This window comes from Armigeres subalbatus, chromosome 1 (genome assembly GCF_024139115.2).
Source record: "Armigeres subalbatus isolate Guangzhou_Male chromosome 1, GZ_Asu_2, whole genome shotgun sequence".
NCBI lineage: Eukaryota > Metazoa > Arthropoda > Insecta > Diptera > Culicidae > Armigeres > Armigeres subalbatus.
In genome coordinates, this window is record NC_085139.1 from 36223615 (window position 1) to 37377047 (window position 1153433).

General features: G+C 41.3%; 9 protein-coding genes, 2 long non-coding RNA genes and 1 pseudogene across 18 annotated transcripts; 5 read left to right on the forward strand and 7 right to left on the reverse strand.

Moving 5' to 3' along the window:
- Window positions 1-66625: 66625 nt before the first annotated feature.
- LOC134208292 (mucin-22-like) lies at window positions 66626-69060 on the forward strand. The gene has a single exon (XM_062684312.1). It carries the CDS (start codon window positions 66626-66628, stop codon window positions 68048-68050), a length of 1425 nt encoding a protein of 474 aa, XP_062540296.1. The 3' UTR covers window positions 68051-69060.
- Window positions 69061-85998: 16938 nt separating this feature from the next.
- Window positions 85999-813583, forward strand: LOC134224303 (dopamine receptor 1). Its single transcript, XM_062703640.1, has 9 exons — window positions 85999-86898; window positions 101503-102442; window positions 102510-102585; window positions 622184-622358; window positions 622864-623043; window positions 635831-635960; window positions 752916-753170; window positions 788290-788812; window positions 813503-813583. Exons 3-9 carry the CDS (start codon window positions 102529-102531, stop codon window positions 813539-813541), a joined length of 1359 nt encoding a protein of 452 aa, XP_062559624.1. The 5' UTR covers window positions 85999-86898; window positions 101503-102442; window positions 102510-102528; the 3' UTR covers window positions 813542-813583.
- LOC134208293 (uncharacterized) lies at window positions 125236-125814 on the reverse strand. Its single transcript, XR_009978597.1, has 3 exons — window positions 125774-125814; window positions 125473-125712; window positions 125236-125409 (listed from the first exon to the last, which is right to left on the reverse strand). It is a non-coding gene; the product is annotated as an uncharacterized LOC134208293 (long non-coding RNA).
- On the forward strand, window positions 192795-194829 carry LOC134213910 (ER membrane protein complex subunit 3-like; annotated as a pseudogene).
- A 64319-nt stretch (window positions 813584-877902) lies between the features above and the next one.
- LOC134208294 (uncharacterized) lies at window positions 877903-878608 on the reverse strand. Its single transcript, XR_009978598.1, has 3 exons — window positions 878378-878608; window positions 878116-878316; window positions 877903-878009 (listed from the first exon to the last, which is right to left on the reverse strand). It is a non-coding gene; the product is annotated as an uncharacterized LOC134208294 (long non-coding RNA).
- A 47692-nt stretch (window positions 878609-926300) lies between these two features.
- Window positions 926301-937485, reverse strand: LOC134208295 (hydroxylysine kinase). Its single transcript, XM_062684313.1, has 3 exons — window positions 936950-937485; window positions 927260-927584; window positions 926301-927180 (listed from the first exon to the last, which is right to left on the reverse strand). The coding sequence occupies exons 1-3, from the start codon at window positions 937189-937191 to the stop codon at window positions 926557-926559; spliced, it is 1191 nt and encodes a 396-aa protein (XP_062540297.1). The 5' UTR covers window positions 937192-937485; the 3' UTR covers window positions 926301-926556.
- Window positions 937486-967640: 30155 nt separating this feature from the next.
- On the forward strand, window positions 967641-1084863 carry LOC134224313 (Y+L amino acid transporter 2). Of its 8 annotated transcripts, none has more exons than XM_062703663.1 (7): window positions 967641-967921; window positions 977436-977975; window positions 988037-988232; window positions 1082993-1083363; window positions 1083427-1083751; window positions 1083938-1084062; window positions 1084118-1084863. In XM_062703663.1, the coding sequence occupies exons 2-7, from the start codon at window positions 977800-977802 to the stop codon at window positions 1084452-1084454; spliced, it is 1530 nt and encodes a 509-aa protein (XP_062559647.1). In that variant the 5' UTR covers window positions 967641-967921; window positions 977436-977799; the 3' UTR covers window positions 1084455-1084863. The 8 variants fall into 8 exon arrangements, with proteins under 8 accessions (XP_062559647.1, XP_062559657.1, XP_062559634.1 ...); XM_062703673.1 differs by having other exon boundaries at window positions 967641-967900; XM_062703650.1 differs by having other exon boundaries at window positions 967641-967880.
- Window positions 1084864-1097274: 12411 nt separating this feature from the next.
- On the reverse strand, window positions 1097275-1099253 carry LOC134208296 (methionine--tRNA ligase, mitochondrial). The gene is made up of 4 exons (XM_062684314.1): window positions 1099083-1099253; window positions 1098044-1099018; window positions 1097782-1097976; window positions 1097275-1097715 (listed from the first exon to the last, which is right to left on the reverse strand). The coding sequence occupies exons 1-4, from the start codon at window positions 1099213-1099215 to the stop codon at window positions 1097312-1097314; spliced, it is 1707 nt and encodes a 568-aa protein (XP_062540298.1). The 5' UTR covers window positions 1099216-1099253; the 3' UTR covers window positions 1097275-1097311.
- A 1016-nt stretch (window positions 1099254-1100269) lies between these two features.
- On the forward strand, window positions 1100270-1118728 carry LOC134224369 (ADAM 17-like protease). The gene is made up of 8 exons (XM_062703702.1): window positions 1100270-1100435; window positions 1100496-1101241; window positions 1101297-1101491; window positions 1101636-1101774; window positions 1101846-1102751; window positions 1102817-1102976; window positions 1103038-1103070; window positions 1118686-1118728. The coding sequence occupies exons 1-8, from the start codon at window positions 1100336-1100338 to the stop codon at window positions 1118711-1118713; spliced, it is 2307 nt and encodes a 768-aa protein (XP_062559686.1). The 5' UTR covers window positions 1100270-1100335; the 3' UTR covers window positions 1118714-1118728.
- LOC134224383 (tRNA (guanine(10)-N2)-methyltransferase homolog) lies at window positions 1103155-1105273 on the reverse strand. Its single transcript, XM_062703707.1, has 5 exons — window positions 1105165-1105273; window positions 1104834-1104969; window positions 1103910-1104771; window positions 1103653-1103851; window positions 1103155-1103531 (listed from the first exon to the last, which is right to left on the reverse strand). Exons 2-5 carry the CDS (start codon window positions 1104897-1104899, stop codon window positions 1103177-1103179), a joined length of 1482 nt encoding a protein of 493 aa, XP_062559691.1. The 5' UTR covers window positions 1104900-1104969; window positions 1105165-1105273; the 3' UTR covers window positions 1103155-1103176.
- LOC134224395 (trafficking protein particle complex subunit 6b) lies at window positions 1105236-1105978 on the reverse strand. Its single transcript, XM_062703716.1, has 3 exons — window positions 1105816-1105978; window positions 1105488-1105751; window positions 1105236-1105432 (listed from the first exon to the last, which is right to left on the reverse strand). The coding sequence occupies exons 1-3, from the start codon at window positions 1105888-1105890 to the stop codon at window positions 1105307-1105309; spliced, it is 465 nt and encodes a 154-aa protein (XP_062559700.1). The 5' UTR covers window positions 1105891-1105978; the 3' UTR covers window positions 1105236-1105306.
- Window positions 1118729-1126199: 7471 nt separating the features above from the next.
- On the reverse strand, window positions 1126200-1131226 carry LOC134224402 (uncharacterized protein DDB_G0283357). Its single transcript, XM_062703730.1, has 5 exons — window positions 1130763-1131226; window positions 1127248-1129686; window positions 1127077-1127179; window positions 1126760-1127010; window positions 1126200-1126696 (listed from the first exon to the last, which is right to left on the reverse strand). The coding sequence occupies exons 2-5, from the start codon at window positions 1129674-1129676 to the stop codon at window positions 1126591-1126593; spliced, it is 2889 nt and encodes a 962-aa protein (XP_062559714.1). The 5' UTR covers window positions 1129677-1129686; window positions 1130763-1131226; the 3' UTR covers window positions 1126200-1126590.
- Window positions 1131227-1153433: the final 22207 nt, after the last annotated feature.

A 1153433-nucleotide genomic window follows, 5' to 3' on the forward strand; every position in this document is an offset into this window, starting at 1 on the left:
AGTCAAGTTAGGGAGCGTCAAAGTGGAATGGTCGGTATGCCCTGTGCGCATATACAAGCAACCCGAAGTTTGCTTCAAGTGCCTGGAACCGGGGCACAAGCAATGGGACTGCAAAGGCCCTGACAGAAGCAATCTCTGCCGACGCTGCGGATTAGAGGGACATAAGGCACAATGCTGCACGAACCCTCCCAATTGTTTGATTTGTTCCAGCAAAGCTGTGAACAGCAAGCACCCCATGGGGGGTTCGATGTGCCCGGCGTTTAAGCGTGCTGCAAAATCAAAATGCAGGTGTGCGCAGGTTTAGAGGAAACGGCGGAACACGTGTTGTTCGTGTGCTTACGTTTTCGCGCAATGCGTGACCACATGCTTGCCACATGTGGTCTGGACACTACCCCGGACAACCTAGTTCGGAGGATGTGTAAAGATGAAGTTGGCTGGAACGCCGTTTTATCGGCTATCGCCCAAATCGTCTCGGAGCTACATAGAAGGTGGACTCAAGGATGGCTAGTTCAGGCGCAAATAAGAGGTGGTCCAAGGGATCGGAGTCGGCTTCATGGGTCATACCGGTGGTCATGCTCTGTGGTCGAACTCGATCCTTTTACCGAACAAGTGGCCGCGCGAAGAACAACATGGTATCGTCGCTTTCGCGGCGTCGGTCAACCGAGCGGGTTCCGAGCCCGAGGACGGAAAGGGGTCCTCGTCAAGGCTGGGGCAGGCGTAGGCACCGCGTCGGCAAGTCCCTCTGTATGCTGGCGAATAGGCCCTATCGCAGAAAGGTCAATTTGGGGTGCACGCGGCATCATCATTCTTGATACCAGTCGTGCAGAGGGAAGCAGGCGCGAAGTCGACCCTGCCCTCCTTCCGAGGACATAGGGCGTGGTAAGGCCACCTGGAAAGCCGGCAACGCGCTGGCACGATACCATGGTGTTCTTCTAAAAAAGCGAGTTACGATGGTCGGTGCTGCAAGGACACGCAGCTAACCTCGAGGGTGCGTTGTGCACTGGCCCCCCTTTGAAGCATTACTTTCTGGTTGTACCGAAGGGACTATGGGCTTGGCGGCAATGGAAACGGTTTAGCGGGTCGGGAATGTAGTCCTGCCTCCCTCGGTGATCCCTAACCCCGCACTTCCTGGTCAACCCAGGATGTCTGTTGAGCAGATTCCCCCTCCATTGTTTAGGAAGAAAAAAAAAACACACACACACAGACATCACCTCAATTCGTCGAGCTGAGTCGATCGGTATATAACACTATGGGTCTCCGGGCCTCCTATAAAAAGTTTATTTTCGGAGCGAACATATAGCTTTTACGTATACTTTGTATACGAGAAAGGCAAAAAAAAAGAAAGATGTAGAAAGAAAAAAGGAAGGAGGAAAAAGAGAGAAGAAGGAAGGAAGAAGGAATAAGAAATAGAGAAAGAGATGGAAGGAATAAGGAAGAAGAAAGAAGAATGGAGATGGAAAAAGGGAGGAAGGAGGTGATAAGGAACAATATCACAATTTTTAATTCTTCTTTTTCACTCCTCACTCTTCACATTTCATTTCTCACTTCTCACTTTTCACTTGTCACTTCCAATTCCTTATGAGATGTGGAAAATGTCTCATTCCTCACTTCTCGCTTTACACTTTAAGTAATTCTTACTACATACTTTCCATTACTCACTTTTCTTTACTCACAATCTAAGATATGTTTTTCAATCATTCGGCCAAACGACATTTGACCAAATGACTTGTTCGGACAAATGGCCTGACACCTCATGTATATTCGTTTATTCGTCCAACAAAGGAGGAACATATCGAGATTTATAGGTATCGTAATAAAACCTGAAAGACAGGGACAGCACAATATCCACTTTCCACGCAGTGTTTGGAATGGGGGTAATGTATTCCCCTTTTTTCTAGCTGTGTCATTATGGCGTATCGCTATTTGAAGTGAGCGCCATTGTTTGACTAACATCTTCTCCCCAAAACGGCTCAGCTTTTCGAATGAAATGCACCACCGAATTGTGATTTGGGACTACCAACCTCAAGTGGTTCTATAAGCCCCTTGGTGAAGGACTTTCGACTTTTCGAAAAATTGCCGGACAACGGCATAACAGATGCCCCGAATCTTCTTTTTCTATCTCACAAAATCGACACCGATCATTATGAAGTTTCCCTTTAAGCTTCAAATTATATCGACTCGGACAATGACCTATAATGAGACCCGTAAAAGTGCTTAGGTCTCTTTTAGATAATTCTAAAATGTTGCGAGTCATGTAAACATTTGGAATGATAAAGCATTTCGATTGCCTGTCATTGGTTGTGGTCCTAAAATTGGTTTATATTTTCATAGATTCCCATACCTTCAGCTACATACTAAGAGAAGAAAAATTCGGAAAATAAAAAAAATCTCAGTAGATTTGTTAAGGTAAGGTAAGGTTTGTTAAAGAATTTTCTGAAGGTGTTTCTAGAGTTTCTTGGTGAGGATTTTCGAAGAAATTATTTGAGGAATTTTGTAATGAATTACTTCAAAAAATACTTATGATGGAATTTCTGAAGGAAGTTTTGAAGGTATGTTAGATGACTAACCGAATCAATTCCTGTTTTTTTTACGAAAAGATGTCTGGAGGATTTAACGAACGAACTTTTGGGTAAATTCATTCAGAATATCCGATGAAATATGATGTTGGAACGACTGCAATTTTGGGTTTTTTGACGTAGGACTTACGTCTCTCTTTACTATACCGGGTGTCATTTCAAAATATTCAAATCGACCGCGTTACGCTGAGTTGAAAGATTTTAAACGTTAATAGTGCTCGTCTCAGTGGACGAATTTCTGCCGTAAGCCCCTCAATCGACAGATTTCAAGTATGCCTTTCATGTCCATGCTTGATAAGACCCGAGAAACTTGTTTCAATAGGCATGAAACTGTTTTCAATGAAAAACATTGAGATCAAGGGAACCAATAAATATGGGTACCGCACCATTCTTGCATCATTCCATTACCACGTTCTGATTGGTGCAGACACCAGCGAATGAGCAGCCGCTGTGTCTGCCGAGAAGCCATAAAATAGCGCAACGCGATTTTTTCCTTTCATTCTGACCGGGACAAGCGAAGCAACCGCATCATCGATTGAACAGCACTCACACCTTTTAGCAGGGAATGAAGTCTGTACCGACCGCTTTTTCGGCTCGACACCATCGAAGCCACCATCATCAGCCGGAACCTAGCCAGTACAGCAGCAGTCCACCCTACAGACCCGAGAAAGCAGCAATGCTGAGCAAATACCGGCAGCAGCAGCAGAGTCGAGCCGAGACCGGCCGGCATCGATGATGAGCCGAGACAGGCTGAAAAAAGCCACATGATGCAGCATGTATGTCCAAAAAACAAACGGTTCTTCAGAGAGCCAATAATAGAGATCAATATCAAAGCTTTCAATACCATTCGGGATAGAAATTGTACTTGGGTGCCAAATCCAATATTCTAGTGATACAATTTTATGCGTGATTTTCATAAATAGCGTCAAAACTAACAGTGGATAATTTTTCTGATTTAACCGCGAAGTGGACGAAGGACTTCGCTTGACCATGCCTAAAAAAAACATAAGATGTCCAAATCTCTCACATATTTGGATATTTGAGTTTAAAAAACACCGATAACAGCTCAAACATTAAAATAAACTATCAATCGATTTTTCATCAAATGTTGGTTTTTTTGGCATTGATCAACATTGTTTGATACTGACCACACACAAAGCGAACGTGACTGAATGATCGTCCCATGTTACCAATTCTAAATCTTATCACCCGAAATCCCATGTCCGGGTGTTTCCTTCCATCTACTACTAACAATGTTGTCTCAGAAAAGAACACGTACTTCTCACCTGAACTGCAATTCTAAGCTCGCTTGCCCGGCTTATTAGCCTGTATCAAGCAAAAAGTCCCGTTAGGAAATAGACGCCAGCAGCGAGCAACAAGCGTAAAAAAGAAGAAGCCCTGCTCGAACGCGTTGATGATGATGACGCTTTGGCTGACAAAGAAGCGGGATACAAGACACTAGCTGATTGGCCCACCAATTGGGAAGCAGAGAAGATTCAAAATAAGGTATAAAAGAAAAGTGCATTCGCTCGCAGAGCATTCAGTCTTTTTTATACCACCACTAGAAATTAGCGGTTATTTGAAAAGATCGTTTTCTTACTTTTTGGACTTCGCCGAAGCAAACAGCATTTTCAAGGCTCTAAGAGTTAAAAATAATGTTCTCCTTCAGTCGCTATCGCACGGATTAGGAGGCCCTACATCCCCTGCTGGGCCAACTTGTGGCTTATTTCAGGCAGTCCTTCAGTGGGAAGGTTGCCATTGTCGAGGCTAATATTCCGTGACCGGACATATACTTCCTGAATTGTTTTTGATGATTCTTGTTCGAGGTAGATTTGACTTCTGTGTCGGTTTGATGAGAAGATTTTGCCAAGGAATGGTATGCAACGCCGATTATTTATCCAAAATAGTTGATGTGAGAAATTTGGACATATTATGTATCTTAAAGGCATGGTCAAGTCAAGTCCTACGTCCACTTAGCGGTTATGTCACAGACATTACCTACTGTTCGTTTTTTGGCTTAAAGTTTTAATTCCTTCCGAAATATCTGCAGGAATTACTCTGGAAAATTTTGCTGAAAAAATTTTTCCGGAAAATTAATAAAAAATGAGATAAGAAATCCTAAAGAAATTTTTGGAGAAGCCACTGACAGAAATCCAGAAATTCCGGAAGGAATTTTGAATGAAATTTCTAAAGAAATGTTTAAAGGAATTTCCTCATAAAATATCCAAAAGATTTCTGGAAGAGTTTCTTAACCCTTATGCGGCCAACAAAAAAAACACACGTGGATGGCCGACAGGGTACCCGTGTTCCCATAAATTGATATTCTCATAACTTCAACAATTTTCAACCGATTTGGATAATTTTGACAGTTTTGGAAACAGAAACTCATATACTTTTTGCCTATTGTCAAGGTTTACAGCTTATGCCCATGGTTATACAAGAAATCTTTTAAGTAAGGCTTAAGAGTCTACACGCGTAACCAAAGGCCATTCAACCAGTTTCAAATAGGCTACAAGCTCTTTGCGCTTCTTAGAATTTAAGGTGTTCACAGTATATGCTTCGGGTAATGCAAAAATCCCTGAAATGAGGTCTTAGTCATCCGAGAAATCTCTGGAGTAAAACCTAAAGATCTATTCGCGTAACCAAAGGCCTATAATGCAAATTCAAATACGGTACATGCTCTTTGTGGTGCTTAGCATAGAATGCGATAACAGTATATGTAACGATTCATCCAAGAAATCTCTGGAGTAAGGCCTTAAGATCTACACTCGTAACCATGGGTCTATGGACTTGTCTCAAAAGTGGTACATGCTCTTTGCGCATCTTGAAATCAAATGTGATCACTACATATGTTCTGCGCTATCGAAGAAATCTCTCGGATAAGTCCTCTGGCGCCTTCATTGCATATGTTCATGGTCATCCAAGAAAACCCTGGAAAAGGCCTTCAGGTCCACACGCGTAACCAGAGATCTTTTAGATTGTTTCAAAACTGGTACATGCCCTTTGTGGTACATATAATAGAACGCTTTTATTGCATATGTTCATGGTCATCCAAGAAAACCATGGAAAAGGCCTTAAGATCTACACGCGTAACCAAAGATCTTTCAGATTTTTTCAAAAGTGTTACATGCCCTTTTTGGTACATAGAATAGAAGGCCTTTATTGCATATGTTCATGGTCATCCAAGAAAACCCTGGAAAAGGTCTTAAGATCTACACGCGTAACCAAAGATCTTTCAGATTTTTTCAAAAGTGTTACATGCCCTTTGTGGTACATAGAATAGAATACGTCCATAGCATATGTTTATGGTCTTCCAAGTAAATGCTAGAATAGGCCTCAGGATCTTCACACGTAACCAGATATCTTGTGGATTGTTGCAAAAGTGGCATATGCCCTTTGTGGTACCTAGAATATACCGCTTTCATTACATATGTTCATGGGTATCCAAGAGAACACTTGAACAATCCTCAAGAACTTCACGCGTAACCAGAGTTCTTTCGGCCTATTTGAATAGTTATACATGCATTTTATGGTACGTAGAATAGAATGCACCCATTTCAAACTTTCATGGTCATCCAGGAAAACCCTGAAGTAAGGCATTAGGATCCACACCAGAGATATATCAGCCTGTTTTAAATTTGGTACATGCCTTTGGGGTCCATGAATAAAATGCGTTCATGGCATATGCTGATGGTCCTCCTTGAAATTTATGGAGTAAGACTTCTAGGCTTACACAAATATCTAGAGGGTCTTTAAGGTCACTCCTTGCGCCGCTTCCGTATCGATTGGTGTGCCCCCGAAAACGCAAGCACTTTGAAACTTGGATACCGTGAGGAGTGTCCTTAATCTAATTTTAATATGGTACATGATCTTTGCGATATTAGTCCGTTTTTTCCCTCACGTTCTCGGCGTGAAGCTGTATCGTTCCAATTTATTTACATTTTGCATTTCCAAAGAATATCCTAAAAATAATAATGTAATTTTAGGTGCTGTGACACCGACATATACGAGCGTCATTTTTGACGTAAAATTAGGTGGTACTTTAACTTTACATCACGACTTTATTGACAAAAAAAATAGATTGATCAGAACGACAATCGAACATAAGTACGCTGAGTGAGAGCCCAACACGCTACCACTCAGCTATCTCCGTTTCTTGAAAGAGGGATGATCGAAGTAAAACTGGTTCCACGATTTGCACTGAACAAGTATTTCACTGCATCAAGTCATTAACTGCTTGTGCGTTAGGTGCGTTGCAGCGGGTGCTGTGTTTAGGTTCCGTGACATGTAATTTTAAATCATCTGACATTGAAAAATATACGATTCTGTTTACGTCATGTGGTTTTGTGTCATTTTATTGAAATACATCACCTGTAATATTCATAATTTTTTGGTGTGTAGACAACTTCATATTAGTGATTTGAATGAAGTTTGTATACTACATGGAACCAACAACAACACGACAAAAATAACTACTTGGAATGCTAATATATCAAGATGAGGTTTCACATCTTGTTTATTCTTCAATAACTACCCAGAGCTAATGACAACAACTTGAACTACTTGAAATGCAAACATATACCAATAGCCTTCCGTTCGTGGGTTGATCTGCAGATCATTCCTATATGGAGTTCATAGACTACCTAGTACCATGGCAAAAACAAAAACTACAGCAGACGTTCGATAACTGCAAGCCATTTAACTGCAATGCTTTTTAACTGCAATTCGATAGTTGCAACAGTTTTACAGTTATCGGACCGCTAAACTTCAAACCGATGTCAGACTCAATGACAGCTGCATTGCGCTGCACATTTAGATGTACTTTTATTACATCTGACGTCGATTGACAACCGTTTGACGTCTAGAGTGCGTTGCAGTTATCGAACGGCATTCGATAACTGAAAAGTAAATATTTTGCAGTTATCGAACGGCTACTGTACTAGGAATGCGTACATTTACTCAGATGAAGTTGACCCGATTTTGTCACTCCCAGATTTTGTCTACCCATGATTTTGCCTAACCCGATTTTATTACGTTTTCGACCCAATTTGCAGCAAACAATAGAGATTTTCATGAAATAACTTTCACTGCCTGTAGCTTATTATGAATCATTTATGAGTACCTGTTAATAAGTTTGTAAGTCTCTTCGACAAAAAAATACGGATTCCATTCACGTATTTTGCCTTGCCTTCATTACGGAGCCCACGACAATGAAAACAACTACTTAAAATACAAACATATACCAAGAAGGGATCTCACAACTTGTTTATTTTCAAATAACTGCCTCCATTAAGGAGGTTGATCCATCGACCTTGACTCTATTTCATAGACTACCTGGAGCTCAAGACAACAACAAGAACTACTTGGAATACAAACATATACCACGATGGGGTCACAAAACTTGTTTATTCTTTGATAACTGCTTCCATTACGGAGATTGATCTACAGAACTTCGGTGGCGTTTGACCAGTGCGCTAGAGAGATGTTTTCCCTACTAAGCTACGAAGGACCTCCGTCGTCCTCCGTAGCTTGGCGGGTACTGATGAAATCAAATTCAAAGCAGCGGGAATGTAGGCGAACTCTCGAAATACATTCTCAGAACTAACTCTCTCATATATGTTTTTGTACAATGCCAACCACGTAAGATGAGTATTTAGTATTATCTGGCTCCTACACACTTGCTTACGGCGCTGGATGAAGTAGGGTTGTGTGAGATTGTGCCAGTTGGTCGTCAGATCCCAACCCGACCACATAAGCGAAGAGAGATCGCCTTTCAAATTCAGTACATTCAAAGTTAATTGCCTATGTTCCGGGTATTGAGCCACCCGGAGTGGAAATTAATTACTATGTCTGAAACTCGATTATGCATATGCTCAACATGTGATAGATTAAGTTCGGAAAAGGTATTGGAGGAAAACCGCTACCTTCCGTCCCTCCCAGTTGTTCTTCAATAACTGCATCCGTTACGGAGGTTGATCCACCGACCTTGACCCTATGGAGTTCGTAGACTACCTGGAGCCCACGACAACAACAAAAACTACTTGGAATACAAACATATACCAAGAAAGGGTCACGCTACTTGTTTATTCTTCGATAACTGCCTCCATTACGGAGATTGATCCGAAGATCTTGACTGTATGGAGTTCGTAGACTACCTGGAACTCACGACAACAACAAGAACTACATGGAATACAAACATATACCAAGAAGGGGTCACACAACTTGTTTATTATTCAATAACTGCCTCCATTACGGAGGTTGATCCACAGACCTTGAATCTATGGAGTTCGTAGACTACCTGGAGCCCACGACAACTAGAACTACTTGGAATACAAACATATGCAAGAAGGGGTCACAAAACTTGATTATTCTTCAATAACTGCCTCAATTACGAAGATTGATCCACATACCTTGACTCTATGGAGTTCGTAGACTACCTGAAACCAATGACAACAAGAACTACTTAGGAAACAAACAAATATCATGAAGGCGTCACACAACTTGTTTATTCTTCAATAACTGCCTCCGTTACCAAGGTCGAACCTCATACCTTGACTCTATGGAGTTCGTAGACTACCAGTACTCCTCGACAACAACAAGAGCTACTTGGAATACACACATATACCAAGAAGGGGTCACACAACTTGTTTATTCTTCAATAACTGCCTCCATTACGGAGGTTGATCCACCGACCTTGAATCTATGCAGTTCGTAGACTACCTAGAGCCCACGACAACAACCAGAACTACTTGGAATACAAACATATGCCAAGAAGGGGTCACACAACTTGTTTATTCTGCGATAACTGCCTCCATTACGGAGATTGATCCGAAGACCTTGACTGTATGGAGTTTGTAGACTATCTGGAACTCACGACAACAACAAGAACTACATTAAAAATAGATATATATCAAGAAGGGGTAACACAACTTGTTTATTCTTCATTAACTGCCTCCATTACGGAGGTTGATCCACAGGCCTTGAATTTATGGAGTTCGTAGACTATCTGGAGCCCACGACAACAACAAGAACTACTTAGAATTCAAACAAATACCAAGAAGGGGTCACGCAACTTGTTTATTCTTCGTTAACTGCCTCCATTACGGAGATTGATCCGAAGACCTTGACTGCATCGAGTTCGTAGACCACCTTGAATCAATGACAGCAACAAGAACTACTTGGAATGCAAATGATCTGGAACTTATACTGTGAATGCATTATATGCTAAGCACCATAAAGAGCATGTACCGTTTTTGAATTTACACGATAGACATTTGGTTACGTTGGCAGCCCATAAGATCTTATTCCAGGGATTTTTTGGATGACTTAGTCCTTACTCCAGAGGTTTTTGGAGACCCATAATATGTACTGTGATGACCGACTATTCTAAGAAGCGTAATGAGCATGTAATTTATTTGAAACTGGTTGATAGACCTTCGGTTACGTGTGTAGACTCTTAAGCCTTACTTCAAAGATTTCTTGTATAACCATGGACAAAAGCTGTAAACCTTGACAATGGGCAAAAAGTATATGAGTTTCTGTTTCCAAAACTGTCAAAATTATCTAAATCGGTTGAAAATTGTTAAAGTTATGAAAATATCAATTTAGTGGAACACGGGTACCCTGTCGGCCATCCACGTGGTAAAAAAAATCAGATGCCCCTCCCCACGTCCCTCCTCACTGTATCAACGTGATTTTCTCACAGATGCTACATTTTATGGAGTTCTTAGATGTCACCGAGTTTCAGCTTTTAGCTATAAAAATTCATTGAAATATCACCATTTGAATTTGAAAAAGGAACACGGGTACCCCGTCGGCCGCATAAGGGTTAATGATTTTCTGAAGAGATTCCCGAACGAATGATCAAAGGAATAATCCAGAAGTAATCTCCTGATGAAAATAAGTCTTTTTCAGCTAAACAACTAGCTTTTTCAGCTAAAATTGTTTGTTGGGTAAAAGATTTTTTGGAAAAGTTGGTAAAGAAATCCGGACGAATGGCCGAAGAATTTTCGAAAGATTTTCTTGATGAAGTTACTTCCGGGAAATTTTGAGGAAATTCAAGGAATTTCTTCTCAGATTTTCCGAAGGGAAGAAATTTAAGAAATTTTTGGAAGAGTTTTTTTTTACAAATTTCTGAAATAATTGCTAAGAAAATTCCGAGAATATTCCGAAGAAATTCCTAAATCAGTTTCCGAAGAAATTCCTAGAGCAATTCCAGCAGTATTCCCAAAGAATCTTCGGTAGGATTTCTTCTAAAAAAAATCCGAAAGCTTTTTTAAATGAAATTTCTGTAGGAACTCCTGGAGGAATTCCGAAGGATTTTCTAAAAGTATTTCTGAAGAAATTTCTAAAGGAATTTGTGATTTTTTTATAATTCCTTCTTTGGATTTTCAAAGGAATGTCTAGAAGAATATCCAAAGGAATTTGTGAATATATCTTCGAAGTTATTTCTTGAGGATTTTTATAACTGCCGTAATCTGAAAAAGTAACGTATACGCCATTTTCCAAAAATGGTATTAACGAGTACTACTCATCGAGCTCTTTAACAGAAACATGGAAAACATGCATGTTGTAAAATGGCTGTTACGTCACTTTTCCATATTACGGCAGTTAAGAAATGCTTGGAGGAAATTCCGAAAAAAAATCTTGAAGGAATGTCCGAAGAAATTCTAGCAGAAATTTAAGAATGTCGGAAATTCCCTCAAAATTTATTTTGGAAATTCCTAATTCCGAAATACCTAAGGAATATTCCTGAAGGAATTCCTTCAGGAATACCTACGGAAATTGTTTTAGGAATTAGTGAGAAGTGAGGAAAAGTGAAGAGTGAGGAATAGTAAGAAATGAAGGCAAATGAGAACTGAAGAAAAGTTATAACTTAGATAAATGAGAAAAGGAAGAAACAAGAAGTATCAAGAAATGGGGAAAATAAGAGGGAGGATGAATCATACATATCCTTTATTGCTTTATCCCGGGCACGCGTCTACAGGAATAATGTAGAGCATTGCGGATGTTCCGGACATACGCATTATTTTTCCAAGCAAACACATTTAAAATCATTCATTTAAAATTTTCCTGAGTAAACTTCTTCTTCATCTTCTTCTTCTTCGATGGCTCTACATTCCAACTGGAACATGGCCTGCTTTTTAACTTAGTATTCTATTAGCATTTCCTCAGTTATTAATTGAAAGCTTTTCTATGCCCACCATTGCATGAGTATGTATCTTGTGTGGCAAGTATAATGGATACACTATGCCCAGGGAATCGAGAATATTTCCAACCCGAAAATATTCTATACTGAACCGAGAATCGAACTCGCTATCTCCGGATTGGCACGCAAGGCTACTGGAGACCCTTTCCTGAGTAAACTATGACCCCAATAAAGGGCTAACAATTTTCTTTGCTTCAAACCGGCGAATTCATGCTTTCTATGAAAGAATTACGCTTGATTCGAAATGGTGGCTGTTGTTATATCCACCATTCTGTTTTAATTTCGGCACCACTCTAAGTCAAACTCAGTCAAACCTCCAAGAGTCGATGTTCTATGACTCTATATCGACTCATGGAAGCCAATTATACCACATTAAAACTTATTTTCTGGGTTACTGTGATGGCCTCTTCAAACAGCTTTACAAAGATTTTCTATTCCTCATCTCTATATTTCAATGAGTCGTTGGTCCCTTCAATATCGACTCATGGAGGTGAGTACACCAAAATTGCACCAAATACCAAATGAACGTGATGTCAAACAGCCTTTATGGCAAATGAACCGATCTTGGATTGAAAGCAAATTCTAAGAGTTTAAGTAATACTGGAGAATGCTTGTGTGAATATTTTCTGTTTAGTCCAAATGTCAAACAAATTTCAAATTTGTGTGGCTCCAAATGGCTGGAGCGAAATGCGATGGCAGCAGCTCTCCGTCGGTGCGTGTGCACGCCACCGAGATCTGACAAGAAGAGCCCAAGCCATGACTTGCTGCTTACCGATTGACACAGAGTTGGTAATATATAATCACACGCTGATGGTAACTCACTCAAATCCCACATTCCCCTTCTTCTCTCACAAAAAAAAGAACAAAAAAAAAATCCTCTAGCATAGGAAGCAGTGTTTTTTTCTTCAAACTTATTTTTGCGAGACGATGATGAACGTTGAACATATTGCATTTGGAAATCCGGTTAATGCATTTGAAAACTGAACTCCAAAATAAACTTGTCTTAACATAGGGGTTTTCAAACGAAGAACAACTATATTGAAGACAAAAGAATGTCTCGTTTAAATGATAATCTAAGTTGGTACCTAGTGTTATGATATTGATCTCTCAAGACACATTATGGATTGCAGAATAATCTAAATAACTTATTCTGCCGGATGAATCCAACTATCAGCCTCGTGTATGGTAACACCGTCTAGCTGACCTTCAACATGTCGATGTTGAACTTCCAAACAATCGCCTTGAAAACTTTATTTATTCTAAAAAGATAGAGATACCATACCTCAATTTTAGACTTATGTTAACTAGTACTATTAGCCAACCACTCCAAACTCCAGTTTTTTGAAAGCTGGCAACATTTTTTAAATTTCGTGAATTTCGGATATCTAAGGATATCCAGCGGGCAATTCCGATAAGACTACTAAGTCAGTGAATCCCAAAATAAACTTCAAGATAATGTGTTTCGCCTTCAACTTTGTGGTATATGATCGTTCTCCATATGTTTCAGATTCCGTCAGAATAAGCTTAACTTGTGGTCTCATGTATACTGTCAATGCACTTTTTTTCGGCATTCTCCCAGCCGCGCTTTATGACTTACCAAATCATAAACTATTTTACAGCGGTTTTCAGACGTATCTTGTGAATTTCCAAACCACAACCAATTTACCATCGGTCTTCCAGACACGCTTTGCGATTTCCCAACCACAATCCATTTTCCAGCGGTCGTCCTGACGCGCTTTGTGATTTTCTAAACCACAATCCATTTTCCAGCGGTCATCCAGACGCGCTTTGTGATTTTCCAAACAACAACCCATTTTCCAGCGGTCGTCCTGACGCGCTTTGTGATTTTCCAAACCACAATCCATTTTCCAGCGGTCATCCCGACGCGCTTTGTGGTTTTCCAAATCACAATCCATTTCCAGTGGTCATCCCGACGCGCTTTGTTGCAATACAAACCACTATGGTTATGGCTAGAGCGAAATGCGATCACAGCAGCTATCCGTCGGTGCGTGTGCACGCTATGGAAATCTGACAAGAAGAGGCCGAGTCATGGCTTGCTGCTTGCCGATTGACACGCTGAGGTGGTAATATATACAATCACACGCTGATGGTAACTTACTCAAACCCCATACTATCCGTCATCAACAATGTTCGACTGCGACTGAAGCAACCTGACGTTGAAAACCGAAGTCAACGGAACGATTGCTGGTTCGACGAAGAGTGCAGACAGATTCTGGAGGAGAAGGATGCAGCGCGGGCGGTTGCGCTGCAGCAAGGTACCCGGCAGATTGTGGAACGTTATAGACGGAAGCGGAGACAGCAGACCCGCCTTTTTCAGGAAAAGAAACGCCACCTGGAAGAAGCGGAATGCGAGGAGATGGAACAGCTCTGCCGTTTTCAAGAAACACGCAAGTTCTATCAGCAGTGAAGCGTCCCTTTACCGACGGGACGACGGTCCCCGTCGGCTGGCCCGCGGCACTGGATTTTGAATTAAAACAATTTAAACACCTTTTCGTTGCAGTAGTTCAAATCAGACTCTTTATTAACTTAACATTTAACTTCCATTATGTTGACAATTTTCTCTCTCTCTTTAATTAATTACCCGAGGCAGATAACTGAAATGATATCATACTGATAACCAGCTATGTTATCCTTATTATCATTTTGATATTCAGTTATCATTCATGTGATTACCTGATAACTGAATAATAACAAATTTTGTTATCAACACGAATTTGCTAATACATATTTAAAACTTCGCATTACTTTAATGTCGAACCAAGCATACTAGTTTATTCCTGAAAGTACCCGATCTTGCTAAAAAACGAAAAGGACAACCGTTCAACCTATTAACAAGATTTTAAATCATTTTAGAGTATACAAATAGAAAATTAACAGGGGACATAATTCAAGATAAATGGTTATTTCTTCCATCCTTTGCCCAATATAAATATTTAAAACTTACTGTGGACAAATCGAACGAGAAACCCAAGCAAAAATTTTAAGGCAGAATGCAGATACATCATATAAACCAAAACGAGATTCTGATCTGAGTCTAATTGTAATTCTTAGTTTAGGTTCTCTATTTTATCCCATACTAGTTTATCCAGTAGACGTTGTTCTGCATAGTAACCAAAAATGCGTGTTGTGAAATGCCCATGCAAAATTTCTTTACGAATCTCAATTTTAGTTCTCACAATACTAAACAACTTGTGCGCTTGCTAAGCAAAAGTGGTGTTTTTTTTAAATATGTTGTCTTTTGTTGATCGAACGAAATGCTTATATTTTCATAACCTTGTTTCCAGAATGACGCAATTGATTTCACCCTGAATTTTATAATATTGGTTTTCTGCTGTTTCAGTATTCTAAAAACATTTTTATAAATTATTGCAAATGCACGTATTTAACAAAATTATAATTGTCCATTTTTTTAGTAAAATTTAATTCAATCCACGGTTTCATTACGATCTGACGGCATTACAAAAGACGATCTCGTGAGCCATTATAAACCTTACCTAAAATAATGAAAAATGTAATACTTTGGCTCTTCATATTAACAATTTCATTGAAAGCGATCAGTATTTTGTATGCAATCTAAAAGGATATAAAATACCTTATACGTACCATCTGACATACAACATTATGGGTATCTTACTATTTTCTTGTATTTTATTAATTTAATTTAAAGCAAAACGCAAATTGTGCCATTGTTCTTTCAAACACACTTATAGCACACCACGCGCAATTTTATGAAGTAAAAACAAATGGTGTTTAATTCTGCGTAATAAATTGTATAAATATATGATGAGGTTAAGCGCAAAAAGGTGTTTTTATTATTTCATAATTTTATGAAAAAAATTGTATGAAAGTTACTAATTTTCTATTATTTTCCACATTTTTTTTTATAAATAACGTACAAACTATATCAACATATTGCCGCAAAGCTCTAGAGCCAAAGTAATTTATGCTGTAGTCTACACCCTATATTTTTCACACGGTTCGTATTCTTTAATTTCCCGGTTAACCTGATTTTTCACAGCTTTTTCAATACCACCATAATTTTCTTTGATTTTTTGTGAATTTTTTAATGGGGTTAACTCATAGTTTCATTAACGCTAAAGGTCGTAATCAACTAAAACCCACCCGTGTAAAAAAAGAACTGGGTGTACTCAATTTTGACCAACATGTCACTTACTAGATTACTTTCCTATTGGACATATTATAGGTCTATAGACATATTATTGAAATAAACTTCTCTGTAACGCAGATTACTAAATGATCGATAACATCCTTGATACTGGGTACTATCTATGGTGGCGTACAGCACGTGGAGGAGGCGAATGAACCTCAAGTTACATCAGCTACTTTCAGAACCATCCATCGTTCACACCGCGAAATTTATGATGACTGCGGTGTCCGCACATATCCATATATGTTGAATAGTAACCCGGTTAAAATAGTTCTTAACATCGATCCAACAGGCACAAGAAAGTGTGTATGGTTGATCAGATGATTTGCGGACCATCCGTAGACTGCGGGGTTGGCGACGTGCAACCATGGACCAAGCTGAATAGAGACGACTTTTAAATACTGCAAAAGCCACTCCGGCCTTAGTCTGAATGAATAGAATCGAATATAGATAATTATAGTATACATTTGCAAGCTGCAATAATTTTATCTGTTACGTAATCTATCTATTTAATCAAATAAAACTGTTCTTGATAATACTTACAGAATACTCATTTATTCGGCAGTACACTGGCATTTAAATAACTATTTCATGTCAACAAGATACTCCTGATGTCCACCAAATTACTACTTACGGTGCATGACCGCAACAGCTAGCTTGTTCTCGCACGATCGGAAACTTAATGCAACCTCGAACATCATATAGACGGAAATAGTAAACACTCTCATCTTTCGTCTAAAATGGTCACATATATTCTTTCGAGCCTCAAAACAACATCTTCATCCTTGGAATGTCAGAAATATGGATGAAACGACAAGTGCTTCCCAAATGCGACACGATCACTGAACGGAACAAAACAGCAAATTAACAAGCTAAGAATGCCTATACTGCACCATCAGCTGACCTTTATTTACAAATTTTCCAAAAATGGTTCGATCCAAACGTAAGGAGGTTAAAGCTAAGGAAGCCTAGTCCTTTTAAACTGACACTTACAGAAGTCAAGTTGGTCGTATGGTTACAGGCAACGACTTGCAATCACTCAACCGAAGTTAAATACCCGGCGACATCAAGAGGTGGTGTTATGTAAAAATTGTAAATTGTTTTTTTCTAATGTCAAATGATGTCGGTAAAGAAGAATTTACTATTTTGGTCGATATAGCAGTGCTGGATGATAACAAAATGATAACTTAATGTGTTATCGAACAGCATTACATGTATAACTAAATGTGTTATCAACATGAAATCACAGATAACTAAAATAGATATCATTGAGATATCCAAGGAACAAAATTATGTTATCATTTTTGTTATGTTGACTGTTTATGCAACCAAAATGATAACAAATTCAGTTGTCAATTTTTTGATAACCAGGTAACCAGATTTATTATCAATCAGTTATCTTCTTTTGCTCGGGTACTCTTTCACGGATACCGGTTCATTTAGAACCTTGCAAAATGCTGTAATTTGCTTAAAAAGCAAAAGTAAGCATACTTTAACAAACAAAACCCTGTTGCTAGGCGCAAAATCTTTTCTAGTGCGGGTCGGTGCCAAGGTAAACCGACTCCACATAAAAGATTGTTACGAATCCCCCTGAAGGAATTTAAGTAGTTGGGATCGTCACCGCATTACTACGAGGAACATTTGAATGGCGCTGAGGGTACAGGCAGTGAAAGTCAAGGCAGCGGAGGAGATGACTACGTCAGTTCAGCGGACGATGGAACCCTACCAGCCCCAGGGAAGTTAAGGATCACATCCAACAGCTAAAGACCAATAAAGCAGCCGGTAAGGATGGTATCGGAGCTGAGTTCATCAAGATGGGCCCGGAAAAGCTGGCCACTTGCCTACACAAACTGATAGTCAGAATCTGGGAAACTGAACAGCTACCGGCGGAGTGGAAGGAAGGGATTATATGCCCCATCTACAAGAAACGCGACAAGCTGGAGTGTTTTTTTTTTTTTTTTTTTTTCTTGAGCAAGGGTAAACGGAAATCTGCAACCAGACACCTGAGGAGGTACTCAGGTAGTGTGGGGATGGGTATGTCATGTAACTCTTACCCGACCCACTAAAACCAAAACCCTTTCGCCAGTCCGTACCCCCGGCCCGCAATTAAGCAATACATCAGGGGGGGACTATTGAGAACGCTCACGCCTATGCTAACGCACTTGACGTCAATACACACAACATCGACTTCAAGGGTGGCTACCTCACCACCCGTCGATCGCAAGCTATGATAGTAACCTAACGGTCCGTATCATAATCTCACGTTGGAGACGAGCACCCCGACAACAACCACCGCGCGTGAACCGCAATGACCTCTATATCTACATACTGAGGTCCCCGCAGCCCACCCGCGACATGTTGGTTGTCGGGGTGAGCAAGGTGTTCACTGCATCACAGGTGCCCTTACTGCACTCGTTGGTTTTGTTCAAGACGCCACCACCGCTGCAGTTTCGACATGATCTGTTGAGATGCTGTGTTCACCGCATTCCATATAGCTTCTTCCCGGCACATCCTCTCGACGAGGTTGTCCGGGGTTGTATCCATACCACTAATAAGCAGCATGGTATTGCGTTCTACCTCGAATCGCGGGCATGCGAACATCACATGCTCTGCCGATTCTACCTCACCTACACATTCAGGACACTCCGCAGAATCTGCGAAGCCAAACCTGTGTAGGAATTTCTTAAAGCAGCCATGTTCAGACAACACCTGTGTTAGGTGGAAGTTGACTTGACCATGCTTCCTATCAACCCAGTTGGACACATCTGGAATCAGTCTGTGGGTCCAACGACCTTTGACTGCGGTGTCCCATGCTCTTTGCCATTTGAGCAACGAAGCTGCTCTCTTGACACGTCGCACTTGCACCGAGTCCCTTTCGTTGTAGCACTCCACATCCTCCTCTAGGAGTGTGTCAATCGGCATCATTCCAGCTATAACGCACACCGCCTCATATGATATGGTGCGATATGCGCTCGCGACACGTAAGCACATCAGCCGGTGTACTCTGATCAATTTCTTTACATTGTACTCGGCTTTTAGTGCTACGGCCCATGCCGGCACGCCATAACGGATGATAGACAATGCTACGCCAGCTATCAGCCTACGCACTTGACTATGCACCGCCGATCTGTTGGACATCATTCGTGATAAAGATTTTATCGCCAATGAAGCCCGCTGACATGCATAATCGACGTGGCTCGTAAAATTGAGCTTATCATCGATCATCACGCCCAGATGCTTGAGAGACCTCACGGAGTTAACTGTGCAGGTCCCTACTCTTATCCTAGCCTGTTGCAACCCATGACGGTTATGCACTACCACGACTTCCGTCTTTTGGTGTGCAAGGGATAACCGTCTCGAGTTGAGCCATTCCTCCACTCTGCCAATCGCGTATGAAGCCTTCAGTTCGACTTCGTCGAGAGTGTCACCTGCTACTTCTAGCATTACGTCATCCGCGAAGCCTTCTATCTTTACTCCGGCCGGGAGACTTAAGCGCAATACTCCGTCGTACATAATATTCCACAGAACCGGTCCGAGGATCGATCCCTGTGGAACACCCGCGGACACTACGATCGACTTTTGACCAGCATCAGTGTCGTATAACAACACCCTATTCTGAAAATAGCTTTTCAGTATCCTGCACAGGTAATCCGGAACTCTCAATCGGTGCAAGGAGTCAGCAATTGCTGCCCAGCTAGCATTGTTAAACGCGTTTTTTACATCAAGTGTAATCAACGCGCAGTACCTAATACCTCTTCTGTTTAAACCTCTCGCTATCTTTGCCGTATCCGTTACCGCTCGAATTGCTTCGATGGTAGAACGGCCCTTACGGAAGCCATACTGGTTGCTAGATAAGCCACCAGCACACTCTGTATAGGCCGACAATCTATTCAGAATGACCCTCTCTAGCAGCTTTCCAGCTGTGTCGAGTAGGCAAATTGGTCTGTATGCCGAAGGATCCCCGGCTGTTTGCCAGGCTTCGGTAATAGCACCAATTTCTGCCGTTTCCATCGATCTGGGAAGTTTCCTTCGTCCATGCATCTCTGGAGGCAGCTCCTGAACATATCTGGATTGGCAAGAATGGCGTGTTTAAGGGCCAGGTTTGGAATACCATCCGGGCCTGGCGCCTTATTGAGCTTAAGTTTTCTTGCTGCTACGATAAGCTCTTCGTTAGTCACTAACGGTACCACGTCAACTGACTCGTATGGAGTAGCGGGCCAGTTCGATGATTCATGCCTCGAAACAACCCGTCTACTATTTTGGCCAACATCCCGGAGATTTCTCAGGTGGCGTGCTATTAGTCCTAGCCATCACCATCCTGTATGCATCTCCCCATGGATTATCGTTTGCCATCCTGCACAGCCGCTCGAAGCAGGCTCTCTTACTACATTTAATCTCGTAGTTCAGAGCTCTGCTCGCTGTCTGGAACACCCTGCGTCTCTCGACCTTTTCAGCGTCTGTTCTGGCACGTCGCAGCCTTCTCTTTGCTCTAAGGCAGGTTCTACGAAGGTCCGCAATTGTGTCAGTCCACCAGTACGCAGGTTGCCGATTTCCGGGGTTTGGTCCTCCTAGGCATCGTCACATCGCATGCACGGGTTAGTACATCGATTAACTCGTCGCCACTTAATCCCGTTGTTCGCGTCTCCCATCGTAGTGATTCTTCCATGAGTTCTGGGTTGAACTGCGAGGTGCGCCATCCTAGATCGGCTTTGCCGATCCGCCTTGTGGTTGCTACGGGGTATACCGGATCATAAAACGGATTTCCTGATGATCGCTGGAGGTATGCCCTCATGAACCTCCCATTCTGGCTCCACCGTCCATCCCGCGCTGCAGAAGGTCACATCGATGCATGAATCACCGCTGGTCCCCTGAACGTTGGCACTTGGCCTTCGTTCAGCAGGACTACGTTTAGTACCGCTAGCGACTCTAGCAGGGTATGACCTCTAGCGTTTGTGAACCGGGATCCCCAGTCCACTGCCCACGCATTGAAGTCGCCTGCTACAACTAACGGTTTTAAGCCAGTTAGTCTTGCTGCAAGAATATCTACTACCCTAGTAAACTGCACTATACTCCACCTGGGAGGACAGTAGCAGCTACAAAAGTAAACACCGTTTACCTTTGCTATAACGAAACCCTCATCGTCAGGTGATGATATTATCTCCTGGATGGGATATCGCCCGCAAGTCCAGATGGCCACCATCTGGGACTTATCCGCAATCCAACTACCGTTACCGGCAGGGATGCGGTAAGGATCGGACAGCAAGGCTACATCAGCTTTACACTCAGTAACCGACTGTTGTAGCAGCAATTGGGCCGCCTCGCAGTGGTTCAGGTTAAGCTGTGTTACCTGCGTGTCTGGATCCTTCTAGAGGCCGGACAAGCCTGGACACCGGTGAGGTGTCTGTTGTCTGTACCCGGGGGACAGATGATCAGACACCTTGGTGCAGCCTGACAGGTGCGAGCTTGGTGGCCTTCAGCTCCACACCTACGGCATAGCTTACTGCGAACAGGTCCTTTACAGTCATAAGACTTATGACCGTTGCCAAGACACCTGAAACAGGTCTGAAGCGGTTGGCTTATACTTAGCGGACATACCGACCAACCCACTTTCATTTTAGCCTTATCCATTACCTTTTGTACTTGGACTGAGGCAACCTGCATTCCCGCGAAGCTTTTGCGTAACCGAACCGTAGATTCCTGGATCTCGACATTGCACTGATCTCTCAGTGCGTCGACCAGGTCTCGAGCCTCGGTTACTTCATCCAGGCCCTTGCACTGGATGTTTCGAGGAAACTGGACATAGGGCTCTTACTTGAACCCCATCGCCCAGGACTTCCTCTGTCAACTTTTTGTACTCAGAACTCTTCTGAGCAGCATCCCGCTTCAAGACGAGAATCATCTCGCCTCTCCGCGTCCTTCGGATGCAGTTGACATCCTCTCCTAGGCCAGTGAGTTTGTCATTAACTCTCATGGCCTTCAAGACTTCGGCGTAGCTCTTGTCGTCAGTACTGACGATAATCGCCTCACCTCTATCTTTACGCCTACCACCGACATTGGAAGGTTCACCCGTCGTCTTCTGGGCTCTACCCTTCTTAACGGTGGCGCGTATCGCTCCGCCTGCCGCTTTCTCTGCGGTCTGCTGTCGTTGTCGTCTCGCCTTCTTGGGGTTCACGACTTCCCTCCAGGGTAAGTCTTCCTCCCGGCGAGCTTCAGTGGTCCTCACTGGTGGAGGCACTGGGTTCAACGGCTTGAGTTGGCCATCCTTTCGCTCGACCTTCTTCCTTCTCGCTGACTTCGGGGCTGCGGAATTCTCGACAGCTGTTTTCAGGTTCGCCTCCTGCGTAACCTTACTCAGCTTCGGGGTCGCTCCCGTTACAGCCATCCTCTTGCGGAGTTCCTCGACCTGGCTCTCCGCCAGTCGTTTACCCTCGGACAAGAGACGAATTTTCAATTCCGCCTCCTCTTTATCCTTATCCGCCTGCTTCCGCTCCTTGACGAGTTTGCGGAGCTCTTTCTCTGCACTCTTACTGGCCTCTAGTAGGGACCTCCACTCCGTTTTGGCCTCAACTACTAGGGCACAGAGTGCCTGTACAGCAAGTTTCAAGTCCTTGCTGTAGTTAACCCGGTTGTCTAGGAAGGACATAATCACGTCGGATACTTCCGTGACTACTTCCATCGTGTGACCACCGCGTTCTTCGTGGTTCGCCATCACAGATTTGATGACTCGGGTCAGGGTAGGGCCGTCCATCTTTACTTCAACCGGCACCTCCTCAGACCCTCCACGGGCTTCACCGTCGCCTTCCCCCGGCGATCTTTGGGGCGACCTTTCCAGGCCGCTGCGTCTGGTGAAAGGGTTCTCCTTACCACCATTCGCTTCACCTCCTTCCTTCGTCATTTTTATTTTATGGGATTACTCATGTCTGATGGGTCACCCTTGCGGCTGTTGTCGAATCCTGCTGGTGTAGTCGCCTCTAAGATCCTATGGTTATCTTGCGGTATGCAGGAAGGCTATGCAAGGGTTGACACTTTCGTGTTCAGAGCCAGATCAGCGCTAGTCAGGAAAGAGCATCTGAGCCTACTCCCACTCAGCTGCCAGCTGAGCGACAGGATTGTACCGCGTGCTACAAGGCCCGCCACGGTTTTAGGGGACGGAAGACAGCCTGGCCATTAGCCCATTCGCCGTTTCAGGTCGGTGTCACCCGGCCTTACTAAGAGAATAGAATAACCAGACTACCAGCCCTCGCGTTCACAATATCTCAATATCCAAAAACAAGACCAATAACATGCAACCAGTATACCATAATCAGGATCTTACTGGGATCAATCCTGATGTGCCAATGGCACTCCCTGGGCTTGTGCTTTTGAAGCGGCACACAGTCGCTTTGATAGAGTCTGCTTACGGGCACTTGTGGTTTTTTGGGAGGGATTTTAGCAGAGCCCACTGCTAAATCCCACCACGCCCTAGGCAGTTCTCCCTGACTCACAGACAGCTGGGGAGGGGTCGTCAAGCCCTTGGACATGGTCCATGCTGTCCCTACTGTCCCTGCTGCCCCCTACAAGCTGGAGTGTGAGAACTTTCGAGCGATCACCATCCTTAATGCCGCCTACACACTTAATTTTTTTCACCGGGATCTCAGCAAAATGTTGAACTTTTACCGAGATTCGCACAGCCGTGCCCCATGTTTTTTGTCGAGATTTCTGTCAAAATTACTGAAAATCAGCAATTTTTTTGCCGAAAATCAGCTAACAAACGTCGTTTTTGCTGAAATATCAGTTTTTTACTTTGCTGGCGCACGGCTGCGCGGATTTTTGCCGAGCTGCAGAAATGAAATCTAAGTGTGTACAAAGTGATATCCCAGATCATCTTCCGTCGTCTGTCACCATTAGTGAATGAGTTCGTGGGAGGTTACCAAGCCGGCTTCGTTGACGGCCGCTCGACGACGGACCAGATCTTTACTGTACGGCAAATCTTTCAAAAATGCCGTGAATACCAGGTTCCAACGCACCATCTGTTCATTGATTTCAAAGCGACATACGACAGTTCAGACCGCGTAGAACAGCAGCAGTAGTAGTAGTAGTAGTAGTAGTTTTATTTACGTGGCTTCAAAGACCGCGTAGAGCTATGGAAAATTATGGACTAGAACAGCTTCCCTGGGAAGCTTACCAGACTGATCAAAGCAACGGTGGATGGTGTGCAAAACTGTGTGAAGATTTCGGGCAAACACTCCAGTTCGTTCGAATCGCGCCGGGGACTAAGACAAGGTGATGGACTTAAGTGCCTGTTGTTTAACATTGCGCTAGAAGGTGTCATGTGGAGAGTCGGGTTTAACAGCCGGGGTACGATTTTCAACAGGTCCAGTCAATTTATTTGTTTCGCGGATGACATGGACATTGTCGGCCGAACATTTGCGAAGGTGGCAGAAGTGAACACTCGCCTGAAACGTGAAGCAACAAAAGTTGGACTGGTGATGAATGCTTCAAAGACAAAGTACATGTTTGTGGGCGGAAGGCCACAATGCTTGTGGGATGCTTGCGGAGCGCAACAGGAAGGTGGGCAGATCAGGTGCAAACGACTTGGCGAGCGTGGGGCGTATTCGAGGATGGAGAGATGCGACCAAGTTCCAGTTGGAATGTAGAGCCATTGAAGAAGAATAAGAAGAAGAAGAAGAAGAATTTTAGGGGACGATAACATTAACAAGTGAACGTTTTGGTTAGGTACAAGATAATGAGTGAAATTATTTTGTTAGTGACAGTCTTTGGCAAATTGAAATTGAATATCAAGAACTTAGGTCAGAAATGCATAAACCTCTTGCTTTTGAGGCAAATGTTGTATTAATACAAATTAGCATATGCAGAGGAAATATTGTCCAAAAATAGATTGCTTGTTTATTGTTCCATGAAACTATTGACGGTAAAATCTTGATTTGAAAAACTCTTATCATCATCGATAAGCGCGAAAGAACAATATTATCAAAAACGAGAATCTGAATAACAAGAATGTAAATTACATATATCAAGAGTAATGAACCAATTTTTCGTCAAAATAAAATTCAGCACCGAAATGCCGAAATCAAATCTTATTCCATGTTTTATTTTCATGAGCTCATCTATCCTCTTGAACAGCAGCCACGTGTCGACGACGACGACGCATCGACAGGAACCTCCACGGGAGGAAGGCAAAAGCTTGAAGCGCTATCCGTGTATCTAAATCCGGTCTCCAAGGGACCGTAAGGCAAAGCCTCTGCATCATCACGCGCTCCTCTTCTTGCACCAGTGCTTCCATCCAGTCTTACGGTGAAATTGCTCATATAGTAGTAGGTACATTCTTTTGAACAAAGCTCCCCCCACTCCGTTTTTGGTACTAAATACCCACAGACATACGCACGCACACACATATGGGATCGATGTTTGCCGTCTTCGTTGTGGAACATCTCATTAGACGCCGGCTGGAAAAGCCCACGGAATATCCTTACAAATAGAAAACAGGCGTCGTCCCGCCGGAGATGCGGGAAGGCGTTTGGGAGATTTTGAAGAAGTGTACTGAACCGGTAAATAATTTGTCAAAACGAAACCTTTCGGTGTATGCGGGCGGGTAGGGGTGGAATTAAGTATTGCTAGGTTTCACAACGATACATCAACATCAAATTTAAATATGTTTCCTTAAGTACCGCAATTTTTTTTCGAATTTAATTCCTGACAGTGTGCAATAAGTTTTGCCTTTTACATGCACTCAATGCACGTCAAGGCTATTAAAACAATCAAACACCAGTAAAAGCTTATGTTGTCTACTTCGTTGACGGTAAAGTTGTTGAAAGTCAAACCAGCTGTGAGGAAGTGAAGTTTCGTTAATTCTAGATCACCACACGCTGGTGCTCATTTGCTGTAACTATGTATGTCAGCCTGTGATAAACGATCTATAAGAAGAACATTTCAGCCTAATGATAATGTAGGTCTTTCTCCGTATGACCTCCAGAAGTTTTAAAAGATGTTTAGGTAAACATATGTTGTTTGGATTAATAGACCAGATTGACAGCACTGTGGAGAATTAAATTATTATCGATCCAACCTATTCCCGAAATAAAACAAATCAATCTTATTTGATTACGTTCGAATTTGCATTCAACTCAGCTCGACCATGAACTTTTAAATCTCGGTTAATTACAATAATCAATTCCAAATGGCACTTGTCAGTGTTCAGCGGGGTGCTATTGTTGAACGCACCACGAGATTAAACACCACCTGCTGGTCCTAATGTTGATAAATTCGGAAAGGGAGGAGAGATTAATTCTGGTGTCGTCAAGCCGGACGGACGGACGGACGGTTCACTCAATTTCCTATTTCGAGAAGAAACCCGCAAACCAAAGAAGTGTCGACAAACAGGATTCTGTTTCATCATGATGGCATAATTTATCATCTGGTTTTGCATGGTGCGTCCCTACCAGACAATGAAACTGGATTACTGTGAGAGCAAAGGGCGCCCAAAGTAATAGGATGGGCTAAAATAAGAGGAACGAGCGTGTCCTGTGATTTGGGAAAGGTAAAGTAGGAACTGGCATGGGGCGGAGAAGCTCTATGCTGCTACGTAATTTGTTTTAGCTTGATTCTGTTAGTGAAAACCAGGAACAAAACTTACGTCTTGCTAAATGCTTTTTATTACTACCGTAGTCAGAAACATGACCAATTTCCTGTTCGAAAGTCTTTCGGTAACAATCAAGATTAATGCTTTATATGTTTGGTATTTCTCCAGACTTCCTCTTCCCCTGCTTCACCTTGCGCTCCAGCTTCTATTTCTGTCAGACAAAGGCCTGGAAGAATCATTCGTCTTCTTTCAGATTGGTTCATAAACAAGTCCCCGGCAATTTGTTTGAGCTACCCACGATCGAGAAAAGATGCTAGGAGTCCGTAAACAATATATTTTTGTGTTTGAAATATTTTAAGGAATATTTTAGGCTGAGCAACTTCTTCAACCGTTCAGGTACCGAACTATAATTTGTCAGTAGAATCAACTTATTTTGAACGCCTCATGAAAAGGCCTATATAGGCTCACGGGAGGTAATGTTAGCCTAGGATGTATCTTTTGACTTAAATTCGTTTATTTTTTATTTTTGTTTGTTACATTATTTTTAACATTTCAAGTGATAAGAAAATTATTTTGAGCTTTTTAGTGGAATGTTTTCACCTGTCATAAGACGAGTTTATACAATCCCATTGAATTCCACCACTTAATTGTATCTTGACAGATACGTATTTCGACCTCAAAAGTAAGGCCGTCTTCAGTGTCTCGTACGTAAGTCGAGTCAAGTACGAGACACTGAAGACGGCCTTACTTTTGAGGTCGAAATACGTATCTGTCAAGATACAATTAAGTGGTGGAATTCAATGGGATTGTATAAACTCGTCTTATGACAGGCATTTCAAGTGGTTAGCCACTTGGCTCTTCAACTTTGATTTTTTTTCTTTTGCAATGGTTGGAACTCAAATGTAATTTATAAAGTTTATCTGATGTATCAGAATAGCCTTAAGGAGGCATTGATTAATTGCAAAAATTTGATAACCTAACTACTATGTACAGGCTATATTACACTAATATTTGGCCCTAATGGTCGCCTGGTCCGATTGTAAGCAACGGACTCTGAACCTTTTCTTACACTCACCAAATCGCTCGTGTAGAATTTTAATAGCCGCCTCAGAAGTTCGTGTACGGGGAGGGTTTTTGAGGATTATCCTCAGAAACTTGTTTTGAACTCGTTGGAGTTTTAGATGATGATTTTTTGCGCAGCTCTCCCAGACCGGCATGCCATATTCGATCACAGGGAGGATGATTTGCTTGTAGACAGCAAGCTTATTTTTCAGGGACAATGACGACCGGCGGTTGATCAAAGGGTACAGTAGTTTCAACAAAACGTTACACTTTGTCACCGTTTTGTCAACCTGTTGCCTGAAAATAAGCTTGCTGTCGAGGGTCAAGCCAAGGTAGTCGGCCTCATTGGCCCATTCCACAGTCGTGCCATTGAGGATGATTTTATAGTTCCCAGGCGGAACATGTTTAGGGGATTCGGAGTTGGGGAAAATGATGACCTGGGTCTTCGCCGCGTTGATACAGATCTTCCAGCTGGTGAGGTACTCTGTCAGGGCATCCAGGCCTCGTTGGAGTTTTGCCACTAACGCTCTGATCACTCTACCGTTGTAGACGATGGAGGTGTCATCTGCGAACAGAGACAGAATGCCGCCTTCTGGAGGTTCTGGCATGTCGGAGGTGAACAGATTGAAAAGCAGGGGCCCGAGGATACTGCCCTGGGGGACGCCTACGACGATGTTGTTGTGCGCATTGGAACTCGCTCCGCTGATTGAGACCCGGAATGTCCTTGCCGACAGGTAATTGTTGATGATTTTTACCAGCTGGGAGGATTGTAGCGTTGTAGTTTGTACACCAGGCCATCATGCCATACATTGTCAAATGCCTTCTCGACATCCAGTAAGGCCATGGCGGATGTTTTCGAGACAAACTTGTTCCGTCTGAGGACGTTGGTAACTCGGGTCAGTTGGTGTACAGTTGACTGACCAAAACGGAAACCAAACTGTTCCTCGAGCAAGATGTTGAGATTTTCGGCAGACTCAAGTAACCGATGATGAATAGCTTTTTCGAATAGCTTGGATAATCCTGAGAGAAGGCTGATGGGTCGATAACTTTTGGGGGAGGAAGGATCCTTCCCAGGCTTCCGGATGGGGATGACTTTCGCTGACTTCCCGGACGATGGGAAGTAGCTGAGCCGGAGACACTGATTAAAGATCAGCGAGAGGTGCTCAAAGAACGGAGCACTAATGTGTTTGAGCTCGAGATTCATGCTGTCGAAGCCTGGGGCCTTCATGTTCTTCGACGATTTGATATAGGCCGTCAATTCGTCAGCTGAGATCTCCAACTCCTCCGAGAAGTCGTTGGGAATTAAATGGATGTTGTTAGCATTCTCGTTGACGGCTGCTTCGTGTGGACTGATGATGTTCTGCCCAAGATTGTGCTAGCGGACGGAGTGACGACCTATTTCAGCGACCTTCTCTGCAGGAGTTATCAAGCGATCCTTAGAGCCATTATTGTCTAGTGGGATCAAAGGTGGAATGGGCCGAGGCTTGGATTTTAGTATTTTGGTCATTTTCCAGAACGGCTTAGCATAATCTGGGAGAGTGCGGATCTTATTTGACAAATCGTTATTTTTGAGGTCCACCATTCTGGCCTGGATAATTTAAGTGATTCGATTGCAGCGTGCCTTAAGTTCAGGCAGTTCAGTACGCTGAAACTGCCTGTGAGTGACATTCCGCAATCGAATCAAATCTTTGGTGAGTCTATCGATGTTTAAGGAGTTGCTTACCTGCCGAGCCGTCGGGACATGCTGGGGTGACATTGCGCATCTCGAATCGAATCACTCGATTCGTAAGTTTTTCGATTAGTTTCGAAAAAATTGCGGCATTATGTATTTCGTTCGACTTCATTCAGTCGCAGTACAAGATTTCGAATGGTGTTGTACTAGTTCAATCGAGTATGTTCTGTCAAACGGAATGTAAACAGAGAGAATAAGAGATAGCTGTCTCCGTGTTTAGTATGCCGCCTGCAGGAGAGACAACCTTCAGCGCATGGCGAATGTGAGTAAACAGAGAGAATAAGAGTAATTTCATCTGCGTGTAGTATGTTGCCTGTTGGATAGGCATCCTTCATGGCATGAATTGGCAGTTAATTTATAAACAAGCAAATTGTGCTCGATGGCTTTAAAAAGCAATATTATTTATTGAGCAGTTGCAACCGATTAAAACATTATGCCGATACGACATGTTTTGTAAATTGAGATATTGTTACGACACAAATTATAAGTTTTATGTTTATTCGAATTTATGCCACAGATCCAATTTTGAGCTAAATAATTTAAAGCTAAAGAAGGATTCGATAATAAATTACTTTGATGTTTCTATGTGTTTTAGTTAAATGCACTTGAATCATCTCATGCGCGTTTTTTTTATTTAACTCATTTATTTTTACGTAGATTGTGGAATAAACACGTTTTTACGCAGATTTTCCTCATGGAATTTTCACGTGGTTTATCGAAATCGTCAAGAAATACGTGAAAACTTCGAAAATCGATTTTAGTTGAAGTCGTTTTTACGCGGATTTCGGGATAATTAGAAATTGCATATTGTCAGGGAACTGTAAAAGTAGGTATACTTATGACATTGTTTTCCTCAAGAAACAATAATAAAACATTTATTCTCTTCTCGTAGAGAAATAATAACAAATTATAATTAAAAACTTTCAGCAAGAAATGACTCTCGAACAACATTCGAAAGCTAAAAAGGTGACGAGTGTATTTCATTCGACTTGAGTCGTATTTCAGTGTGCTATCGAGCATCCATAATGCCAAAACATCTAGTTATTCTTGTACCTCCTCGAGCATACTCGAACGATGAGTCGTTTTCGAGATCGAATCGAAACCCGTAATGCCAAACATGTTCGACTCGATAGAATTACGTTCGAATCGAGATGCACAATGCCACCCCTGCTCTCTGGCCACCGAGATTGCCTCTTTGATGGCGCACAGCTGGCGGTCGATACTTTCCGGCGTCTCCGGACGCACCTCGTAATCGACGGTGTTATCGACGCACTGCTGGAACCGCTGCCAGTTCACTCGGTGGTAGTTCCGCCGTAACTGCTGGTGCCGATTGACCGAGGAGCCCAGTTCCGCCACCACCGGATAGTGATCCGAACTGAGCTCCTGGTGGACAAGCGGCTGCGAGACGTGGTCACTCAGGTTTGTTATGTAGAGGCCGAGGGTTGCGTGGACACCGGACCGACTCAGCCGAGTAGGGGAATCCGTGCTCAAGATCGTGTAGTGGCCTTCCTCCATGTCGTTGCTCCAGATGGTGCCGTTTCGATTGCCGCGACTGTTGCCCCAGGCTTGATGTTTGGCATTCAAGTCGCCGGTAATGATATACTGGCCTTGCCTCCGCGTCAGCTTGACGATGTCCCTCCGAAGGGCAGCCGATGATCCATCGCCGGCTTTGGCTTGCGTTGGACAGTACGCCGCGATGAGCGCGATTGTGCCGACCGAAGTGGTGATTTCGACACCGATGGCCTCGATGGCACTGAGCTGGAAGCTTGGAAGCAGACGACAGTTGATGTTGTAGCGAAGAGCGATGACCACACCACCTCCCCTGGTTGGCCGGTCGAGTCGCACGAGTCCGGGATGTTGATGTTCACCTCCGGTTTTAGGTGCGATTCGGTGATGAACGCCACGTCTATTTCCTTCTCCTCAAGGAAATCCTTCAGCTCAATTATTTTGCTCTTGAGCGAGCAAGCGTTCCAGTTGACCAGGCCCACCCTAGCAGCCATTTTCGATGATGAACATGCCAAGAGTGAAGACCTGGTCGAAGCGGGTTTTGCAGCCGCGCAGCCGAGTGGGGAGCTGCGCGAAGATCGGCATCAGTTGCTCCGGAGTGTACAGCGGAGCAGATTCTTCCGGTGGGACGGCTTCGTTCTCCGACTGCCGATGGAACCCAGGAGGAGGGAGCGGGGGCCATTCGCTGGTGGATGGTGCGGACGATGTTGGAGCTTGGACCGATGCAGCTGCCAGTCGCTTGTGCGGCTGTAGCGATGGGAGTATTGGAATTACACGACGGGGAACCGGGATGGCTGGAAAGTTCACCTCGTTGATTACAGGAACACGGTTCTTCTTCGGAATGGTCCTGGTGGAAGCCTTCTTCCGGATTTCCAGGAACTCGGCTCGCTTTAGGCAGCCCTTTGTGGTGGCCCGATGCTTGTCGCCACAGTTGGCGCACTTGGGATCGGCCGCCTCCATTTTGTCGCACTCATCAGTCAGATGGGGTTCGCCACACTTGTTGCAGCGCGGCTTCATGCGACAGTTCCTGGTGCCGTGCCCAAAATTGAAGCAGTTGGTGCATTGCGTGACATCGTGGTGCACTGGCCGATATCGCTCCCAGTCAACTACCGTGTAATTTATAACGCCGACCAGCTTCAGGTCCTTCCACGTGGTGGAGCCGTGCTCCAGGTGGACCAGGTAAAGCTGGTCGCGATATCTCCTCTTCTTGTCGTGACGAGCGATCTTGTGCACGGCCACCGGTTTCAATCCGCAACTTTCGAGCTCAGCTTTTAACTCCTCTTCCTTCATGTCGTGGAGTCCTCGCAGCAAAGCCTTTAGCGGCTTCGTGCTGGGGTGGTCATGAGTGTAGTACTCATAATTGTGTACCTCGAGGAACTCCACGGCGGATTGTTGATGGTCCTTGTTTGCCAGCATTACTTTCACGCCCTCGCTGCAGAGCCGAAAAGTACATTTCAGCCCTTTAGCGATCAGCTGGCGAATTTTTGGGCGCAATTCCGGTGGATCGCCCTTGACAAACACGGGCGGGCACTTCTCCTTCCGCTCCGGTTGCACCTGCGACAGCTACGATTGCTGCTTCTTCCTCTTTTTCGACGGATTGCCGGCGTCATCAAGCGGCAACGGCAAGAACACGTTGCTCTGCAAAAGCTGCTTGGAGGGGTTACCCGCGCCTCCAAGAGTAGTGCGCTTAGGCACTTTTCCAGCGACCGAATCGGCCACCGAGTCTCCCATGACGGGTCCGGGAGAAAATAACGCCAACGCGACGAAGCGAAAACGTAAACAGCGAACGAAAGAGAAAAAACACTTGGAAAAAATGCGCGAGCAAAAAACACGTCCGTAGTGCTGCTGTCTCGAACTGGGATGTCAGTGTGGCTCGCGCGCGCCGAACAGCAGCTTTCTTGATTGTAATAAATTAAGCCCGTTAGCCCCGCCCCTTTGTGATCTGAAACGGGTGTAAATATAATGTGCAATCATAACGATTAATGAAGGGGCGGGGCTAATGGAATTACTTCATTAGATATAAGAAAGCTGGTTTCCGGCGCGCGCGAGCCATTTTGATGAGGATTCCGCAGACAATGTCGGCCAATGTTGCCATTGCCTTGCAAGCGGGAAAAAAATGCAACAAAAATAAATAAGAGATTTAAAAAAATTGGTTTTACGTAAAACCAATCAAAACAAGGCACGTTACATTTTTTAGCGAAGAGTCCTAGTTGGAAAACGCATCATAAGTGAAAAAAAAATAGTTTTGCACTATTTTTCCAAGCAATTTTGTCAAAAATCCAAAAACCAAATATACAAGAAAGGCAAAGTATTTTTCACGCTAATCATGCCTTTATCTAGCACATGAGATTCAAAATAATTATTACCAATGGGAAAAAGTATATCGTTGTCGTCATTTTTCAACGAATTATAACTGAAAATCCATCTTCCACTCGAAACTTACGATCTATTCGAAAAAAACCGTTCTCAAATTAACATTTCAATTTTTATGGCTCAAATTCATCTGGGGGATTATTGGGTAGTAAATATAGTCACTACATTAGCATTAGCATTAGCATTAGCATTTAGCAGTTCGCACAAATTCGTAGGTGATACAAGCCAAGACTATTGTATGAGAGTAGCATCACTTTCATCCGTTACCACATATATTGATTTGGGACTAATCACTAACTCTTAGATGGAAGCAATGTACTCTCCAATAGTCCAGATCTTTCCTGGCCACGTCCTTGCAAATGCTGAGGAAGGGGAAGGATGGTTTGATGGACACCTACTTAAGAAAGATGCAGAGAACTCTACGACCTCTCATAGGTGCCACGGGTGGTTTTGGGATTGTGTGGAAGGATATAACAGTAGGAATCGTTTTGGTATAACGTGAAACACAGAAAGAACTAAGATAGAAATACAAAGTAGGAAAGGGACGAGCCTGGTATTGAACCCCCGACCTCCTGCTTATAAGGCAGAAGCGGTAGCCACTAGACCACCGAGCTTGTCATAACAAGGGTAGTAAATATAGTCACTACATGGGAAAATCTTCTTAATAAACAGAAAAACATATAATTTGTTGGTGGCCCGTAAATTAGAATGGATGCAATCCCTAACAGAAACCAAGCTTCCACGCAAAACGCCGATGCCACCGAAACAGTCCATTTTCGCAATTAAACCTTTCTGATCAGAAAATGCTAGTCCTTGAAAGAACAAATTTTCTTTTCCCAATGTGCTTTCCCAATAATATAATAAAAGCATCGCCACTGGCGGCACGGGATCGCAACAGTACTATTTTTATAGTCAACCCTTTCTTCATATGAAATGCTGGTACGTTGAGGTTGAATGATCTGCAGCAACACACCGAGGACCACCGCCAATGCGATGGACTTCCGTTGAAAATGTTACCAGCGCCTCCATGATGCTATGTCCGCTCCGCTGCGATCGCTTTGCTGCGTCCACTCTGCGCGAAATCTTGTTCAAACTGAGGATTAGATCGAAGCCCGCAAGTGATTGACTTTTGATGTCTGTGCTAGTGATGCATGTACGTGATTGGTTGGTTTACCTATTTCTAAACTTTTTATCAATTTTCGATAATGAATAGTAAAAAATCAGTATTTCCATATGAATACGAAGAAGCGTTGACTCATCCTTGATCGAATGGTCCAAAAAATTTGAAAATCCATCGAGCAACGGCTGAGATATTAAAGTTTAAAGTCTATCATATTTTCGTGACGGCCCCTAATTTTTGCAATCGTAAAGTGTACCCCAATATAGATAACACAGACGTAATCCTACGTCAAAAAATGTCACTCATTTTTTCAGGCACTTATCCTTACCCGAGCAGCACAAGTCAGACAGAAATGGTTGCAGCAACTTGATTGTGACTAAATTTGGTCACATAACAGTTACAGTAACCTATGTGAAACATGTGTGCTGCTAGGGTAACCGATTTATTCGCAACATTCAACGCATTCATATTCAGCTGCATTCAACGCAGAATACTCTCCCGTTGTTTCCTATTGAAAATTGGCCAGATCGGACTATGGGCTCAAGAGTAATGGCCAAAATACTATTTTTATAATGCACGAGAAAGGCCTCATCACCGCTAGGTGGATTAATCAGGGTTTTTTTACTTACGTATGGATCCTGTACACCTCCGGTGGTGCAAAGAGCCGACTTGGAAGATCTCCATCCTGAGCGTTGCTATCGTTTTAACCAGTTGCCAGGTTAGATTTCGGTCGACTTCTTTTATTTCTTTATTGAGGCTTCGCCGCCATGAGCCTCTGGGTCTGCCTGTGCTGCGACGACAATGGAGCTCGTTGTCTGAGATCCAGTTGTGAAGCCACCAGGCCCGAATTATATACCGCAGGCATCTGTTAATGAACACTTGCAGCCGTTGAGTGTTCTCCACTGATACACACCATGTTTCGCTAGCGTTTAACAGCACAGGTTTCACGTTAGAGTTGAAAATTTGTATTTTGGTGCGTTCACTTATCTGCCTGTTTTTCCAGATATTTCTTAAACTCGCAAAGGCAGCCCTTGCTTTCTTGATCCGTGCACCTATGTCGATCTTGGTACCGCCATCTGACGCCATTTGGCTACCAAGATATTGGAAGCTTTCAACATTCTCCACTGGTTGCCCGGCTACTGTGAAACTGGAAGGAGTCACCGTGTTTGCATCCAACGATTTGGTTTTGTTGACGTTGATGACTAAACCTGCCGAGGAGGAGCGCTCGGCAAGGTCATTGAGCTTACTCTGCATATCAGAGCGCCGTTGCGCGAGGAGTGCCACGTCATCAGCCAATTCGAAGTCGTTTAGGTGCTCCATAGTTATATGCTGCCATAAAAACCCGCGATTACGATGAGGAACAGTAACGGTGATAGAATACATCCTTGCCTCACACCAGCTACGACACGGATAGGGCCGGACAGGACCCCATTGTGCAGCAATCTACACGAAAAGGCCTCGTACTGTGCTTCGATGAGGTCGATGATTTTCTTAGAAACCCCGTTGCGTCTCAGGGCGCCCCACATATTCTCGTGATTGAGACGGTCGAAAGCTTTTTCGTAGTCAATGAATACCAAGTAAAGGGACTCTTGGAATTCGTTGACCTGCTTCAGAATGATGCGGAGCGTGACAATATGGTCCACACAGGATCTTCCGGCACGGAATCCGGCCTGCTGCTGCCGGAGAGTCGCATCGATCTTCTCCTGAATCCGGGCTAGGATAGTTTTGCATAGAACTTTGAGAAAGGTACACAGCAACATAATGCCTCGCCAGTTATCGCATACAGTCAGGTCACCCTTTTTGGGTACCTTCACTAAGATACCTTGCTGCTAGTCGGCCGGGAAAGTTGCGGTGTCCCAGATGTTACGAAATAAGCGATGCAGTAGTTGAGCGGATGTCATGGGGTCAGCTTTGAGCATCTCGGCTGATATGCGATCGACCTCTGGGGCTTTATTCGATTTCATGCTTTGGATGGCTGTTTGAATCTTTAGCAGTGATGGAGCTTCGGTATTGACGCGTGTTATACGTCGGATTCGAGGCAGATCATGCCGAGGTGGTGATGGCCTGGCTGGCACTCGAACCAGCGTTTCAGCTGGTCAGTTGGGACGGTCGATAACTGATCATTCGCGTCTTTCACAGGCATCGTTGCATTTATCATCGCCCCGCTTAAGCGTCGTGAGATATCGTAGAGGAGGCGAATGTCCCTGGTTGCGGCGGCTCTCTCTCCTTCGTCGGTCAGAGAGTCTGCCCACGCTCGCTTGTCCCATCGACATGAGCGTTTTACTTCCTTTTCAAGAGCCGCGTATCGTTGACGGGCTAAGACTTTGGCTCCTCTGGTTTTCGATCGCTCTACCGCGGCTTTGGCTTCTCTTCACTCCTCTATCTTTCTCTAGGTCTCATCGGTGATCCATTGTTTTCGCTGGGTGCGCAGTTCGCCCAGATTATTCTCGCTGGTGGCGATGAAGGCATTCTTGATGGCGGTCCATTGGTCTTCCACGCTGCCACCTTCCGGAATATCTGCAGCACGCGTCTCCAGTTCTTCAACGAAGGGCCGTTTCACCACATAGTTTCACCGTGGCATCTTCCAGTCGGCGTGTGTTGAATCGTCGTCCAACTCTTTCCTCCTGCCGACGAATCCGCGCAATGCGCAGGCGTATATCGCCGATAAGGAGGTGATGATCAGACGCGATATCGGTACTACGTTTATTCCGTACATCAAGAAGGCCCCGTTTCCATTTTCGGCTGATGCAGATGTGGTCGATTTGATTTTCTGTAAAGCCGTGAACCGGTCGATGAGGGAAGAGCGATCCCCCGATCACCATGTCGTTATTACCTCAAAATTCTGCGAACAGCTCTCCGTTTTCGCTCATTTCTCCGAGACCATAATGCGCTCATGGTTCGAGTTGTCGGATCCGATCTTCGCATTGAAGTCGCCCAAACAAATCTTGATATCACCCTTCGGAATACTATCTACGACGGCATTGAGTTGACTGTAGAAGTTCTCTTTGTCTTGTAGATCGCCAGCATCGGTTGGCGCATAACATTGGATTATAGTAAGGTTTCGGACCCGTGTTCTAAATCTGGGAACTTTCACTTATAGGTTCCCACTTCATAAGGAAGCCAACTCCGCGATGCCGGGGAGCATGTTCACCTCGTAAACCAGAGTATAGCAGAACTTGTCCCGACGGCGTTCTATGTTCTCCAAAGTTTGGCCAACGGACTTCACTCAGTCCCAGGATCTCAAGCTTCATGCGGCGTTCCTCAAGTTGTGCCAATTTACCCTGCTGGTCTAGGGTTGAAACGTTCCATGTGCCTATTCGTGTCCGTTGTTTCGCGCTAAGAGTCGTCGCCGTAAAATCAGTCCGTATTCTTTCATTATCGGATTCTCGAACAAATTGATGTTTCGGGAACAGTAGGTTGTTGGCCTAAGGTTCCCTATCCACCGGGATGGGGCTGCCATCTTAGGTATAGCTTCCGGGGAATAGCATTTCATACTCAGCCGCTGGATGCCAGAACAGACGCTTTTGGAGCCGCACCTCCTTGGTGAACAGACGCTCGGTCAGTCGGGTCAAATTTGTTTAAAGTCCCACCCAACACCAGGACTAGGCTAGTGCGCTTTGAGCGGCACACGGTCGCTTTGATAGGGCCTGCTTGGGGACACATGCAGGTTTTTATAGAAGTTCAACAGAGCCCACTGTCGAACCCCACCACATCCTAGGCAGACCCCACAGGACGCACCCTCTCACTCTAGCTGATGTCAGAAGGACAACAGTGCCCAGGCTACACTACCAGCAAATTGTCATCGGAAGACCCGTGGAAGCGTGAGTATTGGAACTTGTGCGGACCAGAGCTATGTTAGGCGCCCGTCCCGGATGTCAACTCACCATTTCGTAGCCCCTTAACTATGTGTATCAGAGTTGAACATCTTTTCCAAAAAAAAAGTAAAAATCTGATTTCCTTCACTAGTCATCAATCAAGAAAAAATATATTTTTGTGTTTTAAATATTTTAAGGATTATTTTAGGCTGAGCAACTTCTTCAACCGTTCAGGCACCAAACTATAATTTGTCAGTAGATTCAACTAAGCCTCATGAAAAGGCCTATACAGGCTTACTGGAAGTTATATTACCCTAGGATGTATCGTTGAGCAGAGCAGCTTTCTTGTATCCAACAAACAAATACCATTATCCCTGCCCCTTTGTTAACTCTTTATAAGGCAGTGGCAACTATATTGCCACCAACAAAATATATGTTTTTCTATTTATTAACAAGAGCTCTACTTATTATTTCTCATGTAGGGGCTTTATTTGCTTCCTAGTAACGCCCCAGATGAATTTGAGCCATGGAAAAATTTAAATGTCCATTTGAGAACAGTTTTTTTTACGAACAGATCGTAAGTTTCGAGTGGAAGAAGGATTTTCAGTTATAATTCGTTAAAAAAACCCAGACTAATCCACCTAGCGGTGATGGTGCCTTTCTCGTTCGTTCAGAAGGTTTGGAAAAATCTCAAATAACACCAATATGTGGATTGGTCTTATTTTTCATATTTGTTTATAGGGTAACGGTACCAATAGTGGAGGTATTAGTAGATCCACAAAAGAAAATATTTTTTAAAAATTGATAATTATGGAAAATTTACAGCTTTAATATCTTAGTCAATAGATAAACTAATAAATTTGCTAACAAAAATGAGATAGATGTCATTTAACATCAATAATTACCAAATATTGCTTGCACCACTATGGGTACACTGTTCCTTTAGTGGCGGTAAAAATTAATTTTGGTTCCCATAGTGGTGCTATCCATTGGTTTCTTATGAGACTCGCCACTATTGGTACAGTTGCACCACTATAGGTGCAAGGGAGTCAATTTTGTTAAGGAAAATCATTGTTTTTAATAGTTTTTCAAGTGAAATCTTAAGATAAGTTGCATTTAACAGGATATTTGAAGCACGGCGCATCAACTGAAACCATCGTAAAGTGTATAAATATGATAAATCTCATTAAAACCTCACTACCTCCACTATTGGTGCTACCTCCACTAAGGGTACGGTTACCCTATGCATTAAAAAAATCTCGCCAAACGCAATTTGTTGCAAACAAATCGGATGAGCATAAGAGCAAAAAATTGCATTTTATTTTGTAGTTTTAAAATTAGTATTTTCGCCATAATTTTTGACCCAATTGAACGATCCGGCCAAGTTTCTATAGGAAACAATGGGACAAGATTCTGCGTCGAATGCAATCTGTTGCGAGCGACCTGAGAAGCACATATATTGCAAATCAATCACAGTAACTTATATATGACCGGATTCAGTCACAATATGGTTACTGCAACCAGATTTGTTGAACTTGTGAGCTAGACTTTTTTGAACTCTTTTTCACAATAAATAGTAATTTGACCATAACATCTAAGCCCATAGTCCGATCTGGACAATTTTCAATAACAAATTATGAGACATTCTGCGTCGAATGCAATTTAATGCGAGCAAATCGGTTGAGGAAAAGTGCCTGAAAAATGAGTGAGTTTTTTTAGCGATTTTTCCATAAAAACCCGACTTAATCCACCTACAGTGAACGCAACCCTTCTTACACTTTTGAATGGTTGTGTGTGCCCAGTGCATATTACAATTTCTATGCATATGACCTTCAATTGAATATAAAATAACTGATATTATCATGCTTTTATCGATTTCAAAATAAAAAAAAAAGGATATTTCTGCAAAATTTAACAATTTTGAAAAAAATACAAAAAGACTGCAGATTTGATTTGCCGCCTTAAATGGCAATATTACAGCTTCTGTTTAAGCCCAAAAGAGTTCAAATCGGGTTATAGACGGCTGAGATATTGGTGTGACAATTCTTCATTAGTAGTCTGAAAATATGTCTCATATTCGTATTTCACAGATATCTCTGAAACCGAATTTCCGATTGCAGAAAAAAATTAATGGGTCCAATGACAAAAACATAGCTTTCGTTTAAAGATAAAATCGCACAAATCGGTCCAAGGACGACTGAGATCTTGATGGGACATATTTTTTCAATGTGTGAAGTTGATACGTCTAATGCTTTATGTTCGTATTTCAGAGATATCTCCGGAACCCAATGTCTAATTGCAAAATCAAAATACAATGGGTTCAATGGCTAAGTCATAGCTTTCGTTTAAAGATAAAATCATGCAAATTGGTTTACAGACGGCTGAGATATTTACGTGACATTATTTTGTTAGTTTTCTGAAAATACACTTCATGTTCGTATTTCTCACATATCTCTGGAACCAAATTTTCGATTGCAGAAATTAAACTCGTACAATGACAAAGTCATAGCTTTCGTTTAGTGTTAAAATCGTGCAAATCGGTCCACGGACGGCTGAGATCTTGATGTGACATTTTTGTAACACACACACATACGCACACACGCACACACGCACACACACACACACATACATACATGTGCTCAGTTCGTCGAGCTTAGTTGATTGGTATATACGGCTTGGGTCTCCGAGCCTCGGATAAAAAGTCGGTTTTTCAAGCGATCTTTATACCCTTCTTAGGATGTAAGATGGGTAAAAATGGTCAAATTTTCGATCCCATAGTCCCATATGGCAAATTTTCAATAGGAAACAACGGAGCAGGACTCTACGTCGAATGTAACTTGTTGTGAGCAAATCGGTTGAGGATAAGTGCCCGAAAAATGAGTGACATTTTTTACGCGATTTTTTTGTATGAATTTGTATTTTGGCCATAACTCTCGATTCCATAGTTCGATCTGGCCAATTTCTGCTGCGTCGAATGCAACTTGTTGCGAGCAAATCGGTTGAGGATAAGTGCCCGAAAAATGAGTGATATTTTTTGAGTAGTTTTGCGCACACACACACACACATACACACACACACACCCACACACATACCCACACACACACCCACACACATACACACAGACATCATCTCAATTCGTCGAACTGAGTCGATTGGTATATAACACTATGGGTCTCCGGACCTTCTAAAAAAGGTTGTTTTTGGAGCGATCATATAGCCTTTACCGTATACTTAGTATACGAGAAAGGCAAAAATGGTATAATTTTCGATCCCATAGTCCGATATGGCCAATTTTCAATAGGAAACAACGGAACAGGATTCTACGTCGAATGTAACTTGTTGTGAGCAAATCGGCTGAGGATAAGTGCCCAAAAAATGAGTGACATTTTTTACGCGATTTTATCGTATGAATTTGTATTTTGGCCATAACTCTCGATCCCATAGTTCGATCTGGCCAATTTCAAATAAAAAACAATGGGACAGGATGCTGCGTCGAATGCAACTTGTTGCGAGCAAATTGGTTGAAGATAAGTGCTCGAAAAATGAGTGACATTTTTTACGCGATTTTTTTTGTATGAATTTGTATTTTGGCCATAACTTTTTATCCCATAGTCCGTTCCGGCCAATTTCAAATAGGAAACAATGGGACTGGATTCTGCGTCGAATTCAACTTGTTGCGAGCAAATCGGTTGAGGATAAGTGCCCGAAAAATGAGTGACATTTCTTACGCGATTTTTTCGTATGAATTTGAATTTTGGCCATAACTCTCGATCCCATAGTTCGATCTGGCCAATTTCGAAAAGGAAACAATGGGACAGGATGCTGCGTCGAATGCAACTTGTTGCGAGCAAATTGGTTGAAGATAAGTGCCCGAAAAATGAGTGACATTTTTTGAGTAGTTTTGCGCACACACACACACACACACACACACACACACACACACACACACACACACACACACACACACACACACACACACACACACACACACACACACACACACACACACACACACACACACACACACACACACACACACACACACACACACACACAGACATCACCTCAATTCGTCGAACTGAGTCGATTGGTATATAACACTATGGGTCTCCGGGCCTTCTATAAAAAGTTTGTTTTTGGAGCGATCATATCATTACCGTATACTTAGTATACGAGAAAGGCAAAACGACAAAGATATATTTTTTCTCGTTGGCATAAATTATTTTAAATCTCCTGTGTTAGATTATGGCGTAATTAGCGTGAAAAAAGCTTTGCCTTTCTGTATATTTGGTTTTTAGATGTTAGACGAAATTGTGTTTTTTTTCCAAGGGTCCCCCCCCCTTGGGAACAAAAGCGCAAAAAAAAAAAATTTCACTTATAATGCGTTTTCCGACTCGGACTCTTCATTAAGAATTGTAACGTGCCTTGATTTGACTGGTTTTACGTAAAACCTAATTTTTAAAAATCTTTTATTTATTTTTGTTGTTGGCTGTTTTCCCGCTTCTTTTCAGGACAATAATTTTAAGTGGAAGAGAGATGGTTTGAGACGAATTTTCTTTAAAGTGACAGAAAATTTAATGGCAATAATGACGTTGGCAGCGGTCTCAATGGTGGTTACTACAGAAAATTTAATCACCGCGGTAGCGTTGCTAACTATTATGCGGTAGATAGTAATGGGTATTTTCTCGCAAGGTGCAGTCATTTGGTTGATTTTATTATCTTCTCGACTATTTTTAACATATCTAGAATAGAAATCCGTTCTTTCCAGAATCTCAATTTTACATAAGAGAAAAATGATCCGAGACGAATTTTATTTAAAGTACAAAACATTATCACTTTGTGATGGCGTATAGTTGGTGTTAGTAGCGGAATCACAAATGCGTCGGAGGGAAACGCTGTAATAAATTTAGTCACATGAATGGTATGATATATTTAGAACATGTAAGCTACTTTCATGCGGGCGCGGGCCATTTTGAACAAGATTTCGCAGAGAGCGGTTCAAGCATCAGCATCAGTGGTGGTCATCCGACTCGTGTCTCGTGCACATCATTCCGATCGCGAATCCCCGCAGAGTGGACACGACAGACAAGACAAAACTAGATGTGACGAATAGAGGACCTTGGAACATTTTTTTTTGGACCGAGTCGTGAGGAGGTTTGCCATGATCCGCGCATCTTTCAGCTGGTCTGCGAAAGGCTATTTTCATTGCATTGAAATGTATATGATTGCCTCCGATTTTTTTACGATTCGTTGCGGGTCCCTGTTCGTCAAAGTGCGCGGTGTCGAGTCTTAGCTCAAACTCTTGTTCATAAACTCGCCCTGGTGCAGTTGCGAGAAATCAATTTCATGCACATGTGGAAGTGCGTTGGTAATGAACTTCGTTTACCAATTATGTGCAATATCAGTCGAGAATGCGTCCAAGGTTGAACAACAGAATCATCCTTCGGGTGCTGCAAACTGTTGCTTTTCCAAATTTCATTCCACAAAGTAGCGTTCACTGCTGGAGGTGAATTATTTTATTCGCATGAACTGAGTGCTTTTTCCATGACATGCGCATTTCGGCATACATTTGTAGATTACCATCGAAGCTTAGGCCGAAATTTCTCTCATCAAACAGTCCACATCGTGCCTTCTTCCGGACTGGATCCCATTGCTTATCATCCGGTCCGGTCTACAATCGAGCAGCTAGCTAATATTGCCTGGCGAGATTATGCCCAGAACACATCAAAGACTCCCGATGCGGGAGGTCCTTCTCTATGTTTTGGTTTGTTCATACAATTCCATTCCTGTACGTGTGGCATCCCAACTGACGATGAATACGTACCTACTCCTCCAATCAGTAGACTGATGCTTCTGCCTATTTTTAGACGCCACACCACCGCACCGTCGTCGTCGTCGATGTCGTTCGTCCGCGTGGTTGCTTTGCTGGTCGTTCCGATGGGCGGCACGAGGACGTAGGGTTGCTCAAACCGACCGGAAGTAATGGGTTTCCTTTATGTCTTGTTGTTTCTGGCCCCGACACCACCACCAGCATCGCCATCCATCCCACCGGGACACAATGTTTGGCAAAAGGGGTAGCCTGCGTGATTGTGTACGTTCGTGTGTTGAATGTCGCTGTGGTTCTGAGTGTAATTTTGTGTGCTCACCTGTTGTTATTGCTGGCACAGAACATCGGCCATCCGATGTGCGCGGAAAGGTTTTTATTTGAGTATATATCGCAAGGATGACAACGACGGCGGTTTCAGAATCCGGAGAAGCGAAGTCTCTCAAAATCAAACTAACTTCCAGTTAATGTGAGTTTGTTGGGAGTTTGGTCGCGTGAGTAGAAGTGAGCGAAACGTAAATGGGTCACTTGGGTATAATTTGGGTGATAAAAAGTGCATTCATGAAACGCTGTTTGAGATTGGGTTAATAGAAATATGATGAAGTAGAGGTACTGAATTGTTAAGCCTCATAAATTGTGTCTTTGTAAAAACATTGCAAGGGATTTGTGGGAAATAATGGATACCTGCTTAGAAGGTTGTTCATTTTGAAATGCGGAGCAGTGGAAGTATAAGCTAATGGTCACCACCAAGCTTGGCTTTATCGACAACACTCCGCTGAGCCTATTTTAAATAGGATGACATGGAAATGTCAGCATGACGCAATAGCGTTGATCACATCTCCGATTTTTTTCAGGGTGAATTTCACTCCAACAGAATGGATGAGGGATAAAAACGGAAAGAGGAAGCAGAATATAGTGTACAGGAACATGTAAACTTCAAGCAGTCAACCAATCAAAGAATATACGTGAACATGGCAGACAAGTAGCAAGGTACAAGCCTTGTCCAGAATGCCATCCGACAAACCATAGTACCAACATGTTTCTGAGAAAATATTCAAACACCAATTTGGGGAGGGAGGTCCCTTAGCGTAGTTGGCTACACGCTCGCCTTACAAGCAAATGGTCAAGGGTTCGATTCCTAGTCACTCCACCAAAACCCTCGTCAGTCGCCAGATGCGCAGGCTATACGGTAGCGTTTTGGGAAGCGCCCTTACCGTTACGACTGACAGCTTGTTCTTCTCGGAGGCATTCCTCCAACGTTACCCGGATAAATGGCAACCGAACAAAACGCAACGATCATTGGTTTTACGACACGGAAAAATGGGCACAATGGACTCACGGTGAGATGGAACAGCAATGGCAACAACAATGAATAATGAAAAATTTAAAAATAGATTCTGTGTGGATTCTAGCAGCAGAATACCTCAGTAGATCTCGGCACAGTAGCGGTTAAGTAACACAGGGTGTCTACCAAATAAAGAAAGGAATGAAAAAAACTAATTTGGGGATACGGAAAATCACTGTTCTTTGAAAAATTGTAAAAGTTGAAAGCATTATTTGGTAAACCATCAACTTTAACAGCAATATCCTCTTTTTACCTTCATTTTGTGAAAGCCCCATAATTCTGAGTCCCTCGATTTTATTTTCGTGCCATTTCGGAACAATTTTCTAGCTGGGCTAAACAGTTCCCTGGTTCGTCACGATCTACTCAGATAATCACCGGTTGCGAATCTATCCTACACCGAGGTTGAGTGTACCGGCGAAACCGACAAACCAGTTTCGTGTAAGGATGTGACGTAATTAAAACCACTCATACATTTCTTCGACATTTTCCAGATCAGCCGAGATCCTATGCACTTAAAAAAACCCCTAGCTGAGGCATTCCACAGAGGCATGCCAGTCGATCCTGAGCGACCATTTCGAAAATATCTGAAACTTTGCACAGTTTTTCAATTTCATCTAAATCGTCATTTTTCGATATCAAATCTTCATATTGAGTCACGGCTAACTTTTCAAAAGGGTGTATGAGAAAATTGTTCAAAAATATTCAAAAAACTGCACAGCAAAAACGGAATGTTCGATTGTTATGATTTTTTCAGCAAAGTTAGACAACTAAATGATAGTTCTTAAGAAAATGTGCACAGTAAAAAAAATTTTTTTTTACCTTTAAAAATGGCAGCCCTTACTTTGCACCGTTCAATGTGGAAAAACGATCCATAAAAGAATGAAAAACGATCCATAAATAACATCTGAATGTTCCATAAAACGCTACCATAAATCCATAAAATATTTCGAGAGATTCCATAAAGAATATTTTTATGATCCATAAAACTTTGAAAAATGATCCATAAAAACTATAAATTGATCCATAAAATTTCAAATTTGCGCAATCGATGATCCATAATTTCAGCCATATGATCCATAATTTTGGTCATATGATCCATAATTTTGATAATGTGATCCATAATTCTTGGAAAGAAGGCCAATGAAACTATATTAATTGATCCACACATTTTATAAAATCTATGGATCATTTATCAAAATTTATGGATCATATCACCAAAACTATGGATCATTTTAACAAAGTTATGGATCAAATGGCCAGAATTATGGATCATATGATTAAAATTATGGATCATCATCACGATAAAAAAAAATGCGCAAATTTGAAGTTTTATGGATCAAAATATAGTTTTTTATGGATCATTTGTCATATTTTCATGGGAAAATAGCAAGAATTGTATTGTTTTTCTTGACCATGTTAATAGAACATATTTCCCAATTAATTGCTAAATTCTAGCTTAGTTATGGATCGAAAAATTATTCTTTATGGAATCTCATTAACTATTTTATGGATTTATGGTAGCATTTTAAGGAACATTCAGATGTTATTTATGGATCGTTTTCCAGTTTTTTATGGATCCGTCTTTATCGTTTATATGCAAAAGTATGTTTTCCCTTTAAAAATATCATTTTTGTCACAAAAACTCAAGTATCTCAAAACTCTATCTTTTTACGAACGTAATTTTGTTTAGGGAAAACGGTCCATTATATTAGCTATCTACCATAAAAAATTGGTGATGGTAAACTAATAAGCAAAAAAGTTATGACAGTTCAAACATTTCACAATTTTTACATTTAGTAAAAAAAAAATTCCGTGTAAGTTATTTCGAGAATTGCAGTTTGATGCAGATTTTATTGTTAAGGGCTTTGCGTGATTTAAACAAGTTGTTTTCATGATATTTTGATTTAATTATTCATAGCATCTATAAGAAACTTAGACACGATCCAGTGTTGTGATCAAAAGTATTGATAATGTCATAATTTTCATTGTACGTAGCTGGCGAAAAATTCTTTTAATAGTTTTGAAACCTGTTGATAGTAAGAAACATATCAGAAATGTTATTTTTAAGACAAAAGCTGCAAAATCAAAGATTTATATACATGTATACGTCCATAGTTTGCCAGCAAAAAATATACCTCTTAGAGAATAGACTTTATGATCGGGAGGAAATGGGTATCTCCAACAACAACAAATACATGATAAGTACATACCATGACAATCTTATGGTAATTTATGGTAAGATCTTATGGTAATTTTTTTGTTCAGTCAAGCAAATGACACCAAACTAGTCAGTAAAAACTTAAAAGTGATTTTGTTTATTGGAATATAACGAACAACATGACTAGCCGCTTTCTGGTTATGCTCCAATGTCCACATTGAATACAAATTTACGCAACAACGACAACAACTGACGAATTGCCAGATGTACCGACAACAACTGAGGAATTACCAGAAGTATCAAATGCTGAGAGCCTTGCCACCGTACCATCAGCGAAATCTGTTTCAACAAATCAATCGGAAGATGAGTGTATCCAAAAGGTCAACATCGAACGCTTCAACGAGGACATAGCTGGGATAAAAGTGACTCCGATTAAATGGAGTAAGATGGACTACGTTTATTACCCGGAGAAAAAATACCGTGAAATAAACGAAGCTGTACGAAGAAACCTCTTCAAATTAGGACCTGATGATGTGGAAAATACAGACTACGATGAGGTAATTATAAATATGAAGGAAAGGTTCTCGAATGCAGCCACGACAAAGAAAGAAAAATTATTGATTTTGTCGATGCTGCCAAGTTCGTGGTCTATTCAGGATGCCATTGATGAGTTCAAAATCAATAGAAATACAGTAAAGAGGCAACACAATTGAAGAATAACTGTCTTTCAACCAAAAATACTAGGTCTAGTACTGCATTAACAGATGAGACAAAAGCAATAGTAGTTCAATAATTGGAAGATGATGAAGTAAGTCGAGCTATGCCTGGTCAAAAAGATTATGTATCAGTAAAAAAAGATGGAAAGCGTCAAGCAATTCAAAAAAGATTAATGATAACGACTTTGAAAGAAGCGTACACACGTTTCAAGGAAATTCACGATAACATTAAAGTAGGTTTTTCCTCATTTGCAAGCCTTCGGCCAAGGTAATGCAAGCTTCTTTCCAATTCAGGAACACATAATGTGTGTGTGTGCACAACCCATGAGAATATTAATCTTATTTTACATAGTTTGAAAAGAATCAATTTAACAAAGGATATTAAAATGTTAACTGGTAGTCTTTTGTGTGAAAATACAACATCAAATTGCTATCTACGATCTTGTTCGGATTGTCCAGATTCTTCATCATTGGAAAATACTTTATTCGCTGAGTTTGAAGAAAAATATATTGATCAGTTATCATTTGAGCAATGGGTGACCACGGATAGGTGTGACATAGAAACTATTGTAAAACCTGTAGATGAGTTTGTGTCATATTTTTGCTTGAAATTAGAAAGTTTAATCCCTCACGATTTCATTAAAACAGAACAATACAGCTTTTTAAAAAATACGAAAAATACATTACAAAATGGTGAATTTTTAGTCATTTGTGATTTTTCTGAAAATTACAGCTTCGTATTGCAAGATGAAGTGCAGTCCCATCACTGGAACGTACAACAAGCTACAATTCATCCATTCGTTATTTATTTTAATGGAAGTACGCAAATTGAACACTTAAGTTTTATTATAATTTCCGAAGATTTAAGACACGATTCAGTATCCGTAAACTTGTTCATTGAAAAAATGATTATTTTTTTACGCGTTGATAAGAATAAAGTAGTCAAAAAGATATATTTCATGTCTGATGGAGCAGCGTCGCACTACAAAAATCGTAAGAATTTTTCGAGCCTATGTCAATTTAAATCAATGTACGGAATTGATACAGAATGGCATTTTTTGCTACGTAACATGGCAAAGGTCATTGTGATGCTATTGGAGGAACAATAAAGCGCATGGCCACAAGAGCAAGTTTAGCCAAAGAACGCGAGCATCCAATTAAGACTGCGAAAGAACTTTTTGATTGGCCGAATCGTAGAAAAGAAAAAGATTTAACCAAATTATCAATTTTTTTTACTACTACTGAAGAGTACGAAATAAAGGCTTCAGAGCTCAGCGAGCAATATAATAATGCAAAAACGATCCAAGGAACCCAAAAAATTCACTGTTTCATTCCATTGTCGGAAAATAAAATTAAAGCAAAACTATACTCAAACTGTGCTGATAATAATTCAAAAGTGTTCGATATTGTAAAAAATTTTAATAAAAATAAATAAAAAATAAGTATTAATAAACTGTTTTCATGATATCATAACCCATACCGAAATTCAAACCCAAAACTCTTAGAGTTTCTATAACAACACTGTGTAACTGCCACATTCAATTTAATAATCAGGATAATATGATAATAGATCGAGTAGAGAGACTCATCGATCATTCCCTGCAAAAAAATATTCTGGTGCTGATATTAAATGTCAAATCTAAGATTAGTTTTGCGATCTGTTAATTCATTTTTATTTATTATATATTATTTTATTTATACATATCTCGCGCTTAGTTTCATAGGGGCGTAACTGTATTGATCGATTTCTTTTCGTCGATGTTTTCTTTTTATTATTGTAGCAAATTGCGCTAGTTTGTCGATGATTTAATGCTTTGGTGTGATAAAGGATTAATGTATCTTGCACCAGAATCGATAATCACGGTTGTAGCTTTTGAAACAATTGAGTTATTACCAAAATATAAAATCGATTAAGAGAAATCGATCAATACAGTTACGCCCCTATGAAACTAAGCGCGAGATATAATATTTATACATATAATATACATAATATCGATGAATACATAAATATGGAATATCATAAAAACAACTTGTTTAACTCACGCAAGGCCCTTAACAATAAAATCAGCATCAAACCTCGATTTTTGAAAAAAAAATACACGGAATTTTTTTTTATTTGCTACATATTTGTAAAAATTGTGAAATGTTTGAAATGTCATAACTTTTTTGTTTATTAGTTTACCATCACCAAATTTTTATGGTAGATAGCTAATATAATGGACCGTTTTCGTTCGTAAAAAGATAGGGTTTTGAGATATTTGAGTTTTTGTGACAAAAATGATATTTTCTAAAGCAAAACAAAATTTTTTTTTTGCGTTGTACATTTTTTTAAGAATCACCATTCAGTTGTCTAACTTTGCTGAAAAAATCATAACAATCGAACATTCCGTTTTTGCCGTGCAGCTCTTTGAATATTTTTGAACCATTTCCACATACACCCTTTTGAAAAGTTAGTCGTGACTCAATAAAAAGATTTGATATCGAAAAATTACGATTTAGATGAAATTGAAAAACTGTGCAAAGTTTCAATTCAATAGAAAACCATGAATTAAAAATTTTGTTAAATTTTGATGCAGTTGCTTGGAATCGCTCAGCTACGGAAGATCTGCTATAACCGACCATGAGCCAGCTGGCGCTCGTAAGCCATCCTAAATATTCGCTGGTGGTACACTCTTCGAGCGGTCTCAGTCTGCTGAACGGAATATGGGGCTTTTCAGTTCGCATTGGAATGATATATTCATTTGTAATTGGCACACTCTATTCTGTAACCTCTCCTAACCTTTACTGTAACTTCCTATTTTTTTCGGTAACTTTTTTTTTCCTTCAATCTACTCTAACTCAGTCAATTGTCCACCGATTTTTATGCTTCTGATATCGTTGGATCCAGCAATTCATATAGTTTTTATTCCCGGAATCTGATCCATAACTTGGTTCCGGAAATATTCCGAATTCTGCTGGGGTAATAGATTTTTTATGCGTGGGGAAAAGAAATCAGAAGGGTTGTCTTCAAGAAGTAATCTACGAAGAACCTTTTGATGCAATGATAATTGTAACGTCGTGTAAATATTAATGTTAAACGCTACAGGGTCAGGCTGTCGACTCAAATTTGGGAATAAAATTCCTTGACTTTCCCTGAGTTTCCAGACCATTCCTCGAAAAATTCCTGGTATGAAAAATGTTTTATTTTCCAATTCCTAGAAGCGTATGAAAATCTCTGCATGTGTGAATCCTTGAAGTCTCTATGAGCTCCTGAGCCACTAGAAGCTTAATCACTTTTAGAAACAGAATGTTAAGGATTTGTAGAATATCGTAGGTAGTTCTGGTCGTTCACAAAGATTTAAGTAAATGCGCAGAACTCCTGAAGGATTTTTATAATTCACATCTTCCCTAAATTGGCTCCAATTAATGTTTTAAGTATTGGTGGATAAGCGCCATTTCTCGGATGTTATCGATGTCCGGACATTCAGAGGTCCGAACATTGACTCTGATCACTACCTCTTTTTCAGTAAAATTCGATCACGGTTGTCAACTGTATCGAACGAAAGATCACAGCGAACGATGCGTTACAATATTCAGCGATTGTCGGCGGAAGGAGTATCAGCTGAGTAGCGCCAGAAGCTCGACGAACGGATAAGTGGAATAAACGTTAGCGACAACATCAACGATCTATGGGAGTCGATCCATGGAGCGGTGAGCACAACAGCACGAGAAGTGGTAGGCACTGCACAAAGGCGACCCAGGACGGGTTGGTTCGATGTGGAGTGTCAGAGAGTGACAGACGAGAAGAACGTTGCCAGAAGCTGGGTGTTGGTGTCGGGTACCCGATCGAATAGAGATCGGTAGCAAGAGCAGCCGAAAAACGAACCCACCGCAGGAAGAAAAAAGAGTACGAAGAACAAATCATTAGTGAGGCGCAGGAAAAAATGGAGCAGAACGATATGCGGAGGTTTTATGAGTCTGTCAATGGCGTACGGAGAAAGACAGTGCCATCTCCCGTCATGTGCAACGACCAACAAGGGAATTTGCTGACAGATAAAACTGAAGTGGCTGCCAGGTGGAAGCAACACTTCGAGACTTTGTTGAATGGAGGAAGTGACGGTGCATCGGTGAACAGAATAAATATTAGCGACGATGGACAAGCTGTGGAGTCACCTACACTAGATGAGGTTAAAAGAGCTGTTAAAGAGCTGAAAAACAATAAGGCTGCGGGGAAGGAACTTCTCAAACATGCCAGTGAGCAGCGTTATGAAGTTCTGCACCATATTATGTCGAAAATATGGGAAGACGAGGAAATGCCTGCTAGCTGGTTGGACGACCTCATTTGCCCTATCTTTAAGAAAGGGCACAGGCTGGAGTGCGCCAATAGGAAATCGTCAGTTGCATTCTAGCAAAAAATCCGCTTGAGGCCCTTTCAAAACATTTTAACAACAGCCACTACACCTGATGGTATAATTGCAATATTTCCATTATTAGGCGACAGGTGGTGTAGCTGCGTATTTGTATCAATGTAATATTGCATACACACTAGTGACATCTGCTGTTCGATACCGTAGGCTTTCAATGTTCCTTCCACACACAAGAGGTGGAGAACAGTCTTGAAGAAATTGAAAGTATACAGCTAGAATTTAGTATGGAGGGACAATGAAATCTCTTTTATTGTTTAGAACTGTAAAACAAGTCGTGGGTACAAAAAATCTAAAAATTATTTGTTGCTTTTTGACCTAGCTTACATATTGATGCGATGCGTAGTTGATGAGAACAGATGATTTGTCCATACAAGGAAATTCATTTTACTTTAAATGTTGTGGCGCCATCTCGTTCAAACAGCACCTTTGTCTTTGCCTTATTACCGAGGAATAACCCTCCTTAATTCGGCGTACAAAATTATGTACCGTATTCTGTTCAACAGATTGAGACCGCTTGAAGAGTCCTTCGTCGGCGAATACCAAGCAGGTTTTCGTGAGGGCCGATCAACGACGAATCAAATGTTTACCCTGAGACAAATCCTTGAAAAATTCCGGGAGTACAACTTGCAGACACATCATCTGTTTATTGATTTCAAGGCGGCGTACGATTCAGTGAAACGGAATGAATTATGGCAAATTATGCTTGAACATGGTTTTCCGGCGAAACTGATACGGCTGATTCGTATAACGTTGGACGGATCGAAATCAAGTGTAAGGGTTGCGGATGAAATATCGACGTCATTTGTTACCTTCGATGGATTAAAGTAGGATGATGCACTCTCGAATCTACTGTTCAATATAGCGCTCGAGGGAGCGATTAGGAGAGCTGGTGTGCAAAGAAGCGGTACCATTATCACAAAATCGCATATGCTCCTGGGATTTGCGGACGATAACGATATTATCGGAATTGATCGCCGTGCCGTGGAAGAGGCTTTTGTGCCTTTTAAGAGGGAGACAGCGAGGATTGAACTCACGATCAGTACCAGCAAAACGAAGTACATCTTCTTCTTCTTTTCTTCTTCTTTTTTGGCATTACATCCCCAAACTGGGACAGAGCCGCCTTGCAGCTTAGTATTCATTAAGCACTTCCACATTTATTAACTGCGAGGTTTCTAAGCCAGGTTACCATTTTTGCATTCGTATATCATGGGGCTTCTTCTTCTTCTTCTTCTTATTGGCATTACATCCCACACTGGGACAGAACCGCCTCGCAGCTTAGTGTTCATTAAGCACTTCCACATTTATTAACTGCAAGGTTTCTAAGCCAGGTTACCATTTTTGCATTCGTATATCATGAGGCTAGCACGATGATACTTTTATGCCCAGGGAAGTCGAGACAATTTACAATCCGAAAATTGCCTAGACCGGCACCGGGAATCGAACCCAGCCACCCTCAGCATGGTCTTGCTTTGTAGCCGCGCGTCTTACCGCACGGCTAAGGAGGGTCCCACAAACGAAGTACATAGTCTTCGGCAATCAACGTGGGTTCATTAGTGGTGGTGGTAGCGAAATGGGGCTGGATGGTGAAAAATTTGAAGTGGTAGAAGAATTTGTACATCTTGGAACATTAGTGACGTGCGATAATGATGTTACCCGCGAGGTGAAAAGGCGTAGGGCTTATTACGGACTTCGTAATCAGCTTAAGTCCCGTAGTCTGCAAACGAAAACAAAACTCGCGCTGTATACTACTCTGATTCTTCCGGTGGCTTTATACGGCCATGAGACATGGACGTTAAAGGAGGGAGGTCGTGGGTTGAATGCCAGGCTCGTCCCTTTCCTACTTTGTATTTCTATCCTAGTTCTTTCTGTGTTTCACGTTCTACCAGAACGATTCCTACTGTTAAACCTTCAACACTAACAATCCAAAAACCTCCCGTGGCACCTATGAGAGGTCGTAGAGTTCTCTGCATCTTTCTTAAGTAGGTGTCCAACTAACCATCCTTCCCCTTCCTCAGCATTCGCAAGGACGTGGCCAGGACAGATCTCGACTATTGGAGAGTGCATTGCTTCCATCTAAGAGATAGCGATTAGTCCCAAATCAATATCTGTGGTAACGGATGAATGTGTTGCTACTCTCATACAATAGTCTTGGCTTGTACCACCTACGAATTTGTGCGAAATCTTCAGTGCTAATGCTAATGCTAATGCTAATGAGACATGGACGTTAATGGAGGCTGATCGGTGAGCTTTCGGAGTGTTTGAGCGTAAGGTGCTGTGGACAATACTCGGCGGTAAACAGGTGAACGGTATCTGGCGGCGTCGCATGAATCACGAATTGTACCAGGTGTATAAAGGGCTGGATATTATTAAGCTTATACAACACGGCAGACTACGGTGGGCTGGTCACGTTGTTTGTATGCCGGAAGAACGTTTAGTGAAGATAATATTTAGTAGAGAACCCTGAAGAGGCCGCAGGCTTCGTGGAAGGCCGCGTACACGATGGCTTTTTGCAGTTGAAGAGGACCTGAGGGCGCTCAATGTTCAGGACGACAAAAAGCGATTGGCCAAGGATCGAGTCCAGTGGAGAAGGATACTCCATTCGGCGTAGGTTCATCGAAGAGCTGTAGCCCATCAAGTATCAAGTAAGTAAGTAATGAAAAAAATTAGGCCCTCATCAAATGTAACTCTTGACAATTTTTGAAAAACTAAGTATGCAGAGTGGCTTAGAAATACCATATCTTTATACCCACAAAGTTTCATTCGATTCTGAGATGGTGCTGCCAGCCCCATAGAAGGGTTGGCGCGAAATTCGTCCAGCGACCGAGTTGATGTTACGAGCCTCAAATTTTATTCAATCTTATCAAGATGTTCAAACTGTAATGAATTTTACTCTTCAGCGGACAGCAATATGAATATTAGACCTCTTCATGTTTTCAAAAAGTATCGAAAATTCAACCGGTCAGCCGAGTATAACAATTCTTATGCTAAAATAAGTCTCCTGTCAAATTTTCAGCTAATTCGGATAAAATTTCGAGGTGGCTCAAGTCAATTTAGTGTTTTTGGGCTATTTTCAATTTTGTAAAAATTCTAACAAGAGATATAAACGTCAAAAACTATCGCAACAACCTCTATACGGAAGCTTTTGATGTGCTCTACAAGTCTTGTGAACATTGCTATTCGTTCCGTTCACGTTTTGTCCATGTAAAAGTGATTTTCAAGCTTTCAAATGCATAAAAATACTGTTTCCCCCAAAAGTCGTTGTTCTACAAAATTCTTGAATGTATGACAAATGATTGCTAATTTATTATATTATTATTCCTCTTTTTTCCCTGAAAATTTGAGTAATATGATTGTTGATGTGCGATTTACCGTTAAATTCTTAAAAATCAGAAGCTGAACATTTGTCATAAATTTGCACGCAGAGATTTCTTTAAACAAGTTGTTCAAACAAAGAAGCTTCGATTTCACTTGTTACAACGATGCACTCAATGTTAAAAGCATGCAGACATATGGTGAAATTAACAAAATTTGGAAGTCGTTTGTTGTAAGCATCAAATATCATATGATTTGATTTGTGTTTTGTTCGAACAACTTGTTTGAAGAAACCCTAACGTGCAAATTTGTGACAAATGTTCAGCTTCTGATGTTTAAGAATTTAACGGTAAATCGCAAATCTACAATCGTATCTACAATCGTAATTTTCAGGGAAAAAAGAGGAATAATAATATAAGAAATGAGCAATCATTTGCCATAAATTCAAGAATTTTGTAGAACAACGACTTTTGGGGGAAACAGTATTTTTATGCACTTAAAAACTTCAAAATCACTTTTACATGGACAAAACGTGAACGGAACGAATAGCAATGTTCACAAGACTCGTAGAGCACACCAAAAGCTTCCGTATAGAGGTTGTTGCGATAGTTTTCGACGTTTATATCTCTTGTTGGATTTATTCCAAAATTTAAAATAGCTCAAAAACACTTAATTGACTTGAGCCACCACGAAATTTTATCTGAATTAGCTGAAAATTTGACAGGAGGCTTATTTTAGCATAAGAATTGTGATTCTGGGCTGACCGGTTGAATTTTCGATACTTTTTGAAAACATGAAGAGGAAGATGAATATGCATTTAGTTATTGCAGAAATACGCTTCTTTCAAATACACTTGATGTAGTTGCCATCGGGAATACATATTACAGCATGTGCCTCAATTCAAGCCAATTACGACGCAGGAATTTCCCATAAAGGTGTCGGTAATTAAATTGGCAGTTAGCACAGCAACTATTATTGTAACGGTAGTATGTTGAGCCCTTTCCGGTTATTTTTTGTGGTGTTGAATTATGACATTTTTAAACTTGACCTAATCTGTATAACCTCTATGCTCTTCAACTCGTATCAGCATATCTGTAAGCTAAATCTCAATAAGTCTCAAGAAACGTTGATTTCGACTTTTTTAGCGCGGGACGACCGTGTAATTGAAATAAAAGATATCAAAATATCAAGAGATATCATATATTACATTCAAAATGCTCAAGACAATAAACCGATTAGAATGTTTTGTAATAAATATTTTAACATTTTTATTCTAAAATATGCTCAAACAATTGACTTAACAGTAACTTTTGTTACCCCAGAAACCAACTTTTAATATATAACAATTTCACTGTAGACTTATATGAATCGGTGTTCTGAACAAAATTTTGAATTTCGAGTAGGGGAGAACGGTTCAAAATGCACCCCTTTGCACCCCCTCAATTGCATGTAAAATAATGGTGAACGCATGGTTGTTTGTTTTTCCTTAAAGGATTGAGCTACAAACTTACGGGTGAGGTGGAAGAATCGCAAATCGTTCAATTTGAGTGAATATGAAGGGAATTTATTTTTTTTTCGAATGGAGCTCATTAATGGATAACTAATTATAAATTGTAATGGTAATATGCGTTCATAAATGTCCTACAACAGATTATATGAGTGGTTTATTAAGTAAGGCCATTTTGCCCCAGGGGTGCCCCTGGGGCACCCTACTCCCCTACTTTCACCATTGTTACACAACATTAACGAAGAAAGCACGCTTGTCGTACACAACACATACATACGAGTGCCGGACGATAAAAGTGAATTTTGGTCCTGCCTGCGTCCTATTCCAGCTTCTCTGCTAAACATCACTTTTGCTGTTCTCTCTTCCGGCATACGCACTGCATGTACATCCCATTGTATTCTGCCGTATATTAGCAGCCTTTCGATTCCTGCATTTTTATGCACTTGGTGCAATTCGTTATTAATGCATCATATGCTGAACAGCTCTGCTGTCTAGATTTCGGTGAAATTTCATAAAAAAAATGCTCTTTGTTTTAAGTGTGTACAATGTTAAACTCTTGCATAAGGTAAAAATACTCATTCATATTGTTACAATCAAGACATTAAAACTGTTTTTGTTTAGCCTGGGCATATTGCCGCCTTCCCCTATAAGTTGTAGTCAACGCAAGTGTGTTGGAAATGAGTTGTGTTTTGACGGGGATAATCGAGATAACGGTCCCAGGCACGGAAAATATGGAACTGTTGTAAGCAGGGCTGTCAATAGTCATCGTCGCAGCACGGAAAGCCACAGTAGCGACGAGTTGTATTGTCGTCATTGCTGCTTGACTCATCGTCAAAGATGCGCACGACGTTAGCTTTCGTCGTGCAACCAAATCGTCATGACGATGTCGAAGAACGAAGACTTCATACCATTATTCTTTAAACGGCAGCTGTCGTGCGAAGATTTTTGATAATTCTTTAAAATAGTAAATTTGAAGTAACGTATGAAGACGTTATAAATGGTTTTGAACCATTTATGTTACCAAAGTTCCTACTATTTGTTTATTGAGGACACCATTATACGTGCAATCAATTATGTGAAGAAGTGACGACGGAAATCATCATAACTTCTGGCTGCGCGACCATCTTCGTGGTAGGTATGCGGAGCGAAGAAACCGAATAGGTGTCGCATCGTGCAATGTTATGACGAAGTAAAAGTTGAAGTTGAAGTAAAATAGTTATATTTTTGCCTTTCTCGTACAACAAAGTTGTACCGAAAGGCTAGCATTTCACTCCGAATACCCACTTTTTATATACCAATCGACTCAGCTCGACGAGCTGAGCACATGTCTGTCTGTCCGTGTGTATGTGTGTGCACAAAAGCTAAGAAAAACACTAGACAACTTTTCAACACGTCGAAGACGAAGTACATGATAGGAAGAGGCTCAAGAGAGGTCAATGTGAGCCACCCACCACGAGTTTGTATCGGTGGTGACGAAATCGAGGTGGTTGAAGAATTCGTGTACTTGGGCTCACTGGTGACCGCCGATAACGACACCAGCAGAGAAATTCGGAGACGCATAGTGGCTGGAAATCGTACGTACTTTGGACTCCGCAAGACGCTCCGATCGAATAGAGTGCACCGCCGTACCAAACTGACTATCTACAAAACGCTTATAAGACCGGTAGTTCTCTACGGACACGAGACCTGGACGATGCTCGTGGAGGACCAACGCGCACTGGGAGTTTTCGAAAGGAAAGTGTTGCGTACCATCTATGGTGGGTTGCAGATGGCGGACGGTACGTGGAGGAGGCGAATGAACCACGAGTTGCATCAGCTGTTGGGAGAACCATCCATCGTTCACACCGCGAAAATCGGAAGACTGCGGTGGGCCGGGCACGTAGCCAGAATGTCGGACAGTAATCCGGTGAAAATGGTTCTCGACAACGATCCGACGGGAACAAGAAGGCGAGGTGCACAGCGGGCAAGGTGGATCGATCAGGTGGAGGACGACTTGCGGACCCTCCGCAGACTGCGTGGTTGGCGAAGTGCAGCCATGAACCGAGCTGAATGGAGAAGTCTTTTATGTGCAGCACAGGCCACTCCGGCCTTAGTCTGATGATAAATAAATAAAACTTTTCATATAGTAATCTTTAACCGATTTTCTCGCAACAAGTTGCATTCGACAGAGGGCAAGTTCTTGTTGATCACCATTGAATTTGGTAACGATCGACCATTGCGTTTAGAAGTTATTAAGAAAATAGTACATCGAACTATATTGGTTCCATATAAGGTTGGTGTTTTGGCTAAATGCGAGAAAGGCAGTGTCACTACTTGGTGAATTAAATTGGGTTTTTATCGTCTTATTGGTTTTTGAATGTTTATTCATCGCTTTTGTTTCTTTAATTGTCTTTCTCGTTGCAGAGGGCGAGAAATGGTGTTTGAACCTAGGCTTATATGTTCAGTAGAGTGATTCAAATTTTGACTTTTTCGCTTCCATATGCTTAATCGATGACATTTGCTATTTTAATAATGCTCCTAAATTTTGAGCTAGTTTGATTGAAGTTTGACTGAGCACGAGCAGTTGGAAGTTTGTATGAAATTTAATATGAAAACAGTAACTTTTGTAGAATACCTTTCCCAAACGTTCCCCATTAACCTCTAAAAATATATGAATACATTGGCAATATAGGAAATTCATCACAGGAACCGATCGTCTTTGTTGCGAAACGATTTAATGCTGACAAGAAAAGTTATTATTAAAATACTGAATCATGGGAAAATCGACTTAACTCGTAAAAAAATAACATCAATATCAATAATGAGCATTTTTGCTTTCTTTATAGCTTTACTTACGAAAGTCAAATCGCTTCGCAACAACAACTGACTTTCAATTTTGGAAGTGTTTTATGAAGTTGACACGTTGCTTATTTTCAATTAGTTTATGGAATACCTCACGGAACGGTATTTCACATGGGTTAGGGACAAAAGGTCGAAACGACAAAAAGTCGAAAGACAAAACGTCGAAAGACAAAAGGTCGAATGGACAAATGGTCGAAAAGGACAAAAGGTCGAAAGGGACAAAAGGTCGAAAGACAAAAGGTCGAAAGGACAAAAGGTCGAAAGGGACAAAAGGTCGAAAATGAAAAAGGTCCAAAGGAACAAAAGATTAATTAGATCAAAATTACACAAATTAAACAATGAATTTTAACATTTAGTGAGTACAACTAATAGATGGATGTTTGAGTTTTCTAAATATCACATCGATCTGTCAAAATGGCGCACGCCGCACACCAAATACATCAATGCGGGCGCCTGCGGCGTGCCCTGTTTTGACAGATCGAAGTGACATTTAGAAAACCTTGATATCCATCTATTATTAGCACTCATTGAATGCATTTTATTTAATTGTTGAAAATAGTGAGAAATAAAAGGGCATTTTTTTGCCAACTGTATAGGACAACTCTGTCTCGCACAATACAGGTTTTATTCATTTCCAAAATCAACAATCTGCTTTATCTCTAACAAAACTATCTAGACATTCATAATATTGTTTCATAGTAATTTCTCCTTCTTTGAATATGGCTCATTCTTCAACTTTGATTAATGAGATGAGTGTGTTGTTATTTCTACTTGAAGTTAAATGCATAGCACAAACACCCAACTTGTTATCAACTTGTTCTTGATAGAAATTTTGTCCATTTCGACGTTTTGTCCTTTTCGACCTTTTGTATTTTTCGACCTTTTGTCCTTTTCAATATTTTGTACCTTTCGACCTTTTGTCCTTTCGACCTTTTGTCCTTTCGACCTTTTGTCCTTTCGACCTTTTGTCCCTTTCGGCGTTTTGTCTCTTCGACCTTTTGTCCTTTCGACCTTTTGTCTTTCGACCTTTTGTCCTTTCGACCTTTTGTCCTTTCGACCTTATGTCTTTCGACCTTTTGTCATAGATTCATTTCACATAATTAGCGATTTCCATAGTAATTTCTATACAAACTTCAAATGAGGTGTGGACATTCAAATTACATCCAAATTAGCTTAAAATTTAGGAAGTATATTAAAACTGTAAATACAATCGTTCAAGCATAGGGGAGCCAAAAAGTCAAATTTTATTTTTTCGATCTGTTATGCTTAAACGATGGCATTTGCTTACACTAGTCTTCCTAAATTTTTAGCTAATTTGGTTATAATTTGACTGAGTACATGCAGTTTGAGGTTTATATGAAAATTACTATAGGTGTATCGACGCTGTAGCCAAGCAGATATCCAGGTAGGTACATTTACGATATGCTTCAAACGTAAACAATGACAAGAAAAGCGATAGGCGTAGTCCAGTCTATCACTTTCCAGGATTCTTTTACGAACTGGCTGTGTATGTGTAGACTAGACTAGACCAGATATGCTAAACCAAAGATCAATTCAAATTTCACCGGGACAGCTGATGCCGATTAACCGAGGATCCCACTTCCGCCACCACCGGGTAGTGATCCGAGCTGAGCTCCTGGCAGACGACCAACTTGCGAGATGTAGTCCCTGCGTAAGCTTGACGATGTCCCTCCTAAGGGCAGTCAATGATCCATCGCCGGCTTTGGCTTTCGTTGGACAGTACGCCGTGATGAGCGTGATTGTGCCGACGTAAGTGATCACTTCGACACCGATGGCCTCGACCATACTCAGCTGGAAGCTTGGCAGCAGGCGACAGTTGATGTTGTAGCGAAGAGCGATGGCCTCCCCTGGTCGGCCGGTCGAGTCGCACGATTAGAAAATCCGGGATGAAGACGTTCACCTCCGGTTTTAGGTGCGTCTCGGTGATGAACGCCACGAACGATCTCGTTCTCTTGGAGGAAACCCGTCAGTTCGATTGTTTTGCTCTTGAGCGGGCAAGCGTTCCAGTTGACCAGGCCCACCCTAGCAGCCATTTTCTATTATGAACATGCGGGCAGCAGGGACTATGTCCAAGGGCTTGACGATCCCTCCCCAGGCCATCTGCGTTGTGGGGCTTGCCTAGGATGTGGTGGGGTTTGACAGTGGGCCCTGTTAAACCTCTATAAAAAGCTGCATGTATCCCGTATCCGCAAGTAGACCCCACCAAAGCGACCGTGTGCCGCTCAAAGCGCACAAGCCCAAGTCCTGGTGTTAGTTGGGACGCTTAACAGTCCTGAGGATTGCGCAGGCCCAATAAGCCGCCTGGAAAACCAATAATTATGAACAATAATTATTATAACTTAATTTTCGGATTGGCTTTCAGTCACGTGTAATAGCGTTGACAGTTTTACTTCATCGCCGACGTTTCGATCCGGGATGGGATCTTCTTCATGGCTCGATGGCAGTCAATTTGTTAATTACCGCTACTTTCTTACGGAGATTCTCCGGGATGGTCCGGGATGGGATCTTCTTCAGAGCTCGATGACAGTCAATCCGTTAATTACCGCTACTTTCTTACGGAGAATCTCCGTAAGAACGACGGCGATGAAGTAAAACTGTCAACGCTATTACCCGTGACTGAAAGCCAATCCGAAAATTAAATTACAAATTTCACAGTCGGATTACGATTACTAGCAATAATTATTATAAAATAGAGTTAATGCGACTCGATATAATCGGCAAAGACCTAGGCGACGAATAAAGGATCACGATTGGAAGCTTGGAACATGTAACTGCAAATCGCTAGGTCTCACAGATTGCGACAGGATGATCTACGATGAATTACATCCCCGCTACTTCGACGTCGTGGCGCTGCAGGAGATTTGCTGGACAGGACAGAAAGTGTGGAAAAGCGGGCATCGAGCGGCTACCTTCCACCAAAGCTATGGCGCCACCAAAGAGCTGAGAACCGGCTTCATAGTGCTGGTTAAGATGCGCAAACGTGTGATTGGGTGACAGCCAATCAACGCAAGGATGGGCAAAGTGAGGATAAAAGGCCGTTTCTTCAACTATAGCATCATCAACGTGCACTGCCCACACGAAGGAAGACCCGTCGACGAGCAGGAAGCGTTCTACGCGCAGCTGGAGCAGAAATACGATGGAGCAGAAATACGACGTCCCACTGCGGGACGTCAAAATCGTCATCAGCGACATGAACGCACAGGTAGAAAGGGAGGAAATGTATAGACCGGTCATCGGACCGGATAGTCTGCACACCGTATCGAATGACAACTGCCAACGATGCATAAACTTCGCAGCCTCCCGCGGAATGGTAGTCCGAAGCACCTTCTTTCCCAGCAAAAATTTCCACAAGGCAACATGGAGATCACCTAACCAAGTAACGGAAAACCAAATCGACCACATTCTAATCGACGGTAAATTCTTCTCCGACATCACGAACGTCCGCACTTACCGCAGTGCGAATATTGAATCCGACCACTACCTCGTTGCAATATGCCTGCCCTCGGTGTATAACACGCGTCGAAGTCGGACGCCACGGCCTTACATTGGGCGGCTACAAGACGGTAGACTAGCCCAAGAATACGCGCAGCAGCTGCAAGTGGCACTCCCAACGGAAGAGCAGCTAGGCGCAGCATCTCTTGAAGATGGCTGGAGAGGTTTTCGATCCGCCATTGGTAGCACCGCAACCGCTGCACTTGCCACGGTGCCCCCGGATTAGAGACATGACTGGTATGACGGCGAATGTGAGCAGTTAGTAGAAGAGAAGAATGCAACATAGGCGAGATTGCTGCAACACCGTGAACAAGGCACAATATAAACGGGCGCGGAACAGACAAAACTCGATTTTCCGGAGAAAAAAACTCCAGCAGGAAGATCGAGACCGTGAAGAGACGGAGCAACTGTACCGCGCTAATAACGCACGAAAGTTCTATGAGAAGTTAAACCGTTCACGTAAGGGCCACGTGCCACAGCCCGATATGTGTAAGAAAAAAAAACGGGAACCTTCTTACGAACGAGCGTGAGGTGATCCAAATAAGGTGGCGGCAGTACTACGATGAACACCTGAATGGCGATGTGGCAGACGAAGATGGCGGTATGGTGATGGACCTGAGAGAACGCGCGCAGGACATAATTTTACCGGCTCCGGATCTCCAGGAAATCCAGGAGGAGATTGGCCGGCTGAAGAACAACTAATCCCCTGAGGTTGACCAACTACCAAGAGAGCTATTCAAACACGGTGGTGAAGCTCTGGCTAGAGCGTTGCACTGGGTCATTACAAAGATTTGGGAGGAGGAAGTTTTGCCGCAGGAGTGGATGGAAGGTGTCGTGTGTCCCATCTACAAAAAGGGCGATAAGCAGTAGGAAGTAGGAACTACCGCACAATCACATTGCTGAACGCCGCCTACAAGGTACTCTCCCAAATTTTATGCCATCGACTAGCACCAATTGCAAGGGAGTACCAGGTGGGTTTTATGGGCGAACGCTCTACCACAGACCAGGTGTTCGCCATTCGCCAAGTACTGCAGAAATGCCGCGAATACAACGTTCCCACACATCATCTATTCATCGACTTCAAAGCCGCATATGATACAATCGATCGGGACCAGCTATGGCAGCTAATGCACGAAAACGGATTTCCGGATAAACTGACACGGTTGATCAAGGCGACGATGGATCGGGTGATGTGCGTAGTTCGAGTTTCAGGAGCATTCTCGAGTCCCTTCGAAACGCGCAGAGGGTTACGGCAAGGTGATGGTCTTTCGTATCTGCTATTCAACATCGCATTGGAAGGGGTAATACGAAGAGCAGGGATTAACACAAGTAGTACACTTTTCAATAAGTCCGTCCAGCTTTTTGGTTTCGCCGACGACATAGATATTATGGCACGTATCTTTGAGAGCATGGAAGAAGCCTACATCAGACTGAAAAGCGAAGCTAAATGGATCGGACTAGCCATCAATACGTCGAAGACGAAGTACATGATAGGAAGAGTCTCAACAGACGTCAATGTAAGCCACCCACCACGAGTTTCTATCGGTGGTGACGAAATCGAGGTGGTAGAAGAATTTGTGTACTTGGGTTCACTGCTGACCGCCGCTAACGATACCAGCAGAGAAATTCGGAGACGCATCATGGCAAGAAATCGTACGTACTTTACTTACTTACTTAAGTATGGCAAGAAATCGTACGTACTTTGTACTCCGCAAAATGCTTCGATCGAATAGAGTTCGCCGCCCTACCAAACTGACTAATCTACAAAAGCTTATTAGACCGGTAGTTCTCTACGGACACCTGGACGATGCTCGTGGAGGACCAACGTGCACTGAGAGTTTTCGAAAGGAAAGTGCTGCGTACCATCTATGGTGAGGTGCAGATGGCGGACGGTACGTGGAGGAGGCGAATGAACCACGAGTTGCATCAGCTGTTGGGAGAACCATCCATCGTTCACACCGCGAAAATCGAAAGACCGGGCCGGGCACGTAGCCAGAATGTCGGACAGTAATCCAGTGAAAATGGTTCTCGATAACGATCCGACGGGAACAAGGAGGCGAGGTGCACAGCGGGCAAGGATCGGTCAGGTGGAGGACGATTTGCGGACCCTCTGAAGACTGCGTGGTTGGCGAAGTGCTGTCGTGGATCGAGCTGAATGGAGAAGTCTTTTATGTATTGCACAGGCCACTCCGGCCTTAGATTGGTAATAAATAAATAAAATGGTTGGTTGTACGATACTGGATTTTGAAAAATAAAATAAAAACAAAAATCAAAATTGATGGATAAGTCATTGAACCAAGATCCGATTGATCTTTGCTAATGATGTGGGATAAAAAAGAAATAAAAAAAGCTGTAATAATTAAATGTGGTCACGGGATTACGAGACTTGGAAGACATAACGACCATTTTGCACCAACGAACTCTGAATTAAAACTGGCTTCGTTTTCGTTAAAAAATACTCAAATCAATCACATCATACCGAATAATATTCTTATCTATTTGCAAAATATTACTAATTTTTGCACATTCCATCACTTACGAACGGGAGAACCCCCTCTTTTCGAATGCAGTTCGTCCTACGATTCACATCAAACTTTGCACGTTATTTGTCACACACCGGTGATTGATGTTGTCCTACGTTTCCACCGTAGTTGTCCACTAGAGGCTATCCAGTTTGTAAAACATAACCGTCTATCACCGTTCGGTGCTCGCTCTGTATGCTGTATCATGCCGATAAGATCTGCGACACTGAACTGCAGAAGACAACAAGATACGACCGGACGCATCGACGCAGTTCCTACTCAGTTTTGTTTGACAGTTTGCCGAATTCGGAAGGAATCGAAATGGTCAGCAGGCTGACTGGGTTGCTCGTAATTTTGGTTGGTTGGCGGGCGGTTTACGTTTCAAGTTTGGATGCAATTTGTGAGCGAATTGATTTCAACGATATCTCGCAGAATAAAGTGCGAAAGTGTTCGGGAACGGATCACGAGATTTTTCGACTGAAAGCGTACGCTAACTCTATTAATTTTCAACCATACCGCGAGGACACGCATTACTTTCTTAGCAATGAAGTCTTGGGCGTGAGCTGCTGTGAAACGGAAGAAAACTTTTACATGCATGAATATACGGAAATACGATTGATATATCAGTTGGTATTTCAGTCCACGTGTACATTGACGCTCCGGATATTGGATATGGACGAATTGGAAGACGGTGAACCTACTGTAGTGCAACGCTGGAGCTCACAGCAAACAACCAACACGTGGAGTTTATTCGTGGGGACAGTAGAACGGGAAATTCGTCGAGCAAAGTTGCAAATCGAAGTGCAGATGACCAGCGGGGCCGATGTAGCGATTGAGTACGTTACAGTGTTCAACTCATTGGTTCAGGAAGAATTCTGCAAAGAGCTAGATGAGTTCTATAGCACTCCCTCAGCATCTACAACTACTGCAGTTGTGACGACTACAGCATCTACAACAACTACGGCGAGACCTACCACGGTTACCAGTACCACGGCAAGTACAACAACTTCCACCACGCCAGAACCAACGACAACTACGACAATCCCCACTACAACGACAACAACCCGATCCACAACTATTACCACAACTACTTTGCAACCTGCTACTACTACAACCATTCGTTCCACTACAATCAGTAGTAGTTCATCACCAACAACAACGACCACAGAACTATCTACACCAACTACAGCATCAACAACTACTGAAACAGCAACTACAACGCAATCAACACACCATGAAAGCAGTTCATCGACGGAGTCTTCACCTTCGACCTCCGAAGAAGATACCGAAGATCCCACAGCATCCATACCAACCCCTCTTCCGATTAAACAACCTCGATCGGATGCAATTTGGATAATCCTAACCGGTGTCTTCATCACCCTATTTCTGCTAACGGTGGCGTCCGGAATTTACATCTACTCTAACGGTCGGCAAATCAGTCGCACAATTATCCGTGAATTTGGCTCCAAAACCACCAATCATCACGCCAACAATCATCATCCGACCCCTTTGGATCAAACCATTCACCGGAAGCTGCAGCAACAGCTAAAGAACCGCCTGCGGCAGCAGCACAGCTTCGAAGCGGAGGACACTACCAGCAACAACAGTAGCCGCCGGAGCATGTCCGGACCCAGTAAATATCCCAAAGGTAGCAACGTAAACTTGAACCGAGCGCACCCGGAACAGGGTGCCTTCCGCGACGATATAAGTGAGCTGAAATACCACAACCGGATGAACAAGTTGTGAATGAGGTGTTTTGCGTAGGTGTAGAACTCTGATGGCAGAGAACAAGGCGTTATCAGTTACGCACAATTCGGGAAGTATGATAAGAATGTGCGGTTCGTGCAAATAGTTGGGGCAGTTCCATTCCAAACATTCGATATGTTGTGCTGCATGCAATAGCAGGAATGAGATGTTAAAGAGTGATAAACTTGTTTCATTTACTGCCAGAACAGATAAGAGAAAGCTTCTCATAACGGTCAAGGCTTCTGAAGTGTTCCATTGCGATGTATACCCAAAATTATATGTTTTAATTTGTTGAGGTGGAATTCAATTAGGGTGGATGTATCAATTTTCGCGCTAGTGCATTATACAAGCGATTTTGAAGGTAATTACAAATTTCATTGTTGTTTCCACTATTTTTCTAAGGAGCAGGAAGGGAAACCTTTCGTTTGACATACTAACACCGTTCATATGCCTTTTTTTAACTAGTTGTTCTTAAGTGTAGCGGCGATTGGTTCATCCACCCTAGATGTATATAAACAAATTAAATTCAGGTCGAGTACTTTAGAAAAAAAACTGAAGACTGCTACAATTTCTTTATAATTTTCTAGTTAGCTGTTTCTCAATATGCACCTAATCGATGCGTAACATAAAGTTTTAGGAAAAGTAGTTTGAAACCTATTACGGGAATTGGATTTCGTACGGAAATGGCGTTACTGATTAATAGTGGAGTCCCTTGCATGTCAGGTATTATCGAATAAGAAGCTCTACATCTCCCTTTTTTATTTATTTGTTTGAATACGTTTGTTAGGCTCAAGCGTGTATGACGCTTTACGGAGCCGCAATTCAAGATTGCATACTGAATCATCCTAATATTAATAATTAGTAGCATGTAAACTAACGTGTTTGTGGTTGAACAAAGTTCATATTAATCTGAAGAGCATTGGGCTTAAGGTTTTTTCTTTTCAGTTGACCTTCCAGTCCATTTACGTCATGAACGAGTTGTGGTACGGCAGGGTGCACCTTCCAGAGGGCCACATAAACGAAGTACAGTGAAAAATAGATCAGAGACAACATAAAAACTAAAAAAATAGAAATAAACTAATTACTCAAAAATCGGAGAAAATAAAAAAAGGTTACAAATTTAAAAAAAAGTTTTCTTTGGTCAGTTTTCTGTAAATCGATGTATTCTAATTGATGATAATCCACTACTCATATCATCCCGAAACAACCAGATCATAAGAAGTGCCGTACACAAAATATCCCCCTGATCGACCAGATCGGTTCTTTCATATTGATTTCACCATTTCTGTCTAACTCGATAACCTGATAACTTTTTGGCTGCAGAGTGTAAGTACGCAATGGCTGTAGAGCTTCACAATCATCGGTGAAGCTCCTCCAGTTTTTCTGAACTTGAAAGGGTTCATGGTCTGATTGGACTGCGGGCAGTCTGAGTTTTCGAGGCCTTCCACGATATCGCCCATCTTTATCTGGTTCTTTGTTGCATATTATTGTCGCTATATTTTCTTCTTATTCGGGTTTCCAGTTAGTCTTGCGAGCAAAGGCGTATGGATTGTCAATCCGGAAATTGACAAGTTTTGGAAACTGTCTCACATGTTTCCTGTATTTAACTTTCGTGGTATTACCAGCTTGCCTGTTGCTTTTAGGATTATGGAGCTCATTGTTAGCGAACATGTCCTTCATTTTGTAAAAAAAAAACATGTTTTGACAGATCAACACGGCTTTTTTCCCGGTTGGTCGGTGATCACTAATTTGCTGGATTTAACTACCACTTTGACAGCTTGACAGCCATGGAAGGGAAATCGCCAGGGGATGTGATTTACACGACATCTAACAAGCTTGACCACTAGATATTGCTTCGAAAACTCTCAACTTTAGGATTTTCAAACAGACTTGTGTCATGGTTTTCTTCGTATCTGTGTGATTGGTCGATGTATGTTAGTCACGGATCATGCGTCTCCTCGCCATTTATCAGCACTTTGGCGCCCCGCAAGTAAGCATCTTGGGCCCGTTATCATTCTTCATATTTTTCAACGAAGTTGCCACTTCGCTTGGCTTTAATTAACGCCGATGATCTCAAGATCTATGTTATTGTTCGCAGTATTGATGATTGCATTAGACTTCAATCGCTGCATAACTCATTCACCAAATGGTGTGCCGTGAATAAGCTCATTATCAGCATTACAAAATGTCACGTGATGACTTTCCACCGCTCCAAAAATCTGACAATATATATTTCTATCATCATGAATACTGTGCTGAACAATGTGGACCAGGTGACGGATCCTGGTTTTATTTTAGACGCAAAGATCTACTTTAATGCACATTATGCCACAATGATTTCTAAAGCTTATCAGTTTAAATTCATCTCATGAATAGCCAAGGATTTCATGGATCCACATTGTTTTAAAACACTATATTGTGCTCTCGTGCAACCAACTCTGGAAACGGCTTATGTTGCTTGGGCGCCGAACGACGTAACGTGGAACTTACGCATTGAGCGGGCCCAGGCACAGTTCTCATGGATAGCCCTCAAACATCTACCGACATTTGTCAACCAACCCTTGTACGGAAGTGAAAGCTGCACCAGCAAGCTACATTTGTTGTCAGCTCAAGGCTTACGACTAACGGGTTGAGCGACTTCAATGCGAAGATCGGCTCCGACAACACGGACTATGAGCGTGTCATGGGACGTCATGGTCTTAGAGAAATGAGTGAAAACGTTGAGCTGTACTTTGGAATTCCTAGACTTGTTTCAGAATCCTTTGACGATTTCCTTCTGAAATCCTTGAATATTTGATTCGGAGTCTCTCGACGTTTTGTCTCGGATACCCTTAATGATTTGCTTCGGAATCCCTTGACGAATTACTTATGAATCATTCGACAATTCGGTTCGTCGAATACATCGACGGTTTGCTTCGGAATCCCTCGAAAATTTAGTTTGGAATTCCTCGATGATTTACTTCGGAATCCCTCGAAGATTTGCTTCGGAATCCATAAACGATCCCTGCAACATCCCTGAAGGATTCCTTTCAACATCATTGGAGATTTCTTTTCGGAATACCTGAAGGATTGATTCGGAGTCCCTCGACGATTTGCTTCGGAATCCTTCGACGATTTGCTTCTACATCCCTGAAAATTGCCTACGAAATCTCTGGAACATTTCTGAAGGAATCCATCCGAAATAAAATGCTCTAGAAAATGCTCATTGGAATCCCTGAAACATTTCCGTCGGATTCTCGGAAACTTTCCCGACCGAATCCCGAAACATTCTCGTAGAAATCCTTGGAAAAAACCGTTCAAATTCTTGGAATATTTCCACCGGAATTCCTTGAAGATAAAGGATCCCTAGAAGATTATCGTTGGAATCCCTGGAGCCATTCCCTCGGAATCTCTGAAATTTGACCGTTGGAATTCCTGAAACATTTCCCTCGGAATACCTGGAGAATTCCCATCAACATCCCAGGTAGCACACATTTTGTAAACAAATTTCTATTGGTCATGTTCAACCAAATTCAGTCATATATAAGTTACTGCAACAAAATTGGCCTGAGTTGTGCTGCTAGGGATCCCAGGAGAATCTGGAATTCCTGGAACATTACCTTCGAGCATTGGCGTAACTCAGCGGTTCTCAATCTGGGGTACATGTACCCCTAGGGGTACCTAGGACAAAAATCCGTAAATGCGGACAATTTTTATCAAAGTTTCGATAATTGTGTATTTTTTTTTATTTCAAAACTTTGTTTTGTACATAGGGTAAAACGTCCTATCGTTGTGGTATGCCCTAATGTTGCGGTAGTGGTTAAGTAGTCCCTTCTGGATATAAAAGCATTGCAAACAATTGTGGGCTAAAACTCTTCGGATTAACGACTAGAACAGCTTTTGTTTGACAAAATTCCGTACAAAACGATGAAAAATCAACATTTTTCGTTAAAAATTTGAATCCTTTGAGCCTATTATTGCGGTAGTGCTAAGTTCCTAATGTTGCGGTATCCGTCTCCATAAGAAGTACATGCAATACCGCAACAATAGGACTGACCTTCAAAAAATATCGCAACGATAGGCAACTGCGTCTTATTATTGCGGAAGTTTGTTTTTATTGTGATAAAAACAAAACTACATAATTTCAGCACAATTGACGTAATATTTACGAAACTATAGTTAACGAGCATCCTATTCAACCACTACAATGTGGAAATCGATCAACAGGTAATTTTTGTAATCAATTTTGTTTTGACACTGTGCTTAACCCCTCCATAATATGTCGTTTTACCCTTATATGCATGGCGATCAGTAAATCAAGCTGCCTTCCACAACGAGCACAGTGGATGAAGGGCTGTGGGCAAACGATCAAAAGGACAAAACTTCGAATGAACAAATTTAAAAAAAAAATCCTGATCGAAACAAAATTTTAAGTGCTACGAATATTCTTCTAAACTACGATCTTGAGTCTCCAGATTTGGAAGCCTCCATTTGAGAGACATGATTGCTTTTTTCGAAAAACTCAGTTGTTTCGTTGCAAGAGCATTGGGAGCTTTTTTCTACGTTTCTCTGAAGCCTTTTAGCAGCTCGGAGAACTCTTTTCAAGAGGTTCGGAAGCCTCCTTTCAGAAGGCCCAGAATCCTCTTTTCAAGAAGCTCGGAAGCCATCTTTCGAAAGGCCCAGAAGGTTACTTTCAAAAGGCATGCAAGCCTCCTTTTAAGATGTTCGGAAGCTTTATTTGAAGAGGTCCGGTTTTTAAGCTTTTTTCATTAAATTTTCTTACTTTTTTCCTTTCTTCTTCTTTTAAAAGGCTCGAAAGCCTCTTTTCGTGAGACTCGAAAGCCTAATATTAAGAAGCTTGGACTCCTACTTTCAAAAGCATCGGAATTCTCTTTCAAGAATCCTGAAAGCCTTGTTTCAAGATTCCCGGATCCCTTCTTTCAAAAGATATGCAAGCCTTCTTTTAATTTTTTTTCTTAAAATGTTCTTCCTTTTTATTTCTTCTTATTTTAAAAGGCTTGGATGGCTCTTTCCAAAAGATTCGGAAGGCTCCTTTAAAAAGTTTCGGAGGCCTCATTTCAAGAGGTTTGTAAGTCACCTCTCAAGAAGCTCGGAATCTTCCTTTTAGAGGCTTGGAAGCCTCCTTTAGAGGCTTGGGAGCCTCCTTTAGAGGCTTGGAAGCCTCCTTTAGAGATTTGGAAGCCTCCCGTTAAAAGGCCCGAAATTCTTCTTCCAAAAGGTTCGTTCGTTTAAGAGGCTCAGACGTCTTTTCAAGACACTCAGAAGCTTCTTAAAAGACTCAAACACCGCAAAAAAACAGCAAGGAAAACATAGGGGGTACCTCAATCAATGCAAAAGTTCGAAAAGGGTACCTCTCAAGGAAAAGGTTGAGAACCGCTGGCGTAACTAATGAAAAGTTCTAGGGGGGCTAACTTTTTTTTAAACTTTTCTAATTTAACACTTATAAGACAGAAAGACAAGACAGGACGACTTGCGGACCCTCCGCAGACTGCGTGGTTGGCGAAGTGCAGCCATGAACCGAGCTGAATGGAGAAGTCTTTTATGTGCAGCACAGGCCACTCCGGCCTTAGTCTGATGATAAATAAATAAATAAGACAGAAAGTTTACCATTTTTGCTCGATTCAACTGATGTATATTGTTGGTCTACCAGATATCAATGGACGACTTAAATATTTCAAATGATGTTCATAGACGCTCAGCCCTGTTTCAAAAATCTAGAAATCTCGTAGGATTCTCAAAACCCTTGATAGGTTCAGAAAACCATAAGTGTTGCGCTCGCCGTAAATAGAATGTGAAGCACGGTCCTGATTTTCAAAGGATTTTTTTATTCGCTTCGAACCTAGAATACATTATAAATTAAATATTAGTTAGTTAAACTCTTTTCGCCAGCTTTCACTTTAATGGCCTGACAATTAGTACAAGCTTTCAAACGGCGATCTGACCACAACAAACTAACCTTTCTTTTCTGTTAGAATAACTTCTAGGATGATTAAAAAAAATCTGTTTTGCATCTCAATACAACTTATTGGTCGTTAATTTTCAATTTGGTTAAAAAAAATTGCAACAAATTAACTTATAGCATTTAATAACACATAGGAACATTTAACACATCTTTTCTCTCAGTAGGTCTGTTTCACGCCTACTGAGACATTCACTTGTTGCATTGCTGCAGCGACAATAGGTGTTTAGAGAATTAAGTAGTATGCAGAGTTTTAAAAATCCATCCGAAAGAATACAAAGTTCTTTCTTATTCAACTTTTAGTTACCTCTACTTGAAATCTAAGAGTTTTACCGAGCCCTTCTCAAGAAGCCTACAGTGATGATTCAAATGCGCTGCAGCTTTTAGGATTGGTATTAGTTAGGAAGGTTAAGATCATACGCTCGATATGAATGACAATTACTCACAAAACCCTGGAAAAACTTGAAAATCTCAAGGAACTGTCCATTATCCATTAAGTACTTGTGATACTAATAAATAATATATTTTTTAATTCACTTGGTATTTCCTTTGGTATTTCATAAGTTATAACGTGTTTGAAGGGTCCAGATTTTGTCGTGAGCAAGCATACAACCGAAGTTCTGTCATAGAACTTAACCCAAAAATCCAGTAAAATTCCGCATGAGCTCGTAGCGAGTGCAATGGGTAGGTGATTGCATTATCAATTCCTTCCCATCCCCGATGACCGTGAGGACGTGGTCAGAGCCGTTATCCACCATTAAAGTTACTGGTGCTCTCGGACTGTTTACATTGAAACAAAAGCTCATACAACCATCCATTGGTTCCCTGGACAATCACGGAGTGGCAACTACGAATATGCACGGTCCTCATGTTCATTAGGGTGGGACAAAATTTTATTTTCACTTCCTGCATGGTTTTTGCACACCTCTTCGGTCCTATAATGCTTGTGCGAAATTTCAGATCAATCGGTGAAACTATATTTTAGCACCGGCGACTTTAATTTTCCATAGGATTTACTATGGGGAAATTTACCTTTACAAAGAAAAAATCCCCAAAGTGTCCCATTATTCTCTAACGATAAATCGATCCAACCACATCATACGAAATTTTACCAGCAAACTTTCATTGGAAGACCGCAAAGTGATCCGACGTTCGTGAAAAATGTTATTTACATAAAACTAATTGCTGTATGAACGCAAGGCTCATTGTACTTTTTGTTCCAGCATCACTGCCGTCTGCTAGGTACATGCTGTTGTTTGTACGAGGCACCACTTTGCGTGGAGGGTTCGCTTAGCATGAATGAAAAGCGGGTTGCTAGGGATACGTTTATTGGCTTTTGCTGTTTGAGTCTTCGTCCTTCTAGGTAGAAGAAATTCAACCAAATTTCAATGAAGGTGTGATTAACAAAAAGAGGCATGTAACGCACACTTTCCACACACAATACAACGAAGCGACTATGGATGCGAGGTATAGGTTGGGGCCTCTCATTCTCGACGTCAATAGTTCGAAGCTGGTCTGAGCGGGAATTTTTTGTTCGATACTGGTATTCTTTAGGAAATTCTTTATATTTCCATATTCTTACTTTCGAGAAGCTTTCTTGTATTTCTAAAAGATTTAGATAATATACACAGGATTTTAAATGTATTTTCATGCACATATTTGGAGCATGCAAATAGACGCTATATCTAATCTAATTGCTCCTTTAAATCGAATTAATTTCAAACTGTGCCTGCTTGTACAACTCAGTCAAATTTAATTGAATATCAAATGTTAATTCGTTTGATGGAATCAGCAGCAATTTTACAAGTCGTTGAAATTTCAAAACTGTGTACTGCTGTGTACTTGTGATACTGATTTCCGAAGAGAATAATTTAATGAACTTGCCGACATGCCGATTATTCAAATCGAAGACTACCGGGTTAGAGACACTTTTTGTAAAGTTGTGTATTTTCTAAATTGTGAACTAGTTTAGGAGATTCCTAGATTTGTTTTGCCTCGAGTTGGAAATCTCTTCGATACAGATTATAGAAAAAAAATTAGATTGTATGAGAGATGATTTTCACATCAAAATTAACATCACATCCCATTTCAAATCAACGTCACATCATGGATATTCAATTAAACAAATTTAGCAAAGAAATAAATTATATAATTCTGAAACTATTATCAACATCATTGGGGCTATTTTAAGCTTTATATGTAGACGAAGAATAGGAAGGAATAAATTTTGGCTGTTACGCCCTTTTCAAATGTTGGTCTAGAATTAATAGTTATATTTTAAAATCATGAACCACTGTACAAATAGTTCTTAATATCACCGTTGATGTAGTACACGAATATTCTGAGTTCATACGTAGGAATGTGACATAAAATAGATTTAATAAATATGCTTCAAATCAAAATTCAAAAAAATCACTTGTTTATCAATATACAAAAGAACCATTTCAAAACAACCTTCCAAATAGATTAATTTTGAGTGCTTTTAAATTATTTTCTATGGAAAAATATATTATCCATTTCTATAAGATCGTTATATCTTTTTTTTTTTTGGTTTATTTATTTATTTTTTTTTCATCAACAGGCTTAAAATAGCCCCAATGATGTTGATAATAGTTTCAGAATTATATAATTTATTTCTTTGCTAAATTTGTTTAATTGAATATCCATGATGTGACGTTGATTTGAAATGGGATGTGATGTTAATTTTGATGTGAAAATCATCTCTCATACAATCTAATTTTTTTCTATAATCTGTATCAAAGAGATTTCCAACTCGAGGCAAAACAAATCTAGGAATCTCCTAAACTAGTTCACAATTTAGAAAATACACAACTTTACAAAAAGTGTCTCTAACCCGGTAGTCTTCGATTTGAATAATCGGCATGTGGGCAAGTTCATTAAATTATTCTCTTCGGAAATCAGTATCACAAGTACACAGCAGTACACAGTTTTGAAATTTCAACGACTTGTAAAATTGCTACTGATTCCATCAAACGAATTAACATTTGATATTCAATTAAATTTGACTGAGTTGTACAAGCAGGCACAGTTTGAAATTAATTTGATTTAAAGGAGCAATAGGATCGATTAGATATAGCGTCTATTTGCATGCTCCAAATATGTGCATGAAAATACATTTAAAATCCTGTGTATCTTATCTAAATCTTTTAGAAATACAAGAAAGCTTCTCGAAAGTAAGAATATGGAAATATAAAGAATTTCCTAAAGAATACCAGTATCGAACAAAAAATTCCCGCTCAGACCAGCTTCGAACTATTGACGTCGAGAATGAGAGGCCCCAACCTATACCTCGCATCTATAGTCGCTTCGTTGTATTGTGTGTGGAAAGTGTGCGTTACATGCCTCTTTTTGTTAATCACACCTTCATTGAAATTTGGTTGAATTTCTTCTACCTAGAAGGACGAAGACTCAAACAGCAAAGCCAATTAACGTATCCCTAGCAACCCGCTTTTCATGCATGCTAAGCGAACCCTCCACGCAAAGTGGTGCCTCGTACAAACAACATCAAGTACCTAGCAGACGGCAGTGATGCTGGAACAAAAAGTACAATGAGCCTTGCGTTCATACAGCAATTAGTTTTATGTAAATAACCTTTTTCACGAGCGTCGGATCCCTTTGCGGTCTTCCAATGAAAGTTTGCTGGTAAAATTTCCTATGATGTAGTTGGATCGATTTATCGTTAGAGAATAATGGGACACTTTGGGGATTTTTTCTTTGGAAAGGCAAATTTCCCCAAAGTAAATCCCATGGAAAATTAAAATCGCCGGCGCTAAAATATAGTTTCACCGATTGATCTGAAATTTCGCACAAGCATTGTAAGACCTAAAAGGCTTCTGAAAAATATGAGGGAACGAAAATTTTTTTTTTTCATATATCCATGTCCCAGGCTAATGTTCATGCTCAACTAAATTTCCGGAATAATTTCTGCAGGAATTTTGAAAGAAATTCCGTGCAGTTGTACTGAAAGGATTTGCTGGAGGAAGTTTCTAAGAAATTTCCAAAGAAATTTACAAAAGCCTTTTTTTCGATTTTGATTTTTTTTTCCAAGGGAGGACCCTTGGGAAAAATGAAAAAAAAACAATGTTGTTTTCTTATAACTTCGGAACGCAATAGCGAAAAATTAGGAAGGATTCAGCGTCGAATACAACCTGTTGCAAGCAAATCGGATAAGGCTAAGTATAAAAAAGTGTGTCTCACTTTTTTTGTAGACACACATACATTCATACATACACACATACAGACATCACCTCAATTCGTCGAGCTGAGTCGAGTGGTATATAACTAAGGGTATGCGATAACACACTTTTTCCTAACGAAACGAAACGAAACGAAATTCAAAATATCTATGTTGATTCGAAACGAAACGAAACGAAACAAAGATTTACTTTCGAGACCTCGAAACGATACGAAATTAAGGTCCATTTAATTCGAAATTTTACGAAACAAAACGAAATTTTAATTTTTTTCCGCGGAATTTTTATTGAATTGGTTTTACATTTTGTATGCAATTCTTGTTTCATTTTTGCAAAGTCAAATAACTGCAATAGGTAAATCGCCGTGTTCCTCTTTTTATGACCCCTCTCCCCCCCAACAACTGTGCCGCTTTCAAAGGAATTAATCGTGGAGTGTGTGTTCCCGTATCCGATCAATTTTATGTCAGTTCAGTTTTTTTATCAGTAAGTATGTAAAAGTATAGAAAATGTGTTCTTGTTTTGTATTCGGATTCAAATTCAAACCTTAAAAACCTTATTTCGCTTAAAAACTGTGTGATTATGCTGAAGCATACTTCATATTGTCTTATCAGCGCGGTTTTATGACATTGAGCTAACTCAAAACCAGAAAATAAATGCATAGATATCCACGACTGCCAGGCGTATACGCAGATAGAGAATCGTTAATAGCATGCATTTGCTCACAAGAAAAACACGATCGCAAAGTTTTTACGGCAGCTGTTTGCCAAAAAAAACATTTTTTTCTTTCTCATACAAAAAGTTGTACCAAAAGTCTATCATTTTCTTCCAAATTCAACGTTTTTATTGGCGGTTCGGAAATCCATAGTCTAATATACAATCAGCTCGACGAACCGAGCTATTGTATGTCTGTCCTTGTATATGTGTTTGTACATATGAGGCATGCAGAAATTGTTGCCAAATTTTCATCCTCAACCTACTTCAATTGAGTGTAAGAAACAGCTGCTATGGACACTATGAGCCGGTCTCGTCCTAACAGTCAATTTAGAATTAGGCGAGGAAAATTAGTTTGACACTCATTGTTATAAGATACCCAGGAATGCTCTGTATCTCCGTGAGCACCACGGGAAAGGGATCGTTGGTTAGTTGAAAAGGTAATTTATATGGATCCACCACAACGTAAACGAACTGTTTTTTAATACTCGAAAACGAAACCGTGTTTCAAATCAATCCAACGCAAACTCAATGTACTTCGATTAATAAGCTTCTACAACACGGTCGATTCTGCACTAAATAATGTTGTGCTCTTCGATGCAGTCTTAGCTTCATCACTTCGCGTGCTCCCGCAACTAGCTGGCGTGATCAGCATCAATACGATCGATTGCACGATGCACACTGATTAAACAAGTTTCTGCTCTGCGAGGCAGATTTATTCAATTCGCGTTCTCCCAGACTAGCTGCCGTCCCGTGACCAGCAGCAACTCGATGGATTCCGCACTCATATTGTGCAAATAGTTAAAGAATATCACAAAATTTAAATTTAAATCTTGGGGGCTGTATGTATATTTTGACGATTCGCCGAATATTGACTATTGTGTCCTCTGAACTTTGTATTCTTATTTTAGTTAAGATTCAAATTGTTGTTTGAACGTAAAATGTTGTATTTTGTTTTCCTTAGGGCCTTCTAAACTCTTAAGCGGTGCTTACCCATGCGCTTAAACCTGATTTGAGGCTAGAAGACTTAAAAAATATAAAGTCAGATCACTTTTGAAAAAATAGGATAGAATAGTTAAAGATACTTTTCGTTTTCTGTAAGACATTTCTAACAAAACACTGAAAACGTTTCATAGAAGAACACTAAACACGTTTTTGTCGACTCAGAATGGAATTATGTCGTGAGCCTTTTAAGAAAAATTTGTATAACATTAAGTTTGCAAACAGCTTTATGAATTTGTTCAGCGGCGCAGCCAAAATTTTTGATAATACACGACCGTACGAGACAGCATGGTTTAAGTTTAAATTTGTTTCGAAATTCCGCGGAATTCCGTGAAATTCGTTAAAAGCTAGTTTTTTCCAGCGAAATTTTTGAAATTTTACGAAACGAAACAAAATCAAGAAGTCAGATTTCGCCATGCTCAAATTCCGCGAAATTCCGCGGAATTTCGTTTCGAACCACCTGAAACGAAATTTTTCGAAATACCGCATATGCTTATATATAACACTCGGAACGTTCTATCAAAAGATTGGATCCTATGGCTTTTACGTATACTTAGTATACGCGAAAGGCAAATTTTTTTTTCAAGAATTTCTTCTAGAAAGAGAAGGAGAAATTCCTCCAGATATTCTTTCGAGAACTCCTCTAAGAATAGTTTATAAAAATTTCTCCAGCAGCTCATTTGAATACTCTTCAGGGATTCTGTCGTAAAACCCCTTAAAAGGCCTTTGTAAATTTCTTCAGAAATTCATTTAGTAAAACAATGTAATACTCCTTTCGAAAATCCTGCAGGATTTATTCCCGAAAAAATATTGACGAATGAAATATGAAATCGTAAAAGAATTTCCGGAGGAGCTTCTAACGGAATTAAAAAGGATTTCCTGAAGGAATTTCGTAAGAAATTTCTAAATATTTTTCGAAGAAATTCTCAAAAGGATTTTTGAATTAAAATTCCGAATGATTCCTGAAAGAATTTCTAGCATAAATTCCATACAAAAATCCAAGATGGCTGAGATGGAGATACTAACAAGTCACAACACCCCCCAATAAATGCACCCTGTCCGGATGTACGAGCGAATGAATTCCTATAAGAATTTTTGAAAAAAAAATCCTGGCGATCTGAAGAAATTCCTGAGGAAAGTTTCGAATGAACTCCATGAAATTCTTCTTAGAGTTTCCGGAGGGATTTCTTGAGAAAGTACTGGCAGAATTCTTAAAACATATTAAATCGGAATGACTTTCGAAATTTTCCTATATTATGAAGAATATCCAATGGAGTTCTTCAATTTATTTTCGGAATTCCAATTCTTTTCAATTTGTCTTCGGATTTTGAGACGTGCCGGCCTCGGGCTGAAAGTGTCGTTAATAAAGAGTAAAGACTAAAAAAAATTGTCTTCGGGAATATCTTTCGTAATATGCTTGAAAATTCCTTCAGAAATTATTTTAGAAATTGCACTTAGGAATTTATTCAGAACTTCATCCAAAATTTCATTTAGGAATACTATTGGACATTCCTCAGAACATAGTGGTTATGCACCACCACGACTTCCGTCTTGTGATGTGCTAACGCCAACCTCCGTGAATTGCGCCATTCATCGGCTCTGCTAATCGCATATGGAGCTTTAAGTTTATCTTTATCGAGATTGTCGCCAGTAAGCGCAATCATTACTTCATCCGCGAATACGCATATTTCCGAGGATCAATCCCTGTGGAACATTTGTTGACACCTCAATCGATATCATATAACAAGATCCTATTAAGAAAGCTACACAAATAGTCCGGAACTTGCAAGCCAGTCAGCAACAGCTACCCAGGTTGCGTTATTAAAACCATTTTTTACATCTAATGTAATCAATGCACAGTACCTAATACCCCTTTCATTCAAACCACGCGCTTTATCCTAGCCGTTTCCGTTACCGATCGAATTGCTTCAACGTTAAAACAACCTTTACGGAACCTATACTAGTTGCCTGGCAAGCCACCAGCACATTCCGTGTAAACCGATAATCTATTCAGGATCACCTTCTCCAACAACTTACCAGTTGTGTCGAGAAGGCAGATTGGTTTGTATGCCGAAGGGTCTCCCCGTGGCTTCCCGGGCTTGGGTAACACCACCAATTTCTGTCGTTCTCCTGAACATATCCGGATTATCGAGAATCGCATGTTTAAGGACCAGGTTTGGGATTCCATCCGGACCTGGTGCCTTGTTTATCTTAAGTTTTCTTGCAGCGACGATAAGGTCGTCGTTAGTCACTTGCGGTACCACGTCAACTGACACGTACGGTGTCACGGGGCCAGTCCGGTGCGTCATGCTTCGGAAACAATCCTTCGACGAACCTGGACAACATCTCCGGAGACTTTTCAGAAGGTGTGCTATTAGTCCTACCCGTCACTATCCTGTATGTATCCACCATGAAGTGTCATTACTCATCCAGTAGAGAAATCATAGTTTAGAGCTCTGCTTGCTGTCTTGAACACCTGTAGTCTTTCGATCCTGTCCGCTTCAGCTCTAGCACGTCGCAAATTTGTTTGTCCAGCAATAAACCGGTTAGCAGTCTGGTTGGCTTAGACCTAATTGGCAAGATTATGTCACAAGCTCGTGTCAGGATATTGAATAACTCGTCGCCACTTAGGCCAAGAGTCCTATTTTCCCATCGTAATGGTTCGTCTAACAGCTCCACGTTGAACTGTGAGGTGCAACACCCTAGGTCAACTGTATTGACCGACTTTGTGGTTCCATTGGGGGTATCATTGATCATAAACCGTACTTCCTGATGGTCGTTCGAAGTATACCCCTCACAATCCCTCTATTCAGGATATGTCGTCCATCCCACGCTGCAGAAGATCACATCGATACATGACTCACCTCTTGGACCTCTGAACGTTGATACCTGTCCCCTGATACATGGCCATGTTCAGTCTCGCTAGCGACTCTTGCAGGATATTACCTCAGGCGTTAGTGAACCGGGATCCTTAGTCCACTGCCCACGCATTGAAGTCACCATTGAAGTCAAGTCAAGTCATTACACCTTTTCGGAAAATTTAGTAAGTAATAAACAAATCATGAAGATTAACATAAGGAAGATCATACACACTGACGGTGCTCTATCAAAAAACAATAACTGACTCCGCCAGTCGTCATACTTCACTGCTAGATGAATGTAAACAGCATAAAAACAAAAAATATATACTTCACTGTTTCTATTGAATGCATAGTTTTTGCCCTCGTCTTTGACAATAATTGCCTCACCTCTGTCCCTTCGTCAACCGAGCGCCCTTCCAGATACGGGCGTTACCCTTTTTGGCAACCGCTCCTTTCTCTCAGCCGTTTTCTTTGCGGCTTCCTTTTCCGTCAGTTTCACTTTTTGGGGGTTCACGACCTCCCTCCATGCGAAATTCAGCACCCTTTTTTGGTGGGGACGCTTACCCTTAGGGTCAGCCGTTTTCCTGACCTTTTTCCGACGTTTGCCCATATCATTCCTCTCTGGTGTTGCTTGATTGGGCAGCTCAAAGTGGACCTGTTTTGAAACACGGACCAATAAGTCTATCTTGCGCGCGAGCCAATAGCTGTCTCCTTGAGCACCAAAGATAGCATACCTTGAAACCTGTACGGGATTATGGGCTCGGCTCTCAGCTGACTGCCAAAACATACCTTGCCTGATCAGATTTACGTCAGGGGAAACCCTGATGGAGGACAGAGCAGCGCTAAAAAGTATAAGACAGCGAATTTTCACCAAAATTCTCAGCCCACTACCTCCACGCAACGGGGGCATTACGACATACTTCACAATGACCAGTACAATGTTTTACACAGCCGCGCGAATCATCGTGAACGGAAGATCACAGCAAGCCGTGCGCGCGGATGATTGCTATTGATTTTGCTGTCACGTTTTTGTTTGTTCCCGCAAGAAATGGATTCGGCTGATGCCTATATGTGGCATATGTACTAAAAGAAAAAAAGTTTAAGTGATCTGAAGTATGAAATTTACGCGTTTTCTGTAGTTTGTGTAAGAAAATGTCTTTGGTTTGGTGAAATATGTGAGTCTGTGCGATAATATTAGAAATATATGGATAAACAACGAATTGCTCAGAATAGCTCTTGAAGAATGAAGTGAATTGTTCATGGATACTAGGAGTGATCTTCACTTCCTCAGTTCATTTATCTAGAATTGGATCAATTTGGTGAGATTGTTTCAATTTGTTTTTTATATGATTCCAAATGCGCGTTAGATTAAAAAATCCGGAAGTTTGTTTATGGATACATTATTCAATTGATAATGGTAGCATAAACAGGCGGGGCTTATTGGACGTGAGTTATCAGGCAGCCTGAATTAACGAATGCTTTTCCACAGGATTTTCCGAAAGAATCCCTGGAGGAAACTCAAAAGGAATTAATGGAGAAAATTAACCTTGGAGGGAATGCCTGAAGTGGTAACTAAATCTGAAGGATATTTAGAAGAAATTATCGAATAAATTCCTGGAGAAATTTCAAAATGAATTCTCGAAGAAATTTCCATAGGACAGCCTGAAAGATTTTCGGATAGATTTGGCAAAGGAATTCTCTAAGGAATTTACGTGGAATTTTCAATAGGATTGTGCAAACAATTTTCTAGAATTTCTCCTAAAATTATCTAGAAAATAACTGCAAAAAATATTCGGAAGTTTCTGCAGGATTAATCAAAATTCTGTGAAAATCAGTTATTTTGGTGCATATACTTAAATTTCAGAGAAATATTCGATTTGGTTGGTCCCATTAAATGTAGCCGATTTTAGGTGTTGACATTTTAGCTGCATTACAAGTCAAATATTATACTCTTGGCGGCAATTTTTTTTATCAGTTCGATCGTTATCCGCGTCTCCCCTGTCCAGACTCTTTTTTCCTTCGCGGGCAGCATGGCATTTCGTGAACCATCCGTAAGGGTGAATGCTGATGATTTTTTATACCGATTGTGATCAGATGTCAGAACAGTTTTGCAGTGCCACCTAAATCATAAATTTTAAAGTTTTGTGCCAACAAAAAATACTAATAATAATGGGCTACATAAAACACCATTTGTAAATAGGTTCGGGTCAGAAAAAAAGGAAGCACAACGGAGCGAAGAAAGCTGTATTTCGATGGTTCAACAAAACTTGTTGAGAAAAAGAATTCGTTACTTAAAGTAGAGGTAATAAATCATACAGGACGATTGTTACTACTGTTTCTTTTGTTTTCTTTTAGTTCTTAACCTATCTCTCCATTTGTATCCAATTTTAAGTATATTTCCGTCTATTGGAAATTTTGTAAACTTTTAGGATTCTCGTGTTTGAAACAAATATCTACATGCAAGTATTTAGAAAAATTTAAGCTTGTTTCTCAATAGTTTTTACAGTAGTATAATATAATGCATTTGAATTTTCGATTAAGAGCAACTATCTTTTCCCATTTAGTAACATCCGTGTGCCACAATCAAAGCTTACTTTTATGTTAATAGGCCGCAGGGACTATGTCCACAGGCTTGACGAACCTATTGATCGATTTTTCTATATCGGGATGAATTATTGCTCACATTTCAGTGCACTGTACCGTACGTTTAAACCATTTTCTGCTTATTTATTGCCCAACTGTTGAACGAGTGAATTTGCCAGCCGAGATTGCCGTTCTCAGACTCAAACAACTGGAACGGTTTCCCCGCCATCATTGAAATTCTTTTCCCACGGTTTGTATCCTTTTCAGGATCTCACTCTCCCGACCATTTTCTCTCCCGCGCCTTGCGAAAACACTTCCCGCGCTTAGTTACTTCCATCATCATCGTCATCAACCATCGACCATTATCATCGGGCGAGAACAGACTGTTGGGCTCAATCACCACCCACCGACCGGCGGAAAACAGCTGGTCCGTGCGTTCTACACACGCTGCGATCAGTTCTAGCGCTGATTCGTTTTCCCGGAGAGCTCGCTCTGAGTGATGATGCAATGATGGAGTTTACTACTCCGGTAGACTCGTCGGGTCGGGTCCCCGTGCCAGCCAGCCCCGTTCTAGAGGCAGTAAGGGATGACGATGATGCTCCCCAGCCCCGACAGGAACCGTTTGGCAGTCAGTCAGCTTCAAGCTTTCGGTGGACGATGTTGCGCCCTTCTCGGTGGACCCCAAGCGGTGCGACTTCACAGTCAGTCAGTGGTTGTGTCCGGTGCGTGTGTATGTGTGGCTGTGTGGCTTTGGCACCTAATTTGGCACCAGGAACAGTGAAAGCCAAAACGTGTTGAGGAAGGAACTGCTGCGGTGGGCTGTTCTGCGAGGAAAGTGCCGTTGGTGGGCTACCCTTCGGAGGATAACTGTTGCTATCGGGGACCGTGAACTGGCCCCTCTTTGTCGCGTGGACCGGATGTAAGGAATGCCCACGTTGTTTCTTATGAGCGGAAGTTTGGGTAGATAACCTGTGTCTCGGACGGGCTGGCGTGAATTTTTGTATCCGCATTTTTGATTCCGGCGGAGGCTGCTGACCGATCCGCAGCGGGGCAATTAGTGGAAGAATGTGGCAATTGCTTCGCGTGTGACTTTTTCGCAGTTTGTTTACGCGCGCGAATCAAGCGCTTGAGGGAGTGATTTGAATGTAGTTAATTGGTGTGGGCTGAGTAGAGTCGAAAGTGGCCGCTGGCGTGGGAAAATCGCGATTAGAAGCAGTTAAATGAGGTGAGCTTTCCGGCTGTATGAGTTAATTGGTGCTGATTTGTGACACGAGCAGATTGTTTTAGATGGGTAGATGTTTAGATCATGTAACAGATGTATAAATAAATGTTAAAAATTCAATGATTTAATGTGAAGAATAAGTGTAAGCCGTCGGTGTTATATGTTGAAATATGAATATAATAAGCAATCAATATCGATGTGAAGTGTTCAAACGGGTGTACGTGACAAGATTATAAGAACTGCACAATTTTTGAGCGGACTTGAGATAAGCACAAACGTTAATTAAACGATGAAATGTAAGTACTTTCACTTATTTGTTAGTATTGCTTGGAGGTAGAATCTATTTATTTAATCAAAAATGCTCCAAACTCAAACGGCTTCAAATGATTATTTTCTCAAGTTCTAGCTAATTTGATATAATTCAATTTGTTTTTATTAAATCGTATGCTGCGTTGAAATAAATAAGCAGATGATGAGTCTGTATGTTACTGAATATTGAATTGAAAATTCTTCCGAAAAAGTTTCACAGAATTTTCCAAAAAAATCTGAAAAAATCCATGAATTCAAAATTTAAAAAAAATCAGAAAAAAAGAATCTAAATATTTACACCAGAAAATTACGCGAAAGTCTGTTTTTGCAATTCGGCCATAGATTTAATTTATACTAAAGGTACAAGGAGCTTATCATTGCAATAGAAGATTGCAACAATTTTTGTCTTAAATTGGAAATTATTTTATTGGACATTTGTTGCAATCAGTACTGGAATAAGTCGTGATCGTCATAAGACAGAGAGCAAAGCGCCTTTTTCTATTTCAGGCGACCAAATGAAAAAATCGTGGGTTCTTTGATCAATTTCGCATGAAAGGCAGTCATGAAAGGGTGTTGTGCTTTATTTTAAAATCTAAATTTCTAAGTTATTTTAATAGATATATGCAAAGAATAATAACTAGTCGATAAATTAATCATATTCCTTTAATTCACCGGGTTGGAAGTGATAATAAACACAAAAATAAAGCATATATTGCACATTTTCATGCCCTGTCACAGGACAAATATTTTTTGAGATTTTTGTAGCATGCCCTTCATCCTTCGTGTTTCTAAAGATATTGAAAGGGGTAGATATGTAAACATCGCGTGACATCTCTCATTGAAAATGAGAAATTCCAGTTCTGGTTGCAATGTCTTAATATTAGAAATTCTATGAAGTTCATTGGCACTTTACCACGGAGGCAACTTCAGAATCATTTTCAAAATTTTATTTTGAACCCTCTGAAGTGCCTTCTTTCTGGTATTGCAGCAACTAGTCCATATTGGCACAGCATACAACATGGCTGGTCTAAAAAATTGTTTGTAAATCAAAAGTTTGTTGTTAAGACAAAGTTTTAGTTTTCTGTTTATAAGTAAATGTAGACACTTAATATATTGGTTACGTTTGGCTTGAATGCCTTCAATACGATATTGAAAAGTTGAATTTTTGATCTAGCATTAATTGGAACCCCATTTATAGTGGCAATATGTCTGCTAGAAGGTTTCAAATAAGTAGCTCTCGGCTTATGTGGGAAAATTATAAGCTGAGTTTTGGAAGTATTCGGGGAAATTTTTCATTTTTGCAACAAAGTGGATAAAATATCCAAACTTTTTTGCAATCTTCTACAAATGACACGAAAGCTTCGCCCTTTGGCTGAAAGACCCGTGTCATCTGCAAACAAAGATTTTTGACACCCTGGTGGTAAATCAGGTAAGTCAGAAGTAAAAATGTTATACAATATGGGCCCCAGTATGCTGCCTTGGGGAACACCAGCTCTTACAGGTTATCTATTAAATTTAGAATTCTGATATTTAACCTGCAGAGAGCGATCTGAAAAAATAATTTTGGATCAGTTTAATAATGTACAGAGGAAAATTAAAATTCATCAACAAGAGCAACTCCAGTCGAATATCCTTCAGATTTGTTGAGGCGAATTAAATTCGTAACTCTTAATAACTGATGAGTGGTTGAATGCCCATGGCGCAAACCAAATTGCTCATCAGCAAAAATAGAATTTTTATTAAGAAGAATCATCTTTCTATTTAAAATAATCTTTTCAAACAGTTTGCTTAGGCCGATATAAATATTTAAAATCTATTTTGTCTCCCCTACCCCCCTTGCCAAAAAATAATATTTTGAGGGGGCATCAAAATAAAATCCGGATAATTTTGAGGATTTTCAAAACATTCTTTAACAAATCCGAGGAGTTTTTTTGATTTTTTTCATTTCAATATTTATTGTTTATCATCCCCCCCTTGACCTTTCGGAGACCAGTAGGACAAAAAGTTAATTAAATATTTGTAACGGCCTTATTGAAAAAAGCAAACTGATTGGGCGATGACTAGAAGCCTCAGCTGGATTTTGTCCGGCTTCAAAATTGAAACAAATTTGACATTTTTCCATTTATCAAGGAAGTATTCCAATTGAAAACATATTTGTTAAATAAATTAACCTAAAAGGATAAAGAGCCCTCAGGAAGTTTTTTGATAAGTATATAAAAATACCATCATCACCCGGGACTTTCATATTTTTATTTTTTCTTGTAACAGATTTCACTTAATCTAAATTAGTTCCCATCGAAGTTTCAAAAACGTTCTCTTGATTGACAATCCCAAGTAACATTTCATGTTTTATTCCGCTCTAGGAAAGGTTTTCAAGATTAATTTATAAGATCTAACAATAAAACCGAATAATACACGGCAACCTTCGGATGATCTCTATAAGAGTAACATATTGCCAAGTGGCCCTCTCCAGATAACCACTATAAACCTATCATAAGAGCATTTAGAAACCTTTTTTAAACCACCCCCAAAAAAGGGAATTTGGCTGCGGCAGCTGTCAAAATGTTGTTTTGAAAAAAGAGAAACAAAACTTTGCAGAAAAATAATAACAAAATGGATTTTTGATGGAAGTTATGATGATGACAACAAAATAATATTTGCTTTCAGGTTTGTTTTTCGATTTACTGCCATTGAAAATGAGGTGCGCGTTCGATTTCATTTTCAAAGCTGGTGAAAAAATAAGGTTGAACACCACGCGCCGGCAATATAACATACCTCAGGGAAATAAATTTTAAAATATTTTTTACCACATTATCTAATATGTCTGCTAAATTGATTAGTACTTTTACTGGAATCATTAATAAATAAAATTTGTTGTCAGAAAAGGCATGATACGTGGTGAAAATTACGTTTAATCATAAATTTCAGTGATATTTTTCAATGACTTCGAAATGCATTTCCATTTTCAATATGGCCATCATGGAATTTGATCAGAAAATTTTCGCTTTTTTTAAACATCGTCATAAACTCTTCGCAATGCAAACATTCTTATGGGGGTAATTCATTTGACCACATTAAGACCAAAAATTGGAGCTTTATCCGAGCGTTGAGAATTAGATTTATTACGCTCTTTATCACAACCATAGATCTGTTCATATGGTCAACGGGCATTTGAAGTTTGAAGCTTTTTTCAGCAGATTTATGAGAGGTTTATTGATAGCGATAAGAGCGCCAATAAAACTGAGCAATTAGCTTGGTGATTGCTGTCATAAGTCTGCAATAAGCATTAGATAAATCCAAGAAGCATGGAAATTGTTACTTGGGAAGATCATCGTCAATAATAATGAAGTATAATTTAATTTCACATTTAGGAATTGCAAAGCCTGTGGCTTCGACAATTAAATTTGTCAAAGATACGAGAGCATTATCAATATCACTTTTGGTATCGAGAGGGATATCAACATCAAAATTCTTATCAATATACGTTTTATGTGCAAGATTTTAAACGTCATACTAAGGAGTATTTCAGTCCAAATCCTGGCCAAAAGTCAAAAACAATATTTTTAGATATCTCCATATTATTTTTCGTTTTTATACTCTCAAATAGTAATACTCCCAAGTAACATTTTAAGTTTTATTCCGCTCTAAGAATGGTTTTCAAGATCAATTTATAAGATCTAACAATAAAACCGACTAATACACGGCAACCTTCTGATGACCACTATAAGAGTAAGATATTGCCAAGTGGCCCTCTCCAGATAACCACTATAAACCTATTATAAGAGCATTTAGAAACCCTTTTTAAACCACCCGAAAAAAAGGGAATTTGGCTGCGGCAGCTGTAAAAAAGCGGTGAAAATTTCGTTAAATCATGCATTTCAGTGATATATTTCACTGACTGTGAAATGCTTTTCCGTTTTCAATATGGCCATCATGGAAGTTGATCAGAAAAATTTTGCTTCTATAAAACACCGTCATAAACTCTTCGCAATACAAACATTCTTATGGGGGTAATTCATTTGACCACATTATGACCAAAAATTGTAGCTTTATTCGAGCGTTGAAAATTGGATTTATTACGCTCTTCATCACTACCATAGATCTGTTCATATGGTCAATAGGCATTTGACGTTTGAAGCATTTTTCAGCAGATTTATGGGAGGTTTATTGATAGCAATAAGAGCGCCAATAAAACTGAGCAATCAGCTTCGTGATTGCTGTCATAAGTCCGCAATAAGAATTAGATAAATCCAAGAAGCATGGAAATTGTTACTTGGGCTAACTTGCCCTGGGATTTTTGGATCAATATTGATTACTTGTGAGCAATGCTGGCTGCCAAAACTTCACCATAATTTACATGCTAGTTTTATCGCAACTGTCCATGTAAAAATGTTCATGTTTTATCGTGTTTTTCTAGGTTTTTATTGATTTTTATGATGAAAATCAATATAGGTACCAATAATGAGGGTATGTAAAATCCTTTCCAAGCATGATTCGATCTGAAATTGTTTTTAGGTGATCCAGAATGATGATATTAATTGCTAGCTTTTTTTACCTTTTTTACAATAATATGTTTTACAAAATTAAACTTTTAATTAGGTTCCAAACCCGATCAAGCAACAAAATTGTCAACGTTGGAAAGATTGGAGTTTCCTCAATAAGCTCCATGAATAACATTTCACGCATCCTCACGCAATCGTGAGTTGTTTTTATTTGAATATGGTGAAGTTTTCCAAGAAAATCTTGGCGAAAAAAATTAATGTTTATGATTTTAGCGACAAAGCTCATAAAATGGTTCGCTTTCAAAGAAGAGTTAGGCTTTGATGAAAAGCATACGAATTTTTCGGATGTAAAAGGTTGTTAAGAAATAAAGCGGCTGAAGTACAACGAATTTTTTTTATCTGCTCCATTGATTGTAATATCAATACATTATCCAGGGACTTTAACATTATCCGATGACAAATTTATATGGTCGAAGTGAACAAACAAAGCACATCTTCGGAAATCTTAGTAAGTATTAATCCAAGAATGAAAATTAACATAAAAATCATACTCAATGACAGAGTCAGAGAAGGACACCACTCGTCGCAAGCACGCTGTAGTTCCCAAAGGCAGCGTTCTTACGCCAAGTGGTGCTCTACCTAATAACAACAACTGACGCCGCCGGTGGTCATACTTCACTACTAGTTTAATACAAAGAGCATAAAAACAAAAAAATACGCTTTGGCTGTTAATTGAATGCATTTACAGCCGACAAAATGATGAGCATAGTTTTGGCCACGCTTTTACACTGCGTACTCCTATGTGCGTCACAGGAAGGTGATCAGAGTCAAAGTTAGCATGAGTTACTAATTGGCCACACAGCTGACTAAATCAATTGTAGAAGGATTTCGGCTGGAAGTTGGTTCGTCCATTTGAATTTTGAACAGTATAATATCCCGCAGAACAATCTTCAAATAAAATTTTACCATTGACATTGCTGGAACGGTAATGAAGGAATTTGTATATAATACTAGATTAAGGACTAAATTTAAATTGGACTAAATTTAAATTCCATTTCCAGCTGAAATAACTTAAAAGTATGTTCCACCCTGACGATCAATCATGATCACCGATCAAATATTAATTATACTCTCCTGCGTGCACAATGGTTATGTAGTCGACAGCAGATCCGAATCACGAAATTGGAATGAGAAGATCGGTAGAATCCAGCCTACGTCAAACAGTGACGTTGTTTATTATAAAATAAACCACGGACGGCGAACGTTAAAGTCGGACATATAGTGTTTTTTCCCCCAATTGGTGTATACGGTTCAATAAATTGCAGAAAGAAAGCGACGAATTCTGTTTTTGGTCCGAAACCGGACTGATTCGGATCCGGAGTGATTCGAACTGTTCCATTGTGCGAATTTCGATTGCGAATGTGGCTAAGCCGTGAGGAAAATCGTAAATCGAAGACAGGTTACGATTCTGGCAAGCAGCTGTGGCGACTAATTGATTAGTTTTCTGCTGGATAAGTGAGTAATTATTTGCTGCATTTTCTGCTCCACTGTGCTAGTGGAAGTTATTCCTCCCACGGAATCCTAGAGGTCCTAGAAGGCCCCTACATTTGGTCCTTGGAACCGGATGGGAGGTCCCTCCACCTCATGGTGTGGCGAGTAAGCCATTATAATTTAGATTTCGTGATGGATGCTGTCATGCAGGTTTTTGGCTCCAACCTACCCATTTTGTTGGATGCCTGACCATCTTTGTGTGCATCCAAACCCACCATTCTGAAGGCCTGATTGTATTCGCGGCAACGGTGTATTTGCAGCGAGGGTTTTGGAAATTCCTGGGAACTTGAAAAATTCAAAGGCCAAATGAAGCAAATATTCTTCCTTCTATTGCATGTTTGCTGAGGTGTGGTGAGTGGCAAATCAATCGCGTAATGTGGTACGATTGCAACAGGAAGAATTATTCGGCCGTTTAGAGTCCGTTTACGATTAAGAAAAAGGCAACGAAATTGGGGAAAATGCTGGCTGAGTGTGTGGTGAAACGCAAAGCAATTTTCATCATGCGTGCACAGGTGGAGAAATTCGTGGCAAAGTTTGATGCAGCGGAGAATATATGCCAATTTCCCGTACGTCTGGAGACCTTGGATCGGATATGCAAGGAATTCCTCAAAGTGCAATCCGACATCGAATGCTACGATAAACCGTAAACACTGGACGGACATCCATCTCGGTGAACGAGCAGATTTTGAGACCCGATACTGCGAAGCGAAGGGATTTCTACGGTTGAAGCGGTCAGCTGAGCAAAACCAAAGGCTGATGAACAGCACAATGCACCCTGATCATCGAATCCATGCAGTTTTCCGCCTCCGTTTACCCACATTCCCTAAATTCAGCGGTGGCTTCTCTCGTTGGCTATCTTTTCGAGATACGTTCACTTCCATGGTACATTCTAATGCGGACATCCCAACGGTTGCTAAGCTGCAATATTTGTTGCAATCGCTTGAGGGAGAAGCTCGAAAGCCATTCGAGTCGGTAGATGTGGAAGCAGATAACTACGGGACGACTTGGGACGCGCTGCTGAAGCGATATGATAATATGCGGTACCTGAAGCGTCTACTCTTTCGTGATCTTTTTGATCTACCTGTCCTCAAGCGTGAATCTTCGCAGGAGCTACACAACCTCGTGGACGACTACCAGCGTCATGTCAAGGCCCTAGCAAAGCTGAAGCAATTCAGTATTGGGACACACCTCTAATCAACCTCTTATTCTACAACGCTACGCGCTTGGGAAGAGTCAACCAGCATCGAAGACAACGTTTTCTATAAGAGGATGGTGGACTTGCTCTATCAACGGGTTCGAATGCTGAAATCCTTCGTCACAGATCTGCAGCAACGTTCACAGCAACCGATGTCGGCAAAGGTGGCCGGTTCATTTCCTTTCCCGAAGAAGCCATTCAATAAGGCAGCTAACGCTGTTGTGTCCAAGCCGTACAGTAGTGGCCCGCAGTGTATTGCTTGTTCAGAGAAGCATTTCCTTTTCCTATGTCCAGTTTTCACGAACATGTCGGTCCCCCAGAGACGTGAACTGGTATCCCAGAAGCACCTATGCTGGAATTGCTTCAGATTTGGACACATAGCGAGGAGCTATACATCAAAGTTTACGTGTCGCACTTGGCATGACAAGCACCATTAACCGTTGCACCATGATGCACTTCCCAAGGTTTCGTCCACCCCAGCAATAACGCCCCAGCAGCCAATCCAACAACCGATTCCATCCACGTCCACCGCCGTAGAACTGACAAGACATCGTAACCAAAACCCTCAAATGAGTCTGTCGGTCCATTCGAGCCGCAGGACACTACTGCTAGAAACGGTTGACCTTTTGGTCCTCGACCAGAATGGTAAAAAGCATTACACACGAGCACTACTAGACTCGGCATCCAGGGGGCAGGGGGCAGCAGGGACAGCAGGGACAGCATGGACCATGTCCAAGGGCTTGACGACCCCTCCCCAGCTGTCTGCGAGTCAGGGAGAACTGCCTAGGGCGTGGTGGGATTTAGCAGTGGGCTCTGCTAAAATCCCTCCCAAAAAACCACAAGTGCCCGTAATCAGACTCTATCAAAGCGACTGTATGCCGCTTCAAAAGCACAAGCCCAGGGAGTGCCAATTGGCATGGGGAGTGTCCCTACTTCGGTAGGGTAGCGCGTGAGCTGCTTCGGCAGGGAGTGAGTGATCTGTTTGTGCTGAGGCAGGAGTGTCATAGCGCGTCACCGCTATTGTCACCTCGAAGCGCAGCAGAAGTCTGAGTATGGACTGCACATGCTAAGGTAGGAGTGTCGTAGCGTAGTATCGTTGATTTGTCCATACATACCGCTATCGACACCTCGAGGCATGGCAGTGGAGTGTTAGAGTGAGTTGGGGAGTGTCCCTACTTTGGTAGGGTAGCGCGTGAGCTGCTTCGGCAGGTTGTGGTTGTGCTGAGGCAGGAGTGTCATAGCGTGTCGCCGCTATTGTCACCTCGAAGCGCAGCAGAAGTCTGAGTATGGACTGCACATGCTGAGGTAGGAGTCGAGGGACCTATCGACACCTCGAGGCATGGCAGTGGAGTGTTAGAGTGAGCACCCGAAAAAGGGTCACATGGAGCGAATGGTCTTTGGAGAAGCTGCTTCGGCGGCAGGGTAGCAGTGGGTTGTACCCACACACCTACAGTTGTGCACATGTGGTGCATAGGGAGTGTTCCTGCTTCGGCAGGGTAGCGTGTGGTCTGCTTCGGCAGTGGTGTGATTGATCTGCTCGTGCTGAGGCAGGAGTATCGTAGCGTAATATCTGTAGGCCCAGGCAGTTACCGCTATTGACACCTCGAGGCATGGCAGCGGAGCGCCCGGGAGAGCATCCAAGTAAGACTCAAATGGAGTGAATGGTGTGCGAGCACCCAAGTCAGTCTCGCATGGGACGAGTGCCTGTGTGAGCAATAATGAGCGAGTACGCTTAGTACTGCCATCCCCCCAGAAGTAGTACTGCGAAGTAGTTCCTGGGGGAAACGATGGTGGAGCCCAAGGGAGTTTAGTCGGTATTACCGGTATGGTCGAGTCCGACACTCCAGTACACTTCCGTGTGGTAGTTTGGCAACTACAATGCACGTGTACACGTGTACAGTCGACATTTCCCAGTGGAACGGTGATCGAGACAGTATTCGGGTGGACCGTTTCTGGGAAAGTTTCAATCCAATCCCCAAGCATTCCACATGTTTGTCACCTCATCATTGACGATCAAAACCTAGAACAAGCGCTACAACGATTCTGGGAGCTGGAGGCCAATCCGCACTGTTATCTTCCGCATCACCCAGTGTTTAATGCCTCGATTATATCCACCAAGGTCCGTGCAGTATTCGACGCTTCGTGTAAGACCACGTCTGGCATTTCGGTGAACGACATGCAGTTAGTTGGACCAGTCGTTCAAGAGGATCAGCTGTCGATAGTCATGCGTTTCCGCACCCACTAAATCGCCATCGTAGCCGACTGTGAGAAGATGTATCGGCAAGTTTTGCTACACCAAGAAGACCGTCCATTCCAAAGAATTCTCTGGCGCTCCAGTCCAGATTAGCCGCTCGCAACATACGAACTTCAAACCCATCCGCAAGCTGCTGACCCAAGCAAGTTTCCGCTATGCTCTCAGCGGCAGGGTTCTCGTTAAAGAAATGGGTATTTAACGTCCCTGAAGTTTTAGCCGATGTTCCCGAAGAAGACCAAGCTATTAAACTGTTTCACGATCTGCAGGACGAGCATTCCGTTTCCGTTCTCGGATTAGTCTGGGACATGCTACGATTTAAAGTGCAGCTTCCGTTACCAACAACTGTTCTCACTAAGAGGAAGATTATGTCATACATTGCTGTGATATTCGATCCAGCAGGGTTCAGTGGACCTGCCATCGTCGTATCCAAGCTTTTTATGCAGCGTCTATGGGCATTGCACACAGTCGAAGGACATTTCTACTAGTGGGATCGTCCACTATCCCCACATCTCCAGTGGAATCTGAGTGGAAAGCCTGCCATAGTACGCTCGAAGTGCTTTCAAATATCCAGATTTCAAGGTGTGTGTTCCTGACCAACGCTGTGTATATCCAATTAGGGTGGCTCAAATTAGTATGGGAAAAACTTTTTTCAATTTTTTTGATGGGCCGCCCTCTTATTTAGTTCTATTTGATGCCCTGATGCTCTGGACAAAATTTCAGCCAAATCGGTCAACGTTTGGGCAGTGCTAAACTCGTTGGAAGTTTATATGCAAAAATGTATGCAGAAACATCCAAAAACAGTGAATTGCAGTTGGACGGCACAACTTACGATCAAGAACCATGATACTCTTTCAGATCTTGAAGAATTTTATACAGAATGTTATGCTGAAAACCGCGAAAAGATTAGAGTTTGCCCGGCTAAGTTATTAGCATTTCTCTGAAGTGGGGTTTGAGCAAATTTCGTTTCTTTTACCTTTGAAAAGAAATAAATTCACCCCTACAATACTCCAGTAAAATGCTAATATCTTTGCCTAATAAACTCTAATCTTCTCGCGGTTTTCAGCATAACATTCTGTATTTAATTCTACAAAAACTGAATGAGTATCATTATTCTCGATCGTAAATTGTGCCTTCCAACTGCAAATCACTGTTTTTGGATGTTTCTGCATACATTTTTCCATATAAACTTCCAACGAGTTTAGCACTGCCCAAACGTTGGCCGATTTGGCTGAAATTTTGTCCAGAGCATCAGGGCATCAAATAGAACTGAATAAGAGAGCGGCCCATCAAAAAATTTGAAAAAGTGTTTTTTGAGCCACCCTAATCCAACTACATTTCTTCTCCGATGCATCGGAAAAGGCCTACGGTACGTTTTCGTTGCGAGTCTTCCTACGGAATACAAGCGAGACTACTGACGTCGAAGTCTAAAGTTGCCCCGCTATCAAAGTGGTCCTGTCAACCAAACGCTACAAGAAGGTGCAAAGTTGCATCAAAGTTGCCAGTCTATGCTTTGAACATCCTTAACTGGCTGCAATCCTGTCAACCCACTGAAAAACATTTGTAGCCAACAGGGTGTCCACAATCCAAGCATCTACCGATGTGAATTCCTGGAGACACGTTCCCGGAGTCTGCAACTCCTTTCTAAAGGTCTCAGCCCCACCGAGCTTTCAAACTGTTCGCGTTCGTTTTGGTGGAATGGTTTGCCATGGCTATCGCTTCCGCCATCTAATTGGTCGCAAATAGACATTTAACCGTCGATCCCTACATTTTACCCGAAGCTTGAAGCAAGGTGCCATGGTAATGATCAACGCTTCCGATCCTAAGTTCATCGAAGAGCTATTGCCGTGCTGTTGCCCATTGGTGAAGATATTTCCGAGCATTGCATGTAATTTCCAAGAAGAAGAAGAAGCCGCAGCCGTTCGAGTTCCTCACTACTGGAGACTTGCGTGATGCAGATGTCGCTTTATGCCGTCTTGCGCAACAATACATGTTCCCTGGCGAAACCGCAGATCTTGCCTTGAAACAACATAAACCGTCGTCTTCACCATTGAAGTGGCTAAAACCAGTCATCCACCATGATGGACTCATCCAAGTCGGAGGACGCCTCAGTAATGCTTCGATACCCATTGAAGTGGAACATCCGATAGCGCTGCTAGTCAAACATCCACTTCCCATTGTTCTGGCCAAAGAATTACACCGAAATCTGGTGCACGTTGGCCCGCACATCATGCGAGCCACAATCCACCAAAGATTTTGGATTATTGGTGGCCGGAATCTAGTACGCCAAACTTATCACAAATGTCTCCAATGTTTCCGTAATGAGCCGATCCTCATTCAGTAGTGCATCGCCGATTTGCCAACCTCTCGTGTAACACCAACTAGGCTGGACTTGGGTTGTGGACTAGTCTATATTAAGTCACTTGTATGCAACCGAGCTCCTACGAAAGCATACATTGCCATTTTTGTGTGTTTCTCATCACGAGCCGTCCATATCAAACTTGTGTCCGTCCTCTCGACGCAAGCTTTCTTGTTCGCATCCCGCCGTCTGATCGAATATGTCTCTATAAATTAGTTTTATAAACATTGTATTGAATTTAAGTTTTTCGTGAACACTTTGTGAAGATGTTCTCAAAATGTAGGGCTGTGGTGTGGCTGGGGCATGGTAAAGGCAAGGTTGGGACATGGGCATTAGACTGGCCCAGGAAACAAAAAGTTGTCTAATTCCACGGGGCACCCCTCAGGATTGTGTCTTTGGGAGAAAATCAATCTCTGAAAATTTCAGCTCAATCGCTTGTTGCATAAGCTGGCGCATTGGATTTGAAGTTTGTATGGGGATTTCAGCCAAAATGTATAGGAAAATACACCTCCGTCACTCATTCGATCTGGAAATTGGTTCTGATTGCTCGATTGGCCTCAGAATTACAAAAACGGCAGTTGGTATGCTACAGAACAATTTCACAGAACATTGTATGATGATTAAATAAACTTTTATATGGGTTTCGGCTGATGCGATTCGATCAAAAAAACCCAAAAATACACAAATCAGCTCCTAATAATTCAGCCGAAAATTATATAAAACTTCATTTAATCATCATGCAATGTTCTGTGAAATTGTTCTGTAGCATACCTACTGCCGTTTTTGCAATTATGAGGTGAATCGAGCAATCAGAACCAATTTCCAGATCGAATGAGTGACGGAGGTGTATTTTCCTATACATTTTGGCTGTAATCCCCATACAAACTTCAAATCAAATGCGCCAGCTTATGCAACAAGCGATTGAGCTGAAATTTTCAGAGATTGATTTTCTCACCCAAAGACACAATTCTGGGGGGTGCCCCGTGGAATTCGACAACATTTTTTTCTCCCCATAGTAATCTGGGCCAGTCTAATGGGCATGGTGATGTTGATTTATTTATTGGTATAAATAAACAGCAAATAAATTTTGCGTTACTTTCTAAAAGATTGATAAAAAGTTGTGGATTATACTTGTAATAATTTTTTGGTATCGGCTAATGAAAAGGTGGTGCCAAAGAACGGCATAGGTATCAAACATTTACCGAAAAGGCGGAATTTGAAATTCAAAACATTGGTTTTGGCTAAAATTAGATTTTTGAATATTCTGAACCCTCGTCCAAAAATACATATTCTGGCAAAATAATAAAAAAAATTGACACTCCCTAAGCCCTCGGAGGCTCTTCAACAGTAAATTTACGGTTGACCATAGTGCACAGTTTTTCTTAGAGTTCCTCGTTCAAACTTGGATGATAACATGGAAAGCCATTTGGCCGAATGACACTAGGTCGAAAGTTGTTTGGCTGAATATACTATTTGGCCGAACAATCCATTAGGCCGAAAGGGCCATTTGGCCGAACTGGTCATTTGGCCGAATGGGTCGTTTGGCCGAAAGGGTCATTTGGTCTAAAGGATTATTAGGCCAAAACGATCATTTGACCGAAAGGCTCACTTGGCCGAAAGGGTCGTTTGTCCGAAAGGGTCGTTTGGCTGAAAGGGCCATTTTGCCGAAAGGGCCGTTTAGCCGAATAGAACATTTGGCCGAATAGGTCATTTGGCCGAATAAGTCATTTGAAAAGTGAGAAATGAGGAGTAAGAAGTGAGACGTCTCACTTCTCACTCCTCATCTATCACTTCTCACTGTAAAAAGTGAGACGTCTCACTACTCACATCGCGCTCCTCACTTTTTACAGCGAGAAGTGAGAGAGACGTCTCATTTCTCATTCCTCATTTCTCACTTATCACTTTGGAAAGTGAGTAGTGCGAAGTGGGTAGTGAGACTTTTCATTACTTATTTTGGCCGGTGAGTGAGAAAAGAAAAATGAAGAGTGAGAAGTGAGACGTCTCTCTTCTCATTCCTTATTTCTCCTTTTCAAATGACCTTTTCGGAAAAATGACCTATTCGGCCAAATGATCTATTCTACCAAACGTCCTATTCAGCCAAATGGCCCTTTTGGTCAAATGACCCTTTCGGCCAAATGACCCTTTCGGCTAAATGACCCTTTCGGCCAAATGTCCTTTTCGGCTAAATGACCCTTTCGGCCAATTGACCCTTTCGTCTAAATGACCCTTTCGGCCAAATGTCCCTTTCGGCCAAATGTCCCTTTTGGCCTAATGACCCTTTTGGCCTAATGCCTCTTTCGGTCAAATGACCCTTTCGGCCAAACCACCCTTTCGGCCAAATGACCCTTCCGGCCAGATGGGTTTCCGCCTAATGGTTTGTTCGGCCTGTGGCATTCGGCCAAACGACCTTTCCCCCCCCCTTGGCAAATAGGCACACGTTGGGTTGGAATTGGGCTTTCATAGTTTTTCGCATGTGATGCCTTCCTTATTGTTGGTAAGATTTTCAAAATAATGTTTCTGGTGCAGATTTAGCAAAATATTTGAATAAAACTGTATTTGATAGCAAAATATTGTTTTGGTTTTATTCTCTACTTATACTAAAACGCAATCGTGTTGATCAATATTCCATTTCAAGTTACTAATAAAGATTCTACCTCCCATGCAAACGAATTCACAAATATTGAAAAATATCTGTCGATCCAGTTTCAAACATTTCATTTATTCTCTTTTCAGACGAACGCTATGCTCCATCAAACGTTTTACTGGCAGACATAGATCTAAAAGACAACTTTTATAAAAATAAATTCTTAGCCACACATACCAAATAGAATCGTCAACTTGTAACAAAACTTGTCAAAGCAATACCACACAAGTCATTCCATCGCAGAGTCATTCCCATCTTGACTTAATTCGACTGCATTGGGACAAAAAGTTCCCCATCTGCAGCATCTCGAGTGCAACAATACCGAATCAATCGCATCAGAAAATAGCAATTGTGCAATTCTTTACCGAATCAAAGCGAAGAAACTCGGTGCAGCAACCGTTTGCCCATTTCAGTATTTCACTGAGTGACGACTTTTCCCGGGAAGTTTTAATTGAAGGAATTCTTCTCAAATGCAGTGTGCTCGGTGCGCTCGAGAATGCTGAATCTTCACGTTGCACAGTAAGATGAAGATACGAAACGAAAAAGAAGAATAAGCGAGGAAGCTTGTTTGAGAAATGGATTCCGCTGTCGACAACTTTGACGGACCATCAACACCCTCGCAGCCCAGCCGGAAGAACTCGAAGTGATAACGATCATCATCAGCATCACCAGAGTGGGAAAGTTTTTGAGTGAAAACGAAGTTTGGCGGCTTCCCAAGCGAACGAACCGCAGCAGGGATGGTTGTGGCTTTGTCTGGATGCTAAAGCTCCCGACGATGGACGCTTTTGTGTGCGTTCGACAGTGCGGAAGATTGGCTCAAGTTGTGTAACTGGCACTTTGTTTGGGTGCATTTTTTTCGCTTCACTAGCCCGGGCGGGTAGCACCCGGTGAAGTTTGGTCTTTGTGTGTTGGAAAAAATCCTAAAGGAAAAGTGCGAAAACTTTTTTTGTGAAGGCAAACGAACGAACAGGGTTCGCATCAACTTTGGGTGAGCTTTCACATCATCACCATCATCATCAACAACAGCTGGTACGGAATCATTGGATTGGGCGAGTTGAACTGTGCGGATTAGTGAAAGATTTCGCTTATTTTCCAGCCGGCGGACGGTTTCCAGAATGGACATGGATATCATCGACATCCGGACGCTGGGATATCTCTCCAGTACTAGCACGGTAATTAATTTCATAATTCCTGTTAGCTTAGCTCTCTTATTATGTGATAACGCTCGCAGCCTTTTGTTAGACTTATCATTTCGGAAGTGGGGTAAAGTAAAGATTCTTTTTCAGCGAAGCAAATATTACAAATATTGTTTTATTCGAATCAAAATTGTGAGATTTTTTTTATTTTAAGTTCAGAAACCACTTGCAAACTATGAACTAGACCTGTGCGCCGACGCGCCACGCCGCCGCCGCCGACACTTATTGACGTACGCCGACGCCGGTCAAGGTGTCGGCGGCGCGCCATACGCCGGTTGGCTCGACGCCGCCGAATTTCGTATTTCACGCCGATGATTAGCGAACACAAAAATCACAGTATGCAGATCGTTTGCATCTGCCGAACCATGGCAACCTATCAGGCATTAATTAAATAACTGTTATACCTTAGATTTGATTGCTTCTATCTCTGTCACTTTTACCCGCATTGGCGTGTTAAATGTTAGATCACCCAAGATCTTATTGGTTACAGAAAGCAATAATGGTAACTTGGCTTCTGAACCTGGAGCACGATGGGGTACGTGACCTACCAAATTGAACTTTTCCTTCACTCTCCTTGTACTTAAATAGCCAGAATTGTTCTAAAAATAACGGTTTCGATTTAATTTGATTAACAATTCCCAAAGCAATTTCTTGGTTTTCCTGAAATAATTTCCGAAGGAAGTCCTGGAGGAAGTTCTGAAGGAATACCTGAAGAAAATTCTTAGTCTTGAGGAATTTCGGAGGTTATCTCCGTCTGGAAGATTTTCTGAAGGAATCCCTGGAGAAAATTCTAAAGGAATTCTTGGAGGAATGTCCAAAGAAATTCTCTAAGAAATTTAAGCATGTCGATAATTCCTTTAAAAGTTCCTTTGAAAATTGCTCACTGTCAGAATTAATTGTAGGAGAGTTTTTTAGGAATCTTCAAAAAAATTTGTTTCATTTGTGGAGGTTTTTTGACGGAATTCCTGAAGAAATCGCCGATCGAATTCCTGACGGAATTTATGAAGGTATGTATACTAGAATGAGTTTCTTGATGACTTACCGAATACATTTTCTGAAGAATTATTAAAGGTATTTACGAAAAAAATATGTAGAAATTTTCGAAGGAGCTCCTGCAGTAAGTTCCCAAGGAATTCTTGAGAATAATCGAATATCCGCAATCTCAGGCGTGGTAGCGGGTCACTTTTTTGTGACTTGGTCACTTTTTTGGGCAAGTCACTAAAAAGTCTCTTTTTTTCGAGCTCAAATCACTAAAGTCACTATTTTCAATTATTTTGAAACTTTTGGCTTATTTTAATCTTGGCCAATTCCTAGAGTTCATGGTGGAAATTAAATTACGGATCGGAAAAAATGACCGCTAAGTGTTTTTTTGTCTGAAAGTTGCTCTTAGCTTCTTCGTGACTTAATATTCGCTTTGAAACTTGGCCAGCCGTTTGACTTCATGTTCTTACGGGATTTTCGATAACAATTTATTGAAAGGATTCCATGCCATAGTTTATAAACTATAAGTGATGCAAACAGAATGCCCACAGGGATTTGTTGATTTTATAAGTTTTTTCAAAAACTATTAAATTTCATTTCATATTAATTGAACTGTTTACGTTTAGATTAATATTTTCAATTTTAGATATACTTTCCAGTGTTTCAAGCAAACTGAAAGTGAGCAAGGGGTTGGTCGAAAGGTCATTAATACATTCCTTAAGCAAACATGCATGTTTTCCATTTGTTGTAACAAATAAATATATCAATTTTGTAACATAAAATGAATCAAAATACTCAAATCTGCATCTGTGTTTGATAATGGTAATGGAATTTGAGATGGTTTATTGATTACGTATCAATACTTGTGCATTTTTAAAAATATATTCAGATGATATTCATCTGAAACTGAAAATGCATAAATTTTGGATACTCAATTATAAAAAATCGTGAATGTTTAAAATTTTTGATGATTTTGAATTTGACATACACCGTATGATATTCCGAACAAACTGCTTGTTCAGACATGTCATTAACAAAAAAAAAATAGATTTTGAAATGATTTTTTTCACTCTGGCAAGAATCTGTGCTGTAACTAATTCTAAAATAACATAATTTCGACGCAAATATCACAGTTTTTATGAGACGGGGAGAAGATCGTTGTTTTTTTTGTTAAATAAATTATAATTTCGATTGCCGTACAAAGCTTTTGAAATGTATAAAAAAGTTTTGTTCTTGCTTGTTTTTTTCTTTCCAAGATACAATGCATAACATAAACAATTCTAGTTTCAGTATATTTGGCCATGATGAAAAAAAGGTCTTTAGCGATAAAATATAAATGCTTGATAAGATTTTTAAACATTCCCATTTGTTTTCATGGATTCATTGAATTTGCTTGAAGTAATGAAGCTCATGAGTTTCCTTAATATTTTTGAAATCATAAGAGGGCAAACCCTTAATTGAGGGTCAAACTAAAAGGGGTGTGTGGTGGATATGATTTAGATTGTAAAAAAAATTAGAACAGTAATTTGAATTTCTTATCGTTCTTTCATATTTGGTACAGTTTTGATAAATAATAAGTATATTTTGTTATAAGTGTAGTCGATCAAACAGTTTCATCGAATGTTGTGAAAAATGACAGCTTGAACCGTTTGTTCGTTTTGGCGAGAGCTTCGACGAAAACGAAGGAGGCCGACGAGAGCGTGCGAGAAAGCGTTCATCGTTCTTCTTGCGACGGATCTTGGCGACGATAGACGCACGTGTGCTGAGTGTTTTCCACTCAGCATAGTTTTTAGTTCGGCCGATTCAATTCGTTGTTTCGGCTAGTTTTAAATTTTAGTTTGGTTACCACATGGCGCAGTTGGTAAGTATGAATTAAAAGTTACAGAAATCTGAAATTCTTATTCCGGAGCGACAGGTCTCCGTGATGTGTTTTTTTAATGTATCATGGAGCGACAGGACTCTAGAAATAATACCGGAGCGACAGGTCTCCGATGGTTAGTGCCTGAGCGACAGGTCTTTGAGGCAACATTTTTGTTCGATGGGAGCGATGGCTCTTCATGATGTTTTTTTGTTTTATGCCGGAGCGACAGGTCTCCGAGGATAAATTTTGGAGCGGCAGGTCTCTGAAGAAATTTAGTTGTTCGATTAGAGCGACAGGTCTCTGAGGCAACATTTTTGTTCGATGGGAGCAATGGCTCTTCATGATGTTTTTTTTTGTTTTATGCCGGAGCGACAGGTCTCCGAGGATGAATTTCGGAGCGGAAGGTCTCTGAAGAAATTTAGTTGTTCGATTAGAGCGTCAGTTTTCAATTTCCGTTTACGGATGGTTAGAATTCATTGTTGAAGCGACAATTTTCCGGGGATTAATACCGAATGAAGTTATAGACAAATCAATGAACTTTCTTATACGTACATACATCGAGGCGACAGATTTGCAGGGCTGTTTTCAAAGCGCCAGGTATCTGTTGTTTGAATATGTTTGAGCTCATATATTGGATTGGATTGATTTTGAATTGGATTTGGATTGAATTCGAATTCAGATTGGTTTTTCGAATGAATTAGTATTGATTTTGAATTGGATCTGGATTGTTTTTTGGACTGGATTAGATTTGAAATGGGTTACATTTGAAATTGTTTTTGGAATATATTTAGATTGTATTTGCAGTGGATTTGAATTGGGCTTTAGACTGGATTCAGATTGAATTTGGATTGTAAATGTATTCATGGCATTCAATGTTGAAATGACAGTTTTTTGGCGATAAATACCGAGTTAAGCATCAGGCAAATCAATGAACTTTCTTATGCGTACATATATAGAGGCGACAGATTTGCAGGGCTGTTTTCAAAGCGCCAGGTATCTGATGTATGATTATGTTTGAGCTTCTATATTGGGTTGGATTGATTTTGAATTGGATTTGGATTTGGATTTGAATTCAGTTTGGATTGGTTTTAGAACTGAATTTATATTTGATTCGATTTGTATTGTATTTGGATTTAGATTAAATATGGATTAGATTTGCATTGGATTTGGACTGAGTCGTTTTGGATTTGGATTCGGATATGATTTGGAATGAATTCGGATTGGTTTTAGTAACGATTTTGGACTGAATTGGGAGTCGTATTCGATTGGATTCGGATATAATTCGGATTGGTTTTTCGAATGAATTTGGATTTATTTTGAATTGGATTTGGATTGGTTTTTGGACTGGATTGGATTTGAAAAGGGTTACATTCGGATTTGTTTTTGGAATATATTTGAGTTGGATTGGATGTGCAGTGGATGCTAAATTTGGATTTGTTTTTGGAATATATTTAGATTGGATTTGAGTTGTATTAGTTTTGATTTGGATTTGGATTGGGTTTTGGCCTGGATTTCAATTGAATTTGATTTAAATTTAATTTAGATTGGATCTGGACTGAATTGATCGAATTTAAATTCGATAAGGATTGGATTTGGATTGTATTTAGATTTGAGTCAGATTGGATTTGATTAATTTTTTGAAAGGATTTGGATTGCAAGTAGATTGCATTTTGTTGGGATTTGAATAAGATTTAGATGGATTTGGAATTTATTTGAATTGGATGTGGATTGGATTTGCATGAGAGTACAGAAGAAAGCGAATGTGGTGGATATGATTTAGATTGTAAAAAAATTAGAACAGTAATTTGAATTTCTTATCGTTCTTTCATATTTGGTACAGTTTTGATAAATAATAAGTATATTTTGTTATAAGTGTAGTCGATCAAACAGTTTCATCGAATGTTGTGAAAAATGACAGCTTGAACCGTTTGTTCGTTTTGGCGAGAGCTTCGACGAAAACGAAGGAGGCCGACGAGAGCGTGCGAGAAATCGTTCATCGTTCTTCTTGCGACGGATCTTGGCGACGACAGACGCACGTGTGCTGAGTGTTTTCCACTCAGCATAGTTTTTAGTTCGGCCGAATCAATTCGTTGTTTCGGCTAGTTTTAAATTTTAGTTTGGTTACCACAGGGTGTAAGTGACAAAAACTTAGTTTTGAGAAAAATGACTGTTAAGTTTTTCAATATTTTTCCATACAAATCGTATAACTAATATACTGGGAATTTTTAATTTTTTTACAAATACCCTACTAAGTATATCAATATATTGACGCAAAGTTCTAAAACCAAAGCATTTTTTGCTATAGTCAAGTCAAAGTTGACCAAAATGTCACTTACACCTTTTTGCTTCTGACCCACTCAATTGTTTACCCAGTTAACTAACATGTTTCGTACAATGGAGTCGTTTTTTACGCAGGTGATTGGTATTTCCCGAAAACTTTGTAAACTTATGTTGAATTTGACCCGCGTAAAAACTAGTCTGAGAACGCTTGTAGGAAACATGCGCGCGTAGTTTTATTTTATCGGAATTGTATATTTTTCCTCGGACACTTTCTTATTATGCTTACTAGTAAGTTGTCCATTTATGTTCATAAAATTCATGATTTCATAATGTAGATTTACTGCTCCTCGACTTCATCATATAGTTCATCCCAAAAAAAACAAAGCAATGAAAATGAAGTCAATTAGTTAGTCAATCCTTATTCTTGGAATTTTTTAAACAGTGAGCATACATGTTTGTGAAAAGATACAATGAAGATTGTGCTGTATTTGTTTGTTTCGCGATGAGATGAATATATGTTTAGTGAAATGGACAACGGAACAGTTCCCTTTATGAATATACTTTAAAGTGGGATGCATTTTTACAAGTTTTATAAAGAAAGTTAACGACAGAGATTCCGACCACAGACTTATAAACGTGATGAGTCGAAATAATTCTATGTCTGAAAAATAATTAAATATGTACCATTGCCACATAAAAGTCAATTTTTTGTCACTTCAACTGAAAGTGACTATTTGGTCACTCTTTCTGGAACTGAAAGTCACTATTTGGTCTCTTTTTTTATCAGCATTGGTCACTAAAGTCACTATTTTGAACGACATTGGTCGCTATTAGCCCTGCAATCTCGATATTTTGGGAGTTTTTCTTGGCATGTAATTTTGATTCTAGAGTCAAAACTGAATTTGTTTTACTACTGTCTGGGTTTTTGAAGAAATTTTGGAGAAATAAAGGAATTTCTATGAAAATTCCAATAGCTGTTTGGCAAATCCATTTAAAATTCCTTCGTAAGTTACTTTCAGAATTCCTTCGAATATTCCTTCAGAAACTCATTTTAAAATTCTGTTCGAAAATATTTATATAACTCATTTTAAAATTCTGTTCGAAAATATTTTAAGGTTCTTTTTCAATTATTTCTTCAACAATTGAGTCGAAAATTTCTTCAGGAATTTCTCCGAAAATCTCTTTAGAAAAGCCACCAAGAATTAATTTGGACATTTATCCAGGGATTCCTTCAGAAACCCCTCCGGAAAGGGATTTGAAATATTTTCAGAAATTCTTTTGGAACTTCCTCCAGGAAGTCTTTAGAAAATTACTTCAGTAAACCATATAAAATAACTGCAGGAATAGTTTAGGAAAGAATTCGAATTTGGAGAAATTCTAAAGGTATTTGAGAGTTAAACTTATTTTCAAATAAAAAAACACTTAAAAGCGTTTAAAAAAAATGAAGGAATTTACAAACAAAATTTCCGAAGATTTCGCAATAGAAATTCTGAAGAGATTCCCGAAATAATTCTTAAAGTAATTTTAAAGGAAATTTTCGAAGGTCTACAGGAATTTCTAGGAGAGTTGCTAAAGGAATATCCCAAGGAATTCCTATAAGAAATTTGAAAAGAAGTCCTGAATTTTTTTTTCAAATGAATTCCAGAGGGAAATTTCTAAAGAATACCAAAAATATCTTCCTAGAGTTTCCGAAGAAATGTTTTGAGGAATTATTGAAAGATTTTCTATTAGAAATTTCTGAAGGATTTCTCTCAAATGGATTTTCGAATGTATTCCTAAAACAGTGTCCGTAGGTATTCTCGTAGAACTTCTTGAAGGATTTTCCATGGGTATCTAATTCTTAAAGGAATCCCTAAAAATGGTTTCGAATGAATAACTGAAGAAATTCCCAAAAGACTCCGTAGGAGAATTTCCGAAGAAAACCCTCAAGTAGAAGGAAATTCTTGACGGAACTTTTGAAGAAATTTCGGAAAGAATTTCCAAAGAAATACCCTAATAAATTTTCAAGTGAATTCTTGGTGGAAGTTCTGAAGAAATTCATTAGGGAAATTTTAAATTAATTCTTAGAATTCCTTTCTCGAATTTTCTGAGGAATATCTTGAGGAATTTCCACATGAATTTCTGGATTTATATCCGAAGTACTTTCCAATGAACTCATGTGCTGTGGTGCGGAAATGTCCTAGTGGAGGATGTAATGCAAACTTTTACTGTGGAGATACAATGTTCCCTATTAGATTGTTCCCCCATCAGTCTGACTGAGACTAGCAATTGTACAAAAAACCCTAAAATTCATAAAATGCATGAAATGCCTTGCTATGTGTATTTTTCTCAGCTCAAAATTCTTCACGCCGATTCACGCCGCCGCCGCCACCGCCGAACATTACTTACGGCGTGACGCCGCCGACGCCGCCGCCGCCGGTGTAAAAATGGCCTTACGCCGCCGCCGTTCACAAATACTTCGGCGCACAGGTCTACTATGAACATTATTATGCATACATCCATCCGCTTTTTCGGGTCCCCATGTTCGGGTCCCCATGGGGCGGAACGGTCATATCGGACCATGTCTGGGCGATTCATATACCACGTAAGGGGAGCGGGGATACTGTGAAGTCCACGTTTTTATAATAAAGTAGTTTAGTAGTTTTCGTAATAAAATGTTACAAAATAGATAGCTACACAAGTTTACACAAACAATAAGACCCCAGGTAAGTAAAGACAGAGTTACCTTTTTGAATTGCCCATCCTGTCTTATCCACATAACGATAATTAGTTTGGAAATTGATCTATGGTTGCGAACCGGATGGACGCTACTCACTCATGGAATGGCTCAGCCTTGTACCAATTGCTAAATGAGGAAAAAAAAGTTCATACACCCAACCGGTGATAGTTAGATTTTCTAACAATTCTGTACAGGAACCTATCAAAACCCGTGTAAGAACTGGGCATATGCGAAAATGCTAGATTCTTATACAAATAATGAATGATTTTTTTCTTACAATATTTGTTTGTAAGCTTATATGTTTATAAAATTTAACAGTCGCTTGTTGGGTGTACGAAAATGCTCATTTCAAACAGGTCCTCTTTCCCAAGGACACAAAAAAAACCTTATTGCTATCTATATATTTTTGTGATTTCCGCCCCCACATTGAGAGCATATGTCCCTGTCATAACGGGTTATGGAAAGATATTGCTGACCATCAGCTTTGAAAACTATCCGATCTGATTTTCTGACATTTTTTGTAATCCAACATACTGACAGCGCCGCCGGCGGCTGCGGCAACAGAAAAACGCGCACCACCTACGACTAACCAAACCTACAAACACATTGTTCAATCCGTTTTTCCACCCCCGGAAGGGTGGCCGTCGCGCCATGAATCGTGATGGTCATTTGTTGTCCCCGGAAGCTGTGTAGGTACTATGCACCATCAGCAGCTGCCAATAAGCCTTTCACTCTCCTTCTGGCAGGGTGGATTGTGTGTGATGTGATGGCATGTGTCAAGGCGTTTTTTATTTCGTTTCATTTTTAACGTTACTTGTTAGGGGATTTTCCTCCACACTGCTGACTCACTGACTGACTGTCTGACAAAGGGAGCCAATCTGGTTTTTCTTTTCCACAGTGGATCTATAGGCTAGAGCGAAGCAGCTCCCATTCTTCCACCGAGCTTGAGTGTTTGCGCTTTAGCTGGCAAAAGTGTCGAAGAAAGCATTTTCCAACATATCTTTGATGACGTTGATGGAAAATGCTGTGCGCCAAACTAAGATTGATGCCCCCACCCTCCCTATCTTACCACCGCTGTGTGACTTGAAAGTTGAAGAATGTCAGTCTGAATTGGATACATTCGTTTTCTGGGAGATTCGGAATGCATTTGGTCGTTGATAGAAGCTTGGTTTATGGTTTTATTGCCATTTGAATGGTAATTCTCGTTTCCAATAATGGGGCGAGAATAGAATGATAAAAGATTCCCATAAAAATCTTCCTGATTTATGATGATGAATACATTTAAAGATTTCGTTACGGAAAAGAAAATTATCACAGTGGATGTTTAGGTCGTATTAAACACTTTTTGCAACTTCAAGTTTCCATGATGGCCATAGAGTTAGATGAAATATAATTGAAATAATTCAATTATTTTATTATTTTCTCATAATAATGCCGAAGAGACCTGTGTAGTGTATAGAAGTCTTTTCTAGCCGACCTGGGATACCGACCACGATTTGGAGTATGTCGTCATCATACACCAGGATGGATATCCTCTTGGGAAGCCTGGCGAACACTTCTTCCGTTGCCAACAGGAAAAGGTTTACTGTGATAATCGAACTTTGGGGGACACCAGCCTCCTCCTTCAGGATCGTGGCTATGTCAGGTTCGAGTTGATCAAATAGAAAACTTCTGATGAAGTGAAGAAAGTTTCCGGAAATTATCCAATGCTTCAGATTGTTTCAGAAGACCATGCTCATTTTCGAGAGTCCATGCCCTGTTGTACGAGAGTTCATATATGGTGTATGTTTATGCATTCGAGGAGTGGCATTCTTCCGCTGGCTGACAGATTTCTAAACATTGTAGGGGAACTGTTCCGATTTCAATCTCACTGTACAATATTCATCTCATCGCGAAACAAAGAAATACGGCACCAACTTCGTCGCTTCTTTTTGCCAACATGCATGCTCACTGCTGAAAAAAATCACAAAAATAATAAACAAATCAAATACCTTTTCATTGCTTTGTTTTTCGTAGGACCAATATCGGAGCTATGAGATGAAGTCCAGGAGCAGTAACCCTATATCCAATGTGGTCTGGTCTGGTCTTTCTGCAGATAGTAGTAACTGCTAAAATTAGATTTGAATGAAAATAAAAGCTCGTTACCTATCCAATAAGAAATTTTAGCAGTTGCTTTCTCCTATCTGTGAGCAGCTGTGAGCAGTCTATCACATGAGCAGCTCGTTAATCAAGTCGACCCTCTGCCCCTCGAACCTAACCCAAAAATTCCAACAAATTCCGCATCAACTCCCCCACAAGATGACAGAAAGCCTTAGTTTCGCGTACCCACACGGTTAGATGACTTTACCCATTAATGGGTACTATGTTATTGTTGATATTATTCCCACCGTGAAAAATTCACCCATTTTCTTGAAAAAGTGCCACTAGGGTCTGTTCAAATATTACGTAACGCGAAAAACGTTGTTTTAAGGAACCCCCCACCCCCTCGTAACAAGCTGTAACAAAATTTAGAACTACCCCCACCCCTATGCGTAACGCGTAACAAATACTTTTTTTTTAAATCTTGTTTTTGGTAGAATTTGTACCGCGATACAATGAATTATTATTTTTTGTGTATTTTATGCTATTTTGAAGACTATTTTTTGAAAAATTTAAATATTTTTTCTCAGTTGTTACGCGTAACAATTTCTCAAAGAACCCCCACCCCTATATTTTGCGTAACAAATCGTAACAAAAATAAAACAACCCCCCACCCCCTATTGCGTTACGTAATATTTGAACAGACCCCTACTCATTTTAATGGGTAGTGGCGCTTTTTAAAGAAAATGGGTGAATTTTTCACGGTGGGAATAATACACGGGGATGACAAGCTACGTCACATCTTTTCTGAATCACCAATACGAATGCACTGCGAATGCAACATAAACAATTGCGAGGGTGAAAATGATATAAAACGAACAAATGCATAGACAGTACCTTGTGCAACTAGCATTCCAAATAATTGAACAAATAAGTTGAACATTCTTAAGTTTGAAGCATGGAATCGGGTGTAAAATTGTTTTAATTGATAATTCGTTAATTTTTTTTCTATTTTTTTATGATTGTATCATGTTGCATTATTGAGTGGTATGAGCGTTTTGCATCATATTCTCCTGTAAAAACGTAAACATTCAAAATTCACTCACATACTATTGCAAAATAAATTAGTATTGGGGTAATTTGACACTGGGGGATAAATTTATCCCCCAAAAAAGAACGAACAAGCAAACCTGTCAAAATCCATAGTAAAAAAATTGGATGTCGCTCCTCTGGAATAGACCTGTGCGCCGCCGCGCCGCGCCGCCGCCGCCGGTGGTTTTACTCACGCCGCCGCCGCCGGCGATTTTGGGTCGGCGCGCCGCCGATCATAATTTTGCCACGCCGATGACTAATCGCAATAAAAAAATCAATTAACTTGAGTCGAGTCGAGTAAAATAAGAGACACTGAAGATGGCCTTACAGAGACGAAATACGTATTTGTAAGACAATACAACGTGATGGAATTGATTGGAATAGTATTAAACTCGTGTTATGATTGTTGTTGTTAGAATGTTGTTGAGGTAGAACTCGTCAGAATTCAATTTCAAATCTACCTCAAGTGATGGTGCCTCTAAGACAGTGTGGTAACAAACATTGGATAATGAATTGGTATCTAGTAGATTTTATCTACTAAGGGCCAATTTCTTCACCTCCGCTTAACTCTTCAGCGGTGCTCACCCATACGCTTAAATATGGTTTAAGGCCTAAGCGGAGGTGAAGAAATCGACCCTAAGTAGAATAATACAAAAAATGTTGAAATGGTCTTTGGAATTCGTCTAAAACCTCATTCAGTCGGGCACCTAAATCTGTTGGCAGTGTTGTCCTATACTCTATGCAAAAAAATCTGCTCTTTGATTTTACTCCATCCAAACGATTTTACAATCTTAACTAAGTAAGTGCAACTAATAGAAGGCTATTTGAATTTTCTAAATGTCATCGTATGACAACGGCGAACGATGCATAAACTTCGCAGCCTCCCGCGGAATGGTAGTCCGAAGCACCTTCTTTCCCCGCAAAAATATCCACAAGGCCACATGGAGATCACCTAACCAAGAAACGGAAAACCAAATCGACCACGTTCTAATCGACGGTAAATTCTTCTCCGACATCACGAACGTCCGCACTTACCGCAGTGCGAATATTGAATCCGACCACTACCTCGTTGCAGTATGCCTGCGCTCAAAACTCTCGACGGTGTACAACTCGCGTCGAAGTCGGACGTCGCAGCTTAACATTGGGCGGCTACAAGACAGTAGACTAGACCAAGAATACGCGCAGCAGCTGGAAGTGGCACTCCCAACGGAAGAGCAGCTAGGCGCAGCGTCTCTTGAAGATGGCTGGAGACATATTCGATCCGCCATTGGTAGCACCGCAACCGTTAAGGAATTCCTTCGGAAGTTTCTTTAGCGATTCCTCCGGATATTTCTTAATAAATTTCTCAATAAATTCCATTTGGAGTTTCTTCAAAAACTGTTTAGCAACTCTTCAGTTTTTTAAAGGAATACCTCCTCATGAATTTCTTCGGCAATTATTCTATGAATTCCTCAAATAAATTCTTCCAGAGATTGCATAAGGAATTTCTTCCTAATTTTCCTAAGGAATTTCTTCAGAACTTCTTCCAGCAATTCCTTTAAAATATTCTCCGAGAATTCTTCCAGAACTTCCTGCAGGAATTCCATCGAAAATGCCTTCATGGGTTCTTTTTGAAATTCTATCAGTAATACGTTCAGATTTTTTCAGTGTTAGTTGTTAAATTTATTTGTTTTATTTTTTCAAAAATTCAATTAGCAACCGAAAACTATTTCATTATCTAATTAATTTTCAATGGATATCCTGGAAGAAAGTTATAATGAAATCCCTGATGCAATATCTAAAGGAATTATTGGTGTAGTTTTTTTTAGATTATTCAAGGAAATTTTTTGAAGAGCTCTCAAATAAATTTTTGAAGAAAAGGTTTTGAAGGAATTCCTGGAGGGTTTTGTGTAGGAATTTCTAAATGTATTTCCGAAGGCATTCCGAGAGCCTGAATGAATTTTCGAAAATAATTCTCGTTTGAACTACTTTAAGAGATTTTGAAAGTATTTCTAAACAACTTCCCACAAACCACGTAGGCCGAATTTTCACATTTTCAAACCCACCACCCCTTCCCCCTAGTAGACTTTTCCAAAGTCTACTAGGGGGAAGGGGTGGTGGCCCCTTGAAATCTACGTAGACTTTTCCAAATTTAACAAAATGTCATATGTGATTGGAAAAAAATTGGAAATCAACCACGTTTTCAGCAATTCAGATATACAAATCCATTGTAAACACTACAGTAAACTTCATATTTTTAAACCTAACAAAATCAAACTGAACAAAATCCAACTCAATATCAATTAAAAATTCAAAACGAAATCAAATTCAATCCTCTGTCCATAGCTCCTGAAACCAAATCTCGAAGCCAATTAATTTAATTTCTGTTGGATTTGATTCCTCCTAGAGGTGTGCGCCACCGCCACCGGCATTTGCATAGGCGCGCCACTGCTTAAAATCTATTACGCATCTGAATTTTAATTCTTCATGTCGGTTAGAATTTGTAGAAAACCCAAGAATTTTCAGAATTTCGAAAAATTTCGAGTTGAAATTCCGAGAACGTCAAGTCAACATTCCAAAAAGTTTGTCGTTTGTAAACTCCGTAGAATTTCCCGATTGATAACCTTCAAAGTTTCCAGGTAATACGCCAAAGAATTCTCCGTGATAATTCCGACATTTTTCAGAATTTTTTCTGTAATTGTCGAGTAATTTTCCGTGAAAATTTTGAATTATTTCCCGTAGAAACCATGCTAAAGGTTTCCTACGATATTTTGACATTTCTCTTGCAAAGTAGGAGCGATTTCCTGAAGAAATTTAAAAATATCCTATGGACATTCCGAAGAGTTTTCCAGATAATTTTCTGTGAAAATTATGAAGGATTTCAGTTGAATTTGTGATGAATTTATCGTAAAAAATAGAATAAATTTTCATGAAAATTACAAATGCTTTCTTACAAGAATTGCAATAACTTTTTTGTGAACACTCAAAGAGTTTTTGGTGGAAATTCAAATAATTTCTCGTGAAAGTTTTCAACAATTTCCTTTTCCATCGATAATTCCAAAGAATTTTCATTAGAACTGCCGAAGAAATTGCCGTTAAATTTCGAAGAATTTCGCTTATGTGTATGTCCAAAGAATTGCTCGAGAAAATTCCAAGAATTTCAGAAATTAGGAAAAATTTTCCGGGAACTTCCCAGAAAATCTTCAGTGGAAATTCTGAAGAATTTCTCACGGAAATTTCGGAGAATTCACCTTACAAGTTCCAAAGAATGTTTTTTGGAAAATCCAAAGACTTCTTCTTGGATATTCCAAAATGCTTCCTTTGTAAATTCTTAATAATTTTTGTCGAAGTTCGACATAATTCCCAGTGTAAATTGTAAAGAATCACTTGTAGTTTCTAAAGAAGTTCCTGCCGACAATCAAATGATATTTTAGAAGAATCTACAATGTAATCAATGTAATCCAAGTGGAAATTTTGAATTTTTTTCGAATTTTTTTATAGAATACTTTGGAGAATTTTCCTGCTCAACACAGAAGAATTTGCTGTTGATATCATGATATTTTTAAGCCGTAGTTCAGACTATTACTTCAGTGAAATCCATAAGAGATTCGAGAGATTATTTCGGTAAAATCTTGCAAAAAAAGCGAAAAAATCGAAAAAAAAAATCAAACAAGTGAACTTTGCACAAAGCAGATGTATGAAATGTTTCCCGAAAAAAAAAATACAGGAGTCTACGTAGACTTTTTGTATACCCCGGCCCCCTTCGTAGACTAACGTAGACTTTTTTTTACCCCCTCCCCCTCAAGAGTCTACGTGGTTTATGGACAACCCCTAGAGGAATTTCTGAAGGAATATTCGAAGGAATTTCCGGATATTACCTCAAGAAGTTCTACAAAAACTCCTCCGAAAACGAATTCCAGAATATCTTTCGAAAATTCTCTCAGCTATGTTCTGAAATTTCTCTAAGGAATTAGTTCGGAAAAAGCTCCTTCAGAAATTTGTTTAAGAAAACCTTGGGAAAATCGCTAAGGTGTTTTCCCGAAAATTCCTCAAGAAATTCTTCTAAGAACTCTTTTGGAATTCCTTGAAAAGTTCTAGGACGAAATTTCCTTAAGAATTCCTGAACAAGTCCCTGAAGGAATATTCGTAGAAGTCCCTGAAGGTTTTTTTTCAAAGTAACTCCTGAAGAAATTTCTGACAGTCTTAGATATCTCCGAAAATTCCTTTGGACATTCCGTCAAGACTTCGTTCAGAAATTCGGATATACCTTCTGAAAATCCTTCTTTTTGAAATATCTACAGAGAATGTTTTAGGAGTTCCTTAGGAAATTGTTTCAAAATTCAAAAAAAAAATCTTCAAAAACTCCTTCAGAAATTTATTAACGGATTACTTCCGAAATTTCTGTCAGCTTCGGAATTTTGCTTTGGAATTTCTTTGAAAATCAATTTGATATTCCTTCGGAGTTCCTTAGCAAGTTCATTGAAAATAATTGTTCCTGAAATTCCTATAGGAATTCTTCCAAAACTACTCTAAGCAATTTAATATAGAATCCTTTAAAAATTCCTCCAGAAAATTCTTTTGTAACTTCATGAAGCTACCTACAGACTACCTACAGTTGATTCGTCCAGTCGTCCTGTACGGCCATGAATCATGGACGTTAAAAGATGCAGATTATCAAATTCTCAAAGTGTTTGAGTTGAAAATACTGTGCTCAATACTTGGCAGCGTGGTGGAAAATGGTAAATGGAGCAGACGAATGAATGAACCACGAGATAAACAAAGTATACAAAAATGCAGACAAGGCAGATTACAGTTTGTTGGACATGTAGTGCGTATGCAGGAAGAGACCAGCAAAAGAACTTGCAGAGAACCTGGAACATGACGTTGGCTCTGGGATGTGCAATCGAGGAAGATGCGGAAGCAGCCGCTGATGCATTTTGGAAATACTGTTAGGAATTCCTACTACACTTTCCAACACTACTTCAGGAATTTTCTTTTTAAAGTCCTTTAGAAAATTCTCTTAGGAATTCCATCAGAAAATAGTTCATTCTTTAATAAATTTCCGAATGAATATATTTTATGTTTTACTAAAGGAATTTCCCAAAGAGAACCTGAATGGATTATTCTTTATAAAATAGAAAAATTCTGCAGACATTGTCATAGGATTTTACGAAGGAATTCCTAATGAAATTTACTGAGAAATGCCAGTAGGAATTAAAAAAAATCATAGTTTCCTCCAGAAATTCTTTCAGAAACTCCACCAAGCGCTTTGTTGGCATATTTAGGCTAATTTCAGGAAAATATTAGATTTTTTCTGAAACTTTTTTCGGTTATTTTGAGATCAAAATCGCCGGCAATTGACTATTTTGAATGTGCTGTTTGATGATTGGCAAACGCAGAATATTGCAATTTTAATCCACTGAAGTCGGTTTTTATACGGGCGATTCCTACCGTGTGAATCAAACCCCGTTATCCAAAAATCCACGGTAAAATTGATTTTTTCAGCCATTGATTTTTTCATCCACGCCGGTTCACGCCGCCGCCGCCGCCGCCGATAAAAGTCAACGGCGCGCCGCCGTGACGCCGCCGCCGCCGGGGCAAAAGTGACCACCACGCCGCCGCCGCCGATGATATGACCGGCGCACAGGTCTACGGAATAATATCAACAATAACATAGTACCCATTAAGGTGAAGGTGGGTTGAGTACCAAAACAAAGCTTTGAAAGTATTGGTACAATAAAAACTGTCATATACTATAGTAGTATTGGTGTCGTATTTAAAAAAAACAAAGAATATTAGTAGGGTGGTTCAAAAAACGACCCAGCTCCACCACGCTCACTCGATTCCGTCCCATGCTCCGAGTGTCCTCCAAAAACCGATTTGAACAAAAACTGGTTGACCACTACCCGGTTCAAGTTTGTATGAAAACTAGAATGAGAAACTAAACTTTTCATTACACTGGCTTTCCCTCTAAACGCTGGCGAAAAGATAATCCACATAGCTTAAAGCACCATTCCGGAGACTTCACTGAACGAAAACCGCACCGCAGGAAAGATCCATTGATTATGTAACGCAAGAAATAAGCCTAATTATCATGCTAAAGATTCGCAACTTCGATTAAAATCGACTCCCAACCATTTAAACCACCATTCAATGTCCACAGTCTATGGAATTAAAGCTCTTGAATATTTCATCCAGCCATATGGTCTCCCCCTCGCCAGCGCCCAATGACGGAGTGCCACAATCGAAATAATGCAAAATTCAACCTCGCCATATCAACTGTCATACAAACCTGAAACGACCTGTGCACGGTAAGCCTCTATTCAAACCAACCCAAACCATCGGATGACACCCAAATTATGAATCATAATCGACTGAGCGCGGCGGAGCAAAATCATTTTTTGAACCACCCTATGCATTAGTTTGCTGCTGCAGCTGCCGGTGTTTACATTCGCTCCGCGGTTAGTTTTTAATCGTTTTTTCGGGCAAAAATAGCAGTTTATATTAGGTTTTCGGGTCAAACTAGTGACTTATATCAAAAAATGATGTTTAATTTGCATTCTATCAACATTTCGGGCTGCTCATGTGCGGAGAAGTGAGTAAAAACTAGATTTTTCTATGCCCTTTGAGAAGAAGTGAATTGCAGTGATAAGCCCACCGAATCGCGAACGACTATTAAATTGGCACGAAACTGCTGATTTTCGATAAAATTCGAGCCGAAATTCAAAGGACTCTTTGAAGAAACATGTTCATTATCACGGGAAGTGAATAAATATGCTGTGGACAGGTTAGTAATTTGAATATTATACTATGTTCGATGCTGTTCGATGCATTCGAATGTTCGTGGGAGAGGAGTGCGGGAGGTGCGAGGTTGACCCGTGGGAGGTCCGGTGCCATATTGACTGCCATCGTGGAACTCTTCCAACTATGTCCTTAATGGGTAAAGTCATCTAACCGTGCACTTGTAAAATAGCAGATGGCGCCACACAACGTAAACAACGGGCCATACTGCATCGCCGACACGGTTTTGTTGTAAGGGAAAATATATTTTTGTTTCGTCTTTTGTTGATGCCAAACCACGGGCAAGAGGTGCAGTACAAAAAGGCCTAGAGATAATTGGAACCATTAATTGAACTAAATTTAAGCAAAACTAATTTGATTTCATTTTTTTGTATTGAGTTTTCGAAGTATAATATCTAAAATAAAAGTGGGTGGTAATCCTGTTGCGACAAAAATACTACACGACTACGATAGAAGATAAAAACGATGCCAATATTCCGGTTGTTGAAACGCTTGCGTCCGCCACTGTTGTTGATGACTTTTCGCTTCAATCATTGATTTATTCAGCAATCCACGTTCAAAACAGTTTATTGGAAAAATAAAATGTAAGCATTGTAAACATGAGCTTGTTCAGACTTCAGAATATATTGAGGCCAACAAAGATGATCTTTTAATTGGCCGATCTCGGATACGGAGTTAAAAATACTTATTAACGGTTCACCGAAAAATGAACTTCAACGTCAGGAAGCATTATGCGCAGCTTGGATATCGCATCGTTATGACCATCTGCAACACTCACCAACATGTTTTCTAACAAGTTAGCTTAACACATTTTAGCACAGGAAGCCATTAGTAATCATCGAAGTATTCACTTAGGCATTGAATTTAACCTGAAATATTGGCTTGAACAATATGCCTAAAATGTCGAAGGCATAAAAAATTCATCCGTAATAAAACTTATAAAACTGATTCTTTTCCGCGCCGAATAAAGCCCCAAAACAATGTTAGCGGAACTGCATCGGAAAGAGCAAATTTGACAGAAATATATGGGCTAACTGTTGTCACAAGTTGTCCTATTTCAATAAAAATAAATAACTTAAATGAGACAAATATAACCATTTCTACAAGTGTCAATATTTGATATTTAAAGTGAAGAACTGAGCTCATTTCAAAATTCACAAAAATCAGGAAAAAAACCCAGATTAATCCACCTAGCAGTGATGATGCCTTTCTCGTGCATTATAAAATATATTGAAAAAATCACATTAGAAAGGTCAAAAAAGCTCTTTGGGGGAATAGATCACATTTTTTCGATCATTTTTAATATTTTTGCCTTGCCACCATTAAAAAAAAATGTTCTTTGAATTTTCAAGGGGGACCTTTGGGGAAAAACAATGATTTTTCAATAATTCCAAAAAGCAATGATCGGGCCCATTTCCAATAGCAAACAATTCCCCGTCGAATGCAACTTGTTGCGAGTAAATCGGATAATTCTAAGTTCTAAAAAGTGTGCCTACAAAATTTGTACACATACACACACATACACAAAAAAACAGACGTCACCTCAGTTTGTCGAGCTGAGTCGATCGGTATATAACACTATGGGTCTCCGGGCCTTCTATCAAGTTTTTTAGCAATCATATAGTCTTTCGGTACAACTTTGTTGTACGAGAAAGGAAAAATGCATATGTTACAAATATGCGATCGTGCGGTAGTACAATGATTAGCGATAGTAAATACAATGATTAGCGTAACGGCGCGTTTTGAAAAATACATATGGATTAAAATTCGATACCGTCGTGCGGGGCTTCTTTTGAAAATTCAGGGGCTACTTTGGACATTTTAAAACAAGAATTATTACGAAAATAACTATAAAATTGTCATTATCACCAATCGGGTGTCTTGTTGATAGTTGGATGCCAACTTTCTGTTTCAAATTTGGTATTTTTTCCGTTTATTTTTTTCAAAAAATCAAAAATCCAAAGTAGCCCCCGGAATCAAAAGAAGCCCCGCACGACGGTATGTTTCCAACTCTGCAAGTCTCCTTAATAAAGCTAATAAAAAATGTTTCCAACTTTCCTGATTCCCACGTAGTGTTTTTTCACCAATGTAATATTAAAGTTCAATCATACTACATAGTTGTATGTCATACATTGATTTTGCATCCCTTTGTGTAATAATTGTACAAGTACATTTGTGAAAATGAAACCAACAATTCACATAAATATAGATGAAAAAAAAAGCCGCATAATATGGAAATAAGGAGGTGTATGAAAACGAAAGTTATGTTCAAATCACCCGTATGCTCAAACTACACCATCATTCCACCCAAACCAACCAAACCACCCACACGGACAGATAAATCAACCCAAACTTTGAGTTCAATATACGCACTATTGAGAATATCGCAGAAAAAATTTACCCAAATTTGGGTAGATTTTCCTTTCTTTCCCATGATTGCTATCAAAACTAGAGCAAGATGCAAACACCTCACCGAGGTTGCTCAGCCCAATAACCCAAATTTGAGTAAATTCAATATTCTCTATTTTGGGTTGATCAAGGTCCGCTTTGGATAAATTAAACTCAGCTTTGGGTAAATTGTTTGCATGGGATTAAAGGCAAACTACCTAGTGCCAGAAAAGTCATTTAACTCAAATTTGGGTTATTGGCCCAAACCACGGTTTTGAGTGCAAACAACCCACTTTTGGGTAGTTTTGGTTTTCAGTGCAAACCAAAAAGCACACAGAGAACCGAAACAATCCAAAATTAAGTCATTTTCACTCAACTTGACAGCTAAGTGCAACCACTCAAAATTGAGTTTTTCAGCAAGTACTTAATTTTGAGTTATTTTAAAACACTTTGCTTTGGATGATTTTTACTGTTCCTCAAAGAGTCGATTTTGGGTGAAAAAACTGGAAACCTGGATTTTAATATTTTGTCGAAATGCCCCAAGGATATGCATATTAAAATCTATGGAAATATACACATGTTCATTTGTATTTTATTGTCGGCATTATTTTGTATATACATTAAATATGTTTATTTAAATTGCTGCTGCGTGCCGCGGCGGCTGCTGCTGCGATGAACAAAGTTTGACATCTATAAAATAAGAAAAAAATATTGTAATATAGGAAGGAACTATCTAAAATCGGAATATAGCGTAAACTCCTACCTCTCACAAGTATTTTAAATTAAAAATTTGCCTCTGGCACGGAACAAGCAGCTGCATCCTCAATATAGCGCTGTGGCATTGGCGTTTTTCGTCGGAAGTTGCTTCAGCTTTGAATCGGGAAAATCATGCCGATTCAATAATGTTATTTAATTCTAAAATTGCAAAGAATAGATATTTATTTGTTTAATAAATAATTAATTTCTACTCACCCGTAAACATTTAATAATACCGATCCACTTCGACATGAAACGACTATAAACATCGTTGAATTTTGTTACAACAGAATTTTCATCCAAATACAACTGAGGTTCCAACACTTGGTTTTGGATATTTTCATATAAATCAAATAATCCAAAACAGATTGTTGGCGGTAAACTTCGAAATATAGTAAAATCAACCCATCTACCAAAACAAAAAAGTATCCAAAACAGGAGTGTTGGGGGAGTATTCTATTTTGGATACTTTCAAACTTCATTTTGGATAGTTTAGAATTGCAGTGCAGTTAGCCTTAATGACACGCCTCTTCTTTCCTTCCAAAGCATGAAACAAAATGGCAGCAAACGTAACGAGCGCACGAGAAAGCAAGACAAAATTTTCAAAACGACTTATCTGCTTTTGTAAACAAAAATTCAAACGACGATTTGACGAATCTGATAGCTCTCCCACGCAAACCAACACCATCAACAGGTAGCGGAAACCTTCACCTACCTATTGGTGGTGTTGGTTTGCGTGGGAGAGCTATCATATTCGTCAAATCGTCGTGTGAATCTTTGTTTACAAAAGCAGATAAGTCGTTTTGAAAATTTTGTCTTGAAAGCATGTACGTAGGTATGCGATTTTTATTTCCAACGACGAAACATTTACAGCTGTGTTGAGGCGGATGAAGTCATCGGCTTCGGGTCTCTAGCGCGTGTGTGTTCGTCCATTAGTTTTCGTGTTCCACATTTGAAGCTTTGGAAAACTTTGCTTGAGAGGTTAGCATCATCAATAAAGCACGAAAGAAGCAACACAAACATTCATGCTGTCAGTTATATACACGGTGCGAAATTTATTCACCGCATGCAGAAATGCTACACCCTTAATTTGTTTTACTCAATATTGTGCGGTTACTTGCTAAGTTTTTTTTTTAACTTTATTAAGTGTTATTTTAATCTCCAGATTATGTTCAACACCGTACTTGCTAAATGGACACGGTCGGTTAAAGTAGCTGTTCCTTAAATAGTTCGTTAAAGTAGTCGCTAGATTATTCGCTGTTGGTTTGAGCGAGACAGAGTATATATCAAAAAAAAAAATTAACCAGCAATGTGCGGTGTATTGTTCGAAATGAACGTTTATCAGCAATGGACTTTCTGCTGTACTATACACTGTGCCACCAAAGTACTCTTTAATGGGTAAAAAAATACCCATTATGAAGTTAAATAGTTCAACTCATTAAAAGAGTAAACAGCGTTTACTCATTAATGAGTAAAAGGCCTATACGTCAAATTGAGGAGTAAATTTTACTCATTATTCAAAACGTCGAGCTGCCGAGAATGGGTACTTTTTACTCTTGTTGATAAACAAAAAATCATTTATAATTTCATTTAAGTATTATGTAATATTAAAATAAGCGACTCATTTACATAGGGTGCATGGAATAATCTTTATTTAAGCATATTTTAATAGTAGTAATAATATGGTTACCGGGCTCCGAGTCCCACACTGGATTTTTTCAAATTTTAAGACCAAATTTTCTTTATGAAGCTTCTCTCTTCCCGGTTCTACCACCGGCAGTCAAAGTACTCCCAGCGGCTGTCTCGACGGTTATTCCAGACAGTTGTGGTCAGTGCGAAGGTTATTCCCGACGTTATTCGATTGCTATAACATACAGGAAATAATCAGTTAGATTAGAAAAGCGATAACTGAGAGTATCACAATTACCTTGAAAAAGTAGCCGGGTGACTAAACAAATAAGCACCGCACAGGATCTCCAGATTTGGAACCGAATGTAAGCAACATATTGATCCTATCACGGAGTGTTTTATAAGTGCCGGTGGATGTTCCGCAGCAGTCCGAATCGCTTGGTACATACTTGCAACGGGGTCTACCCCAATCCATTCGGGTTATGAGGCATGTGTACATAAAAGGCTCAAACTCCTGGTTCTTGACAGCCTTTGTGAACTGAAATAGATATAATTTATTTAAATATTTCAATTATTAATAGAAAAACAAAAACTTTTACCATTCTTCCGCCAACAGCTTTTTCCATCGTTTGTTTGAAACTGAACTTGTTTTTCACTCATTAATGAGTAAAAACATGGAACATGGAAATGGGCATAAAATACGCATTATTGTCAAAATAAATTACCCATTATTTTGACAGCTCCATATATCGGCGAAAAATGTTCATTTTTTACTCTTTAAAGAGTATTCCTGGGTTTACAGTGTAGATCTCGCTTGTCGCCGCAACAGGAAAAAAGTAACATTTTTTTCATGAATTAATTTGAGTACTGCAATCAACAGAACAACATGAAAGCTATTGCGATTCTTTTCTAAAATTAGCATACTGGCTCACCAGTTAAGCCCCAAATGCAATACAACAGAACGGCGACGGAAACGGCTAATTTGACAGAAAATATATGGGCTAACTGTCAAATTTTCCGTTTCCGTCGCCGTTCCGTTGTATTGCGTTTGGGGCTTTACGCGCCGGGTCCCATGCGCCGAGTTGTGCGCCATGCAAAAAGTAAATAAACCAATGTCAAATAGATGTGAGCTTTCGGTAAGCTTTTCCACATTCGCTTGTAAGGTATGTAGCATATTGTCGTCCCTTTACGAAAAGATATTTTTAAGTGAAATTGTTCGAGGTTTAGTAGTTTTTTGCTTTTCTTTCGCCTGTGTTGCGTTCGGGATATTGTTTAAGTGGATATTAGTAGTGCAATTATGTTTAATTTGTGATGTAATATTCTACACTTAAATTGAGTAAAGTACCATAATATGACACAATACCTTAGCGGCGCACAACCAAGCGAGGCAGAGGTGAATGAGCAAAATGCTATAATATCTCGAGAATCACAATATTGATTGCAGTATTCAAATTAATTCATGAAAAAAAATGTTACTTACGTCCTTTTGAAAAGTTAAGCGAGAATTCATGAAAAAAATTTACTTAGGTCCTTTTGAAAAGTTAAGCGGGTAATGTAATAAAATGCGTAAAGCCAAAATAGAACTTTTTGGGAACTTGCAAGTGTTCTGATTGTTTATGTTGACTTTTTGTAAATTTATTGGTCAATATTTCAAGACAAAATTTTCAAAACGACTTATCTGCATTTGTAAACAAAGATTCAAACGACGATTTGACGAATCTGATAGCTCTTCCACGCAAACCAACACCATCAATAGTTAGGTGAAGGATTCCGCTACCTGTTGATGGTGCTGATTTGCATGGGAGAGCTATCAGATTCGTCAAATCGTCGTTTGAATCTTTGTTTACAAAAGCAGATAAGTCGTTTTGAAAATTTTGTCTTGATTTAAGAAGCGCAGTTAAAAGTAAAGTGCATACTTAGTTTATTCAAATTTGATTCAGACTATCTTTTGAAAAGGGTCAAACTTGTTTTTACTGATTTTTTCAAATGGATATAATCGAAAACGACCCTTCCTACAAAAAGTGTTGTATGGGTGACTATCGCAAAATCAGTCAAACTTTCTAATAAAACTTTTGAAAAACTCAAAATTGAACCCTACACTAAAAAAATCGATTTAAAAATTAAAAGTCGATTTGCAAAAAACGCCCTTTTTGATATGGACGAAATTTTGTCTCAAGATAGGTGATTATGTTCCCTACCAGCCGTCCATACATCGCAAGCTGGACACTTTTAAGGAAAAAAGTTTTTCTAACAAAAACTTTTTCTTAACGGAATTGATTTTTCTTCAGTGTCTTTAAGGGTGGATTTAACATATGTATACATAAAATACTCATATTAAGTATTCCTGTACAGTCAGGCAGAGTACAATTTTTTGGTCGTAACTGGTCGCAACTAAAGAAGCTAATAATGGAATATAATATTTTTTTTGAAGATATAAACCCCTTCTTAATATTACTCTTAATTTAAAAACAAACTATATTTAGTGGCTAAATTAGACAATGTATCATAAAAATAGATTTGCTTGGGGTTCTATAACGATGGCTTTCATTGGTTTAATTTCAGATGAAAATACACTGAAAATAATTCCGACAAGAAAAAGTTTTTGTTAGAAAACTTTTTTCCTTAAGAGTGCCCAGCTTGCGATGTATGGACGGTTGGTAGGGAACATAATCACCTATCTTGAGACAAAATTTCATTTAAATAAAAGGGCGTTTTTTCGCAAATCGACTTTAAAATTTTTAAACTGATTTTTTCAGTGTAGGGCTCAATTTGGATTGTTTCCGATATTTTCACTAGAAAGTTTGACTGATTTTGCGATGGTCACCCATACAACACTTTTTGTGGGATGCGTCGTTTTTCTATTATATCCATTTGAAAATATTAGCAAAAAATTTCAGCTCTTTTCAAAGGATAGTCTAGATTAAATTTGGAAAAACATTTTGTTTTCATTTCGGATCATCTGGTGATTTTTCATTTCTCATTTTTCATTTCTTACTTCTTACTTTTCACTCCTCACTTCGCACTTCTCACGTCTCACTTTTCACTTCTCACTGCTCACATCGGCCCATAGGGGAAAGAAATGGCAGAAATGACGCTTAACTTTTAAAAAGAACATATGTCACCTTTTATTCATGAATTAATGTGTGTACTGCAATCAAAAGCTATCATATTGGTCTGTTGATCGCAATATTAAAATTCATTCATGAAAATATGTTTCTTAGGTCATTTTGAAACAATAAACGAGAATTTTCAGTGTATACATGAAATCTTAAAATAGGTACTTTTTAACTCATTAATGGGTTTCTATGTTTCTTTGTGAAGTTTTTTCTTCCGTGTAAGCTGTGTATTCTATGCTGTCAGTGTGCCGGTTTCGAATAAAATTTGTGTCTTGGGAGAACATAACCTAGAAAATCGATAGCTTATTTGTTACGAAATAATTATGTCTCATAACTCTTTGAATATTTACTATTTTTTGAGAAGTGCCATCATTATGAAACTCAATAGTGAACAAGAAGAAAACATTCCCCATCGAATGCAACTTGTTGTAGCAAAATCGATTCAGGTTTAGTACTAGAAAAATTGGCTAATGTTTCAATGTGCACACACATACGCACACACACACACACGGACACACACACGGACAGACAGACATTTGCTCAGTTTGTCGAGCTGAATCGAATGGTATATAATACTATGGGTCTACAAGCGCTCTATAAAAAGTACGTTTTTGGAGTGAAATGAAAGCCTTTCTGGTACAACTTTGTTGTACGAGAAAGGCAAAAATGCTGTTTGCTTTTATTACACTCATCTGAAATCAAACGAACAAAAACTATCTCAACAACAACAACACAGTAACCATCCAACTGTCAAATTGTAACTGAAAGTTAAACGAATCGGTGGAATGGTTCACAACCTAAGTAGTCCTATAATGATTGTATAACATTTCACCGAAAACTATTTCGCGGAATTCATTTTCGCGGTTGAACATTTCGCGGAATAACATTTGGCGGTTTGTAACTTTTCGCGGTACGACATTTGGCGGATTGTATCTTTTCGCCGAATGACTTTTGGCGGAATGTACCATTTCGCGGAATGCACCATTTCGCGGAATATTAATAATAATAGCCTTTGTTCATTCAGCATTCCGACATTATTACCTGCGAGGTCTCTAAGCCAAGTTACCATTTTGTTTTGCATTCGTTTAACACGAGATTAACGAGACTTTCCTTCGGCATAGACTTGCTTTGCAGTCACGCATCTTCCCGCACGGCTAAGGAACGCCTTCCAGAATATTTAGAAGTTGTTTTCAAAATTTTAATTGCCCCTTATACCGGGCAGATACATCCATTTAAAGAAGACGTTACCCCTCCTTTTGCCTTATACCGGGAAGACGCGTTCATCTAAAGAAGGCATTATCAACTCCTTTCGCCTTATACCGGGAAGACGTGTTCTTTGAAAGAAAACATTAGCAGCTCCTTTCGCCTTATAACGGGCGGTAGATACCCGATGGGTTCGGGTTTGAAAAATTACTACAATATCGGGTTCGGGTCAGGTACGGGCAAATTATTTTATTCAGTTTTGTTAATTGTGAGGCTAGTTTGTTATTTGGGCACACATTTTTTTTTTTTAATTTTAAGAGAACCAGAAAATATCTAGTTTCGGGGAAAAATTGTGTGTGGGCTAAAATAATTAAATTATGTCGGGTTTGAATCGAAATTCTCGGGAACAGGTCGGGTTCGGCATTAAATGCAAAAAAAAAATTGCCCGGATTTCATGTAATTAAGCAGAAATCGGTAATTATTTGAATGATAATTATTCTAACTTAATTCCGCCAAATGGCATTCCGCGGAATGACTTTCGGTTAAAACGTACATTCCGCGAAATGTCTTTCGGAAAAAGGTGCATTCCGCGAAATGTGTTTCGGTGAGTTAATACATTCCTTGAAATGTCGTACCGCGAAAAAAAAATTCCGCGAAATGGTTTTCGGCGAAATAGTATACAACCGTCCTATAATTGTTTCGATTCTTCCAGCGCCAAACCAGGTTGTGATGATAAATATATATTATTCATCACCCAGCTCCGTAGAGCTTGTGTATATACGAGCCTTTATCGAAATAACTAATGAGTAATGTAATTGTGTGATAAATGAATAAAAAATATATATAATTAAAATTTGGGTTTATTTTTAACTTTTTACGCCATATTCAGAAAATGCTCACGAAATAATCGAGTTTGACAGAACCACCTGAACCACCACCGGTGTACACTGACAATGTGCTGGAGCTGTCAAGTTGCTCACGGGTTGTTCCACATGAACTCGTGGCAAGTGCAGAGGTATATTCGGCTTGCAGTGGGTGAGTGACTGCATCATCATTTACTCCCCATTTCCTTACATTGACTTGCATTCTGACGTGGCAGGCGCCAGTGTGACCTAACAAATGAGATCATCAGTACTGGTCTGCACCTGGTCTGCCAACCTCGCTCGCTGTGCTCCACTCCAATCTCGTACCTGCCAGATCGGACGCGAACAGCACCTTTGCAGGGTTGCTGTCCGGCATTCTTGCAACATGTGCTGCCTATCGTACCTTCCCGGCTTTAGCTATCTTCTGGATACTGGGTTCACCGTAGAGCTGGGCGAGCTCGTGGTTCATTCATCGCCGCCACACACCGTCTTCTTGTACGCCGTCAAAGATGGTCCTAAGAACCCGTCTCTCGAATACTCCGAGTGCTTGCAAGTCCTCCTCGAGCATTGCCCATGTTTCATGTCCGTAGAGAACTACCGGTCTTATTAGCGTCTTGTACATGACACATTGAGTGGATGGAAGGTGTCGTGTGTCCCAATGGACACTGTCCCATCTACAAAAAGGACGATAAGCTGGATTGTAGCAACTACCGCGGAATCACATTGCTGAACGTCGCCTACAAGGTACTCTCCCAAATTTTATGCCGCCGACTAACACCAATTGCAAGAGAGTTCGTGGGGCAGTACCAGGTGGGATTTATGGGTGAACGCTCTACCATAGACCAGGTGTTCGCCATACGTCAGGTATTGCAGAAATGTCGCGAATACAACGTGCCCACAGTCGTATGCCACCTTGAAATCAACGAACAGATGGTGCGTTGGGACCTGGTATTCATGACATTTTTGAAGGATTTGCCGTACAGTAAAGATCTGGTCCGTTGTCGAGGGGCCGTCAACGAAGCCGGCTTGATAACTTCCCACAAACTTATTCACTAATAATGACAGACGACGGAAGATGATCTGGGATATCACTTTATAGGCGGCATTAAGGATGGTGATCGCTCGGAAGCTCTCACACTCCAGATTGTCGCCTTTCTTGTAGATAGGGCATATAACCCCTTCCTTCCACTCCTTCGGTAGCTGTTCAGTTTCCCAGATTTTGACTATCATTTGTGCATTTGTGCAGGCATCCTTACCAGCTGCTTTATTGGTATTTAGCTGTTGGATGGCATCCTTAACTTCCCTCAAGGTGGGGGCTGGTTGGCTTCCATCGTCCGCTGAGCTGATGACGGATAGTTTTGGGCGCAGTTTCACCATCACCAGATAGTGGTCAGAGTCGATGTTAGCGCCACGATATGTCCTGACGTCGATAATGTCGGAGAAGTACCGTCCATCAATCAGAACGTGGTCGATTTGTGATTCTGTCTGCAGTGATGATCTCCAGGTGTACCGGTACGGAAGGCTGTGTTGGTAGTAGGTGCTGCGAATTGCCATAGGCTTGGAGGCAGCGACATCAATTAGTTTTCGTTCGTCAGCCGGTGAGCGCTGAACTTTCCAATAGTCGGTCTAAACTCCTCCTCTTGGCCAACCTGAGCGTTCAAATCTCGTATGATGATTTTGACGTCGGTGCAGGGGCGTCTCGTGGACTTTTGCTACACCTGTTCTACCATGCTGATAAAAAATATTCATCAAGCTGAGTGGTTTCGAATGAAAGTTGTGCATTTAATCTAATATTACAACCTTTTCTTGTACAACTTAACCAAATATTAGAAAAAAAAAAACAATTTAAATAGAAAGGATTTACAAAACAATAAATAGCTTATTTATCTCTTTTGTTACAAAAATGTTTTAAATTTAGATGCACTTAAAATTTTAAACTCGCAAATCGTCTTAAATCTAACTTGGTAACAGTTGGCAATAACTGGATATTGCTCAGAATAGAGATCTTTCAAATCGGCTCATTCCACAATTCGGGGTACACGGGTCCCATCGCCGCTAATATTTAAACTCTCACATATTTTGTTGCTATAAAAGAAATGTTATTAACCATTATTAGTATAATAATTATAGTATATAATTAGTATACAATTATTGTTTGATGCGACCCCAGATTGTGACGACCAATTAGTCACATTTAGAAGCTGAAATGTGTTCCAGTTATTTAATTCTTCAAATTTAGTGAAAACTATACCTTTTTCTCTATGTTGATTGATTTTAAGTATTCTTAAAAAAACATTATTTAATGTCTCTTTTGAAAACGCAAACATTAATTTAATATTGTTCTTGATGCATTGCATATTCATCAGGAGAAAAAAAGAAAAACAAACTTTTTCTAATCATCGAAGTATGAACGAAAGCGTACGGCGGTGCGCCTTTCGGCAAAGCACAGCACAGTCGACACTACGATCGAGTCTAACCGAAGGTGCGTCGCGTCGTTGATTGTTCTCGCAGCGCGTCGAACGGGTTCGACTCCTGCTGCGCGCATAGCAGAACTTGCATCTAAACGTGCTTGCTTCGCATGCGAAAGAGTATGATGTGAGGAAACGGAGAAAGCTGGCAACGCTCACGCTGGTTCTCTGCGCGCGGAGAACGAGTGAGCATACCAAGGAGGAAATTATTTCAAATCATTTGTCATGGCGTAAAACATAAAATTTGTCTTTTGGCAGCGCTGCTGTTGGTTCTTCATTATGGATCGTACGACTGGCAAAAGCTCATTTTATGATGGGGTGTGGTGTGTCGGGGAAACACACATTTAGCTGCAAATTGACTGTACGCCAAGCATGTGGCGTTAACTTGATCTGCCTACGAAATATTTTGTTTCTTTAGATGTTTAGATGTTTAGATGTTAAAATCATTGGAAATATTACGTGAAACTTTGTTTAAAAAATTTACTGAGTAAATTATTTGCCCTAATAATTAATTACCAAGAGTCAAGACATTAATTTCCTACTTCTGACCTAAAAATGGTTACCTGTTCCATGAACAGGTAGAACGTATGGACGAGTCGCCTCTGCGTCGGTGCTTGGGCAGCTGTCGTATTCACGTTATCATCATCAGTGCTTCCGGAGTGTGTGCTATGAACGTTGATTATGCTGAAGTTGATGAACCGGTTTTTGACCCTCAAACTGCACATTCTTTCATTGATCGGCCACCACCCGATCACGCGCCTTTGAATATCGCCCATTACTATAAAAGCTGGTGGAGTCAATACCGGTTTTTGTGAAAATCTCAGGTATTAAAAGCAACTCTTTTGATTTTGACTTTTGGATGCAAAACAATATTTGATGGGCAAAGCGAAACTCAAGTAGACATTACATACTGAGCGACTCATCTCCCAATCTGCATTGGATTTTGTTGGCAATGTTGCCAACTACTGAGAATACCCTCTCTGGTTCAACCGAAGCTGAACGAATAGTTCCAAGACCGTCAAAACTCTGTGTCAAGTCTTGCCCTTAATCGCTTCAGATTAATAGTAGGAGAATATCCTTACGGATTGCATGCAAGGACCCTGGCGTCAACCTATTTGCCACCAGCAACGCAAGTGTTTTGCTCTGCTACAGTCTCTTCACAAGTTGTTCTTTAACCGGTAAACCAGAAGTTTTTTCCATAGAGGCATCTTCTCCGTGCTGATCGTCAGATATGGTCGTTGTCTCAATTTCAACGATCGCATAAAGAATGATTAGACGTTTCAAGATCCCGTCCGCTTGCTAACAAAGTAGCTCTAGATGCCTCGAAATGCCAAAATCGTTTCTGATCAATTGTTTCACGGCAGAATTATTCAAAAAAGCAAAAAGATTGGCGTTTTTAAATCGTCTCTCTTGGATTCAATCCGTTTCTGAAACCGGTATTTTCGGTACACAAAATTTTCCGGTGATACCAGTTTAGGTACTACCGGTTAGACCACCCTAGTGAATACCCATTAGCAGCCATAAGGTTTCTCAATGAGTGTAAAATAGTGTACGCGAGTGACAATGAGTTATACCAGGGCTGACCAACGTACGGCCCGCGGGGCGGATGCATTCTTTGGCTCCATTTTTTGTGGCATGCGAGAAAAAAAAAATACTCCATAACCGGCCCGAAAGCTTTTCTGTCTGGCTCTGGAAAAGCTTCTTATTAAAAAAAATAATGTTATTACTGATAAAAAAATAAATCTAGGCAAGCACGAAATGATGCAGCACGGGCCAGGTTTGCTGTTAATGAGATTTAGGCAATACGAATGAAACGAACTTGTTAGGGAAAGCATATCGGCTGTTGTTGATATGGTGCAGGGTTGTTAATCGTTAATTTATCGTTATCGCCGATAAAGTTTTTTGTGATCAACGTTATCGGTTGCTACGATAACGATGAATCAACTGAATTATTATCGTAGCTCGATAATTTAACGTAAGTTAACTCGATAATTTTGCGATAATGTGGTTACTAGATTACGCGAATAAAGCTGGTGTAAAATTTTGACAGAAGTCGAGAATGGAACAAATTGTTTGCAGCTGGTTGATCAGAGTTAATGTTGATTGAAGCGGGGCACTTTAAAATTATTGCTTAATGCATGCTGTTCTACGAAACGATGAGAAGTGAGGTGCGCTGTTGGTGGTTAGCGTTTTTTCAGATGTCATCGACAATATATTGGGATCCAAGTGCTAGAAATTTACTTGATGCAGTGATCTGTAGTGCTGCATTCCAGGCAGCACCAGTTCCAAGTGAACATCCTCTCAACAGATTGGACTAACCTCGTCACCTATGATTTGGTTAGACTATTGAGTTTAGTCTAAATTGTGAGTCATAAAATATTCATATAACTGGATGCTCCGGATCTTCAAAACAGAAGTTTTGTTAATAATGCTAGATTAAACATAAGTATAGGTAGACATTAAAAATGCTCTCAGATTCTCTACTATGGTGTCTACTAACAATGTGCACTCGCTTGACTGTGGATATACAACAGTAAAGCACATGTGGAGATTGGACAAATCAAGCATCCGAAAGATATTAAATTTGCAAAAAAAGAGCTAACCGCGGTGGAGGTTGATACTCGGATTCTGATGGCTTTTCTGCAAACGTGACCTTTAAGTGGTCTTGTTATGTAGGGGTTATCACGCCTATCTAGAGAGTAGGAGGTTGAGGGTTTGAGTCCCTCCAAGACACGTGGATTCTTTTCGCAAATTTCATATCAATTTGTCCATTTTGAAACATGTGCTGTGCATATGCCCAACCAAGATATTTAACAAAAAACATTGTAAATATATTATTCACATCAATAAATGATATTTAGGAACTGTGTTCTCAAAAATTTGCGCAGCCAAGATATTTAACAAAAAAATGGTTTTCGTACGGCCGAGTTGCCGAATAATATGCAATTTATTATACTTAGAATGTTTAAAATGGAGATAGTTGACCTCCAATAGGTGCTCAAATTGGGGGTCTCCAGTAGCCTTGCGAACAAAGGCGTAGGATTGCCAATCCGGAGATGCGAGCTCGATTCTCGGTCCATATAGGATGTTTATGAGTTGGAATCTTTCTCGACACCCTGGGCATAGTGTTTCCATTGTACTTGCCACACAAGATACTCATGCAATGGCGGACATAGAAAAGCTTTCAATTAATAACTTAGGAAATGCTAATAGAATACTAGGTTGAAAAGCAGGCCAAGTTCCTGATGGAATGTAGAACCATATAAGAAGAAGAAGAAGAAGAAGAAAAAGAAGAAGAAGAAGGAGAAGAAGAAGAAGAAGAAGAAAAAAGAAGAAGAAGAAGATGCTCAAATTAAAATATCAGAAAGACATATCTTTCGTAAGATATTTTCTCTTGCCTGAAGTACATATCTGTGTGAACAACTCTTATCACTTGTCATAAGACGAGTGACAAGTGAAGACATTCCACTAAAAAGCCCTTCCTTCTTCCTCTTCCTTCTTTCGTTTTTCTTCTTTCTTGTTTCTTCTTTCCCCCTTCTTATTTCTATTTTTTTCTTTCTACTTTCTACTTTCTCCCTTCTTCTTTCTTCCTTCTTTTATTCTTCTTTCTTTTTTCTTTCTTGTTGCTTCTTTCTTTCTGTTGCTTTTTTCTTTCTTCTTGTTTCTTCCTCCTCAATTATTCCTTCTTTCTTTCTTCTCAATTATTCATTTTTTCTTCCCCCTTTTTTTTTCATCATTTTTCCTTCTTCAATTTTTTATCCCTTCTACCTTCTTCCTTATTCCTTATTCATCATTCCTCCTTCTTTATTATTACTTCTTTCTGTTTTCTTCCATCTTCCTTCTTCTTTCTTCCTTTTTCCTTCTTCCTTCTTCTTTCAACTTTCTCCCTTCTTCTTTCTTCCTTCTTTTATTCTTCTTTCTTTTTGTTTCTTTCTGTTGCTTTTTTCTTTCTTCTTGTTTCTTCCTCCTCAATTATTCCTTCTTTCTTTCTTCTCAATTATTCCTTTTTTCTTCCTCCTTTTTTCTTCATCATTTTTCCTTCTTCACTTTTTTATCCCTTCTACCTTCTTCCTTATTCTTTATTCTTCATTCCTCCTTCTTTATTATTACTTCCTTCTTCTTTCTTCCTTCTTCCTTCTTCCTTCTTCCTTTTTCCTTCTTCCTTTTCCCTTCTTCCATCTTCCTTCTTCCTTCTTACTTCTTCCTTTTTCCGTCTTCCTTCTTCCTTCTTCCTTCTTACTTCTTCCTTGTTCCTTCTTCCTTCTTCCTTCTTACTTCTTCCATCTTCCTTGTTCCTTCTTCCTTCTTCCATCTTCCTTCTTCCTTCTTACTTCTTACTTCTTCCTTCTTCCTTCTTCCTTCTTCCTTCTTCCTTCTTCCTTCTTCCTTCTTCCTTCTTCCTTCTTCCTTCTTCCTTCTTCCTTCTTCCTTCTTTCTTCTTCCTTCTTCCTTCTTCCTTCTTCCTTCTTCCTTCTTCCTTCTTCCTTCTTCGTTCTTCGTTCTTCCTTCTTCCTTCTTCCTTCTTACTTCTTACTTCTTCCTTTTTCCATCTTCCTTCTTCCATCTTCCTTTCCTTCTTCCTTCTGCCTTCTTCCTTCTTCCTTCTTCTTTCTTCCTTCTTTCTTCTTCCTTCTTCCTTCTTCCTTCCTTCTCCTTCCTTCTTCATTCTTCTTTCTTCCTCCTTTTTCCTTTCTTCTTCCGTTAAGTTCTTCCTCACTTCTCACTCCCCAGTTCTCATTCGGCCTAATGGCCATCCAGCCTAATGACCGTTCGGCCTAATGACCATTCGGCCTAATGGCCTTCGGCCTAATGACCCAGCATCGCATGAGTAAACCACCTGAAGTTTCCATGGCGAAAGACATCTAATGCAGGTTTTCTCAACAGCAGGAACTTTTCACGAAAATTTATTCGGTACCAGTTATGTAGGAAGGTGTCTACTACCACGCCTACCAAATATTGTTTCGGTTAAGGTGATTATTTTCGAGATATTCAACTTTAGATGCCTTTCGCCATACTGATTTCTGAAAGTTAACTCCCAGTGTGCCGCTCAAAGTAGGCGATTCATTGAACGTCCGGATTAGATCTATCGGTCATCGGGGAACAAATTTACAGCATGCCAAAGTTGTCTATTTTGTATGAAATCGGCCTTTGCCGCTACTATTCCGAACACCACTGTATATATTTATCGATAAAGGCCTAGGAGTGCCCATGAGTGCCAACATCAAATGCGTGAAAGATCAATTTCCAATCACTATATACGCTTCCGATTGAATTGATTTTCGGGCTGTACGGCCTCATTGAGAGTTGACGTACAGTTAATGTCAACTTCTCCTCCACGAACAGCCTAGATAGCCACGTAGTGTCGGCAGCTGGTTATCTGGCTAACAATAACATTACGGATTGCCTGTTCCAGTGGTAAAAGTGCACCATACAGGTGACCCCTAATTATCGGTGTGATGCGGCGTTATGCTTACCGTACCTACGAATCAATGGTTAGGGGGGCCTAATAAGAACCTAACCGCGAACGGAGCCTGTGAAGCACCAGAGCCCCCTTCACAGCATTTAGCCCTCGCTGCGCTAACCGGAGCTATGGCGTAGTTGACTTTTTGCTTCTCCGAGATAATCGGCTACTCTTATTCAATCTCAACTTGAGGTTAAATAATGGTGTGGTTATGAATATGTGTTGAACTTAGTTTTTCAACAAATTGTCAGCTTTATGGATTCGCATTGGGGCCCTCCTTAGCCATGTGGTAAGACTCGCGGCTACAAAGCAAGACCATGCTGAGGGTGGCTGGGTTCGATTCCCGGTGCCAGTCTAGAAAATTTTCGGATTGGAAATTGTCTCGACTTCCCTGGGCATAAAGGTATCATCGTGTTAGCCTCATGATATACGAATGCAAAAATGGTAACCTGGCTTAGAAACCTCGCAGTTAATAACTGTGGAAGTGCTTAATGAACACTAAGCTGCGAGGCGGCTCTGTCCCAGTGTGGGGATGTAATACCAATAAGAAGAAGATGGATTCGTATTATGCGTTTTTCACAGTGTACTCTGTGTTTCGTTCTTGACGTTCGGCTTCGAATACTCTTGTTTAATATCAACTTGAGGTTTAATAAGGTTTAATAAGGGGTGTTTCACAGCTATCGATGGCAGCGAATTTCAATCGAAATAAAGTCGATTTGTTTTGATTTTTATGCAATGGTACTATTCAATCAAATTTGCAACACACCTTCTGCGACACTGAACTGTAATTTTTATCCAAGCAATCGTAGATTTTACATGTTACCAATGACATCAATCGAATTGTTTTTTCATCAACAAATAAATTTCAGCATGAGGATGAGACCTGAATTTGCCATTATTATTTATATTGCTGTTCCAGAGAAAGCTTTCCCCTCTTCCGGCTCAATTTATAAACTACCGCAGCTGTCACTTCATACATTTTCTCTCTCGTTTCGCATGGCATACTTCGATGACAACACCAAATATCTGGTTTTTGTTTCAGTGTTTCAAAGATTTTCAAGCCTGCGGAAGAACTTTGACAGCTGCGGAAGAACTTTACGGAATCCGCAAAATGGAAAAATTTCAAAAGATCCGCAATATTAGAACAATAATAAACTGTTTTTTTTAGGTTTTGGTTGTTAAACTATGCTTCATGCCGATACTACCTTTAGCTCGATCTCTAGCTTAGATGACTCATGAGAAAATCATGTTCCCAGTGTTGAACATATGTTTGGTGCAAATAGAAACTAAGTTTGTAACTGCGGGGTCATGAATGTGATATTTTATTGTCCTCAGACTAATGAGTTAATTAAAGTACCCATCTATATTCGGCAGGATTTTTGTACGATAGCTCGTATGCTTTGCTCGTTTACGTAATTGATGTTACAAGGTTCCCGCGTACAAACGCTTGAGTAGTGGCTTCCATTTTCTAAACTACTGCTATGCTACTCGAAAATGAATATTCATTTTCGGATCACTCAAGGATCACGATCGTTCGTCTTCAGTTCAATTCAATCTGAGAGTCGGGGCAGGGTTTTTTTCTAATATATTTCGCGTATTGAATCAGATTACTGAATTACCTCGAAATCAAATGCGATAGTTAATAATGTGGGGTGGCTTCTGTTCTTATAGGGAGAAAAATTGTGTGGGCCAGCTGTAGATGAGCTTCAAAAGCAGCAACGTATCAGGGACTGGATGAAATTGCTGAAAAAAAGTACACAGCACATAAAGGCTCCCCGAAACCTTAGCGATTTCATCGCCGCGACGGCGACAGCTAGCCGCGATTCTATCGTTGGGTCGCTTCAGGCAATGTTCCATTTAAACGTCCATACCAAAGTCTCGTCGCGTGTGTTTGGGGGAACCTTAAAGCATCACTTTTCTAGGACTCTGGGTTGCGGGCTACGACGTCTGTGATATGGCCATCAGAAAGAATTCACTTATCCTGAAAAACAAAGTAATGCAATTTTAACAGGTACACGGACAGATAAATCAACTCAAACTTTGAGTTCAATATACGCTCTATTGAGAATATCGCAGAAAAAATTTACCCAAATTTGGGTAGTTTTCCCTTTCTTTCCCATGATTGCTATCAAAACTAGAGCAAGATGCAAACACCTCACCAAGGTTGCTCAGCCCAATAACCCAAATTATAGTAAATTCAATATTCTCTATTTTGGGTTGATCAAGGTCCGCTTTGGAAAAATTAAACTCAACTTTGGGTAAATTGTTTACATGGGATTAAAGGCAAACTACCTAGTGCCAGAAAAGTCATTTTACTCAAATTTGGGTTATTGGCCCAAACCACGGTTTTGAGTGCAAACAATACACTTTTGAGTAGTTTTGGTTTTCAGTGTAGGTATAATACTTTAACAAATTCGAATCTGTCTCTATACTTGTGCAGGCATCGTCATATTTTGACAATCATTGTCACTGTTCAATTTGACAGATGCTAAAATCGTTGCGTTGCTAAAATCAACTTGTGAGTCTAAATAGTTTTGATTTACATCGAAATAAAGTCACTTCGGTAGCTTGGTTAATTTTCAGCAAATAAATTTAATTTTATCTATGTGAGACACACCTTGGGGTGGGGTTATGAAAATGTTTTTTACTTAGGTTTTCAACAAATTGTCACCTGTATGGATTAGTATTATGCGTTTTCACAGTGTACTCTGTGTTTCGTCTTTGACGTTCGTCCATTGTTACGTCCTCAGTGTTTTTGTGACACCTCTCTTTAGTCCCTAGTTTAATGCGTGTGAGCCTACATAATTGGCTTTCCTATAAATGGTATATCATATGCATTCGCATTGTGTGACTTATCCAGTATGTATCCTCCTTCTCCAGAAACCTTTCCAACTCCAATTCCTTTTCTTTTCCCTTTTTCACTTCCATTTCCGCCAGGTAAATAATGAAGGCGATGGCACAAATCTTCCAAATTGAGGGGAACGTGCCTCCTGAGCCGACGTTCTGATACCTGATACCTGAAGGCCCATAAGTGCCAAAATCAAATGCGTGAAATAACATTTTCCGATCACTATATTCGCTTCCGATTGAATTGAGTTACACGCTAAAATTTGGAACAGTCTGCTCTTCTTCGAAACCCTAGAACAGAGACATTTGCACCTCCGACAGTTTTTGAAAAATTATAAATTTCTGAGCATTTAAGAGAAATGTGACTATTTATACACAATTTTCAGATGCTTGATACAAAACTTATAACACAGGGGGGGACTTGAAATAACTAATTTTTACGTTGCATATTTTGCCGGTCTTCCCTTACCAATTGTCCATACTTTTCTCCAACTTTGTGCAAAATAATTTACAACTCGAAAAAGTAGCTTGAAAATTTGACCATGGAAAGACAAGTTTACGTCGCTTATGAATATTCCCTTTTCCTTTTTCTCATCTTGTGAGAAGCAAGCACCATGTGTCCATTTTCTTCCAATTCCCAGGATGCTGTGTTAAATACAGGACACCGAACAAAGCAAATATCCCGAGTGAAGAGTTTCGTTGTGGTTGCAAAAATCTTCCAGAATGATTAATTGCTGGTCGGTTTTGATGGAAAGTGGAAAGAAGAAGGATGCTCCTTCTGCGATGAGTTGATGCACGTGACTGCAATTCATTTTCGGAGCATGGTTTTTCCGAGATAAATTATTATTATGCCAGATTAGTGGTTTGGTTTTCATCGGACGAGGGGAATGTTCTATGACCATAGCATTCAGATAATTGCTTGGATTTTCGTCGGCTACGGGTGAATTGTTTTGAAAAGGCGTTTTGCCTCGGGGGGGGGGGGGGGCGTTTTGGGGCCTCTTCCCCTACCGTCAAGAACCAGCAAACGATCAACTTCCCATGCCCATCCACATGCTCATCCATCATTCAGGTCTGTAATAACACCATTACAACTCATCTGCGAGGTGACAATGCCTTAGTGGGAGATGAAATGTCAACAAAGAAATAATAGATGAAGGAGTCAGAGCTGAGAATCATTAAGGGTATCAATGGACCAATCATGTGACACTACAAGTGAAATATTCTCGATCTGTTACTAACCGCGAGGTTTCTAAGCCGAGTTACCATTTTTGCATTAGTATACCATGAGGCTAACACGATGATACTTTTATGGCCATGGAAGTCGAGACAATTTCCACTCCCAAGGAAGGCTCCAGATCAATAAAACATTTAAACTTGCAGAAAGTTTAGTTTAGTTTCTACTATTTTCATCATAGTGTAGTGTTTCGATTTTGTATAACTGCTTCAAAAAAATAAAAGGAACACAGCAGATTTTTAGGTTAAAATATTACCTTAAATGGTAAAAATGTCAAAATTTTACCAATGAAATATTTCAATCGTCACTGATCCTCAATCTAGAAGTCAAAGACTATGATATAACGGCTGTGGTCCCAAATTGATCATTTACAAAACTCTCATTACATTGCACCGGCTGCCATCTATGGTCACGAGCAGGGTAGAAATATTTCACAGTCAATGCAGTGAAAAACATGGATCTCAGTAAAATCTGCTGTCGCCTTCATCGCCGCCGTGGTGAGTGCGACTGGGTGCAGCCGAAAAATCATTTCCAACACCGACTATTCAATTTCGCATTCAGCCACTCACAAGTCGCTCTGATATGCTGCTCAGTTCGCGCCTTACCGTATGACTGTGAGTGGCCCATTTAAACGCGTGGTGAATTTTTTCAATTTGCTGGGTGAATGTGTACATTTTGCTGTGGTAAATTTCATCTTCGCGGCGCTGTGGGAGATGTGAGTTCTGTTGTTTACTTTTCTGCTTCTCCGGGAATGTGAGGTTAATTTCAAAGCAGGAAGAAAATAAAAAAATGATATAAAAAAACATCACCTTCATCCAGTGCTGCCGAATATTTACAACCCTGGTCACGAGACCTTTTATGACGTAGAATTACGTCCTTCGGGAAGATATGGAGGGCATTCTGAAGTTTCAAATTTGAGACCATCACGAAAAGTGGTCAGGTAGTATTAGCTAATATCTCAGCCGTCTCCCAACCGATTTCAGAGATTTTGTTAGCAATCGTTCGAAGTACTCTCTAATATTTTGCAGAACTACTAACAACAATGGATTGAAATCGCTTATTCATTGCAAAGTTATATTTAACCAGGCACTGTTAAAATTCGGTAAACCGACCAAACCGACCAATATGCATCACAAGCACAGACATCAAAATCGTGCAACTTACAGACTGGGCTCTAATCCTCAGTTCAATCAAGATTGTTGGAGAGCGAACACGAGCGCCGCAAAGTATTGTCGCAATGAAGACGCCGGTATCAGCAGTCCCAGCAGAAAGCCAATGTGCGTACCATTGTTTGGTTACTGTGAGTGATTAGAAAGGCGCATTGTGAAAAGAAAGTGGGAAAAAAGGGTTAAATATAAAATGGGCGTCGATTGCGGATCCGGGACATCATTTGCCAAATTCATCCGTACCAAATCGCAAGCTCAAGGGAAACGTTCTGTTCTGCTATAGTGGAGTTCTAGCAAATAGACGATGATTTCGTTAGTTTTAGCCCCTATGACGATGGGCGGAAATACCCGTAATGTACCCGTAATGCTGGGTAGATACCTCTTCGTGGTGTGTTACGGGGTAAGTTCTACCATGGTCACATTGCCAGCTACAGGCACATCCTGACCCAACGAATACCTTCCCAATATCCAACTCCGTGGTAATTATTTCTCTCCCTAGTAACGGTACAGATAAGCGTGGCCAGGAATAGTAATTCTAATGCTTTTGTCATTTTTGCCATAGATTGAAATTAAGGAATACACCCACCTTGATTTCTGATAGCAATCTGGACAGAGATTTCAAATGAAACATGAGTATCACTAGTTTCCAGTCCACGAAATATACCGTAGCAATGCCATGCTTTCGTATTTTCATATATTCATATTACATTTATTTTCCATATTTCATTATACTTATATACATTATACTTCAATATTTTTCATATTCCGTTAGGGGCCGTACACTTATTACGTGAGCAATTTTTCTGGGTTTTTCGTAAGATTTTTGTTTTTGTAAGATTTTTTCCATACAAAAGATTTTTGATTTCTATGGCGCGTAAGATATTGACAGATCCCCCTCCCCCCTTAAGTGCTTACGTAATATGTGTACGGCCCCTTATATTTATTTTTCATATTTTTACATTTTATTTTTTAAATTTCCATATTTTTATAATTTCATATTTTTACATTTCAATATTTTTTATTTACGTATTTTATACTTTCCTAATTTTACACTTCCATATTTAATATTTAATGTTTTAATATTTTTAGACTATTATATTTCATGATTTTGTATTTTCGTATTTATATAATTTCATGTTATTACATTTTCATATTACGTATAATATTTATATATTGTCATATTTTATATTTTTCCATATTTTCATATTTTCCTATTTTTATACATATATCACATTATATGATGATTTTATATTTTTATATTTTCATGCTTTCACATTTTTATACCTGTATATGTTCATATTTTTATACCTTCGTATTTTTAAATTTCAAATTCTTTGTATTTTCATATATGTGTATTTTCTTTTTTCATGCTATCATATTTTCATATTGTTATAATTTCTAATATTTAATTTTCATATTTTTTTTTGTCTTTCTTTATATATTTATACTTTCATGTTGTTATAATTTAATTTGCATATTTTTATATTTCTATATTTTCAGGTTTCCGTTTTCATATTTTTGTATTTTTATATTTTTATGATTTAATTTTATATATGCACTTTAATGTTTCTATGTTATATATTTTTGTGTTTCAATATTTTTATATTATCTAATTTTCAGATCTTCTTATTGTCATATTTTCAAAATTTTATACTTTAACATCAATTACAAGATACTAAAATATGAGTGCATAGAAGCATGGAGGCGTGCGATTGTGTGAATATTGAAAATTTTAAAATATAAAATTTTCAATATTTTCATATTCTCATGCTTTTATGCTTTTGTGTACTCATATTTTTGTATCTTCATTTTTGAATTTCTGGTTTTCATATTTTTTATTTTCATATAGCAATTTTTATTCTTTTATTACATTATATTTTTATGTTTCTTATTTTCATATTATAAAATTTTCATAATTTCATGCTTTTTATTTTTATATTATAGTTTTATGTACCTTCATATGTTCATGATTTAACATATTCATAGCCCACTACAAAACATACCAGAAATGAAAGCTTCACAACCTGCCATGAAACATTTATACAGACGACGTCCTGGCACATAACCTGCCTGCTATCTGATACTCATAACTAAAAAAAATCTATATAATTTCCAGCTTCTTCTACAAGAGATGTACATCCCGAGTTAACTTCGGCTCCTAGTTGATGTTATATTCTACAAATATATATAAAATTTGATATAATATCTTATCATAATGTTATTCATTTCACTACATATTTATATACAACTACCAAAATAAGAACTTAAAAAGAACGCGGTGCGTATGGTACGGTATGTCCACGCATCCTTCAACCCCTGTAGATTCGTGATATGTATCATGTTGAAGTGAATACTTGAACACGATACATCTCTAAGAATCATCTCTGCGGCAAACACAACGCAGTGGGCCTGGCCGCTTTGAAGTTTATGTCATACCACTGGTATGCTGTGAGCCTCAATATTGACAAGAAAAATTATTGGGCGTCATCTAACTCAATGATTTTCCAGGATGCTTTCTTTGTACTGGCTGCGTTTGTGTTCGATTAGATTAGATTAGATTAGAATTACATTCAGAGATGAAGATTGATGCACGCCAAAGCATAGGTATTTAACGAGCTTTTCCTTTATTTTTTCTAACTGAAGGCAAAATATTAGTAAATTTGGAAAAAAAAATATCATAGAATCAGTAACTTTAATAACATTGGTAAAAACGGTGGTCAATTCTGTGTTGTATAAAGCTTAAGCATACATTAAGCTACAGCACATTGAGTAAAAAAGAGTGAAATCATTCCATTCCATTCCAACAGATAGTCTCAAAGAAACATGGTTGCTCATTCTCATTGCGGAAATAAACGAAAACGATGGTAATTTGTACAAGTAACAGCAATAAGGTGATGATGATTACGGGTAATAGTGCAGGATAGAATTATTTACTAATGAAATACAACACATACCTACTTATACTTTTGAGCGCAATCTCCATGATAATGTTTATTTTATAAATACTTTGCCGCAGCTCTATCATGTAACAACCATTGTAGGATCCGTTATGATTGTCCGCATCAAGCATATTTCCAGCTATTTATTTTCAGCGAACCGTCCTGCAACAATTTCTGACAAAAGAATAGCCATCAATAGAATTCTTCGGAAGAAATGCTTTTTCCCGCGGAAAATGTGATTTAAAAATTAAACATTTTCCACGCTTGAATCGCTTATGAATGGACGTAGGTAACAGGTGCTTCTACTTCCCAGCAAGATCAATATTTTGCTTTTGTTGGCACGGACCAGCCCACCACCATGCCGTGACGGCCGTGACAGACCTTTAAAGTTAAATTTATGCGACTCCGGCAGTCCGGCAGTTCACTCAGTTTCGAAGCATCCATTCATATTTATTAGAAGGATATGGCACCTACCGCAGGTACCATTTTCAAAATGAGGCAATTTGTTTACGCCGCCAGATTGATTAGTTACGACCGAACTGAAATCTGCGAAACTGGATGCTCTGAGCCCACTACCGCCCCCGACCTGACGGTATGGTTGCCGGCACTGCCTGGTCTGATCTTGCACGGAAGGTTCACCCACTTTTCGGTGGGTGGCGATGGTAAGTGGGTGCCACTTAACTCAAAACATGATGAAATATTATAGCTACTACTACCGATTCAGCTCTGTCTATGAATTGGCGACGGCAGTTTGTGCAACCCACGTAGCGGGTGTGAATAACACTGTGTGGAAAATAAAAATAAATCTTTGCGCTACTGGAATCACGTCCTTAATTCGCTTTATTGTTTGGAGATGAAAGTACGTGGGAGTGTAAGTCTTAACATTTATATTGGCGATAGGAAATATCTTTGTGGCTGTGTCTATCGAATGGAGAAAGTATTCACGTTATCCTTTTATGGTTCAGCCCAAAACCCACGCAACACCGTGCCGTTATCCTCGGCTAACACCAACCTCATCGCGGGCCATGATGGATGATAATAGCTGGGACAAGGCGTGGCTGGTTACCTATTCCATTAAACCACACCATCAAATTTTATGAATGAATCTTTGTCGGAACGATTCCGGACAAAATGGGCTTGAAATATGAACCGTCGTCGCCGTCGGCTGGAACCGTCCGGGCGGTGTCGAGTAGACCGCGCTCGTGCGTGCGGCTGCTCGAGGTTTCCCTTTGATGACCAAATTGTAGCTACCGTCACGGTACGGAGCGACGCATTCATTCATTGGTTGACAAAAATGAATTGCGAGCTAATTGGCCGTGATGGGCTTAGGATTTGGTGGACTGACAAGTGGCATCGCAGTTGAGCTGAACAACTCGGGGGAAATGCATAAACGAACACATAATAAAATGAACTCCGATTAGCCCCAAGAAATCCCATTAGTTCTTAGTTCATTAGTTCTTAGTTTGTTGACAGTTTATTACCGTGCGGGACCGAAATCCGTACAGCACCGAAATCCGTCCACCTCATGAGATATCAATAAATTAAAGGGGGTTAAAGGTAATTAATGTAGAAAGAATTAATCTTATCCTGTTCAGATTCTTGGCTGTAAGCTTTTAGGGCATAGAATTGGAAAAAAGGCTTTGAAATTAAAACAACAAAAATGAAAAACAAATCTCCACCCACCAAACGCGGAGTTTGTGCCGCCATTTTGTTTTCGGGTAGAGCATAATTGCACCAAAAGTAACTGTGTTTTAATTGCTAATTGCGAATCATTATATAAGATGAGCGGAATTCAAATCGAAGGGATCGCTTCTCAAGGTGCTTATCGAACTATTTACAGTCGTAGTTTAGTCATCCAGACTGTTTCAATTCAAATATTTAGTTGAAAAATAGCTGTACGGATTTTGATCCTTTGATTCGAAATCCGTCCACGGTGGACGGATTTCGAGTCATGAGTAGTAGATTTAATTCATTATTTTATAATGTTTTTCATAGTTTTTAATGAGTAAATGTGAAACATTTCAAAAGTAGAGGCCTTCATGCTCCTGTGTCGATGACAAACGTTTTATTTACATTCGATTCCTATTTTTTATTGACTTTTTCATATACCAAGGTGCTTAAGTGTACGGATTTCGATGCCCCACGGTACATGTCGTTGAATTTTCAAAATTATTCGCTGTGCTGGTTATTGAAAATGTTTGCGAAAAGTGAGTGAGGCATAAAAGTGATAAAACATAAAAATAAATTCATCAAGTAGGCACGATTTTTGCTTATCTCCCAGGTTCGCTCTAGAGAAAAAGAGGGGTAGGAGAAAGATGCTTTTAATTACAAACGCCGAAAAAAGTTCTCCTCCGACCCCAAAATTGCTTGATTTCGTCTTATCGAAATGAAAAGTACGAACCCTGGTAAGGATCGTTAGTTGAACACCTACTTAAGAAAAATGCAGATTTTTCATTGGCGTCACGGCAGGTTTTGGAATTGTTAGCGTATAACATTAGTGGCGTTCCATAGCCAAATTCAGTAATAAAGTGCCATCCAGTTCTAATGTCACAAAACGAAGTAGATAGGGTAGAGAACCATTTGGGCAGTACCCCCTATTCACGTCTACAACGGTCATTACTGGAGCGCATTACAACCGAATTACTTATTTTTTAGTACATGGTTAGTTTATGTCGATATCTAGTGATGAACAAAAAATCAAGCCATTTGGTTGGAACGCGGTCGAGTTATTAACGTTGCGGTCGGGAATTGGGGGTGCTGCCCAAATGGTCCCGCTCCCTACATGAAATATATCAATTAGAAGAGAGTTTAAACGTTCCATTTTTATCTCATTACTAAGGTTACCGATATTGAAACCCATATATTCTTTTTATTGATCATACTTCTGGTCATATTTCGTAAAATCTTGTCACGTAATACAGGCATACCTCGATAGTACGTACACCTGCGTAATTTTAGTGTACGTACTATCGAAGCGTAATAGTACGCAAAAGCAAAAAAGCAAAAAAAAAATCCGAACAAAAAATGTTGTTTTGCCTTTTTGTTTATTTAGGAATTTTTTTTTCTTCTTCTTTATTAAAGAGGCTTTCAGTTCTTGACTGGTTCACCTCTGAATATTTAGGAATAGCAGAATGATAATAAAACCGCTCAGAAGTCAAAGTTTCGATAGAAGACAGACATTTGCAGGAGTAATATTTTAATGATATGTGACACATGGTACATAATTATGCATGCTACTACAAAAAGCGACGATTGGCGGTGGTTGATAGATCGCTACAATTTTTACGTGACGTATTTTATGGATTTCCCCTATAGATTTTATGTGAATGAAAAGGTTTATTATGATTCGTAATTATATAGGTACTTGATAGACACAATGATGAGTATAGAAATAGCAAGACAAATTTCGAAGTTTTTTTTTTTAATATTCTCGTCTTTAGATTCGTGTTTACGTTTCTGGTACACCAAGGTGTAACTAAAAGACTATAATGTTCACTCCAAAAACGAAGTTTTCATAAGAGGCCCGGAGGGCCTACCGATCTACTCAGCTCGACGAATTGAGGCGATGTCTGTCAATAAAGTCTTACAATCTAAATCTGGATGGCGATCTACTCATAACTGCAGCTAGCGTAGAGCTGATCTGTGACCAAAAAGTTCGACGTGAGAGAATATCATGGCCACTAGATCCCTTTTTATTCAACATATTCTCGACCAAACATAAAGATATTTTTTCTGAAAATGTGGGAATTGTTCTTCAGGAAACTAAAGAATTACTCATAAAACGTCCCCTGAAATTCCTACCAGAATTTGTTTCGTATGTCAGTCTGAAATTATTTCATAACCTTATTTGCAATTTGCTTGGAAATTTAAAAATATTTTCCTCTCAAAATTCCTTATGAACTTCATTTGAATAAAACTTCTAGGAATTCCTCCGAAAAATTCTCCAGGAAATTCATAGGAAAATCCATTAAAAAATAATCTATAAATTCCATCTAGGATCTCCTCCTTCAGGAAATACTATAGAAAATCCTCCAGGAACACATTAGAATTCCTTCTAAAACTCTTCCTAAAAAAGAAACTTCCCGGAGTATCTCTTGAAGACATTCTTGAGAAATAGCTTGAGAAATTCCTGTGGGGATTTCGAAACGATTTTCCGGGAGTTCATGAAGAAATTTTCTGGGAACTTAAAAAGCGATATATAGAGAAATTCTTGAAGTAATTTGCTGGGAAATTTTTGGAAAATTCGTGGAGGAATTTCTGAAAGAAATTTTGGGTGGGTTTCTAGAAGAATTTACGGGGTTATTGTTTTAAGATTTTGCTGCTAATTCCTGGAAAGAAAATCTCGGAAAACCATGAAAACCATTTTTGGATGATTTTTTGTAGACATTTTAGAGGAAGTACCAGCAGAATTTTTAAGAATTCCGGCTGATTCTTCCGGGAGAATTCCTTCAATTATTTCCAGAGGAATTTTTGAAGGTTGTTACCAGCGGTTAACATCGTGTATATTTAAAATAATGATTTCGGGAATTCAGGGAAATAAATGTTAAAGACAATCCTCACGGAATCCGAATTTGAAAGTACTCGCGTTTTCAAGGGCACAACTGTCATTTTTATTATTTCACGCATGCTGTGACGCTTCGCGACGAGTACTTTTAAATATGGAATCCTGGAAATTGCCTCTAAACTAAGTACTGCGCCAACGGTCAATTTAAAAAAAAATACGCTTGGGCAGTCGATGAAAGCGCCAGGCGCAGGAGATTGAGCAGCAAAATTGGGTGGCTGAGTGGGCAAGAGATCGGCAAATCGAAAACGGAATGGGAAAAGAGATTTTGGCGTTGGGCTTTAAGGCGGGAAGGGGCTCGCCGTTGAAGAGTAAAAGGGTAGTAGAGTTTCGAAAGCCAAACTGGTAACAACGGTGAATAAACGCGAGAAAAGCCAAGTAGCCATAGTGTACAAAGTGTGCGAAATCTAAGTCCTTCCGAGTCCTTCGGCCATAACTAGAGTCATAAGTCCTTCCGATTCCTTCGGCCTTAGCTAGAGCCGAAAGAATGGGACACCGATTTTGTCCTGACGTGTTGCGAGAACCCGTCAAACACTTGTAGAAGCCGTAGCAATCTGGGTCGGTTAGAAGCCTAGTAGAAGCGACCACCGGAGAGTATCCGTTGCCGTCATCCGACATTCGCTTCATTACCATTTCCGATACCCGGCCATATCTTATCGAAGCTACAAGCCGCAACCTCCACCTTATCGGTGTGGCCAGCCCGCCGAAGGAGGTACACGACCTATTTTTTTCCGTATTGGGTATCATTATCGCTGCGACCAGTTTTTTGATCTATTGTGATGTATTCCCCTTTTTAATATGGCTATATCACGATGCCAAGCCACTATTCAGAATGACCGTCATATGTGACTGGTAGCCTTTTCCCAATCTGGTAGCACATTTCTAATAAACTGCACCACCAGATTGGGTGTTGTTCTCCAAACTTCATAGGGTTCAAATAGCCCTTTGTTGAAGAACTTTATTCTTTTGTTGACAATTGCCGGGCAATGGAATAAAATGTGTTCCGAGTCTTCTTTATCCATGCCACAGAATCGACATGAATCATCTTGAAGTTTTTTCATTTGCTTCAAGTGATAACGGCTCGGACAATGACCAGTTATTAGGCCCGCATATGTTCTAAGATTTTTTTTTTTGAAAGTTCTAAGATTTTACGGGTTACAGAAATATTTGGTATGATAAACCTTTTGAACTGCCTCGCATTTGGAGTGTGCTTCCAATTTGTTTCTACTTTTGAGGATATCCACATTTTCAGCTCCATTTTTAGAGCACATGCAGATAAAGCACAATACTGTCCGACATAATGCAGATATTTGAATGCCTGTATTTGCGTCGCAAACACAAATTAGAGCATTCCAAAATCGCTTGTATTTCAGCTTGAAACACAGTGGGCCACTTACCCATGGGTATTGAGATTGCTGCCCATGGGCCAGCCACCCCGGCTCCTGCTTGGTTATTCAGCCTCGAACCATCTGTGTAGAAAACTATTGATCCTGATCGTAGATTTGGACCGCCGTTTTCCAAAGAAGTACGCCCAGGATTTATTACCTGGAATAAACGCTCAAAGTTATATTTTTTACCCATCCAGTCTTCATTATTTATTACTAGTGGGTTTATTTTAATCATATTTAGAATACTCAGATGACCTGTAAGGTCACCTTCCAAGAGGTTCATTGATCGTCGGATCTTTAGAGCACTCTTTTTGGCTTCTAATTGGATGAATTGATGTAAAGGAAGTACAAAAAGTAAGCAATCCAAAGCCTTGGATGGTGTACTTCTCATTGCACCAGTTGTTGAGATAGTTGCTAATCGTTGAACTCTGTTAAGCTTTTTTTGCGCAATTACGACCTAACCAACAATGTGCATACCAACCGTTTCTGCCACCACCACCGAGAAGGCAATAAATCGTTTAAACGAGAGTGGCGCTTTTGTGTTAGGATTCCGAAATCCATCGTCGCACGCCCTGAGACCCGAAACCAAAAAGGTCTTTCGTATCCACCCCGGAGGCAGCCGTTGGCTCTAGACCAGCAGCCTGGGGTTTGATGCGGGTTTCATTATGAAATCGTGTTCTATGATTCCGGGGTGAAAAGGAGGTCGTATAGGTAGCTCCAAACTAGTTTTAACGAAATTTTCGGAAGAATATCTAGAGAAATAGCCAGATGAGTTTGCAGACAAATTTCTCAAGGAACTTCCGTGTAAATTCCCGAAGAAAAAAAATCATGTACAATTTTTCAGGACAGTTCTTGGAGAAATTTTTGGGAGAAATACCTGGGCGTAAGTGGGAGATGCCTATCGAGGTCTTCTACATGTGTTTCTGAATAAATTCAAAGGGAATTTCTGGAAGACCTCGAAATAATTAACGGAGAGATCTTTCTGGAGTAACTTCAGAGGGAATGCCAGGAGCAGTTACATGGGAATTTCTGAATTATTTGCTGGTGAAAGTTCTGGGAAAGGAGTCGTGGAAAGATTCATGGAGGAACTTAGAGAAATTCCTGAAGAAACTTACGGAGGAACTTCCGGATAAGTTCCAGAAAATGTCAAATGCACGAAATTGATTCACGCCGCGTAAATCACGAGCGGCATGACGCCGCCACGCCACCACCGCTGGCTGAAAATGATCTGGCACGCCACCACCGATATAATTTCAATAGGCGCGCAGGTCTTGATTCAATATCAAGTGAAATCCTGTGTGTAATTGTATGGAAGAATCCTTGGGAGAAACTGCTGTTCCAGAATAAACTTCTTCTGGAATTCCAGTAAGACGTCTGAGGAATCTTAGATGGAATTCGTGATTGAATCTCTAGTGGAATCCAGGGATGATTTTTTTAAGGAACTCCTGGGAATAGACAATAATTATTATATCAAATAAATAAGTAACTGAAAAACAAAATAAAATAAATAGAATGAAATAACTATTCAACAAAAAAAATATCCTCATTTTAATATTCAGCATTGCATTAGCATTAGCATTGAGCAATTCGCACAAATTCGTAGGTGGTACAAGCCAAGACTATTGTATGAGAGTAGCATCACTTTCATCCGTTACCACAGATATTGATTTGGGACTAATCACTATCTCTTAGATGGAAGCAATGCACTCTCCAATAGTCGAGATCTGTCCTGGCCACGTCCTTGCGAATGCTGAGGAAGGGGAAGGATGGTTAGTTAGACATCTACTTAAGAAAGATGCAGAGAACTCTACGACCTCTCATAGGTGCCACGGGAGATTTTGGGATTGTGTGGAAGGTTATAACAGTAGGAATCGTTTTGGTAGAACGTGAAACACAGAAAGAACTAAGATAGAAATACAAAGTAGGAAAGGGACGAGCCTGGAATTGAACCCACGACCTCCTGCTTATAAGGCAGAAGCGGTAGCCACTAGACCACCGAGCTCGTCACTAAATATCCTCATTTTAATATTTAACGCTAAATTCTTTCGAAAGAAAAAATTTGTCGCCTACGAGTGGATAGATTGGAACTTAACTTACTGTAAACTGAATTAATCAATGAAACATCTTGTCGCAAATTTTTAAGAAACATTGTTCCCATGATGGATTTAATTTTTTCCTCGGGGAAGTATTATCTGGTCTATCAGGCGAATTAATACATGGGACGGGTTCTAGAACTGGAACTAACTTCCTAATAGATAAAATAATTCATAAACATAATAATTATTCAATTAAGTGGATAGCTATTTTGCTTTCTAAGAAAATTGTCTATACATCCATACCCATACAATTTCAATCATTGCTGATAATATTTTTAGAGAATGTAATCAGCTGTTTCGGATGTCCCTTGCATTGTGTGCTACGTGAAACTGTCAAATATTTATGACACCCTGCTTTTTTAAAGTTCTGCAACTAAATTCGTTATAGGCTCACGATGATGTTTAAAGCAGATGTAAAATTATTACGTAGCATATGAAGGACCCCACGCATGTGCCTTGATCAAAACATATTAAAATTTTAACTTAAATCTAACAGAAAATCAAACGAAAAAAAAATTTTTTGTACGTGCTATCGAGATAAAATGTACGTACAATCGAGGGTACGTACTATCGAGGGTACGCACTATCGAGGGTACGTACTATCGAGGTATGCCTATATACCAAATCGTTTCAAAGAAAAGAATGAAACATCACAAACAAATGTAGAGATGCAATTTGTTTGTTGAAAATACTATTGGGGACGACATTCCAATTCATCCAAAACATTCATGAATTTAGTTTTTGAATTCTACCATAGATGAGAAAAGTAATACGCACATCACCCAAGTAGCAAACACGAAACAAAATCATTTAGTTGCATATTTCTTACCATTCATTTCATTTCATTTTCATTTCATTTATTTAGTCTACATCTATACAGATAACACTGAATCAACAATTTGACGCCACAATACACGGTTCGAGGCCGCATCTCTCCATCCTCGAATACGCCCCACGCTCGCCAAGTCGTTCTGCACCTGGTCTGCCCATCTCGCTCGCTGCGCTCCACGTCGTCTCGTACCTGCCGGATCGGAAGCGAACACCATCTTTGCAGGGTTGCTGTCCGGCATTCTTGCAACATGCCCTGCCCATCGTACCCTTCCGGCTTTAGCTACCTTCTATATTTCTTACCATGTAACTTCAAAAATGCCTTACCATGTAACTTCAAAATTGAATTGTTTGTTTAAATTAATTTACAGATAAGTTGAGTGTATCTTCATGTTCGATTTAGCATCGTTCAACGTTTTGGTGCTGTGATACAGTAAACGACTATCAATCACAAGATCCATAAATCGAATCCAGTTTTTTATTTTTTGTGCTGTAGTATTTTGCAACATTATTGCAATTTTACTGCAATCGAAGGATATTTCCGTAGGCTCCATTCCTTGTGCTTTTTAGATGACAAGAGAACTCTCTTATATTTGATGGCACATACGCAAAGATTGTTTCTTTCCGAATATAGTTGCAACACAGTGAAATGTTCAGTAGTAAAACAAGTTGCTTTGGCAAAATACGCTCATTACATCCTGCGCTGTTCGCAGTACTTGGTCTCTCATTAATTCACCCACTCACTCACTCAATTACTCACTTACTGACTCAATCACTCACTCAACCACTCTCTTATTCCATTACTGCTTCATTTATTGTTAAACTCGTCCATTCACTCGTTTATTCATGCTCCCAAAATCATACATTCGCTCGTTTGTTTACTCACTTTTTTGTTCTTTCATTCATTCCCTCACTTGCTCACTCACTCACCTGCTCACTTGCTCACTCATTTAACCCACTCACTCCCGCATATGGATAAATAACACACTCATTAACTATTTTTGAACCATTCTTCATACAATCACATCTAGACTTACATTTGAAAAAGGTGTAACAGCCGAACATTATTCCATGCGCGGCGTGGATGAAAAAATCAAATTTAGGGCGGATTTCTAAATTCACGCGGTAGGAATCGCTCGTGTAAAAATCGACTTCAGTGGATTAACATTTTAATATTTTACGTTTGCCAATCATCAAACCGTGGACTTCCTGAAGGAATTTTCTGGAGGAAACTAGGATTTTGAAAATTTCTACTGGCATTTCTTAGGAAATTTCATTAGGAATTGCTTTGTAAAATCCTATGAGAATTTCTGCAGAAAATCATATAGGTATTCTTTATAAAATGTATTAAGGTTCTCTTTAGTAAATTCCTTTAGTAACCATACAATAATCATGCAGGAATTCATTCGGAAATTCATTAAAGAATGATCTAGTTTTTTATGGAATCCCTGAAACAATTTTCTAAGGGACTTTCCGATGGAATTCCTGAAGTAATGTCGGAAAGAGTTTATGAAGGAATTTCCAGCAAAATGTTTGGAGGTATTTCCGGAAGAACTTTGAGAACTGAAGGAATTCTCGAAGAAAAATCAGTAGAAACCTTTTAAGAAAATTTCAAAAAAATTCCCACGGACATTTTCAAAGGAATTCCTAACAGAGTTTCCGAATGCATCCCAAAAAGTAATTTGGAAAATTAAAAATGGAAAAAATGGAATTTTCAAATAAATTTCCGAAAAAAAATTCAAAAGGAGTTTTGATTGAATTTCTGAGTGATACCGAAAACATCAAAACAAATGGAGAATGTTTTGGAAGGAATTCCTGAGGGAAATAATTTCTGTTTTTCGAATCTACTTTCTTAATCTTGGTCGCTCGTTCTTGGGCCGCCAGTCTCCCTGCACACCGGCTGCACTCGCATCTTCCTCGATTGCACACGGTCAGCGAGTGCGGGGTCTACCCTGAAGCCGACGTCCTCTTCCAGGTTCTTTGCAGTTTTTTTTTGCTGGTCGCTCATCCGGCATACGCGCTACATGTCCAGCCCACTGTAATCTGCTTTATTTTATCAGCCCGTACATGTCTGCATTTTTGTACGCTTGGTTGAACTGTTTATTCATTAATTCGTCTACGTCATTACCATTTTCCACCACGCCGCCAAGTATTGAGCGCAGTACTTTCCACTCAAACACTCCGAGAATTTGATAGTCTACATCTGAACGAATCAACGATGTGTACAGAGCTAGCTTTGTCAGTGTCTGTTGGTGCAAACACAATAAGTTTGGTCGCCGGTGCTGAGCTCTAAATGCTACCATCATCATATTACCGCATTTGTTGTAACCACAGCCCATCAGTACTCAACACAACGTAGGACATCACAAAGTGTATAATAATGTAACCGTTATTAAACGCAATTCGATGGATTAATAATCTGGAGAAGAAATGTCATTCCCAACCACATACGTGATCAGTGTCTGTAAGTAGCTTCCTAAAGTTATCAAAGAATTTACTGAAGGAATTTTCAAAGGATTACCCGGAAAAATTATCCAGAAATTTATTATGGTAGTTTTGAAATAATTCCTAAGGGAATATCAGGAAAAATTTTCAAGGAACTTGCTAAGAAACCTAGAGGAGTTTCTAAAAAAAATCCCAAGGAATTTCTGAAAGAATCTTCCGAAGGAATTCGTAAAGCAATTTTTGAAGAAATTCCTAAGCAAATTTCCAATACTTAAAGTAATTTCCGAAGTAAATCCGTAAATGAATTTCTGAAGGAGTTTTAAGAGAAGTTTTGAAGGAATCCTGAAACAATTTGCGAAGAAGCTCGTAAAACATTTTCCGTAGATATTTCAAAAGAAATTTGCGAAGGATTTTCAGAAGACATATCCGAATTTATGAACGAAGTCTTGACGGAATGTCCAACGGAATTTTCGGAGAAATCTAAAACTGTCGGAAGTTCCTTCAGGAGTTATTTTGAAAAAAAATTCAGGAATTTCTTCGGTTGATATTCCTTCAACTTGTTCAGGAATTCTTAGAAGACTTTTGGAAATTGTTCAAAATATATTTGTTGTGCATTTCGAAATTTTGAGCAATTTGGCAAGTTTGGCCTAATACTGTTCGGCCGAATGCCATTTGGCCAAATGCTACTAAGCCGAATATATCATTTGGCTGATCAGACCATTAGGACGAAAGTCATTTGGCCGAAAGGGTCATTTGGCTGAAAAGGTCGTTTGGCCGAAATAATCATTTGGCCGAAAGGGTCATTTACACTTCACATGATGAGAGCGAAGTGAGTAGTGAATCGTCTCACTACTCACTTCACGATTCTCACTATTTACAGTGAAAAGTGGGAAATGAGGAATGAGAATTGAGACGTCGACCTTCTCATGCCTAATTTCTCACTTTCCAAATGACCTATTCGGCAAAATGACCCTTTCGGTCAAATGACCCATTCGACCAAATGACCCGTTGGTCAAATGACCTTTCGGACAAAAGACCCTTTCGGCCAAATGACCCTTTCGACCAAATGACCCTTCCGACTGAATGGCCCGTTCGGCCAAATAACCCTTTCGGCCAGATGTGATTCGGCCTTATGGTTTGTTCGGCCTGGTGGCATTCGGCTTTCTCTGGAAATTCCTTCAGGAATTCTTTTGGGAAGTGTTTTAGAAATACTTTCAAATTTCTTTTAGCAGGTCCAACGGGCTCTCTTTTAACAATTCCTTCAAAAATTCATTTGGAAATTCCTGCACAAAACCCTCCAGGAATTATTAATTGAATTTTCGAAATTACTGAAAGAATTTCGGAATGAAGTCATGAAGGCATTTTCGAAGTGATTCCCACAGGAAGTTCTGGGAGAATTCCCGGAAAATGTTTTAAAGGAATTGCTGGAAGAATCTCTAAAGGAAATTTCGAATCTCTTATGCACTATCTGGAAGTACCGTCATATGGTGGGAAGATGATCATTGAGGAGAAGATGATCATTTGATGTGTCAGTCAAAAGAGCCTAATTGTTAAATGAAACGGTGGTCTAGTAGGTCAACCGTATTATCTGTTCAAGTAATGTTACCGCTATATAAAAAAAATCGAGTTTTTCGATTTTAATGATGAAAGTGTATTTCGTGGAAGAAAGAGAGAGATAGTCATGAATGACGCTATTCTTGTTTTAAATATTGACTTCAAAGACTTCTTTACGTGGTAAATTCAACATTTATACAAATAATGCAGTGTATTTTGACGGCTAGTTCATAATGATTTTAGTAGAATTGTCTTGTTCAACTTCACCCCAAACCAGATTACTCAAAAAAATTGTGTTAATTTAATTTATTTTAATAAATGCCAACGCATTTCAGGAAACTAAGTATGTTGATTTTTGCAACTTATAGCAGTACATGTTTTGGAATTATTTGTTTCGATTTAAAATGTAAACACAAATTTATTTTGTATATTTTGTCTTAAAAGTGATCATCTTCCCCCCAGATGACGGTATTTATTTAATTAATTTATTCAATGGAGGCCGTCCCTAGCCGTGTGGTAAGATGCACGGCTACAAAGCAAGTCCATGCTGAGGGTGCCTGGGTTCGATTCCCGATGCCGGTCTAGACAATTTTCGGATTGGAAATTGTCTCGACTTCCTTGGGCATAAAAGTATCATCGTGTTAGCCTTTGATATACGAATGCAGAAATGGTAACTTGACTTAAAAACCTCGCAGTTAATAAATGTGGAAGTGCTTAAAATCTAAGGCGGTAATGTCCCAGTGGGGGATGTAATGCCAATGAAGATGAATTCATTGAATAATTGCAGAAGAAATTTTATAAGGAGGAATTTCCGAATGAATTCTCAAAGAAATTTCCGAAGGCATTCCTTTAAAATTTCAAGAATTGCTTAACCATTTTCGAAAAAACTTATAATGGAATTTCTCGCGAAATTAAATATCAAATTTCCGGATTTGAATTGCTAAAGAAACTTCCGAAGGAATTTCTTAAGGAGTATTCAAAGGAATTCTAACGAAATTTTCGTTAGAATTCTTGAATCATTTTTTTCATATGCATTCCATAGAGAATTTCCGAAAGAAATTCTTTAAGAATTTTCTGAAGAAATCCGTAATGGAAATTCTGAGGGAATTTTTGGAGTTATTTCGTAAGAAATTTCCGGAAGAATTTCAAAAATATTTTTTCACCATAAATATGAGTAAAATGGCTACGCAGTCTCAAGTAATTGAAACGAGTTTTATTATTCGTCCGACGTTTCGAAACGGGTTTAGTGTCTTCTGCAGGGTAAGGGTAATTTGCTCGTTTTTTGTCTAATGTTTTGTATAACCACAGACAAACAGACATAACACATTGAACATTCACTCATCAAATTCATCGTAATTTAAACACTAACGACATCTGTTGATTTTAGTTAGTTGGGCAAACCACGAACCAGATGGTGGTAGTGAGCAAATGTCAAACTCGAGCAAATCCGATGCGCGCGCCAATAGTGACCGATTGGCCAACTAATGATTAGTTGAATTGACCAGTAAATCAGTGAACGATGAAAATTTGAAGAGTGTTATGTCTGTTTGTCTGTGGTATAACTATAACTGTCTGATTTAACTGGTGTCGGTACATTCGGTGATGTACGAGTCTATGTACCGGAACCAGCTAAATCAGACAATTATAGTCACGGTGCTCCCCTGACCGTTATTAACAAAAAAATTCTCCATCAAAACTAATACCCGGAGCTGAATTCTGGGGCTATAGAGTAGAGTGGGGCAAGAGTGCGCGTGGGGTAAGAGTACGTTTTTGATTTTTTGAAGTAATAAAAAAAGATAAACTAGCAGAACTGCATCAGTTTGACAGGTATTCTGGCCAACTATTATCACGTGTAATTGTAAACGATTTGAATGAACAACAAGGGAGATATGGAGTTAGATAACTTTTTGGTCATTTTGCTAAAAATAATTGGATTTCCGCAACTAGTATTTCATTATCATATATACGTTCAATCAGGTGAACATTATACCATTTCAATAACCTATTGTATAGAGTACTTTATGGTACAGAACACCAATCCGGTTGGTTTTCCAAGAAGTCAAAACCATTACTTTAATAATTTTAGGACTGTGGGGTAAAAGTACGCAGGAACCGATGGGGCAAGAGTACGCATATGAATCTTTAAGTTATGATGTCAAATCCGTATCTCCGTCCGAAATAAGACTTCTTCCAAAGCGTAAACATCCACAACTAAGAAAAAAGGGACAGAATTTGAAATTATATCAAGTTTTTAGGATAAGTTGAAGTAATTCGGTGTTAGAAAGGAGTTAGCGAACAAAGCACTGAAGCGGAATAATGAAATTGTTTTAGGACTTGTTGTACACCTAAACATAGTACGAAAACACAATTTCATTTAAATGATAATTTCATTTAATCAAAAGAAACATTCATAAATTACGCAACGTTTAGCTGGGAGGGGTTGTGAGATGTGTGACGATCCATATAATTTTTAGAGGATTCATACAAATAGTGTAAGATAGGGGGGTGGAGGGGTGATGAAATAGCCAAATTTTACGTTACGTGATTGGTGGACATTCTTTACGGAAAATGCCTTTGTATACGCCACACGAAACCTGATATATATATTTTTACCTCTGTAGTTTTTTGTATATATAATAAACAATGTTTTTTCGTATGAAAGTGCACATTTTTAGGACCCCCTCCCCCTTTAAAAGTTACGTAATCTTTAAACATTTCCTAATATATGCTCATTAAATATCAATTAAATGTTATTGACTCTTATTTGTGTTAATATATACTTAAAGCACATGATTGGATAAATGCGTACTCTTACCCCACCCGATGCGCACTTTTACCCCACCGGTGGGGTAAGAGTGCGTTTTTCACTTGTCTTGCAACAAGGGTTCTACTAAAACGAACCTCAATAATTTCAATATTTTTTCCACTGGGTAACATAAAGGAAGAGTATATGAATCATCGACACTGATTTGATATGCAGAGGCTTGCTTCATAAGGGCCACATGATCGATTGAAAACTAAGTGCGTACTCTTGCCCCACTCTACTCTACTGCATCTCTGGCCGAAATTTGAAAAAAATCGTAGGGCCCGTTTTGGAGTTACGCCCTCTTTAAGACGTAACTGATAAACACCAAAGAAATTCACAGGATTCTGTTTCAATACGATCAAAATTTTCTAAGTTGTATTCCCATCTAAAATGATTATCGTATTAAAATGATCATCTGACTTTTCTCTGGATTATTACTGTTTTTAGGAACATGTTGCATGGATTTTGGTCATAAATTAAAGCCACACTATCAAAAATTCAACCGAAACAAAATCGTGTGAAAAACAGAATTCTATGAATAACATCTCATCAAATACATATTTCTCATCTTCCAAGGCATCGTCAGCGATAAAAAAAGATTTTTTTTGTTATAGCCATTAGAATTCTATACAAAATTGTTGACTATGACGATAAGTAATATGAGATTTGTCTAAGAGCATTTAAAAATAAGATTAGCTTCATCTTAAGGGAAGATCCACGCAAAAATCGACGATTTTCGACCCCCCCCTCCTCCCTTCATCACACTTTTTGTATTAAACCTCTAAAATTTTTGTATGTGCGGACTTGGTAGTCATATGGCTACTGCTTCTGCTTCATACGCAGGAGGTCGTGGGTTCAATCCCAGGTCCGTTCCATTCTCCTACTTTGTATCTTTCTCTTTATTTCTCATGTTCTAGCAATCGCTAGAACTGGAAATGGACTTCCATACCGTTTCCATTACTATTCCTATACCTTCAACTTGAGTATTCTAGCAGTAATCTGCTAGAATTGGAAATGATCTATAGAGCTCGTTTCCTACATCCAATTAGAAATTCCATCAGTTACCTTCTCCTATCTATCACATTGGCAGCTCGTTAACCAAGACGGACCTCTGCCTCTCCAACTGAACCCAGAAACTCCAACAAATTCCGCATGAGCTCGTGGCAAGTGCAGAGGTATATTCGGCTTGCAGTGGGCGAGTGATTGCATCAGGAAATCCTCCCCCTTCCCAACATTGACTTGCATTCTGACGTGGCAGGCGCCAGTATGACCTAACAAATGAGACCACCAGTGCTTGTACATTGAAGATGTGTGCTAGTCCCAAGCAAACATCTGTTGGTTCCCTGTGCAAGAACAGCTGATCTGGTCATAATGGAGTAGCAACTACGAGCAGTCAATCAAGCTCAAGCTTAAGCTAAACCTCTAAAATTTTTGTATGAGTCGTCACGCTTCTCGGAACCCCCCTCCCCCTAGGAGCGTGACGTACTTTGTGGATGGCCCCTAAGTCTACATTCAATTATAGCCAACTACGTATGATTAACCGTTTTTATTTATGTTTAAATTAAATGGACAATATCAAATGCACACATATCTTCTTTTCGCAATAAATTTCAGCTCGCAAGAGATGGGTTTTATACAACTTCGGCGTATATGTCGATATATACTCTTTGTGCCATCCCTGCCCATGGCCGAAGGTATTAAAAAATCCTTTTATATGAAACTTTGGGATATCAGGCCTGGTAACGGGTCACTTTTTAGTGACTTGGTCACTTTTTTCGAGCAAGTCACTAAAAAGTCTCTTTTTTCGACCTCAAGTCACTAAAGTCACTTTTTCTCGCAAAAAGTCACTATTTTCAACTATTTTGAAACTATCCACTTTTTTTTTTTTAAAGCTTAATGTATCCGTCGGATGATGCTTTGTTCATGGTGGAATTACGAATCTTGGAAAAATGATCGCTCTGAAACTTCGCTAGCTATTTAACTCGCTGCTCTTATTGGCATTTCACCAGTAACTAATTGAAGATGTTTTACGTCACAATTTATAAATTGGTATACAGTCATGCAAGCAGGAGACCTCCCGATTCCGATTTTTTTAAACTCAAACTTTATACAGTGGGGGAAGGCGTGGAGGCTTGATTCCTTGGGAGACTTGATTCTCTCCTGTTTTACCGAGACCTGAAGTAGTATTGTTATAGCGTATTTTTATAACAGATCTTCTAGACAAATGATCGTTATGTGGCGAGTTATTTTTTTTGAATGACAACCTTTTTTACTCTATTATTTACTGTGTTTTGTTCCTCCTAAAGATGTTTTTAGTGCCCATTCAAAATTTTAACAACTTCTCCCAATAATGACCAAATGATATCATTTTTTCACAGTGAACAACTTCTCCCAATAATGACCAAATGCTATCATTTTTTCACAGCATAAAGCTATAAATCAGTCATCCATACAAAAATTGGCGAAAAAATTCAAGAAAATATAAATTGTTCTCAAGCGGCTATTTTTTGTAGATTTGACAGATGTAATGAAGGGTTTGCTCTAAAAAAATATTTTTAGAGTAGATATCATAGAAAAGAGATCTAGTCTCACCATTTTTAAAAATTGTATGCGCTGTCGAATTCCACAGCAAAAATCGTTCATAAATACGCACAGCAAGTCGTAAAATCTGCGTATTTTAGGGAAAAATATTTAAAAGTTCAGAGATCATGGTCCTGCATTATAGGCAGGAGGTCGAGCGTTCAATCCCAGGCTCTTTGTACATGAATCTTCAATTTTTTTGTTTCGTTTTCTACCAAAACAATCCGTACTGTTGTTTCTTTCGCACTAAAGATTCCAAAAACTTTCGTGACACCTATGACAAATCGAGTTTTTTGCAACTTTCTTAAGTAGGTATTCGGCTAAACCAGTGATCTCACGACACGAGAAGAGCCCATGCTCATGCTCATGCTCATGCATCATGCTCATTCACGCAGATTCTCGCCGAGAAATAATTTTTTGGGGAAGAAAAACAGGTCTTATGAGTGATAGCAATGTTTCGCTCACTTCCAGTGGCGAAAAATATTTGATTTGCTCGCAAGACTACTCATAGTTTTGAGTAGTCCTGCATTTGATTGATATTGAGTAAAATTTTCGTGCGTTTAAAAGAGAGGGCAACCAGAGTTTGTAGGAATAGATAACAAATTTATCAAACTTGTATACTGCCATTCTACACATAATTGTCTCATGTACATAGGAAATTCCAGCAAACATGGGACAAATATCCGTATGACGGCAGTATACAAGTGCGAAAAAACAGATTCGGATAGGCAGCCCCACAGAGAAGTGATGATTTTCGCTTTGTTCTCGCTCATCTTGTGTTGCGGGCCTCACTGCTGTGTAGAACAAGTTGAAATGCATCAGAACCAGTGCTTCCCACAATTTAAGCTTTTTGAAAGAAATTTATCATGAGGTTCTGAGTTCGTTCTAAGAGAAAAGAGTGGTGAATGTCAGATGTTTCCACTACAAATTACGAAAAAAAAAGATTCACCTTCAACCCAAAAACGCTTGATTTCGTCTCATCGAACTTGCAATTGAAACTAAAAGTCACTATTTGGTAACTTTTTTTGCAACTGAAAGTCACTATTTGGTCCCTTTTTTCGTCGGCGCTGGTCACTAAAGTCACTATTTTGAGCGCCATACGTCGCTACCAGCCCTGGGATATGATGTTTGGAGGTCTTCGGAAAATCCTAACTTTCCCAGGAGACAACGAACTTATCAATTGTGACATAGAATCCAGCTGAAGGTTTATATGAGGAGTTGCAAACATTTTGAAAATGCTTCGAAACCTTTAAACAAAAACCACAGATGTCATTCACATAGGGTAATTGTACCTCTATTAATAACATGCTCCGATAACGCCAACAATTTTAGATTTAAAGAAATGACATATTAGAAAAAAGTTTTAAGGTCCATTAAGCGCTACTTGTTTATATAAAAACACAATTGTACATAACATGTGACAAAAGTTATTGATTTCAACTTGATACGTGTCATTTCCAATGCTCTCGTGCATGCTTACTGCTGAAAAAAATAACAAAAATGAGAGCAACGCAATTTGCACTTTAATTCTATGTTTTTGATTGATATTGGTATGGGTACATGCATTCAAGGAGCAGTAACCCATTTGTTCTTTACTAAAGCTTCATCCACACATACGTCAACAAACTTTCTCAAGTCCGCATTATTTTACAAAATGTGCGCAGCATCGAGAAGATCGTGGTATGCTCATTTCTCAGTGAAGCCGTTTTTATGCTTTGAGGTATCAGACATAACGCTACACCTTAAACCCATAAATCTGCCCAGTTCGTTTTAACACTGCTTTTATGTAACGTTAACGAACAAAGAGTGTTCACGTGGAAGAGGAGGATACTTCATCAATATAGAACCACTGTCCTTGTCAGCATGCCCGACTTTTTCAATTTTTATTAGTAGCTGAATATTTGCAATAGTCCTGGAAACGCCGCTCTCAAGTTTTTCTCGGCTTCGCAATTAGTCATTATTCCTATTATCAGGATTACAATCTTAAGGTCACCTGCAATAATGTACTCGAAATGGTTCAATTTGACAAACTGTTCCATATAAATACGGTTCGAATTTTCCAGGTAATAAGTGTGGATACAAAGACAGCACTTGTAGCCGATTGTCACCAGGTTTTGAAATTTTAGTTTGATCTGGAATTATTGAAATCGATACCATTTTCAATAAACACATTTTCGTCAAGGATATGTCTACTGAATTTAATACATTGAATCAAAGCTGGTACATCATTGTAGTTTCTTCTTCTTATTGACATTACATCCCCACACTGGGATAGAGCCGCCTCGCAGCTTAGTGTTCATTAAGCACTTCCACAGTTATTAACTGCGAGGTTTCTAAGCCAAGTTACCATTTTTGCATTCGTATATCCATGAGGCTAACATGATGATACTTTTATGCCCAGGGAAGTCGAGACAATTTCCAATCCGAAAATTGCCTAGACCGGCACCGGGAATCGAACCCAGCCACCCTCAGCATGGTCTTGCTTTGTAGCCGCGGGTCTTATTGCACGGCCAAGGAGGGCCCACATCATTTTAGTATGCAACTGGTATATCAGCAAACTACACCCGATTCTGTTTTTACACGGCCGTTGCTCCATTTTGCATGATTCGTCGAGAAATCATAAAACTTTTTTTACATGGATTTTCAAATTTTTAACTGAAAACTTTTTGTACGCGAAACCAGTGTCGAAACGTCAGACGAATAATAAAACTCGTTACAATTACTTGAGACTGTGCAGCCGTTTTACTTATATTTATGATTCAACATTACTGTCGACCCACTACAGTATTGTGATTTTCAACGGTTTATTTTTAAGCAAACTTTTCGGAGGAATATCTGAAGGAATTAACAAGTGAATATACCAAGCGGTTTTGTCAATCATATTGATTATATTGAAGAATTGATTTCAAAATAAAAATTGTTTGTCTTGGACAAAAAACTGAAGAGGTTTCATAGTAGAAATCTAAAAACATATTTATTGCTTCTTAATGGAATTACGTACTAAAGGTAAATAGAGGAATTTTCATATCTTATAATCTTGAATACAACCATTACAGTTTTATTTAGTGGTGCAGTCGAACTTTTTTATTAGATTAAGTTTAGTATTGGTTAAAATTTGATATGAAATTCCGTTTCGTTTCGTTAGAATTGAGTTTTATCCAGCGATTTTTATTGGAGTTAATCGAAACGAAATCAAGAAATCTGATTCCACCATGCTCAAATTTCGCGAAATTCCGCCGAATTTCGTTTCGAGTCACCTGAAACGATTTTTTTTTCGAAATAGGGGAACGGTTTGCCACTTCATCTCATAGCTCATATTTCCATCCCAAAAAAACAAAGCAATGGAAAGGAATTTGGTTTGTTTATTATTTTTGTGATTTTTTTCAGCAGTGAGCACGCATGTTGACAAAAAGAAGCGACGAATTTGGTCCCGTATTTCTTGTTTAGCGATGAGATGGATATATGTACAGTGAGATGGAGATCGGAACAGTTCCCCTACATCATATGCCTAATTAAATGTAATGTTCACCCAACATTTCTACTCTGCTTTGCAGAAATTTCATTCCAATAAATGTGTAATCAAAAGCCATTCTATTCTCTCTTATCCCTGATCTGGAATATTTTGAATAACATTTACTTTTACTCGGTACAGAAATCAATTTCGAAACTACTACATAATTAAACGAAGCTGATTCTAAAACAAACCCAATTAAAAACGCCAAGTCAATTCCGCTGAACCCGGGCTTTGAACTCACTCCAGCAAATGGTTCCGTTCATCCAGGAATCCGGATCATCCTGAACTATATGCCTTCCTGTCCAGATGAATCCATTAAACTTCGAGCAACACAGATGCCCGCCAATCCGGCAGATGTAAATAAGTTGCCCAAGCAAAATTTTTCGGTTGCGGAATTTTCGATATTTTTCCAAGAACTTTCTCCATCCATTTCCTCCGGATAGGAGGCTTTTAATAATACATGCTTATTAGTGTGAGATGAGTTTGCACCTCTCCTCCTGTGGCAGCATTCCGGGTGCCGACTTTTGGACCAAGGGCGGTCGGTTCGTGTGCTGAACTCCGTGGAAAATTAGATCCTGGATGGCAAACGTTGTTAGATGAATGGATTACTAACGGCACGTTCCTACACGGTAAGGAAAATTACCTAATTTTGAAGGACATACTTCTGTACAAAATGTTGCTCGGAAATAAAAATCAAAACTAGTCTATTGCGATAATAAAAAGTGATAAATTCGTTTCGATGAATTGAAATTTACCAACAAAAAAATATAATTTGTTTCTTATTTTAGTTCATCCTTTGAGTCGATTAAAAGTACCACAAATGAGGTACGTTTTTGCTCATCGTGCATTTACCTGATGAGCAGCGGGGACTGAGGGAATGCCAAACTTTGTGATACGAACGGATCTGCTGTGCTCGGCTAAACCCAGCAATGAGTCTCGCTGGTTCTTATTCCCGTCCCCGTCAGCAAAATTATGTACAGATAGCTACCAACCGGAGATTAGCAAGGCGCGTCGGCAAAAGTTGGATAATATATTGGGGAAAGTTTCGATGTTTTCTTCGAGTGGATGTTTTTATTGCGCTTTTGTGTTCGAGATGATAGCGGAAGGAAAGTGTCAAAAGTGGATCACCGAAAGATTATGGCAACCATGTAGATCAATCAGACGTGATTCGTTGTCGGCATAGACATTGTCGCTGTCACACAGCAAAAACTTATTTTTTCAAGTGATAGATACTGAAACCCTTTCGCCTGTTATCGATACAGCTTCAGAATTTCTTCAGAATGATGAATAACCTTCACTTGTTTCTATTTGGCAGCAAAACTTTTATCAAAATCATTTGAATCGAACCAACTTTTACGATAAACGCTTCAAAATTTACTGAGGTTCAGCCATCGAACTCATGTTTGAAGGAGGAGTTGCTGCCACCCTTCAGTAGGGTTCAACATAGCTCACGGCATCCTTTCCAAGCGAACTACAATTGTGATTAATGTCAGCCACATTTTCCTTACTTCCGCATCCCATCAACAGTATGTTTTATATCCCGTCCCGGTCAGAATCCTCATAAGCTCTCGAGCATTATAAATAATTGTGCTTACACCATTACCCACTAGAATGTTCCGGTACCGGATTGATGGCTTCTTCAGCTGGAGGGGACCATTTTCTGCGCGATTTTCTTCGGATTTGCTGTTTTTCCTTCCAGCCATTGCCATTTCCCCGGAAAGGGGTAATCCAAGCGTAGCAGTGTAGCATACATATCAAACACACATTTGTTCGTTACATCCAGCACGGTTGCTCCTTGTTCCGATTACCAGTTCAGCATTCAACATAAGTAGTTAGAAGAACCTTTCTTCGCTTGTAGTTCCACTGAATGATGCTTACTCACTCGAGAAAAAAAAACCGACCCAAGCGAAATGCCACGCATCATGTTGGCAGAATTCCTCCCAACGAACGTAGCATGTAGGGCTGTAGCAAGTCGTTTGTTATCATTAGGGTAGTCGAGTCGAGTCGATTTGAATAGAATGGACTGCCACTCTGCTCAGGCGCCTTCATCCGTCCATCGTAACGTCGTCGTCGTCGTCGTCGTTGTCGGTCAGCACTTGGACTTGGGTTGCTGGCAGCCCGAGCGGGCCAGAGTTTGGTGTAAATGTGCTTACAATGGGGGTGATAATTCGCTTATCTACTCGGTGGAATGTGAAGCATATTCATTCCTGAACTGGCTCGAGGCACTCTTTCAGGTTTTATACCGATGGAAGGAAACTGTTGAACTGTGGATGCTGGATTCGCACTAGTGAGAATGAAACAATTTTCAAAGGGAAGTTAGTGTAGATGGATCATGACTTTATGTGTTCATGGGAATATAGCTTCCGAAGCTCCGGTGGGATGGGACCACTTTGAAAAATAAAAATAAATGTATTTTAAAGAAAGGCCTCATATATAACAATTTGAGTTCGTCCATGATAGAACTTTCTCATTTCAATTAGTGTAGTTGAGTATTTCGAACATAAGTGACAAGTCTTTATCTCAGAAACCATCATTTTCTGAAATATTTTCAAATTCTTAGCATCAACTAATGGGTTGCACTGAAAATGTTGTACAAACATTGCTCATTCTAATCCTACAAACCCAAGTTTTGCTGGCAATACCAGCCAATAAAAGCAGATTCTGCTACTTTCAACCATTGGCTACTAAATAGATTTTTTTACGAGGTGAGCTAGCCGTGGGCTGAAAATCTAGTTAATAAATAGTAAAAAACAAGAATTTTTCACTGAATTCATATATAGGGTCGTACACTAATTACGTAAGCAGTTTTCCACCTCCCTCTGTAAGTTTTTCCATACACATGAATTTTTGTTTTTATTGCACACGCAGGAAATAACACACCCTCACCCCACAAAAGGTTACGTAATAAGTGTACGGCTCCTACGGGTTTGAATTAACAAAAGTACTTATTTTCATGGAATTTAGGTTGCTTAATTATGTGCAGTTTGTATTGGAACTTTTGGGAGTCAGAGGTGGCTTGTGCATATAGTTGGTATTGCAGTCTTGGTACTGTTGTTCTGCTGACTTCTGCCAGAGTAGGAAGGTTTACCATTTTAACACAAATCCCGAACATGACTCATGTTCCGAACACTGGCGTTTAGCGCCCTACAACTAAAAATTCCTACGGTTTTCAGTTCGAGGATCAAGATTACAAATGAATTCAAGATCCTATGAAAAGAATTTCATCATTTCAGCCGTTTAAAATCGAGTGTTCGGGCGTTTCAAAATCAAATACGAAGTTTGTCGTGAACGAGGAGATGTTTTCGCAGAACAACCAAACCCTTCATGTGTTCCACAGTAACCTCTGGGCTTGTCGATCCTCTGCTCGTATCCGCCCCTCAAAAACATTCTTTGCATTGGCGGTAGCTGTTGGCAAACAGGGTTGGCTTACATATTCTTGCTTTGTCTTTCCAACTGAAAGACATCTTCATAAAAAAAGACAGGAACACCGTCTTCGACCAGAGGTCGTACAGACTGAATGCTTTACACCTAGACAACGGACAGGACACGCCTTGTGGAACATGAAGCTACTCGACTTTTTTCACGCCGTTAATTTTTACATTTTAAGAACCTCCTGAGGTCCTTCATCTTTGTGATGTTCAATTATTAAAAAAGAAAATCTCGTCTAATAATTTGATAACCTAACTGCAATATTTACACAAAATTTATTATTCTAGTTTGGGAACGCCATGCAACGATCCCTAAACCGTGTTATACACTCACCAAAGCGTTCGTTAAGTTGTTTGATCCCTGCCAGACGGTGGACCTCAGAAGTTCGTGTCATGGGAGGAGTGTTGCGGATCATCCTCAGAAATTTGTTCTGCACTCTTTGGAGTTTGAGGTGATGGGTTTTAGCGCAGCTCTCCCAGACCGGCATGCCGTATTCGATCACGGGGAGGATGATTTGCTTGTAGAAAGCAAGCTTATTTTTCAGGAACAATGAAAAATGAACAAAACGTTACACTTTTTCACCATCTTGTCAACCTGTTGCCCAACAATAAGCTTGCTGTCGAAGTCTGGGGGAAGATGATATGCCTAACAGTTCGTTGTTTGAATTTCACTAATAACGGAGCTATAGCGCTAGTAGCAGTAACTTGGACTAAATGATTGCATATTTTGTTATCATTTAGTACAAGTATAGCAACTAGCATCGTAACTCCTTTAGCAGTGGAATTCGAAAATCGACCTGTTAAGGAGAGTTGTAGAAAAACCATCGCACTAAAAGTCCACCATACAACACATTTTGAAATTTAGCCTCTGGAATGAGTTATTGACAAACTACTAAATGATCGAACGCAGATTACTAAATGATCGATAACATCCTTGCAGACCATCATGCCATACATTGTCGAATGCCTTCTCGACATCGAGTAAGGCCATGGCGGATGTGTGAGAGACATGCTTGTTCCGTCCGAGGACGTTGGTAACTCGGGTCAGTTGGTGTACGGTTGAACGACCCGGTTCGAAGCCAAGCTGCTCATCACGCAAGATGTTATGTTGTTCGGCAGACTCGAGTAGACGGTGGTAAATTGCTTTTTCGAACAGCTTGGATAACCCTGAGAGAAGGCTCACGGGACGATAGCTTTTTGGAGAGGAAGGATCCTTCCCAGGCTTCCTGAGGGGAATGACTTTCGCAGACTTCCAGGACGATGGGAAGTAGCGGTGTCACATACACTGATTGAAGATCAGCGAAAGGTGCTCGAAGAACGGAGCACTCATGTGGTTGAGCTCGAGATTTAGGATGCTGTGGAAGCCGGGGGCTTGATGATTTGATATAGGCCGTCAGTTCGCCAGCTGAGATCTCGACCTCCGAAAAGTCGTTTGGAGTCAGATTGATGTTGTTCGCAAGCTCGCTAACGGCTGCTTCATGTGGACTGATGATGTTCTGTCCAAGATTGTGTGAGCTGACGAAATGGCGACCTATTTCGGGTGCCTTCTCTGTAGGAGTTATCAAGCGATCCTTAGAGTCATTGGATTTTAGAATTTCGGTCAACTTCCAGAACGGCTTAGCACACTCTGTGAGAGCTCGGATCTTATTGGAAAAAATCACTATTTGTGAGGTCCACCATTCTGGCCTGGATAATTTTAGTCATGCGATTGCACCGGGTCTTAAGCGCAGGCAGCCCAGTACGTTGGTACTACCTGCGAGTGACACTTCGCAGACGGATCAAATCTTTGGTGAGTGTATCAATGGTCACGGTGTTGCTGGGCCTTTGGTACATTCTGGTCGCGGGCTAGGGAGAGCGCCTCCTGGCTGCTCGTCGATGTCTTCGGATGACACCGAATGCCGCTGGTAATCGATGTTCTCGTCCACGCACCGTTGAAACCGACTTCAGTCGACTTGGTGGTAGTTTCGCCGGGTTAGCTCGATTCACCGAAGTTCCAACTTCCGCCACCACCGGATAGTGGTCAGAGCTGAGTTCCTGGAAGACCACCGGCTGGGACGTTATCGTTATGTTCATGATGAAGGTGTCGAGTGTTGTATGGGCCCGGACCGTGTCAACCGGGTAGGGCTGTCAGGGCACAGGATGGTGTAGTGGCTCTCAAGCTCGTCGTTGGACCAGACGACTTCGTTCCGGTTTGAGACGGTGTTTCCCCACGATTGATGAACTGCCCCTGCCGCCGAGTGAGCTTGACTATATCCCGTCGTAGTTCGGCCGACGTGCCGTTGTCGGCTTTGACTGTAAGCCACGATGAACGTGACGACTCCGACGGAGGTGGTGACTTCCACTCCAGCGGCTTCGATTAATTTGAGCTTGAAACCCGGCAGCAGGCGGCAGGCGTTGTTGCTCCACAAGGCGATTGCCACTTTTCCCCCTCTGAAGCTTGTTCGATCGAACCTCACTAGTTTAAGACCCTGAATTGTTTCGCTTACCTCGGGTTTTAGGTGGGTTTCGGTGATGAAAGCTGCGTCAATCTCCTTCTCTTGAAGGAAATCGCTGAGCTCGACGAATTTGCTCTTGAGCGAGCAAGCGTTCCAGTTCATCAGACACACCCTAGAAGATATTTTCAATAACAAAAAAGTCCAGAGTGTAAATATGGTCGAACTGGGATTTGCAGCATTGCAGCCGCAGTTCATGCACTGCGTCACGTCACGATGCACGGGCTTGTACCTTGACCACTCAACGACGGTGCTTTTGATGGCCTTGATTTGCTTGAGGTTCTTCAGCATGATAGTACCGTGCTCCAGGTGCACCAGGTACAGCTGATCACGGTAGGCCCGGGAAGTGTCATGCCGGCGGATTTTGTAAATGTTGGTCGGCTTCAAACCACTTTCCTTCAGAGTTTCCATCAGCTCCTTTTCGTCCACGTCGTCGAGGCCACGCAGCACGACTTTGAGGGGTTTGCTGCCGGGAACGTCGTGGGTGTAAAACTGGAACCGGTTCGCATTCAGGTACTCCAGCACCTTGTCGAAGTGAGACCCTCCCTCGATCATTAGTTTCACACCATTGACGCACAGTCGAAAGGTGCACTTCAGGAACCGGGCGATCAGTTTCCGGAGGTCGGGGCGAACGTCCGACGGGTGCCCTTTCACGAAAATCGGCGGGCACTTCTCCTTCCACTCTGGTGATTTATCGTGGAACAGATGCTGTTGCTTCTTCCGTTTTTTCGTCGTACCCAGCAGATTGCCGGCGTCACCATCGTTGAGCGAGGAGTACTTGTTGCTCAAGAGAAGCTTTTCACTTCCCTCATCGGGAGTAACCTTCTTCGATGGACGCTTTCGCATTCTATTCGCTACCGATTTGGCCACGGTATCTCCTATGACGGGTCCGGGAGAAAATAATGCCAACGCGACGAAGCGAAAACGTTAACACAGCGAACGATCGAGAAAAAACACTTGGAATAAATGCGCGAGAAAAAAGCAAGTCCGTTCGCGCTGCTGTCCTGACCTGCCTCAGTTTGGCGTTGGCAACGGTGATGTGTTGTTTGTTATACTTAACCACGCCTACCATGATGCAGCTAGTCGAAAACTTCTCGAAATTGTGATGCAAATACCGAAAATATCATGAAGTGGCAGATTTACATATATTTTATAGTTGAACGAAATGATGTCTCAATTTGAATAATGTTCTAGGGGAAGTGTACCGGTTTTGGCCACCTTAGTGCCTAATTTGGTCAACCCTGAAAAATGCATATTTTTCAAGAAACTATCGATTAGTTTCCACAGTGAAGAAGTATAATGGTTTTATCTTCTGTATCAGGAGGTACGCGAGAAGCTGGCCGAATGAGCCACTACGACTTGTATACAAGGCTGAGAAGCGCTACAAATGCCTACATGAAATATTTCATTCTAATTTGAAATACAGTGTCATCAGTTATACTGTTGAAACCATTTATTCAGTAGTTAATATGAATTGGATAAATCGCTATAACACTATGAACGAATATAATGACCTGACATCTGAAATACACTTATGTTACCCACAAACCAAACCAAAACTGAGTCTAAGTTTTAACAAGTTGTTAACTAAGCACGATTCTTATTATTATTATTATCGTATTTATTTAAGAGGTTTTCAGCCCTTGGCTGGCTCACCTCTGGTATCAGAAAAAAAATTTATAAAGGGTATTACATATCATTTTTACAAATTTGTTATTCTAGTTGTTGTTTTTAATAAAAAAGGAGATCTTCAGTGTTCCATCATGGATGGTGCGTATTCCGGAGGGTGTCCATTGTCGTTGCGGGGTCTATTGGGGTTCCAGGGTTAATTCGATTTGTGTTCCATTTTTTGAGAGAGTAGTCCAATTTCGTTGCCGGGTCGGTTTATTTTCGAGGGGTTCAGGTCGTGTTCCGTGGTTTCTTGAGAATAGTCCAGTTTCGATGCGGGGGTCTTCATTCGTTGGGTTGTCGTGGTGTGATGCCAGGTTTTCTATTATATTCTATTGTAGAGGTAGGCGTCTTTGAGGAAGTTGATTGTGTTCCTCTCGTCCAGCGGGTTGTTTTGCAGGGCAATCACACTCCTCGCATCTGTTATGTAAGCTGGTGCCACCCAAGTTATGGGTGACGTTGGTGTGGCCCGTTCTCAGCCTGGAGAGCACCACTTGCTCGCGACGGTTGTCGCTGTTGTTGCCTGGTAGGGTCGAGTTCTTCAGCATCCGACAGAAGTTTCTCTGCCGTCGCCAGTCGTTTGCCCATGCTGTAGCGATTTCTGTTTTTACCCACAGTTTGGCGTCCGCTGCCGGGACTTCTCTGCTCATAAAGCCGTCGGTTCTTCCGAGATTGGCCAGTGCGTCTGCATATTCGTTACCGGGTATTCCTGCGTGGCCGGGTACCCAGAGGAGCGTGGTGTTGCGGTTGGCAACTGATTCGATCGCTTGGATCCATGGATGCTTGCTGGCTGGTGACGCCAGGGCTGTTAGGACACTAGCCGAGTCCGAAACGATGAGGATCGGCAGTGTGCTGGGTATGGCCATGGCCCTGAAGATTGCGGCTGCTTCAGCTGAGTAGACCGTGCAACGGTCCGACAGTCGGTACGATTCATCGAGGGTGGAGGAGTAAATTCCGATGCCGACTCTGCCGGCAGCCTTGGACCCGTCCGTGAATCGGATGTCGTGTTTCTGGTACCTTTCCCGGATGCGGTTTTTGAAGGTTTCCTGTGCTACAGCTGGGTTTGGGTTTCTTGAGAGGCGTTCTTTGAGCTTGAGGTCTACTTCGGGAGGGGGGGTTGCCAGTGTCTCGGTCCCAGGCGTTGGAGGCCGGCGATCTTGGGGATGTTTTTACCGCAGAGGTTGTGGAGAGCCGTGTTGGCGTTGTTGTTGAGGTGGTCGTGGTTTTGGCTTGCTTTTGTTCTCTCGGAGTGACCGATGGCCCTGCTGCAGAGGGCGGCGGTGGCTTGGAAACGGAAGGGTAGCACACCGGCCTCGGCGCAGGCCACATCCGCCGGGGTTGACGGGAGCAGTCCGGAGACTATCCGGATAGTCCGCTCCTAGATCTTCTTTTTGAAATGCTCTTTACGATGTTGATTCTGGATGCACATTCACCCCGTACTCGGTTGCAGTGGTCACTGAAATTGAGTTTCCTGTCCACTGTGACACCGAGGATCTTGCAGGTTTTCTTGGTAGGGATGGGGATTTTGTCGATGGCGATGGGTTGGGTTGGAGGTCGATGGTTGATGCTGCATATATGGGTTCGGGAACACTTACCCGCAGACATAACGTAGCCGGCTGATTTGGCCCATTTGGCCACGTCGTTGACGGACGCTTGTAGTTTCATGATTCGGAGATGGCTTTTCAGTCTTGACAAAATCAAAACACTGTTATTTAATCTTGTCTTGTTGGACAAGATTAAATAACAGTGTTTTGATTTTGTCAAGACTGAAAAGCCATCTCCGAATCATTAAACTACAGTCGAAGTTAATAGCTTGTAGTTTCCGCCGCGTAGCCTTGGGGTGCTTTCCTGTATACACCAGCAGGACGTCGTCGGCGTACACCAGGATGTATATCCCTTTCGGTAGTCGGTCGAAGACGCCTTCCATCGCGATGAGGAAGAGGGTGACGGCAATTACTGAGCCCTGGGGGACCCCGGTTTCTTCCTTGGTTGCTCTTGATGTTTGGTTTCCAACCAGGACCCTAAAGGTTCGGTCTGATAGGAAATTTTTGATGAACTGCAACATGTTGCCGGTGATCCCCCACGACTTCAGTTTTTTTTAGTACACCGGGTGTCCAGGTGCGGTTGTACGCCTTCGAGAGGTCCAACGATGCCATTTCGACGTGGTGCTCTTTCCTTCTTGCGTCGTCCAGTATTTGACCCAGTGCGGCGAAGTAGGTGTTGGTACCCTTGCCTGGTCGGAAAGCGTGTTGCCTGTTATCCAGGTGGCCGCCTTTCTCCAGTAGCTCGATGAGCCTTCTATTGGCCATTCTCTCCATTATCTTGGAGACTACGCTTGTGAGGGCGATGGGTCGGTAGTTGTTGACGTCGTTGGGAGAGCCGCGGCCTTTCGGAATAGGAACGACGAAGCTGAACTTCCATTGTGTCGGGAGCGTTCCTTCTTGCCACTCCTTGTTGATGGAGCTGAGGAGGGTGGTTTTTCCGCCGACAGGCAGGTGCTTCAACATGGGGTAGCCCAGGTCGTCGGGGCCGGCTGACTTGCCCTTCCCCTTCTGGAGCGCGTACTCCAGCTCAGCGAACGTGAAGGGCCTGTTGAATTCTTCTCCGCTGTCGGGTGGGATCTGGATCGCGCTGATTTCCGAAGATGGGTCTCGGTGTGTTTTTCGGAAGTGATCCGGGTACTCCAGGTACGATGCGTGACTTCCGAATTCGTCAGCCAGGGCGTCCGCTACGGCGGAGGGGTCGCGTTGTACAGTGCCGTTGATCTTGAGGGATATGCCTTTTGCTTTGCGCTTACCTTGGAAGCAATTCACTCGACGCCAAAGCTCGGCGGAGGGTTGCTGTTGATTCCGTCCAGAAAGTTTGTCCAGCTTTTCTCTTTTTCTTCCCTGATGGTTTGCCGGCACTCGTTGCGGGCGGCTTGGTAATCCGTACGGAGTTCTTCGAGGTCAGGGTGTCCTGCTTGCAGTCGGTCTTTTCCCCTTTTTAGCGCTCGGAGAGTTTTGCGCCTACGCTTGACGGTTTTCTCGGCGGTGTCGTTCCACCAGTGGCGAGAAATTCGGTAGCGCAATAGAAAATAGGGAAAGCGAAACTTCGGAAGCGGATCATTGATTCTTTGAGACGTTGATGACGATATCGTATTTGCGACTTTTTTTTCTTATTATTGGCATTACATCCCCACACTGGGGCAGAGCCGCCTCGCAGCTTAATGTTCATTAAGCACTTCCACAGTTATTATTTGCGAGGTTTCTAAGCCAGGTTACCATTTTTGCATTCGTATATCATGAGGTTAGCACGATGATACTTTTATGCCCAGGGAAGTCGAGACAATTTCCAATCCGAAAATTACCTAGACCGGCACCGGGAATCGAACCCAGCCACCCTCAGCATGGTCTTGCTTTGTAGCCGCGCGTTTTACCGCACGGCTAAGGAGGGCCCCTATTCGTATGCGCGACTACGAAAGTAAATTCTTCACGAACAGTCTGACAGTCCCTGACAGGATTTTACTATGGAGGAACAAGAAGGGGTGATTGGCGACCATGTTGCACGCACAGTCTAACAGATAGCAATGAGTTTTTGCCATAAGAGTGAATAGAGGCATTTCCTTCGTATTCGCTAATTGTCAGTGAACAAACTCATCGCCGTCACTTGTCGTCGCTCGCTTGTGCTCCACGTTCCAGCACCAAAATCAGTTCCTCGATCTTGATGCGTCTGACGCTTCGCACATCATCTCCCGGATCCAAAAGACTTTCAGCTGCTCGCATCGACTTAGGACTTCGGCGTACATTTGCTTGTGGGTTTTAACCAACAAAGCCTCGCTTCTGTCCTTAATTTTATTAGCAGGTCGGGATGCGTTAGACTTCCGCTTTACCCTACTAACCAGGTGCCAGGGATTCTCGTTCAATGGCACAGGCTGGCTGGTACACTCGTGGGCCTCGGCGACTTTCGTCATGTCGATGCCTTTCATTTTTTTTAGGCTGAGAAGTCGCCTTTCGGGCTCCACTGCCCCTTGATCTGCTCCGGCCACGTTGCACGTCAGTTGGCTTTGCGTTCAACGCCTTCGCTGGATTGTTGACTGAGTCTTTCCTGGTTAGGCGCAGTTCTTTCTTCGTTGACCGTCCGAGCGAAATCAATCGCCTCCATTGTAACACCTCCAAGGAAGGTTTATCTAAGCCGGGTTGCCATTTTTCATTCATGTATCGTGAGGCCAACACGATGATACATTTATATGCACAGAGAGGTAAAACAAAATTCCAACCCGAAAATTTCCTAGACCTGATCGGGAATCGAACCCAGCCACCTTCTGCCTGCTTTGCTTTATGGCCATGACTCGTAAATTAGTTCCTTCAGAAAATCATTTGACAATTCTTTTGTAAATTCTTTTACGAGTTCCTGTTCCACATTCCTCGGAAATTTGAATGTCTTTATTAATAAGATGTTCAGCCCACGGCTCGGCTAGCTCATATTAGATTCCTCGGAAATGTTTTAAGGAATTCCTTTAGAAATTCGTTCGGAAATACAGATGATGAAAAAGTATAAAACTGCTAATGTCGCTCCAGTTCATGTGACCAACATCTATTCTGCCCCACTCACATATTAGTCCCATACCGTTTTTTCGCATACTGAGATAATAGCTATTGAAGTTCCAAATCGCATCTTCCATATGAAACTTTTAAAAAATGTATAAATTTATAAACATCATTGTATCTTTCTGAAATTTTGCTAAGTTGTTCATTCATTCGCTGGATTACCGTAAAGCGATTTAGTTTGATCGAAACATTGTTTAGTTTTGAGCAATTAGTTTATGTAAATTCTTAGTGGGTCTATTATGCGGTTACTTTCAATATGGGACTATGACTTGGTATTTTTTTCACTCATGGGCATACAAAATCGCAGTTTTTATTATGATTTATGGAAGTTCATAAGAAATGAACCCTAAATGAACTGAAATGTGATGTAAAGTCAAATGGGAATGTTATGCGAGTGTGCGCAGTATTGTGCTCAAACATAGCAGCTAAAAAACCGGTAGTTTAAGTGTCAAACCAATGTTGTTGATGCAACCAATCATACACTACAACATGATAGACAACATACGCCAAGTTAAGCTTATTGAAGCCAAATAATTTTAAATGGCAAAATAATTTTAATGGTTACAGCGCCACTATTGTTTTAGTAATTATGCTCTACTGGAAATACTTTCGGAAAATGCTTCGGATTTTTTTGAAATCCTTGGAGATTTTTAGGTATTCATTCGAAAATTTATTCACGAAAACTTTAGAAAACACCTTGAGGAATTGCTCTGGATATTCTTAGGAAAATTCTTTTGGAGGTTCCTTCGGAAATTCCTTTATGAATTTCTTTGGAAATTTTAATAAATTACTCCAGTAACTTCTCCGGAAATTTTTTCGGTCATTTCTAGAGAGTTTCTCTTCAACAAATACCCCGTTGAACATTTGGAAATTCTCTTAAAATTTTCATAGAAATTGATTTCGAAATTCCTTCGGGAATCTATTTCTAATTTTTTTTTTGAGAATTGGTTCAAGAATACCTTAAGAAATTATTTTGAAAATTCTTCTGGGAAAGTTCATTCGATATTCTATCGAAAATTCCTTTAGCAGAAATCCTTCACAATTTCCTTTAGATTTTTTCTTATGAAAATCTCTTTATTTTCTACCGTGGGAATTCTTCAAAGAATCCATTCGGAAATTCCTCCTGTATTATCTTTAGAAATTCCCCCAGGAATTCCTTCGGGGGCTCATCTTGGAAATTTCCCCAGAAATAATTTAGAAAATTACGCTTATAATTCCTGGGACACGTGATTCATTTGTAAAACAACACGAATTTTTTTTTTTGAAAATTGATCGAAAAATTTCTTCCAAAGTTCTTCCAGAAACTGCCTTGAAATCCTTAATTATTATATATTTTTTCAATACATTCATGAATAATTTCCGAGCGAATTCTCAGAAGATTTTACAAGCAAAGCCTAATTGATTTCTCGAATAAATGGTAGCTCTCTTTAGGTATTGCTTTGGGAATTATTCAGAAATTCCTTTGAAGCTCGATAAACGTTTTTTGTCCATATATCGGAACAACGATCCATACGTGTTCAATTCTTAAATTTGTTAATTTTTTTCATGTTCGAAAGTTCCCTGATTGTGTTCGAAATTCTCTGATAATTCCAGCATTTTCCAGGTTTTCCAAGTAGTAGTCACCCTGTGGAAATTCTGGAAAATTCCGAAGAACTCTCCATGGCAATTTAAAAAAAATCTCGTGCTAATTAGAATAAATTTCCTACGAAAACTCCTAGCAATTTCCATTGAAATCGATTTTTTTTTCTCATTTTGAAAAATTTCACGCCGAATATTTCTGGTGAAAACTCCAGCAAGTTTCCCGTAAAAACTCCTTAGAGTCTCCCGTGGATGTTCCGAAAAATGTTCAGTGTAAATTTGACAAAATATTTTGTTGAGTATTCTGGAGCACAAAATTTAGAACAATTTCTTATGAAAATTCTGAAAAGTTTCTCATGCAATTTCCAATGGGAATTACAAAGAGCTGCAAAGTAGTTCCTGTAGAGAATTCGAAAATAATTTTCAATAATGAATATTTTGGAGAAAAAAAATCTGGAAAAGATGCTCCCGTTGATGTCTTGTAAATATCCCGTAAAAATGAAAAAAAAAAAAAAAATCTTCGAGAACGTAATAAAAAAATCACGCTGCCGCCGTCGGTTAAAATGGCTTTCGGCGTGATGTCGAAAACGCCACCGCCGCTGGCCAAAATTCTGACAACCGCCGCCGCCGTCGATTTTCGGAGCGGCGCACACCTCTAGCCACCCATCGCTTACGCAATATTGCAATATCCAAGAAAACGTTTGCAAACTCGCGGCCAGAATGCCATAATCAGTATCTCACTCCCTGGTCTCCTGTGCATTTTGAGCGGCACACGGTCGGGGACTTGTTTGGGGACACATGCAGCGTTTTGTAAGGATTTAACAGAGCCTACTGTCAAATCCCGCCACGTTCTAGATAGCCGCCCTAGCTCACAAAGACTGTGGGGATAGGTCGTGAAGTCCTTAGACATGGTCCCTACTGCCTCTCATGGTATGGAATGGTACTGAAGCGTCAACAGAACCTTTCATGAAACGAATCTGCGAGTCGCGGCGACAGTTGCGTCGCGAGTATTTGAAGGAAACTTGACATGGGCTACGTAGCATTTTTAGCATTGGAGCACGAATTATAATACGAAGTGTGGCACCTCACACATTGAATCATAGCCTCACACATTGAATCATCAAATCAATAGCCCATTTCGATTTGTGCATTATTTTAAGGAAAAGAGAACGTAGGATAATAAATATCTGCATTATATAGAGGAGCTGTTCCCATATTTTCATCTCAGTGTAACAACTTCACCACATCTTGTTGAAACAAAAGTATGAAGCTCATGTTGTATCACTTCTTTTTGCAAACATACAAAACCGCCATCGGGGGTGACAATGGGTCTGGGGGGTGAGAATGGGTCATCGCTCTCACCGGCAGTCTGGCGGTCTGGCGGAGCAAAATCGTTCAAAAGGTCTCTTATATTTTAGTCTTCTTGCCCTCAGATACATTAAATCTATTCTGCAAGCATTCAAAGTAGTTGACCCATTGATTGTCACCGCCGATGACGGTAGGGGAGAATGTTCCCAAACCGACCCCCCTAAATGGCAGCGGCCATGAGGTTGCGAAAATCGATTTTTTGCCATGTTTTGTAGTCTATATTGTAACAAGATTTTTAGTCAAATATATTGGATTAAATTACTTTATTTCGGCACCAACATTTCAAAAGGAAGAAACTGCTTTTGTAAACAAGAGCTACTCAATGAATTAAAAAAGGCTTCAGATTAACACATGGTCTGGATCTCCACATAAAGCATTTTACGGTTTATGGGAACACTCAGAACACCCCAATAATGTCTACGGGTGACGTTTTAGGCCCTCTTCCTCTACAGCAGTGGTTCTCAACCTTTTTGTTGAGAGGTACCCCTTCGAATATTTCCATTAATTGAGGTACCCCCTATGTTTTTATGCTGTGAATGAAATTTAGCGCAACTCATAAAATATATTAAAAAAATGGACCTGTAGACTAACGGATTATATGGTTTTCCATAAACATTCTTGTAATTTTCATTTTTCGTGAAACATTCCAATTCAAAATAAGTTCACGCTTCCTACAAAACTTTTTTGACTATTGAAGGCTACCGAGAGTATTGAATGGAGGCTTCCAAGCCCTTTTGAAAGTAGTATTCCGCGTCTCTTGAAAAGAACCTTTCGAGCTTCTTGAAAAGTGGCTTTTGAGCTTCTTGGAAGACGGTTTTCGAGTCACTTAAAAGGAGGCTTCTGAGCATCTTAAAAGGACGCCTCTTATGAAGAAAGCTTCCAAGTCTCTCATTCGAGCCACTTTGAAGGAGGTCTCTGAGGACACCTCAGAGCCTTTTTAAAGTACGTTTCCAAGCCTCTTGAAAAATGATTACCGAGCTTCTTTAAAGGAGGGCTTCCGAGTATTTTGAAACGTGGCTTCCGAACCATTTAAAAAAAAGGTTTACAAACCACTTGAATGAGGCCTCCGAGCCTCACGAAAGGAACTTTCCAAGCCTGTTAAAAATGCTTTCCGAGACTTTTAAAAGAAGGCTTCCGAGCATCTTTAAAGTATGCTTTCGAACCACTTGAGAAAAGGATTTAGAACATCTTGAATGGCGTCCTCCGAGCCTCTTGAAAGGAGTCCTCCAAGATGATTGGAAGGAGGCTTACGAGAAGCGTAGAAGGATGCTTCCAATTCTCTTGCAATGAAGAAACTGAGTTTTTTTTTTTTGGGAAAAAGTCTTCATGTCGTTCAAATGGAGGCTCTAGATTTTAGTTGAGAAGCATATTCTCAACATATTGTACAACATTCTAGCAATCAGGTAGATTGCATGTTCAATCAAGGTTTTGTTCTTTTGATATTTTATCCCACAGCCCTTCATCCACTGTGCTGGTTGAGGAGGGCATGATTCAATAGGCCATGATTTACTAATCGCCATGAAATAAAGAATACTAAATTATTTAAACTTTTTCTATAAGTTTTGATTAAAATTGTAGTTAATCCGCCATTACGCATTTTTATCCGAGGTACCGAGTTCAGTGCGTGAACTCTCTTGTTTCGGACAGCAGAACAATCGCGTGGTCGGCCGAATTATTGTGTTCTGCATTGCGCGGCCGGTAATAAAATTAATCAATTCAGTGCGTGATCTCTCTTTTTTCGAAGCGGACTTGGTAGTCATATGGCTACTGCCTCTGCCTCGTACGCAGGAGGTCGTGGGTTCAATCCCAGGGTCCGTTCCATTCTCCTACTTTGTATCATTCTCTTCATTTCTCATGTTCTAGCAATCGCTAGAACTGGAAATGGACTTCCCTACCGTTTCCATTACTATTCCTATACCTTCAACTTGAGTATTCTAACAGTAATCTGCTAGAATTGGAAATGAACTATTGAGCTCGTTTCCTACATCCAATTAGAAATTCCATGAGTTACCTTCTCCTATCTATCACATTGGCAGCTCGTTAACCAAGACGGACCTCTGCCTCTCCAACCTAACCCAGAAATTCCAATAAATTCCGCATGAACTCGTGGCAAGTGCAGAGGTATATTCGGCTTGCAGTGGGCGAGTGATTGAATCATCATTTCCTCCCCCTTCCCTACATTGACTTGCATTCTGACGTGGCAGGCGCCAGTATGACCTAACAAATGAGATCACCAGTACTTGTACATTGAAGATGTGTGCTAGTCCCAAGCAAACATCTGTTGGTTCCCTGTGCAAGAACAGCTGATCTGGTCATAATGGAGTAGCAACTACGAGCAGTCAATCAAGCTCAAGCTCAAGCTCAAGCTCATTACGCATTTTTATCCGAGGTACCCCCTGGGCCCAGCGAAGGTACCCCCAGGGGTACATGTACCCCAGGTTGAGAACCGCTGCTCTACAGAGTTAATTAATTGAATGTAAGGGCTGGCTCGTCTCTAGGGACAATGGTAGTATACCGGCTTGTATTGCGGAGCTTAAGACAAACAGAATACAGAAATGTTTAATGAAACAGGTATTTGATCGCGAGATACATATTTTTCTCACGACAAACCATCAGCTTGGCAACCTCAATGAGAGAAATTTCTTTACCGTTCTATACCACAACCGCAGCCCCTAAAATATACGTTTTATGCAAATATCAAGATGAGTTTTTTTCTCGGAGCTGCATAATACTCAATGGTTTCACCACCAGAAAAAAAACTATGCTTTCCATCTCCCTTCGTAGAGGATGGGAATTTAATTTTCGTCATGCTTACACACCGAGCAGAAACTATGAATTCAATCTCCCAAACTTAAGTTCCATAGTGCCGTCCGCTTTTTTGTGGAAAGAGGATTAAATTCTTTAGCACTCTACTCTTCTCCATCGAAGCAACACCAACCGTACCATCATCATCCGCATCGTCATTCGACAGAAGCACTATCCAGTGAAGCATTTTAAGGATTAAAAAAGTATGTCCACTGTTGTCCCTAGTTTGGTTCAATTCCGATCAGATTGGATACATTCTTCGCTAAACCATTCTCCAAAAGTCAAAATCCCTCCGCTATTGCAAATACATTCCAACAATTCATCATGAGCGGGGTATCGACTGAACCCGCGTAGCAGTGAGCAGTTCCAAAATCGAGACAGATCGACCATGCACGGTGATCCAAAATTTCGAATGAACTTTTGCAATTCGAAATGGGAGATATGCATAAGCCTTTTCTGCTGTTTGTTTGAATTTGCATTTCAAACAATCGTGTGCTTTCTAATATAACTATGATGTATTCAGATCCCACACTATGAATCATCCCTTGAGAATCAAACTGCAAAACTTATTTATCGCCATTTCGAAGGATCAGTCGTGTGCACGTACATCGTTTTGCTTTAGGGCAAAGCAACACTGCGGCGGAATATTTGGAACACCCTACCGTGCGTACTATCGCTCCAAACCGGCTTCATCGATGGCTCCAAGCCAGGTGCATACAAATTGGTCGAACGCATCCTTTCGGCGATGGTTTGCGTATTGTGCCAATGTCACCATTGTGTGTCAACTGTCAATAGAGGTCTGAACGTTCCTCTTCCACATGCCACCTTTTGTGGATCGAGTTTTTGGCGAATGGGGAAAATATTCTCTCGGCTGGCGAACTCGAGGTTGTTTCGTGCAAGCCATTTACAGGGACCGGTACTTTGCCTCCAGCACTGGTATATCTGCATTCATTTATTCAACCATAATTTCAAAGGATTCTGGCGAGCAGAGATATCGATTTGTTCCCGGCAGGGATTCCGTTTTGTTATGCCCAGTGTGATTGAGTTTGATACGCGTCGCCCTTTTGTAACACTGCATACCGTCATCGTCGAATCGGAGTGACAATGAGTGGAATCGGGGTGAGAATGTGTCACTGTTTCAACTATTTTGAATTCCTGCATAATGGACATTTTTTCTACTTCCGCCGTTCATGCTGTTTGCGAATCAAAGCGATGATCCATTGTCACCTCACTATGCCTATTGTACATAACAGAGACACATATTATAAAATTATTCTGAGCGTAGCCAACATATCGTTGTTTGTTTTTTCTTAAGTTTCGAAAAAAATATTATTCTGCATTACTGTTTAATTAAAAATAATATTTTTTTTTCTTTTTAGGTAAGGCATCACATCTGATAAATGAAATATTGGAATATCTGCCGACTGGTGAGTATGAATATTCAAAAATTATTATTTTCTAACAAAATTGCTGATGCAAAATCCTAAGACGGTAAGAATGTCGTTGCAAATCTATTGTCGAGCATTCATCCGCAAATTATGTTCAGTTTCAAATGAAGAAGACTTTTACTTACTTACTTACGGGTGACGCCAACGTGAAAGATCTCTATTATTATTACTATTATTTGACAATAATACAGTAATATCCTGATTTTATCACCCCCTGGTGAATTTTGGGGTGATAAAACAGGATATGTGACAAAATTGGAAAAAAAATATTTCCATTTTTTTCATTTATTCCATAAATATGAATCATTTTATGCCTTGGAAAGGCCAAATGCGTTGTCGGTACCCGTTATTTCTTGTCGAAATTGCTTACAGAATATTTCCCAGGTACTCAGAAGTCGTTCGTAATACACTACAGGCGGTGAAATTTATTTCATGAAAATCAATGTTGTTTGTGATATTATTTACGAAAATAAAAAGAATGACAATTTTGTTTGGGGTGACAAAATCGGGTCGGAAACGTGATAAAATCGGGACGTGATAAAATCAGGTCGAAAACGTGATAAAATCGGGGGTAGACAAAATCGGGTCAACACTGTAGCTACATAAATTTAATTTTAATGAGAAATTAATTTCGGTTTTTTCTCTAAATATTAAAATAGTATTATTAATCAAACTTTGAAATTGAATTCAAGATTTCGTTTATATAGAATCAGTAACAACATAACAACAATCAATATAATAGGCATGTTCTCACGTGAAAGCTATTCACAGTTATATTGAGCAAAGCCAATAAAGGCAGAGTTTGGCCAAGAACTAAGACAACAAATTTCATAGAACGACTGCATACGAGTGATTAATCTTTACCTCATATAGTTGTAACACGTGAAACAGTCAAGAATTCCTCGTACCATCTGCACCAGACGACTACTCAGGAACCTGACTGTTGCACCGGAAAGCTCATTCCGAGCTACCTACTCAGCATCACTCCGGTAATGTTGGCGGAATCCCACAAGACAACAAATGACCACACAAGAAGCAACAACAATATTGGTCAGTCATCTCAAACCCATCAACATCATCTCCATCATCAAAATTTATTTACTTATAGGGTAAACTGGGGTAATATGCACCCCCGGGGCAAAACGACCTTTTGGCATTTTTAGCAATGTTCCAGGAATATTTTCACAAATGTTTACTGCTGGATTGGTAGTTCGAGACCCGAACTACATGAACTGTAGTAAATACTCTTGAAAAACTGCCGAAAATGTCAAAGGGTCGTTTTGCCCCGGGGGTGCATATTACCCCAGTTTCCCCTATGTGTCTCCCCTCACGGACCACCTCAGGTCCCGACCCAGACTCGGTTCGGTGGTGAATCCCTACTGCATGTATGTGTGGTGCGTTGTACCTACCTACGAGAGGTGTGCGCTGTTCTGGTGCAGTTGTGCGGAAATTCGAGAATACATCTTCCCCCATCACCCGCACACGAGAGGACAGGCGGCGGTGGCTTTCGCCGGAGGGGTCAAAACCATAAATAACTTTGTATGAGAAGCTACGAGACTGTGCAGTGCTGGAAAACGGAAAATCTGGTGCACAGCTTTTCCATGTCCGCCCATCCATCGAAGCCACGGTAGTAGGACGTAGCATGGGGTGATGTTTTCGGGACGTCGTCGGGAGACATGCAAACAGGACCTAAACGCTCAGATAAAGTAGCATCAACAGCAACAACAACAACAACAACTGCATGTGGGATGCGAGTCGATTGCATGTGCCCAGGACAGGTGACAAGCAGTGAAGATTTTAATTTTCTAGTTGTTAGCAGGAAATAAATCTGTCGAGTGGGTTTCGAGGACATTCCGTCCGCATGCAACGGATGCCAGGAAGATGATCTGGGGATGATTCTGTCGGAATAATAGTCGTCACCTGCCTGCGGGCGGTTGTGGATGCTGGAAGAGTTCTAACATGATGGATAACATTTATTGCAGTGTGGTTGTATACAGGATTAAGTTTCAATTTGAATTGGTATTGCCTCCAGAATGTTAGATGCATCAAATTTCATTGGTTGGTATTATTCAAACTAAGAAACGTTGGTACATTTTATTGGAAATGTGTTGTTATTCTTTCCAATAGAAACGTTCGTCCCAACCTATATCCGACCATATGCTCCTGCGCTCTGAGATTTTGAAAATATTGATAATGAAAGTAGGATAAACTATCAAGTCATGTTATGTCTAGTCGCAATGGATAATTTCGGAAGAGGATTTTATTTTATCCCTTACTTTTAATTTTCCAAACTTACTCTGTAAAAATATCATGAGTTTTTCACATGAATCGCAATATCAAGTAACATCTTCCGCCTCTACAACTTTCCTTAGTTTAGGGACGAAACAAAACCTATTCCATATGTTTACAATTTCTAACAATAAAATAAATTTTTCACTTAGCACTGCGGTGAGGTGGCTGAAAAGGGTAATTAATAAGGGTATGCGATAACACACTTTTCCCTAACGAAACGAAACGAAACGAAATTCAAAATGTCTGTGTTGATTCGAAACGAAACGAAACGAAATATAAATTAACTTTCGAGATTTCGAAACGATACGAAATCAAGGCCCATTTAATTCGAAATTTTACGAAACGAAACGAAATTTAATTTTTTTTCCGCGGAATTTTTAATTAATTGGTTTTAAATTATTTATGGATTTCTGATTTCACTTTTCAAAGCCAAGTAACTGTTGTGCTACCAATAGAGTTATAATAACAGGAGAAGAAATTTGTACACGTAAAAAAAAAAATGTTTTTTTTTTGTTAAATATCTTGGCTGTGCATATGCACAGCATACGTTTCGAAATGGACAAATTGATATGAAATTTTCGAAAAAGAATCCATTTCGAAACATATGCTGTGGATATGCACAGCCAAGATATTTAACAAAAAAAAAATGCACTTGTCATAAGACGAGTTCATATAATCCGAAAGAAAAAACTTTTACATCGCATTAGTCACATACATTCCGAAACTTATACTTTTCATTAACTTATGAATGTTCTAAGCATTTTGATATGGGATCATTCATTAGGTGGCATAATGAAGAGTATACGTACTTTCGAATGGTTTTTTGCCATAACATATAAGGTTATTTTTTTTACGTGTAGTAAATCGTCGCGTTCCCGTTTATATAGGCAATACCCCAGCATTTGTGCCACTTTCAAAAGAATGCATTGTTGAGCGTGTGATCCCAAATCTGACCAGTTTTATATTAGTAAGTATATAAAAATATACAAATTGTGTCATTTTAAGTTACAATTTCGTAAAAAAACTTATCTCATTTAAGAATTATGTGGTTATACAAAATCATACTTCATATTGTTTTATCAGCGTGAGCAGGGTTGTTAATAGTTGATTTATCGTTATCGCCGATAAAGTTGATTGTGATCAACGTTATCGGTTGCTACGATAACGATGAATCAACTGAATTATTATCGTAGTTCGATAATTTAACGTAAGTTAACTCGATAATTTTGCGATAAAGTGGTTATTAGATAACGCGAATAAAGTCGGTGTAAAATTTTGACAGAAGTCGATAATGGAACAAATTGTTTGCAGCTGGTTGATCAGAGTTAATTTTGATTGAAGCGAGGCACTCTAAAATTATTGCTTTATGCCTGCTACTCTACGAATTTATGAAATTGAGGAGCTCTGTTGGTTGTTAGTGTTTTTTTACTATGCAGCATAGATGTTACAATAAGAAGATCGCGAAAATTTGTACTACCCAGGCGGACTCAATTCTCTGAGACAGTGATACTTCAATATAAGTTCGCTTTTAATGAGAGAGCATTATGACTTTCCTTTGCTAATCATTATCGTATAAGCAAGAATATTCACCTGGAATTGGAACCCATCGGTAATATATTGGGATCCAAGTACTAGAAATTTATTTGATGCAGCGATCTGTAGTGCTGCATTTCAGGCAGCACCAGTACTGAGTGAACATTATCTCAACAGATTGGTGGACTAACCTCGTCATCTATGATTTGAAGGCTCGGCCCATAGTCTTATATACAATCAGCTCGACGAGCTGAGCTATTGTGTGTTTTTCATTATATATGTGTTTGATAACAGTGTTATGATTTATTTAAGCGGCGCAGCCAAATTTTTTGTTAATATAAAGTATGGTTTGAGTTGAAATTTGTTTCCAAATTCCGCGGAATTCCGTTAAATTTCGTTAGAAGCTAGTTTTTTCAAGCGAAATTTTTGTAATTTTACGAAACGAAACGAAATCAAGAAATCAGATTTCGCCATGCTCAAATTCCGCGAAATTCCGCGGAATTTCGTTTCGAACCACCTGAAACGAAATTTTTCGAAATACCGCATATGCTTAGTAATTAAATACCTGTGGAAATGCTCATAGAAACTCTACATTGGCGGTGCTAGCCATTGATATTTGATGGGGCACCACTTGGTGCGAGCACGTTGTCTTAGAGAACTATACTGCCGCTAACCGCAAGTCGAGCACATCTGTATATGGGCCCCCATATACAGATGCGCTCGACTTGCGGTTAGCGGCAGTATAGCGTGCTTGCGACGACTGGTGCCCCACCTCTCGCTCCGGTAGTGGAACTCTAGCTACCGGGTCGGTGATGCCGAGAAGACAAACCATCTATTCAATGAAAAATCACAATATGTTTCCTGCTAGACCATTTTATTTACTTCTAACATTTATGATTGTCTTTTTTGGAATTGGTCCCACTGTGCACCGGCATCCTAGAGGTCGGATAACAAAATCGTTTAAAAAAGGTCTCTTATATTTTAGTCTTCTTGTCCTCAGATACATCCAATCTATTCTACGAGCATTCTAAGTACTTGAAACAGTGACCCATTCTCACCCCCATTTGACCCATTGTCACCTCCGATGACGGTAGTGATTTCTTTTTGAACGAAAACAATCAGTTCTTAGGATTCCGGATAATCGATTGCCATCGATTGCATGATCGGATAATCTATTATTTCTCGTCTTCGAAAGTTCTACATTCAAATTTAAACTTTTCCTGCTTTCAACTTAGTGTTCTGTTAGCGTTTCCACAATTATTTTTTTTTTGGAAGAGAAGTACACGGACGTATTACCAATTATACAACAGTTGCCCTTTCGAGAAGTTGTTCCATAACCAGCTAATAACGATGGGATATCAGGTAATTCCTCGTATCCATCAAATCTGCTTTGGAAACATTTCACACCTTTTCTCTCTCTTGTTCTAGAGACAGAGAGACAGATCGATTGTACCAGGTCGATCGAATGTTGGATCTACTAATACGGATGTCTGACGGCCAACTTGATCGGCACACACCATCAGCTTGATTTGGTAGTTCCAATGCCAACTTCCAATTGTCTTAGAAACCAGCACAGTGAGACTGGATACGAATGCTGGTTGTGTGTTTGGAGGAAGTAGCCGAAGGGTCCACACCGTTGTTGATTGGGACGAACTCCTTAGAACGACGAAGCTTTAGTTTTTGTAGGATATTGACGGATCGACAACCAACAATGCGCGAGCCCACAACGAGGAGCCAGATGATGAGAATGCCTTCACCAGAGCTGTCGATAGAAGAACGGTAGAAGGAACGATATGCTTGGCTTCGTTGAAAGGAATCGGAAGTGGCTGGTTTGTGGCGCAGGGACCGTGGTGGCTTGGACGAAGCTGACTGCTGATGATTGATGGGAGTGTACGAATATGGAGTCTGTCCACAGCTACTTTATTTTACATGAGTTGGTAAAATTTTACTGAGTTTTTGGACTACGGATCACCCAGTAATTCCAACAGAAATATTTTACATTACCGAATTGTCAGCATAAACGAGAAATGTCAAATAAACATTAAAATCCGTAAATTAAATAATTTTGTTTTTGTGAACATAACTGAGTTAGTCAGTAAATGAGGATTTATGTTTTGGAAAATATTTTACTGATTGGACAGCATATCTATATAAACAATGCGCTTTAGCATGAAATATTAGTAAGTAAGAAATTTCAGGGGTTTTGTGATTTTTTTTATTCCTCTCTTTATTTGGTAGGCACTTTGTGTTACTTAACCGCTACTGTGCCGAGATCTACTGTGGCATTCTGCTGCCAGAATCCACACAGAATCTATTTTTAGATTTTCCATTATCATTATTGTTGTCGTTGCTTGTCCATCTCATCGTGAGTCCATTGTGTCCGTTTGTCCATGTCGTCTATCCAATGATCGTTGCATTGTTCGGTTGCCATTTATCCGGGTAACGTTGGAGGAATGCCTTCGAGAAGAGCAAATTGTCAGTCGCCATCAGGCAGCCGTGACGGTAAGGCGTGCACCCCAGAACGCCACCGTATGGGCTGCGGATCCGGCGACTGACGAGGGTTTGGTGGAGGGGCTGGGAATCGAACCCATGACCATTCGCTTGTAAGGCGAACGTGTAGCCAACTACGCTACGGGACCCCCTTTGGGTTTTGTGATAATTTCTGCTAGATTTTGTAACCCTAGCAGCACACATATTCCACATGTGTTACTGCGCCTCATATGTGACCGGATTCAGTCACAATCAAGTTGCTGCAACCATTTTTGTATGGCTTGTGCTGCTCGGGAAGTTAAATGCGATTTTTTAATGTTGATCCAAAGTTATACATGGTGTAACGAAAACATGGCAGAGTTGGGTGTTTCTGCAGATTCTGGTTATCACCTTTCTGGTCGGAATCATCCGCCAATGCTTCTCAATGTGGATTTCATCCCACAAAAAAAAACAAATACCTCACCCCGCAGTCGTTTGCTTTGAGACGGCATTACTTCAACAATCAGAAAACGGGTTATTTCACGACACAGATACGGGCTCCACCCAGTCCCAATTGATCCGCAATGTTGTCACTTCATGATAGTAATGGGGGGTTAGATCAATTGGATGTTCTCCGGGTTTGTGTCGACGAAGGTTCCATTCCCGCTGACGTTGTGCTTCAAGCCGATGCTGCAGCTGGGTATCGAATTGGCCTCGTGTTCGGCCCATACTGGTTCTGGGAGAAAACAATGCTGCTGATCAGACGCAAACCATGCAAGACCAAATGTCCGGAGCAGCGGTAGCTATGCCGCAGGATCCCAAAGCCGCCTTCAAAGCAAAGTGGGAAGCGCTCGATGCTGAAAGTGGGAAGATGCTGATGGCGGCCAGTGGCGTATCTTCGTCGGATGCTGTCTAACACAGTCGAGAGGAGGCTGCTCTTAAAATCTAGAATCGAATCTAAATATGGCAATTAGTTGCTGTTTTTTTTATTATTTGTTAGCGATTATGAGACTTGAGACTTTAGAGACTTGTGTAAATAACCAAGAGAACAACAGCAAAGGGCTCTACAATAGCGTTCATTATTTTTTTAATAACTAGGTAGTCGGTAAATTTTCATTTTTCACAGGTGGCGCTGTTTTGATATGTACCGACTTCTTGTGCAGTTCGGCAATTTACGAATTTAATGATTTGTTCAGTAATACAGTAAACGTCAGAACAATAAAATTTTTTTTTTTACTGATACTCGGGAATTTATTACTGACAATCATTGAGGTCAACTAAAAAACTTGTACCTATTTCAGTAAAAAAGATATTTTAAGGTGGTTATACAACAAAGCCACAAATCGGCCATCTTGGAAACCACGTGTTTTTTCTAGTGATTTTTCAAGAGCACGAATTGAGAGAACAACAACGTCCATGGGGATCACAACATCTGTAGATCGTTTGATTACTCATGCTAAGCAATCGACTTTAATTTCAGCATTGTACAAAAAATATTACGCTGGTTTTGAACTTTTGATAATAGGAGTAGAAAACCGTGTGGTGAATTTGAAATTAACCACATGGCTTGATTGTATAATCACCTTAAAATTGAAACTCAGCAAACAAAATACCGAGCATTGAAAAGCTGGTTAAGTGTGTTTTTTTGTTTATTTCTTGAGCAAGGATACATGGAAATCTGCAACCAGACACCTGAGGAGGTAACTCAGGTAGTGTGGGGATGAGTGTCATAGTAATTCTCACCCGACCCACTAAAACCAAAACCCTTTCACCAGTCCGTATCCCCCCGGCCCGCAATCGAGCATTAAGTTTCGGGGGGGGGGGGTGGTGCATCGAGGACGCTCACGCCAAAAGGAATAATAAAACACACAACATCGACTTATGAGTGGTAACCTCAACCACCCGTCGATCGCGAGCCGTGTTAGAGGCCTAACGGTCTCTATCACTAACTCGTGTAATGGAGACGAGCACCACGGCAATAACATTCCACGAATGAACCGCATCGACCGCCGTATTTACATACGGGGGCAGCCGCAGCTCACCCGCGACAAGTTTGACCAGGGTGAGCGGGTTGTTCATAGCATGACAGGGTCTCTACTGCAGACGTTGGTTTTGTTCAAACGCCACCACCGCAACATAATCTGTCTAGCTGCCGTGTTCACACCATCCCATATAACTTCATCCCGGCACATCCTCTCAATGAGGTTGTCCGGGGTTGTGTCCATGCCGCTGATAAGCAGCATGTCGCGTCGTTCAACATCAAATCGCGGGCATGCGAACATCGCATGCTCTGCTGATTCCTCTACGCCCTTGCACTCCGGACAATCCGCAGAGTCTGCGAATCCGAATCTATGCAAGAACTTCTTAAAGCAGCCATGTTCAGATAACACCTGTGTTAGGTGGAAATTTACCTGACCATGTTTTCTATTCACCCAGTGTGACACCTCCGGAATCATTCTGTGGGTCCAACGACCTTTGACTGCAGTGTCCCATGCTCTTTGCCATTCGAGCAGCGAGACTGCTCTCTTGACACGTCGCACTTGCACCACGTCTCGGTCGTTAAAACACTCCAGCAGGATGTCTATCGGCATCACACCCGCAATGACGCACACCACCTCATATGATATGGTGCGGTATGCGCTTACAACCGGCAAACACATCTGTCGGTGTACTCTGATAAGTTTCTTAACATTATACTCGGCTTCTAGTGCCACGGACCATGCTCGAACGCCATATCTAGGGCTTCCATTCTCGGGAAGGATTTCCCGGGAAATGAACATTAGTTTCCCGAATTTCCAGGGAAGTGTTTTTACAAGTTTTTAGTCTTATTAACTAAATCTAAGGTGTTAATTAATTAATTATATTTTTTACTAATATTTGCTCTTCGTTCTCTTGATTGATGGAGAAATACCAATACGAATAAATGTGCATAAAGCAATAGTGTCTCTGAGAACGCAGATGCTTGTGGGTGCAGAGCGACATGCTTCAAATATCACAGATATTTGAGTACTACTTTTACCGAGATTCGCACAGCAGAGGCCCAGCAAAATAGTTTTTACCGAGATTTCTTTTAAAATTGCTGAAAATCAGCAAATAATTTGCTGAAAACCAGATAACTGGCTGTGCGGATTTTGCCGAGCTGCAAAAATAAAAACTGAGTGTATACATCGATTAGGAATACGACATACTTCAGAAGGCAACAAAGGACCTAAGAAAAATCTCATCAGGACACTGCAGACCTTATGCTTGATCAAGATCTAGAATCCGCAAAATAAAGATAAAACCTCTAAATTCTCTGGTGCGAAGTAAATAAAGCTTTTGGGCATAGACAGAACACTTGCTTAGAAAACTCATCAATTCTGTGTTTATTCTATGCCACATCCACTGAAAGTGAGTTCTTGTTTCCTATCTCAGTAATTATATGCTGTGAAAGCCGTTCTAGTCTATCTTTCGTATTTCTCTGGAGTTAAATCGTCGTTTTTTTAAGATTTAATTTTTATTAGACGTATCCACGTTTTCAAGAAATATCTGCGATTCAACGGGTTTGCTCATAATCGCTTTCGCATGATGAGATATCCTTTTAAAAAAAAATCAGCTAAATCGTACAAAATTTGGAAGTGGTTCAAATCGATTTTGCGTTTTTAAGTGTCTTCTCAGACTTCTAAATAAATCTATCAGAAGATATGAATATTTAAATTTTATGCTGCAACATGTAGATAAAATATGAGACATACTTCATTTTTTTATTCAACCTAATAAGAATAACGGAAAGATACAGTTACATGAAAAATAAATTGACCAGTTTCTTACTTTTGTAATGTGTTTCAACATTGTAATGGCTGCAGCAAAATTAGTTTATGATAATAATTTTGAATAAATTTCTGTCGATTAAAGCGCTCAAATTTATTTCCCGAGATCCCGGGAAATTTCGATTTTATTTCCCGTTTCCCGGGAAGTTGATTCCCGGGAAAAATGGAAGCGCTACCCATATCGAATAATAGACAACGCAACACCCGCTATCAATTTGTGTACCTGACTATGCCCCGCCGATCTGTTGGACATCATTCGCGAAAGGGATTCAATCGCTAATGAAGCCCTTTGGCATGCATAATCGACGTGACTCGTGAGCTTATCATACCCAGTCGGTCATCATACCCAGATGCTTTAATGACCTAACGGAGTTAACTGTGTAGGTCCCAACCCTTATCTTCGCCTCTGTCTTGTGGTGTGCTAGGGATAACCTTCTCGAGTTGAGCCTTTCCTCGACCCTGTCGATCGCTGGTTAAGTGTGTGGATCTATTGGTCTGGTTGGTGAAATCGATTGGCGATTAGGTCGATGGGTCTTTGATACAGCCTTGTGTGGGGCCATTTCTGGCAGACGCACAAGTACTACTATGTAGGACGCGCCTTGATAAGATGCGAAGGTGACAAGCAGTTGATATGGAGATGGAGATTTTTCTTTGTGGCCTCAAATCGTTGCGTTGGACGGGAGTCATTTTTCGAAGCACTTCGCATTGATAGAATTAGCACTAACTGTTTACAGAAGGTACATGGTTTCTTCGGTAACGGCGGAATGTGCTGAGTTAGTCGTAGTTTGACGGAAGGGGCTGATTGGCCTTTGGAGGTGTCAAAGGATTGCAGGACGAGACTAAGATTGCGCTGGAAATTTACGAGATTGGTGTAGCTAGGAACAAGCGTTTACTTTCGGTGGGTCTCCCGAAAGCGGAGAGTTACAGGATCCAGACAAGAACTGAGCATAAACACCAGGCGACTGAAAGCAAAATTTATCAAAGTAAACAGTCGGTAGTAGGGATCCTATATTAAGAGATGTGCGAATACTTTTCCAGACGATTTAGCAACGCTGTTACTTTCGTAAACAAACGCTGCCAGCACTTGCCGTGGCGCAAAATGTTGGAGCTCGAACATGACTTTGGGTATAATGGCATTTTCAGATTTCATTATCTAACGTCCAACAATGCATTATCACTAAAATAAAAGTGCAATACAAATGAACAAAGTACCATGCATAAACTAGACTACTTCAACTTGCCAATGTAAAACAAATTGTTTATTCTACAAAACATTTCGTAAAATATTTTTCATTACAATCGCAATACCTTTCAATCCGCAACAATAATGCTACGTTTAGACAAGGCAAGTGAATTGAGCAAGTCGCTTGAATCGAACGCGAACTGAACGTATAAACACCTTAATTCAATTCACTTGAACGAAAAGAAAGTTGAACATGTTCAACTTTTGGCAAGTTAAGATTCTGACAGCTCTCAATGCTCGATTGGCTCAAGATGGCCGCTTTCGCATATCTCTGAATGTAGGATCCCTAGTCGGTAGGTACCTTGTTGGCAGCAGGAGGAGCAGGAGAGAAAAGTGTAGACCTATGTAGACAACAACCTTCCATGCACCATTAGAGTGATTCAAATTTTGACTTTTTCGCTCTTCTATGCTGCAACCCATTAACTATTGAAGCGTGCTCAGTCTAGTTACAACCAAACTAGCTTAAAATTTAGGGAGATCAATTAAACGGCAGATGTCATCGTTTAAGCATAGAGGAGCGAATAAATCAAAATTTGAATCACTCTAATGCACCATGTTTACGCTACTCGTCACTGAGCGGCGATACCGGCGTTTCTATCTGTTTTGTTAAACCTGATACTCTATGTTTCGGAACTTTCACCATGAGCTCATGAAAGAATGGTAGTTCGAAATAAATTAAATGTATTGGAAAATCATGTATTTCGCAATTTTATGGAAAATGGGGGTTGTTTTAGAAAAAAGTAGTGATAAGGAATGAAGTATGAGGTGAAAAGATTATGTCTTGAACTTAGTTTGCACTGATTAGTAGTCAAAAGAACTCTCAAGGAATATCAAAAATTCTAAAATAATTTCTAATTAAATTTCCGGGTGAATGTCCGAAGGCAATTCCTGAATTATCGCAAGAACTCCTGGGAGAAATTCTGAAGATATAAGAGGAATTTCGAAGGAATTCCAAGCATTTCTTCCTAGAGTTTCGGAAGAGATTTCTTACGGAATTTCTGGATGAATTTGTTTGAAAAATCCTGAAATAATTGCTGATGCAATTCCTATAAAAAATCCAGATTAATCCACCTAGCTTTGGTGGTGCCTTTCTCGCATTTAGTTAAGACACCAACCTGATATAGGGCTTATATGGTTCGATGTACCATTTTCTTCATAACTTTTAAACGCAATGACCGATCGTTATCCAATTCAATAATGATCAACAAGGCTTTGTCCCCTGTCGAATAAAACTTGTTGCGAGAAAATCGATTGAGGATTACTATACGAAAAGTTGTCTAATGTTTTATTTAGCTTTTGTGCACACACATACACACACACATACACACATACATACACACGGACAGACAGACATGTACTCAGTTCATCGAGCTGAGTCGTTTGGTATATAACACTATGGGTCTCAGAGGCTTCTATAAAAAGTTCGTTTTCAGAGTGAAATGATAGCCTTTTGGTACAACTTTGTTGTACGAGAAAGGCAAAAATGGAAAGAATTCCGGAAAAAAAAAATCTTTGTAGAATAATTTGTAGAAGGTATCTCTAGAAACATTTGCGATGGATTTTCTGAAGAAATTTTGAAAGGTGATTTCGAAAATAATTACGTCTTTCCAAGGAATTCCTGAAGAAATGTCTCAAACATTTCTCCTAAAACATTTTCCATAGGTATTTCTGAAGGAATTCCCGAAGGATTTTCCAAAGGAGTTCTTAAGGGAATTTGCATAAGAATCAACATTCTTAAATTTCTGCAAGAATTTCTTTGGACGTTTCTTCAAGAATTCTTTCGGATTTTCTTAGGATTTCTTCTAAAAGTCTTCCGGAATTCTTTGGAATCATCATAGATATAATAGCCCTGTTTTTCTGTCCGGTGACTAGCCAACCAGACGCAGCACGCGGGGAAATTCTTACAAAAAAACCCGACTTAATCCACCTACAGTGAATGGAACCCTTCTTACACCTTTGAAAAGTTATGGGTGCACAATTTCTATGCGTAAACATGAACTTTAATTGGATAACAAAATAAACGAAATTTTATGCTCGAAAAAAAGTTCGAATCTTTAGTTGATATTTTTTTTCGGATTTCAGAGATATCAGCAGGATCCAATATCCGATTGAAAAAAATGCATTTCATGGCAATATTTTAGCTTCAGCTTATAGTTAAGAGAGCTCAATCAGATAGCAAACTATTGAGATCTTGAAGTGGCACTATCTTGTAACATACATTTTATACATTTTACATTTTATATCTAGTTCTTTGATCTGAGTTGATAGGTATGCGATTATGGTTTAATTTTTATTAATCATTATTAATTTATTAATATTTATTATTTTTACAAATAGAATAATTCAAGCAGCATCAAGACACAAGTGAGAAAGTCGTATATTAATAAAAAGCGAAATAAGCATAAAGCAAACATTGGTCGTTAAGGAAACGCTAGTGATATTTTTTATTGTTTTCAATATGAAAAAGCAAACATTGGTCGCTAAGGAAACACTAGTTATTATTTTATTTATCGATTTCAATATAAAAAATTTTATTTATCGATTTCAATATAAAAAAAGGGATATCATTGGATTTTTTTTTAATTTTCAATAAAAATACACAAAGGCTGCAAATTTGTTTTGCAACCAAGCCCGATGATTTGCAACCGTTGAAGCCCGAACGAGTTCAAATCGAACCATAGATGGCTGAGATATTGATGTTGCAATTTTTTATTAGTTTTCTAAAAATATGCCTCATGTTCGTGCTTCACAGATATCTCTGAAACCGAATACCCGATTGCAAAAAAAATCAATGCGTTCAATGGCAAAGGCATAGCTATCGTTTGAAGAAAGAATTGTGCAAATCGGTCCACAGACAGCTGAGAACATGATGTGACATTATTTTGTCAATGTTGTGAACAAAATACGTCTAATGCTTTATGTTCGTATTTCACAGATATCTCTGGAACCCAATATCTCATTCCAAAAAAAAATCCATGGGTTCCATCACGAAGCCATAGCTTTCGTATAAAAATGAAAGCGTGCAAATCGGATCACAGACGGCTGAGATCATTATGTGACATTATTTTGCTAGTTTTCTGAAAATGCACTTAAGATTCGTATTTCACGAATATCTCTGAAACTAAATAATCGATTGCAAAAAAAATCCAATGCGTTCAATGGCAAAGGCATAGCTTTCGTTTAAAGATGAAATCATGCAAATCGATTAACAGACGGCTGAGATCTTGATGTGACATTATTTTGCACTTAATGTTCGTATTTCTTAAATATCTCGGAAACTAAATGTCCGATTGCAAAAAAATTTCAATGCGTTCTAGGGCAAAGGCATTTTAAGGCGTTTAAAGATAAAATCATGGAAAATGGGTTAACAGAAGGCTGAGATCTAGATGTGACATTTTTTTGTAACGCACACACGCACACACGTACACACGCACACACACACACACATACATTCACATGCTCAGTTCGTCGAGCTGAGTTGATTGGTATATATGACTTGGGTCTCCGAGTCTCGGATAAAAAGTCGATTTTTCAAGTGATCTTAATACCCTTCTTAGGATGTAAGAAGGGTAATAAAATATTTGACACTTCAATTCTTTGAAGTGACAACCTTAGACAACCAGAATGAATGAATGTCCTTGGAAAATTCATTTCATATTTTTTGACGATTTTTTTTTCACTTAGTGAAATCAAGATGAATACACCTGCCGGATCGGAAGCGAACACCATCTTTGCAGGGTTGCTGTCCGGTATTCTTGCAACATGTCCTGCCCATCGTACCCTTCCGGCTTTAGCTACCTTCTGGATACTGGGTTCGCCGTAGAGCTGGGCGAGCTCATGGTTCATTCTTCGCCGCCACACACCGTCTTCTTGCACTCCACCAAAGATGGTCCTCCGTACTCGTCCATAAATTGGGCGCATTGAAACACCTAGCTGTGTATTCATCTTGAGAGAAACATTCGTTGTTGTTATCATTGCCGAGTCCGTCTCATCGTGAGTCCATTATTGTGTCCCTTTGTCCGTATCGTGTATCCAATTCCTCGTTGCATTGTTCGGTTGCCATTTATCCGGGTACGTTGGAGGAATACCTTCGAAAAGAACAATTCGACATTGTTGGTGAAGGGCTGGGAATCGAACCCATGACCGTCCGCTTATAAGGCGAACGTGTAGTTAGCTACGCTACGGGACCCCCCAATTCAGAAGAATTTCCTGGAGGTATTTACAAATGTATTTCAGGAGGCATTTCCAAATAACAACCAAAATAGATTTGGGACAAGAATTTTTAAACTATTTTTTGAAGGAATTTCTTGCGAATTTTTAAAAGAATCCTCTATAGAATGTCCTATGGAATTTCCAAACAAATTCTTATTGGAATTTTCATAAGCATTTTTAGATTTCGACAAGAATTCCTTCAGGCACATCTGAAGGAATTCCTTTGAAAATTCGAACAGTAGTAAAACAAAACCCTGTTTTGAATCTAGAATTAAGACTTGCAAAAAAAAACCAAAAATATCGGGATTGCAGTCGATTCAACATCACACTTCTTTAGATACTCTCGAGAATTTCTTGGAAATTTTCTTCAGGAGTTATTTATTTATAAGTTCGTTCGGAAAATCCTCCCCCAGGAAATAATTCGGTTAGTGATCCAGAAATTCATTCACGCATACCTTCGAAAATTAGTTCCCTTTAGGAATTTCATTCAGGAATCCCTTCCGCAATACTTTCAATTTTTTTTCCAGGTATTCCATCGGAAATTCCATACTATCGGCTCCTGTAATTCCGCTGGAATGTTTTTAAGGGAACTTCTCATGGAATCCAAACTCAAAATTACTCGCGTTTTCAAGGGGACACTATTCAAGACGGAAATAACGCACAACTGCCATTTTTTATTATTTCTGCTTTGCTGATTTGCAAAAAACATAAAGTCACAGCAAGCATGAAATAATAAAAATAGCAGTTGTGCTTTGTTTCCATTTTGAATAGTGTGCCCTTGAAAACGTGAGTACTTTTGAGTTTGGATTCCATGAAGAGTGTCCTTAAGGAATTTCCGAAGGAACTCCTGAAGGAATTTGCGAAATTCAGGATTTTTTCTGTGAATTCCTCCAAGAATTTCTTTGGAATTTCCTCCAAGGATTCTTTCGCAAATTCTCAGGAAATTACTTTGGAGATAGATCCAGAAATTCTTTTGGAAATGCATCAAAATATTCCTTCAAAAGTTCCGAGATTTCTTCAAAAATTCCTTCGAGAATTCCATAACGAATTCTTTTGAGACTCTTCGGAAATTATTTCATAAATTCCATCGGAAATTGCTTTGGAAATTTGGTCCTACGGAAATTGCTTCAGGAAAACATTCCGAAATTCCCTCAGAATAATTCCTTCGCACATTTCTTTATGATTGCGGAAATTGGTTTTGGAATTTCGTCGAGCTTTTTTAAAAGAATTTCTTCAGCCATTATTTCAGGAATTTCTAAAACAAATTCTTCCATTATTCCTTCAAAAAACCCTTCTGAAACTCAAGGAAGAAATTTTGGGAGTTCTTACTAAATTTCTTCTTTCGGTAATTCCTTGGATGTTTTTTCCTTCGGACATTACTCCGGAAATTTAATTGGAAATTCTTTGAGATCTTCGGTATTCCTTTAAGATTTTTTTCGGGAATCACTTCTGAAATTCATTCAGGAATTCTTTCAGGATCATTCGAAAATTACTTTAAGAATTATTTCGTTAATTTCATCTAGAAAGTTCTTTGAAATTTCTTTTAGGATCTCTTCCGAAAATTCCTTTAGAATTCTTTCTCGGAGGAAGTAACTAACTAATTTTCTGAAAAAAAAACCAGCGAGTAGATTACTTGGAGAAAGTAAATACTTGGGAAAAAGGAAATAATACTTGGAGGAATGTCCGAATAAATTCTTGAAAAAAATTGCCTTGTCGGAAGTGCCTTCAAGAGCTCCGCTAGCAATTCGTTCGGAAACGTCTCAGAAAACTCCTGAAATTATGTGCTAGATTTGAGGAAAGGAAAAAAGTGAAATGGAAGTTTTTGAAACACATTTCAACGATTTCTACCTAGAGACCTTTTCAATAAATTAAACGAAATTTCGTGATCCAAAAAAATTTAAAGTCCATCAAAGAACTGCTGAAAATTAAACTTCCAATGTCTATCATATTATTGTGACGCCTATCTATTTTCGTTGATAAAAAGAAATAGACGTAGTCCTCCATAAAGAAATCCAATCTGTTTTTCGTAACCTACAGAAATTCTGTATAACATCCCCTAAAATGGTGTATTTCTATAACACGAATTAAGCAACGCTTTTTTGTCCTTGTAGTTCTAACGAAACAAGAATAGTTTTCCCGCGGAAAACCATTAGTTAAATATGAAGTGTGCAGCCATTAGTAAATACGAAACCTGCCATCATCGTTTGCACCTAGTGCAACCGGAGTTCTACATTTCCAGCAACACTTCAACAAGATGAATTGCTATCACATCAGACGTAGATTCTGTTCGGAGGTGTCGAGCGACAGCCGTCAATAAGCATGCAAACACTCGGCACTTGTCAGACGCAAACGTTCCCACCTCGGCCGCAGAATCAGCTCATCACTGGGGTATGTAATTCAATTGAAAATCTATTTTCACACCCAACAGCTAGAGTTCTGCCTTGCTTTTCGTCCCCATTAGGTTGCATCCAGTTGTAGAACATATAAAACGAAAAAAATGCTTAGTGTCATTTGCTTTTCGTCAAATCGCGATATAGGTATTGCTTGCGCAAGTCGCGTCGCGTGGGTTTGGGGGGACCTTCAATGTGGTAGCAAACTAGACTGAACTCATCAAAGCGATAATCGGTGCTTCACCCTACGCGTCCCGTTTTGCAACGGACTGCTATTTGGCAAGTGGTTCCACCTCCTGCAACCGGATGAAAGTGGCGGTGCAATGGCTCCGGAGCATTCTCATCTCACGCACAACACAATACGCGGTGGAGGGTTTGGATCCGGTTGTGATTGGAAAATTTCCAGAACCGACCGACCAGTTCAGCTGACCGACACCCAGACCGGACAGCACCATCGTTTGACGGTGTGATTTGCGCGCGCCTTCCTATCAGAATCTGGATCGGACGGGTAACAGTAAGTAGATGTATGTTGGTGGTCTGGTAGGTCAGATAGGCACTGCGAAGCGTTCGGTTGTGGGATCCCACCTGGTGCTGGTCGCTGACTGACTGAGGGGACGGAAGCGAATAATCATTGCAGTGTGAAATTATGCCGACGCGTTCGTGCACGCCCGAGGAGGTCGAGTTTAGCAGCCAATCAACAGATTTTAATCGAAAAATTTCAATATTCTGGACGCTTTTGGGAAAAGGTCGGTTTGGAAGCGGGGTTGGGATAATCAGTTGACCGCGTTTAGCGGAAAGGTCACAGTTCGGGAACGGCGGAAAACTAAACATGATATAAAATCGGTTGATTTTAAAAATAATATTCGCATTGCTTTTGTTAATAACTGCCGTTCACTAAATTATGAAATAAAATCGGCAATGATGAACATTTTCCGGTTCTTTTAGTTATTACTTTTATTTGAGAAGCGTGTTAAAAATATTTTGACCTTATTTTGCTTCATTGTTTGTCGATTTAAGAATATTCATTACAAACTCAATATTTTTCTTCATTTTTATTCATTTTGGTTCTAGTCTTTATGAAAACAAACATTGGTAACAGTCTTCTCATGATTTTTTTTGCATGCTTTGTAAAATAATCAAGTTTAGAGCAATATTTCAATCACAAGATTCCAGATCATGAGCAATTCAAGCTCATGACCGTAATAATGAAACAAGAACTGCCAATGGAACGATTTACTTCACTAACATTATATAACGGACTAATAGACTCTCATTACTTATATGTAATTGCTGATCACATGCTCGCTTTCTCTGGAAATCAAACAGTGTTACCTTTCTTGATTACCTGCTTACGGTGTGATTCCAGACAACCCACGTGCCGGGTGATAATTATTTCATGTTTTCCCGAATGATGATTTCCCACGAAATCCCACCGAAGCTAGAATTAGTTGTTGATGATAGACACGAAAATAACAGTTGAATGTTCGGGATTAGATGTTTGATTAGTATGGAGCCTGTTGGATTCATTTGATGGTGTGTTATTTTGAACGTTCAGTAGCTGAAGTGTTTGGTCGAATTTTAATATCATGCGAGGAACTGATCCATTGGTTTTTTTGTAGCAGTTGGTATATTTTACTCAATTAATGCTCGATGCACGACATGGTCATTTTCTTATTAATCTGCGTGGTTTCATCGTACATTCATTCATTTTTTCAAATATAAACCTTCTACCGATTTGCCCATTTCTGATTAAGAGTTCATGGCTGTGAAAAATTCATTTTATGTAGATTAATTTGCGAACGTAAATATCGACTTCCACAGCGCCCATCTTAGCCTTTTCCGGAATCAGTCAACGGAAAGGGACTCGTAATAGTGAATGGGTATGGTCGTTTTGATACAGCAGGCAAAGTGTTCCGTATCCCGCGTGGAAGATACACTGAGTGCCAGTTTTCTCTAAGAAAGGGTTAGCGCCTTGCTGATTAGTGATCGTCATTCGAATTCCAAACAGACCTTTTCAGGGCTATTGTGAACCGCTGAAAATCAGGGAAGGGTCATTCGGCCATAAACCATTCGGCCGAAAGCCATTTGGCCGAATGCCACTAGGCCGAAAGTTGTTTGGTCGAATGCCACTAGGCCGAATGTTGTTTGGCCAAACAGACCATTAGCTCGAAAGCCATTCGGCCGAATGGGTCGTTTGGCCGTAAGGATCGTTTGGCCGAAAAGGTCATTCGACCGAATGGATCGATTGCCCCAAATGGTCTTTTGGCTGAAAGGGTCGTTTGGCCGAAAGGGTCATTTGGCCGAAAGGGTCGTTTGGCCGAAACGGTCATTAGGCCGAAAGGGTCATTTGCCCGGAAGATTCATTTGGCCGAATAAGACATTTGTCCGATAGGGTTATTTGGCCGAATAGGTTGTTTAGCCGAATAGTTCATTTGAAAAGTGAGAAATTAAGAATGAGAAGAGAGACGTCTCAATTCTCACTCTTCATTTTTCTCTTCTCACTGTAAAAAGTTAGAAGCGCGAAATGAGTAGTGAGACGTCTCACTACCTTCTTTGGACTACTCACTTTTCACAGTGAGAAGTGTCCAAATGTCCTATTCGGCCAAACGGCCATTTCAACCAAATGACCCTTTCGGCCAAATGACCCCCTCGGCCATTAAGCCGACAAAATGACCTGTTCGGCCAAATGTCCCTTCCGGCCGAATGTCCCTTCCGGCCAAATGACCCTTACGACCAAATGACCCTTTCGGCCAAACGACCCTTTCGGCTTAATGACCCTTTCGACCTAATGACTCTTTCGGCCAAATTACCCTTTCGGCCAAATGACCCCCTCAACCAAATGTCCTTGTCGGCTTAATGACCTGCTCGTCCAATTGTCGCTTTTAGTCCAAATGACCCTCAAGCCCAAATGTCTCTTTCGGCCAAATGACCTTTTCGGCCAAATGACTTTCGACCAGATGGGTGTCGGCCTAGTGGCATTCAGCCAGATGGCTTTCGGCCTAATGACCCTTTCGGCCAAATAACCCTTCCCCCTGAAAGTCATACCAAAGACAGAGTTACAGAACGGTGCTGTTTTCTACATTGTAGAAAATGTTCCCTAAATTAACTTTCTTGCTTGAAATGCTCATTCTTTAAAGGTTCGATTTATTTTCAAAAACTCATTTTTCGATCAATAAGAGCAGCCACACGATAAAGTGAGAAAATTACGCTCTAATGTTGTTGTTGTAATCGCTGCAAACGCCACCGATGCTAATAAATTTCATGAAGGATCATCACTAGACTGGCCCAGGATACAAAAAGTCGTCCGAGCTACGTTGCGCTTCTACGCGTTGATATAGAAGCAATGATGCGCCTCCACGCGTTACTGTGAATAAATAGTTCGACCGCCATCCGTTGGAGCGCTTTTGTCGCGTTCGCCTGTTTTTAGCAGGAGTGGGCTATATTGTTAATATATAATATTTGGTAGCAGGGAGAAGTGAGAATACCTTCTCATCTTTAATGTTTCACTTTGCACTGCTCGTAAGAAGTGAGAAATGAGTGGTACGAATTGAGATCTGAGACTTCGTATTTTTCACATTCTCATTGTTCGGCCAAATGACAGTTTCCGCCAAATGGCCCATTCAGCAAAACGACAATTTCGGCCAAATGACATGTTCTGCCCAGTTCAACAATACGACCATTGTTTGGCCGAATAACCCTGTCTGTCGAACGACCATTTCTGTCGAGCTGATAAAATGACCAAAGTCGCTTTCGGCAAAATTTTACTTTCCGCCAATCCATCTAATCGTTTCGGCCAATCGTCCAATTCGGACAAATGGAATTAGGCTAGATCACCGGTTTTCAACCTGGGGTACATGTACCCCTGGGGGTACCTTCGCCGGGCCCAGGGGGTACCTCGGACAAAAATGCATAATGGCGGATTTATTACAATTTAATGAAAACTTAATTGTTAAGACAATTATTTTGATTTTTCTTGATAAACTTTTGACATATGATTTTTTTTATTTCAGTATTTTGTCTTGTACATAATATGCATGACGATCGATAATTCAGAAACTATTGAATCCTGCCCTCCATAACCAACATAGTGGATGAAGGACTGTGCGACTAATGAACACATTTTAAAAATCTTCTAGGTATGTAATTTACCTAATCGAAACAAAATGTTGAATGATATGTTAAGAATATGCTTCTGAACTTAAATTTAGAGTCTACACATTCGAGAGCCTGCATTTGAGAGATATGAAGGTTTTTTTTTCTGAAAACCTTGGTTGTTTCGTTGCAAGAGGATTGGAAGCATCTTTCTACGTTTCTCGAAAGCCACCTTCTAAGCACCTTTCAAGAGGCCCGGAAGCCTCCTTTCGAGAGGCCCGGAAGCCTCCTTTCGAGAGGCCCGGAAGCCTCCTTTCGAGAGGCCCGGAAGCCTCCTTTCAAGAGGCCCGGAAGCCTCCTTTCAAGAGGCCCGGAAGCCTCCTTTCAAGAGGCCCGGAAGCCTCCTTTCAAGAGGCCCGGAAGCCTCCTTTCAAGAGGCCCGGAAGCCTCCTTTCAAGAGGCCCGGAAGCCTCCTTTCAAGAGGCCCGGAAGCCTCCTTTCAAGAGGCCCGGAAGCCTCCTTTCAAGAGGCCCGGAAGCCTACTTTAAGAGGCCCGGAAGCCTCCTTTCAAGAGGCCTGGAAGCCTCCTTTCAAGAGGCCCGGAAGCCTCCTTTCAAGAGGCCCGGAAGCCTCCTTTCAAGAGGCCCGGAAGCCTCCTTTCAAGAGGCCCGGAAGCCTCCTTTCAAGAGGCCCGGAAGCCTCCTTTCAAGAGGCCCGGCAGCCTCCTTTCAAGAGGCCCGGAAGCCTCCTTTCAAGAGGCCCGGAAGCCTCCTTTCAAGAGGCCCGGAAGCCTCCTTTCAAGAGGCCCGGAAGCCTCCTTTCCAGCGGCCCCCAAGCCCCCCTCCCAGAGGCCCGGAAGCCTCCTTTCAAGAGGCCCGGAAGCCTCCTTTCAAGAGGCCCGGAAGCCTCCTTTCAAGAGGCCCGGAAGCCTCCTTTCAAGAGGCCCGGAAGCCTCCTTTCAAGAGGCTCCTTTCAATAGGCTCGGAAGCCTCCTTTCAAAAGGCCTGGAAGCCTCCTTTCAAGAGGCTCGGAAGCCTCCTTTCAAGAGGCCTGGAAGCCTCCTTTCAAGAGGCTCGGAAGCCTCCTTTCAAGAGGCTCGGAAGCCTCCTTTCAAGAGGCCCGGAAGCCTCCTTTCAAGAGGCTCAGGAAGCCTCCTTTCAAGAGGCTCAGAAGCCTCCTTTCAAGAGGCTCAGAGCCTCCTTTCAAGAGGCTCAGAGCCTCCTTTCAAGAGGCTCGGAAGCCTCCTTTCAAGAGGCCCGGAAGCCTCCTTTCAAGAGGCTCAGAAGCCTCCTTTCAAGAGGCTCAGAAGCCTCCTTTCAAGAGGCTCAGAGCCTCCTTTCAAGAGGCTCAGAAGCCTCCTTTCAAGAGGCTCAAGCCTCCTTTCAAGAGGCTCAGAAGCCTCCTTTCAAGAGGCTCAAGCCTCCTTTCAAGAGGCTCAAGCCTCCTTTCAAGAGGCTCAAGCCTCCTTTCAAGAGGCTCAGAAGCCTCCTTTCAAGAGGCTCAGAAGCCTCCTTTCAAGAGGCTCAGAGCCTCCTTTCAAGAGGCTCGGAAGCCTCCTTTCAAGAGGCTCAGGAAGCCTCCTTTCAAGAGGCTCAGAAGCCTCCTTTCAAGAGGCTCAGAAGCCTCCTTTCAAGAGGCTCAGAAGCCTCCTTTCAAGAGGCCCAGCCTCCTTTCAAGAGGCTCAGGAAGCCTCCTTTCAAGAGGCTCCAGGCCTCCTTTCAAGAGGCTCAGGAAGCCTCCTTTCAAGAGGCTCAGAAGCCTCCTTTCAAGAGGCTCAGAAGCCTCCTTTCAAGAGGCTCAGAGCCTCCTTTCAAGAGGCTCAAGCCTCCTTTCAAGAGGCTCAGAAGCCTCCTTTCAGAGAGCTCAGAAGCCTCCTTTCAAGAGGCTCAAGCCTCCTTTCAAGAGGCTCAGGAAGCCTCCTTTCAAGAGGCTCAGGAAGCCTCCTTTCAAGAGGCTGGAAGCCTCCTTTCAAGAGGCTCAAGCCTCCTTCAAGAGGCTCGGAAGCCTCCTTTCAAGAGGCTCAGAAGCCTCCTTTCAAGAGGCTCAGAAGCCTCCTTTCAAGAGGCTCAGAAGCCTCCTTTCAAGAGGCTCAGAAGCCTCCTTTCAAGAGGCTCAGAGCCTCCTTTCAAGAGGCTCAGAAGCCTCCTTTCAAGAGGCTCAGAGCCTCCTTTCAAGAGGCTCAGGCCTCCTTTCAAGAGGCCTGGAAGCCTCCTTTCAAGAGGCTGGAAGCCTCCTTCAAGAGGCCCGGAAGCCTCCTTTCAAGAGGCTCAGAAGCCTCCTTTCAAGAGGCTCAAGCCTCCTTTCAAGAGGCCTCAGAAGCCTCCTTTCAAGAGGCTCCAGGAAGCCTCCTTTCAAGAGGCTCAGGCCTCCTTTCAAGAGGCTCAGAAGCCTCCTTTCAAGAGGCTCAGAAGCCTCCTTTCAAGAGGCTCAGAGCCTCCTTTCAAGAGGCTCAGAGCCTCCTTTCAAGAGGCTCCAGCCTCCTTTCAAGAGGCTCGGAAGCCTCCTTTCAAGAGGCTCGGAAGCCTCCTTTCAAGAGGCTCAGAAGCCTCCTTTCAAGAGGCTCAGAAGCCTCCTTTCAAGAGGCTCAGAAGCCTCCTTCAAGAGGCTCAGAAGCCTCCTTTCAAGAGGCTCAGGCCTCCTTTCAAGAGGCTCAGAAGCCTCCTTTCAAGAGGCTCAGAGCCTCCTTCAAGAGGCTCAAGCCTCCTTTCAAGAGGCTCAGAAGCCTCCTTTCAAGAGGCTCAGAAGCCTCCTTTCAAGAGGCTCAGAAGCCTCCTTTCAAGAGGCTCGAAGCCTCCTTCAAGAGGCTCAGAAGCCTCCTTTCAAGAGGCTCAGAAGCCTCCTTTCAAGAGGCTCGGAAGCCTCCTTTCAAGAGGCCTCAGAAGCCTCCTTTCAAGAGGCTCAGGAAGCCTCCTTTCAAGAGGCTCAGGCCTCCTTTCAAGAGGCTCAGAAGCCTCCTTTCAAGAGGCCCGGAAGCCTCCTTTCAAGAGGCTCAGAAGCCTCCTTTCAAGAGGCCCAGAAGCCTCCTTTCAAGAGGCTCAGAAGCCTCCTTTCAAGAGGCTCAGAAGCCTCCTTTCAAGAGGCTCAGAAGAATCCTTTCAAGAGGCTCAGAAGCCTCCTTTCAAGAGGCTCAGAAGCCTTCTTTCAAGAGGCTCAGAAGCCTCCTTCCAAGAGGCTCAGAGGCACTTTTCAAGACGCTCAGAAGCCTCCTTTTAAGAGGCTCGGAAGCCTCCTTTCAAGAGGCTCAGAAGCCTCCTTTCAAGACGCTCAGAAGTCTCCTTTCAAGAGGCTCAGAAGCCTCCTTTCAAGAGGCTCAGAAGCCTCCTTTCAAAAGGCTCAGAAGCCTCCTTTCAATAGGCTCAGAAGCCTCCTTTCAAGAGGCCTCAAGCCTCCTTTCAAGAGGCTCAGAAGCCTCCTTTCAAGAGGCTCAGGAAGCCTCCTTTCAAGAGGCTCAGAGCCTCCTTTCAAGAGGCTCAGGAAGCCTCCTTTCAAGAGGCTCGGAAGCCTCCTTTCAAGAGGCTCAGAAGCCTCCTTTCAAGAGGCTCAGAAGCCTCCTTTCAAGAGGCTCAGAAGCCTCCTTTCAAGAGGCTCAGAAGCCTCCTTTCAAGAGGCTCAGGAAGCCTCCTTTCAAGAGGCTCAGGAAGCCTCCTTTCAAGAGGCTCAAGCCTCCTTTCAAGAGGCTCAGAAGCCTCCTTTCAAGAGGCTCAGAAGCCTCCTTTCAAGAGGCTCAGAAGCCTCCTTTCAAGAGGCTCAGAAGCCTCCTTTCAAGAGGCCTCAAGCCTCCTTTCAAGAGGCTCAGAGCCTCCTTTCAAGAGGCCTGGAAGCCTCCTTTCAAGAGGCTCAGGAAGCCTCCTTTCAAGAGGCTCGGAAGCCTCCTTTCAAGAGGCCTGGAAGCCTCCTTTCAAGAGGCTCAGAAGCCTCCTTTCAAGAGGCTCAGGCCTCCTTTCAAGAGGCTCAGAAGCCTCCTTTCAAGAGGCTCAGGCCTCCTTTCAAGAGGCTCAGAAGCCTCCTTTCAAGAGGCCCGGAAGCCTCCTTTCAAGAGGCCCGGAAGCCTCCTTTCAAGAGGCCCGGAAGCCTCCTTTCAAGAGGCCCGAAGCCTCCTTTCAAGAGGCCCAGAAGCCTCCTTTCAAGAGGCCCGGAAGCCTCCTTTCAAGAGGCCAGAGCCTCCTTTCAAGAGGCCAGGAAGCCTCCTTTCAAGAGGCCCGGAAGCCTCCTTTCAAGAGGCCCGGAAGCCCCCTTTCAAGCGGCCCAGACGCCTCCTTTCAAGAGGCCCTGAAGCCTCCTTTCAAGAGGCCCTGAAGCCTCCTTTCAAGAGGCCCGGAAGCCTCCTTTCAAGAGGCCCGGAAGCCTCCTTTCAAGAGGCCCGGAAGCCTCCTTTCAAGAGGCCCGGAAGCCTCCTTTCAAGAGGCCCGGAAGCCTCCTTTCAAGAGGCCCGGAAGCCTCCTTTCAAGAGGCCCGGAAGCCTCCTTTCAAGAGGCCTGGAAGCCTCCTTTCAAGAGGCCCGGAAGCCTCCTTTCAAGAGGCCCGGAAGCCTCCTTTCAAGAGGCTCAGAAGCCTCCTTTCAAGAGGCTCGGAAGCCTCCTTTCAAGAGGCTCGGAAGCCTCCTTTCAAGAGGCTCGGAAGCCTCCTCTCAAGAGGCTCGGAAGCCTCCTCTCAAGAGGCTCGGAAGCCTCCTCTCAAGAGCCTCCTTTCAAGAGGCCCAGAAGCCTCCTTTCAAGAGGCCCGGAAGCCTCCTTTCAAGAGGCCCGGAAGCCTCCTTTCAAGAGGCCCGGAAGCCTCCTTTCAAGAGGCCCGGAAGCCTCCTTTCAAGAGGCCCGGAAGCCTCCTTTCAAGAGGCCCAGATGCCGGCTTTCAAGGGGCCAGGAAGCCTCCTTTCAAGAGGCCCGGAAGCCTCCTTTCAAGAGGCCCGGAAGCCTCCTTTCAAGAGGCCCGGAAGCCTCCTTTCAAGAGGCCCGGAAGCCTCCTTTCAAGAGGCCCGGAAGCCTCCTTTCAAGAGGCCCGGAAGCCTCCTTTCAAGAGGCTCGGAAGCCTCCTTTCAAGAGGCTCGGAAGCCTCCTTTCAAGAGGCTCAGAAGCCTCCTTTCAAGAGGCTCGGAAGCCTCCTTTCAAGAGGCTCGGAAGCCTCCTTTCAAGAGGCTCAGAAGCCTCCATTCGAGAGGCTCAGAATCCTCCTTCCAAGAGGCTCGGAAGCCTCCTTTAAAGAGGCTAAGAAGCCTCCTTTAAAGAGGCTCGGCATCCTCCTTTAAAGAGGCTCGGAAGCCTCCTTTCAAGAGGCTCGGAAGCCTCCTTTCAAGAGGCTCGGAAGCCTCCTTTCAAGAGGCTCGGAAGCCTCCTTTCAAGAGGCTCGGAAGCCTCCTTTCAAGAGGCTCGGAAGCCTCCTTTCCAGAGGCTCGGAAACCTCCTTTCAAGAGGCCCGGAAGCCTCCTTTCAAGGGGCCCGAAAGCCTCCTTTCAAGGGGCCTTGTTTTCAAGAGGCTCGGTAGCCTCTCGTCAAGAGCTCGGAATAATGAAAATTTCAGCCAACTTTATTTCGTTAATTTTCAGTTCTATTTTTCATATATCTTGGTTGTGTGCTCTTCTCCATGTTTTGAAGGCTATTATCCAAGGCCAAGACCACCAAGATATTACCTCTGTTTGTGACAACTTGTTTGAATTTTTGTTACCTCGATTCGAGAACTACGGTATATGACTCGAAGCTTAGTTTAATTTGCCGCGGTTGAGCCCATTTATCTTTGTAAATTTTTATATAAGTTGAAGCTCTAACCAAAACTTTTGTTTATTACGCCAAGATGTCAAAAACAACAATAATTGTGCACAATCTCTTATTTAGACTATCAAAAGTCTACACTGTTTATGAAATCATGAAGTTGATGGTATTTGCTTATTTCCGTAAAGTGACCCCGTAACAGGTTCTGGCGAAACGTTCGGAAACCGGAATACAGGCCATACGTTGGAGCGAATTCCTGATTTTAATTCCCTTTTCAAATGCGGAATAACTCCGGAACCATGAAGCCAATCCTAGAAAACATTCAAACTCCTGAAATTTAAGTAAACTCCGCTTCTTTTGGTAATAGTTGAGTTGGAAAAAAAATGCAAGACAAAAAAGTCACAGCCAAATGATTTTTATTCTTATTTTAAAAAGGGGGTTGGTAACGGAAAGTTTAAGAAGCAGTTATGAAAAATTACGAGAAATAAAAAAAATGGTTAATCAGAAAGTGACTTGTGAATTTCAATTTTGCGTCTAAGTCGTGAGGTGTGAGAAGTAGAAAATGAAAAGCGAAATTAAACTGGCAGAAGTAAGAAGTGTAAGACTTAAAAGCAAGAAAATAAGATTTGAGGCGTAAGAAGTAAAATGTCAGGAGTTAAATGTGAACTTAATGGTAAGTGAGTGCGAGATGTGCGAAGTTAGAAGTGAGAAATAAGAATGAAGAATCTAAAATTTGAATTGCAATATGGAATTTATGGCTCTTTGTGTTGCATTTTTCAGGGTTGGCCAAATTAGGCACTAATGTGGCCAAAACTGGTGCACTTCCCCTACCTATTTTCAGTGCAATTATCATTTCAATGAAGCAGGTTTATTTGCACATTTTCAGGTTGTTACATTTTTAAAGTAATATGAGTTGGATGCGTCGCTATTTTGTGTAGATCATTCTTAGCAGGTTTGCCGAACTTTGTCACAGGCACAGGTCCTGTAATGAAACTCTCCATCAGTAAGTAAATAATACTTGCTAGTATGTATAATCCATTAATTCCTCAGAATTCCTACATGAAATATTAATACGGCATCAAAAAATATCTACGTTACATTCATGGCATCTGATTGATGTTGAAACTTCGTAAAATATTTTCAACCATATGAGCGCCCAGTGCACCGAGATTGTAAACTATCCCAAAACTAGGCCAAAGCGTTCACCAAGCAATGCCACCGACGGCCATTTCCGTCATTATTACCATCACGCCGAAAGACAAGCTGCCAGCGAGGGAAAATGGCAAGGTGCACTTAATAATGTTCGACTTTTAGTCCAAGTGCGCTAATGAACAGGAACAACTTTTCCAGCACTGCGCCGCCACCCAGCTGGTACAGAAAGCGGGGCTGCATCATCAACAGCAGCAGCAGCACCACCATCAAAGCCGATCATGACCAACGTCGACGTTGACGACGAAGGCATCCCAGAACAAAAGGAAAGAACTTTTCAGAATTATGTATTTATATCAGCATCAAACTTTCTCCCAAGCTCCGGATGTTTTGCATTGTACCCCACCGCTGCGCTGTCCCTCCACGGTTTTCCGTGTTTTTCGCTTTTTCCTATTTGAGATATTGTTGTTTTTCGGGCGAACCGACATTAAGCCGTCTCGAGCTGGGTTTGGGAACTCAATCAAATAACTGACGCCCACAGGGTGAAACTTAAATGTCTGCAAATATTTTGAGCGGCTTTACCTTCCTCCGTTACTGCTATCCGCGCTGCTATTTCATGCTGCGAGATGAGGTCAAGGGAAGACTTCAAACTTTTCGTGCTGCGCGGTGCAAGAGATGAAAATGTGCTTGCATCGTTGTACCGAGATATAGACCTGGATGGAAGTTTTCCATACCACCGAGCGACGGTGCAATACTGAGAACTGGTGTCAAGACACAGAAAAAGAGTAATCAACAGCTTTTAGGGGAGCCAACATTATTATTCAGGGGATGGAGCGCCGAAGGAGTAGCTACGTATGTAATGTTTCCGGTAGTAGTGGCGGCAGATGCAGCAAATCCCTCCGGCAAGCAATCTACGAAGGTAGGTATTTTAACTATTTCATGAGCACAATGTTGGAGAAGGCTTGCGGAGCACCATGGCCATAGTTTTGATTTCTGACTTGGCTGTTGACTTTGGTAGAGATCTTCGTACTTGATTTCACTTGTATGAGATGCGGGCTTACAGTTGTGGTCGAAATAGGTGTTTCGAGTGACCCAGTTTCAAATAATCAAAAGTTAATGTTGGTCTTTTCATCAGAACATATAAGCCATGGAAGTAACATGCATCCTTGTGATAAGGTTATGCACGAGTAACCGAAAGTGACCCACAATCCGGGAGGTGACCCGTAGTAAATTGCAATATATGGTTGTCTGTTTGCTGCAGACTATTTCATCAGTTCAATTATTATTTGGTCAAATTGTGGTTCTCATAATAGTGACGACACTCAAAACCTTCGAAATCATTCACGTGTTCTATATCGTAGCTTGGAGTCACGAAGGAGCTTTTAGGTATTAAATTTAGTCGTCCTTATAGATGTATGATGTTGTTCATATAATTTTTTTTTCTTCGGAACATCACTTCTGTAGAAACAACTCGAAGATCAAGACATTTGGCACACAATTCGCTGGAAATGGTTCGTCTTGATAATGTGGCAAAACCATCGCATCGTAACAAGTCAGTTAGTCGTTTTCCCGCACTGCAAACGTAAACCATTTCATCTAGATACTCTTCAATTTTAACGGAAGTACCTTTTCCCAATGTACGCTTTGCTTTGGACGCTCGCATACAAAACGACTTTTCATGCATTGGTGCCTATATGCTCATGAAAATGGTGGTTTTTCCGCGGGTTTTGGTTTTGCTGGTATGTTGGCATGGAACAAGCAAATCATCCGGTTCCGTCCCATAAACATTTCATTGTGGAGAACAAAGCTATTTAATTTCCCGGAACACATTTTCTGCATGTCAGAGCAGGTGGCCTAAAACAGCGAGTGTTTTCCATATCAGAGGCAGCTGATCGTCGCCATCAGTGCCTGAAAGAGAAAGAAAGATTCTAAATATGAGAGAAATTATTGGCGTGGTTCAGGCTTCATAAGCCAGCAGAGAAATTAATTCAGTATAGGAACGTCAGCAAGAAATTCTAAATCGGAGAAAATTGGAGAAGTCTGCATGGACGAAATATGTCAGACGATTGGAAACTCGAGTCGCGGAATTGCCGATGATCTAATAAGTGTTGCATTCGTGCTGGGAGTGCATGGGGGAAACCCTTCGAAAACTCGATGAGTCGGGATTTTTATTCAGTACAATTTGATTTTTCTTTCTCCGCTATTGCGGGGCATAGAACAAACCAAATCATGAACCGGTTATGGTGTAATGAAAAATACAAATCCATATGTACATCACCTTCAAATGAGAGCCAGATAAACGGAATAATAATCAGAACGAACTTACAACTTTAGATTCAAGAGACACGGAACCATCCTTATTGAGCTGCATGCCAGGCTGCACAGGATTCTGTTTTTACACAACTTTTTTTGTTCGTATTTTTTATCGTGTGACTTCAATTTCAATTTCAAATCTTCGAAACAAAAAATTCTGAATAAATCAAAGAAAAATTACATGATAATTAATTTCCGTTAAACATTTAACATTTCCGTTCAAACATTTAGGATCAGTGCGTACTTGAGAAAATGTAAATCGTGTAAAAACAGAATCCAGTTTACTTGAATAGGTAATGGTGAAAATTATTAGCAGAAACGGAATGAAAAAATATGCTTGCTCGGATCTTTAGCCAAAAAATCATATTTCTAATGCAATTAGGGTGACCCTATGGTATCCTAAAGGAGGACATGTCCTCCTTTTTCATTAAAAACCAGATGTCCTCTTTTTGCGCTCCAGATGTCCTCCTTTTTGGAAATTTTGGAAAAACAGTTGTATGAATAACTTTTGCTGAAGAAATTCTAGTTTGACAAATAACAATAAAACAGAAGTCAATTCTGTAACAAAACATTGCACACGTTTGCGTTTCTGGTTTTATTTATGATTTTTTTTAAGTTTTGGAATAAAATTAGTGTAAGTATAGAAAACGAAATGCGTGAGCTACAGTAATAAAGGTGTCAAAAATATCAGAAGAATCGGAATTGTTAGAAATGGATTAGGAAAAGAAAAAGAATGCTTCTCAAAATATTCTACGAGTAAACAAACAATTATCAACGCATTAAAAAGTATGCTTCATGAATATGTGATGCAAAGAGCAGCCTATAATAAAGAATTAAAAAAAAGCAGCAGCATTGCCATATCTAGAATGGAATAGAAATATCTACCTAAAACTTATTTGAACAGTTTTGAGTTTCTTTAGTCTAAATCTAAACAGTTTAGAAATTGTTCAAATGAAAACTTTGTGGTCATAAAATTAACGGTTTCATTGTAATTCAGATGTCTCAAATAGTGATTCTTAATGGCGTTCAAGAAAAAAAATCGCTGGACAACTAAGCATTAGGGTGCCAATGAAAATTACATTTTCGAATTTCAAAAAACGACATTGCTCACAAGTTTCTTAACTCCAAAATATGACCCCATGCAAAATTTGAGCTCAATCGGACATGATTTAGGGGTGCCTAAAATTCATCAAAGTTTTGAAATTTTTATCCATGAAAATTTTCCCAAGGGGAGGACCAAAGGAAAAGTCGAAAATCGAATTTTTGTTTTTGATGCCAAATGGCTTAAAAATGCATGAAACGTCGAGATCTGATGTCACTTCAAAAAAACGAACAGTGGGTAATGTCTGTGACATAACCGTGAAGTGGATGTAGGACTTGACTTGATTTGAAGATGTATAATATATCCAAATCTCTCACGTCACCTAATTTGTATAAAAAATCGGCGATAACAGCCCAAACATTATTATAACAATTTTCATGGGCAATATAGGAAAAAATATCTCAAAAAGAAAAGCTCTCAATCGATTTTTCATCTAATAGTTTTTTTGTGATTTATTTCATTATGTCACAGTTCTTGTTATGTTACGGTTATGAAAAAAATCTTGAAAATCTGCTATTCGCGTATAACATTTTATCTCTAGAGTATTTTAGAATTTTTAAGAACTATTTAGTAAGTCTATCAATGGCTCTCAGAAGAACCGTATACTTTGAAAATAAACATTTTCTATGTCCATCTGTTGCGTCATGTTGCAGTGGATTGTAAAACTAATGTTGGGTGCTCCGGGTGGAGCGCGAAACCAAAGCTGTCTTCATGCAGTTTAGGTATGTGCCAACGTATGTTGTTTCTCCAGATGGAACCAGCGGGATACGAACTGCCGACCGATGAGCCGGTGACCAATTGCGAGCATTATCATTATCTTTCTTGGCCCTGATAAGGGCCAGAAATTAACTTTTTCATTGATAACTGGTTGACCGAAAGAGTTTCTTGTTCGAAACCAAAACACACACACGGTTTCTTCAAAAGCATCGCAATTCTTTCTCTTGCTTTTCTTCAGCCTGTCTCGGATCGATACTGATGCCGGCCGGCCTCGGCTCGACTCTGCTACTGTTGCCGGTATCTGCTCGGCATTGCTGCGGTGTCGGGTCTGTGGGGTGGACTGCTTCTGGAACTCATGGGCGTAGCCAGGATTTCGAGAAGGGGGGGGCCAACTTTTTTCTAAATCGTAGTTTTATAGTAGTTTTATAAAACCACATGAATATTAACACATGAAACCAGATCCAAACCAAATCGAAACAATAATGATTAAAACAATAATGGATATAAAAATGCGTGATTTATTGCTCATCAGATATTTTTAAATCAAGTGAGAAAAATATTAACCAACTTAGTATTCAGAAAGAATATAAAATCGGCTATAACAATTATTATAAAAATCCTGCATTCTTCCATAAGTCTTGCCTTATGCAATCTTCCATAAGTTTAAGAAAACTAGAACCATACACCTGAATTTCTAAACAAATCCTCACTGAAATAATATTTATTATAAAATAGGCAGAAAAATCAATATGCAAGCTTTCTCCAGGAATTCCTCCGACAATTGCTCCTGGCATTCTATCTGAAATTCTATCAGGGATTCTTTAGGAATGCCTCCAGCAACTTATTTGGCAGTGTCTTCAGGAATTCCACCATAAATTTAGCCGGGAATTGATCCGAAAATTCCACCATTATTTACTCCAAGGAAATCTTCACCAACTTCTTTATAAGTTCTGCAGAATTCTCTGCAATAATTCAAATAATTTCGTGCTGTTTCCCATAATTTTTAAGAATAAGAATATTCCGTGGAAATTCCGCAGAATTGCCAGTAAACATTCCTGAGAATTTTACGAAAAATCTTCGAATTTCTTGTGTAAATTCCATAAAATTTTCAGTGAATTGTTTCGAATAATTTCTTGTGAAAATTTCAAAGAATTTCTCCAGGAATTCCACCGGAAATTTATAAAGAAATTATACCGAAAATGAAATCAACAATTGAATTTTCGGAGGAATTCCTAGATTAATTCGCAATGAAATCCTGAAAGAATTCCGGTGGAAACTTCAAGATTTCCACTGGGAGATCCTCCAGGAGTTTCTCCGAAAATTTTTCCAGGAGTTCCACCGGCATTTCCAATTTCTCTAGGATTTCCTCCGAGAAATAATTCCGGTAGTTCTATCGGCAGTTCCTCTGAAAATTCTTCCGGAAATTTCGGCAGAATTGGAATTTATTTAGGCTTCTTCAGGAATTTATATAGATTTTCCACCAGAAGCTCCTCTGAGAATTTCTCTGCGAGCTCCTCAGGGAATTCTCCGGGAGGTCCTCTGATGATGACGATGGTCCAGCTACAAACCCCAACAAAGGTTTCAGCTAGACGAGATTTGTCTATAAGATGAATTCTCTTGTTTCCGAGAATGCTTCTGGTTGTTTCCCCGGGGTTCCTTTGAAAATTCTCCCGGGAGTTTCTTCAGAAATTCTTCCAGAAAATTCCTTCGAGAGTTCCTCCGGGAATTCCACCAGCAATTCATCCGGGAGTTTCTCCGGAAATTCCTCCGGGAGTTCCACCAGAAGCTATTCCAGGAAATTATTCAGGCTTTTTTCAGGAAATCATTTAGGTTTTCTTCAGAAATTAAGCTGGAAATTCCTCCAGAAGTTCTACCGATAGTTTCTCTGGGAGCTCATCCGGGAGGTCCTCTAGGAATTCTTCTAGGAGTTCCTCCTGACATTCCTCCGGGAGTTCTTACGGGAGCTCCTCCGGCAGTTCCTTCGGGAATTCCTCCGGGAGATCCACCAGCAGTTTCTACGAAAATCCCTCCGGGAGTTTCACCGGCAGTTTCTCCGGGTGTTTCTCTGAAAAGGAAGTAATTTCCGGAGGAACTCCCGGGAGATTTTCTATAGGAATTTCCGGAGAAATTACCAGAGGAAGTCTCGAAGGAACTGCCGGTGGAACTTCTGGAGGAATTTATTGAAGAATTTCTGGAGGAAATCCTGGAGGAACTCTCGTAAGAATTCTAGGATGAACTCCCAAAGGAACTTCCGTAAGAATTCCAGGAGGAACTCCTGGAAGAATTCTTAAAAGAACCTCCCGGAGGAATTTCCGTAAGAACTCCCAGAGAAATTCTTCGAGGAACTTCTGGAGGAATTTGTAGATAAATGCCTAAAGAAATGCTAAATGAATTCCTGGAAGAATGCCTGATTGAATTCCCGAAGGAACTACTGGTGGAACTTCAGAGGAATATCCGGTGGAATACCCTAGAGGAAGAAAAAAAATATTTCTGAAGGAACTTCCGAAATCCCATTTCCCTGAAATTCCTGCCAAATATCGTGCAAGAATTCCCTGTAAAGTTCCTGGAGGTATTACCGGAGAATTTCTTGGAAAAACTCCTGGAAGAACTCCCGGAGGAACTCCCACAAGCACTTCCGGAGGAATTCCCACATGGATGTCCTGAAATAATTCTTAGAGAAGTTCCTAAAGGAATTTCCGAAAAAATATCTGAAGGAATTCCCAGAAACATACCAGGAGGAATTAATGCAGAAATTCCCAGATGAAATCCTGAAAGTATTCCCAGATGAATTGCTGAAGAAAATCCCTGCGAATTGTTCCGAAGAAATTTCTGGAAGAACTCTTGGCAGATATCTGAGTAAATTCCGAGTGAAGTCCGGGAGGAATTCTAGTACACTTCCGCGGAAAATCTCCCAGGAAAATTCCTGAAGGAATTCCTGGAGAAGTACCTAAAGAAACTCCCGAAAAAATACCTGTAAGAATTTCTGGTGAAATACTTGAACGAATTCCAGGAGAAATTCATGAAGATATTTCTAGAGGATTTCTTGAAGGATATTCTGAAGTGATTGCGAAAAGAATTCCAGATTGGAATGCTAGATGATTTCGCTATTGAATTTTTGGAGGTATTCCTGGAAAATTTCCTGGAAGTAATCCCGGAGGAATTAAAGGAAGAGTTCCGAGAGGAATGCCCGGAGAAGTTCCTAGAAGAATTTTCGAAGGAATTTCTTATAGATTTACAAGTGAAATTATGGAGCTAAATCGGAGGATTTCCGTAATAAATTTTTGAAGAAACTTCTGGTAGAATTTTGGGAAGAAATTCCGTATGTATTCTTGACGGAACTCTCGAATGCATGCCTGAAGGAAATGCCGGATTTTTCCTGAAGAGAAGAAATATCTAGAAGTAAATCTTGGAAAGAAGAAAAGAAATCTTCAAGGAATTTCCTCGTGAATTTCCTAAACAAAATTAGTGGGAGGTTTCTAGATAAGGAGGAATTACAATTACATGAGAAGAATTTTCGAACGATTTTCAGAGGAATTTGTGGATAACTTTCCGGAGGAACTCAGAAGTTCCCAGGGGAGCTTCTAGAAGGATTTCAAGGAGAATTTTCGAGTCCGAAATGTTTCGAGTTGTTTTGAACTTTCATATATTATGGCTCCTGGATGCCCTAATAAGTATTGGGAATCTTTTGAATTTCAACCACCTATTTCTGTATATGATTGGATCGTAAAGTGCACATGTTTAAGGGAATTCATTTCAGTACCCGTGCAATCTTTCCACAAATTAGGGGGGGGGGGCGACGCCCCCCCCCTGCCCCCCTTGGCTACGCCCATGCTGGAACTTCTTCTACTGCTGTACTGATGGCTATGCTTCGGCTGATGTTGGCCTCGACTCTGCCGGGCCGAAAAAGTGGATAGCATGGACGATGCTGCCTTGCTAAAAGGTGTGAATGCTGTCGAATCGATATTACTGTTACTTGGCTTGTCCCGGTCAGAATGAAAGGAAAAAAATCACGTTGCGCTATTTTATGCCTTCTCGTCAGACCCAGCAGCAGCTCATTCGCAGCTTCGACTGAAGGGCCTCTGAGACCATGCAATATCGACTGAATAAGGAAATTATTTAACTCTTATTGCCTTGAAAAAGGCTGTTTGTTTCGGCTTGGTCCAACTAATAAGAAGGACTGAATGCTCTGTAAGCGAATGCACTTTTCTTTTATACTTAATTTTGAATCGTCTCTACTTCCCGATTGGTCGGCCAATCAGTGAGCGCCTTGTATCCCATTCCTTTGTTAGCCAAAGCGTCATCATTATCGACGCGTTCGTGATGGGCTTCTTTTTCTTTCTTTTGTTGCTCGCTGCTGGCGTCTATTTCCTAACGGGACTGTTCGCACGGTACAGGCCACAAGCCAGGCAATCGAGCTAAGAATTGCTGTTCAGGTGGGAAGTACGGAAAATTTAGGATTGGTAGCTTGGGAGAACATTCAGTCACGTTCGCTTTGTGCGCGAACAGTATCAAACAATGTTTTTCTATATAAATCGATTGATAGCTTTTCATTTTGAGATATCTTTTCATTTTAAGATATCTTTTCATTTTGAGATATCTTTTTTAATTTGCTCACGAAAACTGTTATATAATAATGTTTGGGCTGTTATCACCGATTTATTCATCTAAATTAGATTATGTGAGAAATTTGGACATATTAAGTGTCTTTAAAGGCATGGTCAAGTTTAGTTTTTCGTCCACTTCGCGGTCACAGTTCTTGTTATGTCACGGTTATAAAAAATCTTGAAAATCTGCTGTTCGCGTATAACATTTTATCTCTAGAATATTGGATTTGACACCCAAGTACATTTTCTAACGCGGAGGGTATTTAAAACTTTGATATTATATATATCAGTGGTTCTCAGAAGAACCGTTTGCTTCAAAGAAATACATTTTCTATCTCCATCTGTTGCGTCATGTTGCAGCGGACTGTAAGGCTGATGCTGGGTGCTCCTGGGTGGAGCGCAAAATCAAAGCTGTCTTCATGCAGCGTATCCGCTTGACGTGTGCTGTTTCTTCAATGGAACCAGCGGGATGCGAATTGCCTTAATGCAGCATGCTACGAACCAGTGACGAATGCCACCCAATTGCGTAAATTATTATTAACTCTCTTGGCCCTGATAAGGGCCGAAAATTAACTCCTTTCGGGGAACTGGTTGACCGAGGGGGTTTCTTTACTCGAAACCAAAACACACACACACGCGATTTCTTCAAGAACATTGCAGTTCTTTCTCTTGATTTTCTTCAACTTGTTTCGGCTCGATACCAATGCCGGCCGGTCTCGGCTCAACACTGATGCCGGTCGGCCTCAGCTCTTCATTGATGCCTGCTAGTTTCGGCTCGACTCTGCTGCTGCTGCCGGTATCTCCTCGGCATTGCTGCGGTGTCGGGTCTGTAGAATGGGCTGCTTCTGGAACATTTTCTGCGGCTGTACTGGCATGCGTTGCTTGATGGTGGCCTCGGCGCTGCCGGGCCGAAAAGCGGATAATGCGGAAGATGCTGTTTTGCGAAAAGTTGCGAGTGCTGTCGAATCGATGCTGCTGTGGATTTGCTTGTCCCGGTTAGAATGAAAAAAAATATCCCGTTGGAAGTTCTGAACAGAATGAGAAGGAAAAATTGCGTCACCCTCTTTTATGGCTCATTTTTAAGAAGCTCGGAAGCCTCCTTCCAAGAGGCTCGGACGCCTCCTTTCAAGAGGCTCGGAAGCCTCCTTCTAAGAGGCTCGGAAGCCTCCTTCTAAGAGGCTCGGAAGCCTCCTTCTAAGAGGCTCGGAAGCCTCCTTCTAAGAGGCTCGGAAGCCTCCTTCTAAGAGGCTCGGAAGCCTCTTTCAAAGAGGCTCGGAAGCCTCCTTCCCAAAGGCTCGGAAGCCTCCCTCCAAGAGGCTCGGAAGCCTCCTTCCAAGAGGCTCGGAAGCCTCCTCCCAAGACCTCCTTCCAAGAGGATCGGAAGCCTCCTTCCAATAGGCTTGGAAGCCTCCTTCCAAGAGGCTCGGAAGCCTCCTTCCAAGACCTCCTTCCAAGAGGCTCGGAAGCCTCCTTCCAAGAGGCTTGGAAGCCTCCTTCCAAGAGGCTTGGAAGCCTCCTTCCAAGAGGCTTGGAAGCCTCCTTCCAAGAGGCTCGGAAGCCTCCTTCCAAGAGGCTCGGAAGCCGCCTTCCAAGAGGCTCGGCAGCCTCCTTCCAAGAGGCTCAGAAGCCTCCTTCCAAGAGGCTCAGAAGCCTCCTTTCAAGAGGCTCAGGCCTCCTTTCAAGAGGCTCAAGCCTCCTTTCAAGAGGCTCAGAAGCCTCCTTTCAAGAGGCTCAGAAGCCTCCTTTCAAGAGGCTCAGAAGCCTCCTTTCAAGAGGCTCAGAGCCTCGTTTCAAGAGGCCTCAGAAGCCTCGTTTCAAGAGGCTCAAGCCTCGTTTCAAGAGGCTCAGAAGCCTCCTTTCAAGAGGCCTGGAAGCCTCCTTTCAAGAGGCTCAGAAGCCTCCTTTCAAGAGGCTCAAGCCTCCTTTCAAGAGGCTCAGAAGCCTCCTTTCAAGAGGCTCGGAAGCCTCCTTTCAAGAGGCTCAAGCCTCCTTTCAAGAGGCTCGGAAGCCTCCTTTCAAGAGGCTCAAGCCTCCTTTCAAGAGGCTCAGAAGCCTCCTTTCAAGAGGCTCAGAAGCCTCCTTTCAAGAGGCTCAGGCCTCCTTTCAAGAGGCTCAGAAGCCTCCTTTCAAGAGGCTCAGAAGCCTCCTTTCAAGAGGCTCAGAAGCCTCCTTTCAAGAGGCTCAGAAGCCTCCTTTCAAGAGGCTCAGAGCCTCCTTTCAAGAGGCTCAGGCCTCCTTTCAAGAGGCTCAGAAGCCTCCTTTCAAGAGCTCCAGAAGCCTCCTTTCAAGAGGCTCAGAGCCTCCTTTCAAGACTCGGAAGCCTCCTTTCAAGAGGCTCAAGCCTCCTTTCAAGAGGCTCAGGCCTCCTTTCAAGAGGCTCAGGCCTCCTTTCAAGAGGCTCAGGAAGCCTCCTTTCAAGAGGCCCGGAAGCCTCCTTTCAAGAGGCTCAAGCCTCCTTTCAAGACTCAAGCCTCCTTTCAAGAGGCTCAGAAGCCTCCTTTCAAGAGGCTCAAGCCTCCTTTCAAGAGGAAGCCTCCTTTCAAGAGGCTCAGAAGCCTCCTTTCAAGAGGCTCGGAAGCCTCCTTTCAAGAGGCTCCAGCCTCCTTTCAAGAGGCTCAAGCCTCCTTTCAAGAGGCTCAGAAGCCTCCTTTCAAGAGGCTCAGAAGCCTCCTTTCAAGAGGCTCAGAAGCCTCCTTTCAAGAGGCTCGGAAGCCTCCTTTCAAGAGGCTCAAGCCTCCTTTCAAGAGGCTCAGAAGCCTCCTTTCAAGAGGCTCAGAAGCCTCCTTTCAAGAGGCTCGGAAGCCTCCTTTCAAGAGGCTCAGGCCTCCTTTCAAGAGGCTCAGAAGCCTCCTTTCAAGAGGCTCAGAAGCCTCCTTTCAAGAGGCTCAGAGCCTCCTTTCAAGAGGCTCAGAAGCCTCCTTTCAAGAGGCTCAAGCCTCCTTCAAGAGGCCTCAGAAGCCTCCTTTCAAGAGGCTCAGGAAGCCTCCTTCAAGAGGCTCAGAAGCCTCCTTTCAAGAGGCTCAGAGCCTCCTTTCAAGAGCTCAGGAAGCCTCCTTTCAAGAGGCCTCAGCCTCCTTTCAAGAGGCTCAGGAAGCCTCCTTTCAAGAGGCTCAGAAGCCTCCTTCAAGAGGCTCAGAAGCCTCCTTTCAAGAGGCTCAGAAGCCTCCTTTCAAGAGGCTCAGAAGCCTCCTTTCAAGAGGCTCAAGCCTCCTTTCAAGAGGCTCAGGCCTTCTTTCAAGAGGCTCAGAAGCCTCCTTTCAAGAAGCTCGGAAGCCTCCTTTCAAGAGGCTCGGAAGCCTCCTTTCAAGAGGCTCGGAAGCCTCTTTTCAAGAGGCTCGGAAGCCTCCTTTCAAGAGGCTCGGAAGCCTTTTTTCAAGAGGCCTGGAAGCCTCCTTTCAAGAGGCCAGGTAGCCTCCTTTCAAGAGGCTCGGAAGTCGCTTTTCAAGAGGCTCGGAAGCCGCCTTTGGAGAGGCTCGGAAGCCTCCTTTGGAGAGGCGCGGAAGCCGCCTTTCAAGAGGCTCGGAAGCCTCCTTTCAAGAGCTCGGAAGCTTCCTTTCAAGAGGCTCGGACGCTTCCTTCCTAGAAGCTCGGAAGCTTCCTTTCAAGGGGCCCAGAAGCCCCGTTCAAGAGGCTCGGACGCCTCCTTACAAGAGGCTCCGAGGCCTCCTTTCAAGAGGCTCAGACGCCTCCTTTCAAGAGGCTCAGACGCCTCCTTTCAAGAGCTCAGACGCCTCCTTTCAAGAGGCTCAGACGCCTCCTTTCAAGAGGCTCAGACGCCTCCTTTCAAGAGGCCTCAGACGCCTCCTTTCAAGAGGCTCGGACGCCTCCTTTCAAGAGGCCTCAGACGCCTCCTTTCAAGCTCAGACGCCTCCTTTCAAGAGGCTCAGACGCCTCCTTTCAAGAGGCTCAGACGCCTCCTTTCAAGAGGCCTCAGACGCCTCCTTTCAAGAGGCTCAGACGCCTCCTTTCAAGAGGCTCAGACGCCTCCTTTCAAGAGGCTCAGACGCCTCCTTTCAAGAGGCCTCAGACGCCTCCTTTCAAGAGGCTCAGACGCCTCCTTTCAGAGGGCTCAGACGCCTCCTTTCAAGAGGCTCCGAAGGCTCCTTTCAAGAGGCTCAGAAGCCTCCTTTCAAGAGGCTCGGAAGCCTCCTTTCAAGAGGCTCGGAAGCCTCCTTTCAAGAGGCTCGGAAGCCTCCTTTCAAGAGGCTCGGAAGCCTCCTTTCAAGAGGCTCGGAAGCCTCCTTTCAAGAGGCTCGGAAGCCTCCTTTCAAGAGGCTCAGAAGCCTCCTTTCAAGAGGCTCAGAAGCCTCCTTTCAAGAGGCCTGAAGCCTCCTTTCAAGAGCCGCGCAAGCCTCCTTTCAAGAGGCTCGGAAGCCTCCTTTCAAGAGGCTCGGAAGCCTCCTTTCAAGAGTTTCGGAAGCCTCCTTTCAAGAGGCTCGGAAGCCTCCTTTCAAGAGGCTCGGAAGCCTCCTTTCAAGATGATGCGACGCCTCTTTCCAAGATCCTTAGAGCCTTTTCTGGAGTTGTTTGGAAACCTTCGGTTAAGAGCCCGGAAGCCTCCTTTCAACAGGCTTGGAAACCTTCAAAGTCCTCAAAGTATTGGGGAAACTTGATGTTTAAACTTAATTTTAATTGGAAAGTTTCACGGAACAACGAAAAATTTTAGAGTGCCGTATATCACGTTCCCAGGTCCGTTTTGAACATATCTTATGAAATACGCATATTTTTTTTATCGCAAAAAAGGGGGTACCTCAATGAAAGCATACGTTCGAAGGGGTACCTCTCATGAAAAAGGTTGAGAGCCCCTGTACTAGGGTGTTAGATAATTTTTTAGCGAGACTAACGGGTCTTAAACCATTAGTTGTAGCAGGTGACTTCAACGCGTGGGCAGTGGATTGTGCCTCTTGATTCACTAATGCTAGAGGTCATATCCAGTTAGAGTCTCTAGCGATACTGAACGTAGTCCTGCTGAACGAGGGCCAAGCGTAAATGTTCACAGGACCGAATGGCGAGTCATACATCGATGTGTCCTTTTGCAGCGTGGGATGGACGGTGAAGCCTGAATGGAGGGTTTAAGAAAGGGTATACTGCTAGTGACCATCAGGAAATACATTTTATGGCAACAGAACCCAACAGAACCACAAGGCGGGTCAGTGAAGCTGATCTAGGATGTCGTACCACGCAGTTCGACCCAGAACTGCTGGAAGAATCACTACAGTGGGAAAATCGGACTCTAGACCTTAGCGGTGATGAGTTATCCGATGTTCTAACACGAGCATGTGACATGGCAATGCCCAGGAGGAATATGCCAACCGGCAACCGCAAACCGGTACACTGGAGGACGATCACGACTGCTAATCTTTGCAGAACCTGTCTTAGAGCTAAGACACGGTTGCGACGTGCTAGAACCGAAGCGGACAGAGTAGAAAGACGCCGGGTGTGGAACTACGAAATCAAATGTAGTAAGAGAGCCTGCTTTGAAGAGCCGTGTAGGATGGTCAATAATACTCCAAAGCATGAATCATCGGACTGGCCCTGGAATCATCGGACTGGAAAACTTAAGCTGAACAAGGCACCAGGGCCGAATTGTATTCCTAACCTGGTCCTTAAGCACGCGATTCTTGTCGCTCCAGATATGTTCAGGAGCTGCCTCCAACGTTGCCTGGACGAAGGAAACTTCCCAGATCGTTGAAAACGGCAGAAGTTGAAGGTAAATCCCTGGGAGAGTTTTCGGTATTCTCGGCACAACTGGTAAGTTGTTAGAGAATTTATTTATTTATCATCAGACTAAGGCCGGAGTGGCCTGTGCTGCACATAAAAGACTTCTCCATTCAGCTCGGTCCATGGCTGCACTTCGCCAACCACGCAGTCTGCGGAGGGTCCGCAAGTCGTCCTCCACCTGATCGATCCACCTTGCCCGCTGTGCACCTCGCCTTCTTGTTCCCGTCGGATCGTTGTCGAGAACCATTTTCACCGGATTACTGTCCGACATTCTGGCTACGTGCCCGGCCCACCGCAGTCTTCCGATTTTCGCGGTGTGAACGATGGATGGTTCTCCCAACAGCTGATGCAACTCGTGGTTCATTCGCCTCCTCCACGTACCGTCCGCCATCTGCACTCCACCATAGATGGTACGCAACACTTTCCTTTCGAAAACTCCCAGTGCGCGTTGGTCCTCCACGAGCATCGTCCAGGTCTCGTGTCCGTAGAGAACTACCGGTCTTATAAGCGTTTTGTAGTTTTTCCAAAGTACGTACGATTTCCAGCCACTATGCGTCTCCGAATTTCTCTGCTGGTATCGTTATCGGCGGTCACCAGTGAGCCCAAGTACACGAATTCTTCAACCACCTCGATTTCGTCACCACCGATAGAAACTCGTGGTGGGTGGCTTACATTGACCTCTCTTGAGCCTCTTCCTATCATGTACTTCGTCTTCGACGTGTTGATGACTAGTCCAATCCGTTTAGCTTCGCTTTTCAGTCTGATGTAGGCTTCCTCCATCCTCTCAAAGTTACGTGCCATGATATCAATGTCGTCGGCGAAACCAAATAACTGGACGGACTTCGTGAAAATCGTACCACTCGTGTCAATCCCTGCCCTTCGTATTACTCCCTCCAAAGCGATGTTGAATAGCAGACACGAAAGACCATCACCTTGCCGTAACCCTCTACGGGTTTCGAAGGGACTCGAGAATGCCCCTGAAACTCGAACTACGCACATAACCCGATCCATCGTCGCCTTGATCAACCGTATCAGTTTATCCGGAAATCCGTTTTCGTGCATTAGCTGCCATAGCTGGTCCCGATCGATTGTATCATATGCGGCTTTGAAGTCGATAAATAGATGATGTGTGGGCACGTTGTATTCGCGGCATTTCTGCAATACCTGACGTATGGCGAACACCTGGTCCCACGAACTCTCTTGCAATTGGTGTTAGTCGACGGCATAAAATTTGGGAGAGTACCTTGTAGGCGGCGTTCAGCAATGTGATTGCGCGGTAGTTGCTACAATCCAGCTTATCGCCCTTTTTGTAGATGGGACACACGACACTTTCCATCCACTCCTGCGGCAGAACCTCATCCTCCCAAACCTTGGTAATCACCCAGTGCAGCGCTCTAGCCAGTTCTTCACCACCGTGTTTAAACAGCTCTCCTGGTAGTTGGTCAACTCCAGGGGCTTTGTTGTTTTTCAGCCGGCCGATCTCCTCCTGGATTTCCTGGAGATTCGGAGCCGGAAGTCGCATGTCCTGCGCGCGTGCTTCTAGGTTCATTACCATACCGCCACCGTCGTCTGCCATATCGCCATTCAGGTGCTCTTCGTAGTGCTGCCGCCACCTTTGGATCACCTCACGCTCGTTCGTAAGAAGGTTCCCGTTTATGTCCTTACACATATCGGGCTGTGGCACGTGGCCCTTACGTGAACGGTTCAACTTCTCATAGAACTTTCGTGCGTTATGAGCGCGGTACAGTTCCTCCGTCTCTTCACGGTCTCGATCTTCCTGCTGGCGCTTTTTCCTCCGGAAAATCGAGTTTTGTCTGTTCCGCACCCGTTTGTATCGTGCCTCGTTCGCCCTCGTGCGGTGTTGCAGCAATCTCGCCCATGCTGCATTCTTCTCCTCAACTAACTGCTCACATTCGCCGTCATACCAGTCGTTTCTCTGATCCGGAGCCACCGTGCCTAGTGCAGCGGTTGCGGTGCTACCAATGGCGGATCGAATATCTCTCCAGCCATCTTCAAGAGATGCTGCGCCTAGCTGCTCTTCCGTTGGGAGTGCCACTTCCAGCTGCTGCGCGTAGTCTTGGGCTAGTCTACCGTCTTGTAGCCGCCCAATGTTAAGCCGCGGCGGACGACTCCGACGCGTGTTGATCACCGTCGAGAGTTTTGAGCGCAGACATACTGCGACGAGGTAGTGGTCGGATTCAATATTCGCACTGCGGTAAGTGCGAACGTTCGTGATGTCGGAGAAGAATTTACCGTCGATTAGAACGTGGTCGATTTGGTTTTCCGTTACTTGATTAGGTGATTTTCATGTGGCCTTGTGGATATTCTTGCGGGGGAAGAAAGTGCTTCGGACTACCATTCCGCGGGAGGCTGCACAGTTTATGCATCGTTGGCCGTTGTCGTTCGATACGGTATGCAGACTATCCGGTCCGATGACCGGTCTATACATTTCCTCCCTTCCTACCTGAGCGTTCATGTCACCGATGACGATTTTGACGTCCCGCAGTGGGCATCCATCGTATGTCTGCTCCAGCTGCGCATAGAACGCTTCTTTCTCGTCGTCGGATCTCCCTTCGTGTGGGCAGTGCACGTTGATGATGCTATAGTTGAAGAAACGGCCTTTTATCCTCAGCTTGCACATCCTTGCGTTGATTGGCTGCCACCCAATCACGCGTTGGCGCATCTTTCCCAGCACTATGAAGCCGGTTCCCAGCTCGTTGGTGGTGCCACAGCTTTGGTAGAAGGTAGCCGCTCGATGCCCGCTTTTCCACACTTTCTGTCCTGTCCAGCAGATTTCCTGCAGCGCTACGACATCGAAGTTGCGGGGATGTAATTCATCGTAGATTATCCTGTCGCAACCTGCGAAGCCTAGCGACTTGCAGTTCCATGTTCCAAGCTTCCAATCGTGATCCTTTATTCGTCGCCTAGGTCGTTGCCGATTGTATCGAGTCGTATTATCTTCTATGTCGTTCGTAATAGTTGTTTTTAAAGGCGGCTTATTGGGCCTGCGCAAACCTCCTGTCTCGTCGGAGGGCCGTCGTGTCGGGGCTGTTTAGCGTCCCACCTAACACCAGGACTTGGGCTTGTGCGCTTTGAGCGGCACACGGTCGCTTTGGCGGAGCCTACTTGTGGATTCATGCAGCTTTTTATAGAGGTTTAACAGGGCCCACTGTCAAACCCCACCACATCCTAGGCAGGCGCCACAACTCGCAGATGGCCTGGGGAGGGATCGTCAAGCCCTTGGACATAGTCCCTGCTGCCCCTAAGTTGTTAGAGAAGGTGATCCTGAATAGATTGACGGACTATACGGAGTGTGCTGGTGGCTTATCGAGCAACCATTATGGGTTCCGTAAAAGCCGTTCTACCGTCGAAGCAACTCGGTCGGTAACGGAAACGGCCAAGATAGCGCGTGGTTTAAATAGGAGAGGTATTAGATACTGTTTACTGATTCATTTTCCTTCAACGAGCAAAGTTTCACAAATTGACAGTCAAACATGTGATTGGTGCGGTTTCCCTGAACTTTGACCAATTGAGGTTGTTTCTTGCTTGAACCTCTTAGATCCCAGAAATCTGTTTTTTTCTGGTTCAAGTAACTAGCTACTGGAATTCGCCTAATCCACTAGTATGTTGTACCGGATCAGTGGATCAAAAACCCAAACAACGGAAGGACAACAATGCGTAGGTACTTGCCGAAAATTTGAGCAAAACAACGACGTGAAAATATTTGTGTGAAACCCCCTCATTTTTACCACCCCTCTAATAGCGTTACGAAGCCACTTCTGGCTCATTTCTCCCAACGTAGAGAAATTCAGTGATGGTTGTTGATGGAAAAGGCTGAGGCACCGCAGCCATTGCGGTGCGGAAAAGGGAAGTGAAAAATGTGTACATGTGTCTCCTTGTTTTACACTTTTTGGTTGTTTTAGGACTCATCATTGAAGGCGTCATTGTTGACACCACCAGCTTCATCACCATTTCCAGCAGAGGGGGGTTGAGCAACTGTTACATACGAATGTAAGTACTTGGTTGCATTAATTTTATTATTTTCGTCATGCCTTCGGTGGTATACCGCTGATGTGGTGAGTGATTTTAATGGCAACAGTGCCTAGGAAGATGCGTCATTGAGCAACGATCCTCCATAGAGAAACAGATCAGGTATTCACATCTTATTCCATCGTTTAGGAGCTATGGCATCCATCTTCCACTTTTAATTTCCTCTCTAAACTGCTGAAGCCATTACCTGTAAGATTGCTAATTTCGAAAAACATTAAAATTATCATAAACCGTTCCACACGGTGCGGTTTTCCGAGTCATTTAGGAATTGACTGAATTTTGAAGTATAGTGCGACGTTGGCAGATTCGGAAACGATGGGTGCGAACATTTAATGGCTTTCTCGATTAACATTTTTACTTCAAGCTTGATTAGCGTTTTAACAGGTTTCGGCGGCTTTGAACGGATGATTAATGAACCTTCTGTTAACTAAGTCGATGAGCTCAATCTCAAATCGTGTCGCGGAATTGGTGCATTGCGGATTGCGGTATAATTTGCAAATACAAAGCATGCCATATTGAAAGTAACTGGGTTCGAATCACTTCTTCTCGGGTGGATAATTTTCGCATCGATAATTGGCGCATAATTATGCAAATGCAGTCATGGCAATTACTCGGATAACAAATAGTGGAAGTGATTTAATACCAAGCTGCAAAGCGGCAATATCACAATTGGGGAACGCAGATAGAGTGTAGAAAGAAGTTTGGTTTATGAATCGTTATCAGATAATTAACTCGTCCTCCTTTAGGATGATTTTCAGTATAATTCATTAGAGGAATTGTGAAATGTGTTCTTTTGTGAATCGTCTCATTTTGAACTGATATCAAATCCAGTACAAGCTATTACCAGAAGAGAAACGACTTACATTTAACTAATTTAAAACAGTCCTCCCTTGTGCAGCTTTAGATAGACAAGTTCCTTTTCATTGTCAATGGTTGTCTTTGACTGGAGGAAAGAAAATCTGCTTCATCAGCAGCTTCCATCCCGTCAGTCAGACAGACGGAAGAACAAGTTTCACCACGATGATCGTCGTCATCATCGTCGTATGACTAGTCGTTGTCAGAAACTAAACTACTGTTCTGTTCATCGTTAGATGAGCTTCCGTCGATGGGTACGTGGGGTGAGCGAAGTGGATGCTCGTTTGTTCGGATCAATGCAGTTTTATCAATTTATTGCACATTCTTGAGCAGCTTTCAACCAACAGCTTCACCACCACGGGCCCTTGTTAGCTGCTTCTGCAAGTTTCTCATCGGATAGCTTGTTCGAGTTATTGGAATAGCAAAGCTGGTGCTGTTCGCAGCGGACCTTCGACGACAACGTCAACAACATTAGTTCCATGCAGCAGCATATTGCGCCGGAGCCGGCAGGACCACACGTCACTCTGGAAGGATAGCGATGGGACCGCCAAGGGAATTGTGTCAGCTCAATTTTCCCACACGCACCGGAAGCCATCAGGAATGCATTGCATCTTGGTAAACGTCGGACGAGGTCGTGTTTAATTGAACGAAACAATAGAGCTTCGATGAAGTGGGATTTTGTGTAGCACTGCCACAATTATGCACATATTGACAAATGGGCAAGCGTTGGGTACATTTTGAATTTGGCAGCGGCACTCTTCTGGGAGTCAAAGAACAAGACCCTCACAGAAATTAAAGTGCACTTCTGTCGGCCATTCATAACTACAGTAGCGATTAGAATCGCCCATCATCGAAGCCATTGGTGTTTGCCCTTCTTGCACCGCAACTGTGGGCGATTTGTCAAGAGCTCTGACCAATGCAGATGCTGCGGTCGTGGGTGACAAAGTCAGGCATTTCAAAGCTTCGCAATTCCCACGTGTTTGGTTTAGTTTAGCTCCTGTCCTAAGTTGTGGTTTTCGGTTCTATGGTGCATGCCAGTCCCTAAACTGCTGCTAATAGCGTTCTCATTTTGTGGTTTTGATAGAACGAGGTTGTTAACGACGCAGACGTGTGACAGCAAACTTATGGTTTCCTATGCCGGGATGCATCACTCAGACACTGTGCTGTATGCTGCTGGAATTAGAAGGTCAAGGGTCAGAATGGCATTTTGTGGCATTCGATGATTGAAGATAGTTCGAGCTAGCCTGTAATTAGTACTCTATTGTGTTTGGATAAATTTAATCAACTGATGTCTGTTTGGGATCTACTGGATCATACTGGAACAAGTGAAAAAATAGTTCAAAGGTATTTTTGTATATTGTCGTTTGTACCATTTTGATTGCCGACGTTCACTCTAATGCAGCATCACACATCGCGTGGTGACAACGGAACTGGATTGCAAATGACATTTCACAATATTCTGCGTTGCACGCTTTAATCGAGCTGGAGCACAGAGAGACACTTGAAACTTCCAATGCTACTGCTGGCGGTTCGGAGGAAATGGCATCTTCATCAAACTTGGTTGACAGGAACTGTCTCCTGTCCGATCCGGGAGGGGAGCGGAAGGAAACAGGAAAGTGGAAGCACGGCAAACGGAGTGGAGGGACAGAAATGTGTTTTGCGTTCTATCATCGTTAGTGGCTGCTTCTGTATACAGTGGATCGTTTAACGGGAACACAACTGTTGGAAGTTTGTGTGGTCTGAGGTGAATCCGTTGTATTCAATAGACGGAACATGGTACGATACGAATGTGGAGTATTGAAATATGCATCGCAAACAAGAAAATGAAAACTTATGAAGAGTAGAAGTTGGAAAAAATACATTTATAGATGGTGCATTGAGCAAAGGAATAAGCAATATCTTAACCGCAACTCAGACAAGTTTTTCAGTGCTAAAAGCATCAATGGTCTTGGTGATGACCGACTGCCTTTTACTGGCCATAGCACATTAACGGGAACTTTTCCTACCATTAATGACTTCCAACCCATTAGCAAATGTTCTCCAACTGCAATTACATCACTCTGTAACTAGCGAGAACTCCATAAAATTCCCTTCGCCTGTACCCTTAGTGTTAGTCAGTCATAAAAAACCCCTGCCAATAATAGAACAAAACCTGCCAAAGCCGTCATTCCCCCTAAATTAAACGCTTTTTGCAGGTTTATTATATTTACAACATAATATCAGAAGCAAAAGTGTGCCTCCAGTGTTTTTCTACAATTTTCGAGTGATTCGTTGCGGGTAAACGTGTTGAACCTTGTGGTTATTCGGATTCCCAAGAATCTCTCCCTTTCTCTCCCACCCAGTGCCTACAATCCCACCTTAACTTTTAACAATCAATAAGGAACATAATCTATGAATTTTACCGGTTGTTGTCGTACATGCTGGCACCCTATCGATTCTTACTGTTGTTTAGCATTTCTGTCTTCGCCTGTTTTGATATTTTCCTAAACAATGTGATCAGTTTTAAACAAACTTTTAATCGAACTTTGTTGGATTTCGTCCCGATTTACAAGAACTTTTTTTCAAATGAACGACGTTGCGACGGAACTCTTTCCCGGAAAGCCGAGAACGTAAAATTACATCAGACCCACTTTTCTTCATTATTTCGTACTCCTCCACAATAGGACAGCTCCATATAAAGATGTGGCCAAAACTACCAAAAGGCCAATTTTCGTTTTGGGCGAGTAAAATGTGATGAATACACAGCTTATAACCTATATTTCTATAATCAGGACGGTTTTTATTTTTTAGATTTTTCGGGGAGGGGTAGGGGGGCGTTCAAACTAACCCCTCCTAGAAATGATATTTTTACGTTTTTTCGGAAAACGGACAGCTTTGCCATGTTTTCGCCTCAAAAGTAACATATTTATATATCGTTACAAAGCTCTTTAACAGATCTATGCAACAGGCTTGATATTGTAATGATAGCTCCGTCCTAAAACTAGTTTTTAGTAGTTTGTAAAATAATATTTTACGCAATATTTAACGAACAAAACAGTTTTGTACCCCGCAATACCCCGCAGTAAAACATCATGCACTACACTATTGAACTCTTAACCTTTGAGGACCATGAATAAAATTCTGCCCAAATTCACACTTTTATAAGATAAATGAATTTTAAAAATAGCCCATTTTTGCCTTTCTCGTGTACTAAGTATTGGTAGAAGCTATATGATCACCCTGAAAGCATTTAAAAAAAAACTAAACACTATGCGGTTGTATACCGATGGACTCAGTTCGAAGAATTGAGGTATTGTCTGTGTGTACGTGTGTGTGAATGTCTGTATGTGAGCAAAAATGGTCTTAACTCTTTTTTAAGCACTTACTCTAAACCGATTTACTCGCAACAAGTTTCATTCGTCAGAGAACGTTGTTCCATTGTTCCCTATTAAAAATAGGCTGGATCGGACTATGGGCTCAAAAGTTATGGCCAAAATACATTTTCTTATAATGTACGAGAAAGACAACATTACCGCTAGGGGGATTAATCAGGTGTTTTGGTAAACTTCTTATTTTTCAATTTTAATCTGAGTTACTCAATAATGCCACTTTAATTGAATTTGGTGACGAACACAATTTACTTAACATTTTAAGGGGGAGGGTTATGTCTTAACGTTGCGCATATTTCAAGAAAAAATCATCTATCATATAAAAAGCGTTACGCAGTGAGAAGGGAAGTTGTTTAAAATTTACAATTTTGACATTACTACATTATAGGAGCGAATTATAGATTTAACCATAACGTGTCACAACGTGTTGGATGAGTAGTGTGTTGAATAACTCCTTGGCACAATACCTTTTTATAATTATGAAAGAAATTTTAATGAAATATCAAATAAATGAAATTCCATTTCGTTGATGTCACAATATGACGCTAATAAAATCTGTTATACCCTCCTTTGTTGGTTTATAAAGTTCTACTAAGAGAATTTTCAACACCAGAAGCTGATAGTGCTTTTTTGATCATTTGAGGAAATCTGTGTTGCGTCCATTTGTCTGTGACACGAATATACAGTTTGTATGACCATTAGTATTTTATCCAGCATCAAACAGGCTTATTGCAAACCAAAAAGTGACCAAATTCCGTTGGTTTTGTATAATACTAGTCGCCCCGGCAGACGTTGTCCTGCATAGTAGGCGAAAATGCGCGTTGTGAACTGCCCATGCGAAATTTCCATACGAATCTTAATTTTAGTCGTTCACGATTTACTCAACTTTATTAATAATTTTCGCATGAGGAAATATCATATAAACCCGTCGGAAACTATAACGAATGTAACTGCTGAAGGAATGAATGAAATCCATCCAGCCGTTTTCAAGTTATGCGGATACGAACACAGACCATTTCATTTTTATTATATAGATGACAAAAATCGATACTATGCCGAAAATTGGCCCCATACCCCATTGAAGGCTCAGAAAAAATATTTTTCTTTTCTATCTAAGTTTTTATGATGAATACCACTGTTTATTGCAGGATTCATAATTTTGGCCAAAAATACCTCCTTTTTTCCTATTGTGTCCTCTGACGAAAGGCCCGATTCCAACTTATGACCTTTTTCCATTCGTATCACAAAGACGTTGTTACCTTTTTGTATTTCTCTACATCCTGCTCGTTGCTTCCTGTCAGAATAGTTCTTTCCTTTCTCTTTTTGGAGTCTATCGAAGTCTCGCACAACTTCATCATCCAGTTGAACACGAATATGTGGCAGCCTGCTTCTGATCCGACGTCCGAACATCAAATTCGAAGGCGATTCCCCTGTTATTACGTGATTAGTTGAGTGATACACCAGGATAAATTCACTTAGTTCTTTACGCCAAACTTTGCCTAGTTCTTGAGCAGTTCCTAGACGCTTTAGAACAGAACGGGTTTGGCGTTCAACCTGACCGTTCATTTGAGGCAAATATGGGATCGTATTGACCCGCTGAATCCCATATTTCCTGCGGAATGATTTAAACTTGCAAACTGAGGCCCGTTATCTGCTTTTAGCAATGACGGCACACCGAATCGACCAAACACCTTCGTTAATCCCTCAATTGTCTCCGCAGAATCTACCAGCTCATTTCGCAAATTTCCAAGAATCTACTTTAGGGGCCGTACACATATTACGTAAACACTTTTGAGGGGAGAGGAGTCTGTTGTTTTCTTACGCGCAATATAACTAAAAAATCATTTGTATGGGAAAAGTCTTACATGGGGGGAAAACCCAGAAAAAATGCTTACGTAATAAGTGTACGACCCCTTAGCAGTCTACTAGTACCAATGACCTTCAGTAAGCGGTCCGAGGAAATCGATTGCGATGTCTACCCATGGTCCAGTTGGAAGCGGCCTTCGAAGCATTGGTTCTGGAATATCTGGAGCGAACACCAGGGTACACCCACGAATTTCTCTGCATCTGCATCCAACTTTGGCTACCAGACGGCAGAACGATGATACGATTTCATCATTAGCACTCCAGGATGCCCATCGTGTGCGATGTTCAAGACTGGTTCGCGTAAACCTGCCACGGACTCCTCCCCCCTTCTCCGTCTGACAGTATCTCCTTCCAGTTTCTGTGAATGACTTAGAATTTCATTTATTTCATTTATTCAGACTAAGGCCGAAGTGGCCTGTGCGGTATATAAGAGTCTTCTCCATTCGGCTCGGTCCATGGCTACACGTCGCCAACCACGCAGTCTACGGAGGGTCCGCAAGTCAACTTCCACCTGATCAATCCACTTTGCCCGCTGCGCACCTCGCCTTCTTGTGCCTGTCGGATCGTTGTCGAAAACCATTTTCACCGGGTTACTGGCCGACATTTTGGCTACGTTCCCAGCCCACCGCAGTCGTCCGATTTTCGCGGTGGATGGTTCTCCCAACAGCTGATGCAACTCGTGTTTCATTCGCCTCCTCCACGTACTGTCCGCCATCTGCACCCCACCATAGATGGTGCGCAGCACTTTCCTTTCGAAAACTTCAAGTGCGCGTTGGTCCTCCACGAGTATCGTCCAGGTCTCGTGTCCGTAGAGGACTACTGGTCTAATGAGCGTTTTGTAGATTGTCAGTTTGGTATGACGGCGAACTCTATTCGATCGGAGCGTCTTGCGGAGTCCAAAGTATGTACGATTTCCAGCCACTATGCGTCTTCGAATTTCTTTGCTGGTATCATTTTCGGCAGTCACCAGTGAGCCCAAGTACACAAATTCTTCTACCACCTCGATTTCGTCACCACCGATGCAAACTCGCGGTGGGTGGCTCACATTGTCTTCTCTTGAACCTCTTCCTATCATGTTCTTCGTCTTCGACGTGTTGATGACTAGTCCGATCCGCTTGGCTTCCCTCTTCAGTGTGATGTAGGCTTTCTCCATCTTCACAAAGTTGCGTGCCATAATATCTATGTCGTCAGCGAAGCCAAATAGCTGGACGGTCTTATTGAAAATTGCACCACTCGTGTTAATCCCTGTTCTTCGTATTACCCCTTTCAATGCGATGTTGAATAGCAGACACGAAAGACCATCACCTTGCCGTAACCCTCTGCGGGTTTCGAAGGGACTCGAGAATGCCCCTGAAACACGAACTACGCACATCACCCGATCCATCGTCGTTTTGATCAACCGTGTCAGTTTATCCGGAAATCCGTGTTCGTGCATTAGCTGCCGTAGCTGGTCCCGATCGATTGTATCATATGCGGCTTTGAAGTCGATGAATAGATGATGTGTGGGCACGTTGTATTCGCGGCATTTCTGTAGTACTTGGCGAATGGCGAACACCTGGACCGTGGTGGAGCGTTCGCCCATAAAATCCGCCTGGTACTGCTCCACGAACTTCCTTGCAATTGGTGCTAGTCGACGGCATAAAATTTGGGAGAGTACCTTGTAGGCGGCGTTAAGCAATGTGATTGCGTGGTAGTTGCTACAATCCAGCTTATCGCCCTTTTTGTAGATGGGACACACGACACCTTCCATCTACTCCTGCGGCAAAACTTCATCCTCCCAAATCTTGGTAATGACCCAGTGCAGCGCTCTAGCCAGTGCCTCACCACCGTGTTTAAATAGCTCTCCTGGTAGTTGGTCAACCCCAGGGGCTTTGTTGTTCTTCAGCCGGCCAATCTCCTCCTGGATTTCCTGGAGATCCGGGGCCGGTAGAATTATGTCCTGCGCGCGTTCCCCCAAGTCCATCACCATACCGCCATCTTCGTCTGCCACATCTCCATTCAGGTGCTCTTCGTAGTGCTGTCGCCACCTTTGGATCACCTCACGCTCGTTCATAAGAAGGTTCCCGTTTATGTCCTTACACGTATCAGGCTGTGGCACGTGGCCCTTACGTGAACGGTTCAACTTCTCATAGAACTTTCGTGTGATATTAGCACGGTACAGTTGCTCCGTCTCTTCACGGTCTCGATCTTCCTGCTGACGCTTTTTCCTCCGGAAAATCGAGTTTTGTCTGTTCCGCGCCTATTTATATCGTGCCTCGTTCGCCCTCGTGCGGTGTTGCAGCAATCTCGCCCATGCTGCATTCTTCTCTTCTACTAACTGCTCACATTCGCCGTCATACAAGTAGTTTCTCTAATCCGGGGGAACCGTGCCAAGTGCAGCGGTTGCGGTGCTACCAATGGCGGATCGAATATCTCTCCAGCCATCTTCAAAAGATGCTGCGCCTAGCTGCTCTTCCGTTGGGAGAGCCACTTCCAGCTGCTGTGCGTATTCTTGGGCTAGTCTACTGTCTAGTAGCTGCCCAATGTTAAGCTGCGGCGTCCGACTTCGACGCGTGTTGTACACCATCGAGAATTTTGAGTGCAGACATACTGCAACGAGGTAGTGGACGGATTCAATATTCGCACTGCGGTAAGTGTGGACGTTCGTGATGTCGGAGAAGAATTTACCGTCGATTAGAACGTGGTTGATTTGGTTTTCCGTTTCTTGGTAAGGTGATCTCCATGTGGCCTTGTGGATATTTTTGCGGGGAAAGAAGGTGCTTCGGACTACCATTCCGCGGGAGGCTGCGAAGTTTATGCATCGTTGGCCGTTGTCATTCGATACGGTGTGCAGACCATCCGGTCCGATGACCGGTCTATACATTGCCTCCCTTCCTACCTGTGCGTTCATGTCACCGATGACGATTATGACGTCCCGCAGTGGGCATCCATCGTATGTCTGCTCCAGCTGTGCGTAAAACACTTCTTTCTCGTCGTCGGGTCACCCTTCGTGTGGGCAGAGCACGTTGATGATGCTATAGTTGAAAAAACGGCCTTTAATCCTCAGCTTGCACATCCTTGCGTTCGATGCCCGCTTTTCCACACTTTCTGTCCTGTCCAGCAAATCTCCTGCAGCGCCACGACGTCGAAGTTGCGGGAATGTAATTCATCGTAGATCATCTTGTCGCAACCTGCGAAACCTAGCGACTTGCAGTTCCATGTTCCAAGCTTCCAATCGTGATCCTTTATTCGTCGGCTAGGTCTTTGCCGATTATATCGAGTCGCATTATCTCTTATATTGTTCGTAATTATTGTTTTTTCAGGCGGCTTATTGGGCCTGCGTAAACTTCCTGTTTCGTCGGAGGGCCGTCGTCCCACCTAACACCAGGACTTGGGCTTGTGCGCTTTGAGCGGCACACGGTCGCCTTGGTGGGGCGTACTTGCGGATACAAGCAGCTTTTTATAGGAATTTAACAGGGCTCACTGTCAAACCTCACCACATCCTAGGCAAGCCCCACAACTCGCAGATGGCCTGGGGAGGGATCGATAAGCCCTTGGACATACAAAGGTTGAGACATGCAAAAAATTATCGAAGCTCAAATCAGCATAACTTTGCGTAGAATGATCCGATTTTGATAAAACCAGGACCATCGGAGGCGGAAACTCTTCTAGTATATTGTCCCCATGCAAAACCTTTGATTGGCCTTTGGTTACCGGAGATGTTCTGGGTTTTCTGAGGGCATGGTAAAAATGCATTTTTTTTTCTTCTGCTTGTATGACATTTACTGCTATGACATTTACTGCCATCATTTTTTATGCATTCTCCAGAAACTAGAATTAATATGCTGACCAATGCTGGCTGCAATTTTTAAAATCCGTTAGGTATACGCAGAGATATGGCCATTTTCGTGAAAACGGTACGGGATTGGCCATACACCCTGAACAAATCTCACTTTCGCAGAACACCCGGAACCTGTTACAATATGGTCAGAAAGTATTACAGTATAAAGTATCTTTAATAAAGATTCTACATTCATCGTCTTGGGATGGTTCATGCATGGTTACAGATGGTGCCAAAATCGGCCCCTCCTGAAAGGCCCATAGAACCTGCTATAAGGGTGGCAGTGGACACTTTCATTCTGGAAATGTTTCTGTAATCATCGTCTCGCAAAGCCATGAAGTCAGATACTCATATTTGCATTGTTCCGATCTGTTATCATTTAATCATGTTCCCGGTACCGTTTTTACGGAAATCGCTATATCTCTGCGTAGTTTAGATGGATTCTCGATCTACAGCCAGCATTGGTCGGCCTATTAGTTCTAGTTTTTGGAGAAAACATAAAACATGATGAAAGTAAACGTCACATAAAATGACAAGCAGTGGAAAAATGCATCTTGGACATACCCTTGGAAAACCCGAGACATCTCCGGTGGCCAAGGACCAATATCAGGGTTTGCAAGGAGACAGTGTACTAGAAGAGTGCCCGCTTCTGATGGTCCTGGTTTTATCAAAATCGGATTATTATACGCAAAGTTATGCTGATTTGAATTTCGACATAATTTTACTTATCTCAACCTTTTTGTCTAACCCCTGTAGTCCCTGCTGCCCGTCAAAGTGATTTAGTGACTTAGGCTGTGAACCATTCCACCGATTCGTTTAACTTTTAGTTAAAATTTGACAGTTTGGTTAGATTTGGTTAGATTTGACAGTTCGATAGTTAAACTTTGTTCGCGAGAAAATTGGCGCCAAATCCACTTTGTTCCGAATAACTATCAGTCTATCAAAACTCAAATGGGTCGGCTTCGGGGTAAAATTTTAACCACGATGGGAAAATAACCATCGAACTGTCATATTGTAACTAAAAGTTAAACGAATCGGTGGAATGGTTCACAGCCTTAGAAGCAAAGCTGATAACTCTATCACATCCTTGATCATCAGTCTGAATCAGCATCGCTCCTGCATTAGCAATCACTGACGTTCTGTCCTGAACATTGTAGAGCTCCAGAATACGGACATCTAACATTGCTTTTTCATAGCTTCAAATGTATTTTCATGTTTAGGCTGCCAAGTAAACCTTATTCCCTTTGTCATCAATTGTCTAAGGGGCTCATCTAGAGTTGACAAATTAAATATGCACTTGTTAATGTAGTTTGCCAACCCTAAAAAGCTACGAACCTCACCTTCGGATGAATAACGGCGGAAAGCTATAATTACGGATACTTTTGTATTGGATGGTGCTATAAATGTCTCTGTAATCCTATGGCTAAGAAAATCTATTTATGTTGCCCTGAATGGACACTTCTCTACATTAAGTCGAACCCCTCTTTCTGAAAGTTTTCTCATGACCATTCCAAGCCTACTATCATGATCTTCGAGAGTTGCTCCCCTACGAAAATATCATCGAAATACCAATGTGTGTCCTCCTTCGTTAAATTTGAAACTCGAACACCGGATCGTATCAGCTTCTCCAATGCATCTGATGTACCTAAATTAGCATCTGCACCGGAATCTACTAGCATCTCCAGGCGCACCCCTCCAACTTCGAATGATAGCATGTTGCTCAGACTACCATTGAAAAAAGCGTAATATACCTTCGTATCGTCGGTCCCCTCCATGGTATACACTCAGGTTTCTGTTTTTACACGGTTTGGTTTTAGTCGTTTAAGACCTTCAGCGTCAATGAAATAATGAGTTGACCCCACCAAAAAATTCACAAAAAATCAAAGAAAATTCGGGGGGTATTTAAAAAGTGAAAGTTCGGGTTTAACGAGAAATTGATGAATTCCAACCGTGTAAAAAAAACCTGGGTGTAGTGCAATTGGAATGGATCAGTGGTGAACAACGTGAGGAAAGTGAGTGTATTGATGCCCGTTATTGGCGAGCCAGCGAGAAAAAAATTTCAACTTTGACAGCTAACGCAGCTAACAGATCCGGATGCTGTTTGTTAGTGTTAGTGAAAAGAAATATAATAATCGATCACCTCGATTTTTTCACTGCCACCCAATTGTCTTCTGATGATGGATGATTTTAAAGCACGGATCGAGTCATTCATTCGCCAAAGTATCGAAATTTGGTAATCTGGAGGAAGAACTTATTGCGTATAAAGTTGTCACAGTAAGCAAACAGCCACAAATAAGAACCAAGATGCTGACCATCACAGACTTTACGCTGGATAAAGCCATCGATCTTTGTCGAGCGGAGGAAATTGCGGTCAGATGGTCGCAGGAATTGGGCAGTTTACCGTTTCATTTTTTAGTGAACAATGTGTCCAAGGCCAAGGGTATTTCAAAACAAAAGTCGCCACGGTGCAGATTGTGTGGCGATTTCCACGAATTTATGAAGGGACTGTCCAGCATTAGGTAAATAAGTTATAAGTTAAAGAGCGGAAAATCGAGTCGAGTGAAAAAGGATAAGGAAGGAGAAGAGACATCTGACACATCATCGACGGACAATGACACGGATCCAGAAGATTCGGAAGAGGAATATGAAATGAAAGTGTTCTGGTGGAGCTGAAGTTGTAATTTGTTACGAAATGTGAATTTGTATCCTTCGAGGAGCCTTCCTTAATCTAACTATCGTGTGCCCCACTACGAGACGCTCAGCCAAATGACGAGTACCGGAAGCAGAACATTAAACGGCTTGACCAATTGATTTCCATGGACGTTTTATTTTGTGAATTACAGGAGTGAAGCAAAAATTCCTGGTTATGGTTCACTAGTCGGACTTCTATGAAATTAGCCCACTAAAGGATCTGAGCCCAGAGTCGTTTATAGCGGTGTGCAAACAGAACTTTGTAAGATTCGGTGTGCCTCAACAAGTCGACGGCATGGAGAACTAAAATTTTGCTCGACACAGCTCTTAACAGGCCACGGACGCTTCAGGTGGTACCTGCACTGTGGTACCTGTTCGAAATATCCAAACATGACAGAAACGGCTGAGCACGTCCTGTTCACATATTCCCGATTCGACGCGGAGAGGATTGCGATGTTGGAGGCATGCGGAATGGTAGTGTCGATATCATCATCGGAAGAATGTGCTAGAACGCAGAACAGTGGAGTGCTGTTGCAAGCGGCAGGAGTAACCACCAAGATAGCCAACATAGGGATTGGGGCACAGAGCAGTGGCAGGCCGCCATCGCAGGAAGCGAACCATAAGCGCGGAAGATAGATGTCGATAATGAACGGGAACGCAAGCACCTGCTACCAATCAACGTTGGAACTGTTGTCAGCTTCCGTTCTCGGGGAATTTCTCGTCGGAGTATGATAGATCCACCGTCGGGGAGCTAATAGTCTTCTACGGGTGCAGCAGCTTCTGCCGTTGGGGATTATCCGTCGGAGTCGGAGTATCCGTCTGAGCAGATTGTCAGCACGTTGAGAGCTAAATGGCTCAAACGAGATGTGGTGCTGAATGTCACAAAGAACACATCTAAAGGGCTAAGGGCTAAGCTTTGGTGTGCCTACTGACACAAACAAGGCAGCTTCAAAAAGTGTATGAACTATGGAGCCAAAGAGCTCAGAAGTTAATCAGAACATCGAAGAGGGGCACCGTGAAGTGTGTCGATTTTGGGAGGTGTACGTTAAGTACTGGGGGAGGGTAATTATGGGGTTGGAACCCAAGGAGGGATTAGTGAGTAGGACCAGTTACGGCTGGAGCATTCTCATACCATAGTACACTGCCGTATGGTAGCTTGGCAACTTCTAAGCACGTGTACTGGGTCAGTGCATAAAGCATTACTGCTTGTAAACCCGAATCGTTTGCAAGAAATGGAAGGGCCTATAATCTCTGCATAGGAACTATACAAGAGACGATATCTTTGTACCGCCAGTCCACCGTATAAGATCGTTTTATTCAATACATAAAAGTGTCTTTTCATCCTGGAGTATCCGTTGTCTTTAAACCACCACTCTCATATCTAAACAAATCTGACTCATCGGCTAGCGCACGGTGGACTGGTCACGGCATCAGGTCACGGTATTGTTCATTTCACCAATTGTGTTCGTGGAGTGTATGTTGATATGGAGAAGGAAATCCCATCGGCTCTTCAGATTCGCAGTTGGAAAGACAGCATTTTTCATGACGGCCTTTGGAAAAAAACACGCTTCCTAGTGGAATAGAACATTGAAAAGACTAATGGCTGCAACGGAAATCTCGGAACCTCAATGAAGAAAATCAACACGACGCTGAAATTTTTAAATCATGATCAAAATTTTCGCGGATTGGAGTGGATATCATTGAAAAAAAGCAAGACATCGTCGAGGTACTACAGGAAGTAATATCGGAAATTATTCAGGAGAGAAACCAATAAGCGGATGGGGAAATGGAATACATCTTTCGGAAGCAGAACAAAAACATGCAATGGCTGAATAACGGATGCAGTAAATAAACAAGCAAATGAGTGAAGGTCTGAGTCTGGAACTATAGAAATGCTACGGTCGAAAAAAAAAAACGTAAAAGAAATAGTGCAAAATGGTACGTTTTATTTGATTGGCAAGTTTTTTTAATTGATTTAGCGTTACCAAATTCTACTACAATTTCTTCAAGTATTTTGCTAGTAGAGTTGTTATCTCTTTATTAAGTGGCAGAATTCTCCCGTCACGACGTCATTGGAATGCCTTGCTGCAATGTGTTGCCACTAACAAGCTGCACAAAATTGAACATTTCTAACAACCTCAAAACTACTGGTCGTAATCGAAAAAGTTTGAGCATTCACCGATGTGTTCCTAAACGGGAAACATATCCAAACCGAGGAAGGCCAACGTTTTCTGACCGCGCGTGCCATGTGGATCCTCCAATCCAGTCCCAAATGCCGCAATCATCGTCGTCGACGACGTCGAATGCATTGCTATATATGGTTTGGAACTGACAGTCAGTCTAGCGATTCCGATTTCAGAAGAAACCGCAATCCAATCAACTTGTCGGGAAATATGTTTCCAAAGTATGCGAAATTGAACAACTTGCACAATGTATGTTGCACTTTCCATTCATCCATCTAAGTGGTGCAGGCTGTTGGGTGTCGTTGAGCGAAGGTATGTATGACGTTGTTGGCTGCATTCCAACGGCAGCAGGAGCAAAATCGACAGCTCGTCAGAGATGAAGCTAAATTGCGCTGCTCATCGATACGTGCACATTAGCGGTACATGGTGATGGAACTGCAAATACTGCAATGTATTCGCAATATGACTGAAGTGAGTTTATGCAATCGGCGTGAGCAACAAAATATGTGAACCATGTGATATGTCGGGCGAAGATGATGAATGTGCAGTAAATACCTAGTCGATAGTCGGCACAGGCTCTGGTTCTGTCAATAACGCACAGGAGTTTGTTGACGTTATTGCATTTAGACTAATGCATTAGTTCTTTGGAGCAACGACGATCTAGAAGACTGAACAATAATACTTCCAATATTAATTACAATTATTGACAATTGACATAGTTTAGTGATTATCATCGTTTATTGCGGATTTTTTATTTCTTCCAGTGCTACTTTATTTTTGTTTTAAAATATTTTTCCACATACAATTTAACATTTTTTAAACTTTAATAGGACTGAAGCATGAAATAAACTAGATAAAAATCATGACTTCAATGTTCTAGCCAACACAAGGCAGGCAACTATTTTTAAAGTTCACTATTCTGGACTTTTTAAGAGTGACATTTCGCTGGCGAATCAAATCTTTGCTGAGTAAATTTTGTGAGTTGCTTATCTGTCGTGTTACAATATGCTACTTTTGGGCCACCAAATTAAACAAAAATCGTATCCTCCGAGAGATGACTAGCTGGAACCGATCTAATGGAATCGGTTGAATCAAATTCTGACGATATCAAAGGATTTCCATGTTGGCGAAAATCACAAGCCAAATGGAAGTGTAGTCATTTAATTAATACGTATTTCCCTGGATTTGTCGATATAGCATCTTCGGTTGTTCCTGAAGTCTTTTCATGATGCTAAGTTTCTGAAGCTCAAGCTTGTAGAATCATAACTATCGAATCGATTCAATAAGCACTTAACAGTTTTATTCCTTATAAATATCCAGGGAGGATGGGTTTTATCCCGTTCTGCTTCAGAGAAGTTTTGAGCATACCAAACATGTTTAGAAAAAAACTCTTAGTATGCAGTTTTACTGGATATGTTCCTCCCAAATCCTGGCGGGATGTCACTGTAATTTTTTATGAGATATTGCGAAAAAAGATTCGGCTGCCGCACTTGAACTCACACTATTCCATTAAGTACACGGACGTATTACCAATTATACAACAGCTGCCCTTGCCAGAACACCTTAAAATGGTAAACTTAACTATGTGTATCAAAATTAAACATCTTTTCCAAAAAAAAAAAAACAAAAAATCTGATATCCACACAAGTCATCAATCAAGAAAAAGATGTCACTGTAAAGTTTATCCCAAAAAGGCCCATCGGTCTGACCTTTTTTAAATATCTTTATTAGGGTGACTTTCAGCTCAAGGCTGGCTCGTCTTGTCGGTCATGACCCTATTTCTTCTATAATGCTAAGGAAGTATTATCTTGATGATCGATTCATGATGACTATTTGGAAAACATGCCTCTTCAAGTTAATCTACATGCTTACAAATCTGGAAAATTCACCGTGACTCTTCTACATAAAGTTTATAGTATACATAATACATAGTATACATGAAGTATTCGCTAAAAAAATCATGCTTGGATGCTGTCTTAGATAGTTTGTAAATTGTAAAAAAATCATAAGGGTTGTGTACAAGACACGACCGCCCGACGTAAACTACGTGAAACAGTTTGGTGAAATGAAGAATCTAGTATTACAAAATTACCCTTTAGATTTCTCATGAAATTTACATTTTGAAAGGAACTAATATGTTTATGTAATTAAAACAAATTTATTGAATTCTCGAGTTTTGTATAATATGAGTAGTTTAGTTTTGTTTGTTTAAATTCAATTCATTGTTCTTTTTCGATTTTTTCGAAAAAATTTCTTAATGAGCTTATCTAAACTTGGGTATTTCTAAATTTCAATTTATCAGGTTTAATTGCACTTTTTACTGTATTTAACCATTAAAACTTTAGAAATGAGGATAACTACCGTCAAATCACTGAAGACGCTAACATGTTTTTGCAAAGACCACGCGTCAAAGCGCACTCGTGATTGGCAGCTAAATAAAATGTCCATTTAAAATTAGAAATTTTCCATTAACAATTAGGAAATTGCCAATAAAAAAATCAGGGTATGAGCAATAAATAATTATAAAATTTCCACAAATAAAACAAAATTTCCATAAACTATTAAGAATTTTCCACAAAACAAAAATAAATAAGCACTTTTAAAAGCAAAAATAGCAATAATAAAAGAAGAATTTTCCATAAAGAAATGAAAATGTTCCACGAAAAAAATACAAAATTTCCATAAATAAATCAATATTAGCAATAAACAATTACAAAATTTTCCACAAAATAAATATATTTTTTCCATAAAAAAATAAAAATTTTCCACAAAATAATCAATAAAGAGCAATAAAAAATAAGAAAATTTCCATTAAAAAATACAAGAAAGCAATAAAGCTGATGAAATTTTACATGAATTTTAAACGCTTTTAAAGAAGGGGTCATCTATGGAAAAAAAGCACAGTTTGATTGCTTTTTTATATTTCTTTATGGAAATTTTCTTATTTTTTATTGCTTTTTATTAATCATTTCGTGGAAAATTTTTATTTTGTTATGGAAAAAATATATTTATTTTGTGAAAATTTTTGTAATTGTTTATTGCTAATATTGAACCGTCTAAGACGAATTAAGTACTGTCCATTTAATTCCACTAGTTAATTTTCGTTATCTTTGCAGATACGTATTTCGACCACAACTGTGTGGTCGTCTTCAGTGTCTTGTACTCGACTCGACTTGAAGAAAACAATCGCAACTTACACTATTTATACTACGCTAGGTACCTAATCTAATCTTATTTGCCTACTTTATTTACCTATACTGTAAATTACTTTATTGTTTAGGTAGAAACTTGAAGAGCCAAGAGCTGCCATTTCCTGATCCTTATTCAACAGCGCTGTTTGTACCTGTCGGTGGATTTCCAAACTCTCAGCTACATCGAGTTTCCATGGGGAAGAGACATTTCTTAAGATTTTAATATTTGATGCCGTAATTGGGTGATTTTCCTTATACACATGCTCTGCTACCTTAGATCTAAATTCGTAATGTAATCCCTTATCGTTTTCTCTTTTCGCCTTACTCACTTCCGCCATATGTTCCTTGAACCTTATATCTAATGATCTTTTTTTTGGCCTACATAGATTTTTTCACATTGGGAACAACTTATCTTATAAACGCCTGCCTTATTCAACATTTCTACTTTATCCTTCGTTGAACCTAATAGAGACTTGAGTTGGTTGCTTCTACTGGAGAATACTAGATCGATGCCGAATTTCCTTAGTCGAGGGCGTAGCTGGTTGGTGATGTGTTTATCATATGGGACCGAAACTCTTTTCAGCGGCTCCTCTATCGGTGTCAGCGTCGTATGTCCATTTCGTCGTAGGGTCCTTTCCTTCTTGTTGATGATCGCTCGTATAGTCCTCTCCTGGTATCCGTTGATCTTCGCTGTTTCCAAGATGTATTGTAGTTCCTTCGTTTTTCCTTCTTCGCTCAGGGTATCGTCTGCATCCTGTGGATCATGTGATGAAATGCTCCCATTTTATGTTGGTACGAATGGTTCGATGTATATGGGATGACTCTCATGGTGTTCGTGGGCTTCCTGTAGATTTCAAGGCTCAATGTTGTATTTGCTTCCCTGATGACTAGTAGATCCAAGAAAGGTAGTTTACCTTCTTTTTCCTCTTCGAAGGTAAATTTGATGTCCTTATGCACGTTGTTTATCGCTTCCAAAATCCTGGGTAGATCCTTTTGGTTGATGATGCTGAAAATATCGTCGACGTATCTCCACCACTTCTGGGGTAGTATTCCTTGTTCTTGTAGGTTGTTCTCCAGATTCGCCATGAACAGTTCGCACAAAAACGGTGATAGCGGATTTCCCATCGGTGCTCCTTTCGTCTGTTTATAGTAGTTGCCACGAAATGTGAAGTAGTTCTCCGTCATGCATAGCCTTGCCAGATTTAGGTACATCTTCACCTTTCCTCGCCATGTTGTTTCCGTCCTTTGTGTTAGCAGCCAATCCTCTAGAAGATTCAGAGCATCTTTCACTGGAACGCTAGGGAACAATGCCGCTACGTCGAATGATACCATTATGTCCTCTTCTTCGATGTGTCCTGATTCCAACAGCTTCTGGGCGAACTCCTGGGTGTTGATGACTGACCTGCTGGGGAATGGTTTCGGCATACTTTGGAACTCCTTTACCAACCATTTGGCTATGTTTTGGGTAGGGGAACCCACTGATGAAACTATCTCTCGCATCTCCTTGCCGGGTTTATGGATTTTGGTAGTCCTTTAATCCTAGGTAGAACCGGGTTTACTGTCTTCACTCAGGCTTCTCCGATGATCGCCTTACACTCCTTTATTGTTTTGTCCGTGAGTCGTATTAATCCTGGTAGCGGATCCACTCTCAAATGTCTATAAGGTCCTCCGTTGATTTTCGTCGTCATCTGTTCGTCGTAGTCCTCTTTATCCATTACCACTACTGCGTTTCCCTTATCGGCTTTTACGTAGTATACTGACACGTTCGTTCGACACAGCAGTTTACGGAGGAACAACTAGCTCACCTCAACAAGGGACTGGGGTATGCGATCACACAGAAATCAGACGTGGAACAGATCATCGTGGACATGGAGACAGCGATTTCCCGAAACATCGAGCAACAGGATCAAAATACAGCGAGGAACATCGTGGCAGACGCCATCAAAGAAGGACGGCACGGGACAACGAACCATGACGAAAGGAGGATTCTAAAGGAGCTTAAGGAAAAACCAGTATACTACGTAAAAGCCGATAAGGGAAACGCAGTAGTGGTAATGGATAAAGAGGACTACGACGAACAGATGACGACGAAAATCAACGGAGGACCTTATAGACATTTGAGAGTGGATCCGCTACCAGGATTAATACGACTCACGGACAAAACAATAAAGGAGTGTAAGGCGATCATCGGAGAAGCCCGAGTGAAGACAGTAAACCCGGTTCTACCTAGGATTAAAGGACTACCAAAAATCCATAAACCCGGCAAGGAGATGCGAGAGATAGTTTCATCAGTGGGTTCCCCTACCCAAAACATAGCCAAATGGTTGGTAAAGGAGTTCCAAAGTATGCCGAAACCATTCCCCAGCAGGTCAGTCATCAACACCCAGGAGTTCGCCCAGAAGCTGTTGGAATCAGGACACATCGAAGAAGAGGACATAATGGTATCATTCGACGTAGCGGCATTGTTCCCTAGCGTTCCAGTGAAAGATGCTCTGAATCTTCTAGAGGATTGGCTGCTAACACAAAGGACGGAAACAACATGGCGAGGAAAGGTGAAGATGTACCTAAATCTGGCAAGGCTATGCATGACGGAGAACTACTTCACATTTCGTGGCAACTACTATAAACAGACGAAAGGAGCACCGATGGGAAATCCGCTATCACCGTTTTTGTGCGAACTGTTCATGGCGAATCTGGAGAACAACCTACAAGAACAAGGAATACTACCCCAGAAGTGGTGGAGATACGTCGACGATATTTTCAGCATCATCAACCAAAAGGATCTACCCAGGATTTTGGAAGCGATAAACAACGTGCATAAGGACATCAAATTTACCTTCGAAGAGGAAAAAGAAGGTAAACTACCTTTCTTGGATCTACTAGTCATCAGGGAAGCAAATACAACATTGAGCCTTGAAATCTACAGGAAGCCCACGAACACCATGAGAGTCATCCCATATACATCGAACCATTCGTACCAACATAAAATGGCAGCATTTCATCACATGATCCACAGGATGCAGACGATACCCTGAGCGAAGAAGGAAAACGAAGGAACTACAATACATCTTGGAAACAGCGAAGATCAACGGATACCAGGAGAGGACTATACGAGCGATCATCAACAAGAAGGAAAGGACCCTACGACGAAATGGACATACGACGCTGACACCGATAGAGGAGCCGCTGAAAAGAGTTTCGGTCCCATATGATAAACACATCACCAACCAGCTACGCCCTCGACTAAGGAAATTCGGCATCGATCTAGTATTCTCCAGTAGAAGCAACCAACTCAAGTCTCTATTAGGTTCAACGAAGGATAAAGTAGAAATGTTGAATAAGGCAGGCGTTTATAAGATAAGTTGTTCCCAATGTGAAAAATCTATGTAGGCCAAACAAAAGATCATTAGATATAAGGTTCAAGGAACATATGGCGGAAGTGAGTAAGGCGAAAAGAGAAAACGATAAGGGATTACATTACGAATTTAGATCTAAGGTAGCAGAGCATGTGTATAAGGAAAATCACCCAATTACGGCATCAAATATTAAAATCTTAAGAAATGTCTCTTCCCCATGGAAACTCGATGTAGCTGAGAGTTTGGAAATCCACCGACAGGTACAAACAGCGCTGTTGAATAAGGATCAGGGAAATGGCAGCTCTTGGCTCTTCAAGTTTCTACCTAAACAATAAAGTAATTTACAGTATAGGTAAATCAAGTAAGGAAATAAGATTAGATTAGGTACCTAGCGTAGTATAAATAGTGTAAGTTGCGATTGTTTTCTTCAAGTCGAGTCGAGTACAAGACACTGAAGACGACCACACAGTTGTGGTCGAAATACGTATCTGCAAAGATAACGAAAATTAACTAGTGGAATTAAATGGACAGTACTTAATTCGTCTTAGACGGTTTAATACATTCCACTAAAAGAGCTTAATATATTTTTCTGCTAATATTGATTTATTTATGGAAATTTTGTATTTTTTTTTCGTGGAACATTTAATTTTTTTTATGGAAAATTCTTCTTTTATAATTGCAATTTTTGCTTTTAAAAGTGCTTATTTATTTTTGTTTTGTGGAAATTTTTTGATTGTTTATGGAAATTTTGTTTTATTTGTGGAAATTTTATATTTATTTATTGCTCATACCCTGATTTCTTTATTGGCAATTTTCCATTTTCTTATGGGAATTTTCTAATTGTTCAGGGGGAGTATTTATTTTAGTCCTCGTGATTTCGCTGCTGACGGCATCATTTCGATTGAACTGTCTCCATCTCCATCTTTCGATTGATTGTTAATAATCCGCCTTCCCAATCACAAGCTGCAACAAAATCAAATAAGATCTTGAGAAAATTTCACCTGGCTGCCACTGATGCCATCCATACGAATTCATATTTGTAGCATCTCCTCCCGGGGCGCACTCGTGATTCTGCTACGGACGACAACATTATGGCGTCGCCAAGTGGTTAATTTGCTCTTTGAACAATATTCGCCTCACCTCTTCCTTTGCATAGGATGGTGGCCCTGAGAAGAACCGATTGATTCGTTTAGCAACTCCGCCGATGCTGGAACCGCCGCCCGCGACATTTTTATGAAATGCCACGCGCGCGGGGGAGAGCAGTTTTCTTATAACCGATAAAGATGGCTCATTAGTCCCGCCTCTTTGTTGTCCGGCATGGCTGCAAATATTGTGTAACCGTCAAACACTCACCAAAGGGGCGTGGCTACAGATTCAACGTTATTGATTACAAGAAAGCAACTCTCCCGCGCGCACGAGCCATTTCGTTCGAGATGTCGCGGAGAGCAGACCGTGGTACCAACTTCGGCATCGGCGGAGCTCCTACCGGAAATTTTATTACCGGCGATGGTGTGGGTCGCGCGGTCGTCGTCATTAACATTAGCAGCGCTCATATTAAATTTTCTTGTATGAAGTAGGGGAAATGACGGCTTTGGCAGGTTTTGTTCTATTATTTTGGGGGGGGGGTTGTTGACCAAATTTTATGAAATTTGGCCACAATATTCTTTGATATGCAAAGAATGTTTAGGCCAAATTTGAGCATAATTAGTTACAGAAAACCCCCTGACAATAATAGAACAAAACCTGCCAAAGCCGTAATTTCCCCTACTAACGATTGGCTACCATCAATGAAAGTAACTCTCAAGTCACAACTTGAGGCGGGATGAATTTTGATCAAAGTAAAACTTAAATGCTTGGTGATGGCAGATTGTTTTCCGTCGGTAGTAGAATCACGAGATCCCGATTCAGAGAAACACTTATAATTTTAGTAGATAGTCATTCATGCGAATACATTTTTGCAGTTTCTCCGTTTGACGGGCGCTCGTGATTCCACATACATACAGAAAACATACGATGATTCAACTCATCCATGAGGTGCTGAGTTGGGCTTGATTTGAATCATCCATGAGTTTTTACCACAACAGACCAAACCACAGGCGTTATCGCTGGAACCGCGCTGGTCCGTTCTCCGTGACATCCAGAATGAAAATGACGCGCGGACGCGAAACATGGGGCTTTTTATACACAGGGAAAACGAAGCAGTGGATTAAAAGGCCCGTACCTTACTGCAATCTGATGTCCGTGTTGGGGATTTATGAACAGAATTGAATTTTTCACCGGGTTTGGAAATAATTGACATTTACAATAGTTAAACGTTGATAATCAATAGTATCAATAGAATTGGCAAATTGCTGGAGAGTTTCCGAATCTATTGATAAGCAAATGTCGAAAATCCATCGAAAGATAAAGACGCTATTAGCGTTTGAAATCTTTTCTAATTTCGTGACGGTTTCGAATTTGGAAATTTCGGATTTACACCCTGTATCTGAGCCTTCCCCTTGAACGTTGTTTACGTCAAAAATGCGCGAGCAAAAAACACGTCCGTACGTGCTGCTGTCTTGAACTGGAATGTGACTGATTGCGCCACGCGCGCGGAGGAGAACAGTTTTCTTATAACCAATAAAGATGGCTCATTAGTCCCTCCTCTTTGTTGTCCGGTATGACTGCAAATATTATGTAACCGTCAAACACTCACCAAAGGGGCGTGGCTACAGGTTCAACTTTATTGATTACAAGAAAGCAGCTCTTCCGCGCGGGCGAGCCATTTCGTTTGTACCAGACCATGGTACCACCTTCGGCATCGGCGGAGCTCCTACCGGAAATATTATTCCCGGCGATGGTGTGGGTTGCGCGGTCGGCGTCGTCAGCATCAACATCACTCAGATGGAATTTTCTTGCGTGTCTCTACAATGGCGGCTATGGTGGTGTTTATTTCTGCAACGGTTGCGTCTGAAGTGTCATCAGTGAAAGCAGCTCTTAAGCTCTCTTAAGCAGCTCTCTTAAGCAGCTCCATGATTTGAGGCGAGACTAATTTTTATTAAAGTTCATATTAGTCGCTTGGTGATGGCTGATAGTTTCCATCGGTGGCGGAATCACGACCGTACGTCAGGGACGCAACAAAAATTTATTCGCATAGATAGCATCAATGCCAGTGAAATTTCCCCTCAAGATTATTATTTTAGTAGATAGACTGCTACTTGTTTCAGGTTTAATTTCCATCCATGCAAATACATTTTTGCAGCTTCTCCTTCTGACGCACGCTCTTCGTTCCCACCGATGGTGTAGGTAGCGCTCGTAACAGGATCGTTGCGACAGAGAATCCAAAGATGGCAATCTGTTGCAGTGTAGCGGTAGAACCATAGAGCCAGCATCTGCATTTGAGTGAAATACTCTTGTGATATTCTGACTATCGAATGGTTGCTGTTGTGTTGGTGATTAGATATCCGCAAGATCTGAAATCTGTCCTTTTCCGGGCATTAAATTTTTCATTGCAGGAATTTGGTTTGACTGAGAGTAAATTCATGAGATTGTTGCAATAAATCGGCAGCAGTAACGCAAAAATTCATAAGATTCAATCCATCATTCGACTTCTGCAGAGTAAGTGATTAAAAATCCACCGAAAGATAAAGACGCTATTAGCGTTTAGAATCTATCCTAATTTCGTGACGGTCTCGAATTTGGAAATTTCCGTCTTACACCCTGTATCTGAGTCTTCCCCTAAAACGTAGTTTACGTCAAAAAATTATTTCAACTTAACCTTCCTCCCAAACATAATGGTGGTCCTGAAAAGAACCGATTCATTTCCACTTATGTGCCTCATCAACAGCACGACGTTTATTGCCAGATTCAACGATGCAACCTGACGAAAAATTTCATCCGCATCATCACTCATAAATCTCAATCAAGGCCTCTCGTGCGAACGAAATCGTCCGTTCTCCGTGACATGCAGAATGAAAATGACGCGCGCACGCGAAACACGTGGCTTTTTATACACAGGGAAAACGAAGCAGTGGATCAAAAGGCCCGTACGTTACTGCAATCTGATGTCCGTGTTGGGGATTTATGAACGGGATTGAATTTTTCACACGGTTTGGAAAGAAATAACATTTTCAATAGTTTAACGTTGATAATCAATAGTATCAATAGAATTGGCAAATTGCTGGAGAGTTTCCGAATCGATTGATAAGCAAATGTCGAAAATCCATCGAAAGATAAAGACGCTATTACCGTTTGAAATCTTACATGATTTCGTGACGGTCCCCAATTTGGAAATTTTAATTTTGCACCCTGTATCTGAGGCTTCCCCTTAGACGTAGTTTACGTCAAAAAAACCCACATAGGAACCCCTGCTCTTCGAAAAACCCGGAAAAAATACTTTACGCAATTACCATTTGGCCGAACAGACTATTTGGCGTAAAGGGTCATATAGCCGAATGGGTCATTTGGCCGATTTTTTAAAGCTTTATTAAAGTTTTTTTTTAATTCCAGATTAAGTTCAACACTAATTTGGCCGAAAAGCCATTTGACCGAAAAGGTTATTTGGTTGAACTACGAAGCCCAGCAGTGAACTGTAAGCGGGTATGGCTCAATATTGGAAGCAGAAGGCTTACTTCAGCTCAACGCAGTATGTGGTACCTGTTGGTCAACGTTAAAGTCGAACACAGACAGCTCTGGCATACCATTCGACGAGTGGATACTGAGCAATGCGCTCACTGTAATTGAAACACAAATTCAGTGTGTGTCATCGGGTGACGAGAGCGTGGACGCACATGTAAAGTATGCTCTCAACTATTTTGAATGTACGTAGGCTTTCTTTCAAACAATTAATACACCCAGAACTGTACAACATGAGCAGAACACAAAAAAACACTCATTCTTAAACATTTTATAAATTTATAAATTATTCCGTAAAGAATATGGGCAGAATTCCTTCCGGCATGTGGACAGAACTTCTTCCGCCATTCGGACAGAATTCCTTACAGGATATGGACAGAAATTCTTCCTGGATTTGGACAGACTTCCTTCCACAATTCGAACAGAATTCCTTCAAAAAATCGGACTTAATTCTACATGGAATTCTGACACAATTCCTTCAGGAAATCGAACAGAATTCCTTGCAGAACATTGCGTAATTTGGACAGCATTCTTTCGGGAATTCAGACGAAATTCCTTTCGGAGTTCGGAGAGAATTCATACCGGGATTCTGAAAGAATTACTTCCAGAATTCTGAAGGAATTCCTTCCGGAATTTTGAAGGAATTCCTTCCGGAATTCAGAAAGAATTCCTTCCGAAATTCGGAAAGAACTCCTTCCGGAATTCGGAAAGAATACTTCCGGAATTGAGGAAAAAAATCTTACGGAATTCGGGAAGAACTCCTTCCGGAATAAGGAAAGTATTCCTTCTGGAATTCGATAAGAATTCCGTCCGGAATTCAGTTAGAATTCCTTCCGCAATTCGGAAAAAAATCCTTGCGGAGTTCAGTAAGAATTCCTTCCGGAATTCGAATAGAATTCCTTCCGGAGTTCGGATAGAATTCCTTCCGGAATTCCTTCCGGAATTCGGATAGAATTCCTTCCGGAATTCGGATAGAATTCCTTCCGGAATTCGGATAGAATTCCTTCCGGAATTCGGATAGAATTCCTTCCGGAATTCGGATAGAATTCCTTCCGGAATTCGGATAGAATTCCTTCCGGAATTCGGATAGAATTCCTTCCGGAATTCGGATAGAATTCCTTCCGGAATTCGGATAGAATTCCTTCCGGAATTCGGATAGAATTCCTTCCGGAATTCGGATAGAATTCTTTCCGGAATTCGGATAGAATTCCTTCCGGAATTCGGATAGAATTCCATCCGGAATTCGGATAGAATTCTTTCCGGAATTCGGATGGAATTCCTTCCGGAATTCGGATAGAATTCCGTCCGGAATTCGAATAGAATTCCATCCGGAATTCGGATAGAATTCCATCTGGAATTCGGATAGAATTCCATCCAGAATTCGGATGGAATTCCGAAATGAATCCTATCCGAAATCCGGGAGGAATTCAATCCGCATTCCGGAAGGAAATCTATCCGATTTCCGGAAGGAATGCTATCCGAATTTCAGTTGAAATTTGGAAGGAACTCTCTCCGAATTTCGGAAATTATTCATTCTTAATTTCGGAAGGAATTCTTTCTGAATTTCAGAAGAAATTCTTCCAGAAAAAATCTGATCCTTCCGGAATTCGGATAAACTTCATTCCGGAGTTCGGATAGAATTTCTTCCGGAGTTCGGATAGAATTCCTTCCAGAGTTCGGATAGAATTCCTTCTGGAAATTGAAAAGAATTGCTTCCGGAATTTGGAAAGTATTGCATCCGGAATTCCCCAAGTAACACGATCTGTTGTATGAGTGTAAAAAATACATTCTTCGAACATATAGTTTGTTACATTTTGGTATAAAAACCAGCTCTCATTACTTTCACAAGACCCAAACAGCGCAAAAATTATCGATATTTTCAACATCTTCCAGTCGCAACCTTGTTTTTGATTGCACATTCACAAGACTAAACTTAAGTACTAATGATGTTTTCAATGACCGACTCTCAACATGGTTCTGTCAAATTGAATACCAAAACGAAAATGTTGACCAACACGTTCAAAGAAATCAATTTTTTATAAGAAACGAATGAAAACAAGCATGCATGAAATGACGAATACCATTCTAATAATATTAATAAAAATATCCATAGTGAATAAATAAATCAAATTTGTTTCCAAGTCTCGGTCGTAACATTATGTATATGCGGCTCATGTTTCATTGGCTAACTTTTCATTTTACTTCTCCTAAGTTCATGCGCCAATGATTGGAGAAAAAATTCACTATGTCAGAGCATATTTTTTTGCAATTGGTATGTAAACAATTTCTCGAATCTGCAAGAGAAAAACAGTATGTCGAGTTCTTGATAAACAGCAAGGTCAGCGAAGAACGTACATTGGATTGATTTTAAAAGATGTTGAAATTGAGTTCAAAATGCATATTTTAGCCAAACTGCATCATTGGGATATATATTCTGACAAAACAAATGTCAAAAAGTGAACATGTTATGACCTTGTTCGTAAAATCTTCCTGTAAACATGTTTTATGTCGTGAGAATGTAAAACGAAACATTTCTAATAACCAAACAAATGTCAAAAAACAACATGTTATCAGCAAGTTGTAAGAATGTTGTATGAAACATCTTCAATGATCGAATTGCTGTATGTTTTGCAAAAACCTTTTCATAGCTTTCCTTGAACATAACATGTTTTGTATTTCATTTTCCCGACCATTATTTAACATTATTATTAGATCTTCGTTAATAATGATGTTTTCGGTGTTACTTGGGTCGGAAAGAATACTTCCGGAATTGAGGAAGAAATCCTTACAAAATACGGAAAGAACTCCTTCCGGATGTTAATTTTGCAAACAGTTGTGTGAACTTAGTAGACGGAAGCGAACTAGAATTTTATCTGCTCGTTTAAATGTAACTAATAACCTATCTCCCATGTAATTAATTTTAAACAACAACAGAAATATACTAGATTTAATCACAAAAAATAGGTTGTTCGAGCGCGAACTTTCCGGTAATCGAAGGACTTTCTTCGCTGCCTTAACAGCCACCGAAAAGTACTAAGTCCGGTATAAAACCCACGCGGGAGTACTGACCAGGGGCTTGGGTCACAACAAGCCCTTTGTGTCCAGGAAACTAGCACTTATTCTTCAAAGGTAGGCTCTTTGACCCTTTAACTAGGGTCCGAATGATGCACTGCAAAAAAGCAACCGTTATCCACCTCGAGGGAGGTAAATTTATTGCACTAATTAGTCTTCTGCTACACCGAAACCGACAAAGTCCCTATCTAGCAAGGGACTTGTGATATTTCACACACGACGCTGACTGCGGGTAGAAACAAGGGAAAGACTCAGATCGACCGTACGAATTGGATTATTATTTGCCACTGAACTAGGTATTTACAATGTACTGTTTCGCTCCCCACTTGTGCAGCAGTCCACAGAAGGTGGACAGTGGATATAGGTACGCATATTGATAGTTATCACATACGCAGTAGTGTGATGGTGTTTTGTAGCGGTATGATTGATGGGGAAGAAATTTATATTGAATTCAAACTTAGCTTAATTATTAGGATGATTGGGTCCGGCTCCAACATAGGTCAATCGGCCGAATGGGTCGTTAGGACCGAATAGGTCATTTGGCCGAATAGGTCATTTGATCGAATAGGTCATTCGGCCGAGTGGGTCGTTAGGCCAAATGTGTCATTTGACGTCGCACATCTCACTTCTAACTGAGAAGGATGAGAAATAAGAAGTTAGAAGTGATGAGTGAGAAGAAAGGCGTCTTCCTTCTCACTTTGCGCAGTGAGAAGTGATAGGTGAGAAATAAAGAGTGAGAAGAGAGACGTCTCTCCACTCAAGTAAGAAGTGAGAAGTGAGTAGTGAGATGTCTCACTTAGCACTATTCACTTTTCACAGTGAGATTCTTTTTTTACACGGGGGATGCGTGCCGTGTGAAAAAAATGGGAGCGGGCCATTTGGCATAAAGTCATTTGGCATAACGCCATTTCGCATAAGGCCATTTGGCATAAAGGCTATTCGGTATAAAGGCCATTTGGCATAACGGTCATTTGGCATAACGGTCATTTGGCATAATTGTGAGGGTCTTTTGGCATAACGGACATTTGGCATAATTTTTCTAACCGGCTAACCGGACAGTGATACGGGAAACACCCCGGAATAGTAAATATAACACAACACCCGTCGATAACAATATTAAAAAGACATTGGAAAGAATGTATTTGTAATGCAATGAAAAAGTAGGTGCCTGCCCGGATTAGAGCAGTGGTGGATGTAATCCTTTCTTTAGAAGAAGGCGTGTGGCTGGATTATGGCAATTAAGGATATGATACCTTCTTTAAAAGTAAGCGTGTGGCCATATTATGGCAATGAAGGATGTGATCCATTCTTTAAAAGTAGGCGCATGCCCGGATTAAGGCCATGGTGGATGCTATCCCTTCTTTAAAAGTAGGCGCTTGCATGGATTATGGCAATGGAGGATGTGATCCCTTCTTCAAAAGTAGGCGCTTGCCCGGATTGAAGCAATGGTGGATGTGATCTCTTCTTTAAAAGTAGGCGCATGCCCGGATTATGGCCATGGTATTATGGCAATGAAGGATGTGATCCACTCTTTTAAAGTAGGTGCTTTCCCGGATTATGGCAATGAAGGATATGATCTATTCTTTCAAAGTGGTCGCTTGCATGGAAGTAGGCGCTTGCCCGGATTATGACAATGGTGGATGTGGTTCCTTCTTTAAAAGAAGGCGCTTGACCGGATTGAGACAATGGTGGATGTGATCCCTTCTTTAAAAGTACTACTTAGGCGCATGCCCGGATTATGGCCATGGTATTATGGCAATGAAGGATTTGATCCATTCTTTAAAAGAAGGCGCTTGCCCGGATTAAGGTCATGGTAGATGTGATCCCTTCTTTAAAAATAGGCGCTTGCATGGATTATGGCAATGGAGGATGTGATCCCTTCTTTAAAAGTAGGCGCTTGCCCGGAATATGCTAATGGTGGATGTGATTCCTTCTTTAAAAGAAGACGCTTGCCCGGATTGCGGCAATGGTGGATGTGATCCCTTCTTGAAAAGTAAGCGCTTGCATGGATTATGGCAATGGAGGATGTGATTCATTCTTTAAAAGTAGGCGCTTGCCCGGATTGAGGCAATGGTGGATGTGATTCCTTCTTTAAAAGAAGGCGCTTGCCCGGATTGAGACAATGGAGGATGTAAACCCTTCTTTAAAAGTAGGCGCATGCCCGGATTAAGGTATGGTGCATGCGACCCCTTCTTTAAAAGTAGGCGCTTGCCCGGATTATGACAATGGTGGATGAGATTCCTTCTTTAAAAGAAGGCGCTTGCCCGGATTGAGGCAATGGTGGATGTGAACCCTTCTTTAAAAGTAGGCGCATGCCCGGATTAAGGTCATGGTGGATGTGACCCCTTCTTTAGAAATAGGCACGGATTCTGACAATGGAGAATTTGTTCTTCAAAAGTAGGCGCTTGTCCGATTGAAGCAATGGTGGGTGTAATCCCTTCTTTAAAAGTAGGTGTGCCCAGAATTGTGGCAATGGTGGATGTGATTCCTTCTTTAAAAGTAGGCCCTGCCCGGATTATGGCAATGGTGGATGTGACTCCATCTTTATAAGTAGGCGCTTTCCGGGAATAAATCAATGGTAGATGTGATCTCTTCCCCTAGTAGAACAATTCAGATTGATTTGGTTGCAAAAACTCATATTTGACTTGGTTGGTTTTAGTAACTCGTCTACGACAAGTGTGTTACTTGAGTTTTTAAAGTTAGGCGCTTGCCCGGTGGATTTGATCCTGTCTTAATCAATCCGGAATAAAGCAATGGTGGATGTAATCCCTACTTTAAAAGTAGGCATGTGGCCGGAATAAGTCAATGATGGATGTGATCCTTCCATCGGAAGTAATTCTGCCGTTTTGATAAGAAAATTATTTTGAGCTTTTTAGTGGAAGTACGAGACACTGAAGACGGCCTTACTGTTGAGGTCGAAATACGTATCTGTCAAGATACAATTAAGTGGTGGAATTCAATGGGATGGTATAAACTCGTCTGCCGTTTTGTTATTTCGTTCTTCCGGAAAATGTCTACCATCAGTCTAAATTTAACAGAAAACGGCCTCGACCTACTTTATCTACGCTAAACAATATATGAAATATCCCTTTCGCTTTCACAGTTCGAAATTATGCCAAATGTCCGTTATGCCAAATGACCATTATGCCAAATGGTCTTTATGCCAAATGACCTTATGCCAAATGGCGTTATGCCAAATGACTTTATGCCAAATGACCCAGACCCAAAAAATCCGTGCTATTTCGAGAAACCGTGTAAAAATAATCCGTGTTATTTCGAGAACGCGTGCAAAAAAAAATTCGTGTTATTTCGAGAAACCGTGTAAAAAAAGCCGTGCAAAAAATATCCGTTTAAAAAAAGTAACCGGGTATTTGCTAATACGGGGGATGCGTTCCGTGTGAAAATAAATCCGTGCAAAAAAAAACCGTGCAATTTCGAGAACCCGTGTAAGAAAAGCCGTGTAAAAAAATCCGTGTGAAAATAATCCGTGTCAAAAAAGAATCGGGTGTAGTGAGAAGTGAAACGTCTCACTTTTCACACCTTATTTCGCATTTTTTAAATGACCTATTCGGCCCAATGACCTATTCGGCCAAATGCCCTGTTCGACCAAATATCCTTTTCGGTCAAATATCGTATTCGGCCAAATGTCCTATTCGGTCAAATGCCGTATTCGGCCAAATGTTGTATTCGGTCAAATGATCTGTTCAGCCAAATGTTCTATTCGGTCAAATATCCTATTCGGCCAAATGTCCACGATAATGGACAAAATTCTCAATAGAATGAGCCCACAATGGTTGAAAACGGTTAAAAATTGCTTAAGATATAAGCATTTTAGTTTCGTGGGTACCCGTGTACCCTGCCGGCCATTTAAAGAGTAAAAAAATGTCGGAACCCCTTCCTCCATCCCTCCTTAATCAAAATTTCAGTTAACCCGTACAATCGATTTTGGCTGTTATTATTGTGGATGTGACAGAGTTTCAGGCTCCTACTATGAAAATTCATTTAGATTTTGCGAATTTAATACCAAAAAGGTACCCGGGTACCCAGCCGACTACACAAGGGTTATTCAGGAGAGCCAAGAAGCGGATCTAAATGGAAAACAACTTTCGGAAGCAGAACAAAAGAAAGCAAAACATAAACATGCAATGGCTGAATAACGGATGCGGTGAATAAACAAGCAAATGAGAGAAGGGCTGACCCTGGAACTATAAAAATGCAACTCCTGGAAAAATAAACTAAAAAAAATCCGTGTGAAAATAATCCGTGTAAAAAAAGAATCGGGTGTAGTGAGAAGTAAATCGTCTCACTTTTCACACCTTATTTTGCATTTTTCAAATGACCTATTCGGCCCAATGACCAATTCGGCCAGATGACCTATTCGGCCAAATGCCCTGTTCGACCAAATATCCTATTCGGTCAAATGTTGTTTTCGGCCAAATGTCTTATTCGGTCAAATGCCGTATTCGGCCAAATGTCGTATTCGGCCAAATGTTGTATTCGGTCAAATGATCTGTTCAGCCAAATGTTCTATTCGGTCAAATATCCTATTCGGCCAAATGTCCTATTCTACCAAACGACCAATTGGGCCATATGACGTATTTGACCAAATAACCTATTCGATCGGATGATCCGATCGGCCAAATGACTTTCGGCCAGATGGATTTTAGCCAAATGGTTTGTTCGGCCTGTGGAGAATATAGTTATCTTATATCAGTCATCCAAATTGAGGGTAACAACAGCTTTGTATCAATAGTAAAATAATCAAAAATAACTAAAATTACATAATAAATTATTTTAAAATAATAAACAATGTGAGAATATTTAAAATTCAATCGCAGTAGGCAAGGGAAGAGTGATGTGAGCATGCTTAACAAGATTAATGTGCATAAATTTGAAATTTAATTGCAGTAGGTTGCGATGGAATGTCAGCATCGTATGTCAGGTAGAAAAAATATGATTCTGTGTTCGTTTTATGAAGCGTACACCCAACCAGCGGATGGCAGATTTTAATACAGTTCTGTATAAGAACCTTACAGAAACTGTATAATAATTGGGCATATACAATTTCGGAAGATTTTAATACAATTGTTGTATTTAAATAATACAGATTTGTATTATTTTAATACAATATTTGTATAAAAAGCTTACAGAATTGTATATGCCCAGATATTATACAATAATTGTCAGATTTGTTTTTTGGGTGTAGATATGCTTATCAATTTTCGGGTTTCAATGTAACATTGTGGTTCATAGCTCGATTATGCAAGAGCGCAATGCAAAGTCGTTTAGCGCAGAGGCGGAAGTCAAAGCCTTAGCTTCAGAGATGGTGATTTTGTGTAGGGATCTAGATGGGATCAAATCGGAACAGTGTAACTTGGTCGAGGTGCAAATGGCGATTCGGATTAGGAAGGCGTATGGAGGCACACAGACAACGATGATTCGTCTGCCAGTAATCGCTGCTAACAAAGCATAGAAGGCAGGCAAATTGACGGTTGGAGGGTCGAAATGCCGATTGAAAGCCGCCCCGCCAGTGTATAAACAAGTGGATAGAAGCTACAAATGTCTAGGCTTTGGACACCGGGCAGGGGCTTGTAAAGGTCAGGACAGATCCAACATGTGTTGGAAATGTGGGGAGACAGGTTATCTTGCGAAAGACTGCACGCAATGTCCGAAGTGCACGATTTGCACCACCACCACCAGACGGGCGGATACAAATGTATTGCATAAAAAAGGGCGATCGCAGGCCAGCATTGGTGTAGATAATTCAGATTAATCTGAATTACCGCACAGCAGCTGTTGTGGCAGTCAACAACAGGAATGATGTGCGATAATTGAAGAGCCGTATCGAGTTTCTCCTGATAACGGCAGCTGGGTGTCAGATAGAACGGAAATGGCTGCGATACAAGCTATGGACAGATTTCAAGAAGCAGTGGAGAGGTTAGGTGGAGACTTCGTGTTCGCCAAAATCATCGGAGATTTCATATGCAGTTGCAGGTGGACAGTGGAGCAGTTCAACCAGATGCCGGTAGGCCGGTAGTTATCGGAGGTGATTTCAATGCCTGGGCTATGAGGTTGGGCAACAGAGCAACCAATACGAGAGGATACATCCTTCAGGAAGCTCTAGCGAAGTTAGACGCACGATTGTGTAATGAAGGCTCCGTTAGCACATTTCGGAGAGACGGGAGGGTGTCTATCATCAGCATTACGTTCTGGAGTCCTTCGGTGAGCAAAAGTGGAGGACGAAAGTCTTCAACAAGGACCACTATGTTGAGGCGTTTAAAATCACAACATATTTTGATCTGTGTATACAACAGTTGGGGAGCGGGCAGTTTGGCATAAGGTCATTTGGCATAAAGACCATTTGGCATAACGGTCATTTGGCATAACGGACATTTGGCATATTTGTAACCAACGTTAAAAGTGAGGGTCTTTTGGCATAACGAACATTTGGCATAATTTTTCTTTGCGTTCGCTAAATGGTGACTAAGTGGTGCGGGAAACACCCCGGAATAGTAAATATAATACCCGTCGATCACAATATTAAAACGACATTATCCTCTCGTGGAAAGCATGCATTTGCAATGCAATGCAAAAGTAGGCGCATGCCCGGATTAGAGCAGTAGTGGATGTAATCCTCTCTTTAAAAGTAGGCATGTGTCCGGAATATGGCAATGAAGGATATGATACGTTCTTCAAAAGTAGGCGCCCCTCTCTCAGAAGTAACTCTGCCGTTTTGTTATTTCATTCTTCCGGAAAATGTCTACCATCAGTCCAAATTTATCTGAAAACAGCCTCAACCTACTTTATCTACGCTAAACATAACATGCAATACCCCTTTCGCTTTCACAGTTCGAAATCATGCAAAATGTCCGTTATGCCAAATGACCCACTCTTTTCTTGCCATTCAAAATTATGCCAAATGCCAGCTTCAGTTTTGTACCGAGCCTGGAGATATGACCGGATTTACACCGTTACGCACTACTTCAGAGCATCCATATCCCAGCGTAACGGGAGATGACGTTCTTCATCGAAGTCCCCCAAGTCCAAGACGATCATGTAGGAATCAAAATTTTCAGATAATGATGACGACGATTGTTTCAACGACATCAATGGTAGTGGCGTGTTCTAAATGCATGTTCCAGTTAAGTTTGCTATCAAGAACTACGACAAGAAATTTGACTGTATTCGAAAGTTCCAATCGTGTACCTTTCAATATCATGTTATTTAGTGAAAATTTCCTCCTGCGCGTGAAGGGCACAATAGTGGTTTTTGAAGGATTTACACTCAATCCTTCTCTATCGCACCACATGGAGACATAGTTTAAAGCAGTTTGCATTCTTTTGGCGATAATGTCATTGTATTTGCCTCGTAAAGCCTATCCACGTTAAATTTCGGACACCCATCATACAATGCGATTTTTTTAAATTTTAACAAGCCACCGAGAAGATGAATTTACTTGACAGATGAATCTTTCCGCTTTACGTGATGTTTTCATTCTCGTCCAAATTGATAAAATGGCTACAAATCAATTAGACATTGTCTAAGTGTCCGAAATTTAACGTGGACAGGCTTTACTATTATGACAATATCGTCAGCGAAACCAATTACTTCGAAGCCGGGGGCTATAAGGTATTTAAGAAGATCATCTACTATTAAAAACCACAATAAAGGTGATAACACACCTCCTTGTGGGCACCCTTTGATTGCTCTAACACTAACGTGAGAATTTCCAAGGTTAGCTGATGTTTCTCTTCTTGTTAAAATTTCTTTAATCCAATCTACAATGCATTTATCGAAGCCACGATTTGACATCGCCTTTTTTATGAAATTATGAGTAGTGTTGTCAAAAGCTCCCTGCATTTCTAAGAAAGCAGCAAGGGAAATTTCTTTTGCTTCAAAAGATTTTTCTAATTTTGTAACAACTGCATGTAATGCGGTTACTGATGATTTACCTTCCTGATAAGCGAATTGGTGTTCGCTTAACGGTAGTTGGGTTTAATACGATGACTTGATATGTAAATCTATTATTTTTTCTTTTGTTTTCAGTAGAACGGAGGACAAGCTTATTGGCCTAAAGGGTTTTGGTGAGGTTTTATCCTTTTTATTTGCCATAGAGATTGTTGATGTTCAGAGCTTTGGAGACGAGAAACAACGCAGGATTTAACAGGAACAATAACGTTTAATGTGAACAGGTTTTAACTGAATGGAGGTTCGATTAGGAATGAGAAAATTTTATAACAACTCTTGTTGCTAAGAGATTGGTTATCTCCGAACTGCACATGTTCGCTTCTTTTTCTGGGACTTCAATTTCAAGCTCGTACAGATTACCTCGCAGATAAGCCGTCGCAATAGATTTTCCATTAAACTTCAACATAGCTACCTTGTTGTTGAACCCGACTTCAATTCCTGCTTTTGTTAACTTCTTGACTGACATCAAATTGTCTCGGAGGCTTGGTACGTACAACACGTCCTTGACATGCAACGGAACTCCCAGATTACTTTTCCCTTCGATGATTCCAACCTGCTTGGCTTCCAAAAATTGTCCATCCTTAGCAACATTGATTATCACCGGCTGTTGTACTGCGTTTAGGGATGAGAAAAATAATTTTGAATTTACGAGATGGTCGCTTGATCCAGAGTCCAACTTGAACACAATCTTCCCGACGCTGTCTCGTATCGAATTTTTACGATCTGCCATGAATACAACTGATGTTGAAGTACATGCCTCGTTTGCGTTTCGTTTAACTTTCTTGCAATCTTTCTTCATATGTCCTCTTTTCCCACATACGTGGCATTTTCCATTAAACCGGTTACTTTGCTTCTGATTTTCTCCGATGAACGCTGCTGGCTTGTCCTCTACGGTATAATTTCTTTCATTTCGCTTTGATTCTTCATCAATCAGACGGGTCTTCATTACCTCATAGGTTAGTTCGTTCTCTGGTAGATTTTCCGTGAGAGCCAGCGATGAGCAAACATCACTCTCTTCAAGCTTCGATCTAGCCATGCGCAGTTGACGGATTAAATCTTCAAACTCCAACAAATGAACCCGAACCGAGGCGCCGTCCTTTAGGTGCAATCTTAAAAAAAAAAAAAAAGACAGGAACACCGTCTTCGACCAGAGGTCGTACAGACTGAACACTTAACACCTAGCATGAGACAACGGACAGAACACATAACACCCAGTGGACCAGTAGAGAAATTTTCGATCACGAAAAGTTTCCTCCTTACCGGGGCGGGAATCGAACCCACACTCCCTAGCACATGCGTTTAGACGATTGACCTCGCTAACCGCACAGCCACGAAGCCACGAAGCCCACTACAATCTTGCTATTTGCTTCCTAATAAGAATTTGGCTACCTGCTGACTTCTTTGCAAAAGTATCCTCGAGACTTTGCCACATTGCTTTAGCCGTGCCTTTGTCCCGAACGCAGCCTAGATACTCATCCGCTACAAACCCTACCAATATCGCCTTGGCCTTCCTATCCATTTGGTGGAACTTTTCTGCTTCATCAGCCGCTGTCGGTACATTTTTCACGATAGCGTCCGACACGTTCACCGACTCCAAATAAGTTTGTACACGAAATTGCAAGACGTCGTAGCCTTTTCCGGAAAACTGTTGAATTCCGTGCACCGCAGCTTCTTTACGTTGGTCACCCATAACCTGTTGATGTTCAGAGCTTTGGAGACGAGAAACAACGCAGGATTTAACAGGAACAATAACGTTTAATGTGAACAGGTTTTAACTGAATGGAGGTTCGATTAGGAATGAGAAAATTTTATAACAACTCTTGTTGCTAAGGTCCAAGGTTCTCTACGTAAACGTTGTTTGGGTCGTACTGGATAGGACTCACGATTGCTTCGTTTTTCAACAGAGATAAATGTCACCCGTGCTTGTCGCCAAACTGACGGAATGTAGCTTAGCGATGAACTTGCTTGAAACAGCTTTGTAAGGATAGGTATTAAAATTTCCTTACTTTTTTGCAGCAGTACAGGAAAATTCCATCACTACCTGGTGATTTGAAAGGTTCAAAGGAATCTATGGCCCATTCGACCTTTCTTTCAGTAGAAATGTGTGTGTGGCCAGAATACGTGCATCGTTCCTGGATCTTTCTAGCTCAGTCATTTCGGTTACTGTTCCATGAATCTGATGGCTGATTTCAATGATTCCAGTTCCAGCGCAGTTTTTGTAGTTTGTTGTTCCACCATGGTATGTCTCTATTTGTAGAGCGTGACTTAGGTTGGTCAATTATCAGTTTTTTCTGGGATCTTTGATATATTGTGAGTTGTTCTCCAGCCCCATACTTAAAAATGATATGTTTATGATCTGACAAGGATTCTTCACTCGAAACATTCAGTTATTTATAATGTCCGGAATGAATGGACTACACAGCGTTAAGTCAAGAAGTTCCTGCCTTATTGCGTTCATGAATGTTGGAGCATCTCCTCTATTACATATATCTATTTCATTTTTAGAAATGTAATCCAAAAGGTATGATGAGCATTGGCATCACAGCCTATTATGAACGACTTGTTTTATTTCTTACAATAAGAAACGAAAGCTGCTACTTCTGATGGAGGTACATCGCCCACGTCGCCTGGAAAGTATGCTGAAGCAACATATATTACCGTTGTCCCATGGGCTGTTGGCACCTCCATCATGACCGCAGCAATATCTCTTTTGATGAATTCTGTAATTGGAATTATGTTTATTCTTCCGTTCACTAAAATGGCAGCTCTTGGTGCAAGTTGCCCTTCATAGTAAATTAGCTTACTGAAATTTGTAGTTATACCTAGTATTCTACTATTTATTGCCCATGGCTCCTGGGTGAATGCGACATCCAGTTTGCTCACCGTGAACCTTTTGCAAAGTGCGGCTGATGCCCCCTTTGCGTGATGGAGGTTCACTTGAATGAACTTGATGTTTTTATTGAAGGTCCTTTTTTCGTTTGCCGCTTATATGGGGATTTAGTATATCCCTGTCTTTGGTTTCGCGGCCTCCTTTAATTGGATTTTTGTCTACTTTAACTTTAATGTCTCGGTACATCGCCTTAAACCGTTTGTTTGACGTTCGAGGCTCGTTCTGATTTTGGACGTCGGTGCTTGTAGTGTGGCCAGAAGCATCATGGTTTGTTTTTGTCCTCTCCGAGTGGAATGGTCCTGGGATCTGGACAGATTGATCGACGATCATCTTGTCGTCTCCAGTTCCTTCACGTGTCATATGAGAGTCATTTTCATCCCTATGCTTTGGTCGTTCACTACCTTCTTGTTGATTCTTCCTGCGGAATTTCTTCCTCAGGGTAGCATTTCCAAATTTGTAGTCTAGTGAGAATTCACATTGCTTGATTGAGTTCAATGATGCTCCATCGACTGTGAATACTAGTTCGACATGTCTTTGGCTAATGGTGCTGCGCTGTAGTATCCTCCATGCATCAACTGCTAGCCCATCGTTTTGGCTTTCCAGGAGTGCCAGAATTTCTTCATTCTTATCTTCTGTACTCCACGGAAAGAAGCCGATCAATATTTCAGGTTGCAAGATATTTTTTTCATCAAACGCTGTGAATTCAGCCAAAGGCCAGGGAGATATTGTAGCAACTATGCTTTTCAGCCAGTCTGCTGTTTCTGAGCTTTGTGCTCAGTGTAATATCTTCTTCAGAGATAGCATTTTCTCGGAATAAGGCAACGATGGATGTGATTTTTTAGAATTGGCGTTTGCCCAGAATCAGGCGATGGGGGATTTATTCCTTCATTAAGAATAGGTGTTTGCCTGGAATAAGGCATCGGTGGATGTGATGCCTTTTTTAGATGTTTGAAATTGTTGGAACGTTTCTTGCCTCAATTTTTATTTTTTTGTGTAGACTTTTACTACCCGTCGATTTTTTCATTGTTTCGTCAAGAAAAAAAGGTAAGAGTGACCAAACCAAACCTGTGACTGTTACATTTTCTAACACTTCTGTATAAGAACCTACCAAATCCTGTATAAGAACTGGGCATATGCGAAATTTTTAGATTCTAGTACAAAAAGTGTAAGCTCACAAACAAATATGTATTGTAAAAAAAAGCTGTGAGGTCTTATACAATATTTGTATTAGAATCTAGCAATTTTGCATGTGCCCAGTTTTTATACAGACTTTGACAGGTTCTGATACAGAATTGTTAGATCCTGAATACGCATTTATTTCCGGACATAATGATACGCACTTGGAATTTTTGAAAGGAAAGTGTTGCTTACCATCTATGATACGGTGCAGATAACGGACGGTTCGTGGAGGAGGCTAATGAACCACGATTTGCATCAGCTGTTGGGAAAACCATCCATCGTTCACACCGCGGTAATCGGAATGTCGGACAATAGCACGATGGAAATGATTCTCGACAACGTGCACAAGAAAGGAAGGTGCACATCGAGCGAGATGAATTGATCGGGTGTAGGACGATTCACGGACCCTCAGTACACTGCGTGGCTGGCGACGAGCTGAATGGAGACAGCTGTTATGAACTGCAGAGATTATAGGATGAATAAATAGATAGAGTAGAACAATCTCAATTATTGTACTGCTGGCTAGAAGCTGCTCTTGTAGTTCAACACTGAGTGTTAGGAACTGACTTTTATATTGCACACAGAAAAAAATAATGAAAATTAAACAGCGCGTAAAACTTGACATGCAAAAATTTACGCTATTCTACGCTGAAATGGTCCTCTTGCCAACAAGATTGCTTACAACTTGTATGCAATATTGACGATTCACGTCGAATATTGTATACATTCAGGCTATATCCCGTATGGAATTACGCTAATAATGGCGTTCCATTTATGTGCATGAATTTTAGCGTAAATTTCAGTGGATTTTTCTATCTGTGCAGTGTTCTATTCGATTGAAAAACGTTATTTAAAGAATTTGTGTGAAGCTACTTGCATCAGCGTAACCAAAATTTAAATACATTTAATTTATTTTCAATTTATTTATCCATGTTTTTGTCTTCTCTTTGCAGGTAAATAATTCAAGCATGGGTGTTATCAAGATTGATCGTATAGCTCCCAATCAATAACACATAGGAGGTTCCACAGTGCAAAAAGTCTGTAAGTTCAATTAATTTGAAACAATTTCCCAATAGCGCTCCATCACTTTCACAGTCATCCACAATTAATCTTACTTGCTTCCTAATTGAAACACTACAAAACTCATATACCAGCTTTCTACAGTTTTTCGCTGGTGGTGGCACAAAGCCAGCAAACCAACTTAGCCACATAGAACCAGCATCGATCACAGCGAAGGCAAGGTGAGAAACTGGGCCAACTTCCGATGTGTGAACCCATCAATCTTCGTCGCTCCCCGATTTGCACGTTGGGTGTTTTCGGTGGTATCTCGGTTGCCACCGGAGGCATTTGGTTTTCCACAGAGTAGTTTTTCTGGTTAGGGGATAGTTGTGCCAAATACTTCCATTTTTTATTTTCCCTTCCATTTAAGCAATATTCGAGAAGTGTTACAAAACAATTTCAAAGAGTCAACGTTGGTTATAAGCTGGCAAATCGCTCGGAAATTTTTCACGCAGGTTGGGATAGAGAATGTCTTAAAATGTAGGTCAACAGCAGTCATGCTCTTGTGTTGAATGAAATATACGATGCTATTCTCTGTTACGCTTATTGTTTTTCAGATGTTAAATTTATGGAAAATTGAAGTTAAGCTGCTTTACATATGAATATCCCACTATGCACTATGTCAGGATCACCCGTCGACGGCTCCATAGCAGTTATCCATGGACAACCCGCTGCTTCACATCGTTATGCTTTTACTGATTGGCTGCAGCATAACGTAGCTCTTACATAGGAACTTCTCTACATCGTGAATGTGCAATTTGCACCAAAATGAACGAATGGCGGACGGAATGCTTCCGACGTCGATGGCAAAGCTACAGATTGTATAGCGCAATGAAAAATCGTTTGCGTCGTTACGAAGCAAATAAAAACTCGGCAGGGGCGAAGCTTTCCATTCCACCGGTGTCCCGGGTGAGAAATTTATTTCAATTTGCCAAACGAACGTCGTTAGTGCCAGTACTCTTATCTGTGCATAGTTTCACTAAGACCAAAGTTAAGCGATTTGTTGTTGCCTGCCGTTATGCTTCGGCCGGGAGGAAGATATCAATTTACCGCAGCTTTTCCCGTGAAAGTTAAGGATTGATCGTTTGGAGTTACTCCGGCGGTATTTCGGTTCGGGATAAAAGTATTATCTTTGTATGCGAATCGGAGCACTCGTCATCGGACGCAGAAGTGGAGCAATTCGTATCGGATGTCATAACTTTATTGCTGTAACGATTAAGCTGACTTAGGGAAATGCATCAAATTGCTTCGGAAAGGCTCTCTTCCGGATGCATTGCATAAAAGTTGCATTTTGCAGTTTTGATTTCATAGAAAAAGAAAATGTAAAAAAAGTCCATTGTTTTTGTATCATCGGCTAAACAGAAGATAATTCGCTATTAGATGAAAGAGTTCTTGACGGTTGTAAAAATCCTTCTACTTTGTATGTCAGAGAAATCATTTTTCCAAACATCTCATGCACCTTTAAAAATATTTTCCATACTTTTGTTTTCCTTGCATTTTCTTCAGAGAAACTGTGTAGTGAAAGTTCGTCGAACTGAGTCGATTGGTATACAAATGGTGGTCCTATATTCTCGGTGTATGAACGGCAAAAAATGTCAATTAAAAAGCAATTATTTTTAGATCCTCTTTGCGTGATAAATTCCGCTGTGTAAGAATCTCATGAACATCGTCTTTCCATGGCAAGCTGGCGCTCCATTGTCTACGGGGGTGGCTTCCTCCAACCCTCCCACAGCTTATATTAAGAATTTTTATTTTCTCCAATCCATAACTCCGTTGCTGCTGTGATGTGCTGCTGGGTTGGCATATCTGTGTCAAAAAGCCCACCAGGGGTCAAACCGAAGCATTCGGGGATGTTGGTCGGATGTGCACCGGAAGCACGGTGTTTGTTGATGGTGTTCTCCGGTACGGGGACGTGGCAGTTATTTGACTTACCCAGCATGGGAGTGCATGATGGGCACAAGTTTAGCTGTGTCGTGTTGTCCCACCGGCGATGAACACATGCAGGGAAGATAATTTTGATCAGAATAGAATAATATCTATTGTATATCTAGGGGAAATAATGGGCTTGGCAGGTTCCTGGTTGAAGATCAAACATTTTGAAATAATTGTTTTCTAAATAATTCGTCAATTCGTTAACACTTTTTTTGTGTGTCTTTATTAAGGATACTTTTAGCCCTAGGGAACGTTCAAACTTCAATTCTTTAATTCTGAACTCACAATTTTGTAAGCTGATTATTTAAGTAATTTGCTAGCACATTTACTTCATAGTATGAGCCATTTATTTTCCTCCATTTTCCTCCTAGGAGGTTTGCACCGATCCGAAAATCGTCGGCGGCAGCGTTGAAAATAATTTTGGTCTACAGTGGGGACATTTTTCACGGGATGCCTAAAGCACTTTAAGGTGACCGATGGTGGTGTGAAGGAAATCACACTAAATATCCCAAATTCACCTGAATCATCGCGAAAAAAAATCTTTTAAATCTTTAATTTACAATGTTCAGAAAACTCAGATGTGAATATGTACATCATGTGGAAGATTTTGATTTGACAAATTTATCGGCGGAATAATCGTTCGGATTCCTATTTCTCGTGAATTCCAAAGGCAAATTCTAAGAATTTTAATGTAAAGTGCTGTCTATTTTCATGGGATCGAAGTATGCCGCGAGTTTGCTAGATCGTTTTTTTCGCTTGTCAAATTTTTGTTACAGTCAAACCTCCATGAGTCGATATCGAAGGGACCATCGACTCATGGAAATATCGAGATGAGGAATAGCAAATCTTTGGAAAGCTGTTTGAAGGGACCATCACAGTAACCCAGAAAATATTTTTTAATATGGCATAATTTGCTTCCATGAGTCGATATCGAGTCATAGAACATCGACTCATGGAGGTTTAACTGTATTCTTTTTGCCTTTCTCGTATACAAAGTATACGTAAAGGCTATATGTTCGCTCCAAAAATGAACTTTTTATTGGAGGCCCGGAGTCCCATAGTGTTATATACCGATCGACTCAGCTCGACGAATTGAGGTGATGTCTGTGTGTGTGCGTGGTATGTGTGTATGTGTGTGTGTGTGTAAGTCTGTGGACAAATAAATCGCACTAATTTTTAAAGTACTTATCCTTAACCGATTTGCTCGCAACAAGTTGCATTCGACGCAGAATCCTGTCCCATTGTTTTCTATAGACAATTGGGCGGATCAGACTATGGGATTTGGAGTTATGGTCAAAATACATTTTTTTACATGAAAATTTCTTACTCAGTTTTTGGCACTTATCCTAAGCCGATTTGCTCGCAACAAATTTGCATTCGACACAGAATCGTGTCTCATTGTTTCCTATTGAAAATTGGCCGGATCGGACTATGGGCTCAGAAGTTATGGCCGATACGGTTTCCTCGATCGTACCGATTGAATGCCGAGGTCGGTAGACCGTATGATCTGCGTTACTGCTCTGTTCACCATGTTCCACATATTCTCATCTTCACACATTTCCTGAACGATGTTGTCGGGGTTTGTGCTACGAGTACTGACCGTTAAAGTCCAAGTCCGTTCTGCCCTGAATCGTGGGCAGCTGAAAATCACGTGCTCCGGTGTTTCTTCACAGTTCGGGCAGGCCGGACAAAGTGGATACTCTGCGTATCCGAATCTATGCAAATACTTTCTGAAGCATCCAAGGCCTGACAGGAACTGCGTGAGGTTCTTCAGGTTCAGAATGAGCCGCTAAGTCCACCTTCTTTTTCGAACTACTGTCCCAATCCATCTGCCACTTCCGCATCGATTCGACTCTCGCAATCTTGCGTGGTCCCGTCGTTCCATGTAGTCCATAGCAGTCACAATCTTCCTCCAATAACATTTTGATGAGAGTCATGTCTACTATGATGCAGACCGCATCCATCGATATGGTCCGTTACGCACTTGTCACCCGCACAGCTATTAAGCTATATGTGCTGTTGAGTCGTAGCAGTTTCCTCTTCGTGATTGCTCCTGCCGCCCAGACGAGGGCACCGTATTTGAGTACAGAAGTAGAAACGCTGGCTACCCTAGCAGCACACAAATTTCACAGAGGTTACTGCAACTCATCTGTGTCCGGATTCAGTCACAACCAAGTTGCTGCAACCATTTTTATCTGAATTGTGCTGTTCGGGAGGAGTCTTATCTTACTGCTACTAATCGCAGAGCTATTCGCCATTACTCTGGTCAATGCTGTGGTGGCTTTTGCTGCCTTATCGCAGGCGTAATCGACGTGCCTGTTGGGCTGTTGAAATTGAGCTGGTCATCGATCATCACCCCCAGATGCTGTACTTCTCGCTTCGACTCGATGGTGACCTCCACGACCGTGATTGTAGTCTGCTGAACTGCTTTCCGGTTTCTGATTATCATCACTTCGGTTTTATGGTGGGCTAATGCCAGAGGCCCTCCTTAGCCGTGCGGTAAGACGCGCGGTTACAAAGCAAGACCATGATAAGGGTGGCTGGGTTCGATTCCCGGTGCCGGTTTAGGCAATTTTCGGATTGGAAATTGTCTCGACTTTCCTGGGCATAAAAGTATCATCGTGTTAGCCTCATGATATACGAATGCAAAAATGGTAACTTGGCTTAGAAACCTCGCAGTTAATAACTGTTGAAGTGCTGAATGAACACTAAGCGGCGAGGCGGCTCTGTCCCACTATGGGGATGTAATGCCAATAAGAAGAAGAATGCCAGCTATTTTCCGCACATCCAGTTCTCCACTATTCCTATGGCCTCCATAGCACGTACTTTCACCCCATCTACTGTTTCTACGATTACCAAAAGCACCACGTTGTCCGCAAAATCAACTATCTTCACGCCTTTTGGTAGTCCAAGCTGCAATAACCCGTCGTACATTGTATTCCACTACGTCGGTCCCAGGATGGAACCTTGTGGAACACCACCATTCCTATTCTCTTAAGTCCCTCATGTGTTTCGTAAACTAGTGAAATAGCTCTTTAGAATTCTGCAGAGATATCCCGGAACCCTCATCCTGTGTAGAGAATTAGCTATTGCTTCCCAACTCGCACTGTTTGCACGCATTTTTCACGTCTAATGTAACCACAGCGCCGTAGCGATTACCTCTCCTCTTTTGCTTCTTGGCTGTTTCAGCTGCTTCTACAACTTCCCGGATAGCGTCAACTGTGGATCTGCAGTTCCGGGACCCAAACTGCCTGCTCGGTAATCCGTTATCGCCTTCTGTGTCGATAGCTAACCTGTTGAGGATGACCTTTTCCAGGAGTTTTCTGACCGTGTCTAGCAGACAAATAGGTCTGAAGGTCTACACTCTCCTCTTTTGACATTGTTGCGGACTCTCTGCATTCTCCTCCTTGCTTGAAGACAGTTGCGACGGAGCTCGGCGATCGTTCCATTCCACCAGTAGACTGGACGGCGAACATGTCGTGGCTGTTCTTTTATCGGCATGGTTGCATCGCAGGCTCGAGTCAATGCTGCAACCAGCTCGCCTGAACTCAGGTCTACCAGATTGCGCTCAAATCTAATTGCCTCTGCTAGCATATCCTTGTTAAAGGTTTCTGTCTTCCACCTAAGCTCTTTGGTACCACACTCACGTGCTTGCATTGCTGTCTTCTTTCCGACGCAGTATCGGACCGCATGCTGATCGCTATGTGTATAGCCTTCGCAGACTCTCCAGTTTATGTTCCTCGTTAATGCAGGACTGCAAAAGGTAACATCAATAATGGACTCGCTACCTTCTCTCCGGTAGATGATCGTCGATTCTTTGTTAACCAGATCTAAGTTCAGCCTAGCAAGTGCTTCCAGCAGACTCCAACCTCTTTGGTTAGTGAGACGGCTACCCCACTCTAACGCCCAGGCATTAAAGTCACCAGCGATGACGACTGGCCTCCTGTCGGTAAGCTCCGCCACTACCGTATCCAGCATCTGGTTAAATTGATCATTTGTTCAACGTGGGGGTACGTACCTTGGCGATCACAAAGCCACGAAGCTGCACGGTATCACAGTTATTGAGATTAATTTGTATTACCTCCGCTGTTATTTACCAGACATCGCCTTTTTATACGCCGGGCATTTCTGACCGCCTACAGATAAAGCATTTAGATGGCTTCTTGCAGCTTTGCGCTTCGTGTCCATCCTCTCTACACTTTCTACAAAGTTTCTTCACAATTCCGTGCCAGATGGCCAAACTTTTGGCACCTGAAGCACATTTTTAGTTGCTGAGTGAGCATATTCGGTATTTCGAAAAATTTCGTTTCAGGTAGTTCGAAACGAAATTCCGCGGAATTTGAGCATAGCGAAATCTAATTTCTTGATTTCGTTTCGTTTCGTAAAATTACAAAAATTTGGCTAGAAAATACTAGCTTTTGACGAAATTTAACTGAATTTCGAAACAAATTTAAACTTAAACCATACTGCCTCGTACGGTCGTGTATTATCAAAAAATTTGGCTGCGCCGCCTAACAAAATCATGAAGTTGTTTTCAAAACTTAGTTAAGTAAGTTAAAAAAACTTACATTTTTTTTCTATTAACGCTTACTACATAATTTTATTCTGAGTCGACAAATACGTAATCAATTTCTTCTCTTTCGAGTTTTGAAAATACTTCGTTCACAATAAATATTAAGTCGCTTATCAAGGTGGCTTCACTTGAATCAACTAACCAATGATTTCTTTTCCGTGACGTGCAGAGCATTCCTCGGTCCGTTGAAACAATGAGTATCAAACTAATTGACCTAATAGCAGTTCGTGCCCGATCAGCACAATTCAGACAAAAATTGTTGCGGCAACTTGATTGTGACTAAATCTCTAAACTAAATCTAACTCATATAGTTACAGTAACCTATGTGGAACATGTGTACTGCTAGGATCGATCTGATTGTATATAAAAATCTATTGGTCGCAAAGAAGTTATTTGACTTCTTCAAAATGAAATCAGAATTCCGTACCTACATAATGTGAAACCAATTCAATAAAAATTCAGCCGAAAAAAAATTAAAATTTCGTTTTTTTTTCGTAAAACTTTGAATTAAATGGACCTTGATTTCGTATCGTTTCGAGGTCTCGAATATTTCGTTTAGTTTCGTTTCGAATCAATATAGACATTTAAAATTTCATTTCGTCAGGAAAAAAGTGTGCTATCGCATACACTTATTGCTGAGAGTGGCTCAGTGAGCACACCGACCAACCAACCAACTTTAACTTTGCAAATTTTCAATGCTTTGTCGGCAGCATCTACCGGAAGCATCTGCCGTTATAATCTCGTCCAGATCCACGCATTGAAGGTCCACTTCAGGCGCCATAGCTCCCACTTGCACCTTATCTCCCACTACCCTCTTTGCTAGCTCTTTATATGATTCGCTCTTGTTCTTCGAGTATTTTTTCAACTCGAAGATCATGTCACTCACCGGTGTCCGCCTGATTGTCTGTACGTCGTCCTTCAGTTCTGGAGCTGTCCTAATGGTCCGTAGGACCTCCAGATATCCTTCCTCGCTAGTCTTCACTAGAAGCGCCTCGCCTTTCTTTTTCACGCTTCTTTTGATGACATTTTGTCTTTCGCTCGCATTGATCCGATTCTTTTTCGTTTTCTTTTGGACCAGGATGTCCTTCTGTTACTATCGTCGGTCTCTTACGGCTGCACGACAGCCATGCGTTTTAGTAGGGCGTCTCTTTATTTATTGGAGCCTGGTTTTGCGTCTCCGGGCGAAGACCTATGCCTCTCAGGCACGGCTGCCGGTGTGTTTTCCGCTTGCACTAGCTTCTCTTTTCTGTTCTTATTGGGAGCTTACGGAATCAGTCCAGGTGTTTCCTTTTGCAGCGCCGCTGATGCAAGGGCGTGTTTTGCATCAGTCAATTCTCTCTCACCCTTTTCTGCTCTCTACGTTAGGATGAGTCACTCCGTCATGGCCGACACAAGAGCCGTCCGGATCTTTAACACCAGTTCCTTGATGTCCTTATGCACATTATGCTTCTTGTCGACGAACTCGTGCAGCTCTTCTGCCCAGTTCTTTGCTGCTATTATCTTCAGCTGTTGTTGAGGCACGTTCCAGCCATTGTTCGTGGGCAGCTGCTGCTCATTATCATCGCCTTGGTTGGTTACTTACGTTGGCCTTCGCGGTATTACCGCCTGGCGCAATTTTTTTGGCTTTTTGGTCTGCTGAGGCGGAGACCTCGACGAACCACTTGTGACGAACGGATTCGACACACTTGCTCTTTCGTTGAGTTCTAGATTGTTCTTCATGATGAAAGGGTCTCCCCTCCGGATCGTTATCTCTGCCCGTTGTAGATAGTCGCCTATAATGATCCCATGGGTACCTATGCAAGCAGTGAGGTCCATGCAAGGGTTGAAACAGCTGCTTTACTAGCCACCAGGATTGGGGGCGGGTTTTGTGCGTTTGCGAAGGCCTACCAGGTTGTTTTTCGGGACGAAGGTAGTCGCACCATTAGCCCACTTGCCATTTCAAACCATAAACCGTTACTCATCCAATGTCGTTCGCCATTGCCAGTATACCGTAATCAGAATCTCACTAACATCGATCCTGATGTGCAGGACTCCTGCTTGTGTTGGGCTGAAGTGCTTTGGAAGCGGCACGGGTCGCTTGTATAGAGCTGCTTATAGACTTGTGGTTTTTGTTGAGATTCAACAAAGCCCACGTCCCCTTGGCACATTCCGCTTGGACTGACTGGAAACCAGTTCCAGGGCCTGGTCATCTCCCGAAGGAAACGACGAATGGTGGTTTTCCATTGGCGACCAGCCAGGATCAAGTGTGTATGTGTGTTACAAGTGTTTGAGGCTACAGTCAAACCTCCATGAGTCGATATCGAACGGACTCATGGAAATATCGACTCAAGGAACAAAATTTGTTAGAATAAAAACATTATATTTCATCAAATATCAATTTTTCAATCAAAAAATATTATAATCAATAATATATCAATTTTAAATCAAATATTTAGATTGTATATCTTAAAAATTAGCTTTTTCATAATGCATGTCATTTACGATGTAATACGTATATCTGTTCAGGATTGCAAGAAGGTTTAATTTTTCGCGGCCTAGTACTTTAATAGGGATTAAGCCTGTCCTGGAAGTGTTGTACGTTTTAACCAATATGTTTTGCTCGTGCATCAAGCAGTTAAACCATGTTCAAAATTAAAAAAAAAAACTCTGATTAATTCACCTAGCGGTGTTGGTGCCTTTCTCGTGCAAAAAAGTACTAAAAAATATGAGTGAGTGCTTTTAAGCGTGTTTTGCGCAAAGAAAATAGTATTTTGGCCATAACTTCTGATCCCATAGTCCAATCTGGCCAATTTTCAATAGCAAACAATGAGACAAGATTCTCAGTCGAATGGAATTTGTTGTGAGTAATTCGGCCAATGCTAAGTTCCAAAAAGTGTGTCTACAAGATTTTGTACACATACACACATACACACACATACATACATACTTACACACAAACAGACATCACCTCAATTCGTCGAGCTGAGTCGATTGGTATATAACACTATGGGTCTCCGAGCCTTCTATCAAAAGTTTGGTTTTGGAGTGATCATATAGCCTTTACGTATACTTAGTATACGATAAAGGCAAAAATGAATTCAGTGAAAATGTGCAGACTGGAAATAACTTCAGTATATTATTACAATATAATGGGCTCTGAATAAAACACAAATAAAGTGAAAATAATAATTTAAGTGTGACTACTCTAAGCACTTATAGTTATATTTGCCATACAAACTAATAAATAATTTAGGAGAAAATAAAGAATTAAATACTTTGACGAGTAATGAACCTTCCGGAAAGGAATTTTTCAATATTAAAAAAATGTTCGAATATCTGGACTGGAACATTTTCCGTACAATGTAGAATTGCATCCAACGTTCTTAAATTTACCGCCACGGTGTCCGCAGTGACTTCAGTTGGTGCTTCGGAAGTTTCCAAATTGTGCGTAAAAATATTTAGAGATTCGTTTTCCTCTTTATCTTCACCAGTTACATATTAAATTATGTCCGAATCAGACAACAGCTCGCTACATATGACGTTCCTATCAACATCACAATATTCGGAGAACGATATCAGTGGACCCACCGGAAACAGCTCATCTTCTGAAAGCGCCATAATCTGATCATGCCAGATAGATTCTCTTCTTGCAAGTTCGGCTAAGGGAATGTCGTCTTCCTCCTCCAAAATAAAACCACCCTTCCGGAAACAATTCTGGATTGTTTCTGACTTTACGTTCATTGCCCATACTCTGGACAATAATTTGATTGCATCCAGTACTGTGATATCCGCATGGTCCTTTTAAATATAAAATTAGTTTCTCAATGTCGACTCCATATTTCAACTGCTTACCTGATTAGTTTCCATGGTGTGGATTCTTCATTTGATTCCAGGATCCATTCTTCGAGAAGCATGGAAGTCATCCAAGCTTTGGAGTTTGCTCGGTAGAGCACTGGAATAGATTTGACATTCTTGAACCATCGGGGATTTCTACTTTTGCCGATGACTAGTAAAGGTAGTTAATCAGTTCCCTCCATGTTCGTTGCGCAAAGAACTGTAAGTCTTTGCTTCGAGTACTTTTCTCCATGGCATGATTCGGACTTAAATGCGTATGTTTTATCCGGCAAGCATTTATAAAAAAATCCAGGTTCATCGGCATTGTAAATATCCATGGGCTCGTATTCTTTAATCAAGCCCGGTAGGATATTTGTCATGTAGTTCTCAGCCATAATCGAGTCGACGGCCGCGCTTTCACCGCATATTTTTTTGAGCAAAATCTGGTGCCTCTTCAAAATTTTTGAATAATCAACCACTGCTAGCCTTGAAACCGGTAACAATAAGCCTTTCTGTCAATTGGCATGCTTTCTCGCGTATAAGCGCATCCCTGACAGCGGAATATCGTTCTGTCTAGCTTGAGTCACAAAAATTAACAAAGCTCGCTCTAGATTCTCGTTCATGGGGGCCTTAGCCCTTTTTTTCCACACGCTCCCATTTTCAAGCTTCCTTTTTCGCCATTTTTCACGATTTTTCAGGATTGTCGAAACAGTACTTTGAGGGACCTGGAACCTCTTTGCAATTTTCGATACATTGGTGCCACTTGACTCATATTCTTCAATAATATCCACTCTTTTAGCAACGGTCAGCACATTGAGCGTACGCTTCTCCATTTTTTGAACCTGGTTTTCCATTCGTCTTGACGAGTTTTCAGTCGCTTTCAACGGAACACTATTCACACTTCTGACAATTCAAAAACATGAACATCGAGTCATAGAAACCAAACAACATCATAGTTACCTGGAGAGACCATCGAGCGAAGGAGGCGTCGAGTAATGGAAATATCGACTACTGGGGGTACGAGTAGGTATACGAGAAACAGAATGGACTGAAAAAATCTTCGAGTAATTGAAATTATCGACTCATGGAACATCGACATATGGAGGTTCGACTGTATTGAAAAATCTGCGCGACAAACATCTGAGCATCCTGAGGCGAACAGGCCTGCGATTAGTGGGAGGGGGGGGGGGGTTCTGTGCTCATGCACTTCTTCTGAAATTCCGGCCCCTAGCTTAGGCTAGTTCGCCGACTGGCTTGCTGAGATCCATTACTACGTTGTCTCGATCCCTCGGCGGTCGTGCCACAAACTTCCTCACTTGAATCCTGCTGATTTCCCCGTCGAGGGTGGTCCACCAGTTTCGGTGAAGAAAACTTCCGCACTGATGGTGCGGCGGCTATCGCAGGGGACGCTTTCGTGCATTGCGCCGACTTCGTCTTTGGGTTGCAGAGGTGGCCCGACAGTTCCGGTGGTGGATGACGTCTGCACTGGCGGTGCTGTACATACCCGAAGCACTTCCTTCACCTTTCTTCTTTCTTCAGCAGGTTGGCGGTTCGAGTGTCGAGGTCGGTCCGACGTTTTCGGTTCTCTGCCCGACCAGTAGATAGTAACAGATTTATATCAGAACTTGTTATTCTGTTACAGCAGTTTTTTTTATAACAGCGGTTGTTATAAAATATGTACCATTAGTAGTTAAAATAACAAAAATTGTAACAAAATATCTTCTAGTTTTAACAAAAATAACTCGATCTGTTACATAAAAGGCTGTGAAAATAGCTTATACTATAACAAATTATGTTATTAAAAATATTATGAATATTCATAATGTAGGCAATTAACTTTGTCCTGCTGGTTCAATTTTGAATGTAGGTTCAAGTTATACTGAAGGTGGTACCTTCGTTTTCGTTTCAATTCCTATCTACCAATAATGTAGGCATTTTTTTCACAAGAAAAAACATAACACATTATGTTATAATCTTGTTATAATGATCAGGAAATTTTCTTTCCTCCAACTTTGACAGAAAAATTATAACAAAATTATTACAAGTTTTGTTATTTGTAACACATATTGATATAATTGTGATAAATTTTTGTTATGAATAACTGGTCGGTTGGCGCCCCGACGCGTCGCGACGTCCCGAGAAAAAACACCCGAGCAACACAAGTCAAGCAAAAATGGTTGCAACAACTTGATTGTGACTGAATCCGGTTACATATGAGTTGCAGCAAAGATTTTAAAGTACAAGATAGTCCACTCTAGAATATCACTTACATGCTACTAGAGAACAACTTTTATTGACGGCAGCGCAAACTGGTGGTAAAAAGTCGGACCATTGCAGTAAAAATGATCAAGTTAGCTCTGATTATTGATTGTTATTGAAATGTCACTGCTTCCTCATGAACTCAATTCAACAGTAATGTTTTCCAGGTAGTTTGTCGAGATGATGGCGTACGCTTCGAAAACCAAAACGTTCAAGAACAAGGCGTTTTATTACAACTTCCTGGTTCTGCTCCTCCGATTTGGATTTGTTCCTACTTGTAAGGAGGATCAAAATGAAGACACAAAGACGGAAGTGACAAGTAAAAAAAATGGGAGAAAGCCTTTGACTCTAATGTTGTCGTTTACCCGGTTTCTCCCGCAGCTTTTGAAGATACAAATTTCGTGAAGTGAAACGGTGGTATGATCTGCAGAAGTCAAGACGAAGAGCCAAGCATGAGCATGTCTCGACGTACGTTTACTCCAAGTCTACATTAATGGCCTTTGTCACCTCTGGGATACTCCAGTACAGATGTCAGGACCTTAGACGCAACTGGACTTTTTTACTTTTTTGCAACGATTTGGTAACTTGTTACCCTAGTAAGACTCCCATACAAGGATCGGGTCTGTGAGACTCCGGAAAATAAACATAGGCACCCAACAAGGAAAGTTGTCTTCCTTCCTCGGTAACCGACTCTTAGCAACATACCTTTCCTCCCTAATGTATGATTATCAATCAATGTGCCACAGCAGACCCCGAACAGACGCATCGAGAGCTTCCTGTCCTTTTCTAATTATTGTAATGTATGAATGAATATGTATGAAAGATTATTCTGCTGTGTTTGTAATATTCAAACTATCTTGAAGATGGCCATTAACGTCTTCTGTTGGTCCCAGGTTGGTCCACCTATGCTTTGAATATTTGGTCTGTTATATGTCTATCCGAAACATCCGAAAACTGATCGTGGAGTAGTAACTCCATAAGCTAACCGAAAGGCTTTTACGGGAATTTTTATGTTCGCTAGTTCCAAATGTCCTCATTGGGCAACAAACTTTTAAAGCATGTCGGGTTAAAGCCTGTTAGTTGAAAAAAGAGACCCAGAATACTCACGGTGGCTCGGACTGATGTTAATTGTGACATGACGTTTAATATTTTGTTTTGTTGACATATTTTTGGAAGCTACGTTGCGCTTCTACGCGTGGGTATTGACGCAATGATGCGCCTCCACGCGTTGCTGTGAATAAATAGTTAGACCGCCATCCGTTGGAGCGCTTTCGTCGCGTTCACCTTTTTTTAGCAAGAGTGGGCTATATTGTTAATATATAATATTTGGTTGCAGTAACCTATGTGGAATATGTGTGCTGCTAGGGCACTGCTCACTGTGCTAGATTTCCCTCCAAACCGACGCTTATTAACTGTTCCCTCCTCCATCGACGCTGCAGCTTTGACAGTATTTGCGTCACGACTCTGCTTACCGCATCCCAAGCAGCACGTGCAACATCTTTCAAATAGCTGCTTGTTCCTAACAAACTGCATTGAAAGTTCTGGAAATACATCAAATCTCATTAAAACCACTTTCCAGTTTCAGAAACACACAATGTTTCATTTCCGTTCCACTGATATCACAATTTGTCTCTCAAATGACTTCTTGGATGATTGGGTTCAATATGTACCATATAAGAAGCAGAACAGATTAGTTGCGCAAATAAAATAACATCTCGGTACACTACAGTTTCCACAATGTTTCTGATATGTTGCAAAACACTTTGTGCTCAGCTGCTGCTCACTTTTATTTTTATCAGTCCCGCATGTTCCCTTAGAGGTACAATAAAGTTACAAATAACTTTGTTGTTTATATGGCTCACTTGTAGGCAGAATCTCCAAATAGAATAATTGGTGGTGTGATGGTTAGAGTGAAAGTTTGCAAATCTGAAGAACCATGGTTCCACCAAGTTCACCTCTCCATGCTCCCTATTCTTAGGGTGGTCTAACCGGTAGTACCGAAACCGGTAATACCGATATTACCGGTCAATTTTGAGTAACGAAAATACCGGTATTTTCGGTATTAAAAATATGAATGAACCTTTGCACAAGTAAGCATCATTGAAGACGTTCACGCTACGGCAAAAATCGATCACCATCGTACTCTTCATTCTCTTAGGCATCTGTCAAATTGCCAATGATTTTTTTCTTCAACGAACATTATTTACATTGTCGAGAATATGTAGTCGAAATTGTGAAAAAGGTAGATGTTATAGTAGTTTTCTAACGGAGAACACTTGTGAAAAATTATTTTCTGCAAAAATATGTCCTTTCAGAATTCGCTGATACCAAACCAAGACATGCTGGAATAGCGTTAAGAAAATTATTTTGAGCTTCTTAGTGGAATGTCTTCACTTGTCATAAGACGAGTTTGTACAATCCCATTGAATTATCCCACTTAATTGTATCTTGACAGATACGGATTTCGACCTCACCAGTAAGGCCGTGTTCAATGTGTCGTACTTGACTCGACTTCTCAAGTCGAGTCAAGTACGAGACACTGAAGAGGGCCTTACTATTGAGGTCGAAATACGTATCTGTCAAGATACAAATAAAGTGGTGGAATTTAATGGGATTGTACAAACTCGTCTTATGACAAGTGGAACAGCGTGTTATGCATGCTCAGTTGAGTTGAGAGGTTCATTAAAAACTCTGATCGATTTGAAACTTCAATCCAAATTCAACTTCACTGATGATGATTTTTTAGCGGTAGCTGAAGCAATTCTTGTTAAAGCTGCTGTGAAACTGCTCTGCTGTGAGTTCTGTACTCTATATGAAGCCGACGTGGCGCTCCTATTTATGTTGGGGCAATTTTCAAACCAAGCCACAGCGTCAACTGTTTCTTTGCTCTCAAAGAACGAATCCAAGGGAAACGATGATATTATATTCATATATTGAGAGTGCAGCAGAGCAAAACACTTACGTTGCCAGTTGACGCCAGGATTCTGGCAAGCAATCCGTTAAGAATCATCCTGCTATGATTGAGGACAAGCCTCCCGGAATCCAAAACTAAATACACTCGCGTTTTCTAGGGTACCCCATTTTCAAGGGTAAACCTTTCAAACTAATTATTACAGCTTTGCTTGAGAGTTTCGTGGAGCTTCCGTCTTGAATGGGGTTCTCTTGAAAACGCGAGTGCATTTAGTTTTGGATTCCGGGAGGCTTGTCCTTAAGGGTACTTGACAACGCATCTAACATCGGTTAATGCGGATTGGGAAATAAATCACACAGTATCCCAAGCAACATCTTAAGTTTATAACGCACTTGAAGACCATTATTTACTAGATAAGAGTGTTATAAAACCAGCATAAAACCAAAATGTTACTAGGGTATCCCGACTAGTTAGTCATAACAAAATTTTATCACAATTATATCAATATGTGTTACAAATAACAAAACATGCAATAATTTTGTTATAAATTCTCTGCCAAAGATGGAGGAAATAAAAATTTTTGATCGTCATAAAATGATTATAACATAATGTGTTATGTTTATTTCTACCGAAAAAAAAATTGCCTACATTTATGGTAGCTAGGAATTTGAAAAAAAAAAGTGAGATACCACCTACAGTATAACTTGATTCTACATCCAAAGTTGAACCAGCTGGACAAACTTAATTGCCTACATTATGGATAATCATAATCTTTTCAAGAACATAATTTGCTATAGTACAAGCTATTTTCACCACTTTTTATGTAACACAACGAGTTATATTTTTGTTAAATTAATAACATATCCAGTGATAATTTTGTTAAAACTAGAAGAGATTTTGTTACAATTTTTGTTATTTTAACTACTAATGGTACATGTTTTATAACAACCGCTGTTCTAAAAAACTGCTGTAACAGAATAACAAGGTCTGATATAAATCTGTAACTATCTACTGGTCGGGATGTTATGTCTATTTGAATTTTCTTTTTACAAGCCCAACAAGCAATGACTTTGACATTTAAAGCTTGTCAATAAATATTGTTTTTCACCCAAAAGTCAAAATAAATACCTTTTTTTAATATGTCTGAATTTTCACAAAAACCGGTATTACCGGCATTGATCACCCTATTCACCCACGTCGACACATTGGGGATAAGCCGGTGTGTCCATCTTCCATTATCCGCATTGTCCCACTCCTGCTACCACTTCACCAAAGAGTCCAGTTCCACCGTCTTCCTCACATTTCTGGTATCTCTCCGTTAGTAACACTCTATATCCTCTGCTAAGGCTATGCAGATTGGAATCATCACTGCGATAACGCAAACTTCCTCCGACGAAATGGTTCGGTATGCACTCACGACTCGAACGGCCTTTAAACGAAAACGCTGTTTACCTTCCTGCGGTTATGTTTTGTTTTGAGCGCAGCTCCCCAGGCTGGAACTCCATACCTCAGTATCGAGGATGATATTGCCGCCAGAAGGCGTCTACTGCTGCTTTTTGGGCCACCCACGCTCGACATTATCATGATCAGCTGGCACTGTTAAAAGCGTTTCTAACGTCAATGCAATGGTTACTGCAACGCAGGATCGATTGCTGCGCCCCTTCTTCTTGGACGCTCTCTCTGAAACTTCAATGACCGTCCTTATTGCATCCACCGTCGATCTGTGGGACAATCACACGTTGGTGCACCTTGCCCAGCACTACGAAGCCGGTTTCCAGCTCGTTGAAGGTGCCACAGGTTTGGTAGAAGGTCGCATCCTGCAAAACCTAGCAACTTGCAGTTTCATGTGTCTAGCCTTCAATCCTGATCATTTATTCGTTGCCTAAGTTCTTGCCGATTGTATCGAGTCGATTATCTCCTAGTTGTGTCGTTCGTAATGATTGTTAGTGTAAGAGTGTAATTTTTAGTGATTTAAATTAATTCATTATAGATAATGGACAATTAAGCTAATATCATATTAAATATTAATTATGCATATAAAGAATACCACATATATAAGTATAGTATTCAAAAACATTTCTAACGGATTTTCCGTTTCTATCAGGTAAAATCAACGACGGGTAAACAAACTGCTTGATTAAACTTCGGCAGCACGTCAATTGTTGATTTGGGGGCCTACAGCAGAAATGACACTTCCCTCGCCACGTCGCTCGCCTTTTCCACTTCACTTCGGTCGCATGACTCGATTGCAGCGGAAATTGCAGGAAACGACGCCAAAACATCACAACTGACTGAAAGAGAAACTTTTTAATTACACTTTCTTCCGGACTGCTTTTGCTGTTTTCACATCCCGCGATCCGCATCGATGGTCACTGTGGGCCACTTCCTGGCAAGCAGACGGTCAAAATGTGTTTGCTTTTTTTTTGCGCTGCTTGTCACTCAGCACACTTGGGAATTCCAACAGAGTAGGTCCATAGAATATCTTTATGTGCTATCAAACTTGTCCTAATGAAGATGATAAAGATAACTTCCGGACTCCAATAGAATGTCCCTACCACCTTAATTTTGTAGCTAAGTAAAGAGCCATATTATGAGCAAGTTGAAAACTGGCACATTATTTTGGCCCACCTGAAATCTGAATCCTCATAGTGCAAACGGAACGAGACGAAGTGGACAGTTGTCCATAGCCGCCGTCGTTAACGGAAAGCACGCTCTCCCAATCCGTCCCGCTCTTGGCCCTCCTCTGCTCCGCTTTTTAATTTTTATTACGATTATTTTCATCCCGGCAATGTTCGGCGACAGGGGCGCCAAGCAGCTATTGAAAAAGGAAGAAAGGTCATTTCCATCAAACTGCCGCGGGGATGATGCCGCACCGCGCAACGAAGGGCGCCGCCCGGAGGCCAAAAAATGGTCCCTGCTCTGGGATGCCAGATCACGATGAGTGCACTCGAATGGATGAGGGCCGTTCGGGCTTCCGTACGGTCGCTTTTTTCCTCCTGCATTTATTTTCACTGAACTGCTTTTTAATCCTTTAATTAAGAGTTTCCGTTCGCTTCTCTCATGGTCGCCCGGCCGGCGGTGAGCCACCTTGAGAGATGTTACTTTAGCATAGAAGTATAGCAAAGCATTTCCATAGATTGTAGCAGGCAGAAGTTTTTTTTCCTTTCAAACATTGGCCGGAAGAAATAATTTTATGAATGGATGAAATTTACGAAGCCCTTTCGACATGCCATAAATCACAGGCCAGGGAGAACGAAAAAGAAGAAAGACCGGAAGCAGGGATTTGGCCCTGTCAATTTGCTAAATAAATTTTTCTCGATTTTCATAGGAACATTGGCAGGTTTAGGTGACCCCACACTTGGGAAGCGATTGATAGATAACTTTTGGCTTTTGAACTAAGAATCCTGAAGAATTAATTTAGAAAGCAGTTTATAGATTTATATCGTTGGTATTGACTTATGAGCTCAAGTTTGATAAATTAGTTTAGAGTAATTTGGAAATTGCATTTAATTTGAGTAGGTACAATTAACAAAAATGTCCGATTATTTGATGTTTGGTCAACTTTACCAAAAAACCTTTATGTTTTGAAGCCTTTTCCAAAAATTGAAAACATAAAATGAATACAGCTGCGGCGTGTGAACGCTAGTGTCGCTGTAGTCATTTAAATTATTTTGCCAAATTATGCATCAACAATAATTTATGCATCAAGTTGCAGTGCATGTTTGATTTCATCACCAACATCGGTTTGACAACTTGTAGTAGGGTAAAACGTCCTATCGTTGTGGTATGTCCTAATGCTGCGGTAGTGTTAAAATAATCCATATTAGATATAATAGCATCAAAACAGTGGATCCGTTGAAACCCTTCGAATTAACTGCTAGAACACCTTTTGTTGAACAAAATTCCATTCAAAATGATGGAAAATCAACATTTTTCTTTAAAAAATCGCGTCCCTTGAGCCTATTATTTCGGTAGTGCTAAGGTCCTACTGTTGTGGTATCGCTCTCCATAATAAATACAGGCAATACCGCAACAATAGGGCTGACCTTCAAAAAATATCGCAACGATAGGTAGCTGTGTTCTATTATTGCGGTAGTTTGTTTTTATTGTAACAAAACCAAAACAACATAAGTTTAGCAAAATTTACGTTCATTTCATTTATTTAGTTACCATCTAAACAGATAACACTGAATCAACAATTTGACGCCACAATGCACGGTTCGAGGCCGCATCTCTCCATCCTCGGATACGCCCCACGCTCGTCAAGTCGTTCTGCACCTGGTCTGCCCATCTCGCTCGCTGCGCTCCACGCCGTCTCGTACCTGCCGGATCGGAAGCGAACACCATCTTTGCAGGGTTGCTGTCCGGCATTCTTGCAACATGTCCTGCCCATCGAACCCTTCTGGCTTTAGCTACCTTCTGGATACTGGGTTCGCCGTAGAGTTGGGCGAGCTCATGGTTCATTCTTCGCCGCCACACACCGTCTTCTTGCACACCGTCAAAGATGGTCCTAAGCACCCGTCTCTCGAATACTCCGAGTGCTTGCAAGTCCTCCTCGAGCATTGTCCATGTTTCATGTCCGTAGAGGACTACCGGTGTTATTAACGTCTTGTACATGACACATTTGGTGCGGTGGCGAATCTTTTTCGACCGCAGTTTCTTCTGGAGCCCGTAGTAGGCCCGGCTTCCACAGATGATGCGCCTTCGTATTTCACGACTAACGTTGTTGTCAGCCGTTAGCAAGGTTCCGAGGTAGACGAATTCCTCGACCACCTCGAATGTATCCCCGTCTATCGTAACACTGCTTCCCAGGCAGGCCCTGTCGCGCTCGGTTCCGCCCACAAGCATGTACTTTGTCTTTGACGCATTCACCACCAGTCCAACTTTTGTTGCTTCACGTTTCAGGCGGGTGTACAGTTCTGCCACCTTTGCAAATGTTCGGCCGACAATGTCCATGTCATCCGCGAAGCAAATAAATTGACTGGATCTGTTGAAAATCGTACCCCGGCTGTTACACCCGGCTCTCCGCATGACACCTTCTAGCGCAATGTTGAACAACAGGCACGAAAGTCCATCACCTTGTCTTAGTCCCCGGCGCGATTCGAACGAACTGGAGTGTTCGCCCGAAATCTTCACACAGTTTTGCACACCATCCACCGTTGCTTTGATCAGTCTGGTAAGCTTCCCAGGGAAGCTGTTCTCGTCCATAATTTTCCATAGCTCTACGCGGTCTATACTGTCGTATGCCGCCTTGAAATCAACGAACAGATGGTGCGTTGGGACCTGGTATTCACGGCATTTTTGAAGGATTTGCCGTACAGTAAAGATCTGGTCCGTTGTCGAGCGGCCGTCAACGAAGCCGGCTTGATAACTTCCCACGAACTCGTTCACTAATGGTGACAGACGACTGAAGATGATCTGGGATATCACTTTGTAGGCGGCATTAAGGATGGTGATCGCTCGAAAGTTCTCACACTCCAGTTTGTCGCCTTTCTTGTAGATGGGGCATATAACCCCTTCCTTCCGCTCCTCCGGTAGCTGTTCAGTTTCCCAGATTCTGACTATCAATTTGTGCAGGCAAGTGGCTAGCTTTTCCGGGCCCATCTTGATGAGCTCAGCTTCGATATCATCCTTACCAGCTGCTTTATTGGTCTTTAGCTGTTGAATGGCATCCTTAACTTCCCTCAAGGTGGGGGCTGGTTGGCTTCCATCGTCCGCTGAACTGACGTAGTCATCTCCTCCGCTGCCTTGACTTTCACTGCCTGTACTCTCAGCGCCATTCAGATGTTCCTCGTAGTGCTGCTTCCACCTTTCGATCACCACACGTTCGTCCGTCAAGATGCTCCCATCCTTATCCCGGCACATTTCGGCTCGCGGCACGAAGCCTTTGCGGGATGCGTTGAGCTTCTGGTAGAACTTGCGTGTTTCTTGAGAACGGCACAGCTGTTCCATCTCCTCGCACTCCGCTTCTTCCAGGCGGCGTTTCTTCTCCTGAAAAAGGCGGGTCTGCTGTCTCCGCTTCCGTCTATAACGTTCCACGTTCTGCCGGGTACCTTGCTGCAGCGCGACCGCCCGCGCTGCGTCCTTCTCCTCCAGAATCTGTCTGCACTCTTCGTCGAACCAATCGTTCCGAAACTAATCCATGTCAATTATTTTAAGTTCACCAAAGATATCTATCTGAACAAGTGGTAGGAGTGTTAAATCGGAAACAAATATTTCCAGAAATAAGAAACCAATTTCCAAAAGATGTCAGGTATGTCCTAAGTGGATACATTTTTCGAAATAGGCGGTAAAATAAAACATTTACATACAACAATCCTCAAAAACAAACCACATGCACGTAAAACGCGAAACATAAAGATAAAAATTTTAAAGGAATATTTACTTAGTTTAAAATGCATAGTGCATGATGCTCAAGGTGATACATTTTTTGGTTTGAGAAAAAGGTATATCGTTTTGAAAAATATAGTCCGAGAGTGTATGGATATTTTAAATGAGGAACATCTTAACATTACCCCGATAGAAGAATCAGAGGAAGAGGAAGATATAGAAGTAAAGGAAGAAGTAGTTTTTGATATTGAAGAAACAGAGTCGTTCCTTAGTTCAGACGAAGACACTGGCAACAACATGTTTGTAGACAAGTTAGAAAAATGTTACAAGATGAAATTATAGAGGAAACTAAATCTGAGTGGAACAGTCCTTTATTACTTGTTCCTAAAAAATCTGATACTGATGTGAAGAAGTGGAGATTAGTGATTGATTACCGAAAGGTCAACACGACTCTCCAAGATGACAAATTTCCGCTTCCAAATATAGAGGAAGTAATTGACTCACTAGCAGGAGCTCAATACTTCACACATTTAGATCTATCACAAGGATATTACCAATGTAAATTAAAACCTGAAGATAGACCAATTACGGCATTTTCAACTCCATCGGGTCAATATCAAATGACGAGATTGCTTATGGGTCTGAAAATAAGCCCCTCAAGTTTTTCAAGGTTGATGACCGTAGCGATGTCAGGTTTAAACCTTGAAAGATGTTTAGTATACCTAGATGATATTATTGTGTTCGGTAAAACTTTTGATGAGCACAATAAAAATTTAATTTCTGTATTTCAAAGATTACGAGATGTAAACTTAAAGCTAAACCCCAGTAAGTGCAATTTTCTAAAACAGGAATTACTTTATTTAGGTCATTATATTTCGAAAGAAGGAGTACTGCCTGACCCTTCAAAAATTGAAATCATTAAAAATTGGAGCAGCCCAGTTTCTGCTGATGAAGTGAAAAGGTTTGTAGCCTTTTCAAACTATTAGAGAAAACATATCCGAGATTTCGCAAAAATATGTGCCCCCTTAAATTTCTTAACCAGAAAAGACGTTGTATTTAACTGGACTCCTGAATGCGAAGCGGCATTCAAAAAACTGAAAACCCTATTCATAAACCCCCCAGTTTTAGATTACCCAAACTTTGATGATGAAAATATTTTTGAATTACATACTGATGCTTCAGGATATGGACTTGGAGCAGTACTTAGCAATATGAATGATAGACCGATAGCATTTGCTAGCAACATGCTGAATCCAGCCGAGAAAAACTATTCAACGATAGAAAAGGAACAACTGGCAATGGTGTGGGCAATCCGACATTTTCGTTCATACTTACATGGACGAAAGTTTCAACTGTATACCGATAATCGACCATTAGTTTACCTTTTCACACTAACCGATCCTTCAAGTAGACTGACGAAGTTTCGTCTGGCACTTGAAGAATACAAATTCGATGTCTTTTACAAGAAAGGTTCTGAAAATGCAGTAGCGGACGCGCTATCGCGTATTTCTGTGACCGAGTTAAAGGACATGCACAACAATCTTACACACGAAGCATTCGTAACAACCCGAATGCAAACCCAAAATGAGTAATCACAACGTTCTCCTAATAATGAAGTAGTCACTGGCCATGACTCTTCAAACTCTTCTAACATGAGAACAGTACAAATTATAGTCAAGGATAATAACTTAAAAGAAAATGTAATATGGGTCCCAGAAAAAGAGATAATAATGATCAAGCCAACGGAAACCTTGGTTTCGTTACGACGAACAAGGGATGAACTTGGTAAAATATGTAAAAGATACAAAGTCGACGAATTTTTTATGAAAATTAATGATCAATGTGCGCACAAATTTTATGAACAAATAATAAAAAAATGGTCTAGACAAAGGGATACCGAAAATAATAAGGATTTCCAATAAAATAAAATTTATAGAAGATGACTTGACTAAAAAATTGATTCTAAATGACTATCATTTACTACCCACTGCTGGTCATGCAGGTATGAAAAGAACTATGAGTACAATAAGGCAAAAGTACTACTGGAAAGGTATGAAACAAGATGTAGAAGCTATGATTAAGGCTTGTGAAAAATGTCAAAAATACAAATCAATTAATACGCCAAAACCGGAAATGACAATAACCACAACAGCTGAAACAGCTTTTGAGAAAATATATTTAGACCTAGTAGGACCATTAATTCCTTCTGAAGGTAATGAATATATTTTGACAACCCAATGTGAACTGACAAAGTTCATAACGGCAACTCCTCTAAAAAATAAGGCAACCACTACAGTTGCCAAAGCCTTTGTAGAAAATTTCATTTTGAAATATGGAGTTCCTGAACGAATTGCTACTGACAGAGGAACTGAGTTTATGTCAGAATTGTTCAGTTCAGTAGCAAAACTTTTAAATATAGAAAAACTAAATAGTACCGCTTACCATCACGAAACAATAGGAGCTTTAGAAAACACTCACAAATGCCTTGGGAATTTCCTGAGAATTCAATGTGACAGTAAATTGTTTTTTGGGTAAAGTGGGTACCATACTATGAATTTGCGTATAATAATACAATACACACGAAAACAAATTATACACCATTTCATTTAGTTTATGGCAAACTATCGAAAATGCCATCCAATCTAACAGACATTGAACCAGAACCTATTTATAATTATGAAAACTATTGCAAGGTATTGAAATCAAAATTGCAAATTTGTCACAATGAGGTGAGAAATCGTTTAATTGAAGAACAAACGAAAAGAACTGCGAATATTAACAGAAATGCCAAACTTCAAATGTACAAGCCAGGAGATCTAGTGTGGCTAAAGAACGAAACTGCTAAAAAATTAGAAGCAAGATATTTTGGACCATACAAAGTAGTTGCAGATTTGAAGCCAAACGTAAAAATTTTGATTTTTTTCCAAGTTCGTTTATTTGGTAGGCTCAGGCGTGTATAACACTTTACGGAGCCATATTTCTTTGTGATATATACAATCAATGTCATTTTTTTTCAGTTAGTAAGAGAGGGATAGGAGCCAGCGTACTCGTGGTGACTCGAGGTTAGTTTACAATATTAAAGAATGGACGAGGCTTAGGATTCGGAATCAAGGAATTTCGGCTGCTGATCCGGGCATTTGACGTAAGGGACGATGTGGCGTGTCGTCGTGCTCGAGGATTGGTTCTACTGGGAGCGTCTTCCGGATGGCCTGAGTAACGGAGATCTACGGAACATAGAGACAGAGACAGTACAAAAAAAACTTTGACAGAAGAAAAAAAATTAGATTTTGATGTCAGAATCACAAATGAAACTATAAATGGCCTGCATATAGACCGCATCACGATCCCCCAAAACACCTCGAATTTCCCTGAAGGGTTGTTTACCTCGGGCCACTAGGGTATCCAATAGTCGCTCTCTGGAGGCGTCATTTTCCGAGCAGGACCAAACTACGTAATCGATGTCATCATAACCGGCTCCGCACCTACATAAGTTGCTATCGACAAGGTTTATTCTGTACAGATGTGCGTTTAGTGAATAGTGATTGGACATAAGTCTCGACATCACGCGAATGAAGCCTCGACTTAAGTCCTCACCTCTGAACCACGCTCGCCCAGAAACTTTTGGAACTATGGAAAATAGCCACCGTCCGAGTTCATTGTGTGTCCAATTCCTTTGCCAACTTTGAAGAGTACTCTGACGGACTAATGGGAAAAACTCGTTACTCGAGAGTTGTCTATCATAAACCTCACCTTCCTGTGCGCCCACCTTTGCCAGCGAGTCTGCCTTCTCATTGCCGTAGATTGAGCAGTGAGATGGGACCCAAACAAAGGTAATCTTGAATGATCTTTCGACCAAAACACGCATCTGCTCTCTTATGTTTGTAAGAAAGTAAGATGCGTGCTTAACAGGTTTCATCGACCGGAGTGCCTCGATAGAACTAAGACTATCCGAGAAGATGAAATAATGGTCTACGGGCTGATTGGAAATTATCCCCAAAGCGAAGTTAATTGCTGCCAGCTCAGCAACATAAACCGAACACGGTTCCTGAAGTTTTCGGAAGGTGGTTGAAGTTACATTGAAAACACCGAAGCCAGTGGATCCGTTGATGCGAGAACCATCAGTGAAATATCTGTTGTTGCAATTGACATGTTCATATTTTTCAGAAAAAAGTGAGGGAATAGATATTTGTCGAAGATGATCTGGTATTCCTTGAATAGCATGTTTCATGGACAGATCGTATACAATTGAGGAACTGTCGTTGGTGAAGTTAACTCGAGGTGGGTTATAACATGGAAGACAAAGATCTGACGATATGTAGTTGAGATAAACTCTTAAGAATCTTGACCGATGAACCAGTTCAAGCATATTATCGAAGTTGTGTAAGACAAGTGTGTTACTTGTTCCACATTTGATTAGTATTCTTAATGAGAGCTCCCAGTAACGGTGCTTTAAAGGAGTGACTCCAGCAAGCACCTCCAGGCTCATGTTATGCGTTGAATGCATACAGCCAAGGGCAATACGCAAACAACGATATTGAATTCGTTCCAATTTGATAAGGTGGCAATCAGCTGCTGAGAGGAAGCAGAAGGAGCCGTACTCTAAAACAGAGAGAATAGTCGTTCTATAGAGTTTGATGAGGTCTTCCGGGTGAGCACCCCACCATGTTCCGGAGATAGAACGTAGAAAATTGATCCTTTTCCGGCATTTTTGTATCAAATACTCAATGTGGAGCTTCCAGGTACATTTGGAATCAAACACGACCCCAAGGTATTTAGAAGATAAAGATTGGTTGATGTCATCATTCAACAGCTTGAGTTTCAGTTGAGCAGGATACCGCTTCTTAGTAAACACAACCAACTGAGTTTTTTGCGGTGAAAACTCGATCCCTAAATGTCTGGCCCAAACAGTCAGATTATCCAGGGTACTTTGCAATGGTCCTTGCAAGACAGCTGCACATGGACCTCTTAGAGAGACTACGGCATCATCTGCAAGTTGTCTGAGCGTGCATTGTCCTTCCAAACAATTGTCAATATCTTTGACATAGAAATTATAAAGCAAGGGACTTAAACATGAACCTTGGGGAAGGCCCATGTAACTAGTTCTGGCAGTTGTCAGAGTGCCGAGTGTGAAGTTCATTTGTTTTTCTGACAACAAATTGTACAAGAAATTATTCAAAATAACGGGTAATCCATTACTGTGCAGATTGTCTGACAGTACTTCTATGGAAACTGAATCAAAAGCGCCCTTAATGTCCAAGAATACTGAAGCCAATTGCTCCTTGTGCGCAAAGGCCAGTTGTATATCTGAAGAAAGCAACGCGAGACAATCGTTTGTTCCTTTCCCTTTTCTAAATCCAAACTGAGTATTTGAAAGCAATGCATTTTCTTCGACCCAATGGTCGACTCTTGAAAGGATCATTTTCTCCAATAATTTTCTCATGCATGATAGCATGGCAATCGGTCGGTATGAATTGTGATAACGCTGGTTTCCCAGGCTTTTGAATAGCTATTACTTTGACCTGTCGCCATTCAGGTAGCACAAAGTTGTACAGGTCAAGTAATCGTCTTTTCGCGAAATCTGGGAGGTTTTTCAGAAGATTGAATTTGATGTTATCGCATCCCGGAGCAGAGTTATTCGATGAAAGAAGAGACATAGAAAGTTCCAGCATTGTGAATGGTCCACCCAATGAACCGGGATCAGTGACTGATTCTCGAAATAGCGGTTCTGCTGGTACGGAATCTGGACAGACCTTTTTTGCGAAGTTGAATATCCATCGATTGGAGTATTCTTCACTCTCATTGGTGGAAATGCGGTTCCGCATGTTGCGAGCCGTTTTCCAAAGTGTTGTCATTGAGGTTTCTCGTGATAGTCCCTCGACAAAACGTCGCCAGTAGCTACGTTTTTTTGCCTTGAGAAGATTTTTGAGTTTTCTTTCGAGCCTCAAATACTCTTCAAAGCTCTGACCTTCCGTGTTTACGGAAGGCCTTGAAAACATCAGATTTCTCAGAATACAACTTAGTACATTCATCATCCCATCCAGGAGTGGCTGGTCTTCTGATGACAGATGTACTTGGAACGCGTCGTTTCTGAGCTTCTAGTGCGCTTTTTGAATCAACTCAGTAAGGAATCGATATTCATCCAAAGGGGAAGAGTATCAGTTGATTCAATACCAATTTTTACCGCCGATGCAAATTTTTGCCAGTCAATGTTCTTCGTGAGATCGAAAGGAACATTAACTGGCTCAGATTGTTGATAGCCACTCTTAATTGTGGTGACTATCGGCATATGGTCACTACCATGGGGATCTTGAATTACCTTCCACGTGCAATCTAATGATAGTGAATTTGAACATAAAGACAGATCAATACGGCTTTGTTGACCATTTGGTCCTATTCGAGTTACTTCACCAGTGTTCAAAATATTCAAATTGAAATCGTCACACAAATCATAGAAAATAGGCGCTCTATAATCGTCATACGTTTCGCCCCATCCAATACCATGTGCGTTCATATCACCCAATATCAATACTGGAGATGATAGAAGGGAGACTGCGCTCCAAAAATGTCGACGATTAATAGAGGCATTTGGAGGAATGTACACTGAAGCTATGCAAAGATCTTTATTCTTCACATTTACTTGGCATGCGACGATTTCTAAGCCGGGAACAGTCGGAATGGGAATTCTGTAGAAGGAGTAGCATTTTTTGATCCCCAAAAGAACGCCACCATAATGATCATCCCGATCTTGGCGAATAATGTTAAAATCGTGGAAGTTGATTTCATCTTCAGAAGAAAGCCATGTTTCACAGAGTGCAAATATATCGCAATCGGAATTGCGAATCAAAAACTTGAACACGTCTAATTTATTTTTCAGACTATGACAGTTCCACTGCAGCACAGTGATTGTATCTTGCATGGCCGTATTATCCATCGAAAGATACAATTTCTGCAAGAAGGGCCATGAAACAGTCAATTGCTTCAGATAACTTTCTACTGTTGGTATGAAGAGGTCAATGAGTGGCCTCAATGAATTCGGAATATTGAACAAATTCAAAAACGGTCCACGAGGTCCTTAAAGGAGATCAATCCTCGCTTGGACGGAATACTTTTTCTGGAAGTGCGAATAGCATTTTTTCTTTCATTGATCCTCCTAACCGGATGTTTCTTGGAAACATCGGTTTTTGGCAATGGCGGGAAAGTTTTGCTGCAGCTAGGATCTAAAGGAGCAGTGAAGACAGATTGCTTCGGGATTTTAAATAATCCCCCATTACCTTCAGATTTTGCCAAGCTTTTATGGATGACTTTTGTTCTCTTACGGCGCGATCCCGGGGAAGACGGTTGCTTCCTCTTTTCGGGCACGTGTACCTCCGAAGAATCATCCATATCAGCTACGTCGGAGTCCAATTCATCAGTGGCAATAGAATCGTAGTAATCACTTACTCGAACGGCAGCTGAAATAGCAGCCGTGGCGGTGGTTGTGGCGGATGTGTCTTGCGACTTAACCATTTCCGCATACGACTGCTTGGAGCGCTGTACCAACGAGCGCTTCACTTTTTGGGTGCGCTTTTTGTACACCGGGCATTCTTGCAAACCATGGGGAGGGTCCATGCCACAGTAAGCGCACTTTGTAGCTTGTTGTTGACAGGACTCCTCCCTATGCTTTTCAAAACATTTACCACAACGGGGCTTATTGTCGCAAAACTCGGCAGTGTGCCCCAACTGTTTGCAGTTGGTACAATTGAACACCCTCGGCACAAAAAGACGCACCGGAAATAACATATTTTCAATATCTACATATTTTGGGAGAATCGAACCGGCGAACTTCACCCGAAGCGAACCTGACTTAGAATACACTCTTTTACCATCTACCATGGTAGCTGAATGCAACTCCTTGCAATCCAGAATATCCACAGTAGACTCCATTGCATTCTTTAAGCGGCCTTTTCCCGCAAGTACATCCTTGCAAGTCAGGCTCGCTGCGTTGATCACACCTTCGATTTCGACCTCCCGCGAGGGGACATAAACCAAATATTCAACATTGTAGGCCTTGTCTTTAGCGATTTCGTTTGCATCCTTGTATGTAGGTGCGGTTATGCGTAGTTTGTTCCGATTTACCTGATGGAAATCAGTTTTCGGAAAACGACGCGTCAAATCTCGCTTAATGCCGAGAAAATCTAGGCTTTTCACTTTCTGCCGAAAGTAAACAACCCAAGGCCCAGGAGAAGATGCATGGTAGAACCGTGTGCGACCACCATCTTTGGGAGGCCCACTGCCCTCCGCAGTCTCCGCCTCCATTATCACCTCGCAAGGTGTTGGAAGTATAGTTATTACAAGCTAAGAACTAATAACTATTAACCAATTAGAAAAAAAAACTAATAAAAAAACTAATTCAAACTATTCTAATCAGACCCACTCTGTGGGAGAACAATACAACAATCTTTGCCACTTATCTGCGGCTGCTGCTGTAGGTAGCAGCAGTAACAATAGCCTGCTTCACTGGCGTCGCCAGAAGCAGCTACTTCCACTCGCCGACAGTGATCGCCTTGGATCCGTAGGTAGGATACGCACCACACAATAGCACTCGCACTACCGAACACAATCCGCGATGAGACACAGCACACACGTCTGGCTCGTTCGAACTATCGGCACGGAATGAAAAAAAAAAAAAAAAAAAAAATTTGATTAATAGAAAGAAGATTTAGTTCACAAATGTAGAATCAAACCGTACGAAAGAATAGTAGAAGATTAGGAAAGACGTGTGGTGGATATATGGACATGCATAAATAAATAATTAATTAAAGGTTATTATTAATTCAATTATATCTTAAAAAACAATATATATTATATAATCTTTAACTTTGTATTACATTTCTATAAAATATTATTATCATCTAATTTTAGTAATATATGTAAACATTATTCTTTTGTAGATTTAAAAATTTAACTGCAGCAAATTTTTAAATTTCATTAGGTAAGGCGTGTGGTGGATACCAGCCTTACTGCCACTTTGATATACACGATCAGCATAAATGCGCAACCGTCCAAAGTTCCACGAACGGACGGCGATTGCCCTTTATGCTGATCCTAGCACAAAGCGTCACGTAGGCAGCGCGTTAGTTGTACGACGAGAAGTTAAATAAAAATATATGGGGACACTCTCCTCTGAACCGTACATGAGTACACTACACTCTGTTTAAGATATCACCCCCAAAGAAGGTCAAAACATAGTCAAGTCACATATTGCTAACAGATGTGACATAGCAACAATATTTCCAAAGACAAGAATCATCATTTCCCATCGACAAGGTTTCACAGCATGGGTCAGAAAACTCAAGTTCAATTGCCCATGCTGTGAACCGCCAACGATGCGCCTTTCTTAGAACCCTTCTCGAATTACCACTGCAACTTACACGCCGTGTTGTCAACTGCCATAAAATGCAAATACATGTGTTTCGTTACCAGGCACTTCGATTTGTTCTACTCTTTGATCGATCGTGAGAGAACTGCTCTCTCGCTCTCCTATGTGTATTTCCAAATTGATGTAAGTTCCAAAAAGTCTTTCAATAAACGACACATTAACCATCGAACGTTGGAAGTAATCAGTCGCGATGACAAACCATATTTCAAGGCACCGAAATGGTTTTGCCAACACAACGCATAATTTATGCTCCTTAACAACCGTCCAGCGTAACCCAACGTCCATATCGAGGAATCCTAACGCTTTTTTCAACTGCTGTATTCGTTCTGGCACACCCTGTCCAGCCCGTTCTTTACTGCTATCCCGAAATCGATAAATGTATGCATATTTTTTACTCACCAGCAAAAAATGTGTAGCGGCCTTGTCCCCACGTTGGATTGTTCGAACAAAATACTCATCGAAACATGCTTATTGCGGCGAATACTTTTCGGTAGCTTCAACTTCCTCGCAGGATCAAAGTTGAGCTACTAACTCCTCTGGCTAGGAACCAATGCTCCACCACAAACGACCCAACCGGAAGCAGCTGACCCATTAAAGGCCGGTCGGCAGCCGCACTACCGACACATTGAAAAACATTGAAGAACAATTCAATCCCTAGAACCATGTTCACACTCATGGACACATTGAACGATGGATTGGACAATTAGTTTCCATCGGGTACGTTCCGCTCCTCAATGTTGATCGATCATGTCGGAAGGTTGACGGTCACCTTGCTTAGGTAGAACGAGGAAACTCATTAGAGAATTCCGCCAGTCTCGATCGAATGGTGGCTTCCATCTGCTGGTTACCTTGATCCAAATTTCATGGATCTCGACGTCTACCTAGCTGCATCACGGCAATTTGAAGCTCATTTGTGGATCAAGTAGACTACGTATCGTCCTCCTACCGTCTGGGTGATGTAAAAGCTGATCTCGTTAGAGGTTGTCTTGGATTTGAAAGGACTCCAGCATATGAGTTCGACTCCCATCAGCGCTGCACGAACGAATCGAAGCGAGGGGTGAGCATGTTGACCAACAGTAAATTCCGATAATCCGTTTCGTATGGTAATAGTTTTTATGTAGAGATTTTGGCTATATCAGTCTTATAAAACCATGAAACGCTAATTCTTTAACGGTTTTAGAATACTGAGATAGCTGAAATAACATAGCTAATTAGTTTCCTTCGAAATCAACGACGGAAGATTATTTGTCAGACAGAGGAGCTTAAACAACGCTTTAATCTGGAGCTTCTTTAGAAGCTTGCTGTTGTCATATCATATGAGTAGTAGATCCCAAGCGATCTTGACGTTGGCACTGGTGATCGGAAGAGAAGTGATCAATTTCATCGGTTCACCTTGAAGGCATCCCTTGAGGTGCTCTTTTCTAGCTCCGCCTTGCCATGGCAGACGAGACCTCTTGCATTCTGCCCCCTGGACAAGTTCACGTCTACTGGCTCCTGCTTCAACTAGACCTGGTTCAACACAAATTCGCTAGGTATAAGCATTCGCTAAGCTCCGCAACTGCGTTTCCAAATATTTAGTGAATACTTCTTGATCTTTCTGAGCAGTGCTAATGGTCAGTAAACAGTGCTTCGCCCAAGTCTCACTTGCTTCCTTCTGCACTTCTTCTCGTCGACCGCAGATAGGTTTGGACTCGGCATCACAACTTCCCATTGCTCTTCCAACTTGTGTGGTCCCAAATGGCCGAGCGGAATATACGTAATACAAAACACAGAAAAAAGTCTTTTCGATCACTTTTAGTCAACTGATTTTATTGCAATAAAACTAATCCGATATGGGATATTGCTCCACAGTTTGGTGTAGAAAATTAGCCAGATCAGCGATGCGTTCCAAAATTGTGACCAAAATGGTGATCCGGAGAATACAGGGCTTAACCCGTAAATGGGTTAGGGACAAAAGGTCAACAGACAAAAGGTCGAAAGGTAGAATGCCGAAAGGACAAAAGTTCGAAAGGAAAAAAGGCGAAATACAAAATGTGGAAGGGACAATTGGTAGAAAAGGACAAAAGGTCTAAGGGCAAAACGTCGAATGGGACAAATGATCGAAAGGACAAAAAGTCAAATGGAACAAAAGGTTGAAAGAGACAAAAGATCGAAAATAACAAAAGGTCGAAAGGTACAAAAGGTCAAATAAACAAGAAACTAAAACGGAGACAATCAATCTTGCCCAATACAAGTTTTATTCATTTCTTAAATCAAAAGATCAACATTTCTTAACTCCTTCAGAACTATCTAGATATTCATAATATTGTTTTATATTAATTACTCCTTCTTTGAAAATTGCTCATTCTCTACTTCTTCTTGAAGTTAAATGCGTATCACAATTTTCTTTGGAATACACCCAACTTGTTATCAACTCGTTCTTGATCGATCTTTCGTCCCCTTTCGACGTTTTGTCCCTTTTGACCTTTTGTCCTTTTGATATTTTGTCACTTCGTCAGTAGATGGGAGGGTGTAAACATTAATTTTCAGTGCAAAACGTAAACAAACGAGCATAAATCCCATACAAAAATCCAAGATGGCTGAGTTGGGGATATTGACAAGTCAGAACACCCCCAATAAATGCATCCTGATAAAACGCTTCTTTCCCGCTCACTTCCCGTTGGGGGAGCATTTTTTTTTTCGCACACCTGTGCGAAACAATTTGAAATGCATCATTAGAACTGGTGCTTTGGTGATTGTAGTTTTTTTTAAAGAAAACTATAATGGGCTATAGCCTCTCGAATCAGTTCATTATCGTAACCGCTTGCGAAAAAAGTCTCTCACGAAGGACTAACTATCGAGTGTGTATACAAAGATGATTAGTGAAAGATTTTCTAAATCTCCTCTGAGTTCAGCTCTTGATAATAATTGGAAGCTCGGAAGCGTAATTTTAGGCAGTTATATATGAAACTGATCATATTTGATGATTTTATGATCCTGAAAAAAGCCCTAACTATCAGAGTTATTCAATATGATGGTCCTCAGAATACTTCATATGATCTATTATTTTAAATAATTGGCTTAGATCAATGCCGAAGTCTTCTCCTTTCAGCTTCGTCCACGGTTGCACGTCGCCAACCACACAGTCTACGGAGGGTCCGCAAATCGTCCTCAACCTGATCGATCCACCTACCTCGCTGAGCATCTCGCCTCCCTGTGCCCGTCGGATCGATGTCGAGAACTGTTTTCACCGGATTACTCTCCGACATACTGGCTACATGCCTGGCCCACCGCTTACCGTCTTCCGATTATCGTGGTGTGAAAAATGGAAGGTTCTTCTGACAGCTGATACAGTTCGTGGTTCATTTGCCTCCTCCACAAATGACCTTCATAGATTAAAATACAGATATTCAGACAATGAGACTAAAGCTTGTTCGCGACAAAATCTGGACACCCCAAAACACGTAAAATACCTCATCAACGAGTGAAATATTTCGGAGTGATGAACGTATGTCTGGGCTATCAGAAAATATTGTATTTATTAGTACTAGAAGTACTTAATGGATATTGGTGCCGAAGGGAGTGGAGGTTCGAAAATCAATTATATGCATCCGCTATTAAACTTTAGATCTTTCGATTCGAAATCTTGCTTAAAAGCTTTTGTTTTCATGTAAGCGCTGGTCATAGTGTCTTGAAATAGTTTGATGCTTCTTTGAAAACAACGAGAATGTCAAGAACTGGAACAAAAAAGGATTTAGTGCACCACTAGAAGAATGGAAAGGTGAAACAACTACTACAAAGGAGAACAAATTTTCCGGCACGAACTGTTTCTCGGCAAATGAAAATGTCACCAGCTTTTGTGCATACGTCGAAGCTTCGACAAGAAATGAAGTCATTTGAAGTGAGCACTGTGGCGAATAAACTGCCTTTTTTTATTCTCAATGTTGTGTGTACAGATTTTGTCGCGAATAAGCCTTATTATTGGATACTTAAGGTCTTCGATAAAAACCAATTGATGTCCTCAACTACTATGGGTCTTTGACAGCATATATCTTCTGTACTTGATTCCTAACCAAACCTGTATGATCATGTGAGTCTTTGAAGCTATTGTGAATATTTCACCATACAAATAAATTCAAAGGTGATGTTCTAAGTTGCTCCGGAGTTCTGATTATTTGGTTAGCCACGCCTGCTACGAAACTATAGTAAGCCAGCATAACCGTGTAAGTGTCTAGAGCCCTAATGAATGCTTCACTATTCAAATATGTCTAAAGCAGATGTTCTTGATTCTCCGAATGTTCTGTAGTTGAGATCAGTTAGTCTACTACTTCTAGATCAGTCAACTACTTCTGGTACCAAACCGGAAGCAACCCAGCAGGTCTATAACACTCCCTAGAGATCTTTTGATTAATTCACTATTCAAATAAGTAGCAGATGTCCAAGGTTTTGCAAATTGTAAACCATTGGCATTCATTATACTCTCCAGGAGCACAACCCGAACAGAAGTGACGGCCTCGATAACAGAAGTTGGTATGAACTTGGCTTGCATAAGTGATAAAATACCAAAATAATATGACACAAAATTCTTTGGGGGTAACATGCTCAGGTATTTTAATACCAAGTGAATGATATTTTTTCACGCGTTTTGTACAACGGATTATATTATGCATGAAGTATTAATTGTGCTTATTATTTTTTGGTATTATTGCTTTAATATTTTACCTTTTATGCACTCCTAGTTCGTACCAGTGTAAGGTATGCAAAGCAAAAAGAAATGTTTTTGAGTTATTTTCTCCTGCTCGGAAAGTATAACTAGACCCAGTGATCGTGATCTATCATGTATTATTCAACTAAAATAATTGTCTACATCAACCATTTTTTGAACTGTTAAAAACTAACTAAAAAATGACAATGTAATTAGAATGATATAATATAAAAAATAGTAATCCCAATTATTCAGTTCTACTTCACATTATTCCCGTAACTCCAAGAATGGTGTTCTATCTATGTTTTCTCGTTTTATGAAAAGTTTCCTCCTTGATCCTGGCAAGTCCAAATCTTCTTGCGAGACATAGTAAAGTTCTCTGTATCTTCCATAAGTATGCAGCCAGCTAACCAGTCCTCCCATTTCTCAGCTTTCGCAAGGACGTGGCCAGAATAATTCTACACGATTTTTTAAATGCCTTTCTTCCATGTTAGCCGTGGTTGGGTGTTTAGCCTCATCATTATTCATGATAATGGAAGGAAGTGATGCTACTCTCTTACATTAATGAATCTCTTACCATGATTACTTGCTACTTACTACTTAAGGGTTGTTTGGCCGAAAAGGTCATTTGGCCGAATAGAAAATGTCCTATAGCTGAACAGGACATTTGACCGAAAGGGTCGTTTGGCCGAAAGGGTCATTTGAACGAAAGGGTCATTAGGCCGAAAGAGTCATTTGTCCTAAAGAGTCATTTGTCCGGAAAACGTCATTTGGTCGAAGGCGTCATTTGATCGAAATGATAGTTTGGCCGAAAGGGTCGTTTGGCCGAATAGGGCATTTGGTCGCTTCTCAAGTGAGCAGTGCGAAGTGTGTAGTAAGACGTTTCACTTCTCACTGTTAAAAGTGAGTAATGCGAAGTAAGTAGTGAGACGTCTCACTTCTCGCTCTTCATTTTTCTCTTTCTTTTCTTCAATGAGGAGCACAAAGTGAGTAGTGAGACGACTCACTACTCACTTCGCGCTTCTAATTTTCTACAGTGATAACTAAGAAATGAGGAGTGAGTGATGAGACTTCTCTCCATTTGGCCGAATGCCACTAGGCTGAACAAACCAATAGGCCGAAACCCATCTGCTCGAAAGTCATTTCACCGTAAGAGTCAGAATTAAATGAGGAAATAGAAGTGAGAAGTCTCACTTCTCACTTCTCATTTCTCACTTCTCGCTGTAAAAAGTGAGAAGTGCGAAGAGAGTAGTGAGACGTCTCAGTACCCACTTCAAGCTTCTCACACTTTACAGTGAGAAGTGTGAAATGAGGAATGAGAATTAAGACGTCTCTCTTCTCAGTCCTAATTTCTCACTTTTCAAAAGACCTTTTCGGCCAAATGACCCTTTCGGCTATATGACCTTTTCGGCCAAATGGTCATTTCGGCCAAATAACCCTTTCGGCCAAATGACCCGTTCGGCCAAACGACCCTTTCGGCCATATGACTTTTTCAGCCAAATGTCTTATTCGGCCAAATGTCCTATTCGGCCAAATGACCCTTTCGGTCAAACGACTTTTTCGGCCAAACAACTCTTTCAGCCAAATGATCCTTTTGGCCAAATAACCCTTTCGGCCAAATGACCCTTTTGGCCAAATACCCTTTCGGCCAAACGACCCTTTCGGCCATACGACCAATGTCCTATTCGGCCAAATGACCCTTTCGGCCAAACGACCCTTTTGGCCAAATGACTCTTTCGGCCAAATGACTCTTTCGGCCTAATGGTCTGTTCCGCCAAATGACCCTTTCGGCCAAATTACCCTTTTGGCCAAATACCCTTTCGGCCATACGAACAATGTCCTATTCGGCCAAACGACTCTTTCGGCCAAACGACTCTTTCTGCCAAATGATCCTTTTGGCCAAATAACCCTTTAGGCCAAATCACCCTTACGGCCAAATGGCCATTTTGGCCAAATGACCTTTCGGCCAAACAACTTTCGGCCTAGTCGCATTCGGCCGAACGGTACTCGGCAAACGGTCTTCTCCTGTTTTCGCTACACATTTTACAAGTAAATATTTAAAAAAAACTTTTATTTGCAACTAGATCGACATAATGCTCAAGGTGCAACTTTCAGCCAATCTTATATATACTCTCGAAGCTAAACACTCATCATGTTTTTTTGCTTTGTTTTTCGCCGTGACATAACTGTGCGTTAGTCAGACAGGAAAAGAAGTGGAGTCATGGCTTGCTGTTCACTGGTCGACACTATTGTTGAATCATGCATTACCGTGCGGGACCGAAATTCGTACAGCACCGAAATCCGTCCACCTTCTGAAATATCAATAAATTAAAGGGGGTTAAAGATAATTCATGTTAAAATAATTTATCTTATCGTGTTCAGATACTTGGCAGGAAACTTCTAGGGCAGCGGTTCTCAACCTGGGGTACATGTACCCCTGGGGGTACCTCACACAAAACAGCGTAATGGCGGATGTAGAACTAAATCAATAAAATCTTATTGGTGTTTTTTCGATAATTTTTGTTTCTAAAACTTGTTATTGTACATAATGGCCCGAGCAGCACAAGCCAAACAAAAATGGTTGCAGCAACTTGATTGAGACCAAATCTGGTCACATAACAGTTGCAGTAACCTAGGTGAAACATGTGTGCTGCTAGGGGGGATCAGTAAATCAAAGAAATTTGAATCCTACCAGCACCGCGTATGAAGAGCTTTTGGCAAAAGATAAACAAGATAAAACGTCGAACGATCAAATTAAAAAAAAAAATGATCTACCTGATCGAGACAAAATGTTGAATAAGATTTTGTTAAGAAAATTATTTTGAGCTTTTTAGTGGAATGTCTTCACTTGTCATAAGACGAGTTTGTACAATCCCCTTGAATTCCACCACTTAATTGTATCTTGACAGATACGTATTTCGACCTCAACAGTAAGGCCGTCTTCAGTGTCTCGTCGTAAGTGTAAGTCGAGTCAAGTACGAGACACTGAAGACGGCCTTACTGTTGAGGTCGAAATACGTATCTGTCAAGATACAATTAAGTGGTGGAATTCAAGGGGATTGTACAAACTCGTCTTATGACAATTGAATAAGACGTCAAGAATGTGCTTCTGAACTAAACTCTACAATCTAAAGGTTTGGAAGTCTCCATTTGAGAGACATGGAGGCCTTTCCCGAGCAGCACAAGTCAGACAAAACTGGTTGCAGCAACTTAATTGAGATTAAATCTGGTCACATACGAGTTGCAGTAACCTATGTGGCATATGTGTGCTGCTAGGGTTACGGCTTTACGGCTCAATACCTTCGTTGAAAGAGACCTTTTTCTAAGTGGCTCGGAAGCCTCTTTTCGAAAGACTCCGAAGCCTCCTTCCAATAGGCACGGAAGCCTAAATGTCTGGAAAGCCTTCTTCCAAGCTGCTCGTAAACCTCTTTCGAAAGCCTCCGAAACCTTCTTTCAAGAGACTCGGAAGCCTCCTTTCAAGAGACTCGGAAGCCTCCTTTCAAAAGGTTCGGAAGCCTCCTTTCAACAGGCTCGGTAGCTTCCTTTCAAGAGGCTCGGAAACCTTTTTTCGAGAGGCTTGGAAGCCTCCTTTCTAGAGGATTGAAAGCATTCTTTCAAGAGACTTGAAAGCCTCCTTTCAAGAGGCTCGGAAGCTTCCTCTCAGGAGGCTCGGAAACCTCGGACACCTCTTTTCAAGAGGCCCGGAAGCCTCCTTTCAAGAGGCCCGGAAGCCTCCTTTCAAGAGGCCCGGAAGCCTCCTTTCAAGAGGCCCGGAAGCCTCCTTTCAAGAGGCCCGGAAGCCTCCTTTCAAGAGGCCCGGAAGCCTCCTTTCAAGAGGCTCGGAAGCCTCCTCTCAAGAGCGCCGGAAGCCTCCTTTCAAGAGGCCCGGAAGCCTCCTTTCAAGAGGCCCGGAAGCCTCCTTTCAAGAGGCCCGGAAGCCTCCTTTCAAGAGGCCCGGAAGCCTCCTTTCAAGAGGCCCGGAAGCCTCCTTTCAAGAGGCCCGGAAGCCTCCTTTCAAGAGGCCCGGAAGCCTCCTTTCAAGAGGCCCGGAAGCCTTCATTCAAGAGACGCGAAACTTTTCTTTCAAGAGGCGCGAAATTCTTCTTTCAAGGGCATGGAAGTCCTCTTTCAACATACTCAGAGGCCTCCGTTTAAGTGACGGGCCTCCTTTCAGCATGCTCAGAAACCTCTCTTCAAGATGCTTGGAAGCCTTTTTTCAAGACGCTCGGAGTTTAAAGTCCTTAAAGTCTTGTAGGAAGCTTGATACATAATCTTATCAAACGCTCATTTCGAATTGCAGCAAACAAAATAGGGGGTAACTCAATAAATGCCAAAGTTCCTAGGGGTACCTCTCAAGAAAAAGGTTGAGAACCGCTGTTCTAGGGCATAGAAATGGAAAGAAGGCTTTGAAATTAAAACAACAAAAATCAAAAACAAATCGCCACCCACCAAACGCGGAGTTTTTGCCGCCATTTTGTTTTCGGCTAGAGCATAATTGCACCAAAAGTAGCTGTGTTTTAATTGCTAATTGCGAATCATTACATAAGATAAGCGGAATACAAATCGAAGGGATCGCTTCTCAAGGTGCGTATCGAACTATTTACAGTGGTAGTTTAGTCAATCAGACTGCTTCAATTTAAATATTTAGTTAAAAAATAGCTGTACGGATTTTGATTCTTTGATTCGAAATCCGTCCACGGTGGACGGATTTCGAGTCAGGAGTAGTAGATTTTATTCATTATTTTATCATGTTTTTCTTAGTTTTTAATGAGTAAATGTGAAACACTTCAAAAGTAGAAGCCTTCATGCTCCTGTATCAATGACAAACGTGTTATTTACATTTGATTCCTATTTTCCAGGCATTGCAATATCATCTGAGCACATGATATTATCTTTGCTTGTGCAAAGATATTATCTCTAATCAAAGAGCACTCTGGAAAGATATTATCATTTGAGCGTTCGATGATGATCCGGATAGCCAGCGCGGTTCGGGGTTTGTTCGCGTTGCGAAGGTGTTGCTACAACAAAAGCTGTGAAAAAATGTTTCTCCATGACGAACATTGCACTTTGTTTACTGAGCGGATAGATAGCTAAGATCGATATCCCATTATTTCATCAGTATCTTTGCTCAAAAGATCGAATGATGGGATGGTTTGCAATGCCTGTTATTTTCTAATGACTTTTTCATATACTAAAGTGCTTAAATGTACGGATTTCGATGCCTCACGGTATTCAACCGTTCAAAGAGTAGATCAGAACCATTTTGTGGACTCTCTTCAAGCTCCATCAAAATGGAACCCAGGAACTGGGAAAAACTGGTTATAAATTACGGTGCTGATCTTAATCTAGAATTAAATAAAACTCCTTAATAAAACTTAAAAAATGGTTATAAATTGAAACTGGAACAGTTTTACAATAACCCGATAAGCTAAACGTCAAATGCATCAAACAAACAAAAGCTTCTAGCTTTGTCAAGAAAAGACTTGAGTACTTATACAGGTTTAATTACAGGACATTGCCCGTCGAAATGTCATTTAAGACTAAATGAAGAAGGTCGAAGATAATGTTTGTCCTTTTTGTAAAAAGGACAACCAATATTCCGAAATTATGATGGATAGATCTAGTATCATACTTTGAAGATTTTTAAATAACGTCAGCAAGCGGACTATACATACCACATATTTTTGTAATTCTTTAACATCAATTATTGGTCAGCACACGGGCTTAAAAACTGGCGACAATTATTGCCATGTAAGTAGTTTTCCATCAACGACATTACCAATGCAAGTTTAGAAACATTTGGAACACTTTAAATATTAGGGGAGGAGGTTCGGTTGTGGGCACCGTTCGGTTATGGGCACCCCTATGTATCTTTTGACAGATAAGAGATGCTGTCATTCTGACAACCGTCATTTGTTTGCTATAATAGCATGATGTTTTGTGCTCAATATCAAACCGGATGGGCATCTCTACTTTGAACTAGAAACAAATAAATTTTACGTACAAAAAAAACAACACGAAAGTTTTTTTTGGCCTTTTTCAAAGTGTCATCAATTAAAGGATTTAATTCAAAAAGTGAGTTCTAATGCGTATTTACACAGTAAATTTAATCTATTTTGAGGCCCAATGTCGATTGCCATCAAAATTTTAGCGCGAATTTTTTTTTCTTCTCGTTCCAAAAAGGCTGCGAAATTCGGTTGTGGGCACCTTTATTGGTTCGGTTATGGGCACCCTCATTTTATTGACAAATCATTCAATATCGTTTTACTTGTCCCTTAACTTATTTTTAATAACGTTTTGAGCCAGTTTTTATAATTAGTTTGACATAATTGTTCGAATTAATGAGTATATTTAATATTTTTGTTCTTTGGGCATGTCTAGTCATTATACACACACTTTTTGGAACAAAGCGTTGACCGATTTGCTTGCAACAAGTTGCATTCGACGGGGAATGCTTTCCTATTGTTTCCTATTGAAAATTGGTCAGATAGGACTATGGGATCAAAATTTATGGCCAAAATATTATTTTTTGAAATGAACGAGAAAGGCACTATTGCCGCTAGGGTGATTAATCAGGATTTTTTTGACTGTGATGCATACCAATAAAACGTAAATCAATGAAAAATTGAAACCCATTTACCTAAAGTGCTATTTTAGACCTTTCTTATGTGATTTTTTTCAACATCCTCCTTAATGCACCGAGGGAGGCATCATCACTGCTAGGTGAATTGATTTGAGTTTTTTTAGCGTCCCCTGGCTTTTAGAATGAATAAACTATTCCTTGTCTTTAAATCTGGGTGGTTTTTATTCATGCTTCTTTATTTTTAGCTAAAATTTCAAGGGTGCCCACAACCGAACCACGAAATGAAAATGTCCAAAAATGTCAAATTTTCTAAATTGTCAATATTTTTTTTTTAAATTGCTGAAATCATATTAATTTCTTTGCTAGTAGTAAGGTTATAAGTTTAGCTTTCGATTGCTATGCAAATGTCGACATAAGATCAACCAGGGCCAAAGTTATGGACCAAACACAAACGGGTGCCCACAACCGAACCTCCTCCCCTAGCTAACGCTGCATTGAGAGACTCGATTCCCACTCCTTTCTGTTATAAATTTGTACAACAACAATTTTTAGATTTATAACCGCATTATTTTTTGACTCTCCCGTTGATGTGGATGGTCGACATGAAAAATCTAAATTTAACAGCAACACCCCTGAAAACGTGCCAATCAACTTTTATTCAGAAAGCTCTAGAAAAGGAAATTTGTTTGTGAGCTCTTCGAAACATCATTTATATTTCAATAATTACATTAAATGCGTCGCTGCGAGCCTGTGTGAAAACAGTTTCGAGGCATTTATTTTTGTCCAAAATATATAAGGAATAAAAATAAATTGGTCTGCCTTGAAAGCCATCTTCGAACAGTAAACAAATCAAATCTAATTTATTTAATAGGATTTCACTCAATTCGTCTTATGCTTTTTATTGGTCTTTTGTATGTGGTTTCCCGTGCACGACAGAACGACACAAAATCCAGAGACCGGGGGAGTGAAAAACTGTCGAAAAAATAGAATGATAAGCATAATGATAATGCTGGGTTCACTTGCACTTTGGTGTCTTCTCATTGCATAAAAATGTGAACATTATCGGATTGAAACCACTTTTTCGACAGATCAAGATGATTTGATTGGAATCCAAATGGCACATTCACCTATCTCTTATTCTGGTATTCTTTGTTCATACCTGGAACGCATCACGCAACTTAGTCATATCTACCCAGACGTTGATTGACTGACATCTGTTCACCTTGGTAGGTTTATTTTCTTGCGGCATTTGGCACGATGAAAGAAGCTCCGTGCGAACGTTATACGTTTCCAAGTAAACCGTGCCCGATATGAACCAGCCTGCCACCTATGAAGCGAAACCAACTTCGAATCGCACGACCCAGATGCCACTTCTGATTGAGCCAATGTAATTAAATTGCAATTTGTCACTTTCGTTTGAATAGTCATTCGAAATTTAATTAACCCGAAACAAAAAGCAATCAGAACAAAAGTCAGCGTTGATGTCGTCGAAAGTCCTTGGCACGGTGAAAGGTTTGTTTGCTTGGCTCATCTGCCTTTGTTCTGGAGCACGTTTAATTTAATCCAATGAAATTAAAAATAATATCCCGGGCAATTGTACTGTGGGGGGGTAATGAATTTTCCGGCAACGAAGAACAATGCGACCAGGAGGCCGAAAATCTATTTTTGAATGATGAATAATGCTATGAGCATCAACAAACCAGCATTTTAAAGTTTAAAGGTGTACAATATATCAAAAAGTTAGCGATCATCATATGCAACATTACCAGATTATGGAATACTGGAAATAACTCTTACAGTATCCTGCAGAATAGAAACAAAATTATAATTGAATCTTGTGAACAAATTTTCTGTAGCCATATCCTTTTCAGGATTGAGGGAGAATTCTTTTCAGGATTCTGAGAGAACCTTTCTCAGGATTGGGAGACTATCCTTCTCATAAATCAAAATTTGTTGAATATGATCTTATTTTGAAGGTTTTAGGATCTTTTCCTTAAACTGAGACGAGTGAGCACTTTTATTTTAATTCACTTGATTGATACTTGATTGTATCTTCACAGACACAACGACTTCTCAGGCTAGTGACAAGGTACTGGAGATGGCTTCATAGTTTAGATCAGTATACATATCTGTTAAAGTTATGTGGAGGATTTTAATTAATCTTTCGACTAGAGAATCCGAATATGTTGAATATCAAATTCCATCATGCGGATTTATTCAAAATCTTCCATGTATTTAAAATTAAAAAAATCTGCATCTTTGATCCCATAAAATCGCCAAAGTAATTCCTCACCAGCCTTAATTTGCATTCATTTTATTCTTTCGAACCATTTTACCGGATAATCACGATCAGCTCTTAGTCATCCGCCAGCAGAAAAGAGAGAGAGACGAAAAAAGAAGTGAAAATCAATTCCGATTTTATTTCAAGCAAAAAAATTCCTCCGTCCGTCGAGGCAAGCAAATCGTGATTGCTAAAAGCTCAACCATTGGCAACGTCGAACAAACTCTTCGTCCTGCCGTCCTGTCGTTCTCGCCAGGTCCTGGCCTAGGATGAAGCATGTTTCCGATTATGACCGCTTCGCAGTTGGCAAACAACAGCATCCGTGCTTTCCTGAGAGTGTGGAGTGTCGCGTCGTTTTCTGTTCCTAATAAATTCAATTTCTTTGCGTTCTGATTTTGAACTTCAACCGAACCAAGCTAAAGAGACCAAGTGAAAATTTTCCCATGTTTGTTTTTGGGACGAAAAACAGCTTTACACCCATTTCGTGACTTTTCGCCCCAAAAGAATTCTTATTCGGAATTCATTGAATTTTATTTTCATAACAAGGATGAAACGAATCCGCGAGTTAAGTAACTGAACGAATCTGCGTTAGGCAAAACAATAGAAACATCTCCGGAAAATCCTTCAGCGTGGATTAATCCGAGCATTTCTTGCTTGAGCGGACCCACTTGGAGGGTGAAATGGAAAGCGTTAAATGGTAGAAAAAGTGCCGCGTGATAAGAAAATTATTTACAGCTCGGGATGTCCCGCGCGCTTGCAGCAGCCGTGCCCCTTCTCGACTGTAACGGCATAGAAACCGTCTTGTAAGGATATAGCCGTGGCTCACCCGTTCATTGGACGGCAACAGCCGGAGCAAAGTGCCATCCATTTCCGGTGCCGGGAGTACTCTGCTTTTTTTTCATCCCGGCTTGTTCCGTATTGTCGTTACGCTTGCAATGTTGAAACCATGGGAGAGCAGAGTTCATAATGCTCACTCAATCTCAGGAGCACATGATTTTCCCTCACGAAAGTTTTCGGGGAGAAATCGCTTTTCGGGAAAGAAAAACAGCCTGGAGAGTGATAACAATTTTTCGCTCACTTCGATTGCCGCTAAACGTTGGTTTGCTCTTTTTCTTTCATATTCGAGTCTTTTCGTGGCATCATCAATGCAAATGGTAGTAGCTTATGTGGAACAAATAACTTAACGCTTTCATACAGATAGCGTGGTGGTGTGGCTAAAGTAAGCGCATACCCACAGCTATTATTGTTACTATTCTGGGTTCGAATCACGGCGCGGCCATACAATTTTGTAATTGTTCTGCGTTAATTATCGCGAAAAGTGAGTGAGAGATGAAAGTAATGAAACGACAAAGGATTTTCATCTAATAGGCAAGATTTTCGTTCATCTTCCAATGCTAATTCTAGAGAAAAGATTGATGGGGAAAGATAATCCTCAACATGAACAACGAAACAAGATTTTCCCTTGGCCCGAAAAACGCTTGCTTTGGTCTCATTGAAACGAAAAGTCGAAACCCTGTGGGAGAGGAAAAAAAACTGGAAAGTGCATCAGAAATTGACAGATTTTTTTTTCTGCAGCTAAAGATTCCACGAAAAGTGGTAGAGATTTGGTCTTTTAGTCATTGCGTTTACGGCCCGATTCAACTGTAAATTAAACCTCTCAGGATACTCAGAAAATCCTTATCATGATTCGTTCTTGGGATTTTTAGAAAACACTTTAAGGGTTCTGAGAGGACCATTTGCAGGATTCTAAAAGAATCACATTTAGGATTCGAAGAGAATCTTTTTCATATATTGGTAAAAAAAATACGTTACCCTCGAAATATCCTTCTCAAGATTCTGAGAGAATCGTTCTCACGAGTTATGGAGAATTTTTCTCAGTGTTCTAAGAGAATCTTTCAAGAATTCTAGGAGAATCCTCCTCACGAGTCTGGGAAAATCCTTCTCACAACTCTGATAGAATCCTTCTCAGGATTTTAAGAAAATCCTTCCCAGGGTTCATGAAAAATACTTCTGGGGATTCTGAGAGAATCTTTGCATCATTCTCAGAGAATCCCTCTCAGGATTCAGAGAGAATCCTTCTCAGGGTTCGAAAAGAATCCTTTTCAGGCTTCGGAGAAAATCCTTTTCAGGATTCATGAAGAATCCTTATCAGGATTCGAAGAGAATCCTTCTCAGGATTCGGAGAGAGAGTTCTTATCAGGATTCGAAGAGAATCTCTCGCAGGATTCGGAGAGAATCCTTTTCAAGATTCTGAGAGAATCTTTTTCGTCAGTCTGGGAGAATCCTTTCCAGGATTCTGGGAGAATCCTTTCCAGGATTCTGGGAGAATCCTTTCCAGGATTCTGGGAGAATCCTTTCCAGGATTCTGGGAGAATCCTTTCCAGGATTCTGGGAGAATCCTTTCCAGGATTCTGGGAGAATCCTTTCCAGGATTCTGGGAGAATCCTTTCCAGGATTCTGGGAGAATCCTTTCCAGGATTCTGGGAGAATCCTTTCCAGGATTCTGGGAGAATCCTTTCCAGGATTCTGGGAGAATCCTTTCCAGGATTCTGGGAGAATCCTTTCCAGGATTCTGGGAGAATCCTTTCCAGGATTCTGGGAGAATCCTTTCCAGGATTCTGGGAGAATCCTTTCCAGGATTCTGGGAGAATCCTTTCCAGGATTCTGGGAGAATCCTTTCCAGGATTCTGGGAGAATCCTTTCCAGGATTCTGGGAGAATCCTTTCCAGGATTCTGGGAGAATCCTTTCCAGGATTCTGGGAGAATCCTTTCCAGGATTCTGGGAGAATCCTTTCCAGGATTCTGGGAGAATCCTTTCCAGGATTCTGGGAGAATCCTTTCCAGGATTCTGGGAGAATCCTTTCCAGGATTCTGGGAGAATCCTTTCCAGGATTCTGAGAGAATCCTTTCCAGGATTCTGAGAGAATCCTTTCCAGGATTCTGAGAGAATCCTTTCCAGGATTCTGAGAGAATCCTTTCCAGGATTCTGAGAGAATCCTTTCCAGGATTCTGAGAGAATCCTTTCCAGGATTCTGAGAGAATCCTTTCCAGGATTCTGAGAGAATCCTTTCCAGGATTCTGAGAGAATCCTTTCCAGGATTCTGGGAGAATCCTTTCCAGGATTCTGGGAGAATCCTTTCCAGGATTCTGGGAGAATCCTTTCCAGGATTCTGGGAGAATCCTGTCCAGGATTCTGGGAGAATCCTGTCCAGGATTCTGGGAGAATCCTGTCCAGGATTCTGGGAGAATCCTGTCCAGGATTCTGGGAGAATCCTGTCCAGGATTCTGGGAGCATCCTTTCCAGGATTCTGGGAGAATCCTGTCCAGGATTCTGGGAGAATCCTGTCCAGGATTCTGGGAGAATCCTGTCCAGGATTCTGGGAGAATCCTGTCCAGGATTCTGGGAGAATCCTGTCCAGGATTCTGGGAGAATCCTGTCCAGGATTCTGGGAGAATCCTGTCCAGGATTCTGGGAGAATCCTGTCCAGGATTCTGGGAGAATCCTGTCCAGGATTCTGGGAGAATCCTGTCCAGGATTCTGGGAGAATCCTGTCCAGGATTCTGGGAGAATCCTGTCCAGGATTCTGGGAGAATCCTGTCCAGGATTCTGGGAGAATCCTGTCCAGGATTCTGGGAGAATCCTTTCCAGGATTCTGGGAGAATCCTTTCCAGGATTCTGGGAGAATCCTTTCCAGGATTCTGGGAGAATCCTTTCCAGGATTCTGGGAGAATCCTTTCCAGGATTCTGGGAGAATCCTTTCCAGGATTCTGGGAGAATCCTTTCCAGGATTCTGGGAGAATCCTTTCCAGGATTCTGGGAGAATCCTTTCCAGGATTCTGGGAGAATCCTTTCCAGGATTCTGGGAGAATCCTTTCCAGGATTCTGGGAGAATCCTTTCCAGGATTCTGGGAGAATCCTTTCCAGGATTCTGGGAGAATCCTTTCCAGGATTCTGGGAGAATCCTTTCCAGGATTCTGGGAGAATCCTTTCCAGGATTCTGGGAGAATCCTTTCCAGGATTCTGGGAGAATCCTTTCCAGGATTCTGGGAGAATCCTTTCCAGGATTCTGGGAGAATCCTTTCCAGGATTCTGGGAGAATCCTTTCCAGGATTCTGGGAGAATCCTTTCCAGGATTCTGGGAGAATCCTTTCCAGGATTCTGGGAGAATCCTTTCCAGGATTCTGGGAGAATCCTTTCCAGGATTCTGGGAGAATCCTTTCCAGGATTCTGGGAGAATCCTTTCCAGGATTCTGGGAGAATCCTTTCCAGGATTCTGGGAGAATCCTTTCCAGGATTCTGGGAGAATCCTTTCCAGGATTCTGGGAGAATCCTTTCCAGGATTCTGGGAGAATCCTTTCCAGGATTCTGGGAGAATCCTTTCCAGGATTCTGGGAGAATCCTTTCCAGGATTCTGGGAGAATCCTTTCCAGGATTCTGGGAGAATCCTTTCCAGGATTCTGGGAGAATCCTTTCCAGGATTCTGGGAGAATCCTTTCCAGGATTCTGGGAGAATCCTTTCCAGGATTCTGGGAGAATCCTTTCCAGGATTCTGGGAGAATCCTTTCCAGGATTCTGGGAGAATCCTTTCCAGGATTCTGGGAGAATCCTTTCCAGGATTCTGGGAGAATCCTTTCCAGGATTCTGGGAGAATCCTTTCCAGGATTCTGGGAGAATCCTTTCCAGGATTCTGGGAGAATCCTTTCCAGGATTCTGGGAGAATCCTTTCCAGGATTCTGGGAGAATCCTTTCCAGGATTCTGGGAGAATCCTTTCCAGGATTCTGGGAGAATCCTTTCCAGGATTCTGGGAGAATCCTTTCCAGGATTCTGGGAGAATCCTTTCCAGGATTCTGGGAGAATCCTTTCCAGGATTCTGGGAGAATCCTTTCCAGGATTCTGGGAGAATCCTTTCCAGGATTCTGGGAGAATCCTTTCCAGGATTCTGGGAGAATCCTTTCCAGGATTCTGGGAGAATCCTTTCCAGGATTCTGGGAGAATCCTTTCCAGGATTCTGGGAGAATCCTTTCCAGGATTCTGGGAGAATCCTTTCCAGGATTCTGGGAGAATCCTTTCCAGGATTCTGGGAGAATCCTTTCCAGGATTCTGGGAGAATCCTTTCCAGGATTCTGGGAGAATCCTTTCCAGGATTCTGGGAGAATCCTTTCCAGGATTCTGGGAGAATCCTTTCCAGGATTCTGGGAGAATCCTTTCCAGGATTCTGGGAGAATCCTTTCCAGGATTCTGGGAGAATCCTTTCCAGGATTCTGGGAGAATCCTTTCCAGGATTCTGGGAGAATCCTTTCCAGGATTCTGGGAGAATCCTTTCCAGGATTCTGGGAGAATCCTTTCCAGGATTCTGGGAGAATCCTTTCCAGGATTCTGGGAGAATCCTTTCCAGGATTCTGGGAGAATCCTTTCCAGGATTCTGGGAGAATCCTTTCCAGGATTCTGGGAGAATCCTTTCCAGGATTCTGGGAGAATCCTTTCCAGGATTCTGGGAGAATCCTTTCCAGGATTCTGGGAGAATCCTTTCCAGGATTCTGGGAGAATCCTTTCCAGGATTCTGGGAGAATCCTTTCCAGGATTCTGGGAGAATCCTTTCCAGGATTCTGGGAGAATCCTTTCCAGGATTCTGGGAGAATCCTTTCCAGGATTCTGGGAGAATCCTTTCCAGGATTCTGGGAGAATCCTTTCCAGGATTCTGGGAGAATCCTTTCCAGGATTCTGGGAGAATCCTTTCCAGGATTCTGGGAGAATCCTTTTCAGGATTCTGAGAGAATCCTTTTCAGGATTCTGGGAGAATCCTTTTCAGGATTCTGGGAGAATCCTTTTCAGGATTCTGGGAGAATCCTTTTCAGGATTCTGGGAGAATCCTTTTCAGGATTCTGGGAGAATCCTTTTCAGGATTCTGGGAGAATTCTTTCCAGGATTCTGGTAGAATCCATTCTCAGGATTCTGGTAGAATTCATTCTCAGGATTCTGGGAATCCTATCTCCGAATCTATTTTTTTAGGATACTTTGGAAATCCTATCTCCGTTTTTGTCGAAGCTTTTTAAGATTATTTTCTTGGATTTTTCAAAGATGTTTTGAGAAACCTTGGTTCTTCTAGAGCCCGAAAAATGAGTGTCTTATTGCCTTGAGAATAGTACTCGCAATAGATTTGTGATGAAGTCTTCAAAAGAATCTTATTATTAAATATTTGTCATACATTTCTTTCGATGCAAGAAACAAGAAACGATAAGAAAGAAGCAGGAAGCAATGATGAAGAATTGAAATTCAGAAGTAATTAACATGAAGCGCAGTAAGCATGCGAATGGTAAACTCTGGTGTAAGGCCATTACGTCGAAGGCCGTTAGGCTTAAGGCCTTTTGGCCGAAGGTCATTAGGCCGAATGGTGATTAGGCCGAACGGTCATTAGGCCGAATGACCATTAGGCCGAAATTAGCAAAAAGAAGCAAAAAATGAAAAATGAGAATTTCTCTCTTCACCTTACCCCTTCTTCTTTCTCTCTTCTTGCATCTTCCTTCTAGCATCTTCCTTCTTCTTCATTCTTTCTTCTTCCTTCTTCCTTCTTCTTTCTTCCCTCTTCCTTTTTTCTTCTTCCTTCTTCCTTCTTTCTTCCTTCTTCCTTCTTCCTTCTTAATTTTTTCTTCTTCCTTCTTCTTTCTTCCTACTTTCTCCCTTCTTCCTTCTTCCCTCTTCTTCTTGCTTCTTTCTTCTTTCTTCTTCTTTCTTATTTCTCCCTTCTTCCTTCTTCCGTCTTAATTATTTCTTCTTCCTTCTGCCGTCTTCCTTCTATATTCTTCTTTCTTCCTTATTCCTTCTTCTTTTTCCTGCTTCCTTCTTCCTTATTCCTTCTTCTTTCTTCTTTCGTCCTCCTTCCCTCTTCATTCTTTTTTCTTCCTTCTTCCTTCTTCCTTCTTCCTTCTTCCTTCTTCCTTCTTCCTTCTTCCTTCTTCCTTCTTCCTTCTTCCTCCTTCCCTCTTCCATCTTTCTTCTTCCTTCTTCCTGCTTCCTTCTTCCTTCTTCCTTCATCCTTCATCCTTCATCCTTCTTCCTTCTTTCTGCTCACTTATTTCTTCTTCCTTCTTCTTTCTTCCTTCTTCCTTCTCCTTTCATCCTTCTTCCTTTTTCCTTCTTCCTTCTTCCTTCTTTCTTTTTCTTTCTTCCTTCCTTTTATTCCTTTTTTCTTCTTCCTTCTTCTTTCTATTTTCTTTCTTCTTCATTCTCCTTTCTACCGTTTTCTTCCTTTTTTCTCTCGTCTTTCTTCATTATTCTTCTTTCTTTCGTATTTCTTCTTCCTTGTTCTTTGTAACTTTCTCCTTCTTCCTTTTTTTCCTTCATCCTTCTTACTTCTCCCGCCTTCCTTCTTCCTTCTTCCTTTTTCCTTCTTCTTCTTTCTACTTCCTTCTTCCTTCTTCCATTTTCCTTCTTCCTTTTTCCTTCTTCCTTCTTACTTCTTGCGCATTTTTTTTTCTTCCGTTCTACTTCTTCCTCACTTCCCACTACTCATTTCTCACTTCCCAGTTCTCACTCGGCCTAATGGCCATTCGGATTAATGACCATTCGGCCTATTGACTTTCGGCCTAATGACCCAGCATCTTAAACTTTGTATCCGCTTGAATTATTAGATAAGAAGACTAAATTCGGATGAAAATACGGAACGAAGAATATAAGGCAGAATATTTTCCGTTGTCTAATATCTCATATCTTATATCTCAACTTATATTGCTTACATCAATTTCGATTACGATTAAATTTTTTATCTCATTCATTTATTTTTGAGATTTTTCGGCTTTGCAGTCTGGTTCATTAGAACATTTTTTTAAAATTTTGTCCAACGTTTCGACATCGAGTTCGATGTCTTCTACCCTTCTTCTAATAAACCAGACTGCATAGCCGAAAAATCTCAAAAATTAACACTACAGTCGAAGTCAACAACTGAAAATCATTCATTTATATTTTTCCATTTTTCTTTGTTCATTGACATAACTCTTTGCTGAGCGTTGAGGATCCTTGTTCATGAACATCATATGGAAATTTGCTTTGAATGTTTGTACAAATCTGCACAAATAAAATAAAAAAATCGAAATGAATTGTAAATCCCCAAACGGCGATAAAAACAGTTATCACTACACTATCAAGTTGAATCATTCTGCATAAGAACCTTACAGAAACTGTATAATAATTTGGCATTTACAATTTCGAAAGATTTTAATAAAATTTTTGTATTGAAATCTTACAGATTTGTATTATTTTGATACAATATCTGTATAAAAAGCTTACAGAATTGTATATGCCAAGAATTTATACAATAAATGTCAGATTTGTTTTTTGGGTGTTCATACGGATTGAAGGGTCTCCAGTCAGTCTTGCGAGCAAAGGTGTAGGATAGCCGATCCGGAGTTGGCGAGTTCGATTCTCGGTTCGGTCTAGGGTGTTTTAGGGTGAGAAATATTCTCGAATACCTGAGCTTAGGGTATCTATTGTATTTCCCACACAAGATACATACTCATGGGATGGCGGGCATAGACAAGCTATCAATTAATAAGGACATGTTCCAGTTGGAATATAGAGCCATAGAAGAAGAAGAAGAATAAGAAGAAGAAGATGTGCAGATTACTGATACAAAAGTAATTAAATGAACTTTTAGTACGTGATTCTTTCCTTGAATTTGTCATCTATCAAACACCGGTGGTGCCCAGACACTTCTGCATAAATTGAGCTACACAGAGAGAACGTTATTCTTATGATAAATGTTATCGATACATATAACAATCGTGATAAACATCATTTCATTGCCTTATCCCCCAAAATCCCTCTCGTAAATTTATCGATCTCAAAATACCATCAGACTTTAAATCAATCGCCCCATCAAAAGTCGAGAAAAAACGTAACGCCGCAGCTTCCTTCCCGAAAGGTTGTATTGGAGTTTATCAAAACCTTATCAATTTCGCCGTCCTCCCTTCCTTTTGCGAACGCAGATCTCCGATAGCAGAATAACCCATCTTTTTTCCTACCTCCCAGTGGAGGAACGTCCCAATTTTGGCATTCCTGGACGTGCCTTCCTGTCAGGCGTAAAGAGGATAGCAGCAAAATGTATCCCCAAGAATGTTTCCAATTCAAACGATTTATAAGCTGAATATCTAAATGTGTTTAAAATTCAGCTACCAAATTTAAATTATAAACGAAAGATGCTGTGCAGTTTGGTTGAGGCTTATACCATCACGTTATTTATTTTTAAAAATAACGAAAAGTTGTTTTATCTCCGTTTGACATTTAGTCATATTCTCCCCTTTGCCCACAGAGCAGCGTCTGCCTGTCTGTCCAAGATAATATTTACTGCCGCATCCATCGTCAAGCGCAGACTTCAGCAGCAAGCAGCAAAGCAACAGCACCAGAACCGTAAATATGCGGCTAGGTCTACAAGGAAAATCATACGTGCTTCTGGATGGGAGGTTGTTGCTTCATCTTCTGGGTGGGCTTCCCCGGTGCGCATCGATCGTTATATTGAATTTATTTTCCTCCCTTATTTTCAATTTCCGATGGCTGCTGTGGCGAAAATTGAAAAATATGATTCTGAAGTGATGGCGTTTTGATGTTGTGGTATTTCTGGTTAAATTGAGAGGCTGTTTATGTTTTCCAGAAATTTATTTCACTTTGTTCTGGTTACAACATTTCCTACAAATGACTTAGTACTTTGCTGTATTTGACTACGTAACCTAAATTAAAGCATTTCTGAGTAAAAATAGCAATGTTTGTGAATTAAGAATAGCTGTTATTCACTGAATTATAAAGTCCGCAATGGAATAATACAATGAACTGCCATTCAACGGGTATGGCAATTTATTGCATTATAATTTTATAAATTAACGACTGTGACTTAACCTCAATTTCCCAACTTTCCCTCAGCGTACTAATTTATCTCCAGAAGAAGCCTGCCCCCGACATGTTTGGTCCAATTAACTTGGCATACATTTTTAACGACTTGAAATGACTTTTGTGTCGCCCCAGTTTCGTTCTGCTTCGTATTCCATTCGCAGTTCAGCCTTCGTGGGTGGAGGGTGGAATTCGCTTTGATTTGTGCCTGCATGTTGAGCCGTCGAGATGCTGAGCGAGGTAGATGACCAACAAAGCGAAATAGAAACGAGTGTTTGTTGGTCAATAGAAAGAGTTGAGTCTCGGCCGTTGGTGTTGAGTCCTCCATACATGCACTGCTGTGAATCCCAAACAACTCAACCGGGGAAAGTCACATTCCGGGAATGTATTCCCAGTAGCATCGTTCCCGTTTGGGCACGATACAGTACGACTAACTTTACCCATTAAATGGGTCAGTTTTCAACTCACTCCCTTTGATTGGACCCAGCTCGGTTTCACCGGGAGCTACAAAATGTTGTTGAATTCTCGTACGTAGTTTTCTAACATTGTACTGCCTGGGTTATAAACCATCAATCAGTTCATCAACCAACGAAGACCAACTTTTGTAAGCACATGCACCGAAAATTTCTGCAAGAGCATTCTACTTCCGATTCCCCTCATAAATTGAATAGATGAAGGTGTGGAAAATCGATTACACCGGAAATCTCATTACAGGTTTTGACCGAGTCGATGGACGTCACGTAGGAAGAAACCTACCTCATTCATTTAACTAATTACCTGAGCACCGTTACAAGGTCCGTCGTCATCACTGTTGGAACTCGTTAGAATAAATCTCCAAGTTGTTGGTAGGTGAAAATATTATCATCACCTGGAACGAGGGCAACTTTCAATACTTAAAATCACTTTAGAAATTGGAGCAGGCAGTTTTGAGAAGTACCACTGATGGCCCGTAGAGCGTTATCAGTAAATAGAACATTGGTTAAGCTTAGTCAATGTCAACAGAATTTTAACAAGTCAGGTTCAGCGAACTTCAACTTTGCTCAATTTTCAAATTATCACAAAAGTTAATTTCAAAGAAACAATTGCAGAGCAAGACTCTGAATTGTTTCAGACGGCAGTTAATCGTCACGAAACGATGCCCAAAATCCTATCACCGATCGTGGCGTCAACAGACACCGGTTGCATTCAAGGTGTCGCTCAAGGCTGTAAAAGCGACGGGTGGAAATTTGTCGAGATTGGCCAAGGGTGACTTGCGGATTGTCGGACCGTGGAAGGCGAACGACGTACCTTCCATCATGAGTTCGAGTGGTGGTGGTTGCGTAAAACTCCTCGCATTGCTTCTCTTCTTTCGAATACATCGGGCTATGATCGACTGCTACAAGTTCCCAGAAACGTTGAAGCGATGACTCCAGAGAACGGTCGACGGTCCTGAGATAACACACTGGCGGTGCTACTATGGGATTGGTGGTTGTTTTGCCCGAAACTGTCTATCCGAAACATGTGTCGACTAGCAGCGGAAGACCGTCACCGATGGGTAAGCGACTACCGGTGTGGATTTCGTGGTAGCATTCTCCGCTAATTATGATGTCGATCATGCCCGGAATGTTGAAGTGTGGTTCCGCTAATGGAACGTTTGACATTTCCTTGTATTGAAGTAGGTAACTGACGATCAACCATCAAAGACCATTCAAATTGACGGCTGAAATTTACCTCCGAACATGGTACTAGCGGATCCAGGTTTCAACAAAAGAGTTCCCATCGACCTCCTGCTAGGGCTGGAGTATTTCCACGAGTTCCTTCTTCTAGATGGTGGCCAGTTACAATTACAACGCGTAAAAGAAGGACTTCCGCTTTTCGTAAACACTGTCTTTGGTTGGATCGTTGCTGGAAGGACGGTTTTGGGTAGCATCAACCCAGTACCGTCCCACCACGTATTGGTGGGATCAACGTTAGCTGAGAACGTGGAGCGATTTTGGGAGATCTAAGAGTTGCCAGATGTCTCTCGTCGGACCCAACAAGAATAGGACTGCGAGGAGTTCTTTCAAGCCACATATTCACGCGATCGCTCAGGGAGATACATGGTGCGACTGCCGAAGCGAATGGGTTTCGAGCAGATGATTGACGAATCGAAAGATATGGCGCAACGAAGATTGATGCAGCTTGAACGGCGACTTGGAAAGGACGAAGATTTGCAAAGGCGCTACAACGAAGCAATGCAGACGTATTTGGACCATCATTACATGACAGTTGTGAGTGAAGAAGATTTGAAGCACGATCATAGGCTCGCTTGCTATCTGCCTCATCATCCGGTTATTAGGGAATCGAGTGCGACCACGAAGATTCGACCGGTGTTCTGCCAAGATGACTTCCAATCGTTCTCTGAATGACGGACGGTTTGGTTTAGCTCCCTCTTCATTTCGTGCAACGCGGTGTTTGCATCAGTTGGCAGAAGACGAAGGTGATCATCATCTACGAGCGAAGGTTGCACTCGTCAACGATTTCTACGTCGATGATTACAAGGTGTGTTGAAAGGTCTTCCGGTAGACGAGTTAGGGACTCAGGAACAGGTGAAAGCGCTAGGAATTTAATGAAAACCAACACCGGATTTGTTGGGTATTGATGTTTCCAATCTTGCTGCAAACGGTCAGTGGACAAGTTGCGAGGTATATTCCATCATCGCTCAGCAGTGGGACCCTAGCACTATTACGGCTCCAGTCATCTCTTGGGCCAAGATACACATGCAGCTGTTGTGGGTAGCAGTGCAAGGTTGGGATGATCTTCTATCCCACGATTTACGGCTTAAATGGACCAAGTTATACCATCAACTACCTGCTGTCTCAGACATCCAGGTGGAACGACATGCTTTCACCAACCATCCTATATGTTGGTCCAATTTCATGTCTTTTCGGATGCTTCGGAGGTTGCTTACGGAGCATGCATATATTCGATCGTTCGATCGACTTGGTTGGACACATCAAAGTGGAGCTTTCAGCAGCAAAATCGCGACCAGCTAACCTAAAGAAGACGACTCTAGCGAGGCTAGAACTTTGCGGCGCTTATATGGCCGCAAAGTTGTATCGTGCTACCGTTAAGGCTTTGAAGATGGAGGAGATTAAAGCGTGGTTTTGGTCGGATTCTACCGTTGTCCTATCATGGCTCAAGCTACCGCCGTACGTTTGGCCAACTTTCGTAGCAAATCGCGTTTCACACATCCAGGAGCTAACGAAGGCACACCGATGGAACCACATTAAGGGCGTTGAGAATCCAGCCGACCTCGTCTCAAGAGGAGTGATGTCAAATGATCTCGTCGATAAGCAACACTGGAATACCGCTAAACATTTGGAGTACGAGCCACCCTCGGAAGAACTGCTGGAGAAGAAGAAAAATGTTCTAGTTTTGGTGGAGCCCCAACATCCTCATCCGCTGCTTGATCGATACTCCTGCTACTGGAAATTGCTGCGGATCACCAATTACTATTTGAGATTCATCCGAAGGTGTCAAACCCCACCATCGCCCATCGCCCGAGCCTCTTGAAAGGAGGCTTCCGAGCCTCTTGAAAGGAGGCTTCCGAGCCTCTTGAAAGGAGGCTTCCGAGCCTCTTGAAAGGAGGCTTCCGAGCCTCTTGAAAGGAGGCTTCCGAACCTCTTGAAAGGAGGCTTCCGAACCTCTTGAAAGGAGGCTTCCGAAGCTCTTGAAAGGAGGCTTCCGAGCGTCTTGAAAGGAGGCTTCCGAGCCTCTTGAAAGGAGGCTTCCGAGTCAATCATCTGCTCGTGACCCCGGGACTTACCGCTGTGAAACTACAAGAGGCTTACCGCTGTGGAACTACAGGAGGCTTCCGAGCCTTTTAAAAGGAGGCTTCCGAGCCTCTTGAAAGGAGGCTTCCGAGCCTCTTGAAAGGAGGCTTCCGAGCCTCTTGAAAGGAGGCTTCCGAGCCTCTTGAAAGGAGGCTTCTGAGGCCTCTTGAAAGGAGGCTTCCAGGCCTCTTGAAAGGAGGCTCTGAGCCTCTTGAAAGGAGGCTTCTGAGCCTCTTGAAAGGAGGCCTGAGTCTCTTGAAAGGAGGCTTCCAGGCCTCTTGAAAGGAGGCTTCCAGGCCTCTTGAAAGGAGGCTTCTGAACCTCTTGAAAAGGAGCCTCTTGAAAGGAGGCTTCGAGGCCTCTTGAAAGGAGGCTTCTGAGCCTCTTGAAAGGAGGCTTGAGCCTCTTGAAAGGAGGCTGGGCCTCTTGAAAGGAGGCTTCTGAGCCTCTTGAAGGAGGCTTCTGAGGCCTCTTGAAAGGAGGCTTGAGGCCTCTTGAAAGGAGGCTTCTGAGCCTCTTGAAAGGAGGCTTCCAGGCCTCTTGAAAGGAGGCTTGAGCCTCTTGAAAGGAGGCTTGAGCCTCTTGAAAGGAGGCTTCCAGGCCTCTTGAAAGGAGGCTTCCTGAGCCTCTTGAAAGGAGGCTTCTGAGCCTCTTGAAAGGAGGCTTCTGAGCCTCTTGAAAGGAGGCTTCCTGAGCCTCTTGAAAGGAGGCTGGAGCCTCTTGAAAGGAGGCTTCTGAGCCTCTTGAAAGGAGGCTTCTGAGCCTCTTGAAAGGAGGCTTCTGAGCCTCTTGAAAGGAGGCTTCTGAGCCTCTTGAAAGGAGGCTCTGAGCCTCTTGAAAGGAGGCTTCTGGAGCCTCTTGAAAGGAGGCTTCTGAGCCTCTTGAAAGGAGGCTTGGGCCTCTTGAAGGAGGCCTGAGCCTCTTGAAAGGAGGCTTCTGAGCCTCTTGAAAGGAGGCTGAGCCTCTTGAAAGGAGGCTTCTGAGCTCTCTTGAAAGGAGGCTTCCGAGCCTCTTGAAAGGAGGCTTCCTGAGCCTCTTGAAAGGAGGCTTCTGAGCCTCTTGAAAGGAGGCTTCTGAGCCTCTTGAAAGGAGGCTTCTGAGCCTCTTGAAAGGAGGCTTCTGAGCCTCTTGAAAGGAGGCCTGAGCCTCTTGAAAGGAGGCTTGAGCCTCTTGAAAGGAGGCTTCTGAGGCCTCTTGAAAGGAGGCTTCTGAGCCTCTTGAAAGGAGGCTCTGAGCCTCTTGAAAGGAGGCCTGAGCCTCTTGAAAGGAGGCTTCCTGAGCCTCTTGAAAGGAGGCCTGAGCCTCTTGAAAGGAGGCTTCTGAGCCTCTTGAAAGGAGGCTTCCTGAGCCTCTTGAAAGGAGGCTTCTGAGCCTCTTGAAAGGAGGCTTGGAGCCTCTTGAAAGGAGGCTTCCAGGCCTCTTGAAAGGAGGCTCTGAGCCTCTTGAAAGGAGGCTTCTGAGCCTCTTGAAAGGAGGCCGGGCCTCTTGAAAGGAGGCTTCTGAGCCTCTTGAAAGGGAGGCTCTGAGCCTCTTGAAGGAGGCTCTGAGCCTCTTGAAAGGAGGCTTCTGAGCCTCTTGAAAGGAGGCTTCCGGGCCTCTTGAAAGGAGGCTTCTGAGCCTCTTGAAAGGAGGCTCTGAGGCCTCTTGAAAGGAGGCTTCTGAGCCTCTTGAAAGGAGGCTTCTGAGCCTCTTGAAAGGAGGCTTCTGAGCCTCTTGAAAGGAGGCTTCCGGGCCTCTTGAAAGGAGGCTTCTGGGCCTCTTGAAAGGAGGCTTCCTGAGCCTCTTGAAAGGAGGCTTGAGCCTCTTGAAAGGGAGGCTTGAGCCTCTTGAAAGGAGGCTTGAGGCCTCTTGAAAGGAGGCTTCTGAGCCTCTTGAAAGGAGGCTCTGAGCCTCTTGAAAGGAGGCTTCTGGAGCCTCTTGAAAGGAGGCTTCTGAGGCCTCTTGAAAGGAGGCTTCCGAGCCTCTTGAAGGAGGCTCTGAGCCTCTTGAAAGGAGGCTTCCTGAGCCTCTTGAAAGGAGGCTTCTGAGCCTCTTGAAAGGAGGCTTCCTGAGCCTCTTGAAGGAGGCTTGAGCCTCTTGAAAGGAGGCTTCTGAGCCTCTTGAAAGGAGGCTTCCAGGCCTCTTGAAAGGAGGCTCTGGGCCTCTTGAAAGGAGGCTTCTGAGCCTCTTGAAAGGAGGCCTGAGGCCTCTTGAAAGGAGGCTTCTGAGCCTCTTGAAGGAGGCTTCTGAGCCTCTTGAAAGGGAGGCTTCCGGGCCTCTTGAAAGGGAGGCCTGAGCCTCTTGAAAGGAGGCCTGAGCCTCTTGAAAGGAGGCTTCTGGGCCTCTTGAAAGGAGGCCTGGAGCTCTTGAAAGGAGGCTTCTGAGCCTCTTGAAAGGAGGCTGGAGCCTCTTGAAAGGAGGCTTCCGGGCCTCTTGAAAGGAGGCTTCTGAGCCTCTTGAAAGGAGGCTTCTGAGCCTCTTGAAAGGAGGCCTGAGCCTCTTGAAAGGAGGCTTCTGAGCCTCTTGAAAGGAGGCTTCCAGGCCTCTTGAAAGGAGGCTTCTGAGCCTCTTGAAAGGAGGCTTCCAGGCCTCTTGAAAGGAGGCTTCTGAGCTCTTGAAAGGAGGCTTCCTGAGCCTCTTGAAAGGAGGCTTCCGAGCCTCTTGAAAGGAGGCTTCCTGAGCCTCTTGAAAGGAGGCTTCTGAGCCTCTTGAAAGGAGGCTTCCTGAGCCTCTTGAAAGGAGGCTTCTGAGCCTCTTGAAAGGAGGCTGAGCCTCTTGAAAGGAGGCTTCCGAGCCTCTTGAAAGGAGGCTTCCGAGCCTCTTGAAAGGAGGCTTCCGAGCCTCTTGAAAGGAGGCTTCCGAGCCTCTTGAAAGGAGGCTTCCGAGCCTCTTGAAAGGAGGCTTCCGAGCCTCTTGGAAGCAAAGCGAACGATGAAGAACCAAACCATGCAGCTTATATTCCACCAGGTGGACGCCGTGCCATTATCGAAGGGCGTGCGTGTCTACGAAGCAATTCCTCAGCGGCCCAGGTGCCGCGAGCGATGCGATGCGAGCGAAGAAAATTATTCTTTATTAACTCAGGTCCTTACAAGGACCGATTTAAGGAACGTCAAACTGCACCGCGCACCAAGTGAGGGATCAGCCAGAATGAAGCAACACAAAAAAGTTTCAACTGAACATGTTTATTCTTGTTTTGTTACAAAATGGTTTTCTTCTCTTCTTCTTCTTATGATGTTCACTGTACGATGGACCAAAACGAACTGACGAACCGACACGCGATTGAGCTCTCGTTATATACTTGCACTGTCTGACTTGTCGAACTCAGCATACTACTTCGAGGGGTGGCTTATGATGGTTGGTGTTGTTGCTTGTAGTGATGTTTCCTCCGATTCCACTTCAGTGCGCTGACGCGGAACTGAACACACACATTCCGGAATTGCATTCGTTGCTTCCGAAGCAACCCTGTCCCTATATCCCAACCCCCTGGTCAACTTCCAAAACCCCGTACAACGCCATCTCGCCCTTTTGCTATCACTGGCGTGGACTACTGTGGGCCTTTCTACCTCAAGCCTGTACATCGTCGAGCAGCATCGCAGAAAGCGTACATTGCCGTTTTCGTGTGCTTCTGCACGAAGGCGGTTCATCTCGAGCTGGTAGGAGACCTCACAACTTCGGCTTTCCTCGCTGCTTTGCGACGATTCATCTCGCGTAGAAGTCTTCCTACAATTATCTGCAATACATTTTTCAAATCAATATCGTCCACATAATGTACATATTCACTTATGAGTTTTGATTGAACAGAAAAATCCTAGTCATTAGCTGAAAGTCATGATTTTTCAGATCGATCTTACATGGTTTTGAGCCTGATTGTCTCATCATCTGTTTCAAAGTCCTTCTAAAATAGCAATAGTAAACTCCTCTTGAAATAATATTTGAAAAAAAGCCCTTCCAATTGAGAATCATCATTTAACCAAATCACGCAGAGCACCCTTCAGAAGAGAGTCCACTTCACCCACTCCAAAGTAAACGGAAACGATTTTTCGAGTCAACCAACGTTGAAACTGTTCCAAAATTTGCATATTTTTTACCACTTCCTCTTCAACGATCTCTCGTAAAGAGCGACTCATTTCCCACAATTGCTGCTGGAAACTACTGGGAACGTCGTCACCGCACACAGCCAGCGCACTTTGCTCGCAGAAACAGGTACAAGTTACCTACCTTCAATCATGCACTTCAAACATTCGTAGTGCTCCAATGGATAGGAGGGCGCTTTGGCTTGTCTGGTTTGGCGTAAAGCTTTTCTCTTACCAAGAGCAACATAGTTGCATCTGCCGACGACGACGCCGGATATGTTGATGTTGCAGGAGTATGGAGCCGTATGATTATACAATTTAGAGCTAATATTTTTTCTTACGAGCAATTTGCATTTGAATGATTGCATTTGGAGTGCATTTTCTTGTTTTTTCCCTCCCACGAGGTGGTTGATGCAAAGGATGCGAATCGGGACGTCTGTTTCCACAAACTTGTGGTGTGTTTACTATGCGCTATGCTCAAACAAAAGCTGAATGGGTCGAATGGGATGAAGTTCTCGTCAATGGTTGTAGAATGCGCTTAGAAAGCTTTCAATAATGTAAAGAAAAGTCAAACCAAAAATATTGATTACTAAAAATGGATTAGCTCTAACTGCATCGTTCTAAATCGCTGTCTTCAGCTTCATTTTAAATACACATCGAATCTCTATGTTTCGATTTCCAAACGAATTCCGATTCACTTGTCTTCACGATTGTCAGTTGTCTAATTGTCAATTTTCATTTTTCAATTATCATCTAAGGTGTGAGTTTCACAGTAAATGACGCTTTATCTTTGATAATGTGCTACGAACAATCAATTCATCCATTTGATGTGTTATTTCGAATTTAATTAGTTGGTGACTTTTCTTTCTTGATTATTCTCAATTTATCGGAAATCAAATAGTCAAGTAATTGCCAGAGAAACAGAACAAAATACAACCGTCTGACACGTTCCACTATAAATCTGCACTTTATTGTCGGAAACTGAGCCAAAGGCAAAACAAGACCGTCCGGACGCGTCCCGGCCCAGATCGTAATCTTGCACCCTCATCTGGTATTCAGCGAGCACGCTTATCTTTATAACCCGGTAAAGTCAGATCAGAAGGTAGCTTTTCTAACAATGTGTCCTGCGGCAGACAATAAAAAATCGTACAGGGTCAGGTGGATCGTCTGCTGCCGTGTGGTGGGCGCTTTTCCTTTAGTTCTAGCTGTTGACCTCATCTTTGTCGTATAGCCATTGTACTTGGCCTTGTGCTGTTCTCTAGAAGGTGTAAAAAGTACTTATAGAATGGTTCTCACCCCTTCTGTCCACTGGAGCAACACAAAGACCGCCACCAACAGGACGAGCTGTAACTTTAAGATTTCACTCCTTATTGGTGCCCGCGGTGCGGTGGACGACGGCGAAGCGGATGCTTGCTTGTGTCAAGGGACCGAGAATGTTTATGCGACCATTTGTTGCTTCCAGTCAGTGTCCTTTCCGGAAGGCCTCATCAATTTGAGTGAGCCAGTCTTTTAATAAGGTTGGGATCCGGACAATAATGAATAGCTTTCGTCACCTAAATTGGTGCTAATATTTTCACTCCAGGAAAAGGTTGAAGAGAAGAATTTTCTTGAACCTTCATCTTTAACTCATTGAATGAGTTCTAGTTGAAAAGTTCGAACCAGGAGAATAAACTTCCACTAGAATTTGGTAATTGAAGTGGGAGGAATCACTGGGGAGCCATATTTCCCAGATGCCATCAATCTCGTTTCTGGAAATACGGTATTCGTTTCCCTCCTAAACTTGATATACAAATACACGTCCTTCCCACTTCAAGTCGCATGACGTGCAATACCCAAAGTGCATTTTGTCTTTTTGTTATCACAAAACGGAAGCAGAATTGCACCGCACCGTTTGTGGAAACGGCAGGCAGTCAGCTGTAATGCCTTTTGCGATGTCGATGTCACTTTAAGTGTTGGAAGCAGTGCTGCTGGATGAGTTGAATATATTTTATTCGTTTTTTCAGAAGTTAGTAATCTAGGTACCGTCAACTGGGGGGAAGATGATCATTTTTAAGACAAAACATGCAATAACAATGTGTGTTTACATTTTAAATCGAAACAAATATTTTCAAAACATGTACTGCTATACGTTGCAATAATCAACAAATTTAGTTTTCTGAAATGTGTTCGCATTTATTAAAATAAATTAAATTATCACACATTTTTTGAGTAATCTGGTTTGGGGTGAAGTTGATCAAGACAGCTCTACTAAAATCATTTTGACCTAGTAGTCAAAATACACTAGGTTATTTGTATGAAAGTTGAATTTACTACGTAAATAAGTCTACGAAGTCAATATTTGAAACGAAAATAGCGTCATTTATGACTATCTCTCTCTTTCTTCCACAAAATACATTTTTATGATTATAATCGAAAAACTCGGATTTCTACCTAGCGGTAACATTACTTGAACGGAGAATATTGTTGACTACCGTTTCATAAAAAAAATTGGCACTTTTGACTGACACATCAACTGATCATCTTCACCTCAATGATCATCTTCCCCCCAGTTGACGGTACCTGATTTTAGCAATCCACAATGTGCAACTTTTTCGCCTCTCTGAACAGGGAATCAGAGTAGTTAACAAATGATCTCTCTATTTTGGCTTTTCATTACAACGGAAAAGTAAAAACGAAGGTTATATAGTCTGAACACTTAACATCTAGCATGATACAACGAACTAGGACACATATTACCCAGTGGACCAGTGGAGCGATCACGAAAAATTTTCTTCTCACCGGAGTGCGAATCGAAACCCACACTCTAGAGCCCATGTGTCTAGGTGATTGACATCGTCAACCGCACGGCCACGATGCCTACGAATAAGAACGGTTATTCAAAAATATCCTTTTAGAAGAGGGAAAAATCACTTTCAGTGAATTCCTTCAGTTTTTATTTTCCCAGAACTTCCAAAGGAATTCCCGGAGGAACTTCCGGAGGAATTCCCGGAGGAACTTCCGGAGGAACTTCCGGAGGAACTTCCGGAGGAACTTCCGGAGGAACTTCCGGAGGAACTTCCGGAGGAACTTCCGGAGGAACTTCCGGAGGAACTTCCGGAGGAACTTCCGGAGGAACTTCCGGAGGAACTTCCGGAGGAACTTCCGTAGGAACTTCCGGAGGAACTTCCGGAGGAACTTCTGGAGGAACTTCCGGAGGAACTTCCGGAGGAACTTCCGGAGGAACGTCCGGAGGAACTGCCGGAGGAACTTCCGGAGGAACTTCCGGAGGAACTTCCGGAGGAACTTCCGGAGGAACTTCCGGAGGAACTTCGGAGGAACTTCCGGAGGAACTTCCGGAGCAGCTGCCGGAGGAACTGCCGGGGGAGCTTCCGGAGGAGCTTCCGGAGGAACTTCCGGAGGAACTTCCGGAGGAACTTCCGGAGGAACTTCCGGAGGAACTTCCGGAGGAACTTCGGAGGAACTTCCGGAGGAACTTCGGAGGAACTTCCGGAGGAACTTCCGGAGGAACTTCCGGAGGAACTTCCGGAGGAACTTCGGAGGAACTTCCGGAGGAACTTCCGGAGGAACTTCGGAGGAACTTCCGGAGGAACTTCCGGAGGAACTTCCAGGAGGAACTTCCGGAGGAACTTCGGAGGAACTTCCGGAGGAACTTCGGAGGAACTTCCGGAGGAACTTCCGGAGGAACTTCCGGAGGAACTTCCGGAGGAACTTCCGGAGGAATTCGGAGGAACTTCGGAGGAATTCCCGGAGGAACTTCCGGAGGAATTCGGAGGAACTTCCGAGGAATTCGGAGGAACTTCCGGAGGAATTCCCGGAGGAACTTCGGAGGAATTCCCGGAGGAACTTCGGAGGAATTCTGGAGGAACTTCGGAGGAATTCGGAGGAACTTCCGGAGGAATTCCCGGAGGAACTTCCGGAGGAATTCCCGGAGGAACTTCGGAGGAATTCGGAGGAACTTCCGGAGGAATTCGGAGGAACTTCCGGAGGAATTCCCGGAGGAACTTCGGAGGAATTCCCGGAGGAACTTCCGGAGGAATTCGGAGGAACTTCCGGAGGAATTCGGAGGAACTTCCGGAGGAATTCCCGGAGGAACTTCCGGAGGAATTCCTGGAGGAACTTCGGAGGAATTCGGAGGAACTTCCGGAGGAATTCCCGGAGGAACTTCGGAGGAATTCCCGGAGGAACTTCCGGAGGAATTCGGAGGAACTTCGGAGGAATTCCTGAGGAACTTCCGGAGGAATTCCCGGAGGAACTTCCGGAGGAATTCCTGGAGGAACTTCCGGAGGAATTCCCGGAGGAACTTCGGAGGAATTCCGGAGGAACTTCCGGAGGAATTCGGAGGAACTTCCGGAGGAATTCCGGAGGAACTTCGGAGGAATTCGGAGGAACTTCCGGAGGAATTCCCGGAGGAACTTCCGGAGGAATTCCGGAGGAACTTCCGGAGGAATTCCCGGAGGAACTTCCGGAGGAATTCCCGGAGGAACTTCCGGAGGAATTCCCGGAGGAACTTCCGGAGGAATTCCCGGAGGAACTTCCGGAGGAATTCGGAGGAACTTCCGGAGGAATTCGGAGGAACTTCCGGAGGAATTCCCGGAGGAACTTCCGGAGGAATTCCAGGAGGAACTTCCGGAGGAATTCGGAGGAACTTCGGAGGAATTCCCGGAGGAACTTCCGGAGGAATTCGGAGGAACTTCCGGAGGAATTCGGAGGAACTTCGGAGGAATTCCCGGAGGAACTTCCGGAGGAATTCCCGGAGGAACTTCGGAGGAATTCCCGGAGGAACTTCCGGAGGAATTCTGGAGGAACTTCCGGAGGAATTCCCGGAGGAACTTCCGGAGGAATTCGGAGGAACTTCCGGAGGAATTCCCGGAGGAACTTCGGAGGAATTCCCGGAGGAACTTCCGGAGGAATTCCCGAGGAACTTCCGGAGGAATTCCCGGAGGAACTTCCGGAGGAATTCGGAGGAACTTCCGGAGGAATTCCGGAGGAACTTCGGAGGAATTCCCGGAGGAACTTCGGAGGAATTCCCGGAGGAACTTCCGGAGGAATTCCCGGAGGAACTTCCGGAGGAATTCGGAGGAACTTCCGGAGGAATTGGAGGAACTTCCGGAGGAATTCCCGGAGGAACTTCCGGAGGAATTCCCGGAGGAACTTCCGGAGGAATTCCCGGAGGAACTTCCGGAGGAATTCCTGGAGGAACTTCCGGAGGAATTCCCGGAGGAACTTCCGGAGGAATTCGCGGAGGAACTTCCGGAGGAATTCCCGGAGGAACTTCCGGAGGAATTCCCGGAGGAACTTCCGGAGGAATTCCCGGAGGAACTTCCGGAGGAATTCCCGGAGGAACTTCCGGAGGAATTCCCGGAGGAACTTCCGGAGGAATTCCCGGAGGAACTTCCGGAGGAATTCACGGAGGAACTTCCGGAGGAATTTCCGGAGGAACTTCCGGAGGAATTTCGAGGAAAACTTCCGGAGGAATTCCCGGAGGAACTTCGGAGGAATTCGGAGGAACTTCCGGAGGAATTCGGAGGAACTTCCGGAGGAATTTCGGAGGAACTTCGGAGGAATTCGGAGGAACTTCCGGAGGAATTCGGAGGAACTTCGGAGGAATTCCCGGAGGAACTTCCGGAGGAATTCGGAGGAACTTCCGAGGAATTCCCGGAGGAACTTCCGGAGGAATTCGGAGGAACTTCCGGAGGAATTCGGAGGAACTTCCGGAGGAATTCCCGGAGGAACTTCGGAGGAATTCCCGGAGGAACTTCCGGAGGAATTCGGAGGAACTTCCGGAGGAATTCCCGGAGGAACTTCGGAGGAATTCGGAGGAACTTCCGGAGGAATTCGGAGGAACTTCGGAGGAATTCGGAGGAACTTCCGGAGGAATTCCCGGAGGAACTTCGGAGGAATTCCCGGAGGAACTTCCGGAGGAATTCCCGGAGGAACTTCGGAGGAATTCCCGGAGGAACTTCCGGAGGAATTTGGAGGAACTTCCGGAGGAATTCCCGGAGGAACTTCGGAGGAATTCCGGAGGAACTTCCGGAGGAACTTCGGAGGAATTCCCGGAGGAACTTCCGGAGGAATTCGGAGGAACTTCCGGAGGAATTCCCGGAGGAACTTCCGGAGGAATTCGGAGGAACTTCCGGAGGAATTCGGAGGAACTTCGGAGGAATTCCCGGAGGAACTTCCGGAGGAATTCGGAGGAACTTCCGGAGGAATTCCCGGAGGAACTTCCGGAGGAACTTCCGCACGAATTCCCGGAGGAACTTCGGAGGAATTCGGAGGAACTTCCGGAGGAATTCCCGGAGGAACTTCGGAGGAATTGGAAGAACTTCCGGAGGAATTCCGGAAGAACTTCGGAGGAATTCCCGAAGGAACTTCCGGAGGAATTCCCGGAGGAACTTCCGGAGGAATTCGGAGGAACTTCTGGAGGATTCGGAGGAACTTCCGGAGGAATTCCCGGAGGAACTTCCGGAGGAACTTCCGGAGGAACTTCCGGAGGAACTTCCGGAGGAACTTCCGGAGGAACTTCGGAGGAACTTCCGGAGGAACTTCCGAGGAGGAACTTCCGGAGGAACTTCCGGAGGAACTTCCGGAGGAACTTCCGGAGGAACTTCCGGAGGAACTTCCGGAGGAACTTCCGGAGGAATTCCCGGAGGAACTTCCGGAGGAATTCCCGGAGGAACTTCCGGAGGAATTCCCGGAGGAACTTCCGGAGGAATACCCGGAGGAACTTCCGGAGGAATTCCCGGGGAAACTTCCGGAAGAATTCCCGAAGGAACTTTCGGAGGAACTTTCGGAGGAATTCCCGGAGGAACTTCCGGAGGAATTACCGAAAAAAAAACATTTTGTGGGAAATTGCTAATATTCATTTATTTATGAGGGCGTCGCCAAGTCGGGGGCCTCTCGTTAAGTAAGTTTCAACAATTCAATTCAATTCAACATTTCCTTTCCTATCCCTAGCTACGGTAAAGATGGGCGTGGCCGGGAGTAGTAATCCTCATGCTTATGCAATTTTTATTTTAGATTGGAATCAAGGGTAACTCCCCACCTTGATTTCCGATAGCAATCTGGATAAGGATTCCATAAGAAACATGAGTATAACTAGTGGAATCTACGAAGTATACCGTAACAACGCTAACGCTAACGCTAATTGCTAATATTGATTCATTTATGGATTTTTTTTCCGTGTTACGTTTTGATTTTGTTATGGAAAATTCTTCTGTTATAATTTTAATGTTTGCTGTTAAAAGTGTACATTTTTTTGTTTCGTGGGAAATTCTTAATTGTTTATGAAACTTTTACATTATTTGTGAAATTTTTATATTTATTTATTGCTCAATGCTTCTTTATTGGCAATTTCCTATTTTTTACGAAAAGTTTCAATTTCTTCATGGACATTTTATTTGGCTGCCTCCCGAAACAATCTCTGAACTAGTTCCTGTTGGATGCTTTGAAGGAACTGATGAAAGATCTATATATAAAAGTATCCAAATATTTTTTTCCATTCTAAATCTGAACTACATTGAGGAGTTCTTCAAGAAATCTCTGGAAAAATTAACAAATTTCTAAAGCACGCGACTTGGAAAATGTAATGGTTTTTACTGAACTTGATGCTTATAAGAAAAAAAATATTCCAAATCTTTTGGCTCCACTGCATTGAAACCACCCGAAATCTACCCAAAAAGCATCCGTCTCATGCAATCTGGCAAAGCCATTCCTGTTGAGAAGGCAACTACTACGTGTGCACATTTTAATCTGACGTGGAACAAAATGGATCCCGCTCTGATTTGCTGTAGTTTTGGCATCAGCATGACAATAGCAACTGCAGGGAACGAAGTTATTGCATTTTTTTGGTGTTGCATCTCAGCAAGTACGTAGCAGAGTTGAACAAAATATACACGATGTAGATTGTGTTTTGTTTTTATGACAGATCCACGAATATTTCATTTTGCAAAGTGCATCATTGCTGCAGCTCGTCATTACGTTCTTTGGCTTCGCTGATCGCCAAATTTAAATACAAGAAGCGTCGTTGAACACAACTCGAACATCAACATAAAACTCTTATCTATCAAGCATGGTTGGAATTAATAAAATTTCTCAAGAGTCTCAAAATTGAAAAGAATATTTCAGATCATCTTTATCAGCTCCGTCATTGACCTGTCAACTTGAACTTGTCTTCACGTCAAAGCCTATTCAGTAAATGTCTATTTCATCCTCGGCTGCCTCCAGGGAGGGATGGCGCCTGCCTATATCTCCCGTGCGAGCTTGAGTGAGTTTTTGAGAGTTCATTCTCATATTGTCAGCATCAACGCCGTTGTCGTGTTCGCTTTCGTCAGGTTATGAAGTGGAACCATAGATGAGCAGACGTGAATATTATCATAAGCCAGAGATCTTGCTTAGGACGAACCGTTCGAAATCATGATTTTTTTTTCTAAAATTTATTCAAAAAGCGATTGAGTTCCGACGTGTCATAGACATCCTAGAAAGTTATTTCGCTAATGCTAAGTCTGATTGCACGTGATGGAACTGTTGCTTACTTCGCTTTAAAGGACAAATATGACAACGAAGATTGAACCGGAAAGGAAGCTTTTTTTCTCCGACTTCGTGAAAGGTGCCGGCTAATCATACTTGAATAGCACAAGCATCAGTGGATCTTTCTATTTCAAAGAAAAGAGGTTCCTTTTCACACATATATGAGATCCTAAGGCTGACGATTCGTATGAAGGACGACGGAAACAAAATATTTTTTATCGTCTCACCTTGTTCTGATTCAGCACTGCTAACCTCATTTCCCGAGTCTTGAAGTGGGTGAGTATGAAATTGATGTCAGCTTGCGGGTTCAATGCTATTCCCGGAGGATAATGCCATGATGGATCAGATTTTGGAATGGGTCGTAAATCGAATTCAGTTTTATTACGGCTGACTGGGTGGAAAAAGATAACGGTTTAATCATGTTAGACGCTCCAAATTCTTATTCGGTGAAAAAGAATTGAAAAGTGAACGAACTTAATTGAGTTGCTGCGATAAAATTGTAGATAAATGTAACACAGACAAACCGACTTATCATTTCTAATGAAAATTTGTCACTCAGTCAACATCTTTCCCTTTCTCATAGTACGTCGATTTCTCCGTGTATATTTTAAATGATTATATGGAGATAAGATAGCAAAAGCGAACTACGGCTGCTCGCTTCTCGTTTTGATATTATATAAAGTTGCTAAGGACTGAGTTATTAGCTCTGTAGTTTAAAAAGTTATTCAAAGTCTACAATGAACTAAAACGTGGGAACTGTAACTAAAAATTGCTCTAGAGCTTTCAGAATACGGAATCCATTTTGAACTATTATTATGTACGTAATTTCAAAATGTTGGAATGCCTCAAGAGCAAGTCATGATGAACAATAGCTCCGGAAAACTGGTGACCGGCTGAGCAGGAATGATTGTTGAGAGGAACGATTACTTCGAGCTGTTGAGCACAGAGAGTACAATAAGAATCAAGAACGGTAAAAACTAGATCAGGATGATAAAATACGGTAGATTACAGTGGTATGGACGTGTAGTAGGTATGCCAGAGCATGCAACACATTCATGTTTAGCAGAGAACTCAAAAGAGGACATCGACTCCAGCGTAAGCCCTGTACTCGCTAGCTGTACGCAATCAGAGTAAATATACGAACGGCCGGTATGTAAAAGATTGCCAATAAGCGGCCCAAGAAAAAGTATGGGACCATTAGGTTCAATAAGGCAAAATAAAATTCCGTTAACAATTTTTTTTCTCGACTTATGAACCGCCTCGCAAATCCAATCACAACCCAACACGCACTAATTGATTCTTATTTCTGCAAAGAAAACATAATAAAACACCCGGGTCTCGAATCGTTCCACAAACCGCATTATGAATTCGTCTTTACTCTGCAGTCAAGCGGATAAACATCGGGGCTGCAGCACACTCCAAACAGCAGCAGCCCATCAAATGTCAGCTTTTTCAATAAAATTTTCCCAATTTACTTCCCCGCCCAGATTGCGAGTCCCGTTTTCATAATCAGGAAACCCAAGTTCATCAGAGTGTGCCTTTCCGAGAAGAAGCATTCGAACCCGGTTCCGTCATTTCACTTCGATGAGGCGGCGGCAGGCGACATCTGTTTGAACTACCAACCAACCAACCTGCCTTCTCAACAACCGCACAGTTACGACGCATCGGTATGGCACGTCGTCGCGTCGGTCGTGTCGGTACGACCTATAGGAAGATAAATTTATCTTGTCTGTAATCATTTTCCGCCCCATAATCGGATGTGGGAGTCTCCGTGTTTGGTGGCGGTTGCTTTTCTTCGGCACCAGCGATGAACGTTCTGGCCAGGTTTCCCTCTGCTAAACGCCAGAGAGTGGCACTGCTTGTATACTTTACCTTCCCACTACTGCCTCGTCGAGAGGGATAATGTTTATTTTCAGCAAAATCATTTAAGCGTATATTTTCTGGTTTCGATGAGATTTTCAACGATAGATAAAATTGGATTGCTTAACGTGGCGTATCGCTAGGCTCAACCCGTATTTCGTTATCTATTTTGGGATTGACAAAGGGAATATTCAGTTATCAATCTTGAAGGGAAGGCGTCGCGAAAGCCATGACAAGATAATTTTCAACATCCCAAAAGGCAGTGTAGTCGTTCGCTGAGTGTGGGGAACGATTTTAAGCCAATTAGCGAATGACAGTCGTAAAATCAGTTTAGTAAACTTTCTGCGCTGAGCAGTGTAATTTTTATCCTGCTGGAAGCCATCGACCGCGAATAAATCAAAAATAGAATATCATGTTTTTTTTATAACATCCACATTTGATGGTTTGCACTATTGCTGAATGAACATTATTTATTATTTATTCAGACTAAGGCCGAAGTGGCCTGTGCGGTATATAAGAGTCTTCTCCATTCGGCTCGGTCCATGGCTACACGTCGCCAACCACGCAGTCTACGGAGGGTCCGCAAGTCATCTTCCACCTGATCGATCCACCTTGCCCGCTGCGCACCTCGCCTTCTTGTGCCCGTCGGATCGTTGTCGAGAACCATTTTCACCGGGTTACTGTCCGACATTCTGGCTACGTGCCCGGCCCATCGCAGTCGTCCGATTTTCGCGGTGTGAACGATGGATGGTTCTCCCAACAGCTGATGCAATTCGTGGTTCATTCGCCTCCTCCACGTACCGTCCGCCATCTGCACCCCACCATAGATGGTACGCAGCACTTTCCTTTCGAAAACTCCAAGTGCGCGTTGGTCCTCCACGAGCATCGTCCAGGTCTCGTGTCCGTAGAGGACTACCGGTCTAATGAGCGTTTTGTAGATTGTCAGTTTGGTACGGCGGCGAACTCTATTCGATCGGAGCGTCTTGCGGAGTCCAAAGTACGTACGATTTCCAGCCACTATGCGTCTCCGAATTTCTCTGCTGGTGTCATTTTCGGCAGTCACCAGTGAGCCCAAGTACACAAATTCTTCTACCACCTCGATTTCGTCACCACCGATGCAAACTCGCGGTGGGTGGCTCACATTGTCTTCTCTTGAACCTCTTCCTATCATGTACTTCGTCTTCGACGTATTGATGACTAGTCCGATCCGCTTAGCTTCCCTCTTCAGTCTGATGTAGGCTTCCTCCATCTTCTCAAAGTTACGTGCCATAATATCTATGTCGTCGGCGAAACCAAATAGCTGGACGGACTTATTGAAAATTGTACCACTCGTGTTAATCCCTGCTCTTCGTATTACCCCTTCCAAAGCGATGTTGAATAGCAAACACGAAAGACCATCACCTTGCCGTAACCCTCTGCGGGTTTCGAAGGGACTCGAGAATGTCCCTGAAACTCGAACTACGCACATCACCCGATCCATCGTCGCTTTGATCAACCGTGTCAGTTTATCCGGAAAACCGTGTTCGTGCATTAGCTGCCATAGCTGGTCCCAATCGATTGTATCATATGCGGCTTTGAAGTCGATGAATAGATGATGTGTGGGCACGTTGTATTCGCGGCATTTCTGCAGTACTTGGCGAATGGCAAACACCTGGTCCGTGGTGGAGCGTTCGCCCATAAAACCCGCCTGGTACTGCCCCACGAACTCCCTTGCAGTTGGTACTAGTCGACGGCATAACATTTGGGAGAGTACCTTGTAGGCGGCGTTCAGCAATGTGATTGCGCGGTAGTTGCTACAATCCAGCTTATCGCCCTTTTTGTAGATGGGACACACGACACCTTCCATCCACTCCTGCGGCAAAACTTCCTCCTCTTAAATCTTGGTAATGACCCAGTGCAGCGCTCTAGCCAGTGCCTCACCACCGTGTTTAAATAGCTCTCCTGGTAGTTGGTCAACCCCAGGGGCTTTGTTGTTCTTGAGCCGGCCAATCTCCTCCTGGATTTCCTGGAGATCCGGAGCCGGTAGAATTATGTCCTGCGCGCGTTCTCCCAGGTCCATCACCATACTGCCATCTTTGTCTGCCACATCGCCATTCAGGTGTTCTTCGTAGTGCTGCCGCCACCTTTGGATCACCTCACGCTCGTTCGTAAGAAGGTTTCCGTTTATGTCCTTACACATATCGGGCTGTGGCACGTGGCCCTTACGTGAACGGTTTAACTTCTCATAGAACTTTCGTGTGTTATTAGCGCGGTACAGTTGCTCCGTTTCTTCACGGTCTCGATCTTCCTGCTGGCGCTTTTTCCTCCGGAAAATCGAGTTTTGTCTGTTCCGCGCCTGTTTATATCGTGCCTCGTTCGCCCTCGTGCGGTGTTGCAGCAATCTCGCCCATGCTGCATTCTTCTCTTCCACTAACTGCTCACATTCGCCGTCATACCAGTCGTTTCTCTGATCCGGGGGCACCGTGCCAAGTGCAGCGGTTGCGGTGCTACCAATGGCGGATCGAATATCTCTCCAGCCATCTTCAAGAGATGCTGCGCCTAGCTGCTCTTCCGTTGGAAGTGCCACTTCCAGCTGCTGCGCGTATTCTTGGGCTAGTCTACCGTCTTGTAGCCGCCCAATGTTAAGCCGCGGCGTCCGACTTCGACGCGTGTTGTACACCGTCGAGAATTTTGAGCGCAGGCATACTGCAACGAGGTAGTGGTCGGATTCAATATTCGCACTGCGGTAAGTGCGGACGTTCGTGATGTCGGAGAAGAATTTACCGTCGATTAGAACGTGGTCGATTTGGTTTTCCGGTTCTTGGTAAGGTGATCTCCATGTGGCCTTGTGGATATTTTTGCGGGGAAAGAAGGTGCTTCGGACTACCATTCCGCGGGAGGCTGCGAAGTTTATGCATCGTTGGCCGTTGTCATCCGATACGGTGTGCAGACTATCCGGTCCGATGACCGGTCTATACATTTCGTCCCTTCCTACCTGTGCGTTCATGTCACTGATGACGATTTTAACGTCCCGCAGTGGGCATCCATCGTATGTCTGCTCCAGCTGTGCGTAGAACGCTTCTTTCTCGTCGTCGGGTCTCCCTTCGTGTGGGCAGTGCACGTTGATGATGCTATAGTTGAAGAAACGGCCTTTAATCCTCAGCTTGCACATCCTTGCGTTGATTGGCTGCCACCCAATCACGCGTTGGCGCATCTTACCCAGCACTATGAAGCCGGTTCCCAGCTCGTTGGTGGTGCCACAGCTTTGGTAGAAGGTAGCCGCTCGATGCCCGCTTTTCCACACTTTCTGTCCTGTCCAGCAAATCTCCTGCAGCGCCACGACGTCGAAGTTGCGGGGATGTAATTCATCGTAGATCATCCTGTCGCAACCTGCGAAACCTAGCGACTTGCAATTCCATGTTCCAAGCTTCCAATCGTGATCCTGTATTCGTCGCCTAGGTCTTTGCCGATTATATCGAGTCGCATTATCTCTTATATTGTTCGTAATGATTGGTTTTCTAGGCGGCTTATTTGGCCTGCGCAAACCTCCTGTCTCGTCGGAGGGCCGTCGTGTCAGGGCTGTTTAGCGTCCCACCTAACACCAGGACTTGGGCTTGTGCGCTTTGAGCGGCACACGGTCGCTTTGGTAGGGCCTACTTGCGGATACATGCAGCTTTTTATAGAGGTTTAACAGGGCCCACTGTCAAACCCCACCACATCCTAGGCAAGCCCCACAACTCGCAGATGGCCTGGGGAGGGATCGTCAAGCCCTTGGACATAGTCCCTGCTGCCCGTGCTGAATGAACATACAATTGGTCCAAAAGGTATACGTCTATCTGCACATTTGACCTAAAATATAAAACTTTGGCATGATAGAAGCGAAACCATAAAACTTTCTTTTATATAGAAGACTTATCGTTTCTTAAGGACAAGCATCTTGGTATCCAAAACTAAATTCATTCACGTTTTTAAGGGTACACCACTCAATGCGGAGGCAGCGGACAACTTTTGTTTTCATTATTTCAGCTTTGCTGAGCGATGCTTTCATATTGAGTAGTGTGCCCTTGAAAACGCGAGTGAATTTTGTCTTGGATTCCGAGATGCTTGTCCTTAACCCTTCCCTTCCCATGGTAGCTGTAGAGCTCCATCAAATTTTGCACCTTCCAACATTCATCGAATTATTTCAGCAACAAAAGGCCAAACAGACCATAAGGCCGAAAGTCATTTGGCCAAAAGGGTCATTTTGGCCGAAAGAGTCATTTGACCAGAAAAGTCATTTTGTTAAGAAACTTATTTTGAGCTTTTTAGTGGAATATCTTCACTTGTCATAAGACGAGTTTGTACCTTCCCATTTAATTCCACCACTTGATTGTACCTTGACAGATACGTATTTTGACCTCAACAGAAAGGCCGTCTTCAGTGTCTCGTGCTTGACTCGACTCGAAGTCGATAAATTATTAGAATCTGGGAAAGAAGAATGTTGTGAATTCGCACCATTGTTGACTTAACTTATTAACTTCAGCTGCTCGCGATTCGAGGAAGCGCCCAACAATTGTTGGGCGAAACTTTTGTTTCTTCCAAACGGGAAGTTTTACAGGTTGTTATGAATCACTTCGATCCGCTGAGTCTCATCTCAATTTTTTCTTAACTATGGGAGAATATCATAATTTAGAGCTTTGCTTGGTATGATCCTTTTTTTGTGCAAGGGTAAACGGAAATCTGCAGCCAGACACCTGAGGAGGTTAACTCAGGTAGTGTGGGGACGGGTATGTCATGTAACTCTTACCCGACCCCCTAAAATCAAAACCTTTTCGCCAGTCCGTACCCCCGGCCCGCAATTAAGCAATACATCAGAGGGGGACTATTGAGAACGCTCACGCCTATGCTAACGCAAGCTATGATAGTAACCTAGCGGTCCGTATCGTATCCTCTATATCTACATACGGAGGTCACGGCAGCCCAACCGCGACATGTTGGTTGTCGGGGTGAGCGAAGTGTTCACTGCATCACAGGTGCCCTTACTGCATTCGTTGGTTTTGTTCAAGACGCCACCACAGCTGCCGTTTCGACATAATCTGTTGAGATGCTGTGTTCACCGCATTCCATATAACTTCCTCCCGGCACACCCTCTCGACGAAGTTGTCCGGGGTTGTATCCATACCACTAACAAGCAGCATGGCATTGCGTTCTACCTCGAATCGCGAGCATGCGAACATCACATGCTCGGCCGACACTACCTCACCTACACATTCTGGACACTCCGCAGAATCTGCGAAGCCAAACCTGTGCAGGAATTTTTGAAAGCAACCATGTTCAGACAACACCTGTGCTAGGTGGAAGTTGACCTGACCATGTTTTCTATCGACCCAGTTGGACACATCGGGAATCAGTCTGTGGGTCCAACGACCTTTGACTGATTGTACCCCGTTTGGCATAAAGTCATTTGGCATAATGCCGTTTGGCATAATGTCGTTTGGCATAAAGTCGTTTGGCATAAGGTCATTTGGCATAATTGTTATTTGAGCTGTGTAATTGATAAGTAAGATTTGTTGATCCATTCAGTTACGTGGTTTCCTTCATATGGGCAATACATGATAATTGGGAACGGAATTGTACGGCGTGACAAGTTAAGAATAAAGTAGCTTCCGGTCAAATTAAATTGACTTAAAATAATTAATATTGAGCGTCTTAGGGGAAAATGTTACAAGGTTAAAATATTTCAATCTTCCGGATTGTAAATGGAAGATTGAAGTATTTTAACCTTGTTAAATTGACTTGTTTTGTCTTTCATGTAAGGGAAAGTAAAACCTGTTTCTCCCTTTTATGAGCAAACGAGTACCCCCAGTAGTCCTGATTTCAAGTTTATAGTTTATTTCAATGAAAAAAAAAGTAATCAATAGAAATTTGTTTATAATTCATGTGAATTATTATTATTCATTTTACGACTTATTCAATAGCAGGGCGACTCCAGATGAGTAAATTACACAATTTTTACGAGATTTTTTATCGTGGATCCTTACTTATTTTTCGATCCTTTTATAAGGTTCACCGTATTGGACTCGCGATTCGTTTCATCAAACTCAATCTGTTTGAAAACAGTATTATAGAACGATTAGTTCTTGGTCCGAAAACTCCCATTACATATCATGTGCTACCTTTGAAGATTGTTTAAGCTGAGTTGAGAATTTCGTGAAAATTTCAGCCCTCGTCGATTGGGCTTGAGACGGCTCGCGAACATGTATTTAAACAGAGTAAAGGGGTAGAAAAAGTCGCTTCTGAAATTTGCAGGGGATAAACCTTACTGTGACAAGAAGGGCATGACGACAAAACCCTAGAATGAGAAAATCTCTTCTGTTCTTCGAATATGCTTGTTTCTCTCATGGCATGGCAGGAATGATCTATGTTCGCCTTATACCGGGCCAACGCATTTATTTAAAGAAGGCGTTATCTTCTATGTTCGCCATATACCTGGCAAATGCGTTCATTAAAAGAAGGCATTATCAACTCTGTTCGCTTCATATCGGGCAAATGCGTTCATCTACAGAAGGCAATACCACCTGTGTTCGCCATAAACCATTATCCTCTGTTTGCCTTATTATGGACAAATGCGTTCATTAAAAGAAGGCATTATCATCTCCGTTCGCCTTAAACCGGGCAAATGCGTTCATTTGGAAAAAAGCATTACATCCTCAGTCTGCCTTATATTGAACAAATGCATTCATATAAAGAAGGCATTATCTCCTATGTTTGCCTTATACTGGGCAAATGCGTTCATTTTAAGAAGGCATTACCTCCTGTGTTTGCCATAAACCGTTACCGTCCATTTAAAGAAGGTATTATTTCCACTGTACACCTATGTGAATAGAAAGAAGGTGTTATCTCCTCACTTACACCATTCCGTAAAATAGAACTTTTCCAGATAATAATGGCGTAGAATGATAATTTAAGTCGAAAATGTTTACTAAACATAAGTTTTATTGCGTTTTCTAAGTAACTCTACGTAGTTTACACACTTAATTTTTTTACCGGTATCTCGGCAAAATGTTAAACCTTTACCGAGATTCGCACAGCCGTGCTCCAGCAAACATGTTTTTTGCCGAGATTTCTGTCAAAGTTCCTGAAAATCAGCAAATATTTTGCCGAAACCCAGCTAACAAACCTAATTTTTGACGGGATATCAGTTTTTTATTTGCTGGGCACACGGCTGTGCGGATTTTGCCGAGCTGCAGAAATAAAAACTGAGTGTGTATACTTTTATTCTAAACAAATTATGTTCAAAGATTGTCATTTTACGATTCATCGGTATCTGTGGGTGTTGAAAATAGTAATAGTAGAAAACTACAGATTCGAAATGTTTTCGGGCTGTTGGCGAACTCACGCCAGCGCGCCTCTATCATTGCGGTATCTACAACAAACCGACGCAAGTACCCCTCACCAGAGTAATCGGTAGGTATCGGAACGAGTTAGAATGTAATGCGATGACAGCCTACTCGAGGACATCGGTGAGTTTGTTTAGTCAGTAAGGAGATAAGAAAGATTGAGAAGAAGGCAAACGCTAGATTATGAACTATACATGCACGTTTAACCGCACAAGTGAATTTCTGCGATAGCAATCCTTTTATTATATACATCGTGAATTCGAGGGCTTAAATTATATAAAAGGTAAAAACTTATTACTTATATTATATTGAATCTGTCTTAAGTAAATTATATTAGCTAGGAGCACCAGTGAGTTAACAGTACACTATTCTTAACCTAATTCACGTACTGAACCTACGACGTAAACAGGTAATTCTTACTAAATCTAAGGAATAATATGCAATACCAATATGCCCTAATATGTTATAGTACGGAATAGTAGTACGAATAGTTGAGCTGGACGAGTTACGCGAGATTCAATTCTAGACTATATTGCGACAGACTGGACAAATACGCTAAAACGGGACTAAACGTAAGTCTAAACATTTTCATGTATTGGCAATTCACAGAGCATAGATGAAATTGAATTATTGAAGTGTACATGCAACTATCAATCGGTTATTGACATACAACCTATTTGTATGACCTTTCAGGAAAATAATAATCCCTCCAAACGTAAACTCTACGCGCCGGTCGTTTCATTTCGGGGTTATTATTTCGGAAACTACCCTATCTGTTGGAAACTTCCAACAAATTATTATTTTCGTTTAAATACGGAAAACGTAGTCATGTCGAGTCGCAATCTACGGTCGAAGCGGTCGGAAAAGACGGTCAATGTGGCTGGTGGGAAGAAAAGTGCAAATAGTGGTGTGCAAGTGGTGGTCACGGGTGGTCCTGAAAAATCTCATTCCGGGCATATTTGCCAATGGTGCAGTGAAGAGGATTCGGACGAGATGGTACGGTGTGACGTTTGTTTGATGTGGAACCATTTTCAATGCGTGGGAGTTACGCAGCAGATTAAGGATTTTTCTTGGAGTTGTTCCAAATGCGAAACAGCAAAAGGCGTTCAGGAAACTAGTCCAACTGCAAACGATTCTCGTGGTGGCGGTGAAAAGCAGTCCCTCAAACCAAAGCCGTTGCAAGAACCGGCAGAACATCAGCAGATTCAGTTGGAGAAGATGAGTACAACACCACATTCTTTAGCAGTGCAAGAATTGAACCAGCAGAGTGAAGAGTTCATAACTTCGCGTCAATGGGTTGTGAGCAAAAGCAGACAACCGTCCATAAGTGTTTCAAAAGTTCCGTCTATTGCGTCTACTCGTTCATCTCAGGCTCTTGCCAAGCTACAATTGAAGAAGCTGGAAGAATTGAGGAACATCGAGCGCCGTGAATCCGAACAGCAACGGGCAATTGCCGCAGAAGACGCGAAGAAGGAAAAAGAGTTCCTGGAACAGAAATACCAGTTGCTGGAACAAGCAATTAGTGAAAACGGATCGTGCAAAGAAGATTCCACGAGCAGAACGGAGAAGTGGGTAGCAGCTGCAAGTGTACATCGTTCAAAGCTCGTCGAACCTGACGAACGAGCCAATCCTAACAGGCGCTCATCAAAAATCTATCTCGAGAACCCAGCTATTGTGAGGAATGGAAGCAATCGTTCATCGCTACTAGAGCCAAACCCTCCAGATCCATTTTTAGCACCGGAATCAATGTTATCATATCATGTGAATTTACCAAACGCCAGCAGACAGTCTGCCATCGGATCAATTAATCATGCTCTGAATGCATGTCAGCTACAACCGTCTGCAACATCAGAACCTCTACGTCAAGTTCCGGCGGCACCATTCTCTCATTCCGATGATCAGGCAGGTGCATTTGGGTTCGCTCCATCGTTGCATTCACCACGAAGTAACTTAATTCCCCATGTGTCAGGGCGAGATCCGAGGCATCGTGTTTCGCAGAATATGTCAGTTCCGGCTTACCAGCGGTTCGCAGTCAACTCCAGCCGACAACAGGGTCACCAACAGAATCAACCCTTTTCGTCTACTGTGCGCTGTACTGCCGTTCTACGCATAGTTGTCCCATGTTACCTTTGATGAAAAATCTCAAACTCGAGTCAATTTGTCCCACTGAAAAAAATAAGTTGTTGTTTGATGATAATTGAGACTGAAAACCGTTTAAATAAGTAGCGATTCGTTTTATGTCCTGAAATAGTATTGCCTACGCTCATAACACCCCAAAAATATTTGTTCAATTTCAAGATCCATTCGATTCTGAAATTAGTGGGACAAATTGACTCGAGTTTGGATTTTTTCAGCAAACGTAACATGGGACAATTATGCGTAGAACGGCAGTGTAGTGGTGTCAACGAACAAGAGGAAGAAGATGATCCATGCATGATAACTCGAAAACAGCTTGCCGCACGACAAGCCATCACAAAGGAGTTACCAATATTCTCCGGAAACCCGGAGGAATGGCCTCTGTTTATCTCCACGTTCAACAGCACAACAGCTATGTGTGGATTCACAAACGAGGAGAACAACGTTCGTTTGCAACGAAGTCTAAAGGGTCGAGCGTATGAAGCTGTAAGAAGCAGATTACTACACCCGTCAAACGTCAATGGAGTTATGTCTACACTTAAAATGTTGTTCGGGCAACCAGAGGTAATTGTGCATTCTATGATGTCGAAAATAAATGCTTTTCCTGCGCTGAGGGAGGACAAACTAGAGACACTCGTGGACTTCGCCGTTAGTGTTGAAAACTTCTGCGCAACAGTAGACGCATGTGGATTAGAGGAATACTTTTACAACATAACATTCCTACACCAACTCGTCCACAAGCTTCCGCCATCCATGAAGTTGAGCTGGGCGCAATACAGGCGATCCCTTCCGGTGGTCAATCTCCCATCCTTCAGTAACTGGCTGTACTCTCTAGCGGAGGCAGCCAGCGCCATCACCATTCCGAACATTGTTGCTGAATCCAAACCAGCACGTAGCGAAATACATGCGGTAAAAAAGGGAAGCTCATTCATCAATGCCCACTCTGAAGAAACTTATTCAGTTAATCGTTCAACAGCGTCGTCAACAAACGCGAAAGATGTAATAAAAAGCTGCCAAGTATGCAAAGGAAGCTGCAAGTCGATTGCAAAATGCAGGCGTTTCCTGGAATTTTCGCGCGATTCTCGCTGGGCAACCGTGCGAGATCTGAAGCTTTGTGCCGCCGATGTCTTCGTCAACATAGGGGATTATGTCAAGCGAAACTATGCGGGAAAAACGGCTGTGAGCTGAAGCATCACGAACTGTTGCACAACGAACAGAAGGCAGTGTCAACGCCGATAGATAGCACTGCTAGCGACACCTTCAAACCTTCGTCGCTACAGCGGCAAGATGCAGCTTCAACAACGGCTCCGAATTCAGCTGACCACGAATGCCACACCCACCAAGTTTCTTCCAGTGAGGTGTTATTTCGCTATTTACCAATAGTGTTGCATGGGAAACATCGTTCGATCCATACTTTCGCTTTCCTAGATGACGGGTCGGAGCTTACACTGTTGGATAGCTCATTAGCAGATGAGTTGCAGTTGGAAGGAGAGACTATGCCGTTATGTCTTCATTGGACAGGAGGAACCAAGCGTCGAGAAGAAGGGTCAAGAAGCGTCAAACTTCAGGTGTCTGCAAAGCACAACAGCGCTGTGAAATACACCATGCACGGTGTGCGAACTGTAGCAGAACTGCTTCTTCCACAACAGACACTCGATTTTCAAGAATTATGTGATCTTTATCCGCACTTCAAGGGTCTGCCGATCAATTCCTATCAATACGTTCGACCAAGGATTCTAATAGGAATGAAGGATCAACATCTCACCTTAGTGCAGAAAAGTCGTGAAGGAGCTCAGCATCAACCTATTGCCGTCAAGACAAGATTGGGATGGACCGTCTGCGGAGGAGTAAATCAAGTGAACGCTGAGAACAACGAGCACTCAGTTTTTCATGTATGTGCTTGCGATTCAACGAAGGACGAGGATCTACAGAAGGCTATGAAGGAGTACTTTGCCGTAGATAGCTTGGGAATAGCACAGCAAAAAAAACCCTGTTATCCACTGAAGATGAGCGATCACAATTTCTGCTTGAATCCCGAACCGTACTCAAGGAAGGCCGCTACGAGACTTGCCTCCTATGGCGCCATGACAATTACCGCTTACCAGATAGTTACGGAATGGCTTTTCGTCGATTGCAGTGTCTCAAAAGAAGAATGGAAAAAGATCCAGAACTAGCAGATTCACTCAACCAAAAAATCGCCGATTTGGTCTCGAAGGGATATGCCAGAAGAATGAGCAAGGAAGAACTGAATCAACCCTTCCCAAAGGTGTGGTATCTACCAATATTTCCTGTCACAAATGTTAACAAGCCCGGGAAAATACGCATGGTGTGGGATGCTGCAGCTACTTCTCACGGAGTTTCGTTAAACTCAGCTTTGCTTAAAGGTCCCGATCAGCTCTGCGTACTATTCGACATACTGGTGCAGTTCCGCGAATGCAGGGTAGCTCTAACCGGCGATGTGCGCGAGATGTTTCTGCAAATACTCATGTGCCCGGAGGATCAGCAATGCCAACGCTTTCTGTGGTATGATCAAGATGGAAATCTGTCCGTATACTTGCTCCAAGTAATGACGTTTGGTGCCTGCTGCTCTCCAAGCAGCGCTCAGTTTGTAAAGAATTTAAACGCTGAACGCTTCAGTAGAGATTATCCAACAGCCGCCGAAGTAATACAGAAACGCCACTACGTGGATGATATGCTCGTCAGCGTTGCAACAGAAGAAGAAGCTATTCAACTAGCTGAACAAGTTAAACTAGTGCACAAGCAAGGCGGATTCGAGATCCGCAATTGGATCAGCAATTCAAAGAAAGTCGTACAAGCATTACAAGAAGTTCCAACGAAGGAGAAAAATCTGGATCTTTCTCCAGAGATATCCACTGAGAAAGTACTGGGAATGTGGTGGTGCACCGATTCAGATACCTTCACCTATAAGGTAGGGTGGACCCGCTACGGTCGAGCACTGCTAGAAGGCCTGCAACATCCAACGAAAGAGAAATGCTGCGAATCCTCATGTCCATGTTCGATCCGCTTGGGTTAATTTCTATGTTCCTCATGTACCTCAAAACTCTTCTTCAAGACGTTTGGCGCACTGGGATTGGCTGGGATGATACAATTGACGATGTTTTGTTCGAAAAATGGCAGACTTGGTTGCAGGTTCTTCCTCAAGTTGAACAAATAAGCATTCCTCGGTGCTATCATAGTTGCCGCACAGCGAACATTCAAGACGTCCAGCTGCACACGTTTGTGGACGCTAGTGAGTGCGGAATGGCTGCTGCTTGCTACTTGCGTTTCAGTGAAGACAATATTGTGCAATGTAGTTTAGTTGCTGCGAAAACCAGAGTGGCACCACTAAAGTTCCTTTCAATTCCTAGATTGGAACTTCAAGCAGCGTTGATTGGATCTCGACTATCTCGGACCATTTCTGCCGCAATCTCAATTCAGATTTCTCGTCGAGTGTACTGGACGGACTCGCAAGACGTATTACACTGGATCAAATCTGATCACAGACGATATTCGCAATTTGTGGCGTTCCGCGTTAGCGAGATTCTCGACACAACTGAGATGAACGAATGGAGATATGTTCCCACCAACTTCAATGTGGCTGATGAAGGTACGAAATGGAAAGGTCTGCTGGATTTGAAGCCTCAAGCACGGTGGTTCAATGGACCAAAATTCCTCTATCTAACAGAGAATTCTTGGCCGCTCTGGTTGAAAGATCCAAACACTGCTGACTTGGAGCTTCGTCCAAGTGTAATGTCGCATTTCACCGCACCTGATCCTGTAGTACGAGTAAATGAATTCTCCTGTTGGAATCGGTTGATCAGAGTTGTAGCTTTCGTACAAAGATTTCCCAGTAACTGTAAGTTGAAGAGCTTAAAACAACCTATCATAAGCGGACCTCTCTCCAGCCGCGAGATAGGTTCCTCCGAATCATACTTACTGCGCCAGGCTCAACTCGAGGGCTATCCGGATGAGATAGCTCTTCTCCAAAGATCGTTGCAGAAACAAGAGTTGTCTAGGACATCTATACCTACAACAAGCTCATTGCACCAAAAAACACCATGGTTGGACCAAAACGGTGTTCTCCGAATGCGTGGCCGTATCGCCAATTGTGACTACGTAACCGAAGATGCAAAGCACCCTATAATTCTTCCCCGTGACCACCCTACCACTAAGTTAATTATCGCGCACTTCCACCGAAAATACCACCACCAAAACAATGAGATCATTATCAATGAGATCCGCCAGAAGTACAGTGTTCCGAAACTTCGTATGGTTTACAACAAAATACGGAACGACTGTCAACGCTGCAAAAACATTCGTGCCACTCCTCACGTTCCAATGATGGCCGACTTACCCACTGCCCGACTGGACGCCTTCACACGCCCCTTTACCCATACCGGTGTTGATTTTTTCGGGCCATACGAAATAGTTGTCGGCCGCCGATCTGAGAAACGCTGGGGAATGTTAGCCACTTGCCTCACTGTACGCGCGATACACATTGAAGTTGTCCACTCCCTCACCACCGGTTCGTGCGTAATGGCTCTGCGAAACTTTATTTCGCGGAGAGGAAAGCCGAGGGCCTTTTATAGCGACCGAGGTACAAATTTTATCGGAGCGAACAGAGAGATCAAGGAAGCGGAGCATTTGGTGAACCAGAATGAACTGATGAAGGAGTTTATCGACGCAGAAACCAGCTGGAATTTCATACCCCCAGCTTCACCTCACATGGGCGGCAGCTGGGATCGACTAATCGGCTGCGTAAAAAAGAATTTGATGGAGGTCTTACCGGGGAGAAAGTTATCAGATGAAGTTTTACGAAACCTGTTGACTGAGGTGGAGAATACTGTCAACTCCCGCCCGCTAACGCATGTTCCTATAGACGACCACTCAGCTCCTGCCTTAACCCCCAACCATTTCTTGCTTGGGTCCTCCAATGGTTCAAAACCATTGAGCATCCTCGACGACAGTGGCACAGCAGTTCGACAGTGTTGGCGGCTGTCTCAGGTTCAAGCTAACCAGTTCTGGAAACTGTGGATCCGAGATTATCTGCCGGAAATAACCCGCCGCACAAAGTGGTTTATCGATACGAAACCAATAGAGGAAGATGATGTAGTGGTGATCGTGGACTTCAAATTACCTGGAAACTGTTGGCCAAAAGGCAGGGTTATCTGCACACATCCAGGACGTGATGGTCAACCCCGTTCAGCTACCGTAAGAACATCAACTGGAATCTACGAGCGTCCTGTAGCCAAGTTAGCCATCTTAGACGTACGGCGCGAAAAGGAGTAAGCTGGCCAGGAGGCCATCGTACCTGGGGGGAGTGTTGGTGAACTCACGCCAGCGCGCCTCTATCATTGCGGTATCTACAACAAACCGACGCAAGTACCCCTCACCAGAGTCATCGGTAGGTATCGGAACGAGTTAGAATGTAATGCGATGACAGCCTACTCGAGGACATCGGTGAGTTTGTTTAGTCAGTAAGGAGATAAGAAAGATTGAGAAGAAGGCAAACGCTAGATTATGAACTATACATGCACGTTTAACCGCACAAGTGAATTTCTGCGATAGCAATCCTTTTATTATATACATCGTGAATTCGAGGGCTTAAATTATATAAAAGGTAAAAACTTATTACTTATATTATATTGAATCTGTCTTAAGTAAATTATATTAGCTAGGAGCACCAGTGAGTTAACAGTACACTATTCTTAACCTAATTCACGTACTGAACCTACGACGTAAACAGGTAATTCTTACTAAATCTAAGGAATTATATGCAATACCAATATGCCCTAATATGTTATAGTACGGAATAGTAGTACGAATAGTTGAGCTGGACGAGTTACGCGAGATTCAATTCTAGACTATATTGCGACAGACTGGACAAATACGCTAAAACGGGACTAAACGTAAGTCTAAACATTTTCATGTATTGGCAATTCACAGAGCATAGATGAAATTGAATTATTGAAGTGTACATGCAACTATCAATCGGTTATTGACATACAACCTATTTGTATGACCTTTCAGGAAAATAATAATCCCTCCAAACGTAAACTCTACGCGCCGGTCGTTTCATTTCGGGGTTATTATTTCGGAAACTACCCTATCTGTTGGAAACTTCCAACACGGGCTAATGGACTTTCGGGGTAATGAATCTCGGGGTACTGTCCCATCCGGGGTAATGTCATTCGGGGTACAGGGGTGGAGCCACCATTTCCTCTCTGGACTTATGCCGGGCGAATGCATTTTCTGAATAAAGGGATCTCATCTTCCCTTGCCCCTAACCGAGCAAATGCTTGAATTGAAAGAAGGAACCATATCATCTTTTGCCTTCTCTGGATCTTCTGCCATCCGCTGAAAGAAGCAATCATATCTTTTCCCATATTAAACCGAGCAAATGTCTGATTTGGAAGAACGAAGCATATCGTATTTCGCCATCTGCTGGGCAAATGTATCCTTTGAAAAATGAAACCATATCTTCTTGGATGTAACTGTCGGGAAGATGCATCCTTTGAAAGAAGGGATCATATCCCTCTTTGCCTTAAGCCGAGCAAATGCCTTAATTGAACAAATAAATAAAATCTCCCTTTGCCTTCGCCAATAAAATGCATTCTTTGAAAGAAGGAGTTATATCTTCCCTTTCCTAGAACTGAATAATTCATACATTGAGAATAGGAACCATACATATTCTCCCTTGTGTTATGCCTAAAAAATGCATTACTTGAAAAAAAGAAGCATATGCTTTTTAGACTTATGAACGACAAAGTATGCTTTTAAAGAGATGAATATATGTCATGCAGAAATAACTTCATTTGCTTTTTATTGCACTTACAATTTTGCTATTTGACTTTCCGTATATTGTAGTTTGTTTTAGTCAACGACGATCTTGCTGCTGACCCAGAGGTAAAAAGATTTTAAGTGAAATAGGCAGATAATAAAATGTCTAATTGAAGTACCTTCAAGCAGTGATTTGATAGAATCTGAACTTTAAGGGCCGATGCCCACGTAGCGTTTTTTCAACGCTGCGTGCCCGTGGCGTTGAAAAAATGCAGGTGTGTATCGGCGCGGCGACGCTGCGTTGCCGCCTTTTCTCGATGCCCACCTGCGTCGTTTTACCGCCGCGTGCACTCTGCGTCGAAAAGACGCTACGTGGGCATCGGGCCTAATTCGAAAAAATAAATTATGAACATCTATTTTATAATGTTAAAGTGACAATCATTATGAATAATTGAACATATTATGCATAAGTTTCGAAATTGATGATTACACAACTATTATGCCAAATGACCATTATGCCAAACGGTCATTATGCCAAACGGCCGTTATGCCAAACGACATTATGCCAAACGACATTTATGCCAAACGGCCTTATGCCAAACAGCGTTATGCCAAACGACTTTATGCCAAATGACCTACCACCCTTTGACTACGGTCTCCCATGCTATTTGCCATTTGAGCAGCTAGGCTGCTCTCTTGACACGTCGCACTTGCACCGAGTCCCTTTCGTTGTAGCACTCCACATCTTCCTCTAGGAGTATATCTATCGGCATCATCCCAGCTATAACGCACACCGCCTCATATGACATGGTGCGATATGCGCTCGCGACACGTAGGCACATCAGCCGGTGTACTCTGATCAGTTTCTTTACATTGTACTCGGCCTTTAGTGCTACGGCCCATGCCGGTACGCCATAGCGGATGATATACAATGCTAAGCCCGCTATCAACTTACGCACTTCTATGCACCGCCGCCGATCTGTTGGACATCATTCGCGATAAAGATTTTATCGCCAATGAAGCCCGCTGACATGCATAATCGACGTGGCTCGTAAAATTGAGCTTATCGTCGATCATCACGCCCAGATGCCTAAGAGACCTCACGGAGTTAACTGTGCAGGTCCCTACTCTTATCCTCGCTTGCTGCAACCCATGGCGGTTATGCACCACCACGACTCCCGTCTTTTTTTTTTTTTTTTTACAAGGGAGAATGCATTTACACACTAACCCAGCACACGTGCATTGTAGTTGCCAAACTACCACACGGAAGTGTGCTGGAGTGTCGGACTCGACCGTACCGGTAAAACCGACTACACTCCCTTGGGCTCCGCCATCGTTTCCCCCAGGAACTACCTCCCAGTACTACTTCTGGGGGATACGTCTTGTGATGTGCAAAGGACAACCGCCTCGAGTTGAGCCATTTCTCCGCTCTGCCAATCGCGTATGAAGCTTTCAGTTCGACTTCGTCGAGAGTGTCTCCTGTTACCTCTAGCATTACGTTATCCGCGAAGCCTTCTATCTTCACACCGGCCGGGAGACTTAAGCGTAATACTCCGTCGTACATAATATTCCACAGAACCGGTCCGAGGATCGATCCCTGTAGAACACTCGCAGGCACTACTATCGACTTTTGACCAGCATTCGTGTCGTATATCAGCACCCTATTCTGAAAATAACTTTTCAGTATCCTGCACAGGTAATCCGGAACTCTCAATCGGTGCAGGGAATCAGCAATAGCTTCCCAGCTAGCATTGTTAAACGCATTTTTTACATCAAGTGTAATCAATGCGCAGTATCTAATACCTCGCCTGTTCAAACCTCTCGCTATCTTGGCCGTATCCGTTACCGATCGAATTGCTTCGACGGTGGAACGACCTACGGAAGCCATACTGGTTGTTCGATAGCCCACCAGTACGCTCGGTACAGGTCGACAATCTGTTCAGAATAACCCTCTCAAGCAGCTTACCAGCTCCATCGAGGAGGCAAATCGGTCTGTATGCCGAAGGTTCTCCCGGGGAATTCCCAGGCTCGGGCAATAGCACCAATTTCAGTCGTTTCCAACGATCTGGGAATTTTCCTTCATTCAGACAACGTTGGAGGAAGCTCCTGAACATATCTGGAGCGGCAAGAATCGCGTGTTTAAGGGCCAGGTTCGGAATACCATCCGAACCCGGCGCCTTATTGAGATAAAAACCTCAATAAGCTCTTCGATAGTCACTAACGGGACCACGTCAACCGACCTATACGGTGTATCAGGCCAGTCTGGTGAATCATGCTTCGGGAACAGTCCTTCAACGATCCTAGCTAACATCTCCGGAGATCTATCAGGAGGTGTGCTATTTGTTTTAGCCATCACTATCCTGTAAGCATCCCCCATGGAGTGTTGTTTGCCATACTGCACAGACTTTCAAAGCAGGCTCTTTTACTATACTTTATTTCGTAGTTTAGAGCTCTGCTTGCTGTCTGGAACGTCCGGCGTCTATCAAGTCAATCAACCTCGTTTCTTGCACGTCGTAGTCTTCTTTTGGCTTTAAGGCAAGATCTACGAAGTTCAGCTATCGCGTCAGTCCACCAGTACGCTGGTTTGCGGTTCCCATATGGCTTACATTTCCTTGGCATAGCCATGTCGCAAGCTCGTGTCAAGACATCGGTCAACTCGTCACCATTAAGGTTCAAAGTCCGATCTTCCCACTGTAATGATTCAATCAGCAGTTCTCGATCGAACTGTGAGGTGCGCCATCCTTGGTCAGCACCTTTGACCTTTCTCGTAGCTCTAGATCCAGTGGGGGTATAGCTAACCATAAAACGACCAGTTAGTTTGACCGCAAGAGTGTCCACTACGCTAGTATACTGCCCTATACTCCATCTAGGAGGATAGTAACAACTACAAAAGTAAACTCCGTTTACCTTTGCTATAACGAAATCCTCATCGTTAGGAGATGATATTATCTCCTGGATGGGAAACCGCCCGCAAGTCCAGATTGTCACCGATCCGGACTTGTCTGCAACCCAACTGCCGTTTCCAGCAGGGATGCGATATGGGTCGGACAGCAAGGCAACATCAGCTTTACACTCAGCAACCGACTGTAGTAGCAGCGCTTGCGCTGCCTCGCAGTGGTTTAAGTTTAGCTGTGGTACTTGCATGTCTGGACTCTTCTAGAGGCCGGACAGGCCTGTGCACCGGTGAGGTGTCTGTTGTCTGTACCAGGGGGACAGATCGGACACCTCGGTGCGGCCTGACAGGTGCGAGCTTTGTGGCCTTCAGCTTCACACCTGCGGCATAACTTACTACGATCGGTACCCCGACAGTCAAAGGATTTATGACCGTAGCCGAGGCACCTATAGCACCTATAGCTGGATTATGATCAACGAGCATACCGGCCAGCCCACCTTCAGCTTAGCCTTATCTAGTACCTTCTTGGCATCAGCCAGAGGCACTTGGAATGTGGCAACCTGCATCCCAGCAAAGCTATGACGTAACCGATTCTCGGATTCCTGGAGTTGGACGTTGCACTGATCTCCCAGCGCGTCCACCAGGTCCGCAGCTTCGGTTATTTCGTCCAGGCCGCGGCACTGAATGGCCGATACTGGGCATAGGGCTCTCACTTGAACCCCATCACCCAGTACCTCCTCTGTCAACTTTTTATATTCTTCTGAGCAGCATCCCGCTTTAGGACGAGAATTATCTCGCCTTTCCGCGTTCGACGGATGCAGTTGACGTCGCCTCCTAGGCCAGTAAGCTTATCGTCGCTCCTCATGGCCTTCAAGACATCGGCATAGCTTTTATCGTCAGACTTGACAATGATCGCTTCGCCTCTGTCTTTCCGCTTACCGTTGCCATTGGAAGGCGCACCCTTTGCAACACGGGCTCTACCCTTCTTAGCAGATGTAAGCTGCGTTCCACCTGCCTCCTTGCCTGCGGCTTCTTTCGCTCGTCGCTTCGCCTTCTTGGGATTCACAACCACAGTCCAGGGTTGTTCATCGTCCCGGCGTACTTCAGTTGCCTTCCTAGGTGGAGGCACTTACTTTTTCTGTTCCTTAGGGTCGGGAATTTGCACGACCCTCTCCCGGCGTGATGCAGTTTCCTTCCTTAGTGGAGGAACTGGTTTCGATTTAGCTTCATTCAGGTCGGCCTGTACGACTTTACCTAGCTTCGGAGTTGCTCCGCTAACGGCCATGCGTTTTCGAAGTTCTACGGTATGGCTCTCGGCCAACCGCTTCTCATCAGTGAGGCGACGAATCTTTGATTCAGCCTCCTCACTGACCTTCGCCGCCTGGCTTATCGCCTACTCCTTTTCCTCAGTAAGAAGGCGAATCTTCCGTTCTGCCTCCTTACTGGCCTCTAGTAGAGACCTCCACTCCGACTTCGCCTCTACCACCACCGAGCAGAGGGTTAGTACGGCCTGTTTGAAGTCCCTAATACATCTGCAACGGTTGTCCAGAAAAGATATAATCACGTCCGTAATGTCCGTGATCACCTCCATTTTCTGGCCGCCGCCTTCCTCGTAGCTGGTCATCAACGACTTGATGACCCGGGTTAGAGTAGGGCCGTCCATTTTTACATCAACCGGCACATTCTCAGACCCACCACGAGCCTCCCCGTCGCCTAGGGATGACCTATTAAGGCCACTTCGTCTGGTGAAAGGATTCTCCTTTTCGCCAAACCCGCCATCAACATCCTCGACGGTATTTTTGTTTGAATTTGCAAAAATCAATGCTATTGGGTCCCCCTTACGGCTGCTGTAGAATCCTGCTGGAGTAGTCGCCTATTGTGATCCCATGGTAATCTATACATACCATGCGAGGGTTGGCACTTGCGTGTTCAGAGCCTGAACAGCGCAAGTCAGGAACGTGCATCAGAGCCTACTCCCACGCAGTTGGTCAGACTGGTGGCAGAATTGTACCGCGTGCTATAAGGCCCGCCACGGTTTTACGGGACGGAAGACAGCCTGACCATTAGCCCATTCGCCGTTTCAGGTCAGTGTCACCCGGCCTTACTAAGAGAATAGAATGACCCGACTACCAGCCCTCGCTTCACAGTATTACAATATCCAAAGACAAAGCCAGTAGACATGCAGCCAATATGCCATAATCTGGATATCACTGGCGTTAATCCTGATGTGCCCATTGGCACTCCCTGGGCTATTGCGTGCTTTGAGCGGCACAAGGTCGCTTTGATGGGGCCTGCTCACGGACTCATGCAGCTTTTTATAGAGATTTGGCAGAGCCCACTACCTGGCAGGCTCCCTGACTCACAGATACCTAGGGGAGGGGTCGTCAGGCCCTTGGACATAGTCGTTGCCCCCTGTTGCTTGGTATGATCCTGTCAGATATGAACTGCGCGACAAGGGTGGCTTTAATTTGTAAACATAGTTATTAAACAGTGTCATTGACATGCATGTTAAGTTAAGCGTAAACACTAAACATACATATTCACAAATTGTATTGACATGACTATATTCCTGGTATACGCGTTAGCCTTGCAAGCAAAGGCGATGGTCAATACAAAGACGGCAAGTTCGATTCTCGGTAATGGTCTGATAAAATTAAAGGAGAGAGTAAAACAACACACCCATGAAAATTAATAAAATAGAGAATATGAGAAAAAATAAAGTGATGCGTGATTGTTTGCAAATGCTGCCACGTTCCGTGTTCACCTGGAGAGGGGAAAGGGTTGTTTTGGAACTGCTTCTGGATACGGTACCACTGTTGCTAACCAAGTCCTCCGTTGAAGGTTAACTCTGCATTTCTGGTACCTTCCCCATTGCCTCTGGTGCTATAGATAGAGCTGGTTATATCCGCAGCTACTGTGTCTGACGTTTGTTCTGCAAAGAAGCTCTTGATTTCTAAAAGTGATTTCTCTGCCATATTGCAACAGCATGTAGTCGTCGTGGCCATCTCATGATGATTGTTATTAATCTTAATTTCGCGAAAACTTTTATAAACTTTACTTGAAAAGTATAAAACAATACAAAATTCATATTCGGCCAAATGTCCTTTTCGGCCAAGTCATCAAACTTGGACTGGAAGGTGGACGAGGGTTACACCCATAGTGATCATCTAGCAATTTGTTTCAAGATTAACTATGGCGTGCAACATCCGAGGTCCGGGGGTCCTTGCAAAGTCCGTGGGTGGAGAACCAATCTCTTCGACAGCGAAGTTTCACCACGGCCCTGGGACTGGAAGCCAACACTGAAGGTCTAAGCGGGGATGCGTTTTTTTCCTTTTATTTCTAACAAATAGTTACAAACTTAACCTAGAGTTACATACAAAACATTGTATTTTACATTTAATCATGATGTCAGGTTAATTGAAAAATCTTAAGGTTCATTTAACAAACGTTGGAAAAGTTTCCAAATTGTATCTCGAAAACTTTTTTGTTATTCCATCGAAAATCTCGCACGTGTTTTTTAAAACTAAATAGGTTACTATTATTATAGTTTTTCATATTATACATTATTGCTTCTGAAACTAACCACAATGCACTTTTCCTCCTCCGATCTTTATCTCTAACACTCTGGTACAAAATTTCTTCTGCTGATTTCAAATTCACTTTTATCTTGTTTTTGATTATATCGGCAACCCAGTCCCATACTATCTTAGATTTTACGCATTTTTTAATCCTATGAATATTTGTATCTGGTTGATCACAAACATCGCATAGATAGTTTTCAACATTTGCAAAATTATGATTGAACATTTTGACCTTATTCGGGTAGACATCATTAAATACTTCAAACAATATTGATCTGGCCTGCAATGAGATGCAATTTTTGGAAATATTTTCCCAAATTGTTTCCCACGGGTTTTTTCAATTATCTTCACTTGGATTGTTTTATTTGCTAATAGGTAATTATAAATCTACTTATTGATCCCTATGTGGTCCATCGGAGTTATTACTTTGGCTAAATTCAATAATTTATTGCTATTTATCGTCATTTTTTGCAATTTATCTTTTTTTAACAAAGGGTGGATTATCTTTTTTCCAGTTTTGAAAAGCAAATTCCTGATAAAAAGAGAGTTACACTGCATTTCAGGATCTATTAATGCCAATCCACCTTGAATGTTTTCTAGATATAATTGATCTCTTTGAACTCTGATGATCTGATGATTCCATAGAAATTGACCTGTAATCATTTTAATCTCAGCCATATGCTTATTATTTGGCGGAATAATTTGAGCACAATACCATAATTTCGCTGATATGAAGCTATTTAAAATTGTGACTTTTTCAATTAGATTGATTCTTCGTGATGAGGACGTGTTTACAGCCTGTTTAAAATTCCATATAATTCATATCTACCATTTCTTTCCAACTAGCAGCAAAGAGTACTCCTAAAACAATTAATTCGCTTTTCTCGGTAATTTGTGGACCAACTTTACAGTTATTGAACCTGATGTAACCTGATTTTATGAAATTCAAAAGTATTCCTGCTGCAAGGGAACAGTTTTCAATTATCTTCAGCACCAGATCGAATTCCTCATCATTTCTTATAATAATACTGATGTCATCCGCAAATGCTCTAACTTTGAAAAACTTATCTTCTATCAAAAAGGTAGCTGTCCTATCACGCGTGTGTGACGCCACCATGCTGAGGAAAGCCCTGCCGAAAAATGACAGACGGATGGTATAATGGTGCAGTCCAGAGATTGCAGCCCTTCGATCAACCTGACTCAAGGCTAGACGAAGGATGCAACGTTCCCGCACCGAAGATGAAAGAGCGGACCGCCGTGAAGTGTTTCGAGCTGCGAAACTGGCCTTTAACAAGGCCATCAAGAGCAGTAAGAGAGCGTGCTTGGATATCCTATGCGAGGGAGCCAACGCGAATCCGTGGAGTGACGCCTACAGGATAGTGATGGCCAAGACCGAAGGGAGCTCTTCAACCCCCGAGGTACTCTTCCCGTCCCGAGCCACAAGTCCCTGGTCTCCTGTACCGCAAGGCCAATATGGGTGCGGCCGAAATGGTGGCTACGGTGACGAACGAAGAGTTACTCGCGGTGGCCAAGTCCCTGGTAACGAACAAAGCTCCAGGGCTTGATGGAGTTCCGAACAGCGCTCTCAAGGCAGCAATCATAGCGAATCCGAACATGTTGAGTAGACCTCTTCATGTTTTCAAAAAGTATCAAAAATTCAACTTGTCAGCCCAGAATCACAATTCTTATGCTAAAATAAGTCTCCTGTCAAATTTTCAGCTAATTCGGATAAAATTTCGAGGTGGCTCAAGTCAATTTAGTGTTTTTGGGCTATTTTTAATTTTGGAAAAAATCTAACATATGATATAAACGTCAAAAACTATCGCAACAACCTCTATACGGAAGCTATTGGTGTCATCTACAAGTCTTGTGAACATTGCGAGTCGTTCCGTTCACGTTTTGTCCATGTTAAAGTGGTTTTTAAGCTTTTAAGTGCATAAAAATACTGTTTCCCCTAAAAGTCGTTGTTGTACAAAATTCTTGAGTTTATGACAAATGATTGTTAATTTATTATATTATTATCCTCTGTTTTCCCTGGAAATTTGAGTAATATAATTGCCCATGTGCGATTTACCATTTAATTCTTAAAAATCAGAAGCTGAACATTTGTCATAAATTTGCACGCTGAGATTTCTTCAAACAAGTTGTTCAAACAAAGAAGCTTCGATTTCACTTGTTACTACGATGCGCTTAATGTTAAAAGCATGCAGACATATGATGAAATTAACAAAATTTGGAAGTCGTTTGTTGTAAGCATCAAATATCATATGATTTGATTTATGTTTTGTTCGAACAACTTGCTTGAAGAAATCCTAACGTGTAAATTTATGACAAATGTTCAGCTTCTGATTTTTAAGAATTTAACGGCAAATCGCACATGGGCAATTATATTACTCAAATTTCCAGGGAAAAAAGAGGAATAATAATATAATAAATTAACAATCATTTGTCATAAACTCAAGAATGTTGTAGAACAACTTTTGGGGGAAACAGTATTTTTATGCACTTAAAAGCTTAAAAATCACTTTAACAAGGACAAAACGTGAACGGAACGAATCGCAATGTTCACAAAACTTGTAGAGCACACCAATAGCTTCCGTATAGAGGTTGTTGCGATAGTTTTTGACGTTTATATCTCATGTTAGATTTTTTCCAAAATTAAAAATAGCCCAAAAACACTAAATCGACTTGAGCCACCTCGAAATTTTATCCGAATTAGCTAAAAATTTGACAGTTGTGATTCTGGGCTGACCGGTTGAATTTTTGATACTTTTTGAAAACATGAAGAGGTCTAATGTTGAGGCTAGCTATGCAAAGATGCATAGATGAGTGTAGATTCCCCGAAAGATGGAAAAGACAAAAACTGTTGTTAGATAGCGAGATAGCGCTCCAACAGAAAAGGCGAAGTATTCGATACTGTGCGTTAGTGACACTTGATGTGAAGAATGCATTGGGATGCCATCGCACTCTCCATACACCGGCTTAGCCTGACGGTGGGCCAGTACCGGATTTTGAAAACCTATTTCCAGAACCGTGTACTATTATACGAGACCGATGCCGGTCAGAGAAGCGTACCTATTACCGCAGGAGTTCCGCAAGGTTCAATAGTGGGCCCGGTACTATGGAACATCATGTATGACGGGGTTCTGAAGCTAAAGTTTCCTCCTGGTATTTCGCAGATGACGTAACCTTGGAGGACTACGGGGAGTCAATTCCCGAGTTAGAACTGACCGCAGCACACGCAATCAGCACGGTGGAGAATTGGATGAGCGCTAGAGGCCTGGAGCTAGCTCAACATAAGACGGAGGTGGTTATCGTTCACAATCGCAAGTCGGTTCAACATGCAGTGATTCACGTGGGTGAAGTTGCGATCGCATCAAAGCGGAGTTTGAAGCTCCTTGGGGTCGCCATAGACGACAATCTGACCTTCGCTTGCCATGTCGACTATGCGTGCAAGAGGGCTTCTATAACTGTTGCGGCATTATGGAGAATGATGTCCAACAGTTCCAAATGAGTTGGCCAAGAACATTTTCGGCCAAAGGGACCTTTCAGCCAAACAATCATTTTGGCCAAATGGCCTATTGCGTAATACGTTTTTTTTCGGACAAATCTGTTCGGCTAAACGACATCTAAGGCCGAATGTTTATTTCTACCAAATGACATTTTCGGCCAGATGGGTTTCGGCCAAATAATTGTTCGACCGAATAAAATAATCGGCCTATCGGCCCTTCTCTTCCTACAAGAAACTTCCGCGGAAATACTCTCAAAATAAAAAAATAAAAATCCCAAAAATTTATCCCCAAACTGCACATAAATTGCCCTGGAAAAAATCCCTCAAATAGCTCCTGAAATTACTTAAAAACTTACTTTGGAAATTCCCACAAATTAATTATCCAATTATTTTTATTTAAATGTAAACCGATTTCTACGGGGAATTTCTCTCGAAACTCGAAATATTCTGGGAATTCTTTCAAAAATTCAGAATTTTCAAAACTCCGCTTCATAGACTTTATTGGCAATGATGATGGATTTTGCATAACTGTAATTAACTGCCATATAAGCTTGGATTAATACATTTTTGGAATTGAAATTTTGAAATTGAAATTTAATCCCTCAGAATACTGTCCCCTATTATTACATAAAATGTTTATATTTTATTTCATTCATTCGGTGCCAGTGGGGCTGTCCACAAACCACGTAGACCGAAATTTCACTTTTTCAAACCCCCCCGTCCCCCCTAGCAGACTTTCGTAGACTTTTCCTAAACACCTCCCTCCCCCCCTTGAAGTCTACGTAGACTTTTCCAAATTTTACAAAACACCATATGTGATTGAAAAAATATGGAAACCACGTTTCAAGCAATTCAGCTATTAAAATCCATTTCCATGTGAACATTGCAATAAAACTCGAATTTCAAACATAACTAAATCAAACTGAACAAAATCCAACAAAACAAAAATCAATTTGAAAGGAAATCAAATTTAATCCTCTGTCCATAGCTCCTGAAATCAAATCTCAAAGCCAAGTAATTTAATTTCTGTTGCATTCGATTCCTCCTGGAGGTGTGCGCCACCATCGCCGACACTTTTGCATCGGCGCGCCACTGCTTAAAATCTGTCACGCATCTATCCTATAATTCTGAACGCCGGTTCAAATTTGTGAAAACCGAAGAATTTTCAGAATTTCAAGTTGAAGTTCCGAGAATGTCGAGTCTACATTTCAATAAGTTTTGCGTGGAAATTTCGTAAAAAATTCCTAATTGATAACCTTGAAAGCTTCCAGGTAATACTTCAAATAACTCTCCGTGATAATTCCGATGCTTTTCTTGATAATTTCATGCAATATCCCGCTGAATAATCATCTGTTGAAATCCCAAGAATGTTCTTCTTAATTCTAAAAGTTCTCCCGTTAGAAAAAACGAGTATTTCTCCGTTAAAATGTAGAATTATTTCCCGAGGTAATTTTAAGTTTAAATGGACATTCCGATATATTTCCCGTGGAAATTTAGAATGGTTTCCTACTATATTTTTTAAATTTCTCTTGCAATTTTTTTCTTGCAAAGAATTTTCTGAATAATATTCGGTGGAAATTATGGAGAATTTTCAGTTATTTTTTTTTGCAAATTTCTCGTAAAAAAATCGAATGAAAATTACAAAGCCTTTTTTACAAAATTTGCAAACAATTTTTTGTTGTGGAAACTTTTTAAGTTTTTGGTGGGGAATTCAAATAACTTCTCGTGGAAGTTTTCAACAATTTATTTAGAAATTCCGGAGATTTTCCATCGATAATTCCAAAGAACTTGCATTAGATTAAGAACTGCCGAAGAAATTTACGAAGTATTATCCACGGGAATTTGAAGAATTTTGCTTATATGTCCAAAGAATTCCTCGCAAAAATTCCGAAGAATTTCCGAGATTAAGAAAAATTTTCCGGGGACTTCCCAGAAAATCTCCAGTGGATAATCTGAAGGGTTTCTCACGGAAATTTCGGAGAACTCCCTTTACAAGTTCTAAAAAATATCTTTTGGGCATTCCAAAGACTTTTTCTCAGATATGCTTCCTTTGTAAATTACAAAAAAAATCCGTTGAAGTACGACATAGTTTAATTTCCATAGTTTCCAAAGAAGCTCCTGCCGAAAATTAAAAAATATCTAGTAGAATCTGCAATAAAATCCAAAAAAAAAACAAAATCGAAAGTCTTTATAGAGTACTTTGGAGAATTTTCGTGCTCAACACAGAAGAATTTCCTGATGAAAACCATGACTTTTTCTTCAGTGAAATTAATTACATTTTTATGGAGAAATGCAAGAGATTATTATAGTACTCATGCAAAAAAAGACGGAAAATCCTAAAAAAAATCAAACGAATGAACTTTGCACAAAGCTGCTGTATAGATCGTTTTAAAAAAAAATAAAAAGTCCACGTAGACTTTTGGTAAACCCTCCGGTCCCCCTACGTAGACTTTCGTAGACTTTTCGAAACCACTCCCCCCCCCTCAAGAGTCTACGTGGTTTATGGACAGCCCCAGCATGTTATTTGAGTTTAAGAACAGCACTAATGCTTCATCAATATCCAATTAACACACCATTGCCTAAAACGACTTAACTGGCGTTAACGAGCCAGTCCGCTTCATTTGCTAATAAGCGGGACCCTTCTTTTCCAAAACAATTAAGTTTTAGTGAACTATTTCCACCAAAGCATTCGAGACGTTTACCGCAGAAGTTTAAAAGTTTTATGGGCAATCATAATTCATCATCAGCCACTGGAGGCGTGCCTCCCATTCGCGATGGGCCATCCCTCGCAATGCTCTCAGAACGTGCTGAGGTAAGACACAATTCCGCACCATCAACAGGGGGAGGGATAACTACCGTGTTGGTTGGTGGCAGACGACGTACAAACGCAACAGATGCGAAGTTTTGCTAAAATGTACCTACTTTTTAGTATGGGTCGTAAAGTTGCGCTTTCCATGCTGCGCGACGAAGGCGGAAATGTTCTTAGCATGATTTCTCTAATGCACCATAAAAGAAGAACCTCTTCGAGGGATTCCGAAATGGCCAATGGCGGAACGATGATGGATGGAGGGCATTAGCGTAACTAGACGATAATTACACGGAGGAGTGTGAAGCTTTCAGAATCTTGCTTTTCTGAAGTGGAAACATTTTGTTCTGAACCCTTATTTTTAATTCCGTTTAATATTTCTGAACTTAATTCCGTCTTTAATATTCAGGGGGAAATAAAAACTTTAAATCGGAGGCATCTCAAAGTTGAAATCTGAACACTAAAATCAAAATTTCAACCTCATCTCAGCTTATTCAATTTGCAAATTTCCGTCCCAGAGCTCGGGTAACTCCTGCTGTTACCCACCAACCGGAAGGAGGCATAAAACCATGGAATATAGTAAACAGACTCCTGTTTTTATTATTTTTATTTCGTTCGCAAGAGAAACAACATTGGAAACCTAATAACTCGAACACCTGGCGCGTGAAGAGGTGCTACAAAAAAAAGTTCCATTATACATGAGCGGGTGTCGGAACAGGTGAAATTGCATTTTCCGACGCAATTTTGCACACCTCAGTGGAGAGAACCAAAAATGGTTGAAAAGTAGCTTATTGGCTGCACAACTTCTGGTCGCAGGAAACAATGCAATAGCAAAAAGCCCTTCCCTTGTGATGAAACGAGATTTGCTATCTTTGAAGAGGAACATCATTCGTTCAACTTGATTGCAATTTACATGTTTGATTTTCTAAGAGATTTCTTTCTGTGTTGAAAGTTCATTTCAAAGAAATAAATTGACTTATTTCTTAGGATAACTTCTTCACATCACACTGAGATTGCCGCCTCGCAGCTTAGTGTTAATTAAGCACTGCCACAGTTATTAACTACGAGATTTCTAAGCCAACCACTTCCACGCTAGACAGGTGCTTTCTCTACTATGCTGCGAAGAACCTCCATCTCCACCTCCGCAGCTCAGAAGGCTACTGATGAGATCAAGTTTCCAACACCAGGCACATAGCCGAACTCTCGCAATCTATTTTTAAAGCCATCTCTTTCACACGTATTGTTTTTGTGCAATGTCAACCGAGTAGGATGAGTATTTAGTTATGTCTGGCATCCACACACAGGTTCATCAGCGATTGTACTGAATGAAGTAGGGTTGTTTGATCGGACCCGTTTGGTCGTCGGACCTATTCAGACCACATTTTTTACAAGAGAGAATGCATATACGCACGACCCAGCACACGTGACTAAACTCACCTTGGGCTCCGCCATAACTTCCCCCAGGAACTGCCTCCCAGCATTACTTCTGGGGGCTTGGCAATACTTATTGTACTCGCTTATTCACACCCACACAGGCACTCATCCCGTATGAGCCTTACTTGGGTCTTGCTTTGTCACCGCGCATCTTACCGCACGCCTAAAGAAGCCCCCTTAGAATCTATTTTTATTATTCCAACTGAGGGCCAACTGCTCTGACGTCCATTTTGACCTCAGAAGAATGACATTTACAAATAAACTGATACAAGATCTGATCAAGCAACAGTACGCGCTAGTGGTGTCGGTGAGTTGTGTGCTGGAGGAGTTCGAAAAGACAGGGGAGCCCAGGAAAGTCTGCACAGTTTAAAAATGTTACAGCATATATGATGTAATAACAAGGCTCCGTTTTTCCTCAATTCCGGATACGCCGAGAAGCCTTGTAGCCATTATTGTCGTAGCATTTGTGGTAGATCTGCCGTTCCTCCCGCATTTACTCTCGCGCCGTGAGTCGCCATCGGGAATCCGATCTTCAGCGCGATCGCTTAAAGCCAGCTCTGTGCTCAAAGACAGCCCTGTTATCGATCCCGTGCCCCTCTGTGAAGCAGCATGGAGCTAATTCAAGACCTGCTCTTCCTCGGCCTACGTGTGCATTCGACCCCGCACCCACTCCTGCGTCGCAGGTTGCCATCGAAAATCAGAACACCAACGAGACCGCTTTAAGGCGTGATCGGTGCTCAACTTCAGCTAACACCCGTCCACAATCCCCTTCCAGGAAAGGACGAGAACCGGTCAAGTACAAAGCACCCTTATCGCGTCCAACCCACGCCCCCTTTGGTGTTACGAGTCACCCCGACCTGTGTTCGTCGTTTGGGCATCCAGCCTTCAACTCGACCGCTTGGCGGTAAGCCTTGCCCAAGGGTCCCTGTAATTGATCACCGCCCATCACTCGGAAGCCGTCGGTGTACCCATTTCCGTAGCGGTGCAGGTCCAGACCCGGTACCCGTCAAGGGCTACAGCGTTCGCAGATCCCGCTTAGGTATGTCCCGAAAAACTCTTCCTCTCGCCGATCAACTTCCAAGCCTCTTGAAAGGAGGCTTCCGAGCCTCTTGAAAGGAGGCTTCCGAGCCTCTTGAAAGGAGGCTTCCGAGCCTCTTGAAAGGAGGCTTCCGAGCCTCTTGAAAGGAGGCTGAGCCTCTTGAAAGGAGGCTTCCAGGCCTCTTGAAAGGAGGCTTGAGCCTCTTGAAAGGAGGCTTCCTGAGCCTCTTGAAAGGAGGCTTCTGAGCCTCTTGAAAGAAGACTTGAGCCTCTTGAAAGAAGGCTTCCAGGCCTCTTGAAAGAAGGCTTCTGAGCCTCTTGAAAGGAGGCTTGAGGCCTCTTGAAAGGAGGCTTCCAGGCCTCTTGAAGGAGGCTTCTGAGCCTCTTGAAAGGAGGCTTCCAGCCTCTTGAAAGGAGGCTTCCAGGCCTCTTGAAAGGAGGCTTCTGAGCCTCTTGAAAGGAGGCGTCTGAGCCTCTTGAAAGGAGGCGTCCAGGCCTCTTGAAAGGAGGCGTCAGGCCTCTTGAAAGGAGGCGTCTGAGCCTCTTGAAAGGAGGCGCCTGAGCCTCTTGAAAGGAGGCGTCTGAGCCTCTTGAAAGGAGGCGTCTGAGCCTCTTGAAAGGAGGCGTCTGAGCCTCTTGAAAGGAGGCGTCTGAGCCTCTTGAAAGGAGGCGTCTGAGCCTCTTGAAAGGAGGCGTCCAGGCCTCTTGAAAGGAGGCGTCTGAGGCCTCTTGAAAGGAGGCGTCAGAGCCTCTTGAAAGGAGGCGTCTGAGCCTCTTGAAAGGAGGCGTCTGAGCCTCTTGAAAGGAGGCGTCCAGGCCTCTTGAAAGGAGGCGTCCGAGCCTCTTGAAAGGAGGCGTCTGAGGCCTCTTGAAAGGAGGCGTCTGAGCCTCTTGAAAGGAGGCGTCTGAGCCTCTTGAAAGGAGGCGTCTGAGCCTCTTGAAAGGAGGCGTCTGAGCCTCTTGAAAGGAGGCGTCTGAGCCTCTTGAAAGGAGGCGTCTGAGCCTCTTGAAAGGAGGCGTCTGAGCCTCTTGAAAGGAGGCGTCTGAGCCTCTTGAAAGGAGGCGTCTGAGCCTCTTGAAAGGAGGCGTCTGAGGCCTCTTGAAAGGAGGCTTGAGCCTCTTGAAAGGAGGCGTCTGAGCCTCTTGAAAGGAGGCGTCCAGGCCTCTTGAAAGGAGGCGTCTGAGCCTCTTGAAAGGAGGCGTCTGAGCCTCTTGAAAGGAGGCGTCTGAGCCTCTTGAAAGGAGGCGTCTGAGCCTCTTGAAAGGAGGCGTCTGAGCCTCTTGAAAGGAGGCGTCTGAGGCCTCTTGAAAGGAGGCGTCTGAGCCTCTTGAAAGGAGGCGTCTGAGCCTCTTGAAAGGAGGCGTCTGAGCCTCTTGAAAGGAGGCGTCTGAGCCTCTTGAAAGGAGGCGTCTGAGGCCTCTTGAAAGGAGGCGTCTGAGCCTCTTGAAAGGAGGCGTCTGAGCCTCTTGAAAGGAGGCGTCAGGCCTCTTGAAAGGAGGCGTCTGAGCCTCTTGAAAGGAGGCGTCTGAGCCTCTTGAAAGGAGGCGTCTGAGCCTCTTGAAAGGAGGCGTCTGAGGCCTCTTGAAAGGAGGCGTCCGAGCCTCTTGAAAGGAGGCGTCCGAGCCTCTTGAAAGGAGACGTCCGAGTCTCTTGAAAGGAGGCGTCCGAGCCTCTTGAAAGGAGGCGTCCGAGCCTCTTGAAAGGAGGCGTCCGAGCCTCTTGAAAGGAGGCGTCCGAGCCTCTTGAAAGGAGGCGTCCGAGCCTCTTGAAAGGAGGCGTCCGAGCCTGTTGAAAGGAGGCGTCCGAGCCTGTTGAAAGGAGGCGTCCGAGCCTCTTGAAAGGAGGCCTCCGAGCCTCTTGAAAGGAGGCGTCCGAGCCTCTTGAAAGGAGGCTTCCGAGCCTCTTGAAAGGATGCTTCCGAGCCTCTTGAAAGGAGGCTTCCGAGCCTCTTGAAAGGGGGCTTCCGAGCCTCTTGAAAGGGGGCTTCCGAGCCTCTTGAAAAGATGCTTCCGAGCCTCTTGAAAGGAGGCTTCCTAGCTGTAACGAAGCTACTGAGCTTTTCTGGAAAAGGCTTTCATGTCCCTAAAATGGTGGCTTCCGATCCTTTTGATTCTAGATTGTAGTTTAGAATCATTTTATTCAACATTTTGTCTCGATCAAGTAGGTTGAATTGATGATTTTTCAAAATTTGTTCATTCGATTTTGTTCTTTCAATCTTTTGACCCACATCCCTTCCTACACTGTACTATTTGGGGTGGAAAGGATTCTAAAGTCTTTGAATTACTTGTCGCCATGTATATTTTGTACATACAATACAAGAGCCTCTTGAAAGGAGGCGCCCGAGCCTCTTGAAAGGAGGCGTCCGAGCCTCTTGAAAGGAGGCGTCCGAGCCTCTTGAAAGGAGGCGTCCGAGCCTCTTGAAAGGAGGCGTCCGAGCCTCTTGAAAGGAGGCGTCCGAGCCTCTTGAAAGGAGGCGTCTGAGCCTCTTGAAAGGAGGCGTCCGAGCCTCTTGAAAGGAGGCGTCCGAGCCTCTTGAAAGGAGGCGTCCGAGCCTCTTGAAAGGAGGCGTCCGAGCCTGTTGAAAGGAGGCGTCCGAGCCTCTTGAAAGGAGGCGTCCGAGCCTCTTGAAAGGAGGCGTCCGAGCCTCTTGAAAGGAGGCTTCCGAGCCTCTTGAAAGGAGGCTTCCGAGCCTCTTGAAAGGAGGCTTCCGAGCCTCTTGAAAGGGGGCTTCCGAGCCTCTTGAAAGGGGGCTTCCGAGCCTCTTGAAAGGAGGCTTCCGAGCCTCTTGAAAGGAGGCTTCCAAGCTGTAACGAAGCTACTGAGCTTTTCTGGAAAAGGCTTTCATGTCCCTTAAATGGTGGCTTCCGATCCTCTTGATTCTAGATTGTAGTTTAGAATCATTTTATTCAACATTTTGTCTCGATCAAGTAGGTTGAATTGATGATTTTTCAAAATTTGTTCATTCGATTTTGTTCTTTCAATCTTTTGACCCACATCCCTTCATACACTGTACTATTTGGGGTGGAAAGGATTCTAAAGTCTTTGAATTACTTGTCGCCATGTATATTTTGTACATACAATACAAAGTGTTAGAATAAATAAAAATCAAAACTTTAACAATAAGTTTTTATATTGCCATCCTGAAGATGCTCCCAGTCGAACCATTCATCGAGCACGACGATACGCCACTTCGTCCTTGACGCCTAATGCCCAGATGAGCAGCTGCAATTTCCTGATCCCGAATCCTAAGATCCGTCCTTCCTTAAATATTGTAAATCTTATCTCGAGTCACCACGAGTACGTTGGCTTATGGCTAATCTTACTAACTTAATAATAGGATGAAATAGATTGTACATATCACAACGAACCGTGGCTTCGTAAAATGCTATTCACGCCTGAGCCTACCAAATAAAAGAACATGAAAAAAAATGATTTTAATTTTAAAATTTCTGCCATTACTCATTTTTGTTCGTGATACCCCCAGGGGCCAGCGGAAGTACCCCCAGGAGTACATGTACCCGTTGAGAACCGCTTTTTAAAAACTTCTATCTGGCATTTTCATGCAATTCGTACGTAGCTTTCTATACATGTATGTGAAAGCTTAAGCAAATTTTAAAAAATCACAAAGTAAATCAATAATTAATTTATATATATGTAACTGTTAACCATATTTTTACTGCAAAGCATGACAGGTTTTCAAAAAATATCGCTGTTTTAAATGTAAGTAAAAGAAACGGATTATGAAATTTTGGGCGTTTTTTTTTCATATTTCACTCAAATCTTATAGATGATTGATCTAAATTGGCTTTGATGGTGTCCTTTTTTTAGACTACTTCTCCTTTTTCTTCATTCATGCGGAAACGGTGGATACAAATCCCAATAAAATATCACAACATTGTGACCACAAATAAAAATGGTGATCATTTCTTGATTAACTAGGCTATACAAATTGTTATAGTACTAAACCAACATTTGATCAATCCTGAATACTTTGAATGCCGTTTTACCTACCATGTGCTGCCATGATTTTTTTTGAGTCTTTATTAAAGTGCTTTTTAAATGAGTATAAAGTCCATCATTTGCTGCTATCATAAAAGGGGAACCGTCGAAAAACCTGCGTGGTTAACGTAGTTTTCACTAAATTCCTGATATTGAGTCATTATTTAATACTTTGCTTTAATTTTGGATATTTTAATTTTGATGATTTCAATCTAAAATGCAAAAAAAAGAACATCAACCATTTGCTAGATCTATCGCTGTTTCGTTGCAAGACTGTGTAGCCATTAATATAACAATCGAAACATAAACAGTAGTGACATGTTTGGTTTCTTGGCACAACTTACTGCAGTGAATTTCCACATATTTTAGTTGCAGTTATTAATAAATGGCAATTTCTAAAAATCGTTAAATTAAAATTGCTTCCAAAATTTGAAGAAGAATGCTTTTCTTACACGTCTACCAAGGTTAAAAAAAGTTTCCCTTTCCACCCACGCTTCTTCATTAACGTTTCTCATCACCACAAGCATGCCATAACACCTTTCACTGGCCCTGGTACAAAAGCCGCGAACACCGTGTTATCGGTCGCATTAATGAGTGTTAACGGTAATGACAGTCCGCTGTTTTCACACTCTTGACCCGTGATGGCGATGATGCTCGGCCCTCGCCCCACAGCACCCGCCACTACTGACTGGATTGTTTGTCCTTGCGGTTAGGGATCCCACTGGTGGTGGCCGGGGGAACACTCGCCCCCATTACCGTTGGACCATCGCCATCGGGTCGGATGGCTAATGGCCATTGCTGTTTTGTGTTGCGATGCTTGAAGTCAGTCGTCGTCTCCGACTGACAAACGTTTTGAGGTTCTTCTAACTGTCGCAGGTTGGGAGCGTGCCAGCGCGAGAGTGCTACTGCGGCTGCTAAGTGATAATGAAAATGACACTTGCATAATGAGTCTGACGAGGCTCATTAAAAATTAACACTCATCGCTTCTGGTTGGCAGAGGAAGAAGTGCCCTATCGCGGAGCAGCGGAGCGTTTTTCGCAGGACGTTCTTCTTGCTGGGGACGAGACTATCAAGAAGCTATTTTCTATGCTAATGACTTTCCTCGGGTGAGCACGATAATCTGACAAAGGAGTGCATTAAGCTTCGTGATTTGTTGTTTGAAGTTGTTACGTTTTCTTCTTCGTCGAATTAAAGGCCGGAAACTTTAAGGTTGCAATCTTGGCGCCTGTCGGTTCCGTCAATGACTGCCGGTCCTCGGTGGATGACAATCTACCTTCTGCACAGATGTTCATAAAATGCCCATTGCAAGAGCTGACATAAATAATGCATCCAACAAGGGAAAATTTCCTTCCACCTTGTCAGAACCGAGCTTTGCCGTGCCAGCCAACGTGGCTGATTGGATTCGGTTGGAGCTGAGCAACGGTCTGCAGCCGACACAGAAGGAGAAAGCAAGCAGCCTTCATGTTTAATTCAGGGGTAGTTTTTCCGTGTGCTTCGTGCCATCCGTGGTCGATTACGTTCGGTCGTTTTTCTGGTGAGGTGAGATGATTCCTACCATCCAAGTCGCTCCAGCTGCAGCCGGTGGATATCGCCTTCTATTGTCGTTCACCGGCAGCAACAGCCCGTAGGGATGGCGATCCGACAGCTGACCGGAACAGCTAACCGTGAAATGGTGAACCAGTCTGACACGTTTGTACCTTTTTGTGGATGATACGTTCCGGGAAACGTCGTGCTACCGAACAAGATTGAAGAGCGATAGGCCCACTCTATAATGGTACACATTGAAAGTTGATCTGAATTTTTTAAAGTTTTTTTTATTAATGGCCTCATAATGTTCGTACATACAAATCTCATTTTGTCATTTTTATTTAGATGAGGGGGTTTCCTTAAGGGGGATAGAGAGGGGTACTTCAAGTTAACGAAGAGAACTCTATTGCGAGATTCGTTCTTAAGTCTCCCCCAAATATAAGCGATTTCATCACCTCGACTCTATTGCTGGGTCGCTGCATGAAATGTTCCATTCAGCCTTCCATACCAACGACGGCAGAATAGCAGTCTTGTCGCGTGTGTTTGGAGGAACCTCTATTTGTAAGAATCACTTTGAGTTCAACGTATCACTCGCATTAGCATCGAGCCTCCATTATTGCAAGAAAATGTAGAAACATTTGCTATACAAGTGCAAAATAACACGCTTTCGTTTATCAAAAACTATCCCATTTTTGCAAACCTCCTGCTTGCGTTTTATTGACACTTACTTTAGGGGCACGAAACCTTACTAAAAAGTAGTCCGATTTACTTCTTCATGTCTAATCTACATACCAGAGCTTTAATGAATAAAGCTTCCAATGAATGATTAAATTTGTTATGATTAAATCATTCAACCCTATGATTAAATATTATGATTAATGATTTATTCATTTTTGACAATGATTAATGATTATGATTAATTATAAAATTAATTTTTGACAATGATTAACGATTATGATTAATGAATAAAACGATTGGAGCAAGGATTGGAGCAAATTCAGCTTCTGGAATGTGTTATGAACAAACTACTAAATGATCGAACGCAATTTACTGAATGATCGTTAACATCCTTGGATTGGAGTATGATTAACGATTAACGATCTTGATTAAATGTTGACACAATATGTGTATGATTAATGATTAACGATTGGCATGATTAATGATTAATGGTTATGAATAATCAAATTGAATTATTTGCCTAGTGATCAATAATCAACTAGCATTTCTACCAAATTGGGTTATTAAAAGGTATAAAAATGCTATGATTATGAATAAAGATTAATGAATAAATGCAATGTATGCAATGATTAACATTGATGATTAAGAATGAACTTTAAACATTTATGAATATGATTAAAGATTAGTGATTAAATGTACAATTCTATGATTAACGAGTAGTGATTAATGATTAAATCATATTTTTTGCATGATTATGATTAATGAATAATGATTAAATAACCCATTATTCATTAATCATGATTAAATCTATGATTAATCACTAATGCTCTGCTACATACGGTGTTTCAAGAATCGTGCGGTATAGAAAATGTGGTAGAAGTGCCAGTTACAAATACATCAATGAAAAGTGATGTACCGTGCGTCTCCATCTCTGCCGCCGCAATCTTGACTTCCCAAAGCTATCACTATGGGACAGTTAAGGCTCCCCCAGACCTAAACGCCGTAACGGTGATAACTAAAAATTTCTTCAATTCTTATTCCTAACATGCGCGATCACTCACAAATGTACGAAATAAATCAAACAAATTCTGTTCAGAAAACTCCAATATGATGTTCAAGTGACCTTAACAGAATATCTTGTTACTTTTAAAATATGTTATAAACATGACAGCCATAAGCCTTTGCAGGATAAATTTCTCCTAAGCCTCCCGGGGTATCAAAATTTCACAATCCCAGATTTTTCAATTTCGTCACACTTTTCCATCACGTGTCATGCCCGTGGGCTTTCCCCTTTGTTGGCCTCAAATTGAAAACAAAAAAGTTCGAATCATCCGGCACAGATGCATCAGCGTACACAAAACTCGTTAGTGCAGGTTGCTTTTTATGTACGCCCGAGGACATCTGTGGAATGCGAGCATTTGCAAAGCAAATGGCACAGGCTTCCTTATCGTTACCCTTTGGCGCTCGCTGGCTGCTAATGTCAAATGTCACACCGTAGAAGTTTCCATCGGAATAATATATTTGTATCAGTTGTAGCAGTTAGTCGAAAACAATCACCACTTCTTTCCGCTGCTGGGGAAAACACAATCACCAATAATAGAAAAAAAAAGTTTTCTCAGATGTTTCGTTTTTATTATTTTCGTGTCTACACGCTGATGGGACAAAAACCAAGCACTGACACTGACAGCTTCAAAATTGAAAAGTTATACTGAAAGGCTATAATTTTTTTGTATTTGCTTCTATGCCTATGCTATGCAGTGAACAAAGGGTGACATGTTTCCTGCATCCGATACTGCATCAAAGGGCTACGTACGGTGACATTTTAGTCAGATTGGATCAAAATATAGAATAAATTTTGCCCAAGGCATCAAGGCTTTTAAATTGTTTTGTTTTTGCGAATTCAGAGCCCCGAGGGATTGACTAAGCATGTTCTATACAGTGATATAGCTGTTGAGTTCAATGATAGTCGTTTTTTCATTTTTCAGTGATAACTCCATGTTGGAAGAAGCCATAGTGATGTGATATATATGTGCACTTTTGTGGGAATAAAAGAAAACTGCCTGAATTCAAAGACATACTTTTAAATTGAAACCACAATTGCGTTTCCAGATCGTTTTTATTTCGTTAATTTCACTAGAGATCTGGAAACTGTTTTTTTAATTCTTCGGTTAACAATATTATTCGGCTTCTCTGTTTCAACATAATATAGGATGTACAGTTCGTGCTGCTTACCTTTAGCGTACTTAAACCTGCTTTCATTATTCGAAAATATACCAGAAATAATTTGCTATACATGCTGGCAGCCGAATTCAGATATACAGCTTTATATGTCATGCAAACAAACACAGCAATACAGGACGTGGCTTGTACCAGCCCTCCTTCATAAATTTTGACTCTGCGTAGAGATCTTTCAGCATTACAATGACCGTCTATCAGAGGAATGGATGTTTTGAGTAATGTTAAACGGTTTGATGGGATTGGAGTTACTTAACTTAACAAATATATAGTTGCTGGCTGTACTTACTTGTAGAAGAAAATTCTTTTCATCTACGTAAGGTAATTGGAACGTGCTTTTCTTCTTAATGGAGAAAACAGGTCAGTTTTAATTATTATCATTTTCTCAGACTACAGCCGGAGTAGCCTGTTCATTCCATTTGTTTAAGAGTACAACGAACCCTACTTACTACAGCCCTGTCATCGTAAACGTTAATGTGATTTGAAGCCAACAAATCCCACGCCACCGACAATGTGCGCCGCTCATTATTCCACGTAGATCGCCGCACAGCAATGTATCGGCTGTCCAACAGTACCTAGGCAGAAACCTAACGATTGGCGAGTAGTAGCTACTCTGAGCACGATCATCATAACCGCCGTCATGACCATCATCATTGCCACCCGATGTGAGGGAGTGATAAGGATGACCAGCATGCTTGATAAGAGCGGCGAGAATATCACCCGCTCTTTAACCCTATGGAAATATCATCGCATCAACGGTGGACAGGCTGACCGGTAGCAGCTTACGAGCAGCAGCAGTAGTTCACATCATCCAGTTCACCACGAAGAACGCACGGGCAGAAGTCTCACGGTCGTTTATTTTATTAGATTTAGACTCCACTAGTGATAAGACCAATAAAGTTTGTGCATGTGACTGTTTCGTTTTCTAGTTAAAAATAAAGTGTAGTTAATTTATTATATCGACGCGAGTGTTATTCTAATTACTGGATAGAATACCAGAAGCATCTAGAAGGCTGAAGGACCTAGGATTGAAGAAGATCGAGTGCATGCAACAAACTTCCCGTTGGTCTGGTTTCCAAGCATCATCGTCAATGTTGGGGTGCAAGATTTATTGAAATCCACTGTTGAGCTATCAAAATTAAGGTAATTGGACCTCCTCCCAACGCGTTGTTCGAAGTAGCTTCATTAGATGCAACCAATAGGCAGTTCGGCGAATCATGTCAGTATACGAAGAAAACTTGCTAAAATACTCGTGGTTGAACTTGCTTACTGTAGAAGCAGCTGCTGTGATAACTGTTCGCCGTTTTTCTTCTTCCTCCTCCTCAGATATTACCGATCCTGGTGGTCGTGGCCGGGTTTTGGGTTCCGGGAACATGACTCCATTGACAGCCTTCCGTAATTGTTTGGATTTTCGCCGTACGGTTGGCGACAAACGTGGTCGACGTCGTTGGGGAGGCCTGCAACCATCGTAGAACGCAAGTGGAATCCGTCCAGAAATAGCCGCCTACTGTTGTTTTGATAGACGTTCGCAACCATTGATTTGGAAGAAAGTAGTCGAACCTTCACCTTTCCGTCTGCATCAGTGCTCCGAACATACAGACAAGCACCGTAAGCCTTCTCCGAGGCATCAGAGAAACAATGTAGTTCAACTGCAACCGCTTCTGGGATGATAACGCATCTTTCGACCTTGGCCTGATTGAGAAGATGTAGTTTCTCGTGGAACCTTCTCCAGGCCTCACCCACCGTTGGAGGTAGTGGTTGATCCCATCCTAAAGATTGTTGATTTCCATCGCGTATTGTCCACAAGGGCCCTCCTTAGTCGTGCGGTAAGCGCGTGGCTACAAAGCAAGACCATGCTGAGGGTGGCTGGGTTCGATTTCCGGTGCCGGTCTAGGCAATTTTCGGATTGGAAATTGTCTCGACTTCCCTGGGCATAAAAGTATCATCGTGTTAGCCTCATGATATACGAATGCAAAAATGGTAACCTGGCATAGAAACCTCGCAGTTAATAACTGTGGAAGTGCTTAATGAACACTAAGCTGCGAGGCGGCTCTGTTCCAGTGTGGGGATGTAATGCCAATGAGAAGAAGAAGATTGTCCACAAAAGCTGCATAAAAATCTTCGCTTTAGTGATAACCGCTCCCAGAAGTCCTAGGGGATCGAATAAAGTTGCAATTACAGATAACACGTTGCGTTTCGTAAGAACCTTATCGCCATCCAGCGAAGGAATGGTGAACTGGAACCTTAGAATGTCCGAAAATGGAATCTGGGTCCAAGTTGGTCCCATCGGAAGTGCGAATCGCTAAATTCTCCTCGGGTATTCCCAGTAGGGCTGCTGGACAGTTGGATGCATATTTGCGAAGTTGAAAACCTCCTCTTGAAAGCATTGCATTCAGTTGAATCTGCATCTGCGTTGCTGTTTCAACATCGTTCGCGCCCGTAATGTCGTCATCCATGTAGGGGTCTTCCATGGTTGCACGGGCTGCAAGAGAAAAATGTCCTTCCTCATCCACGGAGAGTTGTTGCAGCGTCCTGGAAGCCAAAAACGGCGCGGGCTTTGTGCCGTACGTAACTGTATTCAACTCATACGTACGGACACTTTCCGATGGCGATTTTCTCCAGAGTATGCACTGTAGAGGGCGGTCTTCGGGACGAACGATGACTTGGCGGAACATTTTCTCCACATCTGATACCAGCATGATCTGTTTGGTCCGGCATCGAAGTATTATGGACCGGAGATCTTCCTGTAATATTGACCCCCCCCCCCCCCCTCCTAGCACATCATTTAGCGAAACTCCTGCAGACGTGTTACAGGAGGCATCAAAAACCACGCGAACCTTGGTTGTGGTTGAAACGTCTTTCACCACAGGGGAATCCTCATCCACCATCTCCATATGTCCGAGATTGAGGTATTCTTCCATAAAACCGCCGTACTGTTCTCGAAGGGATGAGTCCCTTGCCAACCTTCTCTCGGTTCCTTGCAGCCGTCGAAATGCTATGTTTCTTGATTCACCCAACCTTGACACAGCGCCTTTCATCATTGGTAGAGCAACGGTATACCGACCATTATTCGTATTCCGCTGCACAGTACTGGAGAACCACTCCTCACATCGCTTCTCCTCAGGCGAATGAGCTGTGCCTGACTCTACCTCCTCGCAGGACCAAAACCGAGCAATTAAGGTATCCAAACCATCCAACGCGGAGACATTACAGCTTATGTGAAGAGAGGAAGTTGGTACAGAAATACCACCGATGATAACCCAGCCATACACGGATTTATTAAGGGTTGGAAGTTGTTCCCCCAAGGAAATCTTTTTGCCTGTTTTGAAAAAGTCGAAGAAGTACTCGATGCCAAGTACGATGTCCACCCCATTCGACTCGAATAATGTAGGATCCGCCGACTGCATTCCGCTCGGCAGTGTCCAATCAACCGTATTGATAGTGGTTGTTGGAAGGTTTACCGTGACCCTTGGAAGAACCAGCAATGCTAGCTCACGGGAATAGTCCGAAACTCGCGAATGAAGTACCACTTGAATCCTTTGCCGAACCTTGGTCTGACCAATTCCTGTCACCGAAATATCCACACGATCTCGATGAACTTGTAACCGCTGACTCAACCGCTCTGTAATGAAATTACTTTCGGATCCGGAGTCCAGTAACGCACGAGCAGGAAATCGATTGCCAATGTCATCCTCAATCATCACAACTGCTGTTGCCAAAAGAACCCGTGTTGGATGATGGTGAGCTGTAGCGGACACTACAGCTTCCGTGGCTGCCGCGTTAGCCACTTGGGTGTTGGATAAATCCCTTTGATTCTTGGGTACCAATGGTTGGTTACCCCCAGCAACTGCCGCCACCTTGGGTTCTTTGTCCTTTGCTTAAAACATACTTGGGTATGGTGCCGACCCTTGCAGTTCTTACAGGAGCATTCCTTGGCATGGTGTCCCGTCCTAAAGCAGTTCCGACAAAGTTCATGAGTTTTCAGCAGACTATTCCTGTCCGATACCGTCATTCGATGAAACTCGTTGCACTGGTAAAGAAAGTGATCTGATGAACAGACAATGCAGCGTCCCCTTGACGCTTGGGTAGAGCTATAACTGGCCTTCACCGTTAATTGCTTCACCTTCGAGTACTGCTGTATTTGACCGGCACCCCTGGTGTCGGTAGATTTTGCCGGAAGGCTGTCGACGCCGCAGAAACTCGAATAAATCCTCCAAGGTGTCCTGCGGCTTCGCCGATGAGACCTCTTCCCACCCCCTACTCGTTACTGGATCCAATCGTGATGTGAGGATGTTCACAAAAAGAAGATCCTTGTACTCGTCCGGCTGGGCGACCTGGTCGAGTGTGTGCACTATTCGTTCGAAGCCTTCAACCAGGGTGTGAAGGTCTACACCTGATTCCTTTGAGAGTGTGGGCAGCTTGAAGAGAGCTTGTATCTGCCGCTTCCTTAGCTGCTTGCTGTTATTATAGCGCTTTAACAGCAAATCCCACGCCACTTGATAATTGGCTTTTGTGAAGGGAAGTGGATCAATAAGAGCCTTGGGTTCTCCTTGAAGACAGCCCTTCAAATAATGAAGTTTTTTCCACTTCCGGTAGATCCACCTTCCAGTGGATGAGCGATGTGAATAGGTCGCGGCTACTCAGCCACTCATCGATGTCCCCGTTGAACGTCTGCAACTGGATATGCGGCAAACGTACGTGATCGACAATTGTTGAAGCCCCATCTCTACCTCGATTCGGCTGTTCCAGAACCTGGGGTTTCTGAAACGATTTGATCATGTCCATTAGGAAGGACTTGATCTCATAATATCGATCGCTGAATTCCACACGTTCCTTCTCGAGCGACGTCTTTTCCTCGTTGTATTCTTCGTGAGCGAAAATCTCTACCATGGTAGCACTGTAGCTCTCCCACAACTCGTCCAGTTCTGCAATACGTACTTCCACATCGGTAGCAGTATTGGCATCAGAAAATGCCTCGGTGAACCGCTGAATGTCGTTAAAGGACAGTTGAGCTGCCTTCAGCCTCGCAGTCAATGCACTTATCGATGGTGCCTTAGAAGTTGATGCTCCAGCGGGTGGTGCCATGTTGCCGTCGTCACAATGGTGATAATTAGGAAGAGAGAGGTACGGTGTAGTACATATACTGCGAAAGGCCTAGCTTCGCCAGGCATATACTATGTTAATTTACCCGGAGAAACGAGTAATGTTGCTCCAATCCAAACCGCAACCAGATATCATCACACTTTCGAAAATGGCAACTCAGGAACTCTCCGGAATAACGAGGAATATTGAAGAGGAAATTTGATTGTGTAGTAGGCAGAGTGCAAGCCTAGCTTCGCAAGGCATATACTGCTTAAATTTACCCGACAAAACAGGAAATGATGCTTGTTGACGATTTGTTTCAGAATACTTTGACGATATGCTTCAGAGTCCCTTGAATATAAAATTCGGAGTCTCTCGACCTTTTGCCCCGGAATCCCTTAATTATTTGCTTCGAAATCCTTTGACGATCTGAATCTCTCTGACGATATGCTTCGAAATCCCTCGAATTCCTCGAACTCGATGATTTGCTTTGGAATACATTGACGGTTCGCTTTGGAATTCCTTGAATGTTTAGTTCGGACTCCCTGGACGATTTACTTCGAAATTATTCAACGAATTGCTTCGGAATCATTCGATGATTTGCTTCGGAGTCCCTCAACGAGTTGCTTCAACATTCCTGGAGGATACCCTCCGGAATCACTATTTACGGAATCCTTGAAGGATTAATTCGGAGTCTTTTGCTCAACAGATTACTTCGGAATCCTTTGACGATTTGCTTGTACATCCCTGGAACCACAGGCAAACATACGTAACTCTTAATGAAAATCACTTAAAAAATCTTCGTCAATAAAGACACTAGCGGCACATGTTGCACAATCCTCTCTAATGAATGATGCTTCACTTCTGAAAGAAACGCGTTAACATTCATCATAGATGCTATGATTACACATTGTTGATGTTTAGATAACATAAGCATAAACTTCGCAGCCTCCCGCGGAATGGTAGTCCGAAGCACCTTCTTTCCCCGCAAAAATATCCACAAGGCCACATGGAGATCACCTAACCAAGAAACGGAAAACCAAATCGACCACGTTCTAATCGACGGTAAATTCTTCTCCGACATCACGAACGTCCGCACTTACCGCAGTGCGAATATTGAATCCGACCACTACCTCGTTGCAGTATGCCTGCGCTCAAAACTCTCGACGGTGAACAACACGCGTCGAAGTCGGACGCCGCGGCTTAACATTGGGCGGCTACAAGATGGTAGACTAGCCCAAGAATACGCGCAGCAGCTGGAAGTGGCACTTCCAACGGAAGAGCAGCTAGGCGCAGCGTCTCTTGAAGATGGCTGGAGAGATATTCGATCCGCCATTGGTAGCACCGCAACAGCTGCACTTGGCACGGTGCCCCCGGATCAGAGAAACGACTGGTATGACGGCGAATGTGAGAAGTTAGTGGAAGAGAAGAATGCAGCATGGGCGAGATTGCTGCAACACCGCACGAGGGCGAACGACGCACGATATAAACAGGCGCGGAACAGACAAAACTCGATTTTCCGGAGGAAAAAGCGCCAGCAGGAAGATCGAGACCGTGAAGAAACGAAGCAACTGTACCGCGCTAATAACACACGAAAGTTCTATGAGAAGTTAAACCGTTCACGTAAGGGCCACGTGCCACAGCCTGATATGTGTAAGGACATAAACGGGAACCTTCTTACGAACGAGCGTGAGGTGATACAAAGGTGGCGGCAGGACTACGAAGAACACCTGAATGGCGATGTGGCAGACGAAGATGGCGGTATGGTGATGGACCTGGGAGAACGCGCGCAGGACATAATTCTACCGGCTCCGGATCTCCAGGAAATCCAGGAGGAGATTGGCCGGCTGAAGAACAACAAAGCCCCTGGGGTTGACCAACTACCAGGAGAGCTATTTAAACACGGTGGTGAGGCACTGGCTAGAGCGCTGCACTGGGTCATTACCAAGATTTGGGAGGAGGATGTTTTGCCGCAGGAGTTGATGGAAGGTGTTGCATGTCCCATCTAGAATTGGGGCGATAAGCTGGATTGTAGCAACTACATTTGCTGAACGCCGCCTACAAGGTACTCTCCCAAATTTTATGCCGTAGCACCAATTGCAAGAGAGTTCGTGGGGCAGTACCAGGCGGGTTTTATGGGCGAACGCTCCACCACGGACCAGGTGTTCGCCATTCGCCAAGTACTGCAGAAATGCCGCGAATACAACGTGCCCACACATCATCTATTCATCGACTTCAAAGCCGCATATGATACAATCGATCGGGACCAGCTATGGCAGCTAATGCACGAACACGGTTTTCCGGATAAACTGACACGGTTGATCAAAGCGACGATGGATCGGGTGATGTCCGTAGTTCGAGTTTCAGGGACATTCTCGAGTCCCTTCGAAACCCGCAGAGGGTTACGGCAAGGTGATGGTCTTTCGTGTTTGCTATTCAACATCGCTTTGGAAGGGGTAATACGAAGAGCAGGGATTAACACGAGTGGTACAATTTTCAATAAGTCCGTCCAGCTATTTGGTTTCGCCGACGACATAGATATTATGGCACGTAACTTTGAGAAGATGGAGGAAGCCTACATCAGACTGAAGAGGGAAGCTAAGCGGATCGGACTAGTCATCAACACGTCTAAGACGAAGTACATGATAGGAAGAGGTTCAAGAGAAGACAATGTGAGCCACCCACCGCGAGTTTGCATCGGTGGTGACGAAATCGAGGTGGTAGAAGAATTTGTGTACTTGGGCTCACTGGTGACTGCCGAAAATGACACCAGCAGAGAAATTCGGAGACGCATAGTGGCTGGAAATCGTACGTACTTTGGACTCCGCAAGACGCTCCGATCGAATAGAGTTCGCCGCCGTACCAAACTGACAATCTACAAAACGCTAATTAGACCGGTAGTCCTCTACGGACACGAGACCTGGACGATGCTCGTGGAGGACCAACGCGCACTTGGAGTTTTCGAAAGGAAAGTGCTGCGTACCATCTATGGTGGGGTGCAGATGGCGGACGGTACGTGGAGGAGGCGAATGAACCACGAGTTGCATCAGCTGTTGGTAGAACCATCCATCGTTCACACCGCGAAAATCGGACGAATGCGATGGGCCGGGCACGTAGCCAGAATGTCGGACAGTAACCCGGTGAAAATGGTTCTCGACAACGATCCGACGGGCACAAGAAGGCGAGGTGCGCAGCGGGCAAGGTGGATCGATCAGGTGGAAGATGACTTGCGGACCCTCCGTAGACTGCGTGGTTGGCGACGTGTAGCCATGGACCGAGCCGAATGGAGAAGACTCTTATATACCGCACAGGCCACTTCGGCCTTAGTCTGATTAAATAATAATAATAATGATGTTTAGATTCAAAACAGCCATGGAAGGCTTAGATTAAATGGAGAGAAAAAAAAAGTGTCGTTGATATATTATTTTCAATTATTCCTGTAGGTATTGACCTACCTCAAGCGACATCTATGTTCTTCTCTAACACAGCCACCGGTAACGATGATCCAGACTGACGGTCGTATCCGCCACACACCAACAGTCGTGTTCCACACAACCTCCATCATGAAGGACCACGGCACTTTCTGTGCCGACACACACCACTGCTACAAACGCCACACCAGACGATTTGTGCAATGAATGCGCCGAGAGCCAAAATGGCTTCAGAAAATTATTTTAATTCTTTCTTGGCATCCGCCCCCAGCGATCCACCATACACAATGCCGGTGCCGACCGCACGCGCACACGTCACGACTTGCCCCGCTCGGTTAATGCTCACTCCGCTCCATGATGTTCGAGATGATTCTCAGCAAGCGGCAAGCGGCAAGCGGCAAGACGTTGGTCGCCTTGTTGACCAGATTTGCTTCCGCTACACTGCCTCTCGGGAATCTTCTTCTTTTTGAAGAAAAAACACTGCTTCCTTTTTCACTTACTTTATTAGCACAGACAAACAGACATAACACATTGAACATTTACTCATCAAATTCATCGTCGTTCAAGTACTAACGACATCTGTTGATTGCAGTTAGTTGGGCAAATCACGAACCAGATGGCGATAGTGAGCAAACGTCAAACTCGAGCAAAAACGATGCGCGCGCCACGAGTGATCGATTGGCCAACTAATGGTTATTTAAATTGACCAGTAAATCAGTGAACGATGGAAGTTTGACAAGTGTTATGTCTGTTTGTCTGTGTTATTAGTGTTAACATTACAATGGTTGAATACAGAATGAACAGAAACTGAATGGGACATTTATTTAATAATTGATTTCTCTGCAACGGCTACCGACATATGCGTGCCAAGACCACGCCCATTCAGGTTTTGCTGCTGGATGTTGGTGTTCATACATCGTCCGAGAAAGCGTTAATCGCGTACAATGTCCTTATACGCATGTTAGGCTGTAGCACGTGGCCTTTACGTGAACGATTCAACTTCTCATAGAACTTCCGAGTGTCATTATCGTGGTACAATCTTCACAGTCTCGATCTATCTGCTGGCGCTTTTTCCTTCGGAGAATCGAGTTTTTCCTGTTCCGCGCCCGTTTGTATCGTGTTTCATTCACTCTCGTGCAGTGTTGCAGCTGTCTCGCCCATGCTGCATTCTTGTCCTCTACTAACTGCTCACATTCGCCATCATACCAGTCGTTTCTCTGACACCGTATCCAGTGCAGCGTTTGTGGTGGACTCTCCATCTCCAAGAGACGCTGCGCCTAGCTGCTCTTCTGTTGGAAGCTTCACTTTCAGTTGGTGCGCGTAATCTTGGGCTCCTCTACCGTCTTGTAGCCGGTCAATATAAAGCCGTGGCGTTCGACTTCAATGAGTGTTGTACACCGTCCAGAGTTTTGAGCGCAGGCATACTGTAGCAAGGTAGTGGTCGAATTCTTTATTCGTACTGTGGTAGGTGCAGACGTTCGTGATGTCGGAGAAGAATTTGTTGACTGAATACTGTTACCTGGCATTGAACGATGGACACGACGTTCACACAACACCCAGTGAGTAGAGAATTTTCCACTTTACGCAAAATTTACTGCTTACTATGGCGGAAATCGAACCAAAACTTTACGGTATGCAAATGCGCCAATATGGTTGACGACGGCCGTGAAGTACAATAGTGATAGCAGTAGCGCAGAAGTTGGAGTTTTGGTTCGCTTCGCATTCCGACAAAATGCTCCAAATTATTTGGAGTATTAGTGAACGATTATCTGTTTGCATGATGCAATTAAACCACATCGACGCAGACCAGCATGACTTCTACCCGAAGCGCTCTGTATTAACGAACTTGTCGCAGTTTAATTCATAATACTTTCGATCTTATGATAAGATGATGCTGCATGCATGGGTTCTGTCGTAACTGGACCAGCCGAATGCAGCTGCAGTTACAGGCCAAAAGTGCCGAGCATTTTTCCCGCAAATTTTAAACGCGTCCGATGCGCTTCACTATATCCGACTAACTGACTGACTGATCTCGATTTTCTTCTCTCGCTCGCATTCCAGTTCAATTCCACTCACTTCCGTTATTCTCTTTCCTCCCTTTCCAAACAAGAGAGTGACAGTTCGTTTTTCCAATGGAATTTTCGGAACGCGTTCACGGTATTGTTTACCGAGATGATACTGCTGCAGGTTCACATCTTAGCACGGTGGGAAACGTCCTACACATTTTGCAACTATCATTATCTCCTCAGCACTACCACAATTCTTCTCACCTCTACTCTGCAATGAACCACAAATCAGCAACCAATAATGAATTATCGGAAGTGAACTAGTAAATACTATAAAGCACAATTTCATATTGACTACGAAAAAACGTCACCAAACCTAAGCATTAAGATAAAAAATTCAAATCCTTCTACCTATCATATTTTACGTATACTATACCATTACATTGAAGTAACTATTGACCTTGGCTTTGCTGTCATGGGTTGAGGTTTCCAGGCTCAAGAACATCAATCAAGTATCAAGATCAAAAAGTATTCAATAATTCCTTCTATCATTATTAATTTACAAATTCTATCTCTGCATGGAAGCGACTACTGACCTTGACTTTGCTGTCATGGGTTGAGGCTTCCAGGCTCAAGAACATTAATCAAGCATCAAGATCAAAAAGAATTCAATAAATATCAAAAATTATTCAATAAATATCAAAAAGTATTCAAAAAATATTTCAATATTTACAATTTTTATCTCTGCATGGGAGCGACTACTGACCTTGGCTTTGCTGTCATGGTTTGAGGTTTCCAGGCTCAAGTTCATCAATCAAGCATCAAGATCAAAAAGTGTTCAATAATTCCTTCTATCATTATTAATTTACAAATTCTATCTCTGCATGGGAGCGACTACTGACCTTGACTTTGCTGTCATGGGTTGAGGTTTCTAGGCTCAAGAACATCATTCAAGCATCAAGATCAAAAAGTATTCAATAAATATCAAAAAGTATTCAATAAATATTTCAATAAATATTTACAAATTCTATCTCTGCATGGGAGAGACTACTGACCTTGGCTTTGCTGTTATGGGTTGAGGTTTCCAGGCTCAAGAACATCAATCAAGTATCAAGATCAAAAAGTATTCAATAATTCCTTCTATCATTATTAATTTACAAATTCTATCTCTGCATGGAAGCGACTACTGACCTTGACTTTGCTGTCATGGGTTGAGGCTTCCAGGCTCAAGAACATCAATCAAGCATCAAGATCAAAAAGAATTCAATAAATATCAAAAATTATTCAATAAATATCAAAAAGTATTCAAAAAATATTTCAATAAATATTTACAATTTTTATCTCTGCATGGGAGCGACTACTGACCTTGGCTTTGCTGTCATGGTTTGAGGTTTCCAGGCTCAAGAACATCAATCAAGCATCAAGATCAAAAAGTGTTCAATAATTCCTTCTATCATTATTAATTTACAAATTCTATCTCTGCATGGGAGGGACTGCTGACCTTGACATTGCTGTCCTGGGTTGTTTTCCAGACTCAAAACATCAATTAATTATCAAGATAAATAAATATCCATCAACTCTTCCATCAATCCTAATTCACAAATTCTATCTTTATGTGGAAGCAGCTACTTATCTTGTATTTGTTGTCATGGATTGAGTTATCCTCAAGAATATCAAACAACGACTTCTCTGCACATCGTGCACAATCCATCTCAATGCAAAAGCCACAACTGATCACATTTTATCTTCATGCAAAATCAGCAACCGATCTTTACAGATTCAAGAACATCAATCAAATATCAAGATATGTATAAATACTCAACAATGCCAACTAACCACCATTTTTCATTTTTATAACTAGATGAAAGCAACGTCAGTGATTGTTCGATAATTCTAACTCTAAAATACTTCTCCTCGTCAAATATAGATTCCTCGATTTTGTCATTTCTTTTATTTCTTTTCACTACCATATTCGTCCAATTCTTATTTTCTTCTCGACATCATCCACCATTCGCATTTAATTTTGGCCAACTTATTCCCTCAATATTTTTTTCTTGCTTTTCAACTGTTATTTTTCAGATGCATCATTTATTTTTTTTATTGCCATCATTCTTTTTTTTTCTCAACTGCCATTTATTTTTTCAGTTGCATCGCTTCATTTTTTTTTTTGCCATCATGTTGTTACTATCTTATTCTCAACTGCCATTTATTTTTTATTTTTCAGTTGAATTGCATCATCTATTTTTTATTTATCATCATTTTATCTCTTTTTTTTTTGCTCTTATTTTCAACTGCCATTTATTTTTTCAGTTGCTTCTTTTGCCATCCACTTTTTCTGTTTTCATTTATTTTTTGCTCTGGTAATCGACCTCCATTTTCTAGCATACATTTTTTTTGCCACACATTTTATCAGTCGTTTCGTTCAAATTCATCCATTCATTCTTTTATTTTTTGCCTTCTTTTTTAGTTTCAGTCATTCCGCCTATTTTATTTTATCCAATTTTTCACTTATAGACTATCCGACTCCAATATTCACTATCCAATTCTGCTACCGACTTCGCCATGTCGTAACTGGACCAGCCGAATGCAGCTGCAGTTACAGGCCAAAAGTGCCGAGCATTTTTCCCGCAAATTTTAAACGCGTCCGATGCGCTTCACTATATCCGACTAACTGACTGACTGATCTCGATTTTCTTCTCTCGCTCGCATTCCAGTTCAATTCCACTCACTTCCGTTATTCTCTTTCCTCCCTTTCCAAACAAGAGAGTGACAGTTCGTTTTTCCAATGGAATTTTCGGAACGCGTTCACGGTATTGTTTACCGAGATGATACTGCTGCAGGTTCACATCTTAGCACGGTGGGAAACGTCCTACACATTTTGCAACTATCATTATCTCCTCAGCACTACCACAGGTTCGTAGGTGGCGTTTGACAAATTAAGTTAAACATCTCTGCCTACTTGTGCTCAAAAAATGAGTTAAGAGCTGAACAGAATGGATACGTTTGCGTGCATTTTGACAGTTTTTCCATGGAAAAACCGTCGAAACGCACGCCAACGTATCCATTCTGCTCAGCTCTTTAGACTAGGTATCGAAAAATTAAGGACCTTCATGCTATCTTCAACAGTGCTCTCACGTTCCGTGTCCACTACAACGATTTTGGGACCAGAGCCAATCGTTATTTATTTTTATTTATTCAGACTAAGGCCGAAGTGGCCTGTGCGGTATGTAAGAGTCTTCTCCATTCGGCTCGGTCCATGGCAACACGTCGCCAGCCACGCAGTCTACGGAGGGTCCGCAAGTCATCTTCCACCTGATCGATCCACCTTGCCCGCTGCGCACCTCGCCTTCTTGTGCCCGTCGGATCGTTGTCGAGAACCATTTTCACCGGGTTATTGTCCGACATTCTGGCTACGTGCCCGGCCCACCGCAGTCGTCCGATTTTCGCGGTGTGAACGATGGATGGTTCTCCCAACAGCTGATGCAACTCGTGGTTCATTCGCCTCCTCCATGTACCGTCCGCCATCTGCACCCCACCATAGATGGTACGCAGCACTTTCCTTTCGAAAACTCCGAGTGCGCGTTGGTCCTCCACGAGCATCGTCCAGGTCTCGTGTCCGTAGAGGACTACCGGTCTAATGAGCGTTTTGTAGATGGTCAGTTTGGTACGGCGGCGAACTCTATTCGATCGAAGCGTCTTGCGGAGTCCAAAGTATGCACGATTTCCAGCCACTATACGCCTCCGAATTTCTCTGCTGGTATCATTTTCGGCAGTCACCAGTGAGCCCAAGTACACAAATTCTTCTACCACCTCGATTTCATCACCACCGATGCCAACTCGCGGTGGGTGGCTCACATTGTCTTCTCTTGAACCTCTTCCTATCATGTACTTCGTCTTCGACGTGTTGATGACTAGTCCAATCCGCTTGGCTTCCCTCTTCAGTCTGATGTAGGCTTCCTCCATCTTCTCAAAGTTACGTGCCATAATATCTATGTCGTCGGCGAAGCCGAATAGCTGGACGGACTTATTGAAAATTGTGCCACTCGTGTTAATCCCTGCTCTTCGTATTACCCCTTCCAAAGCGATGTTGAATAGCAGACACGAAAGACCATCACCTTGCCGTAACCCTCTGCGGGTTTCGAAGGGACCCGAGAATGCCCCTGAAACTCGAACTACGCACATCACCCGATCCATCGTCGCTTTGATCAACCGTGTCAGTTTATCCGGAAATCCGTTTTCGTGCATTAGCTGCCATAGCTGGTCCCGATCGATTGTATCATATGCGGCTTTGAAGTCGATGAATAGATGATGTGTGGGCACGTTGTATTCGCGGCACTTCTGCAGTACTTGGCGAATGGCGAACACCTGGTCCGTGGTGGAGCGTTCGCCCATAAACCCGCCTGGTACTGCCCCACGAACTCCCTTGCAATTGGTGCTAGTCGACGGCATAAAATTTGGGAGAGTACCTTGTAGGCGGCGTTCAGCAATGTGATTGCGCGGTAGTTGCTACAATCCAGCTTATCGCCCTTTTTGTAGATGGGACACACGACACCTTCCATCCACTCCTGCGGCAAAACTTCCTCCTCCCAAATCTTGGTAATGACCCAGTGCAGCGCTCTAGCCAGTGCCTCACCACCGTGTTTAAATAGCTCTCCTGGTAATTGGTCAACCCCAGGGGCTTTGTTGTTCTTCAGCCGACCAATCTCCTCCTGGATTTCCTGGAGATCCGGGGCCGGTAGAATTATGTCCTGCGCGCGTTCCCCTAGGTCCATCACCATACCGCCATCTTCGTCTGCCACATCGCCATTCAGGTGCTCTTCGTAGTGCTGCTGCCACCTTTGGATCACCTCACGCTCGTTCGTAAGAAGGTTCCGTTTATGTCCTTACACATATCGGGCTGTGGCACGTGGCCCTTACGTGAACGGTTCAACTTCTCATAGAACTTTCGTGTGTTATTAGTGCGGTACAGTTGCTCCGTCTCTTCACGGTCTCGATCTTCCTGCTGACGCTTTTTCCTCCGGAAAATCGAGTTTTGTCTGTTCCGCGCCTGTTTATATCGTGCCTCATTCGCTCTCGTGCGGTGTTGCAGCAATCTCGCCCATGCTGCATTCTTCTCTTCTACTAACTGCTCACATTCGCCGTCATACCAGTCGTTTCTCCGATCCGGGGGCACCGTGCCAAGTGCAGCGGTTGCGGTGCTACCAATGGCGGATCGAATATCTCTCCAGCCATCTTCAAGAGACGCTGCGCCTAGCTGCTCTTCCGTTGGGAGTGCCACTTCCAGCTGCTGCGCGTATTCTTGGGCTAGTCTACCGTCTTGTAGCCGCCCAATATTAAGCCGCGGCGTCCGACTTCGACGCGTGTTGTACACCGTCGAGAGTTTTGAGCGCAGGCAAACTGCAACGAGGTAGTGGTCGGATTCAATATTCGCACTGCGGTAAGTGCGGACGTTCGTGATGTCGGAGAAGAATTTACCGTCGATTAGAACGTGGTCGATTTGGTTTTCCGTTTCTTGGTTAGGTGATCTCCATGTGGCCTTGTGGATATTTTTGCGGGGAAAGAAGGTGCTTCGGACTACCATTCCGCGGGAGGCTGCGAAGTTTATGCATCGTTGGCCGTTGTCATTCGATACGGTGTGCAGACTATCCGGTCCGATGACCGGTCTATACATTTCGTCCCTTCCTACCTGTGCGTTCATGTCACTGATGACGATTTTAACGTCCCGCAGTGGGCATCCATCGTATGTCTGCTCCAGCTGTGCGTAGAACGCTTCTTTCTCGTCGTCGGGTCTCCCTTCGTGTGGGCAGTGCACGTTGATGATGCTATAGTTGAAGAAACGGCCTTTAATCCTCAGCTTGCACATCCTTGCGTTGATTGGCTGCCACCCAATCACGCGTTGGCGCATCTTTCCCAGCACTATGAAGCCGGTTCCCAGCTCGTTGGTGGTGCCACAGCTTTGGTAGAAGGTAGCCGCCCGATGCCCGCTTTTCCACACCTTCTGTCCTGTCCAGCAAATCTCCTGCAGCGCCACGACGTCGAAGTTGCGGGGATGTAATTCATCGTAGATCATCCTGTCGCAACCTGCGAAACCTAGCGACTTGCAATTCCATGTTCCAAGCTTCCAATCGTGATCCTGTATTCGTCGCCTAGGTCTTTGTCGATTATATCGAGTCGCATTATCTCTTATATTGTTCGTAATTATTGGTTTTCCAGGCGGCTTATTGGGCCTGCGCAAACCTCCTGTCTCGCCGGAGGGCCGTCGTGTCAGGGTTGTTTAGCGTCCCACCTAACACCAGGACTTGGGCTTGTGCGCTTTGAGCGGCACACGGTCGCTTTGGCGGAGCCTACTTGCGGATACATGCAGCTTTTTATAGAGGTTTAACAGGGCCCACTGTCAAACCCCACCACATCCTAGGCAGGCGCCACAACTCGCAGATGGCCTGGGGAGGGATCGTCAAGCCCTTGGACAAAGTCCCTGCTGCCCCCAATAATCAAGCCCCAGAGCCAATCGTCTACTTGGTTTTATGATAAAAATCGCTGATGAGTTCAGGGATGCGATGCACCTCAGATAATCCAAATTGCTCCTTTGTGTGATTTTTATTAGAATCTAATATTTTTGTGTGATATTCTTTTCAAACCAGTTGTATTGCTCGAATAAGTACTGTTAAAAACAATTGTGCGATTTGCCCTAAGCTTTATTAGATGGCGATACGAAATCAAAAAATGAAGAACCCATTTTATCATGTGCTTCAACAAATAAAAAGGAAACTTCGAAACCGATATCCTCATCTTCCTGTTTTCTATCCAACCAAATCAAAATATGTACATGTACGCTATTAAATTTCATACTTGACCATCAAGAGACCGTCTGTCCACAAAAGTCAACATCGAAATAGTCAGTATGGTGACGGCAACGGAAAAAGTGCTGGCTCGTGTTTTCCCGCACTTTAGTTTCTCTTGTTACCGCATTTATCGTTGCTCGTTGCGTTGCACTTTACTGGTCCCGAACCGACCCGAAACGAGGGAACAACCGGCCAACCAGACAGCCAGCCAGCCAGCGGGGTAATTGTGAATGCACTCAGCTGCATAAATTTAAATTACGCCACCCATTTCGGGTTTCTGTGGACTGAAGCAATGGAAGGAGAACAGGACTGCTACCCGGTGAGTGAAAGCTTCACGCTTCGTTAGCCGGACAAGCACCCGAACAGGTATTATACTGAAAGCAAAACGATCCCCGCAAACGCAGAACGCAGTGATGGGGAAGCGATTGAATTCAGGTTGCGGAAAGATTTTTTGCATTTTTTGTGTGCTACGAATAATGGTGGAGCTCGAACCACTTGAGAAAATAATTGAGAAAAAAAAACATTCCGGAAATAATGGTTTTGATTGACAGAAATATTTCGAAGCTTGAATTCTCTGACGCTTGGTCTCATGATATACTTCTGAATACGCAAAAATAATCATGCCGAATTTGGGTAACAAGTGTTAGAATACTCCCGGCAAATGATAAAGCTCTCTCTTTCGACCGTTGTATCTACACACAATTTTCTTACAATGGATAAAAAAGCAATTTCGGAATAGCTAATCAAAAGCAATGAAGCTATCGAAATCGAAATGAAATTCCGAGCACCAGTAAATCAAATTACGGTTTAGCGGAATTTGATTGATTCTTTCGGCAATCAGCTTTGTGCTTGTTGAATCTGTGTCTTTTCTTTTCCCATTCCCCATGTACAGAAATCGGACTGATTCGAACATGGCTCGTGGATCGCTGCCGCTTCATCGACAGACAGCGCAGTCTTTCTGCAAATTCCACTACTTTATTACATCAGCCATCGTTGCGGAATTGAGAGAACAGGACGACAGACACGTTTGGCAAATGTGTGCTTGACGGGGATGACAGTAAAATAAGAGCAACCGAATAACCACCAAATCTTCCACTATGTGGCGTGGTTGTTTGCTCAGTTCACGAATCTCGTGTTTTAGTCAGTTTTCACTGGTACTGCACATATTGAAATGTTTCAAGTTCGAATCTGTGGGCTGTACATCAAACATACATCAGTTCAATAGAGAGCAGCGTAATTCATTGTTGACAGACAGGTTGATGTAAACGTTCTTTGCAATTCGCTTCTTGTATTGCAGTTGCCAGCCCAAAAAATGCTGGAAACGAAAGGCAACTAACGGAGTGTCTAATGAATGTTTTTTTCAGGAACTTTTGTTGGTAAAGAATGTCAATGTCAAGTAAAGTATAGCGCTTGATTTTTTCATGCAAAAGCACAGTTACAGTTACAGACGCCATCATTGCGAAACGGGGAACCGATAGTCCGAATGTTGCGAGAAAATAACACTTGAGCGCCCCTGATGCTGACGACGACGACGACCACACAATAAAATTTCCTTCCATCAACTCGTGCGTGTGGGAAAGCAGCTTTCTTGTAATCAATAAAGAAAACCCATTAGTTCCACCTAGAGAGTCCATCCCAAAAATCCCGGGATTTACGAAATTTCAGGATTTCTCGAATTCCGGAAAACATATTTTAGTATCCCTAAAATACCCGGGACAAGCAAAAAAATATATAATTTCATTAGAACGAATAACTTCTTAAATCTTATTTCATTTTTGCTTGAAAACCCAGCGAAAATTGTCACAAAACTGTTGTACTTCTTCAAGCGTTGTGGACATATGCGCCAAAATCTGGAAATCATTGGTAACATGCTACACACTTAAATCATATCACAGATTTCGGTGAATTTTGCTTCAATTCACCGAAATCTTAACAACAGATTTGTTCGATAATTATTTCACCGATTTTCAGCGGTATTTTCCTTTGTTCAACTGTCAAAACCACCAAAAAATCTGTAAAAATTTTACCGAACAGTTCTGCTGTTGAGATTTCGGTGAAATTTCACAGAAATCTGCGATTTATTTTAAGTGTGTAGAATAATCAAATTGGCTTCTGACAACAGCAAAGGTTCTTTTCGATTTCTGTCCATATTCTGATCTAGGAAGCGAAAGTTGTCTTTTCTATTAAAGGATTATTAGCATTTGCAGGTTTGTTGTGGAAGTTAACAATATTTTCACACGAAATCCGCGCCGATCAAAACTAATGCCAAATCATTTACATGTTTATAGACATAGTCCAGGTCTCGTGTCCGTAGAGGACTACCAGTCTAATTAGCGTTTTGTAGATTGTCAGTTTGGTACGGTGGCGAACTCTATTCGATCGAGCGTCTTGCGGAGTCCAAAGTACGTACGATTTCCAGCACTATGCATCTCCGAATTTCTTTTAAAGTTCTTAAATCTATCTGAATTAAATTTCTACAAAAGCAGCAATATCCAGTTGGAGCAGCAGTATAAAATATTCAGTTGTTGGAGAAGTAGCTTATTGCTTAAAACTAGCAATAATATGGTTCTACGGTTCTTTTAAAATAAAGTTCAAGAAAGGACCACGAGAAAAGTGTCGGTACCAAAAAAATCAAGATATTGTCAAGCTATCAAGATTGTTTAAATTTCAGCATAACTATAATGCCTGCCTATCATCTCTGGCATGTGGTGCTTGTACGAAAACCTTTTATTTTGCGAGTGTGACTGCGGTCCGAAAAGAACCGCTTTGGTGTACCTTTTGTCTTCGTTCTTGTTCAGCTGGAGCTGGTGTAGTGGTGTACTTGGTGACTACTTTGACTCCTTCAGATGGCGTGCTTGTTTGGCAACAGAAGGCAGGCGCCACCGGTCTGAATCTTACGGCTAGTGATCGTTGAGCTTGTGTTGTAGACGGGAATCTTTCCGTTTCGGCTGTTGTCGAGCATGATGATGTTCTTCTAGCCTTGTGGACGCCTTCGCCTCGTCATCGTTTTCCTTGTGCCACCAGCTTTGATGCCATGCCTTGCTTCGTTTCGTTTCGGTCCAGACCGGTGCAGACAGTTCTGTTCGACGCGCGTGTAGTGAATGACTCGCGCTGCAGGCACTGCTTCTCTTCTACACAAAGGAAATCTTGCCGGGGATAAAAAGGCCCGTAGCTTACATCGATCTGATATCCGTGTTGGGAATACATAAACAGGCCCTAGCAGCACACATATTCCACATAGGTTACTGCAACTCATATGTGACCAGATTTTGTCGCAATCAAGTTGCTGCAACCAGATTTGCCTGACTTGTGTTGCTCGGGGGATTGGTTGCTTCTGATATTTTTACAGGGTGTGAAAAGAATTGAAATGTTCAATAGTGAATAATTTAAATATCAAAAACCCATCGAAAGATGAGTGCTATTAACGTTCAAAATCTTACATGATTTCGTGATGGTTCCCAATTTTAAAATCTGATTTGATACCCAGTACCTTCGGATGAGACGTTGTCCAACGTCATAAACTCATGAAAAACTAATTAAATTTATTTTAATCAGGCCCACTCTGTGTGAGAACAATAAAACACTTTTTGCCGCTTATCTGCGCCTTCTGCTGTAGGCAGCAGCAGTAAAAATAGCCTGCTGTACTAGCATCGCCAGAAGCAGCTACTTCCCTCAGCGACAGCGATCGCCTTGGATCCGTAGGTAGAATACGCACCATACAATAGAACTCGCATTTCCCATTTCAGAATTTCATTTTAAAAATATTTGGAATCTTTACAATCTTTATTTTATAATAATTCATAAAATGAAACGTCTCCTTCTAGAATTTCTGAAAAACTCTTTTAGGAATTACTTCGAAAATTTGTCCTGGGAAATCCATACGAAATTCATTCAAAAATTTATATAAAAATTTCTTCTGAGTTTTAAACCAGACATCCCTTTGCAGATTTCTTCAAGAAATACTTCATGCATTGATCGTCAAAATCTTTTATGAACTCCTTCGGATATTCTCACAAAAATTCCGTAGTGAATTGTTCATGAAGCAGGAATTTCCCGGAAGAGTTCCTTGAATAATTTTCTGGAGAGGGGAACATATGGAGATATTTCTGGAAGAGTCCTTGAAATATGTTTTACAGATATTTTTGTAGGTACTTTTGAGAGACTTCTTGAAGAATTTCTAAAGAAGTCTCTGAAGAAAAAAGCAGAAGAATTTAGTAAGTAATTTCCTTATGATATGTCGGAGGAGTTTTCCAGGAAATTTCCGGAAAAATCCTGTAAGATTTTCTGGGCAAATTCTTCAAAAGTTTTAGTGGGAATTGCAGGGAAGATTATTGGAAAAAATTGTGAAGGAGTTCTTGGAAAAAAATTCGGAAGAATTCTTAAACAAACTTCCGGAGAATTAATTTCCAGGATAATTTATTTGTGAACGACTTTCCGGGAGAATCCTTGGAGGAATTTTGGGGTAGGAATTTCTGGAAGAACTATCAGAGGAATGCGTGGAAATTTTTTCTAGATCTAGATTTCGCCATTTAATTTCCATAAGAAGTTCTTCAAGAATTCATGGATAACTTTCCGGTAGAATTCCCGGGAGGTGGGTGTAATGGAATTTCGTATTAATTTCGGAAGGAACTCAGAAAAAATATCTTAAGAGCTCTCGTGGTAATTTATGTTATTATACGATGCAATTTATCAAGTGTTCTTGGAGGACTTTTGGAGAAACTTTGGAGGAATTCCTGGAGGAACTTCCGGAGGAATTCCTGGAGGAACTTCCGGAGGAATTCCTGGAGGAACTTCCAGAGGAATTCCTGGAGGAACTTCCGGAGGAATTCCTGGAGGAGCTTCCGGAGGAATTCCTGGAGGAACTTCCGGAGGAATTCCTGGAGGAACTTCCGGAGGAATTCCTGGAGGAACTTCCGGAGGAATTCCTGGAGGAACTTCCGGAGGAATTCCTGGAGGAACTTCCGGAGGAATTCCTGGAGGAACTTCCGGAGGAATTCCTGGAGGAACTTCCGGAGGAACTTCCGGAGGAGTTCCTGGAGGAACTTCCGGAGGAATTCCTGGAGGAACTTCCGGAGGAACTTCCGGGGGAATTCCTGGAGGAACTTCCGGAGGAATTGGAATTGGAAAATTTCTATTGCTTGAAATATGCTCACGTCGAATCACGCTGCCGTTCCGGCGCCACCGATAACCAACGGTGTGACGCCGCCACGCCACCGTCGCTGGCTGAAAATGGTCTAATACGCTGCCGCCGAAAAAAATTCAATCGTTGCACAGGTCTACAGCACACACGTCTGGCTTGTTTAAACTATCGGCACAGAAGGTGAGATGAAACCTTGACAAGAGTTCATGTTCCGGGGGTAACAGTGCTGCTAATGCATTTTAAAACCGATTCAATACCATGAATCAACACCATTTTTACCACATTCTGATTAAATAATTGAAATTGAAATGCTTTATGATAATATCCCGCGCCTGTCCAGCAGTATAACAGATCTTTTCCAATACCTACAATACTCCAAATAGTTCTTGAACTCAGATCTTAATATTCAAATCGGTCAACAAAAAGATTTACGATGTCCCCACTATTTTTATGAGTTGGGACAGCTCCACGGTTCTTCATTACACCACTACAGACACACCACAGAATTCCTTCGACATCTACGGCACTCCAAACTATCCTTGAGTACAGATCCAAATATTCAAATCGATCAACAAGCAGATCTTCGATGTCCCCACTAGTTTTATGATTTGGAATAGCTCCAGGATACCTCGTAACACCATTACAGACACACCACAGATTTCGTTCGACACCTACGACACTCCAAACACTCCCACTAGTTTTATGAGTTAGAATAGCTCCAGGATACCTCGTAACAACATTACAGTTACTCCACAGAATTCGTTCGACACCTACGACACTCCAAACTATCCTTGAGTACAGATCCTAATATTCAAATCGATCAACATGCAGATCTTCGATGTCCCACTAGTTGTATGAGGTGGAATAGCTCCGCGATTCCTTGTAACACCATTACAGGCACACCAGAGTTCGTTCGACATCTACGGCACTCCAAACTATTTTTGAGTACAGATCTTAATTATCAAATCGATCAACATGAATATCTTTGATGTCCCCACTAGTTTTATGAGTTGAAATAGCTCTAGCATACCTCGTAACACCATTATAGACACACCACAGGATTCCTTTGACATCTACGACACGCCAAACTCTCCTTGAGTACAGATCCTAATATTAAGATCGATCGACATGAAGATCTTCAATGTCCCACTAGTTTTATGAGTTGGAACAGCTCCAGGATACCTCGTAACACCATTACAGGCACACCAGAGTTCGTTCGACATCTGCGGCACTCCAAACTATCCTTGAGTACAGATCTTAATTATCAAATCGATCAACATGCAGGTCTTCGATGTACCCACTAGTTGTATGAGTTGGAATAGCTCCACGGGTTTTCGCGACACCATTATAGACACATCACAGAATTCGTTTGACATCTACGATACTCCAAACTGTCTTTGAGCGCAGATCCTAATATCCAAAACGATCAACATGAAGATCTCTGCATGTTTGCAGCAGTGTACCAGAGTTTAACATGTCGATTCGAAAGTTTTACTGAAGCGCCTTCTGTTGACGATCTCGCAGAATCACATCAAATGGTTGCAGAGGAACTGAGAGAGAGATTTTTTTAGCAACATGTTTTAGCTATTACATTTAATTCATTTTGGGATAAGTATGGAGAAAAGCATTTGAAATGAAATTTTGTGTTATTATTCATACGTAAATTACTTTACTCTTACATATAAATGTTAGTCTTAGTAACATCCACTTCCGTGCAATACTGAAACCAATTATATTGTCGATTGAATGTGTTGCGAGCTTTATTCAGTTCTTGGTACGCAATCCTCATTGATTGGTTAGACTGTCATCTCATGATACCCCTTGGTGGTTTCAATACGTATAGAAATGGTAAACACTTGGGTAAACATATCATATAAAATATATAATATGTATAATAAGTATGAAACAAGTAAGTACGAGAGTACCAACGCCTTCGGGGTGCAACTTACTCTAATTCTGATCGATTATGGAGTAGCAATAATTCACATGTATAGCCCAGCCGGTCATAAAGAGACGCCGTGGTACCCGTAGACCAAGCTTCATTCTATAACACTATAGACGATAAAAGGAACGAAAAAATTGTGGATGCGATGTTTGTGATCACAATAACAAATCGTTTTTTCGTACGTACGTATTGTGTACGTAATGATGTCCATTTGAGCAATTCCAACTAATGGTGTAATGATGTTCCACGATGGTTCCTCAACTAACAAACAAGCTTCAGAATCCTCTTGGTCTTTTAGACCTTCAATATCTGAACTCATGTATGGCGCCGTAAATATTCCGGGAATGTTATGATTTGTATATACTAGTATATTGATGTCCCATGGGGTTTCTACAACTGAAACACACGCTCAGGATCATATGATTCACTCTGTTGGCCTCGTAGACCTCCAATATCTGAACTCAAAAATCGTTTGGGGTACCGTAGATATTCTTGGTTGCTCCAACTAACGTACAAGCTCAGGACCCTATGAATCACTCTGTTGGTGTTGTAGAACTTCAAGTTCTGAACTCAAGAAAGGTTTGGAGTACCGTAGCTATTCTGGGAATGTGCATGTTTTTATATATTGACATAATCACGTCCCATGGGGTTTTTACAACTAACACACAAGCTCAGGAACCTATCAATCACTCTGTTGGTCTTGTAGGCCTCCAAGATCTGAACTCAAGAATTGTTTGGAGTACCGTAGATATTCTGGGAGTCTTGTATTTTGTATATACTGCTGTAATAATGTTCCGTAGGGCTCCTGCAACTATTACACAAGCTCGGGAACCTATGAATTGCTCTGTTGATCTTGTAGACCTCCAAGATATGAACTCAAGAATAGTTTGGAGTACCGTTTATGTTTTGGTAGCACTGCAATTTGATAAAAAATAGTTTAATTATGTCTCAATTACCAATCCCAACTTCAAATAAGGATTGAGGCCCCGTAAAACGCTTTGTTGTTTATGTGGATCATCAAGATCTGAACTCAAGGAAGGTTTGGAAGCCCTAGAAGATCTCAAAAAAATATTTTACACCATATTTCTACTTTTTCATGATTTGCATACGTTTTAGAAGCAGAATGCTCAAAATTTATGTTGAAATACGACGAAAAAAAATCAGTATTGAATCGGTTAAGCCTCTTCACATCTTTTTCTTCTTTAATGGCTCTACATTCCTACTAGAACTGCCTGGTATTCAACTTAGTATTCTATTAGCATTTCCTCAATTTTTAATTGAAAACTGTTTTATGCCCGCCTTTACATGAGTATGTATCTTGTATGGCAAGTACATACAATGGATACACTATGCCCAGGCAGTCGAGAATGTTTCCAACCCGAAAACATCCTAGACCGGACCGAGAATCGAACTCGCCCTCTCCGGATTGGCAATCCTACGCCTTTGCTCGCAACATAGCTATGCGAAAAACCGCAGTCCTCAATGGGAAATGAGCGAAAATAACGCGTTTTATCATAGCTTGTCGGTGGTAAATCAGTACGTAACGAATATGCGAAATGTATTTCTCTGATTTATCGTCCGTCATTATCAATTGAGAGCAAACTCTGCATAGTGTAAACCGTGGTAAAAAGTAAACGATTTGAGAACAACTAAAAAGATCAAACACTTCGCTTGAAAATGACATTAGGCAGATAAGTTAGCACTTTGAACTCAACTGTATTTCACGCCAGTAATGTGTATTACATAATAGTAAACATGCATCAATATTTATCAACGTTTGGGTAAGGTGCGACCAAATTTCGAGAGCGTCATTGGAAGTTAGGCGAATGCCATTGAATTTTATGATTTGCCTTTGTGGTAAAACAATTTGTGGTTTCTCGCAACAAGTTGCATTCGAAAGGTAGTACAGCTTTGTCGGTCCCTATTGAATTTGATAACCATCGGTCATTGCGTTCGAAATTTATGAAGAAAATGGTGTACCAAACCAAAAAGGTGGGTGCCTTGGCTAAATACGAAAAATGTCGTGTCACTACTGGGTGGTTTAATTTGGAATTTTCAATTGGAAACAGATTAAAATTTAGTAGTATTGTCAAGTAAACTTTATAATAATTGTAATTTCCTTCTCTTTATTACAGGTATGTTTACCAATTGTTCGTGATCAATTTCAATTCCTTTCACTTGTAAGTATTCGAACTAATTCATTATTGACACAAAACTATCAAAATCACTTCAATAAAGAATAAAATAAACACGTTTTAATTTTTATATATTTATTTTTAAACTCGGATTGCCCTTGTTGATGGGAACTATAAACTTCTGCACATATTACAATGTAATACTGTAAATGTGATCATCAAATGTTCGGTGATGGTGAATTTTGCTTCCATTGTTTGCATTCTATTTGTACATATTCAACTTACTCGGTTCTACGATGATGGTGTGGTTTCGATTGCATTGTACAGATGGAGACGCATGGTTGATTTCGGCTATCTCCGAATCAATCGATTTCTGTGAGATTCTTGATTTTCCCGACACAGAATCGAAATTTGTAGATATATTACAGCAAGGAATCCACAATGATGTGATATTGTTTTATTGTTTTCACTCTAGTTTACGTGCAATGCTTCCAATTAATAAGAAATCGTTTCTGTTATTAAATATGTATTCTAATTCTTTGTCGCTTACTTATCTTGTTGTCAGAGCGAAAAGTTATGTTCCATTTTCTGACAGAGCCTGGCGTGGCGTCATATCATGCTACGTAATGCACAAGGAAAGATGCGGTAATGGTGAAAACCATTTCGTTTGTTTACCTTGTTCTCGAGAAAAATCTTCCACCCCATTCACCGCACTCAGAGTTTCGCCTTACATCAATCAGGGGCTCCATGGCTCAACCGACCAAAACAGCTTGCCACCACGATTGAGTGGCGATATTAGCTGACCACTTCACTTCGAGCCCGGGGGCTCGCTCGGTTCGATAGAGAAGAAACTTCCGCGCTGCTCTGTTCACGGTTCACCTACGGACCTACCGACAGCGCTTCCCAGGGTTTGGCCTATGGGACAGCCAGTCAGTAGCAAAAGCTTGCGGCTACCCGATGACTGACGGGTCTCGACTCGACATTAGGTACATGACCCACCGGCCAACCGTTCGCTCGTTGTCGTCGGGGTCGGCAAGAGTGTTTCAAAGGATTTTCCGGATCCTTCTCTTGTTTTGTTGATTGCTGCCCTTATCCGATGAATGCGATCCTACGATGATGGTGTGGTTTCGATTCCGTTCAACATCCTCCCCAGTCTGAGCCCAGTGTATCGATTTTCGAATCTCGCGGGCTTTACTCTTCTCCATCTCCGGTAGGACGAAATTTGAAACGGGAGCCCCCGGTATGGTTGAGCGAAATGTCTTCGAAGCGTGACCGCTAATGTACCCAACAGCGCTGTTCGTCGTTGCCCACCGGAGCGGCCGACTCACAGTGTCAGTTGGATGGACAATATTTTAGATTAGGATGAGTAAATAAATAGGAATCATGTTATACGAATAGGACTGAGTATGTAAAATGTCAGACCGTGTTCAATTCGTACATGCCTTGCATTTTAAATTTAAGGCTGAACCAGATTGTTTACTTTAAGCAAAATTTGTTGAATTGTGAGGTTCATTGGACATTTACTCGGCGATCCAACACTGTGCGAAGGGCAGCATTGACTGACGTGGTTTTCCACTTGGAAGCGACCTACGGCGGCTGGGTGAGTTGGTCCCTGGTCTTGTTTTGAACGGGCGATGTTTTCGAATGCGGACTGCAGTCTGGTGGAACGGTGGTAACCCAGGGCGGTGATGTAGAGTCCCTTGAATTATGCTGATGACGAGATGATGTGGCCTTGCTGGCTGGAGAAAGTGCAAAATTTATTACACAAACATACTTACACATATTTGTTTCTCCCTTTTCTCACATTCGAGACGATATGAATGGCAGTGAAAGGGACTTTGATGGACCACATAAAACGGTACTTCTATATGGCTGATGCGCGAGAGCTATACAGAAGAGTGTTGCTCGTCGAAGTGCATGTGGGTAGAGCTTGGAAAAGTTGCTCAAGTGGACGGCTGTTAGAGGGGAAAACTTTAAGCATACATATTTCAAAGTTGGTTTAGTTTCCGACAGGAATGCGGATACGATCAGTGTAATATCGTTGGGTTGAGAAAATAAGAAAACACACTTCCGTGACTACGTCTACAAAGGGGTACTAAATTTCGGCTAGTGGATGAATTGTGCGGCTTTTGTTACAAAGTCAAGCTATTGTGATATGAAGAGCATCTGTTCGGGTTTGATCGTATTGATCGCATTTTTGAATAAGATTGTGCGGCCACGTTTGGCCGTGGATAGCTCCATTGATATCGTGCTTGGTGGCGTCCGCACCCGTTGTGGGTTGTCCGATGATAAAAGAGGCCAAGTCATAGCCTGCTGTTGACTGATCAAATGCCATGCAATAATGGTTGGGTGATTATTGCATCTGTCAACTGAGCACACACATTGGGTAAACTGCCCATTTCGCAACATATATTTTACCCTCACAAAGATGAATTTCCAACTTCTTCCATTTTTTTTGCATAACATTCAATGCCATAATGTTGCCAACTACATTGACAAACTGTTTTGCTTCAACGATCTTTAATATGTTCTTAAGTCAATATTGAACTGTATGACATTTCGTTGTTGAACACCGATTGGAAATTAGGGAAACTGTTCCGTTTTCCATCTCACTAGACATATATTCATCTCATCGCGAAACAAAGAAATACGGCACCAATTTCGTCGCTTCTTTTTGCTAACTAACGCTAACTTTTTGCTTTGCGCGCTCACTGCTGAAAAAAATCACAAAAATAATAAACAAACCAAATACCTTTTCATTTCTTTGTTTTTCGTGAGACCAATATCGGAGCTATGAAATGAAGTCCAGGAGCAGTAACCCTATTTGCTAAGAATCATCCACCAAATGATGTTCTCGTAAGAAAACAGATCCGGGATGTACCTTCCATGACCAGATGTGATTATAAGTACATTCCGGAATTGAAAAGAATTCCTTCCGGAATTCGAATAGAATTCCTTCCTGAATTCGGATAGTTTTCCTTCCTAAATTCGGATAGTTTTCCTTCCGAAATCGGATAGAATTCCTACCGGAATTCGGATAGAATTCCTTCCGGAATTCGGATAGAATTCCAGCCGGAATTCGGATAGAATCCCTTCTGGAATTCGGATAGAATTCCTTCCGGAATTCGAGTAGAATTCCTCCCGGAATTCGAGTAGAATTCCTCCCGGAATTCGGATAGAAATCCTTCTGGAATTAGATAGATAGATTAGAATAGAATTCCTTCTGGATTTCGGATAGAATTCCTTCTGGAACTCGGATAGAATTCCTCCCGGAATTCGCATAGAATTGCTCCCGGAATTCGGATAAAATTCCTTCCGGAATTCGGATAGAAATCCTTCCGGAATTTGGATAGAACTCCTTCCGGAATTCGGATAGAACTCCTTCCGGAATTCGGATAGAATTCCTTCTGGAATTCGGATAGAATTCCTTCTGGAATTCGGATAGAATTCCTTCCGGAAAATCGGATAGAATTCCTTCCGGAATTCGGATAGAATTCCTTCCGGAATTCGGATAGAATTCCCTCCGGAATTCGGATAGAATTCCTTCCGGAATTCGGATAGAATTCCTACTGGAATTCGGATAGAATTCCTTCTGGAATTCGGATAGAATTCCTTCTGGAATTCGGATAGAATTCCTTCCGGAATTCGGATAGAAATCCTTCCGGAATTCGGATAGAACTCCTTCCGGAATTCGGATAGAACTCCTTCCGGAATTCGGATAGAATTCCTTCCGGAATTCGGATAGAATTCCTACTAGAATTCGGATAGAATTCCTTCTGGAATTCGGATAGAATTCCTTCTGGAATTCGGATAGAATTCCTTCCGGAATTCGGATAGAAATTCTTCCGGAATTCGGATAGAAATTCTTCCGGAATTCGGATAGAATTCCTTCCGGATTTCGGATAGAATTCCTTCCGGAATTCGGATAGAATTCCTTCCGGAATTCGGATAGAATTCCTTCCGGAATTCGGATAGAATTCCTTCCGGAATTCGGATAGAATTCCTTCCGGAATTCGGATAGAATTCCTTCCGGAATTCGGATAGAATTCCTTCCGGAATTCGGATAGAATTCCTTCCGGAATTCGGATAGAATTCCTTCCGGAATTCGGATAGAATTCCTTCCGGAATTCGGATAGAATTCCTTCCGGAATTCGGATAGAATTCCTTCCGGAATTCGGATAGAATCCCTTCCGGAATTCGGATAGAATTCCTTCCGGAATTCGGATAGAATTCCTTCTGGAATTCGGATAGAATTCCTTCCGGAATTCGGATAGAATTCCTTCCGGAATTCTGAAAGAATTCTTTACGGAATTCGGATAAAATTCCTTCTGGAATTCGGATAGAATTCCTTCCGGAATTCGGATAGAATTCCTTCCGGAATTCGGATAGAATTCCTTCCGGAATTCGGATAGAATTCCTTCCGGAATTCGGATAGAATTCCTTCCGGAATTCGGATAGAATTCCTTCCGGAATTCGGATAGAATTCCTTCCGGAATTCGGATAGAATTCCTTCCGGAATTCGGATAGAATTCCTTCTGGAATTCGGATAGAATTCCTCCCGGAATTCGGATAGAATTCCTTCCGGAATTCGGATAGAATTCCTTCCGGAATTCGGATAGAATTCCTTCCGGAATTCGGATAGAATTCCTTCCGGAATTCGGATAGAATTCCTTCCGGAACTCGGATAGAATTCCTTCCGGAATTCGGATAGAATTCCTTCCGGAATTCGGATAGAATTCCTTCCGGAATTCGGATAGAATTCCTTCCGGAATTCGGATAGAATTCCTTCCGGAATTCAGATAGAATTCCTTCCGGAATTCGGATAGAATTCCTTCCGGAATTCGGATAGAATTCCTTCCGGAATTCGGATAGAATTCCTTCCGGAATTCGGATAGAATTCCTTCCGGAATTCGGATAGAACTCCTCCCGGAATTCGGATAGAATTCCTTCCGGAATTCGGATAGAATTCCTTCCGGAATTCGGATAGATTTCCTTCCGGAATTCGGATAGAATTCCTTCCGGAATTCGGATAGAATTCCTTCCGGAATTCGGATAGAATTCCTTCCGGAATTCGGATAGAATTCCTTCCGGAATTCGGATAGAATTCCTTCCGGAATTCGGATAGAATTCCTTCCGCAATTCGGATAGAATTCCTTCCGGAATTCGGATAGAATTCCTTCCGGAATTAGGATAGAATTCCTTCCGGAATTCGGATAGAATTCCTTCCGGAATTCGGATAGAATTCCTTCCGGCATTCGGATAGAATTCCTTCCGGAATTAGGATAGAATTCCTTCCGGAATTCGGATAGAATTCCTTCCGGAATTCGGATAGAATTCCTTCCGGAATTCGGATAGAATTCCTTCCGGAATTCGGATAGAATTCCTAACGGAATTCGGATAGAATTCCTTCTGGATTTCGGATAGAATTCCTTCCGGAATTCGGATAGAATTCCTCCCGAAATTCGGATAGAAATCCTTCTGGAATAAGATAGATAGATTAGAATAGAATTCCTTCTGGATTTCGGATAGAATTCCTTCTGGAACTCGGATAGAATTCCTTCTGGATTTCGGATAGAATTCCTTCTGGAACTCGGATAGAATTCCTCCCGGAATTCGCATAGAATTGCTCCCGGAATTCGGATAAAATTCCTTCCGGAATTCGGATAGAAATCCTTCCGGAATTCGGATGGAAATCTCTCCGGAATTTGGATAGAACTCCTTCCGGAATTCGGATACAACTCTTTCCGGAACTCGGATAGAATTCCTTCTGGAATTCGGATAGAATTCCTTCTGGAATTCGGATAGAATTCCTTCTGGAATTCGGATAGAATTCCTTCTGGAATTCGGATAGAATTCCTTCCGGAAAATCGGATAGAATTCCTTCCGGAATTCGGATAGAATTCCTTCCGGAATTCGGATAGAATTCCTTCCGGAATTCGGATAGAATTCCTTCCGGAATTCGGATAGAATTCTTTCCGGAATTCGGATAGAATTCCTTCCGGAATTCGGATAGAATTCCTTCCGGAATTCGGATAGAATTCCTCCCGGAATTCGGATAGAAATCCTTCTGGAACTAGATAGATAGATCAGGATAGAGTTCCTTCCGGAATTCGGATAGAATTCCTTCCGGAATTCGGATAGAATTCCTTCCGGAATTCGGATAGAATTCCTTCCGGAATTCGGATAGAATTCCTTCCGGAATTCGGATAGAATTCCTTCCGGAATTCGGATAGAATTCCTTCCGGAATTCGGATAGAATTCCTTCCGGAATTCGGATAGAATTCCTTCCGGAATTCGGATAGAATTCCTTCCGAAATTCGGATAGAATTCCTTCCGAAATTCGGATAGAATTCCTTCCGGAATTCGGATAGAATTCCTTCCGGAATTCGGATAGAATTCCTTCCGGAATTCGGATAGAATTCCTTCCGGAATTCGGATAGAATTCCTTCCGGAATTCGGATAGAATTCCTTCCGGAATTCGGATAGAATTCCTTCCGGAATTCGGATAGAATTCCTTCCGGAATTCGGATAGAATTCCTTCCGGAATCCGGATAGAATTCCTTCCGGAATTCGGATAGAATTCCTTCCGGAATTCGGATAGAATTCCTTCCGGAATTCGGATAGAATTCCTTCCGGAATTCGGATAGAATGCCTTCCGGAATTCGGATAGAATTCCTTCCGGAATTCGGATAGAATTCCTTCCGGAATTCGGATAGAATTCCTTCCGGAATTCGGATAGAATTCCTTCCGGAATTCGGATAGAATTCCTTCCGGAATTCGGATAGAATTCCTTCCGGAATTCGGATAGAATTCCTCCCGGAATTCGGATAGAAATCCTTCTGGAACTAGATAGATAGATTAGGATAGAATTCCTTCCGGAATTCGGATAGAATTCCTTCCGGAATTCGGATAGAATTCCTTCCGGAATTCGGATTGAATTCCTTCCAGAACTCGGATAGAATTCCTTCTGGAATTCGGATAGAATTCCTTCCGGAATTCGGATAGAATTCCTTCCTGAATTCTGAAGGAATTCTTTACGGAATTCGGATAAAATTCCTATGGAATTCGGATAGATTTCCTTCTGGAATTCGGAGAGAATTCCTTCCGGAATTCGGATAGAATTTCTTCCGGAATTCGGATAGAATTCCTTCCGGAATTCGGATAGAATTCCTTCCGGAATTCGGATAGAATTCCTTCCGGAATTCGGATTGAATTCCTTCTGGAATTCGGATAGAATTCCTTCCTGAATTCGGATAGAATTCCTCCCGGAATTCGGATAGAAATCCTTCTGGAATTATTAGATATTTGAAATTTTCGTTGGCTTTTTTCGGTGAGTACATACGCACTAGGCTCAAAGTAGAAGGGAGCAGTCGAAAGTAATGAAGAACAGAAATGAAAGATATCGCAAGTGAGCGACAAGTATGAATTTTTTTCTTTATAGAAGGTTAAAGTGTGCAAGGGCCATCAGTGAACAATATTGATTGAAATCGCTGTTATTTTGCCTAACGTCCACCCAGGAACGGCTGGGCTGATAGCGTGGGGACTATCATACCAAGACAGGCAGGAGCCTTTAACCTTCTATAAAGAAAATATTTCATACTTGTCGCTCACTTGCGATATCTTTCATTTCTGTTCTTCATTACTTTCGATTGCTCCCTTCTACTTTCAGCCTAGTGCGTATGTACTCACCGAAAAAAGCCAACGAAAATTTCAAATAAGAATCTCACGGTGATGAATCCTCCCAAACACACTTCTGGAATTAGATAGATAGATTAGGATAGAATTCCTTCTGGAATTCGGATAGAATTCCCTCCTGAATTCGGATAGTTTTCCTTCCGGAATTCGGATAGAACTCCTTCCGAAATTCGGATAGAATTCCTACCGGAATTCGGATAGAATTCCTTCTGGAATTAAATAGATAGATTAGGATAGAATTCCTTCTGGATTTCGGATAGAATTCCTTCCGGAATTGGGATAGAATTCCTCCCGGAAGTCGCAAAGAATTCCTTCCGGAATTCGGATAGAATTCCTTCCGGAATTCGCTAAGAATTGCTCCCGGAATTCGGATAAAATTCCTTCCGGAATTCGGATAAAATTCCTTCCGGAATTCAGATAGAAATCCTTCCGGAATTCGGATTTAAATCCTTCCGGAATTCGGATGGAAATCCTTCCGGAATTTGGATAGAAATCCTTCCGGAATTCGGATAAAATTCCTTCCGGAATTCGGATAGAATTCCTTCCGGAATTCGGATAGAATTCCTTCCGGAATTCGGATAGAACTCCTTCCGGAATTCGGATAGAATTCCTTCTGGAATTCGGATAGAATTCCTTCCGGAATTCGGATAGAGACGAGCTCGGTGGTCTAGTGGCTACCGCTTCTGCCTTATAAGCAGGAGGTCGTTGGTTCAATTCCAGGCTCGTCCCTTTCTTACTTTGTATTTCTATCTTAGTTCCTTCTGTGTTTCACGTTCTACCAGATCGAGTCCTACTGTTAAACCTTCAACACTAACAATCCAAAAACCTCCCGTGGTACCTATGAGAGGTCGTAGAGTTCTCTGCATCTTTCTTAAGTAGGTGTCCAACTAACCATCCCCTTCCTCAGCATTCGCAAGGACGTGGCCAGGACAGATCTCGACTATTGGAGAGTGCATTGCTTCCATCTAAGAGATAGCGATTAGTCCCAAATCAATATCTGTGGTAACGGATGAAAGTGTTGTTATTCTCATACAATAGTCTTGGCTTGTACCACCTACGAATTTGTGCGGAATGCTCAATGCTAATGCTAATGCTAATGCTAATTCCTTCCGGAATTCGGATAGAATTCCTTCCGGAATTCGGATAGAATTCCTTCCGGAATTCGGATAGAATTCCTTTCGGAATTCGGATAGAATTCCTTTCGGAATTCGGATAGAATTCCTTCCGGAATTCGGATAGAATTCCTTCCGGAATTCGGATAGAATTCCTTCCGGAATTCGGATAGAATTCCTTCCGGAATTCGGATAGAATTCCTTCCGGAATTCGGATAGAATTCCTTCCGGAATTCGGATAGAATTCCTTTCGGAATTCGGATAGAATTCCTTCCGGAATTCGGATAGAATTCCTTCCGGAATTCGGATAGAATTTCTTCCGGAATTCGGACAGAATTTCTTCCGGAATTCGGACAGAATTCCTTTCAGAATTCGGACGGTATTTATTCTGGGTCGATACAAACAGAGTAGAAGCGGCGCCAAAAACGTACTGCACTATGATTCCTGGTATCCGGATAGATTAAATCTTTCAGCCCCTACCGAGCAATAGAGGGGGCGTTGGTACATAAAATTGTGACATAAAATAGAACGTTTATAACAAATGTAAACAATAAAACGGGACTTAATTAACTCCCTGATAAAGGTACAATATATGTAACCGAAACGTCGGATAAAAACGTAAAACCAGTTTTTAAGCATAAGAAGACTGAACGCTATAACCTCAAGTTAATCAAAAATTTCATCTATGTATGCCCTAACGAGCTATCTAAATATTCCATCTCACCTTCAGTTGCAAAATAAAACGAGATAAATGACGAATCACGCGTTCAACTAATCTTGACATTGAAAAAGTCAGAATGATTCAGACCCCCAAAGTGCTTTCCGCCGCAGCAAATCGACTCGACAGCAATGGGACCGACAGTATCACAAAACACTACACCCAGCCCGGAGGCACACCTCTCGCTACCCAGAGGAGAGAACTCAACACAGGAAGTCACGTCCCCAGGCTGGCCATTTGTTGTATCTCTATAACGGGCCACGCCATTGCACTCGAAAGCTGTTGCAATTTCACCTTGTTGAAGCGTATGAAACGTCGTCAGCACAATCCCATTCGCGACCTACTGCCCCAGGTCAGGTTGTGGGCGCGGCAACGAACGGTTGTGCCACTTCCTGTTGGCAGACAATCGTTACTGCGAAGGCGACGACGATGACGGCAACTGCATATTAACGATGGTTGTTGCTGCCTGATGCTCCAATAGCGGCGTGGAAAATCGTGGGAGATTTCGTGAAAATTGTGCTTCGCAATGGAAAATAAAAATAATCTCTCCCTTCTGTCGGCGGGGTAGAAACGGAACTGGAAAGTATAATGCTCCAGCAATCAACGTTGCACCACCGTCATTCTCCGTTGCGGACTGGAGATGGCTGCTTTTCAGATAAACGTTTTCATATTAAATAGGCAAATACGACGGCGCGGTGGGTGTGCTGAGCATCGCAACCAGCGAAGTTATAACTACGCGAAAGTGACTGTAATTAACGTGCTGGGGTTGAATTAATGATGCCTACACACTTTTGTCTCGTTGGAACACAAGAGACTCCCCCTTGTCGTAGGTTTCCAACTATTCTATTCAGGCACACGTACAACACACATACCGCACCCGTTAAACTAATAGTGCAATCACTTAACTGGATCTGTACAAGTACGTGGTGGGGTGGAAGCAACAACGGCGAACGGTGGTTTCTGCGAGTGCATAGCAGCCGAAGGAGCTTCTTTGCTTTCGAAGAAAACTTTCTCCCGCCGTCCTGAAGTACTTTCGCGGAATGAAGCACTACTGCGAGAAAGAGGTTGGATGTTGGGAGCTTTCTACACTTACACTATGTACAGTGCTGGCACTCGCTGGGTAGGATTAAATCGCGTTAAATAAATAATGCACTAATGCGCTTCCCGCTTCGTTAAATATGAGCGTTGGACTTGTTTTGGGAACCCTTTGCTTCAGAAAACTATATTTCTTTCGAGAAAATAGTGAAAAGTTTCCTGGTTTCCAAATGAATGTTTATGCTTTGAAGAATTGAGAGATTGGTTGATTTTTTTTCGATTTTACACGAATTTAAACGAACTGCTGTTCGCATGAATCAATTTGATGAAAACTAGGTCGGACTTGCTAGAAGTGTTACAGGCTTAGAAAACTTTGTGGCTCAAATACATCGTATCAATACTTCATCAGTGCTATACCGCTACCTCCCGGTGATGCTGCACTTTTTGAAGTAGCCTCAGAATTCTGTTTCACAGAGGACTTGCAAAGTTTTTGGGTGGATTGAGATGGACTGATTAAAAGAACCACAACGGAGAATAATAGTCGATTGTAAAAAAGAAGAATACGAGAAGTGACAACAACATCGATACTTTGTATCTTGTCTTAATGAAGTATTTCTTGTACGTCAACCTCGGAGTGGCCTAATTCAGCGATCATACTTCTGTTTGCCGTTGATGTCTTTTCAAAAAGTGGTGACAACCTCTAGAGTGTCGTAGCCTTACAAATCCTCGCTCTTCAATATGCGGAAAATTTGTCTTAAACTCCGAAAATTGGAAAGCGTGCTTACACTGAACATCAACACTGAATGATCATCGTTTATTTTCACCCTTCGAACAATCTAGAATTCCCTGTCAGCCTACTGAGATTGAATTTCAAATTTCTTCTCATTAGCTTCTTAGTATGCTGGCATTTCAAATGCCTACTACGATTGAATTTCAAATACGTTACCATTTTTTTTATTATAGTCATTTTAAAATATTTTAGTTATAAATAAGACAAACGTTCCACTTTATCGATCAATGCAACCAAAAAAATAAAAATGCGTTTTTTCTACTCACTTTATTCCCCACATAGAGTATGAAAGAATTTCCCGTGGAAATTCGGGTAAGTAAGGCCGAAAACAAAGGGCATGGTAATATAAAGATTGGCACGTACTGGGTTTGTATATCGGTGATGACGAAATCGAGATGGTTAATGCATTCTTTTACTTGGGCACATTATTGAATTCCAAAAACTACATCAGTGCACATACAAACAAACCCAAAGGCCGTTTGGCAAAAACAATTTGTTGAAAGATTCGTTTGACCGAACGCTATTTCACCGAATAGTTCTCGTGATTTTATTTGATTTTAGAAAACGTTATTAAAATTAAGAGGCTGTTTCATTAAGCTCTCTTTCGCTTATATCTAGGCTAGTTTTGTATTTGTTCACCCAACTGGCGGTTGTTAGATTTTCTAGCAGTTCTGTATAAGAATCTACCAAAACCTGTATAAGAACTAAACTTATGCGAAATTGCTAGATTCTTATACAAATATTGTATGAGACCTTACAATTTTACAAGCTTTTCTGGTAATAACATTTTTTTTGTATAAGAATCTAACAATTTCGCATATGTCTAGTTCTTATACAGATTTTGGTAGATTCTAATACAGAATTGTTAGAAAGTCTAACAAGAGCCGATTGGGTGTCAAAATATTTTCAGCTCAACATGCCAGACAAAGCTATTTTACTCAGATATCTGCTAATCCGATGTTAATGTTTGTATGGCTTTGTAAAAAAAGTGAACAAGAATCCGTTTTAGACATTCTACGTTTTAAAAAATCAGGTGAGAGTTAATTTTTTTTATGAAGTGTGTGAAGTAAAAAGAAAATAGTGTAAAGTGAGAACTGTGAAATGAGAGAGATGAGATGTTCGAAAAAAGAATTCAGTAATGAGAATCGAGTGGTTCTAACCCAGGATAGGATGTGATAATTCAATTGAGACTGCTTTGTTGTTTTTAAGTCGGTTGCTCTGACTAGTGTAACGGAGTGGAAATGTCTCGAGCGGAATATTAAGACGCTTCTACAACGATATATGAAGTGTTCGGGGCCGACGGCGCGGCACTGGTTTTTCGGGGTTTTAGTTCAAACACTCAATTACGATTGGAATAAGACCTATTTATTTATGTAACACTATTTAGTTCTTTCAATTATACTTTTCTTCTACTATGTAACACTTGTTTCTTATAATTACACTTTTTCCCTAGGAATTAAACTCAAATATTATCCATTTCAACGGATTGCGCACTATTTTCCGTATGAAGTTTTCACAAGTTTCTAACACTTTTTTTCGATACTTATCAAGAGACTCTAACACCGATTTTCGATTTTACCGCGACGGACTATTTAACTGTTCACTTTTATCTTTTTCAAGAAGTTAATTAATTTAAACTTAGATCTCGATTCGTGCCACTGGTCACAAGTGTCGAGTTGTCTAAGGGACAACCCTGATTCAATTGGAGTGTTCGGTAGGCCGGCTAGAGAAACCTAGAAAGCGCTGAATTCCAATAAAGGTGCTGCTGAATATTTGGGACTGACCCCCTGATTCAATTGGAGTATTCGGTAGGCCGGCTAGGGAAACCTAGAAAGCGCCGAATTCCAATAAAGGTGCTGCTGAATATTTGGGACTGACCCCGAGCTTGGAAAAGCGCACGGTATATATAGTCAATCCGAGTTCTGAATTTCATAATGATTTCATGAATTGCATCAGACTGGACTTTGGACCCCACGAAAGGTCCGAGAATCCTTAAATAACGTAATCATTTTCTTCATCAAACATTTATCTGTTCAGACTATGTGGTTTTAATTTCAACTTCGTAAATATCCTCAATTTTTAGCTTCCATTCATTACTCAACTTTGCATTCTATAAGGATGCTCCCTAAAGTTCTCTTGCACGAAATGCTTAATCAGCTTATTTAAAAAATCCATAAATTCCGAAACAACTTCCTTTTTATTCCAAATTTTTACAATTGTTATTTAATTTCTTGTTATAGATTAGCTAATTCAGCCTTAATATTGAACTTCCATACTTTACGAAACTTTGTCCCCTTTTTTGGATGTCCCCTTTGAAATTCTCTTGGAAAAATTCTGTTCTCTTTCCACTCTCTGAAACTCTCTTATTTCGAGCACACATTCAAGTGGCTACTTCAATTTACTAATGTATTAATTCATATATTTTTTTGTATAAAATGAGTATCTCTAAGTCCTGCCCTTTCTTTACACCTAAACTTGAACATTGCTGTCTCACAGAGTAATGTTCAACAAGTCACTAAAATGGTTCATAATGCATGATACTACTAAACCAACGGAGTTGTGAAAACCTTCACTTAAAATCTGTATTCGAACCCAGCATGGGTTCTTTGTAAAACAGCGCACCATACCGCCGAGCTATTAACAGCTACCGCTTGTATTGCTCTTTGATTTTAAGTATACTCTTAAAAATCAATCAATCAATATTTTTCTCTTTCTTTCAATTGGGCTTTGAATTGAATTCCCCTTTCCCTAAAGAATCATTACCCCTTCGGGTCGGCTCTTCCTTTTCCGAACCACTCAGACCCCAATATCAATATTTCTTTTCAAGTTTATATTGGTAAGAACAAAATCATGTTCTCTCTGTTTTTCATACTGGGCAACAAACCCCTTTAGATCAATACACCTGTATACGTGTATGTAGATTCAATGAAGACTCTTATTGTCTCTATCATTTTGGCTAAGTTATTATTCCGCGCTTCTCACCCAAACAAATTCTTTCCTTAGTGTCCTATACATATGCGCCAATGCATCATCATCAATGACGATCGCGGCTATGTACCGCTATATCGTGCACTGTCCAATATGTGAGCACGTTTGAACATGTCAATCCACCGCGCTCCAGTTAAGTAAATCTGACTAAGCTGTTTTCGACGGTTTCGCCAAACCGTGATAAGGGTATGCGATATTTCACATAGCTTTTAAATTGATGAAAAGTAAATTAACCCAACAATTCCTACATGCAACATTTTTAATTTATGTTGATTGCTTAAATTACTTTGCGTTGAGTAATTGAATATGTTCGGCCTTGTTTCTACAATATCTCACTGCCATCAGTATTTAAAATTGTTTTAGGAAGGTGTCGGCACATAAGGCTATGCATATCCTTCCATCCCATCGAGTTGAGCATATATAGTAGATTATGCTCAATTGTTTGGGCCGGAAAATCCGAGTAAATATATCGACCATTTCAATTTAACGGTCAAAAGTAACATGAATTATACTGTCAATAGTGATTTTATGTCACATTGACCCTTAATAACGTACTTGTCGTTCCATTACGTTGGGAAAGGTAATGAACGTTTTCCCTGCGTACAATAATTGCCACTAATAAAATTGAAATATGATGCTCCGTATGTGAATCGCCGGGCGTTGGTCCCTCACCAGTGGCAATGTTTTTGCCCTCTTGTATGTATATTATTTCGTATGCACGATCGTTTATTTTAATTTGTTTTGGATCAGCTGATCGCAAGTAAATGGGTCAGCTGAGTCTGTCTCAAAGTTTTACGCTTTCTTCTATGTATGGTTTAAAGATTCCTACGATATATCCCGTGATCTGATATGAGGAGTGATGAAGGATCTCAAGGCCGTTCACTAGGTGGTCGCTGGTGCAGCCACATTAATTTGGTACAAAATTTTCAAAATATCATGTTTCAAAACTTGATGTTTTTCTTTCCGTTCCATCCATTATTTATGTAAGAGGAGCGAAAGACAGAGAGAAGTTTCCGCTAATGAAAATATGAATTCAAGATCGAAAATAACAGAAAGGTGAATGATAATGCTGAAAATTAACAGTTTTAAACCTTTACAACTCTTTAGATAAATTTATATGGGGTTTTCAGTTCCATTTAAATTTATTTTGTGCCAAAAAACTGGAACTCAAACAATTACGTGAGAAGTGACAAATAAGGAGTGAGAAGTACGAAGTTAGAAGTGAAAAGTGTGTAGACGCACCTTTTCACTTGCGAGAAGTTATAAGTAAGAAGTGAGTAAATCGAAGTGTGAAGTGAGTAGTGAAAAGTTAGAAGTGAAAACTGATAAGTGAGAAATGATAAGTCAGAAGTAAGATATAAGTAGGCATAAGTGAGGAGTGAGAAGTGAAAGTAAAAAATGAGAAGTAAGAAGTACGGAGAGAGAAGTGAGATGTGTGAAGTGAGTAGTGAGAAATGAACAGTGAGAAGTGAGAGGTAAAAAGTAAAAAGTGAGCAGTGAGAAATTCGAAGTAAGAAGAGAGCAGTGAGTGATGGGAAGTGAGAAGTTAGAAGTGAGAAATTTGAAATGCGAAGTAGCAGTGTGAAGTGAAAAGTGAGAAATGAGAAGTCAGAATTTATGAGAATTTATAAGTGAGAAGTGAAAAGTGAAAAATTAGAAGTGAGAAGTGAGATGTGCGAAGTGAGGAGTGAGAAATAAGAAGTGAAAAGCGCGAAGTAAGAAGTGAGTAGTAAGGAATGAGGACTGAAAAAGAAGATATGATAAGGGAGTTGTGACAAGTGAGAAGTGAGAACCGAGGAACGAGAAATTAGAAACGATATTCTTTCTCTTTTCTTCTTATTATTTCTTGTGTCTTCTTTTTCCTTTCTGTCTAACATCTCTTCACACGAGCAGCACACATGTTTCAAATAGATCGCTGCAACTTCTATATGACCAGATTCAGTCATAATTAAGTCGCAGCAATCACATTTGCTTCGATTGTGTTGCTTGGGTTACTCACTTCTCTCTACTAAACATCTTGCTACTAATTACCCAATTATGATCTCTAACTATTCACCCCTTACATTTGTTTACCCAACCAACATTCTACCTCTCACTTCGCAACTATCACATCTCACTTCTCACCACTCATTTCTCGCTCTTTATTTCACACTTTCCACTACTCACGCGTCACTGCACACAACTCACTACTCAATACTTCCTCCATTTCTCAGTACTATTTTATCTCTACTCTGTACTTATTTTGAACATTTCATTTATCACTACTCAGTTCTCGCTGTTCATTATTCACTTCGAACTTCTCACCTTTCACTTCACTTAATAAGGAAATAAATTTAAGCTGTTCACCCAGGTAACCATTAGCACTTTATTTCGCCTTTTCGGCTATATAGGGCTATTATAGAACCAGTATGAAGTTTGTTAGCTCAGTGGTAGCCTTATAGCCGCACGTATGGCTTATTTTAATGCTTATGGTTACCTGGGCAGCCAAACGGCACTCGGCCAAGTATAAATGTGTTTCCTATCTCGATATCTCCCTAACTCGATGATCCCTCCAATGTCAAATAAGGGAGAGTTCACGGTTAATGCGAAGAAAGAAGTTCGAAGGAAGAGGAATGAAGTAAGAAGTAAGAAAGGATCATGACAGATGGATGAGTGATGAAAGGAATAAAAAATAACAAGGAAGGTAGTTTTTAGAAGGGTTAAGAAGAAGGAGGAAGGAATAAGAAAAAAGAAAAAAATGAAGAAGGGAAAAGTAAAAACAAGATAGGAAAAGGATGAAAGAGCAATGGGCATGAGCATTATGACCGAGCAATTCGTAATTATTCCGTGATTAACTAGAACTTCCGAAATTTTACAGAGAACACAATAAATGGGGCTTGGGACTCTCAATGCACACGTTTCGGGAGCTCAAATATTTGAAGTCAATATCGGCGCCGGCCACGTCCTTATTGTTAGTTCGACTCTTGTTGCTACTAGAGACTCTCACCTCCACGATAGCCTTGGGATAGGATATCGTTCTAGTTACAAAGGATAATTTATCTGGATTCACTCCGGTAAGTGATGCGATCTATGGGATGGGAGATAACAGTAATTCGCTGTCTCGCCACGAGAAAAAAGGTTAAACCATGCACGCCCGGTGGCATATGAAAACTGAGGAGAATCGCGTTTTGAATGACCGATAGGATGCGCAGCTCTCTCTACTTACTTCCCCAACAGCTACTGCAAACTATGGGAGACCGCAGTTGTCTCGACCAGAGCAAAGCATAACACAAGCGCATGATCCACCGAATATCAAACAGATGTTCTTTCTTCTGCTCGCGACGAATAATACACGCACTGTACTTATTTTCCCGATGGCTACTCATTTCGCGACGACTCAAACACGCACTGTACTCAATTGTTCGATGGAAAAAGGGTGTAGAAGAAGAAGAAGAAGGAGAAGAAGAAGAAGAAGAAGAATAAGACAAAGAAGAATAAGAAGAACGAAGAAAGTAGGTTGAAGGAATCAGGGAGAATGAAGTAATTGTAGAGGGAAGAAACAAATAGGAAAAAGGAAGAAGAAAGGAGGAAGAAAATAGATGCTAAAAGGATGAATAAAGAGGAAGAAGAAAAAGAAAAACGAAAAAAGGAAGAAATTAGGAAGCAAGGTGGAATACAAAAAAGAATAAATAGGAAGAAGTTCCATCAAGCAAGAAAAAGGAAGAGAAAATGCAAAAAGAGAAACGAAAATAAAGAATAATAATAAGAAGGAAGAAAAAATGAAAAATTATGAATGAAGAAGCAACATTGAAGGGAAAAAAGAAAAATAGAAAGGAAGCTTTAAAATGGCAGAAGAAAGACGATAGAAACAAAATGTGAGAAAAAAATGAACAAGAGATGAGCCAGCCTAGAGCTGAAAATCTCTTTAATAAAGATAAAAAAATAAAAAAAATAAAATGAAAGGAAAAAAGAAAAACAGATAATTGAAAAGGAAAGAATGCTAAAAAAATACATAAAAAGAAAAAGGGAACAAGAATAATAAGAGAATGACGAAGGAAGAAGGAAAATGAGAGGAAGAAATGAAAAGAAAAAAGATAGAAAATTAAAGAAGGTAAAAATGAAATAAATAAATGAAAAAAAAAAGAAACAGAATGAAGAAAAAAGTTAGAAGGAAGAAAAAGGTTTGAAAATGAAAGTATGAAGAAAGAAGAAGGAAGGAAAAACCCAGAATAATCCACCTAGCGGTGATGGTGCCTTTCTCGTGTATAATAAAACAAGTAAACGCATAATAGTAACAAGAAAGCACATAAGAGAGGTCAAAATTGCACTTTAGGGATATAGATTCAGTTATTTCCATCACTTCATATTTATTTGCGTTCATTTGAATGCATTGCTGGAGTTTTAATAAAAATCGATTTTGAAAAAAAAATTCCAAAGGGGGAAACTCCGAAACGTAATGGCCAATTAGGCCAATTTTCAATAGCGAAAAATTAGGAAGGATTCTGCGTCGGATGCAATCTGTTGCAAGCAAATCGGATAAGGCTAAGTACAAAAAGTTTGTCTCACATTTTTTTGTACACACACATACATACATACATACATACACACACAACACTATGGGTCTGCGAGCCTTCTATCAAAAGTTCGGTTTTAGAGTGATCCTATAGCCTTTCCGTATACTTAGTATACGCGAAAGGCAAAAAGGAAAAACGAAGAAGCAGTAAGAAAGAAGGAGAAAAGAAAAAAGAAAAAGGAAGAAGGGAGAAGGAAGAAGGAAGAAAGAATAAGAAAGAAGGAAGAAGGAAGGAGGAGCAAAGAAAAAGGAAAAAAGATAAGGAAAGAAGGAAAAAATAAAAGGGAAAAGGAAGAAGGAAGAAGAAATAGAGAAGAACTGTACTCAATTGTTCGATGGAAAAGGGTGTAGAAGAAGAAGAAGAAGAATAAGAAGAAGAAGAATAAGAAGAAAGAAGAATAAGAAGAAAGAAGAAAGAAGGCTGAAGGAATCAGGGAGAATGAGGTAATTGTAGAAGGAAGAAGCAAGTAGAAAGATAGAAAAGGAAAGAGGAAGAAAATAGACGATAAAAGGACGAAGAAAGAGGAAGAAGAAAAGGTAAACGAAAAAAAGGAAAAAGGGACAAATTAAGAAGGAAGGTCGAATAAAGAAAAAAGGATAAATAAAAAGAAGTTCCATTAAGCAAGAAAAAAGAAGAGAAAATTCAAAAAGAGAAACGACAATGCAGAATAATAATAAGAAGGAAGAAAAAATGAAAAATTATGAATGAAGAAGCAACATTGAAGGGAAAAAAGAAAAATAGAAAGTAAAAAGAAAGGAGGGAGAAGGGGAAAGTTACCAGGAAGTAATAAGAAGAAAGAAGAAGGAAGGAAAATATGATATAAAAAGGAAGCTTTGAAATGGCAGAAGAAAGACGATAGAAAAAAAAATGTGAGAAGAAAATGAACAAGAGATGAGCCAGCCTAGGGCTGAAAATCTCTTTAATAAAGATAAAAAAAAAGAAAATGAAAGGAAAAAAGAAAAACAGATAATTGAAAAGGAAAGAATGCTAAAAAAATACATAAAAAGAAAAAGGGAACAAGAATAATAAGAGAATGACGAAGGAAGAAGGAAAATGAGAGGAAGAAATGAAAAGAAAAAAGATAGAAGATTAAAGAAGGTAAAAATGAAATAAATAAATGAAAAAAAAAGAAACAGAATGAAGAAAAAAGTTAGAAGGAAGAAAAAGGTTTGAAAATGAAAGTAAGAAGAAAGAAGAAGGAAGGAAAAACCCAGAATAATCCACCTAGCGGTGATGGTGCCTTTCTCGTGTATAATAAAACAAGTAAACACATAATAGTAACAAGAAAGCACATAAGAGAGGTCAAAATTGCACTTTAGGGATATAGATTCAGTTATTTCCATCACTTCATATTTATTTGCGTTCATTTGAATGCATTGCTGGAGTTTTAATAAAAATCAATTTTGAAAAAAAAATTCCAAAGGGGGAAACTCCGAAACGTAATGGCCGATTAGGCCAATTTTCAATAGCGAAAAATTAGGAAGGATTCTGCGTCGGATGCAATCTGTTGCAAGTAAATCGGATAAGGCTAAGTACAAAAAGTTTGTCTCACATTTTTTTTGTACACACACACATACATACATACACGCAAAAAAATGTTGCGGTCGAAACTACCATTCCGAGGGTTATTTTAAGAATACGCACCGACGATTTTCAGCAGACAACAAACCCGTTTGATTTTACCATGCGCGCAGTAAAAATCAACTGTGGTCCTGGTGGAATGTTGTTGCATGAACTGAATCAGTAATGAATTTGTCCGAATGCGTGGTTAATTTAACTGAAAATTTGTGGTTGTTTTAAAAACATGGCGTAGTCTACAAAATAGTAACCGTTACCATGGATTTTTTTTCAGTGTACATACATACATACACACACAACACTATGGGTCTGCGAGCCTTCTATCAAAAGTTCGGTTTTAGAGTGATCCTATAGCTTTTTCGTATACTTAGTATACGCGAAAGGCAAAAAGGAAAAACGAAGAAGCAGGAAGAAAGAAGGAAAAAAGAAAAAAGAAAAAGGAAGAAGGGAGAAGGAAGAAGGAAGAAAGAATAAGAAAGAAGGAAGAAGCAGCAAAGAAAAAGGAAAAAAGAAGAAGAAAGAAGGAAAAAATAAAAGAGAAAAGGAAGAAGGAAGAAGAAATAGAGAAGAAAGAATAAGGAAGAAGGAAAAAATAAGAAGGTAGAAGAAAGAAGGAAGATTTTAATTTATTTATTACCAGACCTGTGCTGTACACAAAAGTCTTCTCCATTCAGCTTGGTTCATGGCTGCATGTCACCAACCACGCAGTCTCCGGAGGGTCCGCAAATCGTCCTTCACCTTGCTCGCTGTGCACCTCGCCTTCTTGTTCCCGTCGGATCGCTGTCGTAACCATTTTCACCGGATTACTGTCCGACATTCTGGCTACGTGTCCGGCCCACCAGAAGACCGAGAAGGAAAAAGGGAAAAGGAAAGAGGAAGAAATAAGAAGGTAGGAGGTAGAAGGAAGATGGAAGAAGAAAGAAAGAAGAACGAAAATTATAAAAGGAATGAAGACTAAAGATGGAAAAAAAGAAAAAATAGGAAGAAATAAGTAAGAAAGGAGTAGAAGAATGAATGAAGACGGAAAAAAGCAGGAAGAAGGAAACAAAAAATAGAAGATGGAAAAAAGGAAGAAAGAAGAAGGAAGAATTACGAAGTGTGAAGGAAGGAATAGAAAGAAGAGAGAAGAAGGAAGAAAGATGATAACAGAAGGGAGAAGTGTGACGGAAGAAGGATGCAGCTAGAAGAAAAAGGAAAAAAAGAAAGAAGAAGAAAGAAAGAGGTAGGAAGATGGAAAAGGAAGAGAAGCAAAGGAAGAAATAATTTCTCAATTCTTATTTCTACTCATTCATCTTCTTATTCTTTTCAATGTTCTCATTTCTCACTGTTTCTCTCTCACTTCTAACTTCTCATTTCTCTTTATTCATTTCTCACTCCTTTCTTACTTAGTTGTTATTTCTGCAGCTCGGCAAAATCCGCACAGCCGTTTGCGCAACAAATAAAGAAACTGAACCCGACAAAAATGACTTTTGCTAACTGACTTTCAGTAAACTATTTGCTGATTTTCAAGAACTTTGATAGAAATTTCAGTAAAAAAAATTTACTGGGGCTCGGCTATGCGAATCTCGGTGAAAGTTCAACGAAATGCTGAAATCCCGATAAAAAAGTGTATTTAATCTTACTACAATTTCTCACTTATCACTTTAAACTTCTCGATTATTTTTCATATTGCACATTCTCACTTCTCTCATCTTAGTTTTGCTTTTCACTCTACAAATTACTTAGCACGTCTTGTTTCTTATGTGATGTGTGAAATATGTCAATGCTTACTTTTCATGTTTCGCTATATTCACTACACGGAAGAAATAAACTACCCAATAGTAAGTTTAATTCACCCAACCTCGATCATCCGTACGGGAAGCCAAAATTGAGTAAGTAGGGTCGAAGTAGTTTGCCTTTACTCCCATCTTAAAAAAGTACCCAACGGAAAATTTATTTACCCAAATGTAAGTTTAATTCACTCAATTTCTACCTCAGGTAATAATACTCAAAATTGGCTTCACGTATTGAACTGGCGTGGTTGGATTGTTTGGCTCTTTTGTTTTTGACAACAAAAGAAAGAGTGGATGAAAGAGAAGAGAAAAAATAACTCAAAAGTAAGTTTAAAAATACTAAATTTTGGGTACTTTTTTTCTTCCGTGTAGGCCTTCTTCTCATTTTTCACTTTTGACTACTCGTAATTTGTTTCAACTATTCGGCAAAATTAAACACAATCAACCAATACCACACTTCATCACTTTTTGTTAATAAATGAGTGTTAATAGATTAGGGTTTGAAAGTTAGTGTCACGTCGAGCTCGGTTCGGGTGCAGGTTTGTAGGGTGAAAAAATGTCCGGGACGAGATAAAAATAATGTTGAATAATGAGTTTTGTTTAATTTGAGGCTTGTTCGTTGTTACACCCTTTTCGTTCTAGAGAGCAACAGAAAATGTCTAATCCGTCGAAGAAAAAATAGTTCATGACCAACTCGGGTTTAAATTAATCAATTTATTTGGAATCGGGTAGGGTTACGCGTCGGGTCAGGGTTCGTTGGAATTTTCCACTCCAGCTGAGGGTTCGGGTTAGAAAAAAAAATCGAATTCAATATATGTTTGAGTTCGCAAAATATAACGCAAAAAATGTTGCTGTAAGAATTACCATTCCGAGAGTTATTTTGGGAATAACCACCGACGGTTTCCAGCTGATAACAAACAACTGAGCGGTTGACTGGAATTGGTCAGTCCCAGTGTGCAAGTTTCAGTAACTAAAACGTTCAAATGATCAATAAAGGCGCCGGCCGCATTCTCGTGGTCTGCCAGAAAAGTGGAAGAAATATTAGTAGGTGCGTCAAAAAAAAAATGGGAAGAATATAAGCCGAAGAAGGGAAGAATATCAACCGTGGTCCATGCGGATTGTTGTTACATGAACTGAGAAAGTAATAATAGTAAGAATTTTTCTGAAATCATGATTTATTCGACTGAAATTTCATTTCAGTTTAAGAAATAGGGCGTTGTCTACGAAATGGTAATTTTTATCGCAGAATTTTTTCCTGTGTAATGGATCGGGGTGCATTCCGTGGCTTCCTCAAATTGTTGGCCCCAGAATCCTCTTCCGACTAAATCCGGACCTTTTCAATCCTGAAAAACATCGATCTGTAAATTCCATAAAAATTCTACAAATTGAATCTTGAAGTGTTTTCTCGAATATGTTTTGGAAGTCACCAACCACATTTAATTAAAAATGGCGAGACTATTGATAATATTTACAAGAGAAACCAGTTATTTTCTCCCAATGTAAATTTTCTTTTCAAAAAAAAATTTTTTTTTTCGCCGAAATATGTTCTGAAATTTACTCATAACAAGGGATTATATCCAAAAGAGAATGCAGAAGTCTCTCACTTATCATCTCTGTATACATATACGATATGTAGCATACCGTGAGAGACATTTTTTGCAAACTGTCATGATATAGAACTGATTCTCTTCTAAAATGATGCATTGCAACTTGTTCTACACAGCTGTGCGGTCCCCAAAACAAAATGAGCGAGAATCATCACTTCTTGGTGGGGCTGCCTATCCGATTCTATTTTCTCGCACTTGTAGACTTGTATACAAGTTTGATAAATTTATTTTCATGGCTTGTTATGATTCGGAACAGTTTTTGCCTTTCTTTTATCGTTGTTTGTTACCTATCTATTGAAAGCAATTTCTGCAAACCCTACTCATAATCATTAAACATTATTCGTCATAACATTACGCTAAACATTGACAGTTCTGTATCAGCACGCAACACAGGAATCAATCGGTGATCAAATCACAGCAAAAACATATTCACTCTTCGATTGCAGCTACATATGTGACCTCACTCAATAACAAAAACCTGCGATTCCTTTATTGTACGAGAAAAACAGCAAAAACTAGCTCATGAAAAGCTACGAATATTCAGGAAATCATGGGTGGGCTGTGGCTAGAATAATGATCCATTTTCCGAGAAACCAACCCTGCCTATTGATTTTAACTTTTTTGTGAAAAAGAGCTGCGGACGAATGTTTGCCCGATGTAACTGTCTGGAATACATGACAATGAAATGTGGTTACAATTTCTATTTCATTTCTATTCGACATTTTACGTCAAAAATAAATCAAACTGTGCCTTCTCCCTGTACGCTCCACAATAAATGCAGAAAAATCGATTCCATTCCGAGATATTATTTTATCGTGCATGCCATCGGGTCTAACATTGAAACAAAACCCACACGGTAGCAGCTGCTGGTTCAAGGACACTCGGCATTCCCGTTCCTATCCGTGCAGTCGCGTGCACTTTCGTAAAAGGAATTTGTTTGCCATGAACTAGACGCAGCCCAGACTATATATTTAGAGAAGAGGCTCGCGTATGGAAAAGCCAGGCACTTTGTGGTCTTACTCGTCGCCACTGCTCCCCGCAACATTCCACTTGCGGATCGTGGAATCCTGTGCAGGCGAGAAAGGAAACGCATTCCAGTTCGATTCTCACGAAGGCACGCACGCTGGCACGCACAAGAAATGCGAAAGAAAATGAAGATAACGACGTTGCAGTGCTCGAGGTCAACGCCGATAGGACAGGTATTGAATGACTTTGGAAAGCGTTCCATGATTGGTTTCGTGTTCCGTTGTCAGCGTCGCTGACTTCCTACTGTCCCGAGTAACGAGCGCGCAACATCATGACGAGGCGAGGCGAGACGAACACATTCAATGAATAGAGAATCAGAATGGAAGTCATTTCTCTGCCGCTAAATAGCATTGCAGCCAACACCTACGTGCCAACGTGAATTATTAATCTCGCCGTAAGTCATGTTTGACGCTTGGTGTTGGGCGGATGATTATGGTGTCGTTTTATTGAGTTTGTGGATACCGCGGCGGAATTAGGCTACTCCATTGTTGCTTTAATGGAATTGCTGTGTGCTTTTCGGTGATCGGATGCGAGACGGAAATAAGTCATCACTTGGTCACGATATGTTGATCCAAGTTAATCAAAAGGTCATATTGAAAGAAAGTTCGCCAAATATCGTTTTAATTGAGTAAGAGTTCAACATGACGTTCAATCATTCCATTTTGACTGTGTAATGATCCAATATTTTCGTGTTTTATTTTCAGTGCAGGGTTAACCACGTGTCTTCCTTTTGATGACTTGTGTTTGTGATTCCTATCATGCGACACAATGGTTGCTCATTATTTCTTGTTTTCGTTTGCTATATTTTGGCGTCACGCAATTCAGTCAGTAAGCTGATTGGAAAAGTTTATTTGAGGAGAAAATAATTAGTGAACATAATTGGACAAGAAATCAACAAGCAAGTTTAATGATTTGATATGATAAAATAGAAATTAGTTTATTTTACATCTGACTTTGTAAAAGATTCACACCTGATGCTTTTTTTATCCTTATTGTAGACACTTTTAATCCAGGACAGGTTCGTCCACTATTGTAGTTTGAGAAATATGCATAGTTAGAGAAAGGTAGAGAATTGATTTCGTCAGAGATGATCCCTATTCCGACTTTTCCCCTTGCTTTGGATCCACTAGTCTTGGCAATATAACACCAAAAGCTAAACATACCTTTAGCAGATTGTAGCGCTGGTCACTCGATATTAAGAACGTCAAGGATAGCACGATAAGCATCGAACGGTTGGCAACACCAACGGACAAGAATAAATACGTCAAGGAGTAATGATGATTTGCATAAATGTATCACTTTTGAGCAATAGTCGATGTGAAACAGATTCGGCAGAACTGAATTTATCATTAAACTGAATTTAAGAAACTGATTTAGATAATGTGTTTGGTAAATTGCTTAATTCTTTCGTAAAATGTTCGAATCTCATATAACCAATATCAATATAGGCTTGATTGAATAAGACCATGATCAGAACGGTATTATATTGTAAGTAACCTTTTTGTAAAAGTGGAAATAGTAGACCTGATGACATAAATTCAATCACAAATTAGGATAATTGGCTGTAACAATCTTGTTAGTCGATCAGAAGTGGCAGGTCATCGATAATGTAAGATTGCTGCTATAACACTGTGTTGCTTATTAATGATGTTGTACTATTTAGCTTTATAGCATCGTTCAAATAAAACTAGAACTGCTGGAAGAATCGTGATTTTGTTACTGCTACTTCAACGTGACAACAATCGGTATAGCGAATTGTAAAAGCTGATGTATATTGTAAATACATTCAGAATTACCTTAATTAACAGTGTATGACTCAGCAGCAGTCAGCGCTGCGCGCAACACTGCTGCTGTCTTCATTATTTGAATAAACTAGAGCTGAGCTCTCTTCTGTATTTACACTCGACCTGAACACATCGCGTTATTATTATTATTTTTTTAACTAATTTTATCTTAGATTAGATGTTGTGTGTTTTCCTAACACTATCATTCTTAACATAGCAATTACATTATTAGTTATTATTAATACATTTCAATTGCCTCTGGCAGTTAGGATTTTTCTTCCGGTTGAATTGAACCATGTAGGAATTACAATGTTTTCAACTTAAACTAAACTTAACCTAATTTATACTAAGGGTACAAGGAGCTAATCGTTACAATAGAAGATTGCGAAGATTTTTGTCTAAAATTGGAAATTATTTTGTTGGACATTTGTTGCAATGTCTCAATATTAGAAATTCTATGAAGTTCATTGGTACTAAACCACGGAGGCAACTTCAAAATCATTTTCAAAATTTAATTTCGAATGAAGTGCCTTCTTTCTGATATTGCAGCAACTAGTCCATATTAAGCATATGCGGTATTTCGAAAAATTTCGTTTCAGGTGGTTCGAAACGAAATTCCGCGGAATTTCGCGGAATTTGAGCATGGCGAAATCTGATTTCTTGATTTCGTTTCGTTTCGTAAAATTACAAAAATTTCGCTAGAAAAAACTAGCTTCTAACGAAATTTTACGGAATTCCGCGGAATTTCGAAACAAATTTAAACTTAAACCATACTTTATATTATCAAAAATTTTGGCTGCGCCGCTGAACAAAATCGTAAAGTTGTTTTCAAACATTTAGGTTATACAATATTCCTATTAACGCTTACTACATAACCCCATTCTTAGTCGACAAATTCATATGTAGTTTTCTTCTATATGAATGCGGAAACAATCGTATGGATGCTGGTCATGGGACGGCAGCTAGTCCGGGAGAACGCGAAGTGATAAAAATCTACCTCGCGTAGCAGAAATTTGTTTCACCAGTGTGCAATCGATCGTATTGATGCTGATCACGCCAGCTAGTCTGGGAGGACGTGAAGTGATAAAACTTATGTCTGCATCGAAGAGCACAAAATTATTTAGTGCGGAATCGATCGTGTTGTAGAAGATTATTAAACGAAGCATATTGGTCTTGCGTTGAATTGATTTGAAACACAGTTTTCGTCTTCTTGTTTTCGAAATAACTTCGTTTACAATAAAGATTTTGTCGCTTACCAAGGGATTTCACACGAATTACCTTCTAAACTAACCAACGATTCCTTTCCCGTAGCGCTCACGAAGATGAAGAGCATTCTTCGGTCTCTTAAAACAATGAGTGTTAAACTAATTTTCCTTTCCTAATCCTAAATTGACTATAAGCACGTGACTAGCATAATTATTGGAAACTCCGAAGCAAGTATACAAAAAGAATAACTTTTTTTGTATCCTAAGAATATTATTTAATCTAGTCGACCCGGCAGACGTTGTCCTACATAGTAGGCGAAAATGCACGTTGATAACTGCCTATGCGAAATTCCCATTCAAATCGTTTTTTTAATTTTTCACGATTGACTCAACTTTATTAATGATTTTCACATTAGGAAATATCATATAAACCCGTCGGAAACGATAATGAACGTATGCGCTGAAGGAATGATGAAAATCCATCCAGCCGTTTTCGAGTTATGCGGATTCGAACACAGACCATTTCATTTTTATTATATAGACTAGTCGATCCGGCAGACGTTGTCCTGCATAGTAGGCGAAAATGCGCGTTGTTAACTGCCCATACGAAATTCTAATACAAATCTTTATTCTAGTTTTTCACGATTTACTCAACCTAACTCGTAATTTTTACTTGAGGAAATATCATATAAACCCGTCGGAAACTGTAACGAATGTTTCTGCTGAAGAAAATAAAAAAAATCCATCCAGCCGTTTTCGAGTTATGCGGATACGAACACAGACCATTTCATTTTTATATATAAGAAGAAGAAGAAGATTGGTGAGCTGTGCATATTTGCTGTTTCTCGGCCAATCATGATTAGCAACTACGATGTGTACAGTTAATCAAGCTAATAAGCTCTTTTTGACTATTTGCACAGTATGTAAGGAACAATGCAGATTTGTGGGCATTTCTAGATCTTTGCATGGAATATGCAAAAAAAAAATACAGAATGGGTTGAAAGATCATTAAAATTGCTGAAAGTTCTTTACTTAATATTGCTTTCAGCTCATACTGACCATAACAGCTGTTCTCATATGCCAAGGACACAAAAACAATACCTCAGTTTGTCGAGCTGATTGTATATAAGACTATGGGTCTGTGAATTTCAATCGGTAATACATATCTTCGTGCATTTTAGAAAGGTGCACAGGATTCTTCTAGTGAGCTGATACGCTCTTTTCAAATGTTGATCTAGTAATATCAATTTTCTATCTGCGTATACGCCTGGCAGATGTGGATACATAATCGAGTATCCCACTAAATATAAAATAAATCTAAGCATTCATTTTCTAATTTTGACTAAGTCAGTACTTAGTCCACGCTAACAAGACAATATGAGGTATGCTTCAGCATAATTACATATTTCTTAAGTGATCTAAGATTTCATACGAAATCCCACAATTTCTTTACAATGAAAAATCCCACAATTTCTTTATTTTTATATACTTCTTACTGATATAAATTTGATCAGATTCGGGAGCACACGCTCCACGATGAATTTCTTTGAAGCGGCACAAATGCTGGGGTATTGTCTTATCGCCAATGGTATATACGGCGAGAATGTGGAGATTTATCACTGATTGCCTATTCTGTTATTGTAATTCTTTTGGTCGCAAAACAGTTATTCGACTTCGAAAAAGTGAAATAAAAATTGCATACATAATGTAAAATCAATTTAATAAAAATTCCGCGGAAAAAAAATTAAAATTTCGTTTCGTTTCGAAAAATTTCGAATTAAGTGAACCTTGATTTCGTATCGTTTCGAAGTCTCGAAAGAAATCTTTATTTCGTTTCGTTTCGATCCGAATCAACATAGACATTTTAAATTTCGTTTCGTTTCGTTGGGAAAAAGTGTGTTATCGCATACCCTTAGTCCATATTGGCACAGCAAACAACATGGCTGGTCTAAAAAATTGTTTGAGCTTGAGCTTGAGCTTGATTGACTGCCCGTAGTTGCTATTCCATTCAGCTGTTCTTGCACAGATCAGATCAGCTGTTCTTGCACAGAGAATCAACAGATGTTTGCTTGGGAATAGCACTCATCTTCTATGTGCAAGTACTGATGATCTAATTTGTTAAGGTCACACTGGCGCCTGCCACGTCAGAATGCAAGTCAATGTAGGGAATGGAGAGGAAATGATGATGCAATCACTCGCCCACTGCAGGCCGAATACATCTCTGCACTTGCCACGAGTTCTTGCGGAATTTGTTGGAACTTTTGGGTTAGGTTCGAGAAGCAGAGGTCCGTCTTGGTTAACGACGAGCTGCCAATGTAATAGATAAGAGAAAGCAACTGATGGAATTTCTAATTGGATGAAGGAAACGAGCTTTATAGTTCATTTCCAATTCTAGCACATTAAAGCTAGAATACTCAAGTTGAAGGTATAGGAATAGTAATGGAAACGGTATGGAAGTCCATTTCCAATCCTGGCGAGAACATGATAAATATAGAGAAAGATGCGAAGTAGGAGAATGGAACGGACGTGAGATTGAACCCACGACCTCCTGCGTATGAGGCAGAAGCAGTAGCCATATGACTACCAAGCCCGTTATACAACATGGCAGGTCTAAAAATTTGTTTGTAAATCAAAAGTATTCTTAAGACAAAGTTTTGATTTTCTGTTTATTGGATATAGACACTTAATATATTTGTTACATTTGGCTTGAAGGCCTTCAATGTGTTTTTTGATAGTTAATTTTTGATCTAGCAGAAGTCTCAAATATTTAGCTTCGCTAGACCAATTATTTGGAACCCCATTCATAGTGACACTATGTCTGCTAGAAGGTTTTAAACAAGAAGCTCTCGGCTTATGTGGGAAAATTATAAGCTGAGTTTTGGAAGCATTCGGGGAAATTTTCCATTTTTGTAAGTAAGTGGAGAAAATATCCAAACTTTTTTTGCAATCTACTACAAATGACACGAAGGCTTCGCCCTTTGGCTGAGAGGCCCGTGTCATCTGCAAACACAAATTTTTGACACCCTGGTGGTAAATCAGGTAAGTCAGAAGTAAAAATGTTCATACGATGGTGAAAGGTGAACGAAGTAGTTTGTTTCTGCCGTGCAGTGATAAATTATAATTAATTTGCGTGTGAAATAGTGATAGTGCCGCGGGAAATTACATTTCTTTGTGCGCCCAATAGTGCTTTCAACGAAATAACCAAAAGACAGATCGTTTCTGCTGGTTATTTTCGTTTAATTTTGGATTTTTTCTGCCCCAGCAGCAGCTGGCGGCCGGTAAATTTTTGCACGTTTTATTGTTTCTTTGTGTCTTGTGTCGTCTGCATGGTACCGTTTGCTGGCTGTGTTAGGCATAGGCGAGATGGTTGAGTGCAGTGAGTGTGGCATGGGGGTCCTGCCTAGTGATTTGCCGATGAGTTGTTCTGGTTGTGGATGCGCTAAAGTGTACCACTACAAGTGCACTTCCATGACGAAACCATTGGCAAAGCTAGTCACGGAGAACGTAAATGTATTATTCAAGTGCGACAGTTGTGGCGATCAAAATGTATTGATCTCGAACGTCCAAAGGTTCGAAGAGGATATGAAGAAGATCTCTTCTGTCTCTGATACGATCGGTGGCATTCGAGATCACATTACTGCTCAGATAAACATCGCGTTACAAGCCGGGATGGAACAATTGGGGAGAAATGTACAAAATGCACTAGACGGTGCAATTATTGGTTTTCGGGATTTAATTAATAAAGAGTTGGAAAATATGAAGTGTTCATTTTTTTCAATTTAGTGCGAATAACAAGTTAGCTGCAATGAATGTGAATCAAGGTACATCTCTACCGACTACGGAGTCAACCCAAAATCCCAGGGGTAAAAAACGAAAGGTTCAAGAAGACGCTACCGATGCGCTCGAAAATGGTTGTGATGAGAGAATTAGCTTCGCGGATGTCGTGAAACACAGTTCTGGGAGTAAAAACAAGATCAACAAAGAAAGGAAAATTAGTACAAATGAAGTAAAAGTAACTCGTAAGGTTCGCCCGGTCATTGTGATAAAACCGAAAGAGTCCAATCAGAGTAACGATGATACTCGGAAGTTTTGAACAAAAACTGGATCCAAAACACACAAAATCAGTAACTTTAGGAACGGTAAAAACGGCTCTATTATTGCTGAGTGTGCAACAGGTTACAATATCAATGTTGTGAAAGATGGCATTCAAAGCGATTTGGGTGAAAGCTACAACGCTGTTGTCCCCTCATCGGTGCCACGACGTGATCAATTTTCTTCCGATGAATTCATTCAGATTTTGAAAGATCAGAATGAAGACATCGCAATTAATGATGTAAAAGTAATCAGAATGTTTGAAAATCCCCGCTTCAAGTACAACAAGTACAACGTTGTTATTGAAGTCGACAAGTCGACTTATAGTTGTCTTTTGACTGTAAAAAAGGTAAATATTAGGTTTTATCGGTGCCTAGTTGTTCCCGAAATTAGTATTTTGAGGTGTTTCCAATGTGGAGAATTTGGACACATGAGTGCGGATTGTAAAAATGCTATCGCGTGCTCCAAGTGTGGCGATCGTCATAAAACATCTGATTGCACGTCCACTGTATTGAAATGCGTTAATTGTATTAAAATTAATCGTGAACGTAAAATGAATTTGGACGTTAACCACGGAGCATTCAGTAATGAATGCAATGTGTATAAAAGATTAGTCGAAAGAAAAAAAAGCAGCCTGCATTTCAATAAATAGCAACCAGAAGTGATGTGTATAATTTCGATATATTGTATTTGAATATTGCTGGTTTGTCTACAAACTACGTGGCATTACGTCAGCTTGTAGAACAAAAACGTCCATTTTTAGTCTTTTTATCTGAAACACATATTGTTGATAACGAAGCTTTCGATCAGTTTAGTATTCCGGGGTACAGTGTGGCTGCTTGTTTATCACATTCGAGACACACTGGCGGTGTTGCTATTTATGTCAAAGAATCGGTTCAGTTCAAGCTTCAATTGAACGAAGTTTGTGACGGAAACTGGTTCTTGGGCATTACAGTTGTTCGTGGCATGAAGATGGGTAACTATAGTGTTTTATATCCAGGACCGGATTTAGCCGGAAGGGGGCCCCGGGGCCGACGGTATGTGGGGGCCCCAAAATGTACAAAAAAGGTTGGTTTTGGTACATAAGATTTGTGGGGGCCCGGGGCCTTGGCCCCCCCAGCCCCCCATAAATCCGGCCCTGTTTATACCACTCTCCCAGTTCAAGTGACCAGCGTTTTATTGAAATTTTGGAAAATTGGCTGGAGACATTTATAGATTCTAGTAAATTAAATATTCTTGCTGGTGATTTTAATATTAATTGGTGTGACGACTATAATTCGAATCATTTGAAACGATTAGCAGATTTCTTCAATTTAAAACAAACGGTTTTAGATTATACGCGTATTTCTCAGCACAGTAGAACTTTGATTGATCATGTTTATTCAAATTTTCATTCTGTGAAATCTGATCCAAAAAGTGAGTTAAAAATAACCGATCATGAAACTTTAGTAATTAACATAGTTGATGAAAACAATATTGATAGTAACATTAAAAAATTTAAGTGCTGGAGAAAGTATTCTAAACAAGCTGTTTCGGGTCTTGTCGAAAGAAACGTGGATTTTCAAAAAATCACCGGTTCCATAGATCAAAAATCAGCTGTTCTTACTGACGTTTTGAAAACCTGTACCAATCAATTAATTGAACATAAATTCGTTTCTGTAAATAATTCGAACAGCTGGTACAATTTAGATCTGCTACGTCTCAAGCGTAAAAGAGTTAAATTGTACAAAAAGTTTTGCAGAAGTAATAGTGAAAATCATTGGAATAGGTATCAGGTCGCGCGGAATAGGTATTCGCAGTCGTTGAAGCAAACGCGTTGCGATTATATTCAGAGGAAAATTGATCAGCACCAAAACAACAGCAAAGAGTTATGGAAAATTTTGAAATCATTATTGAAACCTAGTAGGGGAAAAGACGGCTTTGGCAGGTTTTGTTTTATTATTGGCAGGGGGGTTTTTGTCTACCGAATTTTATGAAATTTGGCCACAATATTCTTTGATATGCAAAGAATGCTTAGGCCAAATTTGAGCATAATCAGTCATAAAAACCCCCCTGACAATAATAGAACAAAACCTGCCAAAGCCGTCATTCCCCCTACTAGTAAACCGCGATCCATAACCTTCAATGGCACATTAGAACATTCAGAACAAATAATTGCAGAACAATTTAATGAATATTTCGTCAATAGCGTTTCATTGATTAATCAATCTATTGATTTAGTAGATGAACCTGACGAAATAAAACAGCCGTTTAATGCTAACTGTAGGTTTGACTGCTTTCACCCAATAACGATCGAGGAGCTTAGGGACGTTTGCTTTGGTATAGGAAAATCAGCTGGCGTAGACAATGTAAATGCTAAAGTTATACAAGACTGCTTTGATGTCATCGGACACAACTTGCTGGGCCTTATAAACGAATCGTTACAAACTGGGCACGTGCCACAAGTTTGGAAGGAATTCCACTACAAAAAGTTGCTGGGACGATTAAAGCCGAAGAGTTTCGCCCCATCAATATGTTGCACACATTAGAGAAAATTTTAGAACTTGTTGTAAAAGGCCAGCTGCTTGAGTATTTAAATAGTAATAACTTGCAGATATCGGAACAGTCGGGATATCGAGAAGGCCATTCTTGTGAAACCGCATTGAACTTGGTATTAGCTAAATGGAAAGAAAGTGTAGAGCGTAAAGATACGATTGTTGCGGTGTTTTTGGATCTCAAACGCGCTTTTGAAACAATTTCTCGGCCCTTATTGTTGACCACAATCAAGCGCTTTGGAATTTCGGGTTCTGCATACAAATGGTTTGAAAGCTATTTGTGTGACAGAACTCAACGGATTGCTTTTAATGATTCTGTATCAAGTCCCGTGGAGAACACGCTAGGAGTGCCACAGGGAAGTGTATTAGGGCCTATTCTATTCATTATGTACATAAATGACATGCGACGAGTTTTACGATTTTGCGATATAAACCTTTTTGCTGATGATACCGTGATATTCATTGCTGCTAAAAACCTAAAAGATGCCGTTTTGCACTTGAATGAAGATTTGCGTTCTCTAAGTATATGGTTGACATACAAACAGTTGAAATTGAACATAAATAAAACTAAATATATGATTATTTCGCGAAACCGAGTAAATGAAGATGTCTCAGTAAACATTGATGATGAGACAATTGAGCGCGTCCGCGAGATTAAATATCTTGGCGTGATTATTGATGACAAGCTAAAGTTTGACAAGCACATTGACAATGTTATCAAGAAAATAGCCAAGAAGTATGGAATTCTCTGCCGGCTGAAAAACGACTTAAATATTGCAAGTAAGATTCAATTGTATAAATCAATCATCTCTCCTCATATAGACTTTTGCCCTTCCATTTTATTTTTGTCGAACGCGACACAAATATCGAGATTACAGCGTTTGCAGAATAAAATAATAAGCATATGCGGTATTTCGAAAAATCTCGTTTCAGGTGGTTCGAATCGAAATTCCGCGGAATTTCGCGGAATTTGAGCATGGCGAAATTTGACTTCTTGATTTCGTTTCGTTTCGTAAAATTACAAAAAATTCGCTAGGAAAAATTAGCTTTTAACGGAATCTAACGGAATTTCGCGGAATTTCGAAACAAATTAAAACTTAAACCATACTGCCTTGTACGGTCGTGTATTATCAAAAATTTTGGCTGCGCCGCTGAACAATTTTTCCTATTAACGCTTACTACATAATCCCATTCTGAGTCGACAAATACGTATTTACTTTTCTTCTATAAAACGTCTAAAACTAAGAATAAAAAGTTCAGGATTTGAAGATACTTCACTCAACAGTCAATATACGCCAAATCATCGAAATATACATACAGCCCTCAAGATGCAAATTTAAATTTTGTGATATTTTTTACTATTTGCACAATATTGATCGTGTTGCTGCTAGACACGCTCCTACAGCTAGTCCGAGAAAACGAGAACTAAAAAAAATCTGCCTCGCAAAGCAGAAATTTATTCATTATCGTGTTGATGCTGGTCAAGCTAGCTGGTGCGGGAGAAGACGAATTGCAAAAAATAATGTCTGCATCGAAGAGCACAAAATTATTTAGTGCAGAATCAATCGTGTTGTAGGAACTTATTGAACGAAGCACATTGATTTTGCGTTGGATTGATTTGAAGCACAGTTTTCGTCTTCTAGTTTACTTCTTTTACCATAAATGTTTAGTTGCTTACCAAGGTGGCTTCACTTGAATTACCTTTTCGACATTACCAACTATTCCTTTCCTGTGGCGCTCACAGAGATGCAGAGCATCGGTCTCAACGTCATTTTCCTCTCCAAATAGCCGAGCTGATCGTATATAAGACTGTGGATCTCCGAGCATCCTATGAAAAGGTCGAATTTGGAAGGAAATGATGACAATTTTTATATTATATACTATCCCGACTAGCAGGTCATATCAAAATTATATCAACATATGTTATTATGTTATACTAAATTTTTATAACAAAATGTGTTAGGAACATGGTGCAGGATGTTGTTAAAATATCTAAATTTCTATCAGAAATTACACTACTGGAAACAAAAAACTATCAAATTTTGTTACAATTTTATCATAAAAATAACATATTTTGTTAGAAATTTATAACAGAATAAGATACAAAATATATTGTTTCTGTGCAGTTGGATTTTTTTACAGGTCGTGATAGGTCTTCAGATTGTGGTCAACAATCCACAATTTTTGTTTTTGTCTGAGCAAGAATATTTTTCAAGAACATGAAACTAACAACATTACAAATTAGGCAACCTTTTCAAATTATATCAGCGTTGTGGTATCTATGGCTGGGAGACTTTGCTACATTCATTTTAATTGCCTACTGTTGGGCTATTCGGTGTTCAGCATTTTTCAAATCTTATTATGATAAAATCTTGTTACAACATTTGAAAGATAATGGCTACTAAGAACAAAATTGTATCAAAATAAGTTATAAATATCACAATATGTTAAAATTGTGTTAAGTTTCTGTTATGCTCTTCTAGTCGGGATACCTACTAGGGTGCAAATGAAAATCGACTTATCAAATTTCAAAAACGGATAGTGCTCAAAAGTTGCATCTCCTCGAATAAAATCCCTATGCAAAATTTCAGCAAAATCGGACTTCGTTAAGGGTTTCTATATTTCGTTTCGTTTCCTTTCGAATCAACATAGACATTTGAAATTTCGTTTCGTTTCGTTCCGTTAGAAGAAAGTGTGTTATCGCATACCCTTATAAAATAATGCGTTTAGTTTTAAGGTGCAACAGATTCACTTCCTCAATTTTTTTGTTGGACGCCTTACAGTGGTTGTCAGTGAAGCAACGGATTGTATATCTTACAATGGTGTTTATTTTTAAAGTAATTAATGGTTTGCTGCCTCGATATTTGTGTGATCGAATTGAAAGAGAAAGTGACGTCCTTAGACATAATACTAGATCCGCGAATGATGTACGAACACCATATTTCTTGAAAAGCGCTTCACAAAATTCGTTATTTTTCAAAGGAATAAATGTTTTCAATTCGATGCCTACGCACATCAAACGTGCAGCGACACTAACACAGTTAAAGCGACAATGTATTTCACACGTTAAAGCTGCCTTTTGAACAGCTACTCGATCAACTTTTTATTATTGACTAATTTTGTATCTTGACGAAGTTGTTTTTAAACGGATATTTTGTATGAACAAGTTTATTTACCTAATTTTTTGGGCTTTAATGACCTATTAGTTCGCCTCGATGATGATGATGGATTTTTATATAGTTGACGTAATTTTAATTTGACTTTTTTGTGTAGTCTACAAAAGTTTGAGCCTCGCGCGCGTATTATAGATATAGATGATTTTTTCACATTTATTTACAATTGTGCAAGTTTCGAGCTGTTTGAAGGATTCTTTAGATTAGTAGTAAGTCATCTGGTAGATTATTTAACTCGCGACTGAACTCAGAACTTTTGATATCGACGGTGTGTATGTGTGTGTGTGTGTGCGCGCAAAACTACTCCAAAAATGTCACTCATTTTTCGGGCACTTATCCTCAACCGATTTGCTCGCAACAAGTTGCATTCGACGCAGAATCCTGTCTTATTGTTTCCTATTTGAAATTAGCCAGATCGGACTATGGGATCGAGAGTTATGGCCAAAATACAAATTCATACGAAAAAATCGCGTAAAAAATGTCACTCATTTTTCGGGCACTTATCTTCAATCGATTTGCTCGCAACAAGTTGCATTCGACGCAGAATCCTGTCCCATTGTTTCCTATTTGAAATTGGCTAGATCGGACAATGGGATCGAGAGTTATGGCCTAAATACAAAATCATACGAAAAAATCGTGTAAAAAATGTTACTCATTTTTCGGGCACTAATCCTCAACAGATTTGCTCGCAACAAATTGCATTCGACACAGAATCATGTCCCATTGTTTCCTATTTGAAATTGGCCAGATCAAACTATGGGATCGAAAGTTATGGCCAAAATACAAATTCATATGAAAAAATCGCGTAAAAAATGTCACTCATTTTCGGGCACTTATCCTTAACCAATTTGCTCACAACAAGTTGCATTCGACGTAGAATCCTTTCCCGTTGTTTTCTATTGAAAATTGGCCATATCGGACTATGGGACTATGGACGGACTAATGGAAAGTTACATGCGGGAAGAATATCAGTGTGGAAGCTGATATATCTCCACTGGCCAGTGGAGAACACATTAAAAATTATTTCGGGCTCTCGTTTTCACTTATGCAACCAGTTTTTTTAGCTTTTTGAAGCAATGTGGTCTATGTTATTAGTGTCCAGATCAAACCGCAAAATATACCGTACCTGAAAATCGTCTGATTGTAAAGCCACATCCGTACTCATGATGATTATTATATTTTTGAAATAATTTTTGAGGTTTTTTGTAATTTTCAGGTCATTGAAATCATTTTTCAACCAGATCTCGTCGTCAATGCGACTAGACAGACATTTTTATGTATCTGTATTGAAAATTATGTTGATTTAACAGTTATACCTTTTTTTCGTTTTCGTAATTTACAAAAAAAAACACGTTCCAAAAATAACTCATTTCGTGCAAAAAAAAAAAATTATTAAAAATCAAACCTACATATTTTCTTAATTTTCAGCAAGCAGGAACAAATATATCACGTGAAAGAGTAGGATGCAATCTATAAGAGGAATCGACATTTTCATGAAATATCAAGCGCCATTCCAATTGCCGACTATTTCTTAGTGTATTTATAATTATTGGAACGGTCTATACTATTGGAACCGTTAGTTTTAGTTTCATTCATTGAGACTAAGTTGTCAGATGAGTCGTAATTAAATAATAAGGAAAATTTAAATTCAAGAATGAGCAATTTTCAAAGAAGGAGTAATTACTATGAAACAATATTAAGGAAATTCTGTTAGAGATAAAAAAGATGACTCGACTTTTTGTTCTATTCGACCTTTTGTCCGGTTTGACGTTTTGTTCTTTAGACTTTTTATCCTTTTCGAACTTTTATCCTTTTAGACTATTTGTCCCTTCAACCTTTTGTCTCTCGACCTTTTATCCTTTCGACCTTTTGTCGCTAACTGCTCCAGACACTCCCTGCTAGACGTCGGATGGTTTTCGTACTTGGCCGTTGGTTGTTTCACCGGTGATCATTATGGTGTCCATTGTCGAATCAAACGCGCACGCCAATAATACTTTACTTAGTATTTTTGTAAATGCACTCGCATCTAATTCAGGGTTAGTGACAAAAGGTCGAAATGACATAAGGTCGAAAGACAAAAGGTCGAAGGGACAAATGGTCGAAAAGGACATAATGTCGAAATTTATAAAAGGTCGAAAGGACAAAACGTCGAACAGGGCAAAAGGTCGAAATGGACAAGATGCTGAAACGGGGAGAATTGACTCCAAATTTATAAAGTTTCATAGTAATTACTCCTTCTTTGAAAATTGCTTATTCTTCAATTTTGATTGATGAGCTGAGTATTTACCTCTGCGTTAAGTTAAATGCATTTTTTCAAATTTCTTTCGAATACGCCCGACTTGTTATCGACTTGTTCTTAATCGAACTTCCGTCTCTTTCGACCGTTTGTCCCTTTCGACCTGACGTTTTGTTGTCTCGACCTTTTGTCTTTCGACCTTTTATCATAGATTCACTAATTCAGCATTTCAACTAATTTTCCGATAACGTTTTTGATTGATAAATTTGTGTTTTATAACGCATGCGAAAGGCATAATTACTAATATGTGGATTACTCAGGATTGTGTATGGATGATTTATTTTATCTGTATGCACCGCAACAGCTGATCTGACTTCCTCCTTCCCCTACAGCAGAGCTTCCCAAACTTTTGGGTATGCGACCCACCTAGGAAAATTCTATATGTCTCGCGACCCACCTAAGAAAAAATGCATTTTACCAAGTAGTATTTGTTGGCCGGAGAAGAGAACCCCCTCACCAAGAATAACAAATACTAGAGTTCCCTCTCTACACCACGGCAGGCTACTGATTGATACTTCTGCCAGTAGCTGCAGTTCTCTTTATTCTAAAATAGGTATCTACAATACATCCATAACAATATTCCTTAATCTACCCAAGAGCAACTACAACCAACTGGCGCCAACCTCCTATCCATCTTCGATCTACAGCGAAGCGTCGCACACTACCTGATATTCCAACAGTATTAAGCATTAATTGTATCAGAATGTCATCTGTTCCGGCAAGTTTTACAAAAATATTCACGTTACCTTCATGTGCAAATGCAAAAAATGACAAACATGATATTGTTTGTCAAAATGTTTTTATTTTACTTCATTAAGGGGACAGCTTTTAAGCATAAATGTTTTCTAAAATAGCGTGGTAATGAATATTTAAAATAAAATGCGGTTCGAACTTAAAATTATGTTCCTGAAAAAAATGATCAAAAGGATCGGCATTCGAGCTGCAATTAATATTATAATAATTTTGTTCTACGCGACCCACCAACAATCCGCTCGCGACCCCCCAGGGGGTCGGGACCCACAGTTTGGGAAACCATGCCCTACAGCATTAGTTAATTGGTCACCGGCCATTCAAATATCGACCAACGCAATCGAAATAACTGTGCTCCTCTGCACCAACAATGGAATGTTCGTTTCACTAACCGCGCATCTACTTCGCGATCAGTTTATTGCAACTAGCGCATAGTGGCCAAAATCGGTCTTTAGCGCGTTTATTTAGTAGTAATTTTGTTATGCGATTTTGAAAAATAATGTATTCCAGACGTTTTATCAGTAAGATAATTCGCGTTTTCAAAGGTTTTCAGCTTAATGATCAATCACCCTAAAAGTGAGATTTTTTTTTCCATTCACAACATACATGAGTTGTGTCTTAATAAAGGTTGTAGCAAAAGTTCTCCCAAAAAGCGCCAAATTTCATTACTTTTGTAGATGCTTTACTTTTTTAGCAACAAGCTTATTATATTGTACGACCCTATGGAGACGCATGGTGGTTTGTCCACCATTTTCTTGTGACTAAACTATTAGTTTTTTTAATTAAAGTTTTATAATATTCTGCAAATCACTGAACTAAATTTGTGTCATATTACGGTTGTATTTCAATATTATCTAAAACTTGTAGAAATTAAAATTAAAAAGATATGATTAAAAGACATTTTAAGTGTTCAAGGATACATCCAACCGGTGATTATTAGATTTTTAACAAATCTGTATAAGATCCTACCAAAACTTGTATAAGAACTGACAATATGCGGAACATACAGCCCGAGCAGCACAAATCAGACACAAATGGTTGCAGCAACATGATTGTGACTGAATCTGGTCACATATGAGTTGCAGTAACCTATGTGGAATATGTGTGCTGCTAGGGAGGTTCTTATACAGAATTGTTAGAAAATCTAACAGACGCTGGTGGTTGGGTGTATAAAACATAACAAATCTTCAAAAGTAATGAAATTCGGAGCTTTGTGTCTTCGATAAAGTTTGTCAAGGTAATTTTAGCTACAACACAAACCTTGTACCTATGTACTAAAGTGAAAAGATTTTTTTTTCATCTCACTTTTAGGAAAATTGACTAATTTAATATTTCCAAAGAAGCGAATAAACATACTGATAAAATATGTGGAAGGCACCATTACTCCAAATCGCATAATAAAAGTTGTTCACGCAAATTTGAGCGTATGAAGAGATGGTGTCGTTCCGGGTTTCCTCAGATACGGAAAGTTTACGGATTTACCAAAACACAGACAAAATTACTTATGGCAGATTTCTGACTTTACACTTAATATTTATTAAGCAATCGAAAGGTAGATTGATTGGCGATACACAGGTTGATATCTTCTGGGAAAGGGTCTTCAACAACTGCTTTCTGTCATGGATGCTAACAATGTTTCATATATCCATTATAACAATTATGTTTTGGAAGATAAAATGAGACGGATTTAGATTATTGTGCTTTCATACTTTTATCAGATATTTTTGTAAAAAAAAAACTGCTTGATTGTTATTCCAATTGGCATAAACAAAGGTACTAATAAATAAACGCGCCAAATTAAGGTACTGTGCAGCCATAAAGAAAGTACCGTGCGCCTCCTTTGCACTTCATCACTAAAATTTATTTTTTTAAGATTTAATCTAACTGTCCGACAGACGACGTTATACGTCACTGACCAGTCAAATGCGCAAAGTTCACTTACTAGACACCCTCATACAGAGCAAAGTTTAACAACAGATACACTGATCTGGTGCAAATAGACACCCGACGCTTTTTCGAAGGATTTCACGAACGGATTTCTCTGGCGTGGTTGTTGGTCTCTGGATAGTCGTTGTTAGCGGTGACTTCTGTAGCTTTTGAATCAATCGATTGATAGCTCGCACAAAATCAAAAGCTCAATAAAAATGAATGTCGATGCTATGTTAATCTATCTATAAACATAAAAATTAATTTTTATCTGTCTGAACCTTATAGAACAATTGAAACATCAATTGCTTCATTACTCGAGAATTAATTAAGCAAATGAACCAAATCTGACATTAAGAGGTTTTGAAAGGGAAGAAATGTTTCTGTGGTTGTTCGACCCCCCTCCTTCTGCTGGAAAGGGGAGCTGCTTGACAAAAAAAAGCATAAATTTCTGCATAACTCGAGAACTAATCAGAGAATAAATCAATTTTAGGCAAAGCGAAGTTTGTTGGGTCTGCTATATTACATAGCATAGCATAGCATAGCATAGCATATGTGATTGTACAAATCGTGGGTGGCTATACAATGCTCAATTCAAGCTCCATCTGGAATAAGGGCGCATGTCGCAAGAGAGGACTCTCCCCGTCGACCCCCCCTCCCCTAAACAAAAGTGACAAGAAGCAGATCTCTCTGTGGTTTATCACCTCAGAACGAAAGAAAATAATGCGAACTTGCATTCTGAGGTGATAAACCGCAAAGAAATTCCCTGCCCGTCACCTCCATTCAAATGAGGGGAAGTCGATAAAGAGAACCCTCTCCCGCGACACCCGCCCCCCCACCAGACAGAGCTTGAATTGAGCAATCTACTGTATATTGTCGCAAATTGGTACTTGGGATTAGTACCTTTTCCTATACAGTAGCAGTTGTATACCTGGCCACGTCCTTACAATCACGGAAGGAAGGGAAGGAATGTTAGTTCAACATCTACTAGTGAAGATGCAGGGAACCCATACTACCTTCATAGATGTCTCGGGAAGGAAAATTTGTGTTAGTGGGAAAGGTGAATAATAGGGAGCTCTATTCGACAATAAAGAGCGTTTGTCAATAACAGTATATGCTGTAAAAATAATAAAATATATTCATCAATTTACTTACGAACCGTCCTAAGGGAAAAACAAAACAAAACACAAAATTTCGGCAAATCGCGCGATCGTTCTGCCGTCCGAAACAAGAGCCAACACGCACTGAACTTGTTGGGTCTGCTATATTACAATATATAAATTACTAGTTAACCCGGCAGACGTTGTCCTGCATAGTAGGCGAAAATACACATTGAGAACTGCCCATGCGAAATATCCATGCGAATCTTGATTTTAGTTTTTCACGATTTGCTCAACTTTACTCGTAATTTTCGCATTAGTTTTCGAGTTATGCGGATACGAACACAGACCATTTCATTTTTATATATAAGAAGATTGATCTTTCAATGTCTAAACACATGATCTTAATTGTTATCTAACATCTACTGAAAACCTTTTTTTTGTTGCTTTCTGAGAATATTTTTGTATATAATTCTAAACTTTTCTATAGTTATATGATTCCTTGTAGTTTGTAGCTGTAGATCAGTAGTGCTCAGCACTTTGGGCGTTGTTTTCCCTTAAATTGCTTCTAACAGAATAAAAATGAGCTTCGACCATACAAATCAGCACTTGGTCGAAAGGTTCTAAATGTATCTATCTGATGAGGATAATAGAATAGATACAATAATAGAATAGTACAAAACGATCGAAACAAAATAAAGTTGCGGCCCGCAGGCCGCACTGTAATTTTACTTTGATCAAGTCGTACGAAGTGATTTTAACACCAATATTCGTTTTAATACCCTCAACTGATAAATATATTTGAAAACTTTCGTCCAAGTACTAACTCGTAAGGTGAAAGCTCGATTTTGTTATGTAACAAGTGAATTAAGGAAAAAAAACGCCCAAAATCCAGAGAGCCACTGCTGTAGATGAACCGATTTCCTTGGTTTTGGAGTCTTGCTTTCCCCGAATGATGATCAAATTAAAATTTTACATAGTTGTTGAGATTGTTTTTTTTGGCATGGAAATTGACAACTGTTATAAAGATTGTCACATTTTTCAGATGAAGTAGTGCATGATCCGTGGTACATTGGTGCAGTGGAACAAACTTGTCATTCATCACCAGATGTACGATACAAGTTACGTAGTTAGTGAAACTAAGGGCGGATGACCGACAGTTGTAAATTGGCAAACTTCTATGTTTCAATGAATTCCACTGGGTACACGTAAAAACGGTTTCCAATGCACAATTTTTAATGATAACACCCATACGGTGTATTCCAATATAACAATTATAACTTTCACCCTTATAAACCTACTATCATATGGCGCATTTCGCAGGTCATACCACAGATCTAATTAGATTTTCTCTAGAAAAACCAGATGCATCCTTTTTTCCTATCGCTCTACTATCAGCTTCCAGAGTCCAACTTCATTCACTGCTACCACAACTCCCACGTATTGTGTGAGCCCTTCCTAACAGAGTATGTTGTGCATCCTGTTCCGAGCACTGCATTCCAACTGTAACGACTAACAGGGTACCTTTTTACCTCTCAAGTGGAAACGTACCAGTTCCACATTTGCATAATTAATAGTAGAAGACGTGAGTCGAATAAGGCGTAACTCGCTTCATTCACAGAACGACGCCTACCGTGCCACACCAAGGGAGCAAAGGTGGCAGCTTTGAAAGTGAGTTTCTCTTTGACAAACGCCAATTACGCCACATAAGGCTGAGGACAGCATTAAATCGTTATTTTGCGAATTTTACAAGCGGACTTCACTGAAAAATAAACTGTTGCTCGCCTCCGACTCGCTTTTGACCTGAACATGTTCGTTTCACACATGGCTGGTCGTAAACCTTTGTGGGAGGACATAGTAAAAATTCCACGTCTCTCGGTGAATCCCAATTTACTGCCAAAGGACATCAGAAGCGTCATACGAACGGGAAACAACCACCGCCACCGGCTTGAGCCTGGCACCACAAAGGCCGTGATGTGCGGCGAGATGTGATAAATTTCGTAAGATCGTAACTTTTCAACTGGAAAAAAGGGTAACTCGAAAACAACGAGATGTGGAACGGCGGCGGTTTTGTGGTTTGCGTTGCTAGACTTATTGCAAAAAGAAGCTATTAGTGGGGAAATTGAGGACGAGGATTCCAAAACTTGAACCATATAAAAGTGAAAAGGTTGTTTTTGGGTTTCTCGCATTCGGTTTTCCTCAGTAGATTTAAACATGAGTCATGTGGTTTTTGGGATTTACACCACACTTGCACGCCCTCATCGAGTGACTTCGCATCGTCATTGATATCGCTGGGCTGCCACCAAACATTTTTTCTTCCAACTTCGCCATATAGGAAATATCGTTATCGATCTAATAATTTAGTTAGAGTACTCATTTCTTAACGTTGATTATTTGGGCACCACTTTATGTTTGTTAAGACTTCGTTCTGTATTCAAAAAATATAATTTCATTTTACATATTTTAGTTCTACCAGTCGATATAAATTGGATCTTTCTGAGGAATGATGATGCTGGTTGCTTGAGTCAGTAGGCGCATAATTGATTGCAGGCGGCTTGAATCCAATGACACCATTAGCAAGATGCTTTGTGGTTGGCAAATTGAAGTAGACAGCGGTGAATTTTCTTTCACTATTTTGGAGATAGGGTGATGAGCCTTAAGCTTTTGAGAGAGGATTAATTCTTCCTAAGTTTTTGAGTGAGAAGTGAGACGTCTCACCTCTCACTTTTCACAGTCACACTTTTCGCACCTCATTTCTCACTTTTCAATTTATCTATTCGGCCAAATGATCTATTCAGCAAAATGTCCTATTCGATCAAATGTCCTATTCGGCCATATTTCCTATTCGGTCAAATGTCTTATTCGCCCAATTATACTATTCGGGAGAAATGAGAAAGCGGGATTTTTGAATGAGGTGTGGTGGGCGTTTTAGAAGATTCATTCAGCACTTCCGCAGATATTAATTGCATGGTTTCTAAACCAAGTTACCATTTAATTTTTGCATTCGTATATTATGAGGCTAATACAAAGATTACTATATTACATGCTCAGGGAAGTAGAGAGCTGTTTGTTTCACTCACTCTTCACGCCACTGCTTAACTCCTGAATTGTATTTTGAATTTGATTCGTCCTTTTGCTTTCCTTGTAGTTTGGTTAGATACCAAATGATTTGCATAGTATTCCACTCTCTTTTAATATTCAGTAAATGAACGCTCTGATATCATTATTTACTATGAATCGTCTGATTAATCCCGCCTCGTTTGCTTAATCATTTTTATTCCTGCTTTTCCCTCCACTCCACATGCCTAGACTAACAAGAATAACGTAATGCTCCGCAGTGCAAGGAAAAAAATACAACACGCGACATCTAGTTTATTCATAACCGTTCCATGAAATCATATCAAGCGTAGCTCACACCACATTTTCATCAGAATTCATGAATAGCCTCTCAAGTCCCGACAACTTTGCCGCAGTACACTCGTCTGTGGTCGAAAAAGCAATAAAAAAGCTCAACAATGCGGGATTTTCCCAGCCAAAATTCGATTACAAATCAATATTGTTTCCGGAGATTTGGTTTGGATTCCGCCGGGTCCCTCGTGAACAACGCACCTTCCAAATAGACGATTGTTGCACACAGTGTCTGTGCGTGAGCCGGAGCTGCCTATTTTCGGATGTCATAGCCGCCACGCACGCAATTATTCTCTATGCAGTCAACGAAGCTAATAATCCCATATGAGAGCTGTTTCAACAACAGAATCAGCCAGCGTAGTGGCGGGATTTTGTGTTTTCCTCCCGCTCGTTTGTTTACCTCGCTACCGACCAATCGCGTTGCTCACGCACGCAACCGACTTTCCAAAAGTTGCTCAACTGGGTGAATGTTACAAATGAATGACGCTTTCCCAGCGGAAAGTGATACGAAATGCATTGGTGCACCACAACACGACTTCATTTGGGGAAGGTTTTAAACATTTGTTAATCATTCTATCGAACCATCTCTAAATCGGCTTGTCAGACCATCACCCCACCACAATGGGAGAGCTCTTTTTACTTGACGGTACTTCACTGGCGCACACTCGTCCCCTCAACAGATGGCATTTATAAGCATTTCGAGCCACGTTGCAAGGGAGCTCAGGATCGAAAAAGTGGCACGCCATAGACCTGCTGGTCGGTGCTCGACAACCTGCCCAAACCAGAATGGGGAGCAACATTTTATCGCAATAAGTACCATCGGGATTTATGACTTGCGGTTCATGTTTAATGAATTGGGTGGCTCGAATCGTGACAGTGAGTGGGATGGAGTAGGAAAAAGGAAACATTTCTCACCGGTGGTTTTATGTTTCTCATCCAGTTAACTCGCACTGAAAGGTTGTCATTTCACTTCAAACGAGATTTTCGGTAGCAGAATGAGAAATGGTGCTCAAAATTACTGCCCGAATTCGCTTACAGCTATTGTAATCAGACAAAAATCAGCCAGTCATATGTTGGTTTTTACATTTTCGGTTGGTGCGCAATCAAATGTGTTCATCGCTAGGTGAATCAATCAGGCCATCGTTAGTAGAAAGGCAAGTATGGCTTTGCCATCCATTGCGAGTGGAAGCGAATCTCAATGATCCGTTGGTTAATGAATTAACTCCACTAAATTCTCCAGTTGTTTCCGCCGAGAGCAGTGAATGCTGGCTATAATTAATTGCACGGAGTTTTGCTTCCTGGATTCGGCTTCATTGGTCTTTGGAGCTGCGAGTTATTCGAAAGAAAAATAAACTAAAAAGTAATTCTGCGAAGGGCATCTTGATGAAGAGTATTCACAGAAAGACTGAAAGTTGCCATTCATTACTCGGTTACAGAGCATTAACTTTCGACTGTTTAAAGATTTCAAAAGCGTTTCACTCATCATTTCTGCCGGTGAGTTTCTTTAAAGAAGGGCACAGGTATATAAAAAAAGTAAAATACTGAAGAATAGTTGCGTCAAAAACAATTTTATATTGCAATCACAGTTAGAAAACATTCACATCCCAAAGCTTAACACACTAGAAATATTACAATTGTATTTTTTTTTCTATTGTAACATTGTAACGAGCAAAAACTAAATTTTCAGTTGCAAACCAGGTTGCATTTCTGAATGAACTTGTAAATATTTGTCATCATGACGAAGCATTTACAACGGGCTTCACTGCAACTCATCTAACAAACGTTATTTTTTATACATAACTACCTAATCAGACCCCAAGGAGCTAGACTTCACTATCTTTGTCAGACCCTGCCTTACCCAGGATGGGCGGTTTTGTGGTTAAATATCAAATCCAAGGTCTTTAGCAGCGCTACACTTTGGATCGATTTTGACATGATAGTTTTGGAACTTTTCACAACTTACTTACTTACTTATGGATCCTGTACACCTCCGGTGGTGCAAAGGGCCGACTTGAAAGATCTCCATCCTGAGCGATGCCCGGCTATCGCTTTAACCTGTTGCCAGGTTAGATTTCGGTCGACTTCTTTTATTTCTTTATTGAGGCTTCGCCGCCATGAGCCTCTGGGTCTGCCTCTGCTGCGATGTCCCGCTGGGTTCATTATCGGATTCTCGAACAAATTGATGTTTCGGGAACAGTAGGTTGTTGGCCCAAGGTTCCCTATCCACCGGGATGGGGCTGCCATCTTAGGTATAGCTTCCGGGGAATAGCATTTCATACTCAGCCGCTGGATGCCAGAACAGACGCTGTTGGAGCCGCACCTCCTTGGTGGACAGACGCTCGATCAGTCGGGTCAAATTTGTTTAAAGTCCCACCCAACACCAGGACTAGGCTAGTGCGCTTTGAGCGGCACACGTTCGCTTTGATAGGGCCTGCTTGGGGACACATGCAGCTTTTTATAGGAGTTCAACAGAGCCCACTGTCGAACCCCACCACATCTTAGGCAGACCCCACAGGACGCACCCTCTCACTCTAGCTGATGTCAGAAGGACAACTGCTGAAGAAGGCTGCACTACCAGCTAAGTACGCAATCCTTAGCTGGCGGTCAATTGTCATCGGAAGACCCGTGGAAGCGTGAGTATTGGAACTTGTGAGGACCAGAGCTATGTTAGGCGCCCCTTCCCGGATGTCAACTCACCATTTCGCAGCCCAACTTTTCACAACGCACCAACTTTATACATTTTCATGGTGTTCAAACAATCTCATCGACAATTTCAAACTTTCCATTATTATAAACACAGTTAAACCTAAGACAAATCGATTAGTGAGGAAATCTCGTAAATTGATCCATCCGTTAGTGAGGTATTTAGCCTCAATGGAAATACTTTCTTTAACTTTGAACTTATTAATAACTAGACTATCCTGCTCGATCTTGCTCGTGATTTTTTTATCTGTCAATTATTTGTTCAAAAGTTCGTCAATCTGTTATTTTGAAAGTTTGGTAACCTAACTACTATGCTCACATTGTTCTATGGTGCATAGATTTACACGGAAACATGCATTTTACTTACTTGGATTGTGTCCTTCAAAAAACAGCATTTTTGATTGACTTTTTTGTTTTCGATTTTTCGGGAAAGCCGTGACTTTTAGCCATGTCAAAATGCAACTTTTGATGTATGAATATGCTCAATATCTTTTTCCGATCAAAAGTTATAATCTTTTTTTTTCTGTGAATTTTGAAATTACAGTCGCCTCTTCACATCTCGATATTGTAGGGACCATTGAGATAGAGAAAGATCGAGGAATAGAAGGAAAATTGAAATGGGTACTAGATTAAAAAAAGCTCGTTGCTATGAAAAACGACAACAAAACAAATGTCATTTCCTGTTGTTGATGTTTGTTATTGTCCTAAGATGGTCTAGTAGCCTAAAAATTTGAACATATCGACATAAGGAGAGTGCATCCAGAACAAAATATGATTAGATCACATCGAGATAGAGAGATATCGAGATAGGGAGGTTATCGAGATGTAGGATGCCCTAATATATGTAGATTGAAGGGACCAAGGAAACCATCGACATAGGGAGAGATATCGAGATACAGAACATCGAGATGTAGAGAGTCGACTGTTCTTTACTTGTCATGATATTGCCAGCGCTAAGGGAGCAACTGGCAGGGGTGGTCGCTGAAAACTGCGACCCTCAGGTCCAACCTAGGGACCTTCCTCAAGCAGATAGCACAATACATAATAATTAACAATGAAAATTATAACTACACACTTTAAAAAAACATAAAAACTCAAAGGTGTAGCCCATTCATTCAGGTTGTACGCAAAGGTGACGTTGAACTACGTAGCTGTATGTAATGTACAGGTTTTAGACTTTTCTGTGCGATGAGACCAAAGCAAGCCTTTGCCAAGCCCAGGATGAATCGCTGCTTTCGTTGTTTATCCTGTGCTCCTGAGGTTGAGTGAGCATTACGAACCCTGGTTATGTATATAATTTTTAGACCATCATTTGAAAAGGAAGATAAAAACAAACAAAAAATTGAATTTTAAAATAATCGAGGATGAACAACACTCTCAAGCGTTCACATATCTAAATTATCAATTGATAAAAACTCGCCACAGAGTAAAAAATGTTCGATAATTGGTAAATGCTACTTTTAAACTTATTTTCCTAAAACACTTATAACACCTAAACACAATGCCAAACATCCGATTGAACTTCATTGTTGAAATTAAATTGGTATTAGTTAGGTTTAGGTTTACAATAAAATAATAATTTCGTGCTTATTACCAATCGACTCCTAAATTTAAAAAATTATCGCCGATGACAACTCGCCTACTATTCACACCTGAGTAGTTATCAAATAAAAATTCCAATAATTATCGTTTGAGAATGATTCAGCACAACCCTGACTGATAAAGCCTCTCCACTAGACTGCACTATGGGGCGGCTCCATACAAAGTGGTGGCCAAAAAATTTTTTTTGGTTTTTCCGCATTATTTTATAGTATTCTAGTAAGATTAGCATATAATTAATCATATTTATGCGTTTTCATCGCATCCGGAAGGTGTAACTAGTATTTAACCCAGTAATGAGCTACGTATTCCTAAACAATAAACTTGAACGATTGTTTTTAATTTTAGGGGCAGTTCAAATGCAAATTAAAACTAGAATAAGGTTGCTATGTATAAGATTAAACAGGAGAAGTGGAGGTGGAAGACCCCCCCCCTAACCAAGATTTGACCCCTTCCCATTTTTTTTAACTATGTATGTACAGAGTGTACAATAATCGAAAATTTTTAGTGAAGTCCATTTTTCTTCATTTGTCAGTTCACTTCCGACACATTCATAGTCGGCTCTGGACAGTCAATATTCAGTTGAATATTAGTCATTGAATATTTATGCACATTTTACAAATTGATAAATTATCTGAAATTTGAACACGTTTCAAATGAGTAAAGTGATTTATCACACAGGACTGAATCCGATTTTCATCCGCGAGGCACTTTCAGCAGTAAACATCAACATAAACAATGCTAATTATGTTTTTTTTGCACATAGTAAACACATTCAGTGACAGTCGAATGAATGAGTTCGTGGAGTAGTCGTCTGACTATGTCATTCTATGTTTTGAATATTCATGCGATGTTTGTCAAAATTCGGACCGAAGTTGCATCATGAAGATGAATATTTTAAGCTCTGTGTATGTAAGAGTATTCTTTTATCAATCAGGTATTTTGGTGAAGAATTATTTGTCTTCCGAACCTCCCCCTCTCCCCACACAAAGTTATTGCCCCCCCCCCCCTATGGAAATATTTTTTTCCGTACAAATAAATCAATCAAACTAGTCGAAAGGATTATTTTTTAATATGTTTCCGTTATTTTTACTGAACATATATCAACATCTTTAACAAAGTTGATGATTTGTCTCCATTTTTTCATACTGCAGGGATGAATATAAAGGAGCTGTTCCGATCTCCATCTCATTGAATATATATTTATCTCATCGCGAAACAAAGAAATACGGCATCAATTTAGTCGCTTCTTTTTGTCAACATGCGTGTTCACTGCTGCAAAAAATCACAAAAATAAGAAATAAATTTCATTGCTTTGTACAAAATAAAACCTAATTTTTATTGATAAATTATAATAAATTTTAATTATTAACTTTCTCTTAAAACTAAATCAAATTGACAAGCAATTCTACTCATTTTCTACATTTTCATCGAGAGCAAAATCATCATCAAGTTGTTCAACATCATCCATTAATTCGTCTAGTGCATTTTTTAATGCAAGTAGGTAGATAATATTTATTAGGAAAATAAATATACCTGAGTATATTTGGTACAAATTGTAAAATGGCACATGAACAGAGAATTATAAACAAGGTTATCGTGAAACCATTGAAAACTTTTTAGTCCAGTTGGGTAGATCAAGTTTCTATATGGAATGATAATTTTCGGTTTGTTTTAACCCATTTTCACAAAAATAATAATAAAGTGGGTAACATTTTTAAGACTAAATTTGACATTTAACAGTTCCACATTTGAAGCAGTATTTGATTTGTACGATTTTTTTTGTTTGTGCTCGATAATTGTTATTAACAAAAAAAAATCTATTTTTTTCGACTTCGTGCCAAAATGACGCTCAGCCGCAGCTATGCGCAGCTGGATTCTCGTTCCGCAGATAGTTTAGACCCCAAACTAAACTTTGGTGGTGGTCTCTTGAGACTGCTCGGCCCTGCTTGTTAGATATAGTCCAACTTAGACAAATTTTCAATAATTACCCATTGTTGACTATTTTTTATCAACCGTGTAAGCTCAACAGAGTACCCATTTTGAAGCTTAGACAATTATCTTTCCAACGGTGTATTAATTTCCAAAATTGGACCGTTATTCGCTGGGAAATTTGCATTTGTTTGAGATGCATTTTTTTACATTTTTCACAATTTTTCTAAGTTTGATGTCTGTGGCACAATGAGTTTTCATCACAGAGGGCTGAAATTTTGGGAATCTAGATTTGAATTATCCTTCTTTCAAATGGTATACAAGACACGTCATTCAAAGCAAGTCAATTTTTCGATTTTTGGCCACCACTTTCCCCATAGTGGACTGGCCAGCTTAGTATGGGGAGAAAAAAAAACTGTCGAATTCCACGGGGCACCCTCCAGGGTTGTGTCTTAGGTGAGAAAATCAATCTCTCAAAATTTCAGCTCAATCGCTTGTTGCATAAGCTGGCACAATTGATTTGAAGTTTGTATAGGGATTTCAGTCAAAATGTATAGAAAAATACACCTCCATCAATCATTCGATCTGGAAATTGGTTCTGATTGCTCGATTGAACTCAGGTGCCCCGTGGAATTCGACAACTTTTTGTTAATAAATTAACGTCCAAGTCGGCTGGTTTAATCCCCGGACATAGGCAATTAACTTTGATTGAACTGAACTTTTTGTTTCCTGGGCCAGTCTACTCTCCACGTAAAATCTTGGAAATCCATCTTCCAGTACAAATTTTTCAAAATTTAAAAATCCACTGACACGATTCAACTTTATAACAGTTGAATCTCTACACTTCATGGGATGCTTTGAGCATGTTTTAGCTCTCGTCCAAATTGATAAAATTGCGACAAATCACATGGACATTAACAACGTTAACTGGAACAGAGACTAAGCGCCTGCCACTAAGTCAGTCTAAAGCCCCGGTGGTTCATTACAGAAAAGCCCATCGCGGGAGCTGGGTTGTCAACGGCGTTTGGTGCTCATCCTATGGAGTAAGTCAGAGCAGACGCAGTAAAGAAGTTATAATTATTATTGCTTCACGTGAGTTCCGTCGGACTATGCGTTTACTCCGGTAGATACCTAGGAATCAGCAAAAACAAGCCGAAGTTTCACAGAACGCATCCACTGCAGCAGCGAAAAAGATTCCGGGCCCCTCTACTGGCATCAATAGACGTAAGCGAGAAGTTGCCGTCAAACGCCCCCAAACTTTCGAGAGAAAACGCGCGTAGCAGAAACGAACTGCACCAGCTAAAAGCCTTGGAAGTTGCATTAATTTGACGTCTATGCTGGCTTGAAGTTTCCTGTTAGCCTTGCGAACAAAGGCGCAGAATCCAGAGATTGCGAGATAGATTCTTGATTTGATCTAGGATGTTTTCGAGTGGGAAACATTCTCGACACTCTGGGCATAGTGTTTCCATTGACTTTGTCACATACTCATGCAAAGCTTTCAATTTATAACTAAAGAAATGCTAATAGATAACTAAGTTGAAAAGCAGGCCAAGTTTCAGTTGGAATGTAGTGCTATGGGAGAAAAAGCCTGCGAATTGCGATGCACGTACGAGATTCACTGATTCAACGAAACCGAATGCTAAACTGTTAGCAAGTTTTCAATAGTAAATATTATCATACATAAATATTGTAACACACTGAAGTCGGTTTTTACGCGGGGATATGGACCGCGTAAATTAAAACAACGTGAAAAACCGCGAAAATCCCAACATATGTCTGAATAAACCACGGAAATCCCAAGATTCGAGTGAAAAAAAACGTATAAAAAGCGATTCAAGTAAAAATAACCGCGTAAAAAGCGACTTCAGTGTACATTGGGTATAAAGCGTTGGCTCTTCCTTAATCGAATGGTCCAAGAAATTTGAAAATCCACCGAGAAACGGCTGAGATATTAACAGCCAAAGTCTATCATATTTTTGTGACGTTTTTCGATTTTTTGCAATCGTAAAGTGTACCCCAATATAGAAAAGACAGACGTAGTTCTACGTCAAAAAAATTTGGTTGGTTGGTTCATAAAATTAAGTTGGTCAACAAAAACGGACATCTATCACGGCCTTCCGCGGTGAGAGTCTCCATCGATAAACTTTGGCCAATAAAGGTGGCCAACGGATGTTCAAGAATCCAATTGTTGAGTCGCGCTGTTCTCCGGAATTCAATCGCTGCAGCCAGATAGGGAACCCAACCTTCGCGCATAACATCGATCCATAAAACTGACCGAAGAAGGGAAAAGTTTTCAGAGCGAAGGACTTTTGCAAAAAAATAATAGAAGTGGAGGATTTCCGCAAAAAAACTGATCAGATCGTCAGTTAAACAATGCCAACTTCAGATCGCATTTTAAAAATAAAACGAAAAAAATTCGGAGCAAGCGTGGCTCACTCTGAGAGCGACCGCTTTCGTATTCCTGCTAAACAGGACTTGGTCGGTTGGTATCAAGATGAGGATACGATGTTAGCGAAGTTGGGGAGGGAACGCAGCCATGCGGACTGTGGAGACTTTCAGCCCTGGGAAGACCAGGGAGGCTCGCACACCTCCATGGGTGGGACTTATTTCCGGGTTGGGGTACTCGGAAAGTCAAGAAACCGATGTTGTGAAACGCCGGCCTTGGTGGCCGGCTCTAGCCAGAATGCAAGCAGTGACGTTGCCTGGCACCTCGCAGTGCCCGGGAATCCAGGCGAAGGTTGTCGATTGTTGTTCACCACCCGAGTAGCACACATGTTGCCATTTACTTGCTGCAACTTATATGTTGCCGAATTCGGTTACATTTAGGTTGCTGCAACCAAATCAGTTCAAAATGTGCTGCTTGGGCAGCGAGGATGGCCTGGATCCATGGATGTTTTTGGTGGTCACTTTGTAGCGCAGCGATGGCACTAGCGGAATCAGTCAGAACTAGGATTGGTTTGTCGGAGGGGGTAGTAGCGGCAATCAACAGAGCTACGGTTTCCGCCGAAAAGATGCTGCATTATGCAGGAAGGCTGTCCGAGACCGTTAGGTTGCTCCTGGTAACGCAAGCCGACCCCTTATCTCGAAAGGGGTGTATCGATGTTCATGGTCCCTAAACTCAGTGTTTAGCAACTCGGCGACCGATCTTCGAAGAGCTTCCGTGTTGTCCCCTCTTTTAAAGCGCCTCACAATGGAGCTTCTTATGTTGGTTGTAGAGGAGTGCCAGCTCCTCGCTCTATGCCAGTGATCCCTAGCCACCGCGCGGTGGTTGACGCCGGCCATCATGTGCAAGGGGAGCCATCATGAACATGGAGAGGGTTCCAATGGTTTCCAGATGTGGCGCAAGCGTATGCGACGGCTTTTAGGCAAATACCCACGTGTACACGATGGCGAAATGGGAGAACACCTGCTTCGGCGCAGGCAGCCGAACGAAGAAGTCCGGAAGCTATGCGGAGGTATTAGTTGAAGATTGGGGAGATTGTGTTGACAAGCTCACAACGTGCTACACAAGTCAGTTCTATTCCGTACAGCAGTCTGCCGATACGATACCGATAATGTTTTTATAAGGTTGATCCTCGATTTGCAGCCAACTTTGACCGCTTGGAAATGAGGGACGAAGGTCAGCCCTCGGTCGATGGAGACTCCGAGGACCTTAACGAGTTTCCGGTTTGGAATCGGCTGTCCGTTAATCTTGAGACTAGGGCTGAAGAGACGGTGCCGTCCATTGCACACATGTACGCGGACGCTTTTTCCGGTCGACATGGTGAAGCCAACCGACGAGGTCCACCAATGAACTGCACTAACCGCTGCTTGGGTTCGGATACGCGTTCGCGCCGGAGTGTCTCCGACTACCACAAGCAGGATGTCGTCCGCATAGATGTAGATGTTCTTGGGGAGGCCATTGGCAACCAGAAACAGGGTTACTGTCAGAACAGACCTCAGTCTTCTCTGGGATGGTTCTGGAGGCGGAATTGCCGATAAGGACCCGGAAAGACCCGCGGGTGAGGAAGCTGTGCACAAAAGATAGGATGTTACCAGTGAAACCCCAGTCCACCAGCTGCTTGAGCACTAGTGGGGTCCAAATGCGGTTAAACGCCTTTGAAATATCCAGGGAAACTAGATCGACGTATTTTCCTTGGTCAAAAGCGCTTTGGAGTACGTTTCCTAGTCTGGCAAAGTACGAACTTGCCCCATCTTCTTCTTCTCTTTGGCATTACATCCCCACACTGGGACAAAGCCGCCTCGCAGCTTAGTGTTCATTACGCACCTCCACAGTTATTTACTGCGAGGTTTCTAAGTCAGGTTACCCTTCTTGCATTCGTATACTATGAGGCTTACACGATGATACTTTTATGCCCAGAGAAGTCGAGACAATTTCCAATCCGAAAATTGCCTAGACTGGCACCGAGAATCTAACCCAGCCACCCCCCGCATGGTCTTGCTTTGTTTTTGCTTGCTTGCGTTTTACCGCACGGCCAAGGAGGGCCCCTTGCCCCATACCCCGGTCGAAAGGCGTGATGGCGAAGACCAAGTAATCCGTCAGACTCAAGCTTTTCACACAGCCTACGGTTGAGCAACCTCTCAACGACCTTTGATACACAGGAGGTCAGCGAGATAGACCGGTAACGTGGAAGAGGCGCCGGAATACTATTTTGGCGGTAGGGGGAAGGTTTTTCAGCATCGGATACCCTATCCCATCCGGACCGCAAGACTTCCCTTTGCTACTGGCAAGATCGAAGGAATGCTCGGCGAAGGAAAAGGGCTGGTTTATTTAGGAACTAAGCAAGTCCGGTGGGAATCGAAATCGAAAGTTCTGCAGCGTCAAAGCCCTGGTGGCTATAACCTTTGAAAATCGGCTGGGTAGCCGCTTACTGATGCAAAGTACTCTTCGAGTGCATTGGCCACATCCGGCGGATTGGAAATAGTACGGTCTTCAAATCGATGTGGATGGGGGACGACATTTCCTTCTAGCTTTAACAACCCGACGCTTTTCGTCCGACCACCAACGAAGCGCTTTGCGTCCTGGTCGAGAACTGGTCTGAGGGATGGATAGACCAGCGGCGTCAAGAACGACCTTGGAGAAGTCGGGAAACGTAAGCGGGGTAGTGTGCTCCAACGCAGTGTGCTCCGACTCAGGTAGGAGCGATTATGACGTTGTATCAGTTGTGTTGCGCTGATCAGAAGGGAAGAGAGCGCTTTGGGAGTCGGAGTGGATATCCTCGGAGGTATCCGGAAGGGTACTATTGTAGACAGGAGTGTCTTGGGTGGTCGAGCCTGGATGATCTCTAGACCCGTAGACAGGGTTGACGTAAGGGAGCTGGATTGGATTTGGTGACATGCTGACAGTGACAGGAGTTATTACTCGGCTTGGTGTCCCCGGGAAGCGGCCAAAGGGACTTATTTCCAAGGATAGAGATCCCAGGGTGTCCTAAACAGCACATATTCATTGCATCCATAATAAGTTATAATCGTTTTTCTGTTAAAATTAATTAATTAATTAATTGCGAGTGATTTGACTATGCGTTCAATTTGGGAATCTCGAGCCCGTTCAGTAGCCGCTAGGTTGCGAAGGCCGACGGAGGTCCTTCGTAGCTTAGTTGGTTAAAGCACCAGTCCAGCGTACTGTAGGGTCATGGGTTCAAGTCCCATCGAAGGGAAAGTGGTTACCTCCAATACATTTTCCAAATCAATATCTTCCACATAACGTACATATCCACATATGAGTTTTCATAACATTGTAAATTAACGTCCAAGTCGGGTGGTTTAATCCCCGGAAATAGGCAATTAACTTTGATTGAACTAATTAATTAATTTTATTTCAAAAGTGGATATTGGGATTGGAACGATTCGATTGGGACAAACCAAAAAAATATGATATGAGAAACGCAATGAGAAAACAGAACTGTGCAATAAAAATCCTATTCGACTAAATGCTGATGTCATATTAGAAATTTGGAGACAGTACTCGTCGATAGCAAATCCTTCCGCACGCGATGGCATATGAGCAAGTCAAACCACCTTCCTTTTGCCAGTGGAGATATATCAGCTTCCACACTGATATTCTTCCCTCCCCCTTCATACGGGAGCTTGGCAGAAGGAAGGTCGTGCGATATGTGCCATCACAGATATTGCCCTCCGCTCGCTTTCAAATCGACTTCTATAAAAACATTCTTCATGCCTGCCGTATCCTAACGGAACTATCAATTCTATACTTTCGCCTCTAATGCTATCATGAACATGTACGTCCAAGTTTGGAAGATGATATTAGCATTTCCATATCATCAAAAAAATATGTTTAAATGGCATTTGAAAGGGCAACTAATATTCTTTATTATGTCAAAAAATTGGAGATATGTTTTTTTTTATCTCAAGTTTTATCAATTTTACTCAGGTCATATTCTTTTCAAACAAATTGATATAACTCGACAACGGAAAAAGACAGACAATGCTTTTATAGCAAAACACGCGTTTTGAGAAGCCCCAAGAGTCTTGACTTCGTGACTTCCCAAACGGGATTACGGAATGGATTTCCTCGTATCTCTCTGATCGTTCCTCGTACGTGGTGGTCAACTCGGCAAGTTCGCACCCAGTCTGCATTACATCTGGAGTTCCCCAAGACAGTTGAATGGGTCTACTGCTATTCAACATGTTCGTGGACGACTTGTACGTTAAGCTGTCCTCTTTTAAGCTCTAATTCGCAAAAAAGAAGATCAAAAATACTGTTTCAAGGGACATCCTACTCCAAGTAGTTAAAATTGTTCTAAATTAGCCAACTTGAAAGCTGCAGAAAAAAAATTGAGGCAGAATTTATTGGAATAAGCTGTGATAAAACTTTGTAGAACATTGCATGTCAGTTTTTCGTGAAAAAAACTATTTTTTGATAGCACCATAATGGTGGCCTTACTATTCCGAACAATTTTATAGAACAACATTTTATCTCTAAAAAATATGGTTTTTGCGTAAAATGCATCTTTCCGCGTAAATCTGTATCCTGGACCGTAGACACTAAGTATTTACAATAAAAATTTGATAACCTAAATTGTAACGAGCGCCCTAATCGGTGCTTGGTCCGAGGATAGGTAACGGGCCCTGAACCGGTCTCTACACTCACCAATGTGCTCCTGAAGTGTTTTGATACCAGTTGGAGTCTCATATGATGAGTTTTTGCGCAACCGTATTTGATCACTGGGAGAATGATTTGCTTGCAAACAACAAGCTTATTTTGACGTTGGACTTACGTCTTTCTTTACTATACTGGGTGTCATTTAGATTTTTGGAAATCGAAAGCGTTACGCTGGAAGGGAAGATTTTGAACGTTACTAGCGCCTTTATCTTTCGATGGATTTTGAAGATTTATATATCAATCGACTCGGACACTCTCCAGCATTTTGCCGATTTCACTGAAACTTGAGATTATTAACGATAAGCTATTGGAAATTTCAATTCTTGTCAAAGCCAGCAAAAATTTCATATGTAACCAATCCCGTGCATTCCTAACACGGACATCAGAATGCGGTATGAATGAGTCATTACAATTTGTGACAGTAGCGCGTACTGACGTGCTTTTTAGCTCGCGCATTTTTCGTTTCGTTCGTTCGTTCGCTGTGTTTACCTACACAGCGCAGCGACAGCATGCAGTCACCAGCGGTAGAACTGCCGGTGGGTCTGCGAATATGCATGAAATAAGTGGGCGATTTTTTTGTCATTCTGTGCTTGATGATGGTCGCGTGCAATGGTGTCGGTTGCGATGGATGCAATCGCCCATCGCATCGCTCGGAGTTCGGTGGTGGATGAAGAAGAATAAAATTAGAGATATTTGGTCTGCTCATTCAGGTGATTGGTTTCATAATTCAAATGATCCCGGGATGAGTACGAGTCATGTCATATGACTGACCATATGTTAAGTTGTGCTTGGTACTAAACGACATGTACATTAAAACATTTCTGATTTCATATAAAAAAAATCAACTACACTGATGAAAATAAAAATTTGATTAAAATAATTACTTTCATTTATTTGCAGAAGGTATTAGCAATTAAAGATGCACAATCAGCAATAGTGTTAATATCCATTTTAGATTAGAAAATTTTGCTGAATTACATGTTTTAAAAAAAAGTCCGCAAAAAATAATTTCCAGAAGAATATTTAAATAAACTTTATCTTATACTTTGTTTTTTATTTTCTGAGAAACTGTATCATTAAACTTGACGTAGACATGGAGTTTGGAATCAAAACATTATATAATTTTTCGCTGATGTATTAGCAGTATCTCCTCTATTATAGTAGGGTCACTGCTCCTTGACTTGTTTTATATTGTTGTGATTTTTTTTCATCAGAAAGCACGCATGTTAGCAAAAAGAAGCAACGAAATTGGTGCTGCATTTCTTTGTTTGGAAAACGGGACAGTTGCCCCAAAATAGCACATTTTGCCCAAGTCTGAAAATTTTATAAATAGAATTGTTAAACTTCAAATACTATCATCAATAAGAGATCTATAAATGCCCTACACTTGCTTGAGTAATTAAGGGCTTAATAGTTAGAAACAAAGCAATTCTTATTATGTATTTAATTATTAGTTTTATTTCCAGAAGTTTTGAATACACAAATTGCTAATAATTCAACACAGCATGGAAGTTGTCTTTCCAATATCAATACCTATAATCAAACTCTATAGATCCAAAAGTTAAAAGTTAAATGCAAATACGTTACGTTTATACAAGTCCTACGTCTACTCACGGTTATGTTGAAAACATTACCCATTGCTCGTTTTTTCAGCGACAATGACGACCGGCGGTTGATCAACGGGTACACTGCCCTTCTACGCATAGTTGTCCCATGTTAGTTTTTGTGGATTTTGACTTTTAACCTTAGAGCAGTCTATTTTGATGTATACTTTTAGAAAACTCTAACAGATTTCGAACTTTGTTCTGAAAATCATTGAAAACAACATCAAGTCTGTTTGTCCCATTGCTTAATTTCTACGCATAATTGTCTCGCTGTGATTAAATTCATCATTATGGCGGATTCTGTTATTTTATGGAGCAACACACATTGAAATAGCATTCTCTGTTTAGATCTTGCAATCTTAGCCAATTGCACTGGTTTAATGGGGGAAATTTGTACAATACTCATTCTAAGCGACATAATCACTTCAACCACGTGGCAGGTACACTTCCATAGATAAAGCATGTGGAGACGTAAGTCCATCGCAGTAGTCATTCACGAAATCATGCATTGAACGGGGCTGATATGCGTAGAAACCACAAAACAAGTGCTCTATTTCTCGGCATAACTGTCCCGTCAAACTATTTTCATGAGCGTTGTCGCAAATTCTATTTGTTAGTGAAAAATAAAAATGATTACAATGAAATTAAGGCTTCTGAATGGTTCTGTGATGTAATAATCTTATATTGCATTATGGTTATACGCCAGCAATGAAAATTAGTGTTCAATTCCAAATACCATTTTCTCATTTGTCGTTTTTTGAATTTGGTACAAGCATGCGTAGAACGGCAGTACACTAGTTTCAACAAAACGTTAGACTATGTCACCGTCTTGTCAACCTGCTGCCGAAAAAAAACTTATTGTCGAGGTTCAAACCAATGTAGTCGACCTCATAGGTCCATTCCACAGACATGCCACTGAGGATGATTTTACAGTCACCATGCCGAACATGTCTAGGGGATATGGAGTGTGGAAAATTATGACCTGGGTCTTCGCCGCGTTGATACAGACCTTCCATCTGGTGGGGTACTCTGCCAGGGCATCCAGGCCTCGTAGGAGTTTTGCCACTAGCGCTCTGATCACTCTACCTCGGTGGACGATGGTAGAATCATCTACGTACAGAGACAGAATGCCGCATTCCAGAGGTTCTGGTATGTCGGAGGTGAATAGGTTAAACAGCAGGGTCCCGAGGATACTACTCTGGGGGACGCCTGCGCATTAAAACTCACTTCGCTTATTGAGACCCGGAATGTTCTTGCCGACAGGTAAAAATGATGATTTGAAAAAGATGATAGCTGGAAAGATGATAGCGCTGTAGTTTGTACACCAGGCCATCATGTCATACATTGCCGAAAGCCTTCTCAACTTCGAGTAAGGCCATGGCGGATGTTTTCGAGCCAAACTTGTTCCATCTGAGGACGTTGATAACTCGGGTCAGTTGGTGTACGGTTGACCGACCACGTCGGAAACCAAACTGTTCCTCGAGCAAAAAGTTGAGGTGTTCGGCAGACTCAAGAAACCGGCTGTGAATTGCCTAAACAGCTTGGATAGCCCTGAGAGAAGGCAAATCTAATTTCTTGATTTCGTTTCGTTTCGTAAAATTTCAAAAGTTTCGCCAGAAAAAACTAGCTTTTATCGAAATTTAACGGAATTCCGCGGAATTTCGAAACAAATTTAAACTTAAACCAACTTCCTCTTTCAGTAGTGTATTATTAACAAATTTTGCTGCGACGCTGAACAAAATCATAAAGTTGTTTTGAAAACTCATTGTTATACAAATTTTTCTATGCGTACATAATGTAAAATTGATTCAATAAAAACTCCGCGGAAACAAAATAAAATTTAGTTTCGTTTCGTAAAATTTCGTATTAAATGAACTTTTTTTTTAATTCTATTTTATTTTAAGGCTCAAGCGCCAATAGGCATAACGGAGCCGAGTACTTTTGAAATGTAATTTACAAATTTCATATTTACAAGTTTAAGAAATACTATTTTTTCCATTTCCAGCAGAACTGCTGGTTTGGGCACACTGCTCTGTGCAAACTTTTTTGCTCAAGTTCGCGATGCGTTTTGAAAGCCGTCTTTTGTTCGTCGCTTCGATGAAATCTGATTCCGTTGTTGAACTCGTTGTGGATTGCTTGTCGTCATAGTCGTCCTCGCTCTTGTGGTCTGTTTCGATGCGTGTATGTTTGCCAGTTCACTCGATGGTAGTTCCTTCTGGAGCGTAGGTGACGGTTGATCGACGAACCGATTTCGGCCACCACCAGATAGTGATACGAGCTGAGCTCCTGATAGACGACCGGCTGCGATATTTGGTTGTCCATGTTCGTGATGAACAGGTAGAGCGTCGAATGAACTCCTCAAGCAGGTGGGTTTATCCGGTCTCAGGAAGGTGTAATGGCCTTCTTCCAGATCGCTACTCCATATTATGCCATTTTGATTACTTTTTGAGTTTCCCCAGGCTTGAAGTAGTAATTTCTTCCCCTACGACTTCGATGAGCTTGAGTTAGAGACTTGGCAGTTGATAATACACCGGAATATGTACACTCACCTCGGGCTTCAGGTGCGGTTCCGTGATGAAGGCCACGTCGATCTCTCTCTCTCGTCGAGGAAACCAACCAGCTTAATGATTTTGCTCTTCAGTGAGCAAGCGTTCCAATTGATCAGACCCACTCTAGCAGCCATTTTCAATGACGAACATGCCCAGGGTGAAGATCTGATCGAAGCGTGTTTTGCACCCGCGTAGTCACGTTGCCAGTTGGGTGAAAATCGGAACTAGCTGCTTCGATGTGTATAGTGGTGGGTCGCCCTCGGCCGCAAGGGGCTCATTATCCTGACGACCAAATCCAGGGGGAGGAAGTGGGCCCATTTGCTGGTGGATGGAGCGTGGGGGTTGGAGCTTGAATCGATGCTGCAGCGGCCGCCAGCCGTTTGAGAGGTTGTTAAGGTGGGAGGATTGGAATCTCACGACGGGGAGCCGGGATGGCTGAAAAGTTCACCTCGTTGAAAGCAGGAACATGGTTCTACTTCGGCAGGGTCCTGGTGGAGACCTTCTTCCGGATTTCCAAAAACGCCGCCCGCATTGGACAGTCCTTGGTTGTGGCCCGATGTTTGTCGCCGCAGTTGGCGCATTTGAGATCAGCCACCTCCATCTTGTCGCACTCTTCGGTCGGATGGGGTTCGCCACATTATCTGTTCCAGGTTGTAGTACTCATATTTGTGGACCTCGAGGAACACCACGACGGATTGATGATGGTCCTTGTTTGCCTCATCAAGCTGCTTGGAGGGGTTACCCGCGCCTCCAAGTTCAGTGCACTTAGGCACCTTACCCGCGACCGAATAGGCCACCAAGTCTACCATGACGGGTCCGGGAGAGAAAAAAAACACCAACGCGACGAAGCGAAAACGTAAACAAAGCGGACAAACGAGAAAAACACACTTGAAAATAATATGCGAGCAAAAACACGTCCGTACGTGCTGCTGTCACCAATTGGAATGTCAAACGAATTGCAAATGCAAACTCATTTTTATATATAGAGTTTCCAGTACACAGAGCCGAATTTTCGCGGAAGATCAATTTTCAGTTGTTGAGCTTTGACTCCGCCCCGGACAACTCAAACCAAAATCAGATCGCTTTTATTTTTTCTAACCGAGCAACCAATAAATCTCTATATAATAAAAATGAGTTGAGATTTCCTTCCTGACGAATTAACTCGCGAACGGTTTGACCGATTTGGAAGATTTTTTCCCTAATAGATTCGTTTTGGGATCCGCGAGGTTTGTATCTATAAAAAGTTGGTGAATTTAACGGGGAAATGTAAAAAACCATTTGAATACAATTTTGGGTCAGCTCTTGAGGAAAATAAAACAAACGCGCGAAAATGGATCCAGCGTGCGGTGCTGCAAATAGTTTTATTTTTATGACATTTGCAACACAAGCACCCGGGCGAAGCTGGGCATTTTTCGCTAGTTGTCAAATAGTTGTTTGAACTGCTGTTTTATGATGAAAAGAATTCGTTGGTTTCGTAGCCATTAGTTTTGTATGTATTAGCATGAAGATTGATGGGTTTCTTTTAGAGATCTAACGCTGCAGCGCGCTATGTTGGGCGATATAGTTCAGCGATTCTCAACCTGGAGGTACCTTCGCTGGTCCTAGGTCGTATTACAATTCCAATTAAAACTCATTGATATAGTTTTGATAATTGTGTATTTTTATTTAAAAAACAAATATATTGTACATAATATACAATGCGATCAACAAATCCTAATTGAATTCTGCCTTCCACAACCAGCACAATGTATAAAGGGCTGCGGAACAAAAGATCGAACGAGCAAAACTTCGAATGAACAAAATGTTTTTTTTATTATTAATGCTCGGTTGCTTCGTTGCAAGAGGATTAGAAGCATCCTTCTACGCAACTCGGAAGCCTTTTTCCAAGCAGCTTGAAGGCATTCTTACAAGAGGCTCGGAAGCCTCCTGGGCACTTCAGACGCCTCCTTTCAAGTGATCAGGTTGCCTCCTTTCAAGATGCTCGTTATCCTTCTTTTAAGAGGCTCGGAAGCCTCCTTTAAGAGGCATGGAAACCTCCTTTCAAGAGCCTGTGGTAGCCTCCTTTCAAGAGGCTCACAAGCCTTTTTAAGAGGCTCAGAAGCCTCCTTTCAAGTGGCTAAAAAGCCTCTTTCCAAGTAGCTCGGAAGCCTCCCTTCCAAGAAACTCAAAAAACTTCTTTTCTAGAGGCTCAAAAATCCCTTTTCAGAGGCCCAAAAGCCTCCTATCAAGAGGCTCGGAAGCCTCCCTTTCAAGAAGCTCAAAAGACTTCTTTTCTAGAGGCTCAAAAGCCTCCTTTTCTAGAGGCTCAGAATGAAGACTCCTTTCAACATCCTTTTAAGAGGCTAGGAAGCCTTCTTCCAAAAGGCTCGGATGCCTTCTTCCAAAAGGTTCGGAAGCCTTCGTCCAAGAGGCTCGGAAGCCTCTTTCAAGAGGTTTGGAAGTCTCCTTTCAAGATCCTTTCAAGAGGCTCAAAACCCTCCTTCCAGGCTCAGAAGCCTCCTTTCAATAGGTTCAAAAGCCTCCTTCCAAAAGGCTCGGATGGCTCCTTTCAAGAGGGTAGGAAGCCACCTTTCAAGAGACTTAAACGCATCCTTTTATGAGGCTCCAAAGTCTCCTTCTAAGAGGCTCAGAAACGTCCTTTCAAGAGTCTCAGAAGCCTTCTCTTTTCAGGAGGCTCAGAAGGCTCCTTTCGAGAGGCTCGGAAGCCCCCCTTTCAAGAGGCTCAGAATCCTTCTTTCAAGAGGCTAGAAAGTCTACTTTCAAGTGGTTCGGATGCCTTCTTTCAAGAGGCTTGGAAGCGTCGTTTTAAGCTGCAAAGAAAGCATCCCTTTTAGTGGCTCAAAAACCGCCTTCAAGAGGCTCGGAAGCCTTTCTACAAGAGGCTCAGAAGCCTCTAATGAAGAGGCGCAAAAGTCTACTTCAAAAGGATTCAAAAGCGTAAAGGAGCTTCTCTCTAAAGTGCTCGGTATTATTCTTTCAAAAGGATTGGAAGCCTAATTTCGAGAGGGGGTACCTCAATTAATGCAGGAGTTCCAAGGGGTACCTCTCAAGAAAAAGGTTGAGAACCGCTGCGATAGATGATGGTGGTTGATGGAGTTGTACGCGTCAGTTCAGCTGAAGTTGAAGCACGATGTTTATCCGCATCGAGATTTTCTGCTGCCGTCGCCAGACGGTGCACGATAGTGTGTCTTGATTCTCTGGGATTGCCGCTCTGAATTGGCGATTGAGACATTTTGGGAAAGTCTTCGAATGAAGCGAGCTGAGGCACAGTTTGATGGTCGACAGGTTTCGTGCTCACTGGTTTCAAATTAGGCGGTTTGCTGCTAGTCGGCTTCTTCTGCGGTTTTCTTGGTGGAGCTTGTTTTGCTTCTGCACTAGAAGTTTCTTGTTTTGGACGCACGATATCCCGACATGGGCTTGTTCGTGACAGTGGCCTTTGTAGACAATGTACCGGGTAAGGTTTATTTGCCAAAACCCATTTGGCTGAATAAGTCATTCAGCCGAATATGTTATTTGGCAAAATACGTAATTTGACGTCTCACTTCTCACTACTCAATCATCATTTCTCATTTCTAACTGCAAAAAAGAGAAATAGGAAGTTAGAAATGATGAGTGAAAAAAGGCGGCTCCCTTCTTACTTCGCTCCCACTTTTCACAGAGAGAAGTGAAAAAATAGAAAGATGTTCTAACTTCTCACTTATCATTAATCAATTCCCATTCTACTCACTTTGATGAGAAATGATTAGTAAAAATTAAGACGTCTCTCTTCTCACTTCTCACTAATATTTTCGCACTTCTCACTGTGAAACGTGAAAAGAGCGAAGTAATAAGGGAGACGCCTTTCTTTTCACTCATCATTTCTAACTCCCTATTTCTCTTTTTTACAGTGAGAAGTGAGAAATGATAATTGAGTAAGGAAAAGTAAGACGTCAAAACATGTATTTGGCCAAATAACATATTTGGCCGAATGACCCGTTCTCGGCCAGATAGGTTTCGGCCTAATGGTTTGTTCGGCCTAGTGGCATTTGTCACAATTAAGTCGCAGCAACCAAATTTGCATAAATTGTGCTGCTTGGGATGAGTTGTGCTACTCGGGTATATGCATATTCTCCATCTATTGTGATCCATGAGTCAATGTTTTGTCTCAACACCATGCGTACGGACCAGATGCTAAGGGCGACACTCAAAAATACGACAATTTTAGCCTCCGATACATCTTTGAGCAAGTATTGTACTTTGACCTCAACACTACCATCTTCTGGCGTTATTCGAAGCTTGAACTACTTCCCTTCACTTTCTACTACATGCTTTTCGTCGTGTTCCTCGACCACTTTTGAGCCAGTGCAAGGTAAGTCGTAAGTCATGTGACTAATGAGAATAAATTTTACGAAGTATTGAAAGAATACCCGATATTGTTGAAAGCAACGTCAAAAACGTTTCTAATTTAAAAACCTAATATAGAAATTAAAATTGCAATGCATCCTTCTTCTATGCATATGAGATAAGCAAGCTTCTACATTGCAATGGTGTACTTGTCATGAATTTTTAATTAACAATATATTGTTTGGAATGTGCCCAACGTTCCTATAAATAAATTACATCCATCAGTACCAGTCGGAAAGCATTCCGACCGGTGCTTGACCATGATATTAAATTCAATGCCAGCACAATTTTCAAATGATGCAATCAGAAACAATCAGTTCCTGTTGAACGACGCTGATGAAAATTTGATTACCGTAAATTAGAATAATTTCTATGGCGGCTGGAGTCTACTAACTTTAAATTATTTCGGACTCATTTAAATCCAATAGCATTCCATTTGATTTTAATTGGAAAATTAATCCAACGCTAAAATGTATCAGAAAATCGAACATTCCTGAAAACAAACTCCGCCAATTTCCCGCAGATCGATAATACATTTCCATCACTAAGCTTAGAATCAATCTCAATTTCAGTCATTCGATGGGCGCGCAAAACTTGTTGCAAACTCTCGGAACGTTTCGTTGAATGGTATTCCCCGATGGAAATGGTGAAAAATTTAATTCTGGTTTGACATTTTTCATCCCTCGAGGAAGACGATGACGTACGGACAGATCCGGCAGAGACAGACCCGATGGAAAATGTGCTGCTCCACTTGGACGAATGACACATCGAATCGCCCACCCGGTACGGGGAAGAACGAATACCTGTGTTTCATATTCAACAGAATAAATTTGCTTAATGTATTGTGCGGGGTCCCATTGAATCTACTCCGACATCCATCACCCGAGCCGGATTGCACTATAGAAATGATTCATAATTCTAAGACGGTGGGTGGTTTCGGTCCCAACATTCCGGGTAGGAATTCTATTTTCTTGTACATAAACGACAGCTCGTTTCCTACAGTTTCTTAAACGGAGACTAACGATCCGTAGAATAATACATTCTCATTCAATTGTGGCCCCCCTTTGCCATCATCGGGTCGGGATTGCATTCCTTCGGTGCTCTTTAGTGTCAATGTGAAGCAAGATTAAACAATAAATATAAACCACGTAAGCCACTTTTCGTCTCATACTCTGGGTCACCCTGGGGATCAGGAAAATCCATCGTCTTGGGACCAAACTGGAGCGTCTTGGTGCGATGGGTGCGTCCCGTGTAGTGCACTGAACATCATTGCCACCGAAGTAGGGAGGTATGTAGTACATGTAAACACAATGACAGAGCACAGCAACCGTCTCGAATTCCCCTTAGGCTATCGAATCTCCTTAATCTGAAGAATCGTTTTGTTCGCAATAAACATTCCCATTATCGGGCTTACTTCCTCTCACTTCTCGATTTATTTCGCTGCCAGTGGAAGGTGGTGGGAAAGATTTGCTCAAGTTTATGCCATACCACGCACTCTGTTGCACGGAATACGATGTGTTGGCGGAAAAGTACGCTGCTTGAAGGCTCGTTGAGGGCGTAGATAGCAGCCGGTGGTATTTCCTACTGCTTGGCCGGTTTAAGTGCAGACAAGGCACGGTTATTTTTTTTTTGCCATAATAGGACAACCGATTCTGAATCAGGTCCTGATACAGAGCAGGGTAGACTGGTTAACCCACGCGGAAACATGAAAAGGTGAAAATTCATGTATTTTGTTTAAGCCTTTGATGCAATGTTGGTATATTTCAGTCATTATTGTTGGACACATTTTCAATACATCCTATGTAAGGTCACGGGAGGTAATATTAGCCTTGGAAGTTGTACCAGTGAAAAACACACTATTTTAGCATCCATATTGAATTCACAATTTCTATTATTATAGCGTGACACGATCGATTGGGACAATATTAGAAGCACTAGTTGCCAATTCCGACACGATTTTCATTTGAAGCAGCACATTATAATTGTGTACCTAACGGCTTTTACAAACGATTTATAGAGTATAATGAACCAACTTTGTTATGGGCTGAGGAAACATCCACCACCAGGGCTGAGATAAAGAAAACTTGCCGAACATAAAGTCCATTTCGCTCGAGATTTTTGATGACTTAATTAAGAGATGGTTTTGTTGTTTTTGACTACTTGACGTAATAAACAAAAGTAAGCAAGCCGAGGGCATTCCTTAGCCGTGCGGCAAGGACCCAAACCAAACAAAACCGTGGAAAACGAACCTCGAGAAATATTCGTGAAGCATTGCGAGTCAGTCAGGTTGATTTGCAGAACGAAGCAGGCACACAAGAAGATCGTCAAGGCAAAGTAGAACACAGATAGCAGCATTTCCGACATCTTCCCGCTTCGACATGGACGCAAGCCCGCTCGCGCCGACACCGAAAGGTGATCGTGCATTAACCGATTACGGTCACATCCTCATCCTCAGTGGCTGCACCAAAACCGAAGCCGAAACCCAAAAGAATCCCATTGTTGCGCATAAACATATTGGCTCAAGAGTTGCCAGCGTGAGTATTTAGAATGTCTGGCGGCTATACACTTAATCAGTACAGTTGCTGATGAAGAATGTGTATAGCCGCCAGACATTATAAATACTCACGCTCCTCTAATGTGAACGTGTACTATACACATGTGGAATAGGGCAGTTCAAATTTCAAAAATGTTCGAAAATTCCAACTCCCATATGTCTATTAGCACTATTTTGATAATATAGGAGTCCTGACAAAATTTCAGGCAATTCGGTGGCCATTTAGGGGTGGCGCGAAGTCAATTTATGTTTATATGGAAATTTGTATGGGAAAAACGTAAAATTTATTCCATTATCCCTATAGCTGTCAAATCGCGATGAATTCAAATAAACATCCCCAACCTCCCTTTTTGGAATCTATATAAATGAGACCTCCGGATAACACATTAGTTATGAGTGGATTGAACGGTTCTATTGACAGTGTGAATATGGAATAAATGGCTAAAATGGTGTAATTAGCCTCAACATAGCAGTGGAAATATAAATCAAAATTAATGAGTTACCCACTGGTTGAGCTCAAATAGATTCCAAAAATGGAGGTTGGGGATGTTTATTTGAATTCATCACGATTTAAGAGTTGTAGGGAGATTTGAATAAATTTTAAGTTTTTCCCATACAAATTTCCATATAAACATAAATTGACTTCGCGCCACCCCTAAATGGCCACCGAATTACCTGAAATTTTGCCAGGACTCCTATATTATCAAAATGATGCTAATAGACATATGGGAGTTGGAATTTTCGAACATTTTTGAAATTTGAACTGCCGTAATGTGGAAGTATTGGCTTGAGAAATGGATTGCGAGTGATTTGACTATGCGTCCAATAGGGGAATCTCGAGCTCGTTCAGTAGCCGCTAGGTTGCGAAGGCCGACGGAGGTCCTTCGTAGCTTAGTTGGTTAAAGCACCAGTCTAGCGTACTGTAGGGTCATGGGTTCGAGTCCCATCGAAGGGAAAGTGGTTACCTCCAATACATTTTCCAAATCAATATCTTCCACATAACGTACATATTCACATATGAATTTTCATAACATTGTAAATTAACGTCCAAGTCGGGTGGTTTAATCCCCGGAAATAGGCAATTAACTTTGATTGAACTGAGTGTTGGGACATTTTATCCGATTAAATTTCGATCTCCGTACGCATCGAGACACTATGCCAAAAACAAGTATGGCAACATTTGTATCCGTTGGTCCCAATTTTGTAGCTTGTTGGCTCCTCCACAAGCATCCTCATGTCTCGCCCCCCACGCTAGTAAGAACCTAAAGCCCAGTCCGTCCCTAATAATAATAGTAGGACAGCCTTACTGGTGGCGATCCCAGCTGTCTGAAATGAAAAGATTCGGCACTAACGTTAAAAAAATATACAGCATTCGTTTCATTCATTCTCACCCTCATTGTACTTTTCGTGGTTCGAGTCGGGACAACAACCCGTAACGGTGTTGGCCGTGTGAACACCCTGCGCGGAAGTGATGCCAACTATCACGAAGGACCGAGAGATATTTCCCCAAGCAGCACAACTTGTTTCACTACTGAACAATTCACTGTGTTGCAACTATTCGGAAAGAAACAATTTTGCGTATGTGCCATCAAATATATCCCGCTTGCAATCTAAAAAGCGCAAGAGGGGGAGCCTACGGAAACATCCTTCGATTGCAGTGAAATTGCAATAATGTTGCAAAACACTAAAGCAGGAAAAAAAATAAATAAAAATAGAAAACTGGATTCGATTTATGGATCTTGTGATTGATAGTCCTTCACTCTTCCACAGCACCATTCAACACTTCGAAGGGACTGCATGTTGATTGTTGACTCACCATAAAAACCATACGATTATGAAGTTTTGTACTCGGGTTTTCTGTTACTTGATTGCACCATCACCGGAAAAAATGTGAGTTGTCAAAACGTTGAACGATGCTAAATTAAACATGAAGACACACTCAACTTATCTGCAACTTAATTTAAACAAACAAATAAATTTTAAAAGACGCATTGAAGTTACATGGTAAAAAATATGCAACTTGATGATTTTGTTTCGTGTTTGCAACAAAAAGTGCAGTATTCTTTGGTTGTTTGTTTCCAAATGTCAAACACGTACTGCATTGCAATATTAATGAAACATTGATCATAACTCGAATGTTTTTGACATCTTGATGCAACCTTTTCGTGCTTTGATGTTTTTCCAATGCCTTTAATGAAACTGAATAGAAACAAGGTGCTTTTTGGAAGATGTTGCGTGTGCTACTTGGATCGATTCCTCGTGAGAGTGAAAAGTGAAGTAGCTAAAAAAATAATAAAACCACCTCGTCGAGGTCTTTTGGACCTTCTTTTGATACGGATTGCCAAGAAAGTCGTAGTGCGCGCCGTACCAGTGAAAAAGTTTAAGTAATTTGCATGTGATTCATACTAAGTTAGTGGGTGTTCTTCTTTATTAGATAGTGAAAATGTTGTTGAACCATCTTTTCCACGGTTCGTAAGAAGAAAAATTATTGAAGTAATACAACTAAATCAAATACTTTGTGAAACAGCATTATAGTTTCGCCATTTGGAAAAAAAATCAAGCCACCTTCAAGAGGTGAAATAGAAACAAGAAAAAAAGGTAATTTATTGTATGATAGGTAAGGCATTGTGTGGTGAAAGTGGTATTGTATGCACATAGGGAGACAAATCCGGTGTATTAACGGCTACGGAAAAGGCCCGTGTCTGCTTCCAGGCCTTTTCTTTCGTGGCTTCGGGACTGGCCCGAAGTTATTTCTACTCCTCAGTGACATCGGTAAGCCTTGCTAAGGACCAGAGGCCAGGCCAGCCCATTCCGACGTTTGGCCACAATCGTCACAAGCCGTCATCGAACCAATTGGGTAGCAGGCCACCACCATAATTTTGATGGTCAGGTCATTTAGAAGACGTAGTAGGTAGTCCACATACATTGAAGATACCTTTACCTCGATCGTTTTTAGTCCACCTTGATCAATTGAACCGGTTGGCTGGTTTCCCGAGCAGAAGCCATGAACAGAATAACAAAACATGATATGGATTTGATTGATATAAGAGATAAAAAAACAGGCAACAATATCAAAAATTTGCACCGAAATATCATTTAAATATCAATATATGATATGGATAAGAACAAACTAATGGCACATGATATTGATCACTTATTACAAATAGCATAACTTGATCTTTCCATGATATTTTAGTGCAAAATTTTGATATTATCGTCTGATATTTTATCTCTTATATCAATCATGTCCATATCTCATTTTGCTATCTTATCAACATTTGATATTATTGAGCTATTTTCGCCTACTCGAGTTCTCCGTAAGGTTTTCCGCTTAATTGCTCCTGCTTAAGGTAAGTGAAGGATGTTGAAGTGAGAATAACTGTGCTATTTACATTAACGACCCTGTGCTCGACAAGTTCCTACCTACAATTCCGCCCAAGCCGCCGAGAGGCTTACACATTGTCACACTATTTTTCTTCATCCGCAGACTGTTTGATTGTTGCTGCATCAGAGTCTCGTGTCGCTTGTCCACATATCATTTGAACAGAACAATTTGGAGAACCTAGAACATCTGCAACAAACTAATTTGGACTGCATATAATACGCAAAAGGCTGCAAAATGGTGGGTTGACATAAAGGAAGGAGCGCCCAACATACCTCTGGTCCTTACAAGTTCCTCACGCTTCCACGGGTCGTCCGATGACAAAAGACCGCAAGCTATAATATATATTATAAGGATTAGCAGGTAGTGCAGCCTGGGCACTGTTGTCCTTCTGACATCAGCAAGAGTGAGAAAGAACGTCTCGAGCGTGGCGGAAGTGCGGCTCAAACAGCGTCTGCCTGGTACCCAGCGGCTGATTAACGAAATGCTGTATCGCGTCAACTATACCTAAGGTGGCAGGCCCACCAGCGTGATGTAGGTAACGCGACCTCAGTAAGGTAGCTTACTGAAGCCTCTCAATTACCACGAAAAATGGAGATAGAAGAAAAAGGAACGTTACTTTTGGTAACTGACCCGGAAACGAAATGAGGACTATGATTGGAAACTCGGTCCCTGGAATGTCAGGACCCTAAATGAACCTGGACGAGTGAGCCTTCTGGCTCGTGAACTGCAGAAGGTTGGAGTGAACGTGGCCGCTATTCAAGAAGTCCGATGGCCTAGATCTGGAGTTCCGAATCGTTAACCCCACGACGAACACTGCATTCAAATATAACATTTATCACAGCAGCGGCGGTAAAGCAGAGTATGTAGTTGGTTTCGTAATGATGAACAAGCAGATGAAGCGAGTGATGCGGTGGAGTGGTTGAGGATACGGGGCAAATTCTTCAATTACAGCCCAATCAACGTTTACGCACCGCCAAACGAGAAATCCGACGACGTCAAGGACACGTTTTATATTATTATTATTTATTCAGACTAAGGCCGAAGTGGCCTGTGCGGTATATAAGAGTCTTCTCCATTCGGCTCGGTCCATGGCTACACGTCGCCAACCACGCAGTCTACGGAGGGTCCGCAAGTCATCTTCCACCTGATCGATCCACCTTACCCGCTGCGCACCTCGCCTTCTTGTGCCCGTCGGATCGTTGTCGAGAACCATTTTCACCGGGTTACTGTCCGACATTCTGGCTACGTGCCCGGCCCATCGCAGTTGTCCGATTTTCGCGGTGTGAACGATGGATGGTTCTCCCAACAGCTGATGCAATTCGTGGTTCATTCGCCTCCTCCACGTACCGTCCGCCATCTGCACCCCAATTATAGATGGTACGCAGCACTTTCCTTTCGAAAACTCCAAGTGCGCGTTGGTCCTCCACGAGCATCGTCCAGGTCTCGTGTCCGTAGAGGACTACCGGTCTAATTAGCGTTTTGTAGATTGTCAGTTTGGTACGGCGGCGAACTCTTTTCGATCGGAGCGTCTTGCGGAGTCCAAAGTACGTACGATTTCCAGCCACTATGCGTCTCCGAATTTCTCTGCTGGTGTCATTTTCGGCAGTCACCAGTGAGCCCAAGTACACAAATTCTTCTACCACCTCGATTTCGTCACCACCGATGCAAACTCGCGGTGGGTGGCTCACATTGTCTTCTCTTGAACCTTTGCCTATCATGTACTTCGTCTTCGACGTGTTGATGACTAGTCCGATCCGCTTAGCTTCCCTCTTCAGTCTGATGTAGGCTTCCTCCATCTTCTCAAAGTTACGTGCCATAATATCTATGTCGTCGGCGAAACCAAATAGCTGGACGGACTTATTGAAAATTGTACCACTCGTGTTAATCCCTGCTCTTCGTATTACCCCTTCCAAAGCGATGTTGAACAGCAAACACGAAAGACCATCACCTTGCCGTAACCCTCTGCGGGTTTCGAAGGGACTTTGTTGCTTTGGGCTTTGTTGTTCTTCAGCCGGCCAATCTCCTCCTGGATTTCCTGGAGATCCGGAGCCGGTAGAATTATGTCCTGCGCGCGTTCTCCCAGGTCCATCACCATACCGCCATCTTCGTCTGCCACATCGCCATTCAGGTGCTCTTCGTAGTGCTGCCGCCACCTTTGGATCACCTTAAGCTCGTTCGTAAGAAGGTTCCCGTTTATGTCCTTACACATATCAGGCTGTGGCACGTGGCCCTTACGTGAACGGTTTAACTTCTCATAGAACTTTCGTGTGTTATTAGCGCGGTACAGTTGCTCCGTTTCTTCACGGTCTCGATCTTCCTGCTGGCGCTTTTTCCTCCGGAAAATCGAGTTTTGTCTGTTCCGCGCCTGTTTATATCGTGCCTCGTTCGCCCTCGTGCGGTGTTGCAGCAATCTCGCCCATGCTGCATTCTTCTCTTCCACTAACTGCTCACATTCGCCGTCATACCAGCTGTTTTTTCTGACCCGGGGGCACCGTGCCTAGTGCAGCGGTTGCGGTGCTACCAATGGCGGATCGAATATCTCTCCAGCCATCTTCAAGAGACGCTGCGCCTAGCTGCTCTTCCGTTGGAAGTGCCACTTCCAGCTGCTGAGCGTATTCTTGGGCTAGTCTACCGTCTTGTAGCCGCCCAATGTTAAGCCGCGGCGTCCGACTTCGACGCGTGTTGTACACCGTCGAGAGTTTTGAGCGCAGGCATACTGCAACGAGGCAGTGGTCGGATTCAATATTCGCACTGCGGTAAGTGCGGACGTTCGTGATGTCAGAGAAGAATTTACCGTCGATTAGAGCGTGGTCGATTTGGTTTTCCGTTTCTGGTTAGGTGATTTCCATGTGGCCTTGTGGATATTTTTACGGGGAAAGAATGTGCTTCGGACTACCATTCCGCGGGAGGCTGCGAAGTTTATGCATCGTTGGCCGTTGTCATTAGATACGGTGTGCAGTCAGTAGCACCTACTTTGCACGAAAGAATATCCGAAAGCGCACCTGTAGACACCCAAATGGTGAAAGTTACAACCAGATAAACCTTGTTCTGGTGGATGGGCGCCATTTCTCGGATGTTATCGATGTGCGGACATTCAGAGGTCCGAACATTGACTCTGAGCACTACCTCGTTGTCAGTAAAATTCGATCACGGTTGTCAACTGTTGTCGAACAAAAGATCACAGCGAACGGTGCGTTACAATATCCAGCGATTGTCGGCGGAAGGAGTATCGGCTGAGTACCGTCAGAAGATCGACGAACGGGTGCAATCAACGTTAGCGACAACATCAACGATCTATGGGAGTCGATCCATGGAGCGGTGAGCACAACAGCCCGAGAAGTGGTAGGCACTGCACAGAGGTGATCGGTTCGATGTGGAGTGTCAGAGAGTGACAGACGAGAAGAACGTTGCCAGAAGCCGGAAGTTGGTGTCGGGTCGGTGTCGATCGAATAGAGATCGGTACAAGGAAACAAGAGCAGTCGAAAAACGAACCCACCGCAGGAAGAAAAAAGATTATGAACAAGTGATTAGCGAGGCGCAAGAAAAAAAGAGCAGAATAATATGCGGAGGATTTATGAGACTGTCAATGGCGTGCGAAAAAAGACAGCTCCATCTCCCGTCATGTGGTGCAACGACCAAGTAGGAAATTTGCTGACAGATAAATCCGAAGTAGCTGCCAAGTGGAAGCAACACTTCGAGACTTTGTTGAATAGTGGAAGTGACGGTGCATCGGTGAACAGAATAAACATTAGAGACGATGGATAAGCTGTGGAGTCGCCTGCACTAGATGAGGTTGAAAAAGCTATTAAAGAGCAGTAAGGCTGCGAGGAAGGGCCAGCTCCCGACTAAATTTCTAAAACATGGCAGTGAGCAGCTATATGGTGCAGCAGCTCTGCACTATATTATCTCGAAAATATGGGAAGACGAGGAATTGCCTGCTAGCTGGTTAAATGGCCTCGTTTGCCGTCTCTTTCAGAAAGGGCATAGACTGGAGTGCGCCAATTACCGAGGAATAACTCTCCTTAATTCGGCGTGCATAATTATGTCCCGTATTCTGTTAAACAGATTGAGACCATTTGAAGAGTCCTTGGTCGGCGATAGAGTTTCAATTTCCCGGCCATTTTCGTTGTCCCGGGATTCGGGATGAACTTGTTCGTATATCCTGGGAAATTCCGGGATTCCGGGATTTTGCGATGTTTCCTTAGAAATCTTATTTTTTGATTAAAAAACGATTTTATTCAATGTTCTAGTCTAGTCTAGTCCAGTCTAGTCTACACATACACAGCCAGTTCGTGAAAGAATCTAGGAAAGTGATAGATTCGACTACATCTATACTTTTCTTGTCAATATTCATGTTTGAAGCACATCATGAATGTACTTCAAACATAAAAGCGGTCAGGCCTACTGTGCAGCGTTGTTTAAAATACCTGTGAGAATCAATTCTCGCATAACTTTTCAAAAGGACCCAAGCAACATTCCTTTCATGAATCAATTTGAATACTGCAATCAATAGCTTTCATATTGTTCTGTTGATTGCGCTATTCAAATCAATTCATGAAAAAATGCCACTTAGGACCTTTTGAAAAGTTAAGCGAGAATTCTTAACTTGATTTCACAACTAAGTCATAGAACGGGGACATCTCGTACCAACCGCTCCGTTTACATTATTATGTGATGATCACTAAATCGTTGGGAGTGACTGAGCTAAGATGGTTAATGTTCACTCCTTGGGTTCTCAGCGTCTTGGGATGGGACACAGTTTTTAGTCTAGTGCCCTGGGTTATACATTTATGAACAAAAGTATTCGCATGAATTCATACAAATTACTATGGATACATAACGAATACTTATACCCAGCAGTGTACATATAAGCCTAGGTTCAAGCGCCATTACTCGCCCTCTGGAACGAGAAGAAAGAAAAAAACATGATGAAAACTAGTAAACCCATAATTAACTATAAAAATAACCCACAATTACTTACAACATACTTACAAAAAATCGATGATCACTCGACCTCTCACCGTGCTAAAGGAAACACAACCGGACGCGGACATATTGTGACTGAGCTGTAACTGTAACTGAGCCTTCCAACAAAATCCCGAAACACATTCTACAAAGCAATGCCGTTACTTTTTCGTTTAAACCGAAAACAACCTCTCAAAAGTCAACTACATCAACATATGCTAATTGAGTTTGTTACAATTGACTCGGCTCCACTTTTAAAAGCTTTATACAAGTAAAACTCATTTTTTCACTCACGCCCAGAGCCGTAGCGTGGACTCCCGGCGCCCTTGGCGAAATGTTTTATGAGCGCCCCTCTCTTACCAAGGAAATATGTGCAATATTTCAAAATCCAATAACATTTTAAATCCCACCTTAAAGTTTTACAAATTTGTACTAACGAGATTTTCTTCACTTTTTTTGCTCATCTTGTAGAACAGTAAGATTAAAAAATTTAGTGGATTGAAGATGCTTCATATACAGTCGACTCTCACATCTCGATTTTCTATATCTCGATATCTCTCCTTCTGTCGATGGTTTCCTCGGTCCCTTCAATCGACATACATTATGGCATTCGACATCTCGATAACCTCCCTATCTCGATATCCCCCTATCTCGATATTCCCATATCTCGATGGGTTCTAATCATATTTTGTTCAGGATTAACTCTCCTTATGTCGATATGTTCAAATTTTATGGCTACTAGACCATCTTTAGACAATAACAAACACATCAACAATAAGAAATGACATTTGTTTTGTTGTCGTTTTTCATAGCAACAAGCTTTTTTGGATCTAGTATCCATTTCAATTTTCCTTCCGTTCCTCGGTCTCTCCCTATCTCGATGGTCCCTTCAATATCGAGAGGCGACTGTAACAAGCAGTATATTAGGCGGTATGTCTCTGGAAAGTTTTTAAATGTTGTGAGCTTTTACACTAATTTGCAAAATATGGTAAGATATGTTAGGAACTTGGCAGAGTCGTGGGCATTTGTGGATCCTCGAATGGAATCTGTTGGAACATCCAGGCTGAAAGATCATTAAAATTGCTGAAAGTTATTTACTTACAGCTCATAGTGCCCCAACGGCTGTTTCTTGCTCTAAATGGAAGGAGCTGACGTACTTTCAAGTATATCGCAGAGAAAAGGCATTTGAAAATCGTGACAAATCATCTACAAATGTCAAATTTAAGGTTCCCCCAAACACACATGACGCGACAGTCGCGACGCGATTCTATCGCTTGGCGACAGCGATTCTGTCGCCAATGGTATGGAAGCGTAGATAGAAAATTGCCTTCAGCGACCCAACGATAGAATCGCGACGACTAGTTGTCGCCGTCGCAGCGATGAAATCGCTTAGGTCTGGGGGAGCCTTTATGGAACAAGAAAATCCAACTCTGAAGTGGATCGGTCGATGAACGAAATCGCTATCGGATTTCAGATCAAGAAAGATACAACATAAGAATGGGTCTGTCAGTGGTTTGGAGGTACTTTGTTGGGTCAATAACATCCAACTTTGAAGTGGTCGGAATCGACATCGGAAACAGGAAGGCCATGTGGTGAAATGAGGCTATGAATGCTTTGATAGCACATGCCTTGGCACATGCTGTATGTCTTCTTTTTCTTCTTCTTCTTATTGGCATTACATCCCCACACTGGGACAGAGCCGCCTCGCAGCTTAGTGGTCATTAAGCACTTCCACAGTTATTAACTGCGAGGTTTCTAAGCCAAGTTACCATTTTTGCATTCGTATATCATGGGGCTAACACGATGATACTTTTATGCCCAAGGAAGTCGAGACAATTTTCAATCCGAAAATTGCCTAGACCGGCACCGGGAATCGCCCCAACCACCCTCAGCATGGTCTTGCTTTGTAGCCGCGCGTCTTACCGTACGGCACATGTTGTATGTATTGCGGATCAATTTTGCTAATCTACGAGAGCTTTGAGAAATGTTAACCAAAGTAGTCATTTGAGGAAGGCCATTATCACTGCTTATCGTAATGCCGCCAGGTCAAATGCGGCCATGATGTTAATTCTTCGGACTAAATGAAGTCTTTCTGAATGAAATGAGCATATTTGTCTTAAATCTATAGCATCCTTATCCTTACCCCTACCCGATATAAGTCATTAGCGCAAAAGGTCTTTTAAAATATTGGTCAACACCTGTGGCTTTTGAATATAAGTTTTCTAGACTTTTTTTAGCCCCTTGTAGCCGGTTCCAAAAGGCTCAGAGAAACCGAAATGGCAGTCAAAGTTAAGACCAAATCATTCGACTTGTTTATTTGAGATAGAAGAAAGATTTGAGTTCTTGAAATATCTCCGCCATAGACCTTCGGACTTTGTGGTCGGTTTGTTATTATTTGACCATGTAACGAATAAAATTGTTCTGTTTCCCATACCGTAGTTCTCGATTCCGGCGCCCTCTGAAGGCTGGCGCCCTTGGCGGGGGCCAACCCGGCCAACCCCACGCTACGGCGCTGCTCACGCCCATTGGTCACCCCACTTCAAAAATAGTGAAGATCAAATCAGGATCTACGGAATAAAGGTTGGACAGGACAGAATACTTTCTACCGAGCCCGGACATCTAAAGAGCACCCTAACTGTAATATTCATAAATGGTACCTTATTGACCTAGCTGCAATGCTATCGAAATTGAACCTGTACATGGCTACTAAATATTCACGCAATTGCATCCGTAAATGCAACCTGTTTTACAAATCAAAGCGAATAATAATAATTTAAAAAATAACATGAAATTAATTAACAGATAATGACGGCGTTGGACAAGATGAAAAATTACAGTACAAAAAATAAATTCATGAATAAATGAACTAAGTCTTACCTGTAATATCATGTAATTATGGTTATTTGTTATATGTTCGGATTGAACAAAGCTCACCCACAGAGCACATCCTGTATTAAAATGAAAATACTTACAATCCCACCCGGATGACTGTCGTCACTGCCGCCTACCATGGCAACTTTTTTGCGCTTGACACTCCCCGTGATGAAGAACTCCGTAGGTGTCGCTTGTAACCCAGTCGAAATCCAACCGTTGACCGCGGATCCGTCCGCATCTTCGCTCAGCCATTCCACCTATAAACTGCACTTTTCATCGCCAGTCCATATTCGAAAGGGCTAGGGCTTTGCATCTGTTGCTTTTAAGGTGACTCGGGGAGGCACTAAACACCGTGTTATTTCTCCTATCTTTCGTCTCTTTCTAGCATTATCACCTCGCAACTTTGGCGCGGCGTATTTCGGTTTTCAGTTGTTTGATGTAACTGTAAATGTATCAGCATGTAGATTGCGAGTAAGCACGCGCCGGTGATACTTTTTCAAAATCATATTTGTTGTAGGAAAAAAATTAAGCATTCAATGATGAAATGATGACGATTTGATGATGGTTTGTGCTTCCCGTGTCACCTTAATTCAAAACTATCGCGCAATGAAGAAAACACGAAGCAGCAAAATTTTGGAGCTGCCATTCTCGCGCACAGATTACTTCGATCTAGCCTAAAAAAACGATTTTATTCAATGTTCAGGGGTAAAGTTCATTTTTTAGAAAAGCCAGATAAAACAGATTTCAAATTGGAACTCAATTCAATTCTAATTTGAATCGATTCTTAAAAAAAACGATTCAAGAATCAAATAATATTCACGTTTTTCTCGGAAGGTAGAGTACTATTTTGGAATATATGATCGCGGTGTCCGAGAAGAAGAGTCCGCAGGCGGTTAAAGTCGGCTTGACTGTTTGCATTATTTTGAATATGCATTGGGTTTAGACAATAACTGGGATTGCATTAAAACCCTAGTGACGAGAGATGGAAGATGCGCAGTAGAATCGTACTGGGCCCAGAACCTATTGGATATATGGGAACCCCATCACAAAGAAAACACAATACTAAAGTAACCTCCAACCCATGGCAGGCTACCAATTGATACTTTTGCCAAGAGCTGCAGCTCTTCCTAATCTTGAACAGATCGCTTCCTAATCTTGATGTTAATCGTTAATTTATCGTTATCGCCGATAAAGTAAATTGTGTTCAACGTTATCGCTTGATGCGATAAAGATGAATCAACTCAATTATTATCGGAGTTTGATAATTTAACGTAAGTTAACTCGATAATTTAACGATAATGGGGTTAATAGATTACAAATTAATTGCACTGTTGACCAGAGTTGATTTTGATCGAAGCAATACACAAAAAAAATAGGCAGAGCATCGGGGTCGGACCACTTGTACTTGCGCATGTGCTGGAAAATTTGTTGTACAAACGTCGATTGGAAGGACTTGCATTGGATCAAGAATTGTTTTGGAGGCAAGAAGCTCAGGAAGACTGACTCAATGGTAGGCGGCGCGAGAAGATTAGCAAGGCGACTATCAGCTAGTGGATACAACCTTGTTGTAGACGGGAGATGGGTAGGAAGCAGGCGCCAAATAGGGGAACGGTTCGGCACTTCATCTCATAGCTCCCATTTCCATCCCATCACAAGCAAAGCAATAAAAAGGAATTTGATTTGTTTATTATTTTTATGATTTTTTTCAGCAGTGAGCACGCATGTTGACAAAAAAAGCAACGAAATCAGTAGTAGCCCTGAGCAGTCAGTAACCTTCCATTGAGTGGTATAGGGGAATCTAATATTTTTTGTGAAGGTGTTTTATTAACTATCTCCGATATTTTCATGTCTGTTCCTCTCTTACTAATTTAATAATAAGTTTACTGATTATGGATCGACTGTACGTTTTAATTTAATTTATTGAACGGCTACTCAGTCTTGCACTTATTACAACGAGTTTTTTTATTTACCCGACGTTTCGACACGTTTCGACAATCCCCGTGTCGAAACGTCGGGTAAATAAAAAACTCGTTGTAATAAGTGCAAGACTGAGTAGCCGTTCAATAAATTAAATTTAATAATAAGATGATATCGATTGTGCATCACAAAGAACTTTGGCTCCGTATACATGTCTGAGCCTACCAAATAAACGAACTTGGATATGATATGAGTTTATTACCTAAGCGTTCAAAACAAATATCTTTTGTAAGAAGAAAAATTACACTGTTTGCGAATTGGAAATGAAGCAGTATTTTTGTCCCGGGTATCCCGGGATTTTCGGGATTTCAAAAATAATTTCCCGGGAATCGGGAAATCCCGAATTTTCCTAAATCCCGGGATTTTTTGTCCCGGGATGTCCCGGGATGGAAACTCTAGTCGGCGAATACCAAGCGGGTTATCGTGAGGGCCGATCAACGACGGATCAAATGTTGACCCTGAGACAAATCCTTGATAAATTCCGGGAGTACAACTTGCAGACACATCATCTGTTTATTGATTTCAGTGAAAGGGAATGAATTATGAAAAATTATGCTTGAACATAAATTTCCGGCAAAACTTAAACGGCTGATTCGTATAACGTTGGACGGATCTAAATCAAGTGTAAGGGTTGCGGATGATATATCGACGTCATTTCTAGACTAACATTTGAAAAGGGCGTAACAGCCAAAATTTATTCCTTCTGATTCTTCGTCCACATATAAAGCTGTATATGTAGACGAAGAATCAGAAGGAAAAATTTTGGCCTTTTCAATTGTTGGTCTAGATTTGTTACCTTACATGGATTAAAGCAGGGTGAAGCACCCTCGAATCTACTGTTCAATATAGCGCTCGAGGGAGCGATTCAGAGAGCTGGTGTGCATAGCAGCGGTACCATTATCATAAGATCGCATATGCTCCTGGGATTTGCGGACGTAATCGATATTATCGGGATTGATTGCCGTATCGTGGAGGAGGCTTTTGTGCCTTTTAAGGCTCCCCCAAACCTAAGCGATTTCATCGCCGCGACGGCGACAACTAGTCGTTGCGATTCTATCGTTGGGTCGCTTTATGCAATACTCTATTTACTCTTCCATTCCAACGGCGACAGAATCGCTGTCGCCAAGCGATAGAATCGCGTCGCGACTGTCGTGTCGCGTGTGTTTGTGGCAACCTTTAAGAGGGAGACAGCGACGATTGGACTCACGATCAATACCAGCAAAACGAAGTACATGGTCGCTGGCAATCAACGTGCGTTCATTAGTGGTTGTGGTAGTAAAATAGTGTTGGATGGTGAAAAATTTGGAGTGGTGGAAGAATTTGTGTATCTTGGAACATTAGTGACGTGCGGTAATGATGTTACCCGCGAAGTGAGACGTATTGCAGCTGCAAAAAGAAACTTATTACGGACTTCGTAACCAGCTTAAGTCCCGTAGTCTGCAAACGAAAACAAAACTCGTGGTGTATACTACTCTGGTTCTTCCGGTGGCTTTATATGGCCATGAAACATGGACGTTACAGGAGGCTGATCGGAGAGCTTTCGGAGTGTTTGAGCGTAAGGTGCTGTGGACAATACTCGGTGTTAAACAGGAGAACGGTATCTGGCGGCGTCGCATGAATCACGAGTTGTACCAGGTGTATAAAGGGCTGGATATTATTAAGCTAGTACAACATGGTAGACTACGGTGGGCTGGACACGTTGTTCGTATCCCGGAAGAACGTCAAGCGAAGATAATATTTAGTAGAGAACCCGGAAGAGGCCCCAGACTTCGTGGAAGGCCACGTACACGGTGGCTTTTTGCAGTTGAAGAGGACCTGAGGGCGCTTCATGTTCAGGGCGACTGAAAGCGATTGGCCCAGGATCGAGTCCAGTGGAGAAGGATATTCCATTCGGCGTAGGTTCGTCGAAGAGCTGTAGCCCATCAAGTAAGTAATAATACGCAAAGGCTCTAGGGGGATGTTTTGACAATTATTATTATTTATTATTTATTCAGACTAAGGCCGAAGTGGCCTGTGCGGTATATAAGAGTCTCCTCCATTCGGCTCGGTCCATGGCTACAAGTCGCCAACCACGCAGTCTACGGAGGGTCCGCAAGTCATCTTCCACCTGATCGATCCACCTTTCCCGCTGCGCACCTCGCCTTCTTGTGCCCGTCGGATCGTTGTCGAGAACCATTTTCACCGGGTTACTGTCCGACATTCTGGCTACGTGCCCGGCCCACCGCAGTCTTCCGATTTTCGCGGTGTGAACGATGGATGGTTCTCCCAACAGCTGATGCAATTCGTGGTTCATTCGCCTCCTCCACGTACCGTCCGCCATCTGCACCCCACCATAGATGGTACGCAGCACTTTCCTTTCGAAAACTCCAAGTGCGCGTTGGTCCTCCACGAGCATCGTCCAGGTCTCGTGTCCGCAGAGGTCTACCGGTCTAATGAGCGTTTTGTAGATTGTCAGTTTGGTACGGCGGCGAACTCTTTTCGATCGGAGCGTCTTGCGGAGTCCAAAGTACGTACGATTTCCAGCCACTATGCGTCTCCGAATTTCTCTGCTGGTGTCATTTTCGGCAGTCACCAGTGAGCCCAAGTACACAAATTCTTCTACCACCTCGATTTCGTCACCACCGATGCAAACTCGCGGTGGGTGGCTCACATTGTCTTCTCTTGAACCTCTTCCTATCATGTACTTCGTCTTCGACGTGTTGATGACTAGTCCGATCCGCTTAGCTTCCCTCTTCAGTCTGATGTAGGCTTCCTCCATCTTCTCAAAGTTACGTGCCATAATATCTATGTCGTCGGCGAAACCAAATAGCTGGACGGACTTATTGAAAATTGTACCACTCGTGTTAATCCCTGCTCTTCGTATTACCTTCCAAAGCGATGTTGAATAGCAAACACGAAAGACCATCACCTTGCCGTAACCCTCTGCGGGTTTCGAAGGGACTCGAGAATGCCCCTGAAACTCGAACTACGCACATCACCCGATCCATCGTCGCCTTGATCAACCGTATCAGTTTATCCGGAAAACCGTATTCGTGCATTAGCTGCCATAGCTGGTCCCGATCGATTGTATCATATGCGGCTTTGAAGTCGATGAATAGATGATGTGTGGGCACGTTGTATTCGCGGCATTTCTGCAGTACTTGGCGAATGGCGAACACCTGGTCCGTGGTGGAGCGTTCGCCCATAAAACCCGCCTGGTACTGCCCCACGAACTCCCTTGCAGTTGGTGCTAGTCGACGGCATAAAATTTGGGAGAGTACCTTGTAGGCGGCGTTCAGCAATGTGATTGCGCGGTAGTTGCTACAATCCAGCTTATCGCCCTTTTGTAGATGGGACACACGACACCTTACATCCACTCCTGCGGCAAAACTTCATCCTCCCAAATCTTTGTAATGACCCATTGCATAGCTCTAGCCAGTGCCTCAACACCGTGATTTAATAGATCTCCTGGTCGTTGGTCAACCCCAGGGCTTTGTTGTTCTTCAGCCGGCCAATCTCCTCCTGGATTTCCTGGAGATCCGGAGCCGGGAAAATTATGTCCTGCGCGCGTTCTCCCAGGTCCATCACCATACCGCCATCTTCGTCTGCCACATCGCCATTCAGGTGTTCTTCGTAGTGCTGCCGCCACCTTTGGATCACCTCACGCTCGTTCGTAAGAAGGTTCCCGTTTATGTCCTTACACATATCAGGCTGTGGCACGTGGCCCTTACGTGAACGGTTTAACTTCTCATAGAACTTTCGTGTGTTATTAGCGCGGTACAGTTGCTCCGTTTCTTCACGGTCTCGATCTTCCTGCTGGCGCTTTTTCCTCCGGAAAATTGAGTTTTGTCTGTTCCGCGCCTGTTTATATCGTGCCTCGTTCGCCCTCGTGCGGTGTTGCAGCAATCTCGCCCATGCTGCATTCTTCTCTTCCACTAACTGCTCACATTCGCCGTCATACCAGTCGTTTCTCTGATCCGGGGGCACCGTGCCAAGTGCAGCGGTTGCGGTGCTACCAATGGCGGATCGAATATCTCTCCAGCCATCTTCAAGAGACGCTGCGCCTAGCTGCTCTTCCGTTGGGAGTGCCACTTCCAGCTGCTGCGCGTATTCTTGGGCTAGTCTACCGTCTCGTAGCCGCCCGATATTAAGCCGCGGCGTCCGACTTCGACGCGTGTTGTACACCGTCGAGAGTTTTGAGCGCAGGCATACTGCAACGAGGTAGTGGTCGGATTCAATATTCGCACTGCGGTAAGTGCGGACGTTCGTGATGTCGGAGAAGAATTTACCGTCGATTAGAACGTGGTCGATTTGGTTTTCCGTTTCTTGGTTAGGTGATTTCCATGTGGCCTTGTGGATATTTTTGCGGGGAAAGAAGGTGCTTCGGACTACCATTCCGCGGGAGGCTGCGAAGTTTATGCATCGTTGGCCGTTGTCATTCGATACGGTGTGCAGACTATCCGGTCCGATGACCGGTCTATACATTTCCTCCCTTCCTACCTGTGCGTTCATGTCACCGATGATGATTTTGACGTCCCGCAGTGGGCATCCATCGTATGTCTGCTCCAGCTGTGCGTAGAACGCTTCTTTCTCGTCGTCGGGTCTCCCTTCGTGTGGGCAGTGCACGTTGATGATGCTATAGTTGAAGAAACGGCCTTTAATCCTCAGCTTGCACATCCTTGCGTTGATTGGCTGCCACCCAATCACGCGTTGGCGCATCTTACCCAGCACTATGAAGCCGGTTCCCAGCTCGTTGGTGGTGCCACAGCTTTGGTAAAAGGTAGCCGCTCGATGCCCGCTTTTCCACACTTTCTGTCCTGTCCAGCAAATCTCCTGCAGCGCCACGACGTCGAAGTTGCGGGGATGTAATTCATCGTAGATCATCCTGTCGCAACCTGCGAAACCTAGCGACTTGCAATTCCATGTTCCAAGCTTCCAATCGTGATCCTGTATTCGTCGCCTAGGTCTTTGCCGATTATATCGAGTCGCATTATCGCTTATATTGTTCGTAATGATTGGTTTTCTAGGCGGCTTATTGGGCCTGCGCAAACCTCCTGTCTCGTCGGAGGGCCGTCGTGTCAGGGCTGTTTAGCGTCCCACCTAACACCAGGACTTGGGCTTGTGCGCTTTGAGCGGCACACGGTCGCTTTGGTGGGGCCTTCTTGCGGATACATGCAGCTTTTTATAGAGGTTTAACAGGGCCCACTGTCAAACCCCACCACATCCTAGGCAAGCCCCACAACTCGCAGATGGCCTGGGGAGGGATCGTCAAGCCCTTGGACATAGTCCCTGCTGCCCGCGAATGCCCGGATGTTTTGACAAACTCAGTTGATTTCGCTTGGATACCAGGTGAAGTTGACATTGTAGACCAACTAATCTAAATTCGAGAATCATTTGGAGAACCCAGAACATCACTGATTTGGACTGCATACTGCATACGCTATGGACAGTACGCTATGGACTTGCAGGGACAAGCTGGACTGATTTCCGCTTTAAAGGTTCTTCTTGTTCGATAAATTTGACTTATATTGAATTAGATAAATCGAAATTTGTTACATTTCAAATGACAGCATCCGTACCCCAGCTGATCTGGCAAAAAAATGAGGAATCGTAGAAACTCAACAAACTAGCAAACTACAGGAAACCAATTGAGATGGATCAAAAATCGCTTAGTAGATGCCATGGAACCTGCTTCAAACAGCAGCATGATTCTAATGATTTCTTGATCGCAGTATTCGACATGTTAGCCAAGAACATGTACTTCATAACATACAATTAGATTCAGGTTACACATAATACAAGTTCAATACAAATGCTTGCACACTTGTTCTTTTATTTAATGAAGCGGATGAGATGAATTTGGCATGAAAAGTTTAGTTACATGATGAATCATGAAAAAATATACCATGCGTCTCTGTATGCTTTTATGCTTATATGCTGTTTTGAACAGTTTTTAAAATCCCTACCTATCGTTTTCCCTTGGAGGCTGATATTTTCTCGAAAAACACATATGCGGGCATTCAAATATCGTAATAACTTAGATTATCGCAATAAATTAGTATTTTTACTTATAGAATGTAATCATGCAAACATGCAAGTGACTTTAACGTCGTGAAAGCGATGACCCCTTTCCTACTTTGTGTGTGACCAAATTAATCTCGGAATTTTCCGCATCAAATAAAAAATGCCAGTAACCAGTCGATTTTAGAGATCGACAACTACAATTGCAACACATGAGCATCGCGAATACATACTTTCTCTGATTTTGGCGTCCAGTGATTAATAACATTCATATATCGCCGGTATTATTGGCTACCAAAAAAAATCGTGAAGCCGTAGAATAAACTCTTGAATTGGCCACTTTTTCGAATGTTTCAAATATTTTTGTGAATAATAGTGGTCAAAGATCACTTTTACTGCTGATGTGACACAGTATACGCCGGTCTAAATGTTAACGAATAAATTGTTCCGTTATTAACTTTTAGGTTGGGCCACTTTTACTGATCTTCCGGATTTTACAAAGGATTTTTTGTAGTGTCATTGCATATCGTAGAAGATTTTCACTATTGATTGCATACATAATTATTCCATATGAATGAACACGGAATATCGCAAAGCTGTGAATCAACTTTTGGCAATGACAATTTTCACTGATATTCCGGATCCCCCGGATGACCGCTTCGTGGACATTCAGACGTCATATTCTCACTATTGATTACACGAATATTTCCTCGTCTCTGCTCTGGGATTAACTTCTAGAATTAATCATTTTAACGAATGCCCGATATTTCCAGCAGAGATTTTTCGTAATTATTTGCGGTGAATTGTTTTGTAATCGTTGGTGGTGGAAGAGGACTTTCACTACCGATTTCACCGGTAACACGCAGTAAACAATTTTAATGAAAAAAAAAAAGAGAAACTTATACTCCGAAATTAAGGAATTGGCTACTTTTACTGACGTTTCGGATCTAGCGGAGGACCATTTATGGGGCAATTGGTGGCCACACTATTAATTGCACCAACAATTTACCATGGTATGAACTTTCAACGGAAATTAATCCAACACTTTACGACACTTATCAATTGAAACATAAAAAATCTACAAATTACCGACGGCGTGATACATTTCAAGCAGCGGCGCACTGAGTCTATCCAGTGAACAGTTCACTGTGAACCTGTGGATTCAACGAGTTTATTTCGCAATATGAATCTTTCTCATTCTGTATCCATTTCTATCGACTGTAAGGACATGACCAGTTCAAATTTCTTATAAAGACTAAAAAAAAATGCTAAGAAAAGGAAGTTTATCTCAACTATAGTTACTACAGTACTACAGTACAGTCAACTACGGTATACTGTTCCAATGAGCATTTTTCTGGACAAACCCCGGACCTGGTAGCAATTACGATGTGTAAACTGTACGTGCAGGCAATCAAGCTAAGCTTAATTATAATCAAAATGCAGAAATATCCTACCGGTCTACTCTGTTTACCAGCAATACGTCATAGCTACTATCATCCCTCTTTACCAACATTAAGTCTTGCATGTTGAAAAAAAAGATCCCTCTCAGTAAGCTTCTGTTCCATTCCCGGTGTCAAAAGCGAAATCACCGACAGGCTCCAGCTGCACATCGGAACTGAACCTACGTAGGTCGTGTGAGGATTTATGACGTCAATTCGCTTACCTATACATTTATCAGCTTACAGTCGCCGCTTTTCTTCGGGCTTGGTTGGTTGGCTCCAGTTGAAGCCGAGGGAAAATCCCCGACCCGTTTCCATTACGGCCGCCCGAGGGATTTCCCGAGATTTGTTGCAAGGGTTCCGTTTTTGGTGGGAAGACGATGATGCGTTCTTTCCACCAGGGGGTTGTGGCGATGGCGGAGCGCGCTGAAATGGATCGGTTCGTTATGATGAGATGTGCGAAGTTTTATGAGCTTCTTTCGAGTACGCTACGCGACGGTACCTTACATTACTTTCACGCGATTTCGCGTTTTATTTCTGCTCGCATTGTTTCTGGAGGAGAAGAGATGGGTAATGATGTAGAGCTTTGGAGGGAAGATAAATTTTTCTTTCCACTTATGATATTTGATGATTGCTCATGTTGAAGAATGAGTGTGTTCTGCAAGACAAATTTAACTTGGGGCAGGAGATTTTCCACTATGCTGATAGGGATTTATGATGAAAAGATGCTCGGTAATTATTCGTTCAAACACTATGATAAGTAGAAGTTATTTTCACTACTCAAGGGGGTAAATAAAAGATCTTGCTATATTTCCTTTCCAAAAAGAAACGTATTCATCGTTTCTCTTTAAGAATGATATTTACTTCAATGACATCTCACCAAGTACGCGATGACACTCGCAGAAATATACAGAAATATACACCATTCCGCATCAGCCATTTAGCATCAACAATCCTCAAATCAATTATCACCAGACACTCTGACACTCTTAGCTGATGAGAAACTGTCTACCGCAGCAGATGTCATCTCTGGCTATGACTTGCCATTGTGGTCCACCAAAACAAGCTACAGTTCGCTCAAACCATTATTATCATCTTTTCTTTTTTTTCTTACGCCTTGATGTTTTCTGGGGAGAACATTGGCGACCCCAAACCCCGACAGCGAGTTTACATAAAAAGACCTAAATACACAAACAAATACTTAAGAAGCACTGCTCTCAGTCGTCCTCCGGTTGATCCGAGAGGGCTTCTCGATGGGATACAAAACTGCCCTAATCTTCTCAATTTGAATCAGGGTGCCTTGTCGATGCGAAATGCTGAGCAAGCCACTGGCTCCCCTTCGAGAAGTTGCCTAAATTATTAATAATTATGAATATTTCAAGTTCATTTTCGCCCGTTGTTGGTCCGCTCGCTAAGTATGGCAAGAAGTTTGTTGAAATGTTGTTAAAATCTTCAAAGTTCCACAGAACCGATTGGAGGACATCCGGGAAGGGGGGCGTTGGGTGGAAGTTCGTTTAACTTTTTCTATCGTAGCGTTAATTAGGAAGCACTGAACTGTGCCCCGCAGGCAATGAAGCCCTGTGCTGGCTCGTCCCAGCGCGTTGATGTCCCTTTCCCAATAAAGCCGTCACTAATCGCTGTTGACAGTTGAGGTACTCGCTGCGGAAGCTGCTTTTTATCAGCTCGAATAACAAGTGTCGAACAAGTGTTTGGGCGACCTCAGTTCATCGGAACGCAATGCGATGTCTTGCTTGAGGGGATTTGCTTGCTTGGGCATGACATAGGCAGACGTTGTTGGCGTTGGAAGAGGGCCGGAGGAATTTCGGTTGGGATTTTGATTGCTCAAGGCTGGTTTGTCGTTCGAGTTGATGCTAACTCGTCGCTAATTGGATTTAATGTGACTGGTCAAGTTTCGGTTCTATATAAAGAAGGATGAACGACGAGGAATTTATTTTCCAAATGGGGGTTTCTTGAGAAATATAATCATTTAGGAGTAACTTAAAAAAAGGATTGCTCGGGTAATTTTTCCGAGTTCAAGTAATAAAATTTTCTTTGAATTTAAAGCTTGTTAATTTTTACAAAGTCTACTGAATCTTTGAAAAAACCCAGATTAAACAACTTGGCGTTGGTGGTGCCTTTTTCGCACATTATAGAAATGAAAAAAAGCACGTTAGTAAGGTTGTAATAGTACTTTAGGGAAGTAGATTATAATATTTCTATCAATTTATATCTATTTACTGTCATTAGAATGTATTGCAGCAAATAAAAAATCAGAAGAGTTGTGTACAAGGCACGAGCGCTCGACGTAAACTACGTAAAACCTCTTAGTGCAATGAGAATCGTAATATCATATGAACATTAGGTTGTATACATGGCACAATAGCGAATTTTAACCAAAAATTATCTTAAACTGTTTTCAGAACAAACATTTTTCTCAGTCACCACCGACGACCATACAGATGTTACTTGGGCCGCTACCGGCGCAGCCATCGTCTCAAGTCAATGCAGAAAGCTGCTCTCACGCGCGCGTTTGCGGTTTTGCTGGAAATCATCATGCGGTTGTCATCAGCATCGGCAGCGTTCAATAGAATTTGTTTAAATTTTTTAGTAGAACAGGTTTGTCGACAGCAAGTTAAAATGAGGAGAAAATTGCATTTCCACAATTCTGCTGTCACCGACGACAGCCACTCAATGATTTTCCGCTTATTTGCTACATACGTCATCTTTGTGAATAATTTTCTGCAACAACTACCCGTCGACGGCCGCCAATGGCCGCAAGACACGACTATGCACAGGAAAAATGAAGCGGTGGGCCAAAAGGTGCGTGCGTTATAGCAATCTGATGTCTTTGCTGGGGATGCATGAACAGAGTTGGTTAGCTCTGAAACTATTACCAGACGTGAAAGAACTAAACTTTTCAATAGTTTTACTTTGATAATAAATAGTTTTAAAACAATTAACGAATTGGTGGAAAGTTTCCGATTCTATTGATAATAAAATCTCGATTCAGAGAAAGACTTATAATTTTAGTTGATAGTCATCCATGCGAATACATTTTTGCAGCTTCTCCGTTTGACGCGCGCTCGTAATTCTACTACCGACGGCAACATTCTGCTGTCGCCAAGCGATTATAATTTGCATTTAAAAAAATCGTCTCGGCTTAATCTTCGCTTCCACAAAATTGTAATCTTTCGACTGATTGTTAATAATCCGCCTTCCCAATCACAAGCTGTAACAAAACCAAATAAGATCTTGAGAAAATTTCACTTGACTGCCACTCCATCCATACGAATTCATCTCCTCCCGGGGCGCACTCGTGATTCTGCTACGGACGGCAACATTATGGCGTCGCCAAGTTTTTAATTTGATCTTCGAATAATATTCGCCTCACCTCTTCCTTTGTATAAGATGGTGGCCCTGAGAAGAACCGATTGATTCGTTCAGCAACTCCGCCGATGCTGGGACCTCTCTCCGTGACATTTCTAATGAAATGCCACGCGCGCAGGGGAAATCAGTTTTCTTATAATCAATAAAGATGACCATTAGTCCCACCTCTTTGTTGTCCGGTATGGCTGCAAATATTGTGTAAACGTCAAACACTCACCATAGGGGCGTGGCTACAGATTCAACTTTATTGATTACAAGAAAGCAGCTCTTCCGCGCCCGCGAGACATTTCGTTCGAGATGTCGCGGAGAGCAGACCGTGGTACCACCTTCGGCATCGGCGGAGCTCCTACCGGAAATTTTATTCCCGGCGATGGTGTGGGTCGCGCGGTCGTCGTCATTAACATTGCCAGCGCTCAGATTAAATTTTCTCGTATGAAGTAGGGGGAATGACGACTTTGGCAGGTTTTGTTCTATTATTGTCAGGGGGGTTTTTGTTGACAAAATTTTATGAAATTTGGCCACAATATTCTTTGATATGCAAAGAATGTTTAGGCCAAATTTGAGCCGTAATTTTCCCTACTAACGATTGGCTACCATCAATGAAAGTAGCTCTTAAGTCACAACTTGAGGCGAGATGAGTTTTAATCAAAGTAAAACTTAATTGCTTGGTAGTGGCAGATTGTTTTCCGTCGGTAGTAGAATCACGAGATCACGATTCAGAGAAAGACTTATAATTTTAGTAGATAGGTTTGGAATTTTCAATAGTTTCACGTTGATAATCAATAGTATCAATAGAATTGGCAAATTGCTGGATAGTTTCCGAATCTATTGATAAGCAAATCTCGAAAATCCATCGAAAGATAAAGACGCTATTAGTGTTTGAAATCTATCCTAATTTCGTGACGGTCTCGAATTTGGAGATTTCGGTTTTACACCCTGTATCTGAGTCTTCCCCTTAGACGTAGTTTACGTCAAAACGGTTTTGAATTTTTTTTTCCGAGGGGGAACCTTTGACAAAGAACAATGTTAATTGTCAATAAGGGTCCGTTCACAAATTATGTAAATTTAATTTTGGCAAAAGTAGACCTTCTCCCTTACACTTGTCTTCTGGGCCAATGGTGCATAGTACATTAAGTTAAAATTAAGTGCATAGTGTATTGATGTTGAACAGTGTCCCATTGAATGTAAAGTTTATGTTAATAACAAACAAATTATGTGTTCAAGTACTTGAAGCTCCAATCATAGCATACATGTTTATAGATGTTAAGTATACGAAGAACGGTAGACAGCTTTTCCTTTATAAAGATCCAATAAACGAGCCGAAACGTCAGAAAATGGAAATGTGAACACGTTTGAAAAAAAATCAGTCTAAAAATCTAGAAGACAAGAACAAGGATCTCAGTCAAACTATAATCAATCAATAAGGTAGTATTTACAAAAATAAAAAGAACGGCTATTTTTTTTTGGTGACAAAATCATGTCGAACACGTGATCAAATCGGGACGTGATAAAATCGGGTCTAATCGGGATAAAATCGGAGTTAGACAAAATCGAGGAGTGAAGAAATCGGGAATATGCATTGCTAAGTATCAAAAAGTGTGTCACACATTTTTGTGCACATACACACACATACACACACATGCAGATATCACCTCGATTCATCGAGCTGAGTCGCACACACAGTTCAGTTCGGCATTTTTTTATTCTTTTGCTGAGATCCGCACAGCCGAGCGATCGGTTCGTGACTTTCTGCTGATATCTCAGTTGAAAAAGCAATTTATTTACTACGGCCCTCATATGAGCCGCCGTAATCATACGTCCATTCAGCCGATATTTCAGCTAACGATTTTTAACCAAGATTTGCACAGCCGATATCGGAAGAAAATTTTAAGTGTGTAGCTTACCATTGCTATACAAATGTCAGTATAAGATCAACTTAGGTAGACAAAAGACAAAAAGGTGCACACAAATTTGAAGAACCACCACAAACTGAAAGAAAAAGAATAATCTGTTTATTCTAAGAGGCACTAGAAAACTCAAATCAATCCACCTAAAAGTGAACATGCCTTTCTCATGCATTAGGGATGATATTGAAAACAATCACATTAGAAAAGATTAAAATTGCACTTTAGGTGAATGGATGTCAATTTTTCATTTATTTACATTTATTGCACCCTGATTATCCATCTTAGCGGTAATGTGCCTTTCTCGTGCATTATAAAAAATATTATTTTGGTCATAAATTCTAATCCCATAGTCCGATCTGACCAATTTTCAATACAAAGTAGTAGGAAAGGATTTTCCGTTGAATGCAACTTGTTGCAAGCAAATCGGTTAACGCTTAGTTCCAAAAAGCATGTGTGACATACTGACAGGCATGCCTAATAAATAACAGTATAAATTAAACTCATTATTTCTATCAATTATGTCTAAAAAATTATAAAAACCGCATAAAAACGCCATTAAAAATAAGTTAGGGGACAGCTACGCAGCAACATTATTTGATTTGTGAATAAAATTAGGCTGCCCACAACTGAATTTCGTAGCCTTTTTGGAATGTGATGAACAAAAATTTCGCTCTCAAATTTGATGGCCATCGTTATTGATCCTCAAAATATATTCAATTTACTTATTTTTTAAAATAAATCACTTCAGTCCAAGTCGGGTGGTTTAATCCCCGGAAATAGGCAATTACCTTTGATTGAATTGAACCCCACTTCAGTTTATGACACGTTAAAAAAGGTGAAAAAAGGCATATTGTTTTTCTTGCATAAAAATGATTTGTTCGTAGTTCAAAGTAGAGATGTCTATTTGTTTTGATATTAAGCACAAAACATCATGTTACTGTAGCAAACAAATACCAGCAATTGGTTGTCAGAATGACAGCATCTGTTATTTGTCAAAAGATAGACAGGGGCGCCCATAATTGAACGGTGCTGACAACCGAACCTCTTCCCCTATATAACAAATTCAGCAATAAATAAAATTATCAACGAAGAGTTTTGAATTCACGAAAGGAGGAAACGGGGACAGCCGTACCAACCGTTTCACATTCAAGGGGAAGAGATGATTGATGAATTATTGGGAGTGACTTAGCTAAGAAGATGAATGTGCACTCCTTGAGTACTCGACGCTGAAGGGAAAGGGAAGAAGTCAGACCAAGCGTTGCGGTTTATACAAATAAATGGATTTTGATTTAATTTCATACAAATAAATTAAATCACCCATACAAAAAGTACTTCGAAGAAGAGGAATGGGAGCTAATATTGCACAGTTACGTAAAATCTAAACGGCACATGTATAAGGTTCAGGCGCCAACACTCGCCCTCTGGAATTAAGAAGAAAAAAAAAGAGCGTAACAGGCAAAACAACAGACACCCAAGACGATGAATTTCTCTTATCTATGGTTGCTACTCCACGATTAACCATAATCAGTGAAATTGCACAAAGAATCAACTGAATGATTGACTGGGATTGTTCAAGCACTCTCGGTGTGCACGTTTCAGTTACTCAAATGATCAATAATGGCGCCGGCCACGTCCTTGTAGTCAGATAGAAGAGGGAAGGAATATTAGTTGGTGGTTTTTGGTATTTGAAGACCGTGCTTATCTCTGCGTCTCCACAAAAACCACAGGAAGGATTATCAGTTAATCGGTATGCATCGTGTGATCTGGATTCACTCTGATAAGCAATAGGATACAGCCGTGGCATGCTTTTTACACAATGATTTTAACTAAAAATGCTTCGGCCGCACAAAGCAGTTGCATTCGACAGGGTACAAAGCCTTGTTGATCACTATTGAATTTGATAACGATCGACCATTGCGTCTAAAAGTTATAAAGAAAATGGAATCGAACTATATAAGCGCCATATAAGGTTGGTGTCTTGGCTAAATGCGAGAAAGGCAGTATCACCACTCGGTGAATTAAGTTGGTTTTATTTTTATTATTTTTTGTTGTTATGGAATATCGCACTTGTCTCGGTCGGAGTAAAGTGCAATACAAACGCATGATCCAACAAATATCAAATAGATATTTTTTCTTTTGTTCGCGGCGAATAACATAGTCACTGACAGATGAACAAATTTAGTTTGATCATCTCGTTTTAATTGGACTCGTACTCTCATAACACAAAATTCTTGAAGAAACAACGGAATTCTAGCGTTTGAAAGTGCAAAATGGAATTAAATTTCAAGAATTGTGTAGCCCTGAAATACACCATCGGAAATAAGTCATATATTAGATATAACTGCAATGCCAGGCAAAGAAAAGTTTCAGCTGGAAACAATTATCTATAAAGTCACACCACTCGTATAAGGCTTCATGTAAAAATTGATGGCTTTATAACTACTTCAGCTCGAAATGTGTACAAGGAAACAAAATGCACACGAACAATTATAACTGCCCAAAGTTTAGGCCATTCCGGGCTAGAAGCGAGAGTTCTAACTCAATAGAATCACTATATAGAATAGTGATAGATAGTGATAGAATCACAATAGAATTCCTATAGGAATCGACAATCTGATCCCCACACATGGATTTACTTTACGAAAATCAGCGCTCGACATTACACTCATTCCGGAGGTGCAAAAAGTAAGAAGAATAATAATGTAACGGATAGCGAAAACAAGATGATACACAGAGCAGTCATCTAGTAAAAGTATAGCTTTCGGTGGGATTCCCTTCTAATCCGCAAATTTTCGTACCTATGGAACAAAATCACCATCGAACCACGTTTGAAAAATAACCCGTTGCATCCAGGCATTTTTGATGAAAAGTATGTATTAACACTTTTAAATTGCGAGATTTTCCAATCACAACCATTCGCAGCTTATGATTACCAGTCACGCCCTGCTGCAAGGGCATAAAAGTTAAGCGCAGCTTGTTAACTTCACGGGGTCGTGGTGCATTGTGGTGCATTGTACTAGGACCAACAAGAGTTTCTGAAGGAAGTTTTTTAAAAAATATGCCAGACTCATCAGCATTATATATCATCTGAGCAGTAAGCTCTCGTCCCTCTGTACTGCATAGTGAAACCCGCAATGATCCCTGAGTCCCTGGAATGCACTTCCTCGCAAATTTTCAGTTTTCGAATTCCATACGTAGCTTCGAAATCATGTGTCCAATGATGCGAGAATTTGAATGATTCTGGAACAGCGCAGCGTGCAGCGGATGATTTGACTTTTAACGTCATCATAGTTGTGGAAACGGTTTTGTTGAGACGCCGATGTTTAAGGAACCACAAGAACAAGTTGTCCTCCAAGCTATTGTGTGCACCAGTCGAAACGTACTTGAAGTTCATGTTTCGCCGACAACTCCGGTGTGAAGCAGCCTAATAATGGATTCAGCATTGTTTTGGATTTTCCTCACAGTTGTTCGATGGATGCTGAACTTTTTAACAATACCAGCTTTTGTCGTCACTTTGCCCTCGAGTTCTTGGATAATGCTGACTTTTTGCTGAAGGGTGAGTGAATGCCGCTTTTTCTCTTCGTAATTAGATTGTTTCGCACTAAAACAATCTATGTATTAACATCTGCAATTACAATTTATTCAAAAGCTCATACCGATTTAAATACCAACCTTGGCTTTTGATAGATAGAAAAAAAAAACTCTACGGAATTTGCGTTTTTTTACATCTAAACTTTAATGTTCTGGAATACGGTGGCTGGATCTGAAGGTCGTTGATGGACTTGGTCAGCAGAGCTCATGTCGATCGAAAGCAGAGCTTTGTCGATCGATGAAAGATGCTTCCATCTGTAAATAAATCATCTATTCGCTGTTCTTTTCGGGCCACACATTCATTTCATTTATTTAGTTAACATCTAAACAGATAACACTGAATCAACAATTTGACGCCACAATGCACGGTTCGAGGCCGCATCTCTCCATCCTCGGATACGCCCCACGCTCGCCAAGTCGTTCTGCACCTGGTCTGCCCATCTCGCTCGCTGCGCTCCACGCCGTCTCGTACCTGCCGGATCGGAAGCGAACACCATCTTTGCAGGGTTGCTGTCCGGCATTCTTGCAACATGTCCTGCCCATCGTACTCTTCCGGCTTTAGCTACCTTCTGGATACTGGGTTCGCCGTAGAGTTGGGCGAGCTCATGGTTCATTCTTCGCCGCCACACACCGTCTTCTTGCACACCGCCAAAGATGGTCCTAAGCACCCGTCTCTCGAATACTCCGAGTGGTTGCAAGTCCTCCTCGAGCATTGTCCATGTTTCATGTCCGTAGAGGACAACCGGTCTTATTAACGTCTTGTACATGACACATTTGGTGCGGTGGCGAATCTTTTTCGACCGCAGTTTCTTCTGGAGCCCATAGTAGGCCCGACTTCCACAGATGATGCGCCTTCGTATTTCACGACTAACGTTGTTGTCAGCCGTTAGCAAGGATCCGAGGTAGACGAATTCCTCGACCACCTCGAAGGTATCCCCGTCTATCGTAACACTGCTTCCCAGGCGGGCCCTGTCGCGCTCGGTTCCGCCCACAAGCATGTACTTTGTCTTTGACGCATTCACCACCAGTCCAACTTTTGTTGATTCACGTTTCAGGCGGGTGTACAGTTCTGCCACCTTTGCAAATGTTCGGCCGACAATGTCCATGTCATCCGCGAAGCAAATAAACTGACTGGATCTGTTGAAAATCGTACCCCGGCTGTTACACCCGGCTCTCCGCATAACACCTTCTAGCGCAATGTTGAACAACAGGCACGAAAGTCCATCACCTTGTCTTAGTCCCCGGCGCGATTTGAACGAACTGGAGTGTTCGCCCGAAATCTTCACACAGTTTTGCACACCATCCTCCGTTGCTTTGACCAGTCTGGTAAGCTTCCCAGGGAAGCTGTTCTCGTCCATAATTTTCCATAGCTCTACGCGGTCTATACTGTCGTATGCCGCCTTGAAATCAACGAACAGATGGTGCGTTGGGACCTGGTATTCACGGCATTTTTGAAGGATTTGCCGTACAGTAAAGATCTGGTCCGTTGTCGAGCGGCCGTCAACGAAGCCGGCTTGATAACTTCCCACAAACTCGTTCACTAATGGTGACAGACGACGGAAGATGATCTGGGATATCACTTTGTAGGCGGCATTAAGGATGGTGATCGCTCGAAAGTTCTCACACTCCAGTTTGTCGCCTTTCTTGTAAATGGGGCAAATAACCCCTTCCTTCCACTCCTCCGGTAGCTGTTTGGTTTCCCAGATTCTGACTATCAGTTTGTGCAGGCAAGTGGCCAGCTTTTCCGGGCCCATCTTGATGAGCTCAGCTCCGATACCATCCTTACCAGCGGCTTTGTTGGTCTTTAGCTGTTAAATGGCATCCTTAACTTCCCTCGAGGTGGGGGCTGGTTGGCTTCCATCGTCCGCTGAACTGACGTAGTCATCTCCTCCGCTGCCTTGACTTTCACTGCCTGTACTCTCAGCGCCATTCAGATGTTCCTCGTAGTGCTGCTTCCACCTTTCGATCACCACACGTTCGTCCGTCAAGATGCTCCCATCCTTATCCCGGCACATTTCGGCTCGCGGCACGAAGCCTTTGCGGGATGCGTTGAGCTTCTGGTAGAACTTGCGTGTTTCTTGAGAACGGCATAGCTGTTCCATCTCCTCGCACTCCGCTTCTTCCAGGCGGCGTTTCTTCTCCTGAAAAGGCGGGTCTGCTGTCTCCGCTTCCGTCTATAACGTTCCACGTTCTGCCGGGTACCTTGCTGCAGCGCGACCGCCCACGCTGCGTCCTTCTCCTCCAGAATCTGTCTGCACTCTTCGTCGAACCAATCGTTCCGTCGACTTCGTCCCATATACCCGACGTTGTTCTCCGCTGCGTCGTTAATGGCTGCTTTGACTGTATTCCAGCAGTCCTCAAGAGGGGCCCCATCGAGCTCACCCTCTTCCGGCAACGCTGCCTCGAGATGCTGCGCGTATGCAGTGGCGACATCAGGTTGCTTCAGTCGCTCTAGGTCGTACCGCGGCGGTCGTCGGTACCGAACATTGTTGATGACGGATAGTTTTGGGCGCAGTTTAACCATCACCAGATAGTGGTCAGAGTCGATGTTAGCGCCACGATATGTCCTGACGTCGATAATGTCGGAGAAGTGCCGTCCATCAATCAGAACGTGGTCGATTTGTGATTCTGTCTGCAGTGGTGATCTCCAGGTGTACCGATACGGAAGGCTGTGTTGGAAGTAGGTGCTGCGAATGGCCATATTCTTGGAGGCGGCGAAATCAATTAGTCGTAGGCCGTTTTCGTTCGTCAGCCGGTGAGCGCTGAACTTTCCAATAGTCAGTCTAAACTCCTCCTCTTGGCCAAACTGAGCGTTCAAATCTCCTATGATGATTTTGACGTCGTGCCTTGGGCAGCTTTCGTACTCACGTTCCAGCTGCGCGTAGAATGCGTCCTTATCATCATCAGTGCTTCCGGAGTGTGGGCTATGGACGTTGATTATGCTGAAGTTGAAGAACCGGCCTTTGATCCTCAACCTGCACATTCTTTCATTGATCGGCCACCACCCGATCACGCGCCTTTGCATATCGCCCATCACTATGAAAGCTGTTCCCAGCTCGTGTGTGTTGCCGCAGCTCTGATAGATGGTATGATTACCTCTAAACGTTCGCACCATTGATCCCTTCCAACAAACCTCCTGCAGCGCTACGATGCCGAATCCACGGTCCTTGAGCACATCGGCGAGTATGCGTGTGCTCCTGATGAAGTTGAGAGATTTGCAGTTCCACGAACCGAGTTTCCAATCGCTAGTCCCTTTTCGTCGCAGTGGTCTTCGCCGATGGTTCCGGTCCGTACTCTCTTGTTGATTGTTCGTTGCTTATGATTTTTAAAGGCTGGCTTGCAGGGCCTGACACCAAACCCCCTAAATTTCCGGAGGACCATTCCTCCTTATTTCCGGTGGACCATGGTGCACAGTTTCACTTAGAGTTACCCGATCTTCCCTAAGGTTGCTCGTATCCCGGCCAGCACCGCGGGGAGGTAGGGATAGGAGTTGCTGGGTAAGAGGCTGAGGACCGCGAGATGGGGTCTATTTTATTCCTTCAGGTACGCGAAGTACCAATGGTACGCTTTACCCAGCATTTGCCGTGCCACACATTTCTTTCTTATTATACGGTCAGTAGGAGATAATAAAACTTGTAGGGAATGCTGCATCATGAAACATGGTAACTAAATAGAAAAGCACTGGCTTTGACTTTGTAATTTGGAACTTTCTCAGGTGAAAGCCATCTCGATCTCCTGATAATGACAAGACACTAGTTTTGGAAGCATACCGAGCTAGAAATCGATGGGCATAAAAGCAGAAACGTGTACAGGAAGAATTTCTTCCAGTAATATTAGAAGCACGGACACCGGACTCCAGCGGGACTTACGTATGTAGGCCAAGAAATATGCGTTCCTTCTTTGAGAAAGCGACTTGCAATAATTCAGTGTTGGGATCCTCGGGATTGTAGGATTATGGAGAATTATTAAAAGAAATTGAAAAAAAAATTTCAAAGTATTGGCGTAATAAAAAAGGGAAGAAAAAAGTCGTAGGTGAACTGTATTTAGATGGCGCAATCAAGTATGTGCAATAGACTGGCCCAGGAAACAAAAAGTTGTGTAATTCCACGGGGCACCCCCCAGGATTGTGTCTTTGGGTGAGAAAATCAATCTCTGAAAATTTCAGCTCAATCGCTTGTTGCATAAGCTGGCGCATTTGATTTAAAGTTTGTATGGGGATTTCAGCCAAAATGTATAGGAAAATACACCTCCGTCACTCATTCGATCTGGAAATTGGTTCTGATTGCTCGATTCACCTCAGAATTGCAAAAACGGCAGTTGGTATGCTACAGAACAATTTCACAGAACATTGTATGATGATAAAATGAACTTTTATATAGGTTTTGGCTGATGCGATTCGATCAAAAAATCCAAAAATACACAAATCAGCTCCTAATAAATCAGCCGAAAACTATATAAAAGTTCATTTAATCATTATGCAATGTTCTGTGAAATTGTTCTGTAGCATACCAACTGCCGTTTTTGCAATTCTGAGGTCAATCGAGCAATCAGAACCAATTTCCAGATCAAATGAGTGACGGAGGTGTATTTTCCTATACATTTTGGCTGAATTCCCCATACAAATTTCAAATCAAATGCGCCAGCTTATGCAACAAGCGATTGAGCTGAAATTTTCAGAAATTGATTTTCTCACCCAAAGACACAATTCTGAGGGGTGCCCCGTGGAATTCGACAACATTTTTTTCTCCCCATACTAATCTGGGCCAGTCTAATGTGCAAGGTGCACAAATTTTACAATCCTGACTAAAATTTTTACTAGTCAATGTTTTTATGTCAGCCAGAGGACCGAAGGTGATAAAACGCCGGTCTTAATAACCAACTGCCGCCAGGAGATTCGCTGCAGATGCTGATGCAAATTCGCATGGATGCAGTATTTGATTCCCCTTGAATAAGAAGAGAGATCTTATGTTCGCTGGATGTAGCTACTTTGCGGAGTACGGAGTAGCAGGGCCCTGTTATTCTGTGGGTTTTGGAAGAGCGTCTGGACCAGGTTGACGCTTGCCTTGCAGGTAATCTTCATGGACCGAAAACGAGGCAGAAACATCAAGCACCGGTCGTTCGACAACTCAAGAACCTTGACGATCATCGATGGGAAATATGCTGTTGGGAATTTGGTGGGAGATGGTGGAAATCCCGTTCATGAGGACTGAAAACAATGTTACTTCCAGAACCGATCCTTGGGGTACCCGCGTGTCCCCTGGGAATGATCTGGATGCGGTACCGCGGATATAGACTTTGAACGATTATCCGATGAGGAAATTGTGTACGAATGCATTCCCGGAAAATTATCACTCGTTGAGATGCCAGAGCACTAAAGTTATCCAAATATGGTTGAATGCCTTCGAGATATGTAGAGTGACTAGTTCCACTATCCTGCTCACATTAGCATTGAAAACGGACAGGACGTTTAGACAACACCCAGTGGAAAATTTCCCGGTTCACGGCTGGGTAGCCCACAATAAAATCCTTCCGAACAGAGACATTTCTTTCGGATTAGGTATAACATAGCACTGTCAACACTCATTCGGTGATGTCCGGTCACTCCATATGTTTTTGAACGAGTCCAGAAACAAGGCTTTGACGCAAAAAAGAAGGCTTTTAGCATGGGGTCACAAACTTCATCTAGTCTGGATAATGTACCTTTTTCCTGGACAGGGCAAGGATAGCACCGATGCTGGAAGGGCTAAATGAAAGCTGGGTACTATGTACATCAGGAATAACTTGTAAGGTATCCAAATTCGGGATTCCAGTAGCATCTCTTGAGCTGGGGTCTGTCCACTGGGTTTGGGACAAAAGGTCGAAAGATACAAAAGATCAACAAGAAACTGAAACGAAGAGAATCAATCTCGCACCAGGGTTCCCCTACACAGTTGGAGAAAACTCTGCTATGTTACTTTTCATAATAATTAACAATTAAATGAAATTCATTCAGGGAGTACAATTTATTCATGGATGGACTAATTTATGAATGTTTGAGTTTTTCTAATTTCTAATTTGTCACTTTTCACGTCTTCAGATGTCTACTCTTTTTTCACAGTGAGAAGTGGGAAATAAGTAGTGAGATGTGAGACGTCTTATTTTGCGCACCTCTTTTCTCACTTTTCAAATGACCTATTCGGTCAAATGCTCTACTCAGCCAAGTGTCCTATTCGGCCAAGTGTCCTATCCGACCAAATGTTCTATTCAGCCAAATGTCTCTTTCGGCCAAATCAAGCTCTATCTGGAATAAGGGTGAATGTCGCAGGAGAGGATTCTCTTCGTCGACTTCCCCTCTTTTTAATAAAAGTGACAAGCAGCGGATTTCTTTGTGGTTTATCACCTTAGCACGATAGAAAACAATGCGAACTTGCATTCTGAGGTGATAAACTGCAAAGAAATGATCTGCTTGTCACTTTTATTTAAAAGAGGGGAAGTCGACGAAGAGAATTCTCTCTTGCGACATTCGCCCTTTTACCAGATAGAGCTTGAAATGTCCTATTGGGCGAAATGTTATATTCAGCCAAATGTCCTGTTCAACCAAATGTCCTATTCGGCCAAATGTACTGTTCGGCCAAATGTCCTTTTCGGCCAAATGTCATTTTCGGCCAAATGTACTTTTCGGCCAAATGACCTGCTCGGTCAAACGACCGACTCGGCCAGATGGGTTTCGACCTGATGGTTTGTTCGGCCTAAGGGTATTCGGCCGAATAGGTTTCGGCCAAACGACCCTTTCTCATTGATATTGAAATGACATTTGGTGTACATTTTTGATGTTGGTGCCCGTTATTTTATCTCTTACTTGATTGATGAGTCCATATCATATTTTGTTATTCTGTTCGTGGCTTTGAAGGCCACTAAGAGATCGACGGATAAGTTCACTCACCTTATATTTGACAGATGATATAGGTCCGCATAGTATGTAGACCATTATCACGGTGACTGTGTTTAACTGCTACGAAGGTGAACTTTTACCACAAAGAAAGCTTAGCTGAATTGGATGGTGTTTGAGTGATGTTTCTAAGAGCACCTATCGTGACAGAATGCTTACCTTTCTCCGGAGGGAAGCCGTCTGCTCCTATTTGAGGGAACTAACCTAAGTCCTCATGATGAGGAAGTTTACAGGAAGTCCAAGAGGACGTGGCGAAATTTATGGATAAGGATGGCCCGGGAAAAACGGAATACTAAAATACAGGGATTTACCGATAAAAATCAACAAATCGAAAATATAAAATTTTACGGTGACCAAAGCCCCACCAAATACAATGGATTGTTATTATCAATAAGGCCATCTAGCGCTAAAATACTGAATAACTTCGAAATATCGTTGTGCTGATTATGATGCTGGTAATGATTTAACTTCTTCCATTTATACATCTTAAAGCACTCATAGCACTAGCGCTAAAAGAATAATTTAAAGTTTATTGCTTCAGTAAATCCTGGAAGGTCCCTGAGCTCGACTGAGTTTCCAGCTCCCGCGCGTACATCATAGCAAGTTACAAACATTTACTTTTCAAAACAGTTATTGATAAAATTTTCTACATCTCTTTACATAAGCCCACTTTTGCTGATGCCAAAAAGAGTCTACTTTAAACCTATCTATTCTTGCAGATAGTAACGCAAAAAAAACAGCCGCTTGTCACGTTTATCCAGAAGAGACTTACGCCCTTAAATCTGCAATAGTCTGTGTTATGAATGGATACCATAAAAAAAGTCAATCAAAATGGAATTATTTTTGATCCTCTTCCAGGGAGGATGTCCGTTGTCTAGGAAAATCAGGAACACATCGCTCGTTTGTTCTGCACACGTAGACGAAAATATGGCCCTGCTGGGGGCAGCAACCATTATTGTACAAAAGAGACAATATTGTTGTTCCTATAAAAATGCCCTTTTTTCGCATCCAACGCTGCTGTGTTGTCCACCGGAGGACCTTGGACCGCCCTTCCCGTTGCTTTTCCATCCAGTGGAACCCTTATTTTCTCAGTTTGAGAAGCATTTAACTTTATTGTACACGAGTCAGTCAGGCTCTGTGTTGCGCTCTCGGCTCGACGGGTCATCATATCTGTATCAAAATGCCCACCGGGGGTCATATCGAAATTGTGTTGCGTTGGTTGGTCGGTCGGAAGTTTACCGGAAGCGCCGGCGTTTGTTGGTGCTGTTCCTTTCTAGGGGGATACTAACACAGTGTTGACATTACAAATAAAAGCTGGCTTTAACTGATGGTGGTTTATTGTGCTTGGTCCAATATCGAGAGAAAAACTGTCTTATTTGTCTTATTCCCTAAAATGGATTACAGAAGCTTTGTGGTGTTTAGTCTCGTTTCTGTCTTTCAATTGAAATCAATATTTAGATCCAAGATAACTTTAACCAGAGCAGGTGAAATTAACTCAAAAATACCTCATTATGTTATTGATACCATACTCTGTTATGAACTAGCCTTGCATAAGAGGTAAAATACCAAAAATTAATCTGCAAAACACTTTAGGCATAAATTAATTATGAATTTCAATACCAAACGAATAATTATTTGTGATGTGTTTGGTATTGAAATACCTAAGCATGTTATGCCTGAAGTATTTTGTGTATTAATTTTTCGTATTTTTACCTCTTATGCGAGGCTAGTCCAAACAAAGTTCTGTTATCGAGGTCGTTGCTCCTGCTCGGGAAACGCTGCTATTTTATGACGTTTTGGCCTCCGGCTGAGTTAACCTTGCAAATAAATTTAAAAAATATCTATACGAGAAAAAAATTGACATCAGAAAAAATCTTCGTACATTTTGCCTCATGAAAACCCATAGAGAAAGCAATTACTTGATTGGATTTTTCAACATTTAACCCATTTCCATTGAAATCACGGAAGAATAAAATTTGATAAGCACTCCGGTCACTGTTTAATATTCAGTTTTCGAACTGTCGTGTACCTATAATAGCGATATTGATGATCAGACACAAATAGGCACCACGTAGATACCTACACTGAACCTTTCCTGTGAGAACCGAATAACGACCAATATACGAAAGGCCTGCAATAACATTTAAACGGTAATAACGTAGTGAGGAGACAACATAACCGAAGGCACTCGTCGTTGCTAACTGCCAGCGTCAGTTCGGACCGCCCATATTAGCGCTCTGGCGGAAACTCCGGCCGGGGATCATTGGAAAATCGACCCATAAAGCGGAGAACAATATACTTCGGGGAGCTATCTGGTCCGACAACGATGGCAACGACCACTTCAAGGAAGGCGTCCCATTTTGCTTTGGCATGTTGGGGCCAATCCACCGAGCAACAAAAGAGTGAGTAAAAATTCGATCAATGTGTGGCGTTGTATCTAAGTAGATACTTACGTGGGTTTATGCCAATACGGTTGGTAAGTAACAGGGCTGGCTAGGGAGATTTATTGGCCGCATCACTTGAAAAAGGGTCAAGAAAATTTCGGCTAAATTGAGCTTTATAATGGGATTGATCCGAGGCCGGGATGGATTGGGTTTTATTGAGCGGATTGTGAGGATTTTGTTTTACATACTTCCGAAACTACATGACGACGAGGGTGTCGTTCCGCAGCGCCTCATGAATGAGTTGAAAAGTTGCGTTTGGTTGTCATAAAGAAATATCGTCCGGCATCGAAAGCCATACAAGAAAACCCTTTAATATTTTCAGAAAAAGCACAAGTTGGCCTTGTAATCCTATGTCTTGCCAATTCGGGGATAGTGCGTTCGATTCTCGGTCCGTTCAAAAATGTTTTCGGATTGAAAAACATTATCGACTATAGGTGCATGAAATAGAAAGTATAGAAAATGTATGCATAAATGTAAATAATAAATCTGTCGGTGCTACAGCTGTTGGATCTTCGGGAATACAAAAATAATAGCCAATGTGGGAACTGCTAGGAGGATTATCCAATCATTAATTGTCCTCCTTAGCCGTGCGGTAAGTTGCGCGGCTGCAAAGCAAGATCATGCTGAGTGTGGCTGGGTTCGATTCTCGGTGCCGGTCTAGACAATTTACGGATTGGAAATTGTCTCGAGTTCCCTGGGCATAAAATAATTATCGTGTTAGCCTCATGATATACGAATGCAAAAATGGAAACTTGGCTTAGAAACCTCGCAGTTAATAACTGTGGAAGTACCTAATGAACACTAAGCTGCGAGGCGGCAATGTCCCAGTGGGGGATATAATGCCAATGAAGAAGACAATGAAGAAGAAGAAGTTGTCCTGCCTGGAGTTTGAGAGTGAGCAGAGTGGCCTCTCAGCTTCCCACCCAGCCCGCATGGGAGGTGCAGTTCTGCCTCTAGTAGAATATAAACATTCTTTGGAACATCTTATCCAATCTCGAACTACTTGTCTATGGTAATTCACCTTGTGTCTCCATGGATCTCTTGCTTGAAGCAAGATTCAAATGAACTTGCAAAGTCGAAATCAACTTCTGGCATTCGTTGGCGATTAGGGTTTTGCGGGAGATCCCTATATTCCCCGTGGTTCCATTATAGGGCCCGGGGTGCCGAACCAAGCCGAGCACTCATTTGGTGATCTGAGTAGAAGAGGCGTTACCTCCTTCTCAGGTAGGAAACACACTCTTTCAAAATCTAATCAACCAGATGTGGGAATAGGCTGTTCGAATAGCAATCCTGGAAGATTGGAGATAGTATCTTATTATTTCGTTCCTGAAAATCTAGTTGCCAGGTCGGGATCCCTCCAATTTTGGACTGATTTCTCTAACAGGGAAACTGATGGACTGATTTCCCTATTTAGGGAAGTGTTCCAAAATACTTTGAAACAAGGAAAACACTACTGCTAGAACAATTATCTGAGTAGGGTTTCTACGGAATTTTCGGCCCGACCGTACCTTCTGGGTGCTTATTGGCACCGTGGGCATATTAGCAGCTTGCATCATCGCCTAGCTGGGACTAGTCTCAAATTGAATGATCAATCCACTCCCAACCGAAAATTAATGAAGGTACTCGGGGTCTCCGGGAATTACTTTTTGCTCCAACTCCACGGCTGTTAAAGTTGGTTGCTTGTCTAGGATCAACCTAATAACAACTTCGTCTGAACAACACAGGACAAACAACAGGACCACAACCGGTTGTCGGGTAACCGAGTGCTTTATGGACTAGAGCCAACATGCCCTGGAGCTGGTACACATACTGTCACAACTACTCAATAATTACCTACGTATAGCTTCCGGGCTCCTTCCCTCAACACCCTTCGACTGCTACACGCCGCAAAGCCGCCGCTTTCGTATCTACAACTTTCGAAGTCTACAGAATCTCTTTCCATATCCGAAGGAACTGGATTCTGCGCATGATGGACGGTGTCGGTTTTCTCCCAGTGCTGTGTAGAAAGGATATTTGAGCCATTATAAGGCAAATGTAACCAATCCCTATCACACTTTCCGCCATTAGGTTTCCAGTAAGCCTTGCGAGCAAAGGTTTGCCGATCCCGAAATGGCCAGTTTGATTGTGGAAGGGCCGTTTGGCCGAAGGCCCAAAGGGTCATTTGGCCGAAAGGGTCACTTGGCCGAAAAAGACATTTGGCCGAATAGGTCATTTGACCGAAAGGGTCATTTGAAAAGTGAGAAATTGGGTGTGAAAAGGGAGACGTCTCACTTCTCACTACTTATTTTCCACTTCTCACTGTAAAAAGTGAGTAGTGCGAAGCGATAAGTGAGACGTCTCACTATTCACTTCTCACTTCTCATTTTTCACAGTGAACAATGAGAAATTAGCAGTGAGAAGTGAGACGTCTCCATTCTCACTCCACATTTCTCACCACTGTGAAAAGTGAGTAGTGCAAAGTGGGTAGTGAAACGTCCCATTACTCACTTCACGCTTCTTACTTTTTACAGTGAGAAGTAATAAATGAGGAATGAGAATGGATACGTCTCACTTCTCACTCCTCATTTCTCACTTCTCACTATAAAAAATGAGAAGTGAAAAGTGAGTAGTGAGACGTCTCACTACTCTTTCCTCGTTTCTCACTTTTAAAATGATCTATTCTGATAAATGTCCTATTCGGCCAAATGTCGTACTCAGCCAGATATCCTATTCGGCCAAATGACCATTTCGGTTAATGACCCTTTCGGCCACATGACTTCGTGCCAAATGGGTTTGTTCGGCCTAGTGACAAATGGCTTTCGGCCGAATGGGTTTCTGCCAAAATCATATGTAATTTACAAAATTCCATGTAAAAATTGTGATAAGACACACATTGGCTTGACTAGAAACCAGTTTAGCTTAGTAACAAGGCTTAGTGGACATCAAACGCACATCAACAAACACATAAAACTGTTAGAAGTAAACACAACACAGAAATAAACACAACACAGACAGAGATACAGGGATTGAATCCAAAAGATAATGAAAAAGTCTCTCACTTATCTAACTAAAATATTATGATATGGAAATGCTAATATCATCTTCCAAACTTAGACGCACATGTTCATGATAGAATTAGAGGCGAAAGTATAGAATTGATAGTTCCCGTTAGGATACGGCAGGCATGAAGAATGTTTTGAAAACGAGCGGAGGGCAATATTTGTGATGGCACATATCACACGACCTTCCTTCTGCCAAGCTCCCGTATGAAGGGGGAGGGAAGAATATCAGTGTGGAAGCTGATATATCTCCACTGGCAAAAGGAAGGTGGTTTGATTTGCTCATATGCTATCGCGTGCGGAAGGATTTTCTATCGACGAGTGCTGTCTCCAAATTTCTAATATGACATCAGCATTTAGTCGAATAGGATTTTTATTGCACAGTTCTGTTTTCTCATTGCATCCTAAAATATGTTTCGTAAAATTATTACTTATTCAAGGTATTTTTGTTTTTGTTTCAGGTAACGATTCCGAGAGTAAAAGCATTCAACTGAGGATTTTGGACAAAATTGAAGTTAAAACCTGCTCATACGCATGCGTGAGTGAGTGAGTGAGCCTATATAAAGCATTAATTTTATTTTTAAAGCTTATTCATGCATTACTTGACAAATACCAAAGTGGTCTGTTCAACACCTAAAAGTCGCATGCCCCTCATTTTGCCAGTGCCATAGCTATAAGCAGGGATATAATGGATGGCCACTTAAAACGGGAATGACTTCAATACTATTTTATCAGAACAACAATGCTTTTACAGAAATATTACTTATCGTGAATAAATCCTTAGAATAGTCGCACACACACTTTCACTCCAACATTGTTAACAACATGTGGCCGAAAAAGGACGTACTGTAAATTTTTTCAAGCATTGTACAGTTTTTGAAGCGAACAAAGATCCAGGGAAATTACACGGTGGTCTATTTTGAGCGTGAAAATGTATCAAAAACTGTCAGAGGGTTGTTGGTCCACTACGATCCATCGTATACAAAAGGTGATTATAAGGCCGAACATACGAAACATCGCATAGATCAGAAGCTGCATCCGGAAAATCGATGTGGCAGAGCCGCCCAGCCGTCATCTCATACCAGCAAGCAGTACTGATTTTTTTTATTTTCAATGAAAGATGTCACGCGATGTGCACATATCCGCCCCTTTCAATATCTATAGAAACGAGAAGGATGAGTGGCATGCTACTAAAATCTAAACAAAAAATATTTGTCCCGTGACAGGGCATGAAAGGGTTGTATACTATTTCGCCGAAAAACATTTCGCGGATTTTTTTTTCGCGGTACGACATTCCGCGGAATGTACCAAATCTCCGAAACACATTTCGCGGAATGCACCTTTTTTCCGAAAGACATTTCGCGGAATGCCATTTGGCGGAATTCCGTTAGAATAATTATTATTTGAAATATTTTTCGATTTCTGCTTAATTACATGCAATCCGGGGTGAACTCTTTTGGATTGTGATTTATAGCAATGAAAGAAGGTGATAATTTCTTTGAATGACCCCATGCGATCGTTATACCATAAAGTCAGGGAACAATGCCTTCTTGAAATGGACATGTTTTCTCGGTTTAAAGAAAAGAAAGAAGGTAGTCCCGTCTAGAATTAACGCATCTGCCCGGTAAAAAAGCAAAGGGAAAAGATAATGTCTACTTTGAATGGATGCGTCTGCCTGGTATAAGGCGAAAGGAGTTGATAATTTCTTCTTCAAAAGAACGCTTCTGCCCGGTATAAGGCGACGGGAGGAGTAACGCCTTCTTTAAATGGATGCATTTGCCCGGTATAAGGCGAAAGGAGATGATAGTGGCTTATTGAAAAGAACGCGTTTACTCGGTAAAATGCGAATGGAGGGGTAATACCTTATTTAAATGGATGCGTCTGCCCGGTATAAGGCGAAGGGAGTTGATAATGCCTTCTTTAAAAGAACGCATCTGCCCCGTATAAGGCGAAGGGAAGGGTAGTTTTTTCTTTAAATTGATGCGTCTGCCCGGTTGTATACTATTTCGCCGAAAACCATTTTGCGGAAATTTTTTTCGCGGTACGACATTTCTCGGAATGTATCAACTCTCCGAAACACATTTCGCGGAATGCACATTTTTTCCGAAAGACATTTCACGGAATGTACCTTTTCACCGAAAGTCATTCCGCGGAATGTCATTTGGCGGTATTCAGTTAGAATAATTATCACCCGAAACCGACCCGTACACGAGATTTTTTGTATTCGTAAACTCGTTCTTAACCCGAACACGAAGTAATTTAATTATTTAAGTCCGCACTAAAGTTTTGCCCGGAAAATTAAAACTAGATATTTTCTGGTTCTTTTTAAATCGAAAAAATGTAAGCCCAAACAACGAACAAGTCTAACAATTAACAAAACTGAATAAAATAATAATCAGTATTTAATTTCTTAAGCCCGTACCCGACCGTCTGCCCGGTATAAGGCGAAGGGAAGAGTAACGTCTACTTCAAAAGAAAGCATCTGCTTGGTATAAGGCGAAAGGAGTTGATAATGCCTTCTTTAAAAGAACGCGTCTGACCCGTGTAAGCCGAAAGGAGTTGATAATGCCTTGGATGCGTCTGTCTGGTATAAGGCGAAAGGAGGGGTAATGCTTTTTTCAAGTGGATGCATCTGCTCAGTATAAGGCGAAAGGAGCTGATAATACCTTCTTCGAATGGATACGTCTGCCCGGTATAAGGCGAAAGGAGTTGATAAAACCTTCTTCAAAAGAACAAATCCACCCGGTTCAAGGGGGAGAAATAAGTGATGCCTTCTTAGCGTTAAATGGTACAAAGCTGGCAGACGATACCATTTCTCGATATTAAGCAAAAGGAAGAAATAAATTATTTTTCATAAAAAAGTCTATCCGCAACAAAGTAAAAATATGAAATAATCCCTTCATTATATCTGGCCCGTCTGCCAGATATAATAAAGGATTTGTAAGAGACAATTGAAATTTTGAAAACTTCTTCTACATATTCTGGGAGGCGTTTCATATGCATGTAACTTGGCTTAGCAGGTAAGCAGATAATAATTGTGAAAGTGCTGAATAAACACTAAGCTATTATTATAAATATTCCGCGAAACGGTGCATTCCGTCAAAAGTCATTCGGCGAAAAGGTACAAACCGCCAAATGTCGTACCGCGAAAAGTTACAAACCGCCAATTGTTATTCCGCGAAATGCTCAACCGCGAAAATGAATTCCGCGAAATAGTTTTCGGTGAAATGTTATACAATCGTCTGCCCGGCATAATGCGAAGGAAGGGGTAATGGCTTCTTTAAACGGAAGCGTCTGCCCAGTAGAAGGTGAAAGGAGGAGATAAAGCGTTCTTTAAAATAACGCGTCTGCTCTACATAAGGCAAAGGGATGGGTAATGCCTTTTATAATGAATGCTCCTGCCCGGTATAAGGCGAATGGACGCATCTTCCAGGTAGGCGAAGGAAGGGGTAATGCTTCTATAAAAGGATGCGTCTGCCTGGTATAACACGAAGGAAGGGGTATTACCTTCTTTAAATGATTGCTCTGCACGGTACAAAGCGAGGAGAGGATATAATTTCATGTTCAAATGAATACGTTTTCTCGGTATAAGGCGAAAGGAAGAAATAAAGGATTATACATAAAAACACCTATTCGTAACAAAGTAAAGAGAGGAGTCCGTCTGCCACATATAATGAAGGATTTGTAAGAGGCAATTGAAATTTCAAAAATTACTTCTACACATTCTGGGAAACCTTCCTTAGCCGTGCGGGGAGATGCGTGGCTGCCAAGCAACCCGGGCAGAAGCTATGAATAGAATAACAAAACACGATATGGACTTGATTGATATAAGAGATAAAAGAACAGGCCACAATATCAAAATTTTGCACCGAAATATCATTTAAATATCAAGATATGCTATGGATAAGAACAAACTAATGGCACTTGATATTGATCAATTATTACAAATAATACATCTTGATATCCTCATGATTCATTTCATTTATTTAGTTAACATCTAAACAGATAACACTGAATCAACAATTTGACGCCACAATGCACGGTTCGAGGCCGCATCTCTCCATCCTCGGATACGCCCCATGCTCGCCAAGTCGTTTTGCACCTGGTCTGCCCATCTCGCTCGCTGCGCTCCACGCCGTCTCGTACCGGCCGGATCGGAAGCGAACACCATCTTTGCAGGGTTGCTGTCCGGCATTCTTGCAACATGTCCTGCCCATCGTACCCTTCCGGCTTTAGCTACCTTCTGGATACTGGGTTCGCCGTAGAGTTGGGCGAGCTCATGGTTCATTCTTCGCCGCCACACATCGTCTTCTTGCACACCGCCAAAGATGGTCCTAAGCACCCGTCTCTCGAATACTCCGAGTGCTTGCAAGTCCTCCTCGAGCATTGTCCATGTTTCATGTCCGTAGAGGACAACCGGTCTTATAAGCGTCTTCTACATGACACATTTGGTGCGGTGGCGAATCTTTTTCGACCGCAGTTTCTTCTGGAGGCCGTAGTAGGGCCGACTTCCACAGATGATGCGCCTTCGTATTTCACGACTAACGTTGTTGTCAGCCGTTAGCAAGGATCCGAGGTAGACGAATTCCTCGACCACCTCGAAGGTATTCCCGTCTATCGTAACACTGCTTCCCAGGCGGGCCCTGTCGCGCTCGGTTCCGCCCACAAGCATGTACTTTGTCTCTGGCGCATTCACCACCAGTCCAACTTTTGTTGCTTCACGTTTCAGGCGGGTGTACAGTTCTGCCACATATCCTCATGATATTTTAGTGAAAAATATTGATATTGTCGCCTGATCTTTTATCTCTTATATCAATCATGTCCATATCTCATTTTGCTATCTTATCAACATTTGATATTAGTGAGCTATTTTTCTCTACTCGGGAAGACTCAGCATCACTGGCGGAGACAGAGGTGGGGCACCACGCGATGCAATCACACCAGTGTTCTCGAAGTTACTTTGCTTCCTAACGGTTGGTTACTAAACAGCGGGAATGGAAAGAATGGCTCGGGAAAAAACGAAATTATTTTAATAGATATATGCGAAGAATAGAGACTAGTCGATAAATTAATCCCATTACTTTAATTCACCGAATTGAAAGTGGTAATAAAAACAAAAATAAAGCAGATATTACACACTTTCATGCGATTGTATAACATTTCACCGAAAACTATTTCGCAGAATTCATTTTCGCGGTTGAACATTTTGCGGAATAACATTTGGTGGTTTGTAACTTTTCGCGGTACGACATTTGGCGGATTGTATGTTTTCGCCGAATGAACGTCGGAAGACGGAAGACGTTCATCCAACAAACTGAGTCAAATCTACGTGCCTGCTACGATCAACCGATTTTTCTTTAACACAGAACATTCATATTCAAATCCCATTTTCAAAATCTCCTATGACTGCTGCTACGATTTGATTTCCTTTTATTTCCTACACATTCACACCATCTTTTCCAAATATTCTAAGTCTACTGTAATCTACCCATTTATCAATCATCATTTAAATATGCTATATACGGTACGATGTCACTGCGATCATTTTTCCATACTCGTTTATGACGGCCGCCTTTTTATAAAGTTTTTTTGTTGCCTGTGATTCACCAACTAGCATCTATTTAATACATGTATTCATATCTATTTTTTTCTTTCGTTTTACGAAAGTTACTTATATGATTTTATTGTATATATTATATTTGAATCCTTACCATTTGGATTGCACATAATACGCAAGTGCTCTATGGACTTGAACGGACCTTCTGGGTTGATTTCGATTGGATACCAGGCGTAGTTGACATTGTAGACCAATTGATCTGAAGTCCAGAACAATTCTTCCTAGAGCACCTGCATCAAACCAATATAATACACAAGGGCTTGAGGGTAATCAGTACTTCTGAATCAGTAAATTTTACTCATATTGAATTTGGTAAATCTAGGTTGTCTACGTTCTAAATAACAGCATCGCTACTCCAGCTGATCCTGCTAAAACAATGAGCATCCCTTAAAACATAACAAACTAGCAAATTATAGGAAACGCGATTAGGTGGATAAGACAGCCGTGAAAAAATTGTAAAAATCGCTTTGAAGACACCCGAGAACCTTCTGTTTGAAATCATGATTCTAATGATTTCTTGATCGCAGTATTCGACATGTTTCCCTTAATACAAGTTCTTTACAAATGCTTGCACACTTGCTGTTTATTAACCTATTTATTTTATTTTATCGCTCAAATGTACCATGCGTCTCCATATGGTTTTATGTTTATATGCTGCTAAACAGTTTTCAAAATCCCTACCCATCGTTTTCCCTGGGAGGCCCATTTTTGCCTAAAAAACACTCATGGGAATATTCAGATATTGTAATGACTAAGATAATCGTAATAACATAGTATCTTAACTTACACCTGTGTTCAGAATAATAGCAGCGGAAGCTGTTTTTCATACAAAATGATAAACTTTGACAAGCTGTAACTTTGTACCCGATGACCAATTGGCAATGAACTACAAATATGGCGAAATTTACACATACTCAGTATCAAAAATTACGCACTAGGTCAAATTGTTAAAAAAAATTCCAATTTTGATATATTGGCCAAATCAAATGTCAAATTCCACAATTTGTATTTTTTTAAATTATAAACTTAGTGTCTCGCAGCACCTGAATTCATATTGATAACATTCCAATTAATTGTTCTCCTGATATTTCCAAAACAAAAATTGCTATTATTTTGAACAATTTGACCTAGTGTGTATTTTTTGATCGCGTCATTCGATAAAATTGATATTGAGTATGTGTAAATTTCAATATATTTGTAGTTCAAATTTCAATATTTTAGCTCAATCGGCCATCGGGGTACAAAGTTACAGCTTGTCAAAATTGACCATTGTGTATGAAAAACGGCTTCCGCTGCTATTATTCTGAACAAAGGTGTAGGGGAAGGGGGGAGGGGGGCAATATGCCCTAGCTTAGCAAACACTGCTTTATTGTCTTATTTGTAACGTTATTCATGGGTATTTTTACATTATACAGTCGCCTCTCCACATCTCGATATTAAAGGGACCATCGAGATAGGGAGAGATCAAGGAATGGAGGGAAAATTGAAATGGGTACTAGATCCAAAAAAGCTCGTTGCTATGAAAAACGACAACAAAACAATTGTCGTTTCCAGTTGTTGATGTGTTTGTTATTGTTCAAAGATGGTCTAGTAGCCTAAAAATCTGACCATATCGACATAAGGAGAATGAATCCTGAACAAAATATGATCAGAACTCATCGAGATAGAGAGATATCGAGATAGGGAGGTTATCGAGATGTAGAAAGCCCAAATGTATGAAGATTGAAGGGACTATGGAAACCATCGACATAGGGAGAGATATCGAGATATAGAACATCAAGATGTGGAGAGTCGACTGTACATCAATTAAACAAGATAGCTAGTTGATGCCATTCAAAAATTGTCAAAAATCTCAAACAAATTGATAATATTTACATCTAAAAAAAGTGGTGATATTCTGTTGCCGGAAAACTCATGGGGCAATACGCATTTTAGCTGGCAGCTCCCAGGGAATAAAGCACCACGCGTCGGCGAATCAGCGTTCTGGTATGGACAGTGTATGGAGACGCAAGTACATTGTAGGTTAGAGCCACTAGGGCGTTTTGCCTCGCCAAAATGTTAGATGTTTCTTCAAAATGTGGAAATTTTCGGTTTTTCCGAACTTCCCATACACTATTTTGAAACTTTTTTCGCCTAACCTACATAATTTTAGATCTAGTTTTGTTACGACCATCTTAATGACGCTAAATATGAGGGAAACCACAAAAGGCGTTTTGCCTCGGGGAGGGGGGGGGGGGTTTGCAGGTTGGGCGTTTTGGGGCCTCTTTGGGGCCTTATAAGCAGGAGGTCGTGGGTTCAATTCCAGGCTCGTCCCTTTCCTACTTTGTATTTCTATCTTAGTTCTTTCTGTGTTTCACGTTCTACCAAAACGATTCCTACTGTTATAACCTTCCACACAATCCCAAAACCTCCCGTGGCACCTATGAGAGGTCGTAGAGTTCTCTGCATCTTTCTTAAGTAGGTGTCCAACTAACCATCGTTCCCCTTCCTCAGCATTCGCAAGGACGTGGCCAGGACAGATCTCGAATATTTGGAGAGTGCAATGTTTCCATCCAAGAGATAGTGATTAGTCCCAAACCAATATCTGAGATAACGGATGAAAGTAATGCTACTCTCATACAATAGTCTTGGCTTGTACCACCTACGAATTTGTGCGAATTGCTCACTGCTAATGCTAATGCTAACTTAATAATCGTTTAAGCATTCGAGAGTTTTTGGTTTTTGGTTCAAATTTAATATTCTTTATGGTTTTGGTTCCACTTGTATTGCTTTTGCCAGTTCCACAAATGTTCGTTCCACGCAAGAAAAGAAACAATACTAACAAAGAACGGGATGTAGGAATAAAGTCGAATTGTAAGCAGCAATACACTAGTTTTCATTAGTATGCATTTCTAAGTGAAAATGGCGCAGCATACTTATTTGCTTTCTTGAATTTCCGGACTTGAAACAATTTAATGAGCGCTATTCGTAAGACGAGGCAGTTAGATTGATAGTTCGACATCAAAGCAGTTTAGCCGTATTTCATTTTATGTCAACTTGTAATACATAATTGAAAAACTATTTTTTTTGTACATTTTTAGTCTTGGTATCTTCATCCAAATCTTGCGCCCGTTTGTGAATGCCCCATTTCAATAAAAGTTGTAGTAGAAACTCTAGTATCATTTCATGTTCTACTTTTTTGTTAATATAAATCGAAAATATTTATGCTCAAGAGGCACATACAATCCTTTTTGTCAAGATAGATATTCACACTTTCGACGTGCCATGTTGGAATTGGTTTACTGTTTGCGCGCCACCATCATGCCTTGGATGTACCTGGGGGGAGGGCATTCGCTAGCACTGCCATCGTCGATCGTGTTTCCGAACTAATATTTGTGCACTCCAATCTCAATTTTCCCGGTAGGCAGCAGGAACGGCCTGATACGGAAACGCCGTAATTCAAACCTATTTCTATGTACACGAGCCTGCCATCATCCTTCATCCACTTCAAATTGACGTTGGTTTGTATTCGCTCAGCTGTCTGTGAGGGAGGCCCGTACAGTATATAATAAGAAAACTTGAGTGGAAAATTGTTGACTGATGGTGTCTCTGCCATTCAGAAATAAAGATATGAGAAATTGTTGAGGATTTCTTTATTTCCATATTCTGATGTAAATGCGTAAATGGAGACGCATGGTCGCTCAACATCTTCCAATTCTCATGCTTGAAATTGATGGAACTACTCAACTTGTGCATCCTGCTTCGCTTTCCCGTACCAATGTGCCGATGCGAATGAGGCTCACCGAAAGCTCCCGTCCAATTTTGATCACAGTCCAGAGCGGGAGTCTTCGTTCATGGACCGTTTGCATTTATATCAATTTCAATATCATACACACAGAACTAATTGAAAACGCCCGTTCCGGACAAGTGCCTCCATTGTTACGCTCTACCACGTCTCACCTCCCACTACAACCCGTACTAATCCATTTATCCCGGCGAAGTCGAAGTCAAAGACGCCACAGTTGGTGGGTAGTCCGGGTGGGGATATTTCGTGAGTTTCCCAACAAACTCCAGCTCGAGTGCTTCCGCTATGACACTTGAGCTAATGAAGAGACGACTGAAGGGCACACACAAGGGATGCTGGTTTGTTGGGAAAAGTTTCCTGCCATTCCCCCGCTGTGCTATTCATTTGGTATTGCCTGTAGAATTATTGAATCCCGCTGCTATTTGGGGTGAGTGTAGAAGGGATTATTGTCGTGTTTAGTTAGCACTTTGAAATTCCCATTTCAATAGAAGAGTTCTTACCATCATATGTAATTAAAATTGAAATTGAAATGAAATAACACTTGATGCAGCAGATCGCATGGGACGATGTGAGCTCTCACAATCATTTAGTAGGGAGCGTTCAATGGGGGTTTGAAGTGCAAGGCAGTGCCAACTCCGTTGGTATGGAATAATACAGAATCTCGGTAAGCTAGGTAACGAATCTGATCACCTTGTATTAAATAAGCATTAATTGGTTGAAACAAGGATGAACAAAATTTGCATGTCACTTAATCAAATTCATCTCAACAGAAAATAGAACAATAAAGCACTATTCTCATCAGTACATTCCGCTAATACTGCTGAAAAATTTACAAAATAAGATAAATACTATTTGCTTTCGATTCCTTTGTTATTTACATTATGCATATTGGAACTTCAAGATAAAGAAGCGGAGCAGTAACCTTTATGTCTGATTTCGAAAACAATCATACTGGAAGTATAATTTATTGTCAAATAGATTGATTATGAGTTGTTGATATCCTGAAAAAGATGAATAAAATTTCAATTTTGCTGCTGCTGTCCTCATTTTGTACAATAAAAGCTTCATTTTTTCAATTACTTTATAAACGTCATTTTTAATATATACAAAAATCATTACGACGGAAATCTCAAATGATCTCAAAACTTGTTTTGATAGTTAGCCCGGTGGAACCCCTGAAAGATGATCCGTAAGGTGAGGCACCATAATCCATACTTTTCCATAAATGTACTAATGCAATCATACAATTGGTAATTTATTGAAATTTTATGGATCATTTTTAAGATTGGAGCCTATGTGCAAACAAAATGTTTCCATTATTAGCCCAATCACTAGTTTACCACCATCCAGCTTGATGTTGATTTATTCATAGATCAAACTTTTCCAAATGCCACATTTCTCCACAAGTGCTTGAATTTTTTATGTTGGGTTAAAAGGACAGCTATCGGAATAACTAAACAGTGTCAACCAGGTTCATGAACGATACAAACCCACCCGAAAAAAGTGTCAAAACAAACATGTTCGCTGTCGCTTATTTAATTTAGTGTGCAATGTCTGGGAAAACAGCCAGAACACAGTGCATCAAAAGTTTTTTCTTCTTAGCTTCACTGCACAAAAACTGCCACACAAAGATGGACCCCATTACATGAGAAAAAAAATCGATCACACTTTTCACAATCTGACACCACTTGAAATGGAAGATTCTGACTTGAAAGATTTTGAATCTGCCGTAAGTGGGTGCTTAACGACTAAAATAAAAACTCCCCCTTTAAAAGAAAAAAATCCATAAAAAAAAGGAAATGCAAAATTTCCATAAACAATAAAGAATTTTTCACAAAACAAAAATACATTATCGCTTTTAAAAGCAAAAATTGCAGGAACATTAAAGAAAAAAAATCCATGGAGAAATCAAAATGTTCCATTGGAATAAAAAATAGAGACAAAAAAATTTGAAAATTACTATAAAGAAATATAAAAACCCAGATTAATCCACCTAGCGGTGTTGGTGCCTTTCTCGTGCAAAAAAATACTAAACTATGAGTGAGCCATTTTTAGCGTGTCTTGCGCATAGAAAATAGTATTTTGGCCATAACTTCTGATCTCATAGTCCAATCTGGCCAATTTGACCAAAGAAGAAAGAAGTAAGGAGGAAGAAGAATGAAGGAACAAGGAAGAAATAAGAAGAAAGTAAGTAAGAAGGAAGAAGGAAGAAGGAAAAAAAGTAAGAAGGAAGAAGGAAGGAGGAGAAAGGAAGAAAGAAGATAGAGAATGGAAAAAAAGAAGAAAGAAGATAACAGGAATAAGGAGGAAGGAAGAAGAACGAAGGAAGAAAGAAGAAGGAAGTAGGAAGAAGAACCACTCGTAAACTGAGGTCAATTTTTTTTACTATTCGGTAAAACGGCATTTGGCCAAACGACCCGTTCGGCCAAATGGCGTGACATCGATTTAACTATCACTTGCGATTGCTAGGACTATTTAGAAAAATATTATGTATTCTTATATTATGGAGTGTGGGTCTGATTCCCGCCCCGGTAAGAAGGAAACTTCTCGTGATCGAAAAATTCTCCACCGGTTCACTGAGTGTTATATGTCCTGCCCGTTGTCTAGGTGTTAGGCGTTCAGTCTGTACGCCTTCTGGTCGAAGATGGTATTCCTTTCTTTTTAAATATTTCCTTCTTTTCGAACAGGCAACTTTCTGTTTGCGTACATCGCGCATGTGCTAAAGATGGTCTTGCGAGCGGTCAGCATAATAAACACAGAGACCACTTTCTCCTATTCTCTCTGCTAACATCTAGTTCTACAGAACATACCCATGCTTCGACTATGTGTCCGATTTGGGAATCCCCGACGGAGGACCTTCGTTGCTTAGCTGGTCAAAAACACCAGTCTAACGTACTGAAGGTCTTGGGTTTGAGTCCCATCGAAGGAAAGTAGTTACCTCTAATACAATTTTCAAAAGAAAATCTTCCACATAATGGACATATTCACATCGGATTTTTTCAGAACATTGTAAATTAATGGCCCAATACCCGAAATATTGAACAAGACATCGACACGTATGACACCATTCGATAAGTTTTTACAAATCGAGGACAAAAATGTACAAATCGAGAGATAAGATTTGAGATGCGCAAGTCACACCAGATTCAGTAACAATAAAGTTGCTTCAAGCGTTTTGCACAGAGAAACAGACATCTTACTTAGAACAAAATGCAATCAACCAATGCTAACTTCACTGTGAGTGGACAATCGGCAACCAGATGGCGGTACTGTGTAAACATCAAAAACAAAAGAAAAATCCTTAGAAGTGCCATCGGTGGCCGATCGACCACCCACGAAAAATTGAATACACCGTTGAAAAAGTGAACGATGGAACATGTGTAGAGTGAGACGTCTGTTTCTCTGTGGTTTTTATCTGATTTGTGCTACTCGGGCTCTGTATGGAATGATACAGTCGCCTCTCCTCATCTCGATATTGAGGGGACCATCGAGATAGGGAGAGATCGAGGAATGGAAGGAAAATTGTTATGGGTACTAGATCCAAAAAAGCTCGTTAACGTTAGCAATTGCTATGAAAAACGACAACAAAACAAATGTCATTTCTTGCTGTTGATGTGTTTGTTTTTGTCCAAAGATAATCTAGTTACCTAAAAAATTGAATATATCGACATAAGGAGAGTGAATCCAGAACAAAATATGTTCAGAACACATCGAGATAGAGAAATGTCGAGATATGGAGGTTATCGAGATGTAGGATGCTCAAAAGTATGTAGATAGAAGGGACCGATGAAACCATCGACATAGGGAGAGATATCGAGATATAGAACATCGAGATGTAGAGAGTCGACTGTAGCATTTTTCCCTTAGTGTGTTGTTTATGGTCGATTCCCATTCCATTTGCCACCTTTGGTCATATTGTTTATGGCCCACTACTTCTTGTGTGACATAAGGCACTGCACGGGCTGCTTTGTCTATTTCTCGCTGCAAAGAAATTAGAAAACAACAAGGCCAGTAAACATCAAAATTTATAAAGAACGAAAGAGAAAGAAATCTTTCCGTGTAGTGCCCTATTGTTCAACTGTTGAGCCTGCTTGGATTCCTTGTCAGCGTTTTCGTTTCCAGGAATCTCCATAATATGACTTGGGTTCCAGCGGAAGGTGATGGATGCTCCATTTAATATTAAGTCGTTATACAGTTTGATTATTTCATCCTTGAGAATGGGTTTAATTTTTCTTTTCAAGTCTGTGTGATCACACTTAGAGAGTCAACGCATATGATTTAAGCACCTACTCTATCTTAGCTGGATATTAGGGTGGTTCAAAAAATTGATTTTGATGCTCATCGTTTATCTGCCGTCCTGGTCCTGTATTTGGGATTGGAGACGGGGGCTTCCGCACTTCTTTCTCAGGCAAGTATCAACTCTCAATGAACGCTTTTCTGTCTGAAAGTTCTCCAGTTTTTAGTGAAACCATGGAAGATTCCACTCTACCGTCGGAACTGCCGATTAACCACACGTCTAGGATGCCAATAATCAACCGTTCACCAGGATGCACGCCTGCTACCTCAATGGAAGCCCTCAATCCGCTCATTGCAGTCGAGCCACTCCTTCCAGCGCTCCGCAGTTATCCCGGTCCTGCAATTGAGTCTGTCACGGAGAGCTTCCAAACCGTATTTGCAGGCAAGTACAATATCGTCCCGAATAATTCTCTTCCGGAAACGTGTGTTACTTCTAGTATCCAGGCAGGAGACGCTGATTCGACCCCGAGCAGCCTGCCGTATCATCCATTGCGATTGCCTGCCGGTCAGAGCATCCATTTCGCCTAGTGAATTACCTGCTCTTACCTTGCGCATCTACTACCAGAATGTGTGCGCGGGCTCCGTACTGAGGTGGACTCTTTCTTTCTGACTGCTAGTAAATGTGACTACGACGTAATTGTTTTGACGGAAACTTGGCTAGACGAACAAATCCTCGGCTTACAGCTATTCGGTCCTAAGTTTGCTGTTTACCGTACAGATCGTAATTCAGCTAACAGTACTAAGTCTCGCGGAGGAGGAGTTTTGATAGCAGTCTCAACACGCTGGAATAGCTACGTTGACTCTACAATTCTACATGGATTAGAAGTTATGGATTCGAATTTCTACGACAGATCGACTGGTTAGCATAAGAGTATTATATCTACCTTCAGGCCTGCGTAGCGACATAAATTGCATTCACATGAACTCTTTTAGCTCTATCAGTTCCAACCTGGACTTCAATGACTTCGTCTTGCAACTAGGAAACCGAACCGAACTTGGAATGGGTTGCATCGGAAGATGGGTTTATGCATGTGAACCTTAAATCTGCTTTGTCCACCAGTAGCTCCGCATTGGTCGATGGTTCAATGGCTTGACTCAGCTCAATGGAGTGCCTAACAGAAATGATCGGTTTGGGGATCAAGTGTCATAACGCCAGTATTCTTTCCCGTCATTGCCGGAACTCCATCAATGCTTATGCCTTAAGTTTTCAAAAAGAAGTAAACCTCCTTCATACAGGTCTCAACAGCTTTCCCCAGTTCCATACCGATAGTCGTGTCCTTCATTGGGATAAAGCTGCTAATTCTTCTATAATTTGAAGATGATCATAAATTCTTCGTATAAAGGCGGCTACATATGCCTTGTTTTTCAAATGAAATATTTCCATTGATTGCGAGCAGGTAGAAGCAGGTGGCTTTTTTTACGTAACGTAAATTTAATTTCTGTGAGAACTGTAACTCTTCACCGTGCTTTACGAGAAACTAATTCTACTAAGCGAGTCTTTTTCTGTAGAGCACGCGAAATCAACAAGAGCCGATATGCATAACGTAACAAGTTATCCGTACTGTAAAGGTTTCATCCGTATTGCCGAAATCCCCATAACAGCAAAACTGGCCCGTGCTATATTATTCGACTTCGTGCTTGTCCAGAATTTACTTCAATCAGTAATAACCTACAGTATTTATAAATAAAAAAATAAGAAGGAGCTTCTCGAGCCAGATAGAAAAGCTTTCGGGCCGGTTATGAAGTATTTTATTCTTACACGCCACGTGCCACAAAAAATAGAGCCAAGGGCCGCATATAGCCCGCGGGCCGTACGTTGAGCAGCCTTGAGCTAAATCTATTTGCACCATTTCCGAAGCCATCGAACCCCTCACCTCCCTGGATGCTGACTATCCCGCTCTGGACATAGTCGTCAACCTTCCGCGCCTGTTAACGTTTGACGATGCTTCTGACGTTCGCCAAATCTACAATTACCGCCGAGCTGATTATGATAGTATTTGTGATGCTATCTCATGTTTGACTGGTCACCCATCGAGCTTGACGTCTGTTTAGATGATGCTGCTAATTATTTCACTCGCCAAATTCGTCGTATAATTGCGGAGCACGTGCCCCTGTGTCGTCCGAAGCCTAAGCCTCCCCGATCGAACAGTCGTCTGTGTCGGCTAAAGCGAAGTAGGGCATAAGCATTGCGACAGTACTGCAAGAATCGCACGCTGAATACGAAGCAGGAGTTCAACCGTTCCAGTACTGCCTATCGTGTATACAATCGATTCCTTTATCGTGCTTTGAACGCAATCATCACTCCGTAGAAACCCCAAAAGTTTTTGTTCGTTTGTTAACTCCAAACGAAAGGAAGTAGGTCTGGCTTCGTGCTTGCATCTGGGAGAAGAAATCGCCAGTTTAGAGCTGGAAAAGTGTAATTTGTTCGTTCGACATTTCCTAAGTACTTTCAATGCCACCAGGGCCACCGCCAATCAAATAGCTGTTGCAAATCAGTTTACGCCTAGAAATGTTTTAGTTTTACATGCGTTTATAATCGATGATCAGACCGTTCTGTCAGCCATTAGAAAATTGAAAATCTCGTACACTGCCGGCCCGGAGGGTTTCCCGTCTTATGTGCTCAATAATTGTTCGAACTCGCTGACTAGCCACTTATCCAGGATTTTCACACTGTCGCTGCAGGAGGGAAAGTTTCCTAATGAATGGAAGATGTTGCACATGTTTCCCGTTTACAAAAAAGGCGACAAGAGAAATGTACAAAATTACCGAGGCATCACATCCCTATGTTCTTGCTCCAAGGTATTCGAGAGAATCATGAATTTAAGTTTAGTGCCAGTAAAGCGTACATCTCTACTGCACAGAAACGAATTTAATAGAGTTTGTTTTGCTGTGTGTCCGTACCATGGACTCCGGTGGTCAAGTTGATGCAGTTTATACGGATTTGAAAGCAGCGTTCGGCAGCGTCGATCACGGAATATTGCTTGCAAAGTTAAAACAACTACTCTCTGGAGTTTCTCACCATCTAGTGTGCTTGTTCAAATCATATCTGTCAAACCGTTTGCTTTCTGTCAAGAACGGATCTTTACAGTTCGAATACTTCTCCAATATTGCTGGTGTACCACAAGGAAGTAACCTGGGGCATCTCTTGTTCACGATGTTTATTTTTTAGTTTTTAGTTCGTTCTATCCTTGAACTTTGTGCTGTAGTTTGGAGCCCTTATCATAGCGTCTGGATATCAATGCTAGAAACCGTGCAGCGTAGATTCGTGCGTTATGCACTTACCATGGAGGGATCCCGCTCATCTTACCGCATATGAGGACCCATGTAGACTACTTGGTATTGACACTTTTCGAATGAGAACCAAAATACGCACCAAAATACGAATTTTCAACTCTAACGTGAAATCTGTGCTGTTATACGCTAGCGAAACATGGTGTGTATCAGTGGAGAACACTCAACGGCTGCAGGTGTTCATTAACAGATGCCTGCGGTATATAATTCGGGCCTGGTGGCCTCACAATTGGATCTCAAACAACGAGCTCCATCGTCGTTGTCACCAGAGGCCGATAGCAACAGAAATTCGGGATCGGAAGTGGGGCTGGGTCGGCCACACTCTTCGTAGGGTCGGAAACGAAATCTGTAAAGAAGCATTAGACTGGAACCCATCGGGACATCGCAGCAGAGGCAGACCCAGAGGCTCAAGGCGGCGAAGCCTCAATAAAGAAATAAAAGAAGTCGACCGAAATCTAACCTGGCAACAGGTTAAAGCGATAGCCGGGCAACGCTCAGGATGGAGATCTTTCAAGTCGGCCCTTTGCACCACCGGAGGTGTACAGAACCCATAAGTAAGTAAGTAAGTATACTTGTTTAAAATTTGCTATATTCATTAAGACCACTAAAAGTCAGAAAAATCTATACAATAAACATAAACACAACATAAAACAGGACTGCTGTGGGTAACATCGATGATGGACTCTTGACTTACTTGACTGTTTGAACCACCAGTAACGTGGTCTCTAAGACCAACCACACTGTGCTTAAGTTATTTCTATTCTTGTTAAAACTTATGAGTGATGATCGAAAGAGTATGGAACGACTAAAATTTGTTTTTAGATGACCAACCTTTTGCACCTTTTGGATGGAGTCAATAATGGAGTAAATTATAAAAAACGTATCTATATCTTAGACTGGTTTCGAAGCCGACGACATGAATCTCTAAGCTTCAGAGCGCTGATTAGTTAGGAAATAAGCGGATACGAATTTGATGGATCTGCTTAACCCTCTGACTGATTGGAGCTCTGTGTGAAATTAAATCTCTGTACAAAAAAGAATTAGGAACTCATAAGAAGAAGCAAACATATGTTTGAACTTCAGTACTGATGAATGGTCAAAATCAGTGTTATCCCACTTTTTGTTGAAGCCGAAACTGACTGAGGAACACGCCTTTGAGAGTTGGTATAAACCTATTCTCGGAGGGTATAAATAGCGGTACCTCAATTTAAAAAGACCTCACATTGAGTTTGAGCAATATCTGATAAAAACTACAACTTCACTTTTTCTCAATTGAAGCAGAAAGACGCATTAAACAAATGACACGGGTATACTACAAAAGTTCAATCAAATGGTTCACCCCGAGAAAAAAAAAAGGTCTCTGCATCCTTTATTTCTACAGATCGGGCATTTTGATGGCTTTTGCGACTTTGTGCCTTATGACCATCCTATCCACATCTTCTACCAAGTGTCGACCTATCTGGTCCTGTAAGATTTCCTTTCCAATGACGAGATTCTTTTTGCTGTGAGAGTTTCAGACTTTTTTTCACCGACTAAACGACTTTTATTTTGCCGATTAGCAGTGCTTTGTCGGCAGCATCTACCGGATGCATTATGGCGACCATCATGCCTGGTGGCCCCTTGTTTAGTCGGATTGATATGTTTACGTCGCCCAATTCGAATGGCTCCATAATTGCGCTAATTACATCATCTGCGGTGGTGATATCGCCCAGATCTACACATTAGAGGCACTTCAGGCGCCATGGCTTTCGTGACGACCTATCGCCCACAACCTTCCCCGTTAGATCCTTGTGTGATGAGCTTTTGTTATTGGAGTCCTTCTTCAGCTCAAAGATCATGCCACCCGCCAGAATACGCCTGATTATTAATTAACAAATTTTGTACATCGGCGCTGAAGTCCTCCAGTTCCAGGGCTGTCCTTTTTATCCACAGGTCCACCAAATACCCTTCCTCGCTAGCCTTCGTCTCCACGGTCTTATCCTCATTAAACTGGCCCAGCATAGTATGAGGAGAAAAAAATGTTGTTGAAATTGATTTAAAGTTTGTATGGGGATTTCAGTCAAAATATATAGGAAAACACACCTCCGTCACTCATTCGATCTGGAAATTGGTTCTGATTGTTCGATTGAGCTCAGAATTACAAAAACGGCAGTTGGTATGCTACAGAACAATTTCACAGAACGTTGTATGATTAAATGAACTTTTACATAGCTTTTGGCTAATTTATTAGGAGCTGAATTGTGTATTTTTGGAATTATTGATCGAATCGTATCAGCCGAAAACTATATAAAAGTTCATTTAATGATCATACAATGTTCTGTGAAATTGTTCTGTAGCATACCAACTGCCGTTTTTGCAATTCTGAGCACAATCGAGCAATTAGAACCAATTTCCAGATCGAATGGGTGACGGAGGTGTATTTTTCCATATATTTTGACTGAAATCCCCATACAAACTTTAAATCAATTGCGCCAGCTTATGCAACAAGCGGAGACCTGCCATGTTGTTTATCGGGACGGATGCAGTTGAACTATTAGTCTGCTTGCCATTTTAAAAAGATGTCAATCGTTTTATTTTGAGAACGAATAATTTCGTCTTCTGAACCCCTAACTGATTTCCACCAAATTTAGATCTTCTCTGTACCAAGGAGATGATCATAGTGGGGATGAGAGGATCATACCAAAAGGAGAGGGGGAGTGAGAAAGAGGAGTATTTCTTTGAATATCTGTCAATTTGGTGTAACTTCTGAACCCCTTGACCGATTTCAACCAAATTTAGAACAAATAGTTTCTGTCCTAAGGAAACGATTATAGTGGGAATGGGTCATTGGAAAGCAGGGAAGGTGAGGTAAGAGGGGTATTTTTTAGATATCTGTTAACTTAGTGTAACTTTGGAACCCCTCGAATGAATACAGTATTACTGCTGAACCCAAAATAATTTCCAACAATATTGGGACACATATTCCCCAACAAACAATTTAAGCTGAATAAGCTAATTTTTTAGCTGAAGAGGACTATTTTTGGTTGAATAAGCACTCCATCAGCTTCCAATGTTTGTTGGGTCTCTAACCTTATCAGACAATTTTAGCATAATAACGCTAGGCATAATGGATCGATCGCCGCCAAATTACTGGTTGATGTTTTCATAGATTAATTTTCGACGAAAAAAAAGCAATATATTGTTCTGCGAACAAATTATCCGGTCACTTATTAACTAATAGACATTCTGCCCATTAGTTAATAAGTGATTGTAAGATTTGTCCGAAGAAGCTGGTCAAAGGCCAGTAAATCGACCGAAAATTGTCTTTTTTCGCCAAAAATTAATCGACGAGAACATCAACCAGCAAATAGTGTTGGTACCGCTAACAATAGTCGTATACTTCTAATGCCGTATTTAACCACATTCCAATAAGAAATAAAATTGGAGGAGGGAAAAATATGTTGCACCGTGTACCCAATAAAAATAAACGAATTACCAGTGAACAAATCACAAGGATCGCCACACGACCAGCAGCCAGCCAGCCAGCCAGCGAGCGTATAGGGTCCGCAGTTGGTATCGTTAAGCTTTCATCACTGACTGCCTCAACGCACAGACGTCGCATCGCTCCTCTTCTTTGGCTGACTGGGGAGCATCGCTGTCAATAAAAATGCCACTCAATTTTATCACCGTCATCGCTCTGTGCGAAACGGTTCCCGGCGTTCCCAAAATCTCGGTAAATGTTTAATGCGAGCAAGGCTGAACATTTGGGGGAACCAGTGAAGCACCTAACTGTTTATACGCCTCCTCCCTGACACATTCGATTGTACCGCATGGGTTCCCTCCGTTCGATGTCGTCAGATTCGCAGCGGTTCGATTCGAAGTGTTGGAGCGTGATCCGTCGGAATCGAAATCAGTTTGCATCGATAGTGAATTGAAACAAATTGTATGATGTTTTTTGGCAGTCAAATATTGGCTCTGGAATAAAACAAAAATAATCATTTGAAATTCTAAAAAGTTATAAAGAAATATGAAAATAAAAATATATCGATGCTTCTAAACTTTAGAAAACTTGTTTAGCAAAATATGAAAACATGATAAGTAGACTGATAATTTTCAATAGAAAATGGATATTTCACATCAAACTTGAAGGATGCTACTGGTCTTATACATTTTTAGCATTTTTTGCGTCGATTGATGTTTGTTTACATTCGTTTTCGGTTCGTAACTGTGCGGTACCTACAGCAGCTCTCGAGTGGGTTGTTCAGCGAAATTTATGGATCGTAATTGCAATAAATATTAAATGGGACGATTTCGAGAGGGGCTTCTCTAGGGCCGCCGGTCGTAATAGGTTGGAGTGGTGCTTCGTTGTGATGATGAATGTCTCGAAATCGAATTGAATTATATTTGCGAATGATAAACGTATGCCGGAGTGGTACGACGTTTGATTACCGTTTGAGCTCGCGTAATTGGCGCGTTTGATCGGCACTCGTGTATGGCGCAACAAGCACCATCATGTGGCGGGCGCTTTCCATAAACGATAAACGACTATATTATTTTGGCAAGATTCATCTGATTAGTTACGATGACAGCGTGTTACTGAATTTTACCAGCCGAGCACGTGATATGCGTTTCGCTAAATTCGCTCCTATTTTGGCTTTTTATCGCGTTAGTCAGTCACCATCAGCTAGGCCATGTTATACTCGATATCCTTCAATCGATGCCGCTGATGCTCTTTTCGGACAAAGTTTTGTTCTCGATTCAACGCCTGGGTCATCCTCTTGTACGTAATCAATTATTTCCCGTTCGATCAACCGATGTCAGTTTATCTGCAAATTAAATGAACTTGGAATGCGAAACAGGACCACGCACCTCGACCTCGGTTCATTTATCATTTACCACCGTACCGTCAGGTATGGTTCAGTTCGTCCTGATTTATGGAAAATGAAAAGTCTTTTACTTTATCATTTCGTAGGGAAATTGCATCAATATTTAAAATTACACCCGTGGCATATGTATGAGCTCGATGCAATGTTCCAGTGTGTTTCTTTTTCGCATTAATATTATATGACACAACGTCAAGATAATTTGGATTATTTATACGGTTTGGTTCACATGAACGGCTGTTTTATGCCGTCATCTTTACTGACTTTACAGGAGGAGAAAATTAATAGAATAGAAACAAAAAGGGAAGGGATGCAAACAAGAAAAATCGTGTTGTGAGCGAGGGGGTATCTTGAGGGAAGCATAAGCGTGCAAAAGAAAACATAAATGGGCTGATAGGGACACGGCAGGTATTTTCGTCTGTTCGTCATAGTCTCGAAAACCAATAAAAGAGACGCTTTTTTGTAAAACTCATACGTACCAAATCGTAAGCTCAGGAGAAATGTTCTGCTATAGTGGAGTTCTAGCAAATGTACGTTGCTTTCGTTGGTTTTAGCCCCTATGACGATGGACGGAAATGCCTGCCGTGTCCCTAGCAGTTTTACGAAACAAATAATAAATACCAGAATTCTCTGAAGTTTTTAGTTTTTTTTTTCAAGACAATCTATAATTGGATTAATAACTACGTAAGCAAAATCTAATTTAATACTTTGTTGTAAAATTGTGTTGAATGGCAGTTAAAGTACACTTGAAGCTTTGATTAAAAACGCAGAATCAATAAAAGTTGGTAGACGATACATCGCGGGAGGCGAGGACAATACGGACAGGACACGAAAGAAGTCAAATCTTGTTGGAGGCTTTTTGCCATCTATTCAACTACCACGCTCAAAAGAACTGGAGTGGAGTCAACTATCGACATGATATGGAGAGGGAGCGAATGCAACACACATAGTCACTAATCGGCAATGTTGAAACTATGAAGCTAGCCATGACCTACAGCCTGTTAGGTGAACCAATATCTATCAAGGCAGTAAGGTAAAGGTCTCCGACTTTGAGATCGAAACGCTCACTAGTGCTCATAGGTTAAAGAACGAAACCTTCAATCCAAACGTGGACGATTTAACTGTCGTTCTGTAACGTTATTTATTATTTTCCCAAACTAAGGCCGAAGTGGCATGTGCCGTGCATAAATGTCTGTTACCAGAATAGTTATTTGAAGGTACAGTAGAAAACGGAAACGGTATGGTCTCCATTTCCAGTTCTAGCAATTGCTAGAACATGACAAGTAATTTAGGGAAACATAAAAAGTATGAGAGCCTTCAATAACCGTTCCGTTTTATATAGGTTCTACCTGCCTAACAAAAATACATGGGTTTTGCCTTTCTCGTATACTAAGTATACGTAAAAGCTATATGTTCACTCCAAAAATATACTTTTTAGAAGGCTTGGAGACCCATAGCGTTATACACCCGATTCTTCTTTTACACGGGGGATGCGTTCCGTGTAAAAAAAGTTTTCAGTTCAAAATTCGAAAATCCGTGTAAAAAAAGTTTTATGATTTCTCGACGAATCATGCAAAATGGAGAAACTTTACACGGCCGTGTAAAAAAATCCGTGTAAAAATAGAATCGGGTGTATGAGTAATTCTCGTTGAGACCGGGCCACTATTTGCACGAGGTTATCAAAAATGCCTAAATTTATATTCTTTCGAAAGCTTTTGGCGAGCATATGAAGAACCCGAGTTGAATTCCTCATAAAGATGGACCCCTTGTTAGTTATGCATGAAATCATTTTTATGGACCCCTCGATTTTCGTCAATTTTTGACTCACAAAAACTGTCATAACTCAGACATTTTACAACCGATTTTACATATTAGCATACCGTTGGAAAGAGGAGAACTGTGGCCTTCTTTTGCAGATTTCAAAAATATTAGCAGCCATAATAAATTAAGCCGCCATTTTAATTTTTTTATTTGAAAGGTTTTTTCCACGATGTTCGCAACCACCGATTTTGAAAGTTAATACATCGTTGAAAAGCTTAGCCTATTTTGTGTTTTGTGTCCAAAAATCTCAGGTGTATGTTTTCTGTATCAAAAATTATGTACAATTTGGTAAAACCTAATTTTGATGGCTCATATAGTCGACTTCTATACTACCGTCATGTGCATATTCCTTACATGCTTGCTAAGATGTTTATGTACATGGGACAATTATGCGTGTAGTGACACTGTATTATAAAACCATTCAGTTATCTTTTTGTATGCTTAGGAGCACTAATAACTTACAAAAAATCAAAGATGGTCACCATCATGAACACACCTTGTATTTTCAATATTATAAATCTCACTATGCAAGGATTGTACAAGCTTCAACTTATTTATTAGCATTCCTCTCGCTTCATGAGTCGGATAGATACGATCAATATAGTGCAGCAATGAAACGATTTGAAAAGATGAGATATATCGCCGAATATAATGGAATGGAAAAAAATCCAAGCGGCGAGAATCACACACAGCTAATTTTGAAAAGCAGAGTTTTATAAGAACGAAACACGATTGTAGTGGCGTCATTTGTTCATATAACTGAGTAATCGCGGACGTTCTGATTTTCTAGGCGAGTTGAGTTAGACGACGAGGTGAAGCGTATTCAGACTGTTTTTTTTTTGTAATCCGTGAAACATCATGTTGGGAGCCCATAAGTTTGATAATTCGGTTCGTGGACGATTTTGTTTCAATCCGTTTTCGAAGCCACAGCACGGAAACTGGAGAAAATCTTCGAAATTAACGGTAGTGACGAATGATCTGCGGATTAAATTAAAAGCAATTGGCTCAACGTCTCCATCAGCATTCGATAAAATTTGCGGCAGTTGCCGTATTCGCGTGCATTTGTTGTTCAAAAACGTTCAACAATTTGGCTGCTCGCGTGATAACACAATCCCGGAGGAAAGTTTACAAAAAGCGCTTTCAACAGAAAATGCTATCTTTTCTTTTGATGACTCAATTGTAGAAAATGATGACAATGAAAGTCCGTCAACTGAAAGTGTCGTTGGAGACATGCATGAGCGACTTAATAGTATTTTGGATCAATTGCAAGTCGAAAAATTGACAGTGAAGCAGTATCGCTCAAAAGCACTTCGCCACGACACCTTTGTTCGTGCAACAGTTTCATTAAAAAAAATTGTTACAAATAGAAACTGATGTGTATTTTGACGAGACTCATTTGCCAGTAATACAAGAACAGTTGCAATGTTACAAATCAGCATCGAAATCCAACCAGTTTCGAATATCGACGTTATTCTCATCTACTTGGAGTCGCCAGAAAATGTTGGATGAATTTGGATGCAGTTCGTATAAGCCGAAATTATTTATGCGTGTTCATTCGCAGGTAAATGGATGATTGCCAAAGCGAAACTTGTTCGAGATACGAAGGGTATCATGTCATTACCGGATCCGAGCACTTCAGCTTCTGCCGCAGAGGTGGAAGCTAGTCAAAAGACAATTAAATTTTATTATGAAAATTGCACAATTATGCCAGGTGTTCGAGATAAGGTAACTATTTCAACACCTTGTGGCCGAGAATTGCGCCAAAAGCGACTATTACACGGGACCCTCAACGAGCTTTATGCTGATTTCTGTGAAACTAATCCGGACGTAAAGATTGGTTTCTCAACCTTTGCTAAGCTTCGCCCAGACGAATGCATACTGCTAGGAAGTGCTGGTACGCACACCGTATGCGTTTGTATGAAGCATGGAAACATTGATCTGTGTTTGCGTGCAATTCGTACAGTTCCACTGGTAAAAGACAAATCATTGAGCCAATTGGTTGAAACTCATTTAGTTTGTTCAAAATCTTTTGCAGACTGTTTTTTCTTACGTTCTGATAACTGTTCCAGTTTAAATGATTTTGTGAACAAATTACACGAACAGATTATAGAATTTCCGTTTGAGGTTGTGAAATTTAAGAACTGGGTTCGAGTTGGTAGTCATTACCAATAAATTGATTGCTTTAAAACTCCAGACGAATTTGCTTCCTATTTATCGAATCTGCTTAACATGTTTTTGCCCCATTATTTCACAACAATCAAGCAAAAGGAATATTTGAATATACTCAAAATGACCATTGGCCACGACGAGGCAATTGTGCATGCCGATTTTGCAGAAAACTTTAAAATCACGGTTCAAAATGAAATACAGTCGCACCATTTTTCTCGAAAAATGGTCACCATACATCCAATTGTCATCTATTTCCGGGTCAATGGCGAAATGCAACATCGAACCCTAGTCGTTGTTTTTTTTTTGTCTTTATTTAGGAGACTTTCAGCCCGAGGCTGGCTCGTCTCCGGCCCTAGTCATTGTGTCATCAGTATTAGAACACAATTACATTCTTGTATATTGTTGTCTACAAAAACTTTTTCAATTCACATCCCTAAATCTACCACATATAAAGAAGATTTTTATGTGGACAGATGGGGCTGGAAGTCAATATAAAAACAAGCATAATTTTGTTAATATGACTTTCATCAAAGATGACTTTGGTTTTGACATTGAATGGAATTTCCATGCTAGTTCTCATGGTAAATGTGCTTGTGATGGAGTTGGTGGAACGATCAAGCGTGCGGCATACAAGTATAGTCTGTCACCAAGCAGGGATAAACTTATCACTGATGCAGAAACATTTTATGAATGGGCTAAAGAGCATCAGTCGCGAGTAATGGAATTTTCTTTTGTAAGCGATCTAGATTTTGAAGAAGCTTTGAATAAATTAAAACCAAGGATGATGAATGTGCAAACCCTTCAAGGAACACGTGCCTTCCATTGTTTCATCCCAAAGAGCAAATATTCTCTCGAAGTGAGAGAATACTCACTCAGTAATGATAGAAAAAGTGTAAGCCTTATTATAAATTAAAATAATATTGTTATTGTTAAACATGTTTATGTTTATTGTATCAGATTGTTAAATAAATAAGAAAGCCATATAAAATGTCTCTACTACTTTTATCCTTTCACCAATCACAATAGGAAAATAGTTTCGAAAACATATAACCATTTAAAAGCTTTTGGCGCATATATAAAGGAAAACTTTTTGCCTTTTACCGTTAATAAGCCTTTTGGTGACATTTGTTATAAGATACAATACAACAATGCCTCACAAAAGCTTTTTTTTTTTAATTTAATATGAAGCATCTCGTGGACGATTTTGATTTTGATAAGGATGAGTTAAGCAGAAAATGAATATAAAAACAGTCTTTCTTTCCACCCTATAGTGAATATTAATATAGATTTTTTTAATGGATGATATGTTCAACTCTTATCACCAAAACCAAGATCCGTATCTTGAATACGGCTCCGTTATGTTCAAACATCTTGAGCCTTAAAAAACAATAGATATGATGTTTTAGATATGCTCTACAACTCAAAAACCATATTTGGCGTAGAATAGTGTATGAAATCAAAGAACTGACGTCTTAGTTACATATGACCTTTGAAAAAATGTTCGTTGCTCATATGGACCTTAAAAATAATGTTTTGGTAAATTGTACATAATTTTTGATAGAGAAAACATACACCTGAGATTTTTGGACACAAAACACAAAATAGGCTAAGCTTTTCAACGATGTATTAATTTTCAAAATCGGTGGTTGCGAACATCGTGAAAAAAACCTTTTAAATAAAAAAATTGAAATGGCGGCTTAATTTAATATGGCTGCTAATATTTTTGAAATCTGCAAAAGAAGGCCACAGTTCTCCTCTTTCCAACGGTATGCTAATATGTAAAATCGGTTGAAAAATGTCTGAGTTATGACAGTTTTTGTGAGTCAAAAATTGACGAAAATCGAGGGGTCCATAAAAATGATTTCATGCATAACTAACGAGGGGTCCATCTTTATGAGGAATTCAACTCGGGTTCTTCATATGCTCGCCAAAAGCTTTCGAAAGAATATAAATTTAGGCATTTTTGAAAACCTCGTGCAAATAGTGGCCCGGTCTCAGCGAGAATTACTCTATACCAATCGACTCAGTTCGGGAAATTTAGGTGATGTGTGTGTCTGTTCGCAAAAAATGTCACTCATTGTTCAGATTCCCGGTCCGGTCTAGGAAATTTTCGGGTTGAAAGTTGTCCCTGGGCATTAAAAGTATCATCGTATAAAGTATCAAAAGTATATCTGGCGCTTATTTTGGGTTGCGACGAAAAATAAGTAGATTTTTTTATGCGAAATACAATAATCCCAATAAGAAGAAGAAGACCACCAAGAGCATGTTCAAATTCTGAAAGGAGAAAAAAGATCTTTCGGTGCGCGTATTGACTGTGGGCGTAGAAAAGTGCAAACTGGCAACCCTGATCACCGATGAAGGCAGCGCGTCAAATCGACGCATCAAAGTAACGTGACGAAGCAACGCTGCAGATCTAAACGTCAACAATGGCAAGCGTCAGTATCGACAGCGGTCAATGGAGATGACTCTAGAAATACATGTCCGCGCGATGGAAGTGATTGGAAGCCATCGCAGTAAAAAGTTCGTGAAAAACTCCGAGTCGTAAGCCTTTGTGTTCTTGAATCATAAAAGGTTGATAAAATTATGAACATATTCATAAATTAGCTAAATCGCGATATAGAAAATATTCCACCTATAAACCGAGTAGAGCATCTCAGCATAGCATCGTGAGTGAGTTTAGGTTAGGATCCGAAATAATCTGAAAGGACATAGTTTCAATTCTAGGGCTGTAGTTCGCTCGTCGGGTATCCAAAGTTCCGGAAAAGAACAGAAGACGTGGAATAAAAGAATAGTAAAGTAATGGTTGAAAAAATTTGATTAATAATGGATGCTAAATAGAATAAATTAAGGTGCAGTAATCAGCAGCGTAATTAAATCAGTGGGGTGGGCGAGCTGAGCCTCACCGAATTAATTGTAATTAATTGCAGTTGAAATCTACATACACATAATAGCTCGCTATCAAAAACGAAACGTCTTTTTTTCATTCCTCTCCCCTTGACAAATCTTCAAAATTCGGAGGGCAAACGGAATCAAGCTGCGTCGCCTGCCAACGACCGGACGAAGTAGAGGACACAATCCAGTGCGATCACTGCGACACGTGGAGACATTACACGTGCGCTGGAGTGTATGATAACATATGATGCACGTATGGAGATAGAGCTGCAGCGCCGTCATTTAGATGAGCAGAATCAGACTATTGGTTTACCCATCAGAGCGGTCAATACTCCACCGTCTTCTAATAAGCGGTTTACATTGTAGTCTCCTTCTGGTGCTCCTCTAGTGCAGATTTACCGACAGTTGATGCCGACAGGTGATACGCCGAGGACTTCTGACCCTCAAGTGGTAATGAAAGAGATCAAGAAAAGAATTAAGCAGTGCGAGCAGCGCGCCAATCCAAGTCCTGAACAATTCACCGATCTCCATGCCCGACTAGAAATGTATCAGGAGCTGCTCAAAAACATGCAAATCGGCAAAAAATCCATGGGCCAAGTCAACGAGCGGCACAAGTTCAGCCAAAACCGGCGGTGGAAACATCGTACATGCGGCACCCAACCGGAGCCGGATATTGCCGACGATTCCGGCCGAAGCTTGGAAAAGTCTTCCAGCTGGATGATATCTGGCCAATCAAGGTCCCGGTAAGCCAAACTGGCTCCCTCTCAGTAAGTCAATCAAACATTCCAATAGTCCGGAAGGGATAGGAACCCCTAGATAAGCGTCAATCCTCGAGTACATTGATTGAAGAATCCAAGCAATATCCCATTAATGATTGTCCCACGACCAAAAATCCAACTTCTCGTGAACAACTGCGAAATTACGCACGCCCGGAAGAAACATATATTCCTCCAATGTAACCCCGAGCGCAACTGCGAGATTCATTCGCGCCCTCAGGTAACGGCAGTTCGTACAACTTTGTACCCGATCTAAATTCAACCAGTTTACAACCGAGAACCCATCCCTCGCTTGTGGTTGAATCGTCTCAGACCCCTCGTCAGTCGGAAAGTGCTCAATGTAATCAAGTGATTCCTAACCATGAACTGGTACGTCCAACGCAGCAGCAGCTAGTAGCAAGGCAGTCCCTGGTTGAAGAGCTTTCTCGATTCACAGGTGATACCTCGGATTGGCATATTTTCATCTCCAGCTACCGTTACACATCTGAAGCTTGTGGATTTACAGATGAAGAAAATATGCTGCGCCTACAAGGGTGTCTATCGGGGGCAGCACTGGAAGCATTTCGCAGTAGATTGATGTTACCAGCATTAGATCATCGTACGAACCGAAAGAGGAGCCAAAGAGCCTGACTGCGTTCATTGCAATATGAATGGACATCGAGTGCGTGATTGCCATACATTCAAGCTGCTACGCGTTGATGTTCACTCGGCCTATGTTGGAATTGTATGTTCTACCATGGAAGACGCGGATGCCGAAGACGGAAACTTGTGAGATCGGCGGTTTCCAATTCCGTCATCAACCGTTCCTGCATTCTTCCATTCTTCGGTCTTCGGTCCGCGTGAACCGCGGTGGCAAAAAATATTTTCCATTTTCCATTCCATTTTCCGGAACGCTATTTGGGATTACAACAACTCGGCGTGTGGGGAACCGGTTTGAGGCCAGGCTGATCAGGCGAGAAAATGAGGAAGAACTCCCGGACAGCTGTTACATGGCAGCGCATCGACTGAAGTGTCTAGAACGCAGAATGGAACGCGATCCAGGACTGAAGGAAAATCTCCACCGGTTAATCGGTGAATACGAGAAGAAAGGCTATGCGCAATGGAAACAAAAGATCCTAAGAGGGTTTGGAACTGGGAGGTGCTTATGAACCCCAAGAAACCGGGAAAGGTCCGAGAAATGCAGGACGCAGCGGCCAAACTTAACGGTGTATCCTACAGTGAACTCCTCAAAGACCCGGACCAATTAACATCTCTTCCGGCCATTGTATTCCGCTTCCGATTGTATGAGGTGGCCGTCATGTCGGATATCCAGTTCCATCAAATCCGAATACGATCTGAATACAGAAAACGCAAGACGACATATCAATTTGATCGACGGTGTGAAGACCGAAAAAGTCCTCGGAATGCTGTGGACCCCGTCGAAAGACGAGCTGAGCTCTCTACTCAGATTAGGATGAACAAGACAGCGAGGATATCTTCGCTAAGTGGCATAGATGGGTGCAAATGGTTGATTATATCGTAGACATAAGAATCCCGCGGTATTATTTTTACATTGCCGATCAAAACACCTATCATAATACAGAGCTCCATGTTTTCGTCGACGCAAGCGAGGTAGCGTATTCATGTGCGATTTATCTGCGAACGATGGAGAACGGAGGTGAATCACAATGTTGTCTGATCGCCGCCAAATCGAAAGTCGCTCCGATAAAGCCATGGCCAATTCTTAGATTAGAGCTGCAATATTTCGTTCTGCGTGTACGATAGTCGAAGTTTGTCAAAGCAGAGCTCAATCAATGTTACCGTTGTCAGGATGGTGTATTGGACAAATTCTTGAACAGTATTGGCCTGGATCAAATCTGACCCTATGAATTACCGTCTGTTCGTTTCCTTCAGGGTAGGAGCAATTCTAAAACATACCACCTCGAGTGAGTGGCGCTGGGTATCAATCCAGCGGATGAAGCTACCAAATAGGGTAACGGATCATACTTTTACTGCAATAGCAAAGGTTTCCAGGGACCCGATTTTCTCCGGCTTCCGGAGAACGAATGGCCTCGTTCAAAGGATCCAGTGTCCATGACCAACGAAGAAATGCTAAATGAAACCTGTATTTCCTGCGTTCATCGATTCGTGGGTCGCCGAGATCCACCTGCCGAGTTCTTCAGTGACAATGGGACGAATTTCCAAGGTGCCGATTGAGTTCAGCGACACCAAATTATCCAAGGGCTGTCCGCGACGTGGTATCACTAAATGGAATTTCATTCCGCCAGAAGTACCACACCGCCAGGACCCTTGGTGGCAGCCAGGAGGAATAGGAGGAATATTCAGAAGTAAAGCTTGATGACGAGGGGCTGCAGACGCTAGTAGCGGAGGCTGAAAGATTTGTAAGCCTCTGACGTATTTCCCACTAGAAGCTGAGGAGTCAGAGACAATCACACCCAATCACTTTTTGCTGCTGAGTTCAAACGGAATAAAACTTCGTTTCGGAGAAGGTGAAGCTATTATCGTTAACTAATCCGACGAGATATATTCGGGAAATTTTGGAAGCTGATTCAACGGCAATTGAATGTGCTCTGGAAGCGCTGGTTGGTTGAATATCTGCCAGTGATCCGTCGACAATCGAAGCGGTTCGAAGAAACATGAAAGTTAGAATCAGGATACTTGGTCATAATAGCTGAGCCGACGAAGCAGAAAGGATGGGAGTTTATTTTTATTGGCAAAAATCTAAAGAAATTTAAAAATAAATGTTATGTGTACGTTAATAATCACCCACTATAGGAGAATCCACATAAATGTTATTAGTTAATAAAGGTTATGTGTGTTTCCACATACATGCTATGCGAATTCACATAGCCGTTATGTGGGAAATGCTATAGTCAAAATTTATGTGTGACACACATAACGAATATGATTGGATTTTTGTCAGTGTATGTTGAGACCAGTGTCACGGTTAGCCCTACTCGACCTGAAAGATAGCAGTGAAGCTCCAGAGATCTCCGGACTACACCCGTGGGAGACTGTGCGCGTAGGAAAGTGCGAACTGGCAACCCTGATCATCAAAAAAGGCAGCGCGTCAAATCAATGCATCAAAGTCACGCTACGAAGCAACGCCGCAGAACGAAACGTCAACAATGGCAAGCGTCAGTATTGACAGCTGCCAATGGGAATGACTCTAGAAATACATGTGCGTGCGATGGGAGCGATTCGTAGTCATCGCAGTAAAAATTTCGTGAAACACTCCGAGTCGTAAGCCTTTGTGTTCAAATCGCAAATATTCTGGAATTAGCAAAGGTTCAATTCAATCAAAGTTAATTACCTTTATTCCGTGTATTAAATCGGGTGGTTGGACATTAATTTACAATGTTCTGAAAACTCATATGTGAATATATACATTATGTGGAAGATATTGATTTGATAAATGTATTGGAGGTAACCACTTTCCCTTCGATGGGACTCGAACCCACGACCCTTAGCACGCTAGACTGGTGTTTTAATCAACTAAGCTACGAAGGACCTCCGTCGGCCTTCGCAAACTAGCGGCTACTAAATGAGCTCGAGATTCCCAAATTGGACACATAGTCAAATCACTCGCAATCCATTTATCAAGTCAACACTTCCGTGTATAGTGTATAGTCATTTTAGAGGAGCGTTTAATCCCCGGAATAGGGTCGTTTGGCCGAAAGGGTAATTGGGCCGAAAGGGTCATTAGGCCGAAAGGCTCATTTGGCCGAAAAGGTAATTTTGCCGAAAGGGTAATTTGGCCGAAAGGGTCATTTGGCCGAAAGGGTCATTAGGTCCAAAGGGTCATTAGGCCGAAAGGGTCATTAGGCCGAAAGGGTCATTAGGCCGAAAGGCTCATTTGGCCGAAAAGGTCATTTGGCCGAAAGGGTCGTTTAAACGAAATGACCGAAAAGGTCATTTGGCCGAAAGGGTCATTTGGCCGAATAGGTCATTTGAAAAGTGAGAAGGTGAAAAGAGAGACGTCTCACTTCTCACTTCTCATTTCTCACTTCTCACTGTGGAAAAAGTCTCACTACCCACTTCGCACTACTCACTTTTCACAGTGAGAAGTGATAAATGACGAGTGAGAAGTGAGACGTCTCACTTCTCACTCCTCATTTCTCACTTCTCACTGCAGTCCTGGTAGCGGGTTACTTTTTAGTGACTTGGTCACTTTATTCGACTAAATCACTAAAAAGTCTCTTTTTTCGAGCTGAAGTCATTAAAGTCACTTTTCCTCCCAAAAAGTCACTATTTTCAACTATTTTGAAACTATTGACTGGGTATATCGCCCCAGAAAGGAAAAAAAATGCTTTATTTGAAGCTTTCTGTATTCGTCGAATGATGTTTTTTTCATGGCGAGAGTCAAACGACGGATCTAGAGAAAAGGAACGCTTGGTGCTTGTTGATCCGAAAGTTGCTCTAAGCTTCTTCGTGACTTTAAACTTGCCCTGAAGCTTAGTCAGACGGTGTTCTTATTGGCCAACAGGGATTATAAGTTCCCGAGAAGTGTATTTTCTACGAATACGTTTGAATCCCATACTAAATATAACTATCACATTTTTGCCTTTCTCGTATACTAAGTATACGTAAAGGCTATGTGATCACTCCAAAACCAAACTTTTGATAGAAGGCTTGGAGACCCACAGTGTATGTATGTGTGTGTATGTGTGTAAGTGTACAAAATTTTGTAGACACACTTTTTGGAACTTAGCATTGGCCGAATTACTCGCAACAAGTTCCATTCGACTGAGAACCCTGTCCGATTGTTTGCTATTGAAACTGGACAAATTGGACAATGGGATCAAAAGTTATGACCAAAATACTATTATCTTAGCGAAACACGCTAAAAAACACTTACTCATATTTTTTAGTTTTTTTTTGCACGAGAAAGGCTCCAACACTGCTAGGTGGATTAATCAGGGTTTTTTGGCTTCATTATTGTGTTTTTCTATATAGTTATAAATATAACTATATATATAGTTATAACCATAATTATCACAGTTCTGTGGAACTCACTTCAAAATTGTTGTTGAAATAGTATTGGTAAAAACTACAAATTCTCAAATCTCATCTATGATTCAAATCAAGCGCGAGTCAAACCTCACCCGATTAATAGCTCAGTAAATCATTCTTGATTCGACTCGCGATTTGCTTCATTGCATGATTTTCACGTGTTCTTTTTCGTTAAATTCAAAAAACAATACTACAATAGCATAAAATACACTTCGATTGGGTTTCAACTCTTTTTGAAGTGAAATCATTTTTCGGCGAATGAGCGAAACGATACGATTTTGTTTAAAAACTCAAGCGCGATGCTCTCTCTGCAGAATTGCAAGCGAGTTAACTCGCGCATGAGGCTTCGATGATTGAGATTTGAGCTTGATTATACCAACACTGTGTTCAATATGTTGAAGCCTCTCAAATACCACGAAAAATGGAGATAGAAGTAAAAGAGAACGTTATTTTTGGCAACCGACCCGGCAACGAAATAAGGACTATGATTGGAAACTCGGTACCTGGAATGTCAGGACCCTAAATGAACCTGGACGAGTGAGCCTTCTGGCTCGTGAACTGCAGAAGGTTGGAGTGAACGTGGCTGCTATTCAAGAAGTCCGATGGCCTAGATCCGGAGAACGTGAATTCCGAGCCGTGGACACCACGACCAATACTGCATTCAAGTATAACATCTATCACAGCGGCGGTGAAAAAGCAGAGCATGGAGTTAGTTTCGTAGTGATGGGCAAGCAGATGAAGCGAGTGATGCGGTGGAAACCCATTAGCGAACGAATCTGTGTGTTGAGGATACGGAGGATAATTCTTCAATTACAGCCTAATCAACGTTTACGCACCGACAAACGATAAATCCGACGACGTGAAGGACACGTTTTATGAATGTCTTGATAAAGCCTATGGAGAGTGCCCAAAGCATGACGTGAAAATTGTTATCGGAGACGCTAACGCTCAGGTCGGTAGAGAGGACTTTTCCGTCCCATAATCGGTAGGGAGAGCCTTCACTCCGCTACCAATAACAACGGCCTACGGCTAGTAAATTTTGCTGCTGCCAGAGGGATGGCCATCAGTAGCACCTACTTTGCACGAAAGAACATCCGAAAGCACACCTGGAGACACCCAAATGGTGAAACTTGCAACCAGATAGACCATGTTCTGGTGGATGGGCGCCATTTCTCGGATGTTATCGATGTGCGGACATTCAGAGGTCCGAACATTGACTCTGATCACTACCTCGTTGTCAGTAAAATTCGATCACGGTTGTCAACTGTATCGAACGAAAGATCACAGCGAACGATGCGTTACAATATCCAGCGATTGTCGGCGGAAGGAGTATCGGCTGAGTACCGCCAGAAGCCCGACGAACGGATAAGTGCAATCAACGTTAGCGACAACATCAACGATCTATGGGAGTCGGTCCATGGAGCGGTGAGCACAACAGCACGAGAAGTGGTAGGCAGTGCACAGAGGCGACCCAGGACGTTTGGTTCGATGTAGAGTGCCAGAGAGTGACAGACGAGAAGAACGTTGCCAGAAGCCGGATGTTGGTGTCAGGTACCCGATCGAATAGAGATCGGTACATGGAAGCAAGAGCAGCCGAAAAACGAACCCACCACAGGAAGAAAAAAGAGTACGAAGAACAAGTTATTAGTGAGGCGCAGGAAAAAATGGAGCAGAACGATATGCGGAGATTTTATGAGTCTGTCAATGGCGTGCGGAGAAAGACAGCGCCATCTCCCGTCATGTGCAACGACCAACAAGGGAATTTGCTGACAGATAAAACTGAAGTGGCTGTCAGGTGGAAGCAACACTTCGAGACTTTGTTGAATGGAGGAAGTGACGGTGCATCGGTGAACAGAATAAATATTAGCGACGATGGACAAGCTGTGGAGTCACCTACACTAGATGAGGTTAAAAAAGCTGTCAAAGAGTTGAAAAACAATAAGGCTGCGGGGAAGGACCAGCTCCCGGCTGAACTTCTCAAACATGGCAGTGAGCAGCTTTATGAAGTTCTGCACCATATTATGTCGAAAATATGGGAAGACGAGGAAATGCCTGCTAGCTGGTTGGACGGCCTTATTTGCCCTCTCTTTAAGAAAGGGCACAGACTGGAGTGCGCCAATTACCGAGGAATAACCCTCCTTAATTCGGCGTACAAAATTATGTCCCGTATTCTGTTCAACAGATTGAGACCGCTTGAAGAGTCCTTCGTCGGCGAATACCAAGCAGGATTTCGTGAGGGCCGATCAACAACGGATCAAATGTTTACCCTGAGACAAATCCTTGATAAATTCCGGGAATACAACTTGCAGACACATCATCTGTTTATTGATTTCAAGGCGGCGTACGATTCAGTGAAACGGAATGAATTATGGCAAATTATGCTTGAACATAGTTTTCCGGCGAAACTGATACGGCTGATTCGTATAACGTTGGACGGATCGAAATCAAGTGTAAGGGTTGCGATGAAATATCGACGTCATTTGTTACCTTAGATGGATTAAAGCAGGGTGATGCACTCTCGAATCTACTGTTCAATATAGTGCTCGAGGGAGCGATCACGAGAGCTGGTGTGCAAAGAAGCGGTACCATTATCACAAAATCGCATATGCTCCTGGGATTTGCGGACGATATCGATATTATCGGAATTGATCGCCGTGCCGTGGAAGAGGCTTTTGCGCCTTTTAAGAGGGAGACAGCGAGGATTGGACTCACGATCAATACCAGCAAAACGAAGTACATGGTCGCTGGCAATCAACGTGGGTTCATTAGTGGTGGTGGTAGCGAAATAGTGCTGGATGGTGAAAAATTTGAAGTGGTAGAAGAATTTGTGTATCTTGGAACATTAGTGACGTGCTATAATGATGTTACCCGCGAGGTGAAAAGGTGTATTGCAGCTGCAAATAGGGCTTATTACGGACTTCGTAACCAGCTTAAGTCCCGTAGTCTGCAAACGAAAACAAAACTCGCGCTGTATACTACTCTGAATCTTCCGGTGGCTTTATACGGCCATGAGACATGGACGCTAAAGGAGGCTGATCGGAGAGCTCTCGGAGTGTTTGAGCGTAAGGTGCTGCGGACAATACTCGGCGGTAAACAGGAGAACGGCATCTGGCGGCGTCTCATGAATCACGAATTGTACCAGGTGTATAAAGGGCTGGATATTATTAAGCTTATACAACACGGCAGACTACGGTGGGCTGGTCACGTTGTTCGTATGCCGGAAGAACGTCAAGCGAAGATAATATTTAGTAGAGAACCCAGAAGAGGCCGCAGGCTTCGTGGAAGGCCGCGTACACGATGGCTATTTGCAGTTGAAGAGGGCCTGAGGGCGCTCAATGTTCAGGGCGACTGGAAGCGATTGGCCCAGGATCGAGTCCAGTGGAGAAGGATACTGCATTCGGCGTAGGTTCATCGAAGAGCTGTAGCCCATCAAGTATCAAGTAAGTAATATCTCAAGATTTATAACGATGCCTCGCCATTTGAGGATTAGCGGAGAAGAATTAGTTCGGCACTCATTGCTACAAGAGACAGAGGAATCTTCTGCATCTTTTAAAGCGCCACGGGAAAGGGATACCTAGTTGATTAGGTGAGAAAGATCTCTATAGAAAATTTGTGTGCGAAGTTGGGTCAAAGTAATTTACTGATCTGCATTTAACAGAACCACATATTTTGATGATCGTGGATCTTTCTGTGTGTACAAGAAAACACGAGCGAACGCATTAAATGTTTTATTCACTAATTAATTTTCTCTCCCTCAAAAAATCAGAAACAAATATCTCGATGATCCGTGATCGTTCTGCTTCCAAACAAAAAACACGAGCGATCGGGGGAAATTAATTCAATTTCTTAAAACTCACTGCCCATCAGTTCGTTACAAAAAAAAAGTTCTAATGCTCTTCTAGTGGCGATGAAATAATATTTAGTAAAAATGGAATTGTTAAAACATGTTTTAGCAATTCTAAATTTATCGTTTCCTCATTTTCGGCTAAATAATATAAAAGAGGGAGACAAAAATAAAAAAAAATAATGTACTGCATATAAAAGTCAATTTTTGTCACCGCATTTGATACTAATAGTCACTATTTGGTCACTTTTTCTGTAATGGATGTCACTATTTGGTCTCTTTTTTCTTTAGCGTTGGTCACTAAAGTCACTATTTTGAGCGGCATTGATCGCTACCAGCACTGTCACTGTGAAAAAAAGTGATTTCGCGGTTCTAACTTTTTACAGTGAGATGAGAAAAATGAAGAGTGAGAAGTGAGACATCTCTTTTCTTATTCCTAATTTCTCACTTTTCAAACGACCTATTCGCCAAACGAACTTTTCGGCCAAATGACCCTTTCGGCCAAATGACCCTTTCGACCAAATGACCGTTTCAACCAAATGACCCTTTCGACCTTATGACCCTTTCGGTCAAACGACCCTTTCGGCCAAATGACCCTTTCGGCCAAATGACTCGTTCGGCCAAATGACCCTTTCAGGTCTAATGACCCTTACGGCCAAACGACCCTTTCGACCAAATGACCCTTTCGGCCAAACGAAGCTTTCGGCCAAATGACTTTCGGCCAGATGAATTTGGGCCTAACGGTTTGCTCGACATTCGACCAAATGGCTTTCGGCTGAATGGTTTTCGGCCAAACGACCCTTCCCCGATAATAACATACTCAATTAGCGTCTTTGGATTTCTATGATTATGTATCGTAATCTAAAAGTGTCCAAAAATCAATGAATTGAGTGGATGTTTTCGCCTTCGAGTAAATACCTCTATATGATTTAAAAGGTTTGATTTTAGCAGCGTTTTTTGGAAATAAAATGTAAGACAGGTAGTTTTCCTACTTTGGATCAAGGAAATCCGATTAATGGCAATCGTCCGATATTCGTCCGGTTCTTTCTACATGAAACCGATTCGTTCTGACATCACCCATATCCAGAGGCGCATCCACGTTCCGAGTCGTGGGTAGGACAAACTGGAAATGTCGATATGGGTCGATTTCTGGGATTAGCTTTAGATTAACCCACTACAACCCACATTTTTGTTTTCGCTCAAAATCACTATTTTGCTTTCTAAAATCGATCTAAACACGGTTTGGGCATTACAAATTTTATTTCGCGATTTTGTCAATTTCACACTTTGATTTTTTAAAATTTTGTTTTTCAAGTTTTATCCAAATTAATAATTTCTTGAATTTATTATTTTTTTTTAATTTTTCAACATATTTAGAGTTTGAAAATTATAATTCAATGCTGACTCATCGCAATTTTTAAATTTGCAGTGTTAATGTTTTATTTTCTGTGTAACGAGCTAGATAAATAATTTAGAGTGTAACATTCACAACTGAGGGGGTTAGAAGCAGAGGGGTGTAAGTGACATTTTTGTCGAATTTGAGTTGACTATAGCGAAAAATGCTTTGGTTTTAGAGCTGTGCGGCAATAACTTGATATAGTGTGTACGTTGTTTAAAATAAATGTGAAAATTTACAGAAAATTTGTATTTTTTTGAACTCTTATACAAATTGTATGGAGCGAAAAAATAATGAAAAACTTTGCACCCATTTTTCTCGAAACTGAGTTTTTGTCACTTACACCCCTTTGCATTTGATCCCCTCAACTATAACCTTCTATTGAATAAGATTAGTTGTAGAAAAATACTAAACTTCAAATATTTCATTCTTTAAAGGTATACGAGCGTAAACACGGAGGAACAAAATATTAATCAATTTTCAATATTTTTTTATAAATGTGTAGAACTTTGAAATCTAACTTTAAACCACACTTAAACATGCATTGAAGTTTATATTATTAATCAACATCAAAAACTTTTCGAAATCTGATCAATTGGAAATTACAATAAATAATCAAAATACCCCGTCTAAAGGCAGTCTTGGGCACTAGAGGGTTAAATCGATTCGCACAAATTCGTGGGTGTTACAATCCTAAATTTTATTATGAGAGTAGCATCACTTCCATCCGTTTCCACAGAGGTACAGAGAACTCTATGACCTTTCATAGTTGCTGTTAATGTGGGAACAACTTAATCAGTTCTAAAAATAATCAGGACTTGAATGGATCTTTTTGAACAGAATTCAATACATAATTTGACAAATTTCCTACCATTTTTAGGACAAATATTGTTTTTCCAAGATTGTGTAAGGATTGCTCAGAAGCATGACATACATCTTTCCTACGATTATCAAACATTTTTCCAAGCTTCCAGTAGAGGTCATGGATCACAGAAATTTGTATAAATATTCAATGGGTTCAATCAATTCATTTGATATTTTTATTAACATTCAGAAATGGATATGGATCTACCGATTCAAAGCAAACATCCAAGAAATGGTATGATTGTCTGAAAATCTTTATGGGAGCTCAGAATTTATGACGGAGCAGATCTGTTTGTGGTTCCTCAGTTTTCAATGAATCTTTCGAAGTTTGTAGAAAACTTTTTTCCGTGGGCTTCTTATAACCCATTTAAACGAACTTTATTTAACTATTATTGATTGTTGATTGTTGCCTCTGGAAAACTTTTAGACCAAAGATGTTTTCGATCATTTAGTAATCTGGGTTTGATAATTTAAAAGTGTGTCTATTACTCATTACAGAGGCTGAAATGTGTAGTATGGTGAAATTCTAGTGCGAAGGTTTTCTACAACTCTGCCTAGTAGTTCGTTGTTTGCACTAATTGCAGCAACTAAAACTAAATGATTGATGTTTTGTTATCATCCATTGTAAGTTACTGCAACTAGCATTTTAACTTCGTTTTAGTTGAATTCAAAGAATGACTTGTTAGGCAGAGTTGTAGAAAAACCTCCACGCTAAAAGTTCAGCGTACAACACATTTTGGAATTTAGCCTGTGGTATGAGTTATTGACAAACTAGTAAATGATGGAGACCGGATTGCTAAATGATCGAGAACATACTTGCTTTAAACATCCTGAGCGCTTTCGGTCCTAAAGCCCTAAAGAACAATCAGAGCTCTATTCCTTTAGAATCCCAGAAACGTCCATGATTGTTCTAAACACTCCGATTAACTTTGAAATCACCATTTAATAACGCACAGATTCTTGCCAGGCGATGACTTCATATGTTCCTACCATAATCATGGGTAGGACAATGCTTTGACTGTCCCACCCAGGCAAATTCATGCGTAGGACATGTCCTACTTGTCCCACCCACTCCCGGCGCCACTGCCCATATCCAACGACACCAGCCATGAAGCAATTCCAAGTTTGGACAGTTTATTCCACTCGGCCGGGCTGCCGGCTTTTCAATGTCCATTTGCCTTACTGGACCTTTTTTTCGCCCCATTCCTCTCCAAGCAACCAGCGTCACCTAATCATCGACGTCGTCAATTTCGTTTCCATTCATCCAGATATCCGTGTAGTATCCGTTGAATTGTGCCAATGGACCTTCTTTCACACAACATCGCGTCGCTGCAGGTATCCATCCCCTGTGGAGCGTTGAACGGCAAACGGTTGTCGGCTCGAGCTATCATCACAGAATAACGCCGGCCACTCGTCCATCGGCGGCAGAATAAGTTCTCCGGAGATGATCCCACGACGGACATGACAAATCTCTCACGTTTGTCAGAACGTTTTCTCGGGCGAAAACGGATACCTTGATGTATAGAATGGTTGTAGGTTCTACAGAAATAAGAACAAACTACCACATTACCCAATATTTTTAACGGTTGTGTATTATGGTTAGAATTCGTTCAAACAAGTTTAGAATACCTATTTTGAAAAATATCAACCAATCATAAAATTTATAAGTGTCTTCAATTCGTTATACCGAAATGATGAACCGTAGACGATAATCGAAAAAGAAACCATCACCGTTAGGTGAATCGATTAGATTTTTTTCCACCTCTTTTCTCTGCGAACTGGGTATTAGAATGGTACGATATGAGTGGGGCAAGTATGTAGTTTTTCAATGGCTTGAGTAGGGTCAGCAATTCACTCGTTGAATCGCAACTGATAACCTCGTTATCCAATTGAATCCGCTGCTGGACGGGTGAAGCGCAATCCACTTATCCAATTGAAAGCGTTGCCGGAGTACAAGCAGCATGAAGCAGGAACCCAGCCCAGCCAAGCCGTCTGAACTGGATAACGTGTGTGAATGATAAGATCCGACTCTCAAGTGACTGCTGGGGTCGCGCTCTGTGTAGGTGGTAAGGAAGAACCTCTACGAGGCCATTTCGATGCCACAGGTTTGACCCAGATGTGACGAGGAGCCGTTTGCCAGTTTTGCCCATTCGGTGGCGAGATAAGCGTCGGGACGTTTCGCGGAAGTATTCGTTCGATTTTTTTCTCATTCCCCGTTCGTGGATTTGAAAGCTTTTGACCGTTAATTGAAAGTGATGTTTTGGTAGTTCTTTTTCGTGTTGACGTGCAAAGTGCTACACATAGAATACGAGCGTAACGATGGAGCGACATCATATGAATGGGCTATGAATTACCTGGTAGGATTATCAATCATTTGATTTATGAGATTAGTGATGATAAACAGGAGAAATGATGAACGCTGCTTTTGATGCAATTTGCTGACCAAGCAATGGTAATGCCAACCTAATCTGTTACTATCGAAAGCCAGAATTTACCAGCAAAATCATCATTCATGTGATATAAATAGATTAAAAATTGATTAACTGGCTCAACAACTATAGAAGTTTAAAAATTGTTTTCTAATTGATCAATTGAGTAATGGCAAGATACTGCAAACGTGTTGCAATCTGTTTGAGTCAACTCATCAATGCGTAAAATAATTGGATCACTCATCATCAATTCTAATCGCATTTAAAGATAAAAGATCTTATCCTACTCTCAATCCATTTAAGAGCACAAACTTCATTAAGCTCGAACGTAAGGCTCATCGATATTGAAAATCGATTTACCTATCCGGAGCTCTCCATCAAATTTACAAATTGAAAATCAATTCCTGCTATTTACAGTTCGATCCGTAAAAGGAACTTCCAGCCCCATCGCATCGTTAATCAGAGAAACACTCTGAGTCAAAGGGAAAGTGGCCCCCAAGCGTACCGATAACCCGTGGCCCCTCCTCCCCGAGCCCAGTCAATTTGTCAATAAATCAATCACTTTAGCAAACGCTTCACAGCCCAAAGGCACCATCAACTCGTCATCTTACATGCTAAACCCGGTTTATTTACTTGAAATAACGTATTACGCAAACCATTTCCCCCTGTAGATGCTTCCTTGTCGTCGTTGTCGGATCTTCCTTCTTTTCCTCCTCGGCCATCCATCAGCTCTGACTGATTGATGATCCACGTGAAATCGATTGGCACTTGCACTTCGGGCTACATTTTGATATTTGCTTCTGTTTTCTCACCACCGCGCCGATTCGTATGGGAAGAGCGTTTTCCTTATCAAAATAGCTCATAATAGATGACCCTTTTGCACAAATAGTATGTTTTACGATGCCATCAATCAGTATCTTCCTCTTTTATTTCATACTTCATATGTGCGTGATGTAATATGCAATAGGAAAGTGTAGGAAAAATAACGCCTGAAACAATTTACGCCTCACCACTCGTTAATTCAAGTTGAATTAGTTTGACAAAAATTAGGTTTCCAACTCACCGCATCTGCACCTGCGGTTAAAATTAGCAACACGAAGAAATATGTGCAGCTGCAGCATCTGTGAAGTGGAAAATCCTTCCTGGAAGGTAATTGAATATCGAAAATGGTCTTTTTCTACTTCAAAATTCCCATTGGAACTTGGCCAGCTTTTCAACTTAGTATTCTATTAGCATTTCCTCAGTAATTAATTGAAAGGTTTTCTATGCCCGCCATTGCATATGTGGTGTGCCCTGGGTGCTAAGAAAGTTTTTAATCCGCAAGGCTAACTGGAGACCCCGAAAATAGTACTCGAATACATGTTCCAACGCTTTTGATTTGAGAAAAGGTTAGATTTGGATTGGATTTGGATTGGATTTGGATTGGATTTGGATTGGATTTGGATTGGATTTGGATTGGATTTGGATTGGATTTGGATTGGATTTGGATTGGATTTGGATTGGATTTGGATTGGATTTGGATTGGATTTGGATTGGTTTGGATTGGTTTGGATTGGTTTGGTTGGTTTGGATTGGTTTGGATTGGTTTGGATTGGTTGGATTGGTTTGGATTGGTTTGGATTGGTTTGGATTGGTTTGGATTGGTTTGGATTGGTTTGGATTGGTTTGGATTGGTTTGGATTGGTTTGGATTGGTTTGGATTGGTTTGGATTGGTTTGGATTGGTTTGGATTGGTTTGGTTGGTTTGGATTGGTTTGGATTGGTTGGTTTGGATTGGTTTGGATTGGTTGGATTGGTTTGGTTGGTTTGGATTGGTTTGGATTGGTTTGGATTGGTTTGGTTGGTTTGGATTGGTTTGGATTGGTTTGGATTGGTTTGGTTGGTTTGGATTGGTTTGGATTGGTTTGGATTGGTTTGGATTGGTTTGGTTGGTTTGGATTGGTTTGGATTGGTTTGGATTGGTTGGATTGGTTTGGATTGGTTTGGTTGGTTTGGATTGGTTTGGATTGGTTTGGTTGGTTTGGATTGGTTTGGATTGGTTTGGATTGGTTTGGTTGGTTTGGATTGGTTTGGTTGGTTTGGATTGGTTTGGATTGGTTTGGATTGGTTTGGATTGGTTTGGATTGGTTTGGTTGGTTTGGTTGGTTTGGTTGGTTTGGTTGGTTTGGTTGGTTTGGTTGGTTTGGTTTGGATTGGTTTGGTTTGGTTTGGATTGGTTTGGATTGGTTTGGTTGGTTTGGATTGGTTGGATTGGTTTGGATTGGTTTGGATTGGATTGGTTTGGATTGGTTTGGGATTGGTTTGGTTGGTTTGGATTGGTTTGGTTGGTTTGGATTGGTTTGGATTGGTTTGGATTGGTTTGGTTGGTTTGGATTGGTTTGGTTGGTTTGGATTGGTTTGGATTGGTTTGGTTGGTTTGGATTGGTTTGGATTGGTTTGGATTGGTTTGGATTGGTTTGGATTGGTTTGGTTGGTTTGGATTGGTTTGGATTGGTTTGGTTGGTTTGGATTGGTTTGGATTGGTTTGGATTGGTTTGGATTGGTTTGGATTGGTTTGGTTGGTTTGGATTGGTTTGGATTGGTTTGGATTGGTTTGGATTGGTTTGGATTGGTTTGGATTGGTTTGGATTGGTTTGGATTGGTTTGGATTGGTTTGGATTGGTTTGGATTGGTTTGGATTGGTTTGGATTGGTTTGGATTGGTTTGGTTGGTTTGGATTGGTTTGGATTGGTTTGGATTGGTTTGGTTGGTTTGGTTGGTTTGGTTGGTTTGGATTGGTTTGGATTGGTTTGGTTGGTTTGGATTGGTTTGGTTGGTTTGGATTGGTTTGGATTGGTTTGGATTGGTTTGGATTGGTTGGTTTGGATTGGTTTGGATTGGTTTGGATTGGTTTGGATTGGTTTGGATTGGTTTGGATTGGTTTGGATTGGTTTGGATTGGTTTGGATTGGTTTGGATTGGTTTGGATTGGTTTGGATTGGTTTGGTTGGTTTGGATTGGTTTGGTTGGTTTGGATTGGTTTGGTTGGTTTGGATTGGTTTGGATTGGTTTGGATTGGTTTGGTTGGTTTGGATTGGTTTGGATTGGTTTGGATTGGTTTGGTTGGTTTGGATTGGTTTGGATTGGTTTGGTTGGTTTGGATTGGTTTGGATTGGTTTGGATTGGTTTGGATTGGTTTGGTTGGATTTGGATTGGTTTGGTTGGTTTGGATTGGTTTGGATTGGTTTGGATTGGTTTGGTTGGTTTGGATTGGTTTGGATTGGTTTGGATTGGTTTGGATTGGTTTGGATTGGTTTGGTTGGTTTGGATTGGTTTGGATTGGTTTGGTTTGGTTGGTTTGGATTGGTTTGGATTGGTTTGGATTGGTTTGGATTGGTTTGGATTGGTTTGGTTGGTTTGGTTGGTTTGGTTGGTTTGGATTGGTTTGGTTGGTTTGGTTGGTTTGGATTGGTTTGGATTGGTTTGGATTGGTTTGGATTGGTTTGGATTGGTTTGGTTGGTTTGGATTGGTTTGGATTGGTTTGGATTGGTTTGGATTGGTTTGGTTGGTTTGGATTGGTTTGGATTGGTTTGGATTGGTTTGGATTGGTTTGGTTGGTTTGGATTGGTTTGGATTGGTTTGGATTGGTTTGGATTGGTTTGGATTGGTTTGGATTGGTTTGGTTGGTTTGGATTGGTTTGGATTGGTTTGGATTGGTTTGGATTGGTTTGGATTGGTTTGGATTGGTTTGGTTGGTTTGGATTGGTTTGGATTGGTTTGGATTGGTTTGGATTGGTTTGGATTGGTTTGGATTGGTTTGGTTGGTTTGGATTGGTTTGGTTGGTTTGGATTGGTTTGGATTGGTTTGGATTGGTTTGGATTGGTTTGGATTGGTTTGGTTGGTTTGGATTGGTTTGGATTGGTTTGGATTGGTTTGGATTGGTTTGGTTGGTTTGGATTGGTTTGGATTGGTTTGGATTGGATGTGGATTGGTTTGGTTGGTTGGTTTGGATTGGATGTGGATTGGTTTGGATTGGTTTGGATTGGTTTGGTTGGTTTGGATTGGTTTGGTTGGTTTGGTTGGTTTGGATTGGTTTGGATTGGTTTGGTTGGTTTGGATTGGTTTGGATTGGGTTTGGATTGGTTTGGTTTGGTTGGTTTGGATTGGTTTGGATTGGTTTGGATTGGTTTGGATTGGTTTGGATTGGTTTGGATTGGTTTGGATTGGTTTGGATTGGTTTGGATTGGTTTGGTTGGTTTGGATTGGTTTGGATTGGTTTGGATTGGTTTGGATTGGTTTGGATTGGTTTGGATTGGTTTGGATTGGTTTGGTTGGTTTGGATTGGTTTGGTTGGTTTGGATTGGTTTGGATTGGTTTGGTTGGTTTGGATTGGTTTGGTTGGTTTGGATTGGTTTGGATTGGTTTGGATTGGTTTGGATTGGTTTGGTTGGTTTGGATTGGTTTGGTTGGTTTGGATTGGTTTGGATTGGTTTGGATTGGTTTGGATTGGTTTGGTTGGTTTGGTTGGTTTGGATTGGTTTGGATTGGTTTGGATTGGTTTGGTTGGTTTGGATTGGTTTGGATTGGTTTGGATTGGTTTGGATTGGTTTGGATTGGTTTGGATTGGTTTGGATTGGTTTGGATTGGTTTGGATTGGTTTGGTTGGTTTGGATTGGTTTGGATTGGTTTGGTTGGTTTGGATTGGTTTGGATTGGTTTGGATTGGTTTGGATTGGTTTGGATTGGTTTGGATTGGTTTGGGATTGGTTTGGATTGGTTTGGATTGGTTTGGATTGGTTTGGATTGGTTTGGTTGGTTTGGATTGGTTTGGATTGGTTTGGATTGGTTTGGATTGGTTTGGATTGGTTTGGATTGGTTTGGATTGGTTTGGATTGGTTTGGATTGGTTTGGATTGGTTTGGATTGGTTTGGATTGGTTTGGTTGGTTTGGTTGGTTTGGATTGGTTTGGATTGGTTTGGATTGGTTTGGATTGGTTTGGATTGGTTTGGATTGGTTTGGATTGGTTTGGATTGGTTTGGATTGGTTTGGTTGGTTTGGATTGGTTTGGATTGGTTTGGATTGGTTTGGATTGGTTTGGATTGGTTTGGATTGGTTTGGTTGGTTTGGTTGGTTTGGATTGGTTTGGATTGGTTTGGATTGGGTTTGGTTTGGTTGGTTTGGATTGGTTTGGTTGGTTTGGATTGGTTTGGATTGGTTTGGATTGGTTTGGATTGGTTTGGATTGGTTTGGATTGGTTTGGATTGGTTTGGATTGGTTTGGATTGGTTTGGATTGGTTGGTTGGATTGGTTTGGATTGGTTTGGATTGGTTTGGATTGGTTTGGATTGGTTTGGATTGGTTTGGATTGGTTTGGTTGGTTTGGATTGGTTTGGATTGGTTTGGTTGGTTGGATTGGTTTGGATTGGTTTGGTTGGTTTGGATTGGTTTGGATTGGTTTGGATTGGTTTGGATTGGTTTGGATTGGTTTGGATTGGTTTGGATTGGTTTGGTTGGTTTGGATTGGTTTGGATTGGTTTGGATTGGTTTGGATTGGTTTGGTTGGTTTGGATTGGTTTGGTTGGTTTGGATTGGTTTGGATTGGTTTGGATTGGTTTGGTTGGTTTGGATTGGTTTGGATTGGTTTGGATTGGTTTGGATTGGTTTGGATTGGTTTGGTTGGTTTGGATTGGTTTGGATTGGTTTGGGTTGGTTTGGATTGGTTTGGATTGGTTTGGATTGGTTTGGATTGGTTTGGATTGGTTTGGATTGGTTTGGTTGGTTTGGATTGGTTTGGATTGGTTTGGTTGGTTTGGTTGGTTTGGATTGGTTTGGTTGGTTTGGATTGGTTTGGATTGGTTTGGATTGGTTTGGATTGGTTTGGTTGGTTTGGATTGGTTTGGATTGGTTTGGTTGGTTTGGATTGGTTTGGATTGGTTTGGTTGGTTTGGATTGGTTTGGTTGGTTGGGTTGGTTTGGATTGGTTTGGATTGGTTTGGTTGGTTTGGATTGGTTTGGATTGGTTTGGTTGGTTTGGATTGGTTTGGTTGGTTTGGATTGGTTTGGTTGGTTTGGATTGGTTTGGTTGGTTTGGATTGGTTTGGTTGGTTTGGTTGGTTTGGATTGGTTTGGTTGGTTTGGATTGGTTTGGATTGGTTTGGATTGGTTTGGATTGGTTTGGTTGGTTTGGATTGGTTTGGTTGGTTTGGATTGGTTTGGATTGGTTTGGATTGGTTTGGTTGGTTTGGATTGGTTTGGATTGGTTTGGATTGGTTTGGATTGGTTTGGATTGGTTTGGATTGGTTTGGTTGGTTTGGATTGGTTTGGATTGGTTTGGATTGGTTTGGATTGGTTTGGTTGGTTTGGATTGGTTTGGATTGGTTTGGTTGGTTTGGATTGGTTTGGATTGGTTTGGTTGGTTTGGATTGGTTTGGATTGGTTTGGATTGGTTTGGATTGGTTTGGATTGGTTTGGATTGGTTTGGTTGGTTTGGATTGGTTTGGATTGGTTTGGATTGGTTTGGATTGGTTTGGATTGGTTTGGTTGGTTTGGTTGGTTTGGATTGGTTTGGTTGGTTTGGATTGGTTTGGATTGGTTTGGATTGGTTTGGATTGGTTTGGTTGGTTTGGATTGGTTTGGATTGGTTTGGATTGGGTTTTGGATTGGTTTGGTTTGGATTGGTTTGGATTGGTTTGGTTTGGATTGGTTTGGGATTGGTTTGGATTGGTTTGGTTGGTTTGGATTGGTTTGGATTGGTTTGGATTGGTTTGGATTGGTTTGGTTGGTTTGGATTGGTTTGGTTGGTTGGTTTGGATTGGTTTGGATTGGTTTGGATTGGTTTGGATTGGTTTGGATTGGTTTGGATTGGTTTGGTTGGTTTGGATTGGTTTGGTTGGTTTGGATTGGTTGGTTTGGTTGGTTTGGTTGGTTTGGATTGGTTTGGATTGGTTTGGATTGGTTTGGATTGGTTTGGATTGGTTTGGATTGGTTTGGATTGGTTTGGTTGGTTTGGTTGGTTTGGTTGGTTTGGATTGGTTTGGATTGGTTTGGTTGGTTTGGATTGGTTTGGATTGGTTTGGATTGGTTTGGTTGGTTTGGATTGGTTTGGATTGGTTTGGATTGGTTTGGATTGGTTTGGATTGGTTTGGTTGGTTTGGATTGGTTTGGATTGGTTTGGATTGGTTTGGATTGGTTTGGATTGGTTTGGATTGGTTTGGATTGGTTTGGATTGGTTTGGATTGGTTTGGATTGGTTTGGATTGGTTTGGATTGGTTTGGTTGGTTTGGATTGGTTTGGATTGGTTTGGTTGGTTTGGATTGGTTTGGATTGGTTTGGATTGGTTTGGATTGGTTTGGATTGGTTTGGATTGGTTTGGATTGGTTTGGATTGGTTTGGATTGGTTTGGATTGGTTTGGTTGGTTTGGATTGGTTTGGATTGGTTTGGATTGGTTTGGATTGGTTTGGATTGGTTTGGATTGGTTTGGTTGGTTTGGATTGGTTTGGATTGGTTTGGATTGGTTTGGTTGGGTTTGGATTGGTTTGGATTTGGTTGGTTTGGATTGGTTTGGATTGGTTTGGTTGGTTTGGATTGGTTTGGTTGGTTGGTTGGATTGGTTTGGATTGGTTTGGATTGGTTTGGATTGGTTTGGATTGGTTTGGATTGGATTTGGATTGGTTTGGATTGGTTTGGATTGGTTTGGTTGGTTTGGATTGGTTTGGATTGGTTTGGTTGGTTTGGATTGGTTTGGATTGGTTTGGATTGGTTTGGTTGGTTTGGATTGGTTTGGATTGGTTTGGATTGGTTTGGATTGGTTTGGTTGGTTTGGATTGGTTTGGATTGGTTTGGTTGGTTTGGATTGGTTTGGATTGGTTTGGATTGGTTTGGATTGGTTTGGATTGGTTTGGATTGGTTTGGTTGGATTGGTTTGGATTGGTTTGGATTGGTTTGGTTGGTTTGGATTGGTTTGGATTGGTTTGGTTGGTTTGGATTGGTTTGGTTGGTTTGGATTGGTTTGGATTGGTTTGGATTGGTTTGGATTGGTTTGGATTGGTTTGGATTGGTTTGGTTGGTTTGGATTGGTTTGGATTGGTTTGGATTGGTTTGGATTGGTTTGGATTGGTTTGGTTGGTTTGGATTGGTTTGGATTGGTTTGGATTGGTTTGGATTGGTTTGGATTGGTTTGGTTGGTTTGGATTGGTTTGGATTGGTTTGGATTGGTTTGGATTGGTTTGGATTGGTTTGGATTGGTTTGGATTGGTTTGGTTGGTTTGGATTGGTTTGGATTGGTTTGGATTGGTTTGGTTGGTTTGGATTGGTTTGGTTGGTTTGGATTGGTTTGGATTGGTTTGGATTGGTTTGGATTGGTTTGGTTGGTTTGGATTGGTTTGGTTGGTTTGGATTGGTTTGGATTGGTTTGGATTGGTTTGGATTGGTTTGGATTGGTTTGGTTGGTTTGGATTGGTTTGGATTGGTTTGGATTGGTTTGGATTGGTTTGGATTGGTTTGGATTGGTTTGGATTGGTTTGGATTGGTTTGGATTGGTTTGGATTGGTTTGGATTGGTTTGGATTGGTTTGGATTGGTTTGGATTGGTTTGGTTGGTTTGGATTGGTTTGGATTGGTTTGGGATTGGTTTGGTTGGTTTGGATTGGTTTGGATTGGTTTGGTTGGTTTGGTTGGTTTGGATTGGTTTGGATTGGTTTGGATTGGTTTGGATTGGTTTGGTTGGTTTGGTTGGTTTGGATTGGTTTGGATTGGTTTGGATTGGTTTGGATTGGTTTGGATTGGTTTGGATTGGTTTGGATTGGTTTGGATTGGTTTGGATTGGTTTGGATTGGTTTGGTTGGTTTGGATTGGTTTGGATTGGTTTGGATTGGTTTGGATTGGTTTGGATTGGTTTGGATTGGTTTGGTTGGTTTGGATTGGTTTGGATTGGTTTGGATTGGTTTGGATTGGTTTGGTTGGTTTGGATTGGTTTGGTTGGTTTGGATTGGTTTGGATTGGTTTGGTTGGTTTGGATTGGTTTGGATTGGTTTGGATTGGTTTGGTTGGTTTGGTTGGTTTGGATTGGTTTGGTTGGTTTGGATTGGTTTGGATTGGTTTGGTTGGTTTGGATTGGTTTGGATTGGTTTGGTTGGTTTGGATTGGTTTGGATTGGTTTGGATTGGTTTGGATTGGTTTGGATTGGTTTGGTTGGTTTGGATTGGTTTGGATTGGTTTGGATTGGTTTGGATTGGTTTGGTTGGTTTGGTTGGTTTGGATTGGTTTGGTTGGTTTGGATTGGTTTGGATTGGTTTGGATTGGTTTGGATTGGTTTGGTTGGTTTGGATTGGTTTGGATTGGTTTGGATTGGTTTGGATTGGTTTGGATTGGTTTGGATTGGTTTGGATTGGTTTGGTTGGTTTGGATTGGTTTGGTTGGTTTGGATTGGTTTGGATTGGTTTGGATTGGTTTGGTTGGTTTGGATTGGTTTGGATTGGTTTGGATTGGTTTGGATTGGTTTGGATTGGTTTGGTTGGTTTGGATTGGTTTGGATTGGTTGGATTGGTTTGGTTGGTTTGGTTGGTTTGGATTGGTTTGGATTGGTTTGGTTGGTTTGGATTGGTTTGGTTGGTTTGGATTGGTTTGGATTGGTTTGGTTGGTTTGGTTGGTTTGGATTGGTTTGGATTGGTTTGGATTGGTTTGGATTGGTTTGGATTGGTTTGGTTGGTTTGGATTGGTTTGGATTGGTTTGGTTGGTTTGGATTGGTTTGGATTGGTTTGGATTGGTTTGGTTGGTTTGGATTGGTTTGGTTGGTTTGGATTGGTTTGGATTGGTTTGGATTGGTTTGGATTGGTTTGGTTGGTTTGGATTGGTTTGGATTGGTTTGGATTGGTTTGGATTGGTTTGGATTGGTTTGGATTGGTTTGGATTGGTTTGGATTGGTTTGGATTGGTTTGGATTGGTTTGGATTGGTTTGGATTGGTTTGGTTGGTTTGGATTGGTTTGGATTGGTTTGGATTGGTTTGGTTGGTTTGGATTGGTTTGGATTGGTTGGTTTGGATTGGTTTGGTTTGGATTGGTTTGGATTGGTTTGGATTGGTTTGGATTGGTTTGGATTGGTTTGGATTGGTTTGGTTGGTTTGGATTGGTTTGGATTGGTTTGGTTGGTTTGGATTGGTTTGGATTGGTTTGGATTGGTTTGGATTGGTTTGGATTGGTTTGGTTGGTTTGGATTGGTTTGGATTGGTTTGGTTGGTTTGGATTGGTTTGGATTGGTTTGGTTGGTTTGGATTGGTTTGGATTGGTTTGGTTGGTTTGGATTGGTTTGGATTGGTTTGGATTGGTTTGGATTGGTTTGGATTGGTTTGGATTGGTTTGGATTGGTTTGGATTGGTTTGGATTGGTTTGGATTGGTTTGGATTGGTTTGGATTGGTTTGGATTGGTTTGGATTGGTTTGGATTGGTTTGGATTGGTTTGGATTGGTTTGGATTGGTTTGGATTGGTTTGGATTGGTTTGGATTGGTTTGGATTGGTTTGGATTGGTTTGGATTGGTTTGGATTGGTTTTGGATTGGATTGGATTTGGTTTGGATTGGATTTGGATTGGATTTGGATTGGATTTGGATTGGATTTGGATTGGATTTGGATTGGAGTTGGATTGGATTTGGATTGGATTTGGATTGGATTTGGATTGGATTTGGATTGGATTTGGATTGGATTTGGATTGGATTTGGATTGGATTTGGATTGGATTTGATTTGGATTATGTTCGATGAGCCTATTGAATTCCATTGTCCTACGTCCACTTTTCGTTCAGCAATCCTGAAGCTGTTCGTTGTAATTTTTATTATAGATAATTGATATATCCAAATGTTGAGTTACACCATTCGAGATCTTTGCCAACTCAGTTACTTCATTGCATATGTATAAATGTTAAATCGATGTTCATATACTTTTCTGATGGATTTTTTTCCAGCGAAAACAAGATTGATGTAACTCTTCTTAACTTTCTTCAAATCTATTACGCAAGTCGGAATGAGAAAACGTGAAGTGGCTTCAATCATCAAAACAAAACCTTTGCACTTCCACGAAAAAAGTGGGTGCCAAAACGTGGGTGATTTCCCTTCTCGCAAGCAATACACGAGCCATGGAAACCAAATTAAGCGTCAACTGTCCCGTGAATATGAAATATTGAAATGCGTTGAGGCGTATTAATTTGTGAAAATACAATTTGATAAGGGTCAGCAAACCATAATGTGAAGGGAGCGTCCATCCTGTACTTAGTTATTTATTCTAGGAACTTTTTTCAAATGGGCCTAATTGATTCTGACCTTGATTTTTGGAATGGCGATTGCGCTCTTAATTCAAACTATTTTGGTCAACTAATGCACCCAACAGAAAGAGTAGATTGCGATCTATCTGGTAGTAACGTCAGTTGAAAGAAATATGCTGAACAGAGAGAATATGAGCTGTTTCAAATTTCAAGGTCAAATACAGTTACGCCTATTTGAAAAAAGTTCCTAGTATTGAAAGTTCCGAATACACTGATATTATTAATGACCTTAAGATCGAATAAATTTACCTAAGCCTTCTTCTACTTATAGGAAAGATGTTTAATTACTCTCATTATGAATTAACTATTTGGCTCAGTAATTGAATCGGCCAACAAATGGAAATGCTTTACATAACTTTATCATCGTACTTCGGCTTGTCTTTCCACAGAATGAAACCCATTCCATTAAAACTCGCAAATCAACTTGATTCCACTTCACCCAGAAATCCCACCTCGTGGAAACAATAGTTGGAATTATCCGCATAATGCAGGAAACTTTGTGCAAGTGAATCTTTTCCTTTCGTGCCAACAAAAAATGGGAAAGTGCAAACGAAACACAAAGTTTATCCTCGGGCCAGAGATACACCCATCAAATGAACAAACGACATCGCTGGTGACAGTGTCTGGGCAGGGTCTTCTTCTACTTCTATGGCTCTACATTCCAACTGGAACTTGGCCTGCTTTCCAACTCAGTGTTGTAAAGGCATATCCACAGTTAATAATTGATAACTTTTTTATGCCCGCCATTGCCATTGTAATACTCATTGAGGATGCATCTTGTGGGGCAAGTACAGTAGATACACTATACTCAGGGAGTTTCCCACACAAAAATATCCTAGACCGAACCAAGAACCGAACTCGCCATCTGCGGATTGGGAATCCTACGCCTTTTCTCTCAAGGCTACCTGGAGACCCCACACCCTGTACATGGCCTGCAGAATGGCCTGAACTGCGCCGATGTTTGAAGAATTTTTTTTTTCGACATTGTAACAATGGCTAACACAACTTTAAAGATTTTCAATTACAAGCAAGAAGTGTTGAAGTTGAAGTGTGAAGTCAAATCAGAGTTTTAGATCACTTGTCGAAGCGATAGAGTGCATTGAACAGATCCAACAAGAATTAGCAACAGACTTGATTTGTGGAATGTGACCAATATTGTAAAGTTTGACCAAGCTCCAGTGATTCCTGAGCGATCAAGTGGCGGCGGAAGTTGGTATTCGTTGGGCGGTTGGTCGTCCAAATCATAGGTAAAGGCAATCAAACTCATCAAATGCTTTAGCCAAGCAAGCCTTTGGCACAGCAGAGTGCGATTGAATTCGCATTCTATACCGTCCCGCCCAGTCCGTTGCTGGGGGGCATGGAGTGCGATCCTCTCGTTTAATAAACAATGTGCACTCGCTTGGCTGTGGATATACAACAGTAAAGCACATGTGGAGATTGGACAAATCAAGCATCCGAAAGATATTCAATTTGCAAAAAAGAGCTAACCGCGGTGGAGGTTGGTACTCGGATTCTGATGGCTTTTCCGCAAACGTGACCTTTAAGTGGTCTTGTTGTGTAGGGGTTATCACGCCTATCTAGAGAGTAGGAGGTTGAGGGTTCGAGTCCCTCCAAGACACGTGGATTTTTTTCGCAAATTTCATATCAATTTGTCCATTTCGAAACATATGCTGTGCATATGCACAGCCAAGATATTTAACAAAAAAATGGTTTTCGTACGGCCGAGTTGCCGAATAATATGCAATTAATTGCATAGGTTTCCTTCCATAGTGACTGAAGAAATGTCATGGCTTGTATCACAACTGGTCGGGGTTCAGCCAAATCGCACCAAGCGCCAACAAAAAATCACCCATTTTTCTGCTCAAACTTTCGTTTAGCAAATTTAATTGATCGTCAATCGTATCGGATATCCCTCAACACTATAACTGAGGATATCCTACAACAAATGTACACATGAATTGATTTGGAATGATTTCCGTTTTCCTTGTACGAACAAAATGTCACAAATCAGTCAAAAAGCCGCTTGGTGCGGTTTGGTTGAACCCCGACCAACTGGACCTATGACACCAATCGGTTCATAAATGCAAACTCCGTTTAACTTTGATATGACAAAATCCACATCGTATAAAGATTATGTTATCTCCTGGATGGGGTACCGTCCGCCACTTTGCGGTATGGGGCGACTACATTAGCTTTAAACTTTAAACCGACTGTTGTAGCAGCAGTCGAGCTGTCTCGACTTACTGTGATACTTGCATGTCTGGACTACTTGTAGAGGCCGGACAAGCCTGAACACCGGTGAGGTGCCCGTTGTATGTGCCCAGATGCGGTCTATTATATGCGAGCGTGGTGGCCTTTAGCTTCGCACCTACGGCAAAGCTTACTGCGATTAGGTCCCTTACAGTCATAAGAATCATGGCCAAAACGCCATCTCCTTTTCCTTAGTAAAGAGGCGGATCTTATGCCTTCTTACTGGTCTCTAGTAGTAGGTTTTCCACTACGACTTCGCCTCCACGACTAGGGCGCAGAGGGACAGTACGGCCTGTTTCTGATCCCTACTGTAGTTTACGCGGTTAATCAGAAGGACGTAATTATTTTTACTTCGACCAACACCTCCACTGACTCACAACAGCCTACACCCTTGCCGTCTCCCAATGACCTAGGTTGTGACCGATAAAGACCAATTCATCTATTAAAAGTGTCCCCCCTTATTGCCAGATGTCGTTCCATCAAATATCATATATTTATTTACAAGGATCATTGCACGCAAAAAAAGCGTTCCCGAATTCGTGAACCAGCAAAAAGACACCGTGATTTAACTCATGGATTCGGGAACACCAGTCACGTTTTCCAGAACGTTCCAGAAAATGTGACTGTTGTTCCCGAAAAAATCCCGAATTCATGAACGTATTTTTTTGCGTGTGCGATTGGGTGCCCCATTGTGGCTGCTGTTGGATCCGGCTAGTGTAGTCGTCTTAACGATCACATAGTTGTCTATGCATGCCTTGCGGCATGCAAGGAGGTTATGCGAGAGTTGACGCTTATGTGTTCAGAGCCAAATCTGCGGTAATCAGGAAGGACATCCGAGCCTACTCCCACCCAATAGACAATACTGTGTCAGAGGATTGTTGCAGCGTGCTACAAGCAGGCTTGTAAATATTCGGAAGCACTGGATGGAGGTGATATTTTTTTCATTTATTTTTTTTTAATTTTCTTCCTTCCTTGGAATCGATCTCACATTCTCGAAGAGGAAGAAAAGTAAACAACCAAACTCACATCGCCCAGTGAGCCACGAATATGAAATTCATCACAGTAAAAACTAGTGAATGTGTACTTCACCCAGCAAATGACAAAAAATCACCACGCGTTTAAATGGGCCACTTACATTCGTGCAGTAACGCACGAACCGAGCAGCCTGTCAGAGCGACTTGTATTGAGTTGAACGCTAATGATGTTTTGGCTAGAATGATGTTTTGGTTGCCCTACAGTCACACTCACGACGGTGGCGATGAGATTGACCGATGTATTGGGGCGATGCGCAGGAATTGATTAAAATCCGTTCAATGCTAAATCCGATTTATCTAGTCTGCACTGGATGTGTAATGAATGCGCAAAATGCCTTTTCTTCAGTCGGAAATGTAATTTCTGAGCTAACAAAGTATCTGGAAGTTGCAAACACCAAGCTCAAAACCGAATTAGCGAAGAATAGTCAACAAATTGCGCAGTTCTCAAATCGATTTAATGCAGTCACTCCGTCTCTTCCGGTGTCAGTTAATCGTCGCGCAAAGTAACGTCGTCAAACTGAGAATCAACCTCAAATAGGCCAAACACTCTTGGTAGAACGAGGACATCGAATGAAGTTGAAGTCGCAATCGTACCGCAACCTACAGCCATGTTTTGTATCTATCTCTCGCGATTAAGTCTTAGTGTCAAAACTCATGTAGTGGAAAATTTAACGAGAGAAGTACAGTAGTCGTTCGATAACCTCAACGCATCCTATACGTCAAACGGTTGTCAATCGACGTCAGATGCAATAAAAGTGCATCTAAATGTGCAGCGCAATGTACCTGTCATTGAGTCTGACATCAGTTTGAAGTTTAGCGGTCCAATAACTGCTAAGAAGCATTGTTACTGTTACATTGCAAACTGTTAAGAAGCATTGCAGTTAAATGACTTGCAGTTATCGAACGTCTACTGTACTTCACTTCAAGTCTGCAAAAGCAATCCCGTTGTTGAAACAGGGAACAGATTTTAACTCTTTGAACTTCATCTCGTTCAAAGTTGGTGTCGATCCCAAGTATCGAATAGCCGTCCTTGACCCGTCTTCGTGGCCAAAAGGTATTCTTTTCCGGGAATTCGAGGATAGCCGCGCCAACAAATACTGATTTCCTCAATCGAATACTCCATCAATCATGGTGCAAACGGACATTGAAGAAACCCCTCATCCTGCATCAGTACCCCATGAAGCCACTGCGCTTTTCGATGTCGACTCAATTCTCTTCAACGTGGTCTACATCTCTGGGACGCAACAATATCAGCATTGTGGAAGCCACATACAGACTCCTACACCACAGTCGTGCCATGCCCGCCAACGCTCATCAGTCGTCCCAGCCCTGTGTGTGTTGTTGAGGAGGTAGACCTTCAAACACCTATATCAGGCAAGTTATCTCTATATTCGAGCAATCCATCTTCTGATCAGTTCACCAGTTACAGTGCTGCCATCATTTATGATCGCTCACCGCTTTTCAACCGTGCCCCGGGACGCATAGATAATAGCACTTTAGAAGCTCCTTATCCCCCCGCCACAATCGAGCCCTTCCCGTCATCGGTCAACAGTCGTCCTGGTCCTGTGTGTGGGTGAAGAGACGGGGCCTTCAAGTTACTAGCCAAGGGCGGTATCTGCGTAATTCGAACAGTTTATTGCCTCATTTACTCAAAGGTGCAGCCCAATCGGGTTGTACATTGTACGCAAAGGTGACGTACGACTTGTCAGCCTCACATAATGGGTTTAATACTTAGTAGCGGAACAAACGGTATCTATTTTAATCCATTTCTATATGTTTGTATTGCAATTACACATTCTTTATGAAAAAGTGAAATTTTCTCAAAAGTTTCCGACTTTGGGTTTGTTGATGTTTGTATTGGAAATGCGCATTATTGGAAAAAAATCTATTTAGCAAACACTAGAACAGGTTCACTGAATTGAAAATGAATTCAGAAAACCCGAAATTTGAAAATTATTCTTTCTTTGCAATTAAAATTTTACTTTTTGCGCCTATCTCGAATTTGTTGTGGCAATCCTAACAAACTAGGTCAGATTTAATTTTACAGCGCGCCTTTCCAAACATTAATAATAACCAAATGACTACGCTACCATTGTTTTTAGATTTCCGGTCGATTTGAAAAGAATTTACCTTGAATCAACTCTCACCTTTTAAATATGGTGGTACTGACAATAATTGAGTAAAGTACGCCGATTTGTTGGTTTGTTGAGGCTGAATGATCTGCAGCAACCACGCCGACGATCAATGCAATGGTTCCGCTCTCTGCTGAACTCCGATCAAAATTGCTCGCGCGCGCCGGAAATCAGCTTCTTTATTGGCAATAAAGTAAGCCCTTTAGCCCCGCCCTTTTGTGATCTATTATGAGTGTAAATATAATGTGCACTCATAACGATTAGTGAAGGGGTGGAGCTAATGGGATTACTTCATTAGATACAGGAAAGCTGCTTTCGGGCGCCATTTTGATAGGGATTCCGCAGAGAGCGAACCGATTCCGAATTTGGTTATGAGCCGATAGGGTAAGGGAGGTATTAAGGATCACCATTTCGACGGCTCATATTTTGGACCACCGAAGGCAAATTCCTCTTGGTGGTCCAAAATAAGAGCCTCCGTAAGGGTGGTCCACAATACATCCTTTACCCTAGTTATTTAAGGTCACTCCTGACGGAATCCAAGATTCAAAGTGCTTTGGGGGGCTCACCACTCGATATGGAGGCGGTGCACAACTGTCATTTTTGTTGATTTAGCTTTGCTGCGTCGTAGCAGGCGTGAAAAAATAAAAATGACAGTTGTACGTTGCTTCCGTATTGAGTGGTGTGCCCCCGAAAACGCGAGCACTTTGAAACTTGGATTCCGTCTGGAGTGACCTTAAAATGCTTATCGTTGAGAAGAGTAACAGCATAAATTTGACCCAACACGAAGTTTCTTCACATTACAAAAAATTATCGCTTGACATCTGTCAGTCCGAGCCACGGTCGTCGATGGGTAGTTAATGTATATATTTTCCACAAAGATGGCGCCTTCATCTATTTGACTGTCGTACGCGGATTGTTAACTTTTCTGACAAGATTCTTTGGTTTTGTTTCTATAAGTCATTGTAAATGAAATCGATTCTTTCCGGTATGTACACCATTTTATACAATAAAAGATTGATCCAAGTTGAATTTTCTTCAAAGTGCAAAACTCAATGGTAACTAGCAAATTTGATAACGTGTCGGAAATAGATGATGCAATTAATTTGAATGGATGGAATCACTAACTGCAACCAAGGTACCACGCCAAACCGTTTGTAACCGATTCCACCGAAACATTACATTTTTGCAATCATGCTTCTTTCTTGGAAATGCTGGTCCTGAGAAGAACTAATTTTCTCTCCCTAATGCGCCTTTCCAATTCCACTTCTGTTACTATCCGACACTGCTGTTACTATCCGACAATTATTCTAGGACCTTTCGTTAGACCCCACAATTTGGAATAAATTTTCAGCATTGCCACTGGTGGCGCGGGATCGCAACAGTTCTGTTTTGTAGTCAACACGCCGCGCCGCGCGACACGCCGACCACCGACCATCAATGCGATAGTTTTTCTTTGAGTATATTACACAACCGTGGCGGGTTCCATTACAAATTCCGAACAAAACCTAATATGTTGCTCGAATTTTTAAACAAAGATTAATTTTGGAACGCTAAATTCATTTTGAGGTTTGATTTGTTATACAACATATACTATGCTACTCATTTACTTCTGGAAGCCCTCGTCTTAAGGCCTGAAGCAGTAACAGCGTTCTCATTATAACATTGAAACAGTCAATTTCCAGTTTTGCAGCAGCTAGGAGCAAATCACCACGCTAACCACCGGAAAGTAGACAAAAACTAGATTTTAATACATGATACTAGATCGTTTCGAATCTTTCCCGAAAAAAATAGTCAAATCTTTAGTCCTACAAATTTGTTAGGGAGACGCTTTACAGAATTAACTTCAACAAGCCAACAAAAATTAAATTTACAAAAATAAATACAAGCTTCGCGAAACGATCGGCGTTTATCAATAATAAATAGTTAAAAATCATTATTTTCAGACAAATACAAAGAAGCGTTAACTCATCTTTGATCGAATGGTCCAAAAAAAATTATAAATTCATAGAGAAATGGCTGAGATATTAAAGTTTAAAGTCTATCACATTTTCGTGACGGTCTCCAACTTTCGCAATCGCAAAGTCAATATAGAAAAGCAAGACGTAGTCCTACGTTATTCAGAAGTAGAACATTTCATTTGGTTGCCAATGTCAGCCACTCGACGATTTGCGGCGGAAACGCTGTGGGCGCCATCCATGCGAACAAATTTGTTGCATCGTCTCTCACCGACACGCGCTTTTGTTCCCATTACCTACGGCAGCTTTTATATTCGCCCTTTGGAGATAATACGTCTCGGATCAACTTTCTCTTATGTAAAACAATGGTCCTGTGAAAGTCCGATTCATTATCAATAATGCGCCTTTCCAATTCCTAACACCAACAAAACCAAGAACAGAATCTAGTGAGTTTTTTGGCTGCTACTGACGCCTCGATGATTTACCGCTGAAACGCCGCCATTCATTCGAATAAATTGATTGCATCGTCTTTCTCCGACGCGAGATTTTGATTTCACAATGGCAACTTTCTGCAAACTTTCTGTGTTCAAGCGATTATGTTTTGTACTTCGAAGAAAATTCAAAATCACAACATATTTTTGTCTGTGTAAACGAGAAAGTTTCACTGAACGCCAAATTTTGTCCTCAGTCACCAGCGGTTGCACTTTGGAAAAATTGTTCCAGCTTATTTTTCTTCCGAATGCAATAAAGCAGCAACCACCATCAGTCTACCATCGATGACCACCATTGCTGTAGCAGTCGTTGTCGGTGGGACTGCTACCCGACGCCATCGTCTGCTCTCCGTGAAATTCCATAAACACAGAGAAAATGAAGCGGTTGGCCAAAAGGCTTGCAACTTGTATCAAAACTGATGCTCTTGTAGCTATACTAGGGCTTTATTATTCTTAAAACACCGGATAAAGTAGTATTTGTTTGTTCAGAGATGACTATTCATTCACGCTTTCTATCCTTAAATTGAATGTTCACTGTTCAGTCTCGTGATACGCCTTGTTTCCCGTAAAACGTTCCACGAAGTCAGTCAGCTGTTGAATTCCACCGGTTCGGCAGCATCATCGCTGTATAAAGACGCTGCCAGACCAAGCGTGCTAACCTCGCTACAAAATTGATGAGACTTCCGAGCAGCTGGGCAGATGCTTTTATCCGATAAAGAGAAAAAAATAAAACGAAATGACGGTCAAAAGTTGGCACAGACGAAGAATCCGGCACCAAATCGATGCAATTAGGAAGCATTATGATCTCTCCAGCCAGTCAGCCAGCCATTGCTGTGTTGGTCCGCTGGAGCCGAAGTAAAATTGATTTCTAAGCTTTCCACTTGGGTGGCATCGCCTGCCGGTTCTGTTCTGGTGTTGGTCCTGAGTGCGACACAATAGAACCGGATAGAAAGTGGAAGGAACTTTTCCGTTTTATCGATGTTGCCTTCCCCAAGGACAATCGATACCTCCACAGCACACACCTCCTATTGGAACATTGCCAATAGGAAGCCAAATGAATGCAATATTTCATTATTTTCAAATGCATTGTGCTGAATCACTGTACGGATGTACTGCCGGTACCAGTTACTTACTGCCGATGTGACAGGTGCAGGAAATGTTCACAGACCGAGACATTATTGGGTACGGTAGACCTACATGTGTTTGCTGATGTGATGCAGCTATTCACAGCAGTAACATGCGTTACAAGCATAAAAATTGACACAGAATAGGCAACAATAGCTGCAGATGTGACTGTGTGGAGTCGACCAACTAATGGAAAATGATTTTTCATGCATTTGTTTGCAACCGCAGAGGGAGTATGTAGGTTTTGCAAACAGCAGATAAATTAACGAGTTGAAAAAGTCCTTGACTTGACAAATTGTTTGCGAGAATATTTTTGAAATCAATGATAACTAAACAAATAGAAGAATGAGTATTTCTGCTGTATGTATTTTAATCAAAATTATTCCATTATATACAAATTTATTCCGATTCAGATCATTGAAACCTTGATGTGTCAAATGTGTATAGTTGTAAATAATTTTCGTTTTTCAGTTACTTCAAAACGCCATATATACAATCAAATACAAACATTTTACTGGAATTGATACAGACGTCTTAAAAATGTATACGGTATTTCCACTTTAAGGTGAATCGCGGACTACAAATTCAAAACTACATAGCGCTTTCAGGGACACATAACTTCAAAAGCAAACGACAGACAACTGCGAAAAGCAGTTTTCACGTTTGCTCACTTGCAGCATATCACGTGAAAATGGTATTCAGATGTGCTAATCACCTATAAATTTACATTTGTGCGTGTAGTAGACAAGGATATGTAAGGATAGTAGTGCAGGCCATGTCACGATACTGGCTTATTAAAGACCATAGGGCACTGAAAGGACTTCTTTGTATCTTTCTCACTGCAAAGTAAATTAGAAAACAACAAGGCTACTACATGTATGAAGAACGAAAGAGAAAGAGATCTTCCCGTGCAGTGCCCTATTTATCTACTAAGCAACCTAACAACCATACGTGTTATTTGGGAGCCAATACATTGGCGGCTAGTGAAAAAAAGACGCACTGAAGAAAGTAAATTAGCAAAAGTAAGTAGAAGGGAAAAGAACTTTTGGAAAGTTGGAAAAAGATAATTTCCCAGGAGTACAAGAAAGATGTATAGTACAAACAATATTAAACTGAATGAAAGATTTTGAAAATCCAGGCCATTTAAGGAGATACATGCAGGGAACATAGATTCCAGGCCATTTAGAAAATCAAACATGCGATCAACCCGATCAACCAAGTCCTGAACGTTGTATCCGTGCACTGCCAAGCACCCCAGCAGGTCCATTCAGCCGAAAGAGTGTCACTCATTATGTTTACTAGCTACTACAGATATTTCCGGTTCTCTAAAACGCACGGGAGCTAATAGGATTTCACGCAACAATTTTACTAGCTACTACAGGCCTTTATGGTTCTTCAAACCGGCATGGAGTTCAGAACGTGCGATCTACCCGAGCAACCAAGTCCTGAACGATTAGTATCCGTTTAGCGCTAAACATCATAGAGTTCATTGAGCCGATACGATTTCATTCATTATTTTAACAAACTATTAAAAATTTAAACATTATTTTCATTTGATTGTTAGTTCAAACCAAACTATTTTATTTTCAGGATATTATCATGACAACACACATTATGAGATGGTATACTAACTGAAAATCAATATTCCAGCATTCATAAGAATTTTGAATTGAAAAAAAAAAAAAAAATAACAAATAGCACTTGAGTTAAACCGACAAACGAAAAAAAAAATCAACTTGCATTATTTTTTGTATAGGAATATTTATTGTAGTTCTTACAAAAATTGTATCACTTTTAATTATGCTTACAATGATCACAAAAATCACTACTATCTACGGTATATGATGTTTCTACAAGCTACCAACAATCAAAAAAGCAAAGCGAGAGATGAACCGGTCTTGGGCTGAAAATCTCTTTATACGATTCGTGCACGGGTTCTATGCTATTCTTCTTATCAAATCTCTACCATTTATTTAATTTTATTATTTTTTTCAGAATATTTACAAATTTCATAATCCTAGGTAGTTACCCACATGGAAATTAGAGACAATATTTTATTATATTAGGGTTCTTTGCAAAATTACGTAACGCTAAATTTTGTGATTTTAGACCCCCACCCTCCCCCACGTAACACTTTTTGTATGGAAGGTTTAATTTTTTTTGTATGGATCGTAACGCTCGGCTTGACCCCCTCCCTCCCCCTTCAGCGTTACGTAATTTGTGAAAGAACCCTTAACTGTATACTTTGTAATAATCACGCGTTGATCGCCCGCAAAGCCATTGAATATATTATATTCTAATTATTTATTACTATTATTTTATATTCATCACATTGCTTCTTATCATGAATATATTTCATATTATTTTTCATTTCATATGCTATATTATACATTGTATATATGTATTTATAATCAGTTTTCCAGTTAATTAATGCCGCCACTGTCGTAATCTGAAAAAGTGACGTATATGCCATTTTCCAAAAATGGTGTTAACGAGTACTACTCATCGAGCTCTTTAACAGAAAAATGGAAAACATGCATGTTGTAAAATGGCTGTTACGTCACTTTTCCAGATAACGGCAGGCCAGGGATACATTTTCCGATACAGGCCCGGGGTTCAGTGATTCTTCGACCGAAACGCCATCGTATTAAGTTGTACTTACAGGAAGTAGTTACTTATAGCCTAAATTAACAATGAAATTGACAAGTATTGCAAATTTCATTATTATATTTGTTGGATCATTCTGCTGGAAGAAGATTCTCATTTTCCCGTGGGTTTCGTGTAAGTGTCTCTGCTTACAGGTCCACCACCCCCATTTTTGGCCCTTCATACAGCATTATGTTGAATTCAGAATCATATTGAAATTAGACCTTACTGTCAAGTGAAACCGCATGCAGAGCAAGACTCTAGCCAGGATGGTGGCTTACTACATACATACATACATATGCAATTATTAGCCATTGTTTTAGACGAAAAAAAGTTAATTCAATGCATTCAATAATGAAGAACACGTAAATATCATACAATGATGCAAATTGCGATTCGAATCATGAGCAAATCTCTGGGCGATGATTCTGATGGGATTTGACACACGCATGGTTTGAATCGCCGATGAGATTTGAGATTTTGAGATTTTATCAACACTGGTGACACTGCCAGACAGTGAGAGTTAGATTGTAATAACACACACACACACACCTTCTTTTCCCGTCCGCTTACTACTCGCGCGCATCACAACCAAATTAATTGGGTTTTGGTACATGATTGACATTTTATGATTTCTAGTGATGCACGAAAAACAAGATATGCCTTTGATTGGAATGTTTCTGAATAACAAATGTTGTAAACGGATAAGAAGATGCTGCCCTAGGGCTTCCTCTATTGAAATATTTCATCAAATGCTTCAAAACCCAAATGTAGGCAATTCGGATCCAAGGAAGGCATCATTACCACTGAGGAATAAATTTGGGTTTTCATAGTAAATTTTTTAAACAATTTTCATATCTTAAGATACGCTAGTTTTGTTCGAAACCAGTGACATAAGTAATCAAATGAATTTTCTAAAAATATTCATGCATGATGGCACTACAATCCTTGATGAACAAAACTGCCTTACGTAGTTTACGTTGGGCGGTTGTGTCTTGTACATAACCCATCTGATATTTCTTCCTTTGGTTTAATTGAACCATGTAGGAATTACAATGTTTTCAACTTAAACTAAACTTAACCTATTTTATACTAAGGGTACAAGGAGTTAATCGTTGCAATAGAAGATTGCAACGATTCTTGTCTAAAATTGGAAATTATTTTGTTGGACATTTGTTGCAATGTCTCAATATTACAAATTCTATGAAGTACATTGGTACTATACCACGGAGGCAACTTCAGAATCATTTTCAAAATTTTATTTTGATTCCGCTGAAGTACCTTCTTTCTGGTATTGCAGCAACTAGTCCATATCGGCACAGCATACAACATGGCAGGTCTGAAAATTTGTTTATAAATCAAAAGTTTGTTCCTTGACAAAGTTTTGATTTTCTGGTTATAAGTGGATATAGACACTTAATATATTTGTTGCATTTGGCTTGAAGGCCTTCAATGTGATTTTTAAAAGTTGATTTTTGGTCCAGCAGAAGTCCTAAATATTTGGCTTCGCTAGACCAATTAATTGGAACCCCATTCATAGTGACAATAGGTCTGCTAGAAGGTTTCAAATAAGAAGCTCTCGGCTTATGTGGGAAAATTATAAGCTGAGTTTTGGAAGCATTCGGGGAAATTTTCCATTTTTGCAAATAAGTGGAGAAAATATTCAAACTTTTTTGCAATCTACTACAAATGACACGAAGGCTTCGCCCTTTGGCTGAAAGGCCCGTGTCATCTGCAAACAAAGATGCAAACACCAACTCTTACAGGTAATCTATCAGATTTAGAATTCTGATAGTTTACCTGCAGTGAGCGATCTGATAAATAATTTTGGATCAGTTTAATAATGTACAGAGGAAAATTAAAATTCATCAATTTTACAATCAAACCTTCATGCCAAACACTGTCAAATGCTTTCTCTATAACAAGAAGAGCAGCTCCAGTCGAATATCCTTCAGATTTGTTGAGCCGAATTAAGTTCGTAACTCTTAACAACTGATGAGTAGTTGAATGCCCATGGCGAAAAACAAATTGCTCATCAGCAAAAATAGAATTGTCATTAATATGAACCATCATTCAATTTAAAATAATCTTTTCAAACAGTTTGCTTACTGAAGAAAGCAAACTGATTGGGCGATAACTAGAAGCCTCAGCTGGATTCTTGTCCGGCTTTAAAATTGGAACAACTTTGGCGTTTTTCCATTTATCTGGGAAGTATGCCAATTGAAAACATTTGTTAAATAAATTAACCAAAAAGGATAAATAGCTCTCAGGAAGTTTTTTGATAAGTATGTAGAAAATATCATCATCACCCGGGGCCTCGAAGTTGGATCCCAGTTCGAAACCCTTTTGGAAATTAACGAAAATTCTTAAAAAACCTCAAAAGGGGTTAGGGAGAGGGGTTAGGGACAAAAGGTCGAAAGGACAAATGGTCGAAAGACAAAAGGTCGAAGGGACAAATGGTCGAAAAGGACAAAAGGTCGAAAGGACAAAACGTCGAACGGGACAAAAGGTCGAAAGAAACTTTTTTTTTCCTCTTTATTAACGTAATTTTTTATTGTAAATAAGTTCATCAGTTGAGTTTTCTAAATGACACTTTGATCTGTCACAATAGTGCACACCGCACATCAAATACATCGGCGTATATTACACGCCGGTGTATTTTCAATGCGTGCGCCTGCGTGGTTGCGGAGTACACTATTTTGACAGATCGAAGTGACATTCAGAAAACCTAGATATTCATCTATTATTTGTACTCATTGAATGAATTTTATTCAGTTGCTAAAAATAGTTTAAAATAAAAGAGCAACTTTTTTGCCAACTATATAAGACAACTCTGTCTCGCGCAAATACATTTCCTAAATCAACAATCTTTTTATCTCTAACAGAACTATCTAGATATTCATAATATTGTTTCATAGTAATTACTCCTTCTTTGAAAATTGCTCATTCTTCAACTTTGATTGATGCAATGAGTGTTTTATTTCTGCTTGAAGTTAAATGCATTTCATAAGTTCTTTTGGAATACACTCAACTTGTTATCAACTTGTTCTTGATCGACCTTTTGTCCCTTTCGACGTTTTGTCTTTTCGACCTTTTGAACTTTCGACCTTTTGTCTTTTCGACCTTTTGTCTTTCGACACACAGATACCACAATTGGCGGAATCCGTTGTTTCTTCGCATGGATCCAATCACCTGGGCTAGAGGTAGATTCGATATTCTCAAATTCGTCATTAATCAAATCGAACTGATTTCTCAGTTCGATAGGAGAAGAAATAATGTCAAGGTTAGATTTAGAAGGAATATCTGAAGTCTCCAGCTTCCTTCTATTTTTTCCGCGCTTGGGCAGGACGGTCTTGAAACCTTGTTTCTTTGAAGGAAGTGTAGAATTCAGAGACTCGTAGTCTCTGATAACGTGGTGTTGTGGCTAGAGTAAGAGCATCCCTTTGGCTCTTATTGTTGATATTCTGGGTTCAAGTCCCACCGTGGCCATACAATTTTAATAATTGTTCTGCGATAATTCTCGCGAAAAGTGAGTGAGAGGTGAATGTGATGAAACGAAAAAGGAATTTTATCTAAAAGGCACGATTTTCGTTTATCTTCCAAGGCTAACTCCAGAGAAAAGATTGGTAGATGAATGACGTTCCTCGCTATAAACAACGGAAATAGATTCTCCCTGCAACAAGTAATGGATGTTTACGTTTTCGATTGTATCGATCCTTCTAGTTCTTCTACTCTCAGTAAATAAACAAACCAAAATGGTTGCTTAGATATGGATCAGCGTCGAAATAAGTTGAGCGTCGGAAGCAGTTACTGTCAGAATATTTTATGCCAGCCACGATTATACCGACCGTGGAAAGCTGGATAGATTTAGTGTTTATTATTTATCCATTGATTCCAAAATTTGAAATGATATCGCCGACAACACCTCGCCTACTTTTCACACCTGAGAAGTGATAAAATGGCAATTCGAATAATTATCGAATGAGAATGATACAGCACAACGCTGGAAATTGAAGAGATTATTTACAGGTTAGATAAAACTGTCAAAATAAAAATAAATTTATTTTCCACGTTTAAACTCTTTAAGTTTAATTTTTTTCTACAGTATTTATTTTTAGCTTATTAGCTTCCCTAACAGCACAATCCAGACCAATTTGGTTGCAGCAACTCAAATGTAACTAAATTCGGTTGCAAAGAGGTTACAGTAGCCTTTGTGCAACATGTGTGCTGCTTGGGTTTAGTAGCACATGTTACCCCTTCAAAGCTGTTAATTAGGAAGAAATCTCTAAGATAAAATTCCTATGAACACTACAGTTTATAATTTTGAATTCTGCAACAAATTGAGAGATTTTGACAAAACAAAGGAAGAAAAAGGAAGTTTATAAGAAGATACAAAAATAAGGAAAATCAAGTTGTTGTGAAAAATTTAGAAAAACGAACCAAATTGAATGCACACCCCATGCGTTAAGCAAAATGGGACTCACATTACTCTGAATAGTTTATCCACAAGAGTAGAATTTGATCGCTACATCAATCATGCAAAGCATCTGATCTCTTGCAATCCAGTCAATACAAGTAGTACAATACCCAAGTAACACCAAGCATTACAATATTGCACATATATAAATCACAAATCGGCATGCTAAATGCTAATTGCATTAGATCAGTTTTAATGAAGTGAAGTTGCATTTATTTATCAACTGTCAGACAACGATACTCTAGATCAGCATTGCGAATGCAGCGATGCATTACTGATGCTTTAATTAAACATGTCAAAGTAATGAACTATTAATTCGGTCTTATAATTGCCCTTTTCCACTTTAAGTCAACTTTTGGGGCTGTGTTTTTTACACGCATATATAGCTTCATGGTTACTTGGGTATTAGATGAAGGTGCCACAAGCTCCACAAAGACGCGTATTGCTATTGAATTCAGGGAAGCACCGAGAAATGGTCCTCTTAAACAACGAAGTCAAAGAAGCAAACGCAAGCCAGCATATTAAATTTTGAAGAACTACGAAGTTTATAAGATCATCAAACGAGACTTATATTAATAGACAGGGCTTACAGAAATCGGTCTCAATAGATAACGAACAACGATAAAAGAGAGGCAAAAACTGTTCCGAATCATAACAAATGGCTTGTACAAAATATATTACGTTGGTTTTGAATTTTTGATAATACGTAGGAGTAGAAAACCGTGTAATGAATTTCAAATTCACCACACGGTTTTCTACTCCTATTATCAAAAATTCAAAACCAGCGTAATATTTTTTGTACAATGCTGAAATTAAAGTCGATTGCTTAGCATGAGTAATAAAACGATCTACAGATGTTGTGATCCCCATGGGCGTTGTTGTTTTCTCAATTCGTGCTCTTGAAAATCACTAGAAAAAGCACGTGGTTTCCAAGATGGCCGATTTGTGGCTTTGTTGTATAACCACCTTAAATCCATTGGTGGATTCTTTTGTTGGCCAACAGGGCAGCAAGAAGGCCATCAACTAAAAAGGACATGGGACAACTATGCTTGGGCCGGCAGTACAGTGGGCAAAAAAAAACGTGAGGTGAGGGATAGTACGGCCATTGTGGCAGACATTTTTGGACTCTGTCGTGATTGCGCTAGGATTTAAAGAATCTCTGCGATTTATCAGCATTCTTGAATAGTGCATCCGAATAGAAACTTCGCTATTGGCCTAATGTTTTGAATGACCAACAAATGTCCAAAGCAGTAGTTGACTATATCCGTAAGCTCTATTCTTCTCAACTCTTGTGAGATGCCCTCCAAACTCCTCATCAAGTCCGCCCAGCATTGATAGAGAAAGTTTGTGCAAGTTTGCTGGCAAGGAACCGGAATAAATTTGTTCCAATCTGGTGTTGGAAAATCGCAAAAAAGCACAACAAAACTATTCAATAAGTGCACGAAATGGAAACAGGAGCGCCAAACACAATAGAACACGAACACAAACTTCCACCGTTCGTTGTGTTGATGGAAGGGTGGAGTAACACGCCCGTCCGACCCCGTAGGGCTGAAGAAGGAACCACCAAAGCGGAGAATCTGAATTCGATTTGCAATCGTCGTGTCGTGACCGGATTGACGGTGGCGGTCCACAGCAAAAGCGGATTGGGGCGGACCAGACCAGACGAGCACCGAACAAAATATTGCATCTCTTGCTGACGGTTGTCGGAGCTGAAGATAACTGAAGCAGAGTCAGTCTTGTCGTTCCTTGTCGGAGGTTCATACCGGCGGCGATGTCAGACACGGAAAGCATTCGTTCGTTTTGCAGTTTGTTTCTTTTGTGCACCGACGGGGATGATAATCTGTTGAGTATTACATTGAAAATTATGATTTATGTATTTATTTCGCAATAAATCTGCTCGAGCCGAAGATCCTCCAAAGGACAGTAACACATCCAGCCAGGGTCAAAGGTTCCAGTTGCAGAAAAGTGGAGAATCTTCCGGCTTTGCTGCTGGAACGGCTACAAATTGGATTCTGCTTCTGTGCACAAACTATGAGCATTATTTATTTTCTATATTTTCCATTCCTTGCACTTCAATGGATGTTGTCGTTCTAAATAGATATGTGTGTCATGTGGACACCATTGATAGCGTCTTAGGGTTATTTTTTCTACCAGGAGCAAGTGCAATGCTAGGAAAGGTTGGATACACAGATTTTATACAGGTTCATGATGGACAGAAATTGAAAGCGTGAAGATCGCCGAGTCTAAGAAAATAGGTATGTTGTAATCCGTAATAAAAATAGATTTTCGAAAAATACGTTTCTAGGACTGGACTTATTAAACCCATTTTCAACTGGACTGGGTTCTTCGTTGAATAATATTTTTTGCTAGCACATTTGTTTTGGATAAATGCCTAAAAAATTAATGAATTTATTTTGGGCACACACTTTCACAGCATGCACTGCACTTTCACTTTTGCTATATCCCTGGTGCACACACTTACACAGAACTCACAACACATATTGGCAATCAGGGCCGGATTTAGCAAGAAGGGGGCCCCAACATGTACAAAAAAGGTTAGTTTTGGTACATAAGATTTGTGGGGGCCCGGAGCCATGGCCCCGCCAGCCCACCCCTAAACCCGGCCCTGTTGGCAATTCAAAGTAAGGTTAAGATTCAAAAAATTTCAAACCTGGAATTAAAATTTACGCTCTCTTATCATCTCAATTGACTCTTACAATTGAGGTTTTATGATTAAACAATTTCTTCCATATTAAACATAAGAAACAGTGCTTAGAACGCATCAATCATCAATTTATAAAATGATGATTCTTCATTTTTAACCTCACTTTTATCTGCCAATATACATTCTGGAAGCAATAAATGTCCATACCGAAAGAAACCCTTGGAAAAAAAATATCAGCTTCAGTTCCGAATAGGTTTTATTCAAATAAGGTTGATACGTTCTTGCTTCGAATAATTTGAAGCAAATTTCACAAAACAGCATGGTGAATAGATTTTTTCAGTCCAAACTTCGTACAAATGCTCTGACAGATTGTCCACGAATAATTAACTTTTTCTCTTTTATTGATTTGAACTAAACCTCAATTCGTACTACAATAATCCATGTTCACGTTTAATACATTCGAACGGTTATAACTCAATATGCAATACACGCAATTCCCAGCCAGAACGGTCCCTGTAAACCGTAAATTTCCATCACATATCGCTAACATTCCCTTCTGCATTCAAACAAAACAAGACATAACGCAGTATCACCCCTAATGAATGTGAGTAATCACTTCAGCGCTTCGCAAATTGCTCTTAAATAGTTATAACATGTTTGGTCGTGCATCTCAATTTCATCGGAAACCTTCCCAATCGTCCATCCATCCAACCACCGATCCACCATTTGGCGCCAACATAGCTCCGAGGAGTTCTGATTCCAGCCAGATACCAACTACAGAGTCAAACTGATTAATTACAGATTTATGCCTAACCAACCGTTCTCAATGCCAACCTCTTCAAACCACCGACGATGATGGTCTATACTTCCAGGAGAGAAAATTGATTGATACATTCTGAATCGGAGCCAGGCCCCCTGTTCGAGCTCAGGACCGCATTCAGAGCTGTTGATGTATCCAAAATAAAGTTTTTATTTTATGCAATCATTTTTATGAAGATATGAAATAATATTGATTCAGTGTGTAAAGAGTATAGTATGATAAAATACTTTGACTGATCCGATCCTGTTTGGTTCATACATATATGCATTGTGCTGATACCCGACGCTAATTGTACCGATATTCTCACCGCATTTCGACCCTCACTGCCACTACTGTTCCAAAACCTCTTCCCAGTACGGACACACACGGTGAAAGGCAAAGCTCCTGGAAATCTGAGGAGGCTGCCATTCTGCTAATGACTTGCTGCTGCTTTTCTGGTGAAATAATTTCCCTCCCCGGAAACTGACCGTTTCGATTCGGTTCGTTTGCCAATTTCGTTGTAATAGGTTTGCCACTAATGTGGTAAGGACTTATAGATAAATTACGTTGAAGTTACTTATACCGATTCGTTGGTTGCCCCCGGCCAGATTCACACCGCACACGGGAAGGGAATGCAGATCGATTCATTTCTCGACGGACCTTTCGTGTAGTGAGGTTGCTCAAACTGGAGACTAGCCAACATTTAGCGTGTTATGTTTTTGGCATGATTCCTATTCGGGCAGTGAAGTGCAGAACCTGCCCCGAATGGATGGACCTTGTACCTTTTGATATTTTAAATGGATTATCCTAATGAATACGAAGTGGTGTTGGAAAATCTCTCAATTTAGATTAAAATTTAGTTTTGACTGCAATGTTTTTATTTCTCAAGGTTGATTCAAGAATTTTGTTTGAAGCGATGTATTTCTGCAGGAGTTGATTTGCAAGAGCACAAGAAATCTGAAAATAAAACATTCACATAATTCAATGGATTAGTTGGAATTTGTTATTTTCCTGGAATGATTTAAGAGTGCTTTAGACACAGAAAAACAAATGAGCTTTATTAATTAAAGGTAGAGCTTGGTAGCGCCCAGAACAGTAGTGTAATCGTACTTCTTCTTCTTCTTATTGGCATTATATTCCCACACTGGGACAGAGCCGCCTCGCAGCTTATTGTTCATTAAGCACTTCCACAGTTATTAACTGTGACGAGCCATGTTACCATTTTTGCATTTGTATATCATGAGGCTAGCACGATGATACTTTTATGCCCAGGGAAGCCGAGACAATTTGCAATCCGAAAATTGCCTAGACCGGCACCGAGGATCGAACTAGAGGTGTGCGCCGGTCCAATATTCGTCGGCGGCGGCGTTTGTCAGAGTTTTGGTCGGCGGCGGCGGCGTTTTCGGCGTCACGCCGAAAGCCATTTTAGCCGGCGGCGGCGGCGTGAATCGGCGTGGCGATTTTTTTATCACGTTTCTTAAAATTATTTTTGCATTATTTTGGGATATTTTCAAGACATTAAAGGAAGAATCTTTTGAATTTCGCATGAAAAATCTAATGAACTTCTCCTGAAAATTCTATAAGTTTTTCCATAATTTGGAAATTATTTTCGGATTTTCCATAGGAACTACTTTGAAGTTTCGAGAAATATTTGGAATTTCCATATAAAATTGTTTCGAATTTCCCCATAATATGGGAAACTTCAGAATTTTGGCGAAAAATTGTTATTAACTTTAACAGGAAAATCTTCGGAAATTCACGGAAAGTTTCTGTTGAGTATTCTTCGAAATTTGCACAAAAATCTTCATAATTTCAGGTAGAATGGTTGTTTTCACGTTGACTTTCTCAGTCTAGAATAATTAGGACGGCTAGTTTGGCATGGCCAATGATTAAACAGTAAATTCTTAAGAATTTCCGCGGGAGGCTCTAAGGAGTTTTTAAGGAAAATTCTATGGAATTTTTACGAGAAGTTCTCCGTAAGTTTAACGGAAACTTTAGAATTTCCACGGAGGATTGTTCAAAATGTAGATTTCAAAAAACCTTTGGATTTCAACGGAAAATTGTTCCAAATTATTGGACTTCTACCGAAAATTCTTTGTACAGTAGACGTTCGATAACTGAAAGTCATTTAACTACAAGGCTTTTAACTGCAATTCGATAGTTACATCAGTTTTACAGTTATCGGACAGCTGAACTTCAAAACGACGTCAAAGTCGATGAACTGCATTGCGCTGCACAATCAGGTGCACTTCTATTACATCTGACGTCGTCTGACAATTGTTTGACGTCTAGAATGCGTCGCAGTTATCGAACGGCATTCGCCAACTGGACCGAAAACATGTTGCGGTTATTGAACGACTAGTGTAAAGCCTGTCCACGTTAAATTTCGGACACGCACCATCCATAGCGATTAAAAAAAATACAAACCACTGAGGAGATCAATTTACATGCCAGTTGAATCTCTCCGCTTTATGTTATTCTTTTAGCGGTTTTTATTCTTGTTCAAAGATATAAAATGGCCAAAAATCAATTGGACATTATCTCAGTGTGCGAAATTTAACGTAGGCAGGCTTTATTGTCCAAAAGAAATTCTTGGGAAATTCCATTGGCCGAAAGCGATATACACACTTAGTTTTTATTTCTGCAGCTCGGCAAAAATCCGCACAGCCGTGCGCCAGCAAAATAAATAACTGATATTCCGGCAAAAATGGCGTTTGTTAGCTGATTTTCGGCAAACTATTTGCTGATTACCAGCAATTTTGACAGAAATCTCGGCAAAAAACATGTTTGCTGGGGAACGGCTGTGCGATTCTCGGTAAAAGTTTAACATTTTGCTGAGATCCCGGTGAAAAAAATTAAGTGTGTACGGCCGAACTGGTGAATTGGCCGAAAAAGTTGTTTGCCCTTACAGGTCGTTTGGCCGAATATGTCATCAGACCGAAAATGTCGTTTGGCCGAAATGGTCGTTTGACAGAATGGGTCGGCCAAAAATACCATTTGGGCCTACAGGTTATACGGCGGTTATATATATTTGAACAGACTCTTATTGCATAGAGAAAAATAAATTAAAAATGTTTAAAAATGTTTATTTTCTTTAAAATAACATAAAATATACTAATGCATAATAATTTATTGTAACGTGTTTTAAATCCTACAAAACCTTTTTGTTACGCGTTACGCATACGTTAGTTATGGAAATTGTTACAGATTATTACGAGGGGGTGGGGGGGTTAAAAAAACCTTTTTCCGTTTGACGTAATATTTGAACAGACCCACTGAACGGGTAATTTGCAGTTTTTGAACACCCATCATACTTAACAAAGCAACGAAACATTGGACAAAATTTAAAAACTTGTTCCAATAAATCAGGCTGCATACTGGCCTTTAAGTCAAAAGTCATCTACACAAATCCCATTAAGCCGAATTGAACGTTTATCCGAAACTGTTATCAGGTCGAAAATGGTTTGTCCAAAAATGTGGTATGACAGAAAGCGACATACAGCCAAAACGGACATTCACCCGAAATGTAATTTTGGCCGAATAAATCGTTTAACCGAAAATGCTGTTTGGTAGGAATGGTCATTTGGACCGAAAATGTCTTTTCTGCGAAACAATCCTTCCGGCCAAATGGAATTTTCTGTCAAATGACCTATTCGGCTGATCGTCTTTTTGGGAAAATGATCAATTGAGCTGAACGACACTTTTCAAAGAAGGAAGAGAGATTGCAAAAAGGACATTCTTGGGCCAAACGGCTTTTTCTGCCAAATGGCACTTTTGATCAAATGATCCATATTCGGTCAAACGACTTTTTTAGCTGAACGTCATTTTCAGCTAAATGACCTGTTAGGGCAAATAACTTTTTACAAGTCCGGCCAAATTTTCTATTTGCTTTCAGCCAAACTACATTTTCGGTCAAACCAGTTTTGACCTGATAAAAGTTTCCGTTAAATGTTTAGTTTTTCTAATTTGTACATGGCTAGATGTCTTTTGGCCTAAGGGTTAGTATCGACTCAAAACTAGAGAGGCTACGGAATTTTGTTAAATGGTTAATTGACAAAAAGTCTAATTAACCAAACGAGTAACAATTTTTGATCATATTACCCGTTTAGTCCGAAGTTCAGTGTCATTGATATTTGGCCGTATGACCCGTTGGACCGAATTACATTTTCGGCCATATGGACCATTCTGTCAAAAAAAAACCATTTCAGCTAAACGGCATTTTTGGCCAACGTTTATTTTGGGCAGATGACCAACTAGCAAACGCCTTTTCGACCAAGTTACCAGTTCAGCCCGTCTGTCGCTTTTGGTCAATGGAATTCCCAAGAATTTCTTATCGAAAATAGAAAGAATTTTCTGAAGTAATAAAAAAAATCCTCAAAAATTCCGAGCATTTTTCCGTTGTTTTAAAGTTGGCTATGCCAAACTAGCAGTCTAGTGCTGAACTTCTCCCTTTGAAAAAAATTCACTTATTCAACGTTAAAGTCAACGTTAAAGCGTCCCTTTCACCAGTCACAATTTTCTGTGTAAATTTCAAAGAATACTCAACAGAAACTCGATAAGAACTTTCCGTTGATATTCCGAATATTTTTCTGTAGAAATTTGGAACAGCTTCCCGTGAAAACTCTGAAGAGATTCGCATGTAAATTCGAAACAGTTTTCCTTGGTAAATCCAATAAGGGATCCTCTTGGTAATTCTATAATGTCCATTCCGAGTGTCCATTTCGACCAAAGAGCATATTCGGCTATTACGCTATTGTGTACTTATTTTGTTATCGGAAACCAATGTCAAAATTAGTTTTCGATTTGCTCTCATCGACAGTAGCAATAGTTTTTTACTTGATTCACAGTAAGATTTTTCGGCAATACGTTTGTTATTTTATCCGTTAAAACGACCAAAAAGATATCAAATTAAGTAAACATAATCTATGATTTCTCAACATTAAAACAAATTATTGATTTGCTCTCAAGCTTTGCTCGGGTAGACTTCTACCAAAAAGGCTTTTCGTTTGAACAACACATTCCGCCAAACAACTTTCAGCCTTGCGGCCTTCAGCTAAATGGATTTCTGCCGAACGACTGTTTGCCATTCAAAAATTTAATTTCAATGAGATTTTTTTTTAATTTCAACGGGAAATCCTTTGCAATTTTTCACACGAAGTTTTGCTTAGTTTTTTCGGAGAGCATTATCAGTTTCAACGTGATGTTGTAAAGATCTATCAGGAAATTATACGGAAGTTCCACTGAATCTTCAGAATTTCCACTGAAAATTGTGTGGACTTCTTCAAATTTGAATCGGCGTGAACATTATAAATCAGCGGCGTGACAAATTTCAAACGGCGGCGCGCCGATGCAAAAATGTCGTCGGCGGCGGCGTGCCAAAAACTGTCGGCGGCGGCGGCGTGGCGTGGCGGCGCACACCTCTAGATCGAACCCAGCCACCCTCAGCATGGTCTTACTTTGCAGCCGCACGTCTTACCGCACGGCTAAGGAGGGCCTACCATCGTACTTCACTGTTTATAAATAAAGAACTACAGACAATCATACGGAGCACAGGCCATCTCAAGGACAATCAAGACAAGACAAGCATCCAAAAATGGCTCGCGTTTTCTCTTGCACAGATGACAATTAATAGGTGGTTCACACATACGAAAACCATTCTTTCGTGCATGCTGTAAGTGAACAAAGGTGAAAAACTGTTTTCCGGTTCTGCCTGTCGTTTACTTTTGGAGTTATGGGCCCCTGAAACGGCTATGTAGTTTTGAAATTGAATTCCACGGGATCCACTTTGTGTAGGTATCCAAAATTGACAAAGAATGTCAACCGATTTTGTGTGGAAAAGCCTTGATTGATCCACCTAGCGGTAATAGTACCTTTCTCGTGCATTATGAAAATAGTAACTTGTTGCGAACAAATCGGTTAACGGTAAGTACCCAAAAAGTGGGCGAAGCTTGAGTTTTTGATTTAAGAAAATGTATTTTGGGCATAACTTTCGGGGGAAGGGCCATTCGACTGAATGCCTCTTGGCCGAAGGCCACTAGGCCGAAAGTTGTTTGGCCGAACAGACCTTTAGGCCATTTGACCGAATAAGTCATTTGGCCGAATAACCGTCTCACTACTCACTTCGCACTTCTCACTTTTCACAGTGAGAAGTGAGAAAGTGGAGTGACACGTCTCTTTTCTCGCTTCACACTAATCATTTGACTCATGGTAAAAAGTGAGAAATACGAAGTGAGTAGTGAGACGTCTCACTTCTCACTTCGCACTACTCACTTTTTACAGTGAGAAGTGAGAAATTATTAGTGAGAATTGATAACTGAGACGTCTCACTTCAAACTTCTCATTAATCAATTTTAATGTTTAACTTCTCGCTGTGAAAATTGAGTAGTGAGAAGTAAGTAGTGAAACGTCTCACTACTATGAAGAGTGAAAAGTGGGAAGTGAGACTCTCACTTATCATTTCTCACTTCTCATATCTCACTTTTCACTTCTCACTGAAAAATGAGAAGAGCGATGTAACAAGAGAGACACCTCTCTTCTCACTCATCAATTCTCACTCCTCATTTCTCAATGACCCAAGTATCCTGAAATATATTTTCAGGTGAAGTTAAAATGAGATTTTATGTGAACAATTCTCGCGTGATTTTTGAAAACGTTTACATCAGATTTTTCCACAGAGACCTGAAGAAAATAGCTTTGCCTAGCGTGCTGAGATGGAAATAGTGTGATAAATGCAAAACTAGCTTCGATATTAGTGAAAGATAGCATAATGAAAGAGAGTTTCTCATTTGGACATACGACGTTTTCAAAAATAATGCAAGAATTAGATACTTCTGAGATAATGCGCAACTGAGACCCATCAGAGTGCTGTTAATGCAAATCTGTGCATAAAAGAGCACAAACTGTAAGCTTTGAGGGAGTTGATAGTAACTGTCTGTGCACAATTGAGACCCCATGTGGGTGTGCGCAGTGCGAGTCTGCACCTGCGGGAGCGCAAAATTTTGGCTGTTAAGAGACTTGTAGAGATGCTTGGCCGTATGGCGCACTATGTTTTAAACGGGGAAGGGCCGTTTAACCGAAACTCATTCAGCCGAAACCTATCTGGCCGAAAGGGGCAATTGGCTTAAAGGGTCGTTTGGCCGACAGGGTCATTTGGCCGAATAAAACATTTGGCCGAATAGGATATTTGGTCGAATTGGACATTTTGTCGAATAGGACTTTTGGTCGAATAAGACATTTTGTCGAATAGGACATTTGGCAGAAGAGGTCATTTGGCTGAATAGGACATTTGACCGAACATGTCGTTTGAAACTACCAACTTCCCCAAACCCATCTGGCCGAAAGGGTCGGTAGGCTGAAAAGGTCATTTGGCCGAAAGGGTCATTTGGCTTAAAAGGTCATTTGGCCGAAAGGGTCATTTGGCCAAAAGGGACATTTGGCCGAAAAGGACATTTGATCGAACATGTCGTTTGAAACGTGAGAAATGAGGAGTGAGACGTCTCACTACTCACTTCGCACTATTCACTTTTCACAGTGAGAAGTAAAATATAAGGAGTGGTAAGTGAGATGTCTCACTTCTCACTCCTCATTTCTCACTTCTTGCTGTGAAAAAGTGAGTATTACGAAGTGGATAGTGAGACGTCTTACTACTAACTTCGCGCTTCTCACTTGTCTCATTACTCACTTGTCACATCTCACTTTTTACAGTGAGTAGTGAGAAATAAGAATTGAGTAGTGAGACGTCTCACTTCTCACTCCTCATTTCTCACTTTTCAAATGTCCTATTCGGCCAAATGTTTTTATTCGCCCAAATGTCTTATTAAGCAAAATGTCCTATTCGGGTGAATGACCCTTTCGGCCAAATCTCTTATTCGGCCAAATGTCCTATTCGGGTAAATGACCCTTTCGGCCAAATGACCCTTCCGGCCTAATGGTCTGTTCGGCCATATAGTATATTCAACCAAATAACTGTCAGCCTAGTGGCCTTCGGCCAAAAGGCCCATCCCCGACATGTTCGACCAAATGACATGTTCGGCCAAATGACTTATTCAGCCAAATGATCTATTCATCGAAATGACTTTTTCGGCCAAATGACCTGTTCATACGGCCATATGACCTTTTCGGCCAAACGATCTTTTCGGCCAAATAACCTATACGGTTAAATGACTTCCTGTCAGATGCCTTTTTGCCTTTCTCGTATAGAAGGCGTGGAGACTCATAGTGTTACATAACAATTAACTCAGTCCGACGACTTGAGATGATGTCTGTGTAATGTATGTGTGTACGTATGTGTGTCCGTGTACAAAATTTTGAAGACACACTTTTTGGATCTTAACATAGGACGAATTAATCGCGCCAGGCTCCTTTGGGCGGGGAATCCTATCCCATTGTTTGATATTGGAAATTAACCAGATCGGACTGTAGGATCAGAAGGTAGTGCCAAAATACTTTTTCATATGCGCAAAACACGCTAACAACACTCACTCATATTTTTTATTTATTTTTTCGCACGAGAAAGGCACAAACACTGCTAGGTGGATTAAGTGGTGGTCAGAGTGACGATGGTCCCGGGATTTTTGGGACAACCCCAACCGAACGTCAGAAGGATCCAATTGGGAACTCCTGACTTCCCTGAGAGCGAAACGCCACTCTTTTGGTGTGCAAGCATTCATAAAACTGGTTCTCGACGCCATAAAATAAGTCCTACGACAATTCCACGTCAAGTGTCAAACGAGAGGTGAAACCTTTCTCAAGTCTTTCCTTTACTAATCCTTGTTAGGCCGAAGTGGATCCTTTTCAGGTGCAAAACTTGGAACGAACTAAACGTCAACATAGAACTACCCGACAAACAATAGTGTAGGATAGAGCGCTGATTTAGCCAAAAATAGCATTCTTCAGCTAAAAAACTATCTTGATCGGCTCAAAATGATTGTTGCTTTCTCTCTACTAAGATAAAATCACTCGGTTCTTCGCTGAAGACTTTCTTTCAAAAACAAATTAAAAGTATTAGTTTGCGAACAAAACACGGAGCCTATCGACCCCAGCCAAATCAGTTGGATAACGAATCTACTGCAATTATTCTTCTATCTCGAGCATCGGTTTCGTGCTGGAACATTTCCTCCTTTTTTTCTGGACTTTTTCGTCACTTGCACTGGGAATAAATGAAAAAAAAAACACTTAGTAATTTTGAAAAATCCAAGAATTGCACGAATACTCTGATCGTAATCATTCACCCATATAACAATATGAAGCAATATAAAGGCTAACATTAGTAATCACTACTTCAAAATACCCATTACCCAACCATGTGAGGCTTTTCAAGACAGTTCCAAACATTTAAAAATCCTTCCTCCTTTAGAACTACCTCCCACGTAGCATCCCGTCCAGATGTCCTCTCCTTCTATAGTAAACAATAGAAAAATATCTTTGCATATTTTGAGCTGCTTGAGAAAACTCTAAAAAATTCCCGTTGAAATAAAAAAAAATGTTGTTGAAATCAAGTTCTTGAACAGGGATTGGCCGTTTGGCCGAATGCCATTTGTCCGAAGGCTGAAGGCCAACCTATCTGACTGAAAATGCCATTCGGCCGAACAGGTCCTTTTGCTGGGAAATTCGTTTGACTGAACAGGTCATTTGACCGAACTACTCGTTTGGTAGTAAGAGCCGTTTGACCGAAAATGTCATTCGACCAAAATGTCGATCCAGTAAAAGACACTGAAGATGTTGAGATCGAAATACGCATCTGTTGGGTTCCAATCCAATTGGTGGAATAAAATGGGACAGTACTTACTCATCTTATGGGAAATGTCGCTTGACCTAGCTTGTTGTTGCCGAAAAAGTCATTTAGCTAAATTGGTCATTTGGCTTAAAATACTGTTTGGCTGGAATGGTCGTTTGGAATGAAAAGTCATTTTACCGAACCGGTAGCTATTATTGCCATATGGCTCGTTCGGAAAAATGTCATTTTTGGCCTAACGACCATTTCGGCCAAATCACCTGTTTGGGCAAACGCCTTTTCCGCAGAATGGCGCTTTCGTCCAGATGACATTTTTGGTCAAACTCTTTTCGACATAATAACGATTTCAGCTTAAATTCGGATAAAAGGAACTCGGCCAATAACTTTAACTTTAACGTGTTATTCGGCCAAGTGGCTTTGGAATAAATGGCTTTCCGCCAAACATACCATCAGACCAAAACTGTTTGGAATTTATCTGACCCAAATGGGCACACGGCAAGCAACACACTTCTCATAAACAAGAAATCGTTTTATAAGAAAATTATTTTAAGCTTTTAGTGGAATGTATTTACTTGTCATAAGACGAGTTTGTACCATTCCATTTAAATCCACTACTTTATTGTACCTATGACGGATGCGTATTTTGAACTCAACAGTAAGGCCATTTTCAGTGTATCGTACTTGACTCGAGTCAACAACTTAAAATGGGGGATCCTAACAACTAATTAGCTATTAAAGGAATAGAATCAAATCATGTAGCACGCCGTAACCCCTCTGGTGTGGCACGAAGATTAAGTTTCTCCAACCTCCCCCTTTCATCTTTTAAGTGAAGAAATAGTTAATTATTTAAATTTACTATGATAAAGAAATATTCCTTAATGTTTTTCCATGACATGATGTACCAAGACTATTATGTTATTCTGTTGTTGAAATCCAACTGTCATTTCATTTTTTTTATTGAGCATTTCGCACCAATTCGTAGGTGGTACAAGCCAAGGCTATTGTATGAGAGTAGCATCAATTTCATCCGTTACCACAGATATTGATTTTGGACTAATCACTATCTCTTAGATGGAAGCAATGCACTCTCCAATAGTCGAGATCTGTCCTGGCCACGTCCTTGCGAATGCTGAGGAAGGGAAGGATGGTTAGTCGGAACTATCAGATCTGTTCTATCAGGGGTCTATCCAGTTTGTCGTCCAGCTCGTCCAGTTCATACTCTAATTCCTTGAATTTTTCACCTAGACCTTTTACCAACCAGTCTCCCGCTCAGTTTACCAGCCCGTTGTCCAATTTCTCAAGTCTGTGATCCAGTTCATTGTTAAATCCGTTCAGTTCCTTGCCCAGCTCTTCCATTCCGTCAAGTTCATCCGCCACCCATCAAATATTTCTTCCACTCTTTCGGTCCGTCTAATCTGTCGTCCATAATCCATTCCACCTGAGAAGACCGTCGACCAGTTCATTAAGTTAATAAAATGTTTCTTACAGTTTGTATTGCATATTGTTATCGTCAAATTCTGCATACTGTCATCCGGTTTATCTACTCGGTCGTCCATAGCTTATTGTGCCCGTCGTCCAGCCGTTCGTCAAACCCGTCTGTCACTTCTAGCATCAGTCGTTCAGTCCGTCAGATCCGTCAAGTACACCGTTCAGCCCATTAAGCTCGTTGTCCAATCTGTTAAATCCTCCGCCCAGTTCGTCAAGTGCATCATCCAGTCCGTCAAGTCGGTCATCCTGTCATTCAAAACCGTCATCCAGTCCGTCAAGCGCGTTGTCCAATCTGTCAAGTCCATCGAGTCTTTCGTCCAGTCCATCAAGTCCGTCTTCCAGTTCGTTAAGCCCGTCGTCCAGTTAGTCAAGGCCACAATCCAGTCCATCAGTTCTTATAGTCCGTTAACACTGATGTTTAGTCCGTCAATTCCTTCTTCCAGTCCTTCAATTCCGTTATACGATTCGTCGTCAAATCAATCAAGCCCATCATTCAGTCCATCAAGCCCGTCGTCCAGTTCGGCAATTCCTTCAAAACTGTTGTTCAGTCCGTCAGTCCAGTCCTTCTTCCAGTCCGTCAAAACCGTCGTCCAGTCCGTCAAGACCGTCATACAATCTGCAAAGTTCTTCTTTTAGTCCATCAATTTCGTCATTCAGCTTATGAAGTCCTTCATCCAGTCTGTCAAGTCTGTTATCCAGTTCGTCAAGTCCATCATTCAGTCCGTCCAATCCGTCTAGTCCATAAAGTGCTTCATCTAGTCCATTCAGTCCGTTGTTAATAAATGTTCTTCATGTTAAATAATGTACTTCACTTAAATAATGTTAAATAATGTACTTCAATGTACTATAATGTCAAGTCTGTGAAGTCCTTCATCCAGTTCATGTAGTCCATCCAGTCCGTCAAGTATGTCAGACAGTCTTTAAAATCCGTCCAGTTCGTCAAGTCTGCCAAATCCACTATCCACAGTCCGTCGTCCAATCAGTTCCTCAAGTCCGTTGTCCAGTTCATCAAGACTATCTTCCAGTCCGTCACCATCTTCCAGTCTGTCTTCCAGTTCGTCAAGTCCGTCAACTCATTCGTCAGAGCCTTCTTCGAGTCTATCAAGTCCGTTCCGTCCAATCCGCCAAGTTCATAAAGTACTTCATCCTGGTCATCCAGTCCGTCATCCGGTCCGTTGTTAATAATTGTGAGCTCAAAAAAAGTTCTCATTAAAAGTTTTGTTTTAATTTATTTCCATTTTTTCATAATTTGTCTATAATGTTCAGTTCTTAGAATCCATCAAATCTGTCATAAAATTCGTCACGTCTGTCAAGCCCTTCGTCCAGTTCATGAAGTCCGTCATCCAGTTCGTCAAGTCCGTAAAATACACTATCCAGTTCGTCGTCCAATCAGCTCGTCAATTCCGTAATCCAGTTGATCAAGTTCGTTATCTAGTCCATCAAAACCGTCTTCCAGTCCATCAAGTCCGTCTTCCAGTTCATCAAGTCCGTCAACTCGTTCGGTTTACTAAATTCATCATTCAGTCCGTTAAGTCTGTTGACCAATCCTTATAGTCCATAAAGTCCTTCGTCTAGTCCATTCGGTCCGTCGTTAATAAATGTTCTTGATGTTAAACAATATACTTAAAATCCGTCAAATCCGTGTCATCCAATTCGTCAAATCTGTCAAGTTTTTCAACCAGTTAATGAAGTCCGCCATCCAGTCCTTCAAGTACGGTGGTCAGTCTTTCAAGTCCTTCCACAAATCCATTAAATCCCTCATTCAGTTTTTTTTTCTTCTTTATTAAAGAGGCTTTCAGCTCTTGGCTTGTTAACATCTACGGTCAATCAGTTCGTCAAGTCCGTCATCCACTCCGTCAAGTCCGTAATCCAGCTCGTCAAGTCCATTGTCCAGTCCGTCAAGTTCATCGAGTCCATTCTCCAGTCTCTCAAATCCGTCATTCAGTTCATCAAACTTGTCATCCACTCCGTCAAGTCCGTCGTCCAGTTCGTTAAGTCCGTCAAACCGACTATCCAGTTCGTCGTCCAACCAGTTCATCAAGTTCGTTGTACAGTCGTCCATCACGACTGTCTTCCAGTCCGTCGCCGTATTCCAGTCTGTCACCGTCTTCCAGTCCGTCACAGTCTTCCAGTCTGTCTTCCAGTTCGTCAAGTCCGTCAACGCCTTCGTCAGAGCCGTCATCCAGTACGTCGTTCTGTCTATCAAGTCCGTTGTCCAATCCGTCAAGTTCATAAAATTCTTCATCCAGTCCGTCATCTGGTTCATCGTTAATAAATGTAAGCCTAAAAAAGTTCCCATTAAAAATTTTGATGTAATTTATTTCCATGTTTTTTTTTCATTCTTTATAAATTCCAGTTCTTAAAATCCGTCAAATCCATCACGTCTGTCAAGCCCTTCGTCCAGTTCATGAAGTCCGTCATCCTGTTCGTCAAGTCCGTCCAATACACTATCCAGTCCGTCGTCCAACCAGCTCGTCAATTCCGTAATCTATTTCGTCAAGATCGTCTTCCAGTCCATCAAGTCTGTATTCCAATTCGTCAAGTCCGTCAGCTCGTCCGGTCCGTCAAATCCGTCATACAGTCCGTGAAGTCCGTCGTTCGGTACATCAAGTCCGTTGTCCAATCCGTATAGTCCATAAAGTTCTTCATCTAGTCCATTCGGTCCGTCATGCGGTCCGTCGTTAAAAAATATTCTTCATGCTAAATAATGTACTTCAAATCCGTCAAATCCGTCATCCAATTCGTCAAGTCTCAGTACATTCAAAGTTAATTGCCTATATGCCGGGTATTAAGCCACCCGGTGTGGAAATTCAAGTCTGTCAAGTCCTTCATCCAGTCCGTCAAGTACGTCGGTCAGTCTCTCAAATCCGTTATTCAGTTCATCAATCCTGTCATTCACTCCGTCAAGTCCGTCGTCCAGTTCGTCAAGTCCGTCAAACCGACTATGCAATCCGTCGTGCAATCAGCTCGTCAATTCCGTAATCCAGTTCGTCAAGATCGTCTTCCAGCCCAGCAAGTCCGTCTTCCAATTCGTCAAGTTCGTCAGCTCGTCCTATCCGTCCTATCCGTCATTCAATCCGTCAATTCCATCGTTCGGTACATAAAGTCCGTTGGCCAATCCGTATAGTCCATAAAGTTCTTCGTCTAGTCCATTCGGTCCGTCATTAGTTCCGTTGGTAATAAATGTTAAATAATGTATTTCAAATCCGTCATCCAATTCGTCAAGTCCTTCATCCAGTACATGAGGTCCGCCATCCACTCCGTCGTACGTCGGCCAGTCTCTGAAATCCGTCATTCTGTTCATCAAGCCTGTAATCCACTCCGTCAAGTTCGCCATCCAGTTCGTCAAGTCCGTCAAACCGACTATCCAGTCCGTCGTCCAATCAGTTCGTCAAGTCCACTGTCCAGTCCATCAAGACTGTCCGTCAAGTCCGTCAACGCCTTCGTCAAAGCCGTCATCCAGTACGCCGTTCAGTCTGTCAAGTCCGTAGTCCAATCCGTCAATTTCATATCCAAGTAACATTTTAAATATTATAAGACTCTTGAATACCATAATTTACTCTACAAGAGTGTCATAAAACCAGTATAAAACCAAAACGTGACTAGGGATTAAGTTCTTCATCCAGTTCATCCTGTCCGTCATTCGGTTCGTCGTTATTAAATTCGATATAATTTATTTCCATTTTTATTTCCATTCTTTATTTTTAAATTCCAGTTCCTAAAATCCGTTAAGTCTGTCATCAAATTCGTCTCGTCTGTCAAGCCCTTCGTCCAGTTCATGAAGTCCGTCATCCAGTTCGTCATGTCTGTCAAATACACTATCCAGTCCGTCGTCCAATCAGCTCGTCAACTCCGTAATCCAGTTCGTCAAGTCCGTTGTCTAATTCATCAAAACCGTCTTCCAGGCCGCCAAGTCCATCTTTCAATACGTCTTCCAGTTCGTCAAGTCCGTCAACGCGTCCGTCAAATCCGTCATCCTGCCCATCAAGTCCGTTGTCCAATCCGTCAGCTCCATTAAGTTCTTCGTCAGTCCATCCAGTCCGTCATCCGGTTCTTCGTTTAAGCCTAAAAAAAAGTTCTGATTACAAATTTTGTTAGAATTTATTTCCATTTTTTTCATTATTTATTGATACATTGCAGTTCTTCGAATCCGCCATCCAATGCATTAAGTGCGTCAAGTCCATCAAGTACGTCCCTCAGTCTAACAAGTCCGTTATCCAGTCCGTCACGTTCGTCAAGTCCTTCCACTAACCCATTAAATCCGTCATCCAGTTCATCCGTAAGTCCGTAAATTCCCCTATCCAGTCCGTGAATTCCTTCATCCAGTCCTTCAATTCCGTTATTCAGTCGGTCGTCGAATCAGTTCGCCAAGTCTATAATCCAGTCCGTCAAGTCTGTTATCTAGTCCATCAAAATCGTCATCCAACCCGTCAAATCCTTCGTCCAGTCCAACAAGTCCGCCATTCAGCCCGTAAAGTTTGTCAAATCCGTCATCGAGTTGGTCAAATCTGTCATCCAATTCGTCATCCAGTTAATCATCCGGTCCGTCAAGTCGACTAGATTGCATCCGAATTCGTTCACATATAAGTTGAACATATTTGCTACTCAGTCCATCATTCGGTCTTTGAAATCCGTCGTCAAGTTGTCCAGTCTGTCTTTCAGTCCGCCCAAACCGTCATCAGTTCCGCCAAGTCCGTCATCAAATCCTTCAAGTCCGTCTTCCAGTTCGTCAAGTTCGACTAATCCGTCATCCAGTCCTTCAAATTCATAATCCTGTTCGTCATACGGATATCCCCTCCGTCATGTCCGCCAAGTTCAGTTAACCAAATTCGTCATCCGGTCCGTCAAGTCCGGCATCCACTTCGTCAAGTCCATCGTCCAGTCATTCAGATGCGTCGCCCAATCCGTCAAATTTGTCGTTCAGCCGGTTAAGTCTGTCGTTCAGTCCGTTTCCTAGTTCATAAAGTCCATCGTCCAGTCCGTCAAGTACGTCGTTCAGCTCGTCAAATCGAAAACGAAAAGCAAAACAAACGCTGATCAGAAACACAGAACACAATCGACCGACCCTGGAGCTTACTTCTATTTCTAAAATCACTCGCTTATTTTTACTTATGTCTTTGAATTGCGCATTTTTACTCGAGTGCCTTTTTGCTCCAAATTATGATAACGTTTATTTGCAACACCAGGCGTTTGTGTGGCAGCTGGTGGACGTTTTTGTAAGAACCTAAACATTTATTGTTATTTATTGTTTATTTTTATATTTATTGTAAATTTTATTGATCATTGTTTCCAAGAATATTCCTAATTATTATGGCAAAAAATGTCACACGCCAACATGTTTATGATTTTAATTAAAGTCAAGATTGGATCCATTCCAAGATTCGCCGCTGCTAAAGTGCACCATCGATCATCCCAACAGTTGACCCGAACACCCTTTCCCGGAAGCACATTCAATTATTAAACCTTAGGAAAATTGATTTCTCCAAATCATTACAACCAACGGCACTGTGGGCGCTGCCAGACCGGCCGATCCGGAAATTTCTCCATCAGATAAGGAGGCGATAATCCCCTTGCAGATTAGATCAGAAGCCAGGCTGTTCTTTTCGTGTGCTTTGCTTATTCCAGTTGCCTCAGCGCGGCAAACCAGAAGCCAGTGTAGCAAACGAACCCACCCACAGTTACTGGCCAGTAAGCACCGACCGAAACGGGAACGAGACAGGAATTTCAATTTTCCCATGGTTGTTTTGTTTCGTTTGCTGTTGTTCTAATGCTGGAAAAGCTCCGAAAGCCGTACCCCATGGCCTAGAATAATGGATCGACCGACCGTTTTCCTGCGATGGCCCGTTTGCCAACAATTGACGACGTGATGGGAAGTGTGGGAAATTGGCAGAAAAGTTTGTTGCAAAAGTAACCTAAGTCCATTTGGCGGAAGGTTATCTTTTCTCACAACAGATTTCCCTTTTTCATTTCAAGACAAATAAGACGAGATAAGTATTTATTGATTTATGAAGGCCCTAATTCAATAATAATAGAAAACAGACTAGATTTCTTAAAGCAATTTGGTGAAACGGCTGCAGCAGAGATTCAATTTATGTCATCCGCCCGCTAAACGATCCAACAGGCTATTGTCCTTACCAGGAGGGATAGATGCAATATATAATTGTTAGTTTTCCGGTCAGGTAATCGATAGGTCCCTAAGGGAGTCATTTGCCTTCTTGCACTTCGGTTCAGCCGTAGGAATGGCACGTTTGGTGATACGGTAGGAGGTGCCATTGTCATCGTGGTGAACCGTGCAGGAAACTCGGAGTAATTATTTCTCGGCCCCACTCTTAATGAAGATATGCTGAAACCATTTGTTTGCCCGTCCAGTGAACGATGTGATTGGCAATGGCAATTAGTTGATAGTTACGGAATACATTCATTAGAAACGGCAGAAGTGGAACATGAATATGTTTGATGGATGCTCATGCTGCTCGTTAATTTAGGTCATTTTTTGTCGATTTGTTGGAACAAACATGTTATTTCCCTTCCCATGTTTCGTGAGTATCAATTGTTGTTTATCTTGTCATGAACATAGACAGGAGTTTGTTAGTTTAAAAAGATCATTACCCTCATGTCTTCATTTTATTTTATTTTAAGTTAAATTTCAAAATACTTCGAGACAGGGTCTTACAATGCATTGATTGATTAGTGTTAAATCTTATATTCATCCACCTAGGCACTAATGTAAAATAGGGTTGAATTCTAACGAAACCTTGCGATTTATTTCTGTGAAAATAAATGTCGCGGATGAAAATGTTATGCCTTTGAATCATTGATTACCTCTTGATCAGCGTTATTCAAATTCCACGGATACTCAATTCCAAGAAGTATCCAAATTCACGGATTTTCAATTCTTCACTAACCAGCGCTTCCATTTTCCGTTTTCTTTTCCCTCAGGTTGTGTCAGCGACTACCATATGCAGTAACCTGACGGCGGTGGCAAACCAGACAGACGGTCCGGGCGATGGCGGAGGGAGTGGCGGCGTTGGTGGAGGCGGTGGCACACGACACGACGACGGCGGCGACGATGACGATGTAGACGCTTTATCGCCTCTGTCGATGTCCTTTCTCGGTAAGTAGCCCGGCGGCAGCTCGGCATGCGAGATATCGCACAAAACGATGCGTTGGTGGTGATATAATAATCGTTGAATGTGGGTTTGGATTTCGTTTGCGATAACTGGTGACATTTGAAGAGATCTTTGAAAACTTTTGGCGAAATTGAAGAACCATAATTTAGTAGACTTGGGCAGATTATCATTGAAGAAAGCAGTGCTAGTATGAACAGAGATACATGGAAAAAATATAGAAAATCCATCAAAATATAAACCATTTGAGAGGAATACCATTTTTATTAAAGCTCACATTTAACTAGAACAGTTGAAATGCAAATACAAGTGTTCAATTTCGAATATCTCTTTAATTCCATGAGAAGTATTGGTCTCATTGTCATTTACGCATGTTACAATACAACTTGAGCTAATCCACCATCGTTAATCAGATTGATGTTTCCTCAGCTAATAATAATCAAACTAATCGATTTATCGTCTTCCTCATGTTCTGCCCCCGTTCCGTTTCAGGTGTTTTTCTATCGATTGTGATATTTCTCTCCGTAGCCGGCAACATCCTGGTGTGTATAGCGATCTACACCGAGCGGAGTTTGCGGCGAATCGGAAATCTTTTTCTGGCGTCGCTGGCCATCGCCGATCTGTTTGTGGCATCGCTGGTGATGACGTTTGCCGGTGTCAATGATTTATTGGGTAAGTCAGGGGTGCACAAACTTTGTTTCGTGTACTGTACATACATAATAAAATAGATCCACATTATTCCGCTGATGATGATAATTTAACAACACAACATATAAGTAGTAAGATTTGCAGCATAACGAGTTCTTAAATGCATGTCGCATGATTATTCGAAATAAACAGTCCAAAAGGGTTGTGCACCAGATACGAAAGGCATGACATGACAGTAACTACGTTTTGAGAATTGTAGCTGCGTATCGGATTACAAGGCGTCGAGTTTAACTCTACGGTATTAAAAAAAAAATCGGTAGTCCAAAATAATCCGCTTAGTTTAAGCATGGCTATATCTTTTAAAGAGGTATAAAGGATGATTCGACAAAAGGGGTGAAGATCCGGAATAACTATTAAAAAGGTACCTATTCGGCTGGGGTTTCAGATCAGACTAACTCTCTCCTTTTATTCATATCTTATTCGAGCCCTTCGACTCAGTACGTTCTTCCGAACGGCAAACTTGCATGTCTTAGCTTTAGCTTAGCTTTAGCTTAGCTTTAGCTTAGCTTTAGCTTAGCTTTAGCTTAGCTTTAGCTTAGCTTTAGCTTAGCTTTAGCTTAGCTTTAGCTTAGCTTTAGCTTAGCTTTAGCTTAGCTTTAAGCAACTTTAAGCAGCTGAAACAGCTTTAGCTTAGGCTGAGCTTAACACAGCTGGCAGGCAGGCAGCAGGCAGCTGAGCTTAGCTGGGCCAGCTTAGCTTTAGGCAGCGAGGCTTTGAGCAGGCTGAGCAGCTGAGCTTAGGCTGGCAGGCTGGAGGCTGAGCAGGCTGAGCAGGCTGGGCAGGCTTTGAGGCAGGCGGGCTGAGCAGGCTGAGCTGAGGCAGGCAGGCAGGCGGGAGCTGAGCGGAGGCTGAGCAGGCTGGCAGGCTGAGCCCAGGCTGAGCAGGCTGAGGCAGGCTGAGCTGGGCTGAGGCAGGCTGACGGGCTGAGGCAGGCTGGGCCAGGCTGAGCAGGCTGAGCAGGCGGGCTGAGCCAGGCTGGGCGGAGCGGGCTGAGGCTGGGGCAGGCTGGGGCCAGGGCTGAGCAGGGCCAGGCTGGGCTGGGCGGGCTGGGCTGGGGCTGGGGCTGACGGGCCAGGCTGGGGCAGGGCTGAGGGGCTGGGCAGGCGGGCTGGGGCAGGCAGGCTGAGCAGGCTGAGCAGGCTGAGCCAGGCAGGCTGGCCAGGCTGAGCGGCTGAGGCTGAGCAGGCTGAGGCCAGGCTGAGGCAGGCTGGAGGCTGAGGCTGGGCCCAGGCTGAGCCAGGCTGGGGGCTGGGCCAGGCTGAGGCTGAGGCAGGCTGAGGCGGGCTGAGGCGGGCGCAGGCGGGCTGGGAGCCCAGGCTGGGCCAGGCTGAGCGGGCAGGCCAGGCTGAGCAGGCTGGGGCGGGCTGGCCAGGGCTGGGGCGGGCTGACTGGGGCTGACGGGCAGGCTGGGCTGGAGCCAGGCTTTGAGGCAGGCTGGTGGCGGGCAAGGCGGGCAGCTGAGCCAGGCTGGAGCCCAGGCTTTGGGCAGGCTGGAGCTTAGGAGGCTTAGCTGGGCGGGCTGGGGCCAGCTTTGAGCTGGGCTGGGGCAGGCTGGGCGGGGCTGGCCAGCTTTTGGCAGCTGGCTTTAGCCCAGGCTGGCGGGGCTTTAGCTTAGCTTTAGAGCAGCTGAGCAACTTTAGCTTAGCTTTAAACAGGCTTTAGCTTAGCTTTAAGCAACTGGCTTAGCTTTAGCTTAGCTTTAACAGCTTAGCTTTAGCTTAGCTTTAAGCAGCTTTAAGCTTAACTTTAGCTTAGCTTTAAGCTTAGCTTTAACAACTTTAGCTTAGCTTTAACAGCTGGCTTAGCTTTAAACAGCTTTAGCTTAGCTTAAGCAGCTTTAAGCAACTTTAAGCTTAGCTTTAAGCAGCTTTAACAACTGGCTTAGCTTTAGCTTAGCTTAACAGCTTAACAAGCTTTAACTTTAGCTTAGCTTTAGCTTAGCTTTAGCTTTAGCTTTAGCTTAGCTTTAGCAACTTAGGCTTAGCTTTAAGCTTTAGCTTAGCTTTAGCAACAACAACTTTAGCTTAGCTTTAAGCTTAGCTTTAAACAACAGCTTTAACAGCTTTAACAGCTTTAACAGCTTAACAGCTTTAGCTTAGCTTTAGCTTAGCTTTAGCTTAGCTTTAGCTTAGCTTTAGCTTAGCTTTAGCTTAGCTTTAGCTTAGAGAGATTGAGAGATTATTATTGGGAAGAACTTTGAGAGATTATTATTGGGAAGTGATAAGCGAGATGTTGAGTAATGAGAAGCGACCGTTCACAAGTTACGTAACGCTCTAAGGGGAGGGTGGAGTTCAGGGCAAGTGTTTCGGTTTATACAAATAAATTAAATCTTCCATAAAAAAACGGGTGATGTGGTGTGGGAGGGGGTCTGAAATTGCCCAATTTTGCGTTACGTAGTTTGTGAACGGCTCCAAGACAGAAAGAAGAAGAAAGATAGAAGAAGGAGGAAGAAAAAAGTAATAAGTAAAAATAAATACTATCTTTTTTTACTTCTCGTTCACCGGTCCTCACTTCTCATTTTTGCTACTCTCTTCTCATAATTCACTTCTCACTTCTCACTGCTTAATTCTTAATTCTATCTTGGCACATCTCGCTTCTTACATCCCTTTTCTCACTACACTTCTCACTTCTCACTTTTAATTTCTCACTCGCACAACTCACTTCTCACTTTTCACTTCTCATTTTTCACCTTTCACTTCTCACTTATAACTTCTTAAATCACACTTCTGACATCTCATTTCTCACTTATCACTTCTAACTTATAACTTTTCACTTCTCACTAGTACTTTGCACTTCGAATTTTTCACTTCTTACTTCTCTCTTCTCGTCTCTAATTTATCACTTCCCACTAATCATTTCTCACTTCGCACGTCTCATTTCTTACTTTTCATTTTTCACTTCAAATTTTGAATTTCTCACTTCTCACTTATAACTTATTGTATCTCAAGCAACGAACAATCAACAAGAGAGCACGGACCGGAACCATCGGCGGAGACCACTGCGACGAAAAGGGACTAGCGATTGGAAACTCGGTTCGTGGAACTGCAAATCTCTCAACTTCATCGGGAGCACACGCATACTCGCCGATGTGCTCAAGGACCGTGGATTCGGCATCGTAGCGCTGCAGGAGGTTTGTTGGAAGGGATCAATGGTGCGAACGTTTAGAGGTAATCATACCATCTACCAGAGCTGCGGCAACACACACGAGCTGGGAACAGCTTTCATAGTGATGGGCGATATGCAAAGGCGCGTGATCGGGTGGTGGCCGATCAATAAAAGAATGTGCAGGTTGAGGATCAAAGGCCGGTTCTTCAACTTCAGCATAATTAACGTCCATAGCCCACACTCCGGAAGCACTGATGATGGTTCCGTCTATAACGTTCCACGTTCTGCCGTTGGCCAAGAGGAGGAGTTTAGACCGACTATTGGAAAGTTCAGCGCTCACCGGCTGACAAACGAAAACGGCCTACGACTAATTGATTTCGCCGCCTCCAAGAATATGGCCATTCGCAGCACCTACTTCCAACACAGCCTCCCGTATCGGTACACCTGGAGATCACCACTGCAGGCAGAATCACAAATCGACCACGTTCTGATTGATGGACGGCACTTCTCCGACATTATCGACGTCAGGACATATCGTGGCGCTAACATCGACTCTGACCACTATCTTGTGATGGTTAAACTGCGCCCAAAACTATCCGTCATCAACAATGTTCGGTACCGACGACCGCCGCGGTACGACCTAGAGCGACTGAAGCAACCTGATGCCGCCACTGCATACGCGCAGCATCTCGAGGCAGCGTTGCCGGAAGAGGGTGAGCTCGATGGGACCCCTCTTGAGGACTGCTGGAGTACAGTTAAAGCAGCCATTAACGACGCAGCGGAGAACAACGTCGGGTATATGGGTCGAAGTCGACGGAACGATTGGTTCGACGAAGAATGCAGACAGATTCTGGAGGAGAAGGACGCAGCGCGGGCGGTCGCGCTGCAGCAAGGTACCCGGCAGAACGTGGAACGTTATAGACGGAAGCGGAGACAGCAGACCCGCCTTTTCAGGAGAAGAAACGCCGCCTGGAAGAAGCGGAGTGCGAGGAGATGGAACAGCTGTGCCGTTCTCAAGATACACGCAAGTTCTATCAGAAGCTCAACGCATCCCGCAAAGGCTTCGTGCCGCGAGCCGAAATGTGCCGGGATAAGGATGGGAGCATCTTGACGAACGAACGTGTGGTGATCGAAAGGTGGAAGCAGCACTACGAGGAACATCTGAATGGCGCTGAGAGTACAGGCAATGAAAGTCAAGGCAGCGGAGGAGATGACTACGTCAGTTCAGCGGACGATGGAAGCCAACCAGCCCCCACCTTGAGGGAAGTTAAGGATGCCATTCAACAGCTAAAGACCAATAAAGCAGCTGGTAAGGATGGTATCGGAGCTGAGCTCATCAAGATGGGCCGGAAAAGCTGGCCACTTGCCTGCACAAACTGATAGTCAGAATCTGGGAAAACGAACAGCTACCGGAGGAGTGGAAGGAAGGGTTATATGCCCCATCTACAAAAAAGGCGATACACTGGAGTGTGAGAACTTTCGAGCGATCACCATCCTTAATGCCGCCTACAAAGTGATATCCCAGATCATCTTCAGTCGTCTGTCACCATTAGTGAACGAGTTCGTGGGAAGTTATCAAGCCGGCTTCGTTGACGGCCGCTCGACAACGGACCAGATCTTTACTGTACGGCAAATCCTTAAAAAATGCCGTGAATACCAGGTCCCAACGCACCATCTGTTCGTTGATTTCAAGGCGGCACACGACAGTATAGACCGCGTAGAGCTATGGAAAATTATGGACGAGAACAGCTTCCCTGGGAAGCTTACCAGACTGATCAAAGCAACGGTGGATGGTGTGCAAAACTGCGCAAAACTCCAGTTCGTTCAAATCGCGCCGGGGACTAAGACAAGGTGATGGACTTTCGTGCCTGTTGTTCAACATTGTGCTAGAAGGTGTCATGCGGAGAGCCGGGTGTAACAGCCGGGGTACGATTTTCAACAGATCCAGTCAATTTATTTGCTTCGCGGATGACATGGACATTGTCGGCCGAACATTTGCAAAGGTGGCAGAACTGTACACCCGCCTGAAACGTGAAGCAACAAAAGTTGGACTGGTGGTGAATGCGTCAAATACAAAGTACATGCTTGTGGGCGGAACCGAGCGCGACAGGGCCCGCCTGGGAAGCAGTGTTACGATAGACGGGGAACCCTTCGAGGTGGTCGAGGAATTCGTCTACCTCGGATCCTTGCTAACGGTTGATAACAACGTTAGTCGTGAAATACCAAATGTGTCATGTACAAGACGCTTATAAGACCGGTAGTCCTCTACGGACATGAAACATGGACAATGCTCGAGGAGGACTTGCAATCACTCGGAGTATTCGAGAGACGGGTGCTTAGGACCATCTTTGGCGGTGTGCAAGAAGACGGTGTGTGGCGGCGAAGAATGAACCATGAGCTCGCCCAACTCTACGGCGAACCCAGTATCCAGAAGGTAGCTAAAGCCGGAAGGGTACGATGGGCAGGACATGTTTCAAGAATGCCGGACAGCAACCTTGCAAAGATGGTGTTCGCTTCCGATCCGGCAGGTACGAGACGGCGTGGAGCGCAGCGAGCGAGATGGGCAGACCAGGTGCAGAACGACTTGGCGAGCGTGGGGCGTATCCGAGGATGGAGAGATGCGGCCTCGAACCGTGTATTGTGGCGTCAAATTGTTGATTCAGTGTTATCTGTTTAGATGTTAACTAAATAAATGAAAAAAAAAATGAAATGAATCTCACTTCTAATTTCTCACCTATCACTTTCACTTCTCACTACTACTTTGCACTTCCAACTTCTAAATCATCACTTCTCATTTCTTACTTCGCACTACTTACTTTTCACTTTTTAATTCACACCTTTCCCTTCTCGTTTTCTCTCTTGTCGCTTCTCACTTTCCACTTCACTCTTCGAAATTCTTACATCGCACTTTAAACAAGCTTTGGAGCAGTCTACACTAGATGCGATTAGAAAAGCCATTAAAGAGCTGCAAAGCAATAAGGCTTCGGAGAAGGACCAGCTCCCGGCCGAAATTCTCAAAGCAACTTTATGAAGATCTGCACCACATTATGTTGATAACGTTGGAAGAAGAGGAATTTCCTGCTAGCCCGATATACGGTCTCATTTACCCCCTCCTTAAGAAAGGGCACAGACGCCAATTACTGCTGAATAACCCTCCTTAATTCGACGTACAAAACTATGTCCCGTATTCTGTTCCGAGAGTACAACTTGCAGACACATTACATGTTTATTACGTACGATTCAGTAAAATGAAATGAATTGTGGCAAATTATGCTACAATATGGTTTTCCGGTGAATCTGATACGGCTGATTCGTGTTACGTTGGACGGATCGAAATCAAGTGTAAGAGTTGCGGATGAAATTTCGACATCATTTGTAACTTTAACTTAATTCTCGGATTGGCTTTCAGTCACGGGTAATAGCGTTGACAGTTTTACTTCATCGCCGACGTTTCGATTATAGACACTATACACTCAGAAATATATTTATACTAAATAGTTTAAAAGTCATTCTAAACGACTATTCGCCTGGTTGACCCCAAGCTCGTATTCAAACCTACAATACTGTCATAGTATAAATTTAAGAAAAACGTTCTTTAGTATAAATACGCTTTATTAATGTTTAGTTTACTTTCGATTTGTCTATAGTTTCTAGGTTATGTTCGTTTTTCCTTTTTTTCTTATTGGAATAGTTAAAATGAAAGGATAGTTTGTACACAGAGAAAGTAATTATTATTTTATTAAAATCATGCAATAAAATACACAAATGTTCGCACAAATGAGACTTGTAAATGAGAGAATTGCTCGGGAAGCCCACCGGAGCTAAGAAGTCGGAACCTATTCGATTAACTGGGGTGGATGGGTACCGCTGGTCTTGATCCTGTGCTGAGCTGTCCTCCAACAGAACTTCGAGTAGCAGCGATTGATGACTATTGTAGACCTCGGCCAAAGCATCCGGCTCGTAATCAATTGTCGCTCGTTATCTTTGTCATCGATCATGCGCTTCTCTAGGGTATAATAATCGAATCCAGTTGTATGATCCTTTTTCGGATAATCGACCGAAACCGCTAATAAATTACGGAAGGGATAAATTGCACTGTTGCATGGATATTCAAATTTGTGCCATTCGCGATAGCGGCCGTGTCCATGAACAGAAGTGACTGTTTGCCCAGAAAAACTATCATGGATCGAGCTTTGGATGCGGTGTTGGTACGTTTAACTAGGAAAAAGAGCTCGGTAAACAGCTACCTGGTGCTAGCCGGGAGGTTATAGATTTTGATTTTGCGCCTGAATCTGAAAATATTTTTCAATTTAGTTTATGTTTATAGTGCATATGGATCAAACTATCGGGGATAGTCTAGGGGTGAACTTTGAATAATACTACTTACAATTCCACCGGCACCGCTGTCTCGAAGCCTTCCAAGCGTACTCAAATTTTGCCGCTGCGCAATTTCTCCCCCTGTTGGGACGATGTCGAAGATTGCAGCTCCTGGAGCTGGAGTGGCTGGCAGTGCCATTATCTTCTAGTTAAGATGCTATTCTCCCAATGGGCCGCAAACCTACACCTTTCTCACAAAAATCTGAAATTTCTTCGCAACAACGCTACGACTCAACTGGGTGAATCAAGTAAATGGAAGAGAATATGAAATTTCGCAGAAGACAAAATTCTATCTAAAATACTGCTGCGTTAATCTGACTTAGTATAAAAAATAATGTGCGAAAGTATACTTTTTAAACTATGCAATGTATAAACGTCAAATATGACTAAAAAGTTTAATTTCAAATCCATTAAGGATTTATTTCATTTCTGAGTGTAGGTTCCATAGACGAGCTCAGGACCGGTTGGGTCTTTTCGATTAGGTGTGTTTTTCCACTTTTTCACAATGTTCCACGTGAATTTGACATCACACGCTCCGTTGCTTGGATTGCAATCGTGACGTCATGCTCGTTTGGCTACACTAATTGACAGTTCGTTTGGCTACACTCGCCCTCGCCTCAGCTCGTCTATGGAACCTATAGTGTCTATAGTTTCGATCCGGGATGGGATCTTCTTCAGGACTCGATGGCAAGAAGATCCCATCCCGGATTGAAACGTCGGCGATGAAGTCAAACTGTCAACGCTATTACCCGTGACTGAAAGCCAATCCGAAAATTAAGTTACAAATTTCACAGTCGCAATCCACTTTGTAACTTTAGATGGATTAAAGCAGGGTGATGCACTCTCGTATTCACTGTTCAATATACTGCTGGAGGGAATGATTTGGAGAGCTGGTGAGCAAATCCATTATCACAATACTGCGGACGATATCGATATTATCTGGATTAATCGCCGAGCCGTGGAAGAGGCTTTTGTACCTTTTGAAATGGAGACAGCGAGGATTGGACTCACGAGCAATACACCTAACCAGCGACTGTTAGATTTTCTAACAATTCTGTATATGAATAATCCAAAACCAATATGAGAACTAGGCATATGTGAAATTGTTAGATTCTTATACAAGTAATTATAGCTCTCGAACAAATATTGTAAGAAAAGCTTGCAAAATTGTAAGGTCGCATACAATATTTGTATTAGAATCTAGCATTTTCGCATATGCTCAGTTCTTATACAGGTTTTGGCAGGTTCTGTAAAAGAGAATTGTTAGAAAATCTAACAATCATCGGTTGGTTGTACTAGCAAAATTAAGTACATGGTCGCTGGCAATCAACCTGGGTTCATTAGTAATAGTGGCAGTGAAGTGGTGCAAGTGATGCTAGATGGTGAAAAAAAATGAAGTATGAGAATTTATGTACCTTGGAACTCTAGTGACGTGCGATAATGATGTTACCCGCGAGGTGAAGAGAAGTATTGCAGCTGATCCTTTCTGTTGCTTCCAAGCTTCTGGTCATAATGGAGTAGCAACTACGGACAGTCAATCAAGATCAAGAAATCATCAAGATCAGATTCAACTCCTCTAGTTTGAATATTTTTTGCTGGACCTTTAGTGCCGGTAGCCCATCCGATGGAGTCTATAATCAAGGATCAATAACACTCAGCTAAAAGTGCGTCTAATTAAACTTATTTTGAGGCTTCGTCACCGAACTGAGAAGTATTAAAAATGGGTATACCCCGTTAGGCATAAGTACGTTAGGCATAAAGACGTTAAGCATAAGTACGTTAGGCATAAATGACGTTAGGCATAATGGACGATAGGCATAATGTACGTTAGACCCAAAGAACAGCCCATAACATCAAGAAGGCAGAATTGTACCAAACGTCCATTATGCCTAACGTACTTATGCCTAACGTCGCGGACCCTTAAAAATAAAGTCTTTGTAAACAAATTAGCAATTAAGGAAATTAGTTTTAAGCACAATGATGCACCACTTTGCGAAAAGCATGGACCACAAAAAGTTTATTTAACCTTCCGGGACTCGCTTAGTCCTGAATCACTCGTGCAATCTCGGCTCCGTTGTCTATGAAAAGCGTGCTTCTATCACTAATGTTCTACTTTTTACAACGGAGCGAGTCCTCGAGGGTTTAAAAAAATCGTTTGGTAATTTAATTTAAGGATAGTTCGGGCGAAACTCATTCAGACGCAAGCCAATTGAACCGAATGCCACTTGGCCGAACAAACCCTTAGGCCGAAACCCATCTAGTCGAAAGTCATTAGACCATACGGGTCATATGGCCGAACAAGTCATTTGGCCGAACAAGTCATTTGGCCGAACAGGTCCTTTGGTCGAACAGGTCTTTTGACATAACACTTCTCACTTCTCAATCATTATTTCTCACTCTTACAGCGAAAACTGAGAAAAGAGAAGTTAGAAATCATGTGTGAGAAGAGAGGCGTTTCCCTTCTTACTGCGCTATTCCCACTTTTCACATTACGAAGTGATAAGTGAGGAATGAGAAGTGAGAAGCGATAATTAAGACGTCAAATGAGCTATTTGACCAAATGACCTGTTCGGCCGAATGACGTATCACTTCTCACTTTCTAATCATCATTTCTCATTTCTCATTTCTTTTTTCTTCCTTCTCGCTTTTTGTAGAGCGAAATGAAAAGTGAGTCGTATCACTACTCACTTCCCACTTTTCACTTTTTACAGTAAAAAGTGAGAAATGAATAGTGCGAGGTAAGAAGAAAGACGTTTCACTTCTTACTTCGCGTTTCTTCTTCCCCACTTTTCACAGTAAGAAGTGAGAAGAAAAACGACTCACTCCTTACTTCGCGCTACTCATTTATCACATGTCACTGTGAAAAGTAAGACGTGCTGAGTGAGAAGTGACACGTCTCACTTTTCACTTCTAACTCCTCATTTCTCATTTACCACTTCTCTCTGTGGAAAGTGGGAAGAGCGAAGTAAGAAAAAATCGCCTCTCTTCTCACTCATTATTCTTCTCGTTTCTCACTTCTCTCAATGAGAGATGAGAAATTATGATTTAGAAGTGAGAAGTGAGACATCAAATGACCTATTTGGCCAAATGAATGGCCAGATGACCTATACGGCCAAACGACCAAGGGCCCCTTTTAGTGTATCAAGTAAGACAAGCGGCTACAAAGCAAGATCATGCTGTGGGTGGCTGGGTGGGTTAGATTCCTGGCGCCGGTCTAGGCAATTTTCGGATTGGAAATGGTCTCGATTTGACGGGGCATACAAGTATAATCATGCTGGCCTCATAATATACGAATGCAAAAATGGTATCTTGGCTTAGAAACATGGTAGTTAATAACTGTCGAAGTGCTAAATGAACACTAAGCTGCGTAGCGGCATTGTCCCAGTGGGGGATGTAATGCCAATAAGAAGAGAACGTATTTGGTCAAATGACCTGTTCGGCCAAATGATTAGGTTAAATAACCTATTCGAACAAATTACCTTGTCGGCCAAATGGCCTTTTTGACCAAATGAGGCCAATGGCCTATTTAGCCGTATGACCCTTTGGCCCTAACGGTTCGGCCAAATGATATATTCAGCCTAGCAGCCTTCGGCTAAATAGTTTTCGGCCTTACGGCCCTTCCTCTTCACACAAAAAGGCCAGCGGAAGCCGCCAAACGTTGCTGAACAGGCGAACCCGGCTGGCGGAAAGCTCTTCGATGATTGGGTTGAAGTGGCGTAAAAACTGTAACGAAGCGGTGGAAAGTACTCCGCATTTGGTCATGCAATTTGTTTTGGTTTTTATTGCGTTTTGTGACTATCAATAACTTATTGATGGCTATGACATGCTGCCATGACAAATCATACGAAGTAGCGAAACCATCGGATGTTATTTCGAATTATTGTTAGGAAGACGATTTCATTTTATATCAGCACACCATGGCTCGCTGATTTACAATTTGTTAATCTCTAGACAAAATCCCAGAAAGACAACGAAAGATCGATTTTGCGAGACTTTAGTAGATAGAAAGGTCGTCGTTCTCTGTCGAAACAGACAACGCTAATGGGAGGCTATGAATCAATCATTTTTGGTATAGTTTGGCAGTGACACACACTTGCTTGACCGAAACGCGTCAGTCTATAGTTTTATGTTCGGGCAGCTCGATGCCTGAAGATTACGGGGATATATGATTAAATTGCGGCTTTTACCTAAATGAAACCTTTGATTGAATAATAACTTAAGGATACATAATGGAAATGAAAAATAAAAAAAGCATGAATATCGAGAGAGGGGGCTAGAATGCCTCGTGCACTGACTTATGTAGAGATCTACCAAGAAGAGCGATTATGAATTTCCATTGCAAATTTATTTCCAAAACGATTTTGAATCAACCATAAATCATTTTGCATTCCACCAACCTCAACTCATCCGAAGGAATGCCTTCACCCAGTATTAGCAACAACATAATCCTTTTTCCACCAAATTGCATCATCATCATCATTCCAGATCACTGATCCAATTACCCAAATGCATTTCAATGCATCGCCCTGGGCCGGCTGCTCAACATTCCTTGCAAAACAACCTTCGAAACAATTCCACCGGCCACGATGGCTCATCTTCAACCGATGAACCAGGCCTCCCGCCAGACCGCACTGTCTTCCGCACCGCCCGTGGCTGCTGACTATGTGGTGAGATTTGAAACTTTCCACCAACTCACTAAATCCATTTTCATTATTGCATCATCAACGTCAAGCCAGCCAGTGCCAGCGAACGACGACGTAGCAAACGGGCATCCAACAACAACACGAGAGATTGCTGGCTGATGGGTGAGCGTCCGCATTCTGGCAACGAAAGGGTTTTTACAGAGCCCGACAGCCTCTAGGCAAGGATGAATCCGCGTGGTCGCCTTGCTTGCTTGATGGCATAGACTCCATCATCCGTAGCTACGGGAAGCGCGTAGAAGCTTTTCGCTGGTAATTATCGTAGCGATTTTGATTGCAATAACAGCGAAAGCAATGCTGCAACAATCTTCCCACTTTATGATCACTTTGCGAGGTAATTTGCTTTTGCCTGAAGTGATTTTTACCACTTGTATGTTGAGGTTGATGAGTTCTATCTTTTTCGGGCAACACCATCTAGTTCTCGGATGAAAATAGAAGAATAATGTTCTTAAACCCAAACAACGGTCTATCCTTTTCAAGAGCATTCCTGAACCGTCTGAATCCCAAACTAAATAATTAACGACTCCTAACATTCACCATCACTTTTTGCTCTCGTTTCCACCCCGCAGGCTACTGGATATTCGGGGCCCAATTCTGCGACACCTGGGTGGCGTTCGATGTCATGTGTTCAACCGCTTCCATCCTGAATCTGTGCGCCATCTCGCTGGACCGGTACATCCACATCAAGGATCCGCTCAGGTAAGTGGAGTGCTCTTCTGGCCGAAATGGAGGCCCATTTCGAAAACACTTCATATGGGCATTAATCTTCGTTCTGCGCGTCGTCGGCCGGTGGGACGTGGCAGGTGCCATATGGGGCAGATTGGTATCAGGCAGAAACAGCCGGTCATGGGATTCAATTCAGATGGCTCCCGCAAGTTGCGGACTACTGGTACGGCAGGGAAACTAGTTGGGATTGGGACAGACAAAAAACGGCACTTGGTGTCTGGTGGGAAAATGTTGGAAATGTGAACCGTGTTCAACGCTGGTGTTTTTTCCCCTTCTAGTGGCTGCTTGATTCACTCGTACAAAAAGCAAAGCTGGATGATGAAGAAAAGAGTTGAATGAAAAGATAAATCGAAATGACATCCTGATGAAACACCATTTCATATCTTGAATCTTGGAAATGTTCATAATAAGAAGAAAAGAGGGAGGTCTTTCCTAGGTTTTAATTATATAATAATGAAAAAATATGGCGTTATTAGTATTTCTTATGAAAGCATAGCACAATAGTTATGAGAACGTCTATTTTATTATTTGAAAAGCAATCCTATTTTTAATAAACTGGAGTTCATTACAAGCGATGTTTTTTTTCTTTCTGAACATTCATACTATCTACTAATTGAGCTACTTTTTCGCGCGTTCTTGATACATTGAAAAATGTGCAATTTTATTAAAAGAAAAAATAAAAATAAACGAGGTTTATTATCAAAGAGCTATGAACGTGCACTCTAACTTTCATCTACTCAGTGACTGAGTAAAATTTGTACTACTCATAATTTTCCGTTATAGCTTTTGAGTAGAATTTCCGTGGGAAGAAAAGAGAGGGCAATACAATTTTACTCAGTCACTGAGTAGGTAAAAGTTAGCGTGTGAGACTTTTTTTACGAGAATTTTTAAGTTTTCAATTTTGTGGATTCAAATTTAAAACTTCGGCAGTATATATTTCGAGAATTTTTAATTTCAGAATATCAAATATATTCAAATATTAGAAATTAGAAATTTGGAAACCTTGAATTTTGAATTTGGGTTTAAGAATAATGAAACCAGGGCAAAATCCACCTTAAAATCTAATGCAAGTATGAGAATTTTCAAAATTATCACCCTCTTAAATAAAGACAAAAAAAATTATTGCAACCTACAAATCTTCCGGGTATTAGTAAAAACTTTAATATTTTAAAAACTTTCATCATTTCTCGAAATTAGGTTTTTAAAATTCTAATAACTCTCATCTTATTAATTTCCCAATTATATTGTGATTTTTTTTTAATTTCTAATGTTTTAAAATTGTAAATTACAGAATCTGGTTTGCAACTTTAAAAATCTTCAAATTATGAAAAATCTATAAAAACATAAAAAATTCGGAACTTTTTCAAATTTTCAAAGCCTTCTAATGACACTCATATTTAAAAAAAAATTCAATCTTATTCAGAATCTATTCAGAACATTGCAAACTTTTCAAAATTTTAGGCATTTTCAATTTTTTTAGAATTGAAAAAAAAATTATTTGATTTTTTTTCATAGATTTATTTAGAATTTTAGAATTTTTCTAATGTTGAGAATTTAAGAAATAATAAAATTCTGTTTTAAAAATTTTACAAATTGTTTTTCAAATTTTTTTCATAATTTTCAAAACTTTGAGAATTTATCATATTTTCAGATTTTCAGATTTTTAAGATATTTAGGCGAACCGTCGCTGTTTCGTATAATTGTGTAAGCAGCGTTTACCCAAGATATTTTTAAATATTGTCGAAACCAACATATTTAGGAATTCAAACATTCTAAAAGCTCTTGACATTCTTTAAATTCCAAAAATTACCGAAAAATAAAAGTTTCAAACTTTGGATAAATCTCTCCAAAATCATTTTTTTTTAATTCTGTCTAAAATTTCTTAAAGATTGAAAAACTATGAAATTTTGAAAAATCTGAGAATTTGAAGAATTTAGAAAAGTTTAAACAATTCAAAAATTTTATGATCCTCAAATCTAAAAGTTCCAAAAGTTTCTTTGAAAAATCTTAAAGTTCTGTACGTTAAGAATTCGCATAATCTCAAAGACACTAGAAATCATGAAAAATTTCAAAAATCTGGAAAGTATAAACATTTTAAAAATTATTAAATTTTCGGAAATTTTCTAAGTTTAAATATTTCAAATCCATAAATTTCTGAAAAAACAAAGTCACAAGACGAGCTAGTAATATTTCATTTAATTTCACCGCTAGGGCCAAGTAAGAGAATTCTCCTAATTTTCAGAATTTCTGGAATTTTAGTTTAAATTTTTTTAAAAAGATGAATTTAAAAAAAAATCAAACTTTTCAGTTTATTTTTTATTTTTCACAACTTCAATTTTTTTTTGCAATTTTCAGGAATCTTAATTGTTTCCAAATTCCCAATTACCAATTGTAGAATTTTTGAAATTTTCAAAGGAGATACAATAATTATTTAAAAACTTTTAGTTGAATGTCATAATGTTCATACAATCTGAGAATCAATACGAAACACTGAATACAGCGTTATTGTTGAGGTCTAAGTACGTATCTGTCAAAGGTACAATCATGCTGTTTAATTAAATATGATAGTCCGCATTCGTCTTTTCTCTAAAGAAACTTCCTGACGTATAGGAATTAAAAAACTTCTTAGAATTTTCATTATTTTAGAAATTTTTAGAATTTTCATTATTTTAGAAATTTCCCAAATTTTACAATTTTTAGAATTATTCAAATTTTCAAAATTCGGATTTTCCTCAATTTCGAACTTTTCGACATTTTTTTCAGTTTCTCAGAATTGTTTTGTATTTTCGCATTTTGAATTTTTTGTATTTTGATTTTTTTTGTATTTTGAAATTTTTGTATTTTCGTATTTTGAATTTTTTGTATTTTGATTTTTTTTATATTTTGAAATGTTTATATTTTGTTTTTGATTTGTACATATTTTGAATATTTTTGTATTTTGAATTTTTTAGTATTTTGTTTTTATTTTTCTGTGTTTTCAATTTTTTGTATATTGATTTTTTTGTGTTTTGAATTTTTTTGTATTTTGAGTTTTTTTGCATTTTAATTATTTTGTATTTCGATTTTTTTTATTTTGAATTTTGAATTTTGAATTTGAATTTGAATTTTGAATTTGGAATTTGGAATATTTTGAATATTTTGAATATTTTGAATATTTTGAATATTTTGAATATTTTGAATATTTTGAATATTTTGAATATTTTGAATATTTTGAATATTTTGAATATTTTGAATATTTTGAATATTTTGAATATTTTGAATATTTTGAATATTTTGAATATTTTGAATATTTTGAATATTTTGAATATTTTGAATATTTTGAATATTTTGAATATTTTGAATATTTTGAATATTTTGAATATTTTGAATATTTTTAATATTTTGAATATTTTGAATATTTTGAATATTTTGAATATTTTGAATATTTTGAATATTTTGAATATTTTGAATATTTTGAATATTTTGAATATTTTGAATATTTTGAATATTTTGAATATTTTGAATATTTTGAATATTTTGAATATTTTGAATATTTTGATTATGTTGAATATTTTGAATATTTTGAATATTTTGAATATTTTGAATATTTTGAATATTTTGAATATTTTGAATATTTTGAATTATTTGAATGTTTTGAATGTTTTGAATATTTTGAATATTTTGAATATTTTGAATATTTTGAATATTTTGAATATTTTGAATATTTTGAATATTTTGAATATTTTGAATATTTTGAATATTTTGAATATTTTGAATATTTTGAATATTTTGAATATTTTGAATATTTTGAATATTTTTGTATTTTAAATTTTGTAGTATTTTGATTTTTTTTCTGTGTTTTCAATTTTTCGCACATTGATTTTTTTTCTTTGTATTTCCATTTTTTTGTATTTTGAATTTTCTTGCAATTTAGTATTTTTGTATTTTGAATTTTTTTATTTTAAATTTTGAATTTTGAATTTTGAATTTTGAATTTTGAATTTTGAATTTGAATTTGAATTTTGAATTTTGAATTTTGAATATTTTGAATATTTTGAATATTTTGAATATTTTGAATATTTTGAATATTTTGAATATTTTGAATATTTTGAATATTTTGAATATTTTGAATATTTTGAATATTCTGAATATTTTGAATATTTTGAATATTTTGAATATTTTGAATATTTTGAATATTTTGAATATTTTGAATATTTTGAATATTTTGAATATTTTGAATATTTTGAATATTTTTAATTTTTTGAATATTTTTAATTTCTGAATATTTTTAATATTTTGAATATTTTTAATATTTTGATTATATTGAATATTTTGAATATTTTGAATAGTTTGAACATTTTGAATATTTTGAATATTTTGAATATTTTGAATATTTTGAATATTTTGAATATTTTGAATATTCTGAATATTTTGAATATTTTGAATATTTTGAATATTTTGAATATTTTGAATATTTTGAATGTTTTTAATTTTTTGAATATTTTTTATTTTTGAATATTTTATTATTTTTAATATTTTGAATATTTCGAATATTTTGAATATTTTGATTATATTGAATATTTTGAATATTTTGAATATTTTGAATATTTTGAATATTTTGAACATTTTGAATATTTTGAATATTTTGAATATATTGAATATTTTGAATAATGAATTTCGAACATTGAATTTTTAATTTTTAATATTTAATTCTGAATTTTGATTTGAATATTTTGAATATTTTGATTTTTTTTTTGTATTTTAAATTTTTTAGTATTTTGTTTTTTTCTGTGTTTTCAATTTTTCGTACATTGATTTTTTTGTATCTTGATTTTCTTTGTATTTCAATTTTTTTGTATTTTGAATTTTTCGTATTTTGAATTTTCTTGCAATTTAGTATTTTTGTATTTTGAATTTTTATAATTTGAATTTTGAATTTTGAATTTTGAATTTTGAATTTTGAATTTTGAATTTTGAATTTTGAATTTTGAATTTTGAATTTTGAATTTTGAATTTTGAATTTTGAATTTTGAATTTTGAATTTTGAATTTTGAATTTTGAATTTTGAATTTTGAATTTTGAATTTTGAATTTTAAATTTTGAATTTTGAATTTTGAATTTTGAATTTTGAATTTTGAATTTTGAATTTTGAATTTTGAATTTTGAATTTTGAATTTTGAATTTTGAATTTTGAATTTTGAATTTTGAATTTTGAATTTTGAATTTTGATTTTTTTGTACAAAATTCAGTGTACTTTGAATATTTTTCATGTTTTGAATATGTAGTTTGAATATTTTGAATATTTTGAATATTTTGAATATTTTAAATATTTTGAATATTTTGAATATTTTGAATATTTTGAATATTTTGAATATTTTGAATATTTTGAATATTTTGAATATTTTGAATATTTTGAATATTTTGAATATTTTGAATATTTTGAATATTTTGAATATTTTGAATATTTTGAATATTTTGAATATTTTGAATATTTTAAATATTTTGAATATTTTGAGAATATTTTGAGTATTTGAGATATTTTGAATATTTTGAGAATATTTTGAGAATATTTTGAGAATAAATTGAATATATCTTGAAAATATTTTGAGATTATTTTGAGAATATTTTAAGAATATTTTGAGAATATTTTAAGAATATTTTGAATATTTTAAATATTTTGAATATTTTGAGAATATTTTGAATATTTTGAATATTTTGAATATTTTGAGAATATTTTGAGAATATTTTGAATATATTTTGAGAATATTTTGAGAATATTTTGAGAATATTTTGAGAATATTTTGAGAATATTTTGAGAATATTTTGAGAATATTTTGAGAATATTTTGAGAATATTTTGAGAGTATTTTGAGAATATTTTGAGTATATTTCGAAAATTTTAAATATTTTGAATATTTTGAATATTTTGAATATTTTGAATATTTTGAATATTTTGAATATTTTGAATATTTTGAATATTGAATTTCGAATATTGAATTTTGAATTTTGAATTTTGAATTTTGAATTTTGAATTTTGAATTTTGAATTTTGAATTTTGAATTTTGAATTTTGAATTTTGAATTTTGAATTTTGAATTTTGAATTTTGAATTTTGAATTTTGAATTTTGAATTTTGAATTTTGAATTTTGAATTTTGAATTTTGAATTTTGAATTTTGAATTTTGAATTAATTTTGAATTAATTTTGAATTAATTTTGAATTAATTTTGAATTAATTTTGAATTAATTTTGAAATTTGAATTTTGAATTTTGAATTTTGAATTTTGAATTTTGAATTTTGAATTTTGAATTTTGAATTTTGAATTTTGAATTTTGAATTTTGAATTTTGAATTTTGAATTTTGAATTTTGAATTTTGAATTTAGATTTTTTTGTATATTGAATTTTTTGTATTTTGAATTTTTTGTATTTTGATTTTTTTGTGTTTTGAATTTTTTGTATTTTGATTTTTTTTTGTATTTTGAATTTTTAATTTTGACCTTCCCTAACAGCATAATCGGAGCGATTTGGCTGCAACAACTCAAATGTGACTATACTCGGTATTTAATTTGGAATCACGATATTTTAAGAACTAACGTGTGTTGAAAAAAAACAGTTTTTCATTCAAATAATCGGCAATTTGTTCTCGCATTCTACCTCGTAATTATTCATTCTCCTCATAATCCTAGTTAATGCATTTTACGCAGAAGAATGTGTGGCTCAAGAAGCAAATCAATTGATTTCAGATTGATCCGATTAAACACCATCAAGGCTTCTTCCCCTATTGGCCCCTCCACCGTCGAACTAAAGTAAACCGACAAAAGCTGGCTGACGAGCAAATAGCCAGAAACTGTTCAAACTCCGATTTCGGTAAATGTTGGCTGAGTGTGTTCAATAGTAGCGCTCTCGTGCCACTGTCGGATTTAGATGGTGCTCCATAATTCCGAAACGGCTACAATTCGCTTCTCTTTATCGTGATTCCAATGGGAAGCTATTCAGTGGATTATAGATTCCGGTACGAGGAGGGAATCCAACTTGCAATATGAGAAAGATGCGAGACAAGATTATCGCATAAAATCATGTTCAATCGAGTGTCTAACAAGGAAAGGCAACGACTTCGTTATCATGCAAAGACCCAATCAGAGCGGTGACAACGCTGGAGGATTATCTGAGTGACAATGGCTTTGGGGGTGTTGAGACGCGGCAGCAAAATAAATACATTTAAGTCATTCCGAGACGTTTTAGGGAGTACAGACAGATTGGAGCATATTCCGCTTAAGATGGCAGTCAAATTCCGGTTTTGTTGTTTGAACCTGGTTGAGGATTTTCCATTCTATTTTTAAGCACAGTCTCAAATCCCCTCCAGTCGTTCCCCGTCGAGGAAATTGAAGTGACGACGAGCGGAACCGGTACAATGGCTGATTGAAAGAAATTATCCCAATTTGCATAAATAACGTCATCGAAGAGCCTCGGGGGAAGGTAACTCAGGCGAAGGCATTCCAGGAATCCTCACTTACTTTCCACAATTTTGGGTTGAAAGTGGTCCATGAGAATGAGCCGTTGCAGACATTCTCACTTGATTGCTTGTCTCGTGTTCATGGAGTAAAATTGATTTGAAAATCGTGACTGGAATATTGAAACCGAGTGGAGCTATTTGATGGAAGAGTAATGAGAATAACCTACCCTAACCGAATTACAAATTCCATCAAAGAGCACCGAAATTGGATGTTTGTTCTCTTCCACAGTCTTGATTGCATTTCCATAAAAATCAATATATTGATATAAAATTCAAAAGGAAAACGTCACCCGTATTCCACGAAATGCCACAAATCAGTATCAGCTTCCACTAATCTGAAACCACAAATTCCATTATCATCAAATCGATTGAATCAAGAAAAGTTTTCCGTATCCAACCCTCATAGTGTCTACACGACCACATGTCACAGACCGACTAGTCACAACTGTTGGAGCTTCCTCCTTCCCAGAACTGGGTCAAAAGTTATCCTTTACGAATCACTATCAAACCGAAACCCACCGCTCTCTTCGTCACACTGGCTGCATCGCCTCGGAACTAAATCCTTGCAAACTTCACCCCAAACCAGCGACGCCCGATAGCGATATGTGTCTCAATACGTTATCTGTTCCAACTCAATATCGTTCGCAACTTCTCGACTGCTGGTGCGCTTTGCCGTCAAGGAAAAATTGGCCATTACAAAGCCATTCAAAGTCCAAGTTTGGAGAAGATTTTCACTTTTTCACCAAATATCAATAATGACGACGACGACGACGACGATGGTGGATCGAACTTCGATAGCAAATCCACTATCATCGAAAGTCGGATCTTCGGTACTTCGCAAGGAAGCAAACCGAGTCGGAAAAAGCTTATCTGACAGCTGGTGCCATATATCTACTGTTTGAAAGCGTATCTTGAACTGCTTTGCGCTATCAATAGAATATTTTCTTAGGTAGAACTTTTATCGCTGAGAAGTAATACCAGCTCAGGAGGAAGAATCAGAAGTAAAATTGTCTGGGGCAAAGAAAGTTCTAATTAATCCAATTGTTTCCTAACAATTGATTGAATTGGAAGGGATGATTCGATTCACTCGTAGTCCGGAGTGGGTTATGCGAAATTAAGAAATCAATCAATCGATTGACAATAGTTTCCATGCATAGGTGTGTGTAATTGTTTGAAAAATTGTAAAAATTGAAAGCAAATAAACGATAAACGATGTTTCTTATGTTTTTCGATCGATGAGGGCCTCCAACTTCTCTTCCACCACGTGCAATCAATCAATCACTCTTCCATCGAACATTATACGATTATATGTTGAATATTATTTTGGAAATTGCATACGAGATTCGACCAAATGAACAGCCCACTGAAGTCTGCCGGTTTGTTGCTGATTCTTTTTCGTTTTGGTACTCTGGTAGGGTAACTGTACCAGTTTTGGCCATGTTCCTAATTTGGCCAGATTCTCGCATAACTCCAAAAGTAAAGCAATTCTCGAGGGTTTTATTAGCTATAACATGAGATATTTCCCTTATCTTTCTTCACTGTTGATCGATATTTTTTTTGGAAAATATGCATTTTTCCGGATTGGTTAAATTTGGCACTAAGGTGGCCAAAACCGGTACACTTCCTCTATTGGTATTGAAGCTTAACTCATCCACTCATACTCAGAAAGTCAGAAATTGGTAAGCGGACCAGCTATCAAAGAAGTGAAAGTAAGGGTTTCTGGTCATTTTACCGAAGCCTATTTAGCCAGAAGGTAATTAATCCGAAGGCCAATTGACCGGATGCAGTTTGGCTGAATAGTTCAAATTTGTTTTCTTAAAGTGTGTTCGGTGAGGAACAAAAAGTACGAAATAAGAAGCGAGAAAGGAGATGTTCGAAACGAGAAGTCAGATGTGAGTAATGAAAAATGAGCAACGAGTAATGTGAAGTGGAAAATGAAATGTTCGAAATGAAATGTGAGTAACGAGAAATAAGAAGAGAGAAGTAAGAAATGAGATGTGCGAAGTAAGTATTGACCAATAAAAAGTAGGAAGGAGCAAGTGAGAAGTGAGAAATGAAAAACGAGAAGCGAGTAGTAAGAAGTGAGATGTAAGAGATAAGAAGTTAAAAGTGAGAGGTGAGAGTAAGAAGCCGAGAGGTGGTAGGTGAAAAATAGGAAGCGAGAAGGGATAGGTGAGGTATGATAAATGAGAAGTGCGAAGTGTGAAGTAGGATGTGAGTAGTGAAATAAACAGAAGCAAGAAGTAAGAAAAGTGCGTAGTAAGACTGTATTCCTGCCAGAATAGGCATAGTTTTTCGGAGATCAAACAAAATTTCTTCCGGAATTCGGACAGACTTCCTTCCAGTATTCGCATAGAATCTTTGCCTGAAGATGGACATAATTCCTTTCATAAGTTTCAGTATTTCTGCCGGAATTCAAATAGTAGGCGAAGGTGGTCGGCTGCCAGCACTGGTCGGTTGTCGGCACTCCGTCGTAATTTTTGACCGTACCGGTCGCAATATAACTATTATTTTCACTTTTCAAAAGGGTTACTTAATTCGGTTGTGGCACCCCTGTGATTATCAAGAGAAATCATCAGTATATTGCCTATTTTCAGGCTATAAGCCAAGTTGTTAGAAAAACAAACAATTTTTAAAATCTTGATAAAATGTGTATAATGTACTTAAATGTAATAAATTTCATTGCTATTGACACAATAAATCTTGATCTTTCCAGCCATAACGCCCCCACTTCAAAGTTTTTCATCTTGAGTGCGATTTTCAGGGTGCCAATAACCGACCACCTTTTTCGAAATGGCTTAAAATCATCGCTTAACAAAATTGTTGATAAAATGTTTCCAATAGATGAAATGAAACAAATGGACAGAACTCCTTCCAGTATTCGCATAGAGTTCTTGCCTGAGATTGGACGGAATTCATTTTTAAAGTTCAGGCAGAGTTTCTGCCGGAATTCGAATAGTACTTTTGCCGGGATTCGAACAGAATTCGTATCGGACTTCGGGCAGAATTCCTTTCGGAACTCGGACAGAATTCCTTCCGGAATTCGGACAGACTTCCTTCCAGAATTCACACAGAATTCTTTCCTGAAATTGGACGAAATTCCTTTCATAAGCTCAGACAGATTTTCTGCCGGAATTCGAACATTATTACAGCAAGAATTCGAATAGTACTTTTGCCGGAAATCGAACAGAATTCCTACCGGACTTCAAACAGAATACCTGCGGAGTTCGGACAAAATTCCTTCCGGAATTCGAACAGAACTCCTTCCGGAATTCGGACAGAATTCCTTCCGGAATTTGGACAGCACTGCCCCCAGAATTCGGAAAGAATTCCTTCCGAACTACGGATAGAATTCATTCCAAAATTCGGACAGAATTATTTCCGGGATTCGGACAGAATTCCATCCAGTATTCGCACAGTATTCTTGCCTGAGGTTGGACGAAATTCCTTTTATAAGATCATATTGAATTTCTGCCGGAATTCGAACTGTATTCCAGGAAGAATTCGAATAGTACTTTTGCCGGAATTCCAAAAGAATTCCTTCCGGAATTCGTACATAATTACTGCCGAAATTCGAACAAAATTCCTTCCGTAATTCGGACAGAATTCGGATAGCATTCCCTCGGGAATTCGGACAGAATTCCTTCCGGAACTCGAAAAAAAATGCTTTCCGGAATTCAGACAGAATTCCTTCCGGAATTAGAAAAATTCTTTCTGGAATTTGAACAGAATTCCTTGCGAAATTCGGTCAGAATTCTTTCTGAAATTCGGACAGAATTACTTCTGGAATTCGGACAGAATTCCTTCCGGATTTCGGACAGAATTCCTTCTGGATTTCTGACAGAATTCCTTTAGGATTTAGGACAGAACTCCTACCGGAATTCGGATAAAATTCCTACCGGAATTCGGATAGAATTCCTACCGGAATTAGGACAGAATTCCTTCCGGAAATCAGCCAGAATTCCTTCCGGAAATCAGCCAGAATTCCTTCCGGAATTCGGACAGAATTCCTTCCGGAATTCGGACAGAGTTCCTTCCGGAATTCAGACAGAATTCCTTCCGGAATTCGGACAGAATTCCTTCCGGAATTCGGACAGAATTCCTTCCGGAATTCGGACAGAATTCCTTCCGGAATTCGGACGGAATTCCTTCCGGAATTCGGACGGAATTCCTTCCGGAATTCGGATAGAATTCCTTCCGGAATTCGGACGCAATTCCATCCGGAATTCAGTCAGAATTCCTTCCGGAATTCGGACAGAATTCCTTCCGGAATTCGGACAGAATTCCTTCCGGAATTCGGATAGAATTCCTTCAAGAATTCGAACAGAATTCCTTCCGGAATTCGGACAGAATTCCTTCCGGAATTCGGACAGAATTCCTTCCGGAATTCGAACAGAATTCCTTCCGGAATTCTGACAGAATTCCTTCAGGAACTCGGACAGAATTCCTTCAGGAACTCGGACAGAATTCCTTCCGAAATTCGGACAGAATTCCTTCCGAAATTCGGACAGAATTCCTTCCGGAATTCGGAGAGAATTCCTTCCGGAATTCGGAGAGAATTCCTTCCGGAATTCGGATAGAATTCCTTCCGGAATTCGGATAGAACTCCTTCCGGAATTCGAATAGATTTCCTTCCGGAATTCAAATAGAATTCCTTCTGGAATTCGGATAGAATTCCTTCCGGAATTCGGATAGAACTCCTTCCGGAATTCGAATAGATTTCCTTTCGGAATTCAAATAGAATTCCTTCTGGAATTCGGATAGAATTCCTTCCGGAATTCGGATAGAATTCCTTCCGGAATTCGGATAGAATTCCTTCCGGAATTCGGATAGAATTCCTTTCAGAATTCGGATAGAATTCCTTCCGGAATTCGGATAGAATTCCTTCCGGAATTCGGATAGAATTCCTTCCGGAATTCGGATAGAATTCCTTCCGGAATTCGGATAGAATTCCTTCCGGAATTCGGATAGAATTCCTTCCGGAATTCGGATAGAATTCCTTCCGGAATTCGGATAGAATTCCTTCCGGAATTCGGATAGAATTCCTTCCGGAATTCGGATAGAATTCCTTCCGGAATTCGGACAGAATTCCTTCCGAGATTCGAACAGAATTCCTTCCGGGATTCGAACAGAATTCCTTTCGGGATTCGGATAGAATTCCTTCCGGAATTCGGATAAAATTCCTTCCGGAATTCGGATAAAATTCCTTCCGGAATTCGCATAAAATTCCTTCCGGAATTCGATCAGATTTTCTTCCGGAATTCGAACATAATTTCTTCCGAAATTCGAACAGAATTCCTTCCGGAATTTGGACAGAATTCCTTCGGAATTTGGACGAAATTCCTTCGGAATTTGGACAGAATTCCTTCGGAATTCGGAAAGATTTCCTTCCGGAATTCGGATAGAATTCCTTCCGGAATTCGGATAGAATTCCTTCCGGAATTCGGATAGAATTCCTTCCGGAATTCGGATAGAATTCCTTCCGGAATTCGGATAGAATTCCTTCCGGAATTCGGATAGAATTCGTTCCGGAATGCGGATAGAATTCCTTCCGGAATTCGGATAGAATTCCATCCGGAATTCGGATAGAATTCCTTCCGGAATTCGGAAAGAATTCCTTCCGGAATTCGGGAAGTATTCCTTCCGGAATTCGGATAGAATTCCTTCCAGAATTCGGATAGAATTCCTTCCGGAATTCGGATAGAATTCCTTCCGGAATTCGGATAGAATTCCTTCCGGAATTCGGATAGAATTCCTTCCGGAATTCGGATAGAATTCCTTCCGGAATTCGGATAGAATTCCTTCCGGAATTCGGATAGAATTTCTTCTGGAATTCGGATGGAATTTCTTCTGGAATTCGGATGGAATTCCTTCCGGAATTCGGATAGAATTCCTTCCGGAATTCGGATAGAAATCCTTCCGGAATTCGGATAGAATTCCTTCCGGAATTCGGATAGAATTCCTTCCGGAATTCGGATAGAATTCCTTCCGGAATTCGGATAGAATTCCTTCCGGAATTCGGATAGAATTCTTTCCGGAATTCGGATAGAATTCCTTCCGGAATTCGGATAGAATTCCTTCCGGAATTCGGATAGAATTCCTTCCGGAATTCGGATAGAATTCCTTCCGGAATTCGGATAGAATTCCTTCCGGAATTCGGATAGAATTCCTTCCGGAATTCGGATAGAATTCCTTCCGGAATTCGGATAGAATTCCTTCCGGAATTCGGATAGAATTCCTTCCGGAATTCGGATAGAATTCTATCCGAATTCCGGAAGGAATTCTATCGAATTCGGAAGAAGTATCGAATTCGGAAGAATCTATCCGAGTCGGAAGAATCAATTCCGGAATATCGAATTCGGAAGAATCTATCAATTCCGGAAGAATCTATCCGAATTCGGAAGAATTATCCGAATTCCGGAAGAATATCTATCCGGAAGAATTCGGAAGGAATATCCGAATTCCGGAAGGATTATCCAGTCGGAAATCTTTCCGAATTCGAAGGAATTCTGTCAATTCGAAGGAATTTCGTCCAAATTCGAAGGAATTCTGTCCAAATTCGGAAGGAATTCTGTTCCGAATTCGGAAGAAATTATGTTCAATTCCGGAAGAAATCTGATCGAATTCCGGAAGAATTTTATGCGAATTCGGAAGGAATTTATCCGAATTCGGAAGAATTCTATCCGAATTCGAAGGATTTATCGAATCGAAGGGATTCTGTTCGAATTCCGGAAGGAATTCTGTCTGAATCTCGGATGGAATTCTGTCCGAATTCGGAAGAATTCGGAATTCGGAAGAATTCTATCCGAATTCCGGAAGAATCAATTCGGAAGAATTCCGGAAGGAATTCTATGAATTCGGAAGGAATTCTATCCGAATTCGGAAGAATTCGGAAGGAATTCTATCGAATTCCGGAAGGAATTCTATCGAATCCGGAAGAATTCTATCAATTCCGGAAGGAATTATCGAATTCGGAATTATCCGAATTCGGAAGAATCTATCCGGAATTCAGAAGGAATTCTATTTGAATTCCGAAAGGAAATCTATTCGAATTCCGGAAGGAGTTCTATCCGAATTCCGGAAGGAATTCTATCCGAATTCCAGAAGGAATTCTATTTGAATTCCGGAAGGAAATCTATTCGAATTCCGGAAGCAGTTCTATTCGGATAGAAATCCTTCCGGAATTCGGATAGAATTCCTTCCGGAATTCGGATAGAATTCCTTCCGGAATTCGGATAGAATTCCTTCCGGAATTCGGATAGAATTCTTTCCGGAATTCGGATAGAATTCCTTCCGGAATTCGGATAGAATTCCTTCCGGAATTCGGATAGAATTCCTTCCGGAATTCGGATAGAATTCCTTCCGGAATTCAGATAGAATTCCTTCCGGAATTCGGATAGAATTCCTTCCGGAATTCGGATAGAATTCCTTCCGGAATTCGGATAGAATTCCTTCCGGAATTCGGATAGAATTCCTTCCGGAATTCGGATAGAATTCCTTCCGGAATTCGGATAGAATTCCTTCCGGAATTCGGACAGAATTCCTTCCGGAATTCGGATAGAATTCCTTCCGGAATTCGGATAGAATTCCTTCCGGAATTCGGATAGAATTCCTTCCGGAATTCGGATAGAATTCCTTCCGGAATTCGGACAGAATTCCTTCCGGAATTCGGATAGAATTCCTTCCGGAATTCGGATAGAATTCCTTCCGGAATTCGGATAGAATTCCTTCCGGAATTCGGATAGAATTCCTTCCGGAATTCGGATAGAATTCCTTCCGGAATTCGGATAGAATTTCTTCTGGAATTCGGATGGAATTCCTTCCGGAATTCGGATAGAATTCCTTCCGGAATTTGGATAGAATTCCTTCCGGAATTCGGATAGAATTCCTTCCGGAATTCGGATAGAATTCCTTCCGGAATTCGGATAGAATTCCTTCCGGAATTCGGATAGAATTCCTTCCGGAATTCGGATAGAATTCTTTGCGGAATTCGGATAGAATTCCTTCCGGAATTCGGATAGAATTCCTTTCAGAATTCGGATAGAATTCCTTCCGGAATTCGGATAGAATTCCTTCCGGAATTCGGATAGAATTCCTTCCGGAATTCGGACAGAATTCCTTCCGGAATTCGGATAGAATTCCTTCCGGAATTCGGATAGAATTCCTTCCGGAATTCGGATAGAATTCCTTCCGGAATTCGGATAGAATTCCTTCCGGAATTCGGATAGAATTCCTTCCGGAATTCGGATAGAATTCCTTCCGGAATTCGGATAGAATTCCTTCCAGAATTCAGATAGAATTCCTTCCGGAATTCGGATAGAATTCCTTCCGTAATTCGGATAGAATTCCTTCCGGAATTCGGATAGAATTCCTTCCGGAATTCGGATAGAATTCCTTCCGGAATTCGGATAGAATTCCTTCCGGAATTCGGATAGAATTCCTTCCGGAATTCAGATAGAATTCCTTCCGGAATTCGGATAGAATTCCTTCCGGAATTCGGATAGAATTCCTTCCGGAATTCGGATAGAATTCCTTCCGGAATTCGGATAGAATTCCTTCCGGAATTCGGATAGAATTCCTTCCGGAATTCAGATAGAATTCCTTCCGGAATTCGGATAGAATTCCTTCCGGAATTCGGACAGAATTCCTTCCGGGATTCGGACAGAATTTCTTTCGAGATTCGGATAGAATTCCTTCCGGAATTCGGATAAAATTCCTTCCGGAATTCGGATAGAATTTCTTCCGGAATTCGAACAGATTTCCTTCCGGAATTCGAACAGATTTTCTTCCGGAATTCGAACAGAATTTCTTCCGAAATTCGAACAGAATTCCTTCCGGAATTTGGACAGAATTCCTTCCGGAATTCGGACAGAATTCCTTCCGGAATTCGGATAGAATTCCTTCCGGAATTCGGATAGAATTCCTTCCGGAATTCGGATAGAAATCCTTTCGGAATTCGGATAGAATTCCTTCCAGAATTCGGATGGAATTCCTTCCGGAATTCGGATAGAATTCCTTCCGGAATTCGGATAGAATTCCTTCCGGAATTCGGATAGAATTCCTTCCGGAATTCGGATAGAATTCCTTCCGGAATTCAGATAGAATTCCTTCCGGAATTCGGATAGAAATCCTTCCGAAACTCGGATAGAATTCCTTCCGGAATTCGGATAGAATTCCTTCCGGAATTCGGATAGAAATCCTTTCGGAATTCGGATAGAATTCCTTCCAGAATTCGGATGGAATTCCTTCCGGAATTCGGATAGAATTCCTTCCGGAATTCGGATAGAATTCCTTCCGGAATTCGGATAGAATTCCTTCCGGAATTCGGATAGAATTCCTTCCGGAATTCGGATGGAATTCCTTCCGGAATTCGGATGGAATTCCTTCCGGAATTCGGATAGAATTCCTTCCGGAATTCGGATAGAATTCCTTCCGGAATTCGGATAGAATTCCTTCCGGAATTCGGATAGAATTCCTTCCGGAATTCGGAAAGAATTCCTTTCGGAATTCGGACAGAATTCCTTCCGGAATTCGGACAGAATTCCTTCCGGAATTCGGACAGAATTCCTTCCGGAATTCGGACAGAATTCCTTCCGGAATTCGGACATAATTCCTTCCGGAATTCGGACAGAATTCCTTCCGGAATTCGGACAGAATTCCTTCCGGAATTCGGACAGAATATCTTCCGGAATTCGGACAGAATTCCTTCCGGAATTCGGACAGAATTCCTTCCGGAATTCGGACAGAATTCCTTCCGGAATTCGGACAGAATTCCTTCCGGAATTCGGACAGAATTCCTTCCGGAATTCGGATAGAATTCCTTCCGGAATTCGGATAGAATTCCTTCCGGAAATCGGATGAAGTTCCTTCCGGAATTCGAATAGAATTCTTTCCGGATTTCGAAAAGATTTTTTTCTGGAATTTGGATTTATTTCCTACCGGAATTCGAAGAGAAATCCTTCCGAAATTCGAACAGAATCCCTTTGGGAATTCGAACAGAATTTCTCCCGGAATGCGAACAGAATTCCTTCCGAAATTCGAACAGATTTCCTTCCGGAATTCGAACAGATTTTCTTCCGGAATTCGAACAGAATTTCTTCCGAAATTCGAACAGAACTCCTTCCGGAATTTGGACAGAATTCCTTCGGAATTCGGAAAGATTTCCTTCCGGAATTCGGTTAGAACTCCTTCTGGAATTCGGATAGAATTCCTTCCGGAATTCGGATAGAATTCCTTCCGGAATTCGGATAGAATTCCTTCCGGAATTCGGATAGAATTCCTTCCGGAATTCGGATAGAATTCCTTCCGGAATTCAGATAGAATTCCTTCCGGAATTCGGATAGAATTCCTTCCGGAATGCGGATAGAATTCCTTCCGGAATGCGGATAGAATTCCTTCCGGAATTCGGATAGAATTCCTTCTTGATTTCGGACAGAAGATGTGCGAAGTGTGTAGTGATAAATGAATATGGAAAGAGATAAGTGCGGAAGCAAGATGTGCGAAGAGAGAAGTAAGAGTAAATAGTGAGAAGTGAGAAATGAGGAGTTAGAAGTGAGTTGTGAGAAGGGAGTAGTAATAAGCGAGAGCCGACGAGCGAAAAGTAATAAACGAGCAGAGATGCCCTACACAGTTGGCAAAAAATCTACTCTTTTATTGCTCACAGTTTTCTACAATCAAATAAAATTCATTCAGTGAGTGCAACTAATATATGGATATTTGAGGTTTCTAAATGTCGGTTCTGTCACGATCTGAAAAAATAATTCACGCCTGGGTCTCGCGGGCGCGTGCACAGCAAATACATCGGCGTGATTAATAGATACCAGTAATAGACAATTAATAAAGAGAAATATTCAACCACAACAGGAAACGAGAACATCCAATCAACCTCATAATCGTAGCTACCTTCCATCACATTTTCCCAGAACTGATGTTGCCACAGCTAATATTTCCCACTGTACCGGGATTTCCACCAGAAAGCCAAGTCCTCATCCGGTGTGGTGCCGTCTGAATCCATTCTTTATTCTACTCTCCTTCCAACGTTCCAAATCACAAAAATGCCCTAACAGAGCAATTCATTCAGTCGCACTTCACGTCATGTCCGCCAAGATTGGCGAAGTGGATCAAAATACCTACCTGTTCGCTGGCACTCCAACTTCAAAGGACATCTTCATCACTCCGGTGCGGTGGTGTGTTGTTCTTCTATGAAGACATCCTCCTATACTTCCTATGGAGTGCTTTCTAAAGTGTGTACTACAGGCGCCCTCCGGCCAATAATGTTGTACCGCTCGCTCTCTTCGATAAGTTGTCTCAATTTGAGGCATTAAGTGGTTGCTTTTCCTAGAAACGACCACACCGTCTTTCATGTTCTCCGATGTTTTAACAAGAAATGGGTCGGAATCCAATTTCATTCACTGACGCCTCGTGTCCAAATCATAATAAGGAAATGAGGAAAAAATGTTGCGTTCCTCAGTAGACTTTGAATGGAGATGTCGAATTACTGGATTTAGGATACCTATTGTGCTCTGTATGCTTTCGGAAACCCGAGTAGGAACAGCACAACCATTTGTAGGAAAAATGGTAAATTTGCAAAAATACTAAATTATTTCAATTCCTTTCGTTAAATATTATATCATCTGTCTCGCTGGTTATTTTTTGCTGATTTTTTATGTCATTCATTTCTGTCAAGTGATACTGAAGCTGTATACATAGCTCAAGGATTTATGAGCACGTTCCACTCAGCGCACATCAATCGAATCGCTTTAAACCAAAAAGCCATTCGCTACCCCATTCAAAGGAATGAATTTCATCCAACGCCGGATGACGGTTATAATAATTATCCGTTTGAGGTGGACCACCAATTTGAGGGTAGGCTCTGATGGAAAGCTTTCACTTCAGGCCGCAGCATCGTGGACTAACGCAACACGGTGCTGGAGGGAACCCTTCATCATCGTTACCGTCATCATTTGCGGTGTTCTGCATACCCACATATGTGATGAAAAAGTGATGAACGACATCTATATGCTGGTTTCAGACCGCGATGAATGGCGGGGAACATTAGCCAGCAAATATTGAAAGGTTCTTTAGCGTGGATGAAAATGTCGCCTTTATCCTTACCGCCTCTCAAACGTGCTTCCTTGAATGCTTTTGTGGTGTTCTCGTTTTCACGGTATATAAATTCTTCATTTGTCTCCCATCTTTGCGTATATGATTATGGTGGTGACAAACATCACGTACCTGTCAAATGTGCCATTTCTTGCATAGTGGAAGTATAGTTGCTTTTCAATTATGGCCAAATCAGCTGTTCCTGGGGACTAACAATCACCTTCAATGACACACTGATGCCTGCCACGTCAGATTTCAAGTCAATGAAGTAAAGGAGAGGAGATGATAATTGACACGAACTTCCATGTTCTCAAATCATCGTTTTGCAGCTTTCAGTGTAATTGATTGAGACTATTGTATGTTCTTATTCTACGTTAAGTACCTTCAAGACCAACAATAGATAAAATATGAATTTCTCAAAACAGACATTCCTCTGCCAATGAACATACCAGTACCTACCTCATCCATTCTAAGTAAAACTTTGCTGCACGAAAATGGCAAAAACCCACTACCAAGCAACCACATCCGTGGATGCTCACTACGCACGTGGTGGTAAACCACGGGGTGGTGTGGTTCTTTTGCCAAAATCAACACGGTCGAATGCTTTGCTGTGGAACAGTTTATGAATAACAATGGGCCCGAGGAGGTGCTCATCAGCCCACTTTGTCCGCCCGACTTGTCCGCTGCTGCTCGCGACTGCGGTTACGCGTAATTATCATTATTGCCATCGAGTTGAAGTTGAATTGTATCACATCATCGCCTGATGGAGGTCGAGCCGAAATATTGAAGCTCATCAAGCGGCGGCGTGACGTACGAGGAGAATCTGTTCTCCACAAACAGGTGGCGATCCGGGAAAATGGATGCTCTGTCATCATTCATTTGTCATCGTCATTACCGTTATCAAGGAAATTATCGAGCGCGGCGCGATGGGGGTGCTTGAATGTTGATTATTATAGTGCTCTACGAACCGTTTGGGTAGATGTTGATTGCATTTCAGTCTGAAGCCAGATGGCATCCGGAAATGAGAATGTAGGCGGCTTGAAATTTTCATTGGAAGAAAGGTGTCATGAATCAATTATTTACGAAAATGATGTGGCTTAAAATTAAAAAAAAACACCCACAACGAGTTTGTATCGATGGTGACGAAATTGAGGTGGTTGATGAGATTGTGACCAACGAAAAGGATACCAGCAGAGAAAATCGAACACGCATCGCAGCAGAATATTTTGCTTTGGGCTCTGCAAGGCACTTCAATAGAATAGAGCCTTATCAAATTTATCTGCTTTAGAACTCGGGACTCAAATGCAAAGAATTTACAACGCAAGACTACACCTAACTAGCGCGCTGCTAGATTCTCTTTCAATTCTGTATAAGAACGTACCAACATCTTTATAATTAATTACAGCTAACGGAGCGTTGAAGAATTGAAACGATGTGTTTATAGAGAACTATAGAATTTCGGCAAGTTTGCATCAGAACCATGCAAGTCAAATAATTTTGTTTTGACGTTTATGAATACTTTTATGGCATATATGAAAAGTTTGTTTTCATCGTTATTCAAAAACATTATTTCCATTTCGTTGAATCTCAAATTCGCAATTCCATTTCAGTGAAACGGAACCATTTCAACCGTCCTCTTCCACAACACGTTCCACTCGCATATCCTTTCAAAGTACAACTTATTTCTAGTTACTCTGAATTTGCGCCCGAAATAACACGTTTCCATTGGTTCTACCGGAGCAGCAAAAACGTAGCTTAGCTTTATTTTTTCCGGTAGTTTCCCAAAAACCATCGAAAGGGAAGTGGGAGGAAACATTATCATAAGTTTGCAGTCACTCAAAGAAATGGGATTTCTGTTACTTACATTTGGGATTTGAAACGGCTGGAGGAGCGCTTCAGTTTTCAACCCATGGCCATGGGTTGCATGCATGCTCTTCTTTTCAATACGAAACTTTTGTGTTTGTATCGTACTCACAAGGGTTAATGTACATATAGTTAGACGTTAAAATTATTTATATTTATAAATAATAGCAAATCGGGATTGTTGCTCGGGATCGACAAATGTTTTACAAATGCGAAACATTGCAGCACCGCTCTCTAGTTCGATTAATTCTTTTATCTTATTTCTATTCACATTTTTTTACATTTTGATTATTTTGTTACTTTTCTTGGAAAAATTCATGACTTTTTCTGCATAAATACACATCCCATTCTATAACGAATCGAACATTGCAAAAAAAAACATACAAATCGGTCAACCCGTTCGTAAGTTATAATGCCTCAAAGGAAATGTAAACTCATTTTTATATATAGAGAAGATATAGATTAGGATATCTGTTCCATTACCAATAATATATCAATCCCATTCGCAAATGTGGCGATTTCAACTTCATTTGTGTTGTTTTGTATTGCTATCATGCGAGATCCCTGCTGAAAAAATCATAAAAACAACACAATTTGCGTGGCTGTAACGTTTTTGTCTTCCACCATTTTTGCGCAACTTTCATCAAAAAAAGCGGAACTCAATCTAGTTTTATGACATTTAAATTGGAAATTAATTCCAGGATTGTCCACTTGGCTCCAGGATTATTTCTGATTCAAAATGTGTGTTAGGATTAGGCCATTCTCTAGAATGCATACTTCAAGAATGATCATTTGGAATATTTTGAATGGAAACGACGCATAAACTATGTCAAACTTAATCTCAAAATTTGGCCTACTTTGCGGATTCCGGACATTCCAGTTCCGAGGTCACTATGGAAACAGGCGAATACCATCATGCGACAAATCCAACTTCATGTTTTCAAAAGTAATGATAGTTTATGGTAGTTTTGTACTTCCTGCAACGTAATTGAACTGATTGGTACCGGTTCAAGGGAAAATTTTTGGTCATCATGAAATTTGATATGTTGCATGGTGGTATTCGTCTATTCTCGTGAAGTGACCCTGAAACGTGTTCCGGTGGTACGTCCGGAATCGAGAATTCAGGCCATGTTTTGGGCCGATCAAATTCATGAACAAGTTTGACTTAACTTATGCGTGTATTGTATTCAAACCATCTAAAATAATCATGTCCGAAGCGTGTGTTATATAAAATGGCCAAACCATAACACCCACTTCAAGTCCTGAATCAAGTGGCCAATTCTGGGAACCAATGAAGGTTTCTGAAGCTAGAATAAATACCACTTCTTTTGATGAAAGATGCAAAAAAACATGTTGAAAGACAGTTACAGTTACAGCCAAAATGATAGTTATTTTCGTTTTCAAAAGGGGGTTGGCAACAGAAGGGTTATAAGATTTTCAAATTACGAGATTTTTTTTTATATTACGTGATATCATATGAAATGAAAATAAGAACTAATTAACTAATGAAATAAGAATAAACTTTGACATCAAGGAACTTTTCATCACTTCATTAAGCTCATAATCTGAATAGGCTTTTAAATTTGTTTTGTTGTTTGTTAATATTGTTACTTTCAGAAAAACATTTGTTATTTTAGGAAATGTTATCCATGAAAATGCTGGTTTTTGGGTGAAATGTTATTTTATATTGGAGGGTATGTAATTTTGAGGAATTTTACAATTAAAGAATTGGCTGACGAGGAATTGTACAATCTCAAAAAGCTCAATATGAACTAAAGAATGGGATATGTAAATTATGCCTAACGTCCAGTAAGTTCCCATAACGGTCAAGCATGTCAAACATTGACTCCGCCCCAAGGAACATAGACGAGTTGGGTGCAACATTTGACCGTATGTAATGCTGTTTGACGAACCAACGAACCATAGTGTCAACTAGTCTAAATTCCTAGTGGGGCAGTTAATGTTTGTCAAACATATTTAACCATGTGTATGACCGTTCCACTGCCTCTCTAATCGATTGCTTAGGATAGAGAATATGCAGGGTTGTTATTTTTCGTTTCAATGATACCAAAGCAACCGACTATCGGGCAAAGAAAGATTTTTTTTTTCGATGTTTTTGGTAAGTAGGTAACATCTTTCACCCAACACTTTTTTTCTCCAGAGCAAGCTTTGAAAGATTAAACAATAACAAATATTGGATGAAATTCATTTTTCGTTTAAACATTTTCTGTCTAACTCACTTTTGCGAGAATTTTCCTTATTTTGATGAAACATCCATCATTTTGGCGAGGCGGAATTCCCTAGTGAGACTAGCCTATAATGTACTATGCGTCTCCACGCACTTTCCATACCAGATTTCTGATTCGCCGACGCGTGGTGCTTTGTTCCCTAAGAGCTGCTAGCTGAAAGGCGTTTTGCCTCATGAGTTTTCCGGTAACAAAATATCACCATCTTTTGGAAATGTGAATATTATCAATATGGTTGATATTTTCTACAATTTGAAGATGGCATATGCCAGCTATATTGTTTAACTGTTGTATGAGATAAAAAATACTCATGAAAATCATTACAGCTTAGATCCTAAAGCAGTCTTTGCTTAGCTAGGGCATATTGCCCCTCCTTCCGCTACAGTTTGTGATTCATACGTCTGCACCACACACCTTTTTGCCTTTCTCGTATACTAAGTATACGGTAAAGGCTATATGATCGCTCCAAAAACAAACTTTTTATAGAAGGCCCGGAGACCCATAGTGTTATATACCAATCGACTCAGTTCGACGAATCGAGGTGATGTCTGTGTGTGTGTGTGTGTATGTGTGTGTGTATGTGTGTGTGTGTGTGTGCGCAAAACTACTCAAAAAATGTCACTCATTTTTCGGTCACTTATCCTCAACCGATTTGCTCGCAAGTTGCATTCGACGCAGAATCCTGTCCCATTGTTTCCTATTTGAAATTGGCCAGATCGGACTATGGGATCAGAAGTTATGACCAAAATACAAATTCATACGAAAAAATCGCGTAAAAAATGTCACTCATTTTTCGGGCACTTATCCTCAACCGATTTGCTCGCAACAAATTGCATTCGACGCAGAATCCTGTCCCATTGTTTCCTATTTGAAATTGGTCAGATCGGACTATGGGATCAGAAGTTATGGCCAAAATACAAATTCATACGAAAAAATCGCGTAAAAAATGTCACTCATTTTTCGGGAACTTATTCTCAACCGATTTGCTCGCAACAAGTTGAATTCGATGCAGAATCCTGTCCCATTGTTTCCTATTTGAAATTGGCCAGATCGGACTATGGGATCAGAAGTTATGGCCAAAATACAAATTCATACGAAAAAATCGCGTAAAAAATGTCACTCATTTTTCGGGCACTTATCCTCAATCGATTTGCTCACAACAAGTTGCATTCGACGTAGAATCCTGTCCCGTTGTTTCCTATTTGAAATTGGCCAGATCGGACTATGGGATCAGAAGTTATGGCCAAAATACAAATTCATACGAAAAAATCGCGTTAAAAATATCACTCATTTTTCGGGAAATTATTCTCAACCGATTTGCTCGCAACAAGTTGCCTTCGATGCAAAATCCTGTCTTATTGTTTCCTATTTGAAATTGACCAGATCGAACTATGGGATCAGAAGTTATGGCCAAAATACAAATTCATACGAAAAAATCGCGTGAAAAATGTCACTCATTTTTCGGGCACTTATCCTCAACCGATTTGCTCGCAACAAGTTACATTCGACGCAGAATCCTGTCCCATTGTTTCCTATTTAAAAAAAATTGGCCAGATCGAACTATGAGATCAAAAGTTATGGCCAAAATAAAAATTCATACGAAAAAATCGCGTAAAAAATGTCACTCTTTTTCCGGGCTCTCATCCTCAACCGATTTGCTCGCAACAAGTTGTATTCGACGCAGAATCCTGTCCCATTGTTTCCTATTTGAAATTGGTCAGATCGGACTATGGGATCAGAAATTATGGCCAAAATACAAATTCATACGAAAAAATCGCGTAAAAAATGTCACTCATTTTCCGGGCACTTATCCTCAATCGATTTGCTCGCAACAAGTTGCATTCGACGTAGAATCCTGTCCCATTGTTTCCTATTTGAAATTGGTCAGATCGGACTATGGGATCAGAAGTTATGGCCAAAATACAAATTCATACGAAAAAATCGCGTAAAAAATGTCACTCATTTTTCGGGCACTTATCCTCAATCGATTTGCTCACAACAAGTTGCATTCAACGTAGAATCCTGTCCCGTTGTTTCCTATTGAAAATTGGCCAGATCGGACTATGGGATCGAGAGTTATGGCCAAAATACAAATTCATACGAAAAAATCACGTAACAAATGTCACTCATTTTCCGGGCACTTATCCTCAACCGATTTGCTCGCAACAAGTTGCATTCGACGCAGAATCCTGTCCCATTGTCACTCACCAAAATACAAATTCATACGAAAAAATCGCGTAAAAAATGTCACTCATTTTTCGGGCACTTATTGTCAACCGATTTGCTCGCAACAAGTTGCATTCGACGCAGAATCCTGTCCCATTGTTTCCTATTGAAAATTGGCCATATCGGACTATGGGATCGAAAATTATACCATTTTTGCCTTTCTCGTATACTAAGTATACGGTAAAGGCTATATGATCGCTCCAAAAACAAACTTTTTATAGAAGGCCCGGAGACCCATAGTGTTATATACCAATCGACTCAGTTCGACGAATCGAGGTGATGTCTGTGTGTGTGTGTGTGTGTGTGTGTGTGTGTGTGTGTGTGTGTGTGTGTGTGTGTGTGTGTGTGTGTATGTGTGTGTGTGTGTGCGCAAAACTACTCAAAAAATGTCACTCATTTTTCGGGCACTTATCCTCAACCGATTTGCTCGCAACAAGTTGCATTCGACGCAGAATCCTGTCCCATTGTTTCCTATTTGAAATTGGCCAGATCGGACTATGGGATCAGAAGTTATGGCCAAAATACAAATTCATACGAAAAAATCGCGTAAAAAATGTCACTCATTTTTCGGGAACTTATCCTCAACCGATTTGCTCGCAACAAGTTGCATTCGACGCAGAATCCTGTCCCATTGTTTCCTATTTGAAATTGGTCAGATCGGACTATGGGATCAGAAGTTATGGCCAAAATACAAATTCATACGAAAAAATCGCGTAAAAAATGTCACTCATTTTTCGGGCACTTATCCTCAATCGATTTGCTCACAACAAGTTGCATTCAACGTAGAATCCTGTCCCGTTGTTTCCTATTTGAAATTGGCCAGATCGGACTATGGGATCAGAAGTTATGGCCAAAATACAAATTCATACGAAAAAATCGCGTTAAAAATGTCACTCATTTTTCGGGCACTTATCCTCAACCGATTTGCTCGCAACAAGTTGCATTCGACGCAGAATCCTGTCCCATTGTCACTCACCAAAATACAAATTCATACGAAAAAATCGCGTAAAAAATGTCATTAATTTTTCGGGCACTTATTGTCAACCGATTTGCTCGCAACAAGTTGCATTCGACGCAGAATCCTGTCCCATTGTTTCCTATTTGAAATTGGACAGATCGGACTATGGGATCGAAAGTTATGGCCAAAATACAAATTCATATGACAAAATCGCGTAAAAAAGGTCACTCATTTTTCGGGCACTTATCCTCAACCGATTTACTCGCAACAAGTTGCATTCGACGTAGAATCCTGTCCCGTTGTTTCCTATTGAAAATTGGCCAGATCGGACTATGGGATCGAAAATTATACCATTTTTGCCTTTCTCGTATACTAAGTATACGGTAAAGGCTATATGATCGCTCCAAAAACAAACTTTTTATAGAAGGCCCGGAGACCCATAGTGTTATATACCAATCGACTCAGTTCGACGAATTGAGGTGATGTCTGTGTGTGTGTATGTGTGTGTGTGTGTGTGCGCAAAACTACTCAAAAAAATGTCACTCATTTTTCGGGCACTTATCCTTAACCGATTTGCTCGCAACAAGTCGCATTCGACGCAGAATTCTGGCCCATTGTTTCCTATTTGAAATTGGCCAGATCGGACTATGGGATCGAGAGTTATGGCCAAAATACAAATTCATACGAAAAAATCGCGTAAAAAATGTCACTCATTTTTCGGGCACTTATTGTCAACCGATTTGCTCGCAACAAGTTGCATTCGACGCAGAATCCTGTCCCATTGTTTCCTATTTGAAATTGGCCAGATCGGACTATGGGATCGAGAGTTATGGCCAAAATACAAATTCATACGAAAAAATCGCGTAAAAAATGTCACTCATTTTTCGGGCACTTATTGTCAACCGATTTGCTCGCAACAAGTTGCATTCGACGCAGAATCCTGTCCCATTGTTTCCTATTTGAAATTGGCCAGATCAGACTATGGGATCGAAAGTTAAGGGCCAAAATACAAATTCATATGACAAAATCGCGTAAAAAATGTCACTCATTTTTCGGGCACTTATCCTCAACCGATTCGCTCGCAACAAGTTGCATTCGACGCAGAATTCTGCCCCATTGTTTCCTATTTGAAATTGGTCAGATCGAACTATGGGATCATAAGTTATGGCCAAAATACAAATTCATCCTAAAAAATCGCGTAAAAAATGTCACTCATTTTCCGGGCACTTATCCTCAATCGATTTGCTCACAACAAATTGCATTCGACGTAGAATCCTGTCCCGTTGTTTCCTATTGAAAATTGGCCAGATCGGACTATGGGATCGAAAATTATACCATTTTTACCCTTCTTACACCCTAAGAAGGGTATAAAGATCGCTTGAAAAACCGACTTTTATCCGAGGCTCGGAGACCCAAGTCGTATATACCAATCAACTCAGCTCGACGAACTGAGCACATGTATGTGTGTGTGTGTGTGTGTGTGTGTGTGTGTGTGTGTGTGTGTGTGTGTGTGTGTGTGTGTGTGTGTGTGTGTGTGTGTGTGTGTGTGTGTGTGTGTGTGTGTGCGTGTGTGCGTGTGTGCGTATGTATGTGCGTTACAAAAATCTCACATCAAGATCTCAGCCGTCCGTGGACCGATTTGCACGATTTTAACACTAAACGAAAGCTATGACTTTGTCATTGTACGAGTTCAATTTTTTTTTGCAATCGGACATTTGATTCCAGAGATATGTGACAAATACGAACATGAAGTGCATTTTCAGAAAACTAACAAAATAATGGCACATGAATATCTCAGCCGTCTGTAAACCAATTTGCATGATTTTATCTTTAAACGAAAGCTATGACTTTGCCATTGAACCCATTGTATTTTGTTTTTGCAATTAGACATTGGGTTCCGGAGATATCTCTGAAATACGAACATAAAGCATTAGACGTATCAACTTCACACATTGGTAAAATATGTCCCATCAAGATCTCAGTCGTCCTTGGACCGATTTGTGCGATTTTATCTTTAAACGAAAGCTATGTTTTTGTCATTGGACTCATTAATTTTTTTCTGCAATCGGAAATTCGGTTTCAGAGATATCTGTGAAATACGAATATGAGACATATTTCCAGACTACTAATGAAGAATTGTCACACCAATATCTCAGCCGTCTATGACCCGATTTGAACTCTTTTGGGCTTAAACAGAAGCTGTAATATTGCCATTTATGGCGGCAAATCAAATCTGCAGTCTTTTTGTATTTTTTAAAAATTGTTAAATTTCCATAAATATCCCTTTTTGTCTTTCTCGTATACAAAGTATACGTAAAGGCTATATGTTCGCTCCAAAAACGAACTTTTTATAGGAGTCCCGGAGACCCATAGTGTTATATACCGATCGACTCAGCTCGACGAATTGAAGTGATGTCTGTGTGTATGTGTGTGTGTATGTGTGTGTGTATGTGTGTGTGTGTATGTGTGTGTGTATGTGTGTGTGTATGTGTGTGTGTATGTGTGTGCGCAAAATAATCTCACTCATTTTTCAGGCACTTATCATTAACCGATTTGCTCGCAACAAGTTGCATTCGACGCGGAATCTTGTCCCATTGTTTCGTATTGAAAATTGGCCGAATCGGACTATGGGCTTCGGAGTTATGGCCAAAATATATTTTTTTACAACAAAAATTCTCACTCACTTTTTAGACACTTACTCTTAGCTGATTTACTCGCAACAAGTTTCATTCAACGCAGAATCATGTCCCATTGTTTCGTATTGAAAATTTGACAGATCGGACTATGGGTTTCGAAGTTATGGCCAAAATCCACTTTTTCACATGATAAACACGTACAAAATTCTCACTCATTTTTCAGGCACTTATCCTAAACCGATTTGCTCGAGTTAACTTTTTTACCGGGGAGGTTCTTTTAAAAGAATGATCCGAGTCGGTCGATGGTAAAAACAGAACAGACTTTATTCAAGGTTCAAAACTCAAAATGTAATTTCAGCGATGACGGTCCCGCGGCGGTTGAGCCCACGGGATCGATCGGTGCCCTCGACAATGTTGTGATTGTTTTTATCGGCGTTCGTTGTCCCGGCGTTCGTGACCCACTTGAGAAGTGCTGATGCTGCTTGTAGAGTTTAATGTCGTTCGTCGCTATGTGTTAACTTGTCCCCCTTCAGTGTGAGGCTCCGTACGAACAATTTCACTCAGCGGCAAAATTTGAAATGTCCTTGTTTCCTCCGGCGTCGTCTTCTGTTGGTTCATTTGAATTTCCACCTCTGGTTTTCTGTTACGAAAGATATACAAAAAGAGAACAGCACATATGATGACGGTAGAGAATGATAATCCCCCAAAGATTGTCCAATGTGGCCATTGAATACTTGTAGTGTTCAAACGGATTTGCTCCATCTCCTTCCTAGCTTCTAGATGCAGGTTGTGCAGGTGATGTAGGCTCAAATTAACAACAATATGTTGTTTTTCGATGGGAATGCCATACATCGGTACATGGATCGGTTTACCTGTTATATTCTGGTTGTAGTTCGAAAATGTTTGATTGTTGATCGTTACCTCACAGTTGTTGAACGAAATCAGATAAGTTCCAGACAGGTTCCTTTCAGACAAACCACAGTTGGTGTGTAGGGTAAAATTTCCTAACACATTGGTGATAAGATGTTGGTTGTCGATTGCTACGATTTCTTCCGTCGGGTTGGCTAGATAATCGCATTTGGCTGGTTTCCCATCTAACAAGTTGGACACACAGGCTGTAGAATCTAGTGTAGCGTCCTTAGCGTCAAAGATCTTTGGCTGTAGGCTGTTTACGATGTAGTATTGAGTTCCATGGTGTAGATAATTGTGGTTGGAAATATGGATTTGTTGACGATTAAACCAAGTTGGTAGAACGAAGATTTTTCTAAAAACTCTCGGGTCTAGTTTGGGCAATTTAAGTAAAAGGGCGATGTCGAGTTCGTTGGTGACTATTGATGTGGTGACGTAGGTAAGTGCTTCGGCGGTGTTCCAAACAGTCAAGTTTTCTTTGCTTAAATCTTTAACAAGTAATTCGACTTCTGTCTGACTCAATACCTTTTCATTAAGTATCCCTACTTTGGCTAAAGCAATTGTTTGAATAATGTGATCTAATTTATCATTCAAGAATTTAAGATTCAAAAATATGTTTACAGAATATAGTTCAGATGATTTTGAGTTAAGCAAGTCAATGGATTCTTTTGTTTTATACACTATTTCCTTCATTTGCAATGAAATTTCCCTATTTATTCTAATCTGTTCATTATTGTTGCTAACAAGGCCATTAATCGAACTATTGATAATTTTAAGATCTGTAGCATCAGGGCTTCCTGCGATATACTTCCATACTGTTCCTAACTGATTCCATCTTTTCTTCTTCTGATTGGTAACAAATTTTTAAGTTGGTATCTAACTCGTTAAATTCATCTAATATGAGACTAGTAAACTGATTTTCTTCTATTTGTTTGAATTTTAATTTTAAATCTTGTATGTGAATTTTGAATGACTCCAAATTAAAGTGGTGGATGTAGTAATGAGAACTTATTTGAATACGTCCAGGGCCTTTATCATATAGGAAAAGAGGTAATTTGTCCGTTTTATGTATGGCGATCGTCTGTTGAGTACCGCCTCCAAAGAGTTGTAACAGTAAAAATCTAAAACGAAATTAAGTGTATCGAATTTTTAGGTCATTTTTGTGGACTCGTCTGTTATCAGAAGTTGTTATAGTGCTATTGTGAACATTTTTGATTTTTATTTTTTTTATAACGTGGGACGGTTTTTATCCGTCTTCTTGTCTTTTCAAAGGCTTCCTGGTTTTCGTTTATGTGTTTTGGAGTCAGCTTTTTGTTATGGTATTCTAGGTCTCGATTTTGTTTTTCTGCAGATTTTGGTAAACGTTTTCGATAATTTTGGAACTTTGGGAGCTTGGAATAATGATTTCAAAGGGTGTGAATTTAGTACAAGAATGGATAGTGGAATTGTACTTAATCAAAGACATTTCGACAAGCTGTTTTGGTTTTTCGTGGATTTTCTGCCTTCGTGATTCGGTAAATTTCTTGTAAAGTGGAGTGAAATCTTTCGACTACTCCATTCATCTCACTTCGTCCAGTTGCTGCTATATAAGAAGCGATTTTGTTTTCATTAAAGAAATTTGTTAATTCGCCAGAAATAAACGATTTTTCATTGTCCATTACGACAATTTCCGGTAATTTAAATTTTGTGAGAACTTCTTTTACAGCAGGCATTATGTCAACGGTTGCTCTTGATTCTACTAGCTGGACTTGAGCGAACTTGGAAAATTTATCGACGCACGTTAGGAACATTAATTTTCTAAAAACATTATGTCAATGTGTACAATTTGGAAAGGTGTATTCAGGATAGGGGTTCTTTGAAGTGGATAATGAATAGGATTACGGTCATATTTATTTTCTTGACACAATTGACAGTTCTTCGTGAATTCTCGAAGCTTACTATTCAATTGTGGAAAATAATATTCCTGAGGATGTGGGCTTCGTTTTCCTCTAAACCGCGGTGTGCTCTATAGTGCTCTTTTTCAATAATTCTCCATTGAACATCTTCTTCCGGTAAGTCGATGAGGCATTTTTGAGAAAAACGGATTTTTAACATGTTTTCTTGAGTAAAGTGTTTTTATACACTTTTGTATTTGACCCATGATTTTTCCTCAGTTAATAATCCGTTTAACTTGGTCGGATCAACGTATTCTTTCAGAACCTGAAATATAGAGTTTTCATTAATATCGTTTATATGAATTAAAATTCGTGTATAGTTAGGGAAAGGATGAGTAGTTTCTATTTTGTCTGGACCTCTTTTTATTATTACCTGGTGTTTAAAGGCATTAATGGGTGCTTCCGTAGATATGATGAACATATCATCACTATCGTCAGCTGAATGTTGGGTACAAGTCATAGAGCATGCGATGCGACTAAGAGCATCCGCAACGACATTCGATTTACCTGGTTTATAGGCAATCTCGTAATCGTGTTCCTCAAGATAAGATTTCATATTTTTAATTTGGTGTTTGTATTTTTAGGTGATAATGCAAATGTCAAAGGCTGATGATCTGTAAAAATTTTAAATTTGGCTCCGTATAAATAGTTTCGGAATACTTTAAGAGCCCAAAATATTGCCAACATTTCTTTCTCAGGAACAGAATGTTTTCTTCTGCTCTTGTTAAAGACCGTGACGCGAAATGGATCGGTCTGTCTTTCCCAATTCACCTTGTGAAAGTACAGCGCCTATCGCAAAGTCTGATGCATCTGTGGTCAATATATAGGGCTTTGAATGGTCTGGATATGCCAATACATCAGAAGATGATAGTATTGATTTCATTTTTCGAAGCATTTTGTCTCAGCTTCGTCGAGTTTGATTTTTTGTTGAACTCATGTTCTTCTCTCCCTTAGAAGGTTCGTGAGGGGTTTAGCAATTTTGCAAAATCCTTTACGAATCTTCTGTAGTAACTCATCATGCCAAGGAAAGATCTCAATTCCTTTATCGAATTAGGAATTGGGTATCTTCGAATTACTTCGATTTTTTGGGGATTGGCCTTGATTCCTGTGGATCCAATCACATATCCCAAAAATTCGATTTCTTGATGCAAAAATTCAGACTTATCTAGCTGAATTTTTAGATTTGCATCGTTCAATGCTTTGACAATAGTTTCAAGGTTTGTCAAGGCTTCTTCAAAATTTCTGCCAAATACAATTACATCATCCATGTATACGTAGCAGATTTTTCCAATGTGTTTACGGAGCACATCATCAATGGCTCGTTGAAAAATAGCCGGCGCATTTTTAATCCAAATGGCATTCTTGTGAATTCATATTTGCCATTGTTGATTGAAAACGCTGTTTTTCGATGTCGCTCTCTTTCATTCTGATCTGGTGGAAACCAGATGCCAAATCAAGAGTTGTAAAAAATTTTTGGCCTTTCAATTGGTCCAATACATAATTAATTTCCGGCATGGGATAACGGTCTGATATGGTTTTTTCGTTTAACTTACGATAATCGATTACCATACGAAATTTTTTTTATCCCCGATGCATCCGTTTTCTTTGGAACAATCCAAACGGGTGACGTCCAAGAAGAGCGTGAGGGACGAATGATCCCATCATTTAAAAGTTTATTTATTTGTATATTGACTTCGTCAACATACGCTGCTGGATATGGATAAACCTTTTGGTGAACCGCGATATCGTCGATGGTGTTGATAGAGCATTCAACTACCGTGCTGCATGTAAGTTTATTATCAGGCTTATGAAAAGCGTAGTCATGCTTTTGGAGTACATTTAGCAATGCTTTGTTTTGGTTCTCTGAAAGATGAGCTGTTCTGAATGAAGTTGGGTCTAATGCATTATTGCTTTGTATATCCGCGTTGCAGTCAGTACGTTCGAGTTCAATTTTGTCGCCGTAAAAGGTGTCGGGTGTCGTCACAGTTAAGCTATTCGATGCTTGTCGTTGGGGAATGTAGGACAGGAGGGGTATGGTCAGTTTTGTTCACCTAATTGTAATGTTAAATTTTTGTTTGCCAAGTCAACAATTGCACCTAATGTATTTAGTATGCCGGTTCCGATGATTCCTTCGAAAAAGTTATGAAAATTGTGAAGTATGAATTGTGCCGTATGGTCAATTTTTGGTGAAAAAAAATTAATATTAATTGCTGAATAAGTATTGAAGTTGCCATTTGCACTAGAAATATTTCTCGCATGTAGTTTATATGGTTTCGCATTTTGAAAGTGTAAGCTAATTTGGGACTAATAATATTAATATTAGCGCCTGTATCAATTAAAAAGGGAAAATTTCCGATAGTGGTTTTCAGCATTATATATGGCATACTTACCACTCTGGGGTCCATTCTAAAAAATTGGTAGATGCAAGGTTACTATCATTTTGAACAGCACTATTTTCGTCACTTAACGGAACGTTGGCGTCGAGTATGTTTTGGGTTTCTGTTTCTTGCTGTGTTTCTTCGTTGTAATATGAGTCGTATCCAGTGTCATAATTATAGTATGGGTCGTAATCGTAGTAGTCATACTGTTCTTCAAACGTTTGGTATGTATCCTCAAGTGGATATGCTTGTCTTTTGCAATTTGTATGTTGTTGGGAAGGAGGGTGAGGACGTTTCATGTTCATTGGAGGGCGATTTCCATAATATAAATTTCGCGATCGTAGGCTTTGATCGACTTCCATTGGTTCCGGTGGGGGAAATGTTCTTTGTGGCGGAGCAAAAGGGTATGTTCTTTGCTGTGAAGCAAAGGGAAATGGTCTTTGCGGTGGGGCGAAAGTAAATGTTCTTTGCGGCGGTGGCATGAATCTGAAACGATTTGGTTGAGGCTGGTTTGGTTTGAAGAAATACTTTGGCGGAAGCGGAGGTGGTGAAGATGATCGGGCATTGGGAATGTTTATCTTTGGTGGCTCATTTGGTTTAGGTGTCGGTTGGTTGCCTAACTCATTTTTGAAAGGTGCGGACCTGACATTCATATTGTACTACTCTAAGCATAATTGGTACGCTTGTCCAAGCGAAGTCGGATTAGAACTTTTTAATAAAATATTCAAAGGATTTTCCAGTCCTCTAATAAAGGCGTCGAGAGCCTTGTCCCGAAAATATGTAATGTGTATTGCTGCATTAAGTTTCAATTTATCATCAGTATGAATTTGAGCAATTATGTGGGTCAAAACATCATTTACTCTGCTATAATAAGTACTGATGTTTTCGTTGGGAAGTTTTTTAATTGTAGTCATTTCAAAATCTAGAGTTTTTACGTCACGTTTGTCTCTATAATAGAGAACCAGTGTCGTTTTAATTTCATCCCAATCACACGTAATATTATTTGCGTTTAGGATGTCGGCTGCTTCGCCTGTAATTTTTCGCCGTATCACTCTCTGAAGGAGATTGATTTGATCAGCTGTAGCGTACCTGGCATTATAAGTGCGAAAAATGGAATCTACATCGGCCAACCAGTCCACTAATTCAGTAGGATTACCGCTGAATGAGTTGACTGACCGTACAAATTCGGGGACTCTACCAATAGCGATAAAGTCGTCTGCAGTCATGTTATTATTTACTACGTTGTTGGTGGCCATTATGTTTCTGAAGTAAATGTCCACCCTAGGTTTTTTTGAAGGAATTCTGTATGATCTTTAATCAATTATATTTTGAAAAGCAAATTAGCTGTATTCACTGATGGTTAATCAATTAGTGAGGCTAGTGTGGAATCTTACCTTCTTCATGGAAACCACCGTGCCACCAGGAATAAGCAACACCTATTTAAACTCGTTAGTTATTTTATTTATTCACAATATCACGCTTCCGGGTGTACACCTGAGACCCTTTTCATCCCGTTACTCACGCCTAACTCTCCACCGTTCTCCCTCATCCAGCTACCACTTCCTCAATCTCTACAACTCTCCTTGTTGTAACACTCTTAGCTCAAAAGGTCCATCTTACTTATGTTTTACCCTCACACTCTACTCTACATCCTTCTTCTACTCTAAAATATCAAAATCTCCTTCATTTATTACTTGTACGTATCGACGAGGTAACTTCCGGCTTCTAGTAGGACGCCTCACCTCAAGTTGTTCCTGATCACTTTGCAACTCACTTGAAATCTTCCTTTTCGCAGATACAGGTGTCGGCAATTCATGTGTGTCCCTCGATGGTGATGAGCAGACCAATCCTGATGGCGATTGTGTTGCAGGAGCAACTTCGACTTTGGATGCAGGTTCCGGATATTTTTTCAGATGAGTTATACAACGACGTAACGCCACTCCGTCTTCACTCTCGACTACAGTGTCATTTCCAGTTCTTTGTATCACCTTATATTTATCCAATTTGAATGTAGGTTCAAGTTTTCCCTGATTAAAATTCTTGACAAGCACCGTATCGCCTACCATTATCTCGGACGGTTTAGCATGCCGTCGTTGATCTGCGTATATTTTACCTTGGGTCTTCTTAATGGCATCACTGTCTTTTACACTGTCATCCCGGTTCCATGATGGGTCCGTTCTCAGGGAGGGCAGCAGATCTTTCACCGGACGACCAGTTAATAATTCTAACGGCGCCTTCTCTGTTACCGAATGTGGTGTTGTATTGTATATATAAACATGTTCTTTCAATGCCTTCCGCCAATCTTTGTTTGTAGCCTTAGCGATCCGGAGAGTTCGAAGAATACCTTGATTTGTTCGCTCTACAAGGCCATTCATTTGTGGCCAATAAGGTATTGTGCGAATCAGCCTAATGTTCTTATTGGAACAGAAATTGGCGAACTCTTCGCTCGAAAAAGGCGGACCGTTGTCACTACGTACAGTTTCTGGGTATGTATGATGATTGAATATCTCTTCCAGCGCTTCGATCGTTTTGGATGCCGTTGTACTCCTCATTTCGACTACTTGTAGAAACCTGCTGTAGTAGTCAACGACTACAAGGAATGTGGCGCATTCTTTTGCCGAAAAAAAGTCTATGGCAATCTGTTGCCATGCGCGGTCCGGCATTTCCTTACGGTGCATCGGTTCTGGTGGCATTTGATTAGCAACCGCCGCACAACCCGTGCACTCCTGGATTTTATTAATCACATCGCGGTCCATATAAGGCCACCAAACCTTATCTCGCAAATTCCTACGCATAGCTACTATTCCCGGATGCCCTCTATGGGCAATTTCCAAGGCCACCGACTGCAATGCTTTCGGGAGGACAATCCTATCCCCTCGAACGACGATTCCATTTGAGATTCCCAATTCCTTCGAAAACGCTTGAAAACGGAACAGCGTTGGATTCCAGCTACCTGATTGAATAGCTAGCTTAACTTCACGCAATGTTTCATCGAGGTCAGTTGCATCCTGAATTTGCTGAAGAGTAATGGCTCTAGGACCTTCTCCAATGGCGCACAAATAATGCTCAGCATTATCATCAAATGGCAAATCAATTTGAGAGCACAAACGTGACAATGGGTCTGAAATATTGGCCTGTCCTGCAACGTGCTTGATTTCAAAATCAAATGGTTGAAGACGGAGTGCCCAACCCTCAGCTCTAGATAGAGCTCGCTTGCCTTCCTGGTGTTTGTTCCCATAAATGAATTCGAGTGTTTTATGATCAGTGAATATAGTAAAATGCAGACCAAAAAGATATAAATAAAACTTTTCAACGGCCCACACCACCGCCAACGCCTCTCGTTGAGTTTGTGGATACACTCTCTCCGCTGCCGTCAATCCTTTGGATGCAAAACTGATTATCCTGGGAACATTTTTGAATCGCTGAACTAACACTGCCCCAAGACCTACTGGAGAAGCGTCTACGAAAAGTTCAGTAACATCAGTAGGGTCGAAGTAGCCTAATTTCCGAACGTTTTTCGTCAATTCATATCTCAAATCATCGAACGCATCAGCCTGTTTCGTACCAAATGTCACCACATCCCCACGAACAAATTCGCGCAAGGGTTCAGTTCTGGTTGAAAGATGCGGTATAAAATGGCCCACGAAGTTCACCAAGCCGAGGAAACTCCTTACTTCCTCCTTTGTTTCTGGCCTTCTGAAGTTTTTGATTGCTTCAATCTTTCCCTCCGTTGGGCTTATACCCGCCGCGCTTACTCTAAACCCAAGAATTTCAAGCTCCGTTACACCAAAAAGACACTTATTATTGTTAAGCTTTGCGTTGTTCTCCTTGAGTACCGCTAAGACCTTGCGCAACCGATCGTCATGTTCTGTTTTGTTCCTGCCAGACACAACAATGTCATCAATATAAACGATCACTCCATCAATGCCTGTGAAAAATTAAAAATTAAAACTGAGGTGAGGTATATCATTATTGATTGAGGCACTTGACTACATATTCTATTAATATTCCGACTCAATTGATGTCAAGTTCAAGACTGACACTGCTACTATGTTCTAGGGTAATAGGGACTTCCTTAGGGTAAATCTCGGTAAGAATTAAAAAAAACTTTGTAAAATACATTGGCACTAATCCATTATACGCCTAATTGTACATTGCCCAATCACCACCACATATGTTCGTATCATTGGGTCACGATTATGTCATAACACCTTGGATATCCCCCAAATTGATCAAAACATAATGAAATTCTAATGCATGCTTTTTTTTTAAATTAATTTAACCTTCGATTATAAGTAAAGAATTACCTGCGAGCAGCTGGGTCATGATTCGCTGGAATATCTCCGGCGCGCAGTTTATGCCGAACATCAATCGTTTAAAACGCATCAAACCTCGATCTGTCATGAAAGTTGTAATGCTTCTGGACTCAGGATGTAACTCTACGTGATGATACGCCGATGTTATATCCAGTTTGGAAAAGTATGTTGCACCTCGAAGCTTATTTAAAAATGTTTCAATGACGGGAAGCGGGAAATGTTCGCGTTGGATGGCTTTATTGGGATGCTTCATATTGATACATAGCCGAATGTCGTTCTTACCCTTCGGAACGACAACCATAGGGGAAATCCATTCAGCCGGGCCCTCGGCTGGCTCGATCACGTCCGCTCGTAACATTTCCGTAAGTTTATTATCCACTTTTTCCTTCTCTTCACGTTCGAGAAAGTCACACCGTGCCGCCTGTGCCCGTAGCCTCAGGAGAAATTGATTCATGGTCTCGTCGGTCGATTGTTTTATAGATCGGAAGACTTCCAGTTCGATCCTCTCATTCCTTTTCCCAATAAAAAATCGATTCAACCGCTTTATAGCGTTATCGTACTCCGGCACTTCAATTGGCATCAGTGGAACTTTCACTGGGCTCGGGTAAACCTCGTCCGGCGTTGGACGTAAATTATAAAATATTCGCTGCAACCCTCTTCCTCCATTAGCTAACAACAACACAAGCTTCTCATGCTGGGAATCGGCATTGCACAGCTCTAGCATTAGCTCAAAGGCTCTGTGCCATTCCTCCCACTCACGCCTAAGATCTTGACTGTCAACGGCATCATTAAAAGGATCTAGCGCCGCGAATTTCCTCTCAAAAGTCATCTGTGGAACAAATAGAATTATGTCGTTGGTTAAATTCATTTCGTTGATCGCCGTTAGTGCATCACCTGGATTATTTTCTTGTTAAGTCAACTTCTTTTTGTACAAACTATTTAGAATTAATATAGATTAATAAGAACTAAAATTCACGCAACTATTTGTTTAGCTTCGAAGAATGTAAACACAAAATAATATCGTTGTCGATGTGTTGCCTCTGAAAGCTGAAAGCTCTCACCATTACCATTACACAGAAGAGGAGTGTCATACACACAAATATAGTTATGATATGTATTCCAAATTTTCAATACTATAGTAAACCTTTTCCTACACTGGGAAAAATAATACTATTTATCTTAAATGATTTGCCAACAAATGATTGTATATTTTCGTAGAAAAACTATACATGAAAATCTGACTAAAATAGTAAAACCTGTTACTATTCAATACAGCTCAAGTATCAAGGATCAGCACTAGAAGTTATTTCATTTGTCAAGTATTGAAGAAAGTGCGCTTCGGTACAAATTCCGGACTCGCGTTTGCTCTTCAGTAAAATACTGGACTAGCTTTATTTTGATGCGCTTCGACCTATAGTCGGACTCGCTCTCGCTCTGCAGTACATTTACTGGACTAGCTCTTGATCATGCGCTTCGACACTCGGCCGGACTCGCTATTACTCTTCAGTACATTGACTGGACTAGCTTTGGGTTATGTTCTTCGGCTCGATATCGCGCAAACTTTGCAATATCAACTCACAAATACTGATACACTCCATTGTGGATCCTATAATTTGCTATGTGTAAGTGTTGAGATGATCAGAAACCACTTTACAACGTGTAAGTGTGTTCAGATAATTATAAGGCTACACTAACCGTTGATGCTTTGCACCAACACACTGTTACACTGGCATGACGGCCATTATATTTTTTCGAGTCAAATAGTAGAAGAAAAAAATAAGATCAAATCCTACCGACAATGCGCCAAATTGTGGAATCTTACCTTCTTCATGGAAACCACCGTGCCACCAGGAATAAGCAACACCTATTTAAACTCGTTAGTTATTTTATTTATTCACAAATATCACGCTTCCGGGTGTACACCTGAGACCCTTTTCATCCCGTTACTCACGCCTAACTCTCCACCGTTCTCCCTCATCCAGCTACCACTTCCTCAATCTCTACAACTCTCCTTGTTGTAACACTCTTAGCTCAAAAGGTCCATCTTACTTATGTTTTACCCTCACACTCTACTCTACAGCTAGCAATTAGGAAGAGTGAAATAAAATCTACTCGTCACAGTAACACTTTTATGCTTCTACTTGGATTTTCTTGCTCATATGAAAGCAAAAGGTAAAAAAAATCAAAAACCGTCGCACTGTTTTCGACCGTCGCACTGTTTTGTTTCCACTCGGTAGAACGAAATTTTGTCACAATTGATCGGATAAAGATATTCACTTATGGGTAATGACGATGGAGAAAAATGTTTTTTTTGGTTTCAATTGGTTTGTCACTTACACTTTTAGATAATAATGATAAAATTACTTACATTAATGCCAGTACCATGATGAAATTCCTGGACTTTTGGGTTGTAACTTAGGGCGGCCTCGCTCGGTGGGGAAAACCAGGCAGCTACTTCGGGGTGATTCCTTTTTGCCGCTGCAGTGCTGCTACTGGGGTCCTAGTAGCGATCGAGCTTCTCAGCTTCGGTGTCCTGGCTCTCGCTTTCGTTGTCGTGATGGGGCTCGTTGAACCGGATTGTAACAGGTGAACTGGCTCCTTGAACCACTTTCGGATTTTGTGATATCCACTTAGGATTTTTTCCACTTGTTAACAATTAACGATTTTCACCACTTGTAACTTATACAATTCCCACTTTTGGCAAGGTCCCTATTCGGGCGCCAGTTAACTTATTTACCGGGGAGGTTCTTTTAAAAGAATGATCCGAGTCGGTCGATGGTAAAAACAGAACAGACTTTATTCAAGGTTCAAAACTCAAAATGTAATTTCAGCGATGACGGTCCCGCGGCGGTTGAGCCCACTCAGCATAGATCGATCGGTGCCCTCGACAATGTTGTGATTGTTTTTATCGGCGTTCGTTGTCCCGGCGTTCGTGACCCACTTGAGAAGTGCTGATGCTGCTTGTAGAGTTTAATGTCGTTCGTCGCTATGTGTTAACTCTCGCAACAAGTTTCGTTCGACGCGAAATCCTGTCCCATTGTTTCGTATTGAAAATTGGTCGAATCGAACTATGGGATTCGAAGTAATGGCCAAAATACATTTGTTGACAAGAAAAATTCTCACTCATTTTTAAGGCACTTACTTCTAGCCGATTTGCCTGCAACAAGTTGCATTCGACGCAGAATCTTGTTCCATTGTTTCGTATTGAAAATTAAACAGATCGGTATTAAACAGATATGGTCAAAGTTTATTTTTTTTTGCCTTTTATCACATGAGAAACACGTACAAAATTCTCACTCATTTTTAGGCACTTATGCTTAACCGATTTGCTCGCAACAAGTTGCATTCGACGCGGAATCCTGTCCCATTGTTTCGTATTGAAAATTGGTCGATTCGAACTATGGGATTTGAAGTTATGGCCAAAATACATTTTTTTTTCATTTTTTAGGCACTTACTCTTAGCCGATTTGTCCGATGCAGAATCTTGCCTCATTGTTTCTTATCGAATATTGGTTCAATCAGACTATGGGCTTCGGAATTATGGCCAAAACATATTTTTTACTTACTCTTAACCGATTTGCTTGCAACAAGTTTCATTCGACGCGGAATCCTGTTCCATTGTTTCCTTCTCGGTTTCCTTTTGAGTGCCTCGAGAAAATATAGAATATTGCGACTTCCTGCGGGCCCCTCCGGTAATCGCAACAATCACTAATCAAAACAGAGTCAATGAAAATCTTACCCACAGTATCCACTTGCCATGAGAAATACTCTCGATGTACTCAGTGACACCGGCTGTCATTTACCGAAAAGCCCACCCCCTCGTAATGTGTTTTGTATGGAAAGGTTCTAAAATTTGTATGGGCCGTAACGCTCGCAGAATCAACAAAGACCAGTTATTTATTCCAGTTATTTAGACCCGACGAACTTCGTTTCACCTAAAATTGATTTATTCTCTGATTAGTTCTCGAGTTATGCAGAAATTTATGTTTCATTTGTATGGAAGCCCCCCTTTCCTAAGGGGGGATGGGTCTTGAACCATCTTAAGAACCTTCCCCGTCCCAAAAACCTCTGCATACAAATTTTCACGCTGATCGGCTTAGTACTTTCGGAGTCTATAATGGTCAGACAGACAGAAATTCATTTTTATGTATAGACCTGTACAGCTGTTTTCGAATTCACTCACCCGATGGATTTTTACATTTGAGCGGCTCGTCTTTTCGAACAAAAGTTCATTATGCGACCAGCTCAAACGTCATAATTTCTTGGGGGAGTTCATTTTGCGTTAGTCTATATCGAAGATTATCAACGTTTACGAGGCGAACCGGTCCAGGGCCGAAAACCTCATTAATAAAGATATTAATAATAATAATAATTATCAACGTAATCCAAGAGCAGGTATTTATGGCAATTAATCTAGCCAGAGGCGACTCTGTCCCAGTGTGGGGATGTAATGCCAATCAGAAGAAGAAGAATCTAGCCAGAAGTACAATAATGCAACAAAGTTACTCCATTGTACCTTTACTGACCCATCACTCCAAGCTTCCGAAACAGACTAATAACATATTGATATCGTTTCAATTTAAGGACAACTATGCGTCCATCGTCAGTATTACCGAGTCAATAAATCCATTCAAGTAACCCCCAATTTCCCAGTCCTTTTCTGCAGAGTAATCACTCTTAGTAAGCGCTGTCGCTCGTAGAAATGGCACAACGTCAAACCAGGCAATCCGAGATCTCTCGCTGCTTCAAATGGCCGATGGTCATGGTTCGGTGAAACACCTTTTTGATGAATTTGCGATACTTAGTCCGTAAAAGCCCTCCTTAGCCGTGCGGTAAGATGCGCGGCTACAAAGCCAGACCATGCTGAGGGTGGCTGGGTTCGATTTCCGGTGCCGATCTAGGCAATTTTCGGATTGGAAATTGTCTCGACTTCCCTGGGCATAAAAGTATCATGGTGCTAGCCTCATGATATACGAATGCAAAAATGGTAACCTGGCTTAGAAACCTCGCAGTTAATAACTGTGGAAGTGCTTAATGAACACTAAGCCGCGAGGCGGCTCTGTCCTAGTGTGGGGATGTAATGCCAATAAGATAGAGAGAGTCCGTAAAAGCAAACGGAAATAAACAATAACTTTTCAATGGCGCTTGGTGCGATTTAGCATAACCCAGACCATATATAGCTATCTCATACACTGGGCTGGAGTAACCTGTAGCCGAGAAAAGAACCGTGCTAAGAACGTACTAAGTTTCATAAAGAGGTACTATAGTATCCGCAGTAATATCATGGGGGTTCCCCGAGAAAATGGTAACTGGATGTAGATGCGAAAGATTTAGAAGACATTTAGATTTTTGTAGGATTGATTGATATGTCTACGCTCATAAGTTTTGCCTTTCTCGTATACAAAGTATACGTAAAGGCTGTATGTTCGCTCCAAAAACGAACTTTTGATAGGAGTCCCGGAGACCCATAGTGTTACCCGAGCAGGAGCGACGACCTCGATAACAGAAATTGGTATGATTTAGCCTTGCATAAGAGGTAAAATACCAAAAAATAATACCAAAAACTTATATGCAGAATATTTGAGGCATACCATGCTTAGGTATTTCAATACCAAACGAATAATAATTGGTTATGCATTTGGTATTGAAATTCAATTTAATAACTGAGTTTGTTATGGCTTAAGTATTGTACATATTAGTTTTTGGTATTATTCCTTTGGTATTTTACCTCTTATGCAGGGCTAGTTCATAACAGAGTATGGTATCAATAACAGAATTAAGTATTATTGAGCCAATTTCTCCTGCTCGGGTATATACCGATCGACTCAGCTCGACGAATTGAGGTGTTGTCTGTGTGTGCGTGTGTGTGTGTATGTGTGTGTGTATGTATGTGCGCAAAATAATCTCACTAATTTTTTAGGCACTTATCCTTAACCGTTGCCTAAACAAGTTGCATTCGACGCGGAATCTTGTCCCATTGTTTCGTATTGAAAACTGGCCCAATCGGACTATGGGCTTCGGAATTATGGCCAAAATAAATTTTTTATAAGAAAAATTCTCACTCACTTTTTAGGCACTCACTCTCAGCTGATTTACTCGCAACAAGTTTCATTCGACGTAGGATATTGTCCAATTGTTTCGAATTGAAAAGTTATTAGTTATGGCCAAAATACATTTTTCAAAATCTCACTCATTTTAGTTCCATATGTACCCTCAGTCGATTTGCTCGCAAGAAGTTGCATTCGATGCAGAATCCGGTCCCATTGTTTCCTGTTGAAAATTGGCAGGATCGGACTATAGCCTCAGAAGTTATGGTCAAAATACTTTTTTTTCACCAAAACTGCGTTGAAATTACTCACTCGAAAGAAACGAGGAAGGCACAATCACCGCTAGGTGGATTAATCTGGGTTTCTTGTTTCACACCGAGTAGGGGAAGAGGCCTCAAAACGCTTTTTTGAAATGTGAATATTATCAATATGATTGAGATTTTCTACAATTTTTAGATGGCATCAGTTAGTTATATTGTTTAACTGTTGCATGAGGTAAAAATACCCATGAAAATCGTTACAGCTAAAACATTGAAGCAGTTTTTGCTTAGCTAGGGCATATTGCCCCTCCTTCCCCTATAATTCGAAAGGAAAGTGTTGCGTACAATCTATGGTGGGAGCTTGAGCTTGATTGACTGCTCGTAGTTGCTACTCCGTTATGACCAGATCAGCTGTTCTTGCACAGAGAACCAACAGATGTTTGCTTGGGACTAGCACACATCTTCAATGTACAAGTACTGGTGATCTCATTTGTTAGGTCATACTGGCGCCTGCCACGTCAGAATGCAAGTCAATGTAGGGAAGGGGGAGGAAATGATGATGCAATCACTCGCCCACTGCAAGCCGAATATACCTCTGCACTTGCCACGAGTTCATGCGGAATTTGTTGGATTTTCTGGGTAAGGTTGGAGAGGCAGAGGTCCGTCTTGGTTAACGAGCTGCCAATGTGTAGGAGAAGGTAACTGATGGAATTTCTAATTGGATGTAGGAAACGAGCTCTATAGTTCATTTCCATTTCTAGCAGATTACTGTTAGAATACTCAAGTTGAAGGTATAGGAATAGTAATGGAAACGGTATGGAAGTCCATTTCCAGTTCTAGCGATTGCTAGAACATGAGAAATAAAGAGAAAGATACAAAGTAGGAGAATGGAACGGACCTGGGAATTAACCCACGACCTCCTGCGTATGAGGCAGAAGCAGTAGCCATATGACTACCAAGCCCGCTTCGAAACAAGAGAGATCACGCACCGAACTGATTAATTTTATTACCGGCCGCGCAATGCAGAACACAATAATTCGACCGACCGCGCGATCGTTCTGCTGTCCGAAACAAGAGAAACAAGAGTACGCACTCTGCTGCGTACAATCTATGGTGGGGTTCAGAAAAGAAGAAAAAAGGAGGGAAGTTAATATTAATATGAATATATGAGAAATTAGAGGTTAGGAAGTGTCGTCGCAAGTGCTTATCTGTTGTGTCTAGGTCCATGTTAAAGGAACCCTTTCTTTTGTACCTTTTTGTCTTTCTTTCCGTTTTCTTATGAAAGTTGGTCTGATCGGACTATGGGATCAGAAGTTATGCTTAAAATGCATTTTTAATGCAAAAAAAATGCGTAAAAAGGTCTCGCCTACTTTTGGGGTACTAACTTAACCGGTTTGCTCGCAACAAATCGACTTCATTTAAATGAATTCCGGAACCAGGTGGGCAATGCCAATCCTCTTCCCAGGTTTGAAAATTAGAGATCTAACCGATTCGTTTGGAAGGTGAATCGTCAAAATCGGTTAAGAATCAAAGGCGTTATGTTTTTTTAAAGTCATTTTTATGTGCCTAAAAAGTATCAAGGGAGGATAAGGGTTAATCAAAGAGCAACCCACCACCATTTTGGTTTGCGTCGTTTACCCGGGTCCACAAAGGAACCATCAAGCCACGTCTTTCTTGAATCACTGCGTAGATACACCCCCCTCTTTGTGTAATAGCTTAGCCAATTCTACAGCATTCGCACCTTTTGTCGGCAGCTCTGTTTATAGTTCCCTCCGGCAAAGAATCGAATCATCTTCAGCTTGAGTGAAGAGATGATTTACATAGCGTAATAATCCGGTAAAATAAGCTCCCGTGATGCGGGTCCACTGGTACGGAGCGGGAAGCTGGCTGATGCCTCCCGCCATCATCGAAAACCCATACCACCCGTTTCAGAAGAGGCATCGATGGTTCCGTTTCCAACCGAGGTGTCGGCACTGGAGTTACCGGTCAGAGAGCCTAGCTCGTCAATGCAGCATTTTTCCGGCTGTTGCTGCCGTCGTCGCGGCTACGTACCTACTCGGATACCTGGTTGGCTACATCGTCGATACACCTATGCCTGGCGTATTGTAGAGCTCCATAATCTTCGGTCTTGGGCGATGTTTCTCCGAATGTTCAGGGTTCCCAGGTCCGATTCCACCGCGTGCAGCCAGCGTGTTCGTGGCTTTCCACGAAGATGCCGGCCCCTATCTGGTTCTCTGGTAATTATTGTTTTCTCTATTCTTTCTTCCGACATTCGCACTAAGTGACCAGCCCATTGAAGTCTGGGGTATTTTATACGATTCACAATATTTTCTTCTTTGCATACTTGATACAGCGTATGATTCATGCGTCTGCGCCACACGCCATTTTCAAGTTTCCCTCCGAGTATTGTACGCAGCAATTTTCGCTCGAAAACTCCATAAAGGGCCGCTGGTAGAATCAGAGTTTAATATAGAGTAAATTTCGTTTCCGTCTGCATGTTTCGAGACCTACGCTGGTTACGTAATCCGTAAAAAGCCCTACTCGCATCAGCAATACGTCTTTTCACTTTTCGGGAAACGTCATTGTCACGTGTCACAAGCGTTTCAAGGTAAACAAATTCTTTAACAACTTCAAACACATCCCCATCAAGCACTAACAACACTGAGTCTTCTTCTATCTCTACCTGCCACCATGTACTTTGCCTTGGTAGAGTTAATGGTTAAGCCTATCCTTGCCGTCTTCCTCCTAAGTGGGACAAAAGCCTCTACTACTGCTCTGCAATCGATTCCAATGAGGTCGATGTCTGGAAGGCCCAGGAGCCCACAAGCCATCCAGTGTTGCACGTATCAGTCTAATAAGTTTCGCCGGAAAGCCATGTTCGGACATTGCCTGCCACAGCTCGATTCTTTTCACTGAATCGTACGCTGCTTTGAAATCAATGAACAGATGATGTGTCTGCAAGTTGTACTCCCGGAATTTATAAAGGATCATCCGCATCTGATCCGTCGTTGATCGGCCCTCACGAAAATCTGCCTGAATAACTCCTCAGTCTGTTAAACAGGATACGCGACATGATTTTGTACGCCGAGTTCAGAAGGGTGATCCCTCTGTAATTGGCACACTCTAGTCGGTGCCCTTTCTTATAGATTTGGCATATGAGGCTATCCAACCAGCCGGCAGGCAGTTCTTCATTCAGTTCTCCAGATCCGGTGGCATCTCCTATCCGCTCGTCCAGCTTCTGGTGGTACTGCTCAGCAACTCTTTCAACTGGCAAGCGTTGGATATTGAAACGCATCGGTCTGTTGCTTCGTGAATTCGGGACGTTGGAAAATCGCGCCCGAATTTTTGCAACTACAAGATAGTGATACGATCCTTACATCTATAACATCCGAGAAATGTCGTCCGTCGATCAGCACGTGGTATATCTGTGAGCAAGTGTCTCGACTCGGAGGTTGCCAGGTGTGTTTGCGGATATTCTTACGTGCGAAGTAGGTACTGCTGATTGACATTCCTCTATAGCAGCAGCAAAGGTTACAAGTAGCAGACCATTATCGTTGGTAGCGGAATGAAGGCTTCCTGTACCAATGACAGGGCGAAATAAACTTTCTCTTTCGATCTACACATTTGCATCCCCGATGACAATCTTTACATCGTGTGGTGGCCACTCTCCGTAGGCCTCATAAAGGCTTTCATTAGGGTGGCTCAAATTAGTATGGAAAAAACTTTTTTTTATGGACCGCCCTTTTCTTCTTCTTCTTCTTCTTCTTCTTCTTCTTCTTCTTCTTCTTCTTCTTCTTATTGGCATTACATCCCCAAACTGGGACAGAGCCGCCTCGCAGCTTAGTGTTCATTAAGCACTTCCATTTTTGCATTTTTGCATTCGTATATCATGAGGCTAACACGATGATACTTTTATGCCCAGGGAAGTCGAGACAATTTCCAATCCGAAAATTGCCTGGACCGGCACCGGGAATCGAACCCGAATTCGGTTCTATTTGATGTCCTGATGCTCTGGACAAAATTTCAGCCAAATCGGTCAACGTTTGGGATGTGCTGAACCCGTTGGAGGTATATATGCAACAATGTATGCAGAAACATCCAAAAACAGTGATTTGCAGTTAGACAATTTACGATGAAAAACTATGATACTCATTCAGATCGTGAAGAATTTAATACAGAATGTTATGCTGAAAACCACGAAAAGATTAGTGTTTGCCCGGCGAAGTTATTAGCATTTCTCTGGAGTGGGGTTTGAGCAAATTTCGTTTCTTTTATCTTTGAAAAGAAATAAATTCACTTATACAACACTCCAGTAAAATGCTAATATCTTTGCCTAATAATCTAATCTTCTCGCGGTTTTCAGCACAACATCTGTATTTAATTCTACAATAACTGAATGAGTATCATAGTTCTTCATCCTAAATTGTGTCGTCCAACTGCAAATCACTGTTTATCGATGTTTCTGCATACATTTTTCCATATAATCTTCCAACGAGTTTAGCACCACCCAAACGTTGACCGATTTGGCTGAAATTTTGTCCAGAGCATCAGGACATCAAATAGAACCGGATAAGAGAGCGGCCCATCAAAAAATTTGAAAAAGTGTTTTTGAGCCACCCTAGCTCTAATAGAACTCATCCTTCACGTCATCAGGTTTATCGTTGGAACATAGATGCTGATTAGATGATTCCCTAAGGTTGCTCGTATCCCGGCCAACGCCACGAGGAGGTAGGGATAGGAGTTGCTGGGTAAGAGGCTAAATACCGCGAAACGGGATCTATTTTATTTCTTCAGGTACGCGATGTACCAATCAATGGTACGCTTTATCCAGCATTTTCCATGCCAGGCAGTGGACATTTTAAGAATTTAAAGAAACATTTTCGGTATTATAATGTAATGGCAGTGGACATTATCATTTGTTCATTTCGCAAAGCCATGAAGTTAGATACCCGTAATCCTAAGCCCATATCCATAATTCCTTTATGTTATCATATCATCATATTTCTGGATCTGTCTTCACGAAAATTAGCATTAGCATTAGCATTAGCATTAAGCAGTTCGCACAAATTCGTAGGTGGTACAAGCCAAGACTATTGTATGAGAGTAGCATCACTTTCATCCGTTACCACAGATATTGATTTGGAACTAATCACTATCTCTTAGATGGACGCAATGCACTCTCCAATAGTTGAGATCTGTCCTGGCCACGTCCTTGCGAATGCTGAGGAAGGGGAAGGACGGTTAGTTGGACACCTACTTAAGAAAGATGCAGAGAACTCTACGACCTCTCATAGGTGCCACGGGAGGTTTTGGATTTGTTAGTGTGGAAGGTTCATAACAGTAGGAATTGTTTTGGTAGAACGTGAAACACAGAAAGAACTAAGATAGAAATACAAAGTAGGAAAGGGACGAGCCTGGAATTGAACCCATGACCTCCTGCTTATAAGGCAGAAGCGGTTACCATTAGACCACCGAGCTCGTCATCTGGATCTGTCTTCACGAAAATGGCCATATTTCCTAGTATTTTCTAACGGATTCTTGATCTTTAGCCAGTATTGGTCAGCAAATGACTTCTAGTTTTTGGAAAAAGCATAAAACTTAGTGAAAGTAAACGTCACATAAAATTACAAGCAGAAGAAAAAATGCATTTGAAGCATACCCTCGGAAAACCCGCAATATCTCGGTGTCCGCGAACCGATTTGAGATTTAGAGAAAACTAGAAAAGTTTCTGCATCCGATAGTCCTAGTTTTACAAAATGTGGATAATTCTATGCAAGGTGATGCTAACTACCTCAACCTTTTGTCTAACCCTGATATGTGCAATACTTAAGCGAAGTAGCCAAGGGGGGGGCAGGGGGGGGCTGTCGCCCCCCCTAAATTGTGGAAAGATTGAACGGGTACTGAAATGAATTCCCTCAAACATGTGCACCTTACGATCCAATCATATACAGAAATAGGTGGTTGAAATTCAAAAGATTCCCAAAAATTATTAGGGCATCCAGGATCCATAATATATGAAAGTTCAAAACAACTCTAAACATTTCGGGCTCAAAAATTCTCCTTGAAATCCTTCTAGAAGCTCCCCTGGGAACTTCTGAATTCCTCCGGAAAGTTATCCTCAAATTCCTCTGAAAATCGTTCGAAAATCCTTCTCATGTAATTGTAATTCCTCCTTATCTAGAAACCCTCCACTAATTTTTTTTAGGAAATTCACGAGGAAATTCCTTGAAGATATCTTTTCTTCTTTCCAAGATTTACTTCTAGATATTTATTCGGCTATTCTCTCTTCAGGAAGAATCCGGCATTTCCTTCAGGCATGCATTCGAGAGTTCCGTCAAGAATACATACCGAATTTCTTCCCAAAATTCTACCAGAAGTTTCTCCATAATATCACTTGTAAATCTATAAGAAATTCCTTCGGAAATTCTTCTAGGAACTTTTCCTGGCATTCCTCTCGGAACTCTTCCTTTAATTCCTCTGGGATTACTTCCAGGAAATTTTCCGGCAATACCTCCAAACATTCATTCATCTAGCATTCCAATCTGTAATTCTTTTCGCAATTACTTCAGCATATCCTCCAAGAAATCCTCTAGAAATATCTTCATGAATTTCTCCTGGAATTCGTCCAAGTATTTCCCCAGAAATTCTTACAGGTATTTTTTCGGGAGTTTCTTCAGGTACTTCTCTAGGAATTCCTTCAGGAATTTCTTCGGGAGATTTTCCGCGGAAGTGTACTAGAATTCTTTCCGGACTTCACTCGGAATTTACTCGGATATCTGCCAAGAGTTCTTCCAGAAATTTGTCAACAATCCGCAGGGATTTTCTTCAGCAATTCATCTGGGAATACTTTCAGGATTTCATCTGGGAATTTCTGCATTAATTCTTCCTGGTATTTTTCTGGGAATACTAGGGTAACCGGTGGTAATGTTGGCCCTGGATGTAACATTGGCTCATCACGCAAATAAATCAATATTTCAGCGATAATACGTCGATTTGTAGGGTGATATTAACCACAGCTTCTTTAGAAAAGTGTATCAAACATATAGCTGCTTCATAACTCTAGATTTATACACTTCTTAAACTATTAAAAGCAATTATCTTGCGTGAAAAATCACTTTGTCTCGGTTTTTTAGCAGCCATGTTTCGTTAACTTATGCAGGCTGGCTGTGCTATAGTTTTTTCATTTGCCAAATAAAAAAGTTTCCTGAATGAACATACCTGCTTTCGCATATCAGATGAGTGAATAACAACCACACTATGTCAGCTATCATTTTTATTTCACAATTTCCATTAGTATAGCGACATAATTAACCAAAACTTTTTTGGACAATACTGGGGGCACCCGTAGCCAAATGGTGGCATGCGCTTTCGATTTGTAGCACTACGCTAGTATAGGTGAAACTCTAAAATCAAAACATTCTCACCATTAACCCATACTGGAGAAAATAACCGAAAGCTACAGATAGAATATCCGATGCTTGCGATTAGGTTGCTGAGAATTTTTGTAAAAACAGTTTAATCCACTCAACCGTTAAGTTTCTTTCGCAAATTACATAACGCTAAACTATTGTCAACCCACACCCACCCCCTAGTAACGCTTCATATATGGTAGAGTTCTAAAATTTGTAAAGTCCTTAACCACGGGGATGACAAGCTACGCCATTTTTGTCACATCTTTTCTGAGTCACTAATACGAGTGCACTGCGAATGCAACATAAACAATTCCGACGGTGAAAATGATATAAAACGAACAAAGGCATAGACAGTACCGTGTGCAAGTAGCATTCTGAATTATTGAGCAAATAAGTTGAGCATTCTAACGTTTGAAACATGGAATCGAGTGTAAAATAGTTTTAATTTATAGTTTGCTAAATTTTTCTCTATTTTCTTATGATTGTATCATGTTGCATTATTGAGTGGTTTGGGCGTTTTGCATCATATTCTCCTGTAAAAACATAAACATTCAGAACTCGCGCACATACTATTGCAGAATAAATCAGTGTTGGGGTAATTTGACACTGGGGGATAAATTTATCCCCCACAAAAGAACGAACAGGCAAACCTGTCAGAATCCATAGTAAAAAAATTGGATGTCGGTCCTCTGTCCTTAACGCTCAGACAAGTACCCTCCCACAACCTAAAACGTCATGTAGTTTGTGAATAGGCCTCATGATGCTTTTCTCGAATCACGATATAATCGCTTTCATTCGCAGATCATACCAAAAATAATTGCCTACCTTACGGCTTCCAAACACGATTCAAGCAAAAGCGATTCAAGCATTCAAGCATCAACCTTTCGAGGTTCGAAACACAATTTTCTTCATAATTTTGCAAATAAATTATTCAAATAGTGTATGAATATTTAGTTTTATCATCTTTCGCACGAATCCTACAAACATTTTCTCACTTAATAATGGAAAGATACAATGGATCGTATGTTTCATTAGATAATTTTTCAACGTCATTTCATGTGAATAATTTCAAGTCAAATTACTTGACAAATACCTTCATCATAATTTAGATCTATTATTGCTTGCAAAAAGCATTTTGATCTGTACAATGATACCGAAAAAGTATTCTTTCAACTCGGGAAGTTGAAACACGTGAGAGTTTTGAGAGGATTCACAACAGCTGGATCGATATAGAGAGGAGTGGAATCAAACGCACGTACCAATCATAAAACTTCAATGCAGGCAGAGTTAAAAACAAGCATTCAATAATTGTATTTATGAATAATTGTGTAATAATATCAGGAAGTTGGCACAGTTATAACTGTTTATGCACAGTACAAAGCAAGGAATTGCTTAGAACATAGCTTCCCAAAGTTGGGGGGTCGCGACCCCCTTCCATAAGATTTACACAGGCTGGGGGGTCGCGACCCACCAGTTTGGGAAACCATGGCCTAGAATAAGTTTTACAATTGGCTTTGTTCAGTAGTGCGTTATGCATCATCCCCACCTAAAGCATTGTTTACGTTTTGGAAAAAAGTTTTTTGAGAGTATCGCGAGAGCGAGAGCAACACAACTGCCATGGTTTCAACTAGCAGTAAATCTCAAAATTATGCGGCAGCCAATAATTAACGTATGTAATTTGTTTGAAGGCACAACATGAGGGCTAGAACATGTAGCCTTTTTGCAATTGCAGTTTTTAATACAGTTTTCATTTTTCTAAACTTCTTCACTTGCAAATATGGTAAATATTTGGGAAATAAATGATACATATAATAGTATTTTCGTTAGCATGTCCTTGGTAATCGTGCTATTGGGGGAATCTAAAACGCACTCTCACAATCAGTGTGGTAGTATTTTACATGCAACCAATTAGAATTCATGCTCTATAAGATGATTTGATTTTCTCTATTTGTTTGCATGCTGCCTTTATTCAACGCAAGCAAAATGACTGGTACTATAAACAGCAACCCATCTTTATCTTTCGTATGTTCGAAATCAACAATCACTCGTTCCAAGTGGGCTGAAAAATTATCCACATGATAGGGACACGGATGCCGATATTTTGGCCATTTCTCTCGAGACTTTCGCTGGTTTAAATGAGATATTTTGGACATTCATCGTCGTTTTTTGCTATTTGGCATCAAAACCATATGTAAGCAAGCCGGCTGGTGGAATAATTCTGGTTGGAAATGCAATATATGAAGATTTACAGCGATAAATGTGCTCAGCCGTAGCATAATGGGCCAAGGTTTGAGCCGTTACCCCTATCAGATATTTTTTCGGAAATTCCTTTAGGAACTTCTCTAAGAATTATTTCAGGACTTCCATGTGGGAATTCCTCCGGAAGTGCTTGTGGGAGTTCTTCCGGGAGTTCTTCCAGGAGTTTTTACAAGAAATTCTGCGGTAATACCTCCAGGAACTTTACAGGGAATTCCTGGACGATATTTGGCAGGAATTTCACGGGAAATGGGTTTTCAGAAGTTCCTTCAGAAATATTTTTTCTCTTCCTCTAGGGTATTCCACCGGGTGTTCCTCAAAGTTCTACCAGTAGTTCCTTCGGGAATTCAATCAGGCTTTCTTCCAGGAATTCATTTAGCATTTCTTTAGGCATTTAGCTACAAATTCCTCCAGAAGTTCCTCGGAGAATTTCTCTGGGAGTTCTTACGGGAATTCCTCCGGGAGGTTCTTTTAAGAATTCTTCCAGGAGTTCCTCCTGGAATTCTTACGGAAGTTCCTTTGGGTGTTCATCCTAGAATTCTTACGAGAGTTCCTTCAGGATTTCCTCCGGAAATTCTTCCTGTAGTTCTTCAATAAATTCCTCTAGAAGTTCCACCGGCAGCTCCTCCGAGAGTTCCTCTGATAATTTCTCTGGAAATTCCTATAGAAAATTCCCCGGGAGTTCCTCCGGAAATCACTCTGGGAGTTCCTCCGGGAGTTCCTTTTCAGAGAAACACCCGGAGAAACTGCCGGTGAAACTCCCGGAGGGATTCTCGTAGAAACTGCTGGTGGATCTTCCGGAGGAATTCCCGAAGGAACTGCCGGAGGAGCTCCCGTAAGATCTCCCGTAAGAACTCCCGGAGGAATTTCCGGAGAAACTCCCGGATGAATTGCTGGTGGAATTCCCGGAGGAACTATCGAAGGAATTTTCTGGAAGAATTTCTGAAGAAACTCCCGGGAGAATTTTCAAAGGAACCCCGGGGAAACTACCAGAAACATTCTCGGAAACAAGAAAATTCATCTTATAGACAAATCTCGTCAAGCTGAAACCTTTGTTGGGGTTTGTAGCTGGACCATCATCATCATCAGAGGACCTCCCGGAGAATTCCCTGAGGAGCTCGCAGAGAAATTCTCGGAGGAGCTTCTGGTGGAAAATCTATATAAATTCCTGAAGAAGCCTAAATAAATTCCAATTCTGCGAAATTTCCGGAAGAATTTTCAAAGGAATTGCCGATAGAACTACCGGAATAATTCTCGAAGGAAATCCTAGAGAAATTCTTGGCGGAAATGCCGGTGGAACTCCTGGAAGAATTCCAGGAGGAATTTTCGGAGAAACTCCTGGAGGATCTCCCAGTGGAAATCTTGAAGTTTCATCCGGAATTCTTTCAGGATTTCATTGCGAATTAATCTAGGAATTCCCCCGAAAATTCCATTGTTGATTTCATTTTCGGTATAATTTCTGTATAAATTTCCGGTGAAATCCTGGAGAAATTCTTTGAAATTTTCAAAAGAAATTATTCGAAACAATTCACGGAAAATTTTATGGAGTTTACACAAGAAATTCGAAGATTTTCCATGAAATTCTCAGGAATGTTTACTGGCAGTTCTGCGGAATTTCCACGGAACATTCTTATTTTTAAAAATTATGGGAAACAGCACGAAATTATTTGAATTATTGCAGGGAATTCTGCAGAACTTATAAAGAAGCTCGTGAAGATTTTCTTGGAGTAAATATTGGTGGAATTTTCGGATCAATTCCCGGAAAAATTTATGGTGGAATTCCTGAAGACACTGCCGAAGAAGTTGCTGGAGGCATTCCTAAAAAATCCCTAACTTCGTTAATATTTTTCTCACTTTATTTGAAAATATGTTAATATTGTTAATATTCATGTGTTTTTATAAAACTACTATAAAACTACGATTTAGAAGACCAAAAAAGTTGCCTCCCCCCCCCTTCTCGCCAATGACAACTAGGCCCGTAAGGAACAGACTTATTTTTTCACCGAGATCTTAGTATTTTTATTCCCTTTCCCGAGATAGGTAGCAAACATGAGTTTTACCGAGATCTCAATAAAAGTTAGGATTTGGTTGCTGAGCTTATGGAAATATTTAGCTGAAAATCAGCCATAAACTATTTTTTTTCCGAAATTCAGTTTTAAAATTTATTCAGCTGCGGCCGAACCTGATTGTGCCGGGCTCGAAAGAGAAAAACGTAATATGTAGCACTAGAGTGATTCAAATTTTGACGTTATTGCCAGTTTCCTTGTAAAATTTCCTATTTTGCCTATGTACTGATATGTTTTTAGAGTGTTGGTAAGCGTTGGGGAACGGTTTTCCGTAAAAAGTTACTGTTTTCATAGTAATTTCCATACAAACTTCGAACTGCGCGTGCTAACTCAAATTACATCCAAATTAACTTAAAATTTTAATTAATTCAACTTAATACTCCTATAATAGTATCTACTATTGTTGTTACATCACTACGATTACTGATGCAAGCACCCTAACTTCGAGCTGTATGTTCGTTCATGCCTTTTTTCGTTATGCTTTTTTCTTCTGATTGCGGATAAGTTTTTACCACACGGAGGAGAGGAAATAAAAAAGATTTACATTTTCCAAAGAGAAAGTTTTGCTAACCCTTCCCCCGGACCTGTTGTACTTGGAGAGTAAACTTTACTCTTTCAATGCCAAAAGGTGCTTCGCTTCAAAATTTACGCCGAGTTTTTCAGTCAGAACTAGGAGGAAAAAAACCTTTAAAGTGGTATCGTTGTCGGTCCAGCAGTTTGATTGGCACGCGTATGAGATCTCAGGAAGGACATTACCAAGCCGGACGATGTGTACGATTCAAGATCCGGTCAAAGAGGATGGAAAATCCTTCTAGTTGCACTCTAGAAGGGGGTATAGTTTGGTACCATTTGCGTTTATCTTCTGTCGGCCAATTTACCTCACGTCACGAGTGAGAACCACCAGTTCCTATACGAGGGAAGACGTGACACTTTTCGTATTAGAAAATGCAACGGAGCCGACTTATAACAAACCCACTAGAGCGAGAGGCAAGTGTGTGATTGATCATGTCCTAAGCCATCGGCTGCTCGACAGCCTGTTAGGTGTTAGGTGTTAAATCCATACTTTGCTGCTAACCATTCAAGAACATCCAACGCAATATCTCCATCGCCGAGGCCCTGTGTCTGCCAGTGTTTTTGCCAGAATTGACGAACTCCTTAGAGGAAAGCAATGGATGTACACGTTTAAATTGTAATATTCTTAGCATAAGTGACGATGGCAAAAATACTGATGTGGGTGAAACTACGGAACTGATGCACTCGGAGAATAGCAATAATCTGAATAACTCAAGTTTCCACAACGGAGAGGTACTTAATAGTAGTGAAGAAAATGAAAAACTAACTTTTGAGGATAATAGTGTTAATAACAATCAGTTACAAGCTCAATTGGATCATAACCAAAATAGTTCTTCGCAAAATTTGCATGCATCAAAAGAAATATCAATCTATTTTCAAAACTTTAATCGCATGCGAAGTGCTTCTAAAATTAAGGAAATACGAAATAACATTTTGAGCTGCTCTTACTCAATACCCAGCCAACAATTCTGTTCATATAACTCATTTGCAATCCAGTTAAGTGGATACTTATTCGGTAAAAAAGATCATATAAAATGCATAGATTCCACCTATACGTACAAATTTGGAGGCCATATACGTACATGCGGAATAAATTTTCTTGTTTATATGATTTCATATGAAGTAAAAAGATCCTTTATATAACTTTGTTTATAACTATATTTATCGTTTTTTATGACTTCGTATGTATCAATTTATGGGCCCTCCTAAGCCGTGCGGTAAGACGCGCGGCTACAAAGCAAGACCATGCTGAGGGTGGCTGGGTTCGATTCCCGGAGCCGGTCTAGGCAATTTTCGGATTGGAAATTGTCTCGACTTCCCTGGGCATAATAGTATCATCGTGTTAGCCTCATGATATACGAATGCAAAAATGGTAACCTGGCTTAGAAACCTCGCAGTTAATAACTGTAGAAGTGCTTAACCTTCTGTCTGTGTTCAAAAAAACTTACGTTGTCTGTGCTCTGGGGTCAAATTGACCCCAAATTAAAATAGCTATAACTTTTTCAATGTTTGGCCAATTTTGGATTTTTGGGGCTGTTTCGAAAGATAATTTAATCATCTTTCAGGTCGTTACCAAAGATTGACTATTGGTGGGCGGGTACATCGCGGGGAGGGGTTTTAGTGAAGAAGGGTACAAAAACAGTGATTTTTCATGATTATTTTACTTATATCCGAAAATCCTACCCATTTTGAACTGCACCTTTTTAAAAAAAGGTTATGCAGGAAGGCATGTGCTTTGACATGAGGCGTTGATAAGTTTAGAACTCGGCCGCCATGGTGTGGTATATTTGAATTCATTATTTTAGACTACTCCAGATATTTCGATATATAGAGTTCTCCTCAGTGCAAATATTCTTATCGCACACATTTAAAAATTGGAAGAAGTGCTCATTATATTGAGCACCGCTTTGTAGTGCTAGACATCCTGAACAGTGTTGGCGAATACAACTTGGGTGTAAGTAAGAGGGATCTCAAGCTAAAGCAATATTTCATATATGCAAGAATATTGCAAATACACTAGCGTCGCCTATTTGTAAATTTTCTAAATATTTATTCCATCACATGACAGCCCATTCCCACCAGACGAACTTTGTTAAAGACGTTATCTTTACAAATTTCAAATTTGTGCGATAAGAATATTTACAATGAGGAAAATTCCATATATCGGAATTACTTGAGTAGTATAAAATAATGAATTCAAATATACCGCCACCTAGCGACCAAGCTCTAAACTAGTCAATGCCTCATGTCAAAGCACAGGCCTTCCTGCATAACATTTTTGAAAGGGTACAGTTCAAAATGGGTAGTATTTTCAGATATAAGTAAAATAAGCATGAAAAATCACTGTTTTTTACCCTTTTTTACGAAAACCCCTCCCCGCGATGTACCCGCCCACCAATAGTCAATCTTTGGTAACGACCTGAAAGATGATTAAATTATCTTTCGAAACAGCCCCAAAAATCCAAAATTGGCCAAACATTAAAAAAGTTATAGCTATTTCAATTTGGGGTCAATTTGACCCCAGAGCACAGACAACGTAAGTTTTTTGAAAAAAGTACACTGTAGCGCATATTTTCAAGATTTTTCAAGCGAATTTGCACCTAGGAGACAGATCTCGGCGAGTTCTACCAAACTACCAAAAATTAGGAGAATCGGTTGAAAACTGAAAAAATGGCAGCCACTCAAAGTGGCCTGGGGTCATATTGACCCCAGAGCACAGACAAAAGGTTAATGAACACTAAGCTGCGAGGCGGCTCTGTCCCAGTGTGGGGATGTAATGCCAATAAGAAGAAGATGTATCAATTTATAACTCAACTCTGTAACTTTAACAACTTAAAAGTAGACATACCTAAAAATTTTGTTTGGCAATATGCATTTTGTCAGCAAATTAAACGACTGTGGCAAAGAAAAATCCACTGATCCATGATGAATTCTCATAATGTTTTTCAAAGTTCTCTTCAAAGTTCTTTCGAAATAACGGACATGCCCAGTTTCGATTCAAAGATCTTCGAGATGTCAGTTCTCCATCAATCCTCTGAGCCATATGAACACATACATTGCGAACAAAAAATTGCACATCGCATTATAAGGGCCCGTTTATTTATTATGTATATTAATGACATGGGACGGGTCTTACGTTTTTGCAACATTAATCTCTTCGCGTATGACACACTATTATTCATTGCAGCTAGAAATATCGATGATGTTGTTTTACGCTTGAATACAGATTTGCATTCTCTAAGTAAATGGTTGAAGTACAAATAGTTGAAGTTGAATATAACTAAAACTAAATACATGGTAATTTCGCGAAATCGATTCATTGATAATGTTTCTGTTAGAATTGATGATGAAACACTTGATCGCGTTCGGGAAATTAAATATCTTGGCGTGATTATTGATGATAAATTGAAATTTGATTCTCATATCAAAAATGTCATCAATAAAATAGCCAAGAAGTATGGAATTTTATGTCGATTAAAAAACGAATTAACTGTTGCGAGTAAAATACAGTTGTACAAATCAATCATTTCTCCTCATCTGGACTCCATTTTATTTCTGGCCAATGAAACACAAATATCGAGGCTACAGCGTTTGCAAAATAACATTATGCGTTTGATTTTTAAATGTAATTGATTCACTTCCTCCTCCTTTTTTTGGACGCTTTACAATGGTTATCAGTGAAGCAAAGAATTGTTTATTTGACTATGGTGTTCATTTTCAAAATAATAAATGGATTGCTGCCCCAATATTTGTGTAATCGAATTGAAAGAGGAAGTGACATTCATAGATATAATACTAGAAACGCGGATGAAATAAGTACACCTTATTTTTTGTATGGAGCTTCACAAAATTCATTGTTTTATAAAGGAATAAACGTATTCAATTCGTATACGCTCGGAATAAACGTATTCTATACACATCAAGCGTGCAAGGACACTATCACAGTTCAAGAGACTTTGTATTTCACACGTAATATTTAAGTTTTTGGTATTGACTTATTGTGTATCTTGACGAAGTTTGTGTTAGCGGATATCTTTTCTTGAACAACTTAAATGATTTGTTATTTCATTAGGGCGCTTATAGACTATAGACTATTTTGTTCGCCTCGATGATGATGATGATATTTTATTTATTGAGTTGGATTTTTACATTCTTTTGTGTAGTCTACAAATGGCGGGCTTGGTAGTCATATGGCTACTGCTTCTGCCTCAGGAGGAGGTCGTGGAAGTGGTCGTGGGTTCGCAGGAGGTCGTGGGTTCAATCCCAGGTCCGTTCCATTCCCCCTACTTTGTTTCTTTCTCTATATTTCTCATGTTCTAGCAATCGCTAGAACTGGAAATGGATTCCATACCGTTTCTATTACTGTTCCTATACCTTCAACTTGAGTATTCTAACAGTAATCTGCTAGAATTGGAAATGAACTACACCCAAATTTTTTTCACACGGTTGGTATTCTTTAATTTCCCGGACAACCTGATTTTTGACAGCTTTTTAATACCACCTGAATTTTCTTTGATTTTTTGTGAATTTTTTCATGGGGTTAACTCATAGTTTCATCAACGCTAAAGATCGTAATCAACTAAAACCCACCCGTGTAAAAAAAGAACCGGGTGTAGTTCGTTTACTACATCCAATTAGAAATTCCATCAGTTACCTTCTCCTACACATTGGCAGTTCGTTAACCAAGACGGACCTCTGCCTCTCCAACCTTACCCAGAAAATCCAACAAATTCCGCATGAACTCGTGGCAAGTGCAGAGGTATATTCGGCTTGCAGTGGGCGAGTGATTGCATCATCATTTCCTCCCCTTCCCTACATTGACTTGTATTCTGACGTGGCAGGCGCCAGTTTGACCTAACAAATGAGATCACCAGTCCCAAGCAAACATCTGTTGGTTCCCTGTGCAAGAACAGCTGATCTGGTCATAATGGAGTAGCAACTACGAGCAGTCAATCAAGCTCAAGCTCAAGCTCTTTTGTGTAGTCTACAAATGTTTGAGAATCGCCCGCGAAATACGGGTATAAATGACTTTTTACGATTTTATAATCAACTAGTCGACCCGGCAGACGTTGTCCTGCATAGTAGGCAAAAATGCGCGTTGTAAACTGCCCATGCCAAATCTCTATACGAAACTTTATTTTAGTTTTTCACGATTTACTCAACCTTACGCGTGATTTTCGTATGAGGAAATATCATATAAACCCGTCGGAAACGATAACGCACATATCTGCTGAAGGAATAAAGAAAATCCATCCAGCCGTTTTCGAGTTATGCGGATACGAACACAGACCATTTCATTTTTATTATATAGATACTTGAAACATTTAGAACTGTTTGAAGGATACTATTGTCGAATTCGTTTTTAAACCTGGGTCAGTGCCAACCCGAACCCTGAATAAAAAAACATTTTCAGTTCCATCTGTCATTGGATATGTTGGTGTGCGTAGCATCGTGTTTGTTTTGATTCGAAACATATGATCCAGGACATCCGGTGCACTGGCAGTGCGTTGGCGTTGACTAATCAGATCATGATAAATAAATATGTTTAAGTGCATGAACTGATTTTTGCGGATACTGGAAATAACTTTTGGGTGGATATAAACAGGGAAACCGCTCCTGGAATTCATCTCATGGCTCCGATATTCATCCCACCAAAAACAAAGCAATGGAAAGGAATTTGGATTGTTTATTATTTTTGTGATTTTTCTCAGCAGTGAGCACGCATGTTGACAAAAAGAGGCGACGAAATTGGTGCTGCATTTCTTTGCTTCCCGTTGAGATGAATATATGTTCAGTGAGATGGAGATCGGTACAGTTCCCCTATTTAATTATATTCAATAATCCCGTGCACATTTTTATACCACGAATTCCGTATTTCCGTAAATTCATCTATTTCTGCAAAAGTTTTTTTTTCGGAGAACACTCAGAAGAATGTAATAAAAATTCTCCAGGATTCGCAAATTTTTTCCCCCGCTACCTCTCCTGATAAAGGTAGCCTCACAGCTCAGGAAAATTTTCCGCCGGATTTTGGGCCCCGTGCATTTTCAATTTTCAAGAATCTCCCGGAGGAATTGCTCAAAGTACTTCCGGGGGAATTTATGTACGAGACTTGCGTAGCAATTTCTGAAGGATACTTCGAGTAAGTTCCTGTATTCTAGAAAGATTTCCTGAAGGAATTATTTTGTAGGAATTTTCAAATTAATTCCAGGAGCAACTTCCAGAGAAAATCCTGGAACAGTATTCAAAGATATTCCTAGAAGAATTTTCAAAAGAATTCATCTCGAAAGGATCCCTTGGAAAAAATATGGAGGAATGTCTGAAAGATATCGCCAAACATTCAAGAAAGAATTTCTGAAGTAATATCTGGCAGAATTCCCGGAGAAAAGTCTGAAACGCACGAAAGAGTTTTTGGAAGAATTTCAAAAGAAATTCTGCATAAGAAATAATTCTATTCGGTATTCCTCAAAAATATTTGACCTAATTTAGGACACCATCTGTGAGGAAAACCTGAATGAACTTATGAATACATAACCTCCCCAACAATTATTTTTAAAACTGAATCTAGACAACAGTACCGGATTAATTTCATTTTAAACTACAATAACAAATATCACAAAATTCCCGGAAAAAAGATTTTCAACGCGCATTTTATTTTAATAAACAGACAGTTTCGTTTCTCCCTTCTGCTTGTTTATTCCGCCCAGTCCCACCCACCCACGTGGTTTTGACAGTTGTAGTACAGTTGTATTGGTGAACCCGGTGCGAAACCGTGAAACAACACAGTGCGAACCCGACAGCTTTGGGGTTGGAACTAGTGCGAACCTAGTTCCAACCTGAGCGAATAAAAAAACACTTTGACAGCACTTAGGTTGGAACTGGTTCCAACCTAGGTTGGAACTTTTTTAAAACGAATTCGACATATGAAAAATAGTGAGCTCTCAGATATAACTTTTTAATAGGCTTATGGTATCTACGGAGAGGTAACACAAGTTTTGAATTTTTTCGAGTAAATTAAATTGATTGGTACTAGCGAGAATAGTTTGAGTACGCGCTTCTTGACGAAACTTTTGGCATCATGCGAGATGTATCACAAGTTTTGTATCTTAATCGGACTCGCTGTACCACTGATGATGCTGGCAAAACTCTGTGGTGGAATTAAACTGTTTCTTTTTACTAACTTATGGTTTTTGCTGTATAGCCATGTTATATGTTAATGTTATTTATATCTGTGGAAATTCGGATCGTTTATTGTTTGCCACATCTGATTAAAATTGATCATTATTAATTATCTTAAAGATAAATCGTCTAGCTCAAACCTTTGTAGGGATATGTGGCGGGACCATCATCATCATTATAAAGAGTGAACTAGTAACTCAATCTGATGCCATATAACTTCATTTATAATGTTTTATACTGCCTCATAAATGATTCAAAATAACCTTTATGCAATTTGATTCGGATACTTTTTAAATTATTTAAGGCTTTCTTCTAACTGATCCCAAACTCGCAAGAACTATTGGTTTTTTGCGTGGAACAACTCCACGCATATTATTGTGCTTTGAATAAGTTGTTCATATATCTTCATGACAATTTATTTTCAACGGAAAACACATCAATCGTAGAATACACCATTCTACTTGATATGATTGAAGTTAATTATATGATTTAAAATGAGGCGAAATAACCTCATTTATAACTTTGTTTGTGTAAGAAGATAAACAACTTCATCTTGACATCCAATAAACTCATATATAATTTCGTCATGAAGATCATAATAAAATCACAAATTCGTATCAAATACAATTTTAATTAACTTTATATTGCATTCTATATGATTCTAACTCCATGTGGATATTTATATGATTTCAATCCGACCTCCCTATACGACTGCTGGTTTGCTGGGTAATTCTAGCAAACGAGACAAGCTGGGATATGAGTGTAAGAAGTGAGGAAGCTTTTGGTAACAGTTATAATGTCTTTAGAGATGACAGAGATTGCGAATGGTCCGAAAAGAAATCAGGTGGTGGAGTTCTGGTGGCAGTTTCCACAAGTTATAATTCAGAAATCATTGCAGTAACGAAATTTAAAGAATTCGAGCACGTGTGGGTGAAAGTTCAAATGGCAAATGAGAATCATATTTTCGCTTCGGTATACTTTCCTCCAAAAAGAGCCAATAAAGATCTATATGATAAATTTTTTTCTGTAGCTGATCAAATTTTGTCAGCCCAAACTCCTGAAACAAAAATTCACATTTTCGGTGATTTCAATCAACGCAATGTAGATTTCATACAAGATATTGATAATGAAAACATTTTGCTTCCAATAGTTGGAGAAAGTGAAATTCTTCTCTTTATTTTTGACAAAATTTCAAGCTTGGGACTTAATCAAGTCAACCATGTGAAAAATCAACAGAACTGTCATTTGGACCTATTGCTAACTAACATTTATGATGACTTTAGTGTGCACGAATCACTCACACCATTATGGAGAAATGAAGTGTTTCACACGGCAATCGAATACTCTTTGTTTTTACACGATGTTTCCCCACCTAATGACTATCAAATTGAGGAAGTTCTGGATTATCAAGCAGCTAATTACGAGAACATTAGAAATAAATTAAACATTATTGATTGGCAAACAACTTTGAGGAATTAAGATAATATCGAAAATGCTGTTAATTTATTCTACAGTAAATTGTTCAAAATAAGAAAAGAAGAAGTTCCAGTTCAAAGACGTAGACGCTCTTTTTCTACAAAAGAACCAATTTGGTTCAATAGGCAAATGAAGCACTTAAAAAATCTAAAGCAAAAAGCGCATAGAAATCACAAAAATTTTAATAATTCAAGTAGTATGGAAAATTATTTGAACATTTGCGATCAACTTAATACGGCTATGCACACAGCATTTGATGACGTTGAAAACCTCTTAAATAAAGACGATAATAATAACAAGCATTTCAGACCGCATCGTGCTTTCGTGCTGTGCGGTTCTTTCTCTCTTTGCGGAAGGAAGTTTTTAATACTACCCGAAGCTATTTTAATTTCAACGGTGCTTCTTAGCGCCTTATTATAATATACACAACCAGTTTTGTCGTCGTATGTGAAGAATTTATGGCGCTTCTCAGTTAAATACTGAAGAAGACGTTTGCGATCGTCAAAGGATCCCGTCAAAACGCGGCAGTCAACCTTCCTAGCAATCTGAAATGAAACCTTGATCCCCTGAAGGTTACTCAAAATCTCATTCCGGAAGCCAGAAAACTCGGCAACAGATACCACAATTGGCGGAATCCTTTGCTTTTTCGCATGAATCGAATCACCTGGGCTAGAGGTATATTCGATTTGCTCAATTTCATCATTAATCAAATCGAACTGATTGCTCAGTTCGATTGGAGAAGAATTATTTCCGATATTAGAGTTAGAAGGAATATCTGAATTCTCCAGCTTCCTTCTATTTTTTCCGCGCTTAAGCAGGACAGTCTTGAAACCTTGTTTCTTTGAAGGAAGTGGAGAATTCAGAGACTCCCCCTTCCTCTTGTTTTTATTAATGCTCATGGCTGAGCGTGGAGACGTGACCTTCTAAGAGGTTTTTTTCCCAGAACGGTGTCCCTGCAGGATTACCACCGCTTGTCGGAAACGTAAAACGAAGGCACGGGTCCTTGCAAAGATCGTAACGGGATCAGTGGGTACAAATAGCGCTAAGAAGCACCCTACGGGTAGTATTAAAAACTTCTTTCCGCAAAGAGAGAAAGAACCGCACAGCACGAAAGCACGATGCGGTCTGAAATAAAGAACTTAAAAAATCGAAAGCAAAAAGCGCATAGAAATCACAAAAAAATTAATAATTCAAGTAGTATGGAAAATTATTTGAACATCACAGCACACAGCATTTGATGAGTATAATGCAAAAACTGAAGCGAAATTAAATCTTGTCCCAAAATATTTTTCCAATATGTGAACACCAAACTAAAGACTGAAAATTTTCCCTCAATAATGTACATAGACAGCAAAGTGGGTACTAATTCTGATGAGATTTGCAATTTGTTTGCTGAGTATTTCCGTAAAATTTACTCTGAACACTCAGAGGAGGACCGTGATCGCGCGTTTTTTGATTTCTATCCTGAGTTCTCAAACGATATAAGCGTCGACCAAATTAATGTTCTTGACATATTGGACGCGTTAAAACAATTGGACGTAACAAAGAGTACCGGTCCAGATGGTGTTCCCCCCATATTTTTGAAAACTATGGAAGCTGCGCTCACTGTGCTCCTTTGTTTTGGCTTTTCAATATGTCATTAAAATCTGGAGAATTTCCTAAACCGTGGAAAACTTCCTTTCTGGTGCCGATTTTCAAGTCTGGCAAAAAATCCGACATCCGCAATTACCGCGGAATCGCTCTTCTCTCCACCATTCCAAATTTATTCGAAGCAATTGTCAATGAGAAAATATTCAACCAAATAAAAAATAGGATCACTACAAGGCAGCACGGATTCTTTAAATGTCTGTCGACAGCTACGAACTTACTGGAATTTGTGAATTATTCTCTTGAAGCCATGGACAGAGGAAATCACGTTGAACTTTTATATATGGATCTTAGTAAAGCGTTCGATTGAGTCGATATACCAATGCTTCTTTTAAAACTGCAAAAATGGGAATCCAGCCTGGGCTTCTGAAATGGCTCGAAGCATAACTGACCAGTCGCAATCAAATAGTTGGGTTAAAAGAAAAGCAATCTGTGTCTTTTCATACCACAGCTGGAGTCCCACAAGGCTCTCATTTAGGTCCGCTCCTGTTTATTTTGTTTGTAAACGACTTGTCCTTCATTCTTAAACATCTAAAAGTATTGATTTACGCTGACGATATGAAACTTTTTATTGAGATCAAAGACGCTGAAGACATGAACACATTCAAACACGAGAACCAGATATTTCATAACTGGTGTATAAAAAGTTGGTTACAGCTCAATATAAAGAAATGCAACTTAATTACTATAAGCAGAAAACGAAATATTCCAAATACGACAATCACTTTAGGTAGCCAAAAGGCAACAAGATGTGATAGAGTTAGGGATCTTGGCATAATTATAGACTCTAAGCTTATGTTCATTGACCATTATAATACTATTATAAACAAAGCTAATAATATGTTAGGATTCATAAAAAGGTTTGGCTACAACTTCCACGATCCATACACTATAAAAACATTATATATTACTTATGTCAGATCGATACTTGAATATTGCAGCATAGTTTGGTCACCTTACACAGTCACGCATGACACAAGAATTGAGTCGGTACAAAAGCAATTTTTATTATATGCACTACGCAAGTTGGGGTGGACTCAACTTCTACTCCCGTCTTATAAAGCACGATGCACGCTAATTAGTATACAAACATTGAAGGAACCACGAGAATTTGCGATGCTATCTTTCACTAATGATGTTATCTCGAACAAGGTCGACTCAGAGGCAATATTATCTAAATTAAATTTTTATATCCCACAAAGACCTTTGCGAAATCGAACTTTATTTGCCTGTAGTAGTCATCGTACAAACTATGCGAAATTCGGACCCATAAATCAAATGATGGCTGCTTATAATAAACATTGCAATGCTATTAAATTCACTACATCTAAGACTAAATTGAAACAATCCTTGCGTACTCAGTAAATGCTTGGTGTGTATAATTTTCATATCGGATAAAAGTGTTTAGTAATTTTAAGTAACGGAGAACTATATTATAAGATTAAATCTGTATCAAACGGTCTACAAACATGATTGACGACAATAAATAAACAAATAAACAGTATACTGCATCTGAGCAACGATTTTAATTCAGCTGATGATGTTGCCCTACTAGCCCAACGGCACTCCGATATGCAACGATAGGTTGGCAATATTGTCCTTAAGAAAGATGCAGAGAACTCTACGATCTCTCATTGGAGCCACGGTTGGCTCTGGAATTGTTATTGTGAAAGGTATAACAGTAGGATTTGTTTCGCTAGAACGTGAAACACATAAATAACTAATATAGTGATATAAAATGGAAAATAACGAGCGCCTGGAGATTGAACCCGTGATTTCCTGGGTATAAACGCAGAAGCGGCAGCCACTAAACCACTAAACTCGTCATCAGCACCTCTCCGGCTGTTAATACAACGAGATATAATCTAAATAAATAACGGCTTTGAATAAAGTCTAGTCACATTAGTAAAGATTTATAAAACAAATGATGAAATGTATGGCATTCCTAATTTATTGTTGGGTTTAAGGATTTGATGTTAGCATCTACTCATAATGAAATATCTTGATAAACATGTTATTGGTTTAACCAACATGAAAATTTAAAAAATAAGCGCATAAAGGTTTCATGACAATCAACATGTGTAGCATCAAGAACAGTAAAGTTTTACTCTGAATTCACCACTTATTTGATCTAGAATGAGTCTGCGACTTATAGTTCTGACTTCTCGTGTTGAGTGCTGATTCGAGAAAGCGGGGAATATTTTTTGTAATTACTATTGAAGGTTCAGTGAGCGGATTTCAATGTTTTGAATTCCAATTCCAAAATCGATCCTCGGAGTTAAAACGCAATTAAGAGAGCTATTCTTATGGAGTGATTCAGGGCAAAGTCCCAACGCGGTTGCAATTTTTACCTAATCGCCCGTTTCCAACTGGAGGATAAGTCGCCCAAAATCCTAAGCCGATCATTTTGCTTCGGATCTTGTTACATTTATTTATAAACAAAGTACCCCCATTACCATCATCATCATCATCGTCGTCGTCGTTTGTAAATGTTTCGCATGGGAAGCCCCCAAAGCGCCCCCAGAATAGGACGAACAGGAAACTCAACGAACCGCGAACCGCTTTCCACATTGGACGCTGCTGCTGCTGCTTTTGAGCCAAAGGCTTATTGATCGTCCCAGCAGAGCAGGTCCATAACGCCACTGCTGTGATTGGCATCTACTCTACGCCATATATGGGCTAGAACGCAAGTTGCTATGGCGAAACAGTCGTTAGCATGTTGTTGGAAACCTGGGACAGAGGAGAGACAGAAAAAACTTTGTCGCCATCACTGCCCCCCAGCAACCAACCGTCCGTCCCCGTGAACCCTTATCGCAATCCATAGATACGGAATGCTCAGGCCCGGCCCAGATGAACTTATTTAAATCGTCTATTTTTAAACGACTGTCAATGAAGCATCCGCAAGGTAGGACTGCCGCCGCCGCGCCGTTATCGATGGCATGGGAACAGCTTTCCACAATCGGCAAATTTTACACTCGGAAAGTTCAAATCAATCGATAACCGCCAACATGTTCACATGGGAGAATTTTAAATTGGCCCGATGGACCTGCAAGGGCCTACCTTATGAAAATTATGCGCCACTCACTGATCGGAATGTAACTGATGGTGGAATGCCTGTTATGCTCGGTGGAATGAAAAAGAAACACTAACCGAAGAACATTGGTGTTCTGCTGCGGTATGTAGGCCATTCAACATTTACCATTCACCCAATCCTGTACGTCCAGACCACTCTGGTGGTTGTGGAATCCTGTGAGTGGATGCTTGGAAAATTAAAAAATCGTAGCTCATTAACATGAAACTCGTTTCCCATTTGTTCATTAGCACATTCACACCACATGCATCAGGTCAATCGTGCATATATGAATAATAAAAAAAAACTTTCAAATTAAGTCAAGTACCTATCAGTTAAATATTTTTTCAAGCTTGTCCGTTGATCCCATTTTTTGCAATTTAGCTCAACACTTGGGCCTTTGTATCGCACGATTCGATACCTTACACGACAGCGTGCACATCGTTTTAAAGTAGATCGCTTGCTGCAGTTGATGGCAACGATGGCAACTGGGGATATTGATATGCAAGGGAATATTTATTCGCTAGTAATCAAGAGTGCCTGTTTGGTATGTGTGCAGATTAATTGAAAACATTGACCCGACCTCATTACCTGGGGCATGCCCCATATGGTTGATTGATTCATTTTTTTTTATTTTCAATGATTAATATTTTAAAGTTATGGTCATACTGGTTCATGTGGCTGAGGTACCAAGAAAACACGAAATAACTGAAATTTAAATGATGTTCGCCTATTACGTTGATTCGAAATTATTCTGCAGGATTTGTGAATTTCTACTTTAATTTAACTTTTTCTGGCATCATAAGCCATTTGTATCTAGAACCATGACCAATGTTCATAATTTTGTTAGAAACGTGGGAAAGTGGTCAAGACCACATCCTCTTGACTTCTTGAAAATGCAACAAAGTTAGTCGCCTGTTTTCATTCAGCAAACAAATGATAACATTTTCTTTGTTATTTCCGTCCAATTCTTGGAAGTGGAAGGCGGATGCAGCGCGTGTTAAGCAAACATAAGCTCCGTGGGAGAACGACAAGCAATGAGAAAAACTTTTTCTTAGCACTCACTCGACCAGACCGACAGATAGATCAGCTCCCTGCCGCAAAACCTTCAGGGAAAATCTGCTCCCGAACCAAAGCTCGAACATGAGAAAACTTTTTGTCGCCGCATTTTCAGCTCGCACCAACATCTTCGTGCATTACTGGTATCGCATCCCATAACCGATAAGTTGTCACCTGACTGCTTCAGTTATTATCTGCGAAGTTTTTGAGCCTTGTTACCATTTTTGCGATTACATATTTCGCGGCCGGCAGAGTATTGTTGTGCTCATGAAAGTCGAAAAATAATCTAATTTGAAAATCAGTCCGAATCAGTAATTGAATCCAACTACTATACAACGGACGACCAGTAGATTCAAGACTTTTACCTCTTAACTAAAAAAGTAAGTAATATTGTGAAAATAAAGCGAATAGTAGAAACAAAAGGTAAACTTACAAAAAATGTTATTACGATTCTAAGCAGACACATTCTACAGACAATATTCTACCTCATATCGATAGGGTTTCAATGCAATAAAGATTAAAGAAAAATGTTATCCACAGACTACCACGAATTGCTTCCTTCATCTCGATTTTAAGAGACTTTACAGCATAAATCCTAAAAGCTGGTAAGCGTCAACTGCTCAAATTGAATTATTAAATTCAACCGAAATGTACCGAAAGCCATTACATTAATGCGATAGCCATTTGATGCTCAATGCAAAAAAATCGTCAATATTATGATTTGGGTGTTGGGCATTCCTTTGTCCAAGTTTTTTTTTTGGATTTGGGATTTCTCGCGAAGAAAGTAAAAATAATAATCCTGCTATTCATGATGTCGTGCTGGTGGCATTCAGAAAGTTGAAGAATTTCTACAAAGCACTTAAGGTGGTTATACAACAAAGCCACGAATCGGCCATCTTGGAAACCACGTGCTTTTTCTAGTGATTTTTCAAGAGCACGATTTGAGAGAACCACAATGCCCATGAGGATTTTTTTTTGTTTAAAATTTAGTTTATTGTCATTTACAGTTTGTATTTACAATATTGTTTGGAGTTCAAAAACCTAATTCAAGGTGAAAAATTAAATCATTAACATCAATTCTGTTGTTAGAGTTATTACCAAAGTGGATGTAGTTTATGAAATATTTCAGTATTTTCACACGAGTTGTTCTTGTTATGCCTGGTAGAACAGGTTTAGCCAGATCGTCAAACGAAAACCGTCTCCATGCACCCATTAATTCCAAAAGCTTCTGCTGGAGAACCGTCCATGCCGGTCCGACACGAGCGCAGGAAGAAAATTTGTGTTGGAGTGTTTCAGCTGTTTGGGTGCCGCAGTATTGGCAGTTCTCATTCTCCACGCGTTGCATTACGTGCAGCAGTCTTCGGTGCTCTGTTTTACCGTCCACCAGCAAAAAAAAGTTGAGTTCGCTGCGCAGACGACAGCTCTTTCATTCCGATGTTTCGCCACGCGCGTGGCCAGTCGACTGCTGGACTGTTTCGTTCCACCTTTGGCAGCTCCGTTTGCTGGACGAAGTGCTGGTGGATTTGATCGGTGGAGGGGTTTTGTCGGATATGGATGGGAATTTGGGAGATATTTGAAAGGATTGATTTTATGTCAGAATGATCCATGGGAATTACGGGGCGGGGATTTGCATGGACTAGGAAGGATTTGTAGTAGGGAATGGAATCGATCTCCTTGATGTGCCTGTTGGTGGCCAAACTGCGACTTTTAAGCGCCAAAGTATGTAGATTCAAGCCACCGTGCTCCTTCTTCCGTGCCATCTGCATAATGGGAACGCGTGCAGGCATTCCTCTCCACAGGTACGTCCCCATCGATGAAGTGACTTTCGCCGTGTGGATACCAGACGGAGGCAACACCGATGAAAGGTACCACAGTTTTGATGTGCCGAACGTGTTAAGCATTATTACTCTTTGATGCAGAGTCAGTAAACGGAGCGATTGCAACCACAACTGTTGAGCGAACTTTCCCACCAGCGCATCCCAGTTGAGCTTGGTCATTAGTCTGATTGAATTTGTGAAGACAACACCCAGAATTTTGACCACATTGGCTGTTTGCAGCCACTGGGTGTTAATTTGATTGCCTTCACAGAGCCCCACATTTACCGCAACGGTTATTCGCAAATTCAAATTTGCGCCCGCGGCAAGCCCAAAGCGCCGGAATATTTCTTTCATCGCCTCTATCTGCCACGGTGACGTCACTATCACGCTGATGTCGTCGGCGTAGGCAACAAGCAGATCCTCTCCACACATTTGCTCGAGCCTGCGAACCAACGGGTGAAGATATATGACGAAGAGATGCATGGAAAGTGGGCCCCTTGCCGCACCGAGCGAGCGGTATCGATCGGACGAGAGAGGCGCCCATTGATGAGTAGCCGTGATGTTGACTGACTGGCAATGCGCCCGAGAAGAGCGATGAGCTCCTGGTTGAAACCGAGCGCTCGCATGGTGTCGAAGAGGAATGAATGGCGTACCCGATCGAACGCGTTCTCGAGATCGGAGCTGATGAGCTTTCCGGCGCGACGGTGGTGGCGGAGATTGGCAATCCGATCTTTCAGAGCAAGAGTGGCCTGAAAGATGTTGCGCTCTGAGTTAGAACATTTCTGCCCATCGCTCAGTACACGGTGGGCTTGCACGCTTAAAGTCAAGTACACATCGCATGAATAGCTTTCACACATCACGGCGACGCCTTGGCCAACTCTCACTATGAGTGAAAATTTTGTGTGAAACATAAGCAGCCGCTGTGTACTGTCTCACATGTGCATGATATGTGTAAGTGAGTTTGCCTCGAACTGTCAAAGTCCCTTCGGGTCGCTATGATGGCGAACGTGTGCAGAATGTGCTGCAAGAAATCGTACTTTTTCGGAGGTTTTTCCTTTTGTTTTGATGGTGAAACAAAAAAAAAGTGCGAATACAATCATCGCACTTTGTTTTGTTGATCGAAACGATTGGAGAAGCCTCCGAATAAGTATGGAAAAGTTGGCTTACTTTAACATTAACAATTGAGGTTAGATTCGATTTCCGACTGCTCTCTCGCTGTGTAAAATGAACTCACCGAAAATCATCGGCCATCGGTTACACAAAAATGAGTAACATCGTAATTACTCATAATATGAGTTGTTCCAGGAGAGGCCCGTTTTGTGTGAACGGAACACAAAAATATGTAAGTCATTTTAAGCGTGTGCATCACACTATCTAGCCGGTTTTTGAGGATGCGGGAGAGAAGTTTGTAGTCGCTGTTGAGCAACGATATGGGCCGATAGGCGCGGGCCGTGTTATCTCCACCCTTCTTTCGCACCAACACAATAATACCCTCCACGAAGGCATGTGGAAAGTTGCCGGTGAGTGCATCATTGAAAAGCAGGTTCAACTCACGGTGGATTACGTTAAACATGCGGAGATAAAACTCACGCGGAATCCCGTCGGCACCGGGGGATCGTTTTGGCGCACTCGCTCTGATCGCAGATAATATTTCTGCCGTCGTGATCTCTTCGGTGCATCTCTCGTTGAGTGGGTCGTCCGGTGGGATGACTCGTTCGCAAACAAACCCATCCTCGTTGTTTTCTGTTGCTTCTTCCGAGTAGAGATTCGAAAAAAAGGCAAACAGATTTGTTTCGATTGCTTGTGGCTCGTCCACCAAATCGTTTTCAGCCGTTTGCAGCTGCGTGATGGTTGTTTTTTTTCGTCGTCTTTCCCCCAGCTGAAAGATCGACATGGGCTCTCCCGCCAGACGCGTTTCGTTAATGCGCATAAACGCATGGGAAAAGTTTCGTTGCAGCGCCAACATTTCACCTTTTAGACGGTTTATGGTGGTCAACATTTCGGGATGTCGATAGTATCCGTCGTACGCTAGCCGTAGTTGCGCATAGAGACGCTGGTGCGCGTCGTGGAATTCCTCGAAAATGGCTCGAGATTTCCCCTTGAAAAAAGTTTTGATTTTGGGCTTAGCGTACGACAGCCACCATTCCATCCACGACCCATAGTTTCTGCGCTGCCGAGTCCAATATTGCCACTTATAATGGAACTCGGCAACGTTTTCTTCTGTTAGAAGATGAGGCCGCAGGGCCCAAAAGCCGCGCCCGGGCTCGTGTCCCAGTGGGGGGAGACAGATTCTTATCGTCAGCGCTTTGTGATCTGTGAAACAACAGACATGCGTGTAGGCGGACTGCAGGTTTGTTCGTAGACCGGTACTCACATAAATACGGTCAAGCCGAGATTGCGCGTTCCGACTGACGTATGTGAACCCAGGGTCACGTGGGCAGAGTTTTTCCCACACGTCATGCAGCTGCAGCTGTTGGACGGCTGTTTTGAGAGACGGGCTTGTGTTTGGGCTGGACGAGTCGCATGCACGTAGAACACAATTGAAGTCGCCAGCGAGGATGATGTTTGCGGTGCGGTGACGGAGATAGTATGCCAGCGTGCCATTGAAAAAATATTCTCTTGCCGCTCGCTGCGCAGTCCCGAAGGGAGCGTAAATGTTGCATATCGTCGTATCGTGGACTCTCAGCGCGATCATCCTTCCATCTAGACTCTTTTCGATGTGAATTACCGGGATGTGCTCCTTCACCGCAACAGCTGTGCCTCTTCTCGTGTGGTCCACATTCGCGAAAACGACAAAGCCAGGCAAGGATAGCTGTTCGTTCTCGACTTCCTGCAGACATACGATATCGAGGCTTTGGCTGCTGATGAAGGTTCGGAGCGCGTGGATTTTCGTGGGGTTCGTGATGGTTCCGATGTTTATCGATGCGAGGTTGTAGGATGTGAGAGCCATTTATGGTTGTTTGCCTTCAACCCGCTCGTCGTCATCGGCTTCGCATCGTTGCTTCTTGCCGGGCGGGCGACCTCGGCTTCGGCTACTTCTTGTCGAAGTTGACGATTCATCCGTCTCATTGCCGGCTGTTCGGCTATGTGATCGAAATGCGCTAATAGGCTTTCTAAACACGTCGACTAATACAACTTCGGCACTCTGTGCATGTGTTTGTAGCGATGACGACGATGAGCTGCATGCGTGTTGTGCTACTAATAGCGGGCTAGGGGACACCGTTCGAACAGTGCTTGCAGCTGGCTGGCTCGCTGGCTAATTTATTGTGCCAGACGGTTCGGTCTGACTCGTCGGCTTCGGAAGATCGGGGAAGGGCTCCAGCGATGTTGGTGGTGGAGCGACAGATCGCTGGCCGGCCGGTTTGACGATCGGGGTTTTCGCACCACTCGTCTTCTTTGGTAGTTGTCGTGGCTCGACGTGCTTCGCCACGTTCGCGTAGCTTTTCTGCACCAGCAGTTTCTTGTTTTGCACACAAGATATACCAGTATGGGTCTGTTCCTTGCAGTGTTTGCATGAGGCGATCTGCCCCTTGTAGACGATGTACGCCTGCTGTCCATCGATCGTGACCCACGAATCGATGTTTCGTTGGATCAGCATATGAGCCGACCAAATCCTGAGCGGAATCCCACCAAACTCGAAACCATCACCCCACGTCAGTTCGCGCAGCGAGATCACTTCCCCGAACGCTCTGAGGAACTCGACGATCTTTTCTTCGGGTACATTCTCCGGCAAATCGTGCACCTTCACTTCGACACTTCCATCTTCCATGGTTATACGGAGCTTGTGCTTCTTCCCCGCAACGTCCACTTCATGTTTTTCGTCATGATCGTCCACTATTTTTTGTGCGAGCGTCAGGTCTTTGACCTTGACGAACGCGCATTGTTCACCACGATGGCACTGGAGTCTCACTACATCTTCTTTCTTCAGCCCTAAAACTGTGCGGCAGAAGCCATGCACCTTCTCGAAAGACGGCTTCACAGGGAAACGCGAGTAGTCTATTCGAGTATTTTCTCGCCTCATCGCGGAGCACTAGAATCGCGCGACGCGGCACGGATATGTAAAAATAATAAACCACTGATGAAATCACTTGACTTTCGGAGAGCGGAATCGAACAACACGTCTACTCGTCTCAGAAGCTGAGCAAAAACTGCACATCCGTAGGTCCTTTGCTGAACAATCGACTTTAATTTCTACATTGTACGAAAATTATTGCGATAGCTTTGAACTTTTGATAATAGGAGTAGAAAACCGCGTGGTGAATTTAAAATTCACCCCTTGGCTTGATTGTATAATCACCTTAATGGGCTTGTACAAATTCACGAAATAGAATATAAATACAGGGAATGATAACACAAGGATTGTGAGGAAGAGTTTACTTTCACATACTACTTCTTTGAGTAACTTTACTTTCTTTTCATCATAAACCATGTAACATGCTTTTGTTTTTATTTTCATTTTTATCGTTTTCTTTTCATTTTCTTTTTCATTGCAGAAAGTAAGTGCAGGCGCTTAAGACTAAGCGTGACGCCGAATAGGGTATAACCAGAAGAATCATAAGTACTATAATGACACTGAATTCACAAACACATATTTCTGTATAAGACACGCTCGATGCTTGGTTGAATGAATATTTTTACGAGCCAAAAATTAATTGCACCAGGAATGAAACATTGATGTCGACCTCAAAAACTTTTTTTCGTCAAGATCCCAGACGAGCTTCTTCTTATTGGCATTACATCCCCACACTGGGACAGAGCCGCCTCGCAGCTTAGTGTTCATTAAGCACTTCCACAGTTATTAACTGCGAGGTTTTTAAGCCAGGTTACCATTTTTGCATTCGTATATCATGAGGCTAGCACGATGATACTTTAATGCCCAGGGAAGTCGAGACAATTTCCAATTCGAAAATTCCCTAGACCGGCACCGGGAATCGAACCCAGCCACCCTCAGCATGGTCTTGCTTTGTAGCCGCGCGTCTTACCACATGGCTAAGGAGGGCCCCGCATCGCTATCATGTTTACTACAGAAATAGTAGTCAGTGTTGCCAAGACGAGCAAAGCTGGAAAATATGTTGCTGAAAATCAGCTAACAAATGTCTTTTGTTTTACCATAGTTCTATTTTAAATGTACATTGGGGATGCTTTTTACGCGGGTCGCTTCTTAAGCGAGTTTTTTACACAGAATTTGGGATTTACGCAGATTTTCCAAAAAGTTTTTTACGCGGTTTTTCTAAAAGCTCGGAAAACACGTGAAAATCGTGAAAAATTGATTTTTAGTTGATTAGCTTAGCTTAGACTGACTGGTGGTAGGACATTTGGCATTAAGGTCGTTTGGCATAATGTCGTTTGGCATAACGGCCGTTTGGCATAATGTAATCAATTGTGTAATCATCACTTTCGAAACTCATGTTCAATTATTTATAATCATTGTCACTTGTACATTATAAAAGAGATGTTTTAAATTGATTATTTCGAATTAAAGATTATATTCTATCAAATCACTGCTCGAAGGAACTTTGGTAGACTTTTTTTTTTATTATCTGCCTATTTAACATAAATTCTTTTTACCTCTGGGCCAGCAGCAAGATCGTCGTTAACTAAAGCAAACTACAAAATACGGAAAGTCAAATAGCAAAATTGTAATTGCTCAAGAGCAAAAACAATTTTACACAAAAAAGGCAATGAAAAGCAAATGAAGTTTTTTCTGCATAAGATATATTTATCCCTTTAAAAGCATACTTTGTCATTCATAAGTCTAAAAAGTATGTGCTTCTATTTTCAAAGGATGCATTTTTCCGGCACATGACAAAAGAAAATACGATTCCATTTTTTTCTTTTTTCTAATAATGCATTTGTCAGGCATAAAAACACAAGGGTGAATATGCATGGTTCCTATTCTCAATGTATGCAATATTCAGTCCAAGGAATGGGAAGATATAATTCCTTCTTCCGAAGGATGAATTTTCTCGGCGATGGCAAGGGAAGTTTTTATTCATTTGTTCAATTAAGGCATTTGCTCGGTTCAAAGGATACATTGGCCCGGCAGATGGCGGAAAACGACATGCTTCCTTCTTCCAAATCAGGCATTTGCTCAGTTTAATACGAGGGAAAATATAATCCCTTTTTTCAGAGGATGGCAAAAAAGGTATGGTTCCTTCTTTCAATTCATGCATTTACTCGGCTAGAGGCAAGGGAAGATGAGATTCTTTCATTCAGAGGATGCATTTGCTCGGCAAAAGGTCTTTTTTTACTAATTTTATTTGCTAATTATCTAATACATGCATTCATCTCTTAGAATAGGTGTTCCGTGTTTTCTTAACACTATCATTCTTATTTGCTATGTACCATTTTTAGTTATTACTAGTCGACTCGGCAGACGTTGTTCTGCATAGTAGGCGGAAATGCGCGTTGTGAACTGCCCTTGCGAATCTGTATTTTAGTTTTCCACGATTTATTCAACTTTATTAATGATTTTCGCATGAGATAATATCTTATAAACCCGTCGGAAACGATGACGAACATATCTGCTGAAGGAATGAAGAAAATCCATCCATGAATATATCAGACTGAAAAAGCCAAAATATTTCAAGTTATTATTAGTACAATTCAATTGTGAAAAAAAAGATCGCAGCAATCGACGGGTGCGGTTGACATAATTTGTTTTTCCTGTCTCAATTTTTTTTAATTTTCCCGAATTTTCATGAGCTTTGTCAAATTTTGTTTGAAAGACGCGATTTGAGCTTAGTTTTTAACAAGAAAAGGCGCTCTTGCGTGTTGTGCGAATGTGTACGGTGATTATTCCAGTTAAAATAGGCTTTAATTGGCCGAGTGTCGCCGCGGCGGATATTGGTTATTGGAAGTTATTGTCATGAAAGGGACAGGAGGGCGAACCCCTAGTGAAAAAGTATTTCTAGTGAGAAGTGATGAAGAAACGAAGGGATTTTCTTTTTGTTTTACCGAAGAAGATTTTGACGAACGCGAAATTATTACCCAGTGATTTTTGCCATGTTTCCGAAGAAAGTATCGAATATGGCATTTCGAAGCCATAAAACAACCAATGAAAATTAAACTGAAATGTTTCCTAATAACTATTGAACTACTTTGTGAAATTAGTTGTTTTCTAGTCACCGTACCATTAAATTGACAGCAAATATATAATTTTGGAACAAAATGGAATCTAAAGAATGACTCATAATTTGTTTTCGTGACTCATTAACGATCTGCCTACGACCCACGGTATGGGAACCTATGCTCCAGATGCTTATAAACTAAAATATTATTAACAACTAAATACGTACAGGGCATCGTTTGCTGCTATCGCCGTGGATAATGTGGGAGTCCCAGGTATCCGGCTCACGCTTTAGTTGGCAACGGTGGCTCTTCTCGATCTTCTATTTCCTGAGTAGTTAGTGCGAATAAGGGCGTCCTTGTGATGCTTTGCTGTACCTGTTATGAACAGGTAGTAAATCCCAATCCCCTACACATTCTGAAGACACTATTCTTGCTTCAGAAGTGAATCCTTTTTATATTACTAGCGTTATTAACAAAAAGGGCACCATTACGGAGCATGAGATTTAATCGAATTATTCGCAGTATTGCTTGTCCAACACCCCCAGCTGGGTGAGGGATAGAGGATGAAGCACACACACACACACTTGGGGGCAGCAGGGACTTTGTCCAAGGGCTTGACGACCCCTCCCCATGGCCACTGCGAGTTAGACCGGGACCATCGTCCCTAACCCCTAATCCCAAGGCGTCAAGCGACCCGTGCCGAGGGGATGCATGGCCAGGGGGGTGAAATAATAAGCTAGGCCTTTAACGGAGCCTGTGGGGCACTTGGGCACCCTCCACAGTAATTGTCCCTTACCGCGTCATGCTGGGTTCTGGCGTGGTGGACCTCCCGAGCAACTTGTGGGACCAAAATGGAAAACCAAGTCAATTCTTCAATTAGTGGTAGTAGTGTAGGCGACAGCCCCTTCGCAAGAGGTGGGTTGTTCAGGTCTCCGTTTAGGAGGCCAGAGGCAATAGTCGGCAGCTCAGTGCGCAGCGCCAGCGTGGGTCACTTAACCATCTCCCAGAATCCGCCGGTAGAGGTTATAGACGGCCCATGGCTTGTGAAGGCGATGAACCGCAAACGCGATGGGCTTTCGGCCTTCGAGGTGGCGACGGAACAGCTGGATGCCATCATCGACTTTGCGTCATCGAAGCATAATATCAGTAAGGAGCTTGCAGAAACTTCGAAAGTCGATGCTGGACGCCAAGCTGGAGAGGGCGGTCGGGACGGCCAAGTGTAAACCCGTGAAATCAGTGGAGTCGAGGTCTACCCAAACTGAGGCCCAAGAATTCGCGGACTCGGGCAAGGTCGAATCGACCGAAGGCGTGCCAGCGAAGACGGTGGTAACAAAGTCTACCCAGACTGAGGCTCAAGTATTTGCGGGTACGTCGGGGGTGACCGCTCCAACGGAGCAGACACAAAAACGGGGGAGACAGTCTCCAGGGGATGAGCTCCCTGGGGGCCGCTCCAAAATTCGGAGGGTTACTACCCCGAACAAGGGTAGTGGAGCTGGGAAGCTGAACCCCGGCCAGGTACCTCCAAAACCGGGGGAGGAAGGACCTGGAAAGGTCCGTCCACCCAGAAAAGATGGTGGTAAGGGGTTACGGCAGGCTGAGAGTTCTCAGCCGCACCAGACCAGGGAAATAGAAGGGGATGACACCTCCTGGACCCTGGTCAAGAAAAAGAGGAAACCGAAGACGTCAAGGGCCGAAAAGAAGGCCCAGGTGAATGAGGGTAGCAAGAACAAGAAGTCTAGGGTAGGTGCCAATCGCTCCAGGGGCGATGCCCTAGTCATAACGGCGGACGAGGCTAAGTACTCGGACGTTTTGAAGGCGATGAGGAGTGACGTCAAGCACGGTGAACTCGGCGCCGATGTACGTCGAATAAGACGTACCCGGATGGGCGAGATGATCCTCGAGCTGAAGCGGAGCGTCTCGCAAAAGGGCGACGCCTACAAGAAGTTGGCGGAGGAAGTCCTAGGCGAGACGGTCAAGGTGAGGGCACTCACGACGGAGGTGAATCTAAGGGTTAAAGACTCAAGGATGGCTAGTTCAGGCGCAAATAAGAGGTGGTCCAAGGGATCGGAGTCGGCTTCATGGGTCATACCAGTGGTCATGCTCTGTGGTCGAACTCGATCCTTTTATCGAACAAGTGGCCGCGCGAAGAACAACATGGTATCGTTGCTTTCGCGGCGTCGGTCAACCGGGCGAGTTCCGAGCCAGAGGACGGAAAGGGGTTTTCGTCAAGGTTGGGGCAGGCGTAGGCACTGCGTCGGCAAGTCCCTCTGTGTGTTGGCGAATAGGCCCTATCGCAGAAAGGTCAATTTGGGGTGCACGCGGCATCATCATTCTTGATACCAGTCGTGCAGAGGGAAGCAGGCGCGAAGTTGACCCTTCCCACCTTCCGAGGACATAGGGCGTGGTAAGGCCACCTGGAAAGCCGGCAATGCGCTGGCACGATACCATGGTGTTCTTCTAAAAAAGCGAGTTACGATGATCGGTGCTGCAAGGACACGCAGCTAACCTCGAGGGTGCGTTGTGCACTGGCCCCCCTTTGAAGCGTTACTTTCTGGTTGTACCGAAGGGACTATGGGCTTGGCGGCAATGGAAACGGTTTAGCGGGTCGGGATGTAGTCCTGCCTCCCTCGTTTGCTTTTGGAGGTGATCCCTAACCCCGCACTTCCTGGACAACCCAGGATGTGTGTTGAGCAGATTCCCCCTCCATTGCTTAGGAAAAAAATATATTGGTCTATTCACGTTTGTTATGCAATGTGGGTGTGTCATCCTGGTATGACCAATACGAAGTCGGGATAAGATTACCCGTTCCTTCCGCACTTCACGGTCTCGCCATTGTCCGGTATCAGCTTTTATTTTCCTCAGAAAAAGTTCCCGATTATTCAGCCATTGTTGCTGCCACGATTGGTGAATGCTTCGTTGAACTGTTCATCGAGCGTCGGGCCCTGGTACCAGTATATTCCACATTCGGGAACCTCTTCCGTTATTTGCTAATCGATCCGCTTCTTCGTTGCCTTTTATGCCGCTATGTCCTGGAATCCAGCAAAGAGTAATATTGGGTGAAATTATGGCTTCGATCTCTTGGATAATTGTATGCTTTTGTCGTGGATTTTCCAATGCTGACAAAACGCTGGCTGAATCCGTTAGGATGATTGTTGGGATTCTGGCATTGCAGATGTTCTTGATAGCCAGGAAGATGGCTGCAGCTTCAGAGGAGAACACAGAAAACTGATCTGGCACCCTACGAGCTATGCTGAGGGTGTTGCTGTATATTCCTATTCATACTTCCCTATTCCTATTCATTTCCCACCAGATCGAGATCCATCCGTAAATATTGTGATGTGATTATTGTATTTAGCATTGAGTAGTTCGTTGAGTATTGCGAAGGCTCTATTTGATGATTCTCCTGCTCGAACTATCCGCTTAACTGACCAGTCTATCTTAGGGTTAGGTCGATCCCATCGACGGTCTCCGACCCTATGGACATTAGCTATCGGGGGGAATTCGTATCTGTCAACTCCCTAAGAAGTTGTTTCGCTTTCTCATAGACGAACACGTTGGAATTATCACCATAGGTTTTTTTTTATGAAAACTAATAGCCCGATTTGTCGCAGTAATCGCCGGTAGGTAATGAAAGGGCAATGCACCAGCCTCTACGCACGTGGACAACGTGGGTGAGCTGGGGAGTATACCGGAAGTAAGTCTGATAACCTTGTTATACGTTGGACTAAGGAGGTGTATCATTGCAGCATAGGAACGTATGGTGACTTCAAATCCGTAGAGGAGTTTGCTGATTACAATACTATGTCCAATGTTGTGAAGGGATTTCCGGTTACTAGTTTTGTGTCTGCCACTGATTGATTGGACTATGCGTAGTCTGCTCTTAATATCCTTTTTAACTGTGTGGAAGTGGGATTCGAAATAGCATCTTCGATCGAAGATTACCCCTAGGATTTGTTTTTCTGTATTTCTTTTTTAAAGGTATATGTTGTTGTCCGACAGTTACTGGATTGTTCCATGGGTGGTGTCGAAATGTACAGAAATGTGAGATTGAACATTTCTCAGCGGCCATTGTAAATCCTACCTGATCTGCCCATTTGGCTACGGCCCGAACTGCTGCTTGAAGCTTTCGTCTGATGATTTTCGGATGTTTGCCAGTTACTACGATGACTATATCGTCCGCATAAACGAAGATGAAAATACCATCTGGTAACTTTTCGAAGATGGAGTTCATGGCTATTAAAAAAAGGGTCACGGCCAATACAGACCCTTGCGGCACACCTGTTTGTTCTTCGAAGATTCTGGAACTTGTGTTGCCTATCTGCACTTGAAACGTTCGATCTTTCAAAAAACTCTGGATGAACTTTCCCATATTTCCTATGATTCCCCATTCCACTAGCTGCTGCAATACAGCTGGGCGCCAAATTCTATTATATGCTTTTGAAAGGTCAAGCGCCGCGAAGTCTACGTGTAGGTTATTCGTTAACGCATCATCGATTGTTTGGCCTATCGAAGCAAAATACGAACCAGTCCCTCTACCTTTGAGGAAAGCGTGCTGACGCTGGTCTAACCGATCTTGGAGTACTGTTGTTAATCGTCTGTTTACCATGCGCTCCATTATTTTAGATGCGCAGCAAGTAAGGGCAATCGGTCTATAGTCCCGGGGGTCGCTTGAACTGGTTTGGGCTTTTGGAATAGGGACGACCAAACTATGGCGCCATCCAATTGGAAAGTTGCCGGTAGTCCAGACTTGATTGAAACTTTCAAGGAGGGAGATTTTAACCCGTGGTGGAAGTCGCTTAATGAAAGGATAGCTTATATTATCCGGTCCTGCTGATTTTCCTCTGGCTGTATCGAGGGCGAAGATAAGTTCACCTATAGTAAAAGGCCTGTTGAAGTCACAGTCGTTGGTGTCATCTGGAATTGTAAAATTGATTGTCGGGAACTTATTAACATTCGCCAGAAAATGGGCAGGGTACGATACACATGATGAAATTTCCGCGAAATATTGTCCAATACCATTTGCCACTAATATGGGATCACGGGAGAAAACGCCATTGTGCTGGATACCTATACCTCGTGCTCTTCTTTTTCCACTGAGTGCGTTCACTCTCCTCCACATTTCTGTGATTGATTGGGAGCTGTCGAAGCCATCTAAGAAGTCTTCCCACGATTGTTGCTTAGCTTCCCTGATGATATCTCTGCATTAATTTCGGAGGCGTTTGTATTCGTTAACAACTGCTTTAGATGATCTTTAGAAGTTCGTTTACGTTTTCGAAGGGCCTTCCTTCGGGCTTTCACTGCAGCTTTCGTTTTGTCGTTCCACCAATACAACGCCTTTTTTCCTGGATTACTTCCCGTTTATGGAAAATTGGCATTTGCAGCTTCGAGAATGCGGTCACAAAGCTTTTCAGGATCGTAAGTGCTGTCGCAATCAACCAGAGATGAGATATCTCGCTCGAAGTTCTCCCAATTACCATCATCTAGCCGCCATCTTGGGCGCCTCGTCGTTTCTGGTGAGGAGTGCACGCTGCGTATTTCGATGGGATAATGATCGCTACCCATTAAATCTAGGAGGATGGACCAGTTTAGAAGAGAGATTATACTACTACAGGTCAACGAAACGTCTATGCATGATTGATATGTGCCTCGAGAAAATGTTGTACTTCCATCGTTAAGTACAATTATGTCATGTTTTCAACTACTTGTAGGATTGTGACACCTCTCCTGTCGGTTTTAGATGAACCCCAAGCATAGTGATGGCTGTTGAAGTCTCCAAGGATGATGTATGGCTTTGGTAGTTGGTCAATCAGCTTTTGCAGCGTAGTTTCAATGTCACTGGTGCCGTTCTGCGGCAGGTATAAGGACACGACAGTGTGTTGGAACGGCCACGTCATTTTAACTGCAAGTGCCACAAGTGGATTGTCTAGTTGTACTATGATATGGCGGAGTGATTTTAGCACTGCAATTGCCACATTTTGGAAACGAGTTTAACCTGCTTTAACGTACCATTTGTACTGCCCTTTGAGAATACGGTCCAGATTATCTGTTTTATGACAGTGGATTTCTTGTAGCGCCAGCGTTTGTAGTGGGCCATTTGTTAATATTTCCAGGTCGCTTAGGTTGTTGAATAGTCCATTCATATTCCACTGTAGTGACAGTAAAGTCCCTTCGTGATGATTTGTTGATGAATTTTGTGTAGACATTGGGGATCCTATGGATTCCGAGGCAAAACGCCCTAGTGGCACTAACCTACAATGTACTTGCGTCTCCACGCACTATCCATACCAGAATGCTGATTCACCGACGCGTGGTGCTGTGTTCCCTAGGAGCTGCCAGCTAGAAGGCGTTTTGCCTCATGAGTTTTCCGCTTAAATACTGCTTTATTGGCTTATTTGTAATTTGTCTTCTTCTTATTGGCATAACATCCCCACACTGGGACAGAGCCGCCTCGCAGCTTAGTGTTCACTAAGCACTTCCACAGTTATTAACTGCGAGGTTTCTAAGCCGGGTTACCATTTTTGCATTCGTATATCATGAGGCTAGGACGATGATACTTTTATGCCCAGGGAAGTCCAGACAATTTCCAATCCGAAAATGGCCTAGACCGGGACCGGGAATCGAACCCAGCCACCCTCAGCATGGTCTTGCTTTATAGCCGCGCGTCTTACCGCACGGCTAAGGAGGGCCCCATAACGCTATTCATGGGTATTTTTACATTATGCAACAGTTAAACAGGATAGCTAGTTGATGCTATTCAAAAATTATCAAAAATCTCAATCATATTGATAATATTCACATTTCAAAAAAGTGGTGATATTCTGTTGCCGGAAAACTCATGAGGCAAAATGCCTTTTAGCTGGCAGCTCCTAGGGAACAAAGCACCACGCGTCGGCGAATCAGCATTCTGTAGGTTAGTGCCACTAGGGCGTTTTGCCTCGCCAAAATGTTAGATGTTTCTTCAAAATGTGGAAATTTTCGTTTTTTCCGACCTTCCCATACACTATTTTGAAACTTTTTTAGCCTAACCTACATAATTTTAGATCTAATTTTGTTACGGCCATCTTAATGACGGTAAATATGAGGGAAACCACAAAAGGCGTTTTGCCTTGGGGGGGGGGGGGTCGTTTTGGGGCATCTTCCCCTATCAATATGATTAAGATTTTGACAATTTTGAATGTCATCAACTAGCTGTCTTGTTTAACTGTTGCATATTGTAAAAATACCCATGAATAGCGTTACAAATAAGACAATAAAGCAGTGTTTGCTTAGGCCACCCCCCCTACCCCCCATTCTCCATATCACAAATTTTCTCTAGCTAAGCAGTCTCCACCAACAGTCAATTTCTGAGGTCGTGAACTTTTTTGTAAGTCGAGTCAAGTACGAGACACTGAAGACGACCTTACTGTTGAGGTCAAAATACGTATCTGTCAAGGTACAATCAAGTGGTGGAATTAAATGGGATGGTACAAACTCGTCTTATGACAAGTGAAGACATTCCACTGAAAAGCTCAAAAAAAATCTTAAGATAGCTTAGTGTTCTGTGAAAATTTATCCAAGAATTGAATTTTTATTCAATGTTCGTGGTACTCGAAAAAAATTTTTTTTTGTGATTCTGGCATTACGATAAGTTCCTGAAATTTTAAAATTAAAGGGATTAGTGACGATGCAAAACTTTTCAATCCTCATCCAATACAAGTCGAGTGTGTGGAAGCCGTAATAAAATAATTAATATTGACGGCAAAAGTACGGATGTCGAACTCTCGTATTGTGAATAAGCTCGAACTCGATAAATTGGATCACTGGTAACATTTGCGGTTGCAGAAAAAGTTTCACGGGTGCTTTGCTGAAAACATATAACTAGAACCGTGATTCCACAGTCTGTGTACCGTGATCCGGAAGGTAAAATAAATCAAACATGAAATTGCTGCTGAGTTGTTGCATATTTACGATTAGTCTGTTTTATCAGACCCATATTTTTCCCTCATAAGAAACTTGACTTAAATTTCGTTGTCAATATTGGGTAATTATACTACGACTTCCAAATAATGCTTACAATTCTTTCGAAAGGTGTTAACTTTTCAAAGTATTAAACAAAGTATGAACATTTTGGACAATCTGCCAGATCTTTTGGCTATGCAAATAGAAAATATTTCCATGACAGTAATCTATTCAAACAAAATTAGTTGATAGTAACGCAATTTACTTCCGAGCTACGGTACTTTTTCGTTCCCAAAACAAGCGGACCAGTAAACTGTGGCGTGAGCGTGACCTATCGAAAGCTATCCGTTGTTTCAAAATTGCTCAAATAGTTAGCAGCTGCTACTCGCGATAGAGGACTCTTTGTTGACCCTAAGCTGATGCAAATTTTACGGACTATCCGTAACCAACTATTGTTGTGAAAATCAATTAACGAATGCGGTCATTTTAAGCCGATCTGTGCGCCACACCAGTCAGTGCAGAGTGTGAAGGTATGTTCCGAACCGTGATGCTACCCAGCCATGAAGCGGAGGAAGCCCCCGAACGCAATCGGATGCCGTGCGATTCCGACTGTTTCCTTTCCGTGGTTCCGTTCCGTCCCTTTTCCCAATGTGGCGTGTGTAAATTCAATTTGTTAACCCGATGGCAATGCTTTTTTCGTACAATCAGCAGAAAATAGTATCAGGTGCTTGTGCAGGGGGAAATCTGTTTTGAGTGCCGTGGATTTTGCCATAGGTCAAATCTGGATTATTGCATTATTGATTGTGCTTGGCTGATTGTAATGCATTTCCTGGGTATCCGATTTTGACTGTGGTTATTTTTCTCAATTTGTGGCTTTTCAACGCTGAATACAAATTGATCTTTTAAGCTTTGTATTTGCTAGTATTGCTTACCTTTTATTCATTTGTTTGCTTGTTTCAAATTGGAGAAATTAATTCAATTTTGAAGGATTTTTATGGACAATAAATGTGTGCAAAATTGTAGGTCGATAGAGGATACGCTACTGCCTTAAAAGATTTATTAAAACTTCTTATGAGAGCTTTGATCGTATGCTGCTAGGGGAGGTTTGCTGCACTTCGTGAGGAGAGAGGTTTTCCAGTTGCACCTATGCTGTCATCCAGCAGCTGAATAAGACATGCTTTTCCTCACAATTATATCTTAATTAACAGTCCCATCATGGTGGATAGGGAAACTTGGCAGAGTTCGTCAAGATTCGGCTTACTCCGTTGTCTACTTTGAGGTTCACCTTCCGGCATACAAGCTTTTGCATACACGAAACCTCGCAACAGATCCACCGGGAGTGTTTGTGGGACTGAGAACTGGGGTCACATCTAATTCTAATGGCGTCAAATGAATTATACAACGAACACATATTCTGCAGGAAATGCCAAACAAGGTAGCAAGCTATTTAAGATCGTTACAGTTTTTTCACGACTGGGAGTATGCCATTCAGCGCTTTGGTACAATGGAAAATATTAAATTTTTTCGCTCAAACTTGGACACATCCTGTCATACATCCAGCCGTTCCATAATGTTTGTCGGAAATGTCCCTAAATACTCTATAACTTGATTCAGATCCATATTTACACGACCCGCTTTGAGACAAACCGTCTTAGGAGGAACACATCCACCAAGAAACGGCCTCCAACCAGGGAAGGGAATGGTTGACATTTCTTTTCACCATTCATCCCGCCATGCAGTCAAAGGAAAAACAAAACATGGCAGCCGCAGTAGCAGTCACGACCAAGCTGACGAAAGTGCATGCTTTTACTATTTTCTCCCCCCTCAATTGGGTTTTTTAATTTTGAAAAACATATTGATTTTTTTTTGTATTTATTCGATGGAATACCTTTTTATGAGATACAACATATTTTTTCATACTCATAGACCCTAAATTTTATATTTGAAATCCATTTTAAAAGAATTTGAAAATTTGACTTCTTGGCAGTTAGCTCACAGGTTGACAGCTCGGCCCAGAGTAAAATCATGTTGGGGATGTTCAATACGCAACATTATTATTAAATACCCAATTAATGTTTTCGTACAATAATTTCACAACGTATGACCGTTTTTCGGGGCCAAATATTAATTTCATTACTCCTCACTTATTTTTATGATGAGAACTAATAAATCAGTACCGGTGGCACACAACATGTAATTAAATTCAAGAAAACGAGACATATTTTTCGAATACTTACCGCATCGGCGGCACGGGAGTCTCACGCAGCAGCAAACAAACAGTCTGCGGAAGTATAAACACATTTCAAAATATTCTGTATATTTTTTAGAATCTGTCTCAGTTTGATCGGTGTGTGTGTGTGTGTGTGTGTTTACAATCTAACTCCCACTGTCTGGCAGTGGGATTATGGATAGAATATTCGTGCAACCATTTTATTTATATAATTGCAAGAATCTTAGATCCGGGAGCTAGAAGGTGATAGCTCTATTGCAACTCCTATAGCCCATTTCAAGAACGCATGCATTCCGAAGCTATATTCGTGTACAATAAGCCCCGCATGATTACACCCACATATCATAATGATATCTGAAGTGTATTCACACTTCCTGAATCAAAATTTAATCTATTTGATTCTGGCGTGTATTTAGTGATAGAAAGCATTATTTTTGAATCACAGTTTTACAATAAAGCTTACCATATTTTCCCAACCAACCTTAAGCTCACCTGCACTGGTGGTTTCACTTTCTTTTTAATTTATTCGCCCGCACAACAGAATATGATGTTTCGATAATCGCGCGAACATTCTACATCCTACAACGTTTTTATTTCAACCACACAAACTATCCCGCGCGAACTATCTGTTCGTGTAACACGACAACACGACTGATTGATTTCCGCAAAAGATATTTTAGTTACTAGACAAATATTGTCGCTGTCGTCGCTGTCCGGAACATCTTTTGCTGGCGATGATAGGGAAGCTAAATGTCAAAGAAGGAAAATCCATACGATTTGACAGGTATGTACCACACATGTTTCGGACAGCAGAACAAAGGGAACCGAAGCGACAATCTTTATCTAGCAACTAAAATATTTTTTGTTTCCGCACAGCTCAACAAAATCCGCGCGAACTCCACTTGAAATCTAGCGATTTTATGCATAAAAAAAATCACTTTAGCCGAATCACTGTTGAAACGTAAAACACTAAAAAAAACTATCACTTTCCTGATACCTTACACTAAACTTTGTTACAAAAACTTTCTTCAAGCCCTTTTTCAGCCGAATTGAAAAAAATATCAACAAAAAATTAGACAGCTAAAAATGAAAAACACATCCACGCGCGTTCGATGCTTGCTGCGATCTCATCTCTGTCTCAGTTTGATCGGTGCATGAAATTTTACCAATGTAAATATTCAGAGAATTACAGTGTTTTACGTGGTTTACTGTACTTTTTGCAACACTGCACAATAAGACAGCCCCATAGAAAGGAGTGGCCAAAACAACCAAGAGGCCTATTCTCAATTTGGGAGTGTAAAATGTGATGAATACACAGCTTATAACCTATGTTTTTTTTATAATCAGGACGGCTTTTATTTTTTAGATTTTTGAAGAGCTGTGGGGAGCATTCAAACTGGTCGATCTTAGAAATGACATTTTCACGTGTTTTGGGAAAACGGACAGCTTTTCCATATTTTCGTCTCAAAATAACATATTTATATATCGTTACAAAGCTCTTAAACAGATCTATGCAGTAGGCTTGATAATTTAATAACAGCTCCGTCCAGATTTTAGTTTTTAGTAGTTTTGTAAAAGCATATTTTACGCAATATTTAACGAGCAAAACAGTTTGGTGCCCCGCCATACCCCACAGTAAAACATCATGCACTACACTATTGAGCTCCTAAGCTTTAAGGACCACGAATGAAATTCTGCCCAAATTCACCATTTTGTAAGATAGGGAGTGAGTGCTAGTAATGGAACCCTTAACGACTGAAATTTGCTTCAGTCGCTCCGCTAGAACGAGCTTCTTGATAAATTGTAGTTTTGCTGCACCAGATGACAAGCAACAGATATCAGCAACATATTTCGTGACTCCACTGGATTTTGTGTCTTCAACGAATTACATAGCGCCGCTCGAAAACTTCAAAATCCTTGTTCCGTATAGGTTGTAGAATTAGCAGCTATACACTACGCATTAGAGCAAATTGCCTCTCTTCCCTCTGATCAATACTTCATTTTTACGGATAGTCTCAGCTCGATAGAGGCTATACGTTCAATTAGGCCGGTACAGCACTCACCGTATTTCCTGAGCGAAATACGATCCATATTGAGTGCTCTATCGAATCGCTTTTACACTATCACTTTGGTATTGGTCCCTTCACATTGCTCGATCCCGGGTAATGAGAGAGCGGACTCACTTGCCAAGGTGGGCGCTATGGAAGGTGATATATACGAGCGTCAAATCACCTTCAAGGTCACTCCTGACGGAATCCAAGTTTCAAAGTGCTCGCGTTTTCGGGGGCACACCACTCGATACGGAAGCAACGCACAACTGTCATTTTTATTTTTTTTCACGCATGCTGCGACGCAGCAAAACTAAATCAACAAAAATGACAGTTGTGCGTTGCTTCCGTACCGAGTGGAGTACCCCCGAAAACGCGAGCACTTTGAAACTTCGATTCCGTCAGGAGTGACCTTTGATTTTTTTTCAATTTCTCGTCAGCAGGCCTTACTTAGTTGGCAACGAAAATGGAATGAAGGAGATTTGGGTAGGCGGTTACTTTCCATTCTCCCGCAGGTTTCGAAAAGACCTTGGTTCAAGGTGTTGGACCTTAGCCGATACTTTATTAAGATAATGTGTCGACTAATGTCCAACTAAACGCGCATTCCTATCGAGTAGGGCTCGCAGACAGCAATCGATGCGGTTGTTGGGCAAGCTATCAGTACATCAATCACGTTGTCTGTAACTGTCCCGAATACGGTATTGCCAGGTCCGATGTATATGCATTCCTCCGGGCCCGAGGGAAACCAGACAATGAGGACATTATAGATGTGTTGGGAAAGCTTGATTTTGACTACATGGCCCTCGTACCCTTTTTTTTTTTGCGCATCAACGTCATTGTTTAATTCCCTTTCCCTCCATTCGTAGGGCCATGTGCACCTTGTTTTCTCCCACTCCGCTCGGTAGAAACGTTTTGCTTGTATCATTACAGTTTGCCCCTGTTCTGCTCCACACCAATCATCATGGAAAGACCGCATCAACGCTACCTACGGACACCAATATAATCCCAAGGCCCTATCCCATCCAATTTTTGTTTGACGTAAACTACGTCTAAGGGGAAGACTCAGATACAGGGTGTAAAACCGAAATTTCCAAATTCGAGACCGTCACGAAATTAGGATAGATTTCAAACGCTAATAGCGTCTTTATCTTTCGATGGATTTTCGACATTTGCTTATCAATCGATTCAGAAACTCTCCAGCAATTTGCCAATTCTATTGATACTATTGATTATCAACGTTAAACTATTGAAAATGTTGTTTCTTTCCAAACCGGGTGGAAAATTCAATTCCGTTCATAAATCCCCAACACAGACATCAGATTGCAGTAAGGTACGGGCCTTTTGATCCACTGTTTCGTTTTCCCCTTGTATAAAAAGCCCCGTGTTTCGCGTGCGCGCGTCATTTTCATTCTGGATGTCACGGCGAGCGGACCAGGTCGTCCAGAAGCCGTCCCAGTGACAACGGCTGTCTCAGCGGATGAATTTTTTTCGGTCGGTGGTGGCGGTCGTGGAAGCAGCAGCACATCATTTTCATCCGTGTCCCATCTTCGGCGGATCTGGTAATCGACGGCGTTCGTTGAGCCGAATCATCGGATGGCGGTCGCGCAGCCCAGTGGCTGCACATAAGTGGCAATTAATCGGTTCTTTTCAGGACCATCATTATATTTGGGAGGAAGGTTAAGTTGAAATAATTTTCCTAAAGTGCAACCGTTAGGAACTGGAAAATTCTTCGGTGAAATTTTCTAGCGTAATTCGGAGTTGTATGATTTTAGTGATTGAGAATGTTGATATTAGACGAACTTTCTAAATAGAACAAAGCATAATTGTTTGGCGTCGGTAGCGGAATCATAGCATTAGTGCCGGTCCGAGCATAGGCTGTCATCGGAAGATTGCTACAGCAATTTATTCACTAACGTGGCGTTTGCAACGATTTGGATGTTGTCGGCACAACATGAAATTTTCCCGCGAGACTAATTTTGTATTTTTCCTGTTGATTGAAAAAGAAATCGGTTCTGAGATGAACTTTATTCAAAGCGCAACGCTAACGTCGGTAGTTGAATCCCAAGCAAGTATCGGAACGAGACCATGCAAAAAATTGATGCGCATTATGACTGAAAAAATTGTATGGCGTCAGTATTGATGTTTGCTAAAGATTTTTTGACGTAAACTTCGTCTAATGGGAAGACTCAGATACAGGGTTTAAAACGGAAATTTCCAAATTCGAGACTGTCACAAAAATTAGGATAGATTTCAAACGCTAATAGCGTCTTTATCTTATTTTCGACATTTGCTTATCAATCGATTCGGAAACCCTTCAGCAATTTGCCAATTCTATTGACACTATTAATTATCATTAATGCTTAATTTTTTTTCTACAATAAATATGATTTTGAAAAAGTATCACCGGCGCGTGCTTACTCGCAATCTACATGTTGATACATTTACAGTTACATCAAACAACTGAAAACCTAAATACGCCACTCCAAAATTACGAGGTGTCAATGTTAAAAAGAGAAAGAAGATAGGAAAAATAACACGGTGTGTAGTGCCTCCCCGAGTCACCTTTAGAGCCACTTTCATTGATGGTAGCCGATCGTTAGTACTTCATATCAAATATCATATCATATCATAACATACCAAAGAATATTGTGGCCAAATTTCATAACATCATACAAGAAAATTTAAACTGAGCGCTGCTAATGTTAATGACGACGACCGCGCGACCCACACCATCGCCGGGAATAAAATTTCCGGTAGGAGCTCCGCCGATGCCGAAGGTGGTACCACGGTCTGCTCTCCGCGACATCTCAAACGAAATGGCTCGCGCGCGCATAAAAGCTGCTTTCTTGTAATCAATAAAGTTGAACCTGTAGCCACGCCCCTTTGGTGTGTGTGTGACGGTTACACAATATTTGCAGTCATACCGGACAACAAAGAGGCGGGACTAATGAGCCATCTTTATTGATTACTAGCTTTATGTACCCGGCCTTGCTCGGAATTGCCAGTTTGGTTTGCAGTTTTCTTTCAAAATCGGAAAATGATAAAACCAATTGGTCAACAGGGTAATTGTGTTTACTTATTCATATTTTATCATTTGATTAAAAGAAGGCTTTAGGAAACACTGACTGATTTTGAAGAAGGGATCGTGGGTTTGAAAAGCCTTATTCCAGGCAAACGTCTTTTTCTAAAGCAGGAAAAACATCCATCGATGCCATATTCTGGGCAAACGCATATTTTTAAAGAAGGGATCACACCCACCATTGCCTTATTCCGGGCAAATGCCTACTTTTAAAGAAGCAACACATCCACCATTCAGAAGGAAACACATTATTCATTGCCTTTCACTGGGCATACCATTATTCCGACGAAGGGTAACAATTATGATTGTTTTATACCCAAATCGGCCAAGGGGTTCAAAAGATACACTGAGTTGACCAACAACTAAGCAATACCCCTCCCCCCATACCCTCCCCCTTTTCCAAACAGCATCCCTAACTCCACTATCGTCGTCTCTTCAAGATAAAGAATGAGTGTTCCAAATTTGGTTGAAATCGGCCAATGGGGTTCAAAAAGTACACTGACTTGATCAATAACTAAGCAATACCCTTCCCTCCACACCCTCCCTCTTTCCCAAAGAGCATCTCTAAGCCCCCTATCGTCGTCTTCTTAAGATAAAGAATGAGTGTTCCAAATTTGGTTGAAATCGGTCAATGGGTTCAGAAGTTATGCTGGAACATACATACAAACATACATACAAACATACAAACATTGAGTTTTATATATATAGATAGATAAGAAAACTGCTCTCCCGCGCGCGCGTGGCCCATTCCAGTTCGAGACAGCAGCACGTACGGACGTGTTTATTGTTCGCGCATTTTGACAACTACGTCTAAGGGGAGGCCTTGTATACAGGGTGCAAAATGACAATTTCCAAATTGGGGACCGTCACGAAATCATATAAAATTTCAAACGGTAATGGCAACTTTATCTTTCGACGGATTTTCCAGATTTTGTTATTAATAGATTCGGAAACTTTCCACCAATTTACTAATTGTATTAAAACTATTCACTATCAACGGCAAACTATTGAAAATGTTATTTCTTTCCAAACCGGGTGCAAAATTCAAAAATAATCAATCCCGTTCATAAATCCCCAACACGGACATCAGATTGCAGTAAGGTACGGGCCTTTTGATCCACTGCTTCGTTTTCCCTGTGTATAAAAAGCCCCGTGTTTCGCGTGCGCGTGTCATTTTCATTCTGGATTTCATGGAAAGTGAACCAAGGCGTCTAGAAGCAGTCCTAGCGACAACGGCTGTGGTGGTGCGGATGAAAATTTTTCGTTCGATAGTGGTGGCGGTCGTGGCAACAGCAGTACATCTTTACATCCGTGTTACAAGCAGCATTTTTGGATCTGGCAATTAACGGCATGCGTAGAGCCGAATCATCAGATGGCTGTCGCGCAGTCCAGTAGTTGTTGTTGGTGAGGCACATAATTGGGAATGAATCGGATCTTTTCAGAACCACCATTATGTTTGGGAGGAAGGTTTAGTTGAAATAATTTGTCTATAGTGCAACCGCTTGGAACTAGAAAATTTTTTGGAATAAATTTTGAACAATGATTCAGTGATTGATAAGTGATCGAGAAAGTTGATGTAAGACGAACTTTTTTCATAGAACAAAGCATAATTGTTTGGTATCGGTAGCGGAATCATAGCATTACTGCCGGTCCGAGCGCGCGTCAGAAGGAGAAGCTGCAAATATGTATTCGCATGGATGGAAATAAAACCTTAAGCAAGTAGCAGGCTACCTACTAGAATTATAATCTTGATGGGAAATTTCACTTGACTGTTACTGCTATCCACGCGAATAATTATCGGCAGCGTCTTTTTATAACGCGCGCTTGTGATTCGTCCGATGGAAAGCAATCTGCCATCACCAAGCAATTAAGTTTTACTTTGAACAAAATTCATCTCGCCTCAAGTTGTGACTTAAGAGCTACTTTCTCTGATGGTAGCCAATCATTAGTACTTCAGACAAGAAAATTAAATCTGAGCGCGAACGACCGCATGAACCACACCATCGATGAGAATGAAATTTCCGGTAGCAGCTCCGCCGAAGCCGATGGTGGGAATACGATCTGCTTTTCGCGACATCTCGAACGAAATGGCTCGCGCGCGTGGAAGAGCTGATTTCTTGTAATCAATAAAGTTAAACCTGTAGTCACGCCCCTTGAGTAAGTGTGTGACGGGTACACAATATTTGCAGTCATACCGGATAACAAAGAGTCGGGACTAATGGGCCATCTTCATTGATTATAAGAAAACTGCTCTCCCCCGCGCGCGTGGCATTTCATTTGAAATATCGCTGAGAGCGGTCCCAGCATCGGTAGAGATGTCGCAAATTAATCGATTACTTCGATTAATCGATTTTTTGTTGTGATAATCGATTAATTTTTAAATCGATTACTTCCCAACGATTAATCGATTCAATAATCGACAAGAATCGAGAGTAATCGATTAATCGGGATTTTACGACAACTATTAGATTTCGATTACTTCAATTAATCGATTCATCGTTATGATAATCGATTAATTTTGATTCGATTACTACTCAACGATGAATCGATTCAATAATCGTCAAGAATCGAGAGTAATCGATTAGTTACTAATCGATTAATCGAGATTTTACGACATCTCTAAGCATCGGCGGAGTTGCTGAGCAAATTTTATTCCAAATACATATGGGATATTGGAAAAATCGGTTCTTCTCATTCTATACAAAGGAAGATTGAGGCGAGGCGAACTTTTTTCAAAGTGCAAATTAACCGCTTGGAGACGTTGAAAGTTGCCTGGCGTCCGTAGCAGAACCACGAGCTCGCGTCGGAGGGAGATGCTACAAATATGTATTCGCATGGATGGCTTCAGTGGCAGTCAAGTTTAATTCTTTCAAGATTCTTATTTGGTTTTGTTATTCCAGCCTATGGCGTGGGTCGTGTGGTCGTTAGTGATTCGAAATATGTATTATTGGGAATTAATCGATTCTTCTCATGGACACCATTTTAAACATAGGAAGATTGAGGCGAGACGAATTTGTTCAAAGTACGACGTCGTAGCCGAATTACGTTGCCGTTCGTAGCAGAATAACGAGCGCGTATTGTAGAGAGCTGCTGCAAATATGTATTCTTGCACTGAAACTAGATTCTTCATTTCACCAAACTGTTTTACGTAGTTTACGTCGGGCGGTCGTGTCTTGTACACAACCCTTATGATTTTTTTTTTTTGAATGTAGGGAGACAGCAGGTATTTTCGTCTGTTCGTCATAGTCTCGAAAACCAATAAAAGAGACGCTTTTTTGTAAAACTCATACGTACCAAATCGTAAACTCAGGAGAAACGTTCTGCTATAGTGGAGTTCTAGCAAATGTACGTTGCTTTCGTTGGTTTTAGCCCCTATGACGATGGACGGAAATACCTGCCGTGTCCCTACTCCTTAACCTCGACCAAGCCGCGAGTTTTTCGGCTCCCCAACACTAACATACGAACATAAGAAGCAAAAGATGAAATTGTAATAAAATTTCAATTGACTTTCGGCTCCGTTATGCCTTCGAGCGCTTGAGCCTCAAATATACGCTAATTGAAAAAAAAAACATGTTTCGTACATAAAACTGACCAAAACATTATTTTTAACTACTAAAGCAAGCATTTTAAAATGATGTTCCTAGCATGCCTATAATGGCTACGCAACGTCGGGTTTGTTTATATACATTATAGCGATTCCACGGGAAAAGAATAGAGTTGAAAAAAAAGTTGTCCAATTCTGCTCAAAATCGCTTGGTATGTTCTTCATCGAAAATAATCAGACCCGTATTTTTTATTTTTCATTAGGGTGACCATGTTCGATATAGGGTTACCAGAAAAATCGCTATTTGCGATTCGCTGCAATGTTTTTTTTATGGATAGAAAGCTTATTACCTCTAGTTCTTACTAAAATTTTTGGTTTGGTGTATTGATGTACTCAAATTTGCTAAAATGGGTAAAATATTCGTTTTTTTATGATTTTTGAAATGTTGGACCACAACGACTATATATTTTTATATTTTTTTTATGAAAATTCAAACATTTTTACATAACATATCGAAAAATTAGAAATGTTCATCGAGCCGTTTTTGAGTTATATTTTTTTGAAAATTTCAAGTTTTCTGCCCATACGCACATGGAATGAATATTATTCTCCATCACTTCAAAATAACTGCGGGAATCATTTCGTTGAAGTTATTAAACTTATTCCTAATAAATTCATGATAACCATGTTTACAAATGTAGTTTTATATGTGAAGTTATGTACCCATCAAAAGTAGGAGAGGCTTGTCCAATTCTGACCCCATTAAATGTAAGAACTGTAAATCAGCCTCAAATTGTTTAAAAGCAGAGACCAACATTGCTAGGGTTTACTCAGCCATGGTTTACGCTGTAACTGGAACCACAATGGTCCGTTAGCGTCCTAATTCAGCATGAGTGCTCATAAGGAGGCACTCATGCCGAATTTGAGTGGTAGCGTAAACCACGACTGAGTAAACTTAACTATTTTGAACTATTCCACAAAAGGGTAATTTTGAGTGAACCGAACTGAAACTAGAATATATTTTAAAAAAATAGTAATTTTGAAGTCCAAAAAACACAATTTCTCCGACTAATGAAATCTACGTTGAAATGCTTTGTGTAATGAATGCTTTCCATTGGTATTATTAAAAAATTGGCAACCAGCGCTGTCTGAGAGAATCTTGGCTCTGCAATATTGAGGAATTGTAGCTCAAATCTCAAAGCTTTAGACTAAAAGCAAGGGTTTTCTCTGATTACCTTCAATTAAAACTCAGCATTTAATTTGAAAAAAAAAATTTCATAATTCATCAAAAAAAATATTACATAGCAATATTCTTACAATTTAACACACTTTTCTTCATCTGAAAACGAAAACCGTTTCACGATAATGTAATTTTCATTTTGTGGCTTAAAGTAATGAAACGATTGTGTCCCAGAGATTTGTTTTACACGAGTATAACGGTTCTTTATTTTCTTTTCCATTGCATTGTAATTCTTTTTCCAAGAAAAACACGTAATATATTTTGGAATCTACTTTAGAAACAGCCCAAGAGTAAAGTTCGTATGCAGTTATAATATGATGGCCTTGTAAACTTGCTTTTGAAACGTTTCGCTTTAGAACACCTCCTAAAGCGTCACAAGGCCCTTTTCCATGGCAAGTGGCAAAAAAGTTCCACACTGCATTAAGACCGAAGACCTTGTACATGTGACACAAATTGAAAGCAGTCGTCTTATTTTTGTATTGACTGCCTGATCCATCAGAAATAAAAATGAATATTTTTCAGGTAAAGTAGCTTTTTTTAATGAAATTCACACAATTTGTTATAAACAGCCGAACGGCAACATGGTTATGTTTAGTAAATTCTGCGACTGCTATGAAGCTTGTAAACTTTAAATTTTGTGCTTCATCATTATAATATATGACAAAAGAATGGATTGTGCATTGAGCGTTTCCCCAATGAAAACCTTGTATAGCGTCCTGAATAACAAAAGAGTAATTTCCACAGAAGTAGGTACCGGAAATGTTTTTTGTTTTCACATTGTATTTATGTTGGTCCAGACGTTTATATAAGAACTCGTTTGTTCACCGATGTACAATTTTTCACATGCACCGCACGGTATATCATACACTAGATTTGTATTTTTGTTTTTTGGTATTACGCCTTTGGTTTTCGTAAATAACACATCTTTAATTTTGTCAACCGGTTTGTAAGCTACTTTATAGTCATGGGCTCTATAGTCGATGGGCTCTCCCCTTTCCCCTGTTGTAGCAAACATTGTATTGGAGAGAATCGAGAGAGCAGCTCTAAAAAACTACACGACCGGGGAATCGTTCCATTGTTTTTCAAACGATATGTGGATGATTGCCTGCTTGGAATACGGCATACAGGGAGGATGATTTGCTTGTAGACAGCAAGCTTATTTTTCAGGGACAATGACGACCGGCGGTTGATCAAATAGGGTACAGTAGTTTCAACAAGACGTTACACTTCGTCACCGTCTTGTCAACCTGTTACCTGAAAATAAGCTTGCTGTCGAGGGTCAAGCCAAGGTAGTCGGCCTCATTGGCCTATTCCACAGTCGTGCCATTGAGGGTTTAGGGTATTTGGAGTGGGGGGAAATGATGACCTGGGCCTACGCCGCGTTGATACAGATCTTCCTTGATACAGAAGTGATTACCTATTTCAGCGACCTTATTTGCAGGAGTTATCAAGCGATCCTTATTGCCATTATTGTCTAGTGGGATAAAAGGTGGAATGGGCCGAGGCTTGAATTTTAGTATTTTGGTCATTTTCCAGAACGGCTTAGCATAATCTGGGAGAGTGCGGGTCTTATTCGAAAAATCGTTATTTTTGAGGTCCACCATTCTGGACTTGATAATTTTTGTGATTCGATTGCAGCGTGCCTTGAGCTCAGACTGTTTCCCCAGGCTTGTGCTTGGTGCTTGGCATTCAGGTCGCTGGCAATGATAAACTGGCCTTGTCTCCGCGTTAACTTGACGATGTCCATCCAAATTCTGAAGAGTCTCAGTTACATAATTTTGGTTAACACCAACAATACTTAACCCTTTCAGGCCCACGTGGTCATATATGACCCCAGCAGAAAAAATGGATGTATAAAATCGCACGATGTATAAAAGTGAACACTCTCTTTGGCAAAATTGCTTGAAATTTATTCCCCTATCAGGGAAAAATATCAGGCATGGGTGATCAAGGCCCTACGATAACCTACAACGTCATGAACACGCTGAAGTTACGGAAGAGACAATTTTAGGTGTATTGACAGCGGATTGTATTGTTTCAGAATAAGATTTTTATTCAAATGTATCCATAGAGTTAACGTGATGTACAAACAACTATTTTTTAAGATCTTTTGGCGTCCTAGGCCATCCAAACTTTCCTTGAGTTTAGGACTTGAAATCTACAGCTGCAAGAAAATCGTTTTTCAGTGCTGAAAGCTTCAATATGCATTCCTTTACACCTCCCGGGAGGTCAACGGATATTGTAAGATAATTTTAAGATATTCTGGGCAATCCTAACTATCCTTGAGTTCGAGACTTGAGATCTACACTTGCTTAGAGGCTTTTTTCGATACTTAAAGCTTCAACATTCATTCAAACATATGCAATACACCTACCGAGAGGTCAACGGATATGGTAAGATAGTTATGAGATATTCTCAGCAATCCGAAATGTCATTGAGTTTGGGACTTGAGATCTACAGCTGCTTGGAAGCTCTTTTTGGTACTCAAAGCATCAATATTCGTTCAATTATATCCATTACATCTCCCAGGAAATCAATGGATATGGTAAGATAGTTATGAGATATTCTGGGCAATCCACACTGTCAGTGAGTTCGGGACTTGAGATCTACAGTTGCTTACAAGTTCTTCTCGGTACTCAAAGCTTTAATATTCGTTTAATTGTATCCCCTACACCTCCTGGGAGCTCAACGGGTATTGTCAGATAGTTATGAGATAATCTGGGCAAGCCCAACTGTCCTTCAGTTCTGGACTTGAGATCTACAGCTGCTTAGAAGCCCTTCTTGGTACTCAAAGCTTTAATATCCGTTCAATTATATCCATTACACTTCCCGGGAGGTCAACGGATCTCGTAAGAGGATTTTAAGATATTCTGGGCAATCCAAACTATCCTTGAGTTCGGAACTTGAGATCTACACCTACTTAGAAGCTTTTTCGATACGTAAAGCTTCAATACAGATATTGTAAGACAATTATGACATATTCTAGGCAATCCTAACTATCTTTGACTTCGAGACTTGAGATCTACAGCTGGTTAGAAGCTCTCTTTGGTACTCAAAGCCTCAATATTCGTTCAAATATATTCATTACACCTCCCGGGAGGTCAACGGATATGGTTAGATAGTTTTGAGGTATTCTGGACAATCCAAAATGTCTTTGAATTCGGGACTTAAGATCTACAGCTGCTTGGAAGCTCTTTTTGGTACTCAAAGCTTAAATATTCGTTCAATTATATCCATTGCACCTCCTGGGAGGTCAACGTATATTGTAAGATAGTTATGAGATATTTCGGGCAATCCTAACTGTCCTTGAGTTCGCTACTTGAGATCTACAGCTGCTTAGGATCTCTTTTTGATACTCAAAGCTTCAATATCCGTTTAATTGCATCCATTACCCCTCTCTGGAGGTCCACGGATATTGTAAGATATTTATGATATATTCTGGGCAATCCAAACTATCTTTGACTTCGGGACTTGAGATCTATCACTGCTTAGAAGCTCTTTTCGATACTCAAAGCTTCAATTTTCGTTCAATTATATCCTTTACACCTCCCGGGAGGTCAACGGATATCGTTAAATAGTTTTGAGATATTCTGGACCATCTACAAAAAGGGCGATAAGCTGGATTGTAGCAACTACCGCGCAATCACATTGCTGAACGCCGCCTACAAGGTACTCTCCCAAATTTCATGCCGTCGACTAGCACCAACTGCAAGGGAGTTCGTGGGGCAGTACCAGGCGGGTTTTATGGGCGAAAGCTCCACCACGGACCAGGTGTTTGCCATTCGCCAAGTACTGCAGAAATGCCGCGAATACAACGTGCCCACACATCATCTATTCATCGACTTCAAAGCCGCATATGATACAATCGATCGGGACCAGCTATGGCAGCTAATGCACGAACACGGTTTTCCGGATAAACTGACACGGTTGATCAAAGCGACGATGGATCGGGTGATGTGCGTAGTTCGAGTTTCAGGGCATTCTCGAGTCCCTTCGAAACCCGCAGAGGGTTACGGCAAGGTGATGGTCTTTCGTGTTTGCTATTCAACATCGCTTTGGAAGGTGTAATACGAAGAGCAGGGATTAACACGAGTGGTACAATTTTCAATAAGTCCGTCCAGCTATTTGGTTTCGCCGACGACATAGATATTATGGCACGTAACTTTGAGAAGATGGAGGAAGCCTACATCAGACTGAAGAGGGAAGCTAAGCGGATCGGACTAGTCATCAACACGTCGAAGACGAAGTACATAATAGGAAGAGGTTCAAGAGAAGACAATGTGAGCCACCCACCGCGAGTTTGCATCGGTGGTGACGAAATCGAGGTGGTAGAAGAATTTGTGTACTTGGGCTCACTGGTGACTGCCGAAAATGACACCAGCAGAGAAATTCGGAGACACATAGTGGCTGGAAATCGTACGTACTTTGGACTCCGCAAGACGCTCCGATCGAATAGAGTTCGCCGCCGTACCAAACTGACAATCTACAAAACGCTAATTAGACCGGTAGTCCTCTACGGACACGAGACCTGGACGATGCTCGTGGAGGACCAACGCGCACTTGGAGTTTTCGAAAGGAAAGTGCTGCGTACCATCTATAGTGGGGTGCAGATGGCGGACGGTACGTGGAGGAGGCGAATGAACCACGAATTGCATCAGCTGTTGGGAGAACCATCCATCGTTCACACCGCGAAAATCGGACGACTGCGATGGGCCGGGCACGTAGCCAGAATGTCGGACAGTAACCCGGTGAAAATGGTTCTCGACAACGATCCGACGGGCACAAGAAGGCGAGGTGCGCAGCGGGCAAGGTGGATCGATCAGGTGGAAGATGACTTGCGGACCCTCCGTAGACTGCGTGGTTGGCGACGTGTAGCCATGGACCGAGCCGAATGGAGAAGACTCTTATATACCGCACAGGCCACTTCGGCCTTAGTCTGAATAAATAATAAATAATAATATTCTGGACAACCCAAACTGTCTTTGAGATCGAGATTTGAGATCCACAGCTGCAAAAAAAAAATCTTTTGAAATGTTGGTGCCGATATATTGGAGCTTTGAGTGGCGGAAACCCAAAGTAACCATAAGCACTATATTTTGCCTTTTCGACAATGTAAAGCTATCCCAGACAACCACACATCGCATAAGAATGCACGATTAAAATCGTTTACCGATTCAAATTTCATCAAAATCGCATTATGGTGCGAAGCTCATCAGTTTATTTATAAATTTTCCCACACAGTAGGCCATTTTACGACTTTATTCAAGCTTGATTTGTTGACATCGCATATCCCTGCAAACAAACTCAAATGAAATCGGATTATCTGTCAAACAGAGCCACTATAGGATTTCGGGCGGTCATTAATCGAAAATGTCATGTCTTCCGAATTATTTTAAAATATTTTCTCTCCATTGTCAATACTCTAATTAAGAGAAATTCTGAATTTGAAGTCTCTAGGTGCACTAGTTCCAAAGATATAAGGTGGCAAAGTCAGAAATGGGTAAAAAAGTTAGCAAATTTTCTGAAAAAATATTTTATTTTCAACTATTTATTGAAATATTTTTTAAATGTTTTTTCTTCAATGTTAATACATCATTACAAAGGTTATTGTATAAGCTTTTAAATGGTGTGCAAAAACTAATGGTTACACTGTGAAAAAAATTGAAAAAATGCGGAAGCAATATTTTTTCCAAAACGACGCTATTTTCAACTTTGATAGTGAAGAACTTTTTTTCCTCAGGAATCCCCGGGTTCTTTTATGATACACATCAAGGACAAAGCTTCGACTAAAATGTCCTGAAAGAATTTCTTGCCAGTATTTGCAATTAACAGAGTTAAGTCACTCTGATTTTTTTTTCATTTGTTTTTTACCGTGTTTTGCCTCTCTCGTACTCCAAGGTTAATGCTCATTCCAAAACGAATGTTTGATAGAAGGCCCGGAGACCCCTAGTGGTATATATCAACTAACTCAGCGCGAAGAATTGAGGTGATGTCTGTATGTGTGTGCATGCGCGTCTGTATGTATGTGCGCAAAAGAACGCAATCGCCATTTAGACACTTATTTGTGTCCGATTTTCTCGCAACAAGTTTCATTCGACGGGAAATCTAGTCCCATCGTTTCCTATTGAAAATGGGTCAGACTGAACTATGCGCTCAAAGGGTATGGTCAAAATACATTTATTGGTAATAACTTCGACTTTATTTATAACCATTTGAGCTCATTTAATTAACTTTTCAAAGGAGTAAATGAATAAAACCCCAATGCAATGCAGCACAACGGTAACGGAAGGATTTAACAGTTCGCTCATATATTTCCTGTCAAATTTTACTGTTTCCGTCGCCATTCCGCTGAAATGCGTTTGGGGCTTGAGTGGTTTGAGTCATTCTCTAAACCTAATTTTCTGAGCTATTCATTAGCTACTGATGGAGAACTAAATATGAGATTTCATAATATGTAAATATTTATAAATCTCCTGGAATCAATAATTCCTGACATGTTTATTGCAAAAGTAAAGACGAACAATATCTTAGTTAGAACGGAGCGTATGAAATTCCTGCTAGTGTTCATGAATGTCTGGCTAATGGTAGGGAAATATTTATTCACTCATCTACACTTTGAGGTTCACTGGCTGAACAACCAGCGGAAAGTCAATATAAACAGTTGAAGAAATTTAGAACTCATAATGCAAGAAAATGATCAAGAGAGGCAAATGTTGACATTTTCCTTCGTGCCTTACATGAATCAGATCCATTTTAAGCTCGATTTGGATAACGAGGAGACGTTGGAAAAAAATTTTTCACTTAGTTATTCTTATGCCATGCGTAATTTTGTAATATTTGAAGATTTTCAAAAGTTCTTTATCTTCTAATACTTTAGATGAATTTATCTCATCTTCCATCGTTGATGGAATTGAAGAAAATATCATTGAAGACTTAAACCTTGACACAGAAAAAGAATGATGCTGTATATAACTTGTAGAAATCATGAAAACAAATCAAAAGTAATTCAAATAGTGTTGTTATTTAAATTAAAAGAATTTTGCTTTTCGGAAGAATGGAGCATTCTTACATTCCACAATGAATGTCCACATTTTTGAGAATATATTAATCTCATTTTTTGAATAACTTGTACACGTAAAAATGTCATGGGATTGCGATTTCTAATTTGCTAATACCCTTTTCAAAAGTTATTTTCAATTCTGATTATTTGATTAACATTTAATGCTTTATGATCCTTCAGATCCTAGTACTTTGTCAAACAAATTGTTCTAAATACAAATTGTGAGGCATGAGAGTGAGAACAAAAAATATCACGGAATGTCATGAAATTAATGTCATTTAACATGATCGCCGCCATAATGTCCATAAATTGCTGAACTTAGTTTTTGTACAGCCCCTTCCTTCTCCTTAAGAAAACGCACGAAATTTCAACTTCCCAAATAGGTTTGCTTTGTCACGTTAATCGAACCTATGAAAAAAATAATTACGTAATTCATAGACGATCCCCAAAGGGGGGGGGGGTTGGAAATTGTATATTCATGCTATTTCGACCATACACAGCTAAAACTAAGTGGAAAATCACTTTAAAAGTCCAATTTTATTTTTGACCGCTCGCTTGTATGGGGATCCCCCATAGTGAGAGCTTGTTATCACAAATGACATCGCAATGTATGACGAACAAACTCGCATAAAATTCGTGCACATCGCATACACTACCGTGCAACGTCGGATAAGAAATACGCATATATCGCACTCACTTTTGTGCGTTAAAAGCGTTTTCGCGACTGGTGTGCGATGAAAATTGTGCGCATAGGCGTCGCATAACAGAAAAATGATTCTATTATGCATGCATTCTGGTTGTCTGGGATATAAGCCAGGCTCTGTAAGTTAGTATTCACTGTCCGGACCGGGATCGCGATAATAACCTTCGGACACTGTATGGAATTTCGTTTTTCCAAACTAAAACTCGCGAGCTATGGAAAATACTACTTGTTTATTGTACTTGTAAACGACAGGACAACGATTTATTGCTCGATACGGTTTGGAGAACAAATTGTATTTCGATGCAATCTCGCGCATTGTTGGCTGATAACTAACTACTGCCCGGTATCGACAGTGATACCGAGGCTCAGTGAAGAGTTTCTCCAGACGAATAAGAGACGATCTCTCCTATTGCTCTACCTGATAGCAGTGATAAGGAAGGGAATCAGATGACCACATGATACAGGGAAATCGCTATTGACTGCTAATTGTGGATCTTATCCGCGTTGCCAGAAGGGCCGATATTGCTGTGCTTGAACATGCCGGCCGCCTTGAAATCTTTGCATTTCAATTGAGAAATTTTTAATGGTTCAGCGATCAACACTGTACTACCTAGTTCTGCTTGATTTTGGAAATGATTCTCCTGAGTTTTACTGATTCTATATGTATACATAACTATGACCTTGACCTACTGTTGTCGATCGATCGCCTTTCTTGCGGACCGACAAACTATAAGGTTGTAAACAAAATCGGTGATGGATGGATAGCTATACGAAGATCTCTTGATTACTGCATCAATTAACGGGTTCGAATGGTGACGAATTGCTGGACCGTAACTTCTGTACTGGACATCTGCAGACTTGGAAGTACCGATTGGTTGAAATAGCTTCGAATGGATCATCATCGCCGTGGGGAATATTGAAATTGTCGTCCTGGTTGTCATCGTTGTCCTCGCCAATGGACAATGGGACCCCCTCCCAGCCCCCCATCAGTCGCTTTTGCCTGGAGCAGGGGCCTCCTGGCCTCCGCGGGTGGTCCAAGCTCCGATGATAACGACCGGAATCGTAGGAATCGAATGCAGTTGCCTCACTGGAGTTCATTGGTGCTGTTGAGCAGTTGACTATGGTCCTCATATGGGTTGATCAGTCCCTAAAGAATGCTCGTCGGTGCCTACAGCAACGGAATAGACATCGGACATCGGTACCTGATGTTCGATGGATTTACTCCAGGATGTGAGAACGAACTGTTATGAACGGACTATATTAAGATGAATTCAATTGCTTCCAGGAAGACCACATATAGATCATCCTTGACAACACAAGACGACTTCAGATGACGACGGAGTGGACGATGATGGTGGCGAGTTGGTACGCCATTTTTTATGTTGTCGCGTTGTTTCGTCCACTTTGTCCGATTGTGAAGACACTACCACACTTGTTCGGTTCACCGGTTGACGGATCCGGTTCATAAGGACCTAATTTAATGTTCACTGTCCGGACCGGGATCGCGATAATAATCTTCGGACACTGTATGGAATTTCATTTTTCCAAACTAAAACTCGCGAGCTATGGAAAATACTACTTGTTTATTGTACTTGTAAACGACAGGACAACGATTTATTGCTCGATACGGTTTGGAGAACAAATTGTATTTCGATGCAATCTCGCGCACTGTTGGATGATAACTAACTACTGCCCGGTATCGACAGCGATACCGAGGCTCAGTGGAGAGTTTCTCCAGACGAATGAGAGACGATCTCTCCTATTGCTCTACCTGATAGCAGTGATAAGGAAGGGAATCAGATGACCACATGATAAAGGGAGATCGCTATTGACTGCTAATTGTGGATCTTATCCGCGTTGCCAGAAGGGCCGATATTGCTGTGCTTGAACAGTTAGTATAAAGCATGTTTGCACTGTGACAGCGTTATAGTCGCACGTACCGATTTTTTAAATGCTCACGGTTAGCTGCAAAATTTACTGCTGTGCCTGTAAATGGCATGTCTGAACTCAAAGGCGGTTTTGATGACCCAGGATATCCTAAAACCATCTAAACATGTCCCTTGATTTCCAGGAATGTATTATGGATATGGTTGAATACATATCCAAACTTAAAGCGACGAAAAGGCTAGATTGGTGGCTGTAGATCGCAAGTTCTGAACTCAAGGACGGTTTGGATAACCCAGGATGTCCCAAAACCAACTTACCATGGTTCCTGGTCTTCTGGAATATGTTATGGATATGCTTGAATACATATCCTAGCTTGGAGCGACGAAAAAAGCTAGCGTGGTGGTTGTATATCACAAGTTCTAACTTTAAGGATAGTTTGGATGGCCCAGGAAATCCCAGAACCATCTAACCATGTCTCCTGATCTTCATGAATATGTTATGAATATGGTTGAATACACATCTAAACTTGGAGCGACGAAAAAAATACATTTTCAAGCTTGAAGCAACGAAAAAAAAACTAAAGTGGAGGCTGTAGATCGCAAGCTCTGAACTCAAAGACGGTTTGGGTAACCCAGGATGTCCTAAAACCATCTTGCCTTGTTTTCTGGTCTTCTGGAATATGTGATGAACATAGTTGAGTACATATTCTAGCTTGGAGCGACGAAAAAGCTAGAGTGGAGGTTGCACATCGCAAGTTCTGATTCTGTTTGCACATTGCAAGTTCTGTCACTTGATCTTCATAAATATACTATGGATATAGTTGAATACATATCCAAGCTTGAAGCGACGAAAAAAGATAGAGTGGTGGTTGTAGATCTTAAGTTCTGTACTCAAGTTCTGTACTCAAGTTCTGTACTCAAGAACGGTTTGGATGACCCAGAATATCTCAAAACCATCTGACCATGTCTTTTGATTTTTAGAAATATGTTATGGACGTGGTTGAATACATATCCAAGCTTAGAGTGTCGAAAAAAGCTCGCATTGCAACTGTAGATCGCACGTTCCGGACTCAAGGACTGTTTGGATGATCTAGTACATCCCGAAAAAATATGTTTCAACTTGTTTTGTCAGTTCTCCATTATAAATCACGAAAACAGATGGAACATATCAAATATACTGCGTAATACCGCTAAGAAAAATTTGGGCCTGGAGGGGTTAAATTGTCAGGAAAATGTGAAAAATATTCTTAATCACGAACATTTTCGGAAAGCTCGGAATATGTCTTATGAAAAAAGGTTGCAAAAAAAGTACAAATATCATCAGCATTATCTTCTGATTTTTCATCTAAAGTCATTTTCGATGGAAAATTGCTGGATTTTAACTTGGTTTTGGCATAGGGGGAATGACGGCTTTGGCAGGTTTTGTTCTATTATTGTCAGGGGGTTTTTTATGACTGATTATGCTCAAATTTGGCCTAAACATTCTTTGCATAATTTTTTTAGCATTTATCAAAGAATATTGTGGCCAAATTTCATAAAAATTTGATCGACAAAAAACCCCCTGATAATAATAGAACAAAACCTGCCAAAGCCGTCTTTTCCCCTAGTTAAAATTTTTTTTGGACATGATTTGATTTCCTTTTCGGTTTTAGCATTATATTCCGTAAGCGCGAAGACACTACTAAACTAAGTTGATCGCAAATATTCAAATAGTTTTCTATATTTTCTTGACTCGTGTATTGTTTATAAATTTTGTGAGCCTTTTGCTTTCGGTTTTTTTTTTATTTTTTTTTTATTTGTTTGTTGAGCCACAGAGTGTTTGCGAACAAAAAGTCCAAATAACAATTTTGTCGATTTTGCACATGATTAATTTGATTCAGACCTAAACATGCAGTTTTTTCAAAAATAAATTGTAAAATCTCATTTTCACCGACAACTGGTAGCAAAATACTTTCATTCTTAGAATCTAACTAACCAAGTCGTTAGGCAAGAAGATTTACGTTGTTGTGCTGTTCAATAGATGGTCTCCATGCGTCCCTTCCACACTATCGTTTCATACTTGTTCGCGCCCTAGCGAACGGCTTTCAATCTTATGATTTTCAATTATTTTTGCCTTTCTCGTACAACAAAGTTGCACCGAAAGGCTATAATTTCACTCCAAAAACGAACTTTTTATAGAAGTATCGGAGACCCATGATGTTATATACCAATCGACTCAGCTCGTCGAGCTGAACAAATGTCTGTCTGTCCGTGTGTATGTGTGTGTGTGCACACGAAAACCGAAAAACATTAGCCACTTTTTCATATAGTAATTCCTAACCGATTTTCTCGCAACAAGTTGCATTCGACGGGGGACAAACTCTAGTTGATCACTATTGAATTTGATAACGACCGACCATTGCGTTTAAAAGTTATTAAGAAAATGGTATCGAACTATGTAAGCGCCATATAAGGTTGGTGTCTTGGCTAAATGCGAGAAAGGCAGTGTCACCACTCGGTGAATTAAGTTAGGTTTTTGATTATCTACCCCCTCATACTTTGAGTAGGTAGTAAACAAATTCTTAAAAAATTACTTAAATAGTACAGATCATCCCATCAAGGATTGTGGCAAATGGAAAGTAATGAGATAATTATCAGCGAAAAATAAACGCAATTCGAAAAAAATGTTGTAAAAATATAATCATATTTGTAACAGTTTATTATATTTAATAGCCATTATTTGGTAGGGTTTGGGTCTCCGTGAACTTTTATATCGTTAATTTGTTGATATTTTTCGGTGAAAACTAAGCACACACTTTGCATAATTTTGCATAACGTTTCGGCCTACTGCTTTTCAGCCATCATCAGATTTGCAATTAATCAAACGTTCACCACCAGTGTGGTTTTCAAACTCTTTGAAAACCACACTGGTGGTGAACGTTTGATTAATTGCAAATCTGATGATGGCTGAAAAGCAGTAGGCCGAAACGTTATTCAAAATTATGCAAAGTGTGTGTCTAGTTTTCACCGAAAAATATCAACAAATTAACGATATAATAGGCATTATTGTCTTTCGTGTCTGTTGCTTGTTTTCATATTTCCTAGAGGCGATTACACTCCTTGACTGTGATTTATTTTTATAAAATACAGTGCAAGACAGAATGAAAACATCTCAAGTCACCTGTAACGAACTTCTTGACAGAATAATTTCACAAATCTACATCACAAACCATGGCCAACTTCATCCATCTCGAAACTTTGCTGACACGAGAAACTTATGAACATTCATTTATATTCAGCTCAACTGTTGTTTATGCAATCACGGCTGCACTTTCCTTCTCCCAGCTGCTTCGACGTTGCTTCTACCTAGGTACTGTTGGGCATATATTCCTGAGAAGCATTCCGAACCTACCGTTTGGATTCATATTCCGAGCCTGTGTTGTAAGATATCATTGCCAATAATTTACGAACATTAGCATAAGAATTGACTTTATGTTTCTAAATTCGAAAAAGTCGGGATACACTAATTAGACAAATCCAATGTGTAACAAAACAAATTGTAACTATAAGAAATCAATTACCCCCTAAAAGGCGCAATGTTGTTTTAAAACAACAAACCGAAAATACGTTTAATGTTAATAATTTCAATGGTTATTTACGTTAAAAATATTTCCGACGATTTCTAAAAAAATCGCCTTTAAGGGTTAATTAAATCAACTACGTTTTGTTTTGCACGCTGAACATTATATGTAACTTGGCCTAAATTTTAAAACCGTTAATACAAACATTAAACACCTCACCGAGCATACAAATATTCGGCTCTTCCATATTTTGAATCAAAACGGTACATATACGCAACCACATAGCACTGTTCAAAAGACAGACAAGTCAGATTCTAAGAAAAATGAGCATAAAATCACATTGCTTATGGCTGGTCTGGTAGATTCATTCGGAATTGTTTACCACACTGCCTATAGTACAGAGCCGGTTGTGAATACTGCATTGTAACGTTTTTCCCAGAAATTCGGACTTCCTGTGTTAATTGGGACTGAGTTCGCTATAAAATGGTAATATCCCAAAAAATTTCTCGAAACTGTGTATTTCAAAGCGATTCTACAGTCTCATTGTGCCAAAAAAGTAACGATGAAAATGGTTGAGATATGGTTGCATGATTTAATTAATTTGTTACTTGGTTATCAATACCTACTCTTACATGCACTAAACGACTTCCTCATGTTTACCTATGTAGTTTGACTCTGCTCAATCAGTCTGCAGACAAATAACGGCGCGAATCTGTTGCTTCTCAGAAGGATGTGTTTGTATTTCATTCAAGATAGCATTTTCTTCGGAGTAACACATATTAAATAAAATAAAATTAAACCTTCTATGGGTCACAAATAAATGAGGAAACTAATTTGGTAACACGAGACAGAAGAAAAATCTAAACAATTTTCTTTGAGCTCTGGAAACACGAATATCAGCAAAATTCATTTCCATCGGAGCAGACTATGTTTAATGATTTTATTCCCTACGTCTTGAGAGTTTGATCTCGTAATAATTAAACCGACTGCTGATGAGGGTATATCACTGTCTTGGAATCTTTGACATGCGAACCAGAAATGTGACGAGGAGTTTCGAGAAGGACAGGAAGGAAAGCCTACGTGAAAATCAACCTTCCAAAAAACAGTTGCCGTGTGGATCGATCATAGAAAATTTACTTCAAATATCTGGGGAATTTTTCATCGAACTCACATTTCCCAACCAAGCTAACAAACCTATCGGTATTCGAAGAAATCGGCCTTTAATTTATTGCTTTCCAAACACCTACCTAAACTATTGAAAGCTGATTTCCCCGGCATTGTGTCCCCATTGTTGGCGAGGCTGGTCATATTTGTTTGAATCTCAAGCGTGTTTGCAACACCACCACCATCATCATTTTCGGTCCGACGGACAAACCTTTTTGGCATTCTTGTGACGCGCCCGCACATTGGATCGGACTGGGACCACCCCACACCGGTTTCAGTTCTGGTGCTTCCTTCGTCCACATTTTGCTGGTGTTGACTTTTGGTATGTCGAAGGGATTTTTCCGTTTTTCTCGGCCGAATCCCCGACGGTGGTCGTTGGCTAGGTGAGAAGAAATGTGAGGAACAATCATAATTCAACAGGGGACCGGACGGACCGCACGGGAAGGTAAGTTTTTGTGCGAAACTTGACGAGAGTGGCTGTGTCTGTGTGTAATCCAAGAGCTAGGATACAGAAGAACAAGTTTTCCAATTCCGAGGAAAATATTTTATTCCCAAACAGGGTGGGTGGATGGCAGTAGTCAAAGGTCCTTGGGTGGCCCATGATAGATAGCATGCAGAATGGTGATGAAAGCATGCAGTCAATAGGAAAGGCAAATGTTTATCTTACCGGTCGTGGGGCTTTTGCGATGAAGAAATTATATTGATCTTTCACCTGACTTTGTGACTAAATTCAATATCAAACTTTGTAATAATATTATTTTCTTTCACCTAGATGTTAATTCTAAGAAGAATGATTCAGAACTGCCACTTTTTAATATGTCTGTTGTTTATGTTACCCTGATTTGAACTTGTGTTAAATTGCAGTACCTGATAGGAATACATCATTTCATTACAGCTTGATTCTGTGTGACGTTGGTATGTCAGAACCTATTGCGATAGCCCCCGGGTAAAAGTGGTCACTCAGGGTAGCCGCATTAGTTTACCATTTTTTTTTGTCTTTATTATCGAGACTTTCAGCCCGAGGCTGAAATTAGTTTACTACAATTCTTGATCCGATTTTCCCACTTATTCTGTCTGCTGATTATTTTACTCTCAAACATTCAACACTACTTTAATTTATTGAACGGCTACTCAGTCTTGCACTTATTACAACGAGTTTTTTATTTACCCGACGTTTCGACACGGGGATTGTGTCTTTTTCAAGGGGAAAATATTTTTGTTAACAGTGCTTCCGAAGTCATGTACGGACAATTAGACAAACAGACGGTGCAAGTTAGACTAAACATACGACGACAAACAACAAAATATTTTCCCCTTGGAAAAGACACAATCCCCGTGTCGAAACGTCGGGTAAATAAAAAACTCGTTGTAATAAGTGCAAGACTGAGTAGCCGTTCAATAAATTAAATTAAAACGTACAGTCGATCCATAATCAGTAAAATTCAACACTACATTCAACATTTCCGGTTTTTTCTATTCACTTGCAGATACGGGCGCTGGGTAACGCGGCGCGTTGCCATCGGGACGATAGTCGTCATCTGGCTGCTGGCGGCGCTCGTATCGTTCGTGCCCATTTCGCTCGACCTTCACCGGGACAAGCGGGACGAAACGGACACCTCGCTCGTCATCAACGGCGTCAAGTACGAAACGTGCGCCCTGGACCTGACGCCCACCTATGCCGTCGTTTCTAGTTGTATAAGTTTCTACGTACCTTGTATAGTTATGATCGGAATTTACTGCAGGTGAGTGGGACCGTTTTTGTGAGCTATCTATTCGTAAAAGTTTTTGATGGCTTGAGAAAATTTATTATATCTTTTCTGTCGGGACTTCAGACCTATTTGGATATATGAGAACACATAATAATTAAACTATGAGACTGATTGGAAGCTGTAGGTCAGACAAAACTCTTTTTAAGTATTATAGGGACGTTATTTGTAATGCTTATATAGTCCCAATTCTTTTATATTTTCGTACTTGGTTAGAGGTGTTCCAGAACTCAGAAACCTTCGGCGGCATATGTCGCAGTGTTGCCCACCATGTCTTGTCGAGTGCAATTTTAACTGGCGGCGTAACGGAGTAAGAAATTGTGAATTAGTGACGTGGCGACGTCGCGGAGTAAGAAATTATGAATTAGTGACATAACATATGTGAAACCATCAACTTCAAAGACGGGAAATGTTCCGATTGGAATGCCAAATTTAATGTCAGTGTCATTCCAATCGAAAAAGAGACCTGTCATTACAAAAGATTGCGAATGGCAAAATTATGAATCGGCGATGCAAAAACATCGACATTAATGTGATACCGAAAACGAGAAAAGACTATGTGGCTGAATCCTATTCTGTTGAAAGCCATTAGACTGAAAGTTGATTGGCCAAATTTTCTATTTAACCGAACAAACGGCCTAATGGTTTCCCCATTCACCAAAACCAATTTGGCTAAAATGGACATACTAATTGTGTAGTGAATAATAATAATTTTAAAAAATTAAGAAGAGTTTAAAAGAATTGAGAAATATAAAATTAAAAATGGTAAATAACGAGAGAGAAGTGAGATGTCCCGCTTCTCGCTTTTCGTTTCAACTTCTCACTTGTCATTTCTCATTTATTATTATGTGTTGGGAATAGTCCCATTTAAATACTTTTTGAGAGCAGAATCCATTTCGATCAGCTTCAAAGCTATAACATAATTTATTTATTCTTCTTTAGGGTAACTGTAACGTTGATGTTCGACCAGGTCGTTCAGCTTACTCTGCCTATCAGAGCGCCGTTATGCTAAAAGAGCAATATCATCAGCCAAATCGAAGTCGTTTAGATGCTCCATAGTAATAGGCTGCCAGAGCTCACGGTTTGGTCAATCGCACTTACCATGATCTCGTCGAGGGAGGAACAGTCATGGAGATGGAATATATCCTTCCCTCACTCCAGCGACTACTCAGATGGAGTCAAACAAAGCTCCGTTATGCAGGACTCTGCACGTAAAAGCTTCGTATTGCGCTTCGATGAGACCGACGATTTTATCCGGAACTCCCTCGTGTCTGGTGCCTGGTGGTATCTGGTGTCTGGTGGTTTTCTGGTTCAGATTATTGATTGCTTGTTCGTAGTCAATTAATGCCAGGTACAGGGACTCTAGGTCGAATACCGTTGATGGGACTGCCGAGATGGGACTGCCGAGTGCCAACGTTTTGACCGATTTTGTTGTAGCAACTCATATATGACTTAATTTATTCGTACTTAGGTTATAGTAACTCATTCATGACAAATGTGCTGCTTGAGGCTGTATGACTCTCGGCTAAACAACACGAATTTTGGCCGCTTTCCACAAGGCCAAATGACGTTTTGCTCAATGCGTCATAAGGCTGAAAAGATTAATAGGCCGAAAATGTCGTTCGACCAAACTGGTCATTTGCTTGGCTTAGCTTCAATTGATTGACGATGTGTACCGTAATTACCGCGTGATCTGTCGAGGAACAACTAATATGCACAACTCAGCAACTAAATAAGTTATATTATCTATCTAGCTAAAAGGCTTTTTAAAAAATAAAACTATTACAAGGAGTTCGAAAAACAGAACTTCACATATCAACGATTACGAACAGAATGAATTTATTGCACATTGGAATCTACAAGTACCCTATTTCTGCTGATTAATGATTTATTGCCCTAGCTGTCGTCAACGTCGTGATTCCTGCTGATTGGGCATCCTACTTTTGGACTGCTGAGTTGGGAAACGATGGTGTCGGGTTATTGTCGGTTAAGGTGCACATGTGTTGTTGTTGGTGTTGCTGTTGGTATCGGCGTCTGATGACAATGCATTGACGGTGCCCAGTGCAAGGGCTATTTGTTGTTGTTGTTGTTCTATGGTGCACAGCATATTCCGTAGTAACTCGGTAGAAGGATTATCGTGTTTCGATAGGTGTTCGATAACTTCTCCCTCCCCGAGTGAGGATCGTCTCGGTCCTTTGAGTTGAACTCGGCATCTGGTCTTGGCTATAATGAAAATTATGATTGAGATGATGATGTAGATGCTGGAAAGTCCTCCGGTTAAAGTCCAAAATTTTAATTTCAAGCAAGGATGTTATCGATCATTTAGTAATCTGCATTCGATCATTTAGTAGTTTTTCAATAACTCATTCCAGAGGCTAAATTCCAAAATGTGTTGTACGGTGGACTTCTACTGTAAAGGTTTATCTACAACTCTGCCCAACAGTTCGTTGTTTGAATTTCACTAATAACGGAGCTATAGCTCTAGTAGCAGTAACTTAGACTAAATGATTGCATATTTTGTTATCATTTAGTATAAGTATAGCAACTAGCACCGTAACTCCTTAAGCAGTGGAATTCAAACATCGACCTGTTCAGGAGAGCTGTAGAACACATTTTGAAATTTAGCCTCTGGAATGAGTTATTGACAAACTGCTAAATGATTGAACGCAGATTACAAAATGATCGATAACATCCTTGATTTCAAGTTATATTGCTCCAAATAAACGTGGTGTAGCTTGTCTCGGGTTTCGAAAGTTTCGTTGCTGAGTGTTAATATATCCAAATGCTGATGGTAATTCCAGCAAGTTTTTAAGTTATGTAATGCTCCATAGATTACAGTAGCCTCCTGAATGATTTCGTTGATCCGAAATGAATAGTTGTTGAACGTGATAGAGCAGTTTCCAAATGATATTAGAAAATTTCCTTCTAATGTACGATCGTCTGGTCCACAGTTACTGTTAAGAGTGTGGTTTTTTGCATTCTGGACCAAAAGTGTATTCTCCGTTACAAGTAATTGAGATGTCCTATTATAAAACGTGGAATTGCATATCCATTCTTTCCCAAATACTGGGGGATAGATACAAGTATCGTGCATTTCCTTCAGGTATTTCGCTTTTTGGACAAATTCAAAGGGTTCACTTGTGGAATATAGATAATTTTCGCTTTTCACGACATTTTCTGGATAATCATAAATAATTTGGTTCTTGTGTACTATTGGGTGAATTCGAATCACAGAAGATGTTACGTTATCTAACTGTGGCACGTGAAGGATGTATAGGAGGGTGTGTGGAGTTGCGGCGAACTTAGGAGTGACGTGTTGTAGGGCCTCATCTGGAACATCTATGTTTACTCCTTGATTTTGTAAAAGCGATTTTATGAATGAAATCTCTTGAATAGAGAGTACTCTGTTGGCGATAGTAGCTGTTTTTGATAGGATGATGGCGTCTTGTATGTCTTCTAGGAGTTTGTTGATAATATCAATATTTATTATTGTAATGATAGCCGAGATCTCATTTGCTAGTTCGTTCGTTTTCATGCTGTTGATAATTTTGTTAATGCTGCTGGTCAGCTCCGAAATTCTTACATTGATGCGGTTATTTATGTTAACTTGCTGATTATTCTGGGTTATTAATTCATTCATTGTAGAATTGATGATATGAAGATCTTGTGCATCTGGTGATCCGGCCAGCCATTTCCAACCAGTTCCCAACGAATCCCATCTTTTTGCTCTATGATGTTCTGATGGTTTTATTTGAAGAAAGTTGTTGTACAATGCTTTTATCTTGTGTTTGACTATGCCTCCTAAAGGGTTTCTGCTATCTACTCTTGTATAAAAGGATGAAGTCAAGTAATCGATAGATTCTTGTATCGTTGTTAGATTAATGGGGTGTACAATTTTTCAATTTCATGTTTGAATTTTACAATATCCATATTTTAAAAATAAAATGGGGTCTTCGTTGGGGTTTCTCAGGGAAAGTTTGGATGGTTCAATCAATAAGGGAAGTGTGATGAGTATCAGGAAGGGTGCCTAAAAGTGGAATTTCATAGTTTAGGGTTTTATGCTAGTTTCTAGTCTGATCTAAATCGATTCGCTACGTATTCTGTTGATTATCTGTTTCAGTTTTCGAATTCTTCGACTACCATATCTACGATAATAATTAAGTTTTGTCTGACGTTTCCTATCGATTTAATTGCAAATACTACGTATTTTATATTTATTCTTATAAGACAAGGGAAGATTTAGCTGAGAATAGATTGTAATAGGTAGTGTTACATAGTTCGTAATGGTATCTGTCTAATATTTACGTTGGATAACATCGATTCGGTGGGGGTTAACAATAATAAAGAGGTATTGCTCTTTCATCCAGAGCTAGTTCGGGACAGACATATAGGGTTTAAGTGGGGATCTAGGATAACGGAAGGGACTGATTCGTAGGTAGGGAATATTTTACTTACTCTCCAAGCGTGGCTTGCAGGAGTTGGAATGTTTTGTTGCAGGGGTATCATATTCCTTTAGGCTTCTGTGTGGGTGCTGTACTTCATGCAAGAGTATCCTAAAATTTTGAAATCATTAGTATGGTATTTGAATTCGTGTATTGGAAACACAATGTATAATGCTCCCGGGGTTCATAGGGTTTTCATGCTTTTCACAAGCTGTCCATTCCTAGGGTAGAGAAAAAAGATTAATATCGTAATATGGGTTGATCAGCTAAGAGCTAATACATTTCATCAATTCCTGATTCTTTTTAACCTTGTTTTATGGAGTTTCCGATTTAATCGATCGCGATAAGTCATTTGGTTATCCTGGTCTACTATTGTAGAGTTGAATTTATCCAATCTTTTAGATTTGACTCCTTGTCTTTCGTTAAACACTACTTGACCAGGTTCTAATATTGGTGCGTTTTCACGTGAAGCGTTCCTTTGTAAATTTTGCTTTTTCTGCGTCTCTGAAATCTTCAACATTACTTCATCATAAATTTTATCACGGGCTTCGAGTAATTTGGGCAGGTCTAGGGGTCGTTCTTGGCCGTCTTTAATGCCATAAAATACTTCTCGTGGTTTCATTCCGGTTGCCGAGTGAATGGTGTTATTGTAAAGTGTGTTTAAAATGAGGAATATTTATTTTGGTGAGATGTTTGGGAAATTATGTTTATTGCAACGAAATATTTCTGCAATTGTCGAATGATATCGCTCGACAATCCCATTTGTTTCGCTACGATTGCAGGGGGCCCTAGCAGCACACATATTCCAAATAGGTTACTGCAACTCATATGTGACCAGATTCAGTCGCAATCAAGTTGCTGCAACCAGATTTGCCTGACTTGTGCTGCTCGGGTAAAGTATTGCTGTACATTCTGTAGTATCCGGAGTTAATGTTGAATGATGATTAATTAGCAGCATAATGCTTCAGCGCATCGATGCTGATGTGAGCGAGTGAGTGTTGGGAAAATCGTAGCATGCGAGATTGAGACTGAGTCTGAGGTGACTCGAACCGTCAGTTTATTGACGATTTTAGAGACGGAATGTCGCACCGCTATTCAATGGCGGATTCGTCCAACCAATTCGGTTGGGATACGACATGACGTAGTCGGTAGGAATTGTGTAATAGTTCGGTTTTTCAAACTAGCACATAGAAATGGATGCTGGCCACATTCCATTAATGTGCTAGTTAATTGATTGATAGGTAAGTATGGAAATGCCATTTTCAAATTTAATTAAAAAAAAGAAAATCATGAAGCGAGCAGGTCTTTATGATTTAAATAAAAGTTTCCGGAGCGAGCAGGTCTCCGAGATTTGAATTAAATAAAAAAAAGCCGGAGCGAGCAGGTCTCCGTGGTAGTAGAAAAAATGCCGGAGCGAGCAGGTCTCCGAGGTAGTGAAAAAAAAGATGTCGGAGCGAGCAGGTCTCCGAGGTTAGATGAAAAAAAAAAATACCGGAGCGAGCAGGTCTCCGAGGTTGAATATAAATGCCGGAGCGAGCAGGTCTCCGAGAGTTTAAATAAAAGATGCCGGAGCGAGCAGGTCTCCGCAGTGGAATTAAAATCTTGAGCGTGTAGGAATCTAGTCTAGAACAAAAAACGTTGCGTGCATCAGGAATCCGAAAAACTGGATCGTGCAAAAATCAAAACCCAATAGTGATTCTTGGTGGGAGGATTGACTAAACGAGTTCTAGGTTTAGATAATGATCGGTTTCAGAAATTAGTTCCGAAAAATAGGCTGGGTGATTGAATTTCAATTATTTCGAAGAAGGAATTTAAAAATCGACTAAAGATTTGTCAGTTTTGATTTTTTTTGAGTGAGACAGATTTTGAAGTTTCAGTTTTCAAATTTGATTGTTTGTACTTATGGAGTTTTCAAAGTTATTTAGAAGATTCATTGTGACACCGCTCGTCTACATGCTGTCCTATTCATTCGCACATTCAAATTTGTAAAGGACTGGCAATTTGTCTATCTTCAAATGAGAAGAAAAGTGGCGATCGAAAACATCATACCGGGGATTAGTTTAAGAATATTCACATCCAAATCATATTTTAATTATTCTAATGAATGATAACCAATGTGACGGTACAGGATAGAAGATGAAAATGGTTTGGAGCCTTGATTGGAACTCATTACCAGTTCAAGACATTTCTGGCACATGATAAATCCCTTGCGTATGGAGCAAAAGCGAAAGCCATTACCACCAAGCCCGTTATCTTTAAATTAGTCAAATTCTGAAATGATATTTTTTTTAATTTGAAGCAATTTAAATGGCAATCGCTATTAATTAATTCCAATTCGATTTTTCCAAAGTCGAAGGAGTACAGAAGGAGAAGGATGTAGTATCCGGAGTTAATGTTGAATGATGATTAATTAGCAGCATAATGCTTCAGCGCATCGATGCTGATGTGAGCGAGTGAGTGTTGGGAAAATCGTAGCATGCGAGATTGAGACTGAGTCTGAGGTGACTCGAAACGTCAGTTTATTGACGATTTTAGAGACGGAATGTCGCACCGCTATTCAATGGCGGATTCGTCCAACCAATTCGGTTGGGATACGACACATTCAAATTGTCCAGTAGTCCTCTCACTTCAATGGACTTTAATGAAGGTTCGTTGTCTGATACCCTTAACTTAGGAGTACCGAATAAGGAAAAATATTTCAAAATAGCTTTTCTTACGTCTGGGATAGATCTTGATTTGTTGGGGAAAAGGACACCGAATCTGGTTAATTTGTCAACAACAGACAGAAATATGTAAGGTTGAGAGATAAAGATATCAACATGGATGATATCTAGAGGTTTGAGAGGAATCGGGGTTTCTCCATGTTTAATTTTGTAAGGTTTCCTTTCGTACTTCATCTTGTTACAGGTAGGGCATAAGATGACGTATGTACGTATTTTCCTTTTCATATTTGGAAAATACCACCTTCTAAAAATTTGTTCTTTGTTTTCGAGGATTCCTCTGTGAGCAGTCTCATGAGTTTCTTCTATTACTTGATTTTGATCGAGATCTGTGGTGAGGTCGATCAATATTTTCTGAGAGATTAGTACTTTTAAGGTTTTACAACGACTGAAGTGGTTTTTATATACTGTTTCTATCGATGGTATGACGTTTTCTGGACAGAGGATACAATTGAGTTTACCGGGACGCATGTAATCTCGAAATATTCGGAATAATGTTGCCATACCAAAATTAATTTTTGTTATAGTCCTTCTGTACATTTTTGGAAAGATTTCCTCATAAACTTCGGTGTCTTCCGCGCCAACTTTCAGAATTATTTGGTTGTGGAAAACATTGATGGGTTTTTCAGTACATTTAACGAAGTCCAAGTCGTCAGTATCAGCGGAGTGAACAGAACTATCATCCGTTGACTGTTCCTCTTCGTTGACATTAATTTCATGGGACATTTCGTTAGGTATCCTGGATAATGCATCGGCTACCACGTTCTGTTTCCCTGGGCGATACTTTATCTCGAAGTCATATTCTAGAAGTTTCAGCCTCCATTTTACCAATCTGGTGTTTGGTGTTTTTAAGTTTAAGGCATAAGTAAGGGGTTGATGTTCAGTGTAAAGGGTGAATTTCCTTCCAAATAGATAGAGTCGGAAGTACTGTGTAGCCCATACAATGGCTAAAAGTTCTTTCTCTATGGCTGAGTAATTTCCCTCCGTTTTGGTTAGCGTTCTAGAGGCAAAGGCAACGGGTCTATCTTTTCCCACTTGGCCTTGTGATAAGACTGCACCAAAAGAAAAATTACTCGCGTCTGTGGTTAAGATAAATGGTTTATCCATGTCTGGATACTAGAGGACATCATTTTGTCTAAGCAAGTCCTTACATTTTTGAAACGTTTTTACGAATAATGGAGTATGTTCCACTACTTCGCCCTTGCGTAACTGAGCTGTTAATGGCTTAGTGATTTTAGCAAAGTCTAGAATAAATCTACGATAGTACCCTAGGATTCCAAGGAATCCTTTGAGTTCCTTCTGAGTTTTCGGAAGGAGCCAGTTTCGAATGGCTACTATCTTGTCAGGGTTTGGTTTTACACCCTCGGCAGTGACAATGTGACCTAAGAAGGCTAATTCCTTTTTAAGGAATTCACATTTGTCTAACTGTAATTTTAGGCTCACTTCTTCTAATGCTCGTAATATTTTTCCCAAGTTTTCTAAGTATTCCTGTAGAGAAGTAGAATAGACAATGATATCGTCCATATAGATGAGACAACATTTGCCTATGAACTTTCGGAGCACATGGTCCATAACGCGTTGGAAGGTAGCCGGCGCGTTTTTGAGACCGAATGGCATACGTAAATATTCGTATAGTCCGTGATCTACTTGGAAGGCTGTTTTCTGTACGTCTCTCGAATCCACCTCGATTTGATGGAAGCCGTGTGTTCGACCGCATCCCTTCCACACCGGAGACCCATACTCCAGCATGAGCGCAACAATCTGCTTGTAGACAAAGCGTCCGCTTTCAACCGACGGTTTAGAATGGGGTACAGTCGTTTCAACATGATCGTACCGGAAGAGGATCTTATTGTCGAACAGGTCGAGGTAACGTGCTGCGGATAGTCAGTCAATTTCTTTGTTTGAGATCCTAATCTTTGACGCAGGTTTGAAACGATCAGTGTTGCGGTGCGGGAAAACAATGGTTTGCGTTTTGGCCACATTCACAAAGATGTTCCAATCGCTGAGGTATTTTATGTGGGTATCCAGACCCTTCTAGAGCTTTGATACAAGCGTGCGGATTACACGTCCTTTGTATCTGATTGCCGAGTCGTCAGATAGAGAACAACCTTCTGGAAGAGGTGGAATGTCGGAAGTATACAAGTTGTATAATCGTGGGGCACTCCTGCATACGGATCGGAAAGCGCATTGCCAATGCAGACATGAGAGGTCCTTCCGTCGAGGTAGTTTGAGGTAGAATGACGAAAACCAGGTGAGAAGCGAATCCAAATTGGATGAGTTTGTGCACTGAGCGTCACATCAAACACATCACATATGCCACACGTTATCAAACGCCTTTTCAATGTCCAGTAGCGCCATGACCGTAGTTTTCGAGACCTACTTGGCCTGGTTGACCATATTCGATACACGTTTTAGTTGATCCACCGTCGAATGCCCTCTGCGAATTACTCTTTCAGGAGAATTTCGTTCAAGTTGGTGTGTTCAAGGAGTCTGCCATAGATCAATTTGTCATACAGCTTGCTGATTGGGAAGAGCAGACTGATCGGACTATAGCTTGACGGAAGCGTCGGGTCTTTACCCCGCTTCAATATTGGCACCACTTTGAAATGCTTCCAGGCAGTTGGAAAGTAGCCCAGCTGCAGACAACGGCTGAAAACGTTTACCAGGGTGAGCGCTTTTGATCCCAGCTTCTTCGGGACGATGTTATAGAAGCCGTTGAATCCTGGGACTTTCATGTTTTTGGTGGACTGGATTGAGTTCACCAGTTAATGCAGCGTGCTTCTGGGAGCTCATTAGGTGTAGTAGAAAGTTGGAATACACTTTCGAACACTGATGCTCCCATCGGGCTGATAATATCTCGACCTAAATTATGAAACGCCTTAAAGTGTTGGGAAATGGTGTTTGCTTTTGCGGCTGGGGAAATATAAACTTCGTTTGCTACCCAGAGTGGAGGGATGGGTTTTGGCTTGTTTTTGAGCTCCTTTGTTAATCGCCAGATGGGCTTTGTGTAATTAGGAAGGTTCCTAAGGTCTTTGGCAAATTGCCTATTTCTCATTTTGGTTGCACGAATGGCAATGATTTTGTTGAGCTTTTTGTCAATGATTTTTCGAACGGTATTTTGCGGTCTTTGGAACTGACGCCGGATATTATTTTTAAGGGAAATTATTCGCTTAGTTTCGCTGTCGAGGTTAGTAAACTTACATGTTGTCAAGGTTGTAGGAATGAAACGTTGTTCTGCTTCGCCGATATCCTCAGATAGTGCATGGAGCACTCGGTCGATGTCTTCCGTAGACTCTAGTGCAGATCTTTCAAGAACCACTGAAATAGCGGCCAGTTTGCGCGGTGGTAGTTACGACGTCGAAACAGCTGCTTCTGCTCAATGGTTTGGTCCATCTCAAACACCACCGGGAGGTGATCAGAGGATAACTCGGTGATAGCACGGTGTATGAAGCAATCGTACGCCATGTTTGTGAGAATGATGTCGAGAGTGGATCGAATACCAAGTGTTCAGTAGAAGGTAGGCGAGTCCGGATGAAGTACCACGTAGTGTCCCGCATGAAGATCGTTGACTGTCCCGTTCTTTTTACGCTTCTGATTCCCTCAAATCGCATGTCGCGCATTGAGGTCGCCGGCAAGGATAAACTTACCATTTCGACGATCACGTCACATTTTCCACATTCACTTTTGTTCGACCAAACGACATGATTAATCATATGACCCTTTCAACAAACGACATTTGCAGTCGTATGATCCGTTCGCCAAATGGCATTTTTGGCCATATGACCCTTTCTGCCATACGACCATTTCGCCCAACGGCATTTTCTGCCAAATAGCCAATTCGCTCAAACGACTTTTTCATCGGTCCAGCCACACGACATTTTCGATCGTTTAATCAGTTCGACCATCTGTCCCTTTCGGCAATATGGCTTGTTCGACTAAATGACATTTCCATCTTAGCAACCGTTGCTGGCAAACGTCCAATTTGAATTTAGCTATAGATCATTTTTATTCAAGTGGCATTCGGATTTTTGGCCAAACGACGCTTCCCCCACCAAATGTCTCCAAATTTTTATAAGTAAAAAAACATTAACAGAAAAAATCTTACATGTGAGCAAAAGGTTCAGAAAAATGCCCTCGTAATAAGTGTACGTAAACTGGTTGATAAAGGTCGATAGATTGAACTTTCGTTCAAAGGAAGCAAATAATTTTACCCAAAACATACCGCTAAAAAATCTAAAGTGAACCAGGTGCATTGCAAATGCCTCAGACAACCATTTTCGACCTTCTAGTCAACTCAAGAAAAAGTGTGCCATAACAGTAAACATTTTCTCACTTAATGTCCTCGCTCACCCAACAACCACCATCGCTTCGCATGCTGCAAACACTATCCCTCACGTTGTAGTGCCAATTCACGTGGGATTTGCCGAATGTTTACAGCCGTACAATCAAACTATGCTGCCGATGAAATTGGGCGGAGAGATGGTCGTAAAAGAAAAGTGTTGCTAAAGCAGCACACTTGGAATGTTTTTATTGACAGGCGTGAGTGTGCCCCAAGTAACAACGTTCGCAGAAAATAAGTGTGCCTCGCCTTTTCGAAGAATCAACAGACTAACTCATCCGACTTGATGGAACTCTCTCCGTAAGAATAATAAAATCGGATGGATCATGTTCTAGGACTCGCGAAACTTTTACAGCGTTGGAATGCATTATTCCTAATCGGAGATGTTATAAAACAAGCGTAAGCCGTCTTTCATCGAACAAGAAAGATGTAACATTGGCTTTGATATTCATCTTCCTTCTTTCTAGAAGTTATCAAACTGGATTAAATTTGCAATTGAAGATGAAGATGAAATATCGAAGCGAAGGATGATGAATAATGCATAATAATAATGCCCGGTTTATTTACGATAGACCTTCATTTTTTTATGTACATTAATAAATAATGTTAACCATGTTCAAAATTAGTATTCATTACTGCTTAAATATGTACGAACTCTTGCTCAAATTCCTACAAATGGGTCATAGAAATCAGAGACTTCCCTTCCATCGTATACCCTTTATCATCATTAGGCAGTCTACCTGTTTGCAACAATATTAAACAAATTGATAATCAGCATCGTAAAATTTTAACAACCCATAAACGAGAGCAGGTGATGAGCTGGGAAAGCCTAAGGGAGAGATACGCATCGGCCCTGTTCAACAGCATCATCCGACCGAGCGAGTTGCCGGCTGAAAATCATTCGAAGCTCTTGAAAGAGAAAGGGTGAGTCTTGAATAAGTGGAGCTAAAGCTCAAATGTAGCAAAAGGGAATTAAAGCAAATGACCACCTATATGATTATTCTACGAATAGTGTAAAGTGAAGCGTTTCTAATCAAATAAATTGCACCTGATTCATTGGATTACGCATTTCAATTAACTACCATTACTATGCAGGCTATAGCATTATGATACAGAGCGATCCATACTGTTGCTCCCTACTTTTAAAGCCAGCAAGTTCCACGCGGTTGAATCTGGTGGTATGTGTTCTTCGACAAAGTCGATCCCTCGTTAAATATTGTTTTTATGATTTTACATCACATGTCGCATTCAGGGATGGAAATGGTGGACATTACATGCTGTTCATTTCGCCGAACAATCATAACAGCAACAGCAGACATCGCAAAACCAATGATAGCTAGATCGTCATCTAGAATGTTTGCTTCTACCGCAATATTGGCTTTTTTCTAGCAATAACTTGGTTATTCAAATATTCATTTGAACATTCCTCGCTTGATTCTATGCTGTTTGCGTTGCGCACTCTGTCTCTACCCGCAACCATGTACTTTATCTAGGTAAAATCAATGGTTAAGCTCATCCTCATCACCTACCTATTCAGTCGGACAAATACCTCCTCTACTACCCTGCAACCGATTCCGAGATCAATGTCGTCCGCAAAACTTGGGGGCTCTTGATCGCCTCCACAAGTGCAATGTTGAGAAGAAATTTTCAAAAAGCCCATCTTAGGTCACACACGAGGTTGATCCTTCAACTGCAATCGGAAGTCTTAATTTCAAGGCACTAAGCGTTGCATTTATCAGCCAAATAATTTTCAACCGGCACAGCTCACGCCAATCTGGTTGCAGCAACTCCAATATCAGTTTAGTCAGAGCTATCGTTCTATTTGATTTTTTTTTCTACTAGGCTCAAGTTAGTATACTTCCGGGTATTTTTCCCTCCGTATGGACCTTTGCAAATGCTGCATACGCAGGGCGTGGATAAACCCGATGCAGTCGTACACCTTCCTTCTTCACCTCTCCGTAGAATTATGCCTGGGAGAGGCGCTAGAGGGAGCCAGCAACGATAACAAAGGAGAGAGTTTCATTCTTAAGGTCAGAAGTCAACGACTTCGGTTGGTCCCGGTGTAAGACCCGAAACTATTAATTGAATGTTCAAATGTGAATGTTCGCAGCACCTTCCAGTCGAGAACCCCATGTACACAGACCAAGCCATCGCACAAACTCAAACCCCACAATATTCTGAACGGGCCTACTGCTAGGCCAGCGCGTTCCCTCCGTCCTAGCCCGAAGGGAGCTGGAACTTCTAGCCCAAGCCAAGTGTCTTCATATGCAGTCTGGTGCAGTGTTGGTTAAATCGTCGACCAATCTGAATCATCAAGCCAACTTTTACGCCAAAGACTTGATATCAACAAATTGCGACATACAGAGAAACCCAACTCCCCACAGAAGGAACACACGAACTTGAGTCAGCAAGCAGGCAAAAACAATGAAGGTGTTAAGTTAAAGTGAAAAAAAAAAACAGCTACGAAATCTCCGTGATTTTTCAACCCGCTGGAGATTATTGAAACGGTTACCCTACATCAGACACCACCCATAAGAAGCAATGAACTCAAGAGTCCTGCGACGGCGATGATTCAGCCACTTCCCGACCAAAAACGGAGCGGCGTGTGGCCTTTATTAGCTCAGTATGTCTTTCTTCACCCCATCGGGTCTCTGCGCCTCCATCCGAGGAGCAGCGACCTGCCCCAACAGTAACCACCGATCGGCTGTGACAAAAAACCTGTCTCTAGTTGAGCTCTGGTGGGAGTACATCTTTCGCCTCAGTGTTACCCAAACTCCAAATTTTCCCCGTTGCTTCGCCCATCCTGCCAGTTGTGGGTTCTAAACCGTCGAATGAACCGCTGGAATACCACTTTCGCCCTCCAGTGATAACTAAACGGGTTCCACAACAACTACAGCGACCTGAAGCTGCTGGCAAATAGAACCAACCCTGTAGTTATCGAGTTTTGGGAGATCCACTGAACCACTCCAGCCGCCTTGAATCGTTCGTTAGAAGCAAAGTATCGGTGGCTTACCGAAGTTGGACACGGCGTCTACCAATCAGTCGCGATCGGCATTATTTAACACCTTTCACCCTAATCGTCGTCGATGCTGATTTCCCGTTAGTCGCGAAATTCAGATTTACTTCCGAGACTTCGAAACGAAACGAAATTGAGGTCCATTAGATTCGAAATTTTACGAAACGAAACGAAATTAATTTCTTTTTCCGTGGAATTTTTAATGAATATTTTTTTGTTTTGCATTACATAATGCAAAAAAACTAATAAAAAAAAATCAGCTGAAAAAATAAATTTTGTTCAATATTTTAGAGGCAAATAAGGCCGAACATATATTTGAAAAGAATCGTCTTCCCCTGACCCGGATTTTTTTGCCCTGAAATGATATTTTTAGAGGGCAACAAAAAAAATCGGAAAATTATAAAAAATTTAAAATCCGAGAAGTTTTTAATTTTTTTTTCATTTTAGTATTTATTTTTTATTAGCCCCCTTGACCTTTCCGGGATCAGTAGGACATCATTTTCATTAAATGTTTGTAATGGCCAGAGACGTTGTTTATAGATAGAGACCCGCAAAGAGTGAAGCCGAAAATACCAAACGAACCGTCAAACGCGGTACCAAACGAGCAAAGTAAACAAACATTACCAATCGGTACTAAATGCAAGATAGGTATTGTAATCAACATTATAGAAAATATAAAAAAGTTTAATAAGTTCAGTACATGAAGATGTTTTCAGAGTTCTCATAGCAAATTTATATATTGTATTTAATCATATTTATTGTTGAACAAAACAAATACGACTGGAAGATTTGATGTTTTATCGTGTGGCTTTCTCAGTCTAATTTAGTCAAAACGGTTCGTTTTCACAAAATTTATTGTTGGATATATGGAAATGGTGCTAATGTAGTTGGAGCAAACGAAATAACTGCTCACACTGAGAGTCACTTCAAGTCCTCACAAATTTTTATGTTGCCGATCGCACAGGATTTTTTTGTCTGCTGGCCGTGAAGCCAGATTTGTTTTTATTCTCTCCGCGTGTCTCTATATAATACCATCGTCTCTGGTAACGGCCCAATTGTTACCAAAATACCATAGAAAGAATCTAGTTTAAGGTCACTCCTGACGGAATCCAAGTTCCAAAGTGCTCGCGTTTTCGGGGGCACATCACTCGATTCAGAGGCGGCGCATAACTGTCATTTTTGTTGATTTAGCTTTGCTGCGTCGCAGCATGCGTGAAATAATAAAAATGACAGTTGTGCGTTGCTTCCGTATCGAGTGGTGTGCCCCCGAAAACGCGAGCACTTTTAATCTTGGATTCCGTTAGGAGTGACCTTAATTTTAGAACAAAAGGACAAAAGTAGCAGATCAGTTTTGGACCTGTTCACTATTTTCGAAAGTATGCCCCTCATCATAAGCAACGTAAAAATATTCATCGCTCAATATTTCCAACATACCTCAGTAAAAATTGAAAAAAGCCGATGTTTGTACTGCAGTCAACAGATTTCATAATGATTAGATCAGCATTTTGAAAAGTATTACAGATTCAAAGTGCCACCCCTCCATTCCAATCTTGAATTAAGGCGTTAATCTTGAATAACGCCTCAACCAAATTTATGAAGATTTATTGAATCTGTAAGACATTCCAAGATGGTCTTCCATCCATTACTTTTTTCTTTGCGTTAACCTCGGAAGATAAACGAAAATCGTGACTGCTAGATGAAAACCGGTCTTCGTTTCATCACTTCACCTCTCACTCACTTTTTGCGAGAACAATCAGAAAAAATCTGTGGTGGGCTGCGGTGGGAGTCGAACCTTAACAATAATAGCCGTGAGATGCGTTTACTCTAGCAACACCATCACGCTATCTGCATGTAGGCATTAGGTTACAGTGACCAAACGGGTTCAGCCTACTGGTCTCGCATTGTGTGGCACCCCGGAAAACGTTCCGCATTCTATTGTGCATTTGTAAAGCCTGGAGATTCAATCCATTGGAAATGGAGTGTAAAGAAATCTGTAACAGAGATCTGAATAATTAAGAGAATATAGGGAACTTAAGCCTACTGTAGTTGAGGGTCTTAAGGGTCTACTGAAGTTATAGGATGAAGGTACCTAATTTTGAACATCAAAAATTTTTTCGCAGTATTAAATAATACACAGTCAGTTTTTATTTCTGCAGCTTAGCAATAAAGAACAGACTTCCGTAAAATAAAAATACGGTTATTTGTTGATATCCAGTAAACTATTTTCTGTGTTTTAGCAATAAAACGTCATAATTCTCGGCAAAACACGTGTTTGCTGCACTAAAAACTACCCAAAAGTGGGTTGTTTTCACTTAAAACCGTGGTTGGGCCACTAGTTCAAATTTGAGTAAAATTACTTTTCTGGTACTAGATAGTTTGCCTTTGATCACATGTAAACAATTTATCCAAAGCTGAGTTTAATTTATCCAAATTGGAGATTGAACAACTCAAAATTGAGAATATTGAATTTACTTATATTTGGGTTATTGGGCTGAACAACCCCGGGGGAGGTGCTTTCATCTTGCTCTAGTTTTGACAACAATCATGGAAAGAAAAGAAAAAACTACTCAAATTAGGGTAAATTTTATTTGCGATATTCTCATCAGTGCGTAAATTGAACTCTAATTTTGGGTTGATTCATCTGTCCGTGTGGAAGCTAGGACATGATGTGACAATTCAATCGAGACCGCCTTGTCGGTAGCTCTTACAAGGTGGTCGCCAGTGTAACCAAATTAATTTGGTACAGAATCTTTTAAACAATATGCTTCCAAACTCGATGTTTATCTTCCTTCCTATCCATAATTTTTGTAAGAGAAGCTAAAGATTCAAACACAAAAGATTTCACTTGGAAACAAATGACAAAAAGTGAATATAATGCTTCAAATCAACTATTAAATATAAAACAAGTTTATGCCAACAAACTCGAACGCAGACATTTACGTTTATTGCTAAATCACCATTACTGGTTGTGACAGAAAATCAGTACGATTTTCTTTTTTTTTTTTCATTTATTTAGTTAACATCTAAACAGATAACACTGAATCAACAATTTGACGCCACAATGCACGGTTCGAGGCCGCATCTCTCCATCCTCGGATACGCCCCACGCTCGCCAAGTCGCTCTGCACCTGGTCTGCCCATCTCGCTCGCTGCGCTCCACGCCGTCTCGTACCTGCCGGATCGGAAGCGAACACCATCTTTGCAGGGTTGCTGTCCGGCATTCTTGCAACATGTCCTGCCCATCGTACCCTTCCGGCTTTAGCTACCTTCTGGATACTGGGTTCGCCGTAGAGTTGGGCGAGCTCATGGTTCATTCTTCGCCGCCACACACCGTCTTCTTGCACACCGCCAAAGATGGTCCTAAGCACCCGTCTCTCGAATACTCCGAGTGCTTGCAAGTCCTCCTCGAGCATTGTCCATGTTTCATGTCCGTAGAGGACAACCGGTCTTATAAGCGTCTTGTACATGACACATTTGGTCCGGTGGCGAATCTTTTTCGACCGCAGTTTCTTCTGGAGCCCGTAGTAGGCCCAACTTCCACAGATGATGCGCCTTCGTATTTCACGACTAACGTTGTTGTCAGCCGTTAGCAAGGATCCGAGGTAGACGAATTCCTCGACCACCTCGAAGGTATCCCCGTCTATCGTAACACTGCTTCCCAGGCGGGCCCAGTCGCGCTCGGTTCCGCCCACAAGCATGTACTTTGTCTTTGACGCATTCACCACCAGTCCAACTTTTGTTGCTTCACGTTTCAGGCGGGTGTACAGTTCTGCCACCTTTGCAAATGTTCGGCCGACAATGTCCATGTCATCCGCGAAGCAAATAAATTGACTAGATCTGTTGAAAATCGTACCCCGGCTGTTACACCCGGCTCTCCGCATGACACCTTCTAGCACAATATTGAACAACAGGCACGAAAGTCCATCACCTTGTCTTAGTCCCCGGCGCGATTCGAACGAACTGGAGTGTTCCGCCGAAATCTTCACACAGTTTTGCACACCATCCACCGTTGCTTTGATCAGTCTGGTAAGCTTCCATGTTATATTAACACGTAAAACGTGTAACCAACTATTTGAAGGTTTCTTGCCAAGCCGTTCAACCGTCCGCAACATCACAACCGAACGCCAGTGGCCATTTCTGACCCCACCATCAGGCTCAGAAGTTCTCCCGGGGCACGCCGGAAGAGGGACGCTTCCATTCACCACGTTCCCTAGGCAGGACGTACGCAAGCGCAATCGTTATTTCCGTTCCCCTAATGACGACTAGGGATACCTCGACGCACGTGTCGCGTCACGCACAAAGAAAGTAAGTTTCCGATGATCGAGTGAACCGACCGCCAACCAGCAGCAGAAAGGCAATCCGCCTACCCCCGGCGACAACAGAGCTTCATCGCCGAACGAGAGAGCAGCAGCGAATTCACCGCCACCCCCTTTCCGTTCATCCGGCGGCGTCATCATCATGTAAAGGTCTGTGAGTACCCACCACCTATTATATTCATGCGCATGACAATTTAATTCACGCCGCAACATAGCTTCAGTTGCGTGGCGTGCACGGCCGTTTTTGTAAGACCGTGAAGCAAATTCCGTGAATTGAAAACCCGTTGCGTTCGCAGGGCGAACGAGAGATTCGAGATAGCACGTCATTAGAATGCACACCTAGCCAAAGCACACACGATAGGTAGACAGGGACCATAGAGCATGGGAAAGGTTGAGAGAGAGCAAGAGTAGAGTAGCAAGAGAAGAGAAACGAGAAATGAACACTAGTGTGATAGGATAGAAGGAAGAAATAAAGCTTGTATATGTTTGGATAAAAGCTTGTCTTTTCGATGCGTAATGTAGAAACATTTCAAGAGTAGCGTACGAGAAATGAGAAAGCGGACGGATAGACTACAGCAATAAATTATGGTTCCTATTAAGTAAAACTGATTGAGTGTTTTTCATGTTACGCGTTTTCCGTTAGTAGTTTGTCCCTTTTTTGTGGTTATTTTACTGGGGAGGTTGGCTCCGAAACCAACCGGGCAACTTTTAATCGGATACGGGTCGGTTCGAATGGGAATTTCGGGATACTTGCCGGTGATGATAAAACCCCCTTTATATAATTCATCACTGGCCGTTAATTGCAATCGTTAATTGCAATTTTATTCACAAATCGTATTAGTAGCGTTTCTTTTTGCGGACAGTTTCAGTCAGCCATCTTACTTCCCGGACCAAATTTAAAAACTGAGCCTTCTTCCCCTGAAAGGTCTCAACGGTCGGGCAACCCAAATATTGGTGGATGGTCTCCCTCGGGAGTGGCGCTTAAGCCATCTCACTTTTAAGCCGGGAAGGTCAGAAAAGCTGACGGTTATAATGTTAAGCCGCGGCGTCCGACTTCGACGCGTATGGTACACCGTCGAGAGTTTTGAGTGCAGGCATACTGCAACGAGGTAGTGGTCGGATTCAATATTCGCACTGCGGTAAGTGCGTACGTTCGTGATGTCGGAGAAGAATTCACCGTCGATTAGAACGTGGTCGATTTGGTTTTCCGTTTCTTGGTTTGGTGATCTCCATGTGGCCTTGTGGATATTTTTGCGGGGAAAGAAGGTGCTTCGGACTACCATTCCTCGGGAGGCTGCGAAGTTTATGCATCGTTGGCCGTTGTCATTCGATACGGTGTGCAGACTATCCGGTCTGATGACCGGTCTATACATTTCCCCCCTTCCTACATGTGCGTTCATGTCACCGATGACGATATTGACGTCCCGTAGTGGGTATCCCTATGTCTGGGTATGTCTGTTCCAGCTGTGCGTAGAACGCTTCTTTCTCGTCGTCGGGTCTCCCTTCGTGTGGGCAGTGCACGTCGATGATGCTATAGTTTACGAAACGGCCTTTTATCCTCAGCTTGCACATCCTTGCGTTGATTGGCTGCCACCCAATCACGCGTTCGCGCATCTTTCTCAGAACTATGAAGCCGGTTCCCAGCTCGTTGGTGGTGCCACAGCTTTGGTAGAAGGTAGCCGCTCGATTCCCGTTTTTCCACACTTTCTGTCCTGTCCAGCAAATCTCCTGCAGCGCCACGACGTCGATGTTGCGGAGATGTAATTCATCGTAGATAATCCTGTCCTAACCTGCGAAACCTAGCGACTTGCAGTTCCATGTTCCAAGCTTCCAAGCTTCCTTTATTCGTCGCCTAGGTTTTTGCGGATTATATCGAGTCGCATTATCTCTTATATTGTTCGTAATTATTGGTTTTCCAGGCGGCTAATTGGGCCTGCGCAAACCTCCTGGCTCGTCGGAGGGCCGTCGTGTCAGGGCTGTTTAACGTCCCACCTAACACCAGGACTTGGGCTTGTGCGCTTTGAGCGGCACACGGTCGCTTTGGTGGGGCCTACTTGCGGATACATGCAGCTTTTTATAGAGGTTTAACAGGGCCCACTGTCAAACCCCACCACAAGGCAAGCCCCACAACTCGCAGATGGCCTGGAGAGGGATCGTCAAGCCCTTGGACATAGTCCCTGCTGTTGGACTAATATAGCTCAAAAATAAAGTTGTGGATAAACTGGTTTCAGTATTTTTTTATTAATTGATTGCAACGCCATTATTTTGCAAAATTCAAGTATTTTTTATTTATTACTAGCGAAAGAAACCCAGCTTTGCCTGGGTGTTGCAAATGTCACAATGAACTATTTGCAGCACCGCACTCTAGATCAATTTCCGTTTATTGCGTTTATTTTGTTTTCCTCAACAGATGATCCAAAATTGTAACCTAATTTTTTTTTTACATTTCCCCTTTCCGGAGACGAGCCAGCCTCGGGCTGAAAGTCTCCCTAATAAAGACACAAAAAAAAAACATTTCCCCTTTAAATTGACCAACTTTTTGTATATACAAACCTTGCGGATCCCAAAACGAATCGATTAGGGAAAAAATATTGCAGATCGGTCAACCCGTTCGCGAGTTAAAACGTCAGGAAGGCAGTCAACTCATTTTTACTATATAGATTTTTTTCGCATCGATATTCGTGACAGAGAGGCAGTAGAAAAGTCAAGAAAAATAAACAAAAACATAATAATTTCATAATACAGCCGGTAATCGATCACACAAAGTCCGTGCATTTCATCACTAAAGTGAACAAAAGAAACAACACGGAGCTACAAAACAATGCCGATAAACCAGACAATGATAACGATGATGATGATGAGGGCAGAGATTTGAATTTTCCAGAGCAACATGCTCCGGTGAACCTGCTGCGCCCACAACTTTGTCGACCCTCGCCTCTATACAACGTCTGAAAGCTCATCGTGTCGGTCCTAGTCCTAGAGCCATATCAAAGGCGAAAGTGTTAAAACCGGAGCGAAAACCAAGACAGAAATCCCGAAGACAAGGGTTTAAAATCAGAGGGCTTCGTCCTCAACAATTCTTCACCCAATGCCACCGACTGAGCAGCACAAGCCAGCGAATGCAGAAGAACGACAAAATCCCAATGATTAAGCTTGTCTGTTTGGCTCCGGAATGAAAATGTAAACCAATTGTGTGAGCCTGTCTAGGGCCGGCAGACAATGAACGGTTCGTAATTGGAAGATTAAATTGATGGCAACTAAAGTTTAGCAATCAGCCAGCCGGCTCTCAAAGGAACCGGGCTGACCGGGTCGGGTTGGGTTCCCAATTACCGCCTCCTAACTACTGTGTGATAGTGATAATGCCTCCAGCAAATGTGGATGTGATGTGCTTTCTGTTAGGCGAGGGCGATTAATCACTGGCTCATATGTCAAGGGTGATACCCTGTGCGAGTATCATTGTAGTTACTTCGAACTATAATTAGACCAATGGAGCTCATGAGGAGCTCAGAGGATGATGAATAACTAATAAATTTCCGATGCACATGCATTAATTATGGGAAACAATCTACATTCGCATGCTGAGGCGACAGTCAAGTGGCATGATGCATTGATTTGAGAAGGAGATTTCATCTCAACCTTGATCTCAACTCTTTGCCACTCAATAATTTGTTAAAGTTTATATTCGACGATATTTGGCATGAAAATCGTACTCCACAACCCTTAAACTTGATTTGACGTCTCTGAATGATATCACAAAACTCTTTTTGAGTGATTCGGAAGGGTAATGTTTTTCAGCGCTCTTCATTATCACATCAAAATTATTACTTTCAAACGGGGATTTATGATCTCGCTGTGATTTATTTCCATTGCATTTGCTCCTTTTTATAGTGGGTCGTCCATTGAGTCCTATCTTGGTCAGCCGGTACCACAGTCTTCTTACACAAGATGCTGAAGCATAAGTTCCGAGACCGTGTGAATGTTCGATTGAAGGTGTTTTTCAGAGTCGTCATTCTCCCAGGATCAGAAGATAGCACCGCAATGTAATCCCCCTGTACGGACCTAAATCACTTCCATTTACTCTCTAATCTGCCCCGAGTGGAAATTTTCCAGCTACGAAATCGGAAGTACCGACCATCGGAAAAAAAGACCTGCCGACAGAATAAAGTGAATGCTCTTTTTACCTTTTTAATTGAAATCGTTCTGCCTTATCGGGAGCCGGCGATGGGAGCCCCTTCCGCCACCCGACAACGGAAGTGCGGAAGGAAGTGGTAGAAATTCGTTCGTAATCCGTTATTCCGTGGTCCCACCGCAAAGTAAGAGCGGTAAGTAGGTGACCCGAGGGGTTGCTCCAAATCCTGTTAGGGTAAGAAAATGTCAGAGGTGCGAAAACACCGTGCTTCCTTGTCAGCATAAAGCGCTTTGCAATTGCGAGTTAGATTTTCAAACCAAGCTGAGATGGATTGGTGGGTGAACGGAGGGCAGTCCGCTCATCAACCAGATAATGAGGGACTAAGATAAAATCCATTCATTACTGGGATTTACACACATTCACACCGTCATTTATATCACATCAATCGCATTTTGCGCGGTGGAGAGTTAGACAAATGAGTGGACTTCGTTCCGTGTCTATGAATAAAGATAGAAATAACAATTAGTGGTCAAGTTTCTGAAATTGATTAATATATGACTACTAAACTAAAGGTATGCGGTTTTCGAAAAAAAAAATAGTTGTCTCTCACCAAATCATGCAAAATAGAGCCACTTTACAAAAAATGTTTAAAAGGGATTTTGTAAAACCCTCAAAATAACAGAAGAATACGTCGTTCCAAATTTCAAACCAGATTGCACGCAAAGGTGACGTAGAACTTTTTCTTAGAGGTTGGCAGTAAATGTTCGCTTTCCGTATGTAGAATATTTGCATCGCGACACTCTAGATAGATTTCTATATGATTTGGTTTTACATATTCTATATCCTTTGGGTTTATTCATGTTAGTGATTGAAAATGTGCAGTGCACATTATTGAAAATAATTGATTTCAACAAACATCCCAACAGTTGAAAAATGTTTGGGTGAATTCACTGAATACAAACTGATGGTAGTATACCCAAAGTTTGAAAATTAATCTTACCTTACTTTTTAATTCAATGCATATTATTCGGCAACTCGGCCGTTCTTCTTCTTCTTCTTCTTCTTCTTCTTCTTCTTCTTCTTCTTATTGGCATTACATCCCCACACTGGGACAGAGCCGCCTCGCAGCTTAGTGTTCATTAAGCACTTCCACAGTTATTAACCACGAGGTTTCTAAGCCAGGTTACCATTTTTGCATTCGTATATCATGAGGCTAGCACGATGATACTTTCATGCCCAAGGAAGTCGAGACAATTTCCAATCCGAAAATTGGCTGGACCGGCACCGGGAATCGAACCCAGCCACCCTCAGCATGGTGGCACGGCAAATGCTGGGTAAAGCGTACCATTGGTACTTCGCGTACCTGAAGGAATAAAATAGACCCCATCTCGCGGTCCTTAGCCTCTTACTCAGCAACTCCTATCCCTACCTCCCCGCGGTGCTGGCCGGGATACGAGCAACCTTAGGGAAGATCGGGTAACCAACCCCGGTGGGAACTATGGTCGTATGCTGACAGGGAAGGGGGGGTTCGCTCCTCTCCAGAGGTGCAAATCTTATTGAGCGTCTGTTCTCCATGTCAGGATCGGCTCACAACAGCGTCTGTTCTCCATGTTAGGGGCGGTTGATCATCGTCCGAGTGCCAGCGAGGGACTCTAAGTGAAACTGTGCACCATGGTCCACCGGAAATAAGGAGGAATGGTCCTCCGGAAATTTAGGGGGTTTGGTGTCAGGCCCTGCAAGCCAGCCTTTAAAAAATCATAAGCAACGAACAATCAACAAGAGAGTACGGACCGGAACCATCGGCGAAGACCACTGCGACGAAAAGGGACTAGCGATTGGAAACTCGGTTCGTGGAACTGCAAATCTCTCAACTTCATCGGGAGCACACGCGATGTGCTCAAGGACCGTGGATTCGGCATCGTAGCGCTGCAGGAGGTTTGTTGGAAGGGATCAATGGTGCGAACGTTTAGAGGTAATCATACCATCTACCAGAGCTGCGGCAACACACACGACCTGGGAACAGCTTTCATAGTGATGGGCGATATGCAAAGGCGCGTGATCGTGGTGGCCGATCAATGGAAGAATGTGCAGGTTGAGGATCAAAGGCCGGTTCTTCAACTTCAGCATAATCAACGTCCATAGCCCACACTTCGGAAGCACTGATGATGATAAGGACGCATTCTACGCTCAGCTGGAACGTGAGTACGACAGCTGCCCAAGCCACGACGTCAAAATCATCATAGGAGATTTGAACGCTCAGGTTGGCCAAGAGGAGGAGTTTAGACCGACTATTGGAAAGTTCAGCGCTCACCGGCTGACGAACGAAAACGGCCTACGACTAATTGATTTCGCCGCCTCCAAGAATATGGCCATTCGCAGCACCTACTTCCAACACAGCTTCCCGTATCGGTACACCTGGAGATCACCACTGCAGGCAGAATCACAAATCGACCACGTTCTGATTGATGGACGGCACTTCTCCGACATTATCGACGTCAGAACATATCGTGGCGCTAACATCGACTCTGACCACTATCTGGTGATGGTTAAACTGCGCCCAAAACTATCCGTCATCAACAATGTTCGGTACCGACGACCGCCGCGGTACGACCTAGAGCGACTGAAGCAACCTGATGTCGCCACTGCATACGCGCAGCATCTCGAAGCAGCGTTGCCGGAAGAGAGTGAGCTCGATGGGGCCCCTCTTGAGGACTGCTGGAATACAGTCAAAGCAGCCATTAACGACGCAGCGAAGAACAACGTCGGGTATATGGGACGAAGTCGACGGAACGATTGGTTCGACGAAGAGTGCAGACAGATTCTGGAGGAGAAGGACGCAGCGCGGGCGGTCGCGCTGCAGCAAGGTACCCGGCAGAACGTGGAACGTTATAGACGGAAGCGGAGACAGCAGACCCGCCTTTTTCAGGAGAAGAAACGACGCCTGGAAGAAGCGGAGTGCGAGGAGATGGAACAGCTGTGCCGTTCTCAAGATACACGCAAATTCTATCAGAAGCTCAACGCATCCCGCAAAGGCTTCGTGCCGCGAGCCGAAATGTGCCAGGATAAGGATGGGAGCATCTTGACGGACGAACGTGTGGTGATCGAAAGGTGGAAGCAGCACTACGAGGAACATCTGAATGGCGCTGAGAGTACAGGCAGTGAAAGTCAAGGCAGCGGAGGAGATGACTACGTCAGTTCAGCGGACGATGGAAGCCAACCAGCCCCACCTTGAGGGAAGTTAAGGATGCCATTCAACAGCTAAAGACCAATAAAGCAGCTGGTAAGGATGGTATCGGAGCTGAGCTCATCAAGATGGGCCCGGAAAAGCTGGCCACTTGCCTGCACAAACTGATAGTCAGAATCTGGGAAACCGAACAGCTACCGGAGGAGTGGAAAGAAGGGGTGAGAACTTTTGAGCGATCACCATCCTTAATGCCGCCTACAAAGTGATATCCCAGATCATCTTCCGTCGTCTGTCACCATTAGTGAACGAGTTCGTGGGAAGTTACCAAGCCGGCTTCGTTGATAGCCGCTCGACAACGGACCAGATCTTTACTGTACGGCAAATCCTTCAAAAATGCCGTGAATACCAGGTCCCAACGCACCATCTGTTCGTCGATTTCAAGGCGGCATACGACAGTATAGACCGCGTAGAGCTATGGAAAATTATGGACGAGAACAGCTTCCCTGGGAAGCTCACCAGACTGATCAAAGCAACGGTGGATGGTGTGCAAAACTGTGTGAAGATTTCGGCGGAACACTCCAGTTCGTTCGAATCGCGTCGGGGACTAAGACAAGGTGATGGACTTTCGTGCCTGTTGTTCAACATTGCGCTAGAAGGTTTCATGCGGAGAGCCGGGTGTAACAGCCGGAGTACGATTTTCAATAGATCCAGTCAATTTATTTGCTTCGCGGATGACATGGACATTGTCGGCCGAACATTTGCAAAGGTGGCAGACCTGTACACCCGCCTGAAACGTGAAGCAACAAAAGTTGGACTGGTGGTGAATGCGTCAAAGACAAAGTACATGCTTGTGGGCGGAACCGAGCGCGACAGGGCCCGCCTGGGAAGCAGTGTTACGATAGACGGGGATACCTTCGAGGTGGTCGAGGAATTCGTCTACCTCGGATCCTTGCTAACGGCTGACAACAACGTTAGTCGTGAAATACGAAGGCGCATCATCTGTGGAAGTCGGGCCTACTACGGGATCCAGAAGAAACTGCGGTCGAAAAAGATTCGCCACCGCACCAAATGTGTCATGTACAAGACGCTTATAAGACCGGTTGTCCTCTACGGACATGAAACATGGACAATGCTCGAGGAGGACTTGCAAGCACTCGGAGTATTCGAGAGACGGGTGCTTAGGACCATCTTTGGCGGTGTGCAAGAAGACGGTGTGTGGCAGCGAAGAATGAACCATGAGCTCGCCCAACTCTACGGCGAACCCAGTATCCAGAAGGTAGCTAAAGCCGGAAGGGTACGATGGGCAGGACATGTTGCAAGAATGCCGGACAGCAACCCTGCAAAGATGGTGTTCGCTTCCGATCCGGCAGGTACGAGACGGGGTGGAGCGCAGCGAGCGAGATGGGCAGACCAGGTGCAAAACGACTTGGCGAGCGTGGGGCGTATCCGAGAATGGAGAGATGCGGCCTCGAACCGTGCATTGTGGCGTCAAATTGTTGATTCAGTGTTATCTGTTTAGATGTTAACTAAATAAATGAATAAATGAACACCTCCGGTGATGCAAAGGGCCTACTTGAAAAATCTCCATCCTAAGCGATGTCCATCTATCAGTTAACCGGACTAACCTGTTATTGAGGCTTCGCCGCCATGAGCCTCTGGGTCTGCCTCTGCTGCGATGTCCCGCTGGGTTCCAGTCTAATGCTTGTTTACAGATTTCGTTTCCGTTCCTTTCCGTGGCCGAACCAGCCCCACTTCCGATCCCGAATTTCTGTTGCTATTGACGTCTGGTGACGACGATGGAGCTCGTTGTTTGAGATCCAGTTGTGAGGCCACCAGGCTCGAATTATATACCGCAGACATCTGTTGATGAACACCTGCAGCCGTTGAGTGTTCTCCACTGATACACACCATGTTTTGCTAGCGTATAACAGCACAGATTTCACGTTAGAGTTGAAAATTAGTATTTTGGTGCGTTCACTTACCTGCCTGTTTTCCAGATATTTCTTAAACTCGCAAAGGCAGCCCTTGCTTTCTTGATCCGGGCGGCTATGTCGATCTTAGTACCGCCGTCTGACGCCATTTGGCTACCAAGATACTGGAAGCTTTCAACATTCTCCACTGGTTGCCCGGCTACTGTGAAGTTGGAAGGGGTCACCGTGTTTACATCCAACGATTTGGTTTTGTTGACGTTGATTATTAAGCCTGCTGAAGAGGGGCTCTCGGCAAGGTCGTGGAGCTTACTCTGCATATCAGAGCGCCCCGTTGAGCGAGGAGTGCAACATTATCAGCCAATTCGAAGTCCTTTAGGTGCTCCATTGTTATAAGCTGCCATAACAGCCCTCGGTTTGGTTCACGGTCAATCGCACCTACCAGAATTTCGATTACGATGAGGAACAGTAACGGTGATAGAATTCATCCTTGCCTTACACCAGCTACGACCCGGATAGGGTCGGACAAGACCCCATTGTGTAGCACTCTACACGAGAAGGCCTCGTACTGTGCCTTGATGAGGCCGATGATTTTCTCAGGAACTCCCTTGCGTGTCAGGGCGCCCCACATATTCTCGTGATTGAGACGGTCGAAAGCTTTTTCGTAGTCAATGAATACCAAGTAAAGGGACTCTTGGAATTCGTTGACCTGCTCCAAAATGATGCGGAGTGTGACAATATGGTCCACACAGGATCTTCCGGCACGGAATCCGGCTTGCTACCGCCGGAGAGTCGCATCGATCTTCTCCTGAATCCGGGCTAGGATAATTTTGCACAGAAATTTGAAAACGGTACACAGCAACATAATGCCTCGCCAGTTATCGCATACACTCAGGTCACCCTTTTTGGGCACCTTCACTAAGATAACTTGCATCCAGTCAACCAGGAAAGTTGCAGTGTCCCAGATATTACGAAATAAACGATGCAGTTTTTGAACGTGCCAGTTTTGAGTTGAGATTGAGATGGGGCCAGTTTTGAGCATCTCGGTTGATATGCGACCGACCCCTGGGGCTTATTCGAGTTCATGCTTTGGATGGCTTTTTGAATATCTAGCAGTGATGGAGCTTCGGTATTGACGCGTGTTATATGTGGGACTCTATGCAGATCATGCCGAGGTGATGGTGGCCTGGCTGGCAAAGGAAAAAAATGTTCGAAGTACTCGAACCAGCGTTTCAGCTGGTCAGTTGGGTCGGCCAATAACTGACCATTCGCGTCTTTCACAGGCATCGTTTCATTCATCTTCGCCCCGCTTAAGCGTCGTGAGACATCGTAGAGGAGACGAATGTCCCCGGTTGCGGCGGCTCTCTCTCCTTCGTCGGCCAGAAAGCCTGAACACGCTCGCTTCTCCCGTCGACATGAGCGTTTTACTTCCTTCTCAAGAGCCGAGTATCGTTGACGGGCGAAGACTTTGGCTCCTCTGGTTTTTGATCGCTCTATCGCGGCTTTGGCTTCTCTTCGCTCCTCTATCTTCCTCCAGGTCTCATCGGTGATCCATTGTTTTCTCTGGGTGCGCAGTTCGCCCAGATTGTTCTCGCTGGTGGTGATGAAGGCATTCTTGATGGCGGTCCATTGGTCTTCCACGCTGCCACCTTCCGGAATATCTGCAGCACGCGTCTCCAGTTCTTCAATGAAGGACCGTTTCACCGTGGCATCTTCCAGTCGGCGTGTGTTGAATCGTCGTTCAACTCTTTCCTCCTGCCGACGAATCCGCGCAATGCGCAGTCGTATTTCGCCGATGAGGAGGTGATGGTCAGACGCGATATCGGCACTACGTTTATTCCGTACATCAAGAAGGCTCCGTTTCCATTTTCGGCTGATGCAGATGTGGTCGATTTGATTTTTTGTAAAGCCGTCACGGGAGACCCACGTGACCTTGTGAACCGGTCGATGAGGGAAGAGCGATCCCCCGATCACCATGTCGTTATTACCACAAAATTCTGCGAACAGCTCTCCGTTTTCGCTCATTTCTCCGAGACCATGGCGTCCCATAATGCGCTCATGGTTCGAGTTGTCGGATCCGATCTTCGCATTGAAACCGCCCAAACAGATCTTGATATCACCCTTCGGAATTCTATCTACGACGGCATTGAGTTGACTGTAGAAGTTCTCTTTGTCTTGCAGATCGGCAGCATCGGTTGACGCATAACATTGGATTAGAGTAAGGTTTCGGACCCGTATTCTAAATCTGGCAACGATTATCCTTTCACTTATAGGTTCCCACTTCATAAGCGCAGAGTGTGCCTGAGCGCTTAGTAGGAAGCCAACTCCGCGATGCCGGGGAGCGTGTTCACCTCGTAAACCAGAGTATAGCAGAACTTGTCCCGACGGCGTTCTGTGTTCTCCAAAGTTTGGCCAACGGACTTCACTCAGTCCCAGGATCTCAAGCTTCATGCGGCGTGCCTCATTGGCAAGTTGTGCCAATTTACCCTGCTGGGCTAGGGTTAAAACGTTCCATGTTCCTATTCGTGTCCGTTGTTTCGCTAAGAGTCGTCGCCGTAAAATCAGTCCGTATTCTTTCATTATCGGATTCTCGAACAAATTGATATTTCGGGAACAGTAGGTTGTTGGCCCAAGGTTCCCTATCCACCGGGATAGGGCTGCCATCTTAGGTATAGCTTCCGGGGAATAGCATTTCATACTCAGCCGCTGGATGCCAGAACAGACGCTGTTGGAGCCGCACCTCCTTGGTGAACAGACCCTCAGTCAGTCGGGTCAAATTTGTTTAAAGTCCCACCCAACACCAGGACTAGGCTAGTGCGCTTTGAGCGGCACACGGTCGCTTTGATAGGGCCTGCTTGGGGACACATGCAGCTTTTTATAGGAGTTCAACAGAGCCCACTGTCGAACCCCACCGCATCCTAGGCAGACCCCACAGGACGCACCCTCTCACTCTAGCTGATGTCAGAAGGACAACAGTGCCCAGGCTGCACTACTAGCTAAGTGCGCAACCCTTAGCTGGCGGTCAATTGTCATCGGAAGACCCGTGGAAGCGTGAGTATTGGAACTTGTGAGGACCAGAGCTATGTTAGGCGCCCCTTCCCGGATGTCAACTCACCATTTCGTAACCCTCATGTGAAAACAGAAACCATTATACTTTGGCAGCATTCGATTTTGGCAATATAAATGCTCCGAACGTGCTGCCAAAATTCATTTTTTTTTTACATTTTTCACAAAGTTAGATTTTATAAACAAACTCACAACGTGCTGGATGTTACCTTTCAGCTTGGTCAGTCATATAAAACTGAATAGAATTTCCATCCCAAGGTACATATTGAAGAAAGTGAGTTTCCAAACAAAACGCCAAGAACGAGTACTTCAGGCAATAATCGGCTAAAATTAAATTAAAACTCCTATCAGGAGAGTAAACCCACGAGGAATCACTGGGAACTTGGGTAAATGGTGAAGAAGGTGTGTAGTTCTACCGCACAAAGCAGAACAAAATAACGCAAGTCTTAAGACTGTTCTGCACACTAAAAAAATGTTCTACAACGCACCAATTAATTAACTTTTCGACCGTACCAAGCAAAACAAAATAACGCGAGTCTTGAGACTGTTCTGGACACTTAAACACGTTCGATCGCGAGCCAATCAATTCATCTGCACCATGCAGAACAAAATAACGCAAGTCTCAAGACTGTTAGGGGAAGTGGGGGTAGCACGCCCATAGGGGTTAAAACGCGCCACCCCTGAATAAGGTTAAATATCCCCATTTTGATTATTTTCAATAGTCTATACGATAAAGCAATGAAAAATATTGCCATTGGATACATATATTTCATGATTTTTCTCTAGTTATACATGAAAAACTCGAAAAAACGATTTTTGCGTGTTTTGATGCAATTCTAGCTCAGTGGAATTTAGTCTTTCTGTCGCTGTTATACATTGATAAATTAATAATTGAGCCATGAGCCATGCTGCTTACTCGTGTTCTTTATGTTCCACACGAAATCGTCGTCAAAAATGGTTTTAAAACGATTTTATGGGCCTTCAAACTTCTGAGGTCGGTGTGGGGCATTACGCCCATGCTCATTTCGTATGACCGAAACAGCTGAAACATTCGGTTAATTGCCTTAATGTAGGCAATTAAAATGAAAATCAGTACGATAAGCACATGCGCGTTTTAACCCATCCACTGGCGCATCTCACCCCGCATGGTTCCAAAATCATTTTTTTCGGGTGCTTTTTAAAAATCAAATTTCTGTGCAATAAAATGGACAATTAGATATCTGTTATCGGTAGTCAGTCGCAGATATGCTGTTCTTCAGTATGCGCTGATGAAAACTGGCTGAAATGGTGGTTTTCATTGATAAAAATGGCATTTTCCTTAACGTGGGCGTCCTACCCCCAGTTCCCCTATGCACACTCAAAAAACGCTCCATTGCGTTCCAGTTTATTAGTTTTTTTTACCGCTTCAAGCATAACAAAACTAAGGTTCTGCATACTCGAAAACGATCGATCGCGCATAAATTGAATTAATTCTTCTACCACATCAAACGAAACAAAATAACGTGAGTTTCGAAACTGTCCTGCACACTCAAAAAATGTTCCATCGCGTACCAATTTATTAATGTTTTAACCGCACCAAATAAAACAAAATTAAGCGAGTTTCGAGATGGTTCTGCACACTCAAAAACGATCGCTCGTCCCTTTATGACAATCAATTCTGAAAAAAAAAAATGCAATTATTTGTATATGATAAAAAGTGATAGTATATAATTGATAGTAAGACCTCAACATTCTTCACTTCTAAAACATCAGCCATTATTCAGAATTATCTTAGGTTTCTATAACACCCACTTGTTAATTATACTTCAAACCAGGCCATAGAATGTCTAGATTCAGTGATAGATGCTTTTACTGTTGATCCCTGTTGAGAAAGTGATAGGAATCGCTAGCTTCAAATAAATCGGCAAAGCTTGTCCTATCATAACAAAAGACCGCACTACCTATCCTTTTGTTATTCCAACACCCCACGCAAGTGCCAAACCTCAACACAAATAAACAAAAGGGGTTTCTGACGTATTTTCTTCATTATCATCATCATCACCATTTCCACCGGGACCGAAGTTTAGGGGCTACGAGCACAAAATTAGTTCATACGAGAAATAAGTATCGACCCCATTATGCGCTCCTAAAGCAGACAACGAACCGTGAAATCCTTGCCGGCAAGTGGCTTCGGTGGGTCTGCGAGCAGCACCAGAGGAAGAGCAACAACAACATTATAATAGGAAAGGTAAATAGACCGTATCGGGTCTCGCTTTTCGCTTTACATTGCCGTGTACCTCAGCATTGTTTATCCTTTACTAAGAACCCGCATGGTGGTGGCGGAAGCCAGCCAGCCCATGTAATGTAGGTGTATTTAGTTAGACGGTGGTGTATGGATCCACTACTGGATGGAAATGGAACGATTTTCAACCCTAATTAAGTTCATACAACATCACACTTTGTTCATGGTGGCCGGGTGCTCCACTTTATGAGCGAATTGATTCGTTTGGATATGGGTCGAAGTTGGAATAATTATTATTCTGAGGACTGAGGAGTTCTGTTCAACAAATGGATTAGTGGATTGAGTTAATCCTCCGGGCATCTGTTGAGGCTGCCTCTCGATCTGATTAGTGAGTGTACCAAATTAGCACTTGTTGATTTTTTTAAATTTGGTTAACATGTTTGGCCTATATACTGGACGGACAGTACTGTCAAATCATCGTCGGGAATAAAAAAAAAGCTGTTTTTCTTCAAATTGCATTACTACCTTATTACTTATTATAATATTGATTTTTGTTGGAATTGATGTTTGAAAAAAGTTGTTGCGTCTCATGACACTGTTATAAATTAAAACCATAAAACGTCCAAATGTATTTGTTTTCCTTTTCTAATACATTTGCAAAAACACAGTTAAGACTAATACTGGCTGCTTGAAAATGCGTGACTTTTGTTATAGAAACAAAGATTAGTGCACAGAAGCGGTGCTATTCTAATACAGCCTGCAATATAAAGAACCCCTATTGCTATGTCACATAATATCAAGAAAAAACTGAATATTCAGAAAATAGAATCATGCAATCAGATCGTTTCTCACGTGCGACTAAATATAGCATGTCACTGCCAAAAGGCGTGAGCAAAGTATTCCCCCGAAACAATGTGGAAAAACAACACACACCAGAGTCCTGAACTGTATCACATATGTTCTCCACACTAGATCCAATGCTTACACTAAACGGTAGAAGTCCACAATATTATATCGCTATATGCAACGCCACAAACGTGAACAAGGAATGCCCGAATGAGCTCGCACTACAAGTGTGTCTTATAAATCCCACATTCACAATTCCTGTCACGGCGAAGCCGTCATCAGTTCCACTGAATGCTGGCAAGAGGTTCGATTACCTTTCTGGGACAGCCTTCAACGTCGTCGCCCTTCCTGGATGCATAATTTTTTCGCATTCGCTTTTCGTATCTCGGAAAGCCGGAGCTCATTGCCTTAGCTATATTATTTTGTTTACGTTGATTTGGAAGGGCCTCCACCAGTCGGAGCTACGTCAAATGTAATCTATCCGAAGAATTCTAGAAGGTCTTTTATGTGTCGTCATCCATCTAAGCAGCATATCCTTAAAAGCTTTCACATATTATGGAGAGGTGGTTCTTTTAAAAATCCTACTTAGCAACACCCATGCACAGTTTGCTCATTACCATCTAATCTAACCGACTCGAATTTCGGAAAATGGGAAATGCTTCTGACACACCTTCTGTTGCTTGCTACGGTTTGAATTTAAATCCTGCTTTGAATGTGCCATCAACTGCAGGTTCGAAACAACACAATATTTTAAGAAAAGCACGTTCCAATGGATCGATGTACTTTCGAATGCATGACACGATACGAGGAAATTTATCATAAATGGGAAAAAGGAACTCCCTTTGTATGAAACCAATAAACACATTCCCATTTCTTGTTTCTCCACAGGCTCTACTGCTACGCCCAGAAGCACGTCAAATCGATACGAGCGGTGACGAGGCCGGGCGAAATCAGCGAGAAACGCTACCGCAGCATACGGAGGCCCAAGCCGAGCAAGAACAAGCTGAAACTGCGGCAGCTGGCGCACCACGCGTCCTCACCGTACCACGTGTCGGACCACAAGGCGGCCATCACTGTCGGCGTCATCATGGGTGTGTTCCTCGTGTGCTGGGTGCCGTTCTTCTGTGTTAACATCATTGCGGCGTTCTGCAAGACCTGCATCGGGCCGCAAACGTTCAAGGTGCTGTCCTGGCTGGGCTACTCCAACTCGGCCTTCAACCCAATCATCTACTCGATCTTCAACACGGAGTTCCGGGAGGCGTTCAAGCGAATCCTGACGACGCGGAGTTCCTGGTGCTGCGGGCAGGAGATGGGTAACATCTACCCGCGGCACAGCGACCGCTACGTGACGGACTACGCGGCCAAGAACGTCGTCATGAACTCGTGTCGCTCGTCCGCCGATCTCGAACAGGTATCCGCCATCTGACCTTACTAGAACAACATCAACAACACCGAGGTTTAGGGTTTGAGCGGGCTCTAGGGGGGCCCGCCAGCTGCCAGCTGCTCACCGCACAACTAAGCGCACTTCCAGTAGAGGGTTATTTTGGGTTGCTTAATTTTAATAGGGAAAAAGTAGGTTAGAAAATTAATTGTTTGGTTCACGTATTGGTGAACGAAAAAGTATCGATGCATGGTTTAGTATCACGTTGACTAACAGATGGTGTTCTAAATTCCACGTTTTTAGAGAAACAAAAATATTATTTAAAAAATTGAAATTCTGGGTGAAAGCTGCTCGTAGAACGATCTCGGAGTGCGAAAGATGTCTCGCGAATGTTCATTAGCTGGTGTTTGTTTGGCGGAAACAAAATCGCGTCGGACTGTTTTGGGTAGTGTATGCAGCAAAGCTCGTTTACGAGGGATGCATCTATTGGGCTAGATCAGCCGTTAACTGGATAACGCAGCGAGTTTAGTAACCAAAGTGCGTTGGCACTATCGAGGCTGCTGTTTAGTTCCACGAATCAGGCTTCGTACGTTAATTGTGATCGAAGTGACTGAGGGTTCGCGTTAGGCCGAGTACAGGCAGCCGCAGAAAAACTATCAGAACTTTAACACGGAAAGTAACTTCAAACAAGCTTGTTTTTTAATAAAATTTTAATTTGCATTTCCCACAAACTTAAATTTTTATTAAATTTTGAACTTTGTTTTTCAATTTGGGACATTTGGAAATTTTTTCAGATGAACTTTTTTTCATAGGATTTTAACACCGGACGATACGCAAACGTTTTCGTAGCTAAAAATATCCCCCTATGCAAAATTTTACTTAAATCGGATATGATTTAGGGGTGCTCAAAATTAATCGAAAAACAAATTTTTCTTCCAAGGGGGAGATATTTTTTGTTTTTTGATGCCAAAGAACTCAAAATGCATGAAACTTAAAGATTTTCTTTTTTTGATCATCTGTTTTCGGATTTTGAAAAAAATTCTTATGGCGAAAACAATTTTTCATCGAATTCAAAACCGGACGTTACGCAAACATTTCCTAAGCCCTGATCTCAAAGGTTACACAAAAAATCAAAACTTTGATAGCAAAATTTGAGCTCCATCGGACATGATTTAGGGGTACTCAAAATTCTGCTATCAAAGTGTTGGTAACCTTTGAGATCAGATTTATGGAGAAAATTATCAGATTGTTACACAATGTTTATTAAACTGGGGTTTATTTTTACGCGGTACCGCATGAATTCAAAACACAACGTGTTAAGATCAAGCCACAAAAGTTCATTTTTTTAAGATTTTGGATGGAGCACAAATTTTGCATAAGGGCATATTTTAGGGCTAAGAAAATGTTTGCGTAACGTCCGGTTTTTAAATTCGATGAAAAATTGTTTTCGCCATTACAGATGATTTTTTTCAAAAAATTAATTCTCAAAGTAGCTTTGACTGTCGGTACAATGTACATATCTATGGTTTCCACTCCGTGATTGACCATCAGAGTCAGTGAAATTGCACAATGAATCAACTGAACGGCTGACTGGTTATTTATCTTTATTAAGGTTTTTTTTTGTTCAGGGGGAACACAGAATAGCAACACACCACTTCACAAATTCGTATTTTCCTACTACTAGAATCACAATTTCCCGAAGGACGGTAAGAGACAGATGACACACCGTCGGTGGTAAATCATTCAGAAAGCTCTTTTCATCGCTCATTTTTTCTTGAGCCTTAAATATCTTGGCTGTGCATATGTACAGCACATGTTTCGAAATGGACAAATTGATATGAAATTTGCGAGAAAGAATCCAAGGGTTCGAGTCCCTCCAACATACGTGGATTGTTTTTCGCAAATTTCATATCAATTTGTCCATTTCGATACATGTGCATATGCACAGCCCAGATATTTAACAAAAAAATAATTTTCGATAAATGAATGAATATGCAATTAATTTTATTAAGGTGTTTTTTTCAATCTACATATACCGCTCAGCTTCTGAGACGAGCAGACGTGTTTCGATTGCGCTCTGAAAGTTAAGCGAATTAAATCCTGTGGTTTATTATTTCTTCCGTCCGTGCCGCGTCGCGCGTTTTTAGTGTACCGCGATGAGGCGAGAAAACACTTTTCGTATAGATTACTCACGCTTCCCGGTGAAGCCGTCTTTCGAAAAAGTGCATGGCTTTTGCCGGGCAGCCCTTACTTTGCACCGTTCAATGTGGAAAAACGATCCATAAAAGAATGAAAAACGATCCATAAATAATATCTGAATGTTTCATAAAACGCTACCATAAATCCATAAAATAGTTCGAGAGATTCCATAAAGAATATTTTTATGATCCATAAAACTTTGAAAAATGATCCATAAAAACTATATATTGATCCATAAAATTTCAAATTTGCGCAATTTTTATCCTGATGATGATCCATAATTTCAGCCATATGATCCATAATTTTGGTCATATGATCCATAATTTTGATAATGTGATCCATAATGCTTGGAAAGAAGGTCAATGAAACTATATTAATTGATCCACACATTTTATAAAATCTATGGATCATTTATCAAAATTTATGGATCATATCACCAAAACTATGGATCATTTGAACAAAATTATGGATCAAATGGCCAGAATTATGGATCATTTGACTAAAATTATGGATCATATTACTGAAATTATGGATCATCATCACGATAAAAAAAATGCGCAAATTTGAAGTTTTATGGATCAAAATATAGTTTTTTATGGATCATTTGTCATATAATCATGGGAAAATAGCAAGAATTGTATTGTTTTTCTTGACCATGTTAATGGAACATATTTCCCAATTAATTGCTAAATTTTAGCTTAGTTATGGATCGAAAAATTAATCTTTATGGAATCTCATTAACTATTTTGTGGATTTATGGTAGCATTTTAAGAAACATTCAGATGTTATTTATGGATCGTTTTCCAGTTTTTTATGGATCCGTCTTTATCGTTTATATGCAAAAGTATGTTTTGCCCTTTTGCCGCACAGTTCTGGGGCTGAAGAAAGAAGATGTTGTGAGACTCCAGTGCCACCGCGGTGAACAATGTGCGTTCGTCAAGGTCAATGATCTGACGCTCGCACAAAAAATCGTGGACGCTCACGATGAAAAACATGAAGTGGATATTGCGGGGAAGAAGCACAATTTGCGAATAACGATGGAAGATGGAAGTGTTGAAGTGAAGGTGCACGATTTGCCGGAAAACGTTTCCGAAGAGAAGATCGTCGAGTTCCTCAGTGCGTTCGGGGAGGTGATCTCGCTGCGAGAATTGACGTGGGGTGATGGGTTCGAGTTCGGTGGGATTCCGCTCGGTATCTGGTCGGCTCGTATGCTGATCAAACGAAATATCGATTTGTGGGTTACGATTGATGGCCAGCAAGCGTATATCCACTACAAAGGTCAGATTGCCTCTTGCAAACACTGCAAAGAGCAGACCCACACTGGCATTTCTTGTGTACAAAACAAGAAACTGCTGGTCCAAAAAAGCTACGCCAACGTGACGAAGCAAGCTGAGCCACGACAGGCGCCGAAGTAGACGAGCGGAGCGAAACCACCGATAGCCAAACCAGTTGATCAGGGCTCTATCGCTCCAGCACCAACATCGTTGGAGGCCTTTCCCGAGCTACCGAAGCCGGTGAGTCTAAACGAACCTTCTGGGTCGAAAACCCAATCAGCAAGTCAGCCTGCTATAAGCATCGTACGAACGGTGTCTCCCATCCCGCTGCAAAAGCAAAACACGCGCAGCTCATCGTCGGCATCGTTACGCATACAACCGCAACACGCCGAGGTGGCTTTGGTTGACCTTTTTAAAAAGCCTGCAAATGCGATTCGTTCCCAGAGCCGAACCGCCGGCTTCGAGACAGACGACTCAACAACGTCCACAAGAAGCGGACGAAGCCGAGGGCGCCCGCCCGGCAAAAAGCAGCGATGCGATGATGGTGACGACGAGCAGGACGTGGATTCTCTCCCATAAATGGCTCTCACGTCGTACAACCTCGCTTCGATAAACATCGCCACGATCACGAACCCCACGAAACTCAACGCGCTCCGAACCTTCATCAGCAGTCAAAGCCTCGATATCGTGTGCCTGGGGGCCGTACACATATTACGTAAGCACTTATGGGGGGAGGGGGGTCGGTCAATATCTTACGCTCCATATAAATAAAAATTCATTTGTATGAAAAAAATCTTACATGGGGGGTGGGGGGGTCGAAAAACCCAGAAAAATTGCTTACGTAATAAGTGTACGACCCCCTGCAGGAAGTCGAGAACGAACAGCTTTCCTTGCCAGGCTATGTCGTTTTCGCAAATGTGGACCACACGAGGAGAGGCACCGCTGTTGCAGTGAAGGAGCATATCCAGGTCACTCATGTTGAGAAAAGCCTGGATAGCCGGCTGATCGAGCTGAGAGTGCACGACACGACAATTTGCAATATTTACGCTCCCTCTGGCACTGCACAGCGCGCTGCTAGAGAAGAGTTTTTCAACGGCACCTTGGCCTACTACCTCCGTCACCCCACCGCCAACGTCATACTCGCTGGTGATTTCAACTGTGTGCTGCGAGCTTGCGACTCGTCCAGCCCAAACACAAGCCCGTCCCTTAAAACAGCCGTCCAACAACTGCAGCTGCATGACGCGTGGGAAAAGCTATGTCCGCGTGATTCTGGGTTCACGTATGTCAATCGAAATGCGCAATCTCGACTCGACCGCATGTACGTAAGCGCCGGCTTACGGAACAAGCTGCAGTCTGCCTACACGCACGTCTGTTGCTTCACAGACCACAAAGCGCTGACGGTACGACTCTGTCTACCCCCGCTGGGACACGAACCCGGGCGCGGTTTCTGGGCTCTTCGTCCGCATCTTCTTACCGAAGAAAACGTAGCCGAGTTCCATTATAAGTGGCAATATTGTACTCGGCAACGTAGGAACTACGGATCGTGGATGGAATGGTGGCTGTCGTATGCTAAGCCCAAAATCAAAACGTTTTTCAAGTGGAAATCTCGAGCCGTTTTCGAGAAATTTCACGATGCGCACCAGCGTCTCTATGCGCAACTACGGCTAGCGTACGACGGATATTACCAACATCCCGAAATGCTGACTACCATAAACCGTCTTAAAGGTGAAATGTTGGCGCTTCAAAGGAACTTTACCCACGCGTTTATGCGCATCAACGAAACGCGCCTGGCGGGAGAGCCTATGTCGATCTTCCAGCTAGGGGAAAGACGACGCAAAAAAAAACAACCATCATGCAGTTGCAAACAGCTGAAAACGCAATTCTAAATGAGCCACAAGCAATCGAAGCAAATCTGTTTGCTTTTTTCTCCAACCTCTATTCGGAAGAAGCAGCAGATAACAACGAGGACGGGTTTGTTTGCGAACGAGTTATCCCACCGGTAGACCCACTAAACGAGCGATGCACCGAAGAGATCACGACGGCAGAAATACTATCTGCTATCAAATCCAGCGCAGCAAAGCGATCCCCCGGTGCCGACGGGATCCCACGAGAGTTTTACCTACGCGTGTTCAACGTCATCCACCGTGAGTTGAACCTGCTTCTCAATGAAGCACTCGCCGTTCATTTCTTTTCGCCATTTATTTCTTTTCGACACCATGCGGTCGCTCGGGTTCAACGAGGAACTCATCGCTCTTCTCGCGCGCATCGCCAGTCGGTCCACATCCTGGCTACTCGTCAATGGGCGCCTCTCTCGTTCGTTCGAGATTACTCGTTCGGTGCGACAAGGGGACCCACTGTCCATGCACCTCTTCGTCTTATATCTCCATCCGTTGGTATGCCGGCTCGAGCAAGTGTGTGGAGAGGATTTACTGGTTGCCAACGCCGACGACATCAGCGTGATAGTGACGTCACCGTGGCAGGTCGAGGCGATGAGGGAAGTTTTTCGTCGCTTTGGTCTTGCCGCCGGCGCGCAATTGAATTTGCGCAAAACCATTGCGGTGAATGTGGGGTATTGCGGAGGAAATATTTTTGACACCCAGTGGCTACAAACTACTCATGTAGTCAAAATTCTGGGTATTTCCTTTGCAAATTCCATTCGTCTGATGACAACCCTAAATTGGAATGCACTGGTGGGGAAGTTCGCGCAACAAATGTGGCTCCAATCATTGCGTACGTTGACCATACACCAGAAAGTAATTATGCTGCATACGTTTGGCACATCCAAACTATGGTATTTATCGTCTGTGTTGCCACCCCTCGGTATTCACACGGCGAAGATCACGTCAACAATGGGTACGTTCTTGTGGAGAGGAGTGACTGCCCGTGTATCAATAACTCAGCTGGCACGGGACAAGCAGGAAGGAGGCCACCAATAGAGCGCTAAATGAGATCGATTCCCATCCTTTCTACAGATCCCTTCTTTTCCATGCAAATCCTCGCCCAGCAATTTCAATAGACTATCCCGACATTAGAATCATCCCCTCATGTTTATCCCAAGTTCCCCACCTGATCCAACAAAACCCCTCCGCCGATCTTATCCACCGGTACTTCGTTCAACAAACCGAGCTTCCAAAGGTGGAAATAAACAGTCCAGCGATCGACTGGCCCCGCGTGTGGCGAAATATTTCAGCAAAGCAGCTTACTTCCGCGCAACGATCCAAATTGTACCTACTAGTGAACGGCAAAATTGAGCATCGAAAACTGCTGTTCGTGATGCAACGGGTGGCAGACGAGAATTGCACACACTGTGGAAACCAAATGGTCGAAACGCTCCAGCATAAATTTTGCTCCTGCGCTCGCGTCGTCCAGGCATGGACGGTTCTGCAACGAAGGCTAGTAAGAGCAACACATGGGTGGAGGCAATTTTCCTTCGAAGATCTAATGAAACCTGCACTGACAGGAATAGGTAAAAATATGCGAGTGGAAATCCTTAGAATATTTATAAATTACATCCACTATGTTAACAAGTGTAACGATAGGATCGATGTGAATGAATTAGAATTCCACCTAGACCTAGATTTTTGAAACTGTACATATTTGTAAACCTGAAATTATCAATACTTGACTAAATAAAAACTGAATTTTAAACCACAAAAAAAAAATCTTAAAATTAAGTTCAACCGCTTCAACTGACTGGTATTAGCAAATATTCTGTTTCAGAAAGATTAATAACGGCGCCGGCTACGTCCTAACAGTCAGTTAGAAAAATGAAAAGAATATTATTAGTTGGTGATTTTTTGCTATCTAGAGACCGTGTTTACCTCCATGTCTCCACAAAAATCACTAGAAGGAACATTTGTTAATGGGTAGGTATCGTTGGGTCTGGATTCACTTTGATAAGTGATGTGACCGTCAGAGCTTGTTAAACATTAATTTGGACACACAATCTTCTTCTTCTTATTGGCATTACATGCCTTACTGGAACATTGCCGCCTTGCTGCTTAGTGTTCATTCAGGTTAAAGCCAAGTTACCAATTTTGCATTACAGTAATATTCCGATTTTATCACCCCGCTGGTGAATTTTGGGGTGATAAAACAGGGTATGTGACAAAATTGGAAAAAAAAATTTCATTTTTTTTAATTCATTTCACAAATATGAATCATTTTATGCCTTGGAAAGGCCAAATGCGTGAACGGTACCCGTTATTTCTTGTCGAAATTGCTTACAGAATATTTCCCAGGTACTCAGAAGTCGTTCGTAATAAACTACAGGCGGTGAAAGTTATTTCATGAAAATCAATGTTGTTTTTGGTATTATTTACGAAAATAAAAAGAATGACAAATTTTTTTGGGGTGGCAAAGTCGGGTCGAAAACGTGACAAAATCGGGACGTGATAAAATCGGGTCGAAAACGTGATAAAATCGGGGGTAGACAAAATCGGGGGTAGACAAAATCGGGGGTAGACAAAATCGGGGAGTGACAAAATCGGGTCAACACTGCAGTATGTCTTGAGGCTAAAACGATAATACCTTTATGCCCTTGAGGTCGAGACAATTTCCAAACCGAAATTGCCTAGACCGGCACCAGGAATCGAGCCCAGCCACCCTCAGCATTATAGCCGCTCATGTTACCGCTAAGGCACAATAATTAATAGATTCATCGACCGCATTAGGCAAAGCCGCACATTACAATGATCGCGCAATCGTTTTGCGTCTAATATGAAACGCGAGCAAACGTGCACTAAAGGCTTTACTTAATTTACTAACTCACACAAAAACAGAAAACAAATCTAAACACCCGGATCCGCGTCCGATTATTTTGCTTTCTGGCCGCACAAAACAGAATTGAACCCCTGGATTCGCGTCCGATACGAAACACGTTCAATCGCGAACTCTCGATTGGCCGAAAAAGTCGTTTGGTTAAAATGGCCGTTTGACAGAATGTCGATTGACGAACAGGTCAAATTGACCGAAAATGTCGTTAGGCCGATAAAGCCCTTTGACAGTATATGTAGATTTTGGTTTGCCAAAAAGGGTCATTTAGTCGAACGGTTAAGATGGACGAAAATGTCGTTTAGGCGAACAGATGACATGGCTGAACAGTAGTGAAGGTAGAAAGTGAGAAGTTTGAGATGAGGAATGAGAAGTAAGAAGTAAGACGTCTCACGTCACCATGTGAAACGTGAGGAGTGGGAACTGAGAGGTACGAAATGAGAAATAAATGAGTGATAAGCGAGATGCCCCATTTCTCACTTTTCAATTATTATTTCCTACTTCTTATTTCTTACTTTTTCCACTTTTCACAGTGAAAAGCGAGATTGTGAGAAATTTTGGGTGAATAATGTAAATTGAGACGTCTCATTTATCATTGTTCTCACTTCTTTTTCACATTTCTCATGACTCACTGTTCATAGTGAGAAGTAAGACGTCTGTCTTCTTCTTACTCATCATTTCTCACTTCTAATTTTACACTTCTCACTTTTCGTTCCTCACTTCCCACTTCTCACTTTCACACTGAAAAGTAAGATCTCAAACGGCATTTTCGGCCAAGTGACCTAATCAGTCAAAGGATTTTTTCGGTCAAATGACCGTTTCTTCCAAACGACAAACGGCATTTGGTATGTGGTCTGTCTGTCAAACGGGAATATCACCTATTACACCAAATTACCAGTTTGGCTAAACGAAATTTTCGGGCAAAAGACCTGTTGAGCTGAACAACATTTTCGGCTATATGATCCGTTCGGCCAAATGACCTATTCGGCCAAATAACTTATTCGTTCAAATATGTTATTCGGCCTGGTTTAGACAGTAGGACGAGCTGTTCAGTCTCTCTAGAGACCCTTTGGGGCGGGATCGATTAACGTTCCATTGCTCTTAGCCATTTCTACCCTGTAGGCGTCACCACCTACAGTTAAGGTTAGTGTTGGCACTCTGACAGATGTTATCGAGGCACGCTCTTTTGCTTACTTTAATGGCGTTGTTGAGGGCTAATTTGTCCTAGAAATACTATAATAAGAGATCGTCAAAGACGCCATCTTGTTTCCAATCGAACCGTCAAAAGCGGTTCCCATTCGACTTGTTTACATTTTGCATCCATAAGAGGCAAGCAAAAAGTTCAAGTGCTGCCATTATTATTTTCACGATTTCATGCATTTTCATACGTTGCCATATCGACTCCGCCGGTCTCTGCCTGGTTATAGGGTTGCTAAGTTGTCCTAAGTAGTCCGGAGGCTTGCGATGTTTGCGTTCTACTAGTAGGTTGATGGCCTCCAGTTCTGGGCATTTCCACATGGCCCGCAAGTGACAGAATAGTAGTAATTAAAGGCTAAGGTGTTATCATCTAGACTAAGGGCTGTGGTGAGACCTTCCAGCTGCGCGCTTTGTGTGTGTTGGTCGTCCAAATATTATGCTATGTGGCCTCTGGTGACAACGACGATGGAGTGATGCTTCAAAGGATGTTTATTTTCGACGTCATAACGTGCAACATCGACTGTAGTTACATCTTGGAGAATGTTCGATTTCATGCACCGCCTTGTCAACTCAGAAACCGCCAACTGCTATGGATCCGTGGCCACCGCGCTCATTACGGTTAAAATGAAATATGTTGTTTTTTTGACTTCAATGTCAGTAAATTAGTTTTTTTAAATAGAACTCAGTCTGTGCAATCTATAAATGTTGCAACAGGTGAACGGGAGGCAACCGTGCGATAGGTGACGTCAACAGGCATATTGTTCGATCCCTTCGTTTTTTAATGTAGGCCCAGAACAATGAAGGATCATTTTTCAAATTTTCTTGAAGACTTTCCAAATACTAACAGAATCGACAATGCTGCATTCGGGTGTACTCATCTTCAGCAAACCGCAGATTAGTCGCGTTGACTTGATTCCTATTTCCTAGCTCCTGTTCAGTTGACGTGTTGAAAGGCAGGTTTCCGTTAACTTCATCATCGAAATGCGAGACTAAACTTGGTAGATTATAATCTCCGAGACAAACGATAACGTCATAGGGATCGGCATGCATCAGTATCTGGCTAATAGAATCTGCGTGATTCGTATAGATATCAGGGCAACTATGTGGGCGAACGTAGATGCAACTTACGTAAAGCGAGAATTGAAGCAGAATTAAAGCGGACGGTGGCTTGTTCTAGGCAATCGCAATGGACAATTAACAGCTATTAGTACGCCGCCGCCTCTACGGAGATTACTTGTAGAAGCATTACGATCGCATCTGCGAATAGCATAATTATTGGCCAATTCAGAGGAAGCGATGTCACAATGGAGCCATGTTTCTGTCAGAATAACTGTATCAAGATTGCAATCGAGTAACGACAGAAGCAGAGTACTCGTTTTCGTTCTCAAACCACGAACGTTCTGGCGCCAGTAACATTTTGGTTTTATGCTGGTTTTCAAGATGCCTTGAAGAGTACATCATGGCTTTCAAGACTGTTATAAAACTAAAAATGTTCCTTGGGGGTCTACTCTCAATGGAAAAGAATCTGGTCGATTCGGTTCCGATGAGCGCAATGCACGTGATTCCAATGCGAAAACCAGAAAAGTTCCCGAAATCTCAAATAACAAATAACACCACTGCGGATTTCGGATGCGTTGCCGAGAAAAGCTGCCGATAGGGTCGCGGCGAAAAAACGCCACCCCTACCTCCGGCTGCAAACGAGAGTCCGTCGTGTTATGAAAGTGGCTTAGGTGGGACCGGTAGCACTTAATGCCAAACTCACAAGCGCCAATCAAGTGGCTAGACAAGGACCATTCCAAAAACTACCCAGCTTCACCGGGTGGCTTGAAGAGTGGTCGATGTTCTTCAGCAGTTGGCACAACAGCAATCGAGCGTGCAACTGGTCGAATTTGGAGAATCTGGGCCGATTGCAGGAAAGTATTAAGGGCCCGGCACTCGAAGCTGTGAGGAGAAGACTGTTGCTTCCAGAGATGGTGCCATCGGTCATCGAACGGTAGACAGCTTCTTCAGACTCTGTTAGTAATGGCAAGAAAAACAGATCCGCCAGGAATCGACCGGCTCTAGACGTTAATAAAATTTGGCCTCGTTGTGCAGCAACTGATTGATCATTTGGTTGCAGCGGAGCTACGCGCTGTACTCATCTAGGAACTTGTGGACAAATTGCCTTCCAGCACGAAACTCGATAAGGTGCGCTTTCGCCAAATTCCTTTCCGAAATAGTTTAAGATCCCTGTAAATTGACACTTTTCTCCGACTTGACGCTGGACCAAAACACTGACCGAAACACCAATGACAAGCAAAAGCGGAAAAAGAAGCATCAGGAAGGTTATCTACACATGCACCACGGTGAGGTGGAGAAGCAACAGAGAAAACCGAAGCAGTCGAACAGTGAAGAGGAAAGTCGCAAACCTTGTCGAATCTGTCGATGAACAGATCATCGAATTCGATACCGTGAAGGATTTGGCAAGTTTACATGGGATCAACGAATGAAGGAGATAAGCAAGTGGAGGTATGCGATATTTGCCTAAACGATCACGAGCTAGCAAGATGCCGTTTCAAGAATAAATGAAACATTGCAACATTGGTGAGGCTGTCAAACGCCGAGAGGTTTGCTGGAGTAGAAGTGTTCCTTATAACGAAGGTGCTTCTTACTATTTGAAAAAGAGCCCGGTCAACACAAGATCGTATATGATGTCGTATAAGATGCTAAAGTGAAGGCGAAATAGGTACTTCCCCATACAACATGTGCGTATATCGTCTCCACTTAGCATCTTATGTTGCATCAAGTACGATTTTGTGTTGACTGGGGAGGTGGCTGAGCAGATCAAGCTGGAAGAAGTATCACAGCCGATGCTGGAGAAGTGGACTGTCGTTATAACAAGTTTGGAACAAGACTCGAGAAGTGTCCACCTGTCGATATCGGGACGCAACTCGACAAAATAGTTCACACTGAGAAAAGTGCAAAACGTTAAGCAACTAATACTTCCCAACAACACAGTCACCTAAAAGATCTCCCGGTTGTCGATTATTGCTGTGGTTCATCGAAAATATTTATTGGACTGAAATATGTACACGTGTAGGCAACTTTGGAGTCTCGACTCGAAAACCCAGGTGATCCAATTGCCGTACGCACACAACTTGGCTGGACAGTGTATAGTCCCAAGCAACAAATTGACCAGACCACTGGATACTTCAGTCATCACGACGTGTAACACACTGATGTTTTGAAACTTCACGACCTCATAATTTACAACATCTTCACGCTTACGGAACCTGGCATCTCTGTAACACCGCTTCCGGAATCAACTGAGCATTGGCGTGCTTACGAATTGCTGACAAAAACTACCATTCGAAAGGTAGACCGTTAGGAAACTGGTCTCTTGTGGAAAAAAGATCATTCCTTATCTCTATCTCGATGTGTTCTTGTCATATTATGTTCAGGATTCTTTCTTCCTATGTAGATATATTCGAATTTCTAGGCTACTAGACCATTTTTGAACAATAACAACCACTTCAAATACAAGATATGACATTTATTTTGTTGTCGTTTTTTATAGCAACGAGCTTTTTTGGATCTAGTACCCTTTTAAATTTTCTCGATCTCTCCCTATCTCGATGGTCCCTGCAATATCAAGGAACTGTAGGCAACTGTATTTTTTGTCGAAGAAAAATAGGCAATCGATAAATGACAGCAAGCTTCCGAAAATGTCCTAAGATGGATTAAGAATCGGATTCACCATCTCCAGAATGACAATTCTACGACGTTGCTCGCAAGGCTAACTGGAGACTAAATGATCAACTTGACCCAAATTAGCTTTAAACTATAATTTAATATTCAAGTGGATAAATTAGATAAAACATTCTGGTTATGTGATACCAACCATTCGAACGATACCTTTCAATATCAATTTTTTCAGCTCAATTTTTCTGTTATTATTTAAAGCAATGCATGCGGCATATATGTAAGACAAAACAAAATTTGGACAAGAATCCAGAAGAACAAGCAATTTACAACTAAGCTAGTCATATTGAGAGTGATATCTGGACTCTATAATGCACATACGAAGATGAAGCTTTAAAAAGAGAATATTTTTGATCTGAAGCACTACAGGATAGTTTAGTAAGAATAGCTAGGAGAACTGTTTTTATTTTTTAAAAATATTTTATTTATTTCGCGGTAGATACTTTCGAATCAAACAATTACGAATCTTCCAAATACGTACACCGAGCACATTAGTAGCATGTAAATATTTCTCTAGACTAGTAATCCCTCCATCCACGTGAGTTTGAACAGCTGGCAGTTAAAATGTATGCAATGGGAAAAGTGTACAGCTCATTCATCCCTGTCCCGAAAAAGAAAAGATGTACGTTATCGCTGTTGTTGATGTTGTTGAGCCCTCTCCGATCGAAGGGCCAAAAGAGATACCAAATCGATCGTTCAATCAAAGAAGAGAATTACCAAAAAAAAAAACACACTAGACCATAGGTAATTAGTGATATGGAATCAATTCCCATCCCTCCCCTTCTCTTAAGTCGAACAATTGCGTAGCGAAATGCAAACCACTCCACATATCCTTAGCAGCTAGGGCCGCCTCTTTCCTTGGTAAGTGAAACCCACAGTAGGACGAAAGAAACAAACGCTTAAATGTTAGAAGCAAATCAAAGACAATTTTCCTACTGTTAGAGATTCAGAGTAGATAAAAAGAGATATGAATACTATTTAATAGAAATAGTGAAAATGTATCTGATAATAGTTATCAGAATAGAGTGCTACACACCACGTTTAGATGTTAAGTTTTAAGTAACTCAATTGAAACCAAATCAACTGCATTCAAAGGATGATTGACACACTTTCGGAGAAGCAAGAGATACAACTAAATAGTTATGCGAAAATAAGACTGATTATTGTTTATTTAATGTGTGTGATGGTAATCGTGCGGAATGGATGTCAAATGTTCATGATAGAATGGACAAACGTTGGAACGTTGGCACAAACGTAAAACTAATTTTTTGATGGTATATGTAAAAGTGTGTATGAACAAGACGAAACCCAAAAGCAAATAATTTATTTATAATCGAACCGATCACTTCTTCCCATATCTTAAGCTCACTCACGAGAATCGAACAATCCTGATGAATTTTATCTATTGTTATTACTACTGGTACCTCTTCAATCGTTAAAAGACACTATTCTCCATTCGTTAACAATCTCTTAAATATTGAATCAAAAACAACCAAATGAAAAGAAACTGTGCGCTGGAGCAAATGTAATCGGGTCAAACTAAGAGATTTAGTCGAAAAAACCTTCTATTTTGTACAGATCCTACTCGTAATGCGCATCCAAAGAATAGCAAACAGAACAAATATGTAGAATTCTACCATAGAATACAGGAAGGTGGTTCAATCGACGGATCGAACAGTCAACATTGGTATACACAGAAAAATTAAAAAAACGGTAGGTCTATGATTGTTCTTCGTTGTGAATAGTTTGAACCGATCGAGATAAAATGACAAAAAGCAAACTATGACAGAACATGCAGATAATACAACTCGATTTAAAAGAAATACGTCAAGTCCTGATTTTTATTTCTAGAGAAACTCAAACCAACCTGGAAGATAGCACGATCTTCATGTCTTTCAGTTACGAAATGATGACACTCGATTTGGATGACAGTTTTTCAGCGTCATACGAATCAGCATAAGGGAAGATCCATGAAGTACGTCACCCCCTCGACCCTTCGTTACACTTTTTGTATTAATTCTCTAAAAATGTTGTAAGGATTCTTCAGTAAACTTGTTCATCAGGATGTTGGCTTTACAGGAAAAATATTGGAGGTAAAATTTGACCATACCCTGAAGACCCATCTCCGAATGTTTTTGAATCCTGTATGACAATTCTGACCCCTCAATCAAGTTTTAGTCATCCTAAACATTAAGCCAGTGATCAATTTCCTTGAATTCGAGTTATTCAAGGTTGAAAAAAATATATTTCAAGTTGTACGTTATACTAAAGTTACACTTATTAGGCCTGGATGCGGGGTTTCCACAATTGTTGTTCAAAGCGACTGAAGACTAGTGTGAGAGAATTCGTGAAGCAAGATCACTAACAGTAAATACGACTCCATAAGGAAAAATAGCATAATCACTTATAAATAAATACCGTATTTGCAGGAATTTTTTAATTTATCGAGCACCAGAATAAATTCATCGAATTTGGATCTTGTTTCTTCACTGTCTCCGCAACAATAGAGTTAGGGAGGTATCGAGATAGACAACACATTTAAATTTGGTCAAATAGTTGAAATTTCACTTGTCATAATACAAGTTTGTACAATCCCATTTGATTCCACCACTTAATTTACCATGACAGTATTTCGACCTCAACAGTAAGGTCGTCTTCAGTGTCTCGTACTTGACTTCTCACTTATAACTTTTTATATTTCACTTCTGACTTCTCATTTCGTACTTATCACTTGGGCCGGGCACGTAGCCAGAATGTCGAACAGTAACCCGGTGAACATGATTCTGGATCACGATCCGACGGGCACAAGAAGGCGAGGTGCGCAGCGGACAAGGTGGATCGATAGGTGGAAGATGACTTGCGGACCCTCCGTAGACTGCGTGGTTGGCGACGTGTAACCATGGACCGAGCCAAATGGAGAATACTCTTATATACCGCACAGGCCACTTCGGCCTTAGTCTGAATAGATAATAACTTCTCACTTCTCATTTCTCACTTATCACTACTGACTTCTCACTTCTAACTTCTCATTTCTCACTTCTCATTTCTCACTTCTCACTTCTCGCTCATCACTCTATCCTTCTAACTTCAAACTATATCGTGCATGTGAACTGATTCTGTCAACATCGAGTTAGCGAGGTGGAAATGTATTGAAAAATTACTTCGACTTAGCGAATATCGAATAAGGGAGGGAACGCAGTACATATGCGATTCAAAGGGCTTTGGCTTTCGTCGAGTGAGGTAAAACATCAGTCAAAACATCGAGTTGAGGAGTAGAAAAATGAACACCGAAGGAAGAGGAAAGAAGAAAAAAGAACGAAGGAATAGAGAAGAAGGAACATGAAGGACAAAGAAATAAGGATTTTTTTCGCATCCCGCTTCTCAGTTCTCAATTCTTGATTCATGAATCTTATTTCTCATTTCCCATTTTTCACTTCTAACTTTTTACTTATCAGTTTCCAGCTCTCAGTTTTCAGTTCTCAGTACCAGTTCCCAGTTCTTAGCTCTTAGTTCTCAGCTCTCGGTTCACAGTTCCAGTTCTATGTTCCAGTTCTCAGTTATTAATTCGCAGTTCCAGTTCTCAGTTTTCAGTTTTTGGTTCTTAGTTCTCAGTTCTCATTTCTCAGTCACGCTTCGTAAATATCACTACTCACTTATCATTTTGCAATTTTCACCATTCAAATTATTTTTTTTAGAAACTGCACATATCCATTTTGCTCAATTTCGTGAAAACAACAAAAAACAAATTGGCTCCAAATATTTCGATTTCTTCGATACAGATCAATAGTTTTCGGCAAAACTCAACACGCTGGGGTACTTCCCGTGCAAAAACTGCAAGCAGTACTCCATTATTGCTCTTCAAAGTGCGTGCACATATGTAGTTTTGACGTAGGGCTACGGCTGTCTTTTCTATATTAAGGTACACTTTGCGATTACGAAAATCGTAGACCGTCACGAAAATGTGATAGACTTTGATCACCAATATATCATCCGTTTCTCGATGGATTTCCAGTATTTTGGACCATTCGATCAAGGATGAATAAACGCTTCTTTGTTTTTATCTGAAAATAATGATTTTTCACTATTTATTATCGATAATTGATGAAAAGTTTAGAAATAGACAAACCAACCAATCACGTACAAGCATCACAAGCACAGACATCAAAATCAAGCAACCGGCGGGTTTGGATCTTCAGTTCGAACAATACTTCACGCAGAGCGGAAGCAACGGAGCGAACACAGCAACAAAACAAAATCAGAATATTGTGAAGAAATTTCCATTCGAACAAATTTATTACATCGTCTCCCTCCAACGTGCACTTGTGATTCTGTTATCGAAGGCAACTTTGAGTTGTCGCCAAAGTTTAGCACTTTGAAGAAAATACATCTCAGATCAACCTTCTTCTGTATAAAATGGAGGACCGGAAAGAATCGATTTCATAGAAACAATATCAAAGAATCTTGCCAGAATAGTTTACTTTCCGCCGTCAACAGCCAAATCGATGGAGACGCCATCTATCGGCGACCGTCACTTGCACCGACAGATGCCAAGCGATAATGTTTTGTATTATGAAGAAACTTTGTCTTGGATTAAATTTCTGTTGTTACTCCTCTCAAGAATAAGCATTTTGAATAACGAACAGCTCATAACCCAATTCAGAAGCGGTCCGCTCTCTGCGGAATCCCGATCAAAATGGCTTGCGCGCGCCGGAAAGCAGCTTACTTGTATCTAATGAAGTAATCCCATTATCACCGCCCCATCGTTATGAGTGCATATCATGTTTACATCAATAACAGATCACAAAAGGGCGCGGCTAATAGGCTTACTGTATTTTACCCAATGGTGTATTTTTAAATTGATCCAACCAACAAAAAGCATAAATCGCTTCTTACCAGATGAGAGTTGATTCAAGCTAGATTCAAGCAAGATAAATTTTCTTCAAATTAACAGAGAATCAATAATAATGAAGCGTTAATAGCGGCGATGGCCATCAGCGATGATTGCGGCAGAAAAGTTATTCGCTGCGATAGCTTGTGCAGCCATTTATGAGTAGGAAGCGAAGTTTTTTTTTCAAGATTTAGTTGTTATTCATGTTTGGAAAAGCTCATTATAAAAATAAATCTGATCTGAGTTTATTAGAACCGCCACGACAAACTCGGGAAAGGCGCAAAAAGTAAAATTTTAATTAGCAAGGAAAGAATAATTTTCAAATTTCATTTTCAATTCAGTGAACCCACTCAAACTCAGATTGTATTTCAGCTGTCTTACACTTGGTAAAATGATTTATTTTTATAATGCGCATTTCCAATCATAAACGTCAACAAACCCAAAGTTGGTATCCTTTGAGAAAATTTCACTTGATGTTTTAGTCTTTATCATAGAGAATGTGTAATTCCAATACAAACATATAGAAAACGATTTAAAGTCCAGCGATACAAACAATAGGTAGTAGGACAAAAGGTCGAAGGTCAAAAGGTCGAAAGGACAAAAGGTCGAAGGGACAAAAAGTCGAAAAAAAAATGCGTCAAAAGGTCGCAGGACGAAAGGTCGAAAGGACAAAAAAGTCTTTCTTTTTTCTTCCTTCTTTCTAATTTCTTCTTTCTTTTTCTATCTATTCTCTTCTTCCTTCCTTTTTCCTTCTAACTTCATATGCTTCCTTCCTTCAATTCTTTTCCTCCTTTCATCTTTCCCACATCTTTCTTCCTTCTTTCCACCTTTTTTCATCCTTATTCCATCCTTCTTTTTTCCTACTTGTTTTTTTTCTTTCCTTCTATTCACCCTTTTTCTTCCTAATTTCTTCCTTCTTTTGCCTTCTTTCTTCCTACTTGCTTTCTTCTTTCTTTCTTCTTTTTTTCCTCCTTTCTTCCTTATTTCTCCTCTCTTTCTTCTTTCTCTCTCTCCCTTATTTTCTTCCTTTTTGTTTCCTGTTTTTCTTCCTTATTTCTTTTTACTTTCTTCATTTTTTCCTTCTTTTCTTTTTCTTTTTTGCTTCTCTCTTACTGCTTTTATTTTTTCTTCCTTCTTTCATCATTTTATCTTCCTTTCTTCTTCCTTTTTTCCGTTTTTCTTCTTTCTTTTTTCATACTTTCTTCCTTTTTTCCGTTTTTCTTATTTCTTTCTTCCGTCTTTATTCCTTGTTTGCACTTTCTTTCTTCCTCCTTTTTCCTTCTTTCTTCCTACCTTCTTCCCCCTGTTTTCCTCCGTTTTTACTCTTGTTTTCTTTCTTTCTTCTCTCTTCCTTCTCTCTTCCTTCTCTCTTTCTGCCTTCTTGCTCCCTTATTTCTTTCTTCTTCCTTCTTGTTTCCTGTTTTTCTTGTTTCTAGTTTTTTTCTTTCTTCTTTTTTTTCTTTCTTCCTTTTCTCATCCTTCTTTCTTCGCTTCCTTCTTTCATCCTTCTTTCTTTTGTTTTTCTTCCTTATTTCTCTCTTCTTTGTTCCTTATTTCTTCTTTATTTCTACTTTCTTCCTTATTTCTCTCTTCTTTGTATCTCTTTTCTTTCATCTTTCTTCCTGTTACATGTTTCCTCCTTCTTTCTTTTGTTTTGCTTCATTGTGTCTTCTATCCTTCTTCTTCCTTCCTTCTTCTATTTTCCTTTTTCTTCCTTCTTTCTTTCTTCCCTCTTCCTTCTTTTTTCCTTCTTCCATCTTGCTTCTTCCTTCTTTCGCTATTCTTTTGTTCTTTTTCTTTCTTACTATATATGTTTCTTCCTCTCTTCTTTCTTCCTTTTTACTTCTTATTTACATCTCACTTCGTACTTCTCCGTTCCTCACTTCTCACATCACATTTCTCACTTGTCACTTTTTACTTCTTATTTCTTCCTCTCCACTTCTCACTTCTCATTTTTCACTTCTCATTTATCTATGATCACAACTTCCATCTTGTATCTTACTTTTCATTACTAACAACTCCCATCTCATTTCTTGTCTTTTTGTTCTTTCGACCTTTTGTCCTTCGACTTTTTGACCTTCGTTATTCCTTCGTTATGACGTTTTGTCACATATTCGACCTTTTGTCCATTCGACCTTTTGTCCTTTAGACCTTTTGGCCCTTCGACCTTTTGTCCTTTCGACCTTTTGTTCTTCGACCTTTTGTCCTTCGACCTTTTGACACAGATTCAAACAATAGACATACCGTAACACTTACTGCCAATCCCTAAGCAATACCTACAGGATATGTTCTGCTACTACATATGAGATCCATTACGTGAGGCTACATGATCCTACGTCACGTCACCTTTGCGTACAACCCGATTAGGCTGCACCTTTTTGTTTTTCAAACAAATGAAAAAAAATCACACATTCCAGAAAAAACACATTTTTTGCCAGAATACGTATTTTTGGACGAGGATTCAGAATATGTAAAAATCTCATTTTGGTCAAAAATGTCACATATACAGTTTTTCAAACAATCGGTTCATTTGTAATCTGAGGTAAAATATGTTTACTATTCGGTCAAACGACATTTGGTAAAACGACATTTGGTCAAACGATCAGTTCGGCTAAACGGCATTGGAGTAAATAACATTGGATTGGAGTAAACAGCTCAAGATATCTATTTCAATGACCTTATCATTGGTATTATTCAATCCGGTTCAATAAACATATGATAACCTGATACAATGGTGGTACAATCGACTGCATGAGTCGCCAATTAACACAAGGTTATATCGAGATGTGGAAGAGAAGTTCCTTCAAAAATAATTCGAAAGGATCATCAGTGTAACCGGGGAAATATTTGTTTCATTTATTTATTTATTCATTGCTTCATTTGTTTGGCATACACCTAAACAGATAACACTGAATCAACAGTTTGACGCCACAATACACGGTTGAGGCCACATCTCCCAATCCTTGATTGCGTCCCACGCTTGCCAAGACTCTCTGTACCTGGTCAGCCCACCTTACTCGCTGCGCTCCCCGCCTTTGTGTACCTGCAGGGTTGGAATCGAACACCATCTTTGCAGGGTTGCTGGTTGCAGGTCTGGCATTCTTGCAACATGTTCTGCCCATCGTACTCTTCCTGTTATAGAGCAACCTTCTGGATACTGGGATCACTGCAGAGTCGGGCGAACACGTGGTTCATCCTTCGCGGCGAAGGTAACATATTTGTAGTTTGTCATAATTTGCTTCAATGAGTTGGTATCGAGTTATAGAACATCGACTCATGGAGGGTCCACTTCAGCTTGCAAGGGTACATCCAACCAGTGATGTTCACAATTTTTTAACAATTTTGTATAAGAACCTACCAAAACTTGTATAAGAACTGGGCATAAGCGAAAATGCTAGATTCTTATACAAATATTGTATGAGATCTTACAATTTTGCAAGCTTTTCTTACAATATTTGTTTGTAAGCTTACATTTTTTGTATAAAAATCTAAAAGTTTCGCATATGTCCAGTTCTCTACAGGTTTTGGTATGCTATTATACAGAATTGTTAGAAAATTCAACAGTCGCTGATTGGGTGTAATAAATAAGTGAAAACTTTTTAGCTCAATCGACCAGCTAAGATATTAACAACAGTAGTGAGACACTGGCTAAAACGCTGCACTGGATATTTCCCAAGATTTTGAAGTGACAGGTTGTGCCACAGGAGTGGCTGGAAAGGCAGTCGTCTATCGCCAATTGGGTTTTCGAAATTTAAAAATCACAGTACAGTCATGAACCGTGCTGAATGGAGACGACTTTTAAGTTCTTCAAAGGCCATTCCACTTTTTAGTCTGAGTAAACAGTTTGTTTACAATTTAAGTGATATGCCACATAGCTCCTAATCTTTATAGTAATTGGATTTTTTTTTCTCGTATACTAAGTATACGTAAATGGTAAATGGTTATAGGACCACGAAAAGTCCGAGCTTTCAATGAAAGGCTCGGAGATAGCATCCTGATAGGTTCTGACGTCAATAGTGTCAGACAAGGATGTTATCGATCATTTAGCAATCTGCGTTCGATCATTTAGTAGTTTGTCAATAACTCATTCCAGAGGCTAAATTTCAACATGTGGTGTATGGTGGACTTTTAGTGCGAAGGTTTTTCTACAACTCTCCTTAACAGGTCGATGTTCGAATTCCATTGCTAAAGGAGTTATGGTGCTAGTTGCTATACTTATACTAAATGATAACAAAATATGCAATCATTTAGTCTAAGTTACTGCTATTAGCGCTATAGCTCCGTTACTAGTGAAATTCAAACAACGAACCGTTAGGCAGAGTTGTAGATAAACCTTTGCACTAGAAGTCCACCATACAACACATTTTGAAATTTAGCCTCTGGAATGAGTTATTGAAACACTACTAAATGATCGTACGCAGATTACTAAATGATCGATAACATCCTTGGTGTCAGAGAAGTGTCGATCCAATAGGCATTCCTCAACTCTGCCGCATGCAAGCAAAAAAGCGGTCATGAATTTGTGAACTAACAAGTTCACGGTGTATTTTTAGTCACGGATTCGGGAACAACAATCACGTTTTCTGGTTTTCTGAACGCTTTTTTTCTTGCATGAGGAAGAGTTGAGGAATGCACATTGGATCGACAATTGAACCGGGAACGCTTTTTTTCGTGTGGGCTATCATTACAGGTACTAAGAAGTTTGTGCAATACACGCTGATTTAGCTGAAATTGAAATACCGACTCTAACTCTTATTATTTTTTTCTGTCATTTTAAGATGGCACCATCTAGCTTATTTGTTTACTATGGAACAAATACTCACTCTTAAGAATACCTAATCTTAAACAATATATCTAGTAAACTGATTGGCACATCCCTGCTAAAGAGATTTTTACTTTTCCGAATCATTTGAGGAAGGCATAACAGAAGAAGAAAGCAGTGAAAACTTCTGATTGAAATTAAATCAACAAAGTACAAAACTCAATCCAGGAAAACGAAACCCCACAGCAGCTCGAGCAATCTGTCGACATCTCCGAGCTTTAACTTTTGATGGATTTTCCACAGATTCCACTATACACTATGACTGCTGCAGCAGTCAGACTAAAATGGAAAAGTACTGCAGCCTCATCGTAAAGCGATCTGGGTCAGCGATAAAGCGTCGTCTCTTTCATTTGGCGACGAAACTGACAAGTAAGACTAATTGCACTGACAGCCAGCAGAACGATGTGCCATTTACCTACTAAAATTAGGGAATTGGGAAGAAGCTTCTGGAAGTGTAATACCAGCGGGAATTTGTGGAAGGGAACGTTACTCACTAATTTATTACCTACCGTTCCATGGAGAACCATATTTGAGCCTATTCTACTCGTTTACCGCACAATATGAGAAGTGGATTTGAAAGTAATCGATACCCGAATGATGTTCATATTGAACCCGCTTCCGAGACAAGCGATGGCAAAGATGCCACAGCATGGGGCCTAACATGGGTTGGAATATATAAATAAATGAGTTGCTTTAAATTTCGGTTGCTCACATTGATGGATATAGGTAGAAGGTTCATATAGTCAGGATTAAATCAAATGAAGGACAGATGACAGGTAACTATAGAAATCAGTGAGACGTAGCATGGAGTCTATTTATGGAGCCATTTGAAAATACTACAACAACATGCGTCAACACGAGTCTCGGTTAATGTTTAGAGTTTTCCACAAAATTCCCTTTTATTACAGCACAATGCGTCTCGCATTCGGGTCGAGATTTTTCTATCATTGTTAACAATTGTCAATATTTGGAAGCACCGTTTTTGTATATTTTGGCGAGAAGGAATAAAATACAGCATAAGAATTATTCCCTGATGCTGTCAAAAAAATACATTATTGAATTTTAAATGAGGGTCATTGTGCAAAACCCTTCTATAGGATCCTGGAATACATAAAATATGAAGCTTCAAGCTCATTCTTCAAGCGTATACTCTTCAGCGGGGGTTCTAACATTTCCTATACAGCATAAAGGGCTCTTATTTCCCACTGTCCTACAAAATATTAATAAACCCCTTCCCAACACACCTCCTGTTACACGTACCGGAAAAAGATGTCTTCATAAAGCAACATGAATAGACGCTCTTAATTATGACGGATCACACGCAATCTATTACAACTTGGAAAACTTCTCGCATCGCTCCACCCCCCTCAGTCCTCGTTCGTCGTTGCCAACGAGCGCAGCCCCGGCGACAACCGACAGATTGAAAACGGAGTAAACTTTTGCGCGCGGATCTCACACTTTGCAGGAACGTGTTATTTTCGCCTTGCCGGCAGCATGCAATGTAGGTACTGCCACCACCCACCCATCGGCGGCGCCTTGGGTGGAACTTTTCTTCGGGTAAGACGAAAAAATCGCTCCAAATGCCAAATTAGAAGCAATTCTGTTTGCGAGTTTCATTGCAGCCGGAAGGATGGAGGAAGCATAATTCAATTTGTTAATCAATTAAAAATTTTATTTTCAGGTCGTGCCGCCGCCGAGCGAAATAAATTGTTTGTAGCATTTAATACTAACAACTTTGTGTGAAAGGTTGAAGGGTTTTGCAATTTGGGGGAACGAAAAGAATTTATTATAATTACGTTTTTCACTTATTGTTTATATTTTTACAGGATGATCAAGAGGACCAAGAGTACTTTTCCGTTTTCTGAAGAGCTACTCATCTGAAGTATGCAATTATGATGGTTATGATGGAAAATAAAAAAATATAAAATGTTTGGGACAAACGTGTGTTTTTAAAGTTCTCTAACGATGACGATAAGATTGACCAGCACAAATAAAAATCCACAAGTGCAAATGAACCATTTCAGACCGACTTACAGACGGTGGCAAAGTCCCTCAACCCGAGTAAAGCACCTGGTTTGGACGAGTCCCATAATGACCAATCCGGACATGGTCAGGTCAGCCATGCAGAGGTGCCTAGACGAGCGGACATACCCGGATATATGGAAGAGACAGCGTTTGGTCCTGTTACCGAGGCCTGGTAAGCCACCAGGTGACCTCAGTGTACAGACCAATCTATTTTATAGACACGGTAGGGAAACTACCGGAAAAGTTCATCCAAAACAGACTTTTGCCGATCGGGGGGGGGGGGGAATTATCGAACGAGCAATTCAGCTTTCGGAGAGGAGGTCTACGCTGTGGTGGTTGACACTGCAGAGGTCGCCATCAAATGTAAGCGGCGAGGTATACGTTACTGCGCAGTACTAAAACTCAACGTGTGACATGCACTCAACAGTGGGAGCTGAATGGAGATCGCAAACTCGTTGCTTCGACTGGGAGGTCTGCTGAATAAGATTCTGGGAAGCCGCTACCAGAATCGAGTATTGATATACGCGACAGACGAGCCATGACCGCGTACGGAAAGTCTATCGAGGAGGACGAATTGACTGCAACCTATTCGATCAGTCTAGCAGAAGAAAAATGTTACTGCGCGCAGTAAGAATCTACAGTTGGCGCATCATAAAACGAAGATGATAGTCGTTAACAACTGGAAAACGGTACAGGAGGCGATAATTAGAGTCGGTGGCTGCGAAATCTCCTCCAGGAGGTCTCAGAAACAATTGGGGGTGGTGCTCGACGATAAGTTGAGCTTTAAAAGTCATATCGACTACGTCTGCAAGCGCGCGGCGATAGCGGCACTATCAAGGATGATGACAAAAAGCTCTATGATGTGCTCCAGCAAGCTTAGGCTGCTGGCAAGGGTGATGGTTTTAATACTGCGATACGGAGGTCCAGTCCCCCCGTTACGTTGGGATATGGATACTCGGATGTAGTGCGTAACGGTGTAAATTCGGCCATATCGTCAGGCTCGGTTTAACACTAAAGGTACCCACACACCCCCAAGGGGTGCATATATGGTGCAAGCGAATGGGAGCTGGGGGTATTACCTGTAATATCCCCACAGAGTGAGGGACCGAATGTATGGGTAAGCACATAAGTAAGCCTCGCATGGTACGCATGGTCGGTAGTGTTAAAATTACTGAAGTCTGGTGACGCCTGGCAGGAGTGTGGGGGGCAGATACCTTTGCGGCACCTCAGAATTAGGGGACATGAAAGGGTCTGTCTCGTAGCTGAGGTAAGAGTGACATAGGATTCTTTCTAAAATTACGTTATTTTTGGTGATTTTGGACCCCCCCTCCCCCTCGTAACACTTTGTGTATGAAAGGTTTAATTTTTTGTATGGATCATAACACTCGGCTTGACCGTCTCTCTCCCCCTTCAGCGTTACGTAATTTGTGAAAGGATCCATATGAGCCACCAACCAAGGGTCGCCTCCGGCTTGATAGACAATTGGTGCCACCTTGTTGCAAGACGAGGTGAACATCATACTGAATGAGGACTGTCTGTGTTGGGAGATGGCAACATGAGGTACCTCCTGCAGATTCTTGCAGTATCAGGAGAGTTGAGGCGCAAAATTTTAACTTGACCCACTTCTCAACAGGCCACGGATGTATCTGCACAATACCCAAAAGTGACTTAAACGGCTGAGCACATCCTGTTCACATGTCCCCGGTTCAAAACGGAGAGGAGTGTGATGTTGGAGGCATGTGGAATTGACAGTACTACCGAAAACATCGTCAGAAAAAATGTGCCAGAACCCAGAACAGAATCCTATAACGAAGTTGGCGCACGGAGCAGCCGCCGGCTTTCATTACGGGTAACGGACCATGAGTACCCTGCCGTGGAAAATATGTATATGTCGGTAACCTTAGTTCCACCTACCAACGTCGTCAGCTTGCGGCGAGCACGTAGCTGCAGAACGTGGCGAAATGGCCGGTTTAGAGGGAGCTTCCAGTTTTGGGGAACTTCTCGTTGGAGTTGGTTAGATCCGCTGTCGGGGACTATCCGAGTCATTCGCGATCGTGATCGAGGCGAGAGCTGAAAGGCTCAACGAAAAAGATGGCAGCTAAATTCAACCGGATCGACATCGGCACTCGTCCGGTCCCCCATTGAGACGGGTCGTCGGTTACGGGAGAGCTTTCGACGTCGGAAAACTCCCCATCCAAGTAGAATTGATCCACCACCGGGGACTATCCGAGTAGTTCGTGGTCAAGGCGGAAGCTGAATGGCTCAGTGCATGGGAAATCGGTTAATCGGAGTAGGCTAGGTCCACCACCAGATGAGCAGATCAAATGCACCTGCTTCGGGTCGTCGGGGCACCACTGAACCGGAATCTATCTCCACCCGTGCGGGTTGGTCTGACCTCGGCAAATTAGCTTAGCTTTAGCTTAGCTTTAGCTTAGCTTTAGCTTAGCTTTAGCTTAGCTTTAGCTTAGCTTTAGCTTAGCTTTAGCTTAGCTTTAGCTTAGCTTTAGCTTAGCTTTTAGCTTAGCTTTAGCTTAGCTTTAGCTTAGCTTTAGCTTAGCTTTAGCTTAGCTTTAGCTTAGCTTTAGCTTAGCTTTAGCTTAGCTTTAGCTTAGCTTTAGCTTAGCTTTAGCTTAGCTTTAGCTTAGCTTTAGCTTAGCTTTAGCTTAGCTTTAGCTTAGCTTTAGCTTAGCTTTAGCTTAGCTTTAGCTTAGCTTTAGCTTAGCTTTAGCTTAGCTTTAGCTTAGCTTTAGCTTAGCTTTAGCTCCGTGATTGACCAGAATCAGTGAAATTGCACAAAAAATCAACTGAATGATTGGCTGGGATTGTTCGAGCATTCTCAGTGTGCAAGTTTCGGCGCCGGTCACGTCCTTGTAGTCAGTTAGGAAGAGGGAAGGAATATTAGTAGGTGGTTTTTGTTATTTGAAGACGGTGTCTCCACAAAAACCACTGGAAGGATTATCAATTAGTCGGTAGGCATCGTTGGATATAGATTCACTCTGATGAGACCGTGCCATTCTTTTTACACAATGATTTTAAACCATGATTCGGCCGCACAAAACAAAACAAAATAACTACCTGCACACCGAGCAGGAACACGATCAAACGCAAATCAATTGATTTACAGAGCACCAAATAAATATTTTATCATTTTCGCGGCGACTAAATACCCACTCCACTTACTTGCTCGATGGCTATTTGACACTATTGAAGATCGCGCTTGTTTCAACCGGATCAAAGCGCAAAACATGCGCATGAGCCACCGAATACCAAATAGATATTTTAACTGTGGAAACTGATCGAAAGTTTTTGGACAAAAATCATTTTTCAGGATTGGCCAAATTAGGCTTTATTTCGGTTTTTCCGAATAGCTTTCTTACTCACTCGAATACTTATATTACCCAGGTGTTGGGTATGGTATGGTATGACGAATTTATAGCGCTTAAATGTGTCTACAAATTTGTCTAACAATACATTGCTGTAAATATGTAAACTGGGGCGTGGGAGGCAAAATGTCATTCAAATGACATTATGTCAAATGACATGTGACTTTTTTTTAGAGATTTATCTCTCCAGCCTCGGATGTTATATTTAGAGCAATGTACCCTTGGATAAAAACATAGTCCTACTCCAGCGTTATGAGTACATCTAAAATTATGAAGAAAGTTATGAACAAATTACTCAAATGACATGCAGATGTAAGAACAGCATTGTTAAAATTTCAATTTCTGTTCGCTTCATACTCGTCGCTCGCTTGCGACACCTATTCAAACTGTTCTTCATCGTTGCGCCCCATCTTTGAGCTTAACATGTTGTAAATTCCTATAAATCAATAATGACAAGAAGTCATTTGTTTTCAATGACGTTGTCGCATTTCAATAATCTCCATGACAATTTTTTCCCTTTGCGTTTCCACAAGTTTCGTAAAAATCCTTGATTGATTGATTTAAAAAGACCCGAGCAGAAGAATTTAACGCAATAATACCTCATTCTGTTATTGATACCATACTGTTTTCTGAACTAGCTTTGCATAAGAGGTAAACTACTAAACAATAATGCCAAACATTAATGTGCCTAATACTTCAGGTATAGCATGCTCTGTTATTACAATACCAAACGCATTACAAATTATTATTCGTTTGGTATTGAAAAACCTGAGCATGTTATGCCTAAATTATTTAGCATATTAATTTTTGGTATTATTTTGATAACGAGAGAATATTATTTTCAACCTAGTGGTTTCTGTTTTCATCCAGTAATGGATTTTGAAATCGTTAATACCATTTACGGAATCAAGTCCAACGCGGAATCAATAGTATCGCCCGTGAAAGAAAAATAGTTCGAAAAATGTGTTGGAGGTTAGCAACTTCGGTGCGGTTTGATCCCACGACCCCATTATGCTAGACAGATGCTTTCCTTACTAAGCTACGAAGGACCTCCGTCATCCTCCACAGCTTAGCGGGCGCATTTGCCGATGAAGCATATCTGGCATCCACACCAGGGTTGTTAATCGTTAATTTATCGTTATCGCCGATAAAGTTGATTGTGATCAACGTTATCGGTTGCTACGATAATGATGAATCAACTGAATTATTATCGGAGTTCGATAAATTAACGTAAGTTAACTCGATAATTTTTCGATAATGGGGTTACTAGATTACGCGAATGAAGTTGGTGTAAAATTTTGACAGAACCCGAGAATGAAATATTTTTTTTACAGCTGGTTGATGAGAGTTAATTTTGATTGAAGCGAGGCACTCTAAATATATTGCTTAATGCCTGCTACTCTACGAAACGATGAGAAGTGAGGTGCTCTTGGTTGGTGGTTGGTGGTTTGGAGTTTTTTTTTCACTATGCAGCATATATGTTCCAATAAGAAGATCGCAAAAATTTGCAGTACCCAGGCGGACTTAATTCTCTGAGACAGTGACACTTAAATATAAATACGCTTTCAATGAAAGAGCATGAGCTAATCCTTATCGTATAAGCAAGAATATTCACCTGGATTCGGAACCCCCACGGCAATATATTGGGATTCAAGTACTAGAAATTCATTTGATGCAGCGATCTGTTGTGATGCATTCCAGGCAGCACCAGTACGGACCAGTAAACATTCTCTCAACAGTTTGGTGGACTAGCCTGGTCACCTATTCAATATGATTTAGTTGGACTAAGCAGTTTAGTCTTTGAGTCATAAAATATTCATATAACTGGGTGCTCCAGTTCTTCTAAACAGAAGTTTTGTTAAACATGCTAGATTAAACAAGTATGGGTAGACATTCAAAATGCTCTCAGATTCTCTACTATGAACAACTGCGGCTTTGTAAGAACTTTAATGATTGAATAAAAATGATTTGGTCAATTCGGTGACCTCCTTGAATCCCAATTTAATTCCAGGATTTGAAGGCGTTTATGAATATAGTAAGGCGATACAATATTTTTTAAATAAATATTGCAAATCCAACTTGTGAATATTTGTACTTTGAACTATAGTACATGTTACAGTTAACTCGATAATTATCGATAAATCAACGAATACTCGATAACGATAACGTTAATTCAACGCTCACTTTATCGCCAACGAAGCATTATCGTAAAAGCGTTATCGTTATCGAAGTTGGCGTTAACTTAACGATGATAATTTATCGATTAACAACCCTGATCCACACATATGCTTCATCGGAAAATGCGCCCGCTAAGCTGTGGAGGATGACGGAGGTCCTAAGTAGCTTAGTAAGGAAAGCATCTGTCTAGCATACTGGGGTCGTGGGATCAAACCGCACCGAAGTTGCTAACCTCCAATACACTTTTCAAACTATTTTTTTCACAACATTGCAAATTTCTTCACACTCCGAATATTTGTATAGAATCTGATTCAAACATCATGGAGAGAGCGGTCGGATTCGGTCGAGTGAGGACGTGTTTCGGTGAAGTGCGCGTTTTTATTTGGATTTTGTGTTTTTTTGTCGTGGATTGGAGGTGAAACTGTCCTGTTTTTGTGCTGAAAAGGTGTATTGAGGAGAGTTCTGTGTGGATTTGTTTTTCAATAATCGTGTTGCGTGATATTACCGGTGATTTTATGGGTTTTTCTTTTTCGGATCGCGTTGCGGAATCAGTGCCAAGAATCAACCAAGAATGTGAAATGCAAAAATGAGCAATGTGTTAGTGTTAACTTCTACTTCACTGTTCAGTGCTCTCATACATAAAGACGAAGAGAAAATATTATCTGAAACATAATACGCACAGAAATTTAGGGTGTTTGGGTGTGCGGATGTGTGTTAGGATAATAATGATAACCGTGGTATACGGTATAGGAGTAGAGAGACAGATAGTGAGAAAAAGGAACACATATTCTGATAATTGGTGAAATCGTTAATAATTATAATTATTCATTCATTTATTAGTCTACATCTATACAGATAACACTGAATCAACAATTTGACGCCACAATACACGGTTCGAGGCCGCATCTCTCCATCCTCGAATACGCCCCACGCTCGCCAAGTCGTTCTGCACCTGGTCTGCCCATCTCGCTCGCTGCGCTCCACGTCGTCTCGTACCTGCCGGGTCGGAAGCGAACACCATCTTTGCAGGGTTGCTGTCCGGCATTCTTGCAACATGCCCTGCCCATCGTACCCTTCCGGCTTTAGCTACCTTCTGGATACTGGGTTCGCCGTAGAGCTGGGCGAGCTCATGGTTCATTCTTCGCCGCCACACACCGTCTTCTTGTACACCGCCAAAGATGGTCCTAAGCACCCGTCTCTCGAATACTCCGAGTGCTTGCAAGTCCTCCTCGAGCATTGTCCATGTTTCATGTCCGTAGAGGACTACCGGTCTTATTAACGTCTTGTACATGACACATTTGGTGCGGTGGCGAATCTTGTTTGACCGCAGTTTCTTCTGGAGCCCGTAGTAGGCCCGACTTCCACAGATGATGCGCCTTCGTATTTCACGACTAACGTTGTTGTCAGCCGTTAGCAAGGATCCGAGGTAGACGAATTCCTCTACCACCTCGAAGGTATCCCCGTCTATCGTAACACTGCTTCCCAGGCGGGCCCTGTCGCGCTCGGTTCCGCCCACAAGCATGTACTTTGTCTTTGACGCATTCACCACCAGTCCAACTTTTGTTGCTTCACGTTTCAGGCGGGTGTACAGTTCTGCCACCTTTGCAAATGTTCGGCCGACAATGTCCATGTCATCCGCGAAACAGATAAATTGACTGGATCTGTTGAAAATCGTACCTCGGCTGTTACACCCGGCTCTCCGCATGACACCTTCTAGCGCAATGTTGAACAACAGGCACGAAAGTCCATCACCTTGTCTTAGTCCCCGGCGCGATTCGAACGAACTGGAGTGTTCGCCCGAGATCTTCACACAGTTTTGCACACCATCCACCGTTGCTTTGATCAGTCTGGTAAGCTTTCCAGGAAGCTGTTCTCGTCCATAATTTTCCATAGCTCTACGCGGTCTATACTGTCGTATGCCGCCTTGAAATCAACGAACAGATGGTGCGTTGGGACCTGGTATTCACGGCATTTTGAAGGATTTGCCGTACAGTAAAGATCTGGTCCGTTGTCGAGCGGCCGTCAACGAAGCCGGCTTGATAACTTCCCACGAACTCGTTCACTAATGGTGACAGACGACGGAAGATGATCTGGGATATCACTTTGTAGGCGGCATTAAGGATGGTGATCGCTCGAAAGTTCTCACACTCCAGTTTGTCGCCTTTCTTGTAGATGGGGCATATAACCCCTTCCTTCCACTCCTCCGGTAGCTGTTCGTTTTCCCAGATTCTGACTATCAGTTTGTGCAGGCAAGTGGCCAGCTTTTCCGGGCCCATCTTGATGAGCTCAGCTCCGATACCATCCTTACCAGCTGCTTTATTGGTCTTTAGCTGTTGAATGGCATCCTTAACTTCCCTCAAGGTGGGGGCTGGTTGGCTTCCATCGTCCGCTGAACTGACGTAGTCATCTCCTCCGCTGCCTTGACTTTCATTGCCTGTACTCTCAGCGCCATTCAGATGTTCCTCGTAGTGCTGCTTCCACCTTTCGATCACCACACGTTCGTCCGTCAAGATGCTCCCATCCTTATCCCGGCACATTTCGGCTCGCGGCACGAAGCCTTTGCGGGATGCGTTGAGCTTCTGATAGAACTTGCGTGTATCTTGAGAACGGCACAGCTGTTCCATCTCCTCGCACTCCGCTTCTTCCAGGCGGCGTTTCTTCTCCTGAAAAGGCGGGTCTGCTGTCTCCGCTTCCGTCTATAACGTTCCACGTTCTGCCGGGTACCTTGCTGCAGCGCGACCGCCCGCGCTGCGTCCTTCTCCTCCAGAATCTGTCTGCACTCTTCGTCGAACCAATCGTTCCGTCGACTTCGACCCATATACCCGACGTTGTTCTCCGCTGCGTCGTTAATGGCTGCTTTGACTGTATTCCAGCAGTCCTCAAGAGGGGCCCCATCGAGCTCACCCTCTTCCGGCAACGCTGCCTCGAGATGCTGCGCGTATGCAGTGGCGACATCAGGTTGCTTCAGTCGCTCTAGGTCGTACCGCGGCGGTCGTCGGTACCGAACATTGTTGATGACGGATAGTTTTGGTCGCAGTTTAACCATCACCAGATAGTGGTCAGAGTCGATGTTAGCGCCACGATATGTCCTGACGTCGATAATGTCGGAGAAGTGCCGTCCATCAATCAGAACGTGGTCGATTTGTGATTCTGTCTGCAGTGGCGATCTCCAGGTGTACCGATACGGGAGGCTGTGTTGAAAGTAGGTGCTGCGAATGGCCATATTCTTGGAGGCGGCGAAATCAATTAGTCGTAGGCCGTTTTCGTTCGTCAGCCGGTGAGCGCTGAACTTTCCAATAGTCGGTCTAAACTCCTCCTCTTGGCCAACCTGAGCGTTCAAATCTCCTATGATGATTTTGACGTCGTGGCTTGGGCTGCTGTCGTACTCACGTTCCAGCTGCGCGTAGAATGCGTCCTTATTATAATTATAATTATATTATATTATAATATTATAATTAATAATTATTATATATATATATAGTATGTTGCATAGGCTGATTATGATGATGGTTTATTTTTGAGGGATATTAACTCAGGCGGTCATTCATCCCTATCTTGCATAGGCGCGATGAAGAAGCAAAGTGGATGTGAGTGTATGAATACTTGAATACTTGGTTAGAGGAAACGGCCGATGATGGATAACCATAGGCTGTTTGGATACACTGGGTAACTGGGTAACAGGTAACTGGGAGTATTCGATGTGAATAACAAATATTACGATGATGCAGTCCCTTCAAGTTTGATATATACATTCATTTATTCCTTTTTATTATTATTTATTATTTCAGAGATAGAATATTTTCTTTCTTATTTCTATTTATTTCAAGCATTTTCCATTGAAGTTTAATTTCACTCTTAAAATCTGACATTGTTGAACGCACTTTACTACACATCATAGTATTAACACTGCAGTGGTTTCTGGAAAAGACAAAAATTGAACAAAGAAATGGCAAAATAACTAATATAATTTGAATACCCCAATCACTGGCATCCGATTCCACACAATCGTAAATCTGAGTTAATTTTTGATGAAATTTTTCTTTGTCTGTGGCTAGCTCCTTCCATTGATCATATGTTAGATCACCATAACGTTGCATATTTTGGTGAATGCTGTCCCACCACGTAAAGCTAGGTCTGCAAGCTCGTAGTTTCGCTGGTCGCAAACGGGCAGCACACCGTAGTGGGTGTGATGAGCCCCGACGTCGAACATGGCCCCACCAACGCATCTGGTACATGCGCACCTTTTTTGTAATCCGCCTTTTATTTAGTAGTAGATTGATTGAAGTAGGCTGCACTGAACCATCCGTGTCTTGACATAAGCTAGCCATGTTTTGTACCACTTGACGTTCATACCCTCGCATCGAATTGCGACTGTATTTAGTTAGCACAGCCACCTGTGTACCGAAGAGCATCGCAGGAGCTACCACGGTTTCGTATATAAGGCGACCCAACTGCCACGAAGGACGATATTTTTTCAAAAAGTCTATTATAACCCTTGAGACGCGTATGGCATTTTGACAACGGGTTCGAATTGTTTTAGGTCGTTCCAATCGAGCTGTGAGATAGATCCCTAGGTATCGAAGTGGTTCAGTTGTCTTGTACACACGTCCATCAACTTCAATCTCATCAACCGCTTCTCCTTTTGGCTCCCGTATCAATACCTTACACTTCGACTCATTGAGGTTAAGGCCCACATATGACAGAAATTCTTTAAGTTTCTGTAGAATAAGTTCCAAATCTTCAATACGATCAACCACGACGATGAGATCATCAGCAAAAGCTAATATTATTGGAAGGGTTAATTCATTATACTGGTTCAGCCGCAATCCATCTACTTCATCGGCCACCGATTCCAGCACTGCCTCCATTATGAGATTAAATATAAATGGAGACAAAGGGCATCCCTGCTTGATTCCTTGAAATCGTTGGGACGGTTTGGTCAGTTGTCCTTTCCATAATACCTGCTGCTGTTCCCCTTTCAAGCATTGTAGGATTCGGTTAATGAACGATACAGGTACACCTTTACCTAGACCATTAAATGAGAAATTATTACTGCTAGGCTAGCAATAGATAATCCAACCTACCTTTCAACTTGTCATAAGACGGGTTTGTACTGTTTCATTTGGTTCCGCTGCTTTGTTGTGCCTTTGACGGATGCGTGTTTCGGCCTCAGCGGTGGGGCCGCCTTCGGTGTCTCGTACTTGACTCGAAAAAAAAAATCATATCTACCTTTCAATATAGACGGTAGAGCCTCTAACGAAACCCGGTCAAAGGCCTTCTCTATGTCAAGAGACATCAATACAGTCGGCTTTCCCCCATTCCAGCGTTCTTGCAGAATGCGCTGTACACTGAAAATAATCAACACGCTCATCCAATGTTCTTTTACATGTAGATCTAACGTGTTTTATAACACATTAGATTCACTAGTAAACCACGTTAGTTTGAATGCTTCTTCCCATGTGCATCTAACGTGTTTCATTATTTTTCATTTTGACTAACAATCCACGTTAAATTCATCGGAAATAGTATAGAATCGATACCACTTGCCAATCCTGTTCATTTTAACGTGTTTTAAACATCGATTTCTTTAGGTTCATTATACTGAACCCCTTGTTAAGCATGGTGAGAAAAACTTTGTGATTTCATATTTACAACACAGTTCAGCGTGGTTCAAACGGTTAGAACGGCAACGGAGATAAATTTTACAAAAGGTAAGTTCAAGGCCTAGTCTTTTCTTAATACTTAATACTAAATAATTGAATTTACAGTTACAAGCGACCGACAGCTGTTCGTATATTCCAGCAGCATGGAACAGATTTTTGGCAGCAGGATAGACGACATTCCATATAAGTAGCACCATTGGATTATTTGGTGCCATGCACACTAGTCGGATGTTTAGTTCTCGATGCAATAATAAATTATTTTAAAAAGTAAATTCTAAAATGCGTTTAATTAATGTTTGTAGATAGTTTGCATTTAGAAGTGGTTGAAATAAGGCACGGTACCCATTTTTGACGTCTCCCCCCCAAAAGCAATCCATAATGATTTAACGTGTTTTTCATGTGTATTCTTCTAGTAGTTCAAATGAATCAATCGTTTTGAATTTTGACATTTGCAACTGGAATTACACGTTAATTTAGTATGAAACTCAACTAGTGAAGATTCACGTGTGGAACCAGTAGTATGAGCGTGTATAATATTTTCAGTGTAGGACATGCAAATGGTCCGTTGTTGATCTCTCAGGTAAAAACGCTGCCTGATGGCATCCTAATGGAGGAATAGTGTTCTGTAGCCTATTTAAAATCCAAGCAGCATAAACCTTATAGGCGGTACAACTTAAACAAATCCGTCGGTAATCGTCTACGCTTTTCGGACTTTTCACCTTTGGAATCGGAACTACAAGTACATGCTTCCATTCTGCTGGAAGCACATTTTCGGTCCACACTCTGACCAAAAGAGCATGAAGTTCAGATAGGGTACGTTCATCACAGTACCTAAAAAATTCTGCGTTCAAAGAATCAACGCCAGGGGTTTTACCATTTTTCATCCTATGGACAATATCCCGTACTTCCTGCAAGGTTGGTGCAGCTGGTAACATTGAATTTTTAGGTTCCGGTAATAATTCCGGAAGTAAATTCGAACTGTCGCCATCGCCGGTCCAATGATTCAATCGAATCGAGGATGTTGAAGCACGATAGGATTTCTTCTTTTTATACTTCTTTAAATAGCGAAATGTACGGTTGACGCGTTCGCCGACTGGAAACTGATGTAAATTTTCGAAGAAGTTCTCTATTTCCCTCTCTTCGTATGCACGTATTCTCCTCTGCAATTCTTCTCTTGCTTCAGTGAGTTTGTACTTCCACTTGGGATGAGAAGAACGATGGGCCCAAAACAAACACTTTTTTAATTCAGCGAATGCTCTACGGCAACGTCGGTCCACTGGTATCAACGAAGGTTTCGACAGAACGGCTGCAGCAGAACTCTGTACTTTACTTTTAAGCTTCTTCCAGCTTTCATCAACGCTGGTCTGAGAATCACATACCAAATCCTTCAAACTAAGTTGTTCTTGATATTTCTTTTGAATCTCAGGTATCTTTAATAAAGCAGGCTCCAAATTCAATTTTCGTTCCGGCTTTGTCGCCACGGGAAGTCGCTTAGAAGTTTGTGGCACTGAATGGTCTTCTACAACAGTACATAAAAGCAGTTTGTGATCGGTGGAGAAATTCTGTGGTCGCAAAGCTCGCAAACGCTTGAGGTACAACACCGAATGAAGATTAGTGAGGAAATGGTCTACCTGACTTTTCAAGTTTCCATTTGTCCAAGTCCACCTAAAACCCTCATTGGAATTCACCTGAGTTGACCGAACAGCGACGTTGTTTAAACTCAGGAACATCCTCATCTGTAGGCCGTTCTCATTGAATTTTTCATGCCCAGCGAATTTTCCAATTAACTTTGATTCATCGTCTGTCAAGTTGAGACACGACAAGTGACTATTAAAATCTCCTGCTAATAACAGACTTCGACTATTCTCCAACTTGCTAACAAGCATTCCCAGATCCGCAAAGAAACGATCTGCATTATGATTCGGACCATGAACATTTACAATGTCCAACCTACGGAAGGATGCCTCTACCTGAAACATAATGAAACATAATAAACTAAATGAGTTGGTTACCTCATATCCTAAACTCTCATACCTGATAGGAAATCTCAGCATGTTGAATATTAGGTCCGGAAATGATACTTTTCTTGATCTCAGCATTCAATCCCTGACGGACTAAAATCGCTAGCCCCCGCTTTTGATTCTTAGATGATTCACCCATATGCCATCGGAAATTGGAGGTTGCAACAAGCACACAATCAAGGTTGACTTCCTGTAATACAGCTATATGCACGCCATAGAGCATCAGGATACTATCAATAGCCTCTCTTTTATCCGCTTTACGACATCCATTGACATTGAGAGATGCAAATCGTAACCCTTGCTTCGAATTTAGTACAATGTTTAGAGGCTCGGTTAGCTGGGAATCAGTCAGCTCCTTTCGGGCAGCCTTTTGAGCCACAACCATTGGATCATCTAAAAGACGTCTACGGTGGGTCGGTATGGTATCACACAGGGAAACAATGCTCCCATATGACCGTTCAAATTGGGTGAAATTTTCTACTACGTGAATGGTTACGGTACGGTCACCCTTCTTCTTCTTATTGGCATTACATCCCCACACTGGGACAGAGCCGTCTCGCAGCTTAGTGTTCATTAATCACTTCCACAGTTATTAACTGTGAGGTTTCTAAGCCAGGTTACAATTTTTGCATTCGTATATCATGAGGCTAAGCACGATGATACTTTTATGCCCAGGGAAGTCGAAACAATTTCCAATCCAAAAATCGCCTAGACCGGCACCGGGAATCGAACCCAGCCACCCTCAGCATGGTCTTGCTTTGTAGCCGCGCGTCTTACCGCACGGCTAAGGAGGGCCCGGTCACCCACTGTGGGCTTATAACACATAGAACTTTCTGTTTGGCTAGGATGTACGAATATATTCACATTGAGCAAATCTGCCAAAACAACCAAGGTCTCTCTACCTACATCTTGACGTCCGTCTCGTAAACGGAAGGAAAAACATGATATATCCTCCGGAGATTCACAGTGCACCCCACATAAGGATAGGAAAGACGTTGGACGAACATCTATTTCGTCAGCAACAAGACAACGGAACATATGCAATACTTCATTTGAGGGTTCTGATCTAGTCAGCTGATGAACTACAGCACGTAGCAAAGCGTCATGGTTATGTCTAAACCACTTTACCTGAACAGGGTGCGTGAAGCTTGGCAACTGAATCGTCCATTCACTGTTGTTCTCCAAAGTGTTGTTCTCCAAACTTGGTAGTGTGTTGCAAGAGCAGCGATAGACTCCTCACCACCCCAGAACCCGGAGGTCTCCAGCTTCGTAAGATACCGATCTACTTTCTCTGCAGTCGAACAATCACATATAATTTCATCTAAGGCGTGGGAAGCGAGTTGATCGTAGTAATGTCCAAGATTGTTACGTATTTCAGAGACAGCAGCTGAACGTGCTTGCAGGCTATACGATTTAAATAGAGGGTGCTTAGGGGTTATCCCATAGACTTGATGAACTATAGAGCCAAAAAGACAATCTCCGTCTCCTGGAATAACCATCAGCCAAAACCGATTTCGCTCCTATCTATAATTTGCTCCATCATAAAAAGTTTGACAGAAGTTTATTGAATAATAGCAAATGCACAAAAACGGAACTGAATGGACCGAACTATCAATAAAATATCAGAATGCGTTGAATGACTTGCTAAACTGAACTGAAAAATGTTATATGAATGAGTATTGGTAGACACCAAAACCTAAAATATATAAATTATCACTCTTTATATATTAACCTCAGCCGTAGTGCTGAAAAAAAAATTACACCAATATAAATCTGGATAAACATATGGTCTGGTCGTGGCTGACATTGGTGGCGTTTGGCTTCTTTTGTCGTTTCAGGGCCTGCATTCGTTAATTTTTGCGAACGATGATAATGGATGAGTGCGAATGAAGGTCGGCAGGGGGATGGTTGTCGTTGTCTTTTCAGGCATTCCACGGGGGCATGTCAGTCGATCCTGAGCGACCATTTCGAAAATATTTGAAACTCTGCACAGTTTTTCAATTTCATCTAAATCGTCATTTTTCGATATCAAATCTTCATATTGAGTCACGACTAACTTTTCAAAAGGGTGTATGTGAAAATGGTTCAAAAATATTTAAAAAGCTGCACAGCAAAAACGGAATGTTCGATTGTTATGATTTTTTCAGCAAAGTTAGACAACTAAATGGTGATTCTTAAGAAAATGTGCACAGTAAAAAAAATTTTTTTGCCTTTAAAAATATCATTTTGTCACAAAAACTCAAATATCTCAAAACCCTATCTTTTTTCGAACGTAATTTTTTAGGAAAACGGTCCATTATATTAGCTATCTACCATAAAAATTTGGTGATGGTAAACTAATAAACAAAAAGTTATGACATTTCAAACATTTCACAATTTTCACATTTAGTAAAAAAAAATTTTTTCTGTGTAAGTTATTTCGAGAATTGCAGTTTGATGCAGATTTTATTGTTAAGGGACGTGATTTAAACAAGTTGTTTTCATGATATTTTGATTTAATTATTCATAGCATCTATAAGAAACTTAGACACGATCCAGTGTTGTGATCAAAAGTATTGATAGTGTCATAATTTTCATTGCACGTGACTGGCGAAAAATTCTTTTAATAGTGTTGAAACCTGTTGATAATAACGTTGATAGAAACATATCAGAAATGTTATTTTTAAGACAAAAGCTGCAAAATCAAAGATTTATATACACGTATACGTCTATAGTTTACCTGTAAAAATATACCTCTTAGAGAATAGACTTTATGATCGGGAGGAAACGGGTATCTTCAACAACAACAAATGCATGATAGGTACATACCATGACAATGCTCACGAAAAAGCAAAAAAATTACTACTACTAAGGTTGTTAAAGATCTTATAGTAATTTTTTTCTTCTGATTTTGTTTATTGAAATATTACGAACAACATGAGTAGCCGCTTTCTCAACTGTTGTAGGCCGTTTGATGGAAAAAAGTGTTCAAAAGAGTTACGAAATCTCACCGAAAGCACCATAGATAAACTGAAAGCGACTGGTTATGCTCCAATGTCCACATTGAATACTAATTTACGCATTTGCACGTCCTGCCGTCTAAACGTTGACAAAAGAGCAATCTGTATATCATCGGTTGAGCAGAGCGCAGGAAGTTCGAAAACGACAGCAACTGAGGAATTGCCAGATGTATCGACAACAACTGAGGAATTACCAGAAGTATTAAGTGCTGAGAGCCTTGCCACCGTACCATCAGCGAAATCTGTTTCAACAAATCAATCGGAAGATGAGTGTATCCAAAAGGTCAACATCGAACGCTTTAACGAGGGCATAGCTGGGATAAAAGTGACCTGATTAAATGGAGTAAGATGGACTACGTTTATTACCCGGAGAAAAATACCGTGAAATAAACGAAGCTGTACGAAGAAACCTCTTCAAATTAGGGACCTGATGATGTGGAAAATACAGACTACGATGAGGTAATTATAAATATGAAGGAAAGGTTCTCGAATGCAGCCACGACAAGGAAAGAAAAAATATTGATTTTGTCGATGCTGCCAAGTTCGTGGTCTATTCAGGATGCCATTGATGAGTTCAAAACCAATAGAAATACAGTAAAAGAGGCAAAACAATTGAAGAATAACTGTCTTTCAACCAAAAATACTAGGTCTAGTACTGCATTAACAGATGAGACAAAAGAAATAGTAGTTCAATATTTTGAAGATGATGAAGTAAGTCGAGCTATGCCTGGTCAAAAAGATTATGTATCAGTAAAAAAAGATGGAAAGCGTCAAGCAATCCAAAAACGATTAATGATGACGACTTTGAAAGAAGCGTACACACGCTTCAAGGAAATTCACGATAATATTAAAATAGGTTTTTTCCTCATTTGCAAGCCTTCGGCCAAGGCAATGTAAGCTTCTTTCCAATTCAGGAACACATAATGTGTGTGTGTGCACAACCCATGAGAATATTAATCTTATTTTACATAGTTTGAAAAGAATCAATTTAACAAAGGATATTAAAATGTTAACTGGTAGTCTTTTGTGTGAAAATACAACATCAAATTGCTATCTACGATCTTGTTCGGATTGTCCAGATTCTTCATCATTGGAAAATACTTTATTCGCTGAGTTTGAAGAAAAATATATTGATCAGTTATCATTTGAGCAATGGGTGACCACGGATAGGTGTGACATAGAAACTATTGTAAAACCTGTAGATGAGTTTGTGTCATATTTTTGCTTGAAATTAGAAAGTTTAATCCCTCACGATTTCATTAAAACAGAACAATCCAGCTTTTTTAAAAAATACGAAAAATACATTACAAAATGGTGAATTATTAGTCATTTGTGATTTTCTGAAAATTACAGCTTTGTATTGCAAGATGAAGTGCAGTCCCATCACAACAAGCTACAATTCATCCATTCGTTATTTATTTTAATGGAAGTACGCAAATTGAACACTTAAGTTTTATTATAATTTCCGAAGATTTAAGACACGATTCAGTATCCGTAAACTTGTTCATTGAAAAAATGATTAACTTTTTACGCGTTGATAAGCATAAAGAAGTCAAAAGATATATTTCATGTCTGATGGAGTAGCGTCGCAGTACAAAAATCGTAAGAATTTTTCGAGCCTATGTCAATTTAAATCAATGTACGGAATTGATGCAGAATGGCATTTTTGCTACATCACATGGCAAAGGTCCTTGTGATGCTATTGGAGGAACAATAAAGCGCATGGCCACAAGAGCAAGTTTAGCCAAAGAACGTGAGCATCCAATTAAAACTGCGAAAGAACTTTTTGATTGGGCAAATCGTAGAAAAGAAAAAGATTTAACCAAATTATCATTTTGTTTTACTACTACTGAAGTGTACGAAATAAAGGCTTCAGAGCTCAGCGAGCAATTTAATAACGCGAAAACGATCCAAGGAACCCAAAAATTTCACTGTTTCATTCCATTGTCGGAAAATAAAATTAAAGCAAAACTATTACTCAAACTGTGCTGATAATAATTCAAAAGTGTTCGATATTTTAAAAAAATTGAATAAAAATAAATAAAAAATAAGTATTAATAAACTGTTTTCATGATATCATAACCCATACCAAAATTCAAATCCAAAACTCTTAGAGTTTCTATAACAACATTGTGTAACTGCCACATTTAATTTAATACTTAGGATAATATTAATTCATTTTTATTTATTTACATATACATATAATATTTATACATATAATATACATAATATCGATGAATACATAAATATGGAATATCATACAAACAACTTGTTTAACTCACGCAAGGCCCTTAACAATAAAATCAGCATCAAACTGCGATTCTTGAAAAAAAAAATACACGGAAATTTTTTTTTGTTTACTATATGTGAAAATTGTGAAATGTTTGAAATGTCATAACTTTTTGTTTATTAGTTTACCATCACCAAATTTTATGGTAGATAGCTAATATAATGGACCGTTTTCCCTAAAAAATTACGTTCGAAAAAGATAGGGTTTTGAGATATTTGAGTTTTTGTGACAAAAATGATATTTTTAAAGGCAAAAAAATTTTTTTTTTTAGTGTGCACATTTTCTTAGGAATCACCATTTAGTTGTCTAACTTTGCTGAAAAAATCATAACAATCGAACATTTCGTTTTTGCTGTGCAGCTTTTTAAATATTTTTGAACCATTTTCACATACACCCTTTTGAAAAGTTAGTCGTGACTCAATATGAAGATTTGATATCGAAAAATGACGATTTAGATGAAATTGAAAAACTGTGCAAAGTTTCAACTCAATAGAAAATCATGAATTAAAAATTTTCTTAAATTTTGATGCTGTTGCTTGGAATCGCTCTTTTGCACCCGGATCCCGTTTATGGAAAAATGCACGTGCACATCTATGTATATATGTGCACATATCTGTATGTTTATGTGCGTGATGGCATGCATTTGTGCGTGGGTGTATGCATTTATGTGGATGTACGTGTAAGTGTAGGTATTTATGTATACAATGCATTTTATTTATGAATACACACTATTTTTCATTTGATGACAGACCTCGAGAGACTAGGTTTTATGTAGCATAGAGGCATACTTACCGAAAGTGTCATGAAAATACTTTATCACCCGGTGAGATTAATTAAACGATGCTAGTTATTCGAGGCGTGACGAGGAACAACATAGTAGGTTCAATCTCGGCAATATATCAATAAAATTCGATAGAGTTTCAAACGTTTGAATTACAAAATAATTTTGAGCTCCGGTACATATACTACATTACAATATTCTGAAACCTGAAACAAAATAGGAAATGATTGACAAAATAGGAAATGATTGAAATCGAAAACATTGACCAGCGTAGCAAATATTTCTCTAAAGTTTCGTTAAAGCAAGCGTTCCGGTCTTCGATCATAACAGGAGGCATCTCCATTCAGTTTTGAAACAAGAAATTCCATAGTTTTTGTAGCGAGGAAGGTTATATTATTCGGGCGCACTTCACTATCCTGATTCAACTCATACATAAAACGACATAAAATTCGCTATCTAGGTAAAATAATCATAAGTGCTCGATTTGTCATTAAATCTTAATACACAAGCATACAATAACTTTTATTGTATTCTTCTGACAGCCGGCTGCCGGAAGACTAAATGTAAATCAAATGTTACATGGATCGCATCACTTCCCAAGCAGCACAAATTGTTTCACTACTGAGCATTTCATTGTGTTGCAACTATTCGGAAAGAAACAATCTTTGCGTAGGGTTTCTCACCCCATTCCCGGCCTAACATGCGCACGACTGCATTATTTAATTGATATTTATGACTAGGGGCAACTTTTCTGAATTTTGTGGGCCGTGTAATATTGCGATGGGGTTCACCTCTGCTTCAAAAATAGTTATTCTTGCTAAACACCGCTTGAAAAAGCTTTTATTTGATTTAAATTAACATGGTGCAGCACTTATTTCAGTCATAGGCGATTGCTTATCCGGCATACCCCAAATCTCCTCGGCATACGCAATATTTTACTCAATCTCTCAACATCTTACTCTCATTCTCTCTCTCGGGACGGTAGAAAATGCGACGTAAACAAAAATATGCACGTTCCACGACAACAAGATGCCAGATGGTATTATTCATAATCATTTTTATTTGGTTGAGAAGATATATTTACTCATCCAAATTTCTTCCAAACACTTAAAAACAATATCTTTTCCACCTTTTGAAATCGAGAGAATTATAAATAACATGATAGCGTCAACGTATTAGACAGTTTTCCTATTAATGCCATATATTCCTATGTGCCATCAAATATAACTCTCTTGCAATTTAGAAAGCGCAAGAGGTGGAGCCTACGGAAACATCCTTCGATTGCAGTAAAATGGCAATAATGTTGCAAAATCGTACAGCTGAAAAAAATAAAATATAAATATGGACTCGATTTATGGATCTTGTGATTGATAGTCCTTCACTCTACCACAGCACCATTCAACACTTCAAAAGGATTGCATGCTGACTCACAAAAAAAACCATACGATTATGAAGTTTTGTACTCGGGTTTCCTGTTACTTGATTGCACCATCACAGGAAATAATGTGAGTTGTCAAAACGTTGAACGATGCTAAATTAAACATGAAGACACATTCAACTTATCTGCAACTTAATTTAAACAAACAATTAAATTTTGAAAGACGCATTGAAGTTACATGGTAAAAAATATGCAACTTAATGATTTTATTTCGTGTTTGCAACATGAAGTGCAGTATTCTTTGTTTGTTTGTTTCCAAATGTCAAACATGTACTGCATTGCAATTTTAATGAAACATTGATCATAATTCGAACGTTTTTGACATCTTGATGCAACTTTTTCGTGCTTTGATGTTTTTCCAATGCCTTTAATGAAACTGAATAGAAACAAGGTGCTTTTAGGAAGATGTTGCGTGTGCTACTTGGGTTACCAAGGTGAATCCAGATTCATGTAACTATGCATCCCTACCCACTAACAAAATACCTTCCTGTGATAACCGTGGATATGCAGAGGTATACTCGGTCTCTAGTAACAACGGATTTCACACTCACACTCCTTCCTCTCCCCGATGACCGTAAGGACGTGGCCGGCGCCGATATTTGTTATTGAAACGCTTTGAACTTTCGAAACGTGCACATTGAGGATGACAAGCTTGTCCCGGCTTCATCTGTTGGTTCCCTGTGCAATTTTGCTTGTTCTGGTCAATCACGGAGTAGCAACTACGAATTGTACGATCATCATGCTCATGCTCAGAATCTGATTCAAACATCATGGTTACCTTTCCATTTCAATTTTTGTATAGCCATGAAAATCAGATGGCTAAATTCGTATGAGTATTATCAGTGATAATACTCATCCCTTTTCTGGAGTAACAGTTAACAGCTTTAATTCGAATTTAGCCATCTGATTTTCATGGCTATATAAAAATTGAAATGGAAAGCTAACCATGATGTTTGAGTCAGATTCTACACAAATATTCGTAGTAAGAGGAAATTTGCAATGTTGGTCGAAAAAGCCTATAAAAAACGTCTTTTGCATTTTTAAACCGCTTCGATAATTAATGTAACTCTTACTATGTCTGAAACTTGATTATGCATATGTACAACATGTGATAGATTTAGTTCGGAAAAGGTATTGGAGGGTAACCGCCCCTTCGGTGGGGTTTGATCCCACGACCCCAGTTCGCATGACAGGTGCTTTCCCTACTAAGCTACGAAGGACCTCCGTCGTCCACCGCAGCTTAGCGGGTACTGATGAAACCAAATTCCCAGCACCAGGTACCAGCCGATCTCTCGCAATACATTTTCAGAACTAACTCTCTCAAATGTATTTTTGTACACAATGTCACCCAAGTAGGATGAGTATGTTGTACATATGCATAATCAAGTTTCAGACATAGTAATTAATTTCCACTCCGGGTGGCTTAATACCCGGCATATAGGCAATTAACTTTGAATGTACTAATGTAACTCTTCCTAAATACATTAACAGGTTTGAAGATGTTTACACTTCCCCAAACTACTCTCAGAAGTAACTCATTCCGACTGAATAACCGCATTTCAACACTCAATGTTTCCTCTTTAGGGTACTTGACAATGCTACGTGGAAAGTGGAAATTGAATTAGGCGAATCCACTGCTTACCAACAGTACAACCCAACAAGGTAGTGATTGATAATACCCACTATTACGTCCCACTTTATCTGTCCCGGTCTACGTGTCACTTAATCTAACATCCTTTCGAATCTTAAGCCCGGAAGTGGAAGCAATAGTTTCTACCAGGCGGGCATCTTAATTTAATTCAATTCGCACTCTGCGATTGGCACTCGGCAAACCCGGCGCTTCTCCTTCAATCAACAAGTTGCTTTCAGAGTCGTGAAAAATTTGCGATTGGTGAAATTGAGTTCGCTTCATCGTTTCATGGAAAATTAATTAAATCCTGAAGTCAAAGAAAAGCAATTCCATCTTCGGCGCGCCAGGACCGAACGTTTTTACCCCATGGCTCGGGTTCACTTGGCAAATGATTGACGATTGGCAGGCAGAAGGTGGGATACAAGGAAGAACGGAAAATGGTCTGCTTCGAGTAGAAAAAAATAATTTGTTTTGTAAACGGTTTTGCCTTTTCTCATTTGGGACTAATTACCGGTTAGTGTTTAGTTTTGTGTTCCATCGTCTTCCGTATTCAAAATTAGTCAACTGGCGTATATGGTCTTTGAACATGCACAAACTGAATCAAACGAGTTCCTTATCCAATGCATTCATTTGGTAATTTTAGGCATGCATAACCCTTTGAAGAACTGCGATTGAAGATGTTTAGCAAATTTATGTAACTACTTCATTTTTAGTTTCTAACTACATGATTGTAGATCTGAAGGCCTGAACTCAAGAACATTTTACATGACCTCCGGTGTGATGAAATGCAGCAAGATCATCATATATTGACAGGCATCATAGGATATGTTGAGAAGATTTTTGACAGTAGAAATAAAATTTGCCGCTAGACGCAAATAGACCTTACAATCAAAACTTCAGAACGATTTTCAATTTCTAGAATTTATTATTTTGGCTTTTTATGCCAATTCGCACAAATTCGAAGGCGGTACATGCCAAGTCTATTGTTTGAGAGTAACATTACTTTCATCCGTTCCCTAAGATATTGATGTGGGACCAATCACTTCTCTTAGATGGAAGCATTGCACTCTTCAATAGTCGAAATCTGTCCTGGCCACGTCCTTGCAAATGCTGAGGAAGAGGAAGGATGGTTAGTTGGACACTCACTTAAGAAAGATGCAAAGAACTCTACGACCTCTCATAGGTGCCACGGGAGGTTTTAGGATTGTGTGGAAAGTTATAACAGTAGGAATCGTTTTGGTAGAACGTGGAACACAGGAAGAACTAAGATAGAAATACAAAGTAGGAAAGGAACCATCCTGGAATTGAACCCACGACCTCCTGTTTATAAGGCAGAAACGGTAGCCACTAGACCACCGAGCTCGTCTCGCATTGGGGCATGCCAAACTTTTGGATAACCTGAACTTGGTTTAAAAAACGCATTACGCTTCTATACGATTGTAGAACTGACGACCTGAACTCAAGAACGTTTCGGATGGCCTTCCGTTTATTGAAATGTAGGAAAACTAATCCTAAGGGGCCCTCCTTAGCCGTGCGGTAAGACGCGCGGCTACAAAGCAAGACCATGCTGAGGGTGGCTGGGTTCGATTCCCGGTGCCGGTCCAGGCAATTTTCGGATTGGAAATTGTTTCGACTTCCCTGGGCATAAAGTATCATCGTGTTAGCCTCAAGATATACGAATGCAAAAATGGTAACTTAGCTTAGAAACCTCGCAGTTAATAACTGTGGAAGTGCTTAATGAACACTAAACTGCGAGGCGGCTTTGTCCCAGTGTGGGGATGTAATGCCAATGCCAAGAAGAAGGAAAACTAATCTTACATATCTAGACAGGCGTCTAAGGATCTGTAAAGAGGAATTTTAATTGAAGCCGAAGACATTTTGGATGCCGTTACTGCATAGGCCTTACAACTTAAACCAGAACGTTTTGCGACTTCTAGAATGCCACTAAACGACTTGCAGAATATTTTTGCAAAATCTTCTGATATCTTTAAATTCAACAAGATGACCTAAGCTTAATTTGAAACACGGCATACGTTTCTTTTTGGTTCACTTTCCAACTAACCTATAATTCTTTTTCCAACTAACCTATAATTCATATAGAAGCACAGAATTCCACGGTCTTTTGTAGAAATTAGAGTCAAACCAATTTCCTTCTATTTATTCTAAATTAACTGTGAGCACATGGCCGGCATTTATCACGAGAAAAAATCTGCGAGGATTGCTAAATTATTGAAAGGATGCTAATAGACATTTGGGAGTTTTTTATACAGTTTTAAAATTGGAACTTTTTCAAACTTCATGTCGATGGAAGCACTTAGTGTGTAGGAATTTTATTGTGTTAGTATATGAAGTAATATGAGAAAATGTACTAAAAGCAATGGGGGTTCAGCTACAGGTATTTTTTTTATGAAAAGGTGCAACTTTGTCGGACAATGAAGTCTGCTACATTCATGAATAAAAAAAATTATACAGACAACAGACAACATGCAACAGTGCATTACATGACCAACGGTAAATTACCATACCACCCAGCTTCAACATTCAAAACTGTCGGACTGTCAACCATTTGCACACTCGCTTTGGGTGTGTTTCTATCTGAACAGGTTAAACACTACGTCCGCCGACCGCAACCAGACCGGTTGTAATGTGTTGCAAAATTTTCCTCGTGAGACCACACCAATCATAAAGCAAGGCCCTCCCGTGGTGTCCGTGTGGCATTTCCAGTTTGACACAATCGTTGGAAAAGTGCAGGGCCGACGCCTCCTCTACAATTAACGTCAATCGATTCCATTAATGATCAATTTAACTTTAGTACACGTAAAATACGACTTATTGCGATTGAGATCTTTTATATGAAAAATTTTTACACGGACAGACAGACATTTGCCTAATTCGTCGAACTGAATCTATTTCTATAATAAGTTTGTTTTAAGAGTAAAAGGTGGAATTTTTAACATTTTTTGATTGTTCGGGTGCTGTGAAGTTCAAACCTTTTCATTTTTTTTAGATTTTTATTAAACCTCAAGATAATAAATAATTCCGACCCTGTTAAAAATGTACTTCATCCGTTTAAAATTTTACAACTAAATACTTTATCCAGTGCTGAGTGCTCGTGGAATGCTGTCGCTTTCCGGAAAATTCACCACGTTCACATTCAACGCGACGTCGGTCGCCGGTGATATCACCTTTTCTCCGCACCATGCGTCGTCGACACCGCAGATGGATCGTGTGGGGGCACATACGTGAAATATTATACATTTTTGCGGTGGGGTTCGCACTCAGTCACTGACTGGCCCTCGTAAGTCGTAATATGATGGAAAAGCGGTTCCATTCCGAGAATTTACCCGGCCGTGTCGGAACGGTACTCGGAAGAACATTGGCAAGTATTCTACATACCAAACGTATGGGTATTTGGTTTGACTTTTGCATGAACCCTTCCAACCAGTGTCTATCGGTAGAGATGGAAAAGTCCAAATCAGCACATTCTAGGTCGCTCTTAGTTCAAGAAGCACATTGGAATTCAGGCCAGTTCAAATCCGACTAAGATTAGTTTGGCAATGGATCGGCAACATGTCGATAAATGCCTCCCTGCTAAGCATCTTTCGCACTGAACATTTAGAGGTGTGTTTTTGATATTCCTGAAATTATGTTTGTAGAATGACGTGCTTGCTGAATAAAAAATGAAAATCGTGAAAACTGGGCATATATGGAACCAACTGATTTTCCAACTAGGAAGAGACAGAATATGAATACAAATGATTTGTAATAGAGCTGGTAATTAATCTCAATCTGAACTTTTTGTCTTGGACGTCCCCTGCGCAAATTCGAACCTACACAGTTCGAACGAAACCTGTAAATTTCCGTTCAAGTAGATGTAACAAATTGACCTCTGTGTTAAGCAACGTAAGGTTATAGGCTATTTTAAATTTACACGTGCTGTAATTTACGAGTCAATATTTTTATATGAAAATAAAAAAATGCGACCAACATGGGAATCGAACTTCAATCCACAGGGTGAGAGGCCACCTCGTTAGCCACTCGTGCATTTCGACTTCTTGTACGCGAGCCGACCAAAGAGTATCAAGTTAAGCGTTCTGTCGGTTTGATTATTCTTCATCAGACTGAAGTTATCGTTTAAATTTACATGACACGGAAACTTCTTCGAGACGCGAATGTTTGAGACTCAGTATACTGAATACATCACAGATTTCTCGAAGGGATGTTATAAAATCATTGAGTTACAGCGATGAAATGCTGCGTTATGAGGGCCACTTTGTACAAACATCCGAATATTTCAATTTGATTGATTCTTATATGAATAAAATAAGCGCCAGCTGCGGTTTGCATGAAATGAAATGGGATTTGTTTTGATTTGTTTTGACAGCCACGTTCTCGCACAACAAGGTTTCCGTTTGACGAATGTAAAATTAAGTCATGTTGAATGGAAATATCAACGATTTTATCGTTTACATCACAGAAATTGAAAATTATGATCTAGTACACATTCTGTTACCAAATTTTACATTCAGTAAGGATTTCCGTCGTGGCTAATTTTCAGAATATTTTACGGCTATAGCCATAGACAAATCATAATGCAAGTCCAATAGCTTTCGACAACGACGCATTTTACATTTTTGTTCTTACTTCTGTTATAATTGCAGTACCATAAAAAAACGAGCCTAACAATATCGTCAAATCACAAATCACAAAAACAGAAATAAAATTAGAATGATATTTCAATGTTGATATGTCGCAACCTCATAGCCTAGCACATCGATGCCAATGTGACAACATGTTCGAAAAAAATGACCATCGAAAAGTAAAACCAATAAGTCAACATCGCTGCTGTCTGTGGTCCATCTGCAAACTGAAAATATGACCATCGCGCAATGGTGACCATATTACCACAGCCAAATAGCTCTCTCCATCATTCAACCACTTCAAACGAAACATTTCCCTGCTATTCCTCCGAGCTTTTCCGGGACATAGATAGAGGGGAGAAACGTACAAAACGAATGAACAAATTAGATTAACCCTAAAAGGTGGAATCTTGCAATTAACTATCTACTTATCACTAGTGAAACCCAAATGTAACAAAATGGAAGAGAGAAGTACCGTAAATAATACACGAAATTATAAAATTCTTGAATTTTCTTCAGAAATGGCAATCACAGATGCATGCCGAAGTATAAACTTATTTAATGCCCGTGTAGGCCTTCTTGGGGCCCTCCGGTGCCGGTCTAGGCAATTCTCGGTTTGAAAATTGATGATATACGAATGCAAAAATGGTAAATTGGCTTAGAAACCTCTCGGTTAATATCTGTGGAAGTGCTGAATAAACACTAAGCAGCGAGGCGTCAATGTCCCAGTGGGGGATGTAATGCCAATAAGAGAAGTGCAGGCCTTCTCACTAATAATGTTGTCGGGCCGCCACCAAACCGGACCGCGCGATTGAGCACTTAGTAGTGCGCAACATGCACGCATGGATGTACTATCATGCGCACTAATCAGAAATGAGTTCGACGTCTGATAACTGCAGATATTTCATTTTATTGAAAACAAATTTCCGATTTTCTACTATACATGGAATATATGTCACAAAATTAAACACAAACTTGAATTATTTTTGCCACCTCAAAAAACGGTCGTAGTGTGCGGCGCGCGACGGATGTAAATTTTTTTCGCTGCTCGATTTTTTTTTCCGTTTTGACTGATGGTTAGAAACTATTCAAAAATGAAAGCCGGTCTATGTTTTTCAATAGTCGTGGTATGCTGTCTAAGTGAAAAACTAACAGTGGGTAATGTCAGTGACATAACCGGAAGTGGACGTAGGACTTGGCTTGACCATGCATGTAAAAATTCATATTTTGCTCAGCATTATTACACGTTTCGTTACCAATCTAGAAAAAAAATATCAAAATGGAAAGCTATCAATCGATTTTTCATCTAATGTTGATTTTTTTTGTCATTGATGAAAGTATGTAAAAAGATAATTCTTTGATTTCTAGAGACGGCAATATCATCATCCCTGTCCGGGCTGACAACAGTCATTCTCGTCGTATGAAGAAAGCGAAAAAAGCATAGTCTTTTTTTTAATCTTTCGTTTATTTTGGAGGCTCAATTGCCGTGAAGCGTTACGGAGCAGAAATCAAGTTTAACAATTCATTTCTTAAATCTTATACATAATGTTAGTTTTGGGGAACCGAAAGACTCGCGGTTTGGTCGAGGTTAGGGAATACAATAATATAGTAGGAAAGGAAGGAAATTTAGGGTGCTTAAGTAATTACGATGCTGATGTTCACATAGTTGACATTCTTGGCGATGTTTCACATCTGTAACGGGACAAACATTTTTTTGGGAGACAACAATGAGAGGAAGACATACGAAAGGGGTTAACGACAGACATTGAAATGGACAAAAAGAGGAAGACATTCGATATGGGGTACGACAGAGAAGGGGGTGTGCAGGAAAATATAGTCTTCGTCATACACGCAGAAAAAACTACGTTAAAAACAAACATATTCTAGGTAAATCCAAACATAAATTCAGTTTGTTCTGGCATCAAAAATAAATATGTTTGGATCAAACATATTGTTGCATTTGAAGCGAACGAAAACTTTTTTTGAATCAAATGTGCGTTTCAAGTTGTTTCAACCAGCTAAATGTTTGAAGCAAACATGGATATTATTGTTTTGGTTCGACCGCTCATAATATTTTCTTATCAATTCTACCAATTTTCATCTTCTGGTAGCATTTGACTACCAGATTTCACAATTCCAAACGTTCATATTTCATTTACTTACCTTTCTGTACCTGAAAAACATCCTTATCATCAATTTGGAAGCAAGAAAACATATGTTTCTACTCTTGCTCCTGGTCCTCTGCTGACTTCCGATCGGATCCGATCCGAACTCGAGTTTTTGTTTACTTTTACAACAGCGAGCGAGAGGCTGCCCACTAGTGTATGTATAAAACAAACAGGGATTTAATTTGGTTTTAAAAATAAATATGTTTGATTCAAACATATTACCATGGATGAAATTTGTATCCGTTATAACATTGCCCGACGCGACACCTATTCGGTTTCTTCATGCCGCATGCCTACCACGAAGATAGTCGTGCAGCCAAAAGTTATGACGATTTCCGTCGTCACTTCTTCACATAATCGATTGCACGTCATTATAGACGGAGTAGTTAAAAACATAATGACGTCTAGAATAAAAAAATAGTACGAACTTTGGTAACATAAATGTTTCGATAGCATTTATAACATCTTCATACGTTACTTCAAATTCATTTTCACAAAGAAATAATAAAAATCTTCGCAGGGCAGCTGCCGCTTGAAGAATAATGGTATGAAGTCTTCGTTCTTCGCTGTCGTCATGACGATTTCTCGCTTAACTTTTCAAAAGGACCTAAGTAACATTTTTTCATGAAATAATTTGAATAGCGCAGTCAACAGAAAAACATGAAAGCTATTGATTGCAGTTCTCAAATTAAATCATGAAAAAAATGTTACTTAGGTCCTTTTGAAAAGTTAAGCGAGATTTGGTTGCACGACGAAAGCTAACGTTGTGCGCGTCATTGACGATGCGTCGAGTAGCAATGAAGACAATAAATCTCGTCGCTACTGCGGTTTTTCTTGCTGCGACGATGACTATTGTCAGGCCTGTCCCTGTCGCTGGATGTTGGTTCTCTACCGACCGCTCAAGATAAAATTTGAGCAGGAACTAAACTCGCGTGAGCCATGATTTCATCATTTTATCAGAACTCTAGCCGAAGCTCCGCCCCTTTGATGAATAAGAGCATTGAACATCGTTTGCTCACTGCTAGTCGTGGGTAATTAAAGTGACAAAACATTTCAAAATTATTATTTTCTAAATAATAACTAATGAATAAAAGAGTTCACTATCAAAATAATTATATATGGGACATACGCAGGGTTGCCACTACTTTTTGGGAAAAGTCTGGCATGCTACAAATTAAAAATCTGGCAAAATCTGGCAAAAAATATTTTTATCATCTTTTCTTGGTGTTTATTTAGGTGTTTTTTAAATTTATAATATTAATTTATCATTTTTTAATATTTAATAATAAATAGATTCTAAGTAAAAATGTGATCTAATTATTTTTACCAATATTAAAACAAAAAAATGTTTTGACTTTTTGTTCTCAAAAGATATAAGATAAGATATTCGTTGAAACAATTCGATATCGGTAGAAATGAGATTCTTAGAAATACCATTTTAGGCAATTCAGAAAATTCAAATTGAATTAAATGAAATCTAAGCTCTGAAATATCTGAAAATTCGCTTTTATTTTATAATTTGATCGATTAACCATCAAACGGAGCTCAAATAAAAAAGTAGGCCCATAGGTATTTCAAAAGGAATTTTGATAAACATCGGTAAGAATTGATTTTTTTGTAAAAAAAAATAATGTCATCATACTTATGTGTATGTAAATAAAAAAAATATTTTAAAATAAAATATAAGGGGTATTTTATTTAAAAGTTATTTTGAAAGTGAGGATTAAACTATTAAATACTCTTATTTTAGGTATATGTCCATAATAGCAGAGGATTTTGATCTTCCAGAGCGTAACAAGTCCATGACAAGGGGTTACGACACTCATTTGTTACTCAGAGTACAATAATGAAAATAATCGAACAAAACTGCGCTTTGAGTATCATGAATTGACCACTTTTACGGAGGTTCCAGATTTTGCGGGGGAATTCCGGTGGCTACTTAGATTCATGAGAACGGACTACGTCAATTATTTATTATTCGAAGACCGATGAGTTTTATGAACTGTTCACTTTTACGTATGATTCGAATATTCCGTAGGACCTTCGGTGACCAATCAGGTCCGTAAGAAGGAGTTTAATGATGTTTACGATCTTCCATAAGGACGCCGAATTGACAAATAACTAGGAAATGTAATAAGCCATGGAAGTAGACAATGATTACATTTTTTGGGATTATTGTTACAGAACGTTGTAAGCATTTACAGAACTCGAAACGCAAGAAATTACGCCAAAAATTGGCCTTGACAGATTCTTTCAAACCCGATTTCAGGAGCCAGGATGGCCAAACTGCAATCAGGAACAACATTCGCGGAAACCATACCTTCACTTTGATTATAAAGGATTGAAATTGATTCAAAAATGAGTTTTTGGTAGCGAGATAAAGTTGCGGTCATTTTTGACTTGCTAATGCACTGTGTATAACTGCTTTTGCTGAAGCATTCCGACTAGCACACTTGTCTTAGACGAGTTTCTGTGATACATATTTTAGTCGATTCTAATCACACAAAGGTTGCTGGAGTCGGATATGTGCTATTGGGAATTCCTAGACGTTGCTGAAAGCAAAAAAAAACTTCAAAAAGATATGGAAAGTAAAAAAAATGTAAAAGCCTTAACTCATTTCATTACCAAACTACAACGTTTTTAAATCATCTCTGGGCCCAAACAGACTCCAATCCACTAGAAAGGATAAACTAATGGGGTGATAATATAGGTTCTTGATAAGTGAAGCTGTCTCAAAGTGAACATATAAATACATTCGGCATGTTTATGCATGTTTGAATAAAAATGAAAGTAATAACTGAATGACTCAATGGAAAAGTTTTAAAAATGTTAATACACGTCATAATTTTCAAAAAAAAATTCTGGTTGGAATTTGAAAAGTCTGGCATTGTGGGTGGTTTCTCTTTTTCTCTTTTTGCTGCAAAAAAGTCTGGCAGTGCCAGATATATCTGGCATAATAGCAACCCTGGACATACGAAGTATTTTCAATGCCATAATTGCCTAAAAAAGATGAACTATAGCATAGGAAATCCGCCGAAGCTCCGCCTTTTCGATGAATAATACCATTGTAAATCAGCTGATGGCTACACCTTTACATTGATCAATAAAGCGAATGATTTCTTCATTATAGCTTTGCAACTTAAGCCGATGTTCCACATCTTTGATGAATACATCGCAAAACATTTGTTGGTTCTACCTTTACGTTGACCAACCAAGCAAACATGATTTGTCACATATATAGTATATAGTATAGTATATTAACAACATGGTCCACTTCGAGAATCCCCATATATTGGGCAACAGACAGCGCATTCACACCATCTTGGGTTACCAAAGATAACTAACGCCTAAGAATGATTGCCAGGGGTGCGATAATTGCAAATATTACACTATTTTTACAATTTTTGAAAATTTTTATTACATTTTTCAACATTTCATTTTTAAACTAAGATTCCAAAATGGGATCATGTGATGATTTCTAGCACATTATTTCGACATGTTATGCTGCACATTGAATTATACGTTTAAGCACTCCTCGCAATGTCTCTTCACTACATTGCTTGTCTTTTGTGATACCGCGACGCTACTGCGATAACTGTTCAAATTAGCTGAGTGGTAATGGTGGTAATAGAGTATATATTTGCTGAAACACAAAATAACGTTAACCAAGAATATTCAAAAGCTTTATACCAACGTTTGAAAGTTACACAAAATTCAGTAGCTATTTACCTATTCACATCAACAAATAAATCAAATTTTAAATTGAAATATTTAGACTCAAAACAGTGACAATTTTTGGAATTCTAATGGAGAAATTTCAAAAATTTTCGTTGATATTTTAGAATAAGAAACGCATTTTCTTTTGTCGTGAGCGAGGAAGACAGAATTTTGTAACAATTCATCGCCATGAACGCGAATTAATAAAATTGTCACGCAAACGCTCTCTAATTAGTTGATTGTACTACATTTTCAAAATGATTCTATTGCGAAAAACTTTTTAGTAAGTATATTAGTGGTTGTGAAAAGATCCATTTACAATGTTAGATGTAAATTTCTTCTTGAGCGGTTCAACTGGAAGTTTATGATTGTTTAAAACATTATGAATCGATGTCTGCAGGAATACCAAACGCTTAACCGCTGCTGCCATCGGCCGAGAAAACTTGATCAGTAGTGTTGTCGTCGACACTCTATCGTCACACACCGCCGTGCCGCGCTTACTGTTGGCTTCTCGACAATGCCGCCTAAAAATGCCGATAATGCTGACCTGAGAATGCTGACGATTCTGCCTTGCTCTTAAAAAGGCTTTAGGTTTGCGAATGCGTGGCAGAGACGATGATGCAACAGTTCAACAATTCCGACGGTGCGATGCTGTTATTGCTTTGCCTGTTTCGGTCAGATTGAGAGGAAAAATTCGGGCTGCGCTATTTTATGCCTTCTTAGCAGACCTAGCGTGAGCTCATTCGTTGACGTCTGCACCAATCAGAACGTGGTAATGGAATGATGCAAGAATGATGCGGTACCCATATTTATAGGTTTTCGTGAATTCAATGTTTTGCTTTGAAAACAGTTTTAGGTCTATTGAAACAAGTTTTCGGATATTATCAAGCATTAATATGAAAGGCATACTTGAAAGCTGTCGATTGGGGGGTTAACTGCAGAAATCTGTTCACTAGGGTAAAAGCTGTTAACGTTTGAAATCTTTCAACACAGCGTAACGAGGACGATTTAGAAATTTTGAAATGACACCCGGTATAGTAAAGAGAGACGTAAGTCCTACGTCAAAACCACAAGTGCCCGTAAGCAGACTGTGTGCCGCTTCAAAAGCACAAGCCCAGGAGTGCCATTGGCACATCAGGATTGATCCCAGTAAGATCCTGATTATGGTATACTGGTTGCATGTTATTGGTCTTGTTTTGGATATTGAGATATTGTGAACGCGAGGGCTGGTAGCCTGGTTATTCTATTCTCTTAGTAAGGCCGGGTGACACCGACCTGAAACGGCGAATGGGCTAATGGCCAGGCTGTCTTCCGTCCCCTAAAACCGTGGCTGGCCTTGCAGCACGCGGTACAATTCTGTCGCTCAGCTGGCAGCTGAGTGGGAGTAGGCTCAGATGCTTTTCCCTGACTAGCGCTGATCTGGCTCTGAACACGAAAGTGTCAACCCTCGCATGGCCTCCCTGCATGCCGCAAGGTATGTATAGATAACCATGGGATCGTGAAGGCGACTACACCAGCAGGATTCGACAGCAGCCGCAAGGGGGACCCAACAGACATGAGTAATCCCAATAAAATAAAATCGACGAAGGAAGGAGGTGAAGCGAATGGTGGTAAGGAGAACCCTTTCACCAGACGTAGCGGCCTGGAAAGGTCTCCCCAAAGATCGCCGGGGGAAGGCGATGGTGAAGCCCGTGGAGGGTCTGAGGAGGTGCCGGTTGAAGTAAAGATGGACGGCCCTACCCTGACCCGCGTCATCAAATCTGTGATGGCGAACCACGAAGAACGCGGTGGTCACACGATGGAAGTAGTCACGGAGGTATCCGACGTGATTATGTCCTTCCTAGACAACCGGGTTAACTACAGCAAGGACTTGAAACTTGCTGTACAGGCACTCTGTGCCCTAGTAGTTGAGGCCAAAACGGAGTGGAGGTCCCTACTAGAGGCCAGTAAGAGTTCGGAGAAAGAGCTCCGCAAACTCGTCAAGGAGCAGAAGCAGGCGGATAAGGACAAAGAGGAGGCGGAATTGAAAATTCGTCTCTTGTCCGAGGGCAAACGACTGGCGGAGAGCCAGGTCGAGGAACTCCGCAAAAGGATGGCTGTAACGGGAGCGACCCCGAAGCTGAGTAAGGTTACGCAGGAGGCGAACCTGAAAGCAGCTGTCGAGAATTCCGCAGCCCCGAAGTCAGCGAAAAGGAAGAAGGTCGAGCAGAAGGATGGCCATCCCAAGCCGTTGAACCCAGTGCCTCCACCAGTGAGGACCACTGAAGCTCGCCGGGAGGAAGACCTACCCTGGAGGGAAGTCGTGAACCCCAAGAAGGCGAGACGACAACGACAGCAGACCGCATAGAAAGTGGCAGGCGGAGCGATACGCGCCACTGTTAAGAAGGGCAGAACCCAGAAGACGACGGGTGAGCCTTCCAATGTCAGTGGTAAGCGTAAAGATAGAGGTGAGGCGATTATCGTCAGTACTGACGACAAGAGCTACGCCGAAGTCTTGAAGGCCATGAGAGTTAATGACAAACTCGCTGGCCTAGGAGAGGATGTCAACTGCATCCGAAGGACGCGGAGAGGCGAGATGATTCTCGTCTTGAAGCGGGATGCTGCTCAGAAGAGTTCTGAGTACAAAAAGTTGACAGAGGAAGTCCTGGGCGATGGGGTTCAAGTAAGAGCCCTATTTCCAGTTTCGAACATCCAGTGCAAGGGCCTGGATGAAGTAACCGAGGCTAGAGACCTGGTCGACGCACTGAGAGATCAGTGCAATGTCGAGATCCAGGAATCTACGGTTCGGTTACGCAAAAGCTTCATGGAATGCAGGTTGCCTCATTCCAAGTACCTCAGGCTGAGGCCAAAAAGGTAATGGATAAGGCTAAACTGAAAGTGGGTTGGTCGGTATGTCCGCTAAGTATAAGCCAACCACTTCAGACCTGTTTCAGGTGTCTTGGCAACGGTCATAAGTCTTATGACTGTAAAGGACCTGATCGCAGTAAGCTATTCCGTAGGTGTGGAGCTGAAGGCCACCCAGCTCGCACCTGTCAGGCTGCACCAAGGTGTCTGATCTGTCCCCCGGGTACAGACAACAGACACCTCACCGGTGTCCAGGCTTGTCCGGCCTCTAGAAGGACCCAGACACGCAGGTAACACAGCTTAACCTGAACCACTGCGAGGCGGCTCAATTGCTGCTACAACAGTCGGTTACTGAGTGTAATGCTGATGTAGCCTTGCTGTCCGATCCTTACCGCATCCCTGTCGGTAACGGTAGTTGGATTGCGGATAAGTCCCAGATGGTGGCCATCTGGACTTGCGGGCGATATCCCATCCAGGAGATAATATCATCACCTGACGATGAGGGTTTCGTCATAGCAAAGGTAAACGGTGTTTACTTTTGTAGCTGCTACTGTCCTCCCAGGTGGAGTATAGTGCAGTTTACTAGGGTAGTAGATATTCTTGCAGCAAAACTCACTGGCTTAAAACCGTTAGTTGAAGCAGGCGACTTCAATGCGTGGGCAGTGGACTGGGGATCCCGGTCCACAAACGCTAGAGGTCATACCCTGCTAGAGTCGCTAGCGGTACTAAACGTAGTCCTGCTGAATGAAGGCCAAGTGCCAACGTTCAGGGGACCGAGCGGTGATTCATGCATCGATGTGACCTTCTGCAGCGCGGGATGGACGGTGGAGCCAGAATGGGAGGTTCATGAGGGGCATACCTCCAGCGATCATCAGGAAATTCGTTTTATGATCCGGTATACCCCCGTAGCAACCACAAGGCGGATCGGCAAAGCCGATCTAGGATGGCGCACCTCGCAGTTCAACCCAGAACTCTTGGAGGAATCACTACGATGGGAGACGCGAACAACGGGATTAAGTGGCGACGAGTTAATCGATGTACTAACCCGTGCATGCGATGTGACGATGCCTAGGAGGACCAAACCTCCCGGAAACCGGCAACCTGCGTACTGGTGGACTGACACCATTGCAGACCTTCGTAGAACCTGCCTTAGAGCAAAGAGAAGGCTGCGACGTGCCAGAACAGACGCTGAAAAGGTCGAGAGACGCAGGGTCTTCCAGACAGCGAGCAGAGCTCTGAACTACGAGATCAAATGTAGTAAGAGAGCCTGCTTCGAGCGGCTGTTCAGGATGGCAAACGACAATCCATGGGGAGATGCATACAGGATGGTGATGGCTAGGACTAATACCACGCCACCTGAGAAATCTCCGGGGATGTTGGCCAAAATAGTCGACGGGTTGTTTCCGAGGCATGAATCATCGAACTGGCCCGCTACTTCGTACGAGTCAGTTGACGTGGTACCGCTAGTGACTAACGAAGAGCTTATCGTAGCAGCAAGAAAACTTAAGCTCAATAAGGCGCCAGGCCCGGATGGTATTCCAAACCTGGCCCTTAAACACGCCATTCTTGCCAATCCAGATATGTTCAGGAGCTGCCTCCAGAGATGCATGGACGAAGGAAACTTCCCAGATCGATGGAAACGGCAGAAATTGGTGCTATTACCGAAGCCTGGCAAACAGCCGGGGGATCCTTCGACATACAGACCAATTTGTCTACTCGACACAGCTGGAAAGCTGCTAGAGAGGGTCATTCTGAATAGATTGTCAGCCTATACAGAGTGTGCTGGTGGCTTATCTAGCAACCAGTATGGCCTCCGTAAGGGCCGTTCTACCATCGAAGCAATTCGAGCGGTAACGGATACGGCCAAGATAGTGAGAGGTCTAAACAGAAGAGGTATTAGGTACTGCGCGTTGATTACACTCGATGTAAAAAACGCGTTCAACAATGCTAGCTGGGCAGCAATTGCTGACTCCCTGCACCGATTGAGAGTTCCGGATTACCTGTGCAGGATACTGAAAAGCTATTTTCAGAATAGGGTGCTGTTATACGACACTGATGCCGGTCAAAAGTCGATCGTAGTGTCCGCGGGTGTTCCACAGGGATCGATCCTCGGACCGGTTCTGTGGAATATTATGCACGATGGAGTATTACGCCTAAGTCTTCCGGCCGGAGTGAAGATAGAAGGCTTCGCGGATGACGTAATGCTAGAAGTAGCAGGTGACACTCTCGACGAAGTCGAACTGAAGGCTTCATACGCGATTGGCAGAGTGGAGGAATGGCTCAACTCGAGGCGATTGTCCCTTGCACATCACAAGACGGAAGTCGTGGTAGTACATAACCGTCATGGGCTGCAACAGGCGAGGATAAGAGTAGGGACCTGCACAGTTAACTCCGTGAGGTCTCTCAAGCATCTGGGCGTGATGATCGATGATAAGCTCAATTTTACGAGCCACGTCGATTATGCATGTCAGCGGGCTTCATTGGCGATAAAATCTTTATCACGAATGATGTCCAACAGATCGGCGGTGCATAGTCAAGTGCGTAGGCTGATAGCTGGCGTAGCATTGTCTATCATCCGTTATGGCGTGCCGGCATGGGCCGTAGCACTAAAAGCCGAGTACAATGTAAAGAAATTGATCAGAGTACACCGGCTGATGTGCTTACGTGTCGCGAGCGCATATCGCACCATATCATATGAGGCGGTGTGCGTTATAGCTGGAATGATGCCAATCCACACTCTTGGAGGAGGATGTGGAGTGCTACAACGAAAGGGACTCGGTGCAAGTGCGACGTGTCAAGAGAGCAGCTTCGTTGCTTAAATGGCAAAGAGCATGGGACACCGCAGTCAAAGGTCGTTGGACCCACAGACTGATTCCAGATGTGTCCAACTGGGTTGATAGGAAACATGGTCAAGTCAACTTCCACCTAACACAGGTGTTGTCTGAACATGGCTGCTTTAAGAAATTCCTACACAGGTTTGGCTTCGCAGATTCTGCGGAGTGTCCTGAATGTGTAGGTGAGGTAGAATCGGCAGAGCATGTGATGTTCATGCTGCTTATTAGTGGTATGGATACAACCCCGGACAACCTCGTCGAGAGGATGTGCCGGGAAGAAGCTATATGGAATGCGGTGAACACAGCATCTCAACATATTATGTCGAAACTGCAGCGGTGGTGGCGTCTTGAACAAAACCAACGAGTGCAGTAAGGGCACCTGTGATGCAGTGAACACTTTGCTCACCCCGACAACCAACATGTCGCGGGTGGGCTGCGGGGACCTCAGTATGAAGATATAGAGGTCATTGCGGTTCGCGCGCGGTGGTTGTTGTCGGGGTGCTCGTCTCCAACGTGAGATTATGATACGGACCGTTAGGTTACTATCATAGCTTGCGATCGACGGGTGGTGAGGTAGCCACCCTTGAAGTCGATGTTGTGTGTATTGACGTCAATTGCGTTAGCATAGGCGTGAGCGTTCTCAATAGTCCCCCCCTGATGTATTGCTTAATTGCGGGCCGGGGGTACGGACTGGCGAAAGGGTTTTGGTTTTAGTGGGTCGGGTAAGAGTTACATGACATACCCATCCCCACACTACCTGAGTACCTCCTCAGGTGTCTGGTTGCAGATTTCCGTTTACCCTTGCTCAAGAAAAAAAAACGCACCTAGCGACAAACCTTTATCCGAACCCGAACACAATATGACAAGAATCATTTGCCTTGCATGCTCTTATATTTCCGAGAATACAATGCTAATTTTGTAATCATTGTTGAATTTCAAATATTTCCATAAAAGCAGAAACTATGCTAGCATAAAACCGAAATTTGCTCTAGAAATACTGAAAAATAACGGGTTGAAAAGTTAGCAACAAGATTTTCTTCTTTTTTGTTGATGGCAAAATTTTTCGGATCTTTGTCATTATTATCTCCGACAAAAACAAAGCTTTGTCGTTGGTTCGCTTTTGTCGTTTGTTTCGCACGCGCATTCCAGAAAAATTGATTCCCTGCTTGTAGCTAATATTATTAGTCTGATTATGCTACAGGGCCCAGATTATAATTCAACAGAAGCACATCAGAATCAATCATTATTTTCATCGAATCACACAGCGCAAGGCAAACGCTATTCAATTAGACACAACGATCACATCATCTAGAGCAGTAACAGCAACCATCAAACGAGCAGCACGACGACGATCACAAAACGAAATTCAAAACGTGCGTTTTGAGGCGGCGGTATGTTCGCTCAACACTCATCGTCAGCGCTATCGTTCCTGCTGTTTGTTGGGATAGAAGAAGGATCGCACAAAGCAGAGTAGCGTGTGATTCGTTTTATTCCCTCCTCGCGCCAATAGCTCTGTCGCGTTATATACGTAAGAATTGGCGCGCAGAAAATCTAATTAGACTTTGAATTTGAATGTTGTGCACACGTCCCTAATAAATGTATTTCATTCCGTACTCTGTGTCGCCTATAAAAGGCGACACTTGCTTCAATGTAATGTACAGTGTTCATAACGTAACCTCCGAGCTGGCACGCTGCCTCTCGGAGGCAATAAATCAGTAATAGTCCAGTCTGAACCAGTTGTAACTTTATTCGTCGTCCGGAGAACCACATCAAAAAATCAACACAACGTAGGGTCGTCGTCCCCTGGACGAAACAATTACCACCAAAGTTTTTTTTAGACTTAAGTTACTTAAATTTCTATTCCTGAAACTAGATATTCCCCTAATTTCATCAAAAAGATCATACCAAATATATCATATTCGGGTAACCTTTTTTCATACAAGTTAGTACTTGGACGAAACCTTATAAATATATCTATCAGCTGATTGAACCAGATGTTGGTGTTAAAATCACTACGTACGACTTGGTCAAAGTAAAATAACACCAATATCCGTTTCAATACATTTGGCTGATAGGCATATTTGAAAGTTTCCGTCCAATTACTAACTTGGATGGTCAAAGCTCAAATTATCAGCATCATTTGGTTAACATATCACCTTCTAGGGATAATCATTTTATTTTTATGTGCCGAAAAGACGATACATTATAACGGGAGCTGAATAAGTTTTGAAATAAATGTAAACAAATATAATAAATTTAGTTCTAATATTAGGAATCGTTCACAAATTACGTAACGCTGTAGTGGAGTGGATGGTCTGGAATTCACCAAATTTGCAACACGATTGGTTCAAGCCACTCGGGTCAATGGTCTATTCGGGCAAATGGAATTTTCGGGTGTTTGGTCTTTTCGTGCATCTCGTCTATTCGGGCGCTTGCCATTCGGGCGAATGTAATTCGGGTTTATGTCATTCGGGCGTTCGTGATGGAACCAGTCAAATAGTTATATATTAGGGTGGTTCAAAAAATCGATTTTGCTCCACAGTGCTCATCTGATTCTTTACCATGTTCTGAGTGTCCTCTGAAAATTTGAGCTCATTTGGATTAAAACTGATTTAGCACAAGCCGTTTCAAGTTTGCATGCAAATTAGTATGAGGAAATTTATTTTTTCATTATACTGTTAATGACGTTTCCCCATTAAGCGCAGGTTAAAAGAAAACCTACATAGCAAAAAGGGATACTCAACAGCTTTCACCCAACGAAAACCGCATGTTGATTAATCGTCCCAATAATTAGTAATCGATTTTAAGACAGGTTGCGAATCTTTAGTCATGATCGTTAAACTTCTTTGAGAACATCACTGAAACGTGCAGTGCAACATAGTAGCCTGAATTTGTGTGTGCTATCTTTCGCGCCACGAGCAGCAATGTTGCCTGTTGAGGAGTTATGCAATTAGCTCCAGAAAACCACGGTATAGATTAAATTCGATTACTAATTATTGGAACGATTAATTAAGATGCGGTTTTCTCTGAGTGAAAGCTGTTGAGTATTCCTTTTAGCTATGTAGGTTTTCTTTTAACCTGCGCTTAATGGGGAAGCGTTATTAACAGTATAATGAAAAAATAAATTTCCCCATACTAATTTGCATGCAAACTTGAAACGGCTTGTGCTAAATCAGTTTTAATCCAAATGAGCTCAAATTTTCAGAGGTCACTCAGAAGATGGTAAAGAATCAGATGAACACTGTGGAGCAAAATCGATTTTTTGAACCACCCTATTCTATATAGCTTGAAAGGATAGCATCTGTTTAAAATAAAAGACATAACTCTTAATACCACCCTATGATTAATAGAATTAAACCTTTTAATCTTTACCCATTCGACTATTGGTTCTTTGGACCTTTTCGTCTCTTCGATCTCTTATTTTTCTTAACCTTTTGTCCCTTCGACCTGTTGTCCTTTAGATTTTTTTGTCCTTTGACGTTTTGCCTTTTCGACTTTCCATCCTTTCGACCTTTTGCCCTATTCGACCTTTTATCCTTTGACCTTTGCCACAGGTTCCAAATTACAGGGGTCAGTAAAATTTTACATTTTTTTACACTGCTGACTAAGTCGGTAAAAAAATTAAATGATCATTACGAGAAAAAGAAATTTAATAGACAAAATGATGTACAATAGAGCATTAAACACGTTAAAACTAGCATTCGGTGTTAATTTCATTCTCTCGGCTTGTCATTTCGGATTCAGTCTGCATGTCTATGAACTACAAAGATGATTTTTTGTGAAAAGTTTTAAACTTTTTGTGAAAAAAAATTTTTTTGGGTGTTTTGAAATTGTTTATTGCTAATATTGATTTATTTCAGGAAATTTTCATTTGTTCATGAATTATTTTTCTTTGATCATGGCACTAACCATAAGCCAACTGTAGATAAGCCTTTAGATTCACCAAACCAGCGACTGTTGGATTTTCTAACAATTCTGCATTAAAACCTACCAAAACCTGTATAAGAAAAGGGAAAACGTGAAATTGATAGATTCTTCTACAAAAAATGTAAGCTCACAAAAAATAGTGTAAGAAAAGCTTGCAAAATGGTAAGGTCGCATACAATATTTGTATAAGAATCTACCATTTTCGCATATGTTCAGTTCTTATACAGATTTTGGTAAGTTCGTATTCAAAATTGTTAGAAAATCTAACAATCACCGGTTGGGTGTAGGCGCCGGCATACTAGTTGCCTAATTGAACGTGAACCACTGTGAAACAGCTCAACAGCGGCGTCAACAGTCAGTCGAGGATTGAAGGACCGAAAAAGTCTTGCTGTCCTAGAAAAGTCCAAGGTATTGGAAATCCGGACCTGCGATTGGTATCCCATTCAGCAGATTATTTCGACTCCTGAATAACTTGGCTCCGTCAGAGTAAAAATCAACGGCGACTACTTGTCGTAGCCGCTATGCTCCCCAAAGGTGGAGGATATAGCAATATCGCACACTCACAGGCCAGATTCCTTTCTTTTTTTATTTCTTTGCTGACGTTTCGTTCTACGAGCCCATTGGTCCGTCTCTGTTTAGACATCCTGCTGGATTCCAGTCCAGCTCTAGCTTGCGTTTTCGAAATTAGTGCGTTGACTAATCTGATTGGATCTCCAAATTGTTCGAAAACTCGCACAGGCAACCGTAGCCTTTTGATCCGTGCTTCTATGTTGATCTTGGTTCCGCCATCGGACGCTAACTGACATCCAAGATATTAAAAGGTTTGGACTGCTTACCTGACTACCGTTAAATTGCTTTCTTTAAAGCGATGCAACTGCCAAAATAGTACTTTCCACTATATCTTATTAAAAACAATTCCAAATATCGAATAAATCTGGTTCTCCAATATTATGCGTACTGTAACTTTTTCCCCAAACATATATACACTCCGGTTAATCAAATAACCCTTGCCTGGAAAGCTCTCCAAATAGAAACAGCTACTTACTCAGCCCACTCTCCATGATAAATATCAGCCTTATTTTCGCTGACGAATGTTCCCACACTGTGCGTATATGAATATTCTCCTACGCAATCGACCGCCATTCATCAAACTTCCAACCCATGTCAACACGGCATGGGTGCTAGGACCTCCCCACATACCTACATCCCACAACAATTTACAAAAACCGTGACAACGACGACGACAACCGAACAACAACAACGACGAGGACCGAAAAATTGGCCTGTCTTTATTTAGGTGGCATCCTTTTATGTGTAACCGCCAAGTAAACAAGATTTCCGTCGACAAGGGAAACTGTCTGGCAGAGTCAGTGTTCACTTGAGTTTGAAACCAATTTGTCAGTGCGGTTGTCAATGCAGGTAAAAAGTGCTCCCTTTTGGGGGTTCGGTCGGGCCAGATCAATCTCATAAATCATAGCCTTTTTTTGCAGGGTCATAATTTTCGGAATGGGGATCGTTCTTCGGGAGTACAACATTTATCCATTAATCTCTTCAAAAGTTGAAGAAAAATGATAATGGGAAATGAAATGGGTTTGGAAAGTAACGGAATTGGTCGACGCAAAACGTTTGTAAGAGCAATGAAGTATGTTGTCAATTTAGTGCATATTGTAATATCTTATTTCACTTGTTAACAAGCCTCTCTAATCGTTGTTTTTTAGTTTGAATAAAAAAGATTATTCATAGTTCAATATCGTTTGCTAAATTGGTAGTGCATAAACGCCACTCCGATTGAACTTGAGGAAAACTAGATAACTTTCTTTTTTCAGGATAAGCATCTTGTGGTTCGCTACAAATGAAGAAGACTGTTCCGAAAGTCACAACACTGCCTAGCATTGAATGCTCTCTAAAAACTACGAGCTGCACCACAAACCGTATAGAATTTTAATTAAAAATAACCACCTAGCAAGTGACTCTGATTATGTACAGAGATTAGCTTCTTTGTATAGAGGAGAAAGTTTGCTTTGCAATGTAATGAGATACAACTAATATCACCGAAGCATTTTCCTAATTCGCTACTAATATGCAAAAACTTTTCGATAACTGGCGTTGAACATTCCCAATCAGTACCAAAAAAAAACGCATTGATGTTTTTCAACTTCACATTTTAAACTAACGACATCATGGTATCTCGATTGAAGTAATAACGGTTAGTCTGTCAATTCCTAAAACAATTTGAGACTCGTCGCATATCCACTGAAATAGTCATTTCAGTCAAATGGAATAGTTCCCCAGAGATGGATACCGAACCAATCGATTTCGTATCAGCACCAAAATTTAGGTCCAGTAAAAAAGTAAAATTTGACAAATTCACTGAGTATAAAATTTCCATAAGACATTTAATGGTTGTTCCATAGGTAATTCTTGCTTAACTTTTCAAAAGGACCTAAGTAACATTTTTTTCATGAATTAATTTAAATAGCGCAATCAACAGGAAAACATGAAAGCTTTCGATTGCAATACTCAAATTAATTCATGAAAAAAATGTTACTTAGGTCCTTTTGAAAAGTTAAGCGAGAATTCTTCTGAATTTCCAGAGATTTTTTTAAAAAGTATCGCTTTGATTTATTTTTAATAATTTTCTTTATGATTTTTTTTGAATTTCCAATACAAACTTAACTAAATTTCTTTTGAAATTTCTTCTGAAATTTCAAGGAGTATTTTTTTAATTTCGTTGGGAAATGCTTCCAAAATTCCATTAGAAATGTCAATTATTGAACATCATTGCCAATATTTTGTGTATTTTTATTTGATTATGTTACTTTCTAAACTCAATTGAATTATTTTTCAAATAGAAACATTTTTTCATGAGCGCACTCATATTTCAGTCTTTAGTACATGAAGCTAAGAATTCGGATGGCTTAATCCTTTTGGCAGAAGTTTTTTTTCGTTTTCCAATTCAGTTTTCTCCGTTCGTCCGGTTAACGTGAACACATAAGTCAGCAACTCGGTTCAGTGAGCAGGAACTGAGGTGGAAGTTCTATCGAACACCGACACCCACATACACACACACACCTAACACGGAACTGCTCTTTTGCTGAAGGTGCACCGTGAGATTTTTCCCATACATCGAACGAGAAAGAAAATCGGAATTGATAGACGGGAAAGAAATTTTTGTCAAGTAACGAATGTCAGTATAAGTTGGATATGTGATAGTTTCTATCCAAATGCACCGACGTTTTTTTACGCTTGCGAGATCAAAATTTCCGGAGGAAATCAGCTTACGCGAGAAGTAGGCAACACCAAAATACGTTTGAAATGACGCAGACTCAATTCGGAGTTTGGACAGTCGGACATTTCTTTTCTTGGAATCTAAAAAAAATTCTAACTGCTGCTCCATTGGTATTCGAACCAGTTATCAAATCACACCTCATTTGAGTACGATTTAGCATATGCCTTCAAATAATGACATTTCACCCACTAATGCGGGCGTTGATTAAAACTCTGAGGTACTTACATCTTCTATCATGATTCCAAAGAAAATTAATTTTGTTTTGCTGATGAGCGTGGCGAATAGTAAAATCATTTGTGCCAGCATTCATAACGTAGCATCAGCTTTCGGAGTGGTGGCAGCCACCCCAGGAATTAGTGATAATTGGAAATACGTGGATGTACTTATGTACAATACATTTTTTTTTTTCTTGAATGCTACTTTTGGCAGCACTTCGAACGAATCTTTCGCATAACATAATTAGCAACGAGTGGATTAAGATTTTCAGTACGTGGAAATGCATTATCGTAGCTAAATTATTAAGTTTGCTGTAAATGCTGCTGTCAGTATCAATTAGTATTCGACATCGAATGTTTCCCAGCAAAAGAGATTTCAGCTGAAAGCAATTAGGGCGTCTGTCCCGGGGGAGGTTCGGCAAGACAGAAAACTTCATTCGTTTATATTATTTGTTTGTGAAATTTTGAGTGGCTCACCAGTAAATTTGAACATAATTATACCGACGAGTACCATCGTTTGCTACCGCACTAGAAACAGCACCGGTACAAAACTTAAACTTCCGGCTTCCTGGTGTGCTGTCGCTGTCATTATTACTCTACCTATCCGTTTCTTCCCCGGCACAAAGTTTCCAATTAATTCTAGCTTCCTCATCGTCACCGTATTGCTGCAGGCAGTGCACTGCAGTGCAACTACCCGCTTCCCCGGCTCTGGTGCCAAGAACAGGGCGGTTGCGCCAGATTTCTGTGCATATTTTAACTATGCAAATGAAGTTGAACCGAAACTTGGCACGATTAATTGTGGAACTTTTCCTAGTACCCATTTTTTGATTAGCCAAGTATAGTGTCGCCGACAGCTTCCAGCAAGGTAATGACAAATTTGTTCCCAATGGAGGGTTACTATTTGCAGTATACATACATAAATACATAAATGTTAATTAATATGAGATGTGTGATCCCTATTATATTAAGAACATAATATATATATATATATATATATATATATATATATATATATATATATATATATATATATATATTTGACCAACAAATTTGCCTTAACCCTTTATAAGGCAGACGAATCAAACCAATAAATTAACAAAAACAACAATAGGACACAATGTTGACATGGTATTAAACTCAAATGTATGTTTGTTATACATTAAACAGTTCAGAAACATTGAAAAATTGGTGGCAATATAGTTGCCACTGCCCGCCAAGCGGTAAAACAGGCAACAACAAAAATATAAAAAGATTTTTAAAAATTTGGTTTTACGTAGAACCAATCAAATCAAGGTACGTTACATTTTTTGGTGAAGAGTCCTAGTCAGAAAACGCATTATAAGTGAAAAAAAAAATTTTCGCGTTTTCTCTCCCAAGGGGGGACCCATGGGAAAAAAACACAATTTCGTCAAAAATCCAAAAACCAAATATACAGAAAGGCAAAGCTTTTTTCACGCTAATCACGTAGTAATCTAACACAGGAGATTAAAAATAATTGATACCAAGGTGAAAAAATATATCTTTGTCGTTTTTTTAACGAATTATAACTGAAAATCCTTCTTCCACTCGAAACTTACGATCTGTTCGTAAAAAAACTGTTCTTAAATTGACATTTCAATTTTTTTATGGCTCAAATTCATCTGGGGTGTTACTAGGAAGCAAATGAAGTTACTACATGTGAAATAATAAGTAGAGCTCTTGTTAACAAATAGAAAAACATATTATTTGTTGGTGGCAATATAGTTGCCACTGCCTTATAAAGGGTTAAAACATATCACAATATTTGAACATACGCAGTAGACAGAGAACGCAGAATATTTTATTCTTCAATAATATACATATTTCGTGTACGCGGCCTACCAAAAAGCGCATAGCCTTTCCCGGGTTCTCAACTTAATATTATCTTCCCTCGAGCTCTTCTGACATACGAACAATGTATTCAGCCCATCGTAGTATGCTCTGTTGTATAAGCTTTACAATGTCCAACCCTTCATACACCTGCACCCAACCAGCGACTGTCAGACTTTCTAATAATTCTGTATAAGCACCTATCAAAACCCGTATAAGAACTAAGCATATGCAAAATTGTTATATTTTGATACAAAAAAATTATGCTCACAAACAAACACTGTAAGAAGAGCTTGCAAAATTGTAAGGTCTCATACAATATTTGTATAATAACCTAGCATTTTCGCAAATGCCCAGCTCCACAAGTTCGTCGATAAGAAACACAACGTGCACAAAGACATCAAGGATCTGGTATTAAATATCCGGAAAGTCCTCGGGTCAGCAATGACAGATTGGAATAATCTGACTCAGAGAGCAGACAATTCCGAGAGCGAACTGGCTACAGCCAAAAACGCCATTACAGGAAACACCTGGAGTGGTCCCTGCAGGACTTGGTAATAACGGAGAAAAGAAGCTAGATCGTTGCTGTAAGGCTTCCGGCAAATGCTGCTGATAAAGCACTGCGAATCGGCAGAGTAAAAGTCAGTTGGTTGGTGTTTTCGTTGAGTCTCTCTCAGCAACCACAAGTATGCTTGAACTGCCAAGAGTTTGGCCACCAGGCTCGGAACTGCAAGGGTCCAGATTTTATTTATTTATTATCAGACTAAGGTCGGAGTGGCCTGTGCTGCACATAACAGTCTTCTCCATTCAGCTCGGTCCATAGCTGCCCTTCGCCAACCACGCAGTCTGCCAAGGGTCCGCAAATCGTCCTCCACCTGATCGATCCACCTTGCCCGCTGTGCACCTCGCCTACTTGTTCCCGTCGGATCGTTGTCGAGAACCATTTTCACTGGATTACTGTCCGACATTCTGGCTACGTGCCCGGCCCACCGCAGTCTTCCGATTTTCGCGGTGTGAACGATGAATGGTTCTCCCAACAGCTGATGCAACTCGTGGTTCATTCGCCTCCTCCACGTACCGTCCGCCATCTGCACCCCACCATAGATGGTACGCAACACTTTCCTTTCAAAAACTCCCAGTGCGCGTTGGTCCTCCACGAGCATCGTCCAGGTCTCGTGTCCGTAGAGAACTACCGGTCTTATAAGCGTTTTGTAGATAGTCAGTTTGGTACGGCGGCGAACTCTATTCGACCGGAGCGTCTTACGGAGTCCAAAGTACGTATGATTTCCAGCCACTATGCGCCTCCGAATTTATCTGCTGGTATCGTTATCGGCGGTCACCAGTGAGCCCAAGTACACGAATTCTTCAACCACCTCGATTTCGTCACCACCGATAGAAACTCGTGGTGGGTGGCTTACGTTGACCTCTCTTGAGCCTCTTCCTATCATGTACTTCGTCTTCGACGTGTTGATGACTAGTCCAATCCGTTTAGCTTCGCTTTTCAGTCTGATGTAGGCTTCCTCCATCCTCTCAAAGTTACGTGCCATGATATCAATGTCGTCGGCGAAACCAAATAACTGGACGGACTTCGTGAAAATCGTACCACTCGTGTCAATCCCTGCCCTTCGTATTACTCCCTCCAAAGCGATGTTGAATAGCAGACACGAAAGACCATCACCTTGCCGTAACCCTCTACGGGTTTCGAAGGGACTCGAGAATGCCCCTGAAACTCGAACTACGCACATCACCCGATCCATCGTCGCCTTGATCAACCGTATCAGTTTATCCGGAAATCCGTTTTCATGCATTAGCTGCCATAGCTGGTCCCGATCGATTGTATCATATGCGGCTTTGAAGTCGATGAATAGATGATGTGTGGGCACGTTGTATTCGCGGCATTTCTGCAATACCTGACGTATGGCGAACACCTGGTCTGTGGTAGAGCGTTCACCCATAAATCCCGCCTGGTACCGAGCAGCACAAGTTAGGGAAAATCGGTTGCAGCAACTTGTTTGTGACTAAATCTAGTCACATACGAGTTTGCGCAGGCCCAATAAGCCGCCTTTAAAAACAACTATTACGAACGACATAGAAGATAATACGACTCGATACAATCGGCAACGACCTAGGCGACGAATAAAGGATCACGATTGGAAGCTTGGAACATGGAACTGCAAGTCGCTAGGCTTCGCAGGTTGCGATAGGATAATCTACGATGAATTACATCCCCGCAACTTCGATGTCGTAGCGCTGCAGGAAATCTGCTGGACAGGTCAGAAAGTGTGGAAAAGCGGGCATCGAGCGGCTACCTTCTACCAAAGCTGTGGCACCACCAACGAGCTGGGAACCGGCTTCATAGTGCTGGGAAAGATGCGCCAACGCGTGATTGGGTGGCAGCCAATCAACGCAAGGATGTGCAAGCTGAGGATAAAAGGCGGTTTCTTCAACTATAGCATCATCAACGTGCACTGCCCACACGAAGGGAGATCCGACTACGAGAAAGAAGCGTTCTATGCGCAGCTGGAGCAGACATACGATGGATGCCCACTGCGGGACGTCAAAATCGTCATCGGTGACATGAACGCTCAGGTAGGAAGGGAGGAAATGTATAGACCGGTCATCGGACCGGATAGTCTGCATACCGTATCGAAAGACAACGGCCAACGATGCATAAACTTTGCAGCCTCCCGCGGAATGGTAGTCCGGAGCACTTTCTTCCCCCGCAAGAATATCCACAAGGCCACATGGAAATCACCTAATCAAATAACGGAAAACCAAATCGACCACGTTCTAATCGACGGCAAATTCTTCTCCGACATCACGAACGTACGCACTTACCGCAGTGCGAATATTGAATCCGACCACTACCTCGTTGAAGTATGCCTGCGCTCAAAACTCTCGACGGTGATCAACACGCGTCGGAGTCGTCCGCCGCGGCTAAACATTGGGCGGCTACAAGACGGTAGACTAGCCCAAGACTACGCGCAGCAGCTGGAAGTGGCACTCCCAACGGAAGAGCAGCTAGGCGCAGCATCTCTTGAAGATGGCTGGAGAGATATTCGATCCGCCATTGGAAGTACCGCAACCGCTGCACTAGGCACGGTGGCTCCGGATCAGAGAAACGACTGGTATGACGGCGAATGTGAGCAGTTAGTTGAGGAGAAGAATGCAGCATGGGCGAGATTGCTGCAACACCGCACGAGGGCGAACGAGGCACGATACAAACGGGCGCGGAACAGACAAAACTCGATTTTCCGGAGGAAAAAGTGCCAGCAGGAAGATCGAGACCGTGAAGAGACGGAGGAACTGTACCGCGCTAATAACGCACGAAAGTTCTATGAGAAGTTGAACCGTTCACGTAAGGGCCACGTGCCACAGCCCGATATGTGTAAGGACATAAACGGGAACCTTCTTACGAACGAGCGTGAGGTGATCCAAAGGTGGCGGCAGCACTACGAAGAGCACCTGAATGGCGATATGGCAGACAACGGTGGCGGTATGGTAATGAACCTAGGAAATCCAGGAGGAGATCGGCCGGCTGAAAAACAACAAAGCCCCTGGAGTTGACCAACTACCAGGAGAGCTGTTTAAACACGGTGGTGAAGCACTAGCTAGAGCGCTGCACTGGGTGATTACCAAGGTTTGGGAGGATGAGGTTCTGCCGCAGGAGTGGATGGAAGGTGTAGTGTGTCCCATCTACAAAAAGGGCGATAAGCTGGATTGTAGCAACTACCGCGCAATCACATTGCTGAACGCCGCCTACAAGGTACTCTCCCAAATTTTATGCCGTCGACTAACACCAATTGCAAGAGAGTTCGTGGGGCAGTACCAGGCGGGATTTATGGGTGAACGCTCTACCACAGACCAGGTGTTCGCCATACGTCAGGTATTGCAGAAATGCCGCGAATACAACGTGCCCACACATCATCTATTTATCGACTTCAAAGCCGCATATGATACAATCGATCGGGACCAGCTATGGCAGCTAATGCACGAAAACGGATTTCCGGATAAACTGATACGGTTGATCAAGGCGACGATGGATCGGGTGATGTGCGTAGTTCGAGTTTCAGGGCATTCTCGAGTCCCTTCGAAACCCGTAGAGGGTTACGGCAAGGTGATGGTCTTTCGTGTCTGCTATTCAACATCGCTTTGGAGGAGTAATACGAAGGGCAGGGATTGACACGAGTGGTACGATTTTCACGAAGTCCGTCCAGTTATTTGGTTTCGCCGACGACATTGATATCATGGCACGTAACTTTGAGAGGATGGAGGAAGCCTACATCAGACTGAAAAGCGAAGCTAAACGGATTGGACTAGTCATCAACACGTCGAAGACGAAGTACATGATAGGAAGAGGCTCAAGAGAGGTCAATCAGAGCCACCCACCACGAGTTTCTATCGGTGGTGACGAAATCGAGGTGGTTGAAGAATTCGTGTACTTGGGCTCACTGGTGACCGCCGATAACGATACCAGCAGAGAAATTCGGAGACGCATAGTGGCTGGAAATCGTACGTACTTTGGACTCCGCAAGACGCTCCGATCGAATAGAGTTCGCCGCCGTACCAAACTGACTATCTACAAAACGCTTATAAGACCGGTAGTTCTCTACGGACACGAGACCTGGACGATGCTCGTGGAGGACCAACGCGCACTGGGAGTTTTCGAAAGGAAAGTGTTGCGTACCATCTATGGTGGGTTGCAGATGGCGGACGGTACGTGGAGGAGGCGAATGAACCACGAGTTGCATCAGCTGTTGGGAGAACCATCCATCGTTCACACCGCGAAAATCTGAAGACTGCGGTGGGCCGGGCACGTAGCCAGAATGTCGGACAGTAATCCGATGAAAATGGTTCTCGACAACGATCCGACGGGAACAAGAAGGCGAGGTGCACAGCGGGCAAGGTGGATCGATCAGGTGGAGGACGACTTGCGGACCCTCCGCAGATTGCGTGGTTGGCGAAGTGCAGCCATGAACCGAGTTGAATGGAGAAGTCTTTTATGTGCAGCACAGGCCACTCCGGCCTTAGTCTGATGATAAATAAAAACGAGTTGCAGTAACCTAAGTGGAACATGTGTGCTGCTAGGGTACTGCCCCACGAACTCTCTTGCAATTGGTGTTAGTCGGCGGCATAAAATTTGGGAGAGTACTTGTAGGCGGCGTTCAGCAATGTGATTGCGCGGTAGTTGCTACAATCCAGCTTATCGCCCTTTTTGTAGATGGGACACACGACACCTTCCATCCACTCCTGCGGCAGAACCTCATCCTCCCAAACCTTGGTAATCACCCAGTGCAGCGCTCTAGCCAGTGCCTCACCACCGTGTTTAAACAGCTCTCCTGGTAGTTGGTCAACTACAGGGGCTTTGCTGTTTTTCAGTCGGCCGATCTCCTCCTGGATTTCCTGGAGATTCGGAGCCGGAAGTCGCATGTCCTGCGCGTGTGCTCCTAGGTTCATTACCATACCGCCACCGTTGTCTGCCATATCGCCATCCAGGTGCTCTTCGTAGTGCTGCCGCCACCTTTGGATCACCTCACGCTCGTTTGTAAGAAGGTTCCCGTTTATGTCCTTACACATATCGGGCTGTGGCACGTGGCCCTTACGTGAACGGTTCAACTTCTCATACACGCAGGAAAAACTACGTTAAGAACAAACATATTCTAGGTAAATCCGAACAATAATTCAGTTTGTTCTGGCATCAAAAATAAATATGTTTGGATCAAACATATTGTTGCATTTGAAGCGAACGAAAACTTTTTTTTGAATCAAATGTGCGTTTCAAGTTGTTTCAACCAGCTAAATGTTTGAAGCAAACATGGATATTATTGTTTTGGTTCGGCCATTCATAATATTTTCTTATCAATTCTACCAATTTTCATATTCTGGTAGCATTTGACTACCAGATTTCACAATTCTAATCGTTCATATTTCATTTACTTACCTTTCTGTACCTGAAAAACATCCTTATCATCAATTTGGAAGCAAGAAAACATATTATTCCACGCTTGCTCCTGCTCCTCTGTTGACCTCCAATCGGATCCGATCCGAACTCGAGTTTTTGTTTACTTTTGCAAGAGCGAGTGAGGCGCTGCCCACTAGTGTTCGTATAAAACAGACAGGGATTTAATTTGGTTTTAAAAATAAATATGTTTGATTCAAACATTTTACCATTTTGGAAGTAAACATGTATATTTTTGAAGCAAATGGATGAAATTTGTATCCGTGTAGAACTTACGTGCGTTATTAGCGCGGTACAGTTCCTCCGTCTCTTCATGGTCTCGATCTTCTTGCTGGCGCTTTTTCCTCCGGAAAATCGAGTTTTGTCTGTTCCGCGTCCGTTTGTATCGTGCCTCGTTCGCCCTCGTGCGGTGTTGCAGCAATCTCGCCCATGCTGCATTCTTCTCCTCAACTAACTGCTCACATTCGCCGTCATACCAGTCGTTCCTCTGATCCGGTGCCACCGTGCCTAGTGCAGCGGTTGCGGTGCTGCCAATGGCGGATCTCTCCAGCCATCTTCAAGAGATGCTGTGCCTAGCTGCTCTTCCGTTGGGAGTGCCACTTCCAGCTGCTGCGCGTAGTCTTGGGCTAGTCTACCGTCTTGTAGTCGCCCAATGTTCAGCCGCGGCGAACGACTCCGACGTGTGTTGATCACCGTCGAGAGTTTTGAGCGCAGACATACTGCAACGAGGTAGTGGTCGGATTCAATATTCGCACTGCGGTAAGTGCGTACGTTCGTGATGTCGGAGAAGAATTTACCGTCGATTAGAACGTGGTCGATTTGGTTTTCCGTTACTTGATTAGGTGATTTCCATGTGGCCTTGTGGATATTCTTGCGGGGGAAGAAAGTGCTTCGGACTACCATTCCGTGGGAGGCTGCAAAGTTTATACATCGTTGGCCGTTGTCGCTCGATACGGTATGCAGACTATCCGGTCCGATGACCGGTCTATACATTTCCTCCCTTCCTACCTGAACGTTCATGTCACCCATGACGATTTTGACGTCCCGCAGTGGGCATTCATCGTATGTCTGCTCCAGCTGCGCATAGAACGCTTCTTTATCGTAGTCGGATCTCCCTTCGTGTGGGCAGTGCACGTTGATGATGCTATAGTTGAAGAAACCGCCTTTTATCCTCAGCTTGCACATCCTTGCGTTGATTGGCTGCCACCCAATCACGCGTTGGCGCATCTTACCCAGCACTATGAAGCCGGTTCCCAGCTCGTTGGTGTTGCCACAGCTTTGGTGGAAGGTAGCCGCTCGATGCCCGCTTTTCCACACTTTCTGTCCTGTCCAGCAGATTTCCTGCAGCGCTACGACGTCGAAGTAGCGGGGATTCATTTCATTCATTTATTTAGTTAACATCTAAACAGATAACACTGAATCAACAATTTGACGCCACAATGCACGGTTCGAGGCCGCATCTCTCCATCCTCGGATACGCCCCAGGCTCGCCAAGTCGTTCTGCACCTGGTCTGCCCATCTCGCTCGCTGCGCTCCACGCCGTCTCGTACCTGCCAGATCGGAAGCGAACACCATCTTTGCAGGGTTGCTGTCCGGCATTCTTGCAACATGTCCTGCCCATCGTACCCTTCCGGCTTTAGCTACCTTCTGGATACTGGGTTCGCCGTAGAGTTGGGCGAGCTCATGGTTCATTCTTCGCCGCCACACACCGTCTTCTTCACCCTACTGGAAAAAAAAAAAAAAAAAAAAACACCGTCTTCTTGCACACCGCCAAAGATGGTCCTAAGCACCCGTCTCTCGAATACTCCGAGTGCTTGCAAGTCCTCCTCGAGCATTGTCCATGTTTCATGTCCGTAGAGGACAACCGGTCTTATTAGCGTCTTGTACATGACACATTTGGTGCGGTGGCGAATCTTTTTCGACCGCAGTTTCTTCTGGAGCCCGTAGTAGGCCCGACTTCCACAGATGATGCGCCTTCGTATCTCACGACTAACGTTGTTGTCAGCCGTTAGCAAGGATCCGAGGTAGACGAATTCCTCGACCACCTCGAAGGTATCCCCGTCTAACGTAACACTGCTTCCCAGGCGGGTCCTGTCGCGCTCGGTTCCGCCCACAAGCATGTACTTTGTCTTTGACGCATTCACCACCATTCCAACTTTGTTACTTCACGTTTCAGGCGGGTTTACAGTTCTGCCACCTTTGCAAATGTTCGGCCGACAATGTCCATGTCATCCGCGAAACAAATAAATTGACTGGATCTGTTGAAAATCGTACCCCGGCTGTTACACCCGGCTCTCCGCATGACACCTTCTAGCGCAATGTTGAACAACAGGCACGAAAGTCCATCACCTTGTCTTAGTCCCCGGCGCGATTCGAACGAACTGGAGTGTTCGCCCGAAATCTTCACACAGTTTTGCACACCATCCACCGTTGCTTTGATCAGTCTGGTAAGCTTCCCAGGAAGCTGTTCTCGTCCATAATTTTCCATAGCTCTACGCGGTCTATACTGTCGTATGCCGCCTTGAAATCAACGAACAGATGGTGCGTTGGGACCTGGTATTCACGGCATTTTTGAAGGATTTGCCGTACAGTAAAGATCTGGTCCGTTGTCGAGCGGCCGTCAACGAAGCCGGCTTGATAACTTCCCACGAACTCGTTCACTAATGGTGACAGACGACGGAAGATGATCTGGGATATCACTTTGTAGGCGGCATTAAGGATGGTGATCGCTCGAAAGTTCTCACACTCCAGTTTGTCGCCTTTCTTGTAGATGGGGCATATAACCCCTCCCTTCCACTCCTCCGGTAGCTGTTCGGTTTCCCAGATTCTGACTATCAGTTTGTGCAGGCAAGCTTTTCCGGGCCCATCTTGATGAGCTCAGCTCCGATACCATCCTTACCAGCGGCTTTGTTGGTCTTTAGCCTGTGGATGGCATCCTTAACTTCCCTCAAGGTGGGGGCTGGTTGGCTTCCATCGTCCGCTGAACTGACGTAGTCTTCTCCTCCGCTGCCTTGACTTTCACTGCCTGTACTCTCAGCGCTATTCAGATGTTCCTCGTAGTGCTGCTTCCACCTTTCGATCACCACACGTTCGTCCCTCAAGATGCTCCCATCCTTATCCCGGCACATTTCGGCTCGCGGCACGAAGCCTTTGCGGGATGCGTTGAGCTTCTGATAGAACTTGCGTTTTTCTTGAGAACGGCACAGCTGTTCCATCTCCTCGCACTCCGCTTCTTCCAGGCGGCGTTTCTTCTCCTGAAAAAGGCGGGTCTGCTGTCTCCGCTTCCGTCTATAACGTTCCACGTTCTGCCGGGTACCTTGCTGCAGCGCGACCGCCCGCGCTGCGTCCTTCTCCTCCAGAATCTGTCTGCACTCTTCGTCGAACCAATCGTTCCGTCGACTTCGACCCATATACCCGACGTTGTTCTCCGCTGCGTCGTTAATGGCTGCTTTGACTGTATTCCAGCAGTCCTCAAGAGGGGCCCCATCGAGCTCACCCTCTTCCGGCAACGCTGCCTCGAGATGCTGCGCGTATGCAGTGGCGACATCAGGTTGCTTCAGTCGCTCTAGGTCGTACCGCGGCGGTCGTCGGTACCGAACATTGTTGATGACGGATAGTTTTGGGCGCAGTTTAACCATCACCAGATAGTGGTCAGAGTCGATGTTAGCGCCACGATATGTCCTGACGTCGATAATGTCGGAGAAGTGCCGTCCATCAATCAGAACGTGATCGATTTGTGATTCTGTCTGCAGTGGTGATCTCCAGGTGTACCGATACGGGAGGCTGTGTTGGAAGTAGGTGCTGCGAATGGCCATATTCTTGGAGGCGGCGAAATCAATTAGTCGTAGCCCGTTTTCGTTCGTCAGCCGGTGAGCGATGAACTTTCCAATAGTCGGTCTAAACTCCTCCTCTTGGCCAACCTGAGCGTTCAAATCTCCTATGATGATTTTGACCTCGTGGCTTAGGCAGCTATCGCACTCACGTTCCAGCTGCGCGTAGAATGCGTCCTTATCATCATCAGTGCTTTAGGAGTGTGGGCTATGGACGTTGATTATGCTGAAATTGAAGAACCGGCCTTTGATCCTCAACCTGCACATTCTTTCATTGATCGGCCACCACCCGATCACGCGCCTTTGCATATCGCCCATCACTATGAAAGCTGTTCCCAGCTCGTGTGTGTTGCCGCAGCTCTGGTAGATGGTATGATTACCTCTAAACGTTCGCACCATTGATCCCTTCCAACAAACCTCCTGCAGCGCTACGATGCCGAATCCACGGTCCTTGAGCACATCGGCGAGTATGCGTGTGCTCCCGATGAAGTTGAGAGATTTGCAGTTCCACGAACCGAGTTTCCAATCGCTAGTCCCTTTTCGTCGCAGTGGTCTTCGCCGATGGTTCCGGTCCGTACTCTCTTGTTGATTGTTCGTTTCGTGAGTTTTTTTTTGGCTGGCTTGCAGGGCCTGACACCAAACCCCCTAAATTTCCGGAGGACCATTCCTCCTTATTTCCGGTGGATCATGGTGCACAGTTTCACTTAGAGTCCCTCGCTAGCACTCGGACGATGATCAGCCGCCCCTAACATGGAGAACAGAAACTGTTGTGAGCCGATCCTGACATGGAGAACAGACGCTCAATAAGATTTGCACCTCCGGAGAGGAGCAAACCCCCCCTTCCCTGTCAGCATACGACCATAGTTCCCACCGGGGTTGGTTACCCGATCTTCCCTAAGGTTGCTCGTATCCCGGCCAGCACCGCGGGGAGGTAGGGATAGGAGTTGCTGCGTAAGAGGCTAAGGACCGCAAGATGGGGTCTATTTTATTCCTTCAGGTACGCGAAGTACCAATGGTACGCTTTACCCAGCATTTGCCGTGCCAAGTTGCCAAGTTGCGGGGATGTAATTCATCATAGATTATCCTGTCGCAGCCTGCGAAGCCTAGCAACTTGCAGTTCCATGTTCCAAGCTTCCAATCGTGATCCTTTATTCGTCGCCTAGGTCGTTGCCGATTGTATCGAGTCGTATTATCTTCTATGTCGTTCGTAATAGATGTTTTTAAAGGCGGCTTATTGGGCCTGCGCAAACCTCCTGTCTCGTCGGAGGGCCGTCGTGTCAGGGCTGTTTAGCGTCCCACCTAACACCAGGACTTGGGCTTGTGCGCTTTGAGCGGCACACGGTCGCTTTGGCGGAGCCTACTTGCGGATTCATGCAGCTTTTTTATAGAGGTTTAACAGGGCCCACTGTCAAACCCCACCACATCCTAGGCAGGCGCCACAACTCGCAGATGGCCTGAGAAGGGATCGTCAAGCCCTTGGACATAGTCCCTGCTGCCCCCAACAAGGGTCCAGATAGGAACTTTGTAGAAGATGCTGAGAAGAAGGTCATAAGGCACAAAGACTCCTGACCAGGGTATCTACGTCAATACTCAGATATGGAGCTTCTGTCTGGGCGGCTGGTGTAATCACGAGGAGGAATCTTACTCGGCTCAATAGCTCCTATAGGCTGATGGCCATGAGAGTAGCAAGTGCATATCGTACCATAACTATGGATGCCCCATAGGAATAACCCCCATAAACATTTTATTGGAGGAGGACTGTATGTGCTCATTCCGAACCTGTCGTTGTGGGTGGATAGAAAACACGGGAAAGTCAACTTCTTCCTGATACAATTTCTGTCGGGCCATGGATGTTTCAGGAAGTATCTGCATAGATTCGAACACGCAGATTCCTACCTGTCCGAACTGCGAAGGGACACCAGAATACGTGTTTTTCGACTGTCCTCGATTCAGGACAGAGCGAAGTGTAATTTCAGCGGGCAGCGCTCGTAATATAAACTCCGAGAACATCGTGCAAGAAATCTCATTGTATTGAGATAACGGCCCGGAGGGGGGGGGGGACCATTCTAACATAGAAACAAATTCTACAAACAACGAATGAGCAGACGGGGGGAATGTTTTCGCAAAAAGTGGATCTCCAATGATGTCGCAGGCAGCAATAGCGAGTACCAGTAGTTTGGGAAAGACTACTGAGAAGCAGGCAGGCGCTAGGAGCTAGGATCCGAGAATAGGGTGTCCACCCAAACATCGGAAAGTAGTGCTGCTCAGGAGGAGCTACAACTTGGGAGGTCCAACCTGATGGAGGTGCGGAAGCGAGTCAACGAGCAGCTGAAAAAGCACTGAAAGATGCAGTGGAGCATACAACAATCGAGGCACTGCAGACACCAATGGGCCCCCGAAATACTCGCACGGAAAAGCGAAGCAGGGACTCTCCAGGAGAGCGGGAAGTCCCGAAGAAGTAGCGGAACGTGCAAGATTGTGCTAGTGTACTGAAGGAAGACATCAAGTACGGTGATTGGCAAACCGTGGAAAGTCAGCAGGAGAAGAAAAAGAAGCAGAAGGAGATCGTGGAAAAGAAGAAGGAGTAGAAGAAGGAGTAGAAGAAGAAAGAAAAATATCGCTCGTCACGTAAGAGGGTCAAGGAAAACGCCCTGATAGTCGAGGTGATTGATAAGACGACGTACGCAGCGATCTTACGAAAGGTGAGAGAGTACCTAGAGCTCAATGACTTGGGTGAAAAAGTGGTGAGGAATAGTCGTACTCGAAAGGGGGGTCGTACTCGGCCTTCCGGAAGCTTATTGCCAATTCCTTAGGTAGTGAAGGAAACGTAAGAGCTTTAAAGCAGGAGGCTGTGGTCGAGTGCAGAGACCTGGACGAGATCACTACGGTAGACGAACTGAGGGATGTATGCTGGAGGCGCTTGCAAAGCTGGAAGTAAGATTTGGCAACGAAGGTACCGTTAGTACATTTCGCAGAGATGGCAGGGAGTCCATCATTGATGTCACGTTCTACAGTCCGTCGATGGCGAGAAACATGATCCGGAGAGTTTGTGAAGACTATACCCAAAGCGATCACCTGGCGATCCGGTATAGTGTTGGAACACGAACGCCGACGGTACGACGGGAGATAAGGTCTAGTGGGCGAAGATAGAAGACGAAGGACTTCGATAAGGTTCTTTTTATCGAAAAACTTTGAGCGGACAGCAGCACTACAAATCTTGACGCAGACCAGCTGACGGAAACGCTAGCAAGGGCTACCGATGCAACGATGCTGAGGAAATTAGAGCCAACGAACAGCCGGCGACCATGTTACTGGTGGAACTCTTGCCAGCCTTCGCACTGCCTGTCTCAGAGCCAGGGTACACTTAGGGTCTGAAATGGTCAGAGAGGAGCGAAAGATAGTTTTCCGTGAAGCTAGATCGGCGTTCAAACGGGCGATCAAAATCAGCAAGTCCAACTGCTTCAAGTAGTTGTGCCGAGAAGCTGACGCTCATCCTTGGGGCAACGCTTATCGAGTCGTAACAAAGAAGATCAGGGGTCCAGCGACGCCAGCCAAAATGTGTCCAGACAAGCTGAAGATCATCGTGGACGGTCTTTTCCCGCAGCATGGTTCTACGAGCTGTCATCAGTGGCGAAAGGTTTGAAGATGAAGAAAGCTCCGGGTCCGGATGGAATTCCAAATGTGGTGCGGTTTTGGCGTTTCCGGAATTGTTCAGGCTGCAGAAGTGTTTAGTAGATGATAACTTTCCGGATACGTGGAAGATTCAGAAGCTGGTGCTGCTACCGAAACCAGGGAATCCAGCATCGTATAGGCCCATATGTCTGCTGGTTGCACTGGGGAAGCTTCTGGAAAAGGTTATCCTTAATAGGCTTACCCAGTTCACGGAGGACAAGACTGGCTTATCGGAAAAGCAGTTCGGACAGTCAGGACAGTCATTGAAGATAAAGAGAGGGCGTAGAAAAATATTTTTAACAAAAAAACTTATTAACAGTGGAATATTGACGAAAAAAATATATTTGAAGTCGACTTAAATATGTTCAAGCTCAAATTAAGTAGTTTTAATTACACTGGACACATGGATTCAGTATTAGCACTGCAACAGCTTAAATTAGAAAAATGATGTTTGTGTGCTTGCTTTTTGCCCTTTCATTTTTGAATACAATACTTACGACAAGTCGCACATCGTGAGAAGAAAAGCCTTTCCAAAACCTAAATAAAATTTATTGAAATCCGGGACATACGCTCCACGATCAAATGCGGGGGACCTTGTTGATGATATATTGTATATTGTTTTACACAGCGGCGCAAAAGTATCCAACCCTAATAATGGTGTAAAAACTATAGCCTTCGCTTCTGTTTTTTTAAATGCTGCTAGTCGCAAACCAGTTATTTGTTGGGGAAGGGGGGGAGCGGGAGACTTGATCCCCGGGAAGACTTGATCACCCCCTGTTTTATCGAAAACCAAACTGCCGTTATCTGAAAAAGTGACGTATGCGCCATTTTACAACATACGTGTTTTCCAATTTTCTGTTAAAGAGTACGATGAGTACTACTCGTTAACACCATTTTTGGAAAATGGCGTATACGTCACTTTGCCAGATTATGGCAGAATACATGCGCATGAGCCACTGAACACCAAATATACACGGAAGAAATAAACTACCCAATAGTGAGTTTAATTCACCCAACCTCGAACATCCGTACGGGAAGCCAAAATTGAGTAAGTAGGGTCGAAGTAGTTTGCCTTTACTCCCATGTTAAAAAAGTACCCAACGGGAAATTTATTGACCCAAATTTAAGTTTAATTCACTCAATTTCGACCTCAGGTAATAAAACTCAAAATTGGCTTCCCGTATTGAACTGGCGTCGTTGGATTGTTTGGCTCTTTTGTTTTTGACAACAAAAGAAAGAGTGGATGGAAGAGAAGAGAAAAAATAACTCAAAAGTAAGTTTAAAAATACTCAATTTTGGGTACTTTTTTTCTTCCGTGTATATTTTATCATTTTCGCGACGACCAAAACACGCACTGCACTTACTTGCTCGATAGCTACTGCAAATCATTCACTTCTTATTTCTTTGACATTTTTACGGGAATCTTGTTTTCAAATTTTTCTCAGGAAATTGTCAGTATTTTGAATAAGACATTTTTGAAATTATTCAAACAGACTTCGTTGGAATTTCCATTGGATTGATAAAAATCCTTTAAGTTTCGTCATTCTTTTCGCATGACTGTATGTTGAACATAGGTCCACATCCTTGGAGACTAAATCTTACTGAAGCAAAGTTAATGAAATTCTGAGCATGTATTAAGTACACCCAGGTTTATTTTAACGCGGTAGGAATTCCTCAACTTCTCGGTTGACCCGAACTTTCATAGCTTTCTAAACACTAGCTGAATTTTTGTTTTGATTTTTTGTGAAATTTTTCGTGGGATTAACTCATTGTTTCATTGACGCTGAAGGTCTTAAACGACTAAAACCGTGTAAAAAAACCTGGGAGTAAGGCACAAATGGGGAAGGCAATAGAAAACTCGTTATCCTTATTAATGGCCTAATTGCGTCTGTCTGAACGATATTGCACTTGGATTCACCATATTTCTCACCCAAGAAAAAACCACGAATTCAAAAGAAGAGGAAGCAACACCATGGAAAGACAGTATAGTGGTGCCATGCTCTTATATTCCCAGAAAAATGGGTTCCTTTTCACAGCGCAAATTGAAGCTATATTCTATCGATGAAGGATCACTATTCGAGGCATGTATCAACTTTATCATAGCAGAAACGTAATGAGTTCAGAGACATGGCATAAGGCAATGCTCTACAAGCTTGCCCAGCTACACGGGCGAAATTTTTCGGACGAACACGATTTGTGCATATTCTATGGGTTGGACGTGTACGGCTATAAATTAGCAATTTTGCCTGTCGACATTATTGGCGAATGTGGGTTCAGTGGAAAAGCTGAAATCTGGGATGGTGCCCTTTATCTATTCTGGTCCCGTAGACTTTCTTATAGAAATTGATATCGATTATCAAGAGATAAATATGGAATGGTGTATCAATGGATTTATGATGGAGTATAACTATGAAGGGCATGATTCATGAATTTAAAATCCCAAAGCTATGTATATTTCATTCTTGAACAAGGAATAGAGTCAATACTGTACTACGGATCCTTTTAAGTTTTGACAAGCATTTTTTTCAATTCTTAATTAACGAGACTTCCAGAGTCTGTGTATAGTACACGCAGAAAAATAAATTGTAGAAACAACAATATTCTGGGTTGAATTCAACAATAAATATTGTTAGCTCAGGGCTAATAATAATTTCCGTTTGAATCAATCCATAATATTGTTGTTTCTACAATCAAGGTTTTGGTTGCGTTATTGTAAAAACAACAATATTATTGTTGAAATAATTGTGATTCAATTGTTGATTTAATGTGTGAATACGATTGATTCAACAATAGAATATTGTTGAAATAATCATATATGTATGTATTTATATAATTTCTATTTTCGAAAGAACTCAAAAATTTATACTCAGTAAGCATTTATTTTATCATTTTATTAAAATAATTATACCATTTATGTTAGTCAATCTGCTGTTGTTTATGATGTTGTATGGAATAAGTAGTTGCACATGACTGCAAAAAATCCTGAAAATAAATAATATACTTTTTTAAGCTCTATAGTTTCTATTTTGTTATTAAATTACGTTTGATTTAGATTGAAAACGAAAGTAATAAAAATATGATTTTATACCTGGTCTTTTCCCCATCTGTTTAGTCGGGAATAAATGGTGGAGGCTGAGGGAAAGCCAATAAAACAAAAGTTCCACTCAATGGACGCCTCGAGTGATTGACGTAGGTAGTGGTTTCACGCCCCAACAACAAAGGTAGCCGTAGCACTTTTCTGGTTCTGCCTTCCCTTTCCTGGTTCTGGACTCGGTTCTGGAGCTGCATTCTGAAAATGTGACAATAATCTGTACAGAAATTCGATAATTATTTGTATACTTCGAACTTACCTATAGGTATACACATATGTTTGCACCACAACGTTGCTGAATTTTCCTAGCAGTGATTTTCATATAACGGGGAAATCTTTTAATAAACTTTAAACCAACGGCTTTATATTTATTTTAGGCCAGGTGAAAAATATAAAATGAAAACAAAAAAATACACGCTTATTCCCATTACCGCAAACTAGAAAAATATAAAATCGATTGAAATAAAAATAATATTGTTGTTTTAAACACACAATATTGTTAAATCAACAATCAAATCCTTTTGTTTCAATAATAAGTCTATTGTTGGAATCAACAATATACTTTTTTAGTTTAACCGTACAAAATTTAGCTGCGTGTACTTTCCATTTAATTCCATTTCGTTTTGTTATCTTTACAGATACGTACTTTGACCTCAACTGTGAGGCCGTCTTCAGTGTCTCGTACTTGACTCGACTGAAGACGGCTTCACAGTTAAGGTCGAAATACGTATCCGTAATGATAACAAAACGTAGTGGAATTAAATGGAAAGTACTGAACTCGTCTTAGAGAGTTGAAGACATTCCACTAAAAGAGCTTAAATATTTTTTACTGAGACTTTCAGCCCGACGCTGGCTCACCTCGGGTAGAAAATTGGTAATGCGTGAGTCAGGTAGGCGAAAAGAAAGACCCTGCAGAGTTGAATCCTACTCCGACTTAGCTTCAGTTTTGGATCCGTCTATTTAGATGATCGTGAAATTATAGTCATCCGAAATTCTTTGGCTAAAGAGGGCTTGAGTTTTGTTAGGACCCTTTTCAAGGCTGTTCTTGAGAGTGAGGTCTACCATAGGTTTGCTTCTCCGTCAGCTGTTTGGCCCCAGGCGGTGAAGGTCGGCAATTCTTCGTCGGTACAGGTGACCTCTTATTTTCGGTGTGATGCGGCTTTATGCTTACCGTGCCTACGAATGAATGGTTAGGGAGGGTATAATAAGAACCTAATCGCAAACGGAGACTGTGAGGCACCAGAGGCACCAGGGCCCCACAGTATTTTAAACCTCGCTGCGCTAACCGGAGCTATGGCGTAGTTGACTTTTTACTTCTCCGAGATAATCAGCTACTCGTATACAACCTCATCGTTAGGTTAAATAAGAGTAGGGTTATGAATATGTGTTTTAATTAGTTTTCAACAAATTGTCACCTATATGGATTCGCATTATGCGTTTTTCACACTCTGTGTCTAGTCCTTGACGTTCGGCTTCGGCTACTCTTGTTCAATCTCAACGTGAGGTTAAATAAGAGTGGGGTTATGAATATGTGTTTTACTTAGTTTTCAACAAATTGTCACCTATATGGATTCGCATTATGCGTTTTTTTTACAATGTGCTTTGTGTATGTTACCTATATGGATTCGCATTATGCGTTTTTCACAGTGACCTCTGTGTTTCGTTCTTGACGTTCGGGTTCGGCTACTCTTGTTCAATCTCAACATGAGGTTCAATAAGAATGGGGTTATGAATATGTGTTTTACTTAGTTTTCAACAAATTGCCACCTATATGGATTCGCATTATGCGATTTTTACAATTTATTTTGTGATTGTCACCTATATGGATTCGCATTATGCGTTTTATACAGTGCACTCTGTGTTTCGTCTTTGACGTTCGTCCATTGTTACGTCCTCTATGTTTTTGTGACACCTCTCTTTAGTCCCTAGCTGAATGCGTGTGAGTCTACATAATTGGCTTTCCTATAAATGATTCCATTCTCCTTTCCAACTTCACTTCCTCTTCCTTTCCCCTTTTCACTTCCTTTTCCGTCAGGTAAATGATGAGAAAGGCCAGTGAAGGCGATGGCACAAATTTCCCAAATTGAGGGGAACGTGCCTCCTGAGCCGACGTTCTGATACCTGATATACAGATGTGCTCGACTTGCGGTTATCGGCAGCTCAGAGGTCACCTTTCAAGAGGATCGGAAACCTTCTTCCAAACGGTTCGGAGATCTCCTTTCAAAAGGCTCGGAAGCCTTCTTTCAAGAGGTTCGAGAGCCCTCTACCAAAAAGCTCGGAAGCTTCATTTCTGGAGACTCAAAAGGCTTGGAAGCCTCCTTCCAAGATTCTCAGAAGCCTTCTTTCAAGAATCTCAAGAGCCTTCTTTCAAGAGACTCGGAAGGCTTTTTTTTAAGAGTCGCCGCAGCCTTCCTCCTCATTACAAAACACTCGTAAGCCTCGCCTTAAAAAGCCCGGAAGCATCTTTTCATGAGAGTCAAAAACCTCCTTTCGGAAGGCTTCTTTCAAGGGGCTCGGATGCTTTTTTATCTATTGCGTTTTTGGACAGGCTCAGGCATGTATAGCACTTAACGGAGCCGAGACTCTCTATGATCAGGGTTCGGATTTCTCACTCACTCACGCGACAACTGATCACTCCACCATGCATTTTATCCGGATAAATTACAGTGCCATAAACTCCGGCACAAACGATGGTGCAAAAAATTGTTATCCTTCTTCCCATGTTTCGCGAAAAGCAAAGGCTGCTTACTTTGCCTCTCTAAACTGATTGAATCTGACGATGCGCCACGATAAGCAAATGGTTAAACACAGCAGTTTTTCACTTCGCTATCAATCAATTCAAGTGGTGGCGTGGTTATAGTGGGCGCTCTAAACATTTTGAAATTGTAATTGAAATTTATCTGGTGAGGCGACGAGAAGGAAAATTTGTGGATTAAAATTAAATTCCTCCCTTAAAGCCTCCTTCCAAGAGCCTTAGAGGTCAATTCCAAATTGTTCAGATGCCTACTTTCGAGAGTCTCAGAAGTCTTTTTTTTTCAAGAGTATCGGAAGAATCCATTCAAGAGGGTCTAAAACCTCTTTTAAGAGGCTCGGAATCGTCACTTAAAAAGGCTTGATGTATAAATTTAAATTGAATTGGGAAGATTTACGGATTAACAAAAATTACAAACAACTTTTTGGATAGAAACCATGTGAATAATGGTGAGCCATATATGCCTTTAGATTTAAGGTTCGTTTTTCATATATCTTTTTAATTACGCTTATTTTCATTACGGCAATAAAAATAGGGAGTAACTCAATGAATGCCAAAGTTCGAAGGGGTAAAGGTTGAGAACCGTTGGTATAGAAAATCTGGAACATCTGTCTACGGATGCATGATGTAGGTATTTCTTGCGGAAGGAGCTTCTGTTTTCCGTAGGAGGACTGAACTCGGAAGTGGTCAGCTAATGCATCGGCTACTAAAGCCGGATCACATTGGGCTTCACCATTCACCGATAGCGCGATACCGTTGGAGTGTATTTACCCTCGCATACAACTGATGCGCCTCCAGAGTTCAACTGCCGACTGTTCGCTGTTTATCAGGGATCGTAATTTTCACTCATTCTCACGAGCAACCAACGCTCACTTTCACAGATTTTCAACGAGAAATCTTTTTATTTTCCAGTGCCACGAAAAGTTGATTTGCTTGTTTTCTCACTCTTTTCATCCTTTTCATGCCTTCGTCAATGTCAACAAAAGTAGCTTTTGGAGAAAAAGGATCTAATCCCTATAAGCAGTTGATGTGGTGGTGTGGCTAAAGTAACCAATGCTATATTTGTTGATGATCTAGGTTCGAATCCAATTTCGTAAAACTTTATAAAGAGCTAACCGAAAGTTTTCGCGAAAAATGTGGCGTTATGATAAAACTAAAAAAGAATTTCATCAAGCAGGCACGATTTTCGTTTACCCGTTTTACCGAGCTTGGGATCCTAGTTACTTTTATGTTATGTTTATGGAAGCTGTCAAGGGCCAACGTTATAGGTGTGTAATCGCTGCCTCGTAGGTCACTGTCTCGACTTCAGCAGCCGGCTTACGATCGACATCGAGGCCGTGGATACATCGATGCCTGACACAAAAAACATTCGATCTCTTGGAAATGTTTGTCGACTCTCAGCTTTTTTCCGCAGAAAGCGAGTGAGCAGTCGTTCAAGCCCGGTAAGCCTACAATGCGTTAAAGACCATTCGACCCATGACGTTGATGGAATTACTTTCCCAGGCAACCGTTCACATCTCCGAGGAGAGTTGTCGACGATGGCAACTGCTTGAAGATTTCGACAGGTTCCCTCTGCAAGCATAGCAGCTTTTCGTTGGTAGGGTAGAGTGACGCGATGATGACGGCGAAAGGCCAATTCAGCCTCATCGCAACGATTGGAAAGCGAAAGATGGATTTCCATTTATATTCCTCTGCAAGCGCAGGGTGGTCACTGAGCGGTTTGTTTGGTTGATCCTGAAGATGCTGAAGGAGGAGAGCCAGCCAGATCCTGTTGGTGGTGACCCACAATTGTAGGTGATGGTGTAGGCAATGGGGAAAAAGATGACTGGACAGTTGGAAACGTTAGAGTGAGTGGAATTTGTCCCCCAAGAACTCCACCACAGACAGATCCTAGGTCACCACTAGACAGCTGTTGTGGCGGAAGGGACGGCTTATATTTGGGGGTCTGAATAGGTTAAGCATTGACTGGAAACAATGTCGCAATGCCTGCCTTACCCGAACTTGTGAAGTTCGTCATAAACAGTGCACTTTGGTCCAGGATACAGTTTTAAGCGGAAAGATGCATTTTACGCCAAAACTATATCTTGTAGAAAAAAAACTGTTGTTCTACAAAACTGTTCGAAATAGTAAGGCCATCATTACTACCAAAAAATAGGGTGGCCCATCATATAAAAAATTATATTTTTTTATTTCTCGGTATATTGACATGTTATGTTCTACAAATTTGTAGCGCAGCTTATTCCAATCAATTTTGCTGAAAAAAACTTTTTCTGTAACACTTAAGTTGGCTGATTTAGAGAAATTTTACCTAATTGGATTAGGGTGTACCTCAAAAAGAAGTATTTTAGATCTACTTTTTTGTTTTAGATTTCTCGAAAAAGTTGGCTTCAGGTGACTTTTAGAGCTCAAAAAATGCAACTTTGGATGGGTAAATATGCTCAATATCTTTTTCCCAATCAAAAGTTATAATCGTTTTTCTGTCAAAATTACATTTTTTACATAAATCGATATCTCCGGTTAGGGCATAACATAAAATACATAGCATAAAATGTTGTACAAAGTTGTAGCGCAGCTTTTTGCAATCAACCTTGCTATATAAACTTTTAATATAGCTCTTAAGCTCACTTGTTTGGAAAACATTTTACTTACCAGGATTATAGTGTCCCTAAAAAAACAATAAAAATGATCTGGTCATTTCATTTTTTATTTTTCACGAATGCCACCTTCTGAAGACTTTTGGGGCTTCCCGAAACGCGTGTTTTGCTATAAGAATATCGTCTGTATCTTCTTCCGTTGTCGAGTTATATTAATTTATTTAAAAAAAAAACATGATTTTTGTAAAATTGGTAAAATTTGAGATAAAAAATAACATATCCCCAATTTTTTAACATAACAATGAATATGAATTTATCTTTCAAATACCGTGTAAATATATTTTTTTGGTCTGCCCTAACCGGAGACATCAATTTATGAAAAAATGTAATTTTGACTAAAAAACGATTATAACTTTTGTTCGGAAAAAGATATTGAGCAGATTTACCCATCAAAAGTTGATTTTTTTTAAGTTCTAAAAGTCAACTGAAGACGACTTTTTCGAGAAATCTAAAACAAAAAACGTAGATCAATAGTGTTTTTTTAAGGTAAATTAGGTAAAATTGACTTTCAGGGCAGCAGGGACTATGTCCAAGGGCTTGACGATCCCTCCCCAGGCCATCTGCGAGTTGTGGGGCTTGCCTAGGATGTGGTGGAGTTTGACAGTGGGCCCTGTTAAACCTCTATAAAAAGCTGCATGTATCCGCAAGTAGGCCCCACCAAAGCGACCGTGTGCCGCTCAAAGCGCACAAGCGCAAGTCCTGGTGTTAGGTGGGACGCTAAACAGCCCTGACACGACGGCCCTCCGACGAGACAGGAGGTTTGCGCTGGCCCAATAAGCCGCCTAGAAAACCAATCATTACGAACAATATAAGAGATAATGCGACTCGATATAATCGGCAAAGACCCAGGGCGACGAATACAGGATCACGATTGGAAGCTTGGAACATGGAATTGCAAGTCGCTAGGTTTCGCAGGTTGCGACAGGATGATCTACGATGAATTACATCCCCGCAACTTCGACGTCGTGGCGCTGCAGGAGATTTGCTGGACAGGACAGAAAGTGTGGAAAAGCGGGCATCGAGCGGCTACCTTCTACCAAAGCTGTGGCACCACCAACGAGCTGGGAACCGGCTTCATAGTGCTGGGTAAGATGCGCCAACGCGTGATTGGGTGGCAGCCAATCAACGCAAGGATGTGCAAGCTGAGGATTAAAGGCCGTTTCTTCAACTATAGCATCATCAACGTGCACTGCCCACACGAAGGGAGACCCGACGACGAGAAAGAAGCGTTCTACGCACAGCTGGAGCAGACATACGATGGATGCCCACTGCGGGACGTTAAAATCGTCATCGGTGACATGAACGCACAGGTAGGAAGGGAGGAAATGTATAGACCGGTCATCGGACCGGATAGTCTGCACACCGTATCGAATGACAACGGCCAACGATGCATAAACTTCGCAGCCTCCCGCGGAATGGTAGTCCGAAGCACCTTCTTTCCCCGCAAAAATATCCACAAGGCCACATGGAGATCACCTAACCAAGAAACGGAAAACCAAATCGACCACGTTCTAATCGACCGTAAATTCTTCTCCGACATCACGAACGTCCGCACTTACCGCAGTGCGAATATTGAATCCGACCACTACCTCGTTGCAGTATGCCTGCGCTCAAAACTCTCGACGGTGTACAACACGCGTCGAAGTCGGACGCCGCGGCTTAACATTGGGCGGCTACAAGATGGTAGACTAGCCCAAGAATACGCGCAGCAGCTGGAAGTGGCACTTCCAACGGAAGAGCAGCTAGGCGCAGCGTCTCTTGAAGATGGCTGGAGAGATATTCGATCCGCCATTGGTAGCACCGCAACCGCTGCACTTGGCACGGTGCCCCGGATCAGAAGAAACGACTGGTATGACGGCGAATGTGAGCAGTTAGTGGAAGAGAAGAATGCAGCATGGGCGAGATTGCTGCAACACCGCACGAGGGCGAACGAGGCACGATATAAACAGGCGCGGAACAGACAAAACTCGATTTTCCGGAGGAAAAGGCGCCAGCAGGAAGATCGAGACCGTGAAGAAACGGAGGAACTGTACCGCGCTAATAACACACGAAAGTTCTATGAGAAGTTAAACCGTTCACGTAAGGGCCACGTGCCACAGCCTGATATGTGTAAGGACATAAACGGGAACCTTCTTACGAACGAGCGTGAGGTGATCCAAAGGTGGCGGCAGCACTACGAAGAACACCTGAATGGCGATGTGGCAGACGAAGATGGACCGATGGCGGTACGGTGATGGACCTGGGAGAACGCGCGCAGGACATAATTCTACCGGCTCCGGATCTCCAGGAAATCCAGGAGGAGATTGGCCGGCTGAAGAACAACAAAGCCCCTGGGGTTGACCAACTACCAGGAGAGCTATTTAAACACGGTGGTGAGGCACTGGCTAGAGCGCTGCATTGGGTCATTACCAAGATTGGGGAGGAGGAAGTTTTGCCGCAGGAGTGGATGGAAGGTGTCGTGTGTCCCATCTACAAAAAGGGCGATAAGCTGGATTGTAGCAACTACCGCGCAATCACATTACTGAAAGCCGCCTACAAGGTACTCTCCCAAATTTCATGCCGTCGACTATCACCAATTGCAAGGGAGTTCGTGGGGCAGTACCAAACGGGTTTTAGGGGCGAACGCTCCACCACGGACCAGGTATTCGCCATTCGCCAAGTACCGCGAATACAATGTGCCCACACATAATCTATTCATCGACTTCAAAGCCGCATATGATACAATCGATCGGGACCCGCTATGGCAGCTAATGCACGAACACGGATTTCCGGATAAACTGACACGGTAGATCAAAGCGACGATGGATAGGATGATGTGTGTAGTTTGAGTTTCAGGGGCATTCTCGAGTCCCTTCGAAACCCGCAGAGGGTTACGGCAAGGCATTGGCGTAACTACCTCCGATGCCTAGGGGGGGCTATAGCCCCTTTACATTTTTTCTCGAAATTGAACCTCTTTTTGAAAATTCTCGAACATATTAACATCTCATCAAGTTATCAGCGGTAATGTGACAAATGCAGTCCAACCACCTAAGGCAATTGCGGATCCATCACACTCATTCATATTATTCGCTTTTCTCAATCACGTGCATGTGTGCACGTGTGAGCAACAACAACAACAACAGTCTATGTTTAATTACGCTCGACTAGCGTCAGGCAGCGGATATATTTGCATAATTCATAAATATTCTATCTATCTCAAATGAAAAAAAAAACATAGTGCAACTTTCCATGGATTCCGCCGAGAATTTTCCAAGAATTCTGTTGACAATCCTTTAGTGATCCTGACTGGAATGTTCCAGGGACTCCGACAAGAATCTCTAGATATTTCGAAGAGAGCACCGATGGGAGCCTCTACGGATACTGAAGGGAATCCACCAGAGATTTCGGAGGGAATGTTTCAGGAATTCCAACGGACGAGAATGTACCAGGGATCCTTCACCCTCCAGGAATTTCGACGGGAATATTTCAGGAATTTGAAGGGAAATATTACAGGGATTTCGTTGAAAACCCTCCAGGAATTCCAATATGATGGTTCCAGGCATTTCATGAGCAATGTTCCAGGGATAAAGACGCATATCGTCGAAGGATTCCGAAGCAATCCGTCGAAGGACTTCCAAGCAAATCGTCTAGCGACTCCGAATTAATCATTCAGTTATTTCGAAAAAAAAATCCTCCAGCGATCCTCTAAGGATGTTGAAGCAAACCGTTGAGGGATTCCGATGCAAATCATCAAAGGATTTCGAAGCAAATCGTCGAATGGTTCCTAAAACATTTCGTTAAGGGATTCTGAACAAAATATATGAGAAATTCTGAAGCAAACCGTCGATGTATTCCGAAACGAAACGTCGAATGATTCTGAAGCAATTCTTCGCGGGATTCTGAAGCTATTCGTCAGCCGGATTCCTTATCGTCTAGAGATCCCAACGCAGATCATTGGCAAAACGTCGAGAGACTCCGAATTAAGGTGGTTATACAACAAAGCCACAAATCGGCCATCTTGGAAATCACGTGCTTTTTCTAGTGATTTTTCAAGAGCACGAATTGAGATAACAACAACGCCCATGGGGATCACAACATCTGTAGATCGTTTGATTACTCATGCTAAGCAATCGACTTTAATTTCAGCATTGTACAAAAAATATTACGCTGGTTTTGAACATTTGATAATAGGAGTAGAAAACCGTGTGGTGAATTTGGAATTCACCACATGGCTTGATTGTATAATCACCTTAAATCTTCAATGGATTACAAAGCAAATCGCCAAAGGATTCTGATTTGTCAAGGAATTCCTAAACCAATCTTAAAACGAATCTGGAGATATTCCGGAGCAAATCAACGAGAGATTCTAAAGCAAATCTTCCATGGATTTTAAAGGGTATTTTTCACAGATTCCCAAGGGTATAGCCTTACAATACTGGAAAGAATCCAGTAGGAATTCTTCTGGATTACTATTACGATACTTCGATGAATCCGAAAAGAATTCCTTAGAGATTGAAGTGAGAATTCTTCTCGGATTCTGATGAGAATCCTTCCCGGATGCTGATGGGAATCTTTCTCAGAATTCAGGAACAAGCCAATTTTTCTTCAACTCATTTCAATAAGTACGATAGAGTGAATATGAGAGATAACTCTTTAGTCTTCAAATTTTTTTTTCACTGCTAACTAACTTATCAAATCCTAGGGGGGGCTAATTTTTTTCTAGAGAGGGCTAAGCCCCCTCTAGCCCCCCCCCCCTTATTTACGCCAATGCGGCAAGGTGATGGTCTTTCGTGTCTGCTATTCAACATCGCTTTGGAAGGAGTAATACGAAGATCAGGGATTAACATGAGTGGTACAATTTTCAATAAGTCCGTCCAGCTATTTGGCTTGGCCGACGACATAGATATTATGGCACGTAACTTTGAGAAGATGGAAGAAGCCTACATCAGACTGAAGAGGGAAGCCAAGCGGATCGGACTAGTCATTAACACGTCGAAGACGAAGTACATGATAGGAAGAGGTTCAAGAGAAGACAATGTGAGCCACCCACCGCGAGTTTGAATCGGTGGTGACGAAATCGAGGTGGTAGAAGAATTTGTGTACTTGGGCTCACTGGTGACCGCCGAAAATGAGACCAGCAGAGAAACTCGGAGACGCATAGTGGCTGGAAATCGTACATACTTTGGACTCCGCAAGACGCTCCGATCGAATAGAGTCCGCGCCGTAACAAACTGACAATCTACAAAACGCTCATTAGACCGGTAGTCCTCTACGGACTCGAGACCTGGACGATGCTCGTCGAGGACCAACGCGCACTTGGAGTTTTCGAAAAGAATGTGCTGCGTACCATCTATGGTGGGGTGTGTGTGGGTGTGAAAGAGCCCTTACATTCTAGTGTACATCGGGCTTAACATCCGCTACTCACGACTGTCTGCTTGGCACTCACCACGAGTGTCATCACAGGAGGCTCACACAGGCAGCAAGCCCATCTGTCACTTTCAACTGCACACCGGCGGACAGGTAAGACGCGTGGCATCTAGGTAGGTGGTTCCTTTCTGGATTATTTCAGATTCTCACAATGGCGATCCTGCCAGTATTCGCATTACATAATTATAGTAAGAACCTAGAAAAAGAAAGGAACCACCTGTTTACGATGCTAAAATAGTAGAGAAAATCTAGTTAAAATGCGGATTATCACGATCGCGCACTGAGCGGACCACGGTTGTCGCGCATAAGAAGCGGGTAACAGACCGCGCTCCTGAAAAAAGCGGATAGCAGTATCGCGCTAGGTTAAAGCCGATAAAAGTGTCGCGCATTTTAATAGCATGGGCATGAGCATGAGCATGATGACCGTGCATTTCGTAGTTGCTACTCCGTGATCAACCGAACAATCGCAATTGCACAGGGAACCAATGGATGGAAGCATGGGATTTTGCTCTCCAACCTCAATGTGCACAGTCCGAGAGTTCTAGTATTTTGGATGGTCGATAACGGCGCTGGCCACGTCCTCACGGTCATCGGGGATGGGAAGGAATTGATGATGCAGTCACTCGCCCACCGCAAGCCGAGAACACCTCTGCACTCGCCACGAGTTCCTGCGGAATTTTATTGGAATCTGGGGGTAAGGTTCTATCTATGGCAGAGGTTCGTCTTGGTTAACGGGTTGCCAATGTGATAGTAATGAAAGGGAAATGTAATCTAATTGGATGCCGAAACGAGCTTTTATGCTCTTTCGAATTCTAACAGTTACCTCCTAGAACTAATCAAGTTGTAGGTATAGGGATGGAGGATGGAAACGGTATGAAAGGTCATTTCCAGTTCTAGTGATTGCTAGAACATGAGAAATATATGAAAGTTACAAAGTAGGAGGAATGGAACGGGTCTGGAATTGAACCCACGACCTCCTGCGTATGAGGCAGGAGCGGTAGCCATATGACCACCAAGCCCGTTTTATAGCCCGCGCATTTTAATAGCGGACGAAAAGTCGCGCAGTCAAGAAGCGGGCATACAAGCCGCGCATGATAGAAGCGGACATATAAGTGGCGCATTTATAAGCGGACACGAAGGTCGCGCATTTCAGAAGCGGACATGAGGGTCGCGCATTTCAGAAGCGGACACGAGGGTCGCGCATTTCAGAAGCGGATATTGAGGTAAAGCTCACGAAGCAAATGTCGCGCAAACAAACGGCGGATGCAAGTGTCGCGCATTTGAGATGAACAAACAGGTCCCGAATGCAAGATACGAACAATAGAGACATAAGTTTATCAAAGATGCGTGCTTTTGTGCAGCAAAAAGAAGCGCGCGTATTCAAGATGCGGACGGAACGTCGTATATATCATATAGGACATTACTATAGAAGCGGATCAAAACATGATTGCTTAGATAACTAAATCGTTACATGTTTGAGTAAACAATGCATCGCCATGACGAGAAGTTGGTGTAGAACTAACACAGTAGATTTAGAATCAAATCCAGATGTTGCAGATGGTTGGGTAGACTCATTCGCCTTTATCCTCTGGTTCTTCTAAGTGAAATCGGTATCTTAAGTATCGGCAAAGTTTGTTCACATAGCGAGAAAACGACCGTTTGGAGTTTGTACGGTTTCTTCTCGGACAGTACCATCGGGACCAGATAAATGTCTACGATTCTAGCAGTCATCTTGGCTAGGCCAGACCAGAAAATTGGAGTATCACCAAAGTAGCAACCAAAGAGTTGAACCACTTCATGTGAGTTTGAAGTGTAGATAAATATTCCGATTGCCGATGTTTTCAAATTATTGTGGAAACGTGTGTCTGGAACAGCTGTCCATGTGGGCTCGACAAGAAACTGTCGTCATGTTGGGGGTTGGCAATCAGTAGGTTAATCGTTGAATGCAACTACGGGTCGAGAATTTAGGCAGCATTCAATGCAGGTCAGTAACGTGTCCATATCGTCCTGCGCTTGAGTATGGGTGCCAAGCACTCGAACAAAATGCTTCTGTTCGGAACGTTTTGGAACCTACTAGAGTTCGTCGAAGCAAAATTCTCTTGATGGGTTGAAATGCCAACGGACGTCATGGTAGGTGCATTCATGAGCGACTTGCCGATGATGTTATGCATGGAGAAATCGTGCTGTTCCCAAATCAGCGACCAGCGAGGTGTACAGCGCGGGTAGAGAAACACACAAATACTGAGAAGAACGCTTTGTGTGGTGCAATTCGAAAATTTTGGTGCAATGCTTTCAGCAACAGACATTGCTCAGCCTAAAACATGTCTTAAAAAGCCTCAAATTCAAAAATACCATTTTTACTGACTTACACTATCAGCATTTATATAACATCGGTTCATGTATTCTATGCACTATCGTTTGCAACTATAAACGATATAGGGCTTTAGGGCCCAAATTCGTCGAACATGTTGGATAAATCTACGAAGTAGGCAGTTACCTTTAGCATTCGATCGTAGTTTGAGAACCTCACTGTGTTTTATCCAAGCGTTTTTCTATAAAGAAACGCAGGTTGAATAGTTTGAAGTCTAAACTAAGCTAAGCTAAGCTGAAGAAACGCAGGTTGAATAATTTGAAACGTTGCTGAATTTTAATGATTCTGCATATGCTACTTCAACCAAATTTTGACATTGTTCGAAGCTGTATACTCTGACGTTTTCGATGATTCTCGATATCTGCGGCAAATTATCGAAAATGAAAAAAAAACAATGCTCGTGTGGAAAGGTTTGATGTTATCTCCATTTTTCAATGTCTCAAATGTCTTATAGTTTTTTGTTTCTAAGATAACTTCACGTTCACCTCGAGGAACAGTCAACAAAGATAGATGATCTTGATCCATTTTGGCCCAAATTCGAATTCTTGATCGTGAGAGCAATGAGAGTAGTTGCATTTCCCGATACGTTGTGGGTTATCTTTTCAGATATGTTCAGTTCTGTAGATCAATAATCGATTATCTTACTAACCCTAAATTAAATCGTAATATAACTACTTTTTTTTGGAAAAATGTTAATCTGAGGATCACATTATCATATAAATTAAAATTTAAACCGATTTGGTTGCAGCAACTCATATATGACTGAATTTGGTACAACCAAATTTTTTTACACGGTTGGTATTTATTAATTTCTCGGTTCTGAACCTTCACAGCTTTTTGAATCTCACCTCAATATTCTTTGATTTTTTGTGAAGTTTTCCGTGGGGTTGACTCATAGTTACATCGACGCTAAAGGTCTTAATCGACTAAAACCCACCCGTGTGTAATACATGGGTCACAGGAACTCGTTTATGACATGTGTGCTGCTTAGGAAGTATCACTAACCTTATGTCCTCAACACAGTTATTCATAAACACCTTTTATCAGTAGATGAATAAAGTATAATATACAAGTTGTTGTCCCGGCCTTGATAATTTTGATGAGTGAATAATTGATGAAATCTAAAAATGCACGTTAATGAAGAAAAAAAAATATACAAATTAACCCAGCAGACGTTGTCCTGCATTGGAGGAAGTTTTTACTCATGATTTTAATATGAGAAACATTTTTATTTATACGAAGAAGAGAAGAAGAAGATACAATAAAAGTCCAAAAGGACCAATCCAGTAGCAACAAAGATATCACAAACATTTTTAGAACTATCTTCCTCTCAGTACTTTATTAGGAACCTAATTCTTGATTACGGTTGACCAAAACTTTTAACGAATCCATTTTTTTTTCTAAACTTATCATTTTTTTCATTTTGTAGTGGGAAGTGGATGTGTGGGTGTGAAAGAGCCCTTACATTCTGGTGTACATCGGGCTTAACATCCGCTACTCACGACTGTCTGCTTGGCACTCACCACGAGTGTCATCACAGTAGGCTCACACAGGCAGCAAACCCATCTGTCACTTTCAACTGCACACCGGCGGACAGGTAAGACGCGTGGCATCTAGGTAGGTGGTTCCTTTCTGGATTATTTCAGATTCTCACAGGGTGCAGATGGCGAACGGTATGTGGAGAAAGCGAATGAACCACGAGTTGCATCAGCTGTTGGGAGAACCATCCATCGTTCACACCGCGAAAATCGGACGACTGCGGTGGGCTGGGCACGTAGCCAGTATGTCGGACAATAAACCGGTGAAAATGGTTCTCGATAACCATCCGACGGGCACAAGAAGGCGAGGTGCGCAGCGGGCAAGGTGGATCGATCAGGTGGGAGATGACTAACGGACCTTCCGTAGACTGCGTGGTTGGCGTCGTGTAGCCATGGACCGAGCCGAATGGAGAAGACTCTTATATACCGCACAGGCCACTTCGGCCTTAGTCTGAATAAATGAATGAATATGCTTCTGAGCTAAAATTTAGAGTCTACACGTTCGGAAGCATCCATTTGAGAGACATGAAGGTTTTTTTTCTAAATAGCTCGTTCTGAATGGCTTCGTTGCAAGAGGATTGGAAGCATCTTTCTACGCTTCTCGAAAGCCACCCTCTAAGCACATCAAAGTACTCCTTTCAAAAGGTGCGGAAACATACTTTCAAGAGGTTTAGAGGCCTCATTTCAAGATGTTCAGAGGCCTCCTTTCAAGAGGCCCAGAAGCCTACTTTCAAAAGGCCAGGAAACCTCCTTTCAAGAGGCCCGGGGGCCTCCTTCCAAGAGGCCCAGAAGCCTTCTTCCAAGAGGCCCGGAAGCCTCCTTCCAAGAGGCCGGAAGCCTCCTTCCAAGAGGCTCGGAAGCCTCCTTTCAAGAGGCCCAGAAGCCTCCTTTCAAGAGGCCCAGAAGCCTCCTTTCAAGAGGCCCGGAAGCCTCCTTCTAAGAGGCCCGAAAGCCTCCTTCCAAGAGGCCCGGAAGCCTCCTTTCAAGAGGTCCGGAAGCCTCCTTTCAATAGGCCCGGAGACCTCCTTTCAAGAGGCCCAGAAGCCTACTTTCAAGAGGCCCGGAAGCCTCCTTTCAGAGGTCCGGGAGCCTCCTTTCTAGAGGCCCAGGAAGCCTCCTTTCAAGGGGCCCGGAAGTCTCGTTTCAAAAGGCCCGGAAGCCTCCTTTCAAGAGGCCCGGAAGCCTCCTTTCAAGAGGCCCGGAAGCCTCCTTTCAAGAAGCCCGGAAGCCTTCTTTCAAGAAGCCCGGAAGCCTTCTTTCAAGAAGCCCGGAAGCCTCCTTTCAAGAGGCCCGGAAGCCTCCTTCCAGGAGGCCCGGAAGCCTCCTTCCAAGAGGCCCGGAAGCCTCCTTCAAAAAGGCCCGGAAGCCTCCTTCCAAGAGGCCCGGAAGCCTCCTTCCAAGAGGCCCGGAAGCCTCCTTCCAAGAGGCCCGGAAGCCTCCTTCCAAGAGGCCCGGAAGCCTCCTTCCAAGAGGCCCGGAAGCCTCCTTCCAAGAGGCCCGGAAGCCTCCTTTCAAGAGGCCCGGAAGCCTCCTTTCAAGAGACCGGAAGCCTCCTTTCAAATGGCCCGGAAGCCTTCTTTCGAGAGGCCCGGAAGCCTCCTTTCAAGAGGCCCGGAAGCCTCCTTTCAAGAGGCCCGGAAGCCTCCTTTCAAGAGGCCCGGAAGCCTCCTTTCAAGAGGCCCGGAAGCCTCCTTTCAAGAGGCCCGGAAGCCTCCTTTCAAGAGGCCCGGAAGCCTCCTTTCAAGAGGGCCGGAAGCCTCCTTTCAAGAGGGCCGGAAGCCTTCTTTCAAGAGGCCCGGAAGCCTACTTTCAAGAGGCTCGAAAGCCTCCTTTCAAGAGGCCCGGAAACCTCCTTTCAAGAGGCCCGGAAGCCTCATTTCAAGAGGCCCGGAAGCCTCCTTTCAAGAGGCCCGGAAGCCTCCTTTCAAGAGGCCCGGAAGCCTCCTTTCAAGAGGCCCGGAAGCCTCCTTTCAAGAGGCCCGGAAGCTTCCTTTCAAGTGGCCCGGAAGCCTCCTTTCAAGAGGCCCGGAAGATTCCTTTCAAGAGGCCCGGAAGCCTCCTTTCAAGAGGTCCGGAAGCCTCCTACCAAGAGGCCCGGAAGCCTCCTTTCAAGAGGCCCGGAAGCCTTCTTTCAAGAAGCCCGGAAGCCTCCTTTCAAGAGGCTCGAAATCCTCCTTTCGAGAGGCTCGAAAGTCTCCTTTCAAGAGGCCCAGAAGCTTTCTTTCTAGATGTTCGGAAATATCTCTTCCTTTTAAGTGGCTCGAAAGCCGTCTCTCAAGAGGCTCGGAAGCTTCTCTTCATGATCTCGGAGTAATGAAAATGTCAGCCAAATTTATGGAGAGTTATATATTCCGTTAATTGGGTCCTAAAATGAAGAATCGATATTCGATTTTATTTCAAGGAACGATGAAGTTAATCATCCGGAACCCGTCATTTTTTCTTTCGACTCAAAAATCGGAAGGAACATTTTTTAATTTGAGTTTTTAAAATGGATGGAAAGTGTTTCCTCGACATTTTCGGTCTTGTTTGACGTACGGAATAATATGATTCAAACGCGCTAGCAAAACACCACACAGGGCACTTGACTCAACCTTTGGCAGTTAATACATGGGCTTGACGTTTTGAGCTGATGGTTCATTCGTTCTGAAAAGTTACACAGCCTAAAATATGCCTTATAATGTCTCAAACGCAAAGATATTATTTTTACTGATTTAGACTTTTACCAGAATGTTTATAACATCAGTTCAAGCATTCTTGACCGATTCACTATCGTTTGCAACCATTAACGAGGTAGAGTTTTAGGACCCAATAGTCAGTTCCATTTTTCATATATCTTATGAGTTACACTTATTTTTATTTACAGCAAAAAATAAGGGGTACCTCATTCAATAAAAAAGTGCAAAGGGGTACCTCTCAAGAAAAAGGTTGATAACCGCTGATATAGTGGGTAAAATAGAATGTTCTATCGGGGGATCTAAAACAATTTTTATTTTTTCACTATTTTTGGTGCAAACTCCATAGAAATCTCAAATGATAGCCGTTTTAACCCTCCTAAAAATGTTTGAAAAAATGACCCCCGACAGAACATTTAAAAAATGCACCTACGTGAAAGAGGAAAATGTATACTTTCGTGTAGTGAGTGTTTTAGAGATACTGATTTTTTGAAAATAAGCCTTAAACACACCGTGAATTAAACATCAAGATAAGAGCATGATCATTTTGACCGCACAATTCGCAGTTTCTACTCCGTGATTGACGAGAACTTGCGGAATTATGTGAATGGGGAGGAAGAATTGTTAGTTCGATTCTCGTTGCTACTAAGGACAGAGAACACCTCTGCAGCTCCACAACTGACTTGGGATGTGGTAATGTGTTAGTTTTAAGAGATGTATTATCTGGATTTATGTTGGTAAGTGATACGATTTATGAGAGTCGATTATATCAAATGAGCGGAATCGAGCGGCTACCTTCTACCAAAGCTGTGGCACCACCAACGAGCTGGGAACCGGCTTCATAGTGCTGGGTAAGATGCGCCAACGCGTGATTGGGTGGCAGCCAATCAACGCAAGGATGTGCAAGCTGAGGATTAAAGGCCGTTTCTTCAACTATAGCATCATCAACGTGCACTGCCCACACGAAGGGAGACCCGACGACGAGAAAGAAGCGTTCTACGCACAGCTGGAGCAGACATACGATGGATGCCCACTGCGGGACGTTAAAATCGTCATCGGTGACATGAACGCACAGGTAGGAAGGAGAAAATGTATAGACCGGTCATCGGACCGGATAGTCTGCACACTGTATCGAATGACAACGGCCAACGATGCATAAACTTCGCAGCCTCCCGCGGAAAGGTAGTCCGAAGCACCTTCTTTCCCCGCAAAATATCCACAAGGTCACATGGAGATCACCTAACCAAGAAACGGAAAACCAAATCGATCACGTTCTAATCGACGGTAAATTCTTCTCCGACATCACGAATGTCCGCACTTACCGCAGTGCGAATATTGAATCCGACCACTACCTCGTTGCAGTATGCCTGCGCTCAAAACTCTCGACGGTGTACAACACGCGTCGAAGTCGGACGCCGCGGCTTAACATTGGGCGGCTACAAGACGGTAGACTAGCCCAAGAATACGCGCAGCACCTGGAAGTGGCACTTCCAACAGAAGAGCAGCTAGGCGCAGCGTCTCTTGAAGATGGCTGGAGAGATATTCGATCCGCCATTGGTAGCACCGCAACCGCTGCACTAGGCACGGTGCCCCCGGATCAGAGAAACGACTGGTATGACGGCGAATGTGAGCAGTTAGTAGAAGAGAAGAATGCAGCATGGGCGAGATTGCTGCAACACCGCACGAGGGCAAACGAGGCACGACATAAACAGGCGCGGAACAGACAAAACTCGATTTTCCGGAGGAAAAAGCGCCAGCAGGAAGATCGAGACCGTGAAGAAACGGAGCAACTGTACCGCGCTAATAACACACGAAAGTTCTATGAGAAGTTAAACCGTTCACGTAAGGGCCACGTGCCACAGCCTGATATGTGTAAGGACATAAACGGGAACCTTCTTACGAACGAGCGTGAGGTGATCCAAAGGTGGCGGCAGCACTACGAAAAGCACCTGAATGGCGATGTGGCAGACGAAGATGACGGTATGGTGATGGACCTGGGAGAACGCGCGCAGGACATAATTCTACCGGCTCCGGATCTCCAGGAAATCCAGGAGGAGATTGGCCGGCTGAAGAACAACAAAGCCCCTGGGGTTGACCAACTACCAGGAGAACTGTTTAAACACGATGGTGAGGCACTGGCTAGAACGCTGCACTGGGTAATCACCATGATTTGGGGGAGGAAGTTTTGCCGCAGGAGTGGATGGAAGGTGTCGTCCCATCTACAAAAAGGGCGACAAGCTGAATTGTAGCAACTACCGCGCAATCACATTGCTGAACGCCGCCTACAAGGTAATCTCCCAAATTTTATGCCGTCGACTAGCACCAACTGCAAGGGAGTTCGTGGGGCAGTACCAAGCGGGTTTTATGGGCGAACGCTCCACCACGGACCAGGTGTTCGCCATTCGCCAAGTACTGCAGAAATGCCGCGAATACAACGTGCCCACACATCATCTATTCATCGACTTCAAAGCCGCATATGATACAATCGATCGGGACCAACTATGGCAGCTAATGCACGAACACGGTTTTCCGGATAAACTGACACGATTGATCAAAGCGACGATGGATCGGGTGATGTGCGTAGTTCTAGTTTCAGGGGCATTCTCGAGTCCCTTCGAAACCCGCAGAGGGTTACGGCAAGGTGATGGTCTTTCGTGTTTACTATTCAACATCGCTTTGGAAGGGGTAATACGAAGAGCAGGGATTAACACGAGTGGTACGATTTTCAATAAGTCCGTCCAGCTATTTGGTTTCGCTGACGACATAGATATTATGGCACGTAACTTTGAGAAGATGGAGGAAGCCTACATCAGACTGAAGAGGGAAGCTAAGCGGATCGGACTAGTCATCAACACGTCGAAGACGAAGTACATGATAGGCAGAGGTTCAAGAGAAGACAATCAGAGCCACCCACCGCGAGTTTGCATCGGTGGTGACGAAATCGAGGTGGTAGAAGAATTTGTGTACTTGGGCTCACTGGTGACTGCCGAAAATGACACCAGCAGAGAAATTCGGAGACGCATAGTGGCTGGAAATCGTACGTACTTTGACTCCGCAAGACGCTCCGATCGAACAGAGTTCGCCGCCGTACCAAACTGACAATCTACAAAACGCTAATTAGACCGGTAGTCCTCTACGGACACGAGACCTGGACGATGCTCGTGGAGGACCAACGCGCACTTGGAGTTTTCGAAAGGAAAGTGCTGCGTACCATCTATGGTGGGGTGCAGGTGGCGGACGGTACGTGGAGGAGGCGAATGAACCACGAATTGCATCAGCTGTTGGGAGAACCATCCATCGTTCACACCGCGAAAATCGGACGACTGCGATGGACCGGGCACGTAGCCAGAATGTCGGACAGTAACCCGGTGAAAATGGTTCTCGACAACGATCCGACGGGCACAAGAAGGCGAGGTGCGCAGCGGGCAAGGTGGATCGATCAGGTGGAAGATGACTTGCGGACCCTCCGTAGACTGCGTGGTTGGCGACGTGTAGCCATGGACCGAGCCGAATGGAGAAGACTCTTATATACCGCACAGGCCACTTCGGCCTTAGTCTGAATAAATAAATAATAAATTATATCAAATGAGAATTTAAAACGCGTTTTAATTTATTCGCTTTGCGAACCGCACAAAAACAAATATATCGGATGCCGCGACCGTTCTGCGTGCTAATCGGAACACGAACTACAATCGACGCGTCAATCAACACGTAACTAAGTTTTCGGATCTAGCTAAAGTTTTGTGTCCAGTACGAAACACGATCAACACACTAGTCGACATTCTTTCCGATCACAAACAACAAGACACCCAAATCTCATTAACATTTCTCGTCCGATACAAAACACGTTTAACCTTTTGTCTGTGCTCTGGGGTCAATATAACCCCAGGCCACTTTGAGTGGTTGCCATTTTTTTAGTTTTCAACCGATTCTCCTAATTTTGGTAGTTTGGTAAAACTCGCCGAGATCTGTCTCCTAGCTGCAAATTTGCTTGAAAAATCTTTACAATACGTGCTACAGTGTACTTTATTCAAAAAACTTACGTTGTCTGTGCTCTGGGGTCAAATTGACCCTAAATTGAAATTACTATAACTTTTTTAATGTTTGTCCAATTTTGGATTTTTGGGGCTGTTTTAAAAAATAATTTCATCATCTTTCAGGTCGATACCAAAGATTGACAATAGGTGGGCGTAAAAATGGGTACACAAACAGTGATTTTTCATGCTTATTTTATTTATATCTGAAAATCCTACCCATTTTGAACTACACCTTTTCAAAAAGGTTATGCAGGAAGGCGTGTGCTTTGACATGAGGCATTGATTAGTTTAGAGCTTGGTCGCTAGGTGGCGGTATATTTGAATTCATTGTTTTAGAGTACTCAAGTAATTCCGATATCTGGAATTTTCCTCATTGTACATATTCTTATCGCACAAATTGGAAATTTGTAAAGATGACGTCTTTAACAAAGTTCGTCTGATGGGAATGGACTGACAGCACAGAGAACAGACATGGATGCTCGAACAAAATTTCGTTTAAAACGTGTGTAAGGATTTGAATCGCACCTTTTAACCATATTCATCAGCACACTAGCACCGCGCAACGGAGGCATAACGACATACTTAAAAATGACCAGTACAAACTTTTACACAACCACGCAAATGAAGATGAACGTCTGTTCTCTGTGCTGACAGTCATGTGTCATGTGATAGAATAAATAATCAGGAAATTTACAAATAGACGGCGCTAGTGTACTTGCAATATTCTTGCATATTTGAAATATTGCTTTAGCTTGAGATCCCTCATACATACACCGAAGTTGTATTCGGCAACATTGTTCAGGATGTCCAGGACTACAAAGCGGTGCTCAATATAATGAGCACTTCTTCCAAGATGTGGCGCTAGTGAGCTGTTATATTTGAGTATATTGTTCCATGTGAGAACTGATGTATTTTGATTTGTAGCATTTTTGGCAAACATGAATGTTGTGGTAGAGTTCATCAAAAGTTTTCTTTGTATTCAACCTGCTCCAACGATGCTGCAAATAATAGAATGCGTTCACAGAATATGTTTTAGGTTATCCAAGAAAACCCATTAAATTAAGGCCTTTGGGTCTACATGCGTAACCAAAGATCAGCCAATTTGCCGCCAAAAAAATTCCCAATTATTACTTCCGTCACAAGACAGTCCATCCCCACTAGATGACATTTGATCAAGACGCCATTTTAACAAATTTTAAGTTTGTGCGATAAGAATATTTACACTGAGGAGAATTCTATATATCGAAATATCTTGAGTAGTCTAAAATAATGAATTCAAATATATCACAACCTGGCGGCCAAGTTCTAAACTTATCAACGCCTCATGCCAAAGCACACGCCTTCCTGCATAACCTTTAAAAAAAAGGTGCAGTTCAAAATGGGTAGGATTTTCGGATATAAGTAAAATCATAAAAAATCACTTACCCACCTGTACCCTTGTTCACTAAAACCCCTCCCCGAGCGGGCTTGGTAGTCATATGGCTACTGCTTCTGCCCCATACGCAGGAGGTCGTGGGTTCAATCCCAGGTCCGTTCCATTCTCTTACTTTGTATCTTTCTCTATATTTATCATGTTCTAGCAATCGCTAGAACTGGAAATGGACTTCCATACCGTTTCCATCTCAGTTCCTATAACTTCAACTTGAATATTCTAACAGTAATCTGCTAGAATTGGAAAGGAACTATAAAGCACGTTTCCCAACATCCAATTAGAAATTCCATCAGTTGCTTTCTCCTATCTATCACATTGGCAACTCGTTAACCAAGACGGACCTCTGTCTCTAGATCTGGTCATAATGGAGTAGCAACTACGAGCAGTCAATCAAGCTCAAGCTCAAACTTGTTCACTAAAACCCCTCCCCGCAATGTACCCACCCACCAATAGGCAATCTTTGGTAACGACCTGGAAGATGATTATATTATCTTTCGAAACAGCCCCAAAAATCCAAAATCATTCAAACAATAAAAAAGTTATAGCAATTTCAATTTGGGGTCAATTTGACCCCAGAGCACAGACAACGTAAGTTTTTTTGAGCACAGACAGAAGGTTAATCACGTCGTCTTTAAACAGCCTAAAGATGAGATATGGATGACACAGAGTGATTTTGACAGTTTCTAATTTTAACTTTAAAATATGGTACAATAAAAATTACCTTGTCCGTTTTACCCACTCCGTCCATTTTATCCACACCTCCCCTTCTGCTAATCTCTTTCACCAGATTGGAGCACATCCGCAACAAAACCTGATCAATTTGTTAAACTTTCAAACTGTCGCAAAATTCCTTGAAACAACACACTACCGTCAAACAAAACCACGCTGACGAGTCAGGGCTTTCTGTTGAATTTATTGTTGGTTGAAACTGAAATCAAATCGGTCAGCTAATTTTGAAGTTGCAGCTTAACATTAGAGGTTAGGCAAATCAATTGCCGCTAATAAGAACCCCACGACCGACAGCTTGGACCAATAGCAGTGAGTAATCATTCAGTGCTTCAATTCACCGAAAATCGTTAAGTCACTAGAACAATCTGTTTTCTACCCACTCACCCCCCCTTGTTGTTTGAACAATATGCTAACCAACAAAATCAATAAATCTTTTGGGGATACATTTGTTCACGATGTGAACTTCGTTGTAAATTCGATTATAATTTAACAACAAAACATCAAATCATCCGGTGCAAATTGCGCTTCATTGTTGGTGGGGAAATGATTGATTTTCAATGAATAGATTCCCGCCGTTTCTTGTTCGGTCGAATCAATTTCCGCGCCGACCTTCGATCTGTCTAATTCTATTATTACCATTCCGGGGAAAATTTCATTTAACTTGAACGGAACCAACCGAATACAATACGATATACAGTGTGCGAGATTCCCCTTCATCACTGCCTTCCCCGGTCGAATGTATGCAAATCTTCCTAATCTCCTGCAAATCGTTTTTCCAGGGGTACGTCTTTTCGCTCTCCAGCCATCGAAACGAAATGGTTTTCAATTTATATACGCTTAGGACGAAATTTTTCATTCAAGCATCGTTCGGAAGCTTTGGCTAAACTAGGCTGCCACTTCCGCGCCGCGCTGCCATACAAGTTGATCGGCCAACAACGGGAAGCTGGAGATGAAGCAATTTTACTTTTTTTCACTAATCCTCTTACCTTTCCTCGGCGAGCATCAGTTTTCATCACCATCATTTCGATATACGTGTGTATGTTGGGTACCAGCAGCGGCAAAGTCTGGGAGCCGCAACGGATATTCGAATAGGATCCCGGTTGTTCCGAATCCGTTCAAATTTCCACTTTCCATGACTAAGTGGAAAGCTTCATCTTTTTTTCACACATTATATTCTTGTTTAAATTACGTTTATTGCTACCACGCTCCATCCTTCAGACTGGTGACTGGAAGTCAGAAGTCACTTTATTCAAATTATTGACATGAGAAATGTCTTCAGAATACTTCACAAAATTATGAGCCAAACAAGGGCCTTGGCACTGATCTAAGGAGTTCTATTTGAAACTCTTGTCCTTAGGGAATTACATCTCCGAGCTACTCCTCAGCCCTGGCTTCTCTTCAAGCCGTAATTTAAACTGTCGGTTTCCTCCCGACAGGGACCAATCTTTAGTCTGCCGCGATAATCCACGACTGCAAATACTACATTTTATTTCGTTCTATTTCAGGAACTTTTTTTTGTATTTGTCATAATTTCCAAAATGAAAGCTCAATCATAAATAATTTGCTAAACATCAAAGGAGTATAAAATAGCTCGGAAAGAAATTCACAAAATTAGAAAAATATACAGTGCTCAGTCTGCTATATAAGACGAAATTCCCCATTTGTGTAGTTAAGTAGGTAAATAACTAACGATTAACGTAAACACAATTATCTTTATTCTCTCCTCTCCAAAACCGAGATAAAACCCAAACGATCTGACCAGTTCCTAAAGACGAGATCTCCCCCCTCTTCTGTGTATGTGAATATCCAGCGAAAATCCTCTTGTCGTGAAAGAATAATTCTCGCAGGAACCCATGTAGATTTTTTTTTCAGAACTCCCACTTCTGCGTACAATCACGGTTCGGAAAGGGGGATCAGATTTTAAATCTGCTGTTATTGCCTCACCACCTACGAGCACGGTGACTGGGAAATTGAATTATATTCATGAAAATTTGTCAGACATGTGAATGCGAAAAATCCCCAATCCGAGCCATCGGCAAGTGGCGGTGGTGAAAAATATGCCTTATACTGTAGCAGCAGTAGAACGACGGACGGGAGAGAAAAAGAACTAAGCCTAAGGAGATCGGTTTTCTCCTCATGTACAGGATGTATGGTAATTGTCTCCCTGTGCTTTGGAGCAGTAATTCCCCCCGAAAAGTTTTTTGTTGAAACGATAATGGGAAACGGAAATAAGAGGCGAAATTTGTGAATCAGCCAAAATAGGGTTATTAAAAAGTTTTCATGTTCGGTCCTTTTTCCCATTCTCGGAAGAATCTCTTTTTTGCCAAGAGGAAAAAGTTACCTACGCAACGAGCTTCCAGCTCTCTCGAGGGGTTGATTTTCAACCGTTTGTGTGAAGTGGAGGTGTTGAGAACTTTTGAATTACGCTTGAATTCAGGACATTCATTCATCATAAATCATGAATTGTAAGAGCCTTTTATGCGGATGTCCTCATTTGAATACAGTGGTCCTTATAAGAAATTGGAATTGAAATGATCCCATGGCGTCGTAGGAAATGTGATTTGACTTTTTGATTTTCTTGGGAATTATTATGCCAGACAGACATCAAAATATGCATTTCGAATTATGAAGAGCACCTCCTCCCAAACGTTTGGTGCTAGAATCACCATGAAAAAAATCAGTCTGATCGGATACAGTATAATATTGCGTATGGCTAAGAACAATGGTTGACCCAAATAATCCAGAGTTATATTTGCGTGGAGCAGGGTTGTAAATTTTCGGCAGCACTGGATGAAGGTGATGTTTTTTTATATCATGTTTTTATTTTCTTCCTGCTTTGAAATTAACCTCACATTCCCGGAGAGGCAGAAAAGTAAACAACAGAACTCACATCACCCACTGCGCCGCGAAGATGAAATTTACCACAGCAAAATGTACACATTCACCCAGCAAATTGAAAAAATTCACCACGCGTTTAAATGGGCCACTCACAGTCATACGGTACGGCGCGAACTGAGCAGCCTGTCAGAGCGACTTGTGAGTGGCTGAATGCGAAATTGAACTGTCGATGTTGGAAGTGATTTTTCGGCTGCACCCAGTCGCACTCACCACGGCGGCGATGAAGGCGACTGCAGATTATACTGAGATCCATGTTTTTCACTGCATTGACTGTGAAATATTTCTACCCTGGCGTGGAGTCATATAATGAAGCAATTTAAAATAATTGAACTTTAACTGCTGTGCAAAGGGTCACAACAAATAACCTCACTTTCCATAAATATTGCACAGGAAAATAAATCCTATTACTGGTCACTTGAATAATGGACTGTTTGTCGTGTGCCTTGTGCGACTATGACACAGCTGTTTTTGCTTTTATCGAATCTCGACCATCACTGGTCGTCGCCCTTCACTGGTCATTCCGGTGATGCAAACATACCCGGCGACTTCCATCCCTACCAATGTGGACGTGACACCATCGTCACACCAACATGCAACAATACCATCGTCTCACTCCCAGTCAGATAGTAGACAAGCGACTAAAGAAGGTTAAAGTAGCTCCCAGCCCCAGCCAAGACAGAGATAGGTAGGAGGCAGAAATTGCATACCGATGATAGCTGTAAGTAAATCTTTCCTATATGGACAGTAATAGATGAGTGTTTTCCTCAGGATTTATTGATAAAGTTTGAAGAAGGAAAAGAAAACTGATTTGATATTTCCTTAGTAAGAATCGTTGCAGAAGTTGGTAGAGAGTGCACTTCAGTCAAAACAAATCATCGTGAGTAGGTATCGGGCAATTTGGGCAGCATCCTCTATTCTCATCCGCAACGATTATTACTCGGGCGCATTAGAACAGCACAGAACATGATTTGCCTTTCTCGTCCAACAAAGTTGTACCAAAAGACTATCATTTCACTCCAGAATCGAACTTTTTATAGAAGGCTCGGAGACTTACTTTACTTACTTATGGATCCTATACACCTCCGGTCGCCACAGAGGCGACTCAGGACCAGACATCATGCACGCGTACAAAAAAGGATGAGATTGAGCAACGACTGCTACGCGCACATAAAATTTAGCGCATGCGAGTCTCACGAAGCTGGTGTACCTCACATTAACATTGGTGAGTCGCATTGAGACATCTCAATGCGATCAGCTCATGCGCTGTTTGCCATGGCAAACCCTAGCAAACAACAAAGGAGGTGCGTAAAACAGCTTGGGCGGGAAATTTTCATTCAATAATATCGTCGCCTAAGTAACGCCAACTATGCATTCCTAGCGCATGAGATAAGCCTCATGAGACGTACATTGAGGCACGCTCGCTTAGTTATTTTATGTGCGCGCTTGCTTCTCTCGTCGCACTGAATCGATGCTACGTGAGCTTTTGTAGCTCATGGCACTCTGTCTCATCCATGTATACAAGATGAATACACAGCATGTATACACGATAATGAAGAGACTCTGCTCAGGACGGGTTGGTTCGATGTGGAGTGTCAGAGAGCGACAGACGAGAAGAACGTTGCCAGAAGCCGGATGTTGGTGTCGGGTACCCGATCGAATAGAGATCGATACAAGGAAGCATGAGCAGCCGAAAAACGAATTCTCCACAGGAAGAAGAAAGAATATGAAGAACAAATGATTAGCGAGGCGCTGGAAAAAATGGAGCAGAACGATATGCGGAGGTTTTATGAGACTGTCAATGGCGTGCGTAGAAAGACAGCGCCATCTCCCGTCATGTGCAACGACCAACAAGGGAATTTGCTGACAGATAAAACCGAAGTGGCGGCCAGGTGGAAGCAACACTTCGAGACTTTGTTGAATAGTGGAAGTGACGGTGCATCGGTGAGCAGAATAAATATTAGCGACGATGGACAAGCTGTGGAGTCGCCTACACTAGATGAGGTTAAAAAGCTGTTAAAGAGCTGAAAAACAATAAGGCTGCGGGGAAGGACCAGCTCCCGGCTGAACTTCTCAAACATGGCAGTGAGCAGCTTTATGAAGTTCTGCACCATATTATGTCGAAAATATGGGAAGACGAGGAAATGCCTGCTAGCTGATTGGACGGCCTCATTTGCCCTCTCTTTAAGAAAGGGCACAGTCTGGAGTGCGCCAATTACCGAGGAATAACCCTCCTTAATTCGGCGTACAAAATTATGGCCCGTATTCTGTTCAACAGATTGAGACCGCTTGAAGACTCCTTCGTCGGCGAATACCAAGCAGGGTTTCGTGAGGGCCGATCATCGACGAATCAAATGTTTACCCTGAGACAAATCCTTGATAAATTCCGGGAGTACAAGTTGCAGACACATCATCTGCTTATTGATTTCAAGGCGGCGTACGATTCAGTGAAACGGAATGAATTATGGCAAATTATGCTTGAGCATGGTTTTCCGGCGAAACTGATACGGCTGATTCGTATAACGTTGGACGGATCGAAATCAAGTAAAAGGGTTGCGGATGAAATATCGACGTCATTTGTTATCTTAGATGGATTAAAGCAGGGTGATGCATTCTCGAGTCTACTGTTCAATATAGCGCTCGAGGGAGCTATTTGGAGAGCTGGTGTGCAAAGAAGCTGTACCATTATCACAAAATCGCATATGCTCCTGGGATTTGCGGACGATATCGATATTATCGGGATTGATCGCCGTGCCGTGGAACAGGCTTTATGCCTTTTAAGAGGGAGACAGCGAGGATTGGACTCACGATCAATACCAGCAGAACGAAGTACATGGTCGCTGGCAATCAACGTGGGTTCATTAGTGGTGGTAGCGAAATGGTGCTGGATGGTGAAAAATTTGAAGTGGTAGAAGAATTTGTGTATCTTGGAACATTAGTGACGTGCGATAATGGAACATTAGTAACGTGCGATAATGAGCTGCAAACTTCGTAACCTGCTTAAGTCCCGTACTGCCGTAATCTGAAAAAGTGACGTATACGCCATTTTCCAAAAATGGTGTTAACGAGTACTACTCATCGAGCTCTTTAACAGAAAAATGAAAATGGCATGCATGTTGTAAAATGGCTGTTACGTCACTTTTCCAGATTACGGCAGCGTAGTCTGCAAACGAAAACAAAACTCGCGCTGTATACTACTCTGATTCTTTCGGTGGCCTTATTCGGCCATGAAACATGGACGTTAAAGGAGGCTGATCGGAGAGCTTTCGGAGTGTTTGAGCGTAAGGTGCTGCGGACAATACACGGCGGTAAACAGGAGAACGGTATCTGGCGGCGCACGATGGAGTAGCTAGAACAAATGGCTGGCCAAAACCCCATTCTCGTTTTTTGAACTTTTGCATGGTATTACATTTTTAGAATATTCTTTAATATTATCTTCATTATGTATTATTGAAATTTTTACGTTTGATCCTTATTAGTATTAATGACAACCTATCAAAAATCATGTTAATTTGATGGTTTTTAGCGTGTCGTAAGACAAAGATCAGTTACCACTGGTGACAAACCTAAACAACACATATAATGTTAGGTTTATAGTACACAGAACATCATTTATGAACTGCCCCAGGACTTCCATAAATTATATTTAATATTAAGGTATTTTTCATAAACAAAAATATCATGGAGTTTTTGACATTTTTCAACAAATTTCATTATTAAAAATCCCTCGTATTGCGCTACGAGATTGTATGCACATGAAAATATAGGCTTCCATCTTTCTATTGCAGGTTATAGATCATCCTAACTCGTATCTTTAAAATAGCACGACACGGCAAATGCTGGGTAAAGCGTACCATTGGTACTTCGCGTACCTGAAGGAATAAAATAGACCCCATATCGCGGTCCTTAGCCTCTTACCCGCGGTGCTGGCCGGGATACGAGCAACCTTAGAGAAGATCGGGTAACCAACCCCGGTGGGAACTATGGTCGTATGCTGACAGGGAAGTGGGGGGGTTTGCTCCTCTCCGGAGGTGCAAATCTTACTGAGAGTCTGTTCTCTATGTCGAAACGGCTCACAACAGCGTCTGTTCCCCATGTTAGGGGCGGCTGATCATCGTCCGAGTGCCAGCGAGAGACTCTAAGTGAAGCTGTGCACCATGGTCCACCGGGAATAAGAAGGAATGGTCCTCCGGTAATTTAGGGGGTTTGGTGTCAGGCCCTGCAAGCCAGCCTTTAAAAACATACGCAACGAACAATCAACAAGAGAGTACGGACCGGAACCATCGGCGAAGACCACTGCGACGAAAAGAGACTAGCGATTGGAAACTCGGTTCGTGGAACTGCAAATCTCTCAACTTCATCGGGAGCACACGCATACTCGCCGATGTGCTCAAGGACCGTGGATTCGGCATCGTAGCGCTGCAGGAGGATTGTTGGAAGGGATCAATGGTGCGAACGTTTAGAGGTAATCATACCATCTACCAGAGCTGCGGCAACACACACGAGCTGCGAACAGCTTTCATAGTGATGGGCGATATGCAAAGGTGCGTGATCGGGTGGTGGCCGATCAATGAAAGAATGTGCAGGTTGAGGATCAAAGGCCGGTTCTTCAACTTCAGCATAATCAACGTCCATATCCCACACTCCGGAAGCACTGATGATGATAAGGACGCATTCTACGCGCAGCTGGAACGTGAGTACGACAGCTGCCCAAGCCACGACGTCAAAATCATCATAGGAGATTTGAACGCTCAGATTGGCCAAGAGGAGGAGTTTAGACCGACTATTGGAAAGTTCAGCGCTCACCGGCTGACGAACGAAAACGGCCTACGACTAATTGATTTCGCCGCCTCCAAGAATATGGCCATTCGCAGCACCTACTTCCAACACAGCCTCCCGTATCGGTACACCTGGAGATCACCACTGCAGGCAGAATCACAAATCGACCACGTTCTGATTGATGGACGGCACTTCTCCGACATTATCGACGTCAGGACATATCGTGGCGCTAACATCGACTCTGACCACTATCTGGTGATGGTTAAACTGCGCCCAAAACTATCCGTCATCAACAATGTTCGGTACCGACGACCGCCGCGGTACGACCTAGAGCGACTGAAGCAACCGGATGTCGCCACTGCATACGCGCAGCATCTCGAGGCAGCGTTGCCGGAAGAGGTGAGCTCGATGGGGCCCCTCTTGAGGACTGCTGGAGTACAGTGAAAGCAGCCATTAACGACGCAGCGGAGAACAACGTCGGGTATATGGGTCGAAGTCGACGGAACGATTGGTTCGACGAAGAGTGCAGACAGATTCTGGAGGAGAAGGACGCAGCGCGGGCGGTCGCGCTGCAGCAAGGTACCCGGCAGAACGTGGAACGTTATAGGCGGAAGCGGAGACAGCAGACCCGCCTTTTTCAGGAGAAGAAACGCCGCCTGGAAGAAGCGGAGTGCGAGGAGATGGAACAGCTGTGCCGTTCTCAAGATACACGCAAGTTCTATCAGAAGCTCAACGCATCCCGCAAAGGCTTCGTGCCGCGAGCCGAAATGTGCCGGGATAAGGATGGGAGCATCTTGACAGACGAACGTGTGGTGATCGAAAGGTGGAAGCAGCACTACGAGGAACATCTGAATGGCGCTGAGAGTACAGGCAGTGAAAGTCAAGGCAGCGGAGGAGATGACTACGTCAGTTCAGCGGACGATGGAAGTCAACCAGCCCCCACCTTGAGGGAAGTTAAGGATGCCATTCAACAGCTAAAGACCAATAAAGCAGCTGGTAAGGATGGTATTGGAGCTGAGCTCATCAAGATGGGCCCGGAAAAGCTGGCCACTTGCCTGCACAAACTGATAGTCAGAATCTGGGAAACCGAACAGCTACCGAAGGAGTGGGAGGAAGGGGTTATATGCCCCATCTACAAGAAAGGCGACAAACTGGAGTGTGAGAACTTTCGAGCGATCACCATCCTTAATGCCGCGTACAAAGTGATATCCCAGATCATCTTCCGTCGTCTGTCACCATTAGTGAACGAGTTCGTGGGAAGTTATCAAGCCGGCTTCATTGACGGCCGCTCGACAACGGACCAGATCTTTACTGTACGGCAAATCCTTCAAAAATGCCGTGAATACCAGGTCCCAACGCACCATCTGTTCGTTGATTTCAAGGCGGCATACGACAGTATAGACCGCGTAGAGCTATGGAAAATTATGGACGAGAACAGCTTCCCTGGGAAGCTTACCAGACTGATCAAAGCAACGGTGGATGTTGTGCAAAACTGTGTGAAGATTTCTGGCGAACACTCCAGTTCGTTCGAATCGCGCCGGGGACTAAGACAAGGTGATGGACTTTCGTGCCTGTTGTTCAACATTGCGCTAGAAGGTGTCATGCGGAGAGCCGGGTGTAACAGCCGAGGTACGATTTTCAACAGATCCAGTCAATTTATTTGTTTCGCGGATGACATGGACATTGTCGGCCGAACATTTGCAAAGGTGGCAGAACTGTACACCCGCCTGAAACGTGAAGCAACAAAAGTTGGACTGGTGGTGAATGCGTCAAAGACAAAGTACATGCTTGTGGGCGGAACCGAGCGCGACAGGGCCCGCCTGGGAAGCAGTGTTACGATAGACGGGGATACCTTCGAGGTGGTCGAGGAATTCGTCTACCTCGGATCCTTGCTAACGGCTGACAACAACGTTAGCCGTGAAATACGAAGGCGCATCATCAGTGGAAGTCGGGCCTACTACGGGCTCCAGAAGAAACTGCGGTCGAAAAGATTCGCCACCGCACCAAATGTGTCATGTACAAGACGCTTATAAGACCGGTTGTCCTCTACGGACATGAAACATGGACAATGCTCGAGGAGGACTTGCAAGCACTCGGAGTATTCGAGAGACGGGTGCTTAGGACCATCTTTGGCGGTGTGCAAGAAGACGGTGTGTGGCGGCGAAGAATGAACCATGAGCTCGCCCAACTCTACGGCGAACCCAGTATCCAGAAGGTAGCTAAAGCCGGAAGGGTACGATGGGCAGGACATGTTGCAAGAATGCCGGACAGCAACCCTGCAAAGATGGTGTTCGCTTCCGATCCGGCAGGTACGAGACGGCGTGGAGCGCAGCGAGCGAGATGGGCAGACCAGGTGCAGAACGACTTGGCGAGCGTGGGGCGTATCCGAGGATGGAGAGATGCGGCCTCGAACCGTGCATTGTGGCGTCAAATTGTTGATTCAGTGTTATCTGTTTAGATGTTAACTAAATAAATGAAATGAATCTGTTGATAAACACCTGCAGCCGTTGAGTGTTCTCCACTGATACACACCATGTTTCGGTAGCGTATAACAGCACAGATTTAAAACTAACTAACTAAAACTAAAGTTTTCTAACTAACTAAAGAAATGCTAATAAATTACTATGTTTAAAAGCAGGCCAAGTTCCAGTTGGAATGTAATGCTATGGAAGAAGTAATTTGCGATGTACTAACGAGATTGACTGATACACCGAAATCGATCGCTAAACTATTAGCAAGTTTCCAATAGTAAAAAATTATACATAAATATTGTAACACACTGGAGTCGGTTTTCACGCGGAGAATATGGGCCGCGTAAATTAAAATAATGTAAAAAACTGTAATTATGTAGATTAGATTATCAAAAAACCATTTGACAATTCGCACCACCATCATATGATTTTAGGCATGCACGGTTATTAAGCTACAGTTGGGTAAACATGGTAGGTAACATAATTATTTTTTGTTCCGTTGCACATCACGGTCCTATACTTATTTTATCTGTTTTCATTATGTACTGAACTGTTAAAATTTGCTAAAATCGTGAAAATATATTCAGTACATGTTATGTGTTGTTAATTAATTGGATTTTCTAGGTAGAAAAAAAAGATAAATCCACCTAGCGGTGTTGATGCCTTTCTAGATGCAATCATTTGATTTCGACTTCGTACGATACCAAAAATAATTGCCGATCTTAAGGCGTATCAGCTTTGTTGGAATGTACCATAATGTACCAACCTCGTATTGCTTGAACACCATTTTCTTTATTACTTTTGAAAGTTATGACCGATCGTTATCAAATTCAATAGTGATCAAGTGGATAAACTCTAGTATCCATCATCAAATCCAACTTGATGCGAAAAAATCGGATAAGGATCACTAGGGTATATGAATCAAACCTTAGCCTATTGTGCGGTGGTTGAACACATTTATCAATTTCAATATTGACGTAGGACTTACGTCTCTCTTTACTATACTGGGTATCATTTAGATTTTTGGAAATCGAGAGCGTTACGCTGAAAGGGAAGATTTCGAACGTTACTAGCGCCTTCATCTTTGGATGGATTTTGAAGATTTATATATCAATCGACTCGGACACTCTCCAGCAATTTGTCGATTTCATTGAAACTTAGATTATTAACGATAAGCTATTGAAATTTTCAATTCTTGTCATAGACAATAAAAATTTCATATGTAACCAATCCCGTGCATTCCTAACACGGACATCAGAATGTAGTATGCCACGGGCCTTCGGGTCCACCGCAAGATTTTTTTTGTGTATAAAAGAGGCAGTGCATGTCGTGTGCGAGTCATCGACAAGCGACCCGTGCCGCTTCCAAAGCACTTCATTCGACGAGCTGTTCGAGTCAGTATCGGCACACAGACGTGTTTCCAAATCGTTTTGTACTGTACTAATTAATTTCACCCAGAATGGGTAAGCGACGACGCCGGTCCAGTAACGGCTCCAAGCAAAACGCCCGCAAGCGGATGAAAAACGGTTAAAAACCAGATCCAAAATGCATTGAATAGGCAGCGAAGGAGCTTCCAAGACAACTACAGTGTCATCACCGAGGCAGCTACTGCTGAAAATCACAGCGACATGGGCGGATTTGGCGACGAGGGTCCACTGGATGACATCGTGGTTGGCACCTCAAGCAACCCTCAACCCAGCAATTCCACCGATTGTAGTGAAGAATGTTCCCCTTGACCGACTGAAACAGGATCTGAAAGCAACCGGCATCGATGCCCAGATCAAGCTAACCCGAATTGGCATCGAAATTGTGGTCCACACCAAGGCAACAATGGATGCAGCCTAGTTGCTTCTGAAGCGGAAGAAAATGCAATTTTTCGCCCATGACGTCCCCGACCTTTTAAAGCCGTTATCCGCGGCCATCCGATTATGGAGAAGGATGACATCGAATCGGAACTGACTCAGCGCTACAAGCTCCAGCCGGTGGCAATTCACGTCATCTCAAGAAAGCACAGCGAAGGAGACTACCGTGTCTATCTCTATTTGGTCCACTTTCGGAGGAGTTCCATCACCCTGAACGCACTGAAGGCAGTACGATCGCTAAGCGCAATGTATGCGGTGCTTGAACTTCGGCCATGGGACCCGTAATTGCAACCTTTGCGCACGCTGCAATGTTTGCGCTGGTCCTCACATCACAAGACCGTCGGATAATGGTTTGTGGTTTGCTTAATCACAAGACGCGTCTCGAAGACCGTCGGGAAATAGTTTGTGGTTTGCAAAATCACAAGACGCGTCTAGAACTGTCGTGCAAAATTTTCAACCAATGCTTGAATCTGGGCTATTTTCCTGATTGCTGGAAAAAATCGAAAATAATTCCAATTTTAAAACCAGGGAAAGACCCGACGTGTGAAAAAAGCTACAGTAAAGTAAAGCTACAGTTAGTAAAATAATACTAAATCGACTAGTTGACCATATCCAGACCAAATCGACTAGATGACCATGACCATATTGATGAACAGTTGGGATTCCGTAAAGGGCTTTCCACGACACACCAGTTAGCTAGAGTAATAAATAAAATAAAAAGAAACTTAGCTGTAAAATACTCAACTGCGATGGCCCTTCTAGATATGGAAAAAGCCTTTGATAATTGAGCAACAGAAAATTTAAATTATTCCTTCAAGGTTGCTTTTCGATTAAGTATGAAATTAGAGCAGGTGTTCCAGGTGAAATTAGAGCAGGTGATGGTGAGCTATCGTTATTTGCAGATGATTCCGTTATTCAAGTCAGAGGTAGGATCACACGTCACATTACGAAAAAAAAAATCAAAAGTGTCTTGATACTAAAACATGGAAAGCGAAAATTAATGCCATAAAAACCCAAATCAAACTATTACCACTAAGTCAATCCCCAATGCATAAACCGGACACAAATATTGCAATAGAAAGAAACGTTATTGAATGGTCAACAAATGTAATTTACCTAGGATTAACCGCAGACTCAAAACTTTTATTCAACAAACATGTAGAAAATACTAAAACAAAATGCATTATACTTTTAAACAGACTTTATCCACCCATTAATAAGAAGTCTAAACTGAATATTAAAAACAAACTAGCTGTATATAAACAAATAATTCTGCCAGTTCTGGATTATGCAGCCCCAATATGGGATATGTGCGCCAAAAGCCACAAAAACAAACTCCAAATTATTCAGAATACATTTTTGAAGCTAATCCTAGGAGTAAAATTCAACACCAGAACATCTGTCATTCACGATATGGCTAAAATTGAACCATTAGAGCTAAGATACCATAAACTCAAAGAAAAGTTTATACATAAAACTAGATTATCAGAATTCGAAACAATAAGAAACATTTATAATTAGTAGTTAGTTAGGTATAAGTTAGATTAGGGAATTCATAAAATACAAGGAACAAAGTTTCAAATGTAAAACTACATGCTCAGGCGGACATCAAAACTAATAACAGTAATACGAAGGTTGATGTACCGATTGGTAATTCTCTTAAAATGTAAGATCTAATGTATGTATTCAAAAAGAGATGAAATAAATTTAATTTAAACTTAAACTAAACGTGTATGAGTCATTCCAGGGCAGGGGTGGCATTGCGCATCTCGATTCGAACGTAATTCTATCGAGTCGATCATGTTTGGCATTACGTACGGCTTTCGATTCGATCTCGAAAACGACTCATCGTTCGAGTATGCTCGAGGAGGTACAAGAATAACGAGATTTTTTGGCATTATGGATACTCGAAACGAAGAATAACGAGATTTTTTGGCATTATGGATACTCGAAAAACGACTCAAGTCGAATGAAAAACACTCGTCACCTTTATAGCTTTCGAATGTTGTTCGAGAGTCATTTCTTGCTGAAAGTTTTTCATTATATTTGTTATTATTTCTCTACGGGAAGAGAATAAATGCTTCATTATTGTATCTTGAAGGAAAGAATGTCATTAGTATACCTACTTTTATAGTTTCCAGACAATATGCAATCCTCTAATTATCCCGAAATCCGCGTAAAAACGACTTTAACTTATTTTTGCAGTTTTCACATATTTCTTGACGATTTCGATAAACCGCGTAAAAAATCGATGGGGAAAATCTGCGTGTATATTCCTAAATCTACTTAAAAATAGTTAAGTTAAATTAAAAAACGCGCAAGAGATGACCCAAGTGCATTTAGCTAAAACGCACGGAAACATCAAAGTAATTTATTAGCGAATCCTTCTTTAGCTTTAAAATATTTAGCTCAAAATTGGATCTGTGGCACAAAGTCGAATAAACATAAAACTTATAATTCTTATAATTTGTGTCGTAACTATATCTTAATTCATAAAACATATCGTATCGTAAATATCGTAAGTATCGTAAATAATATTGAGCACAATTTGCTTGTTTATAAATTATTTGCAAATTCATGCCCTGAACGATGCCTTTCCAACAGGCAACATGCTACACGCAGATGAAATTACGCTTTTTCTCTCTGTTTACTCATATTCGCCATACGCTGAAGGTTGTCTCTCCAGCGGGCGGCATAATAAACACGGAGACAGCTATCTCTTATTCTCTCTGTTTACATTTCGTTTGACAGAACATACTCGATTGAGCTAGTACAGCACTATTCGAAATCTTGTACTGCGACTGAATGAAGTCGAACGAAATCTCGCTTAACTTTTCAAAAGATCCTAAGTAAAATTTTTTTCGTGAATTAATTTGAATATCGCAATCAACAGAACAACATGAAAGCTTTTGATTGCAGTACTCAAATTAATTCATGAAAAAAATGTTACTTAGGTCCTTTTGAAAAGTTAGGCGAGAAATACATAACGCCGCAATTTTTTCGAAACGAATGCAAAAACGTACGAATCAAGTGATTCGATTCGAGATGCGCAATGTCACCCCAGTTTGTGATAGCAGTACGTACTGACGTGCTTTTTGCTCGTGCATTTTTTTCTCGTTCGTTTGCTTTGTTTACGTACACAGCATGCAGTTCAAGATTTTGTTATGTACAGGTTATACGACTTCGTCAGTAGATGGAAATAACCAGCGGGGGTGGGGGGGGGGGGATACATTTTCAGTGCAAAACGTAAACAAACGAGCATAAATTCAAAAATCCAAGATGGCTGAGTTGGGGATATTGACAAGTCAGAACACCCCCCAATAAATGCATGCAGTCGCCGGCAGGAGAATATGCATGAAAGAAGAGGACGCATTTTTTGTCATTCTACTATATGCCTGATGATGGTCGGATGCAGTGGTGTTGGTTGCGATTGATGCGATCGCCCATCACATCGCTCGGAGGCTAGAGGCCGATGATGACTGAGGCTGCGAAAGCATCGGTGCGGTGGATGAAGAAGAATAAAATTAGCCCAAAGAGATTTGGTATCCTGGGAAAGTTATTGGTTTCATAATCCACATCCTTCCGGATGGGAACGAGTCATGGTATATATATAACAAGTAATTTTTTATTTAATTTGCAAACAATTTTCCTAAGAATATTTTAATAAACATTATTATTGTGTCATTATTAAGGAGACTTTCAGCCCTAGGCAACTAATAAACATTATATACTTTGATTTTCATTTTTTGAGAAATTCTATCATTCAACTTCACTGAGAGCAGCTTTAGAGTTAAAATTACTATTTTGTAGGGTTAAATTAAATACACAACGCCACTAGATTTGTGCAGACTATATGCCACGTTTGTATCGACTTCAATTAGTTTTTGTTTTTACTATGGCCTCAAAACAGGGCCTCAACAGGGAAAATTACCATGCTTCATATTTATTTCAACTATAACTCATTTTTTAAATAAACATGGTGACTCTTTTACAATAAAAATAACTTGAAGTCGTTTGAACTACACAGATAAAAATATGTTGTGATTTTAAATGTATTTTCATGCACATATTTGGAGCATGCAAATAAACGTAACATTCAATCGATCTCACTATTCTTTTAAATCGAAATAAATTTAATCGGCGCTTGCTTGTAAAATTCAATCAAATTTAATTTATTATCAAATGTTAATTCGTTTGATGGGATAAGCTGCAATTTTACACGTCGTTGAATTTTCAAAATTATTTGCTGTGTAATTTGGGATGGTATTTATGAAATAATGTTTGAACTCAGCAACATAAAAACACATAGTTAGAAACAAAGCCATTCCTGATTATGTGTTTAATTATTAGTTCTATTTCCAGAAGTTTTGACAAACAAATGGCTAATAATTCTACACAGCATGGAAGTTGTTGTTTCCAAAATCAATACCTATAATCAAACTCCATAGATCCAAAAGTTAGAAGTTTAATGTAAATACGTTACGTTTACACAAGTCTAACGTCTACTCGCGGTTATGTTTGAAACATTACCCATTGCTCGTTTTTTCATATATTGAAGTTCTAACCGAAATTATTCCACCATATGGCTTTCTTATTTTTGGTTGTTACGCCAAGTAGTAAAAAACAACAATAATGGTTCAAAATCTATTAATTTTAATCCATCAAAGGTTTCGTGCGAAATGGATTTTATATTCGACCAATTTTTCTAATCTACGCGCTGTTGTTGGTTGCTTTTTCAGCCCATGAAATGTTGTTTGGTGCATTATTCACTGTAAATCGTTTGTAAAAGCCGTAAGGCAGGCAATTATAATGCGCTGCTTCAAGTGAAAATCGTCAGCTGTATTTTGGCAACGAGTGTTCTAATATTGTTCAAAAAAATCAGAAGGGTTATACACAAGATACGACCGCCCGACGTAAACTACATAAAACAGATCATAAGATAATTATTTTGGTTAGAGCCTAGAGTGATTGAAATTTTGACTTCTGCGCTCCCTTATGCTTGAACGATAACATTTGCCGTTTTGGTGAACCTATTAAATTTTCAACTGAATTGGTTTTAATATAACTGAGTACGTGTAGTTTGAAGTTTATATGGAAATTACTATAGAAATCGCCGCGTATGTGAGAGATCGTTTCGTGAGGCGGATCATTAACTATTTAGTAGGAGATCTCCCAGCGCCGGACACCTCCCATTACCGGACACTTCTTAAAACGACATTACTTGCAGAGGTCCCTCCTTCATCTTATTAAGTACAAAAGGAAGCTACGGCAAGAAATATCAGATCTCCATGTGATAAACTTTGTACAAAATTTGAAGTTGAATAAAAATTCTTCACACTTGTTTTGTTACACTTACTTCAATTCAATTGTTTTTTCTTGCTGAGAAAGCCACATAAATTAGCAGAAACAAAAATTGAAGAGGACATTGAAAAAGGTGGGAATTTGGATTTGGATGTAAAAAAAATTTAGCTGAAGAGTCAAATAAGCTCCACTAACAATTTTTAATATTTACAACAAAGCACGTGAATAATACTATTCTGAATGATGTTTTTACTCATGTAACAGGAACTTAGTCACATTTGAACATGATGCAATGGTGTCCGGTACTAGGAGACATTTTTCTGAATCGTAAAATTTTTCATCGTCGGAAAACATGTTCAAATGATCAAATATAGTTTATACCTGGGTGGTGCGAATAGAATCGATTTGGTTGTCAAACTGAAGCCAAACTTTTCTATTGTGCCGGAGCCAAACATTGAAGATTTTGGTTATGTTCGTTTCAGATCCTATATTAAGAAGTATTGTTATTATTTGGGAAAAAATAAAAATAAACTTAGATTGAGTTTTGAATTCTTTGTAACAAATATTTTCACATTATATTTCGAGTTGAAAATTAGTAGGAATGCAATTTAAAAGCACTCGTTAAGAAAATTCACGAGATTCAACAGCTGATTGGAGCAGGAATGTATGTAAACCATCGTAAAGTCATGTAGAGTCTCGCGCATTCGTGCGCCTTCATGCAGCATGGAAAGAGAAATTCGAAGAGCGTGAAATGTTTGACAGCCAAGTAACTGCAAAATAATTTTGATTATGGGATTGATTTCTAAGGGTCTGTCTCATTTGGAGAATTAAACTTAAAAGTGACAGTTCGAAAATTAAAGAATCACCCCGTTATAAGAATGGCTGGTGCTACCCAGCAATTCCAATAGGACATCGATGGAAAATGATTCGATATCTGTCAAAAGTAATCTTGCTCTGCGAGCAGGGTTATTCGATAATTATTGAAATGTCACTTTTAAGTTTAATTTCAGTTTAATTATCCAATTGAGACAGACCCTAAATATCCCTCTACTCGCTTGAGAGCAGAAAAGCGGCTCTATCCGCAGCACCCAGGTGTGTATGAATCATCAATGGTCAATAGTCATATTTTGTGTTTCTTGCTTCTATCTATTCTTCCTTTGAGGCAATATAACTCACGAAGAGGATGACCGATTTGCGAAATTGCCTCACTAATCGATTCGTATTGGGATCAGCTGTGTTTCTATATGCAAAAGGTTAGTAAATTTTAAAGGAAAAGTTGGGAAAATTGTCAAAATACAATTTTAGGGCGAGTTCGATCGCTCGAAAAATGATCTATGTAGAGTGCGGCATCGCAATCAACGCAGAAAATGACATTTTGAACGTTAAACGTAAAAACCCGATCAACACAGGTTACGTTATGCTAGTATGGTATAAAAGGAAACATAATCCGGATAGTTAAAGTTCTTTTTATTAAATGGCTTATGTGTCCGGAACTGGAGGATCTCCCCCTAAATATAATCAACCCGAAGACTTCGTAGAATATTTCTAAATCAGTAAGACGATTGTTGTTGCGAGTCGTTAGGATTTTCGTCAACAAAGTTAGAAACAAAATAAAAATGCTCATTATTGATATATTATTCTTTTACGTGCTCAATTGAATTTCCCACGATTTAGTATTTCCTTATTAATTTTTCTTGCAAGCAGCGATTTGTTTCGCAATAAAGACGATTAATTCACTTGCTAAATTTCCTATGTTGCCAAAGTACTTATATATTTTGAAATATTAATGACCAACGTTGCAAAACGGTTTTCCGATAAATTTATTATTTTCAAAGTAGTTCTCATACAAACTTCGAACCGCGCGTGCGTGCTTAGTCAAATTACAACAATAGGGATGTTGGATATATGGGGTTGGGAGGTAGCGAGGTTTGTTTTGGTAAACGTTTTGCCGCGTGTAATGTGTAGTTTTTCCGCAAATCATGTTCGATCGCACACCAATCCATTTATGTTTCGAACAAAATTGGCGTAACTCACTATACTTGGATATGACAATTTAAAATTTTCATTTAAAAACCCCAAATTTATTATTCCGCAGTGGTGATGATGCCTTTCTCCGATTGTTATTCGACTTAGAGTGATTAATGCATTTCATAGTTAATTGCCTATTAAATGGCGATTAAATGCTTTTGAAGTGTTATTTTAAAGGAATGCTGCCTAAATACACGCTAACTATCACCTACTCAGTGACTGAGTAAAATTGCATTGCTCTCTCTGTCTATCCCACAGAAATTTTACTCAATTTCCGTCAAAACAGTTGGAGTGTAACCTTGTTTAAAGTTGATAATCAATTTTAATATTCACCTCTTGCTTACATGAACATGTCCAGCATCTGTAGCACTTTTTCATAAACACTACTTTTTTGCTCCGACCGCGGTCATTGCTCTGGTTCTATTTTGCACTTTTTGTGCGAATCACCGCACAAAAGTAGAGGGCAAGAACCAACCGAAGACGGCGGTCGTAACGGAACTGTGAAATTTTACTGAGTTGGTAAAGATTTGGAATTTTTAATGTTTTTACGTTGATAATCAAAAGTTACAATAGGCTTAAAAAATTGCTGGAGATTTGCCGATTCGATTGATAATAAAATCTCGAAAATCCATTGAAAGATAATGGAGCTATTAGCGTTTGAAATCTATCCTAAATTCGTGACGGTCTCGAATTTGGAAATTTCCGTTTTACACCCTGTATCAGAGTCTTCCCCTTAGACGTAGTTTACGTCAAAAGTTTTTGCTATTGTCTTGTCAGGAGGGTTTTCTTTAACTAATCATGCTGAAATTTGGCCTAAAAATTCTTTGCATATCAATGAATATTGTGGCCAAATTTCAGAACAAAGGTCAACAAAGCCCCTCTTGAAACTAATAGAATAAAACCCGCCAAAGCTGTCATTTCCCCTAGTTAAGACCAACACACAGCAAATGATACTTTTTTGTTTTCTCCGGAGCTTGAAACCTTCACCAAACGATTTCTACGAAGTTTTTGTGCAAGAGGGCATATAGGGGAGATGGGTCTAAAATGCACCCCTTAAGCTTTTTCGATGTTTTCACCAATATAAACAAGAATACAAAACCATTTCAACGTGTAGATGCAAAATTTACAAATCCTACATTTCACAATGAGGTGAGCCAGCCTTGGGCTGAAGCCTCTCTAATAAAGATAAATAAAACCCAGATTAACCCACCTAGCGTTGGTGGTGCCTTTCTCGCATTTAATTAAGACACCAACCTTATATGGGGCTTATATGGTTCGATGTATCATTTTCTTCATAACTTTTAAACGCAATGACCGATCGTTATCAAATTCAATAGTGATCAACAAGGGTTTGTCCTCTGTCGAATAAAACTTGTTGCAAGAAAATCGGTTAGGGATTACTATACGAAAAGTTGTCTAATGTTTTTGCCTTTCTCGTACAACAAATTTGTACCAGAAGGCTATAATTTCACTCCAAAAGCTAAATTTTGATAGAAGGCTCGGAGACCCATAGTGTTATATACCAATCGACTCAGCTCGAAAAACTGAGCACATGTCTGACTGTGTGTGTGTGTGTGTGTGTGTGTGTGTGTGTGTGTGTGTGTGTGTGTGTGTGTGTGTGTGTGTGTGTGTGTGTGTGTGTGTGTGTGTGTGTGTGTGTGTGTGTGTGTGTGTGTGTGTGTGTGTGTGTGTGTGTGTGTGTGTGTGTGTGTGTGTGTGTGTGTGTGTGTGTGTGTGTGTGTGTGTGTGTGTGTGTGTGTGTGTGTGTGTGTGTGTGTGTGTGTGTGTGTGTGTGTGTGTGTGTGTGTGTGTGTGTGTGTGTGTGTGTGTGTGTGTGTGTGTGTGTGTGTGTGTGTGTGTGTGTGTGTGTGTGTGTGTGTGTGTGTGTGTGTGTGTGTGTGTGTGTGTGTGTGTGTGTGTGTGTGTGTGTGTGTGTGTGTGTGTGTGTGTGTGTGTGTGTGTGTGTGTGTGTGTCGCCGCGGGTATTTTTTTTTGTTAAACACGTTTCATATAGAAGGACTTGACCGATTCGAGTGCAACTAGTTTCATTCGACGGAGAAACTTTCCTAGTTGGACACTATTGTTTTTGTTTGCTAATATCTCATGCGGTTTGAATAATATTTCTATTTTTCTTTTATCAAATACGCTGTGTACATGCTCATTTTAAATCATTAATCAATTTAGCCGTGACGCAATCCATTACTCTCATAGTTGAGTTATTTTTAAGCAGCGTGATATAATCGCATCAAAGCTATTAATCGCCTAAATGTAGGCAATTTACGTTGCATTTACCATACTAATTCGAATTCAACACATTGAATCGAGAAAGGCATAATCACCACTGGGGGATAAATTTGGGTTTTTTAGCTTTTGTGCACACACATACTCACACACACATACACACATACATACACACGGATATACAGACATACGCTCAGTTCGTCGAGCTGAGTCGATTGGTATTTAACACTATGGGTCTCAGAGGCTTCTATAAAAAGTTCGTTTTCGGAGTGAAATGATAGCCTTTCGGTACAACTTTGTTGTACGAGAAAGACAAAAATGATCTCCTATTCAAAACAAAAAGATTTTCATGACTTTCTAACGCATTTAAAAATGTTTTAATAATAGGCCTGGTGCAAAACGCCGGAATGGTGGTGCAAAATGACTCAATTGCATGTAAAATAATGGTGAACGCATAGTTGTTTTGCCCAGAGTCTATTATATATAGAGTTGCGCAAAGAGTGAAGCCAAATCTACCTATTGAACTGTCAAACCGTCTACCTATCGAGCAAAGTAAACAAATGCTTGTTGGTGAGGCGGAAGTATTGTTATCGCCTAATGATTATTATGGCGAATTAAAACGCATGAATTGAAATGTATTAGATTTGATCTAAAAACAGCTTCAAAAAACATCAATACATTCCCCAATAAAGTAGCAACAAGAAACTCACGTATTTGCACTCTATAGGTGACTAGGTAATCAACTTAAAAAGCTTTAGAAGTGAACGCTCCCGTAAAGTCACTTGAAGGGTTGAACAAAAGTGAAAGTTGGCAACAGAATAACAAGAGCATTATTCAGAATAAGTGTAAGAAGATCCTCTTTGCGTAACTCTATATAATAGACTCTGGTTTTGCCTTTCTCGTACAACTAAGTTGTACCGAAAGGCTATCATTTCACTCCAAATTCGTACTTTTGATAGAAGTCCCGGAGACCCATAGTGTTATATACCATTCGACTCAGCTCGATGAGCTGAACAAATGTCTGTCTGTCCGTGTGTGCGTGTGTGTGTGTGTATGTGTGTGTGTGTGTGTGCACAAAGTGCCATAAAAAACATTAGCCAAATTTTCACTTAGAAACTCTTAACCGATTTTCTTGCAACAAGCTGCATCCGGCAGAGACTAAAACGTTGTTGATCACTATTGAATTTCATAATAATTGCGAATTGTAAAAAATAGATAATATTAAAATAGTGATGAGACATAATCACATAGAACAATAATGTGTTATGAAAAATGCCTTGCATCTATGAATATTTTTTATCCGTTTCCTTGCTCCGTGTTTATCCGTGGCTTGCTCCCATTACGAGTTTCATCGTACTATAAAGCTGCTCGTGTTGCGCGCATTTAGGCGTAAGTATGCTCTTCGTTCAGTTTCATAGTACTATGAAATTGTCCGAAAGTCAAAATTCGAACATAGGTAATTCAAGAAACTTTTGGCAGCGCCATCTGTCGTCTACTAGTCTAAATTTTCTATCATAACATTAGACGGTGTAACTGTTTTGCCTTTCTTGTACATCATCGAGGTGTAAGCGTAAAGGCTACATTTATTACCTTTTTGCGCGAGAAAGGCACCATCACCGCTAGGTGGATTAATCTGGGTTTTTTTAATGGATTGAACTACAATCTTACGGGTGAGGTGGAATAATCGCAAATCGTTGAATTTGAGTAATATAGCTTTGAGTAGATAGCTAATTATGAATCGTGATGGTAATATTCGTCCATAAATGTCATACAACAGATTATATGATTGATTTTATGAGTGAGGCCATTTTGCCCCGGGGTGCGTTATGCACTGTTCTCCCATATAGGGTAATGATGGTATTTTGGACATCTAAATATATTGTGGACTTTTGGACACATAATTCCAATTCACTTGAAGAAAGCTTATAAGACAAATGCGCAAAATATAACCAAAAGTCCGAAATATATTTTTAGATGTCCAAAATACATCATTAACCCTATTACTGATTTATTGAAGCGGGATTAATTATGTGGGAATTTGGGTTCGTTTTTGCCCACTGTGCAATGGTTTAAAAATGTGGGGCCCTCCTTAGCCGGGCTGTAAGACGCGAGGTTAAGCTGCGAGGCGGCTCTGTCCCAGTGTGGGGATGTAATGACAATAAGAAGAAGAAGAAGCAACTGTTTAATTCAGTATGCAATTCATAACTATCAGCAGTATGCCTCATCTGCAGCGCCACTCATGACAATGTGGCCAACAAGGGAAGCTCATTTAAAGGTTCGTGTCATAGATGAATTGTACACTGATGGTAGAATATTATACAAGATAGGAAGCACATTTATAAAAGTGGAATAAAAAGCTTTACAGTTAGTAAAAGTGGAAGACTTTTTAATTCCATGCTTCATTCATCGTTGAATTGAGTTTACTCATCGGACGATATTATGATTTTTATGTAGCGACACTTCAAATCAAAGTTAAGGGTTTGTAGAAAACATCATCTGGACCATGACTGCCCAACAAACATCTTTAAATTATGCGATGGATTAGTCGAATAGTGCTCGATTACTTGGTCTATAATTTCGGTGGGTTTTGAGTTTTGACTCTCGTTTGAGTTGAATCGTGCATAGGTTTGGTGATCTTAAATTTCTCTTTTTACGGTTATAATAAAATACTATAAACGCTAAACATTATACATTATGCAATATTGGGAAAATCATAGCAGATAAAAAGATTTTATTCGAGTCCTCTTGTGCAAGTTTGTCATGCTAGTCGCTGCCAAATTTCAAAAAGATGTCTCAAATGTGCAAGCTTCAAATTGTTCACACATAAGCGTAGTTTCAACAAAAAATAAAGTCACGGATCCGAACAACAGATAAGATAAAGATAAATGCGCAATGATCCAAACGAATTTATATTTCGATTTGTATTGTGGATTTGGATCTGCACGCATGAATTTTCCGAATTTGAGTCCCAGCATGGTTTCTGGCAATTCTTACAATAAATAAGAAATCATTAATTATTTCCTTTGGCTAAAACAAATCGAGCTTTATTGGTTAACGTTGCTTATTAATATAGTTAAAACTTACGCTACTGTGAATGAGGTCGAAACAAAGTCATTTTTAACCTTAAAGCTTAATCTTTACTACATAATTGATCTCAGTTTCATTCTACCATGCTACTAGTTATATACGTATTGTAGTTGCAATTGCTTTTGTCATCCATAAGGACACTTATGATATGTGTTTTAAAGCATGGAAATCTTTGAAATGCATTCACTTATCACTTCGAGTCAGATACTGGTCAGCTACCGTCTCCCATCGTTCCAGAATGTCCTTATCCTTCTCCGCCCACAGCGCCTCGAGGATCTTCCACCCACGAGATTGAGTCGACAGAATATACTGATTGGACTCATCGACGGTGGACGTGTACAAACCGAGCACCAAACTCTGGCACAACCGAGCCGCAATTGCCACACGCAGCACATTCTTTTCGTGCTGAGGAATGACTCTCAGCATGCTGTACCCAGCCATGACCAAACCGCCCGTGTCCAAATCGTTCGACTCCAGCATCATGTATGCCATAGCGATCGCAAGCTCGTAAACATATCGCGAGTAGCAACAATCGCCGAAATCTATGATGCCCGTAATTTCGTATTCCTTCACTTGTTCGTCCTTTCGACTAACGATAATGTTGTGTTCATTGAAATCGCCGTAGATCACACCTGCTTCAAATTCGTCCAAATTGGGAATGATTCGCTTTTCGAAAGCCTCCAACACCTGTTCGATGATGTCCTTATGCTGTTCATCTTTAATTACGTACAAAAAGTCCTTCAGTTTTTGAACGTTGTCCAGCATCCAGATGGATTGCCGTTTTAGGATACCTTGGTGTTTGATACTCTGAAAATGATTAAAATTGTTATATTGAAAGGATATTTTATCAACTTAGAACATGAGAAATTTAATAATTTTGACATACCTTTAAAGCGGAGTCAATCCTAGCGATAAATGTCCCCGCCTCGTAGAACAACCGATCGGGATGTGGTACGCCGTGGAACACTTTACCGGGGATGAATTCCAACAGTCGGACGATATGCTTTCCATCGGCGAACTTCTCTATGGAGTGATACTTTCCGAAGATGTTTTGAACCGGTGTCGGACAGGTGATGTGGTGGGCCCGCAGCAGCTGCATAATTTCCGTTTGGCCTTCGAAAAACAGCTCATCTTCCGAGTCCAAGGAGTTCGCTATTTTCAGCACGTACCCAGTCGGGCTGTACGTCTTGAGGATGGGGTTTTTGATCAACCTTGAAATAGATACGCAAAGGGACCGTGTGTTATCGCATTGTTCGCGCTGTTGGGTTAATTGATGTTAATTTGCTACAATTTGGGTGAGTCAATGGAAACGACCGACACTCGTTGCGATTGCTAATCTTAGACTAAACTAGATTATGAAATTTGTTTACACAAGCAGAAGCGTCTAGATATCGAACTGTTTCATTTTAGGCACATATCTGTAATAGTGTTGCGTGATTCCCAGACGGTGCATCACATGATCTTCTCCAGTTCGGTCTCAACCCGAACTAACGATTGAAGTATAAACATATCAGCGGTGGCTTTAGCATAAAAAAAAAAAACAGTATCAAACTAGCCGACAATAATAAAAACCAAGGTCAAATCGAAAACGTGATCAAAGCAAGACGATTACCGCTATGCAATGGCCAATGGGTCATGTGCTGTGCCTGTACCTGGTGGTAATAACTGGTTGCACGTGAGAAACCATTTTAGAGAAATTGTGTGTGCGTAAATTCGCTGGAACTTTCACTATTTGGCGGATTCCATTAGTTGCATAATGCTCTGACTGGTGAAGGAATAAAATGTTTATGGTGCATCATAAAACTGTCGCTTAATCCATTGACGGAATGTTTTTTGACATTTCTATATTTGCAAAAAAGAGAGCTAACCGCGGTGGAGGTTGGTACTCGGATTCTGATGGCTGTTCCGCAAACGTGACCTTTAAGTGGTCTTGTTGTGTAGGGGTTATCACGCCTATCTAGAGAGTAGGAGGTTGAGGGTTCGAGTCCCTCCAAGACACGTGGATTCTTTTTCGCAAATTTCATATCAATTTGTCCATTTCGAAACATATGCTGTGCATATGCACAGCCAAGATATTTAACAAAAAAAAAAAATTATTTCTTACAAAAAATTTAAATTGAATTTCATATTTGTAAGAACACATTTTATAAGGCCATTTGCCTTTTGACTATTTTTACCAACCGAAAAGGCTTTGTGCACAAATTACGTAACGCTTGTATGGGCGTAGCCAGGATTTCGATTAGGAGGGGGGGGCGAACTTTTTTAGGTCTTCTGAATTGTAGTTTTATAAAAACACATGAATATTAGTGCTTGGTACTTTTTCCTTCTAAGTTCCAAAAACTTTGAAAACAAAGCCACAACCAACAGTAAAGGCCGGATCACAATAGCTCGTTGCGCGTCGCGTCGCGCTGGGTGTTGAAGCCAGCGTTCTGTACTAAAACGCAACGCCAATAAACGTGACGCATTCACGCCCACAATGCAACGTTCGCGTTGTACGTTTATTTAACAACAATAATGGATTTAAAAATGCATTATTTATTGCTCATCTGATATTTAAAAAAAAAGTGAGAACATTATTAACGAACGAGTATTCAGAAAGAATATAAAATCGGCTATAGCAATTATTATAAATATTCTTCATTCTTCCATAAGTTTTAGAAAACTAGAACCATACATCTGAATTTCTAAACAAATCCCCTTTGAAATAATATTTATTATAAAATTGGCAGAAAAAACAATATGCAAGCTTTCTCCAGGTATTCCTTCGACAATTGCTCCAGAGTCCAGGCATTCCATTAGGAATTCTATCAGGGATTTTTCAGGAATGTCTTCAGCAACTTCTTCGGCAATGTATCCAGGAATTCCACCATCAAGTTCGCCGAGAATTGATCAAAAAATTCCACCATTATTTACTTTAAAAACCATCCACGAACTCCTTTATAAGTTCTGCAGGGAATTCTTCTGATAATTCTTTTGTGCTGTTTCTCATAAAAAATTCTGAAAAATTGCACCGTGGTATTCTTAAGACTATTCTGTGGAAATTCCGCATAATGTCCAGTAAGCAATCCTGAGAATTGCGCGAAAAATCATCGAATTTCTTGTGCAAATTCCATAAAATTTCCATGAAAATTTCGAATATTTTCTTGTGAAAATTTCAAAGAAATTCTCCAGGAATTCCACCCAAAATTTATTCAGAAATTATACCAAAAATTAAATCAAATCAAATCCTAAAATAATTCCGGTGAAAATTTGAAGATCTCTACTAGGAGATCCTCCAGGAGTTTCTCCGAAAATTCCACCTGGAGTTCCTCCGGGAATTCCACCGGCACTTCCTCCAAGAGTTCTTCCAGGATTTCTTCCGAGAATTATTCCGGTAGTTCTATCGGTAGTTCCTACGGGGGTTCCTCTGAAAATTCTTCCGGGAATTTCTCCAGAATTTACCCCGGAAATTCATTCAGGCTTTCTTTCTGGAATTAATTTAGGCTTCTTCAGAAGTTTACACAGAAATTCCTACAGAAGCTCCTCCGAGAATTTCTCTGGGAGCTCCTCAAGAAATTCACCGAGAGGTCCATTGATGATGATGGTCCAGCTACATACCCCTACAAACGTTTCAGCTAGACGAAATTTGTCTATAAGATTAATTCTCCAAGATTTTTTCCGAGAATTATTCTGGTAGTTCCTCCTTTGAAAATTCTCCCGGTAGTTTCTTCAGAAATTCCTCCGGAAGTTCTCTCGAGAATTCCTCCGGGTATTTCACAGGCAATTCATCCGGGAGTTTATCCGGGAGTTTATCCGGGAGTTTCACCAGTAGCTCTTCCAGGAAATCATCAGAAGAATTTTCGGAAGAACTTCCGGTGGAACTTCTGGAGGAATTTCTTGAAGAATTACAGGAAGAATTTCCGGAGGAAATCCCAGAGAAATTCTCCGAGGAACTTCTGGAAGATTTTGTAGATAAATTCCTAAAGAAAGCGTTAAAGAATTCCTGGGAGAAAGCCAGAGGAACAGCTGTTGGAATACCCGGTCTTGAATGTCTAGAGGATCTTCCGAAATCCCATTTCCCGTGAAATTCCTGCCAAATATCCTCATGAATTCCCTGTGAAAAACTCCTGGAGGAACTCCCACAAGCACTTCCGGAGGAATTTTCTCAAGGAAGTCCTGAACTAATTCTTGGAGAAGTTCATGAAGGAATTTCTGGATAAATATCTGAAGGAATTGCCGGAAAAATACCAGGAGGAATTAATGCAGAAATTCCCAGATGAAATCCTGAAAGTGTTCCCAGATGAATTGCTGAAGAAATTACCGGATGAATTCCCGGAGGTTTGTTCTGAAGCAATTCCTGGAAGAACTCTTGGAAGATATCTTGGAAGAACTCTCAAATTAATTTCCGAATGAAATTCTGGAGTAATTTCCTAGTTCCTAGAAGAATTTCCGAAGAAATTTCTAATAGATTACAAGTGAAATTATGAAGCGAAATCGGAGTATTTCCGTCATAAATTTCTGACGAATGCGAACAGCTTGAGGTAGCGGACCCCTAGTGTGCCAACTGTGGGAATGCGCCTAAAGGCATCCACCAAATCCGTCCCTTCACCGAGTAACTTCTCGGCATTTCACCGAAATCGCTGCCGCTGTAACGGTCCCGGCGAAAGTCTCAAGCCAAGCAAAATCTGGTCCATCCACCAGAGAATGACCGTGCCGACCCGCTTGCCTTCTGCCAAACTTCAAGCTTACTTTAAGCTTAGCCGTTAGAGTGGACATTAACACCTCTGTAGCCGAAGCATCAAGATTGGTACAACTCTCGTTCCAAACGAAATGATGTGATCTGGTGCAACGAGGAGCTGGGAGCTGGAGGGCCATCGACTACCAGCGTGACCAGATCCCAACTGAAGACGTCGCTGAGCAGCTACATGTCATTGTAGAGGGCCCATCCGAGGCCCGTGATTATATCATTCCAGTTTGTGACAGCAGCGCAAACGGACGTGCTTTTTGCTTGCGCAGCTCTGGAGGGAAGTGATCTGAAGCCGATCAGTATATACAACATCCACCGGCATGACACTTCCCGGACCTACCGTGATCAGCTGTACCTGGTTCATCTGGAGCACGGTACTACCACGCTGAAGGACCTCAAGCAAATCACAGCCATCTACAGCGCCGTCGTCGAGTGGACAAAGTACAAGCCCGTGCATCGTGACGTGACGCAGTGCCATGGCGATTTGGCAATGACGCGTGGAACTGCTTTATGAACACACGATGCACCCGGTGCGGCAGAGATCATGTCATTGACGAGTGCGAGCAAATGGAAGAGGCTGACCACAAGTGTGCCAACTGTGGGGAAAAGCACCGGGCCACCACGCAGGCCTGCCCGAAACGCGCAGAGTTCTGCGAAATCCGCAAGAAAGCTTCCTCGAGAAATCGTCCAGCCCGAAGCTCGCCAACTATGCAACAACTCCGGGTTTTGGGCTGGTTAGATTCAATAGAGTAACCTCCAGAGGGGTAGGAGTTGAAATCGGCTTGCGGAGCAACATCACCTGCCACCTGCTGCTGAACTTCAAGCTCAAAATAATCAAAGCCGTTGGAGTTGAAGTGGCTAACTGTCGCGCACAAGTTAAAGTCGACAACGCCACGTCGGCCGAACTACGAAGGAATATAGTCAAGCTCACTCGGCGGCAGGGGCAGTTCATCATCGCCGGAGACCTGACGCAAAGCACCAATCGTGGGGAAACACAATCCTGAGCCTTGACAGCCATACCCGGTTGACACGGTCCTGGGTCCATGCAACGCTCGACATCTTCATCACGAACAGGAGCTCAGCTCGGACCACTATCCGGTGGTAGCGAAAGTTGGAACCTCTGTGAATCGCCACGAGCTAACCCGGCGTAACTATCAACAAGTCGAATGGGGTCGATTTCAACGGTGCGTAGACGAGAACATCGACTACCAGCGGCATCCGGTGTCATCCGAAGACGTCGACGAGCAGAATGTACCAAAGGCTCGGCAGGTAAACAACACCCTAATCAATAATACACTCACCAAAGATTTAATCCGTCTGCGAAATGTCACTCGCAGGCAGTACCAACGTACGCTTAAGACCCGGTGCATTCGCATGAGCTAAATAAACCAGCCCAAAATGGTGGACCTCAGAAATAGTGATTTTTCCAATAAGATTCACGCTCTCCCAGACTGTGCTAAGCCGTCCTGAAAGCTAACCAAAATTATAAAATCGAAGCCTCGGTCCAACCAACCTTTTATCCCACTAGACAACAATGAATCTAAGCATAACTCCTGAAGAGTAGGCAGCCGAAATAGGTCGCTGCTTTCCATCATCCTGGAAGTCTGCGAAAGTCATTCCCATCCAGAAGCATGGGAAAGATCCTTCCTCTCCAAAAAGCTATCGCCCCATCAGCCTTCTTTCAGGGTTGTCCAAGCTGTTTGAAAAAGCAGTTTACCACCGTCTTCTCGAGTCTGCCGAACAACATAACATCTTGCGCGAGGAGCAGTTTGGTTTCAGACGTGGTCGATCAACCGTACACCAACTGACCCGCGTTACCAACGTCTTCAGACGGAACAAGCATGTCATAGACTTACTCGATGTCGAGAACGCATTTGACAATGTATGGCATGATGGTCTGGTGTACAAATAACGAATCTGTGTCAAAAGGTCGAAGGTCAAAAGGTCGAAAGGACAAAAGGTCGAAGGGTCATAAGGTCGAAAGGACAAAAGGTCAAAAAGACAAAAGGTCGAATGACAAAGGGTCGAAAGAACTAAGAGACAAGAAATGAAATGGGAGTTGTGAGCAGTGACAAGTGAGATGCCAGATGGAAGTAGTGATCATAGATAAAAGAGAAGTGAGAAGTGAGAAATGAGAAGTGGAAAGGAAGAAATAAAAAGTAAAAAGTGACAAGTGAGAAATGTGATGTGAGAACTGAGGAACGGAGAAGTAAGAAGTGAGATGTAAATAAGAAGTGAAAAGGAAGAAAGAAGAAAGGAGGAAACATATATAGTAAGAAAGAAAAAGAACAGATGAGGAATCAAGAACAAAGAAAGAAAGAAGAAGGAAGATGGAAAAAGGAAAAAAGAAGGAAGAAAGAAAGAGAGAAGAAAAAAAGAAAATAGAAGAAGGAAGAAAGAAAGAAGGAAGAAGAAAGAGAGAAGACACAATGAAGCAAAACAAAAGAAAGAAGGAGGAAGCAAGTAACAGGAGAAGAGAAGAAAGATGGAAGAAATGAGGAACAAAGAAGAGAGAAATAAGATGGAAGAAATAAGGAACAAAGAAGAGAGAAATAAGGAGGAAAGAAGAAAGAAAGAAGGAAGAAAGAAGAATGGAAGAAGGAAGAAAAAAGGATGAAAGAAGGAAAGGAAAGAAAAGAAAGAAGAAAGAAAAAAGAAAGTAGGAAGTAAAACAGGAAACAAGAAGGAAGAAGAAAGAAAGGGAGAATGAAGGAAGAAAGAGAGAAGGAAGAGAGAGGAAATAAAGAAGAAAGAAGAAAAAACGAAGAAAGAAAGTAGGAAGAAAGAAGGAAAAAAAGGAAAAAAGGAGGAAGAAAGAAGGAATAAAGACGGAAGAAAGAAAGGAGAAAAACGGAAGGAAGGCAGAAAGAAGAACAAAGAACGAAATAACGAAAATAGGAAGAAAAAAGAAAGAAGGAATAAAGAAATAAGGGAAAAAGAAAGAAGGAAAAAATAAAATAGGAAAAAAGAAAGAAGAAAAACGGAAGAAAGGGAGAAGAAAGGAAGAAAAAAGGAAGAGAGAAGCAAAAAAGAAGGAGTAAAGAAGGAATAGGGAAGAAAGTAAAAAGAAAGAGGGAAGAAAAACAGGAAACAAAAAGGAAGAAAAAGGGGAGAGAGAGAAAGAAGAAAGAGAGAAGGAATAAGAAAGAAATAAGGAAGAAAGGAGGAAGAAAAAAAGAAGAAGAAAAGAGGTAAGCAATTAGGAATAAAGAAGGAAAAAAGAAGGAAGAAAAAAAAAGGGAGAAAAAAAAAGGAAGAAAAATGGTGGAAAGAAGGAAGAAAAAAAGTGGAAAGAAGGAAGAAAAAATGTAAAAAGAAAGATGAAAGATGAAGCAAAGAAGGAAGAAAAAGGCAAAAAGAAAGAAGTTAGAAATAAATAAGATGAAATATGACAGGAAGAAGGAAGAAAGAAGTAAGAAAGAAGAAGGAAAAAGAATCAAAGGAAGGAAATATATTAAGCCGTGCGGTAAGATGCGCGGCTACAAAGCAAGACCATGCTGAGGGTGGCTGGGTTCGATTCCCGGTGCCGGTCTAGGCAATTTTCGGATTGGAAATTGTCTCGACTACCCTGGGCATAAAAGTATCATCGTGTTAGCCTCATGATATACGAATGCAGAAATGGTATCCTGGCTTAGAAACCTCGCAGTTAATAACTGTGGAAGTGCTTAATGAACACTAAGCTGCGAGGCGGCAATGTCCCAGTGTGAGAATGTAATGCCAATGTAGAAGAAATATATTAAGTAAAAGGAAAAAGAAAGAAGGAAAAGAATACAAGGAAAAAGGAAGAAGAAATACGACAGAAGGAAGAAAAACCTTTCATCCTTTCGACCTTTTGACGCAGTTTTTTTGTTTCGACCTTTTGTCCCTTCGACCTTTTGACCCTTCGACCTTTTGTCCTTTCGACCTTTTGACCTTCGACCTTTTGTCCTTGGACCTTTTGACCTTCGACCTTTTGTCCTACAGCCCAAATAACATCGCTATAATCTTCCCATCGCTAAAATCATCCACAACTATCTGTCGGATAGGACATTCCGGGTCTCACTCAGCGGAGCGAGTTCCAATGCACACGACATTATCGCAGGCGTCCCGCAAGGTAGTACCCTCAGGCCTTTACTGTTCAACCTGTTCACTTCCGACATGCCAGAACTTCAAGAAGGCAGCACTCTGTCACTGTTCGTAGATGACTCCTCCATCGTCTACAGGGGACGATTCATTCGAGCGCTCGTGGCAAAACCCTAATGAGGCCTGGATGTCCTGACAGATTATTTTACCAGCTGGAAGATCTGTATCAACGCGGCGAAGACCCAGACCATCATCTTCCCCCACTCGAAATCCTACAGGCTTGTTCCGGCTGAGGACTGCAAAATAATCCAATAATCAATGAGGCTGACTACTTAGGCTTGACCCTGGACAGCAAGCTTATTTTCAGGCAGCAGGTTGACAAAACTGTGTCAAAATGCAACGTTTTGTCGAAATAGCTGTACCCGTTGATCAACCGACGGTCGTCATCGTCCCTGGAGAATAAGTTTGCTGTCTACAAGCAAATCATCCTCCCTGTGATCGAATACGGCATGCCAGTCTGGGAAAGACGCGCAAAAACGCACCATCTTAAACTTAAGCACAAGACTAATTGGTGCGGATGATCCTCAACACTCCTCCCAGGACTCGAATATCTGAGGTCCACTGTCATCTTTAAATTCTTGGAAATCCGATAAATTTCATAAAAACGCAAAATTAATTAATTAATTTATTTATTATTCCCCGCGTCTTTCATTATTTAAGACTTACAGAATAAAAGAAAAAAAATATTTGTTCCAGGCTCACGTATAAAAATATTGATTGGGGTAAATCAGTTATATAATTTATTTAACAGTTTCAATTCATATGTTGTGTAGACAATTTTCAAAAAAAAACCTGATGTAGATTCGCTTAAAAAACGCCATTTCCATTGCTTATGGCACAGAAAACCGGCATTTATAATCGTAAAATATATTTCATTTCGTGGAACTCCTCAAGTATTCAGTCAAGCGAATGCTGTGTTATTCCTTATAGAACATAAATAATTATATATGTAAAACCTTCTAAAAATCCAGCAGGGTCAAAAACAATGTCCATTGTCCATATTGGCAAATTTGTTGGTTTATAAGAATTTCTGGTAGCCTATAAGTTGGAAACCCATGTAAAAAAAAGATTTCTGTGGTTCTCCAATAGTGTAAAATTATCGTGAATAGAACTAATGTATTGTGGTAAGAATATAGTGATATGCTTTACCTATCATCAAATTTAAATCAATTAATTATTACACCAGTAGAATCTGTCTATTTTTAGATAATCTGCACTCCGAAGGCGTAGAACAGCCACCCCAGAGTTAACCTTATTTGAATCAATCAAAAACTGTCACTCATAAACGTTAAACTCCCATCAACTCGACTAAATTTAATTACGGGAAATATTCCAATAAATAACAATTTCACAAATTGAAGCACACGCTCTCCAACTTGTCAGCCGGTTATCACGAAATTGCACTCACTCACGACCCTAATTTGCTACGCGAGCTACAAATCCAATTGCGCTGACGTTCATCGTCGTTGCACCACCGTCAAAAAAAAGTCCGCTCCGGTCCAGTCGCTATACGTAGATAACACAAAAATATTACCGGGAGGTAAATAAATAAGCAGCACTGCGCTCTGCTCAACTGGAATCTTCAAACTCGTTGCCGCATCCCCACCTGTGCCGATGTCACCATCAGCACTCATCACGTGGTTCACCTGACTTTTGCTTCAAAGCATATCGCATCCGAGTGTGTGGTGTAACACGCGCAAATTTCTGCATCCATGGGTTATAACTTACGTGTCGGCCTGTATCAGAAAGTTCTTGTCATCGTACGAATCCATCTCGCCCATTTCGAGCACTATGATGCCGTACAGCCGCTCCAGCAGCTTCCGGACGTCCTCCTCGGTGACGTCCGGGCGAATCTTCGAACCCGGCTTCAACGTTTCCTTCGAAGCGGTACCACTTTCCCCATTGTGGTCACCGTTGGTCGACAGGTCCCCCGAAACTCGTTTCTTCTGCGAGATGGTTTTCATCTCCATGATGAACACACTGTTGTTGTTGTTGTTATTTTTGCGAGCGAGATGTTTGCGAACCGTTTCTGATGTTTTGCTTTCGATTGCCGATTATAAGACACTTCTACCGCGCGAACCTTCCTCGAGATCGAACTCTGTCAGACTGACTAGCGAGCGCAAGAGTCGCGACACTAATAACTCCGGACCGGGTGGCGCGCGTAGCACCAACACGCTGCTCTTGCTTGCGCCGAGCGAGGTGCAGATTTTTCGATGGGTGAGCCGGGGGAGATGGCTCGAACGGACGGCGGCGAACAACACATCAAGCTCTACCTACTACTGATAATGTCAAACTACGGAATCACGGCAAATAGATAGACAGAAATAGGAATGCGATTGCGAACGAAACTGGCTTACTCCCTGGTGATGTTTGTGTTGGAATTTGGATGTTCGTTAGAGTGGCCGATGAAAATAACGTTGAAAATCGCAAACTTTATTGTTGCCAAATTCTGAAAAGCATGAAAATGAGAAACTCACAGAATATAGCAATATTGTATATTTCAAGACTGCATACATACTTTATAAGGTTCAGAATTATAAGAAAAGGTCGCATCTTCTAGTTGAGTTTAATTTATTTCTTGTTTTCGAATTTACTCACGAATTAGCGAAAGAATGTTCTACAGAAATGGATTATTATTAATTATAGTGTATTAACCCTGCTGTAGTGGCTTTACCCTGCTTTGTTCGCCACCAGACAGCCAATTAAGTTGTGACGAGACGAACGCATAGAAAAAAGCAAAACTGCGCAATAAAAATCATATTCGACTAAGAAATTTAGAGACAGTAGGGACACGGCAGGTATTTTCGTCTGTTCGTCATAGTCTCGAAAACCAATAAAAGAGACGCTTTTTTGTAAAACTCATACGTACCAAATCGTAAGCTCAGTAGAAACGTTCTGCTATAGTGGAGTTCTAGTAAATGTACGTTGCTTTCGTTGGTTTTAGCCCCTACGACGATGGACGGAAATAACTACCGTGTCCCTACTCGTCGATAGAAACCCTTCCGCACGCGATGATATATGAGCAAATCAAACCATCTTCCTTTTGTCAGTGGAGAGCTATCAGCTTCCACATTGATACTCTTCCCGCCCCCTTCATGCGGGTGTTTGGCAGAAGGAAGGTCGTGAGACTAATATGTACCATCATAAACATATTGCCCTCCGCTAGAAAATCGTCTTCTATAGGGCATTCTTCAGACCTGCCGTATCCTAACGGAACTATGAAATCTAGAATTTCGCCTCTAATTCTATCACGAACAATACATGTCTAAGTTTGGAATATGATATTAACTGTTTCTTTATATCATCTTTATATCATTGTAAATCGTTTAACTTCACGTACAATACACTCCTCACATTTATTATAGTGCACAAATCGATGTTTTGTTACTGACTAGTCGAAATGCATATCTGTTGAAACAAACAAATTTAAAATAGTGTAAGTAGGGTCAGTTGCCAATTATTGCACACCGCCCAATTATTGCACGCTGTGTATACATTGCTTTATTTACAACGATTTAGAAAACATTAATGAAAGGCAGCATTTTTTCCTAAAATATTGAGGCTTTCTGTTTCAGATACATTAATTTATTTCAAAATCAGGGCACTTTTTCGAATTTTTAAATGCCAAAGAAAATATTGATTACGGCACCGGTGAATACGAATGGGTTTCTTAAGTCAAAAAGCTAAGAATTCTGCATCACGAAATAAGGTTTATTTCACCATGTGTACCTTTTTAACGGTATATTTTGATTGAAATCCAACAAACAAAGTAAGTTCTCACGATTTGGTAACATAAATAGTGACTTTTAATAAAAAAAACTCAAAGGTGCAGCCCAATCGGGTTGTACGCAAAGGTGACGTTGAACTACGTAGCTCTATGTAATGTACAGGTTTTCGAATTTTCTGTTCGATGAGATCAAAGCAAGCGTGTTTCAAGCCCAGGGTGAATCTGTTTTCGCTGTTTATCCTGCTCTCCTGAGATTGAGTGAGATTTTACACTAGCATTTAAAAAGGATGATAAAAATATTTTTTCAAATAAACGAGGATGAATAACACTCTCAAGCGATCACATATCCAAAATAATCAATTAATAAAAACTCGCTAGAGAGTAAGAATCGTTCGATAATTGTATCTTGATTCGAAGCATTATTGGTGAATGCTACTTTTGAACTTTTTTCCCTACATAACACCAAAATACAATGCCAAACATTCGATTATGCTTCATTGTTTACATTAAATTGGTATTAGATTAGTTTGGTTTACATTAAAATAATAATTTTGTGTTGCAAGATTTGAAAAGTTATCGCCAATAACAACTCGCCTACTTTTCACACCTGCGAAGTTATCAAATGATAATTCCAAAAATCTGACTGATAGTGTACCGCTGCGCTGCCTTGGCCGCTGCTTGACAGTTTGAGAGTTTATTGATAATAATTATCATTCCTTCACGTGAGGAGTCGGACTTTGCATTTACTCCAGCAGACACCAAGAGCTGAAGAAAGATTACCAGAACGCATTTACTGCAGCAGCGAAAAAGATTCCGAGCCTCTCTACTGGCATCAATAGACGTAAGCGAGCAGCTGTCGTCAAACGACCCACATGTTTTACAGAGAAAACGCGTGCGTAAGTTAGCAGAAACGAGTTAAAAGTCCTGTAAGTTGCTTTAATTTGACGTCTATGTCGGCTTGAGGTTCCCAGTTAGCCTTGAGAACAAAGGCGCAGAATCCGGAGATGGCGAGATCGATTCTCGATCCGATCTAGGATGTTTCGGGTGGGAAACATTCTCACACCCTGGGCATAGTGTATCCGTTGTATTTACCACACAAGATACTAATGCAAGGCAAGGGCAAGGAAAGCTTTTAATCAATAACTAAAGAAATACTAATAGATTACTAAGTTGAAAAGCAGGCCAAGTTCCAGTTGGAATGTAGTGCTACGGAAGAAGAAGCTTGCAATGCACTTATGAGATTGACTGATTCACCGAAACCAATTCCTAAACTGTTAGCAAGTTTCAATACTAAATATTATCATACGTATATGTTGTAATACACTGGAGTCATTTTTTATGTGGATGATATGGGCCACGTGAATTAAAACAAAGTTAAACCCCGCGTAAATTCCAAAGTATGTCTGAATAAACCGCAGAAATCCCGAAATTCAAGTGAAAAAAAACGCATAAAAAGCGATTCGTGTAAAAAACAACCGCGTAAAAAACGACTTCAGTGTACATCGGGAATGAAGCGTTGACTCTTCCTTGATCGAATGGTCAAAGAAAATTGAAAATCTATCGAGAAATGGCTGAGATATTAACGATCAAAGTCTATCATATTTTCGTGACGTTTTTCGATTTTTTGCAATTTTAAAGTGTACCCCAATATAGAAAAAACAGACGTAGTTCTACGTCAAAACCACTTATTTTAGTAAACTCACAGATAACAGATATTCAGGCTGGTATACCATACGTGTGTAAATAACCGCAACCGTTGATTCAAATGCATCCAACATTTCGAACACGTTTGGCAATCGTTTGGAGATGGCGCAATTAGGCTTTCTGCGAGCGTGTACGCACATGTACATTTCACTCACACTTTTACTCAGTTTGTTTGCATCCACGAGCAGCTGTCACGGCAAAATCAAATGGGATTGTTTGCAACCACAACCGTGCATTCGTGTTGGTGAGAAATGTCGGCTAGACCCTAATGATCATTACTGTGTAAAACGCAGCCTAAATATAAATGTCAAACGTATTGGCTGCGTTCGACGGTAACTTATCAGTTGCGTCCGTATGTACTTCCGCAATCAGTTGAGTAGATGGCAGTAGTGAGTCAACGTATATCATTTCAAAAGTTTACACAAGATTTCCAATAAAATTTGTTCTAGCTTAAATATCTGTTATCTGTGGTAAACTGTTCAATAATTGGACCAAATAAAGTTCATCGATCCTATTTTATTGCACACACCATAACCTTATTTTCTCACCGTGCAAAAATATTTGACAGTTCCACCAGCAGCGGTAGAGTGTTTTGTTTATCATTGGTGTGTGGCAGCGGATGAAAGTTTTCTGCTGATCCTACGGAATTCCGGGTTGAACCATGGATACCCAGGTAAAGTAAATGCGTTTCATACTATCCTAAGCAATGTTCGAGAGAAAAACATCTATTTCAGAGCTCCTTAACGTCGGTTTCCAGCCTCACTGCGCCAGTTGCTTTGCCATCCAAGATCCGGAAAAAATACACGGAAGAGGCAATGCAAAAGAGCGTTACTGCTGTAAGATCAAAAGGAATGACTCTAGGTCAGGCATCCAGGTGCTACGGTGTTCCAAAATCGACGATAAAGTTTCGCCTCGGATCTAAATAGACAACGAAGTTCCGCAGAGGCCCGAATACAATTCTAACGCTGCAAGAAGAACTAAATGTGGTGAAGCGGATCCAAGGCATGGAGCGCCGTGGATTCCCTATCACGAAATACGCTCTAATTTCTAGAGTAAAAGCGTTCCTCGAAAAGAATCCCCGCAAAAATCCATTTAAAAACAACAGGCCAGGTGAATCTGTTTATTACGATTTTAATATTGATAGTGAATAACTAGGTATTCAATGTGTTTATTTCAGGGCCCAAATGGCTGCAGCTGTTTATAGGCCGCCACAAGCAACTATCTATTCGTAAGCCGGAAAACGTCACCATCACATTTGATGCGGATGGACACATGTATGCCCCGGATGTCATATTGCCATATAACCGGCTTTCTCCGCAACTTTGTCTGAGCTTTGATCCTGATTGGGGCATCGGCAAATCGGAAAGAGGATGGATGGACAGTGACAACTTTGTAGGTCACATTCAAAATAAATTGCATCCTTCCCTGGTACGTCGCACCGTTTCCCGTGATCTACTTCGTTGATGGCCATTCATCTCATACCGGATTCGAAGCAGCGGAAGCTTGCGCCTAGCTTGGTATCATTCTCATCGCGTTATATCCAAATGCTACTCATATTATGCAGCCAGCAGACGTTGCTATTTTTAAGCCGTTGAAAAATAGCTGGAATAAGTGCGTTGATGAATGGAAGATGCAAAATGACGGCAGAATGCTCACAATCCTGGATTTCGGAGGAGGTTTTCAAAAGTGTGGGTTATATCCTTATGACGCCGATGCTGTAGACTATTCTCGGTGCCTAGCAAGAATGAATCAAGGAGATGACGTCGTCACTGACTCTTCACCGTCCGATGAAACTGTACCTATCAAAATGAGTAACATCGAAGGATGCTTAAGGATGTTTAATACCACAAGAGTCAAATCGTTCGTTGGTCAAGCTGGAGAGAATACCCTGGAAGATTCTGAGAAGGCACTTCTGCACATCTATAAGTCGATTCTCATGGACTATGACGAAGATGAAGAATCAATAGTGCAATTGAATCCGGCATGGACGCTTCAATTTATGAGGACTGTGGCGATGGAACCAATCGTGCCATTATCTTCTACTATCCATGAGGCCACGATGGAGCTCGCGAATGACGAGACAGTTATGGAACCGTTGACTTTTGAGTCGAATGGTACTGTAGAGAAAAGGTCTCCGACAGCGGACGTTACGGTAGAAACCGTAAATGACTCATTTGAAGCATCTATGGTATCTTATGATGTTGTTCCCATCACCCAGCATGTCATGATTGTGAACCCTACAAGTACGCCTATCACGGAGCAACCACCAGAAACCTCAGAAGAGGGAGTCCTGAAAGACATAACTAACAATGGGAAACCGGAGCGTAGGACCAGTATTTCGGCATTCTTCAAGCTGCTACCAACGCCGAAACGCAAAAATGCTAAACGAAACTACTCAAACAAGCGACACTTTGTTCTTACTTCAGCGGAGCGAATGAAGGAATTTCGAGAAAAACAACAGGAGAGAGGTCGGCTTAATCTGGAAAAAGAATTGAAGCAGAAAGAACGAATTTTGAAGAAAGAGTTGAGAGAGCAACAGAAACACGATCGTATGAAGCTAAGGGAAGAGAAAAAGAAAGAACGTGAATTGGAGCAACGCCTCAAGGAGTCGAAGAAAGTGGCTCAGGGTAACACCAAAACTCTGAAACCAAATCGACCGAAGAAAAATCGGAAGCGCGTTGCGCCAAGCGATGAAAACGTGAAGGATTAATAGAAAGTTTACAGGACTGAAGAAAATATGTAAAAATTATGATGAATTTGAATGAATTTGTTTTGTTTGAAAGGAACTGAAATAAATAATGTTGTTATTTAGTTTTATTTGAATCATTGACTGTGGATATTCCTTAGGGAATTATTTTTCATACATTTCTATGAAAGCACTGAGAAGTGAGAAGAGAGAGAATAGATTTCAAAATTTTGTTGCTTCAACATTCAATTTAATTGAAACCAAAAAATATCTATAAAAAACAAAATCTTGAAAAAAAACAAACATTCTTCAACAGTTCTTTAGGTACCATCCATAGATTATGTAATGCTTTAAAGGTTGAAAGGATAGTAACCCTTTCCCGCCCACGACCACGACGAATATTTCAATAGGATGGAATCACTTTCGAACAAAAGTTATTTAGCATAATCCAAATTAGTAAAAACGAAAAAAAGGTTTTTGATCGCAAATCAATAGTTATTTGATTGTTTTCAATAGTTTCCCTATTTGGACACAAAATTGATTATATTTGCAGTCTAATGGAACAATAAAGATGTGCCAAATATTTCTTTTTTTGTTGAAACAATTCGATGAAGGTTAGACGGTAAAAATTTTGATATTGCTCTATTGACACCAGAGGGAGAGGGATAAATATAACTGATTTTATTATTATGATTATTATTGTTTTTTGAATCCTCCTGGAGTCACATTCTAGCTGATCTAGCTGATTATGAAAATTGAAATAAACTGTCATCACAAGTTCCAATACTCTAGCTTCCAAGGATCTTTCGATGACAATTGACCACCAGTTAAGGGTTGCATACTTAACTCCATTAAGTACTGCATTACTTAGCCCCAGGAGTAGACCAGACATCAGCCGAAATGCTCAAAGCTGACCTCATGACATCCGCTCAACTACTGCATCGTTTATTTAATTCTATCTGGGACATCGCAACTTTCCCGGTTGATTGAATGCAATGTATCTCAGTGAAGGTGCCCAAAAAGGGTGACCTGACTGTATGCGATAACTGGCCAGGCGTTATGTTGCTGTGTACCGTCCTCAAAGTTTTATGCAATGTTTTCCTAACCCGATATTTAGGAGCACATCAATGCGGCTCTCCAGCGGCAGGAGGACGGATTCCGTGCCGGAAGATCCTGTGAGGACCATATTTTCACGCTCCGTATCATTCTGGAGCAGATCAACGAATTCTAAGAATCTCTCTGCTAGGTATTCTATGACTACGAAAAAGTTTTCGACCGTCACAATCGCGAGAATATGTGGGCCCCTCTGAGTGGCTGGGGGTTGCTGATAAAATAAAAAAGTCGTGGCTGTTAGTGAATAAGGTGGGAATTCGTTCGAGTTGAAGATTGCAAGAGCGATGAAGAATAAAACTAAGTGTTCATCGTGTGCAAGTTTATACGGAGTAAGATTATTCGTTGTCCGGAAAATCCTATGGTGCCAAAGGATCGAATCAAAAAATCATCGACATCAAACCCAGGAGAAGTTGTTGATGACGAAAGTGACGCTATTGAAGGACGATGAGATCCAGGAGGAAGAATCACCGGAACGTGAAGATTTTTGGGATTGTTGTGATAACTTGGTGGGAGGCATTGGCGTCACTACGCCCAACGCCTAGAGGGGGCTATAGCCCGTAATCTATTTTCTCTATTTTGAGCTTTTTCAAAAAAAATCTCGAACATTTTAGCACCTCGTTATGCTATTTTTGTGGTAATGTGATAAATACGGTTCAAAAACATAAGGTAATTGCTGATCAATCACACTCATCCATATTCTATTTTGAATGGTTGGTGTTTGAATACCAGCCAATGATTGCAACAACAACTCAAATTGATAGCGTATAACTATTGTGTCCAAGTGTAGTAGCGCTCGGCTTGGTCCCGCACACTCTACGGATTCCAATGAGAATGTTCCAGGTAGTCCGAAGAGAATGTTCCAAGGATTCCAAATCCTTCCGGGATGTCAACGGAAATCCTCCAGGGATTCCGGCGGGAATATTTCAGGAATTCCGACGGAAATGTTCCAGGGATGTAGAAGCAAATCGTCGAAGGATTCTTAAGCAATTTCCGAATTAATTTCCGAGAATCTCCAGGGATTCCGTAAAGAACCTTCCAGCACAGAGAACAGACATGGATGCTCGAACAAAATTTCGGTAAAAACGTGTGTAAAGATTTAAATCGCACCTCAGCACCGCCAGCGCAGGCTGCCCGACATAAAAACTCAATCTTACTAAGTGATGGCGTTGGCCTTGGCATACACTACATAAACAATGTAGTGCTGCCACCTAGGAGCGAGCCTAAGGACAATTCGGAATGAACACTAGCGCTAAAAAGTAAAACACGGCAAATTTTAACCATATTTATCGGCACACTAGCACCGCGCAACGGGGACATAACGACATACTTCAAAATGACCAGTAACTTTTACACAAGCACACGAATGAATATGAACGTCTGTTCTCTGTGCTTCCATCGATTCCGAATGGGATGTTGAAGCAAATCGTTTAGGTATTTCGAAGCAAATCATCAAGGCTTGCTTTCGAAGCTAATCGTTGAATGATTCGGAAGCAATTCGTCGAGGGATTCAGAAGTAAATTACAGTGGGAGTCCGAACTAAATCTTCGAGGAATTCCGAAGCAAACTGTGGATGTATTCCAAAGTGAATCGTCGAATGATTCCGAGGCAAAACGTCGAGAGACTCCAAATTGAATTTCGAAGGGATTCTCAAAATCGTCAAGAAATTCAAAAGCAAATCTTCGAATGACTTCAAAACAAATTTTCGAACGTCTCGAAGGATTTCCGAGGCAAATTAACGGGAGATTCTGGAGAAAATCCCTCATAGATTCCCAAGGATATCTCTCAACGATACCGAAAGGGTCCACTGTGAATTCTTCTGGATTTCGGTTGGAATACTTCGATGGTTCTGAAAGGAATTCTTTAGTACGAGGTGAACCGGCCCAAGGCCGAAAACCTCACAAATAAAGATAATAATAATAAATAGGTGGTGGGGGTGGGGTGAAATTCCCTGGGCGTCCATGAAGAACCATCATTTCGAGTAGGTGGGAGCTGAAGGCCCAATTCCTAAGCACCAATGAGAAACCACCCTCGAGTGAGCACTGACGCTTGAACCTAGCTATTTAGCACTGTAAAGAATTAAATAACTTTACAGAACCCGTAGCTTCCGGGAATGAAAGCACACCCAAATATGGAGTTACGCTCAAGAAGAATACCACCCATACGATTGCCCGAGGAGGGAGCCCCTACTGGAGTTGGTCCTTGAACGGGGGACAGAGCGAGCGGCCAGCGGCTAGAGGAAGGAGAGGTGCAACAGCGACCCTCTAGTCATCGGGCTCAGCTCGTACCGACAAGGCAAAACAGAAACGGCAGCAGAAGAAATCACCTGCACCTGCTGATGTTGCTGTGGTTGATCGACGTCAATCACTCACGTTAGCGGGCCGCCGACGGCAACGGATCATGTGAACAAGGGAGATGAATCAGTACGTGATTCGTTGCTACTATGTTTGCACCAGGAGGGAGACGGATATGTCCGGCAGACCGGCGATGCTGGAGATGTTCAATGAGAGGTTCCCTCGGTTTGCACCCCAGCTTGACCAGAACAAGTTGTACACGCGCCAGAGAGCTATTATGTCACATACTATGCTGACTCCAGAAGACGTATAGTACATCAAGCGGGAAGTGCAGAGGGAAATAGGAGAGGAGGAGGAGGCAAGAAAGAGCGATACGTCGAGAAGGAGTTCTGTCGGGTTGGATGCATCAATCACAAGTAACCGTCGCGATTCGATTGCACCCGCCGCTCCAGGACCAACAGTGGAATTGCAACGACAGCAATTGAAGGACGAACTAGCTAATCATATGGGCACAGCCGTTACACAGTTCCGTGGGACAGACCCCATGTCCCGACACCGGATACCCAAGTTGCAGTACTCCTATCGGTTGACGAGTACAGTAAGCATCCTTAACCAGGATATTTTGCCACAGTACTTGGAAACCGTGGAGAACCTTGAGGAGCTGCAATTTATCGTGTATTCGGCTGCAGTGGATGTTGTAAGAACGTTGGGATTGCGAAGGCGTCCACAAGGTGAGAGTGATGGACGCGCACGCTCCGAAGCACGAAAACCCGCGTGGATGCGACGCCTAGAGGCCCGCATCGCCACACTGCGGTCAAAGGTTGGTCGATTAACATAGTACAAGCAGGGGAATCGATCAACCAGGCTAGTTCGGAATGTAACATGAACATAACTGAACATAACTGAGATCCTCGACACCCATGTACAGCGGTTGAGTGCTCTTGCTAAACGACTGCGACGTTATGGAGAATGTTCGAAGAGGAAGGAGCAAAATCGAATGTTCAACATCAACGAAAGGGAGTTCTACAACCACATCCGAAACGACAAAGCCGACTTTGGCGAGGGCCTTCCGGAGATTTGAGAAGTCACGCAGTTTTGGTCAAATCTATGGGAGAACCCCGTCATACACAACGGCGATGAGGTGTGGATGGCAGAGAAAGAGAGATATTGTGGTGAAACTGGAGGCATGACCGCTATCAACGTGACCGCCCTAGACATACGTGAGGCTACTCGGTATACTAGGAATTGGGCTGCACCAGGACCCGATTTTGCGCATAATTTCTGGTATAAAAAACTCACAACGGTCCACGAGCGGATGGCGGAATGCTTCAAAACGGTACTAGATAACCCCGGGCAGCTACCGAAATTCATCACTAGGGGTGTCACTTATCTTCTGCCGAAGGATCGGAGCCTTTGAACCCAGCCAAGTACAGACCAATAACGTGCCTTTCGAGTCTGTACAAAGTGCTGTCATCGGTAATAGCGAGGAGAGTGCAGAACCATTGCGACATCAACAACCTGGTGACCGAGGAACAAAAAGGTTGTCGACGCAACACACGAGACTGCAAGGATCAGGTCATCATTGATGCAGTCGTTGTTGGGCAGGTCACCCACAAGCAAAGAAACCTGAGCATGGCGTATATCGACTATAAAAAGGCATACGGCTCAGTACCTCACTCGTACCTTCTTAAGGTACTGCAGTTGTATAAGATAGACGGTAACGTCATCAGGCTAATGCAGCACGCTATGGGGATGTGGAACACATCCCTACACATTACCGACGGAGAAAAGGTGTTGCGGTCAAGGACTCTCAGCATCAGGAGAGGCATATTCCAAGGCGATACCTTTAGTCCTCTATGGTTTTGCTTTACCAATAACCCTCTTAGCAGAGCACTCAACCAACACAACTATGGCTATCATTTGAAGAGTGGGGAAAGGAGTACAAACATTACCCAAACCTTCTTTATGGTCGACTGGAAGCTGTTTGCGAAATATGTGGAGAAACTGCACCAATTTCTGCGGCTTGTAACGGTATTCAGCAACGACATCCGGATGGAGTTTGGTATCGATAAATGTCGATCCATACATCTACACCGGGGTCACCTGGTGAATGCCGACAGTTTCCGCGTCAACGAACAGGAGGAGATTCGAAACATGTTTGAAGGCGAAACGTACAAGTTCCTAGGTCTCATGCAACTGAATGGAATTCGCCATACGACGATCAAGAAAGAGCTGCAGGAAAAGTTCTTGCATCGTGTCAATGGTATTTTGAAGAGCCTGTTGTCGGCCGGCAACAAGGTGAAGGCGATAAACACGTTTACTGTGCCCTTGTTGACATACAGTTTCGGGGTGGTGAAGTAGACCAAGACTGACTTGGAGGCGTTAGAACGAGCAGTACGAGTGGCGTTCACTAAGCATTTCATGCGCCATCTAAAATCGTTCATTGAGAGAGTCACCCTGCCACGTACAGTAGGAGGAAGAGGCGTCACCGATACACAAACACCATGTGTTTCCCAGATCCAGCAGTTGCGAAGATACTTCGTGGAAAGCCAGAACCGCAACGAAATCTATCGCGCTGTGTGTGAAGCTGACCACGGATTCAGTGCCCTGCATCTGGCGCAGGAGGACTATCAGCTGAATTGCGACATCAAATCTGTCGACGAGATGATCGCATCGTGAGTTTCATGGGACGCACCCCCATCAACAGGAGCTGGAATATATCGACAAAGCGGCGTCGAATATGTTGCTGGTGTGGGGTGAACTCTTCTCAGAAACAGAAGAATTCATGGTAGCCATCCAGGACCGGGTAATTGCGACGAAGAACTATCGGCACTATATATTGCACGAAAACGTGGAGGACCGCTGCAGGAAGTGCAATTCAGTAGGAGAGACGATCGAACATATCATGTGCGGGTGTTCAGTCTTAGCTGATTCAGCCTATCTCGGTCGTCATAACGAAGTAGCCAAGATTGCCAACAGCTTTCTTTAAAGTACAACTGGTTAACCAGTTTGTCGCCTACTACAAATATGTGCCTGTCCCGGTTTTGGAAAATAGTTTCGTGAAGCTGTACTGGGATCGCGAAATCAAAACGTATGTTCTCATTCGGGCCCCTCGGCCCGATATTGTGGTCTACGACAAAAGGATGAAGCGGGTAGCCCTCATCGACATTGCTGTACCGCTAGACCATAATGTCCAAACAACATTCTCCATCAAGATAACGAAGTACCACGACTTGGCGGAGGAGTTGAAGCAGATGTGGCACCTGGAGGACGTGCGTATAATTCCGGTTGTTATCTCAGCAACAGGAGTCGTCCCGAAATCTGTTCTGAGATCCTTAGGAGAGCTGGAACTATCTCATAACCTCCATAACATCCAAAAGACAGTGGTTCTTTGAACTTGTAGCATCGTAAGAAGATCCCTGAACCACCATAACTAATACATCCGGTGCAAACGTTTATTATAGGATTTTAAGTCAACCGGCGAATGAGATCCACAGAGCCTCATCCCCTTTGGCATTCAGATTGCCCGGGGTAGGTGAAAATTCCCAGCACGCTTGCTGAGGAAGTGCCAAAACTCTATAATAATAATAATAATAATAATAATAACTCTTTAAAGATTCTAATGAGAATTCTTCTCGGGTTCTGATGGGAATTCCTCTCGGATTCTGATGAGAATCTTTCTCGGATGCTGATGGGTATTGTGGATATTATCATGCTGATAGGCAAGTAGAAGGGGCCCTCCTTAGCCGTGCGGTAAGACGCGTGGCTCCAAAGCAAGACCATGCTGAGGGTGTCTGGGTTCGATTCGCGGTGCCGGTCTAGGCAATTTTCGGATTGGAAATTGTCTCGACTTCCCTGGGTTTGAAAGTAATAAGCTGCGAGGCGGCTCTGTCCCAATGTGGTGATGTAATGCCAATAAGAAGAAGAAAAAGAAGAAGGCAAGTACACCCAAAAAACAAATCTGACAATTATTGTATAAAATCTGGGCATATACAATTCTGTAATTATTTTAATACAATATTTGTATAAAAAGCTTACAGAATTGTATATGCCCAATTATTATACAGTTTCTGTAAGGTTCTTATGCAGAACTGTATTAAAATCTGCCATCTCCTGGTTGGGTGTAGAAATCTCGCTTAACTTTTCAAAAGGACCTAAGTAACATTTTTTTTCATGAATTAATTTGAATAGCGCAATCAACATAACAACATGAAAGCTATTGATTACAGTATTCAAATTAATTCATGAAAAAAATGTTACTTAGGTCCTTTTGAAAAGTTAAGCGAGAAATCTGATGGAAAACTGTCACTCCAGTCCGTGATGGTTGGCCACATTTCTTTGACTGCTAACAAAGTACCACGATTGCTTTGATTGGCTCCTCGTCGTTGCACAAGTATAATTTGATGCTTTCAAGTCAATTAGATATTTCCTTTCCTTAATTAACACCAAGTGCAATTTCACTGCAACACAGGAATGTTTCTCAGAAATGAGAATCAAGCTTATTTGTTTTCCACACATTTCACCACCGATGCAATCTCGAGGTGCGTGGCTCACATTGTCTTCTCTTGAACCCCTTCGTATCATGTACTTCGTCTTCGACGTGTTGATGATTAGTCCGATCCGCTTAGCTTTCCTCTTCAGCCTGATGTACAATACTTATCAAAGCCCATACATTCAAAATTTAAAAGTAAATACGTTACGTTCATATAAGTCCTACGTCTACTTGCGGTTATGTTTAAAATATTACCCATTGCTCGTTTTTTTTTTCATACGGTTTCATTTCGATGACTGTTAAGGCCATCAAGTGGATCGGATCGTTTTCCTTATACCCCGGCCAGTTGGCCGGGTTCGGGTTCCTTAATCCTGTAGCCTGTGTACCAGGCACTACTAAAGCGTTAACATTGGTCCTTCAAGCCGGATAAACGCTCGGACCTGGCAGCCGTTCGTATCCGGGTCGAAGGACCAATGTTAACGATTTAGTAGTGCCTGGTACACAGGCTACAGGATTAAGGAATCCGAACCCGGCCAACTGGCCGGGGTATAAGGAGTTCGAAATAAATCATCAAGTGGATCGGATCGTTTTCCTTATACCCCGGCCAGTTGGCCGGGTTCGGATTCCTTAATCCTGTAGCCTGTGTACCAGGCACTACTAAAGCGTTAACATTGGTCCTACGAACTGCGGATAGACGCCAAGGCCTGGCGGCCATTTCAAGAATACAATAGAAGTCTAGCTGAAGTCTGCACCAACGCCATCACGATTTCCTTGCCAACGCCATCGTCATCTGTGAGTGGAGTGGAATCGTTACCATCAAGTGAAACTGTGCAACATCATTGGACACCAACAAAAGTGGATCCTGAAGTGTGTGTGTCAATCTCCCGTACGTCATGTCGTCAACCTCCGTCTCTTCTGTGACTATCTTCTGATCGTAGGATGTTTCCCGCAACGCACTCCATGTGGTTGGGCTGGGAAATCCATTTGCGTGTAGCCTGCATCAGACTGTACCATAGGATTAGTCACAGACAGAAAGCAGAAGTCAATCTCCCGTCATGGATTCTGTTCCTCGGCACCTTTAGACTAGCAAACCGGACCGGAGGAATCCATATTTCCGTGGTGCTCATCCCAACGTCGTGTTGAGTATACCACAAGATGCATCTTCTGTTTTGGATTCTGTTCCTCGGTATCTAAAGCGTGGCCGGACCGGAGGAGTCCATATTTGCGTGTAGTTCATCCGAGAATACACAATAAGATTGACTCCATTTCAAGCCAACAGACGATTACAAATGGCGAAGCACACAAGCAGGAAAATAATCATCGTAAGACCATCATGGCATCGAGATAAATCAATTTGGAGTGTCAAGCAACCATCAACACCTGGAAAATCCATTCATCCAGTCAAGCTATTGTTCCAACCCGATCGCTCAAGGTGGGCGGCATGAAGTTCGTCACAAACCCGCATCCAACTGTACATCGACAACATTCATTCATCCAAAGTCATCAGTCGAGTCCAATCGCTTAAGGTGGGCGGTGTGGAGCTCGTCAGCTACCTGCATCACAACGAACATCATCATCAAAAGGAAACCATTCATCTAGTCAACGTTAATCCAACCCGATCGCTCAAGGTGGGCGGTATGAAGTTCATCAGCAACAAAACATCATCAACAAGAGATCATCGATTCAAGTTCAATTTAATCGCTCAAGGTGGGCGGCACGGAGCTCGTCCGTATCCTACATCCACCGAAACATCAACATCAAGAAAAGAATCATCTAGTCAAGTCATCAATCTAGCCGGGTCGCTCAAAGTGGTCGGCAAGTTCAACAGTAGACGGCGTGGAACGAGTCAGCGTCCCGAAAGCATGAATTCATCATCTTTAATCAACGCAGCGATAATCTGACGTCATCGCATCAGCAAGCATATTGTCATCAATCAAACATCGGCTGAAATCGTATTTCAACATATCATCTTTCATACAAGTCAATGACTTTTTTCTGCTTATTTCGAAGGCGTTAAAACTTGTCCAATTTCATCAGTGGATTGAATTGATCCGGTAGCTTGGTAGGCAAGTATATCCTGAAGATCAGGTCACGCCTCTGCATACAAAAGGAAGCGCCGGGACAGACATTCTAATTTCCCAAATTTGTTTTTATTTTTATTTTATTTTTTTCGCGAAGTTGGTAATTCTATATTTTTTTTTTCAAATCTGCTTTACCACATATTATTCAAGCGAATGATTCTTTTCCAAACATTAAGAACCACCAAAGAATTTCATCCCGATTCAAAATACAATCTGGCGGAAATCTCCGATTGTCCGATCTGTAAACCAGTCTATAAATTAGCCATGATTTGTTTTACTTTTCGCGATGAAATTGTATGAGTCCGGCCTTTTTGACACACATGGGAACAAAACCAACGGACAAGACTCAATCAATTTCGATCAAAAAGGACTGTGAATTGATTTGATTTGACATTTATTCACATGTGTCAACCATATTCATGGATATAATTAAAAATACATTTTATTAATAATCTTTCCTTGTTGAGATTCTTGTTATTCTTACCCGTACATTTTCTCGCACTTATATTCATGAAAAAGGGTTTCAGCTGGGGAAACCAATATCCCACCCTATTTCTTGTTTCGCATTTGTCTTTTGACATGTTTTTTCTTAAAATTATTATTTCTTATCTCTTTAATGCCCAGACCGTCTTCAGGCAGGGTACTTTGACTATTTTTTGTTATTTTCAATTGTTAAGAATTGAAAAAGTTTTTGATATTGATCAATAATGAAATCCATGTTTAAGAGTAGATTAAAATAAAATTTCAAAACTCCACAAGTTTGTTAAAAATATTTTAAAATATTTTTTTGTTCCTTCGTGTTTTTTTCCGCGCCCCTTTCAAGAGTGAAATATTTGTAGTTTAGTATTTTTCCACAAAATTCCATAAAATTATGGTGGTGCATAATTTACTCTAAAATGCTTCTCTAACTTCTTACACGGAAAATGAAGCTCTTGTATTTTGTCACCGCTTTGTCATTTGTTCCGTTTCTTTCACTGAAATGATCTGGCCTGCCTACATATAAGACACTGAACTTTTGAATGACAATGGTATAAAGTATCCTATTATCTAAGAATTGTTTTTTCTTTTAGGAAAACCACTACTTTACTGATATTCATCAAAATAGTCTATAAGTCTGAAGTCAATAACGGCATGTAACTTAAATAATAATTATGCAGTAAAATCATTTTTGATCGGCTTTTTCAACATTGTTTTTTTTTTGTTACACCCTAATGTATCTACAAGCAGCACTTTGTATGCACTCGTGCTCGATTCTTGATTGAAAGAGAACCTGGATGCAAATTTAAAAAGCAAATTAAACTACCGACCACAACCAAATTCAGATGGAAAAATGACGGCATTGGCAAATTATTATCAGTATATTGATAATCCAAACATTCTGAAAACCGATCACAAGTATCGGTTATACGCAAAGATTGGTTGCCTAAGTTGAGCAAAATAAAATCTTAGAAACCTTTCGCTAATGAAAAAAAAACAAAAAATGTGAAAGCTGTCTTCTTCTTAATATATTGAAAAATATAATCCCAATTTGTATGCCGTTGAAAGGTGCTAAAAATGAACTTCACACATGTGCCTTGAATTTTGATAAAGCGTTCAACAAAATTTAAAAAACAATAATAGATTTATCATTGATGTCAGAAAACAGCTTCGAATTAAAAAAAAACAAAAAAAAATATCTTTCATGAAACGTAGCTATTATTCAATCCCATCAAGAATCACGTTTAAAACTATTGGGCTGAGTTCGCATGAATTTAGATGTTTTGTGTCACAGTTGTTCTTTTAAAAAAAAGTTTAAAGACGTATTTGTGTATGAATGTTATTCACCAGCACATCACTCTAATTTAGGTGAATCTAATTTCATCTCTTCTTGATGGTAGATTCAAAATAACTTATCAAGATAGCTCTCCCACTATCGTTATCAGTTTGCGGTCTTTATTTGTACAGAAATCAAACAAAGAAACTGAATAATCGAGTATTACGATTGCATTTGCACCTTCAAGTAACAAGGAAATCCATCCCCAAACAGTCGCATGCTGCAATAAAACATCTCGGATTACTGTTTTGTTCGCATTACTGTACAATTTATTTCCCCCACTGGCACTATCATTCACAACAAATCGTTAGGTGTATAGGTTAATTTACGATGACTCGAAACAAAAATGCAGTTCCCTTAAACATACAAAAAACTTAACTGAGGATACGGAATAGAACTGCGGCGCCTTCACGCCTCGAAGTCCTGCTCTTGGTCTTCGCCGTCCGTCGCGTCGCCGCCGCGAAACTGGCTGAGGTCGGTTTCGTTCAAGCGCTGCAAGAACGAGTTCAGCAGAAACTTGTTGATCTTATCGTTCTGAGTGAACTCCCGCACCGTGGGCAGGTCGATAGGTGCGGCGGAATCTTCCACGTGTTCAATGCGATCGGCTGGGATCAGCTGACGATCGGGGTCACGCACCTCGGATGGGACCGCCCCGTTGGGTGTGCTCTGCTCGTTATTCTGGTCCTGATGTTGGTGAGAATCTGATTGTCCATTAGTGGCCAAGGCATTTTCCTGGTGCGACGAAGATTGCGTTTGTTCGTTTGGCTCGACGGAAGGCATTTTCGTTGAATGATAATGATTTGGCTTAGTCGGGAAGATTTATCACACGTTAATTGATATCGATTCGAGTTCTTGCAATACTGAGGATGACGAATTCACTGCACTCTGTTTGGGATGTCTCGTTTGTGCTGCGTATGGAATGTTGTTTTTGTCGTTCCGCCTTTCTCCACTACATTTGCTTCGGTTTTGCGTCTCAGTTTTTGTTGTCCAGCAGTGTTGTGCACTGATTGCTGGGTGAAGCGTTTGTGAGAGGGACTGGTTCGAGCGCAGACGCACTGAGAAGCAACGAGGGACCGCTGACAGTGCTACATTTTATAGAAATGGGGTACGCTAAACTTTTTCAATGAAACACCATGTTGGAAGCGAATAACAAGACTCAAATACGGCTGCTCACCAAAGCTCTCACTATAATGAAATTTGTCATTTCAAGTTTTAAGTGCGTTCCAACTCAGATGTATCAATGTTATGGAAGTTTTGAAATTGAATTTATCGAATACAACCAATACAACACATTAAACAACATTAACAAAATGCTGTTTTTGTAAGCGTATCGGTTTAGGCTTCTTCAGCCTCCTTACTTCTAGCTATTTTTCGAAGATAACTTTTTGTTATGAAAATCAAACGTTATTATTTGTTTTTGTTTTTATTTCTACTTCTGTGAATCTTCAAAAAGAGATCAGTTCTTAACTAATGTTTTTTTTTCTGTTTTATGGTTTTTCATGATACTACCTATTTGTTGTTCACTTATTGTGCCAATAAGTTACTTTTTACGTGGTTTTCCATTAGACGGATTTTATTACGTTAATTTTGAGATGAACACTATTCTACGCTAATATTGGGATCTGCGCGAATTTAATGTAAATTATCGAATGTAAATGCTTTTTGAAGATTTTTGGGATGATGAAACTGAGGAAATGCATATAGAATACTAGAACTAAGAAACCAGGCTTTCTAGTTGGAATGAAGAGCCATAAAAGAAGAAGAAAAAGAAGTATCAATCTTAAACCTTTTTTTTTTTGTCAAAACCGGATATATTTTTTGAAAAAAAAAGCAAACAGAGGCTATATATTAGTTAGATTTTGGACTAAGAATCTAGCGAGAAAATTTTACTTTAAATTTGCCACAGTCACAATGCAGCCTTTTACTTTCTTCTGAATATAATGCTGGTTCTGACACGAACCGATTTATTTTCAATTATGTGCTTCTTCAATCACTGTCAGCAACCTCTCAATAGTTTGAATTTTGCAAGAAAAATCTGACTTAAGTGCTGCTTCCGTTAAGGAGAAATGGCGCGACCGCCATCCGATGATTCGACGCTCCACCATAGATGACTGCCAGTGATGTCGTTGTTGCCGTCAACATTGATGTAACTAAGGAGAGGGTAGGGGGCTCTTGCCCCCCCCTTCAGAAACTAGTATTCCAAAATAGTCAATTTTCATGTACCGTCAACTGGGGGGAAGATGATCATTGAGGTGAAGATGATCATTTGATGTGTCAGTTAAAAGTGCCAATTTTTTTTATGAAACGGTAGGCAACAATATTCTCCGTTCAAGTAATGTTACCGCTAGGTAGAAATCCGAGTTTTTCGATTATAATCATGAAAATGTATTTTGTGGAAGAAAGAGAGAGATAGTCATAAATGACGCTATTTTCGTTTCAAATATTGACTTCGTAGACTTCTGTGCGTAGTAAATTCAACATTCATACAAATAACCTAGTGTATTTTGACTACTAGGTCATAATGATTTTAGTAGAGCTGTCTTGATCAACTTCACCCCAAACCAGATAACTCAAAAAATGTGTGATAATTTAATTTATTTTAATAAATGCGAACGCATTTCAGAAAACTAAAGTTGTTGATTATTGCAACGTATAGCAGTACATGTTTTGAAAATATTTGTTTCGATTTAAAATGTAAACACACATTGTTATTGCATGTTTTGTCTTAAAAATGATCATCTTCCCCCCAGTTGACGGTATCACAAAAATATTTCCTCCATCCTCATTGCATCGTATGTTTTCTTTGATCAATTTTATATAACAAGCAGGTTTGTTCACAAACGGCTTTGTTTGAAAAAAAAAAATAAACATTCCTGTTTTGATTTCTAACTACGGTTAGATTTAAACGAAGCTGACCCGAATTTAATAAACAATAATTGTGACTGTTTACATCCAACCAGCGGATGGCAGATTTCAATACAGTTCTGCACCTTAAAGAAACTGTATGAAAGTTTTGCATATACAATTTTGGGAGATTTTATTCCAATCATTATTGTATTGAAATGCTGAGCGAAAATTTAATTCCTGACTGTACGGTCATCGAGGCATCGGATCCCATCGTTCCTCTTGATAATCATCATCCTGCTCTAGACATTACTATTGCAAATAGCTGTCATGTTAGCTTTGACTATAGCTCAGATATCGATGGCTTGAATTTCCGCAAGACTGATTTCCAATCACTCCGACGCAGTTTGTCCCGATTCGACTGGAGCGCATTGAAAGACTTGGACATCGACTCAGCAGTTAACCGTTTCAACTGTTTTCTACGGGACTGTGTATCTGCATCCGTACCGAAGCGCCAACCTCCAAGAAAACCACCATGGACGAACGCTACTCTACGCAATCTAAAACGGGCACGCGCTAGGGCTCTTCGCGCTCTTGCTAATCGTCGTTGTACTATAACCGAAAGGAACTTCTCAATTGCCAGCAATTGTTATCGCCGCTATAACATGCAACTTTACAAGCAGTATGTGTGTCGTATGCAGCAGAATCTTCGGCGCAATCCCAAGAGGTTTTGGTCGTTTGTTAATACTAAGAGGAATGAAATCGGTCTACCGTCAAGATTATTCCTTGACGACAACGTTGCATTGAATGCTGAGGACAAATGCAACCTTTTGCTAAGCACTTCTCGTCCGTCTTCGCAGTAGCTTCGCCGTCTCAAGCTGACATTTTGGGTGCATTAAGTGATGTACCTGACGGCGCTTTCGGCATTGACCTTTTCACGTTGAGACTCATATGGTTGTTTCGGCTATTAGTAGAATCAAATCATCATTCTCTGCTGGTCCTAGCGTAATTCCTTCGGCAGTGTTAAAAAATGCTCCGATATTTTGGCCACCCTCTGCGCATACTATTCAACCTATCACTTCGTCAGCAAAAATTTCCTACTCAATGGAAATGCTCTACCATGTTTCCCGTATTTAAAAAAGGAGACAAAAGTGACGTAAGAAACTATCGGGGCATTACATCACTCGGAGTTGAATCGAAAGTGTTCGAGTCGCTGATCTATGAGAGATTGTTCGCTGCATGCAAGAATTATATCAGCCCATGCCAACACGGATTCTTTCCTGGTCGATCTGTGGAAACGAACCTTGTAAGCTTCACTTCGTTTTGCATGGACAACATGTGCAAAAGTTTCAAGTTGATGCCGTGTATACAGATCTCAAATCAGCGTTTGATAAAGTCAATCACGACATACTGCTAGCAAAATTAGAAAAACTTGAATGCTCTGCAACATTCTGCAACTGGCTACGTTCCTACCTAGTGCAACGCCAAGTAACCGTAAATATAGGAAACGACTCATCTCGTTATTTTTCGAACGGCTTCGGAGTCCCCAAGGAAGCACGCTTGGTCCATTGCTGTTTTCGCTTTTCGTGAATGATGTTACCTTCATCCTGCAGCGTGGAGGACTGCTGTTGTTTGCGGACGATCTTAAAATTTACCTGGTTGTTCGAAACCTGGCGGACTGCCTAGAATTGCAAAAACGTTTAGATATCTTCAATGATTGGTGTGATCGAAACATGATGGTTCTTGCCATCGCTAAATGCAACGTGATAAGCTTTCGTCGCACTGTAGATACCATGATCTTCGATTATAATATTGCAGGTACTACTCTACAACGTGTCGACCATATCAAAGACCTCGGTGTCATATTGGATGATAGGTTAACCTACAATCGTCACTTATCTACTACTATTGACAAAGCGAATCGCCAGCTCGGATTCATGTTCAAAATTTCCAGTGAATTTCGAGATCCTTTGTGTTTCAAAGCACTCTACTGCTCATTAGTGCGGTCTCATTTGGAATTTGCTTCAGTTGTTTGGAATCCTTATCAAGCTGTATGGACGGCTCGTTTGGAAGCTGTCCAGCATAAGTTCGTCCGCTACGCACTACGCCATCTCCCTTGGAGGGACTCGCTCAATCTTCCACCATACGCTGATCGTTGTCGCTTACTAGGACTGGATACTCTTGGCAAGCGGAGGAATGTGGCTCAAGCAGTTTTTATCGCTAAATTATTGCTCTCTGAATACGATGTGCCAGATTTGTTGACAAAGATACAACTTTACGCACCCTCTCGTACACTCCGGCCTAGAGATTTATTGTATGAAGCAGTTCAAAGCACGAACTATGCCGCCAACAGCTGCTTCGTCGCTATGATTCGTCGCTTCAACGAAGGAGCCATTTATTTCGACTTCAACATCAACGCATCTAGATTTCGGTATTGTTTGATAAGATATTTTAATGACTGACAATGTTCCAAATAGTAATTAAGTTTTCATGTAGACCATACAGTCAGATGAAATATAAATAAATAAATAAATAAATAAATAAATCTTACAATTTTGTATTATTTTCATGCAGTGCCTGTAGAAAGAGCTTACATTCATAGTATTGAAAACTTGTAGAAATGTTTATGCCATGATTTTTTACACTATAATTGTCAAATTTGTATTTTGGATGGACGCATATTATCAACCCCTATTTTTGTATGCTTCTAAATCCGGCCAATGTGAGTTAAAATGATAATTCTTTTGTAAACCTTTCCAAATGGAGATTATGAACTAGAGGCAATGGGATAGTATTTAAGTATGCCGCAAAACAGATGATCAAATTCTTATAAAGTTTTTTTTAGTAAAGTTTCCTTAAAAGTCCAGATGATTAGTTTTCGCTGCTCAGCAAAACTCGGCCTCTTGTAACTTAACAGATATGCCTGTTCCAGTCTTACTGTTGAGATCAAAGAACGTAGATCTGAACAGATATAAAGTTGTGGACTAAGGAATAATATGATTTTATAGTCTAGTTAAATGATTAGTTATGAGCTTATAAAATAGTAAAAAAAGCATTTTAATTTTATAAAAACAAATTTATCCCCCAGTGATGATGATGCCTTTCTCGATTCAATATGTTGAATTCTAGTTCGCTTTGGAGGAAGTAATACGAAGGGCAGGGATTGACACGAGTGGTACGATTTTCACGTTATTTAGTTTTGCCGATGACAGATATTATGGCACGTAACTTTGAGAAGGTGGAGGAAGTCTACATTAGACTGAATAGCGAAGCTTAACGGATTGGACTTGTCATCAACACGTCGAAGATGATAAAAAGAGGCTCAAAAGAGGACACCTTGAGCCACCCACTACGAGTTTGTATTGGTGGTGACGAAATCGAGGTGGTTGAAGAATTCGTGTACTTGGGTTCATTGGTGACCTCCGATAACGATATTAGCAGAGAAATCCGGAGACGCATCATGGCAGGAAATCGTTCGTACTTTGGACTCCGCAAAATGCCCCGATCGAATAGAGTTCGCCGCCGCACCAAACTGTAGTTTGACAATCTACATAGTCATCACTATCTACAAAACACTTATTAGACCGGTAGTTCTCAATGGACACGAGACGATGCTGGACGATGCTCGTGGTGGACCAACGCGCACTGGAAGTTTTCGGAAGAAAAGTGCTGCGTACCATCTATGGTGTGGTGCAGATGACGAACGGTTCGTGGAGGAGGCAAATGAACCACGAGTTGCATCAGCAGTTGGGGGAACCATCCATCGTTCACACAGCGAAAATCAGAAGACTGCGGTGGGCCGGGCACGTAGTCAGAATGTAGGACAGAAATCCGGTGAAAATGGTTCTCGACAACGATGCGACGGGAACAAGAAGGCGAGGTGCACAGCGAGCAAGGTGAATCGATCAAGTTGAGAACGATTTGCGTACCCTCCGCAGACTGCGTGGTTGGCTACGTGCAGCCATGGATGCACTGCACAGGCCACTCCGACCTTAGTCTGATAATTTTTTTATCATGTACGCCACAATATCAACACGTCATCTCCGTTTCTACGTTCATGGATTGTAGTCGTCGGAGCGGTAGCTACAGATAATTTGGGGTATCGATGGCGTGGGTAGCGGCATCAATGACCTCAGTGGCGGTCATCGATGGTGGAGCGGCGAATCATCAGTGATCGGGTCGGTAGCAGCACTCATGATTTTTTTTCGTAACGGTGGCGTTTGCAAAAGTGAGGGGTCGGGAAGTAGCTCTCAAGTTAAATTTGTCTCGCTGGATTCAACCTATTGAGTGGTGGCTGATAGTGATTGGAGATATTATTGAAAATAAATCGGGTTATATTCCGATGAAAGTAAAAGACTGTGACTTATCAAATGCATAGCCAGTGGAATTTTCTCGCTAGATTATAATAGGTTATGTATTGTTAGTGGTGTATAATGGGTATTATTGAGACGCATAACAATTGATCCGAGACGAACTACAAAAAAAATGCTTAGCCTGGGTACCGGAATCATGGCGTCAAAGTCAATCAGAGCAAAGATAATCGGCATGTGATTGCTGCATAAATTCATTGGCGTCTCCATCGATTCGGTTGTCGTCAGCGAAAATTAACATTTTCTTCAGGATTCGTAATGCTCACTCAATCTCAGGAGCACATGATTTTCCCTCACGAAAGTTTTCGGGGAGAAATCGCTTTTCCGGAAAGAAAAACAGCCTGGAGAGTGATAACAATTTTTCGCTCACTTCGATTGCCGCTAAACGTTGGTTTGCTCTTTTTCTTTCATATTCGAGTCTTTTCGTGGCATCATCAATTCAAATGGTAGCAGCTTATGTAGAACAAATAACTTAACGCTTTCATACAGATAGCGTGGTGGTGTGGCTAAAGTTAGCGCATCCCAACAGCTATTATTGTTACTATTGTGGGTTCGAATCCCGGCGCGGCCATACAATTTTGTAATTGTTCTGCGATAATTCTCGCGAAAAGTGAGTGAGAGGTAAAAGTAATGAAACGAAAAAGGATTTTCATCTAATAGGCAAGATTTTCGTTCATCTTCCAATGCTTATTCTAGAGAAAAGATTGATGGGTGAAAGATGATCCTCAACGTAAACAACGAAACAAGATTTTCCCTTGGCCCGAAAAACGCTTGCTTTGGTCTCATTGAAACGAAAAGTCGAAACAATACAAGTCAATACAATAGTCTGTAGTCCGAAGCACTTTCTTCCCCCGCAAGAATATCCACAAGGCCACATGGAAATCACCTAATCAAGTAACGGAAAACCAAATCAACCACGTTCTAATCGACGGTAAATTCTTCTCCGACATCACGAACGTACGCACTTACCGCAGTGCGAATATTGAATCCGACCACTACTTCGTCGCAGTATGTCTGCGCTCAAAACTCTCGATGGTGATCAACACGCATCGGAGTCGTCCGCCGCGGCTTAACATTGGGCGGTTACAAGACGGTAGACTAGCCCAAGACTACGCGCAGCAGCTGGAAGTGGCACTCCCAACGGAAGAGCAGCTAGGCGCAGCATCTCTTGAAGATGGCTGGAGAGATATTCGCTCCGCCATTGGAAGCACCGCAACCGTTGCACTAGGCACGGTGGCTCCGGATCAGAGAAACGACTGGTATGACGGCGAATGTGAGCAGTTAGTTGAGGAGAAGAATGCAGCATGGGCGAGATTGCTGCAACACCGCACGAGGGCGAACGAGGCACGATACAAACGGGCGCGGAACAGACAATACTCGATTTTCCGGAGGAAAAAGCGCCAGCAGGAAGATCGAGACCGTGAAGAGACGGAGGAACTGTACCGCGCTAATAACGCACGAAAGTTCTATGAGAAGTTGAACCGTTCACGTAAGGGCCACGTGCCGCAGCCCGATATGTGTAAGGACATAAACGGGAACCTTCTTACGAACGAGCGTGAGGTGATCCAAAGGTGGCGGCAGCACTACGAAGAGCACCTGAATGGCGATATGGCAGACAACGGTGGCGGTATGGTAATGAACCTAGGAGCACGCGCGCAGGACATGCGACTTCCGGCTCCGAATCTCCAGGAAATCCAGGAGGAGATCGGCCGGCTGAAAAACAACAAAGCCCCTGGAGTTGACCAACTACCAGGAGAGCTGTTTAAACACGGTGGTGAAGCACTGGCTAAAGCACTGCACTGGGTGATTACCAAGGTTTGGGAGGATGAGGTTCTGCCGCAGGAGTGGATGGAAGGTGTGGTGTGTCCCATCTACAAAAAGGGCGATAAACTGGAATGTAGCAACTACCGCGCAATCACATTGCTGAACGCCGCCTACAAGGTACTCTCCCAAATTTTATGCCGCCGACTAACACCAATTGCAAGAGAGTTCGTGGGGCAGTACCAGGCGGGATTTATGGGTGAACGTTCTACCACAGACCAGGTGTTCGCCATACGTCAGGTATTGCAAAAATGCCGCGAGTACAACGTGCCCACACATCATCTATTTATCGACTTCAAAGCCGCATATGATACAATCGATAGGGACCAGTTATGGCAGCTAATGCATGAAAACGGATTTCCGGATAAATTGATACGGTTGATTAAGGCGACGATGGATCGGGTGATGTGCATAGTTCGAGTTTCAGGGGTATTCTCGAGTCCCTTCGAAACGCGTAGAGGGTTACGGTAAGATGATGGTCTTTCGTGTCTGCTATTCAACATCGCTTTGGAAGAAGTAATACGAAGGGCAGGAATTGACACGAGTGGTACGATTTTCACGTAGTCCGTCCAGTTATTTGGTTTCGCCGACGACATTGATATCATGGCACGTAACTTTGAGAGGATGGAGGAAGCCTACATCAGACGGAAAAGCGAAGCTAAACGGATTGGGCTAGTCATTAACACGTCGAAGACGAAGTACATGATAGGAAGATGCTCAATAGAGCTCAATGTGAGCCACCCACCACGAGTTTCTATCGGTGGTGACGAAATCGAGGTGGTTGAAAAATTCGTGTACTTGGGCTCACTGGTGACCGCCGATAACGATACCAGCAGAGAAATTCGGAGACGCATAGTGGCTGAAAATCGTACGTACTTTGGACTCCGCAAGACGCTCCGATAGAATAGAGTTCGCCGCCGTACCAAACTGACTATCTACAAAACGCTTATAAGACCGGTAGTTCTCTACGGACACGAGACCTGGACGATGCTCGTGGAGGACCAACGCGCACTGGGAGTTTTCGAAAGGAAAGTGTTGCGTACCATCTATGGTGGGGTGCAGATGGCGGACGGTACGTGGAGGAGGCGAATGAACCACGAGTTGCATCAGCTGTTGGGAGAACCATCCATCGTTCACACCGCGAAAATCGGACGACTGCGATGGGCCGGGCACATAGCCAGAATGTCGGACAGTAATGAAAATGGTTCTCGACAACGAACCGACGGGAACAAGAAGGCGAGGAGCACAGCGGGCAAGGTAGATCGATCAGGTGGAGGACGACTTGCGGACCCTCCGCAGACTGCGTGGTTGGCGAAGTGCAGCCATGGACCGAGCTGAATGGAGAAGTCTTTTATGTGCAGCACAGGCCACTCCGGCCTTAGTCTGATGATAAATAAAATCAACCGATTTACTCGCAACAAGTTGCATTCGACGCTACTCTATCGGGTACTCTATCATTGTTTCCTATTGAAAATTGCTCAGATCAGACTATGGGCTCGGAAGTTATGGCCAAAATACCACCTTTTTATTGAAAAATTGAGTAAAAAAATGCCACTCATTTTTCAGGCACTTATCCTTACCCGATTTACTCGCTACAAGTTGCATTCGACGCAGGATAATCTACCATTATTTCCTATTGAAAACTGGCCAGATCGGACTATGGGCTCGAGAGTAATTGCCAAAATACTATTTTTATAATGCAAGAGAAAGGCACCATCACCGCTAGGTGGATTAACCAGGGTTTTTATTACTATGGTGGCATCTTCATCGGTTTGGCTGTTGCTGATGAAAAAAGAAATTTTCTAGCAACATTCTGAATTTGGTTTTGTTGCCTATTAGTGAGGAAAATGTGTATCACCTTTTGTGCAAGACAAAGTTTTTTTCCTTGTTGGGTATTTTAATCACTGCGACCATTTGTTAGATCTATTGTGATATATGCTCCATTTGATCTAACTTTGTCAAGTTGACGCATCATTACTATTTAGAGCAATCACATTACCTTGACTACCAGCGCCAGGTATAATTACTTAAGGAAGTTAAATTAGGAACAGTGATTTCATGTTGATTCAATGCTGGTTGAATAGATTATGGAAGTAACAAAATAGAACACTTCTTAAAAATAATAGAACATTACTTCTTCTTTTTCTACATTCCAACTGGAACATGGCCTGCATTTCAACCTGTGTGTTCTATTAGCATTTCCAACCAGTCTTCTATTAGTATGTCCACATTAACTAATTGAAAGCTTTCTATGCCCGCCAATGCATGAGTATGTATCTTGTGTGACAAGTACATTGGATTCACTATGCCTAAGGAGTTAAGAATATTTCCCATCCGAAAACATCCTGGACCGGACCGAGAATTGAGCTCGCCATCTCTGGATTGGCAATCCTACGCAAGGCTAACTGGAGACCCAACAACTAATACGATTTATTTTAATAAATTTTTAAACAATTTCTTATATATTTTTAAATGTTAAAAAAATATTAAACAAAATACTGAATTGCCAGCACGCACGTTGTCTTGAAAAGCTTAAGAGATAACAATCAATTTTGGACAAATTGTTGAAGTTTCTAAAATTCTTGTGATACGAAAAATAATAAAATCCTAAAAGCTGTCTATTCTCTGACACCCTAATAATGATTGTTCTAGCAAAGTAGAACTCAATCCACGATGATTGTCATCAATGCTCACCAGAGCAACGATATAAATTCCTCTCACATTTGAATTCTGTGCAATCGGTATACATCAGCAGAAGCCATCTGTCTAGATCGTGTACATTCCTCATATTGCAATGTCCGGCAGGCACATACATTTTCATGCTAACAGAAGACCTTATCGTATTCCTTATACCTAGTGGAAATATTCTTCAGAAAGCAAGACACGTAAGATAACGTGAGTAAGAGAGAATTTTACAGACCGAGAGAAAATACCTGAGAATGCATGCGACTTTCTACATGAGAACAACCAGAACAACAGTATTGTGAGCTACGTAGGATTGATTCCCTTCTCTCTATTAAAAATCCTAATGGCAATATGGTATAAAGCGCACTAGTGAAACAAATATTTTTTCTTGATTTCAATATCAGCGACCAATAAATTGATCTATTGTGTAGCCTTAGAAAACTGTTGAGACAGTACTCAATGCCTTGTTTCAGTAATTGTCACATTTATTGTAACATTAATCAGAGCTAATTTAAGCAAATGATTAATACTACCTGTATTAAAATCAAACAACAGTTTCAACAAAATAGCGTTTAACTATTATTTTTGGTCTTTACTTTTATTCATAAACAATGTTCATAAATATTGTATTAACTGTTACATGTTTCAATTATCACAAACTTGTAGAATTTTGAATAGACACCGTTCGCTCATTCAAGTTAGAGACCAGCAGCAGAAGTGCATATTGAACCATCGCTCTCCACATGCGCACATACAGCACCCAATCGTTCCGAGCGATTTTATGAATCAAAATTCCAACTAATCTGGTAGAAAGTCGTCGCGACGCGTGGCGTGCGGAAAGGCACACATATTGGCCGGCTGTGTCACCGTTTTGTAGTCTGGTGTAATAAGAGCCCATCGACGCTACAACGCACATACCTGCATACGGCCAATATACTCATCGTCAGTCTCGGTAGGGTGCCGGATCGATGAACACGCGACAATCTGACAGCAGGACGGATAGCACTACGGTCGAATTCGGATCTTATCCAGGTGTAGTTTACAAACAAGTGGTATCGTATATACGCGTTCCGGTAAGGGAACACGTCACTGCTAATTGGTGCTCGCTTCCGGGATGTAAACTGTCCGCTTCAATGAATGCAGACGTCAGCTCGGGGCGAAGGTGTGCGAATTTCCTGCGTTCTGATGGATTTTCATTGAAGGAAAAAGTTTGGAGCCAATGTGCGAAGCGGCAATGTGTTTACGTTAGGGGCCGTACACATATTACGTAAGCACTTATGGGGGGAGGGGGGTTTGTCAATATCTTACGCACCATATAAATAAAAAATCATTTGTATGGAAAAAATCTTACATGGGGGGAGGAGGGGTCGAAAAACCCAGAAAAATTGCTTACGTAATAAGTGTACGACCCCTTATTGCTTGGTTTATCTGGTTTGCGTTTTGTGGCTTAGATATGTTCGTATATAGATGAAGTGAAGGAACCGGCCAGACGCGCGCGAGTGCTTGTGTGAGTTTATCATTAGTGGCAGAAATGGCAAATGTGTTGGGACTTTGATAAAGATTTGTATTTGCAAATTGTACCGAACAACAATTTTATAAAATTTCATTGGCAATGTTACTTTTTCAATATGTAGTTGTAATTTAGTTGGAGTTTTATAGTAATTGAAAGTTAAAACAAAACTACTAGGGTAAAACAATATTTAGAATATCTTTTGGAATTACGAATTAGAATATCTATTGGTATTACAGAATTACCATCAAATAAATGAAAATTTTTTTTTTATTAATTTACGGAATCGTTAAGAATACTTTTCTTTTTAGTTTATATGTTCTCGTATAAATTAATTATGGAATTCATGGAACTTATTTCGAAAATGTTTAAAATGTTGAAAACCAGAATTGATTCCAGAATTCTTTAAATTACTAATCCTGAGTTCAAAAATTATTTTAAATTTCAAAACAAAATCATTGAAAATGTCAACAGGAATTCGTAAGAATTCCGTTCTTGTTTCTTCAGAAATTCGGGAGGATCTCAAAATTCAATTTGTTGAATTTCTTGATTTTTTGGAAGAGAGTTGAGTTGTTGGAAGTTGAAGTAAACAAATTTTTCTTAGTGATCTATCAAATCTCGAAAAAAAAATGGATTCAGCTTAAATTGCAAACCAAAGTTTGTGGGAAATTTAAACCACAATCCGTATGACACGAATAAAGTAAATAATACACAAATAAAATATGACTCGTGCTGATTTTTAAATTGCTTGTGTCAATAAAATATGTATACGTATAACATTATGGATCTGTCTACATGTCTACTGACCAGTTTTAGGAAAATTGATAATCATAAAAAGTGCCTAACAGATTATCAGCACAACAACGAAATATTCCATGGAAATGCCTTTATCAAATGACTGGTCGAAGCACGCTTGTGATTATAAAATCGGACACGTTTTGTGTTTTGTCAAAAGTGCAGTCGCTTTATTTTCAAATTATGGAGGAGAGTGGTCCAACACGCATCCCTTAGACTTTTTCATTTTTTACCCAATATATACAAAACTATTGCGTCAACGTGCAGATAAGAACAAAATTGACAGGGCTGGTTACAAATCACAGAAGCGACCAAAAATGTATGGCCCGATATTGCTCTATTCACAATTGTTAGGTTTCTGTGATAATCCTACTCACCCCGTATTCGTTTCCATCATCGCTTTGAGGCGATGATGGAAACAAACGCTTTTTTGTTGATTATAGAATTTGCTGACTGTCAGAAGCAAAGCCAATCAAAATTTGGTATTTCAAAATAATTATTGTATGGAAAATTTAGATAACCTTTATGTGCAGTAGCCTTGACGCCCTGCGAAATCGAGTGCGTTATTCGACTGTAATAATCATTTATTTACGGTGAGTCTAAAGGAGTAAATGTCGCAATAATACATACACAGGATTTTGTTTTTACACGATTTTTTTTCGCTCGTATTTTTGATCGTGTGACTTCAATTTACCACCAAACTCTTTGCAACATGTTTCAAAAAATCCAGAATAAATCGAAGAAAAATCACATGATAATTAATATGCGTTAAACATTCAGGATGAGTGGAAAATTGAGAAAATGTAAATCGCGTAAAAATAAAATCCAGTGTACTTTCTAATTGTGTTTGAGGAATGGGCCTTGTGCACAACGGCGCAGCCGAAGGGGAAGTTGATGGAACGGATGCTTGAGAAAATAAGCGACGCGACGGTTGTTTGGTTGGATAACAAGTTGAACGAAAAACTAAAGCGTTAAAGGAATACAAAAAAATACTACGGTCCGTAATGCAGGACGCAAAGAGGAAGCAGTGTGAAGACTTATCTAACTCGTTGTACTCGTTCCAATCCATCGCTGAACTCTGATGGAAAGTTAACTCTCTCAATGGCATCCACTTCGACCCGACAATAGTCTCAAAACCGAGAAAAGTCCTCCGGCTCAGGTCGAATATCTCATGATCAAGAATCTACCTCCTCCTGATGATGCCCTGCTTCTGGGCCTGATTAACCGAGCCTAGAATAAACGAACCTTATTAAACAAATGGCATATAGCCCTTGTTAGTACGATCCCTAAAAGCAACGTCCCTACATGGGACGTCTCCAAGTACTGGTGAGTCTTCCTGAACTTTTGAACGTGTAAGGTCGTGGAGAGCATGGTTCAAAGGTCGTCTACTATAAAAGTACCTATTTCGCGGATCTAGTGGACGTTTTCAGCACGAGAATAGACCTATGAGCAGGGAAAGCTGGCGGACTTAGATGTCACTTAGGACTTGGCCTTGGGGTTACAGGCTACAATTTATCCATCTCGTACCACTTTCCAGCCCAGTCAGCGGTAGCAACCGTTATTTTGTACAGAGGCAATCCATTCTTCAGAGAGGCAGATCCTCGTCCCCACGAATTTTGCCATTGTGATTACAGCAATGCAGAACGAGCACCCAAAACACTACTCAGTCCAGAGCATCTTCGCTAAAGTGCGACAATACACGACCTTTGCCAGGACACTGTTAAGTTCTATCGAGTTCCATGCAACATAGCAGAAACTCTCCTAGCAGGCATCGTCCACCTAGGGCAGCGCTTGTAAACCTCATTTTCTCTGGCTGATAATAGGAAAACCATTGAGGGGCAAACATTACTTATTTTGTTTCCGCAAACCAAAATCAGTTTTCAATTGGCTCCCATCGATAGTTTACAATTTAATGTACCAGTAAGATTTTCCTGCTGCATTTTGTCAAATATTTTAATCCCTTAAATCAGCGGTTCTCAACCTGGGGTACATGTACCCCTGGGGTACCTTAACAAAGGACACAAAGGCGTAATGGCAGATGTATTACAGTTTCAATCAGGGCTGGCATACTCCTCAGAGTAGTCGAAATGTGCGTATCTTTTGCACTCCTCAAAAAGACCGCAGAGAGTGTGTTTCGCTTATCGCTCATTCTTTCTCTTCCACAACGCAGTGAGTCTTCTTTGTGTTTCTACTCTGCAGCGAATGCATTTGTCAGACACAAAGAGTTGAGGATAAATGATGAAATAAACGCACCGTGTTCCTCAATGAGTTTTGACAAAACGGTGAATCAAACAAATTGAAAATAAACATTGCCAAAGAAAGTAAAACGTAGCTGGTGATACTATTCACGAGTAATGAGATATTTTTGTTTTTGCTGGCTTTTGGGATGTGTGTTAACCAAACTATTTAGAAGCCTTGTACTACCAACATTATTCCGCCCTAGCTGCTTTAAAATAATTTACTGACGAGACGATTTCTAAATACAATTTACAAATACTAAATACAATTATTATTTGAACGTCACCTTGGATGAAGTTATTCCGTTGTCTACAACCTTCAGAATAACGTTCACGGCCGTATGAAAGTCTTCATGCAATGTAATTGCAAAACGCTGTCTATTTTGCACAATTCTGTGTAAAATAGTTTTAGAAAAGATTTATGATTTACGCCAAGCTTAAAATAATCAGTTGAAATTACCCTTCCGCCTGTAGGCGAACAAGGTTGCATGAAGAAGAAGAAGCCGAAAGATATTTGAAAAAATAAAAATCAAAATCGTAATTATGTGTTTTTTATACAATATAAGGAAAGTTCGTCCCCGTACTGCTAACCGTTTTTATCTAAATTGCTTCTAGAATCTTCGTGAAACGTTTTAAAAATTCCACCGTTTGCTCTCCCGTGCCATTCCTTTCAAACATCATCTTTTGGCTTTCTTCTTATTCTATTTTATTCAGTCCTTATTCACCAATGTTATTCATTTTAGCATGGAGCACCAAACTTTATCAAAGCCTCGCACTTTCTAACTAAGACGTAGTTAACTAATTTTTTAAAGCGAAATATGTTTGTGTTCCAAAAAAAATTAAGCGAGCTTCATAGAAAACGATATCGTTCCCAAGAATATTGCACTAAGTGGCACACTTTTGTGTTGGCCCAACTCTCACCGGAATTATTCTCTCACTCTTCGTCTTCGTCCTCACTCACCGTGTTGGCTTTGTTACACGATGAGTATCAGCGTCACTCTCTGTGGTGTGTATTAAAATCTCCTCATTGTGCACAGTGTGTGAGGAAATGCCAGCTCTGGTTTCAATTAAAACTTATTCATAAAGCTTTCATAATTTTTATTCTACGAACGATGTACGATTGGTAAATCAAAGACTTCTGAACTCCGACCAGCATAGTGTATGAAGGGACGGCACATTGTATGGGACAAAAGATCAAAAGGGCAAGACGTCGAATCAATTGATAATTTTCAATGTATTCTACCTGATCGGGACAAAATGATGAATAATGTGGTATGGTAATATGCTATATGGAAATATATAATGCTATATGGAAATTTTGAATTTTAAGGTTCGGAAGCCTATATTTTGGAGACATGAAAGCAACGTAAAGCTCAGTAGCTTCGTTGCAAGAGCCTCGGAGGCCTCCTTTCAAGAGGCTCGGAGGCCTCCTTTCAAGAGGCTCGGAGGCCTCCTTTCAAGAGGCTCGGAAGCCTCCTTTCATGAGGCTTGAAGGCCTCCTTTCAAGAGGCTCGGAGGCTTCCTTTCAAGAGGCTCGGAGGCCTCCTTTCAAGAGGCTCGGAAGCCTCCTTTCAAGAGGCTACGAAGTCTCCTTTCAAGAGGATACGAAGCCTCCTTTCAAGAGACTCGGAAGCCTCCTTTCAAGAGACTCGGAAGCCTCCTTTCAAGAGACTCGGAAGCCTCCTTTCAAGAGACTCGGAAGCTTCCTTTCAAGAGGCTCGGAAGCCTCCTTTTAAGAGGCTCGGAAGCCTATTTTCAAGAGGCTCGGAAGCCTTTTTTCAAGAGGCTCGGAAGCCTCCTTTCAAGAGGCTCGGAAGCCTCCTTTCAAGAGGCTCGGAAGCCTCCTTTCAAGAGGCTCGGAAGCCTCCTTTCAAGAGGCTCGGAAGCTTCCTTTCAAGAAACTCGGAAGCCTCCTTTCAAGAGGCTCGGAGGCCTCCTTTCAAGAGGCTCGGAGGCCTCCTTTCAAGAGGCTCGGAGGCCTCCTTTCAAGAGGCTCGGAGGCCTCTTTTCAAGAGGCTCGGATGCCTCCTTTCAAGAGGCTCGGAGGCCTCCTTTCAAGAGGCTCGGAAGCCTCCTTTCAAGAGGCTCAGATGCCTCCTTTCAAGAGGCTCAGATGCCTCCTTTCAAGAGTCTCGGAGGCCTCCTTTCAAGAGGCTCGGAAGCCTCCTTTCGAGAGGCTCGGAAGCCTCCTTTCAAGAGGCGCGGAAGCCTCCTTTCAAGAGGCGCGGAAGCCTCCTTTCAAGAGGCGCGGAAGCCTCCTTTCAAGAGGCGCGGAAGCCTCCTTTCAAGAGGCTCGGACGCCTCCTTTCAAGAGGCTCGGAAGCCTTCTTTCAAGAGGCTTGGAAGCCTCCTTTCAAGAGGCTCGGAAGCCTTCTTTCAAGAGGCTTGGAAGCCTCCTTTCAAGAAGCTCGGAAGCCTCCTTTCAAGAGGCGCGGAAGCCTCCTTTCAAGAGGCTCGGAAGCCTCCTTTCAAGAGGCTCGGAAGCCTCCTTTTCAGAGGCTCGGAAGCCTCCTTTCAAGAGGCCCGGAAGCCTTCTTTCAAGAGGCTCGGAAGCTGCATTTCAAGAGGCTCGGAGGTCTCCTTTCAAGAGGCTTGGAGGCCTCCTTTCAAGAAGCTCGGAGGTCTCCTTTCAAGAGGCTCGGAGGCCACCTTTCAAGAGGCTCGGAGGCCTCCTTTCAAGAGGCTCGGAAGCCTCATTTCAAGAGGCTTGGAAGCCTCCTTTCAAGAGGCTCGGAAGTCTCCTTTCAAGAGGCTCGGAAGTCTCCTTTCAAGAGGCTCGGAAGTCTCCTTTCAAGAGGCTCGGAAGTCTCCTTTCAAGAGGCTCGGAAGCCTCCTTTCAAGAGGCTCGGAAGCCTCCTTTCAAGAGGCTCGGATGCCTCTTTTCAAGAGGCTCGGAAACCTCCTTTCAAGAGGCTCGGAAACCTCCTTTCAAGAGGCTCGGAAGCCTCCTTTCAAGAGGCTCGGAAGCCTCCTTTCAAGAGGCTCGGAAACCTCCTTTCAAGAGGCTCGGAAACCTCCTTTCAAGAGGCTCGGAAGCCTCCTTTCAAGAGGCTCGGAAGCCGCCTTTCAAGAAGCTCGGAAGCCGCCTTTCAAGAGGCTCGGAAGCCTCCTTTCAAGAGGCCCGGAAGCCTCCGAAATTTCTCAACGTCTTGTAGGAAGCTTGATGTATAAACTTAATTTGAATTGTAAAGTTTCAGGTCCGTTTTTTCATATATCTTATAAATAAAACTTATTATTAGGGTGTACCTCAAAGAATGCAAAAGTTCTAAGCGGTACCTATCACAGAAAAGGTTGAGAATCGCTGCCTCAAACGACCAAAAGGATATTTTAAGTTATCAAAATCAGCCATTCCACATCATCATAACAACTTAGTTCATAACAGTGTAAGGTATCAATAACTAAATGAAATATTTTTGAGTTATTTTCTCTCACTGAGCAGTCGAATGCTTCCGGCAACGATCAAGACTCAGAGAAGTACTGACTAAGCTAGAGCCTATATATGATTCTTGGCCTCCAATACGGTTGAAGAACTGGTGTAAAATGCGAAAACTAACAGCTTTTATAACTTATTACCGACATCCACTGCTTGGGTGTACAAATGCGTATAAGCCCCATCTCCCGTAAACAGCGCTATCAGCTATGCGTCAATTATACATCGGTTCCATTCCCAGCAAAGTACAAATGGGGGCAAGTTCAACGGGTCAATAATCGGCAGATTGTCCGAAACGTATTTTGAAAAATGTTTGTGTTATCTCCCAGGTTTGAAGCCAAAGAGAAATGAGAAAAATCTTTCATTTCTGTACACATTCATGCCATGAGCATATCGCGAAAACCGCTCGTAAACTGATGCAAAAATTAACGGATTCAAGGAAATGAACTTCAAGAATGATTCAAATGCATCATTTCTAATGAAACGCAAAAACCGTTGCCCTATATGGTAAACAATCACACTATTTAAGGATTCATATTGAATTCACAACTTTCATAAGTATAGCGACACGATAAACCAAAACTTTTTAGGACGATATTAGGATCACTTGTTCCCAAATTTCAGCATACGATTTATACGATAATATGTGTTAATACATAATTTTCTTAGTAAGTATTCTTTCATTTCAAATTTTTGAATAGAATATGTATTTGATTTATATGTGTTATATTATTCAAGTCTTCAGGCATTCTTTTGTAAGAGTATTCACTCTTCATATTCATTTTGTGGTAGGGTAAAGTGCCCAATAGTGGACCCCCAACCAATAGTGGACCCTCCAGCCATTTTTGCATTATTACAGCACAATGTAAACATTTTGCTATGAAATTCCATCGGGAGAACCTACCTTACAGTCCTATGATTTGATTACATGCATTGGAAATGCTATGGAAAGTAAAATTAGATGATTTTTTACAATTCTTTAAAAAATAAACACGAGAGTGTCCATTATAGGGATATTTTGGGGGGTCCATAATAGGGAAGAAGAACGTCCCGAAATGGAACATAAAAATCAAATGAAGTGTCGACTTTAGGGAAGCAATTTCCTATTATGGACCCCCAGGGGGTCTACTATAGGGCGAATACAGTCAGACTTCGAAATGTAAATTTCAACGAATAACGTCGAGTATTTGAGTGTTTTATGTAGGTATCGTGAAGAGGAGATGCAGAGCTTGATATCGGATATCACGCTAAATTAATATTTAAAAAATTTCCACTCCTTATGCCAGAAAGAGCAGAATTTCGCTACTAGGGGGTCCACTATTGGGCATTTTACCCTACTTGTCATTTCGTAAAAATGATAAAAAATATCTTGTTCAATTGTTAAGACATACAACCAAATAAGTCATTTTTGCCACAACGAGCACAATCTGTTGTAAACAATATTACGGTTTGCGTCATAATTCTGTACGATAAATGTGCCTGCCAAGAACGTAACGTGAGAAGAGAAGCAGATTCTTGTAACTAAAAAACCCATACCTTTGAACGCAATGCGCGTAGTGAATAGTTTCCAACAAATTCTCCGGAATGCACGCCTCTGAGAGAAATTTTATCCTGAATCACATCCATCCATCCACCAAGCGCGCGCGTTTACAAAGCAAAAAACGGAGAGAATTTCGCTTCAGATTTCGATCTGATATCCATGTGGACCGCCAGCTGCATATGGCATGGCCGGACGGGAACCGTTCGTTCAGTGATAACCCGAGCTTCGCCGCGATCGGTCGCATTCAGTGGGCAAGTGCTTCGTAGTACAAGTGGTTGACAATCAAAGGAAGCAAGCGTGAGATAAATAGTTTGAAAACGTGACAAAACCATTTGTTGTGACATATTTTTAGATATATGTAACCATATTTTGAATAGAGTAAGATGGGTTAAAAGTTAACTTTTGTGAATATAATATAAATTTTCAAAAAATATGACACATAAAATCCTACAAATAAAAGATAAACGTTTGTAAACCATAATGCTTAATTCATATTAAGCTTAATAATTTACAAAACATTTTTTTTAACACAAGTAACGCTATTTTTAGATCGAAAAAGCCTCAGATAAAAATATCGCTGGAACACCAACAGCACAAATATTGTCCCCTGAACGTTAAATTAAATAATGTTTTATTGGGGATCATTGTTCATGTTCTTCTCAATGTACTTAGCAAAAAAGATCACTTTTGTTTAACTATTTCATGAAAAATGAGAGTATATGCTTTCGCTTGGTGGGTGTTTTAGTGATACTGATTTGCTGAAATTCCGTAATAGGGTTAAGGCAAGCATTTTCGTCATAGTCTCGAAAACCAATAAAATATACATTTTTTTTGCCAAACTCATCCTTAACAAATCGTAAGCTCATAAAAAACGTGCTGCTATAGTGGAGTTTTAGCAAATGGACGTTGCTTTCGTTGGTTTTAGCCCCTACGACGATGAACGGAAATGCCTGCCGTGTCTCTATTTAATAAATGCATTGAAGGCTACCAAAAACCATCGATTTTCAAAAACTTCTCAACAAAAAATTGTTATTCCTCTTCGCACTTACTCATTGCCGGGCCGTGTGTTTTGCAGTATCTAACATCATACAGTTGACCATGAAATGCGATGACGACGAGCTCTGAAAGATACCTACCCGTGAAGTGATCGTTTGTTCAGTGAATGGACTGTGGAAGGCGGCGTGGTGCGTGCGAAGATATTGCGCAGGACGCGCCAGAGGCATAACAACATCTTTCCGAAGTGATAGAAGAAAGCGGGAAACACAAGGCCAGAACGTGTCGGAAAAATTATTTGGCCAATTGTTTATGTACCTACATTTCCGTGCATTTGGGTATTAAGATTGCGGGAAAAAAAGTTTACCGCCAACGCCCCCACAGTGATTTAGTGGTTCGTGGAAGTCGCGTAATACACAAAAAGGCTATCGTAAAAGGTGTGAACGATGGCTAACGAGGCGGAAAATCAGCTGACAGAGAAGAACGATGCCGTTGCAGCAGGGGGCGAGAAGATCGTCCTGAAGCGCAAGATCACGCTGATAAATGGAATTACGATTATCGTTGGCACGATCATTGGATCGGGCATTTTCGTATCACCTGCCGGTGTGTTCCTGTATACCAAGTAAGTGTCGAAAACGGGGTATCGGGTTTCATGTTGCACAGGTCGGTGGTGGGCAAAGCGAGTGCATGGTGAATGTTCTAGGGTGATGCTAACAGCGAACTACATTGAAGCGAAGGCATCCAAATATGAATGAGCCTGTTTTAAACAAAAACTTTTGACATTGAGTATTTTGGTAATGAAAATGTTTGTGCATATTCGCGGTAAAACTTGTTGTACACCCGATTCTGTTGTTACACGGCTTGGTAAATATATCTCATACAAAAATTTTAGCGAAGCGAGAAATCCTAAAACTTTCTTAGGGAAGATCCATAAAGTACGTCACGCAAAATTTGGCGATTTACAACCCCCAATCCCCCCTTCGTCCTACTGTTTGTATTAAACTTCTAAAATTTTTGTATGAGTCGTCACGCTGCTCGGAACCCCCTCCCCCCCCTAGGAGCGTGACGCACTTTGTGGATGGCCCCTTACAATGATCGTCCATTCCGTAAATTTGTCCATTTTATGACAATTCAATTGGACCTTAACGTAGTAATGTTCATGTGTTTGATGAACTATGTTTGACTTTGAAACTAAAATAGGGTAAGATGCCAAATAGTGGATTACGTAGTAGCGAAATTTTGCTCTTTCTGCCATAAGGAGTAGACTTCTTCTTCTTCTTCTTCTAACTGGAATTTGGCCTGCTTTTCAACTTAGTATTCAAATAGCATTTCCTCAATTAATAATTGTTTATAATTAATTGAAAATAATTGTATAAGAATCTAGCATTTTCGCATATGCCTAGTTCTTATATAGGTTTTGGTTCCCCCAGAAATAATGCTGAGAGGCAGTTCCTGGGGGAGCTAGGGTATTAGTAGAGAGGGTAACTCAAGTAACCTTCTGTTGCTTGGGTGGGTTAAGTAGGTCCGGCGGGCTGGCCTTCTGCCTACCGCGCTAACCCCACCGCCCCGTTAGTACCGTGAGTACTGAACAAATTAGTTTGTAAGATGGAAGAAATAGAGAAGAAGAAGTAAGACGAAGAGAGTATGGATGAGAAGGTAGTAAGAGGAAGATTAGGGCAAGTGCCCCAAATATATGTATTAATTTGAGATTTGTGGCTTTATTTGTCTTGTTGGTGCTTTAGCCCTCCAGTTTTGTTTGCTTTGTGTTCGCTTTGGTAGTTCTGCTCTACCCGCTACCGGAATAAAATTCCAAAATGCTTCCTTTGTAAATTCTAAAGAATTTTCCGTTGAAGTGCGACATAATTTTCCGTGGAAATTCTAAAAAAATCACTTGTTTCTTAAGAAGTTCCTGCCGAAAATCATAAGATATTTTATTTATTTATTTGTCTACGTCTTCAACATTTGTTGCACAGACTGCTGTATCTTAAATCTAATGAAATGATCATAAACTTATTATGGAAGCATTAAGCATCAAAATTAACAAATTACACATCAAATTGAACCATCTAAAAGGAGAAAAAACATCATAACAACATAATAACATAATAAAATAAAACATCACTAAGAAACATATTCATTGGAAGTAGTCGCCAAGGTGTTCCATTAATTCAAGGCTTCCAGATATTATTTTGGCGTTGAATAAATTCACGGAAATTGAGTTCATCCGGCCAGGTTGAAGCGCGCATGGCCAGTTCTTTCCATCTACTTCTCAAGACAACTTTGAATGAGATAAAATCCAGGGATTTGCAGTTCGTTTGCTTCGCAACTAATTTTACAACGCTTAGACAATCACCGATAGGGGCACCAAGGCATCGATACACCATCCTTTCAATATCCAGCTCGGTAGTAGCATTGTCGATATTTGTCAGGAACAACGAAAAGCAGCGATCGTTCGTTAACGTCTGTGCGTTCTCCATTTGTTTTGAAGACACACGCTCGTTGTCGTCATCCTTTTTGTTGATGCCGTTCGTATCACTCATCGTTATGGAGCCAGGCAGAATTGGAGTAGAATGAAGCAAATACATACTATCTGAGGACGGGTTTTGCGGAACGATGCGTTGTAGTGTATCCACAATTAACGATACTTGTGTTTTTAAATTCACAATATCAGTTTGTAGCTGGCTTGCGTTCTCTGTTGGCGATGATTTCAATGATGTTTTCCAAGAGTTGAACATCGGTAGACATTCTCTGCACATCCACAGCATGCCTCGCGATTCGGTTAGCACGTCGTCTTTACTCACACCAGCGCATGGCAAGTGAAATAAACATCCGCAAGGTCCAGCACACACAGAGTACATTTTATATTCCGTGTATATCCACAGCGCGCACTTTTTGCATTTGACGATTTCTTCACAGTTTGTCGGGCTACTTTCGGTCATTTTACTGATTAACTCTGGCGATTTCAGCGTTTTTTTCCACAGATTTACGCTGATACACACGTTGATACACAAACGGGAAAATATTTTCACAATATCTATTATATAAATACTCGGGAAATTAGCGGATAATTCGAGAGAAAACGGAACCGGCAGTACAACTTATTCACCCATTTGATCATTAGTGGAATCTGTAATATAATCCAAGCGGAAACTTTGATATTTTTTCGAAATTTTTTATATAATTTACCTGTATAACAGAGAAGAATTTGCTGTTGAAATCATGATATTTTAAACCGTAGTTTAGAATATTAGTTCGGTGAAATCCAAAAGATTTTTCTGGACATATTTGAGAGATTATTTCGGTAAAAATCTAAAAATCAATCAAACAAACAAGTGAACTTTGCACAAAGCTGCTTAATGAATTGTTTTCAAAAAAATAAAAATAAAATAAAAAAGTCTACGGAGACTTTTAGTATAACCCCGTCCCCCTTCGTAGACTAACGTAGACTTTTCCCAAACCCCTACCCCCCTCAAGAGTCTACGTGGTTTATGGACAGTCCCATACATACTCATACAATGGCGGACATAGAAAAGCTTTCAATTAGTAACTGAGGAAATGCTAATAGAATACTAAGTTGAAAAGCTGGCCAAGTTCCAGTCGGAATGTAGAGCCATTGAAGAAGAAGAAGAAAAAGAAGAAGGAAAAGAAGAAGAAGCAGAAGAAGAATGCTTAAAAATCTTTTGCAACAAAGCAACTGAGCTTTTCGAAAAAAAAGCCTTCATGTCTCTCAAATAAAGGCTTCTGAACGTGTAAACTTTAAATTTTAGTTCAGAAGCATATTCTCAACATATTATTCAACATAATGTTTCGATCAGGTAAATTGCATACAAGGTTTTTATATTTATTGTTTCGTCATTCTGTCCTTTTTATCTTTTGTCCACAGCCCTTCATCCACTGTGCTGGTTGTGGAGGGAAGGATTCAATAGTCTTTGAGTTGCTGACCGCCATGAATATAATCCATCCTTTTTCAATTTCCACTTTTCATTCTTCAGGTTTTCTTCTTTTGTTGTTCATTTTTTTAATTTTTATCTACTCTATTTTTCTCATTTATTTCTTCTTCGTTTTTCATTTTTATTTTTTTCTGCATTCTTCTTCATTCCTTATTGACTTTCCCTTTTTCCTTCATCCTTCTTCTTCATTTCTTCTTTCTTCTTCTTCCTATTTCCGTTTTCTTTATTCCATTCTTGCTTCTTCTTTTTTCGTTCTCCGTTCTTCCTCCTCCATCCTTCTTATTGTTTTTTACTTATTTTCTCCTTCTTTCTTCTATTTACTTTTCTCTTTTTTCTTTCTTCATTCTTCTCTCTTCTTTCTTCTTCTTTTTTCTTTCTTTCTACTTCCATCGTTCATCTTTGTTCTTGCTTTCCCTTCTTCCTTCTTCTTTATTCTTTCTTCATTTTTCTTCATCTTATCCTTCTTCCTTCTTCCATCTTTATTCTTCCTTCTTACTTCTTCATTTTTCTTTTTTCCTTCTAGCTATTTTCCTTCTTCCTCTCCCTTCTTTCTTTTTTCTTTCTTCTTCCTTCTTCTGCTTTGCTTCACTCATCTTACTTCTCACTTTGATTTCTCATATCTCACTTTCCACTTTACATTCCTCATTTCGCGCTTCTCACTTCTCATATCTCAATTCTCACTTTTCACTTCCCTCTCATTTCTAACTTTTCAGTTCTCATTTCATACTTCGGGACTGCTTTGCGATTTGGGCGTAACTTATTTCGTAAACAAACCTTGAAAGGCAAATTCCTGCTAAACCAAGCATTTTCTGAGTAAACCACGGTATGTATCCGACAGAATAGGCTTTCCTCTATCAAATAAGGGAATTAGTTTTGGAGTAAAATGCTTGCATTCTACGGAATTGATAAAACAATGTTTGTTTACAAAATAAGTTACGCCCAAATCGCAAATCAGTCCAGACTTCTCATTTCTTATTTCTTATTTCTTCTCACTCCTCACTACCCGTTTCTTTTTTCTATCTTCTCACTTTTCGCTTCTCACTTTTCACAACTCACATCTCACTTCTAACTTTACATTTCTCACTTCTCATTTCTCTTTTATCACGTCTTACTTGTCATTTGGCCTAATGGCAATTCGGCCTAATGATCCAGCAATGGTACTATTCCACGCTTCCTGAAGCCTGACATCACAGTGTGACTTATATTCGGGGTCATTGCCTTTATCAGCTCATTAATAAGGCTTCCAAGTGTGCTTTTAGAAATTGTTGCAATCTTCGAACGTTCGCTGGGGCGGGGGGCGTCGTGGGGCAGTAACAAGCAGATGAATCTTATGGTTTTTTGGAAACAAATTTCAACAATCATCGGACCCATTTGACGAAATATTGTTTCTGATCAGCGCAATCGATCCTTTCAAACCAAACCTCAAAAATCTCGTCGATCCAGCCAGAAGCACTTCGATTTTAACGCGTTCTTCCTGATTCACTAAGCATCTAAAAGTTCCATCGATGCTCTGCTCTGTTTTGAACACAACCAACATGATAAGGGCTGTCCATAAGACACGTAGACTTTTAAGGTTGAAGGGGTTTCGAAAATGTCTACGTTCGTCTACGAAGGGGCACGGGGGAATTTATCAAAATTCTATGTGGACCTTTCATGTTTTTGTTAAAATTGTTATGGATAGATCGCCATCGCATGTGACGCACGTGATATGCGTGAGCTAGGCCAGTACTTGGAAAAGTTGCTCGAAGTCCACCCACGCTCTCTTTTCCTTTCGACATGAGCGCATTACTTCTTTCTGCAAAACCGAGTACTATTGACGAGCTGACATAAAATAGCTATACAAATACAGAAGGCTCGATGAACCTCAACTAATTGGAACTAATTTCCGATAAACTACGTAAGAGACAATCGTCCAAAACTAGCAGCTGAATTAGCGTACACCACCCAGAATGTGGGTATCCAAAACAGTTGTCGAGTTGTCGGATCCAATTAGGGTGGTCGGCCATGTTTGACAAATAGCGGTATTCGATATTTGGTGGAGTCAATACCGGTAAAACCGGTAAAATACCGGTATTTGTGAAAATTTCAGAAATTAAAAAAAAAGTTTTGATTTGGACTTTTGGGCGAAAAACAATGCTTACTAAGAAGCTTCAAACGTTTAAACCATTGCTTATTGAGCTGGATAAAGTGAAACTTAAGTACACATATCCTGGCGTCCAAGTAGTTGTCACCGACAACTTGCTCTGCTGCAGTCTCTTTACGTCTCTGGTCGTTGTCTCTGCTTTAACGATCGCATAACGAATGATTAGACGCTTCAAGATCTCGTCTGCTTGCTTAATCAAAGTAGCTTTGAATGTCTCGAAGAAAATGCTGAAATCGTGTCTGGTCAATAGCTTTACGGCAGGATAATTCAAAAAGCAAAAAGATCGGCGTATTCAGATGGTCTCTCTTTGATTCGCTCTTTGAGAGCATTGAATAAGTTGTCGGCTATTTCTGTGGCCTATTTGATAATTGCCAGGTCGGTTTCATACAGAGTTCAGAACTCACGGCAGAGTAGTTCCACAGCAGCTTGAACAGGTTCAAGGGCTTACATTATTTCACTAACCGAAAAAATCATCATCATTGGAGTTGAACTTGGATTGAAGCTTCAAATCGATCAAAGTTTTTTGAACGGCTCACGGCTCATTCGAGCATGGATAACATGCTATTCCAGCGTATCTTTTTATCAGCCACCAATCATGTTCCTTTCCGAATTCAGAACAAACATATTACTGGTAATATAACCAGTAATAGTGGAAACTTGATTTTCATCGGAATTTAAACATATTCTATTTTAAAAAAGTACTTCATAACATAACGCTTGCTAATAATAGGTTAATGTGTACGAAGAATATTTGAAATTTTCCGGGAAAATATAGGAAAGCATATTTTTTCCTTTACTTTCTTGCTCCCTTGCCCCAGTAATAGTATGGCGTTCCTATAATAGTGAATCCCACCAGAAATCAATGGGATTCATTGTTACAGGAACAAAAGTAAGCAAGTACCAATATTACTTGTCCATGTCCCATATAGTGGAGAAAGCGATTTCGAAAAGAAAATATTATTTGAAAGAATCAACACCATTTTTCCCGAAAAGTAGAAAAGAACAGCTTTCTGCCAATATATCTATATCGCAGCAACAGTATTCCTATCATTTGGTACGAATTAAACAATTTGGACCTGTCACTGTACTTGCCACACAAGATATATGCTCATCTATGGCGGGCTTAGAAAAGCTTTCAAATAATAAATGAGGAAATGCTAACGGGGTAAGAGACGAGCCAGCCTCGGGCTGAAAGTCTCTTTAATACAGATTATATAAAAAATGCTAACAGAATACTAAGTTGAAAAGCAAGCCAAGTTCCAGTTGGAATGTAGAGCTATTGAAGAAGGAGACCTGTCACTAATACCACTATTACTGGTATAGCGACCCTAGGTGAAAACTATTCAAGATGTTTTTATAATAACAGCTAAAGTGCAAATACCAAAAATACCGGTTTTTCTCGTCTCTAGTACCGGTATTTTCGATACTCAAATTTGGCCGGTAATACCGGTATTACCGGCTTCGGTACTACCGGTTAGACCACCCTAGATCCAATATTTGCATTGTAGTCGCCCATGCAACATATCGCCCTTTTGGAATTCTAGCTTCGACGGTATTGATTTGGCTGTAGAATTTCTCTTAGTCGTGTAGCTCGACTGCATCGGATGGCGCGTAACATTGGATTATAGAATCGTTTCAAATCCTTGTTCTGAATTTCGCATCAGTTATCCATTTATTCAGGGCGCTTAGTAGGAAGGGCGCTTAGTAGGAAGTCAACTCCACTTCACCTCGAAAGCCAGAATAAAGCAGACTTCAACAATCACGTAAAATGTCCGTATATTAAATCCGAATTATGTTCTCTTGCTCTTCAGTTACCACACTATTTTCGTGCTACCTTTTCCTTCTGTAGTGGATTTGTTTCTTCTCTACCCTTGCTACACTGCATCGTTCTATGCTGTATCGGATATCAGGCACTAGCATCTGACTCCTGGTAGAATTTTTTTCGCCCCTCACTCACTGCTACTCACCAAACCAATCATTCTGCTGGCCTTGCTGTACAATCCCGATTAGAAGCCATGATATTGATAACAAAACGTGATATAAAGTGCTAAAAGCAAAAGCAAAAAAAGGCAGGCAGCGAAATATCATAAAAATATCAAATTTTGTTATGGATAAGAACAAACTAATAGCTCGAGATATTGATCAGTTATTGTTGAAAGCAAAACCAATGCTTTCATGATAGGGGAACAGACGGCTTTGGCAGGTTTTGTTCTATTATTGTCAGGGGGTTTTAGTCGACCGAATTTTATGAAATTTGGCCACAATATTCTTTGATATGCAAAGAATGTTTGGGCCAAATTTGAGCATAATCTGTCATAAAAAAAACCCTGACAATAATAGAACAAAACCTGCCAAAGCCGTTATTCCCCCTATTTCGGTGGAAATTTTCGTTATTTTCGCCTGTTCTATTGACACTTATTTCAAACAAGTTCATATCATTGTTAGTGAGCTATTATCCAAGGATGCCTAACACTTCCTACACTATTTAAGTCACTATTTCATGGACCATAGTAAAGGAGATTCCAACCGTCGTCACCAGATCCGTTGACATCTGCTGTCCCATCGTCTAGTGTTCTTACTTACTTATTAATCCTGTACACCTCCGGTGGTGCGAAGGGTCGACTTGAAAGATCTCCAACTATCGCTTTAACCTGTTGCCAGGTTAGATTTCGGTCGACTTCTTTTATTTCTTTATTGAGGCTTCGCCGCCAAGAGCCTCTGGGTCTGCCTCTGCTGCGATGTCCCGCTGGGTTCCGGTCTAATGCTTGTTTACAGATTTCGTTTCCGCCTCTACGTAGAGTGTGGCCGACCCAGCCCCACTTTCGATCCCGAATTTCTGTTGCTATTAGCGCGGCCTCTGGTGACAACGACGATGGAGCTCTTTGTTTGAGATCCAGTTGTGAGGCCATCAGGCCCGAATTATATACCGCAGGCATCTGTTGATGAACACCTGCAGCCGTTGAGTGTTCTCCACTGATACACACCACGTTTCGCTATCGTATAAAAGCACAGATTTCTCGTTAGAGTTGAAAATTCATATTTTGGTGCATTCACTTATCTGCCTGTTTTTCCAGATATTTCTTAAACTCGCAAAGGCAGCCCTTGCTTTCTTGATCCGTGTGCATATGTCAAACTTGGTACCACCGTCTGACGCCATTTGGCTACCAAGATATGGAAAACTTTCAACATTCTCCACTGGTTTCCCAGCTACTGTGAAACCGGAAGGAGTCACTGTGTTTACATTCAACGATTTGGTTTAGTTGACGTTGATGACTAAACCTGCCGAAGAGGAGCGCTCGGCAAGGTCGTTGAGCTTACTCTGCATGTCAAAGCGCCGTTGCGGGAGGAGTGCGTCTAGCGTTCGGCGGTACTATTCAGATACCTCTTCAACTGCCGAGCGTTGGATATTGAAACGCATCTGTATTTATTTAGTGAATTCGCGATGCTGGGTATCCGCGCTCGATTTTTGTCCAAATAAAAGGTAGTGATCGGGTTTCTGACATCTATATCGTCCGAGAAATTACGTCAGTAAATCAGTACGTAGTCTATTTGTGAGCACGTGTCGCCACTCAGGTGTTGCCAGGCGGTGTGTTTGCGGTTATTCTTTTGTGGGAATTTGCTATGATTATCAGCCCCCTCTAACATGGTCCACAACGCTATAGAGAACCACTCCTTACTTGAAAAATAGATGCCCGAAATGATATAGATTTTTAAATAGTGCGCCAGTAAATAGAAAGGTTTATTAAGTAAATGAAAAGTCTTAATAATTCTAAAATTATTTAGTGCTTTTTAGTAGAATTTTTTCACTTGTCATAAGGACGAGTTAGTACTATCCCATTTGATTCCTCCACTTGATTGTAACTTTACAGATACGTATTTCGACCTTAACAGTAAGGCCGTCTTCAGTGTCGCGTACTTTACTCAACTTGGCTTTTATTTCATTTTAAATCATATTCTAGCCTAAAATTTATAATTGTTTATAATATTAACCACCCTAAAAATTACATCCGTTATCAAGCTATCGAAATTAACTCAACATGCCTTCCCGCAGTTTACCACATATGTATGTGCATTTATTGTCGCTTACCGCAAGTCAGCCTTATCTGAAAAGGAAATCAAGTTAATATGTGCCCAACTTGCTATTAGTAGCAGATTAGTTTACGTCGAATACACCGACATTAAATCATACTTTTTCGATGCCTTGTATCCGAACAATTAGCAAAAAAGAAACACCGAGAACAAAATACCTGAACTTGCCAACAATAGTGTCGAAATTTTCGGCCATCCATACATTTACCGAACATTCTTCCTCCTACTTCCTCCATTACATTTCCTACAATGCAATCAAAACAGCGTGCTGCATATGACCATTTCATGCCCACATTTTGTGAACTGGTCAAACCAGTTTATCCGGGAAGAAAATTCGTCGTTCCAACAGACGAAACTCTCGGTAAAATGAGAGCAACATTGCCAGCCAGCACCGACGACCGAACCGACCTGATCAAAACAGCCATTATTCGATGCAAAAAAAAACTTTATAATTGTATTTATCTCCCACGCACATCTTCTGCCTTTTCCCGTTTTTTCCAGATCTGTTGGCACATCGCTCCTCATCTGGTGCCTCAGCGGTATCCTGTCGACGTTGGGAGCCCTGTGCTACGCCGAGCTCGGCACCTGCATTACCCGTTCCGGTGGCGACTATGCGTACCTACTTGTTGCGTTCGGGCCGCTCGTCGGCTTCCTGCGGCTTTGGATGGCCTTGCTCATCATACGACCCACCACGCAGGTTTGTATCCTTCTCCCAACGCACCGTATGCGCGGCAATAAATCTTGGACAAAATGTTTATTCAATCAAGTGCCCACTTCAGTTGATACGAAAACGGAAGCCCATATCTATTCATTCGATGATGGTCCCATCCCAACACAGAACAATCAGAGTTTATCTGTCTTCGAAATGCGGACTGCTTAACAGATCATATCATTGCGTACACAGGAACGTGGCTAGGGAGTCTGAGTTATAATGTCAGCTAAGATGTCGCTTTTTGAAAGTTTTTGTTCGATCAAATTGTGTAAAATGGTGTGAAAAGTATAACCCAACTCAATTTGCTATATTCAAACGGAAGATAAATTTTGAAAACATTCTAGCAGTCACTTTCTAACACTTTTGCAGACTTATATGTGGGAGCAAGGGTCGAACGTCAATCCTACTACCAGCCATGATAAACGGGTGCAAAAAAGGAAACTTTTCATCACTTGACTTACCCCTTTCATGGAATAAAGCCGACCACCAAGTCTGTCGCCAAGCTACACAGAGTTCCTATTCAACGCCCCATGGCATATGCGCAGTATCAATTTGTTTTTTGCCTCGCATTTCCACTGTCTCATGAATCCTTACGCAGTCCTCCTACCAGAGATTGCTATCTGCGAAACTGGAACGGGGAACAGAAGTCCTACATTCAGATAATTTGTAGAAAGGATATACTTAGAGAGAAAAAAAAGGCTCACTATTATAGACACTATCGGAAAGCTGCCACTTGTTGCTGCCGGCTACCAAGAACGACAATGATGAATGATAGAATCACCAATTGGAATTAATTTTACATATACTACTCAAAATAAAAATTCTATAATATGAGAGTAGATATTCGACATTTTTCTACGAATAAAGCACAACAAATTACTGTCGAAGAGCAAAACAACTTCCATTTTAAATTCGGATGAATTTTCCTAAAAAAAAAATCTGCAAAGTTTTCTTAGGAAATTCAGAGCGAATTCTAGTGTGGTGTAGAATTTCCATAAAAATATAGATGTACTTTTCTTGAAATTAAAAAGTAAAACACGCGCAAAATGTCACCACTGGAACATTACCTCCTCGCAACTTAGTGTTTAATTTGATGTGTAGTCGCGCATCTTAAGACACGACAAAGAAAGGCCTACGCATCTTACCGCACGGCTGAAGAATATTCTACAAAAAATCGTTCAAATATCCAGCGGAAATCCAGAAGAATGCCCCGCGAAAATTAGAGAGATTTCCTGAGGAATTCCAAACGGAATCTCTCACGAAGTTCGGATGGAATCCTGAAGGAATTCCGAATAGAATCCCAGGGAAAATCCCGAACGGATTCTGGATGGAATCCCGAATGGATTCCGAGGAGAAACTCGATCAGGAATCCCGAACGAATTCCGAATGGAATCCCGAACGGATTCCGAATGGAATCCCGAACGGATTCCGAATGGAATCCCGAACGGATTCCGAATGGAATCCCGAACGGATTCCGAATGGAATCCCGAACGGATTCCGAATGGAATCCCGAACGGATTCCGAATGGAATCCCGAACGGATTCCGAATGGAATCCCGAACGGATTCCGAATGGAATCCCGAACGGATTCCGAATGGAATCCCGAACGGATTCCGAATGGAACGGATTCCGAATGGAATCCCGAACGGATTCCGAACGGAATCACGAATGGAATCCCGAACGGATTCCGAATGGAATCCCGAACGGATTCCGAATGGAATCCCGAACGGATTCCGAATGGAATCCTGAACGGATTCCGAATGGAATCCCGAACGGATTCCGAATGGAATCCCGAACGGATTCCGAATGGAATCCCGAACGGATTCCGAATGGAATCCCGAACGGATTCCGAATGGAATCCCGAACGGATTCCGAATGGAATCCCGAACGGATTCCGAATGGAATCCCGAACGGATTCCGAATGGAATCCCGATCGGATTACGAATGGAATCCCGATCGGATTCCGAATGGAATCCCAATCGGATTCCGAATAGAATCCCGATCGGATTCCGAATGGAATCCCGATTGGATTCCGAATGGAATCCCGATTGGATTCCGAATGGAATCCCGATCGGATTTCGTATGGAATCTCGAACGGATTCTGAATGGAATCCCGAACGGATTCCGAATGGAATCCCGAACGTATTCCGAATGGAATCCCGAACGTATTCCGAATGGAATCCCAAACGTATTCCGAATGGAATCCCGAACGGATTCCGAATGGAATCCCGAACGGATTCCGAATGGAATCCCGAACGGATTCCGAATGGAATCCCGAACGGATTCCGAATGGAATCCCGAACGGATTCCGAATGGAATCCCGAACGGATTCCAAATGGAATCCCGAACGGATTCCGAATGGAATCCCGAACGGATTCCGAATGGAATCCCGAACGGATTCCGAATGGAATCCCGAACGGATTCCGAATGGAATCCCGAACGGATTCCGAATGGAATCCCGAACGGATTCCGAATGGAATCCCGAACGGATTCCGAATGGAATCCCGAACGGATTCCGAATGGAATCCAGAACGGATTCCGAATGGAATCCCGAACGGATTCCGAATGGAATCCCGAACGGATTCCGAATGGAATCCCGAACGGATTCCGAATGGAATCCCGAACGGATTCCGAATGGAATTCCGAACGGCTTCCGGATGGAATCAAGAACATATTCCGAATGGATTTCTGAGCGGATTCCGAATGGAATCCCGAACGGATTCCGAATGGAATCCCGAACGGATTCCGAATGGAATCCCGAACGGATTCCGAATGGAATCCCGAACGGATTCCGAATGGAATCCAGAACGGATTCAGAATGGAATCTGAGACGGATTCTGAATGGAATCCCGAACGGATTCCGAATGGAATCCCTAACGGATTCCGTATTAAGTCCTGAACGGATTCCAAATTGAATCCGGAACAGATTCCGAATTGATTCCGGAACGGGTTCCGATTGGAATCCGGAATGGACTCTGAATCCCGATCGGATTCTGAATGGAATCCCGAACGGATTCCGAATGGAATCCCGAACGGATTCCGAATGGAATCCCGAACGGATTCCGAATGGAATCCCGAACGGATTCCGAATGGAATCCCGAACGGATTCCGAATGGAATCCCGAACGGATTCCGAATGGAATCCCGAACGGATTCCGAATGGAATCCCGAACGGATTCCGAATGGAATCCCGAACGGATTCCGGATGGAATCCCGAACGGATTCCGGATGGAATCCCGAACGGATTTCGAATGGAATCCCGAAAGGATTCCGAACGGAATCCCGAAAGGATTCCGAACGGAATCCCGGAAGGATTTCAAACGGAATCCCGGAAGGATTTCAAACGGAATCCCGGAAGGATTTCGAACGGAATCCCGGAAGGATTCCGAACGAATTCCGAATGGAATCCTGAACGAATTCCGAATGGAATCCTGAACGAATTCCAAATGGAATCCTGAATGGATTCCAAATGGAATCTCGAACGGATTCCGAATGGACGGGTGGATTCCGAATGGACGGGTGGATTCCGAATGGACGGGTGGATTCCGAATGGAATCCCGGACGGATTCCGAATGGAATCCCGAAAGGATTCCGAACGGAATCCCGGAAGGATTCCGATCGAATTCCGAATGGAATCCTGAACGAATTCCGAATGGAATCCTGAACGAATTCCGAATAGAATCCTGAATGGATTCCAAATGGAATCTCAAACGGATTCCGAATGGAATACTGAATGGATTTCGAATGTGAATCTCGAAGGGTTTCTAGAGGAAATGCCGATGGATTACGAATTTCAATGGATTCAGAGTGTGTATTCCGAAGAATTTCGAGTGGCATTACTGAGTGGCAAATACCGAGGGATTCCGAGTGGGATTCTAGAAGAAAGATTTTTTATGGGCATTCCTACCCTAGTAACTTTTATTGTTTCATATCGCTAATTCCGAATGGAATCCCGAACGGATTCCGAATGGAATCTCGAACGGATTCCGAGAGAGAATGCCGATGGATTACGAATTTCAATGGATTCAGAGTGTGTATTCCAAAGAATTTCGAGTGGCATTACTGAGTGGCAAATACCGAGGGATTCCGAGTGGGATTCTAGAAGAAAGATTTTTTATGGGCATTCCTACCCTTGTAACTATTATTGTTTCATATCGCTGATTCCGAATGGAATCCCGAACGGATTCCGAATGGAATCCCGAACGGATTCCGAATGGAATCTCGAACGGATTCCGAGAGAGAATGCCGATGGATTACGAATTTCAATGGATTTAGAGTGTGTATTGCGAAGAATTTCGAGTTGCATTACTAGAGTGTGTATTGCGATCCACTCTTAAAGTACGAACCACAATAATCGTCGATGCCACTAGGGAAAGAATTCCAAGTGGAAAACTTGAAGGATTCGGAAGTTGAAATTCCGTGGGAGTGCGAGTAAAAATTTCGAAAGCTCCACCGAAATTATTCAAATGAATTATTATTAATTGATCATGATTAAACCCGAACATATAGATTTCAAATAGCTATGCGGGACAGGGTTTGAATCCAAAGGAGAATGAGAAAATCTCTCACTTATCATGTCCGTATACACTCTCGATAGGTAGCATACCGTGAGAGACGTTTTTCGGTAGCTGTTACGATAATGAACTGATTCGGGGGGCTACAACCCATGATAAATTTCTTTTAATAGGCTCCAATTGCGGGGGCACCGGTTCTGATGATGCATTTCAACTTGTTTTACACAGCTGTGCGAAAAAAATATGGTCCCCAACATGAAATGAGCGAAAACAAAGCGTTTTATCAAACCCCCTCGGTGGAGGCCGCTTATCCGAATCAGTTTTTTTTTCAAACTTGAAGTCCTACGTTAGTTTTGTTTTCGTGGCTTGTTATGATTCGAAGAGGTTTCTTCCTCTCTTTTATCGTTGTTCGTTATCCATTGAGAACGATTTCTGCAATCCTTGATGCGGGATATAAAAACATATTCGATTCACCGATTTTTCTAAAAGTAGAGGAGTGTTAGTATTTATTAGCAAAAAGTAACATTTTTGGGACCCTTCCTCCCCCATATGAGCTTGATTGACTGCTCGTAGTTGCTACTCCATTATGACCAGATCAGCTGTTCTTGCACAGGGAACCAACAGATGTTTGCTTGGGACTAGTTTATATCTTCAATGTACAAGTACTGGTGATCTCATTTGTTAGGTCATACTGGCGCCTGCCACGTTAGAATGCAAGTCAATGTAGGGGAAGTCCGTCTTGATTAACGAGCTGCTAATGTGATGGATAGGCAGGGCCGGATTTATGGGGGGCGGGGGTTCCGTGGCCCCGGGCCCCCACAAATCTTATGTACCAAAACCAACCTTTTTTGTACATTTTGGGGCCCCCACATACCGTCGGCCCCGGGGCCCCCTTCCGGCTAAATCCGGTCCTGTGGATAGGAGAAAGCAATTGATGGAATTTCTAACTGGATGTTTGGAAACGCGCTTTATAGTTCATTTCCAATTCTAGCAGATTACTGTTAGAATATTCAAGTTGAAGGTATAGGAATTGAGATGGAAACGGTATGGAAGTCCATTTCCAGTTCTAGCGATTACTAGAACATGAGAAATATAGAGAAAGATACAAAGTAGGAGAATGGAACGGACCTAGGATTGAACCCACGAACCCTCCTGCGTATGAGGCAGAAGCAGTAGCCATATGGCTACCAAGCCCGCTCGGGACCCTTCCTCCCCCATAAAACGCGTAACTGTAAAAATTTGAAAGGCAAATTTATTTCCTTCTCTGAAGTTTGTGGGTTTTGGTAATTTTTAATATTGTTAGAATAAGCCAGGCACATGATCAAAAATCAAGGATATCAATAATGTAGCTAGGTAGTATGAACGAAAATAGAATTTCCGATTATGACCATTCAAATAGTTTAACGGGACTGTTCTGTCGAGAAATACAATATTCGCTTGATGTTTTTATGCATATCAGTTCCGCTATGTGTTTGATTTCGATAATAAAGTGGTTGAGCTAAAATGCAATTGCTTAGAATGAAAACTCTATGGGTTGCCTGTATTAACTTTGACTTGGATTGGAAGATCTAATCATAAAATACAATACCAATAAATCCGTCGTTTCCGAGTATATAATAAAATCTGCAGAAATCGTAAATGTTCATTGACAGACAAAAATGCCTCAAAATTTAGCAACAGATTTGGAAAAACAATACATTAAAAGAGCCTGCACTGAGATAAAAATTGAAAAACTACAAAGATTAGCATGGGACGATTATCGGTAGTATGGTACTGAAGAGAATAGGTTGATGCGTATTTATCGTCTTGGATTAAGATGACCTCAACCAGTGACTAGAAAACAATTTTAAAAAATATTCGCGTTATGCGTAACATTTGGTAGTACCCTCCGCTCCCCCACCTTTTAGTGTAACAAAATATAACGCAGGTTAGACCTCCCCCTCCCCCCAAAAGCGTTACGTAATTTGTGAACAGACCCTGACCATAAACATGATCATTTCAGTTCAAACTCGACATCGCATTCAACATCGTCAACCGTTTCGTACATCAATTCATAAAAGTGTAACTTTTCTAAAACCATGCGCCCAATAAAGCTAATACTTTTAATGCAATTGTATTTTTTACATTTTATACAAACGTATAAAATTTAGACTTTGTATCATAATCACGCCGATAATAACCAAGCAAGTGATAACTACTATCTCACACTTACACCATGTACTCTGCAAACTGCACCGAGTGCACAAAATTTGGTCAGTTCTTTATTACAGCCACATGAAAACTCAATTGGCAAAATTTAAGTTTATCTCATCATTTAACGCATCTTCTTATTCAACAGAAGCTCTACATTCCAACTGAAACTTGGCTTGCTTTTCAACTTAGCATTTTAATAGCTTTTCCTCAGTTATTATTTGAAAGCTTCTCTATGCCCGCCATTGTATGAAAATATATCTTGTGTGGCAAGTACAATAGATACACTATGAGGGGCAGCAGGGACTATGTCCAAGGGCTTGACGACCCCTCCCCATGGCCACTGCGAGTTAGGGGGCCTGCCTAGGATGTGGTGGGGTTTGACAGTGGGCTCTGTTAAACCTCTACAAAAAGCTGCATGTGTCTGTAAGCAGGCCCTATCAAACCCAGTCAGCACATGAACGTATATGGTGTCGTGTAGGATGATGAAGTGCAGGCGATAGAGGTACTTTTCCACACAACATGTATGTATATCGTCTCCAATTTAGCATCTTGTATTGCACAATGTGCGATTTTATGTAGACTGGGAAGCGACCGTGTGCCGCTCGAAGCGCACAAGCCCAACACGAGTGCCAACCGGCACATCAGGATTAATATCAGTGAGATCCTGATTACGGTATACTGGTCACGTCACGGCAAGCGACACACACACGCGCGCAAAAGTAATGCAAAATAAACGGCATGTAAAATGAACGTAAATTTACATTCTTATTTAACCTCAAATAGAGATAAAATAAGGGTTGCTGAATGACATTAGCTTTCCGATTACTATCAATAATTTTCAATTTTAATCCCGTTTCTTTTTTATTTTTCTTACGTTAAAAAAATGATGACGCGGGCGCCTTATCCGAAATTCAAATGAACAATCGCTCCCTTTGAGCGATTGATTGTTTATTCTCGCGAAGAATGAACAATTGAACAAGTTAAGGAAATGCTGATAGTGCTGTGTAGGTTGCATAGGTCACATCACTTTCCATGGTGAATCCCGATCTATGTTACTGATTACCCTACCCAACTAACACTACTTCCTTCCCGTGGTAATTGTGGAGATGCAGAGGTATTCTCGGTCTCTAGTAGCAACAATTACCACACACTCACATTCCCTCCCTTTCCCAACTGACTGTAAGGACTTGGCCGGCGCCGTTATTGATCAACATTTTCGAGCTGCTGAAACGTGCACTTCGAGAATAGTTGGTAAATCCCAACCACTATTCACTTGGATCGTAGTGCAATTTGCACCAGTTCTGATCAATCACGGAGTAGCAACCATTGATATGTACAGTCAGTCTAAGCTAAGCTAAGCTAAGCTAAGCTTGTGTGGCAAGTACAATAGATACACTATGCACGCTTAAAATCAATAACACAGAGATGTGTTTCTACACAGAAAACGGACCTAATGCAGAACAACACCCAGATGAGCGACAGTTACACAGGAACAAAAATGCCTCGTACGGTCGTGATAACGGTCCTTTTTAACAAGTAAACGTTTGTACAGATTCCTTGTTTCATGAGAAACTAAATACTGTTGAAAATATTGAGATCCAAGCTTCAATAAAACCACACGAGCTATTTTTGTGGCTGTGTAACTGTCGCTCATCTAGGTATTGTTCTGCATCAGGTCCGTTTTGTGTGAAGCAAACATATCTCTGTGTTATTGAATTTAAGCGTGTGGCCAGGAAGTCGAGAATGTTTCCCACCCGAAAATATCCTAGACCGCACCAAGAATCGAACTCGCCATCTCCGGATTGGCAATCCTACGTCTTTGCTCGCAAGGCTACTGGAGACCCCTGTATTTAACACACCCCACGACTTAATATCAGTGATCCAAGATGGAAGCGTTCAATGATAGACCTTTGATTAGCTTGGTGCAGATACAAATGTCAATGCAGCGATACAGTAATGGGTTAGAATACAAATTCAATGCAAAACAAATCGCAATGCTGCAAGAATTGTTTGTCTTACTGATGTTTAAGATTTTCTATGTGCACTATTAATGAAGTACGGTCAATGAGCAAAATTGTGGAGTGTTCAAATGATAGGCTACAAGGCGGCAATGTAAAAAAGCAAATACAATAAAATGATCAAATTACAAAAAAAAACTCTAAAAAATAAAGAAAACTTATGTTTAGTAGATAGCTAAAGAGTAGCTTTAGTAGATAGCTAGAAAAAAATTATAAGCTTTACAAATGGCTCACATGAAGAAGTTGAGTGAGTCTTACAACAAAACAATTCGAGAAATTCAAGCAAACTGATCAATTTATGCAACTTTTGCAAATCAGGTGAATAACAAAAATCAAATTAAGTTGCCAATTGAAGTTATTTGAGCAAATTCAGTAAACAATAATATGCCATTCATTTAGTATATTTAGCGTTTCTGGCGTTCTCACGCTGCAGCTAAGAGACATTGATTAATGTTCTGTTAGAAAAAGCTGAAGAAAAAAAAAAGCTGTAAATCTGCCAAACAATTAATATTTAGTTTCTCAAATAAGCTGAACTTAGTCAAAGAATAATAAATCATTTTTTCATAATAATTGCCACATCACTTTTTATTTGATTTCATGCACACAGAATTATCCACATTAATGCAGTAGAACGCGCTTCAGTTCTGGAGCACCGAGCAGTTCTCCGATGTAGTCCAAAGCCTCCGTCAATTGTTCACGAAGTTCATCCCTGTTGGCTTCGATGCGTTCCCAGAGCTCATCCGACAGCTGCACGGAGCCGTCATTGGTGAGTATGAAGAAGGCGAGATCTTCCAGCAGTTCCCATGGGATGGCATCAAAGAGACGGTCAACGAAGTATTCCGAAGCAGTGTAGATTTTCTGGCGGAATTCGTCATCCAGGTTAATCAGATCTTCGAACACCACGAACTCGTAATCCAACAGAGTCTTGCTGCCTTCCTTGTAGGCGTTCTTGGCGTTTTCGATCAACGCCACAACGTTGTCACTGAAAACGAAAGCACCACCGTTGGCCAAAACTTCCTTCGTGACTTCTTCAAACAGTTCGACCGGAGCTAAGGAGAGCAAATGATCCACGGCAAAGTCGAAATATTGAAGCAGCTTTTCGAAATTTTCATCCTGAATCGGTTCTTCAGGTAATTCCAAATCTTCCGGTGGTGGAAGCTCTCCCGGTTCGCCAGGCTCTCCAGGTTCTCCAGGTTGTCCAAGTCCTCCAAGAGTGATGTCCACCAGAGCAAACTTTAGCTTAGCCCTAAGCTCATCATACTTTTCATCGAGCTTTGCAACAAGTTCCGGTGAAAAGTTGAACGCACCGTCATTTGCAAGTAACTCATCAACAATTTCCTGAACAAGTTCGGGTGGGTAATTATCGACGATCGTACGGTAAATGGTCACGAATGAGAAGAACACTTGGTCCAGAACTTCTTGCGGCACAGCGCGGTTGGGTCTAATCTTGATGGATCCACAGTTGCCTGTAGCCACCAAGGCCAACAGGAAGACAGCAATGAACTTCATTGTTAAGCTAGAGGGTTGGAACTGACTACCAAAGCAAAAACATTGGGCAATTTATATACTACTGTTTATTATCTTTTGACTGATTCGGGAGATAAAATTAAAATATATGCATGCGAAACGTACTTCCCGATGCATTGTTGAGAACATTGGTTCATTTTTAGGCGCCAACTGAAACATCTAATCTGTTAGAGCATTATTTTCATCACTTGATAAGAGTGTCTGTTGTTATGAAGAATATCTAAACAATCAATGCAAGAGTGTGTCTTCACGAGATTTCTGGGGAAACCCAAGTCTCGATGATTCGAACACTTGAGGGAAAATACTGAATTGTAATACATCAAGGTGTACGTTGACAATCATATAATTGTTAGGCAGGCAAAACAAGATTTCTTTTGATCAGTTATCTAATGGCTCATGATTCATATCAATCACATAGACAAATTGTTACTATCCAGATTATGTGTTGCCTTTCCCGTATACAAAATATACGTAAGGGCTGTAGCATTACTCCAAACCCGAACTTTTGATAGAAGGCTTGGAGACCACAGTGTTATGTACCAATCGAATCAGATCGACGAATTGAGTTTATATCTGTAGGTGTGTATTAGACTGGCCCAGATTACTATGGGGAGAAAAAAATGTTGTCGAATTCCACGGGGCACCCCCCAGAATTGTGTCTTTGGGTGAGAAAATCAATCTCTGAAAATTTCAGCTCAATCGCTTGTTGCATAAGCTGGCGCATTTGATTTGAAGTTTGTATGGGGATTTCAGCCAAAATGTATAAGAAAATACACCTCCGTCACTCATTCGATCTGGAAATTGGTCTGGACATTGGTTCTGATTGCTCGATTGACCTCAGAATTGCAAAAACGGCAGTTGGTATGCTACAGAACAATTTCACAGAACATTACATGATGATTAAATGAACTTTTATATAATTTTCGGCTGAATTATTAGGAGCTGATTTGTGTATTTTTGGCCTTTTTGATCGAATCGCATCAGCCGAAACCCATATAAAAGTTCATTTAATCATCATACAATGTTCTGTGAAATTGTTCTGTAGCATACCAACTGCCGTTTTTGCAATTCTGAGGTCAATCGAGCAATCAGAACCAATGTCCAGACCAATTTCCAGATCGAATGAGTGACGGAGGTGTATTTTCTTATACATTTTGGCTGAAATCCCCATACAAACTTCAAATCAAATGCGCCAGCTTATGCAACAAGCGATTGAGCTGAAATTTTCAGAGATTGATTTTCTCACCCAAAGACACAATCCTGGGGGGTGCCCCGTAGAATTAGACAACTTTTCGTTTCCTGGGCCAGTCTAGTGTGTATGTATGTGTGTGTTAGCAAAAATGTGATTATTCTAGTTTTTTACATTTCTTATATCTAAAGTTTAACAAAGGCGACTCTCATTATTAGTACTTATTTCCACTAGTACTAAAACAATCTTATTAAACAAACGACGCCCTCTATGGTTTGCTAAAACGAAAATTTACTTTCATGAATCCGTTTATTTTTTTCAGATGATAATTTAGGATGCAATAAGTTTGCAGATACTATGTAATAAAGACAACAAAATAAAAACACACCTTTGCTGACAAAGCTAACTGTAGGTCATTATTGATCAAAACTCCATGGGTATTCAAAGGGTTCTTAAAAGAGTAATAAATATGAAAACCTATTTTAAGATATTTATGCAGCTAGCTGGGCCCTCCTTAGTACGATGCGCGGCCATAAAGCAAGACCACGCTGAGGGCTACTGGGAAATTTTCGGTTTGGTTATTGTCTCGACCTCCCTGGGCATAAAAGTATCATCGTGTTAGCCTCATGATATACGAATGCAGAAATGGTAACTTGGCTTAGCAACCTTGCAGTTAATAACTGTGGAATTGCTGTGAGCACTAAGCAGCTAGGCGGCAATGTCCCAGTGTGGGAATGTGATGCCAATGAAGAAGAAGATGATGCAGTTAGCTTTTCGTACATAGAAGTCAGCGCCAAGCAACCGGCAGCGGTGGATAGTAAAACAGCAATTGCTTTCAATCCATTATCTATTATTGTCAATGAACACCATGATTAATAATAGCACTCTGTGTTTTTCCATAAGCGTTTAAATAATTGGACAGTCTCGGGTTTCTCCAAGAAATCTCGTGAAGCTACATTCTAGCATTGATTCACAACAGATATCCTTATCAGATCATGGAAGTAGTGGTCTGATAGATTACTCGCCTAAAAATGGACCAATGAAGTCAAATCCAACAATGCATCGGGAAGTACGTTTTTCATGCATATATTATAATTTTATCTCTCTCAAACCAGTCGATAGATAATAAACAGAAGTATATAAACTGCCCAATGTTTTTGCTTTGGTAGTTAGTTCCAACCCTTTAGCTTAACAATGAAGTTCATTGCTGTCTTCCTGTTGGCCTTGGTGGCTACAGGCAACTGTGGTTCCATCAAGAATAGACCCAACCGCGCCGTATCGCAAGAAGTTCTGGACCAAGTGTTCTTCTCATTCGTGACCATTTACCGTACGATCGTCGATAATTACCCGCCAGAACTTGTTCAGGAAATTGTTGATGAATTACTTGCAAATGACGGTGCTTTCAATTTTTCACCGGAACTTGTTGCAAAGCTCGATGAAAAGTACGATGAACTTAGGGCTAAGCTGAAGTTTGCTCTGGTGGACATCACTCTTGGAGGACTGGGGCAACCTGGAGAACCTGGAGAACCTGGAGAGCCTGGCGAACCGGGAGAGCTTCCACCACCGGGAGATTTGGAATTACCTGAAGAACCGATTCTGGATGAAAATTTCGAAAAGCTGCTCCAATATTTCGACTTTGCCGTGGATCATTTGCTCTCCTTAGCTCCGGTCGAACTGTTTGAAGAAGTCACGAAGGAAGTTTTGGCCAACGGTGGTGCTTTCGTTTTCAGTGACAACGTTGTGGCGTTGATCGAAAACGCCAAGAACGCCTACAAGGAAGGCAGCAAGACTCTGTTGGATTACGAGTTCGTGGTGTTTGAAGATCTGATTAATCTGGACGACGAATTCCGCCAGAAAATCTACGCTGCTTCGGAATACTTCGTTGATCGTCTCTTTGATGCCATCCCATGGGAACTGCTGGAGGATCTCGCCTACTTCATACTCACCAATGATGGCTCCGTACAGCTGTCGGATGAACTCTGGGAACGCATCGAAGCCAACAGGGATGAACTTCGTGAACAGTTGACGGAGGCTTTGGACTACATCGGAGAACTGCTCGGAGCTCCAGAACTGAAGCGCATTCTACTGCACTGATGGGGTTAATTCTGTTGAATGCAAATAAAGAGTGATACGGCAATAATTATGAAACCACGAATTTGTTATCCCTATATCGATAAAGTGACCAGTTATATTGTTTCATCCCGGGATAAAATGCTTTAGTCCCTTTTTCTTGTATTGTAGATCCAGTTGAAAACCGAACTGAGGTCTCGCGACAATCGCATTTTCTCCCATTTCCGGATGTCGCAACTGCATCGCGAGTAGTGCGCATCTAGGCCGTCGTCGTGCGCCATAATGCGCACCACTCGCAATGCAGTTGCGACATCCGGAAATGGGAGAAAATGCGATTGTCGCGAGACCTCAGTTCGGTTTTCAACTGGATCTACAATATGAATACGAATAACTGTATTCGTATTCCTTTCCTCAAACGACAAATTTCCCATAAGTGCTGTTCATTAGTTTTTGCTTCTCACAAAAACTGAAAAGTCCTTTTCGAAGGAAAATTACGAATGCTAATATGATTGATTGGAACTTTACATATTGCAGAAAAAAAGCGATTCCTGTTCATTGATATCTATTTCTGATTGGATTTATGAAGATGAATTTATTTCATTGCAATAACAAACTTGCTAATTTTTGTTTTTTATTCATAAGAAATGCCGGTGCCTGAAAGGCGGTCTTGGTGGTCATATGGCTACCGTTTCTGCCTCATACGCAGGAGGTCGTGGGTTCAATCCCTTTCAATCTACTTTGTATCTTTTCATATATTTCGTATATTTTCTATCGCTATAACTGGAAATGGGCTTTCATACCGTTTCTATCTTCTATCCTTATAACTACAACTTGATTAGTTCTAGCAGGTAACTGTTAGAACTCGAAATTGGCGAAAAAGTTCGTTTCGGTATCCAATTACAATACTACACCACCCTTTCATCATTGTCACATTGGCAACCCGTTAACCAAGACGAACCTCTGCCATAAAACCTAACCCCCAGATTCCAATAAAATTCCGCAGGAACTCGTGGCGAGTGCAAAGGTGTTCTCGGCTTGCAGTGGGCGAGTAACTGCATCATCAATTCCTTCCCATCCCCGATGACCGTGAGGATGTGGCTAGCGTTGTTATCGACCTTTCAAAAATACTAGAGCTCTCGGACTGTGCACATTGAGGTTGGAGTGCAAATCCCATGCTTCCATCCATTGGTTCCTTGTGCATTTGCGATTGTTCTGGTCGATCACGGAGTAGCAACTACGAAATGCACGGTCATCATGCTCATGCTCATGCTCAAGAAATGCCGTTGCCTGAAATTCGTGAATATTTTCGATGATTTTTTTGTAAATTAGTGTTCTTAGTAAAAATTTAACCTGAACACTTGTCGGTACGTATTTTTAAAATTTCCTTTGGAACGCTTTTAATTTAGCATGATTGATGTTGATGGCACAAAGTTTCAGGTCTTTTCAGTGCAATCCTAGGATTGTTAAAATATTATTGGTCTCGTTTCCTTTAGATATACAAATCAATCTCCAACCTTCCTAAATATGTAGATGTGACCAAGACAGATTTTGACTGGTCTGGTATGGGTTGTATAAAAGACTGAGAGGCCTTATCTTGACATAACTGCTTATGATCCTCTTGCCTGATTCAAATCAGGACCCAAATAAATTCCATAAGTTTGAAATGACATCATAAAGGTTTGAAGACAATCGCAATCAAAAAAACGTTTTTTACCCTTTGTTGGGAACTAATTTGGATGAAGTGAGATCTTTTACTTGAAGATTAAAAAACATGAAAGCCCCGGGTCTTGATGGTGGCTCCACCCCAGTACCCCGAATCCCAGTATCCCGAATGCCATTACCCCGAAGGCCACTACCCCGAATGGGACAGTGCCCCGAAAGTCATTACCCCGAATGGGACACTACCCCGAAATCCATTACCCCGAAAGGCAATTATCCCGAAAGCATTTAGAATCTATAGTATTCTATTATTATGTTCAACACCAAGAGATATCGATGAATCGCAACAGTTTTTAACCAACCAGTTTAACCAACGGTTTTGATTTTTCTTCTAATTAGCTTTAACTGTCATTCCTATCATTATGACCTGGAAAAGTACTATTCTACGGAATTGAGTAAGAGATAATTTTTTCCAACAGAACGCGTTTTCCCGGTATAAGGCGAACAGAGGAGATGATGCCTTGTTTTAATGAACGAGTTTGCCCGGTATAAGGCATACAGAGTAAATATGATCTTTTTTTAATAAACGCGTTTGCCCGGTATAAGGCAGAAAGGGGAGATGATGACTTCTTTAAATGGACGTGTTTGCCCGGTATAAGGCATACAGAGGAAATTATTCCTCGTTTAAATGAACGGCAGACAGAGTAGATGATGCCTTCTTTAAATGGACGCGTTTGCCCGGTATAAGGCAGACAGAGGAGATGATGCCTTCTTTAAATGGACGCGTTTTCCCGGTATAAGGCATACAGAGAAGATGATGCCCTCTTTAAATGGACGCGTTTGCCCGGTATAAGGCAGACAGAAAAGATGATGCCTTCTTTAAATGGACGCGTTTACCCGGTATAAGGCAGACAGAGAAGATGATGCGTTCTTTAAATGGACGCATTTACCCGGTATAAGGCAGACAGAGAAGATGATGCCTTCTTTAAATGGACGCGTTTGACCGGTATAAGGCAGACAGAGGAGATGATGCCTTCTTCAAATGGACGCGTTTGCCCGGTATAAGGCAGACAGAGGAGATGATGCCTTCTTTAAATGGACGCGTTTGCCCGGTATAAGGCAGACAGAGGAGATGATACCACCTTTTAATGCACGTGCTTATACCTCGATAAGGCACATAGAGGAAATACTGCCTTTTTAAAAGGAGCGTCTGCTCGAAAGAAGGGGAAACGAGATGATGCCTTCTTTAAGTCAACGCAACTTCCCGAAGACGAACAAGATCCCCTCTCTCTCACTCTCATACACAAACTCTCACTCACTCACTTCTTCTGTTTCACTAATTATTACTCATTCACCCACTCTCATTCATTCACCCACTTTTACTCACTTAACCACTCTTACTCACTCATCCACTTTTACTCATTCATTTACATTCAATCATTTGCTCTCTCTTTCTCGCTCAATCTTACTCGTTTACTCTTACTTGCTCACTCACATACTCACTCTTACTCACTCACTAAATCACTCACTCACTCTTACTCATCCATTCACCCCCTCGTCGATTTTGAGATTTAGACCACGCTTCATCCAGAATCCATTGCTTTTACTACAGCGACCAAGGAACAACTTCTACCTTGTTGCCCTAGTAGCCATGCTGACGTGGACCGCAATTGCCTTCAACTCTCTGCGTTGTGCATGAAAACTTGCTGCATAATCTCCCCCTGCCATTCAGGAATCTTCAAAAGTGCCATACGAAGTGGAACGGGATCTTACGGAGTAAGAATACTTAGTTCCATATTGCATTAAAACAGTTTCAGTTCCAATTATTGTTCATTCATATGATTGAGTAACATTTTTTTCATTGAAATGAAGTATCAACTTGAAATAATGACTAATTCGGGGTACTGGCTCATTCGAGGTAGTGTCCCATTAGGGGTAATGGCATTCGGGGTAGTGATTCATTCGGGGTTGTGGCGTTCGGGGTAGTGGCCTTCGTGGTAATGGCATTATGGGTAATGGAATTATGGGTAGTGTCGTAGAGTCCTTGATGGTATTTTCTACATTCTTATAAAAAAAAACGTCCTGGGAGTTCTTTATCCTGTTTGGGTAATTTATTTAACAAATGTCTCCAGCTGGCATCTGGGGAGTCACTTGTCATATGACGAGTTAATACAATACGATTGATCAATGGGATTGTATTAACTCGTCTTATGACAAGTGAAGACATTCCACTAAAAAGCTCAAAATAATTTTCTTATCAATCTGGGGAGTGATGAATGCAACAACGTCATAGTTCCAATTTTGAAGCCGGTCAGAAATCCAGCTGAGGCTTCAAGTTATCGCCCAAACAGTTTGCTTTATTCAATAAGCAAACCGTTTGAAAAAAAAATATTTCAATTCTGTGGTTTATATTACTGACAATTCTATTTTTGCTTATGAGCGTTTGGTTTTCGCCATGGACATTCAACAACTCACCAGTTATTAACAGTTACGAATTTAATTCGACTTAACAAATCTGAAGGATATTCGACTGGAATTGCTCTTCTTGATATAGAAAAAGCAATTAACAGTGTTTGGCATAAAGGTTTGGTTGTAAAATTGATGAATTTATTTCCTCTATACGTTATAAAACTGATCCAAAATTATTTATCAGATCGCTCACTGCAGGTTAACTATCAAAATTCTAAATCTGATAGATTTCCTGTGAGAGCTGGTGTTCCCCAAGGATTGTTGTCTCCACCCACCTGCCCAGGAATATGACACTTGTTGTTTTGCCCAGAACTTAGCGTCTTCTGCAGGGACGACTCGGCTGCTCCGCCAGAGGCCTGCCAGGATGTTCCCGCTTTCGTTTCCCTCGATACCCGCATATCCGGAGCTCCAAGTTAGTGTTAACTAGTGTTAACAAGTCAAGTTAACTTCTTGAAAGACTGAGCGGCTTCCGCCAAGAAGACCGAGCACATGTCAGAGATACGATAGGAGGAAGCGGTACCATTGCTACAGTCAACGCCTAACCTGACTCAGCCTGATAATTTGGACCCGTCGATATACCGGATTGTTGAGGTTTTTGCGCTTGTTTCTTGTTTTAGTTTTCCCTCAGTTTTGCCTTCAGCCATAGGTCAATTTTTAGCTTTGTGCGGTTCCCCGCTCCAAGTCGATGAAGGCCTGCAATTTTTGACATGCGTTGCTGCGACGCGTGGTGTAGTGCTGCGTTCGCTCGATCAATTAGGCAGCAGGGTTCAGTGTTGTTCGAAATCCTCTCCTAGTAGCTGATGCTTCTTGAACACAGTGCCAGCGTAGCCTTGTGGGTAAGACACCCGCTTCAGTGCAGGCGATATCCGCTAGAGTAGAGGGTAGGTGTCCCGAAACAAACCGGATCGACCGGTTGTACAACGGAGAGTGGATTAGTTCGTCGAAATTATCTGATGTTGCCTCGAGGCCGTACAGCAGCCTGCTGGATATGACAGCGTCCACTATCCGGAGCCACGTGGGGCGGTCGCTTCGAGATCGCTTCATCGAAATGAGCTTAATCATGTTGATTCTGGTTCGGCTTGTTGCGGCTATTACTGAGCCCTGGAGGACACCGTCCCGGTTTCATCCTTAATGGTCTTGAATAGGGTTTGCTCAAGTTGTACTCCGATGGCGCTGCGCTTGCCGTTGAAGCAGCTCACGTGTTCAGAGTTCGGTGGATTATTGTTCGTCATTGATACCATCGCAAAAATCCACCCAACATTTTTCTTTATCTTAGCGTATAACGTGCCTTCCGTCATTCTTAGCGTCTTGGTAGCTGGTACGGAGGTTCTCCAGTAAAAGATTGTCCAGTGGGAGTCGCTTCTGAGCCTTTTTAAATGTCCAGAGGGTTTTGCGTCTGCTTTTGACCGCTACCATGGTAGTTTCGCTATTGGGGCTGATGTTTGGGAGATAATTCTGTGCCTCTTGGAGGATGGACGGTGGACAGTTCGATGACGGTAGATGGCTGGTTGGTGTCAAGCTCGCGTTCGACCTCTTATTGGTAAGCGTTCCAGTCTGCTGTCTGTACGACAACAGTCAGTGTGGTCTATAGGATTTCCGTTGGCCTGCTGTCACGTGCCACGACGATCGGTGCGTGCTCGCTCCCTCGTGGATCACTACCGAGTTCAAGGCTGCGGTTATATCGATGGCTAGACTCAACCCAAGCAGCACGCGCAACATCTTTCAAATAGGTGTTTGTTCCTAATAAATTGCATTGAAGATACTGGCATTACATCGAGTCACATTGAAGCCACTTCCGAGTTTCAGAAAAACACAATGTTTCATTTCCGTTTAAGTGGCGTCGCAATATTCTACCCATCTGACTTCTTGGGTGGTTTAAAATTCGATGTGTTTCATATCAGAAACAATGCAGATAAGTTGCAGAATTAAAAACACTTCGGTTCATTGCTGTTACGACAATGTTTCTGATATGTTGCAAAACACTTTGAGCTCAGCTGAGCAGTATTTTATTTTTGACAGTCCCCTGCATGTTCCGTATAAGGTACAATGCAGTTACAAATGACTTTGTTGTTCATGTAGTGCATTTGTAGCAGAATCTCCAAATAGAATTGTTGGTGTGATGGTAATAGTAGAAGGTTGTAAATCTCAAGGTCCATGGTTCGATTCCCGGTTGGTTTTTGTGTTTTTATTTTCATTGTAGCCGCAAGATGTTGCAAATAGGCTCCACCTCTTGCGCTTTTTGTGTCACAAAGGAGTTCCAAATACGACGCGTTGTGCATAAGTCAGATCTTTAGTAAGTCACACCACAGTTGTTGTTACTCACTGAGAAACAAGAGGTGTTGCTTGGGAACTCTTCCATGACAGAAGGCTGGGTATCCATCGTAAAGCACTGTAAGGCCGGCGTTGGCGAACGCGTTGAAAATTGCGGTCCCTCTAGCGTTGTTGGAACGGCTACCCCTGGAGTGGTGATAGCCATTCACATCGCCACATAAAACGACCGGTGCTCCAAAATACCGACTGCAGCTGACTGCCCACATAATCAGAATGCATGCATAATACAATTGTTTTTCGGTTTTGCGATGTCTATGCGATCGTGCAACCACTTGTTCCGGCTACTTAGTGTGCAGTTCTTAGCAGTAGGTGTTGTCCGGTGAATCTCCTGAAGCGCAATGTCCACTGGTTCGGAGCCGGCTACCATAGAAGCACCAGGTCACACAAATTGTTCATGTTCCATTTAAACACTAAGGTGGTGGAACGGTGATTGGATTTTGACTGCTGGTAACTGAAGGTCCGGAACCCACAATCGGCAGAGGTGGGGAGGGCAACGGGAAAAAAACGGGTCATGTGGCGAAGGTGTGCTCCCCCCCAGAGCTCTTCAGGAGGCATGTTTCTAGCCAGTTCCAGTAGGGTGTGGCATCCGTGTGGGCTACGATCACTCGGATGCCGGCCTGCGGCCTGTGAGTTGTTGATGCGTTCACCTTCTAGGACATGAGACCGCACAAGATTTGGCCGGTTGGTTGGTTGATGGGTTAAAGTTTGTAGATTGAGTTACAGGTACTCTCGTGTAAGGCTTAGTTTGTTTATCTCTGTTGCTATGGTGATGAGTGGGATATGGATCGGAAAGGATAATGTGAAGGGCCTTGTTGATTTAGCAAGACAGATCAGGGAGGCAAAACTGAGCCTGAAGTCACTTACTTTTTGATCTTGTTGGCCGCACCACACTTCGTCTTGGGGCATCATGGAAGTATTCGCTGCTGTCTTCGGATTCGACTATCGGTCTTTCACGTTTTGGAGTTTGTTTCGGAGTCGTATCCATGCTTTCTGTGTCCGAAAAGATGTCATACGGGTCCATGTTGTCTTGATTTTCCTCCTTGATCGCTTTGCTTTGCTTGTCGGAGACCTTTGGGCCCTTGCTCTTGTTGGATCCTTGGTTTTGGCTGTTAACCATGGTTCGGAGCTTCTCGATTATTTGATTATTGACGACCAGTGAATTCTGGAGCATTGCAATTGTTTCGGTGAGGGTTGATACTTTACTCACCAAGTCCTTTATGGTGCCGCTTTTTTGGACTGCTTCCAGCCTGTTTCCAACTCCGGATGTTTTTGCCTTGCTCGCCACTTGCAGTTGGCTGATCTTCAGTTTTTACTCCTCAATTTCTTTATCCTTGCTAGAGGTGGTCACTTTCCCGAAGGATGTTGCTTGTTCGAATTCTCGTGTGCTTCGATGATATTTCGGACCTGTAGCTAGGAAATACCCTGATCGACTTTGACTTTTTATACCTCGACCTCCCTTAGGTGCACGGGGCATTACCGACTCGAGGTTGGGTGGGAGTTGGTTTTGCTAAATTTGCACTCCTGTTGTTCCGGGCAGGGTTGACGGACTTCCATAGCCATAGCGACTTCCCTGGGGTGGTGTTTGCCGCAGTTTCCGTAAGTTTATTCAGAGCTGGGGCACCTTTTCTGGTATGGCCAAAGTTCCAGCACCGGAACCAACGCATTGGGTTGGGATAGCAATTTCGGGTTTGACACCGGGATCATCCGAATGAACTCTGGGATGACAATTCCTGGGATAGTTAGTACGATAATGGGGGTGTTAACTAAATATCAGCTGGCATTCGGCGCTTGATTCTGCATACTTCCTTGATTCCTTGGACACGGAGTTGGTTCGAAACGTAATCGTTCGGCAGGTCGTTCGCATCGACGCACAAGACCACACGTTTGACGGTGTTAAGACTCGGGTGCTCAAACACTTGAAATGGGGTGCTGTCGCCGAGCTACTTCATTTTTAGCAGTCGATCAAACCGTGTCTTACTGCGAACCTTGAGAACGTAAGATTCTCCACGGCTCTTCTTTGAAGCACCATCGAAGGATCCGCCGAGGAAGGATTTTACAGAGCGGTGGAGGAGAAATAGGTTTGCGGGTAAAGGTCCACTCAAACCTTGCAAGCGCAAAACTTGCAACGGCGCGGCGGAGGAACTATCTGGATCCATATACGATGAGGGCCGGAGTCCCGTGTACTAACCGTCCTTGGTAGGAGTGGCCCGCGGTAAGCTCCATTTTTCACGCACACACGTCGCCTACCGGATGGTAGCGTCACTCGCCGAATGACGTCACTTTGACCGAACAAAACGGAAAACCGACGTATCGAGAACGGGAACGATGCTGGCCTATGAATGGCGGTTCACTTTGTACTACGGCACACGCGGAAATGGCTGACTATCAACCGCAAATGGCTGACTATCAACTACGAAAGAAGGTCCCGAAAAAACTCGCTCGAGAGAACAAAATGCACGTCCGCGCTCGACCGATCTAAATTGGAACGGACGGATAGTGTTGACTTCAGGTTTGCACTTGACGGTGTTAAAACGCTTCGGTGGTCGGGGACGGGGCTGCATGCTGCTTACCGGCCTTGACTGAACTATTGTAGATAGGCGTGATCGTAATTTAACATCATGGAAATGCTACTCGGTCCGAATGGGCCTCCGATTTCCCAAAGCGGTGGCCAGAATAGCGTCCAAGGCTTGCTTTCCTTACCGATACACGAGACCAGACAATTCTCAAGGCTTAGCAGGTCACGTGGCCTGGCTGATCCAGAGGCTTTACTGTGGACGAGAAAGCAAGCTTCAGAAAGCTCCCCAAAAGACCCGAACCTGATCCACGATTAGTCTCATTCATCAAAAATATCATTGCACTTTTAGCCATTTAGGTTCCAGTTTTTTGCTTCCTCTTGAAGCACACTATCCTCTATTCGTCGTATGCAAATTTTTAACACTACATAGTTTCAACTTTGTTAAGTTTGGTTTGACGTTGGCGATTCTTATTTGAATAAAAGAATTACGACTCTCTGGTCGCTTAACTGGCCTCAGAAATCAAGTCAACCCGAAGATTGAGGCACCCTTTCTTCCTATTGACAAATTTACTCAAACCGCTGTAAATGAGCGACAGGTGTGAGTGATCGCGATGATCACTATACATTTTCCTCAACGAAAGGCTATGTACATTTTCAATGAGTAGTAACAGCTAATGATTACCCCACCAGTGAGGCTGTCCGTTATTTATTGTACAGGGGCGGAGTTTGGATTTAGGTTCTCACTGGTAGGAGGCATGTTTGAGTTCTAAATTTGCGTATTTGCCGAAATACAATGTAGTGAAATTAAGCGGAATGAATGTTCTCCAGACTTGTCCTAAAAGCTTATTCTCAATAAGTCAACAAATTGAACTTCAAGCCCATAATCAAAAATGAATAATTACACAAACTTATTCTGCGATAGCTAAATGATTTATTTCATGTTTCAACACAAACGAAATAGTTAACTTTAGTGTAGTAGCACCCGCTTGATAACTGGAGCTCCAAGCAGCTTCTCGATATAATCCAAAGCCTCCTGCAACTTTTCACGAAGTTCCTGAATTTTGGCCTCAATGCGTTCCAAGAGCTCATCCGACAGCTGCACGGAGCCATCGTTGCTGAGAATGAAGAACCCGGTATCCTCCAGCAACTCCCATGGAATAGCAGCGAACAAATGATCAACCAAGTATTCCAAAGCCTCATAGATTTTATTTCGGAACTCATCGTCTATGTCAATCAAATCGTCGTAAACAGCGAACTCGTAGTCCAACAAGGTCTTGCCGGCTACCTTGTAAGTAACCTTGGCTTTTTCGAGCTGGGCCACAACATTTTCACTGAATTCGAATGATCCGCCATTGGCCAAAACTTCCTTCGTAATTTCCTCAATCAGATCGAATGGAGTCAGGGCAAGCAAGGTATTCACAGCGTAGTCGAAGTATTGGAAAATTTGATCAATAGTTTCTACTGAAACCGGTTCTCCACCAGCGGCCAAATCAACCAGCTTAGACTTTAGTTTGTCCTTCAGTTCATTGTATTTGGCATCCAACTTCTCTTGAAGCTCCGGCGAAAAGTTGAATGCTCCTTCATTTTCCACCAATTCATGGACAATTTCCTGAAGGAGCTCCTGCGGGTAGTTGTCAACGATCGTGTGATAGATGGCCACGAAAGAGTTGTACACAACGTCCAGGATTTCTTGCGACACAACACGGTTGGGGCGGTTCCCGATGGAGCCACAGTTGCCTACGGCCACTAAGGCTAATAGGAAGACAGCAATGAACTTCATTGTAATGCTCGAGCTTTGGAACTGACTGCTGGCTGGGTGGTACTGGGTCGTTATATATACCAAAGATTTTACACTATCGTTCAATCGATTCGGAAGATAAAAATACAATATTTGCATGCGGAACTTATCTTCTGATGAATTGTTCAACTTAGGATCAGCACAGTAAAATGTTGAAACAGCCAAATGAATTGTTTTATCTATTGGAGCATTACAACATGTTGTGAGCTGATAAGGATGGGGATTTTGAGATGAAGCATAACACCACCGAAATCAATACTAAGAGATGTCTTCCTAAGAAATACACTTGCGACTAAAAGAATAGGATCAATTCACTTTGCGACGATAAATGAAAACTACTACGCTAAGAACATCACTACTATAGAGTACAATCTACTATTCATGATAAATCGTTACTTCACGAAATAGTGTTTTGAGCATAGCTCTATAACGCATTTGGAAGCTTAGGCGTGTTTTCTATAGCCATTTCCCGTCGATTGCAGATTAAAATCATTAAAATCAATCAACGCTAAGTAATAAAAACTGAGTTTCTTATTTTTATATGTCCATACTCAAAACGTTTATTGTCAACTAAAACCCTGATTATTCAACCTAGCAGGGTTGATACTTTTCTCGAACAATTCTATAAAATATGAGTGAGTGTTTTTAAGCGTCTTTTGCGTATAATAAATAGTATTTTCGCCATAACTTCTGAGCCCATAGTACGATCTGGCCAATTTTCAAAAGCAGATAATTGGACAGGAATGGAACTTGTTGCGAGTAATTCGGCCAATGCTAAGTTCTAAAAAGTGTGTCTACAAAATTAACAGACTTTGTCTCAATTCGTCGAGCTTAGTCGATTGGTATATAACACTATATGAGTCTGCTAGCCTTCTATCAAAAATTCGTTTTTGGAGTGATCATATAGCCTTTACGTGTACTTAGTATACGAGAAAGGCAAAAAAAACATAAGGCTACCAGATGTGACCGAATAAGATTCAATTATCAACTTATTGTGCCATGATGCAGTATGAATCATTTATCATCATGAAATTACTTTGAACAAATAAATTTTGAATGGCATTTTTATTTATAGGTGGGCATCCCCTGTCTAGCGATAAGATGTGCGCCTGCAAAGAAAGCCCATGCTGAATGGGGCTGGGTTCGATTTCCTGTCCGGTCCAGGAATTTTTCGGGTTGAAAATTTGTTAGCCGCATGCTATACGAATGCAATAAATGGTAAATGGTAAGACCCATAAGGTACGTCACGCAAAAATCGGCGATTTTCAAACCCCTCTCCCCGCTTCGTCACACTTTTTGTATTAAACCTTTAAAATTTTTTTTAATAAACCGTCATGCTACTCGAAGCCCCCCCTCCCCCCTTAGAGGGTGACGTGTTTTGTGGATGGCTCCTTACATACCTCTCTACATTGGCTTTTCGATATTTCAGAAACTTGGCGTACCCTAGTCCAATATTGAGAACTGTTATTTTGACGTAAAGGGACTAATTTGCTAGCATCTTTTCGCGAAAGTACTCAACAATTCTGAATTTCGAGTAACCTGAAACCACAGCGAAACATACTGCCATCAGAGGCGTAGCGTGGACTCCCAGCGCCCTTGGCGAAACCTTTATTAGGTGCCCCTTACTCAGATGTTCAAAAAACGTACTTTGAGCAGGGAGATTTTTTTTTTTCTTGCGAGGAGGGTCCAACGAATTTTTGCTTTATGAATTCCTAAAGCCTCTATAACCTGCATATGTTCCAATAGGTAGAGTTATTAAAAGATTAGAAAATTTCTAGAAATCCGCTGAAGTTTAACGATTTTCTGAAAGATTTAGTAAACTAACGCAAGTAAAAACCCAAATTTATCCCCAAGTGGTGATTATGCCTTTCTCGATTCGATATGTTGGATTCGAATTAATGTTGTAAATGCTGTGCTAATTGCCTACATCTTGGCGGTTAAAATATTTGATGCAACTCTATCACGCTGCTTATAAATTACTCAATAATTGAGTAATTTTAAGCAATTATTATGAGAGTAATGGATTGCGTCATGGCTAAATTGATTAATGACTTAAAGTGTACATGTAAACAGCGTATTTGTTAAAAGAAAAATAGAAATATTATTCAAATCGAATGAGTTATTAGCAAACAAAACAATAGTGTCCAACTAGGAAAGTTTCTCCGTCGAATGAAACTAGTTGCACTCGAATCGGTCAAGTCCTTCTATATGAAACGTGTTTAACAATAAAAAATTCCTGGGCTACACACACACACACACACACACAGTCAGACATGTGCTCAGTTTTTCGAGCTGAGTCGATTGGTATATAACACTATGGGTCTCCGAGCCTTCTATCAAAATTTGGCTTTTGGAGTGAAATTATAGCCTTCTGGTACAACTTTGTTGTACGAGAAAGGCAAAAAGATCCACTAGTGTGTGGATTCACGACAAAAAAAGGATTTAATTAGGAAAATAAAATAGCTCTCAATATTTGCTAGCTATTAGATTTTGATTGCTATCGAACCAAGTCACATCAAGAAGAACCCTTATATGAAGTGGATGACCATCGGAGTTGCTATTAACCCTTTCGATGACGAAAAATTCAATTTCGTAGTGGCTTGGTTTGCAAAAACTACTGATCTTTCAATGAACTTCAACCATGAAGTGAATTGGTTGATTGTGAGAATAGCGGTTGGTCCAAGTCGTATCAAGAACAAAACAATTCCGGAGTGGGTTGATTGATGGCCAGAATAACTTACTGATCTCCCTCCCTCTCCCTAATCTGATTTAGCCATCGTTACTGAAATTCCTCGATGCACATTCTCATATTCAGCATACCATCATTTGCATTTCAAATACTTTTTCCCGCCAAAAGCTTTACCAGTTTATAAAGATTACACTGGATCAAATGCGATCGCATAGTTTGTCGGCATAAAATGAGGGAATTTATCTCAAATTCACACAAATTTATTATCAGTACTTCCATACATTTTTAAGTCGCGAACAAAAACTATATGTATTTGATTTACGCTTCACCTTTGTCTTATTGAAGTCCTTATCTGGGGCACCTTCCCCAGATGCTTGTTTCATGCTCCTTTCCATTTGCATTTCCTGTTCCTTCCTTTTCCTTCCACTTTCTTTTCCATCAAGTAAATAATGAAAAATACATTCCTAAATTAGGGGAGCATGCCGACGTTTTGATATATTGAAATGTTATGACCCCGGGAGTTCCCAGAAAGGGACTAGCCTAGACCCCAAGCTGCTGGTCTGACCAACGGCAGCTTCCGGGGTGGGCGCAAAATGCCTCCTTTCTCCCAGGTCCCAAGGACTTTATTCTTTACGCTTTACCTTTATGGTTCATTCAGGGGTATGAGCGGCGATGAGATACAGTGGCAATGGCTTGGTCAGTTAGCAGTGGCACTATCGCAGGTGGCGTTAGGTACTGGCGCGATGTGTAGCTTGATGGTCGTTGGTCAGATGGTCGTCGAATGACCCGGCAGCGTCCACGAGGTGTTGCTTCTCGACGATCTTATGGCCGAGGTAAATTCCGGAATTTTCATCCGTTGACGGAAGCCGATAACAGGGCGTTAGTTGGCATGATACGTGAGAAAAGCTGGGACGAACAATAGCTGTCGTTATCAGGACTCCGTATGACCAAATGGCGTTCGTTGCGTGGTACCGCCCGTCGATCCGGGCGAGAGAGTTTCGGAGATTCTCACTTGGCAGGTCTTGCCAAGCTCGGGGACGATCGGCTTTTTCACTACGCACCGCTCACTGGAAGTCGTCTGCCGACCGGAAAGCTTTGGTCCACGGAAGTCGTCTCGCATAACTGGGGCCAACAGTTGTCAACCCCGGAAACGAATAACTAAACGTTGGCCAGCCAAATGGTAATTCCTCGCTCCGGAGGTGCACTTAGCAGGGCTGGCATACTCCTCAGAGTAGTCGAAATGTGCGTGTCTTTTGAACTCCTCAAAAAGACCGGAGAGAGTGTGTTTCGATTATCGCACATTTTTTCTCTTCCTCGACGCAGTGAGGCCTCTTTGTGTTTTTACTCTGCAGCGAATGCATTTGTCAGACACGAAGAGTTGAGGATAAATGACGAAATAAACACACCGTGTTCCTCAATGAGTTTTGATATAACGGTGAATCGAACAGAATGAAAGTAAACATTGCTAAAGTTTAACGAAGCTGTCAATACTTTTTATGCGTAATAAGATGTTTTTGCTTTTGCTTGCTTTTGGGATGTCTGTGGGCAAAACTAATCAGAAGCCTTTGTATTGCCATCATTTTTACGCCACTTTACGTCGTATTAAAATGTGTTACTGACAATTTCTAAATACAATTTCCGTTAGGTAATCTCAGGTAATGAAATCGAAACAAAAACAGAAAACATGGAACTTACATTAAGTCCCATTATTTCATTTCAGTGCTATATTTTTTCTTGATGCATTATGCCCAAAATACTCCTGCTCTGATAACGGGTTTTTGTGTGTTTGCCGTCGAAATATTGATTCACCCTTATTATTGGAACGTCACCTTAGGTGAACGACCCCTAAACGCTTTCATTTAAATTGCTTCTACAATTATTGAGAAGCGTTTTCAAAATTTCACCGTTTGCTTTCCCGTGCCATTCCTTTCGAATATCATATTTTGGCTTCTTCTTCTTTGTGCAACCCTTATTTGCCAATGTTATACTTTTTAGCATGGAGCGCCAAACTTCATTGAAACCCCGCCGAAATATGTTTGTGTTCCAAAGTATTTCTGCGAGCATCATGGAAAACAATATCATTTTAAAGAATATTGCACCAAGTGGCACAACTTTGTGTTGGCCCAACTCTCACCAGAATAATTCTCTCACTCTTCGTCTTCGTCCTCACTCATCGTGTAACAAGATGAGGATCAGCATCACTCTCTATGGTGTGTATTAAAATCTCCTCATTGTGCACAGTGTGTGAGGAAATGCCAGCTCTGGCACTTAGGCACACGGAAAACTATCAGCAACAGGACGCCGATTTGCAAGATGGCGTTCTCGTGTTAATAACACCTACAGTTGGTGAGAGGCGTCGAAAAGGCGCAATCACCACACACGCACGTAGCTGGATTTCCACTTAGTTCGTTCCCGAATGTCAAACTATCGGACTGACTATTTGGGCTGATTTACCACTTATCATCAAATTCCGAGTTTCACGAGGAATGGAATAAACTTCAAAGATGCGAGTTGGCTGTAGGTTCTTAGTATCTCGTACCTCGACTGATCGCTTTATTCCTTTCTTCATCGAAGACTCTCTAGCACATATTTTTGATAACAGTATTCATGCCACCCACTTTGCCCGTTTTAAAATTACGATTAGACACTAACTTGACAAATTATTTCCCTGCATTCCAACACCATACACAAAGTGATACCATTCGGTAACAATCTGTATCAGATATTAACGGAACAAGGCCTTCCGAAAATACGTCAAATGATTGATTATGTATGTAGTCTCCGAGAGAATCGTAATAAAAGGTTAAATTTGTATCACTTTGAACCAGTGATTTTTTGAATAATTTGTTATCATTTCCTATAGCGGAGTTCTGGATTTTGGCGCCCCTCTAAGGCCAGACACCCTTGGCGGGGGCCAACCCGGCCAACCACACGCTACGGCACTGACTGCCGTGATCTGAAAAAGTGACGTATGCGCCATTTTACAACATACATGTTTTCCATTTTTCTGTTAAAGAGTACGATGAGTACTACTCGTTAACACCATTTTTTGAAAATGGCGTATACGTCACTTTGCCAGATTACGGCAGCATACGTCTCACTTACAACGAAATGCAATCAAAATCATTATCAAGGAAACATTTTCGCCCAATGCCAAATGCACTGTGTATGGACAAGAAAACTTGGAACTTGCTATCAGAAGCTCAACGCGTCCCGCAAAGGCATCGTGCCGTGATCCGAGATATGCAGGGGTAGGAATGGATGCATCTTGACGGACTAACATGAGACGATAGGAAGGTGGAAGCAGCACTTCGAGAAATACTTGAATGGCGCTGAGTGTACAAGCAGTGAAGGTCAAGGCAGCGGAAGAGAAAAGTACGTCAGTTCAGCGGACGATGAAAAATTATGGATGCTATCCAACTTCTCAAGAACAATAAAGCAGCGACTAAATTAAGAACTCCCACTAAAAATTAGAAATTTTGCATAAAAAATTAGGAAATTGCCAATAAAGAAATCAGGGTAGGGAAGATACAGTAATTACATAACGCAAACATTGTGTATGTGCTTCTCGTGTTCTCAGTGGAATTCAACTTTTCCAGTCTCCGCTGCTATCGATGTCCACGTATGCTATGCTACAATTCCCGATGAGTGCCCCCACCTAAACACTGGCATTAGTCACCAACGTGATGATGTGGCCCCTACTGTATATGCAATAATCATCGATACCTGTCGGATTCCTCCATCGTTGGAAGTAAATCATCAGCTTGATGACACAGTTGGTCCAGGTAAAAGTAATAGCAGTATATGTCCACCCGAAGCAAAGGAAGTTGCTGCTCTCGTTCTCAATGGAACTCAACATATCCAGCTCCCGTCTATCATCGATTACCAAACGCGTAGCGCTTCAACTCTGGATGATTACCTGAGCATTTACTATCAGAACGTCAGAGGGAACGAAGGTGGATGACTTCTTTGTTGCTGAGTATGACCTCATTGTTCTAACAGAAACCTGGCTGTGCGAGACCATCAATTCAGTTCAGTTATTCGGGGATGGTTATACCGTGTACCGAAATGATCGAAATTCGGAATCTTCTGGAAATTCACGTGGAGGTGGTGTACTCATAGCAATTAAGAACACACTCAGCTCCACTCGATGCAGCACCATCATTACCGATCCTAGCTTGGAGCTTCTATGGGAGAACATTGAAATCAACGAACAAACAGTTTGTTTGGGTGTAGTTTACATTCCTCCTGATCAATCTAGAAGTCGAGGCATTATTGAGAGTCATATTAGTACTATCTCTGCAATCGCCACATCCTGTGACATCCGCTCTGCCCTTCTTCGGTTTGCACTGTCCTATTTCTGTGACACCCGCGGGGTATGCTTACCCTGAGCCATCCGATTCCACTTCTCCTAGTATCGCTTTCTACAACGGTATGTCGGTACTGAACCTGAAACAGCTGAATGTATTAAAGAAGTGCCTGCTACGTACGCTGGATCTAATCTTTGTCAGCGAAGATGCCTTAACAATGTGCAGTCTCGTAGAACCCCCCGAAGCTCTTATACCAATCGGTCCTGTACACCCTCCCTTTATCGTCATGGTACGATGTCCGACGCGAGCAGTCTTCTCTGAGATCGGAGATGATGGAATGCTGGATTTCTCTTCGAACTGCTGAACCAAGCTCTTCTCTCTGTTGACTGGTCTCTCCTGTACTTAATAGACAACGTAAATGAAGCAGTTCGGTTCTACACTACTATGCTTACGCTACTATTCCCGAGTTAGTGCCTTCCCCACGCTGTCGTCGCAAACCACCTTGGTCGAATCGGCGCCTTCAGTTGTTAAAACGTGTACCTTGAGGACTTTCTCCAGCAAGCTCAAAATATAAAAACTACAATCGGGTGCTTTATGGTCGATATGTGGTACGAAAACAGGTTGACCTTAAAAAGATCCTAAGCGTTTCTGGTCTTTTATTAACGAGAAACGGAAGGAGACTGGCTTATCGTCAAGCATGTTTTTGGGGAGTGAAACATCCTCCAATAAAGAGGGTGTGTGCAATCTGTTTGCCAAACAGTTTGCTAGCACTTTCGATAATAGTGCGAGTAGCAGAGATGAAATTGATGGCGCTATAAGGGATGTCCCGTTAGGGGCACTACATACAGTCGTTCGTGAGTTTGGTGATGAAGATGTTCTGGGAGCCATTAAGAAGTTGAAACCTTCGTATGCCCCTGGGCCAGATGGGATTCCGCCCATTGTGCTGTCTAAATGTCATACCGTTATCTGTGGGCCTCTGAGAGCAATTTACAATAAATATTTGGCTCAGGCAATGTCCGAGTCATTTCGATCTGCAAAGTTGTATATCTTACTAAACCAACATGGATTCTTTCCTGGAAGATCAACAGCATCAAATTTAGTGCAATTTAGTTTACTGTGCTTGAAATCTATGGAGCATCGAATTCAGGTAGATTCGGTCTACACGGATCTTAAACCAGCCTTCGATAGAGTGAATCATCGTATTCTCCTGGCTAAATTAGATCGCTTAGAAGTGGCGACTAACTTTGTAAGGTGGATGGAGTCATACCTTATCGGCCGACAGCTGACCGTGAAATTGGGAACTACTGAGTCCGAACCTTTCAGCATCAACTCTGGAGTACCACAAGTCAGCAATCTAGGACTACTGCTTTTCTCCTTGTTTTTCAACGACGTATGTTTTGTCATGCCCCAAAATTGCAAAATTAAATATGCTGGTGATTTCAAAATCTATTGGCTCGTTAAGTCACCAAACGACTGTCGGTTGCTGCAAATGTTCATCGACAAATTTGTCGATTGGTGTAAACGTAATTTTCTGATCATCATTGTGAAGAATATCTTTTACCAGAAAAAAAATCTCCCATCGTTTGGGACTATCACATTGGAAACGAACCATTAGAAAGGAGCTTCGCCGTAAAGGACCTTGCCGTTATGCTAGATTCGGAATTAAACTTTCGTGAACATTACAGCCACGCTATCCAGAAAGCCAATCGGCATTTGGGGTTCATCTTCCGGGTTTCTTCGGAGTTCCGTGCCAGCCAGCTATTGTTATTTGGTGGGGCACCACTTGCTGCAAGAACAATAGCCTATGAAAACAATAGTGTAAGTGCATCGTGTGGTGCCCCACCTCTGTCTCCGCCAGTGTCCGTGATCCATACTGCCTGAGGTTACTCTATCTTAGCTTAGTTCGGTCTATACTTGAAACAGCAGTTGTGGTATGGAGTCCTGTTCATAACGTCTGGATCGAAAGAATTGAGAAAATTCAATCAAAGTTGATAAGAAAATTATTTTGAGCTTTTTAGTGGAATGTCTTCACTTGTCATAAGACGAGTTTTTACAATCCCATTGAATTCCACCACTTAATTGTATCTTGACAGATACGTATTTCGACCTCAACAGTAAGGCCGTCTTCAGTGTCTCGTACTTGACTCAACTTCCGCTTTTCAAGTCGAGTCAAGTACGAGACACTGAAGACGGCCTTACTGTTGAGGTCGAAATACGTATCTGTCAAGATACAATTAAGTGGTGGAATTCAATGGGATTGTAAAAACTCGTCTTATGACAAGCAATCAAAGTTCTTAAAGTACGCGCTTAGATTTCTTCCTTGGCAAACATCCAACGATCTGCCACCTTATATGAGCCGAAGCCGATGCAGAAGAGACGGAACGATATGAGAGCCACATTTTTTGACAAAACTCTTCTGGGCGAACTGGATGCGCCATGGATTCTCGCTAAAATCGGCATGAATATTGTTCTGCTTTTCAACAACACTCGAGTACGAGACACTGAAGACCTTACTGTTGAGGTCGAAATACGTATCTGTCAAGGCTGGCTCGGCTGGAGGGACTCTTCAAATACATTGACCTTCTCCAGGATGATGCAAAGCATGACAGTATTGTTCTCACATGATCATTCGGGTGGAATCTTGCCTGATGCCGTCGGAGAATCCTCAACCTATCCCCATATCAGAATTAGTCGTCAAAACTCGAAGAAAATGTTCTAAGTGGTTGAACGAACGTTTCATCTGATCATTTGGTGACTGAAATGTCACGTCTTTCTCTGGCACTCACGGATTTGTCCTTCCTCCTATCAGGCGGCGTGAAATATTGTAGAGGAGGTGATTATCGCCGGTTGTTGACCGGGGAGTCCACCCGCCTGCAGCCAACAGCGTTTGACTTACTTCTATAGAACCGCTTTTAGCTGTGAGGACTAGTATTTGGCTCTTCTGGAAATGGATCACCTGAAAATGGAGACGGTGCCTTCTTGAGTCCGTAATAAACGCTAGCAATGACATCGCGTTGGACTATCATTTTTTAAATGGGCAAGATCCAACTGTGAAGAGATCGTTCATTGAAAAATATGGAACTCAAGTAGTGCATGTTCTGGAAGGTGGCAGCGTAGAATAGAAGAGGGCGGCGAAGAATACTTTTACCGAAACAGGCGAGATCAACTTGGATGAGCTGCGCCCTCAGTGAATAGAATAGATTGCAGATGTAACCCGACTGGAGATTGAGAAGCGTATAGAATCAAAGGCTGAGCAACGGGAAGAATCAGAGGAGTAAAGTACGAGTCCCGTCTGCGGTATGTATCTCTGTAAGTAAGAGTCGGACGTTGCTGCAGACAGCACAGGCTGGCGTGGGTGGACATCCTGGACGATGAAGAAAAGATGGCTGCAACAACCAAAGATTATAGCCACAATAATTCACTGACTTGGAAAGCTGAAATGTTGGTTCGATCAGCTTCTTATAGTCTCAGCTGCGTTCTTCGAAAAGCAGCCATCTGATGCAGGAAATCTAAAGGGGCTCCAAGGTCGATCGAGTCACAAAGATCTGTTTGGCGCCCCGGGATGCAAGGGATTTTCAAATAAGGTCAGAGCTTTGTCTGGCCTCATTCTGGTAGTCGTATGTTTTTTTTGCGGCGGGTACACCATCAACGCCCGCAGGACCAGGTAGTTGAGTGTCAACGGGAAAAGCCCCTCAAACTTTGCAGTAGCCGGGCGATCGGAGGACTTCAATATCTTGACGGTCTGATATCATTAGATGACGAAATTGGGATTAACATGGAACCTTGTGTCAGAAAGGCTGGCGCCACCTTGGCGAGTTTTCGAAATATTTGGAGACCCAACCGGATTGATCCACGAACCAAAATTCGAATGTACTACTCTATCGTGAAGCGTGTTGTGATTAGGCAAAGATAACGCAGATGATGTCTAAAATTTATAATTCGAACGGCCTTACAGTGCCGACCCAAAAAGCCATCAAATACCGATAACAATAGATGTTCGAGAACGTGTATGGAAATCGGTCGGCCATATATTGCAAGGTGCTTAGACGGAATCTGTAAGGATAGGATATAGAATATTTATGCCGATAGAGATATATGTTTGTATTTTCATTTAAAATACTCTTGGGACACAATAATGGTCTACAAATGATATATTTCGTATCAAGATAAAAACAGTGATGCATAAAGTTCAAAATTTAAAGAAAATAAATAAATAAAATCCAAAAAAATATTTTTTTTCGCCCCCTCAATATTTTGGGAAAGTTGAAGGGGGGGGGGGTGACATAAAATAAACTTAATATTTGTATCGGCCTTATCCTAAATTGATCATCATTCTGATTAAAAGAGTAACTAGCAACTACGAAATGTTTAATCATTCTTATTGGAAAAGCATTTTTTGTTGTGAAAATCAATGAACATTTCACAGATTAGCCAGGATTTTTTTTCGAGATTTTTTTTATATCTACAATTATTCCCTTTCCAGCACTTCCAAAGAAAGCTTTCCTTTCCTTTCATTTTTTATTACCGCAGCTGTCACTTCACTTTTTCTCTACTGTTTGGCATGACATACGATGACAACACCAAATATCAAATTTTTGTTTTGACTTTCAGGTTTACGGTAGAATTTTGACAGCTGCGTAAAAACTTTGCAGAATCTACAAAATGGAAAATTTTGAAAAGATCCGCAATATATATGAATTTCGTACATTTTCGTAATAAGTGCTTTTTAATTGCTTCCCTAATTCGCCACTCGAAATATAATGGGAAAATAGTTGTTATAAAACATACAAAACTCAAACATATATTTTTTAATTTCCAAATAACAACAATACTCCTCAATATAAGATTTGAAACGAACATGACCACAATCTTCAACGTTTGGCTCCGGCGCAATAGGCAGTTTTGGCTTCAGTTCGAAAAGCAAATCGATTCTATCCGCGTCACCCAGGTCTCCAGTAGCCTAGCGAGCAAAGGCGTAGGATTATCAATCCGGAGATGGCGAGTTCGATTCTCAGTCCGGTTTAGGATGTTTTCGGGTGGGAACATTCTCGACTGCCTGGCCATCTATTGTACTTGCCACACAAGATACATACTCATGCAATGGCTGACATAGGAAAGCTTTCAAATAATAACTGATAAAATGTGAATAGAATACTAAGTTGAAAAGCAGGCCAAGTTCCAATTGGAATGTAGAGCCATTGAAGAACAAAAAGTTGGAATAATAATGAAATATTTTTAAACAAATTTTGTGTTTAACCCACTGTTCAATTTACCTATCTTATTTTTTTTTAGAACCAGAAATCAACAAGTAAACTGATTCAGATAACAGTCTCTCAAAAATCTTACAGCAAGTAAGAAAATTGTCTATTTTATTTTTTTCGCGAACTGATTTCTTTAGAACATACAGCTAGGGTGACCATATGGTATCCTAAAGGAGGACATGCTCTCCTTTTCCAATAAAAATCGGATGTCCTCCTTTTGCAACAAAATGTCCTCCTTTTTGGATATTTTGAGAAAACAGTTACATAGCTGTTCATTCCTAAAGATTTTTTTTTTGTAAATTCCTACAACAGAGATCCATTCTCAAATTAAACATAGACCTCGCTGTTCGTTCTTGAAATTTCGGCGCAGGCTCGGTACATCGAAGGTCACTTGGCTAGATGCTTCTACCAGTTCTGTCATACAGTCACCGAATATTGCCAAAGTTGCGTACTGTTGCCCTACTTTTATAGACTGCCCAAGTCATTTTGAGTGTTCCGGGATTTCTACACAGTTAAAAATTCTGAAAATTACACGCCATGGAAATATTTAAACGCATATTTTTGAGTGGCTATTGACTCTAATTTTACATCCAACTTTTTCTTGTACGCAATATTGATTACAAGCTTCATAGAAACAACGACCTGTAATTTTAAAAAGTGATGGAAAAATGAGTCGAATCGAACGGAGCAACTTTGAGACTGAGACTTTTTGCACAATTTATCACGTTATCCGTGCAACGAAGGAAAATCTAGTTCGATCACTGCTGTAGAAGACGCGCAACCTGTAGCTGTAGAAGACGCGTCACCAAAATCAACGTAATTCACTGATTTTCACTGCACTTTTTCACATAAATTTCTCACTGCGCACTAAATAAAAGCAATGTTTATTGCTCAAGTGAATAATAATTGAAAAATAACTGCCGGAAGGCGTTCAAATAATCTGTTTTTTTTTCAAACATTGAAGCGTTTAAAATTTATTTTCTTAGTCGCCTTGTTTATAGTCGAAAAACGCGTTGCCAAACTGGCGGTTTGAACTGAAATAATCTTATGTTACACATCTGATAATACATCATGCAGTCAATAAAAGTGGGGTTTTCAATTATTTTCCGCTAGCGTAATAAAAGTTAAGTCTTCCTGTATATTTTCATACACACTCGCCATTCATACTAAAATTTTCCACTATTCCAAAAGTTTGAAATAGGAAAAACAATTTCATAATAGAATTTTGTTGGCAGCACTATCCACGTACATGTTAAGCTTATGTGTTAGTTGTTTGACAGACTGAGGCACTTAACTGAATGGCAGTACAATCAAAACCATTTTTATGCGGTCGAAATGGGATTGCACTTGGAAATGTTTGTTAACTTTTCAAATTTGATTTTCGAAATTGACCGACATGATAGTTATTCTGCATAAGGTCACAGATAGATCGTCCAGTTATCCAAGAAATGGCTTAAGCTCTACAGTCAGGAACAAAGATTTGCAGTCCTGTTTTAAGTATGGTACATGCTCCTTGTGGTACAGAGAAAAGATATGGTAGACCTCGTGGTAGACAGCATATATGTTATTGGTCATCCAATAAATCCCTGGAGTAAGGTCTCTCGATCTACAAGCGTAACTAAAGATCATTTTGCGTAAGTCTAATAGGGTACACAGAGCTGAGAGCATCTAGTCGGTCAGCTGTCAAAAGCGCAAGTGAGCACCGTTGTTGATTGATTTTGTTGTCGTTTGATTGGAATGACGTCTTATTTCAATTGACAATTCAATAGTTAAATTACTACACGTAGAACAAACGTGAACTTTTTCAAACAAATTTTCAAATTTGATCTAGACTATCTTTTGAAAAGGGCCAAACTTTTTTTTACTGATTTTTTCAAATGAATATAATCGTAAAACGATGCTTCCTACAAAAAAGTGTTGGGTGGGTGACTATCGCGAAATCAGTCAAATATTCTAGTGAAAATATTGGAAACAATCCAAATTTAGCCACAAACTGAAAAAAATCAGTTTTAAAAATTAAAAGTCGATTTGCGAAAAAACGCCACTTTTGAATTGAACGAAACTTTGTCTCGAGATAGGCTATTATGCCCTTTTCAAAAGATAGTCTAAATCAAATTCGAAATTTAGTTTGTAAAAGTTCACGTTTGTTCTACCTACGTGTAGTAATTTAACTATATTTTACTATCAATTAAAATAAGACGTCATTCCAATCAAACGACAACAAAATCAATCATTAATGGTGTAGATCAGCGGTTCTCAACCTTTTTCTTGATAGGTACCCCTTCGCACTTTTGCATTAATTGAGGTACCCTCTATTTTTTTTGCTGTAAATAAGAATAAGTGTAACTCATAAGATATATGAAAAATGGCAAATGGAACTGAAAATTAACAAGATATTTGCTCTCTTCATAAAGTTGTTTAAAATATTCAGAATTCCGTGCTCTTGAAAGGACCCTCTTGAAAGGAGGCTTCCGACCCTCTTGAAAGGAGGCTTCCGACCCTCTTGAAAGGAGGCTTCCGGGCCTCTTGAAAGGAGGCTTCCGGGCCTCTTGAAAGGAGGCTTCCGGGCCTCTTGAAAGGAGGCTTCCGGGCCTCTTGAAAAGAGGCTTTCGGGCCTCTTGAAAGGAGGCTTCCGGGCCTCTTTAAAGGAGGCTTCCGGGCCTCTTGAAAGGAGGCTTCCGGGCCTCTTGAAAGGAGGCTTCCGGGCCTCTTGAAAGGAGGCTTCCGGGCCTCTTGAAAGGAGGCTTCCGGGCCTCTTGAAATGAGGCTTCCAGGCCTCTTGAAATGAGGCTTCCGGGCCTCTTGAAAGGAGGCTTCCGCATCTCTTAAAAGGAGTCCTCTGATCCTTTTGAAAGGAGTCTCCAAGCTGCTTGGATGGATGCTTTCGAGAAGCATATAAGAATGCTTACAATCCTCTTGCAATGAAACAAATTAGCGTTTCGGAAAAAGCCTTCATGTCTCTTAAAAGTAGACTTCCAAACGTGTAGACTACACATGTTAGTTCAGAAGTATATTTTTAACAAATCATTCGACATTTCGTTTTGACCAGGTAGATTTTTAAAAATTTAATCGTCGTTCTGGTGATCTGTAGTACTACAGTCGTGCATCCACTGTGCTCGTTATGAAGGACAGGATTCAAAAGGCTTCGAATTACTAATCGCCATGCATATTATGTACAAGACAAAATTCTAAAATCAAAAAAAAATATACAACTATCAAAACTTTATCAATATGTTTTGATTAAAATTGTAATACATCCGCCATTATACATTTTTGAGCGAGGTACCCCCTGGGGCCGGCGAAGGTACCCCCAGGGTTACATGTACCCCAGGTTGAGAACCGCTGATGTAGATCATTGGTTACGCATGTAGATCGGAAGGCCTTCACTTCAGGTATTTCTTGGATAAACGCGAACGCCTTCCATACGCAGATTCTGTTATATTACAGGGATTTCTTGGATAACCATGAACATCTTTCATATACATATTCAATTATATGTTCCACATTGGACACATACAACGTTCAAAATAGGCCTGTAGATCATTGGTTACGCGTGTAGATTTGAAGGCCTCCACTTCAGGAATTTCTTGTATAACCGCGAACATCCTCCATACACATATTCTATTCTATGTTCCACAATGTACACACAATATGTTAAGAACAGGTCAATATCAAATTAAATTATGTAGTTTTGATTTAACACGGTAACATACCGCATAAAAAACTAATTTGGTGTACTTTTTGAAATAACAAACCAATACCAACAGATTTATTTGACAGCAATCCATCGACTTTTGGAATGGACGAATGAAAATTCTCATGGACGTAAACAGATTTTCGTAAGACAAATTTTAAAAAATTGAAGGGTACTTTTTATTGCCGATTCTCAATAAACCATGATTTGTGCATTGTGCTAATACTACGCAATGCAAACTAGGAACTCTAAAATACATGTTACATTCAACTTAGTTAGAGTCAGTAGCTGGGTTAGCGTATAAATCAGATTTGAAAACCAAGCACTACCTACTACGACGGGAATTAGTTCACTACCCTAGTATCGTGGAAACCTGTGAAATAAAACAGATTCGCGAAGTCGAAGCAAAATTCTTCACACAAACAATGACAGTTCTTTATGGGTTTTTACAGTAGAGCAACAAAGAGGAGGAGATGGTGGCCATGTTTCACTCAAACTCTGACAGATAGCAATGGGATTTCCCATAGGAGGGAAGAGCAGAATTTGCTTCGACTTCGCGAATAGAAACGCTGGTATCGCCACTCAGTGATAAGCACCATAAACTTGGTGCTCGAAAGATGATGTCAACAGTTTTCGTTGCTGTGAATTTCATCGAAGTTTAGGCGTCATTTAGGCGTAGCTCCGGTAGGCCAAAAGATATTTCAGTTAGAAGATGAAGATTGTTGCTGTCGTCGCTGTCCGGAACATCTTTAGCTGACGAGGATAGGGCGCTAAATGTCAATGAAGGAAAAATCCATACGATTTGACAGTACTCAACATGTTATGAACACCAGAACAAAGGGAACCAAAGCGAGAATCTTTATCTTGTAACTAAAATATCTTTTGGTCTACCGTAAATCACAGCGAACAGACGTTCATCATATGTCGCAAAGCTGTGTAAAACTTTGGATACAGAGGTGAGCCAGCCAAGGGCTGAGAGCCTCTCAAATAAAGACAATAATAATAACTTCGTACTGGTAATTTTTAAGTATGCCGATATGCCCCCGTTGTGCGGTACTAGTATTCTAGGACTGTTTATAAAAATGTGCCGTATTTTACTTTTTAGCCCTAGTGTTCATTCCGAATTTCCACTAGATGGCAGCATCATCTTTTTTACATAGTGCAAGCCAACGCCATAGCTTGGTGAGATTGATTTTACACACGTTTTCAGCAAAATGTGTATGAGCCTCCATGTCTGTTCTTTGTGCGTAATGGCCCGTTTACATATGAGCTAGTTCTAGCGGACAATGCACTATCCGACGATACTAGCACGATATTAGCCCGATGTAAACACGAATGGTCTTCGCTAATAAGCGTTTACACTATGCTTATTTCGTGCTAGTATTGTCGGATAGTGGATTGTCCGCTAGAACTAGCTCATATGTAAACGGGCCATAAAGCATATGAAGCGTGTAACAGTAAGTTGTTGGCCTAAGGTCCCCATCTACAGCGGTAGGTCTGCTAGCCTAGTTATAGCTTCCGGTGACTAGCATTTCTTACTCTGCCGCTGAATACCAGAAAAGACGCTGTTGGAGCCGCACCTCTTTTGTGAACAGAAGCTCGAGCAGCCGAGCGAGATTTGTTCATAATCCTACCCCACACCAAGACTACGCTAGGCTAGGGAAGTTGAACAAACCCTACTGTCAAACCACACCACATTCTAGCCAGTTACAACAGAACGCACCCTCTCACTCTAGCTGATATCAGACACACGCAAAAAAAACCGTTCCCGAATTATTGAACCAGCCAAAATACACCGTGATTTAAATCATGGATTCGGGAACACTAGTCACGTTTTCCATAACGTTCCAGAAAACGTGACTGTGTTCCCGAATCCGTGGCTGTTGTTCACCAAAAAATGCACCGTGAACTTGTTAGTTCACGAATTCATGGACTTTTTTTGCGTGCAGACACAGTGCCCAAAGTACACCCGCAGCTAAGTAAAGTATATTACTACTGTATTTTTCCTCAGCTTCGAGCATGCAAGTTAGCAAAACTGAACCAATGAACATAATGCTTTATTCCTTTCTTTCAAACTAATGACCCAAAAATGGAAAATAAAACAGTTCCCCTACACATTATGTCATAATGCTGCATCCATATCAATGTTTAGTACTTACTTTCTAAGGAACGTGAATTTAGCATACGTGCTGCCAAAGTATTGAGTTTTATCATTTCAGTTTCATATCATAGTCACAAAATCAGATACACAAATTTCAGAAGTTTACTCAAGTATGTGGCACTGAAGTTAAGTTTTAAATATGCGTATTTGCCAAAATACGATGTTTGCTCCAGACTTGTTCTAAAAGCTTATATTCAACAAGTCAACAAATCGAATTTCAATTCCATAATCAACCAATAATGACACAAATGTTTTCTGCGTTCGCTGAATGATTTATTTCATATTTCAACACAAACAGAATGGTTTACTTTAGTGCAATAGCACCCGCTTGAGAACTGGAGCTCCAAGCAGCTCGTCGACGTAATCCAAAGCGTCCTGCAACTTCTCACGAAGTTCCTCCCTGTTGGCCTCAATGCGTTCCCAGAGGTCATCCGACAGCTGCACGGAGCCATCGTTGCTGAGAATGAAGAACACGGTATCCTCCAGCAACTCCCATGGAATAGCATCGAACATACGATCAACCATGTATTCCGAAGCTTCGTAGATTTTCTGACGGTACTCATCGCTTAGGTCAATCAAATCTTCAAAAACGGCGAACTCGTAATCCAATAGGGTATTGCTGGCTTCCTTGTAAGTATCCTGGGCACTTTCGAGCTGGGCCACAACATTTTCACTGAATTCGAATGATCCGCCATTGGCCAATACTTCCTTGGTAATTTCCTCAAACAGATCGATTGGAGTCAGGGCGAGCAGGGTGTCCACAGCGTAGTTGAAGTATTGGAAAAGTTTATCGACAATTTCCTCTGGAAGCACCTCTCCATTGGCGGCGATGTCAACCAGTACAGACTTTAGTTTGTCACTTAGTTCATCGTACTTGGCATCAAGCTTCTCTTGAAGCTCCGGAGAAAAGTTGAATGCACCTTCATTTTCCACCAATTCATGGACAACTTCCTGGAGGAGCTCCTGTGGGTAGTTGTCAACGATCGTACGGTAGATGGCCACGAACGCGTTGAAAATAACGTCCAGGGTTTCTTGCGACACCTCTCGACGGGTGGGACGGGTCTTGATAGAGCCACAGTTGCCTACGGCCACTAAGGCCAACAGGAAGACAGCGATGAACTTCATTGTAATGCTCGAGCGTTGGAACTGACTGCTGACTGGGTGGCACTGGGCCATTATATAAACAGAAGATTTTTCACTATCTCCACCAATCGATTCGGAAGATAAAAAGACAATATATGCATGCGAAACTTATCGCCTGATGCATTGTTCAATTTTGGTTCATTAAGCACAGTCGAATGTTGAAATAAGCAATTGAATTGTTTTATCTATGGAAGCATTGCCACATGTTGTGGGAACTGATAAGAATGTGGTTATTGAGATGAAGCATAACACTACTGACATCAATACTAAGAGTAGTCATCTTAAGAAATACACCGACGACAACAAAAAGGTCGATTCACTTAGTGGCGATGAATTAAACCAACTGTGGCGACCATACCTCTGGACCTCTGGACCTCCAACAGACTTCGTGTAGTCTAATTGAAAGTTCTTAATCAATGCCAAAACCTAAGTAAATTGGTAAACGATCTTAAAGCCTTTCCGTACACCCCTTGGGAAATAAATAATTTCCTCCGAATGATTATTGCCGAACGAAAAAGAACATAACAGTATCAGATGACACCGGATGAGAGTCAATTATCATCTTATTGTGCCATGATGAAGTATGACTCATTTTGGTTACTTTGCACAAATAAGTTTTACGGAGATGAGCCAGCCTAGGGCTGAAAGTCTCCTTAATAAAGGCAATAAAAAAAATTAAAAAAATGGTAGCTAAATGGTAGCTGGGTTCGATTCCCGGTTCGGTCCAGGAAGTTTTCAGGTTGGAAATTATCACGTCTTCCATGGGTATCATCCTGTAAGTCGCATAATAAACGAATGCAAAAACTGGTTTCTTGGCTAAGAAATAAAGTCAGGCGTTTATTAACAAATAAGTCCCATGATACCGAAATTACATTTCTCAACACTACCCCAGCCAGTACAATGTGAAGGAATTGTTCGGCAGTGCCCTCCCCTTCCAAAGCTGCGGGCTCCAGGCCACAAGTCTTAATCCGGCTCACCTATCACTTATGCAGATAGCGTATGTGATGCATTCGATACATCTATCACGCACAAATTTTATTCAACTTAATTCCATATAGCACTTAGTCTCAGTCTAAGTTACGGTGAATGACCCGAACTCGGCAGGAATCTCCTTCCATTGTCACCCACACAAAATCCTAAAAGTATTCCAGGGCTGCAGCCCCACCACCAGGATATAAATGCCATTTGCCTGGTTGCCTTCCAGCGGTAGCTCATCAAGAGAAAGACAAACACGGCAAAATGGTGTAATTAATTATTCCCCTGGACATAACTGACTGCGTTGGTGGGAGCGACCAAGGACGAAGATGGTGATGATGATGATGATGATGGGCTTGGGCGGTAACCGAAGAAAGGACGCACAGTTTTAATGCTTTTGAAATTGAAATTTTCATTCTTGATGTTGCCTTAAGCTAGATTTTCCTTGGATAAAGAAGGAAACTTCTTCTCCATCGTCTTGACATTACAACCTGCTTCGAATCCGGAACATTGGCCTGTGAGCCGCCTATGAACACTTTTACAGATTTACTTACTAAGCCAGGGCAAACTCCGTCGCTAATCATTGGAAATTGAAGCTTTGCTGAAAACGAAAGTCGACGGTGATGATGCCGGCTTGGAAAAAGTTAAAGGAAATTGTCTGCATTTCCCGGTAGTAACGTTGTCGGTTGACCTTCTGCCATCCTAAAGGCAAGGTGTAGAAGAAATTTAATAATTTAGTAATTTTTCATCAAGATAAATTACTACGATGTCAGCTGCTACCGGGAGGAGAGAGGATTTGGGTTGTTCACTTTGTTAATTTGTTTAATCACGAATCTTGTTTGTGCTAGAAATGTTCGGGGCCTTCATTGGTCTACAGAGATATACAGAGATAGGAATATTTTGTAATCTTTAATTTACTTTTGCACATATTTTTGGGATAATCAAATTATGGTTATTTGAAATCCTTACAATTCAATTGAAATTGTAAAACATCCCCATTGGGGATGTCAAGCCCAAAAAAATATGTAAAAAAAAAATAGAAGGATGATCGTAATCTCTGTGTACTTAACAAATTTAGAAAGCAAATACATTTGCATAAAAAATTAGTTCCAATCAACTCACAAAACATGCAATAGATTTACTTGTGAACAAAAAGTTGCTTTACTAAATCAAACCAGATGTTCTGTAGAGCAAGGTGCATCCCCTCGTACGTATCGGTCTGAGATAATACCTACTCGAGTGTCGCGTGACTTATAGAGAAGACCCCTTAATTTGCATTCGTGATAGATAGCAAGACAATGATTTCCGCTGCTCTATTTCAAACTGTAGGCAAAGTACAAAAAAGCTGATAAGAACGATATGATATACTGATGATGATGTCGAGTTTTGTAATCCCACGGAGTTTTGTTCCATTCCGTTATATTTTTGCAGTTTCATTCATGCAACATTTAAGCCAATGAATGATCACGACTAATCACACTGGCGATGCCATTCTTTTTATAAATAACACCACAATTGTTATTTATTATAACACTTTTAGTGGTCAATAGGGTATCGGGAGGTAATGTTAGCCTGTAACTTTGGCTCATCACGCAAATGAATCAATAATTCAGCGATAATACGTGATAATACATTGTTTTGTCATATGCTTCTTTAATATGCTTATTTAAAAACTGTATCAAGCCTTACATTACGCTAGATTAATGCACTTTTTCAACTGATAAACGCAATAAACAGAAATAATAATTTTAGGCGGCAACAATAATATTTCCGAAAATTTTTGAGCATTTTTAAAACATTCTTTAACAAATCCGAGAACTTTTTATTTTTTTTTCATCCTAATATTTATGTTTTATTGACCGACTTGACCTTTTGGAGACCCGTAGGACATAATTTTGATTAGAAATTTGTAACAGCCTAAATTAGTTTTCTATCTGTGCTTGTAACTGGGTCTACATTGCTCTCTTGAGAGCAAAGGCGAGGGATTGCCAATCCGGCGTGTTCGATTCTCGGTCCGGAATAGGATGTTTTCGGTTTCCCATCCGACTGTTTCCCATTCTCGACTCCTTGGGCATAGTGTATCTAAGCATATGCGGTATTTCGAAAAAAAATTCGTTTCAGGTGATTCGAAACGAAATTCCGCGGAATTTCGCGGAATTTGAGTTGGCGAAATATGATTTCGTTTCGTTTCGAAAAATTACAAAAATTTCGCTAGAAAAAAAACTAGCTTCAAACGAAATTTAACCGAATTTAGCCGAGCGGAAGGTCACCGGAAGGATGCGTGTCCATAAAGAACAAAAATGAACGATCAAAAGGGACGATTATACGGAAAGAAAGAGGCGAATGTGGCAACGCAAGGTGGGCAACGGAAATCATATTCCGGTGTCGTTATCGGATTTGATGCAGCAACCCGTCAAACATCATCGGATGCAGCGCAGAACGACGTAATTGAAATGGCTGAGGAAGAAGTGATTGGATTGGATACCGATTTAACTGAACGGATGAAACCATTTGAAATTCCCGATTTAATGGTGGAACGCGAAAAACTAGCAGAAACTATGACACTCCTACAGAAAAATTAGAAAGGAAGAGAATAAAAAGCAATTAGCGCAGTCTACGAGTCAGCGACGGGATCGTTTGGTTACTGAAGGATCAATGGATCGATCCGCACAAAAGAATACCTCACGCAGAAATGTTTCTGAAACTTCTTCGGAATAATTAGTTCTATTATTTCTTATGTTTTCGGCTCCGTAGAGTTTATTATTTAAAATCCGAGCCTCATAAATATACAGATTGGTAAAAATGTGTGCTATATGTAGACGAAGAATAAGAAGGAAATGACTGCTACGCTCTTTTCAAATGTTGGTCTAGTAATATCAATTCTCTATCTGCGTATACGTTTGGCAGATGTGGATTGTGGATACATAACTATGTATCCCACTAAAAAAAATCTAAGCGTTAATTTCCTAATTTTGATACTATAAAACCAGGCTGACAAGACAATATGAATAGAGTTGTGCGCCGGTCCGAAAATCGTCGGCGGCGGCGTTTGTCTGAATTTTGGTCGGCGGCGGCGGCGTGAATCGGCGTGGAGATTTTTAACGTTTGTTTTTTTTAGTTTTTCTTCTGCAGTTTTACAGGATGTTTTTAAGACTTCAACCCCCAATCTTTTGCATTTCGTCGGAAAAATTTGATGAATTTCTCTCGAAAATTCTCTGAGTTTCTCCAAAATAGTAATTTGAAAATTATTTTCGGACTTTCCATCGCAACAACTTTGAAGTTTTGATAATTCTTCGGAATTTTCAAGGAAGCACTTTGGAATTTCCAAGGAGAATTGTTTGAGTTGCTACAGGAAAATGTTCGGAAAATCCACGGAAAGTTTCTGTTGAGTATTCTTCAAAATATACACAGAAAATTCTTCAGATTTTCCGCTGGAGATTGTTAAAAATGTGGACATCAACAAAACAAAATTTCAACAGCGAATTGATCATAATTTTCATAAGAATATCATTGGAATTTGCACGGGATTATTTTCAAATTTTCTTTGGAAAATTCTTCGGAATTTCCGAGGTGAATTTTATGGAATCTAAACCAAAATTATTCAGAGCTCCAACGTGATTTTTTTAAATTTTTACAGGAAACTGTTTGGTATTTCAACGAAAAAAAATCGGATTTTTGAAGGAATTTCTTTGGATTTCTACAGGAAATTTGTTGTATTGTAGAAATTCGTCGGGAAAATTCAAAACAAAAATATTAAAAAGAAGAAGGGTCGTTTGACCGAAAATCATTTGGCGAAAACCATTAAGCCGAATAATACGTTAAGTCAAAAATCATCCAGCAGAATTGTATTTGATCGAAATGAACGTTTGGGCAAAACGGTTATACAACGAAAACCAGTTTGGCCAGAAATTTCATTTGGTCAAAGCACTCTTCCCCAATAGGTCATTTGGCTGATATGGTCATTTGGCTGAATAGTTTATAATGCCGAAAATGTCGTTATGCCGAAATGGATGTTTGACAGAAAAGGTCTTTAAAAGATTAAAAAATTTTGGTCAAAAATGTTGGTTACTGTACGGTATATGGTCCAAAATATCCAACAGTTTATTTAGCTGAAAAAGTCATTTTGCCGAAATGGTACTTGTCCGAAAAATACATTTCTCGCTTAATTTTTCAAAGGGACCTAAGTAACATTTTTTTCATGAATAAATTTGAATAGCGCAATCAACAGAACAACATGAAAGCTATTGATTGCAGTACTCAAATTAATTCATGAAAAAAATGTTACTTAGGTCCTTTTGAAAAGTTAAGCGAGATTTGATCGACTAGATCATATGGCCGAAAACGTCATTTGGTGGAAATGGTCGTTTGGCAGAGCTTGAATTTTAGCTATACAGTCGTCTCTCTACATCTCGATGTTCTACATATAGATATCTCTCCCTATGTCGATAGTTTTCTCGGTCCCTCCAATCTACATACATTCGAGCCTTCTACATCTCGATAACCTACATATCTCGATGTCTTCTTCTTCTTATTGGCATCACATCTCCCACTGGACATTGACGCCTCGCAGCTTAGTGTTCATTCAGCACTTCCACAGTTATTAACTGCGAGGTTTCTAACCCAAGGTACCATTTTTGCATTTGTATTTTTTTTTGTCTTTATTATCGAGACTTTCAGCCCAAGGCTGGCTCGTCTCGTACAGTATTTGTATATCATTAGGCTAACACGATGATACTTTTATGCCCAGGGAAATCAAGACAATTTCCACCGGGAATCGAACCCAGCATGGTCTTACTTTGTAGCCGCGCGTCTTACCGCTAGGCTAAGGAGCGCCCCCTATCGCGATGTGTTCTGGTCATTTTTTGTTCAAGTTTCTCTCTCTCTATGTCGAATTTCTCGTGCGAATTTCTAGGCTACTAGACCATCTTTGAACAATAACAGTCACATAAGCGCTTTAAGGTTCCCCCAAACACACGCGACGCGACAGTCGTGACGCGATTCTATCGCTTGGCGACAGCGATTCTGTCGCCGTTGGTATGGAAGGGTAAACAGAATATTGGCTACAGCGACCCAACGATAGAATCGCGGTGACTTGTAACTATCTGTCAGTTACGCCCGCTCAGTACATTAGACTCTCGCTCAAACTCAGGGTCGGCTCTTTCATACCGGGATAAGCAAGATAAAGGAACAAATATAAGTAGATGTTTCGACGGCAAATGATTTTATTGAAGAAAGTCCCTAACGGCCCTAACTGCCCTAGCTACAACCCTACCAAATACAGTCTACTTACGCCGTGTGTGGTGTTAGTGTTTGGGCCCGTTGAACTGGCAGTCACTGGGAAGGAACGTCGTTGTCCGGATTACATCCACGTGGTATATACGAGTACCCGCGGCTTGCTGGATTCAATCGTCCTCGGGGTAGCGCTCGTTGATGAAGATTCGTTCCGGCCCCGTATAAAAAAGGGGGGGGGGGTTCTTCTGACCGGGCCGTTGCCACGCGGTCGACTTGGATTGACTCGGTACGTTGAGGTTAGCCGGCTCACCGGTTGGCGTCAGCTTGATGCTACGATCGGGCCCCTGGTTTGCTGTGCCCACGATATTTGCGTAGTCGCTGGTCAACTTGGGTCTCCGGGAAATGCGGTTTGGCTCGCGAACAATTGTTCCGTCGGTCGTGGGTTGGGTTCGCTTCTGACGCGGGTTCGAAGCTCCATGACTCCGGAAGACACCTGGACACAACACGGCGATTACGATGGTTACTGTCCAGAAACTTCAATGGGTTTCGTACTGACTTGCACTACACCTTGGATTATCACTTTTGGAAAAATAGCTGTGTTCGCTCATCTGGTGCTCGAGCAAGTGAACGAGATGAACCGGCAAAATCATCCAGGAACCAGTTAACAGGCTTTTTTCCATCCCATTCTAGGCCCACTAGGTAGTGGTGTTGCCGGTCAAAACTGCTACCAAAAACTGCCAGCATAGTGAATGTGGTAGTGTAGTGTTGTTTGAGTTGCTAAACAATTTGTATTCAGTATACTGTGAGTTTGAAATAACTGTTTGCCGTCTTGCCTCCTATCTTATATTCTGCATGTTTTTTATTTCATATTACTATAGGTTTTTTATTTAGGACTAAGATAGATAATAAATTTTGATGTATAGTTTTGTTCATCCCTACTAGCTTTCTAAATAATCTACTTTTACCTTTTCCTTTATTTATTTAAGTTAAGACTAAGAATGAGTTTGAGTCCTTTGAATTAAGTAGGCAAACTGAGTGTTTGGTTACACTACCGCACCGCTCAGGAAAAAATTATTAACAAAGTTAATAATTTTAGAAAAACTAAATAGCAACTCCTGCCATACCGCACCTGTACCAGAATACAGCTTATGTTAAATAAATAATGCATAGCATAATAACTAATCATAATTCTTTGAGAACTATTAACATATATACATGGTTAATCGAAATATGAACAAACTTTTCCGTGGTAAATAAACCAAATCTCATTCAAATAACAGAATTTATACACAATACTAGAACGAAATACATAACAACTATTTTGTCAAGCACCTGTGACATTTTTGTTTGACAATGCCCTGTTTAGATGAACTATTCGAGATCTGCCGCGGCAACAAAGATGAGTAATATCATTTTAACGAATCGATTGGCCAAGGATCATTCATAGTAAGCACCCTCTTTGTCAATTCATATATTCTCTAAACAGAACTTTATCAAATTTGATGAAATGCATTGAGCACTTTTAAAATCACGCGTGATAACCAGTTCAATGACTGGTTTAAGGATTTAAATAATAGGTAGCTTTTCAATTGGCTTGTGAGGATCAAAGATTGTTGACGATCCACCGTACAAGAAGTACATAGAGCTACATAAATCGTCTCCCTCAATTATGCATAATCATAAATTTTTGGTACCTATAAGTAATACTAACCTGGTAGCATACTTTTATCATTCCTCATGAGGAAATACTTCGCGGCTGAGGTTGATAGCCTGTATAATTCCTTGTAGAAGTTAACACATGGATCTTCAAATACTAATTTACGAGGATCACATCGACATACTGTTTCTTTCCACGTACATTTAACATACTATCACTACACGAGCACATATAGTATTAGGCTTTCAAATCGCCCGCTGAAAAAACACCTAAGCTCTTACCGTTGAGGTCAGCCACCTCATATGAGCACGAGCCTTTCCTTGCTAGCACAATGCATGGCTCATATACCTCGCCAAGCTTGGCGTTGAAGTAATTGCCAGCAACAGACTGACGGAATGTACGCTTGTAAATTCTCTGCCCGATATCGGAGGTCGGGGAATATCGTTTGTGTCGTAGATCGTACCTTTTCTTGGTACTCTCATGAGCTTTTCGGAGATTGTTCGTCACCGTTTCGTAGACCGATTTACTCACAATCTTCATTCGCTCTATTCTCTCCTCTTCAGTGAGGGTCTCATTCTCGAGACGGTGTTCGGACCCTTTCGTAACGATTTCGTGACCGAATATCACCTTAAATGGGGTAAACTTTGTTGTGGCATGAACCGTATTGTTTAGGGTGAACTCCACTTCGGAGATCCTGGTATCCCATAATTTCTGGTTCTCCCGCACATAGCTACGAATCATAGCATTTATTGTGCGATTTAGTCGCTCCGTAGGATTGGCTTGACTACGATGTCTAGCGCTAGCCCAATGTTGTACATCCTACTTCATTAATAAATTTTGAAATTCCTTTGAATGGAAAGTGGTGGCGTTGTCAGAAATAATATACTGTGGAACGGATAGCCGCCTGAACCACTGCTGTTCCAGAATCTCACAAACGCTACTGGATGATATCTTTTTGACTGGTGTTAAGAGGCAGTACTTGGAAAATACGTCCATAAGTACCAGCAGGTGAGCATTACCTCGTGAACTCCTCGGAAGAGATTGTATGTAGTCCATTGTGAGAATCTGGAATGGTTTGGTGGTGACGCGTTGGTGGCCCATTTCGGGAACAACAGATGCGGTTGAGGGTTTTATTAGCTTGCACGTTTCGCAGTTTGCAACATAGTGCTTCACATCTGCGGACATACGTGGCCAGTAGTAACGTCTTTTAATTTTTTCAATCGTTTTCTCATAGCCCACATGAAATGCACTATCGTGTTCCTTTGTGAGAATTTCAGCCCGCTTTGATTTTGGTACACATAATTTCCAATCAAAAGCGTAATCGAGAACGTCAGACTGTGAGGATACATACTTATAGAGCTTGTTATCCTCGATTTTAAAATCAATGAATTGCTCTGGAACTGATGAACTGATGACAAATAACCTAGAGTACCAATCGTCATTTAAGTCAATCTCAGAAATTTCCATCGACCTTGATAGCGCGTCCGGTACAATATTCTCTCGGCCCTTGCGATGTTTGAGCACAAGATCGTACTGTTGGAGCTCAATGCTCCACCGCGATAGTCTAGATGAAGTCCGCCATTTCGATCTCATGATAAAGGTGAGCGCCGAAGAATCGGTCACCAATGTAAATTGGGTGCCTTCAATATAGCACCGAAACTTATCGATGCACCGCAAAGCCGCCAATCCTTCTTTTTCAGCTGCGTGATAACTTAGTTCTGCTCCTTTTAATTTTTCCGAATGGTAAGCAATCACTTTCTCCTGGCCATTCTGGATCTGAGTTAAGACACCCGCAATTGCATGATCGCTTGCGTCCGTCTGCACAGTGAAAGGTTGCTCAAAATCGGGATTAGCCATTACGGGAGCGCTAATTAATTTCTCTTTTATTGCGCGGAATGCCTGATCAGCCTCTGATGTCCAATCGACCTTTTTCGGCTTATTTTTCAGTAAATTTGTTAACGGAACTGTTAGAGCGCTAAACTGGTCAATAAACCGTCGGTAATAATTTACCATACCGAGGAATCGGCGTAGAGCGCGAACCGATCTCGGCACCTCATACGCAACAATCGCGTGAACGCGATCAGGATTGGGCCTTAAACCGTCCTTTGACAAAATATAGCCCAGCAGCCGAATTCCGGTGGTTCAAGAAAATATTGAAAAATTTCTTTACAAAAAGAGATTTATAAATTTTCTTTCTCTTTCCAAAAAATTCTTCTCTTCATACCGTATTCCGATAGACTGAAGAGAAAGAAAAAACTAAAATTTCTTGCGAAGAAAAATATTAGTTCACTTATTTTCCACTAGATGTCTTTTGACATCTATTTGTATACTGATTGTTCAAAACATCCTCATATCGAAAATAAAACTTGCTTTCGCTTATAGTTACCGAAATAATGGAGGGAAAAAAATAATAAATATTCAATCTCGTGATGAAAATATGCAGTTATAGCTGACTGTCTGAAAATAACGAATACTTTCTTACCTCGGTGTATTAACCATTAGCATTTGGCTTAGCTTTAGCTTAGCTTTAGCTTAGCTTTAGCTTAGCTTTAGCTTAGCTTTAGCTTAGCTTTAGCTTAGCTTTAGCTTAGCTTTAGCTTAGCTTTAGCTTAGCTTTAGCTTAGCTTTAGCTTAGCTTTAGCTTAGCTTGAGCTTAGCTTTAGCTTAGCTTTAGCTTAGCTTTAGCTTAGCTTTAGCTTAGCTTTAGCTTAGCTTTAGCTTAGCTTTAGCTTAGCTTTAGCTTAGCTTTAGCTTAAAGCAGCTAGCAAGCAGCAGGCTTAACTTTAGCAAGCTGAGCAGCTGAGCAGCTGAGCAGGCTTTAAACTGGCAGCTGAGCAACCAGGCAAACAGGCTGAGCAACAGCTGAGCCCAGGCTGAGCTGAGCTGAGCAGGCTGAGCCAGGCTGAGGCAGGCTAGCTGAGCGAGCTGAGCCCAGGCTGAGCTGAGCCCAGGCTGAGCCAGGCTGAGGCAGGCTGAGCCAGGCTGAGCCCAGGCTGCAGGCTGAGCTGAGCGGGCTGAGCAGGCTGGGCCCAGGCACCAGGCTGGGCTGAGCGGGCTGGGCCAGGCTGAGGCCCAGGCTGAGGCGGGCTGAGCGGGAGCTGAGGCTGGCAGGCTGAGCCCAGGCTGGTGGGCTGAGCCCAGGCTGAGGCTGAGCGGGGCTGAGCGGGGCACGGGCTGAGCCAGGCTGGAGCCGGGGCTGAGCACAGGCTCAGGCCCAGGCTGGTGGGCAGGGCTGGGGCAGGGCTCGGGCAGGGCTGGGCTGGGGCCAGCTGGGGCTTAGCCCCAGCTGGCGGAGCTGCCAGCTTTAGCTTAGCTGAGCTTAGCTTTAGCTTAGCTTTAAGCAACTTTAGCTTAGCTTTAGCTTAGCTTTAGCAGCTTTAGCTTAGCTTTAGCTTAGCAACAGCTTTAGCTAGCTTTAGCTTTAACAGCTTTAGCTTAGCTAGCTTTAGCTTAGCTTTAGCTTAGCTTTAGCTTAGCTTTAACAGCTTTAGCTTATAGCTTAGCTTTAGCTTAGCTTTAGCTTTAGCTTAGCTTTAGCTTAGCTTTAGCTTAGCTTTAGCTTAGCTTTAGCTTAGCTTTAGCTTAGCTTTAGCTTAGCTTTAGCTTAGCTTTAGCTTAGCTTTAGCTTAGCTTTAGCTTAGCTTTAGCTTAGCTTTAGTTTGATAATTAACGTCATTTGTATCATGATGCTTAGATAATTCGGGTGTTTTGGAATGTTTGCCTTAAAAAATGAAATCAAATAATCAATCGAACACGATTCGTCTTCTTCTTCAATGGCTTAACATTCCATCTGGAACTTGGCCTGATTTTTAACTTAGCGTTTCCACAGTTATTTATTGAAAGCTTTTCTATGCTTGAGTGTTAATTAAGTATAATGGATGCATACGCAGGAAACCGAAAACATTTTTCATATTATTTTACACACATTATGGGATTGAAGACTTAATTATACCGTCAAATTTCATCCCAGAAAAATCTCTTCTCGAATTTTTCCATCAAAAATTTGGAAGAAATTTAAATTCTCGTTTTCTATTTCATCTGTCAAAAAATTTCTTCCACACTTTCGTCGGAATTCCAAAATAAGAAAATTTTGAAAATCTCTTCGAGAATCTCTTTTCTTACAAGAGATTTTTTGACCGGAATTCGGCTGCAGGTATGGCAATTCCAAAACGCAAAACTTTGACTTGATAAGGTTTATTCGTAAATTGGCTTCCCGTAACCGCTTGGCAAGTTCCTTCAAGTGAGCGATGTGCTCCTTGAAGGTCCTGGATGCCACAACAATATCGTCTAAATAGACGAAAATATTGGGCTCCAGTTCCCCGAATCCTAGCACCCGATCCATCAGCTTGCTGAGCGTTGCTGGACTATTTGCAAGTCCGAACGGAAGACGCTTAAACTGATAGAGTCCTCTTCCTGGAATAGAAAATGCAGTGTACTTACGTGACTCGGGACTAAGCGGAATTTGTAGAAAGGCTTGACTCAGGTCTATAGTTGTAAGATATCTGAAAGCACCCAAGCGGCTCAAGATGCGGGTCTGGTGCGGTAGCGGATAAGCATCCCGCTTTGTACGCTCGTTCAATTTCCTCGCATCAAGGCAAAGACGAACGGCGTCACTATCACGCTTCGTGACTGGTACCACCGGTTGGGACCAATCCGATCGTGATCGCTCGACAATATTGTCTCGAATCATGTTGTCTAGTGCGATGTGTATGCGACTTTGGACTACAGGGCTCCATGGGTATGGGTTTTTACGAATCGGAGGTTGCTCGCGGAATTCGTCCCTGATTTCGATCGTGTGAGAAAGCAAATGTGAACATCCAATATTACCGGGTTCGGGTATTAAAAAAGAGGTTTTAACATCCTCGAGTTCTTTTTGTTCTTCGAGTGAAATCTCATTCAGTTTCAGGCAGCTCTTCAGAAACGTCCATCGTTTCGATAAACGATTCTCTCAGAGAGGGATAAATCCCAAACTGATCCCAAAACTTCATTCCCAAGTAGCATTGGCGTTTCAAAGAAGGCGCAATCACAAAGGACACCATTTTTGTGACCCCGTTAAATAAAACAGGTACTTCCATTTCGCCTAAAACTTGCACTGGATGACCTTCCGCCGTGATTAAATTTAGATTAGAAGGTGAATATTTAAGGTTCAGACTCTTGACTAGCCGTTCTGCACCTTTTCCGAGAATGTTGCGGTTGGTTCCGCTGTCTAGCAGCGCCATTAGTTTTATGCCTAACAATTCAATTCTTACGAACGGTCGATTGTCTCCGTGTGGGTGGAGAAATATCGTATTTACCTCCTCGCACCGGGAATAATTAGCCATTGAATGATAACCCAGTTTTGTTAGCATAGAACTAATAGAAGCGCATTCGCCACCTTGAGGGCTTATAAGCTGTTGTTCAAGACCACTCTGCCTCACTGAGCAGCCTTGTCCATGTTTTTTGAAGTGCAGTACGGACAATCTTTTTGCAAAAATCCCGGAAACCCACAAATATCACAGAAAGTTTGTTTTACCTGCGAACATTGTGTGAAGTTATGTCCGAAATTATGGCAGTTGAAACAGGTACCCCTTTTTGTCGGAACATATGACTTCAAAATTTTCTCCAGGGTGTTAAGATTTCTACTTGTTCCCGGTTTTTGGTTTTCTGCTTGACCAACAGGCAGTTCTTGCATCTGATCCCGACACTTGCTAGTTGAGGACTGATAGCCTGGTTTCGGATTCGTACTCTGTTGATTGCCCTTGTATTTCGATTGTCTGTCAGAGTTTGTGAACTCTCTTTTATATTTGTCTCCTTTGTTCCACGGTTTGTCGCTGTTCGAAGGTAGTTTTCTATTTTCGCCTATCTCGTTGACCTGTCTCTCGGACTTATATGTCCGACCACTCTCCCTATCGATTCGCGTGAACCACTGCCAATTGATTGAATCAAAGCTTTTACCGAACTCTCGCATTTTGGGGATCGTTGTAATATTCGCCGCCAACATGGAACTCTTGTACTCAGAGCGCATGTTTCGGAAGAGAATTTGAAATTTTCTCGTATCATCGGGAGGAACCGTCATATTTCTGAAAATCCTAGTCATCTCCAGGTAATAATCCTGGAAACGTTCTCTCGGGCCCTGCTTTCGCAAATGAGCTTGACGTTCGTACTGGTAATCTATGTCGGGTGGAAGAAACTCTCGCTTCAGCTCATCAACTAGATTATCCCAAGTACCGAGCTCATTCTGGGCATTGACCTCCATAAACCAAGACCGTGCTTTGCCAACTAACAAGTGATACGCAGCGTTGTAAAGTTCCTGTTTTGTGAAACCTTCTGATCGGGCATTGAAATCAATTTCCCGTAAAAACTCTACCAAGTGTCGACCATTGTCGGATCCATCGTAACGAACCTTCCACTTATGTATAGGAAGTCGTTTACTACCTGTATCCCGGACAGTATTCGTCCGATCAGGAACAATTACCGCTACATCTGAATCACTCGTAGATGCGACTCGCGCTGATTTTTGTGTCGCAAGATTCTGATCTTTTATCAGCCAGTTCATAAATTCTTTGTATGAGAATTTAGGCTTGACTGGGGCCTCCAAACTAAGCACTCCTGATTCCTGCAAATCATCATTCTTATCGAATGCCGTGCTATTTCGTGACTCTTGAGGTGTTGGTTTACCTTTCAAAGTCTGATTTTCATAAGCCTCCATTCTTGTCAACATCTGGTCCAACAGAGATTTCAATTGAGAATTCTCTAATCTTAAAATTTCGATTTCGTTAGCGGGAGAGCCACCAACAGCTCCAAGGTTTTCATCTGGATCGTTATCCCCCATTTGGATAAATAAGTCACCAATCTGATTCAGATCCTGCTCATCATCAACTCCCTTCTGATTTTGTTTATCGTAATCTGGGTTTTGCACCACTTTATCTTTGGGTTTTGCCCCTTTATCTTCAGGGAACGAATAACGTAACTTTTGCAAACTGTCATTGACGATATCGATCTCTGCCCTTCGAATTTCAGGGTATGGAGATGCAATAGAGTAATAGGTATTTAAGAGCCTCAAACAACTTCCAGCAGTTTCGCTAATAGTGTTCAGCTCGGATTCTTCTGTTGTGTAACTCTTCGCTCGCGACAACCGGAATAGGTAATGTAGCAATCGAGTTCTGTATTTTCGATCCGGTATCCTTTTGTGCGGTCTATTTTCAATAATTTGTTTTATTTCGCACACCTTCTGATCACACAATTCCAACTCTTCGACCATTGTATTCAAAACCCGTTTGTATTCGATATTAGGTGCATCTGTCGACCCTTCACTCTTTAGTTCTGCTCTACATTTTCGATCTAGAACCGTTCGTGGTTCATTGTGGATTTCTACATCGCGTATGTACAATTCGTGTTCCAATTCGTCATCATGAAGATGAGCGACATTCATTCCAAAGTATTGGGTGATAAAATGATCCATTTTCGAAGTGTTACTTGTACAAAGCAATCGTACAACAGCAAGTTTCACCAAATTTGATAACCTAGATTTTTGGTTGCTTTCTCAAGCCAAGCATAAATTGTTTATACTAACGATAGATATGCGTACTGTGGATTTGAATGCCTTTTGGAGATTTACCAAACACGAACGCGACTGAAGTGATTGAAATAATTTGTTAATAATCCTAGGTGATATACTTTCGTTACTATTTTTATGCAACGTATTACTTAACAGAAACCGTAACTGGATTCAATTACCAGTATCACCGGCGTAAACAGTTATCGCTACCGTTTCCCTCCCTTGCTTACCTCGAAAAAAATATGAAATATTTTTTTGTTGGTTGCCAAAGTGTAACTATCTGTCAGTTACGCCCGCTCAGTACATTAGACTCTCGCTCAAACTCAGGGTCGGCTCTTTCATACCGGGATAAGCAAGATAAAGGAACAAGTATAAGTAGATGTTTCGACGGCAAATGATTTTATTGAAGAAAGTCCCTAACGGCCCTAACTGCCCTAGCTACAACCCTACCAAATACAGTCTACTTACGCCGTGTGTGGTGTTAGTGTTTGGGCCCGTTGAACTGGCAGTCACTGGGAAGGAACGTCGTTGTCCGGATTACATCCACGTGGTATATACGAGTACCAGCGGCTTGCTGGATTCAATCGTCCTCGGGGTAGCGCTCGTTGATGAAGATTCGTTCCTGCTCCGTATAAAAAAGGGGGGGAGGGGGTTCTTCTGACCGGGCCGTTGCCACGCGGTCGACTTGGATTGACTCGGTACGTTGAGGTTAGCCGGCTCACCGGTTGGCGTCAGCTTGATGCTACGATCGGGCACCTGGTTTGCTGTGCCCACGATATTTGCGTAGTCGCTGGTCCAACTTGGGTCTCCGGGAAATGCGGTTTGGCTCGCGAACAATTGTTCCGTCGGTCGTGGGTTGGGTTTGCTTCTGACGTGGGTTCGAAGCTCCAAGACTCCGGAAGACACTTGGACACAAAACGGCGATTACGATGGTTACTGTCCAGAAACTTCAATGGGTTTCGTACTGACTTGCACTACACCTTGGATTATCACTTTTGGAAAAATAGCTGTGTTCGCTCATCTGGTGCTCGAGCAAGTGAACGAGATGAACCGGCAAAATCATCCAGGAACCAGTTAACAGGCTTTTTTCCATCCCATTCTAGGCCCACTAGGTAGTGGTGTTGCCGGTCAAAACTGCTACCAAAAACTGCCAGCATAGTGAATGTGGTAGTGTAGTGTTGTTTGAGTTGCTGAACAATTTGTATTCAGTGTACTGTGAGTTTGAAATAACTGTTTGCCGTCTTGCCTCCTATCTTATATTCTGCATGTTTTTTATTTCATATTACTATAGGTTTTTTATTTAGGACTAAGATAGATAATAAATTTTGATGTATAGTTTTGTTCATCCCTACTAGCTTTCTAAATAATCTACTTTTACCTTTTCCTTTATTTATTTAAGTTAAGACTAAGAATGAGTTTGAGTCCTTTGAATTAAGTAGGCAAACTGAGTGTTTGGTTACAGACTAGTTGTCATCGTCGCAACGATGAAATCACTTAGGTTTGGGGGAGCCTTTATTCTCCTCCAATGTTTGTTGAGCATTCTTGCATTCGACAAAATGGATTTCTGCCAAACGACTCTTCTCCGTTCAAAAAATAAATTACATCGATAATTTTTTGAATTTCTACAAGAAATACTTTGAAATTTACATTCGAAGTTTATCTTACTTTTCATGGTGAAATTTCCGAAATTTCAACGAAAAATTGTATGGAATTTTTAAGGATATCATTGGTATTTCATTGAATCTTCAGATTTTCCACGGAAAACTTTGCGGATTTCTTCAATTTTGAATCGGCGTGGAAAATTATAGACCACCGGCGTGACAAATTTTAAACGGTGGCGCGCCGATGCAAAAATGTCGGCGGAGACGGCGTGCCAAAAACTGTCGGCCGCGGCGGCAGACACCTCTAAATATGAAGTATGCTTCAGCATAATTATGTACATAACCTTAAGGTGATTATACAATGAAGCCCGTGGTGAATTTCAAAATCACCACTCGTTTATCTACATACATTTCCAAAGGCCCAAATCTGGCGTAATAGTTTTCGTACAGTGCCGAGACTCAAATTATGATTGTTCAGCATAACTAAGCAAACGATCTAAAATTATTTCAACCCCATACGCGTTATGGTTATTTCATCTCGTGCTCTTGAAAAAAATATTGAAAAGCACGTGGTTTACAAAATGGCCGATTTCTAGCTTTATTGTATAATCACCTTAAGTGAACTAAGGTTTCAAATGAAATTTGAATCCCTATATGAAAAATCCCACAATTTCTATATTTTTTTGTACTTGCTAATATAAAATTGATTAGATTCAGGAGCATACGCTCCACGATGAATTCCTTTGAAAGCGGCACAAATGCTGGGGTATTATTGCCTTATCGCCAATGTTATATGCGGCGAGAATGCGGCGATTTATCACAGACTGCCTCTTCTGTTATTATAACTCTAAAAATAGTTATTTGACTTCGAAAAAGTGAAATCAGAATTGCAAATTGCGAAATCAAAATTCCGCGGAAAAAAATTAAAATTTCGTTTCGTTTTGAAAAATTTCGAAATAAATGAACCTTGATTACGTATCGTTTCGAAATCTATATTTCGTTTCGTTTCGATCCGAATCAACAAAGACATTTTAAATTTCGTTTCGTTTCGTTTCGCTAGGAAAAAGTGTGTTATCGCATACCCTTAAGCACAGACAAACAGACGTAACAGTTAGAACAATTTCCTGAAAAATTCATCGCCCAGTTACTTTATCACCATCTCGCGTGCATGTTGCACGAAACGTTATTTAGTACGACAATGTCAACAGAAGGCGCTAGTGTGAGATGTCAAATCCAAAGGTAAACGATGCGCGCGCCTCTATGTGTGAAACGAGTAATCAATTTAATTTAAAACAACCGTTCAAAGCATGGGCGATGGGAATTTCATCAGTGTTACGTCTGTTTGTCTGTGCCTTAAGTGTATCCATTGAACTTACCATACAAGATGGGGAAGTGTCGTTCAGCCCATTCGGCTGAATATGTCCTTTGGTCGAATAGGTCATTTGGCCGAGTACGTTCGGGCTTGAAAAATTAGTAAAATATCGAGTTTCAATTTTCGGGCAAAACTTTAGCGTGGGCTTAAATAATTAAATTATGTCGGGTTTGGATCGAGTACGGGTTTACGAATGCAAAAATTCTCGGGTACGGGTCGGGTTCGGGTTTGATAAAAAAAATTATTCCGGGTTCGGGTCGGGTCCGAGTTTGAAGGAAATTTACAAATCGGGATCAGTTTGGGTTTGCAAAATGTGAAACCCGACCATTTCTAGGGCAGACGCATCCATTCAAAGTAGGCATTATATTTTCCTTTTACCGGGCAGATGCGTTAATTCATAGAAGGGTCTACCTCCTTCCTTTTATTTAAACCGAGCAAACGTGTCCATTTCAAAAAGGCATTGTCTGCTTACTTTGCGTTATACCGACTGGATGCGGTCATTTAAAGAAAGCATTACCTTCTTTCATTATTTAAATCGCAATCTAAAAGATTTTAGCCCGGATTGTATGTAACTAAGCAGAAATCGGAAAATATTTCAATGATAATTGTTCAAACTGAATTCCGCCAAATGGCGTTCTTCGGAATATTTTTTGGAAAAGCTACATTCCGCGAAATGTCTTTCGAAAAAAGGTGCATTCTGCGAAATGTGTTTCGGAGAGTTGATACATTCCTCGCGATGTCGTATCGCGAAAAAATATGGCACGCACATACCTAGAAAATGCGAAAAAAGTGTAATGCCTCAGTTTAAACTATTTTCATCGTGATAGTTTTCCTGCTTAGCATTGAATCATATTTCAGAAGAAGTAATTTACTCTTCGCATTTCTGTACTAATTCGTGTTTTAGAAAGAGAATTTATGGTATACGTCGTTAGGCATAATAGACGTTACTAAAATACAGTCTAAGCCACAAAAAAGACAGAACTATGCTCTTATGCCCTTTAAACTATGGGCTGTTCTTTCGAGTTTTGTTTATTAATAATGTACACTTATAAACAACTTTCGATCTAGTGGCCTTCGGCCAAGTAGCATTCGTCCAAATAGTTTTCGGTCAAACGGCCCTTCCCCACAAAAGTTGAAAAGGCCATGTTCCAGTTGGAATGTAGAGTCAGATACGAAGAAGCTTGCGATGGACTAATGGAGGTTAGTTTATCTAAACCGATTGGTAAACTGTTGGCTAATATTCTAATATACGGAGCCAAAATCATTCTCAATAAAGTTTTTTCAGTATTTTTATACAATATTGTTGGTTGTGGTGAACCGAAAGACTCGCGATTTGGTTAAGATTGAGAAAATACAATAATATAATAGGAAAGGAATGGAATTTAGCGTGCATAGAAAATTTCAATGCTGATATACACATAGTTGACATTTTCAGCGATGTTCCACAACTTGTAATTACGTAATGCAAATTTGGACAATTTTAGACCCCCTAATTTGTGAATGGCCCCTAATAGGTTTTGGCCTTTTTTCTCGGACCTGGAGATGTTCAGGTAGTGCAGATCTGGGGTCACGACATGGTCAATATCCCGATAATCTGCGCCGCAAATACAGTGTCTCTGAAAAGATGTTCAGTGTAGTGATTGAATATTCGACGACACATGGTTCGCATGAAGTCTTGTACGGTTACTGCATATGGTGAGCCAAGAGCACCAGAAAGATCTCTAAAACTGCCTCTTATCCAGATGGCAACGAGACTGAGATAGCCCTCAAAATAATGATAGCCCAAAATATAAAATAGATAAAAATAATAATATGTACAATGTTCTGAAAACTCAATTCACTTTAATTGGACTGAAAATTATTTAATTTAAAAAAATGGCATTGGTTTTGAACATATTTGAGAAATTCAAATGTGTTTAAAATCGAAGTATACTTGTAGTTCAAAATTACCAGTCCAAAGTACACAACACTTCGAACTAGGATAATCATCTGCCCTCTGTAAATTTCGCATTATTTATGCGTTTGTTTTATCTGGTCTGGACCTAATCAGCTAATTTATCTTTTCGACCAAACAACATGTTCAGCTTAATCTAAAATCCCATATTCTGTCAAACGAACTATTCGATCGAATGTTTATTATTGGTCATCAAATTTACTCGACTAAACAAGATTTACGAATCTTCAAGGCAAACGAAATTTCCGGCCATATGACTCGTTCGACCAAATGTGCTGTTCGGCCAAGCGACAGTTCAGCCAAATGACCTTTCCGACTGTAGGACCCGTTCAGCTGACCGAAGGTTTCCTGCCATAAGACCTGTTCGGCCTAACTATATTTAAGACCGAACGATATTTTCGACTCTATGACCCTTCGGTCCAAACGACGTTTTCGGTCGTATGACACGTTTGGCCAAATGATATTTTCGACAATATCAGCCGTTCGGCCAAATGTGATGTTCGGTCAAGTGACATATTCAGCCAATGATCTTTTCGAGTGTCGGACCCGATTTGCAAAATGGAATTTTCAGATTAATTATATTTTCGGTCAGTTAACCTTTACGGTCGTATGACCGATTCGGCTCGCTAAACCAATTTTTCGGCCAAACAACATTTTCGGCCGAATAATGTGTTCCACCAAACCTCTCTTTCCACCAAATGGCTCTCTTTGGCTAAATGGCTTCTTCGGCCAAATATCTTATTCAGCCAATTCAACCAAATGGTTCAATACCTCAATCAATACCTGGTTGGCTGCAGCGTTGATACACCTAGGGCGTATTGTAGAGCTCCACAATTGTCGATCTTGGGCAATGTTCCTCAAGTTTCCTCGAACGCTTAGAGTGCTAAGGTCCTCGATGGTCCTAAGGTCCTTGAAGGTGGAAAACTTGATTTCGATCCATCAAATCTATACATCGTGTGTTGGGCACTCCTCTCAGGCCTTATCAAGGCTCTCATGGAACGCATAATTCACATCATAAGGCTTAATGTTCGTTGGTGCATAGGTGCTGATTATGCCAGTGGCGTAGCCACGGGGGTGGTTTTGGGCATAACCCCCCCCCCCCCCCTCCAGAGACAAAATTTTTGGAAGAAATTTTTTTTGACGTAGGACAGATGACGACAAAGATATATTTTTGACGAAGAACTACGTCTGTCTTTTCTATATTGGGGTACACTTTACGATTGCAAAAAATCGAAAAACGTCACGAAAATATGATAGACTTTGATCATTAATATCTTAGCCGTTTCTAGGTGGATTTCCAATTTTCTTGGACCATTCGATCAAGGAAGAGTCAACGCTTCATACTCGATGTACATTGAAGTCGTTCTTATGTGTTTTTTACACGAATCGCTTTTTATGCGATTTTTTCCCTCGAATTTCGGGATTTCGCGGTTTATTCAGACACATTTTAAGATTTACGCGGCTTTTTACGTTGTTTTATTTACGCGACCCATATCCTCCGCGTAAAAACCGACTCTAGTGTGTGATAATATTTATGCATGATTAATATTTACTATTGAGAACTTGTTAACAGTTTAGCAATCGGTTTCGGTGAATCAGTCAATCTCGTAAGTGCATCGCAAGCTTTTTCTTCCATAGCACTACATTCCAACTGGAACTTGGCCTGCTTTTCAACTTAATCTATTAGCATTTCTTTAGTTATTAATTGAAAGTTTTCTATGCCCGCTATTGCATTGGTATGTATCTTGTGTGGCAAATCCAATAGATACATTATGCCCAGGGTGTCGAGGATGTTTCCCACCCGAAAGCATCCTAGATCGGATCAATCTCGCCATCTCCAGGATTCTGCGCCTTTGCTAGCAAGCTAACTGGAGACCTCAAGCCAACATAACGTCAAATTAATGCAACTTACAGGACTCTTAGCTAGACCAGTTCGATCCTGCTAACTTAAACGCGCGTTTTCACTCGGTAGCAGCTTCTAGCTTACGTCTATTGATGAAAGTAGTGGGACTCGGAATCTTCTTCGCTGCTGCAGTGGATGCGTTTTGGTAAACTTTCTTCGACTCGTTTTTGCTGGTTCCTAGGTGTCTGCCGCAGTAAACGCAAAGTCCGATGCAACTCACGTGAAGGAATAATAATTATTATCTATAAACTGTCAAACTTTTTTATCGCGTCTACTATGACTTCCTCCATGGGATGACCACTAAACGCCGTTGACACCCCAGCTTTAACGTTGGACTTTTTTGAGCCACGGGGGGCTTAGACTGACTTAGCTGCGGGTGTTTAGTCTCTGTTACAGTTTGCGTCGATGATAGTTGCAGCGGTACTTTATCAGCCAGGATTGTGCTGAATCATTCGCATTCAATAATTATTGGAATTATCCTTTGATAACTTCTCACATGTGAAAAGTGGGCGAGTTGTCATCGGCGATAACTTTTCAAATTTTGGAGTCGATTATCATTTAAATGTAACCCTAACTAATAACAAAGTAAGGTCAACCATGAAGCCCAATCGGATGTTTGGCACAGTTTTTTGGTGTTATGTAGAAAAATAAGTTAAAAAGCAGCATTTACCAATGCTTCGAATGGAGGTACAAGTTTTTATCAATTAATAATTTGGAAACGTGATCGTTTGAGAGTGTTGTTCATCCTCGACTATTTGAAAATTTTATTTTTATCATCCTTTTGTTGTTGGTCTAAAAATAATATACATCTCCAGGGTTCGTGATACTCACTCAATCTTAGGAGCACAGGATAAACAACGAAAACAGATTTTCCCTGACCTTAAAAAACGCTTACTTTGGTCTCATCGAACAGAAAAGTCGAAAACTTGTAATTTATTTACATACAGCCACGTAGTTCAACGTCACCTTTGCGTACAACCCGATAGGGCTGCACCTTTGAGTTTTTCGAAAAAAAAAATTTCAGAAACCCAACACACCGCCCAAATCCCCCCCCCCCCCCACCCCCATTTTCTGGCTACGCCACTGGATTATGCTGTAGTTGATGAACTTGCCCTTCATTTTCTCTTGCTAGGAGCTCGCGATCTCCGGTTTTGGCCACCGTATTCCCTGGATTGTTGCCACAACGCTCACGTCGACCTTCTGCAACTCACGAGCCAGGAACCCAACACGTAAGGGTTCATTCAAAGTTCTCACGTTTCAAGATATGACTTTGTCTGTTGCCGTTGAATCCACCCGCTAGCTCTACTATTGCCTTTCTTGGTAACTGTAACATCTTCCGAAGGCTGCCTTACCAGTGTTGCACTACCTACATCGCGATGAAGGGGCTGCCTTTTCGATGCAAAACAGTGTGCACAGTTGCTTAGATTTCGTCGCTGGCACTCGGTCGATCAGCCGCCCCTAACACTAACCTGGTATACCCCTGTCAGCATTAGACCATAGTTCCCGTCGGGGGGTTGGTTACACGATCTTCCCTACGGTTGTTGGTACTCCAGCCCACACCTCGGGGAGGTAGGCATAGGGGTTGATACGTAAGAGGCTAAGGACCGCGAAATTGATTCAATTTTATTCTTTCAGGTATGCGAAGTATCAATGGTACGCATTACCCAGCATTTACCATGCCTCCACATCAATTATTACTAAGAATAAATTTTCAATTTCCGAATACAATGCATATGGTAATACACTCCTGTGCCTAGTTCACGGAACAAGGGTATCGTATCCGAACGATACACGCAGCATATGCACATACAAACGAGCGTAAAATGATGACAAAGGTGGTAGGGTATCATCAGATCAGGCTTCCTTTCAAGAAGAGGACTCCGAACAAATAGAATATTTCCTTCCTCTCGTACTTGGTACCCATCTAGCAATGTGCATAAAATTGTGTGGGTTGAAGGGTTTTGCCTCGGAAGGAGCAACTTTGCTTGAGAAAAAATCGTAGACCGGATGATTCCTTCCATACACGTGTGTCGTGCCGTGTTAGGAGGAGCAACAGGTGCGACATTCTACCTCGTACATACTTAATCGAGTATAAGTAGGAAAAATGAAAATGTAATTCAGTGTTGAGTGTGCTATGGAGTGTTTACTTTGGGAGCCTTCATCAAGTAAATGTGCTGAAATTACGACGATAACGGTTGTCATATATTTATCAGCATCAAGAGTTTCCTGGTATACCTATTTTCATTACAATAAAAATGCCAAGGATAATTCGAATGTTTTTCGTTTCTTTCCCAAAGATGTTACAGACTGCTTCAGCACTTACAAATATGAACAAGACCATTAGTTTTGTCAACAATGTCACATCATCAATCTGATGCAATTACATGGTTCGATTGACACATGCTGTTTTTGCTCACTTCCTCTGTTGCTTCATTGCCATCAATCAATTTATCAATTTGCTCCTCCATTCTGTTGCAGCAATAACCGAGCGACCATGCACTCTATTTGTAAGTTGTACTTTTAAAGCCTAATAGAGAATGCGTACATCCTGACTCTATTAAAAAATGGTAAAATTCCGGGACTAAACACAAATGATTTTCCGCCATCATTCATCGCCAGTATCGTCATAACCCTTCCAAAGGTGAAAACCCCACCGAACACACTTTATTACCATGACATAGTACATATTCGGTTTCAAAAAGGGATCACTTTCACGGCACGTGACTACGCATCAAACCACTACGACGTTAACCACAAGAGCGAGACGATTCAGAAGATTAACTTACGGTAAAGGAACATCATTAGCTGGGGCACCCACAAGCTTTGGCGCCACGAAATTCGATAGCTTTGTGTTTCTGCACAGTATTCGATACATAGATGTTTAAGCAGTTTTAGATTTTATTCAGATTTTCTCACGTTGATCACGTGGATTCTGTGGAATTGTGATTCTATATTTAGTAAAAAGGTTATTCAAAATAACGTTTCATTGTATTCCGAATACGACAAATTTCACTCTCGGTCCTGTATAAGATTTATTGGGGAGAGATTTTGAGATCTGCTTGAAATCAACATAAATGATGGACATGAAAGTCTAAACTCCATGTTTTAAGCTTCAAAAGATTAAGTTGAATAGAGTTGAAGATAGTGAAGCAATTGAGCGATTCCAAGCAACAGCATCAAAATTTAAGAAAATTTTTAATTCATGATTTTCTATTGAGTTGAAACTTTGCACAGTTTTTCAATTTCATCTAAATCGTCATTTTTCGATATCAAATCTTCATATTGAGTCACGACTAACTTTTCAAAAGGGTGTATGTGAAAATGGTTCAAAAATATTTAAAAAGCTGCACAGCAAAAACGGAATGTTCGATTGTTATGATTTTTTCAGCAAAGTTAGACAACTAAATGGTGATTCTTAAGAAAATGTGCACAGTAAAAAAAATTTTTTTGCCTTTAAAAATATCATTTTGTCACAAAAACTCAAATATCTCAAAACCCTATCTTTTTCGAACGTAATTTTTTAGGAAAACGGTCCATTATATTAGCTATCTACCATAAAAATTTGGTGATGGTAAACTAATAAACAAAAAAGTTATGACATTTCAAACATTTCACAATTTTCACATATAGTAAACAAAAAAAAAAATTTCCGTGTATTTTTTTTTTTCAAGAATCGCAGTTTGATGCTGATTTTATTGTTAAGGGCCTTGCGTGAGTTAAACAAGTTGTTTGTATGATATTCCATATTTATGTATTCATCGATATTATGTATATTATATGTATAAATATTATATGTATAAATAAATAAAATGAATTAATATTATCCTAAGTATTAAATTAAATGTGGCAGTTACACAATGTTGTTATAGAAACTCTAAGAGTTTTGGGTTTGAATTTTGGTATGGGTTATGATATCATGAAAACAGTTTATTAATACTTATTTTTATTTATTTTATTCAAATTTTTAAAATATCGAACACTTTTGAATTATTATCAGCACAGTTTGAGTATAGTTTTGCTTTTAATTTTATTTTCCGACAATGGAATGAAACAGTGAAATTTTGGGTTCCTTGGATCGTTTTCGCGTTATTAAATTGCTCGCTGAGCTCTGAAGCCTTTATTTCGTACTCTTCAGTAGTAGTAAAACAAAATGATAATTTGGTTAAATCTTTTCTTTTCTACGATTTGCCCAATCAAAAAGTTCTTTCGCAGTTTTAATTGGATGCTCACGTTCTTTGGCTAAACTTGCTCTTGTGGCCATGCGCTTTATTGTTCCTCCAATAGCATCACAAGGACCTTTGCCATGTGATGTAGCAAAAAAATGCCATTCAGCATCAATTCCGAACATTGATTTAAATTGACATAGGCTCGAAAAATTCTTACGATTTTTGTACTGCGACGCTGCTCCATCAGACATGAAATATATCTTTTGACTTCTTTATGCTTATCAACGCGTAAAAGTTAATCATTTTTTCAATGAACAAGTTTACGGATACTGAATCGTGTCTTAAATCTTCGGAAATTATAATAAAACTTAAGTGTTCAATTTGCGTACTTCCATTAAAATAAATAACGAATGGATGAATTGTAGCTTGTTGTACGTTCCAGTGATGGGACTGCACTTCATCTTGCAATACAAAGCTGTAATTTTCAGAAAATCACAAATGACTAAAAATTCACCATTTTGTAATGTATTTTTCGTATTTTTTAAAAGCTGGATTGTTCTGTTTTAATGAAATCGTGAGGGATTAAACTTTCTAATTTCAAGCAAAAATATGACACAAACTCATCTACAGGTTTTACAATAGTTTCTATGTCACACCTATCCGTGGTCACCCATTGCTCAAATGATAACTGATCAATATATTTTTCTTCAAACTCAGCGAATAAAGTATTTTCCAATGATGAAGAATCTGGACAATCCGAACAAGATCGTACACGGGTAAAAATCTGTTCCCAGAAATGAGAAAATAATTCATGATTTCATGAATCCGTCGTGTTTTCATGCTATGAAAATACACCATGAATATAAATCATGATTTCATGATTTATTTTCGCGTAACGCAACCAATGCGTTACAATTTGGTTGTTAAGATCGACAGAATAAAAAAAAGTTCAACAGGGGATTTGAACTCGAGTACACTGAGCGAAAGTCCGGCGTACTACCTCTCAGCCATTCTTACTTCTTGGGAATGGAGTGTTCGAAATATAACCGGTTATGCATACTGTCGACTGATGAGGATTGCCTAGTACCATGAATAATGTTCCTGAAATCATGAATTACAATCATGGTTTCATGAACTGACCTGATTCATGATTTCATGATTTTTTATTCATGCCTGTGGGTATGCATTTGTTTCCGTGTAGATAGCAATTTGATGTTGTATTTTCACACAAAAGACTACCAGTTAACATTTTAATATCCTTTGTTAAATTGATTCTTTTCAAACTATGTAAAATAAGATTAATATTCTCATGGGTTGTGCACACACACATTATGTGTTCCTGAATTGGAAAGAAGCTTACATTGCCTTGGCCGAAGGCTTGCAAATGAGGAAAACCTATTTTAATATTATCGTGAATTTCCTTGAAGCGTGTGTACGCTTCTTTCAAAGTCGTCATCATTAATCGTTTTTGGATTGCTTGACGCTTTCCATCTTTTTTTACTGATACATAATCTTTTTGACCAGGCATAGCTCGACTTACTTCATCATCTTCAAAATATTGAACTACTATTTCTTTTGTCTCATCTGTTAATGCAGTACTAGACCTAGTATTTTTGGTTGAAAGACAGTTATTCTTCAATTGTTTTGCCTCTTTTACTGTATTTCTATTGGTTTTGAACTCATCAATGGCATCCTGAATAGACCACGAACTTGGCAGCATCGACAAAATCAATAATTTTTCTTTCCTTGTCGTGGCTGCCTTCGAGAACCTTTCCTTCATATTTATAATTACCTCATCGTAGTCTGTATTTTCCACATCATCAGGTCCTAATTTGAAGAGGTTTCTTCGTACAGCTTCGTTTATTTCACGGTATTTTTTCTCCGGGTAATAAACGTAGTCCATCTTACTCCATTTAATCGGAGTCACTTTTATCCCAGCTATGCCCTCGTTAAAGCGTTCGATGTTGACCTTACACTCAACTTCCGATTGATTTGTTGAAACAGATTTCGCTGATGGTACGGTGGCAAGGCTCTCAGCACTTAATACTTCTGGTAATTCCTCAGTTGTTGTCGATACATCTGGCAATTCCTCAGTTGCTGTCGTTTTCGAACTTCCTGCGCTCTGCTCAACCGATGATATACAGATTGCTCTTTTGTCAACGTTTAGACGGCAGGACGTGCAAATGCGTAAATTTGTATTCAATGTGGACATTGGAGCATAACCAGTCGCTTTCAGTTTATCTATGGTGCTTTCGGTGAGATTTCGTAACTCTTTTGAACACTTTTTTCCATCAAACGGCCTACAACAGTTGAGAAAGCGGCTACTCATGTTGTTCGTAATATTTCAATAAACAAAATCACTTTTAAGTTTTTACTGACTAGTTTGGTGTCATTTGCTTGACTGAAGAAAAAATTACTATAAGATCTTTAACAACCTTAGTGATAGTAATTTTTTGCTTTTCGTGAAACATTGTCATGGTATGTACCTATCATGCATTTGTTGTTGTTGAAGATACCCGTTTCCTCCCGATCATAAAGTCTATTCTCTAAGAGGTATATTTTTGCAGGTAAACTATAGACGTACACGTGTATATGAATCTTTGATTTTGCAGCTTTTGTCTTAAAAATAACATTTCTGATATGTTTCTATCAACGTTATTATCAACAGGTTTCAACACTATTAAAAGAATTTTTCGCCAGTCACGTGCAATGAAAATTATGACACTATCAATACTTTTGATCACAACACTGGATCGTGTCTAAGTTTCTTATAGATGCTATGAATAATTAAATCAAAATATCATGAAAACAACTTGTTTAAATCACGTCCCTTAACAATAAAATCTGCATCAAACTGCAATTCTCGAAATAACTTACACAGAAAAAAATTTACTAAATGTGAAAATTGTGAAATGTTTGAAATGTCATAACTTTTTTGTTTATTAGTTTACCATCACCAAATTTTTATGGTAGATAGCTAATATAATGGACCGTTTTCCCTAAAAAAATTACGTTCGAAAAAAGATAGGGTTTTGAGATATTTGAGTTTTGTGACAAAATGATATTTTAAAGGCAAAAAAATTTTTTTTACTGTGCACATTTTCTTAAGAATCACCATTTAGTTGTCTAACTTTGCTGAAAAATCATAACAATCGAACATTCCGTTTTTGCTGTGCAGCTTTTTAAATATTTTTGAACCATTTTCACATACACCCTTTTGAAAAGTTAGTCGTGACTCAATATGAAGATTTGATATCGAAAAATGACGATTTAGATGAAATTGAAAAACTGTGCAGAGTTTCAAATATTTTCGAAATGGTCGCTCAGGATCGACTGACATGCCCCCGTGGAATGCCTCAATTTCTGTGCACTTCTAGTTATTTGAGAAGTACTGTGATTATTACTATACTTATAAACTATACATTGTTTTTTTTTCACAAATCACATTATCGTCCCCTTTAAATTCGTTTTAACGCATCTGGATGCCCTTGGGATGCCCTTGGAGTTGCAAATCACTCGAGCAGGATTCACGAGTCGGTGCCGATGAGGTGTGTGCAAAACTGATTGACAGTCTTCAAAATAGAACGAGGATGAAGGTGAAGTCTGGGAAATAATAAAAATATAATTCTATTGAGAATAACAATAAACGCTGATTGAAATATCGTCTGAACCAGCCAAAACGGTGGACCAAAATATTCTCGATTGTTTTAAAAATTAAAAAGCCCTTTTTGTTATTTTTGTTGGATTATGAAGCTTATGAAGTAGGTTAGATACCTGTCTTTCAAACTATTGGAACTAATAATGCCAATATATTTTTTTAATGCAAAATACACCCGAATCTGTTTTTACACGGATTTTTTTTACACGGCCGTGTAAAAAAAATCCCATACAAAATTTTTGCAAAGTTGCTCCATTTTGCATGATTCGTCGAGAAATCATAAAACTTTTTTTACACGGATTCTCGAATTTTGAACTGAAAACTTTTTTTACACGGAACGTATCCCCCGTGTAAAAAAAGAATCGGGTGTAGTATTATAGAACAACTTCGTGTCAAAAACTTCACACAATCGACAACAACCAGACAAGTAACCCTTCGATCCACCCTAGTTCAGACTAGTGATTTTACACCATTTCAATCTGTGGCAGAACCGTCGTATTATATAGCAGGAAACCTTCTATAGACATTGCATTGAGTATCGGAAAAGATAAACAGCTAAAGGATTGCTTTTGTTGCCGTTCCAATCATTCTCCCTGTGAGGCAGCATGCCTGGGGGCTGCGTGGGTGATTGAACGGGAGGCAACCCGCATAAACCGAAAGTCGAAACCAACTTTCCATACCCAGTGTACGGTGCAACTCGAAAATTGGTCAGCTCTGCTCGGAATAAAGCAGAGCAATCGATAAGCTAACTCCTACCATTTTTTTCAAATGTTTTTTTTCTGTTTTGAATGTAATTATTTCAATTTTTCCTACGGGCACAGAATGGGCATCATCGCAATGACTTGGAAACCACTTAGTAACACAATTCAAGATTCACGTGGTCGGATTTTCAAATATATTCAACATCTAACCCCCTTTAAAAATAATCATGCGTTCCTACATTTAAAATATGGACATGTTTAATATTTTTGTTAATGTATCTAACATAAGAACAAAAATCTCTTTCTATACTTTTTTTAACTTCAATGTGTTTTCCACTTATCGAATCAAACGCCATTGCAGAGGGACTGTAAAACACCACCATCTGGCGCGGGCGCTCCCCTTTATTTCCCTTGTAAGAAATCAATCAATCACCCACTACGCTGCACGTTCAGTAAACAATTGACTGGAAGCAACAAGTTCGGGAGGATAGTCTAAAGCGCACCAATTAGAAAATATAATATTGCGTCCAGATAACAGTTTTGTAGCTGTAGTTCGCATAATGTAATGTTTTCATGAAACGATCGATTTTTAATGTAGTTTAAATTGTTTAAGATATTTCTAAGTGATCACTTTCAACCCAAATTTTGGTGCAATCCGTTGATCATTGAAACACCAAAAAGCCAAGCTCTTCAGGAAGGCAAATTTTGAAATTGAAAAAAAAATATTACTCTGTTCTTCAACCGATCAATATGAAATTTTGAGACAAGGTCCAATTTTTATTCTAGTATCGACTCCACATCGAGTGGTGTCCAGATTGCGGATGGTTCCGGAATTATGCCTGATTTCGTTGAGGTACCTCCGATAATGGCATTTGGGATGTTTCGATGAAAACTTTATTTTCTTTATATGGAACTCTTCTGAAACATTAAATAAATACAATTCTATTATTGAATTTTCAAAATTTTTAAGTGCTGGTGAGCGTTTCCAAGATGTCCTCAAATGTGCCCGAGCAAGCTGTAGGAGGGGATATTTAAGTTTCTAGCCCAAAACATGTCATGCGTCAGCTGGTTCTTCATAATTTCCCACAAATAAACTTCTGGTAAGTCTGTAAAGTGCGAAGACCTAATTGGTTACTTCCGGAACCTCGGGGGAACCGGTAAGAAGAAATAGGGTAAATGATGTATCTTGGACAAGCGCAGGACATTCATTGGAAAATATATAGAGATCGAATAGTATAAAACAATTGAAAACCACTAGGTTCATCCAAATACATAAGCTATGATTAGTCTTGTGTCTCCATTGCCCAATTTTTGAGTAAATTACGTTTACTAGGTGTAAACTGTGATATACTGCGAACTGAAATATTTTCTTTTTGGACATCAAATATATAATTTCGACATGGAAAATGCATATATTTTGGACAGAGTCATTTTCTCCTAATTTAAAAATGGCCACCTACAGATCTCAATGGTATGACTTACCTACACGTATCCACATTCATTTAAGTGCATTTATTTGCTTAACTGACATAGATTAAACCAGAAATTAACATTGTTTCGCAATCTTATCGATATCATTGAAAACAGCCTGAAAGTTGGCAATTAATGCTTCATCCATGTACTGTACATGGGGTGACCAATAAATGTCTGATGCATAAAAACATAACTTCATTTTGGTCACTCCTTTTTCTCCCGTCTCAAGTTCATGTTAGGCGATTGGAATATGTTAGTATCTCAATTACAATCAAACTTTGGCCGCAGGACCTCAAGATTGCCGTTTGAACCAATTTAAACGTGTTTCAGGTGCATGTTACGAAGAGTCCTATAATGCATGTTCTCCTGCATACTGGCGTCCAGCAGGAACTTTGGTAGAAAGCTTTAATTTTTAGATAATTTTAAAGGTAAATAATAGTTGATTTGTGAATTCTCATCAGGAGCCGTTAGAGTTGAGGTAAAAGTATGCAATGATCATACTTTCGATAAAAATTTTCCTACACATTATCTAAAATTGATCGAAGAAGCTCAGGCTTGTCCAAAATATGTACATGTCCAAAATATATCATTTACCCTATTTCCGTTTATATAACAAAACGTGTCATGCGATAGTCTCACGCATAATATTCTGGTGATTCTATAAGGGGCAACTGATCCCATTGGCCAGTTCCGGAGCATCACGAAGTGCCCCGGAGGAATCTGTAGTGGGTGGTGATACATCCGATTTTAGACCAAAACCTGTCATGTGACAGCTTCATCTTCATGGTTTCTCACAATCATCAGCTTCATTATCATTTTATTTCTCATTTTATTTTATTTTCATCTGCGTTTGCTTAATGAAGCTTTGAGATGAGGAAACCCCATTGTGAGTAGACCATCAACACATGTCTTCCTCAAACAGGCGTAAAAATCTCATTAAAGAAGATTCCGAAGTGCTTGTCTAACAAACTTTCTTTGAATAGCCTCAAATCTCAAAATCCACGACGTCTGGTATGGACACCATATAACGAAACACGATTCCAATATAAAGCGTACTAGTACACAATATAATGACCGTATACCTACATAGAGGATCACGGATTTTGCTAGTCACTTTGAAAATTAAACCGAGCTGCCTGTTGGCCTTAGATATAATGCTTTCGTTGTGGAGTCTGAGAAAGTCGTTGTGGTATGAGAAAGCTGGGGTCTCATTGCGCATCTCATTTCGATAGCTCTATCGTATGACAGTTTGCATGGTTTGCTCGTTTCTAGTTAAGATACCACCCCTGGATCGAGGATGACTCCCACGTCACGAATATAATCAGTGCACTCAAGATGCTGATTTAAGATGGTATAGTTATGTAGGATTGGCCGTCGGTGAAATGTTATGATGTTGCCTTTTGCAATACTAAGAGTCAGTTTGTTTTTGGAGCACCATTCAACGAAAACATTTAAAGTTCTTGTAGCAGATGGCAGTCTTTTGACCACAATGTAAATATGTTGTCCACAATGATGATTTTCACGTCAACTGCAAAAATAACCGATAGCCTGGACAGTTCGTTGACGAAGATTGAAAATAGCAGTGGACCTAGGTTGCTTCATTGAGGAACGCCGGACTTATTCGAGTAGAATTCCGATGAATGATTACCGAGATTAACGCTCAGCTTACGGTTGGTTAGGTAGGATTCTATCCAGTCAACAAGATTAGAAGAAATTCCCAGCTTGTCCTGTTTTGCAAGCAATATCTTGTGATCCACTCGGTCAAATGCTGATTTGAGATCAGTATATATATATAGGGTAATTCGCCAAATGTTGAACGACTAATTTCTTCGCCTATTGTTGAATGCACGTGCATTTCTTATGGGAGTTCAACAATAGGCGAAAAAATTAGCCGTTCTACATTTGGCGGTTTCCCCTATAGCATAGATTTGAAAGCCTGCATCAATATTTCGTATACAAAAATGCATGAGGTTTGTAGACACTGATACAGCAGCACAATTTTTTCTAAGCAATTTCCAATGGTGATCTTAGAGTTAATACACAGTTCTTACTGTGCTATGACCGCAGGTTGCCACCAGATGGCCTTCCGGATAATCCGGAATATCCGTAAAAATGGTCATTCTGGTTAAGATCGTCCGAGAGCAGCGCAATTTTTTCTAAACCATTTCTGATGGGGGTGTTTGAACTAAAACACATTTCTCACACTGCTATGACCGCAGGTGGCCACCGGCCGCCTTCCGGAAAATCTGGAACGTCCGTAAAAATGGTCATTTTGTGGAGTTCGTCCTAAAGCAGCGCAATTTTTTTCTAAACCGTAGGTGGCCACCAGACGGCTTTCCTTATAATCCGGAAAATCCGTGAAAATTTATTAATTATTGTGATTATTGTGACCCGTAAAAATTGTCATTTTGGAAAGTTTATCCTAGAGCAGCGCATTTTTTTTTTCTAAACCATTTCTTGGAGTAATTCGCAGTTCTCACTCACCTATGGCTGTAGATGGCCACCAGACGGCCTCCCGGATAATCCGGAACGTCCGTAAAAATGGTAATTTTGAAAAGTTTATCCTAGAGCAGCGCATTTTTGCCTTTCTCGTACAACTAAGTTGTACCGAAAGGCTATCATTTCACTCCAAATTCGAACTTTTGATAGAAGTCCCGGAGACCCATAGTATTATATACCATTCGACTCAGCTCGATGAGCTGAACAAATGTCTGTCTGTCCGTGTGTGCGTGTGTGTGTGTGTGTATGTGTGTGCGTGTGTGTGTGCACAAAATGCCATAAAAAACATTAGCCAAATTTTCACATAGAAACTCTTAACCGATTTTCTTGCAACAAGTTGCATCCGACAGAGACTAAAACGCTGTTGATCACTATTGAATTTCATAATAATTGCAAATTGCAAAAAATAGAGAATATTAAAATAGTGATGAGACATAGTCACATAGAACAATAATGTGTTATGAAAATTTCCTTGCATCTATGAATATTTTATCCGTGGCTTCCCATTAAGAGTTTCATCGTACTATAAAGATGCTCGTGTTGCACGCATTTAGGCGTAAGTATGCTCTTCGTTCAGTTTCATAGTACTATGAAATTGTCCGAAAGTCAAAATTCCAACATAGGAAATTCGAGAAACTTTCGGCAGCGCCATCTGTCGTCTACTAGTGTAAATTTTCTATCATAACATTAGACAGTGTAACTGTTTTGCCTTTCTTGTACATCATCGAGGTGTAAGCGTAAAGGCTACATTTATTACCTTTTTGCGCGAGAAAGGCGCCATCACCGCTAGGTGGATTAATCTGGGTTTTTGTAAACCATTTCTGACGGTGACGGTGAGTTTGCATCGGTGGTGACGAAATCGAGGTGGTAGAAGAATTTGTGTACTTGGGCTCACTGGTGACTGCCGAAAATGACACCAGCAGAGAAATTCGGAGACGCATAGTGGCTGGAAATCGTACGTACTTTGGACTCCGCAAGACGCTCCGATCGAATAGAGTTCGCCGCCGTACCAAACTGACAATCTACAAAACGCTCATTAGACCGGTAGTCCTCTACGGACACGAGACCTGGACGATGCTCGTGGAGGACCAACGCGCACTTGGAGTTTTCGAAAGGAAATCGAAAGTACCATCTATGGTGGGGTGCAGATGGCGGACGGTACATGGAGGAGGCGAATGAACCACGAATTGCATCAGCTGTTGGGAGAACCATCCATCGTTCACACCGCGAAAATCGGACGACTGCGATGGGCCGGGCACGTAGCCAGAATGTCGGACAGTAACCCGGTGAAAATGGTTCTCGACAACGATCCGACGGGCACAAGAAGGCGAGGTGCGCAGCGGGCAAGGTGGATCGATCAGGTGGAAGATGACTTGCGGACCCTCCGTAGACTGCGTGGTTGGCGACGTGTAGCCATGGACCGAGTCGAATGGAGAAGACTCTTATATACCGCACAGGCCACTTCGGCCTTAGTCTGAATAAATAAATAATAAATTCTGACGGTACATTCGAGTTAGTACACAGATCTTACTGTGCTACAACCGCAGTGGCACCAGACGGCTTTCTGGAGAATCCGGAACATCCGTAAAAATGGTCATTTTGTAAAGTTCATTCTACAGCAGCGCAATTTATCTAAATCATTTCTGACGGTGATTTTGGAGGAAATTCAAAGTTATTTCTTTGCTATGACCACAGGTGACAACCAGACGGCCTTACGAATAATTTCAAACATTCGTAAAATGGACATTTTGGATAGTTCGTCCTAGACCAACGATTTTCTTCTAAACCATTTCTGATAATGAGCAGGAAGTTAGTCTTTACCATAAAATATTGTATAGAGTACTACGCAAACAAATGAATGATGAATTCTATCATTATAATACTTAAATAGTAGTCATTGATGATAATAACCACATCAGGTATTCGAGAAATATTAAATACCAAATCAAAACCTTGTCTAAGTTAAGTCATTCGACAAGTATAATGTGTTTGTAATGGTCATCTAAATTCCTAAAAAACAGATGGAGAATGAAATGGGCCTGATATCGAATCCAAGACCTCCTGCGTATGAGGCAGAAACGGTAGTTATATGACTATCAAGCACACTTTTCTGCACATTGATTTTCAAATCCCAAATAACTGTAAATGACGGCACTTTTAAATCACACATATCCTGCGATATGTAACAAAACTGGTTGAGCCATATATCACCACCCAACGGATGTAATCCAAACTAAACAGTTTTTCAGAATAATGGTTTTCATCCTCGAACAGCTATGAAGAAGACGGCCACTCTCTAATATCACAGATCTGGCATTATATAATCAAACTGGTGGTCTCACATGTACTATCACTACTCTACGGATGAATTTTAAACTTCACAATATTTCAGCATATTGGTTTCCAATCTCCGAGCAACTTTGTAGAAGACGGCAATTTTCTAAATCCCTCAGATCCCAAGATATCGGAGAACTGATATCTCATATGCAGTAGCACCTCCTTGCGAATAAATTTTAAATTACTCAGTTTTTCAACATATTGGTTTCCAATCCTCGAACAATTTTGTAGAAATGGGCAATTTATAAATTCCACAGATCTCGAAATGTCGAACTAAATTTATCTCTCATATACACTAGCGCCGCCTTGCGGATGAATTCGAAATTAATTAGCTTCTCAACATATTGGTTTCCAATCCTCGAACAACTTTGTAGAAGACTGCAACTTTTTAAATCCCACAGATCCCGATATCGAAGAACTGATCTCTCATATACAGTAGCGCCTCCTTGCGGATGAGTTCTGAATTATTCAGTTTCTCAACATATTGGTTTCCAGTACTCGAACAACGTGGTAGAAAACGGCAATTTTTTAAATCCAACAGATCCCAAGATATCAAACTAAACCGATCTCTCATATACACTAGTGCCACCTTACGGCTCAATTTTGAACTAAAAATTTTCTCAACATATGGGTTTCCAATGCTCGAACAACTTTATAGAAGATGGCAACTTTCCAAAACCAAAAGATCACAGTAGCGCCAAGTTGCGGATGAATTATAAACTAATTAGCTTCTCAACAACGTTGTAGAAGACGGCAACTTTCTGATTCCCACAAACTAAAAACTCATATACACTAGCGCCACCTTAAGACTGAATTCTCAACTAAACAGTTTCTCAACATATTGGTTTCCAATCCTTGAACAACTTTGTAGAAGACGGAAATTTCCTTAAACCCATAGATCCCGAGATATTGAACCAAATTGCTATTTTCATATACATTAGCGCCGCTCAGTGGGAGAATTCTAAATCAAATGGGATATAGATGGATTTAGATTTTTTTTCATTGCGCCAGGGTTTTTAGAATTCTTATAAGAAACATTGTGCCATTTATTGAGAAAATGGACTATTTTCAGCGGTGTTCCGTTGGTTCCAGAAGATCCATTGGGCTTAAAAAATGTCCTCAATGAGAAAAAAATCCGAAAAATCACGTTGATATCATTTGAATCGGCATCATTTATAATGGATTTTAGGACTGTTTTACAAGACGCGAGTTCTAGTGTTATGAAAGTTGAAGCGAGTTGCGGAAGGCTAAGAAAGATACAGAGAACCCTACTACCTTTCATTGGTACAACAGGAGACTTTTGGAATTGTTAATTTGAAAGATAGTTATCGTTTTGGTAGAGCGTGAAACATAAAAAAAAGATCAACATACAAAGTAGGAAAGAGACGAGCCTGGGATTGAACCCACGACCTTTTGCATGTAAGGCAGAAGTGGTAGCCACTAGATCACCAAGCTCGTTTTTTACGACAAAAATATATAACATACAAAAAATCCGTATTCGTGAAAATCTGTCAAATAATCAAATCGAGCCTTTTTAGCATATTCAACGTGAAATGTGATTAATTATGTGTAAAATCCGTTCATCTAATCCCGCAGATTATTTGTGACATGACGACAGATTTCGAGGCTGAGGCCATTTAAAATTCTATATGTACTTCGCGGTTATTTGTGAGACATTTTCACTGCTCATTTTCTGTCAGCAGATAATATAAAACCAACGAATTTGCTTGCAGCTAACGATGAATGATTTCTATTTATGGGATAATATCAACTGTTGGTAACCTAAGCCTTTCGCCAAATTGAAATATAAAAATAATGAATTTTCACTCCAAATTACAAGTATAGCTTAACTTGTACACATTTGTTTGTTAATGTTGGAGTTCACTAAATGTTATGCTATTACCACAAACATTTTAATATAAACGACAGGTCCTCCTTTATTTTGAATGCATTGTAATTTCTATTATTAGCAATGAATTTGTTCCATTTACCAATAAGACATGGAACTAGAAAACTAATAATCTATTGGTGCCAAATTCTGTTTGTTTATAGCTTTTAGCCTAGCTTAGCTTAACTTGAATCACTTGTCATAAGACGAGTTTGTACCATCCCATTTAATTCCACCACTTGATTGTACCTTGACAGATACGTATTTCGACCTCTACAGTAAGGTCGTCTTCAGTGTCTCGTACTTGACTCGACTTGACTTAAATTGATTGACTGTACACTTCAAAGTCATGATTGGTCCTGAAACAACAAATATGCACATTGCACAGCTCACCAATTGAATAGCCTTTTTGGGATTAGAAAACTATTCTCACTGTGCATGCTTTGGAGTTTTATTAATTCAGGGCCAATAACGATGCCGGCCTCGCAGTCAATTTAGGATTAGGAGAAGGAAATTAGTTCGACACTAATTGCTATAAGAGACCGAGGTATTATCTGCTTCTCCGTGAGTGCCACGGGAAATGGAGAGTTGAGTAGATGAGAAGGTAAGCTATAGGATGTCGCCTTGATAAGCGGCAAAATAATTATTTTATGCGAAGTTATGTCAAAGTAATTTACTCGCACAAGAAAACACGAGCGATTGAGCATAGTTTATTTCTCTACCGAAACAAAACACAACTAAAAAAACACGTTCAATCGCAAACTATATGATTCATTTCCGACCGCACAAAACAGAACTAAACACTCGGATCCGCGTCCGATACGGAATACGATCAATCGAGATCTCAATTCTGTTTGTTTATATCTTTTAGCGGAAAAAGTTGCTCATATATTGGGTCAGTTTTCAAAATAATTGAAACTGGCTTAACACAAACAATGCATTGACATCAACTTTTAGCTATGTGGGCAGATATTTAAAAACATTTCAACACATTACAAAACGTATCTAGAATTGGTAATCTGAATGAAGATCAGTGGCGTAGCCCCCCAAGACCAATTTTCTGGCTTTGTGTTTTGATATTTTGTTCAAAATTTTAAGATAAATACCAACGTCGGATATCTTGCTCCTAGTTTCGCTAAAATGAAATCACAAACCTTCTGCTTGGTGTCTTTAAAGCGTGTGCTTGATATGTTCGAAAATACATTCTCTATTCCGTAGTTTGTGACTGCCAATGAAAAAACGACAGTTATTTTTACTTCGCGATTCCATTTTGTAACATTTTCAGCAAATATTGAATATATTTGCTCTTTTTGTTGATAATCAAGTGGTGGTCAAGTGTGGTTTACTTTGTAATTTATACACAATAAGGAGGAAAAACAGTACCGTGCAATCTCAAACTTCGGACGCTTAAGCACTTTCTGATATAAAATCATCCAGTTTACTCTCATTTTTAATCACATTGTTTAAATCACCATTGCAATCATCAAGTAAAGTATTCATCATTGGACTACGTTTTTAATATGTGCAAGATATTGCGAAGAATGTTTGTAATTTATGAAAATGTCCGGCTTCTGTTTGACTCAAACCTCGGACACCGGCGGGGTTGAATTCATATTTCGGACACAAAGATTCAAATTTCGGACACCAGATTACACAGTACCGGGAAGAATAATTGAAAACAATTCTCACTGCACAGCACAGACTGTCTTTCAATTATTTCGTTGCATTGTTTTTACATGTCTTATTAGAATGTAACTATACTAAAACAAGCTAAAGCTATTAGTCCTTCCTACCTAGCTTTACGAAACATTTCGATGAAATATTTCAGAAAATTTCCCATACGAATTGAAGCGTCCGAAGTTTGAGTGCGACCGAAATTTGATTCTCCACTACTGCAAATGTTTCTACTTCTAAACAAATACTTATTCAAATGGAAGCCTGTGTCGTGTCGATGGCATTGACAAAAATATATACACCATATGGGCAGATTAGAGAAAACTCCATTCATGGCAATTAAAACAAGTACCTATGACACCATGACGGGGGCCTTCCTTATCCGTGCGGTAATATGCGCAGCTTCATAACAAGACCATGCTGAAGGTGGCTGGGGTCTAGGATATTTTCGGACTCTCGACTTTCCTAGGCATAAAAGCATCATCGTGTTAGCCTCATGATAGTCAAATGCAAAAATGATAACTTGACTTATGTCGTTTTCGTTTTTGCGGTGTAGCTACACCAGGTGTACACTTTCTGCACTGAAATTGTTCGTTTTTGGTTTTCGCTCTACACTCAAACCCCACTTTTTCGTGCACCGTACGGGTAGTGTAGCACGCATAAAATCGGGAGTGTAGCTTGTTCGAATGGTGGTGCTACCAATACAGTCGCATATCACGTGCTTGTTGCTGTCAAATTCTGTTTTGTTTTGTTTTCGATTTTGATGGGCCGGGTGCTCGTTGGAGTTGGTTTGGAAAAAAATGCAATTAAAGTGGGAATGATTGTTATTTTATTTCTGTTGCGAGTTATTTTATTTCTATTTATCTTATGCAAAGGAATAAACATTTATTTTATGTATGTCATAAGAAAAGGATAATTAAAAAGAGTGTAAAAGACTTACTAATCGATTAGTTTATAAAAGTTAGGCGATATACCAAGGCAAATGAAATTGCTTACATTTAATCAGTTGTATGATATCATCAGAACTGATTCATATGTATTCCTACTACTTAATTTTATACTTCCATTACCATGACTTCGACCTAAACTATCGGTTTGAATATATCATTAGTATTATATATTATTAAAATTATTCTAATGAACATGCTTCTTTTGTGGAATTTTAAAAACGTGGTTGAGCAACGCGTAATTGAACATAAATTGTGAATTGTGATGTGGCGAAGTTTCATAGCATATTCAGATTACGACATTTATCGTAATAAATATCATGGTAGAAATTATGAATCTAGAACATATTCAAAATTACAGCCTCGATGCTCTTAGATGCGACCTTAGATGCGAGCTGTTCTTTTATATTTTTTTAATAAATATCTTTTTAAAGCAATATAAAACTGGTAAACTGTGTAAACAATTTTTTTTGCATTTGATTCATTTATAACACATTCTACTTTCTATTTAATCTGTGAATGCTAAGAATCATATCTGTCTCTTACGAAACGAAGTTCCCCGCCATAATAGTTGTAATATAATAACAAATTGAGGATCAGTGAAAACGTTTCCATTAGATTCCAATATACTTCTCGAGAATCTGACTTGGCCCAAGAATTCCCAATAAAAACCCAATAATTAATTTTCTTGTAGTTTAGTATTGTGATTTATTGGATATTTATACATATTTCCATTAGAAATAATCCCGACTCGTGCCCGTTGAGTTTGGGTCGAAAACGTGATAAAATAGTGGTTTTTTTTATCAATATGGCCACAGTTTCTGATTATAAAGTTCCACAAAGAAGATCTTCTTGTTATTATAATATATGTTGGCAACTTTCATTTTTATTATTTCTTCAAGTTTTTTCACGGGAGTGTCACCAAGTCACCCACAGAGTGCAAACACGTGAATTTCTTGTTGCTACTCCATTGGGGAGTGTATTCAAGTGTTTTGAAGCTATTTCTAGAACAAATCTAATACATTTCAACTCGTGCGTTTTAATTCGCCATAATAATCATTAGGCGATGACAGTACTTCCGCCTTACCAACAAGCATTTATTTACTTTGCTCGACAGGTAGACGGTTTTACCTTGGGTTTTACAGATCAATAGGTAGATTTAGCTTCACTCTTTGCGCATATATATGCACATATATATATAATAGACTCTGAATATGACATGTAACAAAATCCGTTCAACACGTTGATTCAACGTTGATTCGTTTTGAAATAATATGCATTGTTCTCAAGATTTATGTTGTGTCCCATATCTCGGATAAACAGTGCGTACTGTGCTCAGTTTTAGATAATCGAACCAATTAAACAGAAAGTAAAAGTAAAATATCTACAAGAATGACACTATAGTTTTAAAATTTCAATTTAGGCCCAACAAAAATGATTAGAATAACATATTTCGAAGCAGGCAGTCAGAACGGTCAGAACAGGTCCGAACAAAAACAAATATGACAGAAGCATGAAAGATGATCGATGTCACACATACTTTCGCAATCTTATTGGAATTGCACTGAAAATGTTCTTTTATGTGGTGCAAAAAGGTGCACTTTCCGGTGTAGCTACACCACAAAAACGAAAACGACATTAGAAACCTCGCAGTTAATAACTGTGAAAGTGCGTGTTGAACACTAACCTATGAGGCGGCAAGTTTCCAGTGGGGGATGTAATGACAATAAGACCCCAGACAAAGCCTGTAGCTTTTTTAGCTTCTGGGAAAGGTGGTTTCCAACGAGCGCATCACAAAGAAAAGTTTTAACGAAGGAGAGGAATTGTTCATAAAAACCACAAGACGCATGTTGCTGAAGTTGTTGTATTGTAGGCAGGACTCGTACTTTTCGTTTCGATGAGAAGAAATCAAGAGATTTTCGGGTTGAAGGAGAATCTATTTACGTAGTTAATGTTCACGCATTCTTTTCGAAACTAAAAACTGGGAAAACAACGAAGACGTGCGTACTTCATGAAATACATTTTTTTGTTACATAATTTTTACGCTTCACTTACTCTTTGCGAACATTTTTGGAAATCAATTACCTAGTATAAAAATTTGTTTGATGACCAAATCTACTTTTTACGGCATTGGAAGTGAGAAAAAAATTGTTATCCTGGGCCAATCGCTTCCAGTCGTCTTGAACGTTGAGCCCCCTTTGGCCCTCTTCAACTGCAAAAGGCCATCGTGTACGCGGCTAATAATTCATTACTGCATAAGCCTTAGTTAGCACATGTAGGCTTTGCTTTGACCAGTCTTCAGTCCACCATAATGTTAGCCGATCCCAAAGATTCCTGTAGATTTTTTGTAAAGTCGGCAAGTGGATTAGGGTTTACATTGTTCAAGGTATTTTTAAAATTCGGAATGGAATCCTCGTCAATCCCTTTCTAAAGGGTTCAGATCCATTGACCGAAGTAAGCGATGTACTATCTGAAAGGATGGAAGTGATATGTCGATCGTAGTTTCTACTTGTTTTCAGAAGAAGATATGAGATGGCACGTTAAGGATAGTTTTGGTTAGATAATTCAGTTCGTATAGTACCACGTTAGTCAGTTAGTATAGTCGTAATACCCATTTATGTTCCGCTGCAGAGCGAAAATATCTCGTAAGACATAATAATTATGATGATGATAGCTAAGACAGACCCTGACAGAACTCTTCGGGAGAAATATTCAACTGCAGCGTTGAAAAAGCTGCATTAATACCGGAATTGTGAAAAGCTCGGATATTACTAGGAAACAAACCATCGAGAAAATTTCTATCCTTCTGAGAGCTAACAGTTTCCAAAAGCCGGAAACGGCTGGGTTTTCTTGTAGTCAGAAAAGATTAATTCTGAACAGTCCCGGTTTAACGATTGTGGCGGCTACATAACGAGTTTTGTGGAGTAGATCATAGAGACAGGCATTTGATCTTAAAATCACTTTCAGATTCTTAACTTGAAACTGTTTATGCTTACATCGTTCAGAATGATCGTTGAATTCTTCTGAACGGTGTTGATCCCTCATAAACTTCGCCTTGCTGTTCATTCTGATCGTTTCTGATTTTCTAGCATGCTGTATCGTGTTAAGGAGTCGAAGTTTTCTTGGTCTTAGGTTTCTTTTCCTTGACATAGTTCTAAAAAATTTCTATCTCTCAGCAGGAGATTCAGAGTGACTTCTAATCGTAGCGGATAGTACGTCTGCGTTCTGAACCAGCTCTTCTATAGTACCATTATACTGAACTGAACCCATCCCATTATACATCGATTTTGGAGTGCTTTTTCATCTACAAGATTTTTTCATCCTTCCTATTCGAATCTTCTTGTATTTTTTCGACATAACTTTAATATCTAAACGAGGCAACGTTGTAATTTCGTTTCGGCGTTGAGTCTTTTTCTTATTGCTTGTATAGACCTCGCCTTACATCCTTTGATCTTCGCTATTTCCAAAATGTTTAAAGTTCCTGCGCCTTTTTTCTTCGCTCAGGGGTATAGTCTTTATGCTGCGGATTGTGTAATCAATGTGAATGGAATGATTATCATGATGTTGTTTGGCTTCCTATAGATTTCGAGATTCAATACTGCATTTGCTTCCTTGATGATCAGTAGATCCAAGAAAGGTAAGATTGTAGGGTGTGTATTAAGATTAGTAGCAAGAATGTGAACGAACAACAAGGTCATCTTCTAAATCCTGATAAACTTACAGAAGCCTCTTTGGACATATTCAATCTTTTTTTTTCAAGTTCGTTTATTTGGTAGGCTCAGGCGTGTATAACACTTTACGGAGCCATGGTTCTTTGTTATATTCAATCTTCATTAATATATATTTTATATACCTTACAGCCAGCGCAGTTAGGGTTTTGTTATAGTTGCGAAGGTGTTGCTACAACAAAATCTGTGAAAAAATGTTTCAGCATGGCGAGCACTGCACTTTGTTAACTGAACGGAAAGATAACTAAGAGATCTTATTCGACCATGTTCCCCTCGATATAAACTCAGTCTGAAGCACACGTAGGAAGCTGTCTCGCTAATAAAAGCGCCGCCGAAGAAAAACATAGCAAATAAAACTGAACAACAGCTTGAATAGGGTAGTCCCTTTTATATAAAGAAAGACATCTCTGATTCTCGATCACATCAAGTATTTCTACAACAAAAGTAACTCAAAAGAAAAATCTAGATGAAATTTTATTCTGTCGATAATTTGACTTGAATTTTGAGTTTTAAAATAGTTTTATTGTGAGCTAGTAATGACATGCATCGCAGTTGAGATAAACTGCAATCAACGGCTGAATCTACTAGTCGCATCCGATGCTAACTTTGGTTCTACAATAGATATGGGACATTTTGTACGACGGAACGTAATGCACGCTACGGTTGGTTACACCATATAGGATGGGGGGCACACCCACCAACTTCCGGTGCGAAGAATCAAAGGTGAATTTACGGCTTCACTGAGCTTTTATTGGCATCGAGCACGCTTTTGGGGCGCAATGGCTGTAGAGTATTGCAGTGCCATAGGTAGCTTGTTTATAATTTTATGTCGGTGTAATTTATAAGATGAGAATAGCCATCACAGCTGTATATTGTAACAAGTTTTAAATAGCCAGTTGATTTGCCACACAATTTACATTCGATATCACCGTATATATGCATTATTCATGCAGTAATCTTCCACTGCCTCTGGTTGTTAGAAAGACGTTTCTTCAGCAAAAGCCAACAAGAACAAGTTGCTGACTGCAATGTGATTGATATTGGAACGGTTTTGGATTCAAATGGGAGTAACCGTATGGTTATGCATCTCATCTCATTTCTCGATGAAGTGGATGCACCTGAACGGACGTGTAGGAAATAAAATATCCGGAGGATCAAGTTTACTACCAAGTATATAATTCCGAACAATGGCTTTCCGAGTTTACGTATGAGATATAAAATCTGCAGATGCAATTTAAGTTAGGTGAAACATGCTCCATTGTATTTATGTTGAAAGTTTTATCCCATGCATAGCATGATCGACTTTCTGTGCTGCCACGAATAAGTAGTGCCCTGGGAGGACAGCTGTGGAGGTGAGAAATCACTTAAGAGCTCGTTTCTCTTGATTTCTGAGCTTACATTAAATTACCGTCATGAAATTTTAAGGGGAATGAAATACAATATGTAATCTTGACTTAAATCTTGATATACGTTTTAGCATTTCTCAGATCTTTTACAAAACAATACGAGTGCATTTAAGAAGAAAGTTTGAGCTTTTGGATGTCTTGAAGAAAGAGCTTATATATTGTTCTTAATACCCTGGAAATTCTACAGCAATCGGTGGTACTTATTTTTAGCAAGCTATTCTAACTTATCCATTTGTCTGCCAATTTACATTGCAAGCACTGATTTTCTGACAACTGTAAAGCTGGAAGGGGTCGCTGTATACATATCCAACGATTTGGGTTTATTGACGTTGATGCTAACATTATTGAGACGATAGAAAACATTTTCGTAGTCAATGCAAAGTATATACTGGGACTCTTGCAATTCTTCGACTTGCTCCAGAATGCGATGATATGGAGCATGACAATATGGTCCACACTTACTTGATACTTGATGGGCTACAGCTCTTCGATGAACCTACGCCGAATGGAGTATCCTTTTCCACTGGACTCGATCCTGGGCCAATTGCTTCCAGTCGCCCTGAACATTGAGCGCCCTCAGGTCCTCTTCAACTGCAAAAAGCCGTCGTGTACGCGACCTTCCACGAAGCCTGCGGCCTCTTCTTATCTTCGCTTGACGTGCTTCCGGCATACGAACAACAGCCCATCGTAGTCTGCCGTGTTGAATAAGCTTAATAATATCCAGCCCTTTATACACCTGGTACAACTCGTGATTCATGCGACGCCGCCAGATACCGTTCTCCTGTTTACCGTCGAGTATTGTCCGCAGTACCTTACGCTCAAACACTCCGAAAGCTCTCCGATCAGCCTCCTTTAAGCCACCGGAAGAATCAGAGTAGTAAACAGCGCGAGTTTTGTTTTCGTTTGCAGACTACGGGACTTAAGCTGGTTACGAAGTCCGTAATAAGCCCTATTTGCAGCTGCAATACGCCTTTTCACCTCGCGGGTAACATCATTATCGCACGTCACTAATGTTCCAAGATACACAAATCTTTCTACCACTTCAAATTTTTCACCATCCAGCACCATTTCGCTACCACCACCACTAATGAACCTACGTTGATTGCCAGCGACCATGTACTTCGTTTTGCTGGTATTGGTATCTTGAGTCCAATCCTCGCTGTCTCCCTCTTAAAAGGCACAAAAGCCTTTTCCACGACACGGCGAGCAATCCCGATAATATCGATATCGTCCGCAAATCCAAGAAGCATATGCGATCTTGTGATAATGGTACCGCATCTTTGCACACCAGCTCTCCTAATCGCTCCATCGAGCGCTATATTGAACAGTAGATTCGAGAGTGCATCCCCCTGCTTTAATCCATCTAAGGTAACAAATGACGTCGATATTTCATCCGCAACCCTTACACTTGATTTCGATCCATCCAACGTTATACGAATCAGCCGTATCAGTTTCGCCGGAAAACCATGTTCAAGCATAATTTGCCATAATTCATTCCGTTTCACTGAATCGTACGCCGCCTTGAAATCAATAAACAGATGATGTGTCTGCAAGTTGTACTCCCGGAATTTATCAAGGATTTGTCTCAGGGTAAACATTTGATCCGTCGTTGATCGGCCTTCACGAAAACCTGCTTGGTATTCGCCGACGAAGGACTCTTCAAACGGTCTCAATCTCCAGAAAAATATATTAAGCTCTTTTAGTGGAATGTATTAAACGGGGTAATCATACAGTTGTGGTCGAAATACGTATCTGCAAAGATAACGAAAATTAACTGGTGGAATTAAATGGACAGTACTTAATTCATCTTAGACGGTCTCAATCTGTTGAACAGAATACGGGACATAATTTTGTACGCCGAATTAAGGAGTGTTATTCCTCAGAAATTGGCGCACTCCAGTCTGTGCCCTTTCTTAAAGAGAAGGCAAATGAGGCCGTTCAACCAGCTAGCAGGCATTTCCTCGTCTTCCCATATTTTCGACATAATATGGTGCAGAACTTCATAAAGCTGCTCACTGCCATGTTTGAGAAGTTCAGCCGGGAGCTGGTCCTTCCCCGCAGCCTTATTGTTTATCAGCTCTTTAACAGTTTTTTTGACCTCATCTAGTGTAGGCGACTCCACAGCTTGTCCATCGTCGCTAATATTTATTCTGCTCATCCATGCACCGTCCCCAAGCAACCAAAAGTTCACATTTTACTTAAATTTGTTGCTAACCGAACCAATTAGTTCACTCTTGGTTCACATCGAGTTCCAAGCACCTTGACAGAACTTCAAAGTTCACTTTTGCGCTCCAGCCATGCAAAAAATTACTTAAAATGCAAGCTGATTAAGCCAAAACATCCCATCTTATCCGTACTTTTGGTTGCTTGGGTCACTTCCACTATTCAACAAAGTCTCGAAGTATTGCTTCCACCTGGCAGCCACTTTGGTTTTATCTGTCAGCAGATTTCCTTGTTGGTCATTGCACATGACGGGAGACGGCGCTGTCTTTCTCCGCACGCCATTGACACACTCATAAAACCTCCGCATAACGTTCTGCTCCATTTTTTACTGCGCCTCACTAATAACTTGTTCTTCATATTCTTTCTGCGGTGCGTTTGTTTTTCGGCTGCTCTTGCTTCCTTGTACCGATCCCTATTCGATCAGGTACCCAACACCAACATCCGGCTTCTGGCAACGTTCTTCTCGTCTGTCACCGTCTGACACTCCACATCGAACAAACCCGTCCTGGGTTGCCTCTGTGCAGTGCCTACCACTTCTCGTGCTGTTAAGCCAAAATAGCCCTTCTTATCCGAACTTCTGGTTGCTTGGGAAGGCTCACTCGTCCAGGTTCATTGAGGGTCCTGACATTCCAGGTACCGAGTTTCCAATCATAGTCCTTATTTCGTTGCCGGGTCGGTTGCCAAAAATAACGTTCTCTTTTTCTTCTATCTCCATTTTTCGTAGTATTTGAGAGGCTTCAGCAAGCTACCTTACCGGGGTCGCGTTACCTACATTGCGCTGGTGGTTCTGCCACCTTAGGTATAGCTGACGCGATACAGCATTTCGTTGATCAGCCGCTGGGTACCAGGCAGACGCTGTTTGAGCCGCACCTCCTAGTTGAACAGACGCTCGAGGCGTACCTTCTCACTCTAGCTGATGTCAGAAGGACAACAGTGCCCAGGCTGCACTACCAGCTAGGTACACAGCCCTCAGCTGGCGGTCTTTTGTCATCGAACGACCCGTGGAAGCGTGAGATAGGAACTTGTGGGGACCAGAGCTCTGTTGGGCGCTCCTTCCTTGATGTCAACTCACCATTTTGCAGCCCACACAGGACCTCCTCCAATATAGAATCCGGCCTGCCAACTCTGGAGTGGGTCTGCAGATTGTTTGGAGACACCTCTGAACCTTGTTGAGGCTATAAAACTCAGCGGTGTTCGGTTTAGTTATCGTACCTAGTTGAATAAGAAAAAATGAATTGGGTCAGCAAAACTAAAGTGGATTGTTCGATGGTCTGAATCAGTATGAGTTTAATGATTTAGGAACCTTTTTCGGAATCTCCTTTTTCTCTCCTTATCCTACATTTACCATCGACCAGATTTTTGATATTTAGAATTGTTTATAAAACTAAAATGAGTCTGTAAAATCGATCATTATAGACATGTTTGACAGTAGAAGCATAAGTACTAGAATGGCACTGTTATCATTAAACATGTTTTCCCGATACAGACTTCAATATGTTCAAAATGACTGTTAATTGCGTACCACGTTGTAAAGAATGTTTTGTTCTGTAAACTACATTAATTTGACACTTTAAGTATCGGTACTTTGGCTGGCAGGCCGTTGCAAACTAGATGTTGATCACGCGATTTAGAGCGACATTAGCAATCTTCGCAATCTTATACTTTGGATTCCAACTTGTTTGACACTACGAAGGAAAATTCCCTGTATCAAATATCCAAGCCAACTGCGACCCGCGCCTTCCAGACAGGTTCTAGCCGACGTTTACGCTCAAGTATGCATATTGCATATCCCCCCACAACGTGGTTGCCATTTGTAACCGACTAGGTAGTAGTCACGCTTGAAAAACAAATTATTATTCTAACGAGAATGATGATAACTGCTGCAATGACCCATTCCTTCCATAATTCTTTACACTTGCAATTTTGTTGCCACCCACGTTTATTACCTATATTTGTTATTCGATACATTCTCAAACCCTGGATGTCACTTCGCAGTGCAGAACAGACAACGTTCAATTAACAGCAATTTATTACTTCAAGACTCGCCTCATTTTTAACGCAATATGATCCCTTAATTAACCCACAGACAAACAGAGAAGAAATCAAAGGGCCTAATGCAAGATGTTAACAAGTTTTCAGTTGAACACGCTACTCTAATAATAAATAATTAATTATTGATTGCCGGTGTTAAATTTATGGGCCTATGATTAAGCTTTTAATTTGATCCATTACCATTGCCCCATTTATGTACAATTGACTTCTTCTTCTTTTCCAGGCCATCGTGGCGCTAACCTTCGCACAGTACGCCGTGAAGCCGTTCTTCCCGGACTGTGAAGCGCCAGACAATTCGGTCCGCCTCCTGGCGGCCGTATGCCTGTGCTTCCTAACGGCCATCAACTGCATCTCGACCAAATGGGCCATGAAAATCCAAAATGTGTTCACATTGGCCAAGCTGACGGCACTCGTGTCCATCATACTGGCCGGCGTTTGGTTCATGGCGACGGAGAAAACCGACCACTTTGAAAACGCCTGGCAGGGAGACTACGCACTTTCGAGCCTGGCCTATGCCTCCTACTCGGGACTGTTTGCGTTCGGTGGGTGGAACTATCTGAACTTCGTCACCGAAGAGCTGGAGAATCCATACAAGTGAGTTGATATTAATAGTAGATCCAAATGTTACATTCAAAATAATCAACCATTTTCTTCTAGAAACTTGCCACGTGCCATCTGGATTGCGATGCCAATGGTAACGGGTATCTATGTGTTGGTCAATCTGGCCTACTTCGCCGTCGTGCCCCGATATGATATGCTTGCTTCGATTGCGGTGGCGGTCAACTTTGGAAATCGGGTGTTTGGCCCTGTCGCATGGTTGATTCCGATCTTCGTCGCTATGAGCTGCTTCGGTGGAGTCAACGGAATTCTGTTCACATCAGCTCGATTGTTCTCGACCGGAGCTCAAGAGGGCCATCTACCAGCATGGTTCTCGCTGGTGCACGTCAACCGGCAGACCCCGATCCCGGCCTTGATTTTCACGGTAAGTTGTACGCATCCGACTACTGGGCAAAAATTTAAAACGCTGTCTCAGAAAACGCCGTAGATCTTTTTTTTTTTGTTGACTGAAGTTTGGTTCATATTCTGAAGCCATGGTTGGTAAACCAAACAGATTGGACAAATTGTCATCGCAATTTTATGTAACCCAGCGTTATTATCCTATTTCCAGTGCGCAACGTCGATTCTCATGCTGATGACACCAAACGTCGTGGCACTAATTAACTACTTCAGCCAAATCCTATGGCTTTCGGTGGCTGCCTGTATAGCTGGCTTACTATGGCTTCGTGTGTCCAAGTAAGTACTTTACAATATTCGAATGACCTTTTCCTCATGTCCCCTCATTTCTCAGACCCAACATGCCACGACCAATCCGGGTGAATCTGGCACTTCCGATCATATTCCTAACGTGCTGCCTGGTGCTCGTCATGTTACCCTCGTTCACGGAGCCGATGAACCTCATTATCGGTGTGGCCATCACCCTGTCCGGCGTGCCCGTGTATTATGTCTGCGTCGTGTGGAACAAGAATAAACCCCGATCGAGGAATCGACTGATGCTGTGGATCGAGCGCGGATGCCAGATATTGTTCAACGCTGCGTTCGTCGATTGTCACCACGATCGGAAGAACGACCGGGAACTGTCCGATATGCAGACCAGTATCGTCGACGAGAAGAATGTTTCCGAGTAGGATGTTGAGCTTTTTGATGGTAATCGTGGGATTTCAGATTTCTCAGAGAATGACATTTTACAAATGAGCAAGATAACGCTATTGCATTTATAGGCGATATTGAGCACACAGTGGCCAACAGTCGATACTATATTGATTAGTGCTTAGTAATTTTTATTTTCGTCATTTTAAGGTAGCCTAGGCATTTTGTCTAACTAAGAAAGAGAATTTATTTTGCTATTCAACAGGCAGTTACTGCAGAGATAAAAAAAGAAAAGTTGTGGAAATCTTTACTATTGTATCAATATTGATGTCTCAAGATCTGAAGAATAAGAACAAATATACACACAGGCAAACAGCTTAGAATAGCTGATAAATCTACAATACATTTATAAATATATCAGTGTACTTAATAAACGTATTGAAAACACATTGGCTTTCATGGAATTTTATGTCTAGGAAAGAACTTCAATAATAACTAAATTATATTACGAACTCGTCTTTATGATAAGTAAGGGCTTAAGGTTTACGGAAAAGCCTGTCGCATGCTTTTCGGAACTTCCAAGTGTTTGGCAGAAAATCCTGATTTTTTTTATTACGCCACGTTAAGTTACTTTAATTGACGATTAACAAATTTTTAAATAATATTTCAATTGACACGTTCTGAATGACATCAAGAACGTCCACTCAAAATACAGCTCTTAAAAACTTGAACATGATTTTGAAGAAGCAATTGATGGTTTACCAGCATCTGGGATGAGCTGCAGCTTCCAATTACGTCGAGTACCATATCTCCAATAGTCATGCTCAAGAGTTATGTAGAGGCACCGGAAGAGGTTTTGGCTCACATATCGCACATGCTTTTGAATCCGTTTATTCGGATTTTGATGGAACTTGATTCACCGAGTAGCCGCATTAACCAAGACAGACAGGGTTCGATGAATTATTTTATCCATAACTTTTAAACACAACGGTCGATCGTTATCAGCTAGACATTAGACTGGCCATGGAAACAAAAAGTTGTCGAATTCCATAGTTTTCGGCTGATGCGATTCAATCAATAAATCCAAAATTACACTATCCAGCTCCTTATAAATCAGTCAAAAGCTAAGTTAAAGTCCATTTAATCATCGTACAATGTTCTGCGAATGAACCACGAGTTGCATCAGCTGTTGGGAGAACCATCCATCGTCGCGGTTGGCGACGTGTAGCCATGGACCGAGCCGGATGGAGAAGACTCTTATATACCGCACAGGCCACTTCGGCCTTAGTCTGAATAAATAAATAAATAAATGTTCTGTGAAATTGTTTTGTAATATATCAACTGCCCTTTTTGCAATTCTGAGCTCAATCGAGCAATCAGAACCATTTCCCAGATCAAATGTGTGACGGAAATGTACTTTCCTATCCTATATATTTTGGCTGAAATCCCCGTACGATCTATAAGTCAAATGCGCCAGCTTATGCAACAAGCGATTGAGCTGAAATTTTGAGAGATTGATTTTCTCACCAAAACACAATCCTGGGGGCTGCCCCGTGGAATTCGACAACATTTTTTTCTCCTCATACTAAGCTGGACCAGTCAACTAGGTATTGTCCCCTGCCGAATAAAACTTGTCTTATGTTTTTCTTGGCCTCAGTGCATACACTTACACGTGGACGAACAGACATTTGCTCAGACAAAGTTCGTTTTCTGATTAAAATGATAGCTTTACCACAGCTTTACCAAATGATAGCTTTACTGTGGCTTTTCGGTACAACTTTGTTGTACGAGAAAGGGTAAAGCATACTTCATTCAGTTTAGTAAATTAGGTCAGTTGTAAATATTTATGATTATTATAACGGCAACTAATATAAACTGGTTGAAAACCCTTTTTGAACGTTTTTGTAGGTGTTTTGAATATTTTGTTGGATATGCGGGATGCCTATCATCTTTGACCCAGAACTATAAACTATAAAGGTCCCCTACCCCGCTCAACAAGTGGCAAACAATACATCCTTGTGATGATTGACTTGTTTAGCAAATAGGTTCAACGCGTTTCCAAAGATCTCCTCAAAGTACCGAAACTGGTAAATTTATGGTTCAACCGCAATTCGGTGCCAGCCATCGCTTTCACGGGCATTGCCACCACGTTCACATCACGGGAGTTTGGCGATCTTATGAATAGATTCGCGGTCCAGCAGTGGTTATCTACGCTATACCATTCACAATCGAACGCATTCCACGGCGTAAATCGCGTAATAAACATGACAATACGCCTTATGCTAGAGATAACCAAAGGGCGTGGGGTTCACGTCTCCGCGAAGTCGAGGTAGTAATAACTTCTACCGTAGTGTAACTAGACGTCCCGGATTACGCGGGACCGTCCTGGATTCATCCTACTAGTCCCTCATTTGCTGGCGTACCGGAAATCGTCCCGCATTCCATGATGAATCTCTAAAGTCTCGACAATCTATGAAACTCGTAGCAAATGTGAAAGGTTCTATAAAAATTCAATAGCTCCGAATAATCAGAATTTTTTTTTCTTTATTAAGGTGTTTTTTTTCAATCTACAGATTAAGTTCAACAGCGGGAATAATCAGAAGAAAAAAGGGGACTTGGGCAGTTTAGAGGGTCTACTGAACTATGGTAATGAAGTTGTTCGCGCCAATGCTTTCTTCTTTATTTTGATACCCTCCTTCCCAGTCCACTAACATCGAGCAATCGCGAGAATATCTACTTCTAAATTCAAACTTGCTAATCCTTTCCCAATACACCACATCGTCTGTTCTTGTTTGCATAACCGCGCTATTCCAAATAGATCTAAGGATACACGAAAGGGTTTGACAGCCCAGTCAAGAACGATGAAGTTACGTCCAGCTACAGTCAACTTTCGCTCGTTGGGCTAAACTCGTAGCCCATCTAGTGAAAGACTTTCGTTAGTTGGGCTGAGATTTCATCTGTCAAATCAGCGAATACAATAGAAATTCAGAGCTGCCAACTGCGAAAAAAAAATTGCCGTTGATGTCATAATTTGACGTCCACCTTCGTTTTAAGTGGGCTACAGCCCAACTAACGGGCGCCCAACTAAATCGTAGCCCATCTAAAGATAGCCCAACTGTATCTTGAATCGACGAAATCGCCAGTTTCATAAAAAGTGACTGTGATGATAGCGATTAGGTTAAAATAAAATAAATTAAAGTCGAACAAGTATTTAAGGTGAAGGTGGGTTGAGTATCAAAACAAAGCTTTGAAAGTATTGGTACAATACAAACTGTCATATACTGTAGTAGTATTGGTGTCGTATTTATGAAAAAACAAAGAATATTAGTAGGGTGGTTCAAAAAACGACCCAGCTCCACCACGCTCACTTGATTCTGTCCCATGCTCCGAGTGTCCTCCAAAAGCCGATTTGAACAAAAACTGATTGAGAACAAGTTTGAACGATTTAAGTTTGTATGAAAACTATTATGGGAAACTAAACCATTCATTACACTGGCTACAGCTTCTCCCCTCCAAACGCTGACGAAAAGAGAACCCACATAGCTGAAAGCAACATTCCAGAAACTTCACTGAACGCACCTTAGGAAAGATCCGTTGAAATAGCATTTTATACTCCGCTCACCCCCATGTCACACTTTTTGTATGAAGTATCTGCTCCTGGTGAGATAGATATGTATCACAGAAAAAATCTTGCTATTTTGTTGAATTACACAAACACAATGTCAGCGGAACGGAAACGGCAAATTAGACGGAAAATATATGGGCTAACTGTCAAATTTGCCGTTTCCGTTTCTGTTCCGCCGACATTGTATTTGGGGCTTTATTATCATGCTAAATATTTGCAACCTCGATTAAAATCGACTCCCAACTATTGGAACGTCCATTCAATATGCATTGTCTAAGGAGTTAAAGCTCTTGAATTTCATCCAGTCATATGGTCTTCCCCTCACCAGCGCCCAATCACGGAGTGCCACAATCAGAATAATGTAAAATTAAACCTCGCCATATCAACTGCCATATAAACCTAAAACGACTCGAGCACGCTAAGCCCCTATTCAAACCAACCGAAACCAGCGAACGACACCCAAAATATGAAACATAATCGACTGAGCGCGGCGGAGCTAAATCAGTTTTGAGCCACCCTGTTTATTAGTTTGCTGCTATCGGTACCGGTGTTTACATTCGCTCCGGGATCAGTTTTTAGTCGTTTTTTTCGAACAAAAATAGCAGTTTATATTAAGTTTTCGCGTCAAACAAGTGACTGATTTCATAAAGTGATGTTTCATTTCCATTCCATCAACATTTCGGGGTGCTCATGTGCGGGAAGTGTGTGAAAAAATGATTTTTTCAATGCCCTTTGAGAAGATGTGAAGTGCAGTGATAAACCAAAAAAATCGCGGACGGCAGTTAAATTGGCACGAAACTGCTGGTTTAGGCTATATTTCGAGCCGAAATGCATAGGACTTTTTGAAGAAACATGTTAATTATCAAGGGAAGTGCATACATATACTGTGAACAGGTTAGTAATCTGAATATTAAACTTTTGTTCGATGCTGTTCGATGCATTCGAATGTTGGTGGGAGAGGAGTGCGGGAGGTGTGGGGTTGACCCGTGGAAGGTCCGGTGCCATATTGACTGCCATCTTGGTACTCTTCCAACTATGTCCTTAAATGTACTGAAAAAGCTAAAAAAAAAGAAGTACAAGGCACTTATTATAAATATTCGCATACCACAAATTCTTTAACATGTGATGTAAGCAAGCTTTAAAAGCTCAGTGCATATTGCTGGCAATTCGCCAAAAAGTGAGCACCGAAGGATTTCCCGGAGGAATTCCCTAAAAAAATCACGAAGGAAGTCCCGATGGATTTCCCTGAGGAATTCCCGAAGAATGTCCTGGAGTAATTACCGAAGGATGTCCCGAAGGGATTCTCGGAGGAACTCCCGAAGGAATTCCCGAGGGAATGCTTGGAGAAATTTTCCGGAGGAATAGCTGGAGGAATTCCTGGAGAATTTCCGGAGCAATTCCTGGAAGTATTCCCTGTAGTCCCGGCGGAACTCCAGCGGATTTCTCGCAGGAATTCAGAGAATTCAAAAAATTCTCGGAGATATTTCTTGAATTCTGACATTTCTGTGTAGTCAATCCGCTACTACCAATTTTTATTACGGCTTATTTGTCGTAAAATTTGGCACGGCAAATGCTGGGTAAAGCGTACCATTGGTACTTCGCGTACCTGAAGGAATAAAATAGACCCCACCTCGCGGTCCTTAGCCTCTTACCCAGCAACTCCTATCCCTACATCCCCGCGGTGCTGGCCGGGATACGAGCAACCTTAGGGAAGATCGGGTAACCAACCCCGGTGGGAACTATGGTCGTATGCTGACAGGGAAGGGGGGTTTGCTCCTCTCCGGAGGTGCAAATCTTATTGAGCGTCTGTTCTCCATGTCAGGATCGGCTCACAACAGCGTCTGTTCTCCATGTTAGCCCGGCTGATCATCGTCCGAGTGCCAGCGAGGGACTCTAAGTGAAACTGTGCACCATGGTCCACCGGAAATAAGGAGGAATGGTCCTCCGGAAATATAGGGGGTTTGGTGTCAGGCCCTGCAAGCCAGCCTTTAAAAAATCTTAAGCAACGAACAATCAACAAGAGAATACGGACCGGAACCATCGGCGAAGACCACTGCGACGAAAAGGGACTAGCCATTGTAAACTCGGTTCGTGGAACTGCAAATCTCTCAACTTCATCGGGAGCACACGCATACTCGCCGATGTGCTCAAGGACCGTGGATTCGGCATCGTAGCGCTGCAAGAGGTTTGTTGGAAGGGATCAATGGTGCGAACGTTTAGAGGTAATCATACCATCTACCAGAGCTGCGGCAACACACACGAGCTGGGAACAGCTTTCATAGTGATGGGCGATATGCAAAGGCGCGTGATCGGGTGGTGGCCGATTAACGAGAGAATGTGCAGGTTGAGGATCAAAGGCCGGTTCTTCAAATTCAGCATAATCAACGTCCATAGCCCACACTCCGGAAGCACTGATGATGATAAGGACGCATTCTACGCGCAGCTGGAACGTGAGTACGACAGCTGCCCAAGCCACGACGTCAAAATCATCATAGGAGATTTGAACGCTCAGGTTGGCCAAGAGGAGGAGTTTAGACCGACTATTGGAAAGTTCAGCGCTCACCGGCTGACGAACGAAAACGGCCTACGACTAATTGATTTCGCCGCCTCCAAGAATATGGCCATTCGCAGCACCTACTTCCAACACAGCCTCCCGTATCGGAACACCTGGAGATCACCACTGCAGACAGAATCACAAATCGACCACGTTCTGATTGATGGACGGCACATCTCCGACATTATCGACGTCAGGACATATCGTGGCGCTAACATCGACTCTGACCACTATCTGGTGATGGTTAAACTGCGCCCAAAACTATCCGTCATCAACAATGTTCGGTACCGACGACCGCCGCGGTACGACCTAGAGTGACTGAAGCAACCTGATGTCGCCACTGCATACGCGCAGAATCTCGAGGCAGCGTTGCCGGAAGAGGGTGAGCTCGATGGGGCCCCTCTTGAGGACTGCTGGAATACAGTCAAAGCAGCCATTAACGACGCAGCGGAGAACAACGTCGGGTATATGGGTCGAAGTCGACGGAACGATTGGTTCGACGAAGAGTGCAGACAGATTCTGGAGGAGAAGGACGCAGCGCGGGCGGTCGCGCTGCAGCAAGGTACCCGGAAGAACGTGGAACGTTATAGACGGAAGCGGAGACAGCAGACCCGCCTTTTTCAGGAGAAGAAACGCCGCCTGGAAGAAGCGGAGTGCGAGGAGATGGAACAGCTGTGCCGTTCTCAAAATACACGCAAGTTCTATCAAAAGCGCAACGCATCCCGCAAAGGCTTCGTGCCGCGAGCCGAAATGTGCCGGGATAAGGATGGGAGCATCTTGACGGACGAACGTGTGGTGATCGAAAGGTGGAAGCAGCACTACGAGGAACATTTGAATGGCGCTGAGAGTACAGGCAGTGAAAGTCAAGGCAGCGGAGGAGATGACTTCGTCAGTTCAGCGGACGATGGAAGCCAACCATCCCCCAGCTTGAGGGAAGTTAAGGATGCCATTCAACAGCTAAAGACCAATAAAGCAGCTGGTAAGGATGGTATCGGAGCTGAGCTCATCAAGATGGGCCCGGAAAAGCTGGCCACGTGCCTGCACAAACTGATAGTCAGAATCTGGGAAACCGAACAGCTACCGGAGGAGTGGAAGGAAGGGGTTATATGCCCCATCTACAAGAAAGGCGACAAACTGGAGTGTGAGAACTTTCGAGCGATCACCATCCTTAATGCCGCCTACAAAGTGATATCCCAGATCATCTTCCGTCGTCTGTCACCATTAGTGAACGAGTTCGTGGGAAGTTATCAAGCCGGTTTCGTTGACGCCCGCTCGACAACGGACCAGATCTTTACTGTACGGCAAATCCTTCAAAAATGCCGTGAATACCAGGTCCCAACGCACCATCTGTTCGTTGATTTCAAGGCGGCATACGACAGTATAGACCGCGTAGAGCTATGGAAAATTATGGACGAGAACAGCTTCCCAGGGAAGCTTACCAGACTGATCAAAGCAACGGTGGATGGTGTGCAAAACTGTGTGAAGATTTCGGGCGAACACTCCAGTTCGTTCGAATCGCGCCGGGGACTAAGACAAGGTGATGGACTTTCGTGCCTGTTGTTCAACATTGCGCTAGAAGGTGTCATGCGGAGAGCCGGGTGTAACAGCCGGGGTACGATTTTCAACAGATCCAGTCCATTTATTTGCTTCGCGGATGACATGGACATTGTCGGCCGAACATTTGCAAAGGTGGCAGAACTGTACACCCGCCTGAAACGTGAAGCAACAAAAGTTGGACTGGTGGTGAATGCGTCAAAGACAAAGTACATGCTTGTGGGCGGAACCGAGCGCGACAGGGCCCGCCTGGGAAGCAGTGTTACGATAGACGGGGATACCACAGACAAACAGACGTAACAGCTAGAACAATTTGTTTCAAAATCCATCGCCCAGTTATTTTACCACCACCTAACGTGCATGTTGTATGAAACAAAGTTTAGTACGTCAATGTCAACAGAAGGCGCTAGTGTGAGATGTCAAATACAAAGGTATACGATGCGCGCGCCCCTGGATGTGAAACTCGCACACAGTTGAATTTAAAACGACCGTTGAGCTCATGGTCGATGGGAATTTTATCAGTGTTACGTCTGTTTGTCTGTGGGGATACCTTCGAGGTGGTCGAGGAATTCGTCTACCTCGGATCCTTGCTAACGGCTGACAACAACGTTAGTCGTGAAATACGAAGGCGCATTATCTGTGGAAGTCGGGCCTACTACGGGCTCCAGAAGAAACTGCGGTCGAAAAAGATTCGCCACCGCACCAAATGTGTCATGTACAAGACGCTTATAAGACCGGTTGTCCTCTACGGACATGAAACATGGACAATGCTCGAGGAGGACTTGCAAGCACTCGGAGTATTCGAGAGACGGGTGCTTAGGACCATCTTTGGCGGTGAGCAAGAAGACGGTGTGTGGCGGCGAAGAATGAACCATGAGCTCGCCCAACTCTACGGCGAACCCAGTATCCAGAAGGTAGCTAAAGCCGGAAAGGTACGATGGGCAGGACATGTTGCAAGAATGCCGGACAGCAACCCTGCAAAGATGGTGTTCGCTTCCGATCCGGCAGGTACGAGACGGCGTGGAGCGCAGCGAGCGAGATGGGCAGACCAGGTACAGAACGACTTGGCGAGCGTGGGGCGTATCCGAGGATGGAGAGATGCGGCCTCGAACCGTGTATTGTGGCGTCAAATTGTTGATTCAGTGTTATCTGTTTAGATGTTAACTAAATAAATGATGAATGAATTGTCGTAAAATTTGACGGGCACATCAGAAAATTTCGAAGAATGCATGAAAATCTAGATTTGATTGATTGCATAGATTTTGCAAATTAATGCGAACGCAATTTTGACCTTTTCTCATTACATTTTATGATGCGCGAGAAAGACACAATCATAGTTAGGTGCATTGATAAGTTTTTTTTGTTTTGTTTAATTGAATTTTTAATTTTAATTTGAATTTATCATTTTATTTTATTTAAATACTATTTTATTTATCAATGTAACCGGAAATGCTTTCTTCAGGCTCACTTTATTCCCCACAAAGGTATGAATGGCACGAATGGAGTGTAAACCCATCACTACCGGACCATGTCTCTTATGTCCATAGATATGAGTTAAATTGTAGAAACAATTTGAATTTTTGGCCGATGTGTATAAGCGCATCAACGGTAAGACCTGCACCTGGGCAGAGAGCAGAGACTACCATAGCGTAGTGCCCATTCCTGGACCAGGACCTACAGGAGTAGGTCTGAGCAGCGGTGGACCTATATATAGGAATAGGTTCGTATTCCCGGTGGCAGTAGTAGGCAGCGGGTAAGCGGGTGGAATCGCCCCCTGCTGGTCGAAATGCCGCCCGAGGAAGCAGTTCCCGATGACAATCAAGTCTGAGAGCGGGTAGAACTGCTCTCTACTTTGATTGTCGTTCGGAGGTAGCGGCAATCACTATACTATTAGGAGCGGTGGTTGGACCGGTCACGACAATGGCGCAAAAAAGGTAGGATTGGTAGGCTCTCCGGTGGAGGTAGACGGAGAGCCGAAAGAAAGAAAAGACTCCGGTTAAGGTAGACGGAGGTCTAAGACAAAAAGAAGATGACTCTCCGGTGGAGATAGACGGAGAGTCGAAAAATAGATAGAGGATGGAAGTCAAAAGTTTATCAATATCAAAAGCAAAAGTTTGATATTGAGTTATAGGGTTGAATTTCAAATCGAGTATTGTCTAGGATTTTTTTCGAATTAGAATTATACTACGATTTGAGTTGGAAAACACACATTTTATTTAGATGTGTCTTACAAAAAAAAATGAAATTATGACTTTGTTAGATATCGAATATATTTGGAATAAGCCTTGGAAATGGATTCAGATAAGATACCGATTGATAAGATAAGATTGGAATTGAATTTAAATGGGATTTGGATAAGATTTGAATTGAGTTCGAATTGAATTTGGATCGTATTTTGGATTGGATAGCATTTGAATTGGATTTAGATCGGATTTATTTTGGATTCGATTTGGATTGGTGTAGGATCGGATTTTAGTTGGATTTGGATTTGATTTGGGACACAGACAACAGTTGGTCCCTCATTGGGATTGGAATGGATTAGTTTTTGATTGGATTCGGATTGAGTAGATTTGGATTGCATATGGATTGGATTTGGATTATATGGAACAAATAAGGAATGGGTTTGCATTGGGTTTTAGCTCGGGTTTTAGTTGAATTGGGATTTGTGTTTTAATCAATTTTTAATTTGATTTTATTGGTTTTGAACTAGATTTCAATTAAATTCAAGTTTAGTTTTAATTTGTTTCGAATTTTATTTGGATTCGATTTGGATATTTGTTGGATTAGTGAGCGTTCACAAATTACGTAACGCTTATTGGGGTTTGCGAAGTGTGACTATCCATTCCAAATTTTTAGATGATTCATACAAAAAGTGTGACATATAGGGAGGAGGGGGGTTGGAAATCCACAATTTTTATGTTACGTAATTAATGGATCTTCCCTTAGATTTGAATTGGATTAGGAATGATTGATATGAATTGAATTTGAATTGAACTTAGATTAGATTTAAATTGGGTTACGTATGATTTGGACTGGATTTTATTAAATTATGATTGCTTAGAACTGCGTTTTAATTGGTTTTGGCTTGAGTTTGGATAAGATTCGTATTGAAATTAGATTGGATTGGATTGAATTTGGATTGTAGTTTAAATGGAATTGAATTAGATTTGATTTGATTTTGGCATGGAATCATGGGTTTAGATTGAATTCCGATAGGATTTATATTGGATTTGGTTTGAATTAGCATGGAATTTAATTTGGCTTGGATTTATTTTTTGTTGGTTTTGGAATCGATTTGGATAGGATTTGTATTGAAATTGAATTCGGTTTGGATATGATTTGGGTAATATTTGGATTGGATGGAGTTAGGATTGTATTTGGAAAGAAATTTTGATTGGATTTGGTTTCGGGTTGGATTAGGCTTTAATTTAGATTGGTTTGAATTGGGTTTGTATTTTATTTGGATTGGGTTCGGATTCAGATTGTCTTTTGATTCAATATGGATTGGATTTGCATTAAGTTTTGATTTGGTCTGGATTAACATTGAATTTGAATTGGATCTGGATTCGAAGCAGACTTGGATTGGGTTGAATTTTATTTGGAATTGATTTGGATTTGGATTAGTTTTGGATTGGATTTGGATGGAATTTAAGTTGATTCATTATAGAAAAGTGTTGAATATTTGTAGGATTTGAATTCAATTTGAATTGGATATGGATTGATTGTTGGTCCTTTCTTAGCCGTGCGTTGAGACGCGCGGCTACAAAGCAAGGGTGGTGCTGAGGGTGGCTGGGTTCGATTCCCGGTGCCGGTTTAGGCAATTTTCGGATTGGAAATTGCCTCGACTTCCCTGGGCATAAAAGTATCCTCATATTAGCCTTATGATATACGAATGCAAAATGGTAACCTGCCTTAGATACCTCAAAGTTAATAACTGTGAAAGTGCTTAATGAACACTAAGCTGCGACGCGTCTCTGTCCTAGTGTGGGGATATAATGCCAATAAGAAGATTTTTTTTTTATTATTTATTATTCATTATTTTTTTGTCTTATCCCCGGGCCCAGGTCAAGGCTGTGGCGAGCAGCCCCCGGATGGATATCTTTTACGTTGGCCCTAAGTACCATTAGCGATAATGATGTTACCCGCGAGGTGACAAGGCGTATTGCAGCTGCGAATAGGGCTTATTACGGACTTCGTAACCAGCTTAAGTGCCTTAGTTTGCAAACGAAGACAAAATTCGCGCTGTATACTATTCTGATTCTTCCGGTAGCTTTATACGGCCATGAAACATGGACGTTGAAGGAGGCTGATCGGAGAGCTTTCGGAGTGTTTGAGCGTAAGGTGCTGCGGACAATACTCGGCGGTAAACAGGAGAACGGTATCTGACGGCATCGCATGAATAACGAGTTGTACCAGGTGTATGAAGGGCTGGATATTATTAAGCTTATGCAGAACGGCAGACTACGGTGGGCTGGACTCGTTGTTCGTAAGCCGGAAGAACGTCAAGCAAAGATAATATTTATTAGAGAACCCGGAAGAGGCCGCAGGCTTCATGGAAGGCCGAGTGCACGATGGCTTTTTGCTGATGAAGAGGAGATGAGGGCACTTCTATTCGGCGTAGGTTCATCTAATGGAACGTACACACGGTCAAGCAGTTTGACCAACATTGACTCCACCTCTCGTTTATTCAAACATCCATCAAGTTTTATCGACAGCGACACGAACAATCAATTTATTCGACCAACAATATCACACACGAACGACCGAAGCGCCAACTTGAGCACCAACCATCAACAAATATATGGGGGTTTGTGCAACTTCACTACAAATGCTCAAACATGTTCGGCGAACCTTGACTCCACCCCCGACAACTCAAACCAAAATCAAATCGTTTTAATTTTTCCTAACCGAGCCGCCAACTGTCAAATTGTATTTCGAACAACTTCACACACGTTCAAACAAAGCAGCAACCGAAGCGTTTGCTTGGGGGTGGAGTCAATGTTCGTCGAACTGCTTGACTGGTGTGTACGTTGCATAAGAGCTGTAGCCCATCAAGTATCAAGTATCAAGTAAGTAAGTACCTGTAGAAGTTCCAAGAATACATGAGTGAATGAATGACAACCCGTTCAACAAACAATATTCAACTCTTTATTTCATAACCCTTAATTCTTCTTTTTCAACTTTTTCGCCTTTGGCTCCTTAACCGTTTCAACTTTCGGGGGAATAATTCTCCTAAACAAAACCGCTTCACTATCGGCCAGAGGGCGTTCCACTTCTTCTAATCGCAACTTTAGATCGCTCCATGATCGCCGATCTTGTTCAACGTTCAACTTGTTCAACAATTTTCCGCTCATGATTGGTACGATCGGTTGCAGAATGATTCCTGTCTGACGAAGAACCTCCATCGTTAAACCGAGAATGGCTTGCAGTTGTGGTTTATCATCGGGTCTTTTCAACTTCCATGGAGCAGTAATTTCGAAGAAGTTATTCGTGGCATGTAGAACTTGTATGACGCTGTCCACTACTAAATAGAAGTTGTATTGCTGATAGTGGGACAAGCATTTGTCTAAAATATAATAAGGAAATATCATGAATGAGACAGCTTTAGAAAGGTTTTTACATTTACACTAACCGGGCAAGCCATTCAGCAGTTCAAGCATCTTTTTCGTAACATCTAACGTGTTCAGAGCGTCGAACACGTCTTTTTGAATAACAGGAACAACAGCCTCTGGGTTGAGCACCTGGCCACAGCAACGCGATAGAAGATTTCCGAATGTATCCGCTAATTCTGCGTTAATAATCCGCAAAATCTTGGTATCGCTATAATCTTCCAAAGGTTGGTTATAAAACAGCTCTATAATAGCAAATATGTAGTTTTTGCAATATGTACTCACTTCCATCACTGTGGGCCACACCCTCTCTTAGCAAAAAATATCTGATTCCCTCATGCGAATACAGAGATGCCCGTTCATTGGGATCTACGACGTTTCCTTTGCTTTTGGACATTTTCTCGCCGTCCACAGTCCAGTGCGAATGCACCAGCAGCTGTCGGGGCGGTTCCAAACCAGCTGCAATCAAAAATGCTGGCCAGTAAATTCCGTGAAATTTGAGAATGTCCTTTCCAAGAATTTGCACCGTTGGGGGCCACCGTCGCGCAAAGTCAGTCTGTGGATAGCCACTCACCGTTAGATAGTTCACCAGGGCATCCAACCAAACGTACACGGTTTGCGTGGGATCCGACGGTACATCGATTCCCCACGAGACTCGTGTTTTGGGCCGAGAAATTGAGATGTCCGGAAGTCTATCCTGGAGAAAGTCGAGTAAGATTTTCCGGAATTTAACCGGCACTATTCGATCTTCACATCCTTTGATCCAGTAGAGAACGTCTTCCTGGTACTTATCCAGACGGAACATGAAGTTCTTCTCCTCCGTCCATTCGACCGGGTGGCCCGATTCGGCCGAAACCTTGATGCCTCGGTCGTTCTCTTTAAGCTGGCTATCCGTCAAGAACGTCTCGTCTGGGATGCAATACCATCCGGAGTACTGGGCCGAGTAGATGCTACCGGCGTTTTCCAGTGCTTGCCAGAATGCTTGGACGGCTTGGGCGTGCTGTTCTTCCGTTGTGCGAATGTACCGTGTGTGGGCAATGCCAAAATTATGAAACAGCGATCGATACTGATCGGAAATTTGCCCGCAATAGGTTCCAACGGGAACGGAATGACTAGCGGCAGCTTGCTGGATTTTGGTACCATGCTCGTCGGTTCCGGTGCTGAAAATGGCCGATGCTCGAGCGGTGGGGTTCACCAGGATGTTGAACCGGTGGATGGCATCGGCGATGACCGCGGAGTAGAGGTGGCCAATGTGGGGGGCTGTTTATGAATAGTTGTCGGTTTGATTGGGTAAACTATTTGGTTATTGTATACGGCAACTTACCTGCATTTACATAGAAAATGGGGGTTGTGACAAATGAGGAATTACTACTTTTGCTGCAAAACCACCGAATTTGTTGAATACTTTTCCACATTTTTATGTTTTTAATCCTTCGATAGTCACTGATTCGGAACATAACAAAATTGATTATTTACAGCGGCATTAATTGTATTTACTGTGGTGCAAACATGCCAAAAGGCTCACTATGGGGCGGAGTGATGAATCATATCAGCGAGTTTTTATCGGTGATGTTCGCCTAGCTGAATATTCTTGCCCAACCCCCAACCCCTAATATGTTTTGGATAAAAAATCATAAACGGTTAAACTCATCTACCCAAAATAAAGTTCAAACCACTAAAAAATAAGTTCAATTCACTTTAATAATAAGTTATAATTTTGACCTTTGGTGGGGGAAGCCAATTTTGATTTGGATGGGCCAAACAGTAAAAGCATAAATATAATAGAACCCTAGGAACGCTGTTTGAGTAGTTTCTCTTTAATTATGTGTTAGAAAGTGCCTGTAATGGCTTCTTCAAGAAAATTTGCACCGATTTCCATAGTACATATACCAATGTTGTTCCAAAACGAACGCAGATTTTTGACTGCCAGTGTGGAAATCCTGGTGGAATCCTGTGGAAGTCCCTCTGAAGACAGGTGGGAACGAAATGTCGTGGGCAAGGTTCCCGTCGTGTGAGGCTTCTCTTTTATAAAATTAAATTTTAATACTATTGTAATAAAATCGATGTTCGGCTCCACAGTGAGCCATGGCACAGAGCCCAGCTGTTCGTCAGCTGATTTTGACAGTTGAACAGCTGTTCGTTTGGGGTTGTTTCACAGCAGCACATCTATTTTGCAGCGGCAGGGTTGTTTTGTTCCGCGTCTGACGTTTCCACGAATATCCGTAACAAAGACGACAAACGAGAAAAAACAACGCGCATGACTTGTATCAAGAACCACATTTGGAATGATCTCAAGTTTTGTTTAAAATTTGGATCGCTAAAATTTTATGAAAATTGTGATTTACTTATTCTGCTGAATGAATATTTTTGATGTTTTTACGTCAGTTTGTATTATTATTTACATACTGTGCATTAAATTGTTTGCATATTGTAAAGAAATGCACCGACAACTTTAGTAAAATAAGTAAACAAGTACTTCGTTTTGCGTCTCTATCAAATGTTGATCTAGAACATGGCGAACGGGTGAAAAATTTTGTTCAGAAGTGTAAAGTTGAAGATTTTTACTCGAAAAGCTTTATGAAAATGAATCAAAAATGGTACAAACCCAAGTTCAGTGAGCAATTTATGTTGACGAGTATCGCAATTGTGATAATTAGCTTGCTCCAAGCAGCAAATAGTAAGTGAAAATAGTCGCCCCTCCGGGAATGCAAAATGAAGCCATTATCGATTTTTCCAGCGCAACTTCACAACAACTTCAAACACTTCGAAACGCTGCACGCGGATGATCTTACCCATCGGATCACGAAACGTGGCGCCAAGCACAGCAGCCACCCATTCAACACGATCAAAGAGGTAGAGTTCAAGGTGCTGGGACGGAACTTCCGGTTGATTCTGCATCCGCACAAAGAAGTCCTGCACAGCAACTTCCGCGCGTACTCCGTCGATGGAAGTGGAACGGAATCGATCGTTCATCTGGATCATGACAACTTTTTCAAGGGGCGGGTTTTCGGCGAATCGGAATCGCACGTGAACGCCCATCTGGAGAATGGCGTTTTGACGGCTTCGGTTGTGCTTCCGGACGAAACGTACCACATTGAACCGTCCTGGCGGCATTTGGATCACCTCACCGATAGGCACATGATTGCGTACAAGGCGTCGGATATCAAGTTCAGTTGGGATGATGTGGCTGCGGTGGGGGGAGAAATGGGAGGCGTGCCGAAGACTTGTGGCTATATTAAGGAAGGTGCGGAATTAGAAGGGAGTGGCGATGAAGAAGATGGAATGGGGTTTAATGATATGCCGTCAGTTTGGACGGCAGAGGCCGAGGGTGACGATAAAGTAAATAAGAAACGTACCAAGCGACAGGCCGATCAGTATGAGTACACCCCAACCAAGACCAGATGTCCTTTGCTGCTGGTGGCGGACTATCGGTTTTTCCAGGAAATGGGAGGCAGTAACACTAAGACAACCATCAACTATTTGGTGCGTATTGGCTGGATTCGTTGGAACATTCATCTTACTGTTTGCTCTATTTTAGATAAGCCTAATTGATCGGGTGCACAAAATCTATAACGACACCATTTGGCAGGATCGGAGCGATCAGGAAGGATTCAAAGGGATGGGCTTCGTGATCAAGAAGATTGTGGTCCACTCGGAGCCGACAAGAGTGAGAGGTGGCGAAGCTCATTACAATATGGTCCGCGAGAAGTGGGACGTACGAAACCTGTTGGAGGTGAGTTGATGTATACCTAATTGAATTAACTAATGGAATAATTTGCCCAATTTGAGATTTATTCTGTAAACAATTAAAATATTTTCATCAAACAAAATCTTCCTTTCCATGCTGCATTGGATTTTGATATGGTCTACCTTTAAGGTTTTTTCTCGCGAATACAGTCACAAAGACTTTTGTCTTGCCCACTTGTTCACAGATCTTAAATTCGAAGGCGGTATTTTAGGTCTAGCGTATGTCGGATCGCCCCGACGTAACTCCGTCGGTGGTATTTGCACTCCAGGTGCCGCTGAATTCTAAATTTCAGACTAATTCTCTTTTCGTGATTCAATCAATTAATCCTATTTCTTGCAGAGTACTTCAAGAATGGCTACACTCTCTATCTGAACTCGGGATTGAGCAGTTCCCGCAACCACTACGGTCAGCGAGTAATCACGCGCGAGGCGGATCTCGTCACAGCACACGAATTCGGGCACAACTGGGGCTCGGAACATGATCCGGACATACCGGAGTGCTCGCCAAGTGCCTCCCAAGGGGGAAGCTTCTTGATGTACACCTACTCGGTAAGCGGGTACGACGTTAACAACAAGAAATTCTCCCCATGCTCGTTACGGTCGATCCGCAAAGTACTGCAAGCCAAATCAGGACGGTGCTTCTCCGAACCGGAAGAATCGTTCTGCGGCAACCTTCGGGTAGAAGGAGACGAACAGTGCGATGCGGGATTGCTGGGGACGGAAGATAACGACGGATGTTGTGACAAGAATTGCAAGCTTAGACGAAGTCAGGGTGCCGTTTGCAGTGACAAGAACTCGCCATGCTGTCAGAACTGCCAGTACATGATGTCAGGTGTGAAGTGTCGCGAAGCGCAATATGCTACGTGCGAACAGGAAGCCCGTTGCACAGGAAATCATGCCGACTGTCCGAAGAGTCCTGCAATGGGGGACGGTACCATGTGCCAAGAGCGAGGACAGTGCCGCAACGGAAAATGTGTGCCATACTGCGAAACGCAGGGCTTGCAAAGTTGCATGTGCGATACGATGGCCGATGCGTGCAAGCGATGCTGCCGACAGAGCATCAACGAGACATGCTTCCCCGTGGAACCGCCAGATGTGCTGCCTGACGGAACTCCCTGTATTCAGGGTTTCTGCAACAAGGGTATGTGCGAGAAGACGATTCAGGATGTGGTGGAACGCTTCTGGGACATCATAGAAGAAATTAACATTAACAAAGTGTTGCGATTTCTGCGGGATAATATTGTCAGTGAGTATCAAAAAGAAACCAGAATTTCTGTAAGAAAAACAACTACTGTCCTACTTTTTTTATAGTGGCCGTTGTGATGCTGACAGCACTCTTTTGGATACCAGTCAGTTGCATCATATCGTACTTTGACAGGAAGAAACGCAAAGAGGATTGGAAAGAGTATGAATGGAGTCAGAAGTTGGATTTGATTCATCCCAGCGATCGTAGGCGAGTCATCCACATCAGGTGCGCTTCACTATTTCTGTTTTACAAGAATCAAACTCACTAAGGCTTACTAATTTGTTAGGGTCCCAAGGCAAAAAATCACCGTCGCACGAATGTAAGTACTGAATTACTCTTTTATTTATGCTCGCATAGATTCAAAAAATTCGGATCAAATCAATACAAAACATAACAAGATCAGTAGTCAGTCGAACTGCAATCCTTTATTGATCCGTAGTTGTATCACCATTCGAATGACTCTTCGGATACTTCCACTTTCCGTCCGTTGCGTCCAGTTGCTTCCCCCGTTTTAAGGCTTCCTCGCGGCCAGCATCACGCAGTGCTAACCGCCGTTCCTTCCGGGTCCCGTTGTTCTGCAGCACGGTTTTCATGTAACGCTGCCGGAAGTTGTCAATCATCACCTGGGACAGCTCGTAGGAGTCCATGTCTTCTTCGCGGTTAGAAATCTTCTCGTAAGTCAACAATCGCCGGGCACTATACACTGTTAACGGTTGCTCTGAATTGGCTACGAGCTGAAGGCACTTGTGTCGAGGCAACATGTCCGGTGTAAAGTCTTTTCTGAAATTGATTGCATTCATTCGTAATTAAAATATTTCTCCATGCTCTTCACATCTTGAGCCTTGGAAGAGAAACTTCGTTTCGTAGCCTAAAGAGGGTATTGAAACTATCTGAAACTTACCTCAGAATCGGAAACCAACAAACCAGTCGTCCTCCCAGTTTAAGGTACCGGGCTGAGAAATTCATCAAATCCCGATACAGTTGATCGAACTGATACGGCGATGTTGATGGGTAGTGAACACTTCCCTCATTCAAGCAGGTTGCTCTCTTCTGAGTTTTAAATTCAATTCGCTCAGTAGCTTCCCGAATACCGTACGGCGCTAAAATAGTTGATATTATAAAAAATGCTATCAAAAAATTATTCTCGAATAACATTACGATCCGTTATTATGCTATCGAAAAGCAAGTCGCTCGTCCAAATGCTCCTCGAAAAATCTGACACCAAAACGTCCAGAAAGCATCCCTCGCAACCATACTGCTTCAAATTGGCGTAAATGCTCTCGTCTGCTTCGCGCACCTTCTGATTCACCCTCGTTGGTTTCGACTTCCCATGTACCGTCATATAGTCAATGTCCATCCCCAATACATAAGCCCCGAATTTAGCTGCCGCCACCAGCAACGACCCGGAACCCACAAACGGATCGTACACCACGTCCCCTTTCTTCGCCAATCCCTGGTTGGCCATCAGCAGCGAGAGCTGCGGATCCATCGAAGTGTTACCGATGAACTTCCGCTTTTTCAGCGAAATCTCGTTTATCAAATCTCTCCGGCCATCAACCAACCACTTCCCGAACAGGACGTCCAATGGCTGCTCCGGAACGTCCATCGGATCCAATCCCCAAAATTCAATGTACCAAAACTGGACATCAGGCGTTTTCAGATTGACCGGCCCTTCCACTGGCAGGTAATGGAGCGTTTCGATCTTGGCCACTTTTTCCTGCTGTGTGAAATGCTTGTTGTAAGTCTCGACAGTGACCTTAAAACTACGATCCTTCCCAAACAGCGGACTAAGCGTGGATAGGTTTTTCTGGATGTATTCCTCCAACTGCTCGTGGAAAGTGCTGAACTGCTTGGAATGAGTCCACAGTTCAAAAATGCACCGCAGTGACATGGAGCGTGATGCCAACTTACGCGCCGCGTTATCGCCGTTGAGTTCGACTATCCAGAACGGATTCTCCGGTTTATGATCAACTGGGGTGTTCATCTTTAGGTTCCATAATCGAAGTAGCGATGCGATTTCCTTTGGAAGATAGAATCCTATAGAACTTGTGTTGAGGCAATTCGAAGAGTCCAGCTACTTACTGCTTGTCGGAAATCGACGTGTTCCTGAGCAAACCATAGGACATACTTTTTCCACGTTGAGGACATTGGATTTTTTTAAATCATACAACACTGTGTTGAAAATGCAATAAAATGTATACGACGAAGCGTGTTGTGCGTGCTTACCAGGTGGGTGGCACGACGCCATGTTTTTGCAGCCAACATCTCGGTGTAAAATTCATGATAGTATGTGTTTTGTTTACAAACATCACATTTGATTCTCATTAGGCTACAGAACTGTCAGTGGGATACGGTCGCGCAATGTTGGCTGCAAAACAAACCTATTGTGTGAGATAGGGATGCCACCGGGCTGGTGCTTACGATGTTTACAAACATTAGGCAGCATAGATATCATGAATGTCATCGAAACTGACAGGTCTTGCGTTTTGTTTTGTTGAATATTTTAATTCTGATTTCAAAATAAATAGAATATCATTTATCAAGATCCGACTAAATTATCCTCGATTCACTTGGATATGAAATTTACACGATGGCATGGTCTGCACCTCAGCCGTTACCGTGCTCGTAATACCCAGATTTGCCAAGCTACCGCGAACTAATCCACACGTGAATGCGACAAACTGCAAGACAAAATTTTACAATCTTCACACAGAATCGATTCACCCAAAAACTCACCTTAGGGGCATGCTCAAGATACTGCGAACTGGACGACAGTCTGGTCAGAAATCGGAATGCGTTGTCCTGCAGGACGTACACGCCCTGATGGTTCGTCCGAAGGTTGTCGATCTGTTTCTTGTAGATCGAGCTCCAAAAGTCCGTACAAATGAACTTCATGGTATCGAGTTCGTCCTTGAAGCGCGGCCATTCGCGAGTGAGCCGTTCAATGATCCGGTAGCCGGTCGAGTAACCGATGTATTCGAGCGCCGAGAGGTCATTTTCCTGAAAATCATCGGGAACTTGCAGGACATTGTCCCCAATTTGTATTGTTTCTGAACATATTTACCTTATTGGTCTCTTTTGTCAGGGTGTAGTTCACAATTTCGGAATGTAAATATTCGAATATTGCCTCTTCTGCCATTCTAATAATATATTTTTCAGAAGGATTAGTTTGCAAAACTGAACCCCCTTAAAATTCACAACTGTTTTGTTTTACTCGTTTTATTGGTTTTATTTCTTTAGGGGTCGTTCAAAAATTACGTCCAAGGTTTGAGGGGGGGAGGGGGTCCGAGTTTTGTGACATTTTGTGACAGGGGGAGGGAGGGGAGTTCGTCTTATGTGACGTCCATCCTCAAAAAAAAATGAAAGCATTTTAGGAACAATTTGCATTTTAAAAACATATTCAATCTGTTAGTAAGGGACATAACTCACTATGCTATTGTAAAAATAGTGTACGAAAAAGAAAAAGAAAAAAAAATTTGCCAAAATAAAAATGAAACATGTACGTACAGGGGGAGGGGGGGAGGTCAGTGATTTGTGACAATTTGTTACATGAGGGGGGAGGGGGGTTGAAAATGCGGAAAAACGATGGACGTAATTTTTGAACGACCTCTTATTTGCTTTATTTACATATAAATTTCCCAAGTGGTGAATTTCAAAGCCGCATGTGTAGCACACTGAGAGTAAAACCAGCAGTGATTTTCAGAATCTTGAACAGTATTAAGGGTCAATGGGGTCAACCACATTGAGAGAACAGAGAACACGGTGCAGTGATGCATATTTATTTTATTTTTCCGTATGAATCTCGTTGGAAGTGAGCCTTGCTGCTAGTTTGTCAGCGTCATGCCAACAGTTTTGGACTAAATGCACAATAACGAACGAAAACTAATGGCCCATCCAGAATGCTACGCGCAGCGCGTCTTTGAAACTTGACTTGACTTGAAAGATCTCCATCCTAAGCGATGTTCAGCTATCGCTTTAACATGTTGCCAGATTTCGGTCGACTTCTTTTATTTCTTTATTGAGACGATCCCCACCAGTGCGTAAATAAAGCCAAAATAGCAACCTCTATCATGACGCGAACTCGCACCGGTCGTAGGTAAACGGGTTTGGGAAATGTAAACGCAACCTTCGGTGAATAGCGAGTTGGCAAATTTGGCGACCCGCTCCAACCGTTGCCAAACCATCAAAATATAGAGTAACGCATAAATAAAAAATGTGCCGCCTTCTGAAAAATTGTTCGGTTATTCATCATCAAAACCATTGTGATGGAGGTCAGTTTAGTTTGGATTTCAACTAATTTGCGGCGCTAGTGCATATGAAATAACCTGATAGGTTAGATATCTCGAAATCTGGAATTTTTAGAATATTGGCGTCTTCTACAAAGTTGTTCGGGTGGTCAAAACCATCATGACGAAAACAAGTTTAATTTGAAATAAAACCGCTTGGCGGCGCTAGTGAATTGGAAATAACCTAAAAGGTTAGATATTTCGATAGTTGAAATCTCAAGAATATTGCCGTCTTCTACAAAGTTGTTCGGATGATTAAAACCATCATGACGAAAGCATGTTTAGTTAATAAAACAACCGCTTGGCGGCGCTAGTGTATTGGAAATAACCTGATAGGTCAGGTATCTCAAAACATGTAATTTTTAGAATATTGCCGCCTTCTACAAAGTTGTTCGGGTGGTCAAAACCATTATGACCAACGCAGGTTTAGATTGAGACATAACCGCTTGGTGGCGCTAGTGTATCAGAAATAAACTGATAGGTTAAATATCTCAAAATCTGGAATTTTCAGAATATTGCCGTATTCTACAAAGTTACTTGCCATAAGACGAGTTCGTTCAATTCCATTTAATTCCACCACTTGGTTGTACCTTTGACAGATACTTATTTCGACTTCTACAGTAAGGCCATCTTCAGTGTCTCGTACTTGACTCTATTCGACTCAACTCGAGCGCCAACGAGTATTGCGGTTTCAAACTAAACTTCTGGTTTTGACTACCCTTTTAAATCTTACATAATAATCAACCTAACAGATAATTCGGATAACTTTGTAGAAGATGGCCACTTTCTAACTCTAACGGATTTAGAAATATTTAACCTAACAGATTATTTCTCATACACTAGCGCAGCTATGCGTATGAATTCCCAACTAAACTAGTCTCCATCATAAATGTTATGGCTACCCGAACAACTTTGTAGAAGACAAAATCTTTCTAAGTCTTATAGATCTCGAGATATCCACCTCAATAAATTATTGCATATAAGCTAGCGCCACCTAGCAGATGTGTGTCTAGCTAATCTGATAATCACAAAATGCATTACGCACATATTTATATTACAAAAATTGGAGCGCGTTCTGAAAGATTTGAAAATAAATAATATTTTTTTCCTGATTTTATTTATTTCCGTGTTTGCCTCAATAGCAACCGGATAAATATTCACCACCGGTGCGAAGCATGATTGCACTTCAACAACCTTGATAGAAACAACCGGTGCGAGAACAAGTGCATAAATAAAATATGAACGCATTTCGTTCCTATACTAGACACTCATTTGGATACACATCGGTGGGGATCGTCTGAGGCTTTACCGCCATGAGCCTCTGGGTCTGCCTCTGCTGCGAAGTCTCGCTGGGTTTCAGTCTTATGCTTGTTTACAGATTTCATTTCCGCCCCTGCGTAGAGTGTGGCCGACCAAGCCCCACTTCCGATCCCGAATTTCTGTTGTCATCAGCCTCTGGTGACAACGACGATGGAGCTCGTTGTTTGAGATCCAGTTGTGAGGCCACCAGGCCCGAATTGTATACCGCAGGCATCTGTTGATGAACACCTGCAGCCGTTGATACTCTCCACTGATACACACCATGTTTCGCTAGCGTATAACAGCACAGATTTAACATTAGAGCTGAAAATTCGTATTTGGGTTCGTTCACTTATCTGCCTGTTTTTTCAGATATTTCTTAAACTCGCAAAGGCAGTCCTTGCTTCCTTGATACGTACGCCAATGTCGATCTTGGTATCGCCGTCTGACGCCACTTGGCTACCAAGATATTGGAAACTTTCAACATTCTCCACTGGTTGCACGAAACTGGAAGGAGTCACCGTGTTTACATCCAACGATTTGGTTTTGTTGACATTGATAACTAAACCCGCCGAAGAGGAGCGCTCGGCAAGGTCATTGAGCTTACTCTGTATATCAGAGCGCCGTTGAGCGAGGAGTGCAACGTCATCAGCCAATTCGAAGTCGTTTAGGTGCTCCATGGTTATAGACTGCCATGACAGCCCGCGGTTTGGTTCACGGTCAATCGCACCTGCCACAATGTTGTTTATTGTCAATGAGGTAGACTTTACTAAAGTGGCGCAGATCAGCGTTGAATGCCACTAGTTGTCTCTTTTATTCTCCCGCTGATCTTATGCAACGCAAATAGTGACATCACTATTTGCGTTGCATAAGATCAGCGGGAGAGTAAAAGAGACAACTAGTAGCACGCAACGCTGATCTGCGCCACCTTTGTAAAGTCTAGTTCCTTGAGAAGCAATCAGCAGGAAGCTGCAGTATTCTATTTTATCTCGAGATGCATAATACTGAAATAATATTTTAATTAATTTCTTCTCGAGGATGGCCTCCAAGTAAGCACAAGTAAGATACACACAAACAAGGATCGCCTTTGTGATGTAAGAATCTTCATTAACACAGAAAATCACCCTTTTACCTTTAGGGTAAGGTGGGTCAAGATGGGTCACTGCGGTTTTTGAGCAGTGTACACATTTAAGCACATAAGTTGCGCCTTTGTAGGAAGAATAATTTGGTTCTACCTTATTGTCATTAATAGATTTGAGGTTAAACTTGTATTTTGGTAGTGTATGGCAAGAAAAAATATTGTTCAGCTATGTTTCTTATGCGAAACACCCAAGTGACCATGAAGCTATATATGTTTGCAAATAATACAGCAATTAAAGTTGACTTAAAGTGGAAAAGGCCCTTTCACGACCGAAATAATGCCTAATTACTTCGACATGTTGAAATAAAGCATAGGTAATGTATCGCTGCATCCGTAATGCTGAAGCAGTGTATCTGTTATTTCGAAAGAGCAGTGAACGTTATCCGTATTTATAACACGTTTATTGCAGTGGAACGGTTAAAAATTTCCTAGAAATTTAAACATAGGTAAGATTATGTAGTTCGATGCTAATTGCTTGATTGACCTACGTTTCGTGAGTTCAGTCGGGCTTTCCGTACTTTCCCGTTACCCGGACTCGTAGATGAGCCTTACAATGATCAATTTCACAACTGTTTAGATTGATGGTAAATTAATTAGGTTACATTAGTTAGAGACAATTAAGAGCATATAATAGCATAACCTCCTTTACCTCAGTATTTATCCAAATATCGACTCAGTATGTAGAGTCCATCTATTCAACTTCGACCCGCAGAGTAGAATCTAAATCTAGTTATTTATATATATATATATATATATATATATATATATATATATATATATATATATATATATATATATATATATATATATATTGATTAACAAAAGTCTATCAAATGAGTTCCTTACATACATACGTTTTTAACTTGTATGAATCTCGAATTCACGGTAGTTTTAGATAGTTATAATAAGATATCAAACATACAATTTGGCGATAACTTTGAGAGCACACTTTTAGATTTATAAATCGGATCGTATCGTTTTAGTTTTTGATTTTTCTCTACCCCGATCGATCATGCTTTTTGACGTCTATCGTTGACATTTCTCGCTTCTAGTGCAAGTCTATTGCTCGTAAGTTGAACGTACGCGCTTACAGTGTAGGTGCAGCGACGCATAATGGGCGCGCGCAACAGTCCCCCCTTGTGGTCGGACCCTGGTTCGGTCCACTTACTTTTGCACCTACATCTAATACGGCAAGATTGACTGCTGACCTTTGGAAGATGCCTCCAGATGTCTGTACTGTAGCTCGACGCACTTGTCCATCCTTAGAAGTTATCGTGTCCAGAACTTTCCCTTTAGGCCAACAGTTTCTGGGTAGCTTGGAGTCCACAACGAGAACTACATCACCAACTGAAATAGGTTTCACCGGAGCGAACCACTTTGTCCTACGAGTTATGTTTGGAAGGTACTCATTTATCCAGCGTTTCCAAAAAAGGTTAGCGAGAACTTGTGAGGTTTTGTAGGATTGTCTCAGTGCTGAGACGCTATCTTCGAAGGGCACGAGGGGCTTTAGACCATTGGATGATCCCACCAGAAAATGGTTTGGAGTAAGTGCTGGTGAGGCGTCATCTTCCACTGGTACGTGTGTAAGTGGCCTGCTATTTACTATATTTTCAATTTCGATCATGCTGTTTCTTAGCACCTCGTCCCTAGGCAGACGTATTGGTTGAATCTCTACGAGGACTTTCTTCACGGATTGTATTAACCTCTCTCAGGAGCCGCACATATGAGGTGTTGCCGGAGGTTGAATATCCATGATGTTGATGACGTTGTAAACTCACTCATAATAGTTTCTTGGTCGACTGCTGCTAAAGCTTTCTTCAGTTCCTTTTCTGCTCCGATGAAGTTCGTGCCCCTATCGCTTATTATTTGAACCGGAACACCTCGACGCGCGAAACAGTTACGCAGTGCCATAATGCATGAGTTTGTGTCAAGGGTGTGGGCTAGCTCAATATGTATGGCCCGCACTGTAAGGCAAGTCACCAGTACTCCCCAACGTTTTTCGACTCGGCGACCGACTGCTACTTTGAGGGGTCCGAAATAGTCTACTCCTACGTAGGAGAATGGTCGAACGAAGGCCGCTAGGCGCGCTTTTGGAAGATTTCCCATCGCTGGTGGTGCAGGTATTGCGCGTCGAATTTTGCAACGTTGACAGCTAGTGCGAATAGATTTGCATTGCACTCGAAGTTTTGGTATGTAAAATTTTTTACGGGCCTCATTGACAAATGTTTCTGTACATTGGTGATGATATTTTTCGTGGATATCTTGAAGAACTAACTCCGTAAGAGGGTGCCTCCGTGGCAGAACGATCGGGTATTTAGTGTAACTACCAGCATAGTCGCAAGCATCGATTCGACCTTGGATACGCATTACTCCGTCTTCGTCGATAAAGGGACTTAGTTTATACAGACGGTTACTCTTTGAGAGGGCAGGCTTTCCGGTCTTTGTAGCTTTCAGTATGACTATTTCATCAGTGTAAACATCCTCTTGAGCCCATCTGTAATGGGCTAGCTCCGCATGAAGGAGCTCTACTCTCGTTAGTGGACCGATAACGACAGGTTCCCCAGCAATTTTTCGCCGGATATTTCCGGGGAATCTTAATACAAGAGCAGTGATTCGCAGTAGACGGTGCCATTTCGAGAATTTTTGTGGTAGTAGACAGTCGCGTATTGTAACTGCTGTATGATGTAGCAAACTTGGTCGCAATTCTAACGTAGTAGTTTTCCGATTGTTTGGTTCTTCGGGCCACGTCGCTCTTGATTTCCAGATGAAAGATGGACCTCGTCTCCATCGGCTTTCCGCGTCGAATTTAACTTGTCGTTGACACTTTGTGCCCTCGTCAGCTACATTTTCTTTAGTTGGAACATATTTCCACTCCGCAGTATTAGTGTACTCGAGAATTTCGCTTATTCGGTATGCAACGAACTGCGAGTATGTCCGGTGATCCGATCGCAACCAACACAATACGTCAGCAGCATCCGTCCAAAAATAGCGCCGTCCGATTTTAATTGAGTGCCCAGCTTCGATGCTCCTAGCCAGGCGGGTGCCCACTACAGCTGCTTGTAGCTCGAGACGCGGAATTGACACAAATTTAAGTGGGGCCACTCTTGTTTTGGCACCTATTAAGCTACATTCTATGTAGTCTTCTTGCTCGAAACGTAGATAAGACACAGCACAATAGCCCAGCTCGCTGGCGTCTGTAAGAATGACATGCTACTCGGACGCGTATCTATAACAAACTGATTTATTGATGGCTTTCTCTTTAGTGTCTTACATAGGAATAAGTGTTTGTGTGTGTGTAACATTAATAACTGGATAAGGGGCTCTTCAATGGTTAACTATACTCATGTCACATCTCCCTTTCCAAAACCGCATTAATAATATTCGAAATCGTCGTTTCTTCTGCAACGAATCAGTCTACCACTTCTTGTGCGCTGTCCCACCTGTTCTTCGCTTTGATGATTCTCTACGACTGTATCAGCAAGCATGTGTGGTACCCTTTCCGTTGGGCACTTTTCAGGATCGGTATCCGGAGGTGGAGTCTTATATTCCGAAGTCGTAGGCTCAATGTTAATCGGCGACGAGATTGTTCTTCTTATATCGCGGGCGTTTCTGCGCACTATCTGACCATCTGAAAGTTTCACCAAATAAGATCTCGGCTGTTCTAGTTTTCTCTCGATATCACCCGCTTCCCATATCCGTGACCTTGTATTACGTATCATTACATGCTGCTTTTCTGTGAACTCCGGAGCATCCTTACCTCCTCTGTCGGCATATACTTTTTGCTGTACTCTTTTGGCTTCCAGCTTTTCTGTAACCCTGTCGACAATAGATGGTTCCAAGGACTTCTGCGTGCTCGGTAAAGGTGTTCGCAAACGTCGTCCCATGAGCCGCTGACTTGGTGATTGTAACTCGTTGTCCCTTGGGGTGTTCCGTAATAGCATCATAGCGAGATCGATATCTGTTTTGTCTTCTGAACATTTTTTCAACAAATTTTTGGCTGTTTGAACGAATCTTTCTGACAATCCATTACTACGTGGGAAATGGGGACTAGAGGTTACGTGATCGAAGCACCATTCCTTGCTGAAGTTGGCAAATTCACTTGAAGAGTACTGTGGACCATTGTCAGTATATAGGATTCGAGGAATTCCATGACAAGAAAACCATCTTTTGAGAACTGCAATGACTGCTCTGCATGAAGTTTGTTTCAGGCGCTCAAAATCGAAGTATCCTGAATAGCTGTCTGCAATTAATACATAGTCCTCTCCATGGAAGTGGAACAGATCAGATCCGACGATCTCGAAAGGCAAGGTAGGAACTTGATTGTTGATAATTGTATGCTTCTGATTCGAACGTCGATACTTTTCACAAACAGTGCATACTTCCACCATCTGTTTTATCTCAGCCGTCATTCCAATCCAGAATACTTGTTGCCTTGCTCGACTTATACACCCTTGGATTCCTGTATGCCCAGAGTGGATAATCGCTAACATCTTAGCTCTCAACTTTTTTGGTATGACAATTTGGTGCGATTTGAATACCATACCTTCGTAACAAGCCAATTCATCACGAAAGTTCCAATATGAGCGCAGTTCGATTGGAACGTCTCGCCTGTCATCTGGCCAACCGGACATAATGATCTTCGAAAGTTGTATAAGTTCTGGATCATTTGCACTTTCTTTCTCTAGTTCAAGTCTTGCAGGTTGAGACATTTGAAGCAAGATATGAACCTCCAATTCATCCGTTTTCTCTGGGGCATCATGGTTGTCTACGTCCCTGCTAAGAATGTCTGCTAATGGTATGTCCTTCCCTTTTTTATATTGGATCCTTGGATCGTATTGCAAAACGTCCAATAGAATTCTCTTGAGTCGTGGAGGAGCCCTATCCAAAGACTTCTTGTAAATCGATTCAAGAGGTTTATGATCAGTTTCAATGACTAGATCTTTTCCATAGATATACTCATGGAACTTATTACAGGCGAAGCGGATCGCAGCAGCCTCCTTCTCGATCTGTGGATAGTTTTCTTGTGCCGATGTAAGGGACTTCGACGCGTATGCTACAGGTTTTTCGTTTTGCAACAGTACCGCCCCAAAAGCTTTGGAACTCGCATCTACCGAAAGAGTTACTGGGGCATTGACATCGTAAAAACTTAAAACAGGAGGTGAAATCATCAATTGTTTAATTTTACAAAACGCATCCTCTTGCTCACGATCCCAGAACCATTCGACATCCTTGATCAACAATTTTCTCAGAGGCTCGGTGATGGCTGAAAGATTTTTGATGAATTTCCCCACGTAATTGACTGTCCCTAGAACGCGTTGTAATTCCAATTTACATGTTGGTGATTTGAGCTGCATGATAGCTTTCAACTTTTCCGGATCTGCCTGTAGACCTTGCTGTGTTACAATATGCCCCAAAAATCTAACTGATGTTTGATTGAACATACATTTTTCTCTATTCAGTTTCAGTCCAGCCAATTCGATCCTTTTCAAAACAATTCTTGTCAATTCCTCTAACCTGTCTTCCGTTTTAGCATGGATGAGTATATCATCCATCGAACTCTCAACGCCCTCTAGTCCCATAAGCAAGTTGTTCATTAACTTTTGAAAAACTTCCGGGGCTGACGCTAATCCGAAGGGAAGTCTTTTGCATGTATATCTACCCCAAGGAGTTGAAAAAGCCAGATATTCCATCGATCGTTCCGATACAGGTATTTGCCAAAAACCTTTTTTCATATCTAGTATAGTGAAAAACTTGGAGTGGCATATACGAGCAGATATTTCTTCAACTGTCGACAGGGGATGCATTCGACGGAGGAGGTTACGGTTAACTTGAGAAGGGTCAATACAGATTCGCAGCTTACCTTTTTGCCTAACGATAACCATTGCGTTTGTTACCGGTGTTGGTTTACTGATAGGATGAATGACACCCATTCGCTCCATCGTGTCCAGTTCGTCCTTCACTGCTCGCCGTAATGCATGAGGAATTCGCCGTGGAGGAAAGGTGACAAAGGTAGGGTTATCGACTAGGTCTATGTCGTAGACGAAATCCTTGACGCAACCAAGACCTTGAAACAACGATTGTTCCATACTCAGCTGATCCACTCTGGCAATAAGGTTGAAACGAACACTGGTTTTTCTTCCGAGAATAGGAGTAACTTCACCATCAACCACTTTGAATGTTGCAGTGTTCAACTTTCCTCTGACAACCACCGGTAGTTGCGCTTCACCGGCTACACTCATTTTGTGGTTACTGTATGAAACCAGTCGTTTGGTTTTGGACGGAAACATTTCAAATCCCAGCTCACGGATTACACTAATTGGTATCACGTTACAGGCCGCACCACTATCAAGTTTGAACACCACGGTTTTGTTTTTGATCTTCACTTCCTCGTACCAAGCTTCTTCGGAGCTCTCGTCGTCATCCGAAATACTTCCAATGAAAAGCTCTTCTACTGATAGCTCCTCTTCTTTTTGACAGATCACACTTTTCACAGATTTGCTTTTCGAAACACTACTACCGCCTGCTCCGAAGCACCGCCCGGCGAAATGTCCCACCTGGTTGCACTTAAAGCATGTTTTTCCATAAGCTGGGCAAAAACCTCTTTGATGTTCTCTGCCGCACCGATTACACTGCACAGTTTCGTTCTTTACTACGCGACGGGCTTTTGCAGCGTTTTGTTTTGAAATCACATCCACTTCAGCTTCTGGCTGCTTTCTCATTTCCTGATACTGTTTCAGGGACAACTCATAATTTCGAATTATATCGATGGTTTTTTGCAAGTCCAACGCATCGTCAAGAAGCTGCGGAACTAATTTGTCGTACACCATTCCCGAAATCAACCGGTCTTTCACGAGTGAGTCGTGCAGAATACTGAATGAACATTTCTTCGCTTGCTCACGCACACGCGTCAAAAAGGTATCGAACTGTTCCCCTTCTTGTTGCACAATTTTCCCATACACATACCGTTCGTATGTGAGGCAAGACTTGGGAACGAAGTAGCTATCAAACTTTGCTTTTAGCACACCAATATCACTTTCTTGCACGTCGGTGAGTCCGAAAGTATCCAACACACGCACACAATCTTCACCGATGCAGCTTAGGAAGGTAGCTGCTTGCGTTTGTATAGGTTTTTGCGAAAGCTCCGTTGCCACTGAATACCAGTGGAATTGACGCCACCAAAGCTTCCACTTCGCCGCCATATTTTCTTCAATCACTAGTGGCTTCGGGGGCTTAATTGATGCTCCCTGCATCAATATGGCTTTTTCCTCAGACATATTCACTTTCTCTAGTAATTTCGGTTACTATTACACAACTCGCGCCACCGGACCGTGAGTTCGTTTTCCGACTATTCTGACACCATGTAAGAATGACATGCTACTCGGACGCGTATCTATAACAAACTGATTTATTGATGGCTTTCTCTTTAGTGTCTTACATAGGAATAAGTGTTTGTGTGTGTGTAACATTAATAACTGGATAAGGGGCTCTTCAATGGTTAACTATACCCATGTCACAGCGTCTACGAACGTATGTAGCTCGATGTTGAGTTGGTCATATGTTAGCTTTGTGATATAGCATCGAGGGATTCGTACGGAACCAGCTTCGGGGAGATATTTAAGCCATGATTCCCACTTCTGCAGGTGGCGGATCTCTATTGGTTCATCCCAGGTCACACCGGAACGCCATATCTCTTGGAGTAGCAGTTTTAGAGGCATTAGAAAGTTGGCGATCAGACCTAGTGGGTCATAAACTGACATTAGTATACTAAGTATTTCCCTCTTTGAGGGGTGTTTCTTGCCGAAGAGCAGTTCTATGTGTCGTTGCTTCGAGAGCTTGAACTGGAATTCGTCGGAATCTATGTTCCACCACATTCCTAGAACCTTCTCTAAGGCTACTTCCTTGTTGAAGTCTAGGCATTTGTGCGGGGCGTTTTCGCTGTTGAGTGCTTGCATAACCTTGGAGGAGTTTGAAATCCAGCCTCTCATTCTAAATCCACCTTGCTGATGGATAAAGCAGACGCCTTTTGCTAGCTGAATGGATTCTGGTTCAGGGTTCACGCTAGCCAACTTGTCGTCCACATAATGGTTTTGCGAATGGCTCCGACTGCCACTGGCAGTCGTCCCGCAAAGCGTTCCGCAGTTTTGTCGATCACGTAGTTTGCGCTACTCGGTGAACATGTTGCTCCAAACGTCATGACCATCATTACATATTCGTCTGGCTCTTTCGCTTCCATCTGATCCTGGAAAAAGAATCGTTGACTTTGCTGATCTTCCTTGTTGATCTTAACCTGGTGAAACATTTCCTCAATGTCACCACATATAGCTACTCGGTGCTCTCGGAACTTATAGAGCACGAAGGTTAGAGGCTCCAAATGATCCGGGCCCTTCAAGAGCATGGAGTTGAGCGACGTTCCTGAAACTTCTGCGGCAGCATCCCAGACGATCCTGATTTTACCCGGCTTATTCGCGTTAAATACCGGAAAAATGGGTAAATACCATATGCGGTTACCCGGTTGATGCTTTTCCTCGTGCGATAACTTGCGAATGAATCCTTTCTTGACGTAGTCGGACATCTTCATCCTAAGCACTTCACCGAGAGATGGTTCTCGTTTTATTCTTTTTAAAAGGCAGTTATGGCGCCTAAGTGCCATGGCTTTGTTGTTGGGTAAGCGTACGTCATCATATCTCCATAGAAGGCTTGTAGTATATCTGCCATCCTTTAGCTGTGTATTTTCACGTAAAGTACTCAGGGCGCGGGCGTCTTCAACCGAAAGTAGCTCTTTGCTTGGAGCTGTGATACCCAAACTGTCGAGGGCGAAGTAGTTTTTAACAACAGCGTGCAAGTCGGCATCTGGGTTGAACGAGTGTGAGCACATGTGGAAGCTATGTGGTACGGCTGATGGCTTGGGGTGGTCATCCATACAAGTTCCGAAGATTGTCCAACCCAGACGCGTTTTCGCTGCAATTGGCTCATTATCTTTACCTTCTCGACTATCCAGCGCATGACCGAGGCGAATATTATTCATTCCGATGAGTAGACGAGGGCGAACGTTGTCATATGACCTAACGGGCAGTCCTCTTAGGTGGCTGTACCTTCTACGAAGCTTGGTTACGGAAAGTGATTGAGACGGCAACTTCAGGTCCTTTACAGTGAATACCTCTGGCAGTAGGAATTTATTGCATTCATTTCCTATTCCGGATACTTTCAGCGAAACACGTTCAGCAGAGTCCTCGTAGCGGCAATGATCGGCAGTCCAGCGGATACACAAGGGATGCTTTTCGCCATGGAGATCCAATTCAGAGGCAAGGTCCTCTTCAAGCAACGTGATGTGGGACCCACAATCGACAAATGCAAATGTATGCACTGTATTCCCGTTATGGTGGAGCGCTACAGGAATATACTGAAACAACACCGAATGTTCATTCCAGCTGTGTGTGTTACAGTTTTGCTGGGTAAAACTGGTGCTGGTTGAGGGTTCGCCTTGATCCAAATGTGAATGGCTTCTAGTACCGTTGCTGAAGGTGTCGCTACGTTCGTTATGGAGGAGGCGGTGGTGCTTAAATGCGCAGCCATTCTTTCCACATATGTCACGACCAGTGTTGTAAAATGTCATTTGCATTCGTTTGTATAATTTTCCCAGAACTTTTTTCAGAAGGTAGCTATCAATTCATGTTGTATGACGAACTTATAGCGGTTAAATGGGCCTACAACTTTGTCTAACGAGATTTTGCTGTAAATATGTAATCTGGGGCGTGGGAGGCAAAATGTCATTCAAATGACATTATGTCAAATGACACGTGACATTTTGGAGAGTTTTCACTCTCCAGCCTTTGATGTTATACTTAGAGCAATGTACCCTTGGACAAAAATATAACCCTACTCAAGCGTTATGAGTACATTCAAAATTATGTAAGAAATTTTGCTTCTATAGAAAGTTATGAACAAATTAGTCAAATGACATGCAGATGACATTTTACAAGCCTGGTTACGACAGCGACATGGCCCTCTATGAGTCCCTAGACAGGTACGACATAGCTTATGGTCGCGTAAGGCAGCCCAGCGATCGGAGTGATTCAGGTTGAGGAAGTCGGGACAATTTTCAATAGCGCTGCAGCTACCTTGACAGATGACACAGCGTTCGATTCCTTGTTGTGGTCGGGAAGACCACTGCGGCTGTTCAGAGTGAACACTTAGGAATCCATCGTCCCTGCTACCATATCGACGTGGTTTACCATCGTTGGATATTGTAGACGTCGTTACGGTGCTTGCGGCTTCTGCCACGGAGTATAGCCAGTCACTAAATTCCAGTAGGGATACTCTAGGTAGGTTCACCCGGTGTGTCGCCCAATTCAATTTGACCATAGTTGGCAGCCGTTCCACCAAGCCTTGAAGAAGAGTGATGTTGTTAAGGTGTTCCTCCAAACTACAAGCTTTCACCGTTGCAACCAAGTTTCGTACCGCAAGCGCAAAGTCTACCAACGTCCCGAGTTTGTCTGCCTTAGGAGCTGGAATTCTGTTGATCCTTTCTATAAGACTGTGGACTATGATTTCCGGTCGTCCGAAAAGCATTCTCAGGGTGGAGATTGCATTCTCCAAGTTGCCCGGATGTAGCAGCTGGCACTTTACTGCTTCTAGCGCTTTCCCACGAAGACATCGCTGCAAACGGACAATGTTCTCTTCCGGCGTGTATCCGCATAGCCTGGTGGTATTTTCGTACGTAGCGATAAAAAGGGGCCACTCCTCTGGTTCACCGCTATAAACGGGCAGTTCCTTGGTGATCGCGTGGCGAGCAGCAATTTGGCTGGAATTCAGCAGTGCTGTCTCGTTAGCTCCCCCGGTGCCTTCTAGGAGGTGGAGCGTGGGTGCGGCAGGTGGAACCGGACGTAGCGGAGAGGAATGACATGCTGGCGCATGAAAACTATCCTCGGGTGCAGGTTGTTGGGTTGGGCGCCGTTCGAGAAGCTTCCATTATTAATTGGTACTTGCGATGTAGATATTTCCGCTCGATTGCGCGTTCTTCTTCTAGCATTTTCAACTGGAGATCGATCGGCAGCTGTAAGGACCCGGTTGTAAGCGCAGCCTCGTTGGAAGTCGCGAGGGGTGGTACTAGTTGTGTCGTCGATGCCGGAATGATCGTAGGATTTGCTGCCGAGCCTGCAGCAGTGGTTGATGGGTTTGTGGTAGTCGTCTTGACACAGTTTGGGCAAACCCAGGAGTGATTGGCGACGTCTTCCGTCACTCCGACACATTCGAAGTGGAACCAATCATTACACTTATCGCAACTTACCATCCGACTGTTATCTTCAGATTGGCAGAGCGAGCAGCTGCTCTCTTCTGGTGGAGCTAACGGTGCCATCGTTGAACAGGTTCTCCTCAACGTGTCCGGGAAACGAAATTTTTAATTTGTTATTTCGAAAGAGCAGTGAACGTTATCCGTATTTATAACACGTTTATTGCAGTGGAACGGTTAAAAATTTCCTAGAAATTTAAACATAGGTAAGATTATGTAGTTCGATGCTAATTGCTTGATTGACCTACGTTTCGTGAGTTCAGTCGGGCTTTCCGTACTTTCCGTTACCCGGACTCGTAGATGAGCCTTACAATGATCAATTTCACAACTGTTTAGATTGATGGTAAATTAATTAGGTTACATTAGTTAGAGACAATTAAGAGCATATAATAGCATAACCTCCTTTACCTCAGTATTTATCCAAATATCGACTCAGTATGTAGAGTCCATCTATTCAACTTCGACCCGCAGAGTAGAATCTAAATCTAGTTATTTATATATATATATATATATATATATATATATATATTGATTAACAAAAGTCTATCAAAAGAGTTCCTTACATACATACGTTTTTAACTTGTATGAATCTCGAATTCACGGTAGTTTTAGATAGTTATAATAAGATATCAAACATACAATTTGGCGATAACTTTGAGAGCACACGTTTAGCTTTGCAAATAGTATTGTATAGTTTTAGTTTTCGCTTTTTCTCTCCCCCGATCGATCATCCTTTTTGACGTCTATCGTTGACATTTCTCGCCTCTAGCGCAAGTCTATTGCTCGTAGGTTGAACGTACGCACTTACAGTGTAGGTGCAGCGACGCATAATGGGCGCGCGCAACAGTATCGTTGCCTGACCGTTGATGAATAAATGCATCTTTACATCGGTAAAACTGATCTAATGCCATTCATAAAAATATAAAATTCGATTGATTAGATGCTTAAATTAATGCTTGGTGGTTACTTGGGCACTTTCTATAAAACATCTCGTTGAGCAATGTAAAATTCAAACATTTTTAGTAATATAGTGAAAGTCTCATAAGTAATGTAGGTGATGTAGGATTGTGCCACGTTTGGCCTAATGCCGTTTGGCATAAGGTCGTTTGGCCTAAAGTCATTTGGCCTAATGGTCGTTTGGCCTAATGGCCGATTGGCCTAATGGTAGTTTGGCCTAATGGTCGTTTGGCATAATAGGTACATATAATAGGCGTAAACGATTGAAATATATTGTTATATGATATTCTTTTTGTTGGTGCAAAATAAAACCATGTGCATGTGATCAAATACGTGCAGCAGGGACTATGTCCAAGGGCTTGACGATCCCTCCCCAGGCCATTTGCGAGTTGTGGGGCCTACCTAGGATGTGGTGGGGTTTTACAGTGGGCCATGTTAAACCTCTATAAAAAGCTGCATGTATTTGCAAGTAGGCCCCACCAAAGCGACCGTGTGCCGCTCAAAGCGCACAAGCCCAAGTCCTGGTGTTAGGTGGGACGCTAAACAGCCCTGACACGACGGCCCTCCAACGAGACAGGAGGCGCAGGCCCAATAAGCCGCCTGGAAAACCAATCATTACGAACAATATAAGAGATAATGCGACTCGATATAATCGGCAAAGACCTAGGCGACGAATAAAGGATCATGATTGGAAGCTTGGAACATGGAACTGCAAGTCGCTAGGTTTCGCAGGTTGCGACAGGATGATCAACGATGAATTACATCCCCGCAACTTCGACGTCGTGGCGCTGCAGGAGATTTACTGGACAGGACAGAAAGTGTGGAAAAGCGGGCATCGAGCGGCTACCTTCTACCAAAGCTGTGGCACTACCAACGAGCTGGGAACCGGCTTCATAGTGCTGGGTAAGATGCGCCAACGCGTGATTGGGTGGCAGCCAATCAACGCAAGGATGTGCAAGCTGAGGATTAAAGGCCGTTTCTTCAACTATAGCATCATCAACGTGCACTGCTCACACGAAGGGAGACCCGACGACGAGAAAGAAGCGTTCTACGCAGAGCTGGAGCAGACATACGATGGATGCCTACTGCGGGACGTCAAAATCGTCATCGGTGACATGAACGCACAGGTAGGAAGGGAGGAAATGTATAGACCGGTCATCGGACCGGATAGTCTGCACACCGTATCGAATGACAACGGTCAACGATGCATAAACTTCGCAGCCTCCCGCGGAATGGTAGTCCGAAGCACCTTCTTTCCCCGCAAAAATATCCACAAGGCCACATGGAGATCACCTAACCAAGAAAAGGAAAACCAAATCGATCACGTTCTAATCGACGATAAATTCTTCTCCGACATCACGAACGTCCGCACTTACCGCAGTGCGAATATTGAATCCGACCACTACACTTGGCACGGTACCCCCGGATCAGAGAAACGACTGGTATGACGGCGAGTGTGAGCAGTTAGTGGACACACCGCACGAGGGCGAACGAGGCACGATAAAAACAGGCGCGGAACAGACAAAACTCGATTTTCCGGAGGAAAAAGCGCCAGCAGGAAGATCGAGACCGTGAAGAGACGGAGCAACTGTACCGCGCTAATAACACACGAAAGTTCTATGAGAAGTTAAACCGTTCACGTAAGGGCCACGTGCCACAGCCTGATATGTGTAAGGACATAAACGGGAACCTTCTTACGAACGAGCGTGAGGTGATCCACAGGTGGCGGCAGCACTACGAAGAACACCTGAATGGCGATGTGGCAGACGAAGATGGCGGTAGGGTGATGGACCTGGGAGAACGCGCGCAGGACATAATTTTACCGGCTCCGGATCTTTAGGAAATCCAGGAGGGGATTGGCCGGCTGAAGAACAACAAAGTCCCTGGGTTCACCAACTACCAGGAGAGCTATTTAAACACGGTGGTGAGGCACTGGCTAGAGCGCTGCACTGGGTCATTACCAAGATTTGGGAGGAGGAAATTTTGCCGCAGGAGTGGATGGGGGATGGAAGGTCTCGTGTGTCCCATCTACAAAAAGGGCGATAAGCTGGATTGTAGCAACTACGGCGCAATCACATTGCTGAACGCCGCCCACAAGGTACTCTCCCAAATTTCATGCCGTCGACTAGCACCAATTGCAAGGGAGTTCGTGGGTCAGTATCAGGCGGGTTTTATGGGCGAACGCTCCACCACGGACCAGGTGTTCGCCATTCGCCAAGTACTGCAGAAATGACGCGAATACAAGTTGCCCACACATCATCTATTCATCGACTTCAAAGCCGCATATGATACAATCGATCGAGACCAGCTATGGCAGCTAATGCACGAAAACGGATTTCCGGATAAACAGATATGGTTCACCAAAGCGACGATGGATCGGGTGATGTGCGTAGTTCGAGTTTCAAGGGCATTCTTGAGTCCCCTCGAAACCCGCAGAGGTTTACGGCAGGGTGATGGTCTTTCGTGTCTGCTATTCAACATCGCTTTGGAAGGGGTAGTATGAAGAGCAGGGATTAACACGAGTGGTACAATTTTCAATAAATCCGTCCAGCTATTTGGCTTCGCCGACGACATAGATATTATGGCACGTAACTTTGAGAAGATGGAGGAAGCCTACATCAGACTGAAGAGGGAAGCCAAGCGGATCGGACTAGTCATCAACACGTCGAAGACGAAGTACATGATAGGAACAGGTTCAAGAGAAGACAATGTGAGCTACCCACCACGAGTTTGCATCGGTGGTGACGACATCGAGGTGGTAGAAGAATTTGTGTATTTGGGCTCACTGGTGACTGCCGAAATCGTACATACTTTGGACTCCGCAAGATCGAATAGAGTTCGCCGCCGTACCAAACTGATAATCTACAAAACGCTCATTAGACCGGTAGTCCTCTACGGACACGAGACCTGGACGATGCTCGTGGAGGACCAACGCGTACTTGGAGTTTTTGAAAGGAAAGTGCTGCGTATCTTCTATGGTGGGGTGCAGATGGCGGACGGTACATCGAGCTGGTCCTTCCTCGCAGCCTTATTGTTTTTCAGCTCTTTAATAGCTTTTTGCCTTTCTCGACTAAGTATACGTAAAGGCTATATGTTCGCTCCAAAAACAAACTTTTTCTAGAAGGCTCGGAGACCCATAGTGTTATATATTCAGCTCGACGAATTGAGGTGATGTCTGTGTGTGTGCGTGTGTGCGCACCAAAAGAGCAAAAAGTCTTGCTCACTTTTTTGTACTTACCCTTGATCGATTTCTTCGCAGGTTGCATTCGACGCAGTATTCTGCCCTATTGTTTCCTATTGAAAATTGGCCAGATCGGCTCAGAAGTTATGGCCAAAATACAATTTTTTTATACCAAAAACGTGCGCGTGAAAATTTGTCACTCATTTTTTTGGGCACTTATTCTTAACCGACTCGCAACAAGTTGCATTCGATGCGGAATCCTGTCCCTTTGTTTCCTATTGCAAAATTGGCCATATCGGACTGTGGGCTCAAAAGTTATGGCCAAAATACTATTTTTATAACTCACGAGAAAGACTCCATCACCGTTTTCTCCGCACGCCATTGACAGACTCATAGAACCTACGCATATCGTTCTGTTCCATTTTTTCCTGCGCCTCGCTAATCACTTGTTCTTCAAATTCTTTCTTCTTCCTGCGGTGAGTTCGTTTTTCGGCTGCTCTTGCTTCCTTGTACCGATCTCTATTCGATCGGGTACCCGACACCAACATCCGGCTTCTGGCAACGTTCTCCTCGTCTGTCAATCTCTGACACTCCACATCGAACCAACCCGTCCTGGTTCGTCTCTGTGCAGTGCCTACCACTTCTCGTGCTGTTGTGCTCACCACTCCATGGATCGACTCCCATAGATCGTTGATGTTGTCGCTAACGTTGATTGCACTTATCCGTTCGTCGAGCTTCTGGCGGTACTCAGCCGATACTCCTTCCGCCGACAATCGCTGGATATTGTAACGCATCGTTTGCTGTGATCTACGGATACAGTTGACAACCGTGATCGAATTTTACTGACAATGATCAGAGTCAATGTTCCAACCTCTGAATGTCCGCACATCGATTACATCAGAGAAATGGCGCCCATCCACCAGAACATGGTCTATCTGGTTGCAAGTTTCACCATTTGGGTGTCTCCAGGTGTGCTTTCGGATAATCTTTCGTGCAAAGTAGGTGCTACTGATGGCCATCCCTCTGGCAGTAGCGAAATTTACTAGCCGTAGGCCGTTGTCATTGGTAGCGGAGTGAAGGCTCTCCCTACCGATTATGGGACGGAAAAAGTCCTCTCTACCGACCTGAGCGTTATAGCGGGGAAAGGAAAACTATGCTCTACAAAAAGAATTTTTGTTATTTCATACCCCTGCCTTACAGATTATGATCTACGGGACATTCATTCAATATTCCTTCATATTTCCCGGGAAATTCGGTTCACCCTCTCCGTTGATGTAAAAACTATTGCAACAAATTCACTTCTGATGATGGTTTATTAGGCAGAGAATTGTAGGTATTGATAAATATCTCAACGTTTCCTCTATTACACGGGCTAGTAGTTCTACTTGCTAAGCTGCATAAATATATATTTCTCTTCCATTATCGACACAGATACAGGATATTACGGTTCTGTAAACGGCAACTATAATGTTTGTCCAATAACTGCTTTGTACTGGCTCTATATTGTTCTTTAAATAGTGTTTTCTTTTTTGATTCAAGGCCGAAATGCCTTTTGGAAAGAGGAAGGAAATATACGCTATGCAAAAATAAAACTTTTAAACACTGGTTAATAATCTCTACTACGATGCTTACTACGCATATACCTTACTGCTAAACGGAGCGAAGAGATGCGAGAACGGAGGATTCTAATTACGCCGGTGTCGCCGTCGGGTTCCACCCTGTGCCTGCTGCTGCTGTTGTTGATTCTGACCACCGTAGATGTTGTTCAGGAAGTCGTCCAGGTTTGGTTCGCTGTCAATGGAAAGTTTTCGTTTATTTGGGGTAACTATAAGGAATGACATGAGTGGATTTCACCTAGATGGAACGTCCTTCCGAGAGCGGCCCGGGTCCTTATCGGGTTGCTGTTGGTTACCCTGTTGTTGCTGCTGCTGAGAATTTCCGCCAAGCACTATCCGATACTGCACGATGTGCGAGTTGGGTTGCAGGTGGGACAAGGCTCCTTTCTGACAGTTAGCCCACTCGGTAATGTCGTACACGTTGCCCTCCATCATGGCCAGATATTTCCAGCGCAGCCCAAATAAGCTTGTCTCAGCCCAAATGTCTCCCTAGTGAGGGAAGCATTGTTGAGAAAATGACCTAACTAAAGTAACGGCACCCAACTAGTCACTTACCTCCCTTGCAGAATGCCGAATCTTGCAAGAATTGCACTCCCTGGCAGCATAGTGGGGTCGACCGGTCGGCTTTCGCGGGTGTCTGAGGCAGCAGCTGCTACATCTAAAGGACACATGAGTTTAATTTGTATTAGATTCCATTTTAACACTTGGAAAAGTCTCTTGTCCTACCTTATTGTATTAGCGGCTTCTGAGATTTTAGTATGGAGCTGCGTCAGCAAGTCGTTGATCTCCGACCATGCCTTCTCAGCGTTCAGCGCTTCTGCGAGACTTTGATTGTAGGATTTACGGTTTTCCGGTTCTCCTATCAGCTCGAACGATCGCTGCAGTACCTTGAATGCTTCCTCCGCCCCGGGTTGTTTGTTTTTGTCCGGATGGACCAGCACAGCTATCTTCTTGTAATGCTTCCGAATTTGCTCCTGAGAGCAGTCCGGACTAACGCCGAGAATACTGTACGCATCCTTGCCCTTGCAGTTCAGTAGCGATGACATTGCCTCATCCGCCGTCGTCGGCAGCCGACCATCTTTGTAGTAATTTTTCCCAGGAGGCGGTTGCTCTTCGACGGGCATCGACTTTTTCTTGCCGCGCCAAAAAGCCCATTTTGAGTCCGTCGCGAAACGGTTGTCAAACGATTTCCATATGCCTTTAAACCATGTTCCGGGTCGATTCTGCTGAAATTCCTGTTTAATGCTGACGAAATGCTGCTCGCAGTACTGATAACCAGCCACCAGATAGTCCCAGCATAATCGGAAGCTCAAATAAACCACATCGCTGACCAGTGACCATAGCCAAGTAATTGCAAATACCATGAGTTCGAACCATGTATTTAAAATCTTCTGAATCATCACATACTTCTGGTTCTTTTTTGGCTTTTGTCCGCGCTTTCCGGTAGATTGTGGATAGGATTTCTCCAGCTTTCCACGGCCCGCTGCGGATGCTTTTCCTCCTCGCTTATAAGTCGAGCGTGAACCAGAGATCCTCTCGATATGAGTATCGTTGGGGTTGTTGTTTTTCTTCACGTTATACATATAGGATTGCTGTTGAGGGGAATCGTCTTCGTACTCTTCAGAATCTTCCTCGTCTTCTTCGTCATCCTCGTCGTCTTCGTCGTCCAAGTCCTCGGTATCATCTCGCGTAGATTCCTTATTCGAGGCGTTACCCTGGACATCTTGTACCGTGTACGCATCGTTGAAATTACGGGAACGATTTTTACGACCGACACTGGCCAATCCGGAAGATTCATTCAGACGACTCTTCAAAGTCTTACTTACAGGTTTATCCGTTTTCTTAGAAGACTTATCAGCGACATTTTGACCGATCGTGGTTTTATGAACTGTGGAATTGTCCGCGTGCTGATAGTTGTTCGAAGGATTTGAAACATTGGAATAAGCCGTTTTCTTTTGAACGCCAAGAACAGCATTTCGGTCAACCTTTCTGTTGGATTTCTCGTCTGACGTTGCCAATCCTCCATGTTGCATTGAAGACTTCTTATTCTGCAGTTTATCTTTATTAGATTTGCCATTGCCACTGGATGAGTAACCGTTGCCGCCGGAATGCATTCCATTGTTAGCGGTGTTCGTCTTACCAGATGCAACGCTGTTGTTGGCAGTACCAATGGAAGTGCTACCGTTCATAGTAGAAGTTCCAGGCGATAAGGACGAGTGAGCTGCATTCGATGAAGGAACATTTTTGCTCAGCACATCTGAATAGGACATTCGCATCGGTTTCACCTCGGCCACGATACGCTGTTTCTTAACGTTCTGATTCAGTTTGGCGCTGTTGTCATCGTTCAACTGATTGTTGTAGCTGGCCGTAGCAGATACGTTTGCCACAGGAGCTTGGTGTTGGGGTTGAGACTGAGAAGAATTCATGGAGGAGTTGCTAACCGATTGATGAACAGGAGAAGGTTGTGCTTGTTGCGGCTGCTGCTGTTGATGAACATGGTGCTGCTGTTGTTGAAGGAGCTGTTGTGCAGATTGTTGTTGTTGCTGCTGCTTCTGTGGTTGCTCGTGCTGTTGAGCATAGGCTTCGGAAGACCGTGGAAGACCTTCAGCAAGCAGCGATGGGCCACCACCTCCGAAAGGGGAATACGTTCCAGAGATAGTGGGAGCCCAGTTTCCAACTAACTGATTTATCAACATACTGGTGTTGGATCCGGGTACATCGGCCTGAGCATTATGCTGCATATGGGAAGCATTTGTGACTTTCGGAACAGATGGTTGTTGTTGAGGTTGCTGCTGCTGTGGTGGAAATAAAAATCCAAATCCCGGTGCAGGTCGCATATAGCTGTTGTTGCTCGAAAACAGCTCATATTCATACTTTCCAGCTGGGTTGTTCAAATTCACATCTTCGCTAGGTTGATGGTAAACCTTGATGAAGTTCCCGAAGCCATCCGACAAAACGGTAAAGTTGTCACCCGGTGGAGGATGGCCGTAATTCATACCATGGGGTTCACCGGTTGCGTTCGGGTTGAAGTAGCTATTGGAAGCAGCTGGTAGCGACCCATCGGGTGCAATGAACTGTTGCTGATTTTGCTGCGAATGGACGACGTGCTCCGGTGCCCAAAATACATCATTATTCTCGTTCCCACCGTTCGACATAGTTGAACATCTGAAATAAAGAAAGGTAAATTTTAATTCAATGTTTGGTGTTAGGATTTAAACGACTTGTGATCGCATATCAATCGCAGCTTTGCTGAGATATTCTGCAACAAAATAACGCTTTGTGTGATCCTTTTCCGGAACATCTTTCAGCAGTATTCACTACACGTCCAATCAAAGCATTTAAGCCTCACTCCACCACGTGGCATTGGAAGCATTCAAAATTTCGAGAGTAACTTTATTCTAGAGGTATGTTTTCCTCAGGGGACTAGCTTCTGATGTGCATATTTTTGCTTTATATCTTCTTCTTCTTCTATGGCTCTACATTCCAACTGGAACTTGGCCTGCTTTTCAACTTAGTATTCTATTAGCATTTCCACAGTTATTAATTGAAAGCTTTTCTATGCCCGCCATTGCATGAGTATGTATTTTGTGTGGCAAGTACAATGGAAACACTATGCCCAGGGTGTCGAGAAAGTTTCCCACCCGAAAACATGGATTTAAGTCCACAGTTCAATGTTTATCATATTCAACCAGACATCTAGCCTATGACTAGACAAAATTGATCAAACGCTACCAACAATGGGAGTTTCATGAGCTAGTTGTAAAAAATATCCTGAGGAAAACTTGAAATTCATTATTGTGAAATCGTACTTATTCACTCGTATTCCTATTTATGTTCGAATACACTTTCGAACAAAAATGGTTCACGCAAGCAAAATCAAAGTGCGAAACGATTCGTTCGCAAGTATTGCAAGTTTGGCAAGTCCATATCAAGAATACAAGTGATGAGTTATTTTCCTCTTGATTGTTAAAACGGATCAGAACAACCTTTCTTCGTCAAGAAATTTGATTGAAACAGAACTATTTAGAACTGACCGTCTCCCATAATTTTATCTTATTTTTTTAAACCATCTAAAAGTTACTATCAGCGGAAGTGCTCATGGAACACTAACCTAGGAAACAGGTCTGTCCCGAATGTGATGCACTGAGACTAGTGATATTGGAAAAGTACCTACATGAGCCAGGGTCAAGTGCCACGACTCTCCCAGTATTGAGTTCTTCTGTATGGGACGCCCTACTTACCAATCTCGTTCAACGGAGTTACCAAGCCGATACACTTTTTGGCCACGAACAATGTTTATTTCCTGTTGTTTTGATGGCGGTGCACAATCACATTAGTAGCAGCATGAATATTATTGTACGTTCATCTCATAAAGCACCTCACCAACGCGCACACATACACTTGAACCCTAGAAGGAATCTTCTTGGTGGAGGAAGAGGCTTTGATGTGGAACTTTTTCTCTCGCCTTGCGTTTGTCGAAGGAAAAACTAAACACCCGATACTTTGGAACGATTGATGGCCCAGATGATACCAATTTCGAGTAACTTCTGCTGTCCCGAACACCTGGAAGTACTACGCAACCGAACGGTACCGTTTAGATTCGCTGAGGGTGCAAGATTTGTGCTGAAAATTAAAATTAAATGTTCCGCCGTCCAACGAGTACCCCGTCGCTAACCGAGTTTTTACGCAGGCAGTGCTGGATGACAGCAGCAGCAGAAGGTGTCATTTCGGGACGGCACGGAACGAACAGTAATAGTTGCGATGCATTGTACCAGATGTCTCTAGAAATCTGAAATTGAGGGACAAGTCGCAGTAGTGCATAATGGAGTATCCAAAATTTAATATTATTCGTAACATATACAGCAAACAAAATTGTGAAATGCTTCGTATCATCATAAATTACACAAAATCTAAATCGACACAAATTAGACAATATCTACGACTAAAGTCAGCTTAACGTTGTAATTCTTGTTATACTCAACGCATCCCCGGGCCGTTGCCAATCTATACGTTGTATGACACTAGGCAGTACCTTTACACTGCTGGCTTAAATTTTCAACGTGACGATTACTATATAGAATCCATGAAATCAATGTGAACTCGACTCGCGGAAAACTTATTCGACGCTTGTGATAGTCCCTTTATCACAACTTTCCATCCACTGACTGGTAGGTTCGAGCGTCCCGTCCTCTGCTTCAGACCCATAATGGGTCTGAAACAGTTCAGTGTCAGGGTATTAAACTTGTGAGAGAAATTTTATATTCGTTCGTCATTCGCTTCCGTCTGATCCCAATGAGCTAGACTTACTAGCTCCTTGGTCTGATCCCTTCTGCTTCAACGAGCAATCCTTTTTAGGATTTCTTTTTTCTCTAGTCCTTCTTCCTTCCAACTCGTTTCCGCATTTCGTGGGTGTTTGAACATGAAAATATAAATAATAAAGTTAAAGATAAAGTAGATGATCCATAAGGGGTTTGAAACAGTTCAGTTTCAGGGTAAAATAGAATAGAAGATAGAGGAAGAAAATGTGGAGTGGCTTGTTGTCCGCTTCCGGCTCTAGTGACTGCTATGCAACCTATCTATTAGAGGATAGAAAAAATATTTAAGCTCTTTTAGTGAAACGTCTTCAACTGTCTAAGACGAGTTTAATAATTTTCATTTAATTCCACTACGTTTTGAAATTTTTATTCTTTTTATTTTTATACCATATGCCTCATAAGTGTACCCTGATTAATTTCTTAACATTGCAACGGCCTCTAGTGCTTTGGATCATGCTGGTACGCCATATCGAATAATAGACCATGCTGCACCCGCTATAAGCTTACGCACCTAACTTTGCACCACCGATCCGTTGGACATCATTCGCAATAAAGATTTTATTGCCAATAAAGCCCTTTGGCATACATAATCGACGTGGCTCGTTAAATTGAGCTTATCGTCGATCATCACGCCCAGATGCTTTAATGTCCTCACGGAGTTAACTGTAGGGTTAGGCGGGGCAAGATGGGTCACGGGGTAAGATGGGTCAGGGCTATTTTTGAGCATCGTGTACATTTTAATGTGAAGATTATCACTTTGTAGGAGGAATAATTTGATTCTACATTATTATCACTCGATTTGAAGATAAAATTTTATTTTGGTACAGTATGGCAAGGTAAAATATTTTTCAGCATTGTTTCTTATGCAAAACACACTTTCTATAAAACGTGTAAACTCGTCCAGCAATGTAAAATTTAAGCATTTTTAGTAACATAGTGAACGTATTATAAGTAATGTATGTGATGTATTACTAACTGCGTTGAAATAAATAAATTTGATCGAAAATTAGACTATCTAACATGAACTTACAAATGGGGCAAGATGGGTCAGCACATACCAAAGGGCATAGTTCGTATTCAAAACATATTTTCCATTGCTGGTTTAATCATTTTAAGGTTACTTTTGATATAATGATGTTAATTTGTTTATTGAAAATGTTTATTTTTTGTTTTTAAGAAAGCAATACTCAGACGTCTTGTTTTCATAAGAATTTGCAGACATTTTTAAATGTAGAGCCATTTCTTCATCCAAAGCTTCAAAATTATTTTTAATTCAATATAATCATTGGCAATAAAGCTATCTATCTGTGTGTAATTCAATATTGGGAATAAAAACAATATGAATTGCAGTATTTAAAGGTGACCCATCTTGCCCCGCTGTTTGACCCATCTTACCCCGCCATTTTTTGATTGACAGAAAAATAGACTTCTACTTTAATGACTTGAAATGGAATAAAAAGTGGAGTTTTGCCCCATCATACCCTACAGGTCCCTACGTTTATCCTCGCTTGCTGCAACCCATGGTGGTTATGCACCACAACAACCTCAGTCTTGTGATGTGCTAACCCCAACCTCCTTGAGTTGAGCCATTCTTCGACTATGCTAATCGCGTAGAGGAAAAGTGGGTAAAACCGACACCTTAAGCAACTTTACAGTTCCCCAATCTATGAAGCAATTTTCCGGTTTAGAAATTTCATACAAGCATACTTTGGCTCTTCATGCATCAGTCCATGAGGCCTCAGGACAATATTTCTTGATAGAATTTGATTTATGATGAAAACGCGAACAGTCCATCTTCCAGCCCAACCAGTTGGGGTGCGGGTAAGATCGACACCACATGAGGGTAGAATCGACACATCGAGTCGTTATGGAATCGAACATCAGAACAATTCTAAATTATGTTTCAACATAATTGAAAATGTTTAACAACATTCATTTTGATCAGAGTCTATTATATATAGAGTTACGCAAAGAGTGAAGCCAAATCTACCTATTGAACTGTCAAACCGTCTACCTATCGAGCAGAGTAAACAAATGCTTCTTGGTAAGGTGGAAGTATTGTTATCGCCTAATGATTATTATGGCGAATTAAAACGCATGAATTGAAATTTAGGGAAGATCCATAAAGTACGTCACACAAAAATTGGCGATTTCCGACCCCCCTCCCCCCTTCGTCACACTTTTTGTATTAAACCTCTAAAGTTTTTGTATGACTCGTCACGCTGCTCGGAACCCCCCCTCCCACCTAGAAGCGTGACGTACTTTGTAAATGGCCCCTTATTAGATTTGTTCTAGAAACAGCTTCAAAAAACTTTTTAAAAAACCAATGAAGTAGCAACAAGAAACTTACGTGTTTGCACTCTGTGGGTAACTTGGTTATCGAATTAAAAAGCTTTAGCAGTGAACACTCCCGTGAAGTCACTTTAAGGGTTGAACAAAAATGAAAGTTGTAAACACAATAAATAAGAAGATCATTCAGGATAAGTGTAAGAAGATCCTCTTTGCGCAACTCTATAATACACTCTGATTTTGATTCATGTTTAAGGGTCACTCATAAACGATGGTTGAACAAAATTTTATATATTTAAAATCATTACCACATATCATATTTTATTTAGTTTATTTAGTGAGTCGGGTAAAAAATATATAGAGTATAAGAATGCTAGTAACAAATTTACTATAGCTACTGCAAATATTGACCTACATTCAAATTTCACTTATTTCATAAAGTTGTTTATCTGGTAATCTGGTAATATCAACGCACCCTCTGACCATAGCCTATCTGCGTTGTATTTAAATACCGCTGAGCGATACGTCTACTGGGCAACACGTCCGGTGTGCACTGCACTAAGATCTCCTTAGATGCAACCGGACCGAGATCTTACTCAAGGCTCCGAAGGGTCCCATTTCGCTGTGATATGTTGCCATAAAATAGTAATTTATGCACTTGCTTTTCTAATCTACGGGAATATTTAAATTTACTAATGATATTGATTATTCACGATGTATCTAAATATGTGGCAAGTCAATTCATTCACCGAACAGATTAGAACGAGCTCAGTGCAATTAAAATATAAACGCAATACTTATCTGCAATTCACAGAGGATGTTGGGATTGTCCTTGAAGTATTCTCGTTGTGAACACAGACTTCCTGTATTGACGGTGGTTGTAGGTAGTATTAGTTATGAATACCACTGCTGATACCGGAACTATATGATTTTCTTGAAGTCTGGAAGTCTTCTTCATCATTGGTCGTCTGGAAAGAGGTAGATAAAAGAATTGGGCCGCTTTCACTCGCCAGCCCGCAAAACATTAGTAAGTAATTAATCTTACTACAAAGACAAAAATACAGTTCTTATAATTCTGCCTTATTAATGGTTATCACACATTCATATCTGCTATATAACCTAACTAAAAACATATAATCAATACTTAATAAAATAAAACGATAACTGTATTATAGTTTCTATTATTGTCCATATATACCTACTATTCAATCTAGGATTCCAAATCGGATAAATTAATTCAGTTCCCAACCAAAAGATAATCCTCAACGCTTTGGCTGTCAATAGTCCTCACAATATGAACCCTGAAGTTTATAACTTGTTCAATCCTACATCCGTCTATATTAAAACTCAATCCTAACTGCCCCGAAACCGCCCTCAACACACAACCGCCCCGAGTACAGCCACTACATGCGACCCACAGGACCCCAATCAAGGACGGCCCACACTATATACCATTACAACGCAGAGCCTACACCCTCTCCTGGGCTGTGTGACGCTGAAAACATGCTCCTAACATTTGATGCCTAAAAAACAAAAATAATTATAATAATTACACTAAATCTTACACTCTGAGCGATCCCAGCTGACATCCGCGTTAAACAATGTGTTCCATGAGTGCTGATCACTCATAATAATGCACCGAATCGGGGGGAAAAAAAGCAATGTAACGCAGAGTTTAAACCCTCTCTTGCGCTAAGTAATGCTGAAAACCTAACTTTTAGAAATTTGATTCGTAGAAACAAATTACCTATACTGAAATTGTTGCGTGGCAAAATAAGTTATACTATTAGCTAATTTAGTTAAACCCTGACTACCCCACATTATACTGGCCCGTTTGGAGTCATCCAGTGGCACTTGGTCTTAACATTCGTTTTCTTTTTAAATTCTACAACATTTCTTCACACTTACCCCCCATATTAATCATATGTACAACGAATGCTTGACTATTACTATACTAAGTATAGTAAAAGACCGGAAGTAATCATGGGGCCAGCCACCACCATAAAGTTGTTTATAACGGCGACTTAAAATAAATTCGTATGGTGCAGTTATGACAATAAATGCAAATGACTAGCTCCGTAGGTGACAAGCTACATGTTTACAGGGAAAATGGATCCCGAAAGAACAACACCAGAGAACGGCTTGAATATATTTTAGAGCAAAATAAGCCTAAAAATACGGTTCTTCTTTGAGCGCTATTGTTATCCGACCTGCACTCATCTCCTCAATGGCGATCAACGCTAATTGTCTGTTTATTATGACTCTTACACGTCTCCGCCAGTTACAAAATGACTAGAAATACAAGAAACTAAACGTTTATTCAAAGTGTGTCGAAATTCTGTCCGATAATCACTTGAAATCAGAGATTTGAAGTGGTGTCGGTTTTACCCACAATTCCCCTACTGCTTGGAGGACAGTAGCAGTTGCAAAAGTAAACTCCGTTTACCTTTGCTATACCAAAACCCTCATCATCAGGTGATGACACTATCTCCTGCCTTGGGTACCTCCCGCAAGTCCAGATGGTGACTATTCCGGACTTATCCGCAACCCGACTGCTATGTTTAGCAGGGATGCGGTACGGGTCGGACAGCAAGGCAACATCAGTCTTATTCTAGTGTACCCATGGGCGTAGCCAGGATTTCGAGAAGGGGGGGGGGGGCACCTTTTTCGGTCTTCCAAATCGTAGTTTTATAGTAGTTTTATAAAAACACATGAATATTAACACATGAAATCAAATCCAAACCAAATCGAAACAATAATGATTAAAACAATAATGGATTTAAAAATGCGTGATTTATTGCTCATCAGATATTTTTAAATAAAGTGAGAAAAATATAACGACCTTAGTAATCGTAAAAAATCGGCTATTACAATTATTATAAAAATCCTGCATTCATCCATAAGTTTAAGAAAACTAGAACCATACATCTGAATTTCTAAACTAATCCTCTCTGAAATAATATTTATTATAAAATAGGCAGAAAAATCAATATGCAAGCTTTCTCCAAGAATTCCTTCGACAATTGCTCCTGGCATTCTATCCGAAATTCTATCAGGGATTCTTTAGGAATGCCTCCAGCAACTTCTTCGGCAGTGTCTTCAGGAATTCCACCATAAATTTTGCCGAAAATTGATCAGAAAATTCCACCATTATTTACTCCAAGAAAATCTTCACGAACTTCTTTATAAGTTCTGCAGAATTCCCTGCAATAATTCAAATAATTTCGTGCTGTTTCCCATAATTTTTAAGAATAAGAATATTCCGTGGAAATTTCGCAGAATTGCCAGTAAACATTCCTAAGAATTTCACATAGATTTTCCACCAGAAGCTCCTCCGAGAATTTTTCTGCGAGTTCCTCAGGGAATTCTCCGGGAGGTCCTCTGATGATGATGATGGTACAGCTACAAACCCCAACAAAGGTTTCAGCTAGACGAGATTTGTCTATAAGATGAATTCTCTTGTTTCCGAGAATGCTTCTGGTAGTTTCCCCGGGGTTCCTTTGAAAATTCTCCCGGGAGTTTCTTCAGAAATTCTTCCAGAAAATTCCTTTGAGAGTTCCTCTGAGAATTCCACCAGCAATTCATCCTGGAGTTTCTCCGGAAATTCCTCCGGGAGTTCCACCAGAAGCTATTCCAGGAAATTATTCAGGCTTTTTTCAGGAAATCATTTAGGCTTTCTTCAGAAATTAAGCTGGAAATTCCTCTCGAAGTTCTTCCGATAGTTTCTCTGGGAGCTCATCCGGGAGGTCCTATAGGAATTCTTCTAGGAGTTCCTCCTGAAATTCCTCCGGGAGTTCTTACGGGAGATCTTACGGGAAATCCTCCGGCAGTTCCTTCGGGAATTCCTCCGGGAGATCCACTAGCAGTTTCTACGAGAATCCCTCCGGGAGTTTCACCTGCAGTTTCTCCAGGTGTTTCTCTGAAAAGGAACCCCCGGAGGAACTCCCAGAGTAATTCCGGAGGAACTCCCGGGGGATTTTCTATAGGAATTTCCGGAGGAATTTATTGAAGAACTACAGGAAGAATTTCCGGAGTAAATCCTGGAGGAACTCTCGTAAGAATTCTAGGATGAACTCCTGGAAGAATTCTTAAAAGAACCTCCCGGAGGAATTCCCGTGAGAACCCCAGAGCAATTCTCCGAGGAACTTCTGGAGGAATTTGTAGATAAATGCCTAAAGAAATGCTAAATGAATTCCTGGAAGAAAGCCTGATTGAATTCCCGAAGGAACTACTGGTGGAACTTCAGAGGAACATCTGGTGGAATACCCTAGAGGAAGAGAAAAAATATTTCTGAAGGAACTTTCGAAATCCCATCTCCCGTGAAATTCCTGCCAAATATCGTCCAGGAATTCCCTGTAAAGTTTCTGGAGGTATTACCGGAGAATTTCTTGGAAAAACTCCTGGAAGAACTCCCGGAGGAACTCCCACAAGCACTTCCGGAGGAACTCCCACATGGAAGTCCTGAAATAATTCTTAGAGAAGTTCCTAAAGGAATTTCCGAAAAAATATCTGAAGGAATTCCCAGAAAAATACCAGGAGGAATTAATGCAGAAATGCCCAGATGAAATTCTGAAAGTATTCCCAGATGAATTGCTGAAGAAAATCTCTGCGGATTGTTCCGAAGAAATTTCTGGAAGAACTCTTGGCAGATATCCGAGTAAATTCCGAGTGAAGTCCGGAAGGAATTCTAGTACACTGCCGCGGAAAATCTCCCGGAGAAATTCCTGAAGGAATTCCTGGAGAAGTACCTGAAGAAACTTCCGAAAAAATACCTGTAAGAATTTCTGGGGAAATACTTGGACGAATTCCAGGAGAAATTCATGAAGATATTTCTGGAGGTTTTCTTGAAGGATATTCTGAAGTAATTGCGAAAAGAATTTCAAATTGGAATGCTAGATGATTTCGCTATCGGATTTTGGTATCGGAGCTGAGCTCATCAAGATGGGCCCGGAAAAGCTGGCCACTTGCCTGCACAAACTGATAGTCAGAATCTGGGAAACCGAACAGCTACCGGAGGAGTGGAAGGAAGGGGTTATATGCCCCATCTACAAGAAAGGCGACAAACTGGAGTGTGAGAATTTCGAGCGAGATCACCATCCTTAATGCCGCCTACAAAGTGATATCCCAGATCATCTTCCGTCGTCTGTCACCATTAGTGAACGAGTTCGTGGGAAGTTATCAAGCCGGCTTCGTTGACGGCCGCTCGACAACGGACCAGATCTTTACTGTACGGCAAATCCTTCAAAAATGCCGTGAATACCAGGTCCCAACGCACCATCTGTTCGTTGATTTCAAGGCGGCATACGACAGTATAGACCGCGTAGAGCTATGGAAAATTATGGACGAGAACAGCTTCCTGGGAAGCTTACCAGACTGATCAAAGCAACGGTGGATGGTGTGCAAAACTGTGTGAAGATTTCGGGCGAACACTCCAGTTCGTTCGAATCGCGCCGGGGACTAAGACAAGGTGACGGACTTTCGTGCCTGTTGTTCAACATTGCGCTAGAAGGTGTCATGCGGAGAGCCGGGTGTAACAGCCGGGGTACGATTTTCAACAGATCCAGTCAATTTATTTGCTTCGCGGATGACATGGACATTGTCGGCCGAACATTTGCAAAGGTGGCAGAACTGTACACCCGCCTGAAACGTGAAGCAACAAAAGTTGGACTGGTGGTGAATGCGTCAAAGACAAAGTACATGCTTGTGGGCGGAACCGAGCGCGACAGGGCCCGCCTGGGACGCAGTGTTACGATAGACGGGGATATCTTCGAGGTGGTCGAGGAATTCGTCTACCTCGGATCCTTGCTAACGGCTGACAACAACGTTAGTCGTGAAATACGAAGGCGCATCATCTGTGGAAGTCGGGTCTACTACGGGCTCCAGAAGAAACTGCGGTCGAAAAAGATTCGCCACCGCACCAAATGTGTCATGTACAAGACGCTTATAAGCAGGGATGCCAGAGAAAATTTTCAAATGTCTTCACAGTCGTTTCAATATGTCTTCAAATGTCTTCAATATAAAAATTAACCCAATAGGTTTGTAAATTCAATCATGTCCTTGTTTTATTGATGTGGAATAATGTTTATTTTTTAACATTCAAATGGATTATTGGCAGCGGCTGATTTTCTACCCGCCGCTGTCACATTCAGGCGCTCTAGTATTGAGATTCTCACGTCCAAATGTGTGAGTGGCGATAAAAGGAAAACAAACACTCCTAGAGGGTGCAACTCAGCAAAGATTGGGTAAAAATGAGTATATTTCCATATATTTTTTTGACTCTTGAAATCATTGTGACGACCCGATCATTTTTGAGGTTATGAGCAGAAGGAAAACAAACATGTATTTACACATGACCAGGCATTGAAAGCGTGAGTGAAGCGGACGAGCATTGATCTAATTCAATCATAGCATCCAATGCCAGTGAGTGAACAGCCTTGCTCAGCCAAACAACGATGATGAGCGATCGTTGCTGCGTAAACAACGAGCAACAGGGTTCGCCAAGCCAAACTTGGTATGGTATCCAGGGAAGCTACGACTGGAGCATTACTATTACGCTTGCTCTACTAGAATAAAACCAAAACACATCAGGTGTTCTGCTTCATTCACTTTGCTTTCAAGTTGCTGGGATGGAGGAGAGAAAGTATCAAAGCCTCCCATGCAGTGTTTCCGAGTTCCATTCTCATAGCGGACTTAATTTTCCTAATGTCTGAAAAGATTTTTCTAACAGCGTGTGGTAGCAACACTCATTGTTAGGTTACCAAGTGATTTGCCTCGCTCAGTTGTCTTCCATTGGTGAGCGATGAAGATCTTTAAACATTGAATCAACGAACCCCAAATTTCAACGATTTAGAAAGCATCAGCGATTAGACCGCAGGAGAACATCAAGTTGGCATTAATTTAGCTGATTTTGACTCATGATCTGATTTTTTTCAATGCCTGCACATGACGAATTGCACATTAGTGTGCGAGTGCTAAACGTCACTCATCTCTATATGCGCAAAATAACCAACATGAGTTTACCGCCAGAAATTTGTATGGCGAAAGTTATCTAACGCGGGTTTTCTCAAAACTATGAACTTTTCATGAAAAACTATTTGGTACCGGTTATCTAGTAAGGTGTCCGCTACTACGCCTACCAAATATTTTTTCGATGGAGGTGCTTAATTTTGAGAAATCGAACCTTAGATGCCTTTCGCCATACTGATTTCAGAAAGTTAACTCCTAGTGTGCCGCTGTAAGCACGCTCAAAGTGGGCGATTCATTGATAGAATTCAAGAGAATATTCTATAAAATTTTCACGAGATAGTGTATAACGAGTTTCCCTTGGATTTTATACTGAGTCTGGTTAAAATTCCACCGGGTTTTTTAACTGAATTTCCATGTGGAATGCTTCCAAATTGATTTTTAAAGAATACCCTGTAAGGATTCAAAATTTATCGTGAAAAACTTGAAAAACATCCAGTCGAAATTTCCCGAAGAATTTCTATTGGAACACCCAAAGGATGTACTGAAGAAACTTCTGGAGAAATTTCTGAAGGAACTTCCGGAGGAATTGCTGGAGGATTTGCAGAAGGAATTCTTGGAGAAACTTAAGAGGGAATTCCTATAGGAACTTCAGGATGAATTCCGGAGGAATTTTCTGGAGAAATTTCTGAAGGATATTCCTGAGGAATTACTGCAGAAATTTCCGGTGGAATTCCTGACGAAATTGCTTAAGAAACTTCCGGAGGAATTGTTGGAAATAGCTCTGGATGAATTCTTGGAGGAGCTTCTTGAGATATTGCTGCAGAAATTTCCGAAAGAAACCCTGAAGGAAATACCAGATAAATTCCATAGTATACTTTCGGAGGCATTCTTGGAGAATCATTCGGCAACATTCTTGGAGAATCTTTCAGACGAATTCGTGGAAAAACTTCCAAAGGAATTTATGGGGAAACTTCTGGAGGGATCACTGGTGGAGCTTAAACGGAAATTTTCCAAAATTCTAGGGGAACTTTCGGAAGTATTTCTGGAAGAACTTCCGGAGGAACTGCTGGAGGAATTCGTGAAGGAACTACCGGAGAAGGACGATCTTCCGAAGGAATTCTTGGATGTATTTTCGCTGGAATTCTCGGACGACCTTACGGAGGAACTCCTAGAAGAAATTTCAAAGGTATTCCTGGCGGATTTTTCGGAGAAATTTCTGAAACTTCCGGACAAATTCGTGGAGCAAATTTAGGAGGAATTTCAGGAACAATACTAGAACGATTTTTTGGAGAAATTCATAGAGGAACTCTCAGCTAAAGCACTTGAAGAATGTCCAAAGATATTTCTTGGAGAATTACCAAAGGATTTCAAGGAAGAATTTAGCGAAGGTGTGTAATTAAGTTTCCTCCGGATTTCTTTTAAGAACATTTTCCTGTAGTAATTTATACCATGGAAGATCTGAGAAATATCTATTTAACACCTAAACAATTTCAATTTCTTGTCGACATTCGTGAGAATTTTCTATATGGGAATTAATTGAGGCAAATTTCCTGTGGAAATTAAGAGGGTTTTTTTTTTTTGTGGGAGCTCAATAGAACTTGTGAAAATAAAGAAGAATCTCCCGTTTAATATTTGGAGTATTTCTTTCATTTCTTCTTAACGGAAATTATTACGAATTACCACGATAATTTTAACTGAATTTTCAGTTTCAATTTTCAGATTAAATCTAGTCATAGAAGAATTCAGTCTATGTTTTCCGAAAATTAGATAGGTCATTGCGTTCCGATGTAATGATCGAACTACCTTTTTACAGACACGTCAAAACGCCGCCGCCGCCAAGAAAAATTCAAACGAATGCTGCCATCGGGAATGTTTTCACCAGCACACAGCTCAAAGTTAAGTGCGTATGAGGGTTTAGAATGTGTTGCAGTAATCAACCAGCTAGTGTGAATGTATTTTATGTTTGACATTCTAAGCCCGAGACAAAGACTATTATAACTTTTGTAATATTCATATACACCCAGGTTTTTTTTTACACGGTTTGGTTTTGGTCGTTTAAGACCTTCAGTGACAAAGAAGCAACGAGTTAACCCCACCAAAAAAATCATAAAAAATCAAAGAAAATTCAGGGGGTATTTAAAAAGCTGTAAAAGTTCAGGTTAACCGAGAAATTAATGAATTCCAACCGTGTAAAAAAAACCTGGGTGTACCTAGTTTAAATATGGAGGTCGCAGAATTTATAAGTAAGTAATACAATAGTATTTTCTATTCGCTGGCTTATTGATTGTCTTCAAGTGTCTTCAGATAAGTAGATAAGTCTTCAAATATTTTGAAAAGTCTTCAAAATGTCTTCACGAAATAAATGTCTTCACAGAGATTCAAATGTCTTCAAATTGAAGACATGTCTTCAAATCTGGCATCTCTGCTTATAAGACCGGTTGTCCTCTACGGACATGAAACATGGACAATGCTCGAGGAGGACTTGCAAGCACTCGGAGTATTCGAGAGACGGGTGCTTAGGACCATCTTTGGCGGTGTGCAAGAAGACGGTGTGTGGCGGCGAAGAATGAACCATGAGCTCGCCCAACTCTACGGCGAACCCAGTATCCAGAAGGTAGCTAAAGCCGGAAGGGTACGATGGGCAGGACATGTTGCAAGAATGCCGGACAGCAACCCTGCAGAGATGGTGTTCGCTTCCGATCCGGCAGGTACGAGACGGCGTGGAGCGCAGCGAGCGAGATGGGCAGACCAGGTGCAGAACGACTTGGCGAGCGTGGGGCGTATCCGAGGATGGAGAGATGCGGCCTCGAACCGTGTATTGTGGCGTCAAATTGTTGATTCAGTGTTATCTGTTTAGATGTTAACTAAATAAATGAAATGAAATGATTTCGTTATTGAATGTTTGGAGGTATTCCCGGAAAATTTCCTGGAAGTAATCCCGGAGGAATCAAAGGAAGAGTTCCGAGACGAATGCCCGGAGAAGTTCCTAGAAGAATTTCCGAGGGAAATTTCTTAAAGATTTACAAGTGAAATTATGGAGCTAAATCGGAGGATTTCCGTCATAAATTCTTGAAGAAACTTCTGGTAGAATTTTGGGAAGAAATTCCATATGACGGAACTCTCGAATGCATGCCTGAAGAAAATGTCGGACTCTTCCTGAAGAGAGAATAGCCGAAGAAATATCTAGAAGTAAATCTTGGAGAGAATAAAAGATATCTTCAAGGAATTTCCTCGTGAATTTCCTAAAAAAAATTAGTGGGGGGTTTCTAGATAAGGGGGAATTACAATCACATGAGAAGGATTTTCGAACGATTTTCAGAGGAATTTGTGGATAACTTTCCTGAGGAATTTAGAAGTTCCCAGGGGAGCTTCTAGAAGGATTTCAAGGAGAATTTTTGAGCACGAAATGTTTCGAGTTGTTTTGAACTTTCATATATTATGGATCCTGGATGCCCTAATAAGTTTTGGGAATTTTTTGAATTTCTACCACCTATTTCTGTATATGATTGGATCGTAAAGTGCACATGTTTGAGGGAATTCATTTCAGTACCCGTTCAATCTTTCCACAATTTATTTGGGGGGGCGACGGCCCCCCCTGCCCCCCTTGACTACGCCCTTGCGTGTACCGAATGTTATAGCAGCGCTTGCGCTGCTTCGCAGTTGTTGAGATTTAGCTGAGCAACTTGCATGACCGAGCCCACCTGGAGGCCGGACTAGGGTGGTCTAACCGGTAGTACCGAAACCGGTAATACCGGTATTACTAGCCAATTTTGAGTACCGAAAATACCGGTGTTGGGGAGGAAAAATACCGGTATTTTCGGTATTTAAATTTTTGCTGTCAGTATAAAAAAATCTCAAAAAGTTATCAGCAACATGTATTAGCTAAAGACTCACCGTGAAACAAACACTTAAAATAATTGAACCCGTGCATGAGTCAATTCTTGCACAAGTAAGCATCATTGAAGACGTTGAAGGGTACTTCACAGCTCGAGAAAATTTTCCGCCGGATTTTGGTCCCCGTGCATTTTAAATGGGGTCTGGATTTTGATTTTCTGTGCTCAAATCCCGAAAACATCGCATATGTAAAAATACATGAGTAAAAAATCCGCGGACCGAATTCCCGAGGTGTGAGGCTACCTTTACGCTACAGCAAAAATCGATCACCATCGATCATCGTCATTAATCATACGTGATGCTTCATTCTCTTAGGTATCTGTCAAATTGCCAATGACTTTTTTCTTCAACGAACATTATTCTCATTGTCGAGAATCGTCGAAATTATAGTTCTCTAACGGAGAAAACTTGTGAAAAATAATTGAGGTAAGTGAAGTAATTCAAGTCCTCGAAGTTGTTCAAGCCAGAGTGTAAAATAGTCGAACATTTTTGGTGAAGACCACCTTTCTTCACTTGTCAGCTCACTTCCAGACACATTCATAGTCGGCTCTGGACTGTCAATATTCGGTTGAATATTAGTCATTGAATATTTATGCACATTTTACAAATTGATAAATTATCTGAAATCTGAACACGTTTCAAATGAGTAAAGTAATTTATCAGATAGAAATGAATCTGATTTTCATCCGCTAGGCACTTTCACCGGTAAACATCTGCATAAACAATGCTAATTATGTTTTTTTTCTGCACATAGGAAGTACACTCAGTGACAGTCGAATAAATGAGTTGGTGGAGTAGTCGTCTGACTATGTCATTCGATGTTTTGAATGTTCATGCGATGTTTGTCAAAATTCGGACCGAAGTAACTTCATGAAGATGAATATTTTAAGCTCTGGTTCAAGCTGCTGTGAAACTGCTCTGCCGTGAAATCTGCAATCTATATAAAGCAACGTGGCGCTCCAATTTATGTAGGACCAATTTTCAAACCAAGCCACAGAAATTGCCGTCAACTTATTCTATGCCCTCAAAAAACGAATCCAAGGGAGACGATGAGAATACGTCGATCTTTTTGCTTTTTTGAATAATTCCGCCGTAAAGCAACTGATCAGAAACAATTTAGACATTTTCTTTAAGACATCCAGAGCTACTTTGATTAAGCAAGCCGACGAGATATTGAAGCGTATAATTATTCCTGATGCGAACGTTGAAGCTAAGACAACGACCACACCTGACGATCGATTCGAAGAAGATATCTCTATGGATGATTTTTCTGGTTTATTGGTTAAAGAACAACTCGTGATAAGAGCAGAGCAAAACACTTGTGGCAACTACGTTAACGCCAGGATCCTTGCAAGCAATCCATAAAGAGTTCTCCTACTATGATTGAGGATAATCCTCCTGGAATCCAAAATAAATGCACTCGTGTTTTCAAAGGCCCATTCAAAACTGGGGCCACGTATAACTGTTGTGTATGGCTTCCGTTTTGAAAGGGGTTCTTTTGAAAACGCTAGTGCATCGAGCTTTGGATTCCGGGAGGTTTGTCCTGAAGGGTACTTGCAACTCGTCTAACTTCGGTTGATGCAGATTGGGAAATGAATCACACAGTATGTTATGAATTTCTTTTTCCGAGCCCAACAAGCAATGAATATGACATTTGAAGTTTGTCAATAAATATTGTTTTTCAACCAAAAGTCAAAATAAATAGTTTTTGCCTTTCTCGTACAACAAAGTTGTACCGAAAGGCTATCATTTCACTCCAAAATCGAACTTTTTATAGAAGTCTCGGAGACCCATGATGTTATATACCAATCGACTCAGCTCGTCAAACAGAATAAATGTCTGTCTGTCCGTGTGTATGTGTGTGTGTGTGTGCACACGAAAACCGAAAAACATTAGTCACTTTTTCATATAGTAATTCTTAACCGATTTTCTCGCAACAAGTTGCATTCGAAGGGATACAAACCCTAATTTATCACTATTGAATTTCATAACGATTGAGCCTTCCAAAAAAATCTGAATATTAAAATAGTTATGAAACATAGTAATTAAGTTATAGTATGTCATAAAATGCCTTCAAGTATCAACCCATGCAAGCTCTTCTATTCGATTTTGTATACGACTTTAGTACAACAATGGCAACGCAAGCTTTGATTGCATGCAAGTTAAGACGCATAACGCTATATAACGTTTCTGCAGCTTTCTGGTATAATAAAAAAAAAGTCGCATAAAACGCGTACGCTAATAATACTTTACTTAGATTTTAAAATCAATAAAACAAATTATTCAGCATTTCAACGAATTTCCCGATAATGCATTTGATTGTTTGATTGGGTTGTTTAATAATGCACGAGAAAGGCACAATCACTGCTAGGCGGATCAATCCAGGTTTTTTTTTACATTTCCGATTTTTTTATCAATACCGGTATTTTACCGGTATTACCGGTATTGACTACACCAAATACCGAAAACCGGTATTTGTCAAAAATGGCCAATACCGACCACCCTAGGCCGGACAGGCCTGCCCACCGGATGGGTGTTTGTTGTCTGTGCCAGGACCACAGATCAAAGACCTCGGTGCGGCCTGACAGGTGTGAGCCTTGTTCCACACCTCCGATAAAGCCGACTCCGATCAGGACCTTTGCAGTCATATGACTTATGCCCGTAATCGAAGCACTTGAAGCAGGCCTGAGGTTGTTGGTTTGCGCTCACCAAGCATACCGACCAACCCACCTTCAGCTTGGCCTTATCCAGTGCCTTCTTGGCGTCAGCCACGGGTACAGTAGAAGTTCGATAACTGCAAGTCATTTAACTGCAATGCTTTTTAACTGCAATTCGATAGTTGCAACAGTTTTGCAGTTATCGGACCGCTAAACTTTAAACTCAATACCAAATTTTCAAAACGACTTATCTGCTTTTGTAAACAAACATTCAAACGTCGATTTGTCGAATCTGAGAGCCTTCCCACGCAAACCAGCACCATCAACACATAGGTGAAGACCTCGGCTACCTGTTGGTGGTGTTGGTTTGCGTGGGAGTGCTCTCAGATTCGTTAATCGACGTTTGAATCTTTGTATACAAAAGCAGATAAGTCGTTTTGAAAATTTGATATCGAACTGATGTCAGACTCAATGACAGCCCCATTGCGCTGCACATTTAGATGCACTTTTATTGCATATGACGTCGATTGACAACTGTTTGACGTCTAGAATGCGTTGCAGTTATCGAACGGCATTCGTTAACTAAAAAGTAAACATTTTGCAGTTATCGAACGGCTTTCATTTTCATTTATTTAGTCTACATCTAAACAGATAATACTGAATCAACAATTTGACGCCACAATACACGGTTCGAGGCCGCATCTCCCCATCCTTGAATGCGCCCCACGCTCGCCAAGTCGTTTTGCACCTGGTCTGCCCACCTTGCTCGCTGTGCTCCACGCCGTCTCGTACTTGCCGGATCGGAAGCGAACACCATCTTTGCAGGGTTGCCGTCCGTTGCAACATGTTCTGCCCATCGTACTATTCCGGCTTTAGATACCTTCTGGATACTGGGCTCGCCGTAGAGCTGGGTTTAGCTCGTAGTTCATTCTTCGCCGCTACACACCATCTTCTTGCACGCCGCCAAAGATGGTCCTAAGCACCCGTCTCTCGAATACTCCGAGTGCTTGCAAGTCCTTCTCGAGTAATGTCCATGTTTCGTGTCCGTAGAGGACTACCGGTCTTATCAGCGTCTTGTACATAACACATTTGGTGCGATCGCGAATCTTTTTTGACCGCAGTTTCTTCTGGAGCCCGTAGTAGGCCCGACTTCCACAGATGATGCGCCTTCATATTTCACGACTAACATTGTTATCAGCCGTTAGCAAGGATCAAAGGTAGACGAATTCCTCGACCACCTCGAAGGTATCCCCGTCTATCGTAACACTGCTTCCCAGGCGGGCCCTGTCGCGCTCGGTTCCGCCCACAAGCATTTACTTTGTCTTCGAAGCATTCACCACCAGTCCAACTTTTGTTGCTTCACATTTCAGGCGGGTGTACAGTTCTGCCACCTTTGCAAATGTTCGGCCGACAATGTCCATGTCATCAGAGAAACAAATAAATTGATTGGATCTGTTGAAAATCGTACCCCGGCTCTCCGCATGACACCTTCTAGCATAATGTTGAACAACAGGCACAAAAGTCCCATCACCTTGTCTTAGTCCCCGGCGCGATGCGAACGAACTGGATTGATCGCTCGAAATCTTCACATAGTTTTGCACACCATCAACCGTTGCTTTGATCAGTTTGGTAAGCTTCCCAGGGAAGCTGTTCTCGTCCATAATTTTCCATAGCTCTTCGTGGTCTATACTGTCGTATGCCGCCTTGAGAACTGAATCGTAGTGTGCGCTGTAAAAGAAGGACGTGAAATTTGACCGCTCTGTCAAATTAGAAAAAACTTTTTATCAAAATCTTTTAGTTAAATAGTTAAAGTGGAATTTTTTTCTTCAATATGCTGTGTGTGCTATAACTAACCTGTGATTATTGCCTGCATACAAATCCAGATCCAACTGCCGCCAATGAATGCTGACCAGATGGGTGATGTCAAAGGACCTGAGGACTATTTCAAAGCTTAAATCAAGAACTTTCTAGTAGTTGACGATTCGCTGATATTCCGTAAGAATTTTCCATGTTATACTTTTTATCTACCATATATGTGGGAATCTATATTCTGTACATTTTCTGGAATGAAGGTGGGGTAAATGCTCCCATATTAATAACAGCCTGTAAATTATTTTTGAGCGTCTTAGGGGAAATTTTACACAATTATAACATTTTTTTCTTCCGTTTAATTTCACTATGATGTGTTGATATGTTGATTATAAAATGTGCTGTTTCTACTTGTTTGTGCATCATGCCAATAGAGCAAAACAATAAAACTTCCTATACTACCGTGTAAGATGCTCAATCCATTGTCGTCAAGCGGTAGATTAAAATGGACCACTACAATTGGTCGAATTTATGTTTTGAATCGCGTCTTATATCTGGATCCAATCAAGAATATTTTTTTTCGCGTTTGAGTGTTTGAATAAATATAAATGCGCAGCCGTAGTTGTAACATTTTTCATCGGTTTATATTATGAGTCAGTTTGTGTCGGTGAAAAATTATTGAATTGAAACATATTTTAGAAATTGTTTAGTGGAATCGCTTTTCTTGTTATATATTAAGGGTATGCGATAACACATTTTTTCCTGACGAAACGAAACGAAACGAAATTTGAAATGCTATTGTTGGTTCGGAACGAAACGAAACGAAATTCAGATTTACTTCCGATACTTCGAAACGAAACGAAATTGAGGTCCATTTGATTCGAAATTTTTCGAAACGAAACGAAATTTAAAAAAAATCCGCGGAATTTTATTGAATAGTTTTTTTGCATTATATACATAATGCAAAAGACTAATAAAAAGAATACGAATAAAAGAAAATTAACTTTGTTTAATATTGTTTAAGAAAAATATTGTTACCCAAATTCCATAGGTAGAGTATAGCTTAATTTTACAAAAGGACATAAGTAACAAATCAGTTTTGTTCCTGTTTACCATTTTCAAAAGTATGCCTCTTTCTTTTCTCTCTACCCAACTATGTGTATCGAAATTTAACAACAGTCGATCGCGTTTGAATCACAAACATGTGCTTCTGCCTGTCGTATTGAGGCGGGTTTGCTTCTGCTACGACAATAGAGGCGTGTTTGCAGCCGTTTGATCATTTATTCATCCACTTAGAATTCATTTGTTGATCAAAATCATTATCATATCGGGGGGAAGGGGAATTTAATTTCTTTTTGCTCTCGTTTCAGAGAGCGAGTAAAGGCGCTTAAACCTAGGCTATTAGCCAGGGCAAGGCTAATACCTTCGCCTCATCCGAGGAAAATCATCGGCAAGGATAATAGAGTGACATAAATTTCTTAGCAAAGTCACTCCCAACGTATTTCCACAAATTTTCTATCATTTGCTTATAATGATACTCCTGAACCACATACCCTACCCACCATCCAATTCCTTGACATCTATGAGGGCGTCGGTGAGTCGCTGGCCTCTCGTTAAGTAGATGTCATATCATCATTTCCTTCCCTTTCCTAGTAACGGAGAAGATGGGCGTGGCCGGCAATGATAGCTTTCATGTTTTATCATTTTGGACCTCCAATTGGATTTCCATTGAATCCCAAATGGAAATCCATAAGCAATTGGGGTAAGAAAGGTAAAGAATATACATGACAACTATCAGTATGCAATCTACGAAATACTCCGTTACAACGCAACGCAACGCAACGCAACGCAACGTATACTGTCGTATGCCGCCTTGAAATCAAGTAGAGTAGACATTCTGACGTGTTGGCTGTGTTGTTGATCGCTTTCCCGTGAAAATCGAATTCAATCAGTCGAAGAAGTCCAAAAACTATAAAAATTGGCTATAAGTCCCGTCCATTCAATGTTTTGCTGATCAGTGTCTTAACTTAATAATAATTGTTATTCGTTTGTGCTTGATAGCTTCGCTAAAATTGTCTGTATTTATATCTGTATCGGCTTTTGTGTCAACCATTGCTTCCGTAATATTAGAACAATTAATTGTGAGAAATGCTCTCTTGTCATCGCCCATACTGATCTCCATACGGTGTGTGAAGGATGGAAACGTGGAAACCATAATAATGCAATGCTACTTTTTACGAAAATCTAATGATGTATAATGTATAATGGATGAACTGTGCTGTGGTAAAATGATAGATTGTTGATTTGATTTTGCAAATCAAAAACAGAGTAACTGACACACAACACGGCTTTTTTAAAGGTCGCTTAACCTCAACAAATCTGCTTCAATTCGTAGACTTTTCATTGAATGCAATGGATAACGGCAGCAACCATGTAGAAGCTCTATATACGGACTTTAGCAAGGCATTCGATCGCATTGATATACCGATGCTGCTTTTTAAACTACACAAAATTGGAATTGAACCACGACTCCTGAAATGGCTTGAATCATACCTAACTGACCGCCAACAAATTATCAAATTTAATGGACACAAATCAAAACCAATTCAAGTCACTTCGGGAGTCCCTCAAGGCTCTCATTTGGGCCCTCTTCTTTTTATCTTGTCCGTAAACGACATTTCCTTCATTCTGAAAAACATTAAAGTGTTAAGTACATTTAAAGTTAATTGCCTATATGCCGGGTATTAAGCCACCCGGTGTGGAAATTAATTACTATGTCTGAAACTTGATTATGCATATGTACAACATGTGATAGATTTAGTTCGGAAAAGGTATTGGAGGGTAACCGCCCCTTCGATGGGGTTTGATCCCACGACCCCAGTTCGCATGACAGGTGCTTTCCCTACTAAGCTACGAAGGACCTCCGTCGTCCACCGCAGCTTAGCGGGTACTGATGAAACCACATTCCCAGCACCGGAGCCGGACAATACTAAATACTCATCCTACTTGGTTGACATGTGTACAAAAATACATTTGAGAGAGTTAGATCTGAAAATGTATTGCGAGAGATCGGCTGGTACCTGGTGCTGGGAATTTGGTTTCATCAGTACCCGCTAAGCTGCGGTGGACGACGGAGGTCCTTCGTAGCTTAGTAGGGAAAGCACCTGTCATGCGAACTGGGGTCGTGGGATCAAACCCCACCGAAGGGGCGGTTACCCTCCAATACCTTTTCCGAACTAAATCTATCACATGTTGTACATATGCATAATCAAGTTTCAGACATAGTAATTAAAGTGTTAATTTATGCCGATGATATGAAGCTCTTTATGGAAATAAGAAATGAAGCCGACATCAATGTATTCCGCAGTGAAATAGACAAATTCTACATATGGTGCAAGAAAAGCCTATTAGAACTGAATGTAAAGAAATGCAACTTAATATGGCCCATATACAATTAAAACACTTTATGTAGCTTATGTTAGATCAATAATGGAATATTGCAGTATTGTATGGTCTCCTTTCTCAATCACGCACGAAGAGAGATTAGAATCTGTACAAAAGCAATTTTTACTATTTGCTCTTCGTAAATTAGGCTGGGCATCATTTCCACTCCCATCATACAAAGCACGCTGCATGCTTATTGACATACAGACTTTGAAAGAGCGGCGTGAAACAACAATGGTTTCCTTCGTAAATGATATCGTTTCGCAACGTGTTGATTCACCTGAAATCTTATCAAAATTAAACTTTTATATTCCTTCAAGGCAACTTCGTAATCGTACCTTATTTATAACAAACTATCATCGAACAAATTATGCCAAATTTGGACCTTTGAATCGAATAATGGACATTTACAATCAACACTGCGAAGCTATCGACTTTACAATGTCTCGGCAGAATCTTAAAACATATTTTAATAGAATTCGAAATCGCAACACATAAGACAAAAGATATAACATTTTTTATCTGTACTATTTAATCT

Coding starts and splice junctions, on each gene's coding strand:
- LOC134208292 (XM_062684312.1), top strand. CDS start 66,626: ATGGTCAGCAGGCTGACTGGGTTGCTCGTAATTTTGGTTGGTTGGCGG.
- LOC134224303 (XM_062703640.1), top strand. CDS start 102,529: ATGGACATGGATATCATCGACATCCGGACGCTGGGATATCTCTCCAGT. Junction 623,044..635,830: donor CGGTGTCAATGATTTATTGG/GTAAGTCAGGGG, acceptor TCCACCCCGCAG/GCTACTGGATATTCGGGGCC. Junction 635,961..752,915: donor CACATCAAGGATCCGCTCAG/GTAAGTGGAGTG, acceptor ATTCACTTGCAG/ATACGGGCGCTGGGTAACGC.
- LOC134208295 (XM_062684313.1), bottom strand. CDS start 937,191: ATGGAGATGAAAACCATCTCGCAGAAGAAACGAGTTTCGGGGGACCTG. Junction 927,585..936,949: donor TTTCTGATACAGGCCGACAC/GTAAGTTATAAC, acceptor ATCTATTTCAAG/GTTGATCAAAAACCCCATCC. Junction 927,181..927,259: donor GGATTGACTCCGCTTTAAAG/GTATGTCAAAAT, acceptor AATCATTTTCAG/AGTATCAAACACCAAGGTAT.
- LOC134224313 (XM_062703663.1), top strand. CDS start 977,800: ATGGCTAACGAGGCGGAAAATCAGCTGACAGAGAAGAACGATGCCGTT. Junction 977,976..988,036: donor GGTGTGTTCCTGTATACCAA/GTAAGTGTCGAA, acceptor CGTTTTTTCCAG/ATCTGTTGGCACATCGCTCC. Junction 1,084,063..1,084,117: donor CTATGGCTTCGTGTGTCCAA/GTAAGTACTTTA, acceptor CTCATTTCTCAG/ACCCAACATGCCACGACCAA.
- LOC134208296 (XM_062684314.1), bottom strand. CDS start 1,099,215: ATGTTCCGAATCAGTGACTATCGAAGGATTAAAAACATAAAAATGTGG. Junction 1,097,977..1,098,043: donor TGTGGCCCACAGTGATGGAA/GTGAGTACATAT, acceptor AACCTTTGGAAG/ATTATAGCGATACCAAGATT. Junction 1,097,716..1,097,781: donor ACTGCTGAATGGCTTGCCCG/GTTAGTGTAAAT, acceptor ATTATATTTTAG/ACAAATGCTTGTCCCACTAT.
- LOC134224369 (XM_062703702.1), top strand. CDS start 1,100,336: ATGAAAATGAATCAAAAATGGTACAAACCCAAGTTCAGTGAGCAATTT. Junction 1,102,752..1,102,816: donor TCTGCGGGATAATATTGTCA/GTGAGTATCAAA, acceptor CTTTTTTTATAG/TGGCCGTTGTGATGCTGACA. Junction 1,102,977..1,103,037: donor AGGCGAGTCATCCACATCAG/GTGCGCTTCACT, acceptor CTAATTTGTTAG/GGTCCCAAGGCAAAAAATCA.
- LOC134224383 (XM_062703707.1), bottom strand. CDS start 1,104,899: ATGTCCTCAACGTGGAAAAAGTATGTCCTATGGTTTGCTCAGGAACAC. Junction 1,104,772..1,104,833: donor ACGTCGATTTCCGACAAGCA/GTAAGTAGCTGG, acceptor TATCTTCCAAAG/GAAATCGCATCGCTACTTCG. Junction 1,103,532..1,103,652: donor TGTTGGTTTCCGATTCTGAG/GTAAGTTTCAGA, acceptor AATCAATTTCAG/AAAAGACTTTACACCGGACA.
- LOC134224395 (XM_062703716.1), bottom strand. CDS start 1,105,890: ATGGCAGAAGAGGCAATATTCGAATATTTACATTCCGAAATTGTGAAC. Junction 1,105,752..1,105,815: donor TGACAAAAGAGACCAATAAG/GTAAATATGTTC, acceptor GATGATTTTCAG/GAAAATGACCTCTCGGCGCT. Junction 1,105,433..1,105,487: donor ATCTTGAGCATGCCCCTAAG/GTGAGTTTTTGG, acceptor TTTGTCTTGCAG/TTTGTCGCATTCACGTGTGG.
- LOC134224402 (XM_062703730.1), bottom strand. CDS start 1,129,676: ATGTCGAACGGTGGGAACGAGAATAATGATGTATTTTGGGCACCGGAG. Junction 1,127,180..1,127,247: donor GAAGCCGCTAATACAATAAG/GTAGGACAAGAG, acceptor TGTGTCCTTTAG/ATGTAGCAGCTGCTGCCTCA. Junction 1,126,697..1,126,759: donor CGGAAGGACGTTCCATCTAG/GTGAAATCCACT, acceptor TTCCATTGACAG/CGAACCAAACCTGGACGACT.